At 41.6% G+C, this 982,550-nt stretch overlaps 12 protein-coding genes, 8 long non-coding RNA genes, 1 other non-coding gene and 1 pseudogene across 59 annotated transcripts; 13 read left to right on the top strand and 9 right to left on the bottom strand.

Annotated features, from left to right (window-relative positions):
- The first annotated feature begins 32,912 nt into the window (after positions 1–32,912).
- On the top strand, positions 32,913–181,845 carry SOS1 (SOS Ras/Rac guanine nucleotide exchange factor 1). 3 transcript variants are annotated; one of them, XM_058683108.1, is made up of 24 exons: positions 32,913–33,131; positions 105,946–106,071; positions 112,986–113,117; positions 115,025–115,189; positions 117,342–117,551; positions 121,543–121,686; positions 128,706–128,816; positions 128,893–128,991; positions 140,370–140,497; positions 141,261–141,552; positions 141,646–141,916; positions 150,900–150,981; positions 151,758–151,880; positions 152,179–152,282; positions 153,465–153,687; positions 154,801–154,920; positions 160,296–160,458; positions 160,961–161,078; positions 169,276–169,448; positions 169,661–169,777; positions 171,520–171,784; positions 177,521–177,565; positions 179,264–179,382; positions 180,264–181,845. In XM_058683108.1, exons 1-24 carry the CDS (start codon positions 33,045–33,047, stop codon positions 180,753–180,755), a joined length of 3,909 nt encoding a protein of 1,302 aa, XP_058539091.1. In that variant the 5' UTR covers positions 32,913–33,044; the 3' UTR covers positions 180,756–181,845. The 3 variants fall into 3 exon arrangements, with proteins under 3 accessions (XP_058539091.1, XP_058539088.1, XP_058539089.1); XM_058683105.1 differs by having other exon boundaries at positions 141,261–141,916; XM_058683106.1 differs by lacking the exon at positions 177,521–177,565 and having other exon boundaries at positions 32,914–33,131; positions 141,261–141,916.
- Positions 97,975–98,079, bottom strand: LOC131486406 (U6 spliceosomal RNA). Its single transcript, XR_009249317.1, has one exon. It is a non-coding gene; the product is annotated as a U6 spliceosomal RNA (small nuclear RNA).
- On the bottom strand, positions 148,450–267,101 carry ARHGEF33 (Rho guanine nucleotide exchange factor 33). Of its 16 annotated transcripts, none has more exons than XM_058683115.1 (20): positions 266,999–267,101; positions 261,522–261,591; positions 240,864–240,974; positions 239,013–239,062; positions 234,077–234,220; positions 231,616–231,780; positions 231,169–231,290; positions 229,910–230,052; positions 226,869–226,928; positions 225,598–225,822; positions 220,841–220,970; positions 215,475–215,607; positions 213,441–213,524; positions 212,184–212,267; positions 210,388–210,536; positions 209,226–209,390; positions 205,887–206,703; positions 200,700–200,839; positions 195,509–195,583; positions 193,631–193,742 (listed from the first exon to the last, which is right to left on the bottom strand). In XM_058683115.1, exons 3-19 carry the CDS (start codon positions 240,886–240,888, stop codon positions 195,532–195,534), a joined length of 2,688 nt encoding a protein of 895 aa, XP_058539098.1. In that variant the 5' UTR covers positions 240,889–240,974; positions 261,522–261,591; positions 266,999–267,101; the 3' UTR covers positions 193,631–193,742; positions 195,509–195,531. The 16 variants fall into 16 exon arrangements, with proteins under 16 accessions (XP_058539096.1, XP_058539102.1, XP_058539092.1 ...); XM_058683118.1 differs by having other exon boundaries at positions 193,644–193,749; XM_058683116.1 differs by lacking the exon at positions 193,631–193,742 and adding an exon at positions 194,018–194,457.
- LOC131484659 (uncharacterized) lies at positions 189,697–190,408 on the bottom strand. The gene is made up of 2 exons (XR_009248372.1): positions 190,341–190,408; positions 189,697–190,103 (listed from the first exon to the last, which is right to left on the bottom strand). It is a non-coding gene; the product is annotated as an uncharacterized LOC131484659 (long non-coding RNA).
- Positions 226,360–266,206, top strand: LOC131484658 (uncharacterized). Its single transcript, XR_009248371.1, has 3 exons — positions 226,360–226,432; positions 251,254–251,397; positions 265,830–266,206. It is a non-coding gene; the product is annotated as an uncharacterized LOC131484658 (long non-coding RNA).
- A 2,808-nt stretch (positions 267,102–269,909) lies between the features above and the next one.
- MORN2 (MORN repeat containing 2) lies at positions 269,910–276,745 on the bottom strand. The gene is made up of 6 exons (XM_058686381.1): positions 276,295–276,745; positions 276,165–276,248; positions 273,665–273,715; positions 272,941–273,047; positions 271,960–272,096; positions 269,910–270,233 (listed from the first exon to the last, which is right to left on the bottom strand). Exons 1-6 carry the CDS (start codon positions 276,743–276,745, stop codon positions 270,131–270,133), a joined length of 933 nt encoding a protein of 310 aa, XP_058542364.1. The 3' UTR covers positions 269,910–270,130.
- Positions 276,148–331,574, top strand: DHX57 (DExH-box helicase 57). Of its 4 annotated transcripts, none has more exons than XM_058683091.1 (24): positions 276,148–276,392; positions 285,316–285,533; positions 287,495–287,647; positions 288,932–289,117; positions 289,422–290,260; positions 292,053–292,231; positions 293,702–293,823; positions 295,280–295,475; positions 296,408–296,532; positions 300,833–300,966; positions 301,819–301,873; positions 303,683–303,888; positions 308,630–308,746; positions 312,214–312,310; positions 313,122–313,295; positions 314,124–314,324; positions 315,953–316,229; positions 320,616–320,711; positions 320,800–320,883; positions 324,009–324,143; positions 325,036–325,110; positions 325,795–325,929; positions 328,883–329,083; positions 330,916–331,574. In XM_058683091.1, the coding sequence occupies exons 2-24, from the start codon at positions 285,322–285,324 to the stop codon at positions 331,057–331,059; spliced, it is 4,143 nt and encodes a 1,380-aa protein (XP_058539074.1). In that variant the 5' UTR covers positions 276,148–276,392; positions 285,316–285,321; the 3' UTR covers positions 331,060–331,574. The 4 variants fall into 4 exon arrangements, 3 of the variants coding, with proteins under 3 accessions (XP_058539074.1, XP_058539072.1, XP_058539073.1); XM_058683089.1 differs by having other exon boundaries at positions 291,984–292,231; XM_058683090.1 differs by lacking the exon at positions 276,148–276,392 and adding an exon at positions 276,451–276,652 and having other exon boundaries at positions 291,984–292,231.
- Positions 331,575–337,062: 5,488 nt separating this feature from the next.
- On the bottom strand, positions 337,063–342,287 carry GEMIN6 (gem nuclear organelle associated protein 6). The gene is made up of 3 exons (XM_058683104.1): positions 342,017–342,287; positions 341,534–341,671; positions 337,063–337,872 (listed from the first exon to the last, which is right to left on the bottom strand). The coding sequence occupies exons 2-3, from the start codon at positions 341,656–341,658 to the stop codon at positions 337,497–337,499; spliced, it is 501 nt and encodes a 166-aa protein (XP_058539087.1). The 5' UTR covers positions 341,659–341,671; positions 342,017–342,287; the 3' UTR covers positions 337,063–337,496.
- Positions 342,288–349,916: 7,629 nt separating this feature from the next.
- On the bottom strand, positions 349,917–365,617 carry LOC131484652 (tetratricopeptide repeat protein 39B-like). Of its 7 annotated transcripts, none has more exons than XM_058683096.1 (3): positions 365,194–365,617; positions 362,275–362,373; positions 349,917–352,066 (listed from the first exon to the last, which is right to left on the bottom strand). In XM_058683096.1, exon 3 carries the CDS (start codon positions 351,893–351,895, stop codon positions 350,129–350,131), a length of 1,767 nt encoding a protein of 588 aa, XP_058539079.1. In that variant the 5' UTR covers positions 351,896–352,066; positions 362,275–362,373; positions 365,194–365,617; the 3' UTR covers positions 349,917–350,128. The 7 variants fall into 7 exon arrangements, with proteins under 7 accessions (XP_058539079.1, XP_058539076.1, XP_058539075.1 ...); XM_058683093.1 differs by having other exon boundaries at positions 362,275–362,369; XM_058683092.1 differs by having other exon boundaries at positions 365,215–365,617.
- A 30-nt stretch (positions 365,618–365,647) lies between these two features.
- Positions 365,648–371,978, top strand: SRSF7 (serine and arginine rich splicing factor 7). 4 transcript variants are annotated; one of them, XM_058683101.1, is made up of 8 exons: positions 365,648–365,797; positions 366,817–366,997; positions 367,237–367,413; positions 368,280–368,354; positions 368,435–368,536; positions 370,409–370,462; positions 371,003–371,038; positions 371,680–371,978. In XM_058683101.1, exons 1-8 carry the CDS (start codon positions 365,770–365,772, stop codon positions 371,732–371,734), a joined length of 708 nt encoding a protein of 235 aa, XP_058539084.1. In that variant the 5' UTR covers positions 365,648–365,769; the 3' UTR covers positions 371,735–371,978. The 4 variants fall into 4 exon arrangements, with proteins under 4 accessions (XP_058539084.1, XP_058539086.1, XP_058539085.1 ...); XM_058683100.1 differs by having other exon boundaries at positions 365,649–365,797; positions 368,435–368,545; XM_058683103.1 differs by lacking the exon at positions 371,003–371,038.
- A 2,598-nt stretch (positions 371,979–374,576) lies between these two features.
- Positions 374,577–382,712, top strand: LOC131484650 (uncharacterized). Its single transcript, XR_009248368.1, has 3 exons — positions 374,577–375,281; positions 375,846–376,016; positions 378,327–382,712. It is a non-coding gene; the product is annotated as an uncharacterized LOC131484650 (long non-coding RNA).
- Positions 382,713–385,886: 3,174 nt separating this feature from the next.
- GALM (galactose mutarotase) lies at positions 385,887–502,187 on the bottom strand. 3 transcript variants are annotated; one of them, XM_058683087.1, is made up of 7 exons: positions 501,485–502,187; positions 430,203–430,357; positions 424,648–424,854; positions 418,662–418,743; positions 389,146–389,287; positions 387,612–387,786; positions 385,887–387,013 (listed from the first exon to the last, which is right to left on the bottom strand). In XM_058683087.1, the coding sequence occupies exons 1-7, from the start codon at positions 501,495–501,497 to the stop codon at positions 386,936–386,938; spliced, it is 852 nt and encodes a 283-aa protein (XP_058539070.1). In that variant the 5' UTR covers positions 501,498–502,187; the 3' UTR covers positions 385,887–386,935. The 3 variants fall into 3 exon arrangements, with proteins under 3 accessions (XP_058539070.1, XP_058539068.1, XP_058539069.1); XM_058683085.1 differs by lacking the exon at positions 501,485–502,187 and adding an exon at positions 439,733–440,160; XM_058683086.1 differs by lacking the exons at positions 385,887–387,013; positions 387,612–387,786; positions 389,146–389,287; positions 501,485–502,187 and adding exons at positions 411,883–413,632; positions 439,733–440,166.
- Positions 390,100–410,946, top strand: LOC131484649 (uncharacterized). The gene is made up of 6 exons (XR_009248367.1): positions 390,100–390,706; positions 390,898–390,980; positions 395,190–395,695; positions 398,348–398,457; positions 407,836–407,958; positions 410,678–410,946. It is a non-coding gene; the product is annotated as an uncharacterized LOC131484649 (long non-coding RNA).
- On the top strand, positions 500,734–540,082 carry HNRNPLL (heterogeneous nuclear ribonucleoprotein L like). Of its 2 annotated transcripts, XM_058683083.1 has the most exons (13): positions 500,735–501,307; positions 511,841–511,959; positions 516,663–516,900; positions 518,764–518,844; positions 520,190–520,291; positions 520,377–520,449; positions 525,157–525,228; positions 530,560–530,777; positions 533,879–534,000; positions 534,479–534,680; positions 535,332–535,389; positions 535,480–535,578; positions 539,006–540,082. In XM_058683083.1, the coding sequence occupies exons 1-13, from the start codon at positions 501,116–501,118 to the stop codon at positions 539,059–539,061; spliced, it is 1,632 nt and encodes a 543-aa protein (XP_058539066.1). In that variant the 5' UTR covers positions 500,735–501,115; the 3' UTR covers positions 539,062–540,082. The 2 variants fall into 2 exon arrangements, with proteins under 2 accessions (XP_058539067.1, XP_058539066.1); XM_058683084.1 differs by lacking the exon at positions 525,157–525,228 and having other exon boundaries at positions 500,734–501,307.
- Positions 540,083–566,985: 26,903 nt separating this feature from the next.
- Positions 566,986–574,079, top strand: LOC131484646 (uncharacterized). Of its 2 annotated transcripts, XR_009248366.1 has the most exons (3): positions 566,986–567,100; positions 567,732–567,898; positions 571,497–574,079. XR_009248366.1 is itself a non-coding variant. In XM_058683082.1 (2 exons), exons 1-2 carry the CDS (start codon positions 567,296–567,298, stop codon positions 571,515–571,517), a joined length of 624 nt encoding a protein of 207 aa, XP_058539065.1. In that variant the 5' UTR covers positions 567,110–567,295; the 3' UTR covers positions 571,518–574,079. The 2 variants fall into 2 exon arrangements, 1 of the variants encoding a protein (XP_058539065.1); XM_058683082.1 differs by lacking the exon at positions 566,986–567,100 and having other exon boundaries at positions 567,110–567,898.
- A 63,857-nt stretch (positions 574,080–637,936) lies between these two features.
- On the bottom strand, positions 637,937–638,467 carry LOC131484645 (uncharacterized). Its single transcript, XR_009248365.1, has 2 exons — positions 638,328–638,467; positions 637,937–638,236 (listed from the first exon to the last, which is right to left on the bottom strand). It is a non-coding gene; the product is annotated as an uncharacterized LOC131484645 (long non-coding RNA).
- Positions 638,468–665,220: 26,753 nt separating this feature from the next.
- On the top strand, positions 665,221–673,290 carry LOC131484644 (uncharacterized). The gene is made up of 5 exons (XR_009248364.1): positions 665,221–665,495; positions 666,477–666,620; positions 668,362–668,514; positions 671,942–672,161; positions 673,179–673,290. It is a non-coding gene; the product is annotated as an uncharacterized LOC131484644 (long non-coding RNA).
- A 25,786-nt stretch (positions 673,291–699,076) lies between these two features.
- Positions 699,077–757,589, top strand: ATL2 (atlastin GTPase 2). 4 transcript variants are annotated; one of them, XM_058683077.1, is made up of 14 exons: positions 699,077–699,231; positions 724,199–724,443; positions 741,014–741,148; positions 742,437–742,541; positions 746,195–746,245; positions 746,540–746,596; positions 748,049–748,141; positions 750,666–750,804; positions 751,595–751,722; positions 753,019–753,075; positions 754,144–754,215; positions 754,841–755,272; positions 756,776–756,790; positions 756,886–757,589. In XM_058683077.1, exons 1-14 carry the CDS (start codon positions 699,114–699,116, stop codon positions 756,991–756,993), a joined length of 1,755 nt encoding a protein of 584 aa, XP_058539060.1. In that variant the 5' UTR covers positions 699,077–699,113; the 3' UTR covers positions 756,994–757,589. The 4 variants fall into 4 exon arrangements, with proteins under 4 accessions (XP_058539060.1, XP_058539061.1, XP_058539062.1 ...); XM_058683078.1 differs by lacking the exon at positions 756,776–756,790 and having other exon boundaries at positions 757,377–757,589; XM_058683079.1 differs by lacking the exon at positions 756,776–756,790.
- Positions 757,590–781,295: 23,706 nt separating this feature from the next.
- LOC131484641 (uncharacterized) lies at positions 781,296–785,209 on the top strand. Its single transcript, XR_009248363.1, has 2 exons — positions 781,296–781,411; positions 782,244–785,209. It is a non-coding gene; the product is annotated as an uncharacterized LOC131484641 (long non-coding RNA).
- Positions 785,210–827,800: 42,591 nt separating this feature from the next.
- LOC131486292 (NADH dehydrogenase [ubiquinone] iron-sulfur protein 8, mitochondrial-like) lies at positions 827,801–830,553 on the bottom strand (annotated as a pseudogene).
- Positions 830,554–866,482: 35,929 nt separating this feature from the next.
- On the top strand, positions 866,483–924,287 carry LOC131484640 (uncharacterized). Of its 2 annotated transcripts, XR_009248362.1 has the most exons (4): positions 866,483–866,857; positions 901,274–901,514; positions 922,420–922,695; positions 923,277–924,287. It is a non-coding gene; the product is annotated as an uncharacterized LOC131484640 (long non-coding RNA). The 2 variants fall into 2 exon arrangements; XR_009248361.1 differs by lacking the exons at positions 866,483–866,857; positions 901,274–901,514 and adding an exon at positions 915,897–917,305.
- An 18,509-nt stretch (positions 924,288–942,796) lies between these two features.
- LOC131484639 (cytochrome P450 1B1) lies at positions 942,797–951,333 on the top strand. 2 transcript variants are annotated; one of them, XM_058683076.1, is made up of 3 exons: positions 942,797–942,905; positions 943,283–944,329; positions 947,427–951,333. In XM_058683076.1, the coding sequence occupies exons 2-3, from the start codon at positions 943,284–943,286 to the stop codon at positions 948,040–948,042; spliced, it is 1,662 nt and encodes a 553-aa protein (XP_058539059.1). In that variant the 5' UTR covers positions 942,797–942,905; position 943,283; the 3' UTR covers positions 948,043–951,333. The 2 variants fall into 2 exon arrangements, with proteins under 2 accessions (XP_058539059.1, XP_058539058.1); XM_058683075.1 differs by having other exon boundaries at positions 943,188–944,329.
- Positions 951,334–982,550: the final 31,217 nt, after the last annotated feature.

The following is a 982,550-nucleotide window of genomic DNA, read 5'->3' as shown; positions in this document are numbered from 1 at the left end:
ACAAACAAACAAACCCCTACAAAACCCCTGGTCCTTTGGCAATCTCTCCCCTGCAAGCAAGAGCTCCCGGTTGAAAGCAGTAGTTAGTAGTTCACACTGCCTCAGACCCATTTTTGGAAAGAGGGTCTAAACCCAGGGTCCTAAATCTGAAGGAATGGAGATAGGAGCCTTATTGCTTTCCTATTTTTTTTAATATAATTTATTGTCAAATTGGCTTACATCCAACACCCCGTGGTCATCCCAACAGGTGCCCTCCTCAATGCCCCCCCCCGACTTTCTCCTCTCCCCCACCCCCATCAACCCTCTGTCTGTTCTCTGCATTTGAAAGTGTCTTATGGTTTGCCTGCCTCCCTCTCTGTTTGTAATTGCTTTCCTATTTTTGCCATTTGGTCGCGTGAACAGAAAGTACCCAGTGTCTAGCACCCTGTTCTTAAGCCTATAAATAGCCTTGCTTCTGCAGTCTCCTGTAAGGAGGGAACTTTTAGAAGTGAGGCCCTCAGCCTTCATCTCCAGCTTCAAGTGACCATCTCTAAGAAACAGAACCTCTCCACACATTCAACAAAAAAGGCAAAGGAAAGAACGCTCACCAGATAAAGCCCAAACCCAAATGCCAACTATGAAGAATGAAAGAAAAAAAGATCAAAAAAAAAAAAAATTTTTTTTTCTGGAAGTTCTTTTTTTAAGTGACTCTAACATCCTGAAACTATCCCATCATGGACTCAGATTATCATGGGAGCCAGCCATCGGTAAACTGTGAGAACGGCCGTTCGCCTCTGTCTCCTGACCTTGCGCAGCAAACACATTCGCCCTCCTAAGGCATTGGGAACCCACAGCCATTTTGCTTTCTCCTCTTACCTCAGTGAAACCCCCTTTGCTCTCCGGAAAGGAGCTGAGGCACTCAAATTTTTTGGGGGGTGTAAATGCCTGGTAAAGCAGACAACACTTTAAGCCAAAGGAATAGATACCTAATTGTGGAGTGTCAGGGACCCGTCAGTGAGTGCTTTAGAACCCATTTCCCAAAAGTCTCACATTAAAAAATCTTTAACATTTTAAAAACTTGTTATAGGCTCATGTCTTTGCCAATTTGCTAAATGAAAAATGGTAACTCCTGGTTTTGATTTGTATTCAATAGAAGCTTTTCTTCTTTTTTATTTTTTAATTTATGTATTGTTTAATTTACATCCAAGTTAGTTACATATGGTGCAACAATGATTTCATGCCCTTTACCATGTAGCCCATCCCCCCTCCCACAACCCCTCCAGCAACCCTCTGTTTGTTCTCTATGTTTAAGAGTCTTTTATGTTTTATCCCCCTAGATATAAGCTTTTCATATGTGTTTTTGCCACTTGTATATTTTCTTTTGAATATTGTGTATTCATTTCCTTCAGGAGCTTAGTAGAAAGATCACTGGGCAGGGAGTCAAGAGATCTGGGAACCAGCCCCAGCCCACACACCTCAGGCCTGGGTTTCTTCAGCAATAAAATGAGGGAGATTGGTCCAGGTGACCATTCTCTAAGAGTTCTAAAATGTACCGCTGACCACATAATGACCAGTTTTCTATTATTTTTGCTTAAAAATAACCAATGGCATAGACAAAACTAAAACCAGGAGCCAAAATCTTTTATTGCCCTTCCAGGCTTAATAAACAAATAAGAATGATTCATAGGTAGCCTGCATTTGCATCAACCCAGCCAATTTGTATCATCTACGGCCCTAAACCTGTTCTGGCTAATTTCAAGGTGAATTCTTATTTGAGCCCTTTATTTATCCTAGTTATGTTTCAGAGATTAGCTTAATAATTGCTCTTCTTAGGGGCGCCTGGGTGGCTCAGTCGGTTGCGCTTTCGACATTGGCCCAGGTCATGATCTTGAGGTTTGTGGGTTCGAGCCTCACGTCAGGCTCTGTGCTGACAGCTCAGAGCCTGGAGCCTGCTTCGGATTCTGTGTCTCCCTCTCTCTGTGCCCCTTCCCCGCTCATGCTCTGTCTCTCTGTCTCTCTCTCTCTCTCAAAAATAAACATTTAAAAAATTAAAAAAAAATAATTGCCCTTCTTAGACATTACCTACTACGTTTTCCTGAAGTATGAGAATAAGAGTACATTAGATTGTATCTGAATTGTTTAAATACTATATACAGTCTTAAGCAGGCACTTGAATGTGGTTCAAGTGATGAATTCTTAGAGAAAAACAAGTACCTGCCCCTCACCTGATAAAATGCAGACACTTCAGTAGAAGTGGTGGCTAAAATACCACAATTCTGGTTTAAAATATAATTACCTAAAGTCTTATTTTGGAGAAGGTAGATGGGAATTACTACACCCACATCCAGATTCCCCTCACATAGATTCTATCCAGCAGAAGAGGTAGATAAGGAATTCTAGGTGCAAAAACTCCAGACTGTTTCCAATAAAACCACACAGAAGGAGGCACACACTATTCTTGATACATTGTTTCTTCCTGATTTTTGTTGCTTGTTTCGAAAGATGGCAGGAAAAAATATATCACACTTGCCTGTTTTCAGCCTAGTCTGGAATGAAACAAAATTAGAAAGGACATTGAAAATAAGGAGAAACGACATTGAAAATATGGAAGTTAGATTATAATTACAGCTACATGGTTTCGATCTGTGCTGCCCAACACAGTAGCTGCTAGGTGAGCCCTTGTAAGCACACAAAATATGCTTACATGTAAAATACACAGTGGGCTTTAAGGGCAGCATGAAAAAAGAGAATGTAAAATATCTCACTGGCACTTGTTAATCAATTACATGTTAAAATCGTATTTTGGATATATTGGATTAAAAAGTTGTAAGCATGTACTTCTAATACGTCTATATTTATAAATCATACATATATACATACGAAGCTAAATGATGTGCATTAGAAAATATTTTAATTACTGACATAAAAATTTTGCTCTTACTAAAAAATATCATAATTATTAGTAATTAGTAATATCATATTAGTAGAGCAATATAATTAGTAACAGCAATATGATTGACTATGTCATAATTGTAATGTTTGATTTAGCACTTTGCAGTGAAGCAAAGGTCTGGTTCTACATTCAGCTTTTTTTTCAATACATTCTTTTAAAGTCTCTCAAAGCTAAAAAAAAAATACTTCAAAACAATATGTGTTATGTGTTATTAGATAAGTTTACTAAACCATAATACTCATTTTTAATCCTTATCTAACAACTATATTAATGTGGGTTTTTTTTTAATTTTTAACGTTTATTTATTTTTGAGACAGAGAGAGACACAGCATGAATGGGGGACAGGCAGAGAGAGAGGGAGACACAGAATCGGAAGCAGGCTCCAGGCTCTGAGCCGTCAGCACAGAGCCCGACTTGGGGCTCGAACTCACAGACCGCGAGATCTTGACCTGAGCCGAAGTCGGACGCTTAACCAAGTTTTCCATTTTCCCTAAAGCGAATTAGTTATTCTTACAAATCACAAATCATCTTACAAATCTTGTCAAATTCTTATTTTAAATAAGTGTATTTACAACCTATTGAAACGCTTCATTTGTAAGATTTTAAAACATGTTAGAAAATTCTGTTTTTAAGTTTTTCATGTGTGCACATGCAGATTTTTTTTAACATATCATTATATTGTTTGAGGTTTAAAAAAAAATCACATAATGATAGGATCCTTTCCAAGTATATTTTTTTTCAGAATAAATTCTCCAAAGTATACATTTCTTTCAAAAAGCAGCTACTGTATTACTATTTCTAAAATATCACCAGTGTCTTGAAAAGTTGGTATGGTTTGTTTTTCCAGAAAATATCCAATAGCAAGCTTAAAAATGACTGAGAGCCTCTTGTCATTACCTAAAAGATCAACACTTGTCTTTTTTCTCAAAGAAAGATAGGTAACTCTTCACCAAGGTTGACAATTCCTTTCAGGACTTTGCCTCTAGATAATCAGGAAACCTTTGTCTTCTGGTCATCTCCCGAAATTGATTAGGCAGGGCTCCTGGTTGAAAACAGTAGAATCTACTCTAGCTAGTTTGAGCAGAATGGGACACAGGTAACTAAAAGAATAATCAGAAGGGCTGGGGAAACAGTTCCTTGAGTGAAACTCCTCCTAAGGGTCTGAACCAGAACTGGCTCCCCAAGGGACCTAACACCTGTGCCTGCTGGCTTTAGGAATATACCACTTCCTCCTCCTCCTCCTCCTTCTTCTTTTAATGTTTATTTATTTTAGAGAGAGGGAGACAGAAATAGAGCGCCATTGGGGGAGGGGCAGAGAGAGAGGGAGACACAGAATGGGAAGCAGGCTCCAGGCTCCGAGCCGTCAGTCCAGAGCCCGACACGGGGCTCGAACCCATGGGCCGTGAGATCATGACCTGAGCCGAAGTCGGACGCTTAACCGACTGAGCCACCCAGGTGCTGTAAGACCATGTCACGTTTGCCACCAACCATGACAGCAACATGAAGCCTCACACCCTGCCTCTTCACCTGTGTAATTCAGTTCCAAATCAAAGTCTTACTCAGGTGAGCCTTACGCAAGGAACCTAAATCAAACGTCTGCACCTTAGCTCAGAAAAAGGCTGGACCAGATGGTTTTTCACATTCTATTTTGAGAAGTGGGATTTACAAATGATCAAATTTGGGGAATTATCAAATCGTGGAGACCGTTCTAAAGACTTTGAGTAGTCCCAAAGGAAAAGATGTTTCCCACACTCCCTACCTCATTACAAAGTGTTATCAATATTCCACTAAATCCACGTAAGAAGGCTCACCAACACTATGAGATTCCACAAATACTCCAATATGCTAAAAGTCACAGAATGAATGGAAGCATCATTCTATCCATGTCATGGAACCCCTTTCTCTCAGATGTGGCTGAGTGAGGGTGCCAGCAGTGGCCTTCGTGTTAGGTAGTAGAAGGCTTCATTTCTTTCTTATTTTCCAGACAAGAAAAAAAAAGTGAATAGAAGTTCCAATATTTTCCCTCCATGAGATCTTGTGCCTTTGGGGATGTCTGCTCCAGACCAGCACGTCTCAAAAAAACAGTTGGTTTTTTTGGACCACAGCAAAAATGAGAAAAATATGGACCAAAAAAATAAGTTTTTCCTAAAGCCAAATTAATTCAAAAGTCCCTCCTTTGTTCTTCCTTTTTTAAAAAGTTGAAATGTCCTCTCATTTATAAAATGGTGGCCATAGGACATGGCAATAATAAAGTCCTTTCTTAGCAACAACTACAAAATATAATAAGTCAATTCCTCTAAAATATTTTCAAATGGAATTACTCTGTGAGAATGAAAAATCTGTAGTTTATATTTCTAGATATACAGTATTTCAAATTGTTCCTGCAAAAGGATTGGAAAAATGTGGGGAAAAATCAAGAAAGCCGCAAAGTAAATCTGCAGGAAGACATGCAACATCATATCATTAGGGAAATGCACATGAAAACTGCACTGAGAATGCCACTTGACATCCATTGCAATAGACATTATTAAAAAAAAAAAAGGAAAATAACAAGTATTGGCTGAGAAATTGAGAACTCCCTCATACACTGCTTCAAGGAATATAAAATGGTGCGGCAGCTATAGAAAACAATTTGGTGGTTCTTCAAAAAGTTAAACCTAGAATTACCATATATTCCAGCAATTCCACTCCTACGTATAGACCCCAAAGAACTGAAAGCCTGGATTAAAACAGGTCTTTGTCTACCAATGCTCATAGCAACATTATTCATAATAGCCAGAAAGTGGAAACAGCCGAAAGGTCCATCAACAGATAAACAGATAAAGAAACCGTAGTAAATACATACAGTGGAGCATCATTACCTTTAAAAAGGAATGAAATTCTCACACATACTTCAACATGGATGAATCTTGGAAACGTTATGCTAAGTGAAAGAATCCAGACACAAAAGGACAAATATTACATGGTTGCACTTGTGTGAGATATCTAGAATAATGAAATTCACAGAGACAGAAAGTAGGATAAAGGTTACCAGGGGCTAGGGAGATACGGTTTATTGGGTACAGAGTTTTAGTTTGAGATGTTGAAAATTTTCTAGAAATTTGGCAATGGTGGCACAACAGCATGCATGTACTTAACGCCACTGAATTGTACACTAAAAAATAGTTACATGGTAGGGGCACCTGGGTGGCTCAGTCGGTTAAGCATCTGACTTCGGCTCAGGTCATGATCTCACGGTCTGTGGGTTCGAGCCCCGCGTCGGGCTCTGTGCTGACAGCTCAGAGCCTGGAGCCTGCTTCCAATCCTGTGTCTCCCTCCCTCTCTGCCACTCCCCTGCTCATGCTCTTTCTCTGTCTCTCTCAAAAATAAACATTTAAAAAATTTTTTAAATAGTTAAATGGTAAACTTTATGTATATTTTGCCACAATAAAGAAAAAGCAAAAAAAAAAAAAAAAAGGAACAAAACTACTGACCATGTAACAACATGGATGAGAGACTTTCCATTCAATGACGTTATGTTCAGTAAAAGGATCCAGATACAAAAAGGAGAGTGCATAGTGCACAGTTCCATTTACATAAATACAAAACAGGAAGATCTCTCAGTGTATGGTGATACAGATCGGAAATGTGGTTATTTGTGGTTAGGCTGGGATAGGTAAAAAGCACAAGGGAATTTTTGGAGTGATGAAAATGTTCTGCATCTTGATGTAGTTTTGACAATCAAAACTCATGGAATTGTACATCTAGTATCTGTGCATTGAGCTCTATGCAACATGTATGTCAATTAAACAATATGACGAACTGAAATAGAACTGAATTAAAAAGAAATAAACATTTAAAAATAGAGTTGTGAGACAAGACTACACTGTATGTTAACTAACTTGAGAATAGAAAGAAAGAAAGAAAGAAAGAAAGAAAGAAAGAAAGAGGAAAGAAAGAAAGAAGAAAAGAAAGAATAGAATGAAATAAAATAAAAATAGAGCTGTGGCACATTACAAAATAATGTAATTATTTTTCTGAGTCGCCAGGGCTCATCTCTTCCCTGCTTACTCAGTGGACGTCAACATGAAAAATCCACAACCCCCAAGAAGAACTTAAAGTATTTTTTCATTGTTTCTTGTTTTTTCAGTTGTTTGTTTTACCTATTAAGACAACTGAACATTCATCAGAAAACAAACTGAGCTGGAAAAGAACATTAATCTAAGTTCCAAAGTATGGCTTTCCCAAGTATCTCCACTACGGTTCGTGAGTGCTTGAGAATTTCTTGATTTTAGAAAAATACTCCCCTCTATACTGGTTTTACTCTGTGGCATTCTATTCCATAGGTTTATTTTATTTAGAGAAAAACAAATGAGGTCAGAAAAATATTCTGCCTGGTTTTCTGATGAAAAAAGCCCAAAGGATGGATTAAATCATCAATGCAAACTAGAATGTAAATCCCAACCAGACCTACTGGGAACCACACCCAACTTCCTGGGTAGCAGGGCAGAGCCTGGGGAAACAGGGCCATCAGGGCCAAGGAGGTAGGGAAAAAGAGAAGGGGAGGGAGGATCACAGGCTATTTTAGGAGATGTACTCTATGTCATTCAAAGAATATACAGAAAAATATGGAAAAGAGATTCAAAGAGAGGTAAAAAAAAAAAAAAAAGAAAGAAAAGAAAAGAAAAAAAAATTCCCGCCTATCTTTACCCACCAAGTACAAAGTCATATCTTAGCAGAAGCTGACAATGACAGATTCCAGGAAGGACTGGGTGGAGGTGGCTGCCAAGAACAGTCACCTCCTAGGAACTCCAGCACCTCTTCCTCCCTCCCCAACCCCCACCCCCCCACCGCCCCACCTTCCCACATCCCCAGAACAGGTGGCTGGGCTTTTGCAAGACTTGTCTAAACAGCCAGTAAAAGAAAGTGTGTATTTAATTTTGGAGAAAAGACCTGCTGTTTTACATGATTATTTTTAATTAGCTATTTTCTGGAGTTGATTAAATTTGGGAATAATTGCATCTTGGGAACTATTTAAGAGCCGCAGATTGTAAACCTAGGCTGCCTCAGGAGTTCGGGGATGGGTTGTCATCTGATGACCAATTGCCAGTCCTGAAAACAAGCATCCTTTGTCTATGGAAGAGATTGTGGTCATGCAAATTTTTTTCTAGTTCTTTTCTGCCTGGAAAGAGAATCCCATCTGGCCGACTTCTCTCTTTTCTCCATTTTCTTATATGAAATATGCAAAACACAAATGCATGAGCTACCAGAGCAGCAGATTATGTGGCCTGCATGTGGCAGATAAAATTGAAACATGACGGGGCGCCTGGGTGGCGCAGTCGGTTAAGCGTCCGACTTCAGCCAGGTCACGATCTCACGGTCCGTGAGTTCGAGCCCCGCGTCAGGCTCTGGGCTGACGGCTCGGAGCCTGGAGCCTGTTTCCGATTCTGTGTCTCCCTCTCTCTCTGCCCCTCCCCCGTTCATGCTCTGTCTCTCTCTGTCCCAAAAATAAATTTTAAAAAAATGTTGAAAAAAAAATAAAAAATAAAAATAAAAATTGAAACATGACAAGAAGTTAAAATTTGCCCCTGGGAGAAGCATGTAAAAATGCTTTATTTGCATAATGATTTCATAAAAAGTTTAATAAGTCCTAGATGGGAAGTCAAATAATTATGGGGGGGAGGAGGGAGAAAATTGCCAGTTTGGAAAATTCTGTCATAAATAAAAGTATAAGAGAAACAGCTTATGTTTCTGAAATAGTTTAAACTGAGATGTGAACTTGCTTTATAAATAAAAAAACATAAGATATGTTTTATACCATTAAGATTCTATGTCTAACCCAGTTTACAAAGCATTTTCACACACCCATTATGCTAATACTCATGATTATGAGGTAGCGAGAGAACTTATTACTAGATTTACTTTACAGATGAAGGAACTGAGGCTTAGAGCAGTTTTGCCTAAATTCGTACGTGAGCTTTAGTTGGAACCCACAAGCAGGTTTTGACATTCAAACCTCCTGGGCCGTTGCCACAGTACTCCACTGCTTCTGTTCTCTTCCTGAAAATATTATGAAACTAAATAATAAGTTAACCATAGAGCAAGCTCTGTAGTTAATTATAGTTACTAGTACAAATTTAGAAAGGCATTATAGTGTGGCAGTTAAGAGCATGGACTGGTTACCACTACTTAGCTGCGTAACCTGGGGTAAGATATTAAACCTTTCTCTCCCTCAGTTTACTCATCCGTAGAACAGGGATAATAAAAGCACCTGCCTCGTAGAGGTTCTGAAAGCAATAAACGAGTCAATATGTGTTAAGCACCTGGTGCAGTGCCCGACTCACAATAGTCATTTAATAAGGGTAAGGTATTCTCTTTGCAAATTAATTCATGTTTAGGTTACTCTGGTCTGCATTGAAATATTAATTATTTTAAACAGCTGTATTAAATCTGCAAATTAATTTTATGCTTAGGTTCCTCTGATAAGCATTGAGATATTTTAAGTAGCTTTGTATATGCCATATTACATAGATTCTAAAAACCATACAAATTAAAGACAGAAACCATATATCTCATTTTACTATCTCTGGCATGCTCTCGCCAATTATGAGTAAGCATTTTTTCTATCTCATTAAGGATCAGACCTCAGAGTCAATTAACCTAAAGTCTTAACAAAACACTGCAATTTACACCTATTCTGAATCACCCTAGTCTAACAATCATGGAGACTCCGATATAACTTTGAACAGGCTTTGCCCTTTCCAAAATAATGGTGAAACTCACCTTGCTCAAATATATTTACTGTAGAGGACATTATGTAGAACATCATGTAGGTCCCTTCTGGTTAATGTTAACTAGCAGACTTTGTTCCTGCCTTCAAGATTCATGTAAAAACAGGTAAATACACATCCAAGAATCACCCAGTCTTCCTGTGTCAGGCAGCAAGATGCTCTCAACATCTCCTGGAGCACGGTGGAAAGAACACAGGAATAGCTTGAAGGAGATTCCATCAGGTAAGTGAGGGACCATTTGGATATTCAAAAGAATGGTGGCTGTAACAGATTTTGCATACTGAATTTCCAAAGTCTATGAGTCTGTGGTGTTGGGGGAAGAGAAGAAAATAGAAAAGTAGGGCAAGCAAATCAGTTTTTCCATATAGAAGGATTCCAACTAATCAATCAACAAAATGAAAAAATCAGCCTACAGAATGGAAGAAAATATTTGCAAACCATGTATCAAAGGATCAATATCCAATATGTACAAAGAATTCATACAACTCAACAGCAAAAAAAAAAAAAAAATCCCATCAAAATGGGTAGAGGAACTGACTAGATAGTTTTCCAAAGAAGACATACATATGGCCAACAAATACATGAAAAGAGGCTCAACATCACTCACCATCAGGGAAATGCAAATCAAAGCTATGATGAGATCTCACCTCACACCTGTTTAGAATGGCTATTGTCAAAAAGACTAGAAACACCAAGTGTTGGCGAGAATGTGGAGCAAAGGGCATATTTGCACACTGTTGTTGGGAATATATATTGGTGCAGCCACTATGGAAAACAGTATGGCGCTTCCTCAAAAAATTAAAAAATAGAACTACCAGATTGCTGATCCAGCAGTCCCACTTCTGGATGATGTCTACCCAAAGGAAATAAAAATGGGATATTGAAAGGACATCTTCACTCCTGTGTTTATGGCAGTATTATTCACAATAGCCAAGTTATGGAAATAAACTAAGTGTCCATCAATGGTTGAATGCATATGTGTGTGTGTGTGTGTGTGTGTGTGTATCATGTGTATACACATGAAATATTCTGAAATATTCTTCAGCCTTGAGAAAGAATGAAATCTTGCCATTTGTGACAAGGTGGACGAATCTTAAGAGCATTATGCTAAGTGAGACAAGTCAGAGAAAGACAAATACTACATGATATCATTTATATGTGGAATCTAAAAAAGCTGAACTCATAGAAACAGAGTAGAATGGTGGTTATCAGGGGCTAGGGGCTGGAGGAAATGGGAAAATGTTGGTCAAAAGGTACAAACCTGCAGTCAGTAGATGAATAAGTCCTGGGGATCTGCTGCAAAGCATTGTGATTAACAATACCGTATGATATACTTCAGAGTTGCTCAGACACTAGATCTTAAATATTCTCACCACAAGAAAAAATAATAGTTATTATGTGGCCTAAAAGAGACGCGCTTTAATTAATGCCAGCAAGGATTATCTAACTCAGAGGTTCTCAAATGTCAATGTGCACCAGAATCAATTAGAGGCTTGTTAAAACACAAATTCCTGGATGCCACCCCCAGAGTGTAGCAGGTCTAGGGTGGGGCCCAAGAATTTGCTTTTCTATCAAGCTCCCATATGATGCCGATTCCAGGATCACACTTTGAGAACCACTGGTTTGAGAAGCATTGGGTGATGGATTGTTAAGGAGGAGGATATCCACACAAGCAAGGATTCTTCAAAATAAACATTTAAAAGCAAAAAAAAAAAAAAGAGAGAGAGAGAGAAAGTGGACCCACACCGTTTCTAAGTTCAGATACTGCTCATGTTGTTATCTGGTCCTGGAATCACGGGATCTAGAGAGGGCAGACCTTCCCTGAAACACCAGGCAAGATCACATTGAAACCTTATGAGTCCTTTCAGACCAAGGGATCTAATTTTGCTTTTACTATTAACAGACTTGTTTGACCTCAAGCAAGCACTTGATTTTTCGTTAGGCTCTATCCCTTTACTTATAAAATTAGGATCTTGAACTAAATGTTTTCCGTAAGCCTAATGGCAGAGGGTTACAATGCCTGAAGAAATTAGGCTCAGAGAAATTACTGCATTTTGTGGCTTTGAACTCAGAAAATAGCAATACAGAGACACCCATCTCTAGTGAAAATTATTTTTATAACATTGCATCAGGGATTTCTTTTTCTAAGAAAGTTGCTTGTCTTAGCATCTTAGCAATATAGATCTGAAAAGAATGTGAAAGAGAAATGTTGTAAGACAAGTTAAAAAAAAATCAATGTTGCTGCAGCCACTCTGCTTTATATAGCAGGGGAGGGGGGAGGCAGGCTAGGAATCACTTTACTCTGCAGAAATAAATTAGCTCAGTTCTTTGGAACCAGTACGACTTTCTTGCTAGATGTAAAACCATAAACGCTCTTGTGAAATTCCGTGTGATAATGAGGTAGATTAAGGAAGACCATATCAGAAAATGTATGTTTCTTTGCTACTGACAGTCTGTAGAAGACAGAGAGTTTAATACTCCATGTACTTTAGGCAGGCCAGGCTTCTCTTCTTTACAGACTCCCCAACCAGTCTCGAAGCCATTCTGAGGAATGAGTGGAGTTGGATCCTCAGTGGGCATAATAGTAAAGGGTACACTTCTCTAGTTCCTGCCTTTTTACATGAATTTCATCAATAAAGACCCCCTTGGCCAGGAAAGGGTAGATCATATTGATGGGCAAACAGTGGGGGAAAAGGGGTTTTCCAAAGCAAAGCTCTTACCGGCAGAAGGGGGAACTAAACAGGCAAAAATAAGGTTACATGTCAGGGTTTGGTTCAGTGAATTCAGAATCTCTGAGGACGTAGTCGTTTGGAGCTGGGCAAGTGAGGAGCTTGGGAAGTGAGGCTTGGGCAAGGAATGGGGAGATGGAGAAGAGAGGCAGCCAGGTGGGTAGTGTGGGCTGAACGGAGCTCTGGGCAGCTTGACGGTGAAACCTGTCTGTCAGCTGGGGAAGAAGAGGATGACCTGGAAAAACTGGGCTGGCTTTCATTTTTCTTATGTTGCAAGTGGATTATAAATGTCACTTTCAGCAGAGCTGAGCAGACTGAAATTCTGCAGTTCTGGGCTCGACAATGGCCTCTATTTCTATCCCATGCCCCAATCAGCACAGCCTTTTCCTCCCTTTACTTCACACTCTTCCAGCCCAGCGAGACGCCTTTGTGTCTCTTGCTTTCCGTCCTAGCAATGGGTTGTGGAGCCCTGAGAGCAGAGCAAAGCAAGAGCGCTAAAGGGCTGTGCCCACTCTTTTCCGCCTCCTGAGCTCTAATCTCCAAGTGCCCTGGAGTGAAAGCCAAAGTCAGTTGTGCCAGACTGAGAACCCAGGGGGAAAACTGTGTCCAGTCTTTGGCTCCCCTACATTCCACGATAATTATATACAACAGAAACACATAATTAAAGACATTCCAGTGTGCACTTACGCGTACACATTTATTTGGCTTTAAGAAAATGTCCTAATATTTCACATTTTAAAAGATTTGTAAAACAGTAGAAAACAACCTTTTTTCCCCCCTCTGATGGTGTCATATCATGCTAAATTAACTAAGCGTGTCTCATTGTTGGGACACTCCGTGATGGCCTCACTTTATGTAGAGCATATAGGGCGTGTACCTATCACAAACATAAACATATATTTTTGGTGTCACAAACTTAGGCCAGAGATCCATTTTTCTTTTCTTTTCTTTTTTTTAATTTTTATTTATTTATTATTTTTTAATGTTTATTTATTTTTGAGAGAGAGAGACAGAGCATGAGCAGGGGATGGACAGAGACAGAGGGAGACGCAGAATCCAAAGCAGGCTCCAGGCTCTGAGCTGTCGGCACAGAGCCTGATGCAGGGCTTGAACTCACGGACTGTGAGATCATGACCTGAGCTGAAGTCAGACGCTTAAGTGACTAAGCCACCCAGGCACCCTGTAAAGATCCATTTCTCAAGGACTAGGTTTCAAAGGTAGAAGTTCCATTGTGACTCAGGATCCTACTTACCTCCTAGAAAACAAAACACTGAAGAACAAGAATGGGATTGAGCAGGGCAAACTCTTCAAGTCGCAGCCTGCTGTCAGCCCCAGCTGGACCTGAAATGGTCTCACACATGAGTGTCCTTCAAAAGATCAAAGAATGAAACTGTTGGAACTTCCCTCTCTTGAACAGTCTCATTTTTCAGAAAGATAAATCTGACACAGCAACGTACATAGAGTCCTTGGCATTGGGACTCTCTGGAAATGAAGTGAACTGAGTTAGCACGGACTTTAATTTTTTTTTCCATGTTTATTTTTGAGAGAGCCAGAGAGCACGAGTGGGGGAGAGGCAGAGAAAGAGGAGACACAGAATCCAAAGCAGGCTCCAGACTCCTAGCTATCAGCACAGAGCCCAACGTGGGGCTTGAACCCACAAAGCACGAGATCATGAGCTGAGCTGAAGTCAAACGCTTAACCAACTGAGCCACCCAGGCGCCCCCAGTAGTACAGATTTTAGAGTCAGCCAAAAGCATTGCACTGGGGGAAGCAGGGCAAAGTGCTTAAGCTAGCTGAGCCTCAGTTTTTCTCTCAGGAAAACGGGGATACTAACCCCTGCTTCATAAACTAAAAATGTAAGTAAGGTACCTGGGATGTTAGAAATGCTCAAAAAAGGCTAGTTTCCTTTGCTCATAGCCAAACCAATTATTTGAGAGCAGCACCATGGGGTGATACACATGGTCCTTGCTTTAGGAATGAAGGAGAAGGATATGGCAGGATGCGAGAGCTCCAGGTTAATGGTTTTGATTTTATTAATGAAATAAAAGTCAAGATCAGGAGCAAAAAGGAGGTGTAAATGGATGGGAGAAATAAGAGGAAAAGGTGTAAATTAGGTGTTCTGAAGATTGATTGCATTTACAAGAGCCCTTTTGAGGTGCATGATTATGAAATTACAGTGACGCCAGCTGAGCGATTCTCTAGCACAGCCCAAGTCCCATGTGCACATGCAGAATGAGTGGATGGACGGGCTTATCTGAGGCTGGACTTCTTGCAAGGCAAGTATGGTGAAGGGAGAGAGGCAGGGAAATGGAAAATATTTTCGAGGCATTGATCATAGTGGTAAACATGGAATCTAAGTCAAGAGGGGGAAAAGGACAGTAAGAGACTGCCCTGAGAGAGGAATAGAGCAGTGTGGATATTTATTCTACCTCCAGTATAAATCATGTTACCTTCCCCTGCGTAAGGCAGGAGTAGCTAAGACCAATTTTGTTTTGGAATAATAATTATTTACCTCTGTCACACCAGCAAACTGAATCCAGAAGTTTATTACAGAAGCAAGGACAGTTTATTCTAAGAACACACGACTACGTAAATATCACATCAAAAGATGAAAGGAGAATAATTCAATGCTCACATCATTAGATACGGTATCAGTTATCTATTGCTGTGGGACAAACCACCTCCAAAGCTTTGGGGCATAAAACAACCATTTTATTACACTCATAAATTCTGAGGGTCAGTAATCTAACAGAGCACAGCAGGGGCCATTTATCTCTGCTCCACAGTGTCCAGAACCTCACTGGGGAGACTCAAGGCCTGGGGTGCCTTGACGACCGAGAGACAGAATCATCTGGAGGTCTCATCATGTGCTTGTTTTGCACTTGATGCTGGACTGTCAGGTGGAAAATTTATACATGGCCTCTCCAGTTGCTTTCTCCATGGGTCAATCTGAGCTTTCTCATAAGCATGGCTGATGGGATCCCAAAGTGAGCATCCCAAGAACAGAAGGTAGAAGCGTGTGGCATTTTTATGATCCAGCCTTGGAAGTAACATACTATTACTTCTGCCATACTCTGTCCAGGCGGTCACAAAGATACTCCCAGGTTCCAGGAGAGAAAGTATAAACCCCACAACTCGGTGAAAAACATGTGAAGCATGAGCGATAGTGATGATGTTGCAGCATCTTAAAAAGTATATCATCGGGGCGCCTGGGTGGCGCAGTCGGTTAAGCGTCCGACTTCAGCCAGGTCACGATCTCACGGTCCGTGAGTTCGAGCCCCGCGTCGGGCTCTGGGCTGATGGCTCGGAGCCTGGAGCCTGTTTCCGATTCTGTGTCTCCCTCTCTCTCTGCCCCTCCCCCGTTCATGCTCTGTCTCTCTCTGTCCCAAAAATAAATAAACGTTGAAAAAAAAAATTTAAAAAAAAAAAAAAAAAAAAAAAAAAAAAAGTATATCATCTGCCACAGGTACTAAAAACTTGTTTGATAAAATCCAGCAGTCCTTGCCTTTTTAAAGCTCTAAGAAGAGGGGCGCCTGGGTGGCGCAGTCGGTTGAGTGTCCGACTTCAGCCAGGTCACGATCTCGCGGTCCGTGAGTTCGAGCCCCGCGTCAGGCTCTGGGCTGACGGCTCGGAGCCTGGAGCCTGTTTCCGATTCTGTGTCTCCCTCTCTCTCTCTGCCCCTCCCCCGTTCATGCTCTGTCTCTCTCTGTCCCAAAAATAAATAAATGTTGAAAAAAAAAATTAAAAAAAAAAAAAAAAAAGCTCTAGGAAGAAAGAAATGGGTTCACAACAGCCAAGGGGTGGAAGGAACCCAAGTGTCTATTGACAGACGAATGAATAAACAATGAATGAATAAACATACAGTGGAAGATTCAGCCTTAAAAAGGAAGGAAATTCTGACATACACTATAACATGGGGATGACACTTAAGGACATTACGCTAAGTAAAACAAGACAGTCACAAAAAGACAAATACTGTATGATTCCACTTATATGAGGTATCTAGAGAAGTCAGATTCATAGAAACAGAAAGTAGAATGGTGGTTGCCAGGGGCCGGGGGAAGGGGGAAATGGGGAGTTAACAGTACAGAGTTTCAGTTTTGCAAGATGAAGAGTTTTTGGAGATTTGTTGCACAATAACGTGAATATACTTAACAGTGTTGAACTGTACACTTAAAAACGGTAAATGGTAAGTTATATGTTATGTGTATTTTTTCAATGTTTATTTATTTAATTTTGAGGGAGAGAGCGGGAGCGAGGGAGGGGCAGAGAGAGGCAGAGAGAAAATCCCAAGCAGGCTCACAAACCCTGAGATCATGACCTGAGCTGAAGTCAAGAGTTGGACACTTAACCAACTGAGTCACGCAAGTGCCCCTGTTAAATGTATTTAATCACAATTAAGAAAAAAAAAATAAGAAAAAAGAAAAAATAAGGAAACATGCTAACATAAGGAATACTGTGGCCAATATTGCAAATCGGCACGCTCTCTAGAATGAATGCACAGATGGAAGCTAAAAGACTCCCAGACTCTTTGTGGCCAGGGCTCAAGATGTGCTTTGGGTCCCACCAAACAGGAGCATGCCCGTGAGACTTCGACTGGGAACTGAGTCATCTGTGGAGAGGCCGTGCATAAGGCATCTGTGCTGTTGGTGTAGACCATGGCAGAGGCGGTCTAGTCCTGGAGCCAGCTGCCGTAGCAGCAGCTTATTAATTTGGCAGATGACTTCTTGATTCAGCAGCTCTCAGCATCAGCGGTGGCAGCCTTCCCAACTGTGGTCAAGGCAGAGTGGAGAGCGGGTATGGGGTCCAGGAGCTCCTCCCACATTTATGGAAAGGCTGAAGGCAAAATGGTCAAGGTTTGCGGAAAGAAGCATTGTAAACATAGAGAATCAAAGACACTGTATTTTTTTTAAAAAAATTTTTTAATGTTAATTTTTCAGACAGAGAGAGAGAGAGAGAGGAGCGTGAGTTGGGGAGGGGCAGAGAGAGAGAGAGGGAGACACAGAATGGGAAGCAGGCTCCAGGCTCTGAGCTGTCAGCACAGAGCCCGACGTGGAGCTCGAACTCACAAACTGAGATCACGACCTGAGCCGAAGTCGGACGCCTAGCCTACTGAGCCACCCAGGCGCCCCAGAGACACTGTATTTTAAAAAGCAAACCATTGGAACGAATGAAAACCTTCATGAGGTGGCCAGATTTAAGACAACTATATGTAAAAAACAGTGCTTTTTCTTTGGCCTAACAAGGGTCAGGTAGCCATGTAATCTTAAAATTCTATTCCGAGTGACAACAAAAGTTAACAAGAACCAGAAATAAACTTCCAAGAAATGTGTTAGACCTAATAGGCACACAGATTCTACCTTAAGCCTTTCTCCTTCTGTTTCACCTACAGAATATGTCCCGTAATCTCCTAACTAAAATCAGTAAACAACTGAAAGGAATATTACAACAAAATATTTCATGAGAACTGGTCCCATTGGTCTCAGTAATAAGAAAATCTGTTCTTGCCTGACCAACTGAGCAAATTGAAATTCAATTCATCTTTAGCTGTTGGTGTTGTTTTCCATCCCAAGGTTTTGTTGTTTGTGTTTGAACTTCTACGCTAGAGTTAAGAAAACAAAACTATCCACCCCATAAACCAAGGCAAATTTTTTCATTTTTAGGCAGAGGAGGTTAAGAGGAAATCGATTCTGAAGCAGCAATGCTTCTGCCTCAGGGAGAGAAACTTTTAATATAATCCTTATGACTCTGTGTTTCTGGCATTCTCTTCAGAAACCATGCATGTATAAGTAATTTTCAAAGATTTGGGGAAATTAGCTGTTGCACAAGGGATGATGGGATGTTATGTTTTGTATTTGTTTTCTTTCTCTCTCTCTGCCTCTTTTTTTTTTTTTTTTTTTAGAATTGCTGATAGTTTATTGGCCCCAAAATGATGAGATTGTCTCTGTCAGAAGCAGTCAAAGAAGAAGACGAAATTTCAATGCTTTAGCTGAATTTATCATGATGAAAATCTGCTTAAGGAACATAATCAAAATTAGGGTAAACTGCAATCTTTTTACTGAGACATTTAGAGCCGTATCCATTTCTGTGCATATCCCATGAAAGAAATCCGTTTAAAAAATTGTATATGTATTTCTATAATCAATGAATTTGAGTGTTTATGCGGATGCATCATGATTCAAAATACCGATTGATAATCCTGTAAAACAATATTTATAGTCAAACATATGAGTTGGGTCCACTGGGGAGACCCAACTGAGATGAAGTTAAGAGTGCGAAAGGCTTACTGAGAAGGAACATCTGTGAAGGGAGAAAGGAGGAAGCAGGGCTGGGCAGAGGAGCCAGCAGACCACAGAACCGATCTGCCAATGACTCCACCATCCCAGCAGGGAGTTCCAGAGCAAAGATTGCTAAGTACAGGAGTTCTGCCTTGGGTGGACATGGCCAGGCTTTCGTTCCACCACCTTGCTGAGTCACTGATGGGGACCCACCTCAAGACGAGCATGGCCTTGACTCAAAAGCTGAAGGAGACATGAAGGAGTTAACAGCTGGAGGCTGTCAGCCAACTGCACAGTCCTCGCAGTTGGGCGACGAGTCTTTTCTTAAAGGGACATCTGGGCTACGTGGCATCTCCATGTCTGCCACAAGTTAGATCAGTGTTACATACAAAACAAATTATGTGCCGTTTCTTTACAATTTCTTTTTTTTTTTTAATATATGAAATGTATTGCCAAATTGGTTTCCATACAACACCTGGTGCTCATCCCAAAAGATGCCCTCTTCAATGCCCATCACCTACCCTCCCCTCCCTCCCACCCCCCATCAACCCTCAGTACAATTTCTTATTTAAAAAAAAAAATGATGAGGATGTAAAACTTATAAACACCAGCTGTTCTAAGAAATGACAACTGAGGGGCGCCTGGGTGGCTCAGTTGGTTAAGCGTCTGACTTCGGCTCAGGTCATGATCTCGCAGTCTGTGAGTTTGAGCCCTGCATCGGGCTCTGTGCTGATGGCTCAGAGCCTGGAGCCTGCTTTGGATTCTGTGTCTCCCTCTCACTCTGACCCTCCCCTATTCATGCTCTGTCTCTCTCTGTCTCAAAAATAAATAAACGTTAAAAAAAACTTAAAAAAAAAAAAAGAAATGACAACTGACCAATTGGCCTGACCAATTCTATCATTTGTTTATATACTTGTAAAAAACAGCCCTTTTGTAGGTCATGTGTGTTTAGCGAATACAGCCAGTGTGACTCCACTAGTCTGACAGATCATCTTAGCTCTCAATGGGGTAACAGCCTTGACAGCAGGGGCACCTGACTGGCTCAGTCGGAAGAGCATGGGACTCTTGATCTTGGGGTTGTGAATCTGAACCACAGGTTGGGGGTAGAATTTACTTTAAAAAAAAGAAAAAAAAAAGAATTGGGGCAGCTGGGTGGCTCAGTTGGTTAAGTGTCTGACTATTGGTCTTGGTTCAGGTCATGATCTCACGGTTTTGGGGATCGAGTCCCGCATCAGTCTGTGCACTGACAGTGTGGAACCTGCTTGGGATTCTCTCTCTCTCTCTCTCTCTCTCTCTCTCTCCCTCTCTCTCTCTCTCTCTCTCTCTCTGTCCCTCTCCCACTTGTGCTCTTTATCTCTCTCTCTCTCTCTGTCTCAAAACAAGTAAACTTAAAAAATAAAAATAAAGGATTGACAGCAGATTTATTGTGGAATAAATTTATCTGCTGTAATTAATTTACATGCTTTACAGAATGAGCACAGAATAAGACAATAGTATAAAAAATGATCATTTGTTCTATATAGCTCAGAAGGTATTTCCACTTCAAGGCATGACATATGACTTCAAAGAAACTAAAAATACTGCTTTAAAGTCCTTATAGGTACTAATATAATAGGAAGAGCACTATTAGGTAACTAAAATATACTCTCTTGGCTTATTATTACTGCACCACTCCTAATGTGCACCCTAAAATCCATTATGAACATTAAATAATCAGCCCTCTAATTTGTCAATATTTATCAAAATTGCAAATGTACTGTCTATTGACCCACAAATCCCTTCAGGGAATTTATCCTCAGATATACTTGAATATAAGCAAAATAACTTTACTCATTGCAGCACTGTTTGTAATCAAAGATTAGGAAAAAATCAAATTCTCTCCAAAGGGGACAAATAAAATAAATTATTGTATGTCTATGTAATAGAATTCTATGTAACTATGTAAACATGAGAATGCTCTCTATCTATGTATGGATTTGGAGACATTTTTAAGATAAACCATTAAGGGTAGGAAAAATATTTAAAACGGTGTTTGTTACAATTTGTTAATAAAACAAGAAAGTAAGAATAAATAGCTTCAGACCTGATAAATGAGTTTAGAATGTTGCAAGATAAACTATAAATATACAAAAATGCATTTCTATATACTACCAATATACAAACTGATAATGATATTAAGAAAACAACTATTTACAATAGGATCAAAAAGAATAAAAGAGAAATTAGAAATATATTTAACAAAAGAAGTGCAAAACTTATACTATGAAAACTACAAACCGTGATTGAAAGAAGTTAAATAAGATTTATACAAGTGGGAAGACATCTCATGTTCAAAAGTTAATATTGTTAAGATGGCAATATTCAGTGCAATTGCCATCAAAATCCAAGCTTCCTTTTTTTGTAGAAATTGGCATGCTGATCATAAAATGCATATAGAATTGCAAGGAACCAAGAATGGCCAAAACAGTGTTGGAAAAGAATGACAGAGTTAAGGACTCACATTTCCTTACTTCAAAATTTACTACAAAATACAGTAACCAAGACAGGGTAGAATTGGCATAAGGATAAACATATGGATCAATGGAATAGAATTCAGAGTCCATAAATAAACCCTGTCATTTATGACCAATTAATTTTCAATAATGATCTCTTCCTCAAAAAATTAAAAATAGAGCTACCCTACGACCTAGCAATTGCACTACTACGTATTTATCCAAAGAGTACAAAAATGTTGATTCAAAGGGGCATATGCACTCCAGTGTTTATAGCAACACTATCAACAATAGCCAAACTATGGAAATAGTCCAAATGTACATTGACTGACAAATGGATAAAGAAGATGTGGTGTGTGTGTGTGTGTGTGTATACATATATATATGTGTGTGTGTGTGTGTGTGTATATATATATATATACACACACACACACACACACATATATATAATGGAATAGTACTCAGTGATCAAAAAGAATGAAATCTTGCCATTTGTACCAATGTGGATGAAACTAAAATGTATTATGTTAAGTGAAATAAGTGAGGCAGAAAAAGATAAATATCATATGATTTCACTCATATGTGGAATTTAAGAAACAAAACAGATGAACAGAAGGGAAGGCAAGGAAAAATAAGATAACAGAGACGGAGACAAACCATAAGAGACTCTTAAATACAAAGAACAAACTGAAGGTTGCTGGAGGGGTGTTGGGGAGGGGGCTAAATGGGTGATGAGCATTAAGGAAAGCACTTGTTGGAATGAGCACTGGGTGTCATATGTAAGTGATGATTCATAAAATTTTACTCCTGAAACCAGTATTACACTATATGTTAACGAACTTGGATTTAAATAAAATTTTTTAAAAAATAGTGATCTCAAGACAATTCAATGAGAAAATAATAGTTTTTTCAATAAATGGTGTTGGGGCAACTGCATATCCATCTGCAGAAGAATGAAATTGGACTCCTTCACACCATACACAAAAATTAACCCAAAATGGATCGTAGACCTAAATGTAAAAGCTGAAGTCACAAAACTCTTAGGTGAAAACATGGAGATAACTCTTCATGATGACAGGTTAAGCACATCCTTCTTAAAATGACACCAAACACACAGTAAACACAACAATAGATAAGTTAGACTTAAATGAAAAAGTTTTGTTCTTCAAAGGACCAATAGCAAAATAAAAAGACAACCCAAAGAATCAGAGAAAATACTTGCAAATCATGTATCTGGTAATGGACTTGTATCCAGAATTTACAGAGAACACATACAATTCAATAAGAAAAAGACAAATAGGCCAATTAAAGAATGAGCAGAGGATCTGACTAGACATTTCTCCAGAGAAGATATACACATGGCCATTAAGTACATGAAAAGATACTCAGTATCATTAGCCACCGGGGAAATGAAAATGAAAATCAAAAGACAATGGCATACTGCTTCATACCTACCTAGGGTGGCATAATAAAAAAAAAAAAACAGACAATAAAAAGTGTTGGTACGGATATGGAGAAATCATGACCCTCATACTTTGCTGGTTGAAATGTAAAATGATGCAACTACTTTGGAAAATGTTGTGGCAGTTCTTCAAAAGATTAAACATAGGGTTACCATGTGCCACAGCAATTCCGCTCCCACTTACATACCCAGGAGAAATGGAAACATATGTCTACCTCAAAACTTGTATGTAAATGTTCATAGCAGCATTATTCACTACCCAAGAAGCGGAAATAACCCAAATTTAATCAACTGATGAATGGATAAACAAAATGTGGTATATCCATATAATAGAATATTATTTGACAATAACAACTAATGAAATACATGCCATAACATCAAGAAAGCTTGAAGACATTTTGCTAAGTAAAAAAAGCCAGTCACAAGACCACATGTTGTATGTTCCATTTATCTCTCTGGAATAGGTAAATCTATGAAAACTGGAGGTATGTTAGTGGTTGCCTGAAACAGGTGGAGGTTGGGGAGAAATGCAGAATGACTCTAATGGATATGAAGTTTTGCGGGGAGGTGATGACAAATTCCAAAATTGATCATGGTGGTGGTTGTAGAACTCTGAATATACTGAAAGCCATTGATTTGAACACTTTAAATGATTGAATTGTACAGTATATGAGTTACATTTCAATAAAGCTGTTTTTTAGAGGCGCCGGGGTGGCTCAGTTGGTTAAGTGTCTGACTCTTGATTTCAGTCAGGTCATGCTCTTGGGGTTCGTGAGATGAGCCAGGCATCAGGCTCTGAGCTGACAGCATGGAGCCTGCTTGGGATTCTCTCTCTCCCTCTCTCTCTGCCCCTCCCCTGCTTGTGCTCAATTTCTCTCTCAAAATAAATAAATAAACATTTTTTTAATTAAAAATATAAAGCTGTTTTAAAAAATAAGATATATTTGTACATGTTACTAATTAAGTACAAGGGCTAAAAATAACTTTACATTGGAGAAACATCGCTGACTCCACCTTTACCAAGTAACCAAAGTTAGCATCACCAATGATGGAAGAAACTGCCATGTTATGCCCCCTGATGTGACACACTCGGAAGGACACATTATTTATGTACTGTTCCTGCCAAAAAGGCAAAATCTAAATCTTATCATGGGAGAACCGCAAACAAACCCACACTGAGGAACATTATGAAACAAAATGGCCTGTCCCCTTAATGTCTACACCATGAAAGACAAAGAAAGACTGGGGGACTGTTCCAGATAGAAAAGGAGACTGAGGAGACATGAAATCTAAATGCACTATCTATGATCCTGACCAAGAAAAGAAGTCTCTGTAGAGAACATTGTTGGGACAAGTGACGAAATTTGAAAAAGGTCTGGAGGTTAAAGCGTAGTATTGTATCGATGTTAGCTTTCTGAATTTAATAATTTTACTATGGTTATGTAAGTGAAAACCTTGTTCTTCGGAAATGCACACTGACCCACTGAAATGTTCGGGGTAAAGGGAATGATGTGTGCAAACTGCACGCGAGTAATTCTGAAGAAATATTATACACACATATGTGTATGTATGTATGTATGTATGTACGTATGTATAGAGAGACAAGAACAGAGACAAGGACAGAGACAATAAATGATTTGGTAAATGTGTTACTATGTTAAAAATTGGTGAATCCACATGAAACATATATGGGAATCCTTGCACTGTTTTTGAAACTTTTCTGTGAAAGGTTTTCAAAAAAACCTTTTTCTTCAGAAGAAAGTTTCTGAAACTATTTGGAAACTTTTTTGTTAAAAAATCTATATTTGTGGGGCGCCTGGGTGGCTCAGTCGGTTAAGCATCCGACTTCAGCTCAGGTCACGATCTCGCGGTCCGTGAGTTCGAGCCCTGCATCGGGCTCTGGGCTGATGGCTCAGAGCCTGGAGCCTGCTTCCGATTCTGTGTCTCCCTCTCTCTCTGCCCCTTCCCCGTTCATGCTCTGTCTCTCTCTCTCTCTCAAAAATAAATAAACGTTGGGGCGCCTGGGTGGCGCAGTCGGTTAAGCGACCGACTTCAGCCAGGTCACGATCTCGCGGTCTGTGAGTTCGAGCCCCGCGTCAGGCTCTGGGCTGATGGCTCAGAGCCTGGAGCCTGTTTCCGATTCTGTGTCTCCCTCTCTCTCTGCCCCTTCCCCGTTCATGCTCTGTCTCTCTCTGTCCCAAAAATAAATAAAAAACGTTGAAAAAAAATTTTTTTTTTAAAAATAAAATAAATAAATAAATAAATAAACGTTAAAAAAATTTTTTAAAAAAATCTATATTTGTGCTTGCTTGTGTTTGCATGGAGAATCTCTGGCACAATAAATATTAATGAAAACCGTTACCTGTTAGGGAATAGGGGGGAAAGCTTATGGCCAGGGTGGAAAAGACGCTTTTTGAATCGTGTGAATATATCACTTATTTGGAACTTAAAATGCCAAATGATTTTAAAAAATAACCTTTGAGTATCTTTCAATTACATATCGTGGTTCATCATATTCAGATATCGAACTCCCCGTATAGCAGGTGCTTGGCTGATGGGGTTCCTCTGGACATAAATTATACAAGTTGTTACAATAGATATTAAGTAATTTGCTTAAGGCAACAAAGAGCAATAAAGGACTGAGTTGGTTAACCTGAGTAGCTCTTATCTCTCCTCCGTTGCTCCTCTAACCATTATTACCTGAGACTGAGAAGCTTTGGAGATGTTAGCCTTTTGTTGATGGCGAGAGGAGAAAAAAACTGGCAGTCAGTACAGATGCTTCATAATGGTTTGTCTTTATGATTTTTTAATGATTTGTTTGTTTGTTTGTTTGTTTAGAGCAAGAGCGAGTTGGGGAGAGACAGAGAGAGAATCCCAGGCAGGCTCCTCGATATCAGTGCAGAGCCGAATGCGGGGCTCAGTCTCACAAACCGTGAGATCATGACCTGAGCCAAAATCAAAAGTCAGATGCTTAACCGACAGAGGCACCCAGGTGCCCCTGGTTTGTCTTTAAACTGCTGCTTACTTGTGCTTACTTCTAGCCCCTTCCAACTCTGATCTATACTCATGAGCAGGTAGTTTTTATTTCGTAAGTGCGTTTCTGAGTCTGTCACCATCCTGCTCAGAATTGTCTATAAATTCGCTTTGCTCTCTCTATATTGGTCCTTTGTGGCCTATCATGCCTCCTTGGCATGTAGCATGTATTTATAACATATCATACATACAAAAAGGGGCGTATGTGTGTAAATTTTTAAACAATAAGACAAATATCTGCGTATATATACTACTCAGGTTAGAAATAGAACTTTACAGGGGGTGGCTGGGTGGCTCAGTTGGTTAGGTGTCCGACTTAAGCTCAGGTCACGATCTCAGGGTTCATGAATTTGAGCCCCGTACTGAGCTCTGTGCTGACAGCTCAGAGCCTGAAGCCTGCTTCAGATTCTGTGTCTCCCTCTCTCTCTGCCCTTCCCCTGCCCTTGCTCTGTGTCTCTGTCTCTCAAAAATAAATATTTTTTAAAATTTGAAAAAAAGAAAGAGAATATTACCAGTTTCTCAATAAGTCCTTGTATAAAACCTTCCCAATTACAAACGCCGTTCTATACTCTTTTTTCCTACAATTAACAATATATCTTAAAGTCTCTTCATATCTGTACATCTCTCATAACTACCTTTATGAATTAGGTATTAATTTAATATTGTGCTATAATTTTGCACTTGTGTATGTATCCATAAAAATATTAGTTTTCTAATATCGCTTAACATAGTACCCTGAAACCTAGTGGTTTAAAACAACATATATTTATTATCTCACAGTTTTTGAGAATCAAGAATTTAGAAATGGATTATTTGAGTGGTTCTGGCTCAGAATCTCTGAAAATTTGCCGTCAAAATATTAAACAGGTTCCAGTTATCTGAAGGCCTTACTGGGGTGAGGGATCAGTTTCCAAGATGGTTCATTCATGTGCTGATGGCAGGAGGCCACAGTTTCTTGCAGTGTGGGCTCCTCCATAGGGTTTCTTGATTTCGCTTCCATAACATGGCTACTTCTAGAATGAGAAATTTGAGAGAGAGACAGACTAAAGTCACAATGTTGTTTAAGACTTAGCCTCAGAAGCCGCATATACAATTTTTTCTAAGTCCTATTTTACAGACTGACTATTGAATAGGATTGTCTGTCAGTGTGGGGGTGGTGTCTATACCAGGGCAGGAATAGCAGGAGGTAAGGCTCATTGGGCCATCATGCAGGTTGGGTATCACAAAAAATAACACACAACTCACTTCTACTTAGTTTTTGCATTTTATATAATGAATCATAGAGTGGGTAGATTTCTCTCTTTCCCAGTGTTCCCCCCGCCCTCTTCTTTGGAGGTTCACAAGGCACATTTCTATATTATCAGTGTTCTTTTTTTTAATTTTTTTTTAACGTTTATTTATTTTTGAGACAGAGAGAGGCAGAGCATGAACAGGGGAGGGTCAGAGAGAGGGAGACACAGAATCTGAAACAGGCTCCAGGCTCTGAGCCGTCAGCACAGAGCCCAACGCGGAGTTCGAACTCACGGACCGCGAGATCATGACCTGAGTCGAAGTCGGCCGCTTAACCGACTGAGCCACCCAGATGCCCCTCAGTGTTCTTTTTTTAAAGGTTCGTCTATGTTGATGCGCGCCTTAGTTTGTTGGGATTGTTATAACAAAATACCATACATGGTGGCTTTCAAACAACAGAAATTTATTTCTCACAGTTCTAGAGACGGGGAAGTCAAATATCAAGGTGCCAACAGGTGAGAGCCTGCTTCCGGTTCACAGATAACTGTCTTCTCTCTCCTTCTCACATGGTGGAAACGGTGAGGGACCTCTCTGGGGTCTCTTTTATTTTAGCACTAATCCTATACATGAAGGTTCCACCCTCATGATCTACTCACTTCCCCCAAATCCCACCTCCAAATACCATCACAATGGAGATTAAGATTCAACATACAAATTTTGAAGAGAACATAAACATTCAGTCTATAGGAACGTTGTATGGCTGTAGTTCATTCATTTTCACAGATGTCTAGTATTCCACAATTTGTTTACCCATTCTACTGTTTACACTCTTACAGTTAAGTGAGGAGTTTTCTCTGGAATATATATACTATGGGAATATATCTATAGTAGTTTATGTAGGACATGCCTATGTTCACCTTTTAAGACACAGTTATCTAAAGTTGTGTATTTGTTTATTTTCACATAGTCATGGATGAGAATTTCAATTGCTTTACATCTTGCCAAAGCTTAGTATTCTGCAACGTTAAAATTTTTGCCAATTCATAGGGGCGCCTGGGTGGCTCGGTTGGTTAAGCGGCCGACTTCAGCTTAGGTCATGATCTCACGGTCCGTGAGTTCGAGCCCCGCGTCGGGCTCTGTGCTGACAGCTCAGAGCCTGGAGCCTGTTTCAGATTCTGTGTCTCTCTCTCTCTGACCCTCCCCCGTTCATGCTCTGTCTCTCTCTGTCTCAAAAATAAATAAACGTTAAAAAAAAATTTAAAAAAAATTTTTGCCGATTCAATGGCTATGACATAGTATTTCACTGTGGTTTTAACTTCACATTTCCTGATTGGTAATGAAGTGAACATGTAGCCATCGTTAGTTCCTTTAAAGGAAACTACATGTTCTGAATACTAATTCTTTTTTGGTTATGTGAGTTGCAACTACTCTCTCCTACTTAACTTAGGCTTGTCCTTTCACTTTTTTTTTAAAAAGTAAACTGAAGGCCCAATATGGGGCTCACACTCATGACCTGACTCGGAGATCAAGAGTCATATTCTCTACCAACTGAGCCAGCCAGGCAGCCCTTGCCCTTTCACTTTTTAATGTTATGTTTTGATTTACAGAAGTTCTTAATTTTAATGAAGTCAAATTTATCAAACCTTAAATTTATGGTTTGTGTTTTTGTGTCTTATTTAAGAAATCTTTTCCTATGATGAGCTTATGAAGATATTCCATGTTTCCTTCTCACAATTTTATAGTTTTGTTTTTTATGTTTAAAAAGTTTCATCCATGTGGGATTGTTTTGTGCCGGGTGTGAGTTGGGGGTAGAATCTCATTTTTTCTATATGTATTTGTCAATTGCCCATATTTCATTTATTGAACAGTAATATCCCTTCCCCAATCATCTGCAATGGTTGCTGTGTCATAAATCAAGTTTCTATATATAGTTGGCCCTTTATTGATCCATTGGTTTGTTGTCTGTTCCTGTGCTGACACCACATAGTTTTAATTACTCTAGCTGTGTAATAAGTCTTCATATCTGGTATGTTTTCCTACCTTTTGTTTGGTAGAAGAACTAGGGTTTTGTTTTGTTTTGTTTGTTATTCCACATACATTTTAGAATCAGTTAATCAAGTTTCATGGCAAACTCTGTTGGGAATTTGATTGAAGTTGCCTGGGACTGGGAAGCAATCGGTTTGCGGTGCCATAGACTCTAACTTGAATCAACTGTAAAGAGATTTTTGTAGAACAACTGGACTCTGTGGAAATCTTTCAAAAACAAGTGCCAGGAACAGTCCCATAGATCTTAGAGACCTTTCGACCATTTCTTCTAATTGTACCTACCTTGCTCCCCACCATCTTTGCAAGAGAGAGAGAGAGGGAGAGGGAGAGAGAGAGAGATGGAAACGGAGGAAATCCAAGTTGTAACTGAAGGTGATAAAAGGTGGGTATCCAGCAGTTTTATCAGCCACTATTTTCTCTGCTGTATTTTCTAAGGACATACTATTTGGAGAAGTGGGATTGAAAGTAAGGGCTGGGAAGAAAGGGTGAGTTGAAGAGTTGAAGCATAAAGGGAGGATATGCTCCTGAAACTGCTGTTTCTTATGCCTAGTGGGTTCTAAAGTTTGGGGGGGAAGAGTCCTGAATGGGGGCTAGGAAAGACTTCAGAGAAAAGGTGGCATTTGCGCTGGAACAACAGCGTGGAAAAGAGTTCCTTGGTGAGTGCCCATATGGGAGATGGGGTGAAGCTGTGACAGGAGGGACTGAAAAGAAAAACGGTTATGGACACGCCAGGCGGACGGAGCAGCATAGGCAGGAAACAGAGAAAAGGATGGGTTAATAGGAGGCAACAGTAGTTCACTTTAAGTGAGATAGAGCTGGAAAGATAAGGAATAGCCTGATTGTGCAAGGTCCTGATGAATACAGAGCTAAGGACTTCGGACTTTATCCTGGGAGGGCAGTGAAGGCTCTTGAACAGGAGAGTAACCGGACCTGAAATTTGCTTCGGGAAGACAACTGTGGCCACAGCAAGGAAGGGAACCCTGTGGCTGCGTCCGGAGGCGGAGCAGGGCAAAGAGCACTGCCGCCTGCAGGGGGCGCGCCGCTGGACCCGACACCCTCCCCGCCCCCTGCCCCGCTGCCCTGATCCCGTCGCGACACTCTCGGAACTCGGCTAGCACGCCTGGACGCGTCCCACTCGGGCCTCGGCTGGTTCGTCTGGACGCGCCCCCGTGCGTCACGTCCGCTCTGGCACTAGGCTTGTTAGCGCCGAGGAGGGGCGCGAAGGGAGCTTTTGCGCCTGCGCCGCCGCCAGCCACTGTCGGCGGTTAACGCTGAGGGCCCCGGGAGTTTTCACGTCTCCACTAGCGCGTTTTTGAGTCCGCCACGGTTGTCTATAATGGCTGCACGCCCATAGGTGTTTTGTGCCAAGAGATACAACCAAATGGCACAGAGGGGCTCGATTGCTCCCCGACCTTAGCGGTGCCGAGCCCAGGTCTCTCAGCTGAAAAGCGTCGAGCCTCTCCGCTGCAATTTTCCTCCAGCGGCTTGGTCTCAGTTTGCGGCCCAAATGTCCAAACTAGTGAAAACCTGTCCCGGCTGCTAAGCATGCACATGACGGGCTGTAATCCCTGTTTCTTAGGGCTTGTTTACCTCTGCAGTCAAATCAGAGGCTCCCAAGTTGTCAGGGATCTCGGAGGTCAACAAGTCCAGCCTGTTAACCCCGACGTCCCAAGTGAACGAATGTACCGTTTTTATCCGCACAGCCCCGCTTCCTGGGACAACTGTGATTAGCTTGTCTTGAACATCTATTGTGTACCAAGTACTGTAGGTCCTGGGGATGTAATGATGAAGTAGGTTGATCTCTTGCAGTATATTCTAGTGGCCGTGATGATGCTAGCAAGGGACTGACCAAGGTTTATGGTACCAACATATAGGTGGGAATTTAGCGTGATCAGAAAAGGCCTATTGGAGGTGGTGACGTTTCTAACCAGCCAAGTGAACAGTTAGGAGCAGAGTGAGTTTCAGGCTGAGGGAAGAGCAAAGCACCTGCGCAGGAAAGAGGTTGCTGTTTTCTAGGAACAGACAGAAGGCCAGTGTGACTGGAGTGTGGTGAGACAAGGTTGAGAATGGTAAGAAAAGGTTGAGAATGTAAACAGCCAAATGCAGGCTTTGTGGGTCTCACCAATTGTGAGATCATGACCTGAGCCTAGATCAATAGGCAGATGCTTGACTGAGCCACCCAGCCACCCCTACATATCATACGATTTTTTCTATATTAATCCTTTGGTATCAGATATTTGAAGATGGCTGACATGAGAGTCCCTTTCCTCTGAGACCCCCTTCTCCTACCCTAACTCCATTCAAAGCTATGGTTCCTCTATCTCATCTTACCCAGAGGGTGTATGGATGATTTTCAAAATGCCATTCCAAATACTTTGAAAGTGTGAAGGATATTAAAATGTAAACCATGTGTGTGCATTTTAAAAGGGAAGGACCTAAGACTTTTATTATGAGATTTGTAGAGATCTTGTAGAGATTAAGAACCACTGCTTAAACATTTTTCATCCATGTGATCCTGGTTATTGTTCTCTGAAATAGCTGAACAATATCAGCTTCAACCAAGGCTAATTCTCTAAGCTGTCTCCTCATCTGTTAAATGAAAACAATAGGATTCCATGACTATTAAATGAGATTATGCTCAAAAAGTGCTTAATGGTAAACCATGAGGGCCAGCTGCACCTTACCACTGAGATGAACAACTTGTAGATAATGCTCATTTAGCACTCCTCAAACATTCACTAAGTGTCTATTCTGTGTAGAGCCCTTAGTGAAAAAGATCTGCCTTCCAGGAGTTTGCTATCTATTTGAAAGAGCCTGGAGAGATTACAAAACAGATAAACTAAATGCCCTGAGAGGGACATAAGTAAGGTGCTCAGGGATCTGGGAGCTGCAAGAGAGGTCTCAATTTCCACTGAGGTAAGTGGTTATTGGAGTTCGAATTTAAGTGGGCTTGAGAGATGAACATACTGAATTTGAAACGCACACACAAAATCTATACTGCAGGTACGCATTTTATTCTTGGTGATGTGGAAAGACTAATCGGAAACACTGCAATCGTTTCTATTACCGGACAAATATTGAGTAGTAGGTTTCGTTAGAAAGGCACCTATCTTTTGTCCAGTCTGTTTACTATACATTGCATGCTCTGGGCAGTTCTTATCTTCGTGTTCAGGAACAAAGTACACACATACACGCCCCTTTCCGAAACTACAGGCCCAGAGACGCCAAAAGAGAGGTGGGATTCCTCGCGGCCCAACCACACAATGGGGGCCGCTTCCCCGTAGCTCGCACCCCACCCGGAAGGCCCGGGTTCCACTTCTTGGGGCCCTTTCGCTCCTCCCCTGCAGTCCTCCGGGGCGCCCTTCCTCGCTCGCGCTTCCCTCCTCCTTCGCTGGGGAGCAGGAAAACCCGGAGCGAACCGGCCCTGCTCGGCAGCGCATGCTCAGTAGCCAGCAGGTTCAGTTCGCTAGTAGGAAGCTCGAGCGCTACACCGGCGTCGGCGGCGGCCGCGGCGGCACCTCCGGGCAGCCAGATCCTCCCACGACGACCTCGGGCCTTTCCCCTCCCCCGCTACCCCCCGGCCCCGCTCCGCCTCGGGCCGCTCGCGTTTCGGGGTCGCCGCTGCGCGGAGCGGGCTCCGCGGCCGGAGCGTCCCTCCGCACGCCCTCCCCCAGCCGCCGGCTCCGCCGCGGCGCCAGGCCGGGCCCGGGAGCGTAGCCCCGGCGGGCGGCGGCCGCGGCGGAGGGCAGCCCGGGGCGGCGCCGGCGGGCCGGGAAGGGGTGGGGTGGGGGGCCCGGCCCCGGGGCGGTGGTGCGGGATGCCGCCGCCGCCGCCTCCGGGCTGCGTTCGCTCTCCGCGGCTGGTGCCCGTGTCGGGTGGGTGGCCGGGCGCGAGCCTCGCCCCTCAGCCCCCTCTCCAGGGCTAGCCCGGCCGCGCGGCGCCCCGAGGGGGCCGGGCCGTCCGGTGGGGCCGCGGCCCTGTTCGGTGCTGCGAGCTCGCCCTCTCGCGGCTCCCCGGCCCGGCCGCCGCCGCCGCCGCCCCTCTCCCCGCCCAGAGGCGCCCCGGGGGCACCATGCAGGCGCAGCAGCTGCCGTACGAGTTTTTCAGCGAGGAGAACGCACCCAAGTGGCGGGGGCTGCTGGTGCCGGCGCTGAAAAAGGTGAGCAGCGCGCGGGACCCCCGCTTCCCGGCTTGCAGCCCCCGCTAGGGCGCGGGGCCGGGGCGGTGGAAGGGCTGGGGAGGCGGGGCGCGCGCAAGGCCGTCTTTCTTCCCGGTCTCGCCGCCTCCCAGAAAGGACCGCGCACGCTGAGAGGTTCCCCCACACTCGCTGGCTCCGTGTTGACATTCACCCGGTGTGTGGGAAGGCCGCGGCAAGCCAGGCAGAGTTTGTCCGAATAAAACAGCCTCCCGAGAGGTTAATGTCCTGTCCCTGATTCCGAGACGAGAGTTGGAGGAGGCTCAGTTTTCAGTGGAGGTCACAGCAGGCCACTTTTCCGCCTTCTCGGTCTTACCCTGGAGCTGCTGTCAGCCTCCGGTTTTAGGTGTCCAGTATGCTGGTTTTAGTGGGCTCAAGAATGCTCTAGCCATAATGCTTGCTCTAAGTAATTGCAGAGCTCGCTTGCCAGCGGGAACACGGCCTGCTTTGCTCGCCCTGTGTAATCGCTCTTCATTCCCCTGAATTCCCCCACTCCTCCGATTAACAGGGGCGGATGCACATGCCACTTTTGTTGTTGTTGTTTAGAGTCTTGGTACTATCTTTCGGGCTGTTGATTGGAATTTTTAACCTTTCTCTGTGTCTTCAGGTTTGCCACCTTGTTATCTAAAGTTGTATGCTCCATGATCTTTGCTTTTAAATGTTTTAGTAGCATTAGGAAATGTTGCTACATTTTAAAAGCTTCTAAAGCAACATAGTGAGTTAGTAAATACATTACAACACTAGAAGCTGTGTTTGAAGATAAAAACAATCCTTGTTTTTTGTTTCCCTTTTACCTTTTCTGTGGAGATTGCTTTAGTCTCGGAGTGTTTCTGAAGTCCAATTTGTTGTTGCTCAAAGAACGTTTTATGTTATTAAAATATATTTTAGCTCCTCCTGAGAGTTGAGATTATGCTGTACCTTTTGTTCTGAACATGTATACTTTGAAAAAAACTGTGTCTTAAAAGGTGCCTGATGTTTCCCAAAGGCCAGCAACTTTTACTTTCCCTTTTGCCCTCCTCCCCCTCCTTGGAGACTTACAGTGGAAACTATTTAGTGTGTTAGCAGAATTTGCTCATTTTTTTCAGGTGTAAGTTACTGACTTTTTCCCTTAAGTGACATCAAACGTCTCCGTGATACTGTTTTCTAAGAAAACCAAAGAGATGCCATCTTCCTTACATACCTTATTCATTAGAAACTCCATCAGGGCTCTCTTTTTACTTTTGCTTTACCTGCAAGCTTGGCGTCTTAGCTTATAATAGGGGAGTAGGAGGTCTCAGTCGTGTCCGAAGCCTGGTCCTGGCAGAGGTGGGAGTGGAGTGGGGAGGAGACCAAAAAATTCTTGCGAACATACAGAAGAACTCAAAACACCATCAGTTTGGGGCTGTTTTGCTTAAGAGCAAACAACTCCTGTTCCAGGGAACCATCAAGACACTCTATCAGTTGTGAGGGTACTGTGAAGTAGTGGAGAGAGCATTCTAAGAGTTGGCCGACCAGGTCTGACTCTGCCACCCCGGTGCCCCTTGCTGAAATCTGTCTCCAGAAGCATTTTGTTTGGCCGGCACCCTGTTGTTTTACTTTTAATGTAACTAGTTGCCACTATTTAAAAGTGGGAGATGTTAAAATCCGAATTTTCAGCTTTTCTTGAAGAATAGGAGGGCCTTTCCCCATTGGGCAAGACAGTAAACTGCTGGAGCTGAGTAAATGGCTTCCTTCTTTAGACTGGACATGTATCTCCCATTTGCCAAGGTCCCATCAGTCCTCTTTGCTTATTTGCAAAAACAGCCTTAACCATATATGCGGAGATCCCCTTGCAGGACACAAGTGATGGGAGGAGGTGGGAGCATACACAATCCAGCCGGTAGGTTCTTCTAATTCTTATTTAAGATAGCCACTGGTGATGATTCTGAGCCACCTAAGATGAGGTTGAGAATACAATTTCATATCTGGATGTACTCTTGGGAGCTCAGAACCTGCATTTGCACCTGCCTGCTCTCTTTATCTTGAACTCTTCCTTTATACCTAATGCACTATTGCAAATGTGCCCAACTTGAGCTCTTTTACCTGAGACTCTGTTGTCATGTTATTCTCTTCCCCTGGACTGCCCTTTGCCTGGCCTAACACTACTCCTCCTTCTGGACTCACTTGACCTCAGGTGTTTTCTCAAATCCTCAGAGCTGAGTTGGATAGTCTTCATTTTCTTTTAGCACTGAAGCCTAGCACTTAATAATGAATTGTAAGTTCCTATTCATTTGTCTGCCCCATCCCACAACTAGATTAGATGGTCCTTGAGAACAGGAATGATATTTTACCCTCATTTTATCCTTCATGCATACAGTGCCTGACACCTAGTAGGAACTTACGTTGCTTGAATGAATGGGTGGCGGAATACCCAAACTACATCATCTGTCTCCTCCTTCACTGACCATTAAAAAAAAATTCCTCTTGACGGCTTTATTGTTGTTTATTTGGTTAAAAACTTTGGAGTCGTCTCGGACTTCTCTCTCTTACATTGCTGCCCAAACCCAGCATGGCCTGTAGGTTTATTCCCCTTTGACACGTTCTTCTAATCTGTTCCCTCCTACTCTTGAGTCCTCTTTCCTTTTTTTTTTTTTTTAACGTTTATTTATTTTTGAGAGAGAGAGAGAGAGAGACAGAGCATGAGCGGGGGAGGGGCAGAGAGAGAGGGAGACACAGAATCGGAAGCAGGCTCCAGGTTCTGAGCCATCAGCCCAGAGCCCGACGCGGGGCTCGAACTCACGGACCGCGAGATCGTGACCTGAGCTGAAGTCGGACGCTTAACCGACTGAGCCACCCAGGCGCCCCTTGAGTCCTCTTTCCTAGACTACTGTGATAGCACCTTAACTAGTTTACTGCGCCTCACCGTTCCCGTATCTATTTTTCAAATTTCAGAAGTTCTAGTACACATCTGAATACGTTGCCCTCTTGCTCAGAACTAACGATATCTTTTGAGGGCACAGGATGCGGTGCACGGTCATTAGCAGAGAATTGATGGTGATCAATTCAGGTGATCTGGCTTCATCCTGCTTTCCTGGCTGGATTGCCCACCATGGTCTTTCATATTCTTTATGCTTCAGCCAGACTGGACTACTGCTTTTCCTGAATATGCCCAGAGTGTCCCACTACCTCTCTCAGTCTAAGTCCTATCTTGTCTATTGCACAAATATATCATGCTTACTACAGACCAAGCATTGCCCTCGGCACTAAGAATAAAAAGGTATGACATCATCCAGAAACGACTAAGTCAGAGCACAGTGGGAAGTGGCAGAGGATGAGTTTGGATAGGAAACTGGTTTACAGAGAGGTTTTTTAAATGTTAAGCTAAGGAGTTTGAATTTTATCTTGAGGGGATGAAAGTCATTGAGGAATGGGGGAGTAACATCAGATTGGAATTTTAGAAAATTCACTTTGGCCAGAGAATAGAAAATGGATTGGAGAAGAATGAGACCTGAGGTAAGGAGAAAAGTTAGAAGGCTAGTTTAATAGTCCAGTCAAGAGATACTATGCATTTGAATTAAGGATGCATTTGAACTCGGTTGGAAACTTAGGGATGGATTTTGAGAGATGTTTAAAGGTAGAATTGACAGGACCCAGTCACTCCCTCAGTGAGTAGGGCAAGTGGTAAGAGAGTAGGAAGAGTCCCTAAGTTCTGGTTTGTGTGCTTTTTGTCAGAACAGACAATGGAGGAGAAGAAGCCGTTGTGATGGAGAGAGTGGCCTAAAGAGATGAGTTTTAGACACGTTGATTTAAAAGTCCTTTTGGCTTATCCAGGTGGACTTGTCAAGCTGGCAGTTGTCATTGGTATCTGCCACCGCAAATTTGGAACTTCCAGGGGTGGAGGTAAAGCCTTAAGAATAAATGAAGCCTCGGAGGCGCCTGGGTGGCTCAGTCGGTTGAGTCGGTTGAGCGTCTGACTTCAGCTCAGGTCATGATCACGTGGTTTGTGAGTTCAAGACCCACATCAGGCTCTGTGCTGACAGCTCAGAGCCTGGAACCTGCTTCACATTTTGTGTCTCCCTCTCTCTGCCCCTCCCCTGCTCATGCTCTCTCTCTCTCTCTCAAAGAATGAATAAACGTCTCTCTCTCAAAAAATAAATAAACGTTAAAAAAAAAAAAAAGAATAGATGAAGTCTTTATCCATACAAAGACTTATACAAGGATTCTGTTCATGACAGTTCTCTTCAGGAAAAAAAGAGGAAACAATCCAAATGTCCATTAACAGGTGAAAGAATAAACAAATTGTGAAATAGCCATACATTGGAATACTACTGGGTAATAAAAAGGAATGAATTATTGATACACATGACAATATGATTGAATCTCAAAATAGTTCAGCTGAATGAAAGAAACCAGATCAAAAAAAGAGTATATACTGTATAATTCTATTATATAAAATTCTAGAAATTGCAAACTTATCTACAATGACAAGGAGCAAGTGAGTGGTGGTGTTAGGGGGAGGCTTTTATGTTCATTTGTTGATTGTGCTGATAATTTCACGGATATATACATACATTAAAATTTAGCAGATTTACAACTCAGATATGTGCAATTTGTTGAATGTCAGTTGTACATCAGTGAAGGTGTTAAAAGTAGATAAAGCCACCTACTGAAAATTAGAGGTAAGACTGAAGTAGGGCTGTCATTAGACCTGGTTGGGGAGGGGGAGGAGTGGGCAATAGTGTGTAGGAGAAGAGCAGGGGAAGGAGTGATTCAAGGGGATGAAGAAGGAAGAAGTTGGAGGGGCGCCTGGGGGGCTCAGTCGGTTAAGTGTCAGACTTTTGGCTTCGGCTCAGGTCATGATCTCACAGTTCATGGGATCGAACCCCACATCACGCTCTGTGCTGACAGTGTGAAGCCTGCTTGTCCCCTTCTCTCTGCCCATCCCCTCCTCACTCTCTATCCCTCTTTCTCTCTCTCTCTCTCTCTCTCAAAATAAACACTTTAAAACAAAACAAAAAAAAACCCCTATGTTTAAAAAAATCAAAGAAAGAAGGAGTTGGAGTAGAGACTCCTCAGTCCTGGGCCTTGTGGTTTTGTTTTTCTCTTCTGGACCTAAGGCTTCTGCCAAAATTATTTCTCTGTTGGATCCTTGGTCAGGCCAAGAGACATCAGATCTTGATCCCCCTCTTCGTATTTATTGTACGTCTTGTACCTGGCATTATTCATTCCAGGTGTCGGTTGAGATAGGAAGTATAACCCAGAGCCTGGAACAAACTGGGTCCCAGTGATCAATACAGGGTCTACTCAGTGAATGTAGATACAGCAAGCTGAAGAAAGGAGGTCCAGACTTCTAAATTAAATGTTTCACGGGGCTCCTGGCTGGCTCAGTGAGTATTATGCTACCTTGATCTCAGGGTTGTGAGTTCAAGCCCCATGTAGGTTGTAGAGATTACTTAAAAACAAAACCTTAAATCTAAAATCTTTAATTAATTAATTAAATGTTTCACTATAAAGCTGCTTAGAGTGAAGGTCTTCCAGAAGCCATCCACACAGTTTTCCACTTATCCGGGAAATACTTCTTTTCTAAATGCACAAAATCGTGTTGGTATGTTTTGTTGGCATTTATACTGATTAACTGATATCTGCAACTTTGTATATATCATTATTTAATACTGAAACTCTGCTCTGAACTTTATAACTAGGGCATAGGAAGTATAAACTATTAGAATTTGAAGGGGAAATATAAAAAGAAGGAAGGAGTCAGGTAAAAAGTATGAGACCCTAGTGTCTGAGAAGCTGAGAAAGTAAGGAGCTGCAAGAAGAGTCGTTAAGTGCGTCAGGCTACTGATAAGTGAGGTAAGGTGCTTGAGAATGTTAGATGTGACAGCTAAGGGGTCACTTCCGTCTGAGCGGTTTCAGTGTGGATAGATGAAGGAAGAACATGGAAAGACAGTAGCAAGGTAGCAAGGACAGATGACTTCTGCCCCCCCCCCCCCCCGCCACTCTCCAGATTACTATGTTTTTGTTTTTTTTTGTTTTTTTTTTTTTTTCAGAAGCTTGGAAATGAAAAGAGATACTGCTGTGGCAAGAAAGGGATTCAAGCTTGGGGAGGCTTTTTATTTGAAGGTGATGGAAACTTGTATATGTTAGGAGTCTTTGTGGCAGGAGCTGGTAGAGAGTGCTGGTGAAGATACTGAACAATGAGGAGATGAGTAGCCCAGGAACACAAGTAATGGGATTTGTCTTGAACTGTTTGCCAGGTACTATTTTAAGTACTCACATGTGTTTTCTAATTCTCATTGGATACTATTATTGCCTCCATTTTACAAGAGAGAAAACTGAGGTTTAGAAAGAGTAATTTGGTTAGAGAGTCTGCAGTTTTAAATACTATGCTATGGTACCTCTAGCAGGGCATCTTTGATGGCATCTTTTTTCCTGAGATGGGAGGGAAAGAGACAAATAAGGGTTTGTAGGTTGGGCAGCAGGGAGTTCATGTTAGGTATCCTCTATTTTCTTAACGAAATGAATAGCAAGATTCTTTACATAGAGCGAGGAAAGAGAAATGAGTCAGGAGTTTAAGAAGCATGGTGAAGTTTTGAAATTGCTGTTTTGGAGCGTGGAGAAGGAGCCAACCAGTGAATCAGAAAGAACTTGCTGAGCAGTGCAGAATGTGAAGACCATAAATTTGGAGGCACATTCATTGGTCTGGTGGTTGTGAGATTTCCTCCAGCAGCACTCATCGGTTCAGGTGAATGGACACAGAAGGAGAGTTGATTGCAGGTGGCTGCAGTAGAGACTAAGAGGATAGCAATATTTCAGGTGATAGAAAGTAAAGCTGTAAGATGGGTTATGGGGGTATAGATGAAGGCTCCGTGGATTAGAAATCTTTGATGAGTTGGAGGAGGAGGGTAGCGAGAGCAGACAGGGGATTATGATTGGAGATCATCATAATAATTTAGGGTTTTAAGATTCCAGAAATGAAAGAAATAAGACAATTGGGAGCTCTGGAGTTAGTGTATTGAATGATGGATTGGTGTATTACATATATGGGTGATGACGAGGTCCACAAGGATTATGGCACATGTCATAGTGGAAAGGAAGACTGTAATCCAGCAATGGCAGTGAGATCCAGAAATCACAGCAGTGAGGATGCTTCAACCAAATAATACAAGTGGCAACTACTCCCTGTTCCCCATAATGTATTTTGTATCACAGCTTTGGGTAGAATAGGAAAAAACGTTGCACTTCATTTTAGAGTGTTTTTGTCTTGTGATTAAGTTATTTTTTTTTTTTTACCCAATGTTTTATTATGGGAAGTTTCAAATATGCAAAAAAGTTGAAAGAATTATTCATTAAAACACCTGTGTACCCATCACCTAGATTCTGTAATTTACATTTACTATGTTTGTTTTATTGCACGCCTATCCATCCCTGCCTCCCTCCATCCACCAATCCATCTTATGTTTTAATGCATTTCAAAGTAAGTGGCAGACATCAGTACATTTTGCCTCCAAACATTGCAACATGCATGTCATTAAGTAGAGTTCAGTATTTGTTTACAGTTCTTTTTGGTTTTTAGGTAAAAACCTAAAATTAGGTAAAATTTATGTACAGTGGAATACACAAATGTTAATTGTACCATTTAATGAGTTTTGACAAACAAATACAACTCAAACCTCTATCAAGATAACGAACATTACCATCACTCCTGAAATTTACCTCCTGTGCCTTCTCAGTCAATCCCTGTAACCATTGTTCTGATCTTTTATCATCCTACCATAGATTATTAATCTTACCTATTCTAGAACATCATATTAATAGAGTCATATAGTATATAATTTTTGTAAGGCTTTGAGGTTGTGTTTCTTAGGAATTCAGTTCTTTTTTCCATCATAGGACTATGTCAGAATTTGTTTATCAAGTGGCTGGATACCTAGGAGGTTTCCAGTTTGGGGCTATTATACATAAAGCTTCCATGAATGTTCTTATTATACAAGTCTTTTTGTAGGCCTGTGTTTTCATTTCTCTTGTGTAAATATTAAGAGAAATGGCTCATAGAGTGTTTAGTCTTATAAGAAACTGCCAGACCTTTTCTCAAATTGGTTGTACCTTTAATATTCCCGCAACAATGTATGAGAGTTCCAGTTGTTCCACATCTTTGCCAGTATTTGTTGTTATTAGTCTTTAATTTTAGTCACTGTGGTGGGTTTGTAGTGGTATCTCACTGTGGTTTCAATTTGCATTATCCCGGTGATTAATGATATCGAACACTTTCTCATGTTCTTACTGGCCATTTTGTATCTTTCTTTGGGCAGTGTCTGCATAAATCTGTTGCCCATTTTAAATTTTGCGTTCTTTTTAGTATTGCATTGTAAGAGTTCTTTATATATCATGGGTAACTGTTCTTTATCAGAAAAATGTTTTATGAATATTTTCTTCCAGCCTGTGGCTTGTCTATTCATTCTCCTAATGGTGTTTTTTGATGAACAGAGTTTTTAATATTGATGGAGTCAAATTTATTAGTTTTTTTTTTTTAAAGGTTATTGCTCTCTGTATTTAAGAACCTCTTGCCTGCCACCAAGCCATGAAGATACTCTCCTAATGCTGTGTTCTAAAAACTTTATAGAAAAGTTTTTACATAATCTGTGGTCCATTTCAGATTAATTATTGTGTATAATATAAAGTGGGAATTGAGATTCATTTTTTATGCTGATATCTAGTTATTTCAGAACTATATGTTGAAATATAGGTGTCTGGGTGGCTCAGACGGTTGAGTGTCCAATTTTGGCTCAGGTCATGATCTCGTGATTCATGAATTCAATACCTGCGTCAGGCTCTGTGCTGACAGCTTGGAGCCTGCTTCAGATTCTGTGCCTCCCACTCTCTCTCTGCTCTTCCCCACTCGTGCTTTGTCTCTCCCTCAAAAATAAACATAAAAAAAATTATATGTTGAGATTTCTCTTTCCCTGTTGACTGTGATGTTTTTATGAAAATTAAATGAATAAGTATTATATATATTTATGTGAATATATATACAAACATCTCCATTCTATCCCACTGATCTGTTTATCTTTACACCAGTACCACACTATTGGTTACTGTAGATTTATACTGAGTCTTGAAGTTAGGTAGTGTAAGTCCTCCAATTTTTGTTTTTCTTTTAAAATCTTGTTTTAGCATTTCTAGGTTTGGATTTCACTATAAATTTTGAACCAGCTGTCAATTTCTACCAAAAAATCTTGCTGAGATTTTGATTGTGATTGCATTGAATCTATAGATCACTAGGGAGAATTTGTATCTTAACAATATTAAATCTTTGGACCCGTGAACATGGTGATCTCTCCATTTATTTAGACTTAGTAATTTCTGTCAGCAACACTTTGTAGTTTTCAGTGTAAAAGCCTTACATGTCTTTGGTTGAGTTTAACCCTAAATAGTTTGTTTTTTAATTTTATTGTAAATTGTTTTAGAATTTTATTTTCTAATTGTCACAAATATGCAAACATAAAGCTGCTTTTTATATATTGAACTTGTATCCTTTGATTTTGCTGGTAGTTGCAGATTCCACAGAATTTTCTACATTATTATGTCATGTGCTACTACAGATAATCCGATATTTGTTTTTCTTGCCTTATTTTACTGACTAGGTCCTCCATTAAATGTAAATGAAAGCAGTGAGAGTGGTCATCTGTTTCTGTGGCTGAGTTTTTACAGCAGAGGAAATGGGTCCTTAGGCAGACTGCTCAAGATCTTATAACTAATAAGGAATAGAATCAGGATTTGAATCTGAATCTGTCTGGCTTCAAAGACCACTCTTTGTACTGTACTGTATTGCTTCCTTTGAGTAGGCAGTATAATATAGTACAGTAGTGTTTTCATTGTCTTGCACCTTAGATTTTAGGGAAGAAGTACCTTAGGATCGAGGAGGTTGAATGAAGCTTCTAAACCTTTTGCTTTAAGCTGAGAAGCTCGGCCCTTTTACATATTAGGGCTCTGCATAGGATTACATTTGAAAAAATGGTTCTGCTGCATAAAAAAGTAAGACTTTTAAAGGCACTAGTTAATGGAAAACCAGTATAGACCATAGAGGAATGGGCTGAGAAATGTCTTGGTGGCATTAGGTAGCTTGGAGACTGTCCTGTGTGCTTCTGTTCGGGAGTGACAGGAGTGATGTTTTAAGTAGCAGTGGGAGTTAACCAGGTGAGGATGAGGAGGAAGTGTGTTCAAAGATTTATGGTGGCTTGGAGTCCATGAGGAGCTGAGCATTTTAGAAATTCTGAGTAGCTGGGAGTCTGAAGCGTGGGGCCAGATCTTGTGAGCAGTGGGGAAGGCCAGTTAGGGTGGGATAATGGTGGTTTTGACTAGGGCAATAGCTGTGGGCATACAGAAAAGTGGATAGATTTTTAGATGTAAAAGTAGATTGATGATTGAATGACAGAGTAGTAAGAGAGGAGTCAAAACTGATTCCTATGTTTCTGGCTTAAGGGTCTAAGTGGTAGTGGGATGAAAGAGGAAATACTGGGGGAGGAGCACGTTAGGAGGAGAACTAAGAAGCCTCCAGTTCTCTGGGAATGAGAGGATGTGAGAGAATTATGATGGGAGGGATTTACACTTTGGGGGAGGGGAGGAGCCAAGTATGGCAAGCATGGAAAGTGTCTTTGTTGGACTGCTCTCAGGAATGAAGGCTCTGACAATGTCTTTCAAAGTACATTTCAAATACCATTTTCTCCACAAAGGCTTTCTACTACAACCCCATCCCCTAAGTAGAATGTATCTCTTAATTTACTTAGTGCTTTATGTCTCAGTTTTAGTACTTAATGATAGTCTGTCCTTCAAAGTTTGATCTGTGGCTTCTCTTTCTCTATACTGGGAGTTCCTTGAAGGTAAGAATAGGGTCCTACTCACCTTTATATTCCCTATAATGCTTAGCATATTTCTCACATATAGCAAGCAGGTGCTCAGGACCTTTTGTTGAATTGCATGTGGTTCTGAGCCTGTCCCCTCAAGAATATACTACTAATGAGCTTGTTGGGTGTTAGCTGAGATCTTCAACTTCAAAAGGCATTGGAATTGCCATGTTCAGTGTATTCCATTTTAGCACATAGGTAAGCAAATACTATATTTTAGAAATAACTCATTTTAAATGGCTAGATTTTTTTTAGGTTTATTTTTGAGAGTGAGGGTGAGAGAGAGAGCACGTGTGCACGAGCAGGGGAGGGGCAGAGAGAGAGGAGACAGAGAAGCCTAAGCAGGCTCCACACACTGACAACACAGAGCCCCTTGTGGGGCCCAAACTCACAAACCATGAGATCATGACCTGAACAAAATCAAGAGTCAGGCACTCAACCGACTGAGCCACCCAGGCACCCCTTAAATGGCTAGTTTTTTAAAAAGTGTGCAATGCAAGGGAGAAGCAGATGCCAAGGTGGGGTTGGGTATACAAGAAATGTATTAGCAGTGCTTGTGAGAGAAAATGGGGAAGGAGTCAAGGAGAGTCTTGAGACTGTAATGCAAGTCTGACTCCCAAGTGAAGGAGAGAGGTAAGGGAGGAAGGAACTTGGGGTGAAAGTGTCTTACACTGCAGTGCAGTTCTAAGGAAAGTTCACCCAGGTCTCAGGAAGTTCTTGAGTGAAAGTTGCGGGTCACAGGAACTCCTCATCCCCCAGGAAGAGGCCTGGCTTAGTATGCATGCTGTGCTCGGTCCTTGACGGGGCGGGGGGGTTGGGGGGGGTGGGGGGGGGTGGGGGCAGCCTGGGAGAAGCAGAGCCTCTGCACAAACACAGTGATGGATTTCATAGTGCAGCAGCTGGAGTCTGAGGTCTGAGAGACTCATTCTCAGAGCCAGCCAGGGTCACCTCTGAGGCTATCGATGGCCTGATTCAGGATAATACGGTTACAGACTTCCTCCACTGAAAGTGGATAATTTGTTCCTCCCAAATCCCTTATGCTTTCAAAAAAGATATCTTAGGTTGAGTTCTGAAAGTCACAAGTTCATTATTGCTAATATTATCAGTGCACAGTTTGCTTTAGTAGTTACCAAATAAAGTTTGCCTTTCATATTCAAGTTTATTTCATAATTAACCCTTTGATGTACAAAACCCACAAACAAAGCAGTAAAGGCAAAAGAAAACAATGCAAATGATACCCATGTTATTACTACGTAAGCTAGTGAACTCAGAGCACGTCAGCACTACCTTGAGTAGTCCAGCTCTCTGGCCATGAAGGTGACTACTTGTTGATTTTTCTTTCCAGGCTGGGCTATCTTGGAGGCAGACAAACACAAATCAGTAAAGAAATTCCTCATGAAGTCTGGTAACTTAATTTCTGGTACCATAAATTCTGGGAACTTCCCACTGGAGTTGAGGATAGGAGTATACATAGGTGAAAAGTAATTTGAAGTTTTGGTTTTATGGACTCTAAATTACTTAGATATTATTTTTAAAATAGATACTTTAAAACTGTAATGGGTACCTGGGTGGCTCAGTCGGTTAAGCGTCTGACTCTTGATTTCGGCTCAGGTCGTGATCTCACAGTTTGTGAGATCGAGCCTTGCTTTGTGCTTTGAGCTGATGGCGCGGAGCCTGCTTGGAATTTTCCCCTCTCTCCCTCTCTCTGCCCCTACTCTGCATGCTTGCTCTCTCTGAAAATAAATAAACTAAAAAAAAGTGTAACAGGAATATGATTTCAAAAAAGTTTCTTTAATGTTGCTTTCATGCTGATTTTGACTGGTTTGGTTTTATTTGCTAAATTTATTGAGCTCTTATTGTATGATAAGCATTATGGATATGCAAGTAAAAATAAAACAATTGTTTTTATGAAACTTGTATCTGGTGATAAAACAAAAAGTCTATAGTCTGCCCATATATGTTAAAGTATCCCCTTTTCAAATGGGATTAATCTTATTATATAGAAAGAAGTTTGTTTCAGGGTTCAGAATAAATCAATAACAAATAGGTCTTGAGATTAAAAGAAAAGTTGAATTTTTCATTAACCAGAGACTTTTTGTAATAAGCTAATAATTCCAGTTATTTTATAATGCCTGAAATGAACTTTTCTATATAGACAAGACTAATTTTCTATAATCTAAGTCACTTGCAAGTAAATTGATTTCTATATATGGCCAAATAATTTATAATGGAATGCACTTGGGGCACCTGGGTGACTCAGTTGGTTAAGCATCTGACTTCAGGTCATGATCTTGCAGTTTGTGGGTTTGAGCCCCATGTCTGGCCCTGTGCTGACAGCTCAGGGCCTGGAGCCTGCTTTGGATTCTGTCTCCCTCTCTCTCTGGCCTCCCCTGCTCATGCTCTCTCAAAAATGAAAAAAATGTTAAAAAAAATTATAATGGAATGTACTTACTGGTAATTACACTTACACCCGTTTTGTTTAAGGATTTCGGTAGGATTCTGATTTCTGTACATATATTTAATAACTTTTTTCTCTTAATTTTATATATAACATAAAATTAGTCATTTTAACTGTTTTTAAGTGTATAATTCAGTGCCAATAAATATATTCACAGTATTGTGCAACCATTACCACTATATTTCCAAAAATTTTTCATCACCTCAAACAGAAACTCTGTGCAAATTAAGCAATAATTCTCCACTTCCCCCTCTTTTAGCCCCTGGTAACCTCTAATCTACTTTTTGTTTCTGTGAATTTGCCTATTCTAGATATTTCATGTAAGTGGAATCATACAATATTTGTCCTTTTGTGTCTGACTTATTTCACTTAGTATAATGTCTTCAAGGTTCATTTATATTGTAGCATGCGTCAGAATTTCATTTTTTCTTAAGGCTGAATAATATTCCATTGTATGTATATACCACAGCTTGTTTATCCATTCGTCTGTTGATGGACACTTGGGTTGCTTCTGCCTTTTTGATATTGTGAACAATGCTCCAGTGAACTTTAGTATACAGGTATCTGAGTCCATGTTCTCAGTTTTTTTGGGTACATACCTAGACATGGAATTGCTGGGTTGTTTGGCAATGCTACGTTTATCTTTTCGAGGAACTGCTGTACTGTTTTCCACAGCAGCCATTGTATATTTCCACTAGTAATACACAAAGGTTCTAATTTCTCCACATCCTCACCAATATTCATTTTTTGTTAAAAATTGCCGTGCTAACTTGTTGGGATGAGCACTGGGTGTTGTATGTAAGTGATGAATCACTGGCTTCTACTCCTGAAACCAATACTACATTGTATATTAACTAATTTGAATTTAAATAAATTTAAAATAACGATTGCCATCCTAGTTGGTGTGACATATCTCATTGTGCTTTTGGTTTGTATTTCCCTAGTGACTAATGATACTGAGCGTTTTCTCATGCACTTGTTGGCCATTTCTATATCTTTATAGAAAATGCCTATTCAAGTCTATTGCCCATTTTTAAAATTAGGTTGTTTGTATTTTTGTTAAGTTTTTGTAAATAATTATATATGTTCTTGGTATTAGACTCATTCAAACCCAACCAAACGTGTCTTAGTTTCTTGATAATGTCCTTTGCACAAAAATTAATTTTGATAAAGTTCAGTTTATCTCTTTTTTCTTTCATTGTTCCTGTTTTAATGTCATATCTAAGAATCCTTTGCCAAATCCAATATCATGAAAATTTACCCCTAAGTTTTATTCTAGGGATTTTATGGTTTTAGCACTTATATTTAGGTCATTGATCTAAATTTTCTATGTGGTGTAAGTTAGGTGTCATTTACACTTAGCATAATGCCCCTGAGGTCCATCCATGTTGTAGCAGATGGCAAGATTTCACTCTTTTTTTTTTAATGGCTAAATAGTATTCCATTGAATATATCATAATTTCTTTATCCATCCATATGTGGACACTTAGTTTGTTTCCATATCTTGGCTAATATAAATAAAGCTGCAGTGAACATGGTGGTACATACAACTTTTTGAGCTAGTGTTTTTGTTTTGTTTTCTTTGGATAAATACCCAGAAGTGGAATTGTTGGATCATTTGGTAGTTCTATTTTTAATTTTTGAGGAACTTCCATACTGTTTTCCATAGTGGCCACACCAATGTACATTCTCACCAACAGTGCTTAAGAGTTCCCTTTTCTCCACATCCTTGCAAACATTTGTTTCTTATCTTTTTATTTTTTTGATTCTTAATTTTAATTTTTAAAGATTTTATTTTTAAGTAATCTCTACAATGTGGGGCTTGAACTTACAACCCTGAAATCAAGAGTCACATGGTCTACTGACTGAGCCAGCCAGGCGCCCCTCTTGTCTTTTTAATAGTAGCCATTCTGACAGGTGTGAAATGATATCACATTTTGATTTGAGTTGCACTTTCATGATAATTAATGTTGTTGAGCATCTTTTCACGTACCCATTGGCTATTGGTATGTCTTCTTTGGAAAAGTGTCTATTTAGGTCTTCTGCCCTTAAAACTTTTTTTTGGTGGGGGAGGCTGTTGAGTTGTATGGGTTCTTTATATATTTTGGATATTAGGCCCTTACTAGCTATATGATTTGCAAATATTTTCTTCCATTTAGATGGTTGCTTTTTCATTTTGCTGTGCAGAAGCTTTTTTAGTATGATGTTGTCCCACTTACTTTTGCTTTTGGTGTCAGATTCAGAAAAACATTGCCAAGACCTATGTTAAGGAGCTTACCACCTATGCTTTCTTCCAGGAGTTTTATGCTTCAGGTCTAATGTTCAAGTCTTTAATCCATTTTGAGTTAATTTTTGTGGTCAAGTTTCATTCTTTTGCATGTAGCTGTCCAGTTTTCCCAGTGCTCGTTATTGAGAAGACTTTCCCCATGGCACATTCTTGACTCCTTTGTTGTAAATTAATTAATCAAATATGCATGGGTTTACTTCTGGGCTCTCTAGTCTGTTCCATTGATCTACATGTTCATTTTTATGCCAATGCCATACTGTTTTAAATCTTTTCAGAGAACCAGCTCTTAGTTTCATTGATCTTCTCTGTTGTATTTTTAGTCTCTATTGCACTTATTTCTGCTCTAATCTTTGTTATTCCCTTCCTTCTACTAACTTTGGGCTTCATTTGTTCTTTTTTTCTAGTTCCTTGAGGAATAAAGTTAGGTTGTTTATTTGAGGCTTTTCTTCTTTCTTGAGGGAGGCATATTGCTATGAATGGCTGTCTCAAAACTGCTTTTGCTGCATCCCACAAAATTTTTGTTATAGTTTTATTTTCGATTGTGTCAAGATATTTTTGAGTTTCTCTTTTGATTTCTTCTTTGACACATTGGTAGTTCAGTAGCATGGTGTTTGATTTCTACATATTTGTGAATTTTCCAGTTTTCGTCATGGAATTAATTTCCAGTTTCAGATCATTGTGGTTGGAAAAGATGCTTGATATGATATCAGTCCTCTAATATTTATTATCACTTTTTTTGTAACCTAACATGTAATCTATCCTGGAAAATGTTCCATGTACACTTGAGAAGAATGTATATTCTGTTGCTTTTGGATGGAATGTTCTGTATGTATCTGTTAGGCCTATTGGTTTAATAGGTCATTCAAGGCTGATGTTCTCTTAAATACTTTCTGTCTGGATGATCTACCCATTGATGTAATTAGGGTATTAAAACCCCCTACTATTGTTGTATTGCTCTCTGTTTCTTTCTTTAGGTCTGTTAATTATTTGTCTTATGCATTTCTGTGCTCCTATGTTGAGTGCATAAATATTTACAAATGTTACATCCTCTTGTTGGATTGACCCCTTTATCATTATGTAACATCCATTTTTGTCTTTTTTTATAATTTTTTAAATGTTTATTTATTTTTTATTTTTTTTATTTTTTTTTTTTTCAACGTTTTTAATTTATTTTTGGGACAGAGAGAGACAGAGCATGAACGGGGGAGGGGCAGAGAGAGAGGGAGGCACAGAAGCGGAAACAGGCTCCAGGCTCTGAGCCATCAGCCCAGAGCCTGACACGGGGCTCGAACTCACGGACCGCGAGATCGTGACCTGGCTGAAGTCGGACGCTTAACCGACTGCGCCACCCAGGTGCCCCTAAATGTTTATTTTTGAGAGAGAGAGAGAGAGAGAGAGAGAGAGAGAGAAACAGAGCATGAGTGAGGGAGGGGCAGAGAGAGACAGAGACACAAAATCCGAAGCATGCTCCAGGCTCGAGCTGTCAGCACAGAACCTGATGTGGGGCTTGAACTCATGAACCGCAAGATCATGCATGACCTGAGCCGAAAGTCAGTCGCTTAACCAACTGAGCCACCCAGGTAACCCCCATTTTTGTCTCTTATTACAGATTTTCTTTTATGATACATAAGTATGTGCAATATATATATGTATAATTTTTTTTCTTGTTGGCTTTAATTTTTTTCTTTTTTTAAAAAATTTTGGTATACCCTCTTTTGCATCCTTGTTTTCCCCTCCCCCCTTTTCAACGTATTTTAGAGAGCATAGCATTTAAGACCACCCTCATTCTTTTCTGTGGCTGCATGCTATTGTTTGGTTGTACTATAATTTAACTAATGTATTGAGAAACAGGTCATTTCCTATCTTTTTGTATTGTAAACACTGTTGTAGTGAAACTTGTATGTATGTTATATCATCTGTATGTGAAATCTTCATGTCTCTTGCCCATTTCTGATTGGATTGTTTGCCCTCTTACTGTTGAGTTTTGAATGTTGGGTTGTTTTTTGTGTTTTTTTGTGGGTTTTTTTTTTTTTTTTTGGTATATTTTAGATACCAGCTCTTTGTTGGGAATGTGGTTTGTAAATGCTTTGTCCCACTCCTTAGCTTGTCTTTTCAATCCATTTAACAGGGGCTTTTCAGAGCTAAAATTTTTAATTTTGCCTATTATTGGATCCTGAAAATTTTCTCCTATATTTTTTCCTAAAAGGTTTTTTTTTTGGTTTTACATTTTACATGTAAGTCTTTGATATATTTGAGTTATATTTGTGTAAGTTGTGAGATTTAAGTTGAAGTTCTTTTTTTTCTTTTTTTTTTTTCCTATGGATGTTCAGTTGCTTCAACACCATTTGATGGAAAGGCAATCTCTCCTTCATTGAATTTTTTTGTACTTTCTTCACAAATTATTTGGGCAAATTTTTGTGGGCCTATTTCTAGGTTCTCTATTCTGTTGCATGGTTCTCTCTCTGCCAATACTACACAATTTTTATTGCCATAGCTATATAATAAGTCTTAAAATTGGGTAGAATGTCTTTTCCCATTTTATTCTTTACCAAAATTATTTTAGCTATTCTAGTTCTTTTTCATATAAAGTTTAGAATAATCTTGTCAATATCTATAAAAAATCTTGCTGGGATATTGGTAGGAGTTGTGTTAAACCTATGTATTAATTTAAGGGGGTGGGAGGATTGATTTTCTTACTGTGTTGAGTCTCCCATTCCATGAACATAGAATGTCTCTCCATTTATTTAGAGCTTTGGTTTCTTTAATCAACAACAACAACATTGTGTTGTTTTCAGCATACACATCCTGTACTTGTTTTCTTAGATTTGCACTGAAGTATTTTGGTTGTAGGGGTTATTTTTAATTTAATTTACATTTAGTATGCATGTGTTCATTGCCACTATATCAAAATACAATTGGTTTTTGTAGGTTTATCTTGTATCCTGTGTCCTTAGTGAACTCACTTATTTGTTCTAAGAGTTCCCTCTTTTTTGTTATTTTTGGGGTTTTGCAGGATTTCTTTTGTAGATTCTTTGGAATTTTCTACCAGGTAATTATGTTATTGGCAAATAGGGACATTTATATTTTTTCCTTTTCAAATTTATATGTGTTTTATTTCCTTATCTTATTGCACTAGAAAGAACTTCCAGCATTATGTTCAATATGTTGACAGTGGATATTCTTGCCTCCTCACCACCCAATTTTGGGGGAAAAACATTCAGTCTTTCACTGTCAAGCATATGTTAACTTTAGGTTTATTGTAGATGCTGTTTATCAAGTTGAGGTAGCTCCCTTCTCCTCCTATTTTTCTGAGAGTTTTTTCTTTTTCCATGAATGGGTGTTGTGTTTTGTCAAATGCTTTGTCTACTTGACATGATCATGTGGACTTTTTTCTTTAGCTCTTTAATGTGGTGGATTACATTGATTAGCTTTACAATATTGATGCAGACCTGCATCCCTGTAATAAACTCTGCTTGGTCATGGTGTGTAATAATTATTTTGTGTATATATTGCTGAATTCCACTTGCTGGTATTTTAAGAATCTATAATTCTGAAGCATATCGGTCTGTAGTTTTCCTTTTTGTTCTGTTTTTGTCTGGTTTTGGTATCAGGATAATACTGGCTTATAGAATGAATTTGAAAGTGTTTCCTTCAATTCTATTTTCCAGACAAGATTGTGGGGAATTGGTGTTAATTTTTTTTTAAGTTTGCTATAAATTTCAATGAAACCATTTGGGTCTAGAGAGTTTTTAGGGTGTTTTGAAATTACAGATTCAATTTATTTAGTAGGTATAGGGCTATTCAAATTATTTCATAATGGTTAAGTTATGGGAGGGTTGTGTTGTTTAAGAAATTGGTCCATTTCTTCTAAGTTGTCAACTTATGTCTGAAGAGTTATTCATAGTTTTCTCTTATTATCCTTTTATAGTTGCATGGTCTGCAGGGCTATCCATGCTTCATTCCTGATTTGATCCTAATATTGGTAATTTGTGTTGTCTTTTTCCTTTGCTAGTCTTGCTAGATGTTTGTCAATTTTTTATTTCTTAAAAGAATAGCAGTTTCACTGATTTTTCTCTATTTTCCCCCTGTTTTCAATTTCACTGGTTTCTGGTCTTCATTGTTTCTTTCCTTCTTGGTTTGCTTTTAGTTTGCTCTTTTCTGGGGTTCTTGAGGTAAGAACTTAGATGATTGATTTGAGGCTTTCTCTTTTTTTATAATGTGCTATTTTACCTATGCCCTACAAATTTTGATATACTGTGTTTTTATTTTCTTTCATATATATGTGTATGTACGTGTGTGTGTGTTGTGTTGTGTTTGTGTGTGTGTGTGTGTGTGTGTGTGTGTGTGTGTAAATTCCCTTGAGACTTACTCTTCGCCCCTTCGAGCCATAGGTTATTTAGATAAAAGTTTAGTTTCCAAGTGTTTGGAGATTTTTCTGATACCTTTCTATTATTAATTTCTAGTTTTATTTTATTGTGGTCAGAGAATACATTCTATATGATTTCGATACTTTTAAATTTGCTAAGTTTTGCTTTGTAGTCCTAGATATGTTCTGTCTTTTTTAAAATCTTACACACTTGAAAAGAATGTGTATTCCACTCTTGTATGGAGTGTTTTATAAATGTTGATTAGTTCTTGTTGGTTGATAGTGATGTTGTGTTCTTTTAAATTCTTGGTGATTTTCTGTCTAGTTTTATTGTTCAGAGAGGGGTGTTGGATTATCCAACTATGACTTTGGATTTGTCTTTATATTCTTTCAGTTCTCTCAATTTTTGCTCTGCATATTTTGGAATTCTGCCTGGTGGATACACATTTGGGATTGCTATCGCTTCTTGGATTGACCCTTTTATAGCTATGTAATGTCCCTCTCTGTCTTTGATAAATTTCCTTGAAGTCTACTTTATCTGATATTAATGTTGTCACTCCTTTTTTTTGATTAATCCTCATGTGATATATATTTTTATGTCAGCCAACTTACTATATTTGAAGTGAATATCATGTAGATAGCACATAGTTGGGTCATGTCTTTTAATCCTCTTTGCAACGTTTGCTTTTAATTGGTGTGTTTAGACCATTTTTATGCACTGTAATTATTGCTATATTATGGCTTGCCATAAATGGCCTGCCATTTTAGTTATTGTGTTCTATTGTAGGTAATACATTGTCTATGCACAACTTATTTCAGTGTACTGTGTCACTTGATCAGTTTGATTAAGTATAGAGGAATGTTACCTCCTTCCCTTTACTCACTTCTGTTAATGGTTGTCTTAGTATTTCTTCAGCATACATTTAGAACCAACATGAGACAGCATTAGAATTTTGCTTTAATCATCAAACATGATTAGCCTATTGTATTTACCTGTATATTTTTTTTTTTTTTTTTAATTTTTTTTTTTTTTTTTCAATGTTTTTTATTTATTTTTGGGACAGAGAGACACAGAGCATGAACGGGGGAGGGGCAGAGAGAGAGGGAGACACAGAATTGGAAACAGGCTCCAGGCTCCGAGCTGTCAGCACAGAGCCCGACGCGGGGCTCGAACTCACAGACGCGAGATCGTGACCTGGCTGAAGTCGGCCGCTTAACCGACTGCGCCACCCAGGCGCCCAACCTGTATATTTTTTCATGTTCTTCTTTTCTTCTTAATATTCTGAAGTTCCTTCCTTTTATTGTTTTCCTTTTTTTTAGACAACTTCCTTTAGCCATCCTTTTAGGGTAGGTTTGCCAGCAACACATTTTCTTAATTTTGCTTCAATTGTCTTAATTTCCTTTTCATTCCAGAATGCATTTTTACTAGATATAGGATTCTGGATTAATAACTTTTTTCTTGGGGCGCCTGGGTGGCTCAGTTGGTTGAGCATCTGATTTTGACTCATGATCTCACTGTTCCCGAGTTTGAGCCCCACATCGGGCTCTGTGCTGACAGCTCAGCGCCTAGAGACTGTTTCAGATTCTGTGTCTCCCTCTCTCTCTCTCTGCCCTTCCCCCACTCATGCTCTGTCTCTCTCAAAAATAAATATTAAAAAAATAACTTTTTCCTTTGCATCTAAAAAATATTGTGCCACATTTTTCTGACCTCCATGATTTTTGTTGAGAAATCTGTTGTTGTTCTAATTATTTTTCTAGTGTAGGTAAAGTGTTGTTTTTCTCTGGCTGCATTCATGCCAGTCTATTTACAAATTCTGCGTTGCATTTGCATATGATTTTTTTGGTGTGTGAAAATATTTTTTCCCCAACTGAAATTGTATTGTGTTGGTCTTGAAATAAAAATAACCTAGGGGGGGCGCCTGGGTGGCGCAGTCGGTTAAGCGTCCGACTTCAACCAGGTCACGATCTCGCGGTCCGTGAGTTCGAGCCCCGCGTCAGGCTCTGGGTTGATGGCTCGGAGCCTGGAGCCTGTTTCCGATTCTGTGTCTCCCTCTCTCTCTGCCCCTTCCCCGTTCATGCTCTGTCTCTCTCTGTCCCAAAAATAAATAAAAAACGTTGAAAAAAAAATTAAAAAAAAAAAAATAACCTAGAAAATTTTAGTAAATTTATTTCATAACGAAACCACTTTTTAGATGGCAGTGTAATACTCCATTATTTATAGCAGCTAAAGCTATGTAAACCCTTGAAAAGAAAATCTCCAGTGAAGGAAAAAATTGTATTTAAATTATATATTAAAATTATCTGTTGCCCTTTCCTCATTCCCCCATTCTCAGCCAGAGTATTTCAAATTCTATTATAAAAGTAATTTTCTCACCTGACATTGGTGGAGGAGTTAAGATGGCCGACTAGTAAGGAGACCCTGGGTTTGTCTTATTCCTTGAACTCAGCTAGATCAACATCAAACCATTTTCAACATGTGGGAAATCAATCTGAGGATTAGCAGAAAAATCTGCATAATTTGCAGGAGAGAATGTGGCTGGTGCATGATGTGGAGAGGTGAATTGTGGGAGAAAAGAGCTGTGTTGCTGAGGAGGGAAGAGAGCCATTTTCACAGAGAAGAGAAAGAGGGGGGAAGAGAGAGCAGTGCATTGGGTTTACGCAAGAAAGCACTCCCCCTGAAAGCAGCTAGAGAGAAAGAGTGAAAAATACACACAGGGAACTGCACAAGAAAACTATTCCCCAAAGCCATTGACTGGGGAAAAAGGAGAGGGTTTCAGTACCACCAGTTTTTTATAAATAGAGCCCAGAGTCTGAAGTTTCAGAGCTCAGTGCCTGGCGGTTATCTGGTGAGGAAGCAGGGTGACTCCCTGGGAGCAGGCATCACAGGCTGAGGATACCCCAGGTCACACAGGGAGAAGTGGTTCCTCTGTTTGGAGTGCATTTGGTAGAGGTGATGTGGCCTCTCCACAGATAAAAGTCCCAGGGGGTGCCATTAAACCACCACGTTCACCCATATAGGAACAAATACACTGGCTGAGGGCAACAAGCCCGGAGTTGGCTCTGTGTTGCGATTTACTGTGTACTCTGAGCCACTGCCACTATGTGGTGGTGCAACCATTTCCTGGGGCAGGCCACAGTGGGGTGAGACCCTCCCCCAGAGGATCACTGTAGGCCCAAACCATGGGCATCTCTGATGTGTGGGGTTTTGAAACACAGATGCACCTGAGATAAAACTCTGAAGGGAGGCACCACCTAGGAGATGGACAGCTTAGACACGGGTTGGGGGGAGGCGGAGAACTGACGGAAATGAGGGACACAGGAGGGGTGATTAATCACACATCTCTGAGAGTGCATACTTCCCACTTCAGAGACTAGAGAGTGGGTTGAAGCCATTTTCATCGCTAGCGCACCCACACTGATTGACCCCAGAGATCTAAACATCTCCGCCAAGTGGAGAATGGAGCCATTATACCAACCCCTGCCCTCCTGTGCCTTCCAGGCACATTTCCACTAGGGCCAGTCCACCTGAGAATCAGAGCAGCAGGCCCCTTCCCCAGAAGGCTAGCACAAATCACTTCCACAAGCTTAGTGTATTTAGAGTAGACTGCAAAGGTTCAGCTCAAGGGGAAACTGGATCTGGTTTCATTTGTTTTCTTTTGTTCTTTAATGTTTGTTTATTTTGAGAGAGAGAGAATGCACATGTGAGCAGGGGAGGGGCAGAGAGAGGGAGAGAATCTCAAGCAGGCTCTGTGCTGTCAGTGTGAACCCTGATATGGGGCTCGAACTCACAAACTGAGATCATAACCTGAGCCGAAGTCAAGAGTTGGGCACTTAACCAACTGAGCCACTTAGGCGCCCCTGGGTTTTTTTTGTTTGTTTGTTTGTTTTTTCATTGTTTTTGTTTGGCTGTGTTTTGTTTTTGTTGCTGTAGTTTTTCTTTTGTTTCTTGGACACACAACAATTTATTTTTATTTTATTACTTTATGATTTTTAATTTTTTTAAATTTTTCTTCTTTTTTCCCTCTCTTCTTGTATCTTTTCTCTTTTTTCTATCAAGCTTCTCTGAACAAGCAGATCAAAACAGACCTAGGACCTAGCTTCCTTTATTTGTTTTTTTTTTTTAATTTTTAAAATGTTATTTCATTCTTTTGTGGTTGTTGTTTGTTTCTTCCTCTAAAATGACAAGATGGAGGAATTCACCTCAAAAGAAAGAACAGGAAGAAATGATGGCAAGGGATTTAATCAATTCAAATATAAGTAAGATGTCTGAACTAGCATTTAAAAACAATGACTATAAGGATACTAGCTGAGCTTGAAAACATAGGAGACCCCAAAGAATCCCTTTCTGTGGTGTTAAAAGTACTAAAGCCTAGTCAGGCTGAAATTAAAAATGCTATAACTGAGGTGCAAACCCCAATGGAGGCCACAAAAATGACAATGGAGGACACAGAGAAGCAAATTAGTGATGTAGAAGATCAAGGTCAGGGATCATGAAGGCAAACTTAGGGAACTCAGAGATTTATTAAAACTCAGTAACATTCATTTCATAGGAGTCCCCAAAGGTGAAGAGAGAGAAGAAGGGACAGGTATATGTGAGCAAATTATAGCTGAAAACTTCCCTAATCTGGGAAAGGACATCAAAATCCAGAAAGCACAGAGAACTCCCATGAAATTCAATAAAAGCTGGCCATTGCCAAGACATATAGTCAAATTCACAAAATACACAGACAAGGGAAGAATCCTGAAAGCAGGAAGGGAAAAAATAGTCCTTAACCTGCAAGGAAAGGCCGATCAGGTTCATAGCAGATCTGTCCACAGAAACTTGACAGGCCAGAAAGAAGTGGCAAGATAATTCAACACGCTGAATAGGAAAAATATGCACCCAAGAATACGCTATCCAGTAAAACTGTCGCTCAAAAAGGAGAAAGGAGGAGTTTCCCAGACAAATATTAAAAACTAAAGGAGTTTGTGACCACTAAACCAGCCCTACAGGAAACACAATGACACTAATATCATATCTTTCAGTAATCACTATGAATGTAAATGGACTAAATGCTCCAATCAAAAGACATAGGGTATCAGAATGGACTAAAAAAAAAAAAAAAAAAAAAGGCAAGATTCTATATGTTACCTACAAGAGACTCATTTTAGACCTAAAGACCCCTGCAAATTGAAAATGAGGGAATGGAGAACCATCTATCCTGCTAATGGATGTCAAAAGAAAGCCAGACTAGCCATACTTACATCAGACAAACTAGATTTTAAACCAAAGGCTGTAACAAGAGATGAGGAAGGGCATTATATCATAATTAAAGGGACTGTCCATCAAGAAGATCTAACAATTGTAAATATTTATGCCCCCAACTTGAAAGCACCCACATATGTAAATCAATAACATAAACTCCTTGATAATAATACAGTAATAGTAGGGGACTTTAACACCCCACTTGCAAGAATGGAGAGATCAAGAAAATCAGCAAGGAAGCAGTGCTTTGAATGACACACTGGACCAGATGGATGTAACAGATATATTGAGAACATTTCATCCAAAAGCAGAATACACATTCTTTTCAAGTTGCACATGGAACATTCTCCAGAATAGATCACATACAGGGTCACAGAGCAGCCCTCAAAAGTATAAAAGGATTGAGATCATACCATGCACACTTTCAGATCACAGTGCTATGAAATTTGAAGTCAACCACAAGAAAAAATTTGGAAAGCCCTCAAATACATGGAGGTTGAAGAACATCCCACTAAAGAATGAGTAGTTAACCAGGAAACTAAAGAAGAAATTAAAAAAATACATGGAAGCAAATGAAAATGAAAACGCAACAGTCCAAAACCTTTGGGATGCAGCAAAGGCAGTCCTAAGGTGGCAGTATATTGCAATTCAGGCCTATCTCAAGACGCAAGAAAGTTTTCAGATATACAACCTAACCTTACATTTAAAGGAGCTAGGGGAGCCTGGATGGCGCAGTCGGTTAAGCGTCCGACTTCAGCCAGGTCACGATCTCGCGGTCCGTGAGTTCGAGCCCCGCGTCAGGCTCTGGGCTGATGGCTCGGAGCCTGGAGCCTGTTTCCGATTCTGTGTCTCCCTCTCTCTCTGCCCCTCCCCCGTTCATGCTCTGTCTCTTTCTGTCCCAAAAATAAATAAAAAACGTTGAAAAAAAAATTAAAAAAAAAAAATAAAGGAGCTAAAAAGGAACAGCAAATAAAGCCTAAAGCCAGCAGAAGAAGGGAAATAAAGATTAGAGCAGAAATAAAATGATATCGAAACAAACAAAAAAAAACAGTAGAACAGATCAATGAAACTAAGAGCTGGTTCTTTCAAAGAACTAACAAAATTGATAACCCCCTAGCCAGACTTATCAAAAAGAAAAGAAAAAGAACCCAAATAGATAAAATCACAAATGAAAGAAGAGAGATCACAGCAACACCACTTAAATACAAACAATTATGAGAGGGGTGCTTGGGTGGCTCAGTCGGTTAAGTGTCTGACTTCGGCTCAGGTCATGATCTTGCAGTCTGTGAGTTTGAGCCCTGTGTCGGATTCTGTGCTGACAGCTCAGAGCCTGGAGCCTGCTTCAGATTCTGTGTCACCCTCTCTCTCTCTGCTCCTACCCAACTCACACTCTGTCTCTCAAAAATAAATAAACATTAAAAAAATAAAAATAAACAATTAGAATACTATGAAAAATTATATGCCAAAAACGGGCAATCTGGAAGAAATGGACAAATTTCTAGAAACTCACAAACTACCAAAACTGAGACGGGAAGAAATAGAAAATTTGAACAGACCCATAACCAGCAAAGAAATTGAATCAGTAATCAAAAATCTCCCAACAAACAAGAGTCCTGGGCCAGATGGTTTCCCAGGGAATTCTACCAGACATTCAAAGGAGTTAATACCTATTCTTCTCAAACTGTTCCAAAAAATAGAAAGAAAACTTCCAAACTCATTTTATGAATGAAGCCAGCATTACCTTGATTCCAAAATCAGAGAAAGACCCCACCAAAATGGAGAATTATAGGCCTATATGCCTGATAAACATGTATGTAAAAATTCTCAAATCAAATTCAACAGTACATTAAAAGAATTATTCACCATAATCAAGTGGGAATTATTCCTGGCTGCAGGGCCGGTTCAGTATTCACAAATCAATCAACATGATACACCACATTAATAAAAGAAAGAATAAGAACCACATGATCCCATGAGTAAATGCAGAAAAAGCATTTGACAAAGTACAGCATCCAGTCTTGATTAAAAATAAACAAAAACAAAAAACCCTCAACAAAGTCGGGATATATGGAATATACCTCAATATCATAAAGGCCATATATGAAAGACCCACAGCTAATACTGTCCTTAGTGGGGAAAAACTGAGACTTTCCCCTACAGTCAGGAAAAAGACAAGGATGTCCACTCTCAACATTGCTCTTTAACACAGTACTGAAAATCTTAGCCTCAGCAATCAGACAACAAAAAGAAATAAAAGGCATCCATATTGGCAAGGAAGAAGGCAAACTTTTACTATTTGCAGACAACATGGTCCTCTATATCGAAAACCCAAAAGTCTCCACCAAAAAGTTGCTAGAACCAATACAGGAATTGTGCAAAGTCACGGGATATAAAATCAAAGTGCAGAAATCTGTTGCATTTCTATACACCAATAATAAAGCAGCAGAAAGAGAAATCAAGGAATCGATCCCATTTGCAATTGCACCAAACCAAAAAGATCCCTAGGAATAAACCTAACTAAAGAGGTAAAAAGATCTATACTCTGAAAACTATAGAACACTTATGAAACAAATTGAAGAGGAGGACACAAAGAAATGGGAATGCATTCCATGTTCATGGATTGGAAGAACATTGTTAAAATCTCTTTACTACCCAAAGCAGTTTAATGCAATCCGTATCAAAATACCACCAGCATTTTTCACAGAGCTAGAACAAACAATCCTAAAATTTGTATGGAACCACAGAAGACCCTGAATAGCCAAAACAATCCTGAAAAAGGAAAAACTGGAGCCATCATGATTCCCAATTTCAAGCTATATTAACAAAGTTGTAGTCATCAAAACTATATGGTACTGACACAAAAATAGACACATAGATCAGTGGAACAGAGTAGGAAACCCAGAAATGGACCCACAACTGTACGGTTCACTAATCTTCAATGAAGCAGGAAAGAATATCCAATGGAAGAAAGACAGTTTCTTCAACAAATAGTGTTGGGAAAATTGGACAGCAACATGCAGAAGACTGATACTGGGCCACTTTCTTACACCATACGCAAAAATAAATTCAAAATAGATGGAAGACCTATATGTGAGACAGGAAACCATCAAAATCCTAGAGGAGAACACAGGCAGCAACCTCTTTGACCTCAGCTGTAATAACTTCTTACTAGACACGTTGCTGAAGACAAGGGAAACAAAAGAAAATATGAACTATTGGGACTTAAAGATAAAGTGCACAGTGAAGGAAACAATCAACAAAACTAAAAGAGAGCCTGGGGCGCCTGGGTGGCTCAGTCGGTTGGGCGGCTGACTCTGGCTCAGGTCATGATCTCGTGGTCCGTGAGTTCGAGCCCCGCGTCGGGCTCTGTGCTGGCAGCTCAGAGCCTGGAGCCTGTTTCAGATTCTGTGTCTCCCTCTCTCTGACCCTCCCCCGTTCATGCTTTGTCTCTCTCTGTCTCAAAAATAAATAAACGTTTAAAAAAAAAAATTTTTTTTAAAAATAAAAAAAACTAAAAGAGAGCCTACATAATGGGAGAAGATATTTGCAAATGACCTTTCTGATAAAGGGTTAATATCCAAAATCCATAAAGAACTTATCAAAGTCAATACCCAAAAAGCAATAACCCAGTTAAGAAATGGGCAGAAGACATGAATAGACACTTTTTCAAAGAAGGCATCCAGATAGCTAACAGACACATAGAAAGATGCTCAACATCTTTCCTCATTAGGGAAATGTAGATCAAATACCACCTCACACCTCTCAGGATGGCTGAATTTAAAAACACAAGAAATAACAGGTGTTGGCAAGGATGTGGAGAACAGGGAACCCTCTTGCACTGTTGGTGGGAATGCAAACTGGTATAGCCACTGGAGAACAATATGGAGGTTCCTCAAAAAACTGAAAATAGAACTATCCTATGATCTAGCAATTGCATTTTTAGGTGTTTACCCAATGGATACAAAAATATAGATTCAAAGGGGTATATTCACCCCAATGTTTATAGCAGCATTATCAACAATAGCCAAAGTATGGAGAGAGCCCAAATGTCCATCGATTGATGAATGGATAAAGATGTGATATAGATACAGATACATATACAGATGTAGATTACATTGGAATATTATTCAGCCATCAAAAAGAACGAAATCTTGACATTTACAGTGATGTGGATGGAGCTAGAATGTATTATACTAAATGAAATAAGTCAGAGAAAGACAAATACCATATGATTTCACTCACATGTGAAATTTAAGAAACAAAACAGATGAACACATGGGTAGGCGGAGGGAAAGAGAAGAGAGGGAAACAAACCACAAGAGACTGTTAATGATAGAGAGCAAACTGTGTGTAGATGGAAGGAGGTGGGTATTAAGAAGGGCACTGTTGAGTACTGGATGTTGTATGTAAGTGATGAATCACTGAATTCTACTCCTGAAACCAATATTGCACTATATGTTAACTAAAATTTAAATTTAAAAAAATGGGAGAGAGAAAAACCCTTTATTTCCCTTATTAAGTAAATTTTATTTTTTTGAAAAAAAAACTATTTTTTTTCACTTCACTGACATACTTGAAATTTGGAATCAAGTATCTTAGCACATAATATTTATACTGTAAAACTACCAGGACTTGAGTGTAGTGGGATCTCCTTATGACTATATTTTAAGTTAAAATAGCATTTTACCTGAGTAGTTTAAAGTGTTGCAAGGTAGGAAAAGTATAAGTAGCCAATTTTTTTTCATATCTGTATAATAAGTCAATTTCAGGTTTTTTTGGTCTTTTATTGAGAGTTCTCTTACAGGATTCAGGTTGAACACCTTTGAAGTCGACAAAATACACAACCTAATACACTTATTGATAATATATTAACAGTTTTAGTATATGAAATAAATTCTACCTTTTCTAATGATGAAAGTACCAAAGTATCCAGCTTCTTACAGAATTTATTTAATTGTTATGCCATTAAACAACTCCTAATTTTTTCATGTAGTCCCCACAATGGAACAAAAATATCAAGGGAGGCCCCTGGGTGGCTCAGTAGGTTAAGTGTCTGACGCTTGGTTTTGACTCAGGTCATGATACCATGGTTTGTGGGTGCAGAGCCCGCTTGGGATTCTCTCTCTCTCTCCCTCTCTCTCTGCCCCTTGCCTGCTCTTGCTCTCTCTCTCAAAAGAAATAAACTTAAAAAAATATACATATCAAGGAAAAGCCAAAACATTCCTTTTGTGATTTCCTTCTAAGAATATCAGTACTTAATGCTTTTTAGCAATTTAGAGTACTAAGCTGTTTTAGTCTGGATGCTTTGGTTACAGCAAAAATACAAATTTATTTCTGTATTAAAAAATAAAAATTTTGGGGGCACCTGGGTGGCTCAGTTGGTTAAGCATCTGACTTCAGCTCAGATCATGATCCCGCAGTTCATGAGTTTGAGCCCCACATCAGGCTCTGTGCTGACAGCTCAGAGCCTGGAGCCTGCCTCAGATTCTGTGTCTGTCTGTCTCTCTGCCCCTCCCCAGCTCATTCTGTGTCTCTCTCTGTCTCTCAAAAATAAATACACATTAAAAAAATTTTTTTTAAATAATAAAAATTTTGAATGGCCAACATTTAAAAGGCATTATGCTGGTAACTCTGGGAATATCCATAATGGTTTTGTAGCTATCACAAAAATTAAAACAAGAAGTTAAAACATTGAGACCTTACCTGTGACTCACTTATGAGGATCTTTTTTTTGTAATAGTAATAAGCATTCAGTATTCAAATCAATAATACAGATACATATACGATAAAAATGAAAATCTCTTCCTCCTCTTTTCCTTCCTTCATCTCACCAGCTTCGCTCCTCAGAATCTATATGGCCTAATATTTTGGACTTCAAAATCCTTAGTTTTCCATCTCAATAAACTTGTTTTCCATTTTTAAAAATAGAGATAGCCCTTAAGAAAATGAATAAACAAGACATTAAATGAAAACTCAATATATTAAGAGATCATGAAGAAAGTTGTATATTTTTTTTCTTCTTGCAGAGGCAGTGAATAGAATTATGCTGCCTCCTTACCTTTACCTGGTGGTGTTCCACATACCTCTGGGGAAGCTCTCAGTTCTTTGCTCATAATTTGAAAACTTATGCTCTGTGTGTGCGGCTCATCATTAAAAGCAAGGAGAAATTAGTTGAGAATTTTATGAGAGAGGAATACATCTAATTTTTTAAGTGTATTTTTAAAATACCTTTATATTCCAAATATAAATGTTCCCTTGTCAGAAATTTCAACATTTGGAACAAATCTTGCTGGTTAATTTCTCAATAAATATAACTCAAACTGGCTTAGTTAGGATGAGTGCCTAGAATGCTGTCAGGATTCATATGATTTATTTTCTATAGTATTTAATTGTTCAACAGTTGGTTTAAGTATACTACTGAAACTGTCCTTGCAGCTAATATATATGTTTTTCTTTATCTTTTCTTGTTTTTCTTCTCTGCTTCTGTTTCTCTTTCTTTTGGGTAGGAGTTTTCTTGGTGTAGAATTTATGTATTTTTTTTTGAGTTTATTTTTTTAATTTATTTTTTCAATATATGAAGTTTATTGTCCAGTTGGTTTCCATACAACACCCAGTGCTCATCCCAAAAGGTGCCCTCTTCAATACCCATCACCCACCCTCCCCTCCCTCCCACCCCCCATCAACCCTCAGTTTGTTCTCAGTTTTTTAAGAGTCTCTTATGCTTTGGCTCTTTCCCACTCTAACCTCTTTTTTTTTTTTTTTTTTTTTTTCCCTTCCCCTCCGCCATGGGTTTCTGTTAAGTTTCTCAGGATCCACATAAGAGTGAAACCATATGGTATCTGTCTTTCTCTGTATGGCTTATTTCACTTAGCATAACACTCTCCAGTTCCATCCATGTTGCTACAAAGTATAGGCCACCCATTTAAATTATACATTTCACTGGTTTTTGATATATTCATAGAGTTGTGCAACCATCACTACAGTCAATTATCAATTATTTTCTTCACCTCCTGTACCCTTCAGCTGTCACCTCCTAGGCTCCCAGCCCCAGGCAACCATTAATCTACTTTCTGTCTCTATAGATTTGCCTATTCTGGACATTTCATACAACGCAGTCATATAATGTGTGTGTGTGTGTGTGTGTGTGTGTGAGTGTGTGAGAGAGAGAGAGAGAGAGAGAGAGAGAGAGAGAGAGAGAGAGAGAGAGAGAGAGAGACTGGGTGTGTTTCACTTAGAAAGGTGTTTATAAGTTTCATCAATGTTGTAGTATGTATCAGTACTTCATTCTTTTTTATGCCAGATAATAGTCTATTGTATGGATTTACTACATTTTATTTATCCATTCCTCAGTAGATAGTCATTTGGGTTTTTTCTACCTTTTGGCTGTTACAGTGTTATAATGTTGCTATGAACATTTGTTTCCAAGTTTTTGTGTGGACATAATGTTTCCGTTTCTTTCGGAGTGGAATTATTGGGGTATATGGTAACTCCAGACTATTTTCCTAAGTGGCTGTACCATTTTATATTCCCATCAGCAGTGTGTGAGGTTTTGATTTCTCCTTGTCACCAACACTTTAGCTATCCTAGTGGGTGTGAAGTGATATCTCATTGTGGTTTTTGTTTGCATTTCCCTGATAAGTAATGGTGTTGAAATAGCATATTCAACATAGCATATTTTTACCTCTTCTTTGGGGAAATATCTATTCAGATTCTTTTCTCAGTTATTAATTGGGTTATTTGTACTTTTGTTGTTGAGTTGTGAGAGTTCTTTACATATTCTGGATACAGGTTCCTTATCAGATACGTGAATTGCAAAAATTTTCTCCCATTATGTGAATCACAGCATTCTTAAAAATATAATATTGTGATTGAAAAAGAATAGTCAAAGCTTACATAAACACTTAATTTTGTTTTATTTTTTTTTTTTTTTTTTTTTTTTTTTTTTTTTTTTTATTTATCTTTGGGACAGAGAGAGACAGAGCATGAACGGGGGAGGGGCAGAGAGAGAGGGAGACACAGAATCGGAAACAGGCTCCAGGCTCCGAGCCATCGGCCCAGAGCCCGACGCGGGGCTCGAACTCACGGACCGTGAGATCGTGACCTGGCTGAAGTCGGACGCTTAACCGACTGCGCCACCCAGGCGCCCCTAACACTTAATTTTGTTTTAATACTTACTTATTTTGAGAGAGAGAGAGATTGAGCAGAGAAGGGAGAGAGAGAGAGAGAGAGAGAGAGAGAGAGAGAGAGAGAGAGAGAGAGAAATAAATATCCCAAGCAGGCTCCAGAGCCCGACATGGGTCTCAATCCCATGAATTGTGAGATCATGACCTGAGCCAAAATCAAGAGTCACTTAACTGACAGAGCCACCGAGGTGCCCCAAACATTTAATTTTCAATAGGTGAAAATACTTAAACTCTTCTCATCATGGGTTAATCCTGGACTTAACTTAAGCTCTTGTGCTTGTGATCAATTGTTCTCAAACTTTATTAAGCGTCTGAATCACCTGGAGGGGCTGTTAAAAATTTACTCCTTGGGGGCCCACTCCTAGAGTTTCCTAGATATTAAGAAGGTCTTGGGCGGGGCCCAAGATTTTACATTTCTAAGTGGTGCTGGTACTGTTGTTTTCAGGATTTCTACCTTAATGATCCACAGGAACAATTATAAAGTATTAGAGTAATGCTGATAAACAGAGGAGTTTCTACCTGATTAAAAAAAAAGATAAAATTTAGATTTGTACCCCACATTTGCATATATAATTTGCATGTACTTGCATATATATAGGTTCTTGTAATATTTAGCCCTTGTTAGTGGCTCAATTGGTTTCTTTTAAGATTCCTACATACGTAAAGTAAACTTTTCTTCATAGGGCTATCTCTCTTCAGATCCTCACAGATTTCCTTGAACTTAAGAAAATATTTAATAATCAAAGAATTTTGGAACTTAAAGGAACTTTATAGATCATCCAGTTCAATGCCCCCCATAGAGATTAATTAAATCACTTAATCCAAGGGGCCCCTGGGTGGCTCAGTTGGTTAAGCGTCCGACTTCAGCTCAGGTCATGATTTCGTGGTTTGTAGGTTTGAGCCCTGCGTGGGGCTCTGTGCTGACAGCTCAGAGCCTGGAGCCTGCTTCAGATTCTGTGTCTCCCTGTCTGCCCCTCCCCGCTGTCTTTCTCAAAATAAGTAAACATTAAAAAAAAATTATAAATCACTTAATCTAAGATCACATAGCTAATTAGTGGTAGGTATAGGTAGGTCTTAGTAAATTTATTTCTGAAATTGTTGTTAGAAGAGAAGTAAAAATTTATTTCAGCTAATATATTTTTAGTGTTTTTCAAATACAGATCTCCTTGGTAACACATTTCATTAGGTAATAAAAAGCTTAATACTTTTAAATGAGTTTTTATACTTGATACATATATTTTTATGTAAATGGTATTTTATTACTTCACTATATACCAAAAACAAGACCAGACAAACCCACATGAATTTAGCCTGACAAATAATTAGGTTTTAAAAGGTGTATTTTATAGATATCTTTTTGTTTTTGTTTTCCCTTTTCCCCTCCAGCTTTACTGAGGTATAATTGTCAAAAACTGTATATATTTAGGGTGTAAGACATGATGTTTTGGTATACATATGCACTGTGAAATGTTTACTACAATTAAGCTAATTAACATATCCATCACTCCACATAGTTGCCAGTTTTTTGGGTTGTGAGAACACTTAAGATCTACTCTGGTAGCAAATTTTAATTGTATAAAACAGTATTATTGACTGTAGTCACCATGCTACTATCCATTAGATCTCCAGAGGGGCTCCTGGCTGACTCAGTCGGTAGAGCATGGGCCTCTTGATCTCGAGGTTATGAGTTCAAGTCCCATGTTGGGTGTAGATTATTTAAGTAAATAAAAGTTAAAAAAAAAAAAATAACCAGCTCAGCATTATATCTCCAGAACTTTTCATCCTGTGTAAATGAAACTTTGTACCCTTTGACCAGTGTCTACCCTTGTAGACATCTTTTCTATTCTGTCCTTAAAGGTAACATAAGGAAGAAGATTGATGTTAAAGAATGTGTGCTAGTGAGATGTGGGATAGATTTCCATAAATAAACTCATGTAAAATGGAGCACATTGAGCAGATTGTTTCTAAGAAACATCTTACATTTATTAGAAAATTCAAAGGGAGTGGGTTGAGGAAAGGAAGTAACAGAAAAAGTGTAAAGCTGCCCGCCCTTCCCCTTCCTCCCCCACCTTAAAAAAAAAAATCTCCCTAGCTAAGTCTGGGTACAGGGAAGGACAGTCTTACTTTCACCTTTCTAGGTTATAGGCCAGTAGATAACTCGTTGAAATACTAAAATGTCTTTTTTTTCATTTAGCCCTTCACTGTAATTGTTAAGCAACTTTTGGGAGGTTGCTTTTTTCATAAATTAGTTGATCTGCATTGTTTCTTTTAGAGGAGTTTGGGTAGCCAAGGAGGTAGCTCCACATAAACATCTAGCTTCTCAGGAACCAACTGTAAAATGCACAGAAAATTATATTAAACATTAAAAATAGATTGTGAAAACACTGCTGACTGACTTATGAAATTGTTTCCCAGTTGCCCTTTGTCAGCTCATGCCTAGACTTCCCTACAGCCAATAGCTTCTTCTAACCATTGTATAATGTTGCTAAAATAATTTTTCTGCTTCACTCTTAAAACTTTAACGACTCCCCTCTGTCTTCTTTGAATAGTGACACAGCCCTATCCTGTGTGCAACTGGAATAATTTTTGTCTTGGAGGCAGATATTCCTATTAAGACTTCAGGCTTGGTGTGTTTTCACCTTTTAAATTTTACCTAGAGTAGGGAACTTGGCAAAGTAAGAAATGTTCATCTGGCCCATATTGAGGAATAGGGAGTTATTTTACTATCTGAATCACAAACTTTTGAATGTAAATCTGCAGGACTTTGGTACTTTAGAGCCACAGACCGGTTGGCAGTTGGTTCTTCTTATGGCCTGGAAACCGTGGCTCATCTTAGCCCTTCCTCACTGAACCTCTCCTCTGAGCTGAGGCTTTTCTGCTTGCCTAGTCGTAGTGTGTCTTCAGGAAGCCTTTTTGTGTTAACTCCACCCATCTACCAGTCCTCAAGCAGTTTCTTAAGAATTTGGAGACATTCTCGTGGGTCTGAGAGTTCTCTGTGAGATTTTAACAATTTTGTGGTTGTCTATAGAGATGCAGATAATACACATCTGGTTTCTACTAGGGGGTGAAGTTGAAACAGTAGCAGAAGCCTCTCTGAGACTTGAGTAAGCAGCAGATTTAAGCAGCGGTCTAAAATAAAGATTTAAATCAGTGTAATTAAATCAGTGTAATTCTAGGTAGTACCTTAGGGGTCTTCAAGGTAGCTAAGGGGGTGGGTGTACTGGAGGCAGAAAATACCACCCTCACTTTGACCAGAGTAGCTCCACTTTTATTCATGTTATTTTTGGTATTATATACTGTGGTTCGGTGGAGATTTCTCTTGGGAGCTCCCTTCTCCCTGCTAAACGTTCTGAAGGTTCCTGGACTAACACGTTAATGGTTTAGGGTTTTAGTGAGAGAATAGAGATGATGTTTGTAGCTGACTAAATTATTTGTAAATAGATTTTCTGTAGTGAATCTGACAAGGAGTCCTTCCAAATTGTTACTGGTGTTTGGAGAATGCTACTCCAGGACACCTTAGGTTGGTAGATGGGTAGTTCTCAAGTTTTTGATCTCAGGGTCCCCTGTACACTCTTAAAAAATTATTGAGGCTCCCAAAGAGCACTGTTTATATGGGCTATACCCATGAATTTATATTTTTGAGAATAAAACAAAAAATTTTAACTTATATTTTTATATAAAAATAATAAACTGTTAAATAACACATTTTTATTAAAATAACTATATTTTCCAAGATAAAAAATTTAGTGAGTGGCATTGTGTTACATATTTACATTTTTCCAAATCTCTTTAATGTCTTGCTTAATAGAACAAGCCTGGGTTCTTTTTTTTTTTTTTTTAATGTTTATTTATTTTTGAGACAGAGAGAGACAGAGCGTGAGCAGGGGAGGGGCAGAGAGAGAGGGAGACAGAATCCAAAGCAGGCTCCAGGCTCTGAGCTGTTAGCACAGAGCCCGACGTGGGGCTCGAACTCACAAACCGTTGAGATCATGACCTGAGCCGAAGCCGGACGCTTAACCGACTGAACCACCCAGGCGCCCAAGCCTGGGTTCTTATATCTGCTTCTACAGTCAGTCGGTTGTGATATGTCGTTTTAGTTGAGCTATATGAAGAAAATCTAGCTTCATACATATAAATAGTTGGAAAGGGAAAATATATTTAACAGCTTTTTTCAAATACTATGAGTATTTTTCTTTGACATCAGACCCCACAAGTGGTAGTTTCTTAATTGCAGTGTGGAATCTGAAACCATAGCAATGAACTTTTTGTTCCCTGAATTAAAAGTAACAGTGCGCCCTTCTCAAAAGGCTCAATAGACCTTACTTACCATTGGCTTTTCATCATTGCTGCTCCGTTGAGCTCGAAGTCAATCCTTAAGTGATCTGGCCTCCTGTCTTTCTTACCTCATCTCCAAACTCTGCTGACTCTGCTCTAGTCACGCTGAACTTCTTGCCATTTGTTCCTCTAAACAGTCTCCTGTGTCGTGCTTTTGTGCTTGCCGTTTCCTCTGACTTCTTAGCAAACTCACTATTGTGTCAAATTATCTTTTTTTTTTTTTTAATGTTTATTTTAGAGACAGAGAGACAGAGCACAAGCAGGGAGGGGCAGAGAGAGAGAGAGGGAGACACAGAATCGGAAACAGGCTCCAGGCTCTGAGCTGTCAGCACAGAGCCCGACGCGGGGCTCAAACCCACAAATTAAGAGATCATGACCTGAGCCGAAGTCGGACTCTCAACCGACTGAGCCACCCAAGCGACCCTCAAATGATCTTAATTAAGTAAAAACCTACCAGTAGAACGTATCTGATTTTGAATGTGAAAATAGGAATCCTGGAGTAGAATTGCTTATACCTGATTGCCATTGGCATTTTGCAGACAGAAACATTTACCCTGTCCTGTGTTGGTGGAAATGAAAGTGGCACTGAGTCTGGGCGCCTGGTGGCTCTGTCGGTTATGCATCTGACTTCGATTCAGGTCATGATCTCACAGTTCATGAGTTCCAGCCCCTCGTCGGGCTCTGTGCTGACAGCTCAGAGCCTGGAGCCTGCTTCAGATTCTGTGTCTCCCTCTCTCTCTGTGCCTCCCCAGCTCACGCTCTGTCTCTGTCTCTCAAAATTAAATAAATGTCAACATTAAAAAAAAAAAGGTAGTACTGAGTCATTTGGATTGCTAATACTTTGCTGTAAAGTGCATAAATGTGCTTCTGCATTGCAAAAACACTAAAAATTGTCTTATGAGGACCTATCGCATAGGTGATCAGTTATTTCAGGAAAATATAAAGTAGAAAATCATTATTTTATGTTAGGATTTTATTTAAATCTAGGTGATTGAAACAAGCTACTAGTCAGTAACATTCAACATGTTTTTCCAAAAGAATTTCATTTATTGCTTGATGTATTTAGTATTCTTCACTTTAAAGGTATAATAAACTATACCTTTTCAGGAAGTTACATTTTCAGATGATATTTGATGTTTTAACTGAATTCACCAGATTATTGAGTGGCAGGCCAGGGATACAGGGGTTAAAAAGAAGCATCTCCTGGCGCTCCTGGGTGACTCAGTTGGTTAAGCGTCTGACTCTTGATTTCAGCTCAGGTCATGATCTCATGGTTCATGAGATTGAGCCTGGTGTCTGGCTGTGCCCTGACAGCACAAGGCCTGCTTGGGATCTTCTCTCCTGTCTCTCCCCCTGCCTCTCCACCCCTCCCCCCACCTCTCAAAATAAACAAACTTAAAAAAAAAAAAAAAAAAAAAAGATGTATCTCCTACCCCAAAGGAGGTTACAGAATTATCATGGTGTTATATTGTATGATTAGGAGCCCCAATTAAACAAAGGCAAATTCTTACTAAGGTGTTAGGAAAAGGCCTGTGTCCAGTTTAGGGAGTTAAAGATGAACATTTGGGAATTTTTTTTTTTCCTGTTATGTGTTAAGCAGACAGAAATATTTATATAGTTTTATGTACCTGAGATATCTGTCATGACTTGATACTTTAAAAATACAATTTTAGGAAATAATTATTGATATATCTTAATGATTAGAAATTTTAATTAATATTACACTTAAAGCCCTATAGGCCAAGTGTCAGGATGAGAAAGAAACTCATCCACCTTCCTTATCTAATTTATTTCCAGATGTGAAAAAGACGAACCTTTCTGTTTGCCATTAGTTTAGTGTATCAGTTGGAGTTCTTGATTTCAAACAAAAGGTCTTGATCATAAAAGAAATTTGTTGGAAGGTGCTGCTCAGAGGTTCATGAAGGGAGGAGAGCACCCTTGACAGAAAAACTGGCAGGAGCCCAGGGAGCTCTGTCTGGGGCCTCAGGGTTCATGCTGCAGACTTCTAAGTGGGAAAGGCCTGCTGGATCTCTGCTGCTGCGTGTGACCGACTTCCAGTCTGTCTTTCCTTCCTTGCGTTACCTGCTTATGTTTTAGGGAAAAGTGTTTGTGCGCACTCCCTGGAACTGGAAGAGTTAGGGGCCAGCCTGTTGGCTCCTCTGGTGGGAAGTGGTCACCAGAAATTACTCTTCTACCAACATTGTACAGAGGGGAGAGGTAATTCCTCAAAAGGAAGTCAGAGTCCTATTAGGAAGGCAACCAGGAAAGACACATTTTAGGGAAAGAGTAAAATACCTTGATAAACCCACAGAAGGAACCCAAAGGTTAGTTAAAACTGGATTGTTGCCTTGATTGAAAGAAGAGAAGATTGCAGTTAAAATAACACTTTTTGTACAGTAGTACAAAAACACCTGGATTATTAGTAATTTCTGAAAGAAATTTTCTTAAGTCACCACTTAACTGATGTGATATTACTGTCTTGTGATACAATGTATAGCAAAGGGACTTCAGTTACCACTTCACTGATAATGGAGTTACTTAAAATTTTATGGGCCCATTCATACACATAATAATCCCTTGAATGAACTTATATAACATATTTGAGTTTATTATTTAATCTGTGTTGTGACATAATCTTGGTTGTGATGGAGGTATTATCCTCAGATTATGGAGTAGGAAAACTAAGAAGTTAAATCTCTTGTCTAGTCATATAGCTACTAAAAGAATCAAGATTAAAAAAAAATTTTTTTTAATGTTTTATTATTTTTGAGAGAGACAGAGAGAGACAGAGCATGAGCAGGGAAGGGGCAGAGAGAAAGAGAGAGGGAGATACAGAACCTGAAGCAGGCTCCAGGCTCCAAGCTGTCAGCACAGAGCCTGACGTGGGGCTTGAATCCACAGACTGCGAGATCATGTCCTGAGCCCAAATCAGGCGCTTAACCAACTGAGCCACCCAGGCACCCCAGGAATCAAGATTTTAATTCAGATCTTAATTATTCACATATATTGAGAATGGCCTGTATCAATCTTTATTATCTGTATAGTGGAGAAAATACTGCCTATCTTGCAAGATTGTTTGAAGATTAAAGAAAAGGTGTAAGAAGTTTCCTGTTACTGTAAGAGTTTTAGCAAACCTTTCGTTAAATGTTAATTTTAAAAATGCATTTATTTTAAAAATTAAAGTATTTCTGCAGTAAGTGATTTTTTGAGATCTTTGTATATGCTTAGAGCCACTTCTTTTTTAAAGTTCCGTTTTGGGGCGCCTGGGTGGCGCAGTCGGTTAAGCGTCCGACTTCAGCCAGGTCACGATCTCGCGGTCCGTGAGTTCGAGCCCCGCGTCAGGCTCTGGGCTGGGCTGATGGCCCAGAGCCTGGAGCCCGTTTCCGATTCTGTGTCTCCCTCTCTCTCTGACCCTTCCCCGTTCATGCTATGTCTCTCTCTGTCCCAAAAATAAAAAAAAGTTGAAAAAAAAAAAAATTAAAAAAAAAAAAAAATAAAGTTCCGTTTTACCAAAGAAGTAATAGTGCTTCATAAGAGTTCTGAAGTTATAACAGAACTTTGATATTTAGAAGTAAATTGTCATATTCATTTTAAACTTTAATTGGAGAATTGAGTGGTATGCAGTTTTTCTTGAATGCCTAGTTTGAAGAGACTATTTTTACAACTAATTAAGAGCTTCCAAGTGGGTTTAAATTTGTCTTTTAAAGAGATTTTATTTAAAAATTTCATAAGTCTTTTCTTTTGAGGCATACTTTGAGTTTTTGGTAAAAATTCATTTCAAGTTTTAAATATATCACCTGCCTCTCTTGCCTCAAAAAGGTATAATTTGTCAGTAGATATTAAGGTATAAATATATGGACTTTGCTGTTTTTAAAAGTTCTGATATAAATAGAATGTGAATGCATGTTGTGAAAACACAAGGAAGGGAATATTTAAGAGAATATATACAAGCAGTAGTGAGGAAGAGGTCTGCTGGGCCACGCTGGAGAATTATGAAGTGTTGGGGATTTAATTTTTATCCAGGAAAATTTATAGTAGGCCAAGTGGTCCGGTTGCACCTGGTAGACTATGAAGAAGTAGGGAAAAGGTGTGCTTTAGATCACTGGTTCTCAACCCGTAGTGATTTTACTCCTACCCGCAGGGGACATTTGGCAATTTCTGGTGACATTTTTGGTGGTCACAACTGGCCAGCACAGGGTTGCTGATGACATCTAATTAATGACATCAAACCTGGTTAGAGGCTGCTAAGTACCTTAAAATACACAGGACAGCCCCCTACAAAAGAGAATTATTTGGCTCAAGATATCAGTAGTGCTAAGGCTGAAAACTCCTGCTTTAGATCCAGAATGGCTGGTCCAAAATGGAGTAGGGCTGATAAAGTCATCTTAAACTAGGCAGTTAGAAAAAAAAAGCAAAGAACAGATACTGTTTACATCAGCACCCCAAAATTGAAATACTTAGATATAAAGCTAACAATATGTATATATAAATAAATCTGTATAAGGAAAACTACATAACTCTGATGAAAGGAATCAAAGAACTAAGTAAATGGAGACATAGTTCATGTTCATAGATAGGAGCTCTCAATATTGTCAAGGTGTCAGTTCTTCTCAATTTGATCTATAGATTCAGTGCAATATCAATCAGAATTATCCCAGCAAGTTAGTTTGTGGATATTCACAAACTGATTTGAAAAGCAGGGGTACCAGTCAGTTAAGTGTCCGACTCTTGATTTCACCTCAGGTCATGATCTCACAGTTTGTGGGATTGAGCCTTGCATTGGGCTCTGCACTGACAGCACAGAGCCTGCTTGGGATTCTCTCTCCCTGCCTCTCTCTCAAAATTAATAAATGAAGTTTAAAGAAAATGGTCAAAATCTAGAACACTAAATGGTGGCAAGGATGTGGAGCAACAGGAAACTCCCATTCATTGCTAGTGGGAATGCAAAATGGTTTAGCCATTTTATTTATTTATTTTTTAATTTTTTAAATTTTTTTTAATTTTATTTTTTATTTTTTTTTTAAAAAAGTTTTATTTAATTTTGAGAGAGACAGAGACCGAGTGTGAACAGGGTAGGGGCAGAGAGAGGGAGACACAGAATCCGAAACAGGCTCCAGGCTCTGAGCTATCAGCCCAGAGCCCGACGCGGGGCTCGAACTCACAAGCCATGAGATCGTGACCTGAGCCGAAGTTGGACGCTCAACCGACTGAGCCACCCAGGTGCCCCGGTTTAGCCATTTTAAAAATTAGTTTGGTGATTTCTTACAAAACTGAATATACTCTTACCATATGATCCATCAATCACACTTCTTAGAATTTACCCAAAGTAATTGAAAACTTACATCCATGCACAAAACCCACACATGGATTTTATAGCAGTTTTATTCGTAATTGGCAAAACTTAGAAGTAACCAAGACTTCTTTCAGTAGGTGAATGGATAAACTGTGGTATATCCAGACAATGGACTATTATTCAGTGCTAAAAAGAAATGGGCTAACAAGCTATGAAAAGCTATAGAGGACTTTAAATGCATGTTGTTAAGTGAACGAAGCTGATCTGAAAAGGCTACCTACGCTACAACTCCAAACTATATGTCATTCTAGAAAAGGCAAAACTCTGGAGACAGCAAAAAGATCAGGGCTTGGGTGGGAGGGGAAAATGAAGAGAGTACAGAGAATTTTTAGGGCATTGAAACTACTTCCTGTGATACTATAATGGTGTATACCTGTCCTTATACATTTGTCAAAACCCATACAACACCAATAGTGAACTCTAATGTAAACTAAAGATGTTGGGTGATAATGCTGTGTCAGTGCAGATTCATCAGTTGTAGTAAATGTACCACTCTGGTGGGGATTTAGGCTCCGGGCTCTGAGCTGTCAGCACAGAGCCTGACGTGGGGCTTGAACTCACAAGCTGTGAGGTCGTGACTTGAGCTGAAGTCAAAGGGAGGCTATGCAGAGGGTATGTGGGAAATCTCTGTACCTTCTGCTCAATTTTGCCATGAACTTAAAACTGCCATAAGAAATAGTCTTTAAGAAAAAGATTAGGTGTGGGTGCCTGGGTGGCTCAGTTGGTTAAGAATCTGACTTCGGTTCAGGTCGTGATCTCTCAGTTCGTGAGTTAGAGTCCCATATTGTGTGAGCTGGAGCCCCGATTCAGGTGAATGTGAGCCTCGCTCGCGCTCTCTCTCTCTCTCTCTTTCTCTCTCCCCCCCCCCCTTGTGGGATTCTCTCTCTCCCCCCTCTCTCTGCCCTCGTTCACTTGTGCCCTGTCTCTCTCAAAAAAAAAAAAAAAAGAAAAGGTTAGGTGTTATCAGTGTTAAAAAAAGGCAATGAAATCAGATCTATGCTGCAACATGGAAGAGCCTTGAAAACATTTTTCTAAGTGAAAGAAGTCGGACACAAAAGGACAAATGTAGGATTCCACTTATATGAGGTACCTAGAGTGGCCAAATTCATAGAGACAGAAAATAGAATAGTGGTTACCAGGGCCTGGGGAAAAGAGGGGATGGAGAGTTATTGTTTAAGGGCTACAGAGTTTCTGTCTGAAATGATGAAAAAGTTTTGGAGATGGATAATGATAATGGTAGTCCAACAATGTGAATGTACTTAGTGCCAAATTGTACACCTAAAAATGGTTAAGTGGTAAGTTTATTTTACCACAGTTAAAAAAAAAGAAGCATGTTCCTTCTTCACCCCAGGCATACTGAACCACAGTCTCTGGGGATGAGACTCAGAAGGCTGCATTTAAAAAAAAATTTTTTTTCAGATAATTGTTATGCATAGTTTAGGTTAAGAATCACTAATATTTGGGATTATATTTGGGACGCTCAACTGACTGAGTCACCCAGGTGGCCCTGTTAGTATATATTTTTAAAGAGAAACTATCAGATTGATGATGAATTCAAGTACATATAATCTTCATCTATGGTTTTTATGTTCATTTGTTAAAATTTGTACCTCGCTGCATGTGGTGATATGAATAATGACTACTCCTAAGCATTTAGCATTGTATTTTAAAAAATAATTTTTTTTAACGTTTATTTATTTTTGAGACAGAGACAGAGTATGAACGGGGGAGGTTCAGAGAGAGAGGGAGACACAGAATCTGAAACAGGCTCCAGGCTCTGAGCTGTCAGCACAGAGCCCGATGTGAGGCTCACACTCACGGACTGCGAGATCATGACCTGAGCTGAAGTCGGACACTTAACTGACTGAGCCACCCAGGTGCCCCTGGCATTGTATTTTTTAAGGTGCTTTTGGATAATATGATTTTATTTGATCATTACGGTATCCTGAGGAGATGGGTAATGATATTGCCATTTTCAGGTGAGAAACTTGAGATTTTAGGAAATTTAATGTCTTGCCTAAGATCACACATACAGGTAAGGTCAGACCTCCAAGATACGCATTCTGACAACTGTTATTTCCTGTATTGGCAGTCTCCAAGAAAATAGCAGATCTTGTTTGTTATTACAAAGATCCCATGGATTTAATTGTTTTGTGATTGAAAAGTGTGAACTTGTTAAACAAATCATAACACTTTATTTTGCAGACAAGACTTTATGATTTGGCAGCCCTATTATTTTTGCCATGTTGGCAATGCTTAATATTTACAAAACTGAGTTACACTGATTCTATTTAAGGAAGTATTTTTATGAAGTATAAATATGTGATACTTAATAGATGCTAATTAATGTCAGTTGTCAGGAAATCTGAAGCAAACCTGTCATTCTGTGACACTGTTTTCTTCTCTTGAATCAAAATGATCTCTACAACCAACCATTTGTGCCTAGTATGCTTTTCTTAAATGTGACTTTTTTTTTTTTTTTTGAGAGAGAGAGAGAGAGAGAGAGAGTGAGTGAGTGAGTGAGGGGTGGGGAGTGGAGAGGGAAAGAGGAAGAAAGAGAATCCTAAGCAGTCTCCACACTCAGTGTGGAGTCTGAGGTAGGGCTTGATCCTACGACCTGAAATCAAGAGTCAGATGCTCAACTGGGTGAGCCGCCCAGGCACCCCAAATACAACTGTTCTTTCTGAGCTTCCCTTTGAAGAATGTATTTGTCACAGTTGAGCCGAGGAGTCAGTCGATTCTGCTCTTTTCCAGGGACATTCAGCCACATTCTAGAATAGTGCAAAATTGGAGGGGAAAGCCACTTCTAACATTCCTGTTTTATACATACCCTCTGTAGTCTTACTGTCTACCATCATGGAATTGATTGGGGAACAGCGCCCCTTACAGGGTTACGGTCTTCAAAACATTGAAATACTTCCAGTTTCTTCCCGGTAGTATGGGATGTCTAGGAGAAAAAAAAAAAGTTTCATCTGGTTTCCTGTGGCATTATTATTTTATGGTCATTTAATATCTAACCACTTCTTGCTGTTTTGATAGGATAGAGGCATTGCATGATTGAAATTATTAAAAATACAATTCCAGACTTGTTTACCTGTACATGAAACTGATCATTTGCTAACTTCATGTCTCAAAGATATCTCAAGCATAATGAAGTCCAGAACTAAACTCTTAATCTCCTTGTTCCCCTTCCCCTGTAGTAAAACATCTGTTCTTCTTACAGTATTCTTTATTTTAGTAAATGCATCTGCATCTGGTGCATCTGGCCAGTGATCTGGGCCCTACCAAACCATCTCTAATGTTAGCTCCTTTACTCTCCCTTTTGTGTCTGTTCATGCTGTTCCCTTTACCCTATCACTTCATTCGTCCACTTTTCACCTAAATTCTACTCTTCACCCTTCAAGTTTCAGCCTTACTCCTCCTTTCCAGAACCCTAGGTTAACGTAGGCTCCTATTTAAGTCTCATGGCATCCTTTGTTTTAAAAAGAACAACAGCAGTAGCTACAGCTAACGTTTACTAAACACTGACTGGTACATAATATTATAGGAGGGGTTAAGTGATTTGCTTGGGGTTACACCCTGATCATTGAAAGAACCAAAATTTGAAACTGGATGGTTTAGCCCACGCTTACCCTCTTCACTACTTTGCCTCTTACGTAGTTGTTTTTGTGATGATCTGTTTAATGTCTTGTTCTCCTTCTGTATTTCTAAGCTCTGTGAGGGCAGGGACTGTGTCTATTTTGTGTCCTAGTATCTCACACAATATGTGGTGAACACATGCCTGTGTGCATGTATCTTATTTGGGATATAACCTCTTTTACTCAAAGTCTGAAAATGGATAACATTTATAAGTGGAATTCACAGATGACATTGACTATTTTACCTTCTCGGAGTGGAAGTATCTATAAATGCAAAGAAATCTATTTAATTCATCTAGTAAACCAGTTTGCTCTGTTAGTGATTATATGTCAAGGAACCTGATCTATTTGGGAAAGTTTGCATTTGAAAAAGCTTTTCCCTCTGCTTCTATGCCTTTTATTCACTAGATTTTAGAATATTATATTACACTTAGAAGTTAGGGGCAATTAGTTGTGAATCTTACCAAAACAATGTTCAAGTCACAAACTGTTATCTGTTGGTATTTTTAGGAAAACTACCAAAAAATAGACAATAGATACACATGTATTATGAATGGTTACTCCAGCTTTAAAGACGCCTCTTTGAATGGGATTCAGACTTCAGATAGGAGAGGGTGTATGGGAGCACTGTGGGGAAAAACTGGGAATTTTATAAAGAGCTCCTACTTGTGTCAGGACACCACTGATAAGGACTTTCTGTCACATTTGGAAGGCTCTTGAGTATGAAGATTAAGAAAATGCTTGAAAAAAAAAAAGAAAATGCTTGAAGTACTAAAAAACCATCAGATGGCTTTCTCAAATCAGTTTTTTGTTTTATTGGTGGGAACTCTGTTATCACAAAAAGCAATAAAAAATTTGTTTTGGAAAGTCATACTTATTGTTTTTAAAGCAAAACAAATGCAAGATGATATGAACTTGGCACTTGACACGTTTGGATTTTGACTTGTATAGTTATTTTCTGTGGGAAATGACTTCAAATACTGTCTTTCTCATGGCTAATGTACACACAGCAGAAAAGCAATCATGAAAATTTTTATTTAAATGAACACTAAATAAAATGAAAAAAATTAATTAAATTTATATTTTACTTTATATCTACACACATACATAAAATGTTACAAAAATGCATAAATATGGCACAATTATTTTCAGTATAGTTTTCTGGGGGGATAGGGAAAGGGTGATTGGTTCATTTTTCTCCCTTTTTTTGTCCTTTCCATCCATATCCCTGCCAGAATCCTCTAACCCATGTTAATAACCTAGCTTATATTTGTCCATATTGTCAATGTCATCTACAAATATATGTTTATAATATATGGTACATACACACGTGTGTACATGGGTTTTTGAGCATTCCCTGTACTTTTTTTGTTTTTAATGTTTGTTTATTTTTGGGAGAGAGAGAAAGAGCATGAGCAGGGGAGGGACAGTGAACAAGGGAGACACAGGATCTGAAGCAGGCTCCAGGCTCTGAGCCGTCAGCACAGAGTCCGATGCGGGGCTCGAACTCACAAGCTGTGAGATCATGACCTGAGCTGAAGTTGGACGCTTAACCTACTGAGCCACCCAGGCGCCCCCCATTCCCTGTACTTTTAATTTTTGTCTTAAAAATACCTTGTGGAAGTCTGTCAAATGGCATAGCTCTAGTGCTTTTTAACGGATACATGGTTGTATTAGTCTGCCAGGGCTGCCATAACAAATTGGGTGTCTCAACAGAAATTTACTTCATTATAACTCTGGAGGCTGTAAGTCTGAGATCAAGGTTTTGGCAGGGTTGATTTCTTCTGAGGCCTCTCTCCTTGCTTGTAGATGGCCATCTTCTCCCTGTGTCTTCCCATGGTCTCTCCTCTCTGTATATATGTGTCCAGATTTCCTTTTGTTATAAGAACACCAGTCAGATTGGATTTGGGCCTACCCTAATGACCTCATTTTTAACTTAATTACCTCTAAAGATCCTATCGCCAAATATAGTCACATTCTGAAGTACTGGGAATTAGGCCTTCAACATATGCATTTTTAGGACACAATTCAGCCCAACAACAACAGTGTCCTGCAAAGCATGTTTAACTCATAATGATATAGCTAATACTATATAGAATTTAGCAATGTGATTCATCCATTCATTTCATAAGTACTCTGTGAACTCTTGTTCCTCTGATTTATCCTAATATGGGTAGGGACAGTGGCTTCTGGAAGAGAATGCAAGGAGTGGAATTAACAGGTGACATGATAGTTACAATAGTGTAGATAGGATACAGGCCTGGCTGTGTTGGGGGGAGAGATGATTTCTGGATTAACCACCAGTTATGTGCTTACATGATACATTCATTAGTTGTGTGTAAGTAGAGTGTTTTTTGTACTTTGAGTAATTAGACGTTCAATTCATACAAAAGCTTAGATGTACTAAAAAAGACTCTCATATGTATTGTAGTTACATCTATAGTTTCCTTTTTACTTACATATACTTGATGTCTCATTTCAGTGGATTGAGGTTCAAAATAAGATCCTATTTTTGAAAAAGCACATGGCTGGAGCCCTTTTCTTACTAAAATAAAAGCTCAGTGTGAGCAAGGATTGATATATTTTGTTTAATGTTGGATCTCTGACATTTAGAATAATGTCTGGCTACAGAGCAGAGCTTCAATAAATATTTGAGTCCAGGTCGAGGTAGAAAATAACTTTTTCCTTTCTTTTTTAAATGTTATTACCCCTCCGCCATTGATAAATATAAGAAAAGGGACTTACTTAGACTAAACATAAGTCAAGGTTTTAGTCATTACACAGAGTAAAAACTAGAAATATGAATGGTCCATAGCAAACCATCCTTGTGGTTCTTATTAATACACAGACAACCAACTACTTTGTTGAGGTGCTTGAGAAAGTGCTGTTCCGCAGCACAGACGCAGCCCCCAAAAGTGGAGCTGCTGCTTCTTAAAAATTTTTTTCTGTCTCCATTGCTGTGACTCCAGTTACATATATGTTAGACTTAATATTGCCCCCACAGGTCATGGAAGCTCATCATTTTTTTTCAGTCTTTTTTCCCCCTATCTATGCTTCATTTTGGAGAGTTTCTCTTGCTATCACTCTAAGTTCCCTTATATTTTCTTTTGCAATATCCAGTCGGCTCTGTCTTCACTTTCAGATAATATAATTTTATCTCTAGAAGTTTTACTTAAATATCCTTTGTATCTTTTTCCATAGCATGTTCATATTTTTCCTTTACATTATTAGGTATATAGGGTATATTTATATTAGCTGTATTTATTTATGTTTCATCATGACAAGTGTACTCTTTAATCCCCATCCCCTATTTCACCCATTCCCCCCCCTCCACTGCCCCTCTGGTAACCATCAGTTTGTTCTCTGTAGTTAAGAGTCTGTTTCTTTGTTTCTCTTTTTTTTTTTCTTCTTCTTACTTTGCTCATTTGTTTCTTAAATTCTACATTTGAGTTGGGCACCTGGGTGACTCAGTCAGTTAAGCGTCTGACTCTTGATTTTGGCTCAGGTCATGATTTCACGGTTTGTGAGTTCGAGCCCTTCATCAGGTTCTATGCTGACAGTGTGTGGAGCCTGCTTGGTATTCTGTCTCCCTTTCTCTCTGCCTCTCTCCCGCCTGCTCTCTGTATCTCACTCAAAATAAATAAAAATAAACTTAAAAAAAATTCCACATATGAGTGAAATCATGTGGTATTTGTCTTTTTTTTTAATGTTTTATTTTTTTTTTATTGAGAGACAGAGCGTGAGTGGTGGAGGGGCAGAGAGAGAGGGAGATGCAGAATCCAAAGCTCTAAGCTGTCACCACAGAGCCTGATGTGGGGCTTGAGCTCACAAACCGCGAGATCATGACCTGAGCCGAAGTTGGACTCTTAACTGACTGAGCCACCCAGGTGCCCCAGTATTTGTCTTTTTTCTGACTAACTTCACTTAGCATTATACTCTCTAGCTCTATCCATGTTGTTGCCAGTTCAAGATTTCATTCTTTTTTAAAAATGGCTGAGGAGCGCCTGGGCGGCTCAGTCAGTTAAGCATCCCACTCTTCATCTTGGCTCAGGTCATGGTCTCATGGTCATGAGGTTGAGCCCCATGTTGGGCTCCACACTGACAGCACAGAGCCTGCTTGAGATTCTTTCCCTCTCCCTCTGCTCCTCCCTGCACTCTCTCTCTCTCAAAATAAGTAAACGTTAAAAAAACGGCTGAATCATGTTCCATTGTGTATATATACTACATCTTCTTTATCCATTCGTCTATCGATGGACACTCGGGCTGCTTCCATAGTTTGGCTATTGTGAATAATGCTGCAGTAAACACAGGGGTGCGTGTATCCTTTTAATTAGTATTTTTGTATATTTTGGACAAATACCAAGTACTGCAATTGCTGGATCATACAGTAGTTCTATTTTTATCTTTTAGAGGAACCTCCATACTGTTTTCCACAGTGCTACACCAGTTTGCATTCCTACCAACAGTGTAGGAAGGTTGCTTTTTCTCCACATTCTCACCCCCACTTCTTGTTTTTTATGCTTTTGATTTTAGCCGTTCTGACAGGTGTGAGATGGTATCTCTTATTGTAGTTTTGATTTGTGTTTCCCTGATGACGTGTGTGCGTTGAGCATCTTTTCATTGTCTATTTTCAGTGTCTATTGGTCATCTCAATGTCATTTTTGGAGAAATGTCTATGGTCCATTTTTTCTTTTTTTTATGTTATTGTATGTATTCTTGAAAGAGTACACAAGTGGGAAAGGGGCAAAGAGAGAGAGGGAGACACAGAATCTGAAGCAGGCTTCAGGCTATGAGCTGTCCACGCATAGCCCAACATGGGGCTTGAACCCACCCACTGCAAGTTCATGACCTGAGCTGAAGTCGGACGCTTAACCGACTGAGCCACCAGGTGCCCCACTTTTTAATTGGATTATTTGTTTTTTGGTGTTGAGTTGTAGATATTATATATATATATATCTTTTTTTAATTTAATTTTTTTTGAATACTAACCCTTTATCAGCTATGTCATTTGCAAACCCTTTATCAGCTATGTCATCTCCCATTCAATAGGTTGCCTTCTTATTTTGTTGATTGTTTCCTTCACTGTGCAAAAGCTGTTTATTTTGATGCAGTTCCAGTAGTTTTTTTTTGCTTTTGTTTCCCTTGCCATAGGAGACATATCTAGAAAAATGTTGCTATGGCCAATGACAGAGAAATTATTGCCTGTGCTCTCTTCAAGGATTTTTATGGTTTCAGGTCTCACATTTAGGTCTTTAATCCATTTTGTATTATTTTTGTGTATGGTGCAAGAAAATGGTCCAGTTATATTCTTTTGCATGTAGTTGTCCAGTTTGCCCAATACCATTTGTTGAAGAGACTGTCTTTTTCCCATTGTATATTCATTACTCCTTTGTTGAAGAGGAGTTGACTATGTAATTGTAGATTTATGTCTGGGCTTTCTACTCTATTCTGTGCATCTCTGTGTCTATTCTTGTGCCAGTACCATACTGTTTTGATTACTACAGCCTTGTAATACAACTTGAAACTTGGAATTGTGATACCTGTAGTTTTTTTTTTCTTTTTTTAAAAACTTTTAAAAAATGTTTATTTTCGAGAGAGAGAGAGAGAGAGAGCGCGCACAAGTGGAGGAGGGGAAGCGAGAAAGGGAGACATAGAATCCAAAGCAGGCTCTGAGCTGTCAGTACAGAGCCCGAAGTGGAGCTCAAACCCATGAACTGCGACATCATGGCCTAAGCTGAAGTTGGATGCTCAACTGACTGAGCCACCCAGGTGCCCCTGTTTGTTTTCTTTTCAAGATTGCTTTGGCCATTGAAAGTCTTTTGTGGCTCCATACAAATTTTAGGATTGTTTGTTCTAGTTCTGTGAAAAATGCTGTTGGTATTTTGAGAAGGATTGCATTAAATCTGTATGCTTTGAGTAAGATAGACATTTTAACAATTTCTGTTTTTCCAGCCTATGGATGTGGAATGTCTTATTGTTTCTTTGTGTTTTGAATTTCTTTCATCAGCGTTTTATAGTTTTCAGGGTACAGGTCTTTCACCTCTTTGGTTACGTTTATTCCTAGGTATTTTATTGGTTTTGTGCAATTGTAAATGGAATTGTTTTCTTAATTACACCTTATTAGTGTATAGGAATACAACAGATTTCTGTACAGTGATTTTTGTATCCTCTTGCTTTACTGAATTCATTTATCAGTTCTAGTAGTTTTTTTTGGTGCCATCTTTAGGGTTTTCTATATATAGTGTCATGTCGTCTGCAAATTGAGTTTTACTTCTTCCTTACCAATTTGGTTGCCTTTTATTTCTTTATGTTGTCAAATTGCTGCAGCTAGGACTTCTAGTACTGTGTTGAATAAAAGTGGTGAGAATGGACACACTTACCTTGTTCCTGACCTTAGGGAAAAAAAGCTGTAAGTTTTTAACCAGTGAGCATGATGTTTTCGTATGAGGCCTTTATTATGTTGAGGTATTTTCCCTCTAGACCTACTTTGCAGAAAGTTTTTATCATGAATGGATGTTGTACTTTGTCAAATCTTTTTTTCTGTATCTATTGAAATGATCATATGGTTTTTATCCTTTCTCTTTTTGGTGATGTATTGCATTGATTATTTTGCAAATATTGAACCATCCTTGCATCCTGGGAATAAATCCCATATGATCATGGTCTATGATTTCTTTAATGTTTTATTGGATTTGGTTTGCTAAGATTTTGTTGAGAATTTTTGCATCTGTATTCATGAGGCATATTGGCCTGTGGGTTCCTTTTTTTGTGTGTGTGGTGTCATTATCTGGTTTTGGTATCGGGGTGATATTGGCCGCCTAGAATGCATTTGGAAGTTTTCCTTACTTTCCTATTTTTGGAATAGTTTGAGAATAGGTATTAATTCTTTAAATGTTTGGTAGAATATTTCATAATAGTCTGTCATGGTTGTTTGTATTTCTATGGTGTTCGTTATTTCTCCCTCTTTCATTAGTGATTTTATTTATTTGGGTCCTCTTTTTCTTCTTTCTTTCTTTCTTTTCCTTCTTTCTTCTTTTTTTTTTTTTTTTGAGTCTGGCTAGAGGTTTATCAATGTTTTTGATCTTTTCAAAGAACCATCTTCTGGTTTCATTGATCTGTTTATTGTTTTTTTAGTTTCTATGTCATTTATTTCTTCTCTCACCCTTTTCCTTACTTTCATGTTCCTTCCTTTTACTGTCTTGGGGATTTGTTCTTCTTTTTCCAGTTCCTTTAGGTGTAAGGCTAATTTGTTTATTTGAGATTTTTCTTCTTGAGGTAGGCCTAGACTACTGTAAACTTCCTTCTCAGATCCACTTTTGCTGCATACTGGCGATTTTGGAGCATTGTGTTTTCATTTTCATTGTTCCCATTTTCATTTGATTTCTTCTATGACTTTTTGGTTGACCTATTCATTGTATAGTAGCATGTTATTTTATCTCCATGTATTTTTGCTTTTTCCAGATTTTTTTTGTGGTTGATTTCTAGTTTCAGAGTGTCGTGGTCAAAAAAGATGCATGGTGTGTGTGACTGATTATTTTTGAATTTGTGGAGACTTGGTTTGTGGCCTTATACCAGCTATTTTAATTTCTTTGTCTGCTAATTCCATCATCTTTGCCATTTTCTAGGTTTGTTTCAATTGGTTAACTTCTCTTTTGCTTTTGGGTTATTTTTTCCTGCTTCTTTACATGCTGGTAATTTTTTTTTTTTTAAGTTTTTTTTTTTAATGTTTATTTATTTTTGAGACAGAGAGAGACAGAGCACGAACGGGGGAGGGGCAGAGAGAGAGGGAGACACAGAATCGGAAGCAGGCTCCAGGCTCTGAGCCATCAGCCCAGAGCCCAACGCGGGGCTCGAACTCATGGACTCACAGACCGTGAGATCGTGACCTGAGCCGAAGTCGGCTGCTTAACCGACTGAGCCACCCAGGCGCCCCCACGCTGGTAATTTTTTATTGGTTGTCGGGAATTGTGAATTTTACATTGTTGAGTACTGGATTTTGTTATGTTTCTATGAATAGTGTATTTTGTTCTGACAAGTAATTAAGTTATCTGGGATAAGTTTAGTCTTTCTGAGACTTTCTGAGGCTTTGTTAGAGCAGTTCCAAAGCAGACTTTAGTTTTACTACTGAGACCGTATTTTCCTGAGCACTTTGCCTGATACCCTGTGTACTATTAAGAAATCTTTCCAGTCTGGCTGATGGGAGCATGAACAAATCCCAGTTCTGTGTGAGCTCCAGGAGTTGTTTTGTCAACTGTCTTCTGGTGGTTCTTTCGTGGCCTAGGGGCACTTTTTCTCACATATGCATATCAGTATTCAGCCATAGAATTAAGGGTACTCTGCAATCTCTGGAGCTTCCTCCATCTTGGGCAGTCCCCTCCATCCTAGTACCCTACTGCACATATTCTAGCCACCTTGACGTGCATGATTCCTATTTCTTTCTCCTTATCTTGAGATTGCTAGGCTTCTTTTGAGTTTTTGTTCCACACTCTTCCTGCTCAGTGACCTGAACGCTGCCTCCAGGCAGAAGCTGAGCAATTATAGGGCTCACCTCATTTGTTTTTCTTCTCTTTCGGCACTGTAGTTTTGAGCTGCCTGTTTCCCAAATGTCTGAAAATATTTGGTTCATATATTTGGTTTTATAAATTATTTGAAGTGGGAAGGTAATTCTGGGACCTCTTAACTCTATCATGACCAGGGACCTGTTCCTTTTGTTGCAACTGCTGGAGGTGGGTAGGAAAACTGGAAACTGGGGAGGGGACAGGCAGGCATAGTGGTCCCACTTGTCCTAGCTGGCAGTTCAGTACCCTTTCAGCTTTTGCACACTTTTCCATCGCTTTTCTCAATCTACTGTTTATTTCTACTTTCTTCCCAAATGGATTCTAAACCATTATCCTCAAACAAAATGTCTGATTTCAGTATAGTTCCCAGTCTGTGTTCCCAGTCATATTTATCCCTAGTCATTTTATTACATGTGTAATATCCAATTTGGTTAGGAACAGAAAGAAGGAAAACATACTCATCAACCACTAAACCTTTATTAGAAATAAAAGCAAGTCATGGGACATCCATTAGATATATATGGTGTGTCAGTAAGTATGCGTTGTAGGCAATTCATGAAAAAGACACAGTCCGTCCTCTCCAAGAGCTTTCAGTTCATTGAGGGAAACAACTATAGTATACATCAGTGTTGAACTATTAACCAAAAAAAGGTATAATAACTTGGAGAAGGCCTCAGTTAATTCTGATTGGGAGATCAAGTGAATTGATATGATAACAGGGTCACAAAAGGATCATTAGGGTTTCAGTCAGCAAGGTTAAGGGGAGAAGGACAGTCAAGGCAGAGGACAAGCATGAGAAGGCATGGAGGTAAATGTGTTCTGGGAAGCCCACACTCATCCTTTAGATCTCCGCTTAAATATTACTTGATCAGGGGGCGCCTTGGTGGCTCAGTCAGTTAAGTGTCTGACTTCAGCTCAGGTCATGATCTCACAGTTTGTGAGTTCAAGCCCCACATTGGGCTCTGTGCTGATATCTCAGAGCCTGGAGCCTGCTTCGGATTCTGTGTCTCCCTCTCTCTCTGCCCCTCCCATGCTCACACTGTCTCTCTGTCTCTCAAAAATAAACATTTTATATATATATATATATATATATATATATATATATATATATATATATATATATATATATATATATATATATATATTACTTGATCAGAGAGGATGCCCTTGATCTCCAAATCTAAATTTGGGGTGCCTGGATGGCTCAGTTGGTTAAGCATCCGACTTCGGCTCAGGTCATGATCTCACAGTTTGTGAGTTTGAGCCCCACATCAGGCTCTGTGCTGACAGCTCAGAGCCTGGAGCCTACTTCAGATTCTGTCTCCTGCTGTCTCTGCCCTCCCCACTTGTGCTCTGTCTCCCAAAAAAATAAATAAATAAACGTAAAAAAAATTTTTTTTAATCTAAATTAGATTATTCCTGTCCATAAAACTATTTTCTTCATACAGTTTTAATAATTGTTTCATGTTTTTCTCTTTCGCTAATTTGTAAACCGAATGAATACAGGCAGAGCTGTCTTTTCATTGTATTCCCAGTGCCTAGTATTATATCTGAAACATAGCGGGCTCTCAAGAAATATTTCCTGAATGAGTGGATGTGTCAGGCAGTATGCTAGTCTGCCTCATGGGTGTTGAATGTGAAGTGAACCACACACATGTGTCAGTAATTTCTCTTAAGCCTTTATCAACAGAGGTAAAATGTGTTCCTATAAAGGGCGTGAAATAACGAGTAATAAATTTTTTACTCACAATTGGGCTAGTATTTCCTTTACCCTCCATGTTCTGCATCCCTTTTCAAGACTTCTACAGTTGTGTCTCTTCTTTCTTTCTTTGCTAACATTCCCCTAAGAGCAGTCTGAATTTGGGGTCCCCCTGCCCCTCTTTCTCCTCCCATGTACTCCTCTATGGCCTTCCAATTGAGTTTCATTTGGTTGAGTTCCATTTGAGTTGCCATTTGGATTCTGCTCCTGCTACTCGATTCATATTCTCTAAGAGGTCACCACTTATGTGATAATAATTGTTCATTGGTTGGCCTTTTCAAAATATATTGTTTGAGTTTTGCTGTGTTTAAAGCTGATAGACAGTGGTTTTTGTTTTGCCTCATGTCCATCTGCTTGCTGCTTGGATGTAGGTGCTACCAAGATTTCATCCTGTCTTTCACTGCCTATGGTCTACCTTGGGCTGGGAGATTTTATCCACCTCTACTTTGTACTATTTCCTGTGAGTGATTGGGTGAATTCCAGATCCTTGTCTTTGGCCTTAACCTCGTTCTTGAGCTTTAAGACCTAGCTTGATTTCCAGACATTCTTTGGTAAATTTAGAGTAAAATTTGATTATTGCATTAAGTTACCTTTTCTTAAATATTCTTTTTTGGGGTGCCTGGGTGGCTCAGCGTCTGGCTCTTGGTTTTGGCTCAGGTCATGATCTAGCGGCTTCGGGGGTTTGAGCTCCATGTCGGGCTCTGCCCTGGCAGTGCAGAGCCTGCTTGGGATTCTCCCTCTCTCCCTCTCTCTATCTGCCCCTCCCCTGCTTGTGGTGTCTCTGTCTCTCTCAAGATAAACAAACTTAAAAAAAATACTTTCTTTATTCTTTCTTCTTTCATAACATAGATCTCATTTTTCTTTGCCAAAAATGTAAAAGAAAATGAGGGAAAAGACAAACTAACACAAGACAAACTAACACAACCTAAAGCAAGGAATGTAAGTTCTGTGAGGACTAGAACTTTGTTATGCTATTCCCAAATGCCTACCACACCGCCGAGTATATGGGCTGCTCAAAATATTTGTTGCACAGATGAAAGAAATGCAAGGGGAAGGGCATTACAAGAACTAAAACATTCTATCAGGCTAATGTGGTCTATAGTCTTAACTCTGATGTTTATATAGTAGTGTTTATTTTATTTCTCCTGTTCCTGCAGCTTGAATCATATTTCTATTTTCCCATATGAACTGAGATTTTGGACAAGTTTTGTAAAATACCTAACTATCCTATTCCTGGCTACGTAATAGCTGAGGGCTTAAGTCCTTATTTCAAGTTTGATTTACATTACATATTAGATATAAATAACAAAATGGAATAAATTGAACAGTTCATGATATTAGTTAAATTAAGGCGGGTTAACTTTTCTCCCTGGATTAAACATTAAAATTAGAAATAGGATGGTTCTGGGTGAAAATTTCAAACTCAGATTTGAGAAAATATCCCTATTCAGCATCTTTATACCCTGACTTGGGTTGAAAATATGATAAGAAGCTAATAGTGTGTAACAAGGCAAAGAAACCAGGCACCTGTACTTAATTAGTCCAAGACTTGTTTATTCTTAGTACTTTAATTTGTCAGTTTTTTCAACTTTTTGATGTGATGCATTGTATTTTCAAGCTATTTTGTAAGACATTCTCTTTAGGTGGGGAATTTAGGATACAGAGTCACTTCTGGCTCTTTCTTTCCAACACTTAGATTTTACGATTGTATGTGTTTGTGTTTCCTTTCTTCAGCTTTACTATTAACTCTTAACTAGGTATCATTTTCTATATCCTTTTTAATATAACCTAGCAGAGTATTCTTTATGGAGAGAGTTTAATGAATGTTTTTAATAAAAGATTCAGGGGTGTCTGAGTGGCTCAGTTGGCTGGACCTCTGATTCTTGGTTTTGGCTCAGGTCATGATCTTGCAGTTCATGGGTTTGAGCCCTGTGTCGGGGTCTGAGCTGATGACACAGAGCCTGCTTGAAATTCTCAGTTTCCCTGTCTCTCTGCCTCTCTCTCTCTCAAAAATAAGTGAACATTTTTAAAAAATTAAAAGAGTTCTATATTATACTTAGAAGTGGAATTGCTAGATCATAAAGTGTGCTCACGCGTACACACACACACATACACACACATATATATATATATTTGGCTTTACTAGCTATTCTCAAACTTTATTCCAAAAAGGTCATGTTGCTTTATATTTCCACCAGTAGTAAATGAAAATTCCCATTTCTTCATCTCTTCACTAACACTTGATATTCTCAGACTCTTAAATTTTTGTCAGAATAGTAAGACCTGAAATTGTAATTCATAGTTTTAACTTGTTTTGACTTGAATACTTATAAGGTTGAGGCTGAGCACCTCTGTATTATTTATGGGGCAATTGTGTTTCCTCTTCTATGAAATGCTTGTACATGTCTTTCCCCCATTTAAAAAAATGAGGTGTTTTCATTAATACTTAATAGTTCTTTATTTATCCTGGATATTTATCCTTTGTAGATTATATGTGCTTCATTTATTTTTGCCCAGTGTGTCACTTAGCTTTGTACTTTTTGTGTTTGATGAAGCAGTACATTTTTTTTAACATTTATTTTTGAGAGAGAGAGACTGTGTGTGTGTGTGTGTGTGTGTGTGTGTGTGTGTGTGTGTGAGAGAGAGAGAGAGAGAGAGAGAGAGAGAGAGAGAGAGAGAACACAGGGGAGGGACCGAGAGAAAAGAGAGAGAGTCCCAAGCAGGCTCCACACTGTCAGAGCCGAGCCCAACACAGGGCTTGATCTCACAGACTGTGAAATCATGACCGAAGCCAAAGTCAACAGTTGTGTCCTTGACTAACTGAGCCACCCAGGCACCGCAAAGTAGTAGTTCTTAATTTAAGAAATTGAATTATGATTTTTCTTTGTTTTGTACTTTTTGTGTCTTTTCAAAGAAGTTCATTCCTACCTCAAGTTATAAAGATATTCTTCTATACTTTTTGGGGCTGGTGGCAAGAGAGAGCATAAGCAGCAGAGAGGGGCAGAAGGAGATAAAATCTTAAGCAGGCTCCACACTTAGAACAGAGCCCAACTCGGGGCTCTCCCCATGACCCTGAAATCATGACCTGAGCCAAATTCAAGAGTTGGACGCTCAACCAACTAAGCCACCCAGGCGCCCCTCTTCTATGCTTTTTTTTAAAGGTTTCTAAATGTTTTGTTCATCACAATTATGTACTTGATCCATCTTTGATTTTTTTTTATATGGTTTTCTATCTTAGTCCATTCAGTTTCCATAACAGAATACCATCGACTGTGTGGCTTATAAACAACAGAAAGTATTTCTCACAGTTCTGGGGGTTGGGGACTCCAAAAATCAAGGCACTGGCAGATTTGGTTACTGGTAAGGACCTGTAACCTGGTGCATAGATAGCTATTTTTTGTCTGCATCCTCACATGGTGTGAGGGGGCCAGAGAGCTCTCTGTTTTTTATTTATTATTTATTATTACTTTTTATTTCTTTCCTTTGGGAAGTACTGTTTTAATATATCTTTCGGGGCGCCTGGGTGGCGCAGTCGGTTAAGCGTCCGACTTCAGCCAGGTCACGATCTCGCGGTCCGTGAGTTCGAGCCCCGCGTCAGGCTCTGGGCTGATGGCTCGGAGCCTGGAGCCTGTTTCCGATTCTGTGTCTCCCTCTCTCTCTGCCCCTCCCCCGTTCATGCTCTGTCTCTCTCTGTCCCAAAAATAAATAAAAAAAAAAAAATAAAATAAAATAAACATTAATATATCTTTCTCTCCCCACCCCCATTTTCTTAATTTGGATGCTTAGCCCATTCATTTTCATTCTTTCTTTACTTCTAATATAAACATTTAAGGCTTTAAGTTTCCTTGTAATACTGCTTCAGCCACAACCCACATTTAAAAGTAAACCTTTTACTTTAGAATAATTTTATATTTACAGAAAAGTTGCGAACATAATACAGAAAATTCCTGTATACCCCTTACCTAATTTCCCCTTATTAATGCCATATGTCACTGTAGTACGTATGTCACAACTAAGAAATCAACATTATTTGTACGTTATTATTTACTGAATTTCATATCTTATTCACATTTTGCCCGTATGCCCCAGTGTCCTTTTTACAACTTTAGGATCCCACCCAGGATACCACATTACATTTAGTCATCTTGCCTCCCTAGCCTCCTCTGGTCTAAGACAGTTTCTCAGACTTTCCTTGTTCTTGATGACTTTGAGAAGTACTGGTCAGGTTTTTTGCAGTATACACCTCAATTTGGATTTGTCCATTGTTTTTCTCATGGTTAGACTGAGGTCATAGGTTTTTGGTAGGAAAACTACAGAGGTCAAGTGCTATTTTTCCCCAAACGATATCAAAGGCATGTGTTATAAATATGACTTCTCATTTTTGATGTAACCTTGATCACTTGGCCAGGGTAGTGTTTGTTAACTGTATCCATTATAAAGTTTCTCCCTCTCCCCCTTCTTTTACATATTCTATGGAAATGGACTATAACTGTAGAGAACAGTATTAAGTACCCCTCCCCTAACTTGCTTCAGAAGAATATGGAAAATGTAGGGGAGGGCGTAATTTTATAGGTGTGTGTGTGTGTGTGTGTGTGTGTGTGTGTGTGTGTTTCATATATGTGTGTGTGTTCCATATATACATATATATATATATATATATATATGGAAAGAGACAATCTCTATTTAGAACATAAATACATATTTATGTTTCATATATCTATCTGTATCAGTATGGCCGCATACATGTTTGTTTATTTTGTACTTTGGGTTTGGGTTATAATCCAGTACTATATTACTTATTTTCTTGCTCAAATTGTTCTAGCTTTAACCATTGGGAGCTCTTTAATGTTGGCTTCTGTATTACTTTCCCTTTCATTCTTTTCTGCTCCTCCCACTCCCCCCTATGATTTTTTTTTTTACATACCCTACCCTTTTGTTTTTTGAGCACTTCTTTTTTTTTAAATTTTTTTTTTTTAATGTTTATTTCTGAGACAGAGAGAGACAGAGTATGAGTGGGGGAGGGACAGAGAGAGAGGGAGACGCAGACTCAGAAGCAGGCTCCAGGCTCTGAGCTGTCAGCCCAGAGCCCGACGCGGGGCTAGAACTCACAAACCATGAGATCGTGACCTGAGCTGAAGTCGGACACTCAACCGACTGAGACACCCAGGCGCCCCAACACTTCTTTACTTTCTAGCACTACAGCATGCTTTAGGCTCAATTTGTTTATTCCCTTCTCTGACCTAGAATCAGGCATGTTGCCAAGGAACCCTGCTTTCTCTTTTGGAGAATGGTGTTGGAAACCAGGACCAGGGCACTGGATGTGCTCATTGTTACTAAGGTATATGTACCTTTAGGTCCTCTCAGTGGACTGAACTAGGAAATACATGTATTTCATAGTATGTACATAGGCACATACTTTAGGTACATAATGGTAACGTGGGCATATTGTTTTATTTTTGTCATTCTACTTAAGAACATTTGACTTTAGTGCCTATTTTTAAGCCTCATTTTAGGTAGTGGACAGGGTAGGGAACCTAGTTGAAGGTAACCTTGTGATAGTGATATCTTGTCTTTTTACAAAAAGGTCTTTTTACCAAGACCCTTTTTAAGACAAAAATAGTCCTCAAGGCACTATGGTTTGTTTCCAAAGTCCCATAACTGAATTGTTTAGAATGTAGAATAAAATTTCCCTTAACACCAAATATATTAAGTATAGTTTAATTTTTTTTAGCATGGCCTACAGAAATCTTTTATTTTCTATCTCTTGCCCACCTCAGTTCTTACCACCTCCCCATGCTTCCTAATATTCTAATCATACAAAACTGCTTGACATTTCCTAACCTGCAATACATACTCTCATATCTCTTTGCGTTTACCTGTAGTATTCCTTCTAGATTGCCCTTCTCTTTGATTCACTCAGACGATTTTCATTCAGTTTTCAAAAGTCAGCTCAGGTTGTAGATCTTCTATCAATCCCCCCTTAACTGGTCCAGATATATTTAGGACATGAGAGGGAGAGCGAGAGCGTGAGTGGGGGAGAGCAGAGAGAGAGAGAGAATCCAAACAGGCCCCATGTGTCAGGCTCAAACTCATGAACTGTGAGATCATGGCCTAAGCTAAAATCAGGAGTCATACCCTTAATGCACTGAACCACCCAGGTGCCCCTAGGAGTTCGTTCTTCTATGTTAATATTTCTCGAAGTGTGATTTCAGGACCACTTGCAAGAATCGCCTGAGACAGGGGCGCCTGGGTGGCTCAGTTGGTTGAGCGTCCAACTCCAGCTCAGGTCATGATCTCACAGCTCATGAGTTCGAGCCCCATGTCGGGCTCTGTGCTGACAGCTCAGAGCCTGGAGCCTACTTCGGATTCTGTGTCTCCCTCTCTGTCTGCTCCTAACCCACTAGCATTCTGTCTCTCGTCTCTCTCAAAAATAAATAAATATTAAAAAAAAAAAAAAAGGATCTCCTGAGACACTCCTGAGACACTCCTGCATTAAAAATGCAGACCTTGGGGCCCGTCCCCAGACCATGGCAAAGGGAATAGTTGGAGTGGGGTGGATTTGCATTGTTGATAGTCTCTGTAGGCGATGTGCAATATTTTTATGTCCCATTCCGGTGTTTTTAAAGAGTCTTTTTTTTTTTTAAATGTTTACTTTTGAGAGAGAGGGAGAGAGAGAGAGGGAGAGAGGGAACATGCATGCAAGTGGGGGAGGAGCAGAGAGAGGGAAACCAAGGAACCCAAGCAGGCTCCACACTGACAGCAGAGGGGCAGCCCAGTGCAGGGCTCGAACTCAGCCATATTTAAATGAAAAAATTTAAATGTACACAAAGTAGACAGAATGAATATTCATGTGCTCATTACCTAGAGTTAAGAGGTATCTGGATTTTGTCACATTTACTTCATCTACCTTTTTATTTTTCTCCGAAGTATTTGAAAGCAAGTTGAGTTCACCAGAGGTCATTTTTCCCTTACATAACTTCAATGCCACTATCACAGTTATCAAAATTAACAGCAGTTTGTTGGTGCCATCTAATAATACCAGTCAAAATTCAAATTTGTTCATGTGTCTGAAAAGTGTCAGTTTTGCAGTTGGTTTATTGGAATCAAGGTCTTCATATTAAATGTAGTTGTTATGTCTCTTAAATTTCTTTAATATACAGATCCTCCTCTTCCAGTTGACTTATTGCAGGAACTGAATCAGTTGTCCTGCAAGATGTTCAACATTTTGGAGTTCTCTGTTTATTTCCTTGGGGTAATATCTAACTTTTCTTATATCTGTCATAGTTGCTATAAATGGAAGTCAGCTTTAGAAGCTTGATTAGATTTATTTTTAGCTTTTTTGGCAAGAATACTTCACAGGTGGTGCTGTGGCTTCACACTGCATCAAGTCTGGCCCCAATTTTAGTGACGTTAACTAAGATTGATCAGGGGATTCAGGAGGTAACAGCCTGAGCCCTACTTAAAAAGATCATCTCTTTATGTAGTGGTTTCTTTCATCTGTTGGTAATTAGTGTCTGAATTTATGTTGTTCAAGTCGCAAATGGGTGGTTTTCTAACTCTGTTCCTTTTACATTTGTTACCTGGAATCCTTCTATAAGGAACAATTCATCAATGCCAGTTGTTTGGTTTATCCCAGAGTATAGTATAGTTCAGACAGGAAAAGAAGGATGTGTATTAATTCTTTCAGGATAAAGACTTGGTGCCCCACTTATTTCCAATTTGGTATTTTTTGAAACCTCATTTTGACCTCATTGGTTTTTGTAGATTCAATGTATTTCACGAATTTGTATGTCATCCTCGTGCGGGGGCCATGCTAATCTTCTTTGTATCATTTCGATTTTTGGTATATATGCTGCTTGAAGCAAGCACAGATTTCAGTGTGTTTCAGTTAGTTGCAGCTGATTTGGTTTTTGAGGTAGCCCTTTGCCTTTTCATGAGATTCCTGTTTTGTTTTGTTTGTTATGGCCCATTCATCTGAGAGCTTCCTTGCTTTCTGGTACAATAAGACATCCCAGGCTTATATTTTCATTTACAATTTAGATTGAATTAAGAGTTAAATGTGTACGTGTTTTAAAAATTCTGTGCATATCTCCTACTATAGTTGGAAATTTCTTCATATAATATGAGATAGAATTTTTTAGTAACAATATTTACTATAATTTAAAGTTTTTACTGTATGTTAGCTGTATCATTTTTTTCATTGCTTTCATTTTTAAAATTTAATTACATTACAATTTAAGTTATCTTTATTATTTTTGTATATGCATATTTTTGGCCATAGTAGTGGTCTAAAGCTTCTTCTACAGTGTTCACAGGTTCTCAGATATTTTGTTTATTTTTGCTCACACGACAAAGTATGTGATAAGTAGTCTTAAATAATTTTTACTTATTTCAGTTAATTTATTGTAACCATTTTCATCTAACATTAGTAAAGGGGAAGAATCTTGGAAATTGGGACTAAGTTATTTGTAAATATTCTTTAAGTCCTCTTTACTTCCTGTAGTTATGACAGCTAGTAAGTTAATAAGTAAATATATCTCTATGGTAAATACCCAGTAGTTAGGTTGTTTTGCTACTTGAGTATTTGAAACACTGTTTGGGTAAATAATTCTCCACAACCAAAAAAATAAAGTACAATAAAAATTTCAAAACCACTTAAAAAAAAACAGTTTCAGTTTTGTTTCACTACATGTAATACAAAAACCTTAAATTGAGGTGTTAAACTGAATTTCTTCTCTTTTCTGCAAAGTATTAGCCTATTCTAATATTTCCTATCCTGGTTAAGTTAGTGGTTCTGATTGTTGCCCCCATTCTCCTCCAAAATAGTTATCCAAACACACCTCCTCACTTTCCCACCTCCCACGGTTTCTCCCTCTGTTCAGGCATCCACGGTTTCTTTTTCCAGACCTTGCAGCATCCGTCCAATTAGTTTTGCTTCCTTCAACCTCATCTTCCTTTAACTCATTCTTAATACTGATACCAGAAAGATTCTTAAGCAAAGGGATCTAATTATGTCAATGTCTTGCTTAAAACCTTTCAATTATTTTCTACTTCCCTGGTTACTTCCCCACTTCTTAGCATTCCACACAAGCCTGCCCTTTCCAGGCTTAGCTGTCCTCACATTTTTTCTTGGCCTCTGTAATTTTTTATATGCTAGCTTTTTTAGTAACATATGTGCTGCCCTTAACACCTTCGTTCTCTGTGCACCGGTTCAAGTGTGTTTTACTTGATACTTACTTCTGATAATCCTCACACACCATTCAGCAAGGGTCACTCTTTTTTTGAGGCTGGGGGTTGTCACTGTGCCTTAAATATAACTCCATTTTAGCCTCATCACACTATGTTAAGTCAGTTGTGTATATTGACTGTGTGAACTGAACTCTTTGTGTCCTCTTTGTGTCCCCAGCAAATAAGAGCTTAGGAAAGGGGCGCCTGGGTAGCTCATCGGTTAAGCATGTGACTCGATTTCGACTGAGGTCATATCTCACCGTTCGAGGGATCGAGCCCTGTGCTGGGCTCTGTGCCGACAGCTGACAGCGTGGGGCCTGCTTGGGATTCTGTCTCTCTGCTTCTGCATTCTCCCTCTCTTAAAATAAATAAACTTTAAAAAAAAAAAAAAAAGCTCACGAAATTAAAAAGATTGTTACATATATGGACCTAAAGGCTAATTAACAGACTCCAAGAAATGAGAAAATATTTTTAGTCAATTTTATTTCTAGAAAAGATTTAAGTTCTCTGATTTATTTTTATCTCTTTTAATTTTTTTAAAGGTTTTGCTTTGATTTTTAAATCTATGAATGAGGGAAAATGAGGACCTGAAACATCAGATGTTGGCTAAATAATCATTGTAACATTGCAAAGAAGTTTAACAATGCAAATCTTTATTATTTGCTATGATAAAGGTTTTGAGAATACAAGATTTATTTTATATTCTCCTGTTATATTTATAAATAAAAGTAGCAGATCTGGGCTCAAGATATGACAAAATACACTCTAGAAGCCTTTCTAATTCTTCAGAGAGCCATTAGCTAGAAGAGCCTATTAAAAATTCATCAGAATTCACCATAGTGTTTTCTGGCAGTTTACCCAAGGGGCTGCTGAGTACACTTAGAGAACTCAAGTCTCAAACAACCTAGGATTTGATACAGACCTGATCCTTGTTTTTTTCAGATTCCACAAAATCTGGCAATAAGAGCCAACAGTTGCTTCTGAATCTGTTGGAAACCACTAGAGACCAAATGAACCATCAAGAGAGATACAGGCAGTCCTTAAAGAAGGTTTATAATTCAATGTGGCATCTTTAGTTGAATATGATGATTATACCCTAAAAGAATTCTTGTCATGATCATGTGACATTCTTATTCACAACTATGATTAATTAATTCTTCAGTGAAGTTCTTTCATTTGCTTTACTTAAGTTACCTAAAGTAATTTTCTAAGTATGTGAGGTTTTTGATATCAGTAAATAGAAGTATAAAATATAATATTTTTGAAAACTGTGTATAAGGGAAAACCCACATCTAATTTATAAACCCAATCCTAAGTGCTTATTATAACTACACGCACACACACACACACACACACACACACACACACACACCCTTAATGAATATCAGCTGTAGATGACTTCTGAAGGCTGTCGTAAGATTGGCAGTGTAACCTATTCTGTATGGTCTTGAATAATTTGGATCATTTGATCTATTAAATACCTTTCAGTACCACTTAAATGGAATAGAACACTTTAGCTGTAATACTATCCCATAGAAAAGAAGTGTTTTTTATTCTGTCTGTATAGGAAATGTAATACTACTTCTGTCTGCTCATTAAAGAAATCTCCTAATAGCATCTTCCTTAAAAGAATAAAGAGCAAAGTCTGTATTTCAGAAATTGGTGTTCTGCTTGTCTTGAAGTATTTACCATTGTCCATGCTTTTCAGCCAGAGATTTTGAAGTATTCTTTTTGTTTTTAAGGAAGTAAAATAATTTATTAGTCTCTTGTACGAAGGAACCTTTTGATCCTAATTTGACAGGTTTAATATATGATGAAGGTTAATATTCAGAAACTTAGAAGTAACAGTTGGCATTATGCATTATTTCTGTTTAGGCCTAATTCTTTGTGTGATTTATTTACCTAATAGGTTTTATTTGGATATTAATAACCATCAATAAATAAAACTGTTTGAATTTAAATTTCTAAAATGTTATGCATCATGCTAGGTGTCAAACTTGGCCAGCATTTGGATTATATGTGCCTGAATTGTAAGCAGTATCAAGTTTGTTTGTCTAAAGCATAGCATTTTACCACTGTGGTTATATACAGTTCATTTGATTCTACAAAATAAACATCTATTTTAGTTTTGTCTTTGTATGTTGAACGGTTTCTGCTTTAAGGGTTTATGCTCCTGAAATCATCTAGCCTTACCACTATCCCTTTTCAACCTTAATTCCAAGAATGAAATATTTTATCCCTCTCACCCCTGCAACACCAAGGCTTTGAGTGAGTATACTCTGAATGTCGGGGATTGAGAGTGAAATGCTAAGAGAATATGATTCTATAGATAGATGAAGAAGGCCCTGCCCAGTAGGATCATCGACATCAAGCAGACAAGGGAACGTGTAATTTTAATTCATTATGACAAACTGGTAACAAAAATGTGGTATCTAGTACAAGCATTAGCAGAGTATAAGGCCCATATGAGCAGGAACTGTTTTTGGCTTAGCCCTGTGTATCCAATACCAACAAAGTCTGATATTTGTAATGGGGTCAGTAAGTCATTTAAATGAATGACATTAATTCTGCCTTAGAGAGAGGCAAGAAACAAGGAAGTCTTCCTAAATGAGACGAGATCTGGGTTTTGAAAGTCAAACAGGTAGATGAGAGCGTGAATGACAGGCATGGAGAACAGTGTGAGTGAAACTGCATGCCGTGTTTTAGCAAACTACAAATGGTTTGAATTGCTGCTTCAGCTTAAAGTGTAAGTTGAAGAGCAGCTGGAGAGGGACCTATATTAATGAAGAATTATGTTTCCATGGGTTTCTTTGAAAAACAAAGAACATTTTAAAAAAATAATCTGATTAATTTACACGTTCCTGAACACTTTCTAAAATGTGTTTCTGTGTACCTATACCTCAAAAGTCTTTGATATTTTAAAAAATTAATTAAAATGATTGCTGATTAAATATGTTCTTTTTCATTTTTTTCATTTTTTTATTTTTAAAGTAAGCTCCATGCCCACTGCGGGGCCTGAACGCACGACGCTGAGATCAAGAGTCACATGCTGTACTGCCTGAGCCAGCCAGGCGCCTCAGTATTTTCATTTTAATATTTATTATCTCCAGCATTTTAGCTATATGTTGGATTTTTAGTGAATTTGTAATTTATAAATTTTACTTTATTTGTAATTTTGAATGAGTAAAATGATTTTACCTTTTCAGATGATAGAGATTTATAGTGCTGCATTTGCATTTATTACATGACAATGTTTATTGAAGTGTGACAGCATACATCAAGCCATGTGTTCTCTGGAAGCCCGTTATGTGAATAGATACAGTTTGTGGGCATTCTCTCTGTGCTGATGGAGCCACTAGCACACTCCTCAGACTCCAGATTCAACAGTCAAGGGTTTAGTGGAAAGAACTATATGGCCCAGACACCAGGAGGCCCAGGTTCAGTTAACTGCAGGATCACGGGCATCTCCTTTTTCTCATTTGCTAAATAGAGGCGCTGAGTTAAATGACTTCTCAAGTCCCTTTTATTTCTAAAATTCTGTGGTTTTATAAATCTATAGCTATAGTTTATATGATGCTGGAGCCTTGGACAGAAATGTAACCCCAATTATAGTTACATTTTCCAGTACTACATCTTAGTGAAAACAGGGGCTTCTATATTGTCTTTTTCTAAAATATATTTCCATTTGTTAAACTGAGTTCTATGTGTGACATATAATTTTTCTTTATTTTTTCAAGTGCTTTTTAAAAAAGATTTTATTTACTTTTAAGTAATGTCTACACTCAACCTGGGCTTGAACCTACAACCCAGAGATTGCATGCTCTACCAACTGAGCCAGCCAGGCACCCTGAGATATAGTTTTTCTTATTAAACTTTTATAGTAAGCTCCTTTTTCTCACTAAGTTATATTAGAGATTTTGGTAGGATAGATGGAGATATCTGACAAGTGATTTGAAGTGTGTGTCTAAAACTCAGGAGGCAGGGGCGCCTGGGTGGCTCAGCGGGTTAAGCATCCGACTTTGGCTGAGGTCATGATCTCACTGCTCATTCTGTGCTGACAGCTCTGGGAGCCTGCTTCAGATTCTGTCTCCGTCTCTCTGCACCTCCCTTGCTTGTGCTTGCTCTCGTGTGCACTCTCTCCCTCTCTCTCTCTCTAAAGTATAAAATAAAATATTTTTAAAAAAAATTAAAACTCAGGAGAGAAGTCAGAACTAGGGGTAGATTTGAAGTTGTCTGCATTGGTTGTAGTTTAAAATGTGGAGGTAAAGATTACTTGGGGGAAAGAACAGAAGAAAAGAGCAGACAGAAAGGGCTAAGAGGTGGAGGAAGCTAAGGAACTCCACAAGAAAATGGAAAAGGAGCAAAGAAATAAGAGAAGTAGGACAGGTTGTGTCACTGGTCAGAAAAGAGAATTAAAAAATGAAAAGACTTGGGGCACCTGGGTGGCTCGGTCGGTTAAACATCTAACCCTTGATTTCAGCTCAGGTCATGATCTCACAGTTGTGAGATCAAGCCCCATGTCGGGCTCTACACTGACAGCACAGAGCCTGCTTGGGATTCTGTCTCTTTCTCCTCTCTCTCTGCCCCTTCCCCATGCCACCCACGCCCCATGCTCTCTCTCAAAATAAATAAACTTAAAAAAAAAAATGAAAAGACTGGACTGAGAGTCCCTCAAGAAAAGCCCACTATGTGGTGTTAGGATTCACTGATAAATGAAGATAAGTTGGTTATGAAGCTAAAGGGTATCTGACAAGACAATTTAAGCCAAATGGGTGCATGCAATTCAATCAATAAAAATAAAATTTTGTAAGCAGAATCAGACCTGAACAAACTGATGGCTACCAGAGGGAAGGGGGCTCTGGGGATGGGCTAAATGGGTGAAGGCGAATGGGAGATACAGACTTCTGGTTGTGGAATGAATAATCACGGGATTATTAACAGAATAGTCCATGATATTGTGTTAGTATTGCATGATGACAGTAACTACATTTGTGATGAGCGTAGCATAAGGTAGAGAGAAGTCGAGTCACTGTTGTTGACCTAAAACTGTTGTAACATTATGTGTCACCTGTACTCAAATAAATAAATAAAACTTTTTATCAAATTCCATCTTAAAAACAAAAAGGTGGTTTAATGTTGTTATGTGCTGAAGGGAAGTAAGTTTACAAGGTCCATTAGCTACACACATTAGAGTGTGATGGCATGGCAAATAGTAAGCCCAGAGCTGAGAAACACAAATTCTGGGGTTCTAAGTCCAAACGTTATCCGTTATTTTAACTGCACGACCATTCAGTCATCTAACAGGGTGAAGAGATTTATAAACAGATTAATCACAATCAGATTGGTAATTGCTATACTGAATATGACCGGAAATGATCGGGCAAGGGATTTAAGGCTTTTGCGGCTTAGTTTCTTCACCTATAAAATAATAAAAAATTGCTTTAAACCTCATACTTGATGTAGCATTCCCCCCACAGTTCTGAATTGTGATTGCCTCTAAAATATTTTTCCTTAAAAAGTATTTTAAATTCATGTGTACGGATATATACATATCTATGTATTTTTAACACACATTCCAGAAATTGATAATATAGTACACTGTGTATAAAAATGTACCCCTACACTAAGGCTGTCATACCCTGTTCGATAATGAGGTGTAATAGGACAGATCATACTACATGCTCTTGGCCAGCGAGTATTGTGCACTTTTCTCCCAAGAGGGCTCTGCCCTTTGGAGAGTTGACTATATTTTAAAACCTATATTGTTTGTTTCCTGGAACTGATTTTTCTGCCATTTGTTAAAAGGAATAGTTGTGACCCATAGTGAGTGACAAAAGGATGCACGTAAAGGCTAGCATGCTGGTAATTAAAATGTAAATTTTACAGAGGCCAGTGGCCTGATGGGCCTCCAACGAAATGGTTGAGGAAAATGAAGGTAAAGATGATTAGGCATTTATGAATGAGTGACTACCAAGTTATCTTCATAAAGCAGAGACAGTCACAGATTGTCAAAAGTGCCCATTTTGTGTCCTTTGGTATAGGGTGATTTTGTGTTCAACAAACATTTATCAAGTTTGTATTCTGTGCCCTGCACAGTGCTAGGTGCTAGTGTTACACTGGTGAATAAGAGAAATCCTTCTTGGATTTTATCATTTAGGAGGAAAGGTAGAGTTAAAACAAGGACCAGAGACCCATGGGAGGTCAATTTTGCCCAAGCAGTATGTTGAGTAAATGTTCTGGTTCTGGATGAAAACCATAGCCTCTCCCTCCTTCTCTGCATTCCCATGTCTCAGGGTAACTGTGGTTTAAAGAAAAAAATATATTGAAATCTGCAGTTAGGTATCTGAACCTCCAGGACCATGTTAATAAGCATGTATGGTATTGTGGCTGGGGAGAGATTGAGAACGAACTTCTGGGTCATCACATTTAAATCTGTACTTGCAATTCAGACCATGTGCTTGAGTATAAACCTACATTTTAATTACTTTGCTTTTTGTTTATAGGTCCAGGGGCAAGTTCATCCTACTCTTGAGTCTAGTGATGATGCTCTTCAGTATGTTGAAGAATTAATTTTGCAGTTATTAAATATGCTATGCCAAGCTCAGCCCCGAAGTGCTTCAGATGTAGAGGTATGATAAATTTTGCCTTGTATTTGCTTTATACACACACACACGCGCGCGCACACACACACACACACACACACACACTGTACTTGTTGCAGTGTCAGCGAAAGTGTTCTGAAATGAACTTTTGTTGGCCTCAAAACACTGCCTTTATTTTGTTTTAAGTTTATTTATTTTGAGAGAGACAGAGACAGCGTGAGAAGGGGAGGGACAGAGAGAAAGGGCAAGAGGGAGAGAATCCCAAGCAGGCTCCTCATTGCCAGCGCAGAGCCCGATGCGGGGCTCGAACTCATGAACCTGTGAGATCATGACCTGAGCTGAAACCAAGAGTCGGATGCTTAACCAACTGAGCCACCCAGGCACCCCTAAACACTACTCCTTGATACTAGAATTTTACACACACACACACACACACACACACACACACACACACACACACACACAGTTTTAAGAGTGGAATATGTTCAAATGTTTCTTTTGTTTTTAAAGCCCACTGTCGGGGTGCCTGGGTGGCGTAGTCGGTTAAGCGTCCGACTTCAGCCAGGTCACGATCTCGCGGTCTGTGAGTTCGAGCCCAGCATCAGGCTCTGGGCTGATGGCTCGGAGCCTGGAGCCTGTTTCCGATTCTGTGTCTCCCTCTCTCTCTGCCCCTCCCCTGTTCATGCTCTGTCTCTCTCTGTCCCAAAAATAAATAAAAAACGTTGAAAAAAAAAATTAAAAAAAAAAAAATAAAAAAAAATAAAGCCCACTGTCATTTAAAAACATTTTGGGGCGCCTGGGTGGCTCAGTTGGTTAAGCGTCTGACTTCAGCTCAGGTCATCATCTCACAGTCTGTGAGTTCGAGCCCTGTGTCAGGCTCTGTGCTGACAGCTCAGAGCCTGGAGCCTGCTTTGGATTCTGTGTCTCCCTCTCTCAGTGCCCCTCCCCTGCTCATGCTGTGTCTCTCTGTCTCAAAAATAAATAAAAACATTTAGTTATCAATCTGTTGGTCTTCAGTTGTTACATGTATTTTAGATAGTAAGTGAACTCCTTCCCACCAATTGGAAGGGAAAGAAACATGTAAAAACCTAGGAAGTTCTGCAGTCTACTACAGCAGTGACCTGGCCCCTGTCTTTTTTAGGGCTTAAAGTTTGGTGGAGATACAGGAATAATGGCAATAACAGGATGTGATCCACTGTGCATAAAAGTTTTGAGGGAGACCATAAAAGGGACAAACTAATAACACAGGCCTTGGGACCTAGGGATTAGCTTCCCAGAAAAGGCATCTGAAGAAGTCAAAAGTCTGAGAAGAAAAGAAAGAAGGTTTGAAGTTCTAACTGTAGAAAATGGGAGATAGAGCTGGAAATATAAAAGTTGTCTAACAACGATAAAGAACATTTGACTTTAATGACCTTGAATGTATACTAGTACAAATCTTTGAGTTTCTCTGGCATTTCTTTTGCAGTACTCAAATGTGGGCACAAGAAAGATAGTTGGGTTGAATGGAATTTCACCATAGACATACAGTAGAATAGTAGGACAAGGAAGTGGTGGAAATTGGTAATAACAGGGCTTTACAACCTTTCGAGACACAACACACATAGAATGTAACAAAGATTTTATCTCAAACGGTGGCTGGGTAGGAGGTATATCTATCTACCCCAGGCCCTACCCTGTCCCCCAGGGGATGAGGGATTGATAATACAGGCATATCTAATGAGAAACTTCTGAAAAGAGCATCAGAGAACCTAAACTGGATAGGAGAAAAAGTGACGTATAATAATGGCTGATATTTAAGTGCTTGCTGTAATAATTGTGTACTGTTCTAAACAGTCCCGTGCTTTATATTTTATTTAAAGTTTTTTAATAACCCCATGAAGATGGTCTGTTTTCTTCTCTTACTAGAATGTAAGCTCCAAGGTTATTTTTCTTGTTTACTGCCAAATTCCTAGCATCTAGAACAATGTCTGGCACTGAGAACGCACTCAGGAAATAACATGTTGAATGAATAAATGTGGAAACTGAAGCACAGAGAGGTTAGATAAATTGCCCTTGCCCAAGGTCACAGCTAATAAGTAGCGAAGTCAAGACTGTAGCCCAGAAGGTCTAAGCTTTTTGCATGTACATTACAACTCAAGTACCCTGCCAGGAGAGGACAAGTAGATTGGAAAAACATGGAGGGAATTAGGGTATTGGATTTCCCAATAAGGTTAAGAACTGATAACACTAGAATACCTGAGTGAGAGAATTAAAAGAATAGATTGGGATCAGAGACAAAGTTGTTGGAATTTAAGATTTCCTCAGTAACACAGTTACAAAGCGGGATGTGGCCATGTGATGGTGGCTGGGGTAGAAAGTCTCCAAGATGAGGTATTCCAAGAATTAAGAGGCCAGGGTATTTCATGTGTCCTTAAGGTAGACAGTAAGGTCACACAGGATCATGACAAGATTTTACATGATCCAGAAACAGCTTGGGGAATGGAAAAGATGCTAAATGTACCTTCATGCGGGTTTTGGGACAAGGGCGGTTTTTGCTCTCGAAGTCTTCAGGGGAGTTCCAGATTTCAGCTGAGGCAAAGAGATATTTGAAAACATTGAACTACAGAGGTTGTAGATGTAGAAAAGATTGTATACAATGGAATAGTAATTCACTTTGATTTCTTAAGTAATTTAAAGAAGGTTTCATACATTTTTATCCCATTTTTCCATTGAATTATAAGGTCAACTATCTTTTATTCATGATTTCCTTTAGGCGCTTAATTACATTGGTCTGCAGAGTAGATCTTGAATAGAACTCGTTGCCTGACTCTTCTCATGAACAATTCCAGTTGCTCTTTTGGATCTTAGTCAGGTTCTCCCACAGTGTTTATAAAATACAGCATTCAGCCTTGTGCCTAGTGTGTTAGAGTAGGGTTATGGAACTCATCTTGCTTATTATCATTCTGATGTTAGAGGGCGTTCTAGGAATTTGCTAGTTTGATAACATTGCAAACTCAAATTCAGTTCTTTCTTGATATCTCATACTGTACTGTGTTTATTTAATTTCCTTATTTTTATTAATACAGAAACTAATATATAATTTTTCCAATATTGAAGGAGATCTCCATGAATTCTTGAAAATTACTGCATCAGTTTTTGACTTGCACAGGTTTGATCAAAATGTAGGCCCTCAAGACTCTAAATATTAATAAAGGATATTTCTTAGCTTCTTAATAGAAAACTTCTGAGATATTGAAGATATATAATTATCCAGTGCCCTGTCATGTTATTTTTAAGCGGTAAATCTGAGCCCTTAAAGTGGATGTAGCCATGTGATATACCAATGAGCTGGCTTTGGAATTGGGAAAGGTTGGGAAGAATGTATGAGTGAAATAGAAATAGCCATCAGTTGGGTAATGGGCTTTGTAATTTCAGAGTACAGTTATATACATAGTTATGTCTTTACAACAACCCTATGGAGTAGTTATTACTTTGCTTATTTTATAGATTACACACCCCTCAGAATGGTAGAACAGATTTAATTTTTTTCTTTTTTTTTTTTAAATAAAATGCAGGGCTTGAATTCCCAACCCTGAGTTCAAGACCTGAGCAGACACTTAGTGGACTGAGCCACCCAGGTGCCCCTAGAACAGATTTTTAAAAAGGTGGAAACCTGGAATCTAATCATGGTCAAATACCCTTCTTCCTGTACCATTCCTGGAAGCGTATTTAGACAAAAATATAGATATATAGAGATTTTAAATGAATATAATGGTGTGTTAGATTCTTTTATCAGAAAACAATTTTTCACTTTCTTTGTTCATAAGGATTTTATATTTCTTTAATACATTTGTTTTATTTCCTTAATACATTTACAGAGCCTTTTTTTTTTTTAAGTCATAAGGGTCATGAATTTTATAAGCCCTTCAAATAAATTTTGAGGTAAGAGATAATTCATCAAAGTTTTTTTAAAAATTTGAGGCCCATATTAAAAACCGTACTTAAAAAAAAGACCTGCGTTTGGCTTTGTGCAGATAGCTTAGAGCCTGGAATCTGCTTCGGATTCTGTGTCTCCCTCTCTCTGCCCCTCCCCTGCTCATGCTCTGTGTCTGTCTGTCTCTCTGTCTGTCTCTCTGTCTCTCTCTCTGTCTCTCTCTCTCTCAAGAATAAACAAACATTTAAAAAAATAGATCAGTCTGAATTAATGCTATAAAATTTCTGTCTTTCTAAAGAATACGTTTTGATTAAAGTATAAACATAATTCAAAGTAGAGTAGCAATTCTTCCTTAATACTTGGCCCCAAGGGGATTTATTTTAATGAAAAACTAAAAGTGGGTTTTAGTTGCCCTATAGTTTTAGGAATATAGATACTTTGAAAGTGCTTGAAAACTGATGGACTATATATGTATCTATACTATGTTAATTGAATATTATGTTATTTAATCTTGCTTATGTTAATTGAAAAGTTTTGAGAAATTGTACTAAAGATTGTGAACTATCAGAGTCCAAATGAAAGGGATTTCGTTTTACTGATGTAGCCAAAATTCAACAATCCATGCCACCAGTATTTGAGTATTGCTATCTGTCAGGCAGTGTTCCCGATGAATAAAGAAGCATTTATATGAGTGCTCTGGGAATGTAGAGGAGGGATATGTATTGTTTGTTTCTGTCTTTTCACAATAATTTTTCATGTTAGAAGATAGTGTATAAAAATTGCTCCAATCCGGTTCATTCTCCCTCATTTTCTGTATTTAAGCTTTATAAAAAAATAGAAGAAAAAACTAATAGTATTTTTTTCTGTTCTGTGTCCCTGGTAAAGTATATTCTTTGTTAAATTTATTTTTTTTCTTTTTTTAAAAAAAAAATTTTTTTTTCAACGTTTTTTATTTATTTTTGGGACAGAGAGAGACAGAGCATGAATGGGGGAGGGGCAGAGAGAGAGGGAGACACAGAATCGGAAACAGGCTCCAGGCTCCGAGCCATCAGCCCAGAGCCTGACGCGGGGCTCGAACTCACGGACCGCGAGATCGTGACCTGGCTGAAGTCGGACGCTTAACCCACTGCGCCACCCAGGCGCCCCTATTTTTTTTTCTTTATTTAATTTCTTAAGTCTAGTCTTTCCATAATTATACCTGTTCTTTCTCTGGGAAGGGATTGCTATTCTATTTTCTTTTTCTTCCACCTCAACCCCTGCCTCCATTTTGCCTATGTAATTCTACCAGTGACTTTTTTTCCAAAGACCTATGTGAAATATGTTTAAGAATTGTCGTATTGAGTTCAACGTCTTTTCTCTTATACTTTCACTACCATACACCAGTGCTTTTTAGACTCTAGGTCAGGACACATTAGTAAGTCATAAAATCACGTTATGCATTGCCCAACTAACTTTTTTTAATGCATAGAAAATATCAGTATAATATCAGCGTGTAATAAGGGCAGGTTTTGTTTTATGAACTTTGTTTAGTATGTGTATGATGTGTAAGGATGCAATGAGATGTATTAAGAATTTATTATTTCTTACTGTGAGTTGAGGTTAGAAGGAAGGAAGAAAGGGAGGGAGGGAGGGAGGGAAAGAGATGAGGGGAAAGAAAATAGCAGTACAGGGCCCTACCATTATAAGATTTGTACCATGGTTAACCACAGGTTAAACCCATCACTGAAATTTTTAATTGGAAGCCATAGTTAAGTTAGTCCTAAATCTCTTTAATTGTCATTTTTGGATTAGCAAATCTAGTATTGACTGGGAGAAAGGAAAAGAATTTTAGCTTTGGATGTTGCTTTCCACCTTCTCCTCCTTTTCTTTTCTCCTTTTTTACCTTCCAAACTCCCCCAATATTTTGGACCTTTGTATTATCTGTATAGTGTCCTGGCAGATAGCTTTTTAACTAGGCATTTCAATAAATTTGTAAACTCCATTTATAACTACAATAATTTCTTTCAACATACCTCCAGTTCCATTAATTAGAATTGAAACGATCACTTCTTAACTTTGGCAGCTGATTTAGCCTCAAACCTAGATGAAGAGAAAATTACACTTTATAAATTTGTTCTTAAGATGTCCTAAAATCAACATGTTTTCCCTCCAAAGTGTCATGTGACAGTCTCTTTTTTTATTTTTCATTTTAACAGCAACTGACAAAACTTTTTATTTAGGTTTATAATCAGGAGTGACATTTAATTTTATCTAATAGTTTTTACAAACTAGTTATCTACATGGGTTTAAATTACGTTAATAGCGACCTCTACTGGTTTTCACTGTGGTATCCTGAAAGAGTCACTTTTGCTTGAAGTGAACTACATTAGTTTATTAAAGTAGGAAAATTCAGCTTTTACATTAACATGAGTTTCTTCACTTTCAATGGAGATGCTAACCAAGTAAGTGCTAGAAATTAAAGAGAAGTATTTTGTAAAAATTAATGACTTATAGTGGGTTCAAACTCTAATGATGAACTACGGTGTATAAAAATTGCTGTTACCAGTGTAAACCCTTGTTTTCCATGATCTGTAAATAGTTTTGAAGTTAAGTACTTTTGCATGATGAATAAAGAAAAAATTTCTTAGAGGTTTCAAGTGCAAAATGCTACTTGAGGTTGTAATTGGTATTATTAAAAGGTCAAATGAATGAAAATTAGATTTAGATACTTGCTTCTTGAGCTTAGGTCTTGTTGAGATTTTATATGTTTATTCTAATCATTCTTGTCATTAGCTTTATCACAGTTAAGTTGAAATCCTGAATGTGATTTTCTCCCCTAGATAATACAAAGAATGTTTAATCTCTGAATTGTCTAATTAAGAAACTAATCCATTGACAGTAGAGTTTTCTCTTAAGTATGGTTGTAGTATAAATTATAGCACATGTGAAAAGCCTGCTTTTGGTATTCTTTGATTTTTAAAGTAAATTATAAGTGAAGAGCACTATTTAATATATTTGTTGCTTAGTTGTTATTTTCCTATTTTCCAAGGAACGTGTTCAAAAAAGTTTCCCTCATCCAATTGATAAGTGGGCAATAGCTGATGCCCAATCGGCTATTGAAAAGAGGAAGCGAAGAAACCCTTTATCTCTCCCAGTAGAAAAAATTCATCCTTTATTAAAGGTAAAGCTGAAATACTACCTTCTTGCCTTTTAAAAGCAAAATAAAACCCATCGTTTTCAAACACTCAGCATATATTTTATGGATAATAGTCAATTGAAGAGTAAAATTCTCTCATTTTAATTTTTCCAGAAATTCATGTCACGGGGAGGGATGATATGACAATAGGGAAGTATAAGTTGGGCAACATGATTTAAAGTAATTTCATACCGACAAAAATATGCAAATTGAAGGGACTAAGAAAAGTTATAATTGTGGATTTCGTTCAGCTCTGGTGTTACTAGTACCTCAAAGAGAATTTATAAAACTCCTTTCTTATTGGGTAGACCTAAGTGTCCCTACACATCCTTCAAATCTTAATCCTTCATGTTGTTAGATGTGTAGGGACCTCTGTGAGTCTGCCACAGGGCTATGTGTAATTTCTGAGCAAAAATTGTCTAAAGATTACCTAAACTACCCAGTCCCACCTCTCATTTAAATCAGTCAGCTGAATCTCTCCAGAGCTAGTAGAAAGAATAATTGTTGGAAATGCTAATAATCCTGTTTCTATTTATTTAATAAGATTAACAAACTATAGATTAACTCTCACGTCAAAAATATAGGTATTATAGTAATTAAAACCTTAATACTTATGATACCGATAATTTTTATGTACTATAATACAAGCAAAATGTTAATGCTTTTGCGTACATTACCTCTAAACTTTATTACTCAACAAAGTTATTATTGTCATCCCCAGTTTGTAGATGAGGTGACTGAGGCAAAAATGGATTAAGTAACTTTTAGTCCATGTTCACAGGGCTCCAAGTGATGGTGTTAGGGAATTCAGGTCTGTTTGATCTCGTCCAAGACTTAAGATTTAAGACTAAACACTTGGATTATGTTTAAGACTGTCAAAGGTTATGTTTTGTACTCGGGTTGTTGGAATAGAAATATGTGTCTGTATTTTACTGGTCTGAGGAAATAAGTGCAAGCTATAGAGAATTACTAAACTACTAGTAATTACATACTTCTGTATAATTCTCTTTTCCTAATTTTTACTAGCCATACATTGAATTTTATTCTGAGAGAATTAACACATTGAGGTATGTGCCTGTTGTGTCAGTAATGATCCTGAACTTTGAATTTTATGATCTAATTGCAGATACCATTTCAGTTTATTAATAAATCTTTATCACTATAGCCATTTCATAGTTTTTACATATCTTTAAAGGTAAATGCCACCTGCCGCCAACTTATAAGTAAACTTCGTGTTTCAAAGGTTTTTTTTAAATAGGATTGTTTAGAAAATAGAATTTGTTTCCCTGTAGCAACTGGTCAGCCCCACAAAAGCCCATACCTTCTTTGAAGTCTAATAATACTATTTAACATGTTCTTAGTAACCACTGTTGTTCAGTAGAACATAGCATACATTTTTTCTCATTGAAACAGTACAAATACCAGAAATGCGCCACCAGGGTTTTGGGATCCCAGATTCCTTTGGAATGAAGAACAGAGGTATAAGGCTAGTGTACATATTCCCAGATATCAATAATACATTAACTTTTGTTCTGAATAAAGAAAAAACCTCTTTTGTCATAGTTTATTCCAGGTATTCTGAATTAGGTAAAGTGAGCATTTCTCCTGTCCCCCAAACTGGGGCTTCCCTTCTTAAGTTAAGGATGATCTATTTAGTAATCTGTACTTATTAAGTATTTTACATGATCGTAGGTAATTTTGCTCTACCTACATTTCCAAATAGCAATATGTATATTATTCATAGATGAACCACTTACAACGAAATGTTGTTGATAACCACAGGCCTCAGTAAAAGTTAAGCTAAATTGTATACATGTTTTTTTAAATTTTTCATCAGTGTGTCAAATTTGTAGTATCTGATTTTTAAACATGTTTTTCTTTTAATTTTTCAGGAGGTCCTAGGTTATAAAATTGACCACCAGGTTTCTGTTTACATAGTAGCAGTATTAGAATACATTTCTGCAGACATTTTAAAGCTGGTGGGGAATTATGTACGAAATATACGGCATTATGAAATTACAAAACAAGATATTAAAGTGGCAATGTGTGCTGATAAGGTAGGATACCGATCTTCTGTATGTCTTGTTCTTAAGTTTTTATTCCTGATTTATTGGATGCTAACATACTGTTCAGATAATAAAATTATATATTATGTGTTAGGGTATATTTCCAGTAGTCTAATAGCAACTACACAAGATATCACTTTATGGAAATAGAGTATTATGTATATAGTATTAAATCATGTTTATTTTTAAAAATGTTTTATTTATTTATTTTGAGAGAGAGAGAGAGAGAGTGAGCGAACCTGTGAGTGGGGGAGGGGCAGAGAAAGAGAATCTCAAGCAGGCTCTGCACTGTCATCATAGAGCCTGACCTGGGGCTCGATCTCACAGACCATGAGATCATGACTTGAACCGAAATCAAGAGTCAGATGTTTAATTGACTGAGCCACCCAGCTGCCTGTAAACTGTGTTTAAAAATGTCATGCAGTTTTTCTTTTATGTGTTCCTGCAAGTAGAGTAAATGATAGTAATAATCTCTTATTAGTGAAATTCTTTAAATTATTTAGATTGGAATACTTAGAAGATGATGAACTTTGAAAAAACATTTTTTTTTTTTTTAACATTTATTTATTTTTGAGACAGGGAGAGACAGAGCATGAACGGGGGAGGGTCAGAGAGAGAGAGGGAGACACAGAATCTGAAACAGGCTCCAGGCTCTGAGCAGTCAGCACAGAGCCCGACGCGGGGCTCGAACTCACGGACCGCGAGATCGTGACCTGAGCCGAAGTCGGACGCTCAACCGACTGAGCCACCCAGGCGCCCCGAAAAAAAATTTTGAAAATGTAAAAATACTAAACTCTTGAGGGCTTTATTTCAACACCTAACTCTCTTTAGATACTACTTCTGTGGTTTTATTATAAAAATATTAAGAACAAACATTGGGGCACCTGGGTAGCTCAGTCGATTAGGTGTCTGACTCTCGATCTTGGGGTCATGAGTGCAAGTCCTGCATTGGGCTCCACGATGTGTGTGGAGCCTACTAAAAATAAAAAGAGCAAACATTATTGAAGTTAAGCATATATGTAATTTATTTCCTTTCGTCTTTGTGGTACCCCTGTAAGGTAGGTGCTCTTTATAAAAGGGAAACTGAAGTTTAGAGAGATACAGAAATTGACCCAGAACTTACTAAGAAGTTTCAAAACCTGGACTCAAACTCTAGATCTCATTCTAAAGCTCTTAGTTATTACTCTAGATTGCCTCAATATTTTCATTTTATGAAAATGACTTTTCAGAAAAGAAAATATTTTCGGATGAGCATTTTGTTCCATTTTTTCCTCACTATTATTGATTTGGACTATTCTCTCTGATTACTAAATCCACTTAATTATGTTCTAGTGTTTATTTTGTCTTTTAGAATGTGAACATATAGAGTAAAAATCACCTGATCTGAGGAAGGGTCTCAAATGTATTGACATTTTTAAATGAATAACTATTTGGTTTTTAAAATATTTTTCAATGAATATAAAATATTTGTTACCTTTTAAATCAGATAAGTAAAATATTTTTTAGTACATACTATGAGCTTACACAGAGAGGAGATGCAAAAGAAATATAAAACAAGGCTGCAGAGTTGATGAAGGGAAATTTACATTTGTGAAACAAGCACAGAGTAATACAAGATAAAATATTTCATCATGTTGTAGAGATAATGATGTCAAAATTTATAGAAGGGGAAAGGTGAGATTTAGTAAGAGAATAATAATAGGCTTCTTGGAAGAAGCAGGACTAGTTTTGATCAGTTTCCAACAAACATAGTCAAGGAGGCCAATTAGCAGACTGTGAATTATTCAGATACAGGGCAGTGAGGCCCTGGAATGAGGTGGTGATGACAAGGGTATGAAACAGAGGAAACTAAGGGAAGTCTAAGACAAGATTTGGGAACAAATTTGAACTAATAGGTTAACAAGAGAGACAGACAGGTAGCAGTATTAACAGAGAGCTTGGGGGAGGCAGTTTGTGATATTAGATGTAGAATTCTGTTTGTAGAGAAAATATGCAGGAAGCAGTGGCAATATAGCCAAGAAGAGATTATTGTGTTTCTGCTTTTTATCACTTATGAACTGTATTCAAAGAGCAACTTAGGGTGCTTATCTTTAACTACAGACTCATATTTCACTGTACTTTTTTTGTATCTCTGACTATGTAGGTATTGATGGATATGTTTCATCAAGATGTAGAAGATATAAATATATTATCTTTAACCGATGAAGAGCCTTCCACCTCAGGAGAGCAAACTTACTATGATTTGGTAAAAGCATTTATGGCAGAAATTCGACAGTACATAAGGGAACTAAATTTAATTATAAAAGTTTTTAGAGAGCCCTTTGTCTCCAATTCAAAATTATTTTCAGCTAATGTAAGTATTGTTGTATACACATATATCATTGTACGTGTTAATTTTACGTGATCCCTTAAATTTGAATTTGTGTAGTTTATGATTGCTAATTTGTTATAACTTTTTAAGCTGTGTGATTTAATTCATAGTGACTGTGATCTCAGAGTTGCTACAACAGTTTCAATAAATTCAACATCAAAAATTAAAAGACCAAATCTAAACTAGACTGAACTATAAGTGCAAGTGAATTCAGTTTTCCATGTACTCCAAGGAATAAAGCCTCTTGTTAAAGTGGAAGATTTTTTTGTTTATTTTGACTCATTTGAGTCATTCAACTAATACTTCATCAGTACTGCCTGTATAAACTGTTAGGCACCATACAGTACTTGGCAGTGAGGATTCAGAGATGAGTAGGAAACAGTTCCTTACCTCAAATTGAGTCTAGTCAAGATGGAAATGTAAACTTGATGTTAAATTGCAACACAGTACGGTAATTACCATAATAGAAGTGCGACGACAATATTTTGGGGAGCAAAGAGAGGGAGCCAATAACATTGAAAATTAGAGAAGGGATTACTGATCTTACAATAGCAATCAAACCAACCTAACTGAATCCTGGGAAAATGCTGAATGCTGAGAACAGTTGAGATTGTCTAAGGGGGCTGCATTCGTAGATTGTCTAAGGTAGAACTCTAGGCATGGGTGACTGATAGAAAAGCAGTGCTCACTACAGAAGCTGGCACTGGGGCTCAAGTTACGGCAATGAGTGAACGTTAAAAGTTAACAGGAGTGGTTTATGAGTTGCACAAACCTTTAAGTATAGTAAAAAAGACATTGAATTGTTGACTTTAAATGGATAAATTACATGGTATGTAAATTTTACCTTAATAAAGTTGTTTTGAAAAATAAAGGAGTAAAGAATAGGTAAAGATTTCTTAGGACACAAAAATCAAGAACCATAAAGTAAAAAATTAGTGAATTGGATTTCATTAAGATGAAAAACTTTTGTTCTTCTAAAGACACTGTCTCAGAAATAAAAATGTAAGCCACGGATTGGTAGAACCTATTTGAAATACATATATCTAATAAAAGACTTGAACCCATAATATATAAAGGACTTAGACAATTCAATAATTAGAATAACAGCCTGACAATTTTAAGTGGGCAGAAAATTTACACACTTTATAAGAGAAGCTATTCCAGTGACCAAAAAGCACATTGAAAGATGCTCAACATCCATAGCCCTCAGGGTTATGCAAGTTAAGACCACAATGAGATACTACTACAAACTCATTAGAACGGCTGTAATTAAAAAGTGACATTACCGGGGCGCCTGGGTGGCGCAGTCGGTTAAGCGTCCGACTTCAGCCAGGTCACGATCTCGCGGTCCGTGAGTTCGAGCCCCGCGTCAGGCTCTGGGCTGATGGCTCAGAGCCTGGAGCCTGTTTCCGATTCTGTGTCTCCCTCTCTCTCTGCCCCTCCCCCGTTCATGCTCTGTCTCTCTCTGTCCCAAAAATAAATAAAAAAAAAAAAAAGTGACATTACCAAATGTCGAAAAGAGTGTGAAGCAACTGCTTGTGGGAATGTAAAATTCCCTCGTTGCTTGTAAGAATGTAATCTGGCACAAATACTTAGGAAAAGAGGTTGGCCGTTGGTGTAACATTACACATAAACTAGCCATACTGCCTGCAATTCCACTCCTAGGTTTTTACCCAGAAGAAATGAAAACATGTCCACACAAAACTTGTTTGTGAATGTTCATAGCAGCTTTATCTGTAATGGCCCCAAACTGGAAACAACCCAAATATCCATCAACAGGTAAATGGATATACAAATTGTGGTATGTCCATACGTATGGAATACTACTCAGAATTAAAAGGAATGAAGTAGTTATATAAGCAACATGGATGCATCTCAAAAACGTAACCTAAGAAACTAAACAAATATGATTATGTATGATTCCATTTGTTTAATATTGTAGAATTCTAATCTGTAGTGACAGAAGGCAGATTGCTGGTTTCCTGGGGGCAATAGAGGTGATTAATGGGGATTGAGCATAAGGAAACTTCTCAAGGTAATAAAAGTGTTTTATATCTTGACAGTGGTGACAGTTATAAGAGTAAATACCATCATAAAATCTCATCTAAAAGTACATCAAAATAGGTATATCTTATTGCATATGAATCCTACTTCAAAGTTGATTTGACAAAAAAATATAGTCAATAATAAAGATAATCAAATAAAAATAACTGAACAAATGCAAATGAGTATTTGTTTTTCAATTACCTAGACGTTTTTCTAAAAGTTAAGATTGATAATCTTGTATGTAAGGGTTGTATGTAAGGGTTTGACCAAACTGTTACTCCCATACACTGCTTATGGGAGGGTAGACCAGTGGACTGTTTTAAAGAAAATATCCATTGGCATTTCAAGTGTGTAACCCCATGACAGAAGCCCATCCAGGAATCTGACCTACAGAACATCGTAAGTCACCCAGTGTTGAATTGAGCATTCTTGTATCGTGTCTACTTGTAACAAAAATGAGATAACAAAGGAATAGAATGAAGACATGAAGTAAAAGGGGACTGTCTGGACTCATGGGGGTTTTTTCTGTCACTACTGGTAGAACAAGAGCTGGGCATCCCATGAGAAAGCCCAGGTAAGAGAAGCGCTGAGGCAGTTGGGAGGTTTGTGTAAGCACTTGTGCTCCATACCAAAGTAGGGTGGCTGTGTTGAAGGAAAGCGCCGTATGACTGAATGGCTACCTGAACTAGCCATTTTCTTCATGAAACACTACTTTTACCTGAAAGAACAACTGACAGGTCTGTAGTTATTTAGACTTGTGTGTTTGGCAGACATTTCTCAAAAATGAATGAAATGGGGGAATAAAACGAACAAACCTGTCACTTCAAGGAGAGTGGCAATATTTGTTGACAGTGATAAAATTTGAGCTTCCAAATGAAATAAAATTTTGGAAAATTTGTATCTACTCCCAAGATCGGTGGTGATACTAATAGGTTTGGTCTTTTAATATTCTATAGTTAAATGTGTTAACATTTGGAAAATCTGCAAAATTCAATGGACCACTGTTTTCCAAGTGACCAAATTCATAACGCTACGAAAACACACATAGGTAAAGAATCCTTTCAAAATTTAAGATAGCCCGATGGATTTTGATGTAACAGTACAAAATTGATGTGGTTTTCAGATTCCGCTTGCAACTAACCTTTAAGAAACTATCATTTGTTGATTTGGGGCATACTAGCATGAAAGGGTGTTCACTCCATTTATATGAAACGTCCAGAATAGGCAAATCCAGGGAGATAGAAAGTAGATTAGTGGTGGCCACCCCCTGGGCAGAAAAGAAGAATGGAGGATGCTGCTAATGGACATAGATAGACCTTCTCTTTGAGGTGACAAAGATATTCTGGAATTTTATACTGGCGATAATTGAACAGCTCTGAATATGTGAAAACCGCTGAATAGTGAAATTTAAAAGGGTGAATTTTGTGGCATGTGACTTACATCTCAATAAAGAAACTGTACTGAAAAAGAAAAGGATATCTACAATTATTTGAGTAGACAATTAAAATATTCCTCCCTTTCCAACTACCTATCTGTGTAAACCTAGATTTTCTTTGTATGCTTTAACCAAAACAATGTCTCACAACAGATTAAATACATATATATGAAAATCGAGCTACCTTCTATTAAGTCTGTTAGAGATTTGCAAAAATGTAAAAAAGTGCCAGTCTTCTCACTGTTTTAAAGAAATAAGTTTTCAAAAAAGTGCTATATATTGAGAACCACTGACCTTAAAGAAATATATTTGCAAATTGTACATCTTTGCAAAAAGAATTCTTGAGCTGTCTTTTGCTTACGTTTCTAAGTTGTTAAAATTTCTCACTGTATTTGTCATGTTAAATTTTATGATTATAAAATGACTTATTGGCTTAAAATTTGTTTTTTATTCTATAGCCTAACTGAATTAATATGTTTTTCCTCCTGACAGGACGTAGAAAATATATTTAGTCGTATAGTAGATATACATGAACTTAGTGTAAAATTACTGGGCCATATAGAAGATACTGTGGAAATGACTGATGAAGGTAGTCCCCATCCCTTAGTAGGAAGCTGCTTTGAAGACTTAGCAGAGGTAAGTACTTTAATTACACACCCAAAAAAGTCCATATAAAAGCCCTACATTGCATTAAAATTGGAGTCTTAATTCATGTTTCCAGCTAAAATCATAGATATTAACTGATGACCACTCAGCTATATTGCCTGTTCCTCATAGGGTCATTGTCAACATTTGTTTCTATTGTCTTATGAAACCCACAAAAAAGTAGTCTCTTATCCATTATGAAAAAGGAGATCCCACCAAGGAGAGGCATTTACAGCTGACACTCAATCATCTGTCTTATATAGCAAAGCTAAGAAAAGTCCATGAATGCCCTGTCAATGAAGAAGCCATGGAACTTGGATCTGAGGTTAGACTACTTGTGTTCTGGTCTAAATTCTGCTACTTACTAGTTGTATGTGACTGTGGGCAATTTATCGCAAATCTTTAAACCTCCATTATATATATATATATATATATATATATATATATATATATATATATATATATATATATATATATATATATAAAATAGAGATAATAGTAGGGCTCAGGATTTTTGTGAAAATGAAAATAACCTACCTAAAATATTTAGCTAACCACCTTCACACAGTAAGCTATTCAATATATGATAACTATACGTTATAATTTGGAATAGTAGGAGTGAAGTGAATAGGAAAATCAGGTCTAGGACCTAGATGATTCAAATGCTGTGGGGGTGGAAAAATAGTGACCCTCTCCTTGGGTATTCAAATGCTACAGTATATGAGTTAGTCCTAATAAGATCGCATTGGTAGTCATTCTCAAATTTTTAGCTCTTCCTTTGTTCTTACTCTAAAATCCACAAACACAGAGTTGAGTTTGTAAAATAAAAAATTTAAGATTTTCAGGCAGAATAGCTTAAGCTTCACTAACAGCCCCTCTACTCTTGCTTCAAACACATAGAAGTCATAGAGTATATTTTTTTTTTTAAAAGAATATATATATATATATATATATGGGGTGCCCAGGTGCCTCAGTCAGTTTAGTATCTGACTCTTGGTTTCAGCTCAGGTCATGATCCCAGGATCATTGGATCGAGCCTCGTGTTGGGCTCCTCACTGAGTGTGGATCCTGCTTGAGATTCTCTCTCCCTCCCTCCCCCTCTGCTCCTCTTCCCCACTGTGTGCTCTCTCTCTCTCAAAAATAAATAAATAGATATTTTTTATAAACTTAAAAAGAAGGAATATGCATAACTGGACTAAAAAATAAGATCAGTAGTAGAGTAGAAATAGAGTAGGCATTCAAGGTAATGATCTCTGGTAGCTGAGTGTTCAGCTCTTAAGGATAATGAAGATTAAATGTGCTCCATGAAAGTGAGCAAGATTTCTTGTTTCAAGACCCTGATTGTAAGAGGATGCCAGAGAAATCTGTCAATTTCCTGCCTGCAAAGTTTTATAGAAAGTTGTAGACTTGAGGTGGGGGAACAGAAACACTACCTTATAACAAATATACTTTAAAACTTAACAAATTATCCCACAATATTAAGCCAATGTGACTACAGAGCCTGAGACCCAAAAATCACAGAACAGGTTCTGGTCTGAAAGAATGATCATAAAGAGATGGGAGAGAAAAAAAGGAAACCAAACATTAGAAGCCTCCCCCTAAGAAATCTCTAATATGCAATTCCAAAATACAGGACAAATAATAATGCTTAGTGTGATATCTAACAAAATCAACAATTAGGAAAAAAATCATTCCAGATGAAATTAATTTTGTGCAATAGACATCTGAAGACTTTAAAAGAAGTTTAGGAGGCTCAAAGAGATAAATGAAGAAATATTTATAAATAAGACATTGTGAACCAAAAATAAGTGGAGGGAAAATAAGAACAGGTAGCTATCAAAAGAAACAATTAGGGGCTCCTGGGTGGCTCAGTCGGTTAAGGGTCCGACTCTTGATCTCAGCTCAGGTCTTGCTTGATCTTAGGGTCATGAGTTCAAGCCCTGCTTTGGGATCTGTGCTGGGCGTGAAGCCTACTTAAAAAGGGACGTGGGTGTATGCCTGGGTGGCTCAGTTGGTTAAGCATCTGGCTTTGGCTCAGATTATGATCTCACAGTTTGTGAGTTTGAGCCCCACATCAGGCTCTCTGCTGTCAGCCCAGAGCCCACTTCACATCCTCTACCCCACCCCCACCCCATCTACCCTCCTCTGCTCACGCATATGTGTGCACTCTCTCAAAACCAAATAAAAACTTAAAAATAATTAGGGATATTGGAAATTAAATATAAATAAAAACTCACTATGTAGCCAACATTTGCTAGACCTGGTTCAAAGAGAAAATTTATGAATTGGAAAAAGGAATTGAGGAATTCACTGAAAATGTGACACACAGAAACCACGATTAGAATATGATCCTCTTAGAACAGCTGAGAGTAATGAAGTCTACACTGAAAGACTTTCATATTGTCTAATAGGAGTTTCAGATAAAGAATGGTGGAGAAGAATAATTTGAAGGGGTAAAAGCTGAGCATTTTCCAGAAATGAAGACGTGAGTTCCCGGGTCAAAAATGAATTCCAAATAGTGGGCAGGATAAATAAAAATAAACCTACAGTCAAAAACCGTTACAGTGAAACTATGGATCAAGGATAAAGAGAAAATCTTAAAAGCTGTAAGAGAGGAAAGAGTACTACTTGAAAAGGAACTATAATTAGAATGACAGAAGACTTCTCTTTAACAATAGAGGCTAACAGTCAGTTGAGGAATATCTTCAAGTACTAAGGGAAAACAGAATTTTCTGTCCAACTAAACTTTTATTCAAGAGTGAGTTCAAAATTTAAAATAATAAAGCTTGCGGAAGCAAATGTGAGAGATCTTCATGACCTTAGAATAAGCAAAGATTTTTAAAACAAGACACCAACACCATAAAAGAAAAGATTGATAAGCTAGATTTCATTAAATGTAAGAACGTGTGTTCAGCAGGGGTGCCTGGGTGGCACAGTCCCTTAAGCATCTGACCCTTGATTTCAGCTCGGGTCATCATCTTGTGGTTCGTGGGTTTGAGCCCTGTGTCAGGCTCTGCACTGACAGTGTGGAGCCTGCTTGGGATTCTGTGTGTCCCTTTCTTCCCGCCCATCCCCTGCTCACGTGCATGTGCTTGTGTGTGCTCTCTCTCAAAAATAAATCAATGTTTATTAAAAAAAAAAACGGGTTATCCATATGGAAAGAAAAAACTCCTTCCTTAGCTCACTTCATACCCAAGCTCTCAACAGATTAAAAATCTAAAAAACAAAAAGCAAATTTTGAAAGTTTGGAAGAGAGGGGCACCTGGGTGGCTCAGTCAGTTTAAGTGTCTGATTCTTGATTTCAACTAAAGGTCGTGATCTCGCAGTTCATGAGATCAAGCCCCGCGTTGGGCTCCATGCTGACAGCACAGAGCCTGCTTGGGATTCTCTCTCTCTGCCCCTCCCCCACTTGTACACACATTTTCTCTTTCTCTCTCAAATAAACTTTTAAAAAATTCAGAAGAGAATATAGGAGAATATATTTATGACTTTGAGATAGAAAAGCTTTCTTGGGGCACCTGGGTGGTTCAGTCAGTTAAGCGACTGACTTCAGCTCAGGTCACGATCTCATGGTTCATGACTTCAAGCCCCACATCGGGTTCTGTGCAGACAAATCAGAGCCTGGAGCCTGCTTCGGATTCTGTGTCTCCCTCTGGCTCTCTGCCTCTCTCTCTCTCTCTCTCTCTCTCTCTCTCTCTCTCTCTCTCTCTCTTAAAAATAAATAAATATTGGGGCGCCTGGGTGGCGCAGTCGGTTAAGCGTCCGACTTCAGCCAGGTCACGATCTTGCGGTCCGTGAGTTCGAGCCCCGTGTCGGGCTCTGGGCTGATGGCTCGGAGCCTGGAGCCTGTTTCCGATTCTGTGTCTCCCTCTTTCTCTGCCCCTCCCCCGTTCATGCTCTGTCTCTCTCTGTCCCAAAAATAAATAAAAAACGTTGAAAAAAAAAATTAAAAAAAAAATAAATAAATAAATATTAAAAAACTATATTTAAAAAGAAAAGTTTTCGTAAAGAACCTAGAGAGTGCAAGCCATAAAAGATTAAAGTTTTTAAACTTCTATTCACAAAAAGACACTATAAAGTTATGAGAATATGAAAGAATGAAGTTGAACTTTGTGCCTCACACCATATACAAACATAAAATAGATCTAATGTAAGAGCTAAAATTATAAAACTCTTAGAAGAGAGCATGGCTAAATCTTCACAACCTTGGCTTTGGCAAAGGATTCTTAGATGTGACAACCAAAGCATGAGCTACAAAACAAAAAAATACATTAATTTGGACTTGGGTGGTAATGGGAGGGAGTGAGGTATGATTCTAAAGGGGCAATGAGAGATCCCTGTGGTGATGGAAATGTTCTGTACTTCACTACATCAATGTCAGTGGCCAAGTTGTGATATTGCACTATATTGTACTATTGGAAGATGTTACCTTTGTGGGAAACTGAGTAGTGTGCACACAGGATCTTTCTATATTATTTCTTACAATTGCATGTGAATCTAAATTATCTCAAAAAAAGTATATTTATTCAATACAATGTTAAAGAATTTAGAATAAATGAGTGGAAGAAACTACATTAATCCAAATGGATAAGTCTTGGACATAAGTTTGAATGTAAAGTACAAATTGCAGAAGCATAAATACATTACGATATTTATATAAAGTTTGAAAGCATTGCCTTATTTCTTGATACATGTGTAATTATATAAAAACATACATGGAAATGATAAAATTCAAATTCAGGATAATGATTTCCTGTGGGGATCAGCAGGGGAGGAGATAAGCTTGTGAAAGAAGGATCAATTACCACTAAACTGTCTTTCTTTTTTTTTAAAGAAATTATTATTTCTTTTATTATATTATTATTTATTGTATTATAAAATGTTGAAATTATAAAATGTTGAAATTTTTGGAGCTGAATGGTGAATATAGTTACATTAGTTGTTCTAATGTACTTTTCTGTATGTTTAGAATATTCTACATTTTTAATCATTAATATACAATTGTGTATATTGATCATTGTTTTGTGAATCTTGTATTGAATTTTAACCAGTAAACTAATCATGTATTAACTTATATAAGGATATAAGGAAAATCATGTATTAACTTATATAAGGATTCTTAGTAGTGCTAAGAGTTCTATAAATTTATGCTCAAGGATAAAACTATGTGATGAGAGGTTGGATTCCCAGTTGGCGATTTTTTTTCCCTTTTGAGATTAGCCAGGTAAAATTATAATACTGCATACTGTTTATTCAGTACTTTATATGTGCGTGCACTGTTTGTAAGCATTTTGCATGTTATTTAATTCCTAAAACAACCCCTTGAGAGTAGGTATTATCCACATTTTCCAGTGAAGCAACTGGCTTTGTTTATCAGAGCTCACATAGCTAATAAGTAGTACAATCAGAATTAGAATCTGAGTCCCTATGACTCTAAAGTTAGGCTTTTAAGCCACTTTACTCTACGGCCTTTATGTATATAGTTGTCATAAAAATTCTTGGGGCGCCTGGGTGGCTCAGTAGGTTGGGCGGCCGACTTCAGCTCAGGTCATGATCTCGCGGTCCGTGAGTTCAAGCCCCGCGTCGGGCTCTGTGCTGACAGCTCGGAGCCTGGAGCCTGTTTCACATTCTGTGTCTCCCTCTCTCTGATCCTCCCCCGTTCATGCTCTGTCTCTCTCTGTCTCAAAAATAAATAAACGTTAAAAAAAAAATTTAAAAAAAAATAAAAATAAAAATAAAAATTCTATAGTACATTTGAGTTTATTGAAAGAGGAGGAATGCAAACATTATCTTCTGTACAAGATAATTTCTAGAGTTCAGGAGACCCAAGATAAAAGCATCAAATCACATTTTTATTCCTCTCTCCCATTTACTCTGTCCACACCTGACTCCTTGTTATTGCTGAAACGTTACTATCCCTTCTTGTAAAACCTACAGTGGACTGCAATTTCCAGTTTACATTATTATAGAAATTTTTACTTGGGAAAGTAGTTGAAGGAGTTGAAATTGGGAAATGAATTAGGAACCAGTTCAAGGAATTCAGGATGACTTAGAACTATATAAGCCATATTGTGTTTCACAAAGAATAGAACTCTGGTCTCCTGATTTCTGATCTTATATTGTCATTATTCAATCTTAAAAAAAAAAAATCTAAGAAACATTAAGGGTAATTAACACAAACATCATTTGTTCTGTCAGTCCTTTCTGTACTCCTCCACTAGATGTCCTCTTCCTCTTTCTAGAATTACCCTTCCTAGAAATGAGCTCTTGCAAGAAACTAGAGTACTGTTTTCATAATAGTTTCTTAAACCATAAATAAGTTAGAGCATAGGATGGCTTCTGCTAAAATCATGACGCCTATTCTCTTGTTCCTCAGGAATCATCAAAACCAATAGATTACAACCTAACCATTAAAATTGTTTAGTCTATTAACGATTGATGATAGAATTTTTGGGCAGTTTCGATTAAACTCTTGTTTAATTGCTTGTGAAAAACATAACAATGAATTTTAGATGCTATAAACTGTTACCTCTGGCTTACAGAATGCGAAAGTAAAAGTCTACCACTAAGAAATAACCTTGAGAAAATAAATGTTGGGCATCTGTATTCTAAAGGTTTATTATATACTTTACTTCATTGTAGATATCTGTGTTTTTGTTGTTCAGGCTAAACTTTGTTTTCTGGAACCAAAAGTCTGCCCATTCTTATGACTGTTTTTGTTGAAAATGCTCTACTAGAATCCTTGATGGGAAGTATCATAAAATACAAGAATGCCATTATTCATCAGAAAGAACTGATTTACTTACTCTCTTACTGGAGAATATTAAACTTATCCTATAACAATTATAATTAATAGCCATGTAATTTTGTTTAGAGGCTTTAAGAGAAGTACCTAATTGTGCTAGCTTAGATGTACCCATAATTTCATCTGTCTGTATTTCTGGTGGTAGGTTATTTATGTTTTAACTTGGAGAAAGTTTATTTATGTTTTACCTTCTTTATTTTCTAAGGAACTGGCATTTGATCCATATGAATCATATGCTCGAGATATCTTACGGCCTGGTTTTCATGATCGTTTCCTTAGTCAGTTATCAAAGCCAGGAGCAGCACTCTATTTACAGGTATAGTAATTTTTAAATCAAGATATATGATGTCTGAAAAGTAATCTTAAAAAAAATTAATCACTTTTTTTTTTAGTCAATAGGCGAAGGTTTCAAAGAAGCTGTTCAATATGTTTTACCCAGGCTACTTCTAGCCCCTGTTTACCACTGTCTGCATTACTTTGAGCTTTTGAAGGTAAGATAACTCTTACTGCTATTTATAAAACATTCAAATATGATGCAATTTTTTTTTACCAGTTTGTGAATTATTATGTGAGCACCCATGAATATTAGTCTATGTCTATTTTCTTTTTCTAGTTAAGAAGCAAATGTAGGGGTGCCTGGATGGGTTAGTTGGTTAAGTTATCTGACTCTTGATTTCTGCTCGGGTCATGATCTCACAGTCATGAGATCAAGCCCCCCCACTGGGCATGGAGCCTGCTTGTGATTCTTCTCTCCCTCTCCTTCTGCCTTTCCCTCTCCTCCCCCTCTTTCTATAAAAGAAAAAAAAAAAAGGGCAATGTAAGTGAATCTGCAAAAAAGTGGTGCGTTTTCTCTAGTTTCAGGAGTGAATTTGAAAGGAATCATCAGATATTTTAATCTTGTGCCCTTTTTGTTTACATGGCCAATTGTTTGGAAACAACCTTGGATATACGCATCCATAAAATCTAGCAAAAAGCAAACAGCTGCAGTATTTTTCATATACATGGACTATAGGCAGGTAAAAACCGACAGGAATACAAAATTACTAACTTAATCATCTGAATAAGACTAAGTGTACATAATTGAGTTTGAGGTTATCATGTATGCTTTCTCTTAAATGAAAAAATAGAAAATTTAACAGTTGAAATCTCCACACCTTTCTTAGGTTTTATTGGTAATAAAAAGTACAAGATTAGCAAAATAATTGAGGGAAAACATGTCTGAGTTTAATTTCAACACCATAATAACCATGTATTTATAGAGAAGATTAAATTGAGGACCAACAGAATGATAAGATTGTAGTTGATGTAATTTCATTTATAATAGTGCAGTGTTTATCGTGATAATAAGCTTTATTTTAGAAAATAAGAACACTAACAACTTTAATCTGAAGGCTCGCATGGTTGGACTTTGGCTATATGTTAAAGTTAAACATTAAATTTTTTAATGTTCCTTGATTTTTGTGTAGTAGACCAATTTGAAGATTGGTCCTTTTTCCCCTTACCATCACAAATATTACAAAAATTGTAGCCCCAAATGCTTAAGTACAGGAATTGTGTGGGAAAGGATTACAGATAAAAACTTAGAACTGAGGGGCACTTGGGTGGCTCAGTTGGTTGAGCTTCCAACTTCGGCTCAGGTTCTGATCTCACAGTCTGTGAGTTCGAGTCCCATGTTGGGCTCTGTGCTGACAGCTCAGAGCCTGGAGCCTGCTTCAGATTCTGTGTCTTCCTCTCTCTCTGACCCTCCCCAATTCATGCTCTGTCTCTCTCTGTCTCAAAAATAAACATTAAAAAAATAATAATAATAAAATAAAATAAAACTTAGAACTGAATAGTGCAGTTGAGTGGAAAACTTAGGATCAAAAATTGAGAAATGGTGGGGCGCCTGGGTGGCTCGGTCGGTTAAGCGGCCGACTTTGGCTCAGGTCATGATCTCGCGGTCCGTGAGTTCGAGCCCCGCGTTGGGCTCTGTGCTGACAGCTCAGAGCCTGGAGCCTGTTTCAGATTCTGTGTCGCCCTCTCTCTGACCATGACCTCTCTCTGATTCATGCTCTGTCTCTCTCTGTCTCAAAAATAAATAAACGTTAAAAAAAATTTTTTTTTAACTGAGAAATGTTAAAATTAAGAGATTATTTATCCTCCCCAAATAGTCTGTTTTTTTTTAATGCTACACAAAACAAATTGGAAAAGGCAAATATAAATTGTGCTACATCATACACTTTAAACACTCACTAGTGACCCTCACATAGTGTGCTAGAAATTCTTTGTAAAGAAATCTGCTCCTCAGACCCCTTCTGCAAACATCTTGTATACATTTGTTAATGGCTTTAGTTCGCTGCCTTTACGTTTGGGAGCTGGACAATATCAAACGTCTGCTACTGTGGATAATTTATCTTCTTTTTTTCATGTTTTGCATTTATTTTAACTGCTATATGCTTCAAACTATCTATCTATCTATTTATTTATTTAAAATGTTAATTTCTTGAGAGAGAAAGAGAGAGAACAAGCGGGGTGGGGGGGGGGGGCGCAGAGAGGGAGGCATAAAGAGAGAGAATCCCAAGCAGGCTCCACACTCATCTCAGAGTCCGATGTGGGGCTCAATCTCACAACCACAAGATCATGACCTGAGGCAAAATCAAAAGTCTGATGCTTAACCGACTGAGCCACCCAGGTACCCCATCAGACCATTTTTTATACTGCCTTTAAGCTGATGTCTTTCTTTTTTTTAATTTTTTTAATGTTTATTTATTTTTGAGAGAGAGAGACAGAGCATGAGCAGGGGATGGACAGAGACAGAGGGAGACGCAGAATCCAAAGCAGGCTCCAGGCTCTGAGCTGTCGGCACAGAGCCTGATGCAGGGCTTGAACTCATGGACTGTGAGATCATGACCTGAGCCGAAGTCGGACGCTTAACCGACTGAGCCACCCAGGCGCCCCTGAGCTGATGTCCTAATACGAGCAATAAGAGAAGATTTAGAAAACAGCTTCTATCATAAAAATAAGCGCAACAGAGGTCTATCTAGCTTCCATTCCCTTAAACTAGATTTCTAAATTTAGACATTCTTATCCAGAAACCATGGGTTCAAAGCAGTGAGCTAAATGGTATTATGGCTGACTACAGATGTTAAATGTCTAACGTTAAGCATAGGATAGTGTAATTCAGGAGCCATTGTAGTAAAAACACAATTAACAGCTGGCTATTGTACTATTCCAGTTTTAAATTTTAAATCAATCAAACTGCTGTGAGGTACGTTTATAATTTTGGTAATTTTCTCTTTGATAAGAATAGTTTTGAAAGGTGTTTTATTTTTATAAATGAGCTATCCTAACATTTTTTTAGGGTTGATATCCTGTTTAAAGTTTCAGACTCCTTTCCATCCTTCAGATTTTAACTTGCTTTTACATTATTCTTGCATTTTCTGCCATTTTTCTTTAATTTCCTCTCCTTCTGGAACTCTGGTTACATATATGTTGAACCACTTTATGTTGTCCCACAGATCTATAAGATTGTTCGTTTTTCTTAAATCTTATTCTTTGTTCTTCCAATTAGTAATTTTTATTGATCTATCAATAGAACTGTTAGTATCTTGCTTACTCTTGAATTTCCATTTGGATTTTGTTTTACAGTTTCCACAGACTCTCTATCTGTCCATTCAGTAAGACCATGTTTTCCTTTAATTCTTTGAACGTGGTCAGAAAAGCCACTTTGAAGCCTTTCTTAAATCCAACATCTGGGTCCACTTGGTGTCAGTTTCTATTAACTGACTTTTTTTCCTTGAACATGAGTTATATTTTCCTGTTGTTTGTTAGTTAACAACTCTGGATTCTATAGTGTTGAGGATTGTGGGATTCTTGTTTTTGGATTGTTGGTTTTTTACGCTAGTAGACAGTTAACTTTCCTGGACTCAGCTGCAAATTTGTCTCTTCTGTGTTACACAGCAGCTGATATCTCTGTTTACTTTCTAGGATTTCCATATGATGCTTTTTTAGCCTGATTCTCTTGGATCTTCCCTACACATGTATGATTTGGTAGTCAGATAAGTGTGTGGGCAGAGATGATGTTCAGATTTGTGGGCACAGTCTCTGTGGTTCCCTTATACTTGGAGATTTCGTCCTTAATTTCCAGCCATTCTCTCAGCTTTAAACGTTATCCCCCGGCATGTGAAACCAGTAAGGCTTCAGTTTTCTGCTGCCTGAGCTGTGTATAATTTGGGGAATAAACACAGTTTTTTTGTTGTTTTAATTTTTTTTAATGCTTATTTTTGAGAGGGGGGAGGGACAGAGAGAGAGGGAAACACAGAATCTGAAGCTAGTTCCACGCTGGAGCTGTCAGCACAGAGCCTGATGTGGGGCTCGATCTCACAAGCCATAATAAGATCATGACCTGAGGCAAAGTCGGCCGCCAAGCCAACTGAGCCACCCATGCGCCTCTGTAATTTCTTTTATTACTGCATGTTCCAGACTAGAAATTGAACTTAGCTTCAATCTGCTAAAACTATTAGTCTTTTTATAGAAGGAAGATACTCTGATAGGTATACAGAAAGCTGAAGAGCACATATTTAGCATCTGCTAAAAGTGTTAAAGTATTACTTTAAAAAAAAACAGCAAAAATAAATAAAAAGCAGCTTTATTGAGACATAATTTCCATGCCAAGTGTTCTCCATTAAAATGTACTGAAAAAAAAAAAAGAACAAATTCAGCTCCAAGGACCTGTAGGGAAGGAAATTTTTCTTCAACCCACTTACTGGGTCTGAAAAGTAAACTGACAAAGACTAACAGGAGAAAAAGCATACAACTTTATTTATTCATACAAGTTTATTTGATGTCACTTTTACATGATACAGGAGCATTGGCGCACTGAATATTTAAGGTGAAGGAACTTAAGAAAACAGAAGCAAGAAGGTCATTGATCTGTTTTCTAAAACCCCTTCGACTTAAAATATTTAATATGTCAAGGTGCTATTTGGGGGTTAGCATGTCCTGAAACCCATCACTCCTTTCACCTCCTCCCACCCCCAATCCCATCATTTACTCATGAAATTGCTCTGGATAAAGCAGTGACCCCTTTGCTATTAGGTAATAAACTGCCACACCAAACGTTGATTATGGCAACATGAAAAAAATTAGGAACTTATGCAGTTCTCATTAGAATTAAAAGGATTCAATGAAGAGAGGGGTATAAAAAGGGAAATGTAGAGGGACGCCTCGGTGGCTCAGTCAGTTAAATGTCTGACTCTTGATTTCGGCTCGAGTCATCATCTCACGTTCCTGAAATAAAGCTCCGCATTGGGCTCTGCCCTGACAGTGCAGAGTCTGCTTGGGATTCTCTTTCTCTCTTTCTCTCTCTCTCTCTCTCTGCCCCTTCTCCCACGGGCATGTGCTTACTTGTGCTCTCTCTCTCTCTCTCAAAATAAATAAACATTAAAAAAAAAGGGGGAACGTGGAAATGTAGGCTGTTTATTATCCAACTGTTTATTGAACAACTTTGTTTATTATGTAAGCACGTCAAATTCACTTTCTTCAAAACTCACTATCTTTTCTAGCAAAAGTACTCTTTCTGTGCTCACTCTCTCATGAGCAGCCCCCACTATCCATCTTGCTGCTCAGTAGAAACCTGAGAGTCCTTGGGGCTTCAGTCAGTTAAGCCACCTTGGGGCGGTTCAGTCAGTTAAGCGTCTGACTTTGGCTCAGGTCATGATCTCACAGTTCGTGAGTTCAGACCCCGCGCAGGCTCTGTGCTGACAGCTCAGAGCCTGGGGCCTGCTTCAGATTCTGTGTCTCCCTCTCCCTCTGCCCCTCCCCCACTCATACTTTGTGTCTGTCTCTCTCAAAAATAAATAAAAATTAAAAAAAAAAAAAAAGAAACCCAAGAGTCTTCAACTCTTCTCTCTCATTCTTTCTGTCACATCCATTTAGTCACCAAGTAAGTCCTTTTCGTTCTTGAAAAGGATCTTCTTTTAGATTCATCTTTTCGTTTCCTCTCAATACTCTGAAGGCCATGATCATCTTATTTCTATTATTGAAAGTCTCCCTTTAGTTTTGCCTTTTCCATCTCCCTTCCCTACACAATCTGCTCTTGAGGAGCTAAGTAAACCAAAGTCATCCTTCTAAATTGCAAATTTGATCATGTTAGTCACTAGCTTAAAACCCTTAATGGCTCCCCATTGCCGCAGGTTAATGTCCAAGTTCCTAATAAAGCCTGAGGTTGACCCATCACTTCTCTCCAACTTCTTTTCTTCCCACCCAGTAGGCTCTACTCTTCAGCTAGTTTCTCTCAGTCCTGGTCCCTAAAAATCTCTCAATCACACATATTATTTCATCTGCCTATTTTAAATTCTTTTACCAATGTTTCCCCATTCTTATTCTTCAGTTCCTATAGTCATTTCCTTCTGGAACCCTTCTTCTTGCTGTGTATTTCCAGAAGGCTATATTTCCCCCATTACATAACACTTTGTCATTCATTTCTCTTCTCTTCCATGCTTTAAGCTAACAGTAGGGACCAAATGGGCTTGCTCACCATCATATTTTCATTGCTATAAATATGGATGGTTAATTAAATATTTGCTAAATTAATTCCAGTTGGGACCTGATTGGCTTTGCCTTGTTGATCTGCCCTTTTGAGGTTTTTTTTCCACTCAGCTACTATTAATGTTCTAGTTTCTAAAAGACAAAAGACATCTACTTAATTATCTCAATAAAATTGGTGACTTTCCTGAAACATCTTTGAGAATATTGCTTTTATTTCCTAATAGTGAATTATAAGTCATGTTATAATTTATATTTTAAGATTTCATTTTTATATTTTCAACCACTGGCTAATTTTATAAAGATATTACTTTATTTAACTTACAACTGTAGAAGAAGTAAACATTTATGCCATAAATTTATACTGTTTATTCCATGTATTATATGCAGCTTTGGTAATGATCATCTGCTCACTTGTCTTGGGGGAAAATGAGGGTTTCTTTAGGCTGATTAAGTAAAAGAAGATTACATTTTGTTAATATCATTAACATCACTTCCTGGTTGAAATTTCATATATTATAATAGAGTTATTTGCATATATGAAATCACTAACTTAAAAAATAACTTTGAGGGGAAAGGAGGGAACTGGTTATGAAGTGTACTTTCTTGGGGTGCCTGGGTGGTGCATTTGGTTAAGTGTCTGACTTGGGCTCAGGTCATGATCTCGTGGTTTGTGGGTTCAAGCCCCACATCGGGCTCTGTGCTGACAGCTCAGAGCCTGGAGCCTGCTTCAGATTCTGTGTCTCCCTCTCTCTCTGCCCCTGCCCCACTCGCACTCTGTCTCTCAAATATAAATAAAATTAAAAACAAAAAAGTTTAAATTTAAAAAAATACATTTTTTAAGATTTTTTTAATGTTCATTTATTTATTTTTGAGAGAGAGAACAAGCCAAGGGAAGAGCAGAGAGAGAGGGAGAGAGAAATCCCAAGCAGGCTCCATGCTTTTGGTGCAGAGCCCAACATGGGGCTCGAAGTCCCGAGCTGTGAGATCATGACCTGAGCTGAAACCAAGGGTCAGACGCTTAACCAAATAAGCCACCCAGGCATCCTGAAATGTACTTTCTGACTTAACAAGTAATATGAGCAATTTAAAGCTGAAGATAATCTCTAAATCTCATTTTAGTTAAGAATTTCATCTTTTTCACCCATAGCTTTTAGTTGTGCTGCTACTATAAAAGAATAGTTGAGGGTCATTGCCTTTCTTTGCTCAGCCTTTAAAGGGATATTTAGGTTAAAGCATAGCAAAGAGTCGGGAGCAGTGGTTTAATTAGTTGGTTTCTGGATAATTTGGATAATATTCCATACATTTGTTAACAGGACTAGTAAATTAAATTTACTGTTTGACCATATATTTTCCACTTTGTAATCTGTTCTTAGCGTCTCATCAAAGAGTATACAAGTAACCACTCCACAATCAAAATGCGATCCTCATCTTTGCTTGTGTTTTCCCATTCTGTGATAAACTCTCTATATACACGCAACATTTAAGACAAAGACAGATCTTTATTTTATGTCCCAAACCGTAGATAATTACATTTTTCTTGATTCTATATTTTGCCATCCTGTGCACTGCATGCAGTTTACCTATCTGAATGGGCTAGATCTTATTTGGTGAATATTTTCTAAATAGGTATTTCAAACTTATTTTGGTGTTTTGGTTAGTATATTGAAAAGCCCTTGAACTCAGGGTCAGAAATCCTGGGTCTTGCCTGCCTCTGCCATCAAGTAATGGCAATTCCTTCATTTTAAATAATCTAGTGTTGGAAAAAGTAATTTCTAGAAATAAAAACATGAGTTCAAAGGGTTTTTTTTTTTTTTAACCAAAGGAAACCATTACATGTTTGTGAATTAGCTGGACTCCTATAAAATGCATCAGGTGTAACACTTTATTTTTTGTATGTAAACAATCTTCAGTTTTGTCTCCTTTTCCAGTTCACAGCTTCTTAAATTTAAACCCATTTAAACCCTGGAAACTTCCCAGGGTTTCCTTTGGACACGCAGTACCCCATGTTGATTTCTGCCCCTTCACTTATTTCTAAAGGACCAAGAAAAAGTAATCACTGGTATAAGTGGATCCTTTCTTTTGAGAATATAAATTTTATCAACACTATAGAGCAATGAGTTTTCACTGTGCTTTGGAATATGATTCTGTGGATTATTTTAAATATAATCGCATATACAGCAATTTAACCTCAAGACTTGATCATTTTTAACTATTTAAGCAGAACTGTATTTGTAAAAGTAAATTGTTGCTGTTGTACAATGTTATTAAATAGGTACCCATGACAAGCATGGTGTTGAACATCACTTTGGTGAAAAGAGGATGCTGCTTTGTGGAGTCTTATTTACATACTGATTGCCACTGCTTTGTTTCTGTAGCAACAATAAGCCACCGCTTTGATGGTAGTTAACTTCAACTATTCTGCACCAATGCCCAGTTTAAGTCAGCTATGTTAAGCAAAAGTGCCTATAAGAAAGGTCATTTATTACATTGAAATTTATTTTAGATGCTTGACTAATGCTATGAAGGTAAAAATTACATTTAAAAATTACTTCATGGGGCGCCTGGGTGGCTCAGTCAGTTGAGTGGCCAACTCTTGGTTTTGGCTTGGATCACAGTCTCACAGTTCGTAAGTTTGGATCCCCACGTAGGGCTCCGTGCTGACAATGTAGAAACTGCTTGGGATTCTCTCTCTCTCTCTGCTCTGCGCACTCTCTCTCTCTCAAAATAAATAAATAAACTTTAAAATAAAATCTTTTTAAAAAAAACTTAAAAATTACTTTATTAGTAAAGATTTATGGGTTTTGACATAGACTTTGGGTTTGGGGTTTTAGAATGTATTAACAATATTTTTGAGATACTGGTATATTCTGTATGTGAAATGCTGTCGTTAAATGATAGATAAATGACCCAGAATCTTCAAACATTTATGGAATAGAAAACTAAATACATGCCGAAATGCATTTGTTACTTTCATAGTTCTTTTTATGTATGTTAAAACTGTGTTTTGTATGACTTTAGGTTTGTTTGCCTGAATTAATAATACAAAAAATACCACAGGATAGAATATGAAGGACTCAATATTCTGTTCCCTGTTGGTGCCAACTCTTTAAAACTAAAAACCCTCCATGTGTCTTATTGACTTGAATATCTGAGCAATTAAATTCTGAAACAACTCAGTGAAATAGTTCTCATTTGTGGTGCTCTCATTATGCCATGTAGAATTCTGCCTCTTTTTCATGAACATTGCTTTCAGTGTGAGATTGCTGACTTGGAAGTAAGGGTTAACAGTAACATTTTATTTGTCTCCCAAAATTCTGCCATATGAGAGGTGAATAGTTTTAGAGTGATAGGGACGGAAGGTATTTTGAGAGATTACCCAAAGTCCAGCCTTCAGCTTACCAGTAATAGCCGTTAAGTAAAAATCTAGTAGCTGTCTTTCATGAACACATGGCCATTGACTTCCTTTAATCTAGCTGGCCATAGTGAAGAACAATACTATGAGTAAGTGATATCTGAGTATCTTCTGATATATATAGATATATGAGATATATGTATATTTTAAGTCTTTTATCCTTTGGGGGGAGAACCATTTTTTTACCCTTTTTATCTGGGGGATTATTGTGAATAGATTTTTATTTTACTAACACAATTGAGACTGAATATTTTTCTAAAAAGTGTAGTTTGCACCTTTTAGTTGAAAGTATGGTGAGTTTTTAATAATGAATATAAGAAATTTGGATGATAAAAGCTGAGCATTAAATAGACTTTACAATACGGTATTTATAACTTATGGAATACTTGAGCATTTAAGGTATTTTAAGTAAATTATTTTTAGAAAAACGGTTTAGGGCTTTGAGTAAGAAATAAGTTTACTTTTCACAAATCATCAGAATGTGTATATAGTCTTTAGCAGAACTGAAAAGGAATTTGTTGTTGATCTTTAAGGAATATCTTTCAAGAACATAAAATCCTTAGAGTCATAATGAATAATTACTCTCATTAAAAAGTAAACCTTTACAAGGTACTTTGAATATTTTGTGGTTTTATTTCTCCTGTCTTTTCCTTTGTCATAAAGAGTAAATGTTCTTAAATATTGCATGAAAACTATTGGTAAATGCTATTTCTTAACTTTTTCTTTTTGGTAGCCAGAAGCAGGTTTATAAGTTTACTGAATTCTTGTTACTTATTTTAACTCATACCTTGCTCAGTTAACTGCTTGCTTCAATTATAGCCACCTGTTGTATTGATAACTGGTAGTAATTGATGACTCAATCCTTATTAAGCACAGACTTTTGCCACCAGTAGAAAATGTGCTTGGGTTCACTAATAGTTACATTTCTAGTTTTACTCATAATCTTAACGTGTGAATACTGACAAAATTCTTCATGATACCAATATTAATTCTATAGAACTACAAAGAAAACAACTTATACTGTACATTACCATTTACACAGTGCTTTGATTTTTAATAAGAATCCCATTAAATAGGCACCTGGGTGGCTCAGTTAAGTTGAGCGTCTAACTCTTGGTTTTGGCTCAGGTCATGATCTGACGGTTTTGTGAGTTCAAGGCCTGCGTTGGACTCTGCGCTGACAGTGTGGAGCCTGCTTAGGATTCTCTCTCTCCCTCCCTCCCTTTCTCTCTCTCTCTGTCCCTTTGCAACTCACACTGTCTCTGTCTCTCTCAAAATAAATAAGTAAACTTTAAAAAGAGAGAGAGAGAGAGAGAACCTCATTAAGTAGGCAGGGCAAGATTTTTATGAAGCTTCATTTAATAGTTGGGAAAAGTGAGACTCAGAAGTCAAATAATCTGCCCCAAAGTCACACAGCAGTAGAGTCAAAATTTGGTCCTAGGTTTTGTGTCTTCAAGTTCCTCTCCACCATATTGCATCCTCCTGTGTGTATTTATCTTCCTAATCATCCTGTTGCTACAGCAGCCGTTTTGGAATCAGAAACCTAAGACCAGATTCCATACTTAAGAAAACCTCATCTATGTGCTTGCTGCTGTGCAAATCCTGTGCTGGTTAAGAAGACACTTTATGTCCCTCATTTCTTTTCAGGAATAGTCACCTGAGAAACTGCACACTATTGCCTGTCACAAGGTGTGACATCTCTTAACACTGCTTCTACTGGTTTTTGTTTTTTTTTTTTTAATGTGGAAAACTTGGTTGCATGTTAATATAGAAAGTAATACATAAAGAAGAAAACGCTTTTTTAAAAGAATGCATTTTATGACACATTTACAAGTTGCATTGTGATAGAAAGAGTTGAATCGACGTTATCTTTATTCTTTTTGTCCCAAACTGTCCTACTGGTTCAGATTTGTCATTTTGACTTTGCAGCAGTTAGAAGAAAAGAGTGAAGATCAAGAAGACAAGGAATGTTTGAAACAAGCAATAACAGCTTTGCTTAATGTTCAGAGTGGTATGGAAAAAATATGTTCTAAAAGTCTTGCAAAACGAAGACTGAGGTGAATATTTTTACTTTTTTAATAATCCTCCTTTTCACCCTGAATATTTTGGTATAGATTCAGGGATCTCAGTTCCCTCGTCAGTAAACAATGAAGAAAATAGTTTTAGTGACAAGCTTGGTCTTTCAGAGGAAGTGACATCAAAGCCAAGAGAATTTGTTATTGTTTGAAAAACCTTTCATATTTGTGCATTTTCCTTGCATACTCCCAGACAAGACCTCCTGAGAGCCAACTGGTAAGCTAAAGGAGAGAGAGAGAAAAATGTCTTGCGTAGATTTATGTCAACATCACCGTTCTGTGAAAGTAAAATTCGTAGTGTCCTTTATTTAGGGGTTATGTAACTTGAGGTATTAATTCAGATACATTGCTTCCAGTTTCCTCATTATAATCTGTGCATGATTTTTAGCTTTAGCTCTTATCCACTTAAACATTTTTAAATAATTTTTTAAGTCTCTTCTTCTTTTCACTGTATGGAGCTACTTTTTAATATTTGTCATTCTAAATAGTAGCCAAGGTAGAAGTAATCATTCCGTAGCTGGATTTATAGAGTAGAATTTTGTCAGTAGTCACTAAAAAAAGTCTCTACTGTGTTGCTTTGGTTTCTAAATGGTACAGTTTTGTATCACTAATATATGTGGAGAATTAGTGAACACCTTGTCAGTGCAACTTTTTTTAAAATGTACTCTTATTACTGTCCTTTATTTACGTGAATTCTAGGTTGCCTGTTATCTGTGCACTAATACTGTTTTTTCCTTTATCCCAGTGAATCTGCATGTCGGTTTTATAGTCAGCAAATGAAGGGGAAACAACTAGCAATCAAGAAAATGAACGAGATTCAAAAGAATATTGATGGTTGGGAGGGAAAAGACATTGGACAGTGTTGCAATGAATTTATAATGGAAGGAACTCTTACACGTGTAGGAGCCAAGCATGAGAGACACATATTTCTCTTTGATGGCTTAATGATTTGCTGTAAATCAAATCATGGGCAGCCAAGACTTCCTGGTGCTAGCAATGCAGAGTATCGTCTGAAAGAAAAGTTTTTCATGAGAAAGGTACAAATTAATGACAAAGATGACACCAGTGAGTACAAGCATGCTTTTGAAATAATTTTAAAAGATGAAAATAGTGTTATATTTTCTGCCAAGTCAGCTGAAGAGAAAAACAATTGGATGGCAGCACTGATATCTCTCCAGTACCGGAGCACACTGGAAAGGATGCTTGACGTGACGATGCTACAGGAAGAGAAGGAGGAGCAGATGAGGCTCCCTAGTGCTGATGTTTATCGATTTGCAGAGCCTGACTCCGAAGAGAATATAATATTTGAAGAGAACACACAGCCCAAGGCTGGAATTCCAATTATCAAAGCAGGAACTGTTATTAAACTTATTGAGAGGCTCACGTACCATATGTACGCAGGTAAGAAATGTAATTGAGTTGCCTGTCACTTGTGTTTCGCTGCTTCCAGCTGAGATTCTTTGCTGCACAGGTCACTGTGCCTAAAATAGAAAGCAGACTAACAACGAAGGGTGATCTCTGCGTTATCCCAGTTCATTTTCCTTTGCCTAAAAAACACTGCATTTATACTTTGTCTACCACATTTACATACTATTTTGTAGCTTTATAACCACGATTGCAAATGAGAAAATAAAATCACTTGGCTAAATTTTCCCAGTTAGCGGCAGGAACAAGGCTAAAAGTCCTGAGAAATCATCATCGTTAGGGTCTAAAAAACTTTTTCACATAACCTTCACCACTTGTTTTTTTCTTTTGTCTGTTTCCATTACTGAGACGATAAAGTCAGTAAAAATTTTATATATGTTCATCATCAAAATTGTGCTGGTAGTACAAATACACACAGCATTGGGTTTTCTTCATTTCCATTCCTAAGACTTAATTAAATTTAGCAATCCTGAGAGTCATGTAAGTTTTCAGTATTTTTTGCATTTTACAACCGATGTTATTTAAAAAAAAAAAAAAAAAAAGTCCATCTTAGTAGGGCAGTTTTTTAAGGACAAACATGTCCAAACTACCTAGGAAGATTGGTAGAGGCTGAATCAAATATGATGTTTGAGAGTCAGGGAACAAATGTGATGACTTTTTTTTTAAGTAATTTTATTTCTTCTAATAAAGTAACCAATGATAATCCAATATTCTTCGACCTTCAGTAGAAAGCTTGGTAATTGTAAACTACTGTAGCGTATGGTATAGTGGAAATCTGGATTTATGTCGTCACTCTGTCACAGCTCCTTACCATCCCAGAACCTTAGTTCACCTCAAAAATCAACATCACAACAGTTATCTTCAAATGCTGTCGGAAAGAATAAATGAACTGCTAAAGGTGAAAGCTCTTTGTAAATATAAATGTAAACTTACTTTCAAAGAATGTTTTTATTACAAAGACCTATAAACTGAAATGTAACTCTTAGAACATAAGTGTTATTCTTAAATAGTTGAATGAGAAAGTTAACCTCCATCCCTATACTTCTTGCTTAAATATATTTCTGTCTCTAGGAGATGTGCGTTTCTGAGGGAGATGTGTTTCTGGTTTTGGTTTGTTTTTTTCATCGTTGATGTTTTTCATTGTTTAAAGTCCTATAAATGGGTTCTCAGTTCTCTCTGGAAACTGCTCTGGCACCAGTTAAATTAAACTTTTAAAGATACCCATTAACTACTCGACTGTAACAAAGATGACTAGCATTCAATAACGTTAATCTTTTCAGTTTATTAAATGGCCACTTAACTACTTAAATGGCCTGGCAACTATATCAGGGCCACCTTGCAAAAAAGTAAAATTAAATTAGAATATTTTTATCAGTGATATCAAACACTTTTATAAACATAATGTTTCATCGTGTCCACATGTCTCTGGGATAAACAAGCCAGACTTTTGTTTTCTTTGTAATTTTTATTTGGCCTCTCATTGGTAGTTCTCTTGCTAGCCTTTTCCATAGTAAGATATGAGTGCTTTCCATAGGCCATTAAAAGCAGTTTGGGTTCTCTAAACAGACTGCATTTGGTAATAGCAGTCAGTAGCTGAAACACATTGAAGGTGGCGAAATAAGACTAGTCTGGCGTTCCAATTTTACTACTGATTTTTTGCCTAGAAACTGCCACAGTCCATGCACCCATTTTACTGACTCAAAAAAAAAAAAAAAAGTCAAAGCACAGGAAAGTTAAATAAGCTGCCTAAGATTTTACGTGAAAAAGAAATAGGTTATTCTGGCAACTTTTTTACATATAAAACATTTTGAGAGGTGCAATTTTCAGTAATTATTATGACCAACTTATTAAATGATTTTCAACCTCTGTGTACTTCTTTAAGACCTAGAATACAACTACAAAAATGTTTCATTAAAGTACTCAAAATTTGTGGTTGCAAAACACTCATTTCTTTGCTTTTTAAGGAATTTTTAAGGTTACACAAGCTTAACTTGCTCTTCTTGCCACATTATTCTGATTTTTAAGTGTCTTGAAAGAGTCATTGATTTATTTAACATAAGTATTCTAAGCTATTCATCATTTTATTTTAAATACCTGTGTTTTGAGCTCTTAAACCTTTTAGCGTAAAATTGATCCTTAGATTTTTATCTGTGTGGGACCAAAGCTTTACTTTTTTTCTTGTAGAACAGTATTAGTGGAAAGTGCTAAGGAGACTTACCTAATGTTTACTGTCACGTCAGTGGGATCTGAGTTGGAAACCATTTTCAAATTCCCAATTTTTAAATGTAATTGTTTCTGTAAAACTTGATTGTTAATGATAAAAATTGTTTTTAAACTGCCTGCTGAATTTCACAGAACTAACTTACTATTATTAGTAAGCAGTTGCAGAACTACAATTAAATATTTTCTGGGGAACTGTGTGCCTTTTACTTATTTTCCGAACGAGGCTACTTTAAGACGTGAATGAGCATAGCCGATGGTTTTTCTGCATCTTGGCTGTGTTTTCTCCTTAACGTGCACAACACTGGCCAAGTCTGCAGACGCAGTACGTGTGCCATGGCTTCTTATTCGTCCCTCTAGGTAGTTGCATTCATTTTTATTAACTTCTAGCTTTTGAGTAGAATAGTATTTTTAAGTGTTTTACTTCTAGCTAATATAAAACACTGACATTTCTAAATTTATAGAAGTTTTGCAAAGTTAAGTGTGTTCGCATTTAAATTGACAAGACTGTTTTACTTTTTTAAAAAGTCAAAATTTTGAAAAAAAAATTCATTAATATCTTGAGGAATAAAATGCCAGTGTTGGTTTTGGAAGTGTTGTGGCCGAGTTTTTTGACATTTTTCTTTTCTATCTTCTTTTGAGGCTTAATTGAATATTTTAACATATGTGACTAAAGTACATGACTGGTGTAACCGGAATCCACAAGCAGTTTTCATGAGCTGTGATTTACAGTACACACAGCTTAGTATTAATTCCTAGCTTATTTGGGCTCTTCTGGACGGGGTCTCAGTGAACGTGTTACAGGCAACGTGGGATGTTTCTGATAGACCATCTATGAACTCATAAAACATGAAAGCAGTTAATTTTTTAAGGTCTTTTCCAGCCCAAATGTACTTTGAGTCCTCACTACCATAATAACAGATCAAGTTGCCATTTGTTTTTAGAATTATTCATCTGCTCTTTTTGGTTTGTTTGTCTCAGTTGGTTGGTTGGATATGTTTATTGGAGGACACACAATGCAAGTTGGGCTGAAACAAAGGCTAAAATTTAACTTGCACATTTTTATTATATTGTACAGAATTATAATAAAAGACAATGGCTATAATTAAGAAAACTTAATATCTGATAAGCACCACTTACACACATTTTTTAGGTTATGGCTTGGTCAGAAACCTAAAAAAAAGAAAAAAAGAAAGAAAAGAAAAAGAAAAACTGGCTTAACCTTACTTAATTCAGACTTTACTGTGGCTTTAACCAACCTGATCCCTCAAGTGTTTTTAACAATAATGTTCAAACAGCGCTATAGATTTGTAGTGTTAGACCAGATTACCAATCCCTGAATTTAGAGACAAAAACCCAAGGCCCCTGAAAATTATGTGATTTGCCAGAAATTATTATAACTTCAATTAATTGCAGAACAAGGACTAAAATTTAGGTTTCTTGATTCTTAATAGACTGTACTTTCCACCATGTTATAGTGACTCATCCAAGGCAAATTTTTCTTCATGATTAAAATATAACATGATTTTTTTACTGTGTGTATCAAATAATAAAAATAAAGGGAATTTCTTGCTTGGTTTGAATTTCCAGTAGTATAAATGGCTTGTTCATCATTGGGCACACACAAGTTTACTATGAAGACTTTAGCAGAGTAATTTTTTTCTCTTATTGAAATAGGTAATTAACTCTGACTATAGATAAACTTCCATTTTAATGCATAGACTTTAGTATATAGTTAGATACTGGGCATCATTTTAGTTTTTAGCAAAATCCAGTCATTAGTCTACTGGTGTTGTGTGCTCTGTAAAGAAAAGCTTTCTGGGAGAAAAAACTTAATTTAGGTTAATTAGAAAATGCTTAACTGTTGCTTAGAAGATTGCCACAGGGTCTTATGTGGAATCCGATTTATACTTGTCTCTCAGATGGAATATTTCTGGACGTCGAGTAAGTAAGTCACTAGCTACATCAGAACTTTGGAATTCATTTCAAATGCTGTGGGGCGTGGGAGCATTATCTACTTAGAGCATTCTGAATCTGGCAAGAATAGGAAGAGACTTTCTTCCTTACCTACCTTAAGAAAGCACAGAGCAATGTACATAAAGAAGCAGTGATGAGAGGAGGACTTTTACTTCTGTTTCTAAAGTACAAATTAATTATTGAGACTTTCAACAGCATGAGTAAAGAGATGTGTGGTAATGGTGTGTCTGGTTTGATCGTCTTGTTTTAGAGAAATGAGGTGACCTTGAAATAGGGAAAATTTAGAACTGACATTACATGGAAATAAAAGCTTTTCATGTTTGAAGTGTGGGAAAAAGGTGTTTCCCATGCATGATGAACTTCTCTTTTCTAGAAAATGGTGTTGAAAAACTTAAGCCTGTTGATATTTTTCTTTAAAGTATTTACTGGTATTTTATGCCCTTCTAGAAAATCCTCAAAAATCTAAATTAGATTTCTTTTGCCTTCATGGCCTATATAAGTTCAGTTTGGGTGTCTTAACTTTTAAAAAAAAATCTCTTGAACAATTTTTGATCTATAGGGCAGTACTGTTCTATTTTTAAACTCTCTGATAACTTTTTTAAAGTGTTTGTGCGTCAGCATAGCGTCTGTTTCCTTTTTTAAGGAATTCAAGAGTGATTGTTTATAAATCCTTGTTGAGGAGCTTATTGTTTCTGGTGGCTTTTTAAATGGCTGTATTAGAGGGAGAATTATCACATGAACAGACATCCTGATTAACAGTGTTTCACTACGGTGGTGGGGGAAGGGGCGTTCTTTACATAAATAGCTCCATAGAACAAATATTTCATAAATTTCATTGACCTTACCAAATAAAATGTCAAGTGTCAATCAAAATAGGTACCTAAGAAAAAGGGATTGGATTATCACCTCAACTTTAGTACGTTATATTCTGAACATTAACGTAGGATAGTATATTCTGAGTTCCTAAGATTCTGATGAATTGTGCGATAAAGTATTATCAAAGGATAGTTTTCGAGTTAGGGAGACAAGGCAGCGAGAAGACCGGCAGAAAATAGTCCCTGCAGCTTGTGTTTGAAACGACCTGGACCTAGCCCAGGAATCTGCTAATACAGCCGGCAGGCGTTTGCATGGCGAGCTGCATCGAGGGAAGGAAGCAGACCAGCTAGTGAGCCTGGTGGAAATCTTACTGCAGGGATAGGAGGATCCAGTAAAGTGATTGAAGAAGAAAAACCACAAGGAAGTTTGCATCATCGCTCACACTGAAATCCATTTGGGATTATGTTTGAGAAAGAGGCTTCTGGAATTTACATCCACAATCAAGTGATAAACAGACAAAGAGACTATCAAAATAGCCAATTTTTGTGTTCTCCACAAGTATTTGCACTTAGGTTTTAAAACCAAAGCAGGCCTGGCTTTTGCATTTTCATGCATTTGCCTTCCAGCTGTCTATGCAACACCGTTTTATAACACAGGTGGGCAGAGGCCCCTCCACAGCCGGCAGAGCCAGCATTAAGACTTAGCTTTGATGGTTGCCTGTACTCTGCGTTCTCACAAAAGTACACAGCCTGTCCTTACTGACGAGTATTTTTAAGATATTGAATTATCTGAGTCCTTTACATCATCTGTAAGATCACGGTTTCTAGGGGTTAGTGTGACATAGTACATGTTGGAATCACCTAAGTGGGGAAATTGATAGAGGTAAAAATAGCTTCTGGACTATCTACCCTTCTTTCGTGTAAAGTTTCAAGTACAGGTGTTATGTCCTCTCCATAGAAGTTTTTCACTCATTAGCAATTTTGCACTGCTTTAGACTAAAAATGGATTCTATAAATTATACAAGCCTGGAATATATGCAGCCTTTCAGATATTTTTCAAAAGTACTTAAACTTTTGCCAAATTTTTTTGGCTTATTTTTAGCTTCTGCTGGTTTTTTTTGTTAGCTTCTGTTTGTTTTGTTTCGTTTTGGCAAGACTGCTTTTACTTCTGATGAAGCTAAAAAACAACTTAAACTTGAGTCACTTTAGAATGTAGTACAACAGTGACGATTGTGGGAGTGTTTATCTCACTGCCCGCTTCAGAAACTCCTTTTCTGAAGACTGTACAGGAAGGCACAGCAGCTACTTCCTAAAATCTGGAAGAAGGCTTAACAAGAATTACAGAATCACAATTAGACTGCTGATTTTTCAGTGATTTTCCTAGTGCCTTAAACCAAGATTAGCAGAGTACAGCTATATTCTAAATTAATCGTTTATGTAAGTTTTCTATAATGATTACATAACTCATGGAACCATTCTTTATATTTCTATGTCACAGCTGCGGAAACCTTAAAGGATCCTTTAATCCAGCGAGGTTATGTGTGACACAGTAGAAAAAGGCATAAAACTAGAAATCGCACAATCTAGACTCTCTGCCATTCTACTGTGTAACCTCGGATGAGTCTTAGCTACTTCTCTCATATGTAGAAAGGGAAAACAACAGCCCCACTCACTTCGCAGAAGTCACATGGAATAAATTATGTGAATGCTCTTTGCGAACGTTACATAACAGATATCAGGAATTGATTTGATCCCCGTGTGACTGATGTGGCACCAAGGCCTAGCACGACTTTCCCAGCATTGTCATCAGTTACTCAAGTACTGAAATGACCAGAAGTTTTGGTAGAAGATGAGAAGGCAATTTTAAAGTAGTTTGCCTTTAAAAATAGGCAATTTTCTTAAAAAACAATTCATCTAGAACTTGCTTTTGTTCTGTTTTTCAACTTAAAAGTACCTTTGATATCCCACAACTTTTTAACCTGACTCAGTTGGCATCTGAGAAGAAATGGATCTGAATATTAATTTTAGGCTTTTAGACCAAAATAAATTTTTTTTTTAAATTTTTTAAAAAGGAGGGGTCAGCCTAAATTTAGAACACAGCTCAGGGATTCTAGGAACACTCTGTTGTACCATGAGTCTGGGCTCTCTCTCCATTAGCGACAGCTCAGCACCTCTATAGTGGCCACTGCTCTGGATTCCTAAACACAGGATGTTTTGAGTAGCCTCACCTTACAAATAGATTTGCAGAACAGGAAGTAGATTCTTGAAAGGGAGGATTGTGATGAAACCGATATAAATCTCTGTTTTAAAATCTTGTACAGACTTCTGTTTTAAAATCTTTTCTTCTGGATGAGACATTAGTCTTTAACGTTTGAGGAACTCTGTAACTGAAGACAAACAATAAGATACCAACAGAGAGGAAATTACTAAAGGATTGTATATATTTAAATTACCTTTATCAGTACCCCACTGTAGACTTGGAAGGCAAAGGAGAAGAGGGACATTTAAAACCAGTATGTTTTTATTCTGTAAATTTTCTTTAATTTATAAAAGCATTATAAATTCAAGGTTGTCTGATATTTAAATCAGTTCATTATCTTGATGACCACATGTACCAATAGATTAGAAATAGACTTCTATTTTTATGATAAATCCATTCATTTGCTTTGCTGGGGGAGTTAATATATTATCATTATTTTATGTTAAGGCTAAATTTAGAGTGGTTCTTAATCAGACGGAATCAGCCTAAGTAGAAATTTTCCACACAAATGAACTCTGAGTCTTAGTAAATCCTATCTGAATAAAAGATATTGTACTTAGAAAGGATCCACAAAGGTACTCACTATTCTCAATGAATTTATCATTAAATTAGAGCTTACCGGTCTGTAATGTAAAATAGGAAAAGGATGTTCCCAATAGAAAAGTTAATGAATTCTCCCCTCCCTCTTTTTGAAGACTTACAACTAAATGTGGACATTGATGAAATTTGAGTTCTAGAAGTGCGTGATTTTTTTTTTTTTTTCCATTGTGGGAAGATGTCTCTCCCCCTCTTTACACAGAAGATGACAGACCAGGTCTCTTGTGCTGATGACAGCAGCCTTTCTCCACAACTTGGGAGAATACTGTCAAGGAGAGACTGGAGTAGGCCAGGCCTGGGGAAGTGATGACATTCAGTCAGCCTCCTGATTTACTTCATGGAGATGTGAATGAAAAGTAGGTCCTCTCTTGGAAGGGGCTGGAGACCCCTGCTCGTATGATGAAACTCTTATTGTGACTACTTGAAATAAAAGGGATTAAGTTGTGAATAGAACCAAATCAACATTCTCACACATTTAAGAGTTTTAATAACTTACAGTATGTGTAAGCTTCTTTTAGCAGCTTTAATTAAAACCTCTAGCAAATCATTTAGAAAGCGTATTTAGCTTAATCTAGAACATTGTAGTATCCAGTTTCTAGTCGTATGCTCTGTTAATGTGATTTAAAGAAATCTAGATAACTGATCCTAGGTAAACAGTCTGGATGTCAGAAGAAGTACTGGGCTATTGCTGTGGCCTTTCTCTTTCTCTTTGTCTTTCTCAAGAGAAAGAAGCCAACCAGAGATGCTCTAAGATCCAGGTAGCAGGTGGGGAGCTTGTGTTGCGTGCTCTTTTTACCTTTCTTCCTTTTGCATTCCTGCAGCCGATGAGGAGTTTCAGTTCAGCTAGTCACAGTGTACAGAAGTCAAGAAATAAGCTGTTACAGAATCCTAGTATCAATGGTTTTGCCACTAATTTAGGAAGTGCTCAAGCTAGCAGTTTGTTATAAAGTCCAAAGCATTCTATGTGGTCAAAACATTTTGGGAATTTCAAAACCGACTGTTTTTCATCTCTCTTGAAAATGTTTTAATAATAGCTTTAATCATTCTGAATCAAAGATTTTAATAAGATATTTTTCCTTTTTCTTCTTAGATCCCAATTTTGTTCGGACATTTCTTACAACATACAGATCCTTTTGTAAACCTCAAGAACTACTGAGTCTTATAATAGAAAGGTCTGTTAATGTAAAATGTGTAAATTCTTTTTTTTTTTTTTAAAGAGAGTGAGCTAAGATCCTACATGTCTCTCAGAAATAAATTGTATGAGCTTTAAATTGTAGTTCGTGAGTACTTTTTTAAGAAATAAAATCTCTTAGATGACCATTTATTTTATAATAATCTGTGGTTTTCATTTATTAAAGTATAAAAATAAGCATTCTTTTTTATATGGTAACTATGAAATTGCATATTTATGGAATTAGTCAAGTTAAAGAACTATATAAAAAATGTATATTTTAGACTTCTAAATTTTGATGATTTAGCTGTTCTAAACAGAATTTTTCAAATATACCACATGTTGAATACAATGAAGCTTGTCAGTGAACAAATACATTATATAATCGAGAAGTGTTTCAGCCACTCAGAGAGCAGTCTACTTTTTTTAAGGATTACCCTTAAGGGTAAAGTTTTATGTTAGGTGATTGAGTGATTACACAGCCAAAAATAAACATCAGTCCCATAACTTTATAATCACATCTATTTTTAGACTTTGCATGTATTCTTTATTCTTAACTATGTTTCTAGGTTTGTTTTTGTTGTCAAGTATTAATTTCTTTTTTAGAAATTAAGATCAGTAGAAGTCTTACTTATTTTCACCGATGTGTGTGTATGTCTTTAGTAATTTTTTACAGCGCTCTCTTGATTGTGCTGACTGGTGAAAAGGTTTGAGGTTTTCTATTGGAATAACTTGATATTATTAGTATTTTCATTAGTTTGTTCTCTTTTATGTTAGGTTTGAAATTCCAGAGCCTGAGCCAACAGAAGCTGATCGCATAGCTATAGAGAATGGAGATCAACCCTTGAGTGCAGAACTAAAAAGGTTTAGGAAAGAATACATACAGCCTGTACAACTGCGGTAAGCAGTAATTAAATAACTGAAGGCATTAAGTCTGTACTGAAGTTTTGTTCCAGAGTTGACATAAATAAGGATCTTTCCCAAGCAAGGAGAAGGTAACAAGTAAAATGAGTGAAGTAGAAAGCAATTATCAGAAATTATTGTATAAGTCTTAATTAACATAGAATTTTGAAAGTAGTCAGCCACTTATAAAATTATTTGGTAAGAATTACTGTTTTAATTTATGTGATTCATTGTGATAAACATTTATGCCTGAGTTCCCATGTAATTCAGTTATTCTTCTTTGTTAATGCCATAGAGTATTAAATGTATGTCGGCATTGGGTAGAGCACCATTTCTATGATTTTGAAAGAGACGCAGATCTTTTGCAGCGAATGGAAGAGTTTATTGGAACAGTAAGAGGTATGGTTTTTTTAAGTGCCTGGTTTCATATGTAATAAAAGTACCTTTTGGTGACTCTCAGTTGATGTCATTGTTCAGTGTTGTTAAGAGTTGTTTATAAGTGGCAGCATAACCATTTGAAAAAGTTAAAAATTTTCACCAAACAACATTTTGACCTACAAATTGCTCAATAATCACCCTGCTGGCCCAATGTATTTGCATTTAGTAAATGCACTTACTGATCATTTTGGAATTGGACAGAAAAAGTCTCAATTTATTCTGTCTTTCCACTTATCTGAAGGTCTGTGTCCCAGAAGACAATTAGGAAGCGGTGTGCCATTGTAACACCACTGATGGAAACTGACAAGGCCCCAGTTAGGTGAACAGTTAGGAAACTGACTACACCCAGTTAGGTGTATCAGAGAGGCAGCAGAGCAGACTGAACCGAGAGCCAAGAAGCGAGAGTTCTCTTCTGAACACTGCCACTCACCAGATACAGGACTTTGGGCCAAGCCACTTTGATTCTTTAGACTTGGGTTTCCTCATCAGTAACATAAGGAGTAAGGCTTGATGTTTCCAAAGTCTCCCCTCTAGTTTTAAGGATTCTGTGATCGTATAGGTCTAAGAATGACCTAGACAAACTTGTTTCTAACTGCCCTTGTGCACTCTAAAGGAGAATCAGAAAGTAAAGAGTTAAATAATAGTACTTTCATGCATAATACAAAACAAAGCCACATCAAAAACTCGCACTAAAATGAAGGCATGGATCCTCTGGTACTGTTTGGTTTATAAAATGCAACATTAATAAGATTAATAGTGACTATGAATTGTCTGTACTTCTAAATCTCATGTGTGTAAGATCTATCTTATGGAGAATTATAATATTTTGAACTGACGTTCAGAAGAGTAAAGGTGAAAAATGTCTATGAATAAATTACTTTCTAATTTTATTTAGAAGGGATGTAGAAGAATATATATCAGACTATTAACCGCAGTTACCCATGTGAAGAAGAATGAGATTAGGATAGGGAACAGGGAATGGTAAAGAGGAACTTCCATTTTTTTTTTTTTATTTTGATTATTTGAACCTTGTAATAGCAAATATATATTCAACTATCACTTGTATGATTTTAAAATATTTTAAAAGAATAAAATATTGAGTAAAAAGTATTTAAATGTTATTTAAAATGTAATGTATTTCAGGTAAAGCAATGAAAAAATGGGTTGAATCCATCACTAAAATAATCCAAAGGAAAAAAATTGCAAGAGACAATGGACCAGGTCATAATATTACATTTCAGAGTTCACCTCCCACAGTTGAGTGGCATATAAGCAGGCCTGGGCACATAGAGACTTTTGACCTGCTCACCTTACACCCAATAGAAATTGCTCGACAACTCACTTTACTTGAATCAGATCTATATCGGTATGTAATTTGACATTCAAGCTGAAAAATCATTTCCAAGGAGTTGATTTTTTAAATGAAATACTGTTTTCTGCCTTATAGGAATGTTATAAGACCTAAGTGAGCTAGTATATGAAGGGGAGTAGTAATAAAGCCTGATGTATAGAAGGCCACCTCTTCTCTCACTCCTACCTGGTAAAGCTGAGTGCAGCGTGTGTCTTTACCAGTCGCTGGCTGGGTATGCTTGGGCAACTTTAACGTTCGTGTGAAACTTTCATCCCTTTGTCCCTTAGCTTCCTCAAGGTTAAAATGGAGCTAATAATGGTACCTATTCTTGGGGCTGTTGTGAGATTGAAAACAGTCAATATATAACATACAGTGCTTAGCCCAGCACAGAGTAAGGGCTCAGTAAGTTAGCTACTGCCCTTGTAGTTGTAAACTTAAGTCCTGGCCCGTCACAGCCTTTTTTAGTTTTTCTACATTGATGTAACTACTGTCTCAAAAAGTGTCCGTTTTTGCTTGTTTGTTTGTTTGTTTTAAATGGGGACTAGTTACGATTGCAAACTTTTGAAATAACTAAATGAAAAAAAAAGGAACTAAATTTATAGATCTCCTCCCACCCCAAAGATCATCACTATTCCCAAAAACCAATAGTAGAATCTATTTTATTTCCCTTTATTTACCAAAAGGTGGTAGGGTTTCCCTCCCTCCTGTAGAAGAAAAAAAAGATTTCTGAATTACAGTGATTACTATATCCTCATTGAACTGATTATTATAACAGGTATCATTATTTAAAAGAACAATCCCCGATTACATTGTCACCCTAATTTGTTAAATAATCTTTGTTAAGTGCTAGGAAAGATATTATGAAAAAATCTCAATGTTGCCCAAAGCAAAATGCTACTATAAAGCAATAATAAAAGTACACATATATATGCATAAAAATATTTTTTTAATCTATAGAAAAATACACATAATTATAATTAGTTGTGATATGTTGTTTTCATAAACCTTTCTATTGGTGTAAAAACAAAAGGTTTATATGGGAGTTTAGTTTTATTTATCTCATTTACTTAGTAAAACAGTATGCTACAGGGAAAAGGATCATGGAGAATTATGTCTTGATGATTTCAGAGCTGTACAGCCATCAGAATTAGTTGGAAGCGTGTGGACAAAGGAAGACAAAGAAATTAATTCTCCTAATCTCCTAAAAATGATCCGGCACACCACTAACCTCACTCTGTGGTTTGAGAAGTAAGTGTTACTGACACTCTCGCATTTCGGAGCAGTCAGCTATTATGATTTTAAATGCAATTCTATTTTTATATGTCTTGCGTCCTTTTTTTGTTCTCTGTCCCTCCTTTCTTTCGCACTGAGTGAATACTTTCCTAATGTAGCATTTTTATTTCATTAATGATTTTTTTCACTATATCTTTTGGGGGGTTTTTTAGTGAATGCTTTAAGGTTTACCATAGACAGCTTATCAGAATCCACTTCAGATTTCTACTAGCTTAATCCCAGTGATAGAAATGTTCCTCCTGTATAGCTCTGTTCCCTGTCTTCCTTTTTTCTGGCACTACTGTCATACATATTACATATAATTAATGATGCAAATCTAACAATACATGTAGCGATTATTGCTTTCCCCTTTGTTATTTTCTTAGCCCATTACAGCTTTGCTCTTCCCCACCTCCTTTGGTTATTGGCAATTTATTCTATATGTATATCTTATAGGCCCAACAATACGTTACATTCACATTATTTTATACAGTTGCTTTTTAAATCAGTTAAGAGAAGCAATGAGAAAAAAACGGGCATTTATCCTGTCTCCTATAATCACATAATTACTTTTACCGCCGCTCTTTGTTTTCGTGGACTGGTGTTAGCATCTGGGGTTCTTTGCTTTCAGCCTGAAGAACTTCCATTACTATCTCTCGTACGGTGGGTTTGCTAGCAACAAATTCTCCCCGTTTCTGTTCACCTGGGAAAGTCTTTATTTTGCCTTCGTTTTTGAACAACAGCTCTATCTCCAAGTTAATTAATTTTTTCTTCTGGCGGTTCAAAAATTGAGCCCCTTTAGTAAATTTATTTTAAACTGTCGTATTTTTCAGTTTGAGTTGCCAGTTGTTATTGCTGTGTCTTTTATGATACTTTCTTCTGCACATTGTCATTATATCTTTCTTTACTTTTTAAATCATGCCTTCTTCCCTTTAGTTCTGTGAACACATTCATAATGGCTACTTTGAAATCATTTTCTGTTAAATCTGACATCTGGTCCCTCTCCCAGGCAATGCTTGTTCCCTGCTTTTACTCCCCCGGTGAACGGATCATACAATAGTCCCCCCTTATCCACAGAGGACCCTCAGTGGATGCCTGAAACCACAGATAGTACCAAACCCCTTATACTGTTTTTTAATTGTTCATTACTAACAATAACAGAACAGTTATGACAGTATACTGTAATAAAGGTATGTGAATGTGGTCTCTCTCTCAAAATATCTTACTGCACTGTACTCACCCTTCTTGTGATGATGTGAGATGACACAATGCCTACATGATGAGATGAAGTGAGGTGAACGCTTTAGGCACCGTGACATTAGCGGTATGCTACTAAATGACCTTACGACACCTCACAAGGAAGCTATCTGTGGTACCATAGTTGGCTGCTAGGTAACTGAAACTGGGGAACACAAAACAGCAGATGAGGGGACACTACTGTACTTTCTTGTTTCTTTGCATGCCTGGTAATTCTTTGTTGGACACTTGCTGTTGTAGCAACTTGTGGGTCCTGCCCCTCCGACTCCCCACCGCCCAGAACTTGTTCCTTTAGTGACTAGCTGGATTCTTCTCGACAAACCTATCCTCCAGCTCCCTCCACACTTAGATGTTCAGCTGAGAAGTTCCTCTTCTGAGAGGTACTGTTTTGGGTATGTCCACAGTCACTCCAAGAAGGCAGCAGGAGAGGTAGTGCTTTCTTTCACTCCTGTCCTGACCACATCCAGCTGTTAAACCCTGCTAATTGCCAGCTGGTTGCTCTATTGTTTTCAGCAATTTCCCTAGTGGTATAAATTGCTCTGCAAACTAATCCAACCAAATTGTGACTCCTTTTAAGGAGTGGTTTCTTAGGTTTCTGATATTTGTTCTGACCCTTGGAAGGCTCGTCCCAGCTCTTATTCCCTGGTTCTCTCCTGCAGACTAGTCAACCAACAATTGTTAGATCCAAGAATCTTACCATTGCCCTGCACCACAACCTTCACTGTTTGTGTGTGTGTGTGTGTGTGTGTGTGTGTGTGTGTGTGTGTGTGTGTGTGTGTGTTTTGAGAGAGAGAGCACGCGCATGCGCTCGCACAAGTGGGGTAGGGGCAGAGAGAAAGAGAGACACTCAAAGGATCTGGAGCAGGCTCCGTGCTGAGAGAAGTAAGCCCCCTGTGGCTCAAACTCATCAACCATTGAGATCACGACCTGCGCCAAAGTCAGACGCTCAATGGACTGAGCCACCCAGGCACCCCCTTCACTGTTCTTGAGAGCACCTTTAGGTTTAAACTTCTCCAACGGTTTGTTGCAAATGACAAGAGAGTAGGAGCTGTTTGAGCCTGCACTCTTGTGCTGGTGGCAAATTTCCCTGAAACATTCCTGCTCTAGGAGCTGAGTGCCTGGTTGGAGGTGGTGTGTGAGGTCCTCTTTACTCACCTCTCCTGGCATGGAACCACTGCCTCGGGAACCAGGGAGAGGCTGTCTTCCCAGCATTCTCAGTGTGCCACTTTCAGGTGAGAGCCTGTGTTCCATGCAGGAGTTAGGCAGAAGGGAGTCCCCACTTCCCAGCTACACTCACCAGAGATTTAGCCTCAGCCACCGCCAGCTGGGGACTGGAAATGCTGAAGTCCTGTTCCTCCAGAGAAGAAAGCCCTCCAGCTGGGAGCTAGGTGGACAGGGAGGCCTGCATTCTCAGCTGCAGCTGTCTGGAGTAGACTCTTCCCTCCACTGCCTGGGGTCCTCTGGGAGCAAGGAGGGAGCGGGCTTGGTTCAAAAGCCGTAAACTCTTGCCTCTCTTACTGAATTTTTGTAGTTTTCCCAAATAGATGTTACTTTATTTGCCATTTGCTCTTAGAGCCATTTCCAGAGATTTTAAATGTTGGGGAAGATGATATTAATCATGATTATGTTTTTCTTCATATATTTACTCTTCACTAGTTTCACTGAGGAGTGGGTAAGCAGACCTGCTTATACGGTCATGTCAGCAATCTAGAATCTCAATGCAATTTTATAGTTGGGGCCACAGATTGGCATTATATATGTCAGCCATATTTTTTTGAGTAAAAACACTATGACTAGTTGACTAATATTTTATAAGGGTGATATGAGGTTCCTATTGGAATTATCAGACCAAGAGGCCAGTGACATAGGGAATGACTAGAACCTATGCTACAATGTGGATAAAGACTTAAAAGCAATTCCTAAAGAGAAATAAGCATTCCAAGTCACTTATGTTATTATTTCCTAGCCTGTAAACAGTAAAACTTTACCATTTGCCCTCTAAGTGTTGCTTCCTGATTTCTTCATTATCAAATTAAATAATTCCACTTAAATATGCAGAAGACCTTTTCCATCGTAATAATTAAAATTTGTGTCTGTAAAGGAGAAACATAACTGATAAAATAGACCATTTTTATTTCTGTCCTGTTTTTTAATAGATGACTGAAAAGGCCATTTCCTGCACTTTTTCCTTTTTCTTTAAATTACTGTAAGAACATTTAACATGAGAGGTACCCTTTTAACAGATTTTTTCCACTGTGCAATACAGAATTTTAGTTATATAAATTATTAATTTGTAGGCATAATGTTGTATAGCAGATCTCTAGGATTTATTCATCTTGCATAACTGAACTTTTATACATGCTAATTGGTAACTCCCTATTTTCCCCTCTCCCTGACTCCTGGCAATCACCATTCTATGCTTCTATAATTGTGACTATTTTAGATACCTCATATGTGTAGAATCATGCAGTATTCATCCTTCTGTGACTGGCTTATTTCACTCAGAATAATGTCTTCAGTGTTCATCAGTGTTGTCACATATTGCAGGCTTTTCTTCTTTTTTAAAGCTGAGTAATACTCCATTGTGTGTATGTACCACATTTTCTTTATCCATTCATCCATAGATGGGCATTTGGGTTGTTTCCACATCTTGGCTATTGTGAACAAACACTGCAAGGAACATGGAGTGCTAATATCTCCTTGAGACCCTGCTTTTGAATAAATAACCAAAAGTGGGATTGGTGGATCAATCATACAATAGCTCTACTTTTAATATTTGAGGAACCTCCATACAGTTTTCCATAGTGGCTGTATCATTTGCATTCCCCCCACCAGCAGTACACAGGGGTTCCAACTTCTGCCTTTTCAGTGTGAGAGATTCTTGTCCGTTTGCCACGGTGGCTCTTAGCCATGGACGTATATTAGAATTGGAGTCACCTATGGATAAATCACCCCAGACTTACCTGGTTGTTACAGAAACTCCACAGGTGATGACAATTTGTATACCTAGGTAATGTCAACTGAAGTAGTCAAATACAAGATGTAAATATATTATACTTGTATTATACCCTTTTAAATGTCCAGCTAACTAGTTAGCCAGTATATGATGTATTTGTAGAGATCTAGCTAATGCTTTAAACATGTAAGCATGTTATGTTTAATTTGATAGCAAATTTGATTTTATGTTTATTTTGATAGTTTTGCGACAGTTTTTTTCTTAGTGTCAGGTTATCCTCATCAGAGAATAATGTAATTTTCACCTTTACAATTTTAAAAATGTTTAATATTGATTTATATTTATTTTCTCTTGTGTATTGTTTTTCTTAGATTATACATTATTTTATATTACATTATTAAAAACCAAGTTTAAAATGCCTTTTTCTTTACTGGTGATTAGTAAATTTAAGATTCTGTCTAATATTAGAGAGTAAATGCTCACTGAGGAATTTTCTCTTTTTGAACCGAGTATGCTTTCTTTTAGCTATTTATTGGTATATTAGCTGTATACCTTCCAAAGATTCTTGGTATTTAAATGTAAAGTGCCTTTGATTTTTTTTCTCTTTCTTAGTAATTAAAAAAATTTTATTCTTAATTATGGTAAAATACTTTCATTGACTTTTTAACATCACAATGTTTTTCTGAAGAGCCGTTCCTAGAAATGTAGCTAATTATTTCAAAGAAAGAAAACATGATCACCAAAATCTTGAAATTAGGTGAAGAATAGGAGACACAGAATTCTTGAGTTCCAGAATAAATTCCCCTAGGACACACCCACATCCCGAAGACCAGCAGACGGTCAACAAGATGTTAGTCTCACCAGTTTATTCTAATACAGCAGGAAAATGATTGACTGGTGGCTGTGTCCGTGTGAAAACCAGTGAAGAGCACCTTGCCTGACTGGAGCACCGCCTGGCGATCCAGTCTCCTGCTCTTTACCTGTTGTTCTGAATATAGATCCTCCGGGGTTACTTGATAACCGCACCCCCCCCCCCCCACACACACACACATTATTTTATTTACTAAATTCCTTAAAGCATATCTTTGTTGGGGAAATTATAGATTATTTAATTCATTTTTTTGTCTTTGATTCCCAGATGTATTGTAGAAACTGAAAACTTAGAAGAAAGAGTAGCTGTGGTGAGTCGAATAATTGAGATTCTACAAGTCTTTCAAGAGCTGAACAATTTCAATGGTGTCCTTGAGGTTGTCAGTGCTATGAACTCATCTCCTGTTTACAGACTAGACCACACATTTGAGGTAGGTTCGTCTAGTCATTTTGTAAATGAAGAATCAGGATTTTAAGAATCATGGTCTTTAATTGTTAAGTGCCTCACCTGTGTTTTCAGTGACAGTTTAAAACCTGGAATTGTCTCAATACAATACAATACAAATATTTGTATTTGTATTGAACTGGTTGCACTTTTAAAATTAGGAATTCTCGTTAAAATGCTTTCACGGGCCCTAGCCTAGGTGACAAGAAGAAAAACCTTTCAGCACTTAATTTATGTATAACATAAAATCAGATACTCTCGTAATTGTATAAGGAATGGCAAGATAAGCTAGATTTCACTCACACACCACACTCTTGCAATTTGTTCTGGGGTCCATGAAGATAGTGTCTTGATGTGGTTATTCTTAGAATCAAACTGATACCGTTGTGTTTGGGCTTTATTCTTAGCCTGGCATTTTGGGGCAAAACCTATGCTTCCTTTTATAAACTCACACTCTCTAAATTTTTTTTTTTTTTTTTTTACTGTAGCAAATACCAAGTCGCCAAAAGAAAATTTTAGAAGAAGCTCATGAATTAAGCGAAGATCACTATAAGAAATATTTGGCAAAACTCAGGTCTATTAATCCACCGTGTGTGCCTTTCTTTGGTAAGCATTTCTTGAATTTTTTTGTGTTTCTGGATAAAACAAGATACTTATTTCATTAAATGACTGGATATACATATGTGTAATATAGCAGCAGAAAATGCTTATTTAATAAATACCTAGCACCTGAGTCACCTTAGAATTTTACTCTCTTTATTAGGACTTTTTAAGATCACACCCAACATATACATTCCATTTTTTATTTCCATCTGGGGCAGCTGTTTGATATCATTTAATGCTTCTTTGTGCTTTATATTCATAGAAATCTTTTTTTGTTGAATTTTGATAAACCATACATTCTACAGAAGAGGTTTGGCCTTGGTCATTTATATTTATAATCATGTTTCTTGTAAACAGTTTCACATAGCTAAAAATCATACTGCATGCATTCTTGAACCCACACCTTCTATACATCAAAATTTTACCTGCCGTTTTTTCTTTCCCTTCTCACCAGAGGAAGGAAGTGCCCTTTCCTTCCTTTTAAAGCTGAAACATGTACCATCCAAATCTTCACCCTTCATACAGGTTCTTCTATCTTATTTCATCATTTATTTCCTATATTTCACATCTTCAATATCTCTTTCACAACTGGTTTTTTTTTTTTTCTGTTTGTATATATGCTCTGATGATTCTTCCTCTGAATGCTTACAAATATCATGCCTATTACACATATTATGGTTTAGGTTTTTTAGTAAGTGGTATATTTCCTTCTAGCCATTTTCTCATCTATAGCTATATATTTTCCATATAGCTTTACGTTATACTGTCCTGATATTCTTTCAATTAACATCATACAGTTATCACAAAAGCCTGTTTTTGTTCGAGCTTTTATAACCACTTTTGTATTTATTTCTCATCTTTTTGCCATGTACATTGTATATAGTCATAAGTATATGACATGTACACATTATTATTTACTTTAACTTACCATATCTTAAACTTATTGTTGTGTTTTATCAGTCTTCATAATATCATTTAAAATGGCTACATAATAGTCTCTAAAGTTGGTATGACAGTTTATTTAACTATTACTCTATGATTAGATACATAGTTTCCAGCTTTTTTGTTTTCCTAAATGTTGTGATCAATATCATCATATTTATACCTTTTATCTATATTTGAGAATACTTCCTTGAGCTAGATAACCAATCTATCTAGATACTTTATATCTAGCTGGGAATTTCTTGAGCTAGATATTTTACCAATCTGCTTTTTTATTTTTATTCTTTGATATACCATATTTTAAAATTCTGTAATCTGCCCATCTTCCCCATTATGATTGCTCTTGTTTCTGGCCTTAGAAAGCTCTTCCAGTCTAACAATTTAATATTTCAATCATATTTTCTTCTAGCTTAATAATGTGACTTCTAAAAATCATATTTAAGTCTATTTAATCAAAGTCTCTTTTAGATATCATATGAAATCTTCAAATTTATTTCTCCACCAAATTGTTTGTTGACCTAAGTATACTGAATAATTTTCTTTACCCCATTAACATATGGTACCTCCTTTAATAAATATTTTTTCCCATTAACTTATTCTATTAGTTCCCCAGTTTTAATGACTGGCACTTTACAATCTGTGATTCTCAACCAGGGGTAATTTTTGCCCCCCCCCCCCCCCCCCCCAGGGAACCCTTAGCAATGTCCAGAGACATTCATTATTATTCTAGTTGGGAGGTGCTAGAGGCTTTTATGGGATAGAGGGCAGGAATGTTGCTAACATCCTACAGTGCACTGGACAGCCCCCTGACGACAAAAGAATTATCCAGTCCAAAAGGTCAATAATGCCAAGGTGGAGAAGCCTTGCTTTATAGTGTTTTCATATATGATAAAGTTGGTTCGTCAATGCTGCTTCAGTATTTTCTTTACCAGTTTTGTCTCTTTATTTTTCCAAATGCACTTTATAATGGGAGAGGGTGTAATTCCCCAAAATACAGTTGGAACAGCCTATCAATTAATTAGGAAAGAACACTGATGATAGATACTTTTGGTTGTGAATGATCTTCATTTTTTAATAGTCAATTACTCTTAATTCTAAAAAAATTTTTTTAATGTTTACTTATCTTTGAGAGAGGGAGAGACAGTGCGAGCAGGGAAGGGGCTGAGAGAGAGGAAGAGACAGAATCCGGAGCAGGCTCCAGGCTCTGAGCTGTCAGCACAGAGCCCGATGTGGGGCTCAAACTCACGAACCGGAAGATCGTGACCTGAGCTGAAGTCGGATGCTTAGCTGACTGATTCTAAGAAGTTCTGATTTCCTTGGATTTTCTAAATATTTGATTATGTCTCTTCCTTTCGTCTTATTTCTGTGCTATAAGTTACAGCATTGGTCTTACCTTCCCACACAAAGATTAAACAATAATGACAAAAATAAATATCTCTGTTTTCATCTCTGTTGCAGCGGGAATAAGGGTGATTCTGCTCTTTGCTCGATTAGATGCTTTTTGTTATGTTAAAGTTTCTTTTCATAGTTATCTTCTGTATCTTCTGTGTTTTAGCAGTATACATTTACTTTTATAAATAGTTGCCATCTTAGTGAGAGAAAGATGATTTTTTTTGTTTAGCAAATTAAAATTACAGATTTACTAATACCAAACTTTCCTGTTTGCTGATATTAAAACTTATTTATTCATGATCTTTTAAATGCACAAATGAATTCTATTCATTATCATTTTATTTAGGGTTTTTGTATCCATCTACATAAATGAGATTGATCTGTGATTTTTTTCTTTTTGTGCTATATTTATCAGCTTTTGTTATTATAGTTGTATTTGCCTTATAACATGAGTTAAGTAGCTTTCCATCTTACTCTATTCTGGAATATCATGAAATGATCTAGCCTTTAAACTTTGAAATATTCCAGTAGAAAAGCCCATCTGGGCCTGGAATCTTTTGTAGGATGTAATTCTTTAGTAACGTTTTCATTTGTTCCTTAGTTTTTTTTTCTATTTCTATTTTCTGATACACAATTGTCTAATTTCATTATTTTTAAAATACTAGTATTCAGTTATAGCCTCAAAAGCATTATTTTTTAAAATTGTTCCTATTTGCAATATGTTTTTCCCATTTGTTTTTACTTGTTTTACTTTGCTTACTTCAAAAAGATAAAATCTTAAACTTAATTACTCTCTGATTTTGTTGTTGTTTTTTTTAATTTTTTTAATGTTTGTGTATTTTTGAGAGAGACAGAGCGTGAGTGGTGGGGGGGCAGAGAGAGAGGGAGACACAGAATCTGAAGCAGGCTCCAGGCTCTGAGCTGTCAGCACAGAGCCCAACATGGGGTTTGAACTCACGAACCACGAGATCATGACCTGAGCCAAAGTTGGACACTTGACCGACCGAGCCACCCGGTGCCCCATCTGATTTTGTTTTTTATATCATGTATTACCTTTTATCATTACTAATTTATTGTCTTCCTGAGAACTTTTTGCCCCCTACATTCTTGATAAAACTATTTTATTTTCTCTTTATGGTAAAACATTTTCTTTTTAATTATAAAAGTACAGATTCAGATTTAATTTTAAAAGTGGAATGTATCCTACATAAGATCTTATAAGTTAGAAATGATGTACCAATCTGGGCACTACAGAAGATGCACAGACCTTCCACAGCTCATAGAGGAGAGAGTGTAAAGACAATTCTGATAAGGAGTAAAGAAACAATTCAAAAATAATTTACAAAAAGAGAATCAGGAGCCAGATGCATTTAAAGTCTATGTATTTTAAGCATGGTGAGTATGGTGCCAGTTCATACAAGGGACCTGGGTAGGCCTGACGTTCATTTCATTCAGTCAGTCAACAAGTATTTCTTGAGTACCTGTGAAGTATCAGGGACTATGTCAGGTGCTTAGAAAAAGTGAAAAATACATAGTCCTTCAGTGTGTTCACTGAACTTACAGTCACACTACTTGTGATATCCTACTGCTTCTGGTACAAAGAGGTAAAAAGAAATTTCAGGGCCCGTTCGCCCGACTCCCTGTTTGGCCCCTGCGACCCCATCACCCTGATCGGTGAGCATTTGTTCCCACAGACTGAACTCTTTAAAGTACTCTCCCTCCCAAATGTATGACGTACCATAACTGATCTTCATAACATGCTGTTACAAGAAGAAAAGAAGTTTCAGACCTGTATTTAGAGCATGATTCTGTGTTTTAAGCTTGGCCATGTGATCTGGTGAGTGGACACAAACATGCAGGCAGTTTGGTAGGAACGGACAGCACGCCTGCCAGCTTTTTACCCTTTTCTGCCTGTTTTCCTGCCTGTCGAGCCTCTTCTCTTCTAAGGGAGGGCCTCTCAGCTGTCCCTGGTCTGTTCTGCTCTAGGAAGGTTTTTGCTGTTCCCAGGTTTTCAGTTCATGGGATTAGCCACACAGCCTATAATGGTTCTGACCCGAGAATAGAGCCAGATGTTATTTTATTGCTCCTTCTTAATTCTCTCTCTTCTGTATGGTGGTTTGGAGAAACTCCTTCCAGATTCTTATCCTTAATGCTGGACACTGGTTTTTTGAATTTTTTTTTTCCCTCTCTACGGGAGGACCAGCGGTAGTATCTGATGCTTTTACTTCCTCTGTCACCTTACCAGAATTCTCATCCGGGTCTTTTGCTGGTACCACACCATTTACAGAATAAAAGTCAGGCAACTTCTTCCAAGGCTACCCCAGACTATGGGTCCACATCCCAATTTTTCTCCATACAATAAAATGTTCTACTCGTAGGCAAAGTGGACATATACAGGCAAACTAACATTCCCTCTAAGGTAAAAGGATGTAGATTCTTCCTTCAACCAAGCCTCACCTCTCTTCTCAAACATCCAAGCCTGTAGCATTGGCTTTGCTCTTTCCCTTCACCCAGCTCTAGTTTTGCATCCTCCTTCTGTTTCTTGTCAATCTGCTTCATCTCCACTCTTATTTCCCGCCATTTTAGAACTGACTGTATGTCTCTTGCATCCTGATCTATTCTTCAAATGCTTTCTCTTCTATTCTGAAATAGCGTACTTCTTTTTATTCACTCAGGAGCATTGCTGAACGTCTCTGTGTTCCAGGCCCAGGGCTAGGTGTGATGAATCAAGAGACAAAACAGTCTTCCCTCAATAAGCTCTCTTGAAAGAGCAGAAGAATAAATTACAGTACCACACGCAGTAAATGTAATGCTGCATCGTAGAAATGTGTAGGTTGGAGGTGAACAAAGTGCTACGGGAACCTAGAACCCTGAGGAGCCACTTTTCCCTGGAAAGGCTGGGCAAGGCGTTAGCAAAAACATGAAACCTCATCCCTCTTCGTTATTTATGTCATAACGCTTTGCTTTTGCTCTCCCCAGACAGCTGTCACCAGAGCAGGGTATGTAAAATGATCTATTGAAAAAAATTAAGCTTTAACAATATATAATATTCAGGTCTTTGTATATACTTATACTAAATTTTTTATTCAAAAATTTATATATATATATATATATATACACACACACACACACACACACATATATATATATACATATATATATATATAGAGAGAGAGAGAGAGAGAAGGGGGGAGGGAGAGAGAGAGAGGATCCATGCTTAAACATTTGTTACTGATGGAAGTGTATGATCAACAAAATTTGGACACCCTCTCTTTGGTCACTTATTCTTCTTTTAACTAGCCATTAATATGTCATAAGATAATTTCCACATTTTATCCTGAGCTCTTTTAAAATGCTACTTATAAGCATTTTCACAACTTCATTCAAGTATACTTTCAACACACACAACATCCCATAACTTAGTGCCCTCCATCTTCCCAGTGGCAGTCATTACACCATCACCCATTCAGTCCCTCAGGCACAAAGCTGAGAATCTTCTTTCTCAGCCCCCACCCTCTGCCCAAAACAGTTAATCAGTTGTTGTGGAGTCTACCCCTTAAATATGTGTGCATTCCCCTCTATCCCTGTGGACCCTAAGATAGCCCCCATCATCTCAACAGGGCTACGTTCATTCTGCTAACTGATCATCCTCCTTCCCATCTTAACTCCTTCTAACTCATTTGGCTTCATAGTCCAGCCAGAGTAATCCTTCTAGAATGCAAAGATGCTAATAATGTCCTAACTATTGAATACAAATTAAGCTCTTTAAAAAAGCCTCTTTGTGATCCAATCCAGGTACTGCTACCCACAAACTCTTCATAGTTGGGCCATCAATGTGTGACCAGTAATGAAAAGTTGATTCCGGCTGCCCTTAAATATGTGTACTGTACGGGCACGTTTGTCAGACTGAACAGTGAGCTAAGTGCATCACGCAACTTAGCGTAGTGGAGAATATAACTGGCTGCAAGTAAAAGAGCCAAGTGACAGGCAGATGTGGAAAATAAAAAGCCTGAGCATTTTTAGAACACATCGTAAATTTGACTCATGAATGTACAATCAAGAGTAGCCTAGGTGCTAGGAAATAGCCAACTAAGACACTTAAAAACTGGATACTTTTTAGAACCAAACAGGCATGGATGTCTATCATATTTCATTACTGCTGACTTATTCACTGAGCTTGAGTCATTTATCTTTACAAGAATGAGGGCAAATATTCAAGTAGTTGAAAGTAGGCCTCTACCACAAAAGCCTTTGGACCCACTTGACTAGGATTAGAACCTAAGCGTCTGTTACTTTGTTCGTTCCTCTCCTCATCCTGTGCACAACCTGCAGTGACAGAGGACCAGAACCACTGATGCCTTGCCCGCGTCTGTCCTTGCAGCCTGCACCCTTCCTGAGCCCATACACCAAAGCCCTGTGGTCTGGCCGTACTAACCAACGTACTGTCTCTGAGTATGCCTTCTGAGCTTCGTCGCAAACCAGCGCCTTCTAACACATAGATGCTTTGCCTAGAATCCCCTTCCAGCTTACTCTGCTCATTTGACTTCGCTCATTGTTAGAGACTTTTTAGGCATCACTTCATCTGTGATGCTTTTTCTATTCACACCAGCCCAAGGCAGAGTTAGGCACACATCCTCGGCGGCCTCACAGCATCTTATGCATTACTCTAATGCAGTACTGACCAAATTGTACTGTAGCCCACGTTCAAAGCTTTGAACTCCTTGAGATCAGGGACTGTGTGTCTTGTTCATCTCTGTGTCTGCGGTACTAAGTGCTGGGCATACAGCGGAGACTCAGTCCTTGTGTACTGAGTGAATGAACTCAGGTACTCATACATTCCCTTTTCTTTAGTGGAAAGTACTTCAGGGGAAGACGCAGAAGCCTAAGAGACCAGGCCAAGAATAGCAACAATAGCATCAACAATCACAACCGTAGCTAATTAAGCATTTACTTTAGTCAGACCTTATTCTAAGCCTGTACATACATTTACTCACTTATTTCTCACAACAACCCTGCTATCCTCATTTTACAGATGAGAAAACCAAGGCATAGAGAAGTTAAGCAACTTGCACAAGACCACGCAAGTAGAGTGCAGCAGAGTTGGCTCCAGAACCTTTATGCTAGAACAGAAAGGAACTCAGGTGCTCCTGGAACCACAGGGCTGTGTACAGAATGAGAGCGCCTGTTACCTGGTTCCTTCTCCTCCTCACCCAGCGCACAGCCTGCAGTGATGTGGAAACTGGAGCTCATTTTCGACATTGCCACTAAATCTAAAAGTGCTGAAGATCAGAATAGAAATAAATTCTATGCAGTGCTGTGTTTGCTAGGCTTGCAGAGCCTTCCACACTCCCATGAGCAAGCCTATCCGAGCGGTACTGCCTCCGAATTACAAATCCTTAGCAACCTTTGAATAAGCAGAAAGTATGATCCTCTGAATTTAACATTTTCCTCTTTGGCCAGAAATACGTGTTATTAAGTGATGGGTTATTCTTAAAATTCCTTTAACAGAACGGTGACTTATGTCAAATACCATGTGGTTTTGGAGGTACGGAAAATTGGGGAGTCCTGATAAAACTCTTCAATTTCGTTAAACTTGGTCCCCCTTTTTCTTGGGTATTTATAAAACTTAAGTGTCACAGAATAATTTGATACTTACAAAAATGTTTCTCTCGATATTTAGGTAGCTGGTTGTTTCTCATAGAATGGAAATCTGTGCCTTAAATCTTTGGTTATGGTGATTGAGATGGTACATTGAACATACGTTATTGTACACGTACATATTGATTGTACCTATGCCTACAGTTACTGACAAAAAAACTAGCTGGTTCCTTTTTCATCCTTGAAATAATTTCATTATATCTTCTAGGAATTTATCTAACTAATATCTTGAAAACAGAAGAAGGCAACCCTGAGGTCCTAAAAAGGCATGGAAAAGAGCTTATAAACTTTAGCAAAAGGAGGAAAGTAGCAGAAATAACAGGAGAGATCCAGCAGTACCAAAATCAGCCTTATTGTTTACGAGTAGAATCAGATATCAAAGTAAGTTGAATTATTTGAGGATACATCTTTCTAATTAAGTTTATAAACCGGCTGATGAAAGACAGGTTTATTTCAGAGAAGAGATAAAGGAAAATAAAACTAAAAATAACTCAAAGTTTCTTTTGTTAAATGTTTTCTGCAGTTATTTTTGTGAATGTCAGACTGCATTTAAAATATTTAATATTAATAACTGTTTATTTCTTTGCATTTAGAGGTTCTTTGAAAATTTGAATCCAATGGGAAATAGCATGGAAAAGGAATTTACAGATTATCTTTTCAACAAATCCTTAGAAATAGAACCGCGAAACCCTAAGCCTCTCCCAAGATTTGTAAGCATACATATATTCATATTTCTTTCATATTTGTATATCTTTTGCAGTTATCGATATCTGGTGATGTCATTAACACCATATGTGTTGCACAGATTAGTTTTCCATAAGGGCATTCGGGGATGAAGTGCACAGGTGATGGATAAAAGTAACGAATAAATGCTTAATAAATATGCTCAGGAATATTCCATTTGGCTGCATATAAGTGAGCAGTAATATTAATCTGAATAAATCCTGGTAGACGAAGAAATTGGGCAAATAAATAAGTTTTGTTTTTTGTTTAAAAAATATTTTTAATGTTTATTTATTTTTGAGAGAGAGGGGGAGGGAGGGAGCACAAGTGGGAGAGGGGCAGAGAGACAGGGAGACACAGAATCCGAAGCAGGCTCCAGACTCTGAGGTGTCAGCACAGAGCCCAATGTGGGGCTTGAACCCGTGACCCATGAGATCGTGACCTGAGCCGAAGTTGGCCACTTAACCGACTGAGCCACCCACGCACCCCAATCATTTTATTTTTTTTTTAAACAAAAATGTTATCCAAGATTTCCTTTAAGGGCAGAAATTTGATTAATTTATACCAATCCTTTTAAATTTTTTTTTTTTTTAATGTTTGTTTATTTTTGAGACAGAGAGAGACAGAGCATGAATGGGGGAGGGTCAGAGAGAGAGGGAGACACAGAATCGGAAGCAGGCTCCAGGCTCTGAGCTGTCAGCACAGAGCCCGACGCGGGGCTCGAACCCACAGACCGCGAGATCATGACCTGAGCCGAAGTCGGCTGCTTAACCGACTGAGCCACCCAGGCGCCCCTATACCAATCCTTTTATAATAAACATGTATTTATGACTTTTCTAAAGTAATGACTTAGGAAAACTTTTAACTATGAATCATTAGCCATAATAATAACAAGTTTGGTTAAAGATACTTTTGTGGGGGAAATAAAGTTTTCATTGTTTTCTTTACTTGCCAGTGCCTGGCCAACTTTATGTTTAGTATCATCACCTCACTGATCTGAACATAATCTCTCTTGTTCATAAGAAAGTAAAAAAATCAATAAGTAAATATAAATGGCTTCCTACGTAACCAAGATAAATTTCAAAGTATCTGTGAACTAAAGCCTATGCAATTACCTCACAAGAAAATTTCTCAAGGCCTAAACCAGTTTCTCAAAAGATGGACTAAAAACAGAAAATTGGAAATAGCTATAGAGTCTTGCTCCAAAGAGGCTCGCTAATAGCACCCTGTAAGAAAATTTCAGAAACCTAAACATATACACACACAGATGAAAACTCCAGCAATTTAATGCATTTGTAAATAGCTCAAATGATTCCAGCATCACAGTATTACAGCATAGTAAGGTATCATAATTCATAATAATGATCCAGGCTTCTCCAGCAAGGTTAAATTCGTTCAACAGGGTCTATTTAAAAAGCTAGAGAAATCTACAATATATCTTAGAAAGAGTTCCATTCAAAAATACTAAGATAACAAATACTCTGGCATTTTTAGGACTAAGACTCAGCTATTTAAAGAAATTCATTGCCTAATATTTTAGATAGCCAAGGCTTTATGGAAATGGGATGTTAATATTTTAACTTGGACACTTTAGTTTTAATCATTATACAACTTCTTTACTAATGGTTTATGGTTTTCCTAGATATTGAGTTTTACCAGGCATATATGGAAAAACCTTCCTTTCTGTTATGGTGTTTTAAATACTGTGTTTCTTTTGTTGTGTTTACAGCCAAAAAAATACAGCTATCCCCTAAAATCTCCTGGTGTTCGTCCATCAAACCCAAGACCAGGTACCATGAGACATCCCACACCTCTGCAGCAGGAGCCAAGGAAAATTAGTTACAGTAGGATCCCCGAAAGTGAGACAGAAAGTACAGCATCTGCACCAAACTCTCCAAGAACACCGTTAACACCTCCTCCTGCTTCGGGTGCTTCTAGTACCACAGATGTTTGCAGCGTATTTGACTCTGATCATTCGAGCCCTTTTCACTCAAGTAGGTGCTAAAATTTTAAGTGCTTAAAAGTAGTTGTTAGTATTCTGTGTGCTAGCAGTAATAAAGAATCTGTATAACTTTTTTATTTTTTGTAAATTTGTACACAAATACCATTCCAAAAGATATTATTATAAAAATATAAAGCAAATTCTGAACTCCAGCAACTTATAATTTTTTTAAAAACCTGTTGGAATTGCTCTCTTTAAATTTATTATGCTTTACTGAAAGGACTGGTGATGAAAATTAGTAATTTAAGCTTGAAAATTGGTATCCGAGTATTTGCTTTCAGTTGGTGAATTTAAAATGGCATCCCTCATATCTAGAGAAAACAAAGATAACTCCTGAAATCTGCAAGGATTGTCAGTCCGATGCTTTAAATGCTGCCTCCAAAATTATTATCTCCGCATACTACTCAGTACATCATTCCGGTTCCACCAAACTCTGTAGTTTCAGATTTTGCAGCAAGAATCAAATTCAAACTCTTCCTTAGTCTGCACCGTCTGGCAGACAGTCTGTGGTGCCCGCTAATCCACTGCCTGTGCTTTCCAGCCCAGCCGGACAGATCTCCCAGACTGCACACTGTTGCTCACCCCTTTCTTATTTCTAGACCAGTGTCGTCTAATAGAAATGTAATATGAGCCACGTATGTACTTCAAATGTTCTACAGCCCCATTTTAAAAAGCAAAAAGAATTAGGTGAAATTAATTTGATTAATATATTTTATTTAACTCAGTGTATGCAGAATGTCATTTCAGCATGAACTCAGTATGAAAAGTTACTGAGATATTTTACATTCTCTTTTTTGTTCTAAACCATCAAAATCCCATATGCATTTTACACTTACAGCACACCTCAATTCAGACCAGCCACATTCACATGTTTAATCCACACATGGCTGGTGGCTACCAAACTGTAATGCTCAGCTCTAGCCCTCTGAAGAGACTACGTTTTATACATGGGTCACCCTGCTTCCACTGACTTTCTAATCAATTCCACGTGCAGTTTTAAAGCTCTAAGAACACACAGCCTTTTTCCATTTGTTCAGTATTAAATCCAAACTTGAATCCCATCACCTTTAACCCTCTCACAGCCACTTGCACATGCTTTTCCCATTGGCTGTCAGCTCAATGTACAGACCAAGTTCAACCCCAGTATCTGGCAGCACAGAATCCAGTCCTGAGGGACAGCGTGTCATTATTGTGGGGAGGAGGTCGAGAGGCGGGTGACCTAGGAGTTAGGAATCAGAGGATCTAACTTTTTAACAAAAATCGACTTAAAATTATTCTTTGAAGGTGTATTATTTTGAGATTTGGTCCAGAATCCTATTTATTTATTCCTGTGTTATACATACATTTGTAGTTACCCAGAAGTTTGTCTTGTCTGTTGACCACCCTAAAGTGTGTTTGTTTGGAGAATTACTACATCTTGGCTTTATTTTGCTCCTGGGGGTTATGGAGTCACGTTATATACATATATTTCTGATAAGTTCAAATAAATACCAGGTTAAGAAAAAAAATCCCACCTATTCTCCCCAATCCTCTAAAGCTAAGTAATGAAACCAGCATTTTTTGCAGTATACCCCACCTAAAATCATTTTTTCTTCTGCCCACTTAACTGTTTGCAGGGTTTTTTTTTTTTTTTCTTGAAGCAGAGAGCTAGTCTGTATTATAAGGATTCCCAAATAAGTAAATTATTGAAGTCCTGTGAAAGCTATCAACTGCAAATTCTACTTCTCTTAGTTTAAAAAGTAGCTACAAATGGAAGAGGTGGGGAAACGGGAGATAAGTTACCTGCTAGTTCCCTACTAGTTCCCTACTAGTGCTGAATCTTTACGATAACTAGTCAAAAGGGGAAGAAGGGGTCGTCTTGGAATGCAGCGGTCTGGAGCTGTGCTCTGCCGTGTGTGGCGGTGGAACAGGATTAAATACTGGACAAGTGGAGAAACCACTGTTCCAGGAGTTGGGCTTTGTAGTCTTAGCTTTGGGGGTTTTCTCAATTTCACTTTCTTTGTGATAAAGAAAACACCTACTACTATTCCTTTTGCTCTTGGTAGAAACTGAAAATAACTGACTTTGACATGAAAAAACCTAGCCAAGTCTAAAACCATCTGTATGTTCAGTTAGTCGCTTACTTAAAACTTACGTGGCCTGCGTGTAGTAAAGATCCTCATCTGCTGTTGACCTCACTTCTGCTTAACAGATCTGCTGGTACCATGGGGGCCACCACCTTGCCCACTGTGTTGCCACCACAGCGTGAACTCCCCCTTCCTCAGGGCCTGGCAGGAAAGAGCTGCCGTGCCTACATTCTTACGTCATCTGAACACCTGCCACTCAACAGAACAGCAGAAAGTTCCGCTGCCTAAGTTTTTCAAAAGGCAGTTTGACCAGAATTTTTGATCAGTTATAATAGTACTGTTTTGCTTCATATAGTTTTGTCTTTCAGAATGATTTACTTTAAAACCGTACTTGGGGCACCTGGGTGGCTCAGTCGGTTGAGCGTCCGACTTCGGCTCAGGTCATGATCTCGCGGTCTGTGGGTTCGAGCCCCGCGTCGGGCTCTGTGCTGACAGCTCAGAGCCTGGAGCCTGCTTCGGATTCTGTGTGTGTGTGTGTGTGTGTGTGTGTGTGTGTGTGTGTGTGTGTGTGTCTGCCCCTCCCCTGCTCATGCTCTGTCTCCCTCTCTCTCTCTCAAAAATAAACATTTAAAACAAAACAAAACAAAACAAAACCATACTTAATTTTTCAGCCAGTATCTGTTGCATACCTCACTCCTTGCCCAGCACTCCTACATCACATTTTCTCTGGTAAAGTTTATAAATTTTACTGAGAGAGGAAAAATAATCATGGTTCAAAGAAAATCACAGTTTAGTGCTTTAACCACTGTTAAATGCTACAATTCTCTCTTCGTACTGTGTTTATTTTTCACTCTCAGTAAGATTGCAAGCTTAACTAGAGAAGATACGTAAGGGCTTAGCAAAGCAAAGTGCTAAATGAGTGGTGAAGACATAATGCTGTAGGAGTTTACACAAACGATGACCACAGAATGGGCAAGAATGGTCACATCAAGCTTTGTGGTGAGGAACCTGGCCATCCTCTTAGTGCACCCACATACACCCTCACATTCAGAGCCCTGCCCTGGCCAGCTCCACCTTTGAGGTGATGATGACAGTGGCCCCGACCAGGGGAGAGACCACCCAGCTCGCTTGCTTTGTCTCTGCTGCTCTAACAAGGTGGAGAGGATGAGATGCTCTAGGGACCTCCCTGTATAAAGACGGCCTGGTCAGAAAAGGGAGCCAGAGGCCCCACCTGGTCTGTGTGCTGCAGATGAGCTTAGCTGTGTCCCTCCGCAGGGGAAGCTTTGACAAGAAAAGATGGTGGTCCAAGCTTGAAGCTGGAATGCAAGGCTTTTCTTCCTAGAAGATTCTTGTAGGTGCTTAGTTTCTGATCTCAAATGAATTTGCATAACAGGCTTTTGTGAGTTTAAGAAGTTATTCATGATTGATTTTTGTCTATAGGGAAATTTTTGTCTATAGGGAAATGCTTATTTCTATTTTAAGAAAGACTCATTTATAAATTGAAAGCATCTTGAACAGTGGTTTCAATCCTGACTGTGCAGTATGATCCCGTGGGGAGCTTAAAAAAATACCTATATGCCCAGCCCCTCTTTGAATTAGACTGGTATTAGCACTAAGAATCAGTAATTTTTAAAAGCTTTCCAGGGGGTTCTTTTTTTTTATTTTTTAATTTTTTTAATGTTTATTTTTGAGAGAGAGAGAGAAAGAGTGTGACTGGAAGAGGGGCAGAGAGAGGAGACACAGAATCTAAAGTAGGCTCCAGGCCCTGAGCTGTCAGCACAGAGTCGAGTGCAGGGCTTGAACCTACAAACCGTGAGATCATGACCTGAGCCGAGGTCGGACACTTAACCGACTAAGCCACCCAGGCACTCCAAAAGCTTGAGACTGAGAACCACTGAGCTGTCATTTGGGATTTGTACTTAACAAATTAATACTTTTTTAATTAAGTGGTTTTTCACTCCTAACTCATTATAAGTAAATTTGTTCACTGACAAGGATTTCTAGTATATATTTCTTGATTAGAGCATGTATAATTCAAAGAGGGTTGTTTTTTTTTGTTTTTTGTTTTTTGGCATTTTCCAGGCAGTGAGACCAAGAAATCCATTTAAAATGACAAATGAGAAAAGTGCCCTTGATTTACCAAACATACAAATCTAAGCCTGCGACATACATATTTATAAATATGACCAAAACCAAGTCTGTGTATGCACAAGTGTTTATGTATAGGTATAATAATTCTTTTTACAAGTCTGCAGTTTATAACTATCATAAGCTTTGTGTTTTTATTTTATTCCCGTATTATACTAAGTGTACTACCATATTCTTGAGGCTTACCTCCAGGAGGCATATTTATTTCCTTTCCAAGAAAAGTAGAAAAAACATAAGTAGGTAAACACTAAAGGTAAATACTCCCTTAACCCCTGTTATGCCTAATAAGCAGTGAAGTGAATCACTGACAGAGCAACTGCTTCATTTAATATCAAAGTATAAAAATTAATCTTCTGAGAGATAACTTATCAGAATTAGCTGGATTGCTACCTTTGGTAACTGTGGCCTCCAAATAAGTATCAGTACATAAGGAAGGGAGATTAATGGGATAGATTGTTAGAAACTGGGGTATATGGAAAATAAACCCATAGCTATAGAAGTAGCAATCACATTAATAATCTTGCCAACTGAACCTGGAACATAAAATTATTCTTGTTCTCACCAAAGAAGCTAAAAGAAACAGTGGTCCAAATTCAGTGCTTGTCTATTGTGGGAAGAGAGACAGGGGGAGAGACAAACCTGAGTTTTAAAAAATCAGCTGAGTCTAGTGTTACAGGAATTATTTTAGTCTCGTGGATATTATCTCTTCCGTATGTTGGTATTATGAGACAGTGTAACATAGACAACTATGTTGATTTAGAACCACTACAGATAACTTAACCTTTTGTCTGTTTTTCGCCTTTATTGCTCTTGGGGCTTTGACTTTTATGGTTTTCAGTTTTTTTCTTAGATGAATTAATAATCTGTTGAAGCATTGTAAAATTGTCAGTGAGTTTCCTGTACAAAATGTGTCTAAGTGCCAAATATTAATTGATTTTTTTAAAGAAGTGTTCAAGAATATAGAAGGAAAAAGGCTGTATCACTTTCAAGCTTGTTTTGTAATATCCAAAGCTGTAGTTATTTTGTCATGCTCTAAGAATAATTTCGTAAGTATATAATAATATTAGTAAGAAATTCCCTTTTATTTTTCAATTTACTAACATAAATTCATTGTTTACTACTTATTTCACACAGTTGAGTTTTCAAAATAATCTCTAGTAAGTGACATATTTTTATATGTCCAGCTGAATTCTTTGCTTGAATTGAGTTTATACATATTTTAAAAGTCTTCCACTAATAGAGAAAACTTTAGTTTCCTCATGAATGCTTTTCGTTGAATTATTATGGCATCAGGTAGTGAATCTAAAAGGAATCTTCAACATTCCCAGTATGATATTAACTCAGTTCTTTATTTTTCTCAAAACTGAGACGTAATGAGCTTTTACGAAAAAGACTGTTGTACCCTTCTTTACTTGAATGACAAAAATAACATTTCTATCGTGGATGAATTTCTGCAGATGAGTTGAATTTATCAACGAAAGAAAAAAATCTGCTTCTCTTGTTTCCTTTCACAGGCAGCGATACCGTCTTTGTCCAAGTTTCACTGCCCCATGGCCCAAGTTAGTATATTTAGTTTAAGACTCCTAATTCTTGCTTTGGCTTCAAAAATTAAACCAAGTGCCCCCCTCCCTGCTAAAACTCTTCTTGGGCCTGGCAGCACTGGTACCCCGCTTGCAACATCTTAGAAGTGAGGCCTTCCCTTGTGCTACCTTTTGATCATAGATGATTTGCTTAAACGTATATACTCTTCATGCTTTTTGTAAAACCCTTTTCTCTTTTAAAAAAACATTATTATATGGGTGACTGCCACATTAACCATTTCTCTTTCCCAACTGTAGAGTTCTTAGTAGTATTTTAATGCTCAACTTAAAAAAAAAAAAAAAAAAAAAAGCAAGAGCATGCATGCGCATATGGGAATGCTGGCGGCTACGGGCAGCGTCTGAGTCACAAGATACACTTAGCCTGACGACCTTGGCACAGACTGCAGGCAAATGACTGTAATTTGGCTTTAGAAGAACTATCTTATAGTTGTAACTACTTAAATCATGCGGCCTAAATATTCATCACTGTTAAGCGAAATAAAGTGCCATTACAGATATTTGCTTTTATTTTTAAAGTCAACTAACAATTCACCAAATTAGTCCATAAATTTTAAGCTAATAGGTTAATGGTTTTTGCTGTCCTTCATACAAATGGTTTCAAAATGTATTCAATGGAAGACATTAGTTATAAACTAATTAACTTATTACATAGTCTTTTAAGAAAAAAGGTAGGTGATTAAAATGTTTCTCATTTGAATAACATCAGTACACAAAGTACTCTTTAAGTTCTACATTGTTATAACATTTAGTTGACAAAAGCTTAAAGGAAAATGAGAACCTGCCAAGTATAATTCTGGATGATCATTTATGTATTTTTTCATATCTTTTTTATACTGTGCATAAACTAACAACTTACATGAATGTTGTCTTTCATAATGTAATTATTTTATGCCTAGATTATGCCCTTGTCATCATAAATGTCTATAGGATGAGTTCTGATTAGAAGCTTTACTCACCTGTCTTGTGCCAGTTCATCAATTTTTTAAATCCGGTTCACTAGATTTAGTGTAATTTCTGTTTTTATCAGGGCTGCCTCACTCATCTTAAATAGCTCCATCACAATTAAAATGTTTGGATTAGAGTATGATGAACCCGATTTTCTGCCAAGGAGAGCCAGCCTATATGTAAGCAAAGTGAGGAGAGACCCCTCCCCCAGACACAAGATTCTTCCTGGCATCCTTTGAGACAGTCGCTGGGGAGAGCAGTTAAGATCAGAAACTAATCCCAAGGACTGACTACCACCTAATGGCAGGGAGATTCTATACTAATACAGTCAGGGAAAGAAAATGAGCCCATCACAAAGGCTTAACAAAATTACCATTCCAAAGGTTTCTCCCAGAAATCTGAGAATCATACGCAAATAAAAACTTCCAATAATTAACAGTGGGAATGTTATTTTGTTCAAAAAGCAAAATAACAGAATATCTTAGGCAGCTTTTTTTTCCCCTGAAAATTCTGCTAAGAAATTTCTGCATGCTTTTACAGCAGTTTGCTTTGATAAAGGAAATACTACCGTGTATTGGTTTGTTGAACTGCTTTTGATACTTCTGTACATTTCTTTTAATAAATATAAGCAGTTTCCAGCTAAGCCTTTTCAGGATTAATAGATGAGATAAAATTCCTGTGAACTGTTAAAAAAAATTTCACATCCTACAGGATCTGCTTCAGTATCATCTATAAGTTTAACCAAGGGCACTGACGAAGTGCCTGTCCCCCCTCCTGTTCCTCCACGAAGACGGCCAGAATCTGCCCCCGCGGAATCTTCGCCATCTAAGGTACGTAGAGAGTCCTGTCATCTGGAGCCCAGAGTCATTACAGTTACATTAGAATCACGTGCCTGTGTCTGGTTTAGTTCCTACCAGATTAGGTCAACCCTTCAGGGTATCTGGGCTTAACTGAGTTTAGACGAGGACTAAATACGGATTTACCCTGCGGTAATATTTATTTCCTATCTTCTGAAAGTAGTTTTTTGGTATGTTTTCAAAACCCTGTGAGTCTAAATCATGGGTACTGTTCAGGAGAAAACAAGTTTAATCCCAAAAGAGTAGAATGTAGTCTCACGCAGACCACACAGAGAAAGAAAAGCAAAGAGGTGTGAAGCTTTCTATATGAAAGCACGTTTTAAGTGAAACTTAAACATGACCCGTCTGCGCCCTTGATAATAAATCTGATATGCTTTTAAATGGGATTTTCATAACAGTTCTGGGTTGGAAGAGACCTTAAAGACTTGCAATAGCTATTTTTTTCCACTTGTTTAAATTTCTTTCTTTGCCAACTGTTGACTTGATTCGGTGGTTCTCAGAGGATCCGGAGAGCAGGGCACCTGGACAAGTCAGGACACTCTGCAGAGTGTCATAAAATGTGAACATAGTAGGTTTAAAATTGTAAGATTGACTTAGGTTAAGTCATAAATTGTCTTAGATTGATAGGTGCACAGTAGCAAACAACAAAATTTTGAGAAAAATTAAAACTTGGAAAAAAATTGTTTTTAATGAATTGGCATAACTCCCTCCCTTTAAAAAATATGGCAAAACCCCCTGATCTGTGCCTCGTGCTCTTCCAACAGTGTGTTTGAAGACCCCAATTCTTAATATAGTCACAGTACTGCATAAATTAATAATAAATGTGTGTTTTATTCCTTTTTCGTTTGTGTTAGATTATGTCTAAGCATTTGGACAGCCCCCCAGCAATTCCTCCTAGACAGCCCACATCAAAAGCCTATTCACCGCGGTATTCAATAGCAGACCGGACCTCTATATCAGACCCTCCCGAGAGCCCTCCCTTATTACCACCGCGAGAACCTGTGAGGACACCTGATGTTTTCTCCAGCTCACCACTACATCTCCAGCCTCCCCCTTTGGGCAAAAAAAGCGATCATGGCAATGCCTTCTTCCCAAACAGCCCTTCCCCATTTACGCCACCTCCTCCTCAAACACCTTCTCCTCATGGCACGAGAAGGCATCTGCCATCACCACCACTGACACAAGAAGTGGACCTTCCTTCCATCACTGGGCCGCCGGTTCCTCCACGACAAAGCACTTCTCAACATATCCCTAAACTCCCTCCAAAAACTTATAAAAGGGAGCACACACACCCCTCCATGCACAGAGATGGACCACCACTGTTGGAGAACGCCCATTCTTCCTGAGTGTCTCTGTTCCAGGATGGACATTTTCCTAGCCCCAAATCCATTGCTGGCAATGGATGCACGGAATGTGCCAGCACTGAGGAGTTACAGTGACAGCTCCAAACACTAACGACTCTACTTCAAGATGCAGTATAAGACAATGAATTTTAACCTAGACATAATTATAAAATGAAAATGGTATTCGTTTAGATACGGAAAGACTGATGTAGAGGAATTGGACAACTGATTGCACCTGAAAATCAAGTAAAGGGACTTTTTCCAGCCAATAGGCAGGAGTCCTCTTTTTGTGAAGTGATCTTTATCGTTAAAGGGATGGAAAACATAGTCTAGTGTCCAGCAGGCCCACATGATGACAGTTTTTGTAATTCAAAATATGCACTTTTTAAAAAGAAATCTTAAACAGGGATCTTCATATCTCCTTTGTTTTCCTTTGCTTTTACTCATCCTACTTTAGAATATTTTCCTAGAAATCATTTAAAGGACTGTGGGGAGTGGCTGTGGTGCCTGACCTTGTGGGAGTCCAGGCCCCGTGCTGTGCCACAGTCCCGTTTACAGGTTATTACAGTGAAGTGAATGGGTACCGAGGCTTCACCAAAGAGGTACTTTTTTTTCTTTTTCTTTCTTTTTTTTTTTTTTAGGAATAATTATATTAATTTTAAGAGCATTCCCCCACCCACCCTCCCTACAGACAAAATATGGTGGTGATGCCTTCAAACAAGAAGTTTTGTGTCATTAACATGACAGAAGAACTTTTTAAAAAAATGTAACTGTCAAGTATACGATTTACATTTAGGAGACTGTTAATCTGTGCTAGATTGTTATTGCCCCCCCCCACCCCCCACAAAAGTTTACTGGTAACCCATGTCATGGCTCATAGCCGTCCCTCTAACCATTCTCTGGAAATGCAGTCACCCAGTGTGGAAAGGAGCATTGCTGGGCGTCCCTGACACCGCTCATGTTTTACGGATAGTTGAGTAATCCGCAGATCTAGAATTACCTTGCATTGCCGAAATCATGTGTATATAGTGAATGTTATATAATAAACCTGGCAGGTCTGTTTTAATTTAATTGAATAAAGATACAAATACTTTGTTTGGCTGGCATATATTAAATTATTATATGGAGAAAATGGTTGATTCTTATTTCTTTCAGTTGAAACACACACACACACACACACACACACACACACGCAAACACTAAGCATAAAAGCACGTATTGTGGTACGCCTTGGTTTCTAGTTCTGGATTGTATGTATTCATCTTAAAGAATGATAAAAAGTTGCAGTTTGGCATGTAGGAAAAAAATTTGGTTAGAATAGGATGGGTATCTTTTAAGCAGAACTTTGTAAGTTTTTAATTTGCTAAGCAACATGTATACAGTTTGTTAGTTTATATTAAACATTCTACCTTGCTTGAGGTCTTTGCTCTATCAAAACTATTCATAATAGAACATCTACCTACATCATTAATATCATAATATGGATTATTCATTAAGCCTATGTACTGATCTTCTGAGTCTAACAAATACTGTGACTGAAATGCATGCAACTTGTTGAAGAGAAAAAGTTTTATTAATCTCCACTCTAATGTCTATGAAATGTGCAGCATTCCATCATTAGAGAGTCATCCATTTGTCAGTATCTGCATGTGTCCTCAGAATAATGAAGCAACATTTCAGCAATTCTGTTAACCATGCCATTAGAGACATTTTTAGAAGTGCTGCATCATGGTGCAAACCTAGTACTTTAATAATTTCCTGTGATATTTATTAGAGCATTAAATGTACATCACAGTAGTACAGTATATTGTCCTTTAAGAGCAGAATGTTGATTGCATCATCATTAAGCAATCCCTCCTATCACATCCTTTCTTATTTATTTGTTAGAGTTGAATCTTTGTTTAATATCTGTACCATTCCTATTATGGTAGCCATTTTTCTCTCTGTAAAATGTCTCCTTTTAAAAGTCTCCCAAAAAATTAATTTCGAATCCACTCTTGTGTGCAACACGTCCATAAGACCATTCATTCAACAAGTGTTTATCTAAGCCTGCTTACTAGTGCTGCTACAATTAATCATAATACACATTCCAGAATCCCCCATGGTTTTTTATTAGAACAGCCTCATTTTCCCTAGGGTTTCCCTTTGTCTGTCTTACTGATCACTTCTCTTTTTAATTACCCCACCCCACTCCATATGAGAACCTGAGAAGTCACATTGGAGCTCATTCAATATCTCCCTGGCCAGTGTGTTAGCCTTCATTAAAGGAGGCTTTTCAACCCGCCTGATCGTCTAAAGAGCAAAAGCTTAGATTGGGAGTTCTAATCATACTTCTCCCAAAGGGAACCAATCTTCTACCCCAGTGGTTCTAGGAGACCACTTCACTGTGCATCAGCACTGTGGATAGAGGATATTTGTATTCTGAAGCTGACATTTGGGTAAAAATATTTTCTGCAGTGGTGACTGCTTAGAAAAATTCCAATTGGGTGCCCTTAAATGGAGGTGGAGAAGACTGTATCCTTGCCTTCTTCATACATGAAACATGAATTAGCTGACAAATTTATTCTCTGTAGTAACTAAAATATACTTATTCAGGGACAAGAAGTGGCTGAGAAGACAAATGCATCACCACAAAATTCTGTTTTTGAATCCAGGACATTACAAGACAGTCAATGCAGCATGACTATTCCTAAACCACATCCCAAAACATGAAAAATTTCTTTTAGAAATGGAAATGTTCTTAGATGTGTCATTTTTGGATCACAAAATAAAAATATTTCAAGGTTGGATTTAACTTAAGTGGGCTATCAACCAAGAACAATACAAAGGGAGGCTTTTCACGTCTGAGCACTTTTTAAAACAGGAACAGATAGGTATGTTTCTAAGTTTACTGAAAGATTATTTACTGTTCCCAGCCTTTCTAATGCATTTCAAGAATACAAATTATCAGGAAATAAGCATTAAAAGTTTTCTTAATTAAAGGTTGTTGGGTATCAAAGGAGATAGTCGGTTACTACGCTCTAACAGCTCAAGAAATGTTTTAATGGGTCTGAATTTAGGAAAGCGCCTGCCACACTTCGTGATACTACAATTAACACAACAGTCTAGTGAACAAGTACCATTTCAGTTGGAGGCTATGTTATGGTTCTAAATTCTTCCTTAATGAGTTTTCTCATAAGTTGAAAGTTACATAAACCGAAACTTGGTATCTGTGATCATGATCTTAATTCTCAAGTTTGGCTTACTTTAGTCATGTATTTCATCCTCTGTCTTTAAAGACGGCTTAAATTCAGTTTTAAGTGGCTCAGCAAAACAAATAATGGAAATGGAGGGAGAGGTTCCCAATTTGTTAGTGTTGTACATATCAAAGAAAACCTTTTATTTCCTCCAGATTTAGAAAGAAACTAACCATTTGTTTCTTGGTATTCTACTGCTGTGGGTAGGTTCACTTGTTCTTTTAACCTATATTGTATGACTGTTGCACAAGTGTAGGTCCTGTTGCACATTAATCTTTATCAGTAAAATACAAATCACAGGGTTAAAATTGGTTTGGCTGAAAGAATTATGCAGAATTATTTGTAAGGGAAAGTGATGACTTAGTTTGTTTATTCAATATTTCTCCTTTGAAGCATCTCATTACTAACTTAAAATCAAAATCCCTTACACATGAGCCAATGAAATATTTTGAGCTCTGGTTAAGAAGCATGAAGTCTATATGATTAAACAAAAGCACCTAATACTTGTTTTGTAAATTTCATGCCTTATTTTCCATTTTTGACACCGTAAAGTGCATTTTCTGTCGACTGTGAGCAAATTTCCCTTTTGCCTTTAATGAAAATAGTGCATTAAGTAGCCAATTGCTGCAGAATTACAAAGCAAGTTAGCTAAAGGTGGATCACATTGGACTACCACTCAAACAAGATGCATAGCATGGAAGTCACATGTGGTGTGGCTTTAGGGAGAGCGCACCTGTGCCAGATGCATGCCACTTTCAGTAGCTGCCAAATGTGCCTTTAATTAAGAACATCTCTAATTTGTTTCTTCAGATCAAGTCAGCATTTGGGGGCGGGATCAGGGCAGGGGACCTTGGGGTGCAAATATCTGGTGAGACACACCAGAGAAGAAGCCTTTGTCAAAGTGACATGTATAACTTCAGTTGAAACGTGTTCATGTATATATGTGTGTGTGTGTGTGTGTGTGCGTGTGCGCGCGCGTGTGTGTGTATTTGCCTTTGTTTAGTAGCACGGTATTTGCTAAAATAATTGTCGAAAAATTGCTCTGTCAGTCTTACTTTGATGTAAAAATAAAGTGCAGTCTATACATCTAATATGGCCTTTGTACCTGACCACGTTCGTAGGTAATCTTTGTATTCTGCGTGCAGCAGTATTTGGTTTGCATTTAAAGTGAAAATAATGGCTGTTATTTTTCTGGCATTACTAAGATAAATTGAAAAATAATAAAAATGCCTTACCTAGTCCACAAGTGTATTATTTTTGTATTTATTTTAGAAAGCACTCTTTTCAAGATCAGTCGTGATTCTCATTTTAGCTTGTGCTTTCCACATGCAAATAGTTTGTTCTATCTCATGGTCTTGCTTTGGAGACACTTTTTCCTGTATCATGTTCTCTATAAAAAGTTCAGTATTTCCTTCTGTATCAGGCTCTCTGTAGTGAGCAGGAGGCCCTTGGGATGAAAATTAGTGACCTTCAGCATCACCTTTCAAAGGGCTGAGGGAGGCATTTGTATTCCATCAAAGTTTTAAGATCTCACAATTCCTTGACAGGCAAGTTTCACTGAGCCTGTTGGAAAGTGGCAGCCTGACATTCAGCAACTCTTTCTAGGCTTGGCATAAAAAGATACAGTTTATGGTTATACACTGTAAAGAATTACACACTGTCAGGAATTTTTGTAAGTGTGAGGTCATTCATGGTGAACTACAGAATGCAAAATTGATGAAAAACTGGGGTGCCTGGGTGGCTCAGTTAAACGTCTGACTTGATTTTGGCTCAGGTCATGATCTCACAGCCATGGGACTGACCCCCACATCGGGCTCTGCGTGGAGTGTGGAACCTGCTTGGGATTCTCTCTCTCCCTTTCTCTGTCTCAAAAATAAACCTTAAAACAATTGGGGGCACCTGGGTGGCTTAGTGGGTTAAGTGTCCAACTTCAGCTCAGGTCACGATCTCAGGGTTCATCAGTTGGAGCGCCACATTGGGCTCTGCACTGAGTGCAGAGCTTGCTTGGCATTCTCTCTCTCTCCCCCACCCGCCTCTCTCTCTCTCTCTCTCTCTCTCTGAAAAACAAACTTAAAAAGAATATGATGAAAACTTAGAGATCTCATACCCTTACTCAAAACTTAAGGCAGGTGAGGCCTGGAGCAGTGAGATGACTAAGCCAATATCGCGTGGCAGTTAGTGACTGAGACAATTGGCTCAACTTTGACTCCCGGCATTTGGAGGACTGTTTTTAGGAACAGCTAAAATGTATTTGCGGTTCCCCTCCAAATTTAAAGACACACAATCATTAATTTGTACAAATTCCATTTATAGGCCACTGAAATCCAAGCAGGTATTATTGAGTATATTCTAGGTAATCAATTTAAGAGCTAAAGGAAAATAACATTAATGTTGATATTAGTCAGAAAATAACATTAACACTGATATTAGTCAACCTGGTTCTGAGTTTGCTCTTGAAATGTCACTTGAATTTTAACCAGGTGGTTTGCTTTTTGCTCATTTTAATCATGTTAGCTCATCACAGATTCAGGACAGTTAAGTCTCTAGGGTATAGCCCACAACTGGGCTAAAGATGTACATAGCTTCCAGAGGCAAGGAGAGCTTTGACAGAGTAGAATTTCAAAAAATCTTATCCAGGGCTCCTGGGTGGCTCAGTCGGTTGAGCATCCACCTTTGGCTCAAGTCATGATCTCACAGTTTATGAGTTCAAGCCCCACTCTGGGCTCTCTGCTATCAGAGCAGAACCCTCTTCAGATCCTCTGTCTCCCTCTCCCTGTCCCTCCCCTGCTTGTGCACGTTCTCTTCCTGTCTCTCAAAAATAAACATTTAAAAAAATCGTATGCACATTCTAACATTTTAAGACTGTTGATTCTCATTAGAGGCAAAAAAAAAAAAATGCAGTCCTTTTTTAGAAGCTAGTTTCTCTACCTTCATGACTCCTCAAGAAAAGGAAGAATCACTGTGGTAAAGTACAATAAGCAGTTGCTTTGGAATCACACATGTCTGTGTTCATATTCTGGTTCCATTACTTACTAGATGTGTAACTTTGGAGAAGTTACTTAAATAATCCTAGTCTCTGTTCCTCATCAACACATGAGGTTAATAGATCTACTGGGGACTATGTGAGGTTTAAAGGTGATATGTGTAAAACCCAATGCCTTTCACAGAATGGGTGCTTAATAAAGGTAACTAAAGATATAAGGGATATGCTTTCAAAGTCGGCCTGCTTTTAGGTATCTTTTAAGAAGCTGAGACTTCATCCTGAAGTCCCCCTAACTTGATTCTTTAGTATCCAGATTCCTTTGATGTTTACTATCACTTCAATTGGTTTTGAGTGACTGTATTATAAACACTTGATAGGGCCTATCTGACTATTCAAAAATATTTACTGTTCCAGGTCCACTTCTGATGTTAGGAATACAGCAATGAACAAAACAAACAAAAATCTCTATCATCATGAGATTGGTTATCTAGTGAGGAGATGTAGACAATAATAAGAAAGAGCATATTATACATTAGAATGTTGTAGCTGCTATGAACAACAAAAAATAAGGTTCCTGGGAATGTAGGGGACAGGTTGGTGATATATAAACGGGATGGTCAGAGTCAGCTCATGGAGAAGGTGGCATATAAGTAAAGAAGGAGGTGAAGGAAGGAGATGTGCAAGTGTCTGAGAAAGGAGTATGCCAGGTCATGGGGAAAGGCCAGTTCAAGAGCCTAGAGGCAGGAGCATACCTGGTACATGTAGCGAGGTTACAGAATAGGAGATGCCATCAGAGGTTTAATGGGATCCAGGTCACTTGTAATGACTTTGGCTTCCTTTAGAAATAAATAGAGCCCATAGAGCATTTGAGCAGGGGATCACTCTGGCTGCCATGTTGAGAATAATTAGGGGTTAAGACTGGGAGTAGGGAGGCTAGCCCAGTAGAAGGCAGCTTGGGCAAGGTGATAGCAGTGGAGGTGGTGGGAAGTTGTTCAGAGTCTGGATGGATTTGGAAGACAGCCAATTTGCTGAGAGCCTGAACATGGAGTTTAAGAAATAGAATTGTCAAGGATGACTTCAAGGTTTTTAGCCTGACCAACTAGAAGGACAAAGTTACCATTAACTGAAGTGGGAAAAGTAGAGTTGAAGCAGAGGCTAGGGCACGTGAAGTTCAATAAATATGTCAGACATTTGAGGGGTGCCAGGAGGCAGTGGGAGATGTGAGTCCGAAATCTGGGAAAGAGTCTGGAACAAAGATATAAAATGGGGAATCACTTCCATAGAGATCATATTTTAAAGCTAGCCCACTGGATAAGATCACCAAAGAAGTACAGACTGGAAAAAGAAGATATCTAAGGAGAGCCCTGGGACCCTCTAACAAGAGAGAGAGAAGAAAGGAGAACCAGCAAATAGACAAAGAAGGAACTGCCAATGAAGAATGATGGCAGCCAAAAGGGTGTTGTGCCCTTGAAGCCTAGTAAATTATTTCAGAAGGAAGAGGTGATAAGCATGTCAAACACTATCTGATAGGGAGAGTGGAGTACTCATTTAGCAAGGTGAAAGTCAGTGATGATCTGGACATGACCGGTGTAGGGGGGAGGTGTGAGCCCAGTGAGTTTAAATTTTTTTTTTAACATTTATTCCTTTTTTGAGACAGAGACAGTGTGAGCAGGGGGAAGGACAGAATCCGAAGCAGGCTCCAGGCTCTGAGCTGTCAGCACAGAGTCCAACGCGGGGCTCAAACTCATGAACTGTGAGATCGCAACCCTAGCCGAAGTCAGATGCTCAACCAACTGAGCCACCCAGGCGCCCCGTGAGCCCAGTGAGTTTAATGATAAGAGGCAAGAACTGGAGCAGCTTCCTCTTTCAAAGGTAAGCAGAGACGTGCAGCATAACTGGAACAGTCAAGATACTTTTTGCTTTAAGAATGGGAGAAATAGAGCATGATTGTATGCTAAAGGGTTTGCCCCAGTTGGAAAATGTGATAAGGAGAGGGTGACCTAGTGCTAAATGGAAACAACCCACTTAGACAGAAACACACACAGTATCGAGCAACAGTCCTTTACAAAGTAGATCCCACTGTCTTCAGATGAACAGCTTTACATACACGAAGAGGGAACACAACACACTCCATTTTCCTGCTGAGAATTAAGAGAATTTTAATGCTCCTACCTCTGAAGGGAATGAGGGAAGAAGGCGGGAGGGGGAATCTATTTTATAGATAAGAAACATGTTTAGATGACTTACCGAGATCATATATAAGCTCTTTGAAAACAACAAGTTTTGGAAAACAAGTTATTTGGGTAGAAAGCTCTTGACTATTTTGCATGTCTGACAGCCTCCAAAAACAACATCTTCAGCACTGCCCAAATCATATCCCATATTTTTATACATATGTTTAAAACTTAGGTCTAGTGTCACACACCAATTTCTATTTTTTCCCTTAAAATATATAGGTTTCCATCAATTTCCTCAACCTTTTTTTTTTTAAACTCATTTCCCTTTTTGAAGAAGTGTATCTCCTCTTCCTTTTCCCTCACCCCCTCTCCACCATGTGAGACTCACTGGCCTATATTCCATAAATGCCAAGATGCCCGGATGCTGAGAACACTACACTTACATCTTTAAGTTAAATCAACTTTCAGGATATGAGAATCCAAAGTGTCCCCAATTACTGTTTTAGGCTCAGGAAGAAAATTATTAATGGTGATGTTTCAAGAGAAAGTTTAGTCTGAAAACTGTATCTAATTTTATTACACAACTTAACAGAAGACATTCATTTTACCATTTTTCTAAGTGCATGCACTTATCTAGAATATACAATCAACTTTACCAATTTATTACAAAGAACACTAATCCTGTATATATGTATATTTTAACCAAAATTTTACTGTATGTTATAGTAAAGATCACAGATGAATTTAAGAAAACCTCAGAAAGAGTCACTCTACCAGCTTTCTGTATCTCAAGGTAAATATAATCAATTCTCTATTCTGTCCTAAACTTCCATCTATGGATAGAATCTGAGTGCTGATTACATACTAGATCATCCAACTTATTGGTCTAAGAGGTAATGGCTATACAATTTCAGCGGGCCAAAGAATCACCTGGGTGCATTTAAAATGCAGATACCTGGGGGGCGCCTGGGTGGCTCAGTTGGCTAGGCGTCCGACTTCGGCTCAGGTCACGATCTCACAGTTCGTGGGTTCGAGCCTCGCGTCGGGCTCTGTGCTGACAGCTCAGAGCCTGGAGCCTGTTTCGGATTCTGTGTCTCCCTCTCTCTCTGACTCTCCCCCATTCATGCTCTATCTCTCTCTGTCTCAAAAATAAATAAGCGTTAAAAAAAAAAAAAATTTTTAATGCAGATACCTGGGCCCCGCTCTCAAATTTATTCCAATAACGTGGGACTGAACTAGTCGCCAGGAATCTGAATTTTTACAAGTTCTCTCATGGAGAAAGTAAAGTGTTAGTAAAGACTTGAAGAAGGTAAGTGAACGAGTCATGAGGTGCTATAGAAAGTACTATTCAAAGGGTTCTCCCTGAGCAAGGAAGAAACAGTCTAATGGCAAGCCCCAGATGGGTTTCAACTATTTGTCATAGGGCGAAACAGAGGACCCTGGAGCGCTGGTCCACACATTCCTGGTTCTCCAAGCTTCCAGTTTTAGAGTCAGTAAAGTGGGGCAAATCCTTGTTTAGGCTTGTATACAGACCACACCCAGCTACAGAAGGGACCTGCTGGCCCTCCCAGCTTGTGCAGAAATACCCAACTCATCTTTTGGTGGGGCGCTTCCTTCTGTTTAGGGACCCAAACACTTCCAGAAGACAGCCGTGGTCCCCTACGTAAACTGTACTTCTCCATGGGACTGGAGCTCACAGATGGAGGAATTGCAAACCTCTTTCCCACCCTGATTTCATCTTTAATGCAACATTACATTAAATGTCATTAAGAAACATCATCAAAGATCCTATCTCTGCTGTCAATTTACAATACTATGAAGTGACCCAGGACAACACAGAAAAGAGTAGCACTTTCTTTCTTTTTCTTTTCTTTCTTTTTCTTTTTTTCTTTCCTTTCCTTTCTTTTTTCTTTCTTTTCTTTCCTCCTTTCTTTCCTTTCTTTCTCTCCTTCTTTTCTTTCTTTTTCTTTCCTTCTTGCTTTTTCTTTTCTTTCTTTCTTTTTTTGTGGAAAGATGTTTGCAAATGTTAATACTGTGAAAAGGACAGTAGTGCTTTTACTGCTCTAGAAGACAACAGTGTTTTTCTGCAACTATGTACTGTTCTAGAGGTGGAAAGGAATTTTAAAAGATATGTCATAGTTCCTGCCCTCAAGGGGACTCAACATTCTTGTTGGGAAGACAAGACAAATATATAAGAAGATAGACAAGTTACGGCACCAGAGATCATAGAAAGATGAGGGACTTACCCAGGGCCTTGAAGACTGGCAGGGGGAAGGAGGCTACAGAAAAGGCATGACGCAAGGGGCCATCGCTCACCAGCAGGCAAGAGAAGCCCAGTGTAACTGAGGGCCGGGAGTCCAGTAGGCTGGCAAAGTAGGAGACAGCAGCCAAAGAGAAGACTTGACACCATGCTGGACAGACAGCCTTGAAGGTCAAGTCGAGGAGTTCAGAATTTGTAGACAAAAAAGAACGTTCAGAGAGTTTCACACAATGCAGCATTTGGGAATATTAATGTGTTAAGAGAAGTACAGGACTGATGCGGAGCTAGAAAGCTACTGGAAAAATCCAGATACCAGGTGAAGGAGACCCAGGGAGTAGCAGCACTAATTATTACTAGTTTTACATGCTAGTTTCATAAAATACAATGAAACTGAGTTGTGCTACCGATGTAACATCAAGATTCTTTCAAAAAAAAAAAAAAAAAAAAAATTAAAAAAAAAAAGATTCTTTCAAAGAATGTTATCAAAATGAAAATCTGGGAGGTGTGTGGAGTTTTTGAAACCTTCCCAAGTAATCCATCATTTTTATGATAAACATTATGAAGGGGAAAGAAATTTTATTGTTTTTACATTTTACTTAAAAGACTGTGACTTGCAGTTCACTTTCCATATCCAGTCAGTTCTGCATTGTGCTCTCAGACCCTGCCCCCGAACCTTCTTTGGCCTACTAAACAGAGATAAATCTAACTTCAAAGGAGTTCATTAATTTCAGGAAAATGAAAAGCTTGGCTTAACCTTAAATACTGGAAACTCCCAAAACTTGACAGCAATCCTGTAGACATTCCAGACCCCCTACTGTTCAAAGGCTAATGGATGAGTTCCTAATTAATCATCAGACTTGTAGAAAACGTGTAACAAGTAAAACTTTACGATTTTATCAAGCAGTACATTCCTAGAGGAAGAGCCTCTAAAGAAGTCAGTTTGAGTACCAAGATTTTGAATGAGTGGTAGCCAAATGCCTCTAATTCATTATAGATAACTGCCTGGGAAGAGAGACAAATTGTTTAAAACTAATTTTTTTCTATTATTCTTGTGTTAGGGGCATGTCAAGGCTGTGGACCATCCTGGACATGGGGAAGCAGAGCACATTTTATTATCCTGTAGCCATGAAAGCCTCACTGCAATGATTCCTCTGAGCTGTTAAGAACTCTGTTTTTTGTGTGTTTTTTTTTAAAACAGCTTACTTCTGGAAAACAGAACAAGGTCTTACCAGCCCTAAATTTTCATCCTGTTCCGGTGTTTTGTAGCAACTGCTGTGCATGTGCTATTAAAGCACTGATGTTGTTGCCACCTTCTTTCCAGACTGAAGAAAGTCTTTTAAAAGAGGACGTAGCTAAATAAGTTTTTTTTTTCCCCCAACCCATCTGCTTATGAGTGTATGTGACACTCAGGATCACTAATGTGTCTCTGAATCCTGAGAACTCAATAACACATAGACTCTAGACTATTCTCATCTGCAGGACAACTCACACAAGTGAAAACGTTTCTTTGGCCTCCCAGTCTCAAGAGAAATCACTGTTCCCTGTACTGATTCTCATAGCCACAGAGAGAGAAATACTACTCTTCTGGTTCTCTTCCCGTTTGGAGACCAGTGTGTCTATAACCCTTGAACCTTCTATGTCATGGTTTAAGCACAAATTCTCCACAACTCAGATTGGCAACACGTAAAATACAACTCTTTACTGATCCTTTGCCTTAAGGGATGTTGGGTATTGCTTTGGGGAAGACATATAGCAAGACAGAACTGGCCCCTAACATCGTGTATATTAGCCTAAGAACATTGGGATGAATTAATAAGGTAAATGCCTAGGAAGCATAAAATTCACATCCATGTTACACGCTCAATTTTATACTGGGGGGGAATGACTTCAAGTTGGAAGTTTTTGTTCTTACAAACATTTATTTTCCTCCAAATTTATTGTGTTTCTATAATGCTGTGAAAAGTCTTCGTTTCCCTGTTCCCAAGTGCTGAAGTTCAAAAAGCCAGCTCTCAACCACAGACTAATCTTCATCTCTTCAATGTCTTGTATGTTGATTTAGCTTCATATGTAAGTATGTATATTAGTTTTCCTCAGGGACTTATACATCTATATATATATATATATGTATATATATATTCCTACACAGATATATACAAGCTTTTTACCCTCATCTTACCACTTGACAATACAACTTTAAGTATGTTTTACACAGCTGTTCCTTGGTCAAGGTCATTTGCAAGAGCAAGTCGGTTTCTGAAGAAATCTTGTTTGGTGGGTGAAGGATCCATTGAGGGATTCTCATTAGTTTTTTCCCTGTATTCTGATCCACTGGACCTAAAATCTCAGCACACAGATAAAGTACAGGTTGATTTGGTTTTAATTGTTTTCAGATATTTTATCTATCCAAATTGTTTTGCATTTGTAAAACAGTTGCCTCTTAGATCTGGAATAATTTTTACTTCCCCTGAATTTCATGACTCAGGACATGTGTAGCTAAAATTTGCAAAGAACATAAAGAGAATTTCTTTCTAATGCTTTATGGAGACAATTGTGACAACTGTGTATGTTAGTGTAAGATATTATGTGATAACACTGTAAAAGGGAAATAAAGGCTCAGAAAATTTAGTAAATCCTATTTTTGTTTCAACTGAGTAACTACTCCACAAATTACCAAGGCCCTTAAATTAAAATGGATGGAATTCATTGGTCTCAACTGAGGTTATCTAACAAGGGCCATCATTGAATTTGGGCATTACATTACAAACTCTTGCTGTTGCTTGTTTTCATTTTTAAATGAAAAATTTATTGAAGCCAACCACACACATATGCTACATTTGGTAGAATTCAGAAATTAGTACAGTAGTCAGATTGAGGAGATTCTATAATCTCAACCACCACAAAGGAGACCAAGCCCAATCAATAGTCAACAACTCAAATCAGTCCAATGGAGTCCCCAGTCGAGGGTGCATTCTTCCTTTATCTTGGTTAAGCCAGTTGGGTAATCCATCCCGGCTCTGCACCTTCTCCAGTTTGTTCATGTCAGAAGTCCCTGGAGGGAGGAGGCTTTCTGGAAATAACCTTTGAAAGGCTAGGCTGGGCCCTTTGGCTAGCTTAAACTCAGAGCTAGAATGGGTAAAACTAGCCCACTGACTGAGAACCAGTATCAAAAGACCTCATGCAGGATGTATGGAAATGATGTTAGACATGAAATTCTTTGTCCAAAGCTCCTATACAACTGAACAAGTTCTCCATATGCTGAGGCAGAATCAGGCATGCTTCCACCATCCACAAAAGAAAGGTAAGCTCTTTCACTATCATTGGTATGCTACAAGTCCTCACTGTTGTTGTTAGATAAGTTAACTATGACTCTTATCAGTTACTGAATTAATTGGGCAGAATTCAAACATCCCTTTACATTATTCAAGGAAAGCAGCTGGATCCACACAAAGACTAAAATCCTGATGTCTAGAAATCTGATGACTGACTGGAGTTTTTTACTCTTCACCCTGATACTTGGCCTCACAGATGAAGCCAGAGCTGCCCACCATGTTTTCTACTTCCAGTCAGGAAGAAGCACCATCCCACTACATCCCAGGGCATGGAGGAAAAACTATTCTTTCTCACCACACCAGTGCATCTGGGTACTCATCAGGTAAGATTATATCTGGCTGGGGTGAAAGTCCTTTTCCTTTTGAGAAGCCCCCTTGAAACAGCCTTCACGTGCCCCCCCCCAAACTCTACACCTTCTCTCAACTCAGAACTCCCAGCTACTTCCAGTTCAAATCATCCCTGATTAGTACAGTTGTACCCAAAATGTTAGGGAGATATATTTTTGACCATTTTATTCCTTCCCCATATCTTCTTTTATACAGAAGGCTAGGAATGCTTATAGTTATGGGGGGTGGGAAGTAGGAAGCAAGATTTGAATCTGGCTGGTGTTTCTTCTGAATGTTCCCCCACATGGCAGTTTCTGATCAGAAAGCCATTAGTCAGAACTTAAAATCTTTACCTCTCATTTCCCCTCTTAGCTACATCTGATCTCTCCAAAACCCAATATGTCACACTTTGATGGTTCCAACATGCAACTGTTTAGTGTTTACCTGGAAATGGGAAAGCTTTGATGTCACCACCAGCCCCAAGGACCACAGAAATCTTCACCAGTTGCGTTCCCATTTCTGAAACAAATGCCAAAATCGCCCTGTCTAGTTTTCAAAGTCCACAAACTCAGCTTAGTATTTTCTTTTTTTAACCGCTCTTCTCACAAACTGCCTTCTCTGTGTCTCCAGGTGTGTGCATTTCTCGATAGTAACTATTAATTAACTAATGGCTAACTTGCTAATCCTTCTCAAAATCCAGCATTCTATGGTAGCCAGAACTATAAGCTTATTTTTACCCTTGTAAAGGTAATTTTAACTGATCTCTTTACATGCTTACATGGTATGTGGTCACTTGGACTCTTCCAAATGTGTGGCTATGAGGCTCTGATGTAATGTGTACCTAAATTACTGGGAAATACCTACAGAATCTAGGAGAAATCGCCAGCGTATTTGCTTGTATTCCCTTTATCTATAAAACAGGAATGGCTTTTGAGCTCCTGGGGCCATTCTGGTTGAATGCAGGGCAGATCTGAGCAGACACTGGAGGGGCAGGCAGGCAAACACTTGCTGGACCAAGGTACAATGGCTGCCAGTACATTGGGACACATAGCCATCCAAGTGTTTGATGGAAAGAGAACAACCTGTTGCTAAGTTCCCTTCTACTCAGTCCACACAAAGAAAATAACAAGCTGGGTACATTATACAAGTACAGATTTGCTACAAATAAGCCTTGAAAGTTTGTCTGGAGCTTGGAAAGGGAGGAGGGGTAGAATCCAGCGCCTTGGAACCCTCTGACCTAAGAAGGGCTGGTTTTCTGATTGGAAAGATTCTTCACTGTGAAAGCTTCAGGAGCACATGGAAAAGTAAGGGAGCAGGGGAACACCATCCTGTCAGCCAAATGAGTCAGCCTTAGTAATCAACAGGGTAACACAATGAGCACTCATTTAGTATATGTCTTTTGAGTGCTTAATATCCTCTAGGTACTGAACCTTCAGCTAGGTTACCCTTACATCTAAACTGTAAGCTTCTAATAGGCGAGAACTATTTCTTTTACTTCTTTTGTGCTGGACAGAACCTAGTACACTGACTTAGTGATTGATTTCAAATGACCTATTAAGAAAAATTTGTAATGAGGTTTAAGTAATCTAAAATGTTATGCCTTTAATCACCTCCTTCAATTTTAAAGTTATGTAGGGAAATGAGATGGGAAATGAGAGAGAAACCCACAGTGGGTAAGAATAGGAGAAGGACTTGAGATAGGCTTTGAGGAGGCAAAGAAGAAGGTGAGGGTAAAATTATCAATTAAATCTTTAGGAGTCCTGCTTTCAATGACATGATCTTTTTCACTGCCCGTATACTAAAACATATGGGCATATGTTTTATGTTGGGCATATACTAAAACAACTGATAAGTCACCAAAAGAAGAGAATTCACTGACGTTCAATTAAATGGGGATGCTGTAGAATTAAATGGGTGTGTGTGTGTGCGTGTGTGTGTGTGCTTGCACGTGTGTGTGCGTGTGCATGATTAATGGATTTTGATGTGATTGGTGCAGGGAGGAGACACTGAGGTATGTAAGTTATAAAGTGTTAAAGAGGAAGGGAATGGGTAAGGAAGGAGAATTAGTCATTTGGAAGCCATATTCTTTTTCTTCTACTCTCCCAAATTTGCCGATAAAAAGAGCATCTACATTCTACCCCTAAACTGCCTTATATAATCCTCTTCCTCCATGCCACACCCCTAACCAAGAATACTTACTAAAGTAAGTGCAGGATTTATATATAAAGTAGCATTTGCCTCACACTTCAGAATAGTCTAGATATAAGTCTTTGACAGCCTCCATGTACAGCCTTCTAGAATGGAGTTTGCCTTACTCCCTGATCAAAGGCAGGGAAATATGGATTCAGTGCAGCATTAGCCTATCACATTAGGTCTGTTTCTGGCTTCTAAGGATCTGCATTAAAAATTTTTAAAGTCACTTAACATTTTCAAGCTTTAGATACGTATAGTCTTTATGCTGATCAATTCTGGGCAGCTTTCAGGGACATGTGACCTGGTATCTACCCAGGACAAATGTGCCTGAGATAGAAATAATCAGAGCATCATTCTTTTCCCCAAATATCTTGGGTGTTTTTCAGGATTTTGTTTTTAATGATGTCAACTTGACTCTCCCTTTTGAATCCTTGTGGGTATGAGCATTCATTCGGCCCTCCCAGCCTCAGAGGGAAGAGAACCCTTTCTCAGGTTTTCTGTTGCATCTGGCTCCATGCCTAGCTTCATCCCGAAGCAGCATTCTGGGTGTGTGGGGCCACCAGCCAAACAAGCCCCTATGGATACAAAAAGTGTGTCAGTGTAGACAGGAATGAGCCTCCAGAGGGCTGTGGGAGAGGCAGGCAGCGAGCCCCAGGTGTGACACAGGTGGCTTTTCTGGCACTAGTCCATTTTGGACCTCTGAGGCCAGGTTCTGGCATGGTTTTGGTACCCAGGATTAACCACTTCTTAAAGTCACAGGGCTTGCTGCCAGCCTGACCTCCCAACACATGGGAGGAGAATAAGCTAAATGTCTCGTTCCGGTTCCTCCCTGTACCTGTCCACATGCCTGACTTCAGAGTGCAAGCTCCTATACAGCAGCTGGGACTGTGTCGTTTGTGATTCCTATACAAGCGTCTCATACAGTACGTGCATGTAAGAAAGAATGCTTAACTACTGAGAAGAATGGTGTGTTCTCATCTGAATTAAGAGTCACTGACCTTTCTGTGCTACACTGGGACCTTCCTGCCCTTCCTCTCCATCTTAGCATAATGGAGCAAACTTCCCCACGGTTCTTCCTTGAGAACACTCAGGAGAAGGTACTCAAGCTGCTTCTCTATCCTGTGCAGAGTCCCAGAGCGCACGCTGTGGCACCGTGCACACAGGCGATAAGCAAGTATCACCTGGTGGTGCTCACAGTCCAACCCCAGATGTTCAAAGCCAGGAAAGCCTGCCGGAGGGAAGAGCCATCTGTGTGGTACCCCCCCTTTACTTCCATTCAGGTAACGCTTCAGATTTCAAATACAAAGGCAGCAGCACGATTGGTGGCAGTATTGTGATTGATGCAGGAAAGACTGATCTATGAGAAAGGATGAGAAGGCTAAGGGGATCCATTTAACCCTCTAAGAAGAAGGATCCCCCAAAGGTACAAGAAGACAGAAAGCAATCGACCAACATGAATTTGGAGAGTCCACAGCTAGTCCTCAGCATTGTGCCAAGGGAGGTGGGGGGCTACAGAAAGATAAATCAGGTCTTCCACATGGTGAGTCTTTAAAATTATAGGTCCCAACGCCATATTAATTTCTTGTTCCAGGTGTTAAAAAGATGTGATTACTCAGATTGATCTAAAACAAAGCCAACAAAGCAAATCTCAGCACTAGGAAGAACTCAGGTGCTTATCTTGGGCAATCTCCCACTTAGTGTAGGAATCCCTTCCGTTAGCACCCCTGAGGAGGGCCACCGTCTTCTACTCAGGAGAACCCACACCCTCATGAGGGAGCCAGCTCCGGATTCAGGCACCTCTTACCCATTTCTCCTTGTTCTGCCCCCTGGATACACAGAGGACAAGTCTACTCCCTCTGCCTCAAGTACTGGCAGAGCATTTTCTAACATCTCTCTGAAAAAAGGAAATTTGCGAATCCATGGCTCATTGCTTTCCAACAGACAGTACCCACTCATTATAAATGTCAGTGGGCAAAAAGTAGCTGTTTGTTTTGGGAATACTGTGGTTTTAAAAAAGAGATAGGCTCAAGCAGTGCCTATCTTAGGAGTCCTTAGAAGGATTTAGGGGCCTAAATCCCAAGGTCAGGCTGGAGAGTTGTCTCCTTCCAGGTCTCTCCACCCCGGCCAAACATGATAGAAACAGGCACTGGGCCGAGAAAAATCTGTCTATGAACCTAAAGAGAGGGATACAAGTCTTAACTCCTCACCCCTTGCATAAAGGGATCTAGCAACAGGCATGCACCGGACTACCTCAGCAGAAATTAGCTGTGTCTAATTGCAATACTGTTGCTCTCTTCCTCTTTCTCGTTCTTCCAGTAATAACAGGCAGGGATCCTCAGTCAGAGATCCACTAATCTCAGTACCACCCTCCCCATAGGAGAAAAATTAGACAAACCATGAAAAAAAGTTCTTACTCCAGGCCTGTCCTCAACTCTTCCATCAAAACCGTTATCTAAATCAGCCAGTAAATTCTACCCTCAAGGATAAAGTGATTTCCCTGTACTTCCTCACTTATCAGCAACTCTCCAAAGGCAGCAATATACTTTGCCATCCACTAAATGTTTAAAACTGACTGCAAGAACCACCTCTACCGAGAGAAACTAAGTAAGGGTGAAATCTCTCTAAAGGAGTGGGGGTGGTGGCCTCAGGCCCAGTGGAGATAGAGACAGTAGTCTCTCAGGCAGACAATGGCTGGACTGGACAATCCCTCTAAGGTCAAACTCTAAATGCTCAGATCTCTCTTCCTTACATTTCATGCTGGGGTTTGGCCACCTTCTCCCAGTCTGTAAGACAGTGCTGGTAAGTGCTGGCCAAAATGCCTGGTGGGTGATTTCATACAACAAGGACCTAGAATCTTAGAAGGACCACAGAAGGGAAATGTCTTGTTTTTGCCTCCTATGGAGTATGGAAGCTCCATTAAAGTGATTTTTTAACTAGGGCCCAAACCAAATTCATTCTATCATTGCTGCTAGGGAAAACACTAGCAGAAGTCCCAATAAACATGTACTAGCATCCAGGATAACTATAGACTCCTACAGGCAGAAGTGCTGAGATCCCTTGGAAAACTTTCCACAGGTGGGGAGATTCGCATGGAACCTCCCATTACACCCAACCCCACGCCTCCCAGTCTAAAAGGGATTTGATTGTCACCAGCTCGTTACCCAGGGGACCTCCTCTGCTTACTCTCCTCAGACACATGACTTGGGAACAAGGAAGTAGAGCTAAAAGATAGAAGAGGCAGAGGACAGGGCTGAGTTTGCTTTTAACTCTAGGAGATTACAATGAGAAACATCCTGACCTGGCAGGAATCATGGCTACTGGCTGCAGGCACTGAGCTTGAAGCAGTTGAACCAGGCTACTTGAAACTTATTACTATTAAAACCTCAAGATTTAGCCCAAAGGGAAAGGAGTTATGATGCTGTCTTGTCTAAGGGCTACTCACTTCTTTTTAAAGAGCTTGCGGAAGGAGCTGCGAAAGCCCCCTTTCTGGTCTTGCCTGGGGTTTTGATCGCTGAAAGAGGTCTGTTCGCTCTCTCTTTCTTCTTTTGGACAGAATCTGGTGGTATCTTCTAAATGCATCTCCTGAAAACACAAAAGAGGGGTGTTTATTTACTCTTTTCCAAAGCTAATATCATCCTGACTGGGACAATTTTTTTACCTTCTGTCACTCTCCTCTCCCACCCCAACACACTAATGGTGAACACCCTATTCCAACTAAAGCAAACCTAGGCTAATTAAGAGATCAGAAGTTGAGGGGTGCCTGGGTGCCTCAGTTGGTTAAGCGTCTGACTCTTGATTTCTGCTCAGGTCATGATCTCACAGTCGTGAGATTGAGCCCCATCAGGCTCTTCACTAAGCATGGAGCCTGCTAGGGATTCTCTCTCTCCCTCTCCCCCTTCCCGTTTCCTGCTTGCACATGCGTGCCTACTCTCCCTCACTCTAAGTAAATAAATAAACATTTAAAAAAATGATAAATCAGAAGCTAAACAGAGGACAATTTTCTGCTGAGTGCAGAAATAATTTGTATGTATCAAGGCAAACAGTCTTAGAGTAGGATTATCCTATAACAATAAAGATGAGGACATAAAGGAAGTTAGCAAGTATCTAGACTATGGAGAATAACTTCTTATTCTGGCACCAATACTGTTCTGCTGGAAAACAAGTAGTGGTCCCCCCACATCTCTGCATATGTTTCTCTTTCCACAAAATAAGGCAGTTTCTTGATTGTAATGTTAGTTTTAAACTCATGTTCCTGACTCTCCTAGACATAAATGAGGGAAGGAGGCTTTGAGAGGTCAGATCTGTTTAGAAGTAAATGGCAACTATGTATATCTGGGCATGTACGTGCAAGTGTCTGTGTGCGTGCCACACATTTCCAACCTGCAAATACACCTTTAATACGGTTTTTATAATTCTTAGTCCGTGGTATTTGGCGTGCGAAGTAAAAATAAATAAAAAAGAAGGCTCTATCTCCTGTGAACTTTCTAGTTTCTTTTTAAATGTGAGATGTGCTAGGGGTGCCTCCGTGGCTCAGTCTGTTAAGTGTCTGACTTCGGCTCAGGTCATGATCTCGTGGTTCATGAGTTCAGGCCCTGTGTTGCACTCTGTGCTGACAGCTCAGAGCCTGGAGCCTGTTTCAGATTCTGTGTCTTCCTCACCCGCTGCCCCTCCCCTGCTCGTGCTCTGTCTCTTTCTCTCAAAAATATTTATAAATAAATAAATAAATAAATAAATAAATAAATAAGTGAGATGTGCTAAATAAAAAATGCCCTTATATTTATGTTCCATATGAACAAAATATTTACTATGAGGGTGACTGAAACTTAAAAGTAACCAAAAATAGCTGCTTAATTTTGAACGTGAGAACCCAAGAAGTCAAAGCAAACACTACCCGAAACTTTCATAAACTGGATGGGTGACTGCTTGCTGACAGTGAAGTGAAGCGTGGGGATTTTTTTCTTTTTTTTCAGGAAACATGGGTTTGACTTTGAGAACTTAACGTGGGGTTGTAGTAGCAGATCTAGAGATTCTCTGGACTCTACTAAGAGTCATAACTAAACTATGGAGAGCAATATCTTGATGGCTTACTGTGGCATTTTTCAAAGTGTGGTCCTAGAGCAAGAGAATCAACTGGAGCTTCTATTTACAATGTAGGTCCCTGGGGGACCTGGGGGGCTCAGTTGGTTGAGCAGTCAAGCATCAGACTCTTGATTTCTGCTCAGGTCATGATCTCATGGTTCATGAGATCGAGCACCACAGAGGGCTGCACACTGACTGCGGACCCCGCTTGGAAATCTCTCTCTCTCCCTCTCTCTCTGCTCCCTCCCACCTCTCTCTCTGTCTGTCTCTGTCTCTGTCTCTCTCTCTGTGTCTCAAAATAAATAAATAAACTTAAAAAATAAAACATAATATGTAGATCCCTGAGCCCCACCCAGACTTTCTGAATCAGAAACTCTGGAGTTAGGTCTAGGTAATCCTTATGCACACTTAGATTTTAAAAATCAGTGGTTTGAATTATCCTCCTGCCCACCTGTACTTAATGTTTGTATGTCACCCCGGGGAAGCTTGCTAAAATGCAGAATCTGATTCAGTAGGTCTGGGGCAGGGCTCAAATTCTGCAATTACAATTAAGCTCCCAGGTAATGAACTACTAGCCCAGGGATCACACTTTGAAAACTGGGCTTTTAGGGACTATTTAGGAACTACATATGTTAAGTCTAAGGAAAATCTCTCTGTGCAATCATGATCTTGATTATATCTTGCATTTATATAGCATCCCAGACTTTACCAAAGCATTCTCACATACTTTATCTTTCTTGGCCTGACCCTACAACAACCCTGTGAGCTAAGTAAGGTATATATTGGCTTATTTTTACAGATGAGAAAACTGGAGGCACAGAGATGCCAAGTGAATTGTCCAAAAGCACAGAGCTATTTGTCAGCAGAGCCGGGACTAGAACCCAGATCTCCTGACACCTAGTCAGGTGCTCTTTGCACTAAATCATGTTGCTTTCTCTCCTGACTCTGAGACACAGGGTTTGGCTGGTTCTGCAGGGCAGGGGTGGAAGATACACAGAGTATATTTAAGGAGATGGAACAGTAAGAGCTTTATACATCTCAGCAGGAAAGAGCTGACACCGTTAAAGACACGGCTTTTAAATGGTTCATCTTTTGCCAACTAAAACCCCATCTCACTTTCACCTCAAAAACACTCACACTCACATGCACACACATACACATATATTCACAAACATAGATGTGCCCTATACACACATGCATGTACATCCCCACCCATACACACGTGCACACACATAGACCCACAGACACACACAGCCTCGGCCCACCTGGACTTTGCATTCTGCCTCTCTCTAGGATTCCTAACGATCCACACCTTCTAGATTTTTAGAAAGAAAAATTTTGTCCAAAAATGGAAATAATAAGGTGAACTTTGTGTGAAAACCTCACATGCTTGGCAAATTTAGGGATAACCGTAAGAGAAAAGGCCTGTTTTAATTGATCTCTGTTTGATATCTCCTAGTGTCACTTTCTGAACTGACTTGACTCATGTCTGACACTGTTAAGGAATGAAACTTGCTGTCTAGTATGTGTGATTAATAGTCCCTGATATATTGTTTAGTATTATCTGGTATGCCTGATAAACAGCCACAAATATTTTACTTACTGTTTGCTTCTCAGGTATATTGTTATCTCTGATTAATGGGTTTTTTTTTTCCTGTCAATTGTTGAACTCCCATTTTTTCACATATTAAATAGGGGGATAAAAGATACTTCTATGAACATGTGAAAAGCATTCTTTGCAGCTTAGACTATACTACTTAGAAGGTTCTGTATGTAAATCTTTGCCCATCCCAAGTCACTTTGAATTGGCATTATTATTTCCTACCTCCTTCCCTTGTTAATGAACTTTTAAAGTTCAACACATATCCAAGATTGAGTTGTCTAAGAAATTTTGCCTAATAGAATTTTGTAATGCTCAGAGTTGAAAATCAGAGCCCCCACAAAAAACAAACAAACAAACAAACAAACAAAACTCTGGGAACCCTGGGGGAATCCCAGCAATTTTAGCTGAGCATAGGAAGGTCCCTCTGCAGAAACCAGTCAGATTTGGATTCCTGGAGTCCAGATCAGCTACAAGTTCCAAGGTTCTTCACAACCCAGTCCCTTCCTGTTCCTGTGGCCTGTCACATTTGTTCATATTTCCCTATCTCACTCGTCATCTAGGCAGCTTTTAAAACTGAATTCAGACATTCAGTTTATCCAGGAGGCCCTCTCTGACCATCATCACCCCAGGAAGGTTTAAATACCCCTCCCCTGTGTTCCCACAGTTTATTATAATTCTGTGTTTCTGTGTTTCCTCCCTGCGATAAGCCAGTGGTCCTGGAGGTCAGAGACTAGGCTCCATTCATTTCTGAACCCTCAGCACTTAGGACAGAGCCCAGTGGGAAGCAGGTGCTCCGTGTCTGCTGAAAAATGAATGAATGAAAGGAGTCAGTGATCCTCACTCTGTCCCCACTCACTTGGAAATAGGAATAGGTGTATAGGGCCCTTATTCCTGGAACACCCGCCACCTCAGCCTAGGCAAAGGATCTCCAGCGCTTGATACAAATGATACTTAATGCAGGTAAAGTTAGTTCTGGACTATATCATTTTCAAGATGTACCAATACAGAGCTGCCCTGTAAACCCTAACCACCATTTCTAAAGTGATGTTGAACAGGAAGGATGGTGGCAGAGGTCAAAGCTATCCAGCTACTCTCTGCTTAATCAGAAATTGCGTTATTCTAATCACATGCTGAGAAATTAAGTGTTTGCTCAGGAACTACTAGACCTTTCATGGGTAAGTATTTAAACACCTCTTTAAATGTCCCAAGGCTTACAGACAGCAAGGTTAGACATCAAAATACTGAACAATGATATGGACGCTAAAGAAGGTACTTGTGAGTCAATGTCTCCTTGACTATTTTGTTGTCCCCATCCCAGTGGAGTCTGCAAAGCAGTGTAACACCCTTTCCCAGGCACAAGGTAAGCAAGCAGAAATGAACTTCGCTTTGCCGCTGACTTTGCAGGGAGTCCACTGTGAGATGGAGCCACCTGCCTCTTCCCTAGCTACGAGCAAGGCTAGTGCGTGTCGAGGAGTGGAGCAGGCTGGCACACCGCGTTGGGTTTTAAACGCCTCAACAAGAAGGTGCGCCTAGCGGGCAGAGGAAGAAACGAGCCTGGGACTTGCGTGCAGGTCTTTAAAAGTGAAGTGCAACTGTGAAGTGCCACAGCTTAAGCAGCGAGGCAGAGGACACCTCTAACTCTTGGAGGGGGCGGGAGGGGAGCGGTGTAAGCAGGTCTAACAGTCCGTCTTTCCTGCTGGCGCTTTGCCGTCATACATACACATGCAGAACACGCCCTCGTGCCCTGGCACTGCAGAACGGGCGCTACCGCTCGCCTCCGGGGGCATCTGAGGGGGCAAACCTCCGATCTGGGCTCTCCCTCGACGGCCTCCGCTCCCCCTCTGGCCAGCCCGCTTTCCCCTCCACGCTAGGGGAGCCCAGGCTGCTCCCTGGAGATCTAGGCCCGGGGCTGCCGGCGCTGTGGGTCTGGGTTCGGTTTTACTTTACCCTCCTTACTTCCAAATAGGTCTGCTTTTCGCTTTGGGACCTCTGTTGGGGGAAGAAGGTCCTGGGCGCGCCGCGGGCTGCGGCCGCCGCTGCGGCGGCGGCGGCCTGGCCGTGCGGCTGCGCAGCGCGCTCGGCCTTGAGCGGCGCGCGGCCGCCGCTGCTGCTGCGCGTGCTGTAGAGGCGCGGGGCCACGCCCTCGGCGGGCGGCGCGCGCGGGAACTCCTTGAGCGAGCGGCTCAGCGGCTTGGCCTTGCCGTGCGCCTGCGCCGCCGCCTCCAGCTTGTAGGCGCCGCTGCTGCCCGCAGGCGACGTGGCGCTCTTGGGCAGCGGCTGCAGCGGGTGCTCGGGCCGCTCGGCCTCCATGGCGAAGCTGACGGGCCGGAGGAAGCAGATGTCCAGGCTGGACTCGGAAGAGGCGGGCGAGCAGTTCTCGAAGAGGGCCGGGGCCTGGAACGGCTCCTCGTCGTAGGGCGCGGGCAGCGCGAAGATCTCGCCGCCGTACTCAAACTCCTCGTAGCCCGCGGGCACGAAGCCGCGGGCGTCGGGCAGGAGCTCGGCCGGGGCGCGCAGGGAGCGCTCCACGTTGCCCAGCGGCTCGGCGGGCGAGGGCTCGAAGTCCATCTCGGGGATGGCCTGCAGGGGCCCGGCCAGCGCCTTCACGTCCTGCTCGGCTGCACAGAACTGCGCTGGCGCCAGGAGGCTCTCGGGCCTCTCGTGCTTTCTGCCCTCCATCTCCCACTCGCTGGGCTTCCCGGGCTGCATGCTCTCCATCAAGCTTTGCTGTTGTTGGCTTTTCTTCACTGGGGGCATCAAATGTCTGTAAAAAAGGAAACAGTACAAAAAGAGGTGTGCTTACGGTTGGTTAGTTCAGGCCGGTTCCCAAGCAGCGCGAAGCCGGGAGCAACACGGGAGCCAGATAGCGCCTGGGCGCAAAACTGCCAGGTCCTCTCCTCTCTGCCCTCCCAGGCGTCTACGTGTGTCACCGACCAAGCTCCGTAGGCGTCTCCAGCCAGAGAGTCCCCACGAGCCCTGGTCCCCACGTGGGAGGGTGAAAATGCTGTCTATAAAGCGGATGCCTGAAGTATCCGTCTGAGCAAGAAGGCTCTGCGCAGAGATGGCTGGTGAGCCAGGATGGTCATCACTCCACATATGGAAGCTCTTACCCGCCCACCACGTGTCCAGAGCCCCAAGGTGCCTCCTTTCTCTCCTCTCCCTTTTTTGCCCTAGCAATATGATACAAAATAATGGAAAGAACTTTTATTCGGCTCCTGGACCTACACGCTTAAGAACAATTATATTCCTCGATGAAATCAGTGTGGTACAAACTTGAAAACTGTTGAATCTAGATGATGGTATGTGGGGTTCCCTGTACACTTTTGTGTATATTTGAAGTTTTCATAAGAAAAAAAACTAAAAAATTCCTTGTGGCTATAGAGCATGCTTTTAAAAGTTGTCTCAAACTTTCACCCACAAAAACATGACCGGAAATGAAAAGGCTGTCACTCTGAATATGCCCAATTTCATGGAAGGATGTTTTGTTTAATCATGAAAAACGAATAATTTACATAGGATATTAGGGTAGTATACACATCAGATTGGATGTGATTTGCCAGTTCTGGAAGGTAACAGCCAGGCAGATGTGAGTGGAGGACTACACACTGGCCCAACCTGATTGTTCTACTCGTTTATTAATTCTACCACAAAAATGCATTAAAAATACAAATGTAAATGCTGAGTATCTTTCTCTGGTGATACTCTGGTGAGTATCTTTCTCAGGTGAAAATGAGGTCTCCCACTTTCAAAGGTGAAAAGAAATGATAAATGAAATGCTGACCTAACCTGAATTGTCTTTTAACTTGGAAATTGTTGAGTTTTTTACTGGCTATTTTCCCAACACAGAGTGCAATGGCAGCCATCTTTTCGGGCTAGATATAATCTCTAGGGATTTCATTTTGGGGCTCTGTTTCACTTCAAAGATCATTCTCATAAAAGCTGAAGTGGGGGCACCTGGGTGGCTAGGTCAGTTACGCATCCGACTCTTGATTTCAGCTCAGGTCATGATCTCGTGGTTCGTGAGTTTAAGCCCCGAGTTGGGCTCTGCACTCATAGCACGGAGCCTGCTTGGGTTTCTCTCTGTCCCTGTCTCTATGCCCCTGCCCCACATGCTCCTGTGTGTTCTCTCTCTCTCTCTCTCTCTCTCTCAGCAAGCCCAACACAGGGCTTAAACTCACGAACCTTGAGATCATGACCTGAGTCGAAGTCCAATGCTCAACCGACTGAGCCACCCCAGTGCCCCTGGAATTTTGAGTTTTGGTTCCCCTTATCTTTCCAGAAATCCTGGTTTCAAAAGTAGCCAAGTTGACTTTATCCTTATCCTTTAGAGGTAAAGAGTTCCAGATACATAAATGGCCTATTCCTTAATGTAAAAATCATCAAGAAGTTTACTCAATAAGAATCCAGCTTAGTGGGGGCACCTGGGTGGCTCAGTCGGTTAAGAGTCCGACTCTTGGTTTCAGCTCAGGTCATGATCTCACGGTGTGTGAGTTCGAGCCCCGCGTTGGGCTCCGTGCTGACAGCACAGAGCCTGCTTGGGATTCTCTCTCTCTCTCTCTCTCTCTCTCTCTCCCTCTCTCTCTCTCTCTCTCCCCCTCTCTTTGCCCCTCCCCCACTCACTTTCTCTGTCTCTCTCTCAAAAATAAATAAAAGTTAAAAAAGAATCCAGCTTAGTGTGCTAGAGGATTGTATGCAGAGACTTTAAAAAGCTGTCAAATACATCCACGGCACAGAAAAACTTTAAGAGAAGCTGTCACAAGTGGAGAAAAGAGCTTATGAAGTCCTTTTATGAAGAAGCTTCAAGGGGAATCAGGAGGACTAAACTACACTCTCTGTGCATCACCTCAGGCCTATTTCTCTTTTCAGAGCCTGGAGTTCCACTCCCCCCTGACTGGGATTCTCTCCCTCTACTGTACCTTTTGGAGAACGTAAGTAGCTTCCCACCCTTCTGAGGAGCTATAAGATGCCTTCCTGTCTTCTTGCGGCACTCTCTTCCACCCAATCACTGTCCAAACCCAAAGAGACTTATGTTGTAGATGGAGGGTGGTTATGTGTGGTAAATTGTTAGGAGTAGCCGTCAGCCTCTAGGCCTGCCCCTTGACATTAGCCTTCCTCTGGGATCCAAGTTTTGTGTCAGCTGCTTGCCTGCCCACATAGGCCTGATGGGGCAAGAGAAAGGAGAGTCCTGTAGATCATACTCCTCGTTCAGGCTGTCCTGCTACCCCACACAGACCACTTGGCACCCAGGGCCTTGCCATTAGCATTTCCACAGCAACAGGTGCTTACGTGACAGCAGGGCCAGAGCTGGGAGCAGAAGGGTAGGGTTGCAGCATCTCTTCTGAGTGGATCCCGCTGTCGCGGACAGCCTCAGGGCCTGCAGTGGGGGAAGCATCTTGTCCAGTGTTTGCACATTGGGAAGCCAGGCCTTTGTACAGCTTCGCCATGGATGACCTATGAGAATAGAAGTAATCATTTTCAGGGTGTACATTGGGAAATTGGCTCTGAACACACAGATTAGGACAAGAAAGATAAGGAGACATTTCTTAGATGAAGCTCATCTGTGAAGTTCTCTCTCTCTCTCTCTCTCTCTCTGGCCCTCTACAAACAAGGTTGTTTACATAACAGTGTAAGCTAGATGCTGGGCAAGAATAAGGATGCTGATTAATTGCCTGAATTAAGTTTGGGGGAAAGGGGTGGTATAGGAAGATATCCCCCAGACCAGCATCTTTTTCCGTTCTCAAACACCCACAGAAATTATTCTGTTTTCCTCATTGATTGGAATGAGGTTGAAGGAAATCCAGGTCATTAGAAAGTTGTGCTACAGATTGCTTCTGTTCCCTCTGAAGTCCAGATTCTCCCCAGTCAGCCCTTTTTGTTTCTTTTTAGCATTAATTTGTTCAACCACCACCCCTCCCTTATTTGTTTTGTTTTTATCCATAGCACTTATCACTATCTAACTTACTTCTTAACTTGCTGTCCAGCCCTAAAAAGTGAGTTCCATGTGGCAAAGATTTTTGCTTGTTTTGTTCATTGCAGTATATTCAGTGCATAGAGCAATGCCTGATGCATAGTAAGTGCTCAATAAATATTTGTTGAATTAATGAAAGAACCCACATTCTGGCCTTTAAACTGCATTTTTTTAGTCTGGCAAGCTTAGGGAAACAATTTCAATGGTTAGTAACATGAGATAAGGGGGTCTGCATAAGTATTAGAGTAAAACTGTTTATTTTTCTGAGGTAATTTCCCCCAGGTAATAGGTACCTCCCTCCCTACAGCCAGCCTGGCCGTCTCATTCCCCACCTCTTCTCTGTTCTCTTCTACCTCCTGTCACTGCATTTCAGCCACTTTCAATACAGTGCGGTTACTTGTGACAGGTACCCACATTGTCTGTATTCTTGTTCTTAGAAACCTTTGATAAACCCTCTAAGCAGCACCATCAGAACCTTACTTCTTGAGCTTTTTCCGTTTCTGAATAAGCAAATCCTCATTGCATTGAAACAGCAGGGTGTAATGCGAGATAAATACTCGAAGGCGCTGAACACACACCAGAAGTAGGTAATAGTCAGGGTGTTCCTGCTCTGTGAACTTCAGGACGTTCTGGATGGAGGAAAAAAGGAAGCAGCATTGCATAATTAGAATGAAACATTTTGTCTCTTGTACCCTTTGCCTCCATCTGTTGTGAGCGTTTGGTAGCCATTTAATCAAAACAACAATACATATGGCCAATCTAATTGGCTGAAAGGTTAATCTTAATCTAATTAATCTGAAAGGTTAAACTTGACGTTCTCTTTGTCCATCCCACCAAGGGAGACTAATAGTCATCACTGTTCCTGTTTTGGCTGGATGTAAACATAGGCTAATTCCATCTGAAAAATTTGAAGGATCTATCCATTAGATTTTTGAGGTAATGGAGCCATTCTAACAATTACTGTCTATAAGCAATGCCTTATAACCCAAATAAGTCAGACTAATGGTGAGAATGTCAGACATCGAGGGGAGGATGTTTATGATCAAACCTGGTCTGGTGGTCCCTACTATATTGCCTACTGTGTGGCAGTGAAACATGCATGTTAGTTGGATCTGGAAAGCTAATGTGTATTGAGTCTTCCTATTGCCAAGTACTAATCCCTTTACATATTTGTTTTCTCATTTAATGTTTACCACAGATAGATAGGTGCAATCATTATCTCTGTTTAACAAATAAGGAAATCAAGGCACACCGAAGTGAGGTAATCTTCATTAGGCCACACATCTAACAAGTAGCAGAGCCAGAATTTGAACTCGTCAGACAGTAGAATCGGGGCTCTCATTTATCATACTGCTTGCAAGACCTGGGTTTGAGTCCTAGATTTTTTCACCTATAACATGTGTTAACTTGAGGAAGTTACTTCTTTGGCTCTGTATTTCCTTATCTAAGCAATGGTAATAATACCTCTTTCATGGGATTATTGAAAACATTAAATAAGATAATTTAATTTATTGTGAGAAGATCTTAAAATCTAAAGCCACATATAATTGAAAGTCTTCTTAATAGTGATACCAGGCTACTTCTACCTGAGATAAATCCCAAGCATTTCTAAGATGCTTTCAACTGAATTACTTAGGAAAATCAGTCAGCAATTAAACCAGAATAGGTGGATGTTAGAAATAAGAGGGACCCTTAGGGATGCTGGTGAGCCTTTCTCTCAACTCTACTTCCTCCAAGGTGCTGCAAGCCCTGTGGAAAAATGATGTGCAGAAGTCACCTCATCAACTTCTTCATGCTTTGTCTGTGACATAAGATATAAGCAATATATGGCAGGCTCTTGGACTCAAGCCAAAAGAAAGTAGTCAAAGAGCACTTAAGTGGACAGGTTACATAGATACTTCTTAGATGCCAGGGATGGGGTAAGAGTTTAGGGGTACATTTAGATGGCTGTAGAACAAGATGGAAGGGACTCAATAGGTACTTAGAGTCTACCAGGAGCTTCTATAGAAAGATCCTGGATCAGCAGAGGTGGTGATTGCTGGTAAATGAAGATAGAACTTCAAAGGCAGACATCATGAACCAAAAATTTTTAGACATTGAGATTGTGGTTCGTACTACAAGGTAGGAATGGGATAATCATAGCAATCTAAATCATTTAATTACTCTTTAGAAATACCAAGGATTCTTCCTTGACCCTTTACAGTGTTTCTCATTTAGAAGCCAAAAATAGTAGTTTAGCTTGAAAATCATCTTGGTGACTTCCTAGCCACGCCTACCTGCAGATGTATCAGATATTCAGGGATGCGCTGGACTATGTGAAAAAACAGTGTGTAGATGTCAGATTTAATCTCTTCATCACCCTGAATGAAAGAAAGGTAGAGTCACTCTTCGGTGTCCCTCTGGCTCTGGCTGCAGAACCCCAAAGTCAGTCCTACCAGAGTAGGCAGAGTTTTTTATTCCCAGAGCATTTTCTTTCTCTAAAGTGTCATGGTCCTTCATTGGATAGGCCACTTGTTCAGAGACATGCTCAAGGAGACAATTCTTCTGTAGCAGGGAGCATATCATATCATTCTTTCGAATCCACCCAACTTTCCAAACAACCCCCTCCCTCCCCACTACTCTTGTTAGCACAGTGCTGGACACAAGTGGGCACTCAATAAATTATAACCGAGTTGAATAAATTCATTCAGGTTCTCTTGTAAGTACTCATTACAGTGGCTTAGTAATAGGCCCTAAGGGTGGACTGGAGCCTCATGAGGGTGAAGACAGAGTATAACTAGAAACTGGTCAGCCGGGCTGGCAGAGCAAACATGTTGGACTCTCCCCATGTCCCTTTCTTTCCCTCCCTTTCCCTTCCCTCTCCTCCCCTCCCCTCCCCTTACTTGCCTTTCCTCAAATATTTGATGGGTGCTAACATGTGGTAGGCGTTATACTTATAGGGTTGAGAGTAGTTGGGAGGGGGGGTGGAAGTAGAATGTTAATAAGAAAGAGACCCTCACCTCTCGTGAAACTTGATTAACTCTTAACTTTAGGCTTCTGATAGAGTTTCTTCCTATTGACCTAAAATAACTAGAATTGTTAGATATTTATATGTGCTTCTTGAGCACCTACTATAGCATTGCAGTAGCAATACTTAAAGCTGCATGATTAGAACCACTTTATGATCTTATAAACTGACACAGGATGATTTCAGTTTAATATTCAGATTCAAATTGTACCTGGAAAAAAAAAACCCCTCACAGAGCATGCAAGCTGTGGCCTGAGGATCTCTGCTTAGAACACCTGTTTACTTTGTGTAAACTTCCAGTGCAATAGAACAGAGAGTCAGCGAGGCAGGGTGTGGACCAAAGCACTGACACTCATCCTCGAGTGGGCTCCTTTAACTCCAGGTAGGGTGTCAGGGACTCTGTTGGAGCCATTCCTCAGCCTGGAAGACAAGCTGAGTGCATGTGTTGTGTTCCCCTAGGTGGATGAGCAACTTCCTACAGATATACCTGTAACCAAAGGGCAGTACACACACAGAGTCACCTTACCTCCTTCAGAACAACAACATGAACCAAAGAGATGCATTCAGGTAGGTCCCTCAGGTAGGCAACATAATAATCCAAGAAATTATTCTTAAAAACAAACACAAAAATGCATGGTAAGACTCTGGAAACAGGAATGATAGCAGCTAATAGTTTTACAGTCGTGTGTTTCACAAAGGAGTACTTTGCAGAGATTATTTTGATCATTTAATGTGTTCGTTAATATGTTTTGGGGGTTTTTTAAATTCATTTCTTTAAACTTTTTGGTTTTAAGGTAAATATCCCTATGAACTTGAGAACCAACATTCAATAATCCTGCTTTCATGAGAGAAAGTGAAAAACCAATGCAGCGGAGAGGGGTCATGTAAGTTGAAAAATTTTTTGTGTGTGTTTATTTATTTATTTTGAGAGAGATAAAGGGCAGAGAGAGAGGGAGAATCCCAAGCAGACTCCACACTGTCAGCACAGAGCCCAACGCAGAACTCGATCCCATAGAACTGCAAGACTGAGACCTGAACTGAAATCAAGAGTCGGACACTTAACCAACTGAGCCACCTAGGCACCTCGAAAAAGTATTTTTAAATTGTTAAATGATTAAAATGCATATTTTGTTTTTAAGTGACTTTTAATTTCAGCCATCTGCATCCAGTGAGGAACGTTGTCCAACCCACCTTCCGGTGTCTAGACCAGTGATTCTCAGTTTTTGCCACTAATTGTATATTCCCACCATTTGTTTATTCTTCTATGCAGTATGCCTTCAAGAAAACAATTTTCAGCTTCCAAAGTTATATTCCCACAGATATAACAACTCTCAGCCCAAGAAAGCATACTGAATACAAACAAGTAAAAGTGGTATTAGAGGGATTGCATTATATCCATACAAGTAAATAGTTTGTAAACTATACAAGTAAATAATTTGTGAACTTTGTCTTATTACCTACAGTTGAGAATCACCAATATACAGAATTTGATTGCAGGCTAACTATGGCTTGCAGACCAATTTTAATTAGCCTACACAATATATTTTTTTTAATGTTAATTTATTTTTGAGAGAGACAGAGAATGTGAGTGGGTTAGGGACAGAGAGAGAGGGAGACACAGAATCCGAAGCAGGCTCCAGACTCTGAGCTGTCAGCACAGAGCCCGATGCGGGGCTCGAACTCACGAGCTGTGAGATCATGACCCGAGCCGAAGTCGGATGCTCAACCGACTGAGCCACCTAGGCGCCCCTCACAATATTTTTTAAATAAGAAATTTCATACAAAATTCTGGATTTCCAGCGTCTCTTAAAATATCGGATCTGGAAACTCTAGTCCCTTCTTCCTGGATAATAATTGGATAATATTCCTTGTAGAAAAGCATATGTGCTCCACTTAAGCTCACCTCCCAACAGTCCATACTGTATTACACTCCGCTTATTTCCACTGATTTATATCACTACCTGGCCCCGTAGGCATTTGAGTTTGCAACCTCTGGCCTGGGTCATACTTTCTTTGTAGAACATTACAGAGATTTCAAAACTTGGCACTCTTCTCCAAAAAGTGAAAATAAAAAACATTCAAGACAAACCACTGCCTATCACATTTTTAAATACCGCTAAGGAATGAAATTAGGTGAGAAATACAAGCACATATATAAACCCCCCTATACTAATTTTGGATGGATGGATATGTATAGATAGATAGATAGATAGATAGATAGATAGATAGATTGATAGATAGACAAATACACACACACTTACGTGCATACTCAATGGGCCGTTCTACATAGTACAGTGGAAAGCGATGGGCTAGAGGTTAGGAGACTTGGGTAACAGATCCATGACTGCCTAGCTAGCCGGGTGATTTCAGCAAAGTCTTTCAATGTCTCTGAACTTTATTTCGTTATCTGTAGAGTGAGGAGGTTAGACTAGATCTCAGCGGGTTTCCTATCTCTGAAAAATCTCTGGTTTGAGGTTCTCCATTCAGAGAAGCAGACAAGAGAGACACAGGTGCATGTAATTCAAGTTTATGCAGGATTTTTTTTTTTTTTACAACTTACCTCATCATTTGTTAATTTAAGGAATAAATCTCCAAGAACTCCTTGGCGTGGCCACTTCAGGACCCTTTCCTGCAGAGCATGGAGCAAATCGAGGTGCTGCTGGACAAGGTACCGTAAAGAACCAGGGAAGAGGCTTGAAACAGAATAGAGATAGGATCACACAAACCGGGTGTAGAGAAGAAAAGAGCCAGAAGAACATCTGCAGGAGGTCCCATTTTCCCATTCATTCAAAATATTCTGAGCTCTGCATATCCTGAGCTCTGCATTCAGGATTTTTTTTTTTTTTAAAGTTTGCCATTGTAGACCTGACAGAAAATATCCTCAGGATGTAAAAAGACCCATTAGCAATGGTTCCTACACAAATCTATATTGTACTAATAAGGAGCATATCACTTGAATGGCTTTTTTTTTTTAAGCTTATTTTTTTTAGTAATCTGTACACCCAATAAGGGGCTCAAACTCACAACCCTGAGATCAAGAGTCACACGCTCTCCCAACAAAGCCATCCCGGCACCCCTTGAATGGCCTTTTTAAAGCCAAACTGTTACTCTCTCATTTATGTGACAGTGGAAATTCTCAGGGAAATCTTTTCCAAAATTTTAAAGTTATTTCCACTTGATGTGCAAAATAGTCTATTCTAATTAGTGTTGTAGACAACAGCACTGAGGTGGCACTTGGTCATTCTTAGCTACTGGGTAAGAGACTGATTTAGGGAAGAAGGAAAACGTGTTTAAAGTTGGCAACTAAACGCTCAGGGGACAGGCATATGAAAGTGTTCATTTCCCTTCCCGTCATTATCCAAGAGGAAAACTGAGCAAGGACAGAGACTTGCCTGGGAAGGCTGTAGACCAGGCCTGGCCTGTTACTCCCAGGAGTTTCACAGAGCCCCTTCCTACTCTCACAGCCCTCTCCCCCATCCCTTAGTGTCCCTCTTTTTTTGTCTGTTTGTTTTTGTTTTTTGGTTGTTTTGTTTTGTTGTTTTTTCAGAGGAAATGAAGGGAGGAGAAGTGTCAGAGAAGGACACAGTGGAGAGGAGAGAGAGAAAGAATCATGGGAGGAAGAAGGGGGTGGATGGAGAAGAGTGGGACAATCAGAGGCCTATGGGAACAAGGATGCAAGCTGCAAGGAAATGGAGTCTTGCTGGGCTACAGCAGGGATCTGAGCCCTAACTTGGTGACTTACAGGAACTGAAAGTAGGTTCCCTTGTGTTTTGAAGACCACACGTTTAACAAAGATGAAAGTGCTGGCCTGCTTGTCACCGAGAGCTGAACTTACGTGGATATTTCTCCAGGGTCCAACGAGAGTAAGTTAGTGGACAGTTGGTGTGCTTTGTCCACCCTGAACAAGCAGACCTTTGTTGAGAACAGTAGAAAGACCATCAGTTTGATAAGAGGTCTTTCAACCCATCTCCAAGGAAAGCAAAGACTCCCCTGGAGCTATAGCTCAGAGAAGACACACAGACTGGAGAGGGTACCCAGCCCCCTGTGAAAAGATACAAGGCCTCCTTCATTCCTGCCTTTTCCCCCTCCACCTCCTGTGCCACTGGTCTCCGCATACGCAAAGCCTGCTGGTCTGCGCTTCCTGAGCTCTTACGGCTGGCATAGTGGGCTTAGGAGATCTAAGTGATCCCTGTCTGGATCAGAGGGAATTTGGAGGAGTGGCTAGGAGACAGTCTGACTGGGAGGAAACCATAACATTGCTGGAGGAAAGCACAACTGATTGAACTGAACAAGTGAAACACTGTGCCAGCAAAAGGTCTAGATGTGAAAGATTTCTCCCCACCCAACGCTACGATGGCTTCCGGTGATATTCCTGATGTGACACTGAAAGCTGTTAGGCCCCCACACCATGGTAAGATCTGACTTGGAAATAGGTTGTCCTTTTAGGTTTTGTAATATCTCTTAGATTACCCTTTTCCTTTTTTTCTTTCTTTACTGCTCTCCTGGCCTTGCCTGGTCTCACCTGAGCTCACCTTCTTTCTCTTTCTTTTGAGACAGCTGCCTTCTGCTACATGGTGATCAGTGTACTTGCAGCGTTGGAGAGCTGGTAACTTGGTTGGAGTCCAAGTACCTCCTGGACTGTCCACTGGGGTAACAGAGATTTCAGGGTGAGGGATGAGGGTCGGGAAAGGCTAATGCCCCCATCAAGTATTATGGAAACACATAAGTTACAGGAAGAGCAATGACTTGTGGTGGGTTCTTCACCAAATATTGGGGAAAAAATGTTCTATTTAATAAGGATATTATTTGAAATTGGAGACGAGTGTGGAGAACGTGAGCCAGGAGATGGAGAACAGAGAGAGAAAGAAGGCAAGCAGTATAGACACACACACACATAACCTATTTCACTGTTTTGCCTAGAGCCAGACCTGATTCTCAGAAGCAACTTTTTCATGAAGATGAAGGTATTAAATGCTCAACTTCTTATCTGTTCCTTACCAGGAGTGAAATTACGGCAACGTGAATTTGTTTATTGTTTTTTAAAACCTTCAAAGTTATTTCAACTCCCACACTACAGTACTTAAAAACAAGGGAAATAAACTAAAAGCAATGAAAGAAAACCCAGTTATAGTTTCAAATTAATAACTTAGCTCTTGCCAGTTCAATTTTAGGCCAAAATAACTCCTGAATTTCAGCAGCAGGATGTGACCCAATCTGACCCGCGTGGATAATGAAACATTCGCCACCTGGTGGTGATCTGTAGCACACTGAGTTGTTGGTGGATGTGGCACTGGAGTTTAGCTTATAAGACTAACTGGCAGTCAAGTCAAGCTGACTTTGCCCCTCCCTACAAGTATTCAGACAGACAGGACTATTTGATCCTGAGCTTATAATTCTATCTATAGAGTGAATCAGACCAGAAAAATCCAAGAACTCCAACTTCTGTGATCCTCCAACAAATGAACAACAGCCCACATGTTCCACTCAGACCTCCGCTGGTAGCTTGTGCCACTGCAGTTTTCAGCCCAGACGCAGGGCTGGCTTGAAACAGGCTGAGGAGGCTCTTGAAGGCTTTTTTTTCCCCCCTAGGGAAATCCTAAAGTTGTATCTTAAAGGTTTGAGAAGATGTGGCAACCTCAGTTTTGAGTGTCAGGTTATAGTTACGGTGGGTTTTATTTTCACCCCCAAGTTACTTTTCAGCAGGAGCAGAAAGTGCTGAAGCCTTGCAATGTGTGATGGGAAAGATAGGAAATGTTATTAACTTATTTTCATCTTTACATGGGGGAAAATGTCAGTAGAGAAAAGGAATAATCCCATTCTGCTATGTTTTCATTCAGCTGGTCTATTTAAAGCACACACAGAGGCTCCAGAAAAGCTTAGAAAAAAGAAGAAATGTAGTAACTGAAGGAGGATAATGGAAATCTAACCCTAGGGTGGAAAAATGGCAACCCTGCAAAGCTCAGAACTAGAATCTTTATATTAGTAAGACTGAGAGTATCAACTTAAAGCTTTTCTCATCTTGATCTATGAAAAGAAAAAAGAGGGTCAGCTTAGTAAATAACTAACATGCATAGCATTGTCATGGATATCAGGAATAACTTATCTTACTTTCATGGAATTTTGTATAATAGTTTTAATTTTTTTTTAATCTCAGGATTTGGGGGAGATTAGTCCTTCCTCAGCAGTGGGTCATAGGAGAACATCTTAGACAAGCAGGAAGTGACGGCAAGTAGAAGAGAGCTTCCGTGAGCCAAGCACATTTCTAGCATCCCTACCTGACAGATCAGTTGAGATCTGAAGTAAGAACCTGTGGGCTGTTAGGAGGGAAGCGTAAGTTGTGAGATGGGAAGAAACAAAGTCTGCTTCTGGCTGAGAAACTTGATACGGTGCTTGTCAGTCAGGTGACGTCTTTGAAACTACAAGGTCCTTAGAGAAGTGGCATGATGTGGAAAGATCACAGGGACAGGGGCACACAAGCCTGGGTTTGAATTCGGGCACTAATTGGCCATGTGGCTTTAAACCCCTCTGGACCTGAGTCTCTTCATCTGTAAGACAGGGTTCACAGGGTTCTTGTGAAGGTTTCATGAAGTTATAACTGAAATGCCTAATTACTGTGATCCAAAATGAACAATTCTCTCTCCTTACCCCATCCCCAAATTTTCAGGGACAAGGAAGAGAAGTTGCTGGCTTAGTATCCCAGATGTGGAAGCAAAACCACACCCAGAGTTAGACTTGCCTTTACATTTGATTCATATGTAAGATTGGAGTCTAGCAGGGGAATTAAGGGGCCAGATGGGGAAGGAACGACCAGCAGGAATCTAGGTGGCCACTGAGAGAAGGTGAAGCCTGGTCCAGGGCCTCCAGTGGTCAGAGCTTTCACCATGTCACATCACCCTTTCTATCCCTTGTTTTCTATGCTTTGTTTACCTCAGTTTTGCAGTAAAATAATTCTTGAAAATAGTCAAGTCACTTTCGAGTTTGTCAGGGAGTATCCCCTCATCTTGGCCATTTAGCTATGGGAAGCTTTGTGCTCTGGTGACTAGGTACCTTGTTGGTAGCCGCAAAGCCAAGTAAAACGAGGGGATGGAAAAGAGCAGGAAAATTTGACAATTAGGGGCTTCCCTAGATAGATTCACAATATGAACCATCAGTGTCTATTACCTGATAGCGTATTTAAACCGGTAATGCTACGTTTATCTATAATAGGCCATAATCTAGACTTTCCAAGCTTTTGGATTGACCTTTTCCTCAACTAATCTGGATTATTCCAACTTCATCACATTAGTCCTTTCCACCAAACCAGAGTTTCCTCCTTCCTGCTTTCTCAATGGAGAAGAGGCAGAGAAAATAGAAAGATTATGGACAGATACCCATCAAAAGAGTGTTGTAATCTTGGGGCCAGCATGCTCCAGACCCTGTGGAAGCACTGCCCCACAACACATACACCATACACACACACACCACATACACACACCACTTGTGCACCATTCGGTACTATGGGACCACCTGAACAAATGAGAAAGATCCAAGTCCCAGGGTTAACCAGCCCCATGCCATTTATCTGATGGCCACTTAGTGCTTCAGACCTCCCTGCGTCCATTCCCTTACACCCCCCGTGAGACCTGTGGTCCCACGAGAACATACAGATGTCAACAGAGAGCAACATCTCCCTCACTGTAGCATTTATTTTCCCTTTAGGTTCATTACAGACATGCCAGGGATACTGAAGGCCCCAGAGACTATACTCAGTTTCTTATCTAAATTTGTGACTTGCCAGGGGTTACCTGCTATCACTGCCTACGCTCTTTTCAAAGACTATTCCTGGAACTCCTCACGGGTCCTAGAATTCCCCAAATGGAAACAATAAACAACTTACCTTAAATCTTAAGCAATCTGAAAAAGGAAAGGCAATGAATACATGGGTACCTTCTCTCTTTGGAATTCCTCTTTCCATCTGACCCTTGGAACGTTGCCTTGATCTTCAGGATCAGAGAGATGTTGATGACGTATTTTCTTTCTGATTCAAGCAGTTCTAGAGCCACGGTCTGTCTTTTAGCTTTAAAAATAAACCAAAGAGGGAATTTTTGTCAACCACTCCTTCCCAAAACTCTGTTAAATTAGAGAAAGCAATAAAAAGACACTAAACCCAATAAAAAGAGACATCGGCAAATTTTTGGAAGATGGAAAACAGAATGGAAGCATGGTAATTAATTCAGCAGAGTGAGGGCACAAAACCTTGGTGTTCTCATCTGCAGATGGAAAATCTGCTAAGAAGCAGAAAGGCTCAAGAAGTGGAGGCACCAGGCGCCACAGAAAGTGCAATTTAGGAGCAATGCTGAAAACAGGAGACATGGTCTACATAAAGTGCAATTGAACTTCCAGGCCCCTCCCCCCATGCCACATGGCTTCCTCATTTATGCCCCATGCAAAAATGGGAAAAACTAAACTAGAGGGGCCCTTATCTCTGGGGTCTGGACTAAAAACATCAGAGAGGATAAGGAAGAGTTGAGATGCCAAAAGGAAAACAAGGGAACTCAGAAGGCTTGTGTCCTTCTGGAGGAACAGGGAGACCCCCCCCCCCCAGCCCCTTCCTCTGGAGGTCTTCCCACAATGCCAGTTCCCACTCCTGCCACTCTTCAGGCAGGAGACTGGAGGATCTACCACTGAAGAAATGGAACTCTCCAAGGAATAAAGACCTACAGACACTGACATAAGGAAGTCACCTATCAAAAAGTTAATTTGCCACTCGATTAGCCTACAGTGAAGCCCATTTCCTGATAAGCTTGGCCAATATAGAATTTTGCAGTTTCTTTTTATTTAGGGCTGTATGTATACGAAGAAAAAGGTATTTACCCATTAGGAATACATAGAGACAATGCAGGAGATGGAATGTATAGCATGGTGACTATGGTTAATAATATCATATTGCATAGTTGAAAGGTGCTAAAAGAGTAGACATGAAGTTCTGGCAAGAAAAAAAAATTGTAGTTATGTATAGTGACAATGTTAACCAGACTTACTGTAGTGATCATTTCACTGTATATACAAATATCAAATCATTATGCTGCACATCTAAAATTAATATAATGTTGCATGTCAATTATATATACCTTAATAAAAGAGACAATGGAGAAACAAAACTTTTTAAAAATCCTACAGTTAATACCTCAAAGAGGTACGAGAAAAACATTCTAATCATTTAATAGTTACATGATGCTAGAGGCGCCTGGGTGGCTCAGTCAGTTAGGTGGCTGACTTTGGCTCAGGTCATGATCTCAAGGTCTGTGAGTTCAAGTTGCACATCGGGCTCTGTGCTGACATCTCAGAGCCTGGAGCCTGCTTTAGATTCTGTGTCTTCCTCTCTCTCTGGCCCTTCCCTGCTTGCGCTCTGTCTCTCTCTCTCTCAAAAATAAATAAACATTGGGGAAAAAAATTTTTTAATAGTTACATGATGCTGGGTTTTTTTTGTTTGTTTTTTGTTTTTGTTTTGTTTTAAGAAAAGAGAACACTCCAGAAGAAGGAGGAGGAGAAAAAGAAACTTTTTGGCATTTTTTTCAAAGATGAAAGAGTGGAAAGTAAAGTCAAGGAGGTTTCCTGCCTTCTTCCCTACTCCCCCACCCCCAAAACAAGAAAGACATGTTGAAGAAAAATAGACTAGAAAAAGATGGTAGTGGAGAAAATCAATCCATGAGACCCAACATCAAATTAGTAGAAGTTTCAGAGAAAATAAAGAAAATGGATGAGAGCATATTATCAAATGAATAATAGAAAAAAAAAATACCAGGACACTCATTTCTAGAGGAAAGAGCCCATTGTGCTCAGCGTAATTAATGAAAAAGACTCTCGCACCGCTGTGACACTTCAGCACACCAGAGGTAAAGAGAAGATCCTAAAAGTTACCAGAGAGAAAAATCCAGTAACATACAAAGGACTGGGGATCAGAATGGTACTGGGCTTTCCAACAGTAACACGAGAAATTAGAGGACAATGGAACAATGGCTTTAAAATGATGAGGGAAAAAGATTTTATATTCACCTAAATTATCAACAAAGTATGCGGAAGCTACTGGACAATAGGTTCCATCAAACGAGAAGTAAACCGAGAAACCAAGAAGGACACACAAGATAAAAACAAACAGGAATCTAGCATAGAACTATGAAGGGAATTCCTAGGAAGAGTGGAAAGTCCCGGGAAGGCAGCAGTGCAACAGGCCAGCACGGAGCAGGAGGGCAGAGGTCTCTTGGACACTGCTTCTGGGGAAAAGAAGAAAACTGTAAGTGAAAGATTTTCCATTACACTGCTAAAAAAATTAAAGAAGACCTATGTAAAGGGAGACATATACCACGTTCTTTGTTAGGAAGACTCAATACTATCAAGATGTAAATTCTCTGCTAATTGGAATAAAAAGAACATAGAGTCTAGAATTAGACCCACCCAAATGTGATCACTTGATGTTCTCTATGCAATTCAATATGGAAAGGAAGATATTTTCAATAAAAGGTGCTGAAGCAACTGAATAATCACATGAGGAAAAAAAAGAACCTGGACTCCCTCACACCATACATCAAAATTTATTCAAGATTAATAGATTGGGGCGCCTGGCTGGCTCAGTTGGTAGAGCATGCAACTCTTGATCTCAAGGTCATGAGTTTGAGCCCCATGTTGGGTGTAGAGTTTACTTAAAAACAACAACAAAAGATAAGTAATAGATCTAAATGTGAAAGCTAAAACTATAAAGATTTTAGAAGAAAACGAACTAGAATATCTTCACAACTTTGGGATAGGTGAAGATCTCTTGGAAGGACACATAAGTCATGATCTATTTAAAAAGTTTAAAATTGGGGTGCTGGGGTGGCTCAGACAGGTAAGCATCAACTTCAGCTCAGGTCATGATCTCATGGCCCGGGGGTTGGAGCCCCAGGTTGGGCTCTATGCTGACAGCATATGGAGCCTGCTTTGGATTCTGTGTCTCCCTCTCTCTGCCCCTACCCCACTTGTTCCCTCTCTGTCTCTGTCTCTGTCTCTGTCTCTCTCTCTCTTTCAGAAATAAATAAACATTAAAAAAAAATTAAGTTTAAAATTGATAAACCTTATCAAAGTTAAGAGCATCCGTTCATCAAAAGAATATTAAGAAAGTGAAAAAGCAAGCCACATACTAGAATTAAATATTCTCTGCACATACATCTAACAAAGAACTCATATCCAAAATATATTAAGAAATCCTAGTAACTGATAATAAGAAGAGGCACTTCATAAAAGAAGGTGTACAAATAACCAATTAGCATGCAAAAAGATTTTCAACATCATAAGTCATCAGGAAAGTGCAAATTAAAACTACAATATGATACCAGTTACACCCCCATGAGAATGGCTAAAATTTCAAAGACTGACCATACTAAATATTGGGAAGGATGTCAAGCAACCAGAACTCTCAGACATTAGTGGTAGGAGTATAAAATGTCCCAATCTCTTTGGATAACTGTTTGATGTTTTCTTTCAAAGTTAAGCATAATCCTATCCCAGAATCTAGAGATTTCACTTCTAGGTATACATCCAAGAGAAATGAGGGCATACATCCAAAAAAGACTTAGATGAGAATATTCATACCAGTTTTGCTTATAATAGTCCTACACTGGTAACAGTCCAAATGTCCATCAACAGGAAAATAGATAGGCAAATTGTGGTAAATATATTCCATGTGATTGAACTACTGAATGAAAGACACATAGTGTATTGAGAGAAAGGAGTCTGACTCAAAAGAGTATACATTGTATTATTCCCTCCATATGAAGTTCCAGAACAGACAAAACTAATTTATGGTGACTGAAGTCAGAAGAGTGGTTCTTCAGGTGCATGAGAGAGCTCTCTGAGGTAACAGAAATATTATATATCTTGATCCAGAGAGTGATCACAAGGGGATATACATACATACATACATACATACATACATACATACATACATACATAAAAAGTCAATAAGCTTAAACTTAGGTTTTGTGAATTTTGCTTTATGTAAATTACCTCAGTAAAGTACTGATAAAAAAAAAAAATAGCAGCATAAACTGGTTTCAAAACACAGAAGCAAGTACCAGAAGGAACTGTGAAAACAATTTAAAGGGGTTGCTGCTTTCTTCATAATAAACCTTTCGGTACTCTTTATTTTTTCATGTGTTTGATAATAAAAATTAATTTTTGAAAATTACTTTCCACAAAATAGCCAGAGGGAAATGCCATTATGTGCCATATAATAGGTGTTCAGTAGCAACTAGTGATAGAAAGGAGAGGAAGGAAGGAAACGAGGGAGGGAGGGAAGACAGACCTTGATGCAGTATCTGGTATTTTGGTGGCAGACTTCCGATCCAAGATGCACATATGGAAGATTTTGCGTCACTGACAAAAGAGTTCACAAAATTCTGCCCTCTTCTCCACCACCTTTATGCCTTTTTTCTCCCAAAGCACTGCATTTCTAGATGTCATCGATCCCCAGAATCAAGGTGGTGGTCCCAAGCCTGCCATGTGACCTCAGGTGAATCCCTTCCCCTCTACAGGCTTTAGTGTTCACCTGAAAAGAAAACTGGAGACCAGGTGGTCTCATACCTCCACTGAATCTAAATTGCAAGAATTGTAGCCTGTAGGCTTCCTGTTCTTCAAACTTTCGGCCTGCATTCCCCTCTAGGGCTTACCAGCTAAAGAGGTTTCGCATAAAACATTTTCCAGAGAACTGTGCCTGGGCTGGCCAGCATCCTTGAGTTTATCTGGGTGGTCTTTCGTGACATATTCCTCTCCCCATTCTTTACCATCCTTGGGCTGCCTCCACACACCAGATGAGAGATGGCCCTTGGGCTGGATATCAGCCGAAAGGCAAGGCTTAAGGTTTTCTTCCGCTTCAGGAGTTGTTGGGTTCATTCCTGAAAAATAGCACCCGCCATCAATATCTGAGTTTAAAAAAAAAAAAATTGTTGTTAACGGTTAAATAGTATGCCCCTGTTTGGGTATACCTACCCCCTCCACTTGAGGATTAAATACATCAACTAAGGATTAAAGTTTCCACAGTTAACAAAGGATCACCTCTGTCTGTTTCTGGCCTATACATCCTTCTTCTTTGTATGTAGTTTCTACTAACTAAGGCACTTTAAAAAATAAATTTATAGGGGTGCCTGGGTGGCTCAGTCAGTTAAGCGCTGACTTTGGCTCAGCTCATGATGTCACAGTTCGCGGGTTTGAGCCCTGCAACAGGCTCTGTGCTGAGAGTTCAGAGCCTGAAGCCTGCTTCGGATTTTGTGTTTCCCTTGCTCTCTGCCCCTCCCCCACTCAGGCTCTGCTCTCTCTCAGATAGAATAAATAAACATTAAAAAAAATTAAAACATTTATATAATAATATATCAATTTGTAATAGTATACGCTGACTCCCTGTATCTCCTTCCTTTTAGGTGAGCACACCAGAGGAAAAAAATACAGAAGAAAGATGCCAAACACAATGTTTTTTTGTGGAATTTGTCTTCCTTGGTCCTGATAATGGTAAGGTGCAAAAAGGAAGGAGGAATGGAGGGAGGGAAGATGAAATAATTTATAAAATACTGGTGAATTGTCTATTAAGTAAATAACTTTTACATTAAATAAACTATAAAATGTGTCCACAGAAAACTTAGGTCATGCTACGTACATCTGTAGGTTTCCCCTGAATGTTATTTCATTGATAATTGAAATGAGCCAGAAAGAACCAAGGATTCTGGCTTTGTCTTAAACATCCTGACCCATTCTCGCTCCTTGGGTTTAACTGAGTCACTGACCTACTCCACCATTCATCTTAGATTCTTAGTAACCATAGTGCTTTCTCTTTGCCTGAGTTCTTTCATGCCTGCTTTGGGACTGAGGGAGTAGAAACAGGAAAGGTAAAAGCAGGGAAAGGGCATACTTGCTAGAAGAGAAGAGAACTAAAAACAGAGCCACTTACCAGGACCCATCATCCCCTTCACATTACTGTCTCCTACATGCATGGATCGGGACTCTTGAGCTGCAGAGGAAGGAAAGCTTTCAATCAGTACTCATTCCACTAACATGGGCTGGCACCTTCTATGAGCCAGACATTGGGGACAGACTCAAAGTTGACAGTTTACTGAGAGAGAGCAGTAAAAAAAATAATAATAAAATCTCAATATAGTGGCAAGCACTATTTTCCCATCTGTAAAAAGATATATTAAGTGGCATTTACCTCATAGACTACCGTAAGAATTAAATCAGTTATTATGTGTAACCTATACACAGTAAGAGCTAAATTATTATTTAACTATGATGGAGAGGATGGTGATGATGGGAAGAGCAGGAACAACGCTGCTCATATGTAAGTCAGACCCTATCACTCCTCTGCTTAGCCCTCCAATGGCTTCCCATAAGCCAGAGGCTGTACAATGACCATTAGGCTCTAAAATATCTGCTCCCTTCCCTGCCTGGTGTTTCCTTCTTTTTTTAAAACCCCATCTCCCCTTGTCTCCCTTGTTCACTCTGCCTTAGCCCCACTGCTGCTGTTCTTCCTTGAAATCTTGGCTGTGTTCCCACCAGGACCTGTTCCCTTTCTTCCCTGTGGTATGCAGGAGCTCACTTCCTCACTTCCTTCAGGTCTTTACCGGGCACCCTCTCTAAAATTACACCTGTGTTTATTTTCCCCCTTATCACTGACAAACTACATATTTTATGTATCTTGTTCATTGTCTGCTTCCTTCAGAACAAAGGCTCCAGGAGGGCAGGAGTGTTTGTTGTTTTGTTCACTACTATCTCCCACCATCTAAGTCAGTGTCTGGGATGATGGATGGATAGGAGGAAAGACGAATGGGTAGTGGAAGAGTCAACACCTTGACTGCAATCTCCTAAAAGAGTCATAGCAGCAGCTATGAATCAACTATGTTATATAAGCTACCTGTGTTATAACAGTGGGGGAAGGAGGGTTACCATCACGCAGCTAAATGAACTCCATCGAGCACTTCGCAAGTTATCATTTTAAACCTTTTGTCTTGTGAACATGTTCAACTTCCCCACACTTGGCATTGATCTGCCCTCTACTTTCCAAGGCTGTCCTGTATTCTTTCCTAATAAGATCATCCTTTTACATCATGTTCTTCATGACATGGAGCAAAGAAAATAGAACCCCTTGCGACGAACCCCCTCATTCCCCAGATGGATCAGGGAGTTTTGCCAAGCTGCACCTACTGGTCTCAAAAGTAACTACTCAAAGAGGTAAAAAAACAAAAACAAAAACAAAAACAAAACAAAAAACTTACAGAAATAAAAGCAAATCCATACTTAGAAGTTATACTGAGTAAAATCCATCTGATTTAGGGGCGCCTGGGTGGCTCAGTTGGTTAAGCCCTGGACTTCGGCTCAGGTCATAATCTCATGGTTTGTGGGTTCGAGCCCTGCATTTGTGGGCATCGAGCCCAGACAGCAGCCTGTCTGCCCTGTGCAGACAGCTGAGAGCCTGGAGCCTGCTTCAGAATCTGTGTCTCCCTCTCTCTCTGCCCCTCCCCTGCTCACACTTTGTCTCTCTCTGTCTCTCAAAAAAAAAATAAATAAATGTTTAAAAAAATTTTTTAAAAAGCCATCTGATTTAGATTGATTAATGAAAGAAAGAGAGAGCGCTTGTGAGTGAGGGGCAGAGAGAGAGGGAGAGAGAGAGAATCCCATGAGGTACAGAGAGAGGGGGAGAGAGTGCAGAGCCCAGAGCAGGGCTTGTGCTCACTCAATGCGGAGCTCAAACCCCCAAACCCTGAGATCATGACCTGAGGCTAAGTTGGTTGCTTAACTGACTGAGCCACCCAGGCATCCCCTGATTTAGATTTTTAAATTTAATTATGCAGAACATATTTACTGTCTATGACTATATTCCTTCAGCCATAAGGGTAGGAACCACCAGCACTGCCACTGAGGAGCTTACAATTGGTTCAGAAGCCCTTGAGACTCTTGGAGATTTTCTAGATGTGACAAAAAAAAACAAAAACAAAAACGAGAGATCAAGAGAGAGAGACAGAGAGAGACAGATGGGACAATTCCTCTAAACAATGGTAATGTCTACATTCACTCTCCTGTGTAGAAGTGCTTTGCTGGACATTGCTGAGCATACAGAAGTGTAGCAAACGTGGAACTGGACATGGTTACAGATAGATGGAACTGGATGGAAAGCCAGTTTCTTTAGGACTGCCCAGGAACAGTTTTCTTTTTCTTTTTTTTTTTTTTTTTAACATTTATTTATTTTTGAGACAGAGAGAGACAGAGCATGAACAGGGGAGGGTCAGAGAGAGGGAGACACAGAATCTGAAACAGGCTCCAGGCTCTGAGCTGTCAGCACAGAGCCCGACGCGGGGCTTGAACTCACGGACCGCGAGATCATGACCTGAGCCGAAGTCGGCCGCTTAACCGACTGAGCCACCCAGGCGCCCCCAGGAACAGTTTTCTAACATCTGTTCTATCATCCCTCAGATCAGAGATGTGCTAGTGACTGTCAGCCAACGGACAGCACCAGCTCTGGCTATCCAGCACCCCCCCAAAAAGAAAATCTTTCAGTATATGTGCTGCCGAAGCAAGCACAAAAGAAAATCTTTCAAATTGGGCAGATCTCCTGGTCTCTTAGGATGCTCTGGATTCTTCTAAATTCCAGTTATTGGAGGAAAAATTTTGAGCAATACATCATTTTCCTGTAATAAGGATGGAGGACAGGGGCACTGGGTGGCTCAGTCGGTTGAATATCCAACTCTTGGCTTCGACTCAGGCTCATGATCTCACGGCTCATGGATTCAAGCCCCGTGTTGGACTCTGCACTGACAGTGCGGAGCCTGCTTGAGATTCTATCTCCCTCTCTCCGCCCCTCACCACCCCCCCCCCAAAATAAATACATAAGCATTAAATAAGATAAGGATGGAAGACATAAACCCATGCTCACTATTACTTAAGCTCTAGGAATCCAGGGGAAAGGTTGGCTTTTTCAATATGATTTGCAAAATGTACCTTTTTCATAGGCCTGAGAAGGCAAAAGGTTTGTAAAGTCTTCACTTGGAAGAACAGGTTCAGGGATATTGATTGAACGGAAAGGACTTCCTTGTGCTTGAGCAGGCCCTGCCTGTGAGCCATGTTCTTCTTTTTGAGTTTTCCTGGGGAAGGGAAACAAAGGGTGTTAATACCCGAGGGGTTCAGAAGAGAATCAGTTCAGAATAATCCAAGAAAAATTCCAAATTATTAGGTTGAACCATATAAAATTGCTGTTTTTGTAAATTAAAAACATATATTAGCAACTTTTAGGGTTCAACTTACTTCATCGCCAAAGCTGGGGAAAGATTTCAAATATGTATAAATCACATCCTAACCGTACCACCTATATTTTTATTTTTCTGTTACTGGCTTCCTTGTCATCAGGATCTTGAGAGTTTGCCATGGCGACAGTCTGCTTGGGATGATGTACATTCTCTTAACAAAACAACACAAAAGGTCCCGGGAAGCAGCAGATCTTCAACGAAAAACAATAAGCCAGTCTCCAGGGTCACACAGTTATTATTGGCATATTTCTATTTAAAACGTGATAAGTTAAAAACATGACAATGATTACCACATATGTTTTGATTCAAACTGGTTGAGCTATTAACATACATTAATTTTCAATGGTAGAAGTAAACTAGTAGCATTAGAGAAATTTTAGAAAATGAATAAAAAAAGAAAATCACTGGTGACCCCAGTATCTTAACACGCCAATCATTATTTTAAAATTCATCTTTGTTATTTTACATTTTCACAGTTTAAATAAATTCTACATACCATCTTCTATCATTTTCATTCCACTTCCTATTATGTTGAGTCCATGTAATCATCACCATCCATCTTTAATATCAACCAACTTCTTCTTTTTTAAAAATTTTTTTATGTTTATTTATTTTTGAGAGAGAACATGTGCAGGGGAGGGGCAGAGAAAGAGAGAGGGAGACACAGAATCCAAAGCAGGCTCCAGGCTCCGAGCTGTCAGCACAGACCCTGATGTGGGGCTCGAACCCATGAACCGCAAGATCATGACCTGAGCTGAAGTCGGACATGTAACTGACTGAGCCACCTAGGCACCCAAATATCAATCAACTTCTATGATTCTATAACCTCCATCACATGCTGACCCACAGATTCCACCAGTATATAGACTGGTAGCAGGGAAGGTGTTCTGGATGCCACTGGATAAGCCATTGCTTATGGCTTTGCCTTTCACCAATTTTTTATAAGACACTCACTTGGCTTTAACTTTCCGAGATTCTCTTCGCTTTTCCTGCTGAAGCTGTTCAATTTTCTGTTGCATTTCTTCCTGTTTGGAAGTGATGGCCTGAATCATTGACATGGCATTGCTCAGCTCTTCCTAAAAAATAGGAATTGATACATATTTAATCTAGTAAAAGAGATAAAAGGATATAACATGGTATATAATACATATTTTAATACACATTTGTTGAATGAATGAATGAATGAATGAGAGATGAGCATCTTACTTCTACTGTGGCCTATAATTTTAACACAGAGATACAAGAAAGAAAAGCATGAAATAGATATTTTTTGCCTGATAATTAATGAATAGACCAGGAGGAAAAATTCTTATATTTGCCTGCTACGTGAAAAGATATTTTCTACTTCTGTGACTAAGACCAAGAACTTCTGTTTAGCAGGGAGATAGAAGAGGGGCCTACCTTGAAATAGTTTAACGAATTCTTCATCTCAGTAACTTTTTCTTCCATGGAACATCGGCAACTCTTAACCTTCTCTTCCAAAGCATACTCGCCATGTTGAATTCTGGACAGTTCTTGCATTGCTTCTGTGAAACCAGTTTTCAGTTCAGAGGCCAAGGCCTGCAACTAAATGATAATCGCCAAGAGTAAGTTCAGTATGCTATTAACTATTATAAATAGTACCACTGAACCCTCGAATTTTCCTTTTTTTTTTTTTTAAGAAACCAGGATATAGAAAATCTACAGCCCGGTAAACTAAAGTTTTGACAACTTAAGACAAACTTCGCCCCATTCATTTAGGGAAAAGAGGGTCTTTTATATGCAACACATGCTGAAGCTTGATTATGACAAGCAAGCAAGCAATTAATTAAGTTTACAAGTGTTCCTGCCAGCTACTGTTTCTTCTAACACCTTTGCTTAAAGTGAGATTTACTTGAAAAGCAACATATGCATGTGAAACAGAATCTTGATCCAGTAACCCTTTCAATTCCATGAAAGAAGGGATAGGTCATATTACCCCTAGTGGTATAAGAAAATGAAGAAATTCAGTCATTTTTTCCCCTTAAACAATTAAAAATAATAAAAAGAGTAATAACTAAGCATATCTGAGAATTTCTTTGCAGGTGAGGAAGTCATATAGATAGGTAGGTAGATAGTTGAATGATGTCATGGAAAAGGAGATAACAGCATTTGCAGTGGTGGGAAACAGATAAAATGGTAGGAGTTCAGCACGTTGTTGACAGTGATGTTGAATTCTCTCCAAGAGTCAAGCCTGGTCGTGTAGGAGTGTGCACATTGGATTTCTGTTGTCAACTTCCACACCATGACAAAGGTGTCAATTCTGGAGTCTGATAGGGTACAAATCCTAGCTCTCTCCTACATGAAGTAAGACCTCAGGCAAGTTGGTTAACCTCTTCACAGCAGTTTCCTCATACATAAAATAATTACTATAACACCTATTTCACAGGACTGTGTGGAGAATTAATGAATAAATGTAGATAAGCTTTCTGCTACAGTGCATGCTTGTCCATAGAAGGTGTTCAAGAAATTTTAATTCTTCTCCCCCTTGAAGTGGCAAATCAAAAAGTTAAGCACAAACAGAAATGTGGAGAAAATGGAGCACTTCTACAGTTCAGGTTTTTTTATTGAACAAATGAAAAAAGCATTTCAACAGACAGAAAGTTAAGATAATAATAACAATAAGATAAAAACGTTACTTTCTTGAAATTTATGACCTTACACTCTGCTAAGTAGAGGAACTCTTAGCTCCAGATCTCTCTTTAAAACAGAACTTTTCACAAAATTAACAAAACTCCTTCAAATGTGTATTTCTAAACATTTTCAGAGTCTGGTTATCCAAATTATTCCAACTTGCAAAAACACCTCCCACTATAAAGTGATTTGGTCTCCTACACCACATTTTAAAAATATAGGGTTTGTGTTTCACTGTGCCTCGCAAAGGTTTCTTTCAAGGGCTGGGAATAGGGAGGAAGTAGAGGAACCAAAGAGATCATTCTGAGGAAAAAAACAGGATCTGCCACATGTTCAGGGCTGGAAGCCGGAGAAACAACATGAGCAATCTGTATTTCACTCCAATCATTTTTCATTTTAATTAATCTTCGTGATGGATTTTAGTACACATCCTAATCTAGTCATCAGAATGGATTGAATCACCAGCTCAACTACTTTTGATCTGGTAATTCTCATTATGTAAATTCATCTTCTGTGAACAAAATTTAAAAAAATCAACAGTATATAATATCAAAGCAAAATTTATGCAAGTTTTAAAGTTGAAGGAAGGAAACCTGACATTCATTCAGGTGCTCTGAAATTCTCTCAGGTTTCCTCTTTGAAAAGAAAGGGAACCACTATCCGACAGAAATAGGTTTCATTATCACTGCTCCCTTAGGTGGATGTGTAGAGTTTTCCCCAGCAGCAAAATGCAGCAGTAGGATCCTCGGGGGAAGGGACTTTTCCTCACCTGTAGAACCCCAGCTCTCAAAAAAAAAAAAAAAAAAAATTAAGTTTTCCCTAACAGCCAGGTTGTATGGGGACTTTGGGAATTTTGAAACCATTTTAGCTATGAGCCCATTTCCTTCTCTTATATTACGTTGAGCCCCTTGGGTACCTACCACTGAAGTAACACTACTGCTTTATAAACAGCTTCACAACCACTGATCAGACAGGGAGGAGATGCCAAAAGCGAGCATAATCACACACCTGAGACACATGTCACTTTTAAGATGCGTGGGGCTCAATGTCTTTAGCTGCTGTGGACTGGTTTTCCAGTACCAACTGGCCATTCCTTTGTGAATGAAAAATACTCCCAGGACATGGACTTAACATCTTTTTTCTGCTGTCTCTTCAACTCTCTTGTTTGACAGCCCGCAGCCCACCCCAAGGATTAGAAATGGGTGTCTACCTTGTTCTCCAGCGAGTTGAACACGTTCCTCATCTCGTTGATTTTTTCATGAAGCTGCTCTAGAGAGGTTATGATCCCTCCATCCTGCCGCTGGAGACGGGCTCCCACTGGAGGCAGGTTCAGGGAAGACTTGTACTTCGAAGCCTAGGGTACCACAGAGGGCTTCTTAGGCTCAAAGAAATAGGGGAGAGGAGTCCGAATTCTTCCTATTTCCTGTTCTTAATTTCTGTTTCTCAATTTTCTTTACTTTCTTGGCTTCTTAACTCTTCTCAAGGTGAATTTTAATCAATGTCTTCCAATTTTTTTTCCACCAAAGATCCCTCAGACTAAATTCTCATACATTATGCAAATTGTTCCAACTTGTTTTTTACACAGACTTGTTCTTCATTCTGTCCCATTATCAAGGTCAAAGACTACTATGGGGCAAATTCGGGGGACTGGGCCTGTGCCTTGAGAACCCTGCTGAGTCATAAATGTCAAGATTTGAAAAAACTCCAGAAGGCAGGCTGAATTCCTTCGACACCTGACTAAAGACTCTGTGAGAAGCAGCACATGCTGGCAAGGATGCCAACATAATTTCTTTGGTTTCCCCCTAAACCAGGGTTTATAGAGAGGAAATGTGATCTTTCTGCCAGCTTTCATATTCTTAATTTTAGGCCTCTTTATCAATCCCCATAAATGTAATAATTTAAAACACAAAGTGGGCAGCAAGTTGCCCGAATGGTCAAGAGCAAATTTCCCAAATCTACTCCTCTACACTCCCTATAGAAGTTGATCCTTAATGTCATTCTTACTTCCATTCTTCCATTCTTAATGGAAGCTGATGTGAAGTGTGGCATGCTGGATATTTATCTTATCCATCCCCGAATGCACCACAGGCCTAGTAGAACTAATTTCTCTGGTGTTAGAAGATATTCCCCAATGGCAAAAAGAGACTGAGGCTCGAATAGGACTTACAAATCCTGGAAACTTACAATGACAATTTTAATGATGAAACCTATTGCTGTAGGACTGGTTCCCATGGTTTTTCAGTTAGGGGTCCTTTTGGCACATAATTCATTTGCTTAAATTCTTTTCATTACAGACAAAAAGAAAAAAGAAAAAAAATCTCTTCGAATCTCCTTACTTTAATATAACCACGAATGTTTTGGCACATTTCCTTCTGCTTTGTTCTATGAATGTAAGTGCAGACATTTATATGGTTGAAATCACCCTACAGATATATTTTTATTCTGCCCCTCCTTTTTTTGCCCAACACTCTTATAAGCCTTTTCCTATAGCCTTCAAAATGTTTTCTGTCTATTTTTAATGGCCACTCAGTATTCCATCCTGTAGTTGTGCCAGAGTTTACCCATTCAGTCTTCTTGGAAATCTATAACTTTTAATAACTTTTCAATATTATAGATAGTACTGGCATATAATGCTTTTTATTTAAAGCTTTGTATGTATTTCAGATTATTGCCTTAGGATAAATTCCTAAATATGAAATTACTGTGAGTTTAAGGATGTTAGGCAGTATTTGACCTAAAGGGCTAAATTAGTGTATTTAGAAAAACATGTCTTGGATAAAATACATAAAACATAAGTAATATAAGTGGAGGAAGCTACAGGATTTACATCCCTACAAGTAAGCCAAAACCACAGTTGGAATTCACATCATTAGGCAAGAGCTGAGCTGGTCTAAATGGTGCAGTTACCACATCTGTTGCCTTGACTGGCAGATTCCACCAGCACTGCTCATGTTAATGGACTGTTATTTTAAAGAATCCTTGTGCAAACGGAAGTAATCAGTCTGAAGCAACACAATCTGACTCTGGAAAAGAGATTGGGTAAACTTTGAGAGGCCTATGTACAGCGGACAAAGGATGAGATTGAATTGGGATGGATTGGATTCCAATCAAAAGGAATGTGAGCTAAGGACAGTCAGTGTATCCACACAGATTCACCTGTTCTGGTAATACTTCTGGAACGAACTGGGAGATAGTAGTGCTCGTTCTCCTGTTGGCTTCCATGACCTGATTGGGTCAATGTTCCTTACTCACCAAGGAGGTCAAGTCCATCCAAAGAACAGAGAGCCAATTAGAGGTATGAACATTTTAATACTTTCACTGTATTTTAACTAATAATTATTACGAAAGCTTCCACCAATTTACACACACTCATCAGAACTAAATATTATTTCATTATTTGCTAATTAGATTGTTGTCAGCTTTGAAAACCTCAATCTTCTATTTATTAGCTATCTGTAATTTTACTTTGGTAAACTGTCTGTGTCCTTTGCCCTTAATCTACTGAGATCTCTGAAGTTTCCTTTTTTTACTGACTTGTATCAACTATTTTTATATCATTAAACCCTTACGATATTTTCTTGTAAGAAGTTTTCCCATTTGGTTATTTGCCTTTGAATTTGTTAAAAATATATTTATGTTGGGAAAATTTTTAATTGTGATGTGGGTGAAATCTCTAGCCCTTTACTTTGTGATTTCCTCCAGTGCTGTTTTACTTAAAAAGACATTTCACATCCAGATACAAGATAAATATTCACTAGTTCTAAACTTTTATGGTTTGACTTTTTTTATTTCTAGTCCTTTAATCCATTTTTTAGTTTATTTTGATTGGGGTATGAAGTAAGGATGTCTTCCTTTTCTTTTCTTTTTTTCCCAAAGAAGAACAAGACAATTTTCCCCAAAAGAACCAGACAATTTTCCAAACATCATTTGGCACCAGACTGAATAAGTGCATCAGATCTCTTGGCTCAAAGCAATATACACATCTTGAAGATATTCATTCATTCATTCAACTAATATTTATTGAACATGCATTATATTCCAGGCACTGTACTTTATGCTGAGAATACAACAGAGAGCAAAACGTACTAAATCCCTGCCCTTGGAGCTTACATTCTAGAGAAGGAGACACACAATTAAAAAAAAAAAAAAAAAAGAAAAGAAAAGAAAGAAAGAAACAAGTTAATATTTGCTATAATTTCAGGTAGGGATTGGGGTCTATCAAGAAAATAAAATAAAGACATAGAAAATGGCTGAAATGTCATATTTTGCTTCAAATGTCATATTTTGCTCTCCCTTTTTGCTGTAAATTGTATTCTATTATAGTTAACCTCTCCCTGCTTCCCTCCTTCCTCTTCCTCTTCTTCTTTACTTCTCTTTCATCTTCTTTTGGTTAACTGTTGCTTGGAGTAAACAGACTGGGATTTAGGAAGCGTTCTTTTAAAACAAGGATGGGGTTATAATCACAGCATCACAGAGGTCATATAGACCAACTTCATTCCACTGCTTCATTTGTTCCACTGTGAACAGATGTACTTGGATTTGTGATACAATAAGAGAATGAGGCCACCCCCCGCTGCTGCTATATTTAGCCAACATTCAGGGAGTGACCTACATAAAACCTATAATAGATTTTAAATCATACCTCAGTTTAAAGACATACTCACACTCATTCAAATGCATACATAGGTCAGATGTGAACAGAGTGGAGGTGGGCAGGGAAGGCATTTGAAGGTCATAGACGAGTGAGGCATCAAATTAGCACTGAGGAAAGACTGACCCCTGCTTCCAGGCCTTTGTTCAAGCTGGCCCCTCTGTTTGAAATACCCTTCCCCATATCCACTTACCAAATGATCAACTTGTCCTGAAATGCCTCATTGAAATCCTTCAGCCAATATTCATTCATCACTCCCCCATATCAATGCCTCTGTGTAATCCTTCCAGTGGCCTGCCTTGTGTGAGCTATTTATTGTATATGTTTTCCAGGTGGTGGACATTTAAAAATCAATTGTGAATGTTTGTTGCGTCTGTTTTATTTTTCATTAGGCCAAGCAGTTGATTTTGCACATAGTAACTGCTCAATAAATATGTATTAAATTGAAATGAGGCTGTTTCCTCTACCCCTTTCCATTGCTGGTCTTGGTCTAGGAGCAATATGATTACAAAAATGTTTTCATAATCCTGTGTCGGCTTGCTCTGACTCGGCACACAGCGATGATATCTTGCATGATATTTCTGGGAACTATTGTTATTTTCACTTTACTTATCACTTAAACTCAACAAATCTAAATAACATTTCCCCCCAAAACTCTCCACTCTTCTGGATTCCTGTATCTCTTTTCAGGAGACCCCTCTTTATCCTTACCAAAGCTTAAAGTCTTATGGCCAACTTGAAATTACCCTTTTTTGCCAGCCCCCACCAAGCCCTGTCAATTGTCTCTTCCTTCTCATGCTTTCCAGATAACAGTGCCTTAACTCTAGAGAGGAGCATGGATTTTCCTAGCCCAAGCTGCTTTTATATTACATATTATATCAGAATAAACTTCCATGATTTTTAAGGACAGAATTTTACTTTAAATTTACATTTAGAGATAGAAGCCAAATAAACACTGTTTAGAGAGCCAAAGCAGACCGATGCGACCCTTGTTGCAAACATATTATAAAATGTTTTGAAGAATTTATCTTTCTTGTAAATTATTTCCATTGTTTAAAAGGAGCTTAAATTTTTTTCTGTCACCATATTTGAACATTTGCAATGTTAACCCCCTTTCAGTTCTTAATGCTGTCTGCTAAAATAGCAAACTAAGAAAAAACCGACCTTGCTTTCTCCTTCTCTCTTACGGAAATGTTATTGCACAGTTTAATGTCCATAGTGATGGTGGCAACAGGCAAGACAAGCAGAGTTGATGGGTGGGGGGGGCGGGTAGCACTGTAATTTATAACCTGGATAAGTTGTCCTTCAAAAATCAGTTTGCTCAAAAGTACAATGTGAGTGGTGCTCTCTGCCCCGCCTACCTCAGTCTTATTAAGTAAACAAACACCAATGACAAATGTGAAAGCAATTGTTGAGTGCTGGAAAACTTTATACATAAATGACAGTCATCACTATTACATATAGGAGTGTTCAAAACAATCTAAGTTGTCTTTACCTGGTAAATCTGTGTGGAAGGATTATTCATTGGTATATGTTCATTCTCTCCTGTGGGAAGAAAGAGCTTTGTTCAATGGACATGACTCATTCTGTCCCTATCCCCTTCACACACACACGTAGGGAATAAGGGGACTTCTAGGATCTTAAATCTGTGGCTGCATGACAAGAAACCAATGATACAAGAACAAAACATAAGCTGGTGTAGGTGGTTTCTAGATTCACATCCTAATGACCAAACCGTATCTATCTGATATAACTCTTTCTTGTAGTAAAACAACAACAACACAAAACAAAAATGTCCTACCACAGTGGGCAAGTTTTGCAACCAAACTGAATGATGAATGTTCATTAATCAGCCAGAAGGGAATGCCCATGAAGGTTTCCCTCCTGTCCTTGGGGCTGGTGGAAGTTTACTTGAGAGGGTATTCTACAATTAGGAAGGGTGCCCCAGCACTGGTCTAGTTGTCACTGTGTTGTTCTCAGGAGGCCTGCGTACAATGTCCTTGCCAAACTTCTGAGCTCTCCCCTGCTGTCACTGCCTAGATCACCTAAGGCAATCTTACTGTCTTCCTGGGCAAGAGGGTTGGTAGAAGGGAATTGTCAAAGGAAAGATTCTGGGAAGGATGCAGGCAGAAAGAAAATAGTATTGGCAACACTAAAGACTGAGAAACACAGGGCAAATACAAAGGAAATAGCAGGTTGTAAAAACCACTTACAAACTAGGGAGAAAAAAAGTCGGCTTACAGTGTACCTTGCAGAACCACACTGGTTGGCCATGAAGAAGGACAATCCAAGTAAAACATGCAGCTCATTGCTCATCCATTTAGCTATATCTCCATTGTGTCCCTCTGCAGTTTATAGATTAAAGCCATGGTTGGGGCGCCTGAGTGGCTCAGTCGGTTAAGCATCCGACTTCGGCTCAGGTCATGATCTCGCGGTCCGTGAGTTCGAGCCCCGCGTCAGGCTCTGTGCTGACAGCTCAGAGCCTGGAGCCTGTTTCAGATTCTGTGTCTCCCTCTCTCTCTGACCCTCCCCCATTCATGCTGTCTCTCCCTGTCTCAAAAATAAATAAATGTTAAAAAAAAATTTTTTTAAGCCATGGTTGCGAATATTTGGTTGTGTGGACGTATATATTGTTCACTTAAGATATGGTGGTACAGAAAACCCTTCCTTAGAGAAGCCAACCTCTAAATAAATATAAATAATAAATAATACATAACCTCAGCCCAGAGCTTACACAGACAGAAGGCTGTTCCTATAAAATCTAGATGGTTTAAGATCACCACAACTCTCCACACAAGTCTGAGTAAAGATTACTTAGCCCATTTTATACTATGTCCCAACAGCCTGGTACCATGGCAAGAACCAGAACATGGGAACCAAGTCCAGGCTCCCAGATCAAACTTTGACACTTCGTGATTGTAGCCTGACATCTCTATGACTGTTTCCTTATCTGTAAATTGGAGAGGATGACAGAAACTACTTCTGTATGGTTGATTCTATATGGTAAAGATGAGAAGAGAGAGCACTTATGTTTCTAGGCTAACCTAGAAGGTGTTGGATGTTTATTAGTTGAATCTGTATCTTGGCCTTATTCAGCAGGTTGCTCTGAAGCAAGTCCCAAAGTTATTGCTAAGAAAAATAAGATAACAACTCACACCAAATTATAGATACAACATTTCCCGCTTTTCCAGCACCAAGTCTGTGCTCTTTGTGGTCATTATATAATAAGGAAATGAGAATAGCCAAGGCAACTTATTCTCATGTTTTGATACAATGGCAAAAGAAGACTGAAACCTACATTTCTTAAATTCTGAGATCTAAAGCAAGACATTGGAAAAAATCTAACCTTGCTTTGTTTTGGTCTTTTCCATGGTGCCTGTTGCTTCTTTCCTCCACCTTACTCTTCAGCATTCCATCTTCATTGTCCCTGGATCAGGCCACCCCTTCTTCTCTGGACCTGCCCATTGAAATCAACAGGAAGGGTTAGCAGGCAGAACTGGTGAAGTAACTGGACTTACTTTATGTGCTAACTTAAAATGATTGGAATGAACACAGCTATTAGAGGCAACTTGAGGTTTATGTAATTTCAGAAGAGTGAAGATACTAAGTTAATAGCTAGTTTAAAAGGTAAAGTTAACTGGGGTGCCTGGGTGGCTCAGTCGGTTGAGCGTCTGACTTCAGCTCAGGTCATGATCTCACAGTTCATGAGTTCAAGCCCACATCAAGCTCACTGCTGTCAACACAGAGCCCGCTTCAGATCCTCTGTTCTCCTCTCTCTCCCCTCCCCCACTTGCACTCTCTCAAAAATAAATAAACATAAAAAAAAAAAGTTAGGGCACCTAGGTGGCTCAGTCAGATAAGCATCCAACCCCTGATTTATGCTCAGGTCATGATCTCACAGTTTGTGGGTTCAAGACCCATGTCAGGCTCTGTGCTGACATCGTGGAGCCTGCTTGGGATTCTGTCTCCCTCTCTCTGCCCCTCCCCTGCTCACTCTATCTCTCTCAAATAAAAATTTAAAAAATAAAATAAAGTTTAAAAAATTAAAAAAAATTTAATGTATAGTTTTTAATATATTCTTTTTTGGATCATATCAATTACTTTAGACCCATTGATTTTATTAACAGGTTATATAGTTCAGGGAAATCATCTTAAGAAAAAAACAACTTGATGGGGTGCTTGGGTGGTTCAGTCAGTTAAGCATCTGACTTCAGCTCAGGTCATGATCTCACAGTTCATGGGTTCTAGCCCCACATCAGGCTCTGTGCTGACAACTCAGAGCCTGGAGCCTGCTTAATATCCTGTGTCTCCTCTCTCTGCCCCTCCCCTGCTCATGCTCTGCCTCTCTCTTTCTCTCTCTCTCTCTCTCTCTCAAAAATAAACATTAAAAAAAAATTTTTTTTAAAGAAAAAAAAAACTTGAGCAAGTATGAAGGCCAATACATCACACAGTAAGCTCCTGGATGACCTTGTTCCCACTTTCAGCATCTGGCAGACTACACACTGGAGGTGCTTACTGAATGTGGCCTGGTTGTAGAGACCATTGGACACATAGCTGCGGGTTCAAAATGCGATTAAATGTCAGTGTTGTGGATGTTACACCCTTTTCACACGAGCGTGAACATTATGTCAGGGTAGAGCATCTTCTCTAGTTATCTGAATGTCTTTTACAGCTGATGTGAGTGTTACTGAGATGAAAACTTTCTTCTCCTTAGCAGCTGTTCCTTTGTTTGACAACTAATGCATTCTATGATGTATGTAAATTAAATCATGAAATGTTAGAGCCAAAGGCCCTGAGAAAATTATTTCATCCAGCTTCATCATTTATAGGTGAAGCAACTGAGGTCTGGAGAGTGGAAGAGAAATGACCTGCCCAAAGCCACACAGCTTTGAAAATGACTTTTAAAAGTGATTTCTGTTACTGTTTAGAGGGAAAAAAAGCTTGAAATATGTAAAGCCATGTTTTTATGGCTAATTACTTCCTAGGGATTTAGTTATCTAATTTACAAGTCATTGAAAACAAACCAAAAATACCATTCATATATCATAGATATAGTGTAAATTTACACATTTTCAGAGTTAGGACATCATCAAGCTCACATATGTACACATGGTCATGGATTTCAAGACATAACCAAAAGAGTGTGGTTAATATAGGGTAAATAAGAATTTTTATTTTATTTATTTAATTACAAAAGTAACAAAACTACATTAGAGAAAATTTGGAAAACATAGAAAAGGCAACTCTAATGCCTTCACTTATGTAACCATGATGATCATTTAGTTGTATTGCCTGCCCATCTTTCTTTCTCTTGAATGTTTTACATGATTGTTCATGGACCTACTTGTATCTACTATTTCACCTGCATTATAGCACGAGCATTTTACTTTCTTTTTAAAAACTGGATCATTGTTGGGGGACCTGGGTGCCTCAGTCGGTTAAGCATCCGACTCGATTTCAGCTCAGGTCATGATCTCCCCGTTCATGAGTTCAAGCCCCGCGTCGGCTCATCACTGACAGCACAGAGCCTGCCTGGGACTCTCTTTCTCCTTCTCTGTCTCTGCTCCTCCTCTCCTCTCTCGGTCTCTCAAAATAAATTAATTAAAAAAAATTTTTTTTAACTGGATCATTGTTACTCATGGTTTTTTGTTGTTGTTGTGGCCACTTTAGCAGAGAGTGGCAGCATTTCTCCCCAGTCCCAGTTGGTGTTAACAATCTGCCGGTGTTCTTCCACTCTTCTCTCCATTTTCATATCACCATGTACAAACATATATACAGAACATACATGTCATGGTGGTATCCCACTACACCTCCCTGCATCTTATTTCTTTCATGGCAGTCTCTCCAAGTTAATGGGTGTAGAGCTAATAAATTATTTTTCATGGCTGCACAATACCTGAGGTGTGAATGACCTATGTTAATCATTTCTGTATTGATGTACATTCCCTCTATTTCCATTATTTTGCCACTGCAAACAATGCCACAACAAACAGCTTGGTACATAGAGCCTTACATATTCATGCTTTTAATTATGTGGGATTTTAATAGATATGACTAGGCTGCTTTACAAAAAGGCTGTAATTGTTCCCATATCCCCCAGGAAAACTGTGTGAGTACCTTTTCTCCTGCATCCCATCCCGGCCAATAGTAGATGTTAACACTTTTTAGTTCTTGCCAGTCAGATGAGTGTGACAAGGGATATTTCATTGTTACTTTTGCTGATTGCTAGAGTTACCAAGCACCTCTACGTGTCTTTCCTGTACATTTAGATTTGCTGTTTGGGGATTACCTATTCCTCTGCTTTGCATATTTTCCCATTGAGTCATCTGTCTTTTCCTTATCAATTAGTAAGAGTTTTTATATGCTAGAGATTAGATTTTTATTTGTCATGTGAATTTTAATTATTTTTCCCAACTGTCTTTTTTGTCTTTTGACTTTGCGGTCACTTTTGCTATTAAAACATTTTTGAATTTACGAAGTCAAATAGAACTTTTTCCTAATTTACTTCTTGATTTCTTGAGCTGCTTTAAAAGTTCTCTGTATCCTACGACTCCTGGATGGCTTAGTCAGTTAAGCATCTGACTCTTGATTTCAGCTCAGGTAATGATCTCACAGTTTGTGGGTTTGAGCCATGTTTCAGGCTCTGCACTAACAGTGCAGAGCCTCCTTGGGATTCTATCTCCCTCTCTCTGCCCCTCCCCTGCTTGCTCTCTATCTCTCTTTCAAAATAAATAAACATTTTTAAAAATTGTTTTTAAAAAGCTCTATGCAGCCCCAAGATTTTATATATATGTTTCCCTAAATTTTCTTCTCAGGCTTTCATTATTTTTAAGTGTTTCATTCATTTGGAGCTTGTTATTATAATATGTGGTGCAAGGGAGTGTTAATTTCTTTATTTTCCAGATGGATGGTCACTTGTACTGGCACCAGCCATTACATAAGCCATCCTTTTCTTTCATGGAATTGAATATTACTTTTGTCACGCAGAGATCTTTTATACGTCCTCTATCCTATTCTGATCTATTTCTGTTCCCAAACCACAAACTATGGCTGTTCTTCTGTGTTTTAAACATATTTGGTAAGGCAAGTCAACTATTTTTTTTTTATAATTTGCTTTACCTGACATTTATTTTTCCATGTGAATTAATGAACTCCAAAGTCATTTTACCCATTACAAAAAAATTTAAATTCTCATTGGAAATGCATTAGATTTATATATTAATTTGGGAGAACTGATATTTTCTTACATCAGATCTTGTCATCCTTGAACATGAATATTCTTTCCATTTAACTGGATCTTGTTTTAGGTCTTTCCATCAGATTTTATTGTTTTCTTCTTAAAGATCCTGTACTGTTCCTGTGAAATTCATTCTTAAATATTTTTTTATTGCTATTTTAAATGGTATTTTTTCACTTCTACTTCTAGCTGGTTTTTGTATTCTCTATTTCTTTGCATATTTATTTTACATTTAGCCACCTTAGTAAATTCCTTTATTAATTATGGAAGATTTTTAAATGAGTATTTATTCAGCTTTCTAGATTTTTTTTTTAAGTTTGTTTGTTTGTTTATTTATTTATTTTTTTTTAGTAATCTCTACGCCCAATGTGGGACTTAAACCCACGACTCCAAGATCAAGAGTCAAATGCTCTTCCAACTGAAGCAGCCAGGTGCTCCCTTTCTAGGTGATTTTTATCCTTATTTTCAAATATTTATACTGGTTATTTCATTGTCCTATCTTATTGTATTTGTTAGAGCTTCCAGAATAATGTTTACTAATAATGGTGATAGGTGACATCATTATCCATATTCTGATTTTAATGTAAATGTCTTTAAAGTCATTTAGAATGATGCTTCTTATTTGGTAAATCATCTCTATCATACTTAAGTAATTTCCTTTTAGTTCTATTTTACTAAAATTTCTTATTAGGAATGGATACTATATTTTATTAGTCCTCTCAATAGCTATTGATAGAATTGCTTTTTTCTCCTTTATTATTTTAATGCATTACGCTGATTCCCTGATGTTGAGTCATCCTTGCATTCCTATAATATTTGCTTGGCTGTAGGTACACCTCTTTTGGTACACTGAACTCTATTTGTTAATATTTAGGCATTTTGTATCTATATTCATAAATGATTTTGATCTGTGGGAGGTTTATTGTTTTTTGTCTTTTATTCTTTTTTGGCATTCAGGTTACGCTAGCTTCTTAAAATGAATTAGAGAGTTTTCAATCTTTTCCTATAATTTAGAAATTTTTCACTTAAGTTGGAATTATCTGGTGTTTAAAAGATAATAGAGTATAGCTATGAAACCACTTGGACCTGGTGCCTTTTTTAAAAAGGTAGACAGATTTTGCTCAAAGGTAATTGATCTATTCAGTTTTTCTGCTTAATTTTGTAATTTATGTTTTCCTAGGAAACCATGTATTTCCTTACGTTTGTCAACCAATCTGTTGATAGAAAATACGCATCTTTCCATGTGCTATATAAAGAATGGTGGAGAGAGAAATAACATTTATTGAACACCTGCTATGTGCCAATCACTATGCTTCATATTTATTTATACTGTCACATTTAATTGAATCCTCATATTGGTCCCGTTGAACACGTATTATTATCCTCATTTTATAGATGAGAACATTGAGACTTGGAAAAAGGAGGTAATATTATAGCCAGGATCATAGTTAAAAAATGGCAGAGGGAGCCAGGATTGCAACTTAGGTCTCTGTGATTTCAGAACTGGTATTTTATTACTTGCAGCTTTCTCCAAATAGTTACACAACCATTATATTTAGTTACTGAAAGATAGTTGTTTAAGGAAATGTGTTATTGTTTTCTGTCGTTCCCCAAAATTATTGAACATTAGGAGAGTTTTTTGGTTTTCACTATAACAAATGAATATTAAAAGGAATATAGTTTTTTTCTTTCCATATTTAAGACATTGTTTCTCCTTAGGCAAGGTTTCCAGAAGAGAATTACTAGTTCCAACACTATGGTCATATTAATGACTAACATATATCGAAAGGCACATCTTAAAAGGGAGGATAACAACAAGATTACATGGAAAAGTAGTATGACTTTTTCTAGGAAAAGACTTACTACATTCTGAGATTCCCTTTGAGATCTTACTTATAGTCTTTTCCTCATTTTCTGTGGGAATCCCTCACTCTCTGAGCCCGTTCTCTGCTCTCTCCTTCATTGCCCTGGAATCACTTCCTACCTTTGAATAACCATCAAATGCTGCCACATTCCTCTCACCAAGTTCATATGGCTTCTACTCCTCCCCAGTTTTCCTCTTGTCTTTCCATCTCTACAGTGCTAGCCTTTAAAAACACCTGTGTGGGCCTTGGCAGACCCTTGAAAAATGTTTTTAGGAAAAGCCTGTTAGTTACTAAACCTTGCCTGATCATTATATAGAGCAATGGTTTTCAGTCTGTACTGTTCAAAGCCCTCGGGCTTTTTCAAACCTGCCTTGGGAACAGAAACAAAGCCACCAAGCTCGTGGAGTCCTGGGCCCCTCTCTCCATCCCCTTCAACTAGAGTCTCTTTGTTCTTGCCTGAAAACAAACTGCAGCTTGTGGGGAAGCATTTCCTTTTAAAATTGGTTTCTGGGGCGCCTGGGTGGCGCAGTCGGTTAAGCGTCCGACTTCAGCCGGGTCACGATCTCGCGGTCCGTGAGTTCGAGCCCCGCGTCAGGCTCTGGGCTGATGGCTCGGAGCCTGGAGCCTGTTTCCGATTCTGTGTCTCCCTCTCTCTCTGCCCCTCCCCCGTTCATGCTCTGTCTCTCTCTGTCCCAAAAATAAATTTTAAAAAAACGTTTTGAAATAAAATTGGTTTCTGCTAGGGGCACCTGGGTGGCTCAGTCGGCTAAGCGTCCGACTTCGGCTCAGGTCATGCATGATCTCACGGTTTGTGGTTCGAGCTCCACGTCGGGCTCTGTGCTGACAGCTCAGAGCCTGGAGCCTGCTTCGGATTCTGTGTCTTCCTCTCTCTCTCTCTCTCTGCCCCACCCCACTCATGCTCTGCCTTTCAAGAATGAATGAACATAAAAAAATTAAAAATAAAATAAAATTGGTTTCTGCTGCTTAAAAACAAAGGCTCTAAAATTATTGCAATAGAGAAATAGGAATTAATCTAAAAAGTTATAGCCAGATTTTATGAAATTAATAAAGTTTATAATATTAGTAAAGTTACTACAAGCCTAAAGAATACTGAGAAAAATCTCCTGACCCTCCCCCAGACTGACCTAGAATATATACCGCACACACACATACACGCATAAGACCACAAAAACTTAGGACTGTCTATTACTTTCCAATTACTGCTGTGACAGAAAAAGAAAGTTTGGCACTTTGGGGAATTGAAATTAATTGAAAGCAGACTTGAGCTAATTTCCATTTCAGTGTCCTTTATTGAATGGGTCTTTAGTGCACATTTCTAATTTAGTAGAATGAGAACTTTTTATGTTGGGGGGAGGGTGATGAGGAAATATTTTCCCCTGAAACTAATTCATCAGGACAAATTCTGCAAATGTTTTCAGAGAAGAAAATCTCTAAAATCTTTGTGATGTAGAAGAATGCTTGAAAAAAATTATGGAAGTCGTTGTTTGGTTTTTTTCTATAGCTTAGAAGTGACATAGGTTTTATGAAATGGCATATTTCATGACCTTGTTTGTACATATGTCACAGTTTTCAGGTTCTCCTACATTGTATCACTTGATCATTGCAACAGTGCTGTGCAGGGCACTGTTACCACCCAGGACCAAAGGAAACTGGAGCTATGAACAATTAAGTATTTACTCAAAGTTACACAAGAAGTAGCTCCAAGTAAGACCACTATTCTATTAGCCTAGATCTTTAAATAAGCCACTTCATGACACAGGATTCCAAAACACTATAATAGAAGGAACCACTTTTACTGTCATTAAAGATGTATTCTTGGGGTGCCTGGGTGGCTCAGTCAGTTAAGTATCTGACTCTTGATTTTGCTTCAGGTAATGATCTCAAGGTTTATGGGATCGAGCCCCTCATCAGGCTCTGCGTCGACAGTGTGGAGCCTGCTTGGGGTTCTCTCTCTCTCTCCCTCTCTCTCTCTCTCTCTCTCTGTCCCTCCCCTGCTCGTGCTCTCTCTCTCTCAAAATTAAATAAACTTTAAAACAAATGTCTTACTTCCTATATGGGGTCTGAGAGCTGTTTGAACAAACAGGTTAAATGGATTGGTAAAAGGAGAAAAGTTCCGGCAAGTCTGATGAGACAGAGGGAGATTGAGAGAAAAAGAAAGAATACAAAATAGGACAAAGAAGAGGGCTATAACCACCAATTCAGAGGCTATGAAATATTATTATTTTAAAAATTCTGTTTTTGGGGCGCCTGGGTGGCTCAGTCAGTTGAGCGTCTGACTCTTGATTCCAACTCAGGTCATGATCCCAGGATTGTGGGATCAAGCTCCACATTAGGCTCCACTCTGAGTATGGAGCCTGCTTAGCATTCTCTCTGTCTCTCTCTGTCTCTCTCCCTCTGTCCCACTTCCCTGCTTGTGTGCTCTCTCTCTAAAATAAAATAAAATAATTTAAAAACTGTAATGTCAACCACAACACCTATTTAGAGAAGATAATTGAAAGAGGGGTGTCAGGGGCGCCTGGGTGGCGCAGTCGGTTAAGCGTCCGACTTCAGCCAGGTCACGATCTCGCGGTCCGTGAGTTCGAGCCCCGCGTCAGGCTCCGGGCTGATGGCTCGGAGCCTGGAGCCTGTTTCCGATTCTGTGTCTCCCTCTCTCTCTGCCTCTCCCCCGTTCATGCTCTGTCTCTCTCTGTCCCAAAAAAAAAAAAAAAAAAAAAAAAAAAAAAAAAAAATGTTGAAAGAGGGGTGTCAAATGTCTATACTTCAAATAAGAAATAATCTAGGATAATATCACAAGAAGTTTCTGTAATAACAGTGACTGTATTATTTAATCTGTATCAGAGAATAGGATATATGTAAATCACGAAATCCATCCCATGAGATTCTGATACCAAAGCTACTCTAGGATAGCCTAAATAAATAAAATACAAATATTCTAAATAAAATGTCTGAAAGCAAAATTACAATACCATGAGTTCGTTCTAGAGTGTAAAAATGGCTGGATGCTTACAAATCTATTAATACAGTTCATTAATCAACATAATTCAAGAAAGGAAAGAGAGCACAGTGTGACCCTTAGAAGCAAAATGGTAAGGAGATAAAGCAAATTTCACAATACCTGGGCACAGATGCAAGTGTTTATAATGAGGATACCTCAATGATAATGTAATTTTTATACCTGCTTCCAAAAATATGTACAATCATCAAATCATTCTTGAATACATAGCAACTTATGGTGGCAAAGGCGATAAATTAAAGAATTAAAATATAGGACCACCAGACATCCCTCAAAATAAGCAGTCTTATTCACAGAACAGAGCACAAGGGAAGGGAAGCAAAAGTAATATAAAAACAGGGAGGGGGAACCAAACATAAGAGACTCTTAAATATGGAGAACAAACAGAGGGTTACTGGAGGGATTGTGGAAGGGGGGAGGGGCTAAATGGGTAAGGGGTACTAAGGAATCTACTCCTGAAATCACTGTTGCACTATATGCTAACTAATTTGGATATAAATTTTTAAAAATAAAATAAAATTTTAAAAAATTAGCTGAACAAGAAAAAAAATAAGCAGTCTTATTTTGAAAATGGTCTTTGGTCCTCAAGTCAGCTTCTTAATTAACTTTTTCCCAAATATAGGTGTTGCTAGAAAAAGGTCAGCCCCTGCCACTGACCAGGTCATAAGGCCATCAGGCCATCATCACATCCTTGGTTAACTGCGTGAGCACTAGTCTCCTCACCAGACTGTGAGCAACCTGGGAGCAGAGTGGTGGTCTTATTCATCTTTGTATCCCCAGCTCCTTGTGCCATTTTGGGCACATCACCAACGGATATTCATGGAAATGAACTGAATTCTCATCCAGTACCACAAGAGAAGCATGCTTTTTCCCACACGTGCTTCACATAAGCAAAAAAGAATTACTGTTACATAGAACAAGGGTTTAGCCTGGAGGCAATTTTTGTTAGGGGGGAAAACCCATCAAGCAAAGTTTTAGTGGCAGGATGTATCCCCTGTGCCCACCATTGGAACCGGGATAGAGCAGGATCTCCTGACGAATGGTCCCACACCAAAAGGAATTATAACTGAAGCTCACCATTGCCAGCAACCTCAGAGCACCCAAAGCCAGTGAGAAGAGGGCAAAGAGTGGGCGATTCCATAGATCAAGAGCACACAGAGGTTCTTTACATCAGAATATGGAATAACAGAGATCCTTCCACTTCCGCTCCATGAGGCATTAAGTTGTTTGTTTACCCTAATATCAGTCAGGATAGTTATTTGGTTGAGCTGCCATGTGTCAACATGTCAATCAGAAAACAAAGAACACCAGCATGCTAACACACACACACAACAACCCAGTGGTTAGAGATAACTATTTTAAAATTAAAATTAAAATTTAACTTATCATGTCATTTAAGACATCAAAACGTATCAAGAGTTTCCGACCCTGTTACTTCCAGGGGCTCTTCTGACTCATTTTATTGACTGGCATACATAAATGTGCCAGAACCCAATTTCGTGAACCTGAATGCTTTATAGTATGGGTCTGGTTAGGAAAATGCGCCCTCTCTCTTTTCTTATCCCAGTTTGACTCACTTTAATTCCAACCTTTCAAACAGGCTCTCTCCCTGGATTCATCTGAGTTGAAGTTCAGAGCCTCTCTGAGACACTCTGCAAGAGATGGAGAGAACAGTGTGGCCCCAGTGCAAGGCAAATGCATACTTGAAAGGAAGATGAAGTGACTGTCGCTGTATTCTCACCAGGTTGGTCCTGCCTGGGAAAATGGGAAGGGCAAGAGAGGCTCCTGGGAGAGCTGTGAAGGAAAGAGCCTGAGCCCCAGAGAGAGCTCCCTCCAGCCCTAGGGATGACCCTAATTAGCAGAGGGGTCTATCAACGTGGCCAACCTCAGCTAGTCCTCGGGAAGTATTCCTCCTGCTGAGGCAGAGACAGCAGTGGGCCTCACAAGAGCTGGATCACGTGACTGAGTTAGTAGTACCTTGTGAAATAGATCATCAGTCACCAAAGCCTTTTTAGGTAAGAGGGGAAACCAGGTTACTGCTGCCTCTCCTGGGAGTTTTTTCATAGTTCAGATAAAGTGACACATCCAATTTGGATCTGCCTTTGGCACTTTCAGAACTGCTAGAAAGGAGAATAGAGCAAATCCAATCTTGAGAATGACTGTAATTTCTCATTACCTCCCAGGGAGCTCCAGAAGGTGGAAATCATAGACAAACCCTGCAAATCTGTAAATTCAGTTAGAAGAATAGCCCCCAGCTCGTGCACCATTGACAGGAGTCAGTGATGTTCTTGAGCCACTAAAAAACGACAACATTCTCCCTGCACAACTGGTCTATGCATTTCTACCTGAGGATCTCAGTCCCTGCCTTTCCCCTGCCTTAAAACCCTCTGCACTCTGCCAACCCAAATCCCACTCAACCTTCAAAGGGCAATTATACCCTTCATAAGCCTGCCTTGACATCACCTATTCTCCTCAACTGTCACCTATCCTCACAAAGGCAAGGATCATCTTATAACCTGTTATGACTAGAGTCCAACAACATATTAACCTCGATATAAGACACATTCAATATTTTTGTTCATCGATGAAAAAATGTAAATTCATCATTAGTTTGATTGTTTCTTTAATCATTTCAGCCTGTTTCATACATGGCCTTCCTAGAGCTAAAGCATACTGAACCCAATCACTGAGTACTTTCTTACCATTTCTTACCAATATCTGGAAGGTTTGGCACAAAGTGGAGAGGTCTAGAAATACTCCATAAAGAGACCAGAACACATTGGGACTGGTTTCGCTAAGAAGCTATATATACTGATTCCTAAATCTCTTGTTGCACTGTTTCGATTTCCTTTGGGGAACAACTTGGGACAAGAGTAAGTAAATGAAACATAGAAGTTCTCCATCCTCCTGTCTCCAAACAACTACATACTTCTCCCATCCCGGAGAGTTAGATAGCAATCCTATCCTTCAGAACCTTGAAAAATATACTGTATATAGAAACACAGTGAACAATCTCACTTGAAATCTATTCCAGGGCTGCCTAAACATACTATAAGGAAATCATTCCCTGCACAGATTATGCCCATTTCATCCTGTCCTGATGTCATTTGAAAATGATTCCCTTACCTGAAGGCAAATCAGTTTAACAGAGGAGCACACACATGCTGAGCCACATCATTTTCCACCTCCAATGCTGGGGACTTAGTGCCTTTCATAGACCATCCATTTTGCTTTTCAATCATGCAATCTGAACATTTTCACCAAGGCTTCCCATCATGGATCAATGTAAAAATGTTCCCCCCAGATCTTGACCTGCTGATTGGCAGGGTCAAGAAATGGGAAGAACACTGGACTGAGATCTGACCCTGACTGCTCACTCGGCAGGGCCAAGAGGAAGCCATGAGAGTCTGGACTTCCATTTTCTCAGATCTAGTACAAGGAGGCTCTCAAAGTCTTTGGAGCTCTAAAATGCTGAGATTAAAATCCAGCAGGGTAAAAAACAAAAAATAAAAATTAAAAAAATAATAATAATAAATAAAATCTAGCAGGGTATCTCCAAATATTACTTAGCAACATGGTGACATAGCAACCAGTGGCCTCCCTTCCCCAGCCCCTCAGTCCCCACAGCCTCCCATAATTGTTCTTTTGTTCAGTCTGAAACACCAAAAAACCAAAATGAAAACAAAACAAAAAACCCACTATAACCCCAACTGGAATTATGTTAAGTAGTTTATAATTTCCCAATCCTTAATTCTTTCAGTATGCAGTTTGGGCTGTTTTTTAGTACTCAGGTTGTTTTGTTTGTTTGGTTTGGTTTTGGTTTTTTGTTTATTTATTTATTTTTTAGTAATCTCTGCACCCATTTTGGGGCTAAAATCCATGACCCCAACTTCAAGAGTAGCATGCTCTTCCAACTGAGCCCGCCAGGTGCCCCTAGTACTCAGGTCTTTATTTTCCTGAGGGGAAATTTGTTTCCTGGAAAGAAACAAAACTGGCTTTTCTTCTGATCTTTTTTTTTTCCCCTGCTAAATGAATATCCCTGGTTGTTATATTTCTTTCCAATGAATATTTGCACTTGGCTGTTCCATGGTCACCTCAAACTCAAGCTGTTTTTATCACACTGGTCATCTTAATCTATCCAGCCTCCTCCTTCAGATTCCTCTAGCTCTGTCATTAGTACTACCATTGACCCAGGCTCAAGACCTCCGAATGAACTTCCTCTCCCCGTCCAGTCTAAAGGAAGTAAAATCCTTCTGAGTCTTTCTTTGTCAGATTTCTTACATTTCCTCCTTTGCTTTTCATGTTACCTCTTTGTTTCAACCCTGACTCCTCTGTGCCTAAACCTCTGTAGGAGCTTCCTAATCAGTTTATTTAACACTCTAGGCCACTACTAGATTATTTTCCTTTGGTCATTTCTTATTCCTTCTCAAAAACTTGAGTTATAAAATGTAATACATAAATTATTTTTTCAGGGTCCTCCACAATGTCCCTGACCTTCCTCTCCAACCTTGTTTCCAACCTGTATGGGATATTCCAGCCTTCTGAGTTAATTCATCACCTACATTCCTGCCTTGTCTCTCCCATTCCTTCTGCCTTGTCTGCCCTCCTCACCCTACCCCAACTGTCAAATCCTTCCTCATTCCCTGAGGTCTAACTCAGGTCCAAAACCTCTGGAACTTCCTCCTTCAATCCAATAGTAAATTAGCCCTCCTTTCTTGGAATCCTCTGAACTCAAATGGAACCAAAACCATGACTTTCTACTGTTATTTATCTTACATAAATAATCTCATTGTCTCAATAGATTATAAACTTCTTGAGAAAAGAGATTATTTCTTCCACCTCTTGGGATCCTTGGTGCCCATTCTATGTTCTTACATAGAGTAGAATCTCAGTAAAAGCTTGTTCAATAAGAGACAAAACTGCCAAACACTGTCAATGATAACTATTTAGCATGTAATCTAATGTGTTAATTAGGTGTGATCAACTATTAGTAATTAATTGGCTAAGTGCTCTCTTACCTAAAAATCTGATAATCAGTAGTCACGGATGTAGAGACTAAGGGAGGAAGAACTTGGCCACAGGAAATCCAGGCTGGGATAGTGGAACAGAGGGATTTAAAGCTCTATCTCAGCCCTAGAGGGCATTTTCAGAGTTACAGGGTCAAAAGTAGATGATCTGTAGTGGCTTAGCCCTTGTCAGATATATATTTAATTCAAATAAGATTAGAATTATATTATATATATTATTATATATAATATATTTATATGTTATATATTTATATGTTATATATTTATATTCTATATATATTATCTCTATATATAGAATATATAATTATATATTCTGTATTATATATAATCTTATATAGTATTATTATATATATAACATACACACACACACACACACACACACACACACACACACTAGACTAGAATGTTTTGGATTTAGAGGTAAAGTGAATCCTTTTTATCCTTAACCCACTTTGGAATGCACCTTAGCAACGTCACTACCTGGGGTTTGCCCACTTCTTTTCTTTAAACATCCACAGGACCTGCCTTCAGCCTGCAGTGTCTGCTATTCATCTGCTTGGGGACCCACACTTCCAGCCTCCTCCAAAGCAAATCATCTTATAGGCAGTAAAGGAGCCAGCAGATGCAAGATGAATCTGGGGCGGGGCGGGGGGGAGGCCCACCCTTTGAAAGCAGTATTTCCAATCTAGTCCTTGATTCTTTACCTCCTTCCCACACAGTCTTTAGGTGGGGTCCTTCCTCTAGGCTGTGGTTTGTGGAGCTGAAGAGAAAAATACTGAAGATCTGGATGCAAAATTCACATGCAAAACAAATCCCTGCTTGGTAAATTCCTGTAAATTCAATTATCAAAGCTTTTTGACTTTATTGTTAATAGCCGTAATTCCCATGGGGAAAAAATGAGATAAATAAGTAGATGCAGTACACTTGAAAAATCATTCAAATGCTGAAATAGAACGTTTAGACTCACAGAAGCAAGAGAAGCTCATTGGTGAAAATCTTAGGACACGAAAGATGTGAGAAGGGAAAGCTAGATTGAAACCCAAACTCTTACACACCTCCACCAGGGCCTATTTCGTTCCTATCTCTTGGCAACTTCAAGGTCTTCTCAAACTTACAATATCCCATAATCATATAGCAAGGATAAAAAGGCTCCAAGGCTTTTGGTCACCTTATTAGAAAGGCCTTCCCTGACCACATGTTAAGAGCAGGACCCAGCCTCCACTGCCCATCTCTCTTCCACTGCCTCGTTTTTCTCGATGCATTTCCCAGCAAATGACAGTGCTATTTATCGTTCGTTGACCATCTTGACCCACCACCTCCAGTTCATTAGGGCATGGGCAGTTTTATTCACTCTGCATTCTCTGAAGTCTGACACAGGATCCAGCATAGAATAGGTTCAAGTAAATAGGTGTTAAATAAATGAATGAACCAATATCATAGTTTGGAGAGACCAAGCCAAACCAAACCAGAATTACTTGCAGCACAAACTAAAGATGAAGCATATAGTGGTAAAGAAAATCAGAACTGAAGGATTATGTTGACATCAGCCAGCCAAACCCTGTTGTTTCAGGAATGAAGAAAATGAGGTCAAGCGGTTAAGTGACTTGACTAAATCCTAAGCTCTTGTTTGGACAGAAATAATAAAATGAGTCATTCAGAGGCCCTGGTCACCACCACAGGAGCCAGAATCTAGAGCTTGCCTCTGCAGGCAGCCTCCGTCCAGCTGTGGCATGGGGGAGCCCCCAGCAACCAGCAGGGCCTGAACACTAGTTACAGCCGGATGAAGGACCGACATGCACCAGTCTATCAGAGGCAGTAACAGAGCTCTGGAAATGGGAGAGGGAGAAAACTATGTTTGTCAGGACTTCTCTCAAGGAAAAGTATCCTGTGTGATTGAAAGGAATGCTTGATCAACATTATGAGGGTGTGTGGGTACGGGTACGCGGGTGTGTTTGGGGATGGGGGTGATGGCCTACGTGCAGTCTTTTTTTTTTTTTAACCTTTTTTATTTTTTTAATCTTTATTTATTTTTGAGAGAGTGAGAGAGATAGAGCTTGAGCGGGGGAGGGGCAGAGAGAGGGAGACACAGAATTTGAAGCAGGCTCCAGGCTCTGAGCTGTCAGCACAGAGCCCGACTGGAGTCGAAGGAGAGGGGGGCTCAAACCCACAAACCATGAGATCATGACCTGAGCTGAAGTCCCACGCCTTAACCACTGAACCACCCAGGTGTCCCATAATTCTTTTTTTTTTTAAGTAGTTTCCACAACCAACCTGGGGCTTGAACTCACGACCCTGAATTTAAGAGTCATATGTTCTACTGACTGAGTGAGTCAAGCGCCCCCTAGATGCAGTCTTAAGTAGCAACAAATGGTCACCAAAAAGCCTTCTAAGAAAGGTGAGTCCGGTTTCCTAGTAAAATGTTTTGCTGAGAGCTGTAGAGTGAGGCTGCAGCTGAGCTGCTATTGATTCTGGATGGGAGGCCAAGTATTGCCCTTCAGGGGCCTCATTTTTCGCTCTTCCTCCATGAAGGAATCAGCTTGTCCTTTATTCAAATGTTGAAAATTGATAGTAAATCCGTTTGAATGAGTATCAGATTTTTAGCCTGCCTCAGGTGTCTTGATCCTTAATTTTATATCTTAGGAGCCCCTTCTCACTAACTCTAGCTCATTGGCTCTGCAAATCACAATCTCGTCATCTCCTTTCCAGCACTCTGGTCTGGAACCTTGGAGAGGCTGCATGGGTGGGGCTCCCCATGTATCCCTGGGCCAACCAGACACTAGCTGATATAATGCTGCTACTTGTAGCAGCTATCAACTGAACCAGTTGAACTTACTTGATTTGTTTCTCTATTTCATAGTATTTAAAATAAAACATTATAGTAGTTAGTGTATGTGGTATAGATGTGTAGATGGTCACAGTTCATGCATTTCATCAAACACTTGGCTCTGTACCTTTGTTTATCCCATTCTTTATGCTTCAAGTATCTTTCCTTGCCTAAAGAAGTATTTCTCATCCTTCAAGGCTCAATTCAAGCACCTTTCTCTATGAAGCCTGCCCTGATCTTCCAAGTCATCTTTAGTCAACCCCTCTTCTACTACATTCTCACGCTATACTGTTAGTATCTCTCCCTGCTAGGCATTGTAGGCTACAGTCTCTCTGTCTGATTCCCGTAGGATACTGTCAGCCCCACTAGGGCAGGGACCATTTCTTATTCATATCCATTGTACCCAGTGGGTACAGTGAATTCTTACCAAACTAGAGAGCTGGACTTTAAGCCTCAGGATAAATATAGATCATCTCCTTATTTGGCAATTTTACTTAACAATAAGCAACTTAAAAATATACATTCTTAAATGCTGAGATATTTTATAGAGGGGCATGCAAAAATTAGCTTGGCTTTTAAAGGTGAATACATTTATATTATTTGTTCACATTCCTCTGACGTAAAGTTTGAGAATGTTTTGTGATGAATGCTCAACACAAGTTTGAGTTGAATTTAATTCAATTCCAGAGGATGTTGATGGTTAATGATTCTTTTTCCCTAAAGCAAACAACAATAGGGAGAGATTGGTAAAAGGGTACAAACTCTCAGCTATAAGATGAATAAAGTCTGAGGGTCTAATGTATAACATAGTGACTATAATTAATAATATTGTATTGTATAGTTGAAATTTTCCTTTTTTTTTTTTAAAGTTTATTTATTTAAGTAATCTCTATAACCAACATGGGACTTGAACCCACAACCCTGAGATCAAGAGTCAGGTGCTCTTCCTACTAAGTCAGCCAGGTGCCCCTATAATTGAAATTTTCTGAGAGTAGAACTTAATGTTCTCACCAAAAAAAACCCAAAAAAACAAAAAAACAAACAAACAAACAAACAAAAACCAACAAAAAACAAAAAAAACAACAAAACAAAAAAATGGTAAATATGTGAGGTGATGGATGTGTTAATTAACTCAATGGGGGAAATCCTTTCATTGTATATACATATAACAAATCAGCTGGTTAAATACATTACAATTTTATTTGTCAGTTATTCCTCACTAAAGCTGAGGGAAAAAGAAAACAGTACAGAACTTTATTTATTCATAGTAATAGCAAGGAGATACATTTTTGTTTTAAATTAATAAGCTAGAAAAGGCAAGCTGGAAAAGTCAACGCTATTTTACCTAAAATTATAAATTCTGTTTTAACATAAATTCACTGTCTAAACATATGGACCAGGAAATCTTTTGGAGCAACTACCCTTTGGCAAAGACCAAATGTTTCTTTGTATTAAAAAATATATATATACATATGATCCATCATACACACAAAAGTGCCTATTCAATATATATGTAAGTTTAGTCTTCAAAGCTCCTACAGCATCTAATAAGTAAAATTTTAATTAATAATAAATATTTATCAAGTAAATATCCTTGAGACATTATAGTCTTTCCTCAATTATGAAGCCACTGCCAAGCAGTAGGAGGCGAGACTACAGATGGATTTTTAGCTGGGTATATTAGGTTAGGTAGAGTCAAAAAGAAATAAACTAGCTATGGAATTATTTGTAAGCCTTGCTCTAGTTGTATTACTTTGAAACCTAAATTACAAAAATAATTATAAAAGAAATACATATACTCAGTGTAGAAATACTGAAACCAACTGATTTTATCCTCCTCTCTTTGCTACTCTTTGCAGGTGGAAGAGTTGCTAGGAAAGTGAACAGTTCACCAGGAGTTACTAGAGTCCATGCAGAAGGCAGGGGGTGTGCAGACCAGGAGTGAGTGATATACCCTGAGTGACTGACACTAGTCTGGTTCTACATGGGACTCCCTGCATTGAGGGCGCAAACTGCTGCCCAAATTTTGAGTTTTATCTTACACACGCCATCTCCGAGCTTCGTTCTCCCAATCTCCTTTACAAAACCAAAGACTTTGCAATGAATTCCATCTGATTTTTAGCAACATATCTTTTTAATAGCATATGGTTTCATCATTGATCCTCCAACAAGTCTGAATCAAATGGTCTTATCTCTTTTTTCTACCTTATTCTATCATCTAACTTACTATTCTATCATCTAACTTATTATTCCCATGTTCATTTGTTCAATCATACATTAATTATAGGCTTCTTACCTACCTATGAAAATCTTAATCAGAATCCTTCAGTGACTCCTAAAGTTCAGACGTCCTCATGCAGTAGACCTCTACCTTCATCTGGCCTCTATGTCAGTCACTGTCAGGGCTCCTATCACAAAGACAGTCTTGTGGTTCCCTGTCTTCTAGCCTCTCTAGCCTCTGGGCTTTATAAAGTTGTTCCTCGGTGGACATCCTTCCCTTACTCTGGGTTAGCTCCTTGTGTCTTTCAAAGTCAGTGCAAGTACCACTCTTCCCTGTCTTTCTTGACATGCCTTGCTAAAGGTAAGCCCTTGCTTTTGTTGTGGTGCCTTAGGGTTTTGTCCACAGAAATACTATGTTCACATGGTATTTATGTGAAAGTATTCACTTAAAAATCTTACTTCTACAAAAGGCAAGGGTCCATATACTCTCAGGGTGTCCATGAATCCCCTGAATTATAGGCAGAATTTTATGGGGGTTCATTTTCTTCTGGGAGAAGATTCAGAGCTCACATCAGACTCTCAACAAAGTCCATATTTACCCTCTCACAACCAAACTAAGAACACTGCACTAGACTAAGAGTCCCTAGGAATCAGAAAGTCAGTTCTATACTTCTTTGAATCTCTACAATTAGATGGCTAATGTTAGATGAATGAACATTTCCGTTATTTTTTTTAATGTTTATTTATTTATTTTGGGGGGGGGGACCAGGGGAGGGGCAGAGAGACGGAGAGAGAGAATCCCAAGTAGGCTCCGTGCCATCAGTGCACAGCCCAATGTGGGGCTTCAACTCACAAACCATGAGATCATGACCTGAGCTGAAATCAAGAGTCGGTTGTGTAACCAACTGAGCCACCCAGGCACCTCAACATTTCAGTTACTATTTAGAGGTAGACGTTTATATTAGTAGATATATAGTAAATTCAGCCTCCTCCATTCATCGATGTTTTTAAGCAGACAGGAAGTGTGATACAGTAAAAAGTACATTAGTCAAAAGGAAAAATATAGAAACATTTATGCCAAATTAGTAGCAGTGGTTATGCTTGGAAAGGGGAACGGGCTAGGGGTGAGATGGGCTTTCATACTTATGTTCTTCTGTCTTGATCAAGTTTGTTTTATAATGTGTGCTTTTTAGTTTTGAAACTTAAAAATAATGTTTTAAACCATAGGACTTTCTTCTTAAGTTCATGAGACATCTAACTTCAAACTGCACATCTGCTACTTATTTAGTGTTGTGCCCCTGGGAATGTTACTTACCCTTTATAAGCCTACATTTCCTCAATTGTAACATGAGGTTAATACTTACCTATCCCACATAGTTATCACGTTACAAAGCCTAGTATGAAGTAGGGACTCAGTAAATATTAGTTTAATGCAAATTTTGTTGTCCTTTAGGTGTTTTGATTTTTTTTTTTGCCCTGCCCAAAGACATCCACAATAGGACTCAATGAAAATATAGTTCACTATTGTCTCAATACTGTAAGCATTCATACATTTGGTAAAAGTCTGATGTAACATGACTGGTTTATAAGGCGGCTATTAGCTCTGATTGCTAACTAATAAGGAATCCCATGATATATTTGCTTGTTTTTAAACAAAGAGGAGTTACAAGATTCTTAAGAAATTTATAAATGTTTACATTTACATTTATAAATAAAGTACAAGGACACTGGTTTAAGCTAAGCTCTCCGTTCATCTGTGTGGTTACTAGAAACAGGTTCTTTGAAATATTCACTCACCTCGTGGCCTGTCTCCACCAGTAGACATCACACCATGTTTTGTGAAGTCTTTCTGATTTTTCTAGAGGTTCTACAAGAAATAAAATGCCATTGATAATGATAGGTACCTTGTAATTTATACCACCCTTTGTTTTAATAATTTTATAACTAAAGGTTTTTATTGTATATTCAATAGATTGCTGTTAAAAAAAATCTAATCATTTAATAACATATCAAGTAAAAAGTAAAAGTTCTTGTTTCTTTGAGTCTTTCCATTTTTAAGTCACTTGGTGTTGAGTAGGCACTCAACTATTATTATTAACTCAACTATTATTGACAAATACAAATGAGCTCAACTATTATTGACTAATAAAAATAAATGTGTATGTATTTCAAATCAGCTAAATACTCCAACATTCAGAGCAGTTCATCTGACCCTAAAATAATGAAAGCCACAAATGTAGAGATTTTCCTAAGCATCCCACATTAAATGAAATCACCTACTTCAAGTGACAAGTGGAATAGGTTTGTAATAGGTTTTTCTGCTGGGGCTAATTGAGGTGATCCACGGTTAAAATTAAGTGGAAACCCATTTGGAAAATACCCTATGAGTATATGGGGTTTTTTTTTTTTTTGAGTAATACAGCAGGTTTCAACCCAGCTATATGTTCTATTTATTTTTCATTATCTGAAACTCCTTGGGAAGTTTGGCCAAGTGACAGAATCTTTCTGGGCGTTGGTTTCTTGATCTGTATAATTGGCATAATAACAATAACAATGCAGATGTGAGGATGAAAGGAGATGAAGGTTGGGGGCCAGAGGCTGGAATGTGGGCCCTTGGGGGACCAAAGGCTTACTTGGCCACCTTTGTCTTTTTTTTTTTTTTTTTTTGTCACCGTCATCATTTTGTCAAGGTTCGCTCCTATATCCAAAGAGACTCTATGTTTATTTCCAGCTTGGTCTGCTCTTTTTTTTTCCTTTTAACTTTACAGAAAATTTTCTTAAAATGTTCCTTTTTGGGGTAGGCTGGGTGGCTCAGTCGATTAAGTGTCCACCTTCGGCTCAGGTCATGATCTCGCGGTTCGTGGGTTGGAGCCCCGCAATCAAGCTCTTTGCTGACAGCTCAGAGCCTGGATCCTGCTTCGGATTCTGTGTCTACCTCTCTCTCTGCCCCTCCTCTCTCTCTCTGTCTCTCTTTCTCAAAAATAAATAAACATTACACAAATTTTTCAAAAATGTTTCTTTTTGGGCATAATGCTGTTCTTTGTCCTGAAGGAATATAAGGGACAATGTAAGGCCTGATACTTGCTCTGTCAGATGCTGCTCATTGCCACCCAGTGTTCCTTTTTCTTTAGTAACCCAGTTAAAAAACTACATTCCCCCTTCTCCTTCACTGCTAGGTATAACCACAAGAATAGATTCTACCCCTGAAGTAGTAGAAATAATGACAGTGATCTCTGAGAAGTCTCCTCAAAAGAGAGAACACATCTTTTTCTTCCTACTTTTCCTTCCTGCTGTCCAAATGCAAATGAGCCAGGGAAGTCTGAGCAACCTTCTGGACCAAGAGGGAGGCACTACAGACGGCAGGACAGGATCGAAGGAACCAGGATCCTTCCCACAAGGACCTGCTCTAACAGCTTTGGATTGCCTACCTCTGGGTTTGTTTTTTGTTTTGTTTTGTTTTTTAAGTAGGCTGCATGCCCAATGTACAGCTTGAACTCACAACCCTGTCATCAAGAGTCACTGACTCTTAGCTGTCATCATCAAGACAGCATGGTATTGGCACAAAAACAGACACATAGACCAATGGAATAGAATAGAAACTCCAGAACTAGACCCACAAACGTATGGCCAACTAATCTTTGCCAAAGCAGGAAAGAGTCACTGACTCTTGACTCCTGACTGAGCCAGCCAGGCACCCCTGAGCTTTTTTTTTTTTTAACGTAAAAGATAAACTTCTAGCTTGTTTAAGCCACTATTCTTTTGCTTTTCCATCATATACAGATGAACCCAAACTTACTGAGATGCTGGCCCTCTAGGAAATAGTCTTGAACCAAGAACCTTTTTTAATTCTTGAAAGTTTTCTCTCCTTTGAGTCTGTGCGTCCCTTCTACTTAACAATGAATTCTCCACTCTTCAGAAGCCTCTAAAGTGTCACTCCAGTCCTTGTTTTTACCTTCCTCCCTTGCAACACCCACATTTTGAATTTTATACACTCATTTGAGCTCTTTAGATAGGAACTTGAAAAATGGGGCCATTCTATTGGGTAAGAAAGAAGGAAGCTTGGCTGAAATTAAGTTTTTAGCTCTTTGTGGATTAAAGGGAAAATAGTTCATTTCAATTGAGCAAGCATTTATTAAGCACATATCATGTAAAAAGCCCTGTGCCAGGCAGTAGGAGAAATAGAAAGGTGACATTACTCCTCCTTCGAGGAGACACATGAGTAACTACAGCATGGGATGGGCAGTAAGAAATGCAAGAAGAAAAATATAAGGTGCCTAAAACTTTCAGAGGAAAAAGGATGAGTTCCAGTTGTGGGGATTATGGAAAATTTCATGAAGAAGATAGGATGTGAACTGCGGTTTGAACAATATGTAGAAATGGTTAAAAGAGGAGCAGCAAAGGAACAGAGGTAGAAAGTCACAAGGCAGAGGCGCATCTGGAGATTCTAGGGAGTGTGAAGCGTAGAGGAGGAAACACTAGACTGGTAGACTGAGGACAGACACAGGGCCATGAGTATCTTTTTGGGAGCCTGCTCTGCAGTAGAGAGAATGAGGAGTCGCTGAAAGATTTTAAACAAGAGAGTAGGCCCATCATGTGACTTCAGTAAGAAGATGCCTCCTAAAAAAGGCATGACAGAGGAAATACCGGCTGCAAAGAGGCCGGTGAGTAGAGAGTAGGAGGTAAAGATGCTCTGAATTAGAGAAGCAACCATTAGAAAGGACAGGAAGACACAGAAGCAACATTTCAGAGATTACTGCATGAGCTAAATGTGTACATTGCCTAGGAAAAAGATTTGGATTGTAATCCTCAGAGTCAGATGTGAAGAATATACCCATTAAGAAATTTTTAAAATTACACTTATTTGAATTAAACTAAAAGGAGGCTGAATATGCTGTAATAATGAACTTTCTGGTTCTACAATTTTATCAGAACCTTAACTTCTATTATCCTTAGATGTCAATGGGGGAGTGCATGAATAACTGGTAGATGGGGAAAGAGTATTGAAAAGTATCTTAGCAAAGAAATACAATCATCCCTTCCTTCCCATTGTTCATCCTCTGCCCAGGTATTATGGTGAATAGCAGGTGTCAGGCTACCTTACACAGTAAAGCTTTTCCACTTCTCCCCAATTATCCCTTTACCACCCTGATGTGCCATCTCTACCCACCCCGTCCACCCACACATTCCATTAGGAATCCAGCGAAAATTTAAGAGCAAGAGGAAGCTTTCTAGAGAACATAAGAATTTTCTAACATTTGCCTCTTCCTTGCTCGCTTAAAACCATGCCAGCATAGCCTGAGGAAACATGGAAAGAGCTGGCACAGACCCATATAAGCGCATTGTATTCTCAAATAGCTTTGAGATAACTAACCTCCACCCCACAAAATCCTAAAGCACTACTTCCTCATTCCCAGGGGATAAATTCTAGAGATATCCTCAGATGAACAAATTTGAGCATCTACTCGGCTGCCAATTTCTCTTTTTATTTTTCTGATTATTTTAGGAAGACTTAAAAGGGTGTTAATATCTACTACCTCTCCTTTCTCAATAAGGGGAGGAGCAGATAACAACATAATCAGAAGAGTGTCCTCTGTAATATTTAGCAATTCATGGTTTAGTTCATTTTATTTGGGGCACTGAGAAGAAAGCACCTTACAGATAAATTAATGAGGATTTTTTTCTTCCATGGTTCCCAAGGTGATTTCTGGCACTCTTGAAAGCACAAATGATTAATCAATTAATCAAGTCATTAGGGACAAGCAGCAGTAATGTGACTATCAAACTATGGATATTGGACAAACTGTATTCCCATGTAAAGTGTGTGTGTGTGTGTGTGTGTGTGTGTGTGTGTGTGTGTCAGGAGGTGGTCAGTTGGAGAATCAGTACCTTCAACATTGTCCCTGAGAAAAGATTAGCAGGAATTATTGATTCTTATATTTTATAAAAATCCAGAAACTGAGAAAAGTATTGGGAAACTCATGCTCCGGTCCTTAAATTCAGAATCAAAGATTCTTAACCTAAGGTCCATAGATTAAAATTCAGACCATCTGTAAATCTCCTAATACTGTTTGCAAAATTTGTGTGATATTACAATTTTTTTTTCAGAGAGGAAGGAAGAAAGGAAGACTTTTTTGTGTGCCCATTGCTTGGAGTTTACTAGTTTACTGCTATATTGATATTCACTCTTGTATACAGAGAAGAGAGAAGGAAGGAAGGGGAATAAAGAGAAACAAGGAGTCTCTTCAGTTCTATCCCAAATCAAATAAACCAAACGTATGTGAAATTTGTACAAAGTATTTACCTGTTAACTTTTATGTGATGCTTGTATTAAAAGTTAACAATAGTATAATCATTTTCTTTTCAAAAGCGTCTGAAGTTTCAGACTGGTTTAGATTGCATTTTCAGAGTCCATGGTATTAACAAAAATGTAGATATTAATTAAATTCATAGAAACTGTTTAGAATAAACGTGTCAAAAAATTTCTCTATTATAAATTTCTGATCATTTCTGTTAAATCCTTCAGAAGTACCTTCAATGAAATAGCTATACCATTTGCAGCAATGTAATTTTGTATTGAAAGGAGCTATTTAAAAAGACGAAAGGGTAATAAAAAGATGTATTTCTATATTTTCAGAATACTAGTTTTAGCATATAAAAACACATATAATTCCACTACTAATTATAATGGAATGCTATTCTCATTTAAGTAAAGAATAGAAAGCTTTCAAGTGAAACCCAGTTCTTCTCATCATGCTCCCAAAACCCCACAAAGAGTTAGAATTAAGTTTCTAATGTCCCTGTGTAATTAATCAGCACACATTATTCTGAACATAGAGAAGTGAACTCTGATAGAATCTTTGGTCTCTTTTATGTGTTACAAAAGGCATTTCTAATCTTTTTTATTCTTTATTCTTAGTCCCAAAGAGGCATATACATGTTGGATTTATCTGCCTTGTAAATCAAGAATCCTGTCATTTTTTCTTTAATTCCGCTTCAGATTAATATGTAAACGTGCAACTCTTTAGTCCCCGAACGTTTCATTAGTTGATAACTTGCAAAGGCAGATAATGATATAATTTAAACATTAAGCAAGAAAATATATGAATATTTTACAAATTGTTAGAACTTTTAAATAGTTATTCCTTTAAATAGCTAGCTTAAATAAATGTTGGCATGGTTTGAATCTAAATTAGTAAGGATTTATGGGATTTCTTCTTTTATGAAAATACTTCCCCTCTCAATGCCTTTCAAAGCACATAATAGCACACACTTACCCCATGTTGCTTGCTGTGGTTATATCATCCTCAGATCAAGGCTTATCTGGATCCTAAATTAATTTAAAGGTTATATAAAAAAAAAAAAAAAAAAAAAGGAGAGGTTTGACTTCCCCGGAAACGAGACTGTCATATGCTAACTAGGCTTTTGAATGAGGAAAACTAGTGTCTCTTCTAATTATATAAGCTCCAGGTCAAATTCTAGCATCAACTAATCAACTGAACTGCATTTAGTTTCAAGGAGTAAAAGAAAGATAATTGTTTGAAAGGAATGACTTTGTTATCTTAGAAAACTGGAAACTTTAGCATTAAAAAGTTATATCAAAAAGTTAAAGATTTTAAGACCAAAGTATGTATCTTGTTGCCTTAAATACTTTTAAAGAAAAATATTATGAAAATTTTAGTTTGCAGTAAAACAGATATTTTCCTATATTTTCCAGAAGTTTTGAAATAACATTATATGTCCTGTCCCCTGAAAATAGCCTCTCACTTTATCTTAATTTGTATGAATTACAATACAATAATATTTAATTCTAAAACATACCAATTGATGCTAAGCAACAAATCCAAAAGTGTCTAATTTTAATTTTTTTTAATGTTTATTTTTGAGAGAGACAGACAGAGACAGAGTATGAGCAGGCAAGGGGTAGAGAGAGGGAGACACAGAATCTGAAGCAGGCTCCAGGCTCTGAGCTGTCAGCACAGAGCCCAACGTGGGGCTTGAACTCATGAACTGTGAGATCATGACCTGAGCCCAAGTTGGACACTTAACAGACACGAGCCACCCAGGCACTCCCAAAAGTGTCTAATTTTAAAAATGTATCTTTGAACAGTTAAAAATAGGGTCTTTTGAAGTTAAATACATGATCTATGATTATGAAAAACTAACACAAATACCACTTTTATTTATATATATTTTTTGAGAGAGAGAGAGATTGAATGCGCAAGCAGGGGAGGAGCTAAGACAGAGAGAGAGAGAGAGAGAGAGAGAGAGAGAGAGAGAGAGAGAGAAACTTAAGCAGGCTCCACACTCAGCACTCAGCATGGAACCTGACATGGGGCTCGTTCTCACAACTGTGAGATCATGACCTGAGCCAAGATCAAGAGTCGGACGCTTAACTGACTGAGCCACCCAGGCACCCCTTTATTTATATATTTTAAAAAACATTTTAACCCAGATTTATAGTAGTACGACAGAAATTTTTTTTAATTTAGCAATGATATATTGAGAAGTACAAATTTCAATAAGATTTTGAATGAAGAAATATGATATGGAAGCTATTGTTTACACCATTTGTCAGTTTTGGAAAATAGTTTCAGCAAACCCTCAGGTCTTTACTGTAGTTTTATTGTAGTTCATTGTAGTTTTAATATGTAGTTGTCATATACTGCTCTGATAATTTTCAAATTATATTATCTACAAGGTAAAGAAGCTTCCTTGGCATAGAATATGTGAGGACACATAGATCTACTTTTGACGAAATTGAAATATAATTCACATACCACACATTAAATTTGCCCTTTTAATGTGAACAATCCAGTGTTTTTCAGTATTCCCAAGGTTGTGTGATCATCACCACTATTTCCAGAAATTTCCATCACCCCACAAAGAAACCCATGCGTTCCAATTCCTCCCTCCCACAGCAACCACTAATCTACTTCCTGTCTCTCTGGATTTGCCTATTCTGGACATTTCACATAAAGGCTAATCTGTGGCCTTTTGCAACTGGCTTCTTTCACTTAGTATAATGTTTTCAAGGTTCATCTGTCTTGTAGCATGGTCAGTCCTTCATTCCTTTTATGACTGAAAACATTCCTTTCTATGGATATCCCACACTTCGTTTATCCATTCATCAGTTGATGGACAGTTAGGTTGTTTCCAATATTGAGCTGTTACGAGCAATGCTGCAATGAACATTCCCATATAGGCCAATTCTTTTGGGGAATGTCCCCAAGGTAGGAATTGCTGGATCGTATGAGAACTACATGTCTAACTTTTTGAGAAACTGTTTTCCATAGCAACTGTACCATTTTACATTCCTGCCAGAACTGTTGGCAGTTTCGAATTTCTCCCTATCATTGCCAACCTTTGTTGTGTCTTTTTTAATATAGCCTACTGATTGTAAAGTCCTGTCTTATTGTAGGTTTAATTCCCATTTTCCTAGACAGTAATGATGTTGAGCATCTTTTCATTTGCTTATTAGATATTTGCATATCTTCTTTGAAGACAAGTCTATTCAACCCATTTTTTAATTGGGTTTGTGTTTTTATTTCCATACATTTACATATGAGTTCTTTACATACTCTGGAATCTAAACCTGTATCAGATATATGATGGGTAAATACTTTCTCCCATTCTGTGGATTCTTTTCATTTTCTTGATAGTTTCCTTTAACACACGGATATGCTTTTTTTTATGTTTATTTTTTTTTTTAATTTTTTTTTTTTCAACGTTTTTTATTTATTTTTGGGACAGAGAGAGACAGAGCATGAACGGGGGAGGGGCAGAGAGAGAGGGAGACACAGAATCGGAAACAGGCTCCAGGCTCCGAGCCATCAGCCCAGAGCCTGACGCGGGGCTCGAACTCACGGACCGCGAGATCGTGACCTGGCTGAAGTCGGACGCTTAACAGACTGCGCCACCCAGGCGCCCCTTTTTATGTTTATTTTTGAGAGAGAGAGTGTGAGCGGGGTAGGGACAGAGAGAAAGGGGGACAAAGGATCTGAAGCAGGCTCTGTGCTGACAGCAGAGAGCCTGATGCGGGGCTTGAACTCACAAACCATGAGATCATGACCTGAGCCGAAGTTGGACACTCAACCAACTGAGCCACCCAGGTGCCGCCACACAGGTATACTTTTTAAATAAGATGACAAAACTCAGGCACAGAATTGGAAATTGACTTTACCAAGATTTAGATAGTTCTGCTGTGTTTATTAAAAGGAATCACATAATTTATTTTACACTGAGTATACGATGATGAAAATCAAGTTCAAAAAGGTGTGAGTGATGGGTTTATTGGCAAAGTTAACATCTAGAGGTAGGGTATGAAGTTATTTCAGCTGACAGATTTCAGTGTTTTCCTTACAACTAAAAGCTTTCATTACTACATTAAAACTTTACTGCAGGATATCCTACATGTGGAGCTTTAGTCTCAGGCCCGGAGCAGCAGTGAAATGGAAGTTACCGCACCATTCCAGTCCTTGGACATCAGTGTATTGTCCTTCACCTTCTACCCTGCAATAGAGAAAAGTAAGTTTGTTCGTTAATCAAGACCAAGAATTTACAGTCCGGAAAGAAGATTGTCTGGCATATTATACTCTATGCCTAAAAAATGGTATCTTTCCACTTTCAAACTTTGATTTAAAATTCAGCATCCTAGGGGCGCCTGGGTGTCTCAGTCAGTTAGGCGTCTGACTTCGGTCCAGGTCATGATCTCATAGCTTGTGTTCGAGCCCCTCATGGGGCTCTGTGCTGACAGCGCAGAGCCTGGAGCATGCTTTGGATTCTGTGTCTCCCTCTCTCTCTGTCCCTCCCCCACTCACACTGTTTCGCTCTCTCACAAAAATGAACACTAAAAAAAATGAGGGGCACCTGGGTGGCTCAGTTGGTTAAGCGTCCGACTTCAGCTCAGGTCATGATCTCACGGTCTGTGAGTTCGAGCCCCGCATCGGGCTCTGTGCTGACAGCTCAGAGCCTGGATCCTGCTTCAGATTCTGTGTCTCCCTCTCTCTCTACCCCTCCCCTGCTCATGCTCTGTCTCTCTCTGTCTCAAAAATAAATAAAAACATTTAAACATTTTTTTAATGAATAAATATAATAAAATTCAACATCCTAAAAAAATAAATAAATAAAAATCAGCATCCTGCTTTCATATCCTACCAAAACCATTACTATTCCAGACATTGCCATTATACGAATTTCGGTGTAAATTCAAGATTTTAGGATCACATACACTAAATTTACATAAAACCAAAATAATCAGTTAAAAAATGAAAAGTTCATATTAGTTCACTTATTTATTCAACAAATATTTATTAACCATCAACGATGTTTGAGGTGCTGTGCTCTATGTGGGTGTTTTCTTGGACTCTTGGGAGTGGTGAAAATGTACTTCACAGACATAAACAGACCTTTATTCCATGGTTAGATTTTTTTTCCCTTTATTAACATCAGTGGAAAAAGTCTGTGTTATCATCGGAGTCAGAATAGGTAAACATTTTTCTGCCCACCTCAAAATGTACTTATATCAACCATTTCATAATAATTAGGTTGCATTTCAATTCTGGAAATAAATAAAGCAGTATTTATAAATGAACATGAGCCTCTAGACAACACAGTATGGTGTTCAGTGTGAAGGTTAAGCTTATGAAACTGTGCTTATGTTTCATTTCACTTGTAGTTTTCCTTTAAGCATAAGCTCAGAGAGGACAACAGTGGGTACATTTCTACAATTTGAAAACTAACTAATTTTGCTTACATTTTAAAAACTAGCTTAGTAAAAATACACATATATCAGGTCAAAGGCAATAAACAATTATGAAATTATTCCCAAGGCTGCTTTTTAAAAAGTTTATCAGCACATTTCAAGTGAAAGTAATTTTTGGCCTAAATTTTCTCTATAATTATTATAAGCTTTCCATTTCCAAGCTGACTGTAAAAAGTTCTATAGGAAGAGGAGAGTTAAGAGGAAATAAATTAAAAATCTAATAGATTATCACCAAGAATGGGATTTTCTTTTGGAGGCTCATAATGGTCTTAGCCTGTCTTATAACATTCTGCCCCCCAAAATAACCCAACAATTCTTTCCTTTTTACTTTTTTTAACCCAAGAATTCTTAATAAATATATCTTAATGAAATATATTACAAAAGAATATTTAGCATTGACTAAATATAATAATTAAGCAAACATGCCTGAAAAGAACCTTTTAGAACTACAATGACTTTTTATTTTAAGCTCACCTATTTTCATTGAAGTTTCCAGTATACTTTGCCCCAGTTGGGAATGTGTAAGTCCCCAATCCATGAAACATATTGTCCTTAAAGTGTCCTTCATATACTGCTCCTGAAAAGTGCTCAAGTCTTCCAAAACCATTCATCTGTTTGTGACAAAGGAAATAACCTCAGTAACTAATATTCAGTTTTCCCTAGAACACTTCAAAAAGGCACATATATGTCTATCATCCACTTAGTTATTATTTAATCTATCGTTGTATCACCATTTCCACAAAAATTAGACAACATTTACCATTTATCATTGTCCTTTAAATATATCTCTCCCTGAAGTCCACCAAGTCAAATGTTCCTGATCTGGGGCATTTGAACATCTAGGGGAGGTCCATGATGGTGAAAATAGGGTCCTCAAGATATCTTGAATATATCAAAAATCTTAAAGGACAACCAGTTTAGTTAGCCCAGGAAACAGTACAAAAAAGTTGTTAGGAACAAACATTTGTATTCAAACAGACCTGAGTACGCATCTGGTTTCATCACTCACTGGGCAAGAAACCTGAGCTTGATTTCCTTCACTTATAAAACAGGAACATTAATAGTACCTACCCCATGCAGTTGCTGTGAGGATTAAATGAGAAAATTCTGTAGTGAGGTTAGCCTTACTCAGTGAATAGGAGATGAGAAAGATGATAATAAAGATGATAGGGGTACGTTGCTGGCTGGGTGGGAGGAATAAGTGACTCTTCATTGAGTGGGGGGCGGTAATTGTGAGTTCAAGCTCCACAGTGGGTATAGAGATTACCTAAATAAATAAAACTTAAAAAAAAGATAATAAACACTGTATGACTTTAATATTACTCCTATGTTTGTATCAGTTATTTGTACTGTATAGCCTACTCACATGTGCTTTTGATTAATGGTGAAATGCCAAGAATCATGTAACCAATAGACTTACTTATCCACTGTCAGTATTGAAAACAATAATGATACCTTGTCATCTTTCCAGCTTCCTGTGTAGACAATCCCATTAGGAGTGGTATGAATACCTATTCCATTTCTCTCAAAGATTCCAGAAGATGTTCTTGTACAGTCACCATCTAAACAAGAGAGAAATATATTGTGATCCATTATGAATGGGAACCTTATTTCACTAGGTGATAAAGTATTTATGTTCAGGACTAATCACAGCTGCACCTTATGGGTCTCTGAGTCTAGCATTGAAACCAATGAGACCAGAGATAAGGAGATCCATGGACTTGGAAGGTCCTGTGTGTTTTTTTTTTTTTTAAGTTTATTTATTTATTTAAGTAATCTCTACACCCATCAATGAGGCTCAAACTCACAACCCTGAGATCAAGAGTCATATGCTCTTCCGACTGAGCCAGTGAGGTACCCCTTGGGAGGTCTTGTAACCATTGATCGCTTCTCGGCCTTTTGGCTAAGATCAAGTGTAGGAGGTCTTGTAACCATTGAAACAAACCAGCCAGGAAGACTGATAGATCCTGTACATATGTTTCCAAGGCATACTGTCTAGACTTAACATTAGAGTTTAAATTTAAAATCTGTCCATCTATTTGTATTTCTATGTTAGTTTTATTTAATGGAGTTGATATCCCAATAGTAGTTTTACAAAATTTACAGTCTCATGATGCTGTTACTCTTATGCTATTTAATCTTAGTCTAGATAGAAAAAGTAATGGAAATGTATGCTTACCATACTTGTCTCCATTTGGAAATATAAAGTTTATCTTATACACTTCTGCAGCTGTTTTAAAAGATTTAAGAAACATCACATAAGCTTATGTATTTTTATGTCAGAAGACCTATAACAAATGTGTTTTAAGAGCTAACCAAACAGACTCACTTCATATGATCACAAGCATATCATGATTTCCAGTGTCTACTGCAGGATCTTGGGGAAATAAATAACTTTGTCTAGATGATCTATTTTTATGTGTTTATTATAATAGCTTTATTAATATATAATTCACATACCAGAAAACTTACCCTTTAAAAGTATATAATTCAATGTTTTTAAGTATATTCATAGCCATGCAACCATCACCACAATCTGACTTTAGAATATGTTAGCAGTTAATCTCTATTCCCCTAATTTTGACTCCCACCTCTTCTCTACCCCCATCTCCACCTCACCCCAGCCCTAGCCCCAGCCTCTGGCAACCACTGATTTACTTTCTGCCTCTATGGATTTGCCTATTCTGGACACTTCATATAAATGGAATCATATAATATGTGGCCTTTTGTGATTGACTTATTAAGCATGTTTTCAAGGTTCATCCATGTTGTAGCATGTAGCTGTACGTCATCCCTTTTTACTGCCAAATAGTAGTCCGTTGTACAGAAATAACAGTTTGTTTATACATTCAACAATTGGTGGACAGTTCGGTTGTTTCCAGTTTGGACTGTTATGAACAACATTGCTATGGACACTCATGTATAAGTTTTTGTACAGATATATGTTTTTCTTTCTCTTGGGTAGCCTATATGACCTATTGATGCCCTCACAAAGGTAAAATGGAGTGAGGAATTGGCGAAAGGAGGGAATAGAAAATAAAGAAAGATAGTAAATGATAGTGGGGAGAAGTAGCAGTGAAGGTGTCTGAACAAAATGAGATTGGAATGGAGACCAAGTCAAAAGAAAGAAAGAAAACCACAGAACTGAGGGGAATCAATGCATCAAAGCACAGGAATATTTAGTGGGCCAAATCAGTAGAAATTATTTTTTTCCAATACCAAAGAAAACATATATGTAGAGAAGATAAGTAAATTTTAACTTCTAGGACAATAGAGTCTACCAGAATGTTACTCAAAATGTGTCTTGTGCATCAGAATCACCTGGGATGCTTGCAAGTTCCTATACTACTGAATCAGAATTTCTATGGGTAGGGCAAGAGAACTGATATTTTTAATTTAAAAATTAATTCAGGAGACGCCTGGGTGGCTCAGTCAGTTAAGGATACAACATTGGCTCAGATCTTGATCTTGCAGTTCTAGAATTTGAGCCCTGCATTGGGCTGTGCGCTAACAGCTCAGAGCCTGGATCCTGCTTCAGATTCTGTGTCTCCCTCTCCCTCTCTCTCTCTCTCTCTCTCTCTCTCTCTCTCTCTGCCCTTCCCCCACTTTCTCTATCTCTCTGTCTTTGTCTGTCTGTCTGTCTCTGTCTCTCAAAAATGAATAAACGTTAAAAAATTTTTTTAAATTAGTTTAGGTGCCAATTGAGAAATACCAGAGATTCATCCCCTTTGAGGAAATATAAGAAAATAGGCAGAAGACTTTAAAATACTATAACATACTGTAAAATACTGTAACAGAGAGAAAGGGAGAGTCTAGTATCCTTAAGACAGGAAGAGGTGGTTATGAAAAAGAACCAATTAGCAATCTAGGAAATGAATTAGGTAACTAGTGTAAGGACTGAAGAGCATAATGGACACAACTGAAAAGTAAATTGGTGAACTGGAAAACGAGGTTGAAAATTTATCCCAGAAAAAGGCACAAAGAAAAAGACAAGTATTACCTGAGCAAAGCCTGTCTGATCTCCCTTCACTCCCAGATGCATCTGGGAGTCTCCACAGCACCCTGGGCTGATCCCTACCATAGTACTTAGAACCCTAATAAAATAACGCTTTTGTGGTGGAATCCCCTATCACAATACCCAGCTCATTTAGGTTAGGGATCAGGGATTAGTCGAATCTTTGTTCTCACTCTAGTGACTAGCTCAGTGCTTAGTATTTGCTGGTAGGAACTCAATGTCTAGTGAATGAATGGCATTTGGAAAGCAATCGCTAAATGCTTATTAAGCAGAGCGCTTAACTTGATCATACAAAAAACAGAACTGCCTTCAAATGCCCTAAAACATGGTTCCACATTCGAAACTTTGTAATGTTAGAGCTAGAGGGCAACCTAAGAGATGGAGACCATCTGGAACCATGGAGGAAACAAACCCAGAGAGGATGGCACTTGCCTAAGATGTCACAACAGCAAATCAATGGCCGAATCAGAGCTAGAATCCAGGTGTCTGATTTCTAGGCCGGGGGAGGGGGGGGTCTCTGCGCCCCCACGCCACCAGCTGTGTAGGACCATCAGGAAATAGTCACACCCACACCTGAGCTACGACCATGAAGCTATCTGGCTTCATGCGAGTTCTACTTAAAGGTGCCCTTCCCCGCTCAGGGCGTTGGGAGAAGGGCACTTACTTGACAGAGGTGTGTTGCTAAGATTTTCTTGACTCGGCGATGCCTCCTGGGGATCCAGCTCTACGGCCTTGAAGGAACCAAACGCTTACTCAGCGCGGACCGCGACTCGGTTGCCGGGGCGACCAGGCACCTCTCACCCGGAAGCGAATAGGCGAGGAGCCGAAGCTGAGCCAATCGGGAGGCAGCAGGCTGTGCAGCTGCAGCCGGGCCGCGGCTGAGCCGCTCCAGGTGAGATCGCGGTGGGTGGCGAAGCCCTGGTGGGACCCCTCAATCCTGGGCGCTCCCTCCTGACAGCCACCCAGGGAAGCAGCGCTGCCAACCCGCCACGGCCTCCCTTTCCGCGGGCAAGGGATGTGTGCCCGTGTGCGTGGTCTGCGCGCCGCCCTGGTTGTCCGTGTGCGGATCCTTCTACCGCCTCCCTCTCCGGGGGTGGCCAGGGTCTGAGGAGCATCCCGCCCGGCGGGATCCACCCTGGCTCGCTGGGGCCGGTGAGTCTGGACCATCAGGATTCCGGGTTGTCCACACCCCGGCAAGAGAGGGGGGGGGCCCAATTCAGCTCCAAGAGGGGTAAGGGGTTGCATTGCATCCTGTCTCTGTCACCGTCTCAAACTGAGTGGCTCACTGGAGACGATGTATGTTGGAAGAAAGGTACCAGGTGAAGGTATCAGCGTGGAGCCGGATATATGGGGTCAGTCAGAGATTTGCCTGGGAGCGGAATGGTGTGTGATCAGTTTTCAGTGCCCCGCTGTTGATTCTGTTCCTGGGGGCCGATTTGGGGTGTGAAACAAAGGATACTCTTTGAGCCAGACTTAGGTCCCTGTGTCTACGGTGTAGAAAGATAGTTGGAACCTTCCCAGGCTAAATGGAATAGAATAGTGAGGTCCATCCATGTAGATTATACAACCTAATTCCCATTCCTTTTCAAACATGTGGGCAGAGTTCTATTGGATATAGCCAGCAAGTTTTCCTTCAACATTTTGAGAGCAGATCTCGGATCAGGTAAAGGTGATATTTTCTGGGTTGGTATGAGACAAGTTGTTGATCGTTATTTAGGTGAGCTAGCTGTGGCTTGGTCTGGTTGGCTAGCCACTCTTCTTTTTAAAAATCAGAGGACAGTCTCTTCTTGCTTTTTTTCCCTAATGTATTTTACTACACAGATTTACCTGGGTGGTTTTTGAGCTGAAGCACTGATCTTTCTGTCTGATTTGTATATCCTTTCCCTTTTCCTGAATTTTAGAAATAGTAGGTAATTATTGATGCGCAAGTTTATAGAATTCAGTTTGTCTCATTGTTTCGGCCTCCCGTTAAGCTTTTAATGACCCTACATTTTTGTGAGTATATGTATAAGTTTCACCGTTTTTACAGAAGAGTTTGAGAGTTATGATATTCTTATCTAAGAGGATCTGGAGTCAGAGGAAACTTACAGTGAAAGGATTTTAAAATTTGGATTGGAAAAGTGTACTAGTCATTTTTTATTGTCATACTTTGTTATATTTTGACACACTGGGGGCCTCTCTGGCCAGGAAGAAACTGCCCTTCCTAGGGATAGCTAATTAACACCTTGACCTGTGAACACACCTCTCATCTGCAAACCAACCCCCAACCACCTACCTCCTTTATCTAATTTTTGCACATCAAGCCAATTCCTCCCTTCCCCGAAATCAACCCAAGGAGGGACAGCCCCTGATCCCCAAAGCCTGCTGGAATTATCTTACTTAGCCAACCCTAAACTATTTACTCTGTCCTGCCTTTCTGGCAGAAACCCCAAGAAAGGCTGTGCCTTCTGCCTTCAGCTGGCTCCTCTGTTCCTCCTGACTGACACCGGTGTTTCCTCCTGTGGCCTGGCCTGGCATGGCATGACATGCCTTTCTCCTTCCTGGCCAAACGGTGAATAACATTAAACTTTTCTTTCAGTGACATTGACCTCTCCTTGTGGTTACTTTTATAAATTAAGACCCAGGCACAACTCAAAGGGGTTTGGTTTATCATTGAACTTTGAATTGACGATACAAGGTACATGCATGTGGTGAGCAGGAGGAGATGTGGCAGAAAGAATTTGGGCTTTGGTGTCAAACAGATTGTTTCAAACCCTGGCTCCAGACTTTGCTGCTAGACATTAGGTGACATTAAACAAGTCATATAATTTATCTATGTTCTAGTCTCCTCCTCCTCTATGAAATATAGAAAATAATATTTACCTTACAAGGTTTTTAGAGGGTTAAATGAAATCATCTTACGTTTCCCCTCGATGCAAACTTGTGTATTCAGCTACCTTCAACATGTCTCCATTTGAGTATCTAACCGGCAGCTCAAATGTAACATATCCAACCTGAACTTGTGACTCCCCCACCCAGATCTTTTCCTTCCCAATATTACAGTTCTGAGCATATGGCACCACTATTTACCCAGTTAACCTAAGCCAAAAAAATCTTATAGTAATTCTAGACATTTCTGTCTCATACTTGTCCTATAATTTGTCTACATTTAAAAGACATTCGGGGGGCACCTGGGTGGCTCAGTTAGTTGAGCATCTGATTTTGGCTCTGGTCATGATCTCGTGGTTCATGAGTTCAAGCCCCACATCAGGTTCTCTGCTGTCAGCACAGAGCCCGCTTCAGGTCCTCTGTCCCTCTCTCTCTGCCCTTCCCCTGCTTGTGCTCTCTCAAAACTAAATAAAACATTGAAAAAAATACATTCAGAATCTGTGACCACTTTTCAACTCTGCTCCTCCCACCCTAGTCCGACCCACTATTTTTTCTGTATTTGTTTGGCCTGAACAACTGAGTAGTTTCTTAGTTGGCCTCCTGGCTTCTCACCCCTCTGCAGTCTATTGTTCACATAGCAGCTAGTAATTTTCTGAAAACATGAGTCAGTCTTAGCAGTCTTTTGCCTCAGCTCTTTAGTGACTTCCTATCATATTTAGCATCTCTTAAACAGAATAAATTCTAGCCTTTTTAAAATCTAAAGCTACAGGGGTGCCTTGGTGGCCCAGTCGGTTAAGCATCAGATTTTGGCTCGGGTCATGAGCTTGCCAATCCCGAGTTTGAGCCCCGCGTCCAGCCCTATGCTGACAGCTCAGAGCGTGGAGCCTATTTCAGATTTTGTGTCTCCCTCTCTCTCTCTCTCTCTACCCCTCCCCTGCTTGCACTCTGTCTCTCTCTCAAAAATAAATAAACATTAAAAATTTTTTTTAAAAACAAAAATAAATAAACATTAAAAAGTAAATAAAGTCTAAAGCTGCATAAAACCCAAAGCAATCTATTTCTCTACTTGAGATCAAAACAAGTCTCTTTTTTCCTATCTAAACATAATTCTTGGCATGGAGATAAATCGGAATTCACATGATATACTTTTTCAAACTTTTTCAAAAACTTTAAGCCCTGCTTTAGAGAGGAATTCTTATATTACACATACATATTTACATATTTTTTTCCTTCAAAGACTAATGACAAATGTATGAGGTTAATAGGCATGTAATGGGACCGTAATAGTACTAATAACGTGAAAATAAAAAGCAGTTCATTTGTAGGAAGTGTTCCTGTATGGTGCACTATGAAACGGGATCACAGAACCTATGTGCATACATGAATCACCAAAAGTTCAGAAACTAAGCTCACCTTAAGAAAATTCATTCTCTTGTTTAGAGCAGAGATCTCCAAGTCATGATGTATAACACACAAAAGCCAAGTATTAGCCTAAATTGGCAATAACTGCAACTTAAATTAAAACCTGAACACCTAGATCGTTACTGTGGTTCTACAGCTTTTGCTCTGTGGTCTGCAGGTTTTATTGAGGTCACAACCTGTTATCTTTTGCCTCTCCTCCTTGTGCTCCCTGTCTCCAGCTTTTTCTTGGCCCTTCTCTGCTCTCTGACCTCATCCCCTCTCCTCACTTCAGTACAGACCCATCGGACTTCTGACTGTTTGTCCAGCTCGGTGTATTGAAGCTATTCTGGACTTGGCACCTTCCCCTTAGAATATTCTTTTCACAAATATTTCATGGCTCACTCTCTCAATTTGTTCAGCTGTCTGCTCAAATATGATCTCAGGCCTTTCCTGACCACTGTATTTAAAATAACAGTCTCAAGGGGTGCCTGGGTGGCTCAATCGGTTAAGCATCTGACTTCGACTCAGGTCATGATCTCATAGTCCATGAGTTTAACCCCACATCGGGCTCTGTGCTAAAAGCTCCAAGCCTGAAGCCTGCTTCGGATTCTGTGTCTCCCTGTCTCTTTGCCCCTCTGTCTCTCTGTCTCTCAAAAATGAATAAACGTTGGGGCGCCTGGGTGGCGCAGTCGGTTAAGCGTCCGACTTCAGCCAGGTCACGATCTCGCGGTCCGTGAGTTCGAGCCCCGCGTCAGGCTCTGGGCTGATGGCTCAGAGCCTGGAGCCTGTTTCCGATTCTGTGTCTCCCTCTCTCTCTGCCCCTCCCCCGTTCATGCTATGTCTCTCTCTGTCCCAAAAATAAAAAAAATTAAAAAATTAAAAAACGTTGAAAAAAAAATGAATAAACGTTAAAAAAATTAAAATAGCAGTCTCAGGGTTTTGTTTTGTTTTTTTCTTTATAACACTTGGCTGATATTATCTATTTATTTGTTTATTGTCTGTCTTACCCTCTGGAACATAAGCTTCATGAGGAATTTTGTCTTTTTTGCTGTTATATCCCTAGGAACTGGCACATAATAAGTGCTCAATAAATGTTTGTGGACTGAATGAATCTCCATTCTCATATCAGTCATTTATTCAGCCTTTAGTCATGAATTACTACTATACACCCAAGACTGTGTTAGAGGTACTGTGTTACTTAAAAAAGAGACATAATCCTTTGCCTTCAAAGAACTTTTTTGAGAGGAGGAAGGAGGAGATAAATATAGATAAACACTGTATAAAAATGTATGATTATGAAGGATTTTGAAGAAAGGAATACCAAGAGGCCTAGTTTAATTTCCACATTGACTGAGTTGCCCAAATTTTTTCCCGCTTTTGATTTCTAATTTCATTTCACTGTGGTTGCAAAAAATATTTTGTTTTATATCTATTTTAATTTATTGAGATTTGTTTTATAGCCTAGGATATGGTGTCTCCTGGAAAATTTTCCTTGTGCATGTGAGAAAAATGTGTATCGTGTTGGGCAGAGTGTTCTATGGATGCCCCTTAGGTCTAGTTGGTTTATACTGTATTTCAAGTCTTCTGTTTCCTTGTTGATCTTCTGTCTAGTTGTTCGAACACTATTGGTGAAAGTGGGGTATTGAAATGTCCTCTGTTATTATTGAAGTGTCTATCTCTCTCTTCATGTCTGTCAGTTGTTGCTTCATGTATTTTGGTGCTCTGTTATTAGGTACATATATATTTATTATTGTTATATCTTCCTGATAGATTGACCCCTTTATCATTATGAAATGTCCTTCTTTATTTCTAGTAACATTTTTTGCTTTAAAGTCTATTTTGTCTGCTATTAGCCATTCCAACTTTCTGGTGGTTGCTGTTTGCATAATTTATCTTTTTCCACCCATTTACTTTTCATTTGTCTGTATCTTTGAATTTCAAGTGATAAATACCATGTAGTTAGATCATTTTTTAAATTGAGGTATAATTGACATGTAACATTATATTAGTTTTGGGTATACAACATAATGATTTGATATTTGTATATATTTTGAAACGATCACCACAGTAAGTCTAGTTAGCATCCATCACCATACATAGTACCAAAAAAATTTTTTTCTTGTGGTGAGGACTTTTAAGATTTACTATCTTAGCAACTTTCAAGTATGCAATATAGTATTATTAACTATAGTCACCATGCTTTACTTTACATCTCCATGACTTACTTATGTCATAAGTGGAAGTTTGTAACTTTTGACCCCCTTCACCCATTTTACCTACCCTCGACCTCCGACTTCTGGTGACCACCAATCTGTTCTCTGTATCTATGAGCTTGGTTGTTTTTGTTTTTAAATTCCACATATAAGTGAGGTTGTACAGTATTTGTCTTTCTCTCTCTGACTAATGTAGCAAAATGCCCTTGATGTCCATCCTTGTTGTTGCAAATAACAAGATTTCATTCTCTTTTATGACTGAATAGTATTCCATGGTATATGTGTGTGTGTATCACATGTTCTATATCCACTCATCCATCAGTGGACAGTTAGATTGTTTCCATGTCTTGGCTGTTGTAAATAATGCTGCAGTGAACATGGTGGTGTATATATCTTTTTAGTCAGTGTTTTCATTTTCTTTGGCTAAATACCTAGAAGTAAAATTATTGGATTGCATGGTAGTTCTATTTTTAATTTTTTGAAGAACCTCCATACTGTTTTCCATAGTGGCTACACCAATTTACATTCCTACCAACAGTATACAAGAGTTCATTTTCTCCACGTCCTTACCAACACTCGTTATTTCTTGTCTTTTTTATAGTAGCTATTCTAACAGGTCTGAGGTGATATTTCATTGTAGTTTTGGTTTATATTTCCCATTAGTGATGTTGAGCATCTTTTCATGTACCTGTTGGTCATCTGTATGTTCTCCTTGGAAAAATGTCTATTCAGATCCTCTGCCAATTTTTTAATTGGATTGTTTGGCCTTTTTGCTGTTGAGTTGTATGAGCTCCTTATATATTTTAGATATTAACCCCTTATCAGATATATGATTTGCAAATATTTTCTCACATTCAGTAGCTTGCCTTTTCATTTTATTGATGTTTTCCTTTGCTTTGCAAAACCTTTTTAGTTTAATGTAATCCCGCTTGTTTATTTTTGCTTTTACTGCCTTTGATTTTGGAGTCAGAGTCAAAAAGCGTCACCAACACTGATGCTAAGGAGCTTACTGCCTATGTTTTCTTCTAGGAGTTATATGGCTGCAAGTCTTACATTCAAGTCTATAATCCATTTTGAGTTCATTTTTGTGTGTAGTATAAGATAGTAGTTGAATTTCATTCTTTCATACATAGCTGTCCAGTTTTCCCAACACCATTTATTAAAGAAACTTCTTTCCTTGTATATTCTTGGGGCACCTGGGTGACTCAGTCGGTTGAGCATCCAACTTCAGCTCAGGTCATGATCTCACAGTTCGTGAGTTCGAGCCCCACGTTGGGCTCTGTGCTGACAGCTCAGAGCCTGGAGCCTGCTTCAAATTCTATATCTCCCTCTCTCTCTGTCCCTCCCTCAGCTTGTGCTCTGTCTCTCTCTCTCTCTCTCTCTCTCTCTCTCAAAAATAAATAAACATTAAAAAAATTTTTTTTTAATTATACTCTTGGCTCCTTTGTTGTGAGTTAATTGACTGTGTATGTATGGGTTTGTTTCTGGGGTCTCTATTCTGTTCCATTCATCTCTGTGTCTGTTTTTATACCAATACCATACTGCTCACCATAACTTTTTAATATAGTTTGAAATCAGAGTGTGATGCCTCCACTTTGTTCTTCTTTCTCAAGATTGCTTTGGCTATTCAGGGTCTTTTGTGACTTCATGCAAATTTTAGGATTGTTTGCTCTATTTCTGTGAAAAATGCAATTGAAATTTTGATAGAGATTGAATTGAATCTGGAGATTACTTTGGGCATTGTGGACATTCTGATAGTATCACTTCTGATCTATGAGCAGGGACTGTCTTTCCATTTATACGTATCTTCTTCAGTTTCTTTCATCAATGTCTTATACTTTTCAGCACACGGTTCTTTCACCTCCTTGGTTAAGTTTATTCCTAGGTATTTTATTCTTTGTAATGCAGCCTATTACTTCTTGAGTGAAAACAATTTTCTCTTATTATAGGAATATGTAATCCAAAAAGAAAAATCTTGAATCTAATTTTGGCTATATTTTATAATTTTAATGTGTCATATTTTCATTTTTACTTTCTTTTTGGTCTATAACTTCCATTTTGCTTTATATAGGTAGGTGCTCTGATGTTAAGTGCATAAATACTTACAACTGCTAGATCCTCTTGATGAATTAATCCCTTTATCATTATATAATGACCGTCTTTGTCTCGAGATACAGTTTTTGCCTTAAAGTCTATTTTGCCCAATAAAAGTATAGCTGCCCCTGCTCTCTTTTGGTTTCCATTTGCACAGAATAGCTTTTACCATTCCTTCACTTTCAGCCTGTGTGTGTCCTTAAAGCTGAATCAATTCCGTTTAGGCAGCATATAGCTGGGTCTTGTTTTTTTCATCTGTTCAGCCACTCTGTGTCTTTTGCTTAGAGAAGTTAATCTATTTACATTTAAAGTAATTATTGAGAGGTTAAGGGCTTAATAATTGACATTTTATTCATTGTTTCCTGGTTTATAGATCCTTTGTTTCTTTCTTCCTCTCTTGCTGTCTTTGTCATTTGATGCTTTTTCTGTAGCAGTATGTTGATTTCCTTTCTCTTTTGTGTACCTACTGTAGATTTTTGCTTTGTAGTTTCCATGAGGCTTACATAAAACATCTTATAGTTATAACATTCTATTTTAAACTGATTAACAACTTCAATGGCATACAAAGGCCCTATACTTTTACTCTACCCAGGCAAAATCTCTGAGCCAGGTCTGTGTCTCTGAAAGTGTATACGTAAAGTAAAATTTTATCAAATCATGTATTAAATACATGAAAAACATCTCTTCTCAACTACAGTGTTTTTTAAAGTATTTTTTTAAATGTTTCTTTATTTTGAGAAAGAGAGAGACAGCACACATGTGCTCATGGGGGGAGGGACAGAGAGAGAATCCCAAGCAGGCTCCTCCCAACGTGGGGCTCAGTCTCACGAACCTGGGAGATCATGACCTGAGCCAAAATCGAGAGTTGGATCCTTAACCAACTGAGCCACCCAGGTGCCCCTCTCGACTAGAGTTTTTAAAACCCTATACCAATTCTAACCAAATCAGAATGTAGGATTGAGGTTTAAGGACACGTGTTTGGAAACTTCTCCATGTATTTTTGATGCACATCCTTGGTTAAGCAACCTGTGTCAGAGAAAGTCACTAAAAAATATTAATCCTCAGAGGGATGTGCTTGTAAAACTTTTGTAAAAGAATTTACCTATTTTCCCCTAGACTGACCCTTGTAAAAATATGCAGTTCCTTATCTGTCTATAATGGGCTATATCCACAACTTCGACAAAGGGTTATTATATTTGTCTGGTTTTATGGTGTCTGTATTACTTTTTTCTCTTGCAGGTGAAAATGAGTTCCTCAGTAAGAAGAAAAGGCAAGCCAGGCAAAGGAGGTGGAAAAGGGTCTTCTAGAGGAGGAAGAGGAGGCAGGAGTCACACTAGTAAATCTCATGGGGGTGGCAGCAGTGGTGGTGGCAGTGCTGGCAACAGAAAGGCCTCGAGTAGAATTTGGGATGACGGTGACGACTTTTGTATCTTCAGTGAATCGAGGCGCACGTTCAGGTCATTATGCCTTTCTCATGTTCAGAGATAGAAACGGTATCGATTTCTAATCTGTGGGACTTATACTCTTGTTTTATTTTTTTTTAATTAAAAAGTTGTTTTAAGTTTATTTACTTTGAGAGAGAGAGAGAGCAAGCGCTCACAGGAGGGGCAGAGAGAGAGGAGAGAGAGAATCCCAAGCAGTCTCCACACTGTCAGCCCCACGAAGGGCTCGAACTCATGAACTGTGAGGTCATGACCTGAGCTGAAACCAAGATTCTGACGCTTAACCTACTGAGCCTCCCAGGTGGCCCTCCTCTTACTTTAAACCCTTGAAGGCCCCCACTTTGTAACCTTTTCTAAAGGCATGATGCCAAGTAATAGCTTTTTTTTTTTTTTGGAAGGTTGAAATCTGAAGTTAACTTCAACTTACATGACACTGTGAATTGAATGTAATACTGTCATTGAAACTAATGTTACCAGGAAAGCAAATATCGGAAATAGCGAAAGTGATGAAAATGATTTTAAGTATTCCTTACACATTGTAGTTTGAAAATGCCAAAATTCGACGTGACTGTACTCTGTCTTTTTAGTTGATGAGTTATCTATTTTCCAGACATAGCAGCCAAATCTTCACTGGTGCTTCAGGTGACCAGTGACAGAGTCATATCCAGGCTTCTTTCATATTCAACTTTTAAATAACGAATACATTCTGATCATTCTAGTGAATATTTAATGAAAGTAAAGATTTTACTACTGCATGTTATGCAGTATAGGTATAGAATTCTCATTGTCTCTTAAACAGCGCTGCAAGCTGTCTACTGGAATTTTTAGAGATTAGCTACTCTCTCTTTCTCTCCCTTTTCTGGGAACAACTCCCAACTAAATATTAGTTAAAAAAGGAATATAGGTGGGGCGCCTGGATGGCTCAGTTGGTTGAGCTTCCAACTCTTGACTTCAGCTCAGGTCATGATCCCAGGGTCGTGAGACTGAGCCCTGTGTTGGGCTCCGTGCTGAGCATGGAACCTGCTTAAGATTCTCCCTCTCTCTCTCTCTCTCTTTCTCTCTCCCCCTCTGCCCCCTCCCTTATTCACATGCACTCTCTCTCTAAAATAACAGATAATATTAAAAAGAAAAAAATTAAAATATGTTGTAGAAGAATATTTAATCTTACGAAAATTCCAGTTTTATTTTGATGAGGAAATAAAATAAATTCTAAAAGATTATATGTGCTGTATACTTTCATTTAAAAGTGTATATAAAAAGAATTGATATTGGGGCGCCTGGGTGGCTCAGTCGGTTGAGCGTCCGACTTCGGCTCAGGTCTTGATCTCACGGTCCGTGAGTTCGAGCCCCGCATCGGGCTCTGTGCTGACAGCTCAAGAGCCTGGAGCCTGTTTCAGATTCTGTGTCTCCCTCTCTCTGACCCTCCCCTGTTCATGCTCTGTCTCTCTCTGTCTCAAAAATAAATAAACGTTAAAAAAAAAAAAGAATTGATATGAATTATGATGGCTTCTGTTTTCTGCTTTTTTCCAGTGAACATGTATTTATTATTATTATTATTTTTTTTGTAATCAGGAAATAACGATAAGGTCAGTAAATATTTCAAAAGTAAGGCTTAATATTCCCATTGTTTTCAGATTGGGCACCTAAAACAGAATGAAATAAATGCTTTGCGTGTAACATTTCTTTTGAAAGTCTCTACTCTCAACTGCAGCAGGAGTCATCATAGCATTACTTTTTCCAGAGGATTCTTGAGTTAGTGAAACCAGATTTAGTGATTAGGAATCTAACCAGGTTGGTTTTTTTCCCCAGCAGTTGCAAGATAATGAAGTGTGGTAAATACTGTAGAAAGGGGGAAATTCTTCACAGTCATTGTCATCTTTTGTAAAACACTTGACAGTCCAGTCCATGTTGTATCTGTTTGAGGACTGTGAGGAGAGCGTAAGAGTTCTGGTCACAGGTAAATGTGTCCTTTGCAGACCTAGCAACAGTAGAAAAGGAGAGGCACGCCCCAAATGGAAGCCCGAAGCCAAAATGCCCCTTCAGACTCTGCATATGACTTCTGAGAATCAAGAGAAAGTGAAAGCTCTTCTCCGAGACCTGCAAGAACAAGATGCGGATGCTGGATCTGAGTGAGTTTTTTTGTTTTTTTTTTTTTTTTTAATTTTTTTTTTTTCAACGTTTTTTATTTATTTTTGGGACAGAGAGAGACAGAGCATGAACGGGGGAGGGGCAGAGAGAGAGGGAGACACAGAATCGGAAACAGGCTCCAGGCTCCGAGCCATCAGCCCAGAGCCAGACGCGGGGCTCGAACTCACGGACCACGAGATCGTGACCTGGCTGAAGTCGGACGCTTAACCGACTGCGCCACCCAGGCGCCCCTGAGTGAGTTATTTTATTTGAGTCAATTATTATGTTAAGGAAGATATATCGGCAGTGGGGGCAGTGGGGGCAGTGGGAACGTCCGTCCGTCCAGTGTGTCTTTGGAATGCTTTTCAGTACTGATCCTATTGTGACAATGTGATTAGTTGAAAGTGAGCCAAAAGCAAAACATGAATAATTATTCAGCAGCAGTTTTAGAACGCGTTTGTTTTGCAATATCTGGGAGCAGTACAGATTGCCTTTGCGTCTTTTCTTCTGAGGACAATGCTGATATGGATTCAGTAATTGCTTTATTGACAGACTTCCAAATACAACCCTGCAGTGAACAAGTAGACGTGTTGTTCGAGGAGCAAATATTGAGTTGATCAGATGAAGTCTTAGGATTACACTTTCTCATAACCATCTGCCTCAGAGAAACAACTTTTAATATTTTGGCTGTTTTTGCCCTGTGATTTCAGTCAAAGAAGTCAATGCATTCCATTCACCAGAACCGATGGGTGGGTTAGTCAACAGTTCAGCCTCCGTCTTACCTACATATCTCTTATCTGCCTTAGATTTAGGAAAGGTGGTTAGGCAAAGCAGAAAATCAGGGATGGTTTTTATGAATGAGGAGAAAGAGGATGGCCAGGGCTTCTGTAGTTAAGAGTACAGGCTCTGGGGTCACACTGCCTGGCTTAAAATCTCTAGTTGCTCTTTACTGTATACCTTTGGCAATTACTAACCCTCTCTAACTTTTAGTTGGTCATCTGAAAAATGGACATCCCAGCAGTATCTGATCGAGGGTTGTGGGGAGATTTTTAAAGAGCTAGAACACATACAACACTTAGCATAGAACCTGGCATTAATAAATGCCTGATAAATATTAATTGCCAAGATAGAAGTTAGATCAGTAAAAGTTCAAATCAGTGACTGAAGAATGGTTAGGATCCTGTGTCCTTTGGCTCCCTGAATTAAATTCTTAGACTCTTGCTAAATTTTACTTTGAAGTAAGTGGAACTTAATATCTAATAATATGAACATGTTACCTTTGTCAGAAGAGGCATTTCTGGGGAAGAGGAAGATGACGAGCCTGATTGTGATGATGAACAGTACTGGCCTGCTGCCCGAGAAGCTTCCCTTGTTCCTGACTGTGACCCTTTGGAATGTGCTGGCTCAGGCCTAGTGGAGCCTCCTAATCCAGAATTCACAGTCTCAACATTTGCAGTGCAGAAACTTGCCAGGTGATTGCTTTCAACATTTATGGCGGCTGCGGGAGAACTGAAGAAACTGGAATCACATTACAAACCCTACTCCCCGCTCCTGGAAAGCTCTCCTGTTGCAGGGGCTGCTGCGGTGCTGATGTGCCTAATACCCTCTCTTTCAGGACAGGGTGACTAGGGAGGGATCCATGTTACCAGGGATACTTTCTCAAAATGCCAATCCTGCCTATATACAGTTATAACTTCACATGAGCATGTTTAAATGAACTTCACTTCTGTGATTTGAAATTACTCAATATTTTTTGTCATGTTTCACACTTGGTAGGTATGGGTTCAACCCTGAACGCTGTCAGGCAGCCCTGCGGATCTGTGATGGAGATGTGGGGGCATCGCTGGAACATCTGCTCACACGGTGTTTTTCAGAGACATTCGGGGAGAGGATGAAGCTCTCTGAGGCGGTTGCCCATGTGAGCGTGGATGAGTGTGTGGAACAGCGGCAGGAAGAGGCATTTGCTCTGAAGTCAATCTGTGGAGAAAAATTTATCGAAAGAATTCAGAACCGAGTCTGGACCATTGGATTGGAATTGGAGTATTTGACGAGTAAATTCTGCAAATCAAAGCAAAAGGAAAGCACCAAAAATACACAGGAGACTTCACTTGAAATCTGTAAATTTTACCTCAAAGGAAATTGTAAATTTGGATCAAGATGCAAATTCAAGCATGAAGTGCCCCCAAATCAAATTGTCGGAAGAGCAGAAAGAATTGTAGATGATTCTCATCTTAATGCTCATGAAGATGCCTCTTTTTTATATGAACTTGAAATTCGATTTTCTAAAGACCACAAATACCCCTATCAAGCTCCCCTTGTGGCATTTTATTCCACCAATGAGAATCTACCTCTGGCTTGTCGTTTACATATCTCTGAGTTCCTTTATGGCAAGGCCTTGACATTTGCAGAAACTTCCGAACCTGTTGTATATTCTTTGATAACCCTTTTAGAGGAAGAATCAGAAATAGTCAATTTACTAACAAATACCCATCACAAATACAGTGTCCCTCCTGTGAATTTTCCACCAGTATCGTCTGGGACCAGAATAAATAATCCTGTCTGTCGTAAACCAGTGATCCCAAACAATTCTTTCGCTCCAAATCAGACTCCTGAAGGTATGGAAGGCTTTGATTGAGTGGAGGGTTTTGTGGAGGGGGCATTCAGTATGGATTAAGGAAGACCGAGCTTCTGAGGGCTTCTCTAGGATCTCCCGGTGATCTTAGGCCAATCAGTATCTTCAGTCCAAGGGCAAAAGGGAATGAGAATCCCCTGAACTGTGGCCTGACTTTAATTGAAAGCCCCAGTTTTGTCACTGTGATTGGGCTGTCTGCATTGAAAGTTTGTAGTGATACAGAAGTTTATTCTACAGTTGGGGGTTGGAAGAACCTTAAAGCATCTTCCCGGAAAATCTGTTTGATTTAATCCATTTGGTTTCACATGTTTACTTCTGATGTTTTACATGGAATTACTTTCAACTGAGTTTTTAGAGATATTTCTCTTTCCACAGTATACTAGACCCCCAAAGTCCATTAGTGTTAAGGCTATCTTTATGAAGTCGTAAACCCTCAGTTTAAAAAATGTGTGTGGAACCTTCTGGCTTGATCGCTTTGCGGATTTGCCGTACAGATTCGTACAGCACAGTTAAACTCCTTTTTCAAAGTTCTTCAAGGAATTCTTATTTGTTGCCATCTTTCTTTGAGAGAAACAAGTTTTCCTGATTTCACAAGAGTTCTTAGGTAAACATCAGTAAGTAGAGAACAATGAAACTGCATTAAGGTGTGAATGGCATACAGTTGGCCAGGTTCACTCACTAGCCACTTGCTGCCAAACAGCAGTTTCTAGTATGTGGGATTCAAATATATTCCTGGAGAAATGACAGATTGTGTGACAGGGCCTTTTTTTTTTAAGTAACACCTTTATTGAGATATAATGTACATACTATAAAATTCACTCTTTTAAAGGGTACAATCCAGTGGCTTTTTAGTATATTCACAGAGTAGTGCAACCATGACGACTGTTGTTGTTTTTTTTTTAATCTTTATTTTTGAGTGAGAGAGAGACAGAGCGTGAGCGGGGAAGGGGCAGAGAGAGAGGAAGACACAGAATCTGAAGCAGGCTCCAGGCTCTGAGCTGTCAGCACAGAGCCTGACGCGGGGCTCCAACTCAGGAATGGCAGAGCTGAAGTCAGACGCTTAACTGACTGAGCCACCCAGGCGCCCCAACCATGACAACTGTCTAATTCCAGAACATTTTGGTCAACCCTAAAAGAAACCCCATACTTACTAGCAGCGAGTGCTCATTTCTCCCTTTCCTCAACCCCTGACAACTATGAATCTACATTCTGTGTCTGTGCATTTGCCCATTCTGTATACTTCCTGGAAATGGAATCATACAATATGCGGCTTTTGTGATCGGCTTCTTTCACTCAGCATAATGTTTTCAAGGTTTGTTCATGTAGGATATATCAGTACTTCATTTTATTGCTGAATAACACTCCATTATAAGGACATGCCATATTTTGTGTATTGATTTATCATTTGGTAGACATTTGGGTTTCATGTCATAGAATTTTAGGAACACTTGCAAATAGTTGAAACTGTCAGTTAATTCCTTGAATGTAAAGAGTCTACAGAATTAACAAAGCATGCCATGATTTTTTTCTTCTTCGTTTTTAATTTGGTTTAGCAATAGCCACTTATTCCTAATTAAAGTATATTTGAAGATGCATTTTAAGTTCTTTAGCAGTAGAAGTAGTTGTTTGAAACAAATGAACCTGCTTTATTCAAGCTTTAGCTTTTTCTCCATCTTACGATTTTTTTGTTGTTGTTACTTTGTTAGAGAGTGACTCTCCCCCTTTGCTAAAGAAAGGGCTCCATATGGAAAATGTTTCCTTTTATCCCCTGCAAGTTGAAAAAGAATCAGAACCTGAGGAGGATTCAGAGGAGGATGAAGGTCCTGCACCAGTTATAGTAGAGAATGAGAGCTATGTGAACCTTAAGAAAAAGATTTCCAGAAGATATGACTGGCAGGCAAAATCAGTACATGCTGAAAATGCTAAACTCTGCAAGCAGTTCCGAATCAAACAGGTAGGGTGTTCCCAGAGATTGGCTAGCATTGCCTCCCTACTGTACAGATGAACTGGTTAGGAGTTAGAAAGCCTCGCTACCCTCCCTAGTATGCTTTTGTTTCTCTTTAACTCCGGGTGGTCAGTTTCTGCAAGCCACAGCAAACTTGGGTGCATGTTCTAGATAGTTTTGGAAAATCCAGTGGCTGGTGAAAGTGAAATGCACGCATATATACCAAATATTCTCAGAATCTTGTGGCTCTGGTACTATGACAGGCAATCTGATAAGTGAAATGAAAATTAGTGCTGTGATTTATATTAGAAAAAATAGTGGAGAAAGGAGAAGGAGGGACTCTGACTCCATTTGAGAGAATCCTAGGATGAATAACTTGCCCAAGGTCACATAGCTAGCAGGTGGCCACACAAGGGCTTCAAGTTAAATCTGTTTCCAAAGTCCATATTGTTTTTATCCCATTCACATGAAGATTGTTTTCAAAGAACCTGTAAGTGAACTGTTAGGGCAGGGTTGGATGTAGGACAAAAACAAGTTGCTTAGCCAGTTTGGGGATTGGATTGGATGCTGTCTAGCAGCATTTCTAATTGTGAAGTTCTGATTCTGATTTTTGACACAGCATAACACTATGGCATACGTAGTGCAATGCCTATAGAACATCAAAATGAATAGAAATTCACACCATAAGTAGTAAGATAGTAAAAACAAAAAATTACATATTCAGTTTGATCAGTTTGTGTTTAGAGGTGATAAATTTATATGATAACATTATATGCAGAAAATGATGCGTTAATGTAAATTTCTTATATTATTCAAAAATATATCTTTAGATTTAACATATGCTACAATGTTTATTGGCCATTGGACGTCAGACTGAGTTACATATATGTGATGCGTGGCCAAAAAGAACCTTTCATGAGTGTTCTTACTATTACTGATTTTAGTAAAAATCTGATAGAACTATGCTATCCAGTGTGGTAGCCCCTGGCCACATGCAGGTGTTTAAATTTAAGTTAATTAAAATTAAATAAATTAAAAATTCAGTTCCTCAGTAGCACTAACCACATTTCAAATACTCACTAGCCACATGTAGTCAGAGGTTGTTCTTTTGGACAATGCTATTATAGAACATTTCCATTAACATGGAAGGTTCTAGTGGATAGTGCTGGTGCAGAGAATCCTGCTAGGAAGAGCTGGGTAGTGCTAAACAAGATGGCTTATTTCTCTTACAAGATCTTGCAGTTTATTCAGACGTAGGAAAATCACAGAGATTTCACAGCTTTCTCTGGCTGATTCTCTAAGCAGCCTTCTGCTGAAGTCACCAGCCCCCAATCCTAACAAATCTGCAACTTCTGTCTCTGAACAAATTGTTAAAGAAAGAGCAGAAAGGGTGGGTCTAGCTATGAGATTCCAACCTGAGATCTTTGTGAAAGATGATTCAAAGTAACGTAACTGATGCCTTATCTTTTATATTATTAGGCTTCCAGACAGTTCCAGGCAATTCTGCAAGAAAGACAATCACTCCCTGCTTGGGAAGAAAAAGAAACCATTCTTAAATTGTTGAGCGATCACCAAGTGCTTGTTATAAGTGGTATGACTGGGTAAGAATGCAATTTATTTGTAATGCAGCTTTCATCCATGAGTATGGTATGCACCCTGGTTACCATAACCAGTTCTACTTGTAAAAAACTAGTAACTGTTCTTATTTGTGCTTTACTTGTCAGATATTAAATAATATTTCACAGAACCTAATTTTACAGATCTTTAGCCAACAGACCCAAATTACAAACAAAAAACAAAAAAACACCTCAGAAATCCGTCAAGTAATTTATAGACATTGCACACCTCTTCCCTGAGACAATTTTAAGGTAAAAGGTCTAAATGAAGACTTTTACCAGGCCCATTTTTAAATGTAAAGGATAGTTCTAGAACATTTAACTTGGAAACTTCCATCTGCTAAATTTATTCTGATTTCCTTAGAGCTTTTATTTGTTCTTTTAATAACAACTTAGGGCATATTATTTTTCCTACTTTACCCTTTTCGCATGTTATCCAAATTTATTTAGCAGCGATAGGTTGTAGCCTTAATTTAGTTCTCTATTCAAAAGTATTTAACCTAATAATTACATTCGTGCCGAGACTCACCAATATAGTAGTAATTTGAGATCTTCCAGTTTCTTGGGGTATCTGGGTGGCTCAGTCAGTTAAGAGTCTGACTCTTGATAGCAGCTCAGGTTGTGATCTTGTGGTCATGGGATTGAGCCCCATGTCGGTTCAGTGTGGAGCCTGCTTGGGATTCTCTCTCCCTCTCCCTATGCCCCTCTCCCATGCTGGCCCTCTCTTTCTCTCAAAATAAATAAATAAACATTTAAAGAGATCTTCCAGTTTCTTATATTTTTAAGAAAAATTTTTTAACATTTATTTTTGAGAGAGAGAGAGAGAGAGAGAGGAGGAGGACAGCGCAAGAGGGGAGGGGGGCAGAGAAAGAGGGAGACACAGAATCTGAAGTGGGCTCCAGGCTCTGAGCTGTCAGCACGGAGCCCCACTCAGGGCTCGAACTCACTAACTGAGATCATGACCTGAGCCGAAGTTGGACGCTCAACCGGCTGAGTCACCCAGGTGCCCCTCAGTTTCATATCTTTTTAACCTCAGTCTACTTGTAGCCAAATCAGTAAGATAATACATAAAAATCATAACATAATATTCCCATTTCTTTAGGATTCAAACATAGAGGTCATTTGTAGTGGTGTTTACAGAACTTAATCTAATGTCTGTTCAATTGTCTCAGTTTTACAAATGATACTAAATGATTATTTGATTGCCCTGTTAATCTGAGTGCAAATTCCTAGCAGTTATGAGCTGTAGGTAACAAGTCAGTAGGTCAGTTTAGAAGATAAATGAAGTGGAACACATTTTATCATAATCAGGTTTCTCACTTTCCTCACTGCACATGATTGTTTTGGGTTTTTGTTTTTTTTTTTTTAGTTTGGTTTTTGTTTTTTTGATAACTAGCACTTGAAAACTCTCATATTAGGACTTATTTGTTTTGACATACAGATGTGGAAAAACCACCCAGATTCCTCAGTTTATTCTGGATGATTCTCTGAATGGACCACCTGAGAAGGTGGCCAATATCATCTGTACGCAACCCAGACGAATCTCAGCAATATCTGTTGCTGAACGTGTTGCTAAAGAAAGGACAGAAAGAGTGGGTCTGACTGTGGGGTACCAGATCCGGCTGGAAAGTGTCAAGGTTCGTATGCTCTGCTTGTTTCCTGATAACAGAAATTTAGTTTTCAAGTATAAAGAGTTTTTGGGGTCTGGAGACACATGGGCAATTTGGGATATAGACTTAGGTAGGGCTAAAGACCTTTCAGAAATATTTTGGTATAAACTCTTATTTGGGTGTACTTAATTTCCTCTACCTTTTATTCTGAGGCACCTGGGTGACTCAGTCATTTAAGCGTCCCACTCTTGATTTTGGCTCAGGTCGTGATCTCATGGTTCATGGGATTGAGACCTACATCATCAGGCTCTGTGCTGATTGCGCGGAGCCTGCTTGGGATTCTCTCTCTCCCTCTCTCTCTCTGCTCCTTCCCTGCTTGCCTGCACATGCGAGCACACTCTCCCTCTCTCTCTTTTAAAATAAAACATTTTTTTTTAAAAGACCTTTTATTCCTTATTGGCAGAAGTGATCTAGTAACTGCTATTTTACTCTTAATCCTGAGACTTAATCCATTTAACCAAATAAGGAACAGACAAATTTAGAATTGGGTTTATTATTCACTGTTGTTTTTATGTTTTATAATACTTTTTGAATGTTTTTTATGAGGTTTAAACTTAAATTTTTGATATAAAGTAGAAAAGCTTTTACTGTTGTTGCCAGAAAGAAACTATGCATTCAGTGTGGTTTCAGATTAAATGCAACTGCTGACGTTTTCAATATTCTTTGTCCCTATCCATTCAAAATGGCCTTGCCATTTTGGCTTTGAAAGTGTTCCCTGGGGTGCCTGGCTGGCTCAGTCAGTAGAGCATATGACTCTTAAGCTCAGGGTCATGGGTTCAAGCCACCTGGGCTCAAGTTGGATGTGGAGCCTCGTTAAAATTTAGAAAAGAAAAAAGAAAGAAAGAGTTTCCTTTTTTCAAAAATTCCATGAATGCCTTCTATGCCCTTTTCTGTGTAAGTCCTCAGCCACCAGACTGTTGTACTGCACCACAGGCGTGCTGCTGAGAAGGCTGGAGGGAGACACAGCTCTACAAGGAATCACCCATATCATTGTTGATGAAGTTCATGAGAGGACAGAAGAAAGGTAAAACAAAGATTTTCCAAACAAATAGCCACACACATAAAATGAAGACATGGCTGAAAGAATTTTGTTCTGTTTCCAGTTCGGTTTCACAGAGCTAGAGAGGAAGGCCACAGAGGAGGCCCAAGTTAGAGAAGAGGAACGCTTTCCTGATCTCCAGGGTCTGTAATACTAAAAAGGCTAGGAGGGCATATGTTCATCACTAGAAGAGTCATCCTGTCAGATGGACATCTTCTCCCAGGAGATACTTAACACCTCCTGGGCATCATGCTGAGCTGGGCACTGTACTTAGGAGTAGCAGGTGTAAGGCATGCTGTAGTTGATGGATTGGTCAGTATGTCCTTCCTTCTTTGTTCATTTGGTCAGTCATTCAGTCCTGACATTCTTTCATACATTTATTGAGACTGTATTAAGTGCCAAGTGATCTGTTAATTGCTGGGGTTGCTATAGTGAGCAAACATATATGACTCCCCTTTATCTCATTGTCTAGTAGGAAAAACAAATAATGAACAAATAAATACGTAAACAATTCTGAATTGGAGTAAGTCCTATGAAGGAGTAAACAGGTTGCTGTGTTTGCAGGGGAGAGATCCCTGAGATGGTCAGAGTTGCTATCTCTCAAGAGATGATATTTAAATTAAAAACAGAAGTATGAGAAGGCATCCTGTGTGACAAATGGGCACAAAGCCACAATTCTCAGATTCTGCAGTGGGAAAGGGTATCATGAGCCCAGAAACTGGAGGAAGCCTGTGCAGCTGGTTGGAGTAAATGAGGGAAAAAGTAGCAGGTAGAAAAGGAAGAAACCAGATCTTCCAGGGGCTTATATACCATGACAATAAAGCATTTAGATTTTATTCTATGAAATTAGAAGTCATTAAAGGGCTGGGATGTAAAATCAAAATTCTGAGTATTTTCAAAGGAAGGGCCTAGTAAATAGGTGGCATTAATCATAGTTTGTCATGTGGATCATGTTCTAGAGCAATAAAAAAAAAAAGTAGTATGGAAAAAAAAGAATCCCATGAAAATTATTAGACTTTCCCAAAAAGGACTATACTATTATAAGTACCTTGAATGGAAGGAAAATCTAAGTAACTAAAGTTGGCAGATTGCCAGAGAAGCAGAAAATAGCTAATAGCAAAATTTAAAAAAGAAACAAACCAAAAAACATGAAAAGGATTCCCTGCTACTGCTAATAAAAAGTTTTTAAGAACTGAGCAGGGAAGACATAGGACCAGAAGACTATTTGTTCAAAGAAATAAATACACTGATACTCTAGTAAATAAGAAATATCAAGTAATTGGAAACTAAGGAAAAGCGGACTTACATATAAAAAGAATAGATCAAAATAAAAAGAAATAATTCCTAGGACATGGCAATAGTAAATTTTAAATGACTATACACAAAACACTGGGAATCTTTGAGGGACAAATAATTTTTTTGTAGAGACTCCAGAAAACAGTGGGGGGAAAAATAAATGGTAAGTCATTTCATTTTTGCAGGCAAATGTTCAAGTGAACATTTGAAAGAAGAAAATATTTTCACAGAATCACTAAGCAACTTGGAGGAAGAAATCAAATAAGACATTCTACCAGACTAATAATATTTAAATGTTATATTCTAAAGGTACATTTAAAATTTTAGGGGAAATTATATCCAGTATAATTCTAAATACAAAAAATGGTTTTGGCTTTCATAACATCTATATTTCCACAAACTCAGAGAAACTAGAGCATAGTACGGGGTCTGGTTTCTCAATCGTGATCTCAAAAGAGAAAGATTTTTATATAAAACTTAATGACTTGTAGAATACCAACAGTTAAAAATTCAAAATAATACCCGATGAAAGATAAATTACACTCTGGAGAAGGGAGATTCAGTCATTTACAAATAGCAGCCTTTGGGAAAGGAGTGTACAAATTACAAGAAAAAGTAGGGGGATATTTGCCGGCTCAGATGGAAAAAGAAAAACAAAAAAATAGGAGTAAAATCTAGGACTCAAGATCAGTAAAAATATACATAAGATTAAAGGTTAAATGTAGAAAAGTTATAGCTGTGTTTGTTTAAAATTTTTAATAGATTTTCTGACCATAGAGATAACATGATTTTCCTCAATGTTTGGAAAGTATCAAAGAAATGTCAAAAAATATTTTTTGTCCCCTGTATAATAATTACCTGTTACGATTTTGGTCTGTTTTCTTCTGGGAGTATATTAGGAGTTAGGAGAGAGATGTGGTAGAGAGAGATATGTCTCCACAAACACTATTGGAGTTGTGTGTGCTGCTTCTCATATAATAGTTAACGTGATAGCATGAACTATCTTTGAAGTTATTAATAATTGCAGAAGGAGATTTTAAGTATGCGTGTATTATAAATTATTTAAGCATTTCTTAATTGTTATATTATGTCCTTTTCCCTAAAAAAGAAACAAAAGTCGTACATGTAAGTTAATTAGCTCATGAAATTAAAGAGAACGAAATAGTACAAGAATATGCTCTCATTAAAAATTAAAGCTATGCAGGAGGCACCTGGCTGGTTCAGTCAATGGAACATGCAACTCTTGGTCTTGGGGTCGTGAGTTTGAGACCCACATTGGGCATGGAGCCTACTATCTATCTATCTATCTATCTATCTATCTATCTATCTATCCATCTATCTATCCATCTATCTATCTATCTATCTATCTATCTATCTACCTATCTATCCATCCAAGCAATACAGATAAAATGAAAGTCTCCCTTAACACTTCCAAAGCATTACCAGTCTCTTCCCCAGAGATAACTGTGGTGATGAGACTAGTGATATGTCCTTTTTATACATTGACATTTATGTTTACTTTGTTAGAAATAGGTACTTTTGCTTTCTGACCTTTTTTTCTTATACAACTGATGTGTTCATTTAGTAAGTCAACAGGTTTTTTGAGCAGCTACTATTGTTCCAGACATTGTTCTAGATTATTTTATTAGTAAACAACATAGACCCAAATCCCTGTCCTCATAGAGCTTCTATTCTGATGGGTGAGCTCAACGATAAGAATGATAAATAAGTAAAATATGTTAAGTGCCAAGAAGAGAAAAGGTGATATGAAATGCAGGGGAGGGGAGCATTTGAATTTTTAAATAGAGTGACTAGGGAAAGCCTGGCTACAAAGGTATCTTTGAGTAAAAACTTGAAGGAAATGAGGGAACTACCTGTGAATGTCTGGGAGAAGCCCATTGCAGGCAGATCAATAACATGTGCAAAAGACCTGAGGTACATGCCTCCAGGACAACAAGGAGGACCGTGTGGCTGGAGTGAGTGAATAAGGGGAGAGCAGCCAGATACAAGTGGTGGTAGGGGCAGAAAATGTCATGTAGGACCTAACTTGTTAGTGAGGATTTTAATAAGTCATCAAAGGATTATGAGCTGAAGACCAGCACAGTAAGATTTACATTCGAACAGAACCATTGGTCTGCTCTATTGAGAAGAGATTGCAAGGGGATGGGCCAAAGCAGGGAGACCAGTAAGGATATTGCTTTTGTGCAGTGCTTGTTGCAGTACATACTTGGGTTTTTTTCAGAGATGTTTTCATATCAGTATCTAAAGCTCTGTGTTATTTCCTTCTGTCTGCCTCATGTTATTCCACAGATTGGGTGATTTCTTTTTAGCCAACCACTTCTTAGTCGATGGACATTTAGGCAGTTGTCATTGTTTTACTATTACGAACAATGTTATTATGAAAATCTTTGTATATTCTTCATTATGTATGTGTAGATATCCAGAAGTAGAATCATCAAATGCAATGATAGATCCTGTTGGTACTTTGATTGGTAGTACACTGATTTGAGTTTATTTGGTTATTTGAGTTTATATCTTCATAATTTTAAGTCTTCACATCTAGGATCATGACACATCTTTCTATAAGATGTAGAGTTTTATTTTTTTTTTCACATAGGTCTACACATTCCTTGCTCAAAATGCATCAAAAGCTAATTCATTTTGGGGCGCCTGGGTGGCTCAGTTGGTTAAGCATCTGACTTCAGCTCAGGCCATGATCTCACGGTCCACGGGTTCAAGCCCCACGTCAGGCTCTGTGCTGACAACTCGGAGCGTGGAGCCTGCTTTAGATTCTGTGTCTCTGTCTCTCTCTGCCCCTCCCCTGCTCATTCTCTCTCTCTCTCTCTCTCTCTCTCTCTCTCTCTCTCTCTCTCTCTCTCCTCTCTCCCTCCCCCCTCAAAAATAAAATAAACGTTTAAAAAAATAAAGCTAATTCATTTTTATGTATTAAATTTGTTTGATCTTGAGGTGTTTCTTTTATTTCCCTTAGTGACTTCTTGCTGCTCGTCTTGAAGGACATTTTGTTGCAGAGACCAACTCTTCAAGTTATTCTAATGAGTGCAACTTTAAATGCTGAGCTCTTTTCAGAATATTTCAGTTCCTGCCCAATTATTACTATCCCAGGTGATTAATATGCATCATTAAATATGCCTTGTTCTGATAAGCAAATATAATTATTTTTAAAGTTCATCTGAGATGTAAAATAACAGGTATTGATATTTTCTCAAGAAGTGATTAGATTTATAACAAATAAAATTAATGACCATATAATGAAATTAATAAAGAAGCAACATTATATCCATTTGCTAAGAGATTTCAGTTTTACATGTGCTTTTGAAAAAAGTCTCAGTTACTAGGATTTCTAGAATTCCGTTGTGTTTAATATTGAAGTATGAGTTAATAGTGGTAATCTGTCATAGAGTTGTCTCTGTGTATAGCAGATTTGTTCACTACAGGATTCTGCTAACTTCCTGGATGTTGGTCCACTCTGAGAGAAAGTGAAGTTGAGTAGTCTGTGTCTTCTGGTGCTTTCATAGTCTCACTGTGGGATTAATTTATCACCTTGGAGGTTGCTTTATCCTTCTGCAGTTGATTGTCACAAGAACAATTTATGGACGATTTTGACGAATAATCGTACTATTTCTTCTAGTTGTTGAATGTTTAAAAGTCCCCTTGGGGGAGGGGAGGGTGGGAAAAGTGTAACAGGTTTAAAAAAAAAGAAGAGGTTAAAAAATGTCCTATTACCAAATGAGCATTTCCACCTATATACTTCTGTTTTTTTATGAGCTGGAATCTATCTATCCCTTCTAATTTCTCTCATCAAAAGCTTTTCTTTTCTTCTGATATGTTTAAGACAACAGAGCAAACAGTACCTTAATGTGCCAAGCTTTGTTTTAAGAGAACTTTACATTTGCAAACTATTTATTTCAAGGTAGTTGAACAGGTATCCTGAGTCTTATTTTCTTGTCCTTCTAGGTCGTACATTTCCTGTTGATCAGTTTTTTCTGGAAGATGCAATTGCTGTGACAAGGTAAGGAAGACATTAATTAAGGTTTGGTGAAAGTCTTTGAAAACATTATTTTACCTCAGTGTGCCAGCATTTTAATAGACATGTTAGTTTTTCTTCTGATTTTTCCATTTGAGTGTTTGGTTTTCCCTTTTCAGCAAATATTATACAAATCATTTGCAATTCACATCACAGTACACATTGTATGTTAAGAGTACTGACTGGAACTATGTAAACTATGGACTTTGGGTGATCATGATGTACCATTGTAGCTTCATCAGTATAACAGTTATATCACCCTGGTGTTGGGGGGCGGGGGGGGTGGTGTCGATAATGGGGAAGGCTATACGTTTGTGGGAAACAGGGAGTATCAGGAAACCTCTGTACCTTCTGCTCAATATTGCTGTGAACCTAAAACTGTACTGAAGAATGAAGTCTATTGAAAAAATGATGAAGGACAGGGGCACCTGAGTGGCTCAGTCAGTTAGGTATCTGACTTTGGCTCAGGTCATGATCTCATGGTTCATGGGTTCAAGCCCCGCATCAGGCTCTGTGCAGACAGCTTGTAGCCTGGCGCCTGTTTCGGATTCTGTGTTTCCCTCTCTCTCTCTCTGCCCTCCCCTGCTCACGCTCTCTCTGTCTCTGTCTCTCTCTCTTTCTCTCTCAAAAATAAATAAACATTAAAAAAAATTTTTTTTAAATGATGAAGGACCAGATATATGGAGAATTTAATATGAAAAAAAGTACCCATTCTGCAGATAAACTGCCAATATTTAAATCCCTCTACTTACTAACTGTAACATTGATGAGTAGCTTGATCTTTCTGTGACTCAGGTTCATCACAAGTAAAATGGTATATTAATAGCTGCTTCACAGGGTTGTCATGAGGATGGATTAATTAATTCTTAGAGTTAATAGCTGCAGATGCTTAGAACTGTGCCTGGCACCTAACAAATGTTAGCTATCATCATCATCATCATCATCATCATCATCATCATCATCATCCTGCAGTGCTCAGGGAGCTTGCAGTCTAGTGTGAGAGTCAGGATGTCTGCATAATTTCAGCGCTGGGTAAAAAATGGCCATTTCCATTGGATACAAACATATTTCTCTCCTTTGAAAGCCCTGATTCCTCTTCCTACTCTTTGACCATGAAACCCCCGCCCCATGGTTTTATCCTTGCGCTATTCCTTCTCACCATTAAACTCTTTTGTCCCTCTGTTAGACTCATGTGATTTCAGATGTCACCTCTGTGCCAAGAATTTCCAAATCAGTATCTTTGTTCCTGACCTCTGAGCTCCAGAAAGAAAATGCCCTTGCAGTCTGGCACCGAAAACTCAGTTCAGAATTTTTCTCCTACTCCCTGCTCCTTCCCTTTCTAATAAGACCTACTTCTAATTCTCTATTTATTTAATGGTACAGTTTTCTCAAGCGAAAAACCCCAAAACAGTGGCTCTCAAACTTTTGCATGCAATAAGCCTATGTAGGGAACTTATTAAATAAATTGTTATGTGGGGGCCCTACCCCATTTCCGCTGTGAATCTCTGGGGAAATTAACGTGTTAACTAGTTTACCTGTCTTTATTCTCTCACTTTCTCAAACTCACTGCCTCCAGAATTACCTTGAAACAGAACCAAAAACATTCTAGTGTGTTCCCTACCAGAAATAGGGCACAGGCCAGCAGAACCCTGGACTGGTGAAAGAGAAGCACATGAATTGGGCAGAGACAGAGCAACACTCTGCTGATCGGAAAACATAAATAGGTGAATATTTTCATTCCTCACCAACAGACCTACATACTAACAGCCCCATCCCTTTGTTTAACTTCCTCAGGTACGTGCTGCAGGATGGGAGCCCTTATCTGCGCTCCATGAAACAGATGTCAAAGGAGAAGCTTAAAGCGAGGCGCAGCAGAACTGCGTTTGAAGAAGTAGAGGAAGACCTGAGGCTCTCCCTTCACCTCCAGCACCAGGATTCTGTCAGAGATGCAGTGCCAGACCAACAGTTGGATTTCAAGCAGCTCCTGGCCCGCTATAAAGGTAATGTGTTTCCTGGGGGAATATTACGGTTATGTCATAGGGAACCAGTTTCCCCCCGCCGCCCCCCACTGTGATCCAGAGGAAGAAAAACGTGGCTCTTGTTTCACAGCTACATTGTCTTTAATGCATCAGAACAACCTTAAACTTGGAAAAAAAATAGCAGTTTCAACACATATTAGACGTAATTGTTATTATATTTACATATAGGTGTTTTCTGATTATAAAAGAAATGTTTATTATAGAAAAATTGGGAAGTAGTGAAATACAAGTATATTCCTTAGTATTTTGTAACTTTTTATTTTGATATGATTGCAAATTCATAATAAAAGCTGGCAGGACCATACAATGAACTCTCATATATCCTTTACCCCAGCTCACCAATTATTATTTTGCTTCATTTCCTTTATCATTTGCACTGTGCACACGTTATATGTTTTTTTCTTGAACCCTTTGAGTAGGTTGCAGATATCATGTCCTTTAATCCCTCGTATATGAGTACATATTTCCTTCTCTTTTTTCTTTTTTAATGTTTATTTACGTATTTTGAGAGAGAAAAAGAGAGAGCACACACGCGCCTGCAAGCAGGGGAGGATCAGAGAAAGGAGAGAGAGAACCCCAAGCAGGCTCTGCACTGTCAGCACAGAGCCTGATGCAGGGCTCAAACCCATGAACTGGGAGATCATGATCTGAGCTGAAGTCAAGAACAGACATATGTATTTCTTAAGAGCATAAGCACAGGACATGATCAAAATGAAGACATTTAACTAATATAATACTATTATTTAATACATAGTCACTATTCTAATTTGCCAGTTATCTCAAAAATGTCCTTTATTGCTATTTTTTTCTGGCCCAGAATCCAACCCACAATTATGTATTGCATTCATTGTTGTGTGTCTTTAGTTTCTTTTGATCTGGAAAAACTCCCCAGCCTTTATTTTTCTTTTAAGATCTTGACATTTTTTAGGAGTTTGGGCCAGTTATTTTCTAAAATATCCCTTCATTTAGATTTGTCTAATGTCTCCCCATGATTAAATTTAGGTTAGAAAACCCAACCTTTTGGGTTTCATTTTTGGTTAGAAAACCACACTGGGGCGCCTGGGTGGCTCGGTCGGTTAAGCGTCCGACTTCGGCTCAGGTCATGATCTCACGGTCTGTGAGTTCGAGCCCCGTATCGGGCTCTGTGCTGACAGCTCGGAGCCTGGAGCCTGTTTCAGATTCTGTGTCTCCCTCTCTCTCTGCCCCTCCCCTGTTCATGCTCTGTCTCTCTCTGTCTCAAAAATAAATAAACATTAAAAAAAAAGAAAAAAAAGAAAACCACAGAAACAATGTTGAGTCCTTTTTGGCACATCGTATCAGGAGGCATATGACATTGGTTTGTCCCTTTATTGGCAGTGTTGTTTTTGATCACTTGGTTAAGGAGATGTTGGCTATGTGTCTCCCCTGTGTAGGTCACTGTTTGTTCCCTTTATAGTTAATAAGTCATTTGTGGAGAGATATTTGAAGACTTTTTAAATAGCCTCTAAAATCCTCAAAATGTCATCCACTAGTTTTAGCATTACTCACAGGCTTTCAGATAGCGTCTTTTGTGGGTCCATCCTATACTGAGCATTTCTTTATGTGTTCTTAGCTGATCCCTCCTCCTATGCCAGGTCCCACCTAACTGTTCTTTGTTCCTAGATAGTCTTCTGTGCATATGAGCTGAGCTAAACACACAGACACGGCAACATTACTACTGTTGCTTTCTTCCTTAAAGCCTAGACCAGAGACATGTCTCAACTGCCCTCCCTGCTCTTTTCCCTGGACTGCCACCCCAACTCCTCTAGCCCTTCCAAAAAAACAAAAGTGCTTACCTTTCAAGGAGTAAGAGCCTGCATCCCCCTGTTCTATAGGAGAAGAAGCAAATGAGTTTTCCTTTTTCTCCTTCCGTCGAAGACTATCTTCCCAGTCCTGTGCGGGGAGTGGTAATCATCCAGGAATTAGGGGATTAGCTATTATTCTGCTGTTCAGAAAGATACGCATAGCTCCTAAATATTTCACTTAATCTTCCCAACATCCTGAGAACTAAGGTTGAGAGTATGAACTTGCATCATACAGACCTGGGTTCAACTTGCTCCCTCAGAATTCCTCAAGCAAGTCGCTTGTCTTCTCTGTACCTCAGTTTCCTAATCTATAAAATGGAGTTGTTTAGGGAGTTAAATGAGATAATACAAATCCACAGCACGGTGCCCATCTAGTCAATACACATTAGTAATTTTAGCTGAAATATGTCTGAGTCAAAAGTTTGTGTTCCTTCTGTACATCATACCAGCTGATAATTCCCATTTCCTTATTCTACTAAATTATGGAACAGGAAAACCCCTTTGGTTTCTCTTTTGAAATTTCGGAATTTTCTTTAAAAATTATGATGGGATCTAAGCCAGGCCTTTCCAATTTCAAGCACACAGTTTACCAAAGTTCAGAAAGCACTTTTGAGAATTCCTTTCTGAGGGGGGAGGAGGATAGAAGATTTGGGGTCATGAAACCCGGCTCTGTCACTAGCTTCTCTTTCCCTATAACAAAAAGACTAAATCTGGTTGATCTCAAGGCTCTCTCATTTTTCAGAAAATCAAGATAGTTTCTGAGTTGAACTCTTAAAACTTTTTCTAGTTAAAAAAAGTAATAATCAGTCCTTTTAAGTAGTAAAAACTGCCCGACTATAAAAACTTTCTTTTATTTATTATTTCTTTAATTTCTTTTATTACATTTATTTATTTTTGATAGAGAGAGACAGAGCACAAGTGGGGGAGGGGCAGAGAGAGAAGGAGACACAGAATCTGAAGCAGGCTTCAGGCTCCGAGCAAGAATTCAGCGCAGAGCCTGACACGGGGTTCAAACCCACAAACCGTGAGATCATGACCTGAGCCGAAGTCCGACACTTAACCAACTGGGCCACTGAGGTGCCCCTTTGCTTTTATTTTTTTAAAGTTTTGTTTTGTTTTTTAATTTTTGGGAAAGACAGAGAGAGTGCAAGCAGGGGAGGGGCAGAGAGAGAGGAAGAGTCTCAAGCGGGCTTCCTGCTGTCAGGGCAGAGCCCGACATGGGCTCGAATTCCTGAAACTGTGAGATCATGACCTGAACCCAAATCAAGAGTCAGATGCTTAACCAACTGAGCCTCCAAGGAGCCCCTGAAAATATTTGTTTAATGTTTATTTTGGGGGAGGGGGGGCAGAGAGAGAGGGAGACAGAGGATCTGAAGCAGGCTGTGCACCATCAGTGAAGAGCCTGATGCAGGGATAAACCCACAGACCACGAGAAACCAAGAGTGGGACACTTAACCTTCACCGACTGAGCCACCTAGGTGCCCCTAAAAATTTTTTTAAAAAACGATTTCACTTCTCTTTTTTTCTGTTAGCTGATCTTTTCTCCTTTTTGAAAAAAAAGGTCTAGCTTTTTGGGGGCTCCTGGACAGTTCAGTGGGTTAAGCATTCAACTCTTGACCTCAGCTCATGTCTTGATCTCAGGGTCATAAGTTCAAGCCCTGCACTGGGCTCCACGCTGAGCATGAAGCTTAACTTAAAAAAAAAAAAGAAAAGTCAAGTCTAGCTTTTTGGAATCTTGACAGATAAAAATGATTCCTTCTCTGCCTTCCACACCCCACCACACCCTTATTTATATAACCTGTTTCTTTCTTTCATTTTTGACCCACACAGGCTCCACACTGTAGAACAACATTGTTTAGAAACTGCTTTTGCCCCTTTTCAAACTTTTTAGCCTAATATAGGAAACTTCTCTTCCATGATACTACCTGCAGCTATTTTGTTCTAGTTAGACTATATTTAGGGTGATGGGCTATTAAGAGGACCCAAGAAGAAAGGCCAGTAGTCTTTAGAGAGTTAGACTCCCAAGAATATGCTATTTGTTTTTAAAAGAGCCCAAGCTTATAGCTCTTATAGCCCAAGCACAAAGAACTGTGTCTTTCACTAGGCCTCAGATAGATTCGGAGGAGACTAGAAACCCTTGAACTAGAAGTCTGAGGATAGCCTTCAGGAGTTGTTAGTGAAGCCGTTAAAATCACATGTATTTTTCAGGGAAGATCCAAAGCTTGTGTGGGGCATGTGGGTGGCTCAGTCGGTTAAGCTTCGGGCTGTTGATTTTGGTTCAGGTCATGATCTCATGGTTCGAGGGTTCAAACCCTGTTCTGGGCTCTGCACGGCTGGTGCAGAGCCTGCTTTGGATTCTGTCTCTCCCTCTCTCTCTGCCCCTCCCCTGCTCACACTCTCTCTCAAAATAAACTTTGGGTGGGGGGGCGGGAAAGAGTCACTGTTGTGAAGATGTCAGTGAAAGCTTTGGTCTCTGTTGATTTCCCTGGATTACTATTGCCTGGACTTCCATCTGATCTGACTCATGACTTGATTGAATCTAGAAGGGGTTTCTAAAGTGTATTTGTCTTTGAATTTTGTTCCTGGGATTTAAATGGTCACTAAGTGTGTGATGGGTAAAAGTGGGGGAGGAAGAAAGGAAACAGCAGCCTATCTGAGCCTTTCCAGCAGGGTCAGGAGCCTGTTCTTTGAGTCCTTGTTCAAGCAAAAAGTTCTCCTAGTAAACGTGTACTTTCTGAGCGACTGAAAGAAACCAAGTCATTTCAGTGCATCAGTGTCAACATCTGTGTTGGCAATTCAAGGTGAGACCCACCTAGTTCACAGGCATCACTGTCTTTAATAAGGTTTAGTTATCCTTCTGATTTTTATCTTTCTTTCAGGGGTTAGCAAATCAGTCATCAAAACTATGTCCATCATGGATTTTGAAAAGGTTAATCTGGAATTAATAGAGGCCTTGTTAGAGTGGATCGTGGATGGAAAGCACTCCTACCCTCCAGGTAATCGCTTCTTCATTTGTGTGGGAGACGGCAAAAGGAAGGCGGCTCACTTAGATGATGGGTGCTGTGGGAGTGACCTCCCTTCCTGGAGCCGTCACCCCCACCCTCACTTTTTCACTGACAGTTGTATGTAAAGTTGCTTATTAGGCTTTTCAGGGGGGAGGATTTTACCTTTTACTTTTCGAGGTTCACCTGCTGCTTTCACTCAGCACTCTTTTGTTCCCGCCGGGCAAAAAGATGTTAACAACACAAAGTCCACAAGGAGGAAGTTTGAAAAGAAGGTCTGGGTGATCCACATATTAAACACCTAGCCCCAGGCTAAATGGGAGTCTGCTAATGAGTGTTTGATGCACATGAAGGTCACAGGGCAGGGGGGTTAAGAGAACAGGCTCTCGAGTCTGATAAAGTCCTAGCTCTCCTACTCAGGAACTGTGTAGTCACAGGTAGAGAGCCCTTATCTTTGCTATGCCTCAGTTTCCTTGTTTGTGAAATGAAGACATTATAATAAGTCCTCCGACATGAAGCTATTTTGAGGATTAAAAGAAACCATTGTATGGGGTCCCCGGCTCCTGTCTGGCTCAGTCAGTGGAGCACAGGACTCTTGATCTCAGGGCTGTGAGTTCAAGCCTCACACTGGGTGTAGAGATTACTTAAAGATAAAATCTTTAAAAAAAAAAGAAAAAGAAAGGAAGAAAGAAAGAAACCATATGTAAAGCACTTGGCACAGTGCCTGGCTTGCAGTTAATGCCCATCGATACTCCGCCTAAAAACGATACCGTTGCGATGATAACGTATTTCGTCGTTATTATTCCTATGATCGTTGCTACTACTGTGACGCAGAGCAACGACTACTTTCCCCTTACTCGCCGTCGTCCTAGGCAGTCCCTCATCCCCCAAATCTCGTAACTGAATCCGTCACATCATTCAGGTTTCTGCCAAACATTTTCTCTTCAGAGGAGTCTTCTCTGAACTCTTACTCTATCGTGATATCCAAGAGTGATTTTCATTTTCATCGTAGCACCACGCACTATCCAGAAGCATAGTTCTGCTTACTGACGGTCTCCTTCAATAGCATGTAAACTGCTCAAGAATGTGGATTTATCAGGCACCACTGTGTTCCTCAGACCCTAGGGCAGTACCTGGAATATTTGCTGCCTGAATAGATACAGCCACTGTTGGGTGATCATAAGTTGAACGACAGATCAAACACTTACCTCATGTGCTCACTGCACAGCGCTTAAGAGAAATGGGAGTGGCTGTCCTCCACCGCTTAGACTTTAATCATTACGTGATATTTCCTGAAGAGACGTATGAGCCACGCAAAAGGATTGAAGTACCTTGTGGTCATCTCGGGCGGTTAGTCCGTGTTTGCTAATGCATTATCACTGGTCTAAATATCTTGTTTCATCCCAAAGGAAAAGACTATTGTTGAAAAAAATCAGGTATGGTGGACAAAAGAACTGCTAGAAAATTACCTGAATTCAAAGCAGAGTAGATGTAGTGAGTGGGGGCGCTGACATATTTGTGAATGTTAAAGGGACACCTCTTCCCCGGCTCAGCGGGAAGAGCATATATCACTTCTGATTTCGGGGTCTTGAGTTTAAGCCCACATTGAGTATAGAGCTTACTTTAAAAAACAAACAAACAAACAAAAAAAGATAACCACTGATACAAATGGCCAAGCTGTGAGGGCAGAGCACATCAGGAGGCACATAAAAATATGGACAGGAGCACCTGGGTGGCTTTGACTCTTGATTTCGGTTCAGGTCATGATCCCAGGGTTGTGGGATCAAGCACTACATCGGGCTCTGCACTAAGCATGAAGCCTGCTTAAGATTCTCTTTGTCCTTCTCCCCTGCTTGTGCTTTCTCTGTCTCTTAAAGATAGATACAGATATAGATACAGATACAGATACAGATATAGATGATATAGATATAGATATAGGGAGAGGGGAGGGAGAGGGGAGAGGGGAGAGGGTTCCAGAAACCCAGGTTTGTGTCCAAGCCCCACTCTCATTAACTCTGTCGCCTGGCTGAGTTATTGAGTCACTTTAAAGGTACTAATAACCTTCTTAATGAGTGGCCATGAGGATCAAATGAGACAATGTATGTAAACATACTTTGTATACTATGAGGTGTTTGAAACTAACCCTCAAAGATGTCTTTTGCCCTCTTCGGAGTTCCATTTTCATAATAACTTAGTTTCCTTATTTACTTAGTAGAGCAAATAACTGTGATAAATAATAGGTCCTGAGTTCCTTGTGGGCAGATTTTTGGTTTATATTCCATTGTACCTAGCACAGAGCGGACATAGGCCCCCAATAAATATTTGTAGGATTAAAGGGAGGGGCTAGTGAAGATGGTGTCAATTTCCTCTTTGAAAAAGCTCAGAAGAAGGTGACTTGCTGAGTGGCCACTCTTGGCACAGAAATATTCTGTAATCGGTTATCACTGCTTATTTTCTTTAATTAAAAGTTAAAAGCCCATAAAACCTTCAATAGGGCATGGCCAGTTAATGTGCTGCCTCTCTAACATCTATCTGAATTTAGATTATCAGGTTGACCAGCCAATTTTCTTTTCTTTTTCTCATTTCCAGTAAAATGTTTATGGGTTTTATTTACTAACAGAGAGAAGAGTCTTCCTGTCTTATAAGATTAGAAGGATAACTCTTCCTATAGAAACAGAATGTCAGTGCCCAGTGCACTAAAGAAGTATATTTATTTTTTTTTATAAATTTTTTTTTTTTAACGCTTTATTTATTTTTGAGACAGAGAGAGACAGAGCATGAACGGGGGAGGGGCAGAGAGAGAGGGAGACACAGAATCCGAAGCAGGCTCCAGGCTCCGAGCCGTCAGCCCAGAGCCCGACGCGGGGCTCGAACTCACAGACCGCGAGATCATGACCTGAGCCGAAGTCGGCCGCTCAACTGACTGAGCCACCCAGGCGCCCCTAAAGAAGTATATTTAAAGAGCTTTGCTGATGAGAGGTGCCTGGATGGTTCAGTCAGTTAACTGGTTAACCGTCCAACTTCAGCTCAGGTCATGATCTCACAGTTTGTGAGTTCGAGCCCCGCGTCAGGCTCTGTGCTGACAGCTCAGAGCCTGGAGCCTACTTCGGATTCTGTCTCCCTCATTCTCTGCCCCTCCCTTGCTCACATGCTGTCTCCCTCTGTCTCTCAAAACTGAATAAACGTTAAAAGAATTAAAAAGAGCTTTGCTAATGATTCTTATATGGCCTAAAGTGTTATATTTTTCTACACTTCAGTTTTCCTCTTGTAGAAAGGTAAATCAGAAAATGGATAAAAAACAGTGTCATCCATTTAAATCCTTGGGGACTTTTTAAAAAAAAAGAAAATTGATAGTGAGAAATCTCAGATTATTACATTTTTTAAAGTTTAAAATAGCTCTATAATCCATATTAGTTTTTCCTTTTTTGCATCTGTCAGATCGATTCTTTTTATATACCCAGGGGCTATACTTGTATTTTTACCGGGACTAGCAGAAATCAAAATGCTATATGAACAGCTACAGTCCAATTCTCTTTTCAACAACAGACGCAGTAATCGGTAAGTTAATTGCTTTCTGTAGCCTTAACCATCTGCAGTTGTATTGTATGCAAAGATGAATAACCAGAATGGTCTGTGACAGTCATCACCCTCTTTAGACCATGGTGTCACTGCTCGAGAATATGTCTGTTTATGCCAGCTGGAAGTAGACAAACCTATTTGTTCCAGATAATCAATCATTCCCATTCCATTAAATAAAAATTTTTCTCTTCACTTAGCGTAGTGACTCAGCAAAATTGCATGTAATTTCAGTTGCCAGATGGGGGGTGGGGAGGGATGGGAGAAGCCAGTGTAAGTAACAACAAAGAAATGTTACCATTTGAGAAAAAAATAATTTGCAACAGTTCCTTTTCCAGTAGCAAGACGTGTGTTTTTATATCTAAAGCGACAGCTACTAAAGAGATAAACACTCCCAGGAATATAGGAATATCTTGGTTTAGCTCACATCACTACCTCTGCCTCTGGTTCTCTGGATATAAAGGTAGAGGAAAAATGATTCTCTCCTGGTTAGTGTGCGAGGCTTGTTACTTATAGAATATCAGCTATACAGTTCCCTTGATTACTTACTACTGAGTTACATTCCAATTTTTCCCAAGTCAGTGCAAGGTTTCTAGTTCATAGAGCCGAGTCAACATTTTGTAAGGCTCAGAAAGAACCTTCTCATTTAGAAGAGCTGGACCCTGAGGGCAGGTTCTAGAGAAGCTGCTGATACTTGGAGTTCTATTGTTAATTTTAATAGAAATTCACCCACCATTAATCCAGTTCCAGCCTTTTGTGCCAGAATATTAAATGTGCGTTTGTTTCCTTCCAGATGCGTGGTTCACCCACTTCATTCATCTTTATCCAGTGAAGAGCAGCAGGCTGTGTTTGTAAAACCCCCTGTGGGTGTAACTAAGATTATAATTTCTACCAACATTGCTGAGACATCCATAACCATTGATGATGTTGTCTATGTCATCGATTCTGGGAAAATGAAAGAAAAGAGGTATTCTCTTTTGGCAATGTGAGAGAGGGGCTAATGATGCATTAGAGTGCCACGGCTGTTAATGGCTGATGCTTTTGAGCTACATGGGTTACCATTTGGAAAAATATTTTATGGAAACCGCATATGGGTATATATGAGTGATTCTATACCAGGACCATAGTCTTAAAGTCAAACAGAGGTGGAAGGTTTAAGGCTTTCCCTTGGAAGTAATTAATTATTTTTCGTCTTTTTCCATATGCTTTACATGTGCTTGAATGAAAAAGATGGAATGATATGGGAGGTGATGGGTGTGTTAATTAATTTGATTGTGGAAATCATTCCATAATGCATACATATATCAAAACCACTTTGTACACCTATGTCCAGTTTTTATTTGTCAAAATAAACCATGAAAAAGAATAAAGAGAGAAAAGGTTGGGGCACCTAGGTTGCTCAGTCGGTTAAACATCCGGCTCTTGATTGTGGCTCAGATCATGATCTCACGGTTCGTGAGTTCAAGCCCCACGTCAGGCTCTGTGCTGACGGAGCCTGCTTGGGATTCTCTGTCTTTCCCTCTCTCTCTGCTCCTCCCCTGCTTGCTCTCTCTCTAAATAAGTAAAATAAACTTAAAAAAAGAGAAAAGGTTGCATAAAGGAACTATGTGTAGTAGCATTTGATACCACTTAAAACAGCACTGTGTGCTCCCTCCAGGGGCTGAACTATTCCCGGAACACACAGGACACTGTCCTTCTTTGGACGTGAGGTAGTTCATTTGTTCTGTCCGTGCTAGGTCGGGTCTTACCCATGTTTTTATAAAAAACTCTTCTCTACATTTTCTTTTTCTTATAGATATGATGCCAGCAAAGGGATGGAAAGCCTAGAGGATACTTTTGTCTCTCAAGCCAATGCTCTGCAAAGAAAAGGTCGAGCGGGCCGTGTTGCCTCTGGGGTCTGCTTCCATTTATTTACCAGCCATCACTTCAATCACCAGCTCTTAAAGCAGCAGCTACCAGAAATACAAAGAGTGCCATTGGAACAGCTGTGTCTGAGGTACATCTTGATCTTTCTGTTCTGCTTCCAGAAGGTCTACATGTTTCTCACCCTAAGTTCCGTGGGTTTATTTTTCTTAGTAGAAGACATTTTGCCAAGAGTGGGCATGGATGAACTCATTCATTTGCAAAAAAGGAGCTGTTCACTGTTGCTTTTACCATTGGATTTAAATTTTTGCACACGAAGACCTCTTACATTGCAAACAATGGCCCTAAAATAGAGCTTAAGAATACATTTGGAAGTCAGGAAAGTGATCTAATTTATCAAGAAATTTCTGCTAGGGGCAATACCAATATTGAATCATCAAAGGTCAAAAGTCTACAGCCTCGTGATCAGAGCAAAGTGAACAAAAACAACTCGAAAACACCATTATTTAGCTGATAAACAAACAAGAACAAATATCATAAAAGAGGATTTAATGAATGAATGATCAAACTCAGTGTTACTGAAGCTAGGGAACATTTGGTTCAACCTTCCTGAAAATGTGGTTGGTGTTATGTAAGAACTCAAACCATCCATGCCCTCTGACCCAGTCCCTATGAGGGAATATGCCCATGAAATAATAACCCAAAGCAAATTACTTATACAAAGATGTTATAGCTCTCCTCTTATCCAGCAGGTATATTTTGAAAGCCTTCCATTTGCCAGGGGTTGGGCTGAGCCCTAGAGCTACTGTAGGATTACAAGACCCAGGCCCTGCTTTTAAGTGTCCACAGTCAGGTCTTAAGAAGTTGGGCAGGCACATACCTTACTAAGGTAGTAATAGTGCAGATGAGGAGTGAAGGGACTTGAGAAAACTTTGGAAGTGGAATGACCCACGAGAGGGGACGAGAGAGGGGAAATGTAATATATGTGGCACATATGATTTAAAAACAACTCAGATATGCAGCAGTGGGGAAATAGGCAAATTATATAGGCCAACATGGTTCATCTTTTTTTCTTATCTTTTTTTTTTTTTCATTTAAAGTCTAAGTAAGTGGATTACTGTCCATGCATGTCTTAAAGTGAAATATCTAGGGGGTTGAAGTGGGAGAAAGCTAGGTACCAAATGCATATACATTAGTAAAAATTAGTAAAAAATTAGTAAAAATAAACAACTATGTTTCTAGGTTGACAGCTTAAAAAGGAATTATAAGTGAAATAAATAGATTTTGTATATATATATATATATATATATATATATATATATATTCTGAAAACTGCTTCAATTCATAATTTAAAAGAGTAGCTAGCTCTTCAAGGCAAGACACATTGCAGATTAAGCTTATCAGCAGTTACGGTACAATTTCAGATGTGGGAAAGAGTAAATGGATCATTTGACTTGTTTCATAATTTGAACCCATATTTGATAGAGAGAAGCATTTTGAAAGTTTATAGACAGAATTTTATCCTGAATCCCCATAAGTTTCAGGGTAGGATTTGAAAGTGTTTCTATAATTTATTGCTAGAACTACAAGACATAGAGTTGTTTTTTTTTTTTTTAATGTATTTCACCTAGCATGGTCTAGCTTATGAAAGCCTGTGCCTTGGAAGTTGGCAACTATTTTCGTTCAAGAAAGAAGCTTGTTCCTCTGTGTCATCTCTCCAGAAATAAAATGGACGCATTATGTTTTTTTTTCTTTTTGTAGAATTAAAATTTTAGAGATGTTTAGCACTCACAGTCTCCAGTCTGTTTTCTCTCGGCTCATTGAGCCGCCGCACCCAGATTCTCTCCGTGCCTCAAAAATACGATTACGAGACTTAGGAGCATTAACTCCAGATGAAAAGCTGACCCCTCTAGGGTATCACCTGGCCTCCCTGCCGGTGGACGTGAGAATCGGCAAACTGATGCTGTTTGGGTCTATCTTCCGCTGCTTGGATCCTGCCCTCACCATTGCCGCCAGCTTGGCTTTTAAGTCTCCTTTTGTAAGTAAACAACATTCACTGAAACTGGAGTCCATAGGTCTCTAAGGGGACCATGGGGCCTTCAGGGTTATGTGATCCTCCTAACATGTTTTCTTGTGAGGGTGATATATGGGAATTCTTCAGGTCACAATGTCTTTAACTTTTGTCTGATCCTCAAAGAAATCCATGCCCCAAGTAAAGATTAAGAACTGAAGATCCAACTTACTGAAATAACATAAATGTGCTTTTTATGGTATCCACTATCCTTGCTCATTAAAGAAAAATCAGAATGGGGCGCCTGGGTGGCTCAGTCAGTTAAGCGTCTGACTTCGGCTCAGGTCATGATCTCATGGTTCATGGGTTTGAGCCCCACGTCAGGTTCTGTGCAGACAGCTCAGAGCCTGGAGCCTGCTTCGGATTCTGTGTCTCCCTCTCTCTGCCCCTCCCCCACTTGCACTGTGTCTCGCTTTCTCAGAAAATAAACATTTTTTTTAAATTAAAAAAAAAAAAAAAGAAAGAAAAATCAGAAAATGCAAGCAAGCGAAAGGTGCCCCTGCATAAAATACACTGGATCCCTGTTTTTGTTTGTTTGTTTGTTTGCAGACAGAGTATGAGCAGGTAGGGACAGAGAGAGAGGGAGAGAGAGAATCTCAAGCAGGCTCCGCGCTGTCAGTGTAGAGCCCAACAGGGGGCTCAAACCCACAAATTACGAGGTCACCACCTGAGCCGAAACTGAGTCAGATGCTTAGTTGACTGACCCAGGCTCCCCAGATCACTTTTTTAAAACAGCATTATTGAGGGGCGCCTGGGTGGCTTGGTCGGTTAAGCGTCCGACTTCAGCTCAGGTCGTGATCTCACGGTCCGTGAGTTCGAGCCCCGCGTCGGGCTCTGTGCTGACAGCTCAGAGCCTGGAGCCTGTTTCGGATTCTGTGTCTCCCTCTCTCTCTGCTCCTCCCCTGTTCATGCTCTGTCTCTCTCTGTCTCAAAAATAAATAAAGGTTAAAAAATTTTAAAAAAATAAATAAATAAAACAGCATCATTGAAATATAATTCGCCCATTTAAGTTGTACATTCAGAAGTTTTTAATATTATGCAGTCCTCGCCATCGTCAGTTTTAGAACATTTTTAGTACCTCATAAAGAAACCCCTCAGCAGTCACTCCCTCTTTCCCCTCAAAACCCTCATCCACTGCAGCCCTAGGCACCCACCAGTTTGCTTTCTGCCTTCACAGATGGACCTCCTCTAGACATTTCGTATTAGTAAAATAATATAATGTATGTTCTTTTGTGATTGGCTTCTTCACTTAGCATAATGCTTTTAAGGTACATCTATGTTATAGCATGAATCAGTCTTCATTCCTTTACCAAACAATACTCCTGTGAATGGACATACCTCATTTTATCTGTCTAGCACTGATGGACACTTGGGATTGTTTCCACCTTTGCCTGTAAACATTCATGTACACATTTTTATGTAGAGATATGTTTTCATTTGTCTTGGGTATTCAGAGGACAGTTACTTGATCAAATATGGTAACTCTTCGAGGAACTTCCAGACTCTTTTTCCAGAGTAGCTGCATATTACATTCCACCAGCATTTTATCAAGGTTGCAATTTTTCCACATCTTCACCAACAGTTGTTATTATCTAACATTTTTATTATAATCATCCTAGGGGGTGTGAATTTGTGGTTTTGATTTGTATTTCCCCAATAGCTAATGATAGAGAACATTTTTTCATTTGCTTATTTGCCATTTGTATATCTTCTTTCAAGAAATGTCTGTGTAGATCCTTTGCCCATTTGTTGTTGTTGTTGTTGTTGTTGTTGTTTTTTAACGTTTATTTATTTTTGAGACAGGGAGAGACAGAGCATGAACGGGGGAGGGTCAGAGAGAGAGGGAGACACAGAATCCGAAACAGGCTCCAGGCCCTGAGCTGTCAGCACAGAACCTGACGCGGGGCTCAAACTCACGGACCGCGAGATCATGACCTGAGCCAAAGTCGGATGCTTAACCGACTGAGCCACCCAGGCGCCCCCTTTTGCCCATTTTTAAATTGCGTTATTCATCTTTTTATTACTGATTCATAAGAGTTCTTTATACATTTTGGATACAGGTCTCTTATCAGACATATGATCTACAAATATTTTCTCCCATTCTGTGGGTTACCTTTCTTACTTTCTTGATATGTCCTTTGAAACCCAGAAGTTTTTAACTTTGATGAAGTCCAATTTATCCAGTTTTTTGTTCCTCAAGCTTCCACTGCCATAGTTAAAGAATCCATTGCCAAAATGGCTGAAGGGGAACGGAAGTTACTGGCTTCCACTTACAGAATGAGTAAGTCATGGGAATAAAAGGCAGGGCATAAGGAATATAGTCAATGACATTGTAATAGCATTGTCTAGTGACAGATGGTAGGTATACTTGTAGTGAGCATAGCATAATGTATATCGATTATTGACTTGTCAAATCACTGTGTTGTATACCTGAAACTAATGTAGCATTGTGTCAACTACACTAAAAAAAAAAAAAAAAAATCCATTTCCAGATCCAAAGTCATGAAGATTTATCCCATTTATCCCTACATTTTTTTCTAAGAGTATTATAGTTTTAGCTCTTACATTATAGTCTTTGGTCTATTTTTTTTTTAAGTGTTTATTTATTTTTGAGAGAAAGACAGAGTGCAAGTGAGAGAAGGGCAGAGAGAGAGAGAGAGAGAGAGAGAGAGCGAGAGAGCGGGGGAGGGAAACACAGAATCTGAAACAGGCTCCAGGCTCCAAGCTGTCAGCACAGAGTTCATTGCGGGGCTCGAACTTATGAAGCATGCAATCATTACCTGAGCCAAAGTCGGACGCTTAACCGACTAGGCCACCCAGGTGCCTTGGTCTTTGGTCAATTTTGAGTTAATTTTGTATACGGCATGAGGTAAGAGCCCAACTTCATTCTTTTGCATATGACTGTACAGTTGTCCCAGTTCCATTTGTTGAAAAAGACTATTCTTTCACCATTGAATGGTCTTGGCATTCTTGTCAAAAATCAGTTGACCACTGGGGCGCACTTGACTGATTCGGGAGAGTATGTGACTCTCGATCTCACGGTCATGAATTCGAGCCCCGTGTTGGGTGTAGAGATTACTAAAAATAAATAAATAATTAATTAATTAGTTGACCATAAATATATGGGTTTATATCTGGACTGTCAATTCTATTCCATTGAGTAGAATGTCTGTCCTTATGCTGGTACCACACTATCTTGATTATTCTAGTTTTATAGTGTGTTTTGAAATTTAAAAATGTGAGTCTTCCACATTTTATCATTTCTTTTTATCATTCTGGTAGGAATTTTTACACCTATATTCATAAGAGGTATTAGTCTATAGGAAAAAAGACATTAGTTATGGGTATGGAAGTAGGGGAGACTCAAGCATAAAAGATGAGTGAATAAGAAATTGTAAAATAAAGATACCACAGAGTTAACAATTTTTTTTTAAGTTTGTTTTGAGAGAGAGACAGAGCACACACAGGCAGAACAGAGAGAGAGAGACAGAGAGAGAGAGAGAGAGAGAGAGAGAGAGAGAGAGAATCCCAAGCAGGCTCCGCATGGGGCTCAACCTCATGAACCATGAGATCATGACCTGAGATGAAATCAACAGTCGGATGTTTAAGTGACTGAGCCACCCAGGCGCCCCAAAACGAACAGAATGTTAGAGTTTAGATCTGGCTTTTAGAATGAGTGGCTCTTTGATGACATGACGACATCTTGGCACAAGGAACTAAAAGACCCGCCAGAGTTTGGTTTGCATGGGCAGAGAGACTCAAGGGCAATAGGACTATTAGCTTGCCAGTTACCACCACACTTGCCTTTAATCAGCCACTCACTGTCTACTTTGTGATCCGCACAAAACACTTCCCAAGGCATCTGGCTTCAGCCATGGGAAAGTGCCATTAGAAACCTCAGGTAGGGGCGCCTGGGTGGCTCAGTCAGGAAAAGCATGCAACTTCTGATCTAGGGGTTGTAAATTTGAGTCCTCTGTTGGGTGTAGAGATTATCTGAAAATAAAATCTTGAGCCGCCTGGGTGGCTCAGTCAGTTAAGCATCCAACACTTGGTTTCCGCTCAGGTCATGATCTCATGGTTGGTAAGACTGAGCCCCGCATCAGGCTCTGTGCTGACAGTGCAGAGCCTGCTTGGGATTCTCTCTCTCTCCCTCTCTCTCTGCCCCTCACTCCCTTGTATGTGCTTTCTCTCTCTCTCTCTCTCTCTCTCTCTCTCTCTCTCTCTCTCTCTCACAGAATAAATAAATAAACTTAAAAAAATAAAATAAAAGGCAGTGATTATTTAAAAAAAAAAAAAAAAAGAAAAGAAACCTCAGGTAAAATGTGCCCTTCAAACCTGGTTTTCCTCATTTAGGTGTCTCCCTGGGATAAAAAAGAGGAAGCTAACCAGAAAAAGCTAGAATTTGCATTTGCCAACAGTGATTATCTGGCCCTTCTGCGAGCATATAAGGTAAGTATCTAACCTCATAGCTGAGGTATATTACCACAATTGGCAGCAAAGACAGAGTAAGTTCACTTATATTTTCTTCAAAACTTAGGGATGGCAGCTAAGTACGAAAGAAGGCATGCGTGCAAGTTACAATTACTGCAGACAGAACTTCCTGTCCGGAAGAGTTCTTCAGGTGAGTTGTTTCTGTGGCAGTTTGTTTGTGTTCGTTTTATTGCAGGGGCACACCAGAGGGTGTTGTAGCTTTGTCTTATTTGTCCTCCCTTGACATTGAAAGTGTTATTTCTGGAATACGCTTGGCTTTAGCAGCTGTGTAAAACACACTCCTATTTCACGTCCTCTCACATGAGGCCTTCTGTGCTGAACCGTCCAACTGACCCATTTTACTTCTTTTCACTGAATTTGTGTTTACTTACATGGAGGATAGAATATAGGCACTCTGCAGATCACTGCTTACTGGAAGTTAGCTTTTTCAGTGACTATACCAGGCTTGCTTGCTTTCTTTCTTTCTTTCTTTCTTTCTTTCTTTCTTTCTTTTTTTTAAATGTTTATTTATTTTTGAGAGAGAGAGGGAGAGGATTTGAAGCAGGCTCTGCACTGTCAGCAGGCTCCAACTCATGAACCGCAAGATCATGACCCGAGCCAGTCAGACTCTTAACCGACTGAGCCACCCAGGAGCCCTTATACCAGGCATTCTTAACCTGTGTCCATAAACCCCTGAAATTGTACACAAAAGTATATGCTTGTACATATGTGCTTTATTCTGGAGAGAGGGACCATAGCTTTCATGATGTTCTCAAAGTGGACAGTGAGCATCCCAAACTCTTCACCTTCTCCTCAAAACCAGACAACGAATACTGAACTGGATTTTAATTTTTCTTATGACCGTCAGAGGCTACGATGTCAATAACGAGTGCACAAGAAAGAGAAAGTTTATTATCTTGTAATAGTAGAGAGGGTTCTGTCTTCTGTTGTGAGGGTGTTGTAGGCCCCTTTCCAAAGTGGTCTGCGAAGCCAGACTAATGCTGGTACACATCTTTGTAAAGCATCTGTTTTACTCCAAGATTTTGAGGCTGGGAAGGGGAAGGACTTTTTTGTTGTTGTTGTTAAGTTAGCTAACATACAGTATAGTCTTGGCTTCAGGAGTAGAATCCCATGATTCATCACTTACATCCAACACCCAGTGCTCGTCCCAACAAGTGCCCTCCTCAATGCCCATCACCCATCTTCCCCCGCCTCCCCGACACCCCCACCCCTATCAACCCTCAGTCTGTTCTCTGTATTTAAGAGTCTCTTATGGTTTGCCTCCCTCTCTGTTTGTATCTTATTTTTCCTTCAAGGGGAAGGAGTTTATTTTCATATTAAAAGACGTCTTGGAGTAGAACACAAAATTTATGTCCTTAGTACTTACCACTGCCTGGATATTTATCTCTCTACCCCACAAGCTCCGTCAGAGCAGAGACCTTACCGTATTCCCAGCGCCAGAACTTTGCTTAACACATAGCTGGCACCCAGTAAAGATTCACTGAAGAAATGAGTGAGTGAGTGAATTTGGTTATTTACAATGAAGTAAGAGACCTCAGGAGCATTCCACTGTTTGCCTTCATTCTCTGCCTGGAGGTGAGGCATCAGGAGAGGAGAAAAGCTCTAGATACATTCTAAGTTCATCAAAAGCAGTCATTGTCAATCACAATAGATTCATAAAGTAAATAAGTAAACACACTCAGGCTCACCCCAGGCCACTTACACCTGGATCTCTGTGGGTAGAGCCTAAGCATCTGTTGATGTCTGTTGGGCACCCCAGGTGATAGTATGCAGCTGGCATTGAGAACCACTGGTCTGAAGGGTGTGTTATATGTGAGGTGCAGTAATAGATCTTTCCTCAAGTCATTAACATTTAAGTGTAAAGCGATACTTCTTTTAAATTACACCTCTTACTGGGCGCCTGGGTGGCTCAGTCGGTTAAGCATCCGACTTCGGCTCAGGTCATGGTCTCATAGTTTGTGAGTTCGAGCCCCACATCCGGCTCTGTGCTGACAGCCCAGGGCCTGGAGCCTGGTTCGGATTCTGCATCTCCTTCCTTCTCTACCCCTCACCCACTCACTCTCTCTCTCCCTCTCTCTCAAAAATAAACATTAAAAAAAATGACATTTCTTACTAAATTTATTTATTCATTTTCTTCAGGATGCCCATCAGAGTTCCCTCTTCTCACTAAAGACATTAAGATTAAGACTGTCAAAAAAGGGGGGGGGGGTGCCTGGGTGGCTCAGTCAGTTGAGCGTCCGATTTAGGCTCAGGTCATGATCTTATGGTTCATGAGTTAGAGCCCCACATCGGGCTGTATGCTGACAGCTCAGAGCCTGGAGCCTGCTTCGGATTCCTTGTATCCCTCTCTGCCCCTCCCCAACTCATGCTCTGTCTCTCGTTCAAAAACACACATTAAAAAAAAAAAAAAAAGATTAGCAATTAAAACCTTGTCATGATAGAGAAGTCCTAGCTCTATTTTGCCGTATTATCCATGCGTACTTGAGATATTCCAAGAAAATACTTGAACTGTCATCAGGAGACAAGATAGTGCTTAGCTCTCAGTTCCTTTGACGGTTCTAACCTCTTCCCCATCATCTGATACATAGCCTATGCTTAAACAGAAGCCAGAAGAAAAAGAGGTCTGTTCTTTTCTTTCTCACACTTGTGCTCAGTTACACAGGGGGACATCTAAATCTAAACCACTTAATAATATCCTCATTCCTAGGAAGAGATGTGAGCCAGAGACATCACAAGGTAATAGAAAGTAAGTTCTATTACTTACTTTCTAAGTAAGCTGGGTGAGTGAGCTGGGTGTCCTGCACACATTGAGAGAGCACACTCTAGGCTCCGGTAAGGAACTACGAGGATCTGAGCAGAAATGCAAGTTGGAAAAAGCAGATGATGTCACGGCACCTTGAGCTGGGGTCAAAGTAAACTACAAACAAAGTAAACTACATTTTTTGCTGTCCTGAGAATTTCCAGGAAGTCAGACCTACCCCAGATCCAATGAATGTGTTTTTTTAAATGTGACTAAGTCAAATAAATGATCCTTGGGTTTTATGAAGTTGGTGAATGTCTGTGTAACTCTTTTCACTCTCTCTGCCGATTTGCCTAAGTGAAAACTGCCCTTCTGGAAATGACCAGACAAGATAATCTTCGTACCTATTTGGTGAACCCAGATGAGCCTCATTACTAGCCACTGAAGCAAAGACCCTGCATTTACCTTTGATTTGCTGATGCCTGTGCTTGAATATTTTTTCCCACTTCTTTCAGGAAATGGCCAGCCTCAAACGACAATTCACTGAACTGTTATCAGACATCGGCTTTGTAAAGGAGGGACTCAGAGCAAGGGAAATTGAGAAAAGGGCCCAAGCAGGAGATGGTATCTTGGATGCCACAGGCGAAGAGGTAAAGAATGTGTAGTTAGTGCTGTTATTTCTCTTTAATCAGCACAGGAACATTGGTAGGTCTTATTCATTTAAGCACTAGGAGCAGTGGGCTTAGTGACATTCTTGATTTTCTTTCCACAATAAGTGTCAGGTAAACACTCCAAAAAACAAAAGGGTTTTTTTTTTGTTGTTAATTGTTGCTATTTTTTTAACATGTTTTCTAATTTATTTTTGAGGGAGAGAGCGAGAGCAAGGGAGGGGTGGGGGGAGGGGGGGACAGAGGATCTGAAGCGAGCTCCATACTGACAGCAGTGAGCCTGATGCTAGGCTCGAACCCACAAACCTGAGCCGAAGTCGGACACTCAACCGACTGGGCCACCCAGGGCTCCTGTTGCTACTATTTTTGTTTTTAAATTTTCATGCTGGTTCTTGATAAGCCCATAAGAGGTGAAACATGTTTCAGTAATGTCTTCTTAAATCACACCAGCCTTTTTCCAACCAAGGATAGTTTTTTCTGTGACCACAGGAAGAACACTTCTTCAAGATGAACCTGATGCCCCGCGGTTCTCAGTGCAGTTAGTACTTTCTGCAGATTATGACCATCTCCTGAACCAGAGTCTGTCTCCACAGATCCTTAGGAGCACTGGCTTTGTAATTGCTTTGCAGAGACCCAGAGTTAACTGTGGGCTTCTTGGAGTGGGCCCTATATGCATATGGTTTTTTACTTTACCTTGTTTTTTACTTAGAAAGGAAGAGTTTTTCCAGCACAAGGATAGAAATGAGGTATTTTTGTTTTGTTTTGTTTTGTTTTGTTTTAAGATAGAAAGCAAGTGAAATGTGATGATAAGTTCCAGGGTACAAACAGAAGTGGCCACATTACTTATAAGATCAATGCTGTCTTTCCCTCCTAGGCAAACTCAAATGCTGAGAACCCCAAGCTGATATCAGCAATGCTGTGTGCTGCTCTTTATCCAAATGTAGTGCAGGTAACAAAACATTTTTCCCGGGTCCTCCCACTTCTTTGATTCGTAGCCAAGGGACTTAAGTTAAGACATACACATTAATCACCTTAAAGAGATACACACACACACACACACACACACACACACACACACACACACACACAAAGAGCCTTTTAAACTTTGTATACATTTCCAGTGCTTCAGTTATCCAAATGTGTTAAGATAACATTGTTCAAGAACACATTTATTGTATAAAATGAGGTGCTTGTTTTGAATCCTTCTGACATACTAGAAATTTAAATGGACATAAATGTTATCCTGTCGGGCAACGTGTACATAACTAGCCTTTTATGTTAGGTAGAAACTTGATTCTACTACAGTTTTCCTTACGGTCTCTACTCTGCACTACGGTTAGGTAGGAACAAAATCAAACAAGTCAGTGCTTTGCCATGGGACCACTTGTGGCCATCTTTCTGGAAAACCCTACCTGTATGTGCTGTCGGACTTTTACCTGAGTTTTAATTATCCAGCCCTTGTCAAACTTAGAAAGACTGAATTTGTGAGAGTACTAAATTGTTTTTCATTTAACGTTTTGTTAAATGCTCAGTTGACATCTGCAATGAACATCTGACACATTGTCTGCTAGTTTTTCAATGGAAATATACATATGTCATATATATGTATTTTTTGTGAATACCTGTTGTTTAGGTGAAAAGCCCAGAAGGGAAATTTCACAAGACCAGTACCGGAGCTGTCAGAATGCAACCAAAATCAGAGGAGCTGAAGTTTGTCACCAAGAACGATGGATATGTGCACATTCACCCTTCCTCGGTGAACTATCAGGTCGGAATGGCGGGTCCACTCACATTTGCATAGGGGAGGTCTCAGGGGAGCAACACAGCCCCTTCTAGTCAGCAGACCTCATCCCGTCACCTGCTGTCCCCAGCAAATCGCTTCTCGGCCTTTTGGCTAAGATCAAGTGCTGTCCCCAGCAGCACCACTGACTTGGGGAAGGTCGAGAAAGCGTGAACAGACTGGAAATTGGACTGTGTTTGGAAAGACTATTTCCATTTGACGAAAATTCTACTGGATACAAAAAAAAAAAAAAAACCGCTCAAGCCTGCTTTCAAGCATAAGCTTGCATCTTTGCAGCGGTGACTTAAGCAGTCAGGATCTAATCGCATCCCTAAATCCACGCCTGACCAGGGAGGGAGTGACGGGCGCTTGCTGCTGGCGCTCCCTCACTTCGCACCCCCTCCTGCCTGCTGCCAACACCCTGTCCCAGCCCCAGAAGTGACGTGTGACCTCCTCGGGGTCCACCCCCTCCCTGGTCCTCCTTCCCCTTGACTCTAGTGTAGTATTCGACCCTGCTAACCTCCCATCCTCTTGAAACCATCTTTGATGTGTTTTTGCTCCTGAAATACCACTTTCTTCTCTCTCTCCGATCACCGCCCAATACCCCTTTTGCTGGTTTCTCTCCTTTGCTCTGAAATGGCGTTCTGTCCCTCGTCCTCATTGTCTCACTGCGGAGCACTTACTCTTCCCGAACCCACAGAGCGTGACACCGCGGTTCCAAACTGCCATCTGGAGCTGTCACAGAGCCCCCAGCTTGCTCTCCCTGTGCCTGGGCTTGTCCTGAGCCCTCCTCCTGGCAGCCCCAGCCGGACGCCTGCCAGTCAGCTCAGGCTCCTTGTCTCCCACTTCTCTCCTCTCTCCTCTCTCGCCTGTCCTGGCAAACAGCACCTTCCCAGCCGGAGGCCCCCGCGCACAGAGACCCTGCCACTCTTCGCCTCACTCCAGTCCATCTGGGCGCCGGGCAGCAGTTCCGCCTGTCGACGCTCCCAGATGTGCCTGCGTGTCCTCTCCCCACCGCCCTGCCTCAGTTCAAAGCCCACCTTGCCTGGAGTGCTGTAACGATCTGACTTCTGGTCCTTTCTCTCCGACCTTTTACAGTACTGCTGCCACAATTAACTTTACAAAACCTCCGTTTGGTCATATCATCCCCTTGCTTAAAACTCTTCATATATGGAGGCTCCCACACACTCTCATCCGACCCTTCACGCCTGCCCCTCTTTACCATGTCCCCTGTCACTCCTCCCTCCGTCACTCTGTGTGCCATGACGTACAACGCACTCCCTCGAGTCTGGGATGACAGTCCCATTCTCAGCAGGCTCCTACCTATCCTTGGAGCTTCCATTAAAAACCACCTCCCCGGGGTCCCGCCCCCTCGAAGTTGCTCCTCTGTCCCACCAGCACGAGGTGTGCATTTTGTCCACTGTTGCGCTTATCCCATTATTTTACGGTTTGTGGTAAGTCTTCATGGAATTGTGAAATTCCTAAAGACAGGACGTGTATTCATTTCTATGTCCTCATTGGCTAGCCTGGCACCTGGCCCAAAGCAGATGCTCAGTAAAGCTCTGGGGGGGGGTGGGGGGCGGTGGAGGGACAGGGGATGGGGGAAGAGAGTTTGAAGTGTTCGGGCTGCTCGGCCCCCTGGAACTACTGAGTAACGTGTCAGCAAAGCATGAAAAGTATCTCTGAGAGCCCAGAAGAATTGGAGGACCCGGAGGTCCTCTGGCTGTCAGCTGCATACGTACCTAGGGGCCAGAGGACTGAGTTAGGGCCACCCCTCTTCTGAGTTCATCATGACATTCATGCAGTGCATCCTTTGGTACCTACCAGTGTCTTCTCTTTTCCAGGCCCTGTTGTGGGCAGGTGAACTAGACAGACTGGGTCTCTGCCCTCGGGGAGCTTATGCTCTGCTGAGGAAGACAGGCAAGAAACAAGTCATCTGATCTTAGTAACAAATGCTATCAAGAGAAATAAAACAATAGAAATTGTGAGGCGCCTGGGTGGCTCAGTCGGTTAAGCGACCGACTTTGGCTCAGGTCATGATCTCACGGTTCGTGAGTTTGAGCCCCGCATCGGGCTCTGCTGACAGCTCAGAGCCTGGAGCCTGCTTCTGATTCTGTGTCTCCCTCTCTCTCTGCACCTCCCCTGCTCGTGCCCTGTCTCTCTCTGTCTCTCAAAACATAAATAAATGTTAAAAAAAGAATTAAAAAAAAAGAGAAATAGGACAGAGTAAGAGATTTTAAGAGTGATAGGGGAGGGGCCATTTTGCCCAGAGTGGTCAGGGAAGAACATTCCAGCAGGGGAAATCAGTGCAAGAGCAGCACGTGTTTTAAGACAAGCAGGCACAGTTCAGGTTGTGTGGGACCTTGTAGGCTATGGTACGGATTTGGGATTTTATTCTTGGGAAGTCACTGGAGGGTGTCGTTTTTGAAAGATCATGGTGGCTGCCGGGTGGGAAAGAGACCGTGAAGATGCGAAGCAGAAACCCAGCGAGCACTTAGAAAGCCCTGGCAGTGGGCTGTGCGAGTTGATGATGGTTTGAGCCGTACCGGTGGTGAGAATATGTCGTTTCATTATGTATTTTGAAAAGCGACAGGACTTAGTGACCATTTCAATGGAGTGAGGGGAAAGAGCAGTCGAAGGCTTCTCAGTCTGGGACGTGAACAGCCGAGGAGGGGTACATCATTTACTGAGCTGGAGGGGATGCTGCTGGAAAGGAGTGGGAAAATCAAGAATTCCTTTTGAACCTAAGTCTGAGATGCTCGTTAGACGTCCAGAGGGAGACGTCAAGAGGGCAGTTGCTGTACAAGTCCGGCCTCGGGGGAAAGGTTCGGGCCGGAGACAATCTGGGGAGCCCCAGATGGCCAGGCGGTGCTTACATCTGTGGAATGGGTGGGGTTCCCCTTCGGTTGCCGGTGTCCACATCTGAGGTTTTCTGTTCCAGGTCAGACACTTTGACAGCCCCTACCTGGTGTACCACGAAAAGATCAGAACCAGTCGGGTGTTCATCCGAGACTGCAGCATGGTGTCCGTGTACCCGCTGGTCTTGTTCGGGGGAGGCCAGGTGAGCGTGCAGCTTCAGAGAGGAGCGTTTGTCGTGTCCCTGGATGACGGCTGGATCCGTTTCGCGGCTGCCTCCCATCAGGTAAGGGCTGGCGGGCCTGTCTAGGAGGCACGAGCCCCGAGGGGCTTCGAGGAGAAGACGGGTTCCTGCAGGGAGCGAGGGAGGACGGCAGAGCTGGCAAAGAACGAATGAGGAGAGGGTAGCGGGCCACGGACGGAGGCCAGGCCCGGAGCCTCAGTGAGAGACCAGGAAGGCACTGGGAGGGGAGCCCAGGATGGGCTGGCGTGGGAGGCTCAGGACAGAAGCTGCAGGCGAGATGTTGGACCTTCCTAACTGTTCAACAGATAACACATGTTCTCCAAAGAAAAGTCCCAAAATACACAGACGAGCAAAAATAAATAAAAATCACCCTGATTCCACCACTGCCATAAAAAAAAAAGATAATGGATCTGAATTGTTTATTGTCAGGTCTCACGTGTTCACTACTGGAGTGTCTGCAGAGACACTGGAGGCAGAGTATACGCTTAGGAAATAAAAATTCATTTTGACATTTGCATCGGGTAGAGGTCTTAGACGGCAAGAAGCAGAAACACCAACTCAAACGTTAAAGAGAATTTATTGGCACACTGAACTGTAACATCTAAAGCAGCACAGTCCAATAAAAATACGTGAGCCACATGTGTAATTTCAATTTTTCTAGTAGCCACATTTGAAAAACACAAATAGGCGCAGTTCATCTTAATTTTATGTAGCCTAACACATCTAAAAAGTTTTCATGTCATCGTGTCATCGTATAAGGGCGCACTGAGATACTCCTCTTCATGCGACATCTTCACAATCTGGAGTGTGCACACTCACCGCACATCTCAGTTCAAAGTGGCCCTTAGATGAGCCACATGTGACGAGTGGCCGTCGTGTTGCCCAGTACAGTTTCCGGAAGGCCAGGCAGCTGGGTGACGAGAGGCTGGCTGACCTTGTGGGGGCAGGATGGCTGCGGCGGCCCCCAGCCTCACGTCTGTTGCAGCATAGTGTCCGGAAGGGGAGACCAGAAACCTCCTCTCTTAAACCAACTGTTGTGGCCAAACGAGTGTCATAAACTGTAAGGCCCGGGTCACCTGAGCCATTCACTCTGGCAAAGCCCACGGCACGAGCCCGTTTGAGTTCCGTCTGGGCGCAAACTGCACGGTGGCCAGACGACGGGGGAGGGGCAAAGCATGTCGGGAAGACCTCTCCAGTGCCTGCTCCAACAGCAGCACGAGCAAAATGCCATAAAGAATGTGGAGCTATTAGCCCCAGCAAAGCATAGAATGTATCCTAAAGCTAGAGACTTTTTCTTAGTATCTACCATTTTTAATTTTCCATTTTCCTGCTTCTCCTCTTGGAACAAATTATAAAAGGTGACCAGGCTTTAATATGGAGAACTACATAAAAGCCATCCTTTCACATTTAATCTTTTCTTGAAAGGAGATGTGGACATTGAGTGAACATTCCTATAGCTGCATCAAGAAATTAAAACTTTTTAAAAATTTTTTATTTTTGAGAGCAACAGAGACAGAGCATGAGTGGGGGAGGGGCAGAGAGAGAGGGAGACATAGAATCGGAAGCAAGCTCCAGGCTTAGAGCTGTAGCTGTCAGCACAGAGCCTGACGCGGGGCTCGAACTCACGGACTGTGAGATCATGACCTGAGCCGGAGTCAGACACTTAACCGACTGAGCCATCCAGGCGCCTCCATCAAGAAATTTTAGAAGCGCTTTTAGAATAAATTGTGTTAGTTTCTCCTCCCCCCACCACGTGGAGGTAAAATTAATAGCAGCAATCTAGAATAATGATAATCATCACTGGGATGTTTCCTGTAATAACCTTTCCTCCCCCGTTGACCCAAGCGCTGCTTACGCTGCAACTTTCATTTTAGGTGGCCGAATTAGTAAAGGAACTTCGTTGTGAACTTGACCAGCTCCTCCAGGATAAGATAAAAAACCCGAGCACAGATCTGTGTACGTGTCCTCGAGGATCCCGGATCATCAGCATGATTGTGAAACTTGTCACCACACAATAAAGACCTGCCTCGGGAGAGCGCCTGCCCCGCCCCTTGTGCTCCCCTGGGAAATAACGGCAGCACCTCTACCTCCAGCCAAGCCCTGAGGCGCCGCGCACTAGGGAAGCCTCCCAGACCCCCAGACTGGGCAGGGGCGCTCCCAGCACAATTTGGAGTGTCGGTGTGAGGCGGTCGAAAAACCAGCTTTGCCTGTCTTTTTCTCTGGGACTGTCCTGGAATGAAGGAAATTCACCCAGTAACACAAAAGTGAATGTTTAATACAATTCTGTTTTATTCTATGTATTTTTTTTTCTCCTGCTTTTTACTAGGGTGAGGGAGGAGCATGAGGAGAAATACTGAATGTTTTTTCTATCATAACGGCTCATCTGAAAGAAGTTGGAACAGAAAAAGGACAAAAAAAAAATCATGTGAGCAAGAAAAATTAAAATTTCATTTTAGGCTCTTGGCTACAAAGCAAACTTGACTTGTGAGGGATTTTTACTTTTACTCATTAAAGGTCAACCGAAAAAAACAAACTTAAAGAGCTCTTATCTGTTATTAGAATGCAAGCTGGTCTCACCCTTAACGTTCATATTCTCGAAAGCAGAACCGTCTAGGTGTCTTCGTGCTGTTTTAGGTTTTCCATTTAGGAATCTTGCTCTCTCTTAGGCACACACCCAGATCTCATGGCCATACTCCTCCTTACCCAAAGGGGAATTTTGATGGCATTCTCAGAGCAGAGTTGGCAACGGTCGATGTAGAAAAGTTTGCCATGCTAGTGTCAGATTTACAGCCATAAAAATATCTTCCACGAGACTGCTTATTTTCAGCCACCACTTAGGTGAATGGGGAGCCAGCATGTTGAAAAACCATGAGTACATTTACATTGCCTCTGGACATTTTGCAGCGTGGCCAGGAAGAATCCCGAAGGGCTGAGTAGAAAAAAATATTCTTGTGTTTGTCTAGTGCTCAGGTAGAGTCACTACAGATTTCACACCAGAGATAGAATTCAAACGAATCAGCAAAACCACTGCAGTGAAGGGTGGTCACTTTTTAAGGTATTATTTCTGTTCAGTTTCCAGAAAACCTCCTGGACTGTCCAAAACGGTCATTACCAAGCATGTTTAAACTTTGGCGCACTTGAAGAGTTGAGATTCTAAGTAGTATTTTTAAAAGGCATGAATTCACGTTATCACTTTAAATAAAAGACACGCATATGCACAGCACCCACAGCATTCAGGCTCTGACTTGCCCTGGAAACAAGGCTCACGTTACAGAACTGCTCAGGAGAAATGCAGGAGAAAACCGTCCTGACACATTTTTTTAAACCAGTATGGACTCTTGGTGCCGTAGCGGAGCTCATATTGGCTGCCCGAGATCGAGCCATCGGCCTGAATGGACCCACAGCTCTCAACACAAGTCTGCAGCACAACATACGACTGGCCAGCTGGCCGGGTTGTAGTTAACAACAAAACCATCCATTGAGAGTACTGAGCAATCGCTCCCCTCGGGGCAGTCATCATGGGCTGGCCACCTGCAGCCAGGCACAAGTCGCACAAGTCATTTTACAGATGGGCCAGAAAGTGGAAAAGACTGGGAAGCCTTAACTGAAGGCACTGAATAAGAAAAATCCTTGGGGCACCTGGGTCGCTCAGACTGTTAAGTGCCGGACTTCGGCTAGGGTCATGATCTCACGATTCATGGGTTCAAGCCCCGCGTCGGGCTCTGTGCTGACAGTTCAGAGCCTGGAGCCTGCTTCGGATTCTTTGTCTCCCTCTCTCTCTGCCCCTCCCCTGTTCACTCTCTCTCTCTCTCTCTCTCTCTCAAAAATAAATAGACATTAAAATAAATAAACATTAAAAAAATAACATAAAATAGAAATCCTCACCTCCAGGACCAAACTTCTTAAGCCCCATCACTAACATGAGATCAATGAAATAGGATTACTTCTTTGCGATTGAAGATCAGAGTGCAGTGTAGCATTTCAAGGTGACACCAAATTTCTAAGCCCCAACAAGATGGTCAGCATTGGGGAGCCTGGGTGTCTAAAGCATCTGACTCTTGATCTCAGCTCAGGTCATGATCTTGCAGTTCGTGAGTTCAAGGCCCACGTGGGGCTCTGCGTTGACCATGTGGAGCCCCGTTGGGGTTCCCTCTCTGCCCCTCCCCTGCTTGCTCTCTCTCAAAATAAATAAACTGTAAAAAAAAAATTATAAAAGATGATCAGCATTTAATGTTCATTTTCTGGAGAACTCTGTAAATGTTTCTCATTTGTTTTACTGGAACCTAGCTAGGAAATAATATCGATGCAGTACCTGCTACAAAATTAGTCTGCGACACTGTTGTAGTGCATGTCTGCGGGGACTTCTCAGGAAATGAGAATAGGTTAACATTCTCACAGAGGTGGTCATAGGTTGACAAAGTGCCTTCTTCCTGCTTGAGCTCCATATCTGAATACTACCATTCAAACTCCCTGACGAGGAATAAATTTTGGTCTGTACCCTTCCATTTTGTCACTTGAGCAGTTTAAATAATATACCAGAGCACACAGACTGTGGGTCTGCAAGCATGTGGTCAGTGTTCTTTTTCATTTCCAGGCAATGGTTTGAATATGTCCCTGAGAGGGTATCATAAAATAAGACATTGTGAAAGTCACTCTGTAAAATATATAGCAAAGGTAAGCAAATTGGGACCAACGGTGTGGTTTTCAGGTGCGGCCCAGGCTGGCTTTTTGAGGACTGCATTCTGCTGCGTTGTCTCAGTTGCTGGCCCGAGAGCTGGTGAGCTCGGGCTTGACACTCCGAGGGTGTCTTGTGAGGGTCACCTCGTTGCCACATAAATGAGGATTCCGGGGACAGAATTCTGCTCCCACTGCCCTTGTGCTAGAACAAGCCTGGGCAGACGATGGCTCTTTCCTCCTACGTCACGCTAGAATTAAGCATAATTCCTAGGGCTTATTTTCTCCTAAATGCAGGGGGTAGAGTTTGCTTAAAATATTTAGCCGGTTAATAAATACAGGGTGAGCTATTGTTTTCAGAAGTTAGAACTTGGTCATGAAACTGTGTCAGTCAACATTTGAGGACTCACAGTACGGAGTGCCTCAGGTGGAAACAATACAGAGCCAGCTAATACAATTTATTGTCACGGCAATAGTTTCAGACTGTTCCAGAGTGATAGACTTATTCAATGTCTTTCAGCCTCACACATGTAAAGCTACGTAATGACTGTGTAAACCATTAACCACGATGAATCATTAACAGGAGAGACTTTTTCTTGCTAACTTCTAAGTTATCGCCCCCACAATGATAATATCAGAGATTGGTCTTAAATAGGATTTGTGGCCAATCACTAATCCTTAAAGTGCTTTCAAATCTTAAATGTTTTAATAATTTGTTTTGTCAAAGAGCAAAGAAAGAGTTCTGCTGGAGAATCACTCGTGCCCTACATGTGGACCAGCAGGAAGGAGTGGCATCCGTGTTTCATCAAGATACAGGACAGCAGTCCAAACACGAGCTTGTTCCCACAGACGGTTCAGCCTCTGCCCCTTCTTTGCCTAACGGGGACCATCCCGGAGTCTACTCCCCAGTCAGTTCTAGCCCAGCTAATTGAATAAATAAGCCAGGACGCGGCGCCCCAGTGAGACAGCTGTGAGGACGATGACTTCGAATCAACGTACGGGGGGTGCCTGGGTGGCTCAATCATTCAGCATCTGACGTCGGCTCAGGTCGCAACCTCACAGTTCGCGGGTTTGAGCCCCACATTGGGTGAGCTCAAGTCCTGCTTTGGGTAGACATGAGCTCGCTCTCTCTCTCCCCCTCCTGGGAATGATTCTCTCTCTCTCTCTGCCCCTTGCTTACTTGTGCCTTCTCTCTTTCAAAAAAAAAAAAAAAAAAAAAAATCAGTTTACTGGATTTTTCCTCCTGTAATTCAACATTTTAGGAAAGAAACAAATGGCAACAAAAGACAGTATAAGGGGTTTGTTTGAAAAGGCAACTTCCTATAAATACCAGCAATGAATATCTGTTTAGGATGACGACCCTGACATGACAAATACAGTATTCCTAAATATGGTATAACAATGTATCTAATAAACATTTTCAACAGAAGCATTTCAAAGAGCGAAGGTTTTTTTATTATTATTCCTTATGCAGAAAATGCAATTACTGCTACGTCCTCCAACCTAGGCTTTATTGAAAATGTCCTGAAGGAGTTAATTTTCCTTCCAAGTTGAACTTGTTTTATAAAGGGGAGATTATCCATGGCTGATTTTCTTCTGCAATTAATTCAAAACGGGATAACGTAGCTAAAACGACTCATTTACTTCTCCAGAGTTCCCTTTCAATAAGTTTGCCTCATTCCATCCTTGGGTTTCAAATGTCTCCAAAGTATCTGCTAACCTTTCAAGGAAGACTCTGTCTGTCCATGGAGGTCGATTAACTATAATACAGGACCTTATCATGTACAAGGACCATAAGGAGGTTTCCTCACAGGAGAAAATGTAGATTTTGCTTGTTTTCAACGAGTGGTTCTCAACTGGAGGCAATTTTGCCCACCGGGGGACATTTGGCGGTATCTGGAGGCAGCACAACTGAGTGGGGATTGGGGTGTATTCCTGGCATCTAGTGGTCGGAAGCCAGAGATGCTGCTGAATACCCTACAATGCACAGGAGCCCCCCCCCCCCCCCAAACAAATTATCCAGTTCACGATGTCAGTAGTGCCAAGGTGGAGAAAACCTATTTAAACAAAACAGATAGGTAGCCACTTACAAAGTCTGGCTATTAGTTACTAGTCAGATACAAATTATGCCCACATCAACTCTGATCAACATGTACTGTGTGAGTAAGAATTTATGAGTCCATCACGTTGTTACCAAAATACAGAGTACTTGAGGCGCCCGGGGGACTCAGATGGCTGAGCATCTGACTCTGGATTTTGGCTCAGGTCACGATCTCACAGTTCATGAGATCAAAGCCCCTCGTTGGGCTCTGTGCTGATAGCTGGGAGCCTGCTTGGGATTCTCTCTTCCTCTCTCTCTCTCTCTACCCCAACACCCCCCCCCAAAGTAAATAAACTTTAAAAAAAAAAAAAAGGAAATACAATTTGCATGTGACACTAATACTGCTAATGTTTTCCACTACAAAACTCAAGTTCTCACACTCAGGCCCGTATTACAATGTTTGAAATACACACACATATGCACACACACACTCGCACGTGCACGCGCGCACACACACACACACACACACCCCCTTCCCTTATCTTTCCGTTATTTGAAGGGAGTCCAACCTAGCAGACTTTGGCCAATATGGTAAAACACAAATAGGGTTTTTAAAAAGGGGTAAAGGGGGATGGGAATATATAGCCCTATAGGTAGATGACTGTAAAATGTTGAAATCTAACATAAAGCTTACCTAGGAACTATGATTTCTAGGCTCAGTAACCCTTCTCCTATCGTTTGAACTGAAAAAACAAAGCAGGTGGTTTTAGGACTTAATTATTAGCAAGATTACCAGACTAAATGTCAAAGATGCATTATGCTCTTTAGAAGACAGATGTCTTTACAAATCAAGGGCCATGCTGTACACGGGCACCAAGGGACTATCCCATATGAGGAGGAAACTAATCCATTGATGATAGACCCAACACAAAACAATCCGTAATTATAGACGTTTTTGTTAATGCCGCCCTTCTGTCTCTGAAATTCACCTATGCACTTTCCCATTTAAACTCCAGCTGTCCCCATTATTTCTAGCCCACAAATCTTTATACCATCCTTTTCCACAGTAAGCATGGCTAAAATGGATTAATTGAAGCGTGCAATCTGATTAGTTAACAGGGAGGCTGATTGTCCTGTTTATAACTAATGTGTGCTACACGGCTAGTTTGAGACCCAAATTGGGGTTGCAGGAAATCCTCCCACACTTATGCTCACAATTTCAATATAACCAACTTATTTTAAGCAGGTGCTATGTGCCAGCCACCCTGGGAATTCAGGATACAAAGATAAACTGGGACACAGGAGAAACAAGACAATAGAGAAATAAAGTTTACTTGAATAAATTCAATCAAGAGCATAATTTACCCCTGCAAGAGCCTCTGAAGGTTTTTTGTTTTAAAAAACAAACAAACAAACAAACTAGACACCTGTATGTTGAAATTAAAAGGAAGGACACTGAGGTGTCTGGCCGGCTCAGTCAGAAGAGCATGCAACTCTTGATCTCAGGGTCCTTGCGCTATTTTGTTGCACGTGAGACTATCCGTGTGGTTTACCTATTTATTAGCACTCATAATCCACATCTTTGATTTGACCAAAACAACAGAGAATGAAAACTCACACACGACACACGTGTGCCTCTGAAGTCTTGTAATATGATGGACTTAACATCCAAACACTTCACGAAGGAAAAAATAAAAATGAAGTCTCATTTCAATTGCCGCATCCACAGTTCTTGGCTTCTCACTGGGGAGCTGCAAGATGTCCCTGAATAAGATCCTGAACACGGGACAGAATAATCTCATTAGAACTGCTGCAATTTTCAGGGCCATACGGGGGGTCTATCGTCAGCACCCCAGCCACACACAGAGTCCGTTGTGAATCTCCCTGTTCAGTGATGGGAATGTGGTTCTTCTCGAGCCATTTCTTGAGGCTGTTCTTCCTCTTCTCCAGGTCCTCAGGGCTGTATGCCTTGCAGTCTCCAGACATGAACAAATGTGCCAGCTGCTCTCTCACTCCATGCTCCCCTTCGTTCACAGTTTCAACAGTCTGCACGGCATGGCCCATAATTCCAGTCACAGATATGCTGCCATCTTCTAGGAAGTTCACAAGGACGATACTTTGGAGGAAAAGTAAGTTCACAGCAGATTTGTAAAAGAAAAACCTAAAGTCTCATAAATCTATGGAAGAAGCAGTGGAATGAGAGGCATCACCAGCCCCAACAGGTAATGAAACTAGGGAATAAGAACTTCCCTGTTTAAAATTAATCCTCTCACCATCAAATGTTTGTACTTGGTCAATAAGTATTCACTGAGGGTCCTATACATCTAAACGTTTTTTTTTTTAACGTTTATTTATTTTTGAGAGAGACACAGAGTGGGATCAGGGGAGGGGCAGAGAGAGAGAGGGAAACACAGAATACGAAGCAGGCTCCAGGCTCTGAGCTGTCAGCACAGAGCCCGACGTGGGGCTCAAACCACAAACTGTGAGATCATGACCTGAGCCAAAGTCGGACGCTCACCCGACTGAGCCACCCAGGCGCCTCACATCTAAACTTTCTGTCTAGCCTAAATCATTGTGAAATGCAGTTAAAGCATTAAAGAGTTATGAAAGGCTTAAACGTATATTAGAAAAGAAGAAAGGGCACAGACTTAACTTTCAGAGTTCAAAAACAACTGAGTAACTCACCTTCAAAGTAGATCAAAGAAAATAACAAAACACAAAATTAATGAAATAGAAAATAAAAGAGTTAATAACAAGATCACTAAAGCCAAATGTTGGCTCTTTGAAAAAAACAAAAAGATAAAAAAAACAAAACCATGTAGGGGCACCTGGGTGGCTCAGTTGGTTGAGTGCCCTACTTCAGCTCGGGTCATCTCACAGTTCATGAGTTCAAGCCCTGCATAGGGCCCTATGCTGATAGATCAGAGCCTGGAGCCTGCTTCGGATTTTGTGTCTCCCTCTCTCTCTGCCCCTCCCCTGCTCATGCTCTGTCTCTCTCTCACACAAATAAAGTTTTTTATTTATTACATATAAAAAACTTTTTTAAGAAAAAATAAACATGTAAAATTCATAAAACTCAAGCAAGATTAATTAGAATTGAGAAAAAAGGCAGCAAAGATTGGCAGTATAAAGTATTAGGAACAAATTTATGTCAATCGTTTTGAAAATTAAAACAGAAAACTTCCTGGGAAATATAAATTTCTACTACTGAGTCAAAGAAAGAGAGAATATAAATCATCTTATAATCATTAATAAAAACTGAGTAAGTATTTAAGAATATTTTCCCATAAGAGGGGGGAAAAAGGCTCAGTTTTACCAACAAATTATATACAATTTTTAAGGTTCAAACATTTCTTTTTTTTTCCCAAGATTTGAATTTTAAGTAATCTCCACACCCAACGTGGGGCTCAAACCCACAACCCCAACACCAAAAGTCGCGTGCTCCACCAGCCAGGTGCTCCAAGGTTCAAACATTTATTTTTATCTTTTTTTGAAACATTTATTTATTACTGAGAGACAGAGAGAGAGCACGAGCATGGGAGGGGCAGAGAGAGGGGGAGACACAGAATCCAAAGCAGGCTCCAGGCTCCGAGCTGTCAGCACAGAGCCAGACACGGGGCTCGAACTCACAAACCGCAAGATCATGACCTGAGCCGAAGCCAGATGCTTAACTGACTGAGCCAGCCAGCTCCAAACATTTCTAATCTAACCAAACTCTTCTAGAGACTACAAAAGGTGGACTGTGCCTTAGCTCATTAAATGAGGCCAATACCAAAAGCAGAGATAATTAAAAAAATAAAACTACAAGCTAATTTCACTCATGAATACAAATGCAAAAATCCTAACTAAATAAAATACATGATATGATGCAATGTGATGTGAAGGGGATTTCACTTCTGTGGTACTCTTCCCAAAGCCTATAACCCCAGGCTATTTATGAGAAAGCATCACACAAACCCAAACTGAGAGACCTTCTACAAAATACCTCATCAGTACTCTCCAAAAGTGTCAAGGTCATGAAAAACAAGGAAAGACTGAAAGCTGTCACAGATCAGAGACTAAGGACACATGATGATTAAATGTAATGTGGGATCCTAGATTGGATCCTGGAACAGAAAAAAGGCAAACAATTAGTGGAAAAACTGTTGAAATCCAAATGACAGGTCTTTAGTTAATGTAAATTTTTAGTTTTGAGGAATGTACCACAGTTAGGTTAAGAGGCCAATATCAGGGGAAGCTGGGTAGATGGGTCCTGTCTGTACTTTCTTTTCTATAAATCTAAAATCATTCCAAAATTTAAAAAGTGTGTGTGTATCACCACCTTTAAAGTAGTCTTGCAAGAAACAAATCTGATCCTAATCAAACCTCTGGATATGAATCCCAGTTTATAGGAATACAAAGGATGAAATAAACTATACCGTGAGAATGCAATAAGCTAAACTCAGAATGTGTTCAACTCTGTAAGACAAATGATTCCATTTCTTCAACAAATAAATGACATGGAAAACTAAAAAGATGGGGTGCCTGGGAGGCACAGTTGGTTGTGTCTAATTCTCAATTTCGGCTCAGGTGTTGATCCCAGGGTCCCGAGTCAGGCTCCACGCTTAGCATGGATACTGCTGAAGATTCTCCCTCCCTTCACCCCTCTTCCCCATTCACTTGCTCTCCCTCTCTCCAAAATAATAGGGGGGGAAAAAAAGAAAACTAAATAGAGAAAGTGCACAGTCACGGATCAAGATACTTGAGAGATGTTATCAACCAAATTGATAAACCAATATTAAAAGATACTTTTGAGACAACCAGGCAAATCTCAACATGACTGTTAATAAAGTTATTATTACTTTTATTGGGTATTATAATGTTATTGTGTTTATTAAAGAGTTTATCTGCTAAATAAGATACATTGATGTATTTATGAATAAAATGATAATGGTATTGTGGTTACATTTATTAGAGTTCTTATCTATTAAAAGTTACATTGAGGGGCGCCTGGGTGGCGCAGTCGGTTGGGCGTCCGACTTCAGCCAGGTCACGATCTCGCGGTCCGTGAGTTCGAGCCCCGCGTCAGGCTCTGGGCTGATGGCTCAGAGCCTGGAGCCTGTTTCCGATTCTGTGTCTCCCTCTCTCTCTGCCCCTCCCCTGTTCATGCTCTGTCTCTCTCTGTCCCAAAAATAAATAAATGTTGAAAGAAAAAAAATTAAAAAAAAAAAAAAAAGTTACATTGAGGCATTTATGTACAAAATTAAATGAGCTGTGCTTAAAGACATTTAGAAGGGAAAGGTAAAGCTAGTTGTCTGTTATCCTATTCTCTCTACATTTATGTATGTTTGAGATTTTCTAGTAAAAACGTAGGAACAAAAAAGTGTCTCACTTCTACAAACCTGGCTGGTGCCAGGGTAATCCATAGTTTGAACAGCACTTAGATTCAAAGGCTATACAATTCTTTTTTTTTTTTTTTAATTTTTTTAATGTTTTTTTTTTGATAGAGAGTGAGCGGGGTAGAGGCAGAGAGAGAGAGAGAGAATCTGAAGCAGGCTCCAGGCTCTGAGCTGTCAGCAGAGACTGATGCGGGGCTTGAACTCATGAACCGTGAGATCATGACCTGCGCTGAAGTCAGAGGCTTAACTGAGCCACCCAGGCGCCCCTAAAGACAGTACAATTCTTACACGCGAATTCTTACATGGCTTTCATTTATCTACTTCCTTAGTTTGGATATAACATATAGGCGGCACAAAGGGGTGTCATTATGATTTCTGGGAAGCAGGACCCATACTCACTTGGCAGAAACCGGGTCTGTGGTTAAAACCCATCCTTTATAATCCTTCTCACAGGCTGTCACTTTGACTTCTTTGTACGTGTAATCTTGCCATTCTAAGGGGCCTTTCTTCATCCATTCATTCATGGCTGCCAGCTGACTAGATCAAAAACCACCACCAGTCCGGGTTAATACATATGTTCCACTCAAGCAAATGCCCCAATCCCTATGCTAGGCAGAGAGAACATCTTGTGATTTGCCTCAAGTTCCATATCAGGAAATAGCTGATATTCACGATTCAATATGAAAGCTAGGAGATCCCGAGTTGCCATGGGGCTAACTCATCCGGCTTACTTCTATATTCGACTACCCAGTACCACTCCAGATGGCCTTCGCCCTGGCTTTGAACTCCGGTCGGCAGATGCTCACACCCTTTAACTCTGTCTGCTCTCCACACCACTTTTAGCCAAACCTGAAAAACGAAACTCCTTTGATATCCACCCACTCGCTCTCTCTGGCTGTTTCTCCGCTGGATCCCGCCAGGGAGAGGCCTCGGATTTGTGACCATTTCCTCTTTTTTGTTTGGAAGATGCACGAACCAGGGGGCAGCAGCGAAGGCTCTAGAACGCAGACTCCCTGACCCAGCTTGCAGCTGCACGATACTTAGAGCAGCACTCAAACCTGGTGGTGTTTAACGTTTAATCCCGACAAACGAGAAATATACCAGTTAACAGCTCCGGACAGCGAAAGGCACGCAGTGACCACGCGGTAAGGAAGGAGTCTCCCCGGCGGCGCCGTCTAAACCCAGCATGCTTTGCGCCACTTCCTTCCCCCAGAAGTCTCTGTTTTGTAGTCCTTGACCTTGGTCCCACCTAGAGGTCTGAGGGAGTCGGCGGGCGTGGGGGGATAAAAGCCGGGCGCGGGATGCGGGCGGGTCTTGAGATTTTTGTATAATAAGATAATAAGGCTCCTTGTTCGCTAGAGCCACCCCTCTTCACTGCCACGATGGACATTTCAACCTTTTGTTTTTAAAGAGGAAAAGTCTCGTGCCCGGTCCTCATTGAGAGTAGACATGGAAATGCACCCTTGCCGTGGAATCGAAGCACAAGAACCCTCTAGGTAAATCCTAAAGCTTTAGAAGTGTGAGGTGAAAGTGCCTTGGAGAAGAGCGATAGAGCCAAGAGACTTGTTTGTTCCGCTGGTGTGAGGCAGTTAATACCTCTGCTCCTTCGGGATGTGCCCTTGCTATAGTCCCGCAGGAGTTGCAGAAGCCAGAAAGAATAAAGCACAGGATCGGGATGAATTCCACCTAGCAGATCTCTCAGTGGGAAAGCCCCAGCCTCTCCTCCAACCCCCGCCCCCCTCCCCAGTAGAAAAGCGGAAAAGACTCGCTTCTGCCGCAGATTTATGTTCAGGTACTTAGGTGGCTCCTGGCATAGTCCGGAATTTTTTTCTTAACTGTGATCCTGAAAAATGGTACAAGGTGTTAAACATTGAGTTTCGGCAAATGGGAACACCAAGGGAGATTTACAGAAACTGAATTAGAGGCCTATCAAACCACGATGTAGAAAACATTGAAAATCAGCTTGGGGCATCTGGGTGGCACAGTCTATTAAGCCTCGGATTTAGGCTCAGCTCATGACCTCCCTGCTAGTGATCTTCGGGCTCCTGAGTTGGAGCCCCACATTGGGCTCTCTGATGTCTGCACGGAGGCTGCCTCACATCCTCTTTCCTCAGCTCTCTCTGCCCCTCCCCTGCTCCAGCTCTCTCTCAAAAATTAAACTTAAAAAAAAAAAAAAATTAGTCAGCTTTTCCCTTACAGTCTGGGATTTGAGTTCACATAATCCTTAAAGTATATTGTTTCTTATTGCCATCGTTTCAAATAATCCTTTGGCAACTTTGAGTCGTTGAATGATTGGCTGATTATATTAATGTGGCTTTAGTAGATTAAATTAGATTATGCCAGTTAAAGTCCTCTATAAATCTACAAAGAGCTAATTTAATACCAGTTGTTACAATGTGAAATGAAACGTTTGACCTCATAAAAATTCAGTCCAAAAGAGCTTGAACCAACTGTGACAACTGATCATTTGTATTTGAAGCCTTCTAACTGTCCTGCAGAATGAAAGACTTTGGAAGCTAGCTTCAAGCTTAAATTACTCCTTTTAAATTGATGTGACTGGGGCAGTTTCCTTCCCTTCTCTCCCCTCTCCCTTTAGTCCTCTGGATAAACTAAAGAATCATTCACAGCATCTGCCTATTGGAATCGCTGATTTATAACAGACTGAGCCTGCCCACTTCTAATGGAGGTTTACAGAGAGACCCTGTCTGTAGTCCACCCTCAACAAGTTCACATGTGCCATTTCCTTTTCCCCGTCAACCCCTACTCTTGGTCTCCCTGGTGCCTCCCTCCTACCAATTGATGTCCCTTCTCTCACATTCTCTACTTTTCTCCCTCTTCCCCTTCTCTTCTTCTGTCTTCTTCCTAGTATCTGCTTCCCCCTCAAACCTACACACATACACACACCCTCAACCCTTTCCTCTGCCAAGTTCAAAATTGCGTGTTCTAGATTTTGGAGTACATTTTTTAAGTAATCTCTAAACCCAACGTGGGGTTCAAACTCATGACCCCAAGATTAAGAGTCGCATGCTCTGGGGTGCCTGAGTGGCTCAGTTGGTTAAGCATTCAACTCTTGATTGACCTGAGCTAAAGATGTTGACTACTGAGCTCCTAAAAATTATTGCAGTGGTCCAGACAGGACACAAGCTGATAGCAGTGGAAATGAAAAAGAGGGAAAAAAGGAGTAGATTCAACGAATGCTTCAAGGGAAAAATCAACTGGATTGGTGATTGATTGGAGTGGGGCAAGATCATGTTGAGAACTTTGATCTGTTAACAGATCTTCTCTCTGTTCTTTCCTTCATTCAATAATAACCCCTCCTTCCTCTTTGTTTTTTCAAGATCTCAGGCCTCCACATAGTTATTATATTTACTAAACTAGATAAGAAATTTCTTCACAGAATAAAAAATGCTTCAATAACACTTTATTTGTTTTTATGGCACAGGAAGGCAACAGTGAGGTCTCTCCTCCAAGCTCTTATAAACTAACCCTAAATGTTAAATAAAATGGATGTGATTCGATCTGTGATTCGTTTGTACAAAGAGACCATCTATTATCTGGATAACCAGAGAATGTGGGGATGACCGAAATTCCAAACTGAGTGACCTGGTTGTATTCTCTGGAAGCCGGACTGGAATGGGATTTTATGTTAGTAAATGGAAACTTAATTATATTAGACCCTACTGGGACAGTCAATACCCCAGGGTTGGTAGCAGAAGGCACAAAAGAAGAAAGTCAGTAAGTAGAAGATTGAGAGGTATTTCTCAAAGACCCTGAATCTGCAAGCAGGGACTTTCCAGAGGAATATACCTATTGTGGGGAACTGATATACTTCATCAGGTCTCAGCTTGGCCCGGAATAGATTTTCCTAAAACTATCTGCCTTCTTGTTCTGATTTGATGCTCCCCATGCCTCGTGACCCCCCATGCTGGTTTTCTAGACACAGTGTTGATCAGGAGAGGTGATTCTTGAGAGGGAAATGAGCACTTTCTAATCAATAGAAAGGAATAGACCAGAAATCACAAACTAGGGGGCATATCAGGACATGCAGATAGTTTAATATCTGCACAGTTTAAATTAAAAAAAAATTTTTTTTAATTTGGAAGTTTTTATATAGGTTTCCTCTCTCTTCCTCACTAGTTTCTACCACTTTTATTGCTTTTGTTTGGCTGCTCTATATTGTTTACATCAGCTGCCTGATCCCACAGGAAATTGAATTTGCAACTCTGGAATAGTCCCTACTATAAATAAATAAATTAGCAGAGTAAAATACCTTAATCTCTTGTGGTGAGAACCAGCCTTGGATGTGTCTAGTCAACTCTTGGGCCACTTAAGCGCCAGAAAGCTTTACCAAGGAAATGCCAATCCCAAAATTTCCTGTTGGATTTCCATAGTCTTTTTTAGGTGATTCCTTGGTCTTGTTGACTTGCCTCCTTCTCATCTGTGCCCTTTTCATACCATTTTTGTAGCTTATTGTTATTTACACATGTGTTGTGGCAGTTACTGTAGGTTGCTTCATTTAATAGTCCTTTCCCACAACCTCCTAATGAGGCTTGAAAGCCGAAACTCAGGGTCACTGGGTGGCTCAGTCGGTTAAGTGCCCGACTTCAGCTCAGGTGCTGATCTCATAGTTCGTGGGTTTGAGCTCCGCATTGGGCTCTGTGCTGACACCTCAGAGCCTGGAGGCTGCTTCGGATTCTGTGTCTCCCTCTGTCTCTGTGCCCCTCCCCAGCTCATGCTCTGTCTCTCTGTCTCTCTCTCTCAAAAATGAATAAAAACATTTTAGAAAATTAAACAAAAAAAGAAGAAGAAAGCTAAAACTCAATCTGCAGCTTCCCTTGCAGATAGATGGCTATATGAATACTTCTGGCCAGTGAGATATACATGGAAATCCCCCAGAAGGCTGTCCCTTCTGAAATAAAAAGGCAAAGCCTCCTAAGGAGAAAGCCTTGGGCAATCATAAAGAACGAAATCTTGCCCTTTGCAACAACATGGATGGAACTAGAGTGTATTATGCTAAGTGAAATTCGTTAAGGAAAGACAAATATCATGATTTCACTCATATGTGAAATTTAAGGTACAAAACAGATGAACATAAGGGAAGGGAAGCAAAAATAATATAAAAACAGGGAGGGGGACAAAACATAAAAGACTCTTAAATATAGAGAACAAACTGAGGGTTGCTGGTGCGGTTGGTGCGGGGATGGGCTAAATGGGCAAGGGGCATTAAGGAGGACACTTGTTGGGATGAGCACTGGGTGTTATACATAGGGGATGAATCACTGGAATCTACTCTTGAAACCATTATTGCACTATATTCTAACTAACTTGGATGTAAATTAAAAGAATAAATATATTTTTTAAAAACAATGGTGGGCCACAGCTGACAGAGAACACTTCTCTGTCACTGTAATTTGTGTGAGCCCTACATTATACATAGAAAACAATTCTGATACTGAGACTCAAAGCTTTATTAGAAAATAAAGATCTTCAGGGGCACCTGGGTGGCTCAGTTGGTCAAACATCCGACTTCAGCTCAGGTCATGATTTCATGGTTCATGGGTTCGAGCCCCCCATCAGGCTCTGTGCTGACAGCTCAGAGCCTGGAGCCTGCTTTGAATTCTGTGTCTCCCTCTCTCTCTGCCCCTCCCCCGCTTGTGCTCTGTGTCTCTCTCTCTCAAAAATCAACATTAAAAATAATAGTAATAAAGATCTTCAGCAACATGGGTATTTCTCTGGGAAAACAAATAAATAATTTATTTATTTAAATGTGTTTTAGGGGCACCTGGGTGGCTCAGTCAGTTGAGCATCTGACTCTTAATCACGGCTCAGGTCATGATCTCAGGGTTCATGGGTTCAAGCCCTGCATCAGGCTCTGCGCTGACGTCATGGAGCCTGTTTAGGATTCTGTGTCTGTCTTTCTCTGCCCCTCCCCGCTCTCTTTCTCACTCTCTCTCTCTCTCTCTCTCAAAATAAATAAATAAAATTAAAAAAAAAAAAAAGGAGGAGAAAGCTTTGGGATGCCTGGGTGTGTCAGTCAGTTAAACGTCCAACTTCAGCTCATATCATGATCTCATGGTTTGTGAGTTTGAGCCCCACATCAGGCTCTGTGTGGACAGCTCAGAGCCTGGAGCCTGCTTTGGATTCTGTGTCTCCCTCTCTCTCTGACCCTCACCCATTCTCACTCTGTGTCTCTCTCTGTCTCTCTCAAAAATAAACATTAAAAAAAATAGTAGACTTTCAATATATATTTATTTAACCAATTAATAAGTTTGCTATTCCTTGGCAGAAGTTGGGACAAATCACAAGACCATTATTTAGGTGGAGAGTTACTTATTTCATAAGTGACCAAGAACAGAAAAAGCAAATTAACAGGTCAAATTTTAGATTGGCAAAGCAGATAACAAAGGGACCTTTGCTGTTTCTAAGAAAGTAACTTAAATCCTCTGCACTGAGGAACAGTGTATCATTATTCCTACTACTGGTAGTAGTAGTAATAATAAATGTGTATTAACTCAATCTTAATGAACACAGAAAAAACATGAAATAGGAACAATTATCCCTGCAAAGGACACTGAGGCACAGAGGCCCAAGACCATGTGGCTAGCTAGTGACAGAGCAAGGATACAAATCCAGGCAATCAGATCAAAGCCTGCCCTCTTAACCACTATACCATACTAACTAAACAATGGGGCATAATTTAAGCACAGTTGTACATCTAAATTTTTTTTAATTTTTTTTTTTACATTTATTTATTTTTGAGAGACAGAGAGAGACAGCGTGAGCAGGGGAGGGGCAGAGAGAGAGGGAGACACAGAATCCGAAGCAGGCTCCAGGCTCTGAGCTGTCAGCACAGAGCCCGACATGGGGCTCGAACCCACGAACTGTGAGATCATGACCTGAGCTGAAGTCGGACACTTAACCGACTGAGCCACCCAGGCACCCCCATCTAAATTTTTTTTAACATTTATTCATTTTTGACAGATGGAGAGACACAGAGCACGAGTGGGGGAGGGGCAGAGAGAGAGGGAGACACAGAATCCGAAGCAGGCTCCAGGCTCTGAGCTGTCAGCACAGAGCCCGACGCGGGGCTCAAACCCAGGGACCACGAGATCATGACCTGAGCTAAAGTCGGACGCTTAACCGACTGAGCCACCCAGGCACCCCAGCACAGTTGTATGTGTAAAAGTCTATTTTTAGTTAATGAGGAATGTGCTTTTCAAAGTCAGCTTTTTAAATCTAAGTACTAGCTCCTCATTGTGTTCCAGTTGATTGCTTGGGACACCCAAAGCATTAAAATAATGTGTTTCACTCGTGTGTTTTAGCAAACCAGACTTTCCCAGCAAGGTCTGTTTCCAAGGGTGATTTTCCAAGGGAGGACACACACTGTCAGATTTAATGGTCTGGAAATTGAATGGTCTATCCCCAAGGCAGGTAAAGCAATACTGAGCCCCATGCCTACAGCTGCTATATACTCTCAGATTAGCCCACTGACAACAGCAACAGGATAGACACACATGTTTAATTAAGCTGTAGCTCCTTATATCTTAGGGAGGGTAACTGAGGGAGGGCAGGGCAGTAACTCAAATCTCCCTCCATAGGACTAGCCTTTTCTTTTTTCCTACCCAGTGTTATCTATCTTCTCTCCCCTCCTCCTCCAGGTATCTTCAAAGAGTTGGCGGGGGGGGGGGGGGGGGGGGCTTTTTCTTCTCTACTCTATGGCAAATTATAGACCCATTTTTGAGCTTCCTAGGGAAAAAGGTAAAACAGACTACTGATCACACAGAGGAAAATATCTTCTCTGCTATAAAAAGCCACTAAAAATTACGGTGTAAGCTCGGTCAGTTAAGCATCTGACTCTTGATTTCAGCTCAGGTCGTGATCTCCCGGTTCACGGCATTGAGCCCCCACTCAGGCTCCGCGTTGCTGTTTGGGATTCTCACTCTCTCTCTCTGCCCCCTCCTTGCTCATGCCTGCACTCTCTCAAAATAAATACACATTAAAAAAAATTACTGTGTAAGAGGGAAAACCAGTCAGAGTCTGTGCTGTTCAGTGCATCATTGTTTTGAAATGTCAGTAAAGACCTTAAATGTTTTTTTCTTTATTTTGAGTGTAAAAACATGTATAAGGCACTGGGATTCCCAGTGTAGCTACTTTTCATGTTTTATTTGCAAGTTGTATACATTATCTAGTGAGAGGTTAAAAAATGCTTTTTGAGTTTTTGAAAATGTTATCTAATGTAATTGAGAAATTCATAACATTTAAGAGAGGGGGTTTACTTTTTTTCTTAATTTTTAACTTTTATTATCGAGAGACAGAGCATGAGCAGGGTAGGGGCAGAGAGAGGGGGAGACACAGAATCCAAAGCGGGCTCCAGGCTCTGAGCTGTCAGCACAGAGCCTGACGTGGGGCTCAAACTCACAAACCATGAGATCATGACCTGAGCTGAAGTCGGACGCTTAACCAACTGAGCCACCCATGCGCTCCAAGGGAGGGTTTACTTTATAATGTACAGCTGACCCTTGGACAACACAGGTTTGAACTGTGCAGGTTCACTTACATCTGGATTTTTTGTTTGATATGGTACAGCCCTGTAAAGTATATGTTTATGTTATTGGCAGGGCTTCTGGTCAACAGTAGGCTATTAGCGGTTAAATTGTGGGGATGTCAAAAGTTATACGTAGATTTTTGACTGCGTGGGGGTCAGCGCCCATAACCCCCATGTTGTTCAACGGTCAACTATACATCCTTTGCCTTTTCTTTTTCAAGAATGGGCATCACTCCATTTGCCAGTCTAAGACATTGCATTTTATAGGTATGAAGAAGGAAAGAGGGAAAAGTAATGGCCAATCCCTTTCTTACTTGTTACTGATCAGATTCTTAGCAGCTGTCTCTCCTTGGATTTCTTCCACAAAGAAATGATTTTTCTACCTGTTTTCTTGCTGGTTGCAGCTACTTCACGCATCATAAACAAAACCATGCTTTGTGTCAAAACCATCACTTTTCTTTAGCTATTTGTTCAAGGGCTATGTGAGCCCTAAACTGTAATCGAGCTTCCATGGAATAGTCTTTGTAGTTTTTTATGTTGTCTAGGTTTTTTGTTGCACTGTCATAATCTCCTTTTAGATAGTAGAGAATTCCTAGTTCGTAGTAAGTATATGGCACCAAATAGTGGTCATATTTTAACAATTTCTCCTTCTTAAGGACACGATTAAAGTAACGCTCAGCCATTGAATATCTGCCCAAATGTTTCAGGCACAGACCTTTCAGCAAATTTAACAGACTTATGTCATCTGTGCCATACTCGGTATTTGGATTTTTTCGTAAGAGGTCTTCTCCTTTATCAATTATCGACAGCCAGCTTGAAATAAGGTCAAGTTTTTTGCTCATGACTCGGAAACCACTCCAGGCGTAAATGAACTCCAGAATGGGCTGTGCTGTAAACCAACCTGTGGTGGTGCCGTAGCGCTGCCCCTTCTCGGCAATGAACTTTTCTATTGGCACAGAAGTTCCCCAAATTTTGATTCTCAGGCTATCCACTTTCAAGAAGAGAGAGCTTACGTCCTCACTCACTGATTTCACAGAATCTGAAGGGAGCAAGGAGAGTAGCATAGCTTTACTGTACATGTATATTGCCTTAGACCACCTGCTGTTACGAGACAGTAGATCAGCGTAGTGGTGAGCCTGCTTCCAATTCCGCAGAAAGATGTGGCACCACATGAGTTCCCAGTAACAGAGGTGATGAACCTGCTTCCATTCATTTTGAACAAAAATGCACTCCTCTAATATTAACCGGGCATTTTCAAAATTTCCTTTCAGCATACTAAAACGTGCCTGAAAAAATTTAAGTATGACACAGTTTGGAAATTTCTGGAGGTAGATTAGGAAGAGATCCTCTACAGCAGAACTGTGACCCTTTTCAGCACCAATAGCTACACAGATGTACGTGTAATAAAAGACTAGAGTCAAAACACTTAAGATATTATTTATATGGGATTTGGATGCACTCTCGTGAAGCAGAGTCAAGCCTACCTCTCTATCACCAGAATATCCAACAATATTGAGTAGTTTAAGTGTCTTTGGTGGCACAAGTGATAATAGCAGATTGAATGCTCCAAGTCCAAATTTTACTCCTTCAACCAGGTGTCTGTAGGTTTTGCTGTGGTTGTTAGGCATCTGTGTCAGTACCTGTTGGCAGTCTTTGTATATTTGGTAACTTAACCCGATGTTGATTGCACATTTAAGAAAACCAAGCATACTGTCATCCTGTATAAATGTGACAGTGGATTTCAGAATCAAACACTCCGCGTAGCAGACTTCAGCATGCAGTTCTTCCTCTTTGATAGTCTTTATTCCCTGTTTACTCACGAGATGAGAAAAATTCATCATCCTAGACTTTCTTCGGAAATTGTTACAGGTTTTCAAAGCTTCCTTTGCAGTAGCCATTCCAGTCTGTATATCCTGTGGATCAAAAGTCAAAACGGCCTTGACAACCATAAGGATATTATAGATTAGAGCATGGTATATGCTGGTTTTCGACCATGGATGAATGAGATTTATGGCATCTGAGAATCTGTTATTTAGAAATAAATACAATCCAGTTGTGCACTCTTCCAGGGAAGATTTTAGGTTCATGGTTGTGGCCACAGGGATCATTTCATAGGCATCTTCAAACTTTTCCTCGTCACCTTCTGTCTTACTCAGGACACGTGATGTCAAGTCATTCCCTTTATCATTTTCTCTTTTACTTACAGTAACGGACATCTTTGCTTCCCTACTTTGAGACGGGAAATATTTGAAGGGGAGCAATGTGGCTGCAGTGAGGGTAGCTCCTGCTCTCCCGACTGGGCTCACTTCTTCCACGGCCCGAAGTGTCACTGCTACAACCGAGGCAGACAAACTAATAGTGTGGGTGTAGCATTAGGATATTCTCATCTATGCCAGACAAAGAGGCGGGGGGGGGGGGGGGGTGTGTGAAGATAATTTATTTACCTAGAAGAAGTACTTCTGAAAAGTTCAAATCATTTGTAATATATAGAAAACATGTGAAGCAAATCATTTGCAAACAAAAAGAGTTCTTTTGTCGATAGTACACATTTTCAGAAATGTTAATGGAGGAAGGCTCCTTCCCTTTAAAAGAAACATGTTTGACTATAGTTGACACACTCCCTATTTTTTCCCCCTTGGTTTTATTGAGGTAAAACTGACAAAACTGGAAGATAATTAAAGTATGTAACATGATGGTTTGGGGGAAATGAGAACATTTTTCTACTCTCAGCAAATTTCACTTACACAAAACAGTGTTATCAACTTAGTCACCATGCTATACATTAGATCCTCAGACCTTATTCATCTTATAACTGAAATTTTGTATTGTTTTTCACTAACCTCTCCCTATTTCACCTACCCCCCCCCCCCCCAAACTCCTTGTTCTTGATGTTCTCATAAGGGGACTTTTCTGCTAGAGGAATATTCTGGGCTGACTTCTGACTGGGAACAGATAAAAGAACCTGGACCAGTGTTGCTCTATGCCTTCTGGATTCCTCCGTCTGGAATTGGCCTGTTCAAAGTCTGAAACCAAAAACCAGGAAGCCTGTCTTTTCTGCTCTCCAGCTGCGCCTGGGACCAGGTGGGCAAATCTGTTTAATTAGGGGGTAAAGCATCAGGGAGCCCACTTGGCAGCCCATCACGTCTGAAATCACAGTAACGATCAACTTAATCAAAAAGGTCATGTTTTGGTGTCCTTCTGCCTGACTCCTGCATCTGGATCCCATTGGTTCTGAACTCAGGCAGGAAAAGGGATGTTATTTATTGATCCCTAACAGGCCATCTCTTCCTCCTCCAACTCTTGTATTCCCTCTCTAGATGGTTGATACTATCATCCACATTAGATCTCTCTCTCTCTCTCTCTCTCTCTCTCTCTTTTTTTCCCCCTCCAAAACCCTGTCAGATCTACTTGCTGAATGCAGTACCTCTCGTCTTCCAAATCACCCTGGACATTCTTTAACAAGGCTTGTTACTAGCATGGTCAAATGCACAGACTGTGAAGTTAGACTGCTTAGGTTTGAATCCTGATTCTGCCATTTGCTTGGCCTCACTGTGCCTCTGTTTCCTCACGTGCAAATAGGGAATAATAGTACTTCTACTAAAGAGTGGTTGGCAGGATTAGGTAAATTAATATATGTAAAGCGGTCACGACAGTACCTGGCATACATAGGAAATACTCAATACTCAATATTATTCTATACACTGCCCCCCAACCCCATAGTCTGGCACATAGCAGGTGTTTGCCAAATTATTTTTTATTTTATTTTTTCAAATTGTTTTAAATGAGGTGTGGGATGTAGACTGCTGTGTGTGGGAGTCCCACAGCTTTTGGTGATAGAGGTGGAGTCATCCTCCTATCACTCTTATGCCTAAAATGTTCTACCTGAAATGTCTTTACCTGTCTGCTTGTCTACTTTTTAAAAAATGTATCCTTTATTTTTTTAAGTTTTATTTATTTTGAGAGAGCGAGAGAGAGAGAGAGAGGGAGAGAGAGAGCAAACCCCAGAGCACACACATGCATGCAGGGGAGAGACAGAGAAGTAGGGAGAGAATCCCTGCACCTTCAGTGCAAAGCCCGATGTGGGGCTCGATGGTGGGCCCCACATGGGGCTCTAATCTCACCAAGTGTGAGATCATGACCTGAGCCAGAATTAAGACTGAGCCAGTGGCACCTCTGCTTGTCTACTTAAAAAAAAAATTTTTTTTAATGTTTATTTATTTTTGAGAGAGACAGAGCATGAGTGGGGGAAGGGCAGAGAGAGAGGGACACAGAATATGAAGCAGGCTCCAGGCTCTGAGCTGTCATCACAGAGCCCAATGCAGGGCTCGAACTCACAAACTGTGAGATCATGACTTGAGCCAAAGTTGGATGCTTAGCCAACTAAGTCCCCCAGGCACCCCATCTGCTTGTCTACTTTTATTTTATTTAAAAAAAAATTTTTTTTTAACGTTTATTTATTTTTTAGACAGAGAGAGACAAAGCATGAACGGGGGAGGGTCAGAGAGAGGGAGACACAGAATCTGAAACAGGCTCCAGGCTCTGAGCTGTCAGCACAGAGCCTGACACGGGGCTCGAACTCACGGACCGTAAGATCACAACCTGAGCCGAAGTCGGCCGCTTAAGCGACTGAGCCACCCAGGCGCCCCTGCTTGTCTACTTTTAAAAGGATCAATCTAGTGGGGCGCCTGGCTGGCTCAGTTGGTAGATCATGCAACTCTTGATCTCAGGGTTGTAAACTTGAGCCCTACATTGGGTGTAGAGATAACTTAAAAATAAAATCTTAAAAAATAATAAAAAATGGATCAATCTAGTGAGAATGGATTAGGGAACAGTAATACTAAGCCAGGAAGATCAGTCAAGTAGGGGGCTTGAGTGGAGAGGCTGAAGGTACAGAGAGGAACAATTCAATGAAAAGAAAGCAGAGGGGGATGCACAGAGCACAAGTGCAGGAAGGAGTAGCCTTGGATGAGAATAACCTCTTGCACTAAATACAAGAGACTTCCTTTCTGTCATTCATTCAATACAGACTGAATTGAGCTCCTTCTATAATACCAAGCACTGTTCTTAGTGCTGGAGATACAGCAGTGAACAAAACAAAGACCTGGCTCCCATGGAAAACAATAAACAAAGGAATAAATAACATGTCAGCAGTTGATTTTTGCTATAAAGAAGAGTAAACCAGATTAAGACAGAATGAGGAATTTAGAGAGTGATGGGGTGTGAGGTACTTGGTATTTTATGTAGGGCAGTCAGGGAAGGCCTCCCCGATAACGTCACATTTGAGCAGAGATGTAGATGATGTGAAAGTCTCTTGATCTCTTCTTTCAGTCTAAGATAAGTGAACATTCTATGTGTTCCCATGATGTCTTGTGCTTACCTCTATCCTAGCACTTGCTATATATATATATTTTTTTAAATGTCTTCTTTTTGCATCATGTATATCTATCTTCATCACCAAGTACGATTGGCACTCAATCATTAAACTAAATTAGCATTAAAAAAATTTTTTTTAATGTTTATTTATTTTTGAGACACAGAGTGCAAATGGGGGAGGGACAGAGAGTGAGGGAGTCACAGAATCTGAAGCAGGCTCCAGGCTCTGAGCTGTCAGCACAGAGCCTGATGTGGGGCTCGAACTCACAAACTGTGAGATCACGACTTGGGCCAAAGTCAGACACTTAACCGACTGAGCCACCCAGGCGCCCCAAAATTAGCATTTGTTGAATGGCTAGGACAGTTTTCAATTTATATACACTAAGACAAACCTAAAACGAAGTAACCATGTAACTGTTAAAACTATGAGACTCAGAAACATGTAACAGTGAATACTACAAAGAATTGCTGCCCTGGGGCGCCTGGGTGGCTCAGTGGGTTGAGTGACTTCAGTTCAGGTCATGACCTTGTGGTCCACGGGTTCGAGCCCTGCGTTGGGCTCTGTGCTGACAGCTCAGAGCCTGGAACCTGCTTCAGATTGTGTGTGTGTCTCTCTCTCTGGCCCTCCCTCACTTGTGCTCTCTCTCTCTCAAAAATAAATAAACATTAAAAAAAAAAAAAAAAAAAAAGAGGGCGCCTGGGTGGCTCAGTCGGTTAAGCATCCGACTTCGGCTTGGGTCATGATCTCGTGGTCTGTGAGTTCGAGCCCAGCCTCGGGCTCTGGGCTGATGACTCGGAGCCTGGAGCCTGCTTCCGATTCTGTGTCTCCCTCTCTCTCTGCCCCTCCCCCGTTCATGCTCTGTCTCTCTCTGTCTCAAAAATAAATAAACGTTAAAAAAAAAAAGAAAAAAAAAATTGATATCCTTAACATAGTAAGAGTTCCTAAAACTCAACTAAGAAAAAACACCCCAACAGAAAAATCAGCAAAGGGTATAAATGAATTGCCAATTAGCATAATGTTGAATCTCATTGTAAATAATAAAATACAAATTAAAAAATTATATACTCATCTTAAAAATGAAATTTGGGGGGCGCCTGGGTGGCGCAGTCGGTTAAGCGTCCGACTTCAGCCAGGTCACGATCTCGCGGTCCGTGAGTTCGAGCCCCGCGTCAGGCTCTGGGCTGATGGCTCGGAGCCTGGAGCCTGTTTCCGATTCTGTGTCTCCCTCTCTCTCTGCCCCTCCCCCGTTCATGCTCTGTCTCTCTCTGTCCCAAAAATAAAAAAAAAAAAAAAAAAAAAAAACGTTGGAAAAAAAAAAAAATGAAATTTGGCAGATTAAAAAAATTCATCCAGTGTTAATGAAGGTGCAGAGAACCAAGTACTTTTGTGGGCTTCTTGGTGGGTATATAAATGCTACAACCATTTTGGAGAGCTATTTGGCAACATGTTTTAAAAGCTTTAATATTTTTTTATACTCCTTTTTTAAATGTTTATTTATTTATTTTGAGGGGAAGAGGAGCAGAGAGAGGGAGAGAGAATCCCAAGCAGGTCAGTGCTGTCAGTGCAGAGCCCAACATGGGACTCAAACCCATGAACTGTGAGATCGTAACCTGTGCCAAAATCGAGTCAGATGCTTAATCGACTGAGCTACCCAGGCCCCCCTTTTTATACTCTTTGACCCAACAATTTCACTTATGGAATTATTCTAAAGAAATTATCAGGGATGTACATAAATATCTATAAAAGTTATATATACTTCAACATTATTTATAATACAAAAAGTGAAAATAAGCTAAATTTCTTACAAGAGAGGATATTGATGAAATGGAATACTGTGCCAATACTATAATGCTGTGGAGTATTTAATGATTTGGCGAATTGTTTATGGTGCACTATATTGCACTATATTGGTTTGGGTTCTCCGGAGAAACATAACCAATACCAGATATATATAAAATTGTATATAAAACAAGGAATTGGCTCATACAATTCTGGAGGCTGAGAAGTCCCAAGATTTGTAAAAGGCAAACTGAAGCCCAGGAGCCAATGGTATAAATCCTAATCTGAAAGCTGGCAGGCTCAAAATCCAAGGAGAGCTAATTTTTCAGTTAGAGTCATAAGACAGGAAAAGACTGATGTCCTAGCTCAGGCAGTCACATAGGAGAAATTCCTTCTTGCTCAGCCTTTTGTTTTATTCAGGCCTTCAATTGATTGGATGAGACCCACCCACATTAGGGGAGGCAATCTGCTTTACTCAGTCTACTGATTCAAATGTTAATCTCATCCAAACACCCTCACAGACACACCCAGAATAGTGTCTGACCAGATTCTGGGCATCTGTGTGGACCAGTCATGTTGACACATAAAGTTAACCATAACATGTACTATTTGCAAAACTATATAATTTTTTTTCAAAGAAGTGATATATGCATAGGTAAAAATTGAAACTATAAATTCCAGATTATTAATAATGGTGATATCAGAGTGGTGGCATTATGGATAACATTTATGAACATTCAATAATTATCAACTTATCAACATTCAATAATTATCAACAATAATTATCAACTTATCAACATTCAATAAATATTGAGTACCTACTATATGATAAAGACTATGCTAGGAACTAGCATACATTGGTTAATGAGGTAGATTTGGGCCCTGCCCTCACAAAATTCATAGCCTGGTATTTGTGCTTTTTCCTATTTTATATAATTTCTATAATCAACATATTACTTATAATCAGGGGGGAAAAAGCTTGTAATAGTTTTGCATGCTTTATCTCATGTAATTCTCACAACGGTATGAGGTGGGTATTACTGTCGTTTCTCTTTCATGCATGGGGAAACTGAGTCCAAGTGAAGTTAAGTGGCCTGCCCCAAACCATAGTTGGTATGTGTAGGAACAGGATTCAAACCTAGGTAGTGGGACTGCAGACCTCACAGTCATTGTTAACAGTACAGCATGAGCTAACTTCTGTTTTTCAAAAGATTGGATCTTTTTTCATTCTGCTTTTCTGTATTTTCCATTTTCTACAACATAAGTAAATTATTTTTATAATTTAAGAAAGTTTTTACATTTTCAATTTAATATCATATGGATAATAATTTTGTGGTTTGTGGGGTTTTTTTGTTTTTTGTTTTTAAGTAGGCTCCATGCCCAATGTGGGCCTTGAACTCATGACTCCAAGACTGAATCACATGTTCTACTGACTGAGCCAGCCAGGTACCCTTACATGGATAATAATCTTATCCATGTGATCCAATGGAATAATTGAACTAAATACAGAATATACAACCTGCTGTCCAAAATAATTAAAAAATTTGAATTGTATTATGATTATTAGCTTCGAATCATTTTTTCAAAGTATCCTTGAACGTATATTATGAATGAATACAAATGAGACAATGAATGTATAAAGCATTTATGTGATTTTTCTGGAACCAAGTAGTAAATTGCAGAGACAGGATTCAATGTCAAGTCTTTTGAATCCCAGGTCATTGCTCTTTTCATTAACTCAGGCTGTATTCATGAAAGAGGTAGCTGGACGACCTTGGGCAAATCACTTAATTTTCCTGATTCTAGGAAGTGATACATTTAAGTTAAGTTTTTAAAGTATGAGTAGGTGGGGCCCCTGGGTGGCTCAGTTGGTTGGGCCAATGACTTCCGCTCAGGTCATGATCTTGCAGTTTATGAGTTCGAGCCCCGCATTGCACTCTGTGCTGATAGCTCGGAGCCTGGAGCCTACTTCGGATTCTATGTCTCCCCCTCTCTCTACCCCTCCCCTGCTCACGCTCTGTGTCTCTCTGTCTTTCAATAATAAATAAATGTTAAAAAAAATTTTTTTTAATAAATAAATAAACTATGAGTAGGACATTCATAGGTAGGATTGTTTGTAGGAACAATCAAGGAATATTAATATATATATATATTTTTAAGTTTATTCATTCTTGAGAGACAGAGCATGAGCAGGGGAGGGGCAGAGAGAGAGACAGAATCCGAAGCAGGCTCCAGGCTCTGAGCTGTCAGCACAGAGCCCAATGTGGGGCTCAAACCATGAACCGTGAGATCATGACCTGAGTCCAAGTCGGATGCTTAATGGACTGAGCCACCCTTGAGGCGCCCCTCAAGGAATATTAATATTAAAGGATAAGAATAGCATAAGGAAAGCGGCAGAGGTTTGTCCCAAAATGAGCAGTTTGTGTTTTATTGGTAAAGTTAAAAAAAAAGAGTTAATAAATATAAATACTTAGTATAGTGTCTGGCACATAGTAAATGCTTAATGAATACTAACGTTTAGTAAGATATTTGGGGGCTAGAGCTCTCTTCTGATATGAGAGAAAAATGATGCCCAGAAAGTTTGTGACAGATCTAGGATAACATGATTAGTTAATAATGAAGATGAGAACGTATGTTGTCGGACTTCCCAATTCAACGCTTTTGCCACTTCACCATATTAATGCTGGAATATGGCTGTAAACACAGGCTGAGAAGTGATCACGGACTGTGGGGAATTATACTCTACACCAATGATTTGCAAATTGCTGGAGTCTGTTTTTCCAAAGGAAGAACACGCAGGCTAACATATTCAGTACTGTATCAAAATTATACACTAATTGGGGTGTCCAGTTGGCTCAGTTGGTAGAGCACGCAACTCTTGATCTCAGGGTCCCTGAGTTTAAGCCCCACATTGGGCATGAAGTCTAGTTAAAATTAAAAATAAATAAATAAATAAATAAATAAATAAATAAATAAAACTTATATACTAATTATAAGTGTTATATCTGAATTAGTGAAAAGTTAAAGGATATTTTGAAAGAATGAAATTCTATATATTCTAAAGTTTGTGTGTGTGTGTGTGTGTGTGTGTGTGTGTGTGTAGACTATAAATGTGCTTTATTAAAGAAAGGACACAACGTATTGCCAAACTGACCCTCAGATATGTTGTATTACTTCACATTCTGATGTGTATAACTGCCAATTTCACTGCACTCCTGACAAAAATAGCATGTTGTTTTAATTTGCATTTAGGATAGACGTTTTTCTTCTTCTTTGTGGTTTTTTTCTTGTTTTTTTTCTTTTAATTTATTTTTTATTGAGTGAAGTCATTTTTTTTTAAAGTAAGCTCTATGCCCAACATGAGGCTTGAACTCAAGACCCTGAGATCAAGAGTCACATGCTCTACTTACTGAGCCAGCCAAGTGCCCTGTCATTCTTTGTTCTTAACTAGCAATTCCAGACTCTTGGACTTTGAGAACTAGGTAGATCTGAGAAATACTGGGGGATGGAGGGCACAAACATTTTTCTATCAAGAAAACATGAGAGGCATCTGGGTGACTCACTGGGTTAAGCATCTGACTCTTGGTTTCAACTCAGGTCATGATCTCATGGTTTGTGAGTTCAAGCCCTGTGCTGGGCTCTATGCTGACAGCGCAGAGCCTGCTTGGGATCCATTCTCTCTCTCTCTCTCTCTCTCTCTCTCTCTCTCTCTCCTTCTCTCTCTGCCCCTCCCCTGCTCACATATACTCTCTCTCAAAATAAATAAATAAACTTAAAGAAAAAGAAAGAGAGAAAACATGAGAGGGGGGCCCGGCTGGTTCAGTCAGAGAAGCATGTGACTCTTGATTTTGGGGCTTGAGTTCAAGCTCCACGTTGGGCATAGAGATTACAATAAACACATAAACAAACAAACAAATAAAATAAAAAAAGAAGACATGAGATTTAAAAAAATTACTTAGCATCCTTTCATTAAAAAAAAAATGTGGGGGCGCCTGGGTGGCTCAGTCGGTTAAGCGGCCGACTTCGGCTCAGGTCATGATCTCGCGGTCCGTGGGTTCGAGACCTGCGTTGGACTCTGTGCTGACAGCTCAGAGCCTGAAGCCTGTTTCAGATTCTGTGTCTCCCTCTCTCTGACCCTCCCCCGTTCATGCTCTGTCTCTCTCTGTCTCAAAAATAAATAAACGTTGGGGCGCCTGGGTGGCTTGGTCGGTTAAGCGTCCGACTTCGGCTCAGGTCATGATCTCACGGTCTGTGAGTTCGAGCCCTGCGTCGGGGTCTGTGCTGACTGCTCAGAGCCTAGAGCCTGTTTCGGATTCTGTGTCTCCCTCTCTCTCTGCCCCTCCCCTGTTCACGCTCTGTCTCTCTCTGTCTCAAAAATAAATAAAAACGTTAAAAAAAAATTTTTTTTTTAAATAAATAAATAAACGTTAGAAAAATTTTAAAAAAATGTGAAGAGGAACATTTAAAAGAGTAAGAAAGACATAGTCACAGAATTAAAGATGGCTTTTTCCGGAAAGAGTGGTTGGCAATATTTCCAATTTTTCTGGAATTGGGAGATATTTTTATCAAAGTTCTGACAGTCCTTGTGGGAAGATTTGGGAACCACTGCATTCGCCATGCTACAATTCTTGGTCTTAGTCTCATTTGAAAAACGAAGTGGTTAGACTAATGATTTAATACAATTCCTCCTGTTTCTCTGTGTTCTAAACCATTTCTTTCATATGCAGTCTAAACTCGTCTATTTGAGTTGCAGTGTATGTACCCATTTGTCACTGGCTTGAGAATAGGTTTTTTACTTGCCTTTTTAAAAAAAGGTGTCATCTTATAGAAATTAGCTGCAAAGACTAAACTTTGTAATAAAAAGCAACAATCTCCCCATTGCTCATGAATACGTTATCTCCCCATTCCACAGACAAATGCTCTTGCATAGAACCTTTAAGAAGGTTTCAGCATTTGATTTGCGGATTCCTGTAGATATACTTTTCACGAAGAAAATTTCTTCTTCTGAGTTGTTGCTTCTTATATGCGTCAGATTGTTTTTGTCTCTGTGGACAGGGTCAAAGGAGAAAAGTGACAATTCCACTTAGAGGTCGGTAAGTGAAGAGACAAAGATGTCTTCGGAGTGGCTACGTAAGGCTGGTCACCATATTTCAGGGTCTTCTCCCCAGCTTTGCCCAAACAAAACTTCAGTTTTGTCAATGCACCCAAGTCATATCAAATTTTGAGCAACTGACAAAGGTTAATCAAACCACCGCTCCTCTCTCTCCTCCTCCCCCTTCTCCTCCTAACATTTCTTGAGCACTCAATATGTGCTAGACAGTGGGCAATGTTATTTGCCTGATTTACCTTGTCTACGTCTAACAACTCTCTGAGATGGGCCACTACTATCAAAGCCTACTTTGCAGATGAGGAGGCTGAAGTGGGCGGAGATTAGCTACTTACTCAAGGCTAGGCAGCTATCCAATAGTGGAGCCCGGCTTCAAACCCAACTCTGGCATACTCCACGAGCTCCTCCTCTTCATCACTACACCCACCGCCTGTCTTAAGGAAAAGATTCGTGAACAAAAATCATTTTTATTGTTTTACAGTAGAGAATATTCATTTCCAGGGACTAGAAGGTCAGTATCCAAATATTAAATAAGGGAAGTCAATGGTCTTGCGCATCTTTAAATACAACTGGGAGCTGGCTGATAACATAGGTTCTCTCCTATCTGTGCTGAATGAATTGCTCGACTGTCCACACTGGTCTAGCTCTTCCTAGTTAAGACAACAAGCTGACCATTAATTAGTTTCATTAATCCTTCTTTAGAGAAGGAGCAACTTAATTGACACAACTGGTTAGGGTTGGATGGTTTTACAGTTTCACACTTTTTAATACAATCAGGCATTCCTCAGAAAGCCTCATTTTTCCTAGATTGTTTTATACTCCTAAACTACGCATTTAGGTATTATTTGTATCAGGGGAGCACTCTTGCATCACATTTTTGCTCTTCACTCCTTGAAGTTGATCAAGGCACTAGCGTTCTTTAACTGTTGCTCTCCCGACCCCATCTCCATATTTCAGTACTGACTGTAGTTCAGTACTTAGCTAATGAAAAGTTAATTTCTTTATACAATATGAAAGAATTATAAACATGCCTCTGAGGATTTTTCCTTCCTAGAATTTCGTAAGAGCATCCTAGACAGAACTGAAGATTATGAAATGTTGAAAAAAGAAAAGAAAGTTGTACTTGAATACAGATCTTTGGACTGACCCACAGTACATAAATTTACAGCACATCCATGAATACATATTAAAAGACTAGTGTTTGTAAGTACAGACTATTTCTTTATATTAAAAATAGTACATGTACAAAAGGTCTAAACTTGTTTTTGTTTTAAGGTTTCCACATGCAAGCTAAAATAGTGGCAATGATTTAAAAGTGAAACTAAAATGGAGAAGAAAATATGATAGAGTTAACTTTTTCTTTAATGCTTTTCTGGAAAAACTGAATCTAGAAAAAGCAGATAAATTTTGAAAGCTGCTGTAAAAGGATTAAGAATGAACTCACCCTTTCCTAAACTAATAACATAATCAGTTTTTAACAACAGTAACATGTTAAGCATTACTCAAAATTGCATATTAGGAAATCTTAGAATATTCATTGAATTAAGTAGCTTTCATATTCCAGTTAAATCTGGGAACGTCATCCTAATTGAACACACAATCCTATAGGCAAAATTTATATGGCTGAAACTGATTTCAAAAGAAATCAGTAGGAATAGAAGTACTCCATACAATAATATCTCCCTGATTTGGATTGATGTTTAGTGAAAAGAACTGGTTATGTGTCAGAGTGAGTGTTCAGTATAATAGTGTGTGGAAATTCTATGAGGGACTATTGTTTTTTCATGGTGCCTAGGATAGCAAACCCAGCCTAGAACTGGCCCTCCTTTAATAGAGATAAATAACATGCAATTAGCTTATCAAAGCACCTAGAGAGGCAGGCAAGCCAGTCTGGGTTTACCCCTTTTCCTTTAATGTGCTTGAAAGCAGTTTAAGTTGGAAAATTGTTTCTTTTCTTATTTTTATACCATTACTTTAAAAATTCTCTTTAGTATAGCAGACTTTGTATTCAGAACAAAAACTATTTACTGAGGCCTAATAGTATAATAAGTACTATCTTTCAATAAGTTACCTACAGTTTGCCCCACAACAATTTTCATAAATTCTTAATAAAAGAAGTCAAATTAGTGAGGCTTGACAGGATTGATAATGTCTTTCAGGGATATATAAAAAGATCTTTATCATTTAAACCTTTGAGAAGAACCCTGCCCGTTAAGTAGATAACAAAGATCAAGGAGACTAAGAGAGAACAACTATAACATATTTTATAGAACTTCTATTTTCTTGGTAGAATTTTCTTGCAATGTATACACTTTCCATAATTGGAGAAGTCTGAAAAAAATATATGAATTTGTAGCATCATCAGAAGAGGATCCATACTTTATTCACCAACTAAATCTCCTTTCTCCTGTACTCTGTACCACATACCTATATACATCACATTAAGTTACAAATGAGAAACATAAAACTACAAATACCTAAGGATTTCATCTTTCACGTGAACCAATCCAACTCATATATTCCAAATATTCATGATGTATGTCTTTTGTGTGTGTGTTTGTGTGGCTGGTGAAAAAGAAGTTGAATCTGTTTGGCAGATACATTGTATAAAATCAAAACTGAAAAATACAGCATAGGAAGTATAGTAATATTGCAATAAAGTTGTGTGACAGATGGTCACTAATGGTGAACACGGAGTACTTACTATAACGAATTGTTCAAACACTATGTTGTACACGTGAAACTAATGTAACATTGTATATTACTTAATAAAAATAAAAAGTCAAGTCAAATTTGATTTTTCAGTGATTCTATCTAAAGAAAAGGTTTACATTTATTTTATGAAGAGAGTGGCTGAGCAGCAAGGCTTATTAGTCAAAGACAATTTAACAATGTCTCAGTGCTCAGGATATGAGTATTAGTGGATGAGATGTGATACTATAATACAAAGCAGAAAGCACTAGAAAGGAAGCACAAATAACTCTGTGTGCTTCAAATGCAAATAATTTCATAACTGCCACTAGCTAGAATGCTTTAAGGATTTAGGGCTTTTGCACAATTTCAGTATCACCGGAAAATAAAACAGAGTACTCCATTCCTTTGTCCCCCAGACTCCAAGAACTCGGACCGTGTTGATGAAAATTGGTTCTGAAGGGGCTGGAGGGTCGGTGCAGTCCCTGGGGGCGCCACTCCTTTTTGAGGCCCATGGTGCAGAGACCACTACACAGAATGGCGGGGTTCATTGGAGTTCTCACCCTGGCCAAACTCCCGATTACCTCTGATGAGCCTCAAAGATGACTGAGCAGCAGTTTAGGCCAGGTCCCCCAGCAGAAAGGCGGCGACAGCTGCAACATCAGCGGTTAAATTTTACAGCCTTTCATAACGCCGGTCTTAGAGGTACCTATAGTAAGATTGCTAGAGTTGGGGGTCCCTAGTATGGGGAAAGAAGGGAGGGAGAAGGGAAGGAAAATGAGGAGGGTACAGGAAAAGGGGGAGAGGAGGGGGCGGGACACCGCGGGGAAGTCCGAGGGTTTACTGGCTAGACTGGCGTTCCCATGGAAACGTATCCCTCCGCCCGACCCAGCTTCTTAGCTTCATCAGTTCCCTCCGCGCGGCTTCTCTACTGTTTCCGCCCTGCTCCTTTGTGCCGCGCAGAACGTCGAACTGACGCATGCGCAGAGAGACCCAGCCGCCGCATATATAAGCGCGAACTCAGCTCTTCCTCGTAGTGCCGCTGGGACCGTTGGCGACTGGTCTGGTCTTGTGGCTTTTGTATTACTCATTCCTTGGGCACTGCGAGCTGAAAGAGCAGAGCTCGCGGGCCAGTCATCATGTCGCGTTACGGGCGTTATGGAGGAGGTAAGAGGCCAGGGCCCGGTAAGGGACGTTGCTGTGACTATAGTGAGTATTGCGAGGCCGTGGGGTTGGCGCGGCGGTTGGGAGACGGTTATTCCGCGTGCGTAATGGCGGCTTCGGCGCACACCATACGAAGCCGGAGGCAGCGGGGGCGGGGTGTCGAAGGCAGCCTGGGGATGGCGGGTGTAGGTCTGTGGTGGGTTCCGTATTCTTGGGCGTTTTCGTCTTCCACCACAGCCCAAGGCGGGCCCACGATTACTGTTTTCCTGTTGCCCTTCTTCGAGCCGCCCGCCTGCCCCCCACCCCCCCTCCCTCGGCTGCCATTTTGCGCACATTGACGAGCATGGTGGCGCATTTCCTTGGCGCTTTCCCGCCACTTTAGCAGACAGATCTGGTCCCAACTGTAAAACCGAGGGTGAATTTCAGACTGGACAAAAGTGTGGCAGCTTCGAGCTGCGCATTCTCGTCAGACAATCGGTCGAGTTGTGGAGTGGGAATGGAGACCTAATCTTTTCGTCTGGCGGCTGCTTTCTTTTCTCTTTTAGCTCTTTCGAGCGCGGTTTATGGCTCTGGGGCGGGGAGCTGGAGTCCTGGGCGAGCCAGCGCCTGGGGCTGTTGCCGCGGAGGACGAGAGCCGGCGCAGCCCAGCTCTCCTGGTCCGGCCCCAGCCCGGGCCCGCCCGCCGCCGACGCTGCCGGCCCGCGCGCTCCCCGCGCGCCCGGGGCTGCCGGGACCCGGGGGCGGGGCGGGGGCGGAGCCCGCCCCACGCCGCGGAATATCCTACCACGTGTCTGCTTGTGTTTTGGAGGTCGTCTCCCCGTTTGAATGTTAAGAACTTTGCCTTACGCCTAGCTTTCCGGAAATTTATGAGCATTCCTGGTTTTAAGACTAAATCCTTGATAGAGCATTAAATAAACATGCATTGTACAGTCTCAAGGTTGGCCTGTTTGGGACAAAGAGTTCACTCAAACTTAGGCAAAATTTTGCATAACGTGCGTTCTTGTATTTGCGTTTTTAAACAGAAACCAAGGTGTATGTTGGTAATCTGGGAACCGGTGCCGGCAAAGGAGAGTTAGAAAGGGCTTTCAGTTATTATGGTCCCTTAAGAACTGTGTGGATTGCGAGAAATCCTCCAGGATTTGCCTTTGTGGAATTTGAAGATCCCAGAGATGCAGAAGATGCAGTGCGAGGCCTGGATGGGAAGTAAGTAAGATGTTGGTCCATGAAACTCAGCCTTTATTAGAATATTCCTGTGGGCTGGGTAGCGAGCTAGCTAAATAGTTAATCCTAATTCTACATACTTGAGAAGGGGGAGCAAAGTTGGAGTCGGAAGGGTTTATAAAGAGAACTGAAGCTTCTGAGGTTAAAGAGTGGAAATTTCTAAATCTAGAAGTCACTTGTATTTTCTTTAGCATTAGAAATTTGTTGCCTTTCTTTTATAGGGTGATTTGTGGTTCCCGAGTGAGAGTTGAATTATCAACAGGCATGCCTCGGAGGTCTCGTTTTGATAGACCACCAGCCCGCCGTCCCTTTGATCCCAATGATAGATGCTATGAATGTGGCGAAAAGGGACATTATGCTTATGATTGTCATCGTTATAGCCGGCGGAGGAGAAGCAGGTATTTATTTTAATAAAGGAATGGTTGGTATAATAGTTAATCAGTAATTTTTTTATTAGCAAGGCAGAAACTAGTATTTTTCTATAAACTTGAATGTTAATTGTACAGGTGTATTTTACAGTTTTTGTTTAATTAAACAAATGCTAATATATTAATAATCAACCTGGTCAAAACCTTTCAGGTTTCTTCGTTTGAGTCAGTCGCCTTGATTCAGAATGTCACGAGCCTTATGATATCATGCTGAGGCGCCTTGCAAATCCGACAATTAAGATCCTCCTAGACCTTGAGGTGATCAGCATAAGAGGCCAGATCCCCTCGAGTCATCTACACCTAGCTTCACCTTATTCTTTAAAGGGCAGAAAATTTGAGACGGTGATCGCCGTAACAGTAAATTTGGCTTACAATTGGGGCCCCCTCCGGTTTAGAAAGAGGAACACCAGATTGACCACATTCCCAACTAGAAAAATCTTCTTGCGTCAATCAAGCCTCACCTGGCTCATTTGGCTGTCAGTTTGATCGTCGTTAGATTGAAGAAAACATCTAGATGCAGCGATCGGCTATAGATACTTCTAGATCGTCTAGATCTACTAGACCATGGGCCAAAGAGGGTCGACCTGCAAACTTGCAAGGTTTATTTTAAATACACATTACAGTGTTTTATATTATGTAATTCTAAAATGTAATTCAGCTTTTAACAAATCTTTTTTTAGGTAGTTAAAAAAAAAAAAAAACTAATAGGCCCAGAGTTTATTTCCAAATGAGACACTAAATTTAAATAGTTTGAGATTTGGTTTCAGCAGAGGCACACAAACTCTCAAAACGAGTTATCATCTGACATTCTTTTTTTTTCTAACTTAATAAAATAGGTCACGGTCTAGATCACATTCGAGATCCAGAGGTAGGCGATACTCTCGCTCACGCAGCAGGAGCAGGGGAAGGAGGTGAGAAATATTTAACTCAAGTTTTAACAACTGATAAACTTTAATTGGACATAAGACTTAAGCTTTGATTTATTTCTTAGGTCAAGATCAGCATCTCCACGAAGATCAAGGTCTGTGTCTCTTCGGAGATCACGATCAGCTTCACTCAGACGATCTAGGTCTGGTTCTATAAAAGGATCGAGGTATTTCCAGTATGTAACACTTTCTATCCCTTATTTGTATTTGGTTTGTCACGTCTTAATGACTGCACTTTAAGACTATCTTAAAGACATAAATGAAGTGGTTTGCATCAGAAAATACTTTGATTTCTAAAAGTTGAATTTGTACATGACTTGCATCTAAATGGATATTATCCTAATTGTACAGATCAAGAAAAGACCAATCAAAGATTTTTAGAGGCTTGTTTGAGAGGCCATGGTAGAGGAGGGTCCAAAGCACAAATTCTCAAGTCATTCCAGTGCTTCTTAAAGGTGATAGTTGCTTGATTTCTGCTGGAGGCCCATTAGAACCAGGGGTAGACTTAGAAGCAAGTTGAGACGTAAATTTCTCCTTTTTGGAATGAGAGGGTGAATTTAAGACTGGGAAGTTGTTTAGGGTAGTAGTTGTGTACATGTGTGTGGATATGGCTTATTTAACCACATACACACTAAAATGTAAGAAATTAAAAATCAAATTGGAAACCTTAGGGGTTTTTTGACTCCTTTTGTAGAAGGCCTTTAAATTAGGTGCAGAAATGGGTAAGATTCAGGTGCCTGGGTGGCTCAGTCGGTTAAGCATCTGACTTCAGACTCAGGTTGTGATCTCAAGGTTCGTGGGTTTGAGCCCCATGTGGGACTCTGCTGACAGCTCAGAGCCTGGAGCCTGCTTCAGATTCTCTGCCTCTCTGCCCCATCCCTGCTTGCGCTGTCTCTCTGTTTCACAAATAAGCATTAAAAAAAATTAAACGGGGAAAAAAATACGTAAATCAAAAAAATTAAATGGGTAAGATTTTATAGAATATAAGGAGTTGACAAATACTACGGTCAAGTCACTAGTAGTGTATGCCATTGTGAGTTAGTGCTGTTCGATAATAGCACAAGATCTGTAAAATGCAGGGATTCTGAAACTTGTGGTCCACTCCAGAAAGCTCTGGACTCTAGATGAATGAATGCATTAATTTGATTGCAGGACTCTAATGTGTGTATGTCAGAGGCTGTGGTTTATTTAGTTTGTGTGACAAGTGGTCCTGAACCACGAAAGCTTGCTGATGATCTAAGAATAAAGTCTTAACCGATTTGTGACTTTTCATTGAGGTTATTACCTGAAGAATTGAAATCTCAGTTCAGGGGTCTGTGTAATGTTGGATTTGGTTTTGAGATATACAACTAAACCAAACGATACCAGTCTTAAAACCTTTTCTTTCTCTTGGATACTATATACTGTTTAAGAATGTTGTACAGGAGGGGCGCCTGGGTGGCGCAGTCGGTTAAGCGTCCGACTTCAGCCAGGTCACGATCTCGCGGTCCGTGAGTTCGAGCCCCGCGTCAGGCTCTGGGCTGATGGCTCGGAGCCTGGAGCCTGTTTCCGATTCTGTGTCTCCCTCTCTCTCTGCCCCTCCCCCGTTCATGCTCTGTCTCTCTCTGTCCCAAAAAAAAAAAAAAAAAAAAAAAGAATGTACAGGAACTGTGACAACTTAGCTCACTGAGTATGGTAGAAACAAATAATTGAAGTGGTGGTGCTTCTTTATTTTGATATTGCGAGCTTGTTGAAAGTGTAATCATTTGTTCAGTCTTAGGTCGATGTAAGTTAAGAGTTGTGTCTTGCTTAGTCTTTTTGGTTTTTTTTTAAGTACTAAATTAAACATTTTTTAGGTAATCTCTTCACCCAGCGTGGGGCTCCAACTCCCAACCTTGAGATCAAGAGTCGCATGCTCTCCTGATTCAGCCAGCCAGGCGCCCTGTGTCTTGCCTAATTTTAGCTTCTCTGTTCTTAGTTTACCTAATGTAGTGCTCAGTAGTAGGTGTTGAAGGACGTTACTCCTCTGAACTAACAATACCGTTTTTCTTTCTATTAAGATCTCGGTCGAGGTCAAGATCAAGATCCAGGTCTCTTTCACGACCAAGAAGCAGGTAGGGTAAAAATCTGATTAATACTCTTCTAGTTATATGGCACCAATATCCAAAGAGTTCAAAGTGTTTTGGATTGTTGAAATCTCAAGTGTAAACTCAGAACCTAGGTGTTCGTGGGAACACAGAATCTTACTAGTAAACCAAACATTAGAACTTGGTTTGTACATGGCCTATTCTGACTGACTTCCTGGACAAGAAAATGTCAAGCTATAGAGAGAAGTTTGTGACTTTGGGGTTATATTAAGAGGCCTTGTTAGAACTGATAGGTGCATGGAAAAAAGCATTCTGAGGTCATTGTGCTTGAAGTAGAGTGTAAAAATTAATCATGATACAATAAAGTAGTTCACTCATTTTATGAAGAACAGTTGTTGGAAGATTGGCTTTTGTTAGCAAAAACTGGTAGGCTCTCTTTCAGTTGAACTGCAGCCTGACCTTTTAATATTAAGCTCAGCACAACCTGGGGGTTCATTTCATGATACTGTGATTATAAGAAAGGTATTGGTAGTACTTTTCTTAATAGAATTTCTCATGTTTTGACAGCCGATCAAAGTCCAGATCTCCATCTCCAAAAAGAAGGTAAGCTAAATAATTTGTTGCCAAATCTTAACTGTCAAGTATGGCCTCTGCAGAGTTTGTTTGCTTACTGCTTGCTTTGCAGGCTTTGAGCTCTTTGGAGAATTGGTGCTATATATATATATATATATATATTATTAGTTACTAAGTTTCTTAAATGATTGCTTTTCCCACTTCAAGTTGAGATTAATGTTTGGATATTTAGTCACAAAACCTTAGGATGATTATTAAGAGGCTTAGTCCTGTAAACCTTTAAGTGTAGAATTTCACGTTAAACATGCTTTTTCCTCCACATGGGACAATAGATAAATGAAGTACCCACATGAAGGAAAAAAAATTGTAGGTTGAAATCTTAGAGCTAAAGCATTATCTTACTACTGACTTGCTACTTAATGATCGAAATCCCAGAATTCAAATACTAGTTTTCTTTAACTTGTGGTTTTAGCAAGGAGGCTGTGAAGCCTAATCTTAAGCAGGGACAAAGGATTTGTATGTAAATCTTTTAGGTAATTTTTAGATCTCTGCTATATATTCCTTTTGGCCACCTAGGAGTTTACTGAAATTGAGTTTTGTCCTGATATGTACATAACAGTAAATTTTAGTAGATACTAATCAGTTCCAAACTTAATTGTTTTTCTTTTTAGTCGTTCCCCATCAGGAAGTCCACGAAGAAGTGCAAGTCCTGAAAGAGTGGACTGAAGTTCTCAAGTTCACCTTTTAGGGAAAAATTATTTTGTTTACATTATTATAAGGGATTTGTGATGTCTGTAAAGTGTAACCTAGGAAGGGTATTTCAACCATCTAATCAAAATGGATCTGGATTATTACTCTGTAAATTCACAGCAGTAAGATAATATAAATTTTTGTTGAATGTATTAACATCCTATGGTCTGAAAATGTGGGTTTTTATTTGGCACATTTAAATAAAATGTTTCTAACTAGATTTTTGATTTGTGTTCAATGTTAATACTCAGTTTAAGATTCAGGGGGTAAACCTTGATATTAACTATTCATACAGATTCATTAATGGTGTCATTTGAGTTGTGAACATCATTAGCTGTAGTATACATACACTTGGGGAATTCCTTTTTATCCTTAGAGCTGTGGGTAAGATAAGAACTCAAGTCCACTTAATAGCTTAAGTGTATCTGACAAGTCCCTAAATAATCTGTTGGAGTTGGTATTACTAGATAATAGCAAGCTCTAACGATCTCAATTTGTCAACCTAGAGGATCACTGCTTCCAAAGAAAGGCTTGTTAGTACAGTAACTAATTGAGGTTTTCAGGCTATGAGATGAGATAGTGTCAAATCAGAACTCCTGATTTTAGTAAATTCTACCCAATGTTCTTTTGTTTTCTATATTAATTTTATACCACAACTTTTGCATGTTGGAAGAATTGTCTGAATTTGGGACAAAACATCATGTAAACCAGCTTTGCAAAATTTTCCAGCCCAGATACTCTCTCTTGAAATGGATTGCCTTATTCCGAGCAGAGATTATTCCCATTCTAGGTTTTTCGGTTCCTGACTACCAACATTTTATTTTGCCAGGCTGGTGCAAAGTTATTATAAAGATGTCAATCCGAAAAAAGATGTCAATCAGAAATGTTAATGAGACTAAAGCAGTTTTGTAAATCTGCGTTTAGCGACACCTCATGTAGTTGTTTTGGTAGCATCTGGTAGATCTTAGAATATAGCTGGTAGATTCTTTATTCAGACTTTATCTTTAGTAGGACAGTAATAGTTAATTTTGAGTTTTCTGGTCAAGCTTTTACCAGGCATTCTTTAGCATCAGTTCCAAAAGGGAATACTGGTCTGCATCAAATTTATTTGGTCTGAATGATCACTAGTGCGTTGGAAGAGTGGATATTTTCTTTTCAGAATTTTGACAACTGGCTGAATTATAATGGTGTAAAGCTATGTGTGTAAATGGGAGGCTTATTTGTTGCACTTGGTCAGCTTTAATTGTTCTGTATTACATAAAGATAAGTTCACTTAATAAATCTGCAGAGAACAAACAACCCTGATACTCAATTTTTGGAAGTGGGAGTGCTGAGCCAAGAGTAGGAATCATTAATCCTGTAGCTTTGGGATGATTACTAAGCAGTAACCTAGAGGTTAGTACAGAAGGCTAAAAGACAGGAGGGAGGGGTAGGGGCAAAAATGGGTCTAGGAAACAAGTACAGGAAGTTCAACCTTTAATGGGAAAGGGAATGCTAGGTATCTAGGTCAGTGCCTTGCACATGCTTGACAGCAGGTACCTTTGTGGTTAGTATACATCTTAACGTGATACATTTTGATGCAGTGTGCTCTTTGTTTGCATTTTCAGGTGTCGGGAATGCTAAACTGATGTGACTGACTTGATCAGTACTAGGCTAGGCTTATTCCTAAAATACCTGGCACTACTTGGTGACTAACTGAACACATCAGACACTGAGTACTTTGGACATAGAATCTTTTAGTCCTCTTGCTTACAGAGAGGTGTTGAGAGGTAGGTAATACATACCCTTGATTGCACTTGATTTCACAGTGGTAGTTTTCCTTTGGACTTGGAGCTAGGCTAAGCATAAAGTGAAAGTGTGGTCCTGCCACCTTGCCATATCCTGTCTTAAGGACGGTGAAAAATCTGAGGGAATTTTGAAATGCCATCACTTTGAGACTTGGTGAAATGGATGGTGGTGTAGGATTGTGATTGTCATCTTTGTGTAGCCTATCTTGAAGTCTAAAGGGGGATGGTGATTTCCAAGGTGCGTGTAAAAGGAAGTGTAAGCTCTAAAACTGACAGGTTGGCTAAGAGTAATCAGAGTGGAGAGTAATAGCAAAGAATCAGATCTGGCTCTTAGCAACTGTTTGGAGACCTTTGGAAGGGAGGGTACAACGTAGTGGATGTATAAGTAATTGTATAGCTGGAAAGACCTGAAGTAAAGGTCAAAGTAACATACCAGGGGCCTGGCTGGTCTTGGAGTGTTTGGAGGGCGGTGAGAAGTGACAAACCAAAGACATGGAGTGAAGATGCTTAGGTTTCTGGTAAGCGGTAGTATTAAAGCTATTATATCCAGAACGATCTTGAAGGGAGGATGGCAGGGAAACACCAGCAGGCAGTTTTAAAGCCTGATAGGTTTTTTCCCCCCAGACCTTACAGGTTTCCTGTTAACATTCTAGTAAAGATGTCGAAGGACATTTTGTGAGATCCACACAGCACTATAGTGCTGGTAACCCCATCTCACAGGAGGAAATGGGTTCAGTGAGATTGTTAATACCGTTTACTGGTCTCCTATTAGAAGAAAGGAAATGTTTGAATCTTTTTTTTTTTTTTTAATTTTTTTTTCAACGTTTTTTATTTATTTTTGGGACAGAGAGAGACAGAGCATGAACGGGGGAGGGGCAGAGAGAGAGGGAGACACAGAATCGGAAACAGGCTCCAGGCTCTGAGCCATCGGCCCAGAGCCTGACGCGGGGCTCGAACTCACGGACCGTGAGATCGTGACCTGGCTGAAGTCGGACGCTTAACTGACTGCGCCACCCAGGCGCCCCAAGAAAGGAAATGTTTGAATCTTAATGTGTTGTTTCAAAGCCCTTGGTTTTCTTATCAATAAGGCACCTTATTGCTTTTTTAAAAAAAACCTTACGGGAAAATCAGAAAATACAACCCATGATTCTACTCATTGTCGACTTGCTGATAACTTGGCTATTTTCTTTCCAGACCGCATGAGGCAAAGATGCCGGATAGAAGGATAACTGGAAGGTGTGGAATGCAGTAGCCAATTAATTGTTGAAGCACTCTAGGCTGCTTCTTGAATCTAGTGCTGTTTCTTTTTCCCACAGGCCACTGGCCCAACTTACTTTCCATTTTATTTCATTTTTTGACTTGGTAATATATTCAAGGTGTATATAGTGAGAAGGCACCCTAACCCTGACTCAGCTGCCCAGTTACCTCCCCAAAGGCAACCATTGTTACCAATTAATATAGCCTGAGTAAATATGGACAGATTTTCTCCATTTCCCTTTTAACACAAAATAGATGCGCCTTGTTTTCCCTCGTTTAACATTTTGGAGTTCTTCCATTATACGTAAAAATGGCACTCTTTTTATGTTGCATACTATTTAGTTCCTGGATGTTGCATAATTGACGCAGATAACTTGTGTGCCCCTTCAATGTGCCAGGTACTATTAGCCATGGAAAACAGATGAACAAAGTCTTTATCTTCTGGAGCTTAAGTTCTGGAGAGACAAATGAACAAACAGGTGGGTAATAACTGATTCGGACAACAACGAGGCGGGGAGAGAAAGGGGGAATTGGTTGGTGTTGGGTAAAGGATGTCTAAGGGAGGCCTCTGATAGTAACGTTTGCGCATGTGAGGGAGTAAGGCACGTCAGCTTGTGGAGATAGAGTGTTCTAGGCAGAGGGCATAGTAAGTGCGGAAACCCTGAAGTGGTTTGTGTTGGGTAAGGATGCCAGCATGGAGTGAACACTGGGAGAGAACAGGAAGGAATGGCATAGGAAGGGAGAGCGGTGTAGGATGTAGATTATATAGGACCTGTGTACCTTGGAGAGGACTTGTTGCTTTTCCACTGAGAGTTTTTCAGCAAAGTAGCAGGAATTAGTTCCCTCTTAGTGGATGTGAGGGTTTCTGATTAACAGTAATAATGCTGTAGTGAATAGTACAATACATTGCACGTGTGACTATGTATTGGATAGACCCTAGAAGCTGAATTGCTGGGTCAAAGGATGTGTGTGTGTGTGTGTGTGTGTGTGTGTATATATATTGTTGTTTTTTAAATTTTTAACGTTTACTTAACTTTTGAGAGAGAGAGACAGCACGAGCAGGGGAGGGACAGAGAGAGGAGACATAATCCGAAGCGGACTCCAGACTCCGGACTCCAAGCTGTCAGCACAGAGCCCGATGTGGGGCTTGAGCCCACGAACCGTGAGATCATGACCTGAGCCAAAGTCGGATGCTTAGCGTCTGAGCCACCCAGGTGCTCCTGCATTTATATATTTGCTAGGTATCGTTAGTCTGTCCTGGTGACAAGGTGAAGGAGTATCTTGTTTCTCTGTACCATTGCCTGCATGGTGCACATAGTGTAACCACGTGGTGGGATTTCAAGCTTTTTAATTTTACCAATCTGGTGTTGAAAAATGATGTCTCAGCATAGTTTTTGGTTTTTAACTGTGGTAAAATGCATGTTTTCCCCCTATTCTGGAAAGTTTCCATGTATTCAAAAGTCTGGTTTAGGCTCCTTTGCTCTCAACACAGTGAACTTGCCTGTTTACTTCTCTATAGGTATGCCACCAAAAGGCTAATGGCGACAGCGGGTACCGGGCCTTGTTCTGTTTTCCTCACTGCCTAGTACTTAACACTTAAATATTTGATGAAGGAAAGTTAATGGGTGAATGAATCAATGAATTATGATCTGTTAAGCCGAGGATATAAAATTGGAACCTCCTCTCTTCTCTGAGACCTATAATCGCCATTTCAATTAAAAGCTCACATTTCCATTTAGCCACATCTAAGACTCCTGTCTGAGTCTGTCTGCGGAGGATCTAGATTCCCTAGGCTGCTGTTTACAATGTCCAACTCTACTCTGCAACTCGGTTGCAAGGTTTCTTTTCTCCTCATCTGGGTTCTCCTCATCAAGGAGTTCTGCTCCGAAAGGGTGTGGAAAATTTCTGTGCAGAAAGTTCTCTGCAGAGAAGGGTGGAGACTTACCTACCACCCCAAGAACTGGTGAGCTGGGGTGAGTCAGCCTATCCCATGTAAGAAAGGTCATGTCATAAGACCAACAGCAACCATTTCATCTATCAGCTGCCTAAGGTTATATCCTATCCAGCTCTGCAGGTCCCTTGGGTTGTCCTCAGTGACCAAAGCTTGCTTAAAGGTGTCTGGATGTGATCCTATACGAATGCATTGTTAAGTTTTTATTTTGGGATGTAGCAGATCTTCAAGAAATCTGGATTCCAGAAAATGAATTCTTTCAATGCCAAGGCTAAAAAATTCTGGCTGTAAAGCAAATACGTATGACAGAGATAAAGGTAGATGGGCTAGTTTATCTTGGCCATTGTCAGAAGAACCATCACCAGAGTTCCAGGGCTCTTAGAATAAGAACATACTGCTTTCTTTAATGATGGCTGCACGATACTTTAATGTTTATATTCCTTCAGAGTGTAGGCTATTTATTTAGACCAGGATTCAGAAATTTGTGGCCCACAGGCCAGATCTGGCCCACTGCTTTTTTCATACAGCTAATGAGCTAAGATGGTTTCTACATTTTTGTGTGGTTGAAAAAAATTAAAAGTATAATAACACTTAATGACATGAAGATTATGTGAAATTCAAATTGCAGCATCTGTAAAGAATTATTGGAATGTGGCCAGGCTCATTTGTTTACCTATTGTTTCTTGACTTTTTGTGTTACAGTGGTAGAGGTGAGTAACTGTGACAAACTGGAAGTCCCAAAAGTTTAAAACATTTACTCTTTGACCATTTACAGAAAATGCCACCCCTGGTTTAGGTATTTATCTTTAGCTCTTCACCACCTTCAATATAATTATTTCTGCAGATCTTGGGTGCCATTACTGGTAGGGTTGCGATGGCCTTACCAAGACATATTTCTGGTCTAGGAAGATTGTTTCTCTGTGACTCATTCTTTTTTTTTTTTTTTTTTTAATTTTTTTTTTCAACGTTTTTTATTTATTTTTGGGACAGAGAGAGACAGAGCATGAACGGGGGAGGGGCAGAGAGAGAGGGAGACGCAGAATCGGAAACAGGCTCCAGGCTCCGAGCCATCAGCCCAGAGCCTGACGCGGGGCTCGAACTCACGGACCGCGAGATCGTGACCTGGCTGAAGTCGGACGCTTAACCGACTGCGCCACCCAGGCGCCCCTCTGTGACTCATTCTTGACGAGGTGCTTCATGAAGCTAAGGGGGCAAATTCTAGCTAAACATTTATGTACTTATAATATTGGTGAAAGCTTTTACTCTAGGGCAGTGTCTCATCCCTAGTTATGCATTAGGATCCCCCAGAAGCCTTCAAAACATTCCAGTGAAATCAAAATTGCTGAGAGTGATGCCTGAGCATCAATATTGTAACAATATTCCCTGGTGATTCTAACATATAGCCAGAATAGAAAACTATTGCTGTAGGGGTTAGTGATGCCCTCTCCTAGTTCACTAGTTACTGGACAGATTGGCCTGGCTTCTTGCTACTATAGCAAGAAAGGTTGCAATACTCATGTGATTCAAAAGAAGGCTCTAATATGTATCATGTTTCTCTTTTCCTTTCTCAAAGCAAATGACCCTATGCTGGAATGGAACCTTTCTATGATGGCAGAAACGGCATTTTAATTTATGTAAATACCAGTAGAGGTCACTATGCTCAGAGAAATATTCATCTTAAAAAAAAAAAAAAAAGGTAACATTCTGTTAACTGAAAACATTTCCTGTTTTCAGGAAATTTGAAGCAATATTTACTAGAACTATAGTTTTACCCAACACTAAAGCAACTCCAGGCATGGCCTCTGGTCATAATTACTGCTTCAAAGCATCTACAACTCTTCTAGCTGCATATGTAATGTTTATATTTGTTGTATCTTTCTGATGCGTTGATGCTTTTATTATGAAATACCTTTGTTTCTATGAATATTTCTTGTTTTAAAAGCTATTTTGTCTGATATTAGTAGAGCCACTCCAGCTCTCTATTGATTACTGTTTTGTATCCATGGTGGATCTTTTCCATCTACTTACTTTTAATTTTAAGCCTATTGGTGCATACAGTTTAAGCTCTGTCTTGCTTGTTAAATTCAGTCTGACAGAACTCTGCCTTTTGGGTTACTTAAGCCATCTATAGTTAATAGAATTATTGATATTTTTTTCTGTTTTCTTTTTTTTTTTGTATTTCCTATTTTGTTTCTATATGTCTCCTGTCTTTTTCCTCCTCTTCCTCCTGTACCTGCATTCTTTTGCATTAAATATTTTTTTAGTGTATCATTTTAATCCCTTTTGATTTTCTTTTTTACTATATTTGTGAGTTACTTCCATAGTTGTTATATCTTCATTTATCACAACCTACTTTAAATTAATATTCTGGCAAAATTCAGAAAGTTTGCTCCAATTTATTTCCTTTTCCTAGACTTCCTTCCCTTGTGCTGTATATATTATAAGCTCAGTTATGCAATGTTATAAATTATTGCTTTATACAGTCTTAGGTCTTTATAGAAGAGTCGAGAAAATAAACACACCCAGTTTCGTTAACCCCTATATTTATGCCATTTCTGATCGTTTCTTTCCAAGGATTCAAGTTGCTGTCTTAATTTGCTTTTGGCATGAAGGACTTCCTCCAGTATTTCTGATAAGGCAGGTCTGCTAGCAATGTTTTCATTTACTTTTGCTTTTGAAGAGTGGATTTGGGTGATACAAAATCCTTGGATTTTAAGCACTCTGTCATTCCGCTGCTTCCTGGACTCCCATTGTTTCAGATGAAGAGTCTGATGTTAATTGGTCCCCTGTAGTAATGAGTCATTTTTTTCTCTTGCTTTCAAATTTTCTCTTTGTTTTTTGGCATTCAACAGTTTAAATATTATGTATTTAGGTGGGGATCTCTTTGTATTTATCCCTCTTGGAGTTATTTGAGTTTTTGGAAGTATAGATTAATGGCTTTTGTCAACTTAGAGGTTTTTTTGCCATTGTTTTTTGAAATATTTTTCTGACCCTTTCTTTCCTCTCCTTCTTGGACTCATTACACATATGTTGGTGTGCTTGGTATGTCCCATAGGTCTCCAGGGTGCTGTTCTGTTTTCTTTAATCTCTTTTCTCTGTCCTTCAGATTGAATCATTTCTATTGATTTATCTTTAAGTTCACTTATTTTTTCTCCTGTCATCTATTGCCGAGCTTCTCTAGTGGACTTTTCATTTGTTATTGTACATTTCTTTTTTATTTTTTTTTTTAACATTTATTTATTTTTTAGAGACAGAGCATGAGCAGGGGAGGGGCAGAGAGAGAGGGAGACACAGAATCTAAAGCAGGCTCCAGGCTCTGAACTGTCAGCACAGAGCCCAATGTAGGGCTCCAACTCAGGAACCACGAGATCACGACCTGAGCCAAAGTTGGACGCTCAACTGAAGGATAATCTGTCTCTATTCAGTTTTTTGGTTATTTTTTAAGAAACTTTGTGTTTATTTTTAAGCTCAGTTTTCTAGGGGGTTTCCCTGTGTCTGCATAGCTTAGTGGTCAGCCAACCACCAGACAGGCACCTCAACCAGTCAGATTTCTGCCCTCTGCTGATCGATCTGTTTGTAGATGGGGAGTGACTTCAGTGTTTGGGGTGTTTTCAAGTCTGTCCTGGCTTTTACTTTTTGCTGAACCCCTTTTAAGTTCCTGTGCACATGAAAGCAGCCTCAGAGTTAGCCAGGAATATACAGCTTGGACCTCTCTGGTCTCTCCTCTGCATGTGTGCAGCTTTAGATCAGCCAGAAAGCTGCACGTTCCAACTAGATTGCAACCTCAGGGTTAGTAGAGCCACCAGGTGTCCCGCTTGCATAGCAATGTGGTCATTACTTCTATTGATAAAGCTATTACTGGATGTTGGTATCACCTGTCACTCCAAATTGAGTGAACCCCATCTTCAACCACAGGAACCTGCTGGTCTTCACGTTCTGTTTTGCCTGGACAGAACCTCCATAATGACTGAGCTGGGGGAGTAGGGAATGGTAACAGCCCTGGGTGAGAACGCCACAGTCTCCCACTGTTCCTCCACAAAGTTCAGCAATTTTCCAAACAAATACGTCTCAGATTGCTGTATGCTTTGGGCCAGTTTCCAGAGCACTAAAGTTGTTTTGCCACTTCCCCCCACCCCCCTTGGCATTATAGTTGCATTTTTGAGGAGAGGATTTGCTGACGTCTTTAACTTGGCTATAGCTGGAAGTGCTACCCAAAGCATCTGAGACTTGAATTATGATTGAGTAATTGGAGAAGTTGAAACTTGGAAAAGGATTGTACTCCTGTCATAACTGCCTACACAGCCCACTGCAAACTGGTGATCCAGTTGTTTAAGATGGTTATGACTGAGAATGGGAACTGGCCGGGGAACAGGGGGTATGTGCTGTTTCCTTTCTGTCTTCTGCTGGTAGTCCTGTATTTTCTCCTGTTCCACTTTTTGCAAACTATCCATGGATTCGTTGACATAACTTCCTTCAGTCCTTTGAGAGTGGACCATCATTGGTTACCGATAGTCACGATAGTCCAACCTCCACAGCAGGCCATCTTAGTTTATGTCTTTACAGCAACATTTGTGCAGGTGTTCAGTATTATTACCTCTTACCTTGTTAGGCAAAATGATTGGGAATTGGAAAAATGAAAATCCCACAGCGAATGATAAGAACTTATAAGTTCCATGAATTCGAAACAGGAATCCATAGATCATTGAACTGAAGTCAATGATACGCTCACCTGTGAAGGATCAAAACTGAATAATTGTACTAGTCTGGTTGTGGGTAGTAGAGGGTATATGGTAAAGAAGGGATGGACTCCTGGGGGGCCTAGAGACTTTGCTTTTTCGACAAGGCTTTAATAATTGTGTGGTTATGTGGTGTTTTCATATTGAATAATACCATGTTTGTCTTCACCACCTCATATGAGCTAAGTGTCCTGTTATTAGACAGTAGAGTTTTGTTTCTTGCTGACATCTTTAGTGAGTTCATAGAGACCTTGTCACACTCTACATGTCTCGTAACTATGTAGTAGGTCTTTTCTTAGGGAAATCAAAGTTCTCTTTTCTATGTGTTTTTCATGAAAAGGGATAGATTGGTTGCTACCACAAAAGATCAATTTCTCTAAAATACTACTTTCATCAGATTTGTAGCTTGACATACTTAACCTTTTTATTGTCTTTCGTAAGCATAATTAATTACCAGTATCTTCTTCAACTGCCCTAAAGGTGCATATCCTTACTGGGGCTACATAACTTTGTTTTTTAGTTTATTACTTTTTTAATGACTGGTAGATGTTACTTTATTTTTTCTTTGTAATTTATTTGTATGTTAAAAAATTTTTTTAATATTATTTTGAGAGAGAGAGAGAGCAGGAGCAGGGGAGGGGCGGAGAGAGGGAGACACAGAATCCAAAGCAGGCTCCAGGCTCTGAGCTGTCAGCACAGAGCCTGCTGAGGGGCTCGAACTCACGGACCGTGAGATCATGACCTGAGCCAAAGTCTGGCGCTTAACCGACTGAGCCACCCAGGTGCCCAATCTGTTTCTTTCTTTCTTTTTTTTTTTTTTTAAATAATTTTAAGTTTATTTTGAGAGAGAGCATGAGCAGGGGAGAGGGAGAGAGAGAATCCCAAGCAGGATCTGTGCTATCCTCAGGGATCCTGATGCAGGGCTTGAACTCACGAGCTGCAAGATCATGACTTGAACCCAAATCAAGATTCAGTCACTTGACTGAGCCACCCAGGAGCCCCTGATCTCATCTCTTTTAATGGCCACATAGTATTCCATTGTATGGATTATTATTTATCCATTCTTGTATTGATGGGTGTTAGGTAGTTTAAAATTTTCCTTATTACCGATTAGATTGAGATAAACATCCTTGTCTGAATGTTTGTCTTTACAGATTTCTATAGAAAGGATTTCTTTTTTTGAGCAGGGCAAATCATAAAATTTTATTGAAAAACTTTTTTTTTTTTTAAATTCTCAAGTTAGTTAACATACAGTGTAGTCTTGGCCTCAGGAGTAGAAGCGAGTGATTCATCATTTATATACGATACCCAGTGCTCATCCCAACCAGTGCCCTCCTGAATGGCCCATCCCCCATTTTCCCCACCCCCATCAACCCTCCGTTTGTTCTCTGTAAGTCTCTTATGGTTCGCCTCCCTGTTTTTATCTTGCTTTTCCTTCCTTTCCCCTATGATCATCTGTTAAGTTTCTCAGATTCCACGAGTGAAATCATGTGAGGTCAGTCTTTCTCTGACCGATTTATATACAAAAGGTTTCTAAAAGTGGAATTACTAGATCGTGAGTTTTCCAAGTTTGCCAATATCGATAGATTCTGCCAAATTTCCCTCCAAAAAAGTTGCACTAATCTACATTACTACTAATGGTGATTGAGTAAAAATTCTCCATTTACCAGTACTGTATGTTATGAATCTTAGACTTTTCCCTCTGAACGGAAAAACTGGGGACTTTTTTTGGAGTGTGGTGCCAGCAGAGCATACACTGGCTTGCATTTTTACTTTTTCCAGCCAGTGACCTCTTGTGACCTTTTTTTTTTTTTTTTTTACTTGAACTTTATTTTTTTAATTTTCTTTTTTATTTTTATTTTATTTTTTATTTTTTAAAATTTACATCCAAATTAGTTAGCATCTAGTGCAACAATGATTTCAGGAGTAGATTCCTTAGTGCCCCTTACCCATTTAGCCCATCCCACCTCCCACAACCCTTCCAGCAACCCTCAGTTTGTTCTCCATATTTATGAGTCTTCTGTTTTGTACCCCTCCCTGTTTTTATATTATTTTTGTTTCCCTTCCCTTATGTTCATCTGTTTTGTCTCTTAAAGTCCTCAAATGAGTGAAGTCATATGATTTTTGTCTTTCTCTAATTTCACTTAGCATAATACCCTCCAGTTCCATCCACGTAGTTGCAAATGGCAAGATTTCATTCTTTTTGATTGCCGAGTAATACTCCATGGTATATATATACCACATCTTTATCCATTCATCCATCAATGGACATTTGGGCTCTTTCCATACTTTGGCTATTGTTGATAGTGCTGCTATAAACATGGGGATGCATGTGTCCCTTTGAAACAGCACACCTGGGGGCGCCTGGGTGGCGCAGTCGGTTAAGCGTCCGACTTCAGCCAGGTCACGATCTCGCGGTCCGTGAGTTCGAGCCCCGCGTCAGGCTCTGGGCTGATGGCTCGGAGCCTGGAGCCTGTTTCCGATTCTGTGTCTCCCTCTCTCTGCACCTCCCCTGTTCATGCTCTGTCTCTCTCTGTCCCAAAAATAAATAAAAAACGTTGAAAAAAAAATTTAAAAAAAAAAAAAAAAAAAAAAAAAAAAAAAAGAAACAGCACACCTGTATCCCTTGGATAAATGCCTAGTAGTGCAATTGTTGGGTCATAGGGTAGTTCTATTTTTAGTTTTTTGAGGAACCTCTATACTGTTTTCCAGAGTGGCTGCACAAGTTTGCATTCCCAAGTGACCTCTTATTTTTATTTTTTTTTTTATTTTATTTTTTTTATTTTTCATTTTTTTAAATTTTTTTTTTTTCAACGTTTTTTATTTATTTTTGGGACAGAGAGAGACAGAGCATGAACGGGGGAGGGGCAGAGAGAGAGGGAGACGCAGAATCGGAAACAGGCTCCAGGCTCTGAGCCATCAGCCCAGAGCCTGACGCGGGGCTCGAACTCACGGACCGCGAGATCGTGACCTGGCTGAAGTCGGACGCTTAACCGACTGCGCCACCCAGGCGCCCCAACCTCTTATTTTTAATGGGGATTTTGCTACCTCATTACAGGTTGTAAGGGTCAGATGAAATAACTTCTTCAGACATACTTTGGGCAATCATAAAATGGCAGTCTCATCCATGAAGGAGGAGAATCCAGGTAAGATGGTAACAGGGTAAGGGGCACCTGGGTGGCTCAGTCAGTTAAGCGTCTGACTTTGGCTCAGGTCATGATCTCACAGCTCGTGAGTTCGAGCCCCACATCGGGCTCTGGGCTGATGGCTCACAGCCTGGAGCCTGCTTCCGATTCTGTGTCCCCCTCTCTCTCTGCCCCTCCCTTGCTCATACTCTGTCTCTCTCAAAAAATGAACTAAGAAAAAAATTTTTTTAAAAGATGGTAACAGGGTAAGAACTCAATTGTCCAGAGGGTCCTAGAAGAAGGATGTGTGATGGAAAATAGGTTGTGCAGGGCTCTAAACAGTAATATGGTGAGACTACCCCCAATGCCTGCTCAAAGCCACTTGGGAAGAGAAACAGGACCACAGGTCCTGGGCCTCAGCATCTGTGGCTCAGGGCCCTGGCTGACTGAAGAATTTGCTGTTCACCTTTCAGGTCCTTTGTCATGGGCACAGGGAGGGCCTGTGGAAAAAGAAGTAGACTAGTGGCCAGTTTTAGTTCTAGCCCCGCGGACGTAGACGTGCCTTCAAGATATCTCATGTCTAATCCCTTTGCCTCACCCAATCCCCAAAATTGGGTTGTTTGCCCATGTAGTAAACACCAGCAGTAGAGACAGCGCTCAGGGTTTGGGCTGTCATGGTGCAATTCTACATCATCTGTCGCTATCCGTCTCGTCTCCAGAGAGACTGATATCCCTGAGGGAATACACTACATCTTTTTTTTTTTTAAACGTTTATTTATTTTTGAGACAGAGAGCACGAACGGGGGAGGGTGAGAGAGAGGGAGACACAGAATCTGAAACAGGCTCCAGGCTCTGAGCTGTCAGCACAGAGCCTGACGCAGGGCTCAAACTCATGGACCGCGAGATCATGACCTGAGCCGAAGTCGGCCGCTTGACCGACTCAGCCACCCAGGCGCCCCGGGAATACACTACATCTTAGACATTACTTCTTGAATTCCTTAAGACTCAGCAGAAAACTGTATACACGGTAGGTATCCAGAAAATTCATGCTGAAATGCATTTAAAAAAATAAATGCTTCTTTTGGTTTATTGTTACTAAGGAAGTATGGGAAGCTCAGGAGGCGGCCAGTTAGGTGACTTTCTTCTAGGAAGGTGCTGGGGCTCATACTGGAAGAGCACAGTGGAATCCAGAACATACCCGACACTTGGTCAATTTCCCAAAGGTCCGTGTCTGACAGATTTAAAGATAAGCGAAGGCCCTGGGAGTCTTCCGAAGGTGCAAGTTCTGGTTTTATTTCAACTGGTTGCTAGCATATAATAGAAGATAGATTTCTTTAAAACTCTAAACCAACCACCAACCCCAACCCATCACTGATGATTCAATTGTTCAGGAAACGGGAGCTGCAGGCTCAACTATGTAACACCAACGTCTTGTGCCAGGTGCACTCTACAGTCAGTCCTCAGGTAAGGCCCTCTTTCCACACGAACACAGCTCTTGTCTCCAGAGGCTTGCTTTCTTTCCCACGCCTTGCCTGGGCTGGGGCTTTCTCTACCCCAAAGGCAGAGATCAAAATTACAGATTTCTTCCTGGATATTTTGACCTGGCCCTTTGAGTCATATCCTTGGAGACCGCTAAACTCAGACTCAGACTAATGCTTCCCATAAGCGTGAATCTGGGAAGAAAGGCTGGCCCTAACAAAGGTCAGAACCCCCTGTGTCCACCAGCGATCCTGAGAGTGCTCTGGCAGACTGAAATGGAAGCAAAGAGGGGGCTTGAATGTGGATACCTGATGTCACGTCTTGGCTAAAACTTCTGGTTGTGTGCCTTTATGAGGGTCATTTGCCCACCCTAAGCCCCAGCTCCTTCACCCTCAATCATCTACCACCTTATCAGAGCTCTGTCGGAGCTCTGAATTGCTGCGCAGGGACGCGGTGGCCTGAGGTAGGGGAGGAGGACAAAGAAACGGAATGAGAGTAGGATCAAAGAAAAGAGGTGCAAAAAGGAGAGAAGAAAGCAGAAGGGTGGAGAGATGGGGCCAACACAGCAAGGGGCTGGGTGTCCCTTCCGGGTTAGGGTCAGGGCTTAGGCGAGAACCTTGGCGGTTGGATCCCCTAAACCACACAGAAGACAGAGCTGGTCATAGACTGAACCTGTAGCCAGTCACTGGGAAAGGAAATCAAGATCCAGACTAATTATTGTGAAGCTACCCTTTATATGATTTTGATTCACAGGCTCACTTGTAAAGCCTCAATCTCCTCTCTGGACAGGAGATAGGCTGTTGAAGGGCCCCCAGCCTGGCCCTGGAGGTCTTTACACTTCCTTAAGCGACAGAAAACTTGAACCAAGTGGTGTGGTCATACTCCTCACCAGGCCTCAGCAGCACAGGAGGGAAGTGGGGCTGTGAAGGGAAAAACAATACAGGTTACACCTTGCCGGCTTGGGTCGTGCCCTCAACCATTCAGGATGGCTTCTGGACTGGTCTCTAGGCCAGCTCTGAGAACCAGTTGCCAATGTAACTGGTTTGCAGTGAGATAACTTGAGCCAGAATGAAAATCAACTACATTGCTGAGCACATGGTGCTGTAGCAGGACCTTGCTGTGTGGATTCACATTCTGGGGCAAGACTGCAAGACAGTCTTTTGAGCTGGTGCTTTGAAGAGCACTTTTCTAGGCCGTGGCTAGAAAAAGAAGCTACCAGTAAGCAAATAGGAAGAGAAGACAGAGCCATCTTAAAAGCGTGGTCGCAGAAGATAAGATTGAGAAGAGCAACGTTAAACTGAGTAAAGGCTTCGAAGGCAAAAAATAGAGGAGATTAAAAAAAAAAAAGTAAATGCTATATTAGGAACTTGGCTCTGGGTTTCCTGTGTTTATCACGACTTGGAGAAGAGAACACATGTAGACTTTTGAGTCAGACAGACCTGACTTGAGGGTTGTGACCTCTGTCATACAGTGTGACCTTGGACACAACACCACTGAGAGGCTGGCCTGTAGCTTTACCTGATTGACTGCATCAGGCCAGCTCTGGGTCTCCAGGCAGAACCCGGAGTGCTTGGGATAGACTGCTCCACTCTTGCCCTTCAGTGTGCCATCCAGGAAGTTGCCCGTGTAAAACTGGACCCCGGGCTGGGTGGTGTACACTTCCAGAACCCGCCCGCTTCCAGCATGATGGACCCTGGGGACAAAGCAAATCATAGAGGTACAAGGGCGGAAAAACTGGCAGGGACAGGTAGGAGCTGGGAAGCAGCCTCGAGACAGTAATCAGACCCAGTGACAGCAGGGACAAGATACATGGAGACAAAGATGGGAAGAGCATGATGGGAAATTCTCGCAGTCTCATGGGTGAGGCATGAGCAGGTGGTCCTAAGTAAGGACCCTCCAGTAGCAACTTCTCACTGTGATCTTGGCTTCTCTGAGGAAGGCTCACCCTGGCCAGACGTGTGTGTGTGTGTGTGTGTGTGTGTGTGTGTGTGCGCGCGCGCATGCGGGGGGCGGCCAGGCCGCAGAGACACAGTTGTCAGATTCCGGAGGAGCTGAGATTCTTTCTCAGGAAGAGCTGATGCTCTCTGCTTGGCCTGGCAAAGCCACCAGCTGTGTCTTTTGAAAGAGAAGAGACGCTTGTCTAAATTAAACTGTCACCCTTCCCTGGGGCTAGAGCAGGCTGGGCTTTTTAGTCAGATCTCCCCCCCCAGAGAACAGAGGTGCTGTCAGTTTCTGCTGGATTCACGGTTTCCTTTTTTAAAAAAACGAGGTAAAACATCCCAACAACGTAGTCGATCAAGAGGTTCTGGGAAGAGGAGGGCCAGGACTTGAATAATGGAGAGTAGGCAAGAGAGTGTCCTCCAGACTAGAGAGAGAAATGGGCCAGAGGAGAAGAGTGGACTCCATCTGGAAGAACACGGGGACTGGGGCTCTAAGGGAGAGAAGGCTTTTGAAGTTTCCATTAGAGTTGGAATCATATTCTCTGCCTTATTTAAAATCCATTTATTCTACAGACGTGCATTTGCTATTGCCACGCGTGGGGTGAGGTGCTCGGGCAGAGCTGGGGATGCACAGAGGTAGCAGGAGGAGCCGGGAGGTTAGCGGGGAGGAGAGAGTGCACACAAATGCCTCGCAGGCCAGGCTGCTGGCGGTGGGCGCCCTAGGAGAGGTGCAGCCTCTGACTTTCCATGCATCACAAACGGGGCTCCGGAAGGTCAAGGAAAGCAGAGCTGACTTCAGAGGAATTAGGGCTTCTAACAAAAGAGTGGGCCTGAAAGAACAGGCTCCGATGGGGAGAGAGGGAGCAAAGAGAGACAGGATGCCAGGTGGGAGCACAGGGTGGGCGGGGGAAGAGACAAGGCAGTGGTAGGGGAGGGGGAAGAGACGTTCGGTGGCGCTGCTCCGCGGGAACAGGAGCTTTGAAAAGACAGGGATGTGGTTATATGGTCCCTGCAGCGTAGTAAATGCTATCGAGGTGGCCAGAGGAAAAACTCCTCACCTACGAGGTGAGATCTCTTCCTCCCTACACAAGCAGTCAGGGAAAAGCACCTACCGTGCACAAAAGTGCTTGTCTTTAGATCCCTTCAGACAGAAATTGTGGTCAAAGCCGTGGATACGGAACTCCTGCAGGTGTTTTCCAAGCTCCACCGGCTTCCTCAGGTCAAAGGCAGTTCCTTGTACTGGAGCAACTTCTCCTGGAGGGAAGGGGCAGGTAGAAGGGCAGGGGGCTGGAGTACTCTGGCCAGGCTTTCTTGAAAGAGGACAGGGACTCGGTTTCAGGGCCTCACACCATGATCCAGTTGTTTCTGCATTTACTTTTTTTTTTTTTTTTTACTTGCACAGTTGACACACAATATTGCATTAGTTTCAGGTGTACAATGTAGCGATTGAACCCCTCAATACATTATACTGTGCTCCCCGTGAGTCTAGCTATCATCTGTCACCATACAGAGCTGTTACAATACCACTGGCTCGGTTCCTTAGGCTGTACCTTTTATTTCCGTGACTTATTCATTCCTTCCGTAGCTGGAAGCCCAATTTCCTTTCTTTAAAGGTTTTCTTTTGTCCTAGAGCTGTATCATGTATTTTAAAGGTGAATACAAATGCTCAGTTAGTTAACATAACTCTTTTTTTAGGGGTAGAATTACTTTTTCCTTTCATGTGGTCAGATGGGGAGGTTTTACGAACTTGGTTTCTACACTAGTTTCAGGGGAGAGAGGTAGCATGCAAAGTGGGTCTGAAATCCTAGGATGCTAAGAAAAATCAAGAACTTGTACCTTACCTTAAAAAGATTTAAACAAGTGAAAAGAGAACCAACTTTTAGCCACTCAAAGCATTTAGTTCTGCTTTCGTGTATTGCCAAATACTAAAAGAAACATTAATCTCCTATCTTTGGGTGAAAGTGGGCATCCTTTTCTTTTTTTTTTTTTTAATGTTTCTTTATTTTGACACACAGAGGGTGTGGGGGAAGGGCAAAGAGAGAGGGGGAGAGAGAGAGAGAGAGAGAGAGAGAGAGAGAGAGAGAGAGAACCCCAAGCAAGCTCCACACTGTCAATGCAGAGCCTGACAAGGGGCTCCATCTCACTGTGTATCTCACTGTGAGATCATGACCTGAGCCAAAATCAAGAGTTGGCTGCTTAACCGACTGAACCACCCAGTTGCCCCGAGGGCATCCTCTTCTTAAATTCAGAGCTGCTGTTCGGAAACATAGTCTTCCTGGTACATGCAGACTGGAGTCTGTAAGTTCACACAAAGCTGTGAGGATGCCTGGGGTCCAAAACACCCAAGGGGAACACAGAGGCCTGGCCAATGCCATTCTAGCATCTGGTGTCCATTGTTCAACCAAGGGAGTTTGGTTGAACAAAAGAATCCTCTCACCAGTCAGTGTTAGGAAAAATTAAGTAGCATTCTTTTTTAAATTTTTTTAATGTTTATTTTTTTGAGAGAGACAGAGCACAAGCAGGGCAGGGGCAGAGAAAGAGGGAGACACAGAATCCGAAGCAGACTCCAGGCTCTGAGCTGTCAGCACAGAACCCGATGTGGGGCTCGAACCCACGAACCTCAAGATCACGGCCTGAGCCGAAATCGGACACTCAACTGACGGAGCCACCCAGGTACCCCAAGTAGCATTCTTTTTGAAGACATCCTTGAAAACCATCTCTTTCCTTTGCCTTGATTCTGCTTGTATGAAAAAGAACTTTTGAATGGGGAATATTTGTACATGTAACCAATTTTAAAGGTAATGAAGTTAAAAGGTACAAAATACTATACAATGAAAAAAATCTCTTATCTTTGTTCCCTGAAGATCCAGTTTCCTCCAACAGAAGCAACCACCATTACTTGTTCCTCTCGCACCCTTCCGGAGAGAATACAAGGATATCCAAGCATGTAAGCGCACACCCATGCACACACACAGCAATATAGCCTGTTTCCACCTTAATCTTTCCACTCAATTTGTCTTCAAGGTTGTTACTAAATTTATTCCTACGTACTTCATTAGACAATTCTATGTGCCAATTCCTATTTCTATTTTTCCTATGATAATCTACTTACTATTTGTTTTCTGGTGTCATAATTGCAAATTTATATTTTTCTAGAAACTTATGCATCCCATCTATATTACTTCCATTTATTGGTAGAGTCGAGGAAGACAGTAACTTGTGATCCTTTCAATTTCATCTCTCTGTGGTTAGTTGCTTATGCTCATTTCTTTTCTTTCTTTCTTTCTTTCTTTTATTTTTTTAACATTTATTTAATTTTGAGAGACAGAGACAGAGCACGAGTGGAGGAGGGGCAGAGAGAGAGGGAGACACAGAATCCAAAGCAGGCTCCAGGCTCTGAGCTGTCGGCACAGAGCCTGATGCGGGGCTCGAACTCACAAGCTGTGAGATCGTGACCTGAGCCGAAGTCAGATGCTTAACTGACTGAGCCACCCAGGCACCCTGCTTATGCTCATTTCTAACTTTGTGCATTGAATAGGTAGGCTGATGCTTTATCTATTTTTGTGGGTTTTTCCCCCTTCCAATGAAGGAGCTCTTGGATTTATGTATTAGTACTACATTTTTCCTCTTTTCAAAATTAGAATTTCTGCTTTTATTTGCATTAATTTTCATTTTGTTCTCTTGGGTTTATTTTGTTACTCTTTTTTTAATGTTTTATTTATTTATTTTTTAATTTAATGTTTATTTTTCAGAGATTAAGAGACAGCACAAGCAGGGGAAGGGAAGGGAGAGAGGGAGACACAGAATCCGAAGCAGGCTCCAGGCTCTGAGGTGTCAGCACAGAGCCTGACGTGAGGCTTGAACCCACGAATTGTGAGATCATGACCTGAGTCAAAGTCAGAAGCTCAACCGACTGAGCCACCCAGGCACTCCTAATATTTTATTTTTGAGAGAGAGAGAGAGACAGGGAGGGGGGGGGGGGAGAGAGAGAGAGAGAGAGAGAGAGAGAGAGAAGGGGAGGGGCAGAAAGAGGGAGACACAGAATCTGAAGCAGGCTCCAGGCTCTGAGCTGTCAGCACACAGCCTGACACAGGGTTTGAACCCATGAACCATGAGATCATGATGTGAGTTGAAGTTGGACACCTAACTAACTGAGCCACCCAGGTGACCCTGTTTTGTTATTCTTTTTCAAATATCTTGCATTAGATGCCTAATTCATTTATTTTCACATTTTTTGGATTAGTCAAAGTATTTTGTGCTTCAATGTTCTTCTGAGCAATAGGCTTGATATCACATGTAGGAGTTTCCGTTATATATAATGATAACACCATATTCCCATTTATTATATATTCTAATATGTATTAAGTAAATATTTCCATGATACTTAATTATGATATATTATTTACTTATTTTCTAGGTATTGCTAGTTTTAGGGTTTGAGTTCCCTTTTGATCCAAGAATTATTAAGAGTTAAAGCATTTCTAGGTCAAGCATTGGCTGTATTACTCGTATTTTGTGAAATTACCTGAGGTTTTCTTTACGGTCTCAGATATGGTGAATTTTTATTGTGAATTTCATCCTTTTTTTTTTTTAAGTTTATTTATTTATTTTGAGAGAGAGTGAGAGACAGAGCAGGGGAGGGGCAGAGAGAGAGAGAATATCCCAAGCAGGCTCTGTGCTGTCAGCGCATAGCCTGATGTGGAGTTCAAGGTGCAGTTCATGCGAGGTCATGACCTGAGCGGAAATCAAGGAGCCACCCAGGCACCTTGTGAATTCTGTCCTTTATCATTACAAAGTGTCTTGCTTTCTGTCCTGAGATCAGCCTTTACTGATGTTAAGACTGAGACCCCCTGCTTTCATTTGGCTTTTATTTGGTTGGTTTGCTTTTGAAATCTCATGTTTTCAACCTTTCTGTACGACTTGGTTAATACACAGCCTTCCCTTGGGGTTTCCTTTGAGGTTCAATCTGAGAGACTATTGTTTAATAGAGGCGTTTTATGGCATTACTATGACATATACATGTTCTAAGTATTCTTAGTCTGTCATTACATTTTATGGTATGCTTTTCGTGTTCATGAATTCTAGTTGTTTACTTTTTGAAATCTTTTTACTATATGGTGTGTATATGTGTGTCTCTCTGATAAGTGAGACAGTTTGTAATTTTGTTTTAGTGGTAACATCTTTATAGAAGAAACTTCAATATAATATACGTAACCCTCTGTTTCTTAGAATTTGCTAAGCTTCTTCCTGTCTCTCTCCTCTTTGCTACCTGACTTGGGTTTCTGCATCTTTCAACTAAGAATCCAAGTAAAGTCACTTTGTTTCCCAGTAGATGGTGCTAGAGACACAATAAAAAGAGCGTGCTTAAACCCTGATCAGTTTTGGGAGAATGAATAGTTGTTTTTTTGGGTCCCTCAGGCCATAAGGCCGAATCCTGGATGGTAGTGACCTACCTGTGTGCTACTGTCTTGTGAAGTTTGGGTGACCAACCACCTCTCACACCGATTTTTTTTTTAATTTTTAATTTTTTTAATGTTTATTTTTGAGAAAGAGAGAGAAAGAGGGCCAGCAGGGGAGGGGCAGAGAGAGGACACACAGAATCTGAAACAGGCTCTAGGCTCTGAGCTGTCAGCACAGAGCCCAACATGGGGCTTGAACCTGTGAACTGTGAGACCATGACCTGAGCCAAAGTCGGAGGCCCAACAACTGAGCCATGCAAGTGCCCCTCACACTGATTTTTAAAAAGGCAAAATGTTTCCTTATGAAAAACTTAGTCCAGGAAAAAGCAGCAGCTGTTTTCATGGGCTCAAGAAGACTGTAGTCTTACCAACTCATATTCTGAGTATTAATTTCTGTTATGCTTTCTTCCCTAACTTTATATGGTATTCACAGTATTTAGTTCCTTAAAGCCATACTTGACTCAAAATCTGACCCTTATGACAGTCCCAATGTAATATTGCACAAGTCAGTCAAGATACTTATTTCTCTTGACTTCGAGGTAAAAATAAAGTCATGGAATGTTCATGAAGGAGGGTTCTAGGGTCTATTTCAGGTCTGTTTACCTGATACTGAGCCATCTACAAATCAATGTTAGCTTTTCTCTCTGTAAAATGAAGCTATTATTTGCTGCCTATACATGACATGGAAATACTCAACAAATGAAATACTTGAATGGTTTCAGGACAATGGCATAAATAAACAGGCCAAATTTGGGGATGCATCTATAACACAAAGGAGAGCCTAGAGAGGGGGTAAGACTTCGAGAATGGCAGAGAAGCCCTGACTTAAAACTGAGAAACTTCTAAATGAGATTTTTACTAAATGAGAAGAAAAAAAGAGAAAGGGTTCCAATCTCTTTCCAGCCTCACGCCCTGACCTGTGGACCTCATGTATCTACTGATCAGGCACATGGAAAACTTTGGAATTTGTCCCCCAGATTCACGCCTTCTTTGGGACCTTTCTCACAGCTTCAATGTCCTCTGTGTCCCTGCTTCCCCCACATCCTGGCAAGTTGTTTAAGAATACTTACTCTCCAATGCCACTTCCTCTGTGAAGGATTGTAGCCTCCACAGCTAGAACTAATCTCCTTTTCTTTTCTTTTCTTCCCTCTTACCCCCCTGATCTCCTTTTCTACTTTGTTCCTATCACATTTTGAACATACTTTCTTCAAAACATTTGTTGTTGTTTTTTTAATTTTTTTTAAAATGTTTATTTATTTTTGAGACAGAGAGAGACAGAGCATGAATGGGGGAGGGGCAGAGAGAGAGGGAGACACAGAATCGGAAGCAGGCTCCAGGCTGTGAGCCATCAGCCCACAGCCTGACGCGGGACTTGAACTCACGAACTGTGAGATCGTGACCTGAGCTGAAGTCGGACGCTCAACCGACTGAGCCACCCAGGCGCCCCAAACATTTGTTGTTTTAAGACATAACCATAGGATTATATCAAGCTCCAAGAGGGTATGAATTGCGTCCTTTTTATCTTTGTACCTTCTGAGCATGAAGCGAGCCTTCACTTGATTGAAAGATGGATGGATGAATGAAGTAGAGGCAGAAAAAACAGGGCCAACTGTGAATGTCATAGCATCCTGTGACAAAGTCAGAAAGATCTAGAAAGGGCCTTAGGAATTACCTCATCCAGTCCCCTCGCTTTGCAGATGAGAAGACCGGGACCCAGACGGCTAAAGGGACTTGCCCAAGGTGACACATCTCCATAGTGTCAAAGTCTCCAGGCCTCTCACCCCAGAGTGACTTGGTGACAGCCTTTTCCACCCCCAAGCCCTCAAGTGTTCGTGAGTTCTCAAAGAATTTGGAAAATCAATGTGCTGTTATTCTAATTTTGGTCTATCTGCATATGTGACTTTGTGCTTTGGTGCTAAGAATAGAAGACATCAAAATAGCGCTCTCAGCAACGCTGAGTGTACAGAAAATTGAAGCGGAAATGGAAAGGGTGCCCTCAGAGAGGATGTCACATCACCAGACTTTGGTTTTGAAGCCACCAGAAAGCAGAGAGAAGCTGTTTTTTTGAAGAGAATTTCTTCAGCTACTGAAGGTTGGCTGAGTGTGCATTAAGGCCTGAGCAGCAATGCCACATGCCTGGCAGATGATGGGCTCTGACCCAAAGATATGAGGTTACAGCTCTGGGGCAGACGAGCAGCCTGAGGTAGGTAGCATTTCTGCTTCCCCATTTCAAGGAAAGCCTGACTGCAGGCACCAGTGCAGACCCACCCGGGGTTACTGTCATGAATTTAGAGTGAAATCAGTCCCTGTAGGGTGGCAGCTATGGAGGGTGTGGTGGGGGGCAATGATCAGGGTTGGGAAAAAAAACACACAAAAAACCAACCAACCAAACAAAAAATAATCAGGGTTGGGTTTGTTAGGAGAACAGACAGAAGAGGGAGACGGTGAGGGAGTGGAGGGCATATGCAAAGAGGTGATTCCAATGACAGACTTCTGATTTAAGTGGGTGGGGAAAGAGCTCATGAGCAGGTTAGGGGCAGTGAAAGGATGTTAGGATCAAGGGGCTGCAGGTTCGTGTGGCATCAAAGAATTGTTGGGGCTGAAATAGACACCTTAGACAGGGACTATAGATGGCTACAATAAGAGGTGGTGATAAAGTCAAGGGTATGACCCAATGACCACGGAAGTGAGTAACTGAGAAGGTTGGTGGACAAGATCATTGGAACAGAGGATGTCAAGAAGCTGAGAGATCAGAATATCAACAGCTTGGATAATGAAATAATTAGGGACTATGACAAGAGTGTGTTGGAGTGACAGTGAGCCAGGAATGAGGTGATGTCTGTAGATGACCTCAACAGATGTGTCACTCTGGCAACCACAGCTGCCCCATCCTTGCAAGAAGACGATGTAGACCTCATAATTGGAAACAGGACTCTCTAACATTCCAGATTTCCGTCACAGGTTGTTAAATCTTCCTCTCCCTATTGGCATTCCTGATAGAATTATAATTACCTGCCTTCTGGCAGCAAAGGAAAAACACACTGCCTTCATGAACTCCATCTGCCTTGATTCACATCTCTTATCTCACATAAGGGGTTTTTATACATATTCTATTATATAGACTTTGGCCTTTTCCCCATGACTGCTTGTGGCAGGTTGCCCTTTTCAAAGATGGCCACACCAGTATGTATCCCATTCCACAGGCTCTACTTATAATGTGATGCTGACATTCCATCACTGAGAGATGGAGTCTTTGTTCCCTCCCTTAAATTGGGAAGGACCTTTGTAACTGCTGCAACGAATAGGATGTGGCACAAGTGATACGATGTGATTTCAGGGCTCAGGTAATAAATACAAAGTGGTTTTGGCCTGGCCCTTGCTCTCTCAGGATATTTGCCCTTGGAAGTCAACTGCCATGTTATAAGGAAGCTCAAGTCACATTGAAAGGCCATCTGTGGGGTGTTCTGGCTGATAGCCCCAGCTAGGCCCCAAGGCAGGAGCCAGTATCAGCTGTCAGACATGTGAGTGAATGAGCCCCAGACATCACATCTAGAGACAAGATATGGCCTGTCTAAATTCCTGACCACAGACACAATGAAAGAATATATATGAAGTGTAGAGTAATTTATTTATTTATTTATTTATTTATTTTATTATTTTTTTAAATTTAACGTTTATTTATTTTTGAGACAGAGAGAGACAGAGCATGAACGGGGGAGGGGCAGAGAGAGAGGGAGACACAGAATCGGAAGCAGGCTCCAGGCTCTGAGCCATCAGCCCAGAGCCCGAGCCCCGCGTCTCACGGACCGCGAGATCATGACCTGAGCTGAAGTCGGACGCCCAACCGACTGAGCCACCCAGGCGCCCCTAGAGTAATTTATTATATAGCAATAGACTGGTATACTGCCTTAGGATGTTTTCACCTCTTGGCACTTAACTAGTCTTGACAGAAGGTTAATGAAGCCCCCCCACCCCCGTGCTTTTATTACATAGTCATAAGTGACTTTAATTGGTTCTTCCTTAAGAACACTAGTCCATGTGAGGGCACCTGGATGGCTCAGTTGGTTAAACGTCTGACTCTTGATTTCAGCTCAGGGCATGATCTCACAGTTCATGGTTTCGAGCCCACATCTGCTATCAGCACAGAGCCTGCTTGGGATCCTCTCTCTGCCTCTCTCTCTGCTCCTCCCCTGCTCATGCTCTCTCTCTCTTTCTCTGTCAAAATAAATAAATAAACATTAAAAAAAAAACAAACACTAATTCTTGCAATTGCTTTTGAGTGGGGAAAAAACAAATACAAAGTTGTTAGTTCACGCATTTTTGAGCATCTTTTATGTACCAGGCATGAACTTGATCTCAGGGAGCCTAGAATCTGGTGAAGGAGACAGATAAAAAAATTAATACGGACAGGAGAGTATGACAAATGTGATGAGACTGGCATCCAATGGCCGCTGGCAGAGCAGGGAAAAGCCGTCCCCGGTGCAGCCATGGGGGGGTCTGGAAAAGTTTTCCAAAGGTGGTGACAGGAGCCTAATCTTGAAGGATTAAGTTGGGACTGGCCCACTGGACAAGGTGCAGGGCAGAACAAGCATGGGAATGAAGTCCTCTCACCTGTGAAGTTGAGATCTAAAGTGTAGGCACAAGATGCATTTATATTACACATATCCCGTAGGCTCCCAGCTCTGACTTAAGAAACAGTGTAGAAGGTGAATTAGTCCTTTGAACTCTCGATCGGACAGAGTCCAGTGAAATGGTTTCTGTAACATCTGGGCATGAACACTCTCTCAGTGTCTGAGGAAATTCACCTGGGGTGAATTTTAATTCAATGCTTTCAATTTCTCATCATCACAAATAGCTCTTTTCTCTGCCTGATGGCCCCAGTGCCCGACTCTCTGAGGAAACGAACAGATGGTCACCACAAGAGTCACTGAATCTCCACATTCATTCATTTTTTGGCGACCTTGGGTAAGTTTCTATGCCTCTGTAAGATTCAATTTCTTTACTTATAAAATGGAGCTAATAGTGGTATATACCTAAGACACGTATTGTGAGGTTTAATTGAGAGAAGGATATGAAGAAAGTCCTACCTCTAGGGCAGAACCTGCACATAGTGCTCTCTGTTATTTACTTGCTCTCTCTCTCCAGAAACAGAGAAGAGAGAGAACAATGATTCATTATAGCATAAATCATTGATGCAAAAGGAAGGTGCATATCTGCCTCCGAGGAGCATTGCAATTTTCATTAAAAAAGGATTCAGGGTTTTTTTGGTTTAGTTTTGTTTTTTGAAGCTTCCTCTCTCAGTGATTTTTAATCTAGAGCGGTACAGTCTTCAAAATGGTTTTTTTTTTTTTTTTTAATTTTTTTAAATGTTTATTTATTTTTGAGAGAGAGAGGGAGAGACAGAGTACGAGCAGGGGAGGGGCAGAGAGAGAGGGAGACACAGAATCTGAAGCAGGCTCCAGGATCAGCACCAAGCCTGACGCGGGGCTCTAACTCACCGACTGCAAGATCATGACCTGAGCCACAGTCGGACGCTCAACCGACTGAGCCACCCAGGCCCCCCTCAAACTGGTTTTTGAGTCACGTACTCCTTTGAGAATATCGTAAACGTTATGGGCTCTCTTTCTCTAGGAAAATGCATACATACATAAAGAATGTTCTCAGAACCTCTGAAGACCAGTCATTCAGGACTGGTTAAGAATCCCCGATATACGGGCTGGTGAATACATTCTGCCTAGACCCTACTCATCACCAAGCAAGTTGCCCTCTCATGATCTGATACTGAAATGCACATTTGGAATATTGTAGTCACATAACGTCAGGTCAAGAAATGTAGTCTGGGAGTCTACTGTCAAACTCTTCCTATAGCAATGTGACAAAGGCTTTGCATAATCCATCGGGACCTCCTTCTGGACTATTTATGATTCCTCCATATTCCTGCAGGATGTGCAATAAACTAACATGTGAAATACACAGGAGCTTGTCTTAATCTGAGCACATCAACAGCTTTCAGAAAGTGCAGGAAAGTGAAGCATCAGAGAAAGTGGAAATTGCCCCTAACGGCAGCTCAGAAAATGGGGCTATAATTAGGCAAATAGTGTCGCCCTGGGTTATATTGGGTATCAGGCTTCACGATCACCAATTACTGTTATCAACCTCCCAGGGGCATCTTGCTCACTTGTTTGGCAGTCAAACTCAATAGATGTTAGAATGGATTTTAAGAGTCAGGCAGCCTGTGGGGCGCCTGGGTGGCGCAGTCGGTTAAGCGTCCGACTTCAGCCAGGTCACGATCTCGCGGTCCGTGAGTTCGAGCCCCGCGTCAGGCTCTGGGCTGATGGCTCGGAGCCTGGAGCCTGTTTCCGATTCTGTGTCTCCCTCTCTCTCTGCCCCTCCCCCGTTCATGCTCTGTCTCTCTCTGTCCCAAAAATAAATAAAAAACGTTGAAAAAAAAATTAAAAAAAAAAAAAGGGTCAGGCAGCCTGGATTTAACTTCTTTGCTGTAAAAATTTGTGGAGGTTGCTTAGCTTCTCTGAACCTTGCTTTCCTCATCTGTAAAATGGGTATAAGAAGATTCTGACAAACATGGGATTCTGATAAACAAGATAAAAGTGCCCTGCATCCTACCCAGTCTGCAGGAAGTACTCAGTAACATAGCTGTTTTTACGGACAGTGGCCAGCGGTGATAACAGACAGCATAGCCAAGGGAAATTTGGCTCCAAACCCTGAATTCACCAATAACTTACCTGCTTAACTGTGTGCAGGTTAACTAACCTCTCCAAATGTCTGTTTCCTCAACTGAGGCATAACTGAAGCATTACACACCTATTTCAAAGGGCAGTTAAATGAGCGACGACGTGTACGTGCTTAGCTCAGTGGCTGGTGCATATTAAACACGCAGAAATGGTGGCGATGGTGATGATAATGATAATAATAGTGGTTAATCCTTATGGAGCTCTTATGAAATGCCAGGACTTGATGCTCTACACACCTTACATGTATTACTGCATTTAATCTTCACCACCAACGAGGGAGGTCCAATTAGTACCTTTACTTTACACATGAAGTCTGCAGAGGCTGAATAAATTGTCTAATGTCACAGAGCTGGATTTAAACCTAAACAGTCAGGGTTTGAGTTCATGCCTTTAACTACTTTGTTTTCCTGATTATAACGTGTCAAAATCAGTCTGTCTGTTTGTTTGTTTGTTTATTTATTTATTTATTTATTTATTTAAGGGCTATTTATTCATTTAAGTAATCTCTACACTCAATGTGGGGCTTGAACCCTGAGATCAAGAGTTGCATGTTCTACTGACTGAGCCAGCCAGGCACCCCAAAATTGGTCCTTTTAAACAGCACTTATATGTTCAATGTCACACCAAGGACTCGCTTCACCAAGGTCAGAGGCATTTTCTATTTCTGGCCGAAGCTCCCTCACCTGTGCCCATCACTTTTCATGGCATCCGGGGGCGTCCACTGCCCAAGAGCAGGTGCATTGCTAGGGCTGGAGGTTGATCTATGAGAACTAAGGCTACTACCTTCCCCAAATCCTCCTGGATCCACCGGGCTCAGTCTGCCAATGGTCCCTAACTCCTCTAGCCTGAGAGGACAGCCCATCTGCCTGACCACACAGAGAGAGAGTGTTCGGGGTTTGCTGGCTGATTTCAAAAGGGGAACATGTTGGAGCAGAAGAAGTTTCCTGCATGTTGTTTTGCTGCTTCACAGTAGCTTGGGCAGGACCCAGTGACAGCGGCGTGATTAGGCAGCCCAGGCTCATGGTAGACCCATGGCTTCCTGCTGTCCTCCAAGAGCCATGAGGATCCCACTGTCATGGTTCACAGGAAGCCAAGGAGAGCACCAGGGAAGGTGGCTGGCATCCTGACACCGAAAAAGGTGGCAACTGAAGACAGCCAAATTACACTAACAGCCCGGGGTCAGAGAATAGAACCAGTAGAGAAGAGAGGAAAGAAATCAGTCCGGCCTTTCTGGTCAACTGGCAGAGTGGCAGGGCTAGGAAATGGCTTTATGTGGGGGATCTAGCCCCTGTGATCTCCATCAGTACTCCCTTTCTTGCAAATCACTCCAAAGAAACCTCCGATTTAAGTTTCAAGGCATGCCCCAATCTCCCTTCTAATGAGACCAGTGCCCCAGGCTCCCCCTGTGCAGAAATATTGACCACCACGACTGCTCAGCCTCCTGTGGTTTAGTCAGGACATAGAAGGCCTGCGTTGGTACTAGTGGAGTCAGAAGGAAGGGAGCCTTGAAATGCAGGGCCAGCCTCCTAGGTCTCATTATCTGCAGGATGTGGTCATTACCCTCTCTGGGATGTGTATTCTGCAGACCCTGCATTCAACTGGGTCTGTGCATCTGGCACTGCCTGGAGGGTCAGTTTCATAAACTATCCATTTAGGAGCTGCCCTCTCTCTGTTCTGGGGAGAATTCTGGAATGGAGACCTGGAAGGCAAGATGAGGCATGCTCACTCAGAACCAAATACAGATATATTCAAATACAAATCACTCCCAGGCTGCCCCCTAGGCTTCTCTGACAGGGTTACAAGGCTGGTGGCTTGGGGAGCTTCGGGAGACGGAGACCTGCACTTCAGGGAACAGAAGCTGCAGGGAGTTGTCACGTGGTCTCTGATGTGTAGATGATCTAGATGACGATATGGAAGGTATTCTCATTAGGACAGACAACACGAAGCTAGGAGGCAGACCCACTTAGGATAACAGAACCGGGAATCCAAAGTAGGGGTAAAGCACGGATTACAAGATGAAATTTGTGAATAACAGCAATAGATAGGGTTCTGCACTTAGGTCCAAAAAACCGAAAAACCAAAAAAAAAAAAAAAACCACACCAAGAAACAAAAACAGAAACCAACTCAACCCTGGGCACAAAACATAATCTTCTGAGGTTCCATTTCCTTACTTGTAAAACCGGGACAACATAACCTTTATCGCGTGAAGTTGGCATGAGGATTAAAACGATTGCTGTGGGCAGGATGCCTGGATGGCTCAGTCATTAAGCATCTGACGTCGGCTCAGGTCATGATCTCACAGCTCATGAGCTCGAGCCCCGATTTGGGTAAAACACAAGCCTCACTTCTCTCTCTCACTCTGCCCCTTGCTCACTTGCACCCTCTCTCTGTGTCTGTCTCTCTCTCTCTGTCTCTCTCTCTCTCTCACACACACACACACACACCAGTTATTGTGACCAAAGCCCTTAGCACAGGGATGATGATGATACTCATGATGGTGATAACTACCAACGACATGACTCTTCATTAAGTTCTTCACACCTAGGCAGTCTGGTTCCAGAGCATGTGTTCTTAGCTATCATATTATACTAACTCTCATAAATGTTAAGTCTGATTACTACAATTATTACTGACTAGGGAGATGCAGCTGAGCCACAGCATGTATGCAAATGACTTTGAGGATGTGGTTGGCAATAAGTTCGACAGGAGTCACATAAAGAGTGTAATGAGGTGGTGACAGTTTTTGATTGCTGTTTGCAGTGTGGGCATCACAGGTGGAGAGGCCCTGGACGTGCAGAGGCAGAGGAGAAGGGCCAGAATGGCCAACTCATGGCATAAAAAGAACAGCTGTGCCTGAAGAAGAAATGACTTGGGGGCAACATGACGGCTACCTTCTAAGGCCTTGAGTCTGATCTATAGGGACCCAAGAAGTAGGCAAAGTGGGGTCAGATCTAGGTAGACGGATGCCAGCTCGATTTCAGGAAGGCCTTTCTGATGTGCTGGCGCAGGATGGACAGTGAACACCCTGACCCGGGCGCACCTGAGTGCCCGTGAGTACCACAGTCTGGGATCCAACTACTGGACAGAAGGTCTTTTCCAACTGTGACCTTCTGAGGCTGTAGGTCCATTGGCCCATGTGATGACCATAAGGAAGCAGGTTGTTTCCTTTAGGGACACACTGTGATCTCTGGTTATTTCCCTCCTCTTTTAAATCAAACTGCTGGCTTGTCTCTTCTAGGGAGGTCATTGGCTGAGAGCAGCACTTTGCAGAATGACCCGTAGAAAGGCCTGGAGGTGGGAGGATAAAGTGGGGAAGGAGGACGGGGAGTGAAGGTAGCTCAGGGGCAGCAGGAGGACAGGAGGGTTGTTGGGGCAGGAGAGGAGAAACGGGGGCCAAAAAAGGAAAAAGTAACTTGAGGCTATACAGATCTCTTTAGAGTCTTTTTTCTTTTAAAGTTCGTTTTATTTATTTTGAGAGAGACAGAGACAGAGACAGTGTGAGTGGAGAGGGAGAGAGAGAGAAAGAGAGAGAGAGAGAGAGAGAGAGAATCCTAAGCGGGCTCTGCACTGTCAGCACAGAGACCGATGCGTGCCCCAGTCCTACAAACAGTGAGATCATGACCTGAGCCCTAACCAAGAGTCAGACATTTAACGGACTGAGCCACCCAGGTGCCTCTAGAGCCTTTTAAACAGCTATAGAAAGTGTGGACCCAGGACCATCATGTGGGGCTTGTTAGAAACAGGACCCAGAGGTCCCACCTCTGACCCACTGAGTCAGAATCTGCCTAGCGACAAGCTTCCCAGGAGATCTCTGCGTGCATCAAAGGTGAAAGGCGCTGATGTGGACAGCGTCTAAGGGAGACCCAGGCTCAGATGTGCTTACATTCATCTCAGTTAAAAAAAAAAAAAAAAAAAAGGTGGAGAGGAAGGCGGGGGGCCATGGGAAGAGAGGGAGCCTGGTCTCCATGGGGACGGCCCAGCTGTGCTTGCAGCCCAGCTGCTCCAATTATGTCTGTTTCTTTATCTAGCCAGCCTCGGAACAGTCAGTCAAATCTGCATAAGGAAGCCCGGTAATGGGGCTCGTGGGCACAGGTACTCATCTGACACCTAATTAAGCCATCTTCGTATATCATCTCTACAATGCCTGTTATTATTTTAAGAAACAACATAAAGAGAATGATAATTAAAAGTAACACCCCGGGTGGGAATTTTGTCTCCATTCCAGTGGTTGGCAAGTAAAGCACCCTGGGTTTTTTGTTTTGTTTTGTTTTGTTTCGGTTTTTTTTTGAGGTAACATTTCTATAAATTTTCATAGAGCATACAACCTCAAAGCTTGTCTCTGCTGCAGTTTCCCCCGATTTCTCTGCCAATGCTTTGGGTTTGTGGCTTCGTTCCACTGCTGTTTCCTTTCTTTTTTTCTTCTCCTTTTCACTGAGCGTTTTCTGATTTTACTTGAACTTGCAATGGGGGAGGGGAGGGTGTATTGCTTCTGGATATTACATGTCATCTGAAGCATAAAATGCTAAACCCAGTTACATGTTGTTTTCAGGTGAGAAGGCAATTTTATACTTCACGGTTGGGCCCACACGAGTGATTTTCATGCAGGGAAATTTTCCATCCTAGACTCACATCAAGATGGCGCCCAGGGATTTGCTGCCAGTGGAAAGTTTGCCAACTGTCTGTCTGCAGCCTTCCCGCATGGGCATTCTTGATAGACCTGTTCTCCAGAGTGCCACTATCTACCCCTGGTCTTCAGGTTCCCCTGACATAGCGTCCATCAGGTCCCTGTGTCCTTTGCTACCTGCCTGGGTCCCGTGTCTACGACTTGAGCCACTTTGGTTAGTAACACTCTTACTGACCTGCCATACACCCTGTCCTCTTGTCCCTTGTACCAGACCAAACCCCACCTTTGGATCATCCCACAATCCACCTTCTCTGCTCCTGACGTGAATCTGGAGAAAACTCCCAGTAGCACCAACTGAGGCCACCACCGATTCCTGATCACAATCCTCACCTGGCATCCTTTGACAAACACTTTACTTGCCCTCAATCGTCTCCTTTGCCCCTAAAAACCCTCTTCCTTGACCCTGTATCTCCACCTCATGGAAACACCCCATCTTCTTCCTTTCACAGATTTCTGAAAGTGTATCCAACACCAGCGGCTCCCATGAGCTCAGTAGGTAGCTTATACAGATTCCCAGGCCCCACACTAAAGCAAATCTCTGAGGTGGGGCCTGAGATTTGTATTCAAGAACGTTGTAGTCATTGGGAACTACTCATCGGCCTATACTCCCTGACTTTCCTTCCTCACTTTCAGTGGCTTCTCCAGCTGTCACAGCCTGGCTTCTACCCTCACCACTCTGTGAAATGAGGTCAGCAGGAACAGCCACGACAGCCCGCACACTCCCAGGTCTCCCCAGAGAGAGTACTCTCTGGAGTACTGATGTTCTTGGTCACTCCAAGACTTCCGGTCACCTCCTCTCTTCCTTTGCCTTCTATCTCTGACCATCTCCCTCAGCGCCTTTTGTGTATTTCTTGTACCTTAAATACTGGCGGTGTTTTCACAAGTGCATCTCGCGCTCCTTGTTGCTAGATCCTCAGAGACACTAAGAAACTTCTCGAAGCTCAAGGTGATCTTGAGAAAGCCTCCTCCTACCGTTGCCTCTTTCACTGTCCTAACTACCTTAGATTCTTCACTGCCTGTGAGCTTCTCAAGGGCAGAGACTGTTCAGTCATCTTTCCATGGTCAGTGCCTCAGGAAGCATGTAGCAATTAGGAGGCGCTCCATAAATGTTAGCTGAACTAAGTATAAGTCTGCTCCGAGTACTCGCGTGAATCAGCCTTGGGCCCATGGTGCGAAGCTCAAAGTTACCTCTCAGCCTCTTCAGAACGGGGTGACCTTGAAGGTATGAATTAGAGCCAGCCCCTGTCCAGACCTGGGGTGGGGAGGGGTGGGTGTTAAACAGCGGTTCTCCAAAGGTGGTAGTCAGAGCTCTAGCAAATAACATCTCTTCTGGCAAATTTACTTGTTGTTAGTCTCAAATGTTCATAGGAATGACATCATGCCTGGCCAAGTGCTAATTTCTAAGCTTTCTTCCTGCCAAATTTCCACCATGCTGGCTCATGCTTGCCAATCTCGTAGCAGTGATGTGTTTTCTAGCAGGGAACACAAGTATTGCTTTGGGAGTTATTCTGGAGCCTCATAAAACTGTTCTTGGGGCCCCTTTATAGGGAAGGATTCCATAATGCACCCGGTTGGAGAGTGTTATTGCTATCAGGAGAGGTCCTTACAGTTTCTGTAGTGAACATCCTTGAATACTGTCTAGGACGGACCTGTCATTGAAGAAACATCTCTAACTAACACCCCATAAGTTCCAATATCATGTTTCGGGTTTTTAGCGTCATTCAAACCCTTTCCTGAATAACACCAGTCTTATTTCTTTGAGCACGGGACCTGTACTATATTCATGGCTGTAGGTTCTCCACACAAGCAGGGCGTATCTGTTTTGTTCAACATTGCTTCCCTGGGGCTGGCATAGCACCCGGCTATTGGTGTCAGTTGGTGATGGAGAACGGAAAAAGAAGAAACTTGGGGAGCAGACTCACAGCTGGAGGTGCTTGTCTCCAGAACTGTGGAGCTGAAGGTGACAACCAGGACACCATGCTCTGGCTTCCCACTTATGGTGAGGCCCCAGGGTTCCTGCCTGCTCCTACCCTCCATGGACTGATGGCCAGGCCTGGAGTCTTGACGGCACCAAGGGCTGGTGGATATTGAAAGGCAAGTTCATTCATCTGGTCAGGCAGGAACTGGAAAGCTGCCCATCCAACCCTCACCCCTGGCTGCTGTTTCTCCTCCAGACGGAAACTTGGGGAAGTTTCTTTCCTTCTGGGTGTGCCGTCTCCTTCCTCTAGCTAATCTTCTAGTTTCCTTCCAAAACTGTATTGGTGATGAATTAGCAAAATAAAAAAATTTAAAGCCACCCTGAAGATTACAAAAAGAAAAACACACTACTGCTAAATCTCTAAAACAATGGCTGTCTTTATATACAATGATACATAGTAGGATAACCATAAACTATCATTACCTTAAGAGAGGAGAGAAGACCAGACCCTCTGTGGACCAAGGTGATGTGATCAACTCATACAGGGTTTTACACAGAATTTCAGGGGCCCGTGAATCCCCTGAAGATCTCTCATCATCTTCCCAGACATACACATATGGACCCTGGTTATGAATATCTAGGTTAGAGATTCCATGGGGTCTTTGACTCAGTGTTAGAAATTGACAGGACCTCAGAGTTCAAGTGATGTGACCCTCATCTGATGAGAGTTAGCAGATTAGGTATGAGGCCCAGAGAGTTTTCCTGGCCCACTCAAAGAGCGCACAGCTAGTGGACAGCAGAAGGGAGAACTTCACCTAGGTTTTCTGAATCCTGGTCACCCTGCAATATTGTGTTAATATGCTCTGTGGAAAACAAATGTCAAGAAGGGAGAAGAATGGAGAGAGACTGAGTATAGGGAAAGGAAGGAATATCTGTTCCTAGAATGTACAGACTGGCTATTACTGGGTTTCATTTTTGTGTTTGGCAGAGTTTTCCAGCTTCGAGCCAAAGAGACCAAGCCTGAAGCTCCCTTCCAGCCCCCTACTTCAGACCTGTAACTGAATCCTGATAGGTCATCTCAAGCAGACAGGTGAAGGGGAAGATAAGAAAGGTGAGCTCTGGGCATGTGGTCAGCTCTACACAGTGTCTGTCATTGCAAAAACCCTGGAATAAAAAGAATCTATTGTTTCCAGGAAATGGGGAAAAGATTTCTAAGGAGAAAAGTGTAGCCTTGAGGAAAGAGTAGGGGTTTATGCAGCAGAGAAGGGGGAGTTGGGTGGTCCCTGTCGGGGGGGGGGTATGAGTGAGGCATGCTGGGAGATGGGTCTGGAAAGCAGCTGGCATGTGGTCCTGGAGCCACCTAAAAGGTTTTTAAGCTGTGGAGTATCAAAATAAGATATGCATTTTAGATAGATAACTTTAGTAACCAGATGGAGGATAGATCTAAAGAGATTCACTCCCCACCCCCCCCCCCACCCCCAGTTAGAGAGCTATTTTCCAGATTCATTTGTTCAGTCATCGATCCCAATTTGGTGAAACTCATAATATAAGCCAGGCACTGCTCTAGACAAGAAAAGTCAGTATAGTCAGGATAGTGACAATGGAAATAGAACCATATCATCAACAATACATATTGAGGAGACAGATTCCAGAAATAGTTAGAGGAGTGAAAAATCAGCAGGACCAATAACAATGCTGGGGGGTAGAGCGGGGAGACTGTAAAGGAAAGAGGAAGAATACTGATGGGTGGTTGAAAGCAATATTAAGGATTTTTAGGGCAGTGAATACTTTGTGTGCTATCATAATGATGGAGAGATGTCATTATACATTTGTCCAAGAGTGACCCCAACTCTTCAAAGTTCAAACTATGAACTTTGGGTGATGATGATGTGTCAGGGTAGGGTCATCAGTTGTCACAAATGCTCCACTCTAGTGGGGGATGTTGAAAAAGGGGGAGTGCTGTGCATTTGTGGGGGCATGGAGATATATGGGAACTCTCCGTACCTTCTACTCAATTTTTATGTGAGCCTAAAAGTTCTCTAAAAAAACAAAAAGGTTTTATTTTAACAAATCGGCAGCACCCGATGAGTAATGATACTTGGGTGTGGGGAAGTAGCAGGAAAAGAAAGAAGACACATTCTGATTCAGGTTTGAAACTAATATCACGTCCAACATTTTAGAGTCATATCAAATCTAAAGGAATTTTCTGTAAGAAGTCCAGAATGATTAAAACATGTAGATAAAAACGGTCTCCATTTGCACCATCTCGAAACCAGGAGGCTACTTTGGAATTCGTTATTTCTCCGGGGCAGCAGCTTAGCCCTGCCCTAGGGAAGTGATTAAAAAATTGGCTGAATTGTCAGTTGAACCCCGAGAGGGTGAAATAAAACACAAAGGTTTTGCGGGGCCTTTCTCCACAGCCTCATGGTAAGCCTTTCCTACCAGCATTCTAATTTTGTCAAAACGGGGTTGCTTTCATGTAATTTTAGAAGGCGCTTTCAAAAACCGAGAGCTGCAAGAACAGCAAGTGAACACAGATGGGCTGGGGGACAGAATGGGTTGGGTGAGTTTCTATAAAAATAAAAGGTATCTTTTCTCGAGAGAAAGAATAAGACAGAATTTTACTAATGTTACTTTAGAGGCAAAAGACCTAGTCAAAGCATTCTTTTATTTTATTTATTTATTTTTTTTTGCTTTCTTAATTCCTTATCTACTACTGCAAATAAAGAACAGCAAAATTAAAAGGGGGAAAAAAAAAAAAGCTCCGTGCTGCAAATGCCTATACAGACACATGCTTGGTTCTGCACAATGTTGTGTACATGATAATATCTTGCTGGGCAGGCTGTGCCCACACTGCCTCCAAGTCTCACGGTTCTGAAGACAAAAAGAGGCTGTGTAATATTTACAACCCTGGGAATGAATTAATCCCTCGAGAAACAGAAGGCCTGAATTTTCTCACCTGCTCGTATTTAGGGGGCTTAGTACCCGAGCAGGGCTCTGGGGACCAATTTCCTCTTGTCACCACAGGACAGGACACTAGACTCAGGCCCCAAAGCTAAATGCCTGACATGGCAGCCCAGAGATCTGGCACTGGAATGTTCTCTCTGTGGACATCGATCATACACTGGTCCTTCCTGGTAAATGTCTTCTAGAATTTCCACTTTTGGGAAACGACAGGGACAGTCCTGATAACAACAAATATAAACATACACTCAGGATATGTCCCAGGAACAGAGTGTGAGCCTATCCTAAGTAGTGCCAAATGCTTTACAGGGTGCAATTTTTTAAAAATTCTTTTTGTAATGTTTATTTATTTTTGAGAGAGAGAGAGAGAGACAGAGACAGAGACAGAGCATAAGCAGGGGAGGGGCAGAGAGAGAGCAAGACACCGAATCAGACCCCAGGCTCTGGGGTTTCAGCACAGAGCTCGACAGGGGGCTCGAATGCATGAACCGTGAGACTATGACCTGAGCCGAAGTCGGAGGCTCTACCGACTGAGCCACCCAGGCAGGCGCCCCCTTTTTTTTAAGTAGGGAAGAATAACTGCTCGGAAGAAGCAAAGCTAAATTAACTGCTGACGTGCAAACCCGGCCTGACAGCTTAGCTGCAGACTTTGCTCTTGGTCTATAGGTGAACCATCTCTGCAGAAGCCTTTCTGTTGGTGCAGCTGTGGCGTAAGAGAGGCATCTGTGCAGAAGGACGCTGTGCCCCAACCCCCACTGCCGACTCCAAAGTGCCCAGAACTACATCCAGAGCAGTAGCTTCAGAAGTTAGGTGTGGATTCTACTCTTTCATTCAAAATATTTTCTTCTTCTTTTTTTCTCCCCCAGAAGAAAAGCAAAGATGCTGGAGTCTTGCAGCCTAACAACACACGAGGGATATTGTTTGCCTGGAAGCCTCCAGGGATGGCAAAATGGCAGAAATTTCCAGTGGGGAAAATGTGGGGTGGGGGGTGGGGGTGCTAAATTATTTGAATGGGACCCTTTGAAGGCTTCTGCTACCCCTACACCTGCTGAGGCTTTCCACTGAGCTTTGGGAAAAGGCTAGCTTTTCATAGCAGAGTAGAGAAAGGGGGAGAATGAAGGAGGCACGTAATGCAGGCTGCTGTCTTCTGTGTTTTACTGACTGAAAGGGCTGAAGACATTTTATATGCTCCAAGTTGCCAACAGGAAGAAAGGGAGCTCGAGATTCTCAGAGGGCCCTGCCTGAGGTAGAGGTCTAAATGGAGGCTATATGTTTAAGACAAGGGGATTTCATGGTATGTGCTTGCTTTGGCTCCCTAAAAGTGTATGCCAAGGTATCCCTTTCCTTTCTGTGTGACAACGCCCGATCAGTAACAAACAAAATGGAGGATAAGACTCCACCCCTCCCCCAAACACACACAGGGGAAGGTCCCCTTTTACTGAGTACCTCGGCCACAGTATTACAACTGCTGTAAAAGAAGAGGTGCTACTTTCTCATGACAATGGGTTTTCCCTTCACCTGAAAAATTATTTACCGAATATCTATAACCAAGGTGGAAAATCACCCGCAAGGTTTAGACCTACATCAGCATTTCCCTCAAAAATAGTTTTTATAAAGGGCAAACAAAAAGAAGGAGTTGAAAAACAAACACGAGTATAAATTAATAGTCACAAAAGGAGGGGCTTGGGACTATCAAACACCCTTGTATCACAGAAAGACTCAAACTTAGAAGCAAACCTGGGGGACTTGGCAGAAAGTCCAGAGGAGGCTGGATAAATGAAGGTCAGAAATCACAATTTGTCAGATGAAGCATTTGGGACAAACCCGCACAGAATTCAAAGAATGATCTGATAAAAAAAACCTCACGGTTAAAATGTTGCTTCCTGAGTTCCTCCTAATCCACCACCATAAGTTGGTCATGACAAGATTTTGCAGATGAGAAAACCAAGAACCAGCAGGACAAGAGACGTGTCGCCAAACAAGGTACTATGTTGCAACAGAGCAATGACCTCCGAGATTACTGAGGGGCACAGGGAATAATTCTGAGCTTTTTTTTTTTTTTAATTTTTTTTTTAACGTTTTATTTATTTTTGAGACAGGGAGAGACAGAGCATGAACAGGGGAGGGTCAGAGAGAGGGAGACACAGAATCTGAAACAGGCTCCTGGCTCTGAGATGTCAGCACAGAGCCCGACACGGGGCTTGAACTCACGGACCGCGAGATCACGACCTGAGCCGAAGTCGGCCGCTTAACCGACTGAGCCACCCAGGTGCCCCAATAATTCTGAGCTTTAAAATGGACTGTTCCTTTCCTACATTCCCTTCCTGGTCAGTCTAACATGGCCAGACACTTCTACTCAGGCTCTTTAGTCTCAGGAAAGCCTCTTATGCCGGCATCTTTGTCTTCCCTCTGTCCCCCATTTTTCAATATACTTTGTTTTCTGTTTTCTATGCAGAAAAATCAAAATAAATTTAAGAGAAGGAGAAACAGGGAGGAAAAGAGAGAAGCTGTGAGACTACCTATATGAAAGGTAGACAGGAAATGAGAACACTCAACTGTCAGAACTTCTTTTTTTTCTTTTTGGCTTACTTCCCATTTCTTGACTACATGGTTATCTTGGCTATCTGTATAGTCAAGAAATTACTTTTCTTTCTTTCCTCTCCCCCCACCCCCCGAAACCTTCTTGACATCTAACCACACTGTCGGGTCTGTAGAGTACGGGTCTAATTATAAGCAGGAATTTTAATACCAGTCTACCTAGGTTTGAATCCCAGCTTTCCACCACTTGTTAACTGCGTGATCCCCAGTTAAGTTACTTAAACTCCTTGTGCCACAGGGTCCATAGCTGTTAAATAAAAATTAACAGAACCTACCTTTTAGTATTCTGGCATGGATTATCATTTATAAAGTCTTCTCTGAAATACTAGCTATTATTATCATAAACCTTCACCTCCTCTCACAGATAGACAAACAGTATCTTCCCTTTTCTCAATTCAGCACAACCACCATCTCTAGATACTGTATATCAATTACCCAGAACTCGTAACAGAGCATGGCTGGTCTAACGGGTTTCTTGCAGCACGTCTCAAGGAAGTGGCCTTGTGGTTCAAGTCCACTTCTGGCTGAACATCCGGAAGTTTGAGACTGGACTCAGGTACACCTGTGAGTCTGCCCTGCATGGAGCGGCCTTGAACTCCAGGCCAGCCGAGGGTCATCCAGAGCCACCCCAGGGATTGTAGCTGTACCAGAGCCTGGTGCAGATCAGACATGGCTCCAGCCAACCTCTCCAGGCCCATCGGTTTTCTGCTACCAAACACATGCCCCAAATGCTCCAGAAGCCCAGTGCTGGCCTGGGGGGTATTCCTGCTGTTTCCTGCTCTCCTTATTCTTATTCATCTCTATCCAGAACACCTTTCTTCTGGTTGCCTGGCAAATTTCCACTTGCCCTTTTGGGTTTTATTTAACGCTCATCTCCTCTATCCAGGGGTCCCCAGACAGTGCTTTCCCTCTATAACAAGTGTCCGAGTTCTATCTATCCTGATATTTTCCAGGTTAATGGATACTATTCTGGCTGACTCTCCACTAGGCTGTTGATTCCTGGCAAGCCCAGCAACATAGGGGAGGTACTTCCAAATGACCAAATGACTTTGGACTGGTCTCAGAATGAAGCCACATGCTCATGCACTTTTGGTCCCTGTTAAGAGTCCAATGAAATCTGGGCTCCTGGAGATTTGCTCTTGGCTGAAAGAGGGCCAGACATGTGAATTCTTCCATCATGGCAGTGCAGAGTGGGAGTTGCCACCCATTTTGGAAGGCAGTTCCTAAGGAAACATATACTTTGCTTATTTCTTATGGCATTTCTGAGGAAGGGGAAGAAGAAACACCCTATAATTTCAGTCGAAGTGTTTCTGGGAAAACAGACATAACCTATGTTGGGACTGGCTAGTGTATGGATAGGTAAAAGACTTATGGATTTTTTACGTGCTCTGAAGTTGTTGCAACTTATTTACTTTCATGATAGAGTTCTAATGGATTTTCAACGTTTTTTTATTTATTTTTGGGACAGAGAGAGACAGAGCATGAACGGGGGAGGGGCAGAGAGAGAGGGAGACACAGAATCGGAAACAGGCTCCAGGCTCCGAGCCATCAGCCCAGAGCCTGACGCGGGGCTCGAACTCACGGACCGCGAGATCGTGACCTGGCTGAAGTCGGACGCTTAACCGACTGCGCCACCCAGGCGCCCCGAGTTCTAATGGATTTGAAGGGTGGTAGAACTATCAGTAAAATGTTATATTGAGAGCCTTGTAGAATCACAGAATGTAAGAGCTACAAGTGACCTTTCAGACTAATTGTTGGTTCTCAATCATGAGTCCATGGTAAAATTTTTACTGGTTCACAGAAAACTGAGACATATTTGGATAATCTACTATCACATTTCTTTTAAAAGCAAGACGAATTCAATGTAAAGTGTTGTTCTTTGTTCTGAGATTAAAATCTCCCCCCTTTTGTGGTGTTAAAATATTTTCTTTAATGGGACGCTTAGGTGGCTCAGCAGATTGAGGGTCTGACTCTTGATCTCTGATCTCAGCTCAGGTCATGATCCCAGGGTCGTGGGATCAAGCCCCATGTTGGGTTCCACACTGGAGCATGGAGCCTGCTTAAGATTCTCTCTCTCTCTCTCTCTCTCTCTCTCTCTCTCTCTCTCTCTCTCATTCTCTCTCCCTCCCTCCCTCCCTCTCCCTCTCTCTCCCCCCCCACCTCTCTCCCCCCCACCTCTCTCCCCTGCTCAAGCTAGTTCTCTCTCCAAAATAAATAATTAAATAAGTAAAGTATTTTTCTTTATGAAAAGATGGTGATTATAAATGGCAACTTGGGTCTTAAAAAAATGAATTCAGTCTATTTCTTTTTTTTAAAGTAGGCTCCACACCCAACATGGGGCTCAAACTCATGACCCCAGGATTGAAGTGTCACGTGCTCTACCGACTCAGCCAGCCAGGCTCCCCTAGTCTATTTATTTCTGTTTCTCATTATTACCCTGGTTAGTTTAATTTTTTTTAATTGAAATATAATATACATACATTCCCATAAGTTTTAATAGCCCTATATTTATGATTGCTTTCTAACTTGGCAAAACAAAAAGTTGGGCAACTCTACGTAAGTCTGTCAAATTATTTTCTAAAGAAAATTTACTGGTCCATAAAATTGGATTGAGTTCAATATCCCTCCTATTTGCAGAAAAGGAAATGAGGGTCTAAGGAAGTTGAATGTTAAAATGTTATGCATACATTGAAGGTCACCTAGCTAGTTAACAGCAGATTCAAGGCTACAGCCATGGTTTTTGCCTCCCAGAGCCCAGAGGGCCTGCAGCCCACCCAGCTTCACAGGTGTTCAAAATTAGTACAAAGTATAAAATTTGATCCTAAAACCACTCACAGTGCAGAACTGGGATGGACATGAGTTTTACGCGTTTCATTAGATTACACGTTAAGTTCTACTGGGCTTTGCCACAATGATCACTTACAATCACAACAAATAATCTTCCCACGGCATGAATTATGCATTTTTGTGATTTTCATCTGATCAAAACTCAATAGGACAATGTGAGGTTTTATAAATCTACACAAATAAATATGCACTTATGTCATCAGCTCCACCTGTAAGCTACTTAACTCATTTTCTTCTTTATCAGTCACAACAGAGTAGCCGCCATTTTCCCCTTACAGTTCACAACACACAGTTCCAATGTAATCAGGCTGCATCTAGGACAAGATGGACCAGTTTACTCAGCCTCACACTGAGTCATGTAAATATCAGAAGATGACACATGTTACCAACACAAACATAAGAGCCTTTAAAACCAGCCCCAGAGCTAGGAAAACCTTCAAAACTGCAATGCAAAAAAAAGTTTTGTAATGCATTTATCTTGATTTCTCATTATTATTCTAATTAATTTTATAGCCCCTGTATTTATGGGTTTCTAATTCCCGCTGTTAACTGAAGTTACCGTTTAGCATGCAGGCTCACATTCTTATTATTTTCCTCATAATAATTTTGAACTAGAGGCCATAAACACAGCCTCATTGTTTTAAAGAGAACAAAATAAAACAAAAGCCCTTACCTGTAAAGTAAGGCAGGTGTCCAGGAAAATTAAAGTCATATCTTACTTGGATCCCTGGACTATTTTTTTTTTTAAACTTCGAAATAATCTTAGACTTCAGCAAGGTCACAAAAATAGTACATCTCTGGGGGTGACTGGCTGGCTTAGTAAGTCAACAGAGTATGCAACTCAATCTCAGGGTTGTGAGTTCAAGCACCACATTGGGCATGGAGACTACTTAAAAAAAAAAGTACATCTCTGTATCACCGTCCTTTCCCTAATGTTAACATCATACACGACCATGGTATAATGATCACAACTAAGAAATTAACATTAGTACTATACTATTAACTGAACTACACATTTCACTAGAATTTCACCAGCGTTCCCACTAATGTCCTTTTGCTGACTCAGGGTCTAGTCTAGGATTCTCACATTCCACTTAGTTGTCCTATCTCCTCGGTCTATTCTGTGACCAATCTTCAGCCTTGCTTTGTCTTTCATGACCTTGACACCATTGAAGAATACGGATTAATTATTTTGCAGACTGTCCCTCAAGTGGGTTCGTGTGATGCCTTCTGCTGAATGGAATGAGGTTAGGCATTTTTGACAGAATATCACACAATGTACTTTTTCAGTACATCATACGAGGAGGACACAATACATCTTATTACTGGTGATTTAAACTTGGTTATTTGGTTAAGATGGTGCCCTTGGCTTCAAACTGCTCCTATGCTATCATTCTACGTTCTTTATTAGCAGAAATGACAACCAAAATAGTAGCACACTTACACGGGGTGGGAACAGAGAGAAAGGCCTTCCTGACCTTCCACACGGAGCTGCCAGCAGATGGGCTTATGGAGGGCTGGAGCTCTGAACGGACGCCCCAGAGGATGGTACACAGGATGTTAATGCTCTGGCAAAGGGGCTCTGAGGCAACACCTCCAAGTTGCCATCAAGCAGGAGACCTTGGCCAGCCCAAGGCCAAGGCGGGCAGCCTTTCTTCCCAGGGGAATAAGGGCTGATGAGCAAGTGTTTGTGTATTTCTGGATTTCTGCTCTTCTTTTCTTTCATCCTCTACTTTTGTTTTCTTTCTTTCTTTTTAAAAATTTTTAATGTTTATTTTATTTTTGAGAGAGAGAGAGACAGAGCGCAAGCAAGGAAGGGGCAGAGAAGGAGACACAGAATCGGAAGCAGGCTCCAGGCTCCGAGCTGTCGGCACAGAGCCCAAGGCGAGGCTCGAACTCACAAACCATGAGATCGTGGTCTGAGCTGAAGTCGGACGCTTAACCGACTGAGCCACCCAGGCGCCCCACTTTGGTTTTCTTTGGCTAAGACTTCTACACTTACCTCGTCTCTGATTTTAATGAAATCCCAATAAGAATATGTATCTACTGCTCTGGTGGTAATTACTTCAAGTGAATTTCCATAAGCTGACATGAATAGCAGCACCCCTGCCGGCCATCTTGCCATCATCCACCTGTCCCCTGGAGGCAGATGGCAGTGCACCTACAGTCTAGTACAAATCCACACCACCTAATCCTGGAGACTCCACAGGAACCAAGGTTCATTCGTCCCCTTTCTTTCTTTCTTTCTTTCTTTCTTTCTTTCTTTCTTTCTTTCTTTCTTTCTTTCTTGTTTTTAATTGAGATATAATCCACATACCACAAAATTCACCCTTTTCACAAATGCACAATTCAGTAGTGTTTAGTATATTTACAATATTATCCCACCATCACCACTATCTAATTCCAGAATCTCTTCATCACCCCAAAAAGAAATCTCGTACCCACTGGCACTCCCCATACCCCTCTGTCCCCAGCCCCCGGCAACCCCCTAATCTACTTTCTGTCTCTACGGATTTGCCTATTTGAACCAAGGCAGTTTTGATCCCAAATAATAATAACCAAGGTGATCTCAGTTCAGTTAACCTAGGAGACGCACACATACACCCATAAACTTTGATTCTGGCAACACCTCACCTTCCCTTTTGATACTTTAGACTCCCTGTGCTACCCCATTCCCCCAACTGTGTCTCAGAGGTGACATATGCATTTGTCTTTCTCGGGGTAGAACGTTTCATCCTCCATCAAAAACCACGTTGTGTTCTATCAGTGTCCTGCAGTGGTGAGGTAATGTTTAGGTAAATTTATCTCTGCTAAGGTGCTAAGAAGTACCAGATTTACATTTTAGCGGAGAACTTTTGCCGTCTAAGGCTCAGCCAGGATGGCCATATGACCCAGCTTGTTTAGAACTGTTCCAGGTGAGGGGAGCCTGGGTGGCTCAGTTGGTTAAGCGTCCAACTTCGGCTCAGGTCGTGATCTCACGGTTCGTGAGTTCGAGCCCCGCGTCAGGCTCTGTGCTGACAGATCAGAGCTTGGAGCCTGCTTCGGATTCTGTGTCTCCCTCTCTCTCTGCCCAGCCCCTGCTTGTGCTCTGTCTCTCTCTCTCTCTCACTCAAGAATAAATAAAACACTAAAAAAAACCCAAAAAACAAAAAAACAAACTTCCGGTTGATACCTGTTGCCCTGGCTTAATTATTAATAGCATCTCCTTTTCTTCTCAACAGTGTCCCGGTTTGTTTGTTTAATTATATGGTCCCCCAGCCACAACCAACATAAATGTCTAATCATGGTAATTATAGGCAATTTGGCAGGCCAACAGAGAAAATACATTTAGGTAAATGAAGTTTCGATGTTCCTCCAATCACACCCCAGCTCTGCATTGCCATAAAGATGTTTAAATTCACCAACCTGTAGGAATCAGGGTTTCATCTACAGGCAAAAAGGCATCAGCTTCTATAGTGACTTCATGGTCATAGATGTTTGGGGAATCCTGGGAAGGAAAGGTAGAGAAAGAAAAGAAGATTTAATGCTTAATCTTATTTTACTTTGTTTTAAAGACAGAGAGAGAGTGAGAGTGTGTGCGCAAGCAGGGGATGGGCAGAGAGAAAGGGAGAGACAATCCTAAACAGACTCCATGTTCAGAGCAGGAGGCCAACGTGGGGCTCAATCCCATGACCCCGGGATCATGACCTGAGCCGAAATCAAGTGTCAGACACTCAATCAACTGAGCCACCCAGGCGTGCCTATATTTTTTGCTTTTTAACTTCTCTTGCAGAAATGTTTGCAGGCATTGACAAGAATTTTAGAAATCCCACTTGACCTATGGCGATCATTAATACGTTCATTTAAGCATCGGCAGATAGGTCCTCGACAGAGCAATGGATACATTTGAAAGAAGTTTTCAAGCGTGACCCCAGCATGCATCTTCTTTTCTAAATGGAATTATGAACGTGAAAAGTCAGAGAGACATCACTGGTTTGAAAGACTTTTGGACTTTGGCTTATTAGCAGAGGGGTTTCTCCCACTCTCCTCACACATGACAGGCAAATAGAAGAGCAAGAGCTGTTGGCCCGGAACACACAATAACTGGATGGCCTGGTATCACCTCCAGGCTTGCTAGAGGTGGGGTATCTGTCACCCTTCTCTGGCCCAGCTCCCACCCGGAGGACCCATCCTCTACCACATGACAGAAGTCTGGGAGTCAGAACTGGAGTTCCTGTTTTTGAGAGCTTGCCCGTCTCTTCCATTAAAGATGCAGCTTGACCTTGGGGCGCCTGGGTGGCTCAGTCAGTTAAGTGTCCGACTTGGGCTCAGGTGATCTCACGGTTCGTGGGTTCGAGCCCCGCGTCGGGTTCTGCGCTGACAGCTCAGAGCCTGCAGCCTGCTTCAGATTCTGTGTCCCCCTCTCTCTCTGCCCCTCCCCTGCTCTCACTCTGTCTCTTTCAAAAATAAATAAATGTTAAAAAAAAAATTTTTTTTTTAAAGATGCAGCTTGCCCTCCCCAGTGGGGTCAAAGATAGAGGGTCAGTAGTCAGAAGTCCTGTGGTCTATCTCCAGCTGTATTGAATGGCCCCAGGTAGAATCTCTCTCTCTTTCTTTCTTTCTTTCTTTCTTTCTTTCTTTCTTTCTTTCTTTCTTTCTTTCTTTCTTTCTTTCTTTCTTTCTTTCTTTCTTTCTTTCTTTCTTTCTTTCTTTCTTTCTTTCTTTCTTTCTTTCTTTCTTTCTTTCTTTCTTTCTTTCTTTCTTTCTTTCTTTCTTTCTTTCTTTCTTTCTTTCTTTCTTTCTTTCTTTCTTTCTTTCTTTCATCCTTCCTTCTCCTTCTTTCTTTACAGAGCACAAGCAAGGGAGGAACAGAGAGGGAGAGAGAGAGAGAATCTCAGACTCCACACTGTCAGCATAGAGCTCAGTGTGGGGCTCAAACTTACAAACTGTGAGATCCTGACCTGTGCCGGAGTCAAGAGCCGGACGCTTAACTGACTGAGCCACCCAGGTGCTCCTAGAATCGCTTTTCCTTCAGGGTAAAACTGGGCCAGTAATGCCTCCACCTTTTCCAGGATTCTTGTGAAGAAGTTTAGTAAAGCCATGTTGTGCTCCTTGCAAATTGGAAAATACACGTATATGTTTCTGCTAAAAAGGATTATATTCTAATAGGAGTAAATTTTCAAGCTTCATAGCAGAAGACGTGGAAGGAGAACCAGGAGAGGGCTTTTGCTAAGTGAACGCTCAAAAATAAGCTAACCTAGTGGCTCCCAACTGGGGATGATTTTGCCATAGGGCAAAATCTGACGATGTCTGGAGACAGTTTTGATTGTCATAATTGGGGGTGGTAATGCTCCTGGCATCTAGTGGGAAGAGGCCAGCAATTCTGCTAAGCACCCTACAATGCCCATCCCTGCAACAAAGAAATTATCTGACCCAACGTGTCCACATGCTCAGGTTGAGAAACCTCGAGCTAAGTCACACTGAAAGCCCTGCTGGGTTCCTGAGAAGCAAGCAGAGGGAGGCGGAGCCCTGCAGGTTAACTGAAACCGATCCTCTAATCAGAAAGACTCAGGCCTCCACAATCAAATGGAGTCGTCCTGAGGAGAAATGCCAGGATCTTAGAGACCATAAGAATCGATGTCTAAACAGGCCAGAAATTGCTTTAGTTGCACTCCGAGGAGGCTCTGGTTCTGAAGAACTGCCGTGGTCTTGTGTTCTCCCGGTGGGTACAGGCGGGCAGGGGTAGGAGTGGACGGGGGGCGGAGATAAGGCCAGGCCTCTGCCCACAGTCTCTTCCTTAGCCATTTGTTTGGTCCTGTTCTGACCTGAGAAGGCGGGTCCAGAATGGGAAGGGTCTGCACCACCACCTAGAGCAGCTCTGGACTAGAGGGGTCCCTCTCTTGCCCGGCTCCCCCTGCCGCTATCCTCTTACGCCTCGGTGGTACCGCCAGCACCGAAGAGGCCTCGGGGTCTGAGGGGAGCGGAGATGAGGGAAGAGAACTGGGGACTGTTTCCTTGGTTCTATCTGCTCAGTGCTCCAGCGAAGGCTGAGGAATATTCCATTGTACGAATGTATCACAATCTGTTTATCCCTTCTCCTGTTGACAGACTTTTGCTTGTTTCCAGCTTTTTATTATGATGAATAATGCTGCTTAGGACTTTCCTTCTCTGTGTGTTTTTTAGCATTAGGGCAGGAAGCAAATGATTCCATCACATACCAAAATAAATTGCTAAGTCTAAGAGGCTAGGAAGAAGCCTGGGGGGGGGGCGGGGGGAGAAGGAAAGGAACATTTATTAGACAGCCGCTCTCTTAACGGGCACTGGGTCACAAAGCAGCACCTACATTCCTTTATTAAAGGGAGGCATGCTTCATTTTATGATTCTTCTGACCTGGAATAATGCAATGACCCACTTCAGTGGAATATTACTGCTGGATTCATTTCCTTTCCAGGCTGATGAAAACCTGGCAAGAAATGCTGATCCACCAACAGATCCTGAGGCCCATCTTTGGGTTCAGTGTTGTTTTGGTTAACTTTGCTCAGCTGCTGCTAGCTCAGAACATTAACCATTTATAGAGCTCATTATGGCCTGCAGGGTTTTCTTTTTTTTTCCGTGCATTTCCCCTACCACTGCCTTAATTCAGCTGTCATCACCTTTAGCAGGATATCCTGGACACTATCATACCACCCAAAAGTCATAGCAGCTCCTTTACGGACGCCCTCCTTTTTCTCTGGCAGAACCCTGCCTTGTTGATTCATCTTATGGTAGGCTGTATACTCAGGGAAAGGGCTCCCTCCCCAATCCCACCGGGCCAATCATGGTGGCCTAATTTTCTTGCTGGTGATTAGGTTAGGCAGGACATGGGACACACTTCTGGCCCATGAAATGTGAAGGAAAGTCTGCTGGGGAGCTTCTGGGGGAAGTTTTTTGTCTATTCTTTAAAATGGAGCATTAGAGATATGAAGAAAGGAATAGGTCCTTTTTTGTCTCTGGTGGTGACTATATGTAGAGGTGATTCCTGGGGCTATGGCAGCCATCTTGTGACCATAAAAGGATAAGCCTGAAGGCAAAAGCCAAAAACAATGAAGGAGCAGGGTGGAAAGGCGGAAGAACCGGGTCCTTGCTGACATACCTACCCAGTCATACTGGAACCACCGGTATTCTCATCTCAAATTCCCTGAGGCTGCTTTCATACCTCTTTGGGTAAAGTTTCAATTAAAAAAAAAACAAACAAAAACCAAAAAACAAAACAAAACAAAAAAACATGTTTGCCCAGTTGGGTTAGATAAGGAAGGAACAACAACAAAAGCCCAACCAACCTGCAACCTATATACCTTTTCCACTCTTCGAGAACCAGTTCTTTCCTCCCTCCAGGTCTCCAACACTCAAACTTAGAAGTGATGAGTCAAAATTTGGCCCCAAGTAGCACAAACATACTGCTTATTAAATAACAAATAAACAAAACAAAAAGAAAATATATAAGATGAGCTGACCACTTTAAATGATCAAGTTTTGAGCTATTTCCCTGGGGACAGTTTAAGACATACAGTAGTGCTGGGGTGCCTGGGTGGCTCTGTCCATTGAGCGTCTGACTTCGGCTCAGGTCATGATCTCACGGTTCATGGGTTCCAGCTGACAGCTCCGAACCTGGAGCCTGCTTTAGATTTTGTGTGTGTCTCTCTCTCTGTTCCTTCCCCACTTGTGCTCTCTCTCTCTCTCTCTCTCTCTCTCTCTCTCAAAAATAAGTAAAAAAATGCTTTCCTGGGTAGGGTAAGAGATGATTTGAAGATGCAGAAGCCCTTTGACTCCAGGCCTCGTAAACAGCTAACCACTCTTGTTGTGATGCTCCCCAAAAGGCTGATGGCTCCCTCCTATCCTCAACCCTGAAGTTAGTGGCTATGGGTTCGAGCTGCACTCACTAAGACAGTATACAGAAGGGGGCTAACACTGAACACCCTTTTGGGTGGGGTCTGTGATCTCTGAGAGTCCTGCCACGTAAATGGAAAGAGTTTTAGTGAATGTTACATTCCCATTTTGTCTCCTTGATTGGAATACATTGGCAGGTGTAATATTTCATGCATAATTTCTTTCCTATCTCTGAATCTTTCTTTAGGCCACCTCCCACCCACTACAGAATAGGATGTCCTCAGTATACAAAAATGTGGAAAACAGTAAAAAACCACCATGATCTACTACCTATACAAACCCACTAATATTTTATTCTATTTCTGCCAGGTTCCTTTTGAGCTTATTATAAAAAGTTGGGTGTATAAGGGGCGCCTGGGTGGCTTGGTTGGTTAAGAGTCTGACTCCTGATCTCAGCTCAGGTCTTGATCTCAGGGTCATGAGTTCAAGCCCCAAATTGGCCTATTTAAAAAAAAAAAAAAAATTAGGGTCTTTATGCACATTATTGCAGAGGCGCATGGCTGGGCAGCTTTGGTTTTTGGTTTGTTTTTGAGATCTCAAGGAGCATGGCAGAAGTTTCTGAGGGTAAGGGATAGACAAGTTTATAATCCTCTTTATTTTTCAAGGGAGAACTTTGGAAATTACATAAGAACCAATTAATTCGTGCTATTTGAAAATATCCTGGAAAAAAAAAAATCAGCACATCGTGCTATTTGAAAAGATCCTAGAAAAAAAAAATCAGCACATTGTCAGCAGACTCCTAAAAGAGTGTAAAAATGCTAGATATTACTAGTTGGCTGTGAACATCATCTTGTGGTAGGAAATCATGCCAAAGTGATTCAAGTGGAGTAGACAACAATGAGTTTTTCAGATGAAGAGGAAGCAATAGATATAGTCTACAGAGTTTAGCTAAACTTCTCCCTCTGCCTCATGTAACAGCCTCCTCAACAAACTAAAATACTACCATTAGTTGGGAATAAGGTAGTGTAGAGGGGATTACCTAAGAGGGGTGAGAGTGTCTCTATACCCCTCTTAGGGTGGGAAGTACAGCAGAGACATACGAATGTTGGTGGCATACCTAAAGGGGCTGAGCCAGGCACATTTTTAAAGTCCCAAGGGTGGAAAGTGGAACTTAACTGGAAGTAATTTTTTGGGAGTAGGAGTGGAATGAGGAAGCAAATGTAAACTCATGTTACAGTTAGAAGAGAGGGAGTTCTTGAAATAGCTGGGTACTTGTCTGAACCTATGGGAAAGAGAGAGTTCTCTTAGTAACACAATGTACTCATTCCACCTTTCTCTGTAACTTCCATTTATTGAGCACCTACTATGAGTCAGCTGTTTTGCTAGGCATTTTTCCTCATCACCAGGTGACTCCATTGCCAGGCTAAGTCCATTCTGGGTGGGTCTATCCAGCTACTCCCCAGGTCATTCCACAAAGCACGTGGCAGGAGAGGAGAGGTAAGTCACATTTTATACTAAGCAGGAGAGCAGAGGTAAGTTCTCTTACCTGGCCTGCCAGGTTGAAATAAGAATGGTTGGTCAGATTGACTGGTGTGGTCTGACTGGCCTGAGCTCGGTAGTTGACCATAAGCTCCCCACCATCCAGTGTGTATGTCACCCAGACTTTCAACTCTCCAGGGTAACCTTCCTCACCATCTGGACTGATCCTCGAGAACTGGACACCATTTGACAGCACCTGAGGGGTCCAGACAACCTAGAAAAAAGTGTTTTCAAAGCTGTTAAGTCACTGCAATCTCCAGCTAAACGCCACATTTCAATATTTAAAGACAGTGATTCTAGGAAGAGAAACGGTTATATGATCTTTAAGATGTTGGAATAATAGCTTGGATTCTATTTTATTTTATTTTATTTTAGTTTAGTTTAGTTTAGTTTATTTATTTATTTAGCTTGGATTTTAGTTGTTCTAAAATTTTGTTTTATACAGAAAAGTAGATTTTGAGAGAAAAAATTTTTTCTTTCTCTTTACCTACTCCCCTTCCCCATTCTCTTCCTCCTTAAATTGATATGTATGTGCCTATATTTTCTTCTTCCCCTTATTTAAAAGGTTATTTTTTTATCTTGGTGACCCATTCTGATAAATGTCATATAGCAATATCTGCTAATAGTATTAAAAAATGACCTTGGGACGCCTGGGTGGCTTGGTCGGTTGAGCGTCCAACTTCGGCTCAGGTCATGATCTCACGGTCTGTGAGTTCGAGCCCCGCGTCGGGCTCTGTGCTGACAGCTCAGAGCCTGGAGCCTGTTTCAGATTCTGTGTCTCCCTCTCTCTCTGCTCCTCCCCTGTTCATGCTCTGTCTCTGTCTCAAAAATGAATAAACGTTAAAAAAAAAAAATTAAAAAAAAAATGACCTAAATAAGTCAGCTCCTCTGTCCCAGGGAAGTACTGTTTATGAATATTTATTAAAAAAAAAAAAAAAGGGGGGGTGCACCTGGGTGGCTCAGTTGGGTAAGTGTCCAACTTCAGCTCAGGTCATGATCCCACAGTTCATGGGTTTGAGCCCCATGTTGGGCTCTGTGCTGACAGCTCGGAGCCTGGGGCCTGCTTTGGATTCTGTGTCTCCCTCTCTCTCTGCCCCTCCCCTGCTCACTCTCTGTCTCTCTTTCTCTCAAAAATAAACATTTAGAAAAGAAAAAAGAAAAAAAAATTTATATTAAAAAAAAAAATGCTCCAAGATTCTCTATATTCCCTGGGCAGAATTCCAAACAAGTAAGAAGGTACTTGTTCTGTTAGAAAGTCTTACCCACAAGTCAGGAGTCCTGACTTGGGGACAAGGTTTGTTCCTAGCTCACTGTGTGATGGTGGGCAACCAACCATTCCTGCCACAGAGGGCTTGAAAAAAGATCTTGAAGTTTTTTTCTCATTCTAGAAAATATGGTTCTAAGGGTGACAAGAAAAATATGAAGAAGGGGCGCCTGGGTGGCTCAGTCAGTTAAGCGTCCAACTTCTGCTCAGGTCACGATCTCACGGCTCATGGGTTCGAGCCCCGCATCAGGCTCCGTGCTGATGGTTCAGAGCCTGGAGCCTGCTTCAGATTCTGTGTCTCCCTCTCTCTCTGCCCCTCTCCTGCTTGCACTCTCTCTTTCTCTCTCTCTCAAAAATAAATAAACATTAAAAAAAAAGAAAAATATGAAGAAAAGTTTTCCAGGAGTTTTTTGCTTTTGGAAATAGGAATCTGGCACTGACACAGTGATTCCCCTCTCCCTTGCCCTAGAGGCCTCAATATTACCTTTATGGAGGAGGGACAACCAGGATTTACTGAGTGCCCATGATGGGCCAAGACATTTTGCTAGAAACTTCACAGACACTATCTTATCTGTCTCAGAGCTGACTTAGGGTAGGCACCATGATCCTCACTTAGACTGAGAGAGCTAGGACTCAGAATACACTGCTTTCCCTAGCTTCTTTCGGCTAGGAAGACAGTGGATTTGAACTAAGTGGTCTGATCCTGAGTTTGTTTCCTTATTCTCTATTATCCGAGGACACAGTGTGCAGAGACCCCAGGCCCGTCATGGAGCCCTGGGGTCACTAGCCAAAAAGCCTTTTGCTGAGGTGAGATCTCCCTTTGTTCGGTGCTCACCAGCCACTGGTGCTTACACAAATCATTTTGTTTTGTTTTAAATTTTATTTACTTTGAGAGAGAGAGAGAGAGAGAGAGAGAGAGAGAGAGAGAGAGAGAATTCCAAGCAGGCTCCACCCTAGCAGTGTGGGGCTCGAACTCATGAATCACGAAATCACGACCTGAGCTGAAACCCAGAGTCGGACGCTCAACTGACTGAGCCACCCAGGCACCCCTACATAAATCATTGTGTAAGGTGAGGATTTGGTTGAATCAAACGAAATGACTGTCTTTGTAGGTCAACACAGTTGAACACTGGCAATTTCAAATGGCTCCAACTGATACTATGACCCCATTTTACAGATGAGCAAATTGAGTTCAGTGGCATTACCTTGTCCACTCCTACCTCCTACATTCCAGGACAGTTGAGTAGAATCCTTTCATACTTCATGCCCATTGTTTAGAGGGGGGAAAAAAAAACCACCTTGTTTAAAGTCATACGTGTCATTAGTGACATGACTAGGATTCTAACTCAGGCTTGGCAGTCTACCCCATTCCACATCTTCATTTCAATGTTTTGTTTGAATCTCCTTTTTACAACAGAAGAGTTGAGGCCAAACACTGTCATTCAAATAGGCCTGAAAGATAATAATTCCTGAGGGCCACAGGAATGGCTCTGCCCACCCCCTCCTGGTGTGGCCGGCATTGCTCACTGCCGTTGAGTGAGCCCACATTTACCAGGAAGGGGAGTCCAGCAGGAGTGGAGGTCTCTGCGTTTACCTACGGTGAAAGCAGCTGGGATCTGAAACAAATTCACTGACCTTAGTAAAAAAATTAATTTTACACCCTAGTTATCTCCCAGAAATGTTGAACTTTCAAGACACTTAAAATATAAAGCTGGTTATATGCATGATTCAAAAAAGAAAAAAGAATCCCCCAAATGGAAAATTGTAGGAATAAAATATTTGAAATAAAATGTTCTTAATTTGCTACCTAGTTTTTGTCCTTCAGAGAAAGAACGCAGTGGAAAGTTTTTTCGTGGAAACCAGTATTATCAGATGAGTATAATTCTGTGGAAAATAAAATTTCTATTCATGGGAGAATATCCCAGAGCCTGAGGTTTCCACATTTCCTGAAAACTTCCATGTTTGCATATTTAGGCCTACTTATAAACAATTTCTAATCCTGTTAGGTTATTCAAATTTCATCTTTTTTTAAAAAAATGTTTATTTTTTGAAAGAGAGAGAGAGAGAGAGCATGAGTGGGAGAGGGGCAGAGAGAGAGGAGGACAGAGGATCCGAAGCAGGCTCTGCACTGACAGCAAGGAGCCCTATGTGGGGCTCGAACATATGAACCATGACCTGAGCCAAGTTGGACACTCGACTGACTGAGCCATCCAGGCACCCCGTCAAATTTCACCATTAAAAAAAAATGTGTTGGGGCACCGGGGTGGCTCAGTCAGTTAAGCGTCTGACTTCAGCTCAGGTCATGATCTTGCGGTTTGTGAGTTCGAGCGTCGCGTTGGGCTCTGTGCTGACAGCTCAGAGCCTGGAGCCTGCTTCAGATTCTGTGTCTCTCCATCTCTCAGCCCCTCCCCTGCTCATGCTCTGTGTGTCTGTCTCTTAATAATAAATAAACGTTAAAAAAAATTAAAAATAAGTAAAAAATTTAAAAAATGTGTTGAAATAAGTACAAGAAGACTTACCTATAAGCCAACAACTATTCAGTAATTGCTGAGATGAACTACAACCTGAAACAAAGCTCCTCTCATACTGTTTCATGTTACTGTATGAAAGCTTACAGCTCAAAGGCTTTCAGTATCTCCACGATAACATTCCACATCTTTCCCTACCTCTGTCTGGGCTTCGGCATCAACACAGCCATTATCTCCAGTATCTACTTACCAAACGAAATGCTATTCTTTCTTCAAGGGTGATTCAAATCCTGCCTCCCCAGTTACTATGTGTTTGTCCACACTCAGATCCTTTAGCGCACCACTGGCATCCATATTATGGGGCTTGTTGCCTATAACAGCTATTCATGTAAGGGTCGGCTCCCTCACTCTACTGGAGTCTCAGGAACGCCCACCATATTATGTTCCCCACTTCACCGAAGGGGCTCAGTAGGCCCAGTGCACTGAAGGATATGTATACTCACTATCTTGCTATGTTCTCGTGGGGCACACATGTTAAACAACCCCACAGAAAATACTACAGTGAAATAGAAGGGACAGGAACAAGCTAGAACAGGTGCTGTTCTGAGGCTCCTCTGAAGATCCCTGTTAGAACAGAGCTGGGCCCAACTTCCTCTGGAGGAAGCTCCATATGCCTTGTACCTGGCACATTCCAGAGACCCTCTGCCCTAGTATTGCAGGACAGAGGCTCTCTCTTGCCTTCATGCCTTCCTGGTGTGAGTGGTTCCATCATGGAGGAAAGGGGAACAGATGAGGCAATGTGGTTCTAGGCCACAAACAGGAAATTGGTGAAACAGGGGAAAGACAGTAACCAACTTCCTTCAGTGGGACAGGTGGCAGTAAGAGGCAGAAAAGGAGAAACTGTGACCTTTAACTGCCATACACGTTCCTGTGTTTTCTGGCTCTTCCCTGGGAAATAAACTGGGTGGTATAATTTACAGGAGAGTTAGCTACCAAAATTACCTCCCTGAAATTAGACTAGTTAGAGAGTCACTGGGGGGTAATCCGCAGACTCCCACACAGCCAGGAAGCAGGCCAGGCATTTCTACCTCAAGGAGAAGGTGTTTGACCAATTTGCTTTCCCAGCCTTATTTTTCCAGGGGTTCACTTAGGGAATAAGACTCTTAGTGTGGAAAGAGGTAACTGGGGAGAATCTGAGGTAATTTTGAGGCGTGAGGCACTTCGGTGGAAGGGTAGGCCTGGATGTGGCGCCACGCTGCCCAGGGAGGGGGTTGAGCGACAGTCTCAGGGGTGTGTGTTGGCCTGGGGGCACCTACAGCAGCTGTGGAGGACACCAGCGGGTCTGGTCTGGAAATGAGGGCTTCGGGTCAGGCAGCCCAACTCAGGAGTTATATGGCCTTTCATAGCCTCAGATTTCTCATTTGGTGAGAATACAGGGTTCTAGAAAGCATGGGAGAGAATAGGTGCAAAATGCCTTGTACAGTAAGTACAGTAAGGTAGGTATTATGTTTAAGCCACTTTTCTGTTGTGCCTAACGTCAACTGGACTTCCTGATCCAGACGCTGTGAGAAAGTCATTCTCCCTCTTTCCCAGGTCAAGGGCTGCGGCCCTTTCACTCAGGGACCCCTGCCTGTTCTGGTCAGATGAGCTACAGAAGGACGGGTCCTGGAACAGGGCCAGTGCCTTGACTCCCCTCGATCACTGGACCAGCCTCTTTCCCGTATCACCCATTTGCTGTAGGGCCGAGGGTCGAGCCTGGCAAATGGAAGGTATGTTTGAAGGGGCTTGTGAAGTTGCCAGGTGAGGACTGCGTCCATGCCCCTGACTCACCTTATCAAAGCCCCTGACTCCTCCATGCAGACTGTTGGGCCCATTGTTAACGGCCAGCTTATACTCCTTCCCGTCCACCGTGAATGTTCCTTTGGCAATTCGGTTGGCCACCCTGCCAACCACTGCTCCAAAGTAGGGCTGCTTTTGGAGGTACCCTGCAGGGACATGGGATGAGGGACATGGGATGAAAGTGTTTTTTAAAACTTCAAACCAAAGGTGAGGCTCACGGTGCTGCCCACCACTCTATTCATTCTTTTTCTTTTTCTTTTCTTTCTTTCTTTTCTTTCTTTCTTTCTTTCTTTCTTTCTTTCTTTCTTTCTTTCTTTCTTTCTTTCTTTCTTTCTTTCTTTCTCTTTCTTTTCTTTCTTTCCTTCCTTCCTTCCTTCCTTCCTTCCTTCCTTCCGAGAGCACACAAGTAAGCAAGGGGCAGACAGAAAAAGAGAATCCCAGGAGAGGCAGAGAGAGAGAAGTAGGGCTTGATCCAAGCAGGGCTCATGCTCACCCGATGTGGGACTTGAACTCATGAACCGTGAGATCATGACCTGAGCAGAGGTCAGATGCTTAACGACTGAGCCACCCAGGTACTCCCCCCACCCCTCACTTTCTTCTGAGAGAACCTGAAAGTAGTAATAATTTAGGCATATCCAAGCCCTCAGGGAAACACAGAAAAATGGCTGGCTTTACACACAAACTGTCCCCTTCCAAAAGTAATGCATGCTCCTTACAAACATTTTGAAAGAACTTTATAAAGCACAAAGAAATTTAAAAAAATTTTTTAAATGTTTATTTATTTATTTTGAGAGAGAGAGAGACAGTGCGAGGAGGAGTGGGACAGAGAGAGATTATCTCAAGCTGGTTCCATGCTGCCAGCACAGAGCCCGATGCGAGGCCTGAACCCACAACCTGTGAGATCATGACCTGAGCTGAAGTCAAAAGTTGGACACTTGACCAACTGAGCCACCCAGGCACCCCAAAACACAAAGAAATTTAAATCATCCCAGTCTCATCACTAGAGAGAACTACTGTTAATATTCTTATGTATATATCGCCATTGTTTATGGATATATGTGCTTTTCTTCTTCTCTTTATAAAAATGGAGTCTTAGGGGCGCCTGGGTGGTGCAGTCGGTTAAGCGTCCAACTTCAGCCAGGTCACGATCTCGCGGTCCGTGAGTTCGAGCCCCGCGTCAGGCTCTGGGCTGATGGCTCGGAGCCTGGAGCCTGTTTCCGATTCTGTGTCTCCCTCTCTCTCTGCCCCTCCCCCGTTCATGCTCTGTCTCTCTCTGTCCCAAAAATAAATAAAAAACGTTGAAAAAGAAAAAAAAAATTAAAAAAAAAATGGAGTCTTAGTATACATGCTGCTTTGTAATCTGCTCTTTTCTAGGCCAACTTTTTAAAAAAGTTTAAAGAAAGCAAAAAAACCTCCCATTTGTTTTTCACTCAGAATTCACCCTCAGAATTCTATCCCCCTTTCTTATGGTTCTTTGCATCCATCCCATCTGTGTTGATAGAAGAATATGCAATTCGAGCCTATGAACTATTTCTACCATGCCTGAAAGGGCTCTCAGGATATAGACTCTTAAGCATTCACCCAGGGTCCCGTTACTCAACTGGCTGGGCATGAGTGAAATATTAATCATTCTCTTCCAGGTCTTTCCTGGTTCACTCCCTTGGTAACCTGTAGGTCCTCGGAGTCCTACCCATGGACTATCATAACATCTCACGCCACATTCTTCCTAAGACAGCCACTTTCTAACTACTCTACATCTAACTCATTTCATCTTCAGGATACTTCTATGAGGTAGACACTATTATTACCCTCATTTTACAGATGTGGAAACTGAGGACAGAAAAGTTGAGAAACTTGCCCCAAACACACAGATCGTTATCAAAAGAACCTGGATTTGAACATAGTCTGGCTCCTAAGTTTTTGTTCTTAATATTTATTTACCTTTGAGAGAGAGAGAGACAGAGAGAGAGAGAGAGTGAGAGAGGAGCAGAGAGAGAGGGAGACACAGAATCCAAAGCAGGCCCCAGGCTCTGAGCTGTCAGCACAGAGCCTGACGCAGGGCTCGAACTCATGGTCTCTGAGATCATGACCTGAGCCAAAAGTTGGGCGCTTAACCAACTGAGTCACCCAGGTGCCCCAAGGCAGGGTTTTGTGTGTGTGTGTGTGTGTGTGTGTGTGTGTGTGTAACTAGACAAGATAATTCTAACCTTGCTGTGAAAAAGCAAAGGGCCAACATAGTTATAAAATTTTGAAGAAAACAAGATGAGTGATTTGCCTTATAAGATCCTAAGACTCACTAAGTTAAGGCAGTGTGGTGCTGGCCCAGAAAGATGAACAGACCAATGGAACAAAAGAGACAACCCCAGACAGGTCCTGTACCTATGAAGACCGATATGTGACAGACGTGACACACAGATCCGTGGAGAAAGAATGAAACCAAGAGTCAGACTCTTAACCGACTGAGCCACCCAGGCGCCCTGTGGGTTCTTGTTCTTAAGCATCACATTATTTGAAAAGCACAAGGCTTTCTGGTGAATTGTGCTTACTACCATCTCTTAGAATAGGCCAGACTGACCTCTCTACCTGCTTCCCCCTCCCTCCCCTCCCTCCTCTCTTTCTGAAGCTACAGCTTTAAAACTCCTTATACCAGGTAACCAAAAGGAGTTCCAAAGGGCCAAACAACCTTCTTTGGTTTTGCTTCATCTACTTTTGTTTTATTTTTATTTTTTAAAGATTTTATTTTTAAGTAATCTCTACACCTTACAGGGGTCTTGAACTTACAACCCCGAGATCAAGAGTCACACACTTTACCAGCTGAGCCAACCAGGAGCCTCTTGTTTCATTTTTAGTAGACTTTTTTTTTAGATCAGTTTTAGGTTTACAGTAAAATTAAGCAGAAGGTACAGATTTCCCAGATACCCTCTATCCTAACACATGCATAGCCTCTCCCATTATCGATACCACCCCCCCCCATCTGAGAGACACATTTCTTTAAAAAAAATTTTTTTTGGTAATGTTTATTTATTACCAAAATAAATAAGACAGAGAGAGACAGAGAATGAGCAGCAAAGGCACAGAGAGAGGGGGAGACACAGAATCCGAGGCAGGCTCCAGGCTCTGAGCTGTCAGCACAGAGCCCGACATGGGGCTTGAACCCACGAACCATAAGATCATGACCTGAGCCAAAGTCAGTCGCTCAACCGAATGAGCCACCCAGGCGCCCCGAGACACATTTCTAATAACTGATGAACTCACACTGACATATCATTATCACCGAAAGTCCCAGTTCAACAGGAGGTTCACTCTTGGTGCACATTCTGAGGGTTTGGACAAATGAATAATGATATGTATCCATCATTATAATATCATTTTTTTACCGCCCTAAAAATCTTCTCTGCTCTGCCTATTCACCCCTCCCATCCCCTCAGCCCCTGGCAACCACAGATCTTTTTACTGCCCCCATAAATGTGCCTTTTTCAGAATGTCATAGTCGGCATTGTATACTTTGTAGCCCTTTCCGATGGGCTTTCTTCACTGAGTAGTATGCATTTTAGGTTCCTCCCTGTCTTTTCATGGCTTGATGGCTCATTTCTTTTTAGCACTGACTAATATTCCATTGCCTGGAGGTACCACAGTTCGTTTGTCCTTTCCCCTACCAAAGGACAACTTGGTTGGTTGTTTTAGTAATTATGAACAAAGCTGTGAGAAACACAGCTGTGTGTGCAGGTTTTGTGTGGACATAAGTTTTTAACTCCTTTGAGTAACTACCAAGAAGCATGACCACTTGATCATACGGTCAGAATATGTTTGGTTTTGTAAGAAGCAATCAAACTGTCTCCCAAAGTGGCGGCACCATCTTGCACTCCCGCCAGCGGTGAATGAGAGTTCCTGTTGCTCCACTTCCTCATCAGCATTTGGTGATGTCAGTGTCCGGGATTTTGGCCATTCTGATAGGGCCTCACTATTGTTTTAATTTGTATTTCCTCGATGAGGTACAGTGTGGACCATTCATCTGCTTTTCAGGAGCTAAAACATGTGAAGAAAAGCAGAATTTTTGTTCAAAAATTATTTGGTTGTGTCTACTTTTGATTCCTACTCTGATCCATTCAACAAACGTACACGGAGTCCCCACTCTGCCAGCCACATGCTCGGCTGTGGAGACAGTGACAACTCCAACAGCAAAGCTGCTGGTTCCTGAGCTTACAAGAATTCCCTCAGAAGAGATGGATTTCTGGCAACAGTAAACAGCCCACGGAGAGAAGCAGTACCTGCCAGTCCTTAGTTTAGATGAAGAGTTTTTAACACCAGAAATCGCTGCTCTCAACTGTCTCTGAAAAATGCTTCGGAACAAATGCATGTTATTTGTTACAAAGATACTAATATCTTCATAAGTTACTAAGCTTTCATATCAAATCAGAATTACAAGAAGTGACATTCCCCAAATTCTGAATAGGACATGACTAAAACGCTTGTTTTCAAATGCAGAAAATACTGTTTTCCATAAAAAAGGGAAAAGTTTCTAGGTCAAGCCATGAATGATGATTTTTTTTTTTTCAATTGCTGATGGGGGGTATAGGGTAGAGGAAAAGTCTGTCCCTTTTCTTGAGCAAAGGACTGGCCAGAGTATATTAATAAATCCTTAACCAGCGTTATGGACTTTTCCACTCCTCTAACGTCCCACGGACCCCAGCTATGCTGTCCACCTCGTACCGCCCAAACTTCAGCCAGAGTGCCCTAAAAGCGTGAAATGAAAGTACCCACTATTTCCAATCTAAGCTTCTACAACCTGTTTTCGGAGGAAAGCAAACATTACTTTAATTGACAAGAACTTTAATTGCCCCCAATATTAAAAAAAATTTCTTTTAAATATTTATTTTTGAGAGAGAGAGAGAGACAGAGAGAGAGAGACAGAGCGCGAGCAGGGGAGGAGCAGAGAGAGAGGGAGACACAGAATCCGAAGCAGGCTCCAGGCTCTGAGCTGTCAGCATAGAGCCCAACGCGGGGCTTGAACCCACGAACCATGAGATCATGACCTGAGCCCAAGTGGGCTGCTTAACCGAATGAACACCCTCCTTTAAAAAAAATTTTTTTTTTAATTTGTCCCCAATATTTTAAATATTTTCAAATAGCTGCTGGCTGTCCACATGGATCTTGATGCCCTTTTTTGCAGTATTAATCAAGCGAGGTAAAACACTCAAGTAGTGTGAAGGAAGACATTTGGGGGCAAGGGAAAGAAAGGCGATAAAAACGACTGATTGCTCGCTACAGTCAGACACCATCACAGGCGGCAGCACATTTAGTCTCATTATCCATTAGCTAAGGTGAAGAAACATGTCTGGAAAGTTAAATAACTTTAAGGGACAAAGCAGAGATTGAAACCAGGAATCCCCAGTACTCCTACAAGGGCACTCAGGCATCTGCAAGCCTACACCGCGGTCTCTGAACCGGTCCCTTTTCCTCCACCCGCTATTGGCCAGGGTTTTCTAAAAGCACTAGGTCTATTTTTTCTATTTTTTCCATAGTGACTCCCATGGCCGTAAGAGCCGGGTGTTTGGTGGTAACTGGAGGGAAAATGAAGGGCAAGAGTGCACTGGTTGTGTGGGTAGGTTGTTTAAACCTGTGGCTTATAGGCAAATAGTCTCATCACAGATTTTGAAAGAAGTTATAATGACTGTAGGTGAGGCATGAAGAGGAAACGCATTTTTAAATATTTTAGGTACAAAAAATGGCAGAACAATTCATAGGAGGCATTAGTGACTTCTCTAGGCTGTAACTAAAAGATCGTATGATTTACCTCTTTAGAATTCTACAGAAGAGAGCTCTCATTTTCCCAGGGAAAAACTGAACCAGTCTGACCTCCGGTCATGGCCATGATCCAAGCAGTTTATATAATCTATCTGGGAAACTGGAGATTGTTCACATCTAACCTGGCAGTTAAAAAGGACCATGTTTCATGGAATTGTACATGCTTAGCTCCTCCCTGTGGTTTAAAATATTCTGGGGCAAAAAAAAAAAAAAAAAATATTCTGGGGCATAGTAATGTCAAGATAACCCCTTATTCTGTCATGTCTTGTGGCTTTAAATGATTCACCTCAGTTTTGTTTACATAATACTTACACATTCAGATATTTGAAAAGAATAGACAGTGAAAATAAAGTCTCCTTCTTACCCCTGCACCCTGGCTATGCAGAGCCTCTCTTGAAGGCAATCGCTGCTGTCAATTCCCTTTTTATTTTTTTAAGATTTTATTTTTTTTAAAGTAATTTCTACACTCAACATGGGGTTCAAACAACCCCAAGATCAAGAGTTGCACGCTCCCCCAAGTGAGTCAACCGGGCGCCCCAATGTCGCCAATTTCTTAACATGGTTTTAATACACAAGAACTGATCAAAACTGTAGCAGAGCCCCATTTCACACTATTCTGACTGAGACAAGAATGCTCCCCGTTATGACATACATGAAGTCTTCTTTTATCTTTAGCAATATCTATCTTTGTAGAAAGAATCTACGAATGGGGCGCCTGGGTGGCGCAGTCGGTTAAGCGTCCGACTTCAGCCAGGTCACGATCTCGCGGTCTGTGAGTTCGAGCCCCGCGTCAGGCTCTGGGCTGATGGCTCGGAGCCTGGAGCCTGTTTCCAATTCTGTGTGTCTCCCTCTCTCTCTGCCCCTTCCCCGTTCATGCTCTGTCTCTCTCTGTCCCAAAAATAAATAAAAAACGTTGAAAAAAAAAAAAAAAAAAAAAAAAAAAAAAAAAAGAATCTACGAAAAAACTGAAAGACAGGCGTGTAAAAAAGGAACAAAGGAGCCGCTTCCAGGAGCCATGATGATGGCTGCACATATTAGAAAGTGTTACTTGATATTCCAAGGGCTTTTTTCCAACTTCTCCTCTTCTGAAAATAACTCACTTTCCTTCTAGAATAAATAATTCAATCATCTAAATTATAGCCTAGGAATGAGCACCTAGAATATTTTGGATGCTTTGATTCAACCTGGCATTATGTGAAGTCTGTGATGTATGCTAATAAGAAAATGCTATTTAACATTCTCAAGAGATGTTACTAAGATGGAGGGCAATAAAGCACACGCTAGATCACTATAATCCAAGGAGATCGATTTCTTTTTCTCCCTTTTAAGAACATTGGGGGATAATACTTTCCTCATCCAGACTGCCCCAAGAGGCACAGACTTATAGAGACAACTCCACCGTATTAATGCCCTCACAAAATCAACACTTCCATGCCTAATAAGACACCAGTGCTATGGCACTATTAGGTATTTACCCAAAGGATACAGAAATACAGATTCGAAGGGGCACATGTACCCCAATGTTTATAGCAGCACTGTCAACAATAGCCAAACTATGGAGAGAGCCCCAATGTCCATCTGATGAGCGGATGAAGATGTGGTCTATATACACAGTGGAACATTACTCAGCCATCAAAAAAATGAAATCTTGCCATTTGCGACAACAGGGGCAGAACCAGAGTGTATTATGCTAAGTGAAGTAAGTCAGAGAAAGACAAATACCATACGGTTTCACTCAAGTGGATTTAAGAAACAAAACAGATGACACATGGGAAGGGGGAGAAGAGAAGAGAGGGAAACAAACCATAAGAGACTTTTAAGGATTGAGAATAAACAGGGTTGATAGAGGGGAGGTGGGTGGGGAATGGGCTAGATGGGTGATGGGTACTAAGGAGGGCACTTGTGATGAGCAGTAGAGGTTGTATATAAGTGATGCATCGCTGAATTCTGCTCCTGAAACCAATATTGCACTGGATGTTAACTAACTAAAAAGAAAAAAAGAAAAAAGAAAAGACAAGACACTGGTGCTTCCCAGCGGTCATGCCCTCAGGGCACACATTTCATAAGAATTCCACAAAGACACTTTGCATTTTAAACTCTATGTGACCCTTACATCTAAACGAACACTGATAAGGAGCGAGAGCAGTCATTGTGTGTGTGTGTGTGTGTGTGTGTGTGTGTGTGTGTGTGTGTGTGTGTGTAGAGGTGCAGAGGGAGGGCCATATGATAAGGCAGAGATGGAAATGAGGCGATAAAAGCAGAGGCTGACAGCTTGGCGTCTCCAAAGCTCTGCTGGCTCTGATATTCTAGGACGTAGGTCCAATTCTTCGACGCCACTGGGCAATTTTGCACCAGCCAAGTAATCTCTTTGTGATTCTGTGTCAGCCTGGAAAATAGTTATGGTACTCACAGAGAGAGAGGTGACTCAGCAAAATCATTCTAAAGAATCCTCTTTTGTCACTTGTCAACTCTTGCCTTCTGACTGAAGATCTGAACCCCCACCAAAGAAAACCAATACTCAGTTTTCTGTTAACTTCTAACCATGAGCCATGTTATGTATCTAAAGAACCAAACAGATAGAAGAAACACACACCTAAAGGAAAACCTCAAACCTCTTCTCTAGCAGGCTGTGCCCACGCCCCTACCACGGAGCAAAGCGTACTCATTTTCAAGCAGTTTCCTTTTGCCACCTTTATTTCAGACCTCACCTCCTGTCTAGCTACACAGTAGGGCCAGGATGGCATTGCAGACCCTTTCCTTTGCTGAGATCAAACTGCAACTGTAATTATTTTTTAATGCGACTATCTGGCTAATGTCTAACCCCCCAGCTAAAGTGCAAGCTCCATGAGGGTGAGGACCTTGTCTGTCTCGCTGAGTGAGGTGACTGAATGAACAGCTTGTGGATGCATGGATTAATTCATGATCCTAATTGCCCATGGAACCCCATAAAATAAAAGTTGGTCCTACTTGGGAGACCTCACTGCTAGACCATGAGTTGGTCTTCTGCTTGGTTGGCTCCCGAGCAGCCAGCCCTCGCTGGGCGCTGTTACACCAGACCGGGTGGCTAAGCCGTCTGTACCCACTGAGCCATGTCGAGGAGCATTTCTCAGACAACCAGGGCTCAAGGAGAATCTGATGAAGGAGAGAGGAAGTAGAGGAGACAGGTCTGATTGTCCTACAGAAAGAATACAAGGCAAGACCTGGAGCCACACCCCCTCTAGCCAGCTTTTCCCTCTCCTGCCCTGCATACCTGGCAGTTCAAAGATCGCTCCGGGTTTGCTGGGGTTTATCTTACCCTGAACTATTTTTTTTAATGTTTATTTATTTTAGACAGAGGCAGAGAGAGAGACGGGGAGAATCCGAAACAGCCTCCAGGCTCTGAGCTATGGACTCACGAACCTCTACATCATGACCTGAGCCGAAGTCAGAGGCTTAACCGACTGAGCCACCCGGGAGCCCCAGACCCTTAACTATTCTAAGTTAAGGCAAAGCCTGAATGGACAACCAGAGACCAAGTCCTACAGCTGTTTCCATTCATGTGTCTTTTTCCGAACACAGGATGGAAACACAGTGGGTCTGCCGGTTGCAAGCACTCCTCGCGGTGATGAGGGTGATGAGCTCGGGTACTCGCCCTGGATCCTGGCCACGTCGGGGGCATATGCGGGAGGGCTGGGGACCTGGGGCCCGCCCGCAGCCCGGGACAGCATTCAACCCACCTTCCAACTCTGCAAAGCCGAGCACCACATCTGACGCCCTGCCCTGCCTGTCTTTGACCTCCAGGGCCGTAATGGTGCAGCCCCAGGAGATGATGTCCACTTTCAGCACGTCTGACTGCAGCTGGAACTTCTCCACTGTCCCTGCCCCTGAGGGCAGGTCTCCGAACACGGCTCTAGTCACCGAAACCATGGGGAAAGCGTGGGGGCGTGCAGCTACTCCCAGCCCTTCCGACTCTGCCTCCAAACCTGGAGCCGGAGAAGTTTACTGGAGAAGGGCGGGACACGGCCCAGACTCCTCCCCTGCCTTGCCTGGATTTGGGAAGTGACCGCTCCTGCAAAAAAATACCTTCTGGCGACTTTCGAAACCTTTCCTTTGCCTGAGGGCCACAGGAAGGCAAAATTTCCAAACGGGGTTTTCCTTTGCTAACTCTGGCTGCATTGCATGTTGGGAGTGGTAGTCTTTGGAAAGTGAAATTGCATTTTGGGGCCTGTAGTTTTCCTAAACCCAAATGCTGAATCTGCAGGATTGCGGGGGCGGGCGGGGTGGGGGGGTTTCTCCGGCTCCCGGTTCTCAACAGGCAGTGAGCTAGCAGTTCGTTAACTTTGGTGGCTGACTTTCAGATAAAATGCTGGAAGATGCAGAGCGCAGAGTTAGAGAAAGATGAACGTTGGGGGAGATTCTGGTTTTAAGTTAACTCTGATCCAGAGGAGAAAGAAATACAGAGATGATTTAGAGAAAGGCGTCTCTGCACACTGGATTCATTATATTTGTCCCACACAGTGAAAATTCTAGACATGTTTGTGCTGGAGCCACTGCCCAGAGGCTTTCCTGGCTGGTGGCCTGGAGTAGCAGCCTGGACAGGGTCAGGTGTAGTTACACGGAGGTGCTCAGAGGCAGCCTCTGACTTTCTTTTCCTCAGGGGACTGGGGAAGGGTCTTGAGGACATACTCCCATCTCGTTCCTGAAGTCCAGAGTTCCTTTAAAAAGGGATTGGGGAGGGGGGGCCTGGGTGGCTCAGTCGGTTAAGCGTCCGACTTGGGCTCAGGTCACGATCTCGCTGTTGGTGGGTTCCGGTCCCGGTTTGGGCTCTGTGCTGACTGCTCAGAGCCTGGAGCCTGTTTCAGATTCTGTGTCTCCCTCTCTCTCTGACCCTCCCCCATTCATGCTCTGTCTCTCTCTGTCTCAAAAATAAGTAAACGTTAAAAAAAAAAATTAAAAACAAAAAAAGGGATTAAGGGGCGGTGGTGCCTGGGTGGCTCAGTCCGTTAAGTGTCCGACCAGCTCGGGTCATGATCTCACTGTTGGTGGGTTCCGGTCCCGGTCTGGGCTCTGTGCTGACAGCTCAGAGCCTGGAGCCTGCTTTGGATTCTGTGTCTCCCTCTCTCTCTGTCCCTCCCCACTCACGCTCTGTCTCTCCCTCTCTCTCAAAAATACATAAACATAATTTTTTTTAAAAAAGGGATTAAGGGAGTATTTATTGAGGTCCCCCTAAATGTCACGTACTATACTTTTATTATTTCCTTTCCACAAGCAGAAAAAGGTTATAAGTAGGTACTGATGGGAGAGGAAAAGGCAAGCAGACCATTAAATAACTGTCATCCTTTCGAGTGCCTCAGAATTGTGTGAGATTTTTCAAGAATATATATTTCCAGGCCCATCCCTGGAATTTCAGATTCTGTGAGTCTAGGGCAAGACTCAGGAATCTGTCTTTTTCACAGGTTTCCTGGGTGATTCTAATGCAGATTACCTGGGACCAGACTTTGAGAAGTACTGCTCAACGGTTGGGTGACTAATCTTAGATTTTTTTTCCTCCAAATAGACTCTGATGGCATAAGACTAAGATAGAGCTCCTAAAGGCCTTAATAGGATTGCCAGATGAAATATAGGAGCCTGTGTACTTCTTTGCGAAATGTGTCAACTCTAGACAGTACTGGGCCCAGGAAGAGAGAGGATGCTGGAAGCTGGAAGTGTTTTACTTGATGGCCTTCATACTCCTCTGGGCTTGACACTGCTTTTGGTTCGGTTTCTAGGTACTTCAGAGGGGTTCCAACTGGACTGTGGTGGGTGCCAAAATGCATCTCTGATTAGGAAATTAGGAGAACTGGGATTGTGTTCCTGGAATCAGATGCGAATAAAACATAACTGCCTCTCAGCCCTTTCTGTCTGTCGTTTGAAGGAATACTTAGCATTCTTGCCACAAACCTCAATTCTCATTCATGAAGCAGAGGAACTGTGGTAGCAAAGGAAAAAGAGAGCTTGCAACAAACAGGCTTTAGTGAGGCGTCACACATGATAACAAAAAGACCCAAACAAGTCAAATTACAGCCTGCGCCACACGCACACAATAACCGATAGCACTCTTGCGTGCTGCTTCATCAGAAATTCTCATAAACTCTGCAATCCTCATCAACCCACCTAACATTTGCGGCTGATTCATATACAAGCCCTTTCGGCAATGCTGTGTTAGCACGGATGTCTCAGAACCTCTTCTTCTGTGGGCAGGAAGACGGCATTTTCTTTTCTCAGCCTCCAGTTCTCAATGTTCTGCCAAGCTCATGTTGTCACAGAAAGAGATGAATGCATTTGAACGGCCAAAGCCAAGTGTCACTAGGGGAGATGTTGTAGCTAGGCTTGGTGGGAAATGAAACATACCATGATGTCTCTCAAAGATGTAAGGAGTACATTTCATTTCATTTCCCTTTCACTTTTAAGGGCTGAACATATTGTCGTAAATAGGACTACCTTGTGCTAGGTCAGCCGTCAGGCTTGAACCTTGACTTTTCTTACCAAAATATCCTATTCTCCGAGTCCCACAGTGATGCTCTAAAGGAATATTTGTGCACTTGGGGCACCTGGCTGGCTCTGTCAGTAGAGCATGCAGCTCTTGATGTCAGGGTTGTGAGTTCAAGCCCCATGTTGGGTGTGGAGCCTACTTAAAAAAATAAGGTAATATATATAAAGGAATATTTGTGCACTTAAAAAGAACGGAGGAAGAAGCACCCTAAAGGGAAGGAAATATTCTCCATCTCCAAGGTTGGATTGGGTCAGAAGCCAGGTAGTGCCTTTGAAAATGAAACATCCTCAAATTTGAGGAAGTATTTCTTTTTATTTTGGGGATGAGAACTGGGGGTGAGGTCATGAGGTAAAGAGAGAAGGAATTGTGACATTGATGTCAAGAGACGTTACTTAAAGCGGCGCCTGGGTGGCTCAGCTGCTTAAGTGTCTGACTCTTCCGCGAGGGTCATGATCTCACAGTCTTGTGGCTCTGCTCGGCGCTGACAGCAGGGATCTGGCTTGGGATTCTCCCCCTCTCTCTGCACCTTCCCTGCTCACACTCTCTCTGTCTCTCTCCAAATAAATAAACAAAACAAAACCAAAACCAACAAACCAAAAAGAGGAGTTGCTTAAAGTGGGTACCTTTTCTTTCAACCTGAGGACTCAGGGTAGACAGGTAAAAAATGAGGTCAGTTTCTCTTCTCTACTGGAAGTTAGTCCCCAAAGCTGAGTGCGTGGGGAGCCAGGAATGAGGAGATCTGAGCCCTTAGACCCTGGACTCCACCTTCTCATTCTACAAAGACACTGCATGTGTACTGTTCCTGGGATCTGTCAGATCTGGGGCCCATGGAGACGGCTCCAAAGCTTTAAGCTGTTGACAAGATGCCTAACTCTCTGAGCTGTAATAATAAAACCAACTCATGATATCTCACAGTTTGTCTATAAGGAGACCCAGAATAGATTCTCTTCTGTTGATAAGTTACCATCTTCCTGTTCTCTTTCTCATTGCTCTGAACTCGAATGGCATTTATTATCAATTTGCTTCATTGGGTGCTCAACTATGCAATATCTTAGATGGTTCATTATCTGCCCAGGAGCACATTTTGTTGTTATTGTTTACTTAATGTTTGGCTCCCAAACTCCACATTTTGACTCACAAATTTTTTGTGACGGAAACAACACTAGGTTTCAGAAGAAATCTGGGAGCCAGGGAAACCTGGAAGAACCTCTTCAAGTTGACAAGAGGCAGAATTCTTCATAGTTCAGGTCAACTCGATTTCATCAATAATTTTGGAGCAGCTGCTGGGGAAGGCATTATGGGTGCAGATGAGAAGCTGTTGAGAAAGATGGATTAAATTTTGCTGTATGACGTGCTCATTGGTCAAATATTTGAGGAGTATGTGCCAGGCACTGTGCTAAGCGCTGGCTGTACATTGATAAGTAAAACATGATCCTTGCCTTCAAGGAGCTTACAGCTTAATATGATATAATGCTCATCTCTGTCTTCCATAAAGCCTGCAATAAAATCTCCAGAGCTCATTACCAGTCAATGCTGGGTGAAACAAAGCACTGGGATCGGCCTCGAAGTAGTTGTAATTTAAGGGTTGCCCAGAGATGTTCAGTCATACTGGGATTATTTTAGAATTTCCTAGAAGCAAGCACAGGAACTGGCAATTTTAGATGCTCAGTAAATAACTGTTGAATGAATACATGATACATTCATATTTACGATGCTGTAGTGGAGAATTGGCTCTGATATCAGAAAACCTGGGTCCGAAAGTCATCAGGATTTACTGGTCAGGCAATTTGTTCAACCACTCTGAACTTCAGTTTCCTCAACTATAAAATGGGAATAATATCACATGAATGGCCCATCCAATTATTATTAATTATTACTAGGAAATATAAAGTGCTAAGAATGAACTGGGCACCACGATAAGCACTCCTATGAGTCAGGCACCATTATCTGATACAGAAACTGAGACTTACCAAGGTTAAGCAACTTGTTCAAGGTCACATGGTTAGTAAGTCAGGAAATCAAGATTTGATCCTGGGCAGTTTGACTGCAGAGATAGGAGCATTTAACCACTTCCTTATATGCTGCCTGGTATTGTGGTCAATGGGGAACCTGGAGTCCAAAGCAGCCTGCAAATTTGAACACATTATGCCAGGGCAAAATGCTCATCTCCTAATTTTTATGGTAATTACAAGTTTAAAAAATTAGTTTCTGGAATCAGGTCACAATGGGCTCAAGACGGTATTGCGTTCACTTACTGTAAGTACAGAAGGGTCCAAGGAGAAGAGCTAATCCTTGGCAGCCATACACTCTGGAAATGAGGCACCCATCACCTCCAGATCTATTATGTTGTCATTTGTTGATTTGTTATTATGTCTTCTGCCAAGAAAATGGAAGCTCCACGAGAGTGAGAACTTTCACTGCTATATTCTAGTAGCTAGAACAGAGCAGTGGATTGCTAAAAAAATATCTGTTGATTGAGTGTTTGAATGCTGGAAAGGATGGGAAGCATCTCTCATACACAGCTGGTAGAAGTCTCAATTGATAAAAACCACTTTGGAAGACAACTTGTCAATATGTAATCAAGTCTGTTTGCACAAAACTCAGAAACAGCCCATGACCCAGCAACTCCATTTCTTGGAATATACCCTGGATGATGTTTTGCATATGGACGTAAGAATATTTATAGCAGTATTATGTGTAAGAATCAAAATTTGGAATCAACCTAGAGTCCATCAATTGAAACATGGATAAAACAATTTTGGTATACGCATGTAATGCAATGTGACGTAACAGGAAAATAAATGCACTAGATACTCCATAGGTCTTCAGGCATAAATGTCATAATTATAATGTTAAGGAAGAAAAAAGCAGTGCAGAAGGATGCAAATATGTCATTTACATCAAATAATAAACCTTGCAAAGTAAACTAGATCTCCCTGAATTTAAGTCATTAGTCCAGGGTCATTTAGCCTGGGGGGTTATAGAGCTAGGATTTTAATCCACAGCACTTTCCACTGTATCATCCTGCCTCAGGTAAGCATTGATAGCCAGATATGTATTAGACCCCCATAGTGCTCTGGAAACCCTATTGACTGATGTTTCCTTAGTTTGAGTGAATGTTATTGCCAAGGGAGTGGCTTGGGGGGGATCTCTTTTCTCTGCCCTTCCCCCCATTTTGATATGAATAATAGATGTTTAATCAATTTCATGTAAAGCAGCTTCAAAACAAGTCCCTCATACATTCCCTTTGACTTGATTGTGGCACCTATTTATAGAAATTCTAAAGCCACAACTGGCCTGAGCACATTCCTTGGTTTTATATAGACTGGATAAACACTTCTAGTTGTCCCTTGTGACAACAATACTTTCAAGAGTCAGAACTCTTTTAATTCCACAAGTTATAAATCAGCTCAAATTTGGCTTAGGCAATAAAGGGAAATTATTGGCTAACATAGTGAAAAGCCTGTGGACGAATTTCCCTTCAGGCATGGCTGGATCTGGGCTAAAACTACGTCAACAGAACTTGGTTTTTCTCTTCCTCTTGTTTGGTTTTCCACTGTGTTTGCCCTATTTTCAGACTGTTCTTTCTACCTATGATTTCTAGCACCTCCAGACTTACATTATCTTACAATAGCAGTCTCAAGACAAAGCAAGCTTCACATTCCCAACAGTATCAACAAAAGTCCCAGTGTTGAGTCTCACCCAGTCCTGTGCCTTCTGAACCAATTGCCTGGTCCTTGGTGTGGTTGAGTCAGCCTCACACAACACTATGGACTGGGGCATGGGGAGGGGTGATTATCCAAGGGACAATCTAGATGCTATTCCCAAAGTGAGAATGGATGCTGACCAGGCTAAAACAAGATTTGCCCACCAAAAAGAGTAATGGGTAATTTCATTAGAGAATTGTGAATGTGTTAGAAATCAAAAATAAGAAATAAATGCACTGGGAATTCTTGTAGAGAGTTCAAGCATTTAGAATATTTGACACATCAAAGTACCTGCGTCTCACAAAGGGCTTTCAGCATTCTGTCAGTCGCTCGGTAGCAGGTGTTGCCACATCCTTGCTTCTATTCTTGTTTTATCTTTGTCGGCCTTGGTCTCCTAACTAATGTGGTAGTGACGCAAGCTTGCTTGAACCTTTCTCAACATCTTCAATTACCCTGCTGTTTTTCAAAGGACAAGAGCTGCCAACATTCGAGAAAGAATGTTAACTCGAATTCAGCCTAGCCTGAAGCAGATTCACCCCTGCCTTGTCTGAGAACAAGGCGGATCAGGGAATTGCTCTCCGAGTTCATCTGGACTCCATTCCTCATAATATGGAATCTTACATCAAAAAAGCATGGCTGAATATAATTCTTGGCAGAAAGTAACATTCAAGCACCTAAAACATCTACAAATTATCTTGCTCGAATAAATGTGGAGAATTTGCTCTTGTGAATTTGCCAACCTGATTAAGTAACCTTTGGTTTACTGCCTTCAGTATCTGCTAACCAGTCATAGTGTGATCTTCATTCTTCTATGACACTTGTTCGAGAGGTCCCAAGTAACATATACTTCTTATTTTTATAATTTCTTGCTTTTCAATGATCACATTTGGCTCAGCTTGAAAGATAAATTTCTCAAAAGATGTAATAAGCACTTTTTTTGTTTTGCCAAATCAGAACTTTGAAAAGTTACTCTTTGATTTGTTAGAATTAGGTTTGGCTGCCTATAACAGAGATCCAAAATAACAGTGGCTCAAGAGAGATGCAAGTTGATTTTTTCCCCTAAAAACAGTCCAGAGGTAGGGATGTCAGGATCTGGGATCGTACCCTACTTGCAAATTGATAAATTACTGTTTCGTGGAGCCTGACAGAAGACACAGATTCCTGGGTCTGAGACAAAGGATTTCACCACTCACCGCATAGCAAGCAGCATGTGTATCCTGCTGGTGCTGGTTCCCTATGCCCTCCAAGACCCATGGAGGTTACAAGGAGGAACCAAGCTGGGCATGACACATACAGTGGGTTTGCATTACAACTGGGATCTACCACTTTTATAGTGAGTGGTAAGCAAGCCTGCTCTTTGTCTGGGAGAAGATGAATCTGCTCACTGGAAACTCAACCCCAAGAAATGGTTGCCTAAAGAGTGGTCAGGGCCTTGGATTCTTAGCATCCTCAAAAAGGGTGTTCAGGGATGCTCAAGGCCTTGGTGGATTGCTTCTCTCAACAGGTGGTCTGGGGTTAGTATGGCAGTTCTGCTCAATGTGGTCATCTGGCACGTAAGTTCCCTACAGCTTGTTGCTTCACTATCTGAAAGGTGTGGCCTGAAGTCCGCTTAGCCAAGGAGGTATGCCACCGTGTCCACATTTAGAGCAACAGGATGGAGGAGAGGAGGTGAGGACAGGGAATGTTGGAGAAGAGGCAGGCCTCTTGTATCCCCTTTGAGGATACATCCTGAAATTTCCATACGTTACTTCCCCTTATATCACATTGGCCAGAAGTTATTCACTTAATCATATCAGACTTCAGGGTAAGTTGGGAAATGTATAATCTTGTTTTCTAAGGGTTCTGTTAATGTAGTATAAAGGAGAAGATATTGGAGCAGTCTAGCACATTCTTTTCTAAAAGTTGATAATATTTCAATAAATATTTTCCAGGGACCTTGTAGGGTTGCTAAAGGTCACTTTGTGCCTCCCATTCTTTGCACACAGTGAAAATCTTGAGCCTGTGGTTTGGATGTGTGTTAGCCAGACAGCTGTGAGCACACACGGAGGATGGGACTACAGGTATCAGGTACACTTCAGGTATTGCCCAAGGTGAGAACACAAAGGAGTCGGAGGATTTCCAGGGATCTGGAAGAAGACAGGGATATTAGTCCAGATGATGGTGCCTTTGTGAGCGTGGAGCTAAAATTCCAAGGATCAAAGTGACGAGGTCTGAAACAACTCTGTGTGGAGAGGTTCGTGTCCAGAGGGTGGGTGGTGCAGGGTGTGATCTGTTGTGATGGTGATGAGTTTTTCAATGGAGGAAGAGCTCAAGCCACATAGGATTTCCCCTAGCCCTCCCAGAACTGGCTCCCCTGGAAGATGTGGAGAAGTCAAAGTTAGTCAGCCACATTACATGGGCTCTTTGTATCTTGAAACAGGACTCTGAGCCAAAGTTGGAGGGAGGGTTTTCAGGAGTCAGTGTTGACCCAGTGTAGTCACAGGAAGAATTTCCTGGGAGCAAGTGACTGGGCCACTACACCAAGTAGAACCCAGCTGAGGTCCCTGGGGATGATCTTGAAGCTGGCAGGTACTCTCCACTAGTTAATGGTGGCTCTGTGGTATAGCCCCCTAGTTCCTGGGGAGCTCTCTTTCATGGAAGACTTGAGCCTCTGCTCCAAGTAGAAGCACTTAGCTAGTTCATTCCACTTGGACTTTAGCACATAGGGCCTCTGTCATGTCCCTCAATTTTGTGCCACCTTTTACCAAATTGACCATGACTCCCTCCCTGCATGTGGGCAAGGCAATCATTGACCAGGTAACTTTGTCCTAACAGGGTCTTAGTAGAAGAAGTCTCGTCAAAATTTACCACATATTAAAAAAAAAAAAAAAAAAAGATGAAGAATGAGGGCCCTCTGAATGGTTTCAGGTATGTCTAGAGGTACATCAAGATGGGTGGCATTGACTGATAAAAGAGTAAGGCTTCTCTAGAAGGAGAGGGAAGACAAGGCAAGGAAGGGAGGAGAAAGATCCTAATGGCAAATACTGGAACAGCAGTGCAGCTGAGACCTCACACGTGAAGCCAGGATAGGAAAGCTTATCAGCAAAGCCTTCACCTGGACTCCTGGGGGCATATTCTGGTGGAAATGGCTGAGAGAATTGATTGTAGAAATTTGGGGGCATAAGGAAAGGCTTGATGACTGATAAATAGCCGAGAGGAACTAGGGCAAAGAATCTAGCTAGATGGGAAGGGTCTGGCAGACATGTGAACCTGGCTCAAAAAGTCAAGGGGCACATCAAAGTGGTGTCCAGCCAGAATCAAGGTGGTCAGTGAGTCCATAAAATGATTCCAGAAAATGGACTCGCACCCTGTTCTAGAGTGAGACCTTTCCCTGGCCTGTTGGAAATTGTCCACTGTCTGTGTTGTGGATTACAATCGGCAGGTCGGAAGCCTGGAGGGAAATTCGGCCCTCCTTAGAGTAGGTGTGAACAGGGAAAATTTAAGCCTCCCTTCTACTTGCCTTCAAAAGGCTCACGCTGAATTTAGGTCAGAGAATTGCAACAGAATTGGCCATTTTTTCTGGGCTTAACCACATTCTATAAAGAAGTGTGGTTGTACAAGGGCCAGGTGAAGTCAGAAGATGAAATGTGACAGGGCCCCTGTGTGGTTTTTTCTGACACTTAATGTGTCATGTTTTTACATATACCAACCAATTCTATGACACCAATTGGGTGCCCAACGATTCAACTCAATTCTGACACCATTCACTTAGAGTTTGGGTCAGATCTCATGAGTCAAAGGGCTCAGACCCATAGGACTGCCTCCATGTCACACACCAGTCACAAATGTGTACCCAGGCTACCCATACTTCTTCAAGCCTGACTATAAATGTGGGAGTTTTTGTGAGCCCCCTTCAGATTTGATAATGTGCTAGAATGACCCACAGAATTCAGGAAAACACTTTACTTAAGTTTACCAGTTCATTCTAAAGTTCCTTATAATTCAGGAACAACCAAGCAGAGGAAATGCATAGGACAAATTCTAGGGGGTAGGGGTGAGGGCTGGGGGTTGGCGCAGAACTTCCATGTTCTCTCCTGCTGTGCCATCAACCAAGTGCATGAATGTGTTCACCAACCTGGGGGCTCAATGAACCTCCCCTTTAGGGTTTTTATCAAGGTTTCACTAGGTAGGTATGGTTGATTAAATCTCTGGCCATTGATGATTGAACTCAATTTCTACCCTTCTCCCCTCCCAGGAGGTCGAGGGGTGGGGCTGACAATTCTAACCCTCTAATTACTTGGTTAATTTTTCTTGTGACCAGTTCTCGCCCTGAAGCTTTCTAGCCTCCTACCACAAGGGATTGTCTTATCAGCATAAAACACTCATCACTTAAGACACTCTTCTCACTTAAGAGAGAGTCCAAGGGCTTAGGGAGCTTTGTGCCAGGAACTGGAGACAAAGACCAAGTATTTTTTTTTTCAAGTCTTTTTTATTATCCCACAGCCCCCAAGTGGGCCCTACCACCCACTCTGTCTTCAGGGAGTAACCAGGTCAAGGAGGAGGAAACTTTGGTACACATTAGCATATTCTGGGGACCTTATTAAAAATATAGAGTCCTGGGTCTGACTCTCAGTGGCTCAGTGACTCTCAGTCACTGAGGAAGGGACCTCCTGGGTATCTGTATTTTTAATAAACTCCCTAAATAATTCTATGCTCACTGGAATTTGAGAATCATGGAGCGAGGGTTTCCTTGAGTCCTCTCCCTCTCCTCCAGTCATGCTGAGGGAAGGGCCCCAAGTCTGCCCTCAGGTTACAATCTTCCCCCGACTAAGGACAAGGAAGAATTACAGCTGAGTACAGAGGACCCCGAGGTGAAGCCAATCTTCAGGATCCCGGAGATTTTGCCTCAGGTTAGAATCAGAAATTCAGAAAAAGGAATCAGAATTAACACTGGGCAGTGCCTGCTGTGTGTCAGGCGGATGTGCATGTGAGTCTATCTGCCGGAGAGGTAATAATCCTTGTTATTCTCACGGTTGAGAAAATGGAGCCTTGGGGAAGACTATGGCTGAGGAGGCATGGTGGGTATTCAAATAAGGCCTGCCTAGCTCCACCCTCTAGGTCAAAATGGTGAGTAATGAAAAGGGAACGTGTGGAGCAGGGGTGGCTTGGTTGCGAGCTAGAGTCATGGCAGTACAGTACACGGTGTCAGTCACCCCACAATTACTGCTGTGGAAAGGGCAGCGCTGATAGGGCGGCTCTGCCCCACCACGTGGGAAAGCTTCAGCCCATACGTGCGACTTACTGAAGCGACTTACTTTCTCAGAGCCTTTCTGGGAAGTCACCATTCCTGCTGAATGTTTCCTGGGGTTTTACTGTTTTGTTTCTTGTGTTTGTTTCTTTGTGTGCTGGACTTGAATCCTTAGGGCAGAGCCCAGCCAACGGTTCTAGAAATTACCGGAGTCTCTCTGACATGAAGAGTGTGCCCTGGACGGTCCCATGGGTGGAAGGCTGCATGAGGCCTGCTGGGAAAGCAGCTCTTCTCTACAGGGTTGGTGTAGAGGCAGACAGGCTAAATATGAAAGGTGTCACCCTAGGCTTTAGGAGTTGGCCAAGGTCAAATCCAATAGGAACAGTGGGGAAACAAATAGGAGAAGGAATATAAAAATCGGCAGCCAGAGAGGCGCCTGGGTGGCTCGGTCGGTTAAGTATCCAACTTCAGCTCAGGTCATGATCTCATAGTTTGTGGGTTCGAGCCCCACGTCGGGCTCTGTGCTACAGCTCAGAGCCTGGATGGAGTCTGCTTTGAATTCTGTGTCTCCCTCTCTCTCTGCCCCTCCCCCACTCGTGCTCTGTCTCTCTCTCTCGCGCTCTGTCTCTCTCTCTCAAAAATAAGTAAACATTATTATTATTATTTTTTTAAACAGCAGCCAGAACTTTAAAAGCAGGTCAGAGGGAAGTGCACCAGGTGATGGGAAGAGGGTCAGGGATAAATCATCGAGTGAACGGCTTGGCCAATACCCCTGCACTGTGTTGTGGGGCCGGCATGGGAGCTTGGAGGAAATACGTGCACCCCGCTGGACTGTATGCTCCTTCCACGGAGGTGCAATCCCAAGCAGGCTCTGCACTGTCAGTGCAGAGTCCAATGCAGGGCTCGAACCCACAAACCATGACATCATGACCTGAGCTGAAATCAAGACTGAGCCACCCAGGCGCCCTAAGCCCATTCTATTTCTTTAAGGCAGGAGGGGTTTCCTTTTCCAGGACCAGTCTCTAGTATGAAAGAACTGATGACAATGAATTAATAATCAAGGGCCATTTGATGAGCACAGATGGGGGCAAAGAGCTGGGGCAAAGAGTTACCTCTGGTGACCAGATTGCTGATGTCCCCCAGATTCAGTGCCACCCACGGATAGCCCTGGATATAATCTGCCAACGCGGGTATGTTTGACTCTGCTTTCTTGGTGCTTCTGTACCACACCTGCATAATTTAACTTGTGTTACTACTGCGTCTTGCATAGAAGATGGATTTTCCGATTATTTTGTCCATAATTGCTCCGGGTTTCTCTGGAGCTCCTACCTACGTGGTTAGTTGTTGTTGGTGGTGGTGATTAGCTAAATGTCTAATTTGTTGTTTTGGTTTTTTTTAATTTTTTTTCAACGTTTTTTATTTATTTTTGGGACAGAGAGAGACAGAGCATGAACGGGGGAGGGGCAGAGAGAGAGGGAGACACAGAATCGGAAACAGGCTCCAGGCTCCGAGCCATCAGCCCAGAGCCTGACGCGGGGCTCGAACTCACGGACCGCGAGATCGTGACCTGGCTGAAGTCGGACGCTTAACCGACTGAGCCACCCAGGCGCCCCGCTAAATGTCTAATTTGATTTAAAGCATGGTGGGGCACCTGGGTGGCTCAGTCACTTAAGCTTCCAATTTCAGCGTAGGTCATGATCTCTCGTTTCCTTGCTTTGAGCCCCGTGACGGGCTCTGTGCTGGTGGAGCAGAGCCTGGAGCCTGCTTCAGATTCTGTGTCTCCCTCTCTCTGTCCCTCCCTAGCTCGCACTCTGTGTCTGTCTCTCTCAAAAATAAACATTAAAAAAAAATTAAAAAGCATGCTGATAATTGGGTGGCTTTGGGTGGACTAGAAGATAGACTTGAGGCATATTAAAAATTTCAAGAGCTTATTTGAGTAAAAATCTACTCGGATGGGCAGCCCCAAACTGGAGGCGGTTAGGAGCAAGACTTTCCCAGAGAACAGGTGGAAGCGAAGTAAGGAAATTATTGATTGGCTATAGTCGAAAGCCAGTTGGCTGTGATTGGCCGTCCTTATGTTTCAGTTTCCTAACCTGGAGACATTTATAGGCTTAGATTTTGGTTCACTCACAGAGGCTGCCATTCAATTAGGGCCACCTCAGTGGCCTCCTTGCTTACCTAATTTAATAGGTATGTTAATATTATAACATACCTATTACTACTGTAACTTCAGATAACCTCCCCCTTTGCCGGCTTCTTTTCCTAATATGGTAAGCAGGTGTATGGAGAAGAGGGAGGGGTGCGACTTAGGAGTCTGTCACAGCAGGAAAAGCCACCATCTCAGGCTGGGGGCCCTTTGCCTCCTCTGCTGCCTTGTCCACCTGTTTGCTACATGCTGTGCTGGTTCCTAAGCTGCAGCCTCCGGCCGTTGACAGGTGGCCCTTTACACCCTTAGCAATGCCTCCTGGGAACACTGACCCCCCTCTCCCTTCCAGACTTTGCCTCCCCTCAGCTACCTCTGTGGACCCTCAGCCTCTGCTTTTTCCTCCATTGGATCCCTGCCCTGGGGGTCCACCGCAGACTCTTCAGGGGGTCTTTTCTTTATTCGGTTCCTAATCCTTTCTGAAGTAGTCTCCAGGTAGCCTCCCTACCTACGGCCCCCAATCTCTTTTTCTTTCTAAAACACCCACACGATCCTATCACTCCCTGCCTTCAAAACCTCTAAGACCTTCTATATTCTGCAGGATAAAGTTTAAGAGACGTAGTCTGGTACACAGGGCTCTAAAGGATTTGGTCTCAATCTGCTTGGTAACATCATCTCCCCTTCTCCAGCCTCACGCACCCATCTAGCACACCATGATCTTTCATGCCTCTGAGTGTGTGTATTCTGTCAGACTGGAACTTTCTTTTCTCTTCATTCTTTAGGGCCTCGCTAAAATGCTTCTCTGTGAAATGTTCTTTTCTTCATCTGTGCACAGATCTCTAGTATGGCACATACCTTATTAGAACTATAAGGAAGGTAAAAAAAATAAAAATAAAAAAAATAAAAAATAAAAAATAAAAAAAAAGAACTATAAGGAAGGTAAAATATTTTATTTTATTATTTTTTTAAATTTTATTTATTTTTGAAAGAGAGAGAGAGACAGACAGACACAGAGTGGGAGTAGGGGAGGGGCGGAGAGAGAGGTGGACACAGAATCCGAAGCAGTCTCCAGGCTCTGAGCTGTCAGCATAGAGCCTGATACGAGGCCTGAGCTCATGAACTGAGATCATGACCTGAGCCGAAGTTGGATGCTTAACCGACTGAGCTACCCAGGTGCCCCAGAAGATAAAATATTTTAAATTAAACCTTAAGGTTTAAGCAAAACGTGATTCTTCAATAAATTATAAAATAATTTGTACCCCAATTAATTATAAATGTTTTTTTCTGTGTATAAGAAGTATCACCTGGCCATTAAAAGAAAACCACTTCAGGGCGCCTGGGTGGCTCAGTCAGTTAAGCATCCGACTTCGGCTCAGGTCATGATCTCACAGTCCGTGAATTCAAGCCCCACATTGGGCTCTCAGCTGTCAGCACAGAGCCCACTTCAGATTCTCTGTCTCCTTCTCTCTTTGCCCCTCTCCTGTGCACTCTCTCTCTCTCTCTCTCTCAAAAATAAACATTTAAAGAAAAAACCACGTCGACACTGGCATATTTACATAATTTTTAAATAGGAAAGTCTCACAATTGGCTGGTCAGAAGTGCTTTTGGTTGCAAGTCACACGATACCTGTTTGCAATAGCAAGCAACAGTAGGTTAGCACAAGAGGGTTTCCTTTTTCTCATAAAATGAGAAGTCCCAAACTGAGCAGTCCAGCACTGGTACAAGAGAAATGCTGACAAGGACCAAGGCTCTTTCAGTCTTTCCACCCCACCTGTCTTGGCTTATGGGCTTTTATCCTCATGCTTGTCACTCCGTGTCCCCAACTGGCTGTTCCACCTCCAGGCCTCCTGTTTGCTTTCTAGGCAGGAAGAAGAGGGAAAGGCCACAGGGATGAAAGGAGCACCGCCAGTTGCATCTGGAAAGGGAAACGTTCCTGGAAACCTTAGGTAAGAGAGTTCTATCTGCATTGCATTGGCCAGAACTGAACCATCTGTCCGCTCCTTACAGCAAAAATGCAAAATCGGGTATTTTGCTTTCTAGCGTCTTGTAGTAGGAAAAGGCAAGCGAAGAGGACCCTGTGAATGGCTTTGGGGCTAATTCTAGCGTCTGGCATGGGGCTACAGTATTCATGAGATAAATTGTAAGGAAGGATCATGTTGGGAAGTGGAGGGAGAGCGGGGTGGAAGGTTAGGATATATTGGACCCAAAATCTCTGGTGTGTATGGTGTATATTCACACCTGTGCAGCCACCGCCCAAATCTAAGGTTGGAACGTTTTCATTATCCCCAAACTAAACCCCCGCCCCCTAGCACTCACTCTTACTCCTACTCCCAACCCCCCAGGACTAGGCAAGCATTATTTCACTCTCTGAGAACAAGTGTTTAAAAGGATGATTTTCTGGGGGTGCCTGGGTGACTTAGTTGGTTAAGCGTCTGACTTGCACTCGAGTCATGATCTTGGAGTTCGTGAGTTCGAACTCCACATCGCGCTCTCTGCTGTCTGCGTAGACCCCACTTGGGATCCTCTGCCCCCTCTCGCTCTGCCCCTCCCCTGACTGTCTCTCTCAAAAATAAATTAACAATTAAAAAAAGAAAAGGGTGATTTTCTGCTAGAAAGTCAGTAGAAAGCATTGTAAACATGAGCTTCCGGGTAGTTACATAGGCTTAAACATATCACGAAAGGCAATTCATCTGTGGTGGTAGAGTTTTTTGTGAAGGAAATGATTCAGTATCTCACTCGGTGAAAGCAGAATTTCTAAGCCCCTCATCCCTTTCCTCATTTTGTACGATAGATCATGCTGTTTTCTAAATCTTGTCTGTTTTATATTCCAAACTTTCTTACAGTAAGTGAGATGTTTAAAGACATAGAGTAGATATAAAGTTACAAACTCAAAATTCAAATTCAAAATCTCACTAGTGGGAAGGCTTTAATTAAAGAATACAGGGGTGGGGTGCCTGGATGGCTCAGTCGGTTAACCGTCTGACTCTTGGTTTTGGCTCAGGTCATGATCTCACGGTTCGTGAGTTTGAGTCCCACATCTGGCTCTCTGCTGTCAGCACAGAGCCCGCTTAGGATCCTCTGTCCCCTCTTTGCCCCTCCCCCACTTGTGCTCTCTATCTCTCTCAAAATGAATAAACAAACTTAAAAAAAAAAAAAAGGGGTGCCTGGGTGGCTCAGTTGGTTGAGCGACCAACTCTTGATTTTGACCCAGGTCATGATCCCAGGGTTGTGGGACTGAGCTCTGAGGGCTTTGCGCTGAGTGTGTGGCCTGCTTGAGATTCATTCTTTCTCTCTCTCTCTCTCTCTCTCTCTCTCTCCCTCCCTCCCTTTGCCCCTCCCCCACTCGCCCTCACTCTCCCGGACATTAAAAAAAAAAAAAAAAACCCCAACCCTCCCCCTCCCCCAAGGCCTGAAGAAGTCAAACAAGCTGCTAATTGATTGCGATAACTGGAGGCAGGTGCCGTTTCTTGTCTCCTGGAATGGGTGCAGCCTGTCCCACTTTAAATGCAAGAGATGATATCGTTTATCTACTGAAATGAAAACAAGCAAATGCACCTAAGACTCAAGAGTAATTGCTTTCATTCTTGTGTGCAGCATTCCCTCTAACCGTCTCGTATCTTGCTCTGCTTGGTACCTGTTGTATCTAGATGTGAGAGAAAACAGGAAATGAGGCAGGGAGTTAGCACAGGCAAACCACCATCACCTAGGGGTTCCAGGGTCAGGGCTTTCTTTTTTTCTTTCTTTTAAATTTTTTAAAATGTTTATTTATTTTTGAGAGAGAGAGAGAGAGAGAGAGAGAGCGCACGCATGCAAGTGGGGGAGGGACAGAGAGAGAGGGAGAGAGAATCCCAAGCAGGATCCACACTGTCAGCATGGAGCCTGATGAGGGGCTTGATCCCATGAACTGTGAGCTCATGACCTGAGCCGAAATCAAGAGTCGGATGTTTAACCCACCAAACCACCCAGTAGCCACCCCCAACTTTTTTTTTTAATTTTTAATGTTTATTTATTTTGGAAAGAGAGAGAAAGAGACAGAGTGAGAGTGGGGTAGGAGCAGAGAGAGAGGGAGACACAGAATCGGAAACAGGCTCCAGGCTCTGAGCTGTCAGCACAGAGCCCGACATGGGTCTTGAACTCAAAAAATGGTGAGATCATGACCTGAGCTGAAGTCAGATGCCAAAACAACTGAGCCACCCAGGCACTTCCTGGGGTCAGGGCTTTCTGATCAGAGGTTTGAGGAGCTGTGGAGAAAACCAGAAAATTTGTGCCAGGTAATACTGAAAAGAGAAAATCTGTGCAACAGAAGTGGGGGGAACATTTCCATGAGCCAGCTTTTGATATGGGGTTACATGTCACTTAAAGCAGAGATCTTACCCCAGAGGACCGTGGATTTGAATGTTGTTCCTTTGGTTTCAAACACAATCAAACTACCTAGTTTCGTTTCCTCTTATTTTATTTTATTTTATTTTATTTTATTTTATTTTATTTTATTTTATTTTATTTTTTACCCTTTATTACCATCATTATAGCAGAAAGACGTTTTGTACCAGTTTGCCACTAAAAGTGGTATATGGCTACATTAGCTTTATGCTTATTTTTATCTTATTTTCTGAGATTTAAATAAACCAACCGCTAAGTGGGTGCTTTAAAAACCAGTAATTTCATCTCTGAAGAAAAGATAACTCCCTATTTTAAAATCTTTTTTCCAATTTAACAAGTTTGTAAATGAGAAATATTTCTAGTTTCTAGAATTGCGTGGGCTTCTTAATAAGCATTGTTTTTATTCTCTGCTATTTTTATTCTTTTGTTATTAAATTTTTGAAGCACGTAAAAAAAGGGTAGAGAATAATATAATAAATACTTAAATTTCAACTATTTCCTTAAGAAATAAAATGTGACAAATAAAATTGGACCTTCTGTATATCTTTTCCCTAGTGCATTCCCCATTTCTCCCCACAGGAAAAAAACTTTAAGATGTGTCTTTATAATTGTGGTACATACTCATGTAAACTTTGTTTAAAACAAGACAAAAGGCCCCAAATAGAGCTGTTGATGCTAATCCCCACATCATGAAACTGAGACAATTATAGTTTTGGCTGTCCTAGGAATGGAATCCTTTTTTTTTTTTTTTTTTTAATTTTTTTTTTTACCGTTTATTTATTTTTGAGACAGAGAGAGACAGAGCATGAACAGGGGAGGGGCAGAGAGAGAGGGAGACACAGAATCGGAAACAGGCTCCAGGCTCTGAGCTGTCAGTACAGAGCCCGATGCGGGGCTCGAACTCACGGACCGTGAGATCATGACCTGAGCCGAAGTCGGACGCTTAACCAACTGAGCCACCCAGGCACCCCCCTTTTTTTTTTTTTTTAAGTTTATTTCTTTTGAGAGAGAGAGTGTGTGTGCGTGGGGGCATGAGTCGGGGAGAGGGGCAGAGAGAGAGGGAGACAGAGAGGAAGAGAAAGAATCCCAAGCAGGCTCCGTGCTGTCAGCGCAGAGCCCAAATGGGGGCTTGCTGCCACAAACCTGAAATCAAGAGCTGGGCACTTAAGCAACTGAGCCACAGGCTTCCTTCTGTAACTTTTTGTATGTTGAACTTCTATCAGTGGTTGAAGTGAAAAATACGTATGTATTTATTTATTTATTTATTTTTTTTTATTTTTTAAAAAAGTTTTTTAACGTTTATTTATTATCGAGAGACAGAGAGACACAGAGCACGAGCAGTGGAGGGGCAGAGAGAGAGAGAGACACAGAATCCGAAGCAGGCTCCAGGCTCTGAGCTGTCAGCACAGAGCCCAATGCGGGGCTCGAACTCACAGACAGCGAGATCGTGACCTGAGCCAAAGTCGGTTGCTTAACCAACTGAGCCACCCAGGTGCCCCCGTATTTATTTTTTAAAAAAATATGTATTTATTGTTGCAAGAAGAATATACTGCAATAATTGATGATTATAAGAGCTGTTAAGTATATATAAAAAAGTAAGAACTTTTTAACAGTGAAGTAGGAAAGTGGGCGGCTAATACAAGTATTCAGTACATTTGCCAGACAATTTTAGGAAGAACAATAGATTTTTATCATGTCAATAAAGGGAAATCAAGGGGCGCCTGGGTGGCGCAGTCGGTTAAGCGTCCGACTTCAGCTCAGGTCACGATCTCGCGGTCCGTGAGTTCGAGCCCCGCGTCAGGCTCTGGGCTGATGGCTCGGAGCCTGGAGCCTGTTTCCGATTCTGTGTCTCCCTCTCTCTCTGCCCCTCCCCCGTTCATGCTCTGTCTCTCTCTGTCCCAAAAATAAATAAAAAACGTTGAAAAAAAAATTAAAAAAAAAAAAGGGAAATCCACATAAAAATAATAATACAAGTCAGAATAATAGAGATTAGGCTATATCATAATTTTCATAATTGTACAACTGTTTGTATACTAGTATCCAAAACATTAACTAAAACAATCTTTAAGAACTCTATTTAATTTTTAGTTTTAAAATTCCATTTCGATCACGGATTGGTTAAGAAGGGTCATTGGGAGTATTTTTTTAATGAGGATAAATTTAAAGGAGAATGTCAATCTTGCCATCTCAAAATTTCACCAAGAGGGAAAACTCCAAAATCATGCACAATATTTATAATAAGTCATTTTGATTCAGACAGCATACAAAATTCAAAATATGAAGGAAAAAGTATTAGACAAAAATTAGATAATCTCAGAATAGCTTGCTGTTCTGAGCTCAGATGAAAATGTGTCTGTTAAACATCACACACAGTAGGGGCGCCTGGGTGGCTCAGTCGGCTGTCTGACTTTGGCTCAGGTCATGATCTCACAGCTCAGGAGTTTGAGCCCCACGTCGGGCTTTGTGCTGACAGCTCAGAGCCTGGAGCCTGCTTTGGATTCTGTGTCCCCCTCTCTTTCCGCCCCTCCCCTGCTTGCACTCTGTCTCTCTCTCTCTTAAAAATAAACATAAAAATTTTTTTTTCAACATCACACATAGTACAATAGTGGCCGCAGGAGCATGATATCACCTGACGGCACTACAGAAATGATCCTTTATGTACTAGGATGTAATTGCTACTAAAATTAATGATCAAATAGCAATATTCTAATTATAATTTCAGATTCATTCTTGTGCCCCGGAAGCCATTCTTGGATGTTGACATTTGTCTTTGTCTTCAGCTAAATATTGATTTGAACCCATGGGCCCCATGCCAAAGTGCACATTTGGGGCACCTCCATTCATGCTATATGTTTTAAATAGTCTTCTTCAACCTGATTTCTGACTCAACTCTATATTTGTGAGATTGGTTCATGTTGTGACATGTAATTCAAGTGATCCCATTTCACTAGAGCTGTGCAGGTTAGCACAAATTGTATGTCCAAATCATTTATCCCCGTTCCCGGGGATGGATGAATCTTGCTGCTTGCATTTGGATGCACACATATTGTCTTGTGATGGCTTCTCTAATATTTATACCTAGAAGTGGTAGTGACATGCTGGGTCAAAAGGTACTTTTTCTTTTTCTTTTTCTTTTTTTTCTTTCATATGCTTTCTAAATCTTTATAAACTTGAAAGTGTACCTTTTGACTGATGACTCCCCAAGTCGACACCTCTGATCTTGTCCTGTCTTTCGGGCATCAGACTTCTATCTCCACCTGCCTCCTAATAAGTATTCTAATTAGAAGCTTGGATGTGAAGCTGCCATTGTATACTTGTCCTATTCAGGACAGAGCTCACGGTCTCCTCCCAGACTTTCTCCTTATAAAACACGTGTGGGGCACTTGGGTGGCTCAGTCGGTTAAGCGTCCAACTTTGGCTTAGGTCTCAAACTCACAGTTCCAGCCCTGTGTCAGGCTGTGTGCTGACAGCTCAGAGCCTGGAGCCTGCTTCGGATTCTGCGTCTCTCTCTCTCTCTCTCTCTCTCTCTGCCCCTCCCCCTGCTCACACACTCTGTCTCTCTCTTCCTCAAAAATAAATAAACATTAAAAAAACATTAAAAACCCACATGTGAGTGTCATAGTTACAAAAGCCTTGGGTGTACAAACTGTTCTTTACAAAATATGATCATCTATTTAATGATCTAATTCTTTCTAATTCAGATGTATTTTCCTCTTGTAAAAACGTTTATATATCCATACACACAGACACAAACATATCAATTTTAAAACCTCATAAATACAAGATAGATAGACAGGCTGGCCTTTCCAGCGTTGCTCTAGAGCAGGGATGAGGAAATTTTTTCTATAAAGGGCCAGATAGTAAATACTTCAGGCTTTACTGGGCCATATGGTATTCTTCACAGCTACTCATCTCTGCCATTGCAGTTCAAAACAGCCACAGAGACTATATGAACAGATAGGTGTGGCTGTGTTCTGATAAGACTTGGAAAAACAAGCAGAGGGCCGGATTTGGCTGATGAGTCATATTTGTGATCCTTTTCTAGAAAGTCCACAGTTATCACATAATAAATGATCATTTGCTTCCTGGACCACCCTATGTAGAACTGTGCATGTGAGAAGTATCTAGGCTGTAGTCTGCACATTAACAGTAAATTTGCTGAGGCTGATCCTGTGATTTAGTATTTGGGTATGGTAATTGAGATCATTTCGTGTTTTCTCTGCCTGTAACAGCTTTGTAAATACTGTGTGTCTCTCCCAGTGAGCGCTCCCAATGGTCTTGTGTTATACTTCAGTATCAGCTACTCTGGACAGTACTCTCCAGTCCTCTCCCAAAGTGAGTTTTTTTGTAAACTATGTAGCCTGTATCTTAAGTCGGATATTTCTTCACAAACATTCCACCTCAATTTGGCAAAAAACTGGCCGAGTCCTAAATTATGGATACAATTAGTTACGCACCATTTACTTCTTATGTGATTTTGGCAGATCGTGTAATTTTTCTGACTTTCTACTTATAAAATGAGACTAATAAGACTCACCATGTAAGATTTCTGCCATGATGAAGTGAGCCTATGTGTACAAGGGATCTTGTGGCCAGGCCCAGAGTTTGTGCTTACTAATAAATGATGATGAGAGTTATAGCAAACACTCACATCGCACTTGCTATGTACTATGTGCACTTGTTCACGTGCCCTGTGCCTGTAGTGACTTGAATAAACCTTACAATAATCCTATACATAGGTACCAATGGTTATCCCAATTTTATAGATGAGAAAGTGAGAGAAAAAGAGGTCGTATATCTTGGATGTAGCATAGCCTGGACTTAAAACAAGGCAGTCTTGCTCCAGAGTTGCCCTAATCATGTGGACCCCCCAAAAAGAGTTAAGAACACACTAATTTCTTGGTTGTTATACGGCTGCCCTGCATATCTTTGTCCACAAATTAGATTACTTCCTTAAGACTCTTGTATAGTGTCATTTATAATAGGAAATCAAAGTATGGAAGGAACCTTGTGATATGGAAGGGACCTCAAGAATTTGACACTATTTCAGTAATTCCAAGAGAGGAGAGGAAGGACCCCTCTGCATGAACTGCTGAAGACTCCTTATTTCACAGCTAAATAGCCTGGGAGTCCTTTCTGAAACATCAGGAAGGAGAGCAAGATAATTAAACTGATTCTGCATCATGAGCACCTCTGTGAAATAGTGTATGTGAGGTGTCGGATAACAAGGAAAGCATTGTGCACATATATTATGTTTTTATCATCGTGTCACTGTAGGCCACCTCCTTGTCTATAAACGGAACAAACAGGGTCTAGGAGACAACTTTTCTCTTGCTTCCTTTTTCTTTGCATGTGGCTCAGGACCTATTAAGGGCAATTTGATACAGTGGTTGCCATGGTAAATACTTTTCATAAGAACCAAGTGATTGTTAGAAGCTCTTATAATTTATCATCGTTTCAGAGCAATTTGAATGTTCTCACTTTCTTCACTTATCTTCTTCATTTTATCTGCATCAGAATTTCTTTTTTGTTTTTAAAATTTTTTTAATGTTTATTTATTTTTGAGAGAGACAGAGACAGAATGCCAGTGGGTTAGGGGCAGAGAGAGAGGGAGACACAGAATCCGAACCAGGCTCCAGGCTCCGAGCTGCCAGCACAGAGCCCGATGCGGGGCTCGAACTCACGAGCTGTGAGATCATGACCTGAGCCGAAATTGGACGCTCAACCGACTGAGCCACCCAGGCGCCCCTACATCAGGATTTCTTTTTTAAATTTCTCTGGAAGAGACATACCTCAGTAAGGACTAAGATACAGTAACTATAGTGAAAATACATGGGTTTGTCCCCAAGGAAAATGGTCAATACGGTGTTAATGCTTTGGGAGCTTCAGGGGACTTACAGGACCTCACATTACAGTTGCTTTAAGCCAGGCAACAGATCTCAGTCTTCGACACTTGAGGAAAAAAGGGCAACTGAACCATTTCATTACAGAGGGAGCGTTTGTGAATGCTCACACTAAAAATGTGCTCAATGGTATCATAATGGAATCATACTTCATTCAGACTCTAAAAGACAAAATTTAAATACAGTTTTACAGCAGAAATGAGCTCTGCAGCTATGGTAACAGCATCTATTTCCAGGTGTCCTGGGGCTTACCCTGTTACTTGATACACGGTACGCAAAGATACCAAGATAACGAACGATCTCAAAAAGAAAAGGACTCTAACACAAAAATGACAGCAAGACCTTGAGTTGATACAAACAGCATCGAGAAACAAGAGGTGGAGGATTTTTGTTGTAACCACACAGTCATGAAAATACCCAACCCCACAGAGCCAAAAATGTTCCGGTGTATTTTAATCACAGGGTTGTAAGACTTGCCACGTATCCTTCTAGGGAAACCTTTGCTCTTGTCTCTCAAAATCTAAGACTTCTTGCTTTCTAAGATGATATTGTGGAACATCTATTGTGGACTTACTCGGTTTTTCTTTCTTTTCTAGGATGCGTGATAATCCTGTCCGTTAGTGAGTTATCTGCACATATATTGAACTCTCTTTGGTCTCCTCTCCCTCTTTCTGCTTCTCTTAGTTTCCTGTCCACTCTTCCCTCCCTCCCTCCCTTCCTCTCTCTTATTTTTATTTTTATTTTATTTATTTTTTTAATATGAAATTTATTGTCAAATTGGTTTCCATACAACACCCAGTGCTCATCTCAACAGGTGCCCTCCTCCGTGCCCATCACCCCAGTTTCCCCTCCCTCCCACCCCCCATCAACCCTCAGTTTATTCTCAGTTTTCAAGAGTCTCTTATGGTTTGGCTCCCTCCCTCTCTAAATTTTTTTTTTCCCTTCCCCTCCCCCGTGGCCTTCTGTTAAGTTTCTCAGGATCCACATAAGAGTGAAACCATATGGTATCTGTCTTTCTCTGTATGGCTTATTTCACTTAGCATCACACTCTCCAGTTCCATCCACGTTGCTACAAAAGGCCATATTTCATTCTTTCTCAATGCCAAGTAGTATTCCATTGTGTATATAAACAACAGTTTCTTTATCCATTCGTCAGTTGATGGACATATAGGCTCTTTCCATAATTTGGCTATTGTTGAAAAGTGCTGCTATAAACACGGGGGTACAAGTGTCCCTGTGCATCAGCACTCCTGTGTCCCTTGGGTAAATTCCTAGCAGTGCTATTGCCGGGTCATAGAGTAGATCTATTTTTAATTTTTTGAGGAACCTCCACACTGTTTTCCAGAGCGGCTGCACCAGTTTGCATTCCTACATCTCTCTTATTTTTAGACCATTCCAAAGAAATCAGAGGCTCGGTATTGGAATAGGTACGGGTGAGCATGAGTGAGGAAGATGAAAGAAATGGAGAAGGTGTGTGTGAGGTTGAGTCATGTGGAAAACTCTGAATTATTCATTCTGATGTAATTTTTTTGCTCTCTCTGTTATCAGTAATAAGTGATGTAACTTTCAACTCTGTGTAACTATGTATTGGCATCTAGGTGTTTCACACGGGTAACTTTTATATCCCTAATTAGCTTCTAGAAAACAGGGTCTGTTTTGAAACAGAAGGCTCCTTAGTCTTTCACTCTGGCATCTCTCCCCCGGGACCATCCAAGTCCACTTTTTATACTTGGCCTCAAAACTCATCTCCTGTGGGAAACTCTTACCGTTATACCCCCTTCTACTACCATCGCCTCTATTTTTATTTTTAAGATTTTAAATAATTAAAAAATACAGCGGTGCCTGGGTGCCTCAGTCAGTTAAGCGTACGACTCTTGATTTTGGCTCAGGTCGTGGTCTCAGGTTCGGGTTTGTGGGATTGAGCCCTGTGTTGGGCAGTCTGCTTGGGATTGTCTCTCTCTCTCTTTCTCTCTGCCTCTCCCACGTGCACTCACTCTCTCTCTCTCAAAATAAATAAGTAAACTTAAAAAATACAGCTAAGTACAAAATACAAAGCTGTTTCACCTCCCAGAATTGTGAGTTGTTAGCAGGTGGGCATTTTTGCTTTTTCACGTATACTTCCGTGTATTTAATTTGAAGTACCTTTGATCCCCACCCGTCACCCCATTCCCATCTCGGCCTCACCCCTGCCACGACTGACCATACATTTGCTGTGAATCTTTCCATTTCATTTTTCACTTTCTGCTATTTCTTCCTTTCGTGTCATGAATGCTTTTCTTTCTTTCATTTTTCTTGGTTGCTCGAGGGCATTTGTTTTCTTGCCGTGGGATGCGGATGAGCCAAATGGCAGCTGTAACCCCCAGAGGCCGGACCTCTCTGCAGCTGGTGTGTGAATCCCCCAGGAGCCACCAGGTTTGGTGAGCAGTTTTGCTCTTCCCTAAATATGGCTTGTCTTCCCCCGATTACCATTCTGCCTCTTGGCCCTTGGTACCAGATTCCTACAAGAGCTCAAATAAATGCATGATGCTGCACTTAACAACATCTGGGTCCTGTTTACTTGGGCTCTGTGACTAGAACTCCAACCTGGCTTTGATTTCCTAACTGATCTAGATTTGTATTTTTTTTTCTTGCTTGCCTGCTAGAAGTTCAAAACCAAAGATACAATCCCCCTGTATTAACAGGAAAGATCCTCATGGAATGGCTTCTGTGTATTCACTACATCATGACTTTGTTTTCTCACCATCATTTACCATTTGTCTCAATGTCTTTCATTTGTACACTTTTTTAAAAAATCCTGTATCATTTATGAATCTCTCTAAGATGCCCAACATTTTTTTTTTTTTTTTAAGTCAGGAGAATAAAAAGGAACAATCTGCTATAGCGGGTAGGAGTTCGCATTGTTCCTGATCCAGGAAGACTCAGTGAGCTGACAAGTAACAGAAAAATAAAATGTATAATTAGAAGGATTAATTATTTCTCATACCAGGGTACAATTAGGTGTGGCAGATAGTGTCATTTATTATTTTTCTATGAATGTTTTGTGAGTTTCCTTTGTCTTGTAGTTAAATATGTTTTGAATGTATTAAATGAAATGGATGACATATGATTTGGAAGCATGGCTTGATCTTTCGCTTCAAAAAAAAAAAAAAAGAGAAAATGTATATGTTATCCGTTTAAATCTTGTCCCTCCTACTTTATTTGAAGGTAGAAATAACCAGGTTTCTTTTTCTCTGGCATTTTGGTGAACTGGGATTCACCTTAAGCAGGTGGCATATGTGACTAACCTGTGTACTATAATCAGGAATGCTGATACATCCCCCCCGCCCCCCACGTCCTAGGTTCCCCACCAGCCTCTTATAAGCTCTAAAATGTCAACGTCAGAGTTATGTTCCTTTTGGCCTTTAGAAATCTTTTTTGAAATGTGAGTATCCCTTGGAAAAGTAAATCATCTTAATGAGGATTTGTTTGTAAGATGACATCTGGCCAGGAACAAGAGTTTGGAACAATATGAAACGGAAAATTGGGAGGGGGTACTGGGAGCTATAATAGCAGCAGAGGGAAACTTGCTTGTAAGTTTGTCTAGGATGATCCCCTAAGGTAACTGAGTACCCCTTTTTCGTTACCCCCAGAATTTTAAGACTTCCTTCCACCCTTTCCTTCTTTCTTTCCTTCCCTAAATATGAAGTTCAAAGGGCTTTGTTCCATACAAAGGATTGTTATCAGAATTGACCAAAGAGGGGAAAGTAATTTATACCACATAGCAAATACCCCCTAAAGGAAATGTTCAGTAAATTGTTCCTTCAATGAGTCTCTGTGTTAGAATTTTTCCCTTCAGAAATTCTGATTTAAATTGTCCCATAGAAAATCAAATTATACATCTCTAGACTGTGGTTTCACAAGACTGTCAAATTTTCTAAAATGAGATTCCGCATCAGCAATGGTGGCACCAGTTTAAATAAATTCTTCTATGGGGTTGTCAGCACAGCTGATAGGGTTCAGGGCAAAATTTCTGCCAAATTTTGTAAGATAACAATCAAGTACAGCATGACCTTAATAGATTCTTTTCTTATTTTAGCAAAACCACATTCTTCTCTGAGAAAGGTCAAACTCAGAGCAAGGATATAGCTGCTTCTTTATTGGTCTTTCATGAACTTGTCACTTGATATAGGTGCAGTCAGAACAAAAAGGGAATTTGCTTTATCTAGACACTTTACAATTTCATCTCAAAGTACCTAATTCTCTGGGCCAATCTTTCGTGGGTTTATCTTGCTTTTTTTCCCCCTGATGAATAATGTGAAGTCTTAGTACTTTGAAAAGTTACTGACTAATCCGAGATTTCAAATATAAATGTTTTTTCTTCCATATTGGGTGAAGAGCTTACTTAAAAGAAAAAAGAAAAAAAGGGCACCTGGGTGGCTCAGTCAGTGGAACATACGACTCTTGATCTCAGTGTGGTGAGTTCAAGCCTCACTGTGAGTGTAGAGCTTAAAAATTTTTTTTCTTTGTATAACTGGAGATTTGTGCTTCCTTTTCAGGCTTCTAGAAAGCCCACATATTCATGGTTCCACCTGCTTCCTATGCTCTAACATGCATCGCCTTTTCTCTCAATGTCTTTCCTGGAAACGTAGAATTTCCAATGTATTTATTGCCTGAGGGCTATAGATCATAAAATTGAGCCAGATTTTGCCAAGCAAAAGTCTTACATAGTTTTTTATAGTGCAGGTAGACCTCACTTTTGAAGATCCAAGTGCACATTTGGGCAGCAAAGATATGGTATCAGAGTGGGAGTTGGCCAGATTGAACTGTATTCAGTTTAGTCTTCAAGAAAGTGATAGCGATACCTGGAATTCTTTTTTTTTTTTTAAATATAATTTATTGTCACATTGGCTTACATACAACACCCAGTGCTCATCCTATACCTGGAATTCTGAGGAGACATTTATCACAGGGATATGCTGACCTCATTTTCAAAACACAGCCTAGAATTCTATCAAAACTCAGCACTAAATCAAGCTTGAAAACACCCCATAAAAACAGAATGAAATGTATGGAGTCCACTTTCCCAAACTTTACAAAGTAACCCAAACCTCCATTGTTGCCAAATAACGCAGAGAGGTATGGGAAGTGGGGGAAGAAAAAGTCCCATGCTGGGAGGCAGGAGCCTTGAACTGTCCTCTAACCAAGATGAATAGTTTAATGTGACCCCAAGCCTGTCACTTAAATGTTTTGTGTTAGTTGTTTCATCTTGGCAGACTAAAGGCAAAAGATTGGGTCAGATGACACTTGAGCCCTATTTAAAAACTAATGATGCTTGGGGCACCTGGATGGCTCAGTCGGTTGGGTGTCCGACTTCGTCTCAGGTCATAATCTGGCAGTTTGTGAGTTTGAGCCCTGCATCGGGCCCTGTGCTGACAGCTCAGAACCTGGAGCCTGCTTCCGATTCTGTTTCCCTCTCACTGTCCCTCTCCTGTTTGTGCTCGGTTTCTGTCTCTCAAAAATAAATAAATATTAAGGAAAAAAAATTAAAAACTAATCATGTTCATTCTTTCAAAACAAAATAAAGCAAGAAAAATGCAGAAAAGGATAAAGACTACAGAGGTAACCCATGTAACGCATAATCCCACCTGCCCTGATAGATTAGTTAATGTTGACATAAAGAATGATTTCCTTTTACTCTGACCCCCCCCTTTTATTCACATAACTGAAACCATTGATATATACAGTTCTGTGTATACGCATTGCTTTTTGAAAAGTAGTGGTTCCAACATGTGTTGTCCTCCACAAAAGAAGGCTGGGGCAAATGGAAAAGCAGGGCATGTTCTTGGGTAGGAAGACCTAATGGTATAAATGCATTAGGGATTGGTAGTATCCATCAAAACTATAAATGGATATACATTTGGACCTAGCATTCTACTTTCCTTTTTATTTATTTATTTGAGAGAGAGAGTGTGAGCGGGGGAGAGGGGCAGAGGGAGAGTGAGAAAATCTTAAGCAGGCTCCATGCTCAGCACAGAACCCAATGTGGGGCTCAATCCCATGACTCTGGGATCATGACCTGAGCAGAAATCAAGAGTCAGACGCTCAACCGACCCAGCCACCCAGGTGCCCCTGCCAGCATTCTACTTTTAACAATGATTTCTAGAGATAAGATCTAAGAAATATTATTCATTGCAGCATTTTGTCATAATAGCAAAAAACTGGAAGCAACACACATGTCAATTAATATAGGTTTTATTAAATAATTTATGGCACAGCTACTTTGGAATACTCTACAGCTATCAAAAAGAATGAGTAAGTGCTTTTGGTCTTGATTTAGAAAGATCTTCATCAAGGTAGACTAAACGAAAAAAATCGAGCTCCTGAAAAAACGTGTGTAGTATTTCATTATGTGTGTAAAAAAGGAAAAGGACAACAATTGTCCTCTTTGACCAGGAACAATCCCCTGGAAGGCTAACCAAGAAACTACCGGTATTGATGAGCTGCGTTGGGGTTAGGGAACAGACTGGAACAGACTGGATCTGGGACAGAGCGGGAGGGAGACTTTCTACTGTGTATATTTTTATACTTGTTTGGACAATGTGAATGTCTTATCTATTAACACTAATGTAAAATAGAAATGCAAAAGTGTTCTCCTTTGCTTACTAAGATGATGCTATTGATTTACCATAAGTAGGACTTTCATTTTTAGTTTAACAGTAATACATTTGCACTGAAACATGATGCCACATTTCTTCAATTCTAAGATGCATGTTCTCCCATGTATTAACATTTTTCTGAAATGAGTAATTTCCCCTTCTTATTGCCCATAAATGTAGTACCATACTTTATTGTGCTATTTGGTGTTGTTGCTAGTTTTTTTCCCCTTCATTTCTTCCCCAGGAATAACTGTCTCACACTGTCTAATGGATTGGTAAGAAGTGTTCTGGTTTTTTTTTTTTTTTTTTAAGACTTTATTCTTCAAAAAAAAAAAATTGTTTTTTAAAACATTTATTCACCTTTGAGAGACAGAGACAGAGCATGAGCAGGAGAGGGACAGAGAGAGAGGGAGACACAGAATCAGAAGCAGGCTCCAGGTTCTGAGCTGTCAGCACAAAGCCCGATGTGGGACTTGAACCCACGAACTGCATAGACCATGACTGGCGCCGAAGTCGGATGCTCAACCGACTGAGCCACCCAGGCACCCCAAGACTTTATTCTTAAGTAATCTCTACACCCACTGTGGGGCTTGAACTCACAACCCCGAGATCAAGAGTGGCTCCACCAGCTGAGCCAGCCAGGCATCCCAAGAAATGCTCTGTTTTGTTTTGACAATTAGAAACAGTGCTGCAATGCTCCAGTATAGTGTGGAACTTATAAATAGAGGTTCTAGAATCACACTGCCTGGGTTTGGACTGGGCCCTAGTATCTCCAGTTGAGTAATCTGGGCAGTAACTTAGCTCAAGTCCCCTTATTTGTGGGACTGGGATTAATGACACCACCTATTCATACGGTTTAGCACCATACTTAGCATATAGCATAAACATTCAGTTAAATATTATCCTCTCTGTAACAAAAAATAATTGTTGATGTATAAGAATAATGTCTATAGAACAGATTCCCGGAAGTGGTATTATTCAACCAAAGGGTACAAACACTTTAGGACTCTTGATAGGTATTGATAAATTGCTTTTCACAAATTTGTACTAATTTACCTGCCTATCAGCAGTACAGTGCCAAAAATGAATGTGGGTTTAATCTTTTTAAAAATTTAAGACATGAAAATATTGTTTTAATTTCTTTTTACTACTAGGTTGACGGAAATTTTTTTTTTACTCTATATGTTTATCTTCTATTTATATTTATCTTGCTTGAATTTATCTATTCTCGACTTCTGTGCCATTTTCTAACATGGTCTTTGTATTTATCTGGTCAATTTATATGAGTTGTATACAGCACTGATAGTTTAATTCTGTATCATTTAGGCATTTTCTAATTGTTTCTAATTTAATTACTTTAAAAATGAATTCAAGTTACCTTTTAAATTAAAAATACGAAGATATTAAAACAAAAGAGCATATATATTTGTACAGTTTAAAGTTTAATAATAAATTGAACACCTCTGTGCTCCCCACTCAGTGTAAGAAGGACCAACACTTTAGATGGCTGCAAGCAACTCCACAATCCTATTCTCCCCAAGCCCTGGGGGTGTGAAAGTTTGCATTTCATTTCCTGTTTTTAAAAATAATTTTACCAGATACTCATGTATCCCTAAATAATATACTGCTTGATTTTGCCTGTTTTCTTCTTTTTTTATTAAAAAATTTTTTTAATATAATTTATTGTCAAGTTAGCTAACATACAGTGTATACAGTATGCTCTTGGCCTCGGGAGTAGATTCCCATGATTCATCACTTACAGTGCTCATCCAAACAAGTGCCCTCCTCAATGCCCATCTCCCATTTTTCCCACCTCCCTGGCCCCCCACCCCCATCAACCCTCAGTTTGTTCTCTGTATTTAAGAGTCTCTTGTGGTTTGCCTCCCTCTCTGTAACTATTTTTCTTCCTTCCCTTCCCTGATGGTCTTCTGTTAAGTTTCTCAAATTCCACACATAAATGAAAATATATGATATTGTGTTTCTCTGATTGACTTATTTTACTTAGCATAATACCCTCCAATTCCACCCACATTGTTGCAAATGGCAAGATTTCATTCTTTTTCATCACTGAGTAGTATTCCACTGTGTGTGTGTGTGTGTGTGTGTGTGTGTGTGCGTGTGTGTGTGTATACCACATCTTCTTTATCCATTCATCAGTTAATGGAAATTTGGGCTCTTTCCATCATTTGGCTATTGTTGATAGCCAAAATGTAGGAGTGCATTTATACGAAAGTTGAAAACAGGCAAAATCACTCTGGAAAATTGTGGGGAGGTTCCTCAAAATTAAAAATAGAATTTCCCCACAACCAATTTATAGCGCTGCTATAAACATTGGGGTACACGTGCCCCTATGAATCAGCACTCCTCTATCCTTTGCAGTAATTCCTACCAGTGCTATTGCTGGGTTGTAGAGTAATGCTAGTTTTAATTTTCTGAGGAAACTCCATACAATTTTCCAGAGTGATTTTGCCTGTTTTCAACTTTCGTATAAATGCAATCCTACTGTGTGCATGTCTCTATGACCTGTCGTGGTGCTGGGCCTATTATATATTGGGTCTCCACTTGTAAACCTATTTCTGGGTTATCTAGTCTGTTCTGCTGGTCTATTGTCTCTGGGTTAATACCACAAAGTCTTCAATATTATAGCTTTATAATAGGTCTTAATATTCAGTAGGACAAACCTCTGCATCTGTGTTTCAGGAGTGTCTTGGCTATACTTGGCCCCTGCTCTTCCATCTATGTGCAAGAAGAGACTTGTAAAGTTCAATGGAAAAAACCTATGATTCAGAATTGTACCGAATCTATAAATCACCTTGAGAGAATTGATAGCTTTATGATGTCTTGTTTATGAAAAAGACACGTGTTTCCATTTGTATTTGTGGTAGAGGCAGATTTTGCCATTTGTTTTTTCCGCGGACTTTCACTCACAGAGGTGAGGTCATGTTCTTTGGAACTTTGTGGAAATACTCTGAGGCCTGGGTTTAAAGTGTGGTCCCAGCAAAGAGAAATTTTTTTTTTGTACCTGCTAAACGCTTTGGAGTACTGGCAGTCTCGGACCACTTGAGCTAAGTTGTCAGATTGGTGGGTTTCAGGCCATAGAGGCAGGGTGGATGCCCAGGATTTATGTGATAGTACCTGGTTTGTGGGTTGGGAGATCTCAGTGCTAAACCAGATGAGGATTTCCTCATCGCACTTCACTAGGTTAGTTTTTTTTTTTTTTTTTTTCCTTATGTCATCCATTTAGTGGGTTATCTTAGAGCATTCCAGTGTTGAGGGTTTCTGTTCTGATTTCCCATCTCGTAAAAAACTCAGGCGTTTCTCCTGCAGCGCTCACACTCAAGAGGTTTATTAAAGCTCGAGTATTAGGTCACCAGGGATCAGCAGATGGCTCAGGGCAGACACTCACCACATAACTTCTCTGGCCCCCACGGATTTCCTTGGCATTCCAACCAGCTTGACCATTCATTTAGAAGAACTGCTTTTTTGTTTAATGTGTGTTTTTAAAAAAGAAATACTTTATCCAGCATTTTTAGGTGTTCTTTACTGGGAGAGTTACTCTGAATAGACAGGACGCTATCTGGCTAAAAATGAAAGTCCATAATCCCTTTTTGAATTTTTTTCTAAAATCTTAATGTTTTATGATGCTTTAACATTTTATTTTATTTTATTTTTTGTGGTTTTATGGGTTTTCAAAAAAAATTTTTTTAATGTTTATTTTTGAAAGAGTGCTAGGTGGGAGGGGCTTTCTTTAGCCAACAGCACAAAGCCTGACATGAGGCTTGAACTCACAAACCATGAGATCCTGACCTGAGCCAAAGTCAGATGCTCAATGGACTGAGCCACCCGGGCGCTCCTGTAGTTTTTTGCTTTTATTAACACAAATGTGTCATTCACCTAAGCTATGTGTCATTTTCTTCACTGCCTAGCCTGGCATTCGGAGTGGTGACTCTGATGGCCAACTGGGCTGCTCTTTCCACAATGGCTTTGAGGTTCTTGGAAGAGACACTGTGGGCAATCTCTGCACAATAAAATTTGTTGCACATCAGCAGCCCTTCAAGCTCCTTGACACTGTGGACTAGAAACTTCCGGAAGCCACTGGGCAGTGTGTGCTTTGTTTTCTTGTTGTTCCCAATGCTTTGGCCTTTTTATTTTAATTTAACTTTTTTAAATGTTTATTTATTTTTGAGAGAGAGGGAGACAGAGTACAAGTGGGGGAGGGTCAGAGAGAGAGGGAGACACAGAATCTGAAGCAGGTTCCAGGCTCTGAGCTGTCAGCACCAAGCCCTACTTGGGGCTCAAACTCACAAACCGTGAGATCATCCCTGGAGCTGAAGTCAGATGCTTAACCCACTGAGCCACCCAGGCGCCCCTGCTTTGGCCTTTTAAATGATGAGATATTTGAGATACACAAAAGTATATGGAATATTGTAGTGAAACTTCATCCAGTTTAATAAATCAAGCGTTACTAAACATTGTTTGCTATGATTTTAGCAGTGTGGAAATCCCATAGGTAGTCACTTTCCTTCTTTCAGAATCACGTGGTAGTGAAGAACTCTGGCTCTGGAGTTACAGAGACCTGGTTCTAATCTGATCTGAAGCACTGGAGAATACACATTCTGTGAGTCTCCCCAGACCAAAGCCTCCTTTTCTGAGAACCACCCCCAGGAATGTACCCTATAATCATGTTTATACTGTGTGGTGGCCTGCCTGGACATATTTGATTGGATCAGAGGAGGAAACAGGATTAATCAAATTCCCTCTCCAAATATTTAGAGCTGTTACCACCTGGATTTAAAACAAGCAAACTTGGAAGCTATGGCGGGTGGGTGGGGGCAACTATATTTGGCTCTGCACATATGGAGCAGAAGAGCCAATGCCCCCAGCATAGAAAAGAAGGAAACAGAAGGAAGAAGATGTGCAGAGAATGAAGCAAGAGACCTCGAGGACGAAAGATAGAAAGGAAGACACAGATGGACTTTTAACCACAAACATGAATTCTGGGAATTCACACTGTTCCCAGCAGATTTCGAATTCCTGATTCAAGTGCATCTTGATGCCTGATGTTCCTACCCTTGGGTTCCTGGTAACAGGAACTGTTCTTAAATCTCCTTTTTGTGTAGGAGGGGGAGCCGGATCAACTCAAACAGGTCTCTATTGCTTACAGTGTAAGAAAACCTGATTCTAACAATTATTTACCAGCTGTGTAACTTTAGGCAAGTTCTTTAACCTCCTGGCCTCGCTTTCCTCGTTGGTGAAATGGGACAGTAAGAGCACTTATCTGCCAGGGTTGCTGTAAGGATTATGTGAGTTAATAAATGTAAAGTGTTTGACAAAGTGCTTGGCATGTGTTAGGTTGTCAGTACATTAGATGCTATTTTTATGACTGATTTTTTTTCCCAGTCAGGTTGTAACTATACCGAGTACAGGACACTCTGTGAAGCCACGGAGGATTACGCAACACCACTATAACAGATTCAGAGCCACTCCCTGTCTTGTCACCCTCTGAAACAGAGATCTCTATCACCTAAGCACTTCCCTGAAAGTCTTGGGTCACAGAGAGACCAGAGTGAGGGCTGAGAACAGTGGCGGAGGAAGCAGACTGCTGCTGGCCCCTTGCCTTTTCGGGGAAATGGAAATCTGTGAGAGTCCTGAGGGAATTGTTAGCAGGAGGGAATGTTTAGCTTGATGGCTGCCAAAGTCTCAGAGGCTTGTTTCCTGGTTTTATTTATTTATTTTTGTTTAAAAAAATGTTTATTTTTTTAAAGAGAGAGAACGTGAGCTGGGGAAGGGGCAGAGAGAGAGAGAGAGAGAGAGAGAGAGGAGAGAGAGAGAGAGAGAGAGAGAGAGAGAGAGAGAGAGAGAATTCCAAGCAAGCTCCATGCTGTCCACACAGAGCCCGACTCGGGGCTCAGTCCCACAAACTGTGACATCGTGACCTGAGCTGAAATCAAGATTCAGACACTTAACCTACTGAGCCACCCAGGCGTCCCACATTGCTTGGTTTCAGTACAGCGCGATCCCCATTTGATGACGCTTGGTTTAGACTATTAATTGTTAAATATGGGTCATCAGGGTAATGATCATTGGTAAATTAGCAGATTGTGTTGCTGCTGACATCCGTTTCCCTAAGGAGACTCTCTATCTAGTTCACTGGCGGTTAGTGTGCCCATGTGGGACTGTTAACTACCAGCAACAACAACAACAACAACAAAGCAAAATGAGTCTTGAGAAAAGAGTTCTATCAGCACATCATTTTTAGGGTGTGCAATGAGATGATGACTTGCTATATGAATATACTGTTAAAGTGACTACCACAACGGGGTTAGTCAATACCTCTGTCGTCACCTCACAAAGTTACCTTTTTGGTTTTTTGGCAAGAACACTTAACATCTACTCTTTTAGCAACTTTCAAGTGTATAATACAGTATTGTTAACTAGAGTCACCAGTCACCATGCTGTACATTAGATGCTCAGAACTTATTCATCTTATCACTGGAAGTTTGTACCCTCTGATCAACATCCTCCTATTTCCCCACCTCCCAGCCCCTGGCAATCACTGCTCTACTCTCTTTCTAGCATTTAGGCTTCTTTAGATTCCACATCTTAGGGAAATCATATAGTATTTGTCTTTCTTTGTCTGATTTACTTCACATAGCGTAATGCCCTCAAGGTCCATCCATGTTGTGGCAAATGGCAGGACTTCCTTTTTCGTGGCTGGATAATATCGTGTGTGTGTGTGTGTGTGTGTGTGTGTGTGTTCTTTATCGATTCATCTGTGCACAGATGTTGTTTCCATCTCTTGGATATTGTGAGTAATGCTGCAGTGAACCCAGAAGTACAGATGTCTCTTTGAGATAGTGATTTTATTTCCTTCAGATGTATACCCAGAAGTGGGATTGCTTGATCATATAGTAGTTCCAATTAAAAAAAAAAAATTAATGTTCATTTATTTTTGAGAGAGAAAGAGAGACAGAGAGAAGGAGGGAGAGAATGGAGCAGGGGAGGGGGAGAGAGGGAGACAGAATCCGGAGCAGATTCCAGGCTCTGAGCTGTCAGCAGAGAGAGCCCATTGTGGGGCTCGAACTCAAGAACCGTGAGACCATGACCTGAGCCGAAGTTGGATGCTTAACCAACTGAGTCACCCAAGCGCCCCGGGAGTTCCAATGTTTTGAGGAACCTCCAACTGTTTTTCCATACTGGCTGTACCAATTCACATTCCTTCTGACAGTGCACAAAGCTTCCCTCCTTTTCTCCACACCCACATTAGCACATATCTCTTAGGTTTTTGAAAACAGCCTTTCTACTCAGCCATCAGAAAGAATGAAATCTTGCCATTTGTGATGACAAGGATGGAGCTAGAGTGTATAATGCTAAGCGAAATAAGTCAATCAGATAAAGAACAAATACCATATGATTTCACTCATATGTGGAATTTAAGAAACAAAACAGATGAACATATGGGAAGGGAGGGGGGAGAAGGGAGAGGAAGAATCCACAAGAGACTCTTAATGATAGAAACAAACTGTGGGTTGATGGAGGGCAAGTGGGTGGGAGACGGGCTAGATGGGTGATGGGTACTAAGGCGGCACTTGTGATGAGCACTGGGCATTGTATGTAAGTGATGAACCACTGAATTCTCTTCCTGAAACCAATATTGCACTGTATGTTGACTAAAATTTAAATTAAAAAAGAAAAAGAAAATAGCCTTTCTAACAGATGTGAAGTGATATATATCTCACTATGGTTTTGATTTGCATTCCTTGATTAGCGATGTTGAGCATCTTTTCACATACCTGTTGGTCATTGCTACTGCCATTCCATAGATTGCTTTTTCATTTTGTTGATTGTTTCTTTCGCTGTGCAGAAGCTTTTTAGTTTGATGTAGTCCCACTGACTTATTTTTACTTTTGTTGTTTGTGCTCTTGGTATCATATCCAAAAAATCGCTGCCAAGAACAATGGCAAGGAACTTTTCCCCTATGTTTATTTTTTTTTTTAATTTATTTTTGAGAGAGGGACAGAGTGCAAGCTGGGAAGGGGCAGAGAGAGAAGGGGACACAGAGTCTGAAGCAGGCTCCAGGCTTTGAGCTGTCAGCACGGAGCCCAACACGGGACTCGAAACCATGAACCACGAGATCATGACCTGAGCCGAAGTTGGGCACTAACAGAGCCACCCAGGTGCACCTCCCCCTCCCCGTCCTGCTATGTTTTAATTCTAAGAGTTTTATAGTTTCAGGCCTTACCTTTAAGTCTTCAATCCATGTCAAGTTAATTTTTGTGAGTGGTGTAAGGGATCTGATTTCATTCATTTTCATGATTGGTTATCCAATTTTCCCAAAGCCATCTATTGAAGAGATGGTCCTCTCCCCAGTGAGTGTTCTTGGCTCCCTTGTCAAATATTAGTTGGCCATTGATACATGGTTTTTTTCTGGGCTCTTGATTCTGTTCCATTAGTTTATGTGTCTATTTTTATGCCAGGACTATACTATTTGATTACTATACCTTTCTAACATAGTTTGAAATAAGGCAGGCATGATGCCTACAGCTTTGTTCTTCTTTCTCAGGATTGCTTTGGCTATTTGAGGTCTTTTGTAGTTCCATACAAATTTTAGGACTTTTTTTTCCTGTGACAAATGCCGAATGCCATTGGAATCTTGATAGGGATTGTACTGAATCTATAGATGGTTTTAGATAGTATGAACAATAATAATAATAATAGGTCTTCCAATCCATTAGCCCAGGACATCTTTCCACTTACGTGTGTCTTCTCAATTTCTTGCATCAAAGTCTTATAGTTTCCATGTCCTCTTTTTTAAAAAAATTTTTTTTAACGTTTATTTATTTTTGAGACAGAGCATGAATGGGGGAGGGTCAGAGAGAGAGGGAGACACAGAATCTGAAACAGGCTCCAGGCTCTGAGCTGTCAGCACAGAGCCCGACGCGGGGTTCGGTTCATGGACTGTGAGATCGTGACCTGAGCTGAAGCCGGTGCTCAACCGACTGAGCCACCCAGGCGCCCCTCCATGTCCTCTTTTGACACAAGGTAGTAACATTAAAAAAATCATAATTTGTGGGCGCCTGGGTGGCTCGGTCGGTTAAGCGTTCAACTTTGGCTCAGGTCATAATCTCATTGTTTGTGAGCCCTTATAGTTTTCACCTCCTTGGTTAAATTTATTCCAAAGTATTTCATTGTTTCTGATGCTATTGTAAAAGGGACTGTTGTCTAGATTTCTTTTTCAGATATTTCAGTGTTGGTGAATAGAAATACAACTGAGTTTTGTATGATTTTGTATTCTGAGCACATCACTTTTCAAAGGTTTGATACTTACCATTTAAAAACTGTATTTTGTGTCATGTATGATACATAAAATGTCCTTAAGTTGTTTTAAAATATGTTGCTATGACCATGTAAGTCTAGAAGTGTTCTCTGTTCTACAGAGTTCTCAGCTCCTCAGGAGATTAATTCAGAGGTTTACCTAGGCAAACTTGGGAATCAGTCTCTGGCACTAGGTTGTGGATGACAATAATTTTTAGCCTTCTTTTCTTAAAGCATAAAAAGTTCATAAACATCACTATGTAATGGTGATATAAATCAAAACTATTGAGGGAAAGTCACTCATAATTCCATCACCTTAACAAATTAACCATTTTTATTTTTCCATGTCGTCTATATATCTTTTAATGCTGACTAACATATCTCTTTAAATTACAAATTACTACTAATCCAAATGCAAGCTGTGTGAGCTATGAGAGATGCTTACAACGTATTTGAGGGATAGGACCACACAAGAGGTTTGATTCATCTGCCTTTAGAAACTTTTGACACAAGGTAGTAACACTAAAAAATCATAATTTGTGGGCACCTGGGTGGCTCAGTCAGTTAAGCATTTGACTTTGGCTCAGGTTATGATCTCACGGTTTGTGGGCTCAAGCCCCACATCAGGCTCTGCACTGACAGCACGGAGTCTGCTTTGAATTCTCTCTCTCCCTGTCTCTCTTCCCCTTCCCCACTCTCTCTCTTTCAAAATAATTAAACATAAAAAAATCATAATGTGTATACACATCTCCTCTCCTGCGCTAGATTATAATCTCAGAGAACGAATGAGGATCGTGGTTTTTGTTCACTATTGCACTTCCTGAAATACACAGTGTGTACCTTGTACATAAAGGACAATAGTAAATATTTGTTGAAAAGTGAGTGGGGCCCTCAAGATGGATGTGCAGCTACTGGAGACTGAGACCAGGAGGGGAAAGCAAAGTTACCTGTTCTCTCAGTTTCTCCCTCGCTTGGCCAGTGACAGCCTTGCGTGAGAAGAGGGCCGAAGGGGTGGGTGTGGGGACACCACCGTGGATCTACTCAGTGTTAACTCTCTGGAGTCCCTGTCTACTCGCAGCTACCACAGGCTCTCATCTCCACTTAGCTAGAGACCAGAGAAAACCACTGGAGATCTTTGAGACACTCTTGTCTTCCATAGCAGCCAGAGATTCAAGAGGATTCATGAGGGCATAGCCAGAATAACAAATACACAGTCCCAGAAGAGGCACCCTAGGGAGTGCCCTGTGCAGTTATGGGCCTGAGGACACAATGTGAGTGGGAAATAGACAGTTGTGGGGTTTTTAAAAGTTTGTTTGTTTGTTTATTTATTTACTTACAGCATGAGCAGGGGAGGGGGAGAGAGAAAGGGAGAGAGAGAATCCCAAGTAGGCTCTGAGCTGTCGGCGCAGAGCCCAACATGGGGCTTAGGAATCCGTGAGATCATGACCTGAGCCAAAACCAAGAGTCGGGACACCTAATTGACAGAGTCACCCAGGGGCCCCTGGAAATAGACAGTTGTTAAACATGTAGCAGCACACCTGCGCCAGGACAAAGAGCCACACACATGGAGATTTTTGTGACTAAAAACAAATAGACAAAGCCAGCAGCTTCATCAGTGATGGTTGCCTAATATCTCATATGGCCAGAGAGGAGGGAACATTTGCACTCAGAATTCACCATGTAGGGACAAGACCACGCCAGCCGTTCCCAGTAGAGACCAGCAAGGATCCCAGATACCACCTGGATCTGAGGTCCCTCTCCCCCACTACCTTGCTGTCCCCATCATTGAACCACTATCCTCAGGACATCACTGAGCACCTACCCTGGTGACTGAATTATCCCAGAGACCGCTCGAAAGCTAAGACAGAGAGACTTTGGATTGGCTAGTTCAACAAATTTCATATTGTAACCAAAGAAAGTAAAGCTTGACAAAGTCTCCTTGGCCAGTAGGAAATGAATTTCTATAGGAGTTGAGATCCTTGTATTTACTGAAAGAGGAGAAAGATTTTTTTTTTTTTCTACTGGTGAGAAATACTGGCCTAGACTAGAGGAGAGATACTTCCTGTAGACCTCATTGATTATGTGATCTTTGATCTTGACCTGATATACAATTAGGCTGAAAAAAATATATATCAAACAGGATCTATTATTCTAAGTTCCAAAAATCATCATTAAATTAAAAAACAGTGTCTTGATAATAGTGCTGAGAGGGGGTAGGCTAAGGTCAAGAATGTAGGCTGCGTCCATTACTTGGTGCATTTTAAAGATAGTGATTTTACATTTTACAGCCTATTTGGACCTGGCTACGTCAAAATGCTGTTTAAAAAGGCCCTGCTTCAGGGGCACCTGGGTGGCTTAGTCAGTTAGGCGTCCAACTTCTGCTCAGGTCATGATCTTATGGTTCGTGAGTTAGAACCCCGTATTGGGCTCTGTGCTGATAGCTGGGAGCCTGGAGCCTGCTTTAGATTCTCTGTCTCCCCCTCTCTCTGCCTCTGTCTCTCTCTCAAAAATAAACATTTTTAAAAAATTTAAAAATGCCCTGCTTCAGACCCGTGTCTTGTCTGGTCTTCTAACCACAGTCTACTGTAACTGCTGTACATCCTTCTCCTTAACACTTCAGCCTAAAGAACACAGGAGTGGTTTCCTGGTGGCAGTGGTCACTAAGGATCTATTCATAAGCAACCAGCAGCAGTGGCAGAAGGAAAGGCTGTGCAATTTATTTTTCTTCATCACATTTTGGGGGGCATAAATTTTAAAAAGGCTAGTCATTCAGAGAGTTGTAGAGGGTGGATAATACTCTTTGCTGGCTGGACAATGTGAAAACACTGTAGTGCAGAATGGGAACTAGAAGACAATTCCATTTTTGTAAGAAGTCCCTCATATGCCTGAGATGTTACAGTTTTCTTCAAACAGTGGGAGGTGAGGGGTGTCTGTGTGGCTCAGTCAGTTGAGCATCTGACTCCGGCTCAGGTCATGATTTCATGGTCCATGAGTTCAAGCCCCACGTGGGGCTCTGTGCTGACAGCTCAGAGCCTGGAGACTGCTTTGGATTCTGTGTCTCCCTCTCCTGCTCACGCACTCTCTCTCTCATACAAATAAATAAACATTAAAAAAAAATTTTTTTTTTTTAAAAGAGGCAAGAGGTGAGGTAGGGGACCAAGGAGTAAAGAGGAAGAGATTCATTCATTTCATCAATATTTATTGAACCCTACCATATTCCAGGTGCTGTTCAAAGCAAAGATCTTTGAACTTGGAGCTTGAGTTCCAGCAGCCTATTGCTGAATTTTTAACTTCTCTTTATATGATAACGGCCTCGTTTTGTCACTTGCAACTGAATGTGATCCTAGTGATATGGGACTTTTCGGGCACAGTAGTGCTTACTCTGCTGATCAAACATCCTCAGAAGCAGTGACTGTAACTCGACTTTACTCTTTCCAGGGTCAAGGACTCTCTGGCTGCCATTTTCTGTTTGTTTGGGGATATTTATTTCATATTCCAGGTTTTCTTCAAATGTCTGGCTTCCCTGGCTGGCCACTAATCTTTAAGACTGATCCATGAAAAAGCTCTTTGGGAGCTCCAGGTGCATTGACAAGGTTTATTGCCTGAAGAGCCTTGCGGTAGGGGCCCTGGGTCCAGAACCAGCCTTATTATTTGGGGACTCTCTAATGTCAGTGTCTGGAGGTCTTTCCTCTGGGACTGTCTAGTTTCTTCAGAGGAGAATCTCTAATTGAGTGCGTACGAGCAGGGGACAGGGACATACCTGACCTAAGCTAATAGGTCAGTGCTAACTTCTTACCTAATACTCCAGTTTTTAACTCAATGACTGGTCCTCACCCTGCATGTGGCTTAGTCTCCAAGTCCAGAGCTTCTTGGGTTAATTTTCCCAGAAGATAAACTTCCATTCTCCTGTGAGGTGGCATTTCTCTGGCTCCTTAGCATTGAGGAGGGGACCTGGGACTAGAGGTCCAACCATTTTCCACATAGAGCTCACCAATCCTGTTACTTTTAGAGTCCACCTACACTTCTACCTTTTGTGGTCCAAGCACCGAGACTCTCAGTTTCTAGCTCATTATTCACTGGAAATCCCCCTCTGAGATGCTTGGATTTCAACTTCCTCTGTTCCATTGGGTTAGTTATTACTTCTTCATTCACTTTTCATCTTTTAGAAGCTTGTTGAATCGTCTTTGTTTCTGTTTCCTCTCCGATTTTTTTCTTGTTGGGGCGAATACCTCTTTGCTGTATTCTTTTACTGTTATTTTACTAGTGTTCGGGAGAAAGCACAGGTGTGTGGTCACACTAGAATGTTTTCCTTCATTTTCCCAATTGACCTCATTTTGAATCTCAGGAACTGCGATAGTAAATATCCTAATAACTGGCTGTAGGAAGGAAAGCCCCCGAGAATGGTTTAATGGGTCAGCACATCGTGGTAGGAGCTTGAATCACTTGTCAGTGAAAGAAACCCTACCTAAACAGGCCTAAGGAAAAGAATTTATTGGCTCATAAAAGTTGGGAGGTTCAGGGGGTTGAATGGACAATTTTGGTCTAAAAGAGAAATTCACGGAGGGCGCCTGGGTGGCTTAGTCAGTTAAGTGTCCACCTTCGGCTCAGATCTTGAGGTTTGTGAGTTCAAGCTCTGCATCAGGTTCTGTGCTGACAGCTCAGAGCCTGGAGCCTGCTTTGGATTCTGTGTCTCCCTCTCGCTCTCTGCCCCTCCCCCACTCTCTCTCTCTCTCTCTCTCTCTCTCTCTTAAAAATAAACATTAAAAAGTTTAAAAACAAAAGAGAAATTCATGGAGATAATCTATCATGTAGGAGGAAGAAAAGCTATCTACATTAGCCAGTGAAGATAAAATAAGTAAAAGCAGTAAATTCAGGGCAAAATGAACATGTCAGCCAAAAGCTTTGGAGACAAAACAAGGAAAATGGGCAGGAACTGCAGAATATCTGTTTTTGTGAACACAAAGGCAAGAGGAGCCAGTGGGGATTGAACTTGGGATGGTTCAAGCTTCATTAAAGTTGTGATGTGCTCCTCTTTCTCCACAAGTGTTCTTTCTTTCTTTCTTTCTTTCTTTCTTTCTTTCTTTCTTTCTTTCTTTCTTTCTTTTTTTTAGTAATCTCTACACCCAACGTGGGGCTCAAACTCACAACTCCAAGATCAAGAGTCGCGTGCTCTGTGGACTGAACCAGCCAGGCACCCCTACCCACAGGTCTTCTGACGATGGGACATCTTCTTTGTGATAATGACAAAGAGCACATGCAAAAAATTAAGTAACAATTAGCAGCAAAGCCACAGGTAGTGTAGCTAACTAAACCGTGGGAGACTATCTGGAGGGGAGTTTTGGAAGTGATTTGATCACACATAAAAGAATAATGTCATTAGGAAAATTATTTGTTTATAAAAAGTATTACCTAGATCCTGTGGGCTTGAGAGGGCTTCTAGATACTTCTAAACTGTTGTCTCTCTCCCTGACTTTGACCCAAGTGAATGAAAGTAAAGAAGCATGTGCTTGCACACTCTTACTGCCTCACCAGCTGCTTCATTGGCACCACTGCCCAGAATCAAATCCTAGGAACCCAGGACTGGGAAGTGGTAGGAGTTTTTACTCTTGATGAGCCAGGGAAATTGATTTGGGATTGAAGTCATTGAGCCTCCTCCTCCAGAATGGATGGCAGGAGAAGCAAGGTGAGACATCACGAAGCTGGCTTCAGGCATAACTGGATCCAGTTCAAATGGTGTCATCAGGCCTGTTTCCTAGCTCTGCTTATCTCTTGCAATTTCATTCTGGGCTTCTTCAGCCCCAGATGCCTATGCTCCCAGCTTAGCAGATCTAACGAAAAGGAGAATCTTTCCGAATAGTTCTGACCAAAAACTCCTGGAAGCAATTCTGATATGTTCTGCTGGGTTACATATACATCTCTGAAATGAGCAATGACACTGAAGAAACAAGGAACTCTGACTGGCCTGCCTTAGTCACTTGCACACTTCTGCGACGATGGCCATGTGAGTGAGAGTTCAGCCCCACCTAAGACACGGGAGTGGGTTCCTCCCAGGAAAGAAGAGTTCTGACATAAAGGGGAGGAATCAGACTGTTAAAAACAAGAGATGTCCATAACAGGTTCATTTGCCACTAATGGATTAGAATCTCGTCCTTGTGTGCTGACCAGCATGGCCCCTAATAGGGAGTATAGCACTCGAACATTCTAAGCTTTTGGAATGAAGATGGAACTGATTTATTCTGCATAATTTTCTTGAAAGATTTTTTTTAGTATATGTGCTGCTGAAGCGAGCACTTAAAAGGTTTTTTTAAAGTAATCTCTATACCCAGTGTGAGGCCCAAACTCACAAACCAGAGATCAACAGTCATGTGCCCTACCGACTGAGCCAGCCAGGCGCCCCTGTTCTGCATAATTTTAAGTAAATTTTAATTTGGTGTGATGACCATAGCACCTGCAGAAATGATGCGATTACAGTCTCATTCTTTAGACTCCGTAAATACCAGCTTAAAAATCTGGTAGTTGTGGCGGCACTTGGGTGGCTCAGTCGGTTGAGTATCATGGCTCAGGCCATGATTTCATGGTTCACGAGTTTAAGCCGCATGTCAGGCTCTGTGCGGACAGCATTCAGATTCTATGCCTCCCTCGTTATCGGCCCCTTTCTCACTTGCACTCTGTCTCTCTCTCTCTCAAAAACAAATAAAAACATTAAAACATTTTAATCTGGTAATTGTGAACATGGAGACTGGCAGAGGCTAATAGCAGAGGAATAATTTGAGTAGGGGATGTGCCCCTATTGACTTGTCAATGCCCAGCCTGGCATTTCATTTCAATGTCCCCCTTTATCAAAAGTTTTCAGTCCCATTTATTGGAATTTTTTCCTCCACTAGAAAATAATTTAATGATTACCTTGTATGTAAATTATACCAAAAATAGCTACCTATGAGAAAAAATTACTTGCTTTACATTTTATTTATAGTCAACTTTTCTGAAATACAATTTTATAAAGTGAGGAGTACCTATGGAATATAAAATTGGGAATGAGTGGGGAATTTTTTTGTGGTAAACCAGCTGTAGTTGGAATGTTCTCACACCTGTTCAGCTCATGGAAACCAAAGAAGTCACATTAACAATACATGCCTATCTAAAAGACTTCAATAACTTTCCCCCATTAAATCTTCACTAATTAATTTGGGAGTTGTGAATGAGTTTCTTACATGTGCTTAGGAACAAACGTGCTCAAGTTCCTGTGGTGGTCCATCTCCTGGTAGAAGTCCCTTCTTCAAAATCTATTTGAAGGAGGCACCCACCCTGTTGCTAGGACCTGCCATGTAAATTCTGCTTTTCTGCTGCTCTGACCTACAGGCACTTGGTAGGCATGATTTGCTCCATCCACTCAGAAATGAAGACAATGCCCTCAGCCCACTCTGTCCTTTCTTACCTGGGTCTCAAAACAGCACTGTGTGTGCCCAATCCAACAAAGTATCATGAGAAAGTTTCAGCTTCTTCTTCTTTTTTTAAAGTTTATTTATTTATTTTGAGACAGAGAGCACAGGTGGGGGAGGGGCAGAGAGAAGGAGAGAGAGAATCCCAAGCAGGCTCTGCACTGTCAGCACAGAGCCCAACACAGGGCTGGAACCCGTGAAGCATGAGATCATAACCTGAGCTGAGACCAAGAGTCAGACGCTTACGTGAGTGAGCCACCCAGGCACCCCATCAGCTTCTAATTCTAACACTTCTTTCTGCAAGGACCTAATGAGTCCATAGGAACAGGTAGGTTGGGGTGGAGTAGACGTGGAGAGGTGAGAAACCATGCCTTCCACTCTGCTCTCCCAGATTCTTGCTTGAAATCTTCTCTTTTCCTTTCTTTCTCAGCCTCCAAATTCTCCAAGGCTCCGAATGTAACTCACTGAATCAAGTGTCAAACACCCCTGTATTTGTTTATAGATTCAAATTTACATCGCAGAAGAGGAGAAGGTGTGTATCAACTACCCACATCCCCACCTGTGCCAAAGCTTAGTAGGTCCACCGGATCACCTGCCTCTCAGACAGATTCCTTTTCAGAACAATGTCTTTGAGACTTTGAAAAATCATTTTAATCATCTGTACTAATGGAGCAAGGAAGAGAATGGCTGTATAAGTGTTGACAATGGTTTTTTTCTTTCTGAATCCTACAGTGTTAGAGTAGCCTACACTTTGTCCTATATTATACACTTGCCCTATTACTCAGCACATGTTCATAACTGAGGTTCTATTTCTTGTGTTCACATCCATTATATAAGACAAGTGCTGTAAAGTATTCTGCACATTAGATGCTGTAATCCCTAATACTTTTTTTTTTTTTTTACATTGGGCATCGTCCAAATATTTTCAGTGACTTTCTTGTTGAAGCCAAACACAACATTAAGTTCTTACTCAAATCATAGGGATCAGTGATGAAATAATTCTCAATTCATTTTTTTTTCTTGCACAAAGTTTCTTTTGAAATCAGTGGGAATTTTGAATGTAGGCTAGCTCCAAGAAGCATTCTGCAGAATAAGAATCATTTCCAGTATTAATGGGTCATTGTGTCCTTTCGCATCTGAATCACCTATCAGTTTGGCTCCCTTAAAAATGATTTTGCAAGCATCTGAGGAATTTCTTTTGATGATACGACTATAGTGGGAAGGTGAAAATTATCTCTTGCCGTTTGTAATGACATGGATGCAGCTAGAGAGTATGATGGTAATGAAATGTCAGTCAAAGACAAACACCATATGATTCCACACATATGTGGAATAAACAAAACAAATGAGCAAAGAGGAAAAGAGAGACAAACCAAGGAAGAGAATTTTTTTTTTTTTTAACTATAGAGAACAAACTGATGGTTACCAGAGGGGAGGGGATGACAGGGTGGGTGAAATAGGTGATGGGGATTAAGAAGTGCACTTGTGATAAGCACAGGGTGATGTATGGAAGTGCTGAATCACTATATCGTACACCTGAAACTAATATAACACTGTATGTTAACTAACTGGAATTAAAATAAAAACTTTCAAAATTAACAACAAAAAAAGAAAATTATCTCTAATAATGAAATGTATAATAATCTTTAAAGATTAAAACTCTTAAGAAGAGTTTGTGAATCATAACAGTACTCAGTTTTATTTTAACCCTCTTAATATTTTTATTGCCAAAATATTAAAGGAATGTTTAAAAGCTTCAATAATTTCATCACCCTGTTAAAGATGTCTTTTTAATTTTTCTTTAACATTTATTTATTTTAGAGAGACAGAGCATGAGCAGGGGAGGGGCAGGGAGAGAGGGAGACACAGAATCCGAAGCAGTCTCCAGGCTCCAGGCTCCAAGCTATCAGCACAGAGCCCGACGCGGGGCTCAAACTCACGAACTGGGAGATCATGACCTGAGCAGAAGTTGGACGCTTGACTGACTGAGCCACCCAGGTGCCCCTAATTTTTCTTTAAAAAAATTTTTTTTGTTCATTTATTTTTTGAGAAAGAGAGAGAGTGGGAGGGGAGGGGCAAAAAGTGGGGAGACACAGAATCTGAAGCAGGCTCCAGGCTCTGAGCTGTCAGCACAGAGCCTGACATGGTGCTTGAACTCGCGAACCGCGAGATCATGACCTGAGCCGAAGTCCGTCGCTTAACCAACTGAGCCACCCAGGAGCTCCATCTTTTTAATTTTTCTAAATTTCCTTCCACCTTTGTCCATAGGTGCCTATATTTTATATAACCACGATCACAGAATATGCACGATACACATAATTCATCTACTAAGGATTCTCAGCTAGGGGAGATTGTCCCCCAGGAGACAGTTGGGAAGGTCTGCAGACATTTTGATTGTCCCTGTTAGGGACAGGTCGGTGCTAGTGGCATCTAGTGAACAGGCTGTTCAACAAACATACTACAGTGTGTAGCTCCCTCTCAAAAAAAGAATTATCCAATCCAAAATGTCAATAGTACGGTAGTGCCAGGGTTGAGAAACCCTTGTATGCGCGCACACACACACACACACACACACACACACATTATGCTTTTAACAACTATTAAATCCTTCTTTATTTTTACAAGTTTTTTATAATTTTCACTTATTTCATCCAGTTGACGATCACGATTTATGTAACGATTTCCCCACTCTTAGATATCACAACATTATGAAAATTTTCATACAGATGGCTTCTGTATTAGTTTGAATTAATTTCTCATGAGTAAAATGACCTCAGTAAAGGGTATTATCATTTTTAACGACTCTTAAACTTGGTAGGGGGACCTTATAAACATTAACTTTGGCAAAATACGTTAATTATTATTATTAGTTTCTCAAAGCCAATTAAAATTTGCCTTTAACCAGTTTCTAATGCTGTAATTTTGTGCTGAGAGTTCTCTAGCAAGGTAACTCTAGTTTTTGTTTAATTTGACAAGGATACAAAGGCACTAACAAATTAATGAGTTGATGAATTAAAAAAATTTTTTTTAATGTTTATTTTTGAGAGAGAGAGAGAGAGAGCAAGCTGGGGAGGGGTAGAGAGAGGGGGGCAGAGGATCTGAGGTGGGCTCTGTGCCAACAGCAATGAGCCCGATGTGGGGCTCCGACTCACAAACCGTGAGACCATGACCTGAGCCAAAGTCAGATGCTCAACCGACTGAGCCACCCAGGTGCCTCAATTGATGAATTTTTAATAACTAGGAAATATGTGTATATGGCACAAAATTGTAAAGTGTAAAAGAATCTGTATTCTTTTTTTTAATTTTTTTTTAATTTTAATTTTAATTTTTTAATGTTTATTTATTTTTGAGAGAGAGACAGAGCATGAACGGGGGAGGGTCAGAGAGAGGGAGACACAGAATCGGAAGCAGGCTCCAGGCTCTGAGCCATCAGCCCAGAGCCCGACGCGGGGCTCGAACTCACGAACCGTGAGATCGTGACCTGAGCCGAAGTCGGACGCTCAACCGACTGAGCCACCCAGGCGCCCCTGTATTCTTTTAAGCTGTGGTTTCCAGCAATCCTGTATCCCTCCCTGGAGGGGCTAACATAGGTATGTTAGGTACAGGCTAGACACTGTCATTACCAAGAGATCCCAAACTAAGACATAAAAGCAAAACAGAAGTTTGTCTTTCTCATGTAACAGTCTGGAAGTATGTGGTTCAGGCTGTGGAGTGGCTTTGCTCCATAAAAATCATCCAGGGACCTAGTGCCTTCGATCTTGCTGCTCCGCCATCTTTTATAGTGTTCTGCATGGTGAAAGCTAATTCAACCCCACATCTGCACTCCAGCAGGTGGGAAGGGAAAGAGAGAACATGGAGGCAAACAATATCTTTTTTAAGCAAATCATGCAGACAGAGAAGGGATTTAAGTTCCACCATCCTACCTACTCATATTCCGCTGGCAAGAACGTTGTCACATGGCCACACCCGGCTACAAAGGGGGCTGGGAATGCAGTCTTTAGTGAGGTGGCTGTAGGTCCAGCTGAAAATGCAGAAGAGAATTGATGTTGTAGCTGTGGGTGTCTAAAAGTAAGAATCGATTCATTCCCAATGTGGCAATGATGTCAACTGGATTATGAATCACTGAATCTGTCTCAGGATTGAATTGTGGGGATGTCTGGCATGTCACAATTAGATCCCTTCAAAGAACCAGGAATACAGTAAACAGCAATCAATACAAGCCTGATTCTTCAGACCATTTCATTTCTAGATCATTTATCTTCTTTAACCCACTCTTCTCTGTCTTATATTTGAATTTCTAAGGCTGGGGCTTGGTAATCTGGAGGTCACTGGCAATCTTCCTTCCCCACAACAATACTGGGCAGGCTTAATCTTTTGAAGCTGTGAACTGGGTGAAATTTATCTTTGGGGTTCTCAGCTCCTTGCCCTCCATCCCTGGGCCTACAACAGCCATGGTGCCCCAACCATTCAGGACCCCACACCACCAGTCTCGCAGGCTTGCTCTCCATGTAAGGCTATGACTACAAAATTCTCTCTTTTCTTTTCCTTTTTTTTTTTTTTTAATTTTTTTTTTTTAACGTTTATTTATTTTTGAGACAGAGAGAGACAGAGCATGAACAGGGGAGGGGCAGAGAGAGAGGGAGTCACAGAATCTGAAACAGGCTGCAGGCTCTGAGCGGTCAGCACAGAGCCCGACGCAGGGCTTGAACTCACGGACGGTGAGATCATGACCTGAGCCGAAGTCGGACGCTTAACCGACCAAGCCACCCAGGCGCCCCTCTCTTTTCTTTTCTTACCCAACAACTACACTTTGAGGTGTTCCACTTCTAGCTGGTTGATAAGGCTGGGAGGTTGGGGACAGAGAAGGGATTTAAGGAGTGGTTGAAAGGTTGCTGCTTGTGAAAAAAACAACTCAATTTGACTCACTGAAACTGTTGCCTCACCTGGTTTAAAAGGATTAGAGTTTGTCTTACTGTCTGCAGGACACACACACATACACACACACACACACACACAGATTTTCTACGTCTAAATTGCAGATGTACACATTGGTATTTATGAAGAAACAGTTCCAAATATTGTTTTTATATATTTCCCCTTCTTTTGTGCAAAAAACCATTGCACTCTAGAAATAATCAAGCAGATTGACTTTCTCTCCTCTCCCTCCCGATGGTCATTTTGATGTCATTGGCAGAAGAGCTGAAGCCATCTTAAAGGCCTTGCTTGAGGTAACATGATATACCAATACTATCTTTTCTCACTCTAAGTCTTCATTATAAGAGTTGACTTGGTGATATGTAAGTTGACTACAGATATCTTTAGTTCTCTAAACTTGTTGCAAGAATAGTTAATATTTTTAAAAGATTCCAGAAAGAGCACACGAATTGGCCACTACTTGCGAAGACTCAGTAACTGACATGTTTATTCAAATAGTTCAATGCTTCCCACATCACAGTACAGGGAAAAAATATTGGTACTTGCATGGCACACTGAGGGAAGCTGGAGCCAACTGGCTTGGAGGCTGTGTGTGCCCGTGGCCTCACCTAGCTGTCCTAAGGGATGAAGGGAATCATCACCTCAGCACACCGCATTCACTGGGCAGCCTGGTGGAGGAGACGTATCTAACATGCTGCTATGCGAAATGTGGTCTTCAACATCAGCAGCAGCAGCAGCACCCGGAAGCTTGTTAGAAATGCAAAATTGTAGGCTCTATGCCAATTTACTGAGTCGGAATCTGCATTTTCATAAGATTCCCAGGTGATTTATATGCACATTGAAGTTTGAAAGCACCAATCTAAGAAAACAGATTGACTTCTTTAGGTGAGTGTGGAGGATACGGAGGATTGCACCTGGCAGTCATTACATCCTCCTTCTCGCTTTGGAGTATGCTTCCTGTGCTGCAGTGGCTGATAAGGACAAATGACATCCTCCAGACTCTCTTGCAGCTATTATCATGGAAGTACTTAGGTTTCAACAATTAGCAGAGGCTTCCACGGAAGCCCTGGAAGGCTGCCTCTCCGCTGCCATGATCGTGGAGGCATTGTCTCTTCTGTATAGGTTCTAGCGTTCAGTCATTAGCTTTGTGACCATTGGGAAGCTTGGGGTGGGGCATCCATTTCGCCGGTTCGGGTGATGGTTAGTATCGTAGGACTCTGGGGCTGGCTGTGGGAGTGGATTCTGGTGGCTGCCAGAGAGCAGCCGTGTTGGTGCAGTTCTGCAGCTGTCAGGTCTGAGTGAGGGAGAGCACAGCTCTTTTGGTATCCTAGTTCTGAGGTGGGGTTTTGAGAATCATTCTAGTAATACTCTCCATTATTCTTAAAGTACTTTAATACCTCCAGCTTAAACTAACTGGAATGGATTCTGTTCTCTGAAACCAAACTTTGACTGATAAGAGTCTGTGTTTTCAGGATCATGCATGTATTCACTGATTTATTTAGCAAGTATTTATTGAGGGCCTTCTCTGAACAGGTATACACACACACACACACACACACACATACACACATTATATGATTAAATATTATATTCCTAAGAAAGTAGTTCCATCCAAATAGGGCAGAAAAATTAAAAGTTCCAATTCCAATCTAATCACTACAAAAAAATACTTCATATGTCCTCATTGTTATACTGGAAAGAAGATGGCAATTTGGAGACAAAAGATTAACTTTTCTGAACTTTGCCACATGGAGATAGTAAGGACTTACCCTGTCTACCTCATAAAGTTTCCGTGAAAATCAAATAAGGCAAGATATATGAAACTGCTTCAGACATATTAAAGTGCTATGTAGTGCTGGTTATTTTATTTCTAAGTAGTAATAATAGTAAATTTATCCTACAAACTTTTAGCTTTGGATGCTTATTTAAATTTTTTTTTAACGTTTATTTATTTTTGAGACAGAGCAAGACAGAGCATGAACGGCGGAGGGTCAGAGAGAGGGAGACACAGAATCTGAAACAGGCCCCAGGCTCTGAGCTGTCAGCGCAGAGCCCGACGAGGGGCTTGAACTCACGGACCTCGAGATCGTGACCTGAGCCGAAGTCGGCCGCTTAACCGACTGAGCTGCCCAGGCGCCCCTTGCTTTGGATGCTTATGATAGCACCTTTAAAGAAAACTATTTTTGCTTGCCTAATCCTTCTTTCGGTGCAAATTCTGATGTTCATGTAATGGCATTCTTAAAGATAAATCAGAGACTGACTGCTTTGTGAAAGGAATTTTCACTTTTGAAGAGGATTCACAATAGGAATTCTTTCATTAGATGTGTCTCATTTAATACAATTGGTTGATTTATGAATTTAAATTAAAAAAATTTTTTTCAATGTTTTATTTATTTTTGAGAGAGAGAGAGACAGAGCATGAGCCGGGGAGGGGCATAGAGAGAGGGAGACGCAGAATCCGAAGCAGGCTCCAGGATCCGAGCCGTCAGCACAGAGCCCAACGTGGGGCTCGAGCTCACGAACCGCGAGATCATGACCTGAGCCGAAGTCGGAAGCCCAACCGACTGAGCCACTCAGGCGCGCCTATGAATTTAAATCATACACATTTTGGTACATCCAGTGTACAAAATGAGCTTAGTTGGTTGAAAAATGTAATTATGATGATGATGATGATGATGATTATTTTATTTATTTTTGAGAGAGAGAGAGAGAGAGAGAGAGAATGAGCCGGGGAGGGGCAGAGAGAGAGGGAGAACAGGATCCGAAGCAAGCTCCAGGCTCTGAGCTGTCAGCACAGAGCCCAATGTGGGGCTTGAACTCACAAACCATGAGCCAAAGTCGGACGGTCCACCAACTGGGCCACCCAAACAGCCCTGTAATTCTATTTTTTAAGTGAGCTCATTTCAAATATGGGTGAGGAGCAAATCAAATTACAGATCAATCTTTGAGACATACGCATAGACATATCTTGCAAAGCTTCCATTCTTTGTTTTATGTCCGTTTTCTTGAAGTATGTGAAAGAGAAGCTTAATTCAGACCAATAAATGTCTGGTCAGTGCCTTCTCTGTACAACATTGTAGGTGACGAAGATGCAAAGATGAATGAGACAGTCATTGCCTATGCTACAGTCCAGTCCAGCATGTCAAAAGCAGCAGCCAGTCATACATGTGGGTATTGGTCACTTAAAATGTGGCCAGTGTGACTCAGAAACGGAATTTTACATTTTATTTAATTTTAACTAATTTAAATAAAAGTAGCCATGTGTGACTAGTGGCCACTGTATTGAATGGCACAGGCCTAGCCAAACTCAGTAGCTGACTTGTGGTTAGGATGCATGGAAAAAACACTTTTCTTCTGTCTTAAAACAAAGGTGGTCTATTAATTTTCTGGTCTTAGGGGTGGTGGTGGGGAAAGTGCCACGATGGTTTGGGAAAGTACATAGTATCAAGGGAAACAGTTATACAATTCTGTTAAAAATCTATTCTAGTTGATTCAAATGTCCCCTAACATATTCAGAATGCAACGATACCACCAGGCCAAAAAAGCTGAAGACAGCAAAGGTCAAAAAACAGGTCTAAGGGGCGCCTGAGTGGCTCAGTCAGTTAAGCATCCGACATCGGCTCAGGTCATGATCTCATTGGTTCGTGGGTTCGAGCCCCATGTTGGGCTCTGTGCTGACAGCTCAGAGCCTGGAGCCTGTTTCAGATTCTGTGTCTCCCTCTCTCTGTCCCTCCCCTGCTTGCGCTCTGTCTCTCTCTCTCAAAAATAAATAAAAACATTAAAAAAAAAAAGGCCTGAAAAACCTAGTTTATGTGTTATCTGTAGTATTCCTTGTCATTTTTAGAGTGGTCCCAGCATCAAAGATCAGGAAGGAAGAAGGAGTGAATTAGTAACTTACTTACTAAGGAAACTTCCCTAATGGGGTGAAGTGGGCCATTTCCAAGATATTTTTATTTTTCTCAAATTAAAAAAGACAGAAAAGAACCAAGAGCTCATACTTAACAACAAAAAGGCATTAAGAACTACTGATTACTACCAACTATTTCACATTCCACACAATTGGGAATGATCAGTAGCACTTAATACCCTTTTGTTAAGTGTTAGCAACTACTTGTTAATTTTGTTTTATCTATATTTTCATATGCAAGGTGAATTTGCTTTGACAGATTCTACTTACTCTCAGCTGTGGATAGAAATGCCATGATTTGACTCTTTTTACTTACGAAAATTATTTTTAAAGATGTGTAAAGCAGTCTCAATTCACAGGAGTTAGAAGTGGAAATAGTTTAAGTATTATTTCTAAGACTAAGTGGCTATAACAAGAATCTGAACTTTACCTATCATTATTTGGTATATGAGCTAGTTCTGTAAGGTTAATCTATTTTACTTTTGCTGACTTATCACAGATTGTTATTTATTTATTTATTTATTTATTTATTTATTTATTTATTTATTTATTTATTTTTAAAGAGGCCAAACACAGTTGTAGTTCTAGCCCCAAAGGAGATGTGCATGATGATAGCAACTGAAAAAGAATACCACTGTGGTTACACTTGACTGCACAGTGAGCTAATAGTGTTCGGGGCACTTCCTGCAGGGTGCACCCTCTTGGAACAGTGGCTTCTTTTGACCCTAACAAACCAAATGTGGATCAAATTAAAGGGACTAGCTTGGGTAACAGCACCACAGTGCCCTTTCTTGGGGATCTCTGTGAAACATGGCAGTGGTATCATCACAAACATATTCTGGATTTGACAAAGTTTCATGGGAACTAATTGATTTCATAGGAACTAATTGACTGGGATTCTCCCTCTTTCTCTGCCCCTCCCTGCTCATGTTCTGTCTCTCTCAAAATAAATAAATAAAACTTTAAAAACTTTTAAAAAATAGCAGCAATATTGAAAATTGAGTTTGGGCATGAAAAGTTCACAATTTGCATCTCTGGTTCAAATGATGTATCCATCAGAAGATTGTGATACTTTTCTCATGATTTTTGAGCCTTTTTCTATAGAAATTAAATTTATAAATGAACATTAAATTGGGGCATCTGGGTGGCTCAGTCAGTTAAGTGTCCGACTCTTGGTTTCAGCTCAGATCATTATCTCATGGCTCATGAGTTCAAACCCCAAGTTTGAGCCCTGTGTTGGGCTCTGCACTAAACAGCATGGAACCTGCTTGGGATTCTCTCTCTGTCCCTCCCCCCTTCACACACACACACACACACACACACACACACACACACACTCTGTCTGTCTCTCTCAAAATAAATAAATAAACATTAAAAAAAAAGATACTAAAACAGTGTATTATATTTGTAATTTCTTATGGAGGCGAATTGAATTTCCTTATACCAATGAAAATGGTGAAAATTATAATCTATTCACCTCTTTCTAGACATACAGCTGCATAAGCCCTGGTAGAAATTAGCGAATAAGGGGCGCCTGGGTGGCTCAGTCTGTTAAGCATCTGACTTTGGCTCAGGTCATGATCTTGTGGTCTGTGAGTTCGAGCCCCGCGTCAGGCTCTGTGCTGACAGCTCAGAGCCTGGAGCCTGTTTCAGATTCTGTGTCTCCCTCTCTCTCTGACCCTCCCCCGTTCATGCTGTCTCTCCCTGTCTCAAAAATAAACGTTAAAAAAAAAATTAAAAAAAAAAGAAATTAGCAAATAAATTAGTATCATGATAAAGGACTATAAGATCTGTGTTCTGATGGCAGTAAAAAAAATGTAATAATTCAATCATTCTTCTTGATGAAGTATACTGGCTTTGGAATCAGATTGCTTGGGTTCTAATACCGGCTCTCTGGTTTACTTTGTCTCTAGGGCAGGTCCCTTAACCCTTCCTACACTGTTGTTTTTTTTTTTTTTAATCATACAATGGGCATAGCAATAATAATGCCTGTTAGAGGGCTTCTGTCAGAATTTGTTCACATGGCCCTTAACAGTGGTTCGCACAGTGCCTGGCACATTGTAAATGGCTGTAATTATTACTGCATGTATATTACATGTGCCTTGTTTCCTCGACTTGATTGCAAGCTTTGAGAAGGCAAAGACCATCTCATATAGTTTTCTGGTCCCTTCATCACCTGGCACAGTATCTTATAAATTACATAGTCAGCATGGAGATTTAAAACTAAAGGGCAACTCGGGGTTAGATAAAGGACCTTGACTATCGATTTCCCCAGGGCTCCTCTGGACTTGTCTCTCACTGTAGTATAACCCCTGAATCCACTCTGAGTTGTGGCAATGGTAGTTCAAGGCTGCTTCTTACCCTAATCAACAGCGGCCAATCCAATCAAACATTTAGACAATCAGCCAAAAGACTGAAGCTATGTGTCCTGCAACAGAAATTCCAGAAAGTCATGGCATTTAGGAGCTGTTTCTGGGTTTCTTAGGCATTTCTGGCTACTGGACAGCAAGTAATTTCTTTATTTCATCTAAGTTAAACCATGCAGAGTATAATTTATGCCCTCCTTCTTTAGCTCTTCTCATGGTAGAATGATGAGCTAGCTAGCATTTTCCTTATCAAAGGACTTACTGTCACTGAACAACTCATCAGCAACAAGCTCACAGATAACCCATGGCCAACATACTGATCTATGTTTTTTAAACATGCTTTCTACATTTTTACTTCTTCAGTTTTTGTTTTGTTTTGTTTTGTTTTTTTTACTTAACAGTGTGATGTGAGCTATTCATCAAAAGATGAAGTTTCATGCTGGTACATATTGATTCCTACCCTCTGTTAGTAAACAGTATAGCAACAAAGTTCAGTAAGGCTGGGTTTCCTTATGGATTGGTGTGAGACTTGCATTTTAACTTGGTATAATCTACGGGTTGGAGGTAGGTTTTGAGAATTTAAAACATTTTCACCATTACTATGAAATATTTGGAAAGTTTGTATAAGGCCTTCCTTCTGGCTCTTCTCATTCTTCACAGTGCTCTGCCAATAATATTTCTGCTCTGTAGCTAGCACTGCAGCTCCCCCCTTTGATATTTCTTCTGTCCACTTCCATTCTATCTTAATTTAAAAAATAATTTCTAAAATTTTTTGTTGTTCTATTTTGTCAGTAGACACTTGCAACTGTGCACAAATCTGATTATAAGCTGTATGGTGCTGTGAAAAACTTGCAATTGTTTTCCAAAATGACAGGCAGTGTAAATTATAAAACATAAAATAGTATATGTTAAAGCATTGCCAGCAATAAATAAAAATGGCTTATTTGGAGGAAGTAACCTTGGAAATGAGAGAACTAGGCTGGAGGAGGAAACAATCCACATGGTTAGGAAAGGAAGAGCCACATTTAGGGGAGCATCTGAGGGACAAGGACAATGGAAACACTCAAGTGACTCCTGATCCTAGACAATCCTCCAAGGGTTAAGTCACAGAGGGCAGTTAGGTTGGGCTAGATTTTCCAGTTTCTCTCCTGAAAGATACTGGACCTTTATTTCCTAGGGATCACTCATTCAGCATTGCTGAGTACCTAACTTGTGCCAGGGGTCTGCACAGGAACTGGATTTGCAAAGATGAAAAGAGCCAAGTTCGTCTTCCAGCGTTTCTAGAACACTCTAGGAGGTTAAGTATAAAAGGGCCTTGTTGCAAAAAGAGAAAACAGCAACCAGAAGCTTGGAAGAATCCTCAGGGCTCCACAGAGGAAGTGAGCTGTGGCCTGAAGGGTTTTGATAGGCTTTTGTATGTATCTTTCAAGAATAAATGATAATGTGAAATAAAGAGATCATCCCGAAAGGAAAGGGTTGGGAAGAAGCATGGCATATTATATGGGAGATTTAAAACATTTAACTGGAGCAGGAACTTATAGACCAGTCCCTTATAATTGTCAGGAAAGAAGGGTCTAGATGACAAATGAGTGTTAAGTGATCAAACTGACATTCACCCATGTGGAGCGTCTTCTTCTGACTGGCACCTTGCTAAATGGAAATGTGGGCTGCTGTTCTCGAATACCTAGTTAGGGGCGGACAGGGTGCACCCACTTTTATCAGATTTTGCACACCACATAAGGCTTCTTCCTAGAAGGCTACTTTTGATGGTTCCAAACCCTTTCCTCCCCTCAGCCTCTGTAGTTTTAAGGGCTGTGCGAGGTCTATCTGCAGGGATTTTAGAGGTTTTCCTCATTCTCTTCGGAAGAGAAGTAATAAAAGCATTTAAATTAGCGGGAGGGCGGTTAACACCCGCCTGGCTTCACTGCACGCCTCGTCACCACCCGGGTTCACTCAGCGCCTGGCTTCGGGGGAGACGAACAACGTTAACGGCCGCCGGGCAGCAACGGCTCCCGGACAGCGCGCTGCGGACGTCGCGCGCTCGGGACTGGCAGGCCAGCGGCGAGTTCACACGGCGCAGGGAGGGGGGGGGGGGCGAGGCCGAGCCGTGGGCGGCACTTGACGAACAGCCCTTGCAACCAATTGGAAGCCTGGTCGACTTTTCCCCCTGCCAATAGGGAGCGGGACCCAGGCTAAGGGGCGCTTCCCGCGGGCTGCGGCTGGATTCGATCCTGCGCGGCGGCAGCTAAGGCGGGGGCGGAGGCTCGGCCTGGGCGGCGGGGAGCGGATTAGGGGAGGAGGGAAGACCGGAAGCCACAGTCGCGTCCCCATCCTTAGATTCGCTCCCCCGGGCTGGGAGCGAAGACAGAGGAGGAGGAGGGAGAGGCTGAATGTTGGCTCCGTAATAAAGGGGAGCGGCCGCTCCGGAGCCTCCTCCCGGGGCGCCCCCTCATCCCGCCCGATCTCTGCACCCCCACTGGCTCCTGGGCGCCTGCCCCCCGCGGACGGCCCGGCAGCGCAGACCTTCGCTGAAGAGACGCGGCCAGTGGCGGGGACTGGCCGGCGGCGTCCGAGGCCCGCGCCCCGCCGCCACCCCCACCCGCTTGCCCGCCGGTCCCTCCGGCCGCCGCCATGTCCTCCTCCTCATCCTCTCCCAGGGAGGCGTACGAGGAGGACCGCGAGTACGAGAGCCAGGCCAAGCGCCTTAAGACCGAGGAGGGGGAGATCGACTACTCGGCTGAGGAAGGCGAGAACCGCCGGGAAGCGACGCCCCGGGGCGGGGGCGATGGCGGCGGCGGCGGCGGCCGGAGCTTCTCACAGCCGGTAACAAAGCGCGGCGCCCTGTCCGCTGTGCCTGGCGGCTCCCTGGGAAGCAGGGCCGAGCGGCGGGGACTCGGCCCCGGGGCCTTCCGCGCGCCTCGTTGCCCTCTGCTGCTGCGCTGACCGCGTCGGGAAGCGCCGGCTCTTTCTTCTCTTCGGGGTTTTTATTCTTTGCCCTACCTGTTTCCCGCATCCCGACCGCGAACCCGGCTCCGGCCTGGCTGCAGGCCCCGCGTGCGAGTCGTCTGCCGGCCCTGAACTTGGGGAGGGTAGCCCGGCGGGGGCGGCGGGGCGGCGTTGCTTCCGCTCCCGGGGGGCTTCGGTGCGCGATAAGCTCTTTGTTAGTTCAACTCCGGCTGCTGGCCGGCGTCGGGACGCCCGGCTCCCTTCTGCCCCTGTGCCCGCAGCATCTGCGCGCTGGTCACGGTCGCAGGATGGTTGTTGCGTCGGTTCCGCCGGGGTCTCTCTTCACCTGGGTCCTGAGCAGAGCCGTAACTGAATGACAAATTACGCTCTGGAGCTCACACCCTAGTTCGCCTGGAGGTCTAATTTCAAAATTTTTACTCTTGGCAGGCATGGTGCGCATGCTTTGCTACCCAGTTTTAGGATTATTGCTCAGTACAGATCTTAGCTCTTCGGTCAAAAAAACAAGTGTTGGTAGGTGTTAACACCACCCTTATTTTCAAGTAAAACAAATCTTAAAATCACCACAGTTCGTGGACGGTTTATTCCAAATTTGCCCCACGAAAGGAAGGACTGAGCTCGGAATTGGATTAAACACACCTTCCTAGATTCTTGTTGCTCTTATCAGAAACGTTAGCTGGAGGCAGAAGGAATGTGAAAATCGTCTTATCCGCAGCAAGTAGTAACTCAGCTTCAGTTGCATGGAGACTTTAAGGAAACAAAGCAAAGCAAAAGTCTTTGCCCTTTTTTGGTGTACTTAATATGTGTTAGCGGTTTAGATGTCTTTTAAACATTTGACACATTTTAATTGATTTTTTGAAAGGAGACTTTTCCTGAAATTTAAGAAAATGTACACATATATTCTATTAAAATGTTTTTCACCCTTTATAAGAGGCCAATGATAAGCTTTTTAGGTATTTGAATTTTTAAAAAATATTTATCTTGAGATACAGGGTGGGGGGGGGAGGGGCAGAGAGAGGGAGAGAGAGAATCCCAAACAAACCCGAGGGATGACGATCCAATCGGAGCTGAAATCTAGACTCTGGTGCCCAACCGGCTGAGCCACCCAGTGCCCCTAGCTGTTTGAATTTTTATATAAAAAAAACTATGGTCAGTAGTTACCAACGTTAGTTTCCCAATTTGAAACTGTGACATAGGTTTCAACACATTAGAAAAAAGGAACTTTTTCTTCTTCTAAGTTAATGCTTCCTTATAGCTAGATATGTATGACTTGATTTTTGTGCCTAGGTATTTGGCATACTCAAAATGTATCTTGGGCTTGTGCATTAAAAAATGCATGTCTTCTAAATGTTTCAGTTCAAAGCCAATTCCATTGTGGAAGTTTGGAAACAGGAATATTGTAACTGATCTTTTAGAAGGGTCAGTGTATTTCTTTTGCCACAAGTCTTGAGTTTTTTGTGCAATAGCATGAAATGTCTTAAGTGTGTTGGAAAGATACCTAAATTCTTTAATGAAAAAAAAATTTTTTGAGAAACAGATTAAACATTAAGGCAATAGATTATTTTGCATGTTGGGAAGAAAATAATATATGCTTAATATATCCAAAGTGAATGGTATCTGGCAGTGGAAATAGTACTTGTCAGGGCTTGGGGAGAGTCAGGAGTCCTAGCTCGCATATGATCTGTGTGCCTTTGGAAAAGTCAATTCACCCCTAGTCTTGAGTTCTTTTAGTATAAAAGTTGAGCTTTTCTATACCTGAAGTTGTAATTCAGTGATTAATGTAATGCAGCTTTTAAATTACCCAGACAGGATCTAATAAATGCAGATTGAGTTATAAATTTTAATTTTTGTTTATTTACTGCTATTTTGTTTCTCAGAGTGTGAATTGCTTTTAACAGTAGGAGCAGTGCTGCACTGTGAAATCTAATGAAGGCTTATTTTTCCTGTGTTTAAACCTTTTTCTTCATGCGATTTTTGGTATTATTTTGAAATTATTGCAACTATGGAAACCTGTACATAATAAAATTTTATTAGGATAGGCATTCCCTGGATAAAAGTTTAACGTCTAGTGCGTCATCAGCCAGAAGTATGGTAATTTATCTAACTGAAATGGTTTTGGCTCAACCTCAGTTGTCCTACAGTCCAGCCAGAGAAGAAATACTTTGTGGTCAAACTGTTAAATAACAGCAAATGCAGATTAGGTACAATGATGGGCAATCTTTTCAACTCAGTTGGAGGTTTGTCAAGTGCAAAGTAAGTCTTCAAGGATTTACATTATTTAGCTTTTGATAATTAAGTTTCCATGAGTGCTTTAATCTATTTAATCTATTAATTTAATCTATTAATTAGATGTAAAGAGGAAAGAAAGTATTTAAGAAAAGCCATGCTTCTACAAATGCTCCTAAGTTAAAGATGAATTGATCACTGTGAATGATCATGATGTGTTAAGGTGTATAGAGAAGTGAGTTAGTAGTTCAGATATGAGAAATAAGACACTCTTCAAATTTATGTCTTCTGGTACTTAGTTTGAAGAAATTCCTAGAGTGTTTCAGATTCACTGTGCTGCATTGTTGAACAAAGCTGGATTATGAAAGTGTGTGCTGTGTATTATAAGTTACTTTATTCTTGTGGAGTAAGTGGTGGTCTTAAATTTAGAAGTCATGACCTTCAACCTTCAAGATCATATGAATAGTAAATTTCTATATCTGTTTATTTTTTAGAAAGCAGCTTGACTTCAAATATTAGGGCTCTACTTGGTGAAACCAATTGAAGAATTAAATTGAGAGGTTACCTAGAAAGATCTGCTTATATAAAGACTGATATCGATAAAAATTTATGGAATGCTAATTAATTTTGGAGACTTTCAAGTTTTGTTTTTTTTTTTTTACTGTCTTCTGCTAGTGAGTAAACAGGCAAATCAGATTGTTAAAGTGGCTTGTTTGCCGATGAGATGAAAATATAAGTTTCTCAATGTTTAATAAATAGACTTGTAAGATGGCAAAATGTCATGATAAAAACGTAGATCCTAGGATTTCTTAGCGATATATATTATGTGGAGGATCTAGTTTGAATTTAAGATACACTATTATACTTTAAGGATCTGAATTACAGAGATGTATAGGAATATTAATGATGGTTTATTAGATGCATACGGGATGGGGGATAAGGTGAGGTCACTTTGTTAGCTTAGTTCCCACAGGAAAAGTTTAGAGGCTGACAGTGAGCATAGTAAATACACCCTGGGGAATGAAAAAGCTAAAGGATGTGTGTGCCCTGGAGGTAAGCGCCAGAGTTTTAATTTTTAAGGCTTCTATAGCAATAAACGTCCTCTGTCTCTAGCTATGCTGCTGTTGTGAGGATTTTCAGGCCTTGTATTAGGAAAGAAGAGAAAGGTAGTAGGTTTTGTTATCTTTTGGTTTTAACAAGTGACTACATTTCTTCGTGTTAGTACATACAATGAAAAGAGCTTTTTAATGGACCTATAAGCCCAACCAAGGCAGGTGTTTTGGTTCTGCTACCAACAACATGCTTTGTGACTTAACCTCTCTGGAACTCAACCATCATGAGGAGGTTGGATCAGATGATCACTGTGATCTCTTAATTCATCAAAAGACAATACTTGAGCCCCTTTTATGTGCCAGGTGCTGTTGTCTGTGATGGGGTTATAAAAGTAAAGAAAAAAAAAATTCCAGGGGTGCCGGGGTGTTTCAGTTGGTTAAGCGTTGGTCTCTTGATTTCGGCTCCAGTCATGATCTCACAGTTTGTAGATTTGAGCCCCAAGTTGGGCTCTGCGCTGATGGTGCAGAGCCTGGTTGAGATTCTCTCTCTCTCTCTCTCTCTCTCTCTCTCTCTCTGCCTCTTCCTGGCTTGAGTTCTCTTTTTCTTTTTCTGAAAATAAATTAATTTTAAAAATTCCATATCTAAAAATCTGTGACTCTACGTCATTTAATGCCTTTTTTTTTTTTTTTTTTTGCCTCTGAAATTGAATACACCTTTCAAAGCTTGTAGTTTCAGCCACAGCAACAATTCAGGTGAGCTTAAGCAAAACAAAAAGTTGGCCCGTGTAACTGAGAAAGCTAAGTTGTGGTCGCGGTTTCAGGCATGGCTGGATCTAGGGATTTAGATGATGTCACTGAAACTTGATTCTATATGCTCTATTTCCTCCATGTAGCTATAAAACTAGACTTGCAATTTTTATAGCTAGCAAATAGAGAATACTCTTCTCCTCTCCCCAGTGTCCATATTTATCCCTTCTGATGAACACTTTTTAGCTTCCCTAGCCCTGCAGCTAATCACTGGGCTACTTCTGAAGTTGGATAGGCATGACTGTGTGATTGAAAATACCAGTGGAGGGGCGCCTGGGTGGCTCAGTCGGTTAAGCGTCTGACTTCGGCTCAGGTCATGATCTCACGGTCTGTGGGTTCGAGCCCCTTGTCGGGCTCTGTGCTGACAGCTCAGAGCCTGGAGCCTGTTTCAGATTCTGTGTCTCCCTCTCTCTCTGACCCTCCCCCATTCATGCTCTGTCTCTCTCTGTCTCAAAAATAAATAAACATTAAAAAAAAGAAATTAAAAAAAAAAAAAAAAAGAAAATACCAGTGGAATAATACAGAGTTCAGGGTTGTGTATGTGCTTAACCAGAAGAAGGGGGAAGGGGATCTGGGTAGGCAAAACCAGATAATCCCTGCTGCATGAGTAAAAAAGTAAAGGTTGTTTTTTAAAAAGTTATTTGAATGGTATGGCTGTTCTTTTTAATTTTGTTGTGTTATGGGATCAAGTGTACCTGAAAACTTAGATAAGAAAATGAAAGGATTTCTCATATTTTGGATCTGGTGTATTGTTTCTTTAAAAAAAGAAAGAGACGAAGAGATGTGATTGTTTAGTTTAATTTAGTAAGAAAAATTATGTAGTTAACTCTAAGCATAGCGTGGGTTAAAAGATATTTTCAGCTGTCCCTTAAAACTCCTTTTTCCTTGGTCTATATGCAGTATCCAAAGTAAAAGGGAAAACCTTAAATACCTAGAAATACTGTATTCATTTTTTGGTATAATATTGATAAATTCTTTTTTTTTTTTTAATGTTGATGAATTCTAATGCATCCAGAGAATGATTACTAGAATAGAAAAAGACACTTGAAATCACATTATAAGAGGAATGACAAGAATGGCGGTGGGGCAAGGGGGATATTTAGCCTCTAGGGTATATTTAGGTGTGGTTTGAGAAATCATTACAAATAATTGGAGGTTTGTCATGTAGAAGAGGGAAATGTAGATAAGGGTAAGGGTGCCATTTAATATTTCTTTTTTTTTTTTTTTTAATGTTTTTATTACTTATTTTTGAGACAGAGACAGAGCATGAGCAGGGGAGGGGCAGAGAGAGGGAGACACAGAATCTGGGGCAGGCTCCAGGCTCTGAGCTGTCAGCACAGAGCCCGATGCGGGGCTGGAACTCACGGAGTGTGAGATCATGACCTGAGGATGCTCAACCGGCTGAGCCACCCAGGTGCCCCAATATTTCTTGAACCCTTAATAACTCCATCTTGCACTGTACTAGACACTTTATTTTTGTTCCATTTAGTGTAATCTTACATGATAAGGATTTTTTTTTTTTAATAGTGAAACTGAGGCTCAAAAAGGCAATTAGCTCAAGATCACTGGAGCCAGTGAGCATCCGAAGATTCAAACACTGGTCTGACTTCAAAGACCATTTTGGATACAAAGCTACAAGGAGACAGATTTGGATACATACGAAGAATTTTCTAAAAATATAATGGATTGTCTCATGAGTAGTATGTTTCCTGTCACTGGAAGTGTTTAAGGAGAAGCTGGATAAGCACTTGGCAGTAGTTCTGTGTCTGGTGTTGGGGGATGAATGATTGAACTTGAGTTTGGTCTTTTTTATAATTCTGAGAGGGCAGAAGAAGGTTGTTCAGTTGCTGTTGAGCAAGTGTTATGCTGTTAAGCATGTGTTGGGCATGGAGATGTTGGGAAAACAAAAAAGCCTAATAAGGACATTGTGCCTGGCCTTTGCCAGTTTACATTTATTTTACTATGTGAAGAGGCGTTAACGGGCCCATCTCATTCCTCTCAGAAGCTTCACTTATACTCTCCTGAGCTTCCCTTCTTTTCAGTAGCGCTCAGTCTTCAATCTGCAATAGTCAAAATTAGCACTGAAAATTGGTATTATTGGAGTTTGTCCTTGAGATAACTTTTAAGGGGCTGAGAGTTTGGAATGGTATGACTAGACTGGTCGGTAGTCTGCCCAAGGGACCAAATAATGCCTCCATTATAGTTGACAGAGTTTGCCTAAAGAAGGACTAGGGTAACTTAAAAAAAAAAAAAAAAAAAAAAAAGTGTATATAAATTGCAGGCATGTCTTCGTTTGCTGGGTGCTTATTTGGAATACTGTTTTTAGTCTGACAAGTAATGGACATAAATAGACGAAGAGGGAACCTAGAAATGGAAGGACTTTGGGCTTCTGTATGAGAAAGGATTAAAAAAAAACTTTGTTGAACTGGAGAAGACATGATCAAAGTGTTAATATATGACAATGGGGCAAACAATACTCATTTATTCACCAATTTCAGACTCAGATACATAGTATGATGCTTAAAAGAGGTAACTTTAGGGTAGGTAAAAGAAGCTGTACAGATTGCAGATTTCTTACCACCAGTATAAAGCATAAGTAGAGATAAGAAAATACTGATTTAAGAAAAGTTTTAGTATTGGGGGAAAAAGGGGGTTGTGAAAATATTGTTTGAAAAGATACCATTAATATATCAGTTTTATATTTGGAAACATCCCTAGGGTTTTTTTCTTTTTTTGTGGTCCCTCAGATGTGACTCCTTCAGGTTTTTTTTTTTTTCTTTATTTAAACTACAGATGGGAAAATTTTAAGTTCAAGAAAAGGGGACATAATGTAAAGATTAGAGAAATCTCTATGAATGGCAGATGAATTGAGTGGAAATAGGGAAATACAGTGGATACAGGGTATGTTTTCTGCCTTGAGGTTGAGATAATCATATCTTCCCCTAAGTACCATATTGTTTGCATTTAATAAGTTCCTACTTCTGAAGAATGACTTTAAGTCTGGAGCTATTCCATTTAGGAAATGTAATTAAATAATAATATATTAAAATCAGATATTTTTGAGGGATTTTAAAATTGGTCCTGAGATCCATTTCTTTGTGAGAAGACCAATTTGAAAAATAGTCATTTTTTTTTAGCATTATATTCAAGACAGTGGCTATCCATGATGGGAAGGGAGGTAGGAGATGTATTCAACTGTTGGGTAGTGTTTTATTTATTAAAGTGGTTGGTGAGTTAATGACTATTTATATTGTTCCTCATACCTTATTATAGGCCTTAAATACATAATAAAATAATTTCCCAACTTTTTATTCTGAGAAATATTCAATTACATATGCCCTTCACCTAGATTCAGCAGTTTTTAACATTTTGCCATTTGGGATTTTATCTCCATATGTGTATATCTATATTTATATACATTTTTTCACCTAAACTATGAAAGTTGGAGACATGATGACAGTCCATCTTTAAATGATCCCAGCTTTCCTAAGAATAACGATATTCTTATCACATAAACATTACTATTATTATAATGTTACCTAAGGCAATAAATAGTTCTATTACATAATATAAAATCCTATCTCTATTTATATTTCTCCATTTGTCTCTAAAACATATTTCATAGTAGTTTTTATCCATTATAAAATGAAGACTCAAATAATGCCTTTGTTGTCTCTCTCTTTTTTAAAAATGTTTATTTTTGAGAGAGCACGAGCAGGAGAGGTATGGAGAGAGGCGGGGATAGAGGATCTGAAGCCAGCTCATTGCTGACAGCAAAGAGCCCCATGCAGGGCTTGAACTCACTAAGGGTGAGATTATGACCTGAGTTGAAGTCCTTCGCTCAACCGACTGAGCCACCTAGTCACCCCTGTTGTCTCTTTTTAGCTAACCTGAAATCCTCCTTCCACTATTTTTTTATAGTAGCTTTTTGAATAGTCTTGGCCAGTGAAGTTTTCTTTTGCACTTTTACCTTTGCCAGCAGATTTCTAGGGATCAACTGAGAGGACTGTCTTATTTCTTGACTTCTGTTGTTGTCTGATTATTTTTAGAGTAAAATTTGTTATTTATACTTTAAATATATTTAAATATATGCTCTACATTAGGTTTTAGCTATGATTTAGAACTCTTGTATAGTTGTCCATTTATGCTTAGTAGTTTAATGATGACAGTGCACATTTGGTTGTTGAGTTTCATTTAGGGAAAGAGTCTCATTTGTTAAGGTTGTAATAGTGTTGGGTTACATAGTGTACAATCAGAATGATTTATTTCAAACTTAGTGGCATGTAATGAATATCTGCTTGACTCAGCATAAGCAATTCAAATGAAATTCCAAGTATTGGATTAATATTTGCAGAGGACTAAATTTATTTGTTGAATTTGACAATAGTATAAGAGAGTAGTCCCATGGTTACTTTATATTTTTAAATCAACTCTTTAAACTGTGACATAGGGGCGCCTGGGTGGCGCAGTCGGTTAAGCGTCCGACTTCAGCCAGGTCACGATCTCGCAGTCTGTGAGTTCGAGCCCCGCGTCAGGCTCTGGGCTGATGGCTCAGAGCTTGGAGCCTGTTTCCAATTCTGTGTGTCTCCCTCTCTCTCTGCCCCTTCCCCGTTCATGCTCTGTCTCTCTCTGTCCCAAAAATAAATAAAAACCGTTGAAAAAAAAAATTAAAAAAAAAAAAATAAACTGTGACATAACATTTTTATTGGCAGTGCACAGGACTCTTATATTTTTCTAACAGTCTTTATAATATTATAAAGAGAAATTGGTGAGTCTTTTAAAATAGCCATAAAGACATTTAATTTTCTTAAAATAATTCTTAAGTTTTTTTTTAAATTTTTTTTTTTTAACGTTTATTTATTTTTGAGACAGAGAGAGACAGAGCATGAACGGGGGAGGGTCAGAGAGAGGGAGACACAGAATCTGAAACAGGCTCCAGGCTCTGAGCTGTCAGCACAGAGCCCGACGCAGGGCTCGAGCTCATGGGCTGGGAGATCATGACCTGAGCCGAAGTCGGCCGCTCAACCAACTGAGCCACCCAGGCGCCCCTAATTCTTAAGTTTTAATGATAAAACATTTATGCTTTTAGATTAGTCTGTTTGTGGGAGGAAAAACTTTTCATTTAATAGATTTTGAGTGTGTGTGTGTGTGTGTGTGTGTGTGTGTGTGGATCGTATATGGAAGTCATTTCTGAAGTGATGCAAGAGAGGTGCCCAGTGGCTAGTTGTAAAATACAGATTTTTGTCTTAATAAAACTTCAGGGGAGCCTGCGTGGCTTAGTTGGTTAAGTATCCAACTCTTGATCTCAGCAGGTCTTGATCTTAGGGTCATGAGTTTGGGCCCCGAATTGGGCTCCACACTGGGCATGGAGCCTACCTAAAAAAAAAAAAAAAAATAGAACTTGGGAAAAAAAAAAGAACTTGAATAAGTAAATGATAGAGCCATTTTCACGGTCAAAATAATTCTCATACATAGTCCATATACGTGTATTTTAAAACTACCTCCTGGGTGTACTCAAAAGATACAGAGTATTCCAGAGAAGCCCAGGAAGGGTTGCATTTTTGAGCACTACTTGTTCATCAACAAAGATGGTACCTTGTACAAATTTAAGCTGTCAAGTGTGCTGCTTAAGTAAGCACAGTAGCTTTAAGTTAGTGTGGAATGAGATAACCAATTAAACAAGGACAAAAGATGATATAAAGTTTGTAATCTTTGTATTAAAGAAACATTTTAAATTGGGATTTTTTTTTTGTTCATTTGGACTACTTGAGATTTTGATATTTTGTAATGAAATTATCAGTATATGATATAATTCCAGTCATAACATACTCTGCATCTGTTGAAATTTTTTCTGAGATTTTATTGCAGTTGAAATAAGTTATTAATTTATGTTGTACTTCTTTTTATTTATTTTGAGAGAGAGTGTGCGTGCACAATGGGGGAGGTGCGGAGAGAGAGGGACAGAGAGAATCCCAAGCAGGCTGTGCACCTTCAGCACAGAGCCTGACGCGGGGCTCAAACCCCACACTGTGAGATCATAAGCTGAGCTGAAACCAAAAGCTGGCCCTGAGCTATCTAGGCACACCTATGTTGTACTTCTTATTAAGAGAAAATACCCCCTTCTAAGAAATCAAAATTTTCATGCCTAACAATCTATGATTTTTTTCTCAGGTCCTTTTGCTAACTTGTGAATGCAGTTTGGTTTGGAATTTTTTTTGATGTTTGCTTTTTAATGCAGAATTGAATCTACTATAGATGCAATTTAGACCTTTAAAATTTTTAACTAGAAATTATTTTCTTTTGCTAGGAGGCAGGTGGAAGTCATCATAAAGTTTCTGTTTCACCTGTTGTCCATGTTCGAGGACTCTGTGAATCTGTGGTGGAAGCAGACCTTGTGGAGGCCCTGGAGAAATTTGGGACGATATGGTAAGGACCCTAGGGACTTCATGCAGATTGAAAACAGTATAGTAAAACAAGCCTTGCTTGCTTGCTATAATATAAGCTTTGATGTTTGACCATAGTATATATTAAGTTTGCCTGTGACAGTATTTCTTTAGAACCTTTTAAGCCTCTTATTTTTTTCCTTCCTGGGATGATGCAGAGATGTATTTTTGTGGATACATGATCACCTATCACTCCCAGCCAGGCTATATGCAAAATGGGTAATTTCATCTTTTATCTGACTTTCAAAATGAGTCCATGACTCCTTGTTAAACACTGCTTTCATGTTTGAATGAGTTTACGCCCTTCATCTTTAGAGTTTCAGGTAGCGGTACTTAAATACTGATTTGTTGTTGTTTATTTTGGAATGTTTAAGAATTAATTGGCAACTAAAAGTGAGTAGATGAAGGGTAGGCATTATTTGCCTTAGGTGTGTGCTGCCAGGAGTTCTTCTGCAGATCATGAGAAGTCAGTGTTTTATCCTAGTTTCTTTTTGTGTTTTGTATTCACTCAGTCTCCTTCTTTCTCTTCCATAGTTAGCGTATGCTTAAGAATATTGACTCAAATGAAAATATAATCAGAAAAGTGAATGTACTGCCAAAAATAGACACTCAAAAATTCTTTCTAAATTATTTTTGGAGTGTGCCCGGCTGTTGTTCTCTTATTAGTATGGATAGTGTAGAGTTGATTTTATTTTCTTTTTTCCTTGGTGAATACGTTGGTTAGAGGCATCAGAGACACAGTCCAAGTCAAAATACATAAACAGGGGAGAGATTTCAGTGTATTTGCTGAGATAACTTGATTGCTTCAATTTTATGGAAATTTATGTGGAGTTTTGGGTATTGAAAGGATGCATAAATAGATGGTGAGAGAGTGAGCAGAGATGTCCAACAGAAAGGAATCATTGCCTCAAAGGAATAGTAGAGTTAGGTGACACCTTCCATCATGGCATCTTTTTTAATTTCTTTGATGATCTTACAGAGAGGTGGGTGATGTGGCAAACCTGTTATCCTCAACTTATGCACCTTAGAGACCACTGTTACGTATTGTTTATTCTTGGACGTACAGATTGGCAGTCCACATGGGCAAAGGAAAGTCCGTTTCTTGAAATGTCATTCAGATGACTACATCCCTATTTAGTCATTTGAAGAGGATATTGGAAATTAAGTTTGTCGGGAACATTATATATTGAAGTAAACTTAGACCTTATTTAGATTTGCACGTTGGTACTAGACTAACCCCGTGGGTTGCGTTGTCCTATGGGATTAGAAAGAGATGGTTATTTCTGGTTTATTTTTTATTTGGTAATTTTATTTTAGGCTTTTAAAGTGATTTCTTTAAAGCCAAGAGATACTGGAGTCCTGTCAGAAAACAGGTCGACGAGCAAATACTGGTGGGAACTTTAGAGCAATCATAACTATATTCACATTTTTATGTTAATTATGACACAAGATTTGAATGTTCGGCTTTAAAGAAATAGAACTATTTGTGGAAGTTGTTGAATTATTTGAATCACTTCTTCTTTTTTTTTTTTTTTTAACGTGAATCACTTTTGAGTGGCCTGTATACTTTTTGATATTTAGTCCATGGTAAAGTGTTTTATATGTGAATGTAATTCTGTTAATTTGCATAGTACATCATTCTGCCCTCAGGATTGGTAGTTTTGTGGATAAAAAAGTCGTGAAATAATTGGAACAAATTAGTGTAAAATTAAAAGTTTAATTGGCATAAATATGTGCACTAGGAGTTTTAATTGTGTGAAATGATCTTGAATAAGAGGTGGCTGCTGTTAAAACTGAAAGAACCCTGAACAGCCTCCGGTGAGGAGTAGGTGTTTTGCTTCAAAATGTTGCATTTATAGAACCTTTCTCTGTTTGTTTATTTCTTTAGTGGTGTGTGTGGGATTATAGACATGATATAGAAACTGCTCATGTAAAAAGGTGCGTCACCAAGTTCAACATCGAGTAAGTTTATACCTGAAAACTAGATGCGTAGGAAAGAAGTTGAGGAGAAACTGTAAGATGTTGAGAATGGTTGTGTCAGTCTAATAAAATTCTGTATATTTGTTGTCTTTATTCTGTAGTATGTTCATCTGTTAGGATCAAAAGAGTGTTTAAAAAGATGTATTCTCTCGTCTTCCCTTTTCCCCTTCCATTAAAGGAGAGCATGCTAGGTATAATTAGCTATATTGGTTTAATATTTTAAAACAAACCTTTTGGGACCCAATTTGTATAATAAAATCTTTCGCCTCCTCCAGCTTTTGTTTAAATATTAGTAAATGTGTTTTGAGTTATGAGTTGAAAGCACTGACCCTACCATGTCCCTTAGCCCTTTTATTTTTTTTCTTTGTTACTCTCATATCTTCCTCATTATGCTTTTCAAGATTTCTTAAAAATTGCGTGACAGATAATTTAGGTGCATTCTAAAATGTCTGCAACATTCTAATTTTCCCTTCTTTATCTTCATGTGATGCCACTTTTTCACTTCTAAATCTGTGCTTCTAGCTCACTTCTTATTGTAGTTACCATAGGCAGTTTTACTAAGACCAAGTCTATGACAGGTCAATAAAAAATTTAATTTTCAACCTTTATAATTTTCTGTGTTCCAAAGAATCAAAGGGCATTATTAACATACTTACTTGGTAATACTATTTAGCTATTCAACCACCTTACATTTGTGGGAGGAGAATGTTTATTCTTTAATTTCTTTTGTTTTTTTTTTTTATTTATTTATTTTGGGACAGAGAGAGACACAGCATGAACGGGGGAGGGGCAGAGAGAGAGGGAGCCACAGAATCGGAAACAGGCTCCAGGCTCCGAGCCATCAGCCCAGAGCCTGACGCGGGGCTCGAACTAACGGACCGCGAGATCGTGACCTGGCTGAAGTCGGACGCTTAACCGACTGCGCCACCCAGGCGCCCCTTTTTTTAGATTTTTTAATGTTTACTTATTTTTGAGAGAGAGAGACAGAGCACCAGCAGGGGAGGGGCAGAGAGAGAGGGAGACACAGAATCCAAAGAAGGCCCCAGGCTCTGAGCTGTCTGCACAGGGCCTCATGCGGGGCTCGAACCCACAAACGCGAGATCAGGACCTGAGCCGAAGTTGGACACTCAACCAACTGAGTCGCCCAAGTGCCTCCTTCTTTAATTTCTTTAGCATAGTCCTGATTCCAGGGTTTTCTGTTTTTTTGTATGCATGACTTCAGAACTTCATCAAGAAGTTTCTAAAAATAATATTTCTTTCTTGGAATTTATATTTTATATTCATAATTGATAATTCTTTGTCTTACTGTTTCAATAGTTTCTTTAAGTTTGAACAATGTGGGTGGGGAGAGCTAACAAGCCTCATAGACCAACAGATATTGATTGAATGCCTGTTACGTGTCAGCTCTGTTTCTAGATTCTGAGGATATGAAGATGAATGAGGCGAGGCAAGCAGTTTGTATTCAGTAACTATAATCTTGACAACAGTCTTTCACATTTTATAAATGAGGAAAGGTGAAATTCATAAGAAACTACATACTATGCCAGGCTACAAAGTGGTCTGTTTCTTACTGGTAAATCATTTGCTGCTTTCTAAAGGGTAGCGGTAGGTCTAGATGCCTGATTCAGAAATAGTGCTGTCACTGAGTACCTGACCTGATGTTCTTTCTGCAGCCTTCTGCTATTATAAAACCCGTGCTAATTGTATTTTAAAACCTTTTTTAAGGTGCTTGTTCTTATGAATAGAGGACATAATATTTCCCCTACTGTGATCCGTGTGCTTTGATTTCTTTCTTCCCTCCCTCTCTTCATTGCTTTCTTTTTCATTTCATGTGTTAAAATATGTTCCTCCCCAAGAGTATACAATGAAATGTAAGTAACTTCACCCTCTTTGTTCACAGACAACCATGATTATCATCATCTGATGAATATCTTTTCATGGATTCTTTAATATTTAAAAAATATTTTGGAAGAGATTTTTTTGTGTGAAATTTGGTTGGTTTGCAGTTGTTTCTATGTATATTTTAATTCTTTTGTTTTTAGTAAGATAAGCGAAATTTTATAGTCCTTGGTTATTAGTGTGGGCACTTATTTATTTGGAAAATTCGGTAGAGGTAGGAGTTTCTGTTGTTAAAGGTCCCATCTGCTAACTTTCTGTTCAGTTTTATCTCCGCTGGTTTCTGTATCTAGAGATTTTCTAGTATTGCTTGGGAGTGGCAGCCTGAAGAATAAACAGGGAGGCGTCATTGGTAACTGATAACAGAATTGTGCTTGAGGAAGGCAAAAGATGGAAAACCTTTCTGTCACAGGAGGATAAGCTTTCACATATGAACCATCTGCCTGGTGTACCACAGTTTATAAGAATTAACTAACATTAGGTAGGGGTGCCTGGGTGGCTTAGTTGGTTGATTGTCTGACTTTGGCTCAGGTTGTGATCTCATGGTTTGTGAGTTGGAGCCCCACATCAGGCTCTGTGCTGACAGCATGCTTTGGATCCTTTGTCCTCCTCTCTCTCTCACCCCCCCCCCCCCCCGAATAAATAAACTTAAAAAAAAAAAAAAAGAATTGACTAACATTGAATATAGGTAGTGAAAAATACTAATCTGTATGATTTGACACATTTTTATTAGAGTCTGCCTTTCCTTGATTGAGAATCAGTGTTAACTGAATTTATTATTTCGGTATTCCTTCCCAATCTGCCTTTCAGCTATGTTATGATGATGCCATTTAAACGGCAGGCTCTAGTGGAATTTGAAAACATAGATAGTGCCAAAGAATGTGTGACCTTTGCTGCGGATGAACCTGTGTACATTGCTGGTCAACAGGCTTTTTTCAACTATTCTACGAGCAAAAGGATCACTCGGCCAGGAAATACCGATGATCCATCAGGAGGCAACAAAGTTCTTCTGCTATCAATTCAGAATCCTCTTTATCCAATTACAGTGGTATGTATTTTAGTATGATAAACTAAATTAACAGTGACTTTGAAATTTGCCTTCAGAGTGACTAACCTATAGTTTTCTTCACTGCCATCTAGGTATTTAAAAACAGTGTTTTTTTAAGGAATTTTTAAAATGAATCTTAATTTTGACTGTCCTGTTTAATGAACAAAGAAATGGTGAGCACCAAAGGTAAAAAGGTCAGAAGTGCAGTGGTCATAATTAAATAAGCACATTTAAAAATGTTTATTATTCAGCATCAGAGTTAACTCTGTTTCTGGTAAGGAATTAGACTTGTTAGAAGTGATCCAAGAAATTTGTTTCACTCATGTGCCAGTATGTGTGTTAAGAGTGTCTACTAGGTAAGGACAGAATCCCATAGTATATAATAAAATGCATATATTATTATAAGTGGTTTTGAGATAATTTATTAAAAACCTGATTTACTTAAAATTCCCTGTTTAACTCTTTAAAAAAAGTGGTATTAACAGAATTTTTACAAAGGATTCATGTCCTGAACCAGTTAAGTTTTCTACTTCATAATCACATGATGTTTCATAATAAGCTAGTGACAAGGACACTTTATTTTTGTGACGAATAGAATATCACAGTGAGGGAAGCTTCAATTAGAATGATTCGTGGCGCCTGTGTGGCTCAGTTGTTTAAGTGTTTGACTTCGGCTCAGGTCATGATCTCACAGTTCCTGAGTTTGAGCCCCACATCGGGCTCCCTGCTGACAGCTCAGAGCCTGGAGCCTGCTTCAGATTCTGTGTCTCCCTCTCTCTCTGTTCCTCCCCCGCTTGCACTCTGTCTCTCTGTCTTTCAAAAATAAACATTAAAAGAAAATAAAAAGTAAAAATAAAAAAAACAATGATTTCTAGTAAAGGGCACCTGGGTGGCTCCTTTGAGCATCTTACTTAGGCCCAGGTTATGATCTTGCAGTTCGTGAGTTCAAGCCCCACATCAGGCTTGCAGAGACCACTATAGATCCTCTGTCCCCTCTCTCTGCCCCTCCCTTGCTTGTGCTCTCTGGGAAAGAAAAAATGATTTCTATATGATACTGGGACATACACTAAAAAACAAAGCATAAGATACTATTTAAATTTTGTTAGATATTATTTACCTCTGTAATATTTCCAGACTTATTAATAAGCAGTATTAATATGTGTTTTGGGAGAAAGAATGTTCCTAATCTAGTACAAGTACTCTGCTTTGCTTATTGTTGTATCCCTAGTATCTAATGGTGCCACTGTATAATTGTAGGTGCTCAAGAAATTTGACAGTTGAAGAATTGTTCTTAAGGGGGTTTTTAATTTCTCTCTTACTTAATTTAGGGATCTTGTTTGCTGACATCTAACATTGTATAAATGATCTTTCCTGAGTCTTTCCTCTATAGTCATTGTCCCTTGAAAAATGAATACTGAGTTGATCTATTACTACCCCTTAATAAATATTTATTACTATAATTCAAGTGATTATAATATTAAACATTCCAGAGTCACATTTGGAAAACAAACCATTAATTGATTATAGTTTTGGCTTATTTATTGTGTATTGTCAGATATTATTTTAAGTACCTGTTAAAATAAGAATTGAGGGTTTATTTAGGAGATAAAATAGGTACGAGTCTTTTTGAAATGTTTCATTATAACTCCTCTAATGTTGGGTATATTGTATAGGTGAGGAAGTAACTTTAGAAGGATAACAATTTTTAAAAGTTTAATTAGTAATGAATCGAAATGACATCTTGACAGGTGTCTTTTTAGTAAAAAAAAAAAAAAAAGGCAGGGTGTAACTTTGTTGTTTTTCCAAGTATAAAATGTGAAGAAATCTTGTATGTGAAGAAATCTTGTTTTCTTTCCTTTATAGGATGTTTTATATACAGTATGCAACCCTGTTGGAAAAGTACAACGTATTGTTATATTCAAGAGAAATGGGATACAAGCAATGGTTGAATATCCTTTGATTGTAAATTTTTTAATTGATGTATATGAATGCTGTGTAATATACGTCTTACTTTTAACTGCTTAATGATATCTGGACAAGTGGTATTTATTCTCTGTTCCTCCCCCAAAATCTATTTGTCTTAGATTTAAAAACTGCAGTGCCCACAGGTAATAACTTGCTACCTAAAACATTCCAGTGCTTCATCTCATAGTATGCTTTGTCTTTTTAATGGGAGAAGAAATAACATTATTTGATAATATGTACATCTCTACCTTTTTAAATGTATCCTAAACGGACTTTTCTGAATCTCTCCTTAAAATAGGTGGTTTGGAAGTACCAAAACTTTAGAGTCAGTAAAACTATTCTTACCGTTTTTTATTGACTCTTTTAAATGGTCAAGGTTTATATAAGAACTTTTCTTTGTTAGATATGTGATATGTTGAGTAAAAAGAACAAGTAGCAAAATAGTATGTACTGTATAATCCCATGTAAACAAAAGAATAATAACTACCCTCGCCCCACATCCTATATGTACATGTGTATGCATAGAAAAAGGTAAGGATATACAGCAAATTCTTAATGGTGCTTACTTCTAGCAAGGTATTTTTGCCCTTTTTTTAAAAAACCACGTTGGTGGGGGTTTTTTTGTTTTTCTTTTTTAAACAATATATAGACTCAAGTAATTTTTGAAAACCAACAAAGTGAAGATAGTTTAATGGTTATAAAACCCTGTCTTCTCAGAAATACAATCAAATATTTGTTTTATATAACTTTGGTTTTGTTGTAATGGTTTTCCTACTTTTTTTTTTAAATGTTTATTTTTGAGAGAGACAGTGTGAATGGGGGAGGGGCAGAGAGAGAGAGAGAGAGAGAGAGAGAGGGAGATACGGAATCTGAAACAGGCTCCAGGCTCTGAGCCGTCAGCACAGAGCCCAACGCGGGGCTCGAACTCATGAGCTGTGAGATCATGACCTGAGCCGAAGTTGAACGCTCAACCGACTAAACCACCCAGGCACCCCTGTTTTTCCTACTTTTAAGAGTAAAATATTTCCTGTTTCGAGATAGCAAACTGTCCTTTGCCTGGGAATGTAACCATGCTCCATTTTCCCTCTTCCTTTCAATTTATGAAGTACTTCAGGTGACTTGGAAGGATTAATGTAGATAGTTTGGTTTATTATGTTTTCTTTGGCACCCTTGATTTTGAAAATAAGTACTCCTAAAATTCATCTAGAAATTTTATTGGTAAAACATTTCTAGAAGTGAGAGTTCTGATTATTTTCAGTCCTTTTCTGAGGCAACGAATAATGATAAAATATTGGATACGTTAAACCAAATTTCCTTAATAGAGCTTATGTTTGAATCAGTCCTTTGTGCCCAGAAAGCTAAAGCAGCACTCAATGGAGCAGATATATATGCTGGATGTTGCACACTAAAAATCGAATATGCAAGGGTAAATATTTTTTCAACACTTCGCCAAAGAAATATTTATGCTTTGGATATACAATTTGAGCTTACTTTCTTTTTAATCTTAACAGCCAACTCGTCTAAATGTTATTAGGAATGACAATGACAGTTGGGACTACACTAAACCATATTTGGGAAGACGAGGTAAGTATTTTATGCATTTTAGAATGTGCTTACATCTGCTGACAAATTTTTACATGCAGTTAGATTCCTTTTTCCTGAGGTGAGTTAGTTCATTCAAATGAAAACCTTGTTGGTGAATGCTTTTGTTGCCAAAGGCCATGTAATGCTGGAAAATAACCTTGAAATTAGTGCCCCCTACTGGTATGTACGGAGTTATTTATATTTAGTTCAACCAGGAGCCCACACATACAGGCACGCCCGCAGTTCAAGGACTTGCATTTCTCCAAGCAGCTCTCTCTCTTTGGAGGAGAGGAAACTGATTCAGAATATTCCTTACAAACTGCAAACTTGCACACTGCTTCTCTATGGAAAGGACTTTTCCCCCAAGCTGGACAAGGCATTAAGAAGGATAGAGGACTCCAGCAGGCTGACTCTACACTTCATCATGCACAACATCGGCATCAGCAGAAAGCCCTCTGAAAAACTCAGACTTGCAATTCACCTTGACTGCATACTGCATGCACCATCACCCCAAGTTTTTAAAGGAGGACACTTAACAGTACTTCAGACTTGCATGGGATGAACACCATGATAGACTGTGCCCATTTATTCAAGTTGTATGTATATATTGGTCTGATTTCCCTTAAGGTTTCAGTTGTAGAATTTAAGATTTTTCACTAACGGGTACTAGAACTTTATCTATGATGTTGTAAATCTTAACACCCATTACTGTAACTGTTTGCAGCCTAGATTCAAATTGTTAATTGGCAAATAACCAGGGCCAGATTATCAACAGGTCTTAAGAACTGCTTATGCTCAACCAATCCACACAGATATTAGAAAGAAAAGGAATAGAAAGGTGCACACCTGCTGCACCTAAGTTTACTCTTTTGGGTTTTTTTTTTCCTTAACTGTGGACATTGACTAGATTAACCTGATGATGAAAAGATGCATTATATGTAAAAGATGATCTCTGTGTGGTTTGATTTTTTTTTTTTTTTTTTTTGTAAAGTGGCTGTTCATAAGTTGTCACTTTTTGTAACAATTTAAGGTTATCACTCATGTTAACTTGTGTAACTAGAAATTTTGACATTTCAAATGTAGGTGAAAGTAACATGTCTGTTCAAGGTAGACAATATTTAAACTTGATAAATCTTAAAGTAAGAGCATTTCATTTGAGATGCATTTTCACCTATAACTGATAAATGCTAGGTTTCACGAGCATAGATCTGACTGATAAAATTGTTCAACTAACTGTGTGGCAATTCTGGAATATACAAATTAAAATGTGGATCTTGTAAAAACAAGGGGGCTGCAGTATTGGCTACACCTCAACTACAATATTAGTGTTGGAACCATGTGTTGAAAAAACTCACCAAGATGAGCATATCTGTAAAAATCCACAAAGTAGGAAAAGTTTTTATGGCATCCAAAATATTGTGGGCAGTAGGTACTCTGTAGTGCATGTATTCTTGCCAAAAGAAAAAAGAAGACAATGTGATGATCTTTTGCATGTTCAAATATTTAGGACTTTGGGTGATTGGCCCCTTAATTCTCAATTCTTAGGAAATCATCTTGTCTTATGCATGGGGTTGCAAACAGGTTTGTATTATAATGCAGCTTTGGCTGGACCCCACGTTTTTCACTACTCACAAATCCACTTGGCATAGGCTTAGTACAGTTGAATACAGCATTGGAAAACAAAGCCTTAGTACTCAAACAACAGAACAAGTGGTTGATGAGAAATCTCTCACTTCTGTCAAATTACAGTCAGTTATTGAACACTTTTTTTTTTTAAACTCTTTTGAAATAGCTCTGGTAACCTTCCTCTTAATGTCTCTTAAAAAACATTGTAGATATGTTTCTTATTAGTGTTCACATCTGTTCTTTTAGAAGGTCTGAAGTTTATGCAGAGCCAACTTAGATTAGTTTTTCATATAAGTAATTAGTGTCAGAAAAGGTTACAAATGGGTGAGATAGATATTTAAATAGCAAAATATAAAGAAGTAAAGTAGAATTTTACTTGGTTATGTTTCAAGGGAAAAACTCTTGTTTTCTAAATCTTTACAGATACTTGTCTGGTGAGACCATACCAGTTTACATTCTTGAAGTCTTATGACTTCCTCTTCTACTCAAGTTGATACTGAATTGTAACTTTTTTTTAAGTTTATTCATTTATTTATTTATTTTTTTTAATTTTTTTTTCAACATTTTTTATTTTATTTTTGGGACAGAGAGAGACAGAGCATGAACGGGGGAGGGGCAGAGAGAGAGGGAGACACAGAATCGGAAACAGGCTCCAGGCTCCGAGCCATCAGCCCAGAGCCTGACGCGGGGCTCAAACTCACGGACCGCGAGATCGTGACCTGGCTGAAGTCAGACGCTTAACCGACTGCGCCACCCAGGCGCCCTATTCATTTATTTTGAAAGAGAGAACACAAGAGACAGCATGAGAGGGGTAGAGGCAGAGAGAGAGGGAGAGAGAGAATTCCAAGCAGGCTCCACGCTTTGTGCCGGGCCCTACGCAGGGCTCATTCTCATGACCCTGAGATCATGACCTGAACCAAAATCAAGAGTCAGACACTTAACCCACCAAGCCACCCAGGCATCCTGTGAATGAACTGTAACTTTTTCTACTAAAAAGAGCTCTGTAATAAATATAACCTCATTTTTAAAAGTCCTTTTCAGCCCAAACTACATTTTAGTGTGAAAAATTCTTAGCCTGGACTCCAGAGAATCACTCCAGAAACATTAAGCAAAACTTGTCTATGTGTACATCTTTTTGGGGAGAATGTACACAGATTCCATCAGATTTCAGATGAATTCATGAAAAGTTTCAAACTACTATTTATAGACTGATATAATTAGTGTTTGACTCTTCTGCACACTTCTGTTTTATGTGACCTTATATTAGGTAGTTAATGCTTCAAATCCAAAGAACTATTAATAATGACAATATTCGGCTGAAAGATACCTTAGGAGATTATCTATTCTTAACTCCTTCATTTTATGAATGAAGGTTGTGAGTTTATGTAATTATCCAGTGAATTAGTGTTTAAGTTGGAATCTTCTGATTCCCAATCTCTAGTGCTCTTTCCTTTATAGGACACTGTTAACTATATCAATAAAACTGAGTCATGAAGACATTATGGTGGTTTTGGTTTAAGATTGCTTAGATCAGATGAGGAATTGTATGTAGTGTTGGGTGGCATACTTAAGTAGAGGAACATTAACAGAAGGGATTAGCAGACTGGATTGATTCAAGAGGAGTGAGACTTAAATGATGATACTGGATGCTGGAACCCGTATAATGGAAAGAAGGAGCTGTGAATGACTGGAGAAGAAATGACTGGGGAAATGGAGGGAGGATCTTAATAACTTGGAAGCTTTTGAAAGGGTCTTTGGAGAAAGACTAAGTCTAGGAGGCCTCAGACGGGATAGAATATGGGTAGAAGACCAATTTCTATACAATATAAACATTAATTTTCTCATTATTTAGGACTAACTGAAAATGTAAGGGAAAGTCATGAGAACCTTGTTAATTGGTGTTGGGTAAGCTGAGGCTAGATGATTCCAACTGATAGGGATAATGTAAAGAGAATTTATACAAAATAAATGGAACAAGATGACCTCTTAGGTCCCTTTTAATGCTATGATAACTTCAAATAGGTACTTAAAATTGTACTTCTTTAGGCTGAAGTGAAAATTATTTCTCATCTCCCATAAACCTCATTTGTTTAGGTGACTAAGGATTTATAGAAGGCCTCTCTCTGAATTTTCAAAGATTAGAATTACCAGACTCTTAAGATACATTAAAAAAAAAAATCTTATTGGGTGCTATGATTTGGTCAGCAAACTTTCTAAAAAGCATTGTACAATAATTTCTAAAATTTACCAACCAACATCGGAAGTGCTATTTTAGAAACTTGTAATTTTATTATTGATCTCTCATTCTAGATTTAGGAAAATTGGCATGCCTTTCCTGAAAACATAGCTAGAATAAAAATTATGTTTTAGGAGTATTGTAGTACTCTCATCCAATAATGTAGCCCCCTTGGTTAGCTTTATCTTGGCGTATTTAAACTTTGGAGGGTGCTCATAGTCCTGCCTGGTGTTAAGGTCTATAGACAATGACCAATCCATGCTATAATATGGGCCAGTGATGTGCAAATTTCCAGCTCTCAAGTCAGTAGGTGTTTGTAAATATGTGTATATACATACAAAATACTCTGTGTTTACTGATTGTGAAACCATGTAATACAGGTTGTTGTTGGCTTATGCTGAACTTCTTGAAAGAAGCCCACTTTGAAAATGTGTTGCTGTTGAAGCTAATAGTATGATTCAGGTACTGTCTTTCAAAAGTACTGCACTTAAAGCTTGTTTTAAAGACATGTATTGGTAAAAACTTCTGTACAGTGTCAAACTCTAGCATTGTGTATGTTCACTTTCCGAAAAGTATCCATTCTTTCCTTAAATTTGAAAGTGTGATTGTATTTGGCACTTGCCAAAAAGATATTTTCAAGTTAAGTGGAATTTGTTAGATAGAATTACTTCCTTAAACTTTTGGTGTTTGTATTTAAATTGGATATGAATAGATGTTTAAAGTTAACCAGGAATCCTATTTCTTTTATGAATTGTAATGGATGTTTTGAATGGGTGTTTCCCATGTGAGAACTGTTAAGTACTTGGGTCAAAATTGTTAAAACCATGTTTCTACTTTTGTGTCAGATAGAGGAAAGGGTCGCCAGAGACAAGCCATTTTGGGAGAACACCCTTCTTCGTTTAGACATGATGGCTATGGTAAGTTTGTCAAGGCAGAAGGAAGGTAGTATAGACAAACTACTAGAATTTTTGCATTTCTGATGAAGAATAGCACATTTCTTGTCTCTATTTTTCCTGCTCACCTGACTTGGTTTATAGGGGCTTAGTCACTTATAATGTACTCCCAAGGAGTTGTCCAAAATCCTTTGTTTTCTTAGGATATTGATATATAATCCTTGAGATGAATGAGAGCTATTGGTTGGAGATTGAAAAGCTTTTTTACCATTTTGTTTTGGTTTGGTTTGGTTTTGATTTTGATTAGTAGTGGGTTCTGGTCTGTTAGAAGACCAAAAAGAGATACTGCTTTAGTAAGTATATTTTCTTCCATTATACCAATTATGAGCAAAGAGGAACTTTGAGTAATAAAGGCAGAAAGGATGGGGTATTTGTCCAAAAGAAATATGTTTTCTTGTTAGAGCCTTAAGTCTTTTACAGTTAAGACAGTTCTACAGTTGGTATTTTGGCTTTGGCTAAATTTGTTTGTATTTAATTCCTCTTTTAAAAATTCTTAGTTTTAATGTTTGGTATATTGATAAGATTTAAGATTATGAAACCTAGAATAATACTCTTCCCCACGAAAAAGTTAGGTATCAGACTATTGTCCTTATAGGTAGATGTTGAGAATTGCTATTGATAAGTCTTGTAACTGGTTAGAAGTTCTGTGATTTTAAATATTTTTTAGTTTTAAATAGTTAGTGACCCCACCTATTCTGTGGTTTAAAGCTGAAGTATGATGCTATTAGAAGTGGTATAGAAAATAGAAATTGCTATATCGTGCTCTCAGGACTTATCTTTGAAAAGCTTCCAGTGTTGCCTGTTTTCTGAAATGTTTTCAGCATGCCTGTGTGTTTGATCATTATTCTTAGCTGTGAGCTTAAGCTTATTCCTTAGTTTGTTTTTTTGAACTCCAGGATTTATTACGTGTGTGTGTGTGTGTGTGTGTGTGTGTGTGTGTGTGTGTTCAAGTTGCTATGGTAGTCTATATGGCAGAAATGATTGAAACAATCTGTGTTCTGTGTGTGTGTGTGTGTGTGTGTGTGTGCGTGTGTGTGTGTTCAAGTTGCTATGGTAGTCTATATGGCAGAAATGATTGAAACAATCTGTGTTCTGTCTAAACAGTAAGTGTGGTATAGAATGAAAATCTTAACTACAATTATTTTAATGAGCTCCTCGATAATTTTTCTTAGCTGTTTCTTCGACAGCATAAATATTAAATCTGGTCATATGGATGGCTCTGCTCCTGTAGTAAAGAAACACTTATTAAGAGCCCACTATGCTTTCCATAATGGAGGGTTACAAAGAATTGTAATCACAAGTTTGTAGTGTAGTTGTGGAGTATATGTGTCATGGCCGACAGATGAATGCTAAAAATTGTTTAAATGTTTTGCCAAAGGGGTCTAGAATAACCTGTGAAAGAATAAATGAAGGACAGAACCCTACTGTGGTAGTGTTGACACTATTTTCTTGGTATGGATTTTCAGAGTTGCTTTTCTTTGTAAAATCCATCTTACCGAAAAATTATATAAACAAAAATATGTTATATGCCCTAGAAGAACTTTATAGTTTTAAAAAGCTTATTGTCCAACGCTATCAGTTTCATACCCCAATTTAGTGTGTGTGTGTGTGTGTGTGTGTGTGTGTGTGTGTAAATTTTAAAATGTAAGCTTACTTAAAGAGAGGTGTAAAATTCTTTACATTGGTAGTTAAATAGGGATCATTCTGGAGAGTCCTGCTCAGCAGGAATGGTTGTGTTAGGGACCATTCTGAGCTCTGTCCATTGAAGCAGTTACCTCTCTGAGGAAAACTTGTTCTTCTTTTCTAGGGAAGTAAGCAGAATAGAGTATAAGAGGAGAGAGAGTGATGAATAAAAAGAGGTAGAGAAGTAAGGTGAGGAAATGGGGGAAAAAGTAAAGATGGGAATAGGTGCTAGTGACATTGAGCCTTTTTTTTTTTAATGTTTATTTATTTTTGACAGAGAGAGAGACAGAGACAGAGCATGAGTGGGGGAGGGGCAGAGAGAGGGAGACACAGAATCCGAAATAGGCTCCAGGCTCTGAGCTGTCAGCACTGAGCCCGATGCGGGGCTCGAACTCACACACTGCCTCACACACCACGAGATCATGACCCGAAGTCAGACACTCAACCGACTGAGCCACCCAGGTGCCCCAGAGACTTTTTTTTTTTTTTTTTTTAAGAGACAGAGCGGGGGAAGGAGCAGAGAGAGGGGGAGAGAGAGAGAGAGAATCTCCATGTGAAGCTAGATGTGGGGCTCTATCCCACAGCCCTGGTATCATGACCTGAGCCGAAATCAAGAGTCAGACACTCAACCGACTGAGCCACCCAGGCGCTCTGATACTGAGCCTTTTAAAAAACATTGCAAATCACAGCTGTGTGCCTTCAGATGAGTAGTTCAGCAAAACCAGTGTATTTGCATTTTGGTGTCATATCGTAAGTGGCTTTTCTTTTATGATGGTGTAGGAAAAAGAGGGAATAGAAAAGATTTAATTTTTTTTTCAACTTTTTTTTTTTTTTAATTTTTTTTTTATTTTTGGGACAGAGAGAGACAGAGCATGAACGGGGGAGGGGCAGAGAGAGAGGGAGACACAGAATCGGAAACAGGCTCCAGGCTCCGAGCCATCAGCCCAGAGCCTGACGCGGGGCTCAAACTCACGGACCTCGAGATCGTGACCTGGCTGAAGTCAGACGCTTAACCGACTGCGCCACCCAGGCGCCCCGAAAAGATTTAATTTTTAATTAGATTAAATTTATTCATTGATTTATCATAGCAGTATAAATCTATGCTTTCAGAATATTTTAAATTTTTTAATTTGGGGAGCCCGGTCCTATGAGATAAACTTGCAGATGCCCTCATATTTGAAAAGTATGATTTTTGCTACTTTTATACAGATTTATTTGCTGTGAGCCTAAGAAAAGTTTATATATTAATTGCTAGTGTCTTTGGATATGCTCCTGGACCAAAGATTTTAAAGTATCAAAGATGAGAAATGCTATTAAAATGACAGTAATGCCATTTAGGTAGTATTTTCCCACATAAGTGAATTTTTTAAATACCAGAAGTATTAGCTTTTTAAGGATCAAAATATTTTGCGTGAACTTTTTGTTCTATATATAGAAAGCTTTTAAAGATTTCTATTTTTTCTTATCTTCTTAAACAATATAGGCAGCAATGTAAATAGCGTAGATTACATAATTTAATCCTGATGGCTGAGGTCATAATTACAAACGTCAGTTATTCTCTTGCACTGAATTCAGTTACCTAGGGCAGTGAATCTCAGCATTTTTGGACCTTGGGGAACTTAAGTAGAGTGGAAGTTTCCACTGCCCATCTAGCACATACACACATCTTTCTACTTCCTATGAAAAAGAATATTTAGTGATAATAGTGAAATGTCATTACTGTACAAGCAAATGGTGGTAGTGTAATATGTATGGTATAACATGTATGTGTGTGTTTGCAGTAGGGGTAAGAATGATTAATATTTGACCCCATTATATGTATCACTCTAAATTATGTACAGTTACTATGCCAGTTTATGTACAGTTAAATTATGCCAAAATATGTACAGTTACTAACAAGTATATATTGATGAGCTATATTGATTGTTTTAATAAACTATCAATTCCCAGCAGGAAGAGCAGTTGAATTCCAATTTAAGGCAACACTGATAACGATGAATTGATAAGGTGTTTCTGCCTTCATGAAGTTGTAGGAATTCACACTGTGTGTGTGCTCAGTGGTAGTGTTGCAGAATTGTTATGAATGGCAACTATATTTAGAATACTGAATTCTGAATTGGAGTCCACATGAGTTCTAATAGCATGCTGTGAATACCAAGATGTAGTTTCTTAGTGACTTACTTAGTAGATGACAGTTGTCCCTTAGTCTTGGATAAAAATGAAAGTCAGTAGTATTATATACGCTTTACTTCTTGAGAAATGAGGAAAAGACTTGGGTTTTTGGATTGGTTTCTTGCACATCAAGAAGACCTTTGCATGTTACCAGAGTATGCTTCGATTATGTAATCACTAACTCAGGAGCCCTGAAGGTGTATGGATTTACGTTTCTGAGCTATATCTCCATCTTAGTTGCTGCTTTTTTTTTTTTTTAATTGAACTACAACTAACATACACTGTTATATTAGTTTCGGTTATACAATATAGTGATTGGACATTCTATACATTATGCAGTGCTCACCATGAGAAGTGTGGTACCATACAACATTACTACAGTGTTATCGACCATATTCCCTGTGCTGTACTTTTTATCCCTGAGACTTAATTTTTTTTTTTTTTGTAACTGGGAGTTTGTACTTCTTAATCCCCTTCCTATTTCACCCCCCTCCCTCCTTGCCTCCCACAACCTCCAGTTTATGAGTCTGTTTCTTAGTTGCTTCTCAGTTCTTACGCCTCTCTTCTTGCTGTTGTGAATGTGCCTTATGCCTGCTTTTAGTATCAGTTTCTCCAGACTCTGTCCTCATTCCTGTCTGTTCCATTCACTTTAGCTTTATTTTTCTTGTTACTTCCAATCTGTTTTGGATGGGAAAACCAGATAAAGTTGTTTAGAACTACTCTAAAGTTAGCACGTTGATTCTTAATAAGGATTCTCAGCGCGAGACATAGATTTATGTGTGTTTCTGTGACAACGGTTTCAGACACTCAGCCATTATTTTCTTCTGGGCTCTTGATGTTGTTTCAGATAGTGCAGGGTGCTGAATAAATGACACCTTTGAGTAGGTGAGATATTAACTAAATTAGAGGTTTAGTTTCCTAAATTAGAATTGGGGGATAAAATACTAACTAGAAAGCACATTATAGTAAAATATAGTCAAGGAGGCAGCTTTTCATTGGAATTAAAGAGATGTTCCTTTTGTTATATCTGTATAGAGATAGTTTCTGAGATTTCATTGTGTATGTTACTGTATTATCCTCCAAAAGATTTTGGCAGGAGGCTTTTAAAAAACTTTTGAGGTATAATTTATACACAGCAGCCCAAAGTTTTACACTGATTTCTCCTTATTCCCACTATCTATGGCCTGATTTTGTATACTTCTGGTTCAACAATATTTTTAAAAATACAAACTTAAAGCCTGATGTATATGCAGGGGTGTGCAGGTCAATGTATATAGGATCTGATACAAAGAATTACGGATTTTATTAATCCCCACAGGTTTATTAACACATTTGAGTTTTCCTGGGACATACACCAAACTAGCTAATAGTAAGAGTTTACTTTTTGTGTGATGAAGCGTATCTGCTAAAGTTGTGTTTTGTTTTGTATCATTTTTATAGGCTCCCATGGTCCATTATTGCCTTTACCAAGTCGTTACAGAATGGGCTCTCGAGATACACCTGAGCTTGTGGCGTATCCGTTACCACAGGCTTCTTCCTCTTACATGCATGGAGGAAATCCGTCTGGTTCAGTTGTAATGGTTAGTGGATTACATCAGCTAAAAATGAATTGTTCAAGAGTGTTCAACCTATTCTGCTTATATGGAAATATTGAAAAGGTAAGTTTCATTTCATATTAATTTCTTTTGCTAGGATATCTAGCAGGAAAGTCTGAAAAGGCCGTAAATACATGTGTCTTCGCCTTTTATTGGGAACATACAAGTTCTTTTAGTAGTAACCAATGTACGCTAAAAATTCATTAGGTAGGAACTTCAGAAATTGTTTTTTGTTGGTAAGTCATCAGTGTAGGTTGTTGGTACTAAAAATACTTTAAAAATAGAAGTCCAAAACAGTTTAATCAACCACTAGAGTATTATAGACATAAAGCCTGTATTAATTTTATCATTACAAAGAGTTTCTGTCTAGCATTTAACATGTTGAACTGTAGAATTTGAAAGAGCAGTTACTTTCGTGGAGCTTGAGCACAAGTCATGAATTTTTAGGAAAATCCTGGATTTATATACTTGGCCTTCCAAATGCTAGAGTTCTAGTATCTTCTGAGGAACAATGTGCTTTTAGCTCTATCAGTATTTGAAACTGACCCACTTTGAAAGAATGTGTCCAAAACTTTGTCTGGAGGCTTATACTCACTCAAAAAGTAGCAAAACATTTAAATTTTATATATTTTAAAGATCTTTAAAGAGCTGTAACCTTGTTTTCACTAGGCATCTATTTCCCTGGATCTGTGATGTTTTGTTCATTGATATAAATACTTAAAATAGTTCTTATCATAAAGTAGATGCTAAACTGTTTTTTAAAGAATCATGGAAAATTTAACTGGGGAAGTGACCCGTAGTCTTAAGTCACCAATTGTTTGATACCCTTGCCAATTTGAGTTTCAGTACTGAGGTAATGTTATTTTTCTCTATTGTTTTAAGTGATTTTAGTGTTCTTTTCACTACAATAAAAAGGTATAAGCATGTGAGTCATAAATGTGTGGGAGGGGGAGCATGGCTTGAATAGTTGGTACTCTTAGTTCTTACTTGGTTTATTAATTCTGAAGCCTCCTTGATCTGAGGAAGCAACTCAGAAAATCTCTGAGACAAGAATTTCCTCAACATAACAATTTGACCACATTTAGAAAAGAAAGAAAATTCCACTTTTGGTCTAGGGCTAACATATGGGATAATCTCTGCTTATGTAACTAGCCAGGAACACAGGGGATAGATTTAGCAATACTGGGAGAAGTAGTCCAGAATTTTTTCACTCAGACATCTATCTTAAGACACCTAGGTGTTAGTTAAGGTTTAGGAACTGCATGTTTGATGACTAAATGGGCTTTAGTGTGTATTTTAGCCTTATCACTTAGGTTGTCTCTTTGTGCTTATCATATTTGTAGATAATCAGAATCAGACAGTTCAATCAACATCTTCAGTATATCTTTGTCTTTTGTGTTATGAACTAATTGTCTCATGATTTAGAAACATAAATCACTTTGTGTGATAAATGCAAAATCTTCTGTGTGCTATTTGAACAATTCTAGTCCCATATCTCAAAAATTTTTAAACATTTTAAGTCATGATTTTTTTTTTTTTTAATGTTTATTTATTTTTGAGACAGAGAGAGACAGAGCATGAATGGGGGAGGGTCAGAGAGAGGGAGACACAGAATCTGAAACAGGCTCCGGGCTCCGAGCTGTCAGCACAGGGGCCCGATGCGGGGCTCGAACTCACGGACCGCGAGATCGTGACCTGAGCCGAAGTCGGCGCTCAACCGACTGAGCCACCCAGGCGCCCCAAAAATTTTTAAACATTTTAAATAATATATTATGATACACTAATCTCAAGTTATGATAATCCCTTAAAAGGCCTATATATAGTTAATTATTCCTCACCTTTTTTTGAGATTCATGAATATAAGAGCTCCATATTTAATATATTTAGTCATTATTAGATTTGTAGGATGTTATTGGATTAAATCAATGTATAGAAATTTTGCCCACAAGAAGACAGTTGATTTCAAGCAAAGCTGAAAAGTTCTACTATAGTTGAGTTTTGTTTAAATACAGGAGCAGTATAAAAATGCCAAGATAGCCCGTTAAAAAGGATAGTTAGTTGCAAGGGTGGGTATAAATGCTATGCTGCATTTGTTGTGTAAATATGTTTGTAGTGTTCTTTTAAGGCTAACAAATAAGAAGGGAGTATATTCAAGGTATCGTGAATGTTAGTGGTACAGAATAGCTATTTTAAGGACTTTCCAAGAGGCGGGGTACTATGCTGAATAATTATCATACTTTAACTCATCTAACCCTCATTACTACATTGTTATATATTAAAATTGGAATAATATAAGAGGATAAGTATGGCCTCTGTCCAAGATGTTATGAGAACTTGTAAAGTAAAGCCTGTGTTTTAAAGTGCCCCTAACCTTGTACAAGCCTTCCTCCTGGCAGTGCTGTCTCAAGGCCATCTTGTATTATTTCTTACAGTATCTTGAGTATTGCCTTAACAGCATTCTGAAAAGTCGGTAATTACTATTTACTTTAAAATTTTTGACCTACCTACCAGAATATAAGTTTCAAGAAGACTGTGTCTATTATGTTCACCATTAATTCCCAGCACCTCACACAGTGTTTATCAAAATATTTGAGGCACCTAGTAAATGTTTGTTGAATGAGTAAATGTTGTTGAATCCTACTAGACGTTATCGTTATCTCCATTTTATAGGGAAGTCTGTGGCTCAGGGAAGTGAAGTAAATTGCCCCAGGTCACACAATAAATAGCAGAGTCAGGGTAAGCCTGTGCTCTTCTTTATTGTGCTATATAATAGAATTATAGTCTTCCTTTTTTTTTTAAGTTTATTTATTTATTTTGAGAGGGAGAGTGCATGCACACAAGCAGTGGGAGGGGAGAGAATCCCAAGCAGGCTCCATGCTGACAGTGGGAGCTCAATTTCATGACCCATGAGATCATGACCTGAGCCAAAATCAGGAATCAGACATTTAAGCGACTGACCCATCCAGGCGCCCCTATCATCTTCCTTTTTAACTGTTGAATTTTGATAAGAGCTAGGAGTGTGTAATAGCACAGCAGAATAAAGTCAAGATTCCAGGTGATCTTCTGTATTTGACATCAACCACTTAAATCAAACTATCTTTCAGAAATTCTGTTACTGTAGAAGGGAAATAAATAGTCACCTTTTTGGGATTTTGTATTTACAGGTAAAGTTTATGAAGACCATTCCTGGTACAGCACTGGTAGAAATGGGTGATGAGTATGCTGTAGAAAGAGCTGTCACACACCTTAACAATGTCAAATTATTTGGGAAAAGACTTAATGTTTGGTAATTATCTTAAGTGGTAAATTTTAAAAGTGTTTAAAAAAAACTTCATTTTTATTAGAAACATTAATTTCAATTTCAGAATATTTTAATGTAATTGAGAGCACATTTGAAACTAGCACCTATAATGTTACCATTTTAGACAAAGTATGTTAGGGTCATATAATTCAGGTTTTGCTCACCTATACCTAGTTTTTAGTGTTACCATAAAACAGCATGTAAAAATGGGCAAGTTTTATGTAAAGTTTCCTAATACAAGACTGTATCTAAGCTATGAGTGATGGATTATAACTCAAACTAAATTTAAATATTCAAATAAATGTTTAAAATATTAAATATTTGAACCACATTTAAAATAGCTACATTTGTCTTATTTGTTAAAATTGAATGCAGGCATATGTATTAACATTTCGAGACTGTCTGCTTGCTGCTTTTTATCTAACAAGCTATGTCCTGTACGTTTTTCCTTCCCAATCTTTAGTGTGTCTAAACAACATTCAGTTGTTCCAAGTCAAATATTTGAGCTGGAGGATGGTACAAGTAGCTACAAAGATTTTGCAATGAGCAAAAATAATCGCTTTACAAGTGCTGGTCAAGCATCTAAGAATATAATTCAGCCGCCCTCGTGCGTGCTGCATTATTATAATGTTCCATTGTGTGTCACAGAGGAGACCTTCACCAAGGTGGGTGCTGAAATAGAGTTGTGCAGAATGTTCTGTCTTATTTTAAAATTTAAAATATTTTAGCCTCATTTTAAAGTCTTGCGCTGTTCATCTACTTTTGATGTTAATAGTATTCTGTTATTTATTTGGTACTTTATAGTTCATTCTTTGGTCATTGTACTTTTCTGGCTTCCATTCTGCATTAGTCTTTTGTTGGTTTGTGGCTCAGTCTTTTTGAGAGTTAGATTGAGAGTGAGAGACCTTACTTCTGGATTCAGAAAGTTCTTTTACTATGCCCTTAAATCTTGCCCATAAAAAAAATGTTATCTACCCCTACCTTTTTGCCTAAATGTAGGAAATATTTCAGAGAAGAATTGATTTTCTGGAACTCCACTCCCTACCTTAGACACTAGATAAATCTTGGTCAGCTCTGAAAATACGTATTTCAGTTACCAGTTTGTGGTTTTATTGTATAGCACTAAATAAGTTACATAGTTTACAGAATATCACTTTTTTTAGTTGATTTTCTCCTAGAACTTACTAATCTAAAAAGTGTTTGATTTAATTCATGCATGCCAGTCTTAAATGCTGCCATAAATTTACTTTCTTAAAAAAACAGGAATATTATTATTTTGGCCATATTTTTAATGGAGTTTTACATTTCTTTGACAGTTATGTAATGACCATGAAGTTCTTACATTCATCAAATATAAAGTGTTTGATGCAAAACGTAAGTGCACATTCCCTCTTTTTAGGTTTTCTGGTTAAACTGATGACAAGCAAATAACAACTGGATTTGTGTTTCTTTGTTTTGTTTTAGCTTCTGCCAAAACACTTTCTGGGCTGTTAGAATGGGAATGCAAAACTGATGCAGTGGAAGCCCTTACCGCACTTAATCACTACCAGATAAGAGTTCCAAGTAAGTGAAATTGTGTCATAATTATTCAATAGCAGTTACTGTCAAAGCATTAGTAATTTTATCGTAACACTTACTGTCTTTTTAATATAGAGAAGTACAAAGAAAAAAGGCATATAAATCCCACCCCCCACACAATCCTTATGTTAGTTCCCTATTGCTTGTATCACAGATTACCACTTTCAGCAGTTTAAGATAGCAAACTGAGGGTCAGTAATCTGTGGACAGTTTAGCTGGGTATTTCTAGCTTAGGATCTCTCGAGGTTGTGGTCAAGCTGTTTTCTGGGTCTACAGTCATTTCAAGTCATGCTTGGGGACTGGGAAATCCATTTCCAAGTTCACTTATGTGGTTCTTTGCAAGTCCAGTCAAGTTACATTGGCCATTTCATGGTAGCTGGCTTTCTTCAGAGTAAGTGATCCAAAGGAAATGAGAACAAAAACCAAACCAGAAGCCACAATGTCTTTTATATCTTAATATTTGGAAATGACATACTGTCATTTATGCTGTATTTTAATTGCACAGACCAACTGTGGTACAGTGTGGGAGGAGACTGTACAGGGCTATGAATACCAGAAGGGTGGATCATCGAGGCCATCTTGGATGCTGGCTCCCACAATCCCTCTTGATGTTTTTAGAAGAAAGTAATACATACATTTATATGGTTAAAAAGCTTAAAGCACATAAGGGTACAAAATGAAAGTTAAAGGTTTCTACAACTTATAATCTGTTTGTCTTCTTTATTCCTCCTCCAGTGTATGTATATCTACATTTTAAAAATTTACATAAAATATTTTGGTTTTTTTTAAAATATTTTAAGAGGGTGCATGCATGCACCTGTGCGTGTATAAAAGTGGGGGAGGGACAGAGGGAGAAAAAGGGAGAGAGAGAGAGAGAGAGAGAGAGAGAGAGAGAGAGAGAATATGAATCTTAAGGAGGCTCCTTGCTCAGTGTGGAGCCAGGTGAGGGGCTCAGTCTCACAACTGTGAGATGGTGACCTGAGCCAAAATCAAGAGTTGGATTCTTAATTGACTGAGCCATCCAGGCACACCCACAAAATGGTTCTTCTTTGTTGTTGTTGTTAGTGCAAGTTGGGAAGAGGGACTGAGGGGGGATAGAGAGAGAGAGAGAGAGAGAATCTTTTATTTTTTCATTTGAGAGAGAAAAAGCAGGAGAGAGGGGCAGAGGGTGAGAGACAGAGACAGAATCCCAAGCAGGCTCCGTATTCAGTGCAGAGCCCAATGTGGGGCTCAGTCCCGTGACCCTGGGATCATGACCTGAGCCGAAATCAAGAGTCGGATGCTCAACCAACTGAGCCACCCAGGTGCCCCCAAAATGGTTCTCCTGTACATATTCTTTTTTGCCTTACTGGTTTCATTTACTATGTCTTAGAGCTATTTCTGTATCAGCACATGCAAAGCCACTTTTTTTTTTTTTTTTTTAAAGCATAGGCATAGTAGCTATTCATGGTAGAGATGTACCACAATTTGATTTACCATGAATACTGATTTTAATTTGTATCAAATGAAATTGTCTCTCTGTTTAATCTTTCCAAAATGGTAAATGGCCTCTTTTTCTACCATACAAAGAACACTCAAGTATATAACTTCTGAAGCGTTGTGCTGTGTACTTTGATCCTGGATCTAAAGGGTGTTAAAAGTTTATTTTTCTAAATATTAGAAGAAAAAATATTCCTAACTTTATTAGGTATGACGAGGAAAGAAAGGAAAAATACACACTGAGGATTTATGGGTAGAATAACATCTTGAGGATTTACTTTAAAATATTCTAGCTCCCAGGGGCACCTGGGTGGCTCAGTCGGTTGAGCATCCAACTTTGGTTCAGGTCATGATCACACAGTTCGTGAGTTCAAGTCCCGCGTCAGGCTCTGTGCTGACAGCTCAGAGCCTGGAGCCTGCTTCAGATTCTCTGTCTCCCTCTGTCTCCGCCCCTCCCCCACTCACGCTCTGTCTTTCTCAAAATGAATAAATGGTTAAAAAAATTTTTTTTTTTATATTCTAGCTCCCAAAAAGTGTGTGGAGGGTAGGTAGATAAAATAAGACTGTCAAATTTTGACAGTTATTAAAATTAGGTGATAGAGGGGCACCTGGGTGGCTCAGTTGGTTAAGCGGCCGACTTTGGCTCAGGTCATGATCTCGTGGTCCCTGAGCTTGAGCTCCGCATCGAGCTCTGTGCTGACATCTCAGAGCCTGAAGCCTACTTTGGATTCTGTGTCTCCCTCTCTCTCTGCCCCTCTCTCACTCATACTCTGTCTCTCTCACTCTCAAAAATAAACATAAAAAATTAAAACAAAAAATTAGGTGATATATAGGGGTTTGTCATACTAATCTATAAATTTTTTTATGTTTGAAAATTTTAATTAAAAGATAAATAGGAATATCTCCTCATTTAACTTTTTAGTCACAAAAGTAAATTTTAGGTAGTGAATCATAGCTTAATATTAGAAGGTTTTTATTTATTTATTTTTAAAGTTTATTTTTGAGAGAGAGATTGCAAGCAGGCTCCACCGGTAGTGTGGAGCCCGATGCAGGGCTTGAACCCATGAACCGTGAGATCATGACCTGAGCCGAAACCAAGAGCCAGACACTTAACTGACTGAGCCTCCCAGGCACCCCTCAATAGAAGTTTTTTAAAGGCTTAAAATTACATGTATATTTGAGACATAGACAAGATAGTATATGAATTTTAAACTCCTTGGAGGCTAGAACAGTGATTTATCTTTTTATCCTCTCCAGTGTCATGCACATACTTGTTATTTATAAGCTTTTTCCTTTATAGGAATGTTTTTCTTGAAGGATGATAGCTTTTAATACATTAAGATACCAGAATTATTTCTTTGCATAATCAAGTAAGGAAGAATTATTTCTGTCTAGTCTGAAAAGTTAAGGAAAAATGCATAAAATGGAAAAATTTTTGTGGATCATATTGTTTTTATTGAGTAATTTTAGAATTTAATAGTAGATCTTCTGGAACTTTTTCAGTTTATTAATATTTTCCTATACATTCCAGTCTTATCCCATTTCCCAGCCTGTATTTGAATTGGCTTTTATAGAGAAACTGCCATTCTAATGTATTCTGCAAAGGGAGCTTTGCTGGTGAACATAAGCCTAATCCTATACTATTTATCTGTAATGATTAATTAATTCACTAAGAAGCATTGAGTTCCTCTGTGTGTCAGATAATGTTCAGCAGTAGGAATATAACCGTGGACAGAGTCCCTGTCTTCATGTAGGTTAACTGCCGGTAGCGATGTACAGAAGTAATCTTCCCCTTTCCTTGCATAGAAATTTTCCTTCTTTATGTTTCTGCTCCTGATGCTATACGAAGGTGAAATAATTGACTCTGCTAATTCAAGGTAATCTTGAAAGTTTGATGAAGTGAACTGTTAACTTTGTTTTTTAATTTTTACAGATGGTTCCAATCCCTACACATTGAAGCTTTGCTTTTCTACATCATCCCATTTATAAGAAGAGAAGAGCATGTTAGAATTTATGTTCACCTTTATTACAGTTTTAAAGCTACACTTCATTAAAAAAAATCTAAGATTGTTGATCTAATGTTGCCTTGCTTCCTTTGATTTAAGATCCTGTTCTGTAATAAACAAATATTTTGCCTTGAGTAAATTTGTTGTAAAGTTAAATATTGAATTGTTTTCATTTTAAAATAGAATATCATAATGTAGACTATCTACAGCTTCCTTGTAGATGACTCAAATATATGATTTCTAATCTTATTATTTTTCTTCCACAGTGAAAATATATTTGCATTCTTAATGCTAACTATCTGCAAGTATTTTTCCATTGTGTATGAGATTAATGCAGGTGAAAGTATTGCATTTTAATATTATAGAATTCCTATTATATGTTTAGATGTTTACGTATGTTGCAGTTATTCATATTAAACATAACTTGTATTTATTAAGTATTTTAATCAAGTTTGAGAATAACATTGCACATAATGAATTTTAAGTACTAAAGATTTAGCTGATTTTATATTTCTGAAAGGCTAACAGACATGGGTACACTTGTACAGTATGCACTCAAACTTATTTAAATTGGTGTAATTTTTTTTTTTTTTTTAAGTCATTGTCCATTTGTATTGACCTGCCTCTGTTTCTAGTTCCAGTTTGGAGATTTTATAAAGTTACAACAATGAGTTAATGTGTTCATCTTCATTTGTTGCATGTGACTTGATCTTGAAAACACATGTGGTGTTTGGCATTGAGATTTTAATGGAAGTTATGATTAACAGTTCCTCTTCTTGCTAACCTGAGATCCATGGATGGGCTTTAGGGAGTTCGTGAACCCCTTAATATTGGATGTAGAATTTTGGGTACTTGCATTTTTATTTTTTACTCTTGAATCCATCAGTAATATATGTATTTTTCTATATGGTGCAAGGTGCAAGGTGTAAGGATCTAATTTTATTTTTATTCCAAACCAGATAGCTATTTGTTTCAACACCATTTATTAAACATTCTTTCTCCCATTGGAACTGTTTTTTTTTCCCTTTTTTTGGAAAATAATATATCTCAAGGAGGTGTAAGGACTAAACATGGTATTAAGAGACTATAGCACACTTGTTATCAAATTCATAGCTTTTTTATAATAAAAATGTGATGTAGCCATTTTATATTTATCTTTAATAGAAGGGGAATATGTTTCATCTACCTAGAATAACTGAAGTCTATAGTTAGCAGTAGCAGTTTTGTGATCTTGAGACTTTTAAACAAATTTCCAAGTAGAAGTTCTATTTAGATCTTTTGTAAAAGTTTTATTTTGAATTTTAACATAAAAACAGTCTGCCTTAATCCATTTAGAAATGAGGCAGGGGTTTAAAACATTTTAGAGCTGTTGAATAGGAAGTTAAGATGGAAAGTAAACACACGTTAACATTTATTTCCCCTTGAATTTTAACAGCTGTGAACCAGTGTCCCTTTAGCTCTCTAAAGATCTAGAAAAATTTAAATGCAATCTAGAGGCATTACATGGAACCCAGTAAGTTATGCCAAGGGCACCTTGTGTATGAACTGTAAGTGTATGATGCTGGGCTCTGTGCGTTCCTCATTCATTCGTTGCCAATTTTATGTTTACCTAACTCTACGATAACCAAATCTTTTTTTCCCCCTCCCCTATACTTTTTACATTTGTTGCAAAATGAAATTATCTTTATTTTAAAAGGTAATTTCGGAGTTTATGTAATAGTTGTCTCCCTCCCTTTCCCTTTTCTGAAAACTAATAGTGATGTCAGCATTCTAGATTATTTTGTGCCTAAGATTTTAGGAAACAAACCCATGGATGGTGACAAGTCTTATTTAATTTAGATTTGGTTTAAATGGTATTGACTTTTACACTTGATCTTAGCCAAAAGGCCGAGAAGCGAGAAATGGTATTGACTTTTAGATATGAACTCTGTCTTAATGCTCTTTCCCCAACAGAATGATGAGTAAATTCCTAAGGTGTAAAGTATTGTTAAGTTATACCTTGCTGCTCTAGACACTGGTATGTCAGCCCTATACTGTTGTTATCAGTAATGTCTTTGACAGTTTACTTGGGTGTCACTACTGTTAATACCTGATACTATCTGATCCTGGAATGGAATTGGCTTTGGCAACATTCCGTATTTCCTTAGCCTTAACAACAATGTTAGATAAACATTTTTTGTGCTATCTTTCTGCTTTTAGGAGAACATGAAAGAGTAGATGCTATAGCTATAAAGAAATAATATTAGCTTTGAGTTTATTTTTTAAGTATTGGAATCCTATCCCATATCTAAATCCCATTAAATATTAGAAAATAGATCTGTATAACTGAGTTAAGGAATATAAGCTGCCTTTTAAAATCCTCACTTTCCTGCTGAGGGTATTACCTCAAATAAAATTTACGGTTGCAGCTGACATGAGACTTACGAACATCCTAGTGATTTGGTTATCCAGACTATATTTTCTAGGACTCCAGTTCAGAGAAGAAAATAAAAATTACCAAATGGGGTTAGTTACATTTCATCTTTTCTTTTCTTTTTTTATTGCAAGGATAGGTTGCTAGGTAACTGCTTTTTAGTAGTTACCATTGATACTCCATTCTTTCTAGAATAAAGAAATTTTGGCCATAGAGCATTCTTCCATAATTAGGAAGCAAAAGCACAAGGAACTTTGCTTCACTTAAAAAGCTCTTCAGGTGGGGCACCCGGGTGGCTCAGTCGGTTAAGCATCTGACTTTGGCTCAGGTCATGATCTCAAGGTTCGTGAGTTCAAGCCCTGTTTTGGGCTCTGCCCTGACAGTGAGGAGCCTGCTTGGGATTCTCTTTCCCTCCCTCTCAGCCCCTTACCTGTGCATGCATGCCTGCTCTCTATATCTCTCAAAAATAAGTAAACATTTAAAAAAAAGAATTTTGTCAATACAAACTCTTTTTGTATACAGTACAATGAATTTCATAGGAATGCAACTACCTTGTAAATCAAGGAAAGATGATTGCAGTATTTCCGAGAGTTCTTTGCTATTTTGGAAAATTAGGTCATTGAACGATTGAGTTGACATTACATTGATATTATAACACATCAGGGTCAGTTTTCATTTGCAGCAGTCATACTCATCTCTTTGTCTTCTACTGTAACCATTCCTGAACATTTATGCTTCACAGTATGCAGGTCAGGTTTTATATAATTAAGGTTTTATGTTGTTTTCCTTCAAATATTGTGTGTGTGTGTGCATGCATGTGTGTGTAGGTAGGTGGGAGGGTAGGTAGGTATAATCAAGGAAGTTTATTTGAGCATAATGTTAAAGGTGTCAGATTGTCTGGATTGGGAACCATTGCTTTAACCTAATCTGGTTCTGGGTTGAACTGGTAAACCTAGGTTGATCCAAAGACCGTGAAGCCTAGGATTTGTTGAAGAAGGGGTAAGGAGATGCTCTCCCAAAGTCGTGTGGTCTGCATTTATGAGGTAGGCCTGGGACTGTATTGCCATTTTGCTATCTTGAGAGATACCAGCAGGTGGGGAAAAAAAGAAACAGAAGAGGATAGAACTAAGTTAGACAGCTGTGGAAACCACTGTGAGCATAGGCTACTTTGCTCATGCTCCGTAGACTCCTGTCTTCAGAGTTCCCTTTTGAGTTTGAAGTCCTAGCTAGACGTTTTTAAGAATGTCTTAAGTGCCTAAATCTCACCTTAAGCCATTGTAGTGTACAAACAACACAAATGAAAGAGTACAGAGAATTGTTTGACAGATAGCCCTGTTTTTAAACTGAGCTATTTTTATCTTTTTGCCAGTCTGGGCTTATGACTCCCATTGTATTTTCCCACTTTGAATTTTTTTGTCCTAAGTAGTACCATAAAGTTTAAACATAAGTCAAATACCTCTGGACACTTTTCTATACTGAAGCTATTCTCTGTAGGTTTGTTAGTGAGCTGCTTTTAATATATACTCAACCTAAAAATTCTCTCCGTTGTGTACTTCAATCCTTTTATGTAAATCTTACAGAATTTAATTGAATGAAGTAGAAGCACTGAATTAGTGGCAATTTCTGATTTGCAAACATACACAGCTCCCTAATATGACACAGTAATCAGACCAAAGCTACTGAACAACCTTGAAATATTTGCTTTGAGTTGATTTGATAATCTGGTTATCATTTGTTTTCTTCTCCTGAGAAACACCAAGAGAAATCAAGAGCAATATTAATTCTTTCTGGGGAATAGTTATGGATTATTGAAAGTCTGGAAAGTAAACTAGTAAATGGCCTCAAATATTGTGATTATTACCATAATTTAAGTATTAGCTAATTAGGTAACTGAATACCAGTGGGATAGTTGGGGGACTTGAAACCTGATTATAATTTAGGATTGTGAAACTTAGGTTGTTAAGATGGTTATTGAAGTGGTTTTGTTTATTTGAAATACCTTTTTTTTTAAGACAGTAGGGTGAGAAAAACGTAGATAACACCTGTGTTGCATAGTAATACTTGGCATGATTTGCAACAGTTAGAAAAGAGGATTTCGCAGGTGGCGGGGTCAGACGGTTAGAGGGCTGAGGAAGAGGAACGATTCCATGAGTAGAAACTAGAATCCTACTGATAGCCAGTGCATCTGCAGATTTTGCCTTAGTTTTGACAAAAACCATTCCAGAAATGTCGCTTGCAACCATTTGGCTTCTTGGACATTTAACTCATTTATTTTTTTTTAATATCTGTTAAGTGCATGGAATATACCAGACATTAGAAGTTCAAACAGACAGTTAGCTTTTAACAGTCAGTAGGTTAATTTGAGCTTACAAAGGAACCAACAGAAGAATGGCAAAGGTATCTTCCCAGATAGGAAACACTATTTCCTAAGTAGGAGGAACTAAAAATCAATTAGTGAATCTCTGATCTTTGAGTAATATATTTAAATCTGTTCTTTTATGAATTCTATAAAATGGAAAAATGAGGTCAAGGAGTGATTAGCACTGCGTGGGTGTGTGAAGGGCAGCGGTATGATAATTATGTTTCACAAACTAATGATGAGAAGCCCAGATACTGTGATCTGTTAAAGTTTAACAGAACCTTGTAGGGATGCTATGACCTGAAGTTCAATTTGACGTAAAACCCAGATGTTAATCCTTAAGATTCTTATATAAACCAAAAAGCCCTTTTGTTTCATGAAGTTAATTGATCTTTCTCAGTGACTGGAAGTGTTAGCTGTATTTGCCTGAAGTATTAATTGCTGTGGTAAAATGACCGAAAATAGAATAGGTGGTTGCTGGGGACTGGGGGAGGGGTGAGGGGTGAATGGGGAGTGACAGCTAATGGGTACAGGATTTTGGTGGGGGTGGTGTGTGATGATATTCCTCTGGAACTAGATGGTGGTGGTGGTTAACCAAATTGTGACGTACTAAAATGCCATGGAATTGTACACGTTAAAATGGGAATAAAAAAAAGGTCTGGCCCAGCGACCCTTCAGTTTAGAGAAGGGTCAATACAGTGAGTGCGTCAGGACTTTCATGTAGCTGGCTAGATAGGTTGAGGAAGGAATGTGGGGCATAGGGGGAAAGTGGGTTACTTTTACCAACACCAGCAGAAGATGTGATTCTAGATCTGGTTTATGGTTGTATTGCTCTGATGGCCGGTCACTTCTCGTCTGTCATCCTGGACTATGGGGCAGGGGAGTTGGAGCCAGGAAAGAGCCCACTGGAGTTTTGTGAACAGTGAGCAGTTGGGAAAGAGGGTTTGGGAAAGGGAGGGATGATTCCATAAGTGAAAAGTAGAATTTCTCTGCATTCCTAAACCAGGGTAGTGCGCTAGCTGCTCAGTTCAGGTTCTGCTGGGACTCTGTCCTAAGTTTTGAGCTGTCTTCGCTTAAGGAGCCTCAGCCTACAGGCAGACGTTTATAATTCTACCCAAATTTCCTTGAAAGTTCATAGACTGTCTTATCCCGTCTACCTGATTGTATTTGGACTTTGATCCATTTGCTAACATTCATAGTTGCTTCAAAGCCTTGAGCAGTTAGACACTGGCTTATATAGAAAATAATACGTGAAACCAAAAATGTTTATGTATATAATATATAAATTTTTGCTCATGGTTTGCTCAAGAGACCTTTAGGAGACTTATCTAAAATGAGAAGGCTAATGCATTTTGTTTTATGCGTCTGTATGATACATGATAAAACCTAAGCGTTTTCTGCCTAATACAAAATAATTGAGAGGACTGATGCCAATATCAATGACCTCAATCGTGGTAGAGCTTTTCTTGCTAAACTGTTATAAGTAATATCTACAGAGCTGTTGCCAATCCAAATTCATTGTTCTAAAAAGCCCTCATACAATTGTTTATTTAGCAGCAAGATACTTCTCAGCAAAGTGCTGTTGTTTGAGCTGAAATTTCTACCACTGGACCAAAAAGACCAAAATCGCTTCACAGCCTATTGTACCTCCTCCTGCTGTGTAATAACCCTGTGCTCCCTAGAGTTTCTGCTCTAAACGCTAGTCTCAGTTAGTAAAACCTGTTATTTTCCTTAGTTCATTTATGTTTCTGAGGAAGGTAGGACCACCTTGGGGAATTATTTCCATTATGTGTGAATGAGGACCACATGGTTTATAAATTATAGAGTAAGACCCTGAAAATGCACAGGGCAAACATCTTAGAGCCCCACCCTCAACCTACTTGCCATCAGGTGTGACACATTGGACTGAGCTGTAACTATAACCCAAGGTTGTTTAATGGGCTGTGGTGCTTTTCCAATGAAGAGCATGTGATTGTATTTGGTGCAAAGGGCAGAGACTGAGGGAGGAGAGCTGGATTGTAGTAATGGTTCCTAGGTCTAGTGTTGATACAGTGTAGGGTTTAGGCTGGGTGATGCTGTTTGCTCAAGAAAGCAGTTCTATTTGGTGGTGTTTTGTTGTTTCTTTTCTGACCTAGCAGTTCTCAATTGAGGAAAGGGGCTGTTGAAATTATTTGGATAAAATCGGTAAAATTGTTCCTGAGTAACAGGCGGTTTTTTTGTCTGAATTATCCAGATAGGTTTCCTAAATGGATCAAATTAATTATTCTTGTTGCCTAGTAATTTTGCCCTCGGTAGCAAATTTTTTAGTGAATAGAGGAAAGGATCAGGCTGCCTACCAATTTCTTGCATCTGGAATGTTCATGTGAAGATCCTTAAAGCTGGTAGATGTCACAGAAGTAGCTTGGATAAGGGGAAGAAATTTCTATCCTAGCTTATGGGAAGCTAGCTGAGGAGATCATTGCCAAGCAACAGTGGTTCCATTCCATGGTATTCCCTAATGACATCAGCCACCTCTTAATGCGGGTTATGGGTAAGATAGATGGGGCCAGGTTATGTGATGGAGGAGGGGAATGACAGTGTTGGCATACCTGGGTATTGGGTTTGCCTTTCTAAGCTTGCAGTATCTGAGGTACACCAGATGATTCCGACTCAGAGTGGGAGCAAAGAAACACAGTAGTTAGAATTTTTATTTTGTTCCCCCCAAAGTTATGTGGCTTTGAGAAAAATCTAGACATTTGTGATCACAAGAAAATCTCACTGTGTATTGCCCATCTTGTGAGAGGGAGTGATCGTAGGCATTTTAAAAATAGCTCCATTAAATGGGCGACACCTTACTGGAAAGACCTGGATTATAGTCTGTCTGGACTATAGTCACACTATATCAACCAAAAGTCCTGCTGTGATCATCTTGCCAACTTCCAAAGATTCTTAGAAGAAACCTTTCTGTTCTGGCAGACAGGTGAGTGGATACAATGCAGGAAAAGACACTGTGCCTTGATTGTGGGACCTGGCTTCTTTGTCCCAGCTACTCTACTAATGAGCTGTGTGACCTTGAGCAAAGTCATTTAAGGTCCCTTAAACCTTAGATCCTTTATGTGTAAGATGAGAATAATAGTATCTGTCCTACTTACCTCACAGTGAAATAATATATATAAAAATACTTCTGGTGGTAGTCCATACAAATCTTTAGGACCGATAGGGGGCACTTCCATTGGAGAGGGCCTCTGCACTGCCATGGGGCTGACACTTGGGATGGAAATATAAGCGGTCACAACCCAATCATTGTCATTTCAAATTCATGGTCAGCTGCTCCTTTGAGAATTTTTCAGCAATAAAAAAGGATTTTATAGATTAAAAAGTAGGATAGCTCAGATACAGAAAATCCAACAAGTTGATGGTTCTAATTATTTCAACCTAGTTGGACAGTTTTGTTGGGTTGGTTTTGTTTTTTTTGTTTGTTTGTTTTTTTACGACTTGGCTTACTCCTACAATCTCAATAAAAGCCCTCCCAAATTATTTTTTTTTAATGTTTTAAAAAGTTTATTTTGAGAGACAAGAGTGTGAGCAAGGGAGGGGCAGAGAGAGAAGGGAGAGAGAACCCCAAGCAGGTTCCTCACTGTCAGTGAGAAGCCCCATGTGGGGCTCAAACTCACAAACCGGGAGATCATGACCTGAGCCAAAACCCAAGAATAGGATGTTTAACTGACTGAACCACCCAGACAATCCCAAAAGCCCTCCTAAATTCTAAAGGCAGACAAAATTAAACTGTTTAAGAGAAGTTTGTATGATAGAATTTCACTTTTAGTATTAAATATACATAAATTACGTATATTTGTATACACATGTTATAGTACATTGAGATCTCTTGCACAACCAGGATGTGGTACATATCGACCCTTTTTTTATGAATACGGAGTTTTGAAGTCCTAATACTGGATTTTCACCGATGTTGGCTGTATGTGTGATGTATTTGACATAATACTCCCTTGGTCAAGCCTCTTTATCATACTGCTGGGAAATGGGAAAACACACTATAATTCCTAATGATCAATTTGTAAGTTTTTTCCAGGAACTCACTGTTATGAAGACTGATTACCTGAATATTTCTTGCTGGCACTACACGGAAATATAGAGTTGGATACATTTATGCTCTGTGAAGAAGTACTTTAACAGGAGTTTGAAAGGCGCCAGCTAGGTTATAGCAAATAGTGCCCATCAATCTTAGTTTTGTTAGTCTGGATTTGATTTTTTTTTCTCAGTTGTAACATTTCTAGGCTGAAGAAAAGAGTTCCAATTTTTCCTTCCTTCCTTCCTTCCTTCCTTCCTTCCTTCCTTCCTTCCTTCCTTCCTTCCTTCCTTCCTTCCAATGAAGTATCTCTTCTTTCATCAAAGACCCAAGATTTCTTCCATCATTTAGTTGTCTCCTTTCTGGGGCTTTTCCAGTTCCCAGATGTGGTAAGCAGAACCCTTAGAAGGAAGAGTGCTGAGGGAGAAAGACGGTAGGATTTGGAGTCAGAAATCCTGGGTTCATGGCCTCACTCTGCCCTTTATCAGCTATAATGAGCCTGAACAAGTCCTTTAAAATGGACTGAGCCTCTGTTGTTTATTAATGTATAAAATGGAGATGTAAATATCTCCTTTATCCATTTAAAAATAAATCGTCTTCGAGTAGGCCTTGGGTGCCATTTTGCAGTGACCCTATTTTTTTCTCATTTTGAAAGGGGCCGTTAGATTAGGAATGTCCTTAAGTGCAAGAGGAATCTTTGTATTTCCTTTCCCTTTCTGAGCACCTGATCCTTCGAGTCAGGGTCTGTCCCATGAAATTGTTTTCAAAGATGAGAGCTGTCTCCATTCATGCCAAAGCTGCAGCTTGACCTTGCCTAACTTTGTGACCGAGAGGAAGGAGCAAGCATGCTTATCAAGGGGAAGATAACACAAATCTAAAAGGAAGTTATAATATTGAAGACCACAGAATTGAGATTAAAAACTATCTTGACAGCCTGCGGCCCTGAGTTGGAAAGAATAAGATGAAATTTAATTGAGATAAAAGGTTCCTCATTTAAGTTTAATAATAGCTAACATTTATTGAGCATTTATGTATGTGAGGCACTGCTAAGTGTATGTGTTACATAGTTCTTATGATAGTTGGGATAGGTGCCAGCATTATTACAAAGATGAAGAAATTTAAAGTAACTTGTCCAAGGTTGTTCAGCCATTGGCTATTAGAACCAAATTCCAACCCCTGAGGATTCCAGAGCATACATACTTAATTGCCCACCGAGATGTCCCAAGTCCTAATCCCCAAAACTTGTAACTATGTAACCTTTATGGCAAAAAGGATTTTGCTGATGTGAGTAAATTTACTTTTATATAGGGAGAGTATCTTGGATTATCAGGTGGGACCAATCTAATCACATGAGTCTTTGAAACTGAGACACTTTTCTGTCTGCATTGAGGGAGGAGATAGGAGGAGGGATTCAAACATGGGAACAACTCGACCTGCTGCTGGTGGTTTTGAAGATGGAGGATGGAAGCCACAAGTCAAGGAATGTGGGCAGCTTCTAGAAGCTGGGAACAGCCATCAAGCTGACAATCAGAGAGCAAATGGGGGTCTCAGTGCTGCAACTGCAATGAACTGAATTATACCAACAACCTGAATGAGCAAAGACGTGGATTCTCCCCAGAACCTCCGAGCAGGAACACAGCCTTGATTTTAGCCAAGTGAGACCAATGTCAGACTTCTGATCTATTGAACTGTGTGGTAATTAATTTGTGTTGTTCAGACCATTAAACGTGTGGTAATTTGTTATGACAAGAATAGAAAACTAATAGAGTTGCATTAGTTTTCTGACAGAAACCTGGTTGGACCTCTGGGGGCTTCTGCTGACCACAGTCTAAATACAGGTGTACCTCAGAGATAGTGTGGGTTCAGTTCCAGACCGCTGCAATAAAACAATAAAGCAAATCAAACGAATTTTTTGGTTTCCCAGTGCATATAAAAATTATGTTTATACTATAGCCTATGAAGTGTATAATAGTAGTATGTCTAAAAAACAATGTTCATACTCGAGCCCACGAAGCGCGAGATCATGACCTGAGCCGAAGTCAGACGCTCAACCGACTGAGCCACCCAGGTGCCCCTATTTTCGTGATATTCTTGATGTGGAATTTATATATTTCTTGTGAAGCTTACTTCTAGCTGTATTGTTTATTTTTACTGTGAATTGAAACTCTCATTATATTTTCTAACTAGTTATTGCTACTATAGTGTTAAGCTATTGAATTCAGAATACTTAACCCTTATTTTCCCATTCCACTGGATTCTCTTATTAATCCTGATAATTTTTAAATTGAGTATCTTGGATTTCCCTCGGTAGACAATTGTAGCATTTGAAAATAATTGCACTTTGTCTTTTCCTTTCCAGTGTTTAAACTTGTAATTTTGTTTTTGTCTTGTCCCATTGACTTATTGGCATTTTGAGTCAGCTGTTTTGACAATAGAGACATTTTTACACAACCTAAACACAAATCACTAAATAATCTTTGTTTTTCCAAAATGAAATAATAACTAGTGCATATCAAGTGCTTATTGCATGCCAAGCAGGTTCTTTGCATTTTACATACATTAATCTACTCCTTAAAACGACCGTATGTAATAATGGCAAACTGAGGAACAGAGACACGAAGCAACTTGCTGAAGGCTGAACGAGGGAGTGGTGCTCAGATTTGAACCCAGGTCATAGCCTTAACTACTATTTTATTTTTATTAAAAAATATATATATTTATTTTGAGAGGTAGAGAGCATGCGTGAGCAGGGGAGGAGCAAAGAGAGAGGAAGAGAGAGATCCCCAAGCAGGCTCTGCACTGACAGTACAGAGCCCGACACAGGGCTTGATCCCATGTACCACAAGATCATGACCTGAGCTGAAATAAAGAGTTGGATGCTCAACCGACTGAGCCACCCAGTGCCCCTTAACTATTTAAAATTGCTTCTAAATGAATAAAACAAAAATGCCTTTCTTAATTTTTCTGACTGTAAAAGTAAGACATGCTTATTACAAAAGATTCAGTCAAATAGGTGTAAACAAAAGGAAAATCATCTCTAAGTTCACTATCATCTTCTCTGCAGGATATTCACCGTGAGATAGAATGGTAACTTAATTTCACACCGATGGGCTTTGCATGTAGCTTTTGAGCACTTGTTTATATGCTCCTGATCCTCTGGGGGCACGTGGGTGGCTCACTAAGTGTACGACTTCAGCTCAGGTCATGATCTCACAGCTCGTGGGTTTGAGCCCTATGTCGGGCTCTGTGCTGACAACCCAGAGCCTGGAGCCTGCTTTGGGTTCTGTGTCTCCCTCTCTTTCTGCCCCTCCCCCGCTCATGCTCTGTCTCTGTCTCTCTCAAAAATAAACATTTAAATTTTTTTTATATGCTCCTGACCTGATACTCCGGATTGGCATTTCTTGGTCAAAAAGTTATTCACATTTCAAATTTTGGTGGAATTGTCAAATTGAACTGCTCACTCCAAGAAAGACTGAACTATTTTTTTAAAGGTTGAACTGTTAAACTTTGTTAATCTCATAGGTGAAAATTAGCTCAATATTATTTTAATTTGCACATTTATTGTAATGTATTTTTATATATTTTAACCATATTTCTTTTCCTTAAAAAATTTTTTTTAAGTTTATTTATTTTGAGAGAGAGAAAGTATAAGCAGAGGAGGGAGGGACAAAGAGGGAGAGAGAGAATCCCAAACAGGCTCCACACTTTAAGTGCAGAGCCTGATGTGGGGCTTGAACTCGTAAACTGTGAGATCATGACCTGAGCCAAAAATCAAGAGTCGGACGCTTAACCAACTGAGCCACCCAGGTGCCCCTATTTATTTTCTTAGCGTGCATCCTTTTACTGATTTATAAGCATTGTTTTTGTTCTTGTTATATTGGGGCCATTCTGTCTGACGTACATGTTGCAATTTTGTTAACCAGTTTGTCATTGCAGAAATAGTGATTTACATTTTCTTATATATCTTTACAACTACCACGTATGGATTTGAAATTACTAATTACTGAGCAGACTCCACCTTTCAGCCTCACTCCTTCCGTTAGACTTAGCCCCACAGCCTCATTGGATGCAATGAAGGGTCAGGACTGCCACAGAGGGTTATTGGTAATTCAAAAGCTGTTTGACTTCTAGATAAATGTTGTGGCCTGCACCCTTGTGCAAAGGATAAACACGTTTAAATCCACACGGGACAGCAGAAGCTAGTGAATTAGAGATGTCAACAAACATTAGAAAATGGGAAGCAAATGGACAAGTGGTAACTGACCTAGCTTATAGAGGAAAGTGCCAATAGGCATGCCAGTTTGCACAGCAGAACTCTGCCAGTTCAGGGAGAGAGGGCTCATAACAGGATGATTTGTTGAAAGACTTTAAAAGGAACAATTAAACCGCAGATTCCTTTCCATATGCTACCCTGAAAGAGGACTACCTCTCCTGTACTCCGGAAGTAGAAAGGAAGTTTATTTTTTTAAGAAATTCAACTAGAGAAGCATCAGACTTAGGAACAAAGGCAGAGAGGATGCACGCTGAAGCACAATCCTGAAAACGACAATTAAGTGAAAATCTACATGCAGAAAATTGAGACCCCTTCGGAACCTTGTCCTCATCCCACCCCCTCTCCCTTCTTGGAACTAGGCTTTCTGGGAAAAAGATTGGAAAATTCTTCTCTGGAGAACCTGTCCAGTCAAAGGCAAAAATCCCTACAGATTCCAACATTTTGGGGGTTTTTGTGTTTGTGAAATGGACAGTTACCCTACAGAGGTGGCTAGTAGTGAACCGTGCTCGCCCATGCATGCAGAGCTCTAATTGGCTTTTTAGTGTCTTTCTCTTCAATATGAATGGATTCCCCTCTGCCCCAATCAATACTTTAACATGAAAGATAAAGACCCAAATAAGCAACAACAGAGAAACCTGGAGAAAACAGACTATTCAGGGAGCAGAAGAAAATTTAAAGCAAAAACTTACATTCTTCAATAAGATTTTGCATCCCAAGTATGGGGTGCTTTTAAACAACAGCAACAAAAAAGAACAGATTTATAAAAAAAAAAAAACCTCCCAAGAAATTTAAAAATAGAACTCAAAATTTAAAAATCAATGAATACTAGCAACAATCAAATTGCAAAAAAATTTAAGTACAACTTACAATAGCATAAAAAATATGAACTGTTTAGGGACTAAACCTGACAAAAGATGGGTAAGACCTGTGCACTGAAAACTACAAGAAATTGCTGCAATTAAAGAAGACCTAAATAAATGGACAGGTCTACTTTCTCATGGGTCAGAAGACTCAATATAATTAAAAGGTCAATTCTTGCCAATTGATCTATAAATTTAAGTCAATCCCTATCAAAATCCCAGCAGGGTTTTTTTTTTTTTTCCAATTAAAACTTACAACCTGATTCTAAAAATTCAAATGAAATGTGAAGGACCCAGAGTAGTCAAAACAACTTTGAAAAAGAACAAAATTGGAGAACTAAAACTATCTGGTTTCAAACTCAGTGGGTGGTGGTACAAGATAGAAATAGATCAGTGGGACAGAATAAAGAACGTAGGGATCTACACATACACTGATGACTATTTTACAAAGATGAAAAGATAGTTCAGTGGTGAAAGCATAGTTTTTTCAACAAATGTTGCTGGAACAATAGGATATACAAAAGCGAAAAGCAACAACAAAAGAACTTCTAATGCATATGCTGTACCACATACAAAGATTAATTCAAGGTGGATCATAGATCTAAATGTAAAAAAGAGCTAAAACTATAAACCTTGTAGGTAGGGGTGCCTGGGTGGCTCCCTCGGTTAAGCGCCCAACTCTTCAACTCCGGTCATGATCTCACAGTTTGTGGGATCGAGTCCCACAGCGGACCCCACGCTGATGGTGTGGAGCCTGCTCGGGATTCTCTCTCTCCCCCTCTCTGCCCCTCCCCTGCTCATTCTCTCTCTCTCTCTCTCTCTCTCCCAAAATAAATAAACTTTAAAAAGAAAACACCTTGTATACAAAAACATAGGAGAAAATCTTTGTGACATTGTTAGGTTAAGATTTCTTAGTTACAACACCAAAAACACGATCTATAAAAGAACAAACTCATAAATTGGACTTCATCAAAATTAAAAACTTCTGCTCTTGGAAAGAATGAAAAGACAAGCCATGGACTAGGTGAAAATATTTGCAATGTACATATCTGATAAAGAACTTGTATCTAGAAAATATAAACAAGCTTCAAAACTCAATATAAAAAAACAACCCAATTAGGGGTGCCTGGGTGGCTCAGTTGGTTAAGCATCCAACTTCAGCCCAGGTCACGATCTCACGGTTCATGAGTTCGAGCCCCGTGTAGGGTTCTGTGCTGACAGCTCAGAGCCTGGAGCCTGCTTTGGATTCTGTGTCTCCCTCTCTCTCTGTCCCTCTCCTGCTCCTGTGCTCTCACTCTCTCTCTCTCTCTCAAAAATAAGTAAACATTAAAAAAAAATTTTTTTTAAACAACCCAATTAAAATGTCAAAAAGGTTAGAATAGAGATTTCACCAAAGAAGATCTATGAATGATCAATAAGCATATGCATAGATGCTTAACATCATTAGTCACTGAGGAAATGGAAATTAAGACCACAGTGAGATACCACTCCATACCTATAAGAATGGCTAAAATTGAGACGACTGACCATATTCAATGTTGGTGAGGATGTGGAGGAACCGGAACTCTCATACACTTCTGGTGGGAATGTAAAATGGTTCAACACTTTGCAAAAAGTATTTGACAGTTTCCTAAAAGTTAAACCATATACCTGCCATATGACCCAGCCACTTACTTCTGGAGAAAAGAAAGAACATGTCCACAGAATGATTTGTACACAAATGTTCATAGCAGCTTTATTTGTAATAGCACAAAATTGAAAACAGCCACATGTCCATCAACAAGTGAATGAAAAAAAAAAATGGTGGTATATTCTTACATAGTGTCACTTCTGCCATGCTGTAAGCCTGCCCAGATTCAAGGGAAGGGAACACAGACCACACCTCTCACTGCCAGGAGTGTCAGAGTCACAATGTAAGAAGGACCTGTACAATGAGAGAGATTGTTGAACATGCCACAGTGTCTGATGTATGATCCCTCGGAAATGCTAACTCTTTTTAAAGACCTATGCCACATGTCAAACTGCAAACACAAAGAATCATTGTCCCATAGCTTGGTACAGTGCTCATGTTTCTTGAAAGCCCATTAACTAGAACAATTCTGCCTCTACTTAATGAAAGCTCATTTCTGAGAGGCAATAGAATGTGTTTTATCATAAACAAAGTGTTCTTTAAGAACTTCCTGAGCTCAAGGAAATGCAGTACAAGATTGTGGCTTGAGGGTCAGATGTGAAAATTGTAGTTAGCTTAGGTCAACACTTATGGATACTCTTTTTGATAGAGTATTTCTGGTTGCCAATCATGTCTGAGCACAGACACAGATATTGCACAACTGACTCCAGAAATTGGGACCATGTGGCTGTTAAACTAGCTCCTCAATTGGAAAATGGTAGAGAAAAAGAAATTTAACCTTCCTTTTCAATAGGGACTGGTAACCAAATGGCCTCAGATGATGCATAAAAATCTCAATTTTACCAAACAATACCTGCAAATCATGTAGTAGGATTGATAGATTTAGCAAGTCAACATTCTGCAACATCCCTAACTCAGGCAATAGTTATCAATGGTGCTAAAAGCATTAGGTGTATGGTTGATGGGAGACTGTATGTTCATATAAAGCCAAAGTGAGGCTGTACGGATTACTTCCTAGGTGCAAAGGAAACAATGTAACTCTCCCATCGTAGGATCAGAAAGTTATCACCTTCATCCAGTGGTTGATCTTAGCATCAATAATGGTAGGTCGACCAGATGGTACCTGTTTCCTGATGTGATACAGAGGTGAAGTAAATATTACCTATGATGTATAGCCAAACTTGACTCCATGAAACTTTAATTTTTCGTTGATAAGCAATATGGAAAACAGGGGAGCAAACTAATTAACAAGTATCCAGAAAAATCCAAAAGATGCCATGGCCCACAGTGCATCTAGCCTGGTCTAGTTGAGAAGACAGGTTGTAAAGAAAAAAGAAACTGTTTTCAGTTTAGAAGAGAAAACTGTTATATAAAGCAATTATAATAGTTATAACCATTATAAAACGATTACATATTGATTAAACCAGATTTCAGGGATGACTGAAGAAATCTGAATATGGATTGGTATTAGTCAAGATAAAACTTCATTTATATGGAAAAGTAGGAATCGTCAAATAAAAAAAAAAGCCAGGTTATAAAATAGCATGTACGATATGGTCTGATTTTTGGTACGAAAAATACAGAGATACACACGTGCGAATGGATTGCCTGCACTGGAACACTTAGGAGAATAAAGGGGGTGCTCTTGCCACTTATGCTTGGACAACTGGGTGTCCCAGGTGAGCCAGGAGGCATGGCCTGTCGACAAGCAGCTGTTCTCAAACATCCGGCAAGCAGCAGTGTGACAGAATTGCCTGGGGGGTCGGGGTGGTAGTGGAGGGAGGCATGTGTCAGGAGGACTCCTAGGCCCCATCCCCGGAGATTCTGACTCAGTAGGTCTGGAATGGGCCCAACAACTGGCTTTTTTCCTAAGTGCCCAGGTTCTTCTGCTGCTGGAACTGGTGAGGGAACGGAGCTTGCCCCACAGCAGTTTCGGTTGACATCACCACCAGGCAGGGACTGGCTGATCTTTGTGGAAATGTTTAACTGATTTTTTCTTTCTTTCCTTCTTCCCTTCCTTCCTCCCTTCCTCCTTTCTTCTCTCACTTCCCTTTTTCCTTTCTTTCTTAGTGAATCACTCGGATATCTATCAAATGGCCATTAAAGGAGACAGGAAAACACATTGGTTAGAACTGACGATAGAACTAGTTTGAGTACCAGCTGTAGCACTTATTAGCTGTATGATATTAGGTATGCTTCTTAACATCTCTGTTTTCTCGTAGGTAAAATAGGAATAGTGATAGGGTTGTTATGTAGGTTAAACAAGATAATACATTTATAGCACATAGTAAGTCTCAGTAAACAGTAGTGATGCACGTCATCACTATTACCGTTATGAACAAGCCGCAAATGCACTGTGCTAACCTTGGAAGTGCTGCGTATGTTATCTTCTGCCTTTCAGATACAGAGTGTTTCCTGGAAAGCAAAACGAACACCTCTTCCCATTCTTGCTTGGTGAATAGCTTATTGCCGCACACATCTGTTCCCTGGCAGCCCCCGAGAAGTCTGCGGGACAGTTGAGCCTGAGTCTTTGGGGGATGGGAAACCTACACGGTGCATCCGCTTCAATGTTTTGCTCCGAAATCTCGGGCGTGGTTACCATGGAATGGAAAACTGACGACAGGGACTAGAAGAAGGTTCTCCAGTCTTTGGAACTCAACTTGTCCTTTCTGACTACATTTTGTTTCTTACCCAAGGTAAGTCTAAGGAGGCAGGATTTTCTCGGCCACGTGATTATTGCTGCCTACTAAGGGAAGGTGATTTCTTTTTAAAGATTCCTGCTGTTTTTGGAGTTCCCGAAGATGGCGGCGTAGGAGGACGCTGGGCTCACCGTGCGTCCTGCTGATCACTTAGATTCCACCTACACCTGCCTAAAGAACCCAGAAAACCGCCAGAGGATTAGCAGAACGGAGTCTCCAGAGCCAAGCGCAGACGAGAGGCCCACGGAAGAGGGTAGGAAGGGCGGCGAGGCGGTGCGTGCTCCACGGACTGGCGGGAGGGAGCCGGGGAGGAGGGGTGGCTCCCCGGCCAAGCGGAGCCCCCGAGTCTGGCTGGCAAAAGCGGAGGGGCCGGACGGACTGTGTTCCGACAGCAAGTGCGACTTAACGTCTGGGAGGTCATAAGTTAACAGCTCTGCTCAGAAAGCGGGAAGGCTGGAGGACAAAGGGAGGGAGAGCTGCTGAGCCCCCAGATGGCAGAGCTCAGCTTGGCGGGGAACAAAGGCGCTCGCCAGCGCCATCTCCCCCGCCCATCCCCCAGCCAAAATCCCAAAGGGAACCAGTTCCTGGCAGGGAACTTGCTCGCTCCGCGCAAACACCCAACTCTGTGCTTCTGCGGAGCCAAACCTCCGGCAGCGGATCTGACTCCCTCCCGCTGCCACAGGGCCCCTCCTGAAGTGGATCACCTAAGGAGAAGCGAGCTAAGCCTGCCCCTCCTGCCCCCGTGCACCTTGCCTACCCACCCCAGCTAATACGCCAGATCCCCAGCACCACAAGCCTGGCAGTGTGCAAGTAGCCCAGATGGGCCACCCCACCCCACAGTGAATCCCGCCCCTAGGAGAGGGGAAGAGAAGGCACACACCAGTCTGACTGTGGCCCCAGCGGTGGGCTGGGGGCAGACATCAGGTCGGACTGCGGCCCCGCCCACCAACTCCAGTTATACACCACAGCACGGGGGAAGTGCCCTGCGGGTCCTCACCACTCCAGGGACTATCCAAAATGACCAAAAGGAAGAATTCCCCTCAGAAGAATCTCCAGGAAATAACAACAGCTAATGAACTGATCAAAAAGGATTTAAATATAACAGAAAGTGAATTTAGAATAATAGTCATAAAATTAATCACTGGGCTTGAAAACAGTATACAGGACAGCAGAGAATCTCTTGCCACAGAGATCAAGGGACTAAGGAACAGTCACGAGGAGCTGAAAAACGCTTTAAACGAAATGCAAAACAAAATGGAAACCACGACGGCTCGGATTGAAGAGGCAGAGGAGAGAATAGGTGAACTAGAAGATAAAGTTATGGAGAAAGAGGAAGCTGAAAGAAAGAGAGATTAAAAAAATCCAGGAGTATGAGGGGAAAATTAGAGAACTAAGTGATACACTAAAAAGAAATAATATACGCATAATTGGTATCCCAGAGGAGGAAAAGAGAGGGAAAGGTGCTGAAGGGGTACTTGAAGAAATTATAGTTGAGAACTTCCCTGAACTGGGGAAGGAAAAAGGCATTGAAATCCAAGAGGCACAGAGAACTCCCTTCAGACGTAACTTGAATCGATCTTCTGCACGACATATCATAGTGAAACTGGCAAAATACAAGGATAAAGAGAAAATTCTGAAAGCAGCAAGGGATAAACGTGCCCTCACATATAAAGGGAGACCTATAAGACTCGTGACTGATCTCTCCTTTGAAACTTGGCAGGCCAGAAAGGCTTGGCACGATATCTTCAGTGTGCTAAACAGAAAAAATATGCAACCGAGAATCCTTTATCCAGCAAGTCTGTCATTTAGAATAGAAGGAGAGATAAAGGTCTTCCCAAACAAACAAAAACTGAAGGAATTTGTCACCACGAAACCAGCCCTACAAGAGATCCTAAGGGGGATCCTGTGAGACAAAGTACCAGAGACATCACTACAAGCATAAAACATACAGACATCACAATGACTCTAAACCCGTATCTTTCTATAATAACACTGAATGTAAATGGATTAAATGCGCCAACTAAAGATTCCTGCTGTTTTCTTAGAGGGTAGACACTTCTGTCTCTGCAGAGGCTGTGCTCCATTATTTTTTTTATTTTTATTTTTTTACATTTTATTTAATTATTTATTTATTTTTTAATTAAAAAAATTTTTTTTAATGTTTATTTATTTTTGAGACAGAGAGAGACAGACCATGAACAGGGGAGGGGCAGAGAGAGGGAGACACAGAATCTGAAACAGGCTGCAGGTTCTGAGCGGTCAGCACAGAGCCCGACGTGGGGCTCGAACTCACGGACCATGAGATCATGACCTGAGCCGAAGTCGGACGCTTAACTGAGCAAGCCACCCAGGCACCCCTCATTTTATTTATTTTTGAGAGAGAGAGACAGAGCACAAGTGGGGGAGAGGCAGAGAGAGAGGGAGACACAGAATCCGCAACAGGCTCCAGGCTCTGAGCCGTCAGCACAGAGCCCGATGCGGGGCTCGAACTCACAAACCTTTAGATCATGACCTGAGCCGAAGTTGAACGCTTAACTGACTGAGCCACCCAGGTGCCCCAGCTGTGCTCCATTATTGAAGTTCCTGGGTTTGTTTCTTCCATTCTGAGACAGGAAGCAGAACATCCATAGGAAGCAAGTAGGAGTTCTGTCTCCATTTGGACTCATTTGGTGGGGAGAGGGAAGAGGATTGGTTTTTATTTTATTTTATTTTATTTTATTTTATTTTATTTTATTTTATTTTATTTTATATTTGTTTGTTTTCTTTGTTTTTTGTACCTCTTTTCTATCACATTATCACCTACATTTTTTCAAGAGACATCATTTGACATATGGTCTGATAAAATATTTGAAATAGGAATTGTCCTGAAAACCCCAAGGCTTCTGGTTACTGTGTGTCCTACCTCCCAAAGGGGTCTGACCAGCTTTGTTCAAAGACATGTGAGGGATCAGAAAGGGCACCCCAGGTATGTCTTACTTTACATTATGTAAGGCCCAGGGGCAATTTTACCCTGAAGCTAAAGAAAATTAATCTTCAGCACCCCTCACTTTCCAGGGCCTGGCCTCTTCTAAGGCACAAGGAGGGGACCTAGTGATGTGTTCCTGCGTTTGTATAAATAGCAAAAAATAAGATTTTTTTGCATCGTTTCCCATTCAAGATGATCTTAAAAATTTTTATAAGCTGTAGCCCCTGCAAATCTGGATCCATTCTTGACAAGGGTTTCCTCTCTGTCCACGCCTGGTGGATTTCACCCTTGTATAACCAGAGAGTGAACAGCTCCGGCTCCAGGCCAGGGCACATTGGAATGCCAGGGATCGTGAGGAACATGAAGAGAGAGGCGCATTCACCGCCCAGTTCACTGCTGGATGCAGAGAAGACTGCAAACTGGAACCAGAGCAGAAGTGGGAGAAGTGAACTACAGACTCAGTATCTGGTAGAAGGAGTTCCCTTTTCAGAGTGGTGGGTAGCGAGTGGCACTAGTCGGTCACCTGTTTCAAAGTCTTGGAGAAACATTAATAAGCTACTTTCCAATCTGCCTCAAATAAAAGTACCATTGCCTGTGCGCTGAGCCATCCTCACCCCCAAGCCCTGGAGGGGCTGTGCTGTGCAGGGGAGGGACTCATCGATCAGTCCGAGCCCCAGGTGCTCTGCTGAGCGGCCATGGGACTTTGGCAAGTTTTTAATCCCTTGGAGCCTCACTTTGTTCATTATTTACTTATTTATTTATTTAACTTTATTTTTTATTTTTTAAAATTTACATCTAAATCAGTTAGCGTATAGTGAAGCAATGATTTCAGGAGTAGGTTCCTTAGTGCCCCTTACCCATTTAGCCCATCCCCCCTCCCACAACCCCTCCAGCAACCCTCAGTTTGTTCTCCATATTTATGAGTCTCTTCTGTTTTGTCCCCCCTCCCTGTTTTTATATTATTTTTGTTTCCCTTCCCTTAGGTTCATCTGTTTTGTCTCTTAAAGTCCTCATATGAGTGAAGTCATATGATTTTTGTCTTTCTCTGACTAATTTCACTTAGCATAGTACCCTCCAGTTCCATCCACATAGTTGCAAATAGCAAGATTTCATTCTTTTTGATTGCCGAGTAGTACTCCATTGTATATATATACCACATCTTCTTTATCCATTCATCCATCGATGGACATTTGGGATTTTTCCATACTTTGGCTATTGTTGATAGTGCTGCTATAAACATGGGGGTGCATGTGTCCCTTCGAAACAGCACACCTGTATCCCTTGGATAAATGCCTCAGAGTGCAATTGCTGGGTTGTAGGGTAGTTCTGTTTAGTTTTGTGAGGAACCTCCATACTGTTTTCCAGAGTGACTTCACCAGCTTGCATTGCCACCAGCAATGCAAAAGAGATCCTCTTTCTCCGCATCCTCGCCAACATCTGTTGTTGCCTGAGTTGTTAATGTTAGCCATTCTGACAGGTGTGAGGTGGTATCTCATTGTGGTTTTGATTTGTATTTCCCTGATGATGAGTGATGTTGAGCATTTTTTCATGTGTCGGTTGGCCATCTGGATGTCTTCTTTGGAGAAGTGTCTATTCCTGTCTTTTGCCCATTTCTTCATTGGATTATTTGTTTTTTTGGGTGTTGAGTTTCATAAGTTCTTTGTAGATTTTGGATACTAACCCTTTATGTGATATGTTGTTTGCAAATATCTTCTCCCTTTCTGTTGGTTGCCTTTTAGTTTTGCTGATTGTTTCCTTTGCAGTGCAGAAGCTTTTTAATTTGATGAGGCCTCAGTAGTTCATTTTTGCTTTTGTTTCCCTTGCCTCTGGAGGTGTGTTGAGTAAGACGTTGCTGCGGGCAAGATCAAAGAGGTTTTTGCCTGCTTTCTCCTCGAGGATTTTGATGGCTTCCTGTCTTACATTGAGGTCTTTCAATCCATTTTGAGTTTATTTTTGTGTCTGGTGTAAGAAAGTGGTCCAGGTTCATTCTGCATGTCGCTGTCCAGTTTTCCCAGCATCACTTGCTGAAGAGGCTGTCTTTATTCCATTGGATATTCTTTCCTGCTTTGTCAAAAATTAGTTGGCCATACGTTTGTGGGTCCATTTCTGGGTTCTCTATTCTGTTCCATTAATCTGAGTGTCTGTTCTTGTGCCAGTACCATACTGTCTTGATGATTACAGTGTTGTAGTATAGCTTGAAGTCTGAGATTGTGATACCTCCAGCTTTGGTTTTCTTTTTCAAGATTGTTTTGGCTCTTTGGGGTCTTTTCTGGTTCCATACAAATGTTAGGATTGTTTGTTCTAGCTCTGTGAAGAATGCTGGTGTTACTTTGATAGGGATCGCGTTGAATATGTAGATTGCTTTGGGTAGTATCGACATTTTAACAATATTTGTTCTTCCTATCCAGGAGCATGGAATTTTTTTCCATTTCTTTGTGTCTTCTTCAATTTCTTTCATCAGTTTTCTATAGTTTTCAGTGTATAGATTTTTCACCTCTTTGGTTAGATTTATGGTTTTTGGTGCAACTCAGTATTTTATGGTTTTTGGTGCAACTGTAAATGGGATTGATTCCTTGATTTCTCTTTCTGTCCTTTCATTGTTGGTGTATAGGAATGCAACCGATTTCTGTGCATTGATTTTATCCTGCAACTTTGCTGAATTCATGAATCAGTTCTAGCAGTTGTTTGGTGGAATCTTTTGAGTTTTCCATATAGAGTATCATGTCATCTGTGAAGAGTGAAAGTTTGACCTCCTCCTGGCCGATTTGGATGCCTTTTATTTCTTTGTGTTGTCTGATTGCAGAAGCTAAGACTTCCAATATTATGTTGAATAACAGTGGCAAGAGTGGACATCAAGTGTCTTGTTCCTGACCTTAGGGGAAAGCTCTCCGTTTTTCCCCATTGAGGGTGATATTAGCTATGGGTCGTTCATATATGGCTTTTATGATCTCGAGGTATGATCCTTCCATTCCTACTTTCTTGAGGGTTTTTATCAAGAAAGGTTGCTGTATTTTGTCAAATGCTTTCTCTGCATCTATTGAGAGGATCATATGGTTCTTTTCCTTTCTTTTATTGATGTGATGAATCATGTTAATTGTTTTGCAGATATTGAACCAGCCCTGCATCTCAGGTATAAACCCCACTTGGTCGTGGTGAATAATTTTTTTAATGTATTGTTGGATCCGGTTGGCTAATATCTTGTTGAGGATTTTTGCATCCATGTTCATCAGGGAAATTGGTCTATAGTTCTCCTTTTTAGTGGGCTCTCTGTCTGGTTTTGGAATCAAGGTCATGCTGGCTTCATAGAAAATTTGGAAGTTTTCCTTCCATTTCTATTTTTTGGAACAGTTTTAAGAGAATAGGTGTTAACTCTTCCTTAAATGTTTGGTAGAATTTCCCTGGAAAACCATCTGGTCCTGGACTCTTGTTTTTTGGCAGATTTTTGATTACTAATTCAATTTCCTTACTGGTTATGGGTCTGTTCAAATTTTCTATTTCTTCCTGTTTCAGTTTTGGTAGTGTATATGTTTCTAGGAATTTGTCCATTTCTTCCAGATTACCCATTTGATTGGCATATAATTGCTCATAATATGCTCTTATTATTGTTTTTCTTTCTGTTGTGTTGTTTGTGATCTCTCCTCTTTCATTCTTGATTTTACTTATTTGGGTCCTCTCCTTTTTCTTCTTGATCAAACTGGCTAGTGGCTTATCAATTTTGTTAATTCTTTCAAAGAACCAGCTTCTGGTTTCATTGATCTGTTCTACTGTTTTGTTTTGTTTTTTTTTGTTTTGTTTTGTTTTGATAACATTAATTTCTGCTCTAATCTTGATTATTTCCTGTCTTATGCTGGTTCTGGGTTTTATTTGCTGTTCTTTTTCCAGCTCCTTAAGCTGTAAGGTAAGGTTGTGTATCTGAGATCTTTCTTCCTTCTTTAGGAAGGCCTGGATTGCTATATACTTTCCTCTTATGACCGCCTTTGCTGCGGCCCAGAGGTTTTGGGTTGTGGTGCTATCATTTTCATTGACTTCCATACACTTTTTAATTTCCTCTTTAACTGCTTAGTTAGCCCATTCATTCTTTAGTAGAATGTTCTTCAGTCTCCAAGTATTTGTTACCTTTCCAAATTTTTTCTTGTGGTTGATTTCGAGTTTCATAGCATTGTGGTCTGAAAATATGCACGGTATGATCTCGATCTTTTTGTACTTGTTGAGGGCTGATTTGTGTCCCAGTATATGGTCTATTCTGGAGAACATTCCATGTGCACTGGAGAAGAATGTATATTCTGCTGCTTTAGGATGAAATGTTCTGAATATATCTGTTAAGTCCATCTGGTCCAGTGTGTCATTCAAAGCCATTGTTTCCTTGTTGATTTTTTGATTAGATGATCTGTCCATTGCTGTGAGTGGGGTGTTGAAGTCTCCTACTATTATGGTATTACTATCGATGAGTTTCTTTATGTTTGTGATTAATTGATTTATATATTTTGGTGCTCTCACATTTGGCGCATAAATGTTTACAATTGTTAGGTCTTCTTGGTCGATAGACCCCTTGATTATGACATAATGCCCTTCTGTATCTCTTGATACAGTCTTTATTTTAAAGTCTAGATTGTCTGATATAAGCATGGCTACTCTGGCTTTCTTTTGTTGACCATTAGCATGACAGATGGTTCTCCATCCCCTTATTTTCAATCTGTAGGTGTCTTTAGGTCTAAAGTGGGTCTTTTGTAAACAGCATATAGATGGATCTTGTTTTCTTATCCATTCGGTTACCCTGTGTCTTTTGATTGGAGCATTGAGTCCACTGACGTTTAGAGTACTGAAAGATATGAATTTATTGACATTATGATGCTTGTAGCGTTGGAGTTTCTGGTGGTGTTCTTTGGTCCTTTCTAATCTTTTGTTGCTTTTGGTATATATATTTTCATCTTTTTTTCCCTCAGAGAGTCCCCCTTAAAGTTTCTTGCAGGGCTGGTTCAGTGGTCACAAACTCCTTTAATTTTTGTTTGTCTGGGAAACTTTTTATCTCTCCTTCTATTTTGAATGACAGCCTCGCTGGATAAAGAATTCTTGGCTGCATATTTTTCTGATTCAGCACACTGAATATATCCTGCCACTCCTTTCTGGCCTGCCAAGTTTCTGTGGATTGGTCTGCTGCAAACCTGAGCTGTCTTCCCTTGTAGGTTAGGTACTTTTTTTCCCTTGCTGCTTTCGTGATTCTCTCCTTGCCTGAGTATTTTGTGAATTTCACTATGATATGCCTTGCTGATGGTCGGTTTTTTTGAATCTAATGGGAGTCTTCTGTGCTTCCTGGATTTTGATGTCTGTGTCTTTCCCCAGGTTAGGAAAGTTTTCCACTATAATTTGCTCATATAACCTTTCTACCCCTATTTCTCTCTCTTCCTCCTCTGGGACCCCTGTGATTCTGATGTTGTTCTTTTTTAATGAGTCACTGATTTCTCTAATTCTTAAATTGTGCTCTTTTGCCTTAGTCTCCCTCTTTTTTTCTGCTTCATTATTCTCTATAAGTTTGTCCTCTACTTTGCTGATTCTCTGTTCTGCATCATCCATCCTTGCTGCCACTGCATCCATCCATGATTGCAGCTGTTATAGCATTTTTAATTTCATTCTGGCTATTTTTTACCTCTTTTATCTCTACAGAAAGGGATTCTAATCTATTTTCGACTCCAGCTAGTATTCTTATTATTGTGATTGCAAATTCTGGTTCAGACATCTTGCTTGTATCTGTGTTGGTTAAATCCCTGGCTGTCGTTTCTTTGTGCTCTTTCTTTTGGGATGAATTCCTTCATTTTGTCATTTTGAAGGGAGAAAAGGAATTAATGAGGTAGAAAAATTGAAATTAAAAAAATTAAAAAATATTAAAACACACACACACACACACACACACACACACACACAAATCCAATAGATGATGCTAGATCTTAGGTGTGTTTTGGTCTGGGTGTTGAAAGTGGTTTGACAGATTAGAGAAATGAAAAAAAAAGGGGGGGGGGAAGGAAATCGTTTGAGAATTTGAAAAAATGAATACACTAAAGTAGACTAAAATGAGATGATGTGGGTAAAATAGAATTTGAAAAAATATACACAGAAGTAGAGAATATAGTAGAAAAAAATTAAAATATTTTTAATAAAAATTAAAAAGAAATATGAATTTTTTCATTTTCTGTATTTAAGAGAAAAGAAATGAAAAAGAGAAAAAAGAGAAAAAAGAAAAAAAGAAATTGAAAATTTGAAAAAGTGAATACACTGTAGTAGACTGAAATAAAATATGGGAGTAAGATAGAATTTGAAAAAATTACATAAAGGAAAATATATAGTAATAAAATTTAAATAAAAATATTTTTAAAAGAAATTGAAAGTAAAAATGAATTTTTTCTCTTTCTGCATTCAAGAAAAGAAAGGAAATGAAAAGAAAAAGAGAAAAAGAAAGAAAAAAAGGAAATTGAAAATTTGAAAAGGTGAGTACACTGAAGTAGACTAAAATAAAATGATGCAAGTAAAGTAGAATTTGAAAAAATTTACACAAAAGTAAAAAATATAGTAATAAAAATTAAAGACATTTATTTTTAATAAAAATTGAAAATCAAAATGAGTTTTTTCTCTTTCTGTATTCAAGAAAAAGAAAAGAATTGTAAAAGAGAAAAAGGAAGAAGAGAAAAAAAAGAAAAAAAAATTGAATAGATGAACCTGCTAACAGATTGAAGTAGGACTGAAATTGCTTCGTTTTCCCCTAGAGGTCAGTCCATGTAGCTGTTTATGGTCCATAAATTAGCCGGCAGTGAGGCTTGTGTTCTTGAAGAACAAATTTGGCCCAAGTGGGCAGGGCTCGGTGTAACAGCTCCACTCTCCACTAGATGGCGCTGCTAGCCTACTGGGGTGGATTGTTGCGGTGCTCATAGGTGCGCATGCGCATGAGCAGGAGCCGTGAAAAATGGTGCCACCCAGCCAGCCAGTCTGTTCTCCTGGATCAGCAATTGCGCGCAGGTCCTCCGTCTTCAGCTCTTGTCCGCTCCCCGCTTTTTCACTCTCCATGATCAGGCCCCAGGCAGTACCTCTCTCCCAAGTTTTGTCTCAGATGCGGCTGTTTTCCCCGGCCCCTTACTTCCGAAGGACTGCAGCTTTGACCCGGTCCGCCTCTCTGCGGGAGGGCCTCACCGAACAATGGCCAAATGAGCAATGGCCAAATGTCGGCTGCACCCAGGAACACCCGCTGGACCCTGCTGCTGCCGGTGTCCCAAGACTGCGGCCCCGTGCCAGCCCGCCCCCAAAAAAGATCGCGAGACAGTGTAGCATCAGCGTTTCAGGGATTATGGAAAATTGCAACACACATCTGGCACCAGGCTTTACCCTCAATGACCTTGCCCCAGGACCAGCGAATGTGGCCGCCTTCCGGGGTCTGCTGGGACCAGGTGGCTTCAACAGTCTCTACCAAATGTCCTTCCAATGGTGGAACCGCTTTTCCCGTGTGGCCCAAGAACCTCCTGGACCCCACTCCGTTCCTGGGGATTCACCTTTCCCACCAGAGCACCGCCAGGTATCGAGCTGCAGAGTTGCAACTTTTGTTCTCCTCTTGTTTACAGTCTTAGTGGAATTTAAACCCTCCCCTCTCTCCTTTCTCCCTTTTTAGTTTAGTACCTGCGGCTGTTTCCAATTTTCCACTTTCTCTCCAGCTGCTTTTGGGGAGGGGTGCTTTTCCCGTATGCTCCCCCCCTCCCCAGACTCTGTCCTCTCTCCACCCACAAAAGGAGTTCCCTACCTTTCACGGCTTCTTGCTCCCCAAGTTCAGCTCTTCATGTCGCGTGCCTGCTGAATTCTGTGGTTCAGGTTATGCAGATTGTTGTGTTAATCTTCCAATCAGTTTTCTAGGTGTGTATGATGGTTTAGTGTTGGTCTGGCTGTATTTCATGGACACGAGACACACAAAAAGCTTCCATGCTGTTCCGCCATCTTGGCTCCTCCCTATTTATTATTTTTTAATGTTTATTTTTGAGAGACAGAGATGGAACGTGAGTGGGGGAGGGGCAGAGAGAGAGGAGAGACATGGAATCTGAAGCTGTCAGCACAGCTTGAGCTGTCAGCACAGAGCCTGATGTGGGGCTCGAACCCACGAAGCGTGGGACCATGACCTGAGCCGGAGGTGGGTGCCCAACCCACTGAACCATCCAGGTGCCCCATTTTGTTCATCTTTTAAAACAAAGGTGTTTGACCAGGCAGCCTTGCTCTGAAAATGGAATTATTTTGTGGTGCAGAGGTTTGAACTTAAATGATTTCTGTAGTGATACAAGGGCGTTTCCATGGGAAAGTCTGATGCACGTGTTGGGTAGGAGATTGACATATGGAGAAAAATTGGACCATATGGGATTAGGAAATTAAAAATTATCTCCTCCTGCTCAGTAAACATGCCAAATATGAGCCTGTCATCCTAAGAACGGTCTTCCTTTTAGCAAAAGAAGACATTACGAACATTTCCAAAATTAAAAGAATATTCATGTCATGTCAAATGTGTGATGTGTGTAGGCAATGATGTGTTAGGTTCTAGGAAGGAAATTTGTATTTCAGGCACAGTCCTTGTTAATTAAGAGATTACAAGTAAACAAGACTAGCCCAGATGTAACAATCAGCAAACAAAGCTGATGAGAGAGAACCATAACCCATGGTTAACGCTGGACTGATTTAATAAATTATGGTACATCCATTCTATGGAATATTATGCAATCATCAAATGAAATGAACCACACATTTATATGTATTGACTTGGAAAGTCAATACATTGTATTGTATTGTATTGTCTATATGTAGAAGGCATTTTGTTAAGTGCAGATAAGCAAGTGGTAAAATAACATGAAGAACATGATCGTGCTTTTGTCAAAAGCAAAAGTGAGACTCTAAATAGGCAGTTCTGTTTGTAGAAGCATAGAGGGTGGAATGATCTGATAAGCTAACCTCAGCTCCTTTAAGAGCGTAGGATCGGGCAGAGGAGGAAGGAAGCATCTTAAAAAATCTTTCTGTAACTCAGTGTGTTTCCATTGTTACAGTGAGTGGGTATTATAATTTTTTTAAAGTGCTTTTGTAAAGCACAAAAATGGCATAACCTTTGTCTCCCAATCTGTGGATGTATGTTGGGTCATATAATGGTTCTTTCACTCTGCAGTACTCCCAGCTCCCACTGGATCTTGCCCAGTGATTTCCAAGCCAGCCCTCTCCTTAGCACAACATCCAGGCAGGTGTCCTCCCCGAGGGCACGCTCTCTGTGCTGGGGATCTGCCAGGGATACAAGGTAGCAGCACGTTCCCTCAGATTCCCAAACCCCAGCAGCACCTTGGCTCTTCAGGAAGGAGGAATCCCTTTCCTCCCCCTCCCCAGTCACTCTCGGCTGGGCCCTGCTGGGGCTCCCTGTGCACATCAGCATTTCCAGCCTGGTCTCCAAAAATGCCTGCACCCCTCTACATGGGTTCAGCCTCCGTGGGCATATCTACATGTCTACAGGGAGTGCGAAGTTGTATGTTGGAGGCAGAAACTCAGCGAAGGGAGAGCCCTGGGGTCCAGACAGGATGGTGGGGAGGGGACATCAAATGTGCGAACTGTAACACCAGCAATACGGAGAAAGTGGAACGAGAGAAGAGAAAGGCAGCCGGCCTCACACTATTGACTAGTCTGTGGTGCGCTCTTGTTGAATAAACAGACAATCTCACAGAACACCTGTGTCAGACAAGGCCACTCTGTAACTGTGGTGGCTTAAGACAAAAACAAGACCCATCTGTAACTGTGATCATGTCTGACCACGATCAAAAGCAAGAAATTGTCCAGGTCACAAAAGTGACCACCAAACATGCCTCTATTCATGGGTAATATGAGTGCCTGCTGCTGCTTCTTCATCAGTTACACCTGTAGGCTCGCTCCCTGCCCCTGCCTTCTAGATAAGAATTAAGGTACCAATCACAGCAATGCCTCTGCTTGACAACATCCTACCCTGAGCAGAGCCCCACTTCCTTGAAGCCTCTCCAGAATCACGGAACACAATCCCAAATCCTGTCATAAGCTCCTTTTTACACCCTCTTACTGAGGCTTGCAGTTGCCTTCACTGTGACGAGTCCCGAAGCCCCAGGTGACCATAGGTGGGTCCTGGTGGCTCTTGGTTGGAGGGCAATGACAAAGGGCAGGATCCCAGGTGGGGCAGTCAGTGCCATCGAAGGCAGAGACCTAGGGGTTTTCGCCCTGCCATTTATTTTCCCAGTTGTGAGAGGTCAATTACACCATTGCACCTTCTGTGTTTATTCATGGCCTGAACGAGCCAGGTATGTGAGCGCCTTTCAGAGAACCATCTGACTGTGGCCAAGATGTCTCTGGAGAGTACTAGAAGGTGAGGATGTGTCGGTTAGGTGGGGACAGATGAAGGAATGTTTGAATTCCGGGGTGCTTTACCAATCTGTATTCTACCCTCATGGGCAACTGGTGTTGAGGGTGTGGACTTCAGGATCGGTCCTGGCTGATGTGTGACCTACAAGGTGCATGGCCTGGAGCAAGTTTGTTAACCTTTCTGAGCTACAGAGCCTGCATCTTAGGAACGAAGAGATTATCACTTACCTCACAGGCTTAAATAGAGCATGGAAATCCCTGGTACGTAGGGCAGCGGGGACTCACCACATATGCCATTTTTTCCCCTCCCCATTAAGCGATGGACAGCCACTGTAGATTCCTGGAAGAGGAGCGGCCCCAGGAGAGTAGGAATTCTCGGAAGATAGAGCTGATGGTAGTGTGGGAGACGACCTGAGTGGGGAGGGTGCGGGCAGACCCTGGGGATGCCGGGACACCCCAGCTCACACGGCACTTGCACATCACTGCAGGGATCGCACCAGGTTCTCACAAGCAACACAACTGTCCCGCGTGGACATAGGCAAAGAAGGAATGATGGAGGCATGCCACGCAGTGTGTCTTACGACAAGTCTTAGTGGGATAGGATAGAAGGAAGAAATGTTAACTTTAGCAACACTTCTCGAAAGGCAGCCAAACTCTGAGATGCTTGAGGCAGCAAGAGGAACGGATTCCTTCAGGGTGCAGCGGTCAGCAAAGAGATGCTCATTTCTTCTTTTAATTAATTAATTAATTAATTAGAACATTTATTCATTTTTAAGAGGAAGAGAGAGAGCACATAAGGGAGAAGGGCAGAGAGACAGAGATGCAGAATCTGAAGCAGGCTCCTGACTCCGAGCTGTCAGCACAGAGCCCGACGCGGGGCCCGACCCCACGAACTGTGAGATTGTGCCCTGAGCCGAAGCCGGACGCCCAACCTACCGAGCCACCCAGGCGTCCCAAGAGATGCCCATTTCTAACAAGTAAGGCCAGGGGCCATAACATCTTCCAGTTGCGGATTGTTGCCATGGCTTTGCAGTGACGCAGAGAGAGTTTGCTTCAAATCCGGAGGATGATGCTGTGCGCTGAAGGTCGGCTTGGGCTTTGTCTCACGTATGACTTGTTGAGCGAGCAAGGCAGACCACTCCACTTTAGCCCAACGGCAGATGACTCCCAGGAGGAGAAAACGGATGACTGACGGCAAGAGCTACATCTTGCAACCACTCTTTCCTCGCCAGCTCCACCTCTAGTCGTTCTTAAATTTTATAGTTAATAGTACCCCAGGGAGACTTCAGGCTGCTCCGTTCCTCACGTAGCAAGGAACTTTGGCACCTGGCATGTTTGTGTTAAGTAAGCAAGCAAACAAAACCCCAGGCGATTTGTGACTGTAAGTTAGCTGCAGATGGTGTGAGAGCCAAGTCAAGGTCATAGCAAGTTGCCCCAGTGATTTGAATCCTAAAGTCAATTAACATTTGTCGGGCTCCTACTTTCTCAAAGGTTGGGCCCCGAGGAAGCTGCAGATGAGCGGGCCCATCTCCTCCTTCACAGAGTCTGTCATGGAGTGAGGAGGCTAACGAGTAAACCAGTGGAGCACAAGGGCATAGGAAATGCACCTACGCCATCATGGTAACGTGGAGAAGGGGAAGATTACATTTTACCAGAAGGATCAAGATTTTAAAAGAAAAGGATTCTGATGAATTCTTGATCTCGGCCTTAGCTCATCTGCCAACAGCCATAGATATAACAGTCACCTCCTTGCCCCTCTCCTGGAGGTGTGTGAGGTTCCTGGACCCTACAAGACTCTACCGTCCTGGACCTTTATGCCTCTGGCTTGCACAATTGACAGAAGGCAGGATTCAGGGGAGAGTAAGCTGCTGCTCAGCTCTATTCATCCCTAAGGAGTCTCATCCTCAAGGTGCAGAGGCCCTAGGAATTGGAGACCTATCCTATGGGGCTCTTGGAATCCCAACCCAGATACTGGAGAATAATGTCCAGGAAAAGGTGTAATAGTGCTGACTGAAAGAGAATGGAGGAAATTGGGAAGTATATACCTAGGCCTAGACACTCTCTCTGCTTGATATGATATGGTTACATTTTTTCCTGTTTTGAGAATAAGTGGAAGACAGATGCCGACTTTATAAATATAACAAGAGAAGAGCACCGCGATTTGTATACCAGTGTCGATTCAGTGAGCGAATCCACTCAGCTTCTTAAACTACAAACTGGGATACTGTATGTGTGTGGGTGCGCGTATGTGTGTGTGTTCCTGGATTCCCTCACACTTTAGTTGTAGTGTCCTCCTTTGTAGAATGGGTTTATTCCCAACCGCATAGGTTCGTGAGGATTAAATAGCCTTTGTTTTGTGAGACCCCCTTATTAACAGTAATATCGACACTACTCACAAAGTCTGAGACACCCTGACGTTGGCTACTGTTATTAAGTCTACTGGAAAATAAGATAACCCTTTCCAGAGAAACTCAAAACCGTCCCAAAGCGCAGCGTGATCCCGCCTCTTATCACATCAGCGTTGTCTGTCGGTCAATTAGTGTGTAGTGACAGTGGGGCTGAGTTTCAAAAAGATACAGTTGAATGAGGACCTTATTATTTGCCCTCCTTTCTTCTGTCTCAAAGGGCTCTCAGTGTAAGGAGTTTTAGGCAGATGTATTACCTGTGTATCTTAAATCGATGGTTGAAAATGTTAACATAGTTACAAAGTGCTTTGAAGAAAAAAAATTCGTTCCATTTTCAGTGTGAAAGTGACATTGGTACTGTATAAGAAACACTCTAGGCAGACAATGGTTTAATCCCTGAAGTATTGGGTGTATATCCTAAAACCTTCAAGTGTCTGGAGAAGTGGTTTCCTTCTTAAAATGGACCATATCCTGCTCTGCGTGCCAGAAATCTGACTGTGTAATTAGGAGACATCTCCTTCCCTGACTGTGAGCATTCAGCCTGTGCTGGGTTTCCATGGATAAACAAGGAGCCCCTGGATTCTCACCAGGAGGGAGCCAGCGGCTGAAGGCAATGTTCCTTCCTTGGAGAGGGCACATCTTTTTTGAGAAGTGAAATACTTTTTAGCCAAACAACAACAACAACAACAACAACAACAACAACAACAACAAAAACCCCAAACCTGTTGCTCCAAAGTTTTCATTACTGACTCAGTATTCAGTTAGAATTTCTGTGGCAAATGCTGGTGTGGAAGAGACAGTGTCAGGGGAAATTGCACACTGATGAATACAACAGATGATGCATGGAGGCAATATTAAATAAATATTGAACTTTAAGAAATACCATGTGATAGTCAAGTGTGTAGGAATGAAATAATAGGAGATCTGGGGTTTGCTTTAGAATAACCCAGCTGACTGCGGGAGGGGACATGGGGTACAGAATGAACAGAATTGGCCATGTGTTGATAATTATTGAAACTAGGTGATAGGGCCATGGGGGTTCATTATATTATTTTCTCTAGTTTTATAAACAATTGAAAATCTCCATATGAAAAGCTAACAAAGGGCGCCTGGGTGGCTCAATCGGTTAAGCAAGCATTCGACTTTGGCTCAGGTCATTATCTCACAGTTGGTGAGTTTGAAATGACTCTCTGCTGTCAGCATGGAGCCTGCTTCAGATCCTCTGTCCCTGCCCCTCTGCCCTTCCCCTGCTCATGCTCTCTCTCTGTCTCTCTCAAAAATAAATCAATAAAACTTAAAAAAAAAAAAAAAAAAAAAGCCCCGGGGGCACCTGGGTGGCTTAGTTGGTTGAGCATCCGACTACAACTCATGATCTCCCTGGTTTGTGAGTTCAAGCCCCACATCAGCCTGTCAGCACAGAGCACACTTCCGATCATCTCAAAATAAATGTCTCAAAATCCGATCATCTCAAAAATAAATATTTTTTAAAAAAAGAAAAAAAAAGCCCCAAAAGTGTGGCTTTCTCGTTTGAATGAAAGATGTTTTTAAAAATTAATAATTCATAGATGTTACATACTGAAATATACAATATAGCTAACATTACATTATTGGTGTTATGTTAGGCATTTGTATAATATTACATATATACCTATAACTTCATATATATTATGTACATATAGAATAATATAATTTATAGATATATACATATACTTTTATATGTACATATATTATTTAATATGTACATATATTAAGTACCCACACATACATACATAGTGTATCAATTCATGCAATTCCTGTTAACGACTCCATGTGTGAGTTCTACGTAAATTACCTGCATTTGCAGATGAGGCAATGGGATATGGAGATTAGTTCACAAGGTCAATAAGTAGGATTCCAATGCATTTTGATTCTGGAACCCATGCTCCTTCTTAAACAGAGCCCACTATTGCTGTTAGTATCCATGCTATTCTGTACTATCACATTGTTATCAACAACTTTCCTTACCACAGTTTATTTTTATTTTTATTTTTGGATGTATAAATCTTATAAATTATAATAAATTATAAGTTGAGAACAGGGTGCTTTTGCCTAAGGGTTCTTAAAATGAGCTCTTTTTAACATTTCCAAGTACTTAAAATTCATGTAGTTATGTACACAGACATAAGTATATTTCTATGTATCCTTGCCTCTTTCCAGAAAGGGCATTAAAGTTGGAATGGTGTCACAGACTGTTCTTTTTTCCTCCCAACGGTCACCTTAGGTTTGTGAAGAACAAAATGCTGGTCCCGGGGAGCCAAGGCAGAGTAAACAGTCCTGTCCAGAAGGCATGGAAGGGCATTTGGCCACGGCCTTGAGGACCCCGGGCTCAAGTTCTGAGACACCCTGAGGCCTGCAGACAAGCCCTTCCTCCTGGAGCTGGAGGAAGATGGCTCAGCTCTAGAGCCAGAAGAGTACTTGAGGGCCTGGCAGAGGACACAGTGCTCGGTAAGGTGCAGCCCCCATTCCTGCAGGGGCCTAGGCCCCGACTGTCCCTCTCTCCGCCAAGAAGCTCAGGAAGGCCCGTGTAACCCACTACCTGCCCAAGGTGGATCTGCAGGACTTCCTTGGCCACTTGAACCTGAAGGCAATTCTCTATGGCATGTGCTCTCTTTCCTGCGGTCCGCGCCGTTCCGGGGCTGAGCACTTCCTGACGGGAGCTCTTTGCCGGATCCCTTCAGTATGCAGGGCACAGGACATGAGCTGTGTGGGAGCCATTTCCTATGCTGGCAGCTCCTGTACCAGCAGAGCCAAGGGAAAAGCAACCGACGAGGGAAGGAGGGTGATGTCCACACTTAGACTCCGACTGTAATGGAAGGCTGTGGCCCCTGGGTACCGGTGCAGTGTTGACATGGTAACAGAAGTGAGAGAACCTACAGATTAATGGTAGAGTAGGGGTTCCTTAGTCATCCTTCCTCTTGGACTTCTCCTCCTGATGCCAAACTTTGCAGGATCTAGGGTTAGCTTTTTTCTTTTTTTTAGGAAAAAGTTGTTCCTCATAGCCCATGAGTTCAAGAAGAGCCAATAGAGAAAGTGGTTCAAAAGGCAAATGCAATGTTGGCTCACATTAGTAAGCAACACCAGGCTGTGGGCTGTAGGCATCCTGCTGGAGTGCACTTAACTCCTTGTTGACTGTTGGCTGTTACTCTGTTGGAAGGAGATAGAGATAGCTAGATCTCAGCCAGCCCTCATGGCTGGGCAAGCCTCAAGCACTCCTTTCCCTGGGACTAGATCTAGGCCCAAGGCCGGTGAGAAGCCTCTCTGGGCCCCTTTATCTGGCCTTTTTCCTTGGTTGATGAGAAGGCCCGGCTAGAGGGACCGCAGCCCTTCTTGGCCTGGAGTACACCTGTAGGCGAACCATTCCGTATCTGCTTTGCCTGGCTTCCCCTGGATCCTGTTAGCAAAGGCACCTTCCCTTCCCACACAGGAGGCAAACCCTGGTCCTTTCGACAAGACCAGAGGCGTGTGCTTGCAGGAGATAGAGATGCTAACAAGGAGAGTGGAAGAAGCCAGAAGAATGTTTGCTTGATTCTGTACCCTTTTCCAAGTAGTAGCTTCCTTCTCTTCTAGGCAGATTAAAGGAGCCTTGAGCTTCCCCTTGTGGCTAAAGTGTGCTATGACTCTGGTCAAACCATCTCTGAAAGGATGCATTGTAGGTTAACGTATAGCTAATGGGGTTGGGGGGGGCGCATCATAGAGACAGGCCTGGGAACCAAGAGAGGATTGGAGGAACTAAGGATGTTTGGTTTAGAATAAAGATGATCTGCAAGGACCAATCTCTGTTTAAATATTTAGAACATGGAAGAGAAGGTATTTATTCTGTGGAGGATAAGAGGGCAAAATTGGGATCAAGGAGCAAGTTAGTAGGAAGCAGATTTTGGCCTCAGTATTCCAACTACCCCCCCACCCCCCCCACCCCCCATCATGGAGATATTCAAACAGGTGCTGCTGACCACGTGGAGGTGCTCTGGGAAGGAACATCCTGGCTGCAAAGTTGCCCATTCCCACCATCCCTTGTCACAGGCTTTCCGGAGCAGGCTTATTTTCAATATGCACCTGTGATGATACACAGTGACATGTCCCCGGAAACTCCAATATGTCCACATTCACTCCACACCCTCTTGAAGACATCTTGCCCTTGGAAATAGAATGAGGATGTTCTATCCTGACTTGTGGTTCGTAAACCATGGGCCAGGTGTTAGAGTTTGCTCCAGCTCTGAAGGTCTGTACCTCCACATTTATCACAGGCAATGAAGTAAACACTTTAGATCACCTGGGGACATCGTGGCAGAATGGGAGCCAGAAGCAAGGATCTGACTCCTCTTTGGACGTGAGTTGAGACTCTTACAAATTCTGCCTCGAAGGGGGCTGGCTTCCCATGGTAAGATAAAAGAATCCTCTCTTGGTTTGGAATCAGCTTTCCCAGTTTTGCTCCACCCAGTCCATTCCGCAGGTCTCCCCTCCCACCCCCTCCTCCCTTTCACACATCTCCATAGTGACGGTTTTCATCTCTCATTCGGGATGCCCCTGGTACAGCGTGAGATGAGGCACAGCTCGCTTCAGGGTTGAGCTGGTATTTTTCCGGAGACAAACTGTCATCTGTGTGTGTATGCACCTCTGGCAGGGACACACCCTGGTGTAATCTAACGTCCCTGCTCTGGTTGTATATCTGGAGAGTCTGCTATTGCCTTAGAGTCTGTGAGTCCTTGAGGGCAAGGGACAAGGACTCATTACTCTAAATCTCCAGGCAGCTAATAAGGTGTTACCCGCTGTGGACATTTGGTAGATGGTTGGCATTTACTTCTCTTCTTCTCACGATTCCATCATCCAGGGAGATAGTTTCACCTGTCGCTTCCCTTCCAAGCTCAGCTTCGGGAGATAAGGCTTCAGAAGGGAAGTGTGTCTTCCCACATACGTCTCTGTTTTAGACTTAATGTGTTTATTTGAGTACCTAGATACCATGGTGATCAGTGCTGTAGGAAGAGAGAGAAAGCAGGGAGGCGGAACAGAGAGAGGGAGCAGCCCAAACACCAGGGGGCTGGAAGCAACGTTTTGTGACACCGCTGTTTATTTTGAGCTGGCGGTATTATTTATCACGTCCTCCGTGTACACATCTCTCCCCTGGGAGCGTACACGCTGCTTGTTTCTTAGGCACTTATGTTCTCTGGGCCTCGAGAGGAGGAGACACGTTGCCTTTGGCATGTAAAGGTACACATCACTGTCACCGCTTCTGACGTTTGTATGTCATTGGACCCTGTTCGGTGCACGTTCATGCACCTTACTTCCCTCCTGTAAGCCTGTGTCAGGCCAAATTGGATTCACCCTATTTTTTGATGAATTTGAGATTCAGAGACTAACTTGTCCAAAGGCACTCGACAAGTGAGTGCTCAGAGCTAAAGGCCACCTGTTTCCTAGAGCAAAGCCCCTTATGCTACGATCGGGCTGTGCAGCGGTGGGAATTCATGGCAGGCGGGACAGACCTGGTGCATTTGGGGCAGGGTCCAGGCTGGAGTGAGCTGCGTGGAGTGTGGTCCAAGTCACAGAGAAACAGCTAGAATTTCTGCATGGAGCCCACAAAAAAATGGGGCATTAGCTGCAGAAGGAATTTTGCTGATTTTATGTCTTGAGACAAAAGAAAGTGTAAAGTGTAAACGCACCCTGTGTCCAGACTGACAGCCATTGCAAAGAGCTCCCTGCAGCACAAGTGAACTGTAGTGTTTCCACTTATCTGCCTGGACTAACCCAAACCTGGTCCCGAGACTGGTGCATGGCTGCTGGCATCCTTCCTCAAGGCAGACTAAGATGAATGAGACCCAAGATAGAATCCTGGGCGGGGGGTGGGCATGCGCTAGCCTCATTTCTATGGCCCCTTCATACGTGTCTAAATGGTGCTACTACAAGTCCCAGAACTTTTTGTCACAGGCCTTTATCTCTGCTGGGCTCACCACCCAGTGCCCTCTGCTCCCGCCCTCCCACCTGACCAGTAGTTTCTTTTTTTTCTTTTTTAATTTTTATTTATTTATTTTGAGAGAGAAAGAGAGAGAGAGAGAGAGCGCGCGCGTGCACGCGCGCAAGTGGGAGAGGGGCAGAGAGAGACTCCCAAGCAGGCTCCTTGCTGTCAGCACAGAGCCTGAGGCAGGCCTCGAACTCACAAACTGTGAGATCATAACCGGAGCTGAAGTTGGATGCTTAACCGACTGAGCCACCCAGGCACCCTGTGACCAGTAGTTTCTACTTTACCAAATATGATCTATCCTTGGAGGTCCAGTTCAAATGTTTCCTTGGCCCCCTGCATTCCCTATTTTTGAGAATGAGCTCTCCCTCTTCTGACTGCTTATGATTCCCCTAGTTTGAGCTAGGGTTTAGTGGTAAGAATCAAAGGTATTTCAGTTTAGAGAGCCCCAGTAAGCCCCCAGAAGTTGGGGTCAGCCAGGCTCCTCACCCATTATAAAGGGGAATCAGAACTGCCCTCCCACCCACCCATCTGAGCTATCTTGCCCCTCTCCCCCATCAGTCCATAGAAGAAGAGGACTGAAAAAGGAGAGGCTATTTACTCCATTCCTTGGAGCCAAGGAAGGGGGTGGGATCTAAAAGAATCAGAAAAGAACAGAGGTGTTTGTGACAAGAGTCAGGCATTGTGTTTCCGGATGGTTGTTTGCTTGGCCCAATGACTTGTTGATCTGATCTCACAGTTTGGCGTTGGGGCAAGAGGACAGGAAGGAGAAGATGCCAAAGGGATACTGTGGGGCAGAGAGGGCCTGAACCGCTGCCTTGAGGAGTGTGGAAGACAGAGCCATGTAGCCTCGCTCCCTTAAGATAAGGAGACACCTGCCTGTTACCTCTTGCTTCCTGGTCCAACACCGCCCGGGGTCCTAGAGAGGGGAGAGCCCCATGCATAAAGAGAAGAACAAATCTAAGCTAGAGCCTCGGACAGGCCCAGCCTATATGGAAGCCTGGAAGGGGAGGTGATCAGGTGAATTTCAGGATGGACAGGACTGAGTCTTAAACCTGAAATAATCAGAGATGACTGGGAAGCTATGGAATACAGCAAAGGAGTGATTACAGGACTCACCATTTAGAAAAGGAAGGACGCACAACCTGGATGAATGAGGGGCAATTATAGGACCAAAGATCACATTTTTGTCCCCTGACTAGTTGAGATTATTCAATAAGTTGTTTGAAATTAATTTCGTACCTGGTTTCTCTCTCTCTTTTTAAGAATTGTAATAAAAATATGTATAAGATAAAATTTACTATCTTAAACAGTTCAGTCCAGTAGTGTTAAGTATACTCATATTGTTGTGCAACAAGTCTCCACAATTTGCAACTCTGTACCCACAAAATGACCCTCTGCTCCCCACCCCTGCAGCCCCCGGTAACCACCACTGTACTTTCTGCTTCTAGGGATTTGACTTCTGTAGATGTCTCATGTAAGTGGACTCGTACAGGATTTGACTTTATGTGACTGGCTTATTTAACTTAGCATAATGCCCTCAATGTTCCTTCACGATGTGGCATGTGTTAGGATTTTCACCCTTCCATTGTACATATTCGCACCTTTTATTTTATTCGTATTGATGGACACTTGGGTTGCTCCCGCCTCTTGGCTATAGTGAATAGTGCTGCTCTGAGCACGGGTGTGCAAGTAGCTCTTTGAGATCTTGCTTCAGCTCTTTCGGATATATGCTCAGAGGGGGCATGGATGGATCGTGTTAGTCTGTTTGGGCTACAATAACAGAATACCCTAGCTAAGTGGCTTAGAAACAACAAAAATTTATTTCTCACAGTTCTGGAGGGTGGGGAGTCCAAGATCAAGGCATTGGCAGATTCAGTGTCTGATGGGGATCTGCTTCCTCCTGGTTCGTGGACAGCTGTCTTTTTGTTGTGTCTCCACATGGTTGAAAGGGTGAGGGAGTTCTCTGGGTCTTTTTTTTTCCCCTTAATTTTTTTTTTTAAGTTTATTTTGAGAGAGAGTGAGAGAGTGAGAGCGAGTGGGGGAGGGGAAGAAAGAGAGGGAGAGAGGGAGGGAGGGAGGGAGGGAGAGAGAGAGAGAGAGAGAGAGAGAGAGAGAGAGAGAGAGAATCCCAAGCAGGCTCCATGCTGTCAGCATGCGACATGATGTGGGGCTCAAACCCAGGAACCATGAAATCATGACCTGAGCCAAAATCAAGAATTAGATGCTTAACCGACTGAGTCCCCCAGGAACCCCTCTCTGGATCTTTTTCTTTTTTAATTTTTTAAAAAGTTTATTTATTTATTTTGAGAGGAAGAGCAGCGGAGGGGCAGAGAGAGAGGGAGAGAGAGAATCCCAAGCAGGCTCCATGCTGTCAGCACAGAGCCTGATGCGGGGCTTAAAACCACAAACTGTGAGCTCATGACCTGAGTTGAAACCAAGAGCTGGATGTTTAACTAACTGAACCACCCAGGCGCCCCTAGATCTTTTTAATAAGAGCACTTATCTCATTCATCGGGGTTCTACCCTCATGATCTAATCGTCTCCCAGAGGCCCCAGCTCCAAATGCCATCACATGGGGTTAGAATTTCAACATATGAATATTGGGGGGGCCACAAATGTTCAGTCCTGTGCCTGGTTAAGATGATAGTTCTACTTATAATTTTTTGAGGAACTTCCATGCCGTTTTCCACAGTGGCTACACTCTTTTACATCCTCATCAACAGAGCACAAGTGTTCCTGTTTCTCCATATCCTGGCCAACACTTGTGGTTCTTCGTGAGGTTTTTTTTTTTTTTTTTTCTTTTTGATAGTAGCCATCTTGATGGGTATGAGTTGATATTTAACTGTGGTTCTGATTTGCATTTTCCTAATGATTAGTGATGTTGAGCATTTTTTCAGATGCTTTTTGGCCATTTGTGTCTTTTTTTTTTTTAAGAATTTTTTATTAAGAATTTTTTTTTACATTTATTTATTTATTTTTGAGAGACAGAAAGCACAAGTGGGGGACGGGCAGAGAGAGAAGGAGACACAGAATCTGAAGCAGGCTCCAGCCTCTGAGCTGTCAGCACAGAGCCCGCATTTGTGTGTCTTGTAGAAATGTCTATTCAAGTCCTTTGCCCATTTTAAAATTGGATTATTTATTTTTTCCTGTCATTGTTGTTGAATTGTGAAAGTTCTTTATATATTCTGAATATTAATCCCTTATTAGGTGTATGATTTGTAAATATTTTCTCCCGTTTCATCAGTTGCCTTTTCATTCTGTTGATTGTATCCTTTGATGAGACTTACCTCTTTTTCCCATCCAAAGTTTTTGGGGGGCAGGATTGTATTTGAGAGGGGTCTTCAGTGAATGATTGTGCAGAGAAGCAATGAACATACACTAAGAGTGATTAGGCAAGCATATTTTTTTTAAGATTTTAAAAAATGTTTTAAAATTTATTTTGAGAGAGAGAGAGAGAAAGAGAGAGAAAACGCATGAGTGGGGGAGGGACAGAGAGAGGGAGAGAGAATCCCAAGCAGTTTCTGCACTGTCAGCACAGAGCCTGATGCAGGGCTTAATCCCATGAACCTTGAGATCATGACATGAGCTGAAATCAAGAGTCAGACGAGGCAGGCCTGTTTTTAAAGAGGTGGGATTTAAGTTTTGATGGGCAAGGTGGGCCCCAAGGAGAGATGCTGACCGGCATTTTGCCTGTGGCCCCCTTTCCCTTCTGACGCCCTCCTTCCATCTCCTCCTTCCTGCTCAGGCGCTAGGTCCTGTCTCCACTGGGTGATACTGCAACTCAGTTCAGTTTAACAAGTGGTCCTCAGACAGCTCCTGTGTGACAGGCACTGTCCTAGGGATGACAAAGGAGAGCAAGGCAAAGCTCTCTCATGGTCAAGTGCCATCCTGCAGGGAGATGAAGAAGATGGAATTTCAGTGTAATGTGATGAGTGTGCCCTCGAGTAGTGGTTACCCACTGGAGGCAAAAAGGCCAAGGAGGGCACCTAACCTGGGCCACGGGATGCAGGAAGGCTTCCTGGAGAGGAAGTAGTCCTGAGATTGTTTGGCACTTGGTCCGGTCTGCCTGTGTTCCCCCACTCCTCAGACCCTAGGGGGAAGATGTAATGATCTGTTGTGTTATATTTCCCTTCTAACATGCTCACTATTTAATGATGCAAAAATGGGAGGTTGGTTAAGCATCCAACTTCAGCTGAGGTTAGGATCTTGTGGTTTGTGAGTTCAAGCCCTGCATTAGGTTCTGTGGTGACAGCTCAGAGTCTGGAGCCTGCTTCGGATTCTGTGTCTCCCTCTCCCTCTCTCCCTCCCTCTCTACCCCTCCCCCACTCACATTCTGTCTCTGTCTCTCAAAAATGAATGAATGTTAAAAAAATTTTTTTTAAATAAATAAATAAAATCTTAAAAAAAATTTAAAGACGCAAAAATGGGGTGGCTAGGTGGCTCAGTTGATTAAACATCTAACTCTTGATTTCGACCCCGTTTGTGGGATCGAGCCCTGAGTCAGGCTCTGTGCTGGGTGTGAAGCCTGCTTAAGAGTCTCTCTCTCCCTCTCTCTTTGCCCCTCCTCTGCTTGCTCTCTCTTTTTCAAACAAACAAACAAAAAAAACAAGATGCGAAAATAATTCTAGAGACAATAATCTCCCTAGAAAACTAAAAGGAGCAATATATGGCTGGCAAATTTATTCCAAAAAGGAAATAAATAAAAAAACGGTTTATTGTATTTAGTAACATATCGTGCTTCATATGTACCAGTTACTGTTCTAAGCACTTCCTGTGTACATAATTAGTCCTTACAACCACCTTATGAGGTAGGTATTATTATCACCCCCCTTATGTAGATAGGGAAACTGAGGAACAGGGAGGTTAAGTAACTGGCCCCAAGGCCATAGAGGAGGAAGTGACAGAACTGGAGTTGGAACCTGCAGCCTGGTTCTAGAGTCTGTGTTCTCTGCCTTGAGTGGTTTGATTTACACATGCCAAAAAGTTCTTTCCACTTTAATCAACTTGATCCAACAGAATATATGTTTTAAGGTCATTCCCTTTTAGGCTCCAATTCTCACTTGCACCTTCTGAAAAGTTCACCGTTGACTTAGGTGTTTGACATATGACTCAGCGTCCTAGGAATGTCTCCCTGGAGCTCTAGATGGCACCACTTAGTTCCTGGGAAACTTACTTGAAGCCACACTTTAGAAAAAATCTATAGACATAAGGGAGAAAACAAATCTCTGAAAAAGGGTTAAAAAACCCACAACCACTTTATTATTATCACACTCAATAAAATTGATAATGATTCTTAATCTCACCTAATACTAGAGTTCAGTTTGCTTTGATTATTTCAAAACTCTCTGTTCACAGTTGCATTTGGCTGTAGGTGTCTTAAGTCTTTTCTAGTGTGGAAGAGAATGTCTTCCTTTTCATTTTTATCCGTGTTATTTGTTGGTGAAACTGGGTCATTTGTCCTGTGGAATAACTAGGAAGACTGAGAAATAAGGTTTAAGATGTCTTTGTGGCCATAGGTTCTATCCCACTGGGGTTCTTCAGTCAGAAGGCTGGGTTTTAAAGTCACTCGAAATGCTTCTCCATGTGATTATGAAATCCACTTGATACGCTGTTGGTTTCATTTGCCTCAGTTTGTGTTTGATGGATAGGCGTTGCCTTTTCTAAAGATGATTTGGTTTTTTAATACTGCAAAATATCTACATGGCTAAAAGTCAAAGTTATAAAAAAATATACAAGCAGAGAAGTTTAGCTTCCATGTCTTCCCTCCCCCTCGTTCAAATTGCCATCATTTTGCTTCCTTAGAGATCACGGTTTTTCATGAGTTTTGGCTTTATCCCTCTCTTGTTGTTTATGTGAACACATACTTGCAATCCTCCTTCTTTTCTAACCAAACAGACAGCACACTTTTCTTACCCTCTGACCGTGTATTTCTGGAGGCAGTGGAGGAGCACTTCTTGTGTGCATATTTCAGGATGTAGTCAACGGGTCCCCTACTAATGGGCGTTCGAATTGTTCTGTCTTTGCTATTACAGATAGTGCTGCAGTGAATAACCGTGAACATGTCATTTCACAATTTTGGTAGTTATATTTGGGGTAGGCTCCTAGAACTATGATTTCTGGGTTGAAGGGAAAAGGCTCATGCATGTTTGCTGGACATTACAAAACTCTTCTCCACAGAGATTGTATAATTTTGAATTCCCATCAACAATGTTGGAGAGTGACTGTTTCCCCAGATACTCACCAATAGAATATACTGTCAAATGTTTGGACTTTTGCTGGTCTGAAAGGTAATGAAAGATAATGAATAGGTTAAATTTACAGTTCTTTTGTTATGTGCAATGGTGAACATATTTTCATTTGCTTTCCACTTTCTGTGAAATGCCTATTCATATCTTTTGCCCATTTTTCTATCAGGCTATCTGGCTTTTTCTTCTCTGAAGTTCTCTGTTAAGGATATTAGCCCTTATTCTGTGATTTATTTTACCAATTATTTCTTCCAATTTTTCACTTGCCTTTTGATTTTACTTAAGATGTTTTTATGTTACCATGGAGCCAAATTTATTCATCTTTCTGGATTTTGCCTCTCCTAGTTTATAAAATACTTCACCCATTTTTTCCTTTGATTTATATTTCATTTTTACATTTAGATCTTTGACTCATTTAGAAATATTCTGGTGTTTAGTGTGAGAAATGGATTAAATTTTCTCTCTTTCCATATGGCTATCCAACTGTATGATATGTGAATTATATCTCAATAAAGCTGTTATTAAAAAAATTATTGGGGCACTTGGGTGGCTCAGTCGGTTAAGCGTCCAACTTCAGCTCAGGTCATGATCTTGCAGTCCGTGAATTCGAGCCCCACGTTGGGCTCTATGCTGACAGCTCAGAGCCTGGAGCCTGCTTCGGATTCTGTGTCTCCCTCTCTCTGTTCCTCCCCTTCTCTCTCTCTCTCTCTCTCTCTCTCTCAAAAGAAAAATAAAGATTAAAAAATTTTTTTTAATATATTAAAAAAATTATCTACCTATATAAATGTTTGAAAGGCCATATCTTAACACTTAAACCCTGGTTGACTCTGGATGGTGGGATTATCAATGGTTTCTATTTTCTGTTTTTTCCCTGTATGAACAGATATGCCCTGTTCCATTCTCCTGTACTTCGGAAGACCTTCTTTCTATGTTATAAGTTTCAGAAGGCTGGAATATGTACTTCTGAGAAGATGTAATCCAGGTCCAATAAATTTTTTTTTTAAAGAAGTTTGTCCATAATCCATAAGAGCAGTCAAACAATAAGTATTTGAGTGTCTACCGTGCACACAAAACTGTGCTATTTGCTCGGGGAAATGTCAGAAAAAGTAAAATCATCTGAGTAGACATGTCTAAGAGTCAAGTCCACTAACCTGGAAGGGAGTAGAGGTCATTTAAAAAGCCAGATGAATGGCAGAGACAGGCAAGATGAATAATTCACAGGAAGGAGAGATCTCCATGGGCAGGGATGACCTGGGAAGCTTCAGGGAGGAAGTGTCTTCCAGTTAATCCTTGCAAAATGAATAGGATTTTAAAAGAATGAGTAGGGAGAGAAGAGAGACACATCCAGACAAGGACAGTATTGTGAGTACAAACAAAGGAGAGCCCCTGAGGGTGTTCAGGGGACCAGGTAGGCAAGGTTGATCAAAGAGGGTGCTCCTTGAGCATTTGACGCAGTTCACTGTGACTGGGGAGCAAAGCTCTCTTCTCCTGAAATGGGGTGAGGCTGTCTTCAGTCACTGAGACTGGGAGCCTTTCAGAGGATCCAGTTCCATGCAGAACTCTTCCCCAGGGGGCCCCTTTCTGGTGGCAGACTGCTTACAGATGCCGAAGGAGACCGTCAAGGTTTGGATTTGATTTTGCTCTTGATCATTCCATTCTTGGCTGGCACCCATGACGTGAGGACCTCTGAACCTGCACCCTGTGTTTACAACCTTGTCCTCAGTTACCTGACACCAGTCTCCACGGGAATTAGCAAAAGGCAGCTCCAATTTCAGGGTACATATTTCTATCCGAGGTTGAGCTGTCTGTCTTCTCCCTCCATGGACCTGTACCACATCCTCCCAGAAATAAGTGACCCACCTTCTTGTGGAATGACCTTTACAGGAAGCCTGCCTTCCTGAGTGCAGGATGAGAACTGGGACAATACACGAGGGAGAGACGAGGCTCTTGTGACTTAAATGGGACCCGCATAGCTGGTCAGGAGCCAAGTCATTAATATGCCTGCTGATTTCCCTTTTGGAGCGATCAGGAGCTGTTTTGCTCACATCTTCCCTCCTCTCTTTTGTGTCTGGCGTCTGCCTAGATGATCAAGATGGCGGTACACAAAGCAGGTACCCCAATACCTCCCTGTAACTACATTTCAGTGTCTCTTTCCTGGGGCAGCCACTCTCACACCTGTCTTCAGGCTGCCCTCTGCCCCCATCTCATTTTCCTTGGAGCTGGTTTTAGCCATGGTTCTACCTACAGAACTTCTTTGTGTCTATCTCAGCTCCAAAGTGTTAACAAACGAACTCAATGAATGTTGAGAGAACATTCATTCTGAGAGAAGACCAAGGGTCCTCTCGGTTCTCTGTTGAGTTCCCTGTGTAGTTCTAGTCATCTCATCCCTGACTTTGTGATTCTGATGTTGGAAATTTCTCAGAAAGCAGGAGATGCTTTTGGGCCAATGGATCATTCAAGTACCCTCATATTACACTGGATACCAAGTTCTCCATTAAGTAAAAACAAAATTATGATGGGCACCTGGGTGACTCAGTCATGGTTTCAGTTCAGGTCATGATCTCACAGTCTGTGGGTTCAAGCCCTGCATGGGACTCAATGCTGATGGTGTGGAGCCTGCTTGGGATCCTCTCTCCCTCTCTCTCTGCCCCTGACCCCCCCTGCTCATATGCATGGTCTCTTTCTCAAAATAAATAAACTTTAAAAAACCCCACAAAATTATGAAATCATCATGCTCATTAGCAATAAACTGAATCTTGCACACTGGTGATTGGGACCAGTACTATAATCAAGATGATCTGATGCCTATTTGGTGATATTATTTTATGCTTTCTTCCAGCCTTCGTTACAACTAGCCATTGAGGAAAACTACCTTTCAATTTGATTTTTCTGTGATAGAGTATAGCTTCTGATGAGTCATAGTTTCTCCAAACTGTAGAGTAGTGGTCTTCGAAGTATGGTTGGGAAACAGCATCGGCATCACCTGGAAACTCATTAGAAGGGCAAAGGTTGAGGCCCCACAGACATATGGAATTCGAAATTCTGAGGTGGTCCCAGCAGGGTGTGTGAGAACAAGCCCACCAGGGAATCCTGATGCTTACTCAAGTCTGAGAACCACCAGTGGAGAGTAACTCATTAACCAATTAATAGTCTGTTATACCTGCTCTAGCTCAGAGTGCTGGTCTGTCCCTTTCCAGGAGGCTTCCCAGAGAAAATACAATTCTTGTCAATCCTGTCTCTTCGCTAATCAATTTAACTTGTTTTGCCTGGAGTAGTGAGGTGAGGTGGGGAAAAGGGAAACAGCCTTAGAACGGCAAGGAACTTGCTCAGCTCAGCTCAGCTGAGGGCTGCGAGCAGAAGGTGCACCTGGGATTAAGTCCCGCTGAATTTAAACTGAGCCAAAACAGAGACACAGGCACCCTTCATGCCCATGAGGGCTGCTGGGCCCCACCATCCCGGGAGCAGGTTCCTTACTGATCTGCCCGTCTCTGTTCATCAGTGGTGATAAGAAGAGCTGCATACACATTGTTTATTGGTGTGTGGTGTCTGGTTTTAAAGTAAGTCTTGAACAGGCTTTGCAATCACAGGGATGGTCTACAAGGGTACAGCATTTCTCTTGATTGAGAGGTGGTTAATTAGATATTATATTGGAGTGATTTCTGACCAGAGGAGATGCTTAGAATCCAAATAGTTCCCACAGATGTAGTGTTTCTTGTCAGTATGACTACAGCCGCTGATGAAGCCTGGTAAAATATCAACTACCTCACTGCACTGGCTACTCATAACCCTTCAAGAGAGGTACTATTAGCCTATTTATAGATGGGGAGACTAAGGCTCAAATTATTGAGTCAATTGCCTGGGAGAAAGCGACAGAATTGGTGCCTTGACTAAGCAGCCTCAAAAGCCCACACGTTTAACCACCATGAATTTCATGGGCCAGAATCTTCCTTCGTTAGTTCTCTATGAAATCTCAGCTTCTCTGCTCAACTCCATTTTCTTGTCTCTCTCTCCCATTTAGTCTCCCTCTTCTTCATTAGTTTGCTGACACTCTTTTCTCCACTCTGACTGAATGCTTTGCGTTTTGGAGGTCCCCGTGGGCTGCTCTATGTCTGATCCATCCATAGTTAACCCTAAAAAATGATCAGAGGCAGAAATTTGTATTAAAAAAATTGGCGGGTGGGGAGCACCTGGGTGGCTTAGTTGGTTGAGCGTCTGACTTCGGCTCAGGTCATGATCCCGTGATTCGTGAGTTCAAGCCCTGCGTCCGGCTGTCTGCTGACAGCTCAGAGCCTAGAGCCCACATCGGATTCTGTGTCTCCCTCTCTCTCTCCTCCTCCCCTGCTCACACTCTGTCTCTTTCCCAAAAATAAACAAAGATTAAAAAAAAATTTTTTAATAAAAGTAAAAAAAAATTTTTTTTGTACTCTCTAGGGCTTAAAAAAATAATAATTTTTGAGTAACACTTATTTGCTGAATGTAGGACCAGCAAGTGTATCCCTTGTAGATGCTGATAGTGTTGGGGTGGGTGGATATTGTAAGTAAACCAGCGGTTGTTGGAGACCCAGAGCAGTAATTCTCAAGTGAGTTTGGACGAGTGGGCCACACCCCGCCAAGGGGTTGCATTTGAATCTGAGCCTGGTTGTGTCAAGTCCTCTCTCCCACACTGATCCTTAATCCCCCAGGGCAGGGGCCGGGACAGCAGTCTTCTCAAGAGGTCCACAGCAATACTTAAGGTTAGGTCAATTTGGGGTGGGGGGTGCCTGGGTGTCTCAGAATCCGAGCTGAGAGTGCTGATCCTTCTTGGGATTCTCTCTCTCCTCCTCTCTCTCTGCCCCTCCCTGGCTCTCGTACATGCACACGCTCTCTCTAAATAAATAAAATAAATAAATAAATAAATAAATAAATAAATAAATAAATAAATAAGGTTAGGCCAGTTTGGGAAATGCTGGCTGGAAGGAGTAAACTGTTTCTTTTATTGCTTCTCCAAATCACCTGTTTCAGAAGCTTCCTCTGGGGATCCTGAGGCTAGATTCCTAGGACCAAACCTTGAGAACACTACTCTTAGAGTGGATGCCCTCAAACTTGAGAATGTACAGAATCCTCCCAAGGCCCCACACAGACTGTGGGTCCCACTCTCGGGGTTTCTGATCTAGTTGGTTAGGGACGATGTTGAGGAATTTGCATAATTCCCTAGGTGTCACTGATGCTGCTTGCCTGGAGACGGTTGGCCCTCAGCCCAGACCAGAGAGACCCTGCCTTACTTCAAGCTAAGATGTATAACAGTACTACCATCTGACATGGCCGGGCTGCCTCGTAAATCACCAGGCTTCTGTAGTCCAGAGCTCTGCTCTTGCTAAGGTCCCCCGAATGTTCTATTTGCTATTAAAACCAGGTGTTGGGAACCTCAGGCCCGAGGATTCCAGGACCCAGACACTACTCACAACCCAGACACTAACTTTGTAAATGACCACAAGGAAGTCATTTATCTTTCCCGGGCCAAATGTGCCATCTGGAAGAGATGAAATGAGAGCATAAATTCAAACACATTAATCAAAAATTCGAAGCTCAGGGTACAAATACTGGCTATTACCTTCAGACTCTGGGGAGGTGGAAGATAGTTGCTCCCGGGTCTTGGCTTTTCACTATCTTGTGGGGTGACGTGGACCCAGTGGCCAGGCTTCCATTTCTTATCAGTCAAATGCAGGGATTGGCCTGGGTCGTCTCAAAGGTGACCTGTAGCTGGAGAATTGTGGGATGTCAGTCCCAAGCCCAGCACCTGAGATTAGTTTCATTCCTATGTTCCTCACACAGAGCTTTGTTTCTTCAGGTTGTAATGTAGGTTTAAGGCACCAAATATTCCCTTTAAAGTATCTGGAATGCTTGAAGCAAGAGGGAGGAAAAAGTACGCAGGGCCAGTTAACACAGAACAAAAGCAAGTGAAAACAATAAGTAAAACTCGGCCGTGGACCTCTCTCTGTAGAGTGATCCGACTTATCTCGACCACAGCAAAGCCTCAGGGATGCGGGTGAACACAGAACAAAGGGAACCAGGCGACTGGCAGCAGGCGGGTGAGTGAGCAGGCCTTCTCCCTCTCTTTCCATGGGCTGTCCACGTCACAAGGCTCTGAGTCTCACGGCCGGCCGGAAGAGGAAGGCAGGGCAGACAGCAGAATCCCTATTTCCCCAGAAGGAAACCCTGGCTCTGAGAGGTTATCTGAATTTCCCATGGTCCTCTGGACAGGACTCAGTGTGGGATCAGTTCTTTCATGAAACGAGGAAGGTGAAGAGAACAAGGGTCTCTCTCTGAGCAAACAGCCAGAGGAGTACTTGGATGGCCAGCAGGTCCTCAGTGACCCGAGAAGCCCTGGCTTGCACTCAGGGTGGAGGGAAGTGAAACAAAGACCTAGGTCTGGAACGGAATCTCTGCAAAGTTTGCTGTTTGCTGGTAGCTTGCAAGTTGCATTTAAATGGTCTACTGATTGCTTTAACATTCATTCTCAGGCCTGTTTGTTAAGTTCTTCCATTTGTGAAGGAGGGAGCAATGTCCTAAGGCCACTGTCTAGGTGGGAGCAGCAGGCTTTTAGACAACGAAGCCTGGGGGTGGGGGACAGGGGCCTGCTGCCTCATCGGCCTTAATCTGGGGAGCAATTTTTGGTTGTTGAGGAAGGATATGACAATTCGGGAGATGTCATTAGAGTACATAAAGTATAAACAGCTATGGAAACTAATTTTTGCAGTGTTTAGGGACTGACTGATAGTAAGGGAGAATATTCAGCCACGATCACTAGAAAGACAACTGGCGCGCAATTGTATTGTAATTGTCTGTTTACTTGCCCACACCCACTCGTCTGTACCCAGACTAGAAGGTACAATTGGGTGGGGCCCATCTTTGTCTTTTTACTGATGTTGTCTCACCTTTATTAGGGCTGGCATTTACTAATTATTTGCTAAATTAGATTACTGAATGCAGTTGATGTGATTACAAATTATTATTGCAGCTATTCATATTATTGAATTACTGATGCAATCGAATTAACTGAAAAATGGCATCTTTGGGATTACTCGGTTTCACCTTAAATCCATTTTGCAACAAAGCAGGGATACTATGTCTAATGAAGGAGTGAATAAATGAGTGAATAAACCAGTGATGAAAACAGTGAACAGAACACGCAAACAAGAAACAAGAAACAAGCCTCTTGACGTGTCCTGATGGACGGAGGCTCTGGGGCATCCCTTGCTCTAGAGCCTTTCGCGCTCTGCAGAGGTCTGTAGTTGTCCAGCCCAATTTTAACGGAGACCAATTTTAATGGATGAGACTGGGATGGTCAGTTTGATTCATACGGGGGCCACTCGGTGCTGTGCCTTGTGGCGCAGGCTGCAGCGTGGGATCAGACCCAAGTCGAGCCATGTTTGCCTTCTCAGGACCCCTCCAAGGGCCCCTCCAAGGACAGCTGTCCATGCCACATGTCCCAGGAGCGCATCCTGTTTGGGTCTTACAGGACTGACAGTGTCCCATGTATCAGCTGTTCCCTTGATGTAAGTCATCGCAGGTTCTTTCCCGTGGCATTCTGCTCTGCTCTGTGGACAGTGGGGAGGACCCAGCTAACCTAGTCAAAGGGAATAGCCCTCCAAGAGGTGGGGACTGTCATGGTGTGAATGTCAGACATAACTGAAAGCCAGAGGAGAAGGCGTTTCTGGAAAGATGGGCCACCAATTCCTTCCTTCTATAGGGTAGTTGTTTATGTGTTAGATACCAGGCCAGGTGCTGTAGAAGATTAAATACAGACACAGATGGACACACACACAGACACACACACACACACACACACACACACACACTTCTCACCTCCAGAATCTTAAAAATGAGTGGAAGAAACCATACAAATGCATACACAGAAATCATACAAATGCACAGAAATTATAATAGGCAGTATATAAAAACAATCATTTTTTGTTTAATGATTTGTTGATTCCTGTACACAGCCTCTTTTGCCCCTCTTTTCTTCCCATTAACCTTTCTTTCCTCTCTACCTTTATCTGATTGCACTTTCCAGCTAGGTGACTTTATTCAGAATAGCAGTTCCTGGAAGGGTCCTGTGAGTCTGTGAACTATTGCTCCTGGCAATTGAAATACTTAATTTGTCATCTGAAAAAGAGAAGTCAGCACTGTCCTGGAGCTTAGCTAAAAACCATGGGGTTACCTGAGGTCTGGAACTTGGTTGCCAGGAAAGGAGAAGGGAAATGACCCAGTGGGGCCAAGGTCAGCACAAACTTCCACAAAAGGATGCAGCTTTTTAAAAAATATCTTTTTTTTTTTTTAATGTGTGTCTGTGTGTGTGTGTGTATGAGAGAGAGAGAGAGAGAGAGAGAGAATGAGCGAGCATGAGCAGGGGAGGTGCAGAGAGAAGGGGAGACAGAGAATCTGAAACAGCCTCCAGGCCCTGAGCTGTCAGCACAGAGCCTGACGTGGGGCTCAAACTCACGGACCTTGAGACATGACCTGAGCCAAAGTTGGATGCTTAACCTACTGAGCCACCCAGGCACCCCAAAGGATGCAGCTTCTTATCACAGCTCTTCTGTAGCTTGCCTCTGACTTCAGGAAGTCGTGTTGATTCTTGGAACCTTGGTTTCTTCATTTGCATCATGGCCATAATATCTGTCTATCCACCTCACAGAGTTACCCCGAGGATGAAAGGGGTTAACCTACATACATGAACTCCATCCTGAGCATACAACATTGGATGTTGTGGCTGCTCATTTCAATGGGACTCACACTTTCTGGTTCACTGGAAAAGAGGTGAGATTGGCAAGTACCCAACATTCCATTAAACTAGAGAAGTAATCTAGTGATTTCCTCCCAAATCATCCAAGGACTCAAACACTTTTATCAGGCATCAACTCTGGTGTGACGTAAATGGTTTAATTTAATCATCTCAACCACCCCACAAAGAAAGTATTTTCTTCTTCCTTAGGCAGAGGGAGAAATCAAAGCTCAGAAAAGTTGACTATACCATACTTGAGACAACCCGGGGATTCCAACTCAGGTATGTCTGACTCAAAGCACAGTCATTTTTCACTGCGTCCCACTGACTCATAGCTTTGATGCATATGGGAATAAAACCTAGGCCTTCCCTTTAAGACCCTATATACTCAAGTAGGCCATGGAGAAATGAGAGAGGAGATGATGGGATCTCTGGAAAAGTTACCTCACCTCAGGACTGTTTTGTGGAGATAGCTGAGGGCTGATGAGAGGCCTGTGTCCACTAAATGGGCATCACCTTTTTGTCCTGTCTGTCTCCAGTATCTACTTTGGATGACCTTGAAGCCAATGGTCCACAGAGCTCATCTTCCTGGCCTCACCTAGGTTTCTGGAAACCACTCAACTGCCCTCCAGCAGTCAGGCCAGATGGACACTGGAGGTGGAACCCGGTTTGGGAACCGCTTGAGAGCTGAGCAGGGGTGGGCTGGGCGAGGGGCAGGCTTCACTCTAATTCCCTTTCTCCATGCAGTGCTGCCTCCTCCTTCTGGCCTGGTTTCTGATGTCCCCAAGGCCTTGTCAAGTAGGGAGAGTAGAAGGACAGAGTGGATGTGGCCAATCAGGAAACGACATCCCGTAATCAGGTCATGCAGGCAGTCCCCTATCTAACCCGGCTGGCTCGGAGCCTTTAGCCTGGGGATCAGTTTTGTAATAGGAAAGCTGACTTCCAGCTAGGCCACTCTGTCTAGATCCTTGTTTGATCTAAACAAGCACAACAGCAGTCTGGCGGGAGAGTGCTGTCTTGCTGGCAGGTCTCCAGAAGGGGGCGTTGCTGTTTCACCAGGGAAGTCAGCAGAGGGGCATTGCCCCCCTTCTTGGACTGCTTAGGTGAACCGAGGGTAAGAGCCTGCTGATGGACTTTCCTTGGGTACAGAGGATCCAGATTTTCTAGAGAAGTGTAAAAAAGAGCCTCATACAACTTAAAAGAGATGCATCAAGTTTGCACAATAGAAGATCATTATACAAAAACCAGTGTGCATTTTTATGACCAATCACCATTAGAAAACACAAGTGTTTAAAGCTAACATTGAGGGGCACCTGGGTGACTCATTCGGTTAAGTGTCCGACTTCGGCTCGGGTCATGATCTCACAGTTTGTGAGTTTGAGCCCCATGTCGGGCTCTGTGCTGACAGCTTAGAACTTGAGCCTGCTTTGGATTCTGTGTCTCCCCCCACCCCCCCTCCTGCTTGTGCTGTCCCTTTCTCAAAAATAAATAAATAAACATAAAAAAAAATAAAGGTAACATCTAAAAAAGAAACAAAAGCTATAAGGGAGCAGAAATCTAATTATATATAAGCATGATCTTTATGGGGAAAATGATAAAACTTCACTTATTCAGGTATTCTTTGATAGATAAGGTGTTCACGATACAAGGATTCACCGTCATTTCAATTCCTTTTTTTTTTTTTAATGTTTATTTTTGAGAGAGAGAGAGAGAGCATGAGCAGGGGAGGGGCAGAGAGAGAGAAAGGGAGAGAATCCCAAGCAGGCTCTGCACTGCCAGTGCGGAGCCCAATGCGGGGCTCGAACTCTAGTTGTGAGATCATGACCTGAGCTGAAACTAAGAGTCAGACACTTAACTGACTGAGCCACCCGGATGCCCCCATTTCAGTTCTTCCTAAATTAATCTCTATGTGACACCAAATAAACTAATAAATACCTAATAAACACTATGTGACACCAAACCAAATCCAGGCACGGGTGTGTGTGTGTGTGTGTGTGTGTGTGTGTGTGTGTGTGTAACTAGACAAGATGATTCTAACCTTGCTGTGAAAAAGCAAAGGGCCAAAATAGTTATACATTTTGAAGAAAACAAGATGAGTGATTTGCCTTATCCTGGGACTCGCTAAGTTAAGGCAGTGTGGTGCTGGCCCAGAAAGGGACGAACAGACCAATGGAACAGAAGAGACAACCCCAGACAGGTCCCATACCTGTGAAGACTGATATGTGACAGAGGTGACACACAGATCCATGGAGAAAGAACGAACCATTCAGTCAATGGCACTGGGAATCTGGTAATCCATACAGGAAAACAAAACCAACAAGAACCCATCAAATTCCAGGTTCTGGAAAAGTTTGAAATGCAGAACTTTAGGACTTCTAGGAGCGAATACAGAGAACTTTCAAGATCACAGAGCAGGCAATAATATCTGAAAACACAAAAAGAATAAGCCACGAAGAAAAGTAGTAGATGATGCCAGTAAAGAAAAGTTTGATGGCATTAAAATGGAAAGTTTCTCATCAAAAGATGCCATAAGGGAAAAATGAAAAATAGACGAGCACAAACTAGAAGGTCTTGGCGGTGTGGCAGCCATAGGAGTGTGCTGCTCAGCCTCCCTTCACGGGAGAGGCACCTGCCAGATGTGTGTCTGGAGGACAGCCTGTAGCTACTGTACCCTTGAGATTCACCACGGATGTTCAAGTTGAGCCTGTGCCCTCCCTGGCTTGATCCCCACTAAAGACTGAGCATGGCTGGAGAACGAGAGCTGAGCCATTCCTGCCCATTGGGCTCATCTAAAAGGCAAACTCTCTTCTAGGGCTCATTATCCAGGCAGTGACTTTCTCAGAGCTGCCCTACATGAGAGTCTCTTCCTACCCAATCCTCCCTTCTTCTCTCTCCCCCTTTCCAGATATCAAGATCTGTGTTGGTATCTGAAGCCTCTCCCCAACCACTCCCATCCCACACCCCATTGCCCTTCAGAAACATTAGCCAAAATAATTGTCTTTCACTTTTATTTTTTTATGTTTTTTTTACTTATTTAGAGAGCCCAAGCGGGGGAAGGGCAAAGAGAGAGAGAGAGAGAGAGAGAGAGAGAGAGAGAGAAGGAATCCCAAGGAGGCTCTGTGCTGTCTCTGTAGAGCCCAGTGTGGGGATCCATCTCACAAACCTTGAGAGATCATGACCTGAGCTGAAGTCAAGACTTGGATGCTTAACTGACTGAGCCACCCAGGTGCCCCATCTTGCACTTCTAATTCCCTCTTGGTATCTGCTTCTTGGAGGACTTGAACAGACTGTAAATGACAAAAGAATGGTATCCAGAATGGGTATGAAAACCAAACTATAGACTGATACAAGTCAATAGAAAATCAGGTGAAAGATATGAACAGGTAGTTCACAGAAGAAATCTAAAAGGCCAGTAAATGCATGAAAACATACTCGACCTTAGCAGTAGTCAGGGAAATGTAAATTACAGCAAACCACATTCCATCTTATGCTGTGACATCAGTGAAACTCCAGAACATTTGCGAAGTACTGGGGAAGATATGGAGCGACAGGAATACGTGCTGTTGGTGGAAAGGTGAATAGATGTGGCCATTTTGGTAATAGTTTAGTAATTACAGTACTTACTTAGTAAAGATGAGGACGTGCTCACCCATCAAGTCCACACAAAAGACTCTCCTGTGTGGGCATGAGGAGTCTTGTAGAAGAATATATTGCAGACTTATTTGAAAGAGGAAAAGACCCCAGCCAACCTAAATGTCCACCAAGAGAAAAATGGATGAATGCCTGGTGGGCTAGACATGTGATGGTATATCACACAGCTGTGATAATAAATACACCAAAGCAAAAATTTCCATATGTAATGGAAGTGAAAAGCTGAGTTTGGGCTGTGAAAAGTTCTAATAATATTTATTTTAAGAAAGTTAAAAAAAAAAACAGAAAGAGAGAAAGAGATACTTGTTTATCCTCTGGTCCATAACTGAGTTGACAAGTACTTTTGACATAATTTGTCTCGGCCACACTAACTTGTGAAGGAGACTATGATTTTGTAAGTCTTTCATTTATTAAAAGCAGATGGAAAAGGGTCATTGTTAATGATTTTTCCTCATCAGCTGTTGAAGTTGCTAGAAGTTTGGTGGTACTCTCTTAAATGTCTGCCCACCTTTTTAAAAAATTTTTTTTTAATGTTTATTTATTTTTGAGAGGGAGCAAGAGACAGAATGTGAGCCGGGGAGGGATAGAGAGAGGGGGAGGCACAAAATCTGAAGCAGGCTTCAGGTTCTGAGCCTGATGCGGGGCTCGAACTCAAACCGGGAGATCATGACCTGAGCCGAAGTCAGATGCTTAACCGACTAAGCCACCCAGGCACCCCACCCACATTAAAAAAAAAAAAAAATGTTTATTTATTTTGAGAGAGAGAAAGAGAGAGAGAGAGAGAGAGAGAGCGAGCAGGGAGGGGCAGACAGAGAGGGAGAGAGAGAATCCCAAGCAGGTTCTACACTGTCAGCGGGGAGCCCAATGCGGGGCTTGAGCTCACGATCTGTGAGATCATGACCTGAGCCGAAATCAAGAGTCAGACACTTCACCAAATGAGCCTCCCAAGCACCCCAAATATCTGCCCCCCTTGAGTGGGCCTGGCATGCAGGAGTACAAATTGAAGGTGAGAGGTATGCAGAGGGGCCTCCGGTATGGGGAGAGGTGAGGTAGGCGTGGGAGGGCGGTGGGCCCCCAGGAGTGCACCCCTGGTCTAGCATAAGACTGACAGTCCAGCTGACAGTCCTCATGGGTGCCGTCCTGGAATTCTGACTACGTCGCAGGAATCCAGCTCTGGCTAGTGATGAAATTACAGACGGCAGGGTCCAGCCCTGCCTATGTGACCCAGGAGGGGAAACCTCTTTTCTGGATCCTGGCTTTGGAAAACCTCCTGGGCCTCTTTGCCAGGGCCTTGTCCCTAGTTGCCTTCCTGATCTGAGACTGACCGACAAGCACTGAACTGTTTACTGGCCCCTCCGTGTCCACAGGAAAGTGTCCCTCCACTCACTTGTCCACCACACCTTCCATCTGATTCAACAACAGGTACAGTAGCCCCCCTTTGTCTGTGGTTTCAGTTACCGGAGGTCAGCCTCCGTCTGAGAGCAGATGATCCTCTTTCTGGATGTAGGGACAGAAGCAGTAGTTGCCTCACAGTATGCGTCACAACGCCTACATCATTCACCTTGCTTCATCTCATTACGCAGGCATTTAATCATCTCACATCATCACAGGAAGAGAAGAGTGAGTACAGTGTAAGATATTTTGAGAGGCCACATTTACATAACTTTTATTCTAGTATATTGTTATCATTGTTCCATTTTATTGTTAGCTGTTGCTAATCTCTTACCGTGCCTAATTTATAAATTAAACTTTATCATAGATATGAGTGTGTAGGGAAAAGCACAGCATACATAGGTTTCAGCATTATCTGCAGTTTGGGGCATCCACTGGGGGACTGGGAATGTGTCCCCACAAACAAAGGGAGCTGCTAGGGCTGTACGTGAGCTCCTGGTACCCAAAGACTTTTTAATCAAAGGGCGTGTTACTTTTTTATTTTTAAAAATCTGATTCAGAAATATTTATTGAATCTTACAACGTATGTGGGGACAACACAGAACAAGATGCCCTCAAGGCATACAAAGCTCAGAGGAGAAGACAGACGAGAGGACAGGCAGTTACAAGCCATGAAGTAAGGCTGGGGCAGATGAGAGCAGGGCTCCACGTGTCCCCTGGATCCCTCTCTGACCTAAACCTGGAAGTCTGAAAAGGCTTCTGGGGAGAAGACAGAGCCACTGGGACCGAAGTGCCACCACCCAGCCAGGTGCTGTGTGTGGGGGTTGGGGTGCAGTGAGGATGACTGTTAGGATGGCACAGAGAGAACCTTCCAGACAAAGTAGATGCCCAGGAAAAGCTTGGTGGCAAAGAGCAAGGGCAAAATGGAATCATACGGCCAAGAATGGTTTCGAGAGGGGAACATTGGTGTCAGGGAGGTTCGGTGAGAGACGGAATGAAGGTGTCCTTTCCCACCAGGGGGCCATGGGAAGAGGTGCCCTTCCCTTCCTTCTGTTTCTCTTTCTTTCCTCCTCCTTCTCTCCCTCTTTTCCTCTCCCCCTCATTGAATACTTCATGATTCGTCTATGCATTGACAACTTTTGGCAGCTCCAGATGAGAGGGGCTGGTGACAGGGGTGTTGAGGAAGAGGTGTGTGGTCGGTGGAATAACTGCCCAACTGGCAGAAAAAAGAGTTCATTCCCTCAGCCTGGAAGCTGTGAATGTGTCACCTTAAAGGCAAAAGGGACTCTGCAGATGTGATTAAATTAAGGATCTTGAGATGGGGAGATTAACCTGGATTATCTGGGCGGGCCCAACGTAATCACAAGAATCCTTAAAAGATGGAAGAAGGTCAACGTCAGACGGAGACGGGAAGAAACTGCACCACTGGCCTTCACGATGGAGGAAGGAGCCAAGGGCCAAGGAATGCCGCGGCCTCTAGAAGCTGGAACACATCACGGGGATGGATTCCCCTTACAGCCTCCGGAAGGAACGCAGCTGGGCTGACACCTCAATGTTAGCCCCGTGACACTCACTTTAGACTTGTGACCTCCGGGAACTGTAAGATAACAAATGTGTGTTGTCTCAAGCTACTAAGTTTGTAGTAATTTGTGACAGCAGCTACAGGAAATGAGTACGCACTAAACAGATTCTAGAGTGATTTAGTAAATAATTTGCTTAGAGAGAGGAGGTGAGGGAGAGGTCTCAAGGGGTTTCTGGGTGTGAATTGGAGAGGAGGAGTGGTCATCCCAGATCACTTTTGGACACATTAGGTTTACTCAAAGTCCATGGGGGTTCAAGGTAAAGATGTCCAGTAAGTAGTTGTCTTCCTCTTGGGTGCAAATGGGCAGATTTCTGTTCCGCCCTCCTGGATTCTCCCTTTGATCCCCGGTTATGCCCTCCCAGACACAGCAGGCCATGTCTTTAAAATGTTGCTGGGCTCCAGCTTCTACTCCTTCTTCAAGTAGAGCAGCCCCCTCCTATGGTCGGGGGCGTTTGGGTCTGCACACAGCCGTATTTGCATGGCAGCAGTTACCCGGGCCATCTCAGTGAGGCTGGCTCTCCTGAGCAGCCTCCCCACCGGCCCAGAAAGGTGGCAATGCTAGCTGATTGTCAGAGCCACCTCCCTGGCTACCCTTCCCCCCGGCCCTTCCCTGTCCATTCAGTCCTGACCCGTTCTTATCGTCACTCTGGTTTTCCTGCTCGGATGTTGGCCCTGCAAGAAGGACGCAGCCATCTTGACTCTGCTTTTGGCATTTGGGCCTTAGCTTAATGTTACTGTTTCAGGGGGTGCCTGGGTGGCTCAGTCAGTTAAGCATCCGACTTTGACTCAGGTCATGATCTCACGGGTCATGAGTTCAAGCCCTGCATCAGGCTCCGTCTGACAGCTCAGAGGCTGGAGCCTCTTTTGGATTCCTTGTCTCCTCCTCTCTCGGCCCCTCCCGTGCTTCTGCGCGCTCTCTCTGTCTCTCAATAATAAATAAATGCTACTGTTTCAGGATTAGAGGACCCAAGCCTCAATCCCCAGCTTTTGCACACACTGTACTCTCTGCCTGGAATGCCCTTCTGGAAGAAACCACTGGGTCTGCCTGCCTCAACTTTCAAAGCACTTCTGCAGGAATTTTGTACACAGATGATAGTTTCATTTTATGTATCATACGGACCGTAAAGGACTGTATCCCTCTTCAGGACCTCAAGCTACTTGTGCACAGGGACCCTGATTTATTTATTTCAGGATCCCCAGCGCCTAACAGGGTATGTGGTTCAAAAAATGTTTTTGTTGAGCTGAACTAAACCCTTCTGGATTGCATCTTTATGTCTCCACTCTGATAGCTAGGTGAGTTTGCACCAGCGGGTGGATTTTTTTTTTTTTCCTGACAGAGTGCACTAATTAGCAACAGGTGAATAGCAGTGCTCCAATCCACGTGCTCCACTTACATAACAGCCCCTTCTCCCTGGTTAGCTGTCTGCAGGCATTATGCAAAAGCCCCAGTTGCCTTCTCCTCTCCACTTGCCAGAGGCTGCAGGGATCACATAGATCTTGCCCCCCTCCCCCCCCTCCCCGCCCACCCCCCCCACCCCAGACAGATACCTGTCTTTGGCCTCCCTTATCTTGTTTGAGGATGTGAGCCAGGCAGGAATCACCGCTGTCTTGGCAGGTCTGGAACCCAGAGGAGAGGACCGCAGGGGATGTGTGGCTTGGGGGACCGAGGGGGCAGTGCCTAACAGTGACTGACTGTAGCTGAGTCTCCGGGGCTATAAAATGCTATTTTCCCTGGAGTGCGACAGGGAATCAGTGTTGAGAACTGCTAGAACAATTGACCTTGAAAATGACAAGGAAATGGGGAAGCGTATGAGCAACCTCGGGGCCTTACGTGCTGCCCTCGGGGCCGTTATTCCCAAAGGGAAGGATGAGCTGGTGCAGGTCTGAAGGACACTTCTCAGTTGCCTCACTCCTTCAGGCGGCTCTGTTTGGAGAGAGGGAGCCTAATGCGGCTGGAGCCCTGTCCCCTGCGTCTCTTTGTTCACTGTGCTGCACTTCCCCAGCCTAAGAGGAAAGGTTGATCTAATTACATCCTGGCCCTGCCTTTCGGCCTCCTCACCCCCAAAGTTAAAGTAGGAGACTCATGAATGTGCATGATATCCCCAGAAACATTGAGCCACGTGTCATAGAAACCCTGTACATTTTTGCAAAGAACTTTTAAAAATGTTTCTTTATTTATTTAGAGAAAGAGAGAGAGCGGGGGAGAGGCAGAAAGAGAGAGAGGGAGGGAGGGAGGGAGAGACAGAATCCCAAGGAGGCTTCATGCTGTCAGCACAGAGCCCGATGCGGGGCTGGATCCCACAAACTGTGAGATCGTGACCTGAGCTGAAATCAAAAGTCAGCTGCTTCATTGACGGAGTCCCCCACGTGCCCTGCAAAGAACTTTTAAATACAAAAGCCAAACGTCAATCAATAAACAGCAAAAGGGTGAAATATTCGATGTTTTCATAGTTCAGTGGACCTGCCATTTTGCTAAAGTGATGGTTCTCAAATGAGCCTGCGTCGGCCTGTCACTGGAAGGGCTTGTTACAACACAGGTTGCCACCCCAAAGTTTCTGCTGCCTTGGGTCTGGAGTCAGAGCATGTGCATTTCTAACAAGTTCCAGGTGATGTTGATGCTTCTGGTCCAGGGACCCCTGCTTTGAGAACCACTTTTTGGTTTTTTTTAAGAGCTAAAGAAACTTATTTAGAGAGAAATTAATAATAACACTTCATTGTCCCCTCTGTGTGGTAGATCATCCTTTCCAGAATCATCCAAGGTTGAGGAGAAATGGCTTTTCTAAAGGGGGTGCTTGGGATTCATAGCCTCTCCCCTCTTTGGCTCTGGCGACGCCCATCCCACAAGGGTCGGCTGTAGCCGTCTACACATCCAAGCTCTTGATGCACAGCTAAGTGAAGACGAATGTCAGGGTGCAGTACCTCTAAGAACCTGGGATTTGGTGGTTAGAAGCCTCAGGTTGTGTTAACCAAAAATACTGCTGAGTTATCTCCAAATCTTTCTAGTTTCCTGCTCCTCTCTACTCTCTCAGCCCCGGCTTTGAGTCTTGTGTCTTCTACCACAGCCTTGTTCTCTGTGAACAGCCTTCTTTCCCAAGAACATGTGTACTTCTCTGTAGAAACTGAGTTATTGGTTTTGTCCTTAGTTTCCCCAGGTGAGTCAAGATCATTTTCTGCTTGACTCTATGTCCGCCCTCTGTTGTGACTCCGATACCATTCTCTCATAGGCTCCAACAGCCTCATCGTCCTTCCACGGGCCTTCCTGAGCTGGACTTTGTCGCCTCTTCCTCTTGAGATGACAGCATCTTGCCTGGCTCCCCCAGAGAATTCTCATCCCTTCCCCAGCAAACCCCCAACTGCTGTGGTCTGCTTCAGACCCCTTTGCAGTGTTGGGAAGGCTCTCTCTCTCCCCTGAGGCAATGACATCACTCAAATGCAACCCCTACCCACCCCCACTCCCCTAGGCTGGGTTGCAAATTTGGTGGAGGGAGGGGATTGGAGGCGTGAAGTAGGGGGTAGAAAGGCGGGAGAGTTGGAGATCGTTTGCTGATGAAATATTTATCATGGGGAAAGTCAGATCTTTGTTCTCCTTCCCTTATACTTAAGAAAATGCAATTCGATGTTATTTTTATTTGGGGTGAGTTTCCTTAATTGGTTCTGTACTTGTGGTCTCTAAAGGTCTATATTGGGCTCTGACCACCACTGTTGAACCATCTTATCTGTGACCAGATGTGTGTTTTAGTGAGGAACTTATACACTGCTTAGCAGGTTGTTTTGGTTTTATTCTGGTTGAAGCACAGAATGAATTATGCTCTTGTGATTCCTGGGGCCTTAGCAGTATAATAGGATTCTTAATAGTAGTATCATACCTCATGTAGACTTCACTTCAGAAAATCTCTTACATTTCAAAAAAAAGTGTTTTTGAGGTTGGAAAGATAACATGTGCAACACTTTTTTGGTTCCCATAGAGAAAACCTCAATGCCTGTTCTCCTTACTTGCGTATCAAGAGAGTAATTCTCTCCGAGGGGAAAATGACATCAGTCATATGACGGCCTGACGAGTCAACGCAAGACTCTCGGGCGTCTTCTCTTCTAACCCACAGCCTCTCCGGTACTGCACGCTGGCGTCCTTGGTGAAGCTTGAGGATGGACTGTGCATTTCTTACCTCTGATCCCATGGAACAATTGTGAGGACTCAAGTTACGAAGGGACTGTGGAAGCCGGGACAGCAGAGTTCAAGGTTTGGCTTGAGATCTGACTCCAGGACAAAGGTCCTGTGCCATCTGAGCAAATACCAAGACCTGGTCACTGTTGCATGTCATTCTTGGCTCACATCTGGGGGTTAAGAAATCCAAAGCCAGCGCCAGAGAGCTGTCATTCTGGCTGGACATGACATGTCACTGACTGACACCGCAGCTGAGTGTGGAAACCCAAGCAGCAGCTAACCAAACAGAAAAGAGTCTCTCAATGTGCCATGGTCACCCTCTCCCGGGTCAGTCCTCCTGCTCCGGAGGGGATCTTCTGGGTTTCCCTGGATGATCCTTTCTGGCAGCCTGAATTATCACCACCGCAGAAACAGCAGAGCAATCCGTGGCAAAGACCTGGCCCTTTGCCACGCAGAGTCGTCAGCCTGGGCCAGGTCCCCAGAATTTGGGGCTTGCTCGCTCAAGTGGCTTCCTGGGAAATGGCAGCATGAGGTCACAGCAGGCTGGGTGCCCGCCCTCCCAAGTCCCAGGCCCACCAATGGGGTCAGTGACTGCTGCTCCCGATAAAGGGCTTTGCTGAGAAGAATAGACTATGTTCTGGAATAAAACTCTTTTTAACTTTTCTACCTCATTCTGAACTCAAGGAGGGAGTTCAGTTTTCTAGAACCAGGGAGTTTTCTAGAACCAGGAAAAGTACAGGCAAAGGAAAGGTTGAGGAAGTACTTCTTTAAAGGTCTTGACAGCAACAATAATTCTCTGTTCCTTCCCAGTGGAGTTCTCCAGGCCCTGAGTTGTTCCTCTTTGCGAGGCTGTGATGTGTGTGTGTTAATGCTCTCCACTGCGGTAGGGCGCGTGCCAGGGAAATCACAGAGCAAGGGTTCTTCCCGGATACCACAAATGGAGCAATCCAGATGATTGTGGGACAGGTCATTATGGTTGTCTTGCTTTTCTGGGGGTGGTGGTGGGGGGAACCGAGGTTCTTGGGCCGGAAGGAGTTGCATGAGGTCCCACAGTAGCAGTGCAGAATAGAAGGCCACGTGCTTGCTCTGAGGGAGGAGTTGTACTGGACCCGGCAGGCTTTCCTTCCCAAGGCCTAGGCAGGCTTTCCCCAGTGCCCACCAAATGTGCTTCTGGCCGGAGGAATGTGTTGTTCGTAATAACAAAAGACATTAATTGAGCATTTACTATAGGTTATGCACTGTTCTTTTTTTAAAAATTTTTTTTAATGTTTATTTTATTATTTTTGAGACAGAGAGAGACAGAGCATGAACGGGGGAGGGGCAGAGAGAGAGGGAGACACAGAATTGGAAGCAGGCTCCAGGCTCTGGGCCATCAGCCCAGAGCCCGACGCAGGGCTCGAACTCACGGACCGTGAGATCGTGACCTGAGCCGAAGTCGGACGCTTAACCGACCGAGCCACCCGGGCGCCCCGGTTATGCACTGTTCTAAGTACTTGACATGCATTAACTTAATTAGCCCTGTGAAGCAGGTGCTATTATCATCATTCCCATTTCACGGATGAGAAAACTGAGGCACACAGAGGCTAAGTAGGCCTTGTAGGAAGTGCCAGAGCCGTGATCTGAACCCAGTCAAGACTAACTCCAGAGCCAATGCTCTTAATTTCCACATTCTGCTGTCTCACGTCCTTCACTGTCTGGGTATTAAGGACAACTGTTTATACAGCACACCGTGTATACTTAAGTAGGTTCACGTACACGATCACATTTGATTTCTTTCTACAACAGTCCTCAGAGGCAGGTAGACTGAATAATATCCTCAGATGCTGGGGAGACCAAGGCAGAGGTCAAGCACCTTTCCCAAGGTCACCTTACTAGTTAGTAATAAATGAACTACTCAGGGTCTGGATTTTGAAGAAATGGTTGCTCCATCGACCCACAAGGAGTTAACCTACATATTGGATTAGGAAGGAGCAGTCATGCCCAATCCGAATTCAAGGTGTCGGGTGATTTACTCCCCAGGACTTCCCCATCGTGACAGTGATGCATTTACAGAATAGAATGGAATAATCGCCTCTAGGTGCTTTTGTGTCCCAAGGACAAGATGGGCCTGGCTCTCCTCAAGTGATGAATGTGAACCGTACGTAAGCCTGTGAGAGGAAGTGAGGAGTCCTGGAAAGTCATGTCGATAGTGTAGAGCTGTGCTTTGTCCCGGGGCTCCTGGAGCTGGCCTGTGGGGTTCCTCTGAAGGAGAACAACGGCCGGGCCTTGTTTAGGGGCGCTCTGTCTTACTGCGCTTGCTCTAGCATGTTGTCCGTATGAACCTCACACTGGTCCTCCTGACGCAAGAAAGTCTGATGCTCTGGCCACCATCAGTCAGGAGGGCCGCCTGCCCCCTCCCTGCCAGCTAGCCTGGTCCAGTGTGTGGACTGCTTTTGGCATCTGTTCTGTTCTAGCTGGTTCCTGGTAGACACAGTTGCAAGACCGATTTCATTCAACATGCAGGACACTTCCCAGAGTAATGTCACCAAAAGAGCCTTGTGGGCCCCCTTCCTTAGAGGGGAGCCTACGGTCTCGCCAGGCAGTAACCACCAGTGGCCTGTTAAGCACAAGGGTAGGGCTAGAAGAGACCGTAGAGACTGCCTTTAAATTTTATCCAAGGCCAAGTTTAGCGAGTCAAGCCATTTGCTTAGGGTCACTGGAACGGCTCCTGGCAGAGCTGGAAGCAGAGCCCGGCTCCGACTCCAGGTCCAGCACACTTCCCACTGCTCCCAGGAGACGTCAAGGAGGAGCCTGCCATCCGCTCTGCTGGACGCTTGCTAAGTGCTGCACGGCAGTTTAAAAAAACAAAACAACAAAAAACCCCCCAGGACTTTCTCGGGTACGAACATTTCCATATCTTCTCTCCCCACCCCAAATCCCTGCTGTCTACTTTGACGCAGACTCGATATAGAAGGGGTGAGCAGGCATGAGGAAACCCCACGCGACAGAGCCAGGAATCTGTCTGCCAGAGGGAGAGATGTGGGAAGAATCAAGCAGGTGGGCAGGTATCAGACACCACGTGTCTGGGACATGGTGGCACTGCCACCCAATGCTGCCCAAGCTTCCTGGCACCGTCTGCCCCCCTCCCCCCACCCCCTCACACACAAGAGCGATGATTCAGCCAGAGGGCACACTAAAACCTGTTAGGCATGGAACACCAAGTAAACAGCCCCTAGGAATTTCTCTTACTTGAATTTCCACTTACTTACTTGGGAGCATCTGTCCTGTCTGGTTGTGGGGGAAGGGAGAGTGGAGGTGGGGAAGGCTTAGGTTACAGTGTCCTGCCGAAAGGAGCCTGCAGGGTCTAGAGAGGTGCGGAGGTTCCCAAACACTGTTCCCAGGATGTCTGCTGGGGGTGTTGCAAGAACAGAGGGTGGGGAAAGGGGACACCGAAGAGGAAGCTTAGCCCCTGCGGCCGGCTGCTCAGCTTCTGTTGGCTTTAATAACAGTGGATTCTGCCTAAATTTGTTTTCAGGTGAAGATTCTGTTGCTGAAACTTTTTAAGAAGCACTGATCTAGTGGGAAGGCATAGGTTGGCAGACAGCAAGGTTTTAGGCTCACGTTTCCCCCAGCTTCGGAGTAACCTGCATCAAGCCTGCTCAGCCCAAGAGCCAGACCTTGGTCACTTCCACCTCAAGGAAGGCTCACCTGGGCTGTGGCAGCTCAGACAGGCTATCCTCCCTCAGAAATGTCCTCAGCTTTCTACCTGTGCTCGCTCACTGCCCTCTAGGGTCTTCCACTCGCCCACCATCCTATCCCTAAAGCCCTTCTGGGATGAGCCCAAAGCGGTGACACTAACTGGAAAGATACAAAGGATGATCAAAGATCAAGGTGCTATTCTCGCATAAACTGACAAGGAAGAAGAGAGACTGGGGGTGGAGTGAGGGAAAAGGCAGGAAGAGGGATGAGGAATCCTGAGCTTGTAAACACTGTCAGGGCTACTTTTAGCAAATAAAATTTCCTATCGAGTCAAACAAGCTTCGTAGATCCAGGAGGGAGGGAGGGAGGGAGGGATGCAGAGAGTTTGAGGCAGCTCCCGCTGGCTCTGGTTAGGTAAAGTACACTAATTAGATGAGTGGGAAGCCAGAAAAGACGTAATTACTCATTCGATTCCGAACGAGGCTCATTGAACCAATGGGAAACTTGCCACAGTAACACACCCTATTGGAAAGGTCAGAACCATCAAATGCAAACTGCGGGGCGGCTGGGGAGAGTACTCTGACATTCACCCGAAGACTGACAGGTCTCCATAAAAAGGACGGGCACCTTTGCTGACTGCTGAATTCCCAGCATGAGCTTGCTCTCCAAATTCCATGACGAGCAAAATACGCCGCCTCGCCCAAGTGCCTCCTTGCTGTTCTGTGCAGTTATCTACAAAAGGAACAGTGACTTTCAGAACAACATTCCCTGTGCAGTAGGTGTTTGACGGGGGCGGATCTTAGGAGACTTGGGGAGTGGTGATGATGACGGAGAAGAGAAAGATAAAGAGAGAAAAACAATAAGGTTATATACAGGTTAGCAAAATCCGGATTTTTTTTTTTAAAGTACTTTTTGGAGAATACCAATACTCCAAGAATAGAGGTTATAAACAAAAACCAAAAAACAACAGGCCTAAACTTCCCATTCAGATTCTTAGGAACAGATGGATTTCAGCTGAAGGGGATGATAGCATAGTAATTCAACTCCCTGGTCCCCATGACTAAAAATAAGGATGATTAAAGAATGGAATCTTAGCTCTCTGTCATCCCAGACAGCCAAGCCTTGTCCCTGGACTTGTAAATCAAGCAAGCAAGCACACTGGAGAAAAATAATTGCCTTTATAAATATTTTGATAGTTATTCACCCATTATTAAGGCAGTAAGGTTGAGGACCACAAGGTCACTAGTTGGTCCCCCACTGGGTCCTTCTCTGGCCAGCTGCTTTCTGGGTGGGTCAGAGTACATGCTCGAAATGACTCCGAAGTCATCTGGCCGCTCTTAGGCCATGTGTTCTCGCATCTTCTGTAGCTGGTAGAGATTTGCATGTCCTCCAGAATTTCTCAGGCTGGATCTCCAAATGCCTTCTGCACGATTTGGAATGTCATTCTCATCTCACAACCTGTTCTCTCCAACCAGGGATTTCTCCCACGGCAATTACTGCATTTACATCAGGCGCTCACATTGCCACAGCTGTGAGAGCAGACAGAGTCAGTGGACAGGGGACACTGTCACTTCAGCTACTTCTCAGACATGGCAAAACAATTCCAGCAAACAAGAGAACCCAAAGAATGTCTCCCTTGTGGGGGCCGGTCAGTGAGACACATGAATCCTTAGGGGCAAGGCTCAAAGACTTCTGAATAGGGTCAAGGCCAGTACTATGGCCAAATGGGACAGTAAAAGACTTGGGCTCAGACAGGGAGAAGGAAAGGTAACGGACACAAATACATCCTGAGGTCCCAAGCTGGGCCAACTAAAGACAGGTTGTACACAAGACGGATCTCAATTACCTCTGGGATTCCCCTATGTTAAGTTCTCTGAGACTTTGAAGTTACAGCAACTACAGGGTGCAAATTGCTCTGTGTTATATTTGCCTTCTATTAGAATCATACAGTTTATGATAGTCTTTGGCTTATGTAGGTTGGCTATTACCAAACTGCATAGAATTCCATGAAAGTTAAGGACATTTTTATTTAAACCCTCCCAGAACCCCATGTAGGGATCTACACACACACACACACACACACACACACACACTTTGCAGGACTTTACTATCTTCTAGGTTGAGCCAATATTTCTGTTGTCCCAGGAGAAAGAAGGGGATGGGGTGTTAATGGTATCTGTATTTACCTGAGTTGGTATAGATTTTTTTCAGGGTGTGCCTCTGGCAGTGGAAACTGGGAAATCAAACTTAAAAGGAAGAAGACAAGTGACCCTGCCATCTAGAAATCTCAGAGACAGGTAGCACAGAGTGAACTGGTGCTATTGCTGTGTCCAAGGCTTCCTCTTGGCTCCAATCATCCCAGAGAACCCGGAAGAGCAGGATTCTACCCCATCTCCACCATAATCCTGAAATAGTGATACTGATGGGTGGGCTGACCCCATGGGCTGCTCCAGGAGGAAGTGAGCTCCTACACATCGCCAGTGAGGACCATGGATTGGGTAACAAGGATGTTCATGAGACACGGTGTGCTGCAAAAAAGCCCGATTTAGAATCTGGGCTCCACCATCTACCAGCTGTGTAATCTTGCCCGTGTGCCTTAAACTGTCTGGGCCTCAGTTTCCTCATGTGGCATGACGATCAGAATTGTCTAAAGTGGGTTCTCACTCTAGACTGCTTGGACAGTGAGCCTGCGGGGACCAGGCGGGAGATTCCCACTACCTCCCCAGGGAGACACGACATCTCAACTTAGCCCGTGGGTGCAGTCATACTTTCCCTGACAGGAGGGTCTCTAATATCCGATGGATCCCAAGATCTGGGCAGTTGGCATTCTCGGACAACTCCTAGAAACAGCTGGCAAATCCAGACCGCCTGGCACCACTGTCAAGTGTGTTTTTTAGGCTTGTGCTATTTAGGAGAATGGGTGGATCCAAGGGATGGCTGGCTTCACGTATTTTGTAGATCCTTGCTTGATTCATCCGCCCTTTCCCTGATACAGCATATTTCTTAGCTCATGCCTGTGACATCACGGAATTTGCCTTGGATCCTGGTAACAAGGACCCATCTTGCGTGATACATCGTTTGCAGAAATGGGGTTAGTGTATTAACCTTAAAGGACTGTGGTAGAAATTCACTCACAAGCCAGGTCCAGAGGCAACAGCCTGAATAAAGGCATGAAGTTGTGCCTGGGCTTGCATATTCAGGAAATCTAAATATTGAGGTAGTTGCCAGCAGTGAAATGAATATTAAGAGATTTCACCTTATTGGATAAAGCTTGCTTGGTTCACCTATCTTTCCTAACTTCCCTTTATAGGCAAGTGGGCTCATGACTCCTGTATGATGCAAATCGGCTTCCCAAACTAAATACTTACATTAAATTGTTCACTCTTATGGGGCACCTGCGTGGCTCAGTCGGTTGGCTCGGATCATGATCTCGTGGTTCATGACTTCAAGCCCCACATCAGCTTCTGTGGGGACAGCTCAGAGCCTGGAGCCGGCTTCAGATTCCGTGTCTCCCTCTCTGTCTCTCCCCCACTTGTGCTCTGTCTCTGTCTCTCTCAAAAACAAAGAAACATTTAAAAAAATTTCTAAAAAGTAAAAACAAAACAAAATAAAATAATAAATCGAGTTCACTCTACCAACACTCTGGCAGAAGTTCCTGCCCCGGGACCTGAGGTATATGGTTATGTGTGTAGTCATAGGGGTGTAGATGCTGGTGTGAAAATGAGAGAAGGGATATGGAAGCATAAAACCTGTGGGTTCTCACATCTCACTGCAAGTGCTCTAGAGCCGGCCCAGCAGGTGCTAGCTTCTTGAGGTCTCTGTCCCACTCCCACCCATACCAGAACACAGCCTGCCTTTCCAAGGATTAGTTCTCTTTGCTGCAAAGGCATGAGAAACATTAACCCCAAGAGCACCTGTTCAAGACCTGTTCTATGTTGGTGGTGGGGCGGGGCGGGGGGGGGGGGGGGGTTGGACTTCAGCTGCCTGATGGAATGACCAAAATCCTGGGAGAGCACTGTCTGCAACAAATCCAGAAGTTTCCCCAGAAACTGCTGGTGACTGCAGCCCTTCAGGCTGGCCTGGGTGCCGGGGAAAATAAAATCCAGAGGGATTTTGAAAATGTCGCATCTCTTAGTCAGTTATGGATTGGGTTTTTTGTGTTTTGTTTTTGTCCTTGAGTTTTCTACAGCTCATTGAATTTGCCCCAGAATGAACAATTATAGTAAACATCATTTATTTTTTGATGTTTTATTGAGATATAATTCACATATTATATAATTCATTCATTTAAAGTATAATTCAACAGTTTTGGATATATTACAACATTAATTTTAAAAATTGTAAAATATAGCATAAAATGTGCAATTTTGGGGGTGGCTCAGTCGGCAGAGCATCCAACTCTTGATCTTGGGGTCATGAGTTTGAGCATCACATTGGGCATGGAATCTACTTAAAGAAAGAAAAGGGGTGCCTTTGTGGCTCAGTTGGTTGAGTGTCCAATTTCCGCTCAGGTCATGATCTCACTGCTCATGAGTTCGAGCCCTGCGTCCGGGCTCTGTGCTGACAGGTCAGAGCCTGGAGCCTGCTTCGGATTCTGTGTCTCCCTCTCTGCCCTTCCACTGCTTGCACACTGTCTCTCTCTCTCAAAATTAATAAACATTAAAAAAATTTGTTTTAAATAATAAAGAAAGGGCAATTTTAAGAAAGTTTATTTATTTTTTAGAGAGAGAGAGAGAGAGAGAGAGAGAGAGGAGCCAAGAGAGAGGGAGACAGAGAATCCCAAGCAGGCTCCATGCTGTCAGTGTAGAGCCCGATGTGGGTCTTGACCTCACTAACGTTAAGATCATGACCTGAGCCAAAATCAAGAGCTGGACACTTAACCGACTGAGCCACCCAGGCACCCCAATGAAGTGCAAATTTTAAGTGTAAATTTAGGGGCAGTGATTACATTCACAACACTGTGCAATAGGAAATCCCTATTTCCAAAACCTTTTCTTCACCCCAAACAGAAACTCTGTAATCATTAAACAGCAACTCCCCACCTTCCCCTCCTCCCTGCCCCGGTAGCCTCTAACATACTCTCTGTCTCTATGAAATTTGCCTGTTCTAGATATTTCATAATAAGTGAAATCATATAATAATTGTCTATTTGTATCTGGCTTATTTCACTTCGCTTAATGCTTTCCAGGTTCATCGATGGCATAGCATGTATCAGAACTTCATTCCCTTTTAAGACTGTATAATGTTCCATTGTACACATATACCATGTTTTGTTTATCCAGTCATCTGTTGGTGGACACCTGGGTTGTTCCCACTTTTTGGCTATTGTGAATAATCCTGCAATGGGCAGTTGGTGTGCAAGTCTCTGAGTCCCTGCTTTCAATTCCTTTGGATGAATTCACTCTTAGGAGTGAAATACCATCCACTTTTAACTTCCTCCCCCATCCTGGGTGCTTACACCAAGCCAGAAAATTAACTCTGATCCTAAAAATAGACAGAGATTTAGATGTTCTAGGGCAAGCTGACTGCAGTGTGGCCACATAGGAGTACCTGTGTGAATCCTTTGTCTCTTCAAAGCCACAAATGCTGCCGCTGCCTCTGTTTGCAAATAGCCAAGCCTGGTGGATGGCAGTGTGTGGGGAGGTCAGATACTCTCCAGGGGGCTCCTGCTGCTTACCTTCTCCCCCTTCTCCCTGAAAGAGCAGAAAAAGAGAAAACACTCCATTGTCCCTGAGAAGAGTGGCCCATTTAGGACGAAGGAGAGAAGAAATGGGCATATTGAATTTTTTCCAAACGGCAGATACCGGGGTAGGGGCAGTTGGCTTTATTTTATCCTCTGGAGTATTATTCCATTTTATTGATCAGAAAGTTGGCTCAGAGGAGGTACCTCACTGACTCAAAGACCCAGTGGCAGAAACCAGAAATGCAAAACTTTGAAAACCCAGGCAGATGATGCATCCTGAAAGAGGCACACACAAAATGCTGTGGGAGCTCAGGACAGGGGGAGGCCACCACTGTGTGGGGGGCTGGGGGGGGGGGGGGTTCACGGAGAAGGTGGGCCATGAAGCTGGACCATGAAGGATAATTTTATTTGCACAAGAAGATGGGGTGGGGGCAGCAGGAATGGATGCTGTGGAAAAGTATGGATGTTGGTTTGGAATCCTTTTCTGTTAAACCTGGTTGAATCCACAAGTCCAGCAACTGCTGTCCTAGACTCTGGTGCTGCCAGGGGTCTCCTGGGAGGCAGAATCTGAGATGGAGGGGTAGATAGAGAGCAGGGAGTTTACCGGGGAATGCCACTGGGGTCAACACCAGGGGGAGGGAGTGGAGTGGCAGAGCGGGAGGTGGGACTTCGATGAAGGCAGTCTCTGACCTGTCCCAGGATGGGGGGGCGTGGCCTTTCTCCCTGCAGTGGTCAGTCATTGGATAGGGCTGCCCTTGGAAGGAGTGCGTGACCTTGAGTGAGGCAGTAATCTTCAACCAATATAATCCTCAAAGGAGGTGGACAGCTGAGGCCTATCAGCTGACAACTTTTGTAGCATCTGGTGGAGTCAGCTTTCCATTCCCAAAGGGGGATCCGATGACACATCACAGGGTCCCCGTGCACTGACTCCCTGAGGGTCTCCTTGCCCTGTTGTGCACTCAAGGCTGAGGACCATTAGATTCCTGGGGCCCCTTGTCTCTTCTCATTTACGCAACAGTTTAAAAAATAAATCAACTCGAGTGTGTTGATCAGCTCATTTGTGCAACATCTTTGATATTAGACAGGAAAATGAATGTATACGTTCTTATTACTTTGTTTGATTAAAAAGAATATGTTAATTCATCCAAAATGCAAAAATTTAAATATATATTTGAAAATATAATAACGCATTTCTAATATTTTTTAAGACTTTTTTTTTTTTTTAAGTAATCTCTACACCCAACGTGGGGCTCAAACTCACTACCCTGAGATCAAGAGTCACATGCTTTTCTGACTGAGCCAGCCAGGTGCCCCTGATATTATTACTTCTAAATGGGATGCCCCAGGAAAATGTTAAGACCCCTGTAACCTTTCAGAGCAAAACTAATACATCCCCAGCCCACGGGGGATTCAGAGACAGGAGTGGTTTTTATGTCAGTGAAGAAAAGAGAAGGCGGCAGCTGTCCATGCTGTAGCCCTAGCTCCTCCAGCTGCTCACATCTCTCCATTGTCTCTGGACTTTCTCACTTCAGTGTGAGTGGTTAACTCTTAAGGAGCTGGGGTACTAATCTCAATGAACCAGTGGCTGCCTCCTGCATGTTCAGGGGAATGATCAGAATGGTCTTGGAAACACTCCTGTGTGTTCCCCCTCCCACCCCCCACCCCCCCGTGACAATTAAAATAAACTTAAAAAGAGAAGATATTGGCTCATGTACCTGAAAAGCCCAGAAGGTTTCAGGAGTGGCTGAAACCAGGGGTTCAAAATGTCATCAGATCCCAGTCTCTCTCTGTCTCTTGGCTTTGCCTTATCTCTGTTGGCTCCATATTCTCAGACAGGCTTTTCTGGGGGTAGCAGCTTCAGATTTTTTAGGTTCATGCTCAGCTGGAAAGAATAAGCCTCCTTTCTAGGAGCTTGGGCCAAAGTCCCAAGGTTTGATTGGCTCGAACAGCCCTAACGCATGTGTCTGCTTGAGTCAATTACTGTGGCCGGGAGAATGAGGTATGCCGATTGTCATGTGCTGTTCCTATGGACTCAGGGATCGACACCCCCCTGGCTCCCACGGTGAACATATGGACTGAGCCAATTAAAGTTAAAGCTATAGCCTGAAGAAGAGTGTGGCAGACACAGTGGGTGGCTGTGGCTGCTCAGGTGGGGTTGGAACTCAGTGTCTTCCTTCCTTCCTCTGGTGTGCCTCCCTACATCACAGGTGAGTAAGAGCTAACAATGACACTTCCCAGACTCTCTTGCAGCTAGAATTTCCGCTGTGAGTTGATTCTGCCTAGTGAATGCTCGTCTATGAATCTTGAGCCTCTGAAATGAGATGGAGCCAAGATCCTGCAGGCAAATTTGGTTGGGATGTGTTTGGTTTTTCTGTAACAGCCAGAGCAGAGATCTCAGCGCCTAGTCGCTGGTCTTGTGGGTGTCAAGAGGCAGCATGGGCCATCCATGGAGCTGGTGTGGACCACAGCAGACGTGGCATAGTCAAGAAGCCGGAAGCAGTGCTGGCAGCTTCCTGATCGTGGCCATGGCAGTGTGGTTCTGGAGCCTGCTGCTTTCTGAGCACAGACGAGGCAGCAGGGTGACTGTAGGGTTCTTTCCTGAACACTCAACCCAGAATCTGCTTCTTCAGGCTTCACAACAATTTTGTTGGCCAATTAAGACTCTGGAACAAATTCTTCTGATTCATTTAGCAAGAATTAACTCCACTCTCAGCACCCAAACTCTCGCCAACCCTACAGATGTCTCCTCTCTGCTGCTGCCTTGCAACCCCACCCCCTACTTTTTTCTTGCTGGCGGTGCTCACTCCCACTAATGATGCTGAAAACCTTTCTCAGCCCCTTTGCAGCTTGTTCTGTGTTGAGTGTGAGGAGGGGAGCATTCCCGGACAAGTTTTCTGCCCTAATGACAGAAAAGCCCTTGGAGACATTTAAGAAATATCTTCTCTCCTGCTTTTGGATGTGGTTGGGGGAGAAGGTGCTGTGCGGTGTTGAAGCAGCCCTTTTGCCACCCTGTGGCAATCAGCCCGAGGACAGAAGCCAACTGATGTGCCACTAAATTAACAAATCTTAAAGTTGGAACTCATATGAGAATTTTCTATTGTTTAAGCCACTTTCAGCTGGGTTGTGTGGCTATCTGCAGCTGGAAGTGGAGAGAGAGAGAGAGAGAGAGAGAGGGAGGGAGGGAGAGAGGGAGGGAGGGAGGGAGGGAGGGAAAATGAACAGAGAGGCAGTGGAGGAGGACAAATTCTAATTCTGCTAATGTCCCTTGCAGAATTAACAGTGCCTTTGGGTGTAGGCAGGAAGCCACGGTTTTCATTTTTGGGAGAGACAGACACTGATCTTTTGGCTTGTTTAGTGCAAGGTCCATCAAGCCTGACAGAGGGGAGTGGCGGCCACTCCTCGGCTGGTTGGCGTGCATGGTCCTCCGCCCACTCCCCATTCTCATTTACGGTTTATAAAGTAGTGTAGCGCGTGTATCTGCTCCCCCGAGCCTTCTTACGCCTATTTTTATGGGATCTTTACAAAAATTTGTCCAGGCGGCAGGGCAAGTAGTATTCGTCCTGCATTTCTAATGACAAAACTGGGGCAGGGACTCGAATCGCCCGGCCAGCCTCTCGTAGCTGATTAAGGGCGGCACAGATTTCCTGACCCCTGCTCTAGTTTGATTTCTACCGCACCACATTGCTGCCTCTAAACTTTGGCGGAATGATTTGCGGGCAAACAAAATTCAGTGCCCAGCGGGCAAACAGCCTGCAGATTCACCCTCTTTGCTCCCGGATGGCAAAGGGCTTGAAGGGTCTCCCTGGGACCACATCTTGCTTCCAGCCTTTTGTGCTCAGTAGGGGCTGGCGACCGCTTGCAAAACTGTTCGCAGTTTGGCTCATTTGTTAGCCAGGAAGAGAAACATTGAGCTCATTCAAGTAGGCTCAGTTGGGGGTGAGTTTGGTATCGCCCCACACAGAGCAATGAGGAAAATTGCACAGAGATGCAAGACAAGGCCCACCCGGGGCCAGAACTCACAGAGAAGGGGTTGGAGGGTGGTCTGGATCCTGTCTGGCTCAGCGGACCCTGTGGTGAGTGTCAGTGACATGTATTCCAGGCTCTTCCTCCGTGTGTCTCAGTTGCCCTGTGTGTCTGCTTTTCTGTCCCGCCATTGGCTTCCTCATTGTTTCTCTCCTGGGTCACTCCTTCTTCTTCTTCTTGTTTTTTTTAACGTTTATTTATTTTTGAGACAGAGACGGAGCATGAACAGGGGAGGGTCAGAGAGAGGGAGACACAGAATCCGAAACAGGCTCCAGGCTCTGAGCTGTCAGCACAGAGCCCGACGCGGGGCTCAAACTCACGGACCGTGAGATCATGACCTGAGCCGAAGCCGGCTGCTCAACCGACTGAGCCACCCAGGGGCCCCTTGGGTCACTCCTTCTTGACTCTGGCCACTCACAACCTCTTTGGCCTCCTCTAAACCACTAGGAGAAGGGGACATTCAACAGAGCAGGGGTGAAGACAGCACTAGGTGGAAAATGAAACTCTTAGGGCAATACCCAACTGAGCGAGGCCGCCTTGCCCACCGCTGGCGTTGCCGGGAGAGGTGGAGCGGCCCAGCCATCTGTTCACACAGGGCCTTGGGTCCTGGGTCACTGGCCAGGCACAGCCTCCTCATGCCAGTGAACAATGGTGGTGGGGGGGATGGAAAGAGTGCGGGATCAGATGGTCTGAACACCCAGGGTGCTGGGCCCAGCCCTTTGTCAGAGGGCAGTTTCTATTGGCAGGGCTGAGGCTGGGTAGGAACCGTGAAACTTGTCTAGCATAATCCCCTTTGGGGGCTCTAATTTCAATGATCCCCTCAACAGTGGAATCCCCTGAGCAGTTGTGCCTTGGCCAGACTCAAGAATGAGCTTTGAGGATGGATTTTGTTTCTCAGACCACTGCCCTGCATTACAGCTGAGTGAGACACAAGCTTCCCCACTCGGGCCTTGCTTCATTCTCCGTTACGTCCCCCGGGCTGACCTAAGTGAGGGCCTGGCCCACAGGACAGGCCAAATCGTTTGGGAATTTCACGGATGACCTCACTGCGGTTCTAACTTCATTTGTCTGAAGGGAGACAAATCAAAAGGAGGGCTTACTAACTCTCCTTCTAAATCACGTCCAGCCTTTTTTAGCCCCAGACAGCTCCGCGTTCAGCATTTTCTTCCTGGTCCCCAAACCACTCCATTCTTGGGCTTAGCTTTGCATGATGGGTCAGTGTGGTTGACTATAAAGATGGCGGGGGACACTCTCTTCCCTTCCAGGGTTGGTCCCACAAAGTCAAAGAGCCTACAGACAAACTGTGAACCCAAATGAGCATGAAACCCAATAGGGTTTGGGCCCTAGATGGAATTAGACTATTTTTAGATGAACTATTTTAATAGTATCCCCACCTGCTTTGCATTCATAGTTTTTATGCTTCTCTTAAAATTTCATTTGTCAATATTCTGTTTCATTTAGTTCTAAACTGCCTCTCAAGGTGTGATGTAAGCACCTGGCCTCTGAGGGACTGGGGGACCACCTCCTGATGGACGGGCCAGCTCTCTTGCTGCCTTATGTTAGAGACCAGCTTAACTTGCTCATCAGCTTTGCTAAACTTCCTGTTTATATCTTGGTACTTGACGCTAAGTCCAGAAGTAAAACTAAGGTGGGGATGTTGGTACTCAATATATGCTTTTGGAATAAATAAATGACTAAGAAAATGGAGGAATAGATGAAGCCCTCTGTGGCACCTTGTGTCTCCTTTCTGGACCCCTCCCCCCCATCCATCTATTGGTGGCCTCCACCCTTGGAGGCCACTGTCCTCACAGCACCACCAGCTGACTCCAGCCTCTCCCCTTTGGCACACGATCCAGGCCTGTCCTCCAGGATTCTGTTTTCAAATGGGATTCTGGGAGAATAGAATGGTTAACCCAAAGGAAAGAATCCTCTAAGGGTAGACTTCCGGACATCGGCAAACTGGCCAGAAGACAACGTTAGCTGGGAGTGAGGTGCGAGTGGGGGACAGTCAGGAAACTTTTCTGGAGTCCCAGCTCTGTAAGCCTGGCCCTGGATGTCTGAAATCCAAATCCCATCTAGTGGAAGCAATGATACTCGTTCTTATCCGACCCTTTCTCTGGATGACCTAAGCAAAAGGAACAATATATTTGCAGAGAGCTGTCCCTCATGAGAGTGAGTGGAAGAACGAGAAGATACCAAGTCATTGGATTGCAGTTTAGATTACAGGACATGTCTGCAAAATTTTAAAACATTTTAAAACTAAGACGTACATGCTTACATGAAGGTTATCCTATACCGGGAGGAGGTCACTAGTTTCTGTGCTTTCTTTCTTTAGCTTTGCTTTTTAACAAAAACCAACCCAGGGGCACCTGAGTGGCTCAGTCGGTGAAGCGTCCAACTCTTGGTTGCCGCTCAGGTCACGATCTCATGGTTCGTGGGATCAAGCCCCCTGTCAGGCTCTGTGCTGACAACATGGAGCCCTGCTTGGAATTCTCTCTCTCTGCCCCTCCCTGCTCACATGCATGCTCGTGTTCGTGGTCTCTTTCTCGCCCTCTCAAAATAAGTAAATAAACATTAAAAAAAAAACCCAACTTGCACGGAAATTGTCTTCAAGTCACCCCAGGGGACGCATAAGAAGAGTATTCTCTTAAATCTTCATTAAAAAAAATTAAAAAAGGAGGGGATTCCTCAGCATCATGAGTCTCAGGCATTACTCTTTGTAATAAAGAACTTTTAAAATAGCTTTATTGGGATGTAACTGACATACAATAAACTGCACATATTTAAGTGTACATTGTGATGAGTTTTGAGGTATATATTCATGAAACCATCACCACAGTCAACATATGAATACATTCATCACCCCCAAAAGTTCCCTTGTGTCCCTTTGTATTTCATCTCTCCTGCTCTATAGCCCCATCTACCCTGTCCCAGGCGACCGCTGGTCTTTTGTAGCAAATAAGCTTCCCTTTAAAAAATTTTTTTTTTATTAAGTTTATTTATTTTTGACAGAGACAGAGTGCAAGCATGAGCTGGGGAGGGACAGAGAGAGAGGGAGACACAGAATCCGAAGCAGGCTCCAGGCTCCGAGCTGTCAGCACAGAGCCTGATGCGGGGCTCAAAATCACGAACCATGAGATCATGACCTGGGCCGAAGTCAGACGCTTAACCGACTGAGCCATCCAGGCGCCCCACAAATAAGCTTCTTTTCTAAAAATTAGATTTTCCCTAAAAGGCTGAGAATTTTCCAGCTCTGGGGATACAGTCACGAAGGGAGGTCCTCAAAAGAAGTCCAAGGCGGTTCTCAGCAGGTGCAGCACTGTGGGAATAATGTGTAGCCTCCAAGAAAGGTAATATTCATTTGGATCTGTAAATCCTGATATGGCTTTTGAAGGGTTAACCACATGAATGTGTATTTTATGTTGCATTTTATGATATTCTGTGGTTGGAATTAACTCACCCGAATTAACTGGCCAGTTCTACAATTACACATTAAAGCCATTATCTGTGAAAGTAACAGTCCTTGTTTCTATGACAATGGTGTCATTTGAGACATTCCAAACATCCTTTGGGACATAGTTTTTCTTTCCCACCTCTATCTTCTATGAGGGAATCACTCCCTTTTCCCCTAAACTTGTTTCTCATGCCCCGTTGTCGCATCTGTCACCAGTTTGTGTCCATCCTGTCCTTGACATGGGGGCAATTCCATCCCACTCTTTCCGTGTCTTCTGTCAGCCTCTTAGGGGACCGTCTGTCTTTCTTGCCTGCATTACTCTGGACCTGTGGGCCCCTTCAGCCTCTTCACTGATTCTCCTGCTTCCAGTCTCTCCTTCCTTTTCATCCTCTGTGTATCAAAGGATCTTCATAAAAGGCATATCTGATCAAATCATTCTTCTGCTTCAAATATTTAAATTTGCGACTTTATAGTGTGGTCCCATCTACCTGTCCAGAGCCTTCCCACTCACTTCACTACTTCCCCCAACTCAGCCTGCTTTTTGGGGGCTGCAACCAGGAAAGATTTTTGATAGTGTTCCAGAGAGCACAGTGGTGTCCACATTTACTCCCAATTCTGTCCTTATTTCCTGAGACTCACCTTCCAGTCATACCAATTTGGGAGCCCTGGAATGTAGCATCCGCTCTCCTGCCCCTGTTCCTTTACACAAGCCTGTTACTTCCTCTGCTTGAAACTCTCCCTTCCTCCTATTCTGGAAGATTTTTCATGCTTTCTTTCCTCTGCAATGCTCTTACTACCATCATAGCCCTGACCATTGTGGATAATAATTTTTTGATTGGTCACTACTCCTAAGGGGCTTAGGGACCATCTGTATCTTTCATTACAGAATCTCTGCATTTGGCATTTACGCTTGTGAATGGAACGAATCAATGCAACTTGTCTTATCCCTAAATCGACAACGAATAACTTTTAGGACTGTGTCACTGGTGAGGAGGATTTAACAAGTCAGATATTGGGGACACCTGGGTGGCTCAGTCAGTTAAGTGTTCGACTTCGGCTCAGGTCATAATCTTGTGATCCATCAGTTCAAGCCTCCCACATCGGGCTCCGTGCTGACAGCTCAGAGCCTGTAGCCTGCTTTGGATTCTGTGTGGCCCTCTCTCTCTGCCCCTCCCCTGCTCATGCTCTGTCTGTCTGTCTGTCTCTCTCTCAAAAATAAACATTAAAAAAAAATTAAAAACAAAAATCCAAGTCAGACATTGGTACTTGATGGAAAGTATTTGTAAGCCTGATACTTAAAATGCTGTTCCCTTATTGTTTTTTTCTTTGCCAGCACCTCCCTTCTGACCTGCCTCACTCTCTTACTTCCTTCAGATCTCTGTATTTTCATTAGCAAGACCTTCCCGGACCAGTCCCTATGGAATAGTAATAACCCACCCCCAGCAATCCCTATTTCCCTACATCTTGCTTTCCCCCTTCCGCCTTCATACCCATCACTGTCTGACACACCTCTTACCTGAGTATTTGTTTATCGTTTGTCTATTTGTCACCATTGGAATATAAACTTCGTGGGGGCAAGAATTTTTCCATTTTGTTCCCTACTGCATCCCTGGTGACTGGTCTAGTGCCTGCCACATAGTAGGTGCTGGTAGATATGCACTGAGAGATATGTGCACAGAGAACGGCACGTGTTCATATGCAGGGACGGTGGCCAACTGGGGTCATAGGGTGGTTTAGAGAGCTTCAAGAATGCAAACAGCCTCTTTCAGGCGCAAGCAATATAAAAAATATAGTATAAAAAAAAAGTTCTCATCCTGTGTCTGGAATACTAATCGTGTCTGTGAAGAAACAAGATCAGAGCAAACAAAGAAAAATGAACTCTAATAAATTGGAGAAAGAGAGAGGCTCGGCCACCCCAGCCTTTTGATGCTACAGCAGATCTTTGGTATTTGCTCTAAATTCTGTAAATCAACTGCACTGACCTATGAGAAGAGACAATGGCAACAACAAACTGAGAGCCGGGGTTTTATATTAAGAAGGAACCCCAAAGGTTATGGACAATTTCACTGAGATTCAGCTCAAACTCACAGGAGCTTTGAGCTGGTGTTTCGTGGGCCCGGGTCTGGTCTTCACCCTCTCCCATCTGCAGGGCCCAGGGCAAGTGGTTCCCTCCTTCTGGGCCACCAGCAGGGGAGTGAGGGGGCTGGTGAAAACCGATTTCCAAGGGCTCATCCACCTACAAAGTTCTGTGATTCTGCATCTTGACAGGGTTTTTAACCTGTCCTCATTAATGCAGAGATTCAAAGATTCAATTAACCAGGACAGTAAATTCCCTGAGAATTCTGCTTAATTGGATTTTTATTAAAATAGCCCCCAATTTTGTTTATTGCATTAAAAAAAAAAAACCAAAGTATTTTTTTTGTTATTTTACATCTGTGGGGAATGTAAAAGCATTTAACTGTGACAGCTAGAAGTTTGGCTAGAACTTATTCCATAAAGCAGAATTTCCAAACATTTTTGACAGTGACCCATGGTTAAAAAAAATAAACCTTCCACATTACACACACACACACACACACACACACACACAGTAATAAAAATTTTGCAAAACAAGGCTTCATCTTCCCGTATGATACAGTGTGGCATTTTCTATTCTATTCAGAAAATGTTAGTTGATACACTAATTGATTTCATTATTCCCATGAAAAGTTTAGACTCAAAGTTCTACAGGCTTCTACCTGTCTCTTGAAGAGTTGGGTGTCTAGGTAATAAAGTGTCGAAGAAGTCCCAGGGCTGTCATTTTGACAGCTGTCCTCTACACTAATGCTGAGGGAACTCTATAGCCACTTGACTGACTTTACATTTTAATTTACACCATTGAAACTATCTTTGGCATTTCCTGAGAGGTGATCCAAGGAAGTAGAGAGAAAAGAGCAGGAAGAGGCATAAGAGTTTCTGACTCCTAGCCTGGGTTGTTACTACCTGGCTGTGTGACCTTGGATAATTCACTGAACCTCTCTGAACCTTAGCTAACTTCAATCACGAGAGTGCCTGCCCTATCTACCCCACAGGCTGCTTATAAGAATTGAAAGCCACAAAACACTTTGAAAAGTAGAAAGCATGATATAAATAGGATGCGTTATTAATAATACCCTTTTTGATCTTAAGTGAGAATTTTAAGTGTTTCTGAAACAGATGAAAAATTAAGTGAAACTGGAGTTTTCGGGGAAAGATTTGAGAAGAAAAAATGGGTCCCATTACCCTTCCTGAGGTTTATTTCCCTCATGATGCCAATTTCTCTATGTCCCTGTTCCATCTTTGGTTCCTTTCCTCTCTCCCTCCCCCCTCCTCCCTCCATTCTTTCTTGTCTTCAGATTGTGAAAGGTGTCTTCATGTCTTCGAAAGTTAATTCCTCCTTTCCTGACTAAAGCAAATCAAGAAGGGCATCTGCATTCGGGCTGGCGTGTGTCTGGGAGTAAGGAAACGAGTGTGGGGTCACTGGTGGCACACGGGCCCTCCGGGCCTCCCTTCTGTGGGCAAGTTCCTTTACTTCTGTGCTCAGGTAGAAGGGCACAGATTTCCAATAGATGCTGCCTATGGTCTTCGTCCTGTTATGACCAGAACTTTTATGATCAGAGAGGATTGGCCTCATGAAGGACATCAAAGCTTCTGCTAACTGAACCAACTAAAATGGTCCACAGTGATTCATTCCTACCTTTCCAATGAGTAACAAAAGAGGAGGCAGATGAATCAGAATTTCAGATATATTTTACATCCCCACAAGTTACACGTATTCCATGATGTAAAAGTCTGGTGTGCCAGAACATAGAGATGCTCCAGGTCTTAGAGAGGTCCCCAGGTGAACGAGCAGTATCATGTATCCTAAAGAGACATGCTAAGGCTTACTAAAAGATATCTTCAAAAACCCTAGCCTATCATCCTTTTTCAGCCCACACTCAAGAAAAGGAGAAAGTGACAGAGAAATGGATGAAAACAGTTGGCCCAGTGGGCAGGGTGCTATGTGCTTCTCCTCCCCTCCCGTGTGACTCAAGCCAAGTGATGGGAGTTTGAAAAACATTAACATGGAAGACGGTGCAACCGTAAGGGGAAATTGACATCTCCCATTGTCCCTCTCCTGCAGCTCAGTTGAGATGTGGCCACGTGCTGCTACTGGAGAGACCTTGAGAAAGTTCTTGGGGGCAGCTTACAATTCCTGCATATGGCAGACACCAGTGGAAGGGGAGATCTGGCTTGAGTTGCCCTGAAAGTTTTGGCCCAAGAAGATGACCTATAAGAAGAAGGTGGCCCCAGCAGAAGAGGATTCTATCAGTGTGACTTTGGAGGAATGAGGAGGAACTAGAGAGCAAACCCACAAAAGCCCTTTCTTTGAGGAAGACCCCGTGTTTGGGCACTGACCACACAGAGCTCACCAAGGGCAGATTACAACGGCACCAGCTGAATAAGACCTTTTGGCCCACTTACTGTTTCTCCCACCACAAGCTCTCTCACCACTACCCAGGATAAGCCTGGGCATCCTTACCTTGGATATATGGTCAGGGGGAAGCAGAGAGAGAGACAAGTGCAGAAAGAATGCAGAGTGACCATTGAATTACTTCTATCTCTTGTCTGCAGTTGGAGGTTCGGGATGGAGCTGGAGATGGGATGTACTTTAAATTTTTTTTTTAATGTTTATTTATTATTGAAAGACAGAGAGACACAGAGCATGAGCAGGGGAGGGGCAGAGCCAGAGGGAGACACAGAATCCGAAGCAGGCTCCAGGCTCCGAGCTGTCAGCACAGAGCCTGACGTGGGGCTCAAACTCACAAACCGCGAGATCATGACTTGAGCCGAAGTCGGACGCTCAACCGACTGAGCCACCCAGGCGCCCGGAGATGGGATGTACTTTAAACTGGACGTGAGATAGATGTCTTGGTTTCGATCTGACGATGCCTTTTCCAGATCTGAAAATGATACAGTTACTTAACTGTGAAAGTGGCTGGGAAGCGCATAGGCCCACTTGAGCTGTCATTTGGGGCTGGGGAGAGGGATCCCCGGATTGGGGTTAAAAGGTAATGGTGAGAAAGAATAAAGTTGTTTTCTTCTTGTACCCTAAGGAGCCTGGGTCGCATAGTAAATCCATTACACCAGGTAGTTGTTATCTTTCCTTCCTCGCCAAATATCCTGTAGGGCTCATTAGAGGGCCTCTCTTTCCCCTTGGATCCTGAAATCCCTTTAACTTGTATGGCATGCCGGCTGGGGCTGTATGACATATTGTCATCTCAGTTGCTTTCAGCCTAATTCACCTTTGTGAGAACTGCCAGTCTGGCATGAAGGAGACTGCCAGGCCTAACTTACTCACCAAACATAATGGGACATGCGGTAGCAGGAAAACACGGAGAACCAGCTGGTGAAGACCAGATTCTAGCCCCAGCTTTGTAACTAACTAGGTGGCTTTAGATAAATTACTTAACCCCTCTGGACCCTGGTTTAATCCTCACACAGGTGAGAGGTCACATCAGCTCCAGCTTTGAAATTCTACTTTTGACATGTTTTGAGTTTCCTTCACTTCGTCTAGCTTAAATTTTGAGTCGCTAGGAGATAAAAATTAATACCAAGTCCCACAATATTTATACCTAATATGTACCAGGTGTTTTCACAGATGTCAGCATATGAATCTTCCAGCAGGTATTATTACCCCTAATTAAGACGCAATTTAAGAACAGACTGAAGGCCACAGAGTAGAAGATGTTTGCTCCTGCCATTGAATTAACAAGAGACATAACAGTGGTTTGAATCCAGGCCTTCTGATTCCAAGGTCAGTGTTCTTTCTACTCACAGCTTCTGTTAACTTACAGATTATTTGACTTATTTAACAGGGTTCTCAGTCTGGGCTTGAAGCCGAGAGGGAGGTAATGAGTCCTACTCGTTTTCAACTCCTGCAAAACACATCCTCCCAGATACACACTCATCTCTTCTTTTGACTGAGGGAGGAAAAGAAGGGAGAGAGAAGGAGGAGGAATGAGAATGATGTGTGATGCTCTCAAGTGGGAGTAGGTAACTAAGACTCACAGAAGTACAGCCTTCTTTTCTAACCCCGTCGTCTGGCTTCCACATCATTCATCCACACCTGAGACGGCCAATCCTGAGCCAAAAAATATCATTCAGTAAATATCACTCATGCATCAGTGTTCATCGCTAGTACTCCTTGACCTTGGTACTATATCCCAGGCCCTGGTTCTGTATACCAGTTACTATATACCTTGCCCTATATACCAAGCAGTCATGGGACTGCTTGGAGGCTGGGACATAGAGAAGCAGAAAGGAAGAGAGAGAAAACAGTGAAATAGTACACTTGGCCCCCTCTCTCTGACCGTCAGGATTCCCTTTTCTGCTTTGAGCCAGAACTAGAGTGTCCCCCTGTCCCCACCCCGGAGCACTCACCGTCTGTGACCCACTGTCCTTTTCTGGATTTTGAGCTGCTTTGAGTGCAGGCAGGGAGCTATAGAGGGAAAAATAATGGCAAACTCACCACCAGGACAGTGGTATTTTGAATCCCTGTCTTCCCCCACCCCGTCCACCTGCTACTGTTTACTTTTCTAAGTTCTCAAATACCTGCTCCCCACAAGCAGTGGAAGAGATAGAGCTGTTCCAGTCTGAGTCAAGAAAAGGGGCTTTCACACTCTCCTACCCTCATTTATTGGCTAAGGGCCATGGGATCGGGGGGTTAAATGGCCAGCCACTTTCAGCTCCTCCGGTCATGGGGAAAAGGGGTTTCCATAGCCTGGAAGGAGCCCTGTAAAGAGAGAGGAAACATTGAAGGGAGGGTGCAGAACCCATCAAAAGAGACCTGAGAGAGTCTTGGAGGAGCGCCAAGATCATCTACCACAGGGGCATGCCCAGGTTGGGCAGATCCCAGAACCGACCATGACCAGGTGACCCAAGAACACTCGAGGTGCTCATCTAGGAGTGAGGGGTGGGGCCGCCTGATCTGTTCCATCCACTCCTGACACCGCGATCGTGACTTAATTGTGCTTCATGTCCACCTTCGGGTTGAACTAAGATGAAATGCCTGCAAAGAGCTTTCAATTTCTGCGGTAAAATAATTTAGAAGCCCCTCTGGCTTTTAAAGCAATTATTGCTGGATCGAATGTTCCTCAGGAGACTCCTGCTATTTCTTAGAGCCCTTTGCTCAGTGCTTCCTCTCGTCTCCTTTTATCAACGCATCCCCGACTGTCCGAGCTGCTGTCAGACTTGCTTCCTGGACGTTTGCTATTTAGCTGTTTTCCCCTCCACATGCGTGTGGATTCTATTTGGATGGGGGAAAATAGCCTTCCTGGTGGTGTCACGTCGTAATTCAAATGCTGTAGCACAGAGGAAAACCCCTGGTAAAGAGGGCCTGGCAGGCCTGGTGTGAGATCAATGTTGAGACACGTGAGGTCATGACCGTACCCCACGCAAAACCACTGAGTGGTGTTGAGAAAGACTGGAGTGACCTCTTCCTACAATAGGTGACTTCCGATCTCCCATTTGCCTGTAATTTTTTGCCTGGTTTGGTTTCGGTTCTGGTCTGGTGTTTGTACCAACACAAATCCAGAGGACAGCCATTCTTCAAAAATATCCGTAAAAGCCAGCTTTGCAGTCCAAAGGTCCATCTTGATTCCAGCTTTCTGCGGCTTATGAGGGCTGAAGTGTGGAGTATTTATTTTCTTTCCAGACATGGAAACACAGTTCCAATCTGCTCGGGCAAAATGGAGAAGCCAAGAATGAGGAGGCCGAGTAACCTTGTGGAAAGGGCAGGAGGCACGCAGCCAGGCTCCGCAGGGTCGAATCAGGGACCAAGGAGCTGCCAGGTTCTAGCTCCTATTCTTGTTTCTACTCTGTTTCTCTGCTCCTTGACTCAATCCTCTGTCATGGCAGACCTGCTTCCTCCCAAGCCGGTGAAGAGGGTTGCTGATGGATCGTAGGTTTCCCATTGGAGACAGAGCGACTTCCTTTACTGGTTCCAGGATGAAAAATTCCAGAAAAGTCTTTGATTCTCCCATCTTGCATGTCAGGGCTTGCCCCTCCTCCACCCTGGACAAGTCAACTGGGGAGATGAGGTTCGTGGAAGAACATGGAAGCTCCCGAGGTAGAGGTGTGGGCGGAGAAGGGCAAACCATTCTTCCATCCATCCATCCATCCATCCATCCATCCATCCATCCATTCAACAGATTTTTGTTGAGCAAAACATGGAGACTGAGTGAGGAGCCAGAGTCCTCACTGGCTGGGGAGAGGTGACCCAGAGGTCGGTAGATGAAGGTGAAGAAATAAGGGAAAAGGCACCTCCTGCTCAGCAAGGCACCAGAAGTAAAAAGAAATGAGGCGCTTGTGCCAGAATGTAACTCAACTGCTCCTTCGCAACGAAGTTCTGCTGCAGAAAAAATGCCAGTCCAGCCACACAGTGCACTTAGTAATGTAGTTGCTTCATGTTCTGGTGCAAGTCCCTTAACTCACTGTAAGGCAATGGCAGTCTGGGCACCAGCAGCGGGTCTGTGGATCATGCCCTGAGTAGCTGTGCCCTCGGGAATTCTTACACATGTTCCATAGGAGCCATGTACAAGAATGCTCCTAACAGCTTTGTTTATAATAACCAAAAAAGGTAACAACCCAGATGTCCATGAACAATAGAATAGAGAAGTAACTGTGCTGTGATCAGACAATGGAATCCTATGTAGCAGACACAATGAATAAACTCTTGCTACATATATCAGCATGGACGGATTTCAAAAATACCGCGGAACATAAAGAGCAGAAAGACTATAATTACTGAGTATTCAGAGGCGCATGGGTGGCTCAGTCGGTTAAGTGTCCAACTTCGGCTCAGGTCATGATCTCGTGGTTTGTGAGTTTGAGCCCTGCGGTGGGCTCTGAGCTGACAGCTGAGAGGCTGGAGCCTGCTTCAGATTCTGTGTCTTCTTCTCTCTCTGCCCCTCCCCTCCTTGCTCTCTGTCTCTCTGTCTCTCTCTCATAAATATAAACAGTAAAACATTTTTTTTAAATTTTTTAAAAATCAGTATAGATTCATCGTATGAACTTCAAAAGGCACCATTAAGGCACCATTAAGTAGTATAGTGGTAATATAGTAATATAGTGGTTAGGGATCCATTATAAATCGATTAAAACTGGGAAGAAAAGCAAGGGAGTGAACAACACATGTGTGGGGTTGGTGGCTTGCCCGGAAGGGGGTGGGGGTGGAGAGCCAATTGGGAAGGGGCGAGTACACAAAGGGCGTCAAGGTATCGGCCATATTCGAATTCCTTGAGTTGGGTGGTATTGTGTGGGTGCCCGGCTTTATTTTTATTCTTTGAACTGTACATATATGTCAGGCACACTTTTTTTGTAAGGACCATCTATTTCACAGTGAAAATATTAAAAAAATATATTTAGTCAAAGCCAAATTTTCCTCCCCTCCCCAGGCCAAAAAGGTTGAAGTTAGTGTGGGCGAATGGTATGAGCCTCAGAGGAAGGAGCACTTTTCCAAATATGGTGCCTTGAAGATCTAGCATGGCGTCAGTGAGAGAAGAGAAGGGTAAGCGACTCCCTGCCCACCTGCCCTGGGTACCAGCCGCTGGACTGACGTGTCCTGCCACGCCTGCTCACACGGCCCTGGGACCTCCCCTTGCCCGCCTTCTATGCCTTTCTTCCCGCACCACAATCCTCAGGATTTAGCCTGTTTGGCTTTTCTTTTCCAAGCTGTCACGGCATATTCCATTGCTTGCCGCTTTCCCACAGCTGCTCGCTGAGTAGGACTCAACAATCCTAACTTTTCCAATTTTTTGACCCCCTGCCCCCCAAACAAGGGCACAGATCCATTGGGAGGTGAAAGTGTGAGAGCATGTTGGATGGTGTAGAAATCTTTTCTAACACCACTTCCAAAGTTCGTTCACTCACTATCTGATTACCTTTTTAGGGAAGGTTTATCATTTGCCGGCTGAAGTTTATTTTAAATTCTGTCTGGTTTGCAAACACATTCTTTGTCGACAGCTCTGGTTTGAAATGTTTGGGCACACTTTGCTCTGGGTAAAACACCGTTGTCAAGTCTCTTTTAAATCGCTTTTGTTAGATGGTCTTTCTGGCCCCGCATGTTGGCATCCAGTAACCTTAGAGACATAGAAACTTTGAGTTAGAAGGGACCCTGGAAGTCCCCCATCCAACTTCCCACCCGAGAAAGAATTCTCCTGAAGCATTCTCTGCTCTCCAGCCTCTGAGAGCTTGCTTTTTAAGGGCCTTGCTGGAGGGACAAAGAGTCCCCTTACAGGTTACAAACTCGCTGTAAAACTTTGCATCCCTTTTCACTTTGTCATCAAGAATCAGTAGTCAGCACGAGCAAGTCCAAGTTTGCTAATGGAATTAAAATGAACGCGGACTCGCAAAACTAGTTCCAGAGGTCCAGCGGGCCCTACATTGGTCAAAGACACTTTTAATCTGCTTCATATAATCATATCCTGGATTAGGAGGGACTGAGGAACAACAGAGAAACTGGATCTATCCACACACTTGGAAATAGGGCAGGGAAGCCAGGGGGATTTGGTGAATCGCTTGAGAGTCCTGTGTGCACACTCTCCTCTGTCCCTTTGTCTCTGCTTTCTTGCCTCCTTAAAGGTACAGAAACAAATGTAGATGGTGCCTTTCCTCCAAGAGCCCCTGCTGAGGGGCGCGGGTCTGCTCTGTCTCCCTTCCTCTCCCCTCGTCTCCTGAGTCGCTGGCTGCCTTTTCCCATTAAGCTGGGCCCACCCCAGTTTCTGGGCCCACCCAGAGACGGTGTGATGTGTGTTGATAGTTGCCTTTTCCACCTGTCTCCCCACCTTTTGTTCTGCTCTGCTAGAGCTTGGAAACAAGCCATGACCCCGGCTGCCACCATAGTTAAATGGGTTTGGGCCCTGAGCCATGCTGGGACGACATTGATGGCACAGGTCCTTCAGGGTGAGGGAAGGAAGCCAGCCTGGAAAAGGCTGGAATTAACTAATGGAACAGAAGGGTTGTTCCATGCCAGAACCCCTATCTTACACAAGCTGGTGAATTTCTGGATAAAGAAGGGAGCTGAAGATGCTCCTTACGAATTGGGGATGGGAAGTCCAAACACGGGAGGGCAGGGGACAGTTAAGGGTGCGGACCCAGTCATGCATGCAAGATGCAGTGGGCCCGAGGAGCTCAGGCAAGGTTGAGAAATGGTGCGTGAGTCCTGATGGGTGGAGCAGGGCCTTTGCCAAAGGAGGTTCACAGACCCAGGGGCACCGGAGCCTTCACAGCAGTATGTCGCTGGCAGAGCCCAAGTGGGCGGGAATTCAGGGACAGGGGTCAGCCCATGCCGCAGGGGCAGACTACAGCCAGGCAGGAGGTCAGGGCCCCAACCTGATGGTTAGGGAGGCCAGCGTGCCCCAACAGGGAACCAGAGGCTCCTGCCGTGTTGGCACCACTGGCATACCGGGCCTAGATACTGGCATGGCGCTGATGCGTTAACAGACCTGCCTGGGGCCTGTCCAAGGAGGCGGGGGGGGGGGGGGGGGGGGGGAGGGGGGGGGGCTGACTTCCCCGACTCGTGTGTGACAGAGGTGTGGCAGGAGAAAGACCAGGGGGTGGGTGGCTGACTGGGAGGTGGATTAGGGAAGCCATCTGCATACCATAGAGATTATTCAGCCGATTATAAAACCAAAGCACACCCCTTCAGCAGTCGATAAGGGCACCAGGTGGTTTGCATGAGGGAAGGGGAGGGGAAAGTCAACGCTGGGGGAGGGGAAGGAGGAGAGATTTGCACAGATGCAGGGCAGTGCCGAACTCTGGCCTCCTCTCCCAGGCCAGGGGGACCGGCAGCAGGCAGGGGCTGAAGGGGCCATTTTCTCAGGATCTCAGGGAGGTGGAAGCCGTAGCTGTGTGCTTTGGTTTTCAAGTTAACTTGCAGGGATACTGAATGGAGGAGGGGCATTGTCCTTATGCTCCGGTACAGCAAAGCATCTCTCTTGTGTGTGAGGATAGCAGAAAGGGGAGCTCCGTGATGGTCCCTGCTCCTTTGGTGTCATGGAAACAGCGCCCCGGGCAAGAATACCCACGTATTCCCAGAGGGCAGTCTGAGAACCCAGGAGTCTCCCTCCAAGACTCTGGAATGCCAGGGGGACTTGGGAGGGGCTAGAGGGCCTGCATCGTGCAGGTGGAGGCAGGAGCCACTGAAGTTCCCGAGCCACCCGCTTCTTTGGCAGGGTAGGGACCCACAGCCCAGTGAGCCCTGGGAACACTAAGCTTTGGGAGCTGATGCTACAAAATGCCAGGTAAACCAATGGAGCATTTCAATATCCACCTTTTAAACAAATTCCTCGCCTCTTTTAATTTCATAGAGGTTTTCTGAGTCTATAGTTACCTTGGTCCAAGGGTAAGCACATTTTTAAAAATTTTTTTAAATTTTGTTTCATGTTTATTTTTGAGGGAGAGAGAGAGGAAGACAGAGTGCGAGCTTGGGAGGGGCAGAGAGAGAGAGGGAGACACAGAATCTGAGGCAGTCTCCAGGCTCTGGCTGTCAGCACAGAGCCCAACGCAGGGCTCGAACTCGCTGACTGTGAGATTGTGACCCGAACCGATGTTGGACGCTCAACCGACTGAGCCACCCAGGCGCCCCGAGCACTTTTTTTTTTTTTTTCTGTAAAGAGCCAGATAGTAAATATTTGCAGATTTGTGGGTTATATAGTCTCCGTTACTACTGCTCAACTCTGCCCCTGGGGCATGGAGGCAGCGGCAGACACTACATCAGCTCATGAATGGGATCCTGTTCTAATGAAATTTGATCGGTGGGCACTGAAACTGGAATTTTATATAACTTTTTACAAGTCACAAAATAGCCTTCTTTTAATTATGTCACTAATCCAAAAATGTAAAAAGCATTTTTAGCTTGCCGAGTGGAGAGACAGACTGTGGCCATAAAACAATTTAATCCCTATGGCGGTGGGAACTGGCTCACGGCCGGGTCCCCAGTGTCTAGCACAGCGTCTGAGGTAGAGTAGGTGCTCAATAAATTTCTGTTGGAGGAAATGTACATACTTGACGTACAAGGAAACTACCGCTCAAACAGGTTAATCGACTCTCTCAAGTGCGGGGCTAGTACTCAAACTTGCATAGTGTTTGGACGGTTGCAGAGTTGGGTGGGTAGTAGTTCTTCCAAGTCCTGTGCTCCTTCTACTGAATCACAGCTTTAATCTTTGCCAAAAAAAAAAAAAAAAAAAAAAAAAAAAAATCAGCACATGGAACAGAGGTTGGAACTGGAAACTACCTGAGGCGTAAACTAACCAACACGAGAGATCTTGTAGTGTCACTTTTCAACATGGCCGAGTTGTAGAAACTTGACTTTAATTCCTCAGCTGTTTTCTTTTTTTAAAGTCTAGGGCCCGTGCCACGGCCAGTCTACCTTGGACAATGGCTGTGAAGAAAAACGTTAGGGGCTCTGCAAATATTAAGAAGTCCCCTTGAGGCCTGAATCATATGTAAGTTCTTCAGATTGGGCATTTTCTCAGAATCACAATTTTGTTGGTGTTGTTTTAAAATTTTTTTAATGTTTATCTTTGAGACAGAGAGACAGAGCATGAGCAGGGGAGGGGCAGACAGAGGCAGACACAGAATCTGAAACAGGCTCCAGGCTCTGAGCTGTCAGCAGAGTCCAACGCAGGGCTCGAACTCACAGGCTGAGAGATCATGACTTGAGCCGAATGCTTAACCGACTGAGCCACCCAGGGGCTCCTTTTTGGTGTTGTTTTAAACAATGGCTCTGTGTAAGCATGGTCGGGGGAGGCTACAAAACCTATAAAAATCCAGTTCCCTGGTGGAAAAACTGGTTCTTCAAAGTTAGCCTAAGTCAGTCTGTATCCCCACCTGTATCGACTCCTACACTGTTTCGACTTAAGTCTCCGTCTTAATTACTACACTTCTTTTTTTCTCACTCCCATGACTCACTCCCACACTCCATTCTCACTTGGCCTCAAGCCTGCCGGCTCTTCAGGGCGTGTGGTTAACCACAAACCACCCAACATTCCAAGATGCAGGTCGGGACACACTGTCCTGTCTTAGAACCCGCACCCATGTTTTGCCCTCAGCCACTGGTTTGGGTGGACTCATATACTGCAGGCTCTGCTGAGGCCTTGGCCATGGGCTGGGCACCACTGTGGTGCCTCCCTTGGGTGCTGCCCTGATAACCAGCAGCAGCAGAAATGGAAACTGGAGTGAAAAGCTCTTGCGCAGCCCAAGGGAGCGGTGTCTCAGGACGGGCAGTTGACCGAATTTCCCGAGGACTCTCCTTCGGAGGCCTCGTATCTGACCGGTTATGATGGTTCTCATACTAGGAAGTATAATTAATGTCAACTTAAGACCCCTCCCCCATTGGTTTTTTTTTTTTTAAATAAAAGCAATATACAGTCCGTGTGGAAAGTTTGAAAATATTGATGAACACAATGAAAATAAAAATCCACCTATAATCATTGTACTCAGAGATAACCGCTATTAAATACTTTGTGTATTCATAATTTTCCAAACATATTGCAGTGCTGTTTTGTCACTGGATTTATATTCTGTCACCTGATAATACGACATGAACACATTTCCATGTCATTAGGCATCTTTTTATAATATGATTTTTTATTGTTATATTGGATTCCATGATAAATGTGGCACAGTATATTTCATAAACACTGACTGTTCAACATTGAGGTTTTTTCTGGTCTTTCATGCCGAGATGAACATCCTTAATTATAAATGCTTTTATGCATCTCTCGCTGCTTCCTTAGGATTTATTTCTATAAGTGGAATTAATTAGGTCAAAGGCTGTGCACATTTTTAAAGGCCAGATTGCCTTCTAGAGATGATCCAAATTTTGCTCCTACCAGGAGTGCAAAAAGTCTGTGTTCCCCAATGCTTGCCAACATATTTCGGATATTTAATAACTTTTCATTTCATTGGTGGAAAACAGTATTTCATTATTGTTTTATTTTCTTAGACAACTGAATTTGTCAGTGTGCTTTTCAGCTATTTGAACGCAAGTAGGATTCCTCTTGGAAGGTGGAAATGTGCTCTGGTACCCAGCAGCAGGGGTTATTTGAATAAAGTAACATTGAGTGGATGCACAGCATATGAATGAGAAGCAAAGGGAGAAAGAGGGAGAGGGTAATGACCTTCTAGAAGAGTCTCTTGTTATTTAAAGAGGTTAGTGATGTTCTCATTTCTTTTTTTTCTTTCTTTTTTTTTTGTTTTTAATCTCAAGTTTGTTTCTGAGCAGGTAATATACTCACATAGTAATTCAAAAGATATAGACGGGCACACAGTGAAAATTCCTTCCATCTGTGCCCTCAGCCAACAACGTTCCCCCTCCCTGGAGGCAATTATATTAACAGTTTTTATGGAGCTCACAACAGCCTTAGTCCCTGGACCAGTAGCAAAATAATCACTGGGGAATTTGTTAGAAATGCAAATTCTCAGACCCCACCCCAAACTTTCAGAAAGTTGTGAGGGGAGGTCCAGAAATCTGTGTTTTTAATAAGCCCTCTTGGTGATTCTGGTCACGCTGAAGCTTGTGAACTACTACTCTAGATATACTCTATGCATATATATACAAATATACATCAATTCCCCCCCCCCCTTTTTACATGTGTTTTACATTAATATTTTTGGAGATCACAGTCCCCTTTAAAATATTTGTAATGGCACATACAGTGTTGAAAGTTTTGCAAATACTTTTAGGGAGTTCACAGTCCTTTCATGGACTTGATATTGAGGACTTTTTTTTTTTTTTAATGTTTATTTATTTTTGTGAGAGACAGAGCATGAGAGGCAGAGGGGGCAGAGGGAGAAGGACACACAGAATCTGAAGCGGCTCCAGGCTCTGCGCTGTCAGCACAGAGCCCCATGTGGGGCTCGAACTCACGGAGTGAGAGATCATGACCTGAGCCAAGTCAGCCTCTTAACTGGCTGAGCCACCCAGGTGCCCCGATATTGAGGACTTCTATTGAGTAGGGAGAGGTGGCAAATGAAGCAAGAGATAAGGTGTATTTGGAGAAATGGTGCATTCTTTGAAGGGAGGGTCAGGTTTAACAGTAAAGAATGGAGTGAGCAAAACAGGTTTAGAGTAAAGGCACTTTTTAAAGTGAAATTTGCATATATTCAATGAGCTATTCTAAAGCATACAACTCAGTGGCATTTATTGCAGCTACAGTGTGGTGCATCCCACCGCCTCCCTCTAGGTGTGAGGGGAACTTTGTCCACTTTGAAGTCAAGTTTCCTTGAGAGGAGAGTATTCAGGACAGCCAAAGGTGGAGTATGAGGCCGGGCACCAGAGGAGTGGAACGAAGCAGGTGAGCGCAGGGATGGTATCTTGAGGCAGTGGGGTGATAAGGCAGTCAGGGAATCTGGAGTGATGGAAGCCCAAAGGAGATGCGCACGGCAGGCTGGTGAGGTGGGGGCCGGGACGAATTGCTGCTGGAACTCATGGATAGGTGGGGAGAAGGACCAGGTTAACTGAGAGCCAAAGGTACAGGCAGCCCACTGCAGCACTAAGAAACATGTGCACACACACCTTGCGGAGGTTCAATGGTCTTACTCCAGCATTCCCAATGGGGTGGTTAGTGTGGCAGCCGTCCTGTCCTCCCAGGACTCGGTTTCAAGCTAGAAGAAAGGGAGCAGAAAGGCACTATTCTTTCCCACACCTCTCTATGACGCGGGGGTCCCAGAAGCTCCATGACCGATTACTCCTTACATCCCATTGGCCAGAACTGGGTCACATGTTTATCCTTAGACCAATCGCCATTCATTCCCAAAGCCCAGCCCATTGTCTCTTGGACAAAGCCCACGATCTGTTAGCGAGGGAAGACAGGTGAATGGCTGTTGCAGGGGTAACCAGCTGCATCTGAGGCAGATCTCTGGGGTCCCTCCTAGCTTAATTCAGTGGGTTGAGGGGAGAAGAACAGGAATTTACCATGTAACAGGGGAGATGAGACCAAAAGGAAATATACACGAGGATATAGATAACAAAGACTAGGAAGGCAGAGGCAACCAATGGACGAAGACAGTGAAGTCCAGTGGAGTCAGTGTGGCATGGGAGTTTGAATAATCTTTACTTATTAAAATGTTTAATAATATTTATTGAGTTGTGTGACCTTGGACAAGTCTGTTAACCTAAGTCCATCTTCTCATGTGAAAAGGGGACTGACTATAAGATTTCACTCTTAGATATTAATGTTGCAGTGAGGTGCAGTGAGAGGGCATTTGGCCAAGAGAACCAAGTATATCAATGAGGTAGACATATGTCATACCTTTTGGATCATTTCATCCTTTGTGGAGTGCACACCCCATCTTCTTGCCACAGGAGAAGATCAGATACTTGCTTTCCCAGCCTCCCTTGCTGCCAGGGGGCCAGCATATGAGCCTGGTTTATTTAGTGAGACACCGTCCCCAAAGACTCTGAAGTTGATTATGTAAGGAGCAGGTGCTGTGTGAACCCATTTAAGTGAGAGTGGCAGCTGATTGGTCCATTTCCTAGATGGTGTGGACGAGATTCCCAGGGCAGTGTCCGTGGCCCTAGCTGGGGATGTTGAGGGGGGGTGAGCTGGAGTGTCTGAACACAGGAGTGGCAAAAATGGTGTCTCCCTGGGACCACTTTTGTGGTGTGATTTAGGGTGTTATTCTAGCTGTTTCTAGGCTTGTTTCTTTAGCCCTCTCAGAGAGTCTGTGAACTACCTAACATTCTTCAATAAATATCTTTTCTACTTAAATTAGCCAGTTTGGATTTCTGTTATGCAACTGAGAACCATGACTTCTTCAGTCACTTTTCCCAGTGAAAACAAGAAAGTGGGGTACCAGCCATTTTCCAAGGAGATCGAGCTTCAGGCCAAGACTGACTTCTTCTTCTTTTTTTTTTAATGTTTATTTACTTTTGAGAGAGAGAGAGAGAGTGTGTGAACAGGGGAGTGGCAGAGAGAGAGGGAGAGAGAATCAGAAGCAGGATCTAGGCTCTGAACTGTCAGCACAGAGCCCAATGCCCGGCTTGAACTCACGGACTGCAAGATCATGACCTGAGCTGAAGTTGGAAGTTTAACCGACTGAGTTTCCCAGGCGCCCCCAGGAATGACTTCTTGACCAAAGCAAGTCGAACCGGGAGAAAGTAAGAAAAGGAGAGCTGGATCTGGCTTTTTAAATTTTTTCTTTCCCAATTTGGACTTAAGAAACAGAAGAAAATGCCACTTATTCTGATATTCTGAGACTCGTAACCAGGCAGAGTGGCTCTTCCCACTAACAGACTAACACAGTGGCCGATAAAACACCCTCTGGGAGAGCAGCACTCCTCTGAAGGCAGAGAGTGACGCTACCTCTCCGTGAAAAGGACACTCATGTTCCCTCAGAGACCAACATTCACCTGCAGGGTTGGCTTGGGGCTGTAATCGATGCAATGCACTTGGCCATCTGTAGGACCTGATTCAAAAAAATACGTATTGAGTGCCTGCCAGGTGCCGCCCACTGCTCTAGGTACTGGGCATACAGTGAACAAGGTGGACGAAAATCCTGCTTTCCTGGAGCTTACGACCTAGTGGGAGAAGACGATAAACACATAAATAAAAAAAGTAAGTTATGTCCAAAGGTAGAGTGTTCTGTGGGGAAAAATAAAGCAGGGACAAGAGCTAGGGAATACTGTGGGGGACTGGGATTGGGGAAAGCATACATTTGGTTATCATGTCCAAGAAGGCTTCCCTAAGATGGGGGCATGAAGGTAGCGAGGGACTTGGTAAGAGATCAGTTATTACTAAGGGGGTGTTTATGATGCTGTGCATTCCAACCCTCCCTCCCCTTCTCCCCACCGAAAATACCTGTCAGACACAACCTAATTGTGGGGACTTCAGGCGAAACACGGGAAGGAAATTCCAGGCCATTGTGAGTGCCTCATGCTCTGGTGGGTAGAGGTTAAGAGCTTCCTCGGGTGCCCTGGGCCACCAAGCTGAGAGGGGTCAGCTGGGCAGGGCTTCCCCAAGGAAATGACTTCCGAAAATAGGAATGACAATCATCCAGTCCCATCCAGTTGGCAGGCAAAACCCTGTTGATAGGCTCTGGGGCTTTACTGAAGGCAGATACCCTTCCTGATGAGAGAGGAAGACCCATCTTTGCATCAGTTTTTCCGCCCCAAGCAGTAAATCTACACGTGGCCCTGAGAAAATGTACCCAGTCTTAAAACAACAAACAAGCAAACAAACAAACAAACAATTAAAACAAATTAAATACAAATACAAACAAACAAAGCCCCACTCTGGATTCTCTGTCTGGAATTCTGGTTCCCTCAGAGTCCTTACAAGCCAGGCTGGGCCTTTTACTTACTTTCCAACCAGACTCCTCTTTTTAATACAACAACCCTGGGCTATAATAGCCCGCTCATATTCATCCACAGCTCCCCGCCCCCCCCCCCCCCCCCCCGCAACCTCTTCCCCAAGCTCTCATTATCACTATGATTCCTAAGAGACCACGAAAATATAAGGGAGAAGCACAGTAGATTTCCCCGGGACGCCGATGGAAGGGAATAAAGAGAATTGCGGGGTTATTGGGGCCTTGCAGCTTTTTATTACTCAGGGATTCTGTGCCTTAGAAACTCTATATCGTAGGCTTTTGTTGCTGTCAGGAGTGATGCTTTTTACACACCACTGTGCACGGAAACACAGTCTGACCTATGGTATAACAAATCCAAAGTACCAAGCAGTGATTTGTAACAAGATTTTAATGTATTTTCTCTCATTATCCAAGAGGAACCTTCCCCATGAGTACTCGCTCTCCTCGGAGTCTGTGATGGGGGTCAGAAAGATTGCAAAGAAAGAATACACCCCTGGATATGTCTTTTACTACATTCCAGAGACTAATTTAATGCCTTCCCTGCCAAAGTTCTTAATTTCTTTGCCTTGCACATGGTTATTGCCGGGGGGACTATGTGGCTTTTGAGAGCCTTTTGAAAGGAATAAAAATTGAGATGCAAATAGGTGTGATGCATCTTTTTTGCTTTGCAAAATTCCTATATGCAATCTAACCCAGTCCTGCAAAGCAGCAAGATCTAAAGAATTTGGATTTAATGCCTCAAAAACAATAGGTGGCAGGTATGGGAAATGAGTAATTAAAGTATTAAACCCATGTCTCTCCAATCTTAGACTACATATATTTCTTGGGTACTGATACCCATAAGCAGTAGAAGTCATATTCAGCTAGTAAGTTGAAAAAAATATCCATGCATCCACGCACAAATATTTACTGACTATCTAAGAATGTAGAAAGACTGTGCTGACCACTGGCTCGTAATTGGTGTCCTCAAGGAGCTTGACATTTTGGTGGGAGCAGCAGGCAGACAACCGACAGAATGAAGTAAGGGCAAAACAGAGGAGGAAGAAGTGTGGGAACCTTTTAATTATTTTTTTCTTTTTTCTTTTGTAAAATTTATTTCTTTATTTTGAGAGAGACAGACAGTATGAGCAAGGAAGGGGCAAAGAGAGAGGGCAGAGAGAGAATCCCAAGCAGGCTCTGTGCTGCCGGCACAGAACCAGATGTGGGACTTGAACTCATGAAACTGAGATCATGATCCGAGCTAAAAACCAAGAGTCAGATGCTCAACCGACTGAGCCACCAAGGTATCCCAGGGGAATTTTAATAAGTAAAGATGTTCCTTTCTTGATCTTCCTTGTCAGTAGATAATGGCTGTCAAAGGGATATTATGCCTGTCCCATCCCAGAGTCCCAGCACGTTAGTGGGCCATGTGTTGGGTACCAGCTATGTGCCACACATGTGCTACAGTCTTTATATACGCTCTCTCATTCGATTGTCACATCGATTGTAGGAAGCGAGTACTATTGTTAACTTCATTTTACAGATGAGGAAACCGAGACTCAGAGAAATTAAGTAATTTGCCCAGGATCACCTGGCTGTGTATCGCAGAAGCGATATTTACAACTGGGTCCAAGACCAAGTTCTGAGGATTAGCCGTTGGTGGTCTAATTCTTCATCATTGCAAACATAGTCATAGTAAAGAGCAGTGGATAACAATCTGTAGTTCAAACCACTACTGATGAATGTTGTTGGTCTCTGGAACTGCCCAGAATAGGTGTCCTAAGCCAGGGGCTGAGGACCTGAGGACTAGAAACAACTGTAAGGGACGGAAGCAATGTGTCTATTCAGTACTCTCACTTGAAATATAATGACTCTTGAGACTTTGATATTTACTGCCGTGTTTTTGTGTTTCTTGGGGGAAAGCAAAGGTGAGCCGTTTTGTAGTAATTCCTCTGTCTTCAGACTCTGGCAGCCCAAGAAAAATAGCAAGGAGAAGAGACCACACCTTCTGCATGATGAACTCATAAAATATGAGCTCAGCTACCTGCATCATTCTCTTAAAGGCACAGCTGCAGGATAGCTTGAGCTGCATTGGTTTGGAAACCCTCAAAAGTGGGCCAAGACCTTCAGTCTGGTTTTGGAATGGGTGTTATTCCTAACCCCCCTCTGCAGGGAGAGGGCAGGTCATGAAGACTGCAGTTGCAGGCTTTGGACAGATGAACCAACCAAGATGGCGGCACTGCCAGTCATGGGCAGAAGGCATGGAGTGACCCTGCCCTCCTGCCTCCTGGGCCCTCCTGTTGTGCACCCTCTTTCCCAGGCTCAAAGATGTGTCCTGTGCTAAGAGGAAAATTGCAATATAGTTTGGCTTAGTTGTCACTGAGGCAACACATAAAAGACAAACTGCAGTAAAGGCAGCAAGTGAGGCCTAGAAAAATCTGATGATACAAATTAATTTGAGAGCTTCCAGTAAATCCTGTCTCATAGGGCTAATGTCATACTTTATGGTCAGTCCTCTGCTCTCAGCAGGGAAAAGGACCTTCTGGCTTGCCATTTCCTCTCTCTAGTCTTACTCTGTGTTTTCCCAGTTCCTGGTAAAGTGCCTGCCACATAATAGGAATTTAGTTAATGGCAAATCCATCCAGAAGGAGACATTGGGGGAGGCTTTGTGTAGGATGGAGCATGTCCTAGAGAAGGGAGGAACTGCTGGACGGGACCTTAGATGCATCCCAAATCCTACCATGGTGTCAGGCCGCAGGGGAGGCCCAATGTGGACTCAGAATGTTTTGGAGCTGGAGTCTGCAAGGACTTCATGTTGAGGTAGAGAAATTCTACAGCTAGATCCGGAGGGACGGAGGTAAGAACCTCCTTCTAAAATCAGAGTGGAAGGAGTACAATCTGAAGAGATGGCTGATATTTTTCACTGAAAACTAAAATGGTGTATATTGAGGACCCAATCCAGCAATGCTGGAGGTTGAACTTAAGGGCTAGGGCAGAAAGAAGCTGGCCTTAAAGAATAGTATCAGGCCAGGCAGCCGGATGGAGAACGAATTCTGGAGGCTTCCAAGCATCATCCTGAAGAACACATCCACCCATCTGAGCAATGGGTGCTATAGAAACACTCTGGATGCCGGCATCATGTTCTTGATTTTGGCTAACTTCTTTTTAACCTGCCCTTAGTATGATTTCACGGCACCCTATATCTGCCGTGGCTTTCAGGGTTTCAAGCCGGGCTGCCACTCCACAATTCCTCTGGGTGACTTCAAGTTGATGGTCTCCGAGGAAGAAAGGCTTTCCTCTCTGGGGCTTTCCACCAGACCTCATTTTCAAGAGGGTGACAGTCCTGAATGTAGGCCCTCCAAAACTGAACCTGCCTGAGAGTGATGACGGGCTGGGCCAGCCCCACCTGCTTGCCCTTGTCCAACCTGTATATCTTCTCCTACAGTAATTGCATTTTCTAGAGAACAGCCAGGAGCTTCCCGCAGAGCCAAAGCCTCAGGGGGAATTTTGCCATGCGGTTACACGCTCTCAGGGTCCCAGGGAGGAATGTAGCTTGTTTGGAAGGTGTTTGCTGTCCAGGCATCAGCAGAGACCTCGGTAAATCTCCCACTGACCCACTGACGTATGTGCGTCCAAGAGGGGCTTTTCCCTTCCCCCTCTTTCCCATGATTCTCCTTACCCCCTCCTCTGTCCCCCTCAGCCCCTGGATACAGAGTCTTAACTTGAACACCATACCTGCCACAGGGGAACAAGCGTGCAGACAGACTGTTCCGGATACAATTATTCCTTCTAGTTTCAGCAAGGCTGCCCTCAAGCAGAGATCTGACTGCTGTGCTGAGTCAAGCTCTCTTCCTTCAGCTGCCAGCTCAGGCTCAAAATCCAGACTTCTTGCCTGGCCGTGTGGCTTAAGGGGAGCTGGGGTGACTCTCAGATATACCAGCTCTCTCACAGTAGGGGGGCCGAGGACACCGCCGAGGCCTACGTGTTTTCCCTTCAAGTTGCCACAGCCCCTGAAACTGCTATGAATCTTCCAGCACTTTCAAAGGTAACCCCACGGGAGGATTAGGATAGCAAGCCCCCACCCCCCACTGGTGCACGAGAGTGTATCCATTCATCAGAAGTTTCTTCCTAACACCCAGCTAAGAGAGATTCCTGGAGGGAGAGGTACTTCTGAAAGATACTGGTTGCCTGAGGAGGTGGGGAGAGGGCCTCACCCCAGGGGGAGTTGCCCAGATGACAAGGATAAGCCTCACTTTTCCTGGGCAGGGCAAATTCTTGTCTCTACCTTTCACTCCCCGCCATGGCTCCAGGCCCCTCTGAGGGAACGCCCTAGAAGCCATTCTCAAAGTGCGGTTCCCAGCTTTGTTCGGGAAGTCTTCTGCACGGTCTGCAGACCGGTTCAAAATGCACGCGTGTACTTCCCGAGTACAACAGTCCACCCTCGGGCGTCACCCGTCGCCGTGGCATCAAATCTGAGGTGCCCTAGGGTAAGCGGGGAGAGGGGGTCCCGGCATCCTGTAAGCATCATCATCATCATCATCATCACAGAACATTCCCAAGATTCATGAATTCGGCCTTGACACGCATTCATTCGGCCAACTTTCCCCAGGTATCGTTTCTCCGTGTGCTGGGTTAGGGCAGGAGACAGAATAAGAAGACAGTGCCCGTGCCTTTCAAAAGAGCCTCTTTACAGTTCTCTGCATTCTGACAGAGGAACGCAAAAGTGCTGTGGGACCCAACCCATGTCTGCAGAGCTTACCAAAGATCTTCCCGGAGCAGGCGGCTTTCAGCAGACTTGTGAAGCAACGGTAGTTTACCACGCAGACGAGAAGGAAGACTTCCCAGGAGGCACCATGCCAAGACCTATTTCTGGGAACACATCAGAGAAAGTTGCTGAACTTTTTACTCCTTCGTTCAGAAGCCAGATTTTTGAAGGGAGCAGCATCGGGTTGAGACCCAGTCTGAGATCTATCCTTAGAGAGATCTTTGGACATTTGGACATGGGGGAGGGATGGGCGTCCTAGGCTGAGGTGCCAGCAGCATCAAGGGCGGTGGGGAGTGGGCCATTCGGTTCTGAGTATAAGAAAAGGCATAAGGAGGAGTGGGGCTGGAACTGGAACTTCTCACCCCTCGGCCAGTCAACCACCTCGTCCTATCCATTCCATCTCTAAATGCAGTGAGTCGGGGCAGAGATGAGCACTCAGGTCTTATCTGTCCTCTGCTCTCAGTCCTTGTTGCCCCTCCCCAGACCCTCATCATTGCTCTGCCTTCCCTCTCAACTGCTGTCCCCGCCTCTGGCTTCTTTCCCTTCCCATCCATGATCCACACCCCCATTAGGGTTGCTTTCCTCAAAATGCAAGTTGTTCTTTGCCATTCTTCTGCGTAGACCTATCTCAGTGTTTCACCATCATTTTGGGGTAATCCCCGAGCCTTAGAATGCCTTGTGTCATAAGGCCCTTTGGGATCCAGCCCCTGCCTGCTCCCTAGCTCTGAATCCACTGCTCCCACATGGCACCCTGCTTTAGATACACCCAACTACATAGGCTGTGTCGCCTCATGCCTTCAGGCCTTTGCACATGCTGTTCCCTCTCCCTGGAAAACCCTTCCACATCTTGTCCTCTCAGCAAACTCCTATTCATCCTTTAACGTGGACTCAGATACCACCTCCCTCAGCCTTCCCATGAAGACTTAATCATTGCCATTACTCATCTCTATTTATATTGTTACTCTTATCAACTCTGTGGCTGGAATGAGCCCCTCACAGTAGGATCTTCTGCCAGACGTTGAACATCTTTAGGGCAAGAACTGAGTCTGATGCCTTTTCCCAGCTCGGGCCCCTAGCACAGGGCTGGGCTCATCCTGGAACAAAATGGAACAGATTGCTGAGTCAAGTTACACCGGGGTGCAGGGGCCCTCTGCTGTGGGTGCACTGCCTATCACCTGAGGAACTGTAAAATGCCCATGTCCTGGCCCCACCCCATCCTGCAACCAGGATCTCTGGGGGCGGGGGGGGGGGGGACATGATTTGGTTTTCTGTTTTTTTAAAGTTCCCGTGAAGCCAAGCTCGAGAGCTACCGGTGAGGCAAAGAGGAGGAATCTGGGGATCAGGAGACCGGAAGCCCAGACCACCACTGAGTCATCCTGCAATCTTGGGCAAGTCAGTTATTCCTCTGGCCTCGTTTTCTCATCTGTAAATTGGGAGTTCCAAAGCAAAAGCTTCCTAAGACCCATTCCACATCACTGACATTTCCTGAAACATCATTAGGCCTCCCAGGTTAGGGCGCGTGCTGGGCACCTGGCTTGGTTCTGCTCTTCTCCTGACCGGTGAGGGGAAGACTGCTCATCCCTCAGCCTTTCCCGTTCTTCCCTCCACCACGTGTTCTTCTGCCCTTCCTTTCCGGCGGTCCCCAGCCTCAGGAAGCAGCTAGGAGCAGTTGGGGCTGCAGGTGGGCTCCCAGCCCATTTCACGCCGCTGAGCTGAAGCGGGATCTCGGGAGCCATGGGCCGGGGCCACTTTCAAATCACCGGAGATGATTTCTTTCAGGAATAAGTGTGCTTCACACACCACTTTTTCTTTTCAAAATCTCAGGCTTCTCTTTGGAGAGCACATGTACAAGGATATAATTAACAGTGAACTAGAAATATAAATGGTGTTTCCCTGGTACTTAGCTGACGGATCCGGAGGAGCGGGACTCTGGGTGGGGAAGGTCACTGCTTGTGAAACTCGGGCTTCTCTGCTGGGCGTACGGAGATTCTCCAACAGTTAGTCCCTGAGCATAAGAACGGCCTCTTGCAGCCCCTGCAAACAATTTCTATCATCGGCAATCCGGTGTGTCCCGATCACAGACGAGACTGTGTTGTGTGGTAATAAGTGAAGACCGAGCCCATGATGCCTCCATTTTCATTAGAAATAAATCATGTCAGCCTGTCCCCACAGTCAGTATGAATTTGATGTGTTGCAAATAAAAGCAGCTCTAACTTGAGCAGACACCATCCATTATCCTGCCATCTGTTGTGTCCCGGTTTCCATTTCAGGATAACTGAAAGATAGGGCTTTCTTGAAAGCTTGGCACTGTGGGTGCAGAGGAAAACACACTGCCTTCAAAGGATTTTATACTGGGTCTCCCAGATTACATACCATGAAATCAGCCTTGGGTCTGTATAGTCCCCAAATTGCTGGGTTTTCCCATTTTGACTATTTTGTGTCCTTCGTGATGATTAGGGAGGAGGAATAAAATCACTTTTCCTTTCTCACTTATCTGCCCCTTTTAAGGGTCATCAGTTACTAACCCTGGCTATGCATTAATTTTCTGGGGAGCTTTGGGAATGTCCTGATGCCAGGGCAGCCCCCATCTTTCCAAGATTTGGATTTAATTGCCTAGGGTGGGCTCCAGGCTCCTCTAACTTTGAAAAGTTCCCTAGGTGATCCTAATGCACAGTCACGGTGAGGACCACTGGGCTGAGCAGTGTGGAGCTTGGTCTGCCCTTGTTGTACAAAAATAATTCACAGATGTTGAATACACTCTCGCGAATCTTTTTTGTTTCAGATTCAACACTTATTACACCATGGAGGGCAGACACTATGTGTCATATGGTTCTACCTTATGTTTGGAGTTGACCTCTCTCCAGCCCATCAGTCTCCAAAACCTGTTTCTATCCTATTTATTCGTTTATCTGTCCCATAAGTACGTATTGTGCGCCTACTTTGTGTGAAAGGGTCTTGGCTGGCATGTGTCTTTACTAGTCTCCTTTTCAGTGTTTTGCCCAAGTGAGTGCTTACAGACTCCGTGTGCCCCCAAATTACCAGGGAGAGATAAAAAATGCAGATTCCTAGGTCTCTCCATTGAGTTTGAATTTAGTAGATAGAGGATGTAGCTAAACTGATGCTATTCATTCTAAATAAGCCTCCGGGGTGTTCTGAGACAGGCAGCGTGTTTACCCTGGTTTGTCTTCCATAGCGCTGGCAGAGCGATCTTTCTAAAATGTAATTCTGTGTCACTCCCCAGTTTAAGATACCGGAATGTCCTCCCATGGAATATAAGATGGAGCCATATTCCTCAGTTAACAGGAATCACCCGTTGTGATCAGCTCTGCCCCGCTTTTTGGGTTGTGCTTCTGCCTGTTCACGTCTCCAGGAACCTGTGTTTCTGTTCTGCTGAGTACTCACTGTTCCCCAAACACTCACCTCTGTGCCCGGAAACTTGTCTGTTCTAGTCCCTTTTTTTTTTTTTTTTTTAACTTTTATTTTATTTATTTATTTTTTTAGTTTATTTATTTTGAAAGAGAGAGAGGAGGGGGGAGAGAGAGAGAGAGAGAGAGAGAGAGAGAGCAGGGCAGGGGCAGAGAGAGAGAGGGGCACGGAGAATCCGAAGCTGGCTCTGTGCTGACAGCCAAGAGCCCGACACGGGGCTCGAACTCATGAACCACGAGATCATGACCTGAGCTGAAGTCAGACGCTTAAAGCACTAAGCCAACCAGGCACCCCTAGTCCTTCCCTTTTAAACCAGACCACCCCACCTCGCGGCTGCCTCCAATAAACAGGAAGCTCTGTCTCTTCTCCATCTCCTCTCTCCCTCTGTTCTGCCAGCTCTGACCCTTTGACTCTGTTGTCAACTGACCTGGCCTTTGTCGGTGATGACCTCCCAGCTCTCTAACGGGCTTGGCTGGCCCTCCTCTCCGGCTCTCCCTTCTCCTTGTTTCGCCTGACTTTTAGGTTCACGGCCAGCTTGCCTGGCCCATGCCCTGGAGGGACCCATTTTGGCTCGGGTGAGCAGGGATTCAAACACATTTGCTTTTCACCTGGAATGCCCTTTCCTCACTTCTTGGCCAGCGGAGCTTCTCAAGACTTCGCTTCAAAGCCACATCCGCATAGATACGCTTTCCAGTGTTCCCAGGAAGAATGAGTGGCTTCTTTCTCTGGACTCTCCAGGGACTCCGGGCACACTTGGAACTATCCTTATCACACTCTTGCTGACCTACCACTCCTTGAGGCCGGGAACTTATCTTAATGGACCCGCTGCTGTGCCGGATCTTCAGTGAGTGCTTCTTAAATATTTGCACAATGAACAAAGGCTTTCTGACTTCTCCTCTGCCTCAGGTTTATATTCTGGGCTCCAGGTGCTGGCTACCTAGGGAATGCTAACCACAAATTGCACATCAGTAACAACAAAGTATAGAAATGCGCCGACCCTAATCGGGCTGTGCGTCTTCCTTCCTGGGCTGGGTCATTCAGATCTCTTAGGTGAATTTATGGCCTTATTGTTCCAGGATTAATTGCTCTATGTCCTGCACACTTTGACACTCCTGCTCCACATCACCCAACCTTAGGAATTAGTTCACCTTCTGAGAGTTGGGCACCGAGTGGTAGTCCCAGATGAAAATTAACCCGAGTCCCTCGGCAACTTGTTAATAATTATAAGCCGGGAGAAGCTTAGCAATGCTTCATGTATGTATTGTTAAAACCCAGTACGTAATCCTAACAGATAAATAATGCAACCCTTATTCTCACAGTGAATTTCAGCTTTTTCGTTTTATTACTCACCTCACTGGCGGCTGACCTGTGAAAGTATAGATCTGTGTTAGGACAGGTTATAGTTTATCCGAGGGTTGTTTTTGCTGGCTGGGCTGGGAAGAGCTCATTATAGGAGTTTTGCTGTGACCTGGTCCCACAGCACGGCCTCTAAGGACAGTGCTGGGCTATAGTCAGGCTCCAGTGGATTCTGTAAACTTTTAAAAGTCATGAGGGGTGGGGGTGGCTGGGTGGCTCAGTGGGTTAAGCAGCCGACTCCCGGTTTCATCTCAGGTCGATCCCAGGGTTGTGAGATCAAGCCCCGAGTTGGGCTCACCTCGGGACATGGAGCCTGCTTGGGATTCTCTCTCTCTACCTCTCTCTCTGCCCCTCCCTGCCTCTCTCTCTCTCTTAATTCTCAAAATAAATAAACTTAAAAAAAAAAGTCATGAGGGGTGTAAAATGTATGCCCACCTCTCCACTTGAGATGCAGTACAAACATGAGAAAAACACAAATGATGACCAGCATTATCTGGTACCAGACAATAACTGGATATTTAGTGACAAGGACTAACTGTTGCTTAGAAATTGGAATATTCTCCATTAAACAAATGTTTACTTATTTATTTTGGAAGAGAGACAGAGTGTGCACGAGCAGGAGAGGGGCAAAGAGAGAGGGAGAGGGAGAATCCTAAGCAGGCTCCACCCTCCACGATCCTGGGATCGTGACCTGAGCTGAAATCCAGAGTCAGACACTTAACCAACTGAGCTGACCAGGCGCCACTATTCCCCATTTCTTTAAAGTAAGCACAATTCCATGCAGAAACAACTTTAATGATACCTTTTCGTTTTATAGGCATTGTCTCGTTGAATCTCTATAGCCAGGTATTATAAACTCTGTTGGTAGGCAACGAAAATAAAGTTAAGCATTTTGGCCAAGATCACAAGAAACGTGGACGTTGCAAGTAGGTTTCCAGCTCTAAACTTTAATATTTTCTACACAGTGTGGGGTTCTGTTGGTGGAGCAGCCAGAAGTGCCAAGTGAACGGCTGTGGCCAAGGTCATGGGCTATATGCCCAACTGGTTCACTTAGCCACATGGAAAAAAGGACTATATGTTTCATCATCCCTTCCAGTACACGTGGTTTCAAAAATATACCATTGGTGTTTCAGGTGTTTCAGGCAATCAAACTTTACTGAATGTCTCTTTTATGCCAAGCTCTGTGCTTGGTGCCAGAAATGCAGTCTTGCCCTCAAGAAACTGACTTTTTGTCTTTTTTCTCTTCTTTTCTTTCTTTCTTTCTTTCTTTCTTTCTTTCTTTCTTTCTTTCTTTCTTTCTTTCTTTCTTTCTTTCTTTCTTTCTTTCTTTCTTTCTTTCTTTCTTTCTTTCTTTCTTTCTTTTTTAGAGAGAGAGCATGTGTGGGCACCCAGTGCAGAGCCCGACACAGGGCTGGATCTCACAACCATGAGATCATGACCTGAGCCAAAATCAAGAGTTGGATGCTTAACCTGCTGAGCCACCCAGGCGCCCCCAAACTCAAACTTTAATAGCAAAGACAAACAAGTAAATACAATGTGATAAGGACTTTGATAGAGCCAGGTGAAGCATCTCTAATTCAGAATGGGGGTTGATATTGGTAAGAGTTTCCAGGAATCTTCTGACCGCACAAATCTTGGACACTAGTTAGCTAGCCTAGTTGGAGGCAGCCGGGGAAAGGCATGACAAGAAGAGGGGACAGCTTGTGCAGATGTGCATTGTAGTGAAACAGCATGGCATATCTGGGCAACAGCAAATGTTCTAGCATGGTGAGAACTTGGCATAGACAAGGTGAGGTGGGAGAGGTGGGTGGGGTCTAAACTGAGAGTGGCCTTGGGGCCCTGATAAAGAGTTCAACTTTGTCTTGACTGTTTTAATCAGTCATGAAGGATTTTAAATTCAGATGGGGGTGTATATTTCATAAAGTCCCTTTGGGAAATCATATGGAGGAGGAAGAGTTGGGGAGCAAGCCTGGATAAAGAGCCCTGGATGACCCAGGGTGCAGGCAGGAGGGGGAAACGGGGAAGGCATCGCAAAGGGACATCACGGAAGACGAAGTCGAGCCAGCATCATGACAAGACCTCTGTGTGCCATACTAGGTGCTCATCATGCATTGTCTCAAATCATTGTCAAGTTAACACCAGGGAGTTCGTGTCAACTACCCTCGTTTACAGATGGTAAACCTGAGGCTGCATGTCACACAGCTATCAATATTGGAGCAGGTGTTTGAACTCAGCCCTTAATTAACTCCAGAAACTGTGAGCCTAACTCCTTCATGATAACTGCCTTTTGTTGAGGACTGGCCTCATCCAGAATACCGAACGAGGTCTTTGTCTAAGACACAGGGCCTCTTCAGACAGGGCAGCTCAATTGTTTTTTTCTCTATTATACAGTGACAGAAAAGGGATCTTTTGTAACACAAGGCAATAATTGGTAAGGATTCCACAAGTGGCTGATCTAAAACAGACTGCCGCCTCTATCTTTTGACACGGCTGGGATGCACCAGGGAAATGCTTGTTTTGCTAAGTGGGACTGGGAGATTGGTAGAGCTCAGGAACAAGACAGGGTGATAACCCCTACTTCGTCTGACCAACTGTGAGAATTCCCTTTTTGGGGGGCCGGCATGTCTTCCCGTGACGCGCCATGCCCTCACCCGCATCAAAAGGCCGCAGTGGAAGCTGCCATGTCACAAAGTGGACCAATGAGCGCCTTCTGAAGATTTAGAGTGCAGTGAGGTGGATGTCTTCCTTCCAGTGGGTGAAGCTGCACAATGAAATAGTCCGTGTGGGCAGCCACACATAAAGTCACAGACAGGTGCATACGGTCTCTCTTAGCCAGAGCACATGTTTATACCAGGTCTGCAGCTGTTTTCAAAAGGCAGACCTGCCTTAGCGTGGCTTCTTAGTCTCTGAGGCCTGACGGGTAAAACAGGTTGGCTACTTCTGGTTCTCTGTTATAGTTGGATATCTGAACAAGCTGGGATTCTAGGAAAGGTCCAGTAACTGTTCTTTCTGGTTGTCATAACTGACTCGTCTTCCATTTCTGTCCAACCCTCTATGTAAGAAACTAGAACCTGCCCAGTGGAGGGGCTCACTGGTGCCCAAATGCTGGGTGTGGTACAGGGAAGCTTCAGGATTAGTGCATGCCCAGTGCCGACAGTCAAAAGCAAGGAAGAAATTAGATTGTGTTCTCCAGGGGCCCAAGAACAAGGCACAAAACCCAAGAGATCTCAGTTTGTTTGTTTGTTTGTTTGTTTATTATTTTTTAATGTTTATTTTATTTAGAGAAGGAGAGAGAGAGCACGAGCAGGGGAGGGGCAGAGAGAGGGAGACAGAGAACCCCAGCAGGTTCTTGGTACTGACATTACAAAGGCTGACGTGGGTCTCTACCCCACGAGCTGTGAGATCATGACCTGAGCTGAAATCAAGAGTCGGAGGCCCTACCACCTGAGCCATCCAGGTGCCCCTCAAACAGTTTAGAAACCAAAATTGAGCAAGGGGTCAGAGCCAGATAGAAAACAAAGGCAGACAATCTAAGGAAGTGGCTGCCAATGGGACCAGTGTGCCCAACTCCCATTTATTGGTCTCTGACTTGTGTGCGTAGGTCTATTTAGATGAAAACACTGGTTACAGATGGGCAATTCTAGCAACCATTCAAAGATTAGGTTACCTGATGTACAAGAACCATGGGTTTAGGGGAGGACCTTAGGTGTGTCCGCACAGGGGAGGCACAGAGGAATGTCAGGTTAAGCAGGATCCTTAGCCCCAGGAAGCCCTCTGCTTCTCCTTTCCTTGACTTTGGAAGATGCCCAGCCATGAAATGGAACACAATCAAATACTCTTCCATTCTATGTCAACTTGTGTTGAAGTGACAGGGAATTTCATACAACATCTTTATTTATCCAAACATTTGACTAGTGTGGGTGAAGATAAGTAGCATTATCTGGGCTCTCTGCAGAGGCTCACCAAACATAAATAGACACAGTTGCCTAAAAGCATGATTTTTGTTCTAATAGCTGTCTGGGACTCACTAATCAAGCCAGTTGAATAAATAATGCCTCTCTCTGACACTCACTTTATCAAGCGTGATGTCTGCGTGCCTGTGTCTTCTCACAAAGAACTGTTTGTTTTTTTTTCATGATCTGAGCAAATAAAGTACAGAAATGGTTATTGAACCAACAAGCCTAGGGGCCCCGTGCTGCTTTCTTGTGGGGAAGGAGCCAGCCGGTTGCCCCAAACAGAGATGCGAGTCACCCTGGGGGTCTAGAGAAATGGGTGTGGCCATCAAAGGAGAGTCAAAGTGAGCCAGTGGGAGGTGGGTGAGGAACTCACTTAGTGAGCCCTCACTTCCTATGTGGGAAGCAGACCCTTGAAGTTCAAAGCCTAGCTCCTTTTGTTTTACCATTGCTGTCAAGATAGTTATTTAATAACTTGAATCAGAGGGAAGGAAGGTAAGGTTTTTGCAGTGCCTAGAAGTTGAAAGACATCCTTTGTTTTATAGTCGTGAGTAGCAGAGAATACAACGGAGACCATGGCCGACTCCCCTTTCAGCTATGGAGAAGTAACGGCCGGTCAATGATTCGACAGACACCCGCTTCTCGTTTCCTTTCCTCCAAAAGGAGGATACGGAACAGGTAGCAAGGAACACCTCTAGATCCTCCCTCGAAGTCTTTCCCCTACCTGGCAACAGGGCCACCCGGCCGCTGGGCAGATCTTTCCACACGTCGGATTACACCACGATCTTGAGTAGAATTCTTTGGGGGCCCTCATCCCCTACGAGACAAGGTCCACACTCAAGCTGGCGTATGCTTAGCTCACATCCGAATATAGTCCTACCTGCCTCTTAGCCTCAGATCTCTGGTCCATCCGTAGATGGTTCTGAGATCACAGTAGGCTCTTGCCCCATATGCCTATGTGCATGCTGTCCCTTATCTGGATTGTTTCTTAGTCCAGTTGACTGATGTCTACTCACCCTTTAAGACCCAATTCAGAGGCTGTTACTGAGAGGCTTTCTTTTCCCTGACCCTCCTGACCCTGTGCCCAGGAAGACCACTCTCTTCTGGGCTTCGCCTTGCCCACACACAGTCCTTTATTATCTCATGCAGTACTTAAGTGTCACTTGAATGTCTCCAACTCACTTTCACAGTCCCCTAGGCCTAACTAGGTTGTGTGCACAAGTGAGGTCGCATTAATACTTAAGGCCAAATCTGACTGGCTGTTTATCCCTACCAGGATGGTGGCAAGACCTCAAGTCCCCTTTCTGGGTCCCCTTCCATCTAATCTTTGGGTGAGGTCTCAGGTGAGGTCCCGCAGTTCTGGGGGAGGCCGCAACTACCCTGGCTCCTGGAGATGCTGGCGTCTGGGTACCACACCAGCCCAGAGGTTGGTCACATACTTGTCCTTAATTCTACCCCACTGACAGCTCTGGGAAAACAGGAAGGAAAATGGAGACTCCTCTGCTTGGCTTCTAGCCAGCCCACAGACACAGATCTGTTCCCGGGTTTCCTTTTCTGTTCCCGTTTCCAGGGGCTTGCCCTGTCAAATGACAGAGGCACCTCCTAGCCCACCCCTCGTGAGCCAGCTTCCCTGCTCGCCAGTGGCAAGGCTACCTATGCCCACAGCTCTAGCAGGCAGTGTTTTTGTAAAAAGTAGAACATGAATGGCACCCCCTGGAGTTGTCCAATAGCTCTGAGTGGATCTGCTTCCCAGGCTTCTTGGGAAACTCGGTCTACAGTAAAGCCAGAAAGGCTACAAAGTTCCTGCCTCTCCCCTGTTCAAGGCCCTCCTTCCAAGCTCTCACTGAATATTTTAGCTTTTGCCTCTTCCCAGCATGCTTGACAGTGGGGGAGCCTACCCCGCACCCACAGATTGGGATGCCCTCTGGGGCCTAGTTATCGAATGCAATATAGAGTCCACGTCCGACTTCTGTTACACAATTTACGTGCCTGTCTCCCAACTAGGCTGTGTACTAGGTTCTGTGTCATTTTCATCTTTATATCCCTGGAATCCAGCCACCGTCAGTTACTGGCGAGTGAGCAGATGAATGAAAAGCTTTAGTTCTATAAGGCACCAGTAGGTGATTTCTGAAAACTTGCCAGCTCCCCATGTGTTGGGCTTTTCCTTTCATCTCCCTGTGGCTTCCCTGAGACCCTGACCATGACCCCGTCCATTCCCTCCCACCACCCCCGCACCTGAGCCAGGCGCGGCTTAGCCTGGTGGTTCTCAACCATTGGATGCACACTAGAATCACCTGGGGAGATAGAAAAATATTCCGATGCTCAGCCCCCAACCCAGACCAGTCAAATCCAGCGTGCAGCCGGGGTTGAGAAACTCCACCAGCAGCCTCCCAGAAAGTCCCCGGTGATGTTCTCTGAGGTGGCAATGTGTTCAAAAGCAACACTTGGTGGTCACAGCACTCGGCATCCACAGTGCACATGGAAAGTCCAGAAGAGAGTAAACAAAAAAGCAGGAAGGGAATAAAATAATGTTTATGCTCTGGATAAGAGCTCTGTCGTAATACACGGGGCGGCTATCCTGGGAATCTGCTGTGAAGTCGACAGAAGTAGAAGTAACCAGACATTACTTCTGCCCTGGGACTTTGGTCCTGCAATCAACCGTTGCCCAATCTTCCATGGATCTTTCAGTCACCATGTTCTAGCGTGTGACAAATGTATGCCTTCCCTACTGGTTACAGCACCGTAGCATCCACTGTTCACTTACCCCCCATTGAAGCCCAGGCTGGCCACCATCCTTGTCAGACCCAGGTGACCTCTAGCTTAATTGGCGCTGGTGTCCTCCCAAGAGGTGGAGCTGAGGTCGCAGCTGATTCCTCACGGCCTTGCACCCACTTTGGGGGCAGCTGGGTAATTGCGTAACCATGAGGGCAAGGAGGCCATTCCCTGGGGCTGCGCCCACTGACTTCAGAGCCAGTGAAGCAACTTAATTGTGAATTTTCAGCCGCCACTGTGGCTGTGAGCCCCTGGAGCAGTTTCTACTTGAAAAAGTACTCACCCACCGGCTCTGTCATCATGACCCCCTTTTCCTCGACTTCCTTTTGTCAGGAGCCAGAGACTTAATTAAAAACGCTTAACCTTTTTGGGAAAAACTTGCAGTCATTTTAATGGGAGCTCCTGAGTTGGGTTCTGTCCAGAGAAGCAGGTCAAAAAACAGTTACCTATTATTTCTCGGGATCATAGAATGTCAGAGGTGGAGTTAGAGCTCACCTGTCACGGAAGTTCTCAAGCGTGGTAACACATTGGAAGCGCCCGAGGGGTTTTAAGAAGTACGGCTGAGTGGGTCGGACTAATTAAACAGCACCTCCAGGGACCGGGGCTCAGGCACCGGTGTTTTTAAAGCCCCCTTGGATACTAATATGTAGTCAGGGTTGAGAACCATTCGCTAATTAAAATTCCTTTATTTTTCATTTGAGAAAATGAGGGCTGAGGTGTTGGGAGGCAATTCTGAGCTCTTAGCCCTGCTTGGATGTCCAGTGTGGCCAACGAGTCAGAGTAATAAACAGCCATCAGGCAAGTTCTGCTCTTTTCTGCCAAGTAGATCTCTCTGGACCACTTGCCTGCTCTCCCTTTACTTTCCCCTCACTGACTTTACATTTCTAAGTCAGAAATCTCAGAAGTTCTAGAATCTCTCTTCTTTCTAAAGCAGAGGCTGCCTGGTCCAGGACCACCCAGCAAGTGGCTGTGTCCGGGGTCCCATTTGCTGTCCTCATTCGGGAAACTGCGGAACTTGAGCCCTCACCAGGGGGCTGTCGGAAGGACTGTTCATATTTAGTCCTGTTTCAAAGCTGGAGGTTGTGACATTTAAAACTGTAGTGGTTGTAACTTGAGGAAAGCTCGAAATGTGGGGGTTTTGTTGACCCCTTTTTACTCTGTAGGTGCGAAATCATTGTGACGATACTGCAGGGGTGGGGTAGTAGATGGGGAGGTGGTAACTGGGCTGGGACTGGGGTGAGGCAAGCAAAGGGCCCACGGGGCAAAAGTGAGGGAGGTGTTTATTCTCAAGGTTGTGTAAGGGCCTCCTTCAAAAGTGTGCCCTACGCACCTCATTTACCTCATTTGCGTCACCCTAGACCTGGCTCTGAGGCAGGAACGGTGAGGGCAACGAAAGAGGGAAATTCTGTCTTAGCCAAAGAGCTCATTCTAGAATCTATTTCACGTTAAATATAATTGGAATGCTAGTCAGTCAGTCCTAACCTGCCTTAGGCACCGAGTCCAGCTCAAAGATCAGTGACTCTCCAGGCAGGGAAGCGGAGCTGAGAGGCACCCGAGGATACTGGGGTTCTGCTGAGGAAAGCCCACCTTGGCTCCCTTCTGGCCGTGGCTCGCTCAGTCTAGCACCTGCTGCACCAGCCCTATGTAGCCTCTGGGCCAAGGTGGCCCCTGGAGAAGCCAAGCAAAGAGACTCCTCAGAAGCAGCAAGCCTGAATATTTAATTTGTTATTTTCGTTCCTTTGACTTGAGAAGTAAATTCAGAAATAAGCCTGGATCTGGAGGCTTTGCACCTCTGCCAGAGTGCAGCACAAAACAGTCACACTGATCAGGGCGTGGGAAAGTCTCTCCTCTCATGCACAGAAATGCTCAACCTCTTGTTCCTCTCTGGTCCCAGAGTCTGTGGTTGGAGGCTTATACTCTCTGTCCAATGTGAGCTGCAAATTCCTCAGGCATTTAGCACACTGAGGCCTATGGAACATTCCTGAGAGCTGGATGCCTGCCCTACCCCTGGAACACATCCCATCCAGGCACATCGGGGATCCCACCAGTTCTGAGATATGTGCCTAGACCTCTCTCATCCAGAGAGGATGCTCTTTTTATTGTCTGCATTTGATTACTCATCCCGTGACTTTTCCTGTATTATTAAATGCATTAGTGCTCAGCATGGAATCACTGGTGAAATCTGGATAAAGTCTGGAGTTAATAATAAAAATGTAGCAATGTCGATGTGTTGGTTTGGACAGAAGCACCCTGGCTAGGCAAGACGTTAACATTAGGGGAAGCTGGGTGAGGGATTGCGCAGGAGCTCTTTGTGCTATCTCTGCAAATTTTCTATCAGTTGGGAATTATTCTGAAATCCAAAAAATATTTTAAAAAATGCGTTAGACATTTTATCCTGTAGCACAGTGGAAAGACTGAAGCTTTAGAGTGAGAATCTTGACCCGACCACTCAGTAGCTGAGAGCTCTTGGCCAAGCAAATTACCCTGGGTCTGTTTGGCCGTGAAAGGCAGATATGTGCTATGTGGTCAGGATTGGACTTGCCCACTGAAACTGGTCCTCCTCCTCTTGTACAGTAATAGAACCTGGCTGGCCACCTTGAAGTTCATTATGGTCAGGTAGCTGTTCTGCCCGGAGCCAAATACCTGATCAGATTCTGGAAGCCGGCAATGGGACTGACTAATGCTGAACACACCTGGCCAGGGGAACCCACATCAGTGAGGCTGCAGGGGAGTTTGGGTAAGAGTGGTTGTGGCTACGGTGTTTCATGTTAAATCACCTGGGAGCCGTAAGGAAACCCAGATGCCTAGGCCACACCCTGGACCAGGAAACTCAGAGGCTCTGAGGGTAGGACCTGGGCTTTAATATTTTTTCAAGCTCTCCAGGCGACTCCAACACACATCAAAATTGAGCACTAGTGAACAAAGTCCACTCTTGAGCTTCTGGATAGTACGCAAACCATGCTTTTGGACTTTAGAAGGTGTTTCCATATCAATCAATAATGGGTGTGTTTGGGAATGCAAAACACGCTGAATGAAGTCTGGAATCCCACACTGAAGGGCCTGATGTAAGAGGATTTAGGAAGTTAAATTTCCTCATTCTGACCCCCTTCCAACCCTGTTTCACCCTCTTCTCGTTGTCTAGAACCAGCGTGACTTTTCCAACGGATGAAATCACCATTCTTTGAATCACTGTTTTCTGGATCAGAAAATTAAGTGGGCTTTGGTAAGGCCTTAGAGAGAGAGGAGAATTTGTGGAGTCAAGAAATAACTTTTACCAAAACAAATGTGACCATTTAGAAAAGTACGCATACGACTTGTATGTGTCCATACTAGTTGGAAAAATACAGCGAAGTGCAAAGAATAACATTTAAATCACTCGTATCAATTTCAGAGATATAAATCATTAACATTTTGGTATATTTAGTTCCCCTTTTTTATTTACATAAAAGTGGGATAATGGTGAATATAAAGTATTGTACCCTACCTTACCACTTATTATTAGTGTTTTGCACTAAATATTGTTGAAATCCTGATTTGAGTGGCTACATAATATTTTATCAAATGGTTGTTTCATATTTTATGTAACTGTTTTTTTTTTTTTATAAGTGCCATTCCATATTTTCCCTTTTAAAATTTCCTTTTAAATTTCCAACTGGGTGGCTCAGTTGGTTAAGCGTCCGACTTCGCCTCAGGTCATGATCTCATGGTTCATGAATTCGAGTCCTGCATGGGGCTCTGCACTGACAGTGTGGAGCCTGCTTGGGATTTTCTCTCTGCTCCTTCACCACACTCTCTCTGTCTCTTTAAATATATAAATAAACTTAAAAAATCCCTTTAATAAATTTATGTGTTAAATGGCTACCTTTGGCCAAATGCCTTTAAGATTTCCTGTGTGTGTGTGTGTGTGTGTGTGTGTGTGTGTGTGTTGAGGCTGCTGCAATCATCTGAGCACTTGCTTCCTTGCACAGCAAAAATCTGCTCAAGCATATTGTTTGGGAAAGTCTTGCTTGTTTTCTTAAAGAGGTCTGGAGGCCCTAACAAATACCTATGGCTTCCTTCTATTCATTTCACATAGTTTGGTTCAAAGATTTCATAACTCCATTCTCACCCTAACTATTCCCTAGGGCATAAGAGAAAAAGGAAAATATTTTTTAAAGGGCAAGGATCGTAGTCTTTTGTTGGCATGTTCCCCAACAAAGCCCTGTGTACACTTAAGGCTCTGTATAAATAAATGACATAAATATAGAGCTTGTGGGGGAGGGTTCTTGCCTGCTGTTTTTCTGGGGCCCAATGAAACGGTTTCGTTCATATGTTCGTGAACTGAGGCTGCTTGTGTTTTGAGTTGGGACCAAGCAGAGACGTATTTGAGTGTTTGAATTAGACCAAGTCGAGACATGCAGACATTGATTTTCACACATGACCTCATTTGAGAATTGGGGGAAGAAGATGATGAAAGATGAAGGGGAGAAGAAGAAGAAGAACAAATACAAGGAGGGGATGAAGTTGCAAGGGCCATAGAAATACCATGGCTTAATTTCCTGTGCATCCAGTTCCCTGGAGATCCTGTTAAAATGCAGGTTCTGATTTAGTAGGTCTGTGTGGGGCCTGGGCCTCTGCATTTCTAACAAGTTCCAGGTGTGGTTGGCGGAGCCACGCGGCCCTCACTTGAGAAGCTCGGTCTTCATGCGGGTTGTACCATTTTAGGGCCAGTGCAAAGGCGCTCTCTTTCATTGTCGCTATTCCTATGAGCTGGTTCTCTCTCACCTCTGCTACCTCCTTGATCACTGACGATGCTCTTTTGTGTTCATGTTTTACAAAGGTGCCTCAACGCCGAATGGGACTTGTCTTCCTCTCCCTCTTTCCAGCAGCTTCTCTTTCCCATCCACCATGATTTTCAATTTCTCCATCTCATATCCAGCCCTTTCTTGGCTTGAATCACTCATTCAATTCTTCTGTCCTCCTCCCTCTACCAAACCTGGGTTTATTTCTCTAGAGATTTTCATGCACAGTCTTTGCCCCAAGAACGCCTTCCACTTTTTCTTTCTTGTCCTATCTCAGAACAAAATTGCAAATGGAATTTCCCAGCGGTGGATGAGTTTAGAGTAGACCAAACTTGTAGCCTTAGTGGACAGCTTTTGTTCAGCTCCCAGTTCACTTCTTTATGAAGTAATGTTCACCACAATATATGGTTTCTAGAAAGTCTGCAGGAAGACCGGTGTTTTCCCTAGAATGCAGTTCCTAGTCACCGTGGTAAATAGGCATATTCAGACTTGCAGTCAAAGAAGGTCTTTAAGATTCCCTTTGGATGAGACTAATCCCAAAGGCTGCCTAACCTCCCTATAAATAAGAATTTTACAAGGCTTATTGCCCAAATGTTTGATTCTCCTGGCTGAAAACAGTGATTTGAGTGTGAGTCACTGACCACACATCGAAATGCCTGACACCATCCCTCCAAACCCACTCGGGGCCAGTAAACCGTGATTAAGCTTACAGAGCTGAAACAATCCTTTCCAGACCTAACTATGCATTTCACTCACAAAAACTTATAGCTGTTTTGGCAGTAACCTCATTATATTGTTCCATGGTGTGTCCATTCAGAAATAATACAATGTTATTTAAAGGTTGGCTTATACACCATTCTAGCAAATGGAACTATTAACTGGTATTGCCACAAAGTTATGATATAATGGTAAATGACGTTTGTAACGAAGAGCCCAAAGCACTTGCTACATGTCTTCTGAATCATTAAAAAAAAAAAAAAAAAAAAAGATGTGATTTTTGCTCAATAATTTTGGGGGTTAAATATATTTGGAGTTTACTCTTGGGGAATTGGCCAGGTATACCTAATGATATCTTATATTGGCAGATGAATTTGCCGTTTACTCAGTATTTTACACAAAAAAACTTTATAATCCACAGTCTAAAGTGGAAGGAATTGAGACGAAGTGACTTGCCCAGAGTCCAAAGAAGGTAGTAAGTGGAAAAGCCAGGACCCGGGATCCAGGTCTCCTGTTTTCTTTTATGATGGTTCTTTATCTGATTAATCAGAACACCCACTTCTCTTTGCAACCACTGATGAATCAAGTTAACTGAATGTTATCCTGAGTCGAGAGCAAGACTGCACACTAAGGAGACAAATTTGGTTTTACCTCCATGTACACTTTGATAGAATTTGTATGTCCAAAATTCACATAGGACTTGCTCTCTAAAGTAATTTATTTAAAGCTGATATGCACCTATTACTTTATCTTTTCTTCTCACATTGTTTGTGAGTTGAACAAGAAAAAGAAAATGGCTTGTTATGTCAGAGCCATACTCAATGTCAATTCAGTTTGATTCCACAAACATTGGTGAAGTATCTGGTGTATGTCATGCAGAGTGCTGGGCACTGGAAGTAGGGAGGCGGACAAGACATGGTCACCCCCACCTGGAGGGATTTACAGACTTATAAAATCAGTGAGTCTAATAAAGTGGTGAGGAGACTACCGTAGTGGCCCAAGGAGGGAATGGTCACCTGGGGAAGGCAGGTTGCTGGGGGGCGGGGGGATCTGATTCTTTTTTTCGTGGGGGGATCTGATTCTTAAGGGTGAAGAAGCAATTCCTAGGCACCGGTGTGGGCAGAGATTATTCCAGCATGAGGAAAGCTGACACATGGTCAAATAGTTGCTAGATCAACCCAGTCGCTAGCAATCTAGATGCCTGAAGTTGAATGTCTAGAGGTCTTGTCAAGAGATAGGGCCCAGCCAGGTCCTGTGTGTCACCCTCATGGACAATGGTGATTGGTGTTTACCCTTCAGCAAGGGAAAGCCGCAGAAGGATTTTAAGTTGAGGAGTAACCAAGAGCACAATACTTGGCAATTCTGGCTTTTGACCCTCATGAGGGCCCTTCCTCCTCTTCTCTCATTGGTTACCTTTGCTCTCTGCAGAAATGTCCTTTCTGCTGTGTAGTTAGAGAGCAGGCATTTCCAGCAAAGCTCCCGAGAGCCATCTTAGTCAGGGGCTCACCTGCTCACACTGCGATTTGGGGTCCCAGATTGTATATACCTGTTTTATTTACCAGACTTGACCTAAACAGTCAACCACATTACTTGATAATCAAGATAAAAGTAGAGACTTCCCACTAAACGAAACGAAGTGGGAATCCCTGTTGCAGATGCTTAGATATTCTAAGCTTGAGACTGTGCCCATCTTTGGTGCTGCAAGATCGGTGAATTTCAGAGGTGAGTAGATTAAGTAGTGACTTCAGGAGAAAGTCATGATCTGCTTTCTGACCAGCTGCGGAACAGCAGGTGAAGTAGCATCAAAAACAGAAATGTCTTGGGGCACCTGGGTGGCTCAGTCACTTAAGCGTCCGACTTTGACTCAGGTCATGGTCTCACAGTTCATTTGTTTGAGCCCCTTGTGGGGCTCTGTGCTGACAGTGCAGAGCCTGCTTTGGATTCCCTCTCTCCCTCTCTCTCTACCTCTCCCCTGTTCCCACTCTGTCTCTCAAAAATAAATAAATAAACATTAAAAAAGAAAACCCCAAACAGATAGAAATGTCTTCAGTCTTTCTCTACAACCAGGGACCTAGCCTTCTTGCACAGGCTCCTAGAGGAAGAGAAGCATCCGGACCCACCTGATGCCTAAGTGGCTCCCTCCCTGGCCATCCCGAAGCTACAGAGGCTTTATCAAAAGCAGCTCCAGCCTCTTTCCCAAGTAGGCAATTTCATATCTCTGCTCCCATCTCTGTCTTCCTACTTCGTCTTCTGAGTGTCCAATCCAGGCCCCCGAGGTCACTTCTCACCAACTGCCACTTGGTTCCAATCAGTGTGGTTCAGCAGTGTGTGTGTGTGAGGGAGGGGAGAGGGGGCAGTTAAAGATGAAGCCACTGGGAGTACCCTCCTCTGCTCGAGGGACAGCACTGAGGGACACTCTACCCTCACTCAGCCACCCACAGTCCACTCCTGCCTGGTCCAGCAGAGGAACAATCATCACATGTCATATTAGATAAGTAACGAAAGCAACCTCACTCTGTTTGGCCTGATAGTTTAATGTCTTTTTTCCACTTATTTGAGGATTACCCGGAACATCAACGCAGTGTATACAACATACAATCATCAGTGGTGTGTGCAGTACCTACAAGGTATATTTATTTCACAGGCAATCAGGGTTCTACAAATTTCATAACTTCAATTACTTAAGTTGTTTAAGTGGAAAAAACTTTTTTAAAGCGATAGCACCTTAATTTATAATTTAAAGAATTTGCAAATATAACTCATCTACCTGTGCTTCCCTCACTAATATTTTAATTATCTTTGATTCTTCCTTTGAAGGATGAACATTTTGGAAGTACGTGCTTATCTCTTTTGAGCCTTTTATCTTGTGCCTTTCTTGTCTTTGCTGAAATTTTTGGAGAAGGATATTAAAATTTGTCGTTACCAGTACTGTGGGCTCCCAATGGGGCAGAGGGAGAAAATTGCAACTGATGCTGATTACGGGTGAGGGGGAAATAGCTGGGGTATAGGGGAATGGCAACAGACTCCCTCTCCCCCAGGCGTAGAACCCATGGTTCAAACCACTAAGCTTGGGAGGTGGTACTAAGTGTGATCTGGACAGGGCTGGTCCATGGGAGAATTGTATCCAAGTTAAGCAGGTAGAGCAGAGGGTAGGATATCTAAGGAGAGTTTGGGTGTACTATGTATATCCAACATGTTTATCCAACATGTCCATCTGTCCTGGGGAAGAGACAGGAATGAGCAGGGCCCCAGCCAATTGGACTGGAGCTGAGGAATGGGCCCTAGTCCCAACAGGGAGCTGGATTTGGAACCAGAAATCATGGCAGAGAACAGTCAGACAGATGGACCATATGTGGTTGCTTGGGATAGGGAGACTGCAGCTCCCATTTCTGTGGACACCCAAAGGCAGATTCATTCTTGCCAGGAGCACTGGACACTGGGCATGGGGCTCTTTCCAGCTCCCCGTCAACAGCAGAGAAAGCTGCAAGCCTGCATTGCAAGCCTGCCTTTGCATGGGCTCAGAGACCAGGCTAAATGAGCCTACAGATCTTGGAGCTCCTTTCTTCCTATTCTGAAAAGCTTTCTTTTCTCTCTCCCTCCTTATCTAGCCATAGATATTACCATCTTACATTTACAGTTGGCACTTTACCGGTTACAAAGCAATTTCATACATACTGCCTCAGACAGAATCTAATACCAGCCTGAAAGATGAATCAAGGAGGAATTACTACATATGAGGAAATGGAAGTCAAGTAAGTGCCCAAGGTCACACAGTGAATCCTGTTATTGTGCCCCCCCCCCCCACTCAAGTACAGGACTGCCCACATTCTGAGATAAATTCTGAGGATGTCTATAGGAAGCCGCTGGCCCAGAAAATCTATGATTCTGATGAGCTGCGTGTTGGGCACTGGGAGCCTTACCTGAGTGAGTTCCCTGGGCCCTTGCTTCTTGGGTCTTTAGTCCTCTAACTGGGCTTTTCCATCCTGTAGTAGCTGTTTCTGAGATGTACCTGCCTAAGCTCATCGGGCTTACCTGCTCCGCTCTCCCTTGAATGATGCCCCTGGAGTTGGACCTAGGTCCTCATAATTTGCCTGCAAAGTCTATACCTGTCTCTTGTAAGGAAGTGGTAGGCTAGTTATCTCTAGATCCTTTAGGGCTAAGGGCCTGGGGGAACAAACACTTGGGTACATCCTGCCCCACATTTTATTCCCTTTCATGAGGAATGTCTTGTGTGTCCTTTTTGATGGTTTAAAAAGTATGCCTCTTTTATAGACGGTGGTCTTGCTATTATGATGATCTCTCTCCAAGAATCTTTGCTCTTTGTGGGGTATGACAGTAAGTGTTGATGCCACACGTGCAAGTGCTGAAAGGTGACAATTAATTCGTTTAAGGTCACAAACCAAGTCAGAGATGAGACAGAAACAGCCTCTAAATCTTCTCTTTCCTCCTAAATTCTGTCTTTCTCCAAAATGACAGGCAACACTGGAGAGTCCAGATTCCTTTTCTATTCAGCTGGGACAAAGAAGGAGTTATAAATCTCCTGCGGTAAAAAATGGCATGAAAATGATCAAAAGAGACATGATGTTAGCAGTCATTCTTTTCTCATTGTTTGGTCTCCTTCTTAACATCTAAAGCAAGCACTCAGAGAAGATACTAAGGGTGGGGCGGGCACAGTTTAGAGTTTTACCAAATGCTCAACATCACTACCTCCACCCTCCCACTGCCTAGTTCCAAAGGTCCTTATAACTCTGGATCTCTGGACTTTGTTAGGGGCCCAGGATGGGCCTCAGACAGTGATGCTAGTCATGGAATTAGTAAGCACTTCTGTGCAGTAGTCTGAGCATTGGTGCAGTGGGTCTCAGGGGCTTTTTGACTATGTTTGAAAGTGGACCGGACGGGCTTTGGCATGGAAATAATGAGGAAGAAGCTAAGCCAGGATGTCATCCCAGCTGCAGTCTAGCTTTGATATGATCCCAAAGGAGCACAGATGGTATCCCAGAGCTGGTTCCACCTTGAGATAGGGCTACAACTGTTTGTATAAGGGGCTACTCCATATCAATCAGACATCGGCCCACTGCCCCAAACGGAAGGGATGGTGCGATCTCCAGGACGAGGGGCTCCCATGCAGTGAAAGGCAATTCTCCAGAGATGAGGCCAGCAGTGAGCCCTTCACAGTTATCCAGGAGGGGGACCAACAAAGTCCATCTGGTACAGGGGGATGAATGGTGATCATCACAGGCCACCTGGCAGAGCTGAAGCCATGGAAATACCTATCATATTTTGGCTTCCTGGTACTAGACTGAGCAGGTCTTATTGGGGGACTGATCTAGGTTTTGTGAGTCCTGAAGCTTATTACAATTTGGGGAGCCTTCTCTAAGAAAAAGGACACAAAACTATGTCAAAATTAGGTTCCCAGCCTGTGCAGATGGTATGTCCTGAAGCTAAAGCTGTGTAGTCCCATCCATCTCTGAGTGTTTTTGCTTCTTTGTGCAGAAGAGAAGACTGAGGATCAGAGTTTAAGGAAAATTGCCCAAGGACATCAGTCAAGGAAGTGGCTGGAGTTGGAGCCCTATCCTTCTGGCTCGTAGTCCAGAGCCTTCTCTGTGATAACACCAGTCAAGCCCACAGCAGAAGGCTGCTAGGAAGGTCAGGAGATAACAAACGGGAACATGCTTTGTAAGCTCTCCCTGAAGGGTCATGTGGCTATAAGGCATTATGATTAAACGGGCAATTGATCTGGGAGACGGGATGTTGCCAAAATGAATAACTTGGTCAAAGAATATATATATATTCTCTCCTCCTGCGTTTTCCGCACTGGTTTGCTAGGTTTATACAATAGCAAGTATCTCTGGCTTGATTCAAACCTGTGAGCTCCCAAAATTGGCATGAGTAATAAATTAATAAATCTCCCAGGCTTGTGGCTCCTTGCCTGAGCATGAACACAGAACACAAAAACTTTATCATAGAAAACAAGAGCATACCTCCTTATCACTCTGCCAGAATGAATAGTTGATGAGCCCTCAACGGTTCTTAAGAGGCTGAGGAGATAAGAGAAGTAAGGGGGGGGGGGTGGTCTCCTGAATGATAGAGTAGCTTCCTAAAAACATTTTCTCTGTCCAAAAACTGTTGCCAATGGGCACAGCTAACTCTAGGTCTTGGATACTCCAGTTTATGCCCAGTGAGTTTTTCTTCACCCAAGTTTCATCAGCAATGAGTCAAAAGGGCCCACCAATCCCCTGAAGGTAACTGGGGGTCAATAAACTGGGATTCTGTTGAGCCCAACCAAGCTCATTTGCATATAGTCATTTGCACTATATAGAGAATTAAGGCATGAGGGCTTGAAAATTTGCCCTTTTCTATTTTTAAATCACTGATCTGGGCTCCTTGCATGAGTAGAACTTACTAGTGGCATGCTCTTTCTCCATCCTCTCCTGGCCTTTCTTGGTTTTCGTACAGCAAGGCCATTTCCTTTAAGTGTGTCTCAACTTCTGGGGCCCTGGTGCTGGGGATGGGCCTTGTGGGGATTCCCTGTCACCACTTTGTTTATAGAGCCACTCTCTGCTGGAGAGTGGAGGAAGGGGTGTGGGTAGGGGCTGATGGGTACAATGAGACTGTTTTCAAAATCTTGGGAGTTTAGAATCTTGCTGCTTTGAAATGCAACTTTCATTGCCCAGATTGTACGTTGCAGACCAATCCCTTGAAGCAGAAGTGAGCCATTCAGTGAAGCTAACATGTGGGCCAAAGAGGGAACCACATCTTTGGAATTTCCCTAACTTTTTTGCATCCCAGAATTCTAGGTCAAGGGCTGCAACCAGCAGGCACTTAGATGTTACATTTAAGGAGGTATTTGACTATTTACTTTAGAGAAGCAATAACCCCAAAGCCAATTGTAAGGAACTCCTAAAGTAGAACGTACGCTGCTTAGACCTTTGTCTGTATCATGTGACCCTGCTTGCTATTGCGCCAAAGGAACAAAGAAGAAAACAAATTGATTTCCTCTTTCCATCGGAACAGAAAATGCACAAACATGGGATATGGGGTAGAAGGTCTACACTTTCTATCTGTGCTAACTTTCTAAATTTGGCCAAGATCAATAAAACGGAAACCACTCTCGTCAGTAAAATGGAAGGGACGATGGGAGTCACTGTACCTGAAAAGAGGGAAGTTATGAGGATTGTGATTAGAAATTGTTGAAGTGTAAGAGAAAAAAATAGCTTCTACTGGAATGAATAGGACTTCAGGTGACATCACGGACATGACCCCTTCATTGTCCCCACATTTCCATTTCTAACACTAATCCTGCTGGAACAGGTCATGTGGCCACAACGCCCATGCCAACAGCCCTTCTCCTCTCAGCACTACTTGGATAGTAGTAAAAGTAACTGCAGCCAATGTTTATTAAGTATGTGCCATGAGCTTTATCATCTCACTTATTTTTCACTCTAAGCCTTTGTGGTATCATCATTTTTCAGATGTGGGAGCCCAGGGGTTAAGTCACTTGCCTAAGATTACACAGCTAACAGAAATCTAGTTCTTTCGCTTTTTCTAAGTGTCCTCATTCACTCTGGCTCAGATCATCTTCTTGTTGTTGTTATTTTGGTCTTCTGGTCTTTTTCTGAGGTTTCCACCTTACGCTGCCTGTTAATTTCATTGACATATCTCCAAATTCAAGGAGATCCAGTGAGGTGAATCCTACCAGATTGCATACTCTATGAGAATAAGGAACTGTGCCTGCCATGTTCATGCCTATATCCTCTGACACATAGTAGGTGCTCCGTACATATCTGTCATATGAAATATTTGTTAGTGAAAGAATATGTCCATGGGGATTTGCTTTTGGGCTGAGGTCAGTCTTCTTGAAGCTCTGGGTCTGGGTTGACTGTTCCTGGGAAGTATTCTCTGGGATTTGAAAGGTCTGGGCAGGCAGATCCCTCCCCTCCACACCCCCCCAGAGCAGCCCTGATAGAACTACAGAGACAGGATCCATCCAGAATATATGGCTGGGTTCTGAAGACTGTTTGGAAGAATGCATAAAACACCATGAGGTGGAGTCATTGTTCAAGAGACGTATGTATGTGTGTGGTATTAAGGCCAGAATGAAATTTCTGCTGAGAATCCTCATAAAGAGATGGTGATTATACCACGTCTTCGATGACATCCATGCAGGAGACACCATGGAGATATTCTATGGCTCTTTCCTGTGGCTATACTCAGTAGAGGTGGATGGTAGTTTCCAGAAGTGCAGTCAGAAGTCAACAGGCCCACCTCTTGGATGCCACTGAAGAGGCAGCCTTCTCTCTGTTTCTACTCATCCCAGTCCCCCTGATTGATTCATTGTAGGGGCTTTGCCCCCTGGGACCAGTTGGGCACCCTGGGGAGACTTCACTCTTAGATTGTTCTAAAAGCAGCCCTAAAAATTCAAACACATGCCTTCATACACCCTGTGCCTTCTCTCTGACCCCTTACTAATCCCGAAATATGCTGGACCCAAAAGACCATTTTGCTTGGAGGGAGACAAAATAAGGAATAGTAATATTTGCTTTCTAAATAAGATGATGGAAAAAATGCAAAACAACCCAGCAATAGCCGCCCATGTTGCAGCTGGTGTCCTTTGTTTTGATGCAAATTTAAGACAGACCCTGTGGCAGCACAGGATCTGGTTCCCCAGAAATGTGAGTTTTCATTCTCTTTGGTGTGCTTTGCTGATGCCAAAGGCTTTTGGAAAAGCCACTTATTCAAAATCAACACTTACAAAATTTTCCAGCCCACGGGGAGTCTTACAATTTTCTTTGGAGCAGCAAAATAAATTCCAGACCTTATCATTTTGTCATTTAAAGTCCCCAAATCTAGAGCCAGTGTGATTAGGGACGCTGGCAGAGTCAAAGGGAAAAAGCTCTCTCCCAAGACCTCGTCGCGTCCCAGTGAGTTTGCCAGTTCTGCCTGTCTGTCCAGCAAGAGATTGTGTAATCCCAATGCTCCTGGGAGCCTACCAGTGCTGAAAGAGCCTGCCTGGTACTTTAATCTAGCCCAGCAGGTACCCCAAACAAAGAACTTCTTCATTGTCCCTCCGCAGAACCAGCTTGGACCACATCGTGCTGGATTTAAAGCTATAAACCAGCCACCAACCAGCACAGGAGGCTCAGAGACAAACCTCTTCTTATTTGCGGAAGTCAGGAATTGTGAGCTGACTACTGTTGCACATCCCCAATGAGGGTGGCACCTGAGGGTGTGACCTCCGAGTACAGCATGGCAAATGTAGGATCCACTGAAGGAAGAGCCTCTGGCTGGAGCAGGTGACAGAACCCTGTTCCCTGAAGGAGGTGGTGTCCTGGAGGTTGGGGAGCTCTGATTCCCCTCGGAGCAGCAGTATTACCTGTAAATTCTAATCTCAAGGAAGTCTGGAAAGCTTCCTGTCTTTCAGACAGAATTTACCTTTTAAATATGTCCGCTGTTACGCCTCTGTTTCTTGTTGAACAAGCTGTCCAGCGTTACAAAGAGTGCCCTTTTAAAATGTAATTACTTTACGGTAGGTTCTGCTTTAAACATGACCAGAGCTTTTTTTTTTTTTTTTTTTAAATGTATTTATTTGGGGCGCCTGGGTGGCTCAGTTGGTTAAGTACCCGACTATTGATTTTGGCTCAGGTCATGATCTCACAGTTGGTGAGTTCGAGCCCTGAATCGGGCTCTGCGCTGATGGTGTGGAGCCTGCTTGGGATTCTTTAAAAACAAAACAAACAAAAAAAAGTGAGTTTATTTATTTGAGAGTGAGAGAGAGAGAGAAGGGAGAGGGAGAGAGAGGGGGAGCACATGAGCAGGGGGAAGGGCAGAACAAGAGGGAGAGAGAGAATCCCAAGTGGGGTCTGCACTGTCAGCATGCAGTGATCATGACCTGAGCCAAAATCAACAGTCAGATGCTTAACTGACTGAGCCACCAAGGTGCCCCTAAACATGACCAGTTTTCTAGAAGTGACAATCAGGAGCAGGGAGGAAAAGGCTGGGGTGGGGGCGGGAGCCCAGAGCCCGGACAGGGCAAGGCTTAGATGGGAAGAGATTGAAAGAGAAATATTTTGTTTCTAGACCTCATTGCCTCCCAGTGCCACCAGTAAGACAAAATAATGCGACGGGATCCCTCTGTCGTAAATGGGTTGAGGACAGAGCCAGGCTGGGAAGGAAAGGGGAAGAAAGAAGGAAGGAGGAGAAAGAAAAGGGAGAGAGGTGAACCCTTGGTGTGGGGTGGGATTGGGGCTAGTCTCAGAGTGTGCAGGGGGCGGTGGGGACATGCCCAGTTTTGCCCCCTCTTCCCCCCACAGCTCTTGGCTGCTGATCGAGGGTCCGTGGATGTGTCTGAAGGTGCAGGCCGTGTGGTGGAGCAAAAGTGGCCCTGTCCCGGATGGTGGACGTCCTGGTCCCTGTCCTGCATTACCTGGCAGGGTGACCTCCAGGGTTTCTTATCCTTAACAGGAGGGGCTGGCAGAATGGGACAGGTCTCCAATTGTGAGAGGGTGATGATTTGAAAAGGCCTGGGATTCCACCACCAGCGGGGAGCAACCCCCTGCCCAGAAGACGTCCTAGTTAACCCAGGGGAAGGCTAGCTGTAGAGGCCCCGTGTTCCCATCCCCGAGCCTCAAGCCTTCAGCCTCGAGCTTCTTGGCAGAAAGTTTACAGGAAAAGTGCTTGGAGACTGCTGCTAGTCTTAATTCCTTTCTTTAACCTTGAGATAAGAATGCCTTTGTTTGAGTCTCAAGCAAGACTCAAGTTATGTAACTCACTCTTATTAAAACTCTCCCTGACTGTTTTATATTCAGCCTTTTAGCTGCCCTGGTTTGCGGCTTTAATTGAATAGGTGGCCTTGTATTGATGCTAAGTTTTTTTGTCTTTGTCTTTCAGATCTTGACAGGATAATCACATGGGTTTGTTTAGTAAACACGGAGGCGGCTCCACAACCCAGCTGCCTGGCAAAGGGCCTGTGACTGCTCTGGGAAAGCTTTGCTCCTAGCACAGGGCTTCAGAAAGAGTTTTCAGGGGACCCAGTCCCAACTGAGCCAGATCGGCCTCCTTTCCAAACCCATAGCCCCTTCAGAGAGCCAGACAGTTTTGCAGGGGAGCTGTCTGTCGGTGCCCGCAGGGGAACTTTGCATTGGGTAGTTGTATGACTATGCACCCAACAGCCACTACTGAGGCGCTGGGCTTGCTGGGATGGATGTGTATGTAAATTAAAAAAAAAAAAAAAAGAGCCTGGAGGTATGTTGGTAAAACTAGAAGTTTCCTTGAACCCTCGTGTTCTGTCCTGCTAAGCATTTGGGAGGTTCCTATCCATTGATTAGCTACTTGATGTGCTAGGTACAGGGATGGGGTAAGGAGATGAATAAAATAAGGCCTGTTCTCAAGGAGTTCAACCAGTCCAGTGTGCGGCTGGGGGGGACATGCGAGGACACACAGGTCAATGACTAACTCTGATACAGTGAGGTTGGTGCCTTAACTGGGTGATGCACTCAGTGTCATGGAAGCAGTAATCGGAGGAGGAGGAGGAGGAGGAGGAGAAGCCTTCAGCTTTATAGAATACGGGTGCAACAGGGGTTTGACAGGAGAACGGGCGGAAGGGCATACAGGCATGAGGAACAGCAGGTGCAAAAATATGGGGCCAAGAGAAGATGTGGGTGTCGCCAGAACAGGAACACGTTGCTGGAGGTTTTTACAGGTGCCGGGAAGGTAGTGGAGGTGCAGGAGGGTAGAAGGCTTGGAGGAGCCATGGGGACTGGGGCTGGGAAGGTTATCTGGGGCAGGATTGCGGAAAGCCTGGCTCCAGGGCCTCCTAAGGCAAAGAGAAGGAGGGAGTAGGGCAGCCCGTAGAAATGTAGATCCCAGACTTCCTGGGCTGGTGAGAAGGACCCTGAAGTAGTCAAAAGGAAGCATATTTACAAGCCTCTGGGTCCTGATTGTTGCTGAAGCTGATTCTAGAAATTTGTAATTGCGTTTGGGTACATTCAGGAGTAGGAGCAGGTTTGGAAAGATCTTTTAAAGAAAACGAATACCAACTTTGATTACAAGAGTGCTGGAGTGCCTTCCCGGGCCCGGAAGAGCCTTGTACAAGCAGGGCACTCTGAAGCTTATCTTCCATTAGCCTCAAAGTGAACCCACCCCTGGAAACTGAGTGGTGTTTATATAAAATACTGCAAGTCAGAAGTAAAGCCTGATTTTATGATTTCATAGCTATTCCCCTGGGAGAAAAGTCTTTTGCTGCCAGTTATTTCTCTTCTATAAACAAGTCTTAGTCCTGTGCCCTCTTTTCTACCGACCCCCTTTCCCTAGCTGACCAGCTTCTGGCACAATCCGTGATGTTTCCTGCACTTGAGCCCCTACCTGCCTTTCCAGCCACCTCTCCCATCGCTCCCTGCTCCAGCCCCAGGGCCTCTCTGTCTGGTCCTCGCACATGTCAAGCTCTTTCCTATTTTAGTACCTTGGCCTCAGCCTTCCCTCTCTGCCTGGAGCACTTTTTTTCCAGAACTTCCTCCTCACTTTCAGCACACAGCCTCAACGGCCCCCTCTCTGACGTCCCTGCTCACCCAACCTAACGAAAACTCCTAGGCACACTCTATTGCATTGCTTTGCCTTATTTTCTCCATGGCACCTTTTCACGAACCAAACTCACTTATTTATTTATTACCATGGAAGTACAGTTGACATACAGTGTTGTGTTGGGTTCAGGTGCACAACATTCAACAACTCTATACATTACTCAGTGCTCATCACGATAAGTGTCATCACCACCTATTGCCACACAACATTATTACAATATTATTGGCTGTCAAAGTCGTCTTGTTTTATTTATTTACTTTTTGACTTTTTACCATCTATAAAAATACCTCCTCATCACATGAGTTGCTCGAACACTGGGACCTCGTTTGTCTCGCACACTGTGCTATGCTTTAAAACAACAGAGTTTACTGGTAACATTCTTATGTAATTATAATACTTTGCATCTGCGTAGCCCTTTCTAGTTTCCAAAACATTTTTACATACATAAGCTCACTTTTCCCTCCAAACAACCCAATGGTGTAAGTAGGAGAGGGATTGTTTTGGCTACATCTTAAACATGAGTAAATTGAAATTTAGAGGGGTGGAATGACTTGTTACCATTTTCCAGCTGATAAGTGACGGCCCCAGGTCCCCTTCCATCAAGACGAACTCTCTTTTCCTCCTGGTTCGTATTTTGCTAAGACTTGTTTCTTCTCCTGTTCCCCAGAGCAAGGGAATCCATCCACGTAGGGATTGAGAAAGCACCTGTCCCTGTCTCTCCGAGAGGAAAGGAAACGAGAGCACATAAAGATTTATGGCAGACAGCCTAACCTTCACCTGTGGGCTGAGCAGAGAATGAGACTGATAATAATCTCCTTTGGACAATAACGACACATTCCCTATGTGCAGCAGAATTGTGTTACCTATCATGAAAATTGAAAGGGACTGGAATTTTCATTTTGATTTAATGTTGAAAGCATCAACTGCTGGGCAATTTCACATATTTTACCCTTAAAGGCAAACCTATTATTAAATGGTGATTGAAGAATGAAAGCCAAACTTGCTATTTTTAAAAATAGAGGTATGACAAGTAATGTTTTTCTAAAGTTGTCTAGAGAATCAGTAACAGAACAGGGAGTTCAGAAACCTGCAATTCCTGGTCCCAGTCAGAGACGACTGGCAGTCAATTTCTACAACTCTTTGGGCTTTGAATCTCGACTGGTAGAGATCTTTAGAAAATGTTGATGCATTTGAAACACTTGATGTGACCCTTATATGGATTACTTTATTGACAAATTACGTAGAAATGTGTGCAAATCACAGACCCAGATGGGGCACCTGGGTGGCTCAGTTGGTAAGTGGCCAACTCTTGATTTCAGCTCAGGTCATGATCTCATGGTTTGTGAGTTCGAGCTCTGCATCAGGCTCTGTGCTGACAGCTCAGAGCCTGGAGTCTGCTTCAGAGTCTGTCTCCCTCTCTCTCTGTCCCTCCCCTGCTCCAGCTCTGTTCTCTCTCTCTCAAAAATAGAATAAACATTAAAAACAAAAAAGGGTGCGAATTACCTACAGCTCAGTGAATATGCACAAAGTGAACATTCATCTGACCACCTCCCAGATCAAGAAATAAATCATGATTATCACTCCTCTTGCCTGTCATTCCAATAACTACCCTCCCTGAACAAAGGTAACCACTATCTTGAGTTCTACCACAATAGATAAATTTTATCTGCTTTTGAACTTTATACAAATGGAATCGTGTTGTATGTAGTTGTCTTTTTTTTTTTTTTTTTTGGTCTGGCTTTTTTTGCTCCACATTATGTTGGACTCATCCATATTGTTGGGTATAATTATGGTTTGTTTATTCCCAGGACTCTTTAGTGGCTTCTTGCCTGAGTATGTGACATATCTATTCTGTTATCGATGGCCATTTGAGTTGCTTCCGGTTGGGGGCTGTTATGAACAGGGCAGCTATGACCATTTTTTATATGTTTTTTGGTGAAAATACATATGGATTTCAACTGGGTATAAATCCAGGAGTAGAATTTCTGGATCATAGGATATATTTATATTTACACGTACTGCCGAAGGATTTCCCAAAGTGGTTTTACTGATTTGTTCTTCCATCATTGATGTATGGGAGGTCCAGTTGCTCCACATTCTTTTCAACACTTGACATTATCTATCTACTCATTGTAGCTATGCCAGAATGCGATCATGTGTGTATATATATGTATATATATTTTTTTGACGTTTATTCATCTTTGAGAGACAGAGCATGAGTGGGGAGGAGCAGAAGAGACAGAGAGAGAGAGAGAGAGAGGGAATCTGAAGCAGGCTCCAGGCTCTGAGCCGTCAGCACAGAGCCCAATGTGGGGCTCGAACCCACGAACCATTAGATCATGACCTGAGCTGAAGTTGGATGTTGACCAACTGAGCCATCCAGACTCCCTGTTGGTGGGTTTTAATATATTAAATTATAATTGGGGCGCCTGGGTGGCTCAGTCGGTTGAGCATCCGACTTCACCTCAGGTCACGATCTCGTGGTCCATGAGTTCGAGCTCCGTGTCAGGCTCTGGGCTGATGGCCCAGAGCCTGGAGCCTGCTTCCGATTCTGTGTCTCCCTCTCTCTCTGCCCCTCCCCCGTTCATGCTCTGTCTGTCTCTGTCTCAAAAATAAATGTTAAAAAAAAAATTAAAAAAAATAAAAAAATTATAATTAATTTAATTTGTTATAATTTATTATATATATAGATTAAAGTTTATCTATTTATTTTGAGAGAGAGCAGGGGAGTGACAGAGAGAGGAGAGAGAGAATCCCAAGGAGGCTCCACACCGGCAGTGCCAAGTCCAATGTGATGCTCAAACTCATGAAACGCCAGATCATTACCTGAGCCGAAACCAGGATTCAGACACCCAACCAACTGAGCCACCCTAGCGCCCCAATTTGTTATAACTCAATAAATGTATTTGCGGAATGGTACCTAAGAAACCCGAGATTAGGTAAAGATTAGATCAATTTTGTTTCACAATTATATTCTTACGTTCTCTAATTCCTTCATATATATAGGTTCAGCCTACCCAACAAGATGGCAAGTCTCCTGAGGTCAAGGGCTTTGTCATAAAGTTCTTTCACATTTGTTATAGCCCTTAGCACAATGCTGGGCACAGAGTAGTTCTGGTTAAATTGGGCTAAACTAAATAATGGAGGCAAACCCACTACAGTCTATGGAATATCTCTCTGTTCACAGATCCTTGCCAAATCGCTGTTTTCAGGCACTTCATAGGGTGATGCAAGGATCCGAGAGGAATTCTAGAAGATGTCCAATTCCTTGATGTTCTACCAGGACCTACATTCCAGGCACTAAAATTCTTTAGGTAGAATGAGCCCTTCTATTTTCAACAGGATTTTCCTGAGGCATGTTCCTTAGGCCACCAGAAAGTAGACTGTCTTACCCTGAGTTATCAGGAGGAAGCTGTGCTTGTGCCCTTCCGTGCTTAAAGGGGTGCTTTGGACTCAAAATGTCTGATCTTATTACACTAGCCTAATTTCCCTATGGCTGCATCCAGTTTGATAGAAATTTCTCCAAAGGCCACAGTAATCTCTGTGAAACTCAGTTCCCTGTTTGGCTGATTTTTTTTTTTTTTAATCTGTCCTAATTTTTAAGTACTATTTCTGTCATCTCATCAGTGAAAGGATCTGTACTCAATTGCCCATTTCAACATGCAGCCTTGTATCATGCTATGCACATTTTTGTTCATATTGAATATCGGCTATTTCTGGACTGAGATCCTGAGACTTTAAGTTAGTACATTTGAACAGTTCTGATTTAGTTTGGAAGCAGGCACTCGCTGAAAATAATTGGTAAGAATATTCCTCCACTCCCATCCCTGGCCTTTCAGTTTTGGACTCTGACCTTCAGCAAGGAAGATAGGTTTAAATGGATGTGGTCATTAAGTGAGGGTTAAAGAAAGAAAGAAATGGCCCTCAAGAAACATGTATAGAATGCTGACAAAACAGAGCCAGTTCCCAGACTCCATTTGGGCCACCTACTGTCAGACCTATCCAAGTAAGAGCGTGTGTGTGTGTGTGTGTGTGTGTGTGTGTGTGTGGTGGGGGGGCGGGGGGGAGGGGAATGGTATAAGAAACGAGAAATCCCTGAAAAGAATATTGTGGTAAGATCCCAAAAGCATATCAGTCAGTAATTGTATACAGTCACTAATGGGAACAGCCTTGTTCTACGAGCTAAAATCATGATCGTTAGTAATCAGATCTAGTGCTCTGGGGCCTCCCCCGACACGGTGATTGTTGTAGACTAGATCAGGACATAATAGCATGTTTGATTCTTTCCTCCTTCTCTCCTATCAGGGTGGCCAGTCGCCCAAGATTTGCGGGGAGAGGGAGGAGGGCTGTGAGTTTCAGAATGTTTTTTCCTCGGGGATGGGCCTCATGTCTCAGCCTTCCTAGGAGATCATATGTCTCCTGTTACGTGTTATGCACACGTATGTCTCTCCCTCCATATGTGCATTTGTTCTTCAATCTCAGGCTGAACTGGCTATGACTTTTGGGTTTATCAAATTCAGGTGCATCAGGCAACCCCATGCATAGTTTTGATCAGGTGGTCAGGGGCCATAAGCTCAGTTGTTTGGGTTGGATCAAGCAGGCAGCGTGAATATGAAATGGAGTCTGCAACAAGCTGGAGAATCTACTTCCCTTCCCAAGGAGGGTCATAGTCAGCTTCAGACAATGGTTGTCATGTGATCCCGTGATCAGACCTTTTGATTTTTTGAGAAAATCCAGAAATCCAGATTTTTAAAAATGTAATTGCCTGATTTTAAAGGTTTGTAATTAATTAACATTAAAAAAAAATCACTTTATAGGCTAACTATGTAAGGAGAAAATAAGACAAATCTGTAGGTCTCATTTGGCTCCCAACCCTAGGCCTCCAGGTTAAATTGATTTTCTACAGAGAAAAATCCAACTTGTTCAAGTTACTCTAAGTTATGGGAGACTATATCATAAGGATATGTGACAGTAAGATAAACCGGATTTTCAACTATGCGTTCAGGCCTCATAGAAACCCAGGACCTCTATTAAACAGCCCAGATCAAGGAACGAACAAGAACAACACTTGACTGATTGGTACTTACTGAGAATTGGAAGGCCCTTTATCACCATCAATGGTGTAACTTATGCTTCTTCTTCTTTTTTTTAAATGTCAATTTATTTTGGGGAGGGGGGCAGGGCAGAGAGAGAGGGAGACACAGAATCTGAAGCAGGTTCCTGGCTCTGAGCTGTCAGCACAGAACCTGATGTGGGGCTCGAACTCACGAACCATGAGATCATGACCTGAGCCAAAGTCTGACACTTGACCGACTGAGCCACCCAGGTGCCCCCTTGATGCTTTTCGGTCGGTGGCAGGTTTCAACATAAGATGCTTATGGTTCACATTAATTTTTCTGATACTTGTAGAATTCTTGACTGGGTCCCAAGGCTTCCAGTCTGTTCCTAACCTGTTTGCGAAGGCCTTCATTACTTCAGTTATGCCCAACTTTGGGAGTAGAAGGGGGAAGAGTCCTTTTCCTTGTGGCAAGTGGATTGCTGGGGCAGGAGGAGCAGCTGGTAGGTCAGGGTAAATTTGGAAAGCATGTTCGTATCTAGACACCGAATATGGCTGTCTCTCCATCAGCCATTTGTCCCTTCTTCCTTACTAACACTATCTCAACTTTGTTCAGGTATCAGGCAACTTATGTGCTTCAGGGAAAGCTGATTTCAGCCCAAAGCAGGGTGGATCTTGACTACATGGAACCAATCATGGCAAGGCCATTTTCCTTGTCAAAAATTAGTGTAGGAATTGGCATGGGTAGTAATTTTGAGCAGTGAGATTGCAAGAAAGTTTAAAGGAAACTTAAATGAAAATTTGGAAAACTAAATTAAAACTTAAGATGCCTTCTGAAGTAAAGAGTTTCAAGGCAGGAAACGGACCCTCTTTCATTCACACGGCTGCATCTCTATGGAGCTCTGTGTTGCACTTACAACTCTGGCAGCCAGTTTGCAACTATGGAGGATAAATGTGTGGACAAAAGTCAACCTTTTGGTTGGAGGAAGGAAGAGCAGAGGAAGGTAGACGTAGAAAATTGGAAAACAAAATGCAACCGGATGTCTTAATGATGTCGTTGAACAGTGACAGAGATTACCAACCCTGAAACCGCTCTACCTTTGAACGTAACTATTACGTGAGATGCTATATTCTCGTTTTTGTTGTGGATGTTCCTGGTTGGGTTTCCTATTATTTTCACCTTAAAGCATCCTAATGGATTATCAATTATTATTCCGCTTGGAGTAATAAAAGAGACTAGCTTTCCCTTCAAAATTAGACTGTATCCTCAAAAAAGCATTTCCTAGAAGCAACCTGTGAGTTTTTTTTTTTAATTTTTTTTTTTTAACATTTATTTATTTTTGAGACAGAGAGAGACAGAGCATGAACGGGGGAGGGTCAGAGAGAGAGGGAGACACAGAATCCGAAACAAGCTCCAGGCTCTGAGCGGTCAGCACAGAGCCCGATGCGGGGCTCGAACTCACGGACCGTGAGATCATGACCTGAGCCGAAGTCGGACGCTCAACCGACTGAGCCACCCAGGCGCCCCAAACCTGTGAGTTTTAATGTTGGTCTTTTAGCTCGTAGAAGAAGCCTCTGCAGTTACAACAGTCTATGTTGGAGGAATCTGCTAGACTTGCAGATGTGATCGGAGGTCTCAGTGGCAGGAGAGAAGAGCTATTTTGGAAACACATGGTGGACTAGTAGTTTGTGCCCAATACCTATCCTTACTATACTACCTGGGGAGTGAGGCAGTCTTAGATTTAAAACACTCATACTCATTGAACTGCAAATGATGTACATTTCAATGGATCTACTGAACTCACGAAGTTGCCTTTGTGTTGTGATCACTATCAAGGAGCCCAGTGTAGACCCCCTGGGGCGCAGTCTACCAGATCCCTCCCCCCCCCCCCCCCCCAGATCCTGCGCTTATCTCTGGGTGTTTCCCCAGCAGCACGTCCCAAGTCTCTCTTCTATTGCAGTACTTGATGCTTTGTCCTTTATGTTCCCTTCCCACTTTTGTTGTCTGTATGCTTCTTCCTTTCCCTGCCACCCAAGAGGGGATAGGTGGCCATTTTGCTTTAGTGGGTGCTGGGGAAGATAGAATAGAAACCAAGGTCATCTTATTCTTTGTTTCCTTGCTGTGGGGTTTGGGAATACCCTCATTTATTGAGCAGATGCAGATTCCCTGGAATCATGTGATTCTAATACATTCCATTTATTCTCTTTATTTGGGGTTCCTGAATTTATTTTTTAATTTTTGAGAGAGAGAGAGAGAGAGAGAGCGAGCAGGATGGAGAATCCGAAGAGAGCTCTGTGCTGAGAGCAGAGAGCCTGTTGCAGGGTTTAAACTCACAAACTGTGAGATCATGACCTGAGCCGGATGCTTAATGGCCTGAGCCACCCAGGCGCCCCAGGGTTCATGAATTTTTGTTGCTGAATTTCTCTTTCCTCCTTCCTGGCTCTCAAAGGGCACTTCTTTGCTTCTCAGCCTTTTCTTACCTTCCTAAATTGAATTTCCTCTTAACTTCCTCTTCTTATTCTTGACTGTTCACATCTAGCTCCTTTATCCCCAAATATCTCTTTTCCTGTTCTGTTTTGTTTTGTTTTTTCCACCAGAGACCTGTTATTTTCCTTCCAACCCTCCTGGAGCGTCTATGTGTGCACCAGGAATTTCGGTGGTGTCCTAGAGCTCTCCTGTCTTAATTTTGGGAAGTTACCACATATCAGTCTTCTGCCCATGTTTAACGTCCTTCCAGAGCGGCTACCGGCGCCTCCCTTCTCATATAGGCATTACGAAAGATGTTAAAGTTGCTCTGCAAACAGTTTTCTTCGTTAAAATATTAGGCGGAAAGATTTTGTGTGTTTTTTTTATGCAACTGCAACCTTTTTTTTTTTTTAATGTTCATTTATTTTTGAGGGAGAGCATGCATGCAAGCAGCGGAGGGGCAGAGAGAGAGAGAGAGAGAAAGAGAGAGAGAGAGAGAGAGAGAGAGAGAGAGAGAGAATCCCAAACAGGCTCTGCACTGTCGGAGCCTGATGCGGGGCTCTATCTCACAAACCGTGAGATCGTGACTTGAGCTGAAATCGAGAGTGGGATGCTCTGCAACTTTTATGGTGAGAAGTAACCGCTTATCTTGTCAAGAACAAGTGCCCTATGGTCCTGATCAACTTCCCCTAGTGTTTCTTCAGTGAATTTGACAAATTCTATCACTTGCCATCATTCAGGAAGAAATAAAAGAAAACATGAATGTGTGTGAGGACAGAGTTCCAATTTGGGACAGAGGGTGTTGTTGGTCTTGACCTTCAGATTTAAATATACCCATGACTAAAATCTAAAAATGCTGTTTTCCAGATGGACATGCACATTTTTGGTTCTACATACTTAAAATAAAAACAGGAAGAAAACATTTAACCCATGCTGAAATTCTTAAGTATTTTTAACGTCTGTTACAGGGCAATTTTGCCTTATTGCACTAGGGCCAGAATACAGCTGGCGAGGACAATGTTTCTCCTTCAAGTCCCTTTCGGCTTTGCCCCCACTTTCATCACGAGCGCGTGCATTGTTTTGTGCCGGGTGGGTCAAATATCCATTGCTCTTGCAGAGAGGACAAGTAGGATTAATGAGGAGTCACAACATCTGGAAGGTGCTGCAGACCCCTGGTTAGAGGGGAGAGGCCAGAATCCGAGGAACTGGCTTCCTGAGACTTCGAGGCACTCCCGGCAAGAGGTGAGAGGAAGAAACCGCAAAGTCTTGAGAATCTTTAGGCACAAGCAGAACTGTTTGGAACAAAGCGTGGCGGGGCTGGTTGGAGCTTGATCTCCCTGCCTCTGCATGGAATCTTCTCAGCTGTGGTGCCCAGTGGACCAGAGGCTCCAGGAGCATCAGCAGTCTGCATGTTTGGCAGCGATCCTAGCTCTCGCCATGGGCCCTGTCAGCACCAGCAAGGATGTGGCTTTGTCCTTAAGAGCTCTGAGGGAAGCGGAGGCTGAGGGCAGGGTGCTGGAGGAAATGGCATGGGTGGGCAAACAGGTGCGCTGAACACGGAGACTTGCTCAAGGGGGAACGGACCAACCAGTCTGTAAGTGATAGTAGCAGGTTGCCTCCCCTCCCCTTTCAGTTTTATGGCAACGAAGGTACATGAAGTTTAAATACATTTTCAGGTGATCCTGTCACAAAGTCAGAATTGCAAGCCAGAGCCCTTACTGCTTCAGTTTCTGGGTTATCCATAGCAAGGGTGGTTATTTCTAAGGATGAATTTCCATGGATTAAAATACCCAACACACATTGTGCTGGGAGTGAGCCTACCTTTAAGATGCTCCAGAGGCTTCTGGAATGGAGCAGAGAATGGGTATGGGATTTGGATGTACTTGGCCTCTGCCAGGGTGGCCTAGTGTAGTATCCACAGATACCCTGCCCCTCCCCAGCTCGCGGGCTCTCCCTCTTTCTCTCAAAAACAAATAAACATTAAAAAATAAAACAAAAACAAAAACAAATAAAAACGGGGATAGTAATAGTACCTCAGATTTGGAGATATCGTGAAGCTCAATTAAAAAAAAGTGATATAAATATATTATCTTATTATGGTAATGAGAATTACCAGATGTATGTAAGAACCTGATAGATGTTGTTAATAAGTCTTACTAGAGGATTCCAGGGATGTTCCCGTGATGTGAAAATCTGACTCTGGTGTCTTAGACTCCATTGTTTCTACTCCCCCCTAGAATAATAGCTTAAGGAACAGGCTTGCAGACAGAGTGGAAAGCTTACTCAGGTGGCCATCTGGCAAGGGGTGGGGGACGTGGACGTGCCTGTGTCCCAGTGCTCTGTGTGGGGTCTTGCTGAGCTCTGCGGTGAGGCGGCTTGGCCAGTCGGGTCACTGGGCACCTTGCACTCGTCTGTGACGTTGCAGTAGGTCTGCCTGTGCTTTGTTCTTTGTGTGCCCAGGACCCAATGCACATTTTTGCGGATTTGGGTCACCTTGGTGAGACATGCCTGTCTGAATCACAGCTACAACCCTCATCTGACTCCTGGTTTAGGTTGAACACTCTGTACTCACAGTCATGACCTTCGGTTCCCAACTCAGCTAACTTTATTACTGGTCCTTCATAGTATCTGTGGTGACATCCAGGTCCCATTGCCACCTAACCCCCATGCACCATTATTTTTAATCTGCTGTGAGTGTTTCTTAAAGGAGCAAGTCCACTCTGTGCCATAGGTCCCTCCCGAGTTCCAGATGAGGGAGGGTGGAAAACCCACCTCTGCTTCCTGTAATCCCTTCAATCTATTTAACTTCCACTTCCTGGATACAAGCTCTAGAGGAGCAAACTAGGACACATATACCCTTTGTCTCTCTAGTCCTGCGTTCTCCAACTCAAAGGTGATAGGAACATGTAAAAGAAAAGAAGTAAAAGAGTCCTACAGTGGCCGGCTCCAACCGTATGTGGAGAGTAGAAGGAAAACATTGTTTGAGAAGTACGGAAGAAACCTAGTCTAGGGGGAAAATCCTTCCAATCACGAGATGGGTAAAATCATAAAAAGAAGATTTTGATCCCATCAGTAACGATGAGAAGTGGAATTTCTCCCCTGTCAAGAATCTGCTGCAAAATGCAGCATATGCAATTATAAATGCCACATGCATTTTCAATTCAGAGTATTTGAGACTAGTCACTGAGAAGAAAACTTGGTATGCCCTGAAATCTGACACTCCTGCACAAGAGAGACCTGATAGAGATCTACCCGAATTTGACAACAATCCTAAAAATTCACATGACATCAACACTAAAACGTTCAAGGCTGACAGAGATTTTTTAAAACTATCAATAAATAAGAACTTTATGAACTATGCAAGAAGAAAAACTAAATTGTCTTTCCATTTTGTCTTTAGAAAATGATATCCCTAAATTGATATATTATGAAGAGCCAATCAAAGACTGAATTTTAGAGAAAAAGTATTTTTATTTTATTTTATTTTAATTTTTTTATGTTTATTTCTGAGACAGAGACAGAGCATGAGAGGGGGAAGGGCAGAGAGAGAGGGAGACCGAGAATCGGAAGCAGGCTCCAGGCTCTGAGCTGTCAGCACAGAGCCCGACGTGGGGCTCGAACTCACAAACTGTGAGATCATGACCTGAGCCGAAGTTGGTCACTCAACCGACTGAGTCACCCAGGCACCCCGAAAATTTTAGAAAATTTTAGAAAAAAAGTATTGGAAATGTATGCCATAAAGTTAATAAATTTTAGAAAAAAATTTTAGAAAAAAAGTATTAGAAATGTATGCCATAAAGTTAATTAATAAAAATATTATTTTTCTGTATGTTTGTGGTATGTGTTAGCTTTACAAAATTTGTGGTTTCTTTTTTCAATTCTAGCATTCTTTTTTTTTTAATGTTTATTTATTTTTGAGAGAGAGAAAGAGAGACAGAGTGAGAGTAGGGGAGGGACAGAGAAAGAGAGGGAGACACAGAATCCAAAACAGGCTCCAGGCTCTGAGCTGTCAGCACAGAGCCTGATGCAGGGCTCAAACTCACGAACCGTGAGATCACGAGCTGAGCTGAAGTGGGATGCTTAACCGATTGAGCCACCCAGGCACCCCTCTTTTCTCATTCTAAATCAACATTTATGGGGCTTCTGGGTGGCTCAGTCAGTTAAATGTCCGACTCTTGGGTTTTGGTTCAGGTCACCATCTCATGGTTCATGGGATTGAGCCCCACATGGGGCTCTGTGCTGACAGTGTGGACCCTACGTAGGATTCTCTCTTGCACTCTGTCTCTGCCCTTCCCCCTCTAGTTCTCTCTCTCTCTCTCTAAATAAACTTAAAAAAATTTTAAACATAAATATTTACTTTCACATCTAATTTTGATTCAGAATTTGTTTTCTTAAAGAGGTTCCCCAAATTTGTAGATGCTTTAGGCGCCACAAATCCTGGATCGGCTCCTGATGGGTGCTTCATGGCCAGTAGTCTAACTGACAGTGGCCATCAATGGATATTTGAGCACGCCTATGGGAACATGTCCTGCAAATGAATGCCATTGCACGCTTGTATCCCTGTCAAATAAAACAAAACAACGACAACAAGAATTAAAACCCACTCTTCTAGACAGCAGAAGCAAGCAAGCAATTTTACCAAAGAGTGATTACCATGACCCTGAATTCAGTGTTTACTGTTGTTACATATTTGCTTATTGTTTTGCCGCATATATATGTTTAGGCATTGGTATCACACCATGTGCAGGCATTCTCGTTATCTATTGTATAACAAATAGCTCCCAAACATAATGCCTTAAAACAACAGTCATTTCATTATGTCTTATGATATCTCACCTTCCTGGAGGACGATCAGGACAAGCTTGAAAGATAAATATTTGCCGATCAAGTGCCAGTGGCGTTCCTTGCTGACATCTCAGCTCCAGGAAAGAATGGTTGTGGGAAATAGAAAGGAGGAGCTCACGTTCTGAGCACTTGTACTTGAAGATAGATCCCAAGAATATGAGGGAGGGGAGAAGTGACGTGGGGCTTGGGGAGCTGTACGAGGTGAGGTGCAGATCTGTCAAAATATAACGATGAAATTTCTCCAGTGGCAGTGAATCCAAGGATTACATAGGTTACAACAAGGACAATCAGTTCTAAGGACATTGTCAAGGTGGAGTGTTCTGTCTGCCAACTGGCCAGTCAGATTTTGGGAGCTTGGAATTAAGCTTGGGTGTGAGATAGGAAAGGTTTGGCTGCTTTCCAGTTACAAATGAAATATGTTGATTGTTATAAGGCCAATGTAGATAATGTCCTAATCTTAAAAGAAGCTAAAATATGCAATTCCTTCAGGGAGGCCTGGATTTCCCACTGACCTCAAAGGCATTCCTGAAGGCTGGGGGTGATGGTGGTGATGTTAGGTGTGCCCAGATAGGCTGCTTCTGCTTGGGGAGGGTATCATTTCCTGCCCTGTTCTCAGATGAATTGAAAGCACATGGCAGGGTTCCCCCCAAGCCACAAGCACGTTTTCTGTATCATGATGGTTCATTCACTTCCTTGTTATTATTTTTGAAAAGATGTTATAGAATATGATAATAGCTCCTAAGGAGTTCCGGACCGTGTTCTTTTCTCTTGCATGCTGATCTTCATTTAAAAACCGGGCTCTGTCTGCTCTCCCAAATATCCTCAAGCAAGTCTAGTTCACAGATTTGGATTTTTGTGGCTCCTATTATTCGACTATTTTAGGGACTACAAGATACCTCTGAATTCTGTAGAAGTTGGTCGTTCAAGTAGATGGTCCTGTTGCATTTAGGAGCGTGCTTCTCAGAGTGCTCGGGGACGCCCTTGTCCTGGACTTTGAGTGGCGTCTGCCTCCACTCTACCAACCTGAAACAGTTTCCTGGACATCCAGAAGCTGCTTCTAGCTAATTAGTGGTCTGCACAAATGGCTTCTGATTATAGAGTTTTCAGCTCCTAGCCTTTAGACCAGTGTGTAATCTGGAGATACATGGTTAAGAACACAGGCCCTGGAGGCAAACAGAACTGCATTTGAACTTCAGCTCTTCCATTTGCAAGTTATGTGGCCTTGAACAAATTATGTGACCTTTTGAAACCCCAGTTTCTTTTTCTGTAAAAGGCTGGCGATGCCAATAATACTTGCCTCATCAAGGTATTTTGTAGATTAAGTGAAATTCTGAATAGGTATTATTATTATTAATTGTGTCCTTGCTTTTCAGTCTCTTCCTAGACTCAAAAGAGCTGCTTCATTGGAGCAATAATCATGATGGCTACCATTTATTACCGTGTGCCAGCCACTGGGCTAAAAACTTGATCTACGTTATCTGTAATCATGGCAAAAATGCTAAGAAGAAACCATTACTTTACAGCAGAGGAAACTGAGGGTCAGAAAGGTTAACTAACCTTCTCAAGGTTATAAAACCAACCTGCAGAGCTGCGGTCTGAACTCTAAAGTTGGTGTTCTTTTCACTAAGCCACACTGATGCTAACGTATCCCAGTTCAAGTCGTTCTCTCTCGGGATCGATATGGGTTGCGGAGGTCATTGTTTCCCTCTTGCTCTGGAGAAAAAATGGACAGCTACTATTAAGCAGCAAGCCCAGGGGAAACCCAATTGCCCACAGTGTTCCATATGGAGCCGTTGCCTTTCAAGATGCAGACAAATATGAGACAAACACGGTTGTGTTGGAGAAGCATGCACTCACGTCCAGGCTTCTGCAAGTATTAGCCTCAAGGAAGCTTTAATGTTCTTGGTTTGCTCTCCCTTTTTCCTTTTTCTTCTTTTAAGTTTATTTATTTATTTATTTATTTATTTTTTAACGTTTATTTATTTTTGAGACAGAGAGAGACAGAGCATGAACGGGGGAGGGGCAGAGAGAGAGAGAGGGAGACAGAATCAGAAACAAGCTCCAGGCTCTGAGCTATCAGCCCAGAGCCTGACGCGGGGCTCGAACTCACGGACCGCGAGATTGTGACCTGAGCTGAAGTCGGACGCTTAACCAACTGCGCCACCCAGGCGCCCCTTAAGTTTATTTATTTATTTAAGGGAGAGAGAGAGAGAGAGAGCCGGGGGGGGGGGTTGGCTAGGGAGAGAGGGTGAGAGAATCCCAGCAGGCTCCATGCTATCAGTGCAAAGCCCATTGCAGGGCTCAAACCCACAAACCATGAGATCATGACCTGGGCCAAAATTAAGATCATGATCATACCTTAACCGACTGAGCCACCCAGGCACCCCTTGGTTTGATCTCCCTTGTAGAATATAACCAAACGACCCTGGCTCATCAGCTTTGAATCTAAGTAAAATCTCCCTGCCAATCAGTAACCCTGAGTCCCTATTCTTATCTACATCCACTCTGGTTTCCCTCTTCTGCTGCAAAACATTTCCTCTCTGGCCTCTCCCTCAAAATGTTTAATCCCAAAGAAATCCTCATGGTGGCCAAGCAGTTTTCTAGCCACAGTCCCGTGCAACTTCTGGCATTAATCAGTGGCCACTACCGCTGAGCCTGTGGAGTCCACCAAGGGATGGCAGTGATTGGGTCAAGTTCAGTGGTTCGTAGTGCTCCCGACGCTGCCAGACCCCAGGCCAGTCCCCCAACCTTGTTCTTCTGTTTGTCAGCTGGGCCCTGAAGCAACTCTGTCTGTGCGCAGAACTCTACGTGGTCGCGGGGAAACGGCTCATTCGTCTTCTGTCAGCGAGTCTTGCGCGAGAAAGAGAACATCTTCGCATGAAGGATCAGCAGCTCGCAAGCATGGCGTAGCTTAAATTACACTTATAGGAGACACAATGCTGATGACATAACAAGGTCTATCTGTGCTCCTAACGCAGACAACTTTTTCACCCTCAGAGAGTTAGTCGTCTCGTGTCAGCCTCAGCAGTACCCAACACCTGTTCTATTGCAGCCACTATTTTATCTTTGTTTACCTGTTCCCCGACACGAACCCTGCCCCATCCATCCGATGCCCCCTATACCAAGGGGAGAGTTTCAGCCACTGGATATCCAAATCTCTACTTCTTACTGGGAGGAACCATCCTTCCACCTTCCATTGTTTCCATGAAGGTGAAAAAGATCATAAGGTCAGTTTCCGTCAGTTCTCATACTCTCGGTACCTTGTGTTTTCCTTCCATAGAAAACTCAGCAAGAATCCCTGAGATAGGAGAGTGGGAGGTTTTCTTTAGGAATCACTGCCTTTTGTCTCTGAGAAGGCTTTTTTCTTTCTTTTTTTTAAATAAGGATTTGGCCCATCTTGATTCAGGCATAGTAACCACAGACTGGGGTGGGGGTGGGGGGCAAGATGCACAGAACACCAAAAGGAGAAAAGTATATCGGAGGAAAGGAAAGGGAAACACATGGGGAACCAGACTGACAGAATTGGATTCCTTAAAACTGAAGTGAGGAAAACCATAACGTCTCTATTACATGACATTTTGAATCTTCCAAAAGAACACCTATGCACAACAGTAGAGAGTAAAATGACTTCTCAGGTAAACTTACAGGTCAATAAAGACCGCAGTAGCATTTCTGTTGACTATATCAGCTTTAATTTAGCAAACGATCTATGCTGTCCTGCTTATAAACTGTTTATTTCTACATGTCTTGGCAATTTTTTAGTGAGTAAGTGACAATGTATAAATCTTTGTGGAATGATCCTTTTAGAGCTTTTTTCTTTCTTTGGTCTTTTAAAAAAATATAAGGTCTTGGGCGCTTGGGTGGCTCAGTCAGTTAAGCATCCAACTCTTGATTTCGGCTCAGGTCATGGTCTCACAGTTCGTGAGTTCGAGCCCCACATTGGGCTCCTCTCTGACAGTGCGGAGGCTGCTTGGGATTCCCTCTCCCTCTCTCTTTGCTCCTCCCGTGCACGCGTACATGCTCTCTCTCTCGAAATAAACAAATAAACTTAAAAAATAAAAAAATACTATATTCTTCAGGCCGATAATAAAGCAGAAAATGCCCTGACAAAACAAGCATCCCAAACTGTATGTCACTCAGATGTTAGGAGGATGCAACTTAGAAGTTGATAAAGATCCTGCCATTGATGTCCAGATGAGGGAAAGGGTTATTATTCTTTGATTGTGGTGGTGGTTCAGGTCCCAGAACGGGACCTAGAACCCTCGGACAACCTTAGTTACTCAAAGAATATTGCCAAGCATGGAAATGCTATTTCCTTCGTTTCATGTGACAACTGGAAGAGACTCCTGATTCAGGTTAAATATATTTAGATTGAGTCCATGGCTTTTCTGTACATCAGCTTTATTCTTCCTGTTCAACTTTTCAGGGAAATCAGGCAATTTCCAGAGGTCCTGTAAGAAAGGAAAAGGGAGTAATTATTAAGAGAAGAGGAAACGGGGAAGGAAGTTCTCCAATTCTCCTCAAAAGCATAGTGATGACATATTCACAACTGAACATCTGAATGCACGATTTCATACATAATAGGGGATTATGTACGAAATCAGAATCAGCTGGAAAATCTAGACTGGATGGTTTGAGAATATGCTGAGAGTTTTCCTTCTGTTCTAGGGACATAGAATAAGCTGTGAAGAATATCCCAGGGTATTTTAGCTATGTTCTATATAAAAGGAACAAGCTACATATCAGAAATGGAATTTGAGAGATGTTGGGCCATTAGTTACCCTGTTTAAAATTTTTCTATTATTGCTAACTTGTGCAAATATTTTTTTAGATATTTATTTTTGAGAGAGAGAGAGAGAGAGTGAGTGGGAGAGGGGCAGAGGTGGGGGTGGGGGGAACAAAGGATCTGAAGCAAGCTCTGTGTTAACAGCAGAGAGCCTGATGTGGAGCTCAAACTCATGAACCACGAGATCGTGACCTGAGCCTAAGTTGGACGCTTAAACGACTGAGCCACCCAGGTGCCCCACGTGCAAATATTTTCTAAGATTTCTTCCGAGAAGGAAGTCATAGACATTAGAATGTCCAACTTAAACACTTCCTCTTGAAATCAAGATTTCTTCTATCCTCTATCACAGAAATTTGTTAGAAGTCCAAATGAGCCACTTGCAAAGTAATTTTTTAAAATATTTTGGGCAATACAGCAGGACTACAGAAGATTTGTAAAATAGAGAATAAATATAATCCCTGTATCATCTTACCAGTTTTTAACATACCTCCTACCGGTTTTCCTATGTCCATACATGTCTTTACATAGTTGTAATCCACTTTTTTCCTCCTTGACATTATAAAAATTTTCTTCTGCCACTAAGTTGTTAATGGTGATTATTTTTAATAACTGAAGAGTGAGACATGAAGTTTTGATCGATCTTTGATCCAATTAAAGAGATATGTTTTGTTCTTTAAAAGAAACAATTAAAAATTTTTTTTTTACATTTTTAAAATTATAAAACCCAAACAAATAAATTTTGGAAATAATTTTAAAATTACAGAAAAGTTTCAAGAATAATAATAAATATTGACCACCTATAGGTTTGATATCCAGATTCACTATTGCAAATATTTTGCCCCATGTGCTTTATTGTTTCCTTTCTTCCTTTCTGGTTTCCGCTTTCTTCTTCTTCTTCTTCTTCTTCTTCTTCTTCTTCTTCTTCTTCTTCTCTGTCCCTCTCTCTTTCTCTCTGTCTCTAATATTTTCTAAACCATTTGAGGAGAAATTTTATACATGCTGGCTCTTTAAGATACTCCTGTATGTATTTTATATAAATAAGAAATAAGAATATGCTTTTACAAATTTACTACTGATACGATACTTTTACCTACCATCTGTATTCCAATTTTGTCAGTTGACTCCATAGTGTCCTTTGTAGCATTTCCCCCTCCTGTACAGGATCCAGGCTAGGATCAGATCAATATCTGATGTAGTTGGTTGTTATGCCTTTTCAGCCTCCTTTAATCTAGAACATTTCCAGTCCTTCTTTTTCTTTTATGACACTGACGCTTTTGAAGAAAATATCCCCCCCCCCTTTTTTGAATAGAATGTTTCTTGTTTTAGGTTTGTCTTAGGTTCCCTCATGGTTAGGTTCATGCCAGATTGGCATACTACATAAGCGATGCTGTGTTTTTCTCGGGGCATCACATGTAGAGGCACATGATATCCACTTGCCTCCTCACTGGTGATGTTAAATATTTTTTTTCAGTACTCTACACTCAACATGGGGCTTGAACTCATGACCTCGAGATCAAGAGTCATATGCTCTATCAACTGAGCCAGTCAGGCACCGCTGGGGATGTTAATTTTAATCACCTAGTTAAAGTGTTGTCTAATTTCCATTTCTATTTTTCTCTTGCAATTAATAAGCAGATGTGAAGAGAAACTTGAAGACACACAAATATTCGACCCTAGATTTGTCAAATTTTCACCCCAAGATTTAGTATCCATTGATGATTCTTGTCTGACCCAATCTTTGCTGTCATGGTTGCAAATTGATGAGTCTTTAACTCTAGCACGGTCTCCACATTTACCAGTTGACCCTCAGCATTCTACTGTAGGCAAGAGTCTTCCCTTCATCTGTCTGTCTACCTCCTATCTATCTATCATCTATCTATCTATCTATCTATCTATCTATCTATCATCTATTTATCTATCTAATCTGTCATTGGTACAGACTCATAGATTCTTATTTTCTCTATTTTCTATAATTCATTGTAGTCCTTAATTGTGTTGGTCCTTAAATTGTTTCAAATTTGGCCAGTGGGAGACCCTTCTGTGTCTTTTTGATATGCCCTATCTTTTTTTTTTTCTTTGAGTATCTCCTTATTCTGTCACAAAATGATGCTCATGTATCATCTTGTACCCACCCTGTTCTAGCTCAGAACCAGTGATTTCTCTATGGACTCCTGCTTCCTTTCAGTAGGGAGTCATATTAGAGACCAAGTCTGGGCATTGGGTATGATCATTGCTACTTGGGTGTCTTTGCTTATAGGCATATACTGTGGATAGGAAAAGGAAATATGTGCACGTACATATACATACATAATCTGTACGTATGCATATACGTATATATGCACATTTACACTTACATACACACATGTATGTATTCATTTTTATAAAGCTTCAGTCCATATCAATACCTTCAATGTAGTCTATCCCATAGGATTCACCTTGCTTTCCCCCTTTCATTATTTGTATGACCCTTCTTCCACATTGAGAACCCTGGCTCTCAACAATATCAACACATTTACTCATCTATCATTCAGCTAAAATATGTTTATATATTTACTCATATCTAAATACACTTATGTACTATAGAAATATATATAGATTGATGATATATATCAATATTATATACATCTATAATATAATCTATAATACATCTAAAATAGATTCAGAATTGCTTTGCCCATACCTCTACAAAAACAAGCCTACTAAAAAGGCTTCAGGATTTGTTTGCTGTTCTCCCCCTACCCTGACAAAGATTGAGAAATGTTTATAGTCTGATTCTATGTTTGTAAAGTACTTGGATTAGTTGGCTCTTTTTTCCTCTTCAGTGAGGTTATGTTATTCATTTAAATACTTTTATAATCATTTATTTGGTTTGCTTTTAGTTTTAGAAACCCCTTCCCAACTTTAATTTTTTGATCATGTGAAACATGTTTTCAAGAGTCAACACTATATAAAATGGTATAGTGAGAAAAGCATCACTCCATTCTGTATTCCTTTTGCCTTATTCCCCACGCACCCCCCTTTCAGGGAACTATTGTTTTCTCTTTAGCCTTTCGGAGCTTCTTTTTGGACACATAAGTGGATACACGCACGTTTTCTTATTTCTCCCCGTCACTCGAAAGGTAGCATACTACAGATGCTCTTCTGCAGTTTGATTTATTCATGTAAGAATATCTCTTGGGGATTACTCCCTATCAGTTCATAGAGGTCTTTCTTTTCTCCATTTACAGCAACGAATTACCCCATTATGAGTATTTATCATAGTTTATTTAACTCATCACCGATGCCCAGATAGCTCGTTTCTAATATTTTGCAACTGCAAATAATGCTGCAGTGAATAACCTTGTGCAATTTTTGTGTGTGTGTATTATTGGAGTTGTGCCTTCAGAATTATTGCCCAGAAGTGTGATTGGCAGGTCAAAGTGTAAATGCGGATGAAGTTTGTTGGACAATGCCAAATTCCTCTCCATGGGGGCTGTACCATTTTGCATTTTCAGTGAGAAAGCAGTGTGTGAGTGCCTGTTTTCCCCCATGTCCTTGCCAACACGATGTAATCATAAGCTTTTGAATTTTTGCCAAACTGATGGGTGAGAAATGGTATCTTAATGTTGTTTTGAGTTTCTCTTACTACGAGTGAAACTGAACATTTTCTCGCATGTTTATGGTCCATTTTTATGATGCCTTTGTCGCAAATTGTGGACATCTTTTGCCCATTTATTCATCGGATTTAAAGATTTTTAAAGTTGTGTATTTGGAAGACATAGCTTTTAATACAATTTACACTAACGGAAGGCAGAATCCCAAAGTACCTGCTGTGGGTAAGCTATGGTTTCTGCCCTCCACGAATTCACAGTGTGTAAAATGAACACTGTCACAGTGGGTATGAGCAGAAACTCTGGACCCAGATTGCCTAGACTTCTTCAAAGGCCAGTCCTGACACTTAGGCACATTTTAAGCCTCTTGGAACTTTAGTTTTTTCTAACTGTAAGATGAGAATATTCAGAGCATATACCTCTCAGGATTAAGGATGAAATGACTTAACACATGAGAAGTACTTTGAAGGGTGGCTGGAACAGTAAACATTTCATAAATGTTAGCTATTTAGCAGTCAAGAAAATGCTCTGAAACCCACTCATCTGAGCCCATAAGAATTTTGTTTTAAATAGTTATAAAAAATGAGGACCTGGAGGTTTTGAAACATTAGGTGAATCAGTGGTAGAACCTGAGTTTTTTAAAAGTAATCTCTACACCCAGCATAGGGCTTGAAGTCAAGATATTGAAATCAAGAGTCATATGTTCCACCACGGAGCCAGTCAGGCACCCCTGAATAAGACAGATCTTTGAGCCCCTGGAGCTCACTTTCTTATACTGGAGGGGTCTGTGGGCTGTAGGAAGGAAAACAAAAAACAAAAAAAAACCTAAGTAAACTAATTTTGTCTGTCTTGTTGATTACTCGTCATTCAGCACACACAACAGTGTTAGAACTCATTTGTTAAATGAAAAAAAATGAGGAATAAATGACTGAGTAGTGAAAAACGCAGCTCGATACGTAGTTAGGGCCCAAATCATGAAAGGCCTTGCCAACTATTCTGAAGAGTTTGGACTTTATCCTGAGCAGAGAAATCACATCACCGAACTTGCATGGAAGAAAACTTAAGCCAGTGGCTGCGTGGAGGACCCACAGCAGAAGGGCCCCCAGCAACAAGCCACCTCGGTGTAGTGGGAAAGAAATGATGAGTGCGGAATCAAGAGGGAGTCTGAGGGGATGGAGAGGAGAACTGGACAGAGATTTAGAAGTCAAGACTGACTTTACACACGCTTGGTGTAGAAGGAGGGTGGGGGAGGGACAAGTCTGCAGTAACACTGAGGTTTCACTGTGATGAGAAACTGAAGAGGGATAGCTGACTGGGGAAAACAAAGAATGGATTTTCCAACACACACAGATATGAGGCGACCGTGGGACAATGCTCAGTCTCTTGACTGTACTTGCATTTAGCTTCTCGACACTCCTTGAACTTGGGAGCTGTGTGGGCCTGTTCGGGGCACTGTAGTAGCAGTCTATGACATTAATATAGTGTCTGACCCTGGAAAGGATACCAGTTAGGTCGATTGACTAGGAGGAGTGCAGCCTTAACTCCCTGGGGGTTCCTGATGGGGGTGCACCCAGTAGTAAGTTCACTGCTGACTCTAACGGAAAGTTTATTCTTTGACTGCAAAAATACTCCCTTTTGCATCTTTTTTCATGCCCAAGATGATACCTTGCAGAAAGCAGATTGTTGGCAATACTAGATAGATGCCGCATAGGGAGATTATGAAAGGAAATCCATCATCAGGCCAGGCTTATGGCTTGAGTTTAGGCTGCCCCAGGGGCACTGAACCAGGATGCAGGGAGTTAGGAAGTCCAGGAGGAGCTTCAAGTCCCTTTCCATAAAGACAGAGAACAGATGAATAAACAGACAGCCCAATGAAAACTCCTCTAAAATGGCACCCTGAAGCTTTCATGACACCAGTGCTTTCCAAGAGATTGTGCAGGAGGTAAGGCCGTGATATTTAGACTTTTGAGAAGACGTGGACAAGACATCAATTCAGATACCTGGACGCCTGTCTTTACCAAGGAAAAGGAGTTTTTAATGCATTGGTGATGTAGTAGAAATCCAAAAGAAAAGAGACTGTGTTTCACAGAAGCTTCCACGGACTGGTGTTTATTTTAAAAAGTGACCTGCACTTTCTGCAGGATATCACTGGATCCTCACAAGGAGGTTTCACCATAGTTAGGAAAGGACCTACTACAATTCATTTTCTGATGACAGTGCTTTCTGGCTTGTCCCTGCAAGGTACTAGGGGCAGGAAAAGGTATGCAGTCAAGAAGATAGGGGGGAGGGTCTCATAAGCAGATGGGAGCTATTGCAAATAAACCATAGGATGGTCTCTGGAGGGGAAGCAACATTAGGGACTTGGGCGAGGAAAGGTCAAGAGGAAAAGCAGGGCAGAGCAATAGCTTAGGAGGAAGGCAGGTAGGGTGGTATCCCCCACAGAAGGTGGCGGATAAAAAAGAGAAAGAAAGGCGTGCGAAAGCAACCGCACGTGCAGGGCACGAGTTAAGGATTATGAAGAAGAGCTGTAAAAAGAATTGGGTTACTGAACTGGGAAGGAGGGACTTGGTTCTCTGGAGATCCCTTCTGCGTTCACACAGACCAGCCCAGCGTTAAGGGGGTGTGGTACTGAGCTCGCAGCGGTGCGGATGCCAGGTGACCGCGGTGGGGGCGCCGCCCAATCCCATCCAGTAGCGGGAGGCCAGGAAAGCCTAGGGACAGGCTGACAGTCGGGCAGGGAGGCTGGCAGGGCGGAGGCGGAGCGAAGGCGCCGATGGGCGGGACGGGGGAGGGCGTGGGGAGGACAAGGAGTCGCTGGCTACTGGCGGCGCTAGGACCCGCCAGCGTCCCGCCGGCTCCCGGGAGGTTGATAAAGCGGCGGCGGCGTTTGACGTCAGTGGGGAGTTAATTTTAAATCGGTACAAGATGGCGGAGGGGGACGAGGCAGCGCGGAGGCAGCAGCCGCACCAGGGGCTGCGGCGCCGGCGGCGGACCAGCGACCCAAACACCGGGGTTAACCACGTCTCGTCCACGACCTTCCTAGGTACGCGCCGGCGGGACGGAGGCCGCAGGGTCCCGGTGGGGAGAGGGCGCGGGCCGCTCGGACCCGCGGGCACCGGCCGCAGGCGGCGGGGTCGTCGTCCGCGGCTGGCTCAGCTCTCTTCCCGCCGTCGCGTCTGGCGGCCGCGGGGCCTAACCCCCGCCGCGCCCCGAGCTCCCGCGGCGCGCGGCCTGAAAGGGCGGCCCTCGGGCCGCGGCTCCCGCAGCTGTCGGGTGAACGGGCGGCGCGCGCGTCTGCGCCCGGGCGGCCCGGCCCCCTGCCCGCCCGCCGCGTGGCTGCCGCCGCGTCCGCCCCGACCTGAGGGGGCGGCCTTGAGCCGGGGCCGCAGACCGGGGGCGCGGGGAAGTCGGCGGCGCAGCGGCTGGGTGCTGGAGAGCCCCGGACGCGGCAGGGCGATCTGTCTGCCGGCGGGCACTCGCTGCCTTCTGTCTCAGAAAGGGAGGACGGAGTGGCTAGGGCTTTATGGGCTCCACGGAGGAGGAGGACGCGGAGCGCGCGGGGGGAGCAGACACCTCGCTGCCAGGTCGGAAAGCTCTCCAGACACCCTTCCAGGAGGGAACCGCAGTCCGCAGGCCAGGGCTGTGTCCCGGGGCTCGCGTTCCGGGGCTCCTCGGCCCCCGAACCCACTCCCGCCGGTTGCGCGTGGCTAGGATGCAAGTCCAGATTTAGTTGTTAAACTAGGCTGGTGAGCCGTTTACTAGTCACCCAGACGGTAGTGAGGCCCGATCAGACTGAAAGGTCTGTGGTGTGAAGTCACCTGATCCTTCGCTCCCCGGTTTTGCCGAATGTGAGCTCCTACTGTACGTGTACCAGGAGCGCCCCTGCCCCCTCCAAGACGCATTTGCTTTGGCGGCGGAGTGTTGTGTGTCCCTCTCCTAACACCCCTATTTTTAGGAGTTCAGCATTTGATCTTTTGCTGTGGTGTGAACCGAACGCATGAAATCCTGATTGAGAGTTTTGATAGTACTTAAAGGCATGAAGTTTTTCAAATGCTTATAAACAGTAAAAGCATACTTCCCTAACGGGAAGTATGGCCGGGGCATAGAGAAGATTTTATAAACACACTAAGCGTGAACTTGTGTTCTTCAGATTCCTCTTTCCACAATCTGATTAAGGTTTAGTGAGATGAGATGTAAAACATTTTGATAAGATGTTATCCGTGAAGACACTTCAAAAGTTTATGTGAACTATGTATTTCATCATTCATAGTAACCTTTGGACGTGGTGACCATATGTCAGGCGATGATAAACTTTAGAGTTTTGATACGGGATAAAGAACAGGAAATAAAGTTTATTTTATTATTGCCTGCCAAAGAAAGCACTTGACAGAACTGTTTACATAGAAAAACCAAAATACAACCAGAGAAGAGGGGTTTTGCTTTAGATCTCTTCTAGTTGGAATTCTCAAATAATTAGTTTTGGAATGCTGATGGATTGATTAATTTAGATCTTTTGGACCCTAGGGGTCTGTAGTGTGTGTGTGTGTGTGTGTGTGTGTGTAAGCTCTTGTGCTTTATATATATATATATTTTTTTTTTTTAAGGTGACCGTTTTAGATGTTTCAGAGTGTTTTATGTACTTGCCTTATTAGGAGAAGCAAAACTTTATGACTTAGTCATGGTGATGAACATTGTTTTTATTTTGTGGTACATTGGAAAGAGATGTGATTCTTAAGAGTTGATAAATAGGGGGGCGCCTGGGTGGCGCAGTCGGTTAAGCGTCCGACTTCAGCCAGGTCACGATCTCGCGGTCCGTGAGTTCGAGCCCCTCGTCAGGCTCTGGGCTGATGGCTCGGAGCCTGGAGCCTGTTTCCGACTCTGTGTCTCCCTCTCTCTCTGCCCCTCTCCCGTTCATGCTCTGTCTCTCTCTGTCCCAAAAATAAATAAAAAACGTTGGAAAAAAAAAAAAAGTTGATAAATAGGGCTCACTATTTATTAAATGTTCTGTCTGCTACTCAGAGGTGTTTGTGTGCTTTTTCCCCCTACTCTGGAGGTAGCCCTTCAATTGGTAATGATACCTATCAAATGACTGCCTAAAACCTGCTAATTTGCTCTGAAGTCTCTCAATACTACATTAAAATCCAAATAAAACTTCTTAAGATTTGTGTTTAGAGTCCTTGCAGACAGGCTGTGAATGAGTAGGGACTCATCTATTTTTGACTTTGTAGAAGCAACTCTTTGTCTCCCTCTGCTTTCTGAATAAGTAAAGTTGAAGAACTGAGTTGGGGTGAGTCAGGTGCCACTCCAGTAGTTCAATCTTACGAAGGTGCTTTGTGTCTCTTAAGAGAAATGTCTCTCTTTAGGAATGTGTCTCTCTTTAGGAATGTACGATCTTTATAAAGTACTTATGTACTCTTGTATTTTAATGGCTTTGTGGGATGATAGGAATCTGTGGATGTGATTAAATCTCCTTAGTAAGGTGTTTCAGAATTCCTGGAAATTCTTTATTTGGTGAAGAAAGATCTCCCTTACAGTTAAGAGGTATTTATTATAGGGAAAATAAACTGTGAGTTAAAATGAGATTCTGGCCTTAAGTCAAGTGTGTCCATTTGGGATTCGATTTTAGTTTGCCACTATGTTTTAACTTTAGGATAAAATTTTTGAATATTCACAAGTGAAAGTAACTTTCTTGAAATTGTTAGACCTTTTCCAAAATTGTGCTTTTTCCACTTGTCTAGTATTAAACAGTTGTTAAAAGTACCTGGAAAACTGTCACCTCGTTCCATGCTGGAGTTCAAGACATATTGTGAGAGGGACGCCTGGGTGGCTCAGTGGGTTAAGCGTCCCACTTCAGTTCAGGTCATGATCTCATAGTTCGTGGGTTCGAGCACCGCGTTGGGCTCTGTGCTGACAGCTCAGAGCCTGGAGCCTGCTTCGGATTCTGTGTCTCCTCCTTCTCCCTCTGCCCCTCTCCCGCTCGCACGGTGTCTCTCAAAAATGAATAAACATTAAAAGAATTTTTTTTTTTTAAATTGCGATACTTTTTAGCAAGATGCATTAAAAAATTGTTTATGCTCGTTTCAAATACTTGTTTGACATGATTGTGAGCAAAGCCTTTTGGCAGGCTCTCAAAGTTAAGAGACAGAAATGTAAGGAATGGGAGTGGAAGTCAAACTTTTTTGTAATGGTGATTTATTGCTTTACAGAAGTTTTCTCTGGGGTGGCTACAGGGAAACCCCCTTTTTTCTTTAAAAAAATGTAATGGTATTCTGTGTAACCATTTTAGGGTTCTAAAATCCAGGTATGTTAACTTTCTTGGGCATTATTTAACTTAAGGAAGATAGATGTGAGTATTGAGTTGCTGAACTTGATCCCCCAATGAATTCATTACCCATGTTAAGTTTCTTCCTATCCTTTACTGTTCCCTATCACCTCTAGTACAGAAGAATGGTTGAGGGCTTTCTCTATAGCTTTAAAAGTGAGTAGTTGAAAAAACTCCACCAATCTGAAAATATGATGGCAATAGGATAATCCTTGATATTTTATAAAGTGCTTTAAACATCTGGCTTTGATTTTTTTTTTTTTTTTTTCTTTCTTAAAATCTGCCTTTGAGAGATCCCATTGGAGGGAGTGATTTTGACTTGTCTACAGTCACAGAAACTACTCAGAGGCACTCTTACCCCTGTAGACTTGGAGGAGAGTATGGGTCTTTCTTCCTTGAAAATTATCACAGGCATAATTAGAAATGCCAGGGTAAAACTGTTGAATGATGTCTGAAATCATACTAATGATTTTTTTTTTTTTAGTTTTATAGGCATTTAATAGCTTACCAATTGATACAATAGGATTTTTTTAATATGCACAAAACATGAATAAATTTTGTTTTACGCAGTCTGAGAGCAACAACTCTTACTGTAAAACACAAGAGCAATATTTTATACATTCCTTTACTGATTTTTTTTTTTAATTGTGTTAATATCTTCAGTTAACGTTTACAATCTGGGAACTGTTTTCTCCACTCACCACCACCTCTGCAACATTCATATGAAATCAGTGCTTGTTTTCATGTCAGTGTCAGATCAACTTCTAACTCGAAGATTTTGTGTTTGTTTCTGTCATCTTCATAGTGAGCCTTAGGGATGCCTGAAGGATAGGCAGGACAAAAAGCAGTTGTGACTTGTAAATCCAGCTTGCCCTTCCCCCACCCTACTGAAAACAAACAAACAAACAAACAAACCCCAAAACCTTTTTCACCAATTTTGTACATGTCTTTTCTCTACCAGGAGATTCTTTTTTGCATCATCTAGATTAATTAACACATTGGACTTATATACAGCTGGACAGAAAGTAACCATTTTAAGTGCCTTTTCCTTCAACAATTTTAACTTCAGTTGCTTAAGGATTGGGACAGTTAGTGAGTAATGATAGAGCAAGTCACTAAGTGGAGTAGGAGATTTTAAAGTAGAAAGGGAAAAGGTAGAAAGAAGAATTCATAGAAAGAAGTAGAATTCACGAAGTAGAACAACTTTGCTTATTAAGTACCTTGAGAAGTACAAAATATTCAGAAGTGCAAAGCCAAGATAACTATTTTACAAATGAGTTTTCAAGTCATTGGTAATCCTATCTCTCTGTTTAGGTGTACATATATTTGCTAAACTTAGGTAGATTTTTGTAAAATGTGTATTTAAGTAGCCACCCTCACTATCTACTGTGGGATAAATGGCTGTAGGTAGGCGGTTTTATGGGCAGATGATATCTATTAGAAGGAAGTGTTAAGTCATGAAAGACTTATTTATACATTCTCTATTTTCCCAAGGAGATAGTGTACATTTTGACTAATTTGGGGTTTAGTTTTCTGACCAGTACAGGTAGGATCTAGGGGATGCCTGGGTAATGTACTATCTTAATAGAAATTATTCATACAAATTATATTTCTGTGACTGGCATCAAAATAACCAGTAACTCTAGTAACTTGTTGGTGAACTATGTAACTTATGAAAGAGCTTATCAAGGATCTATAGTACATTTCATCTTTTTATTGCATAATACTCTGTGGGGGTAATGTTTCTTTAATTACAGAGAAGCAAGATAGTGCATTGGGAAAGAATGAGGAATCAAAAGCTGAGTGACATCACTTAAACTCTCTGAGCCTTGAAGCCCCGCACATATAGCAGTGATAGGGCTGTTGTGGGAACAAATGAGATGACAGGTACAAGTGTTCTGTAAATTGTAAAGCTGTCTGTGTTTAAGAGACAGTAATGTACATGTAAGAATGTGCCAATTCGACTATGCTGTTACATAGATGTGTATATTTGCAATCAGTCTCTTCTAATTTTTTTTCACTGCAGTGTGGACAAAGGTTTATTTTGAGCAAGGGTAGTGGGTACATTTTTAACTTTATCTGTAAAATGCTGATAATGTGTTCATGATTAGGGATATTGCAAATATTAAATGTGATAAATGTGCTTAACCCACCGGCAAACATTCTGTTGATGGTAGTTATTACTATAATGTATAGTTATTTAAGATGAGACTCTGAACTAAAAGTTAAGTTTCACAATAGGTGACTTGAAAGACCTTTGTTAGTTTTTATAAGATAAAAATATACATGCATATTTCTCAGCCGTCTTCATTTTAATAAATTTGCACTTTAGAGAATCAGTTAATCATATGGCAAAACAGTCTTCTGAAATTGTTAATTTTTTTTAAGATTATTTATTTTTTAGAGGTAGAGACAGTGTGAGCAGGGGAGAGGCAGAGAGAGAGGGAGACACAGGACTCAAAGCAGGCTCCAGGAGCTAAGTTGTCATCACAGAGCCTGATGCGGGACTTGAACTCACAAACTGTTGAGATCATGACCTGAGCTGAAGTCGGGGGCTCAACCGACAGAGCCAGCCAGGTGCCCCTGAAATTGTTTATTTCAATTATAGGATTCAGTATGAAGTAATTTCTTAGTTAAGGTCATGGCAGTTTCCAAGTGGAGTGCATTGACTTTTCAGACAGTAAATGTGTAGAATCTAATGGGTCTGTTATGCCCAAGAGTGCCTCAAGAATAATTGACTTGATTATACAAATTGTGAATCCCATTAAAAGCTTTTTTTCCCCCTACATGTAATAATCATTTATAGTAGAGTCATGGATAGTGCTTAGGACATATTATTTTAACCAAAGACTTACTTTTGAATTCTATACACTTCTTACGATCATCAGAATGGATTTAGAATGGAGGCTTTAATTTAGAATGGAGGTTTTAATGCTAGCTCTATAATAACATTTTTTCCTTCCTGGTAGGTAATATCTGCCCTAGCAAACTTAAGCCAATTTACAGGTGTTTTGGGTTTTTTTTTTTTTTTTGATTGTTAAATAGTCTGTGAAGGCACTTTAGAAACTTTAAAGCCTTCTATAAAGAAACTTTTTAAAGGGGGTGAAATTGGAATGCTAAATGAGCTACTCTTTCATATTTGAATGAATGGGTTCATGAGATATTAAAAGTTGGATTAAATTCACTTTTATCAGAATGGGAGGAGTTGATTTTTTTGAAGTAAGTTGTAGAGAAACTTTGACACGAAATCACCCTTCTTCTGAGATTTTTTTTGAAGACCTTTGTTAATCACATCTTCAGAAATTGCTCTTTTCTTTTCATCAGCCCTTTAATTTTAAAATAGATGTGTCAATAAGAACTGTGGAAATTTTGTTTAGAGTTGAGAGACTTTTTATTGCAGGAGAATGGCAGTGGCCTTGGGTATTGTTTATCAAATTCTGAAGTGTAGGCTAGAAGTTCTCAGAAAGGTTGAACAATGTTGTTGATGCCAAATGTCTTACAATTAGATATTAAGATAGAAATGTACTGCATTTAAATTACAGCTGAACTTGTGATTGGTCAGAGCTTTTAATCTAATACAAGTCGTGGATAATTTATACCTTGTAAAAGTTTTAATTTTTGTAAAATTTCAAAAGCAGTAAATCTTTATAGACTTTGGAAAATACAAATAAAATAAAAAAGAAGAAAATAAAAATAATATCAACTAGTGGTAAGTGATATGGGAAACAAAGGCAAAAGAAAAAATTAAATTTCCTTGCTACTTCTAGCCCATTGACAAGTCTTTGAGACAGGCATAGTGACCTTCCTCTAGGAACTCAGCTGCCTCAATGATGACACTTTGCTAAGGGCAAAAGGCAATATTAGCTTAACATTATCCTGATCTCTAGGGTCCTAGAGGATTCTGTAAGTCTACTTTAACATATAAAAACTCCTTAGGAAACTTCTTTTATCTCTACCCCCCAAATACGTGTCAGCAATCATCCTCCAAGTATATGGCCCACTGATATACATCTCAAGGATCTGGTGACTAAGGTTTTATTAGACAGTAATAAATGAACTTTTCCTAACAGTAGCTAGCCCCCTTAAGGTCCTGGAAACCTTGTTTCCAAAATTCCTTAGAGACTTGCAGTGTCCCTAAACCCCCTCCCAACCTGAAGGTATGTAATCAGTCATCCATCACAACCCTAGTGCAGCTCTTTCTGCCCATGGAGCCGGTGCCATGCTTTAATAAAACCACCTTTTTTGCACCGAAGAGGTCTTAAGATTCTTTGTTGGCCGTTGGCCCTGAACCCCAACATTTCTACATCAGTAAGTACTGCTAACATTTTAGTGTACATCTTTTAGTATATATCCTTTTTGAATGCATAATTTAATTTTTCCTAAATTGGGATCTTACTGTAATTTTGTAATTTGCTTTTTCTTTAAAAAAATATTTTTTTAATGTTTTATTTACTTTTGAGAGAGAGAGAGAGAGAGAGAGAGGCAGAGTACGAGCGGGGGAGGGGCAGAGAGAGAGAGAGAGACACAGAATCTGAAGCCGCTCCAGGTTCTGAGCTGTCAGCACAGAGCCTGAAGCAGGGCTCGAACCCATGAGCTGTGAGATCATGACCTGAGCCGAAGTCGGACGCTTAACCGACTGAGCCACCCAGGTGCCCCTGTAATTCACTTTTTCATTCCATATTGTATTTCCTTGTGTGATTAAATAATCTTTACAACATGATTTTTAAAGTGGCATTAAAAATGGGGATTTTTTTTTGTGAACAATGCTGGCAAAACATCTTTGTAGATAAATTTTGACCTTTAGGATATGGTTTTAAAAGTAGGTGGGTCAAACTACCTATACGTTTTCAAGATTGAAGACACATCAGCAAATCATTTGGAAAGGTTGCTCCCATATATTCTGTGTTCATTTGGGTTAGGTTTGTACTTGTTTACAAATACTTCTGTTCACACGTGGATGTTGTTCTTTAAAAATGAATGCCAACACATAGGTAAAAATGAGGACCTTACTGTTGCATTTGCATTTCTTTGATTACAGTTGATCTTGAAATTTTAATATGGTAACTGAGTATGAACTCAGAACTTTTTATTAATTGCATTTTTATAATCTTGGACCATCTCAGTGTTACTATTTTGTAAAAGTCCTGTTGTGTATAAGAAATTCTTTTTCATATTTGCTTTTTAATTTTGTGGGGGAGGGGGTTGGCGAATAGTGTTTTTTTTTTTTTAAAAAAAGGTTAAAATGGCTCCATATGAGTGCTTTTCTTAAATAAATCGGCAACTTTTCAATTTACTGATGCTCGTCTCTTCTGAATCTTTAGGTATGCTAGAGGGTTTTCTTTTCTTTCTCTCTCTTCCTCTCTCTCTCTTTTTTTTTTTTTTTAACTGTTTTGAATTCTTCCTGAGATATTGTTTGTTCCTGACTCATTAATGACAGAGTATGTTCATCTGCTTTGGTGCCCATAGTGTGATAGAAGTTCCTAGCTTAGGAGCTGCGTTCATATTGTCCCACCACCAAGCTTCAACTTCCTTAACTAAAAAAACCTACTTTGGAAGTTTTTAGATTAAAAGATAATGTCTTAAAAGCACTTGGCATGTATTGACCATACAAAGAAAGTTATCACCCCTTCAGGATGAAGAGAGCCTGAAAGGGCTGGGACTTGTTTTCTTTTGGGAGAAAAGAGGGGGAGTAGGGCAGGCTGATAGAAGACCATTTTTAGACAAAGAACTAGCTTTTTTTCCCTTGATGCTATCAGTTGACATATTGAACACCTACCTTTTGAAAGGGCTTTTCAGTTGTGTGTAATGAGTACCGGTGTGGAAAAGTGTAGAACAGACCCTTGTTCCAAGCTTTCATGTAGTTGGGAGATCAGATAGACCTTATGCATATTTGTGAGTAAAGTTTATCATTAAGTTTATAATTTCAGAAGTAGGAACCCCTGTGTGTGAGGGTGGGCTTTGTCAGGCCTTGAGGAATGAGTGGGTCCTAGGAGGCCGAGTGTAGGATATCCTACTTGTTTGAAGATAGCCAGTATTTGGTAAGTTTTTTTTTTTTTTTACAAAATAGTTTAAGCACTTGTCTATTTCTAAGAATTTTTCTAAAAGGGATGTTTAAAAAGTATTTAAAAGCAATTAGATAGTGGTAGCTGAAAGATCAAATGGTGTCCGAGCATGTGTAATAAAAAAAGAATATGGGGCACCTGGGTGGCTCCGTTGGCTGTGTCTGGCTTTGGCTCAGGTCATGATCTCACAGTTCATGAGTTCAAGCCCTGCACTGGGCTCTGTGCTGACAGCTCAGAGCCTGGAGCCTGCTTCAGATTCTGTGTCTCCCTCTCTCTCTGCCCCTCCCCTGCTTGCACTCTGTCTCTCTCAAAAATAAATAAACATTAAAAAAGAGAGAATGTGGGCTGTTTTTATAGCCAAGTTGAGCAAAGAATTAACTAACTGTATAGTTCCTGGAAAAACTGTCTGAATAGCCCCAAATGTGACTTCTTAAAAACTATGGAGATATGTTTCCCTTACCCCTGTTTTTAAAAATTATTTATTTTTGTTTATTTTTTGAGAGTGCACAAGAGAACATGAACTGGGGAGAGGCAGAGAGAGTGAGAGAGAGAGAGAGAGAGAGAGAGAGAGGGAGAGAGAGAATCCCAAGCAGGCTCTGTGCTGACAGCAGAGATCCCAACGTGGGACTCGATCTCCTGAACTGTGAGATTCTGGTCCAAAATCAAGAGTCAGATGCTTAACCCACTGAGCCACCCAGGTGCCCCACCCTGCTATCCCTGTTTTTGAGCCATGTGTATTTTTCTACCACAAGAAACTCTGACATGTACTCTAAAAGTTGCCAAACTAGAGAAAGGATGAAAGGAGAATATATTGAGAACCTCTGACTTTCTTATTCCTTTTGTTTTTTCAAATTAGCCACATTTATCTACTTAGAAGGATGTTTGTCTGTTTTGGCACTATTCCTTTCTTTTTACAGCTGTTCTCGTAGTAGGAATTTTGCCTGTATTGAGCCGAGTTTGGGATTTGAGTGTTTACTTTTGTTTTTGTTTTTTGTTTGTTTTTTGGTTTGTTTTTTTTAACTGCTCCTATAATGAGCCATGTGAGGTAGAGAGTTGTGACAAAATGGAATGTAGCATCTTATTTCCAGAGTCTTGGCAGATACCTATTTGAGATTTGTCATAAAAACCTTATTCTAAATTTAAGCTTGGGTCCCTGTGTATGTATTTTAATGACTCCTTTGCTAACTGGTTATCCCAAATTTCAGTCGCTTTTCTATGGATTTAATATCTTTTAACTTACTACTGAGTTAATTTTGGGACCAGATTAAACTGTTTGCCTGAGTTAAGGAAACCTACTCTGGTCTCGATGGATTCCTGATCCCTGTTAGAAAACCTTAGAGTAACTGTTTCAAAATTACTTTTGGAAATGGAAATTTAGTGCACCATAGTTTTTTAAAGACTTATAAGAAAAGAATATGTTCCTTATAAAAATATGGAATAATTTAGTGTTATCAGTTGCCTAGTTCAGAGAAGGATGTTGAAGAACTGGCTGGCTCTTGCATTCATTGCTTTCTATTTTTACTGTCACCTTCTGACTTCGGGCTTCTCACCTTGTACTCTGGCTCTTCTAGTTGCTTAATATCTGATTTCCCTGTTTTTTTAGGTTCTCATTATACTTCTTACTCACTCATCACTTTTGGTTTATCTCTGCAACACAGCTTTGATCCTATCACTCCTCTCCTTCCAAATTTTCCATGGCTCTCAGGATAATGCCCAGTATTCTTACCCTAAACTTTTAAGGTTAGCCTTAATCTGCTTTTCAGGGCTCAGAGAGATGCAACCTTCTCCAGGATGTCTTCATTGATACACTAGTTTAAATAATCGAACATGGCTCTTTCTTTATACTGTTCTTCTGCACTTATTTTGTCGGAGCCTTGAGAGTGAGGACCATTATCAGCAAATTGTATTTCTCAAGTATCGAGTATAATGCCTTGCTCTCTAATTACTACTAGCTTGAAGTGGGTAGGGTGGGGGACCTTTCTCACTTATTCATGACACACTGTGTACCATAAGAAACAATGAATTACACATTTATTTACATGTAACTGTATATGCATGTCTTACTGAAAATTGGCAAATAGTTTTATTGCATCTCATTAAAAAAAATTTTTTTTTAAAGTTTATTTATTTTGAGAGAGAGAGAGAGGAGAGTGCTGAAGGGGCAGAGACAGAGGGAAAGAGGGAGAGAGAATCACAAGCAGGCTCTGCACCATCAGTGTGGAACCCGATGCAGTGCTTGAACTCATGAACCAGGAGATCATGACCTGGGTCAAAATGGAGTCGGATGCTTAACCAACTCAGCCACCCAGGTCACCCTGCATCTCATCTTTTAAAAATCTGCAATTTAAAACTTGCCCTTCTAGAAAGCTTATGAAGAAAAAAAAATTGTTTCCCAAATGTTGGGGGATGGTATAAATGATTTGCTGACTGTATAAATGATTAAATTTTGACAAGGAAACTTTTGGGAAAAGGGAAAAATAGCTATATGCCAAGATTTGTTAATAAAGATGAGAAGTAAACTCTTCTTCCGTTTTTTTTTGTTAAACAAACTATATTTTTGGTAACTTTTTTTTCAGCTTTCTAGAAATCTTGAGCACGTAAGTATTCAGCTCTGTGTTTATTCAACAAACATGCTCATTTGGCATAGTTGCAAGATGATGAATTTGACGAAGACCTGAGTGTGTATCCAGATTTGATTACTTAGGAAATACGTGTCCTTGCAAATTGCTTAATGTGAGCCTCAGTGTCCTCCTTTATACAAACAAGGAAACTCCTAGCTTACCCAACAAAGTGATTTTGAGGATTAAAGAGATATTATGTACTTATGAATCCAGAGTAGACACTCTTAAGTATTCTCCTCTGTTCTCCAGTAAAAGGTACACCTAAAATACTTATTTTGTACATTAAATTATTTGATAGAGTGGGGAAGTTATTAATAATGTTTTTACTTCTTTTCTCAGATATCTACTTCTTTCAGTTCTTTGCTCTAATAAATGTTTCCTCATTAAGGAGGCATTGCCTGGCCACTCTTGTACGAAGTAGCAACCCCTGTTTCCATTTCCCTTAACTTGCTTTATTTTTCTTGGTAGTACTTGACACCAGCTGATGTCATGTATTTGTTTTCTATTTCTTCATCTTTAGGATGTAATAAACTAAGGGCAGGATTTTTTTTTTTTTTTTTTAATTTTGTTCACTAGTGAATCTTACAATTCTTAGAACCATATTGTAGGTGTTCAGTGAATATTTGTTGAAGGAGTAACGACTTAATGCACTCCCATTTCTAATCCTTTAACTCCCTGCATTAGAATTACCTTGGTGGTTGTTAGTGGGGGTGCTAGTAACAAATGTAGATTTCTGGACCCTGCTGCTGATCAGCTTAATCAACTCTGGAGGTGAGATCCAAGAGTGTATTCCAAGGAAGCCACCCAGGTGGTTCTTAAGCTTCAGTGTACATGGGACTCATTGTTTTATGGTGTAGCTTTGGCTAATTAAATATTGGCAGTATAACTCAGACCCAGCTATAATTAAATTATGGACGGACTGACTGTGCTGTAGCAGTGTTTTCCCCTGTTGATCTGTCAAGGGAGACTTGTTTTTCTGTAGTTTTGATTATTTTGGTTACTCTTATTATTTTTGTCCAGAACTCCAGTTTAATCTGGAACTTTAAGGATCTAGAAATTTCTTTCAAATATTAGATATATATAAGTCCACCTCTCCCAAACAAAATCAAACCCTTTAAGTCCACACATAATCTGTACTTGTCATTTTTTACTCATGAGAACAGATGAACTGATATCAAGGATTTGTTTTAAGTGATAAACATTATTTAAAAATATGGGCTGTTTTTCAGTGTCCTTTCTATGACTATACATCACTGGAAACAATGATTTTTATAAACATTATCCTGTAACATTGAAAGGCAGTTTGGTATAGAGGAAACGGCATGGGCTCAATTAAAGACCTAAATAGAAGTCTCAGTGCATATTACTTTTTACCTGTAGAATCTTGAATTTCTTTTTAAAAAACTTCTTTGTCCAGGGGCCACCTCGGTGGCTCAGTTGTCCAACTCTTGATCTCAGCTCAGGTCTTGATCTCAGGGTCGTGAGTTCATTTGACATTTTGGGTTTGAAGTTTATCTGTGTATACACACTTACATCATATTCATTAATTTCAGTTTTTTCTATTTCATCGTTTATTTATCTATGAATATTTAGATTGCTTCAAAAACATTTTTTTTTTTTTTTTTTTTTTTTTTTTTGCAATTTCAAACAGTACTTCAGTGAACGAGAAACCTTGTTTTTCTCTTCCTGTGCACATGTGTAAGTATTCCTCTAGCATATAAATAACTTCCCAGCGTGGAGCCTACTCAAAAAAAAAAAAAAAAGCCCCCAAGCCCCAACTTCTTTGTCCACATTTCATCTCTCTGAAATGGGGATAATTGCTAAGTCTCAGGGTTGTTGAGAGGATTCCTGTCACAGTGCCTGGCCTAAAGTCATAGAGTCATTCGATAAGTATAAGTTCCTTTTTCTGTGGAAGTAAATTCTGAAGTAACTCAAAATACTTCATTGAAAACAGTTATAACCTATTTCAAACTTATAAAAATGATAGACGGGTGCCTGGGTGGCTCAGTTGGTTGTGTGTCCAACTCTTGATTTCTGCTTAGGTCATGATCCCAGCATCATGGGATCTGTGCTAAGCCTGGAGCCTGCTTGAGATTCTCCCTCTGCCCCTTTCCCCCCACTTCCTGTCTTTCTCTCTTTCAAATAAATAAAGTTTTTAAAAATTATAGAAAAAATATTAAAGATGTCCAAGTGCTCATTGCATAGATCTAATGCATTGTATATGCCCTAATTGTTTTGAATCGTTTTTAAAAATGTTTTTAAATTTATTTTTGAGAGAGAGAGAGACAGACAGAGTGTGAGCGGGGGAGAGGCAGAGAGAGAGGGAGACACAGAATCTAGAGCAGGCTCCAGGCTCTGAGCTGTCAGCGCAGAGCCTGATGCGGGGCTCGAACCCACGAGCTGTGAGGTCATGACCTGAGCATAAGTCAGACACCTAACTGACCCACCCAGGTGCCCCCATTTTTAGTTTTATTTATTTTTATTTAAACAAAAATCTTTTTTAAGTTTATTTATTTTGAGAGAGAGAAAGAGCATGAATGGAGTAGGGGCAGAAAGAGAATTACCAAGCAGGCTCCGTGCTGTCAGCACAGAGCTCTATGTGGGGCCCTGAGATCATGACCTGAGCTGAGATCTAGAGTTTGATGCTTGGGGCACCTGGGTGGCTTGGTCTGTTAAGCAGCCTTCCTTCGTTTCTTCCTTCCCTCCACAGACACACACTTATCTTGAAGTCGGTATACATGTTTCCTGTTTTTTTAATAGTCCTATAACATATATGTATTTTTAAAATAAACAATATACAATACTGTGCTGTATTTAAAAATTTTTAGTAAGTGGCTTAAAGTATGTACTTGTGGTTTGATTTGTTTTTTTATTTGACATTGGTTTTGAAGTTTATCCATGTATACACACTTAAATCTTATTAACTTCAGTTTTCTATTTCATGGTTTATTTATCTATGAATATTTAGATTGTTTCAAAAATTTTTTTTTTTGCAATTTCAAACAGTACTTCAGTGAACAATAAACCTTGTTTTTCTCTTCCTGTGCATATGTGTAAGAATTCCTCTAGCATATAAATAACTTCGGTAAACATTTTTTTCAGTATTTCGTACTCTAATTCTTTAACAATTGAGACCACAGAACAAAAGTGTATATCGCCCACCTCCCCCCCCCCCCCAAAAAAAAGTACATAAGAACAGATGTGAGACCGTTGGGGGTGTCTTGGGTGAGATTTTCCACAAGACTTAATTTTGGAAGAAAATTGAGAAAAACCTTAGGACTTTAGGTTGCAGAACCTAAACAGAATTTTTCTGAATTTCTACGTTGTTGCTTAGAGTCCCCTGAGCCATTATTTATTCTAGCATGTCTTAACTAGCTAACAAGATTGACTTAATAAACTGCAGCCTCATTTAAAATATCTAATTTAAATTAACTTCAGTTGAAAAGTGTTTTTCTGATCTCAAAATACACTTATATTTAAGTGCTTAATATTTGGTTATAAGCTTTGGGAAAAAAACCTCACATTTATATGTTTGTAGTCTGTTTTACATTTTTCTTAATCTAGATGAGTTCATAAAAACATTTTTATGCCTCAGTATTCTTTAAATGGGAACGACAAAAATTCTGTGACATCAGTACTGGTTACTGTGGAAACAGTAGTTTTCAAGTGAAAAATAATATGTGAATCTTCTAAGAAAACAACTTTTGTTTCTCTCCTGATTTGACAGTAATTAAGGAAGGAGATGAATTACATTAGATACACTTTAAAAGCATTTTTAGCAAAATGATTAGCAAAACAGGCAGAGCTGGTGTGGGAAAGTATCTGATACCTGAAATTGTTAATAGATCTTCTGGAATCTTTGAAGTTTTTATTTTTGCAATTTGCATTCTGGTTCCCATTTTACATGACAGAAGTTTAATAACTTTGTGAGTTCTTAATAACGCTATTTTACAGGAGCAAATAGTTAAAACGTTTTCTTGTAGGACCTGACTGGTTAATAGCTGCTTCTCTTTTTCAAAAAAACTATATTAGGGGCGCCTGGGTGGCTCAGTTGGCTAAGTGTCCGACTTCGGCTCAGGTCATGATCTTCCGGTTTGTGGGTTCAAACCCCGCATCGGGCTCTGTGCTGACAGCTCAGAGCGTGGAGCCTGTTCTGGATTCTGTCTCCCTTTCTTTCTGCCCCTTCCCTGCTCACGCTCCATCTCTGTATCTCTCAAAAATAAATAAACATTTAAAAAAAAAAAACTATATTAATGAAGTCCAAGTTTGTGTCAGTAATCTTATTCTGGGCTGCCTCTGTCTGGGGGAGAGGGAGGGAAGCCCAGCACTGTTTTAAAAAGCTCACCCAAGCTTTAAGAGACTCTTAAAAACTGAGAACAAACTGAGGGCTGATGGGGGGTGGAAGGGAGGGGGGGTGGGTGATGGGTATTGAGGAGGGCACCTTTTGGGATGAGCACTGGGTGTTGTATGGAAACCAATTTGACAATAAATTTCTAAAGAATAAAATAAATAAATAAATAAATAGCTCACCCAGGTGACTGATGATGGCTCCAGACCAATAATTTTCAACCCCAGCTATATATCATGTCAGCATATTAAAACATTTTCTGCACTTGTATTTTTTTTTTCAACGTTTTTTATTTATTTTTGGGACAGAGAGAGACAGAGCGTGAACGGGGAGGGTCAGAGAGAGAGGGAGACACAGAATCGGAAACAGGCTCCAGGCTCCGAGCCATCAGCCCAGAGCCTGACGCGGGGCTCGAACTCACGGACCGCGAGATCGTGACCTGGCTGAAGTCAGACGCTTAACCAACTGCGCCACCCAGGCGCCCCTGCACTTGTATTTTTAAAGTAGGGATATCTACGTTCACTGCCTTATTTCCCTGTTTCTCGAACCCTCAGTGGCTAGGCTGGAGGTTAGTTACATCAGAATAATAGCAGTCTCCCAGGAAGAATACAGGATTACAGTTTGGCTTGAAAATTTATCTCCTTCTGTGAAAACTTTAACATAGGTAGAAACTACAAAATAAAATTAGTTTACATATTAACACCTGTAAAATACGGTGATCCTTGGTATTTCATTAGGTTCTGAGACCAGCAGTATTGGTATCACTTTGGAGTTAGAAATATGCGGTTTCAGGCTCCACTCCAGATTTACTGAATCAGAATTTGCATTTTAACAAGATCCTGAAGTGATTCATATGCATGTTAAAGTTTGAGAAGCCCTGCTGGAGAGGAAAAACACTAATAAGACCTGGCCCAGTTCTCCCTGCAAACAGAAGTCTAGTCCTGTGTTTTCCTTACCTGTAAAATGAGTGAATTTGGCTGCCTAATCTCTAAAACCCCTGTGAGTGATATATTAGATGAAATGTTAAGTAGTGAGGCTAATTTTTAGCCATAGGTACTAGAACTTGAATGTCCTCATGTATCTTCTAGACATGTATTCTAGAAAGCATATGTATAATCTGTTGATGCTTAAAATACTTGTAGGATTAAAAAAAAAAAAAAGCCCTTCCTTCCTCCCCAGTATGAACAGCTGTCTTGAGTTCTTTAAGGAAATAACTATTAGTAATTTCCTAATACCTTTTTGTTTTCTTTTTTTTATTTTGAATTTTATTTTATTTTTCTTTCAATATATGAAGTTTATTGTCAAATTGGTTTCCATACAACACCCAGTGCTCATCCCAAAAGGTGCCCATATACCTTTTTGTTTTCTAACCAAAATATTTTGGCATGATGAGGTAGTGGATTCACAGGAATTCATTTATAGAGGAGTATGTTTTTCACCATTGGAGACAATCAAAATTATATTTTCCAGCTCCCGAATTCAGGTCAAGAGAAAAAATTTTAAATTGAATTTGAGCAATGTCAGAATTATTGGACAGCTCTAATTTTTTTAAATTTCTTATTAAAAAATTTTTTTTAACATTTATTTATTTTTGAGAGAGAGGGAGAGACAGAGAACCAATGGGGCAGGGGCAGAGAGAGAGGGAGACACAGAATCCGAAGTAGTCTCCAGGCTCTGAGCTGTTGGCACAGAGCCTGACCTGGGGCTCAAACTCACAAACCATGAGATCATGACCTGAGTGGAAGTCGGCTGCTTAACCGACTGAGCCACCCAGGCACCCCTGGACAGCTCTAATTTTTCATCACATTGGAGTATAACCTTCATGGGCAATATTCCTTGATGGGGACAATACTAATTAGAGTATTTTTGTTCTGGAAAATGATTAATAAGTTGGTTGTATTGCTTTATCCTCTCATTTAATAAATGAAAGTGCTAAGGGGAATAGGCTGCATGTGATTTTTTTTCAAAATCTGCCCTACTGAAATTATTTACATAAAATTCACTGAGTTTTGAGTACCTTTTGATGAGTTTCGATGAATGCATAGTTTTGTAACCACCATCACTGCCACCACAATCATGATACAGGACATTTCCATCATCTGAAAATGTTCCCTTGTACCCCATTATAGTTGTCTTAACTTGGGATGCTATAACAAATTAGCATAGACTGGGCAGCTTAAGCAGACATTTATTTTTCAGTTATGAAGGCTGGGAAGCCCAAGATCAAGGTGCCAGCAAATTTGGTTTCAGTCCTCTTTTCTGGTTTGCAGATGGCTGTCTTGTGTGTCCTCACAGGTGGAGAAAGAGGTTCTCTCTCTCAAGTCTCTTACTAATCCCGTACATGAAGGCTCTACCCCCTGGATCTTATTACCCCCCCCCCCCCCCAACAGGCCCCACGTCCAAATACCATCACATTGGGGATTAGGGCTTCAACATATGAATTTGGGGGACCCACATTCAGTTTGTAGCAGTAGTCAGTTTCTCTTCCCCTACTGTCAGCTCTTGGTAGTTAGTGATCTGCTTTCTGTTACTGTAGTTTTACTTTTTCTAGAATTTCATGTATGTAGACTCAGACAGTATGGCATTTTGTGTGTGGCTCCCTTCACTTAGTATATAGCTTTTTAGGTTTATAAGTGTTATTGTGTATTTCAGTAATTCATTTCTTTTCCTTTTTTTCTTTTCTTTCTTTTTTTTTTTTTTTAAACATTTATTCACCTTTGAGAGACAGAGACAGAGCGTGAGCAGGGGAGGGACAGAGAGAGAGGGAGATACAGAATCAGAAGCAGGCTCCAGGCTCTGAGCTGTCAGGACAGCACCCAACACAGGGCTTGAACCCATGAACCGCAAGACCATGACCTGAGTCAAAGTCAGACACTTAACTGAGCCACCCAGGCGCCCCCATTTCTTTTCCTTTCTAAGTAATAGTCCATTGTATGGATTTAACACAATTTATGCATTCTCCGGTAAATGGATATTTGGGTTGTTTCCAGTTTATGGTCATTATGAATAAAGCTACTATGAACATTCATTTTCAGGTTTTTTTGTCATAATGTTTTAATTTCTCTTTTAAGTACCTAGGGGTGTGATTGATGGTTGTATGGTAAATATGTTTAACTGGGGCTCCTGGCTGGCTCAGTCAGTGGAACACGCGACTCTTGATCTTGAGGTCGTGAGTACAAGCCCCACATTGGGCACAGAGATTTTTTGGGGGAAAAAAATGTTTAACTTTCTGTACAGTATTACCAAAAAGTTTTTCAAAGTGGTTGTATCGTTTTGTACTCTTTTTTTTTTTTTTAAACCTTTATTCATTTTTGAGAGACAGAGCGCAAGCAGGGGTGGAGCAGAGAGAGAAGAAGACACAGAATCCGAAGCAGGTTCCAGGCACTGAGCTATCAGCACAGAGCCTGATGCGGGGCTCAAACCCACAAACCGTGAGATCATGCCCTGAGCCTAAATCAAAAGTTGGACGCTTAACTGAGCCACCCAGACGCCCCTAGCATCTTTATTTTCTTACAACAAATTCCTACAAATAGGTTTGCCGTGGTATGAACTCTTTAAGGCTTTAAAAAATACGTGCTAGAATAAACTTCTGAATACTTAGATACTGTTTTCACGTGGTTATACGGTGTAAATGTTGAGGGCAGGTGCCAGACACCAAAACATTGCTTTTGTCAAACTGCTAATTTTTGTAAATAGACTGAGTAGACTGAATCCAGGCTACTTTCCATAAGAATGTGTTTCAAGTTTTTAGTTGGAATGTGAATAACTTATACTTTCATTGCTTTTGAATAACTATACTTTCATTGCTTTTGAGAAGTGAATTACTCCTTACTTGGTTCTCTCTCTACAAATTTAATTTTGGGCTGAATAATCTAACGTTAGTGACATTTTATTGTAATGCAGATTTCTAGCATCTTTATATTGCCTTAGTGTGTAATTATGCCTGAAGTTTGCAGACGGATCTAGGTCAGTTCTGAAGTGTAAATTTTGCTGTTGGAATGTATACTGACTGTATGAATTTGGCAGATTTAAGATCAGTGTGTTTAAAGAGCAATCAAAAAGACAAATGTCTTTTTTTTTTTATATAGACTTCTTTTTTTAGAGCAATTCATAGCAAAATTGAGTGGAAAATACCGAGTGCACATGTACCCCCTGTCCCCACACACCAACAGCTGCCCTGCTCCACACCAGAGTGGCACCTTTGTTACAACTGATGAATCTTCACTGACACATCATTATTCCCCAAAGTCCACAGTTTTCATTAGGCTTCATTTATGGGGTTGTATATTCTGTGGGTTTTGACAAATGTATGATGCCTTGCATCTGTCTCTGTAGCATCAGGGAGAACAGTTTAACTGCTGTCAAAATCCTTGTGCTCCACCTGGTCGTGTCTCCTCCTCCCCAACCCCTACCAACCACTGATCTTTTTTTCACTTAGACAAGTGTCTTTTTGTAGGCCTTGTGGCAAATAGGTTAAGTATACTTAGTGTTAAGTATGGGGAAATAGCTGAGGAACAGTTGATCTGCTGTAGGTATCTTTCAGCTTTGACCTTGAAAGATGCATTAGGCGGTAGAGTGGGGGAGAACTGACTTGAGACAGTGAATCAGGAAAATTTATTGGATGGTCAAAGTCTACTTCAGTCATTTTTTGGCATTGAAAAAGAAATAAAATCACTATTCTCTGCCTAGCATTTAATTTCAATTTAAAATCTCAGAGCAATGCTAAATTTAAAAAGATTTCCAGTTGTAGGTAATCACTGAATGTTAATGTTTACAGGTAGTCTGATGAAATGTACAATTCTTATATTTAGTTGCTTATATCAGTGTTTGATGAATGAAGTACTGTGTCTGTAGTTAGTACAAAAATGGTAGAGAAATCATGGTGGGGGAGTAAACTTAGTGAGCCTTGTCATTGTGCTCCATCATGCTTTTGAAACATGTTTGCTGCACTTCACTTTAGAAGTCTGTAGCCTAGAAATGGTGACAAAAACGTAGACACCTGCTGCCTGTATATCTGAGGTACCTATCTTTATCCACGCTAATAAAAGAAAATTGGCTACATGGTAACTGTAGTCAACCAATCTAGGTGAAATTTCAAGTTAATAACTTGTTAAAAACAAGTGGTTTGTTTTTCTTTATTTTTTAATGTTTATTTTGACAGAGAAGCAGAACGCAATGAGTGGGGAAGGGTCAGAGAGAGGAGAGGGAGAGAGGGAGGGAGGGAGAGGGAGAGACAGAGAGACAGACAGAGAATGAGAATCTCAAGCAGGCTCTGTGTTGTCAGTGCAGAGCCCAATGTGGGCCTTGATCTCACGAATCATGAGATGACCTGAGCTGAAATCAAGAGTTGGACGCTTAACCAAGTGAGCCACCCAAGGGCCCTTGTTTGTTTTATTTTTAAGAAACTAATGCTTTCTTTACAGTAAGAACAAGACTGTTTGTTGGTTTTAACAAAATCAGCAATCTCCAAATTTGGTCATTGTGATATTTTAGCACTTACTCATTTTGGGTTCTTTTTAATTAGTGTGTTGGTAGAACTTCATACTTCTAACTGTAATTTTGTGATAAATTTACTACTCTTGAGTTGCTGGAAGTATTTTCCCAAACTAGTTATGTGATTGTCAGATTTGCTTGTAAAATACCTAGGGGCAGGTAGGTATAAAACTCCTGAGTAAAATGTGTAAATTTCTTTCATTCAAGAAATATTTATTAAGCACCTGCTAGGTGCCAAGCACTATTCGGGGTGCTGGGAGATAGAGTGGCCAACAGGATGATTGAGATTCTTATTTTTGTGGTATATACTTTCTATGGAGGGAGTGATATAAGGCACAAATGTAAACAAATGAAAAAGGGTTATTTTAGATATTGAAAAGGACTATGGAAAAAACCCCCACAAAACCTGTTTTGTTAAAGTGATGTGGAAGGGTCTGTAGACTGAATGGTCAAGGAAGGCCACACTTACGAGAACATTTGAGCTGAGACCTAGATGATGGAAGATAAAGCCACATGAGTTTCTAGGGACAGAACATTCCAGACAGGGGAGAACACAGGACAAAGATTCTAAGGTGGGAAACAGGTTTGACCTGTTCAAGGAACAGAAAGAGGTCCCGATTGCGAGGGCCAGATCACATAGGACTGTGGAGGTCATGGTCAGGACCTTCAGAGTTTTGTTTTTTTCTGTATATTTTCTGGTTACAGTGGGAAGCTAACTGAGGGTTTTAAACAGAGGATTGGCAGTCTAGAGGGGGAGACCTATAATAAATAAGCATTTACATAAATATTCAAATGATGGGTAGATTCAGATTAGGGGAGTATAGGAGGACTAAACTTGATTAGGAACCTTAGGAAAGATATTCCTGAGGAAATGACGTTTAGGAAATGACATTTAAACGGAGGCTTAAGGAATAAGCATGAGTTGATTAGGGCAACAACGTGGAAAAGAATATTCCAGACAAAGGAATATCCTCAGTGAAATATGAGTCTAGAAAGAGTTTTAGTAGCATAAGAATCTGAAAAAAGGCTAGCTTGTTTATTTGTAGTTTACACAGGCAAGAGTAGCACCAAATGTATTTGGGGCAGGAGAGATTTGGCAGTGAGTACAGGATTTTATAAGGTATGTGTAGGATTTTAGTTGTTAATGCTCTGTAACAGTGATTTTAAGGAGAGTAATTTAATAACAGTCACATTTATCTATATTATTTTGTCACTACTCTGTGGAATTTAGATTGGTTTAAATTTTTTTTTTTTAACATTTTATTTATTTTTGAGACAGGGAGAGACAGAGCATGAACAGGGGAGAGTCAGAGAGAGGGAGACACAGAATCGGAAACAGGCTCCAGGCTCTGAGCTGTCAGCACAGAGCCCGACGCGGGGCTCGAACTCACCGACCGCGAGATCATGACCTGAGCCAAAGTCGGCCGCTTAACCGACTGAGCCACCCAGGCGCCCCTAGATTGGTTTAAAGGAGGGAGCAAAAAGGGAGACCAGTTAGGTACCATTCTGTATTTGTATACCACTGAAACTGGAAGTGATAATACTGTCTTTAATTAAATATTGATTGCTTTTACTTCCAGTGATTCTCCTTTGAAATTGCTTGCTCTTTATATTGTCACTGTTTGTAGCACATTTTGAAATAGTGTTGCTGCTTTTGCTATGTTCAGTTAAAGGTGCCTTGTGATGGAAGAAAAGGCTCTCATAGTTTTTGCAAATCAAACAAGCTAGATATTTCTTTCTAGGGGAAAAAAGGAGCCATGAATGTAGATGTATAATCTTTAAGAATAGTGGTTAGTTGGATAAGGTATTCTTGCCGTGTTGGCTACTAATATGCCACTCCTCAGTGGACTGGCTGTCTCCTGGGAGAGAAGGGACTGTCATTGCACTGAACACAGTAGATACTGTATGTCTCCTTAGATTGCAAAGGGTCATTTAGTACACAGACTCAAGGGGAGAGTCTCTTAAAAATGTTGGGGTGGGGGAGGATAAGGTCCCTACCAGTGATTTGGCTACATGGGATCAAGCAATTGATAGGAAAGAAAGCCTGACAAGGGATAGAAGTCTCTGAAATCAGCTATTAGGTGTTTTTGTTTGTTTTGTTTTATTAAAAGGACAGAAACGTAAACTTTAGAAACTTGTCTCTGCTGTTGCAGATCTTTTTTTAAGTGCTTATTTATTTTGAGAGAGAGAGAGAGAGAGAGAGAGAGAGAGAGAGAGAGAACAGACGACCATGTGTGTGCTCAGGACAGGTTTAGGGGCAGGGAAGGAGGGAGGGAGAGAATCCCAGGCAGGCTCTGTGCTGTCAGTGTGACACAGGCATCTGCTGCTGTTGTGTGTTTTATTGTTATTTCTTCATTACTATTCAGTAAAGTTCTGCAAAGATTACCTTGTTTTGGTGTGCTGGGTGAACAAAGGAAGAGTTGATATACCTGTTTTGGGGAGTTAGGTAATTTGAAATGGTGGTTGTGGTCTGTAAGAGCCCAGAGGCAGATGAAACTATAGGATATAAATATCTCTGTACCTCACTGACTATTCATTTTGTGTTTTCCAACAGAACATCAATCCTGTGCTTTGCTTTAATAAAGGAAGCTGTACTATTAGGTTACTCTTACTAAATTAGGGACTCATTAGCTTTACCATTAGTGTCGGTTTTAGAAACTTCTTAGGACCCTAGCATAGCCATTTAAGTTTCATAGTGAAAAATGTTTACAATTCATATGTTTTAATCTTTGTAACTTGGAATAATATCCAGGAAATGCCTACCAGGAAAATTGGAATTTGAATTATTAGGTAAAATTGACCCCCCCCCCCCCATCCTCCCCTTGCATAGATCCGGTTTCAGTGTGCATACAGTAGCAGAAATTGTTTATAGAATAATGCAGTGCTCAAGAAACAGCTACTGTTCACAATTAGCTGTTTAGACTTAATAGTAGAGGCTATACTTAGTATTGTGCTTATCTGTGTGTATAGTGGGAAATCTTAGCAATATTCTTGGTCCTACTATAGAGGGAGGGAGAAATCCAATATGTACTCGAATATCACTTTTTGCAGATGATCTGTAACAAAGGGGAAGTTACTTGAAGTTTTGGTTTAGTTGTGATCCTTTAGGAGAAGTTTGTAATGCAGGAATTCAAGTAACCTTTTTCTCTTTTTTTTAATTTTAGGTGAGAATCATGAAGATGATGACCTAGTAAACTCTGATGAGGTTATGAAGAAACCATGTCCAGTACAGATTGTTCTTGCTCATGAAGATGACCATAACTTTGAGCTCGATGAAGAAGCTTTGGAGCAGATATTGCTACAGGAACACATACGAGATCTTAACATAGTAGTGGTATCCGTGGCAGGAGCTTTTCGTAAAGGGAAATCATTTCTACTGGACTTCATGCTTAGATATATGTATAACAAGGTGAATAGTGTCTTTTAAATTGAACCCAGTTAAAAACAAAAAACAGCCAACCAACCCTGTTTAAAAATAATAGACAAAAAACAGTAAGAGCTGTGTCTTTCATTTTTCAAAAAGCCAGTTCTTGCTAAGACTTCTCAGTGAAGACAGTAATCTAAGTTCGTTTGAGTTCTTGATTCTTCCTCATCTCCATAATTCCATTTTGCGTGCAGTCCATATGGATGCATATGACTGAGCATCTATGTTACAGGCATTGTAGCTCTAACCCAAGGTGTCTGAGTATATTTTAAAGCCTCTGATACGCTGTTCTCTCCCTTTTGGTTATTTCTTCACGCCTCCCCTTTTTTGATCACCTTTACAATAATGGGTGAAGTAGGCTGATAGAGACTTTTGTAGAAGTACACCTGTGCCCTTTCAAATAAGTCAGCTTCAGTGACTATTACATTTTGAGATAAAGTCCGGTTCCTTAGTGTGGCCTCCCTGGTCTTCGATAATCTCTGAGTTTCATATCTTGCTTCTCTGTGTCAGGTATACTGTAGTTTTTGCAGTTCCTCAGCTGTGTCATGTTACTTCTCAAATGTTGCTATATCCTTGGCTGATCTTTTCATAGGAGGCCTTTCCTGATTTTTTTTTTTTTTAAGTAGGGCCACGCCCAGTGTGGGGCTTGAATTCATGACCCTGAGATCAAGAGTTGCATGCTCTACGACTGAGCCAGCCAGGTGCCCCGAGGCCTTCTCTGATTTTTAAGACTATATTATGTCCTTCTCCCAACTCTCATGGCACTAGTCATTTGTTTCATTGAAACTACTTTAGTTACTTATTTTTCCTGGCTAGTTTAACTTCTGTCAGAATGGGTCTTCCTGTCAGGAATGGGTCTTCTCTTGGTTACCATGTCTCCCTCACCTAACATTAACTAGCCTGCTGTAAACACTTATTTTCTGTTTTGATCATTGAATCTCCCTCTGTCCATAAATTTATACTTGATTTATTTTTAATAAATATAAATCAAATTTATGTTTGACTCCAAATACTTTTTGATGGTACCAGGCAATTGTTATTTCCCTCCCCCTTCCTGACTTTGGAATTTTTCCTCTGAAAAAAAGCAAAAAATAATTTTACTTAAATCAGTGTTTTTCTAACAGTTGAAAGTTGGGCTGAGGGAATGGGAATTTGATAGGGACGAAGAAGAAGGAATTGGAAATTTGGAGTGGAGCATTTAGAAGAAAGGGCTTTCCTTACATGGCGTTTGACATTCAGAAGCCACGTGAAGATGCTAGAAATAACACTTTGACAGAGTTATGTAATTATCTAAGCTCTTGTCAGGGTGCTCACCTTTATGAGTTCTATATTAATCCGAAACTGGGTGTGTATGCATCTGCCTTAAGGTAAGTAACAGTTGATTTTCCAGGAAGCTTTTCAGTAAATTCTTTTTGTAGGGATCTCTTTAGGCATCATCAGGAATGCCTGAGTATCAGGAATGTAATTCATATTAAATGACACTATTTTACATGTTTAGCAAATTGAGAAAGATACGGTATTTCATCCATTTAGACTTGATTATTTCCCACAGTTTTACATCTGAAATAGAGAAATGAATAGTGGCATATTTTTTTTTAAAGACTGTGCCTTTAAAGGTGATATTTGAGGTTCTGACTCCTTAAGTAAGCTTGTATATGTCATATTTATGTGTGTCTGAGCTGTTCCTGCAAGTGTATTTGATTCCAAGTAGGTCACAGACCGAATGTTCAAAGGGGAAAGAAGCTTAGATCATTTGCCTAGCAGTGACAGATAGGTTTCACCTCAGGTGCCATTTCTGAATCCATCTCTGATCAATTGGTAGTGGTTGTTCAGAGGAGAGTAGCAGCCCACACATGTGTCATGTGTTTGCAGTTCTTTTCCTGGGGAAGTCGCTGAAGCCACGGGAAGGTTATGAGGGCCTGAGTGAGGTTACACACCTGGTTAGTGGCTTCTAGGCTGAAATATCTTTATTAATTTTCATTGATATGCTTTCCATAGAGAATTTATGCTATAAATAATTTATTCTGTTAATTGGAAATGGCATTAAACATTGTTGAGTTTCGGGATAACACGCCTCAGCTTACACTGATTTGGTGGTGGGTCATGCTTTTCCTAAGAGAATGAAATTAAAGAAGGAGATAGTTTTGAATTTATTTCATTAACCTATCTGCCTGCAAAGGTGGGATGCTAACTGAGAGAGGTAGGAGATGAACATGACTTATATTGACTTCATATGTCCTTTTTATTGACCTGGGTAAGGGTGTAGTTCACTAAAGGAGCTAAATACAAATTTTTTACATCTGATTTAGAAATAGATGACTGTTTTCATTTTAAGTAGTTAGTAATCATAACACAAGAGCACATGAACATGAGCTCTTTTCTGTTGGATACAAACAAAAACTTCAGTAGTTCTTAAAACTAAGACTATTCTGAGATTTTTACCAAATCTTTTTTTTTTAATTTTAATTTTTTTGAGAGACAGCAGGAGCAGGAGAGGGGCAGAGAGAAAGAGAGAGAATCCAAAGCAGGTTCCAAGCTGCTAGCGCAGAGTGCAGAGTGGGGATCCAATCCACAAACTGTGAGATCGTGACCTGAGCTGAAATCAAGAGCCAGATGCTTAGCTGACTGAGCCACCCAAACATTTACCAAACATTTCTAAATTATAGGGGAAAATTCTGACTTTTAGTTCTCCTCATTCTCTTGTGAAGTAAACAGCTTTCTACACAGTTTTCTTTTTTTGAATTGCTACTTATATTTTGAAAATAGGTTGTTTTTAAAGTATAGGAGGAAAGAAATTAGTCTTTTGTAAACTTAAGAGGTGAACTAAACCTTTTTCTAGAATAAAATTCTCTTACGTATGTTGGAGTTAATCAATTCTGTAGTTAGACTCTAACCATGAAATATAACAGAAGGTGACTAAAATTGCTGATTTACTGGATTCATAATGTAGAAGACCTTTTGAACTTCCAAAGATATCACTTAGGACATTTACTGTGAATGCCGTATATGAGAAATACCACAAAAATTCAAGTTGTTAGTGAACCTAACAGTTTGTAAGTAGAATATTTATTACTTGTAAAAGTCATTCTTAAAAAGCTATAGATGAAATAATTATAAAAATTTATGTGCAGGGGCGCCTGGGTGGCTCAGTCAGTTGAGCATCCAACTTGGGCTCAGGTCATGATCTCAGGGTTCGTGAGTATAAGCCCCGCGTCGGGCTCTGTGCTGACGGCTCAGAGCCTGGAGCCTGTTTCAGATTCTGTGTCTCCCTCTCTCTGCTCCTACTTTGCTTGCTCTCTCTCTCTCTCTCTCTTAAAAATAAATAAACATTAAAAAAAATTTTTAAAGTTTACATGCAAACTGTTAGATCTATTATGTCCATATTTTTAAAAAATCCTATTTCATGTGTAAAAGTAGGCAGTTACACAAGAAGAGATGAAAATTTGTGATGAGAGACAGTATTGGGAGGGAGGGAGGGAGACTTTTCCCTGTGAAATAGATTTATAGACTCTCAAGTATTCTGTGTCTTTCCCTTTCTAATGCTGATTTGGTTGTTGGGGATGTAGTTTAGGCAAATGTTTTCTTCTTCTTTTGAATTTCCTTTTTTTTCCCCCTGAAGTATAATTTGTATATAGGGAAGTACTCAAATCTCAAGTGTATAGCTTGCTGAAATTTTACATATGTACACACCCCTATTACCACCATCCAGATGGAGATCTAGAACTGTCCCCCCCACCTGGTTATGTCCCTCGCGGTTAATATCTAACCCCAAACGGTAACCCCTATTCTGAACTCTTGTGTACCCCAGACTGGTTTTTGAACTTCACATGAATGAAATCATGTCATGAGAATTTGTGTTTGGTTTATTTCTTTAAACTATCTATGAAATGTGCCCATTTTTTGCATGGAGTGATCGTTCATTATTTTTGTTGCTTTGGTGTCCACTATGTGATTATACCATATTTTATTTATTCATTTAACTGTCAGTGGATATTTGCTTTCATCTCGTAAGTTTTAGTGAGCTGATTTTTGTGAATCCCAAGCTTCCAAAGTAGATAACTCCTGTGATAATAGGAATTATTAGAAAAATGCTGATCAAATTATCATGTAAAGGAATTTCAGTTTTAGGAGTTGGTTTAGGAAGGTCAAAACTGAATTTGGTAGAATTAAATTATATAAACGTTAATACTTGGTATATCGAACACTAAGCATTGGTGAGAGCTGTTAACTGATCTCTTCTAGATAGTCTTTTAAAAAAAAAAATTTTTTTTTAACATTGATTTATTTTTGAGAGAGAGAGAGACACAGTGTGAGCAGGAGAGGGGCAGAGAGAGAGGGAGACACAATCTGAAGCAGGCTTCAGGCTCTGAGCTGTCAGCACAGAGCTGGACGCGGGGCTCGAACTCACAAACCGTGAGATCATGACCTGAGCCGAAGTCAGACACTTCGCTGACTGAGCCACCCAGGCGCGCTAGATAAAGAAAGAGTCTGAATTGTGTACAGAGTCGCTTGTACTTTTATATCATTCTCTCTTTTTTTTAAATAACTTTATTATGAAGAATTTTTAACACCTGTAAAAGTAGATAACAGTATAATGAATGCTCATGTATTTACAGTTATCAACTCTCAATCTCATTTCATCTATATGCCAACTCATTCTATATCTTTTATATTGTTGTGAATATGTCCAGATATATCATCTCATTTGTAAATATTTCAGTATGATGGGTTTTTTGGACCTTACAGTAATATCGTACATAAAAATAAATAATTCCTTAAGTTAGGTATATATAAGGTTAATATATGGGATCAATTTTCCAGTTGACTCAGATATTTTAATTTTTTCATTTTTAACAGTTTGCTTAGAGTCAAGAGCCAACTAAATGAGGTCCACATTGTGATTGGTTGTCTTTAAAGTGTTTCTAATTTTTTTTTTAGGCTTCCCTCCATCTATTTTTCTTAGCAGTTTATTTGTTGAAGAAACTGACTGTTGGTCTTAGAGAGTTTCCCAGTCTGGATTTGCTGAATTTATCCCATTAGTGTAATTTTTACATGTTCCTTTGTCCTTTGAATTTGCTGTAAATTGTTATTTAAATCTAAGGACTTGATCAGACTCAGGTTTGACTTTTGGGTAAGAGCACTTCCAAGATGATGTATTGGTCCATGAGGAAGTGCAGATTATCTTTTTTCTTTTTTTTTAGCTTATTTATTTATATTTGATAAAGTGGGGGAGGGGCAAAGATAGATGGAGAGAGAGAATCCCAGACAGGCTCCTTGCAGTTAGCGCAGAGCCTGATGTGGGACTTATCTCACGAATTTTGAGATCATGACCTGAGCCGAAATCAGGAATCAGGTGTCCCCAGATTATCTTTGACGCTAACAGTTTTTGAATCTTTACTGAATTCTAGGTATTCTGATTACTGAACATTAAATAGGTATTATTTCCCTCAGTAGTCACATTCCCCCTATGCAGTAGTGTTAGTATTTCAGCTTGATAGTTGAGGAAATGAGGTTCAAAGGAGGTGGCGAGGCTGAGATACAAACCAGGCAATTTGATTCTAAAGCCTTTATTCTTAAAATTACTATGTAAAATGATGTTTGATCCTTTACCTACACTAAACTGTTTTTTTTTTGTTTGTTTGTTTGTTTTTGTTAGTGTTTACTTTTCACTGTTTACTTCAGAAGTTGAGATAGCCCGAGAGGAGTGCATGCTTGGTAACTTTTTTGCTGCCCACTGGTATCTATATGCTTAATGAGTAAAGAGTTTTGACTCCATTTACAACATAATTGCTAAAGACATTTTAAGAGAAATTGTAGATGATATTATTATTATGATGATTATTATTTAAAGAGCTGCTCCCAGAACTGCTTCCAGAGATCAGGAGTAAGAACAGTTTTAAAGATCATATGTGCTGCTACGTACGTATAATTTGCCAAAAGCACAAATACCTCCAAATTGGCCATATGGGATATTGAACTTGATTTCACCCTTTTTTTCCCTAAGGCTAACATTGTCTGAGATGTGGGGCTTGTGAGAAATGTGTGAATGCATGAAGGAAAACTTGGTTTGTTTCATGTTCCTTTTTTAAGAAAGAAATGTATTTGGAGGATGAACGGTACTTTTAAAAGGTTCTGCCTAGGGTCATTTTATTCTTTGTTTTTTTTGTGTGGTATAACTTGCATATAATAATAAAGTGCATAAATCTTAGGATAGCCAGTAAATTTGTGTGTACCTATACTTTTTGTAACCACTGCCACTCAGATCAAGAAGGAGAATACTACCAGCACTCTAGAAGGCTCTCTCATTTCCCCTGCCAAGTATTACTCTCTCCAATACTCAGAGTCCACCACCATCCTGATCTACATCACTATAGATTAGTTTGGTCTACCCTTGAGCTTTACATAAATGTAATCATAAAGTATGCGCTCCTGTGTGTGATTTCATTGAATCTAAGAGATTTATCCATGTTATTGCATGATCCAGTAATCGTTGTTTGTTAGTGCTGAGTGGTAGGTTATTGGGTGAAGATACCAATTTGTTTACTCCTTCTTTTGGAAGACATATGGGTTGTTTGTAATTTTTGTCCATTATGAATAAACCTACCATGAATATTTGTGTGCAAGTCTTGGTGACATAATCACTTATTTCTGTTGGGTATATAACCAGGAGTAGAAATGCTAGGTTCATAAAGCCCATTTCACTGTACTAGGGACTGCCACAATTTTTTTCCAAAGTGGTTTTACCAATTTGCACTTCCTTGAGCAATGTAAGAGACTTAAATTTGTTATACATCTTATGAACAGTATTGTCAGTCTTTTTAACTTTAGCGATTCTGATAGGTGTGCGTTGTGTTAATTTTAGGTCATCATTGTACTCTATACAGGGTCATGCTTATAAAACTGTTACCATATTTACTGTAGAAACGTAGCTTATTCATTTAATTATTACTTTAACTGCATTCACATTTGTGAATTTCACTCATTATATGTGAAGCAATGTATGTAACTTATGTAACAAGCTGTGGAAATTTTAAGTGTTATATTATTACTATTTTTGCCTATGCGAGAAGCCAGCCAAATTTGATCAGAATTTTAAGTCAGTAAGGAAAATAAAAATTGGTTCCCTTATTTTTATCCCTGAATGTAAGCTAAGGAGTGAGTATAGAAGTTATGTGGACTGTGGACTACCTTTTTTCCATTAGCTCACTGGCTTTCTTTTCCTCCTAGATTTTGATTTCTGCATTGAAACTAATCTGTTCTTTCATGTGCAGGTTTAAAATTAGTGTGAGTAATTTCAGTTAGAAAAACTTCAACAAGTGTTACCAAAGCTGGAGGAAGCAGAAGCAGAGGAGTCTACAATATATTGTTCAAAGTCCTTATAGCACTGTCTTAGGAGAGGCTTTCTCGGCTGCATTCCTGAATCTATTCCCTGAAAATGTTGTGCCATTTGTAGTCTTTCAAACAGCTCTCCAGCTTTAAGCCCCAAATGTGTATACTGCCTGTTTTGTATTTTCATCAAAAATATGATACTATGTCATCACATATGTGGACTTGAGAGAACATAAATTATTTGTTCTAACAGACCTTTTTCCATTCTGAAGTCTTTGTTCCTTTTAAGTTAAAATTTACTATTTCTAAAGTACTTGATTCTATTTAGGTCATCTATTAAAAGATATCGTAAGTAATAGATGGTTAACATAAACACTGATTACTCAAACACAGTTTTAAGACATTCAGGGAGTTAAACAGTCTTGTATAATTTAAATTTCTTTTACATTAATGGTCTCTGGTGAAGAAATATGTTTGTTTATCTATTTATTTATTTATTTATTTAAGAGAGAGAGAGAGAGAGAGAGAGAGAGAGAGAGAGAGAGAGAACAAGCGAGCATGTACAAGCCAGGGCTGGGCAGCGCAGCGGGTGAGAGAGAGAGGATCCCAGACAGGTTCCATGCCCAGAGCAGAACCTAACATGGGACTCAGTCTCACAACCGGGAGACCGTGACCTGAGCCAAAATCCAAGAGTCGGATGCTTAACTGACTGAGCCACCCAGATGCCCCAAGAAATACTTTCTTAAAGTCATTAACCCCCTGCCTCCCTCCCTTATTCTCCTAGACAGTTTTACTACTTAACTCATGAGTTTTACTTCAAGAATGTTTCGTTCTCACTATTTGAAACATTTTTTTTTCTTACACATTTTTTAAAAAAGATCTAATAGGATGCATTTTCTGTAGATACTTTGGATAATGTTCACCATAATCCTTTCATGAAGAAGCAAGTTTAGGGGTGCCTGGGTGGCTCAGTTGAGTGTGTGACTTTGGCTCAGGTCACAGTCTCCTTTTTTGTGAGTTTGAGCCCTGCACCAGGCTCTCCACTGACAGTGCAGAGAGCCTGCTTGGGATTCTCTCTTGCTCCCCTTCCCCCACTTTTGCTTTCTCTCTCTCTCTCTCTCTCTCTCTCTCTCTCTCTCTCTCTGTCAAATAAACTTAAAAAAAAAAAAAAAGCAAGTTTAGGAGTGGCTGGCTGGCTAAGTTGGTAGAGCATGCTACTTTTGATCTTGGGGTTGTAAGTTCGAGTCCTGCATTGGGTGTAGAGATCACTTAAAAATAAAAAAATCTTTAAAAAAAAAAAGCATACTTAAGCCATAGCGTTTATGACATATTGCACTATAGATGGATATATAGCAGAACCTCCAATGACCTTCCTTTTCCTCCTAGACTTTTGTAGTATTATTGGGTGGATTTTGTATGACTGGGAGTCTTTCTTAAGTTTGTGTACTAAATATATTTGATTTTTTCTTTTTCTTTTAACAGCTTTATTGAGATATAATTGACATACCGTATAATCTATGCACTTAAACCACACAGTTTCATGAGTTTTTAGTATATTCCCAGGGTTGTGCAACCATCGCCACAATCGATTTTAGAGCACCTTTTTCCCTTCACAGTGAAAAAAATGAAACCTGTACCCTTTAGCTATCACTTCCCCTTCCACCATCCCCAAACCTTTGGTCTTAAGGAACCACCAGTCTGTTTTTTGTTTTTACAGATTTGCCTATTCTGTGCATACATATAAATGAAATATAATATGTGGTCTTTTGGTGATTGGCTTCTTTCACTTAGCACTTTTATTTATTTATTTAAAAAAATTTTTTTTTTTTTAACGTTTATTTTTTTTTTAAAATTTTTTTTTTTTTCAACGTTTTTAATTTATTTTTGGGACAGAGAGAGACAGAGCATGAACGGGGGAGGGGCAGAGAGAGAGGGAGACACAGAATCGGAAACAGGCTCCAGGCTCCGAGCCATCAGCCCAGAGCCTGACGCGGGGCTCGAACTCACGGACCGCGAGATCGTGACCTGGCTGAAGTCGGACGCTTAACCGACTGCGCCACCCAGGCGCCCCCAACGTTTATTTATTTTTGAGACAGAGAGAGACAGAGCATGAACGGGGGAGGGTCCGAGAGAGGGAGACAGAGAATCCGAAACAGGCTCCAGGCTCTGAGCTGTCAGCACAGAGCCCGACGCGGGGCTTGAACTCACGAACTGTGAGATCGTGACCTGAGCTGAAGTCGGACGCTTAACCGACTAGGCCACCCAGGCGCCCCTCACTTAGTACTTTTAAAGGTTTGTGTTGTAGCATTATCATGTTTCATTCCTTTTTAAGACCTGATAATCTGTTGTATAGATATACCACATTTTATCAGTTAATGGATATTTGGGTTTTCCACCATTTGGCTTACAATGCTATAATTATATGAATATATACTAATATATAATATTTCACTAATTATAATACATTAGTATATAATAATGCATGTTAATGAAATGAGATAAGGATCTAGCTTCAGTTCTCTTATATCTGCTTATCCAGTTGTCCCAGCATTTGTTGGAAAGATTATTCTTTCTCCATTGAATGGTCTTGGCACTTTTGTTGAAAATTAGTTGATCAAACTAATTTCTGGACTCTCAATTTTATTTTTGGGCTCTCAGTTTTATTTCATTGGTCTACATAGGTCTGTTCTTATGCCAGTACCATACTGTCTTGATTACTGTTGCTCTGTAGTAAGTTTTTAGTAAGTTTGTCTATTCTCGGTCCCTTGCAGTTCCGTTGATTTTTAGATTTAGCCTGTCAGTTTCTATGGGAGGTTAGCTGGGATTGTTGGTGATTGGGTTGAACATGAAAGATCAACTTGAGGAGTATTGCCATCTTAAGTGTTCCAGTTCATGAACATGGGATGTTTTTCCCTTTATTTAGATCTTTATAGTTTGCAGAGTATGTGTTACTTCTTTTATTAAATTTATTCCTTTTTTGATGCTTTTACATTTGGAATTGTTTTCTTAATTTCATTTTCAAGATCATTCATTGCAAGCTTATAGAAATACAGTTGATTTCTTTTATGCTGATCTTGTATCCTGCAACTTTGCTCAATTCCTGCATTAGTTCTGATAGTTTTTTAGTGTATTCTTTAGAGTTTTCTGTATACTAGATCATGTCACCTGTAAATACAGTTTTAGTTTTTCCTTTCCAATCTAAGTACCTCTACTCTCTCTTTGAAGTACCTCTGGCTAACTGTCCTGGTTAGAACCTCCAGTACAATGTTGAGTACAAGTGGTAAGACATCCTTACTCTTTTCTTAATCTTCAGGGAGGAAGCAGTGAGGTTCTCACCATTATGTATGACTTCAGCTGTAGGAGTTTTTTTGAAGTTCCTGTTTATTCGTAGTCTGTTGGGAGGTTTTTTGTTTGCTTGCTTTTGTTTCTTTTTTTTTTTTTTTTTATCATGAACGGATGTTGGATTTTGTCAAATGCTTCTTATGTATCTATTGATGAACATGTGATTTTTCTTAGCTTCTTGATATGATTGATTATATTGTTAATGTTTTAAATATCGAGTCCATCTTGCATCCCATGGAATAAGTCCCATTTAGCTGTGGTGATAATTCTTTAATAAATGTTGTTAGATTTAACTAGCTAATGTTTTGTTGAATATTTTTACATATGTGTTCATGGGATATATGGATCTGTAGTTTTCCTTTCTTTTAATGTCCCAGAACTTTTTTACCTTCCCAAACTGAATCTCTATACCCATGAAACTCCCATTTTTTCCCCTCCCCCTCCATGGACCATTTTCTTCTGTCTCCATGAGTTTAGCTACTCGAGGTACTGCATATGAGTAGAATCATAAGGTATTTGTTATTTTGCGGCTAGCTTACTTTACTTAGCAGAATGTCTTCAAAGTCAAGGACATTTTTAACTAGGTTTTTAAAATTCTTTAGTACGTACCTAGGTTAATAGACTTGTCCTTTGTCTGAGCTTGTGACTTGGGTCAGTCATAATGTTATCTATTTGTGTAGCCCTAAAGGGAGGAATTGGACATGGGGGTAGGTAAGATGTGAGACAGTTTTAAACTGTTTTAAGACTCTAATGCTTCTTAATTTGTTCTAGAACTTGCGGAGTATTCTTACATATTTTAAGTGAAAACACTAAATGATGCTTGGTGGTCAGAATGTGTATATTTTTCTATCCACTCATTTGGGTGTTATTAATAGCCTACCTCCTAAATGAGGTAGATTTATAAGATTAAGATTTTCTTTTTCTTTTTTTTTAATTTAAATCCAAGTTAGTTAACATGTAGTATAGTAATGGTTTCTGGAGTAGGATTTAGTGATTCATCACTTACATACAACACCCAGTGCTTATCTCAACAAGTGCCCTCCTTAATGCCCATCCCACATTTAACCCATCCCTCCACCCAACACCTCTCCGGCAACACTCAGTTTGTTCCCTGTATATAAGAGTCTCATATGGTTTGCCTCCTTCTCTGTTTTTATCTCATTTATGCTTCCCTTCCCCTATATTCATGTTTTGTTTCTTAAATTCCACATATGAGTGAAATCATATATTTGTCTTTCTCTGACTGACTTGTTTCACTTAGCATAATACACGCTAGTTCCATCCGTGTTGTTGCAAATGGAAGATTGCATTCTTTTAAAAAAAATTTTTTTAACATGTATTTATTTCTGAGAGACAGAGACAGAGCACGAGAGGGGGAGGGGCAGAGAGAGAGAGAGAGAGAGAGAGAGACAGAGACACACACAGAATCTGAAGCAGCCTCCAGACTCTGAACTATCAGCACAGAGCCTAATGTGGGGCTCGAACCCAGGAACCGCAAGATCATGCTCTGAGCTAAAAACAGATGCTCAACTGACTGAGCCACCCAGGCTCCCCTTCATTCTTTTTGATCACCGAGTAATATTCGCCATTGAATATCATACCACATCTTCTTTATCCATTCATCAGTCGATGGACATTTGGGTTCTTTCCATAATTTGGCTATTGTCGATAGCGCTGCTGTAATCATGGGGGCGGGGGCACATACCCCTTCCAATCAGCATTTTTTTATCCTTTGGATAAAGTTTACCTAGCTGTTGTTTCACTTTGTTACCAAGGAATGTTATCTTTCCTATGGTGAAGTAAGAATTTGTGTCTTACTATTTAGAGTAGGTAGGGGTTCTTCTGTTGATAATTACATTGGTAAGTCTTTTTGGCAAGGGCTTATGTTTATTTGTGGTATTTGAAGTTTGGGTGTTTTCAGATTACTTTTTACCATTGAGGTTTATTCTAAAAGATCTTCCCTTTTAATTTTACTGGAGGACTGATTATTTTTGGAATTTTGAGTTTTAAGGCTTTTTTTTTTTTTTTTGCCTCCACAGTACTAAATGGTACCAGATTACTATTTTTCAAGTTCTTAGATTTGTTTTTAGTAATTTACGACAAGTAGTATCAGTGAGTCTGCTTCTAGAATTAACTAGAATGCTCCTGGAGGGCAGGAATGTTTGTTCTCATGCACTGCTGTATCCCTAGAACCTAGAACAGTAGCTGGCACATGGTAGGGTGTTCAGTGAATACTTGTTGAGTGAATGTATGAACACATTTTATGTAAGTTATCAGTATTTAGTATGATACAGAGATAGACTTCTTAACTTCAGGTTTAAAAATAGCAAAACTTATTAGTCTGGATTAGCTAGCTCTCTGATTTGCCTTTTCTTTCATCCTTTTATTGACTGATCAGATCAGTTTAGTTACAGGGTAGACTAAGAAAAGATGATAATAGATTTTTTTTTTCATGAGACACTAATTTTTTTTTGAGACACCAGTTTTTTTTTGTTTTTTTGTTTTTTGTTTTTTAAGTTTAGGTTTGAGAGAGAGTGAGCACACATGAGTGGTAAGGGGCAGAAAGAAAGGGAGAGAGAGAGGCGGGGAATCCCAAGCAGGCTCTGTGCCGACAGTGTAGAGCCCATCGGGGGGGCTTGAACTCACCAACCATGAGATCATGACCTGAGCTGAAATCAAGAGTTGGATGCTTAACTGACTGAGCCACCCAGGCACCCCGAGACACCAATTCTTTTTAACGTTTTAGAGAGGGTCAGATTAACAAACGTGTTAGCCTATGATTTCAATCATCTCTACTTCTTAAAGTTTATTTTTACGGTCTTGTCTGTGTAATTATTTTGAAGAATAGTAAAAGGGATATTTCTTCCATATTTCTTATTTATGCTCAAAAAGGAACACATTGAAGCTTAATAACTAAAATTTCTTATGTATTCATTTATTGAATAATGTTTCTTTTTGAGAGAGCAAGTGCAGTGCATGAGCAGGGGTGAGACAGAGAGAGAGGGAGACACAGAATCTGAAGCAGGTTTCAGGCTCCGAGCTGTCAGCACAGAGCCCAGTGAGGGGCCCGAACTCATGAACCATGAGTGAGATCATGACCTGAGCTGAAGTCGGACGCTTAACTGACTGAGCCACCCAGGTGCCCCTAAAAAATTTTTTTTAACATTTATTTTTGAGAGAGAGCGTGTGTATGCACACAAGCAGGGGAGGGGCAGAGTGGGGGACAGAGGATCTGAAGCAGGCTCCACATTGACAGTATTGAGCCCAGTGCAGGGTTTGAACCACCAACCACAAGATCGTGATCTGAGCCAAAGTCAGACACTCATCCAACTGAGCTACCCAGGCACCCCTTGAACAAGTATTTTGAGTGCCTGCTACAAGCCAGTAATTGTCATGGAAATGTGGTTCTATGTTTTGAGGAAAAAAACAGACAAAACTTCCTTCTTCATGGAACTTATTTATCTTATTTCTCTATATCCTATATGAGAATATAAGTAAAAGGTAGAATGAAAACAGATGTCTCTAACAGGGTAGATTCTTTTAAGTTATTTACGTAGGTTGGACCTTTTAAAAATAATCAGTTTGTTTAGTGCCACTTCAACATCGTTAGCGGAATGAGAATCCACATGTGAGAGCCAAAAATGGGCTGAGATACTTTGGTAGGAGCAGTTTGGTAAACAGGTGGAATTTATAGCCTGTGCTCTTAAGACTCACATAAGAAGTGCAGTGTAAAGCTGTGTAAAGATAACCATCTGTAGTTATAATATTCTTTAAGAGTTCAGAAAAGTTGGGAGTTTCTTGAATTGCTGGCTCAGTTCAAGCAGAGAACAGGTAGAAAAGATAGAGCTATACTAAACAACTTAAATATTTGTTTAATATAGTGACCTTTTTGGTATGGTAGCAACAGGAATTATGTCTGTGTGTTAGGGGGACTATCGGGAATATTGGGAGCAGAGATAGGAAAAGTAAAGGTTGGTTATGTTCAACAGATCTCCAGATAGTTCTATAGGTAAATGAAGAACTACAGATGGCTTTTTTTTAGGACAGTAGCATGATTCCATCGCTTGTTGGGAAAATTAAATGACTACGGAAGAATGAGTTGGAGAGTACAGCATGGAGGTGTAAGAAAATCTATTTGGAGCATCCAAAATATAGTCCAGGGGCACAGCCCCAACTGGGCTTGTTTAGGGGGTACCATTAATCTTCTAATCCCCGTGAAGGGTCCCTTCTGAAGCACAGGTCCTTAGTATATAGTGTGAATGGAGTTGTGCTATGAGGCAGCCTTGTCACCAACAGAGAGATGAGGGCCTTACGTTGAAGGTTCTGAAAGGTGAAGAAGAGAATTTTGTGATTGATAAAGTTGGTAACCTACTGGGGATGGGAGTTTTGTGGAATAATTACAGATGGTTGGAAGTTTAAGGCTGATCTTCACATTAGGTGGTGGCCTGGACAACACTTTTTTTCCCCAACCTTATCTGTTTTTCATAAATTTCTACATCCCTCGTTGGGCCTACCTTAAACATCTTTACTCCTAATTTGAGTTGTTTTTGTTATTTGTTTTGAACTATGTATCTAAGCTTATCAGAAGTATTTCTGAAACAAGGGAATTTTTCCTATGGGGTACTTTGAGTAAAGGTTGTGTGGGCTTTAAGTATGCTGAAGTGTAGAGGTCTTGATATCTGTCAAAGGTACTCATGTATTATGTCCAAGATATACTTTTCCAGATAAATTATCTTACAAGTATTTTAATTTTCATATTATTTCACAATTTTTAATTAGAACCATTTGGCCCTGTGATTTTATTTAATTTAGTTTAATTTATGTTTTTTTAAGTGTTTGAGAGCGAGCGAGTGTGAGCAGGGGAGGGGCAGAGAGAGAGAGAGAGAGAGAGAGAATCCCAAGCAAACTTGGGGCTTGGCTTGATCCCACAAACCATGAGATCATGCATGACCTGAGCCCAAATCAAGAGTTGACGCTTAACAACCAACTGAGCCACCCAGGCGCCCCTAGTCTTGTGATTTTAGTTAAAACATTTTATTATGGGGAAAATTTTAAACATATCCGAAGATAGAATAACATCATGAATCCCACTGGATGTGTCAACATTTTGCTGATCTTCTTTCATCTGTATTCCTCTCTGTGCTTTTAGTTTTTTGCTGCAATATTTTAAAGCAAATATGAAGCGTATTTTTCATCATAAACTTGAGTTTTTAAAAGATAAGAACTATGTTATTGTTAGTATTACCCACAATACTGTTATCATGCCAAACAATCATTTTTACTCTGAGTTAGCACCGCCTAGTAAAATAGCATGAGTTCAGATTTCCCTTTTGGTTTTGAAAAAGACTTTTTTTTTTTTTCTTACAATTGTTTGAATCAGGTCCAAGCAAGTCTTGTGGTTATTTTTAAAGTAGATATTTTTTAAAGAGAAAAATTAAGGCAGTGTGAAAAGCATTTTTAGTATAAGCTATTCTAAGAGAGCAGTGCTTTTTTGACAGCCATTCTCTCTGGAATTGAGTGGTGCTTATCTGTACAAGAAGATGTCACAATAGCTGGCATCTATTTTTTTATGCTTTTTAAACATAGGAAATTTTCAAAATGGGAACAAGTGGGTGTGGCCTCACTTATATAGAAATCTAGACAGCAAAAATCTGAGATTTGAGAAGGTTCGGGTTTGTAGGAGACCACATCTCTAAGACAAAGCACCTCAGGTGGGATTTGGGATTGCTCTCGTAACTACTTGTGTAATGTTACCGTGTATCTTATCTTGCTGGACTTACCTGCCTTGCCTCATCTATAAAATAAACAATGGGTGATTTCTTACACTTCTCCTCAGTTCTTTATTTTTTGTGTTTTATTTTACATTTATGCTTGACTTTAACAGGATTCTCAAAGTTGGATTGGTGGAAACAATGAACCGTTGACTGGCTTTACATGGCGAGGTGGTTGCGAAAGAGAAACAACAGGCATACAAGTCTGGAATGAAGTATTTGTGATTGACAGACCTAATGGAACAAAAGTAAAATTCTGTTTATATTTTTTACTGTTTTTTTTTCCTTCCATATTCTTTTTTTGAACTGTTTTCTCATACTAAAGATCAAAACAACACAGAGCTATTAATGTCTGATAACTTTAACATAACATATATGGATTATGTCAAAATGTGTGAGATATGTAGCGTAGAGTACTTTTCTTGACTTAATTGCTGATTTTGACATTATTTCATTTTATTTTCTTATATTTTTTTTATTTGTCTCTTTGGGTTTTGTTTGGTTTCGTTTCAAGTTTTTATTTAAATTCTAGTTAGTTAACATATAGTATAATACTGGTTTCAGGAGTAGAATTCAGTGATTCCTCACTTACATACAGCACCCAGTGCTCATCACAAGTGCTCTCCTTTTTTCCCCTTAGTTTTAAGTTTATTTATTTGTTTTGAGAGAGAGAGAGAGAGAGAGTAGGGGAGGGGCAGAGAGAGAGAGAGAGAGAGAGAGAGAGAGAGAATCCCAAGCAGGCTCTGTCTGTCAGTGTGGAGCCTAATGTGGGGCTTAAACTCATGAACTGTAAGATCATGACCTGAGCTGAAACTGAGAATTGGATGCTTAACCAACTGAGCCACCCAGGTGCCCCAGCCCTCCTTTTTTTTTTTTTTTTTTAAATTTTATTTAGTTTTAGTTTGTTTTTATTTTTGTGAGAGAACATAAGCAGGGGAGGGGGAGAGAGGGAGGGGGACAGAAGATCCAAAGTGGGCTCTGTGCTAACAGTAGTGAGCCTGATGTCGGGCTCAAACTCATGAACCGGCTTATGACATGAGCCAAAGTTAGATGCTCAACTGACTGAGCCACCCAGGCACTCCAACAAGTGCCCTCAATACCCATCACCCGTTTAGCCCATCCCCCTGCCCACCTCCCTTCCATCAACCCTCAGTTTGTTCTCTATGGTTAAGAATCTCTTACAGTTTGCCTCCCTCTCTTTTTCCCCCCTTCTTCTATGTTCCTTTCTTCTGTTTAAGTTCCACATATGAGTGAAATCATAAGTTAGTTGTCTTTCTCTTTTTTTGCTTAGTGTAATACACTGTAGCTCCATCCACATCATTGCAAATGGGAAGATTTCATTCTTTTTGATGGCTGAGTAATATTCTAGTGTGTACACACATCTTTATTCATCAGTTGATGGATATTTGGGTTCTTTCTATAGTTCGGCTATTGCTGATAATACTGCTATAAACGACATTTATCATTTTAAATTTGGTTTTAATAGTCATTACTGATGAGTGTTTTACTTAGTATTTTAAACTTTTAAATTCCTAGGTGGCTGTGCTGCTAATGGATACCCAGGGTGCCTTTGATAGCCAGTCAACTATCAAAGACTGCGCAACGGTATTCGCTCTGAGCACCATGACTAGCTCGGTCCAGGTGAGACATGAAGTGCTGTGCTATGATTGGGTCAGATAGTCCTAATACCTTTGCTTTTTCTCAAAATGCCTTTTCATTGGAGAAAAAAGGATTAAAAAAAATTTTTTTAAATAAACATTAAAAAATGTTTTTGAAAGAGAGAGAGACAGAGTGTGAGCGGGGGAGGGGCAGGGAGAGAGGGAGGAGGACACAATTTGAAGCAGGCTCCAGGATGTGAGCTGTCTGCATAGAGCCCGATGTGGGACTCAAACTCACAAACCGTAAGATCGTGACCTGAGCCGAAGTCGGCTGCTTAATCAGGTGCCCCCCCCCCCCCCCCCCCCGAGAAAAAAGGATTAAAGTCAGAGTTATTTACATTTCTCATTGGTCGTGTACATTTCACGCTTACTGTTCTGGCTCACAATGTGAAATTTCATACTTTGGTTATGTAGGAAGTAATAAACCAAGATCCAGGCCCTTTGGTTTTTCATCATAGCATCTATGCCTTTTTTTTTTTTTTTTTTTTAAGGAAAAGCTACTGCATGTTATTTTTAATTGAATTCAGTCATGTGGTTCCCAGATACAGTAAGGTGTACAACATGTCTTTTATATTTTGGCTAACCAACTAAAAAAAAAAAAAACCCAAGTAATTAAACTTAGTTTTCTTCTTAACATATATGACAACTAGTACTTGATTATTTGAACTAATGGTGATAGAGGCATAAGAATTAATTCATATTTAACTTAGGAAATGTATGTGATGTTTCTCTGATACACTAAGGACTTATAGGACCCGTTTAATTTAGAAAGGGGTAATAAAATCCCTTCTGGTTTTCACTTACTGTATATTCTAATTGTGTTTGGTATTGTATCAAGTTCTTGTCTCTTCAAACTAGGCCATCTCTTTTCTGTATAATTTAGACTGATGGACTGAATTAAACCACCACATGTCATTTTGTATCTCTTTATTGTCTCTTTGTGAGATCATCTGTGGTCGATGCTTCTCTGACTGAAAAATGAATTATTGAATAAGGTGGTTAGCCCTAGCAGGTGATGATGTATCCAGAAGTGTATATGCAAGTATTAGAAATATGTGCTCCTTCTGAGATAATAGAGGTTTCTTACTGATGGTAGATCATAAGTGATTCTGTCACAGTGTCTTGGAATTTTTGTAATGCTTTCTGGTTTTCTTTTCTGGTAATATTCAGAACATATGTCTGGTCTCTGTAAGTTCCCATTTCCTTCCTTCTTCAATTTGAAATAGCTGTCAGAATGGAAGGGAATTTGGGATGTTATTCTGATATAAAAAAGGAGTACTTTTCAGCTTGGCTTCTGTTTATTATAGGGCTGGGAGCTCTCTTACTACCAATTAAATGATACTTTGGGGGGAGCCCTTAGAGTATCTTTTCTCCATTTTGTTCTACTTTTTTTTCTTTTTTCTTTTTTAATCCTACAAGGTGGCACAACTGCCATTTCCTTGAGGCAGGCAGAAGCCAATCTTTGTGCCCCTCGAATTAGCTGGCTCTGTAGCTTACCTTAAAATATAATCTAAGGGAATTCTCTGTTCTGAAGCTTGTACCTTGGTGTTCTCTTGTTTATATATTCAACCTTATGATAGTAGGAGGCCTGGTTTTGGATAACCACTTAGAGCCACTCAGCCACTTTCTTATCTGTAAAATGAGGATTTTATCCATCTTAGCTGTGATTGTTGTGTGGAGGTGGAAATAAGATCTAAATGAGATAATGCATAAGAAAGTGCTTTGTAAACAATAAATAACAAAGGTTAAAATTATTTTTATTATTGTTTTCTTCCTCTTTGAGACTACATTTCTTTTCCTTACATAAGTTATCTGGTTGATAAATAAATGACAAATCCTCTTGTCATTTATTCTTTCAACAAATGATTATTGAGCATCTATTAAGAGTCCATGTGCTAAGTACTAATGATCTAAGGTAAACAGATCCTCTTTTCTCTTTGCTGTTTGCAACCTGGCCTTGACAATGAAGGTATCTCAACCTGTTTTCTAAAAGCTAAGGCCCTATGGGTAAGAATAGGTTGGTCATGTTTTTAGATTGTAAGTTTGGCTCCAGTGTAATCATCTCAGTCATTAATTACTTTTTAAGTACCATGTTTGGAGTTAGTCAGCTGAGAATGTCATTTTAGGTTTGCTGGCCTATTTTGGCTGTTTATATTCTTGACCTCTGAGTGATTCAGCTAGATTATCACTTATTTGCCCTTAGAACAAATTGTTCTGTCTTTGGAGTAACCCTGTTTTCTTAGACATAAGTTGTCTTTCAGCAGAGGTGACATCTGTGGACACCCGCTTTTCTCCTGTGATGACCTATGTCACTTTTTAACCTGACTCAGAAGGATTGGACCTTTTTTTCAAATACAGTCTTTTCTCCAGTTTCCCTTCCTTGACACTAATACCTTCAGCTCTGGGCTCTGTGCCTTGGAGAGCCTCCTAAAAAAGTCTAGAAAGGGAAAGAGTGCCACCTACTGTTATTTGTTCAGCTACTACAGGCTGGTAAAATTTTCATTTTAAGTTATTTAGACAAACGATTTACTTAAAGTAAAGAAAAAAAAAAGAGCCATATTAGAGTTTGTGGTAGTTGGGACACCCACCAAATAACTATGAACTACTTATGTAAGCTATAAACTATATATATATAAACTATATGTAAATATAATATATAAATACGTGAATATATAAATGAATATATGAATATATAAATATATAAACAAATATAAACTACATATAAACTATAAAATACACTCACTCACTCACACTATGATTATACCAGGGAGGAAAATATCTTTGTAGAATTATGCCCCTCATATTCATTGACTTAGAAAAATAATTGTGGGGGGCGTCTGGGTGGCTCAGTCAGCTGGGCGGCCAATTTTGGTTCAGGTCATGATCTCACAGTTCATGAGTTCGAGCCCCGCGTCGGGCTCTGTGCTGTCAGCATGGAGCCTACTTTGGATCCTCTGTCTACCTTTCCTCTCTGCACCTCCCCTGCTCATGCTCTCTCTCTCTCAAAAATAAAAAACATTAAAAAAAAAAAAAAGAATTGTGAAAGCAATCTTCACTCTATTAAAAAAATGATTATGTTGGGGCGCCTGGGTGGCGCAGTCGGTTAAGCGTCAGACTTCAGCCAGGTCACGATCTCGCGGTCCGTGAGTTCGAGCCCCGCGTCAGGCTCTGGGCTGATGGCTCAGAGCCTGGAGCCTGTTTCCGATTCTGTGTCTCCCTCTCTCTCTGCCCCTCCCCCGTTCATGCTCTGTCTCTCTCTGTCCCAAAAATAAATAAAAAACATTGAAAAAAAAAAAATTAAAAAAAAAATGATTATGTTATAACATTAAAGAAACTGAAAAGGAGGAAAAAAAAACCTTATTACGTGACATACTTTTAAAAATGTCTGCTACTTTCTAGGTCCCTTATGTGTGTATTCATGATTTTTACCTAATTTCCTACCACTGCTTCCCCCTTAATGTTTATCCTGTTAGGAAAAAAGAGAAAATCCTTTTCATGTGCCACTGGTTAAGCTAATGGCTAAATGATTCATTTGTGCTAAGGTTATAAAATAACCTCCATTTCTGCAAGTAAAGTTAGAAACAGCTGGGTATTAAAAAAAAAAAAAAGAATAAAAAGATTATTTTGTTTTAACAGGTATATAATTTGTCTCAGAATATTCAAGAAGATGATCTTCAACACTTGCAAGTATGTATTTCTCAAAGAATGTGTGCCAAAGAATTGAAAATATAATTCGTGTTTAATCGTGACTTTCCATCTGGAAGCCCATTTTAGTATAAGAAGATTGAATATTATATGAGTTTAAATTGACGTATGACTTCTTAACTAGAAGAAATTTTAATGTACGCCCAGTCTGTTAGAAAATTAAGTGCTTAACTTTCAAATGATTTTAAAGTCTCTGATGTCTGATACAGAAAGGCTTTACAGATATCTTCTTTCAATCTCTTTGGGGGCGTTATTTTAAATAACTTGCTTTAATAGTTATTTACAGAGTACGGCAGACTTGCGATGGAAGAAATCTACCAGAAACCATTTCAGGTAAATAAGCATTTTATCCTTTTTAAAAACTTACCTATAAATAGCTATCAAGCCACCTGTCTTTTAAGTCTGAAGATACTTAAAAGGTAAGAGGATATTACAAAAAATTCATTTTTAGCAGCAGATTCAGTGGAGTTGAAACTAATGTCATTACCACCTGATCAGCAGTAGGCTCACAGAATAGGAAATAGAACTAATGAATATAGTTTGATCCTTAATACTTAGATTAAATGGTTAGTGTTTTCTCTTAGAGATTATTTAATTCCTAAACTTTAGACAGTCATGTAAATTTCTTTTATACATGGTAAACTATTACAGAATAATATTACTGGTTTTTTTTTTGGTTTTTGTTTTTTGTGGTATATTACAAGTTGAGGTTAGTCCTGTTATTCTTTATTTTGGTTTCATGTAGAAAAGTTCCAGAATTTATTAGACCTGTCCCCTCCCTCCACCTCTTCAATCTCCATATGTTTTTTATTCCTTTAAAATGTCAGGTACAGATTATTAAGTCAGAAATTAACCTGGGTGGAGTTATTTGAGAAGCATATGTTATGCTTGCTTCTGTGGAGTCCTGTCATGACAGAGATTTAAAAAAACAAAAACAAAAACAAAGTTAATTTCAGATAGTTTCTTTTTTGAAGTAAGTGTAATTTATAAGTTGACGTTTAGTACTATTTAGTCGGTTGTGTTATAGGAGGTGGGAATGACTACACCCTGTTTGCTCATCAGTCTCTGAAATTCTTTCTGTGTGACAGCATTGCTGGTGATTCTCAAGTGTTGGTGGGTTTACATTGATTCTGCCTCAGTCTTGTCTGGCTCAAGTGATCACTCTTATGAAATATCTGGGCAGCTTATGGCTTTTTTGTGTATATGGATAAATATACTCCATTTGGCCTATATCAGTTTTTTTTGACCTGGGATAATTTTGCTAATGTCTGGAGACATTTCTGGTTGTCACAGTTTTTGAAGGGAGGTTAATGCTACTGGCATAGTGCGTGAAGGCCAGAAATGCTGTTCAGCATCCAGCCACGCACAACTAAGAACTGGTCCAAATACTTAGGGGCTGAGATTGAGAATCCTAAGCACATATGAGTAAAAAATTCAGTCTAAAATTAGATTAGTTGGTCTTTTAGTTATACAACCTTGATTTAAAATTGTGATCTGTATGCCCTGTTAGGCCTTTTGTTCATTTTTTAAGACCCTGTATTATTGCTTGTGGTGGCTCTTTCTTTACATACCATGAAGTTCTCAGATGGAGGCAGTTGCTTGGTATAGGGGCTGGGAGTGTTGTTGGCTGAGGGAAGCCCTTGCTATCACTATGAACAGTATTAACCATTTGGTTACTATAACTTTTGATAAGGAATTCTTAGGGGAGTGATTGTTAAATTGTTAAAGTAGTGATTTTTTTGTAAAATCTTGTAAGAAATGATTTCCACTGTTTTCTTTCTATAGACATTAATGTTTTTGATTCGAGATTGGAGTTATCCTTATGAACATTCATATGGTTTGGAAGGTGGAAAACAATTCCTTGAAAAGAGATTGCAGGTAAGCCCCCATTTCCCAGTGAGGAGAGCATAAGCACCCAGCCAGATGAAGGAGCGGGCTGTCTGGACTACTGCTTAGACTTCCAGTCTCTCAATGTCTTTGGCATAAATCGTGTGTCCCAGGTTAGCCCAGGTGGCTCCATACAGAATGGATGGAAAGTAAATTGGTCGTATTTCTGCCAAAGAGGCCAATGCCCTTGGATAGAAATTAAGGAACAAGTATTTCTCTTTAGAACCAACTGTAAATCAGTACTCAAAATATAAAAATTTGAAGGAGACTAACTTTTTGAATTTACTTAGATTGCATGTGTGTCTCTTTCTGGCCCAGCTGAGCTTCTGAACATTTGGGACAGCCTGGATAATATAGTGTGCATATATTGAACACAGATGATGTGAGACCCTCTCTCCAAAGAGATGTCACTATCCTAGATTGACAGCATATAGAGCTAGAAGAGGGATCTTAAACATCATCTATTTAAAAATTTTTTTAAATTATTTTTTTTATTTTGAGAGAGTGTGCACAAGCTGGGGAGAGGGGGAGAGGGGGAGAAGGGAAGAGAGAGAGAATCTTAAGCAGGCTCCATGCTCATCACGGAGCCTGACATGGGGCTTGGTCCTACCACCCTGGGATCATGACCTGAGTTGAAATCAAGTCAGATGCTCAACTGACTGAGCCACCCAGGTGCCCTCACCCTTCTTTTTTTTAATATATAATATAACTGGAACCCAAAACAGTGACGTACCTTTAGTCGCTTAACTAATTGTTGATAACTGGGACTAGCACCCAAATATCCGGACTCCTGGCCCACGCAATATGCTACACCAAGGCCATTCCTAAAGAATAGCCTCACCAACATGATCCTTTCTTCCTAAAGTTACCCTCCCCTGGAAGTACTTGGGGAAAACCTCAGGTCAGATACTACTCACCTACTCACATACACAAAGAATACATGAAAATCCCATAAATTCATAAGTAGAAGGGTCATCTTTTTTTGGTTAATAAAATTTTATTTCCTTTTAGGATGATGCATTTAGTTTCTCAACCACATTAAAAAACTTGGAGTATAATATAATTTTCTTATCACTAAAATGAGATTAAGCCAATTCCTCATTTTTGGGTTTTTTAAAAGGCATTTCTAGACCCTGTTGTCAGAGATAATTTCAGCCGTCAGAGTTTTCTCTGGTTTGTTCAGAAGAAATTAACACAAAGCACATCAGGCATGTTAACAACTCAGAATCATGTACTTCAAAGACAAGATTTTTTTTTTCTAAATCTCATTGACATGATACAGGAAACTGCTCAGATGATGATGAATTTATACAAACTGAACATAGGTGCGTAACAGCACCCATTTTCATCCACTAACCCCCAAGCCCTCTGGTACTGTCCTGACCTGACAGGTGCTGTGTGTACTTTTTATGAAAGGAATCACATACAACATGTATTCTTTTGTGTCTAGCTTCTTTTGCTTAATAGTATGTTTCTGAGATATTGTTGCATGTAGTTTCGTTCATTTATTCTCATTGCTATGCGGTATTCCATTACATGAATAGACAACATTTTCTTCATTCTACTCTTGATGGAGATTTAGGTAGTTTCCAGGTTTTGTCAGTTATAAATGGTGCATTTTTTTTTTTTTTTTAAATGGTGTTTGAGAAGAGTCTGAGTGAGTATATGAGTTATATTGGGATAAGTAGCTACTAAAAAAAATCGAAGTTTGAGGGGCTGGGTGGCTCGACTCTTGATTTCTCCTCAGGTCATGATCTTATGGTTTGATCCAGCCCTGTGTTTAGCTCTGCGCTGACAGTGCGGAGGCTGCTTGGGATTCTCATTCTCTCTCTCTCTCTCTCTCTTTCTCTCTCTCTCTCTGTCTCTCTGCCCTCCCACCCCCCCCCCCCATTTGCATGCACTTGCTCTCTCAAAATAAACATTAAAAACAAACAAATAAATTAAATAAAAGTCTAAGTTTAGGATTTTCTTCCAGAAAATACATAGCAGTCTCTCTTCCCAAAACACTGGTAACTAGCATCAATCATAAATGATCATGTGGAGTAAGTACTGAAATTCCAGTAAGTTTCAGAGGTTCTTTGGACTTTATTGGAGCTTTTTCACTTGAGCTGTTATCTTGCTCAAGGGCTAACGTTTTTATTAGCAAATTAGTACTTTGTTTTTTCTCTTTGCTGTTATAAATACTTTAAAGGCAAATCCTTCATTTATTTACTGGTTTGTACACCACAGCCACTACTTGTTAGTCTGGTGTTGGATATTCTGATTAGTTTTTTGTGTATTTGTATTTTTTCATACTTAACATGGGAAAAAACATCTTTTCTAGTTTTAAGACAAAAGTGGGTGGGGTCTTACTAAAGGGGTCAGAAATGCATCTTCAGTAAAATTTTATATTGTCAAAAAATACCCATCTGGAGTAGCATCTGAGTTAAGTGTGCACACTTGTGAGTGTGTGTGTGTTTTCTTGAGAACTTTTTTTCCTTGTTTGTGCCTTTACGCTGTCTCCTTCTGCCCTCAGGTAAAACAAAATCAACATGAAGAGCTACAGAATGTAAGGAAGCACATTCACAATTGTTTCTCAAATCTTGGTTGCTTCCTTTTGCCACATCCTGGTCTTAAAGTTGCAACTAATCCTAGTTTTGATGGGAGATTGAAAGGTGGGAATTCCCATTCTTGCTAAAATCAGAATTTATTTTTTAGAGGCTGAGAGTTTTAAAAAAAAAAATACATGGTTCCTTAAATTTTCTGTCTTCTACTGGAAGACATTTTGATGCATTGTTAATGAGGTGATATTAATGCTCTGTGTGGTCTGTCTAGCTTTCCATTGGGCTGTTGTAGACTTGTAGTGTATGGATTAGCGTATTTTATAATGTGGTCTGTTGTTCATCACCGGTGTCCTAAAAATCCCGAAGGCTGAGAACATTTCAGTATTTCATCTGTTTGTAGTCTGTAAAATGTTTTATCAGTATATCGTATTCATGTAATCAGATTTAAGTCTCTGTTTTAGGGATGATGTAATTTTTTGAGTATGTCCTAGGATTTGAGCATGACGACAAAAGGCTGGAGGAATAATGAAATTTTTACAGAATGGCTGGAAAACAAAATCTAGTATTAAAATTTAGTATAATTTCACGAATTGTTTGCCTTTTGAAAAGGATAGTTTAGTCAATACTAATGTGGAATTTATTGCGGTAGTCCACAATTTATTATTTGACCTGAAAGAATTACTGGGGCATGAGGGAAATGGAGCAGGGGCGGAGGGGGAGAGTGTATTTTTTCCTAGGAGATACGATGTGTTTGGATGAGGTTTTTTAAATGAATGTACTCGAGGAATAGATCGTGTATACTGTCATTTCATGAAACAATGTTATTAGCTCTTACCAGTGGGGACTTCTTTACTCTGTCTTCTTTTGACTAACATGTTGGTTTATATTTCGTTTCCATTAGATATTGATGAAGACTTTAAGCGAGAGCTTCGAAATCTGGTTCCATTGCTGCTTGCCCCTGAGAATTTGGTAGAAAAAGAGATAAGTGGATCTAAAGTCACTTGTAGAGATCTTGTAGAATACTTTAAGGTAGGAAAACTGCTACATTAAATGACTTGGTCTCAGTTAGAAAAATAGCTGACTCAAAACTCATATGTATGTACAAGAAATTTCCTGTCTTTATTTTACAGCAAAAAAGTGAAATTTATAATTTTCCCTTCTTTGCATTGGCTGTACCAATTTTTAAGGATATCTAAAATGATAGCAGACAACTTGTATGTTCTAGACGGTAGTTTTGTTTATGGGATTATCCTCCGTTTCCTCCAGCTCTGGTAGGGAGAGAGGAAGAGCCATTCACCATGTAATTAATTGTAATGCCACTCTCTCATTTGTGAGGGACAGTGGATATGCGGAATGGCATTCTGCCTCTCAAGTTCTCATAAAAGAGCCTTCTCTCTGAGTTCTTGAGGACTTAATAGGAGCAGCTGAAAGTATCAAACTGGTTTCTGAATCCAATTACTTGTAGATTTTTTTTTCTCTCTCTGCTCTTCTTTAGTCTTCGTAGCTTGCTTGCCAGAGCAAGACCATTATCAGGGTTCTAGTTATTCATAGTAGTTACGGGTAGATGGAAGGGAAACTATAGTTAACTAAGAGTATATTTTTGGTCATTTATTGGACAGTTGGTCACTTTCATAGCATTTTTATTTTTTGTTTTTTTTTTTTAATTTTTTTTTTTTCAACATTTTTTATTTATTTTTGGGACAGAGAGAGACAGAGCATGAACGGGGGAGGGGCAGAGAGAGAGGGAGACACAGAATCGGAAACAGGCTCCAGGCTCCGAGCCATCAGCCCAGAGCCTGACGCGGGGCTCGAACTCACGGACCGCGAGATCGTGACCTGGCTGAAGTTGGACGCTTAACCGACTGCGCCACCCAGGCGCCCCTTTCATAGCATTTTTGGTTAGTTGTGAAGTAATTCAGTCAGTAGAAAGTTGAGATGAACAATTTCTATATGGACTTGTTAAAAACTGTCATCTTTCCTTCTTACTCTTAGAGCACAAATTAGGTAATTTTTTTCTTGAACTGAAATATCATTTAACTTGATTGAAGTGAAACATTGAGTAAAAATGTCTAACATTTAAAACAGTAACAGTAGGGGAGAATTATGGATTCCTTTTCATAAAGTGGGTGGCATTGTATATGTTACTTTTAAATATAACTTTTATGCACGTTGGAATTCTATTTAGAAACATCTCTCTAGGATATTATTTAACATATGTTTAAAAGTATGAATTATTTTTATATTTAATGGATTTTTTTTTTCCCTTCGGAAATCTAGAGCCAAATTGTTTAACCTGCCAATGTAAAGAGTCTTTTATATTTTTAGGCTTACATTAAGATTTATCAAGGAGAGGAACTTCCACATCCAAAGTCCATGCTTCAGGTAGTGTGTGTGTTGTACGTATATTTATTTTTGAAGGAGAAGAGCCTTTGGTTTAGAGATAAACGCTGGAAGTGGGATTATGCTTCTTTGCACGCAAATGAATTTCAGATATTTAAGTCAATACGGGTCATGGGTCCTGAAGTTTTTCTATGATTGCAGACCTTGCACACATACGCCATCAAAAATAAAGTTGCTAGAGAAGTGTAGAAAACTTCCTCTTGCAGGAGATAGCTTAATAAGGGCCTGTCTAAACCAAACTTCTTCTCTTCTCTGAGTCTGTGACATTGAATGTTTTTAGTAAGGCTTATTTCATCTTGGTATTAATGATTTAGAGCTGCTTCTAGTACATACAGGTTTTTTTTTTTTCTTTTTTCTCTCTCTTTTTTTTAAAAGGTGTTCTTTGGGGACAATGTTATTTTAACCTAAGTTTATTTTTTTTAAAAGATAAAGCAGCTGAATTTAATAAATCAAGAATAATTAATATTCATGTCCGTCACTTCTTACTAAATTTTACTAATTTCATTGTGTTCATACTGTTAATTTTTCACCCAAATTTAGGTTTTATTTCTTTCAGATACATATCTAGTTTATGTTTTTTAAGATTTGCTATTTTGGACAATTTTTCAGTTTTATAGTGGATTGAATAGTATTTTCTTCTAAAACTCCTGTAGTAAGCAGTTTTGTGGATTTAAAAATCTCTTGTGTCATACTGATATGAGAGAGCAAGCATATGGGTAATTTTTAATTCTATACATCTGGAGACTTGACACTTCTTAGGGTATGTCTAATTCTCTACAATTTCCTGAGCATGTGTGGTATTTTTTTTTTTTTTTTTTTTTTTACAAACCCATTTTAACAAACCTAAGCAAAACAAAATTAGACAGGCAGTCCCATTAGAAGCCATTACTATATCCCTTCCATTGGAAAGGAAAACTGGAAGTTGATAATGTTTTCTCTGGTTCATTTTCAGACTTGTTCACTCTATAGACTTTATTGTGTTAGTCAGAATTTATAGAGCCGCTGGGTATTTTTTGCATAAAATTGGCACATCTTGTTTTATTTTTCTAGGCAACAGCTGAAGCTAATAATCTTGCTGCGGTAGCAGGAGCAAGAGAGATCTATTGCAAAAGTATGGAGCAGGTTTGTAAGCAACATTTACATTTGACACTAAAGTGAGACAGAGGATTTTTACAGTTAAATAATTGAAATAATTTGTGCTCCTTACGTACTGTCACAATACATCATTCACTGATTCCCCTTCATCATCTCTGCTGGAAATAACTAAGAAAATAATTCTCATGTTTAGAGTGCACGATATAGGTGGCAAGTTACTACGTAAATCATACTAAAATAGTTTTGACGCGTGATTCAGAGTGCTCTTATTAGCAGCTTCTGATGTAATATTAGTTTAAGGCCAATGACAACTTCTGTGCTAAACTTGTTAACTAGAACGTTAAAGGACCTTTTTTATGTGTTCTCTTTTACCCACTCTCTGCCCATAGTCTTGTGAAGTCGGGTACAGATTTTTTTTTTTTTTTTTTTTTTTGTCTTTACTGGTATTAGTCATACTTGGAGAATTTATTTTACCCGAGTCCATTAAACATACAAGAAATAGGTTATGATTACGTACGAGATATTATGAACAAGTTTAAAACTGAACCATGTAGATGGCTTGACTTTTTGAGACTGAAAACTGTGAACCGGGAATGTTTTTTAAGTGTGAATTGTTTCTAGCCAGTAATCTGTCTTGTACTCTTCTGTACAGGTATGTGGTGGGGACAAGCCTTACATTGCACCTTCAGATCTGGAACGAAAACACCTGGATCTCAAGGAAGTGGCGATTAAACAGTTTCGTTCAGTAAAAAAAATGGGCGGAGATGAATTCTGCCATCGTTATCAGGACCAGCTTGAAGCTGAAATTGAAGAAACCTATGCAAACTTGATAAAGCACAATGATGGCAAAAACATCTTCTATGCTGCTCGTACCCCGGCCACACTGTTTGCAGTCATGTTTGCTATGTACATAATCTCAGGACTGACCGGCTTCATTGGCCTAAACTCTATAGCCGTCTTGTGTAACCTTGTCATGGGGTTAGCACTGACATCTCTTTGTACTTGGGCATATGTAAAATACTCTGGGGAGTTCAGAGAAATTGGAACAATGATTGATCAGATTGCTGAAACACTATGGGAACAGGTTGGTATCTATCTTTTGGTTTTTCAGTGACTAATCTCATCCCTGTGACATTTCCCTACCCTTCTCCTGCAGTATTCGCACACCTCCTTTTCCTTTATACGAGGAATGTCAAAAGGATGTTTTCTGTTTTGTTCGGTTACGGTTGTGTAATCTGAATATAAAGTATGAACTGAGTAATTTTTTTTTTCTTAAAGTCATAATTTTAGTGTGCTTTGATTGGCTTAAATCTGTAATATCTTTGGATAGATTCTTAGTCATAGGCCTGATAATACCAGACAATGGGCAGGGCCAGAGTCTCTACGGACTTTTTTCTTAGAGGAAAGAAAATATAATCAGTATAAGAAAGAAATTTGGAAGTGCAGTGCTTTAAGAAAGCAAAAGAAGTGTCTTATTAACCCTGGCAAGAAGCAGTTCATGCCTATATTTGAGGGAAAATATTGATATTCAGGTCTTTGTTGCCTTCCGTGAAGATAGTGGTGATTTACTGATGGAACAACCTGATAGGGATTTCTTTTACCAAAGGAATTTTGTTTGCTGTCCGTACTATGGAAACACTAATGAACAAAACAAAGCGCCAGAGAACCAGCTTCTCTTAATCGTAATCTTTGACTTCAACCAGAATTCAAATCATAATCTTTTACCTCAAACCAGAATTCAAAGTCGGGCCTGACAAGAATCTACTAAGGGAAGCCATGTTGAATGTCCACCTGTGTGCTGGAATTCCCCAGGTTCAGAAAATTCCGTTCAAGGATGTTGTCATTAAAATGATCATCGTGAAATACTTGAGCATCATGTCAAGGATCAGAATGAAAGCTGCAGTTAGTATTGATGGACAGCATAATAGGCATTTTCAGATACCACTTCTGGGCATAAGAAGTATTGGGCTTATTTGGAGGTCTAGGACATGCAGGTCCGTGTTGGTTTTGCCTTTAAATTTAAAGACGGAAGAAGTAAATCATTTTTTGATGAAGGTTGATTGGGCATTGACTTTTCTTGTAACAGTGTCATTATTTTATGAAGTGACCCGCCATATTAGTTTGGATTTTGTATTTATTCTTTAGAGAAATTTGGATCTGATTTGGAAGCTTGTGTTTGGATATTTGTTAAATTTAACCTTTCATTTAAAAAAAAAAAAACTTCACTCTTGATATTCCTTTGATATCTTCTAATAGAGGATGGATTAAAAGCTATTGCAGCCTCGCTTTTTAAAAAAAATTCTCTACTTTAAAATTGTGGACCATCACTAATTTTCTGCAGCATGAATTTTAATCATTGTGCGATGTCTTCATTTGAAAACCAGTCATCCTCCTATATCATGCTCCGGTAGCACTGATTCTAGGACTTTAGAGGTGCCATTATTACAAAACAATTAAGTGGAAGAGTCTAAAGTGTGTAAAATTACCAGCGTAGTTGAGGTAGGTTGATCACTAGTCAGAGAAGATATGTGCTGTGTCAACAAACCTTGCCTAAATCTTCTTGCATTTCTCTTTTCTTTTGCTTCAGAGGAGTCCCAGGAAGGTGAGAAACTCACAGTCGCAGATTCTTGTAGTCTTAAACGCTTTAACTTCAAGGCGCTCTGAGTCATTGTCCTAACGAGTCACTCCATGTTTTAGGTGTTTTCCAAACTGTTTGAAGTTACTAGACGTCGAATGGTCCGTCGTGCTCTTTCATCAGCACAGCGACAGAGACTGTCATCCAACAATAACAAGAAGAAAAATTAGACAGTATTTTTAACTTTTTTCTCTATCTGAAGTTGTTCACCCTTAAACATGTAGGACAATAAGCAGGACCGTCTGGGCCGGTCTGCATAAATGCTGTATACTTACCAGATTTGATGCTGCATAGAGGGTATGGAATCGCACGTCCATCTCATAGGAATTGTAAATGGTTTGAGTAGGAGGAAAGTAATTTTTGTTGCATTATAAGATGTCTAACTGCATTATTTGTAGCCTCATAGCTTTTTTGGGGAGAAGCATCTTTTTTATTTCCCACATTCCTGGTTATTTTCTTCATTGCTTTGGATTGAATTTTTATATCTATTTTTCTATGTACCTCTTTTTTTACCTCATGTTTTTATTTGTTTTGCACATCTCTCATACCACAGGTATTGAAGCCCCTGGGTGATAATTTGATGGAGGAAAACATAAGGCAGTCTGTCACAAACTCTATCAAAGCAGGCCTGACTGACCAGGTGTCTCATCATGCCAGATTAAAGACAGACTGACAGTTCATCTCCTCATGGACTCCACTCTCCCTTTTTTTCATGCTTGCTGTACAATGAGAACTCAAATAAAAATAAACCAAAGTTTACAATCAACTGTAGAAGTAGTTTAGTATAACTGGCTTCACAGATGGCTGCCACAGAGTGTGAAAATTGTTTGTTGGTTTTAAGCATTCTGTTCTTGGCTCCTAAGACATGGAGATTGGCTGAGGAGCATTAGTTTATCATGCACATTTGTGCCATGTTTCTTTCTTTCTTTCTTTCTTTCTTTTTTTTTTTTTTTCCTTTTTACTTAATCTAATGTTAATGAAATTTGTCTTATGTAAAAGGATATTTCAGGGAAATCTTTTAAGAAATCTATTTAGAGTCTCTTTAACACCAGTGTCCCATTGAAATTTTAATTTCTAGTGAAGTTATGAATCACTGTATCAAGAATCAGATCGGAATGACAATGAAGCCTTTATTGAGCCACTACATTAAAAGTATATATTGCTTTACTGCCTTCAATACCAGTATTACATAAATGCATGTGTCAGAAGTCTCACAGAAATTACATGACAACTCTTGTAGCTAAGAAAGTGATTCTGAGGTGTACATTTGTCTTGCCTTTTTAAATTTATAAACCTGCCCTAAAAGGAGATGCATATCTGGGAAACTGAACTGTCTTTATTCAGTTTAGCCTTCGTGTACATAAAATATGCCATTAATTTTATTGGGGGAGAAATTCCATCCAAAAATGTTGCCTACAGCTATGAGTTCAGAGTGTCTGTACAGTGTGTAGCTTTTATTTTCTAAAACCACAGATAGGGCATGTATATGAATTATAAATATATAAATACGATTTTGTATTAAAAGTTTTGTAGTTTATGGCAAAATCTGGTTCTGTGGTAGGCTAAGTGCAGTCCCTGTGAAGGAATGTTTGTGGCTCATGTCAGTGTGTGAATGCATAGACAATTTGAAGTTTTTGATATATTTGTGATATTTATCTTCCTTGAGCACTGCAGTCACCCCCCCCCCCACCCCCCCAAGGGAATTCAATGGGAATGTTTATCGTGACTTTGTCCTCTGTTGCATTTTAAAGTTATTTCCTGTAATTTATTTTCAGTACATAATTAAAAATTTGTTGTATATATAAAATGAAACTTGTGATTCTTTTTTAAGGAATCCTTCAAGTATGTATTCCATTACATAAACCGTATTTGTTTATACTGAAAAGAGCATGAGCAGGAAACACCCAAGTGAGAGCTCTAAGGTATTGTACCCAAAGCTAAGCTTGTAAAACTCACTTTTGTCTGTCTCTGTTAGGGAAAACTGAACTGTGATTAGCCTAGGTGTAGCTGGGGATTTGTTCATTTCTTTTCTCCCTCTTTCTCTCTCTCTCCCTTTCTCTTTTTTTTTCCTTCCTTCCTTCTTTCTTTCTTTCTTTCTTTCTTTCTTTCTTTCTTTCTTTCTTTCTTTCTTTCTTTCTTTCCTTCCTTCCTTCCTTCCTTCCTTCCTTCCTTCCTTCCTTCCTTCCTTCCTTCCTTCCTTCCTTCCTTCCTTTCTTTTCTTTCTTGTTACATGTAAGGCTAACATTTTTGCAATTCTTTTGTAGCCTTCTTTATAAACACCTATTAAAGTACCTATTTTGGTTGTTAAGTGAAGAAAATTCAGATGTTGAGTTGCATGCCTGAAAGCTCTAAATTTACTTTGGTTGATATATCTCCCCCCACCACCCCTTTTCAAATCCTGATTTTATATGGCTTGTATTTGTTTCCATCTGTATTAAATTGCTACTGACTCATCTGTTCTTCTTAAAACACAATGAATCCACCTGAAAAGTCTTTTTATTTCTTCTAACATCCTGTTTTATGAATGCTGTGGACTGTTTTTATGAATGAAAAAAAATAAAAGGTTGTATAATAGCAATTCTTCTGAAATTAAAGGCACACAAATTCACTTAAAAAAAACAAAACAAAACAAAACAAGTTGTGAAATCTACACCATGGATTTGTTAGTTTTTCTTGTTGGAGAATGTGTTTTCCACAAAGAAGATACAATTCTATAAAGGATTCCAAGAAAAAACACTTCGGTGTCAGCTGGAAGACTGTGAAAATCACTATTAAGGAGCAATAAAAGGGATTAAAGACAAATACAAAGCTATTGGCTGAAATAACTTGGGTGTTAGTATGTTTTCTGTGGTACAATTTTGTAGTAACCCACGTAATAAGGTAGGTTTTTAAAAAAAATACTTAATGACAAGTGATTTCCTGGTTAAGACCCAAGTAATTTTGTGGAACGGACAGTCGTTTACAACCTACTGAGTCTGCCTTACACATTTCTCCTGAAGATAGCTAGCCCGTCGGTCATCCTCACTTGCCTGAACATACTCTATCTGTGAACTTGAATAGCAGTGTTTCGCTGGTGAGCGTTGTGTTTTCAGCAAACTCCGACCTGGACTTGCTTTAGTTGTTTTATTTCCGGAATGGGACAGACCAGGGGCTTCATCTTGCTGGAGATGGGAGTGCTGTTGGTGTCAGTTACGCTGTTTCATTATTATGGGATCAAAAAAGAAAAGGTTTGTCCTTAACTTGGTTAAAAACCTGTTAAAAATATATACCGTCAAGGGTCAGAAAACACGGCGGTGCTGCTGTTAGTGGTGCCCTGTATAGATATTCGAAATGGCCCTTCACAAAGTTTTCTAAAGCACTTGCAGGAACTGGCTCTTTGATCGGCCGTGAATCTGCTAACGCAGGTTGCTTGTGTCTGATCTCCACACTATTAGGCTTCATTCGTGGTCTGAATTCCCAAACTTTGATCAGAATCAACCTGTGCACCTAAGTGTTTTACCATTCCCATCACAGTTGCGGATGATGATAAAAATCAGCCTAGAGAGCTGTCAGCTGTGCGGCTGGCAGCCGGCACTTACCAGTCTCACAGGGTTTGCTAACCAAATGGCTGGCTGTCTTGGATTCATTCAGTCTGGAGCCTCTGTCACAGAACTTTGGGGAGCCTTCCAGTGGGCTCCTGGGCAAACAAAGCTAAAGTAGAGCTGAACCAAGCAGGAGAGAGAATTGCTACTTTCTCCACCCAAGTCTTAGATCCTAGGGATTTATCCCCTTTCAAGTTTGGGGTTTTTGCCGGAGTTTAGGTTGAGGAACTGATCTACCCTTGACATCCTTCAGTGCAACTGAACAAGTCCTGTATGTTCTTTTAGATTTGTGACTTTCTGGCTGCTTTGGAGCCAGAGCTAGCAGTTAGCCAGGTCAAAAGTGCCCAAAGATAAATCCAAGCAGGTTAAGAAGAGGGGGTCACAGCCTTTGTATAACCCAGTGAAGCACTTCCACGTATGTTTGCACTTTTCATCCAACAGTCCTGTGAGGAAGCTAGGAAACCACGTTATCACAAAAGCATCTGGGGGCATCTCAGGCTTGCAAACCGGGATGCTAGCACACGCCTCCAGGGTTTCAATCCTTCAGAAGTTTCAGACCCAGAGAGTAATGTTCCTAACTCAAGAAGAAAGCTCTGTCTTGGTGGCGTTCTGTGAAGCACCAAAAGGTGGAGGAAACATGATTTTATTATATTGAAACAAGGTGGAAATCACCTATAATATTACTCTTAAAAGACACGAAGCAAGAAGTGAAATTTTCCTGTTCTTTTGATTGTGCACCTCAAAGGTAACTTCCTGGGTGTGCTATTGAAATCATCCCCATGCTTATCGACACATCTGTAGGTGCATAAAGTATACTCTTGATTTTTATTTTACATAAAAATAGAATGACCCCGTATGTGGTTTTCTGTGCCCTTAGAACACATTTTCCTAAGCCACTAAGTAATTCTTTAGTGCTCACATGATTGCTTTGATTCTTCTGAGGGTCGAAGGGGTTTTGAGGAGAGAACATCAGACCTTGGATTGCTGCTGTGGCTTTCTTATTTTTTACGCGTTTTCCCCACCACAGGATTGGTGAGAGAACCCAATAAGAACATGTGAAGGGTGTCTGGGAAGCACATACAAGAATAGAAAATGTGCACTCTCAATTTTTCTTGTTCTAAGGCTCCACGTGCTGCCTTCGTTTGGCCAGGAGTCAGATAAACTACTTCCTGAAGCTTGGCCATCACTAACTTTTTTTTTTGGGGGGGGGGGAAGGGCTCATTTGGGCCTTTGTGTATACTTCCCAGTCACAAAACATGAAGACTACCAAAAAAACTTGGAAGAATACTTGCCTTTCAATTCCAGGAAGAGGAGCTAGATCTTGGAGTTAAAACTTTGACCCCAGCACCCCTGCTTTCCACTTGGGAATTTAGGTAAGCGCTCTGGAACAGCCTCGCCTCGGCTGCTTTGTCTATAAAATGGAGAGAATGCCTATCCCTCAGGGTTGCTCTCAGGATGGGGTGAGAACCTATTTTGAATCCTTTTTATGGGGATGATGTTCGAGAAAAATGCATCTATCTTCCCAATCCTACCTACTTTTAATTTTATACCTTCTGCTTCCTGAAGAGAAAAACAGGATAAATCTTGGAAGGTGATGGTCATTGCTATCTTGTGTATAAAAAAAATGCAGTGTCAGTAAGTCCCCAACTAGTTTAAGCTCCTTGGAAAGAATAAATCGATACTTTATGCATTCTTTAATCTTTCACATTATCCACTATTCTTGTGCATGGCAAATGCACGGAATATTTTATTTTTTTTTTAATCTTTTTTTTTTAACATTTATTTATTTTTGAGACAGAGAGAGACAGAGCGTGAACGGGGGAGGGTAAGAGAGAGAGGGAGACACAGAATCCGAAATAGGCTCCAGGCTCTGAGCGGTCAGCACAGAGCCCGACACAGGGCTCGAACTCACATACCGCGAGATCGTGACCTGAGCCGAACTCGGACACTTAACCGACTGAGCCACCCAGGTGCCCCTTGCGTGGAATATTTTAACATGCGTTGGACTGGTCCACTTCATCCCCTCCGCTCACCTCCCATACTTGTACCATCTACTGTAAATGAACCAGGTTGTCGTTTGGCAACTGTGGGCTCCTAAATATCCATGTGTTTTCTCCTCTTGGCTTCAAAATGCTAAGGAACATGATTATTAACTAAAAAATACCTGGTAAAATAATTTTGGCGTAGGGTGAGTGTGGTCTACCCTTAACAGATCTGGATTATCTTTAGAACTTGAGTTATACTGATTTGATCTGATGCATCTTAAGTATCTGCTCTTTTAAGTTGTTCCAAAATTTGGTTCACAAGCCTGTGCAGTTAAGGAGCTAAGAGTTGTTCTTACATTTATCGTGTCTCTCTAAGAATGTTGATGTTGCTTAGAACTCTTAGGATTCCTGGGAGGACTGAAGCCCTTACAAGAGGCTAAACAGCAACAACAACAAAACCCAAAACCAAAAAATCAACCAACCAAATGAAAAATCCAAAAACCCCCAAACTAATACATTTAACATCTAAATACCGCCAGTGCTGGGATAATGACTTTGGGGTGGGTCCTCTTTACCTTCATGGCAGGGGTGGGGCAGAGAGAGGGAACGAAAGAATCCCGAGTAGGCCCACACCCAGTTCAGAGCCGAAATAGGGCTCCATCTCAAGACCGTGGGGCTCGATCTCAGGACCGTTGAGATCCTGACCTGGGCCAAAATCAAGAGTCGGATGCCCAACTGACAGTCACCCTGGCGCCCCATCCTTCGTTTTGATAGAGGAGTCCTCTTGAGTCTCAAAGACGTTGTCTGTGTTTACCAAGGGGGTGCGCTCCGGGATCGGAAGCCGGGCCTGGCTTTAGAGTCCAGAGAGCCAAGTACTTGCCCACCTTATCACAACGAGAAGCACGCATCGTCCTCCACGGGCAGAGGAAGTGGAAAAAAGATCAACAAGGAGGAACACAGCCGGGCTCCAGTGCAGGTGAGGCGGGTGTGGGAACGGTGGATGTGGCCCCGGGAGAGAACTGTAAACACAGACGGTCAAGATTGCCGAGGGCCCACGTGGGCGGACTTGGCGGTTAGATGTTGAGGATGCCCGAACCACTCTTCGAGACTTGGAAGACATCAGTTAAGCGGCAGTTTTAATAGCCTTAAGGTAGTTTCTCAAAGTATGGTTTTATTTATTTTCTTAATCAGAATTGCCTGGAGTGCCTGTTTCACGTACGCACCCCTGACCCCCCTCACACAGTGGGTAATGAACTTAAATCTGTATTTCTAATAGGCTTCTTAGATAATTCTGATGCCTACTGAAGCTTAAGATCCAGTATTAGAGCAGTGTCATGTTAGAGGAGTAGTTGGATTATAGATCTCTCCTGCAGTTTTTATACTGACTAGGAAAGCTTTCTGCAGAGACGTGAAATGATGTTCTTGTATTCGGTTGTTTAGTTGAGAGGCTGGTGGAGAAGTAGAGAAGGACATGTTGACCAGAGGTGGAAAGTGTACTCCTCTCCCATAGGAAGGTGGATCTCATCTCTCCCAAGTTACAGACCCATTCTTTACCTCAGCCCTTCTTTCAGCATTGCCACTGTGCCTCGCGGGCTTTGGACTGAATCTCTCTTTTAAGATACTTTCCTTGGGTAACAAGCTAGATACTGCTATCATTGCGGTCTTCTTATTTCATTAGGGAAATGTTCGAGATTGATGAGACTTTTCATAGTGTTGTTTGTTTTTTCATCCGCTTTTGAATGCAAGGAAAAGAGCCCCAGGGCTAAATCCCCCAATGTCCATAAATCAGCAGAGAGATTACATCTATCAAAGTATAATCTTCAGAAAATCAGACATGACTCATACAGGTACATAATGAATTTTTGTCAAATTTATTTGCCTCCTTAATGAGGAAATCGTTAAGGTGGCGAAGCTGGTTCAAAGCATTGGAGCAACGGGAGTTATGTAGGCCACCGGGAAGGGTTTGGAAACCAGTATGCCGAGGGATCTGAGCTCCTCAGAGTAAGTAGCAAAGATCAGCGAGTCTCAGACTTTGTGGTCTTAGGACCCCTTTACAGGCTTAAAGGACCCCAAATGGTCTGTTAATATTTACTTTGCAAATTAAAACAAAAGCTTAAATATTTATTAATTTAAAAATAAACCCATCATACGTTAACATTTTTTAAATGAAAATAAATAAAAATAGCTATATATATATATATATATATATATATATATATGAAAAATAGCTCCGTGTGTGTGTGTGTGTGTGTGTGTGTGTGTGTGTGTATAGGCATTCTTTTACGTGTTTGCAAATAGAACACTTTAACTGGCTTAGAGGACAGCTGGATTCTCATATCAGCCTCCACATTCATATGTTACAATATGTTGTTTTGGTTGAAGTATATGAAGAAAATCTGGCCTCACATGGTTATGCAGTTGGAAAAGGAGGACCTTCTAGAATCCCCAAAGTGCATGCTGGGGACTCCCAGGGGTCTTTGGATTACATTTTGAGAACCACTGCCCAACATTAAGAAATACCCTTGGCAGGTATGTTAAACAATGCCCCTGTATGAATTTGCAAGGACATGCTGTACTGTCTTATGCTTTATTTCCAAGTTGGGGATAGTTTTTCTTAATACTTCGAAGCCCATGTCTTGTTCCTGCCACTAGGAACAGGTTGGGCCAGACAGAGCAAATTCCACTTGTAAACAGTAGGAATTGGAACTGCTTGTAAACCCATTTCTTTTTTTTTTTTTTTTTAAACGTTTATTTATTTTTGAGACAGAGAGAGACACAGCATGAGCAGGGGAGGGGCAGAGAGAGAGGGAGACACAGAATTGGAAGCAGGCTCCAGGCTCCGAGCCATCAGCCCAGAGCCCAACGCGGGGCTCGAACTCACGGACCGCAAGATCGTGACCTGAGCCAAAGTCGGACGCCTAACCGACTGAGCCACCCAGGCGCCCCTAAACCCATTTCTTTAAACAATCTGCCCTCGCTCCCCCAAAATCTTTTTTTCCCCATCAGTAAAAAAATGTGTGCAAAAGATTTTGAAAATATGAAGTACTTTGAACTTGTCAGAGATGAACACCGATACCTTTTTTAAGGCCTTCCAGTCTGTTATCCGTGTTAGTGTGTCAAAGTCCGTCCCGTTTCATTTGGTACTGTGCTCTACGTAACGCCTTTTTGAAACTGCATTCTCCATTTAATATATCATGAGTTGTTTTTCATGAGAGTAGATCATATTCTAAGTTTTTTTTTTAATGGCTACATTTTATTTTTGTTACGCTTTATCTAGTTTTGTAACATTGCATATTTTGACATTTTCATGTTCGGTGTGTTAATAACACAGCCATGGATGACCTTGTACCTGCAATCTTGTGCCGGTCTCTGCTAGTAACCAGGAGATGGGTACAAACTCCTGGAATTAGAAAATCCCTGCCCTCTAGAAGTCTCGTAGCAACTTACGTCTTCCCCAGCGGTACCTGAGACTACGGTCCCAGCACCAGTGGCTCCAGGGCCAACCCCATCAGGCCTCACCGTCTCCCCCATTGGACATCAGAAAATGAAGTCATTTCTCTTCACGTTGCTTCACATATCACTTGAGCCAGTGGTTCTCAGCTCTGACTGTGTATCAGGATCACCACACCCCTGGAGCTTGTGACCCCTTGTCCTAAAAGTTCCCTCCCCCAGGTGGTTTTGTTGTGCAGGTAGGACGGAGAACCACCACGTGCTCTTACCCCAACCTTACCCTTCCCTGCCTTCCTGCCCCTTTCTTCGCACTCTGTGTAATCCAGGTTCTGTTATTAGCGAATTCGCCAAAAACGTTATCTCTGTGTGTGTTTTCTCTTCACGTCTCTCCAGAACTGAAACCTGGTTTCCTTTTCCACTCCCCAGCTCGATGTCTGCCGCGCAGCCTGCTCGAGGCTGGTGTTCCCCACACCCTGTGATCTTCAGGTCCTAAAGGACAGTTCCCTGTCCTTGCAGTCCACGGCTGACTTCAAATCTTCTCTGTTGAACAACAACAAATGAAACAGCTTCTTCACAGTTGTCAGAATTTTCCACTCGTCACCCCAACGTACCATGGGCAACCTACCCACTACGCTGGCGCTGTCCCCTTTTGTGGTCATTCTTGGCAACCTCACCTCAGATACATGACTCCACCCATCCCACAATTGTTTTCAGTTCTCAGGATATCTCCTCCCCCTCCATCTCCAGCCGTTCATAAGTCATAGCCTCCCACTGTAGAATTCCCCACCTCCCAAATCTAGAATTTTGACAGCAATCACTCGTCAGCCTTTCTCAGATTCCCTTGCAAGACATTCTCTGATCCTTTCAAATCTCTCTCCTCCTTGGGCCCCGCTTTCCGTACATGTCATCCCGTGTCACCCCCTTCTCAGTCTCCATGGATGCAGTGGCCCAGCACTACACGCATTCCTTCATACACGTCCTTCGCCCCTTTGTGGCACCTGTACCTCTACTCTAGCAGCTGAATATTGCTGGAGGAGATAACAGAAGGCTGATGGCTAATGTTCCTTAAACTGCATTACCGCAGATGTGAAATGGGTACTCGGTCCTGCCCAACAACCTGACCACACTTCTCTGGTAAACTGAGGGGCTATTTTATACCTTCTTGCTCCTCAGATCATTAAAATCCTTTCGCTCCTCTACTTCTGCTCTGCTGACTTCACCTTAAATCCCACAGAGAAAAAGCCATACAAGAAGACAATAATTTTATCTTGCCACGAATGATCTATGAGCGTGACTCTAAATGTGCCCAGATGATTCTGTATTTCTCTCTGTTACACAATGGATGGTGTCCCTGTTCATATCTGAGGTCTACTCTTTTCTATGTGCTCCGGAATCCATTTTCTTGAGGACTTTGATCCTGCAAATATCCTTTTTCTTTGCGTCTCTCTGCATCATCAAATTCTCTGCTACTGCATCATTTCTTTGGGCTTTCCAGACACTCCTTAATATCACCCAACTTCAAAAAAGCAAAACAAACAAACAAACAAAACCTTTCCCTTATCCTGTCCTTTCCCTTCTAGCTACAGTCCCTTTTTTTTTCTATACAGCAAAATTTTCTGAAAGATTTATATACACAGACTGCCTCTATTTTCTTACCTGAACTGACTCCAAGCTGGCTTGTCTCCACCAGTTTATGGGAACAGTTCTGATTAACATTACAAAAGACATCTTCGAAGCTAACGGTCAATCTAATATCAGAGTCTCTCAGTAGCAGTCGATATAGTTGATATAGTTGACTACACCCTCATTGAAACGCGTTCATGATTATTCCTCTTACCACACTCGTCAGTCTCCTATTCAGTGTCTTTTGCTGGATCCCATAACCACCATCTTTACACTGGTGACTGTTACATCTGTATCTCCCACCCGCACTCTGTACTGAACTACACCACACCTCCATTTGTATGTCCGTGTCAATTTATGCCAAGAGTGGAACTACTGATTCTCTCCCCACGCCAACCTAGTACGCTCGGAAGTGTTCTGTCTCAGTCAACATCTATGTACGAGTTCTCTTCGATTCTACCCTTTCTGTCATCTCCACATTCAACCTATCCTAGGCCCATTGGTTCTGTTTCAGAACATATCCTCAATCTGATTTCTTCTCTCCAGCTCCCCTGCTCCAACTCTGGTGATACACTGTCCTCCCTCTTCGGCTCAAACTGGTCTGTTCACCTTCTTACCATCTGTTCTCCCCAAAGTGGTCGGAACCACTCTTACTCTAAAGAGAGAATCCATCGTACTTTGCTGTTTCATTCTCCAGGGAGTTCCCCTTGCTGCTGAAATAAATCTCTGGCTCCTTTCCATGGCAGAGAAGCTGGCCCTTGCATATCTCTGTGAGTTCATCTTTTCCCTCATTTCACTGTGCTCCTGCCACAGAAGTGACTCTACCCGTAATCACACGAAGACCATCTCAGGGCTTGGATCCTTGTTTATTCCACAGGAACGTTCTTTCACCAGATCTCCCTTCTCATCCTTCAGATCTCAACCCAAACATTAGTTACCTTCTCAGCGGCACCTCCTAACCACTGTTATCTCAGGAGCGCCATTGCTTGACCCTATTCTAGTATTTTCTCCTCAGTACCTGATGTCTTATTTGTTTGCGTATTGATAGGTCTTCCTATAGTAGTATGTTAGCTTCTAAAGGTTAGGGATTCTCTTTGTCCAACTTCCATGTTTCTAGCTCTTCGGAGAGTGCCTTGTTGAGTCAGAACACAATATTAACTACTTGAACTGTCTGTAAACACTTCTTTTAAAAGGTCTTTTAAAAATGTTTATTTATTTTGAGAGAGAGAGAGACAGAGAGTGCGAGCAGGGGAGGGGCAGAGAGAGAGGGAGAGAGAATCCCAAGCAGATCATGTGGGGCCAATCCCATGAACAAGATCCCATGAACCGCGAGATCAGGACCTGAGCCAAAATCGAGAGTCAGACTGTCAACTGACTGAGCCACCGAGGTGCCCTGTAAACACTTTAAAAAAACCAAAAAACTATATATATATATGTATATATATACAGTTAAGCTGTTTAAAGAGCTATTGGATGAAAGAATTGCAGATCTCTCTGCCACAGCAAATGGTCATGAAAACACCCTCATATCACAACCTTGGAAGGGTCTTGAGAAGGAAATGGATAAACTTAATATTGAAAAGAACAGTCTTATATCAAGTATACTTAACTACACGTAGTTGGCAAATACTTTCGACGCTTAAAAAGATACTATACATACATTAAGCGAAACTCTCCCAAATCCTTCAAGGGCAATGTAGGTAGAATAGTGGAGAAAAGGCTTCAGGGAGGGGAAAGAAATGCAGGAGGCACCATGCAGGTAAGCTTCACACTGGTTTGCCTCCAGTAATATTTCCCAGGGAAGCTGACTCTCACGTGTCGGCAAACAGCAGTTGTTGAGTAAATGTCAACGATGTTACTTCAGGGCTCTTTGTGGTGTCAATATGTGCATTGACATTTTTTAATGTCACAATGTCATATCTTTCCTGTTTGAGGATGTGTGGTGCCGGGCAGAGGAGATCAAATGAAGAGTTAATGTAAAAGTCCGTCAAGAGATGCTTAAAGACACGATTATGAAGATTTTCAAACATAAAGAAAGTGGAACAGTCGAATGAACTTCCATGTGCCTGTCATCCAGATTAGATAGTGACCAGCATATAGCCAGCCCGGTTTCACCTGTGTGCTGCCACTCCTCTGTCCCCAGACTCAATTGTTTTCAAGGACGTGTCAGATATTCCATTATTTCAAGCATCTCAGTATGTATCTCTAAAACATCAGGACTTTCATTTTTGGCAACCTCAATACTCTTATTTTTTCTAAAAGAATAACAGTATCGAATAGCCAGTCGGCATTCAAATTTTCCTACTTATAAATATCTTCATGAGGCCAAAGTCCCTGACCATCCACTACAAGAAGTTGAACTTACTTGTCATGGGCATTGCCCTAGTTGTGTGGCACAGGCTCTAGATAGATCTCGCAGATTTCCTCAAAAATTAAGGGTGATCCATTTACCTTGCCTCTTAATCCTTTAAGAATTGCACATCTAGGCTGAGTCACTGGGTTTCATTCATTCATCAGGGCATTTATTTTTATTTTTTATTATTTTTATTTTTTATTTGAGAGAGAGAGAGAGAGAGAGCGCAAACACGTGAGCAGGGGATAGGGGCAAAGGGTATGAGAGAGAATCTTAAGCAGGCTCCATACTCAGTGACTCTGGGACCATGACCTGAGCCTGAATTCAAGTGTTGGATGCTCAATCAACTGAGTCACCCAGGCGCTCCAGCTCTTGGACAGTTTCTACATCACATCCAATGGCATTTGATTATATTTCCTGTAGAACTGTTCTGCATATACTTATTTGCTGACTCCTCAATGAAACCTAAGGCTCTCCAGGGTAGGTATACCGATGTATCAAATGTCAAAGTCAGCCCTACCATGACTTATTTCATATTCAATAAATCCACCTCCAACTAAAGATGATGCCTCTCTGTCTCATCCTTGCCTTCACTAATCCTTGAGAGACATATGGATAATCATTGGAAGGCTGGTAGAAACAGGGGTCCCTGGAGAAAAGGATGAAAGATAACTAACACAAAGAACTTTATGATCTCTACTTGTTCTGCCATCTTGGAGAAAATCATATGTGTTCTTTTCTTTCGTTCTTTTTTTAATCTCACGGCTTTTAGTTCCTAAGCTCTCAAAGATTTATTTCTTGGCAGTAATATTTAGAAAATCTACCTTTATCCTGAAGTGTGCATATTCCAGTTTTATTATTTTGTTCAGCCCAGTGGAATTATTAGAGAGAGAACGCCAGCCATGCTGATTGCTACCAATTTATTTCAAACATTTGTGAAGGTAGAATCACAAAACATCTGCACTAGTTTTTTCCTTGGGCCAATATGCTCTTGGTATTATGCCTATGCAGAGGCTGTAAGCCCATCTTTCTTACCTGTATGTTTACTCGTTTGGCATGTATCTATTGAGTGCCTGGTGTATTCCACCTCTGCTACATGCTGGGAGCACAGTGCTGAACCACAGGCACAGCCCCTTTTGCCACAGCCTTTATATTCCGCAAGCACCCCCCCCCAAATTTGGCCCCATCTCCTGCTGCTGTTAGGAAGTCCTGTCATTTATGTAGAGTACAGCAGGGGGCAGAGGAAGGCCGCCTTTCACAATCGGTTGTGGCGTCCTAGCATTTCAGCTGTAGATTAGAATTGTGACTTCAGTTTTTGAAGGAAACTAGAGTCTGGTTTTGCATTTTGCTCATTGCTCCTCTGACTTTGGGTACCTCTGGTACCAAATTTGGGAAAAGGCGAAACATTCCATCTTTCAGAATCAGTATTTTTCTGGAATAGTCGTGAGAGAAGCTTGCTAAGGGAAGGAATTCTACTCTGGATGCTTTCAAAAATAAAGACTATTCAATGGGTTTAATATTAATTTAATGTTTTCTGTGGAGCTGAATTTTCATTTAGGTGTTTGCTCAGATTGAACTGTAGCTGCATTTTTATTGTTACTGAGAGAATGGGTAAAGAAACCGTGATTCCCATCAGCTAATCTTGTTCTTATTTCAGCAACAGTAGCTCTCCATCCTCAGATTTTGACAGTGAATAAGAGGAAATTTTAGAAATGTAGAGAAAGCAAAACGTGTGTGTATGTGAGTGCATATGAGTGTGTGTGCATGTGTGTTTTATATACTATTGGGACCTCAAGAATGATATCAGAGGGGCAGGGACAAAGAAAGAGTCACGGATGTGGGGTGTTAAACTGGGGGCAAAGACCTCAAGAGAATATTCTAATTTTGGACTTTTTAATGCTATGCTAGATGTGCTGGGTGCTTTCAGGCAATCAGTATTTATCTGAGGTCTGAAGATAGATACTCATTTGAGGTGTGAAGATAGATATTAGAGTTTCCTTTGAAAAGGAAAATCTGAGTCAGAGCAGAATCACCTGAGCAGACGCCTTTTTTTCCTTTCCTCCTGTTCTGCTACTCCCTATGGGACAAACACAGGAAAATTGCACCAACTCTCCCTGGCTATGGCTCCTAGAGAGGTAGTGGGGGAGTAGAAGGGGAGGGGGGTAAGTCCATTTCTAGTGAATGTGAGAGTGAGTCACATCTCATATTCTGTGGAATTATTTATCTTCCCCACTAGACAGGAAGTTCTGTGGAACAGGGTCATGTTTATCTTGCTTGTCATTGACTTTCGTGTGCCCATGTCATTTTTCATAGCCAATACTTTAGGGGCATAAATAATAGTCTTCCCACTGACTTCATTAAAGAAAGACTAAAGAGATTAAGAAACATGGATAATCCCAGCCATGAGTTCTTTTTAAAATGTATGTGTAGGTGTGTGGGTGTGTGGGTGTGGGTGTGTGGTTTCTAATCATCTGTCTCTGGTCCACCTATGAATATGATGGGAAATGCAGAGGAAATAAATAGGAGTAGCTACATAGACTCTGAAATGCCTTCCAATCTAGCCATCTAATATTCTACATTCTTTGAATTAGAAGGGCCCTACTCTGACGCACCCAACTAATTTAGGATTCCACAGTGTCCCTAAGGGAAGTCACTCATATTTTTTGGAACATTCACCATATCTTGAGGCAGCTATTCCACTACTAGACAGTTCTTGCTTCTTTTTTGGGGGAGGGGGTGTTGGGGCAGATGTTTATAGAAATATGGAAAAATACAGGAAATAACATAATGACATGCATATGCCCACTGACTAAGAATTAACAAGCTCCAATGTTTTGTCCTTTTTTGCCTCAGCTATCCATCATTGGGAAATAACTTTCCATGGGTCTCTTACCTTTTTAAACATCCGCGAGTGGACTACTGGCCGCTCCTTATTCTGGACTATCTTGTATAGAGGTTTGTACTGTGAACAGCTATGAAAGATATAATGATGTCCTTCAGAGTAAAGGGCAAGTTTCTTCCAACCTTGGAAGATAGACAGTGTGTCGCGTTCTGGAGCAAAGAGCAGGTAGGCTTAATGCCCGTTATAAAACAATCAGGTTCCTTAAACTCAGGATTCGGCTCCTGTAATCCAACCACTGCACGTCTGGTCCTCTTCACGCTGCCTGTGGGAATCAGGGCTTTAGAGATTGGCATACACATGCTGGTCTCTCGCTGCTGCTAGTGCTGCGAATAATAAACTGTCTTTTGGGTCACCTGGGTGGCTCATTTGGTTAAGCGTCCAACTCTTGATTTCAGCTCAGGTTATGATCTCACAGTTTGTGAGATTGAGCCCTGGGTCAGGCTCCGTGTGCTGACAGCATGGAGCCCACTTGGGAATCTCTCTCTTCCTCTCTCTCTCTCTCTCTCTCTCTGCTCCTCTCCCACTCATGCTGCATGCTCTCTCTCCCTCTTTCTCTCTCAAAATAAATAAATAAACTTAAAAAAATACCGTCTTGGGGCACCTGGGTGGCTCAGTCAGTTAAGTGCCCGACACTTGGTCTCAGCTCAGGTCATGATCTCACGGTTCGTGAGATCAAGCCCTGTGTTGGATCCTGTGTGAACAGTGTAGAGCCTGCTTGGGATTCTGTCTCTGTCCCTGTCCCCCTCTCCCCAACCCTCTCTCTATCAAAATAAATAAGTAAATAAATATTTATTATTATTATTTTAATGTTTATTTTTGAGAGAGAGAGAGACAGACAGAGAGACAGGTAGTTTGTGAGCAGGGAAGGGGCAGGGAGCAGGAGACACAGAATCTGAGACAGGCTCCAGGCTCTGAGCTACGAGCACAGAGCCCGACGCAGGGCTTGAACTCATTAACTGTGAGATCATGACCTGAGCTGAAGTTGGAAGCTTAACTGACTGAGCCACCCAGATGCCTGTAAATAAATAAATGAATTAATAAATAAATATTTAAAACAAACAAACAAAATCCTGTCTTTTACATCTGACCCAGGAGTTTTGTGTCAGCATCTATTGAAACAGTGGTGGGTTATTTTTAAACTATCCTAGGCAATGAAAAAAGGTAGAAATAGTTCCCACAATAATATTAATATTAAAACTTGATAAAAGTAGAAAAAAGAAAACTAGACAAATTTACTTATGAATGTAAAGGCTAAAATACTAAAAAAAAAATAGTAAGCAAAATTCAGTAGCAAATTATAAAAAGAATGAAAGGAAATTAAGTCAAGTTTATTTCAGGTATGTAAAGATAGTTGAAAATTTGGAAATTTATCAAAATAATTTCCTATTTAGATTAAAAGGGAAAAAATCTTTTATAACTATAGTTGGTGAAAGGCATTTGATAAAAATCTAGCAACAATTATTAATAAGAAACCCCATGTAAAATAAGGATGGGATAAGACATTTTTAACATGATAATGACTATATCAAACTATGAAATAGTAAAGCTATTTTAAAATCAGGAACAAAAGGGGCGCCTGGGTGGCGCAGTCGGTTAAGCGTCCGACTTCAGCCAGGTCACGATCTCGCGGTCCGTGAGTTCGAGCCCCGCGTCAGGCTCTGGGCTGATGGCTCGGAGCCTGGAGCCTGTTTCCGATTCTGTGTCTCCCTCTCTCTCTGCCCCTCCCCCGTTCATGCTCTGTCTCTCTCTGTCCCAAAAATAAATTAAAAAAATGTTAAAAAAAATAAAATAAAATAAAATCAGGAAAAAATAAAATAAAATCAGGAACAAATAGCACTGAAAGCTTTTACCATTACTAAGTATATTTTGGAAGTCTTAACTAATGTAATATAGCAGTAAAATATGTAACATATTGGAGGAAAGCCAAATAAATTATTTCTGTTTTTTGCAGAAATATAAATATATATTCAGAATTTAGTGACATTAAAAACCTACTAGAATGAAAAGGAGAATTTGGTAAGGTGGCTGGATGGGATAAACATATAAAAAGGTCAGTAGCTTGTCTCTAAATAAGCATATCCAGTTAGAAATAAAAACTACAAAATACTTAGGAATGAATCTGATGCAATGGGTAAAAGACATACATTAAACAAACAAACAAACAAACAAACAAACAAAAAACTATAAAATCATGTCCAGGGACATAAGGCAGGATTTAGAAATGGAGATACATACCAACATAAGATTTAATTTGCAATTTAAATATCAATCCTTGAGGCACTTGGGTGGCTCAGTCGGTTGAGCATCTGACTCCTGATCTTGGCTCAGGTCATGATCTCACGGTTCGTAGGTTTGAACCTACATCGGGCTCTGTGCTGATGGCGCAAAGCCTGCTTGATCTTCTGTCTTGCCTTCTCTCTGCCCCTCACCTGCTTGTGTTCTCTTTCTTTCTCTCTCAAAATAAATTAAGTAAACTTAAAAAAAGTCAATCTTTATTAATAATCCATATTAATATGCAAGTTTAGTTCAAAATGTAATGGAATAAAAATCATTATTTTGAGTAGGTGGAGGGAGTTACACAAAAAGATATTAATGTTCCTGTGCAAGAGTAAACGTCTGAGAGGAACTGAGAAGGATGGCTTGCTTTAACAGGTAGTATAACTTAAAACAAAGTTACAACATTTAGACAGCCAGGAAATGGTGCTGAAATAGATCAATGGAAAGAAGAGAGTCAGGAGCAGACCCAGTGAATACGGAAACAATGAATTCTAGACAGGACTTTCAATTCAGTGGGAGAAAGAAGATTAAAAAAAAAATCAATTGTACCACGTGTACATGGGTGTCCATTAAGACAAAATAATCTATACTTCTCATTCACACCTTACTGAAAAATAAGTTCCAGATAGATTTATGATACAAATCTTAAAATGACATTAGAAAAAAGGCAATATTAATAAAAGTCTGGAGTTTCAGTGTTTTCCTATATTCTTGGCCCAAGACTGTCATAAAAACTAGATCAGGAGCGAGGACTCAATAACCAGCCAAAGTACTTCTCTTCACAGACGTTTAGATTACTAAGGCCCTGGGGAGGCCAGTCCCAGAGAGGCAGTCTGTACCACAGAAAGATCAGGAAGTTGAGACAGACAGACAAGGGTCAGAATCTCAGTTTGGATCCATATTATATGTGGGACTTTGGACAAGCTATTTAGTTTCCTTAAATCTCAGTTTTCTCCTCAGTGAAATGGGTATAATAACTTTAAGAGGTCATGCAAGGATTAAATTTTCCTCTGTCTTTAAAAACATTTTTTAAAAATGTTTATGTATTTTTGAGAGAGAGAGACAGAGCATGAGCAGGGGAGGGGAAGAGAGAGAGGAAGACACAGAATCTGAAGCAGGCTCCAGGCTCTGAGCTGTCAGCACAGAGCCCGACGTGGGGTTCAAACCCGTAAACTGCAAGATTAGGACCTGAAGTCAGACCCTTAGCCAAATGAGCCACCCAGGAGCCCCAAATTTTCTTCTGTCTTGTAAAGGGGTCTAGCTCAGTGCCTGACATATATTTGGTATTCAGTAAATGCTCATTTCCCTCTTTCATTTTCAACTTCTGACTATTTGAAAAGCATCAGATTTTGGATGTTTGTGAAGAGTGTCATTATAGTACTCTGTGAATAACAGCAAAACCAATATAGAGACCCCAATTTCAATTCTTTTGGTTCGAGCTTTCTCTGGAAACCTGAGAATTTTTAATACTGGCAAACCAAATTGATGATTCTGCCTCTTACAAAAGAAAATCAATAAACATTAGCTCTTCTGAGGCAGACAAATCACAGGAAACAAAAGTTCCACAGTGTTTCATAATCTTATGACAAACACCATCTGAGTTACTTACAGTTCCTGGATGAGAAATCTTTTCCTACGAGGATTCACTGGCCAGGCCCAAGTTGGCTATGTCTCCTCCTGGTTTTGTCGCTTTGCTCATACGATTTGTTTGCACTTTTGCCTATTATGAGCTTAGCCATCTCCTGATCTGGTGAATTCTCAGCCCTTAGAACCAGTCAATCTCGACAGAGGATCCCGCGAGGCTTCCTGATCTGGCCACTAACTGTTGGTGTTCAACTCCAGCAATGACATGCCAGGCTGAAGCTTAATTCTTTAGAATATTTTTTTTGGCTAGCTTATGGCTCAGCTTCCTCTGTTCATCAGGGAGCGGTATCTCTGAGGCTTCTCAGGGAAGTACCACTCCTATCATCAACTTTGGGATTCAGGGTCTGTCCTGGGCCCCAGGAAAGCCCTCTGACCTATCCCTGATTCAGGTAAGTGCTCATGTCTTAGCCCTCATCGGTGTCTTTTTCTTTCTCTCTGTAGGTAAGTTTGTATCTGTTAATAAGAGACTATGTCTTGTTTGCTCAGTGTCTAAATAAAGATTATTTGGGTAAAAGGAACAGATATTCCAACCTCCATCCCACTCCTTGCTTAAATAGAGGGATTTATTATACAATGTCAAAGGAAAATCTCTTGGACATCCAAGCACAAGACAAAAAGTGCAGCCGGCCTGAAAACACAACTGGAATATTGGGAACAGAGATTGCCCTCTCCAGTTGTAAGCCTCAGATAATCTTTCTCACCTCTATTTCTCCATCTCCTGTCTCTGGTGGCTTCTTGGACCAATATGGCTGCCCAGTCATGGCTCTACATAACACTTCCGTTCAATCACCTACTTTCATTTCATGATTTTTAAAATTTCTGTGACAGTCCAAAGACTGCAAGAGCCTGATTGCAGCTTATCAGCCAATAGACTGAGAGATCGGTCAGCCAATAGCTTGGTCCAATCAATTTTGAACAAAAGGCATGGTCGGGTAATAATTGGCTGTGGGCCAGAAGAGGTTTCTTAGAAGGGGGCTTGGTAGATCAGGTCAGCTACCCAGGAACTAGCTTGATAGCATCCCTAGCCCTTCACAATGAAATAAGGCCCAGTAGTTTACAAAATGCTTTTACATACTCTATGTTAATTTTCTTGTTTGCTTGCTTAATGTATTCATTCAACATTTGATGACATGGCCTGTACCAAGAACAGGAGTAGGTACCACAGTACTAGGTTCCATGTTCCAATATGAGTATGTTGTCGTCCAGGCAGTTCTATTAGGAGTGGGGTTGCAACGGGGCGCCTGGGTGGCGCAGTCGGTTAAGCGTCCGACTTCAGCCAGGTCACGATCTCGCGGTCCGTGAGTTCGAGCCCCGCGTCGGGCTCTGGGCTGATGGCTCGGAGCCTGGAGCCTGTTTCTGATTCTGTGTCTCCCTCTCTCTGTGCCCCTCCCCCGTTCATGCTCTGTCTCTCTCTGTCCCAAAAATAAATAAAAAACGTTGAAAAAAAATAAAAAAAAAAAAAGGAGTGGGGTTGCAGGATAAACAAATAAGCAGGGAATGTGATAGAAGGGCACTGATGGAGAAAGTTGGGTTGCGATGGACAGTAAAGAAGTACATAAATTGTGCATGGAAGTGAAGGGTACAAGTCAGGAAGATTATTTTGTAGCTTGATCATCTTTACACATCACAGAAATCCAGAGGTTGGCAAGGCAGGTAAAAATGTCACCTGATTTGACAGTTGAGATAACTAGGACTCAGAGGGGTTGAGTGATTTGCCTGACACCACATAGCACTGCAATCCAGGCTAGATCCAGATCTTCTGACTCCTGGTTCAGTGCTCACTCTTTTCGCCCGAATTCCTCCCCCCCGCCCCCCCATCCAGGTTTGCTCTGGCAAGGGATGTCTGACTCACGGACGGCAGGGGTGGGAAGTGGAGAAATCAGGCCAACCTTCACTGTGCCTCTAACAAGTCATACATTAGGAAAGATACAAAAGACATGGAAGACAGTCTCTTTGCTCATAGGTCTTCTTCTGGGGTGGGCTTGGCAGTATTGGAAATCTCTACCCAAGCTAGGCCTGGATGTGCAGACCCTACTAGATAGCTGTTCTAGGTAGATGATTAGCACGAATGGTGGTGGTGACATGAATTTGGTCTGGGAGGATCTTGGGAGGAAGTTAGGACAGGTGGAGGTTTCAACATCCCTCCTGTGACCCATCCACTTTTCTTATATTTGGCTTCCTTCTTGACCCACATCCCTCCTTTCTGCTGCCAAATAAGTGGTGAGGTCTATGTCGTGTGGACAAGAGTCACAAAAAGTCACATGCATTTTTCAGAATGTGCATTCATGCCCTTTCCCATTATTAGGAAAAATGCAGTTTCCTTGAGATTCACCTTACCACGTTTCTTGCTTTGGCTTTCTTTCTCTTGAAGTGTGGAGCCATCTGTCACATCTGTGATGGAGATGTAGAAAGCACTTCTTTACTTTAAGAAGATCAACACCGTGGATATGATAACCAATGGCAGCTGATATTGGGCCTTAGAGCTGGGGAGGCCATGGGACTGGTGGGGTCCAAAGAGAACACATGCCAAGCAGGAGGAGCTCTGCTTCTCTGCACCCATTTCTGACTGCTGGTAAAGCATCATCAGCTCTTCCTATTTTTTAAAGAGAAGCTAGAAATCTGAATTGAAAAATTTCAGGCCAAAACTGGCACACAATCTCTTAAAAATACAGCTAGAACAAACAAAATATGATTTGGTTTGATAGCAGGTGGGTTATAACTTCTGAGTTACTTGTTCTTTAAAAAATCCCTCCCAGGCACTCACATTCAGGTATTCTTTCTCAAAAACCATAATCTTAATCTATTCATGAGACAGTATCAGACAATCCCAATGGAGGGAATTCTATGAAACATCTGACCAGCACTTGTCAACATTGTCACGGTCATGATAAACAAGGAAAAGAAGACTGAACAAGTGTCACAGATGAGGGCAGACTAGGGACACATGATGACCAGATGCAGTCTAAGATCCTGGAATGTTAGTGGAAAAATTGGTGAAAATCTGAATAGTGTCTGGAGTTTAGTTGATGGTATGTTAATTTCTTAATTTTGACAAATGCAGCATAATGAAAAATGGTAACATTTTTGAAAAGTGGGTGAAAGGTATATGGCAACTCTCTGTACTACATTTGCAACTTTTCTGTAAATCTAAAATTATTCCAAAGTCAAAAGTTTATTCAAAAGAAAAAGTCCCTTCCAAGCTCGAGATAACCTTTGGTTGTTATGGTTCTGCAAATGAGGCTGGGTTTCCAATGTCAAAACACATGCTGTCCTATTGGTGTTCCTTCTTTCAAATGGTGAGTGCTTAGCACAGTGTTGCGCCTTACTGTCCTTTCCTTTTAGATCACACGGTTCCAAGACTCCTGAAACGGGCCTGCAGGTTAGCCCAGAAGCATACAGGTGGTCAGGCAACTTTGCTATACAAGATGGCGTCTCTCTTCCTATTAGTAAGAGAAGGTCTACTTTGCAGTCATGCACACTGCCGCCCTTCCACTGGAACTGCCTTGCAATGGCCGGAGTCAGTTTGAAATTCACAGGCAGAGGCTTAGGTGCACTCCCAGCGCTGACATTTTGCCTGAGGATATGGAGGTTTGACCTGAAAGCCAGGCTGTGCAGCTGGATCATTTTCTATATGGCTCCTGGCTTGGTGTCGTAGGATCCAAGAAGACCCCCTCCTCTCTAAAACAACATTCCCAGAGTCAGGAAAATTGGCGAGGCAGACAGGGCTGAAGTGAGCTATCAGGGTGAGGAAGGGGCCTGCATGGGAGTGAGAAACCCTTACAAATGTTCTCATCTTCCCGGAGGAGTTAAGTTTCTCTAAATTTGTGGTCCCTCGGACTCCACAGGAATTGTATCTTTCTGCAGTGTTCCCAGGCAATTATTGCTCCTCACAAAGCTGAGCCTCCGCTTTCAGGACCCAATCAAGTGGCCACAAATCAAAGATAGCTTGGACTCATTCCACTAATAGCATTGGAAAGCCATTAGCTGAAGTTGTTTGAAAAGGGAAGTGGCTCAGATATCTCTGGGCTCACAAGAAAAGCTTCTGTAATGTCAGATTATGGTTACCAAATGGCTTAGTGGACTGAGGCATCACATTTCTCATAATGAGAGGTTATTTATTGCACCACTGAACCAACACACTCTCCCTTGCTCACTTGCACAAGATAAGATGAAGAGCCCTTTCAAGTTGAATTAAGTTTAAAAGGAAAAGCAACACACATGCTCCCAGCTAATGGTGGGGTTTAGCTCCGGCTGTGTAGGGACGAAGTGTAGATGGCTCCCTCTGTGGGTGGTCGGAGGGGCTCTGCAAGGCTCTCCTTGCCCCAGTCTCTAATGCTTGCGGATGAACTCCCTGGGACCATTTCTTTTGGTTAAGGCACTGTTTCCAAGAAAGCCTTTGTCAAAATGTTGAAAACTTGTCCCATTCACCGTCCTCAACCTAACAGGAGCTCCTCTTTCTTCGGGGGAACTTCCTCCAGCGCCCCCTTCCCGTGGTTCCGACCGGCTGTCAATCCCAGCACTCCTCGCTCTCGCCCCCCCACGGAGGGGGCAAGGGTCCCTCCCTCGGGGCACAGTGATTGGCTCAGGGATGGGCACATGACAGAGCTTGGGCCAATCAGAGGCCTCTCCTAGGAGTGATTTGAGGAGAGCTCAGAGAGGCAGCATTTTAACCCAAGAGGTTGGAGGGAGGGATCGGAAGCGAGGCTTCCAGAGAACCTGTTTTTGGTGGCAGAAAAAGCCGCATGTCCACTAGACAGAATGAAAGCATGTGAGGTAAAGAGAGAGGAGAGACAGAGGGAGGGCTCCTCATGGCATCGAGGCCCAATTCTAGCACGGGGAACCGAGATACGTATCCGGATGCTCCAGTATCCTTCCAATAAAGCCCTTTTTAAATTAAGCTTGTTTGTACTGGGCTTTTACCACTCACGGGACGGAATACTCTGACTAACGCAGCCATCCATGTGCCCGTCTTCTACGGCTTTCCGTAAACATTCCTGCATGACGGGCAAGTGCAGGCTGCCTGCCCCTGATGCTGGGCCCCCAGGTGCCAGGTGCCTCTGCTGGTCAGGAGTGGAAGGCAGCAGAGGAAGGAAAGTAAAATGCAAACACGTTGGCCTCCTGGAAGTGAAAGCAGAGGGCAGACACGTGGGCTCTTCTTTCTGGGGTTCTGGGAAGGGTCTTTGGAAGAAAGGGCTCTGCAGCCAAGGTAGTTGTGTGTGGGCGTCGGAGGCCTGGGAGCTCAGGCCGAGTGCGGAGGAGGGAGGGAAGCAGGACTCCTCCCCCCCCAGCCCAGGCTCCCCCCGGACTCTCCCAGCGGCCCCCAGCCCTTCCCCGACCCTGCAGCCTCTTACACCCCCCCCCCCCCCCCCCCCAGATAAGCCAGGAGGGAACCGGTCCGGACTGGTTGCGCCTCAGCTGGCCTTTCTGCTCTACCGTGCTCCACCCCGGGGTGGTCAGGAGGGTCGGGCGGTGTGGTGTAGATCCCTGAGCCCGGGGGTCCCGGTGGCAGGTGCTCGGAGGCTGGTGGGTGGTGGGGTGGGGCCCAGGGCCCGGAGAAGCATGCGGGGGCGGAAAATAATGAACTCCTTCGTGACTGTCTCCGCAGGCTTTCAATTACAAATCATCCCGGCATTGGTTCAAAGCGCCCCAACAGCCCCTGGAGCCCTGCGGCTGGGCAGAGCGGTCCACGTGGCTTTTTCAATCTCCAGGGTGTGACAACCTCGCTGTGGCCTTGGCAGTGATGGAGGAGGGGCGCTGGGAACACGCTGGAAGACAGGCATCGAACTGAAATCAAATTTACCAGCACACGTATTCTTGGGTCTTTGCGCAGGTATGTTGACAGAGCGCTGAGCTGGCAGTGGGGTGGGGAGCGCTCCCTGACGCCAGGCCCTATGTGCCAGTCCCGCACGAATCATTTGGACGTTGGGGGAGGCAGAGAAAAGTAAGTCATTATTCCTGAGTTCCAAGGCAGTGGGCGAAGCAAACACTAGAGGAAGATAATGTGCTACAATACAGGCTTTGCTCAGATCCTCCAGAACATTCCTCAGAGCAGAGAGGTAGGTGTAGTGGCCCAGCTGCGTGAAACTGGTTCCTGCAGGGCAGTGGGAGAACCAGGCAGGAGGACTGACCTCCGAGTCCTGGGGAGAAAGCTCAGGAAGTGATGGGAGTCTGCAGTTTAGCGCCCAGGAGTCGATGGAATCTGATGGAAACAAAGGGTCTGTGGGAAGGGCGGGGCGTGAAGGGGTGGTGGGTGTCTGAAGGGGTGGTGGGATCCGGGAAAGGCGGATGGGAGGAGGTAGACCCTGAAACTACCCCACAGCACTGAAGCAGAGGCTGTGGTCTTTCATTGTGAAACGTGCGGCTGATGGCGGGAGGGAAGAACATTCCCTGAGAAGGCACGGAGGGCCTGAGAGCTGGGAGAGGGAGTGTTGGCTCCCGGCTGCAGGTGCCAGGCCCAGGGTCCCAATCTGCTCCAGCGCTCCACAGCTGGCCGTGGCCGGTGCCCAGATGTTTTGAGTAGAAAGAAACACTTTTCAGGCAACCTGAAGAAGTCCCAGGAAATCTATCACTGGAAGAAAATCTCCTTCTAGGGTTTTGATGTAGGTGGAGGGAATGCAGGGTGGAGTTCAAGCTCATGTTTGCACTGAAAGGAATGAAACGGTACATGGCGTCCTTTCAGACGTGGCTCGACTGTGTTTGGGAATGCCTTGGGCTCTAGGGTATAGGGGAGGGTAAAATTATCTCACTGTAATTTGAGAAAAAGCGTCTATTTTCTTATTCCTTGAAGAAGTAAAAATAAGGCGTGTGTGTGTGTGCGTGCGCGCGCACGCTCGTGAACAGCGGGGGTGCTGGCTGGGCTACCCGAGGACAGGACATCTGATAAAAGGCTCTTGTTCTATGAGTTATTCAGTCAGTTGCTTTTGTCAAGTCTTTCCAAGTCAACATTTCCAAGCCTCACAGCAAGGACACCACCAGGGCTGTAGGAAAAGACATGCCATCTTTCCCGGTTCTGTTCTCCTAGCGCTCTCTTCTCCCCTCTGTGATGTCTTCTTAGGAGGGAAGAAATTGGTCAAAGGCTGGAAGGTTTAGGACACTGCATCAGGACCCCCTGTGCTCCCCTAAACTCCATCTCTGACAGTTTATTTTCCAAACTTAAAAGGTTTTGTGGACTTACTAGAAGCCAGGTGTTCCCAAGAATAGAAAACATGTCGTCTGAAAGTCCCCAAGTGCCCAGGGCTGGCAGGACATGGTCGTAGAGGGTCTTGTCTGGCTGTTGAATGTATGCTCGTGATGCCTGGGAGGAATCCAGGACGTTGGGAATGTGGCCGGAATATGCAGCAGACACACAGAATGAGGGAGTTTGACTCCACTGTCTTCGGGCCCTGGAGACAAGTCTGGCTCTGGGAATGCCAGGATCATGGTGGGAGGCGTTCGGTGCCAGAAAACCTAGACAGGGACAGACCAGAGAGGTGTGGGTCCCCTGGGGATTGAGCATGTTTCAGTGAAGCCCCAGTTCACTCCTCAAAGTCTGGGGGTGGAGAAAATTCCTCCAATCTCACCCTTCCCTTTTAATTTCCTCTCTGGGCCTCATTTTCCTTGTCTGATGAAGAGAGTGAGCTGGATAATCTCTAAGGTCTTTTCAGCTCGAACCTCCTGGGTAGGGCTGGCTACATAATTTCTTGGGCCCAAGGCAAAATGAAAATGCAAGGTCCTTGTTCGAAAATCAGGGGAAAAGGACTCTTCAAGGTCTTAAAAATATAAAGCATTTCCGTTCTCCTTTGTTCTCTCGAATAGTCATGATGTTTTTCATTTACTATTTAATGTTACTCTAAGTAAAGACCAATTAAAACTTATATTATTAGCGTGAATTTTACCATTCATCTTTATATTGTGTAATGGCAGTTATAAATTATAAACTGTAAGAGCATTGAAATTATAGGCAAAATCACGCAATTCATGTTTTGTAGCTTGTGCATGCACATATATTATTTTGTTTTCAGCAGAACAGCAGAAGCACTGCACACAACTAACTCAGATGTTTGCACTTAACTTTTTAAAAAAATTTTTTGAAATGTTTTGAGAGAGAGAGAGAGAGAGAGGGTGAGCCAGGGGAGGGGTAGAGAGAGGGAAACAGAATCTGAAGCAGGCTTCAGGTTGTAAGCACAGAGGCTGATGTGGGGCTCGAACTCACAAACCTTGAGATCATGAACTGAGCTGAAATCCAAGGCCTAACCGACTGAGCCACCCAGGTGCCCATTCACTATACTTCTTGATATGTGCACATTGTCCTCACGCTCTCTACCTTTGGCTTTCTGATGAGTAAGGAGGGCATAAGAGGAAGAGGAACAGGGGAGGACTCATTTTTTCCCTTTCCTTCCATGTTGCTATTTTCAGCCTAAGTGGTTGATTAAGGGCAGGGAAGTAACATGAGTAAGAGAGCAAAAAGCTGATTCAGAAAAATATCACCTGTTTCTATAAAAAGTAACAAAAAAGGAACCATCACAGAATCTTAGAATATACAAAGATGTTACAAGAAAAAAAAAAAAAAAGGAAAGGAAAAGTAAAAACAAATATCAAAGTACACACTCCAGAAAAAGTGTTGCAGTCTCGCTGGTAAAAATGATGACTGCGCTTTGGAATGGCCAAAATCTGACAACAGCAAATGTTGGAGAGGATGCGGAGCAACAGGAACTCTCATTCGTTGCTGGTGGGAATACAAAATGGTACAGCCACTTTAGAAGACAATTTGCTGGTTTCTTAGAACGCTAAACATACTCTCACCATACAATCTAGCAATCCTACTCTTTGGTATTTACCCAAATGAGTTGAACACTTATGTCCACACCAAAACCTGGACACAGAAGTTTATAGCAGCTTTATCCGTGATTGCCAAACCTTGGAAGCAACCAAGATGGCCATCAGTAGGTGAATGGATAAATAAACGATGGCACATTCACACAATGGAATATTACCCAGTGATTGTAAAGAAAGGACTGTCAAGTCATGAAAAGACCAAGGAACCTTAAATGCACATTATTACTAGGTAAAAGAAACCAATCTGAAATATGATTCCAACTATATGACTTTCTGGAAAAGGCAAAACAATGGAGACAATAAAAAGATCAGTTGTTGTCAGGGGCTATGGGGTGGAAGGGATGAGTTGGTGGAGCACAGGGGATTTTTAGGGCAATGAAACTATTCTATATATTATAATGGTGGACACGTCATCATTCCTTTGTTAAAACCCATAGAATGTACAATGCCAAGAGTAAACTCTAATGTAAACTATGGTCTTTGGGTGGTAATGATGTGTCAATGTAGGTTCATCAATTGTAACAAACATACCACTTCTAGTGTGGGATGTTGATAGTGGGGGAGGCTATGCATGTTGGGGGGTGGGGGCCATGTGGGAACTCTCTGTACTCTCCACTTGATTTTGCTACGGTCTTAAAACTTCTCTAAAAAAATAAAGTTTGTTTAAAAATCTATGACAAAATCCTTTGGAATTAATTTCAAAAATAATCAAATCAAGAGCCCAAAGCAGAGATATAAAAGATCAGGGAGCTGTATTGCAATAACAAAGGTTGCTGAAATGTAAATATGTAAAATATAAATTACCAAATAAGGTTCAAGAGAAGATAGAATATCTATATAGACTAATTATAGTAAAAGATATAGAGAAAGCTGTCAAACATCTCTCATCTCCAAAAAGCACAGAACCCAGAAATTTTTAAAAAAGCAAAAAAACCCTATGATTAAAATTAAGCCTATATTGGATAGAACATGAAGGAAAACAGATACTGCTGAATATAGAGTAGAGGATATAAATGAAAAATCTGAGCAAGATGATAAGAAAACAGAGAGCTTTGATGATTAAGAGGCACTACCAGTCTGCATAATAGACTCCTCCCCTTTGCCTTCTGTAAAATGAGTTTTTTCTTTGTATAAATTGACCAATAGATCAAGTCGGGGGCGCCTGTGTGGTACAGTAGGTTAAGCGGTCACCCTGCCATGCATAGCACCTTCCTGCCCATCACAAACACTATTACACGTCCCGCACAACTTTCGAATGTCCCATGGCACATTAGTGTAAAAAACTCACTGGCCATTGCTTGAACCTAGATGTGAACTCCATTTTACATAGAACTACAAATACTTTTTTACATGGTAATAAAATACATTGAGTTTTCCAGGAATGCAAGTGTCCTGTAAATCAGTTCACTGTTTTACTTTCAAGTAATAGTATCCTGACTTTTTGCTGATTCCTTGTAGGTGTAATCTGAGAATTACACATTTTTGCTTTTCACTTAAAGTTTTCCTCCCTCACCACAGACCCATGAGGAATAAGTCTGTGTGGTAAAAATATTTAATGTACAACACATGCTGAATAATATCTTGAACATATATTTATAAGGTAAGATTTATGAAAGACCAATGATTAGTTAATAGACCACATGCCTCGAAATGTTGGCTACTTATACCTGAATTTCTCACACAGGAGAGGTATAGATTGGCCCCAGATTCTCTAGAAAATGCTTACATTTTATATTTCTCTTATGATGACAATCTAAAAAGGAATAAGCAAGCATGTTCTGGATTACTCAGGCACTCACCTTCTGATAATTACTGCCACCAATTTAGTACATGTGTTTAAGGTTTTGTTCATGATCATCTTGGGAACCATAGCATGGATTTAATTGCTGTTGGCCAATGATAAAACAGTTAAGAAATTAAGTGTCAGACACTGAAAAAATTGATTTATCTGGAATACCCATCTCTTTAAAGAAACACATAGGGGCGCCTGGGTGGCGCAGTCGGTTAAGCGTCCGACTTCAGCCAGGTCACGATCTCGCGGTCCGTGAGTTCGAGCCCCGCGTCAGGCTCTGGGCTGATGGCTCGGAGCCTGGAGCCTGTTTCCGATTCTGTGTCTCCCTCTCTCTCTGCCCCTCCCCCGTTCATGCTCTGTCTCTCTCTGTCCCAAAAATAAATAAAAAACGTTGAAAAAAAAAAAAAAAGAAACACATAGATGAGATCTTACTCTAGGTCTCAATCTAATTGCTTACTGTGTTTTGCATAAAAGATATAAGGTGGTGGATGTTAGCTGGGTACCACTGGTTTAGACTGTGCCCTCCTGAGAGTCACCCTATTCCGGAATAACTGGGACTAGCAATTTGACTGAAGACTATGGGCAAACAGTTCTTTGGCAGAATTGTCTCCGACACACGCATTCCTCATGTCTCTATTTCCTCTTCCCTTTCTGCACTCTTGAAAGCAAAACTCTTTCAGTAAAGCCAGTACAGCCCTCTACTGTGAGATCTAGACAAATATGTTGTCCTGATCTCAAGCTCTAGCTAACATAATTTGAAATGTAGTTGATAGAAAGGCTTACCATTAATACATTAATGCTCTTTAGGAAAGATAAACCATGGCACCAGGTCACTGTGTGGATACAGATGTTTCAAGTTAAAAAAAAAAAAAAAAAGGCTTCCTATTGCCTGTGAACTATTTTCCAAATATATATCATGGAGTCAGGACCCTATAAAGGTCGGTCTTGTGTCAAATCTGGTGTGGACAGCACACATTTGTGATTCTGGAGGTCGCACAAGAAGCCAGAATACCATGACATAAATGAGATAAAAGTTTATTCCTTTGTCATGTGTTTAGACGTGAGTGTCCAGGTGGTAGGCAGGTTTTCCATCCTTCACTTATGGATTCCATATCTGGGTCCAAGGCTCTACGTGTTGCCATTTGCATCCGGGAAGAAGAGGAACAAGAGAGGTCTCAGGTAGGGGGCTTGGTCTTTAGGACGTTAGCTCAGGGTTTTAGCATGTCATGTCAGTTCATGAACTGTTGGCTCAGACCTAGTCACATGACTGTACCTAGCTGCAAGAGAAGATGGCAGTTGTACCCTCTAGCTGGGTAGCCATGTGCTGGGATAAAACTGGGTTTTTCTTAACAAAAGGAAGAGTTGCAAATGGATACTAGGAGGCAATGATCAGTCCCTACTTTGGGCCATGTCTGCCTTTACTTTTCCTATGTTCTAGTTGTACAAATATACTACCTGGATATGTGCTTTGTCTCCTAGGATGTGGGCCTTTTTGCCCATATATCCCTCTGTCTAGGACATCCTTTCCCTCCTCCACTTATAAGCAAAGAGCCGGAGGGAGAGAGGGGGAGAACTGAGAATTTGGGAAAACTTCATGGACAAAGAAGCATGTTATTTTGTGCCATGAAGGATACATATTTTGACAAGTGGAGGAGAAAAAATGTGCCCCAAAGGGAGGTGTGACCACAAAGACCCAGAGCCAGGAAACAAAGCACATGTTGGGGGTAATCAATGGCATTACCCATGATATATCTTCTATTTCTTTGTTTCTTTTAAATTTGTGAATTTTATTTATTTACTTATGAATGTGTCTTATTTGCGAATAGGTTTTGCTTTTCATGATAGTTTTGAAGCTTCTTGAAATAAGGCTCAAAAGTTGACATTTTGTGTTTGAACTCCGGCTCTGCCACTTAGGAGCCTTGTGACCTTGGCAAAGTTACTAAAACTTGCTAAACATGGTTTTTACCTTCAGTAAAAATGGATGAATGATATTACCTGCCTGAGGATTACAGATACTTTCTGTGAAGACTTTAGCAAAGTGTCTGGCATGTAGTATGTGTTCAATAAATAGGAACTAGTATTACTATCGTTTTTGTGTTACCAGAATCTCTCATATTCTGTTTGCATATAAGCGCTAAATAATTGTTGTCTTGAAATAAGATATTTATGGGACATCTACTAACATTCTTAGAGTAAAATTATAATAGCTAGTGTGTGTACAACTCTTGGGCAAAGTCATTTGTGCCTCACCACAATCTTAGAAGGTGGGTATTACTGTTCCCATTTTCGGATGGGATGAAGCATGGGGAGGTCACATGACTTGCTCAAGGTCATGTATGTGGTCTTAATAAGGTCTGACTGGAGCATAGCTCTTTGAAATCCATATGCAATACTCTTTCCAGTTTCTACCCTGATGTCTGGTACTTTTAAAAATTAAAATACTGCAAAAACTGTGTCATTTTTGTGAATTGTAAGGGAAGATTTCTGCAGAATTATGAATGGCACCATTTAGGAGGAGTTGGCTGTTTTGCATTCTTCAAAAGACAAAGGAACCAAGCAAGGATGGGGTGGGCAAGTACTGGAGGGCTGCTGAGCGAGCCTCCCCCAGCCTTAGAAACCCTGCCTCTTCCTGCCCGCCTCTTGTTCCTAGGTCTACCAAATGGCAACTTCCTCTTGCACACAACAGATGTTCTGTACATTCCTGGATGGCATTTCCCGTGAAATCAGATCTTAAAGGTGGATTGTCAGGATCAGTAATATGAAAAGCCAGAAGTTTAAGCCCAAATGTGTTGGAAATGAAAAACTCAATTTAACAAAAAGCACAAACACATGCATCATCTATAAATCAGGCCTTATAGACCCAAGTAAAACTGGCTTCAAATCCAGAGAGCCCATGCATCCTGAAGGCCCAGGAGAGGCAATGTAAATTAGAAAGGTGTGCTGGTTTGTTCATTTTAGCCACTCTGACCAGTGTGAGGTGGTATCTCAGTCTGGCTTTGATTTGTATTTCCCTGATGATGAGCGATGTTGAGCATCTTTTCATGTGTCTGTTGGCCATCTGGATATCTTCTTTGGAAAAGTGTCTATTCATGTCTTCTGCCCATTTATTCACTGGATTATTTGTTTTACGGGTGTTGAGTTTGGTAAGTTCTTTATAGATTTTGGATACTAACCCTTTATCCAATATGTCATTTACAAAATATCTTCTCCCATTCCGTAGGTCACCTTTTAGTTTTGCTGATTGTTTGCTGATTGCTTGCTGTGTGGAAACTTTTTATCTTGATGAGGTCCCATTCATTTTTGCTTTTATTTCCCTTGCCCTCAGAGACATGTCAAGTAAGAAGTTGCTGCGGCTGACGTAAAAGAGGTCGTTGACTGTTTTCTCCTCTAGATGGTTTCCTGTCTTTCATCTGCTTTGAAATGGATTTAGGTCGTTCATCCATTTTGAATTTATTTTTGTGTACGGTGTAAGAAAATGGTCCAGTTTCATTCTTCTGCATGTTGCTGTCCAGTTCTCCCAGCACCATTTGCTAAAGAGACTGCTTTTTCAAAGATTAGTTGGCCATACATTTGTGGGTCCATTTCTGGGTTCTCTCTTCTATTCCATTGGTCTGTGTATTTTTGTGCTCATACCATACTGTCTTGATGATTACAGCTTTGTAATCAGCTTGAAATCCGGGATTGTGATGCCTCCAACTTTGGTTTTCTTTTTCAACTTTACTTTGGCTATTTAGGGTCTTTTGTGGTTTCATACAAGTTTTAGGATTGTTTGTTCTAGCTCTGAGAAGAATGCTGGTGCTATTTTGATTGGGATTGCATTGAATGTGTAGATTGCTTTGGGTAGTATTGGCATTTTAACAGTATTTGTTCTTCCAATCCATGAGCATGGAATGTTTTCCATTTCTTTGTATCTCTTCAATTTCTTTCATAAGCTTTCCATAGTTTTCAGCATACATAACTTTTACCTCTTTGGTTAGGTTTATTCCTCGGTATTTTATGGTTCTTGGTGGATTGTAAATGGGATGGATTCCTTGATATCTTTTTCTGTTGCTTCATTATTGGTGTATAGGAATGTAACCAATTGCTGTACATTAATTTTATATCCCGCGACTTTGCTGAATTCATGGATCAGTTCTCGCAGTTTTTTGGTGGAGTCTATCAGGTTTTCCATGTAGAGTATCATGTCATCTGCAAAAAGTGAAAGTTTGACTTTTTCAATTTGGATGCCTTTTATTTCATTTTGTTGTCTGATTGCTGAGGCTAGGACTTCCAACACTATGCTAAACAACTATGCTAAACAACTATGCTAAACAACAGTAGTGAGAGTAGACATCCCTGTCATGTTCCTGATCTCAGGGGGAAAGCTCTCAGTTTTTCCCCATTGAAAATGTATTAGCTGTAGGCTTTTCATATAGAGCTTTTATGATGTTAAGGTATGTTCCTTCTATTCTGACTTTCTTGAGGGTTTTTAATTAAGAAAGGATGCTGTATTTTGTTAAATGCTTTTCTGCATCTATTGATAGGATCATACGGTTCTTATCCTTTCTTCTATTAATGTGATGTATCATGTTGATTGACTTGTTAATGTTGAACCAGTCCTGAAGTCCAGGAATTAATGCCATTTGATCATGGTGAATAATTCTTTTAATATATTGTTGAATTCAATTTACTAGTATCTTATTGAGAATTTTTGCATCCATGTTCATCAGGGATATTGGCCTGTAATTCTCCTTTTAAGTGGGGTCTTTGTCTGGTTTGGGAATCAAGGTAATGCTGGCTTCATAGAATGAGTCTGGAAGCTTTTCTTCCATTTCTTTTTTTTTTTTTTCTTTTCAAATTAAACTTTTTATTTGGGAATAGTTCAATTTACAGAAAATTGCAGAGTAGGACAGAAAATTCTCATATATCCCTCACTCACTGTCTCCCATTGCTAACATCTTACATTACTATAGTACATTTACCTAAAGTGTGAAGCTGACGTTAGCTATTAACTACACTCCAGATCGTATGTGGATTTCACCATTTCTGTGGTGTTCCTTTCTGGTCTAGGATCCAATCCAGGGTAGGAACCACTCACTTTCAGTTGCTGCCTCCTCTGTCCCCTTTGGTCTATGACACTTCTAAGTCTTTTCTTGATTTTCATGACTTTGACCGTGTTGAGGAGTATGGGCATCCTGTGAAATATTTCTCAATCCAGGTTTGTGTTTGTTCTTCTCGTGATGAGACTAGGATTCTGGGTTTATGGAAGAATTACCACAGAAGTGAAGTTTTCTGTTTTCAAGTATCACAGGATCCATGATATGGATATAATGTAATGGAAGATGGTAATCTTCATCACTTGGTTGAAGTGGTTTTTGTTGGATTTCTCCACTGCAAAGTTACCAGCTTTGCCTTTCCCTACTCTGTTCTTTGGAAGTGGGTCACCAAGTACAGTCCATATTCTAACGGAGCAGGCACTATTCTTATCTCCAGTAGGAGGGAGTATCTAAATATATTATTTGTAATTCTTTGGTGAGCCATTTCTATTTTTTTAAACAGCTTGAGAAGAATAGGTATTAACTCTGCTTTAAATGTCTGGTAGAATTCCCTTAGGAAGCCGTCTGGCCCAGGACTCTTAATTGTTGGGAGATTTTTGATAACCAATTCAATTTCTTCACTGGTTATGGGTCTGTTCAAATTTTCTGTTTCTTCCCATTTGAGTTTTGGTAGTGTGTGGGTGTCTAGGAATTTGTCCATTTCTTCAAGGGTGTCCAGTTTGTTGGCATATAATTTTTCATAGTATTTTCTAATAATTGCTTGTATTTTTGGTGATGTTGGTTGTGATCTCTCCTCTTTCATCAGTGATTTTATATATATGAGTCCTCTCACTTTTCTTTTTGAGGAGTCTGTCTAGGGGTTTATCAATTTTGTTTATTCTTTCAGAAAACCAGCTCTTAGATTCATTGATCTGTTCTATTCCTTTTTTGATTCTATATTGTTTATTTCTGCTCTAATCTTTATTATTTCTCTTCTTCTGCTGGCTTTGGGCTTTCTTTGCTGGTCTGTTTCTGGTTCCTTTAGGCATGAGGTTAGGTTCTGTATTTGGGAACATGGAAAAAAACAGATGTTGCCAAGGATGTGGAGAAAGGAGAACCCTCTTGCACTGTTGGTAGGAATGCAAACTGGTGCAGCCACTCTGGAAAACAGTGTGGAGGTTCCTCAAAAAATTAAAAATAGAATTACCCTATGACCCAACAATAACACTGCTAGGAATTTATCCAAAGGAGTGCTGATGCATAGGGGCACATGTACCCCAATGTTTATAGCATCACTATCAACAATAGCCAAATTTTGGAAAGAGCCCAAATGTCTATCAACTGATGAATGGATAAAGAAGATGTGATACACACACACACACACACACACACACACACACACACACACTGGAATACTACTCAGCAAAGAAAAAGAATGAAATCATGCCATTCGCAACAAATTAGATGGAACTGGAGGGTATTATGCTAAGTGAAATAAGCCAGTCAGGAAAAGACAGATATCCTATGTTTTTACAAATATGTGGAATTTTAGAAATTTAACAGAAGACCATAGGGGAAAGGAAAGAAAAATAAGTTACAAACAGAGAGGGAGGCATCACAGGTCATCATCTCGCGGTCTGTGAGTTTGAGCCCCACGTTGGGCTCTGTGCTGACAGCTCAGAGCCTGGAACCCGCTTCGGATTCTGTGTCTCCCCCTCTCTCTGCCCCCTCTTTCCCGCTCATGCTCTGTCTCTCTCTCTCTGTCAAAAATAAATAAACATTAAAAAAATTAAAATAAATACAGAGAACAAACAGGGTTGATGGAGGTGAGGAGTTGGGGGTGGGAAAATGGGAGATGGGTATTGAGAAGGGTACTTGTTGGGATGAGCACTGGCTGTTGTATGTAAGTGGTGAATTATGGGAATCTACTCCTGAACCAAGACTACACTGTATGCACTGTATGTTAGCTAATGTGACAATAAATTATTAAAAAAAAAAAAAGAAAGGTGTGCTGGTCTGCAGAGGGAGGGCATTAGCCAACCTAAGAAGTGTGGCTCATGGAGCTCAGCTGCGAATAAGGCATTTCCTGACATCTGCCTACATCACCTCCTATGCGTAGTAACTAAGGCAGTCTGGGTCAAGGACGGTGACCATGTGGTCACATCTGTTCTTGACATTACTGTAGTGTGAGGAACCATGCTCTGGCTTCCACTGCAGTGGGTAGGGCCCTTTCTACATACCCTTGGGGAAGATCTGTACAAACGGGAAATTACAAGCAAACACCTGGTGTTAAACCAACCTGCAGGAAGACGGTGCTTCTTCACGGGAGAGATGTGGTTTATTTTCAGTAAATGAAGGGTGGCCATCTTGGAACCTCTAGTGGCCAGCAGGTGTCTATAAATCAATAGATTGTTACCCCAAGTCACCCCAAACAGAGCATTCCTAGGAATATAGTTATTGAGAAATGAATAGAATTTGGTGAAGAAAATGAGAAGCTTTTTTGAGCGGGCATTTGAATAAAGGGGGAGATATATTACATTTCTGGATGGAAATTCTCAAAATTCTGGGTCTGTCAACACAATCCTGAAGGTGTTGAGGTGAAGTCAGATATCCTGGCTATTGTTAACTGCTGCCAGGGATACCTGGGCATCCTGAGACACCTTGGACCTAACATCACTCGGGGTGGGGGGCACTCCCACAGCTTTGCTTTAGGAGCCTTTGCTGAGGATTCTTCCAGACAAGAGCTGGAGAAGGAGGCTGGCTGCAAATTTCCTACTACCAAGGGATATGTCTCAGCCTTCAGGTGATAGGGAACATCTGGAAAAACATAAGGGACGAAGAATAATGATACTTGAGGGAATTTTCACCACACGGAATCAGGAGCTAGGGAAACCTGAAGTTCAGGGAAGCTGTCAGTGAAGTAACATGGAAACCACTTGGCTTGCCAGGAGCTTAGTAATACGGTGTGGGATCAGCCAGTCTATTATGCAGATATAATGGAAGAGAAAGTGCTTCCACTGCTCATTCCACAGCCAAACCACAGATCCAGGCAATTCCTTGCTCCGGAGGCAACAAAGACACACTCATAGGGTTTGGCTCCTTTCTCTTGAATTCTACACCTTTAGCTAACAAAGTCAGTCACGCGAAGCTGGGCTGCTAAGAAGTGCATCCATGGCGACTGCAGAGATCCCTGCCCTCCTTTCCCTCAGATATCGCCTCCCACAAGCCCCCACTCATGCGTTCTCAGAATTCCTGTTAATCACATGACTGATCATTTCTTCTAGAAGTAACCAACATTCTGAATTTGATTTCTATGAACCCTTGGTTAAAAAAAATAAGTTACTGGGGTGCCTGGGTGGCTCAGTCAGTTAAGCGTCTGATTTAGGCTCAGGTCATGCTTTCATGGTTTGTGAGTTCGAGCCCTGCAACAAGCTCTCTGCTGACAGCTCAGAGCCTGGATCCTTCTTTGGATTCTGTGTTTCCCTCTCTCTCTGCCCCTGCCCTGCTCACACTCTGTTTCTCTCTCTCTCTCAAAGTAAATATTAAAAAAACCCAAATTATCATATACATATATAATATCAAATAGTGTATTTCTTGCTTGTTTAAAAAATGGTATTTTATGGGGCGCCTGGGTGGCTCAGTCGGTTGGGTGTCCGACTTCAGCTCAGGTCATGATCTTGCGGTCTATGAGTTTGAGCCCTGCGTCGGGCTCTGTGCTGACAGCTCAGAGCCTGGAGCCTGTTTCAGATTCTGTGTCTCCCTCTCTTTCTGACCTTCCCCTGTTCATGCTCTGTCTCTCTCTGTCTCAAAAATAAATAAACGTTAAAAAAAATTTTTTTTAAATGGTATTTTACTATACCCAGTCTTTTTTTCACTTGCTTTTTTCACATTTTATTGTGCATGAATAAATGTTTATTCATTCTCTGGCCACTTTGGACAAGGGTTATTTGCAGTTGTTATTACAATGCTGTTAAGAATGTTCCTATATGTAAATGCTGTGCAAGAGATTCTCTAGGATTTATCCTCAGAAGTAGAATCACATGAATCTTGGACATGTATGCAAGAATTTCTTTACAGTAGAACTGCTAGGCTATAAAGTATGTGAATGTTCAGCTTATTTTTTCCAAAGTTGGTTGTACCAGTTGACTCCTGCCAATAATGTATAGAAATTCCAGTTGATTCACACCCTCACCAAGACTTTGACAGTGTTGAGACTTCTTATTTGCTCATCCACTGGGTGAAAAGTAATGGTGTCTGAATGTCTCCTTGATTACTAATGAGGTTGAGTGTCCCTTCATGTGTTTGGGGGCCTGTCATGTTTCCTGCTTTGTCCTAGTCCTATCTTTTGCTCATTTTTCTGTTGGGATTTATTCATTTATTTATTGGACTTAGAAGATAAAAAAAGTAAACTGTCTTTATGTACATTTTATTGGTCATACATGTTGCAAATTATCTTCTCCTGATTTGTGGGGTTTCTGACCACTTTCATCATCATGGGATGTATTGTTAAACAGATGTTCTTAATTTGAATGCAGCTGAATTTATTACTTTTTCTTTTGTAGTTTGTACTGCTTATTATTTTTTAAATATTTATTTTTGAGAGAGAGAGTGAGAGCAAGAGATTGCGGGAGAGGGGTAGAAAGAGAGAGAGAGAGAGAGAGACAGTGACAGAGACAGAGGTTCCAAAGTGGGCTCTGTGCTGACAGCAGTGAACCCGACGTGGGGCTCGAACTCACAAACCACGAGATCGTGACCTGAGCTGAAGTTGGACTTTTAACCAACTTAACACTTAACTGAGCCACCCAGGTGTCCTGCAGTTTGTACTATTTATTTATTTATTTATTTATTCATTCATTCATTCATTCATTCATTTAATGTTTATTTTTCACAGAGAGAGAGAGAGAGAGAGAGAGAGAGAGAGAGAGAGCATGAGCGGGGGAGGGGCAGAGAGAGAGGGAGACACAGAATCTGAAACAGGCTCCAAGCTCTGAGCTCTGAGCATCAACACAGAGCCCGACACGGGGCTCAAACTCACAGACCGTGAGATTATGACCTGAGCCGAAGTCGGATGTTCGACCGACTGAGCCACCCAGGCGCCCCATGCAGTTTGTACTTTTTAAGGTAACCTTCACTACTTTCAGGTCCTAGAGATATTCTCCTGCATTGTCTTCCAAATTTTAAGTGTTTTGCCTTTTACATCTAAGTCTTAAATCCTCTAGGATTTGACATTTCTGCATGGTGTGAAGCAAGATCTAATTACAGGGTTTCTTTTCCATATAGAAAACCAATTGGTCTTGCACTGTTTATTAATGAATTTGCTGTTTCCTTGCCAATTTGCAATGCCTTCTCTGTCGTATGTCAAGGATCCACCCTCTTCACCTCTCTCTCTCTATGTTTCTGGGCCTTTTCATCTATTTCATTGGGCAATTTGTATATAACTGTACCACTACAATACTGTCTTTATTATATAGACAACTTTGTACAACTTTGTAATGAATCTTGATAGTCCCCTTCAGGAATGCCTTGTTTGTTCTTAGGTCTTTGCTCCTGCATATAAATTTGAGAATTATCAGTCAAGTTCTTCAACAATTCTATTTGGCTTTACTGGAATTGCATCCAGTCTTTAGATCAGTTTGGGAAGAAGTGACATATGTATGATATTTCCAAAAGATTATATTATGGCCCTTGAGTAGCAGAAGCTCTAGTGGGGGAAGACAGACATAGGTACACCATTATAATACCATGTGGTAAATATTACATAAACATGAAATACCAGGGAGGAGTTAGGGAAAATGTTACAGAGAAGGTAACGTGTATAGATTCTCAGTGAACAAAGATTTTGTATTCTGGCTTCAGATAGAAAATGTCTATTCCATTTTGTCAGACTCCTTCAAGAAATAACCACCAAGGCTACCCTTATTGAAACCCAAGGGTTGGGCTAAAATTGCTGGGATGGTTGCACAGCTAGATCAGTTTGCCCTGGGCCTAAATCCAAACCAGTGTGCCTCATTCATTCTTTCTTTGTATCCAAACTTGGACATCAGCACATGACATCTCTTCTTGGATTCTTTACCCCATATCCTAAGTGTTTTGATTACTTTAGTATGTCTTCCTTGTCTTTCCCAGACAGATCTGCTTAGGATCTACTCATATCCTTTATGAAGCCAATTTGTACCAGCTTTACAAGTTCAACTTGCAATAGCTTAGCCTCTAAGGTTTTATTCAACTCTGGACCAAGTTTTCCTAGTCATATTTCAACAATCAAGTAGTACAAACCATGGAGTTTGGTTTGTACTAAACCTAAAAGGTTTTTAGGAGCTACAGAGTCAAGGGATTTGGAATCACATAGACTGAGGTTCAAGTCTCGACTCTACCTTATTAGCTGGGTGGCATTGGGCCAACCATTTAACATTTCTGATTATGTGGTTCTTCATGTATAACATGGGATGATAATTCCGGGTTGCAGATAATATATATAAAAGGTCTTGCACATTTAATCCTTTAATCAAAGGAGGAACAAAAAAAAAGTTTCAAAAATTAGAACATCAAAGGTAACTAGATACAAGAAGACAACTAGGACAGGAAGATAACTTGATTCTGACATCAGTTTTTCCTTGGCAAAGTACGTGAAATGGTGGGAGCATAGGCACTCACGGAGGATGTGCTGAGAGAACAATGCATGCTAATATAGTCCACAGATTCACATGGACACTCCACTTTAGTCCAGAGATGATTTAAGATATCATGTGAAAATAGAGAAGCTAGAATAAGGTAACACTTTAGAAGGGATGAAAAAGGCAAATCCAATCAAGGGTGGGGACACACAGCATGAAGTGAAGGAAGGAAAGAGGAAGTATAGAAAATACACACGAGGGAGTCCATTCCACACTCTTGCTTTAAGGGGGCCATGGATGTGATGCCAGACTTTCCGGTGGCCACTACCAATAGTCATGATGACAAGTATAGATAACTACAGGGAATGACAAATACAGGGGAATGATGAGCCTGGAGAGGGGCTGGAGACGGAGGCTCCTTGACCATGATGAGGTCTGAGCCAGGTTCTGAAGGATGTTAGGGCCGTGGGTTCCAGACAGAGACAGCCACCCAAGCAAAAATACATAGGAAGAGAGTAAAGTGGTTGTCCTGGGGGTACGGCGCACCCTTCGGATAGCCTAAAGGTAGGGCAGGCTGATGACTGAGGTCTTTGATACTGTTCTTTAGATTTCACACAAAAGGGAGCCTCTACTGTCCCTGAGGAGAAAATACCCTGAGAAGAGTAGTATTTGCAAGAAGTGATCCTGGCACCACACAGCTGCAATTTTCCCCTTTGCAAATTATAATTCATCATGAGCATTTAGGAAAACGCTGTCACGCATGTCTCTCCTGATGTGGTTCACATCTGGCTCTGCCATTGGCAATCCAGAATATTTAGAAAATCTGTGCAGCATTAGTGTCTAATAACCTTTGCTTTAAACACAGTGAAGCAAACCACAAACTTAGAAATGGCACATATCCCTCTGCAGTAATTGAGTCCAGGTTTCCTGTGTAACTTAGGAAATCCCTCATTGTTGCCGCATCTAGTAGTCTGAACCATGGCAGGAGTGCAGAAAACTGGGGAGGTTGAAATTAATCTCAGAAATAAGAGGAAACTTACTGACTTTCGCTTTCAGTTTGCTTTCCTTGCATATGTAAAGTTTTGAGAATTTAAAATGGCTCTAGACTTGAAAGGCATTCTGCTTAGAATACGTACAGTACAATCAGCAGGGTTTTAAAAAGAGGAAGTTATAATTTTGTAGCATGTGGACATCAGTGATCAGTTCAAATATTTAGATTTAAAATTTAGGCTTGAACTTTTGGCCGAATGGAGTTTTCCTTTGTTGTATTTAGAGGGGCTAACGAGTTTCTTCAGCCCTTAAAAATAAAAAAATGAGGGCAGTAGCTCCTTTGTTGTTCAAGGACAGAAGCCTGCAGAAGACAGAAGCATCAAGTACCACAACGGCTGAGCGTTTGGGGTCAGGGAAATATCTGGAGGAACACACACATTTTCAGCTCTTTTTTAAAAATTCTTTTTAACGTTTATCTATTTTTGAGAGAGAGACAAAGCGCAAGCAGGGGAGGGGCAGAGAGAGAGAGGGAGACACAGAATCCGAAGCAGGCTCCAGGCTCCAAGCTGTCAGCACAGAGCCAGATATGGGGCTCGAACTCATGGACCACGAGACCATGACCTGAGCTGAAGTTGGATGCTTAACCAACTGAGCCACCCAGGCGCCCCGGGGGAACTCTTTTTTTATGAGACTGTGGGCGACCTCTTCTTGACTCCATTTGGTTGTAATCCATGTATAAGTCATCCTCCAGCACAGCTGTTATCAGGCTACATGGGGAAAGCATGTCCCCCCGCTAATCTCTTGATGGAGAAGTGGAAAAGACAAGTCTTCATTGCTTTGACAGTCATGCATTCACCTCATATAATCCAAGTGGCTGTTTTGTTTAGAGGTCTTTCCCAATTGACTCTTATGAAGTAAGTTGAATTTGTTGAAAGTGTTTGGTAAGATGAACCACAGACCCGTCTGCCTTGGTTTGTCCCTAACTCTCGGCTAGGGAGAGCATTTCGTTCGCAAGTGGCAGAACCTTTGGGAGAAAGACAGTCCCGGTGAGCAGATCTGATTTTGACTACTTCCATGCCTACATGGACTGTCCAGATTGGGCAGTTCATTGTGATCCTGGGTGATTTATTTTCTTTGTAGGGAAGTGAAAGTACAAGCCAGAAGAAATACAGCAAGTGTAGAGCTTTATGGGAAGTCAGTTTTTCTTTCTCCCCACGCCCCCAACCCTTTTATAAAAAAGCAAGCTCTATGCCTAACATGGGGCTTGAGCTCATGAACCTGAGGTCAGAATTTGCCTGCCCAGCTGACTGAACCAACCAGGCGCCCCAAGTCAGTTTCTCATAATGAAATTCATTTATTCACATATTTACCAATTCTTACGTAGAGCCCTCTATGTGTTAGCTGCTGGAGATATGTGGGAATACTGATGAACAAGATAAATTGTGGTCCATGAACCATTAATGTGACATATGGCAGAGTGACAGTTTTCAAAATGTGTACCAAATGATGTTATCTAGTCCATGAAATTATCTTGCCTCCGCTGAAACAAATAAAGTAGAAAGTGGGTGGTGGTAGTGAATTCTTTTCTCAAACAAATTTGGGAAACACCATTTCTGTTCTGGAGACACACATTGTACCATCAAGTAATAAAGGCTTTGATATATTCTGCTGTATTTGTGCTATTCATTAATTCAATCCAGTATTTATCAAAAGCATTTAACCACAGAAGCCCACCTACTAATATCTTGGGGACTAGTTTTCTATAAAGCGCCCTTTGGAGAACACTGTGGTGGAGACAGCTTAGTGGAAATGAACGAGTGTCAAAAACGATCAGTCGCAGATTTGGCTGTGGTTACTGGTGGTCAAGTGTTGCTGCCACTGAGTGAAATGCACCTTGGAAGCCACTGGGATCTGTCCTCTGGGCGACCAAAAACACTTCCGTTCAGGACATGGGGTTCTCTTGCTGTGTACTTCTCCTGTGAGACAGGCCCTTGTCCCAGCCACCCTGCCCCATTTCATTTGCTTTCACACTCCTGGCCCCAACTTCACCTTCACCTGGGAGCACTCTCCAAGGGGGCCTCCTTAGAAACAAAGGAAAATGACTTTTATTATTTTATTTTCTTGTGACAGCAGCAAAGCAAGCTTGAAATAAACACTATGAAACAATGTGAACCAGTGAGAGGAAACACAAGCCCATCAAGAAATAACTACTGTTAATACCTTAGTGACCGTCCTCTCAGAGTTCTGTACCCCACCCCCACCCCCAGACATGCATACTTATCAAAAATGGGATCATTTGGCATTTTCACTTACTGTGCGGGTCTGTCTTGTTTTCATCATCCATGGAGTGCCTCACACAGAGAGTGACACTTTGTAAGTGGTCAGCAAATACTGGAGGAACAAATGACCAGTTCTAAGGTCTCTTCTGGCTTTAAACCTATTTGATCTTTATCATTCTTCTACCCTGCGAATGTTCCATGTGGCCTAAATTTACCTGTATTGGCTTTTTAAAAAACATAGTAGGCTTTATTTTTTAGAACAGTTTTAGATTTACCGAAAAATTGAGCAAATACTTGAGAGTTCTCATACATGATTCCTCCCCACAATTCAGGTTCCCTGTTATAAACATCTTGCATTCATGTGGACCATTTGGTACAGTCAGGTTCCCCCCCTCCCCCATTTTATTTTATTTTAAGTTTACTTATTTATTTGTAGAGAAAGACAGAGAGAACGAGCGAGCAAGCAAGTGGGGAAGGAGCAGAGCGGGAGAGAGATCATTCCAAGAAGGCTCCATGCCTAGCACAGAGCCCAACCCAGGGCTCGATCTCACAATTGTGAGATCATGACCTGATCCGAAATCAAGAGTCGGACTCTTAACTGATGAGCCACCCAGGCGCCCTTTCCCCCTATATTTTAATCATTCTAATAGGGGTACAGTGGTATCTTACTGTTGTTTTTAAATTTTTTTAATTTAAATTGAAGTTAGTTAACAATTAGTGTAATAATGATTTCAGGAATAGAATTTGGTGATTCATCACTTACATAGAACACCCAGTGCTCATCCCAATTTCCCTCCTTAATACCTATCCCCCATTTAGTCCATTCCCCTGACCCAGCACCCCACCAGCAACCCTCAGTTTGTTTTCTGTATTTAAGAGTCTCTATGGTTTGTCTCCCTCTCTGTTCTTATCTTACTTTTTGCTTCCCTTCCCCTAAGTTCATCTGTTTTGTTTCTTAAATTCCACATATGAGTTTCACTGTTGTTTTAATTTGCCATTCCCTAGTGACAGTTCTCAAAGTGTGTACCAAATGATGGTATCCAGTCCATGAAATTCTCTTTCCTACACCAAAATGGATAAATAGAGCAGGAGGTGGGTGGTGGGAGTGAATATTTTTCTCAAACAAATTTGGGAAACGCTATACTCTGTTCGGGAGATATACATTGTACCGTCAAATAATAAAGGCTTTGTTGTGTTCAATAAATATCTGTATATTACTTATATATTTATTTAAAGTTTGTTTATCTTATTTAGTGAGGTGTCTGTTCAGATCTTTTGCCTATTTGTTAACTGGCTTGTTCATTCCTTATTGCTGAGTTTTGGGAGGTTTTTTTTTTTTTTTTTTTTAACTTTTTTTTTTTTTTTTTGAGACAGAGAGAGACAGAGCATGAACGGGGGAGGGGCAGAGAGAGGGATACACAGAATCAGAAGCAGGCTCCAGGCTCTGAGCCATCAGCCCAGAGCCTGATGCGGGGCTCGAACTCACGGACCGCGAGATCGTGACCTGAGCTGAAGTCGGACGCTTAACCGACTGAGCCACCCAGGCGCCCTGGGAGGTTTTTTTTTTAATATCTGGTGACAGTTTTATTGGGTACAGAATTCTAGGTTGATGGTTTTTCCTTCAGCACTGAATATTTCACTTCACTGTCTTCTTGCTTGCATGGTTTGTGAAGAGAAGCCCAGTGTAATTCTTCTACAATCAAGTGTTCTGTTCTTTTGTCATTTTCCCTGGGTCTTTGATTTACTGTGGTTTGATACGTCTGGGTATAGATTTTTACATATTTATCTTGTTTGGTATTCTCTAAGCTTTCTGGCTCTGTGGTTTGGTGTCTGTCATTAATTTTGAGAATTTCTCAGCCATTATTACTTCAAATATATCTTCAGTTCCTTTCTTTGTTCTCCTTCTAGTATTTCTATTTCACATATATTCTACCTTATGTGGTTGTTCTGCAGTACTTTGATATTCTGTTCCATTTAAAAAATCATTCTTTCTCTTTTCATGTCTGTTTGGGAGGTTTCTATAGACCTATTTTCAAGCTCACTGATCTTTTAGAGTTTGCATCTCTCTGTTTACCTTATCCATTAGTTCTTGCATATTGTCTAATTTTCTGTTAGAGCCCTTAACATATATATATATATATATATATATATATATATATATATATATATTTTTTTTTTTTTTTTTTTTTTTTTTTTACATTTTATTTTTGAGAGAGAGAGAGAGAGACAGAGCACAAGTGGGGGAGGGACAGAGAGAGAGAGAAAGAGGGAGACACAGAATCTGAAGCAGGCTCCAGGCTCCGAGCCGTCAGTACAAAGCCCAATGCAGGGCTCAAACTCACAAACCGTGAGATCATGACCCGAGCCGGAGTTAGACGCTCAACCAACTGAGCCACCCAGGTGTCCCGTAGAGCCCTTAACATATTAATCATAGTTATTTTAAACTCCTTATATGATAATTCCCAAATCGATGTCCTACCTGAGTCTGGTTGTTATACATTCTTTGTGTCTTCAGACTATGTTTTTTCTTGCTTTTTAGTATGTTTTTGAATTTTTTGTTGAAAGCTGGACATGATGTATTGGGTAAAGATCGAGGCTTTTAGTGTGAGGTTTTATGGTACTCTGGCTTGAAGCTGTGCTATGTTTAGTGTCTTCTGTAGCTGTAGGTGCCAGAGGCTTCATTTTCCCCTATTTTTTCTTATTTCCCTCCCTCTCCTGTTGCCTTCAGGTCTCCCTAAGAACTCCTTCTTAAATAGGTCTTTGTTTTAGAGTCTTTCATTTGTATGCCCCAGTCACTACCAGAGCGCTAGTGATGTGGCAGTTGGGTGTGGGAGAGGGGAGGTATTCTACCATCTTACGATTCAAAAACTTCAGTGTTTTAGTGGGGCCTGTGTCCCTAGACTGTGACCTTTAAAAGCATTTCTTGGCCTTTTTCCTCCTCGTAGGTGGGACAAGGCTAGAGGGAGTTGGAATTGGCTATTTTCTCTTCCCCTGAGTCAGATAAGGCTCCAGTAATTTCCCTTTGAGCACGGGCCTTTGTTACAGGGAATACTCTCAGCATATTTCAAAATGGTGTTTTCCTCTTAGTCTATTTTGAAATGGTTACTTTTCCTTTGGTGTGTTTTAAAAAATGGTTACTTTCCCCCCTCCCTCTGCTGGAGGCAGGGGTTTTCACACTATAGTCTTTGCTGTGAGAACATGGTAGGAATTCTTGAGATAAAAACCATGAGAGTGTAGGGTTAGCCCCTAAACACAAAAACTAGATTCCCAAGTGTTTTTAAATATCAAGAAGTGCATACTCAGTTTCCGTCAAGTCTTTAAAATCACCATTTAGTTTACTGGTTTTGGTGGCTTCTGCTTCAGGTGAACTGATCTCAGCTTTGATTTTCCATATTCACCCATCTCCTCAAATTTCAGGATGGTGGTTTGCCCTGCGATTTCAACTCTGATGTTTCCAAGAAAAGTTGTTGGTTTTCAATTTGTTCAGCTACGTTTTCTTTTTCTTTTCAATTTTATTTATGTATTTTGAGAGAGAGAGAGTAGTGCAAGAGAACACATAGGAGGGGCAGAGAGAATCCCAAGCAGACTCTGCACTGTCAGCATAGAGCCAGATGCGGGGCTTGAACTCACAAACTGTGAGATCATGACCTGAGCCAAAGTCGGCTGCTTAACCGATTGAACCACCCAGGCCCCCCTCGGCTGCTTTTTCTTATTTCGAGGACAGTGGTGATGACGTCCAAGCACTTTCAATGTCCGTGCTTAAACCAGAAATCCTCTATTGATTTTGACTTGATTCATGAAATGGTCACGTATTGAGCATTATCCTTTGCTAAGATTTTACTAGACCTAATAGAGAACATGGCAGCCAGTCCAAGCCTCTATTCTCAGAGACCATCTGAGGTCATTTTTATGGTGTATACATTGTCTTTCAAATGGGGCCATGGTTCTGCACTTCTGGTCTGTGTGCTTATATTCTGGCTTCCTTAGGCAAGCTTTTCTCAAACAAGTCCATAGACTTCTCAAGAGTCCAAGAGTTCTGTAAGATGATTTTTAAACCGTATGTTTGCATTTTGATTATAACATAAAATTTAGCAGAATTTGGGGAAGGAAAAGAAAAAAGAAAAAGGTTAGAGAGGGAGGGAGCCAAAACATAAAAGACTCTTAAAAACTGAGAACAAACTGAGGGTTGAAGGGGGTGGGAGGGAGGAGAGGGTGGGTGATGGGTATTGAGGAGGGCACCTTTTGGGATGAGCACTGGGTGTTGTATGGAAAACAATTTGACAATAAATTTCATATTAAAAAAATAATGTTTAAAAAAATTTAGCAGAATTCAAGGATATTCTAGAACAGGTGTTGGCAAATGATGGCCCATGGACTAAATCTGGGCTGACACCTGTTTATTTATAAAACAAGTTTTACTGGAACACAGCTATGATTAACGTTATAGCTCCTCCACCACATGGCCTTCCTCCCTGAACTGTCTAGAGAACACAGACCATAACTTAATTCCAATTTTCACTTCCACTTTGCACAGAGGAGGTGCTCAGTATGGATTTGTTGAATAAATAAACTAAGGAGCAAAGAATTCCTCATTTTGCTTCCTGTGCCATTGCAAGAGGAACAGCAGTAACATCCTTTTCAATGTTTATTTATTTTTGACAGAGAGAGAGAGAGAGACCGAGCATGAGCAGGGGAGGGGCAGAGAGAGAGGGAGACACAGAATCGGAAGCAGGCTCCAGGCTCTGAGCTGTCAGCACAGAGCCGGACGCGGGGCTCGAACTCACGGACCGTGAGATCATGACCAGAGCCGAAGTCGGACGCTCAATCGACTGAGCCACCCAGACGCCCCAGCAGCATCCTTTTCGGTTTATGAACAACCAAGTTGCACAAAGCAGGTGCTGGCTCATGGCAGCCGTGCTGCTAAAACGTGTGCTACTTCTGGAGTTGCTCATTTTGACACAAACGTGAGTCCAGGAATGACCCGGGCAGTGTATGCAACGGTGTTCTGGACAGAGGAGACGGTCAAGGTAAAGAGCCAGAAGCAAGAAACCCCTGCCCGTTAATGGGCTATTGGTTAAATAACTGTAATGACAACTTTGATTGTGGACATACTATGTCCTGAGCACTCTGTGAAATGTGGATTAAACAGTATTTTGTTCGTTGCCACAACTCTTTGAACAAGGTATTGATGGTTGTACAGGTGAGGAAACAGACTCAGAGTGGTGAAGAGGTCTTTGTAACATGACAGTGCTGGCAGGTGGTGGGAGATATTTGGATGAAGACTCCTGGGGTACCAGAGGCAGCTCTTACTCCTACCTGCTGTTCTGGGCTGCCTTTACCAATCAGCTGTGACTGAGGAAGAGCTTTCCGTAGATGTTGGGGTGACCATTGCTCTAGGCAAGCCTGTGAAATCAACATTTAGCTGGACAGAACAGATCCAGATGGCTACTGTCACTCTGTTCTTCACCTGACTCAGCCACCTTGCAGATGCCCCTGAGGTCAGTGCAAATCACTGCCATGATTGGCTAAACAACAACTCTCAAAGACACTCCCCATTAAAGGTGTGTTGCGGGTGGGGTGGGTGAGGGAAGGGAGAGCTGTCTCACAGGGTGAGAGCACTGTACAGCTCCAGGGGGCTCCAGGCACACAGAGGACTGCGTGAATGGCACCTGCCAGGGTTGGACTGAGTGGCAGCCTGGTCAAATTCAGATGACCTGGTATGCTGGGATTTTTTTGAAAAAGTGAGTTATTGGCTTGATTTTAGAGCTCATCTGTTTTTCAGAGAATTTTGTAGAGAAACTTTCTTGTAAGAGTTTGGTCAATTTAAGGCATAGTAATGACGTAAGAGGAATATGGGGTAAGAGGGATGCTGGGAGAGATAGGTCGATGTCATAATTTAAGTAAAAATATTTCAAGTCTTCAAATAAAAAGTACACTTGACAGACATAGAAAACAACTGATGCTTGCAGACTTCCATCTGTCCGGACATCTTCCATTGTTAGATTGCCTGCCATTATCCTGGGCGGTGTATAGGATGGCATTCTACAGAGGAAACAATAAATGTAAAGACCCATTATGAGGGGCGCCTGGGTGGCGCAGTCGGTTAAGCGTCCGACTTCAGCCAGGTCACGATCTCGCGGTCCGTGAGTTTGAGCCCCGCGTCAGGCTCTGGGCTGATGGCTCGGAGCCTGGAGCCTGTTTCCGATTCTGTGTCTCCCTCTCTCTCTGCCCCTCCCCCGTTCATGCTCTGTCTCTCTCTGTCCCAAAAATAAAAAACGTTGAAAAAAAAAATTAAAAAAAAAAAAAAAAAGACCCATTATGAGCACACAAAAAGATACCCAGCATCACTAGTCATTAGGGAAATGCAGATCAAAATCACAAGGAGATACTACTTTATCTAATCTTTACAGGATGGCTATAATCAGAAAGGCAAGTACATACTAACAGGTGTAGCAGAGATATGGGGAGACTGAACCCTCACACGCTGCTGGGGGGAATGTGAGATGGTACGCTATTTTGGAAGACAGTCTGGCAGCTCCTCAAAAGGTTAAACATGGACTTACCATGTAACCCTGCAGGTCTACTCCTAGGGATACAGTCAGAGAAATGAAAAACTAAATGCAAAAATGCAAAACCAAAACCTTGTTGATGTTTTTAATGTTCACAGCAGCATTATTCATCATAGCTCAAACATGGAAACCATTCAGACGTCCTTCAGCGAAACTGCGTACATCCACACAACAGACTATCCGGCAATAAAAAGACATGAAGTAGTGATGAACCTTGAAAGTAACCCTAAATGATAAAAGTTAGTTGCTAAGGATCATATAGTGTATGATTCCATTTATAGGAAATCTCCAAATTGGCAGATCTCTGCAGACAGAAAGTCTGAGGCACTGTGGGGGAGTGGGGACGTGACGCCAGTGAGTACAGGGTTTCTTCCTGGAGTGATGAAGACGTTCTGATGGGGACTGTGGTGACGGTTAGAACACTGTGAATGTACTGACGCCATTGAGTTGTTCACTTTCAGCGGGAGAGTTATGTGTGCATTATATCTCAAGTTAGTCTATAAAACAACCATTAGGAGCAGCAACCCCCACACCTTAGGGGGAGGGTGCCAGGGATTTAGCAGCACGTTGTCCTCTCTGTTCAACACTGATCACAGTCCCATTAGGCAGTGGAATAAGGAAGCCACGTTTACTGGATGAGAAAGTGAAGACACAGTGAGACCATGGGGCTTCTCCCAGCTTGAGAAACTTTGTGGAAGATCCATTAGGCACCCAGGTCTTCTGACAACTAGTTCCAGACACGGTTGGTAGAGCTGTGGTTGTTCAGCTGTGTTCTGCAGAGCCTCTTTAGGGGATACCGTGGGTGGGGGCAGTGGAGTTGGGGTGGCACCAGAAGTAGGGTTGCAGGTCAGGGGAGCTCTGGTCTCCTACTTGGTGTAAATCAAAGCACTTCTTGGGGGGGCGCCTGGGTGGCTCAGTAAGTTAAGCATCTGACTTCGGCTCAGGTCATGATCTCGCGGTTCATGAGTTCAAGCCCCGCGTCGGGCTCTGCGCTGACAGCTCAGAGCTTGGAGCCTGCTTCGGATTCGGTGTCTCCCCCTCTCTCTGCCCCTCCCCCACTTGTGCTCTGTGTCTCTCTCTCTCAAACATAAATAAAAACATTAAAAAAACTTTTTTTTTAAAAAGCACTTCTGGGTTTAAATTGACATACTGGGTTTGTGCATATGCTTTTTCTGGAAAAATAAAAAGTGTTTCTCTGCCAAAATGTATTGTCCCTAGATCCATGGTTCTCAAATTGCAAAGACAGTGAATGGAACCCTTCCCTCGACCTCAGCACCCAAAGCCCCGACGGATCTTTAGAAAAATGTCTACATTTCAAACAAAAAGTGATAACTCGGGCTGCCAAGATCATGTTGCTGTGGTGTTGATTCTTTGCTGAGGAATGTGCCCACGAGGTATCTGTTTACAACACTAATTGCCAATGAACAAGTGAGAAATAGTGCTCTTGGCCAAAATATATTCTGTTGCTAGAAAACAATACAGCTAAAGTATTTGTGAAATTATCAGAACACAGTCACTTATTCATAATATTGTACAAGATGTCCTTGTCCCCAGAAATGCTCCTATCCTCATCCAAGACTGTCTTTAGAAGCAAACGTTTCCCAACAAAATCAAGTTTTGTTCTCAATTTGTCTTAACAAGGAATGACATAAGTTTACCGGACAAAGGAGTTCCATTTTTTGTTCCCTGTGTTTAATCTGTGCAGACAGAAGGCTGTAAATATCGTAAGTGGTTGTTGCCGGCTGGCCGTGGAGGGGCCCAGTTCGTTAAGGACCATGGTTCGCTGGTTTCTTGTATGGCCTCCAAGGGCCAAGAGAGTGCTTCCCCATCATCACTATGAGGCCTGGTGAACAAAAGCTGGGGCCCAGGAGCCTGTGTGGATGGATGGTGTGACCTCTGACCTCCACTAGCGGGGCCTGGAGGGAAAGAGGCAAAGTCAGGCTCCAGTAACGTTTAATGACAGATCTTGTTAGGGTTAAAAAAACAGCTCCGGCATCCAGCTGGGACTTCATCGGGGGAGGTGCTCAGAGGGCCTTCAGCCGTTGACAGGCACGGGGCCCCATGCACGGTTGCAACAGGTGCTGGCTAAGCGGTCTTTTTGATCCTGCCCTTGCCAAGGACCCCCACCTTGTCAGTCTGACTCCACAGGAAGATTCGTTCTTTTTTTTCCCCTATTGTCTCCAGAGTCTCTCACCCCTCTGGGTGCGACAGTGAGGTTCTGACAGTGGCGAGGCTCTGATCCTGGTTTTTCTTTTATAAAAATAATAATCAGGATTTTTATTAAGGAGACCCAAGAGAGTGTTCCAGTCCCTTCCGCCACTTGAAGTTACAGGGAGAGGGCAGCTGTCTATAACCCAGGAAGTGAGCCCTCACTGGAACCCGGCCACGTGGGCACTTCAGTCTCCAGAACTGTGAGAAATTCACGTCTGCTGTATATAAGGCACCCTGCATCTGGTATTTTTGTTTCAGCAGCCTGGGCTAAGAGGACATGTTAGGTAAATGTAAGGAGCTGGTAGCGAGGTGTGACTGGTGTTTACCTTCTAAGTCAGATGGAATCAGATGAAGGTCTTGGCTGTAACTCTCCACTGAAAGATTCAAGCAAACTTCAGATTGAGAGTACACCACAAATGGAAGACCTTCATTCGCTTCACTTCTGAATAATTTCTACCTGGTGTCATTTCTACCTGGTTGGCACATCTGAACAGACACCAATGATCCATTTCATTCACACACACAAAAAAAAACCAAAACCAACCAACCAAACAAAAAACAATGAGGACGTGGCGTGCCCTTGGTTCCTCTGCATTTAGCACCACAGTGCTCACTAACCTTTCCAGCGATTTGGCGTTTTACTGAGGTATGGAGTTGAGCAGCCCAGGACCTGGCATCTGTTGCTTCCTGAAGCAGCACCAGGGCTCCCAATTTGTTCGTGGGTGCAGTGACTCGGGTCACAAGGATCGTGCTGTGGAAATGGACGTAAAGGGAGGGGTGAGCTGCAGCACAAGTTGAGTGGGGAGGACCGAGGATGCGTGGGGATGGGTGATTCTGTGGGAAAGGTGATACGGGAGAAAGCCTGCACAAGCATGTCCGTTTCCTGGTATTTGGGGATTTCTGAAGGTTTGGATCTGTTATTCTGAAATACCAAGGGTCTCCTATAAAGAAGAGTGTGACACGTAAAAAAACACTTTTTATGTTGAGACCATTAGAGATTCACATGCACTTGTAAGAAGTAATACCGAGAGATCCTGTGTGCTGCTTACTTAGTTTCTCGCAAAGGAAACATCTCGAGCACTTACGAGGCAATCCTACAACCAGGATACAGACAGCAATACAGTCAAGATACAGAACATTCCATCAGTACAAAGGTCTCTCCTGATGCCCTTTTAGGGCCATGCCCACCTCTTCCTCACCCTCATCCCCTCTTTAAATCCTTGGTAACCACTCATTTGTTTTCCAGTTCTGTCATTTTGTCATTTTGGAATGGCATATAGATGGAATCATACAGTATGTGGCCTTTTGGGACTGACTCTTCCCTTTTAGCATAATTCAGAGATTCATCCAGGCTGTTGTATGTACCAATGGTTTGTTTCTTTTTATTGCTGAGTAATATTCCACGGTATGGGTTTACCACAGTTTGTTCTTCTTTTTTCTTTTTTCTTTTCTTTCCTTTCCTTTCCTTTCCTTTCCTTTCCTTTCCTTTCCTTTCCTTTCCTTTTCTTTTCTTTTCTTCTTCTTTTTTTTAACCAGTTATCCATTGAAAGACATCTGAGTTTTTCCCAGTTTTGGAGCTATTATGAATGAAGCTGTTATAAACAGTTATATGCAGGTTTTTGTATAAATGTAAGTCTTTGATTCTCTGGGATAAATGCCCAAGAGTACAATTGCTAAGTTTTGGGATAGTTTAGTTTTAAAAGAAAACTAAGTGCTTAGTTTTATAAGAAAATTAAATGCTTAGTTTCCTCAGAAACTGTCAAATTGTCTCCAAACTGGCTGTACCATTTTACACTCCTACCAGTAATGGATGAGTGACTCAGTTTCTCCACATGTGTGTCAGCATTTGGCATCATTGCTATTTTTTTATTTAGCTCTTCTGATAGGTATTCAGTGACATCTCATATGTGGCTTACTTTCACCTTGCCAATGTAATGTTTGAAATGAGTTTCTTGTTTACAGAACATAGTTGGATCATGCTTGGAAATCTCCTCTGCTAGTCTCTGTCTTTTCATTGGTATAGTTAGACCTTGTACATTTCACGTAATTATTGATATATTAGGGCTTAAGTCTGCCATTTTATTTTCTGTTTTCTGTTTGTTCTGTTTTTCATTTTTCTACCCTCCTATGGGTTACTCAAACATTTTAAAGAATTCTGTAGTGATTTATCTATAGTGTTTGAAAGTGTATCTCTTGTATAGCTTTTCAGTGGCTGCTCTGGGCATTACATATGGCTGCTTTCAAATCTTTGTCCAATAATTTTAATAGTTTTCTCATCATGGTGGCATCCTTGATGGTTTTTTTTCATCTAGTCAGAGACATTCCTGGTACTTGGTAGTATGGGTGATTATAATTAAAATGTGGACTTTTTTTTAAAGTTTATTTATTTATTTTTGAGAGAGAGAGAGAGAGAGAGAGAGAGAGAGAGAGAGACAGAAAACACACGAGTGGGGAGGGGCAGAGAGCTAGGACAGAAGTGAGAATCCCAAGCAGGCTCTGCACTGGCAGCTCAGAGCCTGATTCGGGACTTGAACTCATGAACCATGAGATCATGACCTGAGCTGAAGTCGGATGCTTAACCGACTGAGCCACACAGGTGCCCCCAGACGTGGACATTTCCTAATTATGAGACCCTGGATTTTATTGAAATGATCCATTGTAGCTGGCTTTTTCTGACATCACTCTGGCAGAGAAAGGTAGGGGAGAGTACTGCTTTGTTACTTCCAATGGAGGTAGAAGTCCAGAGTCCCCACTTAGCCTTCATTGACACTTGCCAGGGTGGCTCCTCATGGCTGCTGGGCAGGAGAGGGAGCTCCAGCTCTCCCTTTCACTAAAGGTAGTCTTTAGTGATGCTACAGTAAGGGTGCGCCCCCCCCCCATTACCCCTGGGGGATAAATAAGGTCCTGACTGTCCACCTGACTCTGACACTACCCTGTGGGGTAGATGGTGGGGCCATGTTATTGCCAGGTGGGAGTGGAAAACCAGGCTTCCCACAATGGTTGGGGGTGGAGGGGATGTATACTATTGGCCAGTAGGAATGAAAGTACTGGTTTCCTAAAGTACTGGTCTTCTCTAATACCACCCTGTCAGGAGTTTGGGGAGCCTCGATACAACCTGGCAAGAGTGGATAACCCAGCTCTCATTCAGCCTTTGCACGTGTGGGTGAGGGTGGGCCCACAGTTCTTTCTGTGGTGTTCGGCTGGAGTAGCGTGATAATTATCTAAATTGTCTAAAGCTTTTCTGGCTTTCTAGGCCACCCTTTCTTAGCCCTTTGGCTTAAGACAGCGGTCTTTGGTTGTTTTTTTGTTTTGTTTTTGTCTGCGCCTGTTGCTGTTTCTGGGCTGCTGGCTTCTTCGGTTCCAAGTCTGGGGTGTATGGAGAAGAGAAAGCCCATGGAACTCACATCATGTTGTTCCGTGGCTCTTAACATCCCTAGCTGGCCTGCCTTCTTCTCTCCTCCTTTCAGAGTTTTCTTATGTTTGCTTTATATACAATGTGCAGGATTTTTAGTTGTAGCTCGTGGGAAGAACGGAAAATTACACATATTCTATCTTCCTGGAAGCAGAAGTCGACACATCTTTGACAAAAGAAAAAAATCTATTCATAATCTCATCTTAACATAACTTTTCATTTTTACATATTACTTTCCACTTCTTGCCGACATTCATATAATCTTTTATGGATTAGTAATCAGTGTATGCACATTTTTATGTCCTGGTTTTTTTTTTCCTTATCATATTTTAAAATATGGAAAATATTTCCCTGTGTGTTTGTAGACTTCATAATTACCATTTGAAAAGTCACTAATACTTGTTCTGTTAACATCCTATTTTACAAAACTTTGTCCATTGTCTGTTTGTTACTCTCACTTTTTTTTTTCCTATTAGAAATAGCACTACAAAATTATCTTACCATATATAGCTTTCTGTTTGGCCTCTCTTGAACTTCTTCCTTAAAATAAATTCTTAGGAGGGAGATTTTTAGGTTAAAGGATATTTTAAAATAAGTTTTATGATTTGTGGCCCTGACACTTTCTGGAAAAAATATAGGAATTTATGCTCCGTGTTCAGAGTTGCAATTTCTTCATAACACCATCTCTTCTGGCTTCTACTTTAGTTCTCTGTGGTCCAGTCTTATTCTTACTTGAAACCCTGATGAACTTAACTTGTCCAAAGTCACGGGGATAACCTGCTTACACTAACTCTTGCAACAGCAAGATATCTAAAGATACAACAGTACCTTTCATAGAAGGCAAATATCTATTATTCAGTATGTGTTTTTGGCTTCTTTGGATCCCTCTGTGAGCATACAGGATGAAGATACTCATTCTAATTTTCACATATTTTTTCTGTCACTATCAGCATTGAAACAAAAGCCCCCTGAATGATGTAGGGATTTCAATGAATCTGATAAATTCTAAAGAATTCAGTGCCATAAAAAAGACATTTTTGATTGCTCACAGAAAACATAGAAGCACAGAGAAATTCAGTGTATCTCATTCAAAGATGTATTTTTGAAGGACGTGATGTAAGTGGTTGAGATGTCCCTTGGAAATAGCAGGAAAGTTAGGACAAGAGCAATACTTAGTTATATCAATACTTACATCAATACGTCAATATGTTAATACAGCTAAACTTAGTGTCGCCATGGGGGCTGCCCATCAAGGGCACCATTGGAAAAGAAGCTTTGGAGAGAACCGTTAAGTCAGTCTTTATGAACAATTGTCTAGGATTTCTCCTCTTCTCTCCTTCCTGGGATGGGTTTCTAATGGGGAAGCTTCTTAATCTGAGAAACAGAAACTATACCCTGGCATTATTTCTAGAAGATAAGTATGGCTGCATTCAGACTCCTCAGCCAACTGAGAAAACCACTGTTTCTTCCTGGGCCACTTGCTTGGAGGTCCCTGTCTAATGGGGACCCTGGCTGACCTATAGCCTCACTCTCATATCTGGAATACAAGGGAGTACTAGGAACTGGAGAAGTTGAAGGTGACCAGACCCTTTTGTCATGTTAGAAAGATTCACCTGTGGTCTTAGGGATACTGGTTGTTCATCATTGGTTCTCTCTCTTAGTATTTATTTTCTTACCAAACTTCTGCCCCTCTTCCCCCAGTGCTCTCCAAAATTGGCTCCAGTTCAAGTCCTAACTACTGAATCCATCAGTCTTCCTCACACTTCTCATCTTCTTGGGGCTGTCTATATAAGCAGGTGCTAGCACTGTTCAGATGAACTAACCTAATGTGGTAGTGTCCATTTGTAGTCCCATTTGGCAGATGAGGAAATGGAGATTCGAACCCAGAAACTCTGGCTCCAAAGTCCATGCTCTTAACCACTGCGGGGCATTTGCTGTTGCTATTAGCTGCTCCTCTCCTCTTTGAAGCATTGTTCTGCTTTGGCTCATGTGCATGCATTTCTTGACCCTTTCCTACTTCTTTGTTCTTTCTCTATTTTTCTTCTTCCAACACCTACGGGTAAGCATTCCCCAAGATTCTTTCCTTAGCTTTCTCACTCCGTTCCCTTTATCATTATCCATGACTGTTTTAATGAATGACACACGTATGTTTATCTCCGGTAACCTCCTATCAGCTACTAACATAGACCCTCATCTCCTGCTTGTTGAACATTCACCAGGTGGGAGTGGAAAGCCTGGTAGCTGAGGCACAAAGAAACTCTGGACATAATAGCATGAAGAGAGAAAGCAGGAGGGTGGGAAGAACAGCAAATAGCACAGTATTAGTGGAGCACAAGTTGTGTGAAAATAAATGGGAGCAATGAGGTCAGATCTTGGAAGGCCTGAATAGTAGGCAAGGAGTTGGGGCTTTAGCAGCTTTTGCTGGTGTGGTGCCGCCATACAGCTTAAGCACTAGTCCCTCTATGGGAATTCCCATGATCCTCTCTCACAGCACCACATTTGTTTCATTTTTTTTTAAGTTTATTTATTTATTTTGAGATAGCACACACATGTGCATGCGAGTAGGGAAGGAGCAGAGAGAGAGGGAGAGAGAGAATCCCAAGCAGGCTTCATGCTGTCAGCGCAAAGCCCAGTGTGGGACTTGATCTCATGAATGGTGAGATGATGACCTGAGCTGAAACCAAGGGTTGGATGCTTAACCGACTGAGCCACCTAGACACCCCAATATTTGCTTCTTTTAATGCTACTCATGTTACAGTTACCTGTGTATGTGTTTTTATTTCAGTCGTAGATTGTTAGTTTTTGGAGGGTAGGGATGCAATCTTATTATCTTTGTATCTCTCCTTAGGGCCTGAACATAGTTGGGTCTCAACATATATTTATTTAATATTAACAAGAAACCAGTAAGAAAGTAAAATGATAACTATAATTTGTTGAGTCATGTGGTAAGAACTAAACATGCATTATCTCAAATATCACGGAGTTGTGAGGATTCAAGGGGATATTGCAAGTAAAGACCTTGAAATATATTAAGTACTCAATAAGTGGTAGCAATTATTATTATTATTATGAATCATTATCGGTATTATTATTCCTATTTAGCAGGTGGGAAAACTAAAGCAAGTAGAGTGAGTCACAGCTCAATGTTGCATAGCCAGATGAAATTGAAACCTGAGCCCATCTGTCTGCCTTTTTTTTTTTTTTTTTTTTTTTGGCCTGGTTTTTTTCATTTAGTCCAATGATTTTGAGATTCAGTCATGTCGTGTATATCAACGAATCGTCCGTTTACTTGATGAATAGTATTCCCTTGTATGGATATACTACAATTTATTAATCCATTTACCTGTTGGACAGTTGGATTGTTTCTAATTTTTTGCTATTACAAATAAAGCTGCTAAGGATTTTCATGTATAGGGGCGCCTGGGTGCCTCAGTCATTTAAGCGTCTGACTCCAGCTCAGGTCATGGTCTCACAGCTCGTGAGTTCAAGCCCTGCGTGGAGCCTGCTTCAGCTTCTGTGTCTCCCTCTCTCTCTGCCCCTCCCCTGCTCACACTCTGTCTCTTTCTCCTACAAAAATAAATAAACATTAAAAAAAATTAACAACAAAAACAGAAAATTCATGTACAGTATTTGTGTGGACATACATTTTTTGCTTCATTGGTTAAATACATAGGAGTGAAATGATTGGGCATTGCATGGTAGGTGTATATTTAACTTTTAAGAAACTGCCAAATTGTTTTGGCAGTGATTGTGCCATTTTATATTCCTGTCACCAGTGTGTAAGAATTTCTCCACATAATTGCAAAGACTTAATGTGCTCAGTGTTTTTAATCTTAGCCAATGTGTGTGGAGTGGTGCCTTATTATGGTTGTAATTTGCATTATTATACATTTGCCACAATGAGTTTTAATGATGTTGGACATCTCTTCATGTATTTATTGACCATTTATATCTCTTCTTTGGTGAAGAGTCTGTTCATATCATTTTGAAGTCTAAGAGTTCTCTATATTTTTTGGATGGAAGTTCTTTAGCAGATGTGAATGTGTTGTGAATGTTTTCTACCAGTATTTTATTTGTTTTTTATTTTCTTACTGGTGTCTGATCAAAGAGCAAAAGTTTTAGATTTTGATAAAGTTTAATTGTCAACATTTAATCTTTTACAGGTAATGCTTTTAGTGTCATATTTAAGAAATCTTTGCTGGCCCGAGGGCTAAGATATTTTTCTTGTGTTTTCTGGAAGTTTCATAGTTTCAGGTTTCACATTAGGCTACAGGTTTCATTTTGAGTTGATTTTTGTGTATTATAGTCAGTATGGATTGACATTTTTAAAATATGGATACTTAGTTCACTGAACATTTATTGGAAAGACTTCCATCTCCCCAGTGAATTGCCTTGGCATATTTTTCAAAAATCACTTTGTCTATTTCTGACTCTATTCTTTTCCATTAATCTATATATCTATCCCTAAACAATACCCAACAGTGTGAATCACCACAATTTTATCGTAAGTATTAAAATCAAGTAGACTAGGTTCTTAAACTTGGTACATTGTTTAAATTGTTCTGGCTATTCTAGATTCTTTGAAGTTCCATGTAAGTCTTAGAATTAGCTTATCAAGTTCTACAAAAATTCCTATAGGAATTTTGATGGGGATTGTGTTGAATCTTGGAGGAAATTTGGGCAATGTTACCATTTTAATAATACAGAGTTTTCTAATCTCTGAACATGCTACATCTCTCCATTTATTTAGGTCAGAGAAGTTAGGATGGGAGTCAGAAAGAAAAGAGGTTTAAGAAAGTTGTAATTCTTTTTCAGAAAATAGGAATTTGATATGAATTAAAGCGTGGAATATCTAATTTTGTGATCATACTGAAGTAGGTGAACAAGTCTATAATATTCTATAGAGAAACAAGAGTTAATTCATTAAAGTGGTTCAAATAAATTAGAATTTCTTTTATGAGATGAAATATTGATAAATTTTATAAACCAGTTTAGTTCTAATATATATAGAACATGTATAAACCTTGGTCACATCCATACTCACAGGGACTCCTCAGTAGGTTTATCAAGTCCATTCCCCCAAAGAGGGTGTCTCTCCCTAAAATAGATTAGCCAATTTTGATTTTCTCCATCTTGTTCCTCTTGAATTCTCTGTGCTTGGCACATTGGTGAATGATTGTAAACCACTCCATGGATATGTACTTCAAAAGGGAGACTGTGAAATTTTCTAGATGCTTTAGGTAAAAAATCCTGCTCTTGAGGCCAAAAGAATTGTTCCAAAAAAACTTTTAAAAAAAGAAATCTATAAAGATTAACTTCTCTTATATAATCTCTTTTTTGGAAAAGTGTTTATTTATTTTGAGAGAGAGAGAGAGAGTAATGGAAGAGAGAGAGAGAGGGAGAGAGAGAATCCCAAGCAGGCTCCACACTGTCAGTGCAGAGCCCCAGGCGGGGCTCAGTTTCATGAACTGTGAGATCGTGACCTGAGCCAAAATCAAGAGTTGGACGCCCAACTGAGCCACCCAGGTGCCCCCTTGTATAATTTCTTAATTCATCTCTTCACTTTGGCCTTAAAGGCACAAAGTATAGATATACATGAGTAGAAAAATCTTTTTAGTTGAATGGAGTATATTTTCTCAGAAATTTTACCATGGACTTTTTGTTTTTTGGTTTTGTCTCCTTTGAAGAATTCTGGTTGACTGGATCAACAGTCACATTCCTTACATTTTTTTAACTGTATGTTTTTAGTATTTTAGAAAGTGGTGTGGCATTCAGTCTCCAAGATGGCACCCAAAGATTCTTGCTTCCTCATAATCACACCCATGGTAGTCCCTTCCTGCATTAAATATTGGCTGAGTTGTGTAATCACTAAGATATTATGGATATGATGGTGCATGATTTCTGAGGCTAGATCAGTAAAGAAGTTGTGGCTTCCATTTTTCTCTCTCTTGAATTATCACTTTTGGAGAAGCTAGTGGCCATGTTGTAAGGATACTCAAGTAGCTGTATAGAGAGGATGTGTCAGGAACTGAGGCCTCCTGAATACAATCAGCACTAATTTGCCAGACATGTGAGTGAGCTACCTTGGAGGGAAATCTTCCAGCCCCAGACAAGCCTTCACACAGTATCACAGCTCTGGTCAACATCTTACTGCAACCCTATGAGATTGTCCACAGAAACTATGTCGGATAATAAAAGTTCATTGTTGGGGCACCTGGGTGGCTCAGTTGGTTAAGCGTCCAGCTCTTGATTTCAGTTCAGGTCATGATTCCATGGTTCATGAGATTGAACCCTTCATCAAGCTCTGGGCCGACAGCATGGAGCCCGCTTGGGATTTTCTCTCTCCCTCTCTCTCTGCCCCTCCCCCCACAAAAAAATTAATTAACTTAAAAAAATTAATTGTGAAGTCACTATGTTTTGTGATAATTTGTTATAAAGCAATCCGTAACTAGTACAACCAGTTAGAAATGCTTCAATAAAAGTTTCCTAAATTGCATTATAAAAACCCTTGTATGACCTTATTGAATATAGTGATAAGCTCTTTTTCTGAGATCTGACTATTTTTTTTGCAAGACATGAATGATTCTTGCAATTTTAAGTGAAGTGGTAAATGGGCAGGCATTACTTACAGCTTTTCTAGAGAAGGCATTAAGAAAAGCAGTATGAGATCCACTCTCATCCTTATCCGTAGAATGAGAGAGGGGCAGAACATCAGTAATGGTGATCTCTTTTCAGAGTCTCAGGCTCTAAATGAAGGTCAAGAGAGCTCCAGGGTTTCTTCTTCGAACGTCTCTGTCTCAGAAAACGTCTGGCAAAGCAAACAAAAATCTGGTTTCATTTCCCTATTGTTTCATGGATGTATTTTGATGTGGCAAAGTCCGTTCTTTGTGCCACATATCAGCATTGAATGACCGAGGTATAGACTCTTGTGAAACTTTCTTTTAATTACACATGAAGCTCCATAGAATTTCACCCCCAGAACAGTAGAGTTGTTTTGTCAAGTGTTCAAGACCTAAATTTGCCATTGGCTCACCCCCAGCGCAGTCATGCGATTAGTCACGCAAGTAGTCACAAACCCCCTTTGCCATAAAGGAATCATAGCTAACAGCCCGACCAGGGCTCTTTTCCCAAAATATGTCCCTGAAAACGAAACTCAAACATGCATGTCGGTTTAGACTTATTTTTCATGTTTGTTTTGCCCAAAGCATGGACCATGTCAGGGAAGATGGAGACACCTTCACGGCCGGTTAGTCACATCTCACCAAAGCTTCTCAATGGGCTGTCAGACAAGAAAGGAGCCTCATGTAGCCACCTTAATCAGCATCCCCCATCTGTGAGGTCATCAGGATGTTTCAAACAGTTTCCAGCTCTCATTAGTTCAGCGTGTTCCACAGGCAAGTCCTTATCTTTTGTAACTTTTGCTGCCACATCCTGAGAGAGCCTCTCCTCGGAATGACACTTTCCCCATGGGTCAACCCGCGGTAATGAGCCACCAATTGACGTGCCCTTTGCACTCACTGGCAGTATATGTTGATATTAACCTTTCGTGTTGTGAGATGTCGCTTTTACCCTTGGCTTCTGCCATGTAAGTCTCATTATTTCTAATAGGCTGTGGCAATTAGGGTCTTGGGGCTGTTGATCGCAGCCATTTGGAGCAGGGAAGGGGCACTCAGGGAGAACAGCCGCTTTTTCTTTACATGAACAATGTGAGGCATAGCTCAGCCCAAATATGCAAACAGCGAGGCAGTGGTGGACCTCTGGCCACCGATGGGAAACTCCTCACCAGGTCTTTTCACATGTGCTTTCCTCACACTAGCTACTGGCTGTTTTCAAACCCCTTTTGTGCAGAATGCCATGCTCCGCCCATATTTCAGTGCATTGGATTTGGCCTAAAAAGGGATTCATTAAACACAATTATTTGGGAAAGAAATGGGTATGTTCAAAGAGACCTTTCCTTTTTCTTTCTTTCAAAGATGGTTGGCTGGGAGAGAAAAAGGATGACACAGCCAGCTAGCCATCTTGGGTGGCCCATGGGCCCTGTGAGGAGGCAGTGTTGAGCCCAATGGCCCCAGGAAGGCCCCTCAGCCTCGTGATTGGGAAATCTTGACTCCTGATGGAATTCTGTGGTTGTTGAAATCTGGTAGGCCTCTCATGGCTGTGAATAAGTTAAGAATCCATTCCCTTAAGGTTAGAAAAATAAACTGGTACAATCCTAAGGGCCTGAGGGGTAAGGAAATGAAGGGGGGAAAGTCTACACTAGAGAAAGTACACAGGAAACCACAAATAACCAAAAACATATAGAGTCAGCACTCACATTCTCTGTTTCTTGACCTGAACTGCTTTCTATATTAGGAGGGCAACAAAGCAAAATTAAGCATGCCTGTTGCTTCAGATGGGGCGAGATGGAAGGCTAAGGGACAACTGAGAGGAAAAGCTGGAGTTTATTTGTAAGCGGTGAGGCTTGAATGTTCTACATCAGGATGAAGTGTTTCCAAACAAATGCAAGAAAAATCCCCTATATTAATCTGATTGTTTATGACAATAGCATTTGGGAAAGCCCCTCCAATGACTGCCTCATATATTAAGGGCATGCAGTGTCAGAGACTGCTGAAATGATCACTCTTGGTGATATAACGGTATGGTCTATTTCTGAGAGCCCCTTGCTGATTTATTCTTTGGTCTGCAAAATGTCACATTAAAACGTAAGTTCATTTCAGTTGGGTTGGTCCACAGTATGAACAGATGGCAGTTGTGATGTGGAGACTTCAAAAGGTATAACCGATCATTAAAAGTTAATTCTTCCTTGAGTAAGTAAGAAGTCTCCCGGAGCAAGCCATAAGAAGTTTCCCTCCTCCCTCCCCATTTTCCTTCCTTCCTTCCTTCCTTCCTTCCTTCCTTCCTTCCTTCCTTCCTTCCACAAACATTTAACCAACTTGCATGTGAGTAGGTGTTGGGCTGGGAGCTATTGACAGCCCAGCAGTGTGTGAAGCAGGGCCTTGTTTCTGGAGGGCTCCAAAGGGGACTAGATGTACAGAGGATGCCAACCTCAGACAACACAAAAAGAATGATTCACATAAGGGACAGCTGGAATCCAGAAGAGAGGTAATATAGTTAATTATTGCCAGGCTCTGAGGTGCCACACTTTATTCTTACCCTCTGTACCAGGGCCGGAATGTAAGCTCCAGTGGGATGAGCACCTAGAACAGTGCCTTGCATCGAGATGCACTGAATATTTGTTAATGAAAAACACAGACATCTTGGTAATGAAACCTCTTGGTAATGACCTCTTATTTGCATTCACAAAGTGCTTTTATCAGGTCACTCTCTGGGTTTTCTACCCCACCTCCACAGCTCTATGGTTGGAGAAAAGGAGTGTGATCAGTATCAAGGGGGAGGATATTACTGGGGGAGTTTAGGGGAGTTTAAAGGCATTTACGTATTTATGCCATTGAGCCTGGCTTTTCTTTCTTGAATCCTTTCCCTCACATTTAGAATCTTGCTACCCAGGCCTCTGGAGGGGTATGAAGGGCTTGGGGCTACATTGCGTGTGGGAGCATCCTGTTCTGGGAAGGCCAAGCAATAACAGGGTAGGGCACAGGGAAGGATGACTCAGGCCAGCTGCTCTCAGCCCCAGGGAGGAAAGCTTTTATTCCTCTTGTTTTTTGGGCTCGTTCTTCCTGACTCTTTCAAGCTGTTAGACCTTAGGCCACCAGGTGAAAGTGTGAGCCTTAGGGAAGGGGCCAAGTTGACCACTGTACTGCTTTTGGTCTGGGTTGCTCAAGGCTTCTGGGCAACAGAAGTCCTTTCTGTCTTCATGTCCAGCCCAGATCAGCAGATCAGCCAAGATCAGCTAAGGCTCAGGCCCAAGGTCCAGTTGGCAATGAGGAGTTTACATCATTCTGGAGTCTCCTAGTTTCATAGTTTTCTTAGGAGCTTGTAGAAAGAGTTGGTGGCTTGGAAAAGTGGGGATGTGGGGTTCTCAGGTATTGTCTTATATTTTGAAAAGTGCAACCAAAATCTTTGTAATACAGAGCACATCTACACAGAAACTGTTGACTCTGCCAGAATAGCATTACAAGGGATGCTCCTTATTTGGTTTGCTAACTTTGAACTCCACAATCTTAGTAACAACAGGTCTTTCTGGTCCACATTATCTATCTATCTATCTCTCTCTCTATCTATCCACCTACCCATCCATCCATCCATCCATCCATCCATATACATATGCTAGTTTTCTAGGTTGACCATAACAAAGTACCATAGACTGAGTGGCTTAAACAATAGAAATTTATTTTCTCACAGTTCTGGAAGCCAGAAGTCTGAGATCAAGATATCAATGGGGTTGATTTTTTTTTTTTTTTTTTTTTGTCCTTGGCTTAGACATGGCCATCTTTGGTGTGTGTGTGTGTGTGTGTCCTAATTTCCTTTCCTTTTCTTTTGTTTTAAATGTTTTAAAATACTTATTTATTTTTGAGAGAGAGAAACAGAGCACGAGTGGGGGAGGGGCAGAGAGAGAGAGGAGACAAAGAATCTGAAGCAGGCTCCAAGTTCTGCACTGTCAGCACAGAGCCCGACATAGGGCTCGAACCCATGAACTGTGAGATCATGACCTGAGCCAAAGTCGGATGTTTAACCAACTGAGTCACCCAGGCAGCTTTTCTTATAATTTCTTTTTCCTCTAAGGACACTAGTCCTATTAGATTAGGACTTACCCATATGACTTCCTTGTATCTTAATTACCTTGTTAAAGACCCAAACAAAACTACATTCTGAGCTCCTGGGGGTTAAGACATCAACAAATGGATTTTAAGGAGACATAGTTCAGCCCATAACATACCCACCCACCCATCATCTGCCTATCTGTCTGTCCATCCATCCATCCATCCATCCATCCATCCATCCGGCTCTCACAATACCTAAAGGGGATTTTAGAAAATAATAAAAAGGATTGCAAATTACTGAACCCATTGAACAGTTGACAGATGAGAAAACTAAAGCTCAGAGAGGGCAAGCAGCTTTCCCAGTGCAGCACATCTAGTGTCTGGTGGAAACTGCACTCAGTGCTAAGTTTTTAGTCTTAAAATCCAGCATTTGTTTTCTACAATGTCATGACTCCTGGAAAAGCTATTAAACTTCCTCCCTCTTGCATCCCCAGTTAGGATCCCATAAGTGACCCTTATTAAGAAGAGTCTTCTAAATGTAATAATAAAGACCTCATGGGAGAGGGTGAATTATGAAGCTGGATCTGGAAAGAATTCTGTGGCGTGACTAGGCTGTTCATGCTGTTGTCAGCTATAATTCAACAAGAGCTCTTACAGAAGACTTTTTAATTTATGAGACACAGAATTTCAAGTCCCCCCCCCCCCCCACCAAGTACTGTGTCTATAAATGGCCAAATGACTCGGGACCCTTTTCTTTTGTATGTTTATAGTTATCTTGTGCCAAAATACAACATTGAGGTACTTCTTTCAGAAAATACAATTAAGTATGCTATGGTAAACTAGTATTTGGAAGTAAAGTTGGTGGTGAATGGGTACTTCCCAGCCACAAGGGGACCATGTGGGGACCACGTGGGGCAGCAAGATCGGCCCTCTGACCTTCCCTTCAGAGGGAAGAATTCTAAGGAAGAGTGCACACACCTTACACAAGGTCATCATTTTCTCCATAGCTTTTTCAATATTGGGTGACAAACCACAGCTAGCGCCTGTTCCTAAGAGACTGTAAGGCATTTTTTTCGGTTTAATTTTAAACTACTTCTCAGAATTGAGAGAATTTCACGATTTTACAACCTGACCAGTGATTTGGGCTTTCAATTATTTGGTGCATGGAAAATCTCATGAAGAAGTGTTTTCTTTATGTATTTACATATGTATGTATGTATGTATGTATTAGAGAGTGAGTCGGGGCAAGGGTCAGAAGGAGAGAGAGAGAGAGAGAGAGAGAGAGAGAGAGAGAGAATCTCAAGCAGGCTGCACACTCAGCGCAGAGCCCAATGCAGGGCTGGATCCCACGACTCTGGGATCATGACTTGAGCCAAAATCAGGAGTCAGAGGCTCAACCAACTGAGCCACCCATGCACCCCAAGACGTATTTTAGATAGAAGGTTCATGTTCATTTGTATTTCAACTGGATGGCTGCATACCAAAATCCAGTGGTGTGGTATCTTGCAATGAACAGATTCAGTTTGACATTGTGTAAAATAATATTCCCTGGGTTTCAAGTTTTCACGTTTCAAAGTGAAAAATAAGCCTTGTATTGAAATGGCTGATTCTAGAATCCAAAGGACCTTGAGATCCCACAAAGGTGAGAGATGGGGGGTGTTTTGGGTAAGGAGAGAGGGTGTTTGTGGGTAATAAAGACAGCGTCCGGGGCTTTACTCCCTGTACCTCTCCCTCCGGGAGAATCTCCTATCCTGCATTGGTTTTGCAGACCTACCTTCTAGAGGGTCCTCTGATGAAGGGAAGGGGAAACCAGGCTTTGCAGCTAGAAGACCAGAGCTTCTTGAATGAGAAAATTGTTCACAGCTGGGTGTTTTCTAGGTTAAACAGCTCAACCTCTTCCAGCTTTGCATGTAATTATCTTGGCTGGATGAGCTAGAGACTTTGTCTACACTGCAGCATGACTCTTAAATTCACATGAGTGATTGCCTTACATGGAAATCCCAAGCATATTTTTATTCTGTCCTCCAGTATTCTACTGAGCAGAGTGCAGAAGTGATGAACTCCTTCAGCTGTCCTGCTATTAGGTCACTGGCAATGGGGTGACCACTTCATCCCAGTTGGCCTGGGACTATCTTGGTTTGAAAACAGAAAATCCTGCGTCCTAGAAACCCCCGCAGTCCTGAGCACCCTACAAGCAGCACTAAGGCTGCTGGGTGGCAAAGAAAGGTGGAGGAGTAAAGCAGCAAAGTGGAGATGAAGAGTTAATCCTGATAGAAATGCAGCTCTGGGAGGAAACCAGGCAGCCAGGCGGTGCCATCAAGGAAGCTGTAAGCCCTGCTGTTCTCTCTCCAGGGTCCATGCAAAGCTGTGTGCCCCTATCTTGAGGAGGGGGTATCTCTGGGGGCTTCTGCCTCACTGCTTAGCTAGAAAACTACCTACCTTTAGACTGTCTAGGAACTGTCACTCTATTTTTCTTATGAGACCTTGGCTGACTAAAACCTATAGCAACATAATATGCTCTACAAGGAAAATCAGTATGAATTCTTACCCTACAAAAACATCTTTCCTGGCTGTGTCACAAAATAGGCCCCAAGCCACAGTCGTTAAAGGCTGGGCACTTCTCTGCAACACACAGGCGAGAAGTTTGGACTGTCATTTCTAATATTATTCTGTTCTCAAAGCAATCAGGATTTCTTGGAAGTTGGTGGAGTCCGGTTGTAGGATATGAAGAAAAAACACACAAAAAACAGCATCTTGTTGCTGTGGCCTGAAAACAAAGGGATTTCAAGAGTATCAGTATGGTGTTGGATGGAGTTTCTACTCACCCGGCTGTGGACATGTGAACATCAAATAATGAATACAATGATGGCAAATTGGTACAGGGTGAGCCAGTGAAAGGCGATGCGTTCATAATAATACGCTAGAGCGATAAGCATGTAAAAACCATAGTTTTAATACAAAAGAGAGGTGAATGTAATCGAACAGTTTATTAGCATATGTAAGTGTTCTTTTAAAAAATATTGAGTACATGTGTGTTTCAAAGTATTGATTTGTGGGGCACCTGGCTGTCAGAGTTGGTTGAGCTTCTGACTTTGACTCAGGTCATGATCGCTAAGGTCACAATCTCACATTTTGGGGGTTCGAGCCCCATGACAGGCTCTGTGCTGACAGCTGAGAGCCTGGAGCCTGCTTTGATTCTGTCTCCCTCTCTCTCTGCCTCTCCCCTGCTTGTTCTCTCTCTCTCTCTCTCTCTGTCTCAAAAATAAATAAACATTAAAACAATTATTGTGTTTGTTTTATCACAAGCAGGAGAGAAGCAGCACAGGGGGCTGTGAGTCAGCCACCCTGTCCCTGGAAAAGTAGGATCTGTTCCAAGAACAGAAGGAACCCAGTGGCATCTGCAGTCATATTTATTAATCAGGTGGGAAGGAGGGTTTAGTGAATACAAGAGAGCTGGCTCCGGAACGTGTTTCAAACTGATGAATTATCTAGTATTCTTGAGAGGGGGAGGTAATCTTTCACTTCTTAAGAGAAAAAAATCTCAAGATGGCCCCACCAATGGAAACAAACAACTGCTAAAGGAGGCAATGCTTTTTCTGGCGGGGGGTTGGGGTGGTGGTAGGGGGAGAAGGCAGAGCTCTTTCATTGGGCAGCTCGTGCTGTGGGCAGGCCGGCTGGGTGCACGGCGTCAGCGGTAGAGGTAGTTGGCCTGGATGTGGCCATGATCACAGCCTCCCACCTGTCCCTGTTGTCGAGCATCTTCTTGTTGAACAGCAGCTCCTTGTGCATCTCCACAGAGAACTCAAAGTTGGGGCTCTTGACGATGGTGTCTGCAGGGCAGGCCTCCTGGCAGAAGCCGCAGTAGATGCACTTGGCCGGGTGGATTATCATAGCGGGTGGTCCGAGGCTGGACCTCTCTGGTGATGACCTGGGCGGGGCAGACAGCCTCGCAAAGCTTGCAGGTGATGCTGCGCTCCGGTCTGGATGGATAGTGGCACAGTATACGCTCCCTGCAGATGCATGGGCTCAGCGGGCCCTTCTCAAGTGGGTAGTTACTTTTACAAAGGAAGTAGTCCTTTTACAAAGGAAGAAACAGAGACGAGAAAGATATAGTAAATCAGACTATCTTAAACAAAGCTTCTTTCTTCCACCATTTCAAACGGGATCAACTAAGACCTCAAAGAGAAAAAAAAGAGTATGAAAGATAATGCAGATAAAAGAGCTAGTTAGGTAGATTTAAACCTGAGCTCTAAGTAGACTGAAAAAGGTGAAGCTCTATTGATGATATGACCGGATTGCCTGCAGCCTGCCATGAGATTTGGTTACAAAAAACAGCACATGCTGGGCTGCAGATAGCAGGGTGTGGGGAAGGGGTTCAACCAGAGGCAGTAGTGACTGGTGCGGGACAAAGGAGGAGGAATGATCTGGTTCCCAAAGCTGGGGATGGAAATGTGGAGCTCTCTCCCCTTCTGTGCCCTGTGGTGACAGTGCAGAGGAACCGAGCCACACAAAGTGAATGGCAAGATGGGAGCTGTGGGAACATGGTGCCTTGGCTCTGGTTAGTTCCTACTGGGTATTGAGTAACTTTGCGTGACAGGAGCAGAGAGGCTGGGAAGACAGATGAGGCCGGGGAGTAAGGGTCAGGGCATGTAGATTTCAGAGACGGGGGAGGCCATGGATGATTCTTTGGAGCATCACAGCTGCCTCTCTGGGGAGCAAACAGGCCATTTCAAGATGGGGAGAACCGCGTGTCTGGTGGCTTAGGGTTGCTGTTGTCAGCAGTTACTAGAAAATGTTTTTAAGCAAATATGCTCATGCAAACACACCCATGCACACTCATTCATTCCTAAATACAAGCTGGACTTTTTCCTGCAGAGGCAAAATGCCTACAGAAGGGTTTCTGCACTTTATTGACTAGGAGAGTAACACGTTAGGATTCCCTTCCCGCAAGAGCTGAGTGTTCGTTCTCCTTGGAATGCAGATCGGGTGGTCAAGCTAGACCCGTGCTGCCTTTTCCTTTTCTGAATGTTTGGCATCATCAAGTTTTACTTACAGGCAATCGTGTGGCTTCAAGACAATGTCCCTTGGGCCATTTCTTTACTCTGGTAATTCACAAGGTGGCTTGTGCTACCCTGGGAAATGATGGGAGAAGGACCACTGGTGGCTGAAGAATGGTTGAGGTCAGGAACCAAGACAAACTTGGAAGGATGGCCAGCGTGCTAGGTACCAAATGAAAATAAACAAAAGAAAACCAGCCACAGAATCAACCTCACATGACCTGCATGGTGCCTCAGAGGCCATAGAGTAGTGGCTCTGGCTTCCCCAAACAGAAACCCTTGGCCAAGCAAGAATTGCCCATGTCAGGGGCTGCAAGATGCTCTTCCCAATCACAAAACAAGAGAATGTGAGGTCATTGTCAGAAGTCTGAGCCTGAGGCCAGAGTAAGCCCCTACCTCTCTGATACTGAGCTTGAGAGCTAAGCATGCTCCAACACCCAGGGGAACCCCCTCGGCTACACCTTGTTTCCTCCCATCACTGAAGCTGTTCCCAAGCACCATAGGCCCCTTAGGGAAATTAATGGTGATTGGAGATGAACTTAGATCTGCAGTTAAGTTAGAGGCATTCTAGGAGCCAAACGGGAGGAAATAGGGGAGGCTATAAATTAAAGAGACAAAAAGCGTTTTTGTTTTGTTTTGTTTTTTGGTTCTGGTGTCTGAAGCAGTACTGGGACCCAGACTGAAACTCTGTGGAGCCATGACCTATAGAGGATGGAGAACTCTGCCAATCTGAAAGCTTAACAGCCAGCACTGAATATGGCTCTGAATCAGCCACCTAGTGCTTCTCTTCCGTGTACATTGTCATGGGATCTATTTGGGAGAGAGAGACCATGGGGGTATCATACGGGCCAGGGAGCAAATGACCAATCAAGCAGCAGAGAGGTTGAATCACAGGAAACTGTCATTTTGTAGGTTAAAAGTTATTAAAAAGCCATTGAAAATGGCTGCTATTTTGACCATTTTTTGGGGGGGGGGTGCTGTAAAATGGCTGTTCCAGGAGGTTCTAATATTTTCTAGTTTTCTGTGCCTGTGTCATGCTGGGCACTGTGGAGGTACCAGAGATTTCAGAACCACCCTCGTCCGTGGGAGTCAGCAAACTATGATCCACAGGCCAAATCCAGCCCAATGCCTGTTTCTGTGGTTTCACTGGAACACAGCCACTCCCATTTGCTTACTTATTGTCTGGGACTGCTTTCCAGCTACCGGAGTTGTGAGTTGAACAAAGACTGTACCATCCACAAAGCTTAACTATTCATTGTCTACCCCTTTATAGAAAAAGTTTGCTGACCCCTGCATTATATGGTATGAGCGACCAATGATCACTCGGAAACATTACCATTTTTCATCACGATTTAGCTCCTCTCTTTTTCTGCTTTACCTTTCATCATCATTCTTTTTCCTCCTCTACTTGGCTGAATTTTCAGCCTCCCCTTTCCTTGGACTTCTTCACTGTTCTTCCTTGTTCCCAGTCTGCTCCTCTACGTCCGTGTCCTTTCCTACTCTCCTCTGTTTATTTCTTCTCCCTCTGTTTCCCCGCTTCTGCTTCATCATTGTCCATCTCTGCCACCTCTTATGTCTGCTTCAACTTCTTTCCCTCCTTCTTTTCATCAGTGTCTTCTCCTTGGAACGGTTTGAATTAGGAGGGATGGGCTGGCTTCCCATTCCCCCATTTAGAGCAGCCTTCTCTTGCTCTAACACAGCCTTGTGTTTGTTTCCCTCTTAGGTCTGCCCAGTCCATGGGTGAGGAAAGGTAGCATGTAAGATCAGTGACCATTGAGGTTGGTTGGCTGTCTGCACTGATTGGTCAGCGTCAGATATTTTGAAAACCATTCCTTCTGTGAGATCATCTGCCTCAGCCAGCCAGCCAGCTCAAAATTTAGAAATGCTGTCCATATACCTTTCTCTTAGGAACTCCGTTAGTCACTGTTCGTGGGCTCAGCCTCCGGAGTTTTAATGAGACTCTTTTATTGTTTTTAATAGCATTGTGAGGCAGTGTCTAGAATCCAGAAATTAAGTCCATTCAAAATTAGGATGGGTCTGTGTGTTGGGTGGTGCCTTTCTTTCCACAAAGTAATATGTGTTTTGAATCTGAGACACTTGTGGTCAATGCTTCTCAGAAGCACGTACCACTGGTTGCTAAAGACTTTCTTATGCAATAGTGTAGGGAGAAAAATCAAAACCGGGAGTCATTTTTAAGCAATTTTCAAAGATACACCAAACCTTGTCACACCCCTCATCACTGACTCCAGAGTGACAAGTAGCCTCATATTTTAGAGCCATCAACCACCAGCCCAGCCCACAACTGAATCCGGGGAGAAAGTATGCAGAACACGGCAGCCTCAGAATTCACCTGGCTTTAGAGGATGCTCCTAAAATCTGTTTCAGGGGCAAAGACTGGGTTGCATTTGTCTAGAATTTGAATCTATTCACTCCAGTCACTCTTCTTACCCTTTCAAAAGTTTTTGTTAAACACGTGCTCTCTTTTCTCAACACTGTGGTGAGTACAGCGGTTCTGATTTCTGTATAATACATTTTTGAAACTTTTGGGCAAACCACTTAATTGTATCTAACAGAAAAGTCATAAATAGAAACAAAGAGAAAAGGATTCAGCCAAACAATATATAATAGATATTTGGGTTAATCCTGCAGCTTCTATTTAGTTTTTGCCCATTAGCCCTCGTTTCAGTTTAGGGATCCATTTGTCTCTACAGAACCTGATTCTGGGGGTGGAGCATGTGACCCCGATCAGCATATTTGACTCCACGGTCATTGTGATTGGTTCTGGGTGGGCATGTGACCAAGCAGATCCAGTTAGGGTGAATTTCAAGATTCTTGCTTGGAATTCTGCTCAGTATCAGGGTCTATCAATTCTTTCTTATTTAAAAAAATTTTTTTAATGTGAGAAAGAGACAGAGCATGAGCAGGGGAGGGGCAGAGAGAGAGATACACAGAATCAGAAGCAGGCTCCAGGCTCTGAGCTATCTGCACAGAGCCCGATACTGGGCTTGAACTCATGAACTGTGAGATCACGACCTGAACCGAAGTCGGATGCTTAACTGACTGAGCCACCCGGGTGCCCCTATCACTTCTTCTTTTGAAGTGTCTCTTATTTTCTTCCCTTCCTTCCTGTTCTTCCCAGCATTATTCACTTCGAGGCCTTGAATTGCCCCCTACATCTCCCTACATTGTCTACTCCCTTGAATTCGTCTTCCTCTCTCTTGCTGGACTCGTGTACCCAAAGAAACTTTTAAAACTTTACTGGATTCCCCATTAATGGAAAAACAAAGTGTACATAGCTCAGCATGGCATTCTGTGTGGTCCATTCATTGCAGCCATCTAGCTCTTTAACCTGGATCTCCTACAGTTTCAACTGAAGCACAGGAATAGAATGACGGTCTTTTTGAGGGCAAAAACTTTATCATGAGCTGTGTTCATAGTCCTTCCCAGGGACTTTTCTCAGGAAACACTGAAATCTGAGCCTAAGTCTGCAGCTAGATCCACACTGTAGGCATCTATGCTGGGGAGTACCAGTGCTAGCAGAGTCAGAGCTAACAACCCTGGGCTCTGTGAGCACCACATCCTTTATAAACTCCTCAGAACAGTGTGTCCCAGCAAAATGTGTATCCCTTCCAGATGTTAAATAAACTTATTAAAGCAATATGTATCTTGCATGCGGTCAACTCTGAAATGATGGCCGTTTTAAACATTTGTGACTTTAACATAACTGAAACAGATATTGGCTAATGTCTAATTGTTCTGCCTTTTAGAACAGATGTCAATCCATCAAGGATGTACTTTGTTGGGACCCTCTGTAACAGGAAGCCATGACAAAAGTGTCTGTTGACTTATTGTAACCTGGGAATTAGTGCTGTGTTGAGAGAAGTCTCTATTTGCTTTTTTAATAACAGAAACCCTGGCCCACGGTGGCCTGTGTGCTCTGAGAGAATGTGCTGAGCCCCAGCCTTGTTTTTCTCTTGCTTTCTGTGACAGGGTGCTCCTCCCCACAAGACTTTGCCAAGCCTTTATGCAATTTGAGTCAAAACATTCTGCATCTGAGCTCATCACATGTGAAAAAAGGGTTTCAACAACAGCTCAACATGTAAAAGTACTGGGGGCTTTTTCAGTCAGTGCTTTAATTCGAATTTACTGAAGCTTGGAAAACTGCATGCAGTTTGTTCAGTGTCTTAGCATTCCCCACTCTGGGCCGAAGTGAAGCAGTTGGCTTCCTGCTGTCGACTAAACAAATGAATAAAGATTCATTTGAAGGAGGTATATAGACAGTGTATCCATGGCTCTAAGTATTGTCCATTTCACTGGGTGACTTGGGGGTGTTTTTACATATCCAGTGGCCCATTCTGTGCTGATTTTGTGCTCAAAGTAAGAATCAACATTCGTGAAGACCATCTCATCTGGCCAATGTGGATTTCAGCTAGAAGTCCCTCTAACTTATAAAAGGAGAAGTAGATCCAGTTTGTATCGATTCTTTACTTTCATGGAGGGAGATCTAGAAGTGAAATTAGGCTTCTTTTAGGACTCAGGGTCAGGAAGAACCAGGTGAGAATATATGAAGAAGACAAGAATGGCTTGAGGAGGGAGAATGGGGGCTGAATGGGTGAAAGTCACATCTACTCTTCACTGCTTTGTCAAGTCATATAGGGACACCAGCACCTATCTGGTGCTCCCTTATTCTTCTCTCTGAGGATTTCTTAGCTCGGGACCTAATGACCACCTCCATCAGAAGGTCATCATATAGCCACGTATTTGTGCTCCAATAACTGAATTTGATTTTTCAAAGCTGCCCTAACCTGCATCCCTGACTTACTGATGGCGAGACTGTATGACCCATACTCCCAAGAATGGTGAAGAGGATGGATGAAAATCAGAGGAGATGATTCATTGACCAAAGATATATAAACCATATTAAGTTTAATCGTAGATAATACAGAGAGGAAAATTTCTCCCTTGGAATCATGCATGTTTATCAGTTTTATGTAGATATTGACTGCCTTTGCCATATGTAAAATTTTATGCTTTTATGGGACTTTTCTTAAAAATGTCTCTTGGTCAAAGTTGAACAAGTTACTGACTTGAATTTGGGGTAGAGTGGTCAGCCCATCAGAAGGTAGACATGAGCTCAGTGGAAAGTAGATTCACAGATGAAAAGGCTCTAAAAATGTGGGATTCCTGGAATATTGTATATGTCTTTCTTTTTCTCTTTGCTGGCTGTCAAGTTTTCAAAGGAAAAAAAAAAAGCCTGTCTTCTTTTGATGACTCTGAAGAAATGCTTACCATCAATGGTGGAGGCGAGAAGTGTATCTCTCCTACGTAACCTGGGGTTCTCTCAAAACACCCAAGGTGCAGGGCTCTTTGGGAGCCCAATGTGGCAAAATGGTGCCTTTGCAGATGCATGCTGGTGAGTAGAGCTTCTCCCCAGGTCATGGGCTACAGCCTGAAAGGGACTTTAAATTTCCTGCTGGTTATACCCAGCTTGGTATGGAACTGGAAGAGAATTGGAACCCATGTTCTAAGAGAAAAGGCTTCCCACATTGAGCCGGGCTTTCCAACTTCTTGGATCTCTTCTCTTCCAAATCAATTTGCAATCCTCACTGACCTCAGAGACCCTTGCCTTTTTATCTTTCATCCAGCCCTAAGTCATCTCACAGGACAGAATTTTGATTTTGGGGAAGTGGGGTGGGGAGGGTCCTTTCCAGATTAAACAAGGAGAAAGAAACAGTCAGTATTAGAGGAACACACTGCTCCCTGCCTTCTTGCATAGTTTTGTAGGTAACGATAAAACCTTGCTTGGAATGACTGAAGGGCAGACCAGGTTAGCGAATGATCTGAAATATTGAGAACTATGGAAAGGATGCATAGTTATAACTAACATGTATATGTAATGTACATGAACTAGTGGCTAAGAAAGGGTCCTCAGCACTCCCAGGGTGAGGCCCCGCTGGTTTGCTTTAATGAATTGAGAAATGCTATTGGTATTTAGCATGTTTCTCACTGGCAAGCAACTACATATGGAAATATTTGAAAATGGCTTATACTCCTGAGTAGCTTAGACTTTCTCTTATTTACCTTGTTGCTGACATAAGATCTTTCGCTGGTGCACACTTTAGACCACTTTGTGTCCCACTGGCGATTAGCGCATCATGGACAACAGACTGAATCAGACTTTAGCATGTGTTCTGTACTGGGAACTTGATAAACTCCGCTGAGGAAGGTTAAAGAAGAGGGAGCAAAGCAGACTCATGCCATTCAACAAATGTTTGTTGAGTCTTTCTCTTTCCTGCCCAAACAGTTCTTGATGTGGTAAACTGGGGCAATATGAGTAGAGCAGCTAAACACAAAAATAAACAAACAGCACCCACACAGTCTAGGAACCACACTCTGGCCACAGACACCTCTTTCCCCCTCACATCTCTCAGCCAAAAGGCCAAGAACAGAGGCCAAACACAGATTTGAATTTCACTTCCTCTCCCTTCTTCTACCCAAACTCTGGGGATTAGGGACTAGACAGTAGGAGGTGGAAAGAAGAGAAACAAAATCTGAATAACCACAAAAGCAAATGGCCTTGGGGTAGATTCTAAAGCTGACCACAGGAAAAGGAAATCACTAAATATTTTGGTTTTATCTGTGTGTGTGTGGACTTTTATTTGAGTCCCACTGCTTAAAATACCGTCTAGTCTCTCTTTGCGTGTATCTCTCTGCTCCTAATTTCCTCCACATCTTTAATGCGCCCTGTGTTCATCTCTGAACATTATTTTCACTTGAAGTTCATGCTTTTTCCTCACTTTAGCTAAAATAGAGACCATTTATGAATTTCTTTACATTCTCTACTCTGGCTTCAAGTGTTCTGCCAGCTTTTGAGAAGTCAGTCATAACTTACAACTTCTGAGTTCCATTTTTTTCTTACTTCTCCAATTGCTTTTTCTCATAGTTCAATATTTGGCCTATAGCTCTGACCCATTCCTTTCCTCTGTGCACACAGAGGCTTTATTTATTTTTGGTCATCCCTTTCTGAAAAGTCCTCTGACCCAGAGGCTACGCTGCATTTATATGAAACCAATGAAGTTAAGAGGGCAGAGGGCAAAGTGCCATTCGACATGGAGTCATTTTGGGGTGAGGACTAGAGATCCTGACTCGTGCACAGCACATCAACATCTAACCCAAATCCAGAGTCTGTCTGGCATCAGCAGTTTTCAGCATAAAGAACTTGAGGATAGGGAAAGTCAGGGAGGTAAGACCTTCCCACCAGCCTCCCTCTACCTCACCCTTGCTCCCCTCCCCCACATCTCAGGGTCTCTGAGGGTTCTGATGGACACGGCTGTTATTTCTGTTTTGAGAATGCAGTACATCCCCTTGTTAAGCTTGGTATCAGAGTCAAGGGTATTGCCCGAAAGGATTCCTGCTTTCCTAGGAACTACTTTCTCGAGAGGAGGAACTACCTCCTAGGAACTACTGCCACCGCCACCATAGTGGTGGTGCCAACAGGTGGCTCGGTGGGGGTACAAGGGCCCGCATCTCTAACAGCTTTTCTTCAAACCACTAGCAATCAGCATGCGGCAGAGCATGTGGCCAAAACTATCATATGAACAAGTATATAAAGCCGTTGAGAAAGCATGTGGTTAAAATTATTATGTGCAACAACATTTGAAAAACAATTGGCAAAGCCTGTGTTGAAAATGTATCCCATCATGATTTGTAGAAGGAAGACACTAAGAAAGTGCTGTACTTTGCCACTGGAAAAATGGATAGTTTAAAGGGGAAAATAGCCTAGATTTTGATCCTGTCAAGTCCATTTAAGAAACCCTGTAGGCGGATTGGGAGCTGCTGGTGGCGGCTGGTGAGTGGGGCAGCTAGCAAGCACGTCCCCCACGTAAGCTCAGTTCCAACTCATTCTCCCAGCGGCTGGCCCAGTCTCCATCATCTCCCAGCCCCTCCTATTGAACAATTCTAGAGCTTCTGCTGGCTGCGGGTGAGGAGCACGGGTGCAGGGATCAGGACTGTGGGACCATGTAGGGCAGAGAGAGACACTGCGATGGGTGGAGTTTGAAAACTCAGGAGTCCACTTTCATTTCTCCTCACGGTGCTGCCGTTCACTGACATTTATTTGTTATTTTGCATGTGCCAGGAACTTCATCTGTTTTATCTGTAGTCCTTCCAACAACCGTGAACGGGAGATTTTTTTCTCTCCGTTTTCTTGAATGAAACCCATTGGTTTGCTAAGTTAGAACACACACAGCTACAAAAGGCAAAGATCCCACGAAGGTGTCTGACCGTAAACCTGACCCCCTTCCTGCACCCATGTCTCTGCAAGGATCGTGGACTGACCTACAGAATACAGAAACCCCTGCAGTTGAGAAATGGCTTATGGCAAATTTTAGCCTGATTTTATAGACAATTCCATTTTATCATTCAGAGATAAACAAATTTCCCTTTGCAGGCACAAAAGGCCATCTGTGCAGCCTAAAACAACATTCTAACCTCCTATCCAATTTCCTGTCTGCATATCTTTTTAGAGTAATTATGGCTCATCTCTCTAGGTTTTCCATTGATATCTATGTTCTGTTGATTTTTCTCCAGATGCATTGGGGGGCACATGTCCAAATTAAATATCATTGATTTCCTGCCTCTTATTTTTAAGTTTCCTCTGTCCTTTACTCTCTGTGGGGTTTGTGTTATATTCCCATTAGTATCTTACAAACCTGGGCTGTAGGCTGTTAACTACACATCCGTGACACGAGACAACGAGCTCAAGGCATTCACGTCTACCTGTTATTTAATCTTGAACTCCTCAAGATTAGACCTTGATCATAGGTAATGCTTGGCATCAACCACTAAAGAACACATCTGACTTTCAGCTTAAACACTGAATTTGCCCTCCTCATCCTCACCTGCCCCCCAAGCCATTAGGCAGGGTGTAATTGTCTATAGCTCATAAATAAAAGTCAAGGCCAGCAGGATTGCAAGGCTTGCCCAGGCTTATGCAACGATAGAACCGTGAACAGGACTAAAAGCTTTTATTGTCATGACTATAAAAGATTAAAACCATTCGTGCTTTACGTGTGTTTTATAAAAAAATAATTGACAAGCATTTATTAAATTGCTCTTTATTTGTTGGCGTGAAAAACAACTTTCAGGTTTTTATTTCAAGTGAGCTATGCTCACCTTGGAGCGGCTTTGGGCGAAATGCTGACATCAGTGGAGCATGTTTTCAGCCTTGGGGGCTTCCACTTTTAGTTCCTCATCTCAGGTTTGGTTCCCACCACCTCATTCCTCTGGTGTGCCTAGAGCCTCCTAATCCAACTTCATCTTCCTGGTCTCAACTTTGAAGCTCTGGCCTCTTGATGCTTCTCAAATCACAGCCTGATGAGGTCCTTTGCCCTTCGAGTCAAAGGTCCAGCTTTTGATGGACTCTCAGTCTGGGACATCTAAGCTCAAAGTTCCTTTAACAGAGAGCTTTTCATTCCTCAGTCTTTAAGAGACACACATGTGCTTAAGAGAGGCGATACTTTGGGGCGCCTGGGTGGCTCAGTCGGCTGAGCGTCCGACTTCGGCTCGGGTCATGATCTCGCAGTTGATGAGTTCGAGCCCTGCGTCGGGCTCTGTGCTGACAGCTCAGAGCCTGGAGCCTGCTTCTGATTCTGTGTCTCCCTCTCTCTCTGCTCCTCCCCCGCTCATGCTCTGTCTCTCTCTGTCTCAAAAATAAAGATAAACATTAAAAAAAAAATTAAAAAAAAAAAGAGAGAGGCGATACTTTGATTTAGAGCCACATGAAGAGGTAAGGGACTGATATCATAGCTGCCCCTGTGCTGGCTTTAATGAGCATGAGAAGGGAGGGTGAGGGCATGAGAACCCGACCCAGCTGTCACAGAAGGGAAGCCCCGAGAGAGTGGATGAGGCATGTGGGAAGCAGCCTGGGAACGTACGTTTCAGAACCAGTAGCAATGAATATGTTTCACAAGGGCACTTACTCCTCTGTGGGCCATTGCTTCTCACACTGATCGCTCCTCTCAAGAATTCTTGGTTTGGGGCACCTGGGTGGCTCAGTCAGTTGAGCCTCTGACTCTTGATTTCAGCTCTGGTCATGATCTCACGGTTGTGAGATGAAGCCCTGCGTCAGGCTCTGCACTGGGCATGGAACCTGCTTGGGATTCTCTCTCTCCCTCTCCCTCTGCCCCTCTCCCCCCTCTTCTCCCCACCCTCGCAAAAAAAAAAAAAAAAAAAAAAAAAAAGAATTCTTGGTTTTGACCACAAAAAAAAAATCCATTTAATTATTCATCTCTGGAGAGGGTGTGGAGAAATAGAAAGTGGATGTTAGTGCATCCCTTTGAAAAAAATTGTACTTTTGGCCAAGAGTCATAAAAATGTTCGTGTCCTTTGAATCAGTAATCCTTTTTCCGGGAATATAGCCTCAGGAAAGAATCCTGCATGTAACATGCAAGCCTGAGCCACAGTGTGAAGGTGCAAATATCCATTTTCTAGTTAGGGGTTTAAACTTCCAATGCTCTATTAGCAGGAAGTCGAATGTTGACTTTTTGAGGCTTCCTACAGTCTGCTTTATTGGTCAGGAATACTAGGCACTTTCGTCAATCCAAAGAGGGTCAGAAAAGAAGAGAAATGGACGAGACCACAGCAGAGCCTCCAGCTTCAGTTACTCTGGCTTCTGTCATTACCACCTGCTCTCCTATTGAAAGTGGTCCAGGGCATCCACGTCCAAGGTCAGACTGAGGTCCCTGTTAGCCTCAGCACTTGCCACAGGAGCTGTCTTTGAAATGTAATCCCACACCTCAACGCTGAGCTTTTTAATAGTCTCAACATTTTGGCGCCCAAGGTTCCAGCTCAAATGCTTGTGTTGTCATTGTTCATTCATCCTTCCCAGAATGACAGCATCTTTCCAGAACAGGGTGGCTGGGCCCAGAGGTGCTTCAGTCTCAGCTACATGAGGAATGCAAGCATCCATCATGTTACAGCTGGACCACTAGCCTGAGCCTCCCTTTCCCCACGGCCTGTGCCTCAGTGGTCTCCTTGCCTTTCTTGGCCACAAGACCTTGGGAGGTCACACCGGTTCCTCCACTCTTGGTTTCTCTAATTTTGAATTGTGAGGAACAGGGTTTAGATATTAGTTCCTTCTCTGCTAAGGCAACCACTCAGTGATCTTATATTGAACTAAAATATCAGCTTCTCTATTTTAAAAACAAAAACACAACACCTGTATGTGCATGCAGGTATTTGCTGCACAATTGTTCGCGAAAGTCAAATATGAGAAGAAGTGAAGATGTGACATCAGAGGCCTGTGAAGGAAATCAGGATGCGTCCACTCAGTGAGACATCACACAGCTATTAAAATGGTGATTATGAAGAATATGAGAAAACCTGGGTGTTTCCCTCCATCTTCCCAACTTTCTTTTAATTGGTCAAACGAAAAGCAATACAAGACTCATAATTAACTGTTGATATGAAGCTGTTGCCAACAGAACTTGCTGGTGATTCACTTGGGAAAATGAGGGACAGATAACTTAAAGATAATTTTTAAATGTTTGCCTTAAACAAGAGGGTGCGTATTCCTGCTGTTTATTGAGAGCGGGAGGCAAAGCTGGGGATGGGGAAACCAAGAGCTTTGTTTGTCTACAACAGGTTTGAAATGCTTCTTAGACATTGGGGATCCAGAGCAGACAGTAGGATGTAGGGGCTTGAGCTCGGGGGAAGGGTCATTGGTATCAAGATGGGATATTTTAAATTTGAATATCATCAGTATGTAGACGGTATTTAAAAACATGAGATCAGAGGTGCCTGGGTGGCTAGGTAGGTTAAGCATCTGACTCTTGATTTCGGCTCAGGTCATGATCTCATGGTTTGTGAGATTGAGCCCCATGTCCATCTCTGAGCTGACAGTGCAGAGCCTGCTTGGGGTTCTCTTTCTCTTCCTCTTTCTCTGCCTCTCTCCCTCTCTCAAAATAAGTAAATAAACTTAAAACAACCAAAAAAAATCCCCATGAGATAGAATTAGCTCGCTTAGGAAAAGGGTATATAGATGGACAGGATAAGAAGATCCAGACCAAGTCTTTCGTCATTCCAACACATAGTGATTAGACAGAGAAAGGGAAATCAGCAAAAAGTCAGAGGTGGTGCAGCAGGTTAGGAAGGAGGAAAAGAGCAATGGCATCGTGGAAACTGGGAGAGAAGATTTTAAGGAGGGAGTGGTCAAGTGATCAAGCGCTACTGAGAAGTTAGTAAGATGAAGACAGAGGTGATGATGTCCTTTGGATGGCCAAAGGGGGTCGTTCATGACCTTGAAGTCAGCAGATTCAGTGGCAGGGAGAGGAGGAAAGTCTGCTGGAGTTGGCTGAGCTGAAACTGGGAGATGAGGAAGCGAGGCTATGACCATAGATAATTCTTTCAGGAAGTTGTGTTGTGAAAGAGCTAAGGAATGGAAGTGTGCCCGGAGGGAGAAATGGCTGCTCGTGGAAATGATCCAGGGGAGAGGGAGTGACTGCTTACGTACAGAAGAGAGAGGTTCGTGTTCACTGCAGGAGGAGAGGCCTCGGGAAGGATGAAAGGATGGTATCCAGAGCACAGATAGAGAAGTTGGCCTTTAATGAAGAAGGTATGCACATGGAGTCCCTCGCACAGTACCCGGTACAGACAGTAAGTGCTCAGTGAGTACTTGCCATGGTGATTACAAGCGTCTGGGTTGAATAACCAAAGGGAACAATTACCGGCTGGCCCAACTCATTGCTCGAAAATCAGGCCGTGAATGATGGCCTCCACAATTGATATGGCCTGGCCAGAGAGGAAAATGAGGAAAAGGCAGAGTGGGCTATTCTTTTCTCCTACAGCCCTGCTCAGACAGGGTGGACTCCCACATTAAGGGGCATTCTTGTGTGCGTGGAAAATGAGAAGATCCCACTGATGGATGAATAACTGGTAATGACTGTCCTTTCATTGAGTCTGTCGTTTTCTTCTTCACTGGATTGTGTTACCCTATTAATAATGCTCTTCAGAGTTCCCAAGAGCAGCTGCTGGGGCCAGGGGGGATGTGAAGAAAACCAAAACCACAATCTCAAAACCTCTCCTATTGCACAATCAAGATGGAAACCACTATAACTGCCGAGGCACATACCCAGAAGTGGCCATTTCAATGGCCCCTGCAAAGACAGCCTTCTAACCAATTTGTGTGGCAACCAAAGAGACCCCAAGTTATAGCTACTATTCCAGAAATTACTGTATTTAAGCCAGGAACTCAGTTTTAACTGTGATGAATGTTACTGTTGATCCCTTGACCTCACTGTTGAGACAGAGTGGGCTGTGTTCCTTGCCAAATAGCTGAGGAAGAAGAAGTCCATGTCTTCATAGCATTGTTAAAAAGAAAGAATTTCTACAGAAATTCTACAGAAAATCTTCAGTCACTTTCCCACTCAATAGCAATCTACAATTAAGACAAAAATGTGTCAGTCAGGATTCATAGCTGCAAACATTAGAAACTAGCTCTAACAGCTTTAAACAGAAAAAGAATTTATCAGGAGAATAGGGGGCACCTGGGTGGCTCAGTTGGTTGAGCATCCAACTCTTGATTTCGGCTCAGGTCGTGATTTCATCTGTGAGTTCAAGCCCTACGTCGAGCTCCAAGCTGACAGTTCAGAGCCTGCTTGGGATTCTCTCCCTCTCTCTCTGTCCTTTCCCTGTGCTCTCTCTCTAAAAATAAATAAATAAACTTACAAAAAAAGAATAATGGAAATGACCTGTCCATTTAAATGGAACGGATAAATGTATCATAATATACTCAAACAATGAAATTTACCATGAAGAAAAAAAAGAACCAACTACTGATACGTACAACAATATGAATGTATTACATAGACATAATATTGAGTGAAAGAAGCCAGACAGTATGTATTTCCATTTATATTAAGTTCAGAAACAGGCTAAACAAATCTATGGTGTTAGCATCAGTATGTAGTTAACCTGTGGTGGACAAAGAGCTGAAAGGGAGCATGAGAGGGGTTCAGGGTGCTGGTTAGACAGGTATGCTCAGTTTGGAAAATTTATTGAGCTGCGTACTCTTGATATGTATTCCTTTCTCTGTGTGTGTCTTCATGAAATTCACACAGAAGGAAATCAACAGAAGGGCTATTAGTGGTCAAAATACCACCAGGAAGTGCTGGAGACCCAGGTTTGGGGCTGTAGGTCCGAGCGTGCCTCCGAAATCTGCCACAAAACTCGAATGGGCACATCTTGCTGTGGCCACTAAGCACCAGCCACTGTCATTTGCTCTGCAGATCCTCCACCTGGGACACACAAATCACTACCTGACATTTGGTTATAGGTGCATTTGTTTATTTTCTGTCTCCTCCAATAGAATGTGAGCTCACTGCTGGCTCATAGTCGGTACTCAGGAAAATTTACCAAGTGCAATTGCCTTGTTCATAGCTGAGCAGGGTTCTCCTTCTCACGGATGCCTTTTTTCTTCAGATATCTTATCAGTCAGAATCCAGTCAAATCTTGCTGTTCCAGGAACACATTTGTTCTTTCGGGCGGTCTCCCTCCCGTATTTCTTCCCTGATTCATCAGCATTGACTTTCAAGTTTTGGTCTTATTCAGTAATCTGATTTCCTGTCATTTCAAGTTCATGGTGGGAGAGTTGTCCTACCGTGACCCCTGTGTGCTCACAACGGAAACATGTGACATCCTGAGGCAAGTGGCGAGGGAGAGGGTGGATGGAGATGAGAACATGTCTATCAGTGAAAGAGTGACGAGGCGATAGCCCTGGTCCCTGACCGAAGGAGACTGCACAAACTCCTTCCGTGCTTATTTCACTTTCACGCCCACTGACACTCTGTCATTCATTTGTGGAACCTGCTGGGGAATCCAACAGTGGAATCTTGCCCTTCCGCCGCGCTCTCTATCATTTAGAATATTTTCAGAAAAAATCTCAGGGGTGCTATGCATCGCCTACAAGCTTTGAGCCTCACCTTTCCCCCACCCCCAAACAGGGCACATGTCCTCCCTGACCTGTGTTAGCCCCTCAATGCCTGTGCTGGGCAGCGTGCATGGTGGCTCTTGGGGACGGTGACCAGGACTTGAGGTCTAAAGACGGATGCCCTTGGCTTATCTTGGTGGAGGGCAACGTAGAGAGAGTGGGTTGCCCCTTATCATTTTACTTAGAATTCTCACACTTCTACTGAAGCCACCTCAACTCTACCCAACAACAGAAGGGCAGAGAATTATTCCGTGTGTCCACGTGTAAAATTTTGTCCTACATTTCTGCATTTCATTCCTGAATTGGGGTAGATGGTTTGGGGGTGGTGGTGGCTGACAAAGCTCAAAAGGCATCTATACCGTTGAATTGAGAGAAAAGAAACAGAAAACCCGGCTGGTTTCCTTCCACTGCCCTCCCTTGCCTGTCTACTGCTTTACAAGTTGCCCGCAATGCCTCAGATTTTCTTTCTACCTCCATCTCCTCCCTTCAGCAGACAAACTGTTTCTCACTGCCTGATGGACATTTTCACTGGAAGTTTCTAATGGTATCTCAAACTCAGCATAGCTAAAAGCAGATTAATAATGTTTTGTCCCACACCAGGTTTTTCTTCTGGTATCTTTATTTAGCTTAGCCACAGTACCATTTCTCCTTCTACCCAGGCTCCACATCAAGGCCCTCCATAGGCAATTGTTTGCTAAGTCTTTCAGTTCTTCTTCTCGAGAGTTTGAGCTCTTTGGGTTCCTGGGTGGCTCCGTCGGTAAAGCATCCTACTTCAGCACAGGTCACAATCTCATGCTCGTGGGTTCAAGCCCCTCATCAGGCTCTCTGCTGTCAGCACAGAGTCTGCTTTGGATCTTCTGTCCACATCCCTCACCCCGCCCCCGCCCCTCCTCTGGTCTCGCTCTCAAAAAAATAAATAAACATTTAAAAAAAAAAGAATTTGATCTCCCTTTTTCATCATTGTTGCCGCCTTCCTAGTTCGGACCCTCATCATTTCCTACCCCTTCTGGCCTCCTTAAGAAGGAGTCCAGGGATTTAGAGGAGGTAAGCATATTGCCTCCACTGCTTATCAACTGCACGACTTTGGGCAAGTTGCTTAATTTCCTCATCTATAAATTAGGATAATACCTCTTGCTGTGAGAATTCAATCAGATTATATATACAAAGTAGCACCAGAGAAACACTCAGTAACAGGGGTGATTATTACCATTTGTCTTCTGATGACTCCAATTCATTTTCCTCACCACGGCTGGGTTTACCTTCAAGGCAGCTCCCATCATGTCTAACAAACACCCAGTGCCCCACCCAGGAGCTAACTAACACCTAATATTCCCATCCCCGCATTCCAGATTTTCCATAAAGTACTTGTCTAAACTTCTGATCTTTCTCCCTTCGATTTACCCTGTGTATAGTCAGATGGACCTCTGCACTCTTTCCCACACCCTCTCTATCTATACCACGGCCTGTGTGAGCTGGCTTATGCCATAACTACTGTTTGATTCACCCTCCCTGTCCTTTAAGGTCTAACTCAGATAGTTTCTTTTTCTCTCCTTCTAAAGTCTCAGCCCATAACCACACCTTTCTGCAGGATGCCTCCCTTTCTTCTGGGTCCTAAAGCTGCCTGTGTGTTCATCTTACCTCTGCAGCTGGAAGAATCCTCATTCGCCCAAGTTCACATCTCCATGTCAGGGTGAAAACTGAAACATTCAAGTGTTCCTTTTCCCCTTCAGCTAACGAGATGCAAAATAACCAATTTGAGCTAACTCTCCGCTAAATCAGTTGGCTAGATCAAGATATCGGTCTTGCTCAAATAAGAGCCTAAGCTGGAAAAATATCTGTGACCCTGAGAAACAGAAAAAAATCTGAGTGTTCTGGCTCAAGCAATGTTCTGCTCACCCAGCCTGTTTCCCGGTGGCCTCCCTGATTCTGAGCTGTCTGCTTCCAAGGGACAAGGGACACAAGACTGTACACTGGCCTTGTCTCGTACAAGATGGGGTAGTCGATTCCAACTGATTGAATGTTCTCAAATGAAACTTGGTCTTTTAAGCAGCAGTTAGATGTAAATGTCAGCTGTCTTTAAACTATTTGAGGACCCCAAAAAAGTCCCCCCCCCCACATGGCTGCTTCTTCCAGAATCCATGCCAGTTTCTTAAAACCCCACTTATGAGTAGCAATGCTTTCCTCCAGACGCTAGCCACAGCCCGGAGGGCTTGGGAGGAAAACAATGAATCCTGCCAGAAAGCTACGCTTTAAATATATGAGGTTAAATTCCATTTTGAAAAGTTTTAACTCAATTTCCCTTCTCTTCAGAGCCCTACCTCACTTTATACTGTTTTTGACTTGATTTGAATGTTTTTGAAAAGTCTTTCTTTAAAAATCTAAGTAAAGAATTCAATGGTATATTGCTAATTTTAAAAGGAATATGCATTTAGTAAATATTTTATGAGTGAGGCTAGGCCAGTCAGACTGAAAAAGAATGATAAAGGCTTAAGATGTTTGTGCACATGATCCTGTTTTTATAATTTTGGGGTTTTGTATTGAAATATATCACACAGTGCCCTGTTGACCCATGATTTCATAAATGGTCCTCAAATACATCAGGTTTGTTTGATGAACTTATCTATCTGTAAAATATCTCTTTTTATTGTTGTTTGAATAAAGATTTATCTGACTTAAAAAAATTTTTTTTTACTGTTTATTTTTGAGAGAGAGAGAGAGAGACAGAGTGTGAGCATGGGAGGGGCAGAGAGAGGGGGAGGCCCATAATCCCAAACAGGCTCCGGGGTCTGAGCTGTCAGCACAGAGCCAATGAGGGGCTCGAACTCATGAAACATGAGATCATGCCCGGAGCCAAAGTTGGACACTTAACTGACTGAGCCACCCAAGCGCCCCTTATCTGACTTATTTTTGCCTGTGCTTATCATGTTCTGAGAATATTTGTATTTGCTTTCTTCTTTCTCTTTTTGTAAAAGAATTGTCTTGGGAAAAATTTCAAGCATATACGAAATTAGAGAAAATAGTATATAATGAACTTCAAATATCAGTTACCCAAATTCTACAATTGTCAGTATGTTCCCTCTTTGGCATCATTTCTACTTTTTTCCTTCCTTCCCATTTCTTTTGGCTGAAGTGTATTAAAGCAAATCTCATAATTGTGTCATTTCACCTATGTATTTAAGTGTGCATTACTACAGAGGCTCCTGGAAGGCTCAGTCAGTTAAGCGTCCTACTCTTGGTTTCGGCTGAGGTCATATCTCACAGTTTCATGAGTTCAAGTCCCACCCACCCCGCCCCTGTAGGGTTTGCACTGGCAGTGTGGAGCCTGTGTGATAGTCTCTCTCTCTCTCTCTCTCTCTCTCTCTCTCTCTCTCTCTCCCTCTCCCTTAATCTCTGCCCCTCCCCCACTCACACTGTTTCTATCTCTCTCCAAATAAACAAATAAACTTAAAAAAAAGATGTGCATTACTACAAATATGGGCATTTTCTGACATAACCACCATATCTATCAAAACTAAAAATAGTTTATTGGTATCATATTGTACACCATCCAAATGAAACTTGCCCTCATTGTCTTTCTACTGTTGCATTAAGTTGGTTTGCTCAAATCAGGATATAAGCAAGGGCCACACATGTTACTGAGTGTTTGGGGCTGGAAAAGAGTTTTAAAGTTTGGTAATGGAGAGCATGTGAAGCACTGTAAGCTAGAGGAGAGGCTCTGGACAAGTGTTACTGAATAATGTGTCTTCAAGACTGGAATGGTTTAGCTGCCAGGCCATACTTCCTTCTGCGTAACTTCCTGTATGGATGGAAATTTGAGGGACTCCAGGATTTGTTCCGTTTGTAGATGTGACTTCTAGAGGAACTATTCCACCTCCTCCATCCCTTCCTTTCCAGTAAATACCACAGAATACCCTTCCCAGGCAGAAAAGAAAGGTAGAGACTTCTACAGTAGCCATTGTCACAGCTTTTGCTGGAAATGCCTTACAAAATTAGCTGTCTCTATCTGCAGAGATGAATTGCATGCAATCTCAGTCTGTCCCTTTATCTACTACTCCATTTTTGGTAAAGTAGACATTGTGTTCGATAGTCCTGAACTTGCTCTGTGCTGATATCAATGACTTCTGGGTCGGCTAACTATACTGGAATATATGTCAGCACCTCTGGTGTTAATAACTTAGTCTGTAAAAACCTATCTAAAATAGTCTGGAAGTATTGCGCAACCCACCTGTTCATTAATATTTTACCATCTGTGGATCCTAGTGAAAAATGGGTCTAATTCAAAGAGTTCACTTCAAATATATTTTCTTTGGCTCTGGAGACCAAATGAATTGGCAATAAGCAGTGGTGGGGCAGCTTCTGTCAACGCACAGTGGGAGTCAGGGAAGAACCCCCCAACTCCCTCCTACAGCTCTTCCCAGCAGACTTCAAACACATTTTCTCATCGAAAAGAGAGCCCTCCAGGCTCCTAATCACCAACCCAGTGGGATCCTATGTGGCTGGGAATTTCATAAAGCAAAATTCCCCAGGGAGTTTCAACAGAGGTGCTCACGAAGCCAAAACCCCATTAGCTCTTTGGCCCAACACAAAAGCTGAGCTGCAGACTAGCTTCCCACACTCTATGCTCCCAGTCATTCTCTTCAGCAGCTTATTGTTCTCCTCAGTGTCAGTTCTTGTCCATTGCGGGGTAACTCCTGGAAGTCTTGAGAAAGTGACTCCTGGAAGTCTTGAGTAGTTGGAGGTGGGGGTGGGGAGAAAACATCATCACCACACCCATCATCATCATCATGCCATACATTTCTCTAGCACTCCATGGTTGCCAGTTACGGTCATGAACATGGTACTCTTGATCCTAGTGACCCTGTAAGGTAGGGAATGTAAGATATCTTCAAACCTGTTTTATGTGTAAGCAGAGTAAGTTTCACTGAGACTAAGGGCCTTGTCCAATGTCTTGCACTTGGCAGAGCTAGAACCAAAGTGCCAGTCTTTGCCCTCTACTTCAGTGCCTTGTCCTCTTCTCCATGTGACCTCAGTGTGGGCTTACCCCTGCAGAGAGTCTTTGACTCACTTTCCTAACTGGTGGACCCAGCTTGCTTGTGTGGAAAAGAGGTATTCCTGTCTTTGGGATCTGGGTGGACCTGGGGTGGCCCAGGATAGCAATCTCTTCCTCAAATGACTGAGTCCTTTTACATTATGCCATAAAATTATTGTCATTTTCTGTGTGCACAATGACATGAAAAATGTGGCAGACTACCTTCCTTAAAGGAAGGCTTAAATGTTTCATCTTCCCACTGACCTTAATATCTGAATGCCAATTTATAGGCGCTGGTCCTGAAAAGTCAAGTGCATCAATCATAAAAAGGAAATTAAAAATTTAATTGACTGTTTTTCAGTGAATTTTAAAAATCAACAACATTTTGCCCAATAAGCTTCTCATAACTTGCATTATGGGTTGAAGTGCTATTTGAATACTTCTTTTTAAAAGCTTTATGGTCGTTTGCCATGGAAGAACTTCTTGTTCCTTTTCCCTGTCTCCTCTAGCAGAGTAATTAATCTCCATCTCTCCCATCCTCTAGTGTATTTAGGCCAGGTTCCCTGACCTACAGTCTACTTCATGGTATTTAGTTCTGAAACAAAATGAAGCAGTCCCATTGCATGGAGTAATTTCTTTGTTTAAACTTCAAGTTGGATTAGCTCATGTCATTACTTTCACTTGGGCTATTATGAAAAATTTTCTCTCCATGGGTTTTGTTTTTATTAAGTTTTCAATTCTGCTACTCTTGATTCAGGTCCAAAAGCCAGTTAATGGAAACATGGCCTCAGGCAAAATTAAGATGTTCATTTTTAATACATATTGATTCTTTCTATCTTTTCCAAATCTAGCCTCTTCCCTTAACACCCCATTCTAGCATACCCTGGGAATCAGCACCCAGAGCCTTATATGTTTTCTATGCTTCCTCAGTTAACTCTCATACTGAGAAAGTCAAATGCACACTAAAGTATATGAATATTACTTCATCAGTACTTGGTTTACTATTTACAAAGCCATTTCTCATGTGTCTACAAGATTCTGGACATAAGGGTGTATATTATCAGAGAGATGTTTTTGTACCAGTCTATCCCAGAACAGCATCTGGATTATTCTTTTGCATGAGGAATCATTCAATGACCCATGAGAAGAATATTGTATTGTGAACCTTTTCACTTAGGTAACAGAGAACCAACCCAACCAGCTTAAACAAAAAGATAATTTATTTTCTTATGTAGCTGAAGAGTCTATGGGTATGCTTGAGTCATGGCTGGGTTCAAAGCCTCAGACAATGTCATAGGGACCCAGTCACTCTCCAATTCTTGGCTCTGCTTTCTTCTTTTTTCACATAGACTGTCTACTCTTTGTGGACCAGTGGCTGCCAGCAACTTCAGCTTATATCCTCATGACTACAAGTCCAGAAGTAAAGAGTTGGAATCTTTTCCAGTTGCTTGAAGACTAGTCTAGATTTAATTCTTATTGGCTTTATTTGTCTACATCATTGAGCCAATCCTTTGGCCAATGAGAAATCATATTCTGAGTGGGAAGGTCTGGATCACATGTCCACCCCAAGGTCATAGATTGATTGTATATAGACTAAAAGGCAAGGATGATTCCCTAAATCACAATCAGGGTACTGGGAAGGTACAAAACACTATAGTGCACAATTGTGCAATGCAATTGGTAGTGAAAACATTTAGATGATTAGTCTAAGAAGAGTATGGACAGACAAGTAACTCACCTTGAAGTGGGAGAGAATAAAGGTGTTTGGCAGACCTACTACTTCCTAATGTTCTTGGTGCCAAAAAAGTGCTTCTGACCAAACCTCTGGAGAACTGGTTCTAAGTTTGTGGTTGGGAAAACAAGTGCAGGGAAGCAGAGGGAAGAGAAAAGGGGGTACCTGTAACAAACCTGGAATATTAGCTTCTAGATGTTTATAGTACCAGGGCACTGGTAAAAGGAATAGAACACAAAGATGCCATGGCTGGGATCCAGTTAAAGAACCATGAAACTGGTTGATAAAGACCTCTCCCATCTCAGCGAGAACTAAACCAAGACTGTAAGAGTGGGGAGGTCAACAAATGTGATGACAGAAACTATGATAAAAGCACAGAGAAATGGCAAGACCATGCCACACATCCAGCCATATGGAAGTTGAGAGATAGATGAGTGTTTAAAGAGGGTCACAGGAAGAAAGCAAAGGACATGTGACACATACTGGAATGATAGGCAGAAAGCAAGGTTTTCTAGTACTGGCAGTCAGAGTAGCAGGCTGAGCCAATGCATAAAGCACAGCAGTTAATGGTGTGTATTTCCAGATCCAGGCACACCTTGACTCAGATTCTCACACTTCCTGGCTGAGTAAACTTGGGCACATTTCATCCTCTTAAGTGGGGATAGTGATGTCATGCCTCCCTCCTTGGGTCATGTGAAGATTAAGATCTCATATGTAAAGGGCTTAGTACAATGCTCAATAAATAGTAAGTGGTGGGAACTACGTGTTAAGTTGTAACCACCATGTTAAGTTGTAAGAGGCCATTTGGGGTAGAAAATGCCTGGAATTCTGGGAAGAATCACTTGAGTGATCCCTTTTGGGGTTTGCAGTTTTCAGGCAAGTATTGACCTGTTGGAGGACATTTTTGATTTAGATTTAGATCCCGTTGTTATGTGTTGTCATCCTGTGCTCTTCCCTCCCTACCCTCACCTTTGTTTGCTGATGTAAGTTTACGCAAGGAGAAGGGTTTCTCCTGGAGGAGGAAGGATTTGCAGTTCAGATTTGCTAAACTATCTGATGATCAGAGTTGGTCCTAAGTGAGACCATGTGGCAGAGAAGGACTACTGAGTAAGAGGAAAGAAGAGTGGAGACCAGTGATTCCCAACTCAACACCAGGATCCACCAGCGCAATGCAAATGATATGTCTTAGAGAGAACATGTGTGTGTGTGTGTGTGTGTGCGCGCGTGCACTGCGTGTGCACGCACACACATGCATGTGTATGTGTATTGAAAGAATCTAACCCTAGGAGCCAGAACACTCCAGACTTAGTTTTATTCTGAGCACTTGGGGCCTAGCCTAGCATAGAAAGAACAATCTTCTCTTACATCTCAAGGCAGCAGCAGCAACAAATTGGGCTGGAGTTGGCAAAATGAGGGGTACAGGCAGCCCCTGTTTTGACATGACTATAAAACATGTCAAAGAGGAGGCATCTCTGTCTCTATGTTCATGTTACTCTTCTGCCTTTAGCAATGAGGTCAGATTTAGCATTTCTTTAAAGGCGGGGGGGCACATGGGACCTTCCAATCCACCCAAAGGCAGATTTGGGGGTCATTACCCAAATAGACATAGGATGGAAGTCTTTTATGAGTCCTAACTGCAGCGGTGACATATTAATAATCCTTCTTAGTTATGAAAGCAGTCATGTTACCAGTGACAGTAATTAACATTCCAGGTGCTTGTGCTGGCTCTGTTACTGCTAAAGTAATTTCAGCCATTGTGACTTCTGCTAATTAGAAGAGAATGGCTTCCAACTTTCCATTGCTTCTTTGACCTGTTTGTGCCACATAAATGAAATGTTGGGGAGGAATAAAAGCTGAAATCTTTATCCTACAACAATATTTAGAAACCTCTGGGAAGAACAGAGATTAAAATAAAAAAAAAACAACAACCTTGGTGCTTGTTCAAGAATCTTCCTCTTGGAAATATATAACAGTAAATCTGGAGGGTTCTCCACTGTCCTTTACTCCCAGAGTGCTAGATAAGTGATGGCCAGGAATTCAGTGGAAAGAAGAACGGGCCAAATCTTGCTCTTTATCCCCTCACCAGTCTCATCTAACCCCCACTCCACAAGTTCTCTCAGACGTTGGAAGCCCGGAGGTTGGAGGAGAGATAGAAGAAGCCAAGAGCAGAAGATTATGGGAGAATATGGGCAAATAGTCTGAATCAGTGGTTCTCAAACTTGGCTGCACATTGGAGGCAACTGCCGACCCTTAAACATACTGATGCCTGAGTCCTATCCCCCAAAATTCCTACTTCAATGGTATGTGGTATGGTTCGGACATTAGGATTTTATAAAGCTTCTTGGGGGATGCAACCAAGGTTGAGAAGTGGTTGAGTCTTAAGTTATTTGTATCTAATTCAGAAGAAAGAAGGGGAAAATGAATTTGTGGTCACATCTTATTTTGCAGTACTCCTTAGTAATAGTGTTTCTTAATCCTAGATGAATATCAGAATCATCTTGGGAGCTTTTAAAACATCTCATGCCAGGGCCCCAATGTAGTCAAATTAACTCAGGATCCCTAAGAGTGGCATATAAGCAGTGATGTTTTTAAACATTGATTCTTCTTGGAGGCAAGGTTCAGAGCTAGTGCTAAGACATGCTTCTCAAACCTTTTAGTGTACATAGGAATCACCTGGTGAAACTGCTCAAAATATATATTCTTGCATTCTGTCCCCTGAGGTGGGAATCTTATTTTTAGCAGACTCCACAGGTCATTTTGATGAAGATGGTTATTAAGACCACTCTAGTCTACTATTCTGATTGCTTTCTTGTCCCAACCAAGATGTACTTTGCTCAATAAAAATGCGACTCTGCCATCTGGTCACTGATGGTTCCTGATTGAAAGGTCAGGGAGGAGAAGCAGTACCATATTCCTAGGGGGTATTTGGAAATGTTTAGGCTTCTCTTCTAATGATCATGGTTGGAGATACAACAGACATTTGGGGATGCCAAACAGTCCTGAAACAAAGAATTGTCCTGCCCAGAATATCAATGCTGCTTCCAATGAGAGACACTGGCAGGTGGAAAGGTTTGGATTGTGTGTGATCTGAAGTGTCAGGGTATAGACTTTAGCACCAGGCTGACATCAAATTCAGTAGCATGAGTTTTGAGGAAAGGTCTGGAAGTTCAGAAAACCAAGATATATTATAAAGTTTATTTCCCAGCTCTCTATATTTTTCTCTTGTCCTTATCTCTCCAAGGGGGCAAATCTAGCCCCCCTCCCCCACCTACCCTTTTCACCTCCTCACCCTGGTCCCAGTCTCTATTAGAGACTCATAGATGGGCCCTACAGTCTTATATTTATTTTTGGTGAAGTCACAACACAGGCCATTCTTCCACTGGCTCCCAGACTCCCATCATTCCTAGCAAGGTGACCTTGAGTGAGTCACTTTATCAAGCAGGACCTAGAATCCCCACTTATAAAATTGGTAGGTTGAACTGGGTGGTTTATACAACCCCTTTTATTTCTGACATTCTTTGATTCTATTCCAGGTTACGAATTCTTAGTAGAGAACTGTCCCAAGATACCATTCTTGTTTGTTCAGTTGATTCCTGAAATACCTTTCCTGGAGCTGAACTTTCAGAACACAATGGGAGATCAGGCTTAAACTAAATCATCATGAAAGAAGGAGTACATTCATTTGAATTCCTTCTCTCAACCTAATAACTATCACATGGACCTTGCTTGGGAGCAGAGTTTGATTCAGTGACATATATTCACATTTTTTTTTTCCCATTAAGCAGCATTAGGTATGTACGCTTTGTTCTAGATCAAGGTTTCTATGGACATTTTGAGGCCTGATAACTTCTTGTTGTGGGAGACTGTCCTGTGCATTGGTAGGTGTTTAGCAGTACCCCTGACCACTACTCACTAGGTATTAGTAGCACCGCCCACCCAGTTATGACAACCAAAAATGTCTCCAGACATTGCCAAATATCCCCTGGGGAGAAAAAAATACCTCTCAGTTGAGAAGCACTGGCCTAGATGTTGGGGTTGCAATGAATGAGATCCATTCGCTGCTGTCAAGAAATGAGGAGAGACTCATTGAACAGTTCGTAATGATACCTCACGGGGGTGTTGTGATGAAAGCATACAAGGTATTTAGGGAGGAGAAGGGGCCTCGGCCGAGGGACAGTCTCCTGGGCTGAGTCTTCATTGACCCATAGCGGTTGGCCAAGGGAGGCACAGAAGTGGCCCTGGAGCACAGGTGACAGCAGAAGCAGAGTCAGAGAAATAGCTTGGTGTCAGTAAGGGACATCTTGCTCATCTGAAGGGCAGCAGGAGGGGGACAGGTGGCACTGAAGAGTCAGGCAGGGGTTTGCAGGCCTCATCAGATGTTCTTTTCTAGGAAACATGGGGGCAGAAGGAGGTCTGAGGTGGGAGAGAAACGTGGTCAGATTTGCATTGTAAATAGGTACACTGCACCACCTTGAAATGATGGGATTGTAGCAGACAAATGTGGAGGCTGTTGAGTAGGTAATCCAAATAAGAGAAAAAGGGGGCCAAAACCCAGGTGGGGGTTGGGGGTGGTGGTAAGGAACTGGAGAGGAGGGAGGAGCAGGGCACTGAGGGGCTGCCATCCCGGGAGCAGCAATTAACCTATTTTTGTAACGAACCTAATTAACCAGGCAAGCTTTGGACCAGTTTATAATACGTCAAGAAAAGCCCGCCTTCCTCAGTTTACAGGTCTACAGCAAATGAGTGGTGTTTTCTGATAGCAGACTGTTCTCAGTAAGAGAGCATGCCTTTACATTTCCACATCCTTAGCACATCCAAATTGTAGCAGCCCCCCCGGGGAATATCTGGAACCAGAAGGCCCTCAACCATGCTGCCATACGTTTAGACCAGTGGAAGTTGAAAGATAGATGCACGTATAAAGAAGATCACCAGAAGAAAGCAAAGGGCACGTGACCCATACGGGAATGATAAGCGGTTTGGCACAAAGGTGTGGAAGCTGTTGGGCAGTAGAGTGTTTTCCCAGAGCCCCCCCAAATCATTCCATGTTGGTAACTAGATTGTGCCACAAGTTAGTTTCAAGTTCAATGCAGCACAAACTTTTCCTCAGCTTGAGTAATGTTCCCAGGAGGGAAGCAGGAGTGACGAAAGAAATGTCTCCAGGTGGAGACAAGCCAAGCCTCAGAAACTGGCTGACGAGAGGGTATTTTGACACGCAGGGCTGACCCAAGAATTAGCCAGGCTCTGTCTCTCTCTACCTCTGTTCTCACGCCATCCCCACGCTTCCCAGGGCTCCTCACTTAGGCTGTTAGGTTGGACCATGCCACATGACACTCTGGTTCTAGACCTTTCCTTCAACCCTCCACCCCATGCAAACTCAGCTCCTCTGTGACTTATGCTAGTGGGGTCTGCTCTCTGATCATGAGGAGAGTAGTTCATGAGATATTAAATAACAGAGGCCCTCTGCATTCTGTGTCTGAGAGGTTTTCTTCTGCTTGGCTAACCCATACCGTCTCTATAAGGGTACGGATTTCCTGTTGTGAAATTGGGTTGGTGAGAAGAGGATGGATGGGGTTTGAACTGGTCACACTGATTTCCAATGATGGGCAAGAAGCAAGTTTGCTGTCTCATCAAATGTGTCCTCAGACACATTTAAATCAATTTTAATTGATTTAAAACAACAGGGGAACTGTTCAGTGAATGCTTTTGACTCTACCACATCCTCTTTGTGTCCACAAGAGAATACTTTGGGTTCAAAACCATGGACTAACAAGGAATCTTATTTACCTTTCACCTCATCCCTCTGGCCAACTTAATTTTAGTACAAATAGCTGGGAGGTGATGGGCGGTTCCAGGTCAGGCTTAGGGCGTGGTGACCTTCTGCCCAAAGAACGTTAATTTTTTTTTTAATTTTAAATTTAATATTTTAAAATATATTTTTTACTGTTTATTTATTTATTTGGAGAGAGGGAGAGAGTGAGCACATGCAAACAGAGGAGGAGCAGAGAGAGAGGGAGAGAATCCTAAGCAGGCTCCAAACTGTCAGTGCAGAGCCTGATGTGAGGCTCAAACTCATGAACTGCGAGATCGTGACCTGAGCTGAAATCGAGTGGGATGCTTAACTAACTGAGACACCCAGGCACCCTTGCCCAAAGAATATTCAACAACAACAACAACAACAACAACAACAACAACGTCGTACTATACCTTCTCCCCTCATCTGTTTCGTTTTCTTTTTCTTTTTAAAATTTTTTTAATGTTTTTATTTACTTTTGAGAGAGAGAGCGAAGGGGAGAAGGGCAGAAACAGAGAGGGAGACACAGAATCCAAAGCAGGCTCCAGGCTCCGAGCTGTCAGCACAGAGTCCGACATGGGGCTCGAACTCATGAGCCATGAGATCATGACCCTGAGCCAAAGTTAGAAGCTCAACCGACTAAGCCACCCAGGTCCCCCTGGTGGTTCATTTTCTGCATCAAGTGGAATGCTTGGGACCCAGCCCCGTCCTGAATTGCATGACTACCTGACTTGGCCAAAGTCACAGCTAGAGTTTCTCTTTTGCTCACAGTGTTCTTCAGAGACAGACCACTTAGCAAAACACAGGATTTTTTTTTTTTTCAACAAGGGTCACTTCTAAGAAAGGGCTAGCAATTATTTCACTTACTTTCACTGCCAACAAAACAGATCAGAGTGAGCAGCATTTGGCAGCCTCTCCACGGTCCAATTAGCTTTATTAGAAAAGTCTCTCTTCATTTGCAGCCTTCCTGAAATATTTATTTGTTTGGCTTCCTCTCCAGAATGATTTTTTGGTCTGCCCACCATCCTCTGAGAAGAGTTACCAAAAGTAAACAAAGTTGGCGTGACCACCAACTCCAATCCCCATTCTCAGCCTCTGCTCCACACACTAGACTTCTCCAGGGTCTGGTCTGCCCCTTTAGACCATGAAGCTCCAATGTCACAGCAGTCATGTTTGTCCTGGGGCCTTCTAACCCCTTGCTGGAGTTAATACAATAGAAACCATTGCTGGATTTTATTGCTTGCATTTGGCTTGGTCAGTGCAATCATTCTCTGCCAAGGGAAATATCAGCAGGGGATAGAGACGAGTAAGAAAACCAAAGGAGCCGAAGTTTACTCCTCGCTAAACCTGAAAGCAAAACTGCCATCTGTGTCCACATATCCACTTCCAGGAGGCTCGGAAGCCAGTTCCCTTGACTTTGACTTGGAAATTCCATATGCTTGGCAGAGATCCCTGCAGCTTCCTTTGTAAGAAGTGCTCTGAAACCTTGCAGCGTTCGAAGTTACCCTTTGAATAACCTATGCACGGCCTCCAACTCTCAGTGTTTTAGGAGGAATTCGTTGTAATTAATTCCCTGTTCCCTTTTTTCTTCCTGCAAAACTTTGCTATGTGACTGGCTCAGCTCCACTCACTAATATCCCCTTCAGTTCTGTCATTCGTTCCTGGAGCCAGCTGTTGTCGCTGAGGCTTTTATGTCAACTTTCCTCCCACTCCTGAACCTTGCTCCACTTGGCGTCATTTTCTTAATACGTATTTATTTGGGACGGAATGCAAGAGCTCAGAGGGTAAAAACTGGTCTCCCAAAGCTGTGCCCACTCCTGAAAGATGAACTGGGAAACCGGCCGATCAGCTGAGTCCCTTAGGCCTAAAAACAACTTTTATCCCCAAACCATGAAAAGCTGAGCAAAATATAGGACTCCAAGGGGACTGAACTAAACAAATAATTATCCCATTTGCCATTTTCTTCCTGCTTATAACGACAAAGACTCTTCCAGTGGGTTCTCCACCTGAACTCCTTCACATGGAACTTTTGTTCAGAATATGGGTAGGGGGGTAAGGAGACCTAAGGGAAGATCTCTGAGCTGCCAGATTCCCGTGAAGTCTTTAGTCTGCTATGGTGTCCGTGACCTCCATCTGGAGAAGGAAGAGCTCCACGGAGCTCTCAATGTTAAAAACTCTGCTCTCTTTCGGGAGCATCATTACCCAGAAGCTGAGGGGTGTGGTAACATTTTTCTTCCCTCTGCTCACTCACGACAATACATGTTCCCTTCCTCCGAGAGTCAGCCTTCTTCCCTGAAGATGGATCTATTACATGGATCTATTTATCTTTGCAGCTCTGCTAGCCGTCTAATGGAGTGTATTGCTCTTAGCAGGTCCTTAGTAAATGGCTTTAAATGGAATTCATCAAATGACCACTTTTGGTCCCTGAACAGCCAACACAAAAATATAAGGACACGAGCATGATTTATTCTTATTCTTTATCACCTCCATTGTAGTCCTCTCTCCATTTCTTGCTAATATTCCCAAGCACCCAGGACTCCCAGGTAGTTTCTTGTTGGGTCTTTCTCTCCTCTCTCACTCTACATTAAATCACCAGAGAACTGCTTCCCACAGAACTGATGTGTTAATGGCTCATGATGGTTTAATTCTGTTAAAGCAGTGAATTTTGTCTGATGCCTACATGTGAAGACAGAACTAGGGGGAAGGGGTAGGCACCACCAGGGGCCACTGGGGAGGTTACTTTACAGCTTTGAAGTGAACAGCGTAGTCCATGATGAGCAGGTCAGGATCAGAACTTGTTACGGGCAGCAGGGCAGGGATCATTCCTTCTTCCTGGGCATGCTGTTTTCACTCGGCTTCAGGGACCATACTTCTTAATCTTCTTTTTTTCCTCTCCTTTTCTCTCATGTTTCTGTGAGAAATGCTGTCATCCTAACAATCTGTGTCATTTCCTAGGGCTGTCATAACAAATTACCGCAGCGTACATCAACAAAATTTCTGGAGACCAGAAGTACAAAATCAAGGGCCTGGCAGGGTTGGTCCCTTTTGGAGGTTCTGAGAAAGAATCTATTCCACACCTCTCTCCTGGCTTCTGGTGGCTGCCGGCAGTCCTTGGTGTTCCTTGTCTTGGGGCTGTGTAGCTCCACTCTGCACTTTTTGTGGGCTTAGGGGATGTGCCTTACACTTTTTCATTGTTGGAATGTTCTCTCTTTTAAAGGTTAGCATGAGTCTAGGCTTCAGGGACCATGATATCCTGCTCTGGGTCCCAGTACCTCCAGTGAGGTCCTTTAGCTGTCCTCACTAAATGATCGTTGATTGATAAGATAAATGTTGGCTGGCTCTGTCTAGGTGATGCAGTTCAGCCATGCCAAGTACGCTTGACCAGGCAGTTTCCCCTTGGAAGCCAAAGCCAAAGCCTTCGGAGGCAGTGAATACCATTAGCATTCAGAGGTGTGCCAGTGCCAGCTGGTACTGCCTCTTTAGAGTCAATTGTGCACATCTCTTCTAAAAGCTGCATTCAGTGACCTCACATTAACAGCTTGAAATCAGCCATGGTAGGAGTATTTTCAATATGGAAACTGACCAACTACAGATTAGGGATTTCTGTCCCTCCCAAGAGCCTGTTGTGAAGCATTTAACCAGCATATCACTGTTATGTTGCTAGTCCAATGGTCACTCCTCAGTCCTCATTCTATCTGACTTCTGGACGTGATGGCACCATTTATCACTCTCTGTTTTGGGTAGCACTGTCTTCAGTCAGCTTCTAGGAGACCTTGCTTCTCAAACTTCTTTGCTCATTCCTTGTCTCTCTGATCTCTTAAAATGGAGTGACCTGGGATTTCAATCGAGGACCCTTTCTCTTTTCTTCCCAACCTGCAGTCATTCTTTGGTGGTCTCATTTGTTTCATGTCTCTAAATCCTATCCATACACTGAGGACTTCAAAAGGTATATTACCAGTGTGGGTTTCTCTGATTCTAGCCCTGAACACCCAGTTATCTATGCTATATCTCTTCTTGGAAATCTAACTGGACACCTCAACTTAAAATGGGTACACTTGAAACCCTGATATTCTCTCTCACACCTGTTTCTTCTACAGTTTTGTTTTTTTCCATCTCAGTTAATGGCAACATCATCCTTGCAACTTCTCAGGCCAAAAACCTTGGAGTTATGTTTGATTTCACTATTTCTTTCCCAACCTCACATCTAATGCAGCGGCAAATCTTGTTGGCTCTGCCTTCAGAATATATCTGGATTCTGATCACTTTTCATAACTGACCATAACCATCCTTCAAATCTAGATCTTTGCAACATTCTTCTGATCATGCTCTTATTTCAACCAAGGCTACTGACAGTTTCTCACTCAGATTGAAAACTCCAATCATTACAATGGGCTAGAAGGCCCCGTTGAGCTGAACTTTCTTACCTGTGTGACCTCATCTCCTACTTGCTCCATTCCAGGCACATGAGCCCCATTCTGGTTTGGACATGTCAGATATATTACCGCCCTGGGTACTGTCTGTTCCTTCTACTTTCCTCCCAGAGGTTGCTTAACCTGCTTCCTCATACCTCTTTCGTGTGCTCAAATGTCATCTGAATCTTCTTCAGGTCTACCTTCATCATTCTGTTTTGAAAAAAACAAAACAAAATGAAACAGAAAACAACAGTGTCAACAACAAAAAAAACAAGTCCACCCTGGAAGCTCCCCATCTCCCATCCCTTGCTTTATTTTTTCCTTAATGGTTATCACCTTCTAACATATTGTATCATTTTTTCCTTTATGTCTTCTTCTCTCCTCTAGAATGTAAATTCCATTTTTGTGGTTTTTTGTTCACTATTTCATCTCTAGGGCTTACAACAGCCCTGATATATATTACAGTTGATTCTCATTACTCATTGTAGTTATGGTCCATAAAGTCTCTGCAAACACTGAATTAGCAGATACAAAACAATTGCTCTTAGGAGAAACACAAAATTAGGTTCCTAAGAGCCTCTGGTCTCAACATTTTTGTCAAATGACCTTGTTTTATGTGTGTACATAACCTTGTTTTACGTGTGTAAAAGACACATATTAAAGGCACCTTAATTAGCATACATCATGGATTCATCAGTATTGAGCTCACAGCCAGCAGCATTCTAACTCATGCCTGAATAAAGCTGCCTGACACATGTAAGGCACATTACAGCCTTAGTGTGCTTAGGACCAATTAACTATGCATCAGCACTACACTCCCAGTGTGAAAGACCTGGTACTACACTGACCACAAAAGGTCACTTGTGTACGGTGTGGGAGAATGCAAACACTGAAGGAGGCAAAGCAGTGTCTGATGTGACCCAGCTGTTAATGAGCTCATGGGGCAACTCAAATTTCTTGTTGCTCTGCACATGTCTGTAGATGACTGTGAAAGTATTGTGAATATTAATTTAGGGGTTACAAATAAATTGTAGTGAGTAGGCAAATTTGCAAAGGTAGAACCCATGAGTAATGAGGATCAGGTGTATATGCTTAACTTGTATGTGTGAAGAATATAAACCTGACCCTTTGATATCAGCAGACATGTGGCCTCTGGAAATCTTGGAGTTCAAGATCTGTAGGGTCTCTACCTGGAGTAAGGGTAAGATCTAAGGGCATCTACCTTAGAGCTACAAGTCTTTTCCCTTACTTCCTCTAGTGTGGTTTGAAAAGCCCACCAGGGGATTCACTCTTTTGGGATGCAAAATATTCTCAGTATGTTGACCACATGTTATAAATAATTAGGACTAGGAACACAGGAAGGTAGGGTGAGCTAAGGAAGGGAGTAGAGCAGACAGCACTTCTTCATCTGTACTTTAACATGTGACAGGTGGTAGATGGTATTTGCCAAAGATGGCCAATGTCTCCCATCTCACATTCTCTTCCACAGGGTGCCCTTGTCCCTTAATCCTCAAGAGAGTCTACTTTCCTTTCCTTTGAATTTGAGTGAGCTTGTGATTGTTTAAACAGCAGAGTAGGGTGAAAGTGACACTACACTATTTGACCTAGGGAGCTGGATCATAAAAAGTGATAAGCCCTCCTCTCTTTGTTTGCTGGAACATTAGCTCTTAAACCTCTGAGGCCATGATGCTGTGAGCAAGCCAAGCCATGTAGACAGGCCATGAGAAGGTATTTAGTCACCAGTCTGATCTTTGAGTTCTTTCAGCTTAGCAACCAGACATGTGAGCGAAGGAGCTACCTGATGGTTTAAATTCCCAGCTATCAGGTAGCTGTCAGCCTCTGAATCTTTCCAGCTGAAGTTCCAGCATTGTGCAGCAGAGATAAGGCACCGCTACTGTGTCCTGATTAAATATACCTGACCCACAAGATATCTGAACATAATAACATGGATGATTGTCATCTTAAGCCGTTATGTTGAGAGGGTAGTTTGTTTCATAGTAAGTGACCAGAACAAATAGTTATTAAATTCATCGGTATTGCTAAGTCAGACCTTGAGAGAAAGGAAAACAGGACAAGCATATTTTTTTAAAAGTTTATTTATTTTTGAGAGAGAGAAAGAGAGAGAGAGAGAGTGAGCAGGGGAGGGGCAGAGAGAGAGGGAGACACAGAACTTGAAGGGGGCTCCAGGCTCCGTGCTGTCAGCACAGAGCCCAATGTGGGGCTCAAATTCACGATTCATGCGATCATGACCTGAGCCAAAGTTGGAGGCTTAACTGACTGAACCACCCAGGCACCCCAGGAAAAGCATATTTTGATTGAGGAGATAGTTTGGCATACTTCCTTCTTCAAAAGTCAAACAACTACTGGAACCATTCAAGTTGATGCAAGGTGGCTCTTTTTCTGACTTCCAGCATCCATCAACATTTGTTTAATACATTTTTATTGCATACCTACTGCAGGACACTTTTAAGGGACAGGATTTAGAGTAATGACAAAGTGAGTAACAGTTTTATGGAAAAAGAAGATTATAAACAAGTGAGCTAAAAAACAAACAGACCTTGTCATGTTTAAGACCATTGAAACTGGCAGAAGGGAATGCGGGCATGAGACAAGGCAAAAGATAAACAAAAGCAACATCTTGGAGTCTTTAGGCCACAGGAAGAAGACTAGACTCTCCTGAATTCAGTGGGAATATACTGAAAGAGAATGACACAATCATCCATCTTTTGATGGATGAAGTAACTCTGGACGAATTTGAAGGAGCAAGAGTGGATATATGGAGACTGGTTATTAGTTTGGGCAAAAGATGATGGTGACTAGTACTAGGAAAGTGCCAGCGAGGATGGGATGAAATGGATAATTTTGAGACCTATTTTGGAAGTAGAATTGACCGAACTTGGGTTGAATGTGATCCCATTTCTGGGTTGAGAAATGGATGAGTGGGCATGCCATTTATTGAGCTGGGGCATATAGGAGGAGGACAAAGATATTTTACAAGGAAGCAAGTGAAAGATTTGTGCATTTCATGTTAACAGTGTCCATGGGACATCCAAGTGGTGATGGATAGTGGATACTGGAACCAATGATTCTGGATCTCAGACCTGAGGCTTGAGATTTGAGATGCTATTTAAAGCCATTAGAATGATCTAGGTAGGAAGGGTAGAAAGAGAAGAGATAAAAAGAGAAGCCAAACCCAAGAATTCTAACACTTAGGAGGAGTCTGCCAAGGGTACTATAAAGGACAGCTCTACCAAACAAAGCATGTCTATACAGCAGATTGTACAGAAGGAGGGCGGAGGGAACCAACCCCCATACTTGGATCAGAATTATAACTTTGCTGTATCACTAGTTCAGACCTGACAATCTATGTTAGGATGTCATTGATGTGTTTGGTCTGACAGCCACTGCCCACCATTCTTTCCTGATTTGTCTGTGTATTATGATATCAACTCATCTTTTTGTTTAGAATTTTGTACCTGTCTGTTACTTTCAGTTTTGCTGGATTCTTTAGAATCCAATAAGAAGGCCTTTTTCTGGCCAGGTCATACATTTGTCCCCAAAGCAGTAGTTTTTTAAAAAAGATTTTTAATTTTTATTTTATTTTTGAGAGAGTGAGAGAGAGAGAGAGAGAGAGAGCAAGGGAGACACAGAATCCAAAACAGGCTTCAGGCTTTGAGCTGTCAATACAGAGCCTGACGTAAGGCTCTAACTCATGAACTGCGAGATCATGACCTGAGCTGAAGTTGGTGCTTAACCAATGGAGCCACCCAGGCACCCCAGAAAGCAGTTGTTGTTTTTTTTTAAACTACATCTTTTTGTCTGTAGTATGTCTTGAGAACTGCTGAACTTCCTGACTGGTTCAACTCCTCGGTCTCTCCTAGGTGGGCCATAGAAAAGGAAAGTGAAAAATTGAGGGCAACCATTTGCTCACCTGAAGCCTTTCTTGGAAGTGAGACTGGGTGTCTAATCTATAACAAAGTAGACAATGTTCTATCATATTTAATAATCACCCAGGAAACTATGAAAATATGGCTTCTCTCAGTTGTTCAATCTGCTTATCCAGTTTTTAATAATTCGGAATTTGGGTAGTTTGTTTCCACTTGCTCTACATACTGTGGTTAGGAAACCACAGATCAGGAGCAAGAATGGGAGATGAAGCTCAAACAACTATTTCAACAACTATGTATTGTTCAGTTTGTCTACTTTGCAACTTAAAAGCCAATTTTTGTTGTTGTCTTCTTGAACAAGAAGACCCAATTCAGGGACTTTTGGATGATTGGACCTTTCATTCATCAATTCCAATGCTAACAAGGATGACAAACTATCTGTGTTCCATTTTATTTCCTGAATTTCAGTTTGCATGATTATAGTACTGTGTGGGCAGCCTTCAAGAAAAACAGCCTGGCTGCAGCTTGTGACATCACCCTTCATCCATCAACTTTCTCCCACAAACAATCTCACTGCATTGAGAGATGGCTGTGGAAGGACAAGGACTTTCTGGGAAACTCCCAGGATAGTGAGTCTAGCTGAGAAAAACTCCAGGCCGAAGCCACCTGGCACTGGTTCTAGGTCAATGTTGGGGGTTTGTGTCAGGGACAAGGGCCTGCACAGATCAGGGAGAACTTGCTGGTCATGCAGGACCTCCAAAAAGCCAAGGCCAGCCATGGCTTACCTAGGGGAGCCCAGGTTTTTTTTGGCATCTCAGAGGGAATCACCGTTTGCTGCCTCAGCTTAGACCTGTATACTGATCCACTGGGTCAACTCTGGATTTGACAGGCCCTTCTAATTAAAGGGCAGGAAGTAATTAGAACCCCATCCAGGCCCATATCTCCGCAGATGAGTCCACTTCAGGGAGGTAGGTCGGGAAATTTTACTTTTTTGGTCATTTGCCTTGATGTGACATGTTATTATTAGGCCAAAGGCCTTCTGATATATATATATATATATATATATATATATATATATATATATATATATATGATACATATGTATATATCCACATATGCCATCTCACTTTTTAATTGTTTTCTTTTTAAATTCTCTTTTCTATAACTTTTAATGATGTCTTAGGTACAGAGAAAGATGGTCTAATCTGCAATAACCAAAGGTGGGCAAGAGAAGAGGTATGGAATCCAGCACAAGACTGAAAATCACTGTGGCAGCTGGGGTTGGCTCTGTTTGTGTAGCAGACAGGAGTCAGGGGGGTTCCCATCAACTGACATTGGGAAAGTGTTTCAGGTAGCACAGGCTGCTGCTGCTAGGCTGGGATGGGGACAACGGAGGAGGGCAGACTTCTGTAAGGCAAGGCAGAAGGGTCTTCAGCCATCAGACTGAGGATCAGGGCAGGGCTACCTTTCTGAAAGGGCTTGGGACTAGTTAGGGTTAACACGGCAGAACAAAAGAATAGACACTAACGCAGAGGCTAACGTGGGTTTGGGGGATGGAAGACAATAACATGACCAATAGTTCATTTAACATGAAGTCAAGATATTTCTTTACCACTCAGAATGGATTATCCCAGGCACAGGGAATGGATGAAGTAGGAATGTTTCTTTGGGTGCCTCCCATGTCTACTTTCAGAGACCCCATTTAGCTCTCTGTTCACCTCTCATCTCATCCCCTTCTTCCTCCTCTCTCCCAACTCCCTCCATTCTTCTGTTTTTCCCCTCCCATCCCTCCCTACAATCCTCCCTCCCTCCCTTCTTTCTTTCTTTCTTTCTTTCTTTCTTTCTTTCTTTCTTTCCTTCCTTCCTTCCTTCCTTCCTTCCTTCCTTCCTCAAATATTTACTGAGCACCCACTGTGTGCTGTGGGTATAGCAGGAAGGTCTCTTCTCTATGGATCTTATATTCTAGTCAAGTGAGCTGTATTACAAACAAACATGACCATAAAATGCATCAAGTGGTAAAAAATAGTGCTACGAAAGAAAATAAAATAGAATAAGGGTATGAGCAGGATGGCCAGGAAAGATGTGTCTGCCAGAATGACATTTGAGCAGAGCCCTGGATGAAGCGAGAGAGCAGGCCATACAGATCTGTGGGAGCATGACCAGGGTGGGCAGAGGCTGTGAGTAAGGAGCATGTTTAGCTGTTTGACAATCAGCAAGGAGGCCTGAGTGGCTGCAGGCCAGTCCAGCATAGAGGGGAGTGGGAAGACACAAAGTCAGAGGTAACTAACGGCCAGATCATGTGGTAACAGCTATCTGTGTCTAACTCAGCTTCAGGAATTTTTCTTCCCAGGGTAAATTTTCTTAGTGGCTTCTTACATACTGAGAAAGATCAGAACTAAGATGAGTGACTCTGAAGTGTCCTTTCAAGTCTAGAGGAGAAATCCTTGAACAAGGGGCCCCTCTCTTCAAACTCCACCAGGGATATTTGCCTTTTTCAGCTTTGCTCCCCTTCTCCTCTATAAAAGTTGTTTGCAGGGCTGAGGATGTGGGGGTGGCAGGGGAAGGGGGACTTCCTGGATCAGGAATGGAAAACATCAGGCTGTGTTCTCTGGCAACAGACTTCCCACCCAGTGGATATCTCTGGGGAGAGCTGCAAGGCAGGAGGGGGGTGGGATGCGGGTGACATGCCAACTGTGGCCTGGGCCCAGCTGTCCCTGCCCTCCTCATGATGGGCCATATCTTCTAGTGGCCAGAAACTTCTCCGGTAGTTATTCTTCCTAAAACAAGGGCAAGCCTTGGGGTTTTTCAAGCCTTAAAAAGAATGTGTTCACAGAGTTTTGGTAAACTCATGACTCCCACTTGCTCTCTGGAACCTTTTACCTACATCTGTGGGGTTGAATCACCAAAAGCTTCTCAGCTAAATGTGGATGTTGAAATGAGTTATTGACCATTTTGTTTTTCTATCAAGAACTCAGGAATAAAGGGGCCAAATGGCTTTTTTTTTTAAAGAAAAAATATGCATTTAACATGTATAAAGAAAGAAAGTTTCTACTTAGAAATAGACAAGTTGGTTCTCAGTATTTAGTCAAAAAAGGGACGGAGTTCATGCTTTCTTTTCTTTTCTTTTCTTTCTTTTAAGGACCAACTACTTGACTGAAAGTTCTATTTTATTCAGGAATGAATGTCTTTGTGAAAGGAAGGATCAACTTGTCCCAGTACTAATAAGCCACCTAAGAGCTTCTGTCTTGCTCCTGATGTGTTTCTGAGATAACAAAAGTGATGCAAGAATCGGGAAGAAAATATCACATGAAGAGCAAGAACAGATAAAAATGCCTCAAATCCATCTAGTTTACTAGTCAACAAAACCAACTTAACCAGTAATATTTTGTCTTGTGTTCCAGACCAGCACGTCCATGGCCTTACTTGTCCCATGATACCTTTCTGCCCCTGACATGCACCCTATCTACTCTAATTTCTGAATCATTCCTTGTATTTTCTCTCATATTTAGTTTGTTTCTTTTTTTTATCCCCAGACCATGTATTACATTCCCACTTCAGAAGCTATAACTCTCTCTGTAGAAATTTTTGATATGAATTCACTTTTGGCTACCAGGCATTGTTTCATACTTGGTCTTAATAATTGCCTTCACTTCCCCAGGATTACCCTTTTCAATACCATCCCAAACTATATCTTACCCTTAAAAACACTGACCCTCTTACTTCAAGGCAACTATAGCCCAGCCTAGTCAGAGGCTTGACAATGTAGCAGGAGATCTCTTGAAAAGGTAGCTTCCCATGTTAGAAGTGAAGCATTAAAAAAGTGGGTAAAGACTTGGGCTTTGTGATCCCATTGATGACACAATCATTTGGGTGGCTCCTTGAGGCTTACAGGTAAGAAGGACAAAGTGTACCACCAGTCTCAATAGTAGACATGTTTTAATTATGGTTTTTAAGTTTATCATTCTGGGACCAAAATATCAATTTTAATGTTCCAGTTTCATCTTTAAGGAAGAAACAAAGAATTCTTATGAGAAGCCTAATTGCAAGGGACCAACTTATTTTGTTTCCATGTTACTTGATTTTCCTGATGTTTGACCAGTCCCTCAGCATCCTCCCCTGCTTAGAACATTTCTTAAAAAGGCAGAGACAGATCTAAGCATGACTCTAAAAAAAGAACAATGGAAGAGCATTTTGGTTCATTTATTCGCTTGTCCTGTAAATATTTATTGAACATCTATGCTATGATTGATGCCTAACATATAAGAGTGAGTAAACACAGACAACTTTAAATTTCATGGGGTCCAAAATTCAGTAGAGGTGTCACACGTGAATGAAGTAGTCATAAACACCAGTATAAAATTACAACTGTTATAAGCAATACACAATGCATGAGCATACACAATGTATGAGAAGTACATTGTGCCAATGTGAACCTAGAAGAGTGGGTTGGATTTCGTCAAGAGGGGTCAGGCAAGGTTTCCTCCAGAAAAGGACAGTTGAGTTCTAATCTGGTGTAGGAGAAGGTGTTAACCATATGATGAAGAGAGGAAAGCATTTCATACAGAAGGAAGAGTATAGACAAAGACCAGAGGCAGGATGAAAGCTAACAGGCAGACACAGGAATAGGATGACAGAGAGGCATAGGGAGAAGAAGCCGTATTAAGAGGAGTCAAACGGGAGCCACTCCATCTTAATAATTTTTATTTTTATCCTAACAAAGCAATGAAAAACAATCAAAGCCTTCTTTTATTTTTTTATTTTTTATTTTTTTATGAATATAATTTATTGTCAAATTGGCTTGCATACAACACCCGGTGCTCATACCAGCAAGTGCCTTCCTCAATGCCCATCACCCATTTTCCCTCTCCCCCAGCCTCCCATCCACCCTTAGTTTGTTCTCTGTATTTCATAGTCTCTTGTGGTTTGCTTCCCTCTCTCTCTGTTTGTATCTATATTTTCCCCCTTCCCTTCCCCCATGGTCTTCTGTTCAGTTTCTCAAGATCCACATGTGAGTGAAAACATATGATATCTGCCCTTCTCTGACTGACTTGTTCCACTCAGCATAATACCTTCCAGTTCCATCCACGTTACTACAAATGGCATGATTTCATTCTTTCTCATTGCCAAGTAGTATTCCATTAAGTATATAAACTACATCTTCTTTATCCATTTATCAGTTGATGGACATTTAGGCCCTTTCCGTAATTTGGCTATTGTTGAGAGTGCTGCTATAAACATTAGGGTACAGTGCCCCTACGCATCAGTACTCCTGTATCCCTTGGGTAAATTCCTAGTACTGCTATTGCTGGGTCATAGGGTAGCTCTATTTTTAATTTTCTTGAGGAACCTCCACACTGTTTTCCAGAGTGGCTGCACCAGTTTGCATTCCCACCAACAGTGCAAGAGGGTTCCCATTTCTCAACATCCTCACCAGCATCTGTAGTTTCCTGATTTGTTCATTTTAGCCACTCTGACCAGTGTGAGGTGGTATCTCAGTCTGGCTTTGATTTGTATTTCCCTGATGATGAGTGACATTGAGCATATTTTCATGTGTCTGTTGGCCATCTGGATGTCTTCTTTGGAAAAGTGTCTATTCGTGTCTTCTGCCCATTTCTTCACTGGATTATTGGTTTTTCAGGTGTTGAGTTTGGTAAGTTCTTTATAGATTTTGGATACTAGCCTTTTATCCAATATGCCATTTGCAAATATCTTTTCCCATTCCATCCGTTGCCTTTTAGTTTTGCTGAGTGTTTCCTTTGCAGTGCAGAAGTTCTTATCTTGATGAGGTCCCAATAGTTCATTTTTGCTTTTGATTCCCTTGCCTTTGGAGATGTGCTGAGTAAGAAATTGCTGCAACTGAGGTCAAAGGGATTGTTGCCTGCTTTCTCCTCTAGAGTTTTGATGGTTTCCTTTCTCACATTTAGGTCTTTCATCCATTTTGAGTTTATTTTTGTGAATGGTGTGAGAAGGTGGTCTAGTTTCATTCTTCTGCATGTTGCTGTCCAGTTCTCCCAGCACCATTTTCTTTTTTTCTTTTTTTTTTTTAATTTTTTTTAACATTTTTATTTATTTTTGAGACAGGGAGAGACAGAGCATGAACAGGGGAGGGTCAGAGAGAGGGAGACACAGAATCCGAAACAGGCTCCAGGCTCTGAGCCGTCAGCACAGAGCCCGATGCGGGGCTTGAACTCACGGACCGTGAGATCATGACCTGAGCCGAAGTTGGCCACTTAACCAACTGAGCCATCCAGGCGCCCCATCCCAGCACCATTTTCTAAAGAGACTGTCTTTTTTTCCACTGGATGCTCTTTCCTGCTTTGTCAAAGATTGGTTGGCCATATATTTGTGGGTCCAATTCTGGGTTCTCTATTCTATTCCATTGTTCTATGTGTCTGTTTTTTGTGCCAATACTATACTGTCTTGATGATTACAGTGAAGTCTTGTTTTAAACTGTGTGTGTGTGTGTGTGTGTACAGGCAGGCTAGAGAGATCATGAGATTGGTTCTGGACATATTGAGTTTTTTTTTAAATGTCTATTTATTTTTGAGAGGGAGGGAGACAGAGTTTAGTGGGGAAGGGGCAGAGAGAGAGACACACACACAGAATCCAAAGCAGGCTCCAGAGTCTGAGCTGTCAGCACAGAGCTGAACACAGGGCTTGAACCCACAAACTGCAGGATCATGACCTAAGCCAAGGTTCAATGCTTAACTGACTGAGCCACCTGGGCTCCCCTGCACATATTGAGTTTGATGTACCATTAAAACAAGTAGCAGTTAGCTTGGAGCTCAGAGGAGAGGTCTCAACTGAATTTATATGCTTTTGAATCATCAGTGTATAGGTGGTAATTACCGCAGAAGATGCAGATGAGATTGCCTACGGAGAAAATGTAGTGTGATAAAAGACAATATATAAGATTCAGACATGAGGATTTCTAACATTAAAAGATTGAGAAGAGGACAGACTTAAAGAAGATGGACAGAATACCAGAGAAGTGGGAGAAAAACCCTAAGATTATTGTGTCACAGAGGCTAAGAGAAGAAAATTTCAAGTATCTACAATGATTAGCACACAATAAAAAATTACTAGATACATAAAGCAGTAAGAAAATGTGGCCTATACATAGGAAAAAAAAAATAACAGAAAATAGGACAGATTCAGAGATGTTGGAATTAACAAAGACTTTAAAACAGCCATTAGGGGCGCCTGGGTGGCGCAGTCGGTTAAGCGTCCGACTTCAGCCAGGTCACGATCTCGCGGTCCGTGAGTTCGAGCCCCGCGTCAGGCTCTGGGCTGATGGCTCGGAGCCTGGAGCCTGTTTCCGATTCTGTGTCTCCCTCTCTCTCTGCCCCTCTCCCGCCCGTTCATGCTCTGTCTCTCTCTGTCCCAAAAATAAATAAAAAAAAAACATTTAAAAAAAAAAAAAAAAAAATTAAAAAAAAAAAAAAACAGCCATTATATGTATATAGGTTTAAAGGAAAAGATAGACATAATAAGTTGACAGATTGGAGACTGCTATAGAGAAATAGAAATTATTTTAAAAAGAACTTAATGAATTGAAAAATAAAGTATCTGAAGTGAAAATTTTCACTGAATGGACTTAACAGAAGAATGAATAATGCAAAAGATAGGGCCAGTGAATTTAAAGACAGAGCAATAGAAAGCATCTGACCTGAAAAGAAGAGGATACAAAGGCTGGAGAAAATGAAAAGAACATAGACTCTATTATTTGTAAAACACTATTAAATGCTCAGGCATAAATGTAGTTGGAATTCCAGAAAAAGAGAAGAGAGATTGAGATTTAGAAAAATCTTAAAGAAATAATAGTCTGTTTTTTTCCAAATTTGATGAAAAATATCACCTCAGTGATTTAAGAAGTTCATTGAATGAACAACAAACTGGAAAAACAACAACAACAAAAAAAACCACATCTAGGAAATCATAATCAAATAGTTGTACAGCAAAGATTTTTAAATATCTTAAAAGAAGCCAGAGAATAAAAGACATATGAAACATACAGTGATATTTCTTCTCTAATTGCCTGGTTGACCCATTCATTCTTTAGTAGGGTGTTCTTTAACCTCCATGCTTTTGGAGGTTTTCCAGATTTTTTCCTGTGGTTGATTTCAAGTTTCAAAGCATTGTGGTCTGAAAGTGTGCATGGTATGATCTCAGTTCTTTTATTTTTATTTTTTTTAACATTTATTTATTTTTGAGACAGAGAGAGACACAGCATGAATGGGAGAGGGTCAGAGAGAGAGGGAGACACAGAATCTGCAACAGGCTCCAGGCTCTGAGATGTCAGCACAGAGCCTGACGCGGGGCTCAAACTCACAGACTGCGAGATCATGACCTGAGCTGAAGTCGGATGCCCAACCAACTGAGCCACCCAGGGGCCCCTGATCTCAATTCTTTTATACTTATTAAGGGCTGTTTTGTGACCCAGTATGTGATCTATCTTGGAGAATGTTCCATGTGCACTCGAGAAGAAAGTATATTCTGTTGCTTTGGGATGCAGAGTTCTAAATTATCTGTCAAGTCCATCTGATCCAATGTATCATTCAGGGCCCTTGTTTCTTTATCGATCCTGTGTCTAGATGATCTATCCATTGTTGTAAGTGGAGTATTAAAGTCCCCTGCAATTACCACATTCTTATCAATAAGGATGCTTATGTTTGTGATTGTTTTATATATTTGGGGGCTCCCATATTCAGCACATAGACATTTATAATTGTTAGCTCTTCCTGATGGATAGACCCTGTAATTATTATATAATGCCCTCTTCATCTCTTGTTACAGCCTTTAACGTAAAGTGTAGTTTGTCTGATATAAGTATGGCTAGTCCAGCTTTCTTTTGACTTCCAGTAGTATGATAGATGGTTCTCCATCCCCTCACTTTCAATTTGAAGGTGTCCTCAGGTCTAAAATGAGTCTCTGGTAGACAGCAAATAGATGGGTCTTGGTTTTTTTATCCATTCTGATACCCTATGTCTTTTGGTTGGAGCATTTAGTCCATTTACATTCAGTGTTATTATTGAAAGATACAGGTTTAGAGTTATTGTGATGTCTGTAGGTTTCGTGCTTGTAGTGATGTCTCTGGTACTTTGTAGTCCTTGCAACATTTCACTCACAGAATCTCCCTTAGGATCTCTTGTAGGGCTGGTTTAGTGGTGATGAATTCCTTCAGTTTTTGTTTGTTTGGGAAAACCTTTATCTCTCCTTCTATTCTGAATGACAGACTTGCTGGATAAAGGATTCTTGGCTGCATATTTTTTCTGCTCATCACATTGGAAATTTCCTGCCATTCCTTTCTGGCCTGCCAAGTTTCAGTAGATAGGTCTGCCACTAGTCTTATGGGTCTCCATTTGTAAGTTAGAGCCTGTTTATCCCTAGCTGCTTTCAGAATTTTCTCTTTTTCCTTGTATTTTGCCAGTTTCACTATGATATGTCATGCAGATCGATTCAAGTTATGTCTGAAGGGAGTTCTCTGTGCCTCTTGGGTTTCAGTGCCTTTTTCCTTCCCCAGATCAGGGAAGTTCTCAGCTATGATTTGTTCAAGTACACCTTCAGCCCCCCTCTCTCTGTCTTCTTCTGCAATTCCTATGATATGGATATTGTTTCATTTGATTGCATCACTTAGTTCTCTAATTCTCCTCTCATACTCCTGGATTTTTTTTATCTCTCTTTTTCTCAGCTTCCTCTTTTTCCATAATTTTATCTTCTAATTCACCTATTCTCTCCTCTGCCTCTTCAATCTGTGCTATGGCTGCCTCCATTTTATTTTGCACCTCATTTATAGCATTTTTTAGCTCCTCACGACTATTTCTTAGTCCCTTGATCTCTGTAGCAGTAGATTCTCTGCTGTCCTCTATGCTTGTTTCAAGCCCAGTGATTAATTTTATGACTATTATTCTAAACCCTTGTTCCTTTATGTTGCTTAAATCGTTTTTGATCAATTCATTAGCTGTTGCTACTTCCTGGAGTTTCTTTTGAGGAGAATTCTTCTGTTTCGTCATTTTGGGTAGTCCCTGTGGTGGCTCCAAACTGCAGGGCACTTCCCTTGTGCTGTCTGGAGTAACTCGTGTTGGTGGGCAGGGCTGTAGTCAGACCGGTGTCTGCCCCCAGCCCACCGCTGGGGCCACAGTCAGACTAGTGTGTACCTTATCTTCGCCTCTCCCAGGGGCAGGACTCACTGTGGAGTGATGTGGCCCCTGTCTGGGATACTTGCACACTGCCAGGCTTGTGGTGCTGCTTCAGTGGGGTCTGGCATATTAGCCTGGGTGGATCCACAAGGTGCACAGGGGCGGGAGGGGCAGGCTTAGCTCGCTTTGCCATCGGTGGTCTCCTCCTGGAGGGGCCCTGCAGCACCGGGAGGGAGGCAGACCCATTGGAGGGATGGATCCACAGAAGCACAGAGTTGGGTGTTTCCGTGGTGCAAGCAAGTTTGGTGATGGGAATTGGTTCCCTTTGAAATTTCGGCTGGGGGATGGGAGAGGGAGATGGTGCTTACCCTCACCTTTGATCCCCCGTGGAGCTGAGCTCTGTCTTCCCGGGCTCAACAACTCTCCTTCCTGGCGTCCTTTCACTCTCCCCGCTCTCTGAGAGCAGAGCTGTTGACTTTTAACTGAAAAATTTGTATTATATCTTTAAAGTGCTAAAAGAAAAACTCTCAACTCTGAATTTTACACCCAGGAAAAATATCTTTTGGAGTGCCTGGGTGGCTCAGTCAGTGTCTGATTCTTGATTTTGGCTCAGGTCATGATCCTAGGGTAGTGGATTGAGCCCCACCTTGGGCTCTGTGCTAAGCGTGCAACCTGTTTAAGATTCTCCTTCTCTCTCTCTCTCTTTCCCCCCGCCCCCCCTCTCTCTCCCTGCTCTGTCTCTCCTTCCCCTGCTTTTCCCCTGTGCCTCTCTCCCCGCCTCTCTCTTTCTAAAATAAAAAAAAAATGTAATCATTAAAAAAGAAGGGTGAAATAATGACTTTTCAGGCAAACCAAACCTGAGAGATTTCCTTACCCATAGATATACACTAAAAGAAATGTTTACATAAAAAAAGTGCTTGAAGCTGAAGAAAAATTATGTCAAATAAAAAGTCATGTTTACACAAATTTAAAAAAACCCTAGAAAAGGAAATATACCTGTAAATGCAGAAGTTTTTAATTTCTTGCTTCTTAACTTCAAACTTACAGACTTCCAGATATGAAAAACAATGGTGGCTGCCTCACTTTGAATCTCCCCACACAATTTCAAAAACAAAAACAAAAAACAAAATCAGAACCCATGAAATAAGGAGAGAAAATTAAAAATAACATGCAATGCCTTCAGCATTACTAAGGAATCTGAGAATATTATAAGCTTCAAATCATCAGCAAGTACAAAAATGAGCCAAATGCCAACAGAGTTCTCTTGTGCCCATTGCTTCAAGCCTGTGGCCATGAAGAGTTGAGTAGTGGGGATTAAAGGGCATCTGAAAAGAGCAGAGAGGCATCAAGGACTTTCCTGAAGCACAGACAATATCAGACCCAGAAAGAGAAAATCCAACTAAGTTAAAAAATACTGGATGTGATTTGGAACTTGGTAGTTCACAACACCAGCTCCAAGGAAAGGAAATGACCATGAGTGAGACCAGAAGCATCAGCATTGGAGGGGCGTTGCTTCTTGGGGAGGATAAGAGATGAGAGGCTGTGGGTATCTTTGAGGGACAAGCAGTAAAAGGAAAGAAGGAAATAAGACAAAATTAATGATCCTGAAGGAAAAAAAGACACATTAAACCCTTTCCTTCTTCCCAACCTCACCATCAACACCCTACATTAAAGAGCCTAAACAGAAAAGGGCAGAACCCATAAGAGATGCTGCCTTCACTCTAGAAACCCCCTCCACAAAATGACCAGAAATAGGAAAAAAGAGATGATATCCAAACTGTTGTTTAAAAAAAAAAAAATGCAAGCCAAAGTAATTCAGCTGAAGAAAATATCACTCCAAAGCCTCCATGAAACCGAGGAAAACTTTACCAGAACAGTCTAGTAAAAATTAATTATCTTTAAAGAAGAGTTATTAAATTTTTTTGAATACAAAATATAAAACCTAACAACACAAATGGACCAAAAAAGAAAAGCAGAAGAAATGAAATCCCAGTTGTTGAAATAGGAAAGATATAAAAGAAAAAGAAAAAACAAATATTACCAGAATTGAAAACTAAACCATAAAGCCTAAGGAAGAGTACATTTAAAGAGATTTAATGAAAGACATTACTGAAAAGCACGAAAACAACCAAGAGAGTAAAAGTGAGATAAAGAAATAAGTAAAAAGGGTCAGAGGAAAACAAATGAAATGAAAGACTGGCAAGGCATGTCCTATTGGAGTTCCTGAACAAGAATATCAAAGCAATGGAACAGATCAGCCCAGAGAGGTATTCTAGCAAAGCTTCTTTTTTTCAACGTTTTTTATTTATTTTTGGGACAGAGAGAGACAGAGCATGAATGGGGGAGGGGCAGAGAGAGAGGGAGACACAGAATCGGAAACAGGCTCCAGGCTCCGAGCCATCAGCCCAGAGCCTGACGCGGGGCTCGAACTCACGGACCGCGAGATCGTGACCTGGCTGAAGTCGGACGCTTAACCAACTGTGCCACCCAGGCGCCCCTAGCAAAGCTTCTTAAGTTTAAGGAGACAGAAGATAATCAATAGAGGGTCCTGACAAGCACAGAAATAGCTGGAAGGGGGAGAGAATTAGACTGGTCAAAAACAACATATCAAGCAAAACAAAAATGGTGCAGCATTTCCAAGAAACTTGATAACCAGCCACGCTGTTCGTCAAGTATCAAGGATGTAGACAAATGGGTCAAATATGCCCGAACTCAGGAAAACTGAACACAAGTGCCCCTCCTGAGGAGTCCACAAGAGAGTGAGCTGCCTTAAGCCAAGAGATTACTAGGGACATTTCAGCAAAAGGACTGAGGGTGAGCTGTTCACATGTTGTAGAGTGAGGACTAATACAAGATTGAAGACATAGGTATAAAAATGGCATATAAACACTGTATCTTTGGATAGAATAGAAAGAATGTATTTTTTTCAACGTTTTTTTTTTAATTTATTTTTGTGACAGAGAGAGACAGAGCATGAACGGGGGAGGGGCAGAGAGAGAGGGAGACACAGAATCGGAAACAGGCCCCAGGCTCCAAGCCATCAGCCCAGAGCCTGACGCGGGGCTCGAACTCACGGACCGCGAGATCGTGACCTGGCTGAAGTCGGACGCTTAACCGACTGCGCCACCCAGGCGCCCCAAGAATGTATTTTTTTTTAAAGATTCTATTTTTAAGTAATCTTTACACTCACGATGGTAGGCTCAAACTCACAACCCCAAGATCAAGAGTCTCAGGCTCTTCAGACTGAGCCAGCCGGTGCCCCAAGAATGTAATTTAAAAAAAAAAATTTTAACGTTTATTCATTTTTGAGAGAGAGACAGAGTGCAAGCAGGGGAGGGGCAGAGAGAGAGGGAAACACAGAATCCAAAGCAGGCTCCAGGCTCTGAGCTGTCAACACAGAGCCTGACGTGGGGCTCAAACTCGTGAACTGCAAGATCATGACCTGAGCCAAGTAGGACGCTCAACTGACTAAGACACCCAGCTGCCCCTCTAAGAATGTAATTTAAAAAATTTTTTAATGTTTATTTATTTCTGAGAGAGAGAGAGAGAGAGAGAGAGAGAGAGAGCATGAGCGGGGGAGGGGCAAAGAGAGGGAGACACAGAATCGGAAGCAGGCTCCAGCTCTGAGCGGTCGGCACAGAGCCTGACGCGGGGCTCGAACTCACAGACTGTGAGATCATGACCTGAGCCGGAGTCAGACGCTCAACTGACTGAGCCACCCAGGCGCCCCGAGAATGTAATTTTTAAAAATGAGAGAAGGGAGTGAGAAAAGAAAGTAGAATAAGATTATTGACTTTACACCTAAAAGTAATAGGTGGGAGTCAGAAGACACCATTTAAAATTGACAGACTAGATAATAAAAGTTTTTTAATTTTTAAAAATTGCTTTCATTTTTTAATAAAATAAAAAATTTTAATATTTAAAAATAGAATAAATGTAAAATAAAAGCAATTAACACTACAGAGGTAATCATTAGAGAAAAAATTAAAAATTTTTCTTAATCCCAAAAGAAATTTTCCAAAAAGTAAATAAGTACACCAAATAGAATAATGAACTCAGTAAATATGACACAATCTCATAGCAATCACAATGTAAGATGATATGACAAAATTGGGTCCAAAAATACCGGTCACATCAATAAATATGAAAATGCTTAATTTACCTGTTAATGGAAAAACAGAGATGTTCACTCCCAGCCTTTAGTTATTAGAATATGGGAGGAGTAGGGGCGCCTGGGTGGCTCAGTCGGTTGAGCGTCCGACTTCAGCTCAGGTCACGATCTCGTGGTCCGTGAGTTCGAGCCCCGCGTCAGGCTCTGAGCTGATGGCTCAGAGCCTGGAGCCTGCTTCCGATTCTGTCTCCCTCTCTCTCTGCCCCTCCCCCGTTCATGCTCTGTCTCTCTCTGTCTCAAAAATAAATAAATGTTAAAAAAAAGAAATTAAAAAAAAAAAAAGAATATGGGAGGAGTATACAAAATACATGAAACAAAGTTCAAACATTGGACAGAAAGCACAATTTGCAGTGATTAATTTTTTTTAATGTTTATTTATTTTTGAGAGAGAGACAGAGCAAGGGAGGGGCAGAGAAGGAGGGAGACACAGAATCTGAAGCAGGCTCCAGGCTCTGAGCTGTCAGCACAGAGCCTGACGCAGGGCTTGAACCCACGAACCACACTATCATGACCTGGGCTGAAGTCGGACGCTTAACCAACTGAGCCACACATCAGGCGCCCCATGATTTGTAGCGATTAAGAGGAGGAGAACAAACAAACTGAACCCTGATTGCCCCCGCGAATGTCTGGAGGCAGTCTGCAGTTTGCAGTAAAGGGAGGGACAGCTCAAACAGAGCTCTACCAGCTTACTGAGATGAGGTTTGGTAAAACCAAGGAGTATTATCAGATTGTGTTAAAGAGCATTTTATATTGATAAAAGAACCAATTAATCAAGAAGATATAGCAACTCTATAGGTACATGCTTCTGATAGCAGAGCTTCAAAATACATGAAGCTGATCTGTTAGAACTGAAATAAGAAATAGGCCAGATGCAAGGGTCGTGACCAAATAGCCAGGAAGATGGGAGATCCAGGGAGGACAAAAGAATCGTGCAGGCTCCAGGGCCCAGGAAGGCCTGCAATGAGGCAGCTGCAGACGTCCTAGTCTTTTGTCTCTGATTGCTCTCTCTGTGTAGATGGTGAATTGGTCACTGCCTAGAGCCAAGTGGCAGTAAATTTGGAGAACTTAAAATGCATATCATCACCTTCCATAAGAGTAAACTGAGGGAGTCTAAAGGCTTGTCACCCAGATGAGCATGCCCTGTGACATAGGGGTCCCCATGTCCAAGGACCTCATGCTTCTTTTGGCCGAAAGCACCATAAACATAGATAGGTCTTGTGGGAAAAGACCACACTTTCCCCACAGTCCTCAAAGCCCCATATAGAAGAAGAGGAGTTAAAGATAGCAATTATAGACAATAGGAGTGTTATGGGCTGAATGTCTGTTTCCCCCTGAAATGCATATGTGGAAACCCTATCCCCCACCCATGTGATAGTATTAGGGAGTGGGGCCCTTAGGAAGTTAGGATTAGGTGAGGCCAACGAGGGTTAAGCCTTGATGAATAGGACCAGTGCCCTTGATGAATAGGACCAGTGCCCTTAGGAGTCGGGACAGAGCTTGCTTCTTCTCCCTGCTCTCTGCCATATGAGGTCAGAAGAAGTCAGCAGTTAGTTACAGCCTACCTGGGAGAGCGCCCTCACCAGAACCTGATGGGACTGGCGTCCTGGCTTCAGACTTTCAGCCTCCAGAATTGTGAGAAATAAATGTCCGTTGTCAATAAGCCACCCAGTTTATGGAATTTTTTATTACAGCCCAAGCTATGACAGAGAGTTTTGCTGTAAAGAGGGGTAGAGATAGGGGACAAAACCCAAACACTTTCTCTCATAATGTGTGTTTAGTGTGCAAGAGAAGGGCAGATAAGCTGGTATCTATGGCCATAGTTTTGTAACAAGAAAGCAAGAAAGGAAAGAGGAAGGGGAGAGGAGGGGGGTGAGGAGAAGGGAGGGGAGAGGATGGAAAAGGAAGGGAAGGGAAGGGAAAGGAAGGGAAGGGAAGAGAGGGAAGAAAGAAGGAGGGAGGGAGGGAAAGAAGGAAGGAAGGGAGGGAAGAAGGAAGAAGGAAGAGGAAGGAAGGGAGGGAGGGAAGAAGGGACTCCAGAATCCTAGTAAAGAATAATTTAGGATGACTCCCTCCTGTGAATCACAAAAGCTAAGAAGAGATAAGTCAGTGAGTTACTGAGCCACCAACATGCCGGGAACCACCAGGGGACAAATAGATTTTCACTGAGCCCTTTCTTTCCCTTCCTTTCTCCCACCCTAAAGCCACATTTCTGAAAAAATAACTTACATTCCCCAAAGTTCCAGTGTGATTCGTCTCAAACCCAAAAGGGGGTTTTTATTTTTATTCATTTTTAAGAAAAAAAAAAAAAACAAAAACAAGGAAAACTTATTTAGCCATTTCCATGTCACAAAGAGCATTTTAAAAACAAACTTGGAAATGAAATTCTGCCACAAACAAAGGGAGCTGATTTTTTAGTTTTTAGCTTCGTCCCAAACAAGAAAATTAAACCCAAGTGGTAGGCTCCCACACACCAAGTGTTTCATTTAGAAAATTAAACGATCCTGAAAAACAACTTATCTTTTGCTCACGGAACAGCTGAATAGACCTGCTAATGTGCTTAAATCGAATGAAAACTTAAGAAAATGGACAGCAGCTGCCTTGCACTGATCACCTCCTATGTCAGTGCCTGCTGGGCCACATTACAGTAAGACGTCATGCTTCACTTCAGAAGGAGGCGTTCTTTGTATCCATGAGCAAACTGAGAAGCAGAGATGTTCATTAGTACTGGTTGACTTCCAAAGAAACGGTACCAAGCTTGAAGTATAAATGTGTTTGACCCCAAGGCAGAGTCTCTTTGCTACTTTATGGTAGGTAGTCCATTGTTTGTCTTCATCACCTCTGTCCTTCAACAGCCTATAGCCCAGAGGAGTGGCTACTTTTGTGCTACTTGCCTGTACAGGCATTCACAACAGTGAGTGCCATGGTGAATTTGCCTGTAACTAACTCCATGGGAGAGTTTAGTCCATCAACTCTGAAGAAATGAAGATTCCCGAAAGAAGACACCTGCTTCTCAGACCCACCAAGTAAGGGACCTCGTTGGAGAATCGGAAAGGCCAGCCGAAGAGCTCTCTGGAATCCCTGCCAGTAACAACAGTCTGCAAAAGTCTGCAGCATGATGAGAGAGAAGCATATCCTGGGTTTCTGATAGCCCCGCTGCCATGGCATTGCACTGCGGTTAATCGCAAATTACATTCGGACCGGGGCAATGCAGAGGGGGCTCTTGTACCACAACTTGGGGAGTAGAAGAGGAAAGGCTATAGGACTTCCAGTAAGAAGACCGCATAGCCTGAGTTACGGAATCTAGATCCCTTTTGCCTCCCAAATGTTTCTTGGGTGTGAGATCTGTGGCAGCTTTAAGGGCGTATTCTGAACCACCACCACCACCCCCATCCCCATCCAGTAATCTCTGATTTCTACTAGCTTCTTGATGATATTACACTAAGAGAATATGAACATTCCCTTGCATAAATGCTGTGCTTCTAAACAAGTTCACCTATAAACCTATGCTGCCTTGAAAACAAAGACAGTGGGGCACTTGGGTGGCTCAGTCGGTTAAGTGTCTGACTTCGGCTCAGGTCATGATCTCGCAGTTCATGGGTTCGAGACCTGCATGGGGCTCTGTGCTGACACCTGAGAGCCTGGAGCCTGCTTCTGATTCTGTGTCTCCCTCTCTCCCTGCCCCTCCCCTGCTTGTGCTCTCTGTCTCTCAAAAATAAATAAATGTTAAAAAAATTTTTTTAAAAAAACAACGAAGAGAATGGAACGGAGAATGCATGAAAAGGCAGATCTTTGGGACACTTGGGTGGCTCAGTCAGTTAAGCGTCAGACTTCAGCTCAGGTCATAATGTCACAGTTTGCGAGTTCAAGCCCCGCATCGTGCTCTGTGCGGACAGTGTGGAGCCTGTTTGGGATTCTCTCTCTCTGTCTCTCTCTGCCCCTCCTCTACTTCTGTTTTCTCTCTCTCTCAAAAATAAAAAGGTAACTTTAAAAAAGAAAAGGCAGGTCTTCACAAGAGGCCTGTCAACTGCACTCTTTTCCCTGCACTCAGGGAAATCCCACATTGGTCCTGGAACAAGGCACCTGAACTCAGTGCTGTCTTGAACTGCATTTCCTTTAGCCCCACTGCCTGAAACCTTGAGATCTTTGGCCTATGAGAACCTGTTAAGTTTTGTAGGCAGGTTGGCCTTCCTGGCCCCTCTTTGCTGACATCATCCTGCTTCTTTGGGGACCCTAGGACCTCAGCTGGAGAGGACTCTGGGCAGACACATTTCTCAAACACACGACTCTGCATCCTGAACTCTGAGGCATCCGTTCAGTTTTGTCTTGTTCTCCCCAACCCCAGCCACTGAGTTCTCCCTGGCCTCTGCCCAGCCCTAATGGAGACCCCAGCATGTGTGCCACAAACAACACAGGGCCCCAGAGTTTGGCAAAGAGTCCCACACACCCTGACTTTTGCGTCAGTGGCGCTCGCCCACGCCCAGCATCTGCGATGTCTTAGAGTCTGCTAATGAACCATTGCGTCTTACATATTCATGATCCTGGCGAAGTCAGAGGCTTGAAGAAGCTCGTTGTGTTTTTTTTTTTTAATTTTTTTTTTCAACATTTTATTTATTTTTGGGACAGAGAGAGACAGAGCATGAACGGGGGAGGGGCAGAGAGAGAGGGAGACACAGAATCGGAAACAGGCTCCAGGCTCCGAGCCATCAGCCCAGAGCCCGACGCGGGGCTCGAACTCACGGACCGCGAGATCGTGACCTGGCTGAAGTCGGACGCTTAACCGACTGCGCCACCCAGGCGCCCCAAGAAGCTCGTTTTTTATACTTTCCAATTTGTGCTTCCACTGGGCGGTTTAGGACTACCCTGCTGCTGGGGTTTATATTTACGGTCATCAGGAAGGCAGCCAGCCAGAGGAAGGATGGCTCAGTGCTTTCCTGTCCTTGGGTTCTGCGCAAACAGTACTTGCAAAGTAAATAATGAGCTTTTAAAACATGAACTTAGAGGGTAATTCCCAACCTCTTTAATCTCTCCATAATACTATAGATATTCACTCTTTTTATTGCATCTCTGGGCATCATTCATGTGATACCTTCCTGGATCTGTTCCTTCAGCCTGTTGTGAAAAGGAAACACATCGAGAGAAGCCTCTAAGTTCCTTGTAACCCTAGGCTTAGTTTTAGGGGCTTCCCTGTGGCAATAATGTAAAAGATTCAGTGAAACGTTTCTGAAAATGTTTTGAAAAGTGGAAGCTCCCAGGACATTCTTTGAAAGGATATATGTGAAGCTGGCCCATACACTTGCTACTTTGTTGCTTTTCTGAACTGAGTGGGAATGTGAGCCCCAGGAGAGAGGTCCCAAATAGGGGGTGCTCCCCCAACCCATGTAGGAACAAAGACAGGCAGCCTGGATCCTTGGTGGGGCCAGGTGGACAGGTGATATGCTTCCATACAAGTGGTCAGGAGAGCATAGGTCCCTGCAGGACAGAGCCGGAGGCAGGCAGTTTGAAGGAGAGACACAAAAGCGGAAAGCTGCTGGCCTGTGGTTGTGTCAAGATCCTACTCTGAAGACTGCTGTCTGATACAGTCTGAGCTGGCAGGAAGAGGCTCATATTGTTTCTCTTTTTAAAAAGGATGATGATACACATCCGGTAACACAATTAAGAGACGTGATACTTGAAAGTTGTTGACTGAGTGCCGCTCAGCACTCTTTCCCCTGTACTAGACCCAAGCTAAGCATCCGCAGTGCGCGCCCAACTCTCACTGCTGCTGTCAGCCCCACCCCAGAGCCGGGGGCCCCCGCCTGGCAGGGGTTTCCTATACTTCTGCGTTTCCTACACTTCAAGTCAGAGAACTTAGGAGACTATGGTCTATTGTGCCAGTCTGGAGAGTGAGGCTCTGGGCGGGGTGGGGAGACAAGGTACTCATCCTCTGACTCCTACTCCAATAGCCCTTTCTTCCCAAGGCCAACACGTGGCTGGTGCCCAAGACCTTCCTGGGGACCAACAGTGACACAGGTTATTTAGGAGGCACATGACATCAGCTGTGTGAAGTTTGCCTTCCCTTATTTTCTGCACCCAATTTTTCACACGTAGAACGCTCTAGTTCCTAAAGGGTTCGTCTCTTGTAGGGGCTGGCAAACTACAGGCTGTGGGTCACAGGCCAGCTCTGATCATGCTCATTCATATAAATATTTTGTCTAATAACTGCTTGCAAATGGCAAGGTTGAGTAACAGAGACTGGAAGGCTCACAAAGGCAAAACTACTTAGTATCTGGCCCTTTACAGAGACCGTTTGGTGGCCCCTGCTTCAGAGAAAGACCAGTTTTTTTCTGGGGGCCCGGGATTCTCTTTGCTTTCAGCCAATGCTCCTGGTAGGGGTGGGTGGGAAAGGTAGGCCATCTCTCCAGTGGATTCTGGTGAGCACAACCAGGGTGGTCGACTGAGATGTCACAAGCCTTTACTGATTTGGGCTCTTCATCTTGCTCATTCCATGCAGTTAGAACAGAAGGTTCTCACTGAAAACTATAGAAAGCTGATGAAAGAAATTGAATAAGACACAAAGAGATGGAAAAAGGTTCCACGCTCCTGGATAGGAAGAACAAATATTGTTAAAATGTCGATACTACCCAAAGCAATCTACATATTCAACACGATCCCTATCAAAGTAACACCAGCATTCTTCACAGAGCTAGAACAAATAATCCTAACATTTGTATGGAACCAGAAAAGACCCCGAATAGCCAAAGCAATCTTGAAAAAGAAAACCAAAGCAGGAGGCATCACAATCCCAGACTTCAAGCTATACTACAAAGCTGTAATCATCAAGACAGTATGGTACTGGCACAAGAACAGACACTCAGATCAATGGAATAGAATAGAGAACCCAGAAATGGACCCACAAACATATGGCCAACTAACCTTTGACAAAGCAGGAAAGAATATCCAATGGAATAAAGACAGTCTCTTCAGCAAGTGGTGCTGGGAAAACTGGACAGCGACATGCAGAAGAATGAACCTGGACAACTTTCTTACACTATACACAAAAATAAACTCAAAGTGGATGAAATACCTCAATGTAATACAGGAAGCCATCAAAATCCTCGAGGAGAAAGCAGGCAAAAACCTCTTTAATCTTGGCTGTAGCAACTTCTTACTCAACACGTCTCCAGAGGCAAGGGAAACAAAAGCAAAAATGAACTACTGGGACCTCATCAAAATAAAATGCTTCTGCACAGCGAAGGAAACAATCAGCAAAACTAAAAGGCAACCGACAGAATGGGAGAAGATATTTGCAAATGACATATTAGATAAAGGGTTAGTATCCAAAATCTATAAAGAACTTATCAAACTCAACACCCAAAAAACAAATAATCCAGTGAAGAAATGGGCAAAAGACATGAATAGACACTTTTCCAAAGAAGACATCCAGGTGGCCAACCAACACATAAAAAAATTCTCAACATCACTCATCATCTGGGAAATACAAATCAAAACACAATGAAATACCACCTTACACCTGTCAGAATGGCTAACATTAACAACTCAGGCAACAACAGATGTTGGCGAGGATGCGGAGAAAGAGGATCTCTTTTGCATTGCTGGTGGCAATGCAAGCTAGGGCAGCCACTCTGGTAAACAGAATGGAGGTTCCTCAAAAAACTAAAAATAGAACTACCCTACGACTCAGCAATTGCACTACTAGGCATTTATCCAAGGGATACAGGTGTGCTGTTTCGAAGGGACACATGCACCCCCATGTTTATAGCAGCACTATCAACAATAGCCAAAGTATGGAAAGAGCCCAGATGTCCATCGACGGATGAATGGATAAAGAAGATGTGGTATATATATTGAATGGAGTATTACTCGGCAATCAAAAAGAATGAAATCTTGCCATTTGCAACTACATGGATGGAACTGGAGGGTATTATGCTAAGTGAAAGTCAGAGAAAGACAAATATTGTATGACTTCACTCATATGAGGACTTTAAGAGACAAAACAGATGAACCTAATGGAAGGGAAGCAAAACTAATATAAAAACAGGGAGGGGGACAAAACAAAGAGACTCATAAATATGGAGAACAAACTGAAGGTTACTGGAGGGGTTGTGGGAAGGGGGATGGGTTAAATGGTAAGGGGCATCAAGGAATCTACTGAAATCATTGCTTCACTATATACTAACTAATTTGGATGTAAATTTTAAAAAATAAAAAATAAAGTTAAATTTTAAAAAAAAGAACAAAAGTTTCGCACAGTAGGGAATCTTGACTCTTTGGGGCCCACTCACATAAAAAGAAAAAGAATAAGCATTTCATGATTGTGTTTCACATGCCATGAATCCACTTAAGCCTATTATAATCACTTTGACGTGGAGGCGTCTGGGATTACGTTTGGGCATATGTGATTCAGAACTTCCACAAACCAGGCCTGTGCCTTCAGTCAGAGGTAGCCCAAACTACAGAACTGCAAACCCTTTCCACCTACCTTGGCCCAGAAGATACCAGATAACCTTACACCCTGCTGAGCTCCTGAATATTCACCACACTCACACCTTGAGGTTCTAAATCCAAATCCAAATGCAGGTAACTGCCATTGTCGTATCAGAGTTTCCCAAAAGAATCATGTGTTAACAGAGGATGATTGATTTTTCCAAAGTCATCTGCCAATTCCTGTGTAAGCAACAGAATCTGGGTCAATGCTTAAAACTGGTGTGCGAAGAGGTTTTCAAACCCAACTGTGCCTTTGTGGTGATTATGTAACAGCCTCCATATGGAGAATCACTACAAACGTTTGCTTTTCTCTCATGCTGATGTAGCATTTTATACTCTGGAGGAATGTTCTGGAGGAAGGTGGTTGGTTAAAAACAGGCAAACTGGAGACACACATTTTAACAAAGTTTCCATATGTATTTCGTCTCAACATGTAGCCCTCAGATTTTTTTTCCAAAGAGCATCTCAGCAGTGAATATTTTTTGGTGCGCTAAAAAGTGGCATATTGATTCAATCATTTTTATGTTATAAATTATACTAATACAACAATGTTACTTTGAAGTTAGTGGTATCTCAAAAGAGCCTCTATCACCAGGCTTTTATAGATAAGGAAACAGAGCATTATGGAAGCTGTGTGCCTGATTAAGGGTCCACCATATCCTCTCCTTCCTTTTGGATTTGCAACCAAATCCTTAGTCTGGTTGCAAAAAATGGAAAAGGTTTTTCAGAGGAAAATTTATTTAGGCTATATTGACTCTATGAAGAGAATTCTGGAAGCAACTCTTAGTTCATCTTTTTCTGCTCATTGCCACCACCATACTCCACCAGCCATGTGACAAGAGTAGCATGCAGAAGAAAGAAAAAACAGAAATGGACTAAAACAGCCGTTCTTCCTACACCCACCCCCATTGGTGGCCGGCATGGTGGTGAGACAGTCACCAGAGGTGCCCACGGCCAGAACCGCTGGAATTACTCATCTTCCTCCATCTATATCCCAGGAGTTTCCCCCCTCTCCCTAACTTTCAGGAGGATGTAATGGTAGGTCAGAGTGTCCCGGGTCAATGGGACTAAAATCTGTCCTGAAAAGGTCCTGGATCTAGTATAAATCCTATCATGGGTGGAAAGGAAATCCAATCAGAGACAACATCAAGGGCAAACTTGAAGGGAACAGAAGTCACAGAGTAATATGGATGTGGGATCTGGACTAGTTACACCAGTCATTTCCTCGCTGCCATATTCCCTTCTTCTAGAAGCTTACCTAGCTTACCTAGACTTACCTAAGGGACAACCACATGGCTGACACCCCTGGCCATCAGTGATTGAACCAGATGTGGACATCTGACCCACCTTGAGCCTATCAGATCTCTTGATGTAGAACTTGGAGTTGGGACACCAAGAGCCTTGAAACTGTTAGTTGTCTGTAGGTGCTGAACCCATGAGACACTGTGGCTCCCCGTGTGAGGCAGGCAGCCATCTTCACTCATGCATAAATGAAGGAAGCTGGACTCGAGGGAAGAACAGAACAGATGTTCAGAGACAAAGAAAATTGAGAGGAAAGGAGAAGGAAGAGTAGCTACCTGGGGATGCTGTCTCTTCAGTGCCACAGGAAGAATTCTCAAAATCAGGTTGCATAATATTCCCTTACAAATGTATAAGAAATTCCCATTTACTTATGTTAGTCTCGGTGGGTTTCTGGTCACAGCAACTGAATGCTCCCCTACCCTAAGATGAAATGGTTGGGATGGGGGTTCAGGGCAGGGAGTGAGTGAAGGAGCCACGAGGAAAGACAACTCGGGGCACATTTTGGAGAGACTAAATCTTAGAGTGCAAGTACATGCACAATATCCACACAAGCAAATGTTATGAGATAACCCTGTTTCCAGTGTGTCAGTTTGCCCAAATTTCTGTTGGGAGAAATATGATATATCTATTTAAATACATAGTCTTAGTATTGACAAGGTCTTCCTAAGAAAGACACAGACCTGGAAACAATAAAGAAAAGATTGACTGATTAGACTTTTCCACCCTTAAATTTTAAATATTCTTTGGCAAAAGACATTGTGAGCCAAATTAAAATGAAGGATCTACATGACAGCTGAGGGCCCTCCCCCCCCACCTCCTCCCCCCCACCTCCTCCCCCACACTCTTCCAGACAGACACTCCTTCAAGGCTGCTAGGCAGGGTCCAACCCGGGCTTTGTGGCTGCCATGACTCCTGAGAGTGTTGCAACTGTTGGCAGCAAGACTGTGACTTCTAACTGCCCCCAAATGAGGAAATGAAAGGGAAGAAAGAGGAAATGGGATGGAGTGAAAAATGGATGAGAACAACATAGAGGGAGGAAAAAACACTGAGAAAGATGGAAGAAATGAGCTATTTTTCTGTCCTCTGCCTCTGGACCTCTCCTTTGTGACACCCTAGTCACGCGTTAACTCACTGAGCTGTTACTGTGGAAAGGAGGTTGTAAGTAGTAACATTAACTGAGGGTCATAATGGTGACTTGGGAATTCAACCAACTCCACCTGACCCCACACCCATGCTTGGCTAAATTAAATCTGTGGACCATCTGGTGGTAGGATACTAAACAAAACTTTCAGGTCTAACATTTCCTCCCAATGCTTAGCATTTCCTCTTCCCTAAATTCCCTCTATTGCTACCACCCACCAGAATGGAGAATCGAAATTAGGTTCTTTTACTTAGTAGCTTGCCAAACTATAAACAACTCTCTCCAACTAATCCGTGTCTCATCTAGGGAGAGGGCAATAAAAGTCATGATCTATGTGGTCAAGAGTCTGGTGAGACATTTTTACAGCATTGCAGACGGTTTTCCAAACGTGGCCACTTTATTTCTTTCTGTAGATCTCAGTTTCTCAGTCCATAATGTGAAAATAATACTACCTGTCTGTTGCCTATTTCTCAGGTGATTTGGTCAGATCATGAAGGCTTATATGTAAAAACATTCTGAATCTTAGAGAAACGGTGGAGAAATCATATGGGAACCTCATATGATGAGAAGGCTAGGCATATTGCAATGTTTGGGGGGAAGTGATTTGGCCCAGAGAACACTTGACTCCATGAAGTATCAAGCTGCTTAAGAAGACTCGAGTCTAAACAGTGCACCATTATTTCAGATACGTCTTGGATAGCACGCTGTTTGGGATAATAAATGGTGACTCTAATTTTTAATTTTTTTTAATGATTGATTTTTTAAGTTTATTTATTTATTCTGGGGGAGAAAGAGAGAGCACAAGTGAGGGAGGGGCAGAGTGAGAGAGAGGGGGAGCGAGAATCCCAAGCAGGCTCTGCACCGTCAGCGCAGAGCCCAACACGGGGCTCCATCTCACCAACCATGAGATCATGACCTGAGCTGAAATCAAGAGTCAGGTGCTTAACCAACTGAGCCACCCAGGCATCCCTCTAATTTTTCATGAGCGTGTTGTGAAAACATGGTGAAAATGGACAGGGTAATAGTAATTGGATTGGCCACTGTAGAAAACGTTATGGTGGCTCCTCAGAAAGTTAAAAATAGAATTACCATGCGATCCAGCAATTTCCCCTTCTGGGTACATACTCAAAAGAATTGGAAGTAGAGTCTTGAAGAGATATTTGTACACCCATGTTCATAGCTGCATGGGAAGCAACCCAAGTGTCCACCGATGGACGAGTGAGTAAGCAAAATGTAGTATATACACATAATGGAATACTACTCAGCCTTACAAAGGAAAGAAATTCTGATGCATGCTACAACATGGCTGAAACTTTAGGACATTGAATGAAATAAGCCAATCACAAGAACACAAATAGTGTATAATTCCACATATATGAGGTACTAAAATTAGTCAAAATCACAGAGACAGAACGTAGAATGGTGGTTGCCAGGGGCTGGTGGGGGAAGGGTTATAGGGGGTTATTATTTAATGGGTATAGAGTTTCAGTTTTGTAAGATGAAGAGTTCTGGAGATGGATGGTGATGATGGTTGTGTGACAATAGGGATGTACTTAATCCCACTGAACTGTATGCTTAAATGGTTAAAATGGTAACTTTTACGTTATTATATATTTTACCCCAATGAAAAAGTTTTGAAAAAAATTGGATTAGTGGTTCTTCCATAGATGTCATTCAATGTTGGGTTGGTTTTTTTGTTTTTTTGTTTTGTTTTGTTTGCTTTTATTTACTTCCTCTTACAGGAAATTTCCTCTCTTAAATTGTGGCCAAATAAAATTATTACTTGTGATTTTACAATGTGCCTGACTAAATGAATATACTTTTGATAGTGCTATCATGTTCCTGATTGTTACAAAAAAATTTTTTTTTGTCTTCTAGGATTCCAGTGGACAGTAGGTATTAAATGGATATAAAGTAGGGGTCATGGCATATATCCTTTAAAACCCATCTCCTCCACAATCTTACATTTACATTTACCCGTATCCTTGAACTTGGGACCGATCATAAAGGTCTATATCTCAGGGTTCCCAGAAAAAGAAAAAAAACCTAGTAATTAACTATGTATTGAACATTATTGGTGTGTATTGGGCTAATGCTTTTCATATACCGTCTCATTCAATCTTCAGCCCTTTAAGACGAGTATTATTATTAGCCTCACTTCACAGATGTAGAAACTGAGTCTTAAAAAAGTAAGTCATTGCCGTAGTCACACGTCTAGGAAATGATGGAGTAAAACTCTGAGCCAAGGACATCTGGATCCAGAGCTCATGTTTTAGCCACTTGTTGTAGTTTTAATGCATCACAGTGTGGCAGCTGCAGGCCTGCCTGGACTCGTCTTAGACTCTGAGTTGCTAGGCTATTCCACAACGGTTGACAAACTAGCAGGTGTCAAACTACCAGGTGCAGTATCTGCTCTGAGTCTGAAGCTGGCAGGAAAAGCAATGGTACGTGGAAGAGAAGAAGAAAGATGATATCAGATGGATTGTGTGTGTCCAGAATATATCCATATATTTTAAAACGTGCAATGCCTAATTTTTAAACAAATTCCACATGCAGAGAAAATACACATGCATTTCTAAGTGGAACATAAGTTAGCTAATTCATTCCTTCTTCTTGATAAAAATGGTTAGAAGTCGCTTAGAAATGCCTTTATTTATTTATTTATTTATTTATCTATTTATTTATTTTAATATAGGAAATTTACTGTCAAATTGGTTTCCATACAACACCCAGTGCTCATCCCAAAAGGTGCCCTCCTCAATACCCATCACCCACCCTGCCCTCCCTCCCACCCCCCATCAACCCTCAGTTTGTTCTCAGTTTTTAACAGTCTCTTATGCTTTGGCTCTCTCCCACTCTAACCTCTTTTTTTTTTTTTTCCTTCCCCTCCCCCATGGGTTTCTGTTACGTTTCTCAGGATCCACATAAGAGTGAAACCATATGGTATCTGTCTTTCTCTGTATGGCTTATTTCACTTAGCATCACACTCTCCAGTTCCATCCACGTTGCTACAAAAGGCCATATCTCATTTTTTCTCATTGCCACGTAGTATTCCATTGTGTATATAAACCACAATTTCTTTATCCATTCATCAGTTGATGGACATTTAGGCTCTTTCCATAATTTGGCTATTGTTGAGAGTGCTGCTATAAACATTGGGGTACAAGTGCCCCTATGCATCAGTACTCCTGTATCCCTTGGGTAAATTCCTAGCAGTGCTATTGCTGGGTCATAGGGTAGGTCTATTTTTAATTTTCTGAGGAACCTCCACACTGCTTTCCAGAGCGGCTGCACCAATTTGCATTCCCACCAACAGTGCAAGAGGGTTCCTGTTTCTCCACATCCTCTCCAGCATCTATAGTCTCCTGATTTGTTCATTTTGGCCACTCTGACTGGCGTGAGGTGATATCTGAGTGTGGTTTTGATTTGTATTTCCCTGATAAGGAGCGACATTGAACATCTTTTCATGTGCCTGTTGGCCATCCGGATGTCTTCTTTAGAGAAGTGTCTATTCATGTTTTCTGCCCATTTCTTCACTGGGTTATTTGTTTTTCGGGTGTGGAGTTTGGTGAGCTCTTTATAGATTTTGGATACTAGCCCTTTGTCCGATATGTCATTTGCAAATATCTTTTCCCATTCCGTTGGTTGCCTTTTGGTTTTGTTGGTTGTTTCCTTTGCTGTGCAGAAGCTTTTTATCTTCATAAGGTCCCAGTAATTCACTTTTGCTTTTAATTCCCTTGCCTTTGGGGATGTGCCGAGTAAGAGATTGCTATGGCTGAGGTCAGAGAGGTCTTTTCCTGCTTTCTCCTCTAAGGTTTTGATGGTTTCCTGTCTCACATTCAGGTCCTTTATCCATTTTGAGTTTATTTTTGTGAATGGTGTGAGAAAGTGGTCTAGTTTCAACCTTCTGCATGTTGCTGTCCAGTTCTCCCAGCACCATTTGTTAAAGAGACTGTCTTTTTTCCATTGGATGCTCTTTCCTGCTTTGTCAAAGATGAGTTGGCCATATGTTTGTGGGTCTAGTTCTGGGGTTTCTATTCTATTCCATTGGTCTATGTGTCTGTTTTTATGCCAATACCATGCTGTCTTGATGATGATAGCTTTGTAGTAGAGGCTAAAGTCTGGGATTGTGATGCCTCCTGCTTTGGTCTTCTTCTTCAAAATTACTTTGGCTATTCGGGGCCTTTTGTGGTTCCATATGAATTTTAGGATTGCTTGTTCTAGTTTCGAGAAGAATGCTGGTGCAATTTTGATTGGGATTGCATTGAATGTGTAGATAGCTTTGGGTAGTATTGACATTTTGACAATATTTATTCTTCCAATCCATGAGCAGGGAATGTCTTTCCATTTCTTTATATCTTCTTCAATTACCCTCATAAGCTTTCTATAGTTTTCAGCATACAGATCTTTTACATCTTTGGTTAGATTTATTCCTAGGTATTTTATGCTTCTTGGTGCAATTGTGAATGGAATCAGTTTCTTTATTTGTCTTTCTGTGGCTTCATTGTTAGTATATAAGAATGCAACTGATTTCTGTACATTGATTTTGTATCCTGCAACTTTGCTGAATTCATGTATCAGTTCTAGCAGACTTTTGGTGGAGTCTATCGGATTTTCCATGTATAATATCATGTCATCTGCAAAAAGCAAAAGCTTGACTTCATCTTTGCCAATTTTGATGCCTTTGATTTCCTTTTGTTTTTATTTAAAATTTTTTTTTCAACGCTTTTTATTTATTTTTTGGGACAGAGAGAGACAGAGCATGAACGGGGGAGGGGCAGAGAGAGAGGGAGACACAGAATCGGAAACAGGCTCCAGGCTCCGAGCCATCAGCCCAGGGCCTGACGCGGGGCTCGAACTCACAGGCCGTGAGATCGTGACCTGGCTGAAGTCGGACGCTTAACCGACTGCGCCACCCAGGCGCCCCTGATTTCCTTTTGTTGTCTGATTGCTGATGTTAGAACTTCCAGCACTATGTTAAATAACAGCGGTGAGAGCGGGCATCCCTGTCGTGTTCCTGATCTCAGGGAAAAAGCTCTCAGTTTTTCCCCGTTGAGGATGATGTTAGCTGTGGGCTTTTCATAAATGGCTTTTATGATCTTTAAGTATGTTCCTTCTATCCTGACTTTCTCAAGGGTTTTTATTAAGAAAGGGTGCTGGATTTTGTCAAAGGCCTTTTCTGCATCGATTGACAGGATCATATGGTTCTTCTCTTTTTTTTTGTTAATGTGATGTATCACGTTGATCGATTTGCGAATGTTGAACCAGCCCTGCATCCCAGGAATGAATCCCACTTGATCATGGTGAATAATTCTTTTTATATGCTGTTGAATTCGATTTGCTAGTATCTTATTGAGAATTTTTGCATCCATATTCACCAGGGATATTGGCCTGTAGTTCTCTTTTTTTACTGGGTCTCTGTCTGGTTTAGGAATCAAAGTAATACTGGCTTCATAGAATGAGTCTGGAAGTTTTCCTTCCCTTTCTATTTCTTGGAATAGCTTGAGAAGGATAGGTATTATCTCTGCTTTAAACGTCTGGTAGAACTCCCCTGGGAAGCCATCTGGTCCTGGACTCTTATTTGTTGGGAGATTTTTGATAACCGATTCAATTTCTTCGCTGGTTATGGGTCTGTTCAAGCTTTCTATTTCCTCCTGATTGAGTTTTGGAAGAGTGTGGGTGTTTAGGAATTTGTCCATTTCTTCCAGGTTGTCCAATTTGTTGGCATATAATTTTTCATAGTATTCCCTGATAATTGTTTGTATCTCTGAGGGATTGGTTGTAATAATTCCATTTTCATTCATGATTTTATCTATTTGGGTCATCTCCCTTTTCTTTTTGAGAAGCCTGGCTAGAGGTTTGTCAATTTTGTTTATTTTTTCAAAAAACCAACTCTTGGTTTCACTGATCTGCTCTACAGTTTTTTTAGATTCTATATTGTTCATTTCTGCTCTGATCTTTATTATTTCTCTTCTTCTGCTGGGTTTAGGCTGCCTTTGCTCTTCTGCTTCTATTTCCTTTAGGTGTGCTGTTAGATTTTGTATTTGGGATTTTTCTTGTTTCTTGAGATAGGCCTGGATTGCAATGTATTTTCCTCTCCGGACTGCCTTCGCTGCGTCCCAAAGAATTTGGATTGTTGTATTTTCATTTTTGTTTGTTTCCATATATTTTTTAATTTCTTCTCTAATTTCCTGGTTGACCCACTCATTCGTTAGTAGGGTGTTCTTTAACCTGCATGCTTTTAGAGGCTTTCCAGACTTTTTCCTGTGGTTGATTTCAAGCTTCATAGCATTGTGGTCTGAAAGTATGCATGGTATAATTTCAATTCTTGTAAACTTATGAAGGGCTGTTTTGTGACCCAGTATATGATCTATCTTGGAGAATGTTCCATGTGCACTCGAGAAGAAAGTATATTCTGTTGCTTTGGGATGCAGAGTTCTAAATATATCTGTCAAGTCCATCTGATCCAATGTATCATTCAGGGCCCTTGTTTCTTTATTGACTGTGTGTCTAGATGATCTATCCATTTCTGTAAGTGGGGTGTTAAAGTCCCCTGCAATGACCACATTCTTATCAATAAGGTTGCTTATGTTTGTGAGTAATTGTTTTATATATTTGGGGGCTCCGGTATTCGGCGCATAGACATTTATAATTGTTAGCTCTTCCTGACGGATAGACCCTGTAATTATTATATAATGCCCTTCTTCATCTCTTGTTATAGCCTTTAATTTAAAGTCTAGTTTGTCTGATATAAGTATGGCTACTCCAGCTTTCTTTTGGCTTCCAGTAGCATGATAAATAGTTCTCCATCCCCTCACTCTCAATCTAAAGGTGTCCTCAGATCTAAAATGAGTCTCTTGTAGACAGCAAATAGATGGGTCTTGTTTTTTTTATCCATTCTGATAGCCTATGTCTTTTGGTTGGCGCATTTAACCCATTTACATTCAGTGTTATTATAGAAAGATACGGGTTTAGAGTCATTGTGATGTCTGTATGTTTTATGCTTGTAGTGATGTCTCTGGTACTTTGTCTCACAGGATCCCCCTTAGGATCTCTTGTAGGGCTGGTTTAGTGGTGACAAATTCCTTCAGTTTTTGTTTGGGAAGACCTTTATCTCTCCTTCTATTCTCAATGACAGACTTGCTGGATAAAGGATTCTCGGCTGCATATTTTTTCTGTTTAGCACACTGAAGATATCGTGCCAATCCTTTCTGGCCTGCCAAGTTTCAAAAGAGAGATCAGTCACGAGTCTTATAGGTCTCCCTTTATATGTGAGGGCACGTTTATCCCTTGCTGCTTTCAGAATTTTCTCTTTATCCTTGTATTTTGCCAGTTTCACTATGATATGTCGTGCAGAAGATCGATTCAAGTTACGTCTGAAGGGAGTTCTCTGTGCCTCTTGGATTTCAATGCCTTTTTTCTTCCCCAGTTCAGGGAAGTTCTCAGCTATAATTTCTTCAAGTACCCCTTCAGCACCTTTCCCTCTCTCTTCCTCCTCTGGGATACCAATTATGCGTATGTTATTTCTTTTTAGTGTATCACTTAGTTCTCTAATTTTTCCCTCATACTCCTGGTTTTTTTTTATCTCTCTCTCAGCTTCCTCTTTTTCCATAACTTTATCTTCTAGTTCACCTATTCTCTCCTCTGCCTCTTCAATCCGAGCTGTCGTCGTTTCCATTTTGTTTTGCATTTCGTTTAAAGCGCTTTTCAGCTCCTCGTGACTGTTCCTTAGTCCCTTGATCTCTGTGGCAAGAGATTCTCTGCTGTCCTGTATACTGTTTTCAAGCCCAGCGATTAATTTTATGACTATTATTCTAAATTCACTTTCTGTTATATTATTTAAATCCTTTTTGATCAGTTCATTAGCTGTTGTTATTTCCTGGAGAGTCTTCTGAGGGGAATTCTTCCTTTGGTCATTTTGGATAGTCCCTGGAGTGGTGAGGACCTGCAGGGCACTTCCCCTGTGCTGTGGTGTGTAACTGGAGTTGGTGGGCGGGGCCGCAGTCCGACCTGATGTCTGCCCCCAGCCCACCGCTGGGGCCACAGTCAGACTGGTGTGTGCCTTCTCTTCCCCTCTCCTAGGGGCGGGATTCACTGTGGGGTGGCGTGGCCCGTCTGGGCTACTTGCACACTGCCAGGCTTGTGGTGCTGGGGATCTAACGTATTAGCTGGGGTGGGTAGGCAAGGTGCACGGGGGCAGGAGGGGCAGGCTTAGCTGGCTTCTCCTTAGGTGATCCACTTCAGGAGGTGCCCTGTGGCAGCGGGAGGGAGTCAGATCCGCTGCCGGAGGTTTGGCTCCGCAGAAGCACAGAGTTGGGTGTTTGCGCGGAGCGAGCAAGTTCCCTGGCAGGAACTGGTTCTCTTTGGGATTTTGGCTGGGGGATGGGCGGGGGAGATGGCGCTGGCGAGCGCCTTTGTTCCCCACCAAGCTGAGCTCTGTTGTCCGGGGGCTCAGCAGCTCTCCCTCCCTTTGTCCTCCAGCCTTCCTGCTTTCCGAGCAGAGCTGTTAACTTATGACCTCCCAGACGACTTAGCGTTGGACTTAGCGTCTGACTTGCTGTCGGAACACAGTCCGTCAGGCCCCTCTGCAGAAATGCCTTTTATCATAAAACAGAAATTATCAGCATCAACCTCATTCACCACTTATTGTTTCTTGTTCCTTCGATTCTTATCTACCCCCTCGCTTTCTTTGCCTTTCTCTTGCACCGCTCCTTCATAAGAATTAAAGTAACTCATTCAAATGTCAAGTCAAACGTTCTTCCTTTTGGATGGAGTTCACTTCCCTCCCCTCCATGACTGGCTGGGCCTGTTACCTTTGGGTGACAACTTTGCCAGAGATGTTGGAGAAAAGAGGCATGGCATTTCCTCTTAGAAATCCGGCCTGTGTGACCTTTCCCATCTCGCTATGGTTGTATACGGTTGTTCTGTCCCTCCGTAACAGAGGCCTACACAGCTTACCTTCACGCAGTGCTCACTAGATACCAGGGGAGGAACTTGCCTGCCCACGGTCACTAGTATGTGGCAGATTCAGGATTCAACCCAGGTCTGTCTGACTTCAGAGCCTATGCACTATACTGGCTTTCTAGCCAAGGTCCACCTCAGTATGTTGCTCCAAGGTAACTTGCCTTAGCAGTGCAGACAGTCATGGGAGAGACACTGGGTGTCACCTGTTATAGCTGTTTCTTAGAAGTGGCACCAGACAGTGCTGGCCTTTCTCCTCCCAGGGCAAAGAGGAATAAGGGTGATACGTACAGGCTGGAGGAGACTGATCCCCAAGATTTAGGAGGAAGGATGTGGTCAAGGTACCAGATATATGGTATCTGATCATAGCATTCTAGAGCTGAACTGGGCTTAAAAGATAATCTCCTCAAATTCCTTTATTTGCAGGTGAGGAAGCTGCAGATCTGAGAGACCAAGGGAATTGTCTAAGGACACAGCCAGTTAGCTGGATGCCAGCCCATGACCTAATTTTTTTGATTCAGAATAAACTGCTTTTTGCATTCCACTTTCCCTCTGCTTGGGTTTTACTTGTGATTAAGAAGTCACAAAGATCAGAAAATTAAACTGCTTTTAGCAATAGAATTTCATATTACACAGTTCTACTGAAAGTAATTATAATAATGATGCAAGCAAACCTCCCAAAGGCAGGGGTTCCAAAATGTTTCTGCCTCTTGCTAAGCACATATATAGAATTCAAGTCCATCTTTATACCACACAAAATTTCCAAAGAACTGAGCAATTTCCTATAAAAACTCAGTTGTGTACTGATTGCCAAGTTGGAAAACTCAGGGTTTCCCGGCAACTCTCACTTTCCTGGTGCTCTTGGGGATGAAATTCCTCAGCCAACAACCTCTCCTGACTTACCTCCTCCACAGTGGCCATGACCCAGGTCCCACTGGCCCTTCCAGATGTTTCTGCCTCCCCTGATTTCTCTCTCCAGAGCCTATGATCTTGTCTCCAACCCTCACCAGCTGAATAACCTTAGATGGAAAATTCTTGGGATGGAGGGCCCACATTTCTCTTGCACTGGAAGAAATATTGGACTAGAACTCAGGTGAACTCACTTCAGGTCCTGATTCCAACACTAATCAGTCCTGGTCCTTAGTTTTTTAAATGGACAAAAACCCTTTGCTTACTTACCTTTCAGGGTTGTTCTGAAGATTTTGCAAGTTGGAGAGACACAGGATCCTGGGGCCAAACTGGGCCTACTGAGTCTAACCCCTCATGTCAGAGCTGAGGAAAAAGAGACCCAGAGGTTCTGTGACACCTGGCCCCCCGCCAGGTCTTGGTGAATGGCGAAGTCAGCACGAAGCTTCAGATCCTCCCCAGGTGATTTTCTACAATTCAGTGCCGCCCATGATGACAAATACGAAAGCTTGTTTAAAAGGGTAAGTCATGAATCTGACAACATATAATTATTTAGTTATTAATTAATACACTGTGTATAGAGTCAGCACTAATCCATTTTTTTTCATGCCTTAAAAGGGCTATAGGTTGTCAGGAATTTCTAAAGGTGGCAAAAGTACATCTAAAGACAAATACTTCCCCTTCCAGTAAATACAAGTTTAATTAGAGGTTAAGCTCAGTCTCCTACAGTGGCCATCTCTTGTCGCTTTTAAAAAAATCATTATCATTGAGATACAATTCACATGCCATAAAATTCACCAATTTAAGGTGTACGCTTCTGTGATTTTTAGTACATTCCCAAGACTGTGTAACCATCACCAGGATCTAATTCCCGAACATTTTCATTGCTCTGCTGCTTTTCAGATGTCAGTCTAGTCGGGTTGAGTGTAGCTTCCCTTGAAGCTTGGCTCTTGGTTTCAGCATATTACATCCAGTCCTAGTGTAGTGATCATCTTGGCTGAGATCAGATATCCCAAGTTCCCTCTCAACTTGGAGACCTGTGTATCTGCCCGAGGCCTGATTCCCTCTGAGATAGACCAGGAACGAGATAGACATTGAGTCTCAAAATAAGCCTTAGCAATGAGAATCAGAACCTGAAAAGAAAAACTCAGCCATCAGGGCTGAGCTGCGGGATTAACACAGGAGAAGGTTGAAAAGGTTCCCGGAGGCCAAGAGTGAACGGAACTGGAAGGTGGCGAATGTGGTTGGTTTCAAGACTCAGGGTTTAGGTGGTGGAGGGCTCTCCGTGGTGTCCTTTCTCTGGGGCCTGGGGCATTTACACATGCTGAATCATCGCCCCTCTGCCCTCCACTCCACTGTGTTATCACCTGATCTAAGCCTGCAGGGTTTCCTGAGCATCCAAGGGCCATCATAGCCCTTCACAGCCCTCCCCCCTCCCCCCCCCCCCCCCCCCCCCCCGGTACTATGATTACCTGTTTATTCATCTGCATTCCTGAATAGACAGCAGGCTTTGGAACGGAAGAAGCCCTGCCTCTTTTTGTTAGCTACACACCTTGCTCTCAGGATCATCTGGCACCACGCACCCTAAAGGTCTCTTGAACAAATTATTAATTCGTCCACAAGCCCAAATGTCTTCTTCCAAATCTCTGTGATACTCACACTAAACTCAAGTACCTGGAACGTACCCGAGCACCCCACAGTTGTCCAAGGTAGATACACAAAACATTGACGACATGGATCAATGCTGCCTACCTGTGGTTTGCACTAAGTAGCCCTTGTTCTGGTCCAAAGAACAAAAGGAGGAAGTCCCTCCTCTGTACTCTACGTGAACCCTTCAAGTATTTGAAATGAGCTGTCACATCCTCTGTATTTTTTATTTTCCAACTTAAATATATGTGCTTCTTGACGGTTATGCTTAAAATATGGATTCATTACTTATACATCACTCTACAAATATTTATTTATTTATTTATTTATTTATTTATAAGTAAGCTCTACGCCCAACGTGGGGCTTGAACTCACAACCCTGAGATCGAGAGTCGCATGCTCCACCAGCTGAGCCAGCCAGGTGTCCCTCAACAAACATTTTTGATCATGTTCTATGTATAAGGCACTGTGCCAGTGGCCCTGGGTACCAGACGGGACATGACACAGACCCTGCCCTGAAGAAGTCTGAAGTCCATACTGGTTGTGCTGTTTATTCCAATTTCTGGGGTTTCCTGAATGGGCCAAGTGTGGTTTCTAGAACTTGGCAGTATATTCCCAAGTGATTTGAGCAGGGCAGAGTTCAGAAGAACTACCACTTCGTGATACGGACCCTGTGCTTCCAAGAGCTTTTGATTGTTCATATTATTTTTAGGAAGTGCTCAGGGTATACTCAGGTGTGTGTGTGTGTGTGTGTGTGTGTCTGTGTGATAGAAGACAGTTGGTTAAAATTTTTGTAAGACTGCTCTTTGTGACTGAACCAAATATGTGATAGTATTTCTGGTGATAAAAGCTCAAGTCAAACACATGCTCATCATAAAACTCAAAAAACAAAACCCAACTCGCAGGAATAAGCAGATTGCAATTTTCCTATCGGACTTAACTCATAAGGATGAACAGATTTTTTTTTAAGGGCATTTCACACTGTCATTAATGGATCTTTATGATGTTTCTGAAAATAATTGGAAGGGACGCATGGACATCTGGCATGTAATTAAGGCTGTTTCTAATTATGGGGGGGCTGTTTGTCTTCAAAGCAGAACGGACACCGGGGTACCCTTGGATGGGCTCTTTTTTAAAGATACTTGCTCAGGATTTGGCAGACTCTAGTCTTTACCTATTTGAAGAATGTGGGGTGGGCCAGTTCATTTTAGCTTCTGACCTGAGTAACTTTGGACCTGAAATTCCTTCAGGGTTTTGTTGTTGTTGTTGTTGTTGTTGTTGTTTTTCCTATGGGGTTCTGCTTTTAGGCTGAAAATGTGAATTTTTTGGTGATGCTGTTTCCTGGGTACTTTCCATAATCAGGAGACAGAATCACCAGGGGCTAGAAGGTCAACAGAAAAGAAAGTGCTTCTCATCTGTGACAACTCCCAATGTGGGAGAACTCTGCATACTTGGGTGGTCAGGAGACCCAGGAATGAGGCCAGAAAAAGCAGAGTGCATGAGACTCATTCTGTCCTCTACTAAATATAATTGGAAGAAGGGATTGTGCTGAGTATTTAGAAATTAGTGATTTCACTGCTTAATATTTTCAAATAATTTTTCCTGGCCTAGCATCTCTTCATTTACGCAATATTTATTAGGCATTCAACGTGTGCCAAGGACTGCAGAAATAATTATTATCACAAGTGTTGTCTTAAGAAGAATCTGTACCTTTTTGTTCTCCTTATGGTCCCCAAAGCACATATTATGCTTTGCTCATCAGCCATGGATACAGTGATTTTGAAGGCAGTTGAGGGCAAGAGATTTTAGAATCCTCCCGAATGGTTTCTTAGCCTAAGATTTCATTGGCACTGAGGAGAGGTCTGTGGGGATTGTTGCACAGGCCACTGTGAGGGCTCTTGTCATTAGTCCCCAACTTAATTTCCAGAAATCCCTTGTGGAACCCTCTGATACCTGGCAGCAATGAGTGAAAATCAGTGTTCTAGTGAAAAGAAAATTATTTCACTTAAAAAAATTTTAAACTTAACAGACATTTTTTTCTAATTATAATATTCCCACAGAAGAAATCCTTTGTTATAGATCCTTACCAAAGAAATTTGGAAAACAGAGGTAAGCACAAAGCAGGAAATTAATGATCTATTATTATTCACTGTGCAAAGATAAGTATGGATAAAATGCTGGCAATTACAGAGGTGCCTGGGTGACTCAGCTGGTTAAGGCTTGGGTCATGACCCCCTGGTTCATGGGTTTGAGCCCCACATTGGGCTCCATGCTGATGGTGCAGAGCCTGCTTGGGATTCTCGCTTGCTCCCCCTCTCTCTGCCCCTCCTCTGCTCCTTCTCTTTCTCAAAATTAATAAATAATCTTTAAAAAATGTTGGCGATTACATCTCTTCACTTTTCTAGACACGATTCTCTTTTACAACAGTTTTGTAGCCTTCTTTTTAAGTAATAATATATTGTGAATGTTTCCCCAGGTCATTGCGACTGCTTTTTCTCCTACAATTTAATTGTAACAGCCAGCATGATATTCTATTGTTACATATGCACTGTCATTGATTTATCTAATTGCATATTATTGGACTCTCAGGTTGTTTCCACTTTATCACAAATATAGATAGATAGATAGATAGATAGATAGATAGATATTCTTTATCTCTTAACTGTTTATTCCCATTCATCATATGGTGAATTATAATAATTTCCTTATAATAATCTCCAGAAGTACAGTTTCTGGGTGAAAGGATATTTCACCCAGAAATTTAACCTTTAAATTTAAACCTTTTTGGAATGTACATAAAGGAGCTCTGGTTTCTGAGTAGGGATGTTTTTGTCCCGAGCTTGAACCAACTGCGTGACCTTGAGTTTAATTGCTCCATCTGTAAAATGGGGAACATGGTCACACCCCCACTGTATTTCAAAAAGTGATTCTGCAGAGGAGAATACAGTAAGACTTTTGAAATACAGCATGTGGCAGGCACAACCTGATGTTTGCCTGCTCAGCGTTGTTCTGTGTCATTCCAACAAATCTTGTTTTTTTGGTCAGGTATTCACCCCTCCCCCACTGTAGTCCTTGTTCCTTTAGGGGACGCCTAAATTGTCTGAGTGTAATCTCCTCAACCCTGCCAGCGATAGGTTCAGGAATGGCATGTGAACCAGTGTGGTTTCATGAGATTCAAGGAGAAGTTGGCTGGGGCTTCTGGCAAATTCCCCACTCTTGAGAGAGTCATAGGAAGGAAGAGTCTCTCTCTGGACACTGAAATATGCAAACATCAAGCTTGGCCATACTGCTGCAACAGCCATATGACCCCATCCACAGAGCTGTGCATCATGTGGAAGAGGGACTAGAGCCATTGGATCAGTCACCCTGGAAGCTTGTCCCACCTCTGTTATCCAGTGAGACCCACGCCTGGTGGCCTATTCTCTTGGAATCCATCAACCTGATATAACTCCAGTTCTGACCATCATCAGTTTTACTTTCTCTCTTAGTTACAGGAAATGTTTTTTAGTCTCTTATAGGTTTCCTTCCAGCCTCTTATATCCTCTCTTTCCCAAATATCCAAGAAATTATGCCTCAAGGGAATATTTGAGTGAAGAGGCTAGTGCTCACGTAAACAATTCAGAAATGACTCACTTAGATCTGCTGAACTGAAACAGCCCAACCCTGGCCTTCCAATTCTGATTCCAATAGAATCAGAAGATTTTCCACATTGGAAGGAAACTTGGTGTTCACCAAGTCCCGATCCTGCTTTGTAGAGGAGGAAACTGAGCTTCAGAAAGATTTATGGTAATATGCTACAAAGTCCATGCCAGCTGAGCACTCACCTGGGAGCCATTGTGACTCCTGCCACATTTCAACAGGGAACTTAAGCCAAAATGGATCATCATTGGCTCTTTCCCCACCATGTATTTCCTGGTAAATCAAAGTATCCCATTTGTAGCAAGAACCCAAGATGTAACATTCCTACCCACCTCATTGGAAGTCCAGTCTTCTTCCAGTTCTTCCTAGTGATTTTTTTGTAGAAGTCCCTGGGGAGAGGTCTGGCAAGTAATCCAGACTTCTTCCTGCAGTTCTGTGGAGCACCTGCTCTGCTCTTGGTCTGCACCTCTTGGTACCCTTCTGCCACTTTAACTATTATTTGTCCCCTATTCCTGTATTTTGATTATCTTCACAGTCCATGCTGCTGCCAAATTCCCCCACATGTCATCTCTGTTCAGCCCATGGGTCATTCGTTGTTCATGCTCCATGTAACCGTCCTGGATGGCCACCTACTCCTGTCCCTCTTCCTCTTCAGTCAATAAGACAACGTTTGTTTTTCCTGGCTGTGGAATCTGAATGGGTTCCCCCATTTGGACTTCACCCTCTTAGCCTGCTGTTCTACAGAAGACATGTGCCCTCCTGGAATGGAATGGGTTTTACCAGGACTGGCTCTGACACAGCACCACTCTGTGTGGGGCCACATCTCCATTGCAGAATGCTGCTCTGCTAGGCTGCTTCTTCACATGTAGTATTTCTCAGAAAACCTACTTCCAAACGATGGGGTGGCACGACAGCAGGAATTCTCAATCTGTCATGAACTTTGGGGTGGAGGTTGGGCATCCACAGACACTTTAAAGTTATATTCAACGTTCTGTGTAAAATAGCCTCTCATGGGACAAAAGCCTCTCATTTTGTATCAGAGTGTCAAAGGGGTCTGTGACACTAAAATGGTTGAGAATCACTGATCTCTAGAGGGTCTCTAACCCAGCTGGTCTCTAGAGCTGTTTAAGGTCTAAAAGTCTGTGACCCTGGGATTCCATAATACAATACTGGCTTGTAGCAAATTTACCAAACACAAAATCATTTGGCCATTCTCCCAAACTACTTTGTTTCATTCCTAAGTAGGTACAAGAATTTATGCAGGAACTTTTAGCTTTATTTGCACTGGAGATGTTGTATTGTTTTAAGAGAATAACAAAGGATTAGGAGCTGAAGCTTTTATTAGCAAGACATTAGTACTCTATCCATAAAAGATTATTTATTCTAACCTCAAGTACTGTAAATATTGGGAGATCTTCTTTTTCATAGCAGCAAGATCTTGGAAACTATACTGACTGGAAGGAGGATGGGGAAAGGGTGGCACTTAGGTCTGGCTCCTTTTCCAGGTACTTCCAGGAGTGGAGTCTGGCGGGGTGGGGAGATGTAGGCAGGCCTTACTCCTCTTCTGCCTGGTTGCCTGTAGTTCCACAACTGACCCCTAGATGGTGTCCTGTTAGCAAGGGGCATGGTAACCATTTACCTGGGAGGTGGTGACTGATCACTGAAACTGTCAGGGGGTCAAATGATAAGTATGTCACTTCAATTAGAAGACAGTATTGGGAAAATGACCCGAAACTTTTCTTATACTACTTATAGTAAAATCTGGAAACATTTAGCATTGGCCCAGTCATTGAAAGTATGATTTAAGTGTGATATTCTGAGGATGCGGTCAAATTTTTCTTTTAATGGTGAAACGCACGTGACGTAACATTTACCATCTTGACCATGTCTAAGCGTACAGTTCAGGAGTTTGAAGTACATTCACATTGTTGTGCAACCAGCCTCCAGAGCTCTTTTCATCTTGCAGAACCAAAACTCTATACCCGTTAAACAGGTCCCCATTCTCCCCTCCCCCAGCACCCCTCCACAACCACCTTCTGCTTTCTGTATCTATGAATTTAACTACTCTGAAATTCATATAAGTGGAACCTTACAGTATTAGTCTTTTGTGATTGGCTTCTTTCATTTAGTGTAATGTCCTGAAGAGGAATGTATCGATGTTTACAAAAGTATTATATTTTTTTCCCAATATTTATTTATTTATTTTGAGAGATGGGGCTTGGGGGAGAAGCAGAGAGAGAGAGGGAGAGCTGTCAGCGCAGAGCCCATCACAGGGCTCGAACTCACAAACCATGAGATCATGACCTGAGCCCAAACCAAGAGTCGGATACTTAGCCAAACTGAGCCACTCAGGTGCCCCATCAATATTATCTTTTAATTTGTAAAGAAAAATTGGCAATTGTTAAAAAAAAAAAAAAACATGACTTGGCTCTTGATTCGTGCAGACAGCTTCACAAGCAAATGCTCTCGTTCAAACCCGTGAAAGTCGAGACCTCACCTGTAATGCCCACCAGGAGGTCTTCTAAGTCTCCACTAAACACGCAGACTTATGAAACTGCCTTGCCACACAGACACCAGTAGACTCAGAAGGAGGCAAAGGCCAGAATGCAGGGCACCGACTCTGCTCTTCTGCGGGACCACAAAACCATCCCCACTGAGGTCTTTGGCCCCCAGGCGATGACTCAGGTGTGAAGAAATGAGACTTATGTCAGAAAGGTGTGGAAGTCACCCTGGATTAGAAGCCCCATACTCCATGGGCATAGCTTCTGTAGTCCCTGTGAGATCTTGCCAGTTACACGAGTCACCCCACTAAGGGACACCCAAAGGTATGGCTTCCAATCTGTATTTACAATTGTCCCAGTCTGGATACAGTTTACTGATCAGGGCCATTTTTACTTTCTTTTATCAGGTTTTCAGGTAAGTAGAGTGAGAAAGTTAATCAAAAGGCAAATGTTCATGCCAAAGGGTTTTGCTAATCCTTTATTTTTAGCCCTTCAAATGGTTAAGTTGCAGTTTCTGACAAAGCATCTGGTTAAATAGGAAGGAGTCAGAATGACGAAGTGATATGAAGAACTAAATTACACAGCGAAAGTTGTCATCTCTTACTGACTAGAGTTCTGTTCCCCAACACGCACAGACTGATGGAGCTATAATTAGAACTCCCATGCCTGACAACGTGCCATCACATATCACATTCTTTCCTAAGAGAAGGAAGGGAGAGCATGTGGAAAGGGAAGACGGGGGCTGATCTATGAAGAAAGCGGTGGAGTGAGAAAAGGGAAGGCGTTTTTTCCTGGCAGTGGCTGCCCGACTGGCAGCAGATTAGCCGCCCTTAGAGATGCTGAGATGGGTCCAGATGGGGAAAAAGGGGAATTGGGGCAAGAATTTGTGAACACTCTGATCTTGCTAAAGAGGAGTCTCTTTCTGTCTTCAAAAGAGGAAAGTAATTCACTGTCATCATTTTGCAGGAGCTTTGAATTGCAAACAGAAAAACTATGGACCCCCTAAGAGGTAGTGGGTGTGGGCTGGGATCTTCCCCCCCGCCCCCATCCCTACTCCCCAGTAAGGTCAGCATTTGTAGTCAAAATGGACTAGATACATCGTCCCTATAGCTTTTCATTTTTGTTGAGAAGAAAGGAGTCCCTCTCTATATGTTACATATTTAATACACATGAAGACATTTCTGGATCTTCATTTATGATAAGGAGGGTATGATGGGAGAAACTTGAAAGATGGATGCAAAGCCAATATCACACCAGGACAAGTAGAAGATGAGTTTCTCAAGAAGCAGCCAGTCCATGAGTGTGTGAAGAGCCAGGTTTAGGGATGGAAAAGGAAAATTTGGCCTGACCCAAAGAAGCTCCTATGTAAACAGTGAGGACAGGAGAGATATCCTGTTGGACTGAACTCAAGACTACGGTCTGGAAAAAGCCAACAAAAGGACCTCCTTTCTCTGACTGAAGCAAGAACTCTAGTCCCTACTGGGTAAGAGTTAGGAAAAAGATGTTTTTCTTTGTGCCAGGAAGGGCTTGAACAGGGGAGCCATCTGCCACAGCTGAGCAAGGTCAAACATCTTGTACAGACCAGAATGGAGTTCCTGTCCAGGGCACCCTCACACACAAGCAAAGCCCTAGGAAGACAGGAGTTTTCTTGTAACCCCAGTCCCTGGAAATACTTAGCATTGAGTAAGCTCTTCAATATGGCTGAACAAATATGGCCTGTTGGGAATGCTGCTTGATGCTTCACTATTGAACAACCAATTCTCCCCAACTTTCCTAGGGCATTCTTAATTTCTGACTCGTGGCCGACCAGTGAACCCTGACAGGAGAATGTACTTGCTCTAGGGATGTGAAGAGCTGCGGAGAGTCATTATCAATGAGATGGACCCACGGGTCTCAGGAAATGACAACAGGGGTGGCATCTGGGAAGAGCAGGAATCTTTTGTGCATGTATGCACACACACACGCAACCTCCAAGGTCCTCTCTTAGGACCCAGTTGTATCTGTGTGTGTGTGTGTGTGTGTGTGTGTGTGTGTGTTGTTTTGTTTTTTAGCTTGGTGACATCTGGCAGTGTTTAGTCCCTCCTCCAAGCTAATGGATAAAAAACTAAGGTGACTCGGTGTCACTAAATCATCACCAGCTGTGTCTAGCTTTTCAAATCTGCTATTAATATCAGAGCCAAATGTTACTTATTAACCAAACACTGCTTATTAATCATTTACAGGTATGTGATGGTGGTAGAGTTAAACCCCCCAAAGACAATGCCCTGGCTGCTAAGGATTTATGGGCTTTGACAAGAGAACAATAGGATGGGAGAAGGGCCAACGGGGCACAAAAGGAAGAGGGCACAGGAGAATATGAACCTTCACCTAATACCTTGTTCGGTTTAAACTGCCTTTTAAGATGCTTAGAAGAGGCGGCACTAGCCTGTGAGGACGGGAAGCAGTCACTGTCAGAAGAAATCCAGAACGTGTGACAGTGAGGATGGGAACATAAAGCTGCAGCATCAGGCAGTTCGTCTCTTTCCTCCTTCAGCTGACCCAACAGCCTGTGGGTGCTCGGCAGAGTCTCCCTCAGATCCCTGGAGCTCGGCTATTTGAGGGTTCTGCTCCCTGGAGGTGCTCTCTCTAATCCTACAGAATGCAGCACCAACTGTGAGCCCTCCTACTAAAGGGCATAGGAGCAAACTTGAGGGCCAGCGAATCGTGGTCCTCTCCTCTTCCTCCTTCCCCCATCCCAGAGTGTGACAGTGGAGACCAAAGGCAGGGTCCCTGGTGGCCCCACGACCGTTCAACTAGGAATGGCCACCTGCCAGGAACCCTTGGTAGAAGGCTGGGGGTTCAGTTCTAGGAGATCATCTTTCCAGACGTGTGGTCTGAGGTTACGTGGGGTTTGAGAGTTCACCAGAGACAAAAAGAATTGTGGTTGAGATGGAAGGGAGTAGCCCAGAGCTTTGGGGCACCCGTGTGAGTGCCTTGCACACATATGCATGCCCACACCCCACATATTATACTGTGCGTGATGTGAATGTATGTTTGGGAAGCGTTCACAATCACGGAATCTCCCCAAACTATACTCGTGCTCTCTTTCTCGGGTGACAGTAAAAACATGATCATTGGAGGAAAAAAAAATCCAAAAACCCAGAAAAGCACAGAGAAGAAAACAATCCCATCACCAAGAGAAACATTTAAACATTTTGTATCTGGCACTCTCGTCTTTTCACGTGGCAGATGGAGAGTTCTTCATTTAGTTTTCCAAAATTGGGATCTTACTCAACGTACTGGTTTGTTTATGTTAACGATATACTATTAAACCATTTTAAGTTAAGGGTGTATGGTGAATGTTCCCCCATGTTCCCATAATTTATTTTTTTAAGTGTTTATTTATTTATTTTGAGAGAGAGGGAGAGAGACTGTGTGTGCGCGCGAGTAGGGAAGAGACAAAGAGAGAGAGGGAGAGAGAGAAAATCCCAAGTGGGCTCCATGCTCAGTGCAGAGCCCAAGATCGGGTTCAGTCTCATGGCTGTGAGATCACGACCTGAGTGGAAAACAAGAATTAGACATTTAACCAACTGAGTCCCCCAGGTGCCCCATCCCATGATACCTTCAATGCTGGTCTAGTAGTCCATGCCTGGATGCACCCAGCCAGATACTTTAACTACAATCCGGATAAGCACATTTACTCATAACCTTGGCTCAAGGCATAAGTAAAGATGATTAGTTCTGTGCTTGGCTCTATGACCCCCAAAGTCCCATGACACCAGCATTTCACTGGCAGCTGTGTTCTCTTTCTTGTGTGTGTATCTGAGGAGAGAGACCTTTTTCTTCCCTCCTGTGACTGGATGGGATTTTTCTCTCTCTCTGCTCACTTGTTGTCTGTTGTTTTCCATGAATCCCCATGTCTGTGTGTTAGCATTTCTGACTGGCTGGGGGTAGCGGGGTGGGGAGCACTTTGGGAAACACAAACCTCTGATTCTTGAATGCCTGCAGGCTGACCGACAGGGTCTAACAAGCAGCGCTCACCCTTCTAGAGCTGGACCAGGACAGTAGGCCTGTGGTGTGGGTGGGGAGCCTTAACCGCTCCTCCTCCTCTCTGCTACCATTTAAAACCATCTGGAGGCAGGGAGGAAATTCGTTCAGCCCTTCAACTTGTGTGACCACACACATTCTTTTAAGAGATATTTACTAGCTTCGCAGGAAAACAAAATTCGCCATAAAAAAAAAATTGGAGAAAATATTCTCCATTTTCTCTGCTTTCCCCTTGTATGACTCTCCACACGAGAGGTATTTGTAGCCTCTCTTCAAGCGTGCTTCAGATTTTCACTTCGGCTTTGGTTTTCCCTCACAACTTCCTCTTGCTACTGTGAAATGTGGTTGGCTCAAGTGACTTTTCCTTTCTTTCCCATCTTTGCAAGATAATCCACAGGCCTTGTCTCCGGAGGCGAAGTAAGAAGACCTTCACAGGGATATTCTCCTGACCCTACTCAGTCCCGCCCTGGAAGAGGGGGTCTGCCTCTGGACAAGCGGGAAGGCCCAGGCTCCTGACAGGACCACTAAGGACTGTACATAAACTGGGCAGAAAAGCACAGGACCTTTTCTTTTTCAGAATTATACCCTGTTTCTTCTTCTTATTTTTTCTCTGTGTCAGTGACCCAAGAATAAAACTAAGGAGAAAGGGAAAATGTGATTGGTCAGGCCTAGGGAAGGTGAGGAAAGGCAGGCTAGAGCCACAGATAATAATGAATAACTAAACATCACGGGGGCAGCTGGGTGGCTCAGTCGGTTAAGCATCTGACTTCGGCTCAGGTCATGATCTCATAGTTCGTGAGTTCGAGCCTTGCATCAGGCTTGTTGTGTCAGCACAGAGCCTGCTTTGGATCCTCTGTCACCCTCTCTCTCTGCCCCTCTCCCACTCGCCCGCGCGCTCTCTCTCTCTCTCTCTCACAATAAATAAACTTAAAAAAAAGAACACATCACAGTTGATAGTTTCACAGTTTAAAGATCAATTCCATATCCATTATCTCATTAGCTCCTCACAATAGTCCGAAGAGGAATACACCACAGACATTACCATTATCTCCACAACTATAGACTTAGAATTGCAGGTCTCTAACGGATGCTATGGTGTCCTACCCAGATGTTACCTCAGGACAGAGAAACTCATCCCCCTAGCTGTAGGAGTGTCCACTGCTGAGTCCCTCCCCTCTCCCCCACTGGGAACTGCTCTCCATTGAAGGGCTCTGCCTCAACCAACGTTTCACTCCTTCTCTGGGCCCTTGCTTTGATTCCAGACATGGGAAAGGGCCATCCCAGCTCCTGTACACCCTGTAGGATCAGCTGAAACGCTGTAGCAACTGCATCAGAGTTCAACAAATAGGGTTTTTACTCTATGTGCCTCTTTGAAAACCACAATTTTTTTCTCAGTATCTCATATCTTGGCTCTCCATCCATATCATCCCTAAGACTGTAGACATATAGTCTTCAACAGCTGCAAAACATCCCATGGATATCTCATAATTCACTTATCCCATTCCTTATTGTTGAATATTTAGGTACTTTCCAACTATTTTCTATCAATTATACTTTGTTGAACATCTTTGTATATACATCTTCATAAATTTGTCCAACTGTCTTTAGGATGAATTCCTAGAGGCTGATTGATGGGTCAAAAGATACTGCTCTCCATAAGAGTGCTAACAATTTCTATTCCCACCACAAGTACTGGGAAAATCCCCAAATCTGTCTGTCTCCATTCAGATTCATGACGATAAAACTCAAATGGACCCTCAGCACTGCAATCCTACCACACATTCCTCCATAGTTTGCTTTCCTACTTTTCAAGATAATCCTTTAAATTGGTTTCATTTCTTCTTAACCCTACTGCATCCCTTCCCCTCCCACATGCCCAGCTGATATCCTGGTTTCATACCTGTCCCCCCCACAGAAAAATTGAAGGCATAGAGGGCAACACTCTTACCTGTCCACCCTCAAATCAATACACCCCCAACCCTGCCACATGCACTATGTACCAGAACCCCATTGTCTCTGCCTTCCTCTTTCACTGTAGCAGTGTCCACGTGGCTAGCCATGGTTAACACCTCACTTGAACCACATTTGTCCAATTGATCAAGGACTTCTGTCCTGCGATATCCCCTTTCCTTCTTACATTATCATCACCATCCTTCATCATCATCATCATCATCATCCTCATCATCTCTGTCTTCTCTCTCCTGGATGATTGCCAATGGCATAAAATGAACTCTCTCATCCCCCATCTCAAAATACAGACAAATCAAAAATCAAAAATAACAAAATAAGACAAAACTCCTTTCATGGCCCCTCTAGCCTTCACCCCATTTCTCTTCAGTTCCCTTCCCAGCAAAACCTCTGGAACAAGTTGTCTACACTCTTTGCCACAAATTCCTCACTGTCCATCCACTCTCCACACTCTCCCAGTGAGCCCTACCACTCACCCCACCTGTTCTTATCCAACTGATTCCTTTTATGTTGCCACATCTAAGGGACACATTTTGGTCCTTGTCTTGACTGATTCCCAGTGGCAGAGGCAGTGTCTAGAGCAAACCACTCTCCTGAAAAACCCAACCACCCCAACTTCTAGGATAATACACTCCACTGGTTCCTCTTCTAACTTACACATTTCTCCTGCTTAGATTGTTTTGCTGGCATCTCCCCCTCCACATGAACTCTGAAGATTGGAGCACCTCAGGGCTCAGTCCTTGGCCCTGGAGACCCTTCCTCTTGTATCCCCACCCCCTTCCCTGTCTCAATAATCATCACATAAAATCAATACTAAAAATTGACAAAGACAGCTCAAAAAGAAATAAATACAGATCAATGGCATATCATATATTCACTCATTCAATACATATTTATTGAACACCTACTTTGTGCTGAGCATTGAGGGAAGACTATGGTGAAAGAGATAAGAAGTCTCTGTTCCAAAGTTACATACCATAACGTGCAAAATCTCACACTCAAAGCAGAAGTGATCCTTAAATGGTATAATTGCATGTGAAGGCTGTTTTTTTTTTTTTTAAATATTTGGCTTTATTAAAGGTTGTTTTTTTTTTTGTCCTTTTTTTTTTCTTTTAAGGAAAAGGGAAAGCCAGGTTTGTACCTCTGAAAAAAATGTTGGCATAGTTTCTAAACAAACACTCTAAAGATTCTCTAATCTTCTTAGAGTCAGAAGTGAACTATTTCCTTACTTAAGTACAATTAGAAATGGCTTATTTTCTCAATTTTAAATGAGTTTCTGAAACATATCACATGACACCAAGGATGAGTGGAAATTAGAAGCTGTTGCTGCTCTTTCTAGATCATGAATCATAGCTTTTTCTCTACAATTTGCTGCAACTAATGTCTGAAATCTAAGGCCCCCATCCTGAATTAAATTATAATTCAGAGTTAAGAGGACATTACCCAAATCAGCACTGTAGGGATTCATTTATATCATGCATGTAGTGATAAATTGGGAAATCCTTGTGTATTTAAGATCTTCCTCTCTGAACATTCGGATATCCCATAACACTGCCTTTAGGATAAAAATAAGGTGAGGCAGGGGTTGGCCTGGATTTGTTTTCAGACATCTTAACCAACATTTGGACCAAATACATAGAAAGCATAATACATTTATATATGTATCAATTATTATATTCCCTAAATAGCCATAGTGATGAAAGTCTCTGCAGTACACGTACTTAGTCTACTAGCTTTCTGGCTTTATCTTTCCATCCTCTTCAGACTTTGTGGGGTCCACTGTGTGGATATCTTGACTCATGAATTTTCTAGACTAATTATCCCAGCAGATTTAAGCCTGTTGGACACTGGGGCACTGGTTGGTGCTGTTGTGACTGTTAATGGGCATATACTCAGTAAGATTTTTCCTTTCGTCTTGTTTTATGTCCCAAGAGTTTGGCTAGGGGGTCAAAGAGAGGGTACCCCAATATGGGCCACTTTGGCATTAAGACTATTTTGAGCTGAAAGTAATCAAGATCCTGTGAACTCCAAAGAAACGTTTTGCCCTTCCCTTAACTACATGAAAGAATCTAAATTAGAGGAGATCTTTCCCAGAATAATGGTTATTACCAGAGTTAAAGTTTATTTGAGTGACCCATCTGTATACCAGGGCAAAAATCTAACTACCAAACATCTGCTTTTTTTCTTACTGCCCTGTCAATGGCATTTTTTCCCTTTGAAGTCCCAGACCCCTATTCCATTCCCCCGAGTTCAGGATGACATATATACCTCCTTTTGCCTGACTGTTTTTGGAATTTCTGTGACTACGTGGATTCCCCATTTGTACACTATTAAATTTGATTTTCTCCCTTTAATCTGTCTCATGTCGATTTGATTCTTAGTCCAGCTAGAAGGGCCTTTGAGGGGACAGGAATTCTGGCTCCTTGACAGTTGGCATAGTCAAAAGGATGTTTTAAGTCACTGGACACCAGTCGCTCTGACGCTGCTGGAGCTGAAATCTCCTGGGACATCTGACACACAGCTGGCACAAGGTAAGATCTCTTACCACGTCAGCCTGCCGGAATCTCTATCTGCAGAGTCTGATGAAGTGAGAATGACAAGATGAGAGTCCTTTTTCTCTCTTTGTAAATTTAGATTAACAGGAGAAAATGTTTGCAAAACTAGTTCCTTGGGCTAAGTGACTCTTTGGTTAAATTTGATAGAATACTCTTTGGTTGCTGATCCATTCCCTCCCAGACATGGTCTTTGTTTTCCTGTCCCTGTGTCCTTTACATTATTTGTCATACAAACTTTGCTGTGAGACATCCTCAGCCAAAGCCACAAAGCCACAAAATAGCGGGCAGGGGTCGAGCATGGAAACACTGTTAGAGCAATCACCACCTGAAGAAGACTCTTGTGTTAGGATAAGTTGACCCTGGAACAGGTTAGCTTAACAAACATTTGGACTAAACACGTAGAAAAAATAATACGCTTATATATGTATAAATTATTTTATTCCCTAAATAGCCACAGTGCTAAACCTCAAGAAAACTTCCATGCAGTGAGGTACACTGTGAAATGTCACAAAACCCCCAACCCTGTGGCACATCCCTCCTTAAGTAAGTATTAGTTTGGCTCCAGGGCTCAGAAGAAGCTGTTAATGGGCACATACTGGATAAGACTTTTCCTTTCGTCTTGTTTTATGTCCCAAGAGTTTGGCTTTGTGGCCAGTCAGAACATTCTCTTTGGTCTTCGCCATCCAGAGAATGGTGGAGGGGCACCTTGGCGGCCTGTCAAATAGACTGGGGATCTAAGTCTCTCTCTCTCTCTCTTTGTCCAGCCATTCCAGCTCTCAGGGGACTTTGTCATGAGCAGCCCCAGCCTGTAGGAACCTTTGTCACCTCAACCTTCATTGCTTGTTCTTGCTGGAGAGCCCAATTCCAGTAGCGCCTGGAATCATCAGTGTCACAGATGAGCAGGTCAATGGCTGGAGACATCCCACGACTTTGTGGGAGGCTGGAGACACTGTTATTACTACACCATCCTTCCCGCCTATGCAACAAAAGCTTTTGCTTTCCTAGACTAATTGCAGGAGTCAACTTTTTGAATCATGGGGGCTGCACCATCTATGCCCTCTGCGGACACTTCCTGCATCTTCGGTGAAGCCATTAGAAAACTTATTGGTTTGAGTAACGTTTAATAGATCCTACTCATCAATGGCCAGACAATGGATCCTTTAAATTGGCTAGATTTAAATTATATATATACGTGTGTGTGTGTGTGTGTGTGTGTGTGTGTGTATACGTATATAAAATGAAGGTCTCTCAATTGTCTTATTAGTACAATAACTAGTCTGAAGGACTCCTTTGACAAAATAAAAAAGTAGAAATTAGAATAAGACTTAAAGATAAATGTCCATATCCAACATATATTTCTCTTCTTAAAATCCAGGTTCATCTACCTATTTTAATTTCCCTGTCCCTATAAGATCTACAGAGAACACTCCACCCTCACCTCTAGGTTCTAAAAACACAGGTTGCTCATGTAAATGTTGAAAGCTAGAAAAACAAATTTAGCAAAAGCCCGTGAGACTGGCAGTGAGGCTCCCTACCTTCCAGGACTCTGGAGTCAGGCTCTACCTGCTTTGGGCATTCCTATAAAATGTCCTTTGCTGTTATATCTGAGAGGGCCTACTGCAAAAGAATTCATGTTTCCTGAACAGCGGGAGATTTTTTTAAACTGTAAAGCCCTTTCCCTCTACTTTCCGAAGACAACCAAATTTAGAGGGAAATCACAAAGACTATTTGACTATGTTCACAACCTTCTCTTCACAGAGGAAACAGAGGACCAAAATTTCTCACAAGCCCTTCTAGAAATAATCTGCAAAAAGTCACTAATCAAGGGCTAATAGAAGCCAGAAAAAAGGCTTACCCAGAAAAAAGGCCTTTGTTAAAATGCTTTATACAGACTTTACAAAGGCATAAATCTTTTGGTTCCCATTTTGGTTAAAAATCTCACTGATAGAAACAAATTTAGTTTAAAAGGTGGGTCAGTCCTTTGATATTCAGGCTGTGATCTAGGTCTTTGGGGAATTAGGGACAACTGTTTTTATTTTACAAATCTCTACGAAACCAGAAATGAAATTTAGAAACAAGTCAAAGTCCACCTATCTTTATCCATCTCCAAAACTCACCTATTCTTCTCAGAATGTTTGTGAATATTATAAAAGACCAAGATACTGAAACAAAATGGTCCTGTATTTTAAGGGGAAAAATGTAATTTTTAAATAGAAATCACCCTGAAACTCAAGGGAAAAACATTTTTTTTTTACATTCTTTCTCTATCCCTTGAAATGATAAATCTTATCATACCTTTGAAATATAAATACAGCCCACAGTCTCCTGAGATTGAAGGAAAAAAGGCAGGGTGGTGGCAGGGAAGAGGCCCTTTTAAAATCCAAACTGCTAAAAGGATCCTAATGTCCCAACTATCACATCTGAGAACAGGCAGATAGGTTCTAAATATCCACCTTGGAAAAAAATTTGGGTGTTTTCTCTGTGTCTTTGTGATGTAAACTCCCTCCCTTCTACCCCTTCTTCTCTAGAACCTAAGAGCCATTCCTTGAAATGCAAACTTCAAGAAGTTTCTCGTGGGAGGGAGGGGAGAAGTATTTAGAAATTGAGTCTATAATGTCGGCTACACAAATATTAGTAAAAAAAAAAAAAAAAAAGCAAAAGCTGGGAAAGATTTTGTTTGTACCTTGTCTTTGTATTTTTGCATCCACATATGTTGTAAAGGTGAAATGTTTTCTCTATCTCCGGGTGGTATTGCTAAAATTAATTTGTAAAAGAGGTGTATTTTAGCTGGTTTGAAGGCAAGTACTTGTAAGGATTGGGCATTCTAAAACTCAGAAAGTTAGAAACTAACCTAAATGTTTTTCAGGTTCATATGATTTGGGAAAATATCTGAAAAGAAAGCAGGTTGAAGGTTGTTGGTTTAATTAAAATAGATCTTTAGAGTTATCAGCATTAAATAGAAAACTTGTATTCTGCGTGTGTTGACTAAAAGTCAGAGACGGTCAGGTTATCTCTCTCTTGCCAAATTTGCCAGGGGAAAAAAACAAAACAAAACAAAACCTTAGAATAATGGCTGACTTTGTCTAATGCTTCATGAAGTTTTGTGGGTAGTCTAGGCATAATCCTTAGGAGCAAGTAAATTAAATAGATGTCAGTAAGATAAACAAAAAAGTTTGTAGATAAACTTTTAAATAGCTTCCAAAATCTTTGGTAACCTAAAACTTTAAAATTTTGCTAGGTTGAGCCGTAAGTTTAAATTCATCGATTATCTAGATCATCTCCAAATAAGATAACATAATGAACATTTTATACTGAATATAACTTATCTGCTTTTGTTTTATTACAGAAAAACTAATAATAAATTTGGATCTGTTAATAAACATGCTTTATGCTTTATTGAAAGATAATACTATGGAAAAACACATGTTTTTTTTAGAAATTATGAAATATATTCATACATTTGCCAATCTAAAGAATTATGGTATGGCAGACAATTTGCAACTTCTTATTATTTAGTTTTCACTAAAAATTAAGGTTTCTAAGCATGAAGAATTCTGATGAATGTAATTAAGATGACTGGAATTAAGGGAAACAACCCTGTATGCAAGGAAAGTAAGATATGTGTTTTTTGGTAAGAAAAAGTCTGAGGAAAAAGAACACATCTCTGTTGAGGGAAAACAAAATAATTTTGTCCTAAAGTGAGACTTAGTTATTTAAAGCTGGAAAGCTTGGGGCAACAGCTGAATGCAAAAAAGAAAGTTGCAGAAGGTTTTTGGACAAAGAATCTTTGGAAAGAAATTTTATGTGTGGTCAGTCCTGGCTAAGATCAAGATAAATTAAGTAAGTAAATTTATTTTAATATCAAAAACACACTGAGGCAAAATTAAAATTTTGTTTTCTCTTTGTGAAAAGGACTAAATTTCCTTAAACTATTGGCCTGCTCTTAATGAGAAACTGTAAACAAAAGTTTTTCTTTAGATTTTAAGTTATCTGCCTAAAAAACAACAATTCTCTTTTGCCAAAATAATTTCCTATGTTTATCAGGCCTTTGATTAGTTAAGAAAACGGAGTCTTTATTAAAAGAGCTATGTTTTGCTTACCACTGTGTAACCTTGCCTGTGAAAACTTATATTGTCATTTTGGCTATTTGTATCATTAGGTATTCTTTCATAATGATTTGTGATCCTATTTAATCAATTTTTATATACTTCCCAAAATCAAATTCTAAAATCAAGTTTTTGACCACAGTCTAACTGAACAGGGGGCCCTTAGAACATTTCCAAAAAAGGTTTGCAAGAAATTAAACTAATTAGGCTTATATGGTGTGCTAAATTACATGGGTAGCATTGTCCAATCAGTGATATTAAAGCCTCTTAGATGATATTTATGCGGGTAAACTATGAAAATCGGTGTTCTTTTTATCATTATTATTAAATCTGTGTTCTAAAAAGTTTAGGACTTTTATGAAAGTCCTAAAAATCTGACGTCCTGGCATGTTATTATCTTGACGTGTTGTGGGTCCCAAAGCTAACTAAATTTCCATGTCAACTGCATTGTAGTGAGTCTAATCAGATCGTTAACTGTGCCATTTTTAATTCTTCTATTATTTACTGGCAATTATACTTTTACTCAGGTGATTTTATGAAAGCTTCCTGCAAACATGCTTCATCTTCAGGGAGATTCATGGAAAGAACTCTGAGTACAGGTTCCTGATATGCTCAAGATCATCAAACTGAACTAAGTAAAAAAAAAAAAAAAAAAAAAAAATCCAGAACTAGTGAAAAAACTGGATTCAAGCAGAATAAGAATTAATAATAACATGGGAACTGCATAAACTAAGGAGGTTAATTATAATTTTTATGACTTTTTGTTTGAAACCTTGCTGAGTTTTTAAAAAAGAAAACTTCTCTTAGGCTAACTAGTTGATAGCAATTTGATAAAATATACCTTTGTGAATAAATTGTAACATTTATCTTTTCTCCCTACCCGAACGCCCCAGAATTCAGAAATTCTCAGTGAGTATTCTTATATTTTTATGGCAATATATTTATTTGCCTAAGTTCAACAAGAACCTATTCTCTTTATGACAGGACATGATTGGAAGCCTTAGTTATATTACAAAGGCTTTGGCTGGAATGTCGTATTTGAGAGAGGCGTGCATAGACTCAGATATGAACAGACAGCTTTAAGGAACTAAGCCTGACTTTATGGAGCCAATAAAACCCCTTGGAAAATATCAGCCTGGTGCATTCCTTACAAAGGTCCCAGCAGCCTCACCAGGTGAATAAAGAAGGTCACTCCCTGGCAGGTGCAGGAAGCTCAGGATGTTCTGGGGACCTCGAGAAGAGAGGAATTCACCCAAGTCTGTAAGTATTGCAGATTAAGTCAGATGGCAAGTATTTGGCTTGACTTCTAGCCTTAAGAGGCTATTCAAAGTTCATTCTAGGGGCGCCTGGGTGGCTCAGTCGGTTAAGCGTCTGACTTCGGCTCAGGTCATGATCTCACGGTCCGTGAGTTCGAGCCCCGCGTCGGGCTCTGTGCTGATGGCTCAGAGCCTGGAGCCTGTTTCAGATTCTGTGTCTCCCTCTCTCTCTGCCCCTCCCCCGTTCATGCTCTGTCTCTCTCTGTCTCAAAAATAAATAAACATTAAAAAAAAAATTTTTTTTTTAAAAGTTCATTCTAGAGATTCCTTATGAAAAGTTCCAGCAAAGCAGAGTTTTAAAAGCCTATATGGTCAACCACTACTCTTGCTACACTTGTGTAAATAATCAGGCCACTTTTTTTTTTTTTGGAAACTAGACTTATTTTGCAAACTAGTGTTAATCTGGCTACCGTTGGTAAAAATGAGGGTGATTATAGAGAAAACATGTTTCGATAACACACCTTTGTAAATAGTAAATTTTAACACTATTTATTATTAGCTGGCCTAAATCCTGATTTCTTCTAGTGTTCTCCAGTGCCAGGCTACAACTCTCCAAACTAATGTTTTTGAATGTTCTCCCACCTTTCTGACTTGGAATCATTTGAGAACTAAAACTTCCCTCTTCCTTGAAGCCCTGCAAACTTAATATAAAATGGCTTGGTGTAAACTTCAGAGAAATTGCCACAATGGCTCATGTCTAGACAATCTTTGTACCTACTGCACTGTGGGCCACTCAACAGATTGCTAGAGACATGTGAGCTACAAACCAGGAGAATCTGTCGCATTGCCACGGCCTGCCTTCACTCTGTCTGAAGATGCTCGGAGCCTGACATCTAGAAGTCTTGTCAGTTGGCTGGCTCAGAACTCAGAGACAGGTTTATAATCTGATCTAATCATTAACCGCTGCTTTTCTTTTATTTCTTTTATTTCCGTAGAAAGGCCTCTTATCTAATACCTGATTACTTGAACCATAGGCCTAGCTTGGAGAAACGCCACCTTCTGAAATGAGTTCAACTAAGCTGACCTATTATCAAGACTCGGGGGGAGTGGTTCGGTGAGACAAAACAATCTACCAGCTCAACTTTTAATGTGTGAACCATCAGGAAGTTTCAGGGGACGGAACTGTGAGGGCCAAAGACAGGCTGTCCCAAGATGGGCCACTTTGGTATGAAGACTGTTTTGAGCTGAAAGCAGTCGAGACCCTCTAGGTCAAGAGGAACTCCTTGCTCCTCCCTGAGCTGCATAGGAGAATCTAGATTGGAAATCTTTCCCAGAATAATGGTTATTACCACAGATACATTTATCTGCATGACCCATCTGTAGGGCAGGGCAGACATCTAAGTACCAAACACCTGCTCCTTTTCTTACTGCCCTGTCAACTGCATTTTTTCCCTTCAAAGTCCCAGACTCCTACCCCTTCTCCTCACCTCAGGATGGCATACAGACCTCATTTGGCCTGACTGTCTTTGGAATTTCCATGTCTGTGTGGATTCCCTGTATGTATGCTATTAAATTTGATTTTCTCCTATTGGTCCATCCATGTCAGTTTGATGCTTAGTCCAGCTGGAAGGACCTTTGCAAGGACAGGTATTCTTGCTCCCTGACCTTACTCTAAGGTAAACGTTCTCTCCCATTTCACCCTTCACAAAATCTCCAAGGAAATGTTCCAAACCCCGGGGCCCTGGGGCCTCAGAGAAGGGCCTGCTTCTCCTTGGGTCACATAGACGTTCCCATGACTGCAAGTTGTCTTGCAGAATTCCACAAACAAAGCCAATCTCACATAGTGCTGATAAAACAGACATTTATCTAATGGCATTTTTAGAGCAGAGGTGAAGGGACACATGCTCACGCTGTCACAATCTTTGCAGAAATTGTTGCTGGAAGTCAGGTGGATACCACACGCATTTCCTGGCATTGCTGGTGGCCATCCTGGCCCTCCTGCTCAGCTGTCCTCAGGGTGAAATCCCCCCCTCAGATTCAGAAGGGAGAACCCCTCCCCACTCTGCTGCCTTTCCCCCAAAGTTGTGTTTGTTGCCCTTCCAGATCTCTGCTTGGTCTGTGGACCTCAACGCTTAGAGTCCTTCCACCCAAGCTGCCAGATGCTGGTTCAGAAGTCCATTTCCCTCCCCCCCCCCCACCCTCAACACTCCCTACAGGCCACTGTTACCTTTCTCACTCCCCTCCTCATCTTCAAAAGCCAGCTGGGCCGTCTTCACTATCATTGCTGAGACATCGGCTTAAGAAATGAAACCCCCGACCCTTCCTTTTCTTCTGAGCCAGCATTCCAGGCCAGCTGGGAGGGGAAAGGTCAACCTTTAGTTGCCTTTCTCCTCTGGGACCTGAGATTTCATTCATTTCCCCTCCATTTCTGGAATGTTGCTTCCCCATCTGCTCTTGAGGTAGCACACAGGTTTTATCTGCTCTGCTTCCCAAGCTTTTATGGAAGTTGTCTCAGCCTTCTCTGGCTCTCCCACTCTCTGGGAATGTTTTATAAAGTTGTGGCTGTCACGTCTCTCCCAATTATTAAAGCACAAGGACACTAACGTGACATCCATTGAAGCCCCAACCCAGTGCTCTCCTGGTCACCACAAATGACCTCTGTTCCTCCTCTGGCTTTTCTTGAGCCTGGGAGAAATGAAATTCCAGCTTTCTTTGCTGTTAGCTACTTACATGCAACAGCCACACGGATTCTGCTTCATGACATAATCCATATATTTTAAGAAAAAGGTAACTCCAAGGACACAGTCATCTTAGCTCTTAATTCTTTCACTACTTACAATATTTTTACCAAGATATTCAGCTTTTCAAGTAGAGTGCTCCTTCTCTGAAGAAACTATTCAAAGTTTGCAGCACCCATGACTCCTTCCACAAGAGGGCAACAATTAAGGGTGGACGGCAGAACCTTTTGGGGGGTGGTTGCTACTCTTTGTTACAAAATTTTTGTTTGTTCATTTTCATTGGAAAAAGGCTTTGCTGAATGTAATTCGCCTTTCCAATAACACAGCTCTTCCTTATCTCTCTACACTGTGTTTAAATAAGCACCTTGTCTAAACTCGTCTTAACTAGGCTAACCTCAAATCCTTGTTCATTTTATTTTTTTATTTTTATTTTTTGTAATGTTTATTTTTATTTTTAAAAAAGAGAGAGAGAGAGACAGAGCACCAGGCAGGGGCAGAGAGAGAGAGAGACACAGAATCTGAAGCAGGCTCCAGGCTCTGAGCGGTCAGCACAGAGCCCCATGTGGGGCTCCAACCCACAAACCACAAGATCATGACCTGAGCCAAAGTCGGATGCTTAACCGACAGCCACCCAGGTGCCACCCTTGTTCATTTTAAAATGAGAATCAGATTTCCTGCAAAATCTCTGCCTAGTCAAAATCAAAAAAATTGTTTTAAATTAGAATTTACATTCAGCAAGAAAAAGAGAAGCCCACACAGGGCTTTATGCCTCCAAACATATCTTTACACCAAAGGTGAGGAAGGCATCAATGCATTCAAGGGTCCACCTTGGACAAAGAGTAGGGCAAAGGGAAATGTGCATAAGAGAGTTACCATATACTACAAGAAGGAAGGGCCTGGGGCAAGTAAAACTGAATAGCAATTGTTCTTTAAATTTCAGAAAAGCTCTCCTGTAATCTGAGTTGGGTGCTATTTACAAAGCATTCTGAACAGGAGGGCCGACCAGCTGGTTCTAAGCCTGGCTATGGAGAAGGGAATATGTAGCCCCTCTTATCACGTGAGGCTAAGCCAACCTTTGCTCACCCCCAGAAAGCCAGTTTTCTCCTGCACCCCACAACACATGCTCCTCGGATCCCAACCACCCACTCACTCCCAAGCCCACAGCCTCCTTCTGATCCCCAGCCTAATCAGTGATCCTTGAGGGGGTGGGGATCAGTGCGGCTCAGCCCAGGCTGTGAACTTCTAACCCTCGGAGCATTCTTATCCCATTGTGATAAAATCCACGGGGGCTCAACAGTTTAATTCTTCCACGAACACTGAATGTATACCAGGTCCTGGGGGAGGGAGGGAGAGGGAAGGAAGGCAGCGAGTCTGGGTTGTACAGAGGACGAAGTCCCTGCTCCCCAGGTCTAGTTGAGCAGCGATCTATTGGATATGAAACCAAAAATAACACCAGATCGAATGAAGTCAATGAAATAATAGTGCAAAGTGCTCAAGGGATCAAGAGGAGAAAACAATTCATTCCATAATGGGGAAAGGAGCCAAAGGGAATGAGGCTTTCCACAGCAGAGAAAGGGAGGGGGCAATTTTGGCTGAGGGAACAGCCTTGAAATGTAGGCTGTATTTATAGACCCTTTTTAGCCTCCTGGCGAGGCTACAGGGGAAATTCAATAATTTGATGGGAATGAGTTGGACACCGAACTTTCACATCAAATCCCACCATGGAGGGCTTGGGGGGCTAGCATCCTCCTTGTTTCATGGAAATTAGGCATATAAAAGTATTTTTTGAAAAGAACTTCAAAAGAAGATTTGTCTGGCTAGTGACTTCTTTGGAATTATAGAAGGGAATCACAGATAATAATAATATAGTAATAATAGCTACTGATATTTTATCAAACTGGAAGTGATTTAGGGCATATATAGTCTTTTAGAGCTGAAGGAACTTTAAAGACCAACTCATCCAACTCACTTATTTTACAGAGGAGGAAATTGATGCCCAGAGAAAATTTCTTGTCTCTGATCCACAGCTAGTAAGGGGTAAAGCAGGGTTGGGGCACAGATCTCTTCCTTCTTAAACCAGCTTACTCGCCACCAAAATGTGTCAATCTGCAACGCTCCTGGCTGTATTTCAGAGAAGAAAAATCAGTAATGGGAGTTTAAGAGGTTTGCCTGAAGTCCCACAGCCCCCGGTGGCTCAGATGGAACCCAAACCTAGGACGTTGAGGACAATGAGTCAACGTGCTCCTATAAACATTCTTACTGAAATTAAACCCATTCACGAGGGACAAAGCACGAGAACGAAGAGTGAGCATGGAGATTAGAGCCCAAGAATGCATGCTTCTCCAATCATGACCCGGGTAAGAAATGCAGGGGCTGTAAGGGGTTTGCTTTGCCTCAGCCGCCCGTGCGGCTTCTCCACACACACGCCAAGCTGCAGGGAGCTCTCTTTCTTCACCGAAGGCTTAGCTGCAATATGGTTTAAATTAGACATTTCTTGCCTGAGTAAGACAAATCACTTAGGTTATATGCTGACAAAAAAGGAACAGTCTGCATGCCTGGAAAGCTTAGGGGGAATTAAATTATGTGCTGTCACTTCAGAGTTGTTCCTGTCCTCTCCACCACCACCTCTCGATTGCCTGCAGGAGTCCTGGAACCTTGCGTGCAAGCTAAGCCATAACCCAAGGCTTAATATAAACTTGGGCTCTCAGGTCATTGGGAAATAACAGGTATATCCGGTTGGGTCTTTTGTGCTTGTCTGCACGCAAATTAAAAGTATTAAAAGTTCGTGCAAAGCAGAACTCCTCGGAGCCTCTGATTAGGGAGAAGGGAGGATGCCTTGGAAGAGAATTCTCATACAATCTTCCTGTTTATTTTTGCAGGGAATAGGAGATAGAGCTTGTTCATGAGAAGTTCACACCTCTGGGAGGCTGAGCTCAGAAGGGGCGGGCTGTGGAGGTGGCCTCGTGCCAGATGTCTGCTGGGGAGCAGGGCTCTGAAGGACTGCAAGGCAGAGCTTTGAAGGGGTTTAGTTTTCATAGACCTTCCGGAGGAGGGTTCCGATGGGAGTGCCAATTCCCACACTTGCCCCGCTGGTGGCAACAATGGCAAGATGGCTTATGGGGGCGGGGGGCAGAGTTAGGTTGGAGGAGGGTCTTGGAGGGCCCTGAAAGCAAGGGGCCATACGCCCAGAGCTGTCACCTTGGCTCGTCACCTTCCTCAGTCTTTGATGACCCCAATACAGTTCGGCTCTGGGGCCTCCGAGAGGGTGGTTAGAGCTGGAAAGGGTGTCTATCCTGTCCCCATGCATCATCCACTGAAAAGCAGTAACGTTCATGTTTCCTGCCCTCAAACTTTGATTTTTCTCAATCAAGAGGTTGCCCACTTGGTGTGGCTGGGTGGTGGGAGAGAGTTTCTGGTCTGGTAGACCTGAATTCAAATTTTGGCTCAGCTACCGCAGGAGCTGTGTGACCTTTGGCTGATAACTCTAACTCCTCTGGCCTTGCTTTGTTTGTCTGTCAAAAAGGGATTATGGTTAATAGTTACCTGAAAGGGTTGGTTGTGAGGGATTAATGAAATGATTTCTGTCAAGTCCTTGGCATACTGCCTGGCTCAAAGTGCTCAATAAATGGTAGCTCTACATTATTAGTAGTATATTATTATTGTTGCCATTGTTATGATTGGCAGATCCACTATCCAAATAGCTGCTGCATTTCAGGTTGTGGCTCTGAGGCCCTCACGGTCCCACAACCGAGCAGGATCCGTACCCCGCCCCCCCACTTCTGCCATGATCTCCTAGTGCCTCATTCAGACATCACCTGGGCTCTGGCAGCAGAGATTGGGGGATCACTCTATCTCTTCTTCCTGTCCCCACTTGGTGGTTAAGGTGCATCGTCGCAGCCAGACCCCTGGGGATGGATGGTACTTCCGGGATAGCCCAGCCTGGCTGAACAGGGTTGTTGTCTCCAAGATTTTCCTCCTCAAACCAGTAGCTGGGTCATTGCTACCTCTGAAATTGACCCCTATTCCCACCAACTTCCTCTATCAAGGCCATAGTCGCTTCGATATTGCTTGGGTGGGGAGACACTCAAAAGAAGAATCACACTTTTGGGGCACCTGGGTGGCTCAGTCAGTTAAGCATCCGACTTCAGCTCAGGTCATGATCTCGCAGTCCGTGAGTTCGAGCCCCGCGTCGGGCTCTGTGATGACGGCTCAGAGCCTGGAGCCTGCTTTGGATTCTGTTCTCCCTCTCTCTCTGTCCCTCCCCCACTCATGCTCTGTCTCTCTCTCTCAAAAATAAATAAACATTAAAAAATTTAAAGAACAAAGTAAAGAAAAGCACACTTTTAAGCTTAGACAGTGGTTCTCAGAGTGTGGTCCTGGGACTCCTTGGGAGGGTGGGTGGTCCCTGAGACCCCATCTGAGGATCCACAAGTTTACAACTATGGTCATAGGATACTCTTTGCCTTTTTTTCCCTCTCCTTCTGTCACGGTCCTTTCAGGGGCTGCATCACATTTGGGATCACAAGAGACTGAAGGCAGAATCAGATATGAGTATTCATCTATCTTCTGTTAAGTCAGAAATAAAGGAAATTTGTAAAAATGTAAAACAATGGCACCCTTGCTAATCTTTTTGCTTTTGGAAAATAAAGTTATTTTCCCTAAAAATGTTATTTATGTTAACATAAATATATTGGGTTTATTCTTTTCCAGTGAATAAATATTTTAAGTTTTGTTGCATTTTCATTTCTAAAATTGTAAATATTGGTAGATGCAACTTAGATCGAACAATAGCTCTTTGGTTTCTACAGTAATTTTTTAGAGTATGAAGAGGTCCTGAAAACAAAACATTTGAGAGGCACTGAGCTCAGATTTTGGCACTGGGATCTATGAAATCATCCCTTTGCTCACTGACTTCTAAATAAAACCATCATTTCTGGGGATTTGGAATAGTGTGAATTTTATGGTAATTTCAATATAATGGCTTCGAGTGTAGTAGATCTAGTCATGAAACCCATGTGGAATCTTCATCCCAGCTCTCTGCATGTTCCAGCCACTGTTTTAAAGGAAGAGTTTCTAGGCTCTCCCAAGACCAGACTGTAAATTACAGAGGTTAAATTGTGCAGGGCAGACACCAGGGGTAGTCTCCACTGGGAGGGGAGGGACAGGGTTTGAATCGCATCCCTCACTGGAACCAAGATAGTTTGCCTGCTGGGGGTCTGGCCCCCTGAAGGGAGTCAGCTCTCCTGGCAGGATGGGGGTGGGTGGAGAGGCTTGGCGTCACCCAGGCCCTCAGCAGCCATAATAGGGCAGAAAAGTCTGTACTCAGCATACAGTTAGGAGGGAGGGGCTTCTATAAGATTCCGGAAAATAGGCGAAAGTTAGTGCATCTTTACTGCTGGGGTATGTATGGATGAGCTTTGCAGCCTGCGGCCCTGAGTTCAAATCTCCGCCCCCTCTCTTGCAATCTGTGTGACGGTGGGCAAACAGTTCACTGCCTCTGAACCTTAATCACCTGATATGTAATGTAAGCTAAAAGCAGCAATACTTTCAGGAGGATGAGGAGAAGTAAATGAAACAGTAGATGTAAAGCACAGAAAAAAGTTCCTGGCACCGGCAGGGGGGGAAGATTAGCTCCCTTTCTTTCTCTGTCCCAACTCGCTCTGTGGTGTTAGGCACCCTGAGAGAATAGAGGGGCATAAACCACAGGCTCTCACTTTATGACTGAAACAGAGAAGAGGATCATCCTCCTGGGCCGGACACAGTGGCACTCCCAGTTGGTGTGTTTATTCCTTGTTCGACTAAATGATATGTGTAATTGGGTTTCTACCTCTCTGCTCTGCCTCAGGTATGGTGCTCAGGGCCCAGCAGTGAAAGAGAACAGAAATGAGAGCTCCTGGTAGTCTGGATGCCTCATGTGTGCTGGCTGGGGAGGTAGGTTTCTATCTTACTCCATAGCCCCAGGTATTCCTTTGGCGGGGAGGGGGGGGGGAGGGGGGGAGCCTGGAAACTCAGGGCTCGGTCACATTCTTACAGCGTCAAGTCCCTGAAATAATGAACAGACAGCAAGGACCCAGACAGCACAGTCAGTGATGAGAAGCCCCGGCCACACCTGAACAAACTAGAATGCCATGCTTTCAAAGCCCAGAAACGGATGGGCCCCTCCTTCCTTCTGCATCCAAACCCTTAAAGTGAACAGGTCGCCAGGGACTGACTCAGCGCAATGGGAAGAGGAAAATTGGAGGTTAGTCACCACTAAAGTACACACTATTGACTTTAACTTTGCAATCTGGATGGGGGAGCATTCTGGACAATTTTCCACCCCCTGGCCTTTAAAAAGGGGGATGCTGAGAGCCTCCCCGCCCTGCCTTCTGGTTCTGGCTCCTGGAGTGGCCTCAGCCTCTTCAGTGTAGTTGTTAGCTGTGCCCGGGGCTGCGGGTCTGGGGCCACGGGCCCGCTTTGAGCCACACCTGTAACGTCGGAAAAGAGGGCCGGAGCTTCTGGGAAGCTAGATGGCATGGTCTCATTTGCACAAATCGCTGGGAGGTCCCTGGAGTTCTCTCCCACTTGGACCACGTGGACTGGTGCTTTCTCAACTTCCCTTGGCAGGGAATTGCGTGAGTGTCGTCCCGGAGCCTCATCACCGCAGGGCTGCAAAATATTCACAGAAGCCATGGTGGGACTGGCCCAAAGCCGAGCTTAGAGGGAAAAAACAAAAACAAAAAAACCTAGCATGGCCTTGCCCAGAATCTTTTGGGAACGTGGCCTCTGCCTGCATAAAGACCTGCCTCTGCACTGGGGTCCTGAAGTGGAGCACGTCCAAGGTGGGGTGACACGAGGTGAGGGAGAGACTACTGCTCGGCTGCCATCCGCGAGCTGGAGGAAAATGCCAACTGGCTATTGGTGCTGAGCCTTTCTGCCAAAAACAGATGGCTCTGAGGTCAGCCTTCTAAAGGCCTTCTAGAGGCCGCAGCGAATGGCCTCCGACAGAAAAAGGACACCTGAGCCCCTGCAGGGGCTCAGTGTCAGCTCCTTGAGTCCTCGCCACAACTCTGTGAACGAGGTACTGGCATCATTTCCAGTTTTCCCCGAGTGTCACCTGGGCCCAGAGCAGTGATCTGCAGCAACCGGAGCCAGATTCTGACCCTGGCCGGCTCTGGGAAGGTGCTGGTAGCCACTCAACAAGCTGCCTCAGAAACACAAGGAGCAGGTGACTCACGTCACCCTAGGCTTTCAGAGGCTTGCAGGTAGGTAAGGGCGTGTCGCCCTGGGAGCCATCACACTGAACCAAGAAGACCACGTCTTGGGGCGCCCGGGTGGCTCAGTCGGTTGAGCGTCCGACTTCGGCTCAGGTCGTTTCGTGGGTTCGAGCCCCGCGCCGGGCTGTGTTCTGACAGCTCAGAGCCTGGAGCCTGCTTTGGATTCCGTGTCTCCTTCTTTCTCTGCCCCTCCCCCACTTGCTCTCTGTCTCTCTCTGTCTCTCAAAAATAAATAAAATGTAGAGAAAAAAATTAAAAAAAGAAAAACCACATCTTTATCCCTGCGAGCTCCAAGTCCTTGCGTGACTGAGATTTTACTGGAAAGGGGTAACGGCTTGCTAGGACTGGGAGTAAACGACAACAGCAGCAGTAATAGTAATGGCTCTTGACAGTTCACTGTACCATCAGCCACGCTGACCGGTGTCCTCACAATATCTCCTTGACTCTTCACGAGTACCCTCTGTGGCTGGGATAGTGTTCTCTCTCTTGCGCAAACGTGGAGATGTGGGCTCCGAAGAGTTGAATAACCTGGCCGAGGTCACTGCTTATAGATAAGAAAGCCTGGCCTCACACCCAAGAGTGCCTGGCCCCAGGAGTCGAACTCCTAATAGTGGTGGCATGCAGGCTTTACTGCTTTTATATATAAATATATATATAAATATATAAAAATATATAATATATATAATATATAAATAATAGATAATATATAAAATATAATAAATATAATAATATAGTAAATAAATATATAATATATATATTTTTAATGTTTATTAATTTCTGAGACAGAGACAGAGCATGAGCAGGGAAGGGGCAGAGAGAGGGGGAGACACAGACTCCAAAGCAGGCTCCAGGCTCTGAGTTGTCAGCACAGGGCCCCATGCGGGGCTGGAACCCATGAATCATGAGATCATGACCTGAGCCAAAGTCGGACACCCAACCGACTGAGCCACCCAGGCGCCCCAGGCTTTACTGCTTTTAATCTCCTTGGGAGGATTAGACAAACCCGGCAGGCATTTGGGCCTGTGCCCAGGGGCCTGTGAAGAATTGTCATCATCTCAGAGGGGACATCAAGGCACACCAAGGTCGCTCCCCCACCCTGGCTTCTGTGATGTCTTCTGTAGGGATGTGGAGATCCAGAATGTTCCCCACCTCTGACGTTTCACGGACTTTAATCTGGGGATTTCCCTCATCGGTCAAGAAGAGGTGACATCTGCATGCAAGCATGCGTATGCTTTAAAATCAGGAATAGGGCTGAAAGACAAGTAGTAGTTTTGTTTTGTTCTCTTCCTACATTTGCAAAGCTAAATTAAAACAATAGGGCTTCATATTTTTATTTTATTTATTTATTTAACATTGATTTATTTTTGAGAGACAGAGACAGACACAGCGTGAGTGGGGGAGGGGCAGAGAGAGAGGGAGACACAGAATCTGAAGCAGGCTCCAGGCTCTGAGCTGTCAGCACAGAACCCGACCTGGGGCTCGAACCCACGAACCGGTGCTCAAACGCACGAACCGTGAGATCATGACCTGAGCCGAAGTCAGATGCTTAACCGACTGAGCCACCCAGGGGCCCCAATACTATACAATAGTTTAAAAGCATCAGGTAGATCTAGACTGGCTGTTGTGGCCACCAAGACAATATTAGGTGGGGAAAAAAGCCACAGAACAGTAATTCTATGATCTCCTTTGTATTCAAATTCACACATAGGTACAAACACATGCACATACAGAAACAGAAGGTGCACGGTTCCCGTGGTTCCATCTGAGAAGGGGTGGGAGTGTGGGCTTTCCCATCTTCCTGCACATTCTTATATTCTGATTAAATCATTTGCAGCAAGAATGTATTTACGTACTACGTGTGTGTGTTTTAAGAACTTCTATCTGACCAAAACAGAAAATATACTTTACATATATATACATATCAAATAAAAATATAGCATATAGATCCCTATATCTGCTCCTAGTCTCTGGCCCCCAGGGTCAGTGAGAGTTCAGCATGGCCTCCATGAACTGGAACACTGTCTGAAAGCCCTAAGATGCATTTAATAGGAATAAATGCAAATCTCACTTTTAGTTTTTTAAAAAATCAATTGCATAAATGCAATTAAAGACTCAGAATAGAATCAAATCTTAAAATAAAAGATGAAGACTTTGCTTGATCATAAGTCTTAGTATGGGCATAACAGTGGGATGCAGATTTTTAAAATAGTCCCCAAACCTTAGTTTGTATTGAAAGAAACACTGTGTGTCTGGTGGAAAGTAACTGTGTCCCCTTGTGCTAGACAGGCTGTCACCTTTGGCAGTATCGTGTTCAGCTGCAGGGACATACCTAGGCATATTGAAAAACTGCATTGTCTAGAAGGCAGAGATAAGCTGGATAAAGTTCTAGAAACCAAGTTATTCCAAGGATGATGGAGGCGACTGGGGTGTTTCATAGTTGGTGGAGGGATGTTTCAGTGGCAGCACAATAGCCATCTTCAAACATGTGAAGGGCTGTCGTGTGAAAGGGAAATTAGTTTTGGTTATGTCTCTCCAAAGGGTAGCTCTAAGTTCAGCAGAAGACAACAACGTTCACTCCACATTCTTTCGTAACACTGGGAAGAAACTTTCAACATCGAGAGCTTTCTAACCAGAGCAGTCCAACCACAGGAACAGGCGACAGCTGAGAAATGACCACTTCCTTGGTAGAATGGGAAAATCCTGTTGGGGGTCAATGGTCAACAAGCCAACGTACAATTATCCGACCCTCGTGTTCCCTTTCGGCAGTGTGTAGGGGAGGAAGAACCACTTGAGTTATTTATCTACCAATTATTTTCTTCAGCCTGGATGTGACTATAGTTCTTGACCTGAATTTTTGTTCCTTTGTGGAAAGAGAAGAGAACATGTGAGGGAATACAGATCTAAACCTAAAAACTAAGGTGAATGGAGTAAAAGAAGACTGGGATCTGGATCCTCAACCAAGAATCTATTCCATATTGGGAAGCTGTACCAATCAGCATGCCTATGGCTAGATGTTGTCAGTTAGCTGAACCCCACTGCACATTTCTGTTTGCCTGTTTGTTGTTCTTTACTTGCTGTTGCCTTATGCATTTTCTTGGTAACCTGGTAAATATTCATTTTTTAGGAAACAAAGATGAAAAACCATATCCTTCATCTGCCTAATGATTTTCTCTGCCCGATCAAAGGGTTAGGAAATTTTAAGTTGTTTTCTGTTGACCAAGGAAGGTAGTGGACAGCAGGCTTAGTTCTACTGTCAAAAGGGTGAGTTTCAGGAACTGGATGGGGTGATAGTCAAAACTCAGGGTACAAATGTACAGAAGCAACCCCAGACCTTGGCGTCCCTTCCCTTCCTCCGAAGTCATCACTGTCCTGAGTTAGAGGCTGCTTCACCCCACAAACACTGAGCAGGAAAGTCCCGTTGGGTGGGAGCCCATACTGATTGCCGAGGTTATCTGTTAGCTCTGGCATTGGATATTTTGCTCCTTTGTCTTTTCTTAGTTGTTCTATCTCTCTGACCCCTTTTCTTGCTCTCTTCACTCCTCTTCTCTCCTCTGCCTCTCACTCTTTATTGTCCCGTGAGAGAGAAAAGAGCAGTAGGAGGTGGGGAGAGAGGGGGACGAAGGAGATGGTGGTAGCTTGAGGGAAGAATGGAGGTCTCGGAGGGAATGCAGGAGAAGTGGGATAAGAGTGGAGCCAAGGAAAGGGGGAAGGAAGGAGAACGGGAGAGAATAAAGAAGGAAAAATGAAGAGCAAGGGGAACAAAGATGGCGGAGAAGGAAAGAAACCATAGGAAGCATGAAGAAGCAATCTGAGAACTGCACCCCTGGCTACTTTTATGCAGCGCAAAAAATTTTAAGTGGATTGTCTCCTGAAAACAAGAACACAGTGAAACCAAGGGCAGGAGCTGTTTACATATTATGTTCCTTTTATCTTCAAAAAGAATTGGAGGAGATCATAGGCCCAGATACACTTAGAGCATTCAAAGAGTGAGGGCGGCAAAGATGGGAAGGGTCAAATCAGATAGCGCTGAGGAAAACCATTCCCGTGGAGCACAGATTTTTTCTTAGCCCCTGGACTCCAAGAAAACCGTATCAGATGAAGGACTCTGCAGGACTCATCAGTCCGGGGTTATTTTCACTGTCCTTTCTTATAAGAGACTCTCAATAAAAACTGAGAAGACGTGTAAGATCATAAGGTTACAAAGATATTTCTTTCCCATGCTCCTAGTTTTTATTCTTAGTAACTTTTAACTTTTTCTTGAGTGTCTTTTAATTTTGATACTATTTCAAATTTACAGACATGTGGCAAGAACATCACAAGGAACTCTCATTTACCCAAATTCTCCAATTAGGGACATTTTACCATGTTTGCTTTATCATTTTCCATTCTCTCTCTCTCTCTCTCTCTCTCTCTCTCTCTCTCTCTCTTCCCCCCCACACCATCCCCCGCCCATCTTTTTGCCTTGAATTGTTTGAGACTAAGTTGCAAACACTGATGCCCATTTACTTCTAAACACACATGAAAGTATTTGGGTGGGAACCCGGAACAATACAGGGTAGCTTTGTGGCTGTCGCTGATACCAGACTATAGGGAAAGAGCTTAGTGGGGCACTCCATTTGGAAGGGGAGGAGGGCTAAGAAACTTGCCTTAAGCTGCACTGTTTTCTTCGGTTTGTTTAGGCCAATAAAATCAGCAAAATCTTCCAAAGCAGTTTCTTCCCACGCTTGACATGGAATTGAGAAAACATTAGTTGTTCACATCAAATTTTTAAAAAATGGAAGGGGAGATGGTTTTGGTAGGTAACGCTCCTGGCCCCACCTGTCTCATTCTAAGAGCTCCGAGGACCACTACTACTTAATACAAAGGCAGAGGATCCAGACAATCATTGCCAGCATGCACAGGGCTTTGTTGATCCTACAACACACTTAATTTTTTTTAACGTCTGTGAAATTAGAATATGTCTTATTAATCAGTGGCATCATTACAAATGGCAGCCCCCACCCCCGCCTTTATATTAATGCATAAAATAACAGTGCATCCCACCAATGATAGCTTCTGAGATTCGATGAAATGAGATAGATTTTTTTTTCTTTTTTTTAGCTCTATGCTTCTTAGCCTGTGTATTACCAGGAAGAAGGGAATAGAAGGAAGTCAGGTGGGGCACAGGATTTGGGTGTGAACTCCTAAGAATGCTCTCAATTCCCAGCACGTGATGTCAGCTTCCTACTGCTGCTCCCTCTGCCATATTCTCAGTTGCCTCGGACACCTGGTACATCTCCCGATCTCTGTTTCTCTGCCTACTAGCACGGGTCTGATTACTGATTCTTGCGCATCCCCCATGTCAAAGGCTTGCCAGAGACTGTTTCTTCTACTCCACTCTCCTCTCAGGGCCTGTGTATATGTGTGCTTGGAGGGGCTTGGAAGAGCACAGGGTTCAGCCACGAAACTGACACGGGGATTCTGCTAAAGGGAAAAAAGCCCATCAAGAAAACCAACCTCTGGGGCGCCTGGGTGGCTCAGTCGGTTGAGCGTCCGACTTCGGCTCAGGTCATGATCTCGGGGTTTGTGAGTTCAAGCCCCGCGCTGGGCTCTGTGCTGACAGCTCAGAGCCTGGAGGCTGCTTCGGGTTCTGTGTCTCCCTCTCTCTCTCTCTGCCCCTTCACCCCCCTCTCTACCAATAAACATTTTTAAAAAAATTAAAAAAAAAAAAAGAAAACCAACTTCTAGCCTGATGACATAAGGGTCATCATTTCCTGGCTATTGGCTCCAGGTGTAATGCATCTATCTGATTTGCTGATTTAAAATGATGATGATGATGGTGGTGGTAGTGGTGGTAATAGGTTTGGGGTATCCCTCAACCCATAAGCGAGTAATGGACAGAAGCGAGACACATGAGGACTGAGGGGGGCTTTTATCTCTGGCTTCCTAGCATGTTCCCTCTTCCCCCATCCCTCTTCTCCTGATACTCGACCCAGACAATTGACCACAAGGGTGGGCATGTTGAAGTCCTTCCAGGACTGCTCATGGCCAGTTTTCCTAGCACATAAAGAGTCTCCAGAACAAAACCCAACTGGACACCAGCAAAATAGGGATTGGGGAGAGCAGCCCCACGTCCTTCCATCGTGTAAGGTACCACAGTTACCCTTCCCTGCACATGAGACAGTACATTCCTGTTCTGTTTAAACAAGCTTAAGCGGGATTTCTGTTCTTTGGAATCAATACAATACAATCTGCTTTAAACTCTCTCTCTAGCTGAGCTGTTCTTTTTGAAAGTTATTTGCACCAAAACAATTCAAGTTTGAGATTTGGGCGGGGGCTATTCCCCTACCCTGGTTGTTGACTGAAAGGAGATACCAGGCCTTAAATCCTACCGGCTTTGGTTGAGAAGTTGTGGGGATAACTAAAGAGCCTGCTGGGGATTCTCACTAGAGGGTGGGCCCTACTTTGGGCTGGCCACTTTGGATTTACCCTAGGTCTCTGTCAGGTACCAGCTGGGTCCTCTAACAGAGGTCTCTATACCACAAAGTCAGAGAGAAACTGAGGCCTGCAAATTCTGAAGGTGTTAGTAGAGCCAGTCATTCTGGTTTGTCATGATCGATAAGGACCTGTCTTTTTGACAGCATTGGCTCAGCTGGTTCCTCTGTTATTTATTTATTTATTTATTTATTTAGTAAGTAAGTACTTCCTACCCAGTGCAGAGCCCAATGTGGTGCTTGAACTCACAACAGTGAGATCAAGATCTGAGCTGAGATCAAGAGTGGGACGCTTAACTCACTGAGCCACCCAGGCACCCTGGTTCTTCTGCTTTTTTAAAGCATGTGCTAGAACAAGAGCTGAGCCCAAGGCACCACAGCTTGGAGGCTATGCTTAAACTATGTGCTATGGCAAGAAGGCATGCATCGAGGGGCACCTGGGTGGCTCAGTTGGTTAAGTGTCCAACTTCCGCCCAGAGCATGATCTCACGGTCTGTGGGTTCAAGCCCCCGCATTGGGCTCTGTGCTGACAGCTCAGAGCCTGGAGTCTGCTTCAGATTCTGTGTCTCCCTCTCTCTCTGCCCCATCCCTGCTTGCACTCTGTCTTTCTCTTAAAAATAAATAAACATTAAAAAAATTAAAAAAGAAGGCACGCATCCAGTTTATCTAAAAACTATACAGCATTATTCAGGAATTATTAACCGGTCTTCAGAACAGCCTTGCGTTCTACTTTTGAAAACAGTAATTTACTTGGTTTAAAGGCAACCTGCATTTGCTCTGCTTCCCATAGAGATACTGTGCTAGAGGCTTTCGGGAATGTTGATAGCTCAGAATTGGCATTAGCCCATAGACAATTCCCGTCTACTAAATTAAAGCCTACTGAGAGATTGATGTGTTCAGCAGTCTAGAACTGAATTATTAGGCAAGGGTCTTGCTAAAGCTGAACATCATAAGGTTATGAAACTCATTTCCAAGGATGTGTAGGCCAACACAGCTCTGAGAAACCAATGCTTACTTACCCAGTTGCTCAAAAACCACCTCATCAGGGATCTGAGTACTCCAGTATAGGCATGAAGTCCTTTTCAGAGGACCTCTCAAAAACTACTGAATGGAGACTTTTACAAAAAAGTGAGGTCAGATAGTTCAGATCAGGTCTATCTGATCTGATCTGATAGTTCAGATCAGGTCTATCTAACTATCAGGTCAGATAGTTTATTGTTGGGTTTCAGTCTCTCACAAAGCCTGATTTTCAGACACCTCTTTATGCTTCTTTAAAATTTAACCACTTATTTCAAGGGCAGCTATGAGGCATAGTCCCTAGGCCTCCCTCATTCAAAATCCATTTAATTGCAAAAGGTGACCACACTATTTCTTCTTTGTGGTCCTCAGAATCCTCACTTTGTAAACAAAAACAACCATTTAAAACAACTCTTCCAGCTGATATTTTTTTAGTGTTTATTTATTTTTGAGAGAGAGAGACACACACACACAGAGTGCAAGCAGGAGAGGGGAAGAGAGAGAGGGAGACACAGTCTGAAGCAGGCTCCAGGCTCTGAGCTGCCAGCACAGAGCCCCATGCCCGGCTGGAACCCACAAGGGTGAGATCATGACCTGAGCCAAAGTCGGAGGCCCAACCGACTGAGCCATCCAGGCTGATTTTTTGTTTTAAAGGCAGGCAGGAAGCCTTTTTTTTTTTTTTTTTTTTTTAATCTAAGGATTTCCTTCCACATAAACTTGTATTGATGGATCTGGAAAAGGACTCGGTGGCTTCACATTCTGGTTTCACCTCTTGATAGCAGGTAAGAGGTGGGGAGGGGAGAAAACCATCCCACGGGTCATGCAAGCATTTCAATCACTTTCTTGAAAACAGGAATCATTTAAGATTATACTGTATGGCTGTAATCGTATTTTTACAGCGTGTGTGAGATCTTGGTTAAGTCACATAACCTCTCTGAACCCCACATGTGTAAACGGAGACACAATAGAACGATAAAGATTCCCAGCACCCGTAAAACTCAAAGCTCTGGGGGTGTCACGTGGTAAGCACTCAACTTTGACGCGGCCACTTGAAGATCCCGGAGGCCCGGAGATACAATTCCTACCTGGTTAACCACCAGCCGTCCCACCCTTCCCCAGCCTGGCAGAGAAGACCTTTTCTCTCCAGGGTCTTGAAAATGCTCGGTACCAGCCAGTAAGCAAGGACGCCTCGGGCCGGGGAAGCTACCGCGGCTCCAACGCCTGCGGCTTCCCCTTTGAAGCAAGCGTCCCCATCTCGCGCTCACACGCGCTCGGGGCACTGGTCCGCCTGCCTGACCCGCCGGGATGCGTGCGCCGCGCTGGGTGGTGGCGGCCTCCACCCATCCCTGGGCCGCCGCCCCCGCCGCCGCCTCGGCGGGGCAGGTGCCGTGAGAAGCGCCGAGGGATATGACCGGAGACGACTTTCCAGGAGCCGCGCACGCGAGGCAAAGCTCCGCACGCAAGGGGGAGGCGACTGCAGAGGAAACTTTTCAACCCCATAAAGTTCGCAGGCGCGCGATCTGCCTCCCGCTCCTCCTCCCCCTTCTCCCTCCCCCCTCTCTCTGCCCCTCGCCCCCCTGTTCGCCCCGGCTTGGCCCAGCGGCGGCGCTCGGACTCCGCCAGCGGGGCCCCGAGCCTGGCAGTGGGCGGCGCCACCTGGGGTGGGGGTGGTGGCTTGCTGCGCGGGAAACCTCGCGGCCAGCTGCGCCCCGCCAGCGCTGGCCTTTGTGTGCTAAGGACGGTCGGGGCCCCGGGGCCGCAGCCCCGCGTCTTTCAGGGATTCTTGATCTCGCCGCCCGAGATGGAAGGAGAACTTTGCGTGCCAAAGGGCCTCATCCGAGGGGCCGATTTGTTTGCAAGAACGTTAAAATAAAATAACTAGGGAGGCTGTAAGGCCAGCCGCCACCACTACCCGGCTTTCCATGTTCCCAAGCTGACAGGTTCCCTCTCCCGGCCCGGGGGCCCGAGGATTCCGAGCGGGTTTGTCTCGAGAACCAAGCTCAGTCACCGAGAGGGGGGTGGGGGTGGGGGTGAAGGTCGTGCGCTCCGGGAGGGAGGCCTGCTCCCCGTGGAAAATGCCGCGCGACCGGCAGGTTCTGTCCCCAGCGCGCTTCCGGGAAACTGCACCTTCGATCGGGAGGGACTGATTAAGACTGGTGTTCTGGCGGACGGGAAGTTCGTAAAGCCAGGGCCGTCGGGGAGCGCCGCAAGCGCCTCGCGTGACCTCCCGAGCGCGGCGACCCAGGACTTGGCCCATCCCGGCGCCCCGCCCCCCGCAAGCCCCGCCCCCCACCAGGTTCTACTCCGCTACACACAGACCTTAGCAGCCAGATAGGAGGGGTGGCGCGTTCGGATCCTCTGGCTTGACTGTGTGCAAACGGGCCACACCTCTCCGACCCCAGCTGTCAGAGACGAGCGGGGGGCGTGAAGGCTAGGAGTTGACTCCACTCGTCGACCCCAGTCTCAAGTGCGCATGCTGTGAGAAAACCCCAGCTCTGCCGAGGCCCCAGGTGTAGCAGGGCTGGGCACCCTTCTCGGTCCTCATCCCAATCCCAGCGCCCCTGGCTCGGACGACACCTAGAGGCTCCAGAGTGGGTGTTCAAGCTCCCAGAGCAGCAGGTGTCCAGGCGAGGCCTCGGACTTCCTGGAGACGTCTTGCTCTCCACGAAGGCTCCAGCCCTATTTCGGACCCGGCCATCCCGCGCCGCTGGAAACCGCGCCACCTCGCAGGTCAGTCTATCCACGGAGCCGCCTTCCCCCGGCCTCAGGGGGAACTGAGAAGGGAACTGAGCGCCTCCGCCTTGATGCCCTTCGGGTTGTCCCCGAATTGCCGGAACCGCTACGAGGAAGGGGTTGGGGTGGGGACGGACAGTCCGGGTCACTGAGAGGACGCGCTCCTTCCCTTCTCCTTTGGGGAATGGGTTTGGGATTCGGGAAAGGCGCGTCCTCTGCTGCTTCCCCAGTGAGCCCTCCTTGACCTGCCCCACGCCGGACCTCCTCTCTTCCCAACAGCGCGAGGGAACCCGACGCCTAGCGGGTAGGGGCGTTGGGCGCCCGCTCCTTTCTCTGCACACCTGAGTGTCACGCCTTGGCCCTTCTCTCTCCAGCATGGCCACCGGCCTCGGTCCCGACGCTCCCCTGCAGCCGAGCGCGCTGTCCACCCAGCAGACCACGCTTCTGCTGCTCCTGTCGGTGCTGGCCGCGGTGCACGTGGGCCAGTGGCTGCTGAGGCAGCGGCGGCGGCAGCCGGGGTCCGCGCCGCCCGGCCCCTTCGCCTGGCCGCTGATCGGAAACGCGGCGGCTATGGGCCCGGCGCCGCACCTCTCGTTCGCGCGCCTCGCGCGGCGCTACGGCGACGTCTTCCAGATCCGCCTGGGCAACTGCCCGGTGGTGGTGCTGAACGGCGAGCGCGCCATCCGCCAGGCGCTGGTGCAGCAGGGCGCCGCCTTCGCCGACCGGCCGCGCTTCGCCTCCTTTCGAGTGGTGTCGGGCGGCCGCAGCCTGGCTTTCGGCCAGTACTCCCAGAGCTGGAAGACGCAGCGGCGCGCGGCGCAGAGCACCATGCGAGCCTTCTGCACGCGCCAGCCGCGCAGCCGGCGCGTCCTCGAGGGCCACGTGCTGGGCGAGGCGCGCGAGCTGGTGGAGCTGCTGGTGCGCGGCAGCGCGGGCGGCGCCTACGTCGACCCGCGGCAGCTGACCGTAGTGGCGGTGGCCAACGTCATGAGCGCCGTGTGCTTCGGCTGCCGCTACAGCCACGACGACGCGGAGTTCCGCGAGCTGCTCAGCCACAACGACAAATTCGGGCGCACGGTGGGCGCGGGCAGCTTGGTGGACGTGCTGCCCTGGCTGCAGCGCTTCCCCAACCCCGTGCGCACCGCCTTCCGCGAGTTCGAGCAGCTCAACCACAACTTCAGCAACTTCGTCCTCAACAAGTTCCTGAAGCACCGAGAAAGCCTGCAGCACGGGGCCGCCCCCCGCGACATGATGGACGCCTTCATCCTCTCCGCGGGGAAGGCGGAGGCGGCCGAGGGCTCAGACGACGGCGGCGCGCGGCTGGACATGGAGTACGTGCCGGCCACTGTCACCGACATCTTCGGCGCCAGCCAGGACACGCTCTCCACCGCGCTGCAGTGGCTGCTCATCCTTTTCACCAGGTAACACCTCCAGGAGGCGTGGGCCGGGCCTTCCTTTCCTCCCCTGGAAAAGGCTAGAATGTGCTGAGGTCGCGACGGACGCCCAGGGTTTGGGCAGGGTTTGGGGTTTCGCGACAGGTCCCCGTCTCTCGAAGCAGAGATCGCGGCCGGAAAGCGCAGCTCGGGGAGGCAAGGTGCGGGCTGAGACCGCGCGCGCGGCCCGCATCTTTGATCTTGTCGCCCGCTGCCTCTCCAAGTGGGAACACATTTGTGAGAGACCCGAAAGGCAAGATCTTTTAAGTGTCTGCAGATCAGCGCCGATGTCTGCCTCCCTGACACAGCAGAGGCAAAATTGGCACGCTTCCGAAAGAAAGGGTAACGGGTAAATATGTTCAATAAACACACGAGCCTGATGGGCTCAGCCTGTCACCGGCGCAGATCCGAGGCCGCCCAGCCCCGGCGCTGCAAGCCAGCCGCGCGTCCGGGCTTTGTTCCCGGGCAGAGGAAGTGCTCGGAGGCCGGCCCCGCCAACCGTGAACCCGCACGGAAGCTTTAGGAAGGCGGCCAGAAACTAGCGGGTTGCGCTGGGTTAACGAAAACGCCGCGCTAGCAGTGTGAGAAGTGTCTGGGTAAAAAACCGGAGAAGCAGTCACTTTTACCGAGCGCAGAGCAGCGTCTCGAAAGGCAAACACGGTATCCAGGAGGCGCCCGCGGACGGACTTTTCTGGTCCCTGGGCCAGGCTTGGTTTGCGAGCCGGTCGGCAGTGCCCACCTTGATTAAGGTCGCCGACTTCTGGGAAGGAAGCCCTGCACGCAGGAAGCAAACAGGTTGCTGGCATAGGGTGTTGCCAGACGTAGAAACTAAAAATAAATTCCACATTGGACATACTTCTACTAAAAGATTAGCCATTGTTTATCTGAAATTTAGATTTAACAGAGCAGCCAGGTTTTGTGGGCATCTCTGCTCCAGAGGCAGATGTCTCACTAAAGGCAAATTTTGGTTGCCTTGAGAGAGCAGAAATCCTGGTTGTGCCATTTCTTGGTGTGCAAGGAAGTGGTGGGGAGGGGGGGGTGCTGAATTTGTTGGTAACCCAGAAATTGGAAGGCAAGGAGCACTTCTTTTCTAATTAGAATCCTGCAACCTGTGTGTCCTTAGACTGTGCAACTGCTTTTATAAATTGAAGTTTTTGTATATTTAAAATTGCTTTTCAGCATTAAGGCCCCAGAAACGTTATGAGCAATGAGCAAAAATAAAAAAGAAGTCCGTAACAGATCAGGAAGAAGACATCCCAAAATGAGAGCAATGGGTCGTTTGCACCCGCCATAAACATTATCTTTTGAAACTGCTTTTTTTTTTTTTTTTTTTTCCATTAGAGACTGAATTGGGCAGCAAAAGTAAATAAAACAATTTTGGAGTCACTTTCAGTTCAATGTAGCTGGTGAATACGTTTTTCTTCATTTTAGCGAAGACAGTAGGACAGGGGTTGGCAAATTACACTGCTCATTTTTGGGTGTAAGTTTTTTATCAAAATACAACCATGCCCACTCATTTATGTATTGTCTATGGCCGCCTTCATAGCGCAAGGCAGAGCTGGCTGGTTGTGACAGAGAGTTTGGTCTGCAAAGCCTAAAGTATTTACTATCTGGCCCTTTATGAAAAAGTTTCCAGACTCCTGAAGTATGCTATTCATGAAGCAGTTTTTTAAATCACCCATAATTTCATCCCATACATGCTTGAATTATTTTTCAGAGATGCAATAATTATTTACTTTATTTTTTAACTTCTGGCATTTTCACTTATTGTAATGGACATTTCCCCATCTTTTAAACTTTACTGTAGTGACTTTTGATGGTTATCTAATATTTTTGCCGTAATAACACCATTATATATAATCGCTTCTTTTAACATTGTTGACTGCCTTTTAAAAATTTTGACTGTTGTTGGGGCGCCTGGGTGGCGCAGTCGGTTAAGCGTCCGACTTCAGCCAGGTCACGATCTCGCAGTCCGTGAGTTTGAGCCCCGCGTCAGGCTTTGGGCTGATGGCTCGGAGCCTGGAGCCTGTTTCTGATTCTGTGTCTCCCTCTCTCTGCCCCTCCCCCGTTCATGTTCTGTCTGTCTCTCTCTGTCCCAAAAATAAATAAAAACCGTTGGGAAAAAAAAAAATTTAAAAAAAAAAAAAAAAAAGAAAAAGAAAAAAAAAAAAATTTTGACTGTTGTTGTAGTCAGATATGTTTGCACCTGTCGTTTCCTGCACATACATTTCTGGACATGGATTACTGGGTTTAAAAAAGGAGTGGGGAGGAGTTAACTCCTATGCATCTTGCTTAGTGCTAAGATTTTGTTTTCCAAAAGGACAGTACTATTTGTATCGCTGACAGTGAATAAGCATTACAGCTTGTACCATAATCTCTTGAACACTGGGAATTTTCTTTTAAATTTAGACGATCTGTACCTTTATCTGTTGGGATACCAGTTTGTATGAAGTGAGGGCAGTGTGTCTGCTGGAATTAAAAGGAAGATGTGTGTGTTGGGCGGGGGAAGGACCCGTTTGGGGGGCTGCTTTTTTATTTGTATGGGTCCTGGGTGGTTTTGCCACTGTAGATTTATTACCCCATGAAAACTTTTTAATGATATTTTATTACTATTTGTTTAAAGATAAATATATTAAAATTATATATTAAAATATTCTCTTTGACCTAAACGGTTTTTTTTTTTTTTTTTTTAATGATTTTAAAAGAAAGGAAAACATTTCCATGGGCTCCTGAAAAGTATTGTGGGTCCTTGGCATGGTCTGCTGTGCCTCATGGAGAAGTTGGCCTTGTCTGTTTGGAGCTTTTTCAGGCTGAGAAAACTTAGACTTTTTTCGACTTACAGTAGGAAAGAGCATTAGCCATGTGAGGCTTATTATGGGAAATAGAGCTATTAATTCATCCATCCCATAATTTAGTGAGAAATTAGGAAACCATTTTAGTTTTTGTGTGTTTGTTTGTCTGGAAATGTTAATTCAGCCACTGATTCAGACAAAGAAAGTGGAATTAAATTGTCATGTGCTTTGTAGATGAAAGAAGAATTACTTTTCCCTACTCATTTTCTCCTTCTGCATTAACAACCAAACAGGTATCCTGAAGTGCAGGCTCGGGTCCAGGCAGAACTGGATCAAGTCGTGGGTAGAGACCGCCTACCCTGCCTGCAAGACCAGCCCAACCTGCCCTACGTCATGGCCTTTCTTTACGAAGCCATGCGCTTCTCCAGCTTTGTGCCCGTCACCATTCCTCACGCCACCGCCACCAGTGCCTCCGTCCTGGGCTACCACATTCCCAAGGACACAGTGGTTTTTGTTAACCAGTGGTCCGTGAATCATGACCCGGAGAAGTGGCCTAACCCAGAGGACTTTGATCCAGCCCGGTTCTTGGACAAGGACGGCTTCATCGACAAGGACCTGGCCAGCAGCGTGATGATTTTTTCAGTAGGCAAACGGCGGTGCATTGGGGAAGAGCTTTCCAAGATGCAGCTCTTTCTTTTCATTTCCATCCTGGCTCATGAGTGCAATTTCAAGGCCGATCCAGACGAACTCCCGAAAATGGATTTTGATTACGGTCTGACCATTAAACCCAAGTCATTTAAAATCAACGTCACTCTCAGAGAGTCCATGGAGCTCCTCGATAGTGCTGTCCAAAAGTTACAAGCTGAGGAGGACTGCCAGTGTGAGGCCAGAAGCAAGCTGGAATGTTAGAAGTACTCAGGTTTGGGGGGATAGGGAGTAGAATTTTCTAGCTCCTCTGTGTCACTTTCTCGGTTAGCCTCTAAAGTGAGCGTAGACCAGCTGACCCCCAGATGATGTGCTTCACACATGTGTGCTCAGACGAGCACTGGGCTACGCAGGAGCTTCTAGAAGATTTTTTTGAATCAAAGAATTAAAGGGTCCAAAGAATTTTTATGCATAAATCAAGGGCTGGTAACAATAATTTCTTGAGGGAGCATCCTTTGGATTTAAACACACGTAAGCATAGACACAAATGACCTGATGAAGAAGTGTTTCAGTAAAAATGCCTTTGTGGGTGAGATCCAAGATTGATGTTCTGTGTGCTGAGATCTGGTCCTTAGAAAATCACATTAAGCAAAGTTTCAAAATATATTGTTGAACACACAAAGGCAGATAATTTCAGTATAAGCCATGTGATTGAAGGTGATAAGGGAAAAGTAAAGACCAGAAATTCCTTTCTTCACCTTTTCAATAAAAAATAGTTTAGTTAAGCTCTAGCGTCTATGGATGGATTTATCTTTTTGCCTACCGATATGCTTTCTTTTTTGCAAAAGTCATAAACTCATTTGCTTACAGAGAAATTTAATAGTGGCTGATTTAGTGATTATAGTAAGTTTCAGTGATTTATGATGAATTTTAAAGTGTAAGTTGTTCAGCTGTAAAAAATTCCAAGCCGAAGTCATACCTCTGTTGGTGGCCAAAGTACAGAATTTCAGTTATGAGCAAAACAAACAAAAAACCAACCAACCAACAAACAAACAAAAACAAAAAACAAATCAACAACAAAAGATTTACCAGCCCAGCTAAGCTTTAAATGATGTGATTATAATGCACTGATGTCATTCAGTCTCGTACTTTAAAAATAAAGTCACCAAATACTATTCAATACATATATAATTATTCATAAGCAATATGTGTGTTATCATATTATTAAATAGTATTATTTTTGTTAAGTAAAGTTTGAATAATGTTTGTCTTTCCAAAAGAAAGACCAATCAAAAAGTTCGATTCAACCAATTTTGGCTCAGATACGGGAAACAAGCCTGTTTCGACATCATGAAAACCAAGTTGAAGCAAAGTCTGTTCTCTGATCCACAACTTGAATGAGAACTGAATAATTTCAAGATTGGGTCTGTACGATGTGTTCCTTATTATTTTACAACATATTTTCTAAAATTATATCCGCAATCCAGAATCGCCTTGTGAAATTGACGTAGTGAATATGCCATAATTCTAAACTCTTGGCATGCTTCAATTTGAATTTAATCGTAAAGCCATTCTGATTGTTGAGTTCCAGTCGAAGTTACTGGAAATACGGCCATTATTAGCCTGTGCAAGGCAGAGAAATTTAACCAGTGTCTGCCTGATGAATAGTGAAAAATGCAGTGACTTATCTGGATGTTCTCTTTATTAGAGACCAAGGGAGAAACTTCCCATCATAACAGACCTAGTTTTTCTTTTAAATGATATTTTGTTTTTTGTTTTTTGTTTTGTTTTTTTTTTTTTTGTAATAGCATTCATGTCTGTGTTTGGAAAGTCAGAATCCGAAGGTAGTCTTGGGAGGCTGTTTTGAAGATTCCATTATGTTCCCGTGGAGCTGATCAGATCAGGCGGGCTGTTCAGGATGGTCAACCCAGTGAGTGGTCACTTTGGAAACTGTGAAAACATAAAGCCTGAACGAAATGTATAGGTTCTGTTTATGTAAGGATCCTAAAAACGGAAAAAAAAAAAAGTGCTGGAAGATCGGAGGAGTACAAAGTGAAGGTTAGAGCTTTAACTTTCATTGCATGTGGACTTCAGAGGAGACATGCAGTGTCCTGAAAGCTTGCTTTTCCTACATTGTATGAAGATCTTTGGAATCTTTTCATCAAAATTGTAAAAGAGGAAGGAAGGAGTGTTTGGCGGTCGTGTGGAGGGGTGGTGAGAAAAACGAGCGAGAAATGAAAAGGAAGAAAAATGGTTACGCATTTCCCCACGCGTTCCACATTAATTAATCTGCGGCACAAAAGTTGAAATACGAACATTTAGAAATAAGATACTTTGTGGGCCAACGTTAAATCCCAAGTAGACTTTTAAGAAAAATCTACAACACAGAAGATCTGTTTTGTGATTTGGAATTATTTTGTTAACAAAAATTTCATGGAATCAAATCTCATAGTGCTGCCTCTTGAATATGGAGAACTGTGCCAGTTATTTTTAAAGGCAACTAAATTCAACTGTAGAGGTCAGGCTTACCCAATGTGTTTAAGTTTTTTTTTTTTGTCACCAGCTATTCCAAAACGTCATCACCCCCCTTGCCCTAAGCAGGGCTGAGACCATGCCCTAGCCCGCTGACTCTGAGACGTATGGTAGCAAAAGCAATCGTGTGCTGATCTGGACGCCTCATTAAGTCAACCAAATACAGATGTGCTGTAATCTTGTTTTGTGTGTGTAGGCTCAGTTCATCCAACAATTTTGGCAAGGGAAAAGCTCAGCTTATATACGAGGAAGTAAGGTGGGCTCTTGGAGGTTACCTGGCTTATTTAATACAGCCTAGTTGATTGTATATTTTATAACCTCGTTAAAGGAAGGAAAGCAAAACCAAAAATAAGCAAAAATAACCACACTTGGTTGGAGACTACGATAATGAGGCTACTGGCTTAATCAGAAAACCTTATTTTATTTCTTCCGGAGAAAGAATCTATTTGCTGGTCACTATTGTAGTCAGAATATCTGCTCCAGGTTATTGTAATAGTTAAAGTATATTGTTTATTAAATGCTTCCTTTATATATGAAGCTTTGACTTTGTAAGAAAATTGCTTTTTCTCCAAACAGAAAGATGTCTCAGGTTTGTCTTGTGGGTTATCGGAAAACTTTTTTTTTTTTTTTCCCTGAAAGCTCTCATGTCTCAGAACTTAGCCTTCACCTGTGAAGTGTTATTATGGCCTTAACATTTCCTTATTAGATCTATATTAGATCAAATAGTTGCATAGCATTTATATTGATTTGTATGTTCTTAGCTATGATACACAGTGTGATACTTTAGTAGATGTTTATAACTCTATGATAGCTTTTTAACCATTTCTTATTTTTCTATTTCATCACTTATGCTTTTAATATGTACAGAGCAACTATAACACATAGTTGTAAGTGAAATCCATTTTGGGGACACAGCATTCATATGTATCTTTTGCTGTTTGATATGCCCAATTAAAAGCATTCTGTACCTGTAACTGTCTATAACAGGACACCATTGTCCAATAATAAAAATCACTTTCATAATCTTGTTATGAAGTTTTACTTTATGTTGTAGCAAATATAGCCTAATGTATCCATTCCAACTACTACTTGTGTTTGAATTAAAGTGTTGCATTGTGAACATTTTGTCTGCCCATATTACGTAATAGGCTGCTTGCTTTTTTTTTTTAAATAGGCTTTCAGCGTTCAGTTTCCTACCAAATTCCTGATCTCTATGTTTCTGAATTTATGAGACCCAACACAGAAGTTAAAATTCAATTCAACAGCAAACACCTAGCAAAGTGGGAGTTAATTTTTAACTAAAAAAATTTTTTTTAACGTTTTATTTTATTTTTTGAGAGACAGAGAAAGCACGAGCAGGGGAGGGGCGGAGAGGGAGGGAGACACAGAGTCCAAAGCAGGCTCCAGGCTCCCAAGCTGTCAGCGCAGAGCCTGTTGCAGGGCTTGAACCCACAAATGCGAGATCATGACCTGAGCTAAAGTCGACGCTCAACCGACCGGGACACCCAGGTGCCCCGAAGGGTTTTCTTTTTAATTCGGTTGATACACATTCATTCATTCATTTTGAAGGCACATGTGCCTTCACTAACAAATACATCTCAGGTCCAGTAAAAATAGGGTGGATGAGAGCATTGTGTCACATACTACGTGGAAATATTTTCTGCTGCCCTTTTTACCGGGTATAAGATGTGACATCACAGGGCCTCTGCTGTGAACCCTCACAAGACGGCAGGGTGTGCAGTACCAAGGCCTCTTATTTCTCCCAGACCTAAGCTCCCATTACTGTGAACACAGGAAAAGAAATCGTGAAGCGAAACCACACACAATGTCATTGATACTTTGGCTTAATAGTATCGCTTCAGCAGCTGAAAGGTATACATTGGTTTAGGAGAAAACTCACTTGTTTTCCAGATGTGCTAACGCAGTATCTTCAAAATGGTCATAAAGGTTTAGGACAAATGAACTGAATTTTCCCCCAAGTGAAATCTTAACAAAATTGTAATTGGGGTCAGGTGTTTGCAAAAGTGTCCAGCAGACTTGAATTCTCTCCAGCCAATCCACTAAACTAAAAGACTGGAGTGCGGGGTGGGAAATGCATTTGGCTTTAGACATAAGCCTGATGGTTGCAAATTCATAGAGGTTATTTCTATAGCCTTGAAGCCAGACCATTTTTTTTTTTTTTTTTTTTGCACAAGCACTACAGAAATTTGGCTGTTAACAATCTCTTACCTCACCTCAGTGACTCACATGCTCTCTGCTTTCCAGCTTTGACCTGCTAGTTATGATCCACAGAGAAGGGAAGAAAAAAAAAAAAGAACACATTCTGAAGCAATTATTTTTAATGGGGAAGATTGGAGAAAATGTAGTTTAAATAGATACGGGCAAGCTATCAGCAAACACCAGCTTATGTCTGCGGCTCCCAATACACTTACACAGGCTGTGTGGTCTTCAGGAACACTTCTCAACATGTGTCAGGTATGAGGGGAAGAAATGGAACTAGGATATGCCAAGCACGTACTATCTTCGAATCACCATGCTAAGCATTATTGCGCAATAGTTCTCTGCAAGAGGCAGTCATGTAACTTGTCAAAAGTATATCTTCAGGAGTGGCAGGGTCTGGATGCCCCCCAGAGATGAACTGACTCCAAAGCCTGTTGTCTTCATGCTGTAAGGTGTCACCTTCCTGTGTGGCTGTGCTTGGGTGGACAGTCTAGTCTGTTTTTCAGTCCTGTGGTGCTTGGGTTTCACAGCGGCACACATCCTTCATCTAGGGCACATTCCACACTATAGTCAGGGTGGAACTGGCATTGTGAACTGTCAGGAAGATTCCCTATACTCTTCTCTTCTGAGAATAGCATCCTCAAACTGTTCCTTACAAACAAGAAAGAAAGAAGGGAGGGAGGGAGGAAGGGAGGAAGGGAGGGAGGAAGGAAGGAAGCTCATGCTTTGTTTTATAAGCCTAAAACCTCAGTCCTATAATCTGTTCGGGCCAGGGATCCTTGCCTGAACCAAAGGCCATCTGTAGGTTGGACCAGTTGCCCATGAAGTGGCCTGATTCAAGAACTCTCTTTGATTGGGGTGTACCACCCTGGATATTGGTTCATGTGACCAGTCGGAACCTCTCCTGCTCTCGGCTAACTTGGGTAGGGTGAACACAGAAAATTAGCCAGAGGGAGTGCAAAACCAAGGCATGAATGAGACAGGCATGTTGATGGAAAACCCGCCTTTGAAAATCACTTCCTGGAGCTCCTGGGACTGGCATTGGACCACTTAAGATTCCTTTAGGTGATAGAGAGGTTAAATAAAGTCACTAACTAAATAAATATACTAAATAAACAACACAGTATTACACAAATTGCACAATATAATAGCACAAACCCAACAGCCACTGAGATCCCTTCAGGTTGGAGTCCAACCTGGACTCCACCAGCCTGAAAAATCTTCCAGGCTCTTTAAAAAATTCTTAATTCTGTTTTTTATTCCCATCTGCTTACTTTTGTTTGTCTCCCCCTCTTGGCGCTGGATGGGTACTTTTTGTTTGCATGTGTTCCAGCAAAATTTGGATTATTGTTTTATATACATGTGGTTTTAATTTGTGTGGGTGCTCTCTAGATCTCATCCTGTTGCTTAGTCTTCTAAGTACAATATTTTCAATATTGTCTAATCCCATGGCTTCTAACTACTGCCTACTGCCCCTAGGGATTCATCCATCACATTTTTTCTATCCAAGTCTTGGGGATGGGCACCCAAATGGCCTCCAACTTCATGTGTCCCCAAATAATGCTGCAAGGAACATTTTCGTATATGTCCCCTTGCGGACCCGTGAAAAATGTGCAATACCCATTACGCCCATGATTGGAATTGTTAGGTCAGCAAGTCTGTGTCTACGTAATTTAAGGATTGTAAGCACACTCTCCAGAATGCCAACGAGCCACACTCCCGTCAGCTGTGCATGACGGTCCTCTTAAACCTACGTCCCCACCAACACATGGAATGACCTCGTTCTTTTTTACACGAAATATACCATTTAGGGAGGTATAATGCATTAAATCGATTTTTTTAAGAGATGTCTGCACTCATTTTTCAATATGTCCTGTAGATATATTTGCATTTATAGCCACATCTCCTCTCTCAGGTGTTACATTCATTAAAAGCAGGTACCAGGAGTCAACAACTTTGCTTTTGAATAGTTTTTATACAAATTATGAATGAACAAAGGAGTGAATTCTATTAAATCTGCTTCTCAGCACTATACCTTCATCTTTCTTCAGACTCCATTTTCAGTCGGTGCCCTTGAAATCTGATCTCAGTTTCTTCTCCTTGCTTCAGTGTTAAGCTTATTTAAGGTTTTTAGGTTCTAACTCACTCTGAAACAAACAGAAATGCCAACACTGGGTCTTCATCCTGTGGAGTGAACAATGGCTTTCAAACATTTTTTACCATAATCCACAGTAGGTCTATTTTGCATTATGACTTAGTACGTACCTATGTATGTAATTATGAGCTTACATACTTATAGAAAAATAGTATTTTTGCCATTGTTTTGGAAATAGACGACATCTATTTCCAAATCCGTTTCATTAGTTTTCATTAAAAATGCACCGTGGGGTGCCTGGGTGGCTCAGTCGGTTGAGCGTCCGACTTCGGCTCAGGTCACAATCTTGCGGTCCGTGAGTTCGAGCCCCGCGTCGGGCTCTGTGCTGACCGCTCAGAGCCTGGAGCTTGTTTCAGATTCTGTGTCTCCCTCTCTCTCTGACCCTCCCCCGTTCATGCTCTGTCTCTCTCTGTCTCAAAAATAAATAAACGTTAAAAAAAAAAATTAAAAAAAAAGCACCATAATAAGATACCTCCACACACCTATGATAGAGGCTAAATTAAAATCCAAACACCTAATGATAGCAAGTGCTAGAGATAATGTAAAGCTACTAGAACTTTCAAACATTGCTGGTGGGGAGTCCAAAACGGTACAGTGTGATTCAGCAATCTCACAGCTAGGTATTTATGCTAGAGAAGTGAAAATTTGTGCACATAAAAGCTTTACATTAATATTTACAGCAGCTTTATTCATAATCACCAAAGACTGGAGATGACCTAAGTGTGTTGTGTCAGGTGTTGGCTAAACAAACCTTGGTTCCTCCGTACAAAGGACTTGACCCTCAGCAATAAAAAGCTGTGAACTCAACTGCTCTGTGCAGCCTCTTGGGTGAATTTCAAGGGCGTACCACTGAGTAAAAGAAGCCATCCTCAAATGATTGTATACTGCATGAATCCAGGGATGGGACAGTCTCAAAAAGGCAAAATTAAAGTGTTGGCGAGCAGATCATGGTTGCAGATCGTGAAGGGAGGCTGTGACTACAGAGCCTCGATGGAATTTTGCGGGGTGGTTTCTGATTGTGGGCAATAGTTATACAGATCCATCGGTGTGTTAAAGTTTATAAAACTGTACATTACAATAGACTGAAGAATATTTGTAAAGGAGAGTTGGTCCAAATGAGCTTAAATGAAGCTGAATCGAGGTTGGCAGATAGCACAGCGGCTGCTGGCAGACGTAGAAGCACTGAATGAAGAAGGTCAAGTCCAGGTGTGTGAACCAGGGTCATGGCCTGTGTTGAGTCCCTGTAGGCTGAGGAAAAAGGGTGGTACCAGGTTCTCAGAGCAGAACAGGGAGGTAGTACACCAGCATCCGGAATGAACAAGAGCAGCTAACAGCCGTGGGTTGGAACCTGCCATTCGGCGCAATTTAAATTCAATGCCTTAAGTGTTAATTGAGCACCTACTAGGTGGCAGGCACTGTTCTGGGCACTGGGGATATAACAGTGAGAAAGATACCTGGCTCTGAGCTCTTGGAGCTGATGTTCTAGTGGAGTGGGTGTGGAGAAAGAAATAAAATAACATTGTATTTTAAATAAATAAAATATTTATAAATTTCTGTATAAATTAAGAAAAGAAAGAAGATTCCAGTTAATAGTAAGTGCTGTCGTGCTGTAAAGAAAATAAACAGGTGGTGTGTGTGTGTGTGTGTGTGTGCATGTGTGTAGTGGGGGAATCTAGAATGAGCAGTCAGGGAAGCTTTTCTGAAGGAGGTGGCATGAGGGAGGAGAATTAAGGACAAGCATCCTCTTCCTCCCACCTTATGTGAAGGAAATAGCCAGCACTGAGTTTTCAGACAATAAATTAATTAAAAAAAAAAAAAAGCTGGTTACAACTCATTAAATTGATTCTATGGTCACTAATGAGTCATAGCCCACAGTCTGAAATAAAATAATTTTAATACACCCAATGACAGATGTTGTTGGCAAGCCCTCAATTAGCTTTGGCTTTTGGTTTTGTCGCATGGTATCACTATGGTCCAGACGGTTTCCTGCCTTTGACTCCCAGTTCATGCGTGATCATATTCCCCTGGGAGCGCTGAAACAATTCCAATTCCTGGAGAATTACCAGCAAGCAGGCTCTCTATGTACGTAAGTTATGTTGGCGCTAACATTCTTGACAACGATGCTTTGAAAAATACCAGTTAAAATAGCCTGTGGATTTTTTAACTTCACAGGCAGCAAAAGATTTCAGATGAATTCTTTGGAGCACTTAATGGATCTTCTTCTGGAATATTTCGCAGACTCTCCCGCTGGCCCTCAAGTGAAATGTTTACTATCTGTGGCTGAAAAGGATTGCCACTCTAACATCAGTGTGTGTGCTTGGAAGACGGAGCAGCCTGGGGTTACGGTGTCCAGGGCCTCGCATCCCTGGAATTGTATTGCGTGTCTGGCATCGCTTTCTTTTGTGACTCGCTCTACTGCTGTATCACTCAGCTCCGAGTTCAGGTCACACCCAGCTTTGACAGTGTCACACAGTTCCGTCCCCACACTTAGAGAAAGCTGCTAGTGTTGCCTTGAGTCTGGCAGGTTCTGTGCTGGCCCTTCTGATGCCTCCTCTGGTACTCACCACCCACCCCCCCCCCCCCACCCCCCACTTTTCACTGCCTCGTCAGTGGGCCAGGAGTGCACTTCGGTTCTTCCCACTGCCCTTCCCAGCAATGATCATTTTAAGACTATGCTTCTGCCATTTCCACAGCCTCTGAGCAAATCCAGTTGGCACTCTGCTTTCTTAGCGCTTGGCATGGACATTGAGGAAAAAAGTGGGGAAACACAAGCTGGACAAAGAGGGGGAAGAATAAAGTTGATTTTTTCACTGTTGTGTTTTCCAGTGTGGTTTCCAGAAACTCATTGTGCTTAAAAGTGGAGTGAGCCAGTTTGCCACTTAGTTTTAATTTTTAACTTCAAGAGATCGTTCTGGAAACATCTATCAAGGCTTTGTTAACAAAACACGATAAAAACCGTTCTCCCTCCTCAGTGCCCCCCACAGCCTCATTTTCTTTGTGACCGTGTCGTAAGGGGTTCAGCCCATGATCTCGAGCTGTTACTTGGCCCTGCAGAGTTCAGCTCCTTTGCCATTTTCTTTGCCCAGCCTACCCCCTGTCCCTCCCTCTAGCCTGAGCTCAGACCTCACCTTCTAAATGAAGCCTACCTTGACCTCCTCCCAGACACTCTCAGCTCACTTTCTCTTACTCCGTTTTTTCTGTTTCTTTTTTTCTTTTTCATAGCACATACCTCCTGTTAATATAATGTAAGTTTAACCTTTCCATCTTGTTTGTGGTTTCTTGTCTGTCTCTAATGGACCTCGCTCCACAGAATATAAGAACGGGCATCTTTATGTTGCTTGGAAAACGGAATATCCAATCATCCCGCTAAGGTTTTCTACACAACGTTTGTGTGATCTGATTATTGCCTAAATAAACAATCCATTCACACACACACAAAATGAGTTAATTATTGTCCTATAGGCCTGTGCTGTCTAATAAGATAGCCATTAGTCACACATGGCTATTTAGAATTGAAGTAATTAAGGGGCACCTGGGTGGCTCAGTGGGTTAAGTGTCTGACTCTTGATTTGGGCTCAGGTCATGACCTTATGGTTGTGAGATCGAGCCCCACAACAGGCGCCATGCTGGGTGTGGAGCCTTCTTAAGATCCTCTCTGTCTCCCTCTGCCTGCCCCCCAACCTCAAATAAATAAATAAATAAATAAATAAATTTAAAGTGATTAAGACTGAAAAAATTAAAGGTCATCTCCTCAGTCATACTGGCCATATTTTGGGTGTTCCATAGCCACGAGTGGCTAGTGGCTACTCTTATGGACAGTACAGGTATAAAACACTTCCATCCTAGCAGAAAGTTCTATTGGACAGTGCTGCTATAGATGAATCAGTTTGTCAGTATATTGGATTTTTTTTAATTCAAGCGATAGCTGTCTACTTAGTGTCTACTCGGAGTAAGGTACCATGATAAGAAATATGTGTTGCGCAAGGAGGATTCAGAGAACGTGCCTCTTTCAGCAAGTGGGTCTGAAGATAAATACAGCATGAAAAGATATGGGTCAAAAGCCTTGAGATAGATACAGATAAAGTACTGCGGGAATTCAAAGGAAGGAGAGATTTATATTTTTCAGTTCAGGGTAGGAAATCAAGGAAGACTTCTTGGAGGAGGTGGGTCTGAAACAGAAAACTGCCCATTTCTGCACTTCAGAAGCTCAGAACACTCAACACCTTGAGATAACTAGAGGAGACGACCTGTATAAGGAAATAACCTGGTGGGAAAGTTAATTCCCAACAAAGACATTAACAACGATAGTTCCCATGGCTTTGGAGTTCTGCCTTTACTTCTCCCTCACCTTGGCCTCGGGATGAGAGTCTTCCACCTGCAGAAACAAAGACTTCTCGTCCTGATGTCCTCTGCTTACACAGAGCCGAGAAAAGCAGGCGGAAACTAACAGCACTTGAATAGCCGTTTCTCTAATTCTCCACCTCTGTGTGGGAATTGCAGTCCCTGGAGAATCTTCTGATGCTGCTTCCTTCTGTGGAACGAAGAAGTCTTGACCTAGAGAGCTATATTGTAGGATGATGAGTGATTGTGATTTTTCAGGTATCTGAGATTCTCCACCTGGGCTCATTTACCCTCTCCCCTGAGCCCATAGGTGCTGACTCATGACCAACGTGGCCTTCGCTCACAGGTGGAGAACCCAATACTCCCAGTGGAAAATAAACCCAGGTCAAAGGAACAAGGCATATGGGGAGAACAGTTATTTCCACAGAAAACAATTACATTTCTTTTTTTTTTTTTTTTTTTTTTTTTTTTTTTTAATTTTTTTTTTTCAACATTTTTTATTTATTTATTTATTTTTTTGGGACAGAGAGAGACAGAGCATGAACGGGGGAGGGGCAGAGAGAGAGGGAGACACAGAATCGGAAACAGGCTCCAGGCTCCGAGCCATCAGCCCAGAGCCCGACGCGGGGCTCGAACTCACGGACCGCGAGATCGTGACCTGGCTGAAGTCGGACGCTTAACCGACTGCGCCACCCAGGCGCCCCAACAATTACATTTCTAAGAGCTGGTGTAGTTCTGTCATGCCACTAATTCAGTTTGAATATTTCTGGAGTGCTTCATCGGCTATCGTTCAGCTAGCCACAATGGCCCCCCCCGCCCCCCCGGCCACCAGCCATCTAGATAGATGAGTCTTCTGTTTTACAGCAGAGGTCAGAAGACCATGGCCCACGGACCAAATCTGGCCCATGGCTTCTTTCCTCCAGCTTGTGAACCACGGCTGGTTTCTACACTTTTAAACGTTGGCAACTATCAAAAGAAGAATAAAATTTAGCGACACATGAACATTTTTATGAAACTCATTTCCATATCCGTAAACAAAGTTATGCTGGAATACAACCGCATTCATGTATTTACTTTCTATGTTTTCCTGCTACAGTGGCAGAAGTGACACAGTGTGACCAGGTGGCCTGCAAAGCCTGAAACATTTACTCTGTGGCCCTTTACAGAAAAAGGTTGCCGATCCTGGTCCGGACCATCAACATCTCGAGGCACCAACGAATATTGATAATAACCTTCTCTTGCTTCTCAAGCTCTTTGTGGTTGACAAAACACTTCCCTGGGCACCATTTTCACCTGTGTCTTGAATTGTCCTGGGCTCTGCCAGAGCCCCGGCAGGCTGATGCTGCTTTCACAGACAGACATGAACGCACGAAGCCAACTCCCCAAATGAGGTCATTAGGGAACAGAAATAGGTCAAAGGCATTTTTCACAACAGCTACGTTCAGGCAAAATTCAGACCCATGCAGTGCACCAGCATCACTAAAACAGAATCAAAAAGCAATGATTTCCCTCTTCCCAAACCATTTGGTTTCTGTAAGTTTATATCATTTGAGAGGGGGCCCTTCACAATTATGACACAGAGCCTAAGACAATGCAATGAATGAAATAAATGAAATTCTTCCTCTTATATAGTCACAGGGGACTCTCTGAAGTGCGTTTTGGGGCAATTCTCTTACGTTCTTATAGGCCGAGCATAGTAAATCCTGCGTAATGGTATACACATTTAGATCAGCCAGGCCATCATTTGTTCACATCCGACTGATGCTTCTAAAGCATTGTTAAGCGCTGTTAGATTTTGTAATAAAAGAAAACTATTGTAAAAACAAACACATTTCCTGATTTCAGCGGTGTTCATTCTCTCTGCTCGAGGAAACACACTCAAGCACCCCAAACACAGTGGGCTGGATGCGACAGCAGTTTCGCACGAAGCACTCCTGGAATAAAGGTTAGAAACTACCTCGTTCTCCCAGGGAATGTGGGGGAGATGAGGGTTAGAAACGGCTCCGCAGAGGAGGTGCCACCTGCACTGGGCCCAGAAAGATGCTTTGGGTTGACCAGAAAGACACGGTACTGGGGAAGGGGGATGAGAAGATTCTGGATGAGGCCCTGAGGTATGGAAGGGCCTGTCTCGTTCCCTGCTGGGTCTCCAGGGCTGGGGACGGGGCTGGCGTCTCATGTGTGTGCAACAAATACCTGTGGGATGAATGAGGGTGATGTGCTTAGGGGTGGTGCTAATCCAGATGGAGTGGGGGTGGGTGTGTGGATGCTATTGGGGAACCATCGTAGGGACGACATGGGGCTGACGTTTAACATGCTATTTCACGTGTCTGTGGATAAATAAATATCTCGTCGTGGAACCCCTGGAAACAGCTTGTGCTGATTCTTCAGCGGCATGTCTGAAGCTTTCTCCTGCTCTGGCACATGTGGTAGACGTCGTGCGCGTGTTTGACGTTCCCGTGACACCTCCAAAATGGCCCAGGGCATTCGGCTAATAGTACTGAGATGCCCAGCTGTTAATGACATGTCAGTAACAGCCACCTGTGGGCTGTGTGGTCTTAGGACTGTTGTATTTGGAAGGCACTATCGTTTCTCTCGCTCAAAAAAGCGTATCGAAATTCGAGTGAGCAAGGTCCCTTATTTTTAAGGGACCTTATTTGTGCTTGTTGGCACTTTATTTTTATGAGCAAATTACTTTCAATCTCCCAGTGAATTGAGATATAACAACTGTAGGCGCCTGGCTGACCCCGTTGGTTGAGCATCTGACTCTGGGTCAGGTCACTATCTCAGTGTTCGTGGGTTCGAGCCCCCTGTCGGGCTCTGAGCCAACGGCTCAGAGTCTGGAACCTGCTTCGGATTCTGCGCCTCCTTGTCTCTCTGCCTCTCCCCCGCTTGTGAGCATGCGAGCCCTCTCTCTCTCTCTCTCTCTCTCAAAAATAAACATTCGAAAATATCTAACAACTGGGTTTACGAGCCACTACTTTGTATTTTTTTTTTTTAATTTTTTTTTCAACGTTTTTAATTTATTTTTGGGACAGAGAGAGACAGAGCATGAACGGGGGAGGGGCAGAGACAGAGGGAGACACAGAAGCGGAAACAGGCTCCAGGCTCCGAGCCATCAGCCCAGAGCCTGACGCGGGGCTCGAACTCACGGACCGCGAGATCGTGACCTGGCTGAAGTCGGACGCTTAACCGACTGCGCCACCCAGGCGCCCCTCCACTACTTTGTATTACAAAAACCCTTGACATTTATAGACTCGGCAGTCATGGACTTAGTGACTGAGGATCCATTCCGTATGGTGATTTTTCTGAAGCACAAATTTGAATCCCATGGCCAGGGAGGCCACAGGATGGGAGTGCCTCCATCAGCTAGTGAACCCGGCCCACTGCCCACCTGCTCATGTCCACGTAGCATTAACATTTTCTACTTGACTTCAGAGTCCCTGTGATCCTTGGGAACTGATTGAGAGCAAAAGTTTGTAGAAAATGGCCCCAGGAAAAACAGCAGCTGCTGGTGATGACATTAAGACAGAGAAGCCGTCAGACGAAGAAGGATCCTGAGGCAGGTTCATAAATGCCTATGGAGAATCATTAAGAATACAAAGGTCACTCAAAATTTTCATTTCCACTCGACTGCATTGTACAGAGGGCATGTGAAACTCTGCTGCCATTCACAAACACCTCCAGACACATCCCACCTGACTGTGAAGGGTCAGCCATATCCCTCAACACTCCCTTGGCAATTTGTTTTTGCTGTGAATCTGCGTGACCCTGAAGAAAGAGTTGGCAAATCAAAGATAAACATCAAACCAGACTTGGTCTAATTGCATGAATTCCAGATTGATGAAGCCTGAGCTAATGAGGTTTCATGCCCTAAAGGAAGTCTTAATCCTTGTCACCGTCACCGGGGCTGGGGATGTCTTTCCTGAAGAGGCTCACTCCCCGGGGCTCAGCCAGCCCCACGAGGCTGCGTTGCAACATGCTCCTCTTCTCTGCATCTCCGATCTTGGCACTTAAAAATAACGTGCCCTTCGTGACACTTTCCAGGTTATTCTTCCAGGTGGAAGATTCACAAAAGCACAGGATTACCCATGAGGCTTCTTTGGATGCTGCTCCGCTCTCTCGTTCCCTTCTGATACTTAGGCATCGGCCCCTGGGAGTTGTCCACCTTGAGTTGTGCAGTTTGGTGAATCTCTCTCATGGCCAGGAAGCTAGACTCAGGTTAAGAATTACGATTCAATTTCAAATTGTGATGCTCCTGTTGGGGCACATGGGGAGGAGACCCTAAATAATGATTTTAGGCATAATCTCCAAGGATTAAGAATACATTTCACTTTCTTTTTTTTAACGTTTATTTATTTTTGAGAGAGAGCACCTATGCAGGCTCAGGCCTACGAGGGAGGGAGGGGGAGGGGGGTGGGGGAGGAGTAGGAGAGGGTCAGAGAGAGAGGGAGACAGGGGATCCGAGCAGGCTCCATGCTCTCAGTGCACAGCCCGACACGGGGCTCGAACTCACAAACTGTGAGATCATGACCTGAGCAGAAGTCAGATGCTCAACAAACTAGGCCACCCAGGTGCCCCTACATTTCAGTTTCTTGAACTCATGTCTTTTAAATAGCAGCTTGCTTTCAGAAGGCTCCTGACTTTTAAGGTCTTTTTATATTAATTGCCTGATTTTTTTTTTATTTATGTAGATCCTATGGATAACAACATAAATCACAATAATTCAATAGAACAACATGTTATTATACCAATACAGTAGGTGAGGAGGTTACAGTAATCACTCAGAGCCATGTAGAGAAATGGTCCTTTGATCTTACTTTAAGAAATGTATGTGGGGGAGCCTAGGTGGCTCAGTCGGTTGAGCAACCAACTTCGGTTCAAGTCATCATCTCATGGTTTGTGAGTTCGAGCCCCGCATGGGGCTCTGTGCTGACAGCTCAGAGCCCGGAGCCTGTTTCAGATTCTGAGTCTCCCTCTCTCTCTGCCCCTCCCCTGCTCATGCTCTGTCTCTCTCTCTCAGAAATAAATAAACATTAAAAAAAAAAAAAAGAAATGTATGTGGAGTTCATGTAGAGTCATGTTTTTTCTCGGTTTCAAGTTCATCATGAGGTGACCAGAAGCCCTATTAGACATTGAACCATGGTGGGATATCCACCCAATTAAAAACGAGATTGCATCCCCGTCAGGCAGGGCAGAGGCCCTATGGACTTTTGAAGACTCCATGAGAACATCTGAGATCTGAAAACAATGTAGTGGACTGGTTACACGGCTTGCTTTTTCAGGGATGTGAGAGGAGAATCAGAGAAATTGGGGCTCTCTGAGGGGATGTGTGCAAGGAGCTATGTGGCCAAGGGAAATCTTTTTTCAAAGTAGGTAATCCTTAGGCATTGTCTATGCTGGCCACAGTGGTCCAAAACGGAGGGAGGAGAGGGGGAGGCAGGACAGAAGGAGCCAGTTGTAGGAGTGAAGTCTGAGGAGACAGCGGGTCATGGGGTGTGTGGCACGTGGGTATGCTGTGTCAGGATCACGGAGTCCGTGTCATGTGGGGCTAAGGGCCTTCATCAAATCTAGGGTTCGATGACAGCCCAGAGCCTGCTTGGGATTCTCTCTCTCCCTTTCTGTCTGTCCCTCCCACTCGTGCTTACTCTTTCTCTCTCTCTCTCTCTCTCTCTCTCTCTCTCTCTCCAAATAAACACATAAACATTTAAAAAACTTGGGGGGTTCAAATCTTATCTCTGCCAGTTTGTAGAAATGTGTGAATTGGTGCAAGTTAACGTCTCGAAGTGATCATCCCCTTATATGCAAAATGGAGGGAATAAGGTCTCAAATTCAAATCCCTACCCTGAGTCACACACACACACACACACACGTGCACGCACATACACGCACGCATGCTTGCACATGAGTCACCCATATGTGATGAAAGATTAGGTCCTCAATCTTTCCACAACTTGCCTTCTGTCATTCTCTGTCCTCCCAACCCTCATTGGCCTTCCCCCAACTTGCAACTGCTCCTTGATGCTGGTCTGCTGGGTCTTTACCTGCCTGGGACAAGATTGTGCGGGGACAGCGGGGAGCCGGCTGGGAGGGCAGGATGGCAGGACAGCCAGAGGAGAGGAGGGGATACTAGGAAGTGGGGGAAGGGGCGAGCAGGGATCGCTGTGTGCTTGTCAGACACGGTGCTGGTCATGTTTATATTCCTTGCCTCCTCTAATTCTCACAGCAAGGCCTGGTCCTTGGCATCCAGGGGCGGATGGTGGGACAGGAGACATTAGGGCCTTGAGAGGGCAGGGCTAGCCCAGCAGCCTTCCCTGCTATCTGTCCCGCCTGACTCCTCAGGAAACACACGGTTCAGCCTCAGAAAAACGATGATTTTGTGGCGAGGGAGGAAGAGGGGTCTTTCTCATCCGTCTGCAAACCTAATTCCTCTGTGAATGGAGGCAGGGCCTTCTGGTTAACAATAGGGGTGAAAGGGAAGGTGAATGTTTCCATCAACACAGAAATGATGTATCAGAGGAGCAGGGAGTGTAGGAAGGAAGGACCGTGCCCCTTAAGTAAAGGAAGTCAGGGCTTCTGAGAAGCAGTGAAAAAACAGGAATGCCCAGGGATGCTCAGGAAAAGCTTCACACACTTCCCGCCATGGCCCATCTGTGGATGTAGGAACCGGACAGTTCTGAGTTAGAATCGCGTTTTTGTGGCTCACTCGTTGTATGACCTCGGACAAGTTAGTTAGCCTCTCTGGACAATAGTCTTTGCGCTTTTAAAATGAGAACAATTCCAAATGACTAAAACCCCAAAGGACAATCCTAAAGTGAAGATTGGCCTTTCCAGGACAATCACGTGCATTACAATTAAATATATATGGTGTCGAATAGCATCTGGCTTTTCATTGTTGCTTGAAAAAATCATTACTGTATTTTCATTATCACTTAAAAATTTCAAATCAAGGTTGGGTGCAAAAATCCTTGGCTCCCAGGGGACATGGGCCTGAGCACCCCTTAGCGCTGAGAGGGGCAGAACCTCTCAGGGCATGGCTGGCACAGGAGATGCCAAGAAATGACAGGTGGTCTTCCGGTAGGGACTCCAGAGGGGGCTCTGGCGAGATGGAAGTGTCTGCTTCCACCTGTCCAAGGTCTACCTGTCAGTCTCAACCCCGTGGGTTTCTTGGAAGCCCCCGGTGCAATCAAGCCCCTTTCCCTTTTGATTCTTTTACCGAGCGCCTCCTAGGTGGCTGTGTGTACAAAGGCTGAAGATGTTGGTTTCTGTGGGCTGCACCACAGCTCAGGAAGATGAAAGGAAGCCACAGACCCTGCCCCCCAACGCGGTGGTCCTTGCCCTGCCCGCCTGGGTGGCTCCCCAGTGCAGGATGCAGACAGCGGGCCGTAGCCTTGAGCCACGCAGGAGACGGTTCTGAATTTCCCAGAAAACAGCTTGCATAACACGGAGTATCAGTTTTCTCCTTGGCTCCTTCTCCCATGTACCAAGATAACCAAACCAGTAACACAGAACACTCCGTTTATTTGATTGTTGGGAAAAACCAAAAACACCCCGAGGGAAGGAAGGCCAAAGTGCCTTGGAAAGGGACTGGCAGATCGCGGCAGCCCAGCCCAGGTGTTCCCTGCACCCCTGGATGCAAGGCACACTGCTGTGAAGGGCTCCCCTTGAGTCCAGGCTGAGGCCCTCCAGCAGAAAGTACCCGAAGGCCTCCCTCTGGGCGTGGGAGATTTCTGCTGGCTAAATGGAGCCAGTAAATGCCTTCTAAGGTCTAACTGGGGGAAGAAATGGAAAACAAAGAAGAAGATGAGGGAGAACAGAGAAGAGGCAAACGAAGGAAAGTAGCCAGCGCCCTGGATGCCAGACTTGCAAGAGAAGCCAAAACTGCCAGGCTCCAGAGGCTTCTACAGGCTTACAAAACGCTCCAAAGTATGACATTTAATCTTTCCGTAAAATTCTCATTCCCTCCTCTTCTCTTTCTGGAAGTGTCAGATGCGACCCCCAGCTCAGGCTATCACTGCCCGAGCGATTTCGCCTCAGGGAGCTTGTGTTTTATCACCTGTAAAATGGCCATAATGACCTTGTGGGGAGAATTCGAAGAGCCAAAGTGTGAAAGTGTTTCACACGGCATCTTGCACGAGCAGTTTGTGGGTTTCCTGCCTTGACTTGCTTTCGGGCTCTCAGGAGCCAACGGGAAACGGAAAATGCTGTCAAACAAACTATGTGAATTCAGGAAAGACTCACCAGGATTCTGAACTACTTTCGAGACCCAATTAGGTCCAAAAAACAGACACGGATTCCCCAACTAGTGTGTGTGCCGCACGGGATACGGGGCAAGACGATGTCCTCTGTGCGAGAACTTGTGGAGAGTCCTTGGATGCCACCGCGCCCTTCCCCTGGGCTTCCGGCCGGTGGGCTCATTGCTGTGCCTGTCTCTGTGGATATTTATTCAACCACCAGAATCGAGAGGAATAGTCAACAGGCACTTGTGTGGGCAACTTTTGTGTCACTACAGGGTAATGGGGATAAAAAGCAATGTGGAAACATCTAGGGAAGATGTAAATAGCCAGAAGAATCTCTATCCCCTCAGAAGGGAAGCGGCTAAAAAGTCCCATTTCTACAGGCCAATTATTTTGTGGTTATTTTAGTTTAGTTTCAGAGAGTGAGAGCAAGCAGGGGAGGGACAGAGAGAGAGAGAGGGAGGGACAGAGAATCCCAAGCAGATTGCACTGTCAGTGCAGAGCCCGATGCGGGGCTCGAACTCAACGTACTGTGAGATCATGACCTGAGCCGAAGTCAAGAGTCGGGTGCTTAACCCCACTGAGCCCCCCGGGCGCCCCTATGTACATTTATTTAATCTAACAGAATCTTGTATGGCGGGAACTTTTAGCGCCATTTTATGAATGAGGGAACTAAGGCCCACAGAGTTTAAGTCCCTCGTGCAACTTTGTCCACGCAGCAAGTGCCGGGTCTGGATCTGAATCCGATTCTGGGCGCAGTACTTGTTTTATTTTATATCCTGCCACCTTTCCCTGGAAGCCTCAATTTATGGAAAACAAATGAACCCCAGGGAGAAAGCAGCACATTTCCCCCTGTGCTCTGCACGCCTTCCTAATCTTTCTCTGGAAATAGATAACGAAGCCACCAGGACCCCCCCAAGGCAGCCGTGGCCCATCCATCCGCACAGTGGATTTGGGGGCCTCATGGCTTTCCCAATCAGGCTTTTGCGTCTCTGCCAGCTCGGTATGGAACATCTCTGGGTCTGATCTCTCCCCTCAGGAACCCAAGAGTCTGTCTCTGCATGTGTTATCAGACCTGCTCAAGAGTTGCACATGTCAGCGTGGAACAGGAGAGCTTTGATGTTGGCCCCGCATCTAGGAAAGCCTCGCTGCTGCCCTGCTCTGGCTGGAGCTCTGTGTCTTTCATCAAGTCCCGCAAGACGCCTCGCCGCCTGCCAGGATGAAGGCAAACAAAGCAGGACACTCACAGGGTCAACGCTCCTCCCGGGGACCTGCCTTTGGACAGGGTGTCGATTACTCTGTGGCTCCCAACCTTAACTTCCTTCGGGGGAGGGTATCTGGATTCTTGCTGGGTCTGCATAGTCCGTGGCTCCTCTGGAAACAAAAGGTTAACAACGGCGAGGTGAGTGCGTGCTCAACTCGAAGCAAACAATCGCCTCGGATGGGAGTCTGCAAAGTGTACCCACGTTTGTCATCTCGCGCCCTTCCCACCGGGAGCCTGTGAGCTGGCACAGCTGGAAGAAGTATTCCCAACAACACGTACTCGGCTTGCTGAGATCACGCCGAGCCGTGCCTCTGGGCTCCTGGCGAGACTGTCCTGCAGGTGATGGATGTTCCTAGATGACACCTCAGATCTCTCTGTGATGAGATCTCCAGGATTCTCTATCATAGGCACCTCTTTCTTTATCCCCAAGTTGGGCCTGTCAACAAGGCTCTTCCATTAGGCTCTTCACTTTCTCCTTCTTCCTCTTTCTCCTTGTCTTCTTTTCCTCTAAGCCTTGAATTCCTTCCTGGTTGGCATGCCTTTCCCTGCTGTGCTATTCCGGGCTAAAGAGCAAGGGCTCCCAGTGAGCAGTTACTGTGTATGGCTGCAGACACAGTGGGGCACACTTGGAATGGAATGATCCGGGGATCGCGGGTGATGCCTGGACGTGGGGTTGTGGACAATGGTGCCTCGGGAGGATCGATCTCAGGAGGCTGCTGCCTCCTGCTGGCTAATAATTTTACAGGCTGGTCCATTTTTTTCCCACTCTCCTTTTCTTCTAAGGGCCCATGTACTGTATAATCCATTTTACGTGCCCTCTTTATCGTATACCAAATTTACATGTGTATTTGGGTGCACTTAGGGCCATTCCATTCTGTTTCACTGATCAGTTCATCTGTTCATTCACAGTACTGGTTGACTTCTTAGAGCTTCATAATACTTTTTTTTTTTTTTTTCCTGTCTGGTAGGTATGGTTGCCCTTCATTACTTGACTTCTTCGGAATCTCCATAACTACTCTTGCTGTTGTTTTTCCATTTGAATTTTAGGACACAAAAAGAATCTTGTTGGTGTTTTAATGAGAATTACACTACATTTGTAGATTGAGGAAACTTTGATAACATTAGGATGCTGTCTTCTTAGTCAAAATACAGTATGTGTTTCTACTTGTTGGGGCCCTGAGATTTCTGCTTGTCTATCAAGCAGTTCTTAGACTTATTCCTAGAAATTTGATTCTATATTGTGGTTATGGTAAATAAGGCATTACCTTCCATTACATCTATTCAGCTATTGCTTGCTACACACTGATTTATTATTACACTGTCTTAGCAAACTCTTATTTTTGAAAATAGTTCTTCAGTTACTTCTCTCAGTTTTTTTCGTGTGTACAGATTAATTTACCTACATAAATAACGATATTTATTATACTCTGTTAATGTATTACTTCTAAATAGATACTGTCATTTATTTGTCTTTTTGAATTAGAGCTGCTACTTCCAGAACAATATTAAATAATAGTAGTGATTAATGTCATCCTTGTCTTGCTCCTGACTTCAGTACAAATACTTCTAAATTCTGTGTTAATAGCATGATGGACTCAGATAAATATCTGTTATCATTTTAAGAAAGTATCTTTTTATTTCTATTTTGTTAAGAGTTTCTTTTTTATTGTATTGTATTGTATTGTATTGTATTGTATTTTTAAAATGTTTTTATTTATTTTTGAGACAAAGAAAGAGCATGAGCAGGGGAGGGGAAGAGAGAGAGGGAGACACAGAATCCGAAGCAGGCTCCAGGCTCTGAGCTGTCAGCACAGAGCCCGATGCGGGGCTCGAACTCATGGAGGGTGAGATCATGACCTGAGCTGAAGTCGGACGCTTAACCCACTGAGCCACCCAAGCGCCCCAAGAGTTTCTTATTTAATCAAGAAAGGAGGGAATTCTATACTGTGAAATGTTCTATCTGTGTGTATGTTTTATCATGAATATTTTAGTAATTAGCATTTGTTGCTTATAAATACATGAACATAAATATGTGGAGGGGATACCAACTTTTATTTATTTATTTATTTGTTTATTTGGTGAACGACTTTATTTTTTATACTGAAAGGCTGATGAAAAACCATTATTAATCCTGCTAAAGAAAATCCCACATCTCAATCAGAAAGGATAACTGTATTTACTCATTAAATGCCACTTACATTTCCTACAACACAAATTGAGAACACCCAGCATGCATGTTTAATCTCAGTGCAATGGATTCAAGACCAAGTATACATGTTACAAGCATCAAGGCCAGATTACAAATTATCACAGTTTATCACAATCATCATCGTCATCATCTTCTTGTTTTCTTTTCAGTGCATGTGCTGATTCATTGGCGGTATTTTGCGATGACACCATGTTAGTGGTAATAAGAATGTTCTTGGACCCGATTAATGATGGATTAATCAGAACATTCTGAACTGCAGATGTTGCAGGAATTTATGCTTTTGCAGTTGGGGGCTGTGAAGTGGGTCTTTGTACTGTAAACCTTTGCTCTGTGAGGGACATTGGAGTCCCTACTTTCGTTGACACAGACATGGTGTGTGGGGTTGGTGTGCCAAGAGTGGGAGTACTTGATCCGCTAGTAATAACCACAGAACTGTTATTCTTCCTGCAGAAGTAGATGCCTTTCTTTGTAAAGACTTAAGTCTAGGGGCGCCTGGGTGGCTCAGTCGGTTAAGCGGCCGACTTCGGCTCAGGTCACGATCTCGCGGTCCGTGAGTTTGAGCCCCGCATCGGGCCCCTGTGCTGACAGCTCAGAGCCCGGAGCCTGTTTCAATTCTGTGTCTCCCTCTCTCTGACCCTCCCCCATTCATGCTCTGTCTCTCTCTGTCTCAAAAATAAATAAACGTTAAAAAAAAATTAAAAAAAAATTAAGACTTAAGTCTATAGTTTGGAACAAGCAATATCAGGTGGCAACCTGGGGCCTGACTATGGCTTGATTAATGGCAAAGGACTTTGATTTCTTTGCCTTGCCATGTCTAATAAAAAATCTCTTGGGGGAGGAGAGGCAAAAGACTGATCAGCACGGCACTGGATCGCCAATCGCACACCATCTGCATCAACAGTAGCTTTCTTAGCATGGATTGAGTAAATGTTTGCATCATCTAGAATTGTGGTCACATATCAGAAGGCAAACTCCAACATCTGACTTACAACTCTTGGCTCATATTCTGTAATGCTCTTATCCTTCAGGATTTGTGCCATCATCCGTGGATCTTCAGGCATGCTCTGGGGACAAGCCCTCTCACCAGACTCCATCATGTCCGTTGATCAGACTTCTTGAGCTCAATCACCCACATTAATGTATTTCAGTCCCAAGCTTGATGCAAGTTCTTTGCCTAGCATGGTTTTTCCAAGCCCTGGTGTACCAGTGAGCAGGACGTTCAGAAGATGTTTTAAAAGCTGATAAAATCAATGAAATCACAAAAGCTTGGAGACCAATGGGTTTACAAGATTATAGCAAAATTACTTAAAGTTTTAATGTTAACCACATGCAATTTAGCTTTTTTTTTTTTTAATGCAGAAAGCACTTGGGGATCTTGAATGCTTTAGGCTCATCATTATGGATATTGATTATCTTCACAGTTGATGGGAGATTGGTTGACGAAGCATTGATCACTGGAAGGTCTTAGTTTACCTCTGGAAACTTCTGATTTCTGTGGCCCTCTAAGTGTCTTCCTCCACATCAGACAGTGTTCTGGTGAAGCAGTAACATGCCAGGTTTCCCCAGGCACACCCACAACTGCGGAGGCACCACAACAAGACAGAGGAGGCGTAGACTGTGAGCCTGCGTAGCCTGGGCCCGGCCTCTCTGAGTCGTGCCTTGGACAAGGAGAGCGTCCTGGCTGAAAGATGCTCTCTCTGGAAAAGGCAAGGTGGTAACACACCTATGTGCAGACCAGTCAAAGGATGGGAAGGAAGCAGACCTCATAAAGACCCTGCTTCAGCGCAGTGGGACTTCCTGTTGGGCCCACTGCCAGAAGTCTTCCCGAGTAGATGATTCTGACAAGTAAAGAAACACAAGTATTCTTTGTAGTCATAAAAGGGAAAAGATGGCTAGAGGCATAAACATCTCAACCAACAAATTCTTTTTATGGGATGTCTGGCTTTTTGCAAATTTTTACTGAACCAAGACATGTGTTCTTTTTAAATTAATACATGCAGTGCAAAAACTCAAAACAATATGCTGATTTATTCCATAAAGATAATTCCCAGGCTAACTGTGGGTTTGTTTTACATTGTCAACAAGAGTAGGGAGTCAGAGGAGGAATCTTGTAAAATCCTGGAAATGAAAAGTTTGGGTCCACATGGAATGACTACTCTACAATCTAGAGTAAGTTCAATCTCAGCCTCTTTACTTCCCTCTGTGTCCTTCCCCTCCCTCCCCTCCTCTCTCTCCCTTTCTTCTCTCTCTCTCTCTCTCTCTCTCTCTCTCTCTGTGTCGGGGGGGGGGGGGTTTCTGTAAGTATAGCAGAGCAAGGGAGAAAGAGAGACATATGATTTATATCTTCTTTCTCCCAGCAGTGTTCCAATGCCACAGGTTCAATCTACCTGCTCAACTTTCTATATATGGAGTTTCTGAAGGTCTGTTTTGATGACCTCACCCTGGGACAGGAGGCAAATCAGAGCTTCTGTCAGTTTTCTTATGTCCTGCCAGGGTTAAGGCAAGGAAGAAAGGGTAACAACCTACTAGAAACCGGCAAGGATGTTTTTGGCTGTAGGATTATCGAATTTCGTGCCATCAGGTTAGTCAGAGCGATTGAGTCAAGGAAGAAGATACCCAGTGGGCACATGAAAAGATGCTCAAGTCATTAGGGAAGAGCAAATTAAAACCACAATGCAATGCCGCCACACCTAGGTTAGAGTGGCTGAAATTAAAGACAGGCTGACCATGCCAAGTGTTGGTGAGGATGTATAACAACTGGAACTCTCATTCCATCCATTCTGATGGGAATGCAGAATGGTACAGTCATCTGAAAAGCAGTGTGTTTTCTTGTAAAGCTTCTTGTTTCTTGTAAAAAGTTTCTTGTAAAGCTAACAAATACTTACCATGTGACAACTCCACGCCTAGGTTTTTGCCTCCACCTTCCAAATAAAAACATGTCTTTGAAAGACTAGCATATGAATGTTCCTATCAGCTTCATTCATAATAACCCCAAACTGGAAACAACCCCAAATAGGTGAGTTGATGAACTATTTATGACATACCAACGTGATACAATATTATACAGCAACAAAATGGAATGAACTATCGATATACCCAATAACATGGGCACATCTCAAAAAATGTGCTCAGAGAAAGAATGATCCCATTTATGTGATATTCTAAAAGACAACCTATAGTGCCAAAAAGCAGATTTCTGGTTGCCTGAGGCTGAAGTGCAGGTTGGAGATTGAGTGGGAAGGGACACAAGGGAACTTTCTGGGGTGATGCACAAATTTTATGCCTTGATATTGCGGTGGAGGTTAAACTGGTGTATAAATTCGTCCAAACTCATCAAACTGGTCACTTAACATGAACGCATTTGGTTGTATATAATGTATGCTTCACTAAAGCTGATGTAGGAAGAGAAGGAGGAGGCCCCTCTTCTCATGAATGGGTCTCAGGACGCTGAGCCAGGGAGAGACAGCATCACTTCTGAGAAATGCCTGGGGCAAGGGGGGTGATGGAACAGTGAGCTCCAAGTCGGCTACCGCGCTGCACAAGGGTGGAGGCTGAGCCATAGGCTGGCATCTGCGATCTGCACAGTCTGCTTGTGTGGATGCTTCTTTTGAGACCCAACTCAGTTCACTAGCTCCGTTGAGCGAGAGACTTGAGTTGGGGTCTAGCTAACTGTGGTTCGGAAGAGCATTTCTCATGGGCTCTGTGCATGCTGAAGAGGGTCCCTGCCCTGAGAGCATTTCCAGTGCGGGATAAGGTGGGGAATCAGAATGCAGCTATAGCCTCTGCACCCCCAGCAAGCTACCCTCTTTGTAGAGAAACTGGGTGTTAATAATGCATGGCTGAGTTGGGGAAAATCTGAAGAAGCTTCCCCTTCCCCCCCAAATTTCTCGGCCAACTCAGTGGGCCAAATTGAAACAGTCTAGATTTGGGCAGGGAAGATTTGCGACCACGAGAGAGATCATAATCTCAACCATGTATGGCCGGAAATGTAAATTATAGCTATGGAACTGTGAAGAATCACATAATTATATCAAATTTAAAAGGGAAAGTATGAGTGTGAACAACATCTTGTAGAGAAATTACCACAACCAGATGTATGCAAATTGTTCCCTAAGTAGAATAAGGCAACCTTCCAGGACATTCCCATGAATTTATATTATATGGACACTGACATCCCTATCTAAAGCCCATCTTAATTACTGTTTTCCCTTCCAATGAACCATTTCCCCCACCGTGGGAGATACTTGTGTGCTGTTGGCTAAGTTAACAGTTACACGAATTTCAAGAAGTCTATCTTTGTTTTTAGAAGACTCTTTTGTAGCTGCCATAAGCACTTTTTAGGTAAATAAAAACAAAGGAAAAAGAAACTAAGGGTTCCTAAGTGCGCTAAATCTGAAATGGTTTAAAACTGATTATATGGCTCTGAATTTGCTTTCTGCCCTCACGGCACAGGCCGGGGCTGGGGGTCAGGGCATCTGGGTCCAGTCTCCAGCAAGTCTGTCCGTGACCTCCAGCCAGCCTGATCTTGTTTCGGTTTCCTCACGGTCAAATTAGGATGGGCGCCGTGTCCTTACCGATGTCAGCCACGTCAGCCAGCAAAGAGCTTTCACTGAAGTTTTACATCTAGTGCTAACACTTCGAGAAGTTAAAAAGTTGGACATGGCTATAAAGCAGTGTTTCTTTTGCATTTAAAAGAAAACTTTTAAAATGTTCTAAACATAATACATGTGCTATCACTATATGTACGTGCTGTGGGATCCGTCCCTAAAGCAATAAAAATCATCTCGTTAAAAAATTTCCCAATCTGTTAGCAACAAGCAGAAGGGCTAAGTGTCCTCCAAAACCAACGCTCAGTCTCACGAGGTTGCCAGGAACGGACCGCTCTAAATCGTTTTAAGTTACACATTGCCGTTACTTTATTACTAAGCCAACAGACTGCAAACCGAGGCCTGGAAATAGAATATGAGCTGTAGGGCTTCTCCATTTCCAGCCCTGCTCTCCCCTCCTTCCGTCTGCTCTCTCCCTGTCGCGTCGCACCCGAGGGTGGAATGACCCTTAATTTTCTCTTTTAGGAACCCTAGGAAACTTTTGAAGTGCTTTCGTGTTTTTTGAGCTATCTAGCTGAACACATGTTCATTGAGTACGTCGTGCTACACAGGTGAATAATACGAAGGTGAATAATACATGGTCCCTGCCCTCACCCTGCTGAAGAGCTGAGGGCCAGTCAGGCTGAAAAAGGACATACAGCGTTTCTTGCTATTCTAAGGAGAGAGCACCTCTGCTCATGCGCATCAGGAGGGCTTTGTGGTAGCGCTTCTGTCACTCGAGCCAGGCCTGGAGTGGGGAGACAGTGGGCACGGGGGAGGGAAGGTGGCCCCGGAGGATGGCAACACCCAAGCCAGGGGACAGAAGAGAATCACGACAACCAGTTCGGTCTGGAAATGCAGACAGGGCGTGTGTGGGCGCAGGCGCATGCGCAGTGCGGGGGCGTATAGGGCGCTGCCCTGGAAAACAGACTGGGTAGGAGGACGGGAATGGAAGCTGTCTTCAAAGCCCTGCTGAAGACGTTGGCCTTTATGCTGACGGCAGTCGGAAGAAGATGGAGAAATATTGGTTCAAGTCTGCTCCTAATCGGGGGACCTCACCTGCATGGGTTGTGCCCACCCCCTCCTGATCCTTGTCCCCTCCCCACACAGGAGCATCCCCAGCCCCAGGAAGAAGGGTTGGGGAGCGTTGGTGAGAGGGTCCACTACATACCCTATGGAGGATTTGGTAGCAGGGATGGTCAGTGGGTGGCTTCCAACCTCCACATCAGCCAGCCCTAGTGACAGCTCGTTTCTGGGGCCTGTATCAAGCTTGTGACCTTGACTTTGACTCCAAGGATATGAACAAGGTACTGCTTGGCTCCCTACTCAGGGCCCCCTATGACCCAGGCTTCGAGGCTCACCGGGACCTCCTCATGGCTGGGGGTGAGGCGGAGCTGGGCATCAGAGGTGCCAAGGCGGAGCAGAACTGGACCCATTGAACAGACCATCGGGGCCCAGCCCAGTGTGCTGGAAGGGCTGGAGTCGTCCGGGGCCCGCTCACCCTGGGCAAGCAGTGCTGCGGAGGAAGTCACCACGGGCACTACCAACAAGAAGTGAGGCTGAGAGGAGCTTTTCTAAACCATCGGCAATAAAGAATAAACATCAATCATGCTAGAGGAAAGACCAGTTTTTCTATACTCTATCCTCTCTATAGAAAATGATGTTAAATTAATATTATGTGATGAACAGTACATGGCAAAACGAAGAGGGAAAAAGTGGCTTAGAGGTGTGCCGCACCCTTAGCACATAATGATACATTATTTTTCTGGATTTTGTAGTATTTGTGACATTTGTCAGCTTTTAAAATTTTGTAACTTGTGATGTCTTTTTTAGTTTTTTTTTAATGTTTATTTTTGAGAGAGAGAGAGAGAGAGAGAGAGAGAGACAGAGTGTGAGCAGGGGAGGGGCAGAGAGAGAGGGAGACACAGAATCCAAAGTAGGCTCCAGCTGACAGCTCAGAGCCTGATGCGGGGCTCGAACTCACGAACTGTGAAATCATGACCTGAGCTGAAGTCAGATGCTTAACCGACTGAGCCAGCCAGGCACCCCTGTCTTTTTTATTCTAAATAAAGTTGCTTTCATACCTAATTTTGTATTGGAATTTTTGTATTCTTTTTCTTAACGATTCTCCAAATTGAATAACCTTGAGGCCTCACAAGCTTGGGTCAGCCCTTGGATGATTCCATAATATTAGCTCAATAAATATTTGAGTAATGACTACTGTTATGTACATGGAGCTCCTAGGACTGAAGAACCCTAGGGAAGTAAAGTACATTTCAAATGAAAAGACTAAATAAATAACTGAAATGGTAGCTTGGCTGGAAAGTCACTGTCTTCATGACTGAAACCTTTTAAAACTTACGACAGCCAGGGTGCCTGGGTGGCGTCTGTCTCTTAATTTCAGCTCAGGTCCTGATCTATGGTTGTGGGATAGAGCCCTGTGTCGGACTTCATGCTAAGCGTGGAGGCAGCTTAAGATTCTCTTTCTTCTTCTCCCTCTGCCCCTCCCCTGCTTGCTTGCGTGTGCTCTCTCTCTCAAAAAGGGAAACTATTGGGACAGCCAATGTTGGGCTCCAGATGAACTCCACACACACCATGCCTACCTAACTCGAAGTGGCTGACCACTTAGGACTCGGCCAGCAACATAGTTATGTCACAATAATTTCGAATGTTCTTTCTACTCGTAACTTTCATCAGCTTATTTTTCCAGTCAGGTTTCCCAATTTAAAATTAGTCAGGCTGTATAAATATGAAGTATTCAAGAAGGAGGAAAGGTATAATTTAATTCTTCATCTGTTAACTTAATTTGCCAAAGTTTAAGAATGCTATTTAAAAACAAACAAAAAAAATCATCTGGCTTCTAACCCAAGTCTCAGGAAATAATGATTTTCATAGTACAATTGTTCAACTTGTTTTATATTATAGAATGCATACATTTGAACACGATAGGAACTTGTTTAAAAATTTTTTTTTTTTTTCAACGTTTATTTATTTTTGGGACAGAGAGAGACAGAGCATGAACGGGGGAGGGACAGAGAGAGAGGGAGACACAGAATCGGAAGCAGGCTCCAGGCTCTGAGCCATCAGCCCAGAGCCTGACGCGGGGCTCGAACTCATGGACCGTGAGATCGTGACCTGGCTGAAGTCGGACGCTTAACCGACTGCGCCACCCAGGCGCCCCTAGGAACTTGTTTTAAAAAGCAATTTAATATGTTTGAGCTTGCCATATAAGAAATAATGGTTTAGAGGCCTGGAAAGTGCTCTAGAATGGCAAGTCCCTGAAGTTACAATGTCTGTTTTTCAAAATCCAAAACGTGGACAAAATATAGAAATCAGTGTCTTTCAAGCTATTGGACGGCGGGAAAGAAAGGACAATAATCCCTGAGAGATTGTAACAAACGAGGAAAGCCCTACGATTGCCCCAGATTACTGCCTTGCGAGAGTTTCCAGACAACACACAGAGAGGGAGCCCTGAAGGAGTCCCACAGTCTCCTTGAGTTGAGGAGACAAATTGGTGCACAAAATCCCAAAATCCTAGCTAGATTTTTTTTTTTAGAAATTAAAAAGCTGATTCTAATCATTAATACTGATAAATAGTTCAATGGAACAAACTAGAAAGTACATACGTAGACCTACACATATATGGAAGACTGATTTTTTTTTTAATTTTTTTTTTCAACGTTTTTTTATTTATTTTTGGGACAGAGAGAGACAGAGCATGAACGGGGGAGGGGCAGAGAGAGAGGGAGACACAGAATCGGAAACAGGCTCCAGGCTCCGAGCCATCAGCCCAGAGCCTGACGCAGGGCTCGAACTCACGGACCGCGAGATCATGACCTGGCTGAAGTCGGACGCTTAACCGACTGCGCCACCCAGGCGCCCCTGGAAGACTGATTTTTGACAAAGGTGCAAAGGCAATTCAGTAGGGAAACAATAGTCTTTTCAGCAGATGGGTGCTAGAACAACTGTCTGTCCATATACACAACAAGTGAACCTCAATCCATACCTCACGCCATATACAAAAATTAACCCAGAATGGATCACACATTTCAGTGCAAAACCCCAAATATACAATTTTTAGAAGAAAATATAGGGGGAAATTTTTATAACCTTGGACTAACACAGATATTTAGATACAAGACCAAAAACAACATACGTGAAAGTAGAAATTGATTCACCAAGAGGAACAACTTTTGTCCTGTCAAAGACACGTTAAGGGAATTAACATGAAGGGAATTCTCTCTGCCACAGAGAGAGAGAAAACATTGGCAAATTACGTATCTAATAAAGGACTTGTATCTTACAGAATATATGAAGAACTCTTAAAAGTCAATAAAGAAGAAAACAAGGATCTCAAGTAAAACAATGGGCCAACAATTGGAAGGGCCATTTCACCAAAAAAGATACACGAATGGCAAATACGCATGTGAAAACATGCTCAGTGTAATTTGTCACTAGGGTAATAAAAACCCCAATTAGATAGCACTACACATCTAGAGCAGTAGCTCAGATTATGAAGAGTGACCATCCCAAGTGCTGCTGAGAAGGTGGAGGAGGTAGAAAGTTCATTCATTGCTGGTGGGAATGTAAAATGGGCTAACCAGTTTGGAAAAGAGCTTGACAGCTTTTTTTTTTAATGCTAAACACAGATCCACCACATAATTCAGCCATTCTAGTCCTATTTATCCAAGAGAAATGAAAGCAGAGGTCCATTTAAAGAATTCATATGAATATTCAGAGACTTGTTTGTGATAATCAAATACTGGGCGCTCCCCAAAGGCTCATCAACAGTTGAGTGGAGAGAAAGAACTGTGGTCTATCCATGCAGTAAAATGCCACTCAGCAAAAAAGGAATGAACTATCAGAACACACTACAACATGGACGGATCTCAAAATAATTTAGTTGAGTGAAAGAAATCAGGCAGCAAAAGAGAGAACATAATGTACAAGTCCAGTTTTATAAAAGTCCAGAAAACACAATCTATCGTGACAGAAAGCAGGACAGTGGTTGTTTGGGGACAGGAGGTGCAGGGAGAGTCAGGAGAGAGGGGCTGCAGAAAGGTGGGAAGAAACTTTTGGGGTGATGGAAATGTCTGCTATCTTGCGATGGTTTCAGGGATACATATGTCAAAGGACATCAAACTATACACTTTAAATATGCATATTCTGGTATGTCAGTTGTAACTCAATAAAGCCATTTTTAAAACTTATGATTTGGCTTCAGGCACCTAGAGTAAGATACTGGTTTGAGAGCTGCAAAAGTCATGGAACAATCAAGATATTAACTATGCTTGGTTCTAAAATGTGACATTGTCTTTAACTGTGAAATAACACATTCTTGTTAAACACCCCAAAATAGGTCATAAAGTCTATACTGAGGCTCTCAGGACACACACCGATCACTTGATCGGTAACAAGTCATTTCAAATGGGTTTCACCACCTCCTTTTTTTCTCTTTCCTTATCTTGGGAAAGGAGAAGGTGGGGATATGAAAACAGATTTAATATAAGGCAAGATATACAACAGGTTGTTGGAAAGTTATTTGGAACCAGAAAATGGGTATCAGTATCCAAAAAATAAATACAAGGAAAGATTTTTCTTCACCTTTACCATTTTTTTATATACGCTTTTTTCCTTTCCTGTCCTTTTTCCCTTTCTTTCCTTCCACCTCCTGCCTCTTACCCCCACATACCACCCCACCTTTGCTGGCAGGGTTGCCCAGAAGTTCAGACTATAGCACGAACTGGAACAGACTGTCCAAGTTCAAACCTCATGCTGTACTCCTGTACTCAGTATGGTATTTAATACCTCATGCTTTAGCCCCCCCCCCCCCCCCGTCTGTAAATAGGGTAATACCAAAAGTTCCTTCTCTCTGGACTGCTGAGGATTAAATGATTTGATATAGGTAAAGCACTTAAAACAGGCAGAACCACGGGTTAACAGCATGCAAGTGTTACCGTTCTCGTGGCCCCTAATCTATGACAGACATGTTGGACTCCAATCAGTTAAATGTAAAAAGCCCTGGGCTCAGAGAAGACGGCAGAGGGCATGAGATTCCAGGAGCTGGAACCCAGTGCTTGGCCAGTCCCCAGCTCCCTGCCCCCATCTGTGCTACTACTGATGCATCAGAGCTTAAACTGTTTACTGGGGAAACGAGAAGGCTGGTCTACAGGACGGTCACCATGGTCCCATCCAGGTGTTAGCACTGCTTTTTATCATTCAAAGTTACATAAGTATTATCAAATGAAAAGCTTTTAGACAACTGTTAGGCACAATGGAGATTTTCATGTTACAACGTAGGTCATTCATTATTTAGTAAGAAAGACAAGTAACCTTGCCAATTATATGGACGGAACAACTGATAAAACTCTAGCAGAACACCAAGTGACTTCTTCAATGTTTCATGAGAAATTTTAACACGCAGTTAGTTTATCGTCTTCTGAAATGGGACCCATGCTAAGTTCTGGATGGGAACTCCCCCTTCTCAAAGCTATGCATGACTCTCTTGAAAGTTTAAGAGTTTGTGTACTTTGCCTGTGGTGGACGGTCCACCACTGGCTTGGCCTTAGTGACCCCCACGCCCCCAGGAGAAATCATTTCAGAAGTGCCCTGGAGCTATTCTGTCTTCTCCCAGGGTGGCAGCAGGAGCGGTGAGTGAAGTAACCATAGAAAGGAAAGCTAGTCAGTTCACATGGCTTCCTTCACGGGAAATTCACCGGACTAAGTGTAACAATAAGTGAAACAACCTACCTATGATGCTGCCATCCAAGACAAGCTCTCAGCTTTTAAAAGGGGGCAGATTTCATGTGGAGACCGTCTTCAGTGGTGAGCCAGACAGCAGGGTTGTAATGTTACTTTGAAGGGGATACAGTATAGCCACGATGAGGAGGGAAATTTCCTCTGTTAACATCCTCCTGCAGTAGTGGTCAAGTGTGTGAGCAATTCCTCACACTTTAAAGATTCAAGTAACTTTTAGGAGTGTTATACTCCCATCGGGTCAGGTCCTTATCCAGAAACGGAATCACTCAACCTGTCCACTCAAGACATACTGACTACAGGGACCAAACAGGGATTTTATTAAAACAAATGGAGATTGATTAGCCCTTATGTCGTTTAATTATGAGACCCCAGTCCCATGGAGAGGATTTTTTATGTTCCCTATAATTCCTAGCAGAAGTCTTTGCACTGATCTCTGCTCCCACAACGTGGTTCATTCTGTCATTTGCTGCTA

Source organism: Neofelis nebulosa, chromosome 9, assembly GCF_028018385.1.
Source record: "Neofelis nebulosa isolate mNeoNeb1 chromosome 9, mNeoNeb1.pri, whole genome shotgun sequence".
Lineage (NCBI taxonomy): Eukaryota > Metazoa > Chordata > Mammalia > Carnivora > Felidae > Neofelis > Neofelis nebulosa.
This window is presented reverse-complemented; position numbering and strand designations above follow the sequence as displayed.

What these genes read in the sequence shown, in the direction of transcription:
- SOS1 (XM_058683105.1), top strand. Translation starts at nt 33,045, where the DNA reads ATGCAGGCGCAGCAGCTGCCGTACGAGTTTTTCAGCGAGGAGAACGCA. An exon ending in TGGCAATGTGTGCTGATAAG is followed by an intron (nt 115,190 to 117,341) that starts GTAGGATACCGA and finishes CTGACTATGTAG; the next exon opens with GTATTGATGGATATGTTTCA. An exon ending in CTTGCAAAACGAAGACTGAG is followed by an intron (nt 140,498 to 141,260) that starts GTGAATATTTTT and finishes CCTTTATCCCAG; the next exon opens with TGAATCTGCATGTCGGTTTT.
- ARHGEF33 (XM_058683109.1), bottom strand. Translation starts at nt 240,888, where the DNA reads ATGGAAAAGACCAAAACAAAGCAAG. An exon ending in TCTCGGAAAGTTAAAGCCAA is followed by an intron (nt 230,053 to 231,168) that starts GTGAGTGTCTTA and finishes TCCCTTCCCCAG; the next exon opens with GAAAACTCAAAAAGAAGAAC. An exon ending in ATGCGAAACCTCTTTAGCTG is followed by an intron (nt 220,971 to 225,597) that starts GTAAGCCCTAGA and finishes TTATTTTTAAAG; the next exon opens with CTAAAAGACAGACCGTGGCT.
- MORN2 (XM_058686381.1), bottom strand. Translation starts at nt 276,745, where the DNA reads ATGCAACCCCTTACCCCTCTTGGAGCTGAATTGGGCCCCCCCCCTCTC. An exon ending in TATTCGCTTCCGGGTGAGAG is followed by an intron (nt 276,249 to 276,294) that starts GTGCCTGGTCGC and finishes GCGCTGAGTAAG; the next exon opens with CGTTTGGTTCCTTCAAGGCC. An exon ending in GAAGCTGGAAAGATGACAAG is followed by an intron (nt 272,097 to 272,940) that starts GTATCATTATTG and finishes TGTCACAAACAG; the next exon opens with ATGAATGGTTTTGGAAGACT.
- DHX57 (XM_058683089.1), top strand. Translation starts at nt 285,322, where the DNA reads ATGAGTTCCTCAGTAAGAAGAAAAGGCAAGCCAGGCAAAGGAGGTGGA. An exon ending in GCAGTGCAGAAACTTGCCAG is followed by an intron (nt 289,118 to 289,421) that starts GTGATTGCTTTC and finishes CACACTTGGTAG; the next exon opens with GTATGGGTTCAACCCTGAAC. An exon ending in CCCTTCTGCGAGCATATAAG is followed by an intron (nt 320,712 to 320,799) that starts GTAAGTATCTAA and finishes TTCAAAACTTAG; the next exon opens with GGATGGCAGCTAAGTACGAA.
- GEMIN6 (XM_058683104.1), bottom strand. Translation starts at nt 341,658, where the DNA reads ATGAATGAATGGATGAAGAAAGGCCCCTTAGAATGGCAAGATTACACG. An exon ending in ACAGACCCGGTTTCTGCCAA is followed by an intron (nt 337,873 to 341,533) that starts GTGAGTATGGGT and finishes TTTCCTCCAAAG; the next exon opens with TATCGTCCTTGTGAACTTCC.
- LOC131484652 (XM_058683096.1), bottom strand. Translation starts at nt 351,895, where the DNA reads ATGTCCGTTACTGTAAGTAAAAGAGAAAATGATAAAGGGAATGACTTG.
- SRSF7 (XM_058683100.1), top strand. Translation starts at nt 365,770, where the DNA reads ATGTCGCGTTACGGGCGTTATGGAGGAG. An exon ending in TTACGGGCGTTATGGAGGAG is followed by an intron (nt 365,798 to 366,816) that starts GTAAGAGGCCAG and finishes GTTTTTAAACAG; the next exon opens with AAACCAAGGTGTATGTTGGT. An exon ending in AAAGGATCGAGGTATTTCCA is followed by an intron (nt 368,546 to 370,408) that starts GTATGTAACACT and finishes CTTTCTATTAAG; the next exon opens with ATCTCGGTCGAGGTCAAGAT.
- GALM (XM_058683085.1), bottom strand. Translation starts at nt 439,922, where the DNA reads ATGGTTTCGGTGACTAGAGCCGTGTTCGGAGACCTGCCCTCAGGGGCA. An exon ending in CGGCTTTGCAGAGTTGGAAG is followed by an intron (nt 430,358 to 439,732) that starts GTGGGTTGAATG and finishes ATGTCCCTGCAG; the next exon opens with GGTACCTCCAAAAGCAGCCC. An exon ending in ATTTCAACCTGGCAGGCCAG is followed by an intron (nt 418,744 to 424,647) that starts GTAAGAGAACTT and finishes TTTCCTTCCCAG; the next exon opens with GATTCCCCAAACATCTATGA.
- HNRNPLL (XM_058683083.1), top strand. Translation starts at nt 501,116, where the DNA reads ATGTCCTCCTCCTCATCCTCTCCCAGGGAGGCGTACGAGGAGGACCGC. An exon ending in TAAAAATCGAATATGCAAGG is followed by an intron (nt 520,292 to 520,376) that starts GTAAATATTTTT and finishes TAATCTTAACAG; the next exon opens with CCAACTCGTCTAAATGTTAT. An exon ending in CAGAGGAGACCTTCACCAAG is followed by an intron (nt 534,681 to 535,331) that starts GTGGGTGCTGAA and finishes TTTCTTTGACAG; the next exon opens with TTATGTAATGACCATGAAGT.
- LOC131484646 (XM_058683082.1), top strand. Translation starts at nt 567,296, where the DNA reads ATGGTGCCACCCAGCCAGCCAGTCTGTTCTCCTGGATCAGCAATTGCG. An exon ending in TCCCACCAGAGCACCGCCAG is followed by an intron (nt 567,899 to 571,496) that starts GTATCGAGCTGC and finishes TTCATTTTTAAG; the next exon opens with AGGAAGAGAGAGAGCACATA.
- ATL2 (XM_058683077.1), top strand. Translation starts at nt 699,114, where the DNA reads ATGGCGGAGGGGGACGAGGCAGCGCGGAGGCAGCAGCCGCACCAGGGG. An exon ending in ATGATCTTCAACACTTGCAA is followed by an intron (nt 746,246 to 746,539) that starts GTATGTATTTCT and finishes TTGCTTTAATAG; the next exon opens with TTATTTACAGAGTACGGCAG. An exon ending in TCCTTGAAAAGAGATTGCAG is followed by an intron (nt 748,142 to 750,665) that starts GTAAGCCCCCAT and finishes TTCTGCCCTCAG; the next exon opens with GTAAAACAAAATCAACATGA.
- LOC131484639 (XM_058683076.1), top strand. Translation starts at nt 943,284, where the DNA reads ATGGCCACCGGCCTCGGTCCCGACGCTCCCCTGCAGCCGAGCGCGCTG. An exon ending in CTGCTCATCCTTTTCACCAG is followed by an intron (nt 944,330 to 947,426) that starts GTAACACCTCCA and finishes ACAACCAAACAG; the next exon opens with GTATCCTGAAGTGCAGGCTC.